Raw genomic sequence first — 1,127,408 nt, 5'->3', positions numbered from 1 at the left:
ACTCACATATATATACATATATATGTGTATGTATGTACATACGTATGTATGCATTATATGCATACATACTGTAACGTAAAATCACATGCCTACATTTAAAGGATGCTCAACCCAGCTGTCATGTATTTCCCATTCTCCAAGTAATGTATAGATCTACTTTGGGCAATCAAGATTTGCTTTGCCAGAGTTAAATTGTCAGCTGCCAATCTGTAATAACATGATTACTTCTGAGATGTGTGTATTGTAGTGCATGTGTGCTGTGTGTAAATCAAACATCAGGAATGTATCAATGGTGCAAAAGCCTTGTCTGGATGGTTTTACTGAAAAGAGGAATAGGATTGGGTTTTTTTTTAATTTTCTCACTGTTACAGGGGTATAACATATATAAAAATGAACGTAGTAGGACCTGATCTCAGTAAAGTGTCTGAAACATGGACTAAAAATGTAGACAATCCCATATGTACATTTTTGTGATTTCACACAGGATTTTGTTCTATATATACTGGTTTGAAAAGTAGCTTCAAGTCTTGGTTTGTTTTTTGCTGAACTCATTAGAAAGATAGGTAGTAAGCTCAGTGAAAACCGTGGAAAGCCTAAAATGTATCTCTGAAGGAAAGGAGGGAAGGAGGAAGAAAGTCAAAAGTGAGAGAAGTCCATGGTTACTACAAACAATAGTGTAATTGTCACTGTTTCTGACAGTCATCATCTAGATGGGACTGATGGTTTCCATTACACTCATACATCTCTGTATGTTTTAAACACGTGCATATATGTATGTATATATCTGTATGTATATAACTGTATATATATATGCATATATAGGACTTATTTTAAATGCATTTCAGGAGTGGAGCAAAGGGCTGGAGCTTTCTTATTGTCTGTCTCTGAATTGACTGTACATGCATTTGCTTGCAAAACCAAAGGCGAACACAGAGGGGAGTGGAAGGCAACCATGGAATTAATCTTGTGGATTAATTAAGTTTAATCAGCAATCATTATTAATGTATCTGCATTCTGCCAGTAGTACAAAACACAGATGGTTTAGCTTTGAAAGAGGGATTCATTTTCTGCTACATCTCTCTTTACCACCACTTTTACCCATTGTGAACTTTTTCAGAGAAGTCTCCTCCTGGGATACCAGCAAAGGGCATAGAGCAGAAATAAGAAGAAGCAGGCTGTAGAGAAGAAAAGAAGTGAAGGCAGGATCACAAGCAGATGTTTCTTTATTTCAAATTATGCAGAAGCCAGTGCAATCTGAGGCAAGGCAAGGGGAAGCACAAAGGACCTGCATGTTTGCCAGGCTCATGGAGGGGCAGTGTCACAGGGAGCCCACAGGGACACAGGTGGGCCCTGGGGTGGGTGAAGAAAATCGGGTCTGTTGTAGTGATAACTTAATGCCTCAGGCAGCTCTGGTCTCAGTCTTCTCTCTTCTGCATGAGCAGATAATTCACAGGCTATTTCAAGTACTTTGAGGAGCTCTCCCTTGCCTTCCATCAGTCAGTTTGCAAGTTTGCGTATGTATTTTGTGGCAGAATCAAGTCTTGAGAATATCACAATTTATTTGTTCTGTTTTAACAGTGCCAGAACAGGTACAAGAGTAGTTACAAACTCAGCTAATAAATGTTTCTGTGCAGGTCCATTACAACTTAGAAAAAAAATCTGTCCAGCAAATTTGGTTGTGAGAATTTTGTTACAAATATGACATACTCTTCAAAATTGCTTAATGCTATATAGAACAGCAGTTACTAAAGTTACCTTTTTTACTCCAAATTCAGAACACATTTCTCTAGTGACTACCTTAAAATGTCTTCGATTAACATAATGAAGCATTTCTCTTGATGCTTCTTTATACCACTCTAACAGTAAGACTGAAATTCCTTTATAAGATGATTTACCTGTTTGCAGCCCTTTTTGTATGGCAAATCGAAGAAAAGGATCCCAAATTTCAAGTATGTGTATACCAAAACTTAATGTCTACCTATTATTTGTGTAGATTTATCGGGAGAAAAATGGAGTCATATTGAACTCTAGAAGTGCTCAGTTTTAATTGCAGGGGATTCATGTTTTTCTTGATTTCCCACCACAAGAACACACACATACTGTTTGAAATATTTTATAAATTCACTTACAGTATATCAAAAGTATATATCTAGCCAACCCATAGAAATATAGAATAAGTGATAAATACTATTGTTCGTAGTGCTGCTTAATAAAGAGGTTTGTCATGTTTATAAATAGTTCTTCACAATTGTGTGTTACATCTTGAAAATGTTGTTTTCTTCTCTAATAAGCTAATTGCTCCTTGGGATTTTTGAATTACTTCTCAGGCAAGATAACTAAATGGAGGTCACCAGTGAAAATGACACTAATTATTATCTGCAGGGCCTTTAATCTTTAAAGCACTATTCTTATATCACTACAATGTCATGACCTTTCCAATCAGTAATGATTATGATCACATTTTAAAGCTGTGGAAATGAAAGAAAAAAGGTTAAGTAACTTGTGAGAGACCACAAAGGTAGAAATATCCAGTTTAGAAATAAAAGTGAATTCTTGGCTTTTTAAAACTTCTAATTCTCTGCCATAGAAGATCTTCATTGTCATTGATAGGCAATAACATCTACTGAGATTTTCAATTATTGCCAAACAAATTTTTGTTACTATTAGTACAGGATTTGAGCAAATAGTGTTGTGGTTTACTTGGAAAATGAAAATTCATTTTCAAACACTATTTATTTATGGAACTGTGCTGTGGTAACTGCAATTAGATTTTATTTAATTTTCTGTAACTTGGGCTTGGCCACATAGGTATAGTACCTCTTTTGCCCTTCTTTGAGTGAGTGTACAACAACACATAATGATCACATGCCACAGGCTGGATTTTTGTGATTGTTTTTGCTGACACAGTCACTTACACTCAAAATTTCAAATTCTTGATATTGGACTTCACATATTCAAGTTGTCCATGGACTTTTAAGGACAAAATAGCATGAATTTTAGTAAATAATTTAATAATTCACAATATTAGTTCTTCATTTTAGTTTTTTTGGCTTTCAGTAGTCCACGGTAAAAGCTGAAACTTTTCAAATAAGTGTCTAAAACTAAAATCCATCACATCTTCTTTCTATAATAACTGGATATGTTTGTTGATTTTTTTAGTGACAAACTTTTCAAATGAGACATGTTTTTTAATGATTGATTAACCTGGGACCTGTAACAAAAGGTTATTTTAAAGCATATTTAAAGCATATATTTAAAGCATTTATTGCATCTACTACTTCTAGCATTGCTCTCCAGTAATTCAACCATATTATGCTAAATTACCTTTGGCATTGAGGAAGCAGATTTACAGTGTTCATTATACTACCACAAAGAATTCATTTTGCTGTATCTCTCTTGCCTGCTCTTTTTATAAAGAATTAATTCTAAGATTCATATTTCCTTCTAATGGAAGTTGCTAGAAAAGAAACATGGTATTAGAAGGCACCTCAGTTGAGAAAACCTGTTTCTGAAAGCAAAGTACAGTTTTTGATTGGCTTGTGAATAAACAGCATGAATGAATTGATTCTGCAAGTTGTCAGACACTTAGCTCTAACTAAAGTCAGGAAAAATTGAGGCATTTCAGCAAAGAAGGTGCTCAACTGATAGCAAGACTGGGGCTCTTGGCATTGAGAGGTCCCACGTGAGCTCTGTTGAGCAGAAGGCAGATGTTGCTCTCCTAAATGCTTTGACTTCATGCTCCATGTTGTTATTTCAGCCCAGTTTCACAGGGGTCAGTTTATTGTCCTGTTGCACCTTGGGCACCAGTGCTGTTTCAGTACCTGTGCCAGGTTATGGTGCTGAGGTGGAGCAGCTGCCAGAGCTGCCCATGAAGATGAACTTTGTTACATGATTTTCTTTGTTCAGTTTCACCATGGCAGCTTGTGTAGGGGTGTGTTTCCCTTTGGGACAGTTTGCAGGGTTTCTGATGTAACAACTTCTACCCAAAGAGGATGCAAAGCTGCTCCTGTGTGCTAGCCTCTTGGCCTCCCTCTACCAGGCTGTATGAGCTTCTCTAAGATTGCAGCAGTCCCATAAACTGGTCAGGCAGCATAGCTAGAGATGTGCAGCTGATAGCTCCTTTCCCTGTTGACTTTTTGACCCCTCTGAAGCTGTGTTTCAAACGTCATTTGAAAGATGTTCAGGTTCCCCCAATCCTCCTCCTCCCTCCTGACTCTGCATTGATTGTGCTGTTTCCAGAAGAGCTAAGGTCCCGCCTGAAAGGTCATTCCTATTTTCAGTCATTGTCTTTTGGACATCCCAGGAACATAGCTCATAAGATCAAACTGAAACACAATTTTTTTTTTTTTTGGTCCAATTCATTATGTCTAAGGATGTGTGAAATAGAACCCTGAGACAGAGCAGCTTGCTTTTCCCTGGCCAATAAAATAGTAGTGTATTTACACCTACCAGCCAGTCCCAGCACCTTCTGCCTCCACTCTAGAAACTAAATCCTATCTCTGACATCCATTAGGAACAGTGTGCTGGAGGCCCCGTCCTCGTCTTTACTCTTTAAGTTTCATGCTTCGTAAATGACAATCACTGCTTGATGCAAACATTGCACTCTATGCCACTCAGGGATGTTTCATTACTGAAAATAACTATAAATATAACAGTGATAATACGAAAGAGAATGTTAGAGGATTTGAAGGGCATGGGTTGAGCTGCCCAAGTGAACGTGACCCAGACAAGGCTTTCAAGCCAATGATTAGAAATAACATTGGTATAAACTGAATTCACTGTCAGCATTTCCTCAGCTTGATCTGTCAGACTTTGCCTGTTGTTTCACAGTCAGCAGAGTCCTACTGACCCATCGGCTCATGAAGTTAAGGTCCTTTTGGGAACAAAGTGTAAGCAAGCTTTGTATGAATTACTGAATTTAGACAACTGACAAAGTTGCAAAGTACTTAGTTTATGTACCATTAACGTGAGCTCATATTCAGACTTGCTGCAGGTGTGTAAGAGGAAAGGTTAAGACATGGAATAAGTATGTCAGCAATGATAAGAGCGCTGAGCTAGGACATGGAGAAGTGACTGTGAAGAACAAGTAGACATGAGCAAGTGGCTAACAGCTACCATTTTCTCTCAGGGATGCACAAAATCATAGCTAGCCCATGACTCTGTAGCAATACTTCTCCATGGTATGATTAGTTCCTTTCTCATATCAAGAAAACATTACCCCATTTTATACTATGCTAGTGAAAAGTACTCCCACCTCCTAGAGTTTTGAAATGTGCTTATCCCTAGCTTTACACCACAGGTTTTCTGTCACTACAAGAACACACACAGAAAGATAAATTACAATGGATTACATTGCCAGTCATTAAGTTAATTCCATGTCTTCAACCAAGAGGTTTTCCTCAGCTCTGAATATGATCATTGCTCCCATTATCACAGTGAGTATGCGTGGCTTTTGACTCCTTCCATCCTTTGAACCCCGTCCACCTTGAAGGCTGATGGACACTTCAGGAGTTAAGAGGCCAGCATCCCTATGCATCAGGATCTTCACCATCATATTCTTTGCCAAGCATCCCATTGCAATTTTTATTTTAATCCTTCATGTTGCTAGAAGCCATGTCCAAGTGACTGAAGTTCTTGTTAGCATGATAGCTTCCCATTAAAAGGCTCAGTCTTTTGGTCAGAGGACCTGGCCTCTCTTTCCTTTTCCTTTCACTCCTAGCTCCTAGTGAACGAGGCTTGGAGTAGTAAATGACTCATCTTCATTCTTTCTCAAAGTTGATCAGTACTTGCAACCTGCAAGGGAAGCTCCACCCAGGTGGCAGAAAGGAAGCTCCTTCCTCCTTTCCCTTCATGCTCTCACTTAGCTGTGCTGTCCCTGCATGAATCATGTTGTCCCTGCATATGTTGTCCCTGCACATGTTGTCCCTGCATGACTGTGTGACAATGAGCCCAGCACCCCAGTAAGTTATCATCCCAGAAGCTGTTTGCAGCTCTAAAAGCCACTTGTGTATGTAGTTTGCAGACAAGAGCCATTGTGAAAAGAGTCCTAAAACTTCCACAGTGGTAGCTCACAGATCAGTAACTCTCCTAAAAAGGCAGGCTGAACATCCTCTGGGAAAGGAGAAGTATTTCCTGGATGTTACTGCAGGCAGCGAGGATAATACTGCTCACAATGAGTTGAGTAACATAATGTACTACATTTGCATAATTTCATCATCCTCACAGTTCAAGCACAGCACATAGGGAAAGTGAAAGAAAACAGCGTTGGCTATAGCAGCAATAAGTAAATTGTAATTGTTTCTTTGTAACTGTACTTGCAGAAATTGTTTGCTTTGCACGTGGTCTTCTGTACAATAACATAAAGAAAAAATTCAACTAATGTAGATATCATGGTGATTTTGCATATTTTTTTGATTTGTTGGATATAGCTGCTAATTTATGAATGAAAATACTGCTGTTGAGAAATTTTTTCCTGCTTCAAGAAAATGCTGAGGTCCTTGTTTATGACTGTACATGGACGGCAGTAAAGTATGTTCAATATAAGACTGTCTGGAGAGAATTTTAAACAATTATTCCTAGTTTTCAATATAGGAACACATTTGCCCCTTATTTGGGCAACAGGAATGGAACTGCATTGAAACACTAGGAGGAGTAGATGGTTAACCACCAAGAACAGGAAAGAACAGGAAAGAATAGGCTTTACCTTGACAACTGTTTTGGATAAAACCAGCTTATTTGAAGGAAAAGAAAAAAAAAAGCACTTATACTTGTCTTGATTAGACACGCAGCTTAATTAAGTCAAAGTAACTACATTAGGCTGTTGACTTTGGGGATTCAGATTCAGATGCACTACATTTGTGGTTTTTTTAATGTGTCACTTCAATGTCAGAATCAGGCAAAAAAGTTGTTTTGTTGTTAGTACAAAAAGCTAATAATCATTTAACCCTACGGAGTGTGGACCACACATTCTCGTGCAGTATATGGGGATTTATTCATGCACTTATTTTTTAAAAAGCCACTGAGTAGCATAGCCTGTGAACTAGGCATGATAGTCTTTGCCTCTTGTGTGACTGCCATGTGACCTCTAGTACACTTTTGGAAGCGGCTCTGTGATTGTACTTGTGGCAACAAATAAAGCACAACTGAACTCTAAGCTGTTATCAACACTCAGCTAAATTGAATACATTGAGTATTTTGAGATTTATGCTAATTGCTATAATTCCCATGTCAAATTAATGACTTCAGTTGTAATGAATGGACAATATAAAGAACATAGGAATCATAACAGCAACAAAATCCCTTATTTTACAGCTGCACTCTCTGCCTCATTTGATTAACACTAAAGAAGTTACTTAAAAACTAAACAAACAAAACAAGAAGAAAGAAACCTGAGTATGTATTGTAGAAATGTAGAAGACAAATAAATATTTTTTCATATGTAATTACTTTTAATATATGCTTGTGGAAGGTCCAATACTATGTATGCTGTCTCTGTAATTTTTGCTGTAAATAACTCGGGACAGTGAATACACTGATTTTTTCTATGTCTCTGTTTAAACATAAGACTTTGTAATGTTGGATTTTTTTTAAAGAGGAAAAACATCAAAGAGCAAATTATGTACTTGCTTCCTGTAAGTGTAATGTACTCTTCAGTTTTTATGGAAACTGATTGTAATAGATAAAGCCTTTTGACCAGCCGTTGATATTTAGTGTATGCTTCTGTTCCTAATTTGGAAACAAGTGTGGGATTGTCAGAGAAACGTGATCCCAGGAAGTCTGTACAGTGAGTACTATAATAATTCCTGCAGACTGCATTTGACTGATTTGAAGAAAACCTGCTCAAGCAAATAATGCTTCCTTATAGCATATGGCTTTTATGAATCCTTCTGACATTACTTATATTAATAGAAACATTTCTCTCTTTCCAATGAGCAAAATATTTTTGTATGCCTTTAATTTCTTATTCAGATTTGAGGTCAGGTCACTCATTAGCTGTAATCTGAAGCCATAACTGATCTTCACCAAATGCACATTTTAAAGATCATAATGGAAAAAAGAAACTATGTCCAGTTTATCAACAGCTGTAATGTAATACAGGCAGGAGCATAAATAATTAGCAAAGTACTTAGATGCTGTTTTGGCATCCAAATGTGACTTTAATGGCTAGTATTTTGTGATTACCAATTTATAAAAAAAAATAAAAACATAATTAAGATAGATATTTAGATTTAAATGAAGCTTTCTAATATTTTTGGAATATCCCTGAAAATGCTTTTAGGATTATGAGAAGAAATGATTTTTCATATACTTCCCACTTTCAAATATCTAATGTTTTTATCCTATTTCCGGTTCATTTTGTTAAAATGAAATGAGATGTTAAGGATCCAAGCCCCGAGCTATTTGGTGCTTGGCTGTAGTTATATTGTTGTAAATCAATTTAATTTTAATTTTAGGGGTGTGTTGTTTTTTATTTGGTAAGCATGTTTACCACTGTTGGTAACACACAAGAGTTGCATTGCCTGTCAAGAAGTATTATAATAAACAATCGAATAAAATAATAAGTAACACTCAAAATTAATCACTCTCAAAAGACAAATAAAAGTTCCTTTCTAAAATCAAATGCCTCATAGAGTCAACAGTGATTTCTTTTTATTTTTTAATAAGCTTAATTGTGTAATAACTGTCATGTATCTTAACTGGCTTGTAGATGCAAAAAGCAGAACTGCAAATGAATCATGATGTACTGAGTAAAAATCTGGCTCCATTGAAACCAGCAGCAAACACTTCACTGGTTTCAACAGTGCCAGGAGTTCATCCAGCATTTTTACATCTGCAATTCTCTTCTGATCTTTCTCCCTTGTTTAATATAATTGACCTAATTTATGTGTATGTGAGTGAAAAGACAGCCTGATTAATTTAGAAAGTGACCATTGAGGGTTTTTTTATCATGAATCTGTAGGACCAGCATCCATGTCAAATGAAAAGGTTCTATATTACTTTAGAATGTAATAGATCTTTGTCTTATTTTATGACCTGTAAATTATTAGTTAAACACTGTTAGCATTTCATAATAATGCACACATGATTTTTGAATGTTTTCTGTAAATGACAATCAGTGTTGATGAAGTTCCTTTCTTTAATGCAAAATTAAAAAAAGAAAGAAAGAAAATAAATTCTGTTGTGGGTTTTGGTTTGGGCTTTTTTTTTTCCTGTCCCTTTAAATTACCTATATCTATCAGGAAAAGGTACAGTGTGTGCATTTTCAAAAGAGAAAATAACCCTTAGCATCATGTGTCCATACCCACAGCAGGGGAGTTTTAACGAGACCAACTTCAAGATCTCCTTCCAGCCATAACCATTCTAAGGTTCTATGATCAGGTGCCTGTACTTTCAGGGGTTTTCCTCACCAATGGAATTAGGTATATGGCATGTTGAGACATCAACTGATGGTAAAGGGGCTTTGTTTTGCCTTTTAAGTTACAGCTGTGACTTTTGAATATGGAAATTGCTGTACTTACTAATTTATTTCTCTGTTTATTTGGGGGAAAGCTTCTGCCAGTAGAAAAGCAAAACAACATAGAAACAATTGTGTGACAGCAAAGTGCGCAGTAGTGTAATAGAAGGTTACTTTATTTAAAAGAAGAATATTTAAAATGGTCAATATGTCAAGTATTTTTTTAAGTCTGTGTATGTCTAGCTGACAAGGCTGTAAGCAGTACCTTTTAATGATACTAACTTTAAATTTTTAGTAAATTAATATCAGAAGTAAATTTAAAAACAATAATATCAAAAGACCTCATTTTGCAAACTGTTAGGCACATGTTTATTAGTGAGTACACTAATACTCAGCAGGCTTAATGCAGTGTTTACACTTAAGGCCAGTTATGTTTAATTTTTTTTTACATCTGTGGGAAAGTGACTGAGACTATAAAGAAAACACTACAGAAATTACAGGGGAAAATATGCTTGCTGCTCCTGAGTGGAAGGCAGTCAGCATACCCGACCTCCCAGACACAGCACAATCTATGGGGTCTAAATGCAGGGTGGAGACACCATGGTCAGGCTCTGTCAAAACTCATGAGAAGAGAGAACTCAGTGTCCTCTCCAGCCGAAAACCCTCCCAGCAGCTTAAAACCAGGAGAGAGAAAGGGAGATGTCCTGCTCTGGAGTCAGCAGCTGTGGGGAAGGTCACTGGCACAGGTCCCCATCCCCAGCTCGTCTCAGGTGCTGCCCTGAGATATCTGCCCTAGGGCACAGCCACCCCTCGCTGAGTAAGGGGTTGGGCAGCCAGCACTGGGTACAGATGTGGAGATGCAGGAGGGGAGTGACCCCTAAAATCCACCTCTGACCCCCTGAAGTGCCCAGTGAAGTGTCCCCACAGCAGGATGCTGGCAGACTGGTCAGGGCTGAGGCTTTCCTGGGGCATTGACAGGTGACCACATGCTGCGGGTTTGAGCAAATCTCCCTTTACACGTGACAGCACCACAATACCGGTAAGTGAATTTGGGTCATGAGAGGCACAAGTGCAGCTTAGTTTTATTTGATTTTCAAGTCCCAGATATTTAAGGCTCATTTTAAGGTTTCACATCAATTTGGAAAAATTTCAGACAAGTGTAATGGGGAATTCATATATAAACATTTATATTTCAGATATGATGAAGCTGAAGAGTTTACTAGCCATATGAAATAAATGGAGTGCTGCATTTACACACATTATTTTAGACACAGTTATATAAAAGTCTTACAGGGCATAACTTACTACACTATTGTGCTGGTTAAATGTCATTTCATATTTCAGTATGTGCAGGCCCACAACAGATCTCCTCCTACAAGAATGAACTATTTTATATATTTTTCACATTGCAGGTTCTTGAAGGTAGATGGATGAATATAGGCTTTCTAGAAACACAATGCATTACACAAAATAAAATTTAGTAATTATAGTTGCCAGTCCCAGAAAAATTAAATACTTCCAATTATTTCATACTTCAATTAGTTACAAACCCATGCAAATGCAGCCTCCTGGATCGTGATGTATCATAGATGCATTCAACCATAACTTACAGGCACTTCAGACAACATCTTTGTAACAGAAACTGTCTCATGGAGTGTGATCAACATCCTAAAAACAGTCCAGTATTTGTATTCAGTTAATCAAAATCTAGCTAAACAATTTTTCTGCCTCTCTTCCTTCTTACTCCTTTATTGTCAATCTCACTTCCCATCCTCATATACCCAGTACATCTTGAAAAAGTTCTTTGCCTTGCAGATTGCTTTGGGAGGACAAACTCTGACTTGTTCTGGTGCAGATGTAGCTGTAATGTTGGTGTTAAAGGTCATGCTTCCATTTCTGAAAAATGTCTGTTTACCTTCCTATGCCTGCAGGAGTTTAATTGTGGTTTTAACGGTCTGCATATAGGGGAGAAGTGAAATTTATAGGAAACATAAGAGTTTCAGTTAACCCCAATGAAAGGACTGATCCCAGAAGGTTTCTACTCCAATTACAGTGGGCAGTCTAATAAAAATATTACCTCCCCCAACAGATGTGCATTAAAAGTATGCTATAATCTTGGCAAGTCCTTCACCTGCACATTCTGCCTGTAAGGGCTGAATTCATTTGGCCAGAGAGGTGCACTGGTCCTGTTTGCATTGTTCTTGGATGCCTCACATGACATTTTCCTGCTGCTCCTCATGGCTTTCTGCAGTACATTGACATTTGTAATAACCTATGGCAACTCCAGTGTAGCTGTGTGCTGGTGTTCAGATGTCCAAGAAGATTTTGGTGCACAACATCCATATTTAATATGAATGCCTGGAATTTTGGGTGTATGAAAGTAAACAGACTGAACACTATCAGTGATTTAGAAATAATTGCTGTGATTTGCCTTCAAAAATCCTCACAACAATAACTGCATTACTTAAGAGCTTAAGAGAGCACTTCCATGATCAGCAGATTCAGCTCAGTCCTAATAAAGTGTCATGTAATGTGTTTGCAGTTCCACTAATTAATCAGTAGCAGATTTGAGCAAATGCTGAATTAATCTGGAGTTTCCTCAGACTAATAAAAGAAGCCTTATCAGAGGGCTTTGAAAATTGCATCCGCCATCCTGGTGGGGTTTTTTTGTATTTTGGCATTCAAAAATGCATCCAGTTATAAAGACAGCATCACTAAAATTGCAGTTGTAGTTGATCAGCTTTGTGTGGTTCCTCTGGAAAACTCAGTGATTGAGACAAGATTTGGTATATCCTTTGCTGCTTTGTGACAGCACGTCACACATGTAAATCTATAAAGTTTTAGCAAATACATGCTTGGTATTCCTCTACCAATAAAAATCTACTGTTGGCTTAGAAGTTAGGTCAGTCATTTATACTAGGCTTGTAATTTCCACCCCCCTCCCAATTTTTCTTGCAGCAATGCATTCAGGAGCATTACATCAAATGGAATGACATCCTAGAAGGTCAGTGGTACTAGCTTGTGTGTGCTTTTTAAACTCATGCCATATAGAAAGAAATCACTACATCCTCTGTGAAAACAAAGATGTGTGCTTAAGTAACTATCTGAGTGTAGCTACCCATGCACCTTCATCTTCAAGTACAGAACATTTTAGCAGCCAAACATTGTGCAGAAAAATACTGCCTTAAAGAATTTATATTTTATGTCCAAAAACTAAATCAAAATACCTTTCTATAGATAATTGAGAGGCCTACCAGGAAATGACAGCACCACCAAGTTTACACACTGTATTTTAGGGATGCTGACTCTGATCATGGATTACTCATTTCTAGGCAAACAGATAATTTGACACCTGTATATATACATATTTAGCTATTTCTTGTCAACTTTGTAGAATAAACCCTGATTTCATTTTTATTTCAAAATTTTCAGATGTTATCACATAAACACCTATTGTCTTGGCAATTATCTCCTCATTCTCTTGCTTCCATCTGGATTATTAATGAAATCCACTCTTCTCTCTGAGAACAGCGATTGTTCCAGGGTCTCAGAGTGACTTGTTCTGTGCAGGTTAGTCAGAACTGTAACAACCTTTACATTATTAAGGGAAAATTCAGCAGTCCTGTGATTTCACTGAAACAATATGCTGAGATGCTGTGGCTGTTCACAAATCAGGATTTAAATTCCTCACTCCTAACCTTCAATGCTGCATGCTAAAGGATATCCAGCTGTTCTAAAACATTCACCTTCTCCAAATGCTAGCAAAGCAGAGGTATCATGCCTTTTGCACACTAGTGAACTGAATCAATAGATTTAAAAATCTTTGTCTGAAATAGGTTATCTAAATTTGTTAATTTTCTTTTGATTTGACAACATTCAGTGAGAATAAATAGAAATGGAAATGCAATAGAAATGTGCTTTGCACTTTTAGAGGTGTTGAACCTTAAGACCCCTAAGCAAGACATTATCCACCAAAAATCTCCTGAGAGCATTTGTGACCGAAGCTAATAAAAGTGTAAACAGTCAAAAGATTAAAAATTGCCATTAGTGTTGAATCTTGTAATCAAAATTCTGCAGCCACAGTTTTTCCTATGAGCAATAGAGCCTTGGAAAGTAAAGGAAAATTATATCAATATGATGCATGATTTCATTAGATTTAAAAGAAAACAGTATATCTCTTTTATGGAAGGAACCAGCACACATCACAGAAGACAAATAAAAGAATTTCTGTTCAAATTTCTTCAGTCATTTGATGACTGTATACAACTCATTATTTACCAGTGTGAACGAAAATGTGCCCTTCAAGTGCCTGCTCCAAAGCACAGACAGTATGTCTGATTCTGTTTTCAATTTACATATGGTTGAACCACTTGAACTAATGACTAGTCTCTGTTAGCTGAGCTTGAGGAATTAAAAACTTTTTCCAGTATATTTTAAGGCTTTTTTCCAAGAGATTCTGTTTCCAGTACTGTGTTGAACAGGGATCTCTGAGCTGCTATTCCTTTCAATATGGAGCAGCATTGCAACACAGAAGGCTGCTGACACATTACTCTCAACTCATAGTAAAAATGTGTATTTCATCCTGTGTCCAGCCAAGCAGTGGAGGTAGGAGTGGTTCACACTGAACAGATCCATTCTACTCCATGACAAATTGTGGTTTTCCAGTATTTACGCATAGCCTGAAGATATCCATCCCTGCTAATGAGCCATAATTGACTCAACTTTGCTGAGACAAGAGGCAGTTGTAACATCTTTGAAGATGTCATAAACCATCTCCAAAGGTTCCTGAAGTGTCCCATGATCCAAAGCATTAACATCATCTAGTGTAAAACTCCCTGCTCCACAGGAGGTACCTGGACTTTTTCACCTGACTGTGAATAAATATAAACCTGGTGGACTCTGTGTTTCTTGGACTTCCCCCAGCCCAGATTGATCGGGACTGACACCACCAGGATCCACATAGTGATGACTTACTCGGTCACTCTGCTCCTCTCCCCCTGCCCTCTCTTTTTCTTTTTAAGTCTCCCTCTCTTACCTCACATTTATTGCTAAATATAAATAATTTATTGCTAAATCATAAATCACTTCAGCATGTGGTCTCATTTGCACTTTTACTCAAGCAGAGACATCTCTCTAATAATTTTAATACCTGGATGTTTCGCAGGCTGACCAATAAAACAAAGCCCTCATCATCTCTCACGCTGGGATTTTCTAGGAAATATCAGAGGTTTTAGGTTGCACTGTGTCAAGAGGGGCCCCTCCCAGGGTGTATAATGTCCTTGCAGATGCCCCAGTGAGCCAATGAGCAGGAGTACTGCTGAAAAGCAGACCATAATAACTGGCTCCTGGGGGTCCAAGCAATGGCCACTTCAGACCACAACATCTGTGGAGGAAGTTGATGCCTCTGTTAAGAGCCTTCAATCTGAGAATGGCCAAGTCATAGTAAAGACTCTCAAACTGCTATTCTGCTTCGTGTTCATCGCATTTCCTAGATTCTTTCCAAGTCAGAGTCAGAAGCAGGTAGCATGAGAGGGCACTGGAAAAACATCTAGGAAATAAGGAAGGCAACACAGTATCTGGGAAGCTGAGGACTCCAATTTGTCCTCCCAGTTGTGGTACGGACAATTTCACTGACCAACTCTTAATTTCTTTGCCTTTCACTGCTAGGAAAAGAAAACTGTCCTCCCACTGCACCTTCATTAGAGGGGAACAATTGCCCCCCAAATTTAATGCAGTCTATATTCAAGTCTACCTGGAGAAAGAAGAGAGTAGAGCCTTCAGGCTGATGTTATTGGCGGAGAGAGAGTGTGAAATCCCAGCCTTTTTTAGGCACAAGTTTACAATTAATAAAGAAATAAATATCTCTGGAGGACTACCACCTTCAAAAGCCTTGCAAGAAAATAGGTTGCATTCATAGTGGTATTAATCATGCTCAATCTATTTCCCCTCTCACTGGAAATCAGTTCAGTTTTCAGCTAACAAGAATGGGTGCCCTACTTCAGCAGACAAACCCAGGTAGGAGAGGCACTTAGCGTGGCATTATCATCATTACATCCCAAGGTTAAAAGCAATGAAACTCCAGGAGCAGCAAAGTCAAATCAGTTCAATTGTATGACTGTTCATACTCATGAAGTGGTGAGGCTGGCAGGGGATCCAGCATAAAACTTAGGACTTTCCAAAGGAGCTCCTTTAAGGTAATTCATTGCCCTCTACAGTAGCTTAAATCAGAAGGACTAGAATGGTCACAGTAAATGTGGCTCCTGACATTTCTAAAGAGCAATATTAGTGATAGCCAGCTGCTAGGCCAGATGTCAAAGATGCATTAAGAGCACTTGATTTTAATCTAACTCATTCCCAAGAAACAGAATGGATTTGGCTTTGAGCAATGCGATAAAAGATAGATTGTGATTAATGAAGCAGCACAACTTAACCACATAAGTTGACTCCCACTTCCTTCTCTCCAGTATTTTCACTGTCCAAAAGCAATTCTTTTGCTTACCAGCCTTACAAGGGACATGTAAATTGTTAATTATCAATCTGTGAGCCATTAATGAAGTTCCTTTTGCTTTCTCAGCTTGAAAACCAAGGGGGAAGGATAATAGGTTTGGTAAACAGGGCTGTTCAGATAATGGAGAAATTCAAGGAAAAGCTATCATAGAGTCAGCATGGAAGCTCAGTGCCATAATACTTTTACTAACCTGACTTCAACGTGTAGGTGGAGACTGGAATTCAGGACTGAGACAAACAAAAAAGAGATGGGATTTTTCATGGGATGTTCCAATTCAGCATGGTCTAGAACAGCAAGAGATGGAAGTATATCTTCCCTTTTGCCTAATCATTTGAACAGAGGGCACAGTGCTGGAAATAACTAGTTAGTGTTTGCCTTTTAGGATTTCACACTAGGTAATGAAGTGGAGCACATGGAACTGCAAATTCAAGACAGAAAAATAAATAGAATCCAGTATCTAATAAATGGTGCATCTTTAAAACAAGAAGCCATCATCTAGAGTTTTTTCCTCATTACATGGATTCAAAGAGCATCATGCATAGGAGCCATTTTTTCATAAGCTTGAGCTCGAAAAATTGAAGAGACTAACAATATTTAGAACATGCAATTCCATAAGCCATTTTGCAATCTGTAGGGAAGTCCTGATCTTCCAAGGAGGTGGAAGGGGTGTAATAATTCCAAACATCAAGAATTACTGAGAGGCAGTTGCTATGCTGTGACAGTCAGAGGCCCTGGAGGCTACTACCAAAATCAAGAAGGCTGTCAAATTCTCAGTTCTTCTGGGACCTCAGGCTGGATTCAAACTGCAGGAATGTCCTCACAGGGCATCTAAACTTCCCTTAACTATTGTGTCTGAATCCTCAGCTTCAGACATGCTCTAGTAACAGATGTAGTCCTGAAAAAAGAAAAGAAAATTGACTTTTCACACATACCAGCTGCTCTTTAAAGGGGATTTATTTTGTGTATTATACATCACACTTCAGAGCTCACTAGCCAAGCAATAAACTTCAGCTGCTCCAAAAAAATCACACGTCTCTAGCCCTATTTGAAGGCTGTTGCAGTAATCTTAATGAAAATATAAATACTTGATTCCCTAAGCCATTACAGAAATTTTGTCACTACCTCATAAGACTTACTAGAGTAAGTCTTATGAGGTAGTGACAAAATTTCTGTAATGGCTTAGGGAATCAAGGCCTTGTATGAAACAGCAGACTTACAGGATAAGAGGGGTTTGGATTCAGGTGGAGTTAGCTGTGCTTCCTGATATTGCAGGGTTGGAAAGAAAAGACCTTCACCTTGCCCCTCCCCACCTCCTCACACACTCCATTTTCTTAATATATCCTTTTTTTTTCTTTTATGCAATTGGAAAGTAAACATTTAAACTTCTATAAGGGATTTTGGGGTTCTCCTGGTTTTGAGTCTTGGGTACAGGTGGTATTGTGGGGGGGTTTGTTTGGTTTTTCTTTTTTTTTATTAACATATAGCCTTGTTAAAAGTAGCTGATTTTACAATATCTTAAGTGGAAAGCTGGCACCAGCTCAGTCTATCATTTCTTTTTCTTCTTCATGGACCTGCAGGATGCAATTGGATGGTCCTTCTGCAGCCTTGATCTACATTTTCTGAGGAGAAGAGAGTCAGGAGAGTCTATGTAAATTCATATTTCCCTTTCCACAGTTTCTCTTTACACAAGCCCTTGGGCCACCGACTTTCTTGCTCTGCATGGAAAGGTAGGTGGATTAATCTATGAAGAATGGCTTTGTGCTCAAATGTAGCAGAACAGAGGTGCCAAATTTGCAGTTGATATTCTAATTTCCAAATCTAATCTAACAGGCATATGAGTGTACAAAAACAATTGTGACAGGATTTTTTTCTGTTTTTTTGTTTCTTTCTTCTTTTCTTTTTGCTATGCCATTGCGTCTGCTTATTCATAAGAAAATAAAAAAGAATCTAAATTCATGTTATTGGTGTAACTGATTGTGTAAATAGTGCTGGGTGGATGTGGTGACAAGAAGCTATAGGATATGAGATTTGCAAAAAAAAAGTAACCCAGTTTTCTCATAGTTCATGTCCAGCCTCACATATTTGGAAACCAAGTGCAACCACTGCGCAAGCTATGTGCTGATCCTGAAAAAAACAGTACAAAAAGGCTTAGCACTCAATAGAAATCAAATGAAGAGGTTAAGCTTTGCCAGATCCTAGTAATATCAATATCAGTATAACTTTCTGATTGCAAATGTGGTTTTTTACCCTCTCTATTATTTCAATATAGAGGTGACTGCTTAGCTTGTCTAGCTTTCCAGAACAGAGATACCAGCAGAAGACAATCTAATCACTTTGTCCTACCATAAATGTCTGAGTATAGCAGTTGCCTCCCTCAGCATTGAAATGCAACCTGTGATGAAGAGCACATCAGATTTTTAGTATTTTTCAGCAGTAAACAGAGGCACTATTCATTATTCCTGGTTTACATGCAGAAAGAGCTCAGTTTGATCCTTAAGTCTTATTTACAACAATTTTGGAGTAGGAAAGAAAAAAGAAAGAAAAGAATGAGATGTGAGAAACAAGCATGTGGGAGGTTCATGAAATTATTGAAGTATGTTTATTATTTATTTATTTAAACTGTTTATTATTTATTTATTTAAACACTGCTGGGATGTTTGTTTAGTTAATTAAAGCAGGTTCCCTGGAGAGTGACAGCTACCCTCATGCTCTGGAAGGGACTTTGTGTGCTGCTCCTTTAAGATTTAAGGGGTCTGTAGTGATTTAAAACCCATCTGGAAGATTAAACCCCACTGAAGCTGTTCCCTTTCCCCTTTCCCTTCTCACAAAGGAGGAGGACTACGAGAGATTATATATTGGAACAACAATTTACTGAAAATCACAATACCCACAGGAGCACTGATAGCTAAAAGATAGATAAAAGAACCCAACAACAATTTACAAAAGAGAGAGGTGTTTTAGCCTCAAAAGCATGTTCACCACCAAACTTTGCCCTCCATCTCCCCATTAAAAAAAAAAAAAAAACCAAAAAAAACCCAAACCAAAACAGCAACAAAAAACCCCTCCAAATCAACAAATAACTAGGACAAAACTATCCGCTTGGGAGCTTAGATTATCCATGCCATGCTGCCCACTGTTTCCTCCAGCCCACTGTTCTCAGCTGTGTTCAGCAGTGTCCACTCAGCTGCTTCTGCTCCAGCTGGGCTTTTGGGCTCCTCTGTAGCTCTCCTGGTGTGGTGGCTCTGCCCCAGATCTCCAAGCAGGTCTCTGCAGTTTGGAGCAGCAGTGCCTGGGGCTCTCCAGGCTGGCACAGGACACAGCCACTGCTGCTCTCCTGGGGCAGCAGGGCTCTCTCCTGGTGCCAGCAGCCCTGTGGCTGTGATCCTGCTCCCACACGCTCCAGAGTCAGCCAGGAAAAATAGCAAACATTCAGTTTCTGGCCCCATCTTTTTCTTGCCAAAATCACAACCCCAGCAATGATGTGGGTGGTATTGAACAGACAGTGCTAGAAGATTCTGCCCCTTTTTTCTGTAGCCAGGATAGGGTTTGACAAAAAGAAGGTCACGTAAGCAGACCTACCAGGGGTAAGGGTTCTGTTTGAGATACACCATTCCATAAAGGACAGAGAGAATGTTTGGTGTTTGCCAAAGTAAAGCATTCATTCTTGTGTTGTTTAGCATCTTGGTGACACTTGGAACATTGAATAGACGTACTTTCTTTTCTGTAGGAGATGATTCTCTGTTTTATGGGAAATGAGCATGAGATCCAAGTAACTCCTTGGGGTCAGTAGAGGTTAAATGAGAATCAATTAGCTGGTCTATGATCACTTCTCAGAACGGTCATTTGAGATCTGCTTGTGAGCTAAATAACTTCTGTCGGGTCACCTGAGGTGAACCTGAGGGGTCAGTTAACCTGTCATATAGGGCTTATCTGGCACCATCATGAGGCCCAGGTATATGCAAGGTCTGTTTGAGGTTAGCTAGGCTTTTGTTTGGAGCCTAGGATCATCTGAGGCCAACCTGACAAACAGAGATCTTGACAGAATTGACATACCTCTGACTTTCACAGAGGTCCTTTAAAATCACCACTCTTCTCCTTTGGAGGCAGGGCAAATATTTAAAGTCTGTTTGGTATCCAATTAAGCAATTAGGATTCATTTGAGGTGACCAGAGGGCCTGTTAGGGTTCATGTGAGGTCAGTGCAGCCTTTGCTCAGCACCCAGTCATTCAGGTAAACCTCAGATCCAATTAACTCTTTGGTTTGTCATTTGACATCAACCTGCCCCTCACTTGGTGCCAGTAGGTCAGTCACAGTCCTTGACTCCTGTCTGAGGTCATCTGAGTTCAACTGAAGATGCAACTCGTACTGCAGGGTCATCTAAAGTCAACTCTCACAGTCATGGCACAGTTCAATTCAAGAAAACATGAGTTTAAGTCACTTATGGGAGTCACTGTAAGATCCAATTGGCTTCATTTTTGAGCCCCAAGGCTGAAATGTTGACCTCATCTGAGGTCAAGATACTAGCAAATTAGATAAAAGAGGTCACCTTGGGACTATATGATAGCTGGTGATCTGCTTGGGGCCATCTAAAGTCAATGCCTGGGGTCAGCTTTACACTCAGTAAATTTCCTGGGATCACACTGGTCCTTGTTTTCATTCAACAAGTTGTTTGGAGTCCTATTCAGAACAAATTAACCTGCAGATGTGTCATGTGATATCAACCTTAATTCCAATTAGCTACACCAAGTAATTATTGAGGGTGAGCCTGGGCTCCTTTAATGCATAGAGGCCACCTGAAGTCAATCCAGATCACATTTCCTTATGGTTGCTCGAGGCCAGCCTCATATCCATTTATTAGGACAGGAGGAATACGTGGCCATTCCTAGCTGACCACCCTGCACCTCCTTTGCTCTCCTTAGCAGTTGCTGACCTGTTTCCTGCTCAGACGTTTTCAGAGGGCACATTAACACTTCAAATGTCATAGTAGGGGTCATCTGAGGAGAAGCAGCTCTTTCTTCATCATCAGGTGAGACACCTGCTGAAACCAGGCCATCCTGACTACACTGTGCAAATGTGTTTTAGTTCATATTGCTGCCTCATGCTGCAGACCACAGAAACAAGATGACATTGTCAGTATCTCTGTGGGACAAGACTTCAGTCAGGAAAAACAGCAGGAGAAGCAGCTCAGAAGTCAGACTGCTGTCTGTGCCTCAGCTTCCCCTCCTCTTCCTCTTCTCTCCTCCTCCCTTCTGCCACCCTTACATAGGTTGGGATACCTGCAAAGTGCCAAACCTAAATCATATTCTTTTCAGTGGCAACCTGAGAAATGAAAGGTTTTAGCCATTTACCTAAATCTTTGACACAAAGATCACAGCCAGACTTCCTTTAGGCAACAAAGTTACTCCTTTCCTGCAGAACTTTTCCCTGATTTTTCTTCTTGAACCTTAAGCACATTATCACGACTGAATATTAACATCTAAATGGGGTACCTGGGGTATTTTAAAGCACTGGTTTGTTTTCTGTTCTGCAAACAGAACCAATGCTGTGGAGCAAATGGGCAGAGGACTGTAACTGTTAACACACTCTTCAGTGTCAAACAAGAAAATAGTTTTTGCCTAGTTTTAGTTTGAAATTTTTTTCCAGAAGCAATTACCATGAATTGGGAGATCAAACTGTTTTCCAGGATAAGTCAAGATATGATGAAGACAGTGAAGAAAAGCATAACAGATCTTGCAAATGATCTAGCAATAAGGGAAGCACTGACGACTCTGGTGTGGCCACAGTTGATGAGAAGGCCCAGGCCAATCCAGACTGGTTTTTCTTTATCTCTGGGAAGAATTTTTCAGCAAAAAGTAACTGACAACAGCATCCTAAGAACAGAAAACAGATATAAAATGTAGCAGATTTGATAATTGATTGCTATTCATTTATGTCAGCTCCTTGTTTATACTTGTGGCTATACAGGCTTTTCACATCAGAGAACTAAAATTACAGTAAAAAATAAGACTGTGATATTAAAGCAGTGACATCTATATTTCTAAAACCTGCAAGACTGATTCGATTTACCAAGTTTCCTAAGAGTTGAGCACACATCTCAACTAACACAAAATAAATCCAGACTTTACTGAACAACTAATAAGTAAATTAAAATATCTACTTGCTTCTTCTGTAAATTAAATTTTGGCTTATGAGACAGGTGTAGAAGTATTCTTGCTGTATTGACTACAAGAATAGAAACTAATACTACTGCAGAACTAAAACAAAAGACGTGCTGGAAACCATGTGATAAATATAGAATAGATGTTTATTACTTTGAGATTAAAGATAAAAATAACTGCATTATTCTCTGTATGTTATTTTCCCCTGTTTCCCTTAGTGCTCAGAAATGCTATTTCATTTTACACCTATCAAGAACAGAAACATTATGAAAGTGTTCTTTTATTCTTTAGAAATAATAGGAAATAGACCGACAAAACTACAACAAATACAAGTCCATTTCTCGAAAATACATGTGTAATATCCCTTTTGAATTTTATTGCATTAACAATAATTTAATAACCCCAAATACACCACAACAATGAATAAAAGCAAAAAAACCCAAAACTTCCTGAGTATGAGGTTTTCAATTTCTGAATATTTTTCACATGTTCAAGCTACATCTCCAACGTAGCAGATGCCAAAACAACATTTTGCTGTGGATAATCCCAAGTGAATTCCTAAGTAAGCTTCTTTTAAGCTCATATTAAAAAGTGAGCTTATAAATACTCTGGTGGATTTTTTGTTTTGTTTTGTTCTTTCAAAACTTTACTGCCTGACTTATTTGAACAAAGTAAACAGGGCTTTTTCTTCCTGAACCCACCAGAATTATAAAAGAAATCCCTGTATGTGCTTTTCAGCATAAACAAATATTGACACTAATAATCAGAAACTCCTGTGGTTTGGTTTGACACACGTGATTTCCTCTTCTACTCTAGTTGTTAAGCAGTTGGAGAAAGAACCTGACTTTCACATCTTTCATTTCACATGAACCCAAATTTTACTGTGAGTGGGCCTTTCTGCTGTCACCTTAAAAGGCTGTTGGGGTTTTTTTTTCATGTTTTCAGTAGGCATGTGTTTCAATCTAAAGTCAGCATTTAGAAATCAAAAGACAATTTAAAGAATGTACAGAACTTGTAGTAAGAACGTTCTCAAATTTTTTTTTTAATTATGTTCAAGATAATTTATTACTGAACTATAAAAGGGAGGGGAGGAAGGTCTTCAATCATATACTTAAATTTAAAGTTTAGTGAAATGTGAATCAGCACTCCCAAAAAATGTAAAAAGAAAGGTGAGGCATCATTCATCAGCCAGCAGATTTACTGGACTTCTTGAATTTAGTGTCTCCACATTTGGAAAAATTAGTGCAAGGATAAAAATATACAGTGGAACAATTTGAAATGCCTCTTTTTCTTGTTTCATCCACTTAACATTTCATGCTGAACAAAATTGAATAGCTACAAAATTAAATAAACTACATTTTAACACAGATTAGTATCTTGCAAGGATCCCCATTTCATACTGTAGTGTAGTATTTACCTTGACAGATACTGACAAGAAGGAATAAGATTAATCTGCACTGAGCTAGCTCTACAGCATAAAAATTCTCACAAATGTTGCTATGAATGCAGGAGCCACCCACTCTTGCAGGCAATAGGAGCATTGCCAAGAAAAGGTCATCTGATTTGTGCATACCTTCAAAACTTGTAAGAAATGAGAAGTGCTCAGGCCCAGCCTGGCCTAGAGTTTTTTGGGGTTTTTTTTGTGCATAATATATATATGTGTTCTAAATTTATGGCAACATTTCAGGAAAACAACACTATTAGGGCAGGAGTTACATTGTCTTTGACTTTAAAGACCTATCCATGAGTCATTTAACTTAACTGAATTCAAAGGCAGACAAATAGTTAGAGATTCTTGAGAGAAAGATCTTTCTTTAAAGAAAGATCTTTAAGATATTTCTTTCTTTAAAATGTATATGTATTCATATAAGCAGATATCTCCCTAAAGTCAGATTTTAAACTGATACCCACAGGAAGCAGAATTACTACCTTAAGGGATATGGACCAAAATTCACCCTCAGTTTGCAGAGATGCAATCAAAGTACCTCTTTCACAGACAAGCTAAGTTTTCTGATATATTGGCTTGCTTCCAAAAAGAAGAGCCAAAAGAAACTATATATTTTGCGAAATGAGAAGTATAATCTGATAGGGAAAAATATGGGAGCGTTCTATCAAATTATGTTAAAAAGAAAAAACAGTAGGAACCTCTTCTAAATGCTCTCAGAAACTGAAAGCATCTGAGCCAAACATTGTGTAGATGATTACTCCAATGACTGTTTACAATGCTGATCACTTCAACATCAATATAATAATCAATATAAAAACTGGGGACACGTAACTTCCAAATCCTATGTATATGTGGACACTTACTAAATATACCAAACAAATCACAGATCACAATAAAAAGCCCCTTTACAGCTTAAAATTTACTGTGAGCTGCATTGGAAATATGATTTCTTTTTTTTTAAATTCAAATATAAAGTTTTGTAATGACTAACATTTGAACATTAGTTTTTTTTTAATCAACACCAAAGTAAAAAGTTGCTTTTAATGGTTTAACCTGTATTAGAACACCAGTTTTGTTAGAAATACTTCTGCCGAAAACTTCTTTTCAGTCTTTATTCTAAAAAAATCATATTGCACAGATTGATTTTTCTGTTTTCTGATCTTCAGCTGTTATCAGAGGACATCAACAGAAACAAATGTGGATGCTGCCTAATATAATTGCACCACTGTTAGACAACAGTCCTACATTCTGCCTGACATTAACAACAAGTTAAATACCAAATGGAACATACTATTCTTTGTGACTTCTAAAATCTTTCTTCCAATTGCAACTTTAAAACATTCAGAAGCTAAAATATTGTTAAGACAGGCAAGTCCTAAAAGTCAGATTATATTCAAAATGTTTGTATTAAATCCGCAGAATATTCAACTTGAGAGAGTATATTCAACTTGATGAGAAAAATTGATGGTTGTGGGTCCAATAATCTGCTGCTTTATTGTGCAACTTTTTCTTAGTATGTGAAAATATTTGAAGAAAAGCTTCCTACAAAATTTTTCAGTCTGTCGTGACTACTGTTTAAACCAAAACTTTATTCTTGGCTTATTTATTCTTGGTTTATCTCTGCATCAAAATCAATAATAAAGAGAAAGTAGTATTTCTGCAATTTCCTGAAGAGCCTTTTACACTCAAGAAAAGTGAGCATGGGGCTGAGTGTGCTCTGACTGAAAATGAATTATTTGCACGCGTACACATTCATTTATTTAGTAAGGAGCAGAAAGAGAAACAAAATTACTACCACTTGGAAATAAATTTGTCACAATCATCTTCCTAAGAAAATATAACTTGGAACCATGACCCACATCATCAAAAATGGCACTGATGAGAGAGTTCATCCAGGTAAGGGGTGACCTGCTCCTGGGGATTTGTTAATCTCTACAAGAAAGGCCAGCACAAGAGAATGCAAGGGGAGTAAATAAAGCTGATTCTTTTCATTCCTTGTCTGTAGGGTCTAGCTAGGGCAGACAGATGCTGCACTCAGTCACCTGTATTTTGTTATTTTGGACAAAACCTTGGCAGTGATAAAGAACAGGTTTTGAAGGATGCAAACACATGAGCTCTCTGCTTCACAGCTGTGTATCACACTCAGAAGGCTTATCTGCATCATCAGCTTCTTCAGTGCTTGCTTCCACTTCTATTCCAAAGGCTGGACCAGCAGTTTCCCGTGTGTAGTCACTTCTTCTCAAATCTATGGCAGGAAAACAAATTCAATAATGCAGCCAAGTGAATGTTTGAAAAGCACAAACATCTCAAGCAGTGTTCAACCCAATAACTCATGGCAGTTTATTTGATGTTTCCAGGAGGAAGAAAATCTGGAGCAAGGCAAATAAGAAGCAGGGAGTTGAGAGCCCTGGGGAACTCAGTGGTGTGAGCCCATATGAATGAACCTTCCCTGATTGTATTCATTCAGCTGATTTTCCCCTCTATTATCTCCAGCTGCCACAGACAAAAATAATCAAACCAATAACACTGCAGTTTCTGTTTCAGAATAAAATAGCAATTATTACTTCATGTAGGCCATGAAGGGAAGGAGCTTCCTCTACAGAAAAAAAAATATCAGTGGCTGAAAGTCATACAGAAAGCAATCTATTTTGGCTTTCAGTCTTTAAAACGTGCCACACATCACACAGAAGCACATTCTACCAAATGTAATGTGAACAACAGGCAATCCAACCAAGCCTAAGTAGGGGCTGCAGCAGAGCCAGAAAACCTCCAGGTTTTCCCCAGCTGATGCATTTTCATGCAAATTTTCTATTGTTACTCTTTCTTACTGTAAAAATTATTGCAGATAGTAGCTGTAGTGATGATCCTGGAAAAATGGGCTCCCATTTAGCAAAGAAAGGGAAAAAATTCAATGGGAAGAAGCTTTCATGCTGAATGCCAACATCAGGTTGATGAGCTCCCACTCTTACATGGATGTTAGGCAAAAGAGCAGTATTCTAATATCTGCCCTTGCACAGGAAGACTATGCCTACCTGAGTCTTTCAGCTCAATAGAATTTCAGTTCTTGTCTTTATAGCACATTGAGACCTTTACTTCTTTGCACTTGTAAAGTTATACATAAATTAAAAATTAATCTTTACTTTGCATACCGGGAAGTTTCAGCTTTCTGCAGCAAGAATTACAACGATGCTTTGCAATGAAGTTTCTTATTGCATCTTCTCCTAGGTTTGCTGGTCCAAATACCATTTTTCCAGACCTAAAAGAAATATTCTTAAAAAATCAGTGAATCTAAAATGAAGCAATTAAAGGGGAGGGAGATGATAACATTTTTAATTTTTTTAATCAGTTAGCCCTTTTTATCAAGACAATCAAAGGTTAATACATATTAAAATTTTCTTAGATATGAGACAAGAAAACTGTCAGTTCCAGTAAAATATTAGCCTACATATATCCCACACTACTTTTTTTTTTCTCTAAAGGCAGACACGACAGACCCATCAGTCCCTACTAAGAGGCTGAAAGGAAATCTGGGCACAGTGACATTTTGATGACATTTGCCATAGTATGATTCTGCTGCAGCCACAACTTTTTCCCAAGCAAGTAGTCTGGTTTCAGTTTTGATGCAGGGTATGTGAGAATAAAACAGAGCTAACAAGGACTTTTTTTCTCTTCAATTAAAACCAGAAATGCAAAGTCTAGCAGAACCCTAGCCACAAAAACCTGCAGCATAGAAAAATGAAAAAAAAAAATATTAAAACCTCAAAACCCACAGTATGCAGCTGACAAGCAAGGTTTTAAAATTTATAGTCTTCATCCTGTGCTCATCTCCATGTGTCAGTTCTCTGACCAATTAATCAATGCTACTAGGGGATCCATTTGTGGAATTATATTGCATATTCTGAAAGAAACTGCCACAATTACAAACAGAAACCACCTCTATCCACACACATATTGGAAGTACCCCACAGTTACCACAGATTCTTAAGGTAGTCTGAAAGCTGCACTGTATTTTAGTTTAACTGCACCTTTACTCTCAAGAATTTGACAGTCTAGACACTATGGAGCACAGCACACAAGAAACACTTCCAAAGAAACTTTACAAATACTAGTATTTTATTTTAATGGTATGCAGAGTGGAAACAGCACATTTCCAAATCTGAAATCAATTACAGCTCTGAGAAGCTATAGAAAAAATACTTTATCAAATCTATCTGTAATTCACAGTAACAAAACTATATTCTCTCTAAGGAAAACAGTGTTCAAATATGAAACTTCTCCTTTTCACACAAGACAACAGCAATGATTAACCGAAACTACTATACAAAATTTAGTATCTTTCTGTTTTCTTGCAGACCCTAGAGAATATGTGTCTCCTGGATCCTGTGAAGCATTCATCTAATCATCTTATAATGCAAATTAATACATCAAACAAGGGAAGAAGTGAATTATCAATCAAGGGCCATACTTAAATAACTTTAAATAACATGATGCAGTATATCCATTTCTATGCTTTTCTGGAATCTGATGAAATGCTATAGAAATAGAGTGTGCCTAAGTATTTGCTTGAGCAGTTACAGGAAATTAGGAAGACTTTGCTAATTTCAAGGCCACACAACCACTCTGATACCTCCTCTAATCTAACCATTACTCCAAGCAAGGTGAAGCAAGTAAGACAGAATATCTTCTCACACTGTTTTGAGATAAAAAGGTATACTCTCTGTAATACACATCAAGTAACCTTTCCTGTCTACTCATTATAGACAATGCTTCATGAGGAATACTGCATTTAAATTTGGAAAATTATTTCAAGGAATCTGGGGATAAATGGGAAATGATCATCAGCCTAGAAACCATAACATGTAAAGATTAGGGAGTGGTTTAACATGAAAAAAAAAAGATTGAAGGAGAAGACTGTTGATTTTTTTTCTCTGAGTTGTCAGTAGGTAGCATGAGAAAGAAACATTTAAATTAAAAAAAAAAGAAAAAAAACCTAAACAAAACCAAACAAACAAAAACAGGAAAAATCTTTCAGGCAGTGATAATATCAAACAATTGGAAACAAATGCTCTGTGAATGTATCAGCTCTTTTCAGTCTGAAAATCAGAAGACTTTTCTTCATCTCTGAATGTCATATAATATCCCTGAAAACTCTACCCTCATTAACTTTGTTTTGGCCTTGCAAACTAGCACATGTTACAAAAAGTACCCAAAGTATTGCTTTTGAGGCAATTCTTCCCAACATTTGGGTAGGGCAGAAGTCTACAAGGACTGTGTTAAACCCTGCTGTTGTGCCTCAATTATTTCTGTTTTAAAGGAAATCTTCTTGTGAATCTCATATCTGTACCACTTTATCACTTCATACATTCTATGAAGTTCCTGTGGCCAGATCTTACACTGATTTGCACCATCTCAGGTTCTGTCTGAGCTGTCACAACATTAGGCATACTTTCCAAACAGATCTATTATATTTGTCTTGACCTGGATATAAAACCAAGACATAAAGCTATCTTTATGGACTACCACAGACCTGGAGGTCACACTTTGCCATTGCAAAGACCTTTCCAAAACACAATATGGGATGCATGAAATAAAAGACTTACATGACACATGACAGGAAAATGACATGAGCCAATAAATTGATGGAGTTAAAAGAGCAAAACATAAATAATTTAACTATAAGTAAAGCTAAAATTTCAATCAGCCCCATAAGTCAGGAGTCATCTATTTTATCCTAGGTTTTCAAGAGAACATGAACGCAAAGTATCTTTTGAGGCAGGTTTTGATCTTATCTAAGTATCTTACTTACAAAAGAAAACTTAAAATACATCTTGCCTCTGTCAGAAATGTTTCTCCTATGAGCAAATGAAGGTGAGAGCAAAGACAGTGCTTTTACAGTGTAATTCTTACTACTCTTTTAGAAAGCATTTCTTAGAATTGGGTATCTACTTACAGAAAACACCACAGTTTCACTGCCTTATTCCTATATAGCCCTAAATCAAACAATATAGTTTCACTAGTTGCTGTTCTGAAAATTTCCCTGAATACAAGAAAATCAAGCTGGGTTTGATGAATTAATCAACACTTGCTCTCTTACTAGGACTAACTATTTTGCAGATGATAAACAATAAAAAGTCCTAAAAATAAGATTGGTAAACAAAATTATTTAATAGCAAAAACAATAGAGAAGAACACTAATAAAAATAAACTTCACGGTAATTAATGTAGGTAAATATTATCCTTATGTTAAAGAGGATAAACTGACTTATCTTGTGAACTACTTTGGTCAGTGCCCCTCTGCTGTTTACAGCAATAACTATTACTGTTTATGTGACCACTGACATTAAAAATCTACTTGAACAGTAGCAAATCAGAATTTCATACATCTGTACCTTAAAAGTATTTGCTAAATTCTTGAGAACAACTACATGATTGACCTCTCTGCATCTCTAACTTGAGCTATCTATGTGCTTCTGTCATGAACATATGGTCTACTTAGGGCAAAGACTTTGTCACTGAGAAGCACTCAGCATATCTTTGCTCTCATATATTTGTTGTTTTCAATATAAATTTTATATGTACAATACACCAACAGTCATAATTAAACATTAAGACAGTCGTTTATTAATTATCTTTTTGAAATACTGATTATGGTCCCGGAACTAAGAACTTGCTTACAAAATCAACTTGGATTTCCAAGTTGTAGGCAAGTAATCTGACATTTCTACAGTTAGTTGCCCTTTATATTAAATTAGACTATTTACATTTGCATCTCCCTACCTTCCTACCTTCCAAACATGAGACTTCCCTTCAATCAAACGGCACAAGCTGAGCAAGGGTCAGTCAAGATGAGCACCAGAAAGGGGAGGGGCAGGGATGTCAGGGCAGATCTGGAGAGGGGTGGGGTTTAGGAAGTGTAGGAGAGCTGTAAGAGAGCAGCTATCAACAGCCCTGCTTCTGCTCTTACTGCAGGAAATAGCACTGAAGAGCAAGGTCACAGCATGGGAGAACAGCCATGGCTCTGATTCTGAAATTTGATTCACAAAGGCAGACTGCTGTTTCTGTGTGTCTAGTCTATCCAGTTTTTTTAAGTTCCCACTCATGATTTACCATCTTCATATCACATTTCTGAAATCATGCTACATGCTTAAGTGCAGAACTAAAACCTATTGGAGAGGGGCATGGGGCCCTCTCTTCATCCTCTTAAGCCATTGTGGCCCCATATACTCCTAGAAAAAACTCAGGGGAAACTGGACTGCCATATTCATATCCTTTGTACAGCTCTGTGAAGAGATTGCTCCCAGCACAGCAGCGCAGACCCTCCCACCTTTCATACACCTTTTAGCCCACAGTGAGAGCTGGGACACTCAGAGTCCTTCAAAGCATGGGAGAAGACCCAGTCTCTCTATTGGCATCATACTATCATTTAACTCAAACACCATGTGAAAAAAGAAATTAAAGCCTCCCCCACAAAATATAGAAAACCATCCTAAATATGCAGACTGCTGGCTGAATGTCTGAAATGAATGACAATTTCAACAGAAAGAAACCTACTTTTTATCTTCAGGTTTAATCACAGATGGATCTGTAAGGTTTTCCCCAACACCTACAACAAATAAACATTTTGTGTGTTACAAAGGAAGGTAGTCATGATTTCATAATCTGGCACTTAACAAAAGATGTAATTAACCATTTAATTGATATATCATAAAGTGTCATAGTTAAAGTGGCCATGAGCTAGAATGAAAATGCTATGAGTATAAATATTTGTAAAGTACTGGCAATACAGTTACAGTTCTTCAGCTCCTTTGAGGTTAATTTATTTGTAGATGGAAAGTGTATGAAAATACAATATATTGAAGCTCAACTAACTAAAATGTGACCAACCAAAACATTGTTATTTTACCTGGAGTAAAGGTACTAATCAGATACAGATCTTACCAATATCAATAGAGCTACTTTCAGACACACATTCTCTTCAAGGTAACAAACACAAGAAGTCACAACTTCATGATGTGCAAATATTTGCATCTGTTATCCCTTTCTCCATTTGGGTGGCGAAGGAAGCATATTAAAGAAATAATTACATTTTGACACCTATGTTGCAGTTTTCACCAAACTGATTAAAGTATACTACCTTTAGAAAATAATCTTTTCTTGAATCTGAAAAAATTGCTGTGCTTTTACAATAATGAAAAATATATGGTCATATGACCATGTGATATGTAATTTTTTTTTTTTATTTCAACATGGTAACTTTAAGTTTTGCAACACAAATAAAGATTCTGGAGACAGGATAATGCTGCTGAAATACCCCCAGACTGCAATATAGGCCATTTCAGTTGATGTAAATTAGGCAAAATGTGTATGTACATATATGTGTATGTGGAGATGGCCATGGTATTAAATAGTAAATTGTTATCTAGATCCATCCTAGTAGAACTCCAAGGAGAGCAGCCCTTGCACTTTTCCTGAGTTTCAGATTTAGAGAATTAAACATGAGGCAAAAACTAGAGCTGATCTCTGTTTAAGATGAAAACTGAGATTTACATAGATGTTTATATTCTCCATTTTTGAGCCAACACAGTTGCTCTGGAGTTTTGAGAGTTATGTAATAAGCCTGAGCAAATTTCATTCAAATTCTCATAGGCTATAGCAGAGACACATTTATTCTTTCTGTATAATTTTTTTTTTATATGCAGCTAAAGCAAATCAAGGCAAGGATGGAATTATAAGCTTATTTTGCATAATAAGTACGTCTTTTTTGTAACTTACAGCTTCTGGATGCCGTAAAATATAAATATGTTAAGTCTCTGGCTACCCATAGACTTTTCCCTTGACAGAAATGAAAAGTGATAGTGTTTATACTGTTTTATGGGTGATGTTCATCTGAACATTGTCAACTGTTTTATCTCCTCAAAATATGCCATCTTCCCACGTACATATGTACAGTAAAATGATCACATGCTCTTTGAAGGAGTCACTAGACATTGTGAATAGCATTCAGGTTTACAGCTTATTTAAACTGCATATGGATCTATTAATATGAACAATAAAAAATGCAGAAAGTTCACACATTTTTGACAGATTTACATACATATTGTGTGTGTATGTACCCAAGTACATTTGAATCTCTGTATTGTTTATACATTTATGAAAATATTTATTTATGAAAAATACAACTACCTTAACTGCGGAGTGCCTTTTTTGGAGCTGGATGAAATGTTCCTGCAGTTTATCTAACTGCTCTTTTGGTCTTTCAGCCTGGAGGCATTTGAAGCAGTATTATTTTCCCATTACACCTACATTAACCTAGACTGTTTCTGTGGATTTTCATTTATTGGCATCACACAACAGATATCCAGAGGTTTTTTGAGCTTTGCATTTTCTCATCTAAGTGAGAATTTGGCCCTCAGTACTAAAGTCTCTTTTGAGATTATTACTTTTCATCTGGTTTCAAATAGCAGTCCTATGCTAGCAGTCACCTTGCATATCCAGGACCAGGAGCTCCCCACGGGTGTAGACGTAGGTCCAGTGAGAGAAGGCCAGCATTAGCTCTTCCAGCAGGCTGATGGGAGTAATCTCATCTCCATTGTTGTTGTTGTATTTCCGAAATTCACCAGTCATGTACTTCTCGATGGTCAACCACTGCTTTGCTGAATGGCAGTAAATGAGGAAAACTTCCAGGAACCTGTAAATATAAATATTGTCTGTCAGCAGCTGGCAAGGTAACAGTCAGCAGCCATCAAGATGCAGAGCAAACATACCAAAAAGGAGGACATGTCTTCTTTGACTGGAGCATTTTCAACAACAGTAGGTAGGTACAAACAATAGAGAGAACAAAGGCTTTTTTGGTCTGACAACCCTCTAAAAAAAAGCACCTTATCAGAAAGTATAGTTTATGGACAAACAACATAATCTGATTTACCCTAGTGCACTGTAAATGAGCCACATCAAATTATTTTAGTTAATTATGTAAAAGGCAGTTCTTGCTTAAGTCTATGGAACAGAATGTTTATTTTTCCACCACATGTAACTATGAAAACAAACTTCAAAGCTGCCTACCTTTCCTCTTAAAAGTTCATTACCTATCCTTAGACATTATCATTGGTACTGCATTATCATTCCAACCTACAATGGAAAAGGATGCTGAAAAGAGAAACTTTAGGGACTTTCACCTAGTACCTAAAGACTTTGAATTTACCTTGGAGTATAGGGAATAGTATGAGGCTTCACTTGGTTGAAGGTATAGATTAACTTCTGGGCAACCCTTTGCTGTTGAATCTCCTGAAAAAAAAAGATAATATTATAAACATTTCATGACACCTTTCTTCGTTTTCATGAAGAAAAGTGTCATTAATTTTTCAAAAAAATGAACAATCACACACACACACATACCCTGATTATCTATTTTTTACAAATGGGAGATACAACTTCCTCAAAACCTTTTTTCTTTCCAAAAGATAACATCAAAACACATGTCAACCTTGTTGAAGACATTAACAAGTCTAATATCAGGCTAGGCCTGATGTGTTGTTCCTTCAGGTCTGAACTCACCCTCAGACAGAGATGTAATACTGTGCCATGGTGAAAGATCTTTTGCCAAGCTTGAACCACCTCTGGCAGGAAAGACTTCACAATAAAAACCTGTCCCAGCTTTAATACATCACTCTCAGACCAAGTACAAATGACCTTCATGGCCCTCCGCAGACCCCCATCCATCTCCTCCCGTGACAGGACTTGGATCATTGCAGTTGTGCCACACTGGGACCAGGAAGACATGCTTTTATCAAGATTCATAGGTGAACTCTCTTCTAGCTGATAAACTGTCACTTCCTCTCCAGCTTAAATAAAAAGAAGTTTTGTTAGCAAAAGTCACTGGCAGAAACAGGAGAGAACAGCACTTTCATTTGGTGTCTTTAAATAACATACCTATTTACACACCTTTCTAAGCCACACTTCTTTAAAAAGAGAACTTTTTATCATAACTGTTCATCTGTCTGAAAACTTCCCCAGCCTAAACATACACTATTTATTCTTCTACACATTCATTCTTCTACTATGATAATAGGTGGTCCAAGCATCTTGTCTTAAGCCTCTAAACAATGATAAATTCAAGACCTCCTGGATTCTTCCACACAAACATGGCTCACTGATACTCTAGTCCATAGCAGTCATTTAAAAGAACATATTTTTAAAGGGTCACCATTTTTATCTCCAGTGTGCAGACTCTAAATATCTCATGTGTAATTCCCTCTCTTTATGCACTTATATGGAAGGAGAATTTTTAGTAAGACTTTTAAGTTAATCTGTGGAACACTCCCTGAATTTTTCTTTTAACTCTGTGTTTCACAAAGTAAACCCCAAAAAGCAACAAACACCAAAACAAACTTGCAGGAGCAGAACATCTGAATTCAAATCTTAGTCTAAAAACAGTTTAAATAATAGTTTAAAATAAATCTAGGGGGAAAATCATAACAACAAGGCAAACAGTTTGTAATAGTTATTGAATATTAAAGGGATTTAATTTTGTAGTTGATGCAATATGGGATGTAGTTGAGAGTGCCACCTTTTGCTGCAGAGAGCTGAGTTTGTTTCAAAAATTGTGACTTGGCCATGATGTGATGAGCCAGGGAAATTAAATTGAAAAAGACATTTCCAGAAGAACGAGCTAAAGCTTGTTCAGGAAGCTCATTCAGAAATTATCAGGAAGCTTACAGTTTTGGTATTTTAAACTAATATTTTGATTTTTTTTCTAGAAATTCCAATGTTATATGAAATGATGAAATGTTTGAGGTGTTCTGCTCCTGCTCGTAACACTTTTTCTGCAGCAGAACCTAGTGACTTTTAACTCAGTTGCACTCTCTTTCCCCCGGAGAGTTGTAGTGGCATTCCTCTTGCAGCAGAATCAACAATACTTTTGTGTTGCCATTTGTAAACTAACAGCAAAGTAGACTGATTTTTTTAAAATCTGGCTTTCCTTCCTACAACTCACATAATTTGTAACATTAATTAATAAGAAATAGGTTTTCACTGGGAAGTGTGATGAGGTAACTAAATTGCCAAAATAGCAAAGACCATAAGCAATTACAAGTTGAATTCAGACTTGTAGATTTCTTCCCCACTTTTGAGCTTGCCTTTCACCAATTAGCACAAATGCAGATGCTGCTGAATCCAGTAATTTAGGCACATTTTAATCTAAAATAAAGCAACTGGAAAAGTCAGTACCTTACATAAAAGACAGACACTTGAATAAAGATAGTATAACTAGACACTTTTTTTTAATCTTACATTAAGTCTTTATTTTATTATCTTTTGACAGTTTAATACCTAGAAAGCTCTTCTGGGAGCTTCAACGATTAGAATTCTCAATATCGCCATGGCTATATTAATTATCTACAGCAATCAGGTCCCAAGAAATCCTATGATGCTGCAAGTATCAGCAATTAGTTGCTGTGAGACAAAGTATTCTGCCTATTGAGAAGGCAGCATCTAGATATCAAGAGTCTAGAGGCAGACCTTCTGCTATTGTAAGCCAATACTGCACACTATTTTCAGAACTCTTCCCAAAAATTTATGGATTATGCTCTACCATTCTTCAGTTACAGCAAAGATTTTTGTCCTTGACATTAAAGACACTAAAAGTTTTCTGTGCCAGATAAAAGGATAATGCTCTTAAATCAGTACTGGTTTTCTTCTTGATGGCATATCCTATACATAGATTTACATATGCATCTGTGTTTGTGTCAGTGTGTGTGAGAGAGAAACAGAAAGAATGAAGTTATCACGGTTAAGGGGAAGCTTCTGGCTGTCTTCAGGTATCCTAAGGATGGATACATAGAAGATGGAGTTAGACTCATCTCTGAGGTTGACAGCAGTCACGTGAATACTAACAGATACAAGATACAGCAAGGGAAACCCCAACAAATACAGACAGAAACCCTGGATTCATGATTAGGTCAATCAAACAATGGAAGAGGTTGGCCAATGAAAATGAGGAGTCTCCATTTATAGACAAAATCAAAATGCAATTCACAAGTGCCTCAGCAATCTGATCTCAATTGACCATGGAAGGACTTGGAAAAGTTGACCACCAAAAGTCCCTAACTACAGCACAACTACCATTCTATCTTGTTTTGTCTTTTTCAGAAAAGAAGAACTGTTGAAATAAATCCAAGACAATTTCTCAAACACCGTTTTTAAAAGATAATGCACCAACTATTTATAAAGCAAACATAAGCTAGAAGTTGGTACTCACCAAAGAGCTGGACTGGTGTAAATGGTATGGTCTGAGCAAGTCTCATTAAGTTGTTTCTTTCAACAGCTGCAAAGAACAAAGATTTCACTGCTAGATTGAATAAACAAGCTGGCTAAGTTTCAAAAATGCTTGGCTGCACTTTACTGTAGTGTGCAAAGCCAAGGAGGAGGCAGCAGTGTGACACTGTGTCACATCTGATCACCATTTGCTTTACCCAGACAGCAGCTCACCTTTGCACACTGTTGTATTTCAGGAATGATATTCCCCAATTTGGTGTTCCCACTGAAACATGTCAAACCATGCACCGTTCTCTCACTCTTCCTCCTCCCCCTCACCTTGCCTCTGCTGGGGCTGCAGAGGAGAACGGAAGGCACAAAGGCTAAAGATCATGGGTTGAGATAAGAACAGTTTGCTGGAAACAGCAGCGAGATAAGGCAATGAACAGCAGCAACAAACTGATGACAAGAGGCACAAAAAATTAACAATTCACATGGAAAACCCCTGACAAGACAGCACTACCTTGAACCAGAAGGGACCCCTGCTCCCCAGAAGAGATTCCCTTCCCCCCAAGCCTTGGCAATGACCTGACATAGTAGAGAACAACCTCTGGGCCTAGCCAGGCCCCTGGCTGGCTTCTGCAAGTAATTAGCCCTGTCCTAGTCAGAAGCAGGAGAGAAAGATACCAGAAATTCAGCTGGCATTAAAGCTTTGCATCTGGAATCATAACCCAGATTCCAAATTCAGTCATTACTCTCACACAGGCTTCAACAGGCTTCAGTCTCTTCTACACGATTAACGTCAGTGTAATTTATAGTGACAGCTGACAGTCCAGGTCTCCTTTAGACATTTCAGAAGTTAATATACCCTAGGAAATGGAGATAAATTCTTCACTTTTCCTCTTTTAAGAAACCAAACATCCTTCAACAACCCGGATGCAACTGCCTCAGGCCTCAGCTGTACTACTTGTCCATTTAGGGGCAGGTTAGGTGTAAACATCTGCAAGACCCTGGAGATGTGCATTCTAAAAGAGAGAGTTTTCAGTGGTGATGAGTGCTAACTAACTGGTGACAAAGACACAGATTTTTAAAACCAACCAACTAACAAACCAACCAAAACCAAACCCCAAAACAACTGGAAGGAAATGCAAGAGGTGAGCTGCTTTAGTAAGATATTTCTTGATACCCAGAAGCCATGAAATTAGGTCTGCACTCCATTTTTTCAACCCAAGCAAATTAGGTTTGTTTTATTCAATGCTCTGCCAAAGCAAACTGGAGAAGGAAGTCTCCTACACTCTTGGGGAAGAAATAATGAAACTATTTTAGTCAGTGGAGAATTAAACAGTTGCGGCAGACTGGCACTGTAGAAAAGACTTCAGTTCTATTCTCCCATGCATGATGATGGTTAGCTAAAAGTCAGAAAGTACTCAGGTTTACCAAATTTTGTCAAGATAATTCAACACAGATTAGTTTTTCTGTATCACCTACACCTTTTCCCTAGCTGAGGCAAATAGTAGGATTCCACAGAACTCCAGTCACTTGCCAAAAAGAAGTCAGATACACCCTTCTTCTGTACCATGTCCTTCATGACCAAGTCACACACCTTCCAACTATATACATAGATAGAGATGTATGTGTACATAAGCACTGGTATGTCCATAATGAATGGCCAGGATATCTCTTGAGTTCTTTGAGTCCATGGCTGTGGATTCTGTCTGTCCTAGATGTCTTCCAGGGCAGGAGGGCTGGTGTGCTGTCAGGTGGTTTCAAGCTGCATCACGAGCTCATGACCAGTGTATCTGGAGCAGTCCATACTCACTGTCCATGGTAGTTATGGCACACAGTGCCAGTGTCATTCAGCAACCAAAAATACACACACAGTTTGACATTACAGACTGTTCTCACTCAAAAATCAAATCCCCTTCAGGTACACATCCTGTTCCCCATGCATCTACATTTCTCCAAAAGAGCAATCAGGTCATTGAACAAAAACATTCCCATGGGTGGGTTTGACTTTGCTTGAGACAGGCTAATGCAAACTGACTTCCAAAATATATTCTTTATATGCATCACAGGGTCTTTATCCCCTTCTACAGTACATGAAGCTTTTGGTTGAGCTCGATTAGTGGAGCCTCTAGTGTTAACTAACCAGGTGGTTTTTGCTAAATCTAGATACCAATATTTGAAAGTCCCACCAATGTGGTTTGTAGCAATCCATTTTATTGTTCAACATTCCTAGAGGCTGGTGCATGACAGAGAACAAGATACCCATTTTGATACTGTACTCTCTGACCCAGAGTTCTATGAAGCTGTTTTTGAAATGGGCCCTATTGTCTGACTGACCTATTGATGGGGTGCCAAGACAGTGTTCTGGGCAGTGGGGTGAGGCACAGGGTGCATCTCTGCCATCCAGTGTTTTTCTCATTGTATCTACATAGAGCTTGCCTTGGCACATGTGCAATACAATGCCGGGCCTCTCCATATTTATATTTTAACCATCATCCCCCCATACCACAGAGGCTTTATCCCCTTTTCATTTCAGCACATTTCACGTTATCAATAATGTCCATGGTTAATAGTGTCCATGGTTAATCCACCCCTCACTCACGAGCCCATCTGTATTGCTGCATCTCTTCCCTGACGACTTGGGGTGTCATGGGCCCAATGAGCCAGAAATAATCACCCTTATGATGCCAGCCCAGGTCCACCCAAGACACTTTATTCTTGGCAGCTGTGGTAGTTTGACAGGAAATGTGTTTTTTGGGATGCTATGGTTGGGCCAATGGATGTTCAGATTTTATATTGGCATCTAACATGGCCATTAGGACATGGATCTGCCTCTGAGAACACGGGGTTAAAAGCAGAGCTCTCCCTTGGGAGGCTCTCTTGGGTTCTGGTAAGGAAAGAGTTTGGGTCTCTCCCCCGTCCAGCTGCTGCTGCTGGGCGGGGCAGGGGAGCCATGTGGCTGGGTGAGGTAGGCCGGGGCCTGGACCGAGAGGGGAGGTGAAGAGGATCCCAGGATGGAAGGGTGGGAGAAGCACCAGGAGGCATCGGGCAGCTCCCCTAAGAGAGAGAGAGGGTACAGCCTGTGCCTGGAACTGTGCTACCTTGAAACTTGATAACATGTGCCGGCAGCACGGCTGAGAAGGAGAAGAGGAGTGGGGAGGAGGATGCAGCGAGAAGGTGTCCGGCCGCTGTGGAAGTTCCTGAGAAGGCAGAGTCCGAGTTTTTAACCCTTTTTTTGGACAATGAAAACTTTGCAGAACATTAACCTTTCCTAGAAGAGAGATAGAGATGAAATGGAAGAAGGAAATGTGCAAGTGCGAGAGAGGTCTGGGCGAGTGAGAAATAGTGGAAGAATAGAGAAGAATCCTAGTGGGAAGAGATGATGGAGTGGCTTTTGCTGGACTCTTTTTGTACAGCCATGGACAGAACTGTGTTCCTTGTGATACAGAGACTGCATCTAGGGGGAGGCAATGCCTCAGAACCAGGAGAGTTCAGTGTGGGTACCCCTCGGCCCCAGGTGGTGAAAAAATATGGGGGGGACAGGTGTCTCAAAGGTGAGACTGTGCTCTTTTTGGAACGGGACAGAGCATCCTTAAAAAGACAACCCTAGAAGCAGCTCTGGTCCATGTTCAGTGGTGAGAGCACTGGACATGAGAGGAAGAGGTCACGATGGCAGATGTACTCCGGGAAGTGCCACGAGTGACACAGAAACACACGAGGCTTCAACTGTGTTTCCAGGGGAAGCCCATGGTACAAGAAGGACTCTTCTTCTCTTGATGAACTGAGGATTGATTGTCTGAAGGGTGGAGCTGGACCAAGAGTTGGTGATTTGGGGAATAGATGTATTGTATTGGAAATTTGGTGAGGGGAGGAGGAAATGTATTTGTAAGGTTTTCATTTTTCCAGTGTGTGTTCCTTTTTATATATAGTCGTAGTGTAGTTAATAAAGTTTTGTTTTCTTTATTTCTAAGTGGAAGCCTGCTTTGCTTATTCCTGGTCACATCTCACAGCAGAAACCAGGGAGAGGGTATCCTCATGGGGGCACTGGCATTGTGCCAGTGTCAAACCATGACAGCAGCCCAATCCACCTGTCCATTGTTTTGATGTTCTTCAGCAGCCCAGCCCTTGGGGGTGTGTGCATCTACATGATGTGCTTTTACAGCATCTTCTCTGATAAGCACCAGTGTTTTTCCAGAGATCAGCAGCCCACATGGGTTTACCTCTGCACTACCTATTTATCTTTTTCCATTGGTCCAGCCACCCCTGCAGGGCATTTACTGCCATCCACAAGTCAGTGCAGAGGTGCAGCACTGGCCATTTCTCTCATTCAGCAATATCTAAAGCCAGCTCGATGGCTTTCAGCTCTGTCACCTGACTTGATGCACCTTGTCCCCCCATAGCTTCAGTGACTCACCGTGTAGGACTTCATACAGCAGCTTTCTGGTTTTGATGGGAGCACCCTCCAATAGAGCAGGGAACATCAGTGAAGAGACCATATAACTTCATTTTCTGGTAACTGGTTAAATGCTGGGACATCCTCAGCACAAGTCACCTTTCCCTCCCCTGCTTCCAAAGATATTCCAAAATTTTCATCTTTGAGCCAATTTGTGATGACTTCCAAGATTCCTGGGTGCTTGGGATTTCCTGTTGAAGCTTGTTGTGTGATCTGAGTGATGCACTTATTCCATGTGTCATCAGTGCCATGATCCGTGGCGGGACTTTCCTCTCTGAACATCCAGCCCAGCACTGGCAGTCAGGGTGCCAGGAGGAGCTGTGCTTTGGTGCCAAACACTTCTGAAGAAGCTCAAACATCTTCATGAGCTGCCAGGGTCTTTTTCAGTTGGAGTGTGGTGGGCTATGAGTCCTTTGTATTCTTGACTCCAGAACCACAAGGATCATTCTCAAGCCTCCATGGGTGCATTTTGTCAGAGACTCCAGGAAGGACCATTCTCCTCATCTGCAGTGTAGAGCAGTTTTCACATCTTGTCCAGTCCTAACTGGCCCAAGGGCTACTGCTACAAATTAATCTCCTGTTTAATTTGTTTAAGAGCTTGTTGTTGTTCAGGATCCCATTTGAAATCATTCTTCTTCTGAGTCACAAGATAGAGAGAACTCACAATCTGACTCTAATATGGACTATGCATTTGCCAAAAATTCACAGTATGTAGGACAGTCTGTGTGTCCTTGCTGCTGCTTGGTGGGGACATAGCTGCTATTTAGCTGACTATGTCCATTGGAATCTGACAATGTCCATCCTGCCATTTTACTTCTGAAAACTGAATTTCCAGCACAAACCTTACTTTGACTTATGGCACGACTGGCCTTCAGGATGATTTGAATTATCTTCTCCCCATTCTCAAAAGCTTCCTCTGCTGTGTTGTCTCACAAGTTGATCTCATTAATGTATTGCAAATGTTCTGGAGCCTCTCCCTTTTCAGAGCAGTCTAGATCAGTCCAACACAAATACTGTGGCTGTATTTCCACCTCTTGGGCAGCTGGTTCCAGGTGTACTGGACATCCCTCCAAGTGAAAGCAAACTGTGGACTGCCCTTTACTGCTAAAGGAATAGAGAAAAACACATTTGCAATATTGATGGTGACACCACTTTGCTGTCCTGGACTCCAGCTCATACTGAAGTTCCAGCACGTCTGGCACAGCAGTGCACAGTGGTGGTGTGACTTCCTTCAGGCCGTGGTAGTCCACTGTCAGTCTCCATTCCCACTGGACTTACATACTGGCCAATTAGGGTCATAAAAGAGTGAGCAAGTCTTGCTGGCCACTCCCTGACTCTGCAGCTCAAGAATCACCTCATGGATGGGGTCATGGAGTCCTGGTTGGTGTGATATTGCTGATACTGCACTTTTGTGGCAGCCATCAGTACCTGTTCTTCTTCAATCCTCAGCCACCTCACAGCAGAGGGGTCCTCTGAGAGACTAGGCAAGAGGTTCAGTCGCCCAACTTCCTCTGTCTCTACGGCTGTCCCAAAAGCCTAATTTTAGGGTCATTGAAATACCCTCTCCTGAGGCAATCTGTGCCCAGGATGCACAGGGCCTCTGGGCCAGTCACAGTGGGGCGTGTTTGCCATTTGTTCCCAGCCAGAGTCACTTCAGCTTCCAGTACAGTCATGTGTTGGGATCCCCCCGTCACCCCAGAAATAGAGATGGATTTTGCCCCTCAATATCTTGATGGCATCAAGGTACATTGTACTCTGGGGTCAAGTAAAGCCCAATACTCTTGTGAGTCTGATGAGCCAAGGCCATGACATCCACAGAGTCCAATAGATCTGATTGTCCCTTTCCCCTGGACGAGGAAGGACCTGGCTGAATGAAAGACCCCTCTAACTCTGGTCAAAGAACGGTTCACTTCTTGTAAATACAAGCTGAAAGTCCCTTCAAGAGGACTGAAAGTAACACCAGCCCTCCTATTCTGTCTGAGGACATTCTGGAAACTAGAGTGACATTTGGTGGTTGTTCTTCCTTTCAACTCACATACTTCAGCTGCTAGGGCAGAGGTGGGTTTTCCATCTCACTTCTTCATGCCCTCTCCATGGTCACACACAGAAAAAACCCAGGTTGCCTCATGGTGTGTACCCTCTCTTGAATATGGGGGTACTTGCTCCCAATAGCAGAGACTCTGGTCCATACTGGTAAGGCATGGTGAATTTCCTCTTCATCTTGCTTGATGGACTACTAGGCAAATTCACAGATGACAAAAAATGGAAGGAGATGTTGACTCCCTCAGTGGCAGGGAGGTCCTCCAGAGAGACCTTTCCACAGCCAAGGTGCAGGCCAGTAGGGCAGAAAAAAAAGATGATCTTCATATTGCCAGAGCTAAGTAGTCACCATTCCCTCACACTTGACAGAAGTTGCCACTGAGAGTTTCTGCTCTATCCTCAATCCCTTTGTCAATGCCCATATCCTGGGACAGGGATCCCAGCTGATTGGTTGCATTACCATAGAGTTTCGTATCATGGGCTGTGATACACCAACACCAGAGCCACCAGGTCAGCAGGGACTCTCCTGATTGGTGGCTGAAAAATTTTCATACCTTGTAGCTAGGGGATGATTTTCTCCATTTCTTCTTCCCATTCTGAGGGCCCTGCTTCCTCTTCAGTATGCAAACTTGTCTGGGCTTGAATTTCTTCTTTTGTATAGGAACAACTGGTACCATCATGGGTTGTTCCTGGGGTTCAGCTGAAGTTTGAGTGGCCACAGTGCCTGTTGTTCTGCTTTCCTCTTCTTCCCCCTGAGGGTGCAGTCTAGTGTTGAGAGCAGTGTCGGATAAAGAGTAAACAGGGCCCTGGACATTGCAGAACTCTGTGTTTCTCTGTAACTGCCACAGCATTTTTCTTTCAAATATTCTGCCACTTTAACAGGGTCCTGTAGTTGTTCAGGGGTGAACTTCCAAGCCATTGGAGCAGAATAATCCTTCAAAAGCTGGCCCATTTTCTCCCACATCACAGACCAATCATGACTATCCACCCTCAGGGTAGATCTCTGAAAAGCCCTCTTAAGAATCCCTTCTTCTAATCAGGGTGTAAGACTGCACTGAAGAGACGTGGCAGACTTAGCAACGAAAGCATGATTTCCGTAATATCCAAAGGGAATTTTAAATCCTCCAAAGCTGTTGTAACTGGTCTCAAGAAGGAAAAAGGAGTGAAAAGCTGGGGAAAATAATCCCTGTTCTGCTCACAGACTGGGTACAATTATTACAGAAACACAGTATCATACAATATGCAGAGGGACCCATTAGGAAGCAGACCCATTAGGATCATCAAGTCCAAATTCTGGCCCTGTGCCTGAGAGCCACACTGTGTGCCTCCAAGTTCTTTGTGAGCTCTGTCAGGCTTGGTGCTATGACTGCTTCCATGAGGAGCCTGTTCCAGTGCCCAAACACTCCCCAGGTGAAAAACCTTTTCCTGATATCTAGCTCAAACCTGACTAATTAACCTCTGACTCAGTTTCATGCCAGTTCATTGAGTCCTGCCACTGGTCACAAGAGTGAAGAGATCAGTACCTGCCCTTCTGCTTCCCTCCATGAGGATGGTGAAGACAGCAGTGAAGTCAACCTTCAGTCTCCTCTTCTCCAGGCTGAACAGACAGCTGCTGACCTCAGCAGCTCCTGACAAGGCTTCTGCTCCAGGCCTCATGGCCCTCTTCTGGATGCTCTGTAACAGCTTAATGTCTGTTTCATGTTGTGGTGCCCAAACTGCACACAGAACTCAAGGTGAGACCTCACACCACTGCACAGCAGAGCAGGACAATCATGTCCCTTGACCAGCTGGAAATGCTGTGCCTGCTACAGGCCAGGACATGGTTAATGGTTTCCTAAAGGCAGTGCCTGAGGTAAGGATAGAAGACCAACACTGAATATACATCACAAATGACCCTCACTGCTCTTGAAGCTATCATTTCGTAAGCTGATATCACACAGTTCAGCAACAAAGCAATCCTGATCCCTCTCCCTGCTCTGAAAAGGTGTGGGAATCCACAAAATTAGAGGGAAAATTAGAGGGTTTTGGGGAAAGCTGCAAAAGGCAGGCCTCAGATACAGCAGGACTATGAGTAGAGCTAAAGCAACAGCCATGAGTTAGGTCAGAAAAATTATTTAAACTGTAGAAAAAGCAATGGCAAATAGAACAATGGCCTGTGTATTAATGCTTGTCTGAATAGCTCTCTAAGCTGCAGAAAGTTTATCTAGCAAGATATTAGGAAGGTTAAAGCTTAATAATGGAGCTCTGTGCATTGCGTTTTAAGCCTTACAAGCAGGTATTGTATTTGAAATAAACAAGCATTGTTTTAACCAAAGGTACGTGTGTTTATGGTGATTGAACTACTGTCAATATGCTTTTGCTTTGTGTGATTGGTCAAGAAGCTTATAAAGTAAGTTGTAACATTAAGTTTTTTGGCCTGCTGCCTGGATTGTGAGCTGCTGGCATCTTCCCGTTGTCATAATAATGTAATGAGACTGATGCTAAAAAATAAACAGCTCGAGGCGCTTTCCACAGCAGCCCCATCTTGTTCATGTCTGTAAATAACCACCCTTGCCAGCGTCAAAAAGGAGCACCTCAATGGGCACATAGTGCCTACACTGAAACATACAGGGTTAGGTGACATACCTAATACAACAAGTACTTGTTTACCACCCACTCTTACCAGATCTGTGGTTATCTCAGCTCCTCATGTTTCACGTGAAACACCAAATAAGGTTTTTGTGGTTTAGGAATGGTGCTCCCCACATCACTGTTCCCACTGAAACATTCCAGACCAAACACTGCTTGCTCATTTCCCTCCCTCTCCTCCCAGCTATGGAATGGAGAGGATTGGAGACACAACAGTTAAAAACCATGGGTTTATATAAGGTCAATTTACTGGAACTGACAAATGGAAACAGCAATGAAATAGGAAAGTGAAAGTAACAGCAGCAGAATTTATAACAGAGGGTACAAGAGAGGCAAACAATTCACACACGAATACTCACTATAGAGAAACCAACAAACAAGTGAACCTCCACTACCCCAACATGAAGGGACTCCATTCTCCATCACCAGAAAATTATGTGAATTGGTACTGAATAACTGTCAGGACCTAGCCATGACCCCATCTGGCCGGATACCGACCCATCGTATCTCACCCTGTTCATAAATTCCCTCCTTCCAAAGAAGCAGGCTCTCTGGGAAAGCCCCTTGCAACCTGCCTAGAAGGACTTCTGCTATCTTCTCATCCTCCTCCTTTCACAAAGGGCTGCTTCTGCATCCTGCTCCTGCCAACTCCAGTACAGCAACACACACTCACACTGTGCTGATGAGATGTCTTGACTCCAGCTGCCTTCATTGTCTGCCTGGTCAGGGTTAGAAGCACCTGAAGATTTAGCAAGGTGTGACAGGAAAATCCAGACTTCCCCTGCACAGAGTACTGTTTCTTCATTCAGGCTTCTTGCCAAAATAACATCAGTAACATTGTTATATCTCCCTAACTTGCAGCATATTTCTCAGGCAAACACCTTCAAAACTTCAGAGAGCCAACCAAATACTTATGGATTTGTCTTTACCATGACTGAGTTATCAGGAAGGGGGAGGGAGATTTAAAACAAGGCACTCCTAGAAGTAGGAAGCAACCTGGATGCCACTGTTCTGACTGTCAATGGATGAAGGCAAAAGCATCGTCCAAAGCAGAGAGTGAACCAAAGCAGAGAGTTAACCACAGTAGAGCTGTGTTTCTTTGCAGAGGAACAAAAAAGCCATGGTAACAAACTCTGGAGATTATGGAACTTAGGGAGTTTGTCAGCAGCTATCCTTCTTTTAAGATTACCTCTTTAAGCAAGATGTAATTGGAGATTATTGAGTCCAGAAGGGCAGAGCAAAGGGCACCCATGACACATCCACCCTATGAACTGGGGTCCCCATTTGAGAAGATCTGCACTTCATACTCCAGTTTAAGGTTGTTTACACATACCAAATTCAACAGGAGTTGGTTACTATGTCTGAACAGTGTTGGAGCATGCACTGAAAAACAAGATCTTCCTTTGGTGCTGCACTAAGAGCACACTGATCATGAAATCCATGCATAGCAGGAAGAAGGATGTGAACAGAGGAGCTGCTAAAATCCATACCATCTGTCAGACCCTGCCAGTAGTCTCTCTGGAACTTTGAGAAGCCATGTGACATGGACATGCAGCAGCTGCCAAACTTGGGACAAAGATCTAGTTCTTTTGGTTATAATCCTGCAGAGAGGCAGGATTATATTTGCTTTCTCAAATTGATAGCAAGAATAACACAAAAGCAGTAAATGGTACAGAATTCTATTGCAGGATTTTTGGGCCTAGTTGGCTAAATTCTGTCCTAATTTTCCTGCAGAAAGAAAACATACACTGAAAACCTCTGAAGACATTTGTCAGCTCAAAAGGGAAACCACTTCCATCTGCGCTAAAAAATCCAACATCAATTCAAATAGCCCGCCTGACAAACAACAAATCAATACCTGCAACAATGCCACCATGCCAGAGAAACTATGTCTCTACTGTTGATTGCAAGCCAGGAGGTGTTATTCCCAGTGAAAACTCTCTAGATTTTGGACCTAAGAAGGCTGCTAGCCGTTTTGGTTTATTCCAGCCCTGCCTGTCCCGGAGGCCAAGTCCTGTGGGCAATGGTGACATCTACTGGCAATTTCTGCTCTCTTCTCCTCCTGAAAAAACTGACATCTAGGCCTTGTGGGAAAATCCGTGCAGACTCAGCCTGGGAAAAGGCAGGACTACAGGAAATTAACATTCAAAGGATTTATTCCCTGCCAGATTTTCGGGAGTTCATAAATATACAAACACAGATTAGGTAGTACAGGACCAATTAACTGAAGAAAAGAACTCCAGAAAGTACCAAGGAGGGTTTGGGAGGTGTGAGGAGACTGACAGCTATAAACAAACTAGTAGTGCCTCTTCAGCCTGCTCAGGAAGCTGACTTGTATTCATGATTTCCACTAATATCTTGAAAGTGATTATCTACATTCTGCTCTGGATTTGCCATAAATACCCAGAATGAAGCAATTATCAACAGAAAAAAAAAATCAAAAATCCTTTCATTGGGGTGTTAGACATGAATTAAGACAGAACCTTCTTAGCAGTGGGCAATTGTGCAAGTCCTCAAAATGAAGATCACAGTGGATGACAACGGGACAACTAATGTTTGTTTTAATTTCTTAAATTCCTCAGCTGTCATTCTTGTGTCTCCTGCTTACCTGAGTAGTGAAGATGCAAATCTTGAGATGTTTTCAAGCAGGAGAAGATATCTGAAATAATGTTTAAAAGATTGTTATATTAATTATTATAGCAGACACAAATGCAGTATTTTAAAATTCCTTCCATCCCAGAGTTTGTCACAAAACAGATTAATCAGAATTGCTGACTCAGCATTCTAAAGAGGAGAATGACTTATGGGATTTAACTACTTTATCATGTACTGTATACTGCCAAATTTCAGTTGTCAGTGTAATGTAGGCAGACGACTTATTTGTTCAAGGAAATTGTGCGGAAAATCATATATTAACCTAAAGGACATGTTAAGCCAGCTAGACCCCATGGATATCAAAAGCATTTTACTATCCACTGTGCTTCATGGCCTCCCAAAGACATGTTTTCCAACTCCATCCTCCATTAAGTATTCCATTAACTGTACTATTGCACCAAAACTATAATAATACTTTCCCATTAACCCACAGCATCCAAAGTGCTGTTAAAATATAAGCAGACAAACATTTTTGGTGGTTACATATGCTCAGACAGATCAATTTTGGTCCAAAAATGTTTGCTTTATAAAAAAGCCTTTTTAATACAACTAAGAAAAAGGAACACATTTTCATTAATTAGATGAAATAATTTTGTTGTCCTGGAAAACCATAATTCAAAATGCCAGATTTTAGTATCTATATATACTGTACTACTATTAATTTTCAAAAACTTACATAATCAAAACAATGTTCACCAAAATTTTTTGAACTTTACACTTTTCTTCTTGGTGTATTCCATTTGCTTTTAGCCCCTTATCTAGTGAAATTGATCTTACATGAAAACATCTATGGATACTGGGGGAAGGGTCAGCATTTTTCACTCCTCTTAGTGATTCAAAGTCCCTTGTGATTTTTTTCTTGCTGGACCCATCTACTTTTGCAGCATTTTGCGTGTTGCATAAAAAACAAAACATGAAAAGGGGCCTTTTGAGAATAGGAAAACTGGATTTTAATCAAAAGAATGGTGTGCTCTAGAGAGCAGCCTTACAACTCAGTTTGCTTGCAGCAGAATGCTTCAGCACTGCAGTGTTCTGGGCACAGATGGACCCACAAAGAGCATCACTTGCAGTGGAGATAAGACTAGGAGCAATTGATTCCTGCACCACAGCTAATCTCAAAAACAGATAGGTGCCAGCTGCTCAGCCTCTTACAGCTAAGTGTCATGCCAGGAAAACTGAGAGATGAACAAAAACACAACAAATACCACACTAGCACTCTGCTTTTGAGGAGCAAACTGATTCCTCACTAAAACCTTGAATTTCTTCATTGGGCATTTCATAATAAATTCAGTCCTTCACAGATTTCACAATTCCAGGTAGACAACCCAACTAGAAGTATTACAAATAATTGCAATTTGAAAAATCAAGCATACATTAAAAATCTTATAACTTCAGACATACACCCTGGTTTAACCCAGGAGATCACTTGGACTGTTAAGGATCAAAGCAGCAGCATCTTAAAGAGTTTCTTCCTGCTGAAAGGACAACATTACTGGTCAGACTAGAGTGAAAATAAATCTTTTTCTTTTAACATTATGCAGTTGTTATGAGAAGAACATGTTTCTCATAAAAAATCATTCACTTTAAAGTAAAAAATTAACACAGGAAACAATATCTGTGCTATAATCTTCAACTACAGTAAATTAACTTCTTTTTGGATTTTGTGCTTCAGAATTGTCTTCATGAGAATTGCAGATGGGAATTAAAATGAATGACAACCAATAAAAAACTTACTGTCAGTTTCCTCTGGAGATCTCAATCTGTTTAAAAGCAAATATTTGATATTTTAATCCAGCATTTATTTCTGTCATTAAGCAAAAACTAGTATACATGGATCATATGTGACTCAGCAATCTTAAGGCAAAATAACCCTCAGTGAATTTTGTTCAACAAAGCCATGAGCAAATAATCTTCAGGCATTGAAGAACTGACAAATTTCTCTACGTGTTTCTTTCTCTGCTTTATGTTGAACTGCTCTTGAGTCTGCACTGTTATTCATATCTTTTACACTGCAATAGCAGTATCAGTTACAGAGTTTTCAATCACACACACAACTGCTCGTTTTTAGTCAATGCTGAGATGCATTAACAGTTACTTTTGTCATTACCATTCCTCGTACAAGAACATACTTTTAAAATTTATAAGAATTGGTGATTCTTTGGATTAACAAGTCTGATTGCAAAAGCACTGCTACATTAAAGCAGTCTTTGTTAAGAGCACAGAAGATGTGATTCACCTCATAGACCAGAGATATCCCACTGAAGACAACAGACTAAGCAACAGATTCAGGCCACTCAACAGCCCCTACATCCTGCTGGTAAGTGTGCAGTTTGTCTACTCTCTATAAATGGTGGGGTGTAAAAAAAGAAAAAAGAAAAAACACCCTAAAAACCCCAAACCCACAACAGCAGCAGAACACCCAACCCCGCTCCTCTGGCCCAAACACACACAGAGTATGCATAAAACTCCCAGTAACTCTTCTCCCCATGGTGAGATGTGACAGCTTTTTAGTATCTTCTACTAATTACCTGCTCAGTGCTGAAAAGAAAAAAAAAAAAAACAAAAAACAAAACAAAACAAAAAAAAAAAAAAACCAAAAACAAAACAGAAGTCTAGAAGAAACTGATGAAAATAGGAAGGAAAAGGAGCATAAAGATAGCTCTGCATGTAGCAAAAATCCTACTAATATTATGATAATGATTAATCAATCTGGGAAAAAAATCAAAAGCATCACAAGAAATGGAAACCACTTGTGAAACCAGTATACTTTTAATAAATATAATCAAAGCTTTATAACTTCTGAAAATGCATGAAGAAAACTGAGCTAAATATTTAGTAAATGTACAAAAGAGATGAATCAGTCAATGAGACAAGTTTTCAGGAGATGCTAGCATTGCAATTATTAAAAAATAAAACATGCAATTGCACAGCAAAAGAAAATACAGTTTTTCATGCTAACTAGATTGGAAAAAGGGCTAATTAAAGATGCTATGGCCATAGAACCATGGAATCACCAGAGAATCATAGAATCATTAAGGCTGGAAAATACTTTGTAAATCATCAGGTCCAGCTGTCATCTTAGTGACAGAATTAGAAAATTCAATTATTGTTAGAATTAGAAAGGGTCTATTCCACCTAAAATCATACACTTTTTTAAATGGATCTCTTTGATCTCCATTAGTAAGATTTCCTTTAAATAAACTTAAATATACTGAATGGCCTTAACTCTCCATGTCTCAGGAATTTGTCATCCTGAGTATATTGCGGAACTGAAATGGAAACCTGCAGACACTACAGACATCTCTTTCTGAAAACCTGTGGTGAATCTTAACATACTAATGATACATACGAGGAGTTCCTGTTCAGATTACTTTTCTTGATATTTCCAGATACGCTATTACTGAAATCCTAAAAAAAGAAAGACAATTTTACCAGTAAAATGTGGACATCTTTATCATATTCACATCGCACAGCTCAAGAAGGTACAATGCTGAGAAAGTTGTTGATATGATTTTTGTTAACATGAATAATGACCCTGACAGCAGGTGTATCATAGCACTGCCATACCTACACTAAAATGGAAATAACTTGCTCACATTGCCATTTTCCATGTTGTCTCCAGAAATTTTAATTAAATACTCAGGTCACCACCTATATCTCCATACACTCACAAAGCTGGTTAAAGGTCTTCTAATAGGCACAGTATTAGAGAACTTTCTTTATGTTGGAAAATTCCAGTGTAGGCATAACCTTTACTGTTGTTGAAAATAAGCCCTGGAACAGAAGAACGTAACACACTGAGCAGCTTTCCAGGGATATTTAGATCACATATTTTCAAGGTCTTATATTTAAAGAAATGCTCAAATAATCTTTTAAACTTCAAGCCATATTAGGAAAAAATGGGCCAGCCAGGTCCTCCTAATATGGTAGTAAGAAATGGAATTTTTCTTCTCAATAGTATTCACACCAATTTCAATCCTCAAAACACACACACACACAAAATTTTAAGGACAGCTAAGTTTAAAGATGAATCAAGTAAAATTCAACTTTTAATTTAAACTGAAACTTGCATAAACTTTAATTTTTTTTAAATTTCTCTCATATTTTGAACAGGTACCTTGCTTTGAAGACGAGAAAGTCTTTACCAAAAGCTTCCTACACACCCCTTCCTTTGCTCTCTGCTTCCTATCAAGTGGGATTTCTGAATCCCTGGTATGCCATGAGTGAGAAGCTTCACTTTCAGAAAGATACATATCTTTAAAATACATTATTCTCCAAGTGGAACAGTTGGATACAGAAACTTTGTTACATCTCAGTGTAAATATAAGCTTTCATAGTCCAGACAGAGGCACAACAATTCAGTGGATACTGGAGGCTGTACCTCGGAAGAATAAAGAGTATGATGTTTCAGAAACAACTGTTTTCAACATAACTCCAATACTGCTATTAATCAGCAGAATGGGTTCTTTTACAATTTAAAAAATATCACACTTGTGTCTTATCCAAATATATCTTAATATGAGCTATGAAACACCAGATTACTTGGTTACCTCACAGAGTTTTCCTGACTTTATTTTGCCTGGCTGCTCCTGTGATTCACAATTAAAAGATGTATTGATTTTGAGTCCAAGTTTCAGTTTTACAGAATACAAAATCAGCAAATTCATTTCTATTTCTCTCTCTCGTCACTTTTTCATACAAAACCCCAACATTTTTTTAAATTAAAACATTAAAGCTCTCATCCAAGGTATATGGGATTCAAGTTCCTCAACACTCAGAACAGCGTAACTGAAATTACCTGTTTCATTTTTATTCCTAAAAAAAAAGAAAATGACAACATTTTCAGTGAAAAATAAGCTAGTCTTTGAAAGAACTCCATTTTAATAACCAAAAGTCCTATAAGTGAAATCAACAAGGAAGGGTGCTTTGGTGCTCTTGAAAAGAAAGAGGAAAGGATTCGCTCACACGCTCACATTTCCTTTTCTTAATTTATTCTTTGGTAATTTCCTTTCATTCCTCTGAGATATTCCTATAAAATTTAATGAATGGTACATTTTCTTTGATTAGCTATTCCATTTCTTCTATTAGCTACATAATTTTAAAACAGGTAGTGGTTTCCACAACCCAGATTCCTGTTCAAGCCTTCAGGAAATATAAATTGGTCTAGCTCCATCAAATTCAAGGAGCCTATATTAGTTTCACACAGGAAGAGAAACTTTAGATTACAGAGCTGCAGATTAATTCTGGTAAATAATAAAATACAATTTTTATAAGACAATGGTTAAAAAAATCCATGCTTTGCAATTATTATCAATATTTATCCACCCTTTTGTAAGAAACGACTGTGTGGAAAAGTGAGTGCTATGTAGTTAACTCTCCATAATTTTCTTCAAATCCATTCTGCCCATCAACTAGTTCAAGACCAAGTTGTGTGCTCACTCATTGCCTGATGAAACATCAACATGTGTTATTTGTGACTAAGCTCATATTCAGAACCACTGGAAGATTCAATAATTTAATGTTGTATTTCAATAATCTTAGGAGAGTATTAGTAGAGCAGCTGTTAAATTATTCATTTACTTCCACATGTACACTGTTCCAGAAGAAAACAAAGATTCTCATCTCTCAAAAAGGCATGTCATGACAAAGAAACTCTATTGGCAAATCCAGGCATGACTGTAGAGCTACTGTGGGCTCATCCCAGCAAAAATTATGGACTATGATGTGTAATCCTAGGTCTTACCTCTCGAGAATGCCTCAGGTAATCACAGAATGGTATGGTATGCCTACCAAAGTCTGGATTTTTAATTTTCTGGTGTTTGTAATGGAGACGTTCCAAACCTAGTCAAAAGAGAAGCTGTCAGCTATTTCGAGAGGGTAAATGAACAATTTTATTGCTATAAACTAAGTAGCTACACAGTGTTATAAAATAAACACCTATACAACATATTGTCCCAGTAAATGTGTAATGGGTTAAAAAAACAGTGATAGAATTTCATAGGGCTAAACATACTATTTCCACTTTTTTCAGCAGACTTTGGAGTACAGACCTCCTCTGAGGGCTGAATGCTGAGTGGTAGTGAGCTACAGCTCTGTCTAGTACTTCTCCAAGCAGCTCACAGGATGAAACCAGTGAGCCACATCATAGCAAAGCTGAAAGATGAGATGAATGATGCATAGAATTTCTGAGAATGAAAGAGATGGATTACTAAATGAAGGGTCAGAATGTCATTCCTTTTCACTCCAAAAGAGACAATACAAAATTAATTTCTTCCCTTTGGAGGATATGTTTCTGAGCAATGAGAAATGAATAATGCAGGCAGAGGATCTGCCAGCAAATACAGTATCACGGCACTGCCTGTGAGGGTAAATGTCCTGAAAAATAATGAGTTTATTTTTTTGCAATTAGCCCGGATGCCACTTTGGAAGATGTTACTTTAGAAGACACTTCAGGAGAGAAGACAAAGACATCATTCTTCCTACTCATTCCTAAGGATTAGCACTCAGCTATCTCCCATGGAAGACAGGCAGTGGTCCCAAAAAGATTCACCTGATCTTCCATCCATCCTATGACTCTTTTGCCTCTTCAATGTTGCATAAATTATCAAGACAAATTAAGTCTAATTCCATAAAAATTATGCCATAAGGTGAAAATGGTGGATGACACTTGGATTTTCTGAATTACATTTACTGCTTCTTTTTGAAAGCTGTTCTGAAATTCACTTTGTGTAACATGTAACATACTTAGCTGACTGAAATTAGACACGGTGAGCCAATTCTTGCTGTGTTTCTCCTGCTCATCCCAGATATTGATTTCTGCAGGCTCTGAGTTCACTTGAGTGTTCTGGGGACAATCATCCACTCTAATCACCTGCCAAGACACAGACAAAACAATACAGAATTTACAGGATGACTAGTATCTCTACAGTTCCTCTGACAGCATTATGATGTGGCCTTTCAGAGCACCTCTGAAATGCCAGTGAATGAATGAATGTACTCCCAACTGAGAAACAGATTTTCTCAGTTTTGTTACAAAGTGCAGAAGACATGTTGCTCTTGTCTAGCAAGTACTGTGGTCTCAGACTCTCTAAAGGTGTTTGAACCTTGAGACCTAATACCTTGAGAGATACTAGATTTCAAAGTTCAAGTCTTTGCTGACATGTGTATCTTATGTAAATAAACTAGCCTTCAGTATTCATCTCATTGAACAGTGATAATTCTTTCCAGATAATGAAGATCCTAGAAATTTCTTTATAGGCTCTAGAAATAGATTTTTATTTATGAACACACAGACTCAGTTGCAAAAGTTGCCCCACACCTATACACAATCAATATACTTTCTGCAATGTGCTAAATGTTTGATGGATTCAGAGAAAAGTCTATGGGACTCTTGCAGGCAGGAGAAAATGTTATGAGGCCTATCTTGCCTGAGTACAGTTGTGACCCCCCTGGATATGGTCACTGCTTCAGTCTAGTCTAGATCACATGAAGCCTCCACAAGTTCTCCTGAAAGCTGAAATGCAACGACTGATTTACACTTGAGAATCACCACAAAATCAGTATCAGCATGATATAACAAAGTCCCTGGATGGCAGCAATTCAAAACAGAAATCCCACACATCCAAAAAAAATAAAATTGAACCAAAACTAGATACACACAGAAGATGCTGCAGTTTGTGTGCAGCATTTTAAATGTTTGCATTTTCAATTAAATGACACTGCAGAACTGCTCTTAAGGAATGAAAAAGACAATTTTGAGATATATAATTCTCTTGCATCTGCCCATACCGGCACCTGAAGAGGTTTTTGATTCCTCTTTCCTCTCCCAGACTTTCTGTCTCTGTTTTGCTGTTTTGCTTTTGTTGCCTCATTGTGGTGTAGCTCACAGGATCCTAAAGATTCTGCAGGAAAGAGTCAAAAAACATCTTTGAGCTATAGAATTTCTGTTTACTAAGGGAAAATCTGATAGGACTGACAACTGGCAGATGTCTAAAGCAACCTGAGAAAGAGTTGTGATAACCAAACTCAGTACTCAAGCAGTTCCATGCAAAGATGTGCACCATCACAAGATATAAAACAACTAATGTCATCCATCATGTCTACTCTTCATAATTAAAACTTGAATCTGATGTATTTTAACACTTGGTAAGCAAACCTGGTGGGGGACAGAGAGGTATTTAGACTGACTACAGAAAAGTATGCCTTTTCATTCTCCATGCACCCATCTCTGATACTGCTAATATATCTCTACAGGATCATGAAATGTATTTTGATTCCTGCAACTCTGTCTTTGCATCCCCAGGGCAAGAGACTTCCCCAGAGTGAGCACAGTCCTTCTGCCACCTGGCTGTGTAGCCACAGACATGGAAATTCCATGAGATGGGGCAGATCAGGGTGGCTGGCACACAGGTGTGTTGCAGCTTGGATACCAGGCACACTTTGCATATTCCCAACACCCAGACCCACACAAGCAAAGTGAAAGGGTAACTCTGGACTCTCAGCTCCCATCCTCCACTGCATCTAATACCTTCTGGGTGCAAATCAAACATTTTTGTGATGTCTTGGACTCTCCAGTAGAAGATACTGTACACATTTAATGTTTTGTAATTACCTCCTATGGCCTTGCAGACTTTTCCTGATCTCTCTTTCTTAGGGAACGGTAAGCTGCTGCTTCTGCAGAAACTCCAGTCCCTCCAGACAGGGCTGATCCAGAAGGAGATGCTTCTCTTCAGCCTGTTCTGAGAGATGCTGCTGCTGGGACATGACTTGACAGAGTTGTAGGAGAAGGACTTCGAATGACTTAACTGGACATGCCTGGTGGGATTGTTCTGGCAATTGTTATCCCTGTCATAGGAGGAATGGAGGCACAGGACTTTCTTCTTTGAATCTGAGATGAAAACTCCTTTTTCATCACCTTCAGAGAATCCCCAGTTCACATAACCACCTTCAGTTTCTTCCCTGTCATCACAGGGGGATGCTACACTTTCTTCAATATCCAGTGGTAGCTGGAGATCAAGAGGATGATCAGCTTCTGCAGCATCAATCTTTTCTGATGGCAAATGAGTAACAAAGTCTCTCTGGCTCCATTGGCAACCTTCTGTCTCTTTGCCAAGGAAGCTGATACCCGGCAAGTTTTGAGGAACCACAATGCCACTTTGCAGGTCATCTCTGAATGCTTCAGCCTTGTACTTGGCAGCAGTGTTCAAAAAGGACAAATTTAAGGTGACATCCTCAGGAAAAGACCCTCCCTGATGGTCAGGGGGCACCAGCAAAAACTGCCCATACCTAGGAGTCGACTTAGTCTCAGAGGATACTCCTGAAGTGAGTGCATCTGTTTCTATTTCTACCTTCTGAGAGCTGTCTTCTACCACCTTGTTACCCTCAGACTTCAAGAGTTTGCACTCTGATGGAGACTGAGTCCTTACCAAGCTCCGTAAGAGGGAGGGTGGCATGCTGTAATAGTGGTATTTCTTGTCACACAAGCCCTCCAGACTGCTCAAGGTCTTGGAATATAATGCATTGCTCCAGCTATGGGGCAGCTTCCTACAGGTTTGATGTTTTGTGTCAGCCAGTAAGGCTTCTTCCACCTTCAAGGTGTCTACAGCAGAAAGCACTTTCAGAATGTCCACCGTCAGGGCAGACAGGTCTTGCAAATGTCCTAGCTGGCTGTCCAGGGAGAGTAAAGACTCCTTGATATAAAATACCTTCTCATGCACTTCTTTAAGTTGTTGAAACATCTCTTCCACTCTAGGTAGAAAAAGAAAACATAACTAAAATACAAAAACATAGATCTTTACATCTGTTGGAGAGATAATGAGAGAAACCATTAATAAATTTCAAAAATTCAGCATTTCAAATGGGCGTTTTTTTAAATTGTGACTTTCATTGCCGTTAATACCTGTATTTGACAAAACCCAGCCAAACTGCCAGTGGGTTTCTTAAGGAAACAGACATTTTGCTCAAGGAATATATATTTTAAAATTGCTTACCTAGTAATACCCATTCATTGCCATAGAACTACTAAAACATTGATGGCAGGTTACATTGGGTATATGCATATGAATACATACATATACGCAAATGAAGTATACTTATGTCAGCTGGACATCCTGATTTTACATTTCTTGTGCAAGCATGAGAAGGATAAGACTCACACAAACTCTTCAATTTAATCTTGCATTGTTCAAATATTAGAGACTGCTGAGAAACAGGTCTTCCCAAGAACATATTTGGCCTACAGAAGCAGATTCTATGCATCTTATGGCATTGGCTATCTTTAGGTAAAATTGAACTGCCCAAAAAACCAAAGACTTATTTATTATCCTCAAATACCCAGTGAAAAGTGCAGGAACTTCTTGGCCTGGAATTAAATCATTTAACCAAATCAGTATCTTCATATTTCCTGAAGATATTCTCTGTTACTTTATCACTAAGATAATGGTAAGTTATCTGCAGGCAATATGCAGTAGTAATTTCTTTCCTTCGTCACAGAGTAACTAAAATATGTAGTATTAAGGCATTACCATATCAAATAAAGGACCAGTGTTCCGGAACATTTTATTCATCTAAATTAATGTATTGCATTAATGTCATGCAATGCTGTGAAGAGTGTTTCCTTCCCAGATATATATTTATCCAATAAATGAGACCTTCTTGAAGTAATCAATTCTGCACTTTCTGAACAAAACTACTTATTTAATTTCTTTTAGAGAGGATGTTTCTTGGCTTCTGTGTTGAAGAAGCCAAGAAAGTTATTTGTGTTCAACTTCTGTGTTGAAGAAGCCAAGAAAATTATTTTGCAGAAAATAATGTTATGTTTTCTCTGGCAAAACAAATTTGTTAGATGAAATTACTGTGGGCATTCAGTGAGACTTTTTATAGTGTTCATTTTTTTTAACTGTTCCCATTAAACTTAATGGTAGATTTACCAATGATTTCAATAAAAAGCTTAATTAGGCCAATACTGACTGTTTTGAAACCCATTTGGTAGTTGTGTATTGACATTGTGTAAACCAAGACACTATATTGCAAATAATGCTACAATGGTTTGTTTGCAGGCTGTTTCTGTAAACAGCAATTATACCCAATCACAAGCAATACTCTCGGTGTCTGTACACTACTAACCTTTTAAATAAAATTACATATTGTATGCTGTTCTCTGGCTTGCTTTTGTAGTGCTACCTGATCTGCACAAGTGAAACCAAGCAGCACCTCTCTGTACCCCTTTAACCATGGGCACACTGCGCAGGTCTGGGGATGCAATTCTGTCAGCAAGGCTGCCCAGACAGATCTGACATACACCTCAAAGAGATGCAGATACAGAAACAGACACAGATCCATCAAATTAACAAGGCCTATGCATGTTTAGAGTGGCCATAACCAGCTTCAAAAGCATGAACTTATCAAAGTCTTTTTATATGACAAATTTATACAAAGAACATAAATATGTATAAAAACACACCTTTCTGTGGTCAAACGGATCCTTTCACTGCCACTGGAACTCAGGTTTTCATTCTTTTCAAGAAAATATTCTTCTACACACTGTTCCTCAAAGTCATGGAGTTTCTTTAACTCCTCATCACTGAGGTAGAGCTCTGAATAAAGGAGGTAGGAATCAGTATGAAGCATGTTAATAATTGCAATCACTTATAAGTATGCATGAGGAAAAAAAAATTTAAAAATCCCATCGAAAAACTTGGTTACACTCCCTCCTTTGACAAGAATGAATCAGGACTAAGTGCATGAATTTGGGCTTCGGTATAAAGACTCAAATACATGAAAATGTGTGATTTTGTCTTTCCTTACATAGGGAACAAAACCACACAGACAAAAATTCCAGTACACTCCTCTTTAAAGCTTCAAAAATACATATCTGAATGGCTGCTCACAAAGATTAATTTTCTCACAAATTTTTTCCTGTACTTTGTTATACATGTGTCATTCACAAGACTTAGATATGAACATGCAAACCTTACAAAACTTTCACTCCATTTTGGCCCAGGCATTCATTTAGTGCTAGTCACCTACAACAATTACAGTCCATTCAGGTGCTCAAAGCTGCAAAGCTTTTTTTTTTTTCACGCGATTAGTTAATACGCTCATATCTATAAAACATTCAGATATCCTTGATAAAAGTTCATATGTACAAAACATTAAGACCTTCCACCCCAAGATTATTGGGGGGAAAAAAGCATTCAGAAGTTTAAAAATCCATAACTTGGGCTGCTCACGGTGCTATTCTTCTAGCACACCAAGACTTCTGAGAGAGCAACTCCATTACAAGGCAGTACAAAGAAATGCATATGGTGGAAAGCTGCTTCTCTGGCTCAAACTCCACATTTTCCGAGCTCCTCTTTTCTGTCCTTTTTTATGTACCAAAGTCCTCACTGTACTTGCTAGAGAGGTGCCTGTTACAAGCAACAAGGCAGAGTTTGCTACAAGGATGTAGTACTCAGCTGCAACACACAGCTCAGCAGTGAAGACCCCCCTCACTCCAAATGAGACTTCATCACCTTCCAGACACTTTTTTCCCCTATTTGACCCGTGTTTTTTCCTCCAAAATCTTACTCTGTGTCTTGGTATTGATTTTCCACCGGGTGGCCCTGGGTACTCATTGTGAAAACCAGTTAATTATAACAACACCAAAACTAAAGTAAGAGAAAGCTATCAAGCAAAAGTGTATAGAAAAAGGTGCCCAGAGGTGGCTAAACAGAAAAAAAATTCTCCTTCTGAGGGAAAGGTAAAGAAAGTATGAGCTCTCTTCTGTGCAAGGATTTTCAGATGTGCTAAGCAGTTTTCCTTCAGCTCCTTACAGGACACCCTCTATGCTATGCCACTGACTTATGCTGTGCTTGCACATAAAACAAGCAATGGCACTTCCAAGCCAGGCTAGTGTATACCATCATGATGGGGGAGCTGAACCAGGAAGCAGCAGTACAGTAGTTCAGCAGTGCCATGGTTTGACGCTGGCGCAATGCCAGTGCCCCCATGAAAATACATGCTCCCTGGTGTCTGCTGTGAGATGTGACTAGGAATAGAGCAATGCAGGCTCTAACTTAGGAATAAAGAAGAAAAAGCTTTATTAACTTACAACTATATATAAAGAGAAACCCACACAGAACTTGGAATGAAAACCTTCTAAAAAACATTCCTCTTCCCCCCACTAAATTTCCAACACATCCACCTTTCAGATCACCAACTCTCAGTCTATCACTACTCTTTACATAATCAATTCTCAGTTTATCAAGGAGAGAGGAGTCTTTCTTGTACTATAGGCTTCCCCTGGAAATACAGTTGAGACCTCTTATGTTTCCGTGTCACTCCTGGCCACTGCCCAGAGAACATTTGCCATCGTGACCTCTTCCTTCCATGCCCAGTGCTCTCACCACTGCACATGGACCAGAGCTGCTTCTAGGGTTCTCTTTTTAAGGATGCTTTGCCCAGTTCCAAAAAAAAGCACAGTCTCTCATTTTCGGGACACCTGTCCCCCCCAAATTTCACCCCCTGGGGTTGAGGGGCCTCTAGAACAGAGATCTTCTTCTTCCCTGAAGACGGAGGGCACCACCACCACCTCCTCACCCATCATCTCTGTTCACACAGTCCTTCACACAACATCACTGCAGTCTCTTGGCTCTGAGCCATTGCCTCCCCCTGGATGCAGTCTCTGTGTCACAGGAAAAATGGTTCTGTCCATGGCTAGACAAGAAAAGTCCAGGCAAAGGCCACTCCATCACCTCCTCCCACCCAAGATTCTTCTCCACTTCTCTCGTGGCCCATTTCCTCTTATCTCATCTCTATCTCTCTTCTCATTCAACTCCAGGAGGATTAGCATTTGTAAGGTTTCTATCATCCAAGAAAAGAGTTAAAGTCTCAGGCTCTGCCTGTCCAGAACTCCCACACTGCCCTGCCGGGCACCTCCTCGCTGCACCCCCCCTTCTCCCTCTCAGTGCTCCTTCACCCTTCCATCCTGCAGGGGCCTTTACCGCCCCTCTCTGTCCAAGGCCAGGCCTATCTCACCTGGCCACATGGCTTCCCCTGCCCCACCCAGCCCACAGCCGGGCAGGGGAGCTCTGAACCCTTCACTGTCTGGAGCCAAGAGAGCTTCCCCCTAGTCAGAGGTGTACCCATGTCCTCAGTGGCCACACCAGGTGCCAATATTCAAATCTGAGCACCTATTGGGTTGAACACAGCATCTCAAAAAACTCACTTCCTTTTCAAACCAGGACAAGCATTGATTAGGTAAGCCTATTTTGAGCTCTATAACCACCTGTGAGCATGCCAGGTATCTTCAGGGATTCATGTTCAGAAGAGAAAATTCTAAGTGAGGCATAGCCCACACAGGATCTGCCTACCTCTATTATAAGGCATCCAGGGTTTACAATACATCAAAAAGGATGAGACTGTACAATACTAGATACCAATGCTTCCCAATTTTTTTTAGATGTAGTTACAGTCACCTTTTCCCCTGCCTCACACCCACCACCAATCCCCACTACTTTCCATCCCATTATCTTGAGGTCCTTTTCCCACAATAGCCCAGGCTACTCCTGGCAGAGCTGATGAAAGTGGGACAGGGAACTGGACTAAGGAGGCATTAGGAAAGATCTGGCATGAAGAAAAGTGGCTTTACCACCCTTCTCTGGGTGATAAAAGTGAAGGCTGGGAAAAGTGAAGAAGGTAAGGTGCAGTCATAATCCAGTGCACAAAGGGACAAAAGCAGCAAGGAGGTAGGAAGCCTCTCTGCATCTGAAATCACTGGATCTCCTCTACCCTTGGGCTCTGCCGCTACTTTCCCCAGGTAGTGATAAAGGAATTATTTGTCTTCTCATGACAAACATAGAATTTATACCTTTGGCACTGCTTAATTTCTTTGAAAATAAGATATTATTTAGTTCCTACACAGTAAGTTGTTGTCCCTTTATTTCACCTCAGAGTTGTGAGGTATCTTGACTGATGCACAGTATGCAGCACAGCAACAGCCAAAAGCAAAGCATTACCCCCTTTCTTTTTTTTTTTTGGAGCTCAACTCCACAGTGATGGGACTGATGATGAACTATTTTTGGTTCCCAGCTTACTTAGTCCAACATCTCCTTCCTCTTGGTCTGACTCATTTGGGGGCTGGTGGTGGAAGATGCACTTTACCAGAAGCCCAATGTGACTGAGGAGGATGAAGGGTGGAGGCAGCCACGGCTTCTCACGGTAGGTCATGATGTAGCGGTAACGGTTGTATTTCCAGAGCTTGTTCGAGATGGATTTCAAGTCAAAATAAACATTACTGAGGAGAGAGCCACAGAGGAGAGGAGAAGGAGGGTAAATATTCCCAATATAGCACAAGACACTTGTCTACAGAGCTAATCTAACACTGGTCTCATTCCTTCAGAGGTAAATCAGCTTAGCAAGTCATGTGCCTGCAGCTAGTGCACTTAGAATGAGATCTTCAAAGCTGCCCAACAGATTTGGAGATCCAACTCCCATTCACATTAATGGGAGCTGGGCAAAAGATGCTACTGACATGGCTTTGAAATCCCAGTCATACTATTTAAATTTTAATATATACCCTAACTACAGAATTCAACATTGTTTGCCTCTTTGGACTGGATTAAAAGTAGGTGTCAGGCTAATGGAAGACTGTGACAAAATAGTTTGCAGCTACATGAGCCATTCTTCTGCAGAATACTCATTGGAGCTGCAGAAGTAATAAACGTGACTGCACTGAATAATTTTCTGTATCTACTATGATAGACTCAAGCACAGGAAAGAATTGTTGTGGTTTCTAGCATTCCATTTCTAGTAATTTCAGATTCACTGTCATTCTACACAGCCAGCATATAATCACAAAAACATCAACTTTCCTTCTGAGAGCATAATTAAATGTGTTTCTCATACCCACCCATTTCTGGTCCCACTTCTGGAACAATCAAATCACGACACAGAAGATTTACAATATCATCATTACTAAAGGTTCAGTTCCAGAAATAATTCAGATAACAATTTCACACATGTAAAATAATACATAATGTGTAAGATAATAGCTTGATTCCTTGACACAATTTCAGGAAAGGGATTTCTTATTGGAAATGGAAATTGAATGAGTTTTGATAGTCCAGGGGTTTTTGCATGTGAATGAGTTCTTTTATTAATTTGAATTTTTTTAAACTGCAGCTGACTTTTTCTTCCCCAGAATTGCTAGAGCTATAAGAAAAAATAAAAAACTCCTTGGGTTAGGCTGCTCTTTACTAATATTTTACAGAACGTACTCCACTTCAAGGGGCTCCTGTTAAAACATAAAGGGTTTAGAATTACTATAAAGACACTGGTAAAGTACTATGAATTTCTATAGAATTACTATAAAACCCCTTTGTACTGTGGCAGCACACATTAAAAGGCAAATTGCTGGAAACACTACTGTTAGATTTCAGTCTAGAATATATGGGATTGCTTAAAGTAAGTAAGAATTTTCAAATTATTTCCTAAAGGAAAAGCATACTCCTCCTTTATCCTCTTCACTTGAACACCTTCCACTTATCTGCCAGTTTGGCCTGCCCTGTGATGAATGTTATATAGGCTTTTAGCACAACAAACACAACTTTTAGGAAGGGAAAACTACTTAAGAGATGAATTAATGCTGTTTTTTTTGCCAACTGCAATTGTCCACTCTCACAGAGTCACATTCTTTTTAAGTGGCAAAAGAGTTTAGCTGTCTTCTCACTATACCTTTCCTTGCACCATCTGGCTACCACCATTCTTTCCTTCATTTGACTTACCCCCATGGCTGATGGGGTACAACACCACCATCAACGTGCCCTTGCTGAGGCATTTTTGGTGAAAACCTTTCCACAAGTGCAGGCACAACACACCTTAGTTGCTTTTGCAGCAATATACCAAGGTACCTACTTAAAGAATGCAATGAGCAAGTTGACCATGATGATGTACTGCACAAAGAGGTAGACAGCTTGCAGAAAGGGTGTGAGAAAGGAGCCAGGAGGACAGTCTTCGTTGGCTTCACAAACTGGAAATGAAAGACATACAGAATGGGTAGCACAGGAACCACAGCAGAGCACAGCAATGGCCTGTGCTTCTCATTTGTCTCAGCAAGAAACAGAATAGTCCTCACTAATTTCACAAAGATTTCACATCACTAAATTTCCAACTTAAAGATCAACATCTACTGAAAGGAGAACTGAGACCCCTTTGTGCTACTACCACCTTAGTTACCACTGTTCAGAAGGTGCAGGCACCACTTCATACAAATCAGTTATTATTCCAGTCATTCCACTTTTTGTTAAGGGGGAATACGCAGCTGAAATGTATTTGGGGGATGGCTTTTACCCAAGTAAGCTGAAATCCAAATCTTTGATCCTTAAGACAGGAGCGCCTCAGACGTAAAGCAACAAATAGTGAAAATTAGGGGATCCTTCCTGATGTTTTTAAATCGTAAAAATAAATACTTCCCAACCTTTTTAATTTCTAATCAAATTTAACTCTTTGAAACATACTTATAAAGAAGCAGCCCGAAATTCGGGATATATTCTGCAGGATAAAGAGTCACTAGAGAAATCATAGCTTTATTTGGGAAGTGTCAAATTTCTAAAGGTTTAGAATTATTAAGTGATTAATGGATTAAACTGGGAACTTAACAATGTGCTTTCATTAAAAGAATTTTGATTTATATAACCAAAATACATGTGATAGTTTCAGCAGTAATAATGGAGGCAACATGGTCGATTATTTTAATGAATTGGGTCTATGCTGAACTATGTACCTTAAATATATATTTCTCTTTGGATTACTTCTTTTCTATTTTAGGGACTGTTTTACTTATACCTTCAGTCAGTAGCATGAGAGTGCCTTACATCAGTAATGCTTAAATATCTCTGGGGTGCCTGATTCCTCTGTCTTACTGAAACAAGGCAAAAGCCATAATCAAGGTACACAATTTTTCCTATTTACATTGATCGGTTCTAGTTCTCCTATGTGCACATGGTTTATCTGTTTAAGAATAGTGCCAGGCAGCTTATTTCTCCCTTTCTTTTCCTCCTTTATTCTTTCTTCCTTAAAGGCAGCTTTTCTCTTTTCTCCAAGAGATCAGCAGCTTTGGATTCACTTAACTAGAAATTTATTTCACTGGCAGATCCCCTGACCAGGAAGTATCTTAGTATTAGTTCCCATGTACTATGCCCTGATATTTGCAGTATATTTAATTTGAAGCACTAAATTTGAAGGTTTTAAAGTTTAATCCTCTTTATTTTTCACAAAGAAGCTCGTATTTTCAACTTCATTCATGCAGTATTACCCATTATGTACATACATATATTGAAATCAGAACTGTTTAAGGAAGAACAGACTCAGTAGGTAGTCAAAACTCAGAAGACCACAGAAGACATGCTTCTCCACATACTAAATTTAAGCTGTGAGCTATAGTATCAAAATTACTTACCATCTATTTCTCCAGCATAGACCTCACCAAACATCATCCAGTAGGGCTGAAATACAATATCGCGTGCCAGTGTCCAAGAAGGAGGCTCCTCTGGTGAAAGAATTGCCTTTCGTGATACCCCAAAACTCAGCAGGACTATGGCCATCATGATCACAATATAGAACATGTTTCCTGTCTGGAAGACATGTTTGTGTAAAAGAATTAGTTGTGTTAATTATATATAAAGAAGACATTCATTTTAGGGAAGAGTATCAATCCCTGTTTTTTCAAATCAGAATATAAAACCACGGGTAATAATCTAATATGCTGGAGGAAATAAAAATATTTTGTTTCTATGACCTAGACTACATGAGCATTTTATAGATGTTAAAATCATCTTAGACCAAAAAAGCCCTACTTGCCTCAGTTGTCCCTCTTATATCTTAAGCAAGATCTAAAAAATGCAGAGATCTTACAATGGTGATTTTGCTCAGTGGTGCTTCTTTCAAACTGAGAGGAAGGAACAGCAGTGAAAATTATTTTGCCTCCTAAACAATCACCATGAAAGACAAAATATAAAAGTATTAAGAAGAGAGGTCTCAGTAAAGGAGGCAAATTACAGTAGGAATCTTCACATGTCCCCCAGGACTAGACAGTTGTTCAACAACAGTTCTTACAGCAAAAGAGAAACAAGATTAACTTGGATTTCACAGAAACTGTGACAAGGATAAACAAGGATGCAGTTATTTGAATCAACAAGTAAAACAATAATGATACTGTTTCCAAGAGCTGGGGGAATAACCTGTCACAGTGAGCTCATATCCAAGAAGCAGTGACTTTTCTTTCTCCTGTTACCAAGCTAGATTGGCAAACTAACTCAAACACAACCCTTCTCTAAGGAATTAAGTAAAAATGGCTTTTGTGAATAAATCCATATAATTAATAAATTAAAGAAAAGTGCAATCTGATTTTGGTCAACCCACAAACAAAAAAATCATGGTATTTTCAAGTAAAACATTCACTGTGAGCCTTTAGACCACTTCTTTTCTGTTACTTCTGAGCTTTACATATTCCTGAAGGTAGATGCCTTAGCTACAGAAATACTGATCCAAAGCACAGTACTTACCATTTTCCCAATCATTGTCAGGTATGGGCCAGCATGCTGATTCACAGCAAAAAGATCAAGGAGCCGAGTGTACCAAAATATGATATCCAAGCAGTAAAGCAGCCTCCCTGCAGTTTGAACAGGGGGGTTGGACCACCGCAAACCAAAACCAATCATAAACAGGATGATAGCTACAGAATCAGTAAAATTCCAATATTCATAAATCCACACCTTCACCTTTTGACAGAATTTTCCAGGTTCTGAGATAAATACCTAGGTAGAATTGGGAGAAAAAAGCCATTAAAATCACATATACATTATTTAACCTTTTCTGCATTATTCTGCATTATTTCTGCATTAGTCTGCATTATTTCATGATATTTGAGAATGTATCATTTCCCCTCCCCTTTTTTTTTTTTTGTTTTGGACCCATTTACTGCATATTGCCATTCATCATCAATTGAGGTTTTTGCTTAATCTACCATGTCATGTTGCTCAAGTGTGCCACATCAAATGGGATAGCTCTTCCTGAAAAAGAAATGGATCCTGAACCTGAATCTATTCACTAAAGGGCACATAGCTCAGCAGAAAAGAGCAGCCAGTAAAGAATTGTTATGCACACATATTATTAGAAATTAACAAGCATTTTCTAGAGGGATGGTCACGACCTGCAATGGCCTTTTCATTAACCCCTAAGTCATGGAAAGTGCTGGCCTAACCTTGCCACTGGGAAAATAACTAATGTCCTTTATTTCAGACCAAAAATATAATGAAAGATCCTTGTATTCTGCCAAGGACAGGTTAAAAAAAGAAGTGCTGGCAACAAGCAAGGTAAAGAATGAAATGTTCACTCCTTGAACTGTAAGGTGCCCCAAAGGGATTTTAAGCTTCACTGAGCAAGCATGTGAAGTGGAATCCTAGGGAGGAGGCAAATAAAATGTTTGCACATTGCCACAAGTGAGGCCAATTATGCAGTGCTATGTGAGATTACACTGATAAGTACCAAGCAAAGGAGAGATTTTGAAACATTATGCCCTGATCCTGCAAGAATTTATGCAGATGACCACATAAATGTAGACAAGTGATCTAGACTAAATCACATGAGTAACTAGTTGCAGGGCCTAAGGCTTCAGCAATTATTTGATACAATCTAGAGCAACAGAGGTTTGCAGCTATATATAACAAGGCCCTCAGCAGCTAAGCAGCTGCCCAACTAAAACAGTGTCCTACAGACAGTGTCCCTTTTCCAACAGACCAGAACTAGAACATGGATAAAGAAAATCAAGTAAAGACATCAATTTCAAAGTGTCCAACCAATGATACCAGAAAGAAGAGCTGTTCTTTCTGCTGTCCCAGCATCAAGATGGTGCAAGAGCACAACAGTGATTTTAAAAGTATTTTTACTGTCCCTTGGAATCCTTCACCTCTCTCATACTGATTTCACAGCCTTCTGAGTGATCTCTATTTGCAGTGTCCTTTGCTCAGAACTGTGGTTGGCTTTTTGTGGCTAGCTTTATTCCTCTGAAAGCACAGCATTTCAAAAGTCATACAAAAGACTATTCACATTACTGTTTGCTGATTTGTTATGTGCTGATTCTGCAGTGAAAGCATGTCAGAGCAGATCCAATAATTGAGGAAATACATTGCTGCATTTGTCCCTAGACTCAGGTTTGGAGCTCAGGTTGCATTCAGAAGCTTGGGTCTAATCAACTGCAAATAATTGCAATAATTTTGATTGGAGTATCTTTTTTTTGTGTGTGTGTGTTCAATAAATCCAGCATTAAAAGTTGATTGTAGTTTTTTCCAAGTGCATTTGTGGAAGGCTGACTAGACTTGAGGAAGAACCATAGATTATTCTATGTAAAACATCTATTAATTCATAACAAGTTCTCACTCAGATTAAATATCTAAAGACAAATTTTATTACTAGAAGTCTAGTAATAAAAGAAGTCTAGTAATTTTTACGAGAAGTCTAGTAATAAAAGAAGTCTACTAGGTCAGCTCAAGAAAATTAAGGACCAGGTGCCTACATCAAGGTTCTAAATCTCAATTCAGCAGTCACCTACACATTACCAACCAGCTCTACACAGAAAGGTAGAGAATCAAGGCCAAAATTTGAGATGCATTTTGACAGCCTAAGAACTGGTCTTCAAATAAAAGAATTCCAATAAATGAATTCTCTGTATAATTCTCCATAAAACAAAGCAGGATTTAGCATTCTTCAAAGAGGTCTTCCTTGGTTATAAGAAAAATGAGAATGCAAATGGAAAAACTTACCTCCCTGATTTTTTCAATAGCAGTAGTGAAAATATAAATGATAACAAGCCACTCTTGCACACTTGGTCTTGGTTCCATCTTCACCAATACAGTGTAAGTAAAGAGCATGAGGAATGCCAAGTACGACATCTGCAAAACACATGGTGTATAATCCATACACACAAAAACCTCAAGCAAATTTCTGCAAATAAAACAGCTGGTTGGCTTCACTATAGGTACTCAAACTACTGGGACACTGCCACACATTTTTGAGCCCAGAATCTTTATTCCAGTTCTTAAAAATTTTGTTTTGTTTTGCTTTGCTTTGTTTTATGGGAATGTCCCTAAACATCATTAGAAATTGGTACTTTAATGCTGAAAAAACAGGTAGGAGCAGAAGGTAAACAACTGCAGCATATGCTCATCCCCATAAAAGAGACAGATTTTTTTATCTTGGATGTTGGACTAGATGGTCTCCAGAGGTCCCTTCCAACAATAACTATTCTGTGATTTTATTCTGTGATCTGCACACCATTCTTTGAATGCAAGGGCAGTCTTATGCCTTTATCCTAGCCTTCCCTAGGGATGAGCAACAATTCTCAAAGTTAAATAGGTTACTGCTGGTTAATCTGTACCTTCCAAAACACAGGAACGATATTAGGTGGAAAATACATGATCACAGCCTGATCTTAAACATCTTGAGCTCTACTGACACAGGGTTACTAAAACTGATTTAATAAATTTACATTTCCTATAGCAAATGATCCCCTATAGATAAATATTTGCTTTTCCAGAGACAATTCTTAAAGAAAGGAACATGAATATCAGTGAAGTATTGAAGGTACAGAAGGTCACCTTCAAATCTATGTCAGCCTTTGCAACTGACCACTGTAAAAGGCTGTGCTTGAGTTTTTCTTTAGTTCCTTATGATTGTTTTCCTGGGTTTTTGGGTTTGGTTTGTTTTGGTTTTTTTTAGTTCAGTTGCATGATTTTAGCAGACAATCTTTACACTTAACTGTCAGAGAAACATTCAAATGGCTTCCCATTTACACCCACCACTAAGTGACTGCAAATCCATGCTAGAAAATGTAAAAGCAGGATTAAGTGGCATTTGAAGGACCAAAGGAGGGGTTTATCACTCCAAGTTCTAGAATGATGACTAACCGTGTGAAACCAGAACTTGACAATTGGTGCATTGTAGAACTCATAGATTTTTCTAGTTCCAGTCAGGTTTCCTTGTCCACCATCTCCTTGGCTTTCATCAGACTTCTGAACAGCCTTTTCTACATCATAACCCCTCTTCAAAAGAAAACAGCATTTTTTAAGTAAAAAACAATGGTCTATAATTGCAAAGGTAGTGTTGGTTCAGAGGGAAGACAGACACAAATGTCTAAACTTAGTTCTGAATACACCAACCATTACTGTAGCTTGGTTTTTTCTGGTTACAAATATCTCATTTGCAATAATCAACATGCACTCTGTGAAAGATGCCATATATGGCACAGCTACACTGTCTGTATATTTTGTATAGTATTTTGTGTAAGAGTATTTAAGTAAAATCCGTAGCCTGATCAGTATTTTGTATAAGAGTATTTAAGGAAAATCAGTAGCCTGATCAGTATTTTGTATAAGAGTATTTAAGGAAAATCAGTAGCAGTCTCTTCTGCTAGAGACTGATAGATAATTAAGCAGAATGTGTGTGAGCACTTTTCCTAGCTGCCTCAGGTAGGACTGCTCCCTTCCTGCACTAGCAATACATGTGAGGTTGGAAAGGACTTTCTCATTATGGCCAGCACAGAAGTGACATCCAGGACAGATGAAGTAACTTGTACCGCATTCACTTAAGTCCATATCCAAACTAGGGACCTCATCCATACTTCTGGAGAGAACTGGCCTCCAGCCATTTCATTCCACCTGATGAGCATCTTCTCACTCCTGAGAACTGCACTGTGGTATACAGACAGACTCTGGCACACAAATGACTGATGCTCACAGACTAACCAAAGTATCTTTAGAGCTGACTGGGCTCTGTTCCCCGTGATACCATAACTGGTGGAAGTCTTGGGACTGAGGCACATGAGACATTTCTGCCTTGCTTTTAAACTCCAGCATCAGGATGGTGGGAGGCAGGAGAATACTCATAATGACCTAAAAGAGAGACACAAGATTAATTAAGCAGTGATAGCATAAACCTTAGGCCACAGTCAGCTATGCCTGGTGCCAGCACAAACCCATTGCAATTCCACTGGCTGCAGAAGGAGTCACTGGTGCTGGGAATCTGTATCACAGAGTCTGACAGCCTCTGAAGATTTGTGCTGCTCTTGCCTGATTTCTGGCTTTGAAGAGTGTCATTGTATCTGGGATGCTTTCAATACAGCTCCCTGTGTCTGGAAAGCATCCTTCCCACCAGCAGCTCTGCCAAGGAATAGGCAATGTGGGGAACCAAGAGCAGGTGAGAAAGGACTGAATAGTGCTCAGAGAATGGGAAAAGCAACAAAAAATCCTTCATCCTAATGTGATCCCACACATGCTTTTGCAAAGAAATAAAACAGAAGCAAGTACTGTTTTCCCTCCCTCCCTCGCTTTTTTTCCCCAGATGTTCACATTCCAACATATGCTTAAGCAGAGCTGTCTGAAACTGCATTAGCCGTGTCCATAACCAAAAAAAACCCATATATTAGGCATCTAAATAGCACCTAAATAGTCAGAAAAAAACAGAGCAATGCTACCTTAAACCAGGAGTTCTTCCGCATCTTCAGGCGTCCCATCCACATGTCGGTCAGCAGCATCTGCGTGCACGTGTGGGACACAAAAGGCCGCAGCCCCACGGACACAGCCAGCTTCAAGCACGTGGAGTTGCTCCAGTTTTTCAGTTCATAGGTCAGCAACTTCATGGCCATCTGCTCATTTTGTTTGAATGCTTTGTCCAGCACATCTAAGGCAAGCTGCCCGAATTCTCTAAAGCAGAAAGGAATTAACAGTCAATATAACAGGGTTCAGTCCAAACTCAGAATTACTGCTGAAAAGAGGTTGCTGTGAATACTCTGGTAATTCAAGTTCAGCTATCAATCTCAGTAAGCATGCCTTCTCCCATTTTTCTCATTGCTTTCTCAATATACCTAGTGAAAAACAATTCGGGATGTAAAACCTAACTGTTTAGTCCTAATCACAATGTTTAGGGCCATCCTGTTTTGTCATTTTTCATTTGCTTTGTTCTTAATCTCACTCAGTGATCAAAATGGACCCTACAAAGTTCTCTGTATTTGCTTCAACCAACAGATTCACCACCACTGTGGGCAAACATTGCAGCCAGTTGCAAAAGTCTCTTCTTTTTGGACTGACTTTAAAACACTTCTGCAGAGAAGACTCTTAATGGAAGGCTCATATCCTTCTTCAAATTAAGATTTGGAGCTGCATACAAAAGAACAAAGTATGTTTTATTGCACCTTAAGTTTTATTGAATCTTAAGCATGAAATCTACAAAGCAGAAAATACATTTCTAACCAGAAAAACTATCAGAAAACACTAAATGGAAATTACAAACTCAAAGAAAATTTTTGTTCCACTTCCCTTTTAATTCAACCAGGTATCTCACTTTCCACTTAGTCTTACACAGAGCAGGATTTAAGCACTGATTTTGGTTTGCTCATTACTACTTGCTATAAATTTGAACAGTGCAGACCTATGTGCCATATGGCTTTTTAACAAATTGAACTGGAAGAAAAGCTGCAAAGGAAATTTCAGCCTTTCACCTGACCATTTAGCAGATAATGAACTATACATTACTCACCTATATTTTCAAATATGCATTCAGGTAATATGCAAATAGTTTTCCTTTAACTCTCAACATTACACACCTGTACATAGATCCATTATATAGCATCAATAGTGAGTATCTGAAAGTATTTTTTTATATTCCATAATCCATGGCATCACTAACTTTAGTAACTCTTAGTGGATTAGGGCAGTCTCTAACAATTCTCAGCACCAGAGAACTTAAACTGAAATGAAGGGAGAACTCATACTTTGAATACTTCTTGAGTTCTTCTGAAGTGTCATCCACCATGTTGCTCTGTTTAGCTTCACGTGCCATTGCTCTGTAGAGTTTACAAGCAACAACAGCTTTGACCATGGCTTCCTCTCCATGCTGCCAGAAGAACATAGCCATCTTCTGTCTTTTCATTAATACTGCCCAAACCAGGAGATCATTATACGGGTAGATGAAGCCAGTTGACTCACAGTTCTCCGTGTAGTTTACATCCTCTTTTGATTTCTTCTTATACTTTGGGAAAGGGCTGGATCTTTCCTATAAATTTGTAAAAAAACAAAAGAAGGAAAAAAAAACACAAAGAAAATCCCAGTGAATAGTTGAGGTTCAGATTCATGAAAATAAAACTGCACGCAAATCTGAATTGCAAGTAGAAAATTATTTGATAGCTATATAAATTTAAGTCATAAACCACAGCTAGGACTATGTTCAGATTACCAATGCTAAAAAGCTGGTAATATTAATGAAGGAAAAATACACCTTGCTCTGCATCCATGCCTTTCATAACTTCCCTTTCCATAGTGTTGGGCACCCTCCAAACACCATGATTCCCCATGGAATCCCCTTTTACTCTCTTTTATATATGTGTCATGATAGAAGAAAAAGTACACAGTAGACTGAATTATACACTTTAGATCCTTAAAGATTATTTCCTCTGTCCCACTTGCTATACTTTCACATCTGGGTATTTCTCGGTGAATGGTACAGGAAAAAGAGTCTTACTGATGTAAGTGAGGAAGTCTCAGTGCTGTCATGGGTTCTTTTTGGCTCTGACTAATTCCAGCACAGCCATTTAAATCCATTTCACTTTAATGTTTTGTCAGATAGATAGATAGATAGATAGATAGACAGATAGATATTAAAGCTAATATTAAAGCAAATCTTTGCTCTTCTATCATTCTTTCTCTGAATGTTCTTCTTCTTCTTAACAGTCTTACTTAAGCACTTCAATAAGCCAATCATGAGAAAGCATTAGGAAAGTCAGAAAACTCCTATGTTTATTCCAAATTCAGAAGAGTTTTCACACATGCTTGATACTCAGATATTTGGTGATACTACACGTCAGTGAATTAAAGCCCTTAGCAACTAAAGGATGGAAGTTAAAAATTATCACAGAGTCTGAGCTTGGTTTTACCAATAAAATGGCATGATTTGTACTTTGTGAGCAGTGAGCAGTAAAGCATTGTTTCCACTGCAATTTAAGTAGAATTATAAAAACTAAGAGCCTGACCAGCATGTCTAAAATTTGTCAATAAAATTACTAACAGCCTGATATGTCCTAAGCAAAGTCTGGATAGAATAAGCAATTATATTACCTTGTATTTGTAAGGCTGTGCAGTCCTGAAGAACTGAGAATGCAAAGTACTTTCAGTGGATCCCATTCCACTATCCATCTGATTACTCTGATGAAAGGCATGAGACAGGCTTTGAGGCAAGCTGGAGACCGCTCTCTAGATCCAAAAGCAAACCATAAAACATAAGAAGAGAAATACAAATTAGAAATAAAGTCTTCTGGTATTTGCAGAAAACTACATGCACATAAAATAGTGCATGTAGAAATTGATTTTATTCAAAAACCAGTGAGTCAAAAATCACCATAACTACCACTGAAACTTATACCATCAAGGAAAAAAAATATCCTGTTTCACATCTCAGTTAACAAATAAATATTTTTCTGAGTCTCTGAATTCAAAATTGTTATTTTCCACTCATAGCATCCATGAATTGCAACAAGCAGGGTTTCAACAGATGGAATTGCCCAGTCTGGATGCTCTTCTGAGTGCCAACCTTTATAAAATGTGCCATAAGCTGTTTGAAAGACAGAACTCTCTGAACTTTTTGCTGATAATTTCCTTTGAAGGATAGCACATCCAGCATCTCTGTAAATTTTGTTCAGTGTTGACTAAGAGGGAAGGATGTTAACAGCTGAAACACTAATGCTCTTCCCAACAACTCCTAATTATATGATTATATAGTTTCACCTATCACCATTAAGGTCATATTTCATTAGGAAAGAGCAAAAAGTGTTAGAACTTCTCACATATTTTTAAAGCATTGTGCTAAAAACTAATGACACACAGAAAGCTCTGTCTCTCTGTTTCTAGTCACTCCAAGTTACAGGTTCCATTACTTTTTCTCATTTTCCCTGATAATTATGAGGCTTTTCTCTTAGTCATGGAAACATTTCATGGGGATGGGAGGGTTTTTTTTGTTTATTTTTTAACATATGGAAGTACTTAAATGTCCAGTTTTACTCCAAAAACTGCAGGTCACTTTTATGCAGTAAATCTATACCTTCTGCAATGTTGGGAATGACTTTCAACTAATTTATTGAGAAGTTTAGCTGTTTTTAACCTATTGGTTTTGGGAAATCAACTGGGAGAATGCTGGCATGCCCTAAGTCTACTTCAAGACATGTGGAATTTAGTATTTCCGTGAGGCGGTTCAAGCTGCAAGAAGCAAATATGTAACTGTTTCAAAAAAGAGAAAATGGTGGTTGGGACAGTCTTGTCATACCTTATTGATAGACAAAATACAACCCAGATACTGGACACAAAGGTAAATTTACTGAACTAATAAATAATTTAACAACCAACAATACTCTTGGGGATATCTCTCCTTTATTTGCAACCTCTCTACAGTTCTCAAACAGACAAGCATGGCACACATTTACATGATACTCCTCAGACAAACCAGGATGACAATATGAGCTATTTTCAGGTGTCACATTTTGGCTTTTCTTGGTAACCAGTGTTTTGGAAGAAGCTACCTTGTGTTTTCTGTAGAGATCATTGTAGAGAATTCGGAAATGCTTCCTTGTATAGCTGCTCTGATAAGCTTCACCAAGAAGGTATTCTATCACCAGTCCAATGTCAATCAGTGATATCTTGTAATCCAAAGAAAGGTTATTCTGAAACACCAAATATCACAAACATTTCATGATGCTGTTATATGCAACATTCAACCATGTTATAGCCCTCCTATTGTAAAATCTGGAAAAATGTGTCAAGAAAGTGTACACATTCATTACGCATATGGAACTCTTCTAGAAAAGAGGGGGAAATGTGATTCCTGCAGTTCACTGTACCCACATTGCATATTTTGCAATGTTCACAAGATCAGCTGCATCCAACAGTAAGGGTAACAGTTCTTCTGGACAAGGACCAACAGCAGAGGTACAGATAAAAACCTTCTCACAAGAGAAAATTAGCATGGTACAATCAAGCACTTTGATTAACTAAAATTGAAGAAGTAGCTGAAGCATGTATTTAAGCTGAAGCAGAGTAATAATTCCTAGAGACTGGAAATATCCTGTTGAGGCTCAAGACTGTCTTGACAGCTAGGACAACAGCAGTACATGCACTAGCTCTACCTTCTGACTATCTCACCTCTTCTGCTTAAAGCACCAGTGCCCATCTAACCTCCACTGTCTTTCAAAGACCCAAGGCTTATGACAAATTCTCTGAAGAATAAATTCTCTTCCATGCAGATTTTAAAACTTATTGGTAAAACCTCAACTGCAACTCTTTGAAGTAAGTGAAAAATGAGCCTGTATATAAATGGGATCAGAGATGTTATGTATTTCTGGCAGTGTAAGCCTTTCAGACTGTGAAAAGTCTTTTTCTTCATTGGACTGAGGGTGTTTTTTCAATATACTTCAGCAGCAAACCTCAGTACAGTCAGCTAAGACCACTCAGTCCCAGGTCACTGAGAGTTAGGCAAGTATTTTTGAATGCCTAAGCTTGTAGATACTTCTCTGTGCACTAATCCCCACTTTTTACATCATCAGAGCAGACTGCATGTATCTTCATTCAATTGCAGCAGCATCAAAGCTGTTCACAGTAACAGAAAATATTCTAAAATCCAGGGTCACATCACTCTGTTGACTGACCCAACTACCGTGTCACCAGGTTTAATCAGACTGCAACTGCACAACCCCTTCACAGAACACTTATGTGAACTTACAGAAGCTCAGGTAAATAAGGCTTTTCAGCATTTAGACCTGTTTGCAGATCCCAAACTTAGCTTACACAAAGGCAGAGAACGTATTGAAATTGTGCAGACATTAATTTTTTACATTAATTCCATTACTGTATGTCAGGTGCCAAAAGCTTCTCTTTAGATCACACACTGGGTTTTCCCAAAGTGTCCTGAGATATATAAAGACAAATATATATATATATATATATATATGTATATATATGGATTTTAGTGAAGTGATCATATCAATCACTTCAGTGAAGAAGAGAATTTTCTCAGCCTGGAGAAGCTCAATGTTTTTTTCAAGATTTAGACCTTTCAACATATAGATTCCAGATTTATAACATATAATAGATCTTGAATATGTCCATCAGTATGAAAAAACACAGAAAACAGTTTGTTTGGGAGACCAGGATACCCTACATCTATCTAAAGAATCATTAATGGGATTGACATGAAAGTCATCCACAGTAGCAAAACAATACCACAAATCCAACAGAACTCTGCAAATAGTCAGACTTGCCATTTCATTTTATCTTAGCAATCACACCCTGGAAAGAATTAGCCAATTAGTCTAGATTTGGATCTAGAAATGCCCTGTGTTGAAGTGTGCATGCATAAAGAACAGCTCATCCCTTTCTGGCTAAGCAGTGCTGTGAGGAACAGCAGATAACAGAATTGTGAAATAAGTTAATGATGTATCTAAATAACAAGGCTGCTACTAAATCATTAATGGAACCAGTGCTCCATGCAGTAGTCATCCACTCCCACCTTCTGTTCTCCTAGGCCACATACAAATATTATCTCTTGTCATAATATCCTTTCTGCTGTCTTTTCTCTTGTCACAATATCTTATCTACTGCTCTAACAAGGAAAGACCTTAACTTTGGGGAAAAAACATTAAACCTTAAAGCAAGGAGCATAACCACTGCACTAATTCACTAAGTCTTTTGTACCATCACTTCAAAATGTCAATTTAGTAATGTGAGAAAGAGAGTCTGATCTGGATGAACTACTGGGCTTTGAAATTAAGGTACAGGACCCTTGGGAGCCTCAGCAGCAGTATATTGGTTAATTGCTTAGCGGGTCAGTGGAATTAAGATGAAACCATTTAGCACTGCAGTAATGAAGCTGTCACTTCTATTACCAAAATTCCCCTGTATTATCTAATAGCAGCTTGCCAGTGGACACTGAAGTATTAATCTAGCATTTTTGTCCTCAGCTTTTCCTATGTCTATTACCTGTTTCACATCTCGAACTAGATGGTGTAAAAGCAGATTTGATGGTCCTTGTTTCTGTGGTGTGAATAGAAAAGACAGTAAACAAACACATCACTCTACACTAGAAAATCAATACATATAATATACATAAGAAATATAACATAACATAATGTAGCATAACATAACATAATTAATATAGCAGCTTAAAAAAATCTACAAAATAAACTACTGTGATTCAAACGCTCCCCACTCTACCTACAAATCTTCAAAAAAACTTCAACACTAATCAGCAACATCTCCACTATCTTAAATCTTGACTTATTCTAGAAAGAAACTGATATAGCTTTGGTCTAAACAACAAATCATTTTCAGCAAGGTGAGCATGTATTACATATCAGATTAAAATCTGAACATATTTCTTATCATCTTCCAATGACTACCCAAGCTAGTGACAGTCAAAAATAACAACCTGGTACACCATTCCCAAACCCCCACATTACAATCACAAGTAACCAAACCCATAAATTTTCCTTTTTGTTTTTTTTTCAAAAAGCCTTCATAAAAACATGGCCTAATCATCACACCCATTAAGCAAAACAGCATTGTTTCCAGGCTTTAATATCTAAAGTGGTACACTGGGATTTCAAATACTCACTGTATTGTAGAGTTCTTCCAAACGAGATATGGTAAGAAACCGGTGCATGTTCACTCCGTGTTCTATTAACAGTTTAACAAAATCTACACGATCCATGACTAAAGCATCCAGCATTGCCTGTTCCAAGGCACCAACCTCCAAATGGACAGAGTTGAAGGAAAATATCAGAAAACTACTTTTGTAAATAAATAAAACATTCCTAGAGCTAGTAATCTCTCCACCCAGTGACTTGTCTCTATGTATATTTAAAGTGCAAGTACAAAAGAAAAAAATGCTGGAGGAAACATCTGTGTAAAAAGCCAATAGAGGGGAAGGAAAACAGTTTCCATAAACCAAACATCTCTAGAGACTTCTACAAATGTAACTTCACGACTAGACTCTGATAATACATTCCCTACTCTATAATTCAGTTCAGAAGATAAAGTATGATAATGCAGGGCACGGGAGAAGCCTTTTTTTTTTTTTTTTTTTTTTGACACATGACAAAAGCTGTTTCTAAGTGCCATACAAAAGTCTCTACAGAACTGCAATTTCTTTAAAGCAATTTTTTTTTTCAAGTATGAGAGAGAATGTGTGTTAGAATAAACTCCCTCAGAGGAAACATGAAGCAGAGATCTACCTATAAGCAGTGTCCAAATGGTGGAAGTACTCTACTCATGGCATTTGAACAGAGCTCAGCAGGGCTTATACATGCAAAGTGGCAAAGGAGTTAGACATATGAGGTTCATATTAATCCACATAAAGTTTTTCTACAGAACACATATGCCCAGGAAATGCCATGGGATGAGCAGAATGAGGAGGCTGGAGCACTAACAGGGCAGGTGTTAGCACTAACTTGAAAATTGTACATTCCATGTCTATATTGAGGTTTAACAGACATAATTTTAAAAGATGATTAATAAATGTTACACAATTCTTGCACATAAAAAGACAACTTTTCCACTGATCCTGAATTATTGGGGTTTTTTCCCAGAAATATCTGAGAATGACTGGACATTCTTGCATTAAATTTCTTCTAACAGTCCTTGAGCTGGCAGTGTGTCTGAAGAGCCCCTTGAATACTATTAGAATGGTATTCTTTGGTATTTGAGGTAGAGTTGACATTTAAACAGAAACACAGCCACACCTGGTTATAACCTTTACCTTCTAAACTCCTTTCTAAAAAGAAAGGACACGTGCATAATTGTGCATGTTTCCAACACTTAAGTGAACAGAAATATTATAGGAGTCCACAGACAATCACCTAAAAACTGTCCCTAAATATGTAACTCAAAATTTGAACACACAAGTGCAATAACTCAGCAGAAACTGGAGAACCCTGACAATTGCAGGTCTAGCAGTACCTGACAGTCAGAGGGTTGCTTCACTTTAGTTAAGAAAGCAACTAAGTTAAAGGCAAGCTTTAAAGCAGTCCTTGTATGCTTTCTTTCTTTTTTTTTTTTTTCTGTTCAGTGCAGGAACACTGGGGTTTTTTCCCTGCCTAAAAAGAAAAGCATTCACGTATATATGTCATCCCAATTTTTGCCTGGAGAAGCAGTAAGAGATGTGAGGTTTGTTTATTATGAGATCTTTAAATCTTATGTGAATGGGAGAACACAATTATTATTTGACAATGGCTTTTCATTCAAAATGGTGCTGAACATTGTACTGAAATAGATATGAACAGATACATTGGCTTTTTGCAAACATATCAGAAGCAGAGGAGTGGGAGTAGGGGGACTGCCAGTGGACCTGTAAGGACAGAGGATGACCAGGTATAAAAGAAACACTTAAGGCTATTGTAGACACAGCAAACTAATTTGTTGTCCTACTGCTTACCAAACAGGCTGGGAAAGTCACCTATCAAAGTTGTTCTTTATGGCAGAAAAATCTGAGGAACTGTGTCAAACTGAAGTATCAGTAGAAAAGATTATAGAAACCATCCATGAAGTGGTAGTGGCAAAGTGTCAGGACCCTGTGGTATTCACCTAAGAGTTTCCAGAGAACTGAAGTACAGCTGAAATCAGCCCCTTTGACATCAGAAACATAGACAGTAGATATGAAATATGCAAATTGTTAAAAAACCGAGTTGTCAAAGTATGGCATATCAATAGAGTTAGGACTTTGTAAGGGCAAATATAACAGAAGTACAATAATAACAACATGAAAAAACACAGCAGAATAAGTGGAAGCAAGGTAGTTACTTTGTAGAGAGAAATCAGAATTTTGGCAGTGACAGGCAGAAGAAAGTTCTAGTGGATGTATCTTCTGCAATCATTAATATAAACCAGATATAAGTTAGAAAATTTTAAAAAGGCATACAGCCTATTAGGATTTATCCTTTAGTTAATATAGAACAATATGTAAAATAATATTTTTCCCTTAATATCTAAATGAGAGTATTGAGTGCTGATCTACCTATCCCAAAAGATGACTTTTACACCTGAATATTCAAGTACACAGAAGACCAGGAAATATTGTTAAAAATATGGAAAAACCAAACTGATATTCACCTTGGAAAAGCCAAGAGTAAAGAGGCTGAACTGCTCAATCAGTCCCTAAACCCTTCTGTGTTGAAGAGGTGGGGATCAGAAAAATTTTATTATTTCCCCCACACACAGAATCACAGATTAACTTAGTTGGGAAAAGATCTTTAGATCATCAAGTCAATCAGCAAAGCTAACACTGACAAATCCACCACTAAACCCTATCCCTAAGTGTCACATCTATGTCTTTTAGGTAGTTCGATGTTTGATTACTCAACACATCCCTGAGGAGCCTGTTCCAACAGTTGATAACACTTCTCATTAATAAATTTTTTTCCAATATCCTGTCTTTAATTCATGGATCTTCAATTGTAGACATCCCAGACATAGTCCTCCATATATTCAGCCTTATGCACCACAAAAAAATATGGTCTGGTGACCATAATCAGGTCTCTTGTTGTGGCAAACAACCAGCTATGGCCACTCAAATATATACAACTGCCCATTTTTCAAAATTTACAATTTAAAGAAGAAAACATACTGGGGACTGAAAAAAATCAACCTTGTAATTCTTGGCAGGGAATGAAAGAGTACTTCTGGGAAGTACTTCTTGGATCATTTTCTTTCTTGAGGAAAATATTAATTCATATAACAAATGGGAAAAATGTGTTGAGGCACAAAGAGTTTTATATTTGTCATCTATAAAAATCTTCTTATGTACAAAAAAAACTCATTTATGGAGGGTTATATTTAAGTACATATGAAAATTTGAAAACCATAATTTAAATTTAATTAATTAATTAATTAATTAAATTGCTATTGTATGTTCTTTCACACACATGCAAGTCTAAATCCTGGCTTGCCTTCTGCAAGGACCTAAAAATGCACTTAGTTGTGCCAAAACACTGTCCTGATAAGATAAGCCACCACAACAGAACCTGAGATAAGCATAGATGGCACAGCAGGAAAGAGTTAATTTCAGGCCTAAGGGAGGTAAAGGTTTGGTTAGCATCTGGACAAAAATTCCCACTGTGGCAAACAGCGAGAAAGGAAGCAAGTGCTTATCCACATGCCAACTCAAGTTATGGGAATGGGATTTCCCATATGGGATCAGCACATCTTGTGAGTATCTGGTACTTAGACTGTGTAAAAGTGGTACCTCCAGAAGGACAGCTCAGGCACCTCACCTCTGAAGACCAGGGTGAAGAATAACCAACAGGACACTGCAGGAATCCCTGTGGTGGTATCTTTTCTTTAACCTCTCTCTCTCACTCTCTTTCTCTGTCCCCTTCTCATACCTCACATTCACTGTTAAAAAATCTCTACTATTGAGCATGGTCTCTTCTACACCTTAAATTGAGTAGAGACATCTCTTATAATTGGATCATAACTCTCTCATTGCAACGATTCTTAAGAAACTATATCTAAAATAATGACATGACTTTTTTTTTACCTGGTGATTTACTCTGGGATTTCTGTATTTCTGTCTAGAGGTAGGAAAACAGATGCAATACCCCTTTTGGGGTTTATATCTTTGGAGAAAAGAGTATTCTAAGCTACAATGAAATATCCCTAAGCACCACTTATTGCCAACACAGGCTTGAAAAATACATACCCAGAATGAAACGGAAACTACTTGGAAAAGCTCACAGCAAAACCAACCTTAGGATATCATCTCTTCTCTGAAAAAACAAATGCGATCTGACTCACTGCATAGTTGAATACCTCACTGTTTTAAGGGTAATGCTCCTCCAATGTTGAAGCAGACTACACAAGACTGAGTCCAGTCTTCAAACTATTAATTAAAGCTTGACAAATGCAAATCATTAAAAATTAGTCACCAAAAAAAAAGTGTAAAGACATGGTGAGAAAGAGGAGGTAATAGTACCTTCCAATGTTGTCCATAAACAAGTATGTGTTTCTTGGCAATATCTAGCTGGTTCCAGGCCAATGCCAAATCTAGCTGATCTGAAGCAGATATATTCGTACCTAGGAGGCAGCAAGGATTTATCAGTTTCCACATATTTATGTTACTCCCTTACTTTGTAAAGATAAGTCAATGAGACTGCATGCCGGATAAAAACAGGTCGTATTTTTCAATACCTTTCAAGAGTGCTGTCAGAATTGCCAAATCAATGTCCTGCTCATCTTCTGACTCGGCATCAAATATGGTTATCTGTTAGAATTGCAGAAGTACACTGTTTGAGGTGAGGCAGAGAAGTCTGTAGTTATTTCTCCTTTGTATGGGCTGTGGTAGATTAAATCATACACATTTCAACACAAACAATGGCAAGGGTCCAGACACAATTTTCCTTTGCTTCAGACAGAAAGGGCACCATTTTGGTTTTTAATGCAATGGCACCCCAGGAAAATTGGAATAAACCTACTGCAAGAGTCTACATGAGTTTGTTTCCTTTTGATTAACCTCTAAACCTGAGAAATGTACAAATGCAACACTGCTGATATTCACCCAGTTCTCAACTAGAAAACAGACACTCAAATAAAGTAATACAAAAAATACTAAAAATGTACTGGGTAGTATCCATTTTAGTGATTATTAGTCCAATTATCATTATTTGTTTAAATACTGGGAACTCCATCATATTTGAAATGTTGTGACAGAGGCAAAGTAACTGGAAAAGGGGAAACAAAACTACTGTTTTTTAAAAGGCTAAAAAGAAAGACCTAGGGAACTACAGGCCAATCAGATTCAGCACAAGCATGGAGCAGATGCTCCTGGAAACTATGCTGTCACATAGAAAATAAGATGGTGACTGGTGGCAGCCAATATGGTTTACTCAAGTGCATGGCCAGCAGCTGGAGGGAGGGAGGGGATTTCCAGTTACTAGCAGTGTTTCAGAGATAAGTTCTAGCACAATTCTCTAGTGAGAAGGAGAATGGAAGGAAACCTTTCTAAATCATAAATAAGACTCTAATGGAGAAGAAAAATTTAGGAATTACTTGATCTTTCTTGGGAAAACAAAGATATTTGGTCTTTTATTAAAATCAGAAAGGCTCTCATTTTATTAACGATGTTTGAAACTGAAACTTGGTAAATTAACTAAACAAGCTCTATAGAGCTATTCAATATAGAAATTGGCACAGACACAACTGTGTTATCTTTATCTTAGATATAGCACCTGTGCCCATGCCAGCCCACCAGAGAAAGAGCAAAAAGGGTAACAGGAAATGAAGACCTCCTAAACTCAGCACATGAACCCTACTCACAGACTCTTTGTGTTTCATGCATTCCATCAAAACATGAAATAGACGACTGGACTGCTTCTGTTCCAACCTAAATATGTTCTGAATCATCATTAAGATCTCCTCTTTCACCTGAGGGCACAGATCCCTGGAAAACAGACATATAATCAATGACAATTCTATTTTAGATATTTCTTACCCACCCAAATGGCTCATCAGAAAAGCTGAAATTAGGAGAAATTTCTTTTTCTTCTACTTCCCTGTTGACTTAATCTGTCATTCAACACAAAGAAAAGTTATCCCATAATATAAATTATTAATCACATACACATTTGTTCTGACATACATATTTACTATTGAAAATACAACACATTAGTAAATTAACAATTTTCAAAGGATTTTCTGTGAACACAGAGCTAAAAATTACTGAAAGTGATTTTTCTTTCTTTCAATAAAGAAAGAAAAATAGACATAAAATGAAATTCCTTACCATTTGCTCATTAGACTTCATATCTCTCCCATTTTTCCTCATTTTTGTCTTTCTGTTAGCCTTTCCATTCATATTTTCCTTTTTTTTTTAACGGAAGGATTTTTTTTAAAATGTCATAAATACAGGGGAAAAAGCAAGTGAAGAAAAAAGTTCTCAAACACACTAGGGGTAAATACCACATATCCAAAAGTATATTCATGAAAGACAATAAGTAAACAATTAGGATATGAAGTTTATTAAATAGTTCATTTTCTTAAATGGGAGTGAACACAGTGACCTCTTTAAAATTCAATTTTTATTTAGAAAGCTATTTGACTTTGAAAAACTTTTACATATAATATTAAATTGCTATGCAAACATATATTTTTATGTCCAGTTTGGATGCAGAATTTTCACCAGGGCAGGTTCAATAGAGTCTGCAGCTGAGACTGGACTGGTGGTGACATAGGCACCTCGACAAGGGTGACAAATCTGGGCTAACACTGAGAACCCAAAACCAAAGATGAAGAAACCTAGTCTTCCTTCTACTCCAGTCTGAGGCTTCTACAGCAGTGAACCCTAGCTCTAGTCTCAAAAGTTTTGTACAATCCAAATCCAAGCCTACAGACAGAATATTGATAGCTAGAGACATGGCTGAGCTGAAACAATAGCAAATACTCTGGGGGTAGTCCATTAGTGTGTCTCAGCAAAGGTGAGAAATTTCACAACTCAGAGTAGCTACATGCAGTTTTCTCTCTTCAAAAAAACCATAGTAAATTTGGCAGAATAATTATCTCAGCACTAGTTTGAAGCAGGGAAGAAAGAAACTCCATTCTCTTACCACAGAAGTTAAAGCTGGCAAAAGACCAGAGGGGCATCATTACCAGAAGCATTAGAAATGATCCCAGTAGTTTGAGACAGGGGTTTGCAGGTGCCTGCCAGCATGGCAGACCAGGGAGGAGGAGCATTGTGCCACTACTCACCCCGTGTCACCCGTGTGCTTGTGGGCAAAGGCCAGGATATCTGCAGCTCTGCCAGTGCCCTCGTAGACCACCACTGGCACAGCTGGGCTGGCCCTCACGTACTCCCACACCATCAGGATCACACTGGGGCCTCCTTCCAGCACCAGCCCGACCATGGGAACACCTTGGCCCATTCCTGTTTCAAAACACACCTAACCAGTTACAAACAAATCTCAGTCACACACACAAAAGTCAAAACATTGGGGAAAAAATACTTATACATGGTTCAACATGGAGAGGAAATAATTCCTTCACCATCTGTCATTTCACTTACATCTTTTAAGACTTTCAGAAAACTTCTTCAACTCGATCAAAAAAGATCATGAAAAACTACTGAAAAAACTGAAACCATCAGGAAGAAAGAACATCCTTCTAAATACCCCTCTTCCCTTTATAATAGTTGTCACATGCAAGGGCATTTGAAACATGTTCAACAGCCACGTATTTACCTACAGACATAGAAAAGTAATCAGGTATTTCTTCAGAGACTCTTCCCAGAGTTACATCAGCAGGGCAGGTTTTTTAAAAAAAACAGAAAAGAATTTCAAGTACAATGCAATAGAAATGAAAGTGAAAGCCTGACTTGCAAAAGCTCATACTAAGAAAATAAAAGAGTCCAAGTAAAAAGCTCTATACATGAACATGTTAAAAATTGGGTTGGTTGGTTTCTAAGTTTGTCAATGCTATTATGTGAGCAGATAAAGGAAGCAACATCAACATCATAATACTAATGCCTTTTTAACATACCTCAAGATTTGAATGACTAGGTAAGAGTGAACTTCCACAAATAATTTGTACAATAAGTGCATAAAAGGAAATAATTGTCTATGTAATAAATATTTATTTAATTATTTCTTTACTGTAATTTATTTACTTATAAATAAACAGTGGAAGCAATGCAATCTGTCAAACACTGGCTAAAGGTTTTGCTTCTGCAACCACTCTTCATTGCTGTACTTGAGGAGGTCATAGACTTGCAGTAGAGAGGAGTGATGAGGGCAAAAGTAGTTAACATGGTAAAAAGGATTTGAATTCCACTGAATGTAACAATCTTTCCATCTCACAAAATGCTGGGGAAGTATCTAGTGGTGAAATAGGGACCACATAAAACTGTGAGCAAATGCTCAATATTTTCTAAATAATCTGAGTCATTTAGATGTCTCTACAACTGAGAAACACCCATTTGTAAGTTCATCCATATGCATAATGCTTTATAAAAATGCTGTCCTTTCATTTTCCTGAGTTTTAGAGTTCAAAACACATACAATTAATGACATTTGACCTCAGTGAAAGCTATGGCAAATCAAGATGTACAATACATAGCATGAAAGGTAAAGTACCTCCCCATCTTTTAGGGTAGGTTTTTCTGTCATAAAGTGATATGCCACAGCACTACTCACTTGTGTGTATTTTTTGAAGTGACATGTACTTCTCCAAATTCCTCCTGAGCATCATTTCATTCCCATACTTGCCTACTGTCCCATCATCTGCCATTAGAAAATGAGAATGCATGCTGTTGAGCGTACTCAGCTTGCTGAGTGGGTTACCAAGAGTCTGGTACAGGCAAACTACCTGAGAAAACCAAAATAAAAATGTCCTCAAAGAAAGCAACAAAATAGCACAATTTATGTTTCCTCACTTGTATGTATTTCTTCATCACAGTGTGGCTGTTCAGAAATCTCCATCATGATTTTAGAGCTACTCAAACATTTGATTCTTAACAGCAACAAATCCGTAATTAATACCCCAGAAAACACTTCTGATTGGGTTTACAACCATTAGAGTCACTGCCTGGCATTCTTTGCAACAGCTGGAACACCATGGCATAGTTTCCCTGGGTTGTATTCCCATTAATAATATGTGAGCTAACATTTATCAGGAATGATTTCACCTTACTATTTAAGTTCTTTTAGACACTTGAGTAGATTATGCCCTCACATAAAGTCATAGTTTGTGAATATAAAATAGACTGTGAATAAAATAATACACCTATTAATAGCTTATTTGTATACATTGCTAACCTGAATGTTCATTCTGAATCTTAATATAGAAAAACAATTTACAACTACAAGAGAGTTGCCTACATAATTACAAAATTTTAAAAAGGAATGGCAATTTCCTGTAAGAAGTATTTTAAAGATATTCATTTATACATAAAATGCAAAATGGAGTGCCTCAACATGCCATGCAAAATTCTGTTGCTGAGTAAAATCTATCATAGTGAAAAAAAGATCAAACTAGTGAAGTTAATCTAGAAGAAAATCAGGTATGCAAGAAAGCTCTAACATCCCATTAACATGAAGGCTTTTGTTATTAAAATGCATCCAACTCACATCTTTTCCAATGAGATCCCTCTGATTCTCAATGATACCCCATGGAGGAATCCCAATAGCACAGATCTTTCTCAGGTGTGGTGAGGCACGGCCTTTGAGTGCATCCCCCACGTGCCTGGACGCTCCTAAACAGATAATCAAATGATAACTTTTTTCCATATTCAGAGATCTGTTACAGGACACCAAGAAAGTTTTCATATCACATAATTTGTACTGTAGTTGTGTTTCAACCAAAACCAAAATGTTGTACCCAACTTGTGTATTTGAGGTACACTTCACAGCTCTGGTGTAATGTTCCACTGCTTCAAATTCAGCACATATTTCTAATTAATAATACTCTTACATGTTGCTAATGGTGCTTTTCACATCCATAAAACTTCATTAGTTACATAAATGCCCAGGACAGTTCTCCTGTAAGATCACCAGATTGAATAACAGCTAAAGAAGTAAAACTTTCAGTTCCACTGTTTACTGACCCCTCTGAGTTTTTGAGAGTAGTCCAAAGAGATTTTCAGCTACTAATAGGCTAATTATTGGATTATCCTGATTCAAAACTTTATCAATTATAAAACACAAGTTAAATTGAGCTTTGAAAATTGTTTCAAAAATACTAATCATAGTCCACAAAACCCAAATATTTTAAAGAAGCAGATAAATTTACTGCAAATAAGTTCTGGCTATATGCAGTGTTTCTTAATACATGCAGAATACTGTGCTCTAATTAAAATATGCAGAATGTGTGTCAACAGCAAACTAACATGATCCCACTCTTTGAATTATGCACTGCTCTTTATATAAAAACGGCTTCATTTTGTATTAACATATCACCAATTTTCAGATAATTTCACTCTATTTTGACCCTACATGTTATTATGCAGGGAAAAAACACCAAAAGGAAAAGTGAAACAAAGAAAAATAATTACACTACCGCTGTTGACGCCTTCTGTAATTATCCATGCTCCTGTAGACTCAGCTGCTTTCACCAGCCCTTTGCTGAAAACCTGCTTGACCTTTGAGGGAAGCTTGAAATTTTGAATGCCTCCATGAACAGAGATCACTAACTTTGGCAATTCCATCTGCCATTCTTTAACCATCAGGTGCAACAGCTGATCCAAATTGCTGTCATAAGAAAGTCTAATATACTGAAAAGGAAAATAATGGGTAAAATAAACATCTTTTAAATTCTTCAGGAGAAGAAACTACAACACATTACAAAGTTCTAAGGATTAATGTCCTGTAGATTTGTGAAGGATTAGAGCTGTCATACTACCCTAACACAATAGCACCAAAATGCATGTGAGCAATACAGACAATGTATCCCTAACCTAAGTTAACCTAAGTTAATGTATCCCTATCCCTAAGTGAAGTTCAACATAAAAATATACACACATTTTAAACCGGTTTCCTTTTAGATTCCCCTGCCCTCTTTAAGGCAATCAATCTGATATGCACCCAATCAAATTTTTGCCTTTGTTTTCTTTTCTTTTCTTATGCTGAAATTGCAAAAACAAGTCAGACATATAAACACAGCAACTATTACCTTGGCATGGTACGTGCGGTCTCCATCTTGAAAATTGATTGTACCAAAAGCGTCTGTTGGACTCATCTTTGTGTGTTTTTGCACAGACCATTCTCTACCATCGCTCTGTGAGCCAGCCTGATAAACAGGCCAGCTGCATTCTGTTCCTGGGTGCTCTCCAATCAGCCGTCCACAGCAGCACCTCACATTAAAAGTACAGAAATTATTTTAAATCAGACTCACTTGCATACAGCTTTAGGATTTACATGTGAATGGCCCAAATAACTTCCTGCAAAGAAAAATACTGCAGTTGTCTCACATGGAATGCAGTAAAAATTAGCTGTGTTGAAAAAAATTGCAACAATAGCAAAGTGACATTGAATTATATCCTAAATATGTTTAGTTGGGTATAGAATTTGTTCTCTATCTGAGGAACACTAATAACAGTTGGGGGGATTAAACTGAACAGTCTTCAATAGTCCCTTCCAATCCAAACCATGCTGTGATTCTGTGTGGTTCTGTAACTGTTTGAGAGTCCCATACAGAAATTCTGACCTGAGCAATGCAGGTTCTGACCTGTTCCAGTTCAGAGAAATGTTGTAGGACACTGAGGTTTGCTATGAGTATTACCACTGGTTATTCTAAGTACTAAAGGAAGATCTAGGAGTTATCCTCAACAATCAGGAGGAGAATTTCAGGGTGACCTTTATGTTAACTCTTGGAAACCAGCAGAGTGCATATACGAAATACATGGATTGAAGTGCAGTATTGAGGGAGATTGTCATGGTCTGGGTATGGTAATCCTCACTTTAATGCTCCCACTGAGACTCTCCAAACCACACACTGCTCACTCACTCACCCCTTTCCCTTCCCTTCTCCATGCAGTGCACTGGAGAGAAGAACTGGAGATACATAAGGTAAAGATTGCAGAATGGGATAAGAACAATTTACTGGAAACATCAACAAGACAAGATCAAACAGTAACAGCAACAATACTAATAATAAACAGCACAAGAAATGAATATTTCACAGAAACCCCTCAACAATAGACAACACCTAACCTCTACCTCTGTCACTCTATGCCAGCCCATACCTTTCAGCACATGGTATGACTCTTGGGAATAGCCTTATCAGGGCTCAATGCTCACTGTGGACTCAGCATATTCTGTGGTACTCCTTGGAAGAGAGAGAATCCCTCACTCCCAGCAGTGATATAAGGTGATGGAGAATAACCCCTAAATCCCAGCCATGCCCCCCTTGGCTCCTGCAGAAAATAACACTGTTCTGGCAGGAATGGGGACATTTTTCACCCCTTATTCTATACCATCTATGTCATGACCAAATCATATGCCTTAAAATTACATACATACATACATACATACGTACGTACTTACATACATATATACATATACATACTTACATACATATACACACACATGTACATGTGTATCTATACATACAAATACATATAAACATATAGGCACACAAGCTTAAGTATCATTTAGGTATCATAGTCAATGGCAATCCCTCCAAGATATCTGTAGAGTTCTTTGAGTCCATGGCTGTGGATTCTGTCTGTCCTAGATGCCTTCCAGGGCAGGAGGGCTGGTGTGCTGTCAGGTGGTTTCAAGCTGCATCACGAGCTCATGACCAGTGTATCTGGAGCAGTCCATAATCACTGTCCATGGTAGTTATGGCACACAGTGCCAGTGTCATTCAGCAACGAAAAATAAACACACATTTTGACATTACAGACTGTTCTCACTCAAAAATCAAATCCCCTTCAGGTACACATCCTGTTTCACAGTCCCTCTGCATTATCCACCAAGCATACCCAGGTCATTGAACAAAACATTCCCATGGGTGGGTTTGCCTTTGCTTGAGACAGGCTAATGCAAACTGACTTCCCAAACATATTCTTCATATGCACCGTGGAGACCTTATCCTTTTCTCCCCTTCTACAGTATGTGAACATTTTGATTGGGCAAGGCAAGTTCAGTTGGCAGAGTCTCTGGTATTAGCCAGCCAGATGGCTTTCCTAAATGCAGATCCCAATGTTTGAAGGTCCTACGACCCATTGCTTGCAATGAGGTTTTAACGGTCCATTGTATCATTCAACTTTCCCAGACGCTGGTGCATGACAGGGAATTTGATACCCCCTCAATACCATGATCTATGGATCAGGGATCTATGGAATCAATCTGCCAGGCCCCTCCATATTTATATTTTACCCATCATCCCCCATACCACAGAGGCTTTATCCACTTGGCCTGCTTGATCACAGTGCATGTTTCACAGTTATGGATCACTTGGGAAATAGTGCCATCATTAAATCCACCCCTCATTCACAAGCCCATCTGCATTGCTGCATCTCTTCCCTGATGACCTGGGGTGTCATGGACCCAATGAGCCAGAAATAATCCACACTTATGCTGCCAGTCCAGGTCCACCCAAGACACTTTAATCTTGGCAGCCCAACCCACTTGTTCATTGTTGTGATGTTCCTCAGCAGCCCAGCCCTTGAGGGCGTGTGCATCTACACGATGTGCTTTTACAGCAGCTTCTCTGCATAGGGACTGGTGTCTTTCCAGAGCTCAGCAGCCCACATGGGTTTACCTCTGCACTGCCTATTTATTTTTCCACTGCTCAAGCCACACCTACAGAGCATTTGCTACCATTCATGGGTCAATATAGGGGTAGAGCACTGGCCATTTCTCTCATTTAGCAATATCTAAAGCCAGCAGGATGGCTTTCAGCTCTGCAACCTGACTTGATCCATCTTGTCCCTCAATAGCTTCTGCAACTTGCCACATAGGACTCTAGTACAGCAGCTTCCCATTTTTGATGTGTCCCTCCAATACAGCAGGAAGCATCAGTGAAGACAGTGTATCACTTTTCATTTTCTGGTAGCTGACTATATGGTGGGACCTCCTCAGGATGTGTCACCTCCTCTTTGCCCTCTTCTGAGAAAAATCCGAAATTTTTGTCTTTGGGCCAGTTCCTGATTCCTGGGTAAGTGGAGTTTCCTGTTCAAGCTCGCTGTGTCATCAGCACACTGCACTTACTCTGTAAAGCATCAGTCCCATGATGTGTGGCAGGGAATTTCCCTTTGAACATCCTGCCCAGCACTGGCAGTCAGGGTGCCAGGAGGAGCTGTGCTTTGTGTCCATCACTTTGGAAGTAGCTCAAACCCCTTCATAAACTGCCAGGGTCTCTTTCAGTTGAAGTGTAGCAGACCTCAGATCCTTTGTATCCCTGTCCTGCTTGTGTCCGGGACAGGGTTAATTCCTTGCAGCAGCTGCAATGGGGCATGGCTAGGGCCCAGATGTTACTCTTTAGCACCTCACATCTTTGCTGGAGACAGAGTTGAGCCTGTTTCTGTCTCTTGTGGGGAGAAGGGATCACTTCCAGTTGAATATGCATAGTGGAGGGAGCTGGTTTCAAGCCAGAGACAGGTTCAGGTGGTGCCAGTCCCAAGAGGGACAGAGCAGTGAGGCTGGTCTTGCTGGGGTCACAAGCTCTGCAGTGAGCATTTTTGCATGATCACTCCTCTTTTTTTTTGTATGCTTTTTAAATTAACATTGTTGCTGTTACTGTTTGCTTTTTTCTTATCAAATTACTGTTTCCAGTAAATTGTTCTTATCTCAAACCATGTTCTTTTGCCTTTTGTGTCTCCAGTTCTCAGCTTCACCCCACTGCAGTGGAAAGGGGGAGGGGAAGGTGGAGTGGGAGAGAGAGGCATATGGTTTTGGAAAATCTCAGTGGGGGCACTGAACTGGGGAGTACCATTCCGCAACCAAGAACATCCCTGACTCCAGAACCCAAGGAGTTCCTTGAGCCTCTCCAGATACATTTTTCCAGAGGCTCCAGAAAGGACCATTCTCCCCACCTGCAATGTAGAGCACATTTTTCCCGTCTTGTCCTGTCGTGACAGTGCAAGAACTGTTGCACAATCAGCCTCCAGTTTGATTTGTTCAAAAGCTTGTTGTTCAGGACCCCACTTAAAATCATTCTTCTTTCAGGTCACTTGATCGAGAGGACTTTCAATCTGACTGTAATCCTAAACACATATCTTTCAAAAACCCACAACACCTGAGGAAAGCCTGTGCTTCTTTCTTGCTGGTTGGCTGGGATCACAGGTATTAATGTGTTGACCACATCCATTGGAATTTGATGACATCCTGTCATTTTACTCCTAAATTGAATTTTATTCCTAACTGAATTTCCTGGGCAGCTAGTTGACCTTACTTTGGTTTATGGCAAAAGAAGTCTTTAGGAGAATTTTCCATCCCACTTCCACACATCGTCTCCATGGTCATGCAACAAAAATCACAGGTTTGCTCATCATCAGTACCCTCTCTCTTGAAGTGGTCCACTTGCTCCCAATAGCAGAAACACAAGTCCATACTGGTGGGGAATGGGACATTTCCTCTCTACCTTACTTGAGCCTTTTGAATCTGTCTGCAGTCTTGGCCAGTCTTTCCACAGCCAAGGTGCAAGTCGGTCGGGAAACAAAAAAAGTCATCTTCATCTTGCTGGAATCCTGTAGTTACCTGAAGCACTGTTTGTTCTCCTCCTGTCACAGACGTGGATGCCAGTGAGTTGGTGTACGATGATCATGTGCTCTGTACAAACTTCTGCCACGTGGATTGCGCACTCTGGACCTCATCCAGATCTACAGGGGACTGCACCTTATTTGAATCCCTAGAGACTACCTCCAGAACACTCATTCTCCCAGATACTGGATAGCTTTGTCCATGGTGCCCCACCTGCCTGGGTGCACTACTAAATCATCCCTGAGAGAGAACCTTTCTCTCACGCTTGACAGGAGTCACCTCCAAAGGCTGAGAGCTTCTGTCCTCTTCCCAATGCCCTTGTCAGTGCCAGATCCTGGGACAGGGATCCCAGCTCCTCAGCCTCATTACCATCAAGTTTCATATCATGGGCCACAACACCTGAGCATCAGAGCAGCCAGGTCACCTGACTGGCAGCTGAAATCTTTTCACATATCTCACAGCTCACCCAGGGATAGGGATCAGGGGATCTGGCTCTCCCTCTTCCTCCTGTCATGAAGGCCCTACTTCCTCTTCAACTAAGTGAACTGATTTGGTCTTGGATTTTTTCATTTTCATTCTTCACAGGAGCAACCACTACTGGCACTGGCTGTTCCTCTGGTTCAGGTGCAGTTGAGTGGCCACAGTGCTTCTTGCTTTGCTTTCCTTGTCCTCCTCCGGAGAGCACATTCTAGTATTGAGCAGTGTTCAATAAAAAGCAGTCAGAGCCCAGCATGTTGCATAACTTTGCACCTCTCTGGAACTGGCACAGCATTTTTCCATTATATATTTTATCATTTCAACAGGGTCCTGTAGTGGATTAGGGGTGAACTTCCAATTCACTGGAGAAGTCTTCCAAATACTGGCCCATGTCCTTCTACATTGAATGCCACTCATGATTGTCCATCCTTGGGGCAGAACTCTGAACAACCCTCCCAGAAATCTCTTTCTTGTCTCTAACCATGGTGTGGACCATGTTGGGGAACCTAGCAGGCTTAGCAACAAGAACATGGTTTCCTCAACATCCAAAAAAAAAAAAAAATTCTCCAAAGCTGTCATAACAGGCCTGAAGGAGGAAAAGGGGATGAAAAGCTGGAGAAAATCACCCTCCGCTGTTTTCCCCATGGATTTTATACAATTATTAATGGACTCCCAAAGGTAGCACCCAAGATCAGGTTAGGAGAGCAATACTGAACACACATCACAAATGACCTTCACGGCCCTTGATGCTATGATGCCATAAGTGATATCACACAGCAGAGCAACAAAGCAATCTTGATTCTACACCCTGCTTAGGGAAAGATCATTGGAAGGAGTTCATGTGGCAACATATACAGCATTGGGTACCACAGCCACATGAACAGACCTACTAATGTTGTGGCCCATGGCTCCATGCCTACTGTGAAGTACTGAGATCAAACTTGTTTCCAAGTGGCTCTGTTATCTCAGCTCTTCTGCACATTAGGTGCCAAATAAGACTCCCATGTTTTAGGAATGGTATTCCATGGTTTAGGAAGACATTGAGACACTTGAATGCATCCAGAGGATGGCAACAAGGCTCGTAAGGGGTTTGCAACACAAGCCCCATGAGGAATAACTGAGGGAGCTGGGGGTGTTTAGCCTGGAGAAAAGGAGACACAGAGGTGACCTTATCACTCTCTGCACCTTCCTGAAAGGTGGCTGCAGTCAGGTGGGGGTCAGTCTCTTTCTCCAGGCAGGAACTGATAAACAAGAGGACACAGTCTTAAGCTGCATCAAGGGAAGTTTAAGTTGGATATTAGGACAAAAAGTGTTTTACTGATAAAGTGATAAAGTACTGGGATCATCTGCATGGGGAGGTGGTGGAGTCACCATCCCTGGATGTGGCAGTTGATGCTATGGTTTTGTTAAGGTGGTATTAGCGCATGGGTTGGACTCAATGATCTTAAAGGTCTCTTCCAACCTAGTGATTCTGTAATTCCCCAATCTGGTGTTCCCACTGAAACATGTCAAACCATGCACCGTTCTCTCACTCTTCCTCCTCCCCCTCACCTTGCCTCTGCTGGGGCTGCAGAGGAGAACGGAAGGCACAAAGGCTAAAGATCATGGGTTGAGATAAGAACAGTTTGCTGGAAACAGCAGCGAGATAAGGCAATGAACAGCAGCAACAAACTGATGACAAGAGGCACAAAAAATTAACAATTCACATGGAAAACCCCTGACAAGACAGCACTACCTTGAACCAGAAGGGACCCCTGCTCCCCAGAAGAGATTCCCTTCCCCCCAAGCCTTGGCAATGACCTGACATAGTAGAGAACAACCTCTGGGCCTAGCCAGGCCCCTGGCTGGCTTCTGCAAGTAATTAGCCCTGTCCTAGTCAGAAGCAGGAGAGAAAGATACCAGAAATTCAGCTGGCATTAAAGCTTTGCATCTGGAATCATAACCCAGATTCCAAATTCAGTCATTACTCTCACACAGGCTTCAACAGGCTTCAGTCTCTTCTACACGATTAACGTCAGTGTAATTTATAGTGACAGCTGACAGTCCAGGTCTCCTTTAGACATTTCAGAAGTTAATATACCCTAGGAAATGGAGATAAATTCTTCACTTTTCCTCTTTTAAGAAACCAAACATCCTTCAACAACCCGGATGCAACTGCCTCAGGCCTCAGCTGTACTACTTGTCCATTTAGGGGCAGGTTAGGTGTAAACATCTGCAAGACCCTGGAGATGTGCATTCTAAAAGAGAGAGTTTTCAGTGGTGATGAGTGCGAAATAACTGGTGACAAAGACACAGATTTTTAAAACCAACCAACTAACAAACCAACCAAAACCAAACCCCAAAACAACTGGAAGGAAATGCAAGAGGTGAGCTGCTTTAGTAAGATATTTCTTGATACCCAGAAGCCATGAAATTAGGTCTTTCACTCCCCTTTTTCGACCCAGGCAAATTAGGTTTGTTTTATTCAATGCTCTGCCAAAGCAAACTGGAGAAGGAAGTTTCCTACACTCTGGGACACAGGGCTCAAGCTGTAGTGGCACTAGCAGGCTGACATGATGCTTAACACAGGAGCACTTGTTTCACACACATGTCAGGCTGCACCCCAGGGTGATGAGGGAGGTGGCTGATGCCCTTGTACTGCCAGATTCCAAGGCTGTGAAGATCAGGGTGTCCTCAATAACTGGAGAAAGGCAAATGTCATGCATGCCTTCAAAAACAGGCAAAAGCCACCCTGTGGAACTGCAGGCCAGCCTCTGGCTGTAAGTCTGAAGTAAAATCAAGGAGTGAGGCCTCCTGGAGCCCACATCTGGCCACATGAAGGAGGAGACAGTGACAGGAAGTAGTAAACAAGGATTAACAGAGGGTCAGTCATGCCTCACCCACCTCACTGCTTTCTGCAACATAATTGTGGGGATAAGAGGACAAGCAGTCTGCTCCGTGCTTGTCACCGAGCCCCTGCCAGCTTGGTACCTCCAGCTTCAGTCCACAACACAGGAGAGACACCAGCAAACTGGAGAGGCTTCAGGGGCAGAGTGACCATGCTGGGCACAGATGGTGGGGCTGGAGCCCTTGATCTCTGAGAAGAGGGGATGATTCTGCTGGGATGACACATGGCTTCAGAGGCTCCAACAACACACCCAGCACTGATGGGACAGGATGCAGAAAGATGTTGATAGGCTCTTCAGTGAGGCATAGCAGAAGGGTGAGAGGCAGCAGCACAGCTGAAACATGGAGTCTGAGGCTGGAAACAAGAAGCAGCCTTTCTTCCAGGAGGACAACCCAGCAGTGGAGTCAGGACCTGGGAAAGGTGAGTCATCTCCATCCTTGGGGGGTTTCACAAACTGAGTGAAGCATCCTCATCTGACCCCCCTGGCAGAGCATACTGGAGACCATCTCCCTGACACTCTGAGTTACTCTGATCCTATGGATATGTGGAAAGCATCTTTGCAATGACTTTGCTCTTTTTGCCTCAAAAGCTCACCAAGCTACCAGAGAAGGTGGGGACATCATCAGTAACACTAAAGCAGACTACTAGAAAAGTCACCCTTTGAGCAACAGTGGAAAACCCCAAGGGTTGGCACTGAAGTCAAAGTAACTGCAGGAGTGAGAGTGCAATACCCAGGAGTGAGAGAGGCAGCAATTTAGAAGCTGTGTCTAAAACTTATGCCTTAAAGGTGAGATATATAGACAAGATGCAAGAACATGTCAGATGTATAAGGATGCAGGAAATTGACACCTCACTTCTGAATACTCATATAGAGAGTATTCTCATATATGAATACTCATATAGAGAGTCCATTCTAACTGCTGTCTGGGATGTTTTTGTAAGTACTGCACAGAAGAGTAAATAGAGACCAATTTCAGCTCACCAGGGGAGCATGGACAAAGATGCTGGTAAGCAAATTTGATTAGCAACTTCTAAATGGAGTAATTCTACTTAGAATTAAAAAATTCGTTGCATAACACATTCACAAACTGTTTCCATTCACAAACAGCTTGCAAACCTTGCAAGTTCTCTACAAAAGAAATCATTAGAAAATTTTATTTGCCTACAATATTAGGTCAAATTATTGTAGGCATCAAGTATATCCACATGATTTTATGACTGTTGTGGAAAACTACAGAACCCAGGAGGCCCAAAACCTGTTTCATTGCTGATCTAATAAATACAATATAACCAGTCATAACAATTATATGGAAATTATTTCTCCTTGTTAGAAATAGAAAAATTCTCCTAGAACAAAGCTCTCTGTACACTTTCAGATACTCAAGAAGACAAGAACTGTTAATATTTGGGAAATGTACTTGCTAGATAAGGGCTGACTGAAATGTACATTAGACACCCACACACATTCTGCAAACATAGACCAACAAACTGGATTTATATTGAACTAAACAGCATGATAATGCTCAGCAAAAACTGAAAGAAACAACTACAAGAGAAAAGACACACAAAGACACAGGATGTCTTGACAGAGAAAGGTAAAAGAAAAAACCAAATCCATCCAATGGAGTGCACATTTTCTGTTCCTCTTCCTCCCTCTCCAAGTGCTGTATTCACATTTATGCAGCTAAACTATGTTTGACTAGGAGGCTGATTTAGTGAAAGCTCATCTTTTGGTTTTCCACTTCTGTAGGTTAATTTTTGTCCTACTGATCTTCCCAGACTGACTAACCACATGGTCTGAGGGGGGAGAGGGGGAGAACAACAGAACTGCTGTAGTCTTGATTGAGATGAAATTAAACAACTGTATTTTGAAGGACAATATAACTTTGGTTGCAATTCACAGCTGAGTATCTGCAGGTTAGCAGGAAACATTAAAACACCCCCTACATTTCTTCTCTCAGAAAGACCCACAAAAATCTTTGAATATCTATTCTTCTGCTCTAAAGCAAGATATACATGAGACCATTCTCTTAGAAGGAGCTCACACTTTCTGAACAGAAACACAAATCACTTGCCTTACAATGCCAGCACCACTCTGCATATCAGCCCTTTACAGTGATCTAATTTCAGGAGTAATTTATTTACTCTTTGTAAAACATGACTCTTGTAAATCTCAGAAGCAAAATGAAATGTGAAGCATAATGAAAAGGCAGATAATCATGTTAACACAGATTGTTGGACTACTTGACACCAGCTTGCTAGTCACCAGTTGTTGCCTCAGCTATCAGATGCCTTTAACACAAAACAAATGAAAGTTGAACTTTTTGTTCCAATAACTCATAATGTATTATCATAAATACACAGTACCAAAATGTGTTTGGTAATACGATTTGAATGACAAATATTGGATTGAAAACAACTATTTAATACAGGTCACAAGATACAATTTCCCTGAAAATAACACAATTTAAAAGCACCAAAGTAATGAATTTTTTGTTGTTTGCCTTCCCAAAAGCAGAGACTCAATCCTCACTGCAGAGAAGATGAAAAATTTTCAAAAATCCTATTATTGGGATATTTCTTTTACCCTTTTTCTTCTCCCTTAATTTTCTTTATTCTTTCCATAATTCTCACTGTCCTCCATTGCTATAGACTCACTCTCCTTCATATAATCTGGGATATAGCTGGAATTGACTCTCATTTAAAGACACATTTCTGCCTTCCATTCCTCAGGAGGACATTAAAATAAAATCATGCACGCAAGGTATTTGGGTAGAATTTTCTATTGCAAATAAATCCAAGGTTATCATACCATTTATTCTACTTATATTTATGCCAAGCATTCTCCAGCACATCCCTAGAAATGCTGCTCCGACCATAAAACAAGAAGAGTATTTCTCTTGTAATTGCTTCCTTGACTAAGATTGCCTATTACTAGGTCACTATAAAAATAGTACATATATATTTATGCACTCTTACCTGATTAAATTCTGGCACACCTGGCATCCTGTAGGACATCTGTGATGAAAAGTAGATGATTAATATATGCTAGTGTAGAATAAGACAACTTTAACATTATTCTTAGTATATCAATTCAACAGTGAAAGAATTCTCATCAACAACAAAACAGGCTGTCATCTCCACCACTAACCCCTGGAAAATGCAGTGGATAACTTCAGTGATTTGTTTGGCATTTCACAACTCAGACTGTATGTCAGATCTTCATTTCATAGATGAGTTATCTATCTACATCTGCTACACTGTCCATGTGTTCAAAACCAAATGATCAAAATTACAAGTTTACATTCTCAGAGCATGATCTCCAATTTATCTAGGCCACACCATCCACCTGATGGAATGCCAAGTTATGTTTGCTTCCTAAAGCATAGGTTGAGGATTTGATCTCTTCCTTACTCTTTTCATACTCTACACCAGTATGACCAGAAATGTCTGTATCAGAAATCTGTGATCAGCAGCAGTAATTATTTTAAGGAAGGGGAAAAATGGTGCAGCAGTAACTCCATGTAATTCAGTCTCTTAATCGGATACTGTACTTGTTTTTATTACCACACCAACAGCAACAAATCTAAGAAGCACAGTAAGGTTAATTGCTACCAATTTCTAATTCAAATAAACAGTTTCATATAAGACAGACTGGGGATGGGATCCATGAAAACCCACAGACCAGCAATCATTGGCTGAGACACTAAAAAACACTGTCCAAACCAAACACAATGCCCATAAAAATATTCTGATTCTTTTTAAATGTAACAGAAAAAAAAGAGAATTTGCTTGCTTTACCTGTGTGGTTCTTTTGAGCTGGGAATAATGTGGGAACATTCTCTTTTACTGAAGACCTCTTCGATCCAAGATTTGGGGGGCTAAAAAGACATTTCAAATATAAATGCATTCCTGAACTTGGGAACATGATGTCAAAAATTGCACTGTAATGACAATATGTCTGTATATAGATAACTCAGAGCTATTCCCATCATGTTCTGTGTAAGACCACATGCTGAAGCTACGGCTCTGAACAGTCCTAGCCCTTCAACTCCAAGCTTTACAGAATTCCCCAAGAAGATCAATATTTAAATTTATTACCACCATGAGAATTATTCAGATGTTCTGTCAAACATATGTACAATAGAGAAAGTGGCAAGGATTAATCAAAATTGCTTTAAGTATTGCATTCTTCTGCCAGCAGACTAGCAAACTGCAATCTTACTAAAGCTGTGTCAAAAAAGGCAAGATTTTCATTCTACCTGAAGGAGATGGTTGAGTCCTTCTTTTATTATTCTTCACAGAATAATAGGTCTAGAGTGAAATGCAAAAGCAGGGACCCAGCACTCAGGGTGGATGACTGTGAAAGCCACTCAGGTGGGCTTTCTCCCCTGCCTCCTGGAGAGCTGTGTCAGTGATGCCTGTTACAGCTCAGCAAACTGAACAGCCACTATAGCACACAGATTCTTCAAAGAATCTCCCTGTAAATTTTTGAACCTTTCTTTTCAGGTTTATCAGGATCAAATTCCTTGAAAGGAGCAGTAACTGCTGGATGCTGAACTTCAAAATATCTGGGACTTAATTAAGTAATTATTCTTAATTTTTATAGGTAAAATCTTCACATAGTATGTACAATTTACAGCAGAACCTGAACATTAATTTCTTAATCTAAGGCTTTACTTAGGCTTTTCAACTGATTATATCATTAGGAAAAGGGGTTTGAAACTTCATGCTTTTTTACAATCATCCACAACTTCAAGCCTGGGCAAATAAAAATGGAAAGAGGAGACTTCTGAACTGCAGACTTTTCTAGTCTAGCTCTTGATTCCTAGTTTTGTAAAAGACTTCTGTAGCATGTACAGAAGTCCTAGAACTTGATTCCTAGTTTTGTATAAGACGTCTGTAGCATCTCCTTTCACAAAACTCTGAATAATATTCCAAAATGTCATAATTTAATTAAATTTCAACAGCAAATGAAAATATTCCCTGTCACTACAATATACAATGAGGTACATATATCTCAGTCATCATTGACACTTATCCTTTTCACCATCAAATCCTAGAGGAGACAAAAATACAACTACACACTCCTTCTGACTGGCAAATTTCTGCTCTGATATACCAAAGACCTGAAGCCAATTCTATTGTAGCTTTCCTCCTACTTTTTCCTCTAAGGAAGTCCTGAGACCTGTGTTTGGGACTTTTGGCTTCTCTTTTCTCACCAGTCTGAGGATTAAGCTTGCTGCTTATAATTCCCTGCCACAGAAGAGGCTTTGGAGATTTCTAGACTGATTTAGTCAATGGAGTGGCGAGAGTTTGGCTCTGAAATTTAAGGCACATGAGTAGTTTTTAGAAAATTGCTTTTAATCACTTTTCCAATATCTTTAATGTCTGAGATCCTTGCATAATATGGTATTAAAGGGACATTGTCAGGTCAAAATGTTCAAAAATTAAGGTTTCCAGAAGTAAAGAAAGAGATCAGAATGTAATATATAAGGAAACATTTGCACCACCCATTTCTTTAAAATTCTTTCTGTTGAGCAGTGAGAGCAGACAAAACCTAAAAACCCAGCCTAGCACAGAGGTCCTTCAAAAGGCAGGGGTGCTATCAGCAAGGAGAGTGACTGTGCCACCATCCCACTGGGGTGTCTGGGCAGGTGCACAGATCTTGGCTCACCAGCCTCCAGGGAAGGGCAACGCAGCCCTGTGATGCCCTGCTGTGCTGCTCCCCTCACTGATTTCACCACCACCCATCCAGCAAAAACACATGAAGGCTTCCATTTTTGCTTCTGCTTTCTTCTGCCTCAGGCCACACACCCCTCCACCACCATCCTTGCAAAGGCCTGCTGAAGCCAAAGCCTGTAGATGCACTGTGACAAATAAACACTGCCAAGAAGGGGGTTAATGTATGCTCTCCCTGCTCCGAAATTGGCTTTACTAAACCAAGAGCAGCAGAAAACATTCGGCTCCTTCAAGCCCAGACAATAAACACTCTTCAGTGGTCAAGTACCAAACTCAGGAAAACTAGGTTACACTGTCAATATGAAAAGCAATCTTTTAGTTTCCTTAGCTGTACATATGCCTGCCTTAGGGTGAAAGGCAGAGATACACATATTTTCTAATGAAACGCCAGGCTGCTCTGGACATTGTTCAATTCCCTGCAAAAGAAAATTAGAAGGCACACATCTCTGTGCAGAATAATGTCATCCATTATTGAAACACAATCAATTTTTGGACAAAACAGCCGCAATTGCTTTTAATGACACATTGTAGCTCCAGACAGGTGCAGATAATTAGAAATCACACAATGACTAGCCAGTTTATATAACAGGTTAGTTCATTTAGGCAAAGTACAGTTGTGCTGGAAACTAGGCAGAACAATCAAGTTGTAAGTAGCTTACTGAAACTAATTTGTACTGATAACAGAGAAACACAGTGCCTTAGCCAAAACAGTACTTCAAGAGCTGAAAAGTTCTGTCAAGCACCATACGTCAGCTCTTCATACACTCTCTGTTTAGTGAAACCAGTACACAATGTCACTTCCAAAGAGCTGGGGTTTTCTAAAAGATCTTAACTACTAGTGCCAGTATTTCTATTTCTGCATTGTTGAACAGATTTTTCAAAATATTAGCAAAAAAAAAAATATTTTCAAAAATTGCATCATATACAACTTTTATACAGTCTTTTCTTGCCCTCAAAATTAGATGAAAGCAAACACTCTTTAAAAAAGCAACAGATGATCGTGGGGCTAATAGAATTGCCTCAGTACTCCAGCATACCTGCAAAGACCCTTGCTAATAATTAGAAATAATAATATAATAATCAGAAATACCTGAAAGATCCAAACTGACTTTTAGTGCCTGTGAAGGAGGGAGGTACTATTTTCAGGTGTCTGTGAGAAGTCAGCAAGGTGCAATCTGTGACAAACCTTTATTCAAATACATCAGAGGAGGGAAAGAACTTCCCCTAATTACAGGTGGTGCAAGAATCCACTGCAAGCAGAGTGTCCTAAAATACCTTAAACCCTTTGCAAATTAACTTCACATGTAGCAAGTCACTTGCAGTAACATTAGATACCTGAAATGCAGCCAGAGTTCCTGTAAGCTAGTACTCAAGACTATTTCACAAGAGCTTGGGGCTTAAGCACACTGGTATATATTGAACCCTTCTTTACCCCTGAAAACTCTGCATGGCTTCATTACCAACTGGTTAAATTACTGCCAGAATTAAAGAGATTTCCCACTTAAGAGGCTGTCTCACACAAGCTTTTCAGAGCAGGAATTTTGTGGTTCAGCACACACTCCATGCATGCTTATGGTATGAAGCAATGTAACAATTGATTGCTAAACAAAGAGCACCACTCTGGATCCACATAGGGTAGAAAAATATTGCAAAACTCCAGGGTCACATGCAGTAAAATATGAACTCATGAGAGGTTTTTCATGGCCTCTCAGGTCTTCTAGACTTTCCTCGTGTTCAGGCTACCCTGTCACAGGACAACCACCTCACTCTGTAACACAGACAGGCTATGGTTCCTCTGATCTCCATCACTACAACACAGTGGTGCATCTAATTGGCAGTTTTTGCTTTTACAGTCTTTCTTACCTACTTCTTTGCCCCAGTGTTCAAGATTCTGCATATCTGTAGAAATACACAACTATAAGCAATAGAATTCATCAGAAAATTTTCATCACAAAAATTCACTAAGATTTGAAAGACATTGTGCAAATAATTTCATTTGAATGCTTCTACTGTTCACCTGTCCACCATGGCCAATCATAAAACAGCTATCAGCTAATCTCAAACCTTTGCAGGCAGACTGCAGATTCAGTAGCACTGAGAAACTTTTATATTTTCCCCTTTTAAAGATAGTATGTAATTTCAGGTCCCAGCAGAATTTCTGTGATTTTTTCCTCATAACCAATTCAAACTCATCCACTGGAAACATCCTCCTAGGTATTCACAAATACAGTACAAATACTAAGAGAAGTCACCTGTTCTTGCAGGATAAATGCAGACCCAAGTCACAGAAGGATAACGGAACTTCTTATAACTCATCAGCCATTCTGAAGAGAGATTTTAGGTTTTTTTTGTCATCAAAACAAAAGTAGTGTGCTAGCTTTTCAAAAATACACTAATTCAATCTTCACAGAGTGCTGTAGCACTTTCTTTCACAGTTAATCAACTGTACTTAAAAGCTAAGTAGGTATGCTTAAGTGATTTTCTGGATTAGGGTCTTGCATCAAAGGCTCATAAAACTGTTTCCACTATTTTGAACCCAAGCTTAGCCAAAAAAACAAAAACCCTTCGACTTTATTGGGCTTTCCAATGTGGTGCTTCTGATCCAGAGTAGACCACACAACACAACAAATACCAACACAAATACCAAATGACAACAAAATGTAGGAAATACTAAAACTAAAACCCTCGCTGTGAAAAAAGCTTATCTTGACTCCTGGGACACAGGGAACAAAGAACTGATTGAAATCTTATCTCAGTCTGGAATATTAGACCTTCAATTAGTTTATTACTTTCTACTATTTAGGTTTATTAACTGATCAAGGCTTAAGTAAGCCTTTCTGCTATCCCTTAACATGCAATGTCTTAGAAAAACACATCAAGGAGCACTGCTCCAAGAGCACACCCAGCTCAGAATGCAGGTGCTGGTGGAGAAGCTCCTGTCTTGCAGAGGGAGGGGCTGGGCAGATCTGACCCTCTGCACAGCCCATGGCACTGGGCTAGGTGGGAAAGGACGCACAAAACCTCACCTCGACACTGCTGCCAACATCCCAGGATTTTGCAAAAGAAGTAAACACAAGAAATCTCAAACCACAGTTTATATTCTTCAGCTTTATCCTTGAAACAGGTCTCAAAAACATTGCTAGAAATCTTGTACTGGCAGGAGATATCTGCGAATTGCTTAAAAACAGGTTTCCCCAGCTGTAAATGCAAAAAGTCTCTGTGACATGACATGCAATTCAGTGAAAGCAGGTCACTCCAAAACCCACTGTTCTAGAAGCATGGTGATTGCTGACCGTTTGGATCTGACTGCTTCATAACTGTGGCCCATACACATAATAAAAAACCTGCCTATGGCAGCCACCTCGCTAAAAGCTGATATTTGGTTTATTTTGGCACTATGTACAATATAATACTGTATATCATCTCTTATAAAACCAGTTCAATGGGCAGCATAAAATATTAATTATTGAACAAGTAAGTCATACGTAAATATACAGAAATACATATTCTAAATATTTTTATTGACAAAAACAGTCCAAATTGCAGAATAAGTTATAGGAGATGCCTAAAACTTGCAGCAAATAGAAGCAGACACCAGTAATAGAGGAAGAAATGGCAAATTGATCCAAACTATATTTGAAAATTATTATATATCTTTAAAAATAACCATGCCTTATTTTACTGTGTCTCTTTTGGAGATAAAATTGTCACCATTTTTTAATGGACAGTCCTACCAATCTTACCAACAATATTTGGGAAGTCAGTCCCAAAGAAAGTCAGGCATTTGGTGGTTTTTTAGTAATTAATACAATATAATCAGAAAATTATAAATATTCAAAGCAAGTTACATATCCCAAATTAAGTGATCTTATTGTAAGTCCTTTTAAAGTGAAAATCCAAGAAGCCATAAGAAAATGATGTTTCAAATGTATTATTCAGAGGGTCAATACAATGCTTCAAGTCTCATTCAGATTTCCACTTTGAAAGCCAGTCACAGAAAGGCAATTCTTGTTACTTGTTAAGCACTTGATCTTATCTTAAGAGCTAATCAATTTGTTCTTTTTAAAATTTGGTCTCACCTACCTAGCACTGGGCAATCACAGAGGTCAGCTACTCATTGCTGTGACAAATGTGTTCCTTCATCAAAGGATTCAAAATCACAGAGAACAAAGATCTACCTAGTTTAAACCAGGAGGAGGAAGAGAAAAAAAAATATCTGATAGTAAACATCAGAGCTTTCTTTTGCCTGTTTTAAGTTTTCCCAACAAAGGGTTTAATGTTGACTACAGAGGTGACTCTCTAAAGGTCAGATATATCTGTAGTATCCGATGTGAAAAGCAAATGCAGGTTGCAAAATTCAGCTGGAGGAAGCATGAAGAGCCCCAGGAAGTCACACATTATTAACAACCTGCTCTAGAAGAAGGTGGCAGGTAGGTAAGAACTAGCTGATCTTCAGGGTCACTGCCAACCCAAATTATTCTGTGCTTTTATGATTCCACGATGCGAGCAATCCACACAGCTCACCTCTGGAGCCATATGACTGTTCACTGTCATTTCTATCAGAATTCTTGGTTTTGCTCCATTGCTTGTCTCACATAGTAACAAAATTTTCTTGGGCTTGACAGCTGCATACAGCGGCCCTTGCACACACTACAAGACAGGTCACAGAACTGAAATTGCATTTTCCAGAGAAAGAGGAAACACATCTTGGGCACTTTCTAAAGAGGCTGAAGGTATGGTCAGCCCCACTTCTGCATTTCTTACCTGGACATGTTTTATCTCTCTCCTCAGTTCTGCCCTCCACACCACCTTCCAAAAAAAAAAAGTTTTCCTTTTCCACATCAGCTCACTGTTAATAATAAATTGTTTTTAATGACAGATAAGTCACATCATCAATCCATCGAACATTGCAGACCAACAAACTAGCTGGAGGAAGAGTCACCCATGGCCTGAGAGCAGCCTCAGGGGACTGCAGGGCCCCTTTGTGCCCCTTTGCCCCAGAGACCACCTGGACACCCCCCTAAGCTTTCCACCAGGTCCTTCTGCACCTTCAGCCTCATGTCCGAGACATATTCCACCTCACCAGGTTTATCCCCTTGTTTATTCACTGGGGGTTGCAACAGTGGCCAAAGTGACTCCCAAAGGCTGAGGTTTCCCCAGGGCCAGGCAGAAAGGAGCAGCTGTGATTGCAGTTTAAACCAGGCTGCACAGAACGACTTGGCAGCCATCAGCACTGGCCTCCTGGCACAAAGCTGGGCTGTGCTCCAGGCTCCCAGCAGGCGTGCTATGTTCCAAGGCATACTCTCCTGTCTGCTCCACCATGATGGCAACTCCTCTCCCTTAAACGGCGGCTCCAAATGCCACCTAGCCTTCTGGCAGCACTCTCTGCTCACCAGGATGCCTGCATGTGTGTTGGGATGGTCTCAGGAGCTGTGGTGGCACATCTGATGAAAGAAGGGGCAGAGTAGGGACAAGGAGGGAGCTGTAAGGAGAATGGACAGGACGAGCTCACTGTGAGGGCTGAGGTTGCACAACACTGCCACACAGCCTTTCTGAAACACTGGCTGACCATCAGGCAGAGAGATGGACGTATTTCATAAGCACTTGGGATGTACTAGTAGAAGTTCTGCTATGCCTGTTTGGGTGTTAAATTGAAAGCCAGTCAATACAAGGTAATCAAATGCACTGGTTTATAGAATTGATAGGACTAGGACTGATCAAACCTGGGATCATCTCACCCTGGCCAGGCTGGTAAAAAATTTATTTCCACAGCCTGAACTTGACAATGCAGCCTAAAGCAGCAGTAGAGCCAGAACAGGCTGCCAACCCTTCAGAGATACAACCAAGTCCCCGTCACCCATGTGCAATCTCTAGCACTAGGAGCACTAGGAGCTCACTAGGAAAAGTCTCACTAATGTTTCCATAGTGGAAACACTAATTTTCTTACATCACAGGGCTGACACCAAAGTGCACCCACGGTGCTTACCAAGTTCCAGACAACTATACCTGAAACCATTGAAGGCTGGCAGGCATGCATCTGCCCCAACACCGTTCCTCTGCAGATATTTCCATTACTGATAACACAGAATGACTTCCACTCTCATCTGTAAGACTTAATAATTACAGAAAACCAGAAGCAACAAATTTATTAGCAACAAAAAAAAACTTGTGATTTGGAAACTGAGATGACAATATGTCACATCACCAATGAGTTTTAAAAACCCCTTTCACTGACTAGCATTTATCAAAGTACATCATGACAGCACCTGGCTTCTGTCCTGGTAAAAAGAACACCAAGAAAGTTCAGAAACTGTTTTTAGATGCCTCATTCTGTTCCTATATGATGGACAGAGAGTACTGCACAACTTAGAACAGGATGTAACAGCAACTGAACTATGACAGAGATGCAAAGGAATGGCAATCCTACAGAAAGGATGAAGACAAGTGCTTGAATGCTCCCTGCCTTCTTTGAAACTTAAACAGCTATGGCCCCTGACCAGGGTCTCTAGTCTTTCAGCTGGAAGGTGAAAGTATGACCACCTCAAAAACTGAGGGAAAGTGTTAGAGAGGAGAACGTAAAGCAAAAGAACTGGTAATTCAAGTCACACAGAGTCAATCACGAGATTTTACCTAGAATGTATGTTACATGGCAATAAGTTTATATATTACAAGAATTAAGGAAGGTTCACACAGCATTTGATAGAGCCTGTCTGAAAGGAACACAGAGGGAAGACCAAAACTTGCAAAACTGTGACCACCTCAGGTTGCTCTAAATCATTCGAGGAGTCTCAAATTCTTTGCTGCAATACTCAAAAACTTGGATTACCCTGTTTGAACCTAATACTTCCATGGAGAGCACAGAAAAACCTATAGATCAGCCTGCTGGAGGACACACATTCAGGGATCCACCTTTTCACTTAATATAGTGCTACTAAGGAAAAAATAAGATAATCTGAACCACAAAAAGGAGGGATGAAGGGGCTATTTATGTAGGAAAATAGGTATGAAGAGTAATGCAATCGTTCACATAGATTTTTCCTCCTGGAATAGTTTCATTTAGCTTCCACAGACCAGATTACAGCCACACTGTCAGACATTGTAGATGGGATACAGCAGTCTAGCATGGTCTGTGCATTCCTATTTGTGACAGCAATCACGTTCATCCTAGTGCTGACAGCACCACAAAGGGACTGACCTTCCCCTCACACTGCTGCAGCTTTCCCATGACATGCTGTCCTGTACTGCAATCCCACTTTAAAGACAGCACAATTCTGGCTTCATGGCCATTAAAACCTGTTTTCTATTATCCAGGGCAACTCCCAATGTGGTTATGCAGAGGCAAACAAGAAGTCCTGGGGAGAATGAAGGAGTGACACTCCACTGTTTCCAGGCTCATGAGGTTCTCCACAAAGCCAATCAACATGTACACAAGGTTTCGCTGGCCCCAGAGGGATCTCTGCTCTTAGGCGCCAACATCAATTTTGAAAACTGAAATGGAGGCAGGTAAATCATTTACCCACAGCCCAGACTGGAGTATTGTCTCTACTGCATAATCATATGTATGCCTGAACAGACATGTTTATTGAAACTATATTTTCCTTTATGAGCAGTAGACATTTCAAACTCACCTACTTTCTGCTCTTTTCAACCTACTACATGGCATTTTGCCTTTCCCTAGGGGGGCACAAAGGGGTAGAAGGGGAGAGCAGTAGCAAGTAACAATTATCTGCTGCCTGTTCCTGTAACAGAAAAAACAAAAAAAAAAGTCACAGTGAAGCTCAAAGAGAAATGTCTTTTACTGGTATAGTTCTGGATGATTGTAATGTTTTCTCCCTGATTCTGGTTACTACTAGAAACAACCTACTTCAATACATTCACTACTAGATGATCCCTGCACCCTGACTGCGTCTGCCTGCTCTCTATGAAGAGAGCTGCGGCTACACCCTGACCTTGTAACAGTCATGAAATCTACATTTTTTCCTTATCAAGCCACAAAACAATTAAGGAAACTGGTTCAAACACAAGAACCTATTTGTTGCTTAATGTGGTTTTAATACTACTATATAAGCCTGATACTATTTTAAATAAGGTTGTTATGGTATAAGATAAACTTACCAAAAACCTGTAAATTGATTTCACAACTTTAAAGCATGCTTCAGAGAGAAAGAAAAGAAAACTGTGATGATATTTCCTTAAACTCATTTTAGGCTCAAATCAGGATCCACTGATTCTTTTAAGTAACACTGCAATTGCCCTGGCAGGTCCAAAAGACATGAAATCTCTAAAAATTGGCTACTGCAGTGTTTTGGTAGCAGAATTTTGTGGTTTAACTTCAGGTGTTCACAACTCAAAACACTAGCTCATATTTTTCCTTAGTTTACAAGCAGATATTGTGTGTTTTGAAAAGGGTGTTCATAAAGAGATATAAAGAATATTCCACTGTATACACATTCCTTTTAACAGCAAGCATATCTGAAAAAGATTCAGAAGGTACTTTGCTACAGCAATGTTGCTACAGCATGATCTGTGTGAAATATCACCCAAGTTCGTAATGTTATGTATAGTAGCAGACCTCTCTTTTTAAATCCCAAACATCTGAATCACAAACCTTCCATCTTTAAATTTAAAGAAAAAACAAACAGAAAAAAAAACCCTCCAAAACCGCAAACAAACGAAAACATTCAGTCAGCATCATAGTAGAAAGAAGTGACAATTTACTAAAACTGGAGGCACTTTTCCGACATGTTGCACCTAATCTCGTGGCTATTTGGAATAGCACTACGGCAAAACTGCCTACCCCTAGCGTGGGCAGTTTTTTTTTTTTTTTTTTTTTTACTAAAGCCTTTCACGGCCACTAGAATACAAGCAGATCTATGTGTTTGTATGAAACCACTCAAGTCTGCAGAAATACCCGGAGCTAAACAGCACCGGCCCCAGAACACCAAATCCCTGGTAAAACAGGCCCCAGAAGCCGGGGGTTTCTCTTTGCCATCAGCTAACGCTGACCTGCTCCCCCCAAGCCGCCTGCACTTTCAGACGGAGCCTGGTGCCAATTGCGGATTGGCTCGGACGCCCCTCAGGGCGCGGCGAGCGCTCCGGCCGAGCCGGCCGAGGCCGGGCAGGATCGCTCACAGCCTCCGCTGCCCGGAGGGACACGGCGGGACAGGAGGGACAGGAGGGACACGGCACCGCCCGTGCTGGGGGACAGCAGGGTCCCCGCCGGCCGTGCCGCCCTCACCTGCGGGTCGGCGCGCTCGCGGTGCGGGGGCTGCCAGCCGCGTCCCCAGCAGCGCCACACGGAGCCCGGCGGCGACAGCAGCAGCTCCCGCCACGCCGCCATGGCCCGGGCCGCGATCCTTGTCCCGCGGCGGCAGCACGGGGCGGGCGGGGCGCCGTCCTTTACTCCGGCTTCTGGGCGAGCCGGGTGCTATCTGTCCCCAGTGCTGGCAGGCAACATCTGTCCCCAGTGCTGGCAGGTGCTATCTGCCCCCAGTGCTGGCAGGCAACATCTGTCCCCAGTGCTGGCAGGGGCTATCTGCCCCCAGTGCTGGCAGGTGCTATGTGCCCCCAGTGCTGGCAGGCAACATCTGTCCCCAATCCTGGCAGGCACTATCTGCCCCCAGTGCTGGCAGGTGCCATCTGCCCCCAGTGCTAGCAGGTGCTATCTGCACCCAGTGCTGGCAGGCTCTATCTGCCCCCAATCCTGGCAGGCGCTATCTGCCCCCAGTGCTGGCAGGCACTATCTGCCCCCAATCCTGGCAGGCTCTATCTGCCCCCAGTGCTAGCAGGTGCTATCTGCCCCCAATCCTGGCAGGTGCCATCTGCCCCCAGTGCTGGCAGGTGCCATCTGCCCCCAATCCTGGCAGGTGCCATCTGCCCCCAGTGCTAGCAGGTGCTATCTGCCCCCAATCCTGGCAGGCTCTATCTGCCCCCAGTGCTGGCAGGCACTATCTGCCCCCAGTGCTGGCAGGTGCACGCTGCCACCATGGCCACGCTTTCCTGTGCAGGGTGGGCGAACACCCGCTCCGGGAGCCGTGACGGCCGGGCCGAGCAGATCGCCGCCCACATGCCTCCCCTCTCTGGCCCAGCTGCGCTCTTCTTCCACCCTACCAAATTCTTTCTCAAATTGAGACTGGATCACAGGCACCCCGAGCCCAGCATATGCTTTTTACTCTGGTTTCCCTCCATCACAGCCCCTCTCCTAATGCCTCAGTCATTTTTCAAGGGGCTGTAAAAGTAAATTCATGGTATAAGTTATGATGAAAGTAACAAGAAAGTCCAAGAGGAAAGTAGCAATTTGCTTGAATTATGAAATATGAAGACTTGAATCACAGGTAATCAAGACATTATTGAAGGCAATAAGGTAAAAAAAGAACAGTAGCAGTACTACAGCTCATGACAGTGAACACAACCAATGAATAAGAAAATAGTCTGTGACCAGTGTATTAATTAAAATCTTCATAAAGTGATGAAATTTGGATAAAATTTTGAACACTTATGTTCTTGATCTTCCTAGTCATCTTCACATACTTTCTGTATCAGTTTTTCCACACTGACAAAACTTAAAGGAACTTCAACAGCCCGTCAGCAGTTACCACTTTCCCCTACAGGACTGGAGCCCTTGAATGTCCCAAGGACCACAGCCATCAAACCAAACAAAGTTCCTACAATAATTATACTTGGTTGTACCTAGTGTAAACTAATAAAACAGGCATACAGCGTTCTTCTTTTTCCTGAGTTACTTTCCAGTCTTTGTTTTCTTCAACTTGTTTCTCAACAAGGTTTGTTTCTCAAACCTTACTTTTCAGTCAATCTCCATTTCCTCTTATCTCAAACTTACCCTCTTCCTATAATAAACCCCAGGCTCCATTTCTTTCATATCTCAGCTCTGCTCTCTCATCTGCTTCTTGACTGCTGTTTCTTTTATTTTGTTGGTTTCTGGCCACTGCATTGACTGTGAGCTCAAATGTCCATCCAATTCTGGATGTTACCTGTATTTCCTATCCACTTGTACTTTCTAGATCTTTCTTCCATTTTCTGTCTCAATTTCTAATTTTCCTGCTCAGCCAATTCTTATCTATCTCTGTTGTGCTCATGTGTCCCTCCTCCTCCCTACAGGAGAGGCTTGCCTTCAGACCATCTTGTTCCATTGCAGGAGCCTGTGCAGAGCCTCTGTGAGCACCAGGGAGAAGATAGCTCGTACACACAGTCTGAGCAGCACCCCAAAAACCAGAGTCTGCTTGGTCCTTGGGCATGCCTCAGGACCTCTGGAAATACTGGCTGTCAAACTTGGAAGTGGTTTCATATGAACTATTATTTCAAAGACAGAGAGGATAATAAAACTGTTTCCAGCCCCTGCCAAACATGGTTTTCTTCTTCTTGTATTTCTTCTATTTTGTCTTTAGACTTTTATATTGCATTTCCCACATGGTAGACCTTAAGGAAGTATTACAGCTTCTAATAACAGGATGGACTTCTAGAAATTTTAGCAGGTGTTGAACATCGTGTTAGTTCTTCACCTAGCTACATCTTTTTTTTAAGGCATTACATTACTGTCAATTAAATTTGCTCAATCAAGTCATCCTGAGTCAGCATAAAAGCTTTTGGCTCAATTTGCTAGTATCATCAATGAAATGAAGAAAATAAATCTTATAATAGGATGTATCAGTAACTGTTGCTGTGCCCATTCTTCATATGAATCTGAACTCCATAAGGAACTTGCAACGCAATTATCCCAGCACATGCAGGTGCATTGGACTTACTGTGTCACAGCTACATCTACACATTCCACTGAGTGCAAGCATTTTCTTAATTCCAAGTTTCTGCCATTTTTTTCTAAGTTGTGAAGAGTCTTTCAGTCATAAGAAATTCTCAGTCTTCCCTGAAATCAGGTCTTGCCATTTCTTACCTAGTACAAAGACCTAAAAATCTGCAAAAAGCTATATGAGCCAATTTATGCTGCAAATTCCCACACCCAATTCCTCAGAACTTCACTGATATGAAAATACATGTGGTATGTTTTATAACAGCCACTTTAGTAGTTCGAAGTCCACATCACTCTCATGTACTCTCCTATTTTCTCTAGAAACCAGAACTGCTGAGATGTTTCCTCCTTATCAATCTTACTTCTACAGACTTACCTTAAGACCAGTGCTATCTTGCTTGTCCATCTTTTAAGCTTCTTTTTTGTTAGTCCTTTATTTCCAGTGTCTAAGCTGTCACCTCAACAGCAGTGCAGACAGCTCAGTTCTTGACACTCATTAGGAACAGTGCATCACATCTCTTGCTTTTCATGTCCTAAGTAAGTTAAATGTATACTTGTCAAAGTATGACTGCATTAATTCATTAATCACCTTGCATAGTTTACAAAGTCCAAGTGTACCAAAAAGCAATCTCAAAGGAGGATAATATGCTTAATACAAATGCTTACCACAGAGGAATGGGTTTGTTTCTGTTGTTTCCATGGGTGGCCTGCAAAGGCATAAACATCCAGATACCCACTCTGTTCTCTAAGACCTGTTATATCATACCTCATATCCAGTAAAGTACACTGAAATGTTTTTGGTGTTTTTTCCATCCATCACGTTTAATCAAGCAGAATCTACTAGATCATACAGAGTTCAGAATGAAAAAGCTCAAACTAATTTATATGTCATGCACTAATCTGTTTTAGAGGGAACTCCCAGTTTCATTGTTTCATCGTGTCCAAGCACACTGAAGATACCAAGTTTCATAAGACTGCATACACACCTTTACCTTTGCCTTAGTGCCCTAGCAGACCTTCAAGAACTGATGATGCAGCAAAGAGAGGAGCGAGGAAAAGAAGTGGTAGACTGTTTCTAGATTTCTCCCCATTTATATCATCATCAGCAAATCAACCTGCCTTCAGGCTTATCTTTATCCAACAAAACTAAAGTAGTGTAATGTAAGTCAATCCAAGACCAAAGGCTGGCAGCAGATATATTGAACACACTCATCAGATGATGATTTGTTTCAGCCTCTGCTTTAGCATGCTGTGGAAAGGCATTGTGGCAGAATGTTGTTCATTATAGCACAAAATACAAGTATTTTTTTACTATGCAGATTCTGAACTACAACAGAACAGAATTTTCTGCTTTGGTCTCTGCCTTCAACATACAGTGTATGAAGGCAACCTCCTGGGAGCAAACTTAAGTCATGCTTTATTGCTTATTTCACAGTATGCATATATGCAATGATTGTTCCAGGTCTGATCATAGCAAATCTCTCCTGCTGCCCAATGCACACCGATATTAGAAACTGATCTGCCAGCAAAGGAGAATATTACTTCCCTCATCACGAATAGAATTTTTTTATTATTAAAAGATGATAGAACCCAGACAGGCATATAAATGTCATAATTTACTTGTTCAGATGATAAATGTGCTTCAACAGGAGACAAGAAAGAAGAGAATTTTGAATATTGAATTACACACAGATAGGATTTTTTTTTTTAGGCATGTCACCCATGCAACAAGTAGTTACTGATATCTGAGGATGGCTCAAAATCCCTGAACATAGTTCTGAAATTGTATTAATGAAGAATTATTTGAAGTAAATTGGAAAGTCTGCAGAACTTATTCTGTGAGAAAAATTGTTTTTATAACTTTAGAATTGCCAGGAACGTGGTGGGGTAAGTTTTGTCAACATGATGGTCACAATCACAAAAAAAAAATCATCATTGTCCTGGAATGCATTCTGAAATACTCTAGGTATAGAGTAAATGTGAGAAATAAGAAAATGTGATAGAATATTTTAATCCTGTTACAATCACAAATAGTTTCTGTGCTTGCAGTGATGGTCCCATGGATACCAGTATACTGCTTCCCACAGCAGGACATCACAGTCCAGAATGGAGAAACAGTATTTCACATGGTGTCTCTAGTCTCTGTTACTAAATCTTACTTAACAGAAAATTAGTAGGAAAATTAGTGGAGGCATTTTAAGAGGACTTGGTGTAGAAGTGTGTTTGGCACATTTAAGGCGTAGTAACCTCCACCTCATGTGGATAATGCTTTACAGTTATAGAGAAGCACAATGTACTTTCACAGGACAACAATTATAGATCCACAGAATCATTTAGATTAGAAAAGACCTCTAAGATAAACCAACCATTAACCTAGCACTGCAAAGTCCACCACTAAACAATAACACTAAGTGCCACATCTACACATCTTTTAAAAACCTCCAGGGATGGTGACTCTATCACTTCTCTGAGCAGCCTGTCCTATTACCTGGCAGCCCTTCCAGGGAAGAAGGTTACCCTAATATACAATCTAAGCCTCCCTGGCACAACTTGAGGCTTCATCTTGTCTTCTCTTGTTACTTGGGACAGAACCCCAACATCTGCCTCACTACAATCTCCTTTTAGGTAGTGAAGACAAACACACGGAAGATCCAGGATAAAAGGACAACATTGTGGTCTTTACCTCAACATTCAATGACTCATCAGATAGTATGTGTAGCTAAACAGTATCACCTTTAAAAATTTCCAAATTTCTGGGGAACCTTTATTGACCAATAACACAATTCTTACTTCTAAGAATAAGTAGTCTTGAAGGTTTTGTAAAATACTCCTCAGGGAATATTGCCTCTCTTCTGTAGCTCCCTCATTCCTGGTATCTCTCAGAGTGGTCAGCAGATTTTTCAAAAGTACTTTCAGAGTACTCCTAGAAGGTAAGATTACTGTCTGACTTAGCTTCCTGGACTGTGTCAAATGACAGGTATATGGATTCTTCAATGACATTTCTTCCAGACATTACCCCAGAGCTCTCAAAACCTCATTTTAAAACAATTTTCAAAATCTGTATTTTCCTTTCCCACCAGTTTTTTCACAGCACAAGCTGGGGTTGGTAGTGTGCAGATACTCTTCAACATCTTATTGGTGACACAGATACTGGGAGCAAGAGCACCCCAGCATGTTTGCCAGTGACACCAAGATGGAGTTGTGCAGTCAAACACTGGAGGGAAGGGATGCCATCCAGAGGGACCTTGACAGGCTTGAGATGTGAGCCAATGCAAACCTCATAAAGTTCAACAAACCTAAGTGCAAGGTCCTACACCTGGCTCAGGGCAATCCCAGACACACCCACAGGTTGGGCAGAGATGTAATTGAGAGCAGCCCTGTGGGCAAAGATTTGGGGGTGATAGTTATGAAAAAACTCAGCATGGGCCAGCAGTGTGCCTTTGCAGCCCAGAAAGCCAAATGCATTCCAGGCTACATCCAAAGGAGTGTGGCCAGCAGATTAAAGGAGGTGATTCTGCCCCTCTGCTCCGCTCTTGTGTGACACACCTGGAGTCACCCACCCTGTGTACAGTTTTGGTGTCCCCAGCATAAGAAGGACATGGAACTGTTGGAGCAAGTCCAGAGGAGGGCCATGAGGTTGGTGAGAGGACTGGAACATGTCCACTACAAAGACAGGCTGAGAAAGTTGGGACTGTGCAGCCTGGAGAGGAGACCTCATAGTAACCTTCCAGTATCTGAAAGGGACCTGCAGGAAAGCTGGAGATGTCCCAGCCCTGGCAGTGTTCTAGGCCAGGTTGGACAAGGCCTTAAGCAACCTGGTCTAGTGGGAGGTGTCCCTTTCCATGACAGCAGGGATTGGAACTAGATTTTAAATCCCTTCAAAATTATTTTAAGGCCCTTCCAAACCCTTAACATTCTATGTTTTTATGGTATTTTCTCACAGGGACTATACAGAAGTTAGAATTGGGAAAACAGAGGCATTCATATCAAAGATGTGTCAAAGCAAATGCTTTGAGCTTTAGAGGAGACAAACAAAAATCTTTGAGCTTAAGACTGAAAAAAGAGCCCTATCCACGTGACTGATCTCTTTAATTTGAACTAACTGAAAATTATTTACCTAAAAATCAACTATTCACAAAAAAAAACCCAAGTAAAAAGTTACCTACAAATTGAATGCCTGAAAATCAAGGGTTAAACAGTGATGAATGTACATGAAGCAGCACGCTTCACTAAGGAAGAAGGAAGTCTGTCCTTTAGTGACAGACTAAAATAGCGAAAACCTGAATTTACTAGGGTATCTGTGAAGTACACTGAGCACACCCATTCTCAGAGTGGAACACAGGACTTAAAGCAATGCCAGATTATACAGTGCAAGAAGGTGGGCAGTTTCATGGTGAATAATACTGTCTATTGTCTGTGCCAGCCTTCCAAGGGCTGAAGGCACATCCCTATTCATGTGACATGTGCATTTAATAACTGCTGGCTGCTCTGCAGACAAGGGACAAACACTTGACTGTTGGCTTTCACAGGCTACCCTAGCAGCTCTGGGGTCTGGGCAAGGGCTCCCCATCACGTACTGCCTGATGGCCAAGCCATGGCAGAAAAGGCAGGGAACCATTTGGATTCACCTGCACGTGCCTGCAGGCGTGGTTTTGAGTACCCTGTGTTGAAAGCAGCAGGCAGTTATCAGCAGATGCTGTTGTCAGCTAGGCAGAGCACTGTTATGACAACTATTCTTTAAATAGTGTTTTGAGTAGCTATCCCATACTAAATAATAGAAATATACCATAATATGAACAGTCAAACTCATTAACTCGGCTGTTTATTGCTGCTGCTCTAATTTCACCTTTAGGTACCCAGATTTCTAAAAGGAAAGCAAAGTAAATTTAAGCTTACTTCTATTCAAGAAATTAAGTTTACTCCTTCCTTTCAGCAATCACCCATTTCTAAAACAATATTCTTCTCTTATAACCCAGTGTCTTGGTTCTTACATAAATTTTATACCAATCTGTTTGCTAATTGCTATAGTGTGTTTTTAAATTGTAGGGTTTTTTATCACAGGAATTAGCATAGGTGATATTTTAGGTTGTATTCTCTTAAATTCCTTCCTCATATGAAAACATCTTAATTTTCTTTATTAAAAGAAAAATACATCGTATTTTTCTTTTCTGAGGAAAAACTAACTAGCCTAGGAGACAGAATGAGTTTAGTTCCATCCTTGTGAAAATCACATCAAATTAGTGTGACTGATTTTAATTTTCATACAGTATTGCACAATCTTGCTTCAGAATTATTTTTATGAGTTAAACTTCTACAATGAAAAGCTGTCTTTGGTGTCTCTGTATTTCGACATTACACATTTAGAAATACAGAAGTTTGTCTGAAGTAGATTTTCCTCTTTTCAATCACAGGTTTCTCCAACTTCATAAAGGTAAAAGAAGAAAAACTATTATAGCATTCACAGATGTAACTTTTTGTGATTATTTGATTTTTTTAAAAAATTGTGGTTTCCAACTGATGATCATGAAACCAAAGGATTTTGGTAGCTTACTTTATGCCAAAGCAGTTTTTACATAATAATTATGTGATCAGAAACAAAATAAGGTGGTGGTTTTTGTTTTTTGGTGTTTTTTTTTTTTTAATTCCAGGAATTAAAAGAAACTGAAAGCAATTTCCATACTCTACAAGTAGAAGCATCAAAAGAAAATATCCAGCATGCAGCATCAGGCTTCAGAGAGAGGTATTTAACACTTTGAGTAGATCCAATAAAATTTATTATTGTGTTTCAATTTAGGTAGAAGTGCATCTGTGTACTACTCAAATGAAGGATACAAAATTCACCTGTGGAAGAGAACAATGAATGGCTCATTTCATAGCTCTGCATGAAAGCCTTTTCTCTAGCTTAAACTTCATTGAAGATAGTACAGTGCTCTTTTTGTTTCATTTTCTCAACCTCATACTTGGTAAATCACTTAATTAATCATACTCAATTAATCCAAATATGAACTGCAAGCATTCACATAAAGAAAGTGGAAAAAAAATTGAATGCTTAGCTAGTCCATATCCCTTCTTTCAAAAGTTCATTATTGTAAAATAAGACAAAAAAAAAGCAAGAAAACAATCATCCACCATAATATTTTTTTTAAAAAAGTAAACACAGAAACAAAAATTTAGCTTGCCTCCATCCTGCTTTCACATTTTTTCCCCTGGGAATGGTAACATTTCACTAATAAAAAAACTACTTCTTCCTTCAGTAGGGGAAAAAGTTATTATCTGTATGGTTTTAAGAGAAGAAAGAACAGTATTTTCTAAGTCCTTAGAAGTGACTAAGTCATGAATACAAGAATACTTCACCAAGAACATTAAAAACATAAACTACTACTGACTACAACTACTACTTTCAAATACAACACTAATTAAAATATACTGTTAAAATATACTTTACATCACCATCAAATTCTCTAATACAAAAAGCATGAAGTAGGAATTTTATTCAGGAAATAGGAAAATAAGTATCTTCCTTCTCTTAATTTTCTTCATACCTCGCAAATAATTACCTATATACAAATATTTAAATACTTCTTTGTGAGTTAGTTTCTTTTGAATTAGCACTTACCTTTCTCTTCCTCATATTAGACACTTCAAGTAGCCTTCAGACACCAGCTGAGGTTTTCATCCAACACAAAATCTGATAAAGCTTGTTCCCCAGTTCTAACTAAAGGAAACAGTGATACAAAGCAGTGACAACAAAATCCCATGTATTAAACTGATAATTGGGTTTGGTTGGCTGCTTTTTGGTTTTGGGGGGATGAAATTTGAAGAGAATTAAGAGATGAATCAAAACTCCTTGACACAATGTTTTTACTCTAGTTATGCTGAAAACCTTGTGTCACATTATGATCAGGGACTTGTGAGTTGATCTGCCCTTATTTATCAAGTAAGGACATGATTAGCATTCATGATGTCACAGCTTGAATTTTCAGTAGCAGTCTGGAATAAAAGCATGCCCAAAACATTTTCCAGATTCATGGTAACTTGCTGTGAATGTGTATTGCCACCTAGAGTGTCAAAGTTATAACTGTAGGCATGGAAGTAATTAAGCCAGCCCAGGCATATTAGTTATTATGAAATGCTCCTTTGAGCACAAGTTTTGCTGCAGAAACAGTGAGTCTGTGCAGTCTAACTCCTCTTCCCACAGTCAAGGTCAGAGGCTTTCACAAAAGAATACATTAATTTCCCCAAATGAATCTGCTCTGGTTAAAACATGCTGGCAGATGCTGGACACTAATTATCTTTAATTTCATATGGTAACATATACGTTTGCACACTTTTCATCTTCTTTATGAAGTATCCTATATATTTTCCAAGTTCCTATATACAAGCATGCTTTTTTAACATCCACTAAATTCCTGGCCAACAGGAAAAAATCAACCAGCAATTGTCAAAACAGTGAAAAACCTATTACTGTATCAACTATTTAGTTGATACTATATTCAAATTACTGTAATGTTGCTGTGCTGAAATGGAGCTAATGCTGAAAATATTGTCATTGATCTGCTGGCCAACTCACAAGCTGAGTTACTTCATGATCCACCTTCCATCCCCCATTTTTTCCCTTTCCTTCTACCACAGTCTACTTACCCAACACACGTTCACTTATGCAGCCTGTTTTTCTCCGTAGTTCTTCACTTTCCTGATCCGGACTGAGCTTTAATCTCTTCCCAGAGACTTATCTATCTTAGGAACCATAAACATAATCCATCTCTTCAATAAACACAAATCAAACAATGTAAATCAGGCCTTTAGTTTAGAATAACGCAAAAGACTTATTAAACGTTGGTCATGCTACTTTGCTGTTTAAATCTGCTTTGAAACATATTTAACATCTGACTTGCTATTATTCCTGTACCCTTACTGTGCAACTTGCTGATACTGCACCTGATCAACCTGAGTGGTGTCTAGTTGTTACCCCTTACAAGTACTTAAGCTTGTGACACTGGTCTTTCCTTTTAGAGAGAAATATTATAAAGAATACAAACTCCTAGTTAACTATAGAAAATATAATTTTTTTTTCATTCTGAAATTCAAAACTATATCAAATTTAAACTGTCAGTCAGTATGCAGCTACTGGATTGTCGCAATGTGTGATGGCATTTCTTTATCGTAAAAGAACATTTTCTTTTCACTGGATGTTAATGTATATGCAAATTAAAACTGACATTTACATATAGTTTATAGGCAGCTTTTGAATGAAAGGTGTCTAGAAAAATGGAGTCAGAAGTCAAGACCAGCAATTTGGCAGTTCAGTGTCACATGGCAGCTGGAGACACCAGACACTGAGAAATGCAATTTCTTATACCTTTTGTCCCCTTTAGTGCAAAATTTATGTGATCTGTGATCACCCCCCCATTACTGCTCCAGCCTTTTGCATAACCCAGACTCTCAAGAGTAATTTCAAAGAGTTTTCCAAGGCTTTTAAATTTACCTCTATTTGCAAAGAGATGAATGGAAAAAATTAATCAGCTCGGGAAACACTCTAAAAGTAACCATAACATTCCAGCCTGTAACAGAGTCTACAACTGGAAAAACTATGAGGAAAGTGCTTGCCTACAGCACAATTGCAAATGAAGTAAAACATATGGCTTACAGCACACTGCAAGCTTAATTTGTTGCAAAGGACTTATTTATCTGGTTATGGGATAGATCAAACATGTATTTGAAAGACCATAATAAAACATCTTCTGTTCCATGAAAGGAGTGGAATGACTGATTTTAATAAAATCCAGGCTACTGCTAGAATGTACCTACCATGAATGAAGCACCAAGCAGATTTTAAATGACCAGTGGGTTGCAAAGATACTAGCTAATAATGCAAAATACTGGATCCTGAGAACAGTGGATGCTCTGAAATATTATAAAACTCACAAATACAGGAAAGCATGTATATGGCGTCAAAAACCCCTAATCATATAACCAACTCAAACACCTCAACAAATTAATAGATCTATTTTTTCACTAATTTATTTTGGTTATAGTAAACATGAAATAGCAGTTTTATAGCCTTCTTGCAGAAAAAAGTCTGTTTTTTAAAAAAATTTCAAAGTACCTCCTAAAACAAGTTGTTGTATTTGAACTTAAACAAAATGTTAAAACTGAGAAAAATACATATTGTCCAAATATGTATCCAGCTAATCTGACAGAAGGTAGAAGGATATCCAAAGAGGCACCATGAACTGCTTAAGTCCCTAAGCCACCTCCTTTCTCCTGAAGGTTTGAGATCTTAACAAGCTAAATGAATAAGCAACAAATACAGATATCCTATGCAGCACAAATTGCAGACAAAGTTTCCAAGTGTTTACCAAGGAAGCTGACAAGCTCACTATTTTAAGCAAAAAGACCTAGTAAAACAAAGATACAGAAGCAGCAATCTTATGAAATAAAGTCAAGAACTTCACATAGTAATAGTGACAAAATTTTCACATACACATAGGCAAAACTTTATTGTCCTTTAACAAACACATTATTAGAAAAAAATAAAATTCAAAAGTTGCCTTTTTCCATAGTGATTACAGAAAAAATACATTTTCTATCCTTAAAGACAAATCATATTCCAAAATGTAAGTCTTCCCATACAACTTCAGTCTATTATTAAAGATGTCTTTCTAATTGTACTTCAATATGTAAATAAATTGCAAATCACAAACATCAAGTTCATATTACACAGCAAAAAAACACTATTTGAATGAACTTCTGCAAAAACTTTCTGCAAAATTCACAGTCTCTGCAAAACCACACCTCCTTCAGTATAGTTTGAAAAAGCGTGTGTGGTCATTTTATATTGCACTAACTTTTCTTGACACATCTGCCCAAACCTGTCATTCAGATGCTATCAACTGGTTCAGAGCAACATCACGAAGACTAAGAACAGCAGTAACTTTAGAATGAACCAAAAACATAAAAAAATGGGTGCCCACTGCTGTCCATAATGCAAAAAAGAGAAGGTGAAAAAACTTTTTCACAATGAGAATGTGAAACTTTTCAGAACAGCAGCAGCTTTCAGCAGAAAGTAGCCCCTTTTCCTTCCCCTTCTCTGCCACACTTGGTTTTTGGTTTGCATAGAAAAGGGAATGTTTTGTCCAATTTTGATGGACTCTTATTTTTTGGTTTAGCTATTATACAGAAAAAAAAAAAAAAGAACACATTAGAAATCACAAAAGTTTGTGTGCTTTATGATAAAGTCACATGTTAAATACTCCACTTTCAGGTACCACACGTTTTTTTGTTCAGGACAGACAAAATAATTCTGCATTTCCTTTCAACATGTAACATATCCCCATTTCTTTTAATTGCATCCCAAAGTTCTAATTTTCTATATTCTTCTTTTAGTCTGCCTCCATGTCTTCAAGTATTCCAGTTAGACACTGTTGGCTCCTCCTTACTGCACACCTTCAGATAGGTTCCTCCTAAGTACCCAATATTGTTTATCCCATCCACTAAGGCAACTCAGATTTGCTTTTAAAGACTGCCACAACAGTTTCTCCAAGACCGCATAAGCATGCTTATATTCATCCAAGGAACAAAACCCCAACCTCAGTGGAAACAAGTTCCCTGGGAACAGATGCACAGCTATGAAACAACTGATCAGGTTTCCATTTCAGTCTCTGCAGTATCAGTCCTTGCAGCAGTTTTAGCACCCGATGGAGTCTCTTCATCTAGGTTCTGAATATCAGACAAATCAATAGCAGGCAGTGGTGCTCTCCAGTACAGGAATGAGTTATATTGACAGAATTCCTCTTCTTGCTTTGAAAAGAGACAAATAAACAAAAAGTTAACAAAACATTAATGTCTATACCAGCAGCAGAAAATAATAAAAAGAAACTTTTTATATGAGAAACTGAAACTAGGAAGAGTTACTCAGCTATTATGTATTAACAACTACTTTATGATTCTCAACTAAATCATGATTTACTTCTGCCTTTTCTAATATTTTTGCCAAGAATTATGTAACAGCTTCCATATTTGATACATTTCTTCTGCTTACGACTTTTGCACAGAAAAAAAAGGTGTAAAACTTGTGCAATTACTGGACTTTGCATACAAAAATGGCTCACTGCTTTTTCTTCTTGTAATAGTATTCAATTTTCATGCACTTTTAGAAACTGGTATTCAAACGAATGTATTTAGCTACTTAACAGCAACTCAGAGGGATGATACATGCAGGATAAAGAAAGCATTTTAAACATTCTATTTCCTCTTTTCTGTATCCAAATTTTGTATTCAAGAGAGGAAAGCTTAAGAATCACAGAATATTATGAGCTGGAAGGGACCCTTAAGGATCAGCAAGTGCAGCTCTTAAATGAATACCTCATATGGGGAGCAAACCCACAACCTTGGCATTATGAACACAATGTTCCAACCTATCTAACTAGATAATATCTCAAAAAACCTTGGAGAAACAAACATATTCTCATCTACTAATTTAATACGGCATCACAATTTTAATTGTTTTTTAAATGTCTATGAGAAAGTGCACTGCCTGTTTATAAACATGTCACAGTTATCAACAATGGCTAAGCTGTACATGTTCTTATGGACATGATACATCTAGGCAGAGGAATGAATTAAGCCATTCCTTAGGTCATGAGCATGTATTTTCTTCTGGTATATAAAAACAGTGTATGCTGACACAAATATAAAAAAATGCATTTTCATATTATATTGTGTTTGCATTTTTTCTAACATACAATTAGAATTTATTAATATTTTACTTTACTGTCTCAGCTCTATTACTGTCTCAGTAATAGAAACTGAACAGAAGTATTTTTAACAAATAAACTGGTGTAATTGTTTTGGTATTCCTGAGATACCAAAGTGCAGCCTGTGGGGGGTCAAAGCACGACTGCAATCCACACTGTGACTAAGCCAACTTCAGTGGGCCTCTACAGTATGGCTCTTGAAAATATTAATTACTTGTCTGTTGGTTTTGCAACAGAATTTAAAAAAAACAGTAGTGAGTATCATCCCTACACCTTCTCAAATACTGAAAAATTACGCTTTCCCCACTCTTCCCAGAAGAGAGAAGTACATAAAATCACCATACTTCTCATTTAGAGAATACATTTTTCTATTTGTTACCACACAGACCTCTCCTGAACTACAATCTGTTGTACCAAGCAACATCTTCCTGCTACAAAGCCCCTGCATGATTTAAAACCTGTAATAATTAAGAGAGGATGAAAGGTGCAGACATTTCATAGCAGTAAGATGGCTCCTTGCCTACAGAGTACTACTAATGTGAATTTCCTCATTGGGAAAGTCTGTCTTCAGAAAACATTAAAGAACAAAAGTTCCCATTAATTGAGACCAAAACCAATTAAATGACACGGTGACACAGGAACAAAAGGACTGATTATACTGAAACTGGAAGAAAGCCAAACTAAAAGTAGTTGCCCATTCTTGTAAACTGGAAGTTTTGTACTGCACAGCATTAACAACAATTGACAAGTGTGGAAAGGATGACTTTCCAATCTGTACTGCAGCACAGGCAGTATCACTCACACAGAACTGTGCGGGGCCGGTGGCTAACAAATTATTTTAAAAAATCTCAGGCGGTGCAGTTTCAGAAACTGTCAACTAATTTTACAAATTCTCCCCTGCATTATTTGAATTCCCCTGACATTTTATTAATTTATTTTTTTTAACTGAGAGCTAAGTACTTAAAATCAGAACCCTGATGCTTTGTATGCATAAAGTGAATGACAGCACCCTCGTTTCAAAATTATTACAGTCTAAGAGCTCATAAACACATACTCAATTTTGGACTAAGACTACATGCATAATTACTCTCAAAAGCTTTCATGTTTACAGATCAGCAACATTGCAGTGTGAAAATGAAAAATAAAAGTACAAAAGACAGGCACAAATGCTAAACATTCATACCTAGAAGGTAAAATAAAACACCAAATATTCACCTTCAACTAAGTAAGTTTCCACATAGATTTTGAGTAGAAGTTCTATCAAGGCGGCAACAACATAGGCAAGCTCAGAGATACAAAAGCCCAGTTTCTATAGACTAAGTTGCATAATATTTAAGGAGTTAGTTTTCCAACTCTAGTTGCAAAAGTGTACTTTGAATTAAAATAATCCTTCTTCTCTGGCCAACTGCAATATGATGCTTTAAACTTTCACAAAAATACTGTGAAATTAACAGTATTCCTGATCATACTTATTAATGTAATGAAATACACAAGCCATAAACACCAAAGAATAACACCAACCTAGACACTATATTTTCAGAAAGGTTTAAGAATCATCATCAGAAATAGCATTATAAAGTATTTAAAATATACAGGTAGGACACACAAAAACCAGAAAAAAATAGCTCTAGCCTGAAGTCGTAATCAAGCTTTATTTTAAAACTAAGACATTTTTTACACAATACTGTGCTGACGAGAAACAACCTGTTAAAAATACACACCTAGGAAAATATTTTACATAGAGAACTAATCTTTACTGTGTGGAAATCCAAGGGGCTTGTGGCCTTCTGATCACTGCTAAAGCTTACAAAATTATGCCAAGCAGCACCAAGAGCAAGTATACCTGTGATGGGAGTCAGACTGTTCTGCAGAGGTTTGTTCAGTTTGTTTAATTACTACATTCGTGAATATATGTGTTCCGTCTTCAAAACTAAAAGAAATGCTTGTGTTTAAAATGGCTGTATAATACTCATATGACACAGAATTCTTTCTGAATTTCTTCCTGCCTTAATTTTACCATCATCAATAAAACCCACTAACAAATCAATCAACCAAGAAAACACAAAAAGGCAGAGCATGAAAAATAAAAGCTACTGTTTTCTTTACAGATCGTATGTGGGTATTATGCTCTGAGAGGCCTCAAATTATCGAAATTAGAGTCTACAACTGCCAATCAAAGCCCATCTAACCTGATCAGACTTTCTGCCACTTATATCACTGAGTCTAACAGTTTTGGTCTTTCAAGATCCAGGTGAGAGAAAAAGTTAGTTTAATATGTACCAAACTTCTATGTTTGAAATGTGTGAAATCTGATCACAATCTGCTTTGGTTGTGCGGAGTTTTTGGGGTTTTTTTAATTACAATTGTCTTCGTATGTACGAAATTTTGTTTTCTGAACTACAGAAAACAAACTACAGATTGCTTTTTACTACTGTGTAAAAAGGAATCAAGGCCAGGAAGAAAAACGTATATTATTCAAAGTTAATCAGAAAAGTCGTTTCAATATACTCTAATCATTACGACACTGATGCCCTCCCTCAGACCACCGCCTCCGCTAAATGTTTTGGTTAAAAGACAGCTCTGGCATTGCTATTAAATGTCAAAACAAGAAGTTAAGGAAGCTGACGCCGTAGTGAGCCTCACCCTCACCCAACAGAGGCGACACCACAATAATCTCTGCAAGCTTCCACCGCACTGCTTGACGGGGATAAAGCTGAGCATAACCTCAGGTGAGGTGAACAGGCTGTTTTATGGCACGGAGCGGGGAGGGAATCGGCAATGCTGGATGATACTTCTCTTGCCTCGAGGAAGACAAAAGTAAAAGGAGCTTTAAGATGCCCGCGACCAGGAGGGGCAGATGAGCCGGGGCGGCACTGAGCGTTCCCGGCGAAAGCCCGCCAGCACCCCCGGCGGACACCCGCGTCCTGCAGACACGCTTCAGCCGCTACCGGCACCGCCCCCCGCTTCCCTCCCCGCCGACCGAGCGACGCGGGCCCGTCCCGCACAGCTACCTCGGCGGCGGTGGCGGCCCGCTCCTTGCCCCGGCCGCCCGCGCGTCCCTCCGCCGCCGGCGCGTCCTGGGGCGCCACAGGCCCGCCGCGCCGCCGCCGCCCGCCGCCCGCGTCCCCCGGCTGCGCACGGGGGGCGCCGGGCCCGAGCCGCTTTCCCGGCGGCGCCTCCGCTTCCTCCAGCGGGCGCTTGAGCGCGGCCGGGCCGGCGCCGCCGGGCTCTGCCTGGGGCCGCCGCTCGCCCGCGCGGGGCAGCGCCGGCTCGCGCAGCAGCCGCTTGACGGGCACGTGGCACATCAGCGGCTCCGCGCGCCGCTTGGCCATGAGAGGCCGCGCGCCAGCGGCTCGGCGGGGCTCCTGTGCCTCGCCCGCGCATGCGCGCCACGCTCGGCGCCGCCGCGAGGGGCGGAGCTGCCCGCCGCACGGCCTGACGGGAGGAGCGGGCGGGAAGCGCCCTCAGAGCCAAACCCTCACCCCTCCGGGAAGGGAGGAGCGGGCAGCGCCCCGGGAGCGCCCGCACAGCCGAACCCCCACCCCGCCGGGAAGGGAGGAGCGGGCAGCGCCCCGGGAGCGCCCGCACAGCCGAACCCCCACCCCGCCGGGAAGGGAGCAGCAGAGAGCGCCCTCACGCGGCAGTGAAGGACGGAACCAAACACGCGAGACATCAAGCCTTACAGCAATCTTTAATATCCAAAAAACCCAGTCCATTACACACACTTTAAACAATGAGAAGTGCACACAGAGACATGAAACTTCCCATTCTTACCAACTTTGCAACAATTTTAGAATATAACACATTAAAAAAAATACAAGACGTTTTACATTTATCAAACTCCATATAGAGAAGTTTTACACTGAAGATTATAAAGCATTTTTACACTTGTTACCATGTATAGTTAAATAGTGACTTAAAATAAAGTCTTAGCTGACGAACACCTTGAGCATTTCCCCCTCCATATAAAACTAAATAAAACAATGATCAAATTCTATAATACGCAATTATTCCTGTGCATTACAGTACAAGTGGCGAATTCTAAGAACTCTTAAATGGGACTGAAGACAAACAGCTTATTCACAAGATTATTTTGCTTCCAACTCTTAATGTGACTGTTGCAATTTAAAAGCAGAATGCTCTTGAAAAATCCCCTGCATTTTCTAGATCAGAAATAAAAGCATATCACTGTATTATACCATATGCAAAAATATTTTCGGAGAACATACAAAAATGGCACCTGTGACATGGAGTGGTATGGAAAAAAACCACCAGAACACAGGATATTAACACTCAACCATAAATTAAGAGTTCCACTGCTTTTTTTTGAAAAACAGAACAGCACATTTCAAGTTACAGAGTCTATGGGGCAAAAACTGGGTATTATTACAGATAGGTATGCTACTCAGCATCAGCTTAACTGACATTCAGCTAACCTCTGTCTTATTTCAAGTAAATTACTAATCATATTCTACCTAAGAGAAGAAAGCATAATGAAAGCAAAGAATCACAAATTTTCTCAAAAATTAAATGGTACAATGTGGAAATTAAAGCATATGGTTTTTTACTTTTAGCCACACAAGGACTTTTATTTTTTAACTATTTGTTGAACAGCAGTGTTTAAACACATCTCCCTTGCAACAGAGTAGAACTTCGACAGTTCATGCACTTTTAAAAATAAGAGAGTTCAAAGAAGAGTAGCTTAAGCCAAACTTAAAAGCTTCTGTAGAGCAGAAGCCTCAGAAGCCTCTGTTCTCAATCAGGATTCTGAGCAGAAAGGAGCATAATACTGAAACATACACAAGCATGCACTCTCCTATGCAGCGTTGAAAATATTTTTTAAAAAAAGGTTTGTTTTCCCTCCTTGCAGATTTTCAATTTAGGAGTAAAGGCACAAATTTCTGGCCTTGATTAGAAAAATTGAAAAGCCAGTAACAGATCTATTAAAGAGATATGATTAGGACATCACCATGAAAGACAGGACAAAAAATAATCAGAAACAAACAACATACTGACCAGTGTCCTTCTAGCCAAAGAAGAAAAAAAAAATTCAGCCCTCATCATAATGGTTTTATATTTTAAACGTATTTTTGAAAATGCATCCAAATGGCACTTAAGGTAATCAATATATTACGCAAACAGAATGCCTAACATGACACCTCATCTCAGACTAGTGTCTGCTAATTAGGGTTTTTCTCATTTCTTACATAACTTCAAAGTGACATGAGATTGTATGTGACATGACAGCCTCTTGTATCATGACTTGTAGATTAAATATTCACCTAAGCCACATCTGTTAGGGAAAAAAAAACACATTAGTAGGAGGAACCAAGAAGTCACAAGGGTAAAGTGAAGTTACAAAGAAATTGTCTACCATTTGGCCTGCCATATCCTGGCTCAGGTGTAAGCAATTATGTTATAGCACATATTTACATGTAACTTCACTGCTCCGACAGGTATTTTTTATGTTGTACTACCTACATGTGGCATGGATAACTCAGCTATGTTTATCAACATTAAAAGTTCCATCTTAAATAGTAGAAGATGACTCAAAAATCAGTGTTATTTCAAGAAGGAAAGCATCTAACACATTTCAGTTCCAACATTAAGATCAATCAAGACCAGTGTTTTCCTGAACTGAGGTTAACATACTGCTTCTCTGATGGTCTGCTTTTTCTTCACTCAGTATTCTGCTTTCACGTAGCATTTCTAATTTCCTATCAGTTCTGGTTTTTGATTAAACCTTTAACAGTGGTACAGCCAAAGATCAGAAGTTGTAGAATATCCTCCTTTACTTCAGTTGCACAGGAAATGCTCTAACAGTTCTGATGACTAATTTATTTGTTCAATAATAATTTTACCACTTCCGAACCATTTCAGACTTCATAATTTAAGTATACATTTACAAACACTTCTCTAAAAGTGATACAGCTAGTACAGTAAGCACCTCCATGCATTCCTAATATCATCAAGTAGGAAAAAAAAGCACTATAAATCTATGAAAAATGAGGCAGCATTTGCAGAGAATTATCCTAGTTATGGCAAACATTAAATTTTTTTCTCAAGAAAACACTTTTGCTTTTTTATTTAATGCATTCCAAAGCACAAAGACAGTGCATGTGAACATTTAATCTTTCACAAGTGTATTATGAATATCCATGGCGCAGTAAATGTCTGAATAGCAATAGAGATATTAAGAAAATAGACACTATCTATATCCTCTTAGGAACAAGAAGGCACCACTGATTTGAGGTTGTGTCCATACATCACCAGACGATTTTATTCTCATTTCTAGCTTTCAAACCAACATTATTTTCTCATTAACCTATTCAAACCACTACTATTCTGGTTTTCTCACCACAAACAACACACATTCATAGTAGTATTTCATCATGGAGAGTTCATTCACAGTGTAAGTTGACAGTACAGATTCTTTCTCCACCTGAAAAGAAAGCGGCAGTTTTCAAGACAGCAGCAGTTTTCAAGACAGCTTCTGCACAGGAACTATACAAGAAAATGCTATATTGTTATTTGATTATGAGGTTTATCTATGCACTTCTTATAAAATGAGAAAAGCAGGTAATTTGTGAGATACATAATACTCCTAGAAGTCATTAATATATGCCATTATATTGAATGAAATTCATGGTGGTTTAATCAAAGCAGTTTGTCTGATTCATAACAATACTGGTTACTGCAAACTACACTATCTTCTTACCTCTATATGGAATCCATATTGCAGGATAACATTTTTTATATCCTCGTAGCTTAATTCTATGGAAAGTTCATTTCCCAAGTTCTCAAAATGGTAAAGGAGAGGACCTGAAGTACAAAGATACAACAGAAATGGCTACCAAAAAGACAAAATATGTGTTAGAAGTCAAAAGTACACACTGATAGTGCAACAAACACTTATATCAGATTCATATACTCAAAAATATGGAAGGTTCCCGGCCCAGGAAGGGTTGGAACTAGATCATATTTAAGATCCCCTCCAAGCCAAACCATTCTATCATTCTATAAATACTGATAAAAGAACATATTGCTGTTACTTGAATATGATTCTTATAATGAATACTAATTACTTTAGCTCTAATTCAACAATTTGCTACATTTCCTAACAGATTTGGTTTTCTGTATCTTAAAATTTCTTCAGTCAAGCATCACTGCTGTCTCCATAGCTGAGAATATTTAAGTCTGCCTAGAAGCTCTGCTAGCACTCTGACTGGCTGGGACTGAGAGAGCAACCAATTGACCAATTTTTACTGTGCATAATGTTTAATGCCTGTGTCTTGTCAAACATTCCTTCACCATGGAAGACTCCAATCACATCGCATTCCCAAAACTTCTGCTTCAAGGCAGAGTACCAATTAGACATTGGAAAAAAACCCAGAAAAGCAAGGTTGTATTTTAAAGTTAAATTTTCTTAGAAAAATAGCAAAGATCACCACAGAATAAGACATTTGTCAAAAAACAAACACTTGATGACTGAATGTAAAACATGCCACTGGCAAGATTTATTTGCCTATTTAAAAATCACAGCGTTGACTTGATTGTAACTAGCAAACATCAGACTTGTGTATTTTGATAACTTCTGAGATCATTTCCAAGCCCTGTATTTTTCTAGCTATACAGTTTGCTGCATAGACACAATTATTTGCACACACTTCTCAAGTATACGATCAAAAATAAGTCAAAAAGAGCAGCTGGTCACACTTGCCTACATTTATCCATATTCCTCCAGGCTTTAGTATTTTCCATATAGTATCAATATAATCAATAACATTATGTGCTGTATCTATGAAAAAGCAAGTTGCTACGCAGTCCCACGTATCTGCACAAAAAGAGCAAAGTATACAGAGATAAGTTTCAATGCTTTTAATCCTGTAAAAGTTCATCATTTAACCCTGGTATTTGTTGATACCCTCAGAATCACTATCAACTAAAACCAGCTGAAGGATCTTGATTTTGTATGCAAGTTAATAAGTATTTTGGTTTACATTAAAAACTGTTAACTTTGGGTTTATTTGGCCTGTATTCATATGTGTATATGTACACATACACAGACTACAATATTACATATACTTACTACTCATTCACTTAATGAAACTGTTCATACATTATATATATATTGTATTCTGTAAAATTATACACAAATGAAGCCCCAAGTATGCTATTGCTCACCTGTCCTATAAATTTAATTATGACAACTGTTAAAAATACAACTGCAAAAATCCCTAATCATTTCAGGCCTCCCTAGTTAGTATCTAGAACAATACAAGTCTGCAATAAAGTGTACTTTCAGAAGTTACTTAGCTTTAAAACATTTTACTCAGTATTTGAACATCTCCCCAGCTGTTTTTAACTAGTCAATTCAACAGGCAGGATTTCTGAAGTCTACCTTTTAAAGCATGAGTCTCCTGTTTTTCTTTGAACAGGTATTCTTGAAATAGCAAAAGTTTTAATTTCTGTGAATAAAAAGTATTAGAAGCCTTAATTTATGCCAGTCTTTGATGCTCTACTGTTAAACACAGAATCTTCAGAAAATTAAGCAGCTGTGGGGAAGGTTCCTGCAAGATCTGTTAGACAAGGATGTGTCCACATTTGCTATAACTAGGAATGAGAGCTGATTTGGAGTAAGAAATAGACCTATTGATACAGCTGGAGAAATATTCTGAGTATGAGAATCTTGCTACAGCTAGTTCTTTATACTTAATATTGGTAGATACATTTTGATTCTCTTCATAATCTGTCCCAAATACTCTGGAAGTCTGTACAGTTACATGGATAGCCTAGAAGTTTGTATTTACTCACTGCACTCAGAATAAATTTCCTGAAAATCCCCTGCTGTCATAGAGAAGTTTGAACCAGAAGGAAGACTGTGAGGATCAACATCTGGGAAATAAATTGGTCGTATCTGATCAGCAGATCTTCTGTTATTGCTAAATTGATGAATCCAGGGATAAAGCTTACATGAATTAATTTGAGAGCATCTGCAAAATATGAAAACCAGCAAAATTTGTTTCAACTAATTGTTTATCTAGAATCTAGAAATATAAGAGTCAAAGTTCTTGTAAAAGCTCCATATTTGCCAGAAAATTTAATCTAGTTCACAACACTTTAGACGCCCATGAAAATGAAGTGATAAAAAAAACTAATTTTAATCCGACAAAATCACTACTACAAAGGAATTGCCTTTTCAGGTTTTAGAAATTTCTTTTATGACTTCTTGTCATTTTCTCCAACTTATTTCTCTGCTGAGAACAAAACACATATGCTTATTTTGTAAGATTAATGAAGTTTGCAATTTGCTATATTCTGTAAAGCTGAGACTTTCTGGATCATCTCTCTTCCTATTAAAAAAAAGAAAAAAAAAAACAACCAAAAAACCAAAACCAGCAAACAAACAAACAAAAAGTAAAAATAGTTCCATTATTTTTTTTGGAAATGTTTATCATCATTCTGGACTTTTCTGAACCATAATTATAGGAAGTTTTGAAGCACTGCTAAACAAAAGCATTTTTCAGATGCTGACTGAAAAGATGTTTTAAGAATTAAAAATATAAATAAGCAGCATTTTGCATTAGCACAATAATGGTCATTTTTAGTTTGTTGTCATTTTAAGTTTGTAACACCCGGATCTTTGCAATCATGCTAACTAAAGATGTCTTTGTAAAACAGAGTTTCTGGATTGACATGACTAACGATTCATATTTTAAAAAGTTATAAAACACAGCATTTAAGTTTAACAAGAAGCTTTTCCCACCATCCTGTAAATTAGTTTGTAACTAATTGTAACTAGAAAATGAAAAAAAATCCATTTTCTTTCAAGGACAACAGAGGACATATCTGTCTCACAAAATACATATAATCAAGCATTTCATAAACTGCAAGCAATGTACTGGGTTATAGAAAGTGCACTCTTTTGGCTGCTGATTAGAATATATTTGTGATAAAGTGTTTGAAAAAGTATTTTTTACCTTCTCCATTTCATATCTCTGTTTCATTTTATCAGTTAAAAAACTAAAACTTGAGCAGCAGTATATAGTGTTCATCAACTTTCTTCATGTATAAATAAATACCAGACATATGTAATTGGTTAAAAAAAGCAAACCCAAAATGAAACAACAAAAAAGCCCCCTAACCACTACAATAGCAACTAAAAGAAAATATTAGAAAGGAGTTTATTGTTCACAGAGACTTTGAAACGGTTCCAATTTAATAGAAAATAGCAATCTCTTTCATATACAAGTTTGAAAACTTCCATTTCCAGTTTCAACAATTTTTACTTCAAAACCAAGTATTCCAGTCCTTGGCAACTCCATTCTTACAACAAAAGATGTGTAATACACATTCGATTATAAGCAACATATTTAAGTTTGATACACTTCATTATTTTCCATAGAGGTGGGGTATTCACTGTTCAACATTCAGTTTAAAAGACAGTTTTTTGAAAAAATGGGTAGGTCAAATCTCACTACTCACCACTGGTATACACATAAAAATGTAACTTAACTGTTTTCATCCTAAAGCATTAATGGACAAGCAACAAACACAACTAGCAGTCTCCTCCAAGTGTCAAGATTTATCCAAAATTATATTCTTTCCATAAAGTAAAGAAGAAAAACACACCATGTAAGAACCTTAGGCACACAAGGGAAAGCAAGATGTCCCATACAATGACTGAAGCAGCCTTGGAACCACTGCAGGTTAGTCTAGGGTCACTTTATTCTCAAATTAGAGTTTCCTCAACAGAATAACAAACTCTAAATAATTTCAGATATTTACAGTGACCACAGTTACACTGTGACACACACTCTGCATACCATACCCTGCAGCTTTATCCACTGTAACAAAAGTTCACTATTTCAGAGATATGAAAGGTTTTTTCAAAATGTGTAAAAATCAGCAAATATCACTTTGCACCCAGAAGCATTAAGCCAATGTACCACATCTAGGAGCCCACTGTAGCAATGCTTGACATTCAAAACAGTACTTTGTCTTTCTAAATATAAAGCACTGTCAGAGAAAGAAGGTAAAGCTGTAAAACTGTAAGCACAGATGAACAAAATCCTCATGCTTTATAAACGAAAAATAAGTATAAATTAAATCCAGACTACAGTTAAAAACTCACTGGCAAATTCTTTTTTTTTCTGACCACTCTTCTTTAGGTATTATCTTCAGCTTATATGAATCACTGCTGTTTCTTTCAGAATAGCAAATGTGCATTTCAGAAGGCTAACTGTGAACAACTACTTCAGACTAAATTGAAAGAATCTTCAAGTCCCTAAAACCTTTATAACAGAAGGTTACATCAAGCCCACAATTACATCTGGCAGAAAGGGATGCTTGGACTTCAACTAAATTGACTGCTACTCAGTCATGCTAGCAGTATTCTCTTCCATGATAACAATATAACTGATAAGATAAAGACTACAGCAGTTGCACAACACTCAATTTTCCTGTCCAAAATCTCATATTGTTAGCAAGTTTAATGCATATACACCTCTTTGCTAAATATCCTGCATAAACAGTACATTCCTACATAGGAAACACTATATGAGCATTAGATGCTAAAATTACTACTGTTAGTGAAGCATGATTCTTTAGGATAATTTCACATATAGGCAAAGACTCTTTATTCAAGGAAGCATGTCATCAGAGGGTAGGCGTGAAGTCAACTAACCTCTGCTACTGCTGACCAGTGCTCCAAAAGATGGGAAATTAAAGCTTTTATGCTGCTTTGAAATTTCAAAGCATGAGAGGAATAACAGTTTTCTTTTAGTAGCTAAAAGGCATCAGTCACATCAATTGTAATATACAATTACACCACCAAATGAGTCACTTGAGAATAATGCAAGAAAAAAAGAACAAATGAACCTCCAGTAAACATCTATTATCATCACACAAAGCACTACTGCTATACTGCAGATACTCAGCAGACACCAAGCAGTGTTTTCCCCTTGTTCTTGAATAGTAAGCTGTGTGAGATGCAAGAGCATCATAGTGCACCATGGATAATCAGTCTATAAAACAGTCTCCAAAACAATGGTAATATGGTAAAAATATGGTAATACAGAAAAAAAAGCCAATAGTTTAGGTATTTTCAGCAAAGGTGTATAATTTCAGACTCATGAATGAAGTGTCAAATTCTGCCTTTGTGAACTTGGACTAACTGCCCCCCTCCCCCCCCCTCTGCAAAACACCCTCCAGACCTCTTTCAATACTTGCCCACCTGTAGCTTTCCCACTCTATTTCTTAAGAGAACAGTTGCATATGCTAACTTTTTTTCTTCCCTAACGAAGTCATTTAGAAAACAGTAACTCCAATGCAAGGGGCAGAATACCAAATACAGAAATGTCATTTTAAGTAAAACCTGTAACAAGAAATTTACTACATTTAAATTTATTATCTGAGCATAACTGTGGAACTATTAACTCTTAACGTCTTGCTCAGCATGCTTCAATTATTCTTTTTCTTGTCAAAACAGTGCCTAAAATTTTAGTACGGAAGGTGATGCTTTTTTTTTTAAACAGGTATCACCACCACTGCATAACACCACCACTACATAACATGGACGTATTTACTAGCCCATATTCAGTAATAGTAAGATAGGTGTCCATTTCACAGAAACAGATGTGAAATAAATCATAAAACCTAATCAAAATTTTGCAGAAAATCTGTTGTACAATTTAGATTTTAAATCTCACAACTTGAAAGCTATGCTTCCTGTAATGTTAATGACTCAGATACAATACTTCCTTCCCCATTTATCCCTAAGACTTTTTTCCTTAAAGCATTCTAAAAATTGAGTATGTGTGCCTTGTAGTACAACTTGTAAATCTATTATTTTGAGACATATATATTCAGATTTCTCTCATTTATAATTTTGCCTCTCTAGGTTTTATTCAGCAAGTAAAACATAAGCTATATACCTGTTGAGTACAAAGTTAGAAGAAAAGAGCATAAAGAGGCTCCATTCATTTCCTTGGCAAGCATAACCGAGCATAGCTATTTCCCACGCCAATCTACCTAGCCCAGCACCAGGTACCAGGATATTAACTTTGGAGAAATCCCTGCAACAGAACAAAAATAATAGTTAAGTCTTTATCTGATACCCTTTAACACAACTTAAAGGTCCAGCCAAACATTTTCCCCACCATATACTTAGATAATGTATTTTGCTTCCTGTATGACTCACTTTTAAATGAAACTGAGCCTGCTCTGATCAGATTGGTTAATTGTACAGTCAAAATAATTTACAGAAATTACTCAAAAGAACATATACAACCCTCATTCAGAATAGACCATAAATGCTATACACAATTTGTTTTCCTTAAAAGTTCTACAGTTACCCAGTCAAAAATTTCTCAAGTGAACTGAAGAATATCATCATATAGCACAATGTATTTTTCTTTAAGCCCCACTGATAATCAGAAAGCATTCTAGACATATTTTTGTTACCTTGTAATAAAAAAAAAAACAACAAAATCCCAAGTATTTTGACATAAGAAATAAAAACATAAAATCTGATGAACAATTCAGAATGTAAAAACCTTAAAGTAGTGACTGTTCCAGCAATGGTGAGTTCTTCATATGCTGCTCACTGGTTTCCCCAAAGTACTGTAAGTGACATATTTCTTAAATCAAAGTACATTGCAGCTCTCTAACCATTTACCCATAACTAGGCATCAAGTTGAAGACAACCAGAAAACATCCAGCAGTGTTTTCATTAAAATACTTAAAATCTCTCCTAAGTGGAGCAACTAACAAACAGAACTAAGAATCTCAAAAAGGAGTTGCTTCTCTTGGAGGCAGAGAAGGAAATACATACATATTCTGTCACACCTCCACCACAAGGCAATCAAACCTTCACTCGTAAAACAGAAACCACTCGCACGCAAAACTGAAGATACTTAATCTCAAAGGAAATAGTTTTTCAGTCTCCAGTCATAAACACGACTCCAAGAGTTCACGATTTCATGCACTGAGGTATGAATATTCATAAACCTTCTGACACTGTTTTGCATATAACCTCCAGAGACAAAAAATAACACCTACCAATGTATAAGCAAGTACATGAAGGAGGCCAGAACCAGCAGTTCCAAAGGATAAAAGGCACCAAAGCCTTTGACTTAAAAATTCAGAATGCCAAGAAGGGTTCAAAAGAGCAAGGGTGCCACACAAGCATGAAGATGATTAAAGGAGTTACATAAATCCTAAAAGCTGTGCATTTCTGAACACTATTACCCAAAACCAGAAGTATTATTCTTTTCTAAAGGCCACACAATCTAACAAGACAGTTTTAACAGTGCCTTCTGAGTTTTGATTTCATCATCTAATTAGTGAAGTCTCTGAAATGGAAAATCATCCCATTCATTTCCATTCCATTATACATCCAGGCTCTTTTTCTGACTTATCAAGAAGCTGGAAATCAAGACTTTGTTATTACTTAAGAGCACTCCTGAGAGGCAAGGGTTCTCATTACCTCTCTTCTACAGGGCAAACCAGAAGCTAGCACAAAGTCCTACTGAAAAAAAATATACTTCAGGAGAAAACTACATGCTCAATATGAAATTTTTGAAAATAGGAAGAGGGAAGGAAAAAGATGAAGAAGGAAGGAAGAAGGAAAAAGAAAATGTGCGTTCTGGTAGAAGCCAAAAAAGCATCTATCTTACAGCTTTTCTTATTCGTAATGGTACATCATTATTCCAAACGGATTTTCTAACCTAATCTATTTCTCCATTTCCTTACAATTTCACTTTATTTATGAAATACTTAGACTAGCTCTACACAGATTTTAGCAACCCCATGTGGACACTTCTGTGATAAATGGGATGATAAGCCATAAACTACTTTCAAGATTACAAAACATTGATTAGAAGTCTTTTCTTAAAGCAACAATTTTCAACTTAATACTTCCCTAAAAAATGCTTCAAAAATACACAGATAAAGAAATAAAATTTCAATATTCACATTTTGAAATCTGCACCTTTATGCACTCTGAAACAAGAAAAAATCTCTATCAGTCAAGTGAGTTGATTTTAAATTGCCCGTAGTTGTCTTTATCTTTTCATTCGCAATATAAAGTTTTTGTACTTTTAAACAGATGTTCCAAATTCTCTCTTAGAAAATAGTTTTCTATTCTCTTTTTCTAGTGTAGACTTAACTGCACTTTCATATGCACCTTTATTAAGGGATTAAACTCTGGAAATTTGTTAGCAATATCATTTCTATCAGTTACTGGAGAATGCTCCTGCCACCAACTTAATTTCAGCAACAGAGCACATCTAATAATAAAAGACAATATAAGTAAATCTCAGTCCACTAACATTGACACTTTCCGAAAGCATACTTCTGAATTTAGAGACTGAGAAATTATGTATGTGGCAAACTTACTGTTGATAGTGTCCCCTTATTAGAAAAAAATTGTCTAACACTTTTTTCAAGACTTGAACTGTTTGTGACAAACTGTTAATGAATAACACATTTAATTTTGAGCCCTTATAATAGCTAAAAATCTTTAACTGCACAGAAACTGCTTTTTAATAGCTATAGTCCTTTAAGAGGCTAGAAAAGAGGCTTTTGTCTAGTTGTTACGTGATTACAGCAGTTACAAATTTAACTAAAAAAACCCCAACAACTGTGGTAACATAATAACCCAAAGTGATCCATAAGCAAAACTACCCTCCAACCAGCCAGCAAGGACAGGATTTCCATGCCACACATCTAGCAGTGCTTAGGAACATAAATGAGCATACTACAAGTACGCACTGAATACCTGTGGGCCAACAGGGAAGGAGCATCAGCCTATTAATCTGACAGGTGTGGGGAAAGGTGCTGGCCAGGCAGCAGAGAGGGCTGCACAATACTATGCAGCTCAACTACTGAAACTGCAGAAGCCTCTTTAAAAAAATAATGGAGAAATATCAGAAACAAATCTTTCATGTCCTTTTCACACTGCATGTTTCAGTGTGATATATTTTCAGCTTTTAGAAGACTATTGATATTAATTAAGATTTTAACTTTTTTAAAGGTGCTCTTTTTAAAAGGGGGAAATTAAACATTATAAAAATGGAGGCTTATTTAATGTCTATTGTGTTGTAAAAAAAAAAAGTAATGGTGCTGAAGGGGTAAACGTGCTCAGCAAAAAAAAAAGTGTCTGAACAAACACAATCCTCATTTCCATAAACTAAAAAGAGCAGTTCAATTTATCAAATGAAGTAATAAATACATATCTCACACTGAGATGGGCTTCTGATCAGTAGAAATACCAGCATAGGAACATACTGTGGGGCTCCTTTCCTAGTGTTTATGAGGTCCATAAATTTAAATAAACAGATCCAATTCTCAGTATTCCATATTTTGTTATTTTACTTCAACCATATTGTCGGTGGTTTTGTTTTTAAAGACAAGTGCTAAACACCACAATCATTTGAAGAGTAATTCTCTGAACTTGGCAGCTGAGTTTTATATACTTTCATTTAAAGACCTGCAAAGCACCGAGTGATGCAGTAACACTGACAATCTATTTGCTCTTAAATCCAATGTATAAAGCAAAGTTTAGGCTAAGTACAAGGACCTGCAAGGACAAATGTATTTCATATAAAGTCAAATAAAATTCAAATAAAGCAGAAATTTCAACACCACTATAAATGTTACTGAGCACACTCGAGAAGTATAGTCAAGCTCAGGCTCAGGACTAATAAGTTGTTTTTCAAAGTAAAAACTAAGCTCTGACAATTTTTTTTTTGGGCTGCTCTGTCAGCATCTTGGAAAATACATTTGATAGCTGGACAGCATGACACAGATGAATTTTAAGTTATAGTTCATTCTAGAGGTCTAGTTTATGAGAAAACTGGAAAAAATACCTAAGTACTTTGGTTTTGGCCATGGAATGATAATTAGCAAAAAAGTTAATTATTTCATAGATTTCTTTTGGACAAGAAGCTGATGATCTTTACATTGTTTCACCTAAGCAGGAAGAGCAACACCAGAAGTGAAAGAAACCAAGATGATAAAAAAAAAAAGGGAAACAAAAAAAATTTACGAGTATGCTTATTTAGATTTTCAACTTAATACTTCCCTAAAAATGCTTCAAAAATACACAGATAAAGAAATAAAAATGTATCTATGTTTTACTATTTTCTCCTAAAGCAAGTACGTTCATTCTAATCCAAGAAACTTAAATAGTACAGAGCTCCTGCGAGCTGAAACATATATTCCAACATGAAGAATGCAAGAAATCTATCAGCTGTTCAGGAAGACCTGATCTCATGGGATATACTTAAAACTGCTTTGTTGACTCTGCTTACAGATTCTGTGTTAAGGTGCTAAGCAGAAAGAGGCAGGAACAGCTTTTGCCATTTAATTTACCTTTAGATGACAGCCTAATCAGAAGACTAGACTGAAACACATGATAACACATGATAAGTAGCACCTACTAAATAACTATCCTGCTTTACAGCTGCTTTCAACCATTGCTTGCACTACTTCTACCTCCCAAAGAGCAAGCATATACAACACTTCCCTGCTTTTCCTGCTATTTACACACCAACTGAACCCATACACATCAACTTTGCAAACTGCAAAGCTATAAGGTGTGCAAGCACGGAGTGAAACATTCAGTAGTTTCAAAAATTTAAACTCCATTTTCACATTATTCCAATGCATGGAATTAATAACATCAACAAATTACGTTAACTAGAAACTGAATGTACCATTCCATTGAGTATTACAAATTTGATGAGAACTGCAATTCCTTTTATAAAGTAAAAAGTGACCAGCACTGACAGTTTAAAATTATTTATCATTTTCAACACCAAGTACATTTATAAAAAAGTTTTTTTCTCACCAGTACAGTTTTTCTCTTGCACTTTCATTTCATTCTTTCAGGAGACTTTAGTGCTCTGTGCTACAATAGGAAACTCTAAAGCAATACAAAGCTGCATTCTGAGGTTCATTTACAGGCTGCTTTCTTTCACACATTAGAGTCTATGGTCAGTCCTCTCCCACTATACACAACAGACAGAGTAACTCACTGTGGTCAGTTCAGGCCCCATCAATCTCTTCAAAATTAAAAAACCTGTCTACTCCTAGATCACTGAATCACAGACTAGAAAAGCTCTAGCTCTAGCCGAGCTAGAAAAGATCTGTCAGGGTAAGAGAGTCAAGCTCCTGGCCCTATGCAGGACACTCCAAGAATCATACCATGTGCCTAAAAATATTGTCCAAACACTTCCAGAACTCAGACAGGATTGGTGCTGTGACCATCTCCCTGAAGAGCCTGTTCCAGTGATCAACCACCCTCTGGGTGAAGAATTTTTTCCTGATATTTAACCTAAACCTGCCCTGACTCAGCTGCATGCCATTCCCTCAGGTGCTGTCACTGGAGAGTGAAGAGTTTGTATAAAATTTGTATAAAAAACCAGACTTACCACCTAGCTACCCTGCCAGGGAAGTTATTTCTTGCACAAGGATGAAATGGAACTGCCAGTTAAGCTTGATAGTATATGACTCTGCTTGTTACCTCAAAAAGGAAAGTGCACCTAACCAGGAGAGCCTTCCGTCACCAGGAAAAATGAGTGAGCTAACATAGTAGCTAACAATATGTGAACTGAGAAAGGGTTTTACCAAAGTGCTACAACCGCTCCACAATGATAACTTAAGTAACACACATTTTAGAAATTAAAAAATGCTGTTTGACAAACTCAAACTTGTAGTAGAGATCTTTGATCTGTACAGTGATGTACTGAGATTTCAGCAGAGACAAAATAAAACTCAAATGGTACTTCAGAGCTACCACAATAGGGAGCAACGCTCTGCCACATTAGTTTTGTCCAACAACCACGAGAATTCCCTGTAAAGAAGCACAAAGCTGTCAACTTCAGATTCACCCCATCTGTTACCACATGTTGCTTCCTAATATCAGTGAAGGTTTTGAAATAGAATTCATTGATGACAAACGTAAAAGTCAAGATTTTCCAGCCTCAGTCTCCTAAGAAATCTCTTAAGATTTGACAAAAGCTACCTCTGCCACAACCAAAATACATTAACAGCTAGCAGACAAGAGAAAAAGTTGCATTGCTAATTTGGAGATTAGAATGACCTCTTGGAAAAATAACCATGAGTTTTCCTACAGATCTACACGTCAGAAGTATACCTGCAGTATTTAATTCATTTTTTTATCTTATGTAAGGCACCATTAGCACTAGAAAAATTGCAGAATATTCACTTGCAGATGAAACATTCTAAAAGGTGTATGTATCTTTAGGTAAATCAGTTCAAGGCAAAATAGAAACCATCTACATTCCATGTTCTCCCACCACAAACTGTCTTTACCAATGAAACTAAACGATGGCTAGTGGAAGAGACTTTTTTAGATTCACACAAGAGCATTATTAATAATTGCTGAGAGAGAAAAAACACAATAATGACCTGTTATATCAAACTTCCGTAGTGGCCTGTTACACTTATGAATAAAAATTCTCAAATTTTCCCACTGTAAAAGACTACTAAGTTTAAACTAAAATGCACTTTAAGATGACTGGGTTGATAAATGGACAGAACCAACAAACATGGAATTCTTACAGCACTATAACCTTTTGAGGCTTTACTAGTATGCTTCCACTTAAATGACCTAAAACTCCTGCATCAATCACTATTTTGGCACTGTTAACAAGCCAATACTTACAAAATTACCCTCACATGTGCAACTAAGCTTTCAGAATTGTCTTAGAACAGCTGTCTGAAACTAAGGTTAGAATTTACTCTTTTCAGAGTAAATTATTGCAATTAAGTGCAACTGCACTAGAGGTTAAGTCTTCCTCCCTCTTTCCACAATGAAGAGCAGAAGTCTTACTTCCTGCTGTCAGAGTCCTTCCTTGCATTTGCAGCGGACACACTCTGAGAATCTGCTAACCTGCAAACCTTCCCTCATTAAGCACAACTGAGCTAACCTACTGAAGTCTCTTACTTGAAAGATTTACATATATTGTCACACCCAGCTGCAGAACAACAACAAAAAATTATTACTGGTTTACCTGGTATTACTTTGTGAAGTTTATGATTATACTCTTTTCCAACATCTTGTATTAGAAATAAAAAACTTTCTTGATTGAAAAATAAAGAAAGTTCATTTTTGAGTTCATAAAAAATTCTCTACTTTTGAAACAGCTTTTCATTACTCCATAAACTGTTTTAGATTTGTGCAACAGTGTAAGTCCACATAAATATAAGCTTTAAGACACTATTACCATCTTTCTTTTGGAAAGTTCTTTATAATTTCACTAATAATTGGCTGGTAGCAAGAATCCCGCTCCGACTTTCCCTCTTCACTCCAGTCTCTCACAAATTGCTTCAATGTGGACTTTAATTTATCCATGTCAAATGTTGAAGCTGGTGTAATCTTCCCACTTCCCTGAATAAAGTAGAGAGAAAAAAAAAGTTAGTGGAAAATATACCAAATATCTTGAGTCTTGCAGGGGGGAAAGCAAATTATGAAGAAGGCCATGCTGCAAGAACTGCTCTAAGTATCAGCTGACAAAGCACTTCCCTGTCACTCCTGAGACCTGGGCTTAAATCCACCTTAATATCTGGCCTCTCTTTGGCATTCAAAAGTCCAGTTTCCATACCAAACAATACACAGCAAAGTACAATTGGTAGTCCCTATTCAGGAAAGGATCAGGGCTTAGCTAGTGCAGAGGCTGAACTGCATACCCTGAAAAAAGGATTTAGATACTGTAAGGCAAAACTGAGAAGCTTACGTTAGAGCTGCCCATTACTGTATCTTGCCTGTATCAAAGGAGGACTTCAGTTTCCATCTCTGTCAGTCCCTTAAGTCTTGGGGTAATTTTTTTTTTGATAGAAAGTAGGTGAAGTAGTAAAAAAGTGTATACAAATAACAACATTAAAATACTTACAATCTAGAATTGCAACCAATTTATAATGATGTATTATCTGAAGATATAAGACATATAAGAAGCTATATGAAGACAGACAATATTACTTATATTCTATATCTTTAACAGAAAAAATAACTTTAAAATGTAACCAGGGTAAAGCTAGAACTCTGGAGTAAAAACAATGATTTGCCAGATTCACAGTTTTCATAAGTGTAACTAACAGAACTAACAACAAACAGCTTCATTAAGCATCAGCTCTGCAAAATGTGAAAGACAAAGAGTGAGAAAAGTGTGAGCAAACAAGAATCAATAAAAAAGGAAGGCAAAAGAAATTTGTAGGTCTGAGGTATTAGTAACAATTGTAGAAAATCCCAAAGCATATAAGCAATCCCAAAGCAACTAATTTTGGAGCAAGAAAAAAGTCCATTTTAACATACATCTTCTCCATATTCCTTATTTTCAAACATATGAACACAGTCATTCACAATGGTTTGTAGTATTTCTTGATTATGATCAATGCACTTCCGGATCTTGTCAAGGTGAGGGAGAAATTGAGGAAGAAGACTCTGTTGGTTAGCTGGGAGAGACTTAAACTGCCTCTCTGTTCTGTTCACTCGTTCATGCATATTCGTTCTAAAAAGCAAAAGTTTTAAATATTTAGAAACAATATACAGACACATAAACAGTTCACTCTAAACTACTCCAATTACAATTCTTTTTTTTATACACAGAAAGTGAAAGTTTTCTAGAATTTTTTATTGTTTTTAGCTCTAGTTCTACCTTACCACTCTATTTAACACATTCCAGTTTCAGAGGACTATCCTCTCCTCCTTACTCTTTCATCCTCAGCCACTCATTTCCAGAACAGGTGATCACCTTAACACATGGATCTATAAAATTTAACAACCAACCATCTTCCAAGTGTGTTTCACAAATCCAATTTAAATTGAATGAATTTGAATGCAGTGGTAAGCTTCGGTTACAGAAATAACAAGATGTGGAGTGAGAACTGGGATCCTCAAAATCCATTGCTTCCAGAACTGTGAAAGTCTCAGCTGGACGATACCAGAGTTCTGGCAGCCACACTAAGATACTAAGCTACCTTCTTTTAACAGCATATTCCTCCTAAGTACTGTGAACATGATCATGTGACTGATGCAAGCTAAAAATAATTTTCCACTTCCCCAGGATAAAAGTTTGATAAAAATGGTGACTTTTCTGAGATTCTGCTAGATTTGATTTCTGTCTAAACTGACAGAAGTATAGTAGCAAAGCACAGTCAGGGCAACTCTAGAGAGATAATTCAATAAGAGATACTGACCCTTTTGACCACCAAGTGATTTTAGCCGGTCAAGTCATACTGAAGTTTCCTAAATCTTGTGTCAGCATACAGCAGCACAAAGCTGAAAAACCTAGCCATTATGAGAGACAGCTGCAATTGCTGGTGTTTTAGTTACAACCTCATTGTGGAAATTTGACCAGATAATATCTCATTCATGTGTTACTGAGAAGGGCTTGTTCAGTGCAATAGCTACACTGGTTTAAAATTACATTCAAGGACCAGAAACAGAAAAAAAAAAAAAAAGAGAGAAAAAATAAACTGATTCTCTACAAAAAGCACATCAGCTTAGCTCAAAAACATCTTATTCTCCACCCTTTTATGCTAAATTACAACCATCTAGCAGAACAAGTAAGTGAAATCACAAAAACTACAAACAAGGAAGTTATCTCATTTTATGTCTAGAAGACAAGAACAAGATCTGGGTTCATCTGAAAGTGTGTTACTGTCTTATTCAAACAGATGTTTCCAAGTTAACTGGAAATATCTGTATGAGGAAAGAAAAAAGCCATTTATTAAGTACCAAGATATGCCATTTCACCTAAATTTAGAATTATTTCTTTCAGACAGAGATTATTTCATTGAAACTCTATACTGGAAATCTGAATCACATCTTTTTTTTATGTTTTTACTGAAACTAGCATTCAAAAGCAACCCAATGCCACAGCTCAGCAGAAGGCTGAGAAGGATATTCCCAGCTTCTAAGGCCTGAGGGCGCAATTATACCACTAATATAAATAAATTATAGGTCGGAATTGCATTAGTAGCAATCGGTATTAGATACCTTTAACTAACTAGGTCTTCAATATGCCCAAACTGAATTAGAGAATTCACTTTGGAAGAGACATCAAAGCGTCACTCAGACTAACCTCCTGCTCAAACACTCGTCCTGAAAGACAATGAAACTTACATGGACAAACCTCAAACAGAAGAAATTATGTAAGTATCACCCACTCCTACCAAGAATCTCACTACCACGTACATATTATGCCTGTGCTACACTGCCAAAAGAGGGTCCAGCACATCGCAATGAGCCGCATGATGCGGCTTCCTTAGCTGAAGTACAAACCTGCTTCCTAAACCTAGAAACGGGAAACGGTTTACCAAACACTCTTCCTGGCTGGACTTTTCCAGCCAGGCTCCACTACTTTGCAAGGCGAATAACTTGCTTCCTTGTCTACTAAAGTGGATTCAGTTTTAAAACTAGGTGTCCCCACCACCGCTGGCTCATTTCTGTGGAGCCAGCAAATTCTGACTCAACAGATGTTATTAATAAACGACATCCATAATCCCTAACAATAGGTCTTATCTCTTCTGCAATGTAAAATGTCTTTCAAGAAGTCCCACCCATAATCGAAACACCATTCTGCGCTTCTTTGCCAGCAGGAAATAATATTGTTTTCTAGGCTGTTTTCTAGGCTGTACAGCGTCTCAGAGCATTTTATCTCCTAAGAGAGCTCAAGACACTCTTCTCAGTGTGTCTTTTATGTCTTCAGCTTTCTTTTACGCTTTCTAACTGACAGGTATCAAGGCCACTGTGCGCGTATCTTGAAAGGAAGCGGGGCAGAAGCTCTTTGCCGACGCGGGCCCGGCAGAGCGCAGCGCACGGAGCGCAGCTCGGCAGCCGGCCGCACCAGGAGCGCCGCGCTCCGGGGGCAGCTGCGAGCCCTGCGGCGGCCGCCCGGCGAGCGGAGGGACCCGGCAGGGCCCCACGCCCAGAGGGCAGGCCTCAATTACCCGTAATAGCGGAAAGCGTTGATGATCCTCCTAAAATGTTCCCGCTCCAGACGTTCCTCCTCCTCCACCACCCTGGCCGATGCCGTCGGCGGCGCCCTCGGCTCTAGAGGCGGCCGCCTCCGCCGCTCGTCGCTCAGCGGTGCCGCCCGCTCCGCCTCGGCCTCCGCGCCCATGCCGCTCGCGCTCTCTCCCGACCACGGCAGCTGCTCCCGCTCCTCCTCGCGGCCTCGCCGGAGTCCCCTGCGCATCACCTTGGCGGGCGGCTCCCTCTCGCCCTGGGGACGCGGCCTTGGCAGCAGCGCTTTCCGGGACACGGCGCACGTGGCCGACATCCCCCGCGCCTCCTGCGCCCGCGGGCACGCCCGGCGCGCACGCGCACCGCCACCCTTCCGGCCCCGCGCAAGAGGGTATCGCGAGAGGGGGGAGCGGCCGGGGCGGGCATGCGCATCCAGCAGTCGGGGCTCCCGCGCCCGTGTCACGGAGGTCGGGAGCCGCTGCTAGGCAGGGCGTCCCCTGGCATCACAGGGGACGCTGTCTGTGGCGCGGTGCCCGGCCCCGCTGTGGGAAGCGGCACGGCGGGTTCGGCCGCGGGCGGCAGTGGCGCTGAGATACGTCGGGCGTACCGGGAGGATGCACAGCTCTTCGGGGCTACCCGGGCACAGAAGTACCGGCTCAGCACTCAAACGCCGCCCCTCCGCCCGGTTGCCGCTCCAGGCTGGGGTCAGGTGTACATCGGGCCCTGCTGGCAGCAGCGGGGCAGCGAGCTCACCGTGCTGACAAGAGGCACTACTTCCCACTCTGCACCAGGCTGAAGATGGATGATGTTTCCTGGGAAGATGAGCAAGGACCAGCTGTGGGGAGGGAAAAGCAAAGTATCTAACCATGCATGAGTCACTAAATACTAGGTTTCCCCACACAACAGACTTTGGCCTGGATGATGGGCACATCCTCCTCCACCTGACAAAACTTGTTTGACCAGGTGCAGACACCATGTCATGCAGCAAGTCACACCATACACCTTTGCACCGTGCTTTGAGACGAGGTGGCTGATACAAGACTGCCTCATTTGTAGGGACCCATCCCCTCAGTCTTAAAGCCTAAAGAGCACTACCATACCTTCTCTCTGTCTAAAGATGGGGCAGTCATTTAATAATCCAAGTAAAGCAGCAGGAATAGGAAAGGGTTTTGGCACACTAACTTTCTCTCTGTGGAAGCAGCAGCATCAGCTTCCTAAAATAAATACTTTCACTTTACTCTCACATTGCTCCTGCTCTCTTGATAAAACAGTAACTGACCAGGCAGTGAATGGACACTGGACACTGTGTTCAGTTGCAATGCCAGAAAGAAACCAAAGACATACCCAGCTTGATGGACAGAAGAGTCATTGTTCCCAAGTGGGTATGTAAATTAGGAAACACCTTGTGTGTGACAAAACCAACAGCTGAACAGTTTTGACGTGTGTGTAATAATGGAGTGAGGAATCGGATGAGGATTGAAGCGGCTAGTTTGCCTCCTAGCTTGTTTGGGATGGATCAGAGGATGGCATAGGCAAGTAGAAAGTATCATTTGGGTTTGATGTGGGGAGGAGTAACTAGAGGGTTGGCTGGTGTAAAGTTTTCTGGGTCTCCTAGGAGGCTGGGGGAGAATAGGGACAGGGAGACAAGTAGGGAAAGTATTAGTGCAAATCCTAGATTATCTTTTATAGTATAGTATGGATGGAAGGGGATTTTGTCGCAGTCTGAGGGGATGCCTAGCGAGTTGTTTGATCCTGTTTTGTGGAGGAAGGTGAGGTGGACGAGTGTGAGGCCTATGATGACAAAGGGGAAGAGGAAGTGAAGGGCAAAGAATCGAGTCAGTGTGGGGTTATCAACAGAGAATCTACCTCAGGCTCATTTGACTAATGTTTGTCCAATGTAGGGGATGCATAGTCCAAAACAGAAATTCAGCTTTTAGACTTTCAAGGTTAGAGTAGGAATCATAAGCTCTGAGAGGTAAAAAGTCTGTTCCTACATCAGTGTTAATGACTCATCATATTCTGTTATTTTAACATCAGAAAATCACCTTCTAAATATCAAACTAATAATATACTTGTATTTCTGTCCTTATATAAAATCAATTAGCCTTTTATTGAACACCACTATCTCTATCGCTCCACATTTCTGAATACATGCCAGACACTGAGCAAAAACTTTCTCTCACTTGTGACAGCCTGAACTTGGGGCCAGCAGATGATACCACTTCCAGAAAGTTATCTATTCTTCAATAAAGGGCCACAGGCTTCTGTCATGCAGCTCTCCCCAACCACTTCACTGCTACCACAGCCCTGACAATGCAAAAGCATTCACCAAGAGCAAACTTGAATTTTTTTTTTTTTTCTGTCAAGGGCTGTACCACCTTCAAACCAAAAGCATTCTGCCAACATGCCAGGTAAGCTTTTACAATAGCACCTGAAATACTTTATCTACCAAACTAACTCTGAAGAGTTCATTATCTTTTGTGGATGAGTTGCTGCAGCAAGTGGCAACAGCACACAATTTAGGCACACCAGGTGAGCCCAGTCAGTTTCTACATCCACGCTATAGCACTGCTTGCTTCTTTTACTACTTCTTATGGGTGAAATGTCAATGAATTTTCTGTATCTCCTTTGAACTTGCTGGTATTGTCTACCACCACTACATTACATCTCAGAAGGTCAGTGTCTGCAGCATAAAGTATCATCTCTACCTGTGTGAAATATTACCTTAATATAAATTGGTCAATCTGTTTCAAATGAGTATTTGTAAAATTTGGTGAATACTAGCTCTGCATCCACTTGACTCACAGCTTTCAAGATGTTGTAAGCCATGGTCCATTTTCCCCTTGGTCTTCTCCACAGTGAGTGGTCCCACAATTTTCAGTCTCTCCTTGCAAAGCAGCTTCTCCATTCCCTTGAAATTTAGCTGCCCTTCTTTTAAGTCCACTATGGACTCCCTCCAAATGTAGAAACCAAAACTGCCCATCTCTGAAAACATGGGTCCACTGGTCTTATACAGGAGCCAAGCAAGACCACCTGCTTTGTTTGCAAAAATAAAAAAAAGTTAAAACACCCAATTTTATACAGCTCCAAACTGTGGCATGATTATAGAAGAACTGTGAAAGATCTGTGCCCTGAGCTCTTATTACAAGTTGCTGAAATACAAGTTCAGTAACATGTATATTCCAATAATGATTTACAGCACAAATGCATAGATCTGTATTGGAGTTCATCTATCATTTTTCCCTATAGGAGGATCTGACAAAACTGAGCTTCTTTCCTTAGCACTAATGTTGGGAATAAAGTCAGGTGATACCATTGCTCATTCCATTCCCTCTTCTGAATCACCAGGCAGAGCAGTTGGAAGTGGAAGACTGTCCCTGTGTGAGGGACCCCATTCTCGAGCAGCGGAAGTCTGTGAAGAGAAAGGAGCAGCACAATCCCCATCCACTTGTGCTGCTGGGAGACAGGAGGTAGAGGATTTCTGCAGGAAGTCAAGCCCAGGAAGAAGGGAGAAGTGGGGGGAAAGTGTTTTATGATTTGTTCTTAATTCTCATTATTTCTGATTTTATTGGCAGTAAATTCAAATAATTTCCCAAAACCACGTCTGTTTTGACTGCATGAGAGTAACTGGTGAGTGATCTTCCTGTCTTATCTTGATGCAAGATAAGCCAAGATGCAAATCCATTTCATTTTTTCCCCTCTCCTGTTGAGGAGGGGCAAATAATAGAGCAATTTTGGTGGCTAGCCAAGGTCAGCCCACCACAACCACTCCATGCATTAGCTAATCTCTTGCAATTGTACCCTTTCCAAAGGGAAATAAAAACAAAAATACAGTTTAAAGTCAGACAGTCCATCACAGCATATGAGCAAATGCAAGATGAAGAACTTATAGTGCAAAATAATAATAAAAAATTATATTTGGAAGCACTTTGTTTTAAACACAGCTAAACACAGCTGTAATCTGATAACATCTTTTTCTTTTACATAGATTTAGGACTTTTACTATAAAGTACTACATTTCAATCACTGACCAGTTCAGCTGTCACATATCAAGTAATAAAATCCATCCTTTCGTTTCCATGTCTGTAGTTTTATTTTTATTCTGGCTCATAAAAATGTAACCAATTGTCTAGAAAACATAAGAGTTAAGACATTACTTATTCAGCCACAAACTATGATCCAGTTTCCTAGTTTGCGTAAATATATATATACACAAATTCTATAACAAAGCTTTCACATTTGTCTGGCATTCTTGCTTTCTGAACATTCCATTCACAACATTTCAGTTTCATTTCACTTTCAATGTGAGTTACAAATATTAATAACAATTATTTCTTCCTTCTTTCTCCCTGAAGCATGGATTTATTACTTAGTTGTCTGTGCCATCCTAGTCAATCTCTGCACAATATATGTACTATATCTTGTTAATGATGCATCTCCATTCTCTACATCTTATTTTCCCACCTTTTTCCAACAATCTGAATCCTCTTCAGGTTTGTTTTCATTTTTCTTAACATCTATTCCCAACTGCCCTAAAGAATACACAACACAAAAATTACAGTGCAAACACCAGAGAGGTATTTAGCAAGTCTAAATAATCTTAGCTGTGAAGTATTCAGTTACTGAATAAGCAGCATAACAACTTACATAAACTTACATATCTTACACAGCTAGTTTCTCTGAGCATGTTTATCAGTGATAATAAGCTCCTAAGAATATTAGAGGCAATCACTGTCATTCCTATATGATAATTTCAAATTGCAATCAAATAATTCATGTTCAGATATGCTTACTAATCCAACAGAAGTGCATCTTTATGGTTTAGTTCTATGCACAAAATCTTCATGTTTTAAAACATACACATTGAATCAGATTTAAAGCTCAGCCAAAGCAGGATTGATTAAAGGAAATTTCAGGAACACAGTGTTCATACTCCTAAATGGAGTCTCTGTCTCCATACCCGAGAGAGAGTTAATAATTACGTACAAAATCTCTTGTGTTACATGAAGCAGCATTATGGCCATATACACAGCATTTGCTCAGTTGGTTGGCTTGCCATGTATGACAGTCTTGGTGTTTTCAACTCGTATCAAATGGAATCCAGGCTTTCTACATTGTCATGATGTGACCTGCTGATCTAAAATAAATACAAAGTACATATCTAATCTGCAGTGTTTGCAAACAACAGCACTGTATATTATTGATAATATAATTCCATTAACACATTTGTTTTCATTCATATTTTATCCCATATTCCTTCTCTTCCATGTTTTTTATTTTATAATTAATTCAACAATGATCTTAGACCATCCCATTTCAAGGAACTCACAGTTTTAACTGAAATTGACTCAGAGTAATAAGTAAATGTGGTATTGTAGCACATAAAGAGAGATATATATCTCTATAATTCTTGTAGTACTTTCAAATAAAAATAAAAAAAAGTATTAGCTTTTTGTTAAATGGAACAGGATACATAGATTCAATTTCCAGTAGCATTACTTACTTTCTTCCCTCAGCTTGTTTAATTCCTGTATTATATCACTATACACATAGGATAAAAGCTCCTCTTGGGATTTTGTTCCATCCAAATAATCTGAGGAAGAAAAAAGAAGTGTTCATGTGTTCTATGCCAGCTATCTGTAATGGAAATTGGCAAAGTTTTCAGTATTCCTATAGATGACATCAGAAGAGAAGAAAAAAAAATCAAGAACTGGACCTCCCATTTTCCTCTTCCCCAAACTTGTTTTACACGTAAAAAACCCCAACATAATGGAAAATAATTCTAGTTAATAATTCATTTACAATTTTTTGTGGTACAAAAGTCTCCATAAGCATAATGGTAGTTATGTGAGGACAGTGGAGCAATGGAATAATTTGCGAAAAAGATCTCTGTGCAGTAGATAATTTCAGGTTCCTCAGCTTCAGCCTTTGAGCAAGTTCCGGAAGAGCACTGCAGTTCTTATTCTTACTGCACAGCAAGAAGCAGTGTGCTAATGATGCAGAGGCCACCCAACTTCCCTCCCCTTCCCTCTGGTCCCACTCCAGAAGCAGCTAGTCCAAGAGCTGTGTAAGTGTGAACATTACACAAACTTGTGGCACTGCCCCAACAGCTGGCCCAGCTTTGGCACTTCTCATGCAAAACTGTTGACTGTAGTGTGGACAGTCAGCACCTAGAAAGTTAGAAGACTTCACCAGGATTTCAGTTTTGTTCTGAAGAACTCTGCCAGTGCATCAGCTATCATCTCAGAAGCTTCCTATTTAGACATAAGTGTGTTATCTTGACAAGTTATCTTATTAAGTAGACTTAATTAGGGATCAGAACATTTCCATTGTTTAACTTCCTAATTTTCATTATTAAATACAAAAACAAAATCCCTATAGGCTTGAAATATAAACTATCAGAAACATCAAAACCTACTAAATGCCACAAAAACACTTGAAGAAAATTTTGTCCCATTTAAAAAAAATCCCACAATTCAACAAAAACTGCACAAGTGCCATACTTAAGCATTTTGTAAGTTTAAAATTAAGGATACCATACCAACTTGCATACTTGCATTCTCTTCCAATTCATTTTTATATTTCAAATACATAGGCCACACGTGTCCATCGAAGTACCCTGGTGTATCTGCTGGCTGGTAGACTCTGGTGCTACACAAAAATACATATGCGTTCCCATATAAGTTTTAAATTTTCCCCTAGTGTCAGCTGGTTAAATAACAGCTTTCATGCAAAATAAAAAAGAAAGGCTGGCTGTATTTCTGTTGGAGCCAAGGAGGCTCCTTTGTTTTAATTCAGTCTGTGACATGAACTTCTGCTGTCTTTTGCTATCTTACCCATTTCTGCCAATCAAACCACATTTAAAATAAGATAAAAGATAAGGTAAAAGTTTGGTGGTTTTAATTTTGTCAAAGGTATTGCAGGTAAATTAAACTGTATGGACACTACTACCAAAATAAGCTACTTTTTGTCTATTTACTGGGTATATAGATTTCTCAAGCTTTAAATGACTAGTTGTTTAGTCTAGACTCTTCCATTCTGCACACTAATGTCTTAGGTGAGTCTAGTGAGAAACCAAGACAGCGGTATCACCCACAGCCAGTTGAATAGAAGATTTCTTCACTCAGCCAGCAGATTCTGACTTTGTGCAAATATATTATTCCAAGCATACAGTATTGCTCCAAATTGAGAGGCAAGTCAGACACTGGCTCAATAATCTAGTTTAGATCCACATTAAAATTAATGGAAAGTCTAAACAAAACTGTACACCTAACCCACACATGAACATCTTTACTCTAAGAATAATCATCAATTAACTGTATTTAACCAAGAATAAGAGTGCTTAGTATTTGTTTTAACCATTTTTCATTTTAAACATAATTTTACTCAAGTATGCAATCAGGAATTAAATCATTTATCAGGACAATAAATTCTCTTTTTAGTGTTTGTAAAACACTTAATACTTTAATAACCATGTGCTCTAAAATGAAAACCAGACCAAACAAACCTCAAACTAACAAAAAGAGGACAGATGTTCTTAATAGCTTACATTTTGCAAGCACTGAAGAAAAGCTAGCATAAAAGGACCACTTCAGTTCAGGGGGTGCGGTGACTCTTTTTAAACAAGAAGTCAATAATCTTACCTCCTTCTCCTTTTGCACTCTTCATAAGGCAGGGTCAAAAAATATCTTCTATTCCATAGTTCATTAAGGGGCCTAAGATAATATCATATTTAGTTCCCTCTTCAATTTTAGGGTAGCTTTTTATTTACCAGGTTACATATTACTGCTTACTCATAATTGTAAAGGAGAAAGCCTTCAACAATCAAAATATAAACATTTTTCAGATTGTCACATGTACTCTCTGGCTCTTCTGTCACAACACCTGAGCTTGCTGGGCTTTTCATCCAATTGCGAATACTTGTCACCATTTCATCCATATAGAGAGCATCAAGTACTAGATGAAAACAAAGTTAAACATCCCTTAAAAACAAAGAATAAAAAAATAAAAAGAACCCTAAAGTATCCCTTCATTAATCAGTAAGAATCAAATAATTTACATACAAATTTAAACAAAGGGGAACAGGATTACCCCAAAGATTATATCCATAGTTCTGTGTTTGCTATTGATGATTTACTGAAACCAAAGCTTGCACCAGGATTGGGTATTTCTATTGGGTGTAGTCTCTCTGGACTTCATGGCATCTACTATTGTCTGAACGGAATTCACAGCTTTTCACTTCACAGAAACTTCAGGGACTGCTCTCCACTTACACAAAACTTATAAAAATTTACTAATCCTGAGACCTCCACCATTTTGTCAGTTGTCAGAGGGGGGAGTAGACACTCAGCATTTTTTGCTTTACGTTTTTATAAGGTTTATCAGGTGGGCATAGAGAGAGTTAAAGGACCATGGTGTACAATGCACAATGTAATATCTTTTTTTTCTGTAGACACACAAGAATATATTGAGGAAGTATTGAAAGATAGAAATAAGGTAGCTTTTGGATACCATAACAGTAAACACATTTTTAAAGAGCTTTTAAGAGCAGCATTAAACCTGGATATTTGAATAAGAATGTCCATTTTATCTCTCCAGTTTCACATTCCATTTACATGAAGTCTAGAAGTTAAGCCAAGGATTGCATAGCTGGTAATGACCAGTCTTCAGGTACAACTGAAGGGTCTGACCAATTGTGATCACAAAATGTATTGCTGAGAAAAAGTATCAACAGAGATTAGCTATTAACCAAGCAATTGTTTACAAGTAGATATGACCTGACACAAAACACTGCCCTAAAGTGGATCTGGATCTAGATGTCTCTAAGAATAAATTGAGCCAGCACTAATCATGAACTTAAAAATATACGTTCTTTATGTGAGATCTCACATCAAATAAAGGTGTCAGGATAAACCCAAGTTTTGACTGACTTGGAAAACCCAATATGATATCCCATGAGCTCACCAGCAAAAGCAGAAAAAGAAGGGCCATTACCAAGTGATGAGATTAAACTTATGCCAGTACTGCAAGCCAAGATTTCCAACTGAACAGTACCATTTGCTACTAAACCAGACACAAGTGAAGAAAGAGAGGAAAAGATTCAAAAGAGAAAAGGAAAGACCAAGCCCTAGCTTGAGCTATTTACTTGTTAAGCAAGTTTCCTTAGATATCTCAGTGAGCTGAAGATGATTAAGAGAAGGATTGCTCAGAAATAACCACTTGTTTACTGCGTTGCTTAGAAGGGAGGAGAGTGAGGGGATGGGATAGAAGAAGTGTTGAAGCTCAGCACAACGATTTCAGTACAATGTTCAAAAGCAGTGCATCAGAGTTACTGACCATCATATAGCTTAAATCCACGTTCATCTGTTTCTACTTCACACTCTGGCTGAAGGAGGAAAAAAATTTAATTTTTTCAAAGTTGCTTTTGTGACCATGCTGAGAGATACATACTCTGTTTATAACCGTAAGGGTTTATACACTTTTGTATCCAATTAGTTAAATTTATCTTCAACATTAAACTGATATAAACAACTGTTAAAATACACTACAAAAACTTTATTTAATTTAGACCAACAAACACTCCAAATCATATGACTTAAATTCATTAGAGCTATACTTTAGAAAAGTGTGTGTCAAAACACTAGTTGTTTTTCTGTTTTGACTTGGAAGACAAAGAACCACTTATTGTTGTATGTGTGTAGGCTTGAGATAGTATGATTAAACTCATTAGCAAAAGGATCTTGAAAAATTCATCCATGCCTTATTTTAAAAGAATGGCAAAAAAGACAGGAAATTTCTATTGGCTGAGTATATTCAGTAGTTTGGCCACTTAAATTTCAGTTACCCCAGTGCTCTTTTTATGATTCTTATTAAATTAACATTACTTTAAGCAGCACCAATTTTAAAAGTGGACCAATAGGAGAACTGAAAAAATAATTGAAACCTACTCAAGCCTCCTTTTATCTATCAGGTTTTTCCAATAAAACTGTTACCTTAAAGAAGTCATCTTGAGAGATTATATCACAGTTGGGAAGCATATTCTTAAGTTTTTCGGCTAGCGTTGTTTTCCCTCCATTTGTTACACTGTTAAAAAACATTGCAAAAAGTTCGCCAAGGCAAAAAGTAATCTTTTAAACATATGTACAAGCTCACACATAGATATCTATATAGTTATATGCAAATAAAGAATACAACTGCCCCCAAATTTTAGTCACGTTAAATACTCTCTACCTCTAGAAATTTTCTGGTATGTTCCATCAGTTTTCAATAATTGGTACAGTAAATCAAGCTGTGCCAAGAAAGATGCTACAGATATCTGCACCTAAGGTCTCCAACTGACACAGAACAATTTCTTAAGAGTTACATGCTATAAAACTCTACAATTATATGTTGCATTTGTAATCCAGTTTAAAAAAATGTATTCAGAAATAGAAATTATATCACATCATTCTGAGAAGACTAGTCTTAAGCTGTAGAGGAAATTTAATTTTGTATAACTTACCCCCCAAGGCCAATAACCAATACTTTCATAGTTTGTTTTCTCCTCAGTTCTTCCTTTTTACTGTCAAAAACAACAGCCAGTGAAAAATCTTAATTCAGGAACAAGAAGGCAACTATGGTATTAAGAAATATCAATCATGCAGTTAATTTATTTTCTTTCTCTTGTCCATCATTTTTCTTTTTGCAAAGGTACAGTCAGAATCTCAGCTGCTTGTTCTAATGCTAACCAAAAACTTGCAGTATATATGCCCCATCTTAAATTCCAATGTACTTTATTTTTGACAGTATTTTAATAGTTTGAAAGGAACTCTGGGAGAATCAATTCTAACAATGTTGGTATCATACAAGATCCTAAAGAAAAGCACAATCACTAGCTCAAGCATTAACAATATAAAAAAGACTAGGTAAACAGAAGCTGTGGTGGCAAAACAAACAAAATCATTAAGAAAGAAACAAGTGGCATGCTGAGGAGAAAGGTGTTTTAAAGTTTCATGAAGACTTGTAACAAAGAGTATGTTCAAAAACTCTTTTATGAACCTGGTCTCAACAATGTAATATTCACTGTGTGATTCACCACTTCCTTTCTGAGGGTATTAACAGCACAGACCACACAAATCCTCCTCCTCTGCCCCACCACAGATTAATCTGGAAGCATTAAAACTACTGCAAGGGCAGTTTAAGCCATCCTAGCTGACTTAGCCTAGGTAGCACTTGATTTTCCCCTGAAAAGATCGAAGAGTAAACTCTAAAGGTTAATTTGTCCACCATATCCCTGCTGCTTCCACCATATCCCACCAACTCTGAGGCTCTGACTGCCTGAACACCTTCACTATAGTTAGAGCTGCCAGGAGACACAACTACTGCCTTGCCCCAGCTCTTTCCCCTGAACTTTCTTCTCGAATGGGTGTTTGCAGAGTACATAGTGAACTATCCTGGAAAAATACTGCAGCTGAAAAACAGTTCTGCAAAAGACAGGGGAAACAATGTTTGTCTTCAGTTTAACACATCAATTTATAACTATTTGCCCCTTTTTTTACCTGCTCTATCCTCCTAGGTCACGCTTAGGAAGGTAAGATCTATGACACCTAAGACCTCAAAGGACTTAGCAGGTAAAATCCTCCCTATGTCCAACAAACAAGTATCTGTACTGTATTAGGAAAAAGACTGTTACAGGGGATCAATATGAAAACAAAACTGTATTGTTTCTGTGAAAATAAGCTTTAGACACATGTGGAGCCTGAAATAATATAATCCTCTTGCATTTGGTGCAACGACTGGAAGTTCCACTGTTTCACATGTCTGTGATATGATCTTCGCGTGCTTTTTAATGAATGGTTACATTAAAAAAATAACCAACATAAGACATATTGACTAGTCCAAGCCATCATCTGTATGACAGTCATTGCTTTGCAATGGTGCTGCTTATCTACAGTAGTTGGCATTTGTGACTTTTTTAAGTTAGTACACATTGGTTTTCTAGGAATATTAAAATTTTCAAATTCAGTGATGCATTGAATGCTCATAGTACTGGCTAACAACGCAAAGAGGGAAGCGAAATAATTTTTTCTTAAGTGATGATACCCAGGCTACTTTAAAAATAAGATTTAAAAGCTCTAAATCTCTAAAAGTTATCAGTAAGGTTTGTGTTGCAGAAGATTACCCTTTGTTCCACAAAGGGTGTTACGCAACAAACCGGACAAACACGTTCACCTTTGGACTTTATGTCATTGTGTACATGCAAATTAATCCCAGTCTGCGGCAAAAAATACCATCATACAAAAACACACCAACTCTTCTGCCGTCCTGAGTAGTGTGTGAAAAAAACTTCAAAAGCAAATTTGTCACAAATGCTGCAACGCAGAAATCCTACGCTACTCTAACTTGGGTCAATTTGTCTCTTTAAACAGAGCACAAACGCCATGGCATCGCTGCAGTCATCCCATTTTTTAGGGCATACCGCGGCAATGCTCCCACGCACGGAGCTACCCCAGGGCGCACCGGACCCGCACCGGGAACGTCTCTCACAGCTGCGGGCCCACACCGCGGGGCTGGCGGAGATTCTCGGCCGCGCCTCCACCAGTTGCAGTTCCAACACCTCAGCGCCTCCGGAGTTCGCACTTCACTTCAACCACGCAGCGAGGGTTTCAAGAGGACATCCTTCCGCCAGCAGGGCTCCGCGCAGGCGGAGCGCCCGCCTCCTGTCACGGAGCTGTGTGGGGCGCGCCCGCCTCCCAGCCGGGGCGGTCCGGCGCCCAAATCGCCCCAGCCGGCTCTCGGGGAGCAGCCCCCTTGCAGCTGCCAGGACCGCCCGGCCCCCGCAGCACCGCCCGGGCGGCCCCTCCGGCCTGGGCGGCTCCTCCGGCCGGGGCCGAGCGCGGGGAGGGAAGCGGCGGGGCCTGGTCCGCGGCGCGCGCGCTGATTGGCCCGTGCCGCCCGGGGCCGGCGGGGGCGGGAGGGGTCGGCCGGGACACGCCCTTCGTCCCGGCTCCTGCCGCTGCCGCGCTGCGCCCGGGGACTGCCGGGCTTCGCACCGCCGCCTCGGTGGGGGGTCCGCGCCGCGGGATCGATCGCCGCGGGCAGCCGATCGCTGTCGCGCCGCTCCCCCGTCCGTGCTTAGGCCAGCCATGTCCAAGCCGCCACCTAAACCGGCCAAGCCAGGTGAGGGAAGGTCAGAGTGGCCTGGCCCGTCCTCGCCGTGCGGGGCGCGACGCAGCCCGCTACTGCCGACACGTGAATGGCTTGAGTTTCGGGTCTGCGCTCTCGAACAGCCCGGGCGAGGGTGGGAGCGGGCACGGCCGTCCTTCCGTTCCGGACCGCACCCTGCCGCCATGAAGGCCGGCACCGCACGCCTGCTGTCGGCGGGGCGGGCTGCCCCTCCCGCGGCTGGAAAGCAGTGGGGGCTGCCCTCGGCACCGGGTCTGGGCCCGACCCCGCGCCCACTTTAGCTCGGGAGAAGGCTGGGGTATGCCCCCAGTTCGGAGCTATCGCCCAGGGACAGGCTCCCCCGTCACGGGCTGGCAGAGCCCTCCTGCCCCGGCCTTGCTCGTCTGCAGCGCGGAGCCGCGGTGGCCGGCGGTGGCACTTGGCGCCGTGGCCCGTCCGGTGGCTATCCGGGAGCTGCTTGCGTAGCCTGAAATGCACAGGAAGCCTTTTACCCTTTTAACAAAGCGCTGAAGTGCTCCGAGGTTGTCTCGTGATTGCTCGGATGGGCAATATACTAACGCATAAAATCAGTTTTATAGTGTAGTCGCATGCAACATTCTTCATCTTTAAAGTTGGAATCCACTGTTTTCCTTGTAGGACTCCTAATAGCCAAACTCTAAATGCGCTCTTGGAAATTCAGGTGTCAACATGCACATCACCCTTTCTAGTGCGTTTAGTCCTCAATGTGTAAGGTGTTGCACCTGTGTTTTTTTCAGAAAAAAATTACTGCAAAGCCAATTTTCTAAAAATATTAATAGTAACCATAGCTTCTTCTAAAAATAAATTGAAAAGCCATTGGAAGTTGCACAGTTTTAAGTCTTAGAATAGAAGTGGCATTTTTCAAGTAAATATACATTCTTCTGTGACAAATTTAACAATTAGCTTTAGGGTTTTGGGTTTTTTTAAGTAAGGAATTGATCTGGAAAATTTAGTGGCTATTTATCATGGTTTTGTATCATCTGTCACTGTAAAAGCTTAAATTCTTATTTAGAAGTTAAAAATCCACTGTGATATCTCCCAAACCAGGACTATCTGATCCCTAAGTACATCCAAACTTCAATTTTTTTTGCACTTGGAATACTGTTTGAAATGCCAATGTAAAAAAATGCTTAGCCTAATTGAGTATTTTAACTAGGCAGCTTATAAAACAGATTTTTAATTTGAAGTCACATAAGTGCAGACCATTTAAACCATCAGTCTCATCCTGCCTGCAGAAGCAAAATCTGCTAAAGCTCTCTGGCTGTAATTTCATCCTCAGAAGAATTTCCTCTCCCTGTAGTTTGCTAAGCTTCTTTGAAAACAGCTTCCTTGAAATGAAAAAGACAGTAATAAAAGCATTGCTGTTGTGGACCCTTACCAAAAACAATCAGTACTGAGGAAATAGGCAGGCTTCTGAAAGAATGTGGTGTTTCACAGCTGAATATGTGTGAAAAATGGGATTTTCTGATGAAGTTGCTAACTCAGTTTTCTGTTTTTCAAGAAGATGAGTCAAATTTAACATAAGATTCTTAAGAGTTAGAGGCTGTAGCTCTGACTAACTAACAGGAGCTCTCAGACTGACTCAGACGTGTTTTGTCCAAAGCTAGGTTTCTCTCCCTAGTTTGGTGGGGTGCAGTTTGATCTGATAAAATGTGGACTGTCATCAAAAGGACAAGTTCCCTACCCCCACCATCCCTTTCTGTTCCATTTAGTTACGTGACAAGCTGATGGTGCTCTCAACTTTTTTATGTCCAGTTATTTGTATGTCTGTGTAAGGTTATTTTTATGTCTGATGAACTTGCTGAGCTGGTTTACCAGCATGAGTGCTTGACACAGCAAAAGGAAATTCATAGGAGAAGGAAGAATGTAAGTAAGAAAGTAAGATTGTATTGCTAGTGACTTTCAGAGCTGATTAAGGGTAATAAGATTCATTTTTCCAAATCCCTGACTTTTGAGGAGAGAAAATTTTGTGGCGTCTGTTGTGTCAGATTTTTTCAAAGTAATTTTTCTGAAAGGGACTGCCTTCTTGCATACTTAAATATCTCTGTAGTTGCATGTTTGACTTCTGTATGTTAATACAGAATACAGATAATACACCTTTGATACTGTAATTGAATTTCTTGGGGTTATAGATAGATGTTATTTAAAGACATAAATATAGGAACTTCATGTGGTCATATAGTTTCTACAGCAGTGGAAGGCTGTCTCTTTCGGTGGCATTTTGACTGCATTTACTCGAGTGTTTTGGTGCCTTTGGCCAAGCTGTGTTGATTTTTCTTCACTGGTTATTAGGTATCAAGTCTGTAAGCTCTGTCAGGAAACAGCAAGCCTGCTTGCATTGCTTATGAATTATGAAAGTGCAGGACAGACAGGAGAGAAAACCAGACATTGGTTGCTGTCATCCATTCCTCTGTGTTTGGGAGATAAGAAGTGAAGATTGGACAGAGAAGAAGGGAAATATTTTGGTGGTGGGGAAGTGAAAATATATCGTGAAATAAATTTCCTTTTTAAAACACTAAGTCTTCACTGCTCAACTCAAGGATTTTGGACCTGAGTTTAGTGCTTTAAAAATGTGGGGAAAAGAGGTGATATGAAGGGGGAAAACCAACTAGCTGTGACGCTGTCATTTTCTTCAGTACATGAGAGCATTTTTTCTGACAGATTGCTTTTCTGTAAATCCTGTTGTGTGCACAGCACTTAAGATTTCAGTTACAGAGATGGTTTTGACATCAACATATGTTAGACAATTGTGTTTCTGAACACTTGAGCTAGTCTTTTGGGTCTGTAGTCAGCCCTTGGGTAAGGGGACAAGATTGTTTATAGAGACTCTAAATGTCTTTTAGCTTATAGTGTTTTCAGACCTTTGTTTTAAGAAATGTTTTACTTTTCCTGTGTAACTCTGTATTGTTACTGTTTTGTAGCTGTAGCTTTTGTTTAGACTCACTATCAAAAATAAAACGGAATGGAGTGGATGTTGAAAATAGCAGAAACATACTTTTTTTCTGTCAGCATTATGCAAGAGTAGAGTTTCCCCTCCATCTTTTAAGAAATCTGTTGATGTCTCAAACTACATTATTCTTTGCAGAGTTCATATCATGTTGGATATTAATCCTGTTTACAAACAGGATTGTTAAGTCCTTTGGATTTGACAAGCTTTAAGGGCTTCTGCTTAGTTGTCTGTTACTTAAGCAGTGTTTTCTTGAAGAGTGCTAACTGTCATGATGTCTTTTTGATTAGAGCCTTATATAGTGTGCAGCAAAAGCTTTTGGGGAGATAAAAGGGGTGATATTTTTTAAAAGTCTTACTTTCATTTTCACGGTAAGGTTTGTTGATCCTGGTCTAGAGTTGAGACAACATTTATATTCTATAGAGAAGGACCAGCGTTTGTGCCAAGGAAATTAGAGTTTTCAATTACTCCAGTTGGGAGGGAGGCAGGAGGAAACATAAGGATTTAACATAAAGGGTTGCTACCTCAATGCAGTTTTGTTGACTTTTCTCCTGCTAGTTGCTGTCAGAGTTAAAAGTAGGATTCTTGACATAGATACTTAGTTTGAGTCATAGACAAGTTCCCCTCAGTTCTAAGGTGAAGTAGGAGCTGTGACAGCATTCACAGGAGCATTCACAGGAACAGAACACTTGCATTGAGTCACATGCCTAAGGCCTTGGCAGTTGGCTTAAATTAGATGTAAGTGATGGTGGTTTGGGTTTCTTCTGTACTCAAAGAAAGGTTTCTGTTAGCTAGGAAGATGTGAGCATGTGGATGTGGGGAGTTATACTTCAGTCATCAGGTCTGAAGGGAGAAAAACATCAGAGAAACAATTAAACAGTTCCCAGTCTGCTTTCAATATGAATTATAAACTTTCATTTCAGACCTGAAACCCTCTTATTACTGCAGGTTGCTGGGACCTCCAGCAAGCTTCCTGCAAGTGAAGGCACGCTAGTATTAATAAAAATGCAATTGATGAAAAACAGAGGATTTCAGATCAGGCTATGACAGTGAGACTGTGTTCTCTTATATTTTCTGTGAGAATATTTTTACTTCTGATTTTCTCTAACAAAACGGCATTTGTTCCTTCCATTCCAGATACTGATTAGTGCAGTCCATGATTGTTCCTGGATACCTCAGTTTGTCATCTAGGCTGGCACCAGTCTATCCTTTGCAGTTTTTTAGTATGCCCTTCTACCCCTCCCCCAACATGTATTCTCTGTGTTCACTTCCCCTTTCTGGTAAGCGTTACTCAGAAGTTGAAGATTGTTCTCTAAACACTGGGGGCTCCACCTTTTTCTGTCTCCGTTGTGGCAATCCCTAAATGCTCTGTTGAACTCTGCTGTGTCGAACTCTGCTGTGTCGGTGAGCAAAATGCCAAAGTACAAATGGCACCCCTGTAAAAAGTGTTTCCAATACTTCTGTACCTGTTTGGAGACCTGTGTGCAAAGCACCTTGTTTTCCAGTTCCGAATGCTTACAGGCTCAGGGCAGAGTCTAGAAAGCTTCCCGAGGAAAAGGACCTGAGGGTGTTGGTCAACAGCTGGCTGAGTATGAGCCATCCCAGGTAGCCAAGAAGGCCACTGGCATCCTGGCCTGCATAAAAAGTGGTGTGGGCAGCAGACAGTACCTGTCCCCCTGTATTGGGTGGTGAGGCTGCACCTAAAGTCTTGGGTCCATTTCTGGGCCCCTCACTACCAAAAAGACATTGAGGTGGTGGAGAGACTCCAGAGAAGGGCAGTGGAGCTGATGGAGGGTCTGGAGAGTAGGTGGTATGAACTGAGGGAGCTGGTGGTGTTTATCCTGGAGGAAAGGAGTCTCGGGAGACCTTGTTGCTTTCTATGTCTGTCTGAAGAGAGATTGTACAAAGGTGTGTGCTTTTCTCTTGTCCCAAGTGACAAGATGAGAGAAAATGGCCTCAAGTTGTGCCATGCAAGTTTAGGTTCAACATTAAGGAAAATTTCGTCACTGAAATTGTTTGTCAGGTATTGGAACAGGCTTTGTATATTTTCACCTTTTGGGACATTTGCTACAGGTAGGAGTTCAGGTTAGTTGTTTTCAATCAAGTTGGTGCTTGAGTAACTGATTGTGAACTGTTACTGTCTAGCTTTCTGGCAGCAAGGTGAAAGGTGGCTGATGAGAGCCTAGGATTAGCTTGAACCATTTAGGAGGTTGACAGACTTGTGGTTTTTTTAACTAACTGTAGATTACCATAGTCAATTCTGATTTTCTACAGCACAGAAATTGTCCCTCCATGTACTGACAATGCTTTGTGACACTCAGTGAGTCAGTTCATCTTGAGTTAGTTATTACGATTTTTATGGTAGTCTTGAGCTACTCAGTCTTAATAAAGCTAATGAAAAGATGCTGCATCGGGATCAATATCTAAATAGTAGCTCCTTATTTGAGTCAGTGAGATTTGATTATGGCAGCCTACAGCAGATGCTAACAAAAGACTCCTATCAGTCCAGTGGGGCCAAACCTTGGTAGTTCCTGTAAACATTGATTTACCACCATCATTATTTTGTTTAAAATATGCGTGTTTTGAACCAAGGACTGTGTTGGGGTGGTTTTATGTTTGAGGATGTGATGTTGACAGCTAATGAAATTTCATTTTCTCCCCTTTGGTGCGGAAATTTCAGCCTAACACAGTAATGCCATGCAGGTATAGGTCAGGTTTTGTTTTTTTTTCTTTTCTAGCTTTTCATTAGGTGAGTTGAAAGCAAATAAGAGAGTGGAAAATGTTTTGGTGGTAGAGGGGATTTTAATGCTAATGCGTGTGGTGGTTTAGAGAAGCTAGAGTAAAAGAACGGAAAGGAAGTGGGGAAAAAAGTCACTGTGAGAGAAACAGTAACTCTTTGTTGCTGTGCTCCTTACTTAGCACTTCTTTGGAAGCAGTCTTCTGTTAATGATGCTGCAATTGATTAAAAATAGACCTCGGAGTTGTAAAAGAAAACAAAAATCTTTCAGTCTTTTTAGAAAATGGTGTTTTGGTTTTGTGAGGTCTTTTTATTACTTAGCATTATGAAGCAGTGCTGTTATCTCTCTTCAGTACCTATCAGAAGCTGCGTTTTTAAGCTGTTGTTACTGTTTAGTTTCTCTGTTTCATTGCTTTTATGTGCTAAGCAGGGAAAGGATCCTGTTAGAATTATGAGTTGCATGTTTCACTTCCTCAGAAAGGCTGGAGAAGTTTATAGGTAAGTTATTCAAAATAAATTAAAAGGTGTGGGGTCGGCCCAACCTGACATTAGCTTTATGTTGCTAGCTACAGTGAGTGGAGGTTTGTACGCTAAGAGTATTTGTATCTATTCAGTATGGATAATAAGTTACGCTTTTTGCTTGTCAAGTAGTTGTTTTGCAGATGTTTAATGCAAATTCCATAAGAAGGGAGAAGACAGTCTTATGACTAAAGTTTGGGGTTTGTGAGACTGAAATATTACTGGTCTGTCTCAAATTTGCAAAAGCAGGGTGTGCTTTGCTGATGATGTGGAAGATCAGGTGGAAAAAGTGTGAGCTCCAGAGGATGACCACAACAAATCAGCCCGTGTTTATCAAGAAACTGGGGTTTGAGCCAGATAAGGGAAGAGGCCTATAAGTGTTTTATCATGTCTTCCCTTACTCATCTAGCTCAGGTGTGAAAACTCCCTTCTGTGGGGAAGGTGTCAGACATTCACACTAAGGCTGAAGGTATTCATCCCTGATGGTGGGGTATAACCAGCTCAACTACACTGACTTGAAAGGCAGCTGTCATATCTTAGAAGGTGCCATAAACCATCCAGGCCCCAGACCAATTTCTGAGGCCTCCCACCAGAGAGAACTGCGGATGATCCACAGTGTTATATCAGAGAGTGTTAATTTCTGCTCCCCCCTTGGAGATACCTGGTCATTCCCACCTGAACCTGAGCATATGATAAGACATTTAACTTTGTGCTTCATGGGATTTTCCCTATGGATCAAGGTTGTGGCTGTCACTTTGATGTGGACATCAAAATTGTTAGTCTTGTCCCTGGGTCCATGGGTAGTGATTTCTTTCTGTTATTTTATCCTTTCTTTCTGTATTTCTTCTTTTAACTTCTTCTGGAAATATATTGTAAACCAGATGAAAAAATTCCAGTCAAGGCCTTAGTAAATGACCTGTATCTGGTTAAGTTAAAGCTGGCTAAGTTAAAGTTTCTGAAGTGCCTTAGTTTGTGTGGATTTTGCTTTAAAATTTGCCAAGTATCTAATTCTACCTCAATGTTCTGAAAATTTGTATGTAAAGATTTGTTATTGAAGATTTTTGTTCTTTCTCCTGTACACTGTTCTAAATGACTCAAACAACCTTCCTCTAAACCCACTGAGCAGACCAGGGCATAACAGGACTGAAAAGAAGACCCCTTTGAATCTGTCCCTGTGCTTAGAAAAAGATTTGTTGTGGGACATATCACTGCCCCGTGCTTCCATGTGCTTTGTTTTTAAAAGGGAAACTCCTCTCATTAATCATGCTGAGAATAAAGTAATTAATGTGTGCCTTGTGCCTTGAAATTTTTAAAAAGTACATGTGCTCTGTGTTATAGTTACTTTGTCCTTTAAAAGTATGTGGTGGGGATGTGCAGTCAGTCAACTTTGATAAGTTCAAATCAGTGCTAATTACTGGTTCACTGTCCTATGGGAATGTTGAAACATGGTTTGTTCTAGAGAGATGGTAGTAAGTGGAAACAGAGGAAGACCTCAGGCGCTTTCTAACTTTTTGTGTCCTCCAAAGCAAAAATTACTGCCAATGCAAGCTCTGTCTGCATGCCTAGAGATAGGTATTGTTAAATAAAAGTACTCCCAGTGATTAGGCACCCATGTGCCTAATAAAATACAATTTCTCTTGTTTGCAGAACTAGGATTCAAATCTGATGTGCCCTTTGCATGCTAACATTTTGTTATTTTAATCCTCTAGACTGTAAGTTGCATTAGCATTTGGTAACAAAAAAATCAAAATTTACAAATGCTGAAGTCCCCTTGTTCTAAGCTCTTAAATAAAGCAAAGTGAACAGGCTAAATATCTTTTTATCAATAAATTTTTAAAAGATCAATGCCAGTTATGAGTAGTGTTTAACTTCAGTATAAAGTACTGTGAAATTAATATTAACGAGACCTGTAGTTCTATAGATGCAGATCTGTACTTCATATTTCATCACAGAAGAGTATTTTAGCATGTGTTGGTCTGTCTATGACACTGCAGTTGGACATTTGAGGAAGTAACTCCCTGTTTCAGGTTTATAGAATTTAAGAAAACCCCACAAACAAATGAAAAATGAATTGCCTTTTGTTTACACAATATGTTAGCCATACTGTAATCAGCATCAGTGTTTCCTGTTTTCTTTGCCTCCACAGGTGTGATAGCTTTAGAAAATCTGTTGGCACATATGCAGTATGTTAGTATAAAAGACACATGAAACACACAAATGCACGTTTCTCCTTTTCCCTGTCTTCTGCCATCTTCTCATTTCCCCTTTTAATATTTCTTACTCTTCCCTTTTGTTGTCCATTTCCTCCTCTTACATTATACACTGAAGATCAGTGCATGATGTTTGCAGTCTCCATAGTTGTTAGTGTGCAGTTCTGTCTTTTGTTTTTGTGTCTTCTGTGTGAGAAAGCCAAGGAGGAGGGTCAGTACTCCTGTCTTCCATCATGTTGTGTCATTTCTTGTGTTTTCTTTTTTTCTTTTTTGTTTGGGTTTTTTTGTTTTTTTGGTTTTTTGTCATTGTTGCTTAGCTTCTCCACAGCTGCAGTTCATGCTTCATGCTAAAGCTCTTTGGTCCAGGATGCATTACTGTGTGCCGTCCTTGTTCATCATCTCTGTATAGGTAGTAAACATCACTCAGGTTTCATTCTTCTTAGCAGTTGCCACAGTTGGAAGTATTTTGTTTCTGGGACAAAGGTTTGAGAAGTGTTGGACCTTTTATGTCTAGGAAATGGCTGCTATGTGAAAGAGACAACCAACCATTAAAGCCAAACTGAATTCCTGTTATTAAAAATTAGGAACTGGGAGGAACAATTACATATTGGGAAAAGAAATATGTACAGTGTTTACACATATTCATCTTATTTTTGTAGTTTTACATACACTTAGTCACAAAAAAGCCTGAGAATAGAGAACGACAGAAATGTCTTGCTTAGTTGTTATGCCTTGGCAAGCGTACCTTGGTATTACTGTTGCTAGGGAATATCCAGAGGCATTTGAAAATATAGTTTAAGAACCACCCCAAGGGATGCTGCAAAATTGCAGTTGGGTACCATCCTACTTTCTCAAGGTGGTTAGCATATTCACCTCCAGAATCTCATTAAAGCCCTTAAGTTAACATTCTAAAATGATTGCTTTTGTGGGTAGGATTATAGATACTAAAGGGATAATAAAGACATAGAAAAAAAAAAAAGACAAAATTCTAGAGATGATGGTTCTTAATTAGAAATGTAAAGGCTTATTCTTGAGACCTATTCTGTATTTACTTGCTTATCTCCATTTAATAAACAACATGAAACATTGCATGTGTACACTTTATTTTACTCTATGGCCTTTGGTAGTAAGTTCATCAGTTTCCCTGAGTAGACAAAATAGTCTGGACCTAATGTGACCTAAGTAACACATTCTCCTGATGGATCAAACTCTGCAATTTTATATAAGTTAATATATATAAACACATATAGTGTAAGAACCTGTGTGTAACCTACACTTGCAAGATCATTTTATTAGAACATTAAAAGTAAATAAAGGTACATACTTAAGACTTCAGATACCTAAAAGTAAACAATAAAGAGCAGTCTGCCTAATATATTCCTCTAGTAAGTCCAATGGACTCCAGCAGCTCAACTAATTAAATTATGTAACATACATGTTTCTTCTATATTTGTACTTTCTGTTCATGCTCTTGAAAAGTACCTCTTGAATTTTTAAAAAAGTTTGTAGGCAACCTTCTTTTGCAGTTAATGCAATTTAATTTGAAGCTCTCTGCATTCAGGTTATTTTTTCTTGGCTTGAATGCTGGTGTCAGTCCCTTCGAAAGTGCCCTATTAAAGCATCTGCTAGCCACTTACTGGAATTGCAAACTCTATGCCTTATGTTAAGCATCTAAATAGAACAGGACATCAGTTGTACATTAAATAGGACTTTGTGACCATTTGTCATTTTTCTTTATCAGTTCTGTGTTACTGCATTATTTTCCTAATAATAACTGCAAGTAAGTGTAAGAACATGTTGGTGTCATTGATCATTGGTTTGTTTCTTTCTTCTTTCCTTAATTCTTTGTCATTTGACAGATTTGATGTTAGTAATAAAAGTACATACAGCATGTATGAGTGTGTGAGTGTGTATATGAGTGAAATTACTCTTTTCCTCAGAAATCGATGACAACACTTCTATTACCCAGTGAGCTATCAAGACCATATTAAGTGTGCAGAAGAGGCTACTTAGATGTAACTGATCAGGTGGCCAGTTTCCTTCATAACCCATGTTGCTGGGTTTTTTAACTGAGGTTGCTGAGTCTCTTCATCGTGATTTTCTTTGATAGCACAAATTCATTCAGCAACCGGTGTTAAGCTTAAAGGAATGCATTTGGATTTAAGGGCTGCATTTAAAGGCATGGTACTGGTGCTGACTTTTTAATTGGGTTGTTTTGTTTTGGTTTTTTTAGGGCAGGTTAAAGTATTCAGGGCCCTGTATACATTTGAGCCCAGAACGGTAAGTACATCTTTACTTCAGCAGTTTGAGAATCTTGCTTTTAACCTTGTCCATAATATTTCTTCAATTCTGCTATTATTGACATATTAGACTTACTGTACTGAAACATTAATAAACTGTTGATGGATAGTCATTCTCAATGTGAATAAAACTGTCTGATTAATCATAAGTCTCTTTTAAGAACACCTCTGTTTAAAAGCAGCATGCTTTCTTCTGTAGTATCAGTTACCTACAAGCAAGGATCAGAAATCTTGAATAATTTTTTTCTTCCAAAGACAGCAATGATAGTTGAGACCTAAGAGATCTGGAGAACTGGGACCAACCAAAAAGAGTTCCCAAATGAAGTTGACAAACCTAAGAGATATTTCACTGCTTCCTATGCACAGTGCTTTGTTGGAAAGCTGTATTGTTAGGAAAAGTGAGTGATCCAGAAAGTTAGCTGTAAGCAAGTCAAACTATGGACTGTCAGGCTGTTGTCTTGGTGATAGAGAATTTGAGTTATCATTTTTTGAATGAATAGGTGAATGTATTCTGACTTATCCTGGCATTTGTTTTTCCTACATACACACTTTCAGATATATTTCTTTCCTTTTTTTTTTTTTTTAAAGCCAGATGAACTGTACTTTGAAGAAGGAGATATCATTTACATCTCAGACATGGTGAGTCTAAGACATCCTACACAGACTGAATATTTCTGAGACGGAATATATCCCATCTAAAATATTTTCCCTTTTCTCTGCAGAGTGATACAAATTGGTGGAAAGGAACTTGTAAAGGGAGAACTGGACTAATTCCAAGCAACTATGGTAAAGTCTAGAATATTTTTATTTGGTAAGATCATTCACAATTAAAGAAAATCACTAAATAAAAAGACATCATCTCAAAAATGGACCACAGTATTGTTACCTAACAGTACTCCACCATGTATTTGAGAATACATCCATCTGCAGTAACAGTTACCAGTGGTAACCACTGTAGGTACCACTACATCAGCAGTGCACAAGCTGTCTTGTGTTTTTATAACCTAGGGACAGCTTGAGTTTGCTGAGTGTTCATGATTCTGGTTATGCTCTTAAGAGATACTGAGATACTCTCAGTTTTGAGGGGAAGAACACTTGGATCTAAAGGATGGAGTTTTGCTTGCCTTTTGTTGTTTTTTTAGTGAATATATTCTGCCACAGAAAACATTGGTTTCTTGGGGTTTGCACCACGTTAAATATCCCGTATGTGTTTGGACTGAATAGAAACAGCTTTTTCAGATTCAACGAAAATCACTTTTAAAAGCCATCAGTACAGACAACACAACACAATTCCTCCAAGTCCTGCTAGGAATTGTAGACAGAGTAGCAGTGTCTCATGACAGATTGCATCACAGCTGCCAATATGACTTAGGTTGATTCATGTTGTCCCTTCTTCAGTAGGAGACATTATGGTAGCAATGCTCTGTTTCCCTGCCCTGTAGTTAGTAGAAATATATTAATAGAAATCTGTGGTGTAGTCATTGAGGCTACATGAATTTTCACTTTAGTTTGTGACTTCCAAACTGACTCTACTCTTGCTGTCTGCCAGAGATCAGAGATCATGCACTGTTAATATGCAAGAAGACTAATTTATACATGCTGCATATCTACATTCAAATTTCTTTTGAATATTGAAGTGAATATTTAAAATAAACCCAACAATCTCTTGATTCATGTTCCCATTGAGATTATTTGTAAAGCTTCAATTGTAGACCAGGGTTGGGGTAGTGTCTCTGTCCGCATGTTTGCAAAAATTCCATATATAAGCAGAACAGAAGCTTCTGCAGACCTTAAGAACAAAGAGTACTAGGAACACGTCTTCTTACACCACTTGTGCAATATGATGCTGTTTGAAGTTTTCACAAGGTTTTCTCTGAATTAGTTTCCCATACACTGGAAATTAAAGTGCATCTCACTAGTCTGTCACTCACAAATCTCTTTTCATTTTAGAATCAAGTATGCTTTGTTTCCACACAGGTTTCAAGTACATGTTTCAGAAGTAGTTAGAATTTACTCTTTTCATTTCAGTGGCAGAGCAAGCAGAGTCTATTGATAATCCACTGCATGAAGCTGCCAAACGAGGTATGTTTGGTGTTTTAGTTGTGTGATGCCAAAGAATGATTTGCTTGTTTTCTACTGTAATAATAATAATAGTAATAGTAATAATAATATATTTAGAATTAAGATCTTCTACTTGTTTTGGTTGTTTGGTTTCTTGATCAAGTTATCTGGTAAGTTTTACAGCTTTGAAAAGTTGAGATACTGCCTGGTGGAATTGCCACTCTGTCTATACACAGAGGAATAGTGGTACCATCCATTGAACTACATAGGGGTATAAAGGTCTTCTGCGAATGGAAGAAAAGATACTTGGTATTGGTTAGTATGACTTTGTCATGATTTGCTATGACTAGGTATAAGTGGTTGTTCAGTGAATTAAAAATTGCTGCTAATTGCTTCCTCTCTTCATAAGTTCATGGGAAGACTGACACCATTTAGAAAGTACTATTTACCTGTAATGGTTCTTTTAACTTTCCAAAGAAAAACCAATAATCAAAACTGATTTTGTCTTTCAGGCAACCTGAGCTGGTTGAGAGAGTGTTTGGATAATCGAGTCGGTGTCAATGGGTTAGACAAAGCTGGAAACACAGCTCTGTATTGGGCATGCCATGGAGGCCATAAAGGTATAAGAGTGTTAATTTGAAATTATTGTTGTCTGGTTTTCTTCTTAGGCTTCTTAGGCTGATTGATAAAATTGCAGTGCTAAATAATAAAGCCAGGGTTTTTCCAATGTAATTCTATTTATTTCTTTAATAAAAATCAGTCTAGGAGGTAGGTTCAGCTCCATCAAGTGCTGTGTGTTTTGTTGTTGCTGTTGAAGCAGGCATGCTCATTAGTGTAACTTAGAGGAAGAGTGGAAGGAGGACAGATCAAAAAGAAATGCAGTATTATTTAGGGTATTTCATGCAGAAGCTTTTTTTGTGACTAATTGTTGTTTGCCCAATGCAGTCTGATTTACAGATTTTCATTAGCTGATTTGATTGGTCTTTCGTTGAATCTTAACTACAATGAATGCAAAAATAGCATAATTCCTTTCCACTAAATTCTTCTCTTGCCATCTCTCCCTGCAGATGTAGTAGATGTCCTGCTTGCCCAGGCAAATCTAGAGTTAAACCAACAGGTAGGTTGAACCCATAGACCCTTAGCGTAGAGGTGTGATGTTACTCACCCTTGGTAGAAGCTGAGAGGGTTTTTGCTGCATTTTAATCCTGTTGCTTTTCCCTCTAACTCCACAGAACAAATTGGGAGACACAGCTTTGCATGCTGCTGCATGGAAAGGTTATGCAGATATTGTAGAGATGCTGCTGGAAAAGGGTAAAGATCTTCACCAAGGTTTCGACAATCTGTGTAGAGACTAGATTCCTGAATGTTGTTTAATTTGTATTTCTTAAGTATTTCTGTATAACCCAGCTACAGTCTTTAGCCAGCTCACCTGCCTGACTTGCAGGAAAAGTCTTGCAGAAAATTCTGGCAGCTATTTTGAAGGTAGACATCTCACCTCAAGATAATTTCATCCTGTGTTACAGACAAAATTAGGCACTTTAACCCCAGAACAGCAATGACGTCTGCTTGTTAAAAACAAAGAGCAGCCAGCAAGTTTCCTAAACAACTGTAGCTTATGCAAGAGCATCCATAGCTTTTGGTCTGCTTCAGAGCAGTCAGTAGCTCAGATTCCCTTGTCTATTACTGTTCTACCCACATTAGTGAAAGTCACATCATAATGGCATTGGTTGAGAAATAGCTGGGATTGTGATTTCTGATTAAACTTTTCTTCGTGAAGGGGCAAGAACAGATCTGAAAAACAACGAGAAGAAACTGGCTTTAGATATGGCAACAAATGCAGCTTGTGCTTCCTTGCTTAAGAAGAAACAGAGTGCAGGTATTTCTGATTTTGTTTTTCTGATAATTACTTTTGGATAAAGAATACTTTAGTGAAATACCAATATACTGATAGCCATAAAAACCATTTGGGAGGTACATGGGCTAAGACTTGTGTCTGGAAGGGCTTGCTTGAGAGAGTTAGTTTAGAGCTATGGTGGGAAGATTGTTTATCATATGCCATGCTGCTGACTCCACACAAAATGGCATCTTGTGTCACCAAGACGTAGAAGAGTTCAGAGGGTGTGAAAATACTAAGGGAAGAGATGAAAATAGAAGACTGGCCCTTCAGACAAAATTAAAGCAAGGATAGAAACTATTTTAAAAGTAGCATACCAAAAGGGACAGGGTACAAGAATAAAACAATGTCCTTTCTCCATATGCTTGTCTGTTCTTCCAAACTTAAGCCAAACAAGCACCAACATATGATCCTCCTTTTCTTACTGCTAATTTTTTTTTACTTTCTTTTTTCTATGTGTCTCTGAGTGACTGTCTAACCAAGAAATAAAGAATGCTTTCAGGTGTTAATTAAAATAGTCTCACTGCCTCCCACTTGTCTTCATCTCTCCTAATAGCATAGTGTTATAGTAGAGGAAATGTATTTCAATATCTGTATAGAGGCTTTGCCTCAGACGTCTTAGTTGTCTTTGATAGGCTGCAGCTGCGATGTCTTTAATTAGGCTGCAGCTGTAACTAATGAAGATGACTGGGATAAAAGGGGGTGGGTTAGCCAATCAGGGAGAGCCTTGGAGGAGCCCTGAACTGAGAGAGAACAGCGTGCAGAAGAAGGAGTCTGTGCTGAGAAAATCTGCAGCCATGAAAACACACCAAGGAGGTATAGACTTTACAAATCTGATACAACAACAATATGAGACTCTAGAAATAATAGAACAACAACATAGTGTCCCTGTCCAAAAGAGTTAAAGAGGCTATTTTAAAAAGTTAAAGACTGAATTGTTCAGTATTCTGTAAGTACTATTGCCTGTAGTTTTCAGGAGGCTGAAGTAAGGGTGGAAACTCTAAGTGGAATAAGAAATTACTTGAAAACACAGGCAGGGTTACAGTCGGGTTTGGTGGGATATGCAGTACAGCAGTTGCATCCTCACAGGACTAGTGAGATCAGTGGGAATGCTAACCTGTAGGGGCCTGGAGGTTATGGTAATTAAATGGAGGAATAGCTGACTGCAACTTGAGAAGGCCAGGAAGAGCAATTGCAGCAAAAATATGGTTCTGCTCTTTAGCAGAGGTAAAATCAGGATTTCCCAGAACCATGGCAAATTTTTTCTCCCAGTCTTGGTTCTTAAGAAGGGAGTATTAAAAAAGGGCAGTATGTATATATAATATATATCATTATATATATATTATATAGTATTTTCCTAAAGTTACTTGATCCCTATTAGAAGAACTTCATTCATCTTTGGTTGTTGATTGTAGGCACCTGGCACCGGTATTTTCTCTCTTCTGATGTCCCAATAATTATACTAATGTTTTATTTCCTGATGCTAAGTAACTAATCTACATAACTAATCTACTTCTTCACTCCCTTTAAATTAATTTTGTTTCAATGACTAACTGATTTTTTGTCCTTGGTCACCTTGTCTCTGTCTTAGTCATCAGTCTCTGGTAATTTCACTCCCTGTCTTTTTTCACTTGCCTTAATATAACAGCTGATGTTCTCAGTCTAACTGCAGTTTCAGTATTAGCATCTTTGTTCATTTTTCTGTCTTAACTTGGGCTTTTATAATACTCTGACACCACCAATCTGTATACTTTCCTCACATTTTGTATTTTCTTGATTATTTTCACTAATTTAATTTTTCTGTCTTTTGATTCTGCATTTAAATATTTCCAGTGTCTGGATGTGAAATATTGTTCTTTTTCAGAGATTCAATTCTATAACAGCAGTCATCTCTCCCTTGTTCCTGTTTACATATGGCTTCTATCATAGTTCATCTATAAAACTGTTTTATTGGAGGAAGCTTACTTTGTCGCCAATGTTCAGATTTATGCTTTATTGTACATACAGATATTCAAATGTCAATTGCTGAAGTACATTCTACAAAATTAAAATTATTAAAATCATGTCATAGAAATATAAAAAGGTTGTGTTAATTGTGCCGCTAAACAGGGAAGCAGAAGAAATGTAATTTGTACTTGCTTGAAATATGGCCCCTTGAGCACAAGGCTCTGCAATTTCTTTTCTTCCTGTTCTCCATTTGCTGCTTCTCCTCCTAAAAATGATAACATTTTTTTCACTTAGATTTCTTTTCCCAAAACGGTTGAGCAGGTTAATTTTAAACTTACTCATTTTTCTTGTTCCAGAAATGTAGGATAACATGGTTATCGCTTCTGTGAATTATGTCAGTCTTGTTGCCTCTGTGCCTGGTATTTTCAGTACTCTTTTTAATTTTGTTTCTTTCCAGGTACAGTCAGAACATTGAGTAATGCAGAGGAATACCTTGATGATGAAGACTCTGATTAGCTTTTTGATTCCATATCGAAAACTATAACTTGCATTGTCTATGTCATTTTCAAAACATATCTTTACAACTGTAAAAATATCTCACTTAGAGTATCGCAATATAGCATTTTAATGAGAGGGTGAAATCATGCTTGCAAAGGAATAATCTTCATGTAGCCAGATAATGTCACATTTTAAGTTGGAGTTCCTTTTGGGAATTATCATAGAGAAAGTGTGGCACACCTTTAGCACTGAATATGGCAGAGGACCATCTTCTAAACTCAGAGGTTTCGTCTCAGGCCGTCCCAGCAAGTGCCTTGTATCTCTGGAATACTGAAAGGTCCATGTGGGACAGGAGGACGCCACTGCTAACATTTCCCCAAATCCCTCTGGGTATATGTTCCTTCATGCAGCTAATACCGACAGTCAGTACTGGCTGGCAGACATAAAGGGAGATGCTACCATAGAGCGGGGAAATTGTTTGCCCGCATGAGAGACAGCATTGCAAGGTTTGATTTTTAATTTTGGTAAAATTTTTTCCCTTCCTTCCTCCATCCCTCTTAAGTGAGATGCAAAATGACCTGAGACAATCTGCCTCAGGAGTGCTTTGTCTTCTCTATTGCTGTGGGCCCAGTCCCTGAAATGTAACACAGGTGAAAGACTTGCTTAAGTCAGGTTTGCTTTGGAAATTCACTTGGACTTTGTGGCTTGATTATTTTGCTTTTTGAACTGTTATTATGCTGAAACCATTTGTAGTGAAAGGAACACAGAATATTTTTCTATTTATCCTGCCTAAATTTTTTTAATACAGATCTTTGCTTTTTTTTTTTTGCAAGTGCTCTTATGTCTTGTCCTAAATTACCTCAAAGTTTAAGTGTGTTTGAAGTAATGAGGGAAGATGTGCATCAAATATACCACAGGTATCTTTAGAAGAGACACCTGAAGCTGAATAAACATTTTTAAAATGTATTGCTGCTTCCTGTGGATTAAAGAAAAATGGAAAATAAATTCAGCTACTTTGAAGATTCCCTGCAGAGTTAAAAAATAACTTCCTTCAGATTGCTCAAGTAGCTGTAGCCGAATATTGCACATTACCGAGAGATACTTTCTTATTGTCATGGTAAGTAAATGTTACAAGTATTTGAGATACAATCTCATTTTCAAATTTTTATTGCTAACTTCTCTAATAGAGTCTTCTGACAAATTCATTCTGACACAGCAGTGTGTGATACTAAAACAAAACCAAAAAATGGAGAAAAATAGGGACAAAAAAAAAGCTCTTGTGAAAGACTGGGGATAAATAAAAAGCTCTTGTGGAAGCCTGGGGATAAATGAAAATCACACTAAGTATTTAAAATATTTTAAAAAGTCTAGAGCACTCCTAATTTCCGATTTTTAAAAATACATTGAGCCAGATTTTTATTTTTATCATCCTGCAAAGAACTAGATGCCAGTAAAGCTTGTTAAGCTCTTATCAAAGAAGGCAGTGTTTGATTGACCAGAAGTGTTTAAGATGGGTCATTGCACAAGCAGTCATCTGCAGATGTAATTCTAGACTATTTAAATGTTAAAACCATAGAACACATGTTTTAGCCCTATGCAATACTGTGGTTAAATGAACAGTGAGGTTTTATTTTGTGTGAACTTGAAGATCCTAGAGGGAAAGAAATAAAAACCAAAGCCACCAATTTTTTCTCTCTAGCTTTCATTAGAACGGTTGTTGAACATAACTCATTATATTTAAGACTGTTCTGCTTTTCATTTAATCAGCCAGCTCTTTTACTAGCTCAGCCTTTTATCATAGTTAAACCGCATGTTATGCTGCATACTGTTGATTAAAATTACGCAATTTCAAAATGCAAGCTTTAAAGTCCTGTAATGAGAGGCAAGAAGGTTCAGGTATCTGTTGCATGAGTCTTTTTCCTGCAAAAACAAAAAGCTCATAAACTTAAAAGTTTTCAGTGTCACAGGACATGGAGGGAATGGCTCAAGTCACTGTTTTTTCTGTGGAGCTTTGGAGGCAGAGTCTGTATTCATAAATAACTCTTAATGTAATGTCTTCTGCTGCCATGGGTTCAGCAGCCTAAAAGGAAGAGGTTAGGTTCATGTCTGTGCAATTAACAGCTGCCAGAAGACCCTGTGTTCTGCAGACAAATCTAAGTGCTGCATAGGAGTTGTGACAGAAGCACAAGTTGAGCCCAAGGATTGCATCCAAAGTCTTGCTGGACTGTCCTGAAGGAAGCACATTTACATCACAGGCACGCAGGGAGTGCTGTCGTTTGTTTACAGGACAAAAATTACTGCTTTTTGTTTTTTCCCACAACTTTGTTTTTCTTTATGAAACTGTCTATTCATCTTGTGAAATACAAATCACTGTGAAAGCTTTCAGGCAATAAATTACTTTTTGTCTAACTCCAGGAGTAAAGTTTTGATTTAAAAAAAAACCAAACACAACAGAATCATTTTTTTAAAAAATCAAAAAACCCCAAAACAAATGTCACACTAAATGTTTCAACCAAGTGGCCCATTTTCTAACAAAGTCTCCAGCTTTGAACACTGACTTCTTATTTCTGAAGACACTAATGTGTTTCTTGTGTTTGATTTTATATCAAGGACCAAAGATTGCTGAAAGTAAGTTAGCCAGACCTTGTGGTCATTTTATTTACATGCTACAAAGTCAGATGTTTGCGCAAGCAGCACACATCAAAATCAAAAATTTGTTTGCAGCCATTGCCACCTTCTAAGGAAACTGTTGAAACACCACAGAACAGAGTAAAAAATAATGGGCCATCAGTCATCTGCTTCACGAGACAGATAAAAGCTGAAGTTACTAGAAGTGTTTCAGGACAATATTAGTTAACTGTATGTACTTTGATCTTGTCAGGAGACAAAAACAAGCAGAAATTTAAAAAAAAAAAAACAAAACAAATGTCTTTACAGCTCGATGAAATTACAGCTGGAGTAAGCTGATACATCTTACTGGTTATGCAAACCTACTTGCTCTCCCTACTTTTCTTCAATGTTTGTACCACTAATTTAAATTTAAGACTTTCCAAAGGCGGGCACATTCAGGTGTGTAACAATCAGAAAAAGAGGGGATTTAGGAACATCGTAAGGAAAGTTTGCAAGCTCATGGTATCTTATAACTGAACATTGAAGGATTATTCTGTCTTTCATGCTTCTGGTTGAATTAATGTGTGTGCCTTTCTATTGAAAATCAGCTGTGCTCCCATTAGAAATTTTGTACTGCTAGGGAATAGAAATTTCTGGATTGATTTGACGCTTTTTGAAAAGAAATTAGTAAATTTTCTGTTGGCATCAGAGGAGTCAGATGCTTGATCCCTGTTTTATGGAAGGAAAAAATGGGACATTTCTTGCATTGTCTTTAGTATAGTTACTGGATTCTTGATAATTTTCAAGTTAGTATACTGTTTTTATAAGACAAAGCCCATCTTACTGAATTCCACTCTTAGACATCCCATCACCTGAAATGTAATTTGCCTAAAACAGAACAAGCAGAAATGGTTTTGAAGAACTTGGAACAGAAATCTTCATAAGAAATTAATTTGATACAAAATCAAGATCCTAATTTGCTAAATAAAAATGTAAGAGCTGGCTTGGTTTTGGTTGGTTGGGCTTTTTTTGAAGCTACACATTAAACCAACAGAGGCTAAAAATAAGACAATACTACAAAAGGAATTCAGAAAAAAGTGATTTTACATCACTAGTTCTGGAACAGAATGTGGACTGGTGGTAGTGTCTGCCTGTGGCAGAAAAAAACACCAAGGGCCCATTTACCTGATGCCTGCTGTTTCCCAGCTGAAAGTTGATGCTGAAGATGATGTGTCCCACCTGCAGCCTTTTCTAGAAAGCCACATCATTATTTAATCCTCCTGCCAAGGTTAGTGGTCCTCCTTTGAGCTCTGTAGAGCAGTCCATAGAACACCAGAGGATTCTCCTGGAAGACTTTTCTCAGTGACATTGTGACATTGCTAACCTGTGAGCAATGACGCTGGGAAAAGTAGTGTGGTACAGCTAATGTTCACCCTCACAGTTACAAAAACAGGGTTGTGAGCAACTCCTGAAATCAGAGGCTGAAGGAATCTCTTGCAGAGATAATGGTAATTTAGATGGAATTTTTTAAATAAATGTGCAGCAGCACAGAACTTGGCAGGGTGCCAGCACTCAGCTGTTACGTCTGTCAAGTTTATGCAGCCAGGAAAGGGTCTCTAACTTGCATTGTTCCCTTGTGAGTTGCTCCTTTCCCTGAAATTCTGAAGCATGCATTAGAGTAAATGTTTGTTCTATTCTTTCTCTCTTTATCCAGAGATGGACTTCTAACTTAAGGAAATTCATTGAGATTTAATATAAAACAGGTATGGTATGAAGACTCAAAGTGCCACAGAAAAATAGAACATTTGCAAGTTTGATACGGTCATATTTCTGATTTGAAATCTCAAGCAAGTCTCAGGAATCCAGTGAAGATACATGGGCAATGGAGGACCTCTACTCCATTAAGCTCAGCACATATCTGTATTAGTTTTCTTGATAGAAATAGAGTATATTTTTGCTCACAGCTTTACTGCAGTCACACTGCAAATTAACTTTATGTCTACAGGGACATAGTGAAATTAATGACCATCTTTAGTCTGTCTTGACCATCTTCAGACATGCTCAACATAAAATTAGAATCAAATGCTCACAATTTATATTTAATTTTAATGTGTCCTTCCTGTTCAGCAGACAAGCACAAGTAGTTTCATAGTGTTAGTAAATTACTCAGACTTCCTTAATTGAAAGTTCTATATTTTTCGTATAATTTCCCTTTTCTGGTAAAAAATGGTACATTTCATATAATCTGAAATTCATTAAAAACTAGTTTATATTCTTCTCAATCATTTTTTCACTTCTTTTTTATGCTTTTCCTGAAGACTTCTGTTTAAGCCATTTTGCTAGAAAATTCCAGCTACATAACTATGAGTTTGAAATGGAAGAAGAATGAAGAAATAAAAATTATGTCTGGCCTACATGTGCTTACAATGAAAGCAAGAGCAATAAAGCTTTTGTTGACCAGAACATTTGTGTTAGAGGTAGATTTAGTAGTGGCCATTAAAATTAAGAGAAACTTAGATTGATTAGAGCCTGAGCTAGCAATTACTTTAGCTTTAACAACTCCCATCTAATCAGAAAATGTCATTTCAGTTACAATTCTGTGAGTTCTTTTCTAAAACATAGTTTCCACATGGAGTTTCAACAGTGGAGAGTCATGGCGTAACACAATGATTACATAGTCCTCTCTAGTCAGCCAAGAAGAATTCAAAAGTTCAAATCACTTCAGAGGCTTAACCACAGCAAATATTTTCTCATCTGTCGGACAATGTCAGAAGAAGAGTTTTCATAGGCTTCTTCTAACTAGCGCTGAAAGTGTTTGAATTCCAGTAGGTGTGACAAGACCATTCAAAGTAAATGAGTTTGAAATGAAAAGCCATTATTGCAGAGGAGAAAATAGGTTGAAAGGGTCTGGTGGTGCTCATAGTTAATTAGGAGTCACTTCCATTCAGTTTTAACTGAAGCCAGCCTACACCAGACACAGCTTCAGCAGTTTTCTAACCACTTAAAGATTCTAGTTTTATTAATGCTGTTTTAGGGAAACTCCAGTTTAGTTGTATGTTTCCATTTTATGGACTGTTAGCTGCTAATTATGTGAGCTCTGGCTTTGCACTTTTCCCTGTTACATCAGTTGCTGCACCTACAAGCTATTACTATTTCCATTTCAGTCTAGTACTCAGAAAATTTAAATGAAATTTAATATTCTTGTGCTAGGCTTAGCTTTCCATTTGTTCAAACTGGATGGCTGTCTGAAGTGCACTGTAGCCATATCCTTACTGCATTTTAAAAGTATCTTGAAATTTTTAAAAAGGGGAAAAAAATAATTGTGGTGGTTTCACAGGAAATATGTTTTCTGGGATGCTGTGGTCAGGCCAATAGGTGTTCAGATTTTAATATTGGCACCTGCTGTGGCCATTGGGACATTGGATCTGCCTCTGAGAACACGGGGTTAAAGCAGGGCTGTCCCCGGGGAGGCTCTCTTGGGGAAACAGCTCAGGCCTCTGCCGTGCCCAGCTGCTGCGGCTGGGCGGGGCAGGGGAAGCCATGCGGCGGGGTGAGGTAGGCCGGGGCCCTGAGGATGGAAGGGTGGAGGAGCACCAAGAGACATCGGGCAGGCACCCTCCCAGGAGAGAGAGAGAGAGCCGGTGCCTGTGCCTGTGCCACCTTGAAATTTGATAGCAGCCGGCTGAGAAGAAGAAGCTAGGGGAGGGTGCAGCGAGAAGGTGGCCAGCAGGGCAGCGTGGGAGTTCTGGACAGGCAGAGACTGAGATTTTTAACCCTTTTCTTGGATAATGGAAACCTTACAAATGCTGATCCTCCTGGAGCTGAATGAGAAGAGAGATAGAGATGAGATAAGAGGAAATGGGCCACGAGAGAAGAATCTTAGGTGGGAGGAGGTGATGGACTTTGCTAATGAGCTAAATGGTTTTCTATTTGGGTTTAAAGAGCAAAGGTGATTTTTTAGCTTTCCATATCAAGTCTGCAGGCCTCACCACATTCTCTCTCAATTCTGTTTTGTGTGTTGACCAGCCCCTGGTCACTGTGCTGTACAAACAAACTCACTGTCTGTGCGCGGTGTCTACAGACAGGCTTTGCAAAGTGCAGCTGCAGTCAAGAACCAAAGCTAAAGAGCAGTGTCCAGTCTCTCGATTTCTGGTTAGGGGTGACATAACCTTCTTAATGTAGAAATAATTACATACTAGACAGCAAAGCCTGATTTGTAGAGCAATGTCCTGATTGGTTCTCCTAATAGAAATACGTGTATTATTTTCCCATATTGAGCAGTTTTAATAAACACTTAAGTTTACCTGAATGTTTCTCCTGTGATTGCAGTGGAAATTGTTAATTTTGATTGAAAAAAAAAGATCCAGGCACTTTGCAAAAATCTGTTAAACAATCCTTCAGTAGTTTACTTTCATTTCTCTAAATAAATATGTCTTTGCCTACTTGACTGGTATTGTCATGATCTAAACTTGCAGTAAATGCAGAGCAGGATGTGAAACTAAGTGTAACCAATAACTACATTTCCAGACTTGGAGCAGAAGTCCAGACATGATCTGAAGTCAGTCATATTGTTTCTACTGCTCTTACAAAACAGCTTTTTTCACATAAATTATAAAATGCTACATTTAATTACCTTTCTGTTTAGCCTAGCGAATGAAGAAAGAAATAGAAAAGAGAGGTAAGAGCCATGCCTTGCTTAGGTTTGTGGTTAATCAATTTCCTGCTCCCCAATGCTTCAAGATGCTCTCTCCTTTGAACAAGATAAAAACTTTTTTTCTACTAATTTGATTTCCAAGCTCTCTACCAATTACTTAAGAAGATGACTTGGTTCCCAACTTTAAAGGCAGAAATAGGCATTATTTGTAGGCAAGACAAATCACTACATTCTCAATATTTATTGACATCTTAATATTATTGACATATGTAAGCGTTTGATACAGTCTTTATGCAGCAGACACTTAACTGTATTGAGTTCTGCACTAGAGCAGGTGATTCTAGTGGGACAAAGGAGGCTTTGGCTGGTTTTTGTCAAGCATCAAAAATCTGATAAAGTTTGACATGATATTCTGCTCACCCACCGTCTGGACCATGAGCATACACATCCCCTTCTCATGATGTAATGTGCACAGCTTCACCACATGTCTAGAAAAAACATTCTTTTCTGCTGCACTTTTCTTAAGCACGTCTTAATATTTGTGTTCTCATCCAGAGGCCTTTTGAGAAAGACACAGTAGACCATGGCCAGTATGGATGGTGTCACCTAAGGAATCATGTGAAGGTGTTAGAGTAAGCACAGCTCAAGATGCTGGAGAACCAAGACAGCTGCTCAAGGAAAATTTATAATATGAATATTATAATTAATTGATTTCAGAAGCCATGTTGAAGTATTTTCCAATTACTTAATGTGAAAGTCTATAAACATTCTTAATGATGAGTATTTAAAGTTTGAACATAAGCCTGACCACTAGAAAATTCCAGGGAGATAGAAGTAAATTAGTGTGTCAATACAAAGGAAGCAAAAGCAGCACATCTGCAGTAGGGCTGCAGAAATTTGATACAATGGAATTTTCCAGTAAGGGCCTGGATGACTCATTAAATTGATAGTGCTATTTGTGAAGAGGACCCATTTTCAGATCCAGCATATCTATTTTCATACTATATACAACTTAATGTTGCATGATATTCAACTATAATTACGGTGTAAGGTATGTCTTGCATCTCAGAGAAAGGTCTATTTTGGCAAACCTTTTAAATCCTAATAACTGCATAAAAACAGCTTTATTGGAATTTACAATCACTAGTGACCAGATCAGAGACTGTAATAGCAAACTTGTGAAATAGTAAATGATGATGCCATTTCTTATTAATGAAGATTATTAATTAGGAAAGGAAGTGTATTTTAGAAAGCAGGGTGCAAAGTTAAGGACCTAGGAAGGAGAAGCAAAGAGAACACCATAAGAGAACAGCAAATGGTGATTTTGCTCAGGCTCCCATATATCAATTTCATCCTCTGTTCTTTTCCCAGTTCTTTCCAGTCCTTGCTGTGTTTGAAGGATAAGTCAAACATCCTGTGTCTTTCAGCACACAGCAACTGAGGGTGATAAATTTGTTGTGGATTTGGGGGTTTTGTGGTTTTTTGGTGTGGGGATGTGCAAGTGAGGATGAGATATTATTCTGTTTTCACTAAATTATTGATTTGTAGCAGAAAAAAATATCAGTATGTAATATCAATGCAAAGCCAGCACTATGAGCTCACTTTATAGTCTTTCTCCACAAATGCTAGAGAACCTATTGCAATCCAAGCAATCAGATTTTGTGACAGTATTTGGCTGATATGCTGCAAAAGAATTCAGAAGTAAAATGAGAAAAAGGTCTGATTTAAAAAAGCACAAAAATACCCCAAAACTTTCTGATTCCCTTTTACTGGTATTGAAGTCTGCAAGACTGTCATACTTCGTACATGACCATAGTCACATTTTAGTAATTACGTTCTTACATGGGACTGTATTTTACCAGTTCAATGAAACATTTTCATACTAATATAAATTGTGTCAAAGCCGCTGTTTCTAGCGTGATTTTACAGCGGGGTGGCATTTTTCTATGATTGTGTATTACTGCTCTTGCAGGTCCATTTTTCTGCTAATTTTTAACTGGTGTGGTTTTGCCCTCTTATACACTCTGATCCATATTTCCACTGCAGCGATTTTTTTTAAGCTGAAGCCAGTTTTTAGCTGAAGCTAAGAACATTCTTTAATAAATAAAAGTCTATTTAAGCTGTAGGATTCTCTTTGTCTTTTTTATTTTTTCTTGATCACATCCTTTCCCTGTAAAAGATTGAAAGCTTCTACATTCATGAAAAAATTCAGATCAGCTTCCATTCCATCTGTAGATATCCCTGGGTCACCATCCTTAAGCCAGCTAGCTCACACCTGGAGGTTAGTAGCTGGGGTTGGTTTTTATGTCTCACCATATAGAAACTTCTAAATGACTCAATAAACTTTCTGTAAACCTCTAGCGGAATACCTTCATGCAAGCTTGCTGCCTGTTTTTTATGTGAGCAGCAGATCACTGAAACCAATAGATTTGAGAGCAGATGCCTCCAACAGCTCTTTTTTGAAACCCAGCAATACAAAGTGTTATTTTGTACCATTTAATATGTTTGCAACACACATCCTTGGGCCTGTAGACAGCATACTCTGGAATCACCTACTTTTTCTAGAATCCTGGACCAAATCTCCCTGTTCCATTTTGGGATGACACCTACAGCAGCAACACAGAACACTAAAGAATATTTATTATATGGCTCTGTATCCACTATCAACTTTCCAGTATCAACTTTGTTTTTATCTGCTGCTCTACTTTGGGTTCAACTGTTCTGCTAAGCAGTATCAGTAACACGACAGGTGACATCAGTCATTCCTGACTTAGCTTCCAGTCTTTTCCTTTAACAGAACTTTTAACAACTTTACGTGAAAGATCTTTTTCCATTTGTCTGAGAGGTCAGTGTCATCACTCACTGATCAGACTTGCCTGCCAATATAAATGTCATTTACCATTTTGTAAAAGATGACAGAAACCACATGAATTCACCCAATGCGTTGCTAGGCTCATTTGTCCTCTGAATCACCTAGTTTACCTCACATCTAGATTATCTGTAGTGAGGTGAGGTAGGAAATATCTGCACATTTTCCTGTCCTCTTATCCATGATATTGGAAGAATCTAAAGTTTGGTCCTCTTGGGTTTTCTCAGCGATCTGGTGGAAGGCAGGGAGGCTGGAACCATGGCAGGGAGGTTGGAACCACATTATCATTCAGGTCCCTTCCTAACCAAACTGTCCTGTGTTCCTCCTGGGGTTAAAATTCCCAAGGGAGTTTTCACCCTTGCTGCTAGGAGACCTTTGGCCACCAGATGACTTTCCTATTCTAAGATGACTGGTGTATATAACAGTGAGATGAAGTCCTTGGAAAACAAAATAGTTTAATTTCAAAATTTGGCCTGGACCATTGAAAGTCCTTTCCCACTCCTGCCTCACAATTCTTCCTGCTTCCTAGTTCTCCCTCCTATTTCTGCTCCAGCCCCTGGAAAGAAAATACTGGAGATCCATGGAGAAGCTGTTTATTCTCTGATTTGGGACACTCTCTTGCCTTAATATACAGAGAGTGATAAGGTCCCCCCTGAGTCTCCTTTTCTCCAGGCTGAACACCCCCAGCTCTCTCAGTCACTCCTCATAGGGTTTGTGTTCCAGGCCCCTCACCAGCCTCATTTCCCTCCTCTGGACGCGCTCAAGCATCTCAACGTCCTTCCCAAACTGAGGGACCCAGAACTGGACACAGCACTCAAGGTGTGGCCTCACCAGTGCTGAGTACAGGGGAAGAATGACCTCCCTGCTCCTGCTGGCCACACTATTCCTGATACTAGCCAGGATGCCATTGGCCTTCTTGGCCACCTGGGCACGCTGCTGGCTCATGTTCAGCCGACTGTCAACCAGCACGCCCAGGTCCCTTGCTGCCTGGCCTCTGTCCAGACACACTGTCTCCAGACTGTAGCATTGCAGGGGTTTGTTGTGGCAAATAAATCTGTTTAATATAAAGTCCTCTCACTGAGGATGTATCAGATATTAAACTGATAAGAATCTCAATTATCTACAGCTTTCATAATAATTTCAAAGCATGAAAGTTTTTTCTGCTTTGAAAAAACACTTAGAATGGTGTCAGTGGAATTATGTGAAAAGGGGCTAGTGCAGCAGCAAAAGAGCTCCAGGCAGAGTATAATGTATTCAAACATATCTACAGATAAATTGAGACATGCTTCAGATGCTACATAACAGCACAACAGTTTATAATGTATTGACTTTATCTCACAGTTCACACTTGCTTTTTTAGATTTTGCCAGACTTATTTGCAAAGAAAAGTTAAAAATATTCTAAGGATTACACAGTCAAGTCATAACCAAGTTTGGGTGACAAACAGCACCTACATCTCTGCATTGTGAAAGGAATTTGTTCTAATGGATTCCTTAAAGATTACTTGGTGCTTTTAAGCAGGGGGATTTCCTTCTGGCTTTTACAATGAAAAAATCAGGCAGCTGGGAAATCTCTCTGCTGCTTTCTTTTCCCAGTTTTTCAATGGAGATAACAGTAGGTACCTGAAACTCTCCCCTAACAACAAATTTCTGATAACTAGTGGGCAGGAGCATCAGAAAGAGGGAGGACTAGAAATTAGTTAGTATAAAATGTCAAATATTCAAACAGTGCATTTTTAATTTTAAAAAATGATGTAATGAAATTGTTGTAGGACAAGGAGGGAAGGAGAGGATAATGCACAGGTAATGACTATAGAGATCAGCTTGTAGTGAAATATACTCAGATAAAGCTCCTCTAAAAATCAGAACAATCTCAGGCACATGAAGGAAGCAAAGACTGTTTAAGGGAGCCTTCCAGACTGCTTCTATTTCATTCAACACATACTCTGTTTTTCCTTCTAAGCCTGAATTTCTACTGCCCTTCACCATGAAATCTGTTATTGTCTTTTTTCTGTAATTATTATCTTCTGCACTAACTGATGAGACTATAAAAGCCACTTGCAATGCTTAATCTTTCCTTGCTTTCTTCTTCATATTCCTTGTGAGATTCCATATATGACAGAGACTGCCTTGTATTCTGAAGCTCAGCCTCAGCACAATCAGTATGTGCAGGTCTCCATGCTCTATTCATGTCTCGTTTACAGGAGGGAAATATGATTTCCTCTTCTACAGTGACATAAGAATGATGTAATAGTTTCCACACACTTTATCTTCAAACTGTGGTTATTTTTCAGGTTTTTTGAAACACAGAACAGTCTCCTAACATAAGGCTTGTGAAGCATTTGCACACTTCAGCATTTGCAAATTTTTCGTACCCCGTCTGCTATCAACTTTCAATCTTCCAACCATGTTCAGGTTTTAGAAGATTCAGTGGCACTCTGCTGTATCTATTCAAAGTAGCCACCTTGTGCTTTCCTGCGCTTTTCCTTTTAAATCTCTTTCCAAAGCAGTTTCAAGAAATGTGATCTAAAGGATCACAATATAGACCTTTGGGAATAGTCTCTTTGGGAAGCTCTTCATGACAAGTTCCCAAAGAATCTCTTCAAGGAACATACAGCAAACTCAGTAACAACTGTTGCCATGATGAAACCTGGGGCAACTCCCTGAAAGGTGGCTGTAGTCAGGTAGGAGTTGCTCTCTTCTCCTAGGAAACAACTGACAGAATGAGAGGACACGGTTTTGAGCTGCAACAAGGGAAGTTTAGGTTGGATGTTAGAAAAAAATCACTCTTCACTGAAAGAGTGATTGCACGCTGGAATCATCTGCCCAGGGATGTGGTGGAGTCACCGTCCCTGGACGTGTTCAAAGAACACTGGACGTGGCGCTTAGTGCCATGGTTTAGTTGATGAGGACGTGTTAGGTCACAGGGGGGACTAGATGACCTCAAAAGGTCGTTTTCAACCTAGTTCATTCTGTGATTTAGCCAACTTCTCTTACAAAGGACAGCTCTCGTTCTTGAGTCTGGTAACATGGTTGTTCTCAATAGAACACAAAAGCATGCCCTGGGTAAAAACCTAAATAAAGCTCAAGATAAGAGAAAAGCTGCTTAGGTTGAAGGCAGTGTCTGAATGTAACAAGGGGACCAAGAGGAACTGAAAGGAGAAATCTGGAAAAATTAAGAACTAGTTAAGAAAATTAACACTTTTGATAAAGTGTTTTAATTCCCTTCTCAGCACACATTAGGGAGCCAAATGTACTCTTCTTGCATTAGGGCATGTGATGACACCAGCAGGGCTTGATCTTGTGAATTGTATCACTATCAAAATTTCTATTTCTAGGAAAATATTAATTTAAGATTCTTAAAACAATAATCTTCAAGGAAAGGAATTAGCAGTTCTTTCTTATGGGAAAAAAATGGGAAAGTGGAATAAAAAGTTTTTATCAGGAGAAACACTGACTATCCTTAAATCTTTCCTAAAAAATCCTTTAGGCAATCTTAATCTTTACAGATAAAAAAGAAAAGGGAAAAGAATCCGCTTTCAGAATAACACATTTATAAAAGCAGATAAGAAGAACATACATGATTTTCTGCATAATACTAAAACAGCTGTGATTACATTTATGGTAACTGATAAGGTTCTTGCCTGAAAAGGTAAGAGGTCAGCAGTTTAAAGGCTACAGTGGAACTTATTTCCCCATAAAACCAAACCAAAGCAACAAAAAACCCCAAGGACAGGATTTCAAGGTATATCCCGGCTTGTTGTCCTCTACAGTTCCCAGGACACGTGTTTCTTTGTGTTTAATTCTTTGTTAAATCATTATGCCGTACCTTGTATTTTTTTCCTTTTTTTTTCCCCTAGCTCTCTTTATTTCTTTCATCTTACAACACACTTCTTTGAAAGAGTTAAGTTTACAGATGGAAGATAATGGTCAATGAAGAATTGCAGCTAAAAACATAGAAAACTTTATTACATTGCCAGCTATCTGGATTTTGATGCAAGTTCTGTGATATTTGCCACTCTTCCTTTCAAGCCTGGGCTGATGGAAGTTAAAATCTTTTATAAGAACTTCAGTGCACTTTTTATTAAAAGTTCAGACATTTCTAGCCCTCATAACTAAAAACAAAACAAAACAAAATAAATACCAAGAAACAAGCAAACAAACAAAAGCCAACGACAAAAAAAACCACACAAACCTCAAAAGAACAAAAGAATTAAAGGCTAAAAAGAAATTAAAAAATACACTATTTTCCTGCCAGATATTTTTTTAAACAGGAGAAAAATGCTTTTCCAAAGCATTTATATAATTCACAAAATGTTGACAAAAAAAATTAAAGAAATCCTTCAAACAACTGCTGTTATCCTCATATTGCCACTGAATAGAAGAATACATTGTTTGAAATGTTTTCTGTTTCGTAAACAAATTATGACTAAGCCCATTAAGATAAAAATTAAGACATGCTTCCTAGTTGTGTAGCTTCAAGGCTTACACAGAACAATTCCTATTTCCCATGGCAAAATGTAATCTCCAAGCAGAGGCCTTTGGTTTCCACTTGATCACCTAGCTCCCACAGGGAAATCTCAGTGCTTAGGCTCCTGCCCTTACTCACAGAATGGTGCTGGTATTTCTCTATCACTAAAACACAAGTCTGAGTTGAGCATTAGCCCTGTATTCTACACAAACAAAGCACTTTTAAAGGCTGTAGTTTTGTATTTATAAAACCTCACATAGTTTTGCCCTGGATATACTGACTGCCATGCCAATGTTTTGGATTCGAGTCTTGCAGTAGTTTCACTGGCATCATAACTCAGACCTAAGTACCAGATGCTTTTGTCATATTATGCATATGTGAATTACAACTTCCACCTCTCTAATAGCCACTGCAATACAACATATATCAGTGTGTATTTCTGCCTGTGGAGAAGACATATTGATGATGAAATAACCCAAGACAGCATATGTAGGACAGGAAAGGACTAACTTTGCCCTTACCTTCCCCTCAGGTGTTTAGGATGAGTGTAGCTTGATGTGGGCTCATAGTAAATCAGACTCTAAGAGGCTGTCAGGCCATCAACTTTGCCAGTGGCCCACTCCTTGTCCATCTAATCACAGAGGATGAGTTAACTGCCAGAATATTCTCTACATTCTTATATCTGCTTGTGTTGTTTACATCGTTGTCCTTCCAAAATGAGTTATGTCTCTAAACTAACCACAATATTTTAAGGGAATTTGACTGCACGTAGCAGTAGAAGATGTGACAGGCAAACTGACTCTTGCTATTTACTTGTACATCAGAAGGTATCTGCATCATCACTGTTTTCAGAAGGAGCATATATACATGTATCCACATAAGCTGTCACCTGTTAGTGCACAGTTCATATACAAGAACAAATCCAGATTGTCGATGATCTCCATGATAAGAAAGTTAGACTTTCTATTTCTAATCTTGTTAATGTTTATTGAAAGACACTGCATATCTGTCTCAGTCTGCAGCAACTAATCTCACCTCTGTCAAATGTTGCTATTTTTACATTTTGCTTAGTGTGAGAAACATGTCTCACTATTTAAAATTTTTATAAAAGTTTATTAAGGGATAAAACAGATAAAATCCAGCATTGGGGTGCTTGGCTATTTGCCAAAAGCACACTGTTACCTTAAACCTTTTTCTCTATATACTGTTACATTACAGGGGATATATGCATATTCATGAGAGTTTATACATATCCAAACATTCCTTTGAGTTTAGATGTTCTTTTGCTTAGTTTTAACCTTTGACTTGCCTTCATGCCATCTTCGAGAGTAAACCAACATATTTTATTTCTTCTTGTGGTTCCATCCTGTTGTATTTTCACTCCCTGATAAGGAGGGTCAATAAATTCTTCTTTTCTCCAGTGCTGTGGTTTCCGTTTCCTTTATCTTGTCTTTCAGATAAGATAGCCCCCGAATGTGAGAAATCACCTAAATATTTTACACCATTTTCTGAGTTAGTGACATGAAAAAGCATTTCAACATTCCAGTGTCTATTATGCTATGGTCTAAGATAGCATATATTACATTTTTATTTATAAAAGCTATGTGGTGTATGCATAAACTGACAGATTATACTATATCAGAAGCAGTAATTACAAATTGTACTGTATTAGGATTTGTGTGATAAATAATTACTTATAAAAAAGTAATTTTTTATAAGTAATTATTTACTTTAAAAGTAAAGTTAATACATAAATGCAAAAGCCAATAACTATATTTGCATTTATAACACTCAGCATTTAGAATCTGCCTACTTCTGTGATCTCATTTTCTTTTCAGGTAATTTTGATATTCTTGCAGAATATGGAGCGAAGAGATGATTTCTTTCTGAAAGGCTTCCTTAATGGCAGAAGATGCTGATTTCTAAATCCCAGGCCTACAACCTCCCTAGGATGGCACTTCACTACATCCGAGAAGGCTGCAGTCAGTATCAAACTTGATCCTTGTGTGCAAGATTCAGTTTGCAGAGCAGCTCACGAAGAGCCATTAATTGGTTTCCAGGCGTTCTTGTAGAGCATTCACAGAGCAGTCTGAGGTAAGTAGGCCTGGAAGTCCCCAGGATAATTACTTGGCTGACATTTGTGTCACAGCAGTGCTGAAGGGGCTCAGAAGGGTCAGAAAGAATGAGACACGAACAAATCTCATGTGTTACCCCTTAAATACTGGCATGGCTTTTACTACATCTTTCATGTTTCCAATACTGCCTCTGCCAAAGCTCTTACTAAATATCACACCTCTTTATCAGCTGTTTTTTACCAAAATGCAAACTGAACATGCTCTAGATTTGGGCAGAGACTTGTATTTCTTGCAGAATATCTGTGGCACATCACTTAAAAGGGTGATTGGAGTTTTACATTGTGTTGTACCTTCATATTCAATACCTTCATATTCAAGAGTTTTTTTGAATCTTTGTTCCCTACCTATCATATACAACTAGGAAAAGGGAATAAAAGAACTTGGAGTTCTTCAAGCATATGAGCTTCCGCAATGACCTGCTTACTTTTAGGGACGTTTTCCCACTGGGGACTTGAAAGTTCAACTATCTGCATAAAATCAGAGCAATAAAATATGTACACACACACACACAGACACACATATTTATCAATGAGAGATTATCTCCAGGAGGATCTCTTCAAAGTGAGAAGAGATTCTTACTTAAAATTCTTTTAAGTAACTTTAGTCATGGGTTTGCTCACCTCTGCCCAGGGGGAGGGGAATTGAAGTTTTTCTTCAAAATAATCTGTCCACTGAGAGTTAGATATTTGCTGGGTGAAACATGATGGTCTTCAATGAACAAAAGGAAGATTCCTAGACTCTGAGAGTTTAACGTGTGTAGGTTGAGACTAACCAGAAGAGACAGAGGAGATAAAGGGATTAACAAACATTACCCCACCCTCCATCCCCCCCCTGCCGTGCAGTTGGAGACACCTGGTCTGGGAAAAGATTGATAAGAGAACCAAAGAATGAGGACCAAATTAGCATCGAGAGTGGAAGGACCAAAAAACAATAGTAGAGTGAATGCTAAGAATTGTGTAATGTAGAATCAATAAACAAGAATTTCTTTGGGGTTTTTGTATCTAAATATGTGAAAATTCTGGTAACTAACCATGTGTGATGGAATGATTTCTACGGCACATCCTGGCATGTGGGGATTTAATGATTTCCATTGTATATCCTGGCCAGAATAAAGCAATTCCTGATTATCTAAACCTTATAAGATGTTGTTGGAGAGTTTCTTTTATTCCTGCAGTTTCACTGACAAATCAATGCTGCTGTAATTCTACCAGTATGTTTTTTTCCTAGGCTGACAAACTCTAGTAATACAATAATCCATTATTTACAACAAGTCTTCATTAAAAACTGTTGGCTTTTCATGCAATTGCACACTGTGGATGACAGAATAGCCAGAGAACTTCTATTAATAAGTACTAAAATCTATGTTCCCTTTCTTACAGTTGCATGCCTTCCAGAAGTTATACAGTTTTCTATCAGTAGATGGCCGTGTCGTTTTACAGCTATTATTCCATTCTGGTTCTTTAGATTAAATGCTAAAAAGACAAAATATTATAGCTGGCCCAATGAGATCTCTTTATTGAATTGTTATAGGTAAAGGAGTTCTACCTCTGCAGGGCAAAAAAAAGCTCTGCACAAAAAAAGGAGCTTTCCAAAGCTCTTGCAGATGTACCTCATATCAAAACCAGTGAGAAAAGTTAAAAAACTCTCCGTGCAAACAGTTCATACTTCTCCAACTGCAGGCACTTTCATTTGGTTAAGATTGTCATGCTGTCTGAAGTCTAAATCAAGGGATTAAACTAAAAATGGAAGGATTAACCCATTAATCATAGTCTTTCTATCATAAGGCCTTCCTTCTTTTAAAGATTAGTCAGGTTAAGTTTTTCTGTGTGCCTTCAATAAATGTTAAATATGAATCTGTAACCATTTCTTAAGGATAAGGTTATAGCTAAATGCTCATTTAAAAAATCCTGGTCAGGCATTAGTACAAGAGGACCACTAACTACTTTCAGATTCTTGAGGTTTATTAGAAATGCATCTAAAAACAAAGAAAAAACAATTATCTTTAGCATTTATATTGCTCTGAATTGTGCTGGCAAAAAGACAAAAAGCTATTCCTCAGACAAGTAAAACATCTGGTTGGTAATACAAGTCAGCCACAATAAAGAGAGCTCTGATCTGAGGCCTTTGGTTCCTGCTGGCAACAGATTTTATCCCAGGTCCAGAAAACCTCCTTAGGACAACAGCAAATCTCAAAAACCTTTTAATTAACATGTGTGTATATATTGACTTGCTTAAAAAAATATTTTGTTAAAAGTTCCTGCTTAGCGTCATGACCCGTTGGTAAGTGGTGGGATGTTTGCTGTAAATTCTTGTCAGGCTGAACAAAAACATCAGACACGTGTCAGAGAACTCTTGTGCTTTTATTGTAGCTGTAACTCTGGCAGCCAGCTTACTCTTTAGACCAAAAGGTGTGGGCTAACAAGCCCTGAAATTCTTAGAATGCATTTTCTCAGAAGAAGTGGCTAGCAAGCCCTTAGTTTCATACAGTTTGCTTCAATCAGTTCTCAGCTCCCACAACAAACTTCTCAAAGGTGCTGGCTACCAAGCCACAACTTGCAACCAAAGGTGTTGGCTCAGGAGCCACAATACAGTTCTTCTTAAAGGTGCTGGTTAACAAGCCACAATACACTTCCACAAGCTCCCACTCTCACAGCAAACTTCGGTACCAAGGATGGGGAAAAATATGACAGCCATGCTTTTCCCAGACAAAGCAAGGAAGGATAGGAATAAAGGTGAGAAAGAAAAACAAAGAATGACTCCACAGCTACCACATTGGTTGTGCCTTGTGGATGAACCAGAGCCGGGGTAGACAATACAAGTGAAAGAGAGGAAAAAGAGAGCAAGGGGTCCTGATCCACTTAATTTTATATCTGACCTGGTGCATGCCCCTCATGCAAACTAGACTTTTTCTGCTGTTTTGTTTATGCCTGCACAGACAGCCCCTTCAGCCCCCCCTCGGGGAGTGAGTCAAGAAAGAGGATTAAGCACAAGTGTTCAGGTGGAGCAGGAAGTTGGCTCTGAACAAGTGCTGCCCCACCCCTGCAGGATTGTGGCCTCAAATCACATCTTTCCTGTTGTAACAGACAGAATCTTTGAGACAAAACATGCTTATGCCTGAACCTCCACAGTTAGTTCTACACTTACATCCCATCACCACTTGTTCATAATAGGTAAGCATCCCAAATTGTGTCCAAGAACACATATTTCTGGATAACAGAAATAAGGTCTCAATTTAGAATAATGTTATCTAACTACAACATAACATTACGTATTTTTTATACAAGATAAACACAGGAATGTTATTCTACAGTAAGCAGAGAAACATATTAAGAGATTAGTTTCTCTAAAAGAAGGAAAGATTGACAGCAGCACTTAGTGCCATGGTGTAGTTTACATGGTGGTGTTAGGTCATAGGTTGAATTCAATGATCTCAGAGGTCTTTTCCAAATTAATTGATTCTGTGATTCTGTGATCCTCCATTGTTGCAACAGCTCCACATCCTGGCTGTGCTGGGGGGACCCTAGAGCTGGATGCAGCTCTCCAGGTGGGGATTCACCTCAGCAGAGTAGAGGGGCAGAATCACCTCCCTCACCTGCTGGCCACAGTGCTCTTGGTGCAGACACAATTGTATTTCTGGGCTGGAAGAACCAGCCAGCTTTTGTCCAGCATCCCATCCACCAGCAACCCCAAGTCCTTCTTGGCATGACTGGTCTCAATCTGTTCATCCCCCAGCTTGTATTGATACCAAATACCCTGGGGTGATTCTTCCCTCTACCTTCAATGGAGCCATGTAAACTGCATCAACCAGGGTGCACTGCACGGTTTGTTTATGGGCTGACGTCCTCAGAATGTGTGGAAATCACATCCTTGCACATGGATCTGCCTTCCTGTTAACATGTCTGGGCTTCCACCTGCCAAATGGTGACAGCTAAACACTCACAACAGATGTTTTTTAAGAACACAAAAACAAATAAAGGAGCATCCTGGTTTCAGCCCAGGATAGAGTTAATTTCTTCTCAGTAGCTAGTACAGCACTGTGTTTTGGGTTCAGAATGGGAATAATATTGATACCATAGTGATGTTTTGAGGGTTGCTAAATTGTGTTTATCTATATAGGATTGGGGGTTTTTTAATAGAGGTTATTTTGCATCTCATACTGTGCCAGTGGGCAGGTAAACAAAAATAAAATGGCAAAGCAGTGTAGGTAGGACAGGTGATCAATCTGACCAAAGGGATATTCCACACCATAGACTGTCATGCCCAGTATATAAATTGGGGGATTTAGTTGGAAACAGGCCTGATCTGGGTTTGTGAACAGGGTCTGGCATCAATCAAAGAGTTATGAGCAACTGTTTTGTGCTTCACTTCGTTGCTTATTTCTTTCCCTTTTAATTATTGTTGTTATTTTCTCTTATTAAAATGTTTTACTTTGTTTTCAAGCATTAAACTTATGTCAACCTACAAATTTTTACTTGTGGGTGTCCTCCCCACTCACAGAGGTTGGGAGTGTGAAAGGACTGAATGAGTGGCTGCATGGTGCTCAGTTGCCAGTTCAGCTTAAACAACAAGGACATAACTCCCTTAGTAGATTTTTCTAAGATTTGCTGAATTACTACAAATAGACACTAACAGATGTAATTTCTATTTACAGACCTCTTTGGCAAACAAACCCTATTTTCTACTCAGCTGTGACAGCTCCCTTCTTTCCCTGTAGGTTTTAAGGAACTCCAGCCAACCAGAGATCCCATTTTGCATTGACCATTTCACCCCTTACAGTATTTGCTGGAAATGACCTCAAAGTTCCTTTGTAGGTGGAGGATGGGGGGAAGTGCCAGTCCAAATTTCATTGAATAGAAGATAGTGTCATACATTAAAAGATCCTTTACAGACAAATCTTAACACTTGTGATTGACACCAAGATCCTATTCAAGCAGGTATTAGCACAAAGACAAATGAGTCACACAAAGCACTGTACATGAGCATCTTCAAATGCTGAGCAAAAGTAGGATGCCCTGCTCTGAAATAATCCCAATTTTTTTATAAAATATAATTTTTTAGAAATCCAAGTCCCTCATTTATCCTTTTTACAGCCACTTGCTGTCTGCATAGCATCACATCAGATGCAAGAAGGAAATGGAGTGCCATACCCACTGTGCAACAACCATTTTTTCCGAGAAAAACTTCTGCAACATATTGGTCCTCTTTGGATTCACTATTGTCATAAATTAAGTTCCTGCCTGCTAGATTTGCATGTGAGGTTGATTACTTACAGGATGTTAGGCAAAATTATGTTTGCTCTTCCCCTTTAAAATCTCCTCATGCTATCTTTCTATGGGAAATGTCACATCTATTAGTAGTGGCAGGTGAAGCAAATTGCTGTTGTTTAGGTAGCAACACCAAGGCCTTTTGTCACTCCCATCCCACAAGTGCCTGACTGAGCATGGTCTGCTTCATGCAGTTGTGGCCCACAGAGGAGGAGCAGCACTAGAGGAAACCCTACAAGACACTGCACTGCCCTGAAGTCGTTTGTTAGCGGTCCTCTGATGAGTGCTTAAAGGTAGGTTAGCTTTCCTTCCTTCCTCAGTGTCCTAAATTGGTATATTTTGTCAAGAAGCAAAAATGCCGTGTTCTGATGTAATGTTTTATTTCCACTCTGCCAATGAGTTGAGTATGGTTAAGTCTGAAAGATTCAGAAGCCACTTGGACTTGAAACCTGGCATTTAACTTCTGAGACAAGCATAATTTTACCCGTTTGTTATTGTTCTTGCTGGGTACCCATGAGCTGCCATGCAGCCTCACCTGTGGAAGGGGCAGCCCACAAACTCCAGAAGCAGTTCTGCTTACACAAGCAACAAGTTCTCTCAGCATCCCAGGGTCAGGGTTTGAATTGCAAGTCTGTAACTGAAGCTCTTGATGTTTCCTCTGAGGAGCTGTTGTCAGAGGTGATTTGAAAGATGCTATTTAATCTGGAGTTTGAGCTCCCAAAGAAAGCACATGCAGGCCATTCTTAAGACAGATGGAGAAGCTCTCACACTTCATGCCCACAAGAGGAGAAATGTGGTTAGGGTCTATACTGTACACGCAAACCACTTAATCTCAATAAACACAGTTTCTTACATGACCAGGAAATTAGCAGAACAATTACTGAGGAATAACTTGGTCTCTCTCCTTTCTGAAGAGAACACACAAACTTTAATTACTAAGCTATTTCTTCTGTCTCAGTGTTCCTTGAAAAAAAAAAAGGAAAAGGAAAAAAAGAATAAAAAAACAAACACCAAAAAACCCTACATACCCTCCCAAAAAACCAACCCTGCCCCCAAACCCTTAACAAACAAACAAAAAAAAACACCCAGAAAAACTTATTTCCTACAAGGAAAGACAGTCAGTAGATGGAACTTCCATACATCCTATCTCTCTTCTGCTGACACAGGAAAGAAAAAGGGACCTGTAATCTGTCCCTAAAATGAAAAGTTAGTGGAGATGACCTGATATGTGGCATTCACATTCTCTGAAAAAATTCCTTTGCCCAGGATTTTTCTCCTGGGAAGCTGAGAAGCTTCAGAGAAAAGGAAAACAATTTTTATCTCATTTTCTTCTCCTCTGTTTTGCTCATGTGGAATGAGTTTGGAGATTGTTTACCCGCAGGTGATTGTCTCATTGGACTCTGGTATGAGTTGTTTTGACTCATTGGCCAATTACGGCCAAGCTGTGTCGGGACTCTGGAAAGAGTCACGAGTTTGCTTTATTATCTTTTTAGCATACTGTAAGTATCCTATCTGTATTTTTTAGTATAGTACAGTATTCTTTAGCATAATAATATAGTATTATGAAGTAATAAATTAGCCTTCTGAGAACATGGAGTCAGGTTCATCATTCCTTCGTCAGGGCATTCCCTGCAAATACAATACTGACACAATTTTTTTTCACAAAAGAAAATGTGAAACAATGAAGAAACTCTTTATCTGGAGGGCCAAAAAGGATTTTAAACCCAAGGAAGAAAGAGAAGAAAGGTGCAACATACATCAAAAGACAAATCCTACCTTAGGACACAATATTATATTGCAGCTGAAAGTTTAGGAAGGGTATATGTCCTGTGGAGAATTTTATTAAAAATTAATGTGAGATTTATCATGCACATTTATATTTCAACTTATGCTTGTAAAGTTAGTACTGGAAAAATTAACTTAGAATCATCAATCTTGCTAAAAGTCCATATGAAAATAGAAGTCACTAAAGGACAATTTACAGATCAAGAAAAGGTATATTGTCATTTTGGATGGGTTATCATTTCACTGAAAAAATAAAATTATTTGTAAATACAGTCTCAGTAGCCTATGTATAGCAACTCTGCTATTGGCAAGGCATCCAAAATGAATGCTCTAGTTTCAGCCCAGATCCTGTTATTCAAAACTATCTTAAGTCGTTGCCAAGTGTGTAGGGAATGAGTTTTCTCTCTCCCTTTCAAGGAGAAGGGCATACTTTCTGGTGGAGCAGGCGAGGCAGAGGGAGCAGTGAGGGAGCTTGTCCCCTGCTGGAGGGAGCAGTCTGGCTGATGTGGCTGCTGTCAATGCCTGCAGTGGAGCTCTGCACTCTCTCTTTTTCTCGGGACTCTCGCTGGTCAGAGTGACCTCAAGAAATGTTAGATGTCTTTATACTAAAAACTACAAAGTAATTTTAAACATACAATGTTTACAATTACTTTCCATTACCTATCACCTATGTTAGACAGTGAGCTTCTACTCTAATCCAATCTGTAAGTGCCAACATCACAGCAGAAGATGGAGGCCAAGAAGAAGAAGGAGAAAGGCTGGACACGCCCAGATCCCTCCATCTTGCCCCCTGAGCCCCCATTCTAAAAACGCCAAAAGTTACTTTTTCACCTCATGATAAATTCACTATCATTCTACTTAAACTGTCATGGCTTGCAGATCTTCATCTAAGGTAACTTGCTCCACAGGTCATAATCAAAACCACAGGCATCTTGGGCTCTGTGCCAGGGTCTCTGAGACCCCTGGCAGGGGTCTTGGCTGCTCAGGACAACCAGAGGGATGTTCTGGGTCCTGACAGGTCACAAGAGGGGGACGTTTATGTGTCAGCTGCGGACAATCCTTTTTCCAATGCCTGTATTTATTACAGCATGCACATTTGATTTATACCAAGTCTCCTGGGGAAATTTGAGGTAGGTTGCCAATGTCCTCATCTCCTTCCTTTCCCCAGGGGCACCATTCCTTCCAAAATTCCTTCCATAACTACAACTACTTTTTGTTCTGTTATTTCTCACTCTTTTTCTCTATTCTGAGAACCTGCAAGCAACATCTAACAGCTTCCTTAAATCACACCTCTACTGTTCCCAAGCCTTCTGCAGTTTCCTTCTAGTATCATCTGAGGATTGCCCCACATACTCTAATTGAGGTGGTGGCTAATTAAGTTTTTCCCTCCTCTTCTTCAGGATTCATATTAGTACATTTTCAAGCCATTTATTTCAGAGGTCTTAAAAATCTGGTAGTTGATTCCTTGCAATCCTGCTAAATTTCAAATGATTTAGACATATTGATAGCCTTTGGCATGGCATGTCTAATTCCATCCATCCATTGTTGATATCTATTTCACTTCTGTCTAAATATGGGCACATTAGGGTCCCACTCAGGATCTGCAGTGAAAAAATTAATGTGCATTGTACCCAGCAAGTTACCCGATATAATTTGCTCTTCCACAAACCTCCTACAGCTTTTAACAACCATCTCTCTCTCGTGTACCATCTAACAACATTTCTACCATTCCTAAATCCTTCCAGTCAGAATCCTGAATTTTAATCATAACTTCAAAAGCTTTTGCCATTTTGTCTGGGTTAGCTCAGTAGGTGCCAGCCATTGCCTCAATTATTGAGGTCTGTTATTGCAAATGTCACTTTTATTGTGATTGAACTGTCTGTACCTACTGCCTGATGGAGGCAGATACTATCACACCTCTGTATTTAGTTCTAGTCCTCCCAGTCCAGTCCTGGACTAAAGCCCTCTGCTCCTTGATACATCCTTGCCATCACTAGCTTCTCCTCTGCTCCACAAGAAAAGCCTCCCCAAGCACTGGGAAAAAAAATTACAATCTGAGTGATTGTGGTCTTGAATTGTGGACTCTGTATGCATTTACAGATGAACAGTATGAAGAGAGAAAAAAAAATTACCTATTAATAATTTCTTTACTGTAGAAAGGAAAGAGAAAATATTTTTATTTTCATTAAAATTCAGCAGGCACCAAAGTTCAAAAATAGAGCATGTTTCTTCAATACTGGAGGTGAAGAGAAATTGATTATTTAGAATATTGCTGCAGGAAGCAAGAAGCCGGGCTAGGGATTTTCCTAACATGTAGAAACACACCTGAAGACAGCTAACAGGACTGTTATAAGATCATTTTGAAACACGATCACCATGAGCAAGACAGAAACATTTAAACACTCTGTCACTGCAAAGGGGACATTTTCATGGGTCTGCAGCAATGTAAGCTTCTTTTCTCTTTAACTGATGGGACTTTTGTCTTCATCTGTACTTTGAAAATTGTTGTTGTTGTATGAATTAATTGGCAAATGCCTGGGGGAAAAAGGAATCTTTGGAACAGAAAGACCAAGTCATCGTGGAGCACTCAAAACTCAAAAATCTCAACAATCTAAATTTTTCACGTTATGTTCCCATGATTGTAAATGGAAAAAAGTATTATGCAAGCTTTGTCATTATGGTACTTATTAAATATCTAAAGACTGAATTAAGTAAAAGATGAGTACCTACATTTATCTGCATTTGCCATCTGAACACTTTTACCTGACAGGCCATTTTCTTCAATTATACCACATGAAGATCTGGATATTATATCTATAGTGCTTATATGCAAATATTTATTCTTTTATGACTACCTCATGCTAAATCTGTGTTATGGGGAGGTTTTCCCACCAGTACTAACCTGAGGACCTAGAGCATGCTTTAGTAGTGAAAGCAACACTGAAATAGAGTAGGTTTTTAAAGAAACACAGAATAAATCCATAGAAGTCAATATTTAATTCCATACTTCTAGCAGAGCAAACCAAAGCAGGTTTACTCCAGAGCCTAACTCCACTTTTTCTTTTAACAGTGGGGTTATATCCACAAGGATCTGATGCAGGTCTGATCTGATGGTTATATCCACAAGGATCTGATGAGAAGAGGATCAAGACACTCAAAACAACAGACCACACAATGCATAAATACATCATTGCAGACATTTTAGATCAATGAAAGTACTTATTGGATAGTTTGGACATAAAGACAGACGTTATTCCTAGCTAATAACTTCTTCTTTCCTCAGACTTGAGCGCTTTTTGTTGCTGTCCATGAGCTTTGATTCTAATTTAACCTTCAGGCCAGCACTTCATCTTAGTTTATCAGAGACATCAGTTTTCATAAATGCATTTTGTGAAGAAGCTGTTTCTTCCTGCAAAGTCAGGGTTTTCCAGGCTGTATCTCCCCAACAGTATTGAATATTTTCCCCTTACTAGCAGATAAGAAAAATTAGTATTTTTTTCCTCCTAGAGATCTCATTTACAGATAAGGTACTTTTGATTAGAACAAAAGACAGAACTGCACAGATATACGTACAGATAATTAAAAATGAAGTGTTTTCCTTTCCTCTTTAATGCACAGAATATTCAGTTTAAACTTATACCTCCTTGTTTATTTTCTCCACAATGTGGTGTGGCATACCCACAGGCTTCACTACCATGAACATTTAATGTAAGAAATTTTAAGTGCACTTTCTGTGCACCTCCTTATCCTCATGTTCCCTTTAAAATTCACTGAAATAGGACATATTTCTTGGACATAGCAAACAGTTCTCCCTGCAAAGGAAAGTTATTGCTTTGTTTTAAACATAATTTCTGGTATTAAAATCTTTATCTTTCTTTAACTGAGGGACAGAGTGTTATTTTCTGTGCAAATGTGTTTGTTTGCATCAATAAATCAGGACTGACTTTGAGTTCACCACATATTTTACCCCTCAATGGAGATCTATGAAGGGATATTCATAATACCTGTGGACATCTTGCATTACACCAGTGGGATTTTTCATCATCAGTAGATGAATACCAAAAACATGGACGGAATAAAACACGGCAGATTTATGTGAAAGACAGATTTAACCTGACTTACTTAGCAGTATATTATTTACTATATCCATCCTCAATCTTCCCCTTGGGTATGTGGAATGGAATTATTTCCTGTAAAATTAAAGGAAGGAAAAAGGAGGAAACAAAAAAAAGGAAGAAAAAGGAGGTTACAAAATAAAATGATGAAGAGCAGGAGGAGAGAGAACACTCTTCCTTCTGTCAGTTTGATAAAAAGGAGATTTTTTTTCCCCTCACCAAAATCAGAGGGGATTGTGAAGAATTGGTAGAGATAACATCTGGCTAGAAAATCAGAGGAGAACAAAGGAGGAAAAAAGGTACAACCAATAGTTTAAATGATCTGCCATTTATTTTAAAATATTAGACTTTTGCATTTAGGCACAAAACATTTGAAATTTGGGTCCCCCCCCAAATAATTATTAGGGCACAATTTTAGGAGTGGCAGCCCTAACAATGAATGGGATTATACGTCTCAGAGTCTTCTCAGAGTCCAGACCAGAGATCAACATGCATACCCAAGTGAGAAAAATAGTCTCTTGTAAGATCCACTCCTGGTCTGTGATAGAGGGGAAATGCCTGTGCCCTCCCAGGCTACTTCTTCCCTGTCAGTCTTCAAGTACCTGACATTTTACTTCCAGAACTGGAGGAATACATGGAACGTGGTTTCCAGACCCACTTTTTTCCTGAATGACAGGTACTGCATATACAGCACTACACACTGCTGTCATTACTGTGTTGTATGACACTCTTGTTCCTGGATACCTTTTCTCTAACTTATATAATCTACTTTTCCCTTTGTCAGCCGTTGAAGTGCTGCAGGATTTATTGCAGAGATGACTTTTAGAAAGTTAACCACCTGAAATGATGTTTAGCCTGATTCATCTTAATTTAAGCTGATAGAAAAATCCTGCCAGCCGTCAGTCATTTTTTCAACAGCTGAAACACCCAATTATTGTGACTAGGTTTAGTATGTTTTCTTGACCTAGACAAGGATAAAAGACTCTCCTATATTAGGTTTCTCACAGTATCATTTATCAACCAGAAAGATGGAAATTAATTGAAGTAAGAAAGAACTCAATGGGATATTTCATTTTCTCAATAAGGAAGATTACATTACTGGTCCTTCGTTTATTTTGAAAAGAATCATCTGGAGTTCAGTTATAACTATCCAAATATGTTTTAAAATAGAAGTTATCTGATATTAATAGAATCATGAGAGGCTAAATGAATAAACCCAACCCTTTAAACCCTTAGTTCAAAATTGGAGAGAAACACTGTGGAGATACAAGCCCAATTCAAAGACATTTCCCAGACTGAGAAGGAGTATGAAATTACAGCCACTCTTAGGAGTGCAGAGTCACCATTAGTATTGGATTAAGATAAAAACCAACCCCAAGGTGCAGTGAGACAACGTAGCAGTCCAAATGTGCATTTTTCCAAGTAATATTATGAAGGCCTCACACTTGTTCAGTGTTTAACAGATAACAGGTTTGGGCAGAGGTTTTCTGGGTTTTCTTTGCCTTTTCTTGCTTAGTTATTTCTTTTGGAAAAAATCTCCCCTGCAGACACATTTAGAAGGCAACATAACTCTCAAAATCACCTTACTTCCTTGCCCTCAGAGAAAGTAGTCACCAAGTGAGCCCTGCTAGATCCATCTCTTGGGAATCAGGGTCTGATCTCTGTGGCATTGGGAGGAGAGCAAAGTCTCTGCCTGATATTCTTAGGGAGCACACATGATCTTAGTTTGACCTAATGTATTACTATGAATCACTGACTGCCAGGCACAGGCAAGGAGCCAAAAATCTCGTGAGACACTAGTAAGATGCAAAGAGTGAAAAAAGGCAATAGTATTTTGTTCTCTCGCTGCAAACCATAAAACTTTCAAGTATAACACACTTGAAGAAGCATAGACACATTTTTTTTTATATTATACAGTATATAAAATCCTGGAAATAAGGCAATCTTGTATTTTATTAAATATACTGTTTTTCTGTATATTATCACCTGTATATTATTTGGCTAAACTGGCTCTTCTGAGCTACATTTAGCCAATTTTCTCACTGCTTACTGGTGCTTCATTCCCAGCACTTCCATTATATTTTTCAATAAAACTTTTGTCATGATAACAAACTTCATCTTTTCCTTTTGTTTAAGAAAAACAGTCCCCTAAGGAGCAGACTGAAGAGTATGAAGCTTTGACCAGTTAATAAAAAAGCCTTCTGGAAAATATGTTCCAAAAACAGTTTCAACTAATGTCAAAGGAATTAAAGATAGAATCCTTCATTCACAAACTTCTGCTTTGGTGATGCAGGAGAAATTCTGAACATCTGTAGATCCAGGAAAATTTGCTTTACACAGGATGATCTCTAAACTTACTAATACAGTGTTTCTCTATTTTTTATGGAAAAATAAAGAAAAATCAAAATATTCATAAGTGATACAGACCAGAGCAATTGAAGACATAGTATGTGTGCAATATGGATATGTTTACCACAGACCTTAAAATTGCAGAACATGGTGCCTCCTCTGGTGTCTAAAAATATACCCAAAAGGGAATGAAAGGTCTTTCAGTTCCAGCAGGGAAAAAAAACTGAAATAAATCCTTAGATTAGAAGAATCAAGAAGAAGGAATGTATAGCAAACACCACAGAAACATTTCCATTTACTTTTTCACTCCTTCTTCCAGGCCATTTCTTTTGCCTCTGGTTCAACCCATAGGATGTTCTTGTTCTGTTTGAAACTGGAGAGTCACCAGTGTCCCAGTCCATGCTCAGTAGGTCCTGAACAAAGCCATTCTTGGGCAAAGCTCAGCTAAGCCCTTTTGTCCTGCATTAGTTTGCTACTGAACTTCCTATTGCAAACAGACAAGCATTTGTACTCTGAGGCTCATGTCTGCAGTGCTGCTCCTGAGCTCACATTGTGAATTCAGGACCTCTGTGAAAAGCTTTCTCAAAATAAACAAATAAAGAAGAGGTTCCCTTCTGGACATGTTAGGTGATTTTCTGTTTGAACACAGGAACTACTACACTGTAGCCAAGAAAAGGCCCACTTTGGGAAGTGGGGGTGAGGGGAAGGAATAAAAGAGAGAAATCAGTAAAATGGAATTCAGAATTCTGTGTAGATTAATGTTGTATGAAAACTTGTTTTAGGATAGTCTCAATGTATACTAAGCAAATAGTAGTCACAGAAAAAAAAATTCTGAAATATAGTCCGCCATGTTGCAAGTCAAACCTGATTTTACTGGCATATGTCTCCAAGTCTGAGGTTATCATTTAAATTACAGGTGGTATGGGTGGACTGTTCAGCCTTTAACTAGTGAAGTGATTGTAAATGCTATTCTAACATACATTGGTACTGATGCTAATTAAGTAATTGCAGAGATTTTCTTCAAGTTTATGGAGTATAATCAGTTCTCTTGTGCTCAATAAATGCCATAGCTAAAATGTGTGTTATTAATTTCACACTACAGCAGGAAATGGTGATTGTTGCCAAACATAATCATAATTCACGGCCAATTTTGATTATTACAGTCAGGTTCAGTGCACAGAGAAATTATTTAGTCCATAATAGCTTTAAGAAGTCATAACCAGGCATTTTAAAGTTATGGCTTTTCCACCTCAACTATGTATTTCATCTTCTAGACCTGCAAGAGATCCAGAGGTAACACTGGATAACTTAAACCTGCTACTCCAAAAACAACTGAATGTCACTTGATTTTCTTGCATTTGTCAGGTATAGGAAATCACATTAAGGTACATTGGAGCTGTTAACAGACACAGGGGAAGTTCCCATTCGTGGCAGAGGCTCGCACTGAGTCAGTGTTGTCTGGATTTTCCCACAGCAGAACACTTCTAATGAAGAAGTGGACTGGTACTCTCCTCTCTTTCTCTGCTCATTGCTGATGCCAGGCAGACAGTCCTCATGGCAGGACTTAATGCTGAGGCTATAATGGCCATTGTAAACAGCCTAGTAGATGTTTTTCATTTTTAGAATGAATATATGTAGGCATTCAAATTAACTTCAGGAATCCTATTAAAAATGCCCACAGTCCACTGTCTCTACATGAAGTAACTTTCTTTGATTTAGAATGAACTCAGAACTGCAAGTCATGGATGTTGTCTTGGTCAGTAATATAAACAGCTTCACTTATTAACAGTTTTTTGTCATTATAACCACCCTAGGTGCTAAATAATTTAGTCCCAGGTCAAATCCTGTCTTCTGCAACACTATATATATACCTATATATATATATATATAGGTATATATATCTTACTGCAGATGCTCACTCCAGACCAAACAGACCTCTTGCTTAAGCACTTTCATATTCTTTTGCAATCATCTGTTCTTCCTTATGAAGACCCACAGGTGGGATTTTCATGTCTTGAACCCACAAGAGCTCACTGACCATCACCTTTTCATCCACTTTACAGAAAACTAACCTATCACAATATTTTTTCCAAATGTTTGACTTTAAAAGAAAGCAAAAAACCCCAAAAGCACTCATGTTTGGTATGTAAATAGTAGATAAGTTTTATTTATTATAGTTTCCATGTATTAGCAAGACAAACATGTTGATATTAAACTTTGGAAACCCTATCAAGATCTTTGTCAAGAAAAGAGGTAGAGGTTTCAGAACAGAAGTACTGGTTCTAGTGAGCTAATGACCAGGGAGGATAGCTGTGTGTCCACATAAATGCATGACATTAATCCAGACTCAGTCCCTGAACCACTGGAGTAGCCAGCAGCTGGGGCTTGCAGTATGTTCTAGACAGCCAGACTCTTTGTTCCTCTGTGCATAATCACAGCTATTTCACAGGCCTGCAGCAGTTCATCACACAGTTTTAATTCAGGTTGTCAACACTTACACTGCTCAAGTTTGTAAAATATATTGGTTTTTCCCCAGTATAACTCTAACCACACAACAGGGGTTTCTACTCCCTCTGGGTGTTCCCAAGTAAAATCAGCCCATGGCAGGGCTCCTCTCAGGTGATGGACAGCAGTGATCCAGGAATAGCAAAACTTTATGGCACAATTCCCTGTCACATGGAGAAATTTCCTTCCCTCACACAGAATTAACCAATATATTTAACAAAACATAGATACACATGGAAGATAAACTATACTTCAATACGTGGGTGTGCAAAAAGTCATAATTCACAACAATAATAGAAGACTGAAATACTTTTGCAATAAAATTTTATTGCTTCTAATGGCAGTGGTGATTTTCCAAAATTTTTCAGAAGTATCTTAGCATTACTGAGAACAAATTTTAATTTAGAAGGCGCAGTAGAATACAGCTTCCTAAAGATACTTGTTAGTTCAATGTATAGATACTTTTTTAGGAGAGAAACAATTGAAAGACACTGAGTAAATTTAGTGTGATGTTCTCTCCTGTGTAGTCTTTACAGGAATAAAGGCAGCAGTCCTGCTGAGGGGCTTGTCTAACGAAGTCATCCTTTGGCTTTCTTTTTGGTTTTGCCCTTTTAAACCTTGAGTTTGCATATCAATTAATTATTCTACATAAGTGGAAACAGCTCCCTCAAGCACCATCTGGGAGACCTCTGAGTTTTGCTTTCAGTAGAAGCCTGCCCCAAAAGCTACTGAATGGTAGGAAAAGGTTTCTCCATACTGTTCAGAAAGATTGTACTTGAAGTGGTTGAAGCTTGATGAAAGCCACAAGAAAGACTTATTTTAAGTAAAGGAAGTAAGAAGGAAATGTTGAAAATATCATGGAGCAAAGTTACTAGTTAAAGAACAACAGGACTTTTTCTGAAAGAAGCTGTCAGGGCTTGGTTTGGTTGTTCAGGTTTTTTCATAATTAGTTTTAAATTTATTTGAATCTGCTGATGTAAATGGAATAACAGCAAAAGATTTTTCTAGAAAGCCTTACAAAGTGAATTGACCTTGTTCACTTATAGTCTGTGTGGCATCAAATCCAATAATTACATGTACTGTGATGGAAGTTGCACATATGGTATGTGCAGATTAAACCACTTTACCACTTACTTTTTTAACAGGAATGAACTAAGTATGCAAAACAAGAAATTCACTGTATGGGAAGAGTGGTTGCAGCTAAAAAATAGTCATGAAAACCTTGTAAAATAATGCTGTCCACAGAAATAGAAACTGCTCTTAATTTTTTTAAGTTTTGCATGCAAAAGACATTTATGCTGGAACAATGATGAATTTTTCTGAACAGAGAGACACCAAGTATTTTGTGCTCTATCATGTTTTACTAGATTTAGGCAGTTTTTGTCTTCTTTTTGAATTGGACCAGGTGAATTTATTTGAATTGCTTCTTCCCATACTAGCCAAAACATGAGTGTCTGATGTCTTCTGAAAGCAGAAGCGTGCTGCTTAGGGAAATATAAGTAAAATTATGAATGAGAAACATTGTAGTAGCACTCAGGAGAAGATACTGGAAGTGGACGAAAATCCTGACAATAGCCATTCCCCTGACAAGACCCTGCTAGTGCAAGAAAAGCAGACAAAGCAAGGGCTAATACTTCATGTTTCACTATCATGACTTCTTTCACTAAAGACAACTCCCATTTCTCAAGTGTTGAGTAAGGCCACGTTACTGCCAGTAAATCAGTGATCTTCTCAGAGAAGGGAGAGCGGCTGCACTGGGGAACTGCAGGAGGAGGTCAGTGCTGAAGACTTTACAGATCAAGTTTCAGCAAAAAAACCACACGTGCTCTGGAGAATCAGAACCTGGAATTGCAAGATATCTTGCCTGGAGCTGTTATTAATCAGATCCCATGCATTAGCCATTGTGGCCTTGTTTTGAAGAGAAAGAAATCCCTTGGTGGGAAAGGAAGTGAGGGTCAATAATAAAATCTACCTCTAAACATCAGCTTTGCAACAGGGTTTTTGCTTTTATATAGTTTATACAGGCAAATTACTTGACAAACATCTTTCACAGCAGAAGAGCAGCCTTAGTTTGCTATTTTTGAGCCACTTATTCATCAAAATAGCTTTATCAAAATTACAATTTCCATTCTTCTGTGAACAAATGAAAAAAATCTGGTATCTGAAGATAGCAGACTAATTCATTTTTGCAGCTGGCAGCACTGACTTGGGGAGAAGTTATGCATTATGTTTTTTTTAGAGCAGACTTTTAATTTTCTCCACTAGAAATAATGAAATATTAAATATTGTATTAAAAAAATTAGTGTTTTGAAGGGAAGAGAAAGAGGATCATACAATCTGACTCAAGACCATCACAGAGAATTCTTCTGGTGCTCTGGAGAGGCCCAAGAGAGTGAGGGTAGGGCATATCCACAGACTAGCCCTCCTAATCTGACCCAGCACTAAAGAAATCAGTGTTTCCAGGGAAATAGCTTCTATGCCGTAAGAGCAGTGTATGTAACAAACTCCAGCGCAGCAGTTCCTGTCTGATTAGCGTGTTCCACGTGCACCACAGCCATTCCCTCAGCCCGACTACACATTCAGAGCAGGTGCACCTCGTATTTATTTCCCCAGAAATCAGCAGTGCCCAGTTTCAGCTGGCTTTGCTTGCTGTAGTGTAAAAGTCCTGCCTTGACCTGGGGGTTCCTGCTGGCTTGCCTCTGCTTGGCACAGCTTTGCTTTCTACAGACATGACAGGAGTTTTCCAACAAGATTAAGTTCTTAACAAGGCTTCCTTTTTTTTTTTTTTTTTTTCATTTTGATATTAAGGCTTAAATTTGACTCTTGAAATCAGAGAATTGTAATAGTCATGGATCAGAGAAATACTAAAAAGGAAGTTACAGTTGTTTGAACAACTAATACATTTATCCATTTTATTACCTCCAAGTGTACTCACACAGTACCTTCATCAATACGTCAGACACAGAAACTACAATTTTCTCTTCCTCTCCCAGCAAGTCAGGGTAACAAAAATACTTTGTTCAAATTCAATATAAAGAAAAGGCAAACTAAAAAAACCCCAGTGAAAGGTCTTACTCCTTATCAGCAAGGAACAAAGGCTTGATTCTATAAACTAGCTTCAGGCTTTTTCTTACCTGAGGTACAGGAAACAAAATTTAAGATCCAGTTAAACACTTTGAATACCTTAACTGCAAACTATTGACTAATTTGAAAAAGACCAGGAGTCATTCCCAGATGTCTGTTTAAACGGACCAACGTCTTATCCCTGCAATTCTTCTGGATAGCACATGGTGCTATAGAGACAGACATGAGGAGATAGTGGGATTGCAGGTGCTGCTACATCCCCTCCCAGGTGCAGGAGTGAAGGCAGGGCCCCATCTGTGCCACAGCTGCTTGTGCAGCTCAGTCCTTCAGGCTCCATCACATTGGCTGCACAGGGCACTTGGACAATGCCAATCTGGATAAAAGTTTACCCCTCTCAGATTTACTCCTCTCACAACACCCATAGTGGAAAGATGAGACTGCAACCTAAGGATATTAATAGGAAAAAAAAATCTACACACATGGAGCTGGTTTAAGTTGATAAACAGCTGTACTGCTGTTTGTAAGTACAATCAGAGGCAGAGAGGAAAGATTTGATTTATTAAAGCCTGGAAAATAGTGAGATGTTTTTCTGCTGCAAAAATGTAAATGTATGAAAGCATTGAGGCAACAGAAATTGCCTGAGCTTTGAAAGAATCATTAGAAAACTGTGGGGCATCTTGCTAACAGAATTTTTCCCACTCCTTTCCCATTGCAATATTATCTCTACTTCTAGAGATTTGTGATCTCTCTTTAGGGTCCACTGTAAGTGGCATTCAATGCCTACAGCCTATAAATAAAATCTATACATTAAGGCAAATTTCAAGGTTTGTTGCTAAATAAATGCTTTTCACATGTCCACACTTGGCTTCACAAAAACAAGTTTTTCAAGGTTTGAAACAAGTGCATTGTGATATGCCTGTTAAATAATTGATTACAAAATGTTCGTTTGGTATTAAAAAATTATCCAGTTTTTCATATAAATTATCATTTATAGTTCTTATTCAACTGGATGAGCAGACCTTATCCAGATGATAACTATATTTTCACAAACTTAAGGAGCATTTTGAGTTGGAAGGGACCCACAAGGATCATCGAATCCAACTCTTAAGTGAATAGCCCATACGGAGATTGATCTCAGAACCTTGATTTTATTAACACCATGCTCTAGCCAACTGAGCTCATCTCAGGGAGCAGATCTGAGCCAAAATCTTATTTATTATTATTGATGGACTAGCAACTGAATGATCAATTTGTTGGATTTTAAGTTTTTCCAAGAGCACTTTGGCTACTAAAATATTAATTGCCTGGGTGTCTGCAGAAAACTATTTTTATTTGAGGTTGTATCCTATATACTCTTAAAGACAGAAAAAATGCCTTGACTTTTTGTTTTTCAATTGGTTGCAGAGAACATGTTTATGTGACGAGCTGAAATCATATCCCAATGAGACTCCTTGCCTTCCCAAGCTCTTGGAAGAATGAGATTATAGCTACTGCACTGGGTCTGATGAGGACACTCAGCCAGACAAGTAAAAGGTGATGGCAGCCCCAGTACAGAGCTGTTTAGAGCATGGTCTAACATTAGTGGAACAAGATCCACTAAATGAAAACTCTAAAGGAGGACACAGACCAGTGGGACATCATCCTCCCCTGATAACTCAGGCCTGCAATCCTGAGGAGAACTGCTCTTTCCCTCAGGGTTTCAATGACTGAGCAAATTCTTCCTTTTACCTATAATAGAAATATAATTCTAAAACTAAATACCATTAACAACAAAATCATACCTTCAAAGAAAAAAAATTATCTACTTATCTAACCGATCTATTTCCCTCCATTGGTAATAATGTAATTGTCCTAAATAATTTTTAATTAATTGTCTAAATTCATTGTAAGCAGTGCCCACTTTTAGGCAGTACTAGTTAAATTTTTTCAGAGGCTCCTATTGTCACTTATGATATAAAATCACCAAAACTGTAAGTTTGCTAAAACTAACCCTGGTGAGCTTCAATAAACAGAGCCAAAGGGAGTTGAAGATTGAACATCTGGGACCTAAAATTTATGGCCCTTCAAGGATGTTGGAGTAACCAGAAGTTACAGAGGAGATTAAGGCCTGTAAAGCTAGAGACTACCTGTCTGACAAAAAGATGATAAAAAGACTAAAGAGTATGGACCAAATTAGCATGAAGAGTGAGAAACCAACAACAAATAGAGGATAGAATACTAATTAATGAAAATAATTATGCAAATTAGAACTAGTAAGCATAAATGTCTTCGTTTTTTAAAAATGTATAAATAAGTGAAAAGGTTTTGTACTGGCATCTGTGTGGAGGCCAGAACTTTGTCAGCCACACAAAACTCTTCACCAAGAATAAAGTAATGCCTTACTCCCTAACAGTAACAAAGCAGTGCTAGAGAGTGTTCTTTATCCTGATGATTATGGAGGATTTTGATGACACCCCTGCCTGGAATGAAGTAGAATTTCTTATAATTCTGTAGGAGAAACCCTAATACTCTTGTGACCATAGAGATTCACAAATAAACAACTATATATGTGGTAATTTTTGAAAGCCCATCCCATCTGTTAATTCGTCTCATTTACACATAAGGGATGAACAGCAATCAGGAAGCTGATTCCCTATCCCTGTTCTTCATGAAAGGACAGAGCAGATAAGGATAAGATGCCCACATGCAGCAGTAGCCTTCCATTTGGCCTTCTCAAGAGTCCCTTTGGGTCTGCATGCCAAGCAGCTGCATTAAAGGTCAATAGGGATCAATGTGGCACTGAGTCACCACCATGAGAAGTCTATTAAGCAAAATTCATAAATGGGCTGGAGGATTTATTCCTAACTATCTTTAAATTCTGGTACTTTTTTCCAAATACTTAAGCAAAAGGAGCACTTCCAAACAAATGCTGGATGTATGTGATTTCACATTTGCTTTTTTATATTTTTTTCCTCCTGTGAAGGAAGTTGGAATTCCAGCCAAGGGGCAGATGTGAAGCTGAGCCCTGTATTTCAAGATACCTGTGTGCAGACAGTCTTTGTAGAGTGGAGAGATGTAGAGTCAAAAGAAATGGCAAACAATGGAACTAGATGAACTTTCATGTCCCTTCCAACCAAGACCATTGTATGATTCTACATTAATCAACTTCTTCATCAAATAATAGTGCTTTATGAGAGCAACTGAAGAAACAGAGATTACTTTTCAAATTGTGAAAAAACTTAATCTTACCTGGAACTGGTCAGATCTGTCCTGCTACAGACACAGTCCTCAGAACTAGTGTCTGGCTGCCAACTGGATGTGTTCACCACCACACTCTGGGCCCAGCCACGCAGAGAGTTCTTAACCCTGTAAGGTGTGCACTTGCCCCAGCTACAGGCTGCCAGCTTCTGCAGGAGAATGCTGGAGGAGACAATACCAAAGGCCCTGCTGAAGTCCAGGTAGACACATCCTCAAGTTCCCCCAAGGTGACCAGGAAGGTCAAGAGGAGGTTAGGTTGGTCAGGCAGGTCAGGCTGCCCTTCCCAAACCCCTGCTGGCTGTGCCTGGTGCTCCGATTGCTCTGTGTGTGCAGTGTGATTGCACTCAAGAGGATCTGCTCCATTATCTTGCTGGGCACCGAGGCCAGGCAAAGGCAGAGTGATAAACTCCCCCTTGTCCAGAGCGCATTCGTAAGTAGAGCTGTGTATGTCTCACAACTGAGAGTATCAAATTAAAATTGTTAAAACTTTCATTATTATGCATTGAGATGCACATCACAGGTTTCTGATGATTCAGTTTATTAAGAAGTTTTGTTTCCTCTCATGATAAAAGCCCTCAGCTTGCCACCTTGAGTGTCAGACTCAGAAGTACCTGCCAGTTTTCACTGTGACAAAACCTACAAAAACACCCCTGACCCACAGATTTCCCCTCCAAGTGAGGTGGAGGGAAGAAGTTTTGGTATGTTGTGACCTCTGCACAAGTAATCTAAATGCAATTTTCCTTTTCTCCTGGCAATGCAAACAAACTGCTTTCATCTCAGTCAGGTCTCCTTTGTTTTCTTCTTTTCCCCAATTGCAAGATAGTCAAAGGTAATGTGAACAATTGTCATCAGCTGGTAAAGGCTAGGCTGGTTTAGCTAGAAGTTGGGTTACTGAAATATTTTGATTGAATAGGATTTATATAAAAATTTTGAAGCAGACAGAATTAGTATGATGGATTCAAAGTAGGATAGCCAAATTTTTTTGCTATCTCATCCTGACATAATGTGGCAATGAAAAGCATTGAGTCAACATGCATCATTTTTAGTGTCAAGTATTGCAGCAAAAAGAACACTGTCTTTCAGTAACAAGGGTTTCTTCAAATCCTCCTCACTAGGCATTACCAGGACCCAGAAAACTATTCACAAAAAAAGGTGTCCAGTGAATTTAACTTTTTTTCTGGCCTGCTTTCAACAAAGATATTTGTTGAATATCTTTCAAATCTCTATTCAATATTTGTTATTTACTGCAGCCAGCCTGGCAAAGGCAATCTAATATCTCCCATGTAACTCAGCTGGTCAGAAGACCACAACCCTTTGCTGGCCCTTCCCCAAAGTGCTTAACCTCCAAATATCAGCTGCTGTTCTGCGTTAACAAGGAAAGCAAGAGTACATCAGAGATTGACACTTCTCACATGCAAAGTCAGAGTATATGACAAAGTTCTTTTCACTGCAGAAATTAATGATCCTGCTTATTAAAGGGAGGGGTTTATAACAGTTAATTGCTATTGGTTTTACTGTGTAAGATGTGTTTTAAGCACAGAAAAGAAAACAGGTCCTTGGAGGCTTTCATCTCAGCAGAACAACTTCCTTCTCCTTCCAATCACAAAAATAAATCTATTTTCTTGACACCTCATCTGTAAACAGAGGATGCAATTGTTGAGGCCTCCTTTTGAGGTGCCACATGACCCATACACACCTGCATCCTGATCTGATTACTGAAGTTCTTAGAAATGCCTCTGCCCAAATAAAGGTGCAAATGAGCCCATATGCCAGTGACAATAGTATGGGTTTTATTTGATAGTAAATATGGGGCAGAGAGAGAGAGAAAGAAAAAAGAAATAGAAATAGGTGGGGGGACAAAAAGGGGATGTCAGAGGCAGAATAAGGAAAATATCACCACTGGGTGGATGCCAACAGTGTTCCATTGATCCTGTCCTTGGTGGTGAAGGTTCCTCCTGAAAAGCACAGGATTGGATGGTAATGTACTGTATGCTCTGGCCAGGTAGGAAAATCCAGGCACCTCCTTGCAGGGTGGGGGGAGTTTGCCATTGTCTCTTACAACAGTCTCCACATTTGTTGCATCACATGCAGTCCTATGGTGCAAGGCCTCAGGAATGACTCTGGGGGGGCACTTCAGGGGACCTTTGATGGATTAAGGCATCCCCTCAGCTGCTCCTCACATCAATGTCCCATAGATGTGGCATTCCCAGGGTTGGGGTTTCCATAGCCAGTTTGTGTAAGGGAGGATGGGTCCATTGCCCCGAGCAGAAGTTACAACATACCAAAACTTCTTCCCTCCCCCTCACTTGGAGGGGAAATCTGTGGAAACCTGCTCCCAGAAAATGGGTCTAGGGGCTACAGCCTTTCCCACCCCACAGCAAGCCAGAGGTGATTCTTGGCAGGGCTGCTGGGTTTGGCTCACATTCTTCTCTTTGTTTACTTGTTTGTTTCTGGTGATTGAACAATGGGTTTTCCCTTTATCTCATCTCAGCAGTTTGACTTTCAGTCCTAAGTCCCAGTCAGGTATCTTCTGGGAGGCTTCTTTGGTTGTAGCTTCTTTATACAGTTTTTGTTAAAATGAGCAAAACCTTTTATCAGTGTTTGAGGCAGAACTGTTTTGGTCTCTGACAACTTGTAGTGAAGAAAATTTGTTCAATTGTTGAGTACTAGAGTATTTCCAAAAGCCACACAACTTGCCAAAAGATTTCCTTTATTTCTTAAGGCTTGGGATAAGGCCCCTCAAGAGAAGGGGCAGAACTTTTTTCTTTTTTTTAGTACATTCAACACTCAATCTTTGCAAACAAGGAGGGCAAACCATTGAGTATAAGATCACCTATGCACAAATAAAGAAATAAACTTTTTTGATCAATGGAAAAGTAATGTTGTTTCAGTCTGTACAGGTGAGGGTTCACACAGGTTTTTCCTTGATATTACATGGCACGAAATGGATTAGATGTCTAAGGTTATTGCCTTTATGATAATAACAACCTAAAACCCTGGACACTCACACACATCACAGCTTGAAAAAATTATGACTGGGTACATGCTCAAAGGTGACAATGACAAAAAGGTACCCTGCTGAACTCTTCACTGGAAACTGTGGGCCTAGAATAGAGAATAAAAACAACACTAACTTCCAAATAATTCCCATCTCCATAGCTACAGCCAGCTCCCCTGTCCTTTGCTTAAAGGATCTATGACACAATTCAGAGAAACAAAAGGTTCCAGAAACATTTGTTGTGAACAAATAATTCACATTTTTCTTTTGTTTATCTCTTATGGCACTGTGTGCACTAGAATTGTGTTAGGCAAGAAATACAGCAAATGTGTTGGCCTGCAATTCAAAATGTCGGGGTCATGTTCCATCCCTTTGAAGCCAGTCAGGTAAGCTAAAACCTCTGGGAGAGTTACTGCTATAAAAGCCAACAGAAGATTCCTCATTTATTTAAATTAATTGTTTTACTCTTCATAGTTCAGTAGGATCCTCATTAACATAATTGTTGGCAACTGAATAGCAGGAGTAAAATAATTAATTAATATAGCTATTTAACATGTTCAGCTTTTTGCCCTGACACCGAGGGTCCAATTCTGCTCTCAGGCTCTCTGGGAAAATCCCATGGACTTTGGTAGGATTCTATTGACTTTATATTCTTGTTAATAATAAAAATGTTTATTTTGCAGTTGGCTCACCTGAAGTATTTACTTATTTTTCTGATGATTTTCTGGCCATTTTGTGCAACTTACTTAGTTAAGCTTGCTAGAAACACTTAGTGAGATTCATCTGAATTTATATAAGTATCATGCTTACAGAGTATCCATGTAATAATTACTTCTTTTTAGGTCATTTATGTGAGCAATCCTAGTAAAATAAATTCATCCCCTGCTAGTCAATGCATCTGCCTCCATTCTGACTAGGTTCTTTACATTCTTTGGTTTTCTAAAAAGAGATTGAGTTTTACTACACACTGAGATGAAGAAGCTCCTCCTACACACCCTGCAGTGCACAAAGGAAACAGGTGCTATTCATGTAAAGTTAGCAAAGCCTGTCCCCCAAGCCTTACAATTGAGCTCTCTCTCCCTGGTGTTCTTTGCATCTGTTCCACACTGCCTTTTTTTTTTTTTTCACCCTGAAAAAAAGAAAATCTTCTGTCTCTCCTTACTTGCCCTAGGAAGAAACATTTTCACAAGGCTATCCATCCAAAGGGAAAGTTGAGTGATAGCTGTGTGTTAGGCAGCTTCATGGACTCCAGCCTTCCCCCTCTGACAGGAACAGTGTGTTTTAGTGCAGGGAAGACAGCTGTGGCTCCTGGTCCATACCATTAATTTCCTAATGGTTTGTGTAGCTGGCTTGGAAAGTCTGGTGCTACGTTTGTGTTAATGTGTGTGCACAAGTGAGCACGCAGCCATGAGGAAGAAATGGATCCTTCATGCTGGAATATCATTCCACATTCCCTAAAATCACTGCAGTGGCTATCAAGGAGATACATCAAATATCAGGGTTTGCCTAATAATAAAAAATAAAAGAGTTTATTGTATTGTGGGGAGGTAGAAAAAAAATGTTTTGCCCCAAGGGTAAAGAAATTTCAACATCCCTGAAGGGTAAGGTTAGTTCAGTGCTGAAGAGGTTGTTAGAGAGAATATAATTAGTGAATGTCTTAACATAGTAAAAAGGTTAAATCTTCATTACATTTAGAAATCAGTTTTGCTTCACATTTAAAATCTAGGCCATGATCTAAGGCAAATCTAAGCTCTCAATAGCTCAGTAGGAATAATGAATCCAAGGAAACCCTCTCCACACATCTACTGCAAAGCTTGTTCTTCTTTGTATACACTGATTGTAACTGTATCTTTTCTGACAACTAAGAGGGACAAAACCTGATCCACATCTCTGGTGTCATCTACCTAACTCTCATATTTCATTAGCATTCAGGAATGATTAGCAAGTTAATTGTGTTTGGAAATCCCCTTATACAGAAAAGTGTTCTGGAGTTTATCTCTCAAATCAATCCCTTTGTATGCACATGAGAGAGGCAATAATCTTTGGAAATGGCCAAGAATTTGAATTGCTTGTATCTATGATGTTCTTAGCTTCTGGTGTAAGACTTGAAAATAATCCAATTACATTTCTTCAGGGAACAGCATGGCATTATTTGGCTTCCTGTGTGTGTCTCTGTGTGTGTACTCTCTAGAAAGCCAAAGCAAACACTTCAAAGGAACAGAAGACAGTGTAAAGCAAAGAAGCATATTTCTTGTCAGAAGTATACAGATGAGGCACATTAAAATAAAATAATATTTATTGTAGCCTGACCCCTTGCAAAAACAAAGGTTCCATCATTGCTGCTTGATGGTGAACACCTTGTTTTCTGCAAAACACCTTGTTTTCTGCAAAACACCTTGTTTTCTGCCCATCGTGTTGAAGGACTGCTGGTCAAGGTGAGAAAGGTGAAATATCTGTTTTGAGTTATTATCCACTGCCTTTCACTAACAAAAGTAAGTTTGTTTCCACAGGGCAGTCATTATTAATCTTTTAATCCTTTCAAAGATCCATGCAAATTTGCTTTACATATTGTTCACAGGAACTTCAGTCTCAAAATAATTCACAAATATGAAAGAAAGAAGTAAAAAAGAAAGGAAGAAGAATCACATCAATTTCCTTTCAAACATTTGTCAACATCCTTGCCCTGCAAACTTTCTCAATACATTTTCTTTTCCTCAAAAAGACATCATAAAACAAGACATAGATGAAGCAGGATTATCTCTAGTGTCAGAGAGATCTTGTTTTTTAGCTTATGATCAAATCTGTGCATAGAAATAGCAAAGGGGGAAAAATTACTAATAAAGACCCACCTCCCCACCCCAGTATTTTGTCCAAGCAGTAGCAGATATCACATGCACAAAAGAACTTTTTCCTTTTAGGTGTTATCTATATACTTTCAGTTGATTATAGATGTGATCACTCAGTTGTAACAACACACTCCTAATTACACTGACAAAGCACAGAACATTTTAATGGATAGAAACAGTCATGGTAGAGTTCATCTTGTCCCACTGGGGGAAAAGGAAGCAGGGTCAGGCTCTTTTCTAAGATTACTAATATGACTAGGAGGGGAGAGATTATTTCCTAAAAAGACACTTGTCAGGCACATCCTCAGAGGCTTCACACCACTCCTTTGAAAGCAATGGTTAGTGAGACCGTCACAGATCAGGCAGAGGCCATCTGGTTAGTCAACACCTGAGGCTGGCCAGTTGAGCTGGCCCTGCCCAGCCAAAACTCCACACATGGCAGGAGGGGAGGTGCTCCGGTGGTCACTGCTGGTCACTGGTGCCATCTGTCCCATAACTTGGGGCAATATCTGTTTGACTGGAGACAGGCATATGTGCAGTTGCTTCCTTTCACACAGTTTGCCACAGTGGGAATTTTTTGTCTGGATGCACTAACCAGGATGTGGGAACCAGATCTCCCCTCTGCCAGCCCTGGAACTAGTGCCATCCTGAAACAAATTACTCCCTTCTGTGTTTATCTCAATTTCCCACTGTGGCAGCTTATTTTACAGCAAGTTCCTACTGGGGTCTTGACAGTGTTTGAGACAAGCAATTGTGTGCTTTACAAGTGGTTGCACTTCAGGCTAAGAGGTTTACTTGTTCATAAGCACTTAATCTGCTGTAAAAAAGCCATTTCTGATGTGGAAGGTGTGTTTGGTATATTCTTTTGTGTCCTTATACTTCTTTTGCCTTTGTCTCCTGACCAAATCTTAAGCATCTTTAGAATTAAGTGTCTAGATTTTCTTTTTGATAGCACCAGTGTAACACAGAGAAACTGTGTTTCCCCTGGAGCCTTACCACTAGCAGTGCCATCATCCCCACCTTCTGACCCTGGCCCTTGCACTATGAGGAGCTTCCTGTGACAAAAGCTTCCTGTCAGGAAACATTTCATACAATGGACCTCCATTTGTCTACGGGGCATGGCACCAGGAAAAATATAAACCAGGAAAATATTCCTAGTGAGAAACACAGAACTCTTCTAAGTTTCACCTGAACTGAAATTCTGCTACTACCCAAAAGGGGATGGATGGATGGATGGATGGATGGATAGATAGATAGATAGATAGATAGATAGATAGATAGATAGATAGATAGATAGACAGACAAACCCTGCACTATTCCTTAAACTTTGCATCTGCAATCTTCACTAGCACACCAGAAAGTAAACCAGAAGACATAGCTCACATATTTCTCACAAGACGCAGCTCTTTTATTTTCATTTAGTATTTCCTACAAATTTAGTGATCGAAGAATACAGTCATGTAGAGAAGACAAGAAATGTGAAAGATATTAAAATTTCATGAGAGAAAGAGCAAAAATGCCTTCAAAAGTATGTGAAAGGAAACAAAGAAAACAGTTTATGATGGTACAAATGATTATAAACTGGTCTTGAAATTCCAAGATGTTAACAAAGTCTGTGATTAGACATTATGTGTTGATCATGATGCCCCATGCCTTGAAAAAAGTCCTCATATCAAGACTGCTCAGAGCAAGGCCTGAAGCAAATTAACTTCCATGTCAAAAGCAGTTCTCCTATCTAGACTCACTTGTATTAAATAAAGAATACAAAGTGCACTGCCCAGAAAACCCAAGGCAGAAGTTCCTAAAACTGCAATACTGGTGTTACATTTGCTATGGCACCCAAGCTCAATAATGACAACACTAAGAAGCATGCAGGGAGAGAAATAGTCTCATCCGTCAGGAAAAAGCTATCATACTTCAATACTTTTCAGAAACTAGTTCTATAAGATAAAAGTTCTTTCACAAGTGGCATTACTGACTCACACTAACTCCTTGTAATGAGTGTTGGATATTGCAGGTGGAGACTGTGATCAGCTAGGCCTGAATTTTTATTGGTTTTAAGTTGGACACTGGCAACTGATCTAGATGTTGTAAAACTATTTTGGTAGTTTGCATACACACACAAAACTGTCACAAGAAAATGTGTTGTAAGGGAGAGACATCAGAGCTTCCATTACCAATTTCTTCCCTTTAAAAGTATTGATAAACAGATTGGACAGAAACAAAACAAACAAACAAACAAAAACAACAAAAAAAACCCCCAACCAAACAAAAGCAAAAAACCACTACCAACAACAACAACAAAAAATCCCAAACCAACCAACCAACCAACCAACCAACCAACCAACCAACCAACCCAACCAACCAACCAACCAAAGCAACCAACCAACCAAAAAAAAACCAACCAAAAAAACCCCAACCAAACAACCCAAACCAGAAAAACCAGTGCAGGTTGTAACATACTGTCAGGTTAGCACTGACTTTTACAACTGTAGTGCACACTGCTTTCTGGACTTCAGGTTTTATAATCACTTTCATCATCAATGGCATTCAAAATTACAGGAATCATGATTCCCTTGTTCCTTTTCCTCTTTTTGTTAAATAATTTATATGGGCTTGACAAGGCTGGTGGTGAAGCTTATTAAAATGTAATAACAGCTCACTATTATTAAAAAAATCCAATTTAGCACAGGTCTGATGCCTTGTCTCTTACAGCAGCAATTAGAAGAGTAAAAGACAGCACCAATGTAATTTACCCCTGGTTATTGTGTTAGCCTCTTATTTCCAGTTGTGGGAACAGATGTGAAGTGAATTGCCTTTTCTGCAAGCCCCTGAAGATCTGCCTCCCGAAGAACCCATCCATTTTCTTCTGGAATAAAGGTGAATTTCTTGTGCTTGTATTAGCCTTGAGCAGCAGCTCCGATCTTCCATGCAATGCATTGAAATGGAGATGCCAATTTAATTTGATTGCTACTCTGCTGGAAGAGTTCTACCTGCTTTCCTCACATCACTTAATAGCCTGCAGAGCATCCATGTGTCAGTGTAAGTAATCCAAACTTGGGTCTAGACAGTAACATATTTGAGGTGTCCAGAATACTGCCATTTTTCATGTTTTTTATACCAATGAAAAAAATCCACTACCCTGTTCTTAGAAATCTTACATCTTGATACTTTCTAAGCCAGCAAAAAAGAAGATCTGGTATTGAGCTACCTCTGCTGGAAGGGCACTCTGTTTTGTCCAGGTCACAAGGGTAAAGACTTTTTCTTGCTGCATAGTAGTCAAAGCATAACAATTGAATAACCTTGATTTCAGTCCACCATGGATAGGCTTTGATTGAAGCAGTAAAGAGAAACAAGTTATCTTTGGGTGGTGTCTTTAAATTAATTTCTTATCTTTCCGCATCCCCTTGATAAAACCACTTCATCTCTCTGTGCCTCAGTTTCCGCTCTATAAAAGAATGAATGCCTGTTAGTCTTTACTGTCTCAAACTGAAATTATACCTCAACAATGTTACTAATAAATAATAAAGGAAATTATTGCTGAATTAGACCTAATCTTTCAGTTGTTTGTTTGGTTTTTTTTTTTGTGTGTGTGTGTGTGTGTATGTATTGTTTTGTTTGGATTTAGCTTTTTTTAAGTACTCACACCTTCAAAAGTCATTTGAAGAAGAAGGAGTTTGAAACTATCAAAACAGGTTTTGAGGTGAATACAGACAAGCTCACCCCAAGCTCATTCACCCTGTGTAACTTTCGTCAGCCTATGTGTTAAATGGACAAGGCACAGCCCTTACTCAGACATTTGCTTAGCCTATTGCGGATGCTTGTTGATCAAATAACACCCCTATTTCTCTAATCAAGACACCTGAAAGCTACCAGCATGAAATCAGGCTGCATGAATTGCTTTACAAAACAAAACAGTTCAAAGCAGCCTAAAGCCTCAAAAGACACCCCCAGAGCCTCAGCCCACGGCACCTGCCCTGCCCCAGCCAGTGTTGCAAGGTTGCCACAGCCCTGTGCAATCGAAGTTTCCTTTCAGCAGAAAGGAAGTCACTAACTGCAGTAGAGATGGAGTCTGAAAAATTAGTGGCTCTGTCAAACCAACATTTAAGGAGTAGATCAGCATCTCTTCTGCAGCTGGCACTTCCAGGCGTTACTGAGCATCCACTCTAAGTGGAGAACATATGCTGACAAAGCGGTAGAAATTCAGGGCTGGCTGACAGTTCTGAATAGAAGAGATAGTTTCTTACTGAGAAAGACTACATATAATGTTCTCACAAAGACATAAACTTGAATGGTTTCTGTTAACCTTATCATGATTTTTAAAATTCACTTCTCACATCACTTCCTGGTTTTTTCCACACAGATATTTATGTTACTGCTGTTTACTCCCGGAGCTTATACCTCATCTTACAAAGGTGCCACAAATCATACCACAAACAATGCTGCAAATAAATATTTCCATTTTCAGTAACTGGGTGTCATCAGTGAATAGGTGGGAATTTTATTTCTTCCCAAAACTTCTATCAAAGCCCTCACAACCCCAAGAAATGAAACATTTAAAAGGTGTTAAAAGAATCCACGCATCACAGAACAGCAAAATTCTAGAATCTTACTGGGCAATCAACTTCAGATGGCTTTTATCTGTGACTTCAGAAAATACGAAGAATTTAATCTCTAGGCATTCACTTAACTACTGATCACACCTTTGAAACCTCTGGAGTTAAGGGGATATTTACGGTAGGAAGACAGACAAGGTGAGCCACACAACTATTTTCTGTGATCCCAACCCCCCAAATAACTTAAATAATTTCCTTAATCTGTCATTGTTGAACAAAATTGCTTTTACTTGGGGCTGATTTACTATGACCACAGAGTGATGATCTAAAACTAGTTTGTGAAATGACTTTCACTCCAATGCAAGTACATTCTCCAGGAAAAATGCATGTTCCCATTAAATACTATATTCCAGAAGAAGAAACAAACATCCTCAGCAAATGATACCTTTTGCATCACAGTAACTCAGTTCAGCTGTCTCAGTGCTCTAACTCCAAATGCTGCATTACAATAATCTAATGTATGAGTGGAGGTTTGGATGGGCAGTTTATAACAGAGACAAAGAAGATGTATGGATCTTATAGAGGATATTCTATATTGATATATATTAGTATATATATATTATACTATATATTGATATATATAAGATATATGGATCTTATAGAGGAATATTCCTATGCATTCAGGTATTACCAGGAAAAAGGGGAAGGGAAAGGAGGGGAAAGGAAGGGAAAGGAAGGGAGGGAGGGGGAAGTGGCGGAAGGAAGTGGCGGAAGGAAGTGGCGGAAGGAAGTGGCGGAAGTGGCGGAAGTGGTGGAAGTGGCGGAAGGAAGGAAGGAAGGGAGGGAGGGAGGGAGGGAGAGAGAGAGAGAGAAAGAAAGAAAAAGAAAGAAAGAAAGAAAGAAAGAAAGAAAGAAAGAAAGAAAGAAAGAAAGAAAGAAAGAAAGAAAGAAAGAAAGAAAGAAAGAAAGAAAGAAAGAAAGAAAGAAAGAAAGAAAGAAAGAAAGAAAGAAAGAAAGAAAGAAAGAAAGAAAGAAAGAAAGAAAGAAAGAAAGAAATATTCTTTCAACCGTGCACTTTACAAGTTTAACTGCAAATGAACACTAGAGGGAGGCAATATTTAAACCAGATCCTAGTCCCAGAGCTGAGTGGGCCATAGGGGAAAGGAGAAGCACCAGTTCTTCCTTTCACTAGTCTCAGTGAACAAACGGTGCAATTTATGCCTGTTATTCTGTCTGATGTACAGCCTCCAAGCTGTAGACACAGTTATACAGACGTTGTCCGAGTCCACTTATCCCTGAGTTACACATCCTTGCTAAACTGTAGGTTTTGTAAGGCTGTTTAAAAAGAAATCCAGCCACAACTCTTTTTTATTCCCATAATTTATCATTTTTGGGCTTTAAAAAAGGCTTAATATTGTAATTAAAATGTGTTTCAGACAAGAAAGTTAGTTTTCCTTAGTTGAACTCCACTGTAAATTTGTTTTCTTTATACTCAGGGGCATTCTTCAACATAAATGAGTTTTGACATAATCTCAAATAGTAATCAAATTATACATACAAAATCTTTTAGATAGTGAGCATAATTCACATTTCTCTTTCCAAACAATATTTTCTTAAAGTACTTGTGCAATTCATGGAGCAGAAATGCACAGGATTTTTGCTGGTCCAATCTAGTCCAGGTGCCAAATTTTCATTGACATGAAAGGGATTTAGATGTCTAACTAGTTTGATAGACTTTGTTCTTCTTCCTTTAAAAACCATTTACATGAGATCAAACTATTTTTGCTGCCCACCCATTGGTACAACCTTCTGCAGACTCATTGAAAAATCCTGACATCTGAAATATTATACACAGGGGGAGTATAATATAGGATGATTACAAATACACTGAAAGTTTGGGTTTGGGAAACACTCCTGACCACAGTACATTTGTCAGTCTGTGTCTCTTAGAGCTTCAGTTCCTTCTGTTCTGTGTCATGTAAGCACTCCCAAGAGCTCAGTCTGGGACTGATGGTATATGAGGCATGGAACTTGTCTGAGATTTATCAGCAAAATGACACACATAGATAACACAAGTGCCTGCCTGCTTTTTCACACCTACTCCAGTAAGTACTATTAGTCTTTAGCTTTAAAGAGCAATTCAGCAAAAACATATAAAAAAATCAAGGGAGATTGCAAAATATCATGGTTCTGGCCCAGATCAGCGGGAAAGGGCATGGGCAAGGCATTCTGTTATTTGATACCACCTTATGTCACAGCCAGGGGCAGGGAAAAGGGATTGTCTCTCAGTTCTAAGAAGGGCATTCCTTTCCGGGTGGGAAAAATGTGGCTGTGGTCAGGTCAGGCCGGGCCCTGCAATAAGCACTCTTGCATGCGCATTATTCTCTCTTTTTGTATGCTTTTGTTATTAATATTGTTGCTGTTAGTGTTTGTTTTCTTGTCTCAACCCACGATCTTAGTCTTGTGGGCTCCTAATTCTTCTCTCCAGCCTCTTCTCTCCAGGGCAGGGAGAGCAAGCAAGTTTAGTTTGGAAAATCTCAATGGGAGAAGTAAATCAGGGAGTACCATTCCCAAATCACAACACAAAGGCAAGAAATTAAGATCATAAGATAGATGAGGGAAAGAATTTACACTGAATAAAGCAGAAGTCTTAGGCTGACATTCTGAAAAGACTTCCCAAGAAATTATTTAGTGCTGAGGATAATGCTGCCACTGAATATTGAAGATCTTTGCTCACAGATGTGATGAAAGACTGGCATCAATCAAAGTTAACTGCAGCATCTCTGATCATGATTTGTACCCTGGAGGACAGCCAACTTGTGCCTCAGGTGTACCAAATTATGAGGCCATCAAGGACTGTGATAATGACTGATTGACACAATTGTGCCAATGTTTGCTTATGAAGGCATCTTTGGTTTGGTCTCCCACCTATTTTTTCTTTCCTTTCTAAATACAGTCTGTCCTTTTAATTCTTAATTGGAGCTTAACAAATATGCATACCTCATCAAATTTCAAAAGCCAAATCTTATCACTGAGGCTAATACTGATGGCATTCCCTTTTTCTCTGAGCTCTCTTATCAGGACCCTTTATTCCCTTATAATAGCCCCATACCTCCTTTGGAGAGGTTAAGGAGCCACAGTAACTTAGCATTCTTCTTTAAAATGGAATAACCCTGTATTCAGCTGATGTGGAGCGAGAGGGAAATCCCATTCCCTGAGCATTACCACGTTTACAGTTGATTTCAGTTGTTGTAACACTAAGGTAAAATATATAAAAAATGCCCAAACAGCAAAATTTCATAAACTGCACATAATAATGCCCACAAAGTACTCACAGTATTTATTGCATCTTATTAGCTTGCTCTCATATCCCTAGTTCATGCCAAAGGTTAATGAAAATCCCTAGCATTGGAGAGGATTTGTAGCCCAATGATGAAGAAGGGAAGACTGTAAGAATTGCTGTAAAACGTAAGCTTCATTAAGCTTTGGACACAGGATATGAAGAGGTCCCCAGTGCATGCACCTCACTCGCAGTCTCATCCTGCAGCAAGACCTCTCCTGCTGGGACACTACACAGCAGCCAAGTAAAGATTCCTGGAAGATAAAAAGTAAGGAATTCAGTTTCTTCTTCTGTACTGGACAAGACAATGGCAATATAAGACTTGCAGTTCACTGTCTTCTCTTCAATAAAGTAGCATGCTAATATCACATAAATGTCACCCTAGTGGTTGAGTTCTCAAGTTGTTCTCTAACTGGATCCCATAAGAGAAAACCCCCACATTTCTTCACCCCTAGGATGCTTCTCACCTTTCAAACACCTGCTATAAACAGTGGAATCAACACAACTTTGAAAAAGTCCCAGGGGTCTTTTGTCATAGGAGGTTTTAGGGGTCACTATCAGCTTCTCTGTTATAATTGCACACCTGTTAAACCAGTTAGAGAAGAAACTGTTACTGTTATCCCAGGAATTTACATTATTTGACTCTCATTAACACAAAGGGTACAATAAATACCTCTGAAAAGATTCTTGCAAGGCATTTGGTAACTTGGAATTACTATCTCTAACTGCTTTGCATTTTGCTTGCCTTCTCTGTTAGACTGCGACATAACTTTACATGTGTAGGCTTATGCCTTCACTTTTTTTACTTCAGTGGCAGGGGGTGAGTTGGTAAGCAACTGCATAATATGGCACTAAATGTGTTTTTGGTATGGCACCACAGTATCAAGGGGTTGATTAGGAGGTATCTTTTGTCTTTTGCTTCAAGTTCAGACCACCTGCTTTAAAAATCTCATTTTTTGTCTTGACTGTTTTTATGTCTTCAATTTGTTCTTAGGTGTGATGGTGACTTTTACACTTGGGTAAGTGACAGAGACTTGCTTTTCCTTCAAACAGATGCAGGAGCAATATATTCCCCCATGATGACTAATACAGTCTAGCCCTGAACAGAGGAATTCAGCATGTGCAGAGAGAGGTGCTTGTAGGCTCTCCACCTCGGTAAGTAATTCTACAATACTTCAGAGGGTTGAAGTATTAATAGAATAAATTGATAGAATACTTGACTGAAGACAAACCCAGGAGAACCAGAGGAGGACCTAGGTGAGACATGGATCTGCTCCTCAAGAATGCAGAGCTATTAAATAAAGTGTGCAAGTGGTAAGGTGGAACCTATGAGTAGTTTGTTTAACCAGTGACAAACTGCTTCTCTAAGCTTATGGATCAGCATTCCCTAGTACAGCTGCCTTCTGCAGCTTAGATGGAACAGACTGTCATGAGTGTGCAACTGCACCTGAATGAGCTGACTTCTCAAATAAAATCAGTATCATTCACAATGCCCACAGTTACAGATCCCAGTCTTATTGTGATACAAGCTGAAGAAGCATATAGTTGAAGAGACTAGAAGTTACACTAGAATCCTTAACTCACTGAACTGTTTCTCGTCATTTCTTTCTTCCACACTATTGCCTACACCTTGCTGTGCTTCAATGGCACTTTTCTGGTTCCACAAGTTGATTTACAAGTGTTGCAGAACACCTCTTCATTATAAAACTTACAAATGGAACAGAGAATAAAAAGCTGAGGAGCATTTCACAAAAAAAATGCTGATATGAGATGTGGGGACATAACTGCACAATGGGTGGAGACAGGTGAAACTCAAAGACTGAATCCAATCTCAATTTAAATAGATGCAAAGATATTGGAAATATGCCACAACCCAGAGGTCTTTGACTCTTCCTTTTCTTTTAAGTGAATGTTTAACTCCAATTACACTGGTAACTATATAAAATCTGCTTGAAATGACATGGCACCATTTTGTTTCAGTGAAACAAATTATAACAAAGAAATGGTTATCACTTGGAATAAATGAGTTTTTCAGCTCTGAAAAGGGGGTGGTAAAAAACCACAAAACCAAACAACAAATAAGCTATTGGGACAGTCTGGATAGGATAAAAACACATAAAGTAGATAGAACCACTTGATAAATGGGGATGCAAATTAAAAACATAAATGGTCTGTCTATAAAAACCAGTTTCAGTGTTAAGAAAAAGGTATCCTTTTTCCTTCTACAGATATACACTGGGAAACAAAATAGAAGACACCAGGAGCAACAGAAGTTTGAAAAATTCCTAGAATAAAAGGCATGCTTTGCTTTGCTTTGCTTTGCTTTGCTTTGCTTTGCTTTGCTTTGCTTTGCTTTGCTTTGCTTTGCTGAAAAAGATACAGTTGGTTCATTCTGACCTGTGCTTAAAGAATGATTCATAGACATGGATTAATTGAGGAATGAATGGATAAGCAGGTACCTCCTACCTTGCCCATTTCTGCTTTTTTTGCTGGCTGTTCCTTCTGGGGGTAAACATGGAAGGCTTCTTCAGATATGAGAAAGCAGGAACCAGACAATCCATATGGGTCTTTGAAGTGCAATGGAAGTAAATGTCAATTTCTTTTTTTTTTTTTTTTCCAGAAGCATGGTGTTTTCTAGAAAGCACGACAGAAAAATCTAAGGCAAAAGATACTGTAGCAGCTCATGGCCTAGGCAGCACTCAGGAGCAATGTATGAGGAAAACTATACCATGTGGTAGCCTGAACAGCTTAGTTAAAGGCTCAGTCAGAATTATCAGCTTATATCTTGTTTAATATAATTTTTACAGATGAAAGCACCATGGAACAAAATAACTGTGGATTGCATTAAAAGGAGCTACAAACAAAGAAAAAGGGAGGAAAAAGGAGTGACGGAAGAGAAGAACAGGAAAACTCAAAGGACATAGAGAAATCTGAGGAATTGCAAAAGAAGAGTTTGTGAAAAATAGTGAAAGACTGAAAGAAATGTGTAGGATCCAGTAAACATAGAAGAAAAAGTGTACATGACTAACCAAAACTGCTGCCTGATGGCATTGGCATCTCCTTCAACCTCCCAAAGGCTTAGCTTGAGGTGGTCCTGCATGCTCACCTTCCCTGTTGCCCTCTGAGCCAAGGGGAACTGTCATGCCCCATCTCATGTTCCAGCCAGCAGTGGGCTCTCACAGATTCTCTATTTCTGTATAATCTAGAAGATTATAAAACCTGAATTTAGGTTATGAGCCACCTAAGTGGATACAAATAGTTCTTTTCTTGGTTTTCTGCATACAGTTTGTGCTGTAGTTTATAACTGTGCATCACTACACTTTACTCTGCGTCAAAGTGCTATTATCTATGCTGAAGTAGTGTAGAATGGCACCATGTCCATGCTGCTACTTTTGCTGGATCAAACTGCTTCATCCGCTCTTTTCATTGAGGATGATGCCCTAAGTTTTAGCTTTCATACTTTCCAGATTCTGTACTGCATTAGTATATAACTCTGAACTTCATATAGAGTGTTAGCAATTTCTTCTCACAGTTTAGTCAGACAAAAGAATCCTTTTCCAGCCTGAGAACCAAGGACACCATTACAGCTTCAGGCCCAAAAACTATAAACAACAGCAAACTAAGGAAAGCAATCTGGGAGGATGGGACTTCATAACCTGAAGCTGTAATTGGACACTTAACCCCAATATGTAAATGCACCAAAACTCATAAAAGTGCAAAAACTTGTGACTCACTGTCCATCTTGGTCAGAGCCATGGCCAGAATCTTGTACTGCCCAAGGTGTATCCTTTGAAGGGCTTTTTTAATAAATACCTGCTTTATTCCTTTAACACTGTATAGCCTCTGTTCTAGGTAGCCTCTCTAGGCACCAAGGACTAATTTTAAATATAAATTTACTTTCAGTTCTTATATTGGGCTATAGAGGGTAGTTCCTACCCTCTATCAATCCACTGTTCCTTTTGTCCTCAAAACAGCTATTGGGCAGAAGACAGACCAGGAATAGCTAAAATACTATGAACATACTCACTGCCTGAGGACATTAATTTGGATCTCTATCCTTTTTAAAGTTAGTAATTCCCTTGAAACATTCAGCAGCACCACTGTCTTTGAAGAGCACTGGCCAATGCATGAAATTTTTTTTCCAGGGGATGCATACCATAGCACAGGTATTATTTTGTTAGAGAATCACATTAAAAATCCTTATTAAGTTGCTTCCCCTGACTGTAACAGTGTTGTTGAATGTATGAAACAAGATAATGGACTGATACAAAATACTCCAAAACCAGTGCCATAACGATTGTTTCTGACTGTAATGATAGAGTTTTCCTTCATCCATGCATGAGATCTGCACTCTGTTTTGTTTACATCCATGTTGTTTAATTCCTAACACTACTGGCTCACAGGTGGCCCCAAGATAAAGGACAAAGAACAGATTTCTAACACTGCAAAGGAACATTTGTATCCAAATTTCTGGGCCAGCTCTTTATACAGAGGGAAATTGGAGGAATTTGCATTTCCCTACCTCTAGAACATTTAAGTAACGATACTTTTATGTAACTCAAGTCCACGTCTGCATCTGCCATCCAACACAGGCAGTAAACTGTCCCCATGCAGTACACCTATACCATCAAAAGATCCATTCTGGGTAGGAATCATATCACATACATACTTTTTCTTTCAGTTAAAAAATGGCATTTTCCTGTGATTGGAAAGTTTTATTTTGGAGGAAAATGATTACAGTTCTCAGCTTTTATTGCTACAAGCAGAAGAGAAAAGCAAGATATGGACAGAGTTATATGTTAGAACAATACATTGGGACAGAAAAGTCAAACAGGGAGATGGAATTGCTTCTTGCCTTCTGTTTCATAACTAGGCTGCCATATTAAATATCTTTGTGGAATAAACAAGACAAAATAACCTCTTCCTATTGTACACTCTATTCAAACCAGATAAGATAAAGAAGAGAGAATGAGAGGATTTTGCCAACACTTTCATCAGGGAAGCAGCCATTCCACTATAACTTCACCAGAGACATTATGGTTGTGAGTTTACACTGCAGTGGGTTTATACAGTTATATTAATCAACATGATTAGAAATGTGTTCCAACTACAGTTTTAACCCAGAACGATATAAATGCAAAGTATTTTTATTATCCTTCCATCTGGTAGTCTTCAAGTGCTTTGCAGATGTTAGGAAGCCAAGCCCCATAATTCATGATGACATAATGTTTCAGAAAATCAAAGCAAGTTGCAATCCATGCTGCTTTTCTGGGTCAGATACTTGTTCAGGAGTTCACTGCATCACCAGGGCAGTTTAGTGAAATACACAGACCAGGAGTGAGAGAGGTTCTTCAAGAGGAAATGAGCCTTTTCTCTTCATCAAAAAATATCCAACCTCTCTTAGAAATTATTTATATTGTCCTCAAATCTACACTACCCAAGCAACAGAGAGTGAAGGATAGATAAGTCTCACTTTTCCAAGTTCAAACAGTGCTTTTCAAAGAGGGAAATAGAGGTAGAAATGTTTAGCAACTAGAATAATATAAAAACCAAAGAAATACTGCTGCTTTTAGAGGTACAAAACGAGATCTCCTCTTGCTTTTGGCACTGGGATTTAATGTTTTCCTTTACTCAGATTTTTGATATGTTCTGTTCAGTTCTGATGCCTGAGGAATGTTCACAATTCCTAGATTGTACTTAAAAAGAATCTGACCCACTGATTCTTTAGGAAAACAAGATAATTTACTTGCCCATACAAACCACATATATAGCAAGGCTCTGTTAGTGATCCTGTGTACAACTGGTTTGTAAACAGAAAAAAGTAGTTAGAAATTCTCCCCACTTTTAAAACAAGAACATTGCAACAAAAAGGGCTTCTCTTACCCCAGGAGATACAAACTCAGATGAGGTAAGGACACAGTAAAAAGCAGACAGATTCTATCATATGAATGCTGCAAATTAGTCATTAGAAGATTCTCATGATCCCTCTTGACTTCCCTTTCAATTGCTACTAAGATAAAATGCCATTCTTGGAAGAGTGAAGCTTGATAAAGATGTGGATCAGTTGCAGCTGGATTTTAAACTCTTAGAAAGGTAAAGGATGTAACTACATCCTTTACCCAAGCCTGCTCAGTGATCTTTTAAAGAGGAATTTAGATCTAGATTTAGATTTAGATTTACTTTGGTGATGCACAGGGGAAACAGCAAATTTTGCAGGAGGGTGAATAAGAAATTTTTACTTGCAAACTTTAGAACATTAAGGTAGAAAAAGATACTTGGCAAATTTAAAACACCAAAGTAAGGCTCTTCACAAAGCTGTGACTTCACAAACATTAATTAATCCATCCAACTTTAAGTTACCCACATTTTGAGAAGAGGAAGTTAGAGGAAGAAAGAGAAAGAAGAGATAATAATATATGTATAGCCATCAGTTTAGATCCAGAGTAGTCTCAGCTGCCTGTAAACCCAAGGCAGTGGGGCACATCAGTGTTACAACTGTGCCACTGCTTTTATTCTGCTCTGGTCTCCAGGGCCCTCTTCCAGGCACCTGCCTGTGCTTTACTGTTCCCCAGGGGCCTGTGAGGTCCTGTTTCTCCACACAAACCACAGGACCTGTTTTTTTACTCCACAAACCTGTGGCTACCAACCCTCCTGCTTACCATTAAACAATGTGACAAGATCTATAGACAAACCAACCCTCTTTTAAACTTACTTTCAAACAGACCAAATGCAACAACCACTTCACAACTTTGGCACAAATAGTTCTTCTAAAAATGCAATTTGAAATTTAAAACAAAAAAGCTCAGATGGTAGTTTATAAATATTTTCAGATCTATTTCTGCTCATAAACCTGGAAAAATGGAATTAAAGACATATCTTCGAAAGCATGTGCATGTATTTGCACACAACATTCAAAATGTTTGTATTCCTGCATTTGGATAAAATGTGTTACCACATCAAAAGCAAAAGAGCAAATTGAGGTTCGCCTTTGCAAGTCTCAAGAATCTGATCCTTCTGGATAGTATTCCCATGTATTCTTTGATATAAGTGAAAAGGCCAGGATACACAGCTAATGATCTCTGTATTCAATGTTTCTAGAGGAATTCTAAAGAGGCACGGAAGTAGAAGCTTACTACAAAAGAAAACAGCAAGCAGTTAACAACTGAAAGAAGAGAAAAAGAGATATGGAGTAGTCACTTATGCTCTGGCCTTGATACAGCCGCACTAGTACTCTCAAATTCTCTTCTTCAGGAGGATTCACATTCTCACTTTCAAAAATGAGCTGCTAGGTTCACTTACTGTTGATTCATTTATGTTCAACACTTAGTACATGTCTTTCTTCTAATTTTCCATTATTTATATATCTTTATTTCTATGTAGCCTTTTTTCCTAAATAATCCATCTCTCACTATAATATCCATCAAAATTCTTAGGATGATTTGCACTGTGACCTTTACCACCTCAGTGAATGCTTTCTTGTGCCAGAAACCTGCATTCCTTTCTCACTATACAAATTCCACTGCCTGAGCAAGGCTTGTTCACAGTAAGTTCAAATCACAGGACTGAATCCTGCAAACCCTTCACATGCATACTCATTCATAGGTCTCCCTTATATGTAAGGTTTAGACAATCAGGTTTCCAGTTTACATGCAATGCTTTTCCATTGGAAGCATTTGGATTTCCATTTCTATCCTGGCTTTGCCTCACTGACATTCCCAATTCCATTTCTTTGTATGCAAAAGACAAATTTATGTGCTTTTTTCACAATGAAAAGGTATCATATGCGTCAGTGTTAGACACATATGTATTCTGACTTCCCTGGGTAGAAATGTCATTAATATTTTTATTTGCATGAATCTAGGGCATAACTCAAGTTATGCTACCAGGGTATCATTCTTAAATTATATTTTCTTTCTGCAGCTACTATGGGAGAAAGTTTGAATCAGTGTTATCCACCTAAATAACAAGCGGAATTTAAATGCTCATTTCCACAGAAAAGGAACATCTGCAAGAACAAACATCTGCAAGAGCAACATCTGCAAGAGCGTATTTTGAAATAGGGGCAGAATTTTGTGTTTACAACAGAAGGACATTTTACATATGCAATGCACTATAGTAAAATCAAGGGAAAAATACTGATTATCAATGGACAGTCTCAGCTGCAAGATAACTGTTAATTAAAATAAAATAAAGGCATGATAGTGAGAGCTCTATAAGCAGTAGAAGTTAAAAAATACAAAGAAGAAGAAATAAAAGTGAGGTTATTTTCAGGATGAAGAAATTACTATAAAAAATGAAATCCAGAGAACAAGGAGGAATACATGTAAAAGAAAGAACTTAGAAGGAATGCTTTAAGGTGAGAGGAAGGACAAAGGCAAAATAAGAAAAAGAGAGGAGACTGCCAGGTCGAGCAAAGGGAAAGGTCCTTGAGTGAAAGCAATGACTTTTTTTCCGTCCTTTAAAAAGCCTGACAATTTCTTCGGCAGAAAATGCTTGGCAGAGGAGATAGAAATAGAGCAGGATGTTTTAGAGGAAATTCAGAAATAGCAAAGAATTGAAGGGACAAAGGTCATGCTAGTTTAAGAAAAAAGAAAAGTCTCAGAATATTCTGTGTTGGAAGGGACCCACAAGGATAATTTGGTCCAATTCTTAAGTGAACAGCCCATATGGGAATTGAACACACAAACTTGATGTAAAATAAAGATATTGGTCAAGGGACAGAGAAATGGATTTAAAAAACTGAAAATGTTCTTGTGGAATTGGAAACTGCATTATGTTTACATTGTCTTTCTTCAGCAAGGCATAGTAACATTAAAGTAGGTTGAAATCAAAGAAAAAAGGAATGCTAAAATTATGCAAAGAATGGTCTCTTTTAAAAGAATCCCAAGGAAACAAAAGGCAAGAGGAACAATGAAGGAGAGATGATCAGGCAGGAGTGCCAACAAAATAGATGTAGAATAGATAAGAGGGTCAGAAGAAAGTAATTTAATGAAAAATTGCGGTATGAAGAAATCAAAATGGCTGGCTTAGAGTGTGGATCTGTCCAGGCAATGAGACCAAGAGACTGCAAGGGAGGGTAGGTGGGATACTATGGAGTGACATAGTATCATGAACCTTCACTGTGGAAGCCACTGTTCCTTCAGCATGACTAGAGTGCTGAGGAGAGAGGGAGAGCCAGGATTACAGAAGGAATAGGAAGGAGAATCAAAAGAACGGCAGATGAGCACAACAGAGGCAGATGAGCACAGAGGAATGAAGAATTTAAATACAACAGATCCTGTCTGCATTGATATATCATGATATATCATAAGCAACTTGCAGTAGTTGAAACATTGTGAAATGTTTCAAAAAAGGAAGATGAAAAATTCCTAAAACATTTAAAAAATCTTCTGGTAATCAAAGTCTGTCTTGACTATAAACTGAGTTCACACTTCAGGCTTTGAGTGAAAACCCAAAGTTATCCGAAATAAGGTTTTGTTGGTGGTTTAAAATATTTACGGACTAAATGAAGAAGCTGTCTAAAAAATAGTGTACACACCTATATACATTGTAAGGATAATGTGGTCTCTTTGAGATGCTACCACAGGGATGATGTGAAAACATCTGATGAAACCTGTAGGGTTCTCAAGCACATCTTAAAAGGGAATTGCATGGTACCTAAAAGTGCAAGAGATTTGACACGACACACAACATCTTAGTGCAGAAGAAATTATGAATGTTCATTTTAATGACAGATAATTGAAATCTACTATTCAGCTTTATAAGACAGAATAATAAGTTATCACAGAGGCATTAAATCTCATTCTTTTTGTGGCTCAGAAAGGAACCAGCACACAGTCAGTACACAACCTTTTCATTAAGCAGAGAATTCTTGGGGTGTTTTAGGAATTCAGCAGTGGCTTGTCACATGATCTGCATAAAGTGATATAGTAAGTGTTCTGTGAAAGGCACTGTTTCTTCTCTCTTTTATTCTGTGGCAGAAATAAAGGACACAAGCAGCAATCTGATGCTCTGTCACAGGCAGCCTGTGGTAAGCCTTTTTGTATCACAACTCCAGTACCACATGTCTTCCATCTGCACTGAGATACATCCAAAGACATGGTTATTCCTGCATGAAGGGTCTGCATTTACTAACCATTAGCTGCTTGTTCCTTTCAAAATCCCTGAAAGAAGATGAGAATGAAAACTGCCTGGTTCTTGAGCATTGTTGTTTTTCAGTGTTTATCAATACAGTAAGTATTGATAGCCTTTTCTTTTCCTCTAGGAAACCATTTCAGTTTGTAACTGTAGCATGATTTTGCTGGACAGTCCCCCACTGTAAGAAACTAGTAAAATCAGTGGAAGGCTCTGACATAATCTTGACTCACTCTACTTAGGCTTGATGCTGCAAATTAGCTTGCAAACTCCAGGGAGGCCCTCCAATCCATGATAGAGGCTTACTCCCCACTATTGACCTCAATCCTCATTCTACAAAAGACTGCTGACTAATTAGTGATTGGGCATGAACATCAAATAGCCCATTGTTTTTGGTGTTAATTTATAAACAATAGCTATTAAAGAGAAACGCAAACTCAGTTTCTGAGAGACTTTTGGATTGATATCAAAATTGGCCAGACAGAAAGTTTCTAACACTTCTGAGTATTAGAAAGAAAGCATACTTTATTGCAACACACTGGTGTCTGAGAGGATCCTTCCTCTAGTCAAGTGCCCCAGGCATCGGGTAAGCAGATCTTTTATCATAAGCAGTGATTATATACTCATCAGCTATCCCTGGTTACCTGATGTACCTGTATTACTGTATTTTACGTGGTTGTACTTATCAGAAGTCCTTATGGGGTTCTTTGGCGTCTGTCTTTAACATAACATGTTCCTCAACCCCTGCTTGTGAGTAAGTACAAAATCATTGTTTTCCAAAACTTCTGCTTTGTCAGTTTTGCAGAGCTGAGCCGGCATCCTGCTTATGTTTGTGTGAATTTGCACAACTCCAGTTTGCCTAAGTTACATCCTTTATCCATTTCTCCAAGACTGTGCTGTTCTGTTTGACTGTCCTCATAAGGGTAAAATGCTTTCTGTTCCACTGTTATTATCAAGTCTCCCTTTTCTTGAGACCATGTTCCTTATGGGAGCTATTAATATCTGTATTTCATTTTTAAGCATAAGGCACTACAACAGCTATAACAATGAATAATGATGCAAGATAAAACATAAGCAATTATTAATGGAGATTATTATAAACAAATGTTTTAACCAAGCTCAGCTGGGTAACCATGAAATAAGTTGAGCTGCCTTCCTGAGCTGCCTTCCTGAGCTGCCTTCAAGAGCTCACACAGTGGCTTTACTTGCAACCCATAACTGCTGATCCACAGGTGACACCATCAGACCATCCCAAGAAATGCACACAACTCTTTTACCATTTGTGGCTCTGGAAGCTGGCCAATTGCTTCTTTTGTTCCTGTCCCAGCCTCCTTTGTTCTTGGAAGATTTTGATTCCCAAGTAGATTAATGTGGTCTGGACTATTTGTGCTTTGTCTTTGAATACTCTGGATCCACTTAGTCACAGAAAATTCAACAATGCCACACTCTGATCCCAACACTGCTGTTTAGTTTCAGTGGCTATCAGAATGTCATCTACATACTGTAACAAAACTCCAGGAGGGTTCTGATTTTTCCATTCCTCCAGTTCTTTTGCTAAGTGATTTCCAAACATAGTGGGGCTATTTTTAAATACCACTCCTGTGGTAGTACTGTCCAAGTTGGATCCTTCTCCCTGTGTTTGAATTTTCCCATTCAAAAGCAAAAAGCTCTTGACTTTCAGTATTCAAAGGGACACAAAAGAAGGCTTATTTCAAATCTAATGCTGTAAACTATTTTTATTTTTCACTCAAGCTTGTTAGCAAGGTATAAGGACTTGGGTGTATATCTTCTACTAGGTATAAGGACTGACAGGTGTATATCTTCTACTATCTGATTTACAGCCCTAGCATCCTGTACCTGGTAATCCTCTCTGTTTGCCTTCTTAACTGGAAAATAGGGGTATTAATTTTGAATTCACAGTTCTTCAATAGGCCATATTTTACAAATTTTTCCACAAGAGAAAATAACCCCTTATGACTTTCTATTTTCAAAGGAGATTGCTTTTGCCTTACCAGTCCTGCTCCAAGTTTTAACTTCATTCTTCCAGGCTCTGCTCTTCTGGATTGCCCAGTCACCTCTCCAGCCCAGACTATGGGAATCACTGCATCCTCAAGTGATACTGGCAGACAGATCACATCCAATTTCAGAGACTAGTACAAAAATAGAAGCTTCCACATAATGAGGTTGAGAAATAATAACCTGTATTTTGCCATTTAAAAATTTGATTTCAGCATTAAGTTTTTCCAATAAATCTCTCCCAGAGAGATGCTTTGGTGAATTGAGTAGATAAAAGGGTGAGTTTTTCTTCCTAATTCAAAATCAATGGGCTTGAAAAACAGCTGAGATTTGCAATTCCCTTTTGCACCAATGATTGTTATAGAATCATTATTCAACTTTCCCTTTATTGTATTGAGCACAGAGTAACTAGCTCCTGTATCCACTAAAAATTCTACTTCCTCATTTACCTCCTCATTTCCCAGCTTAGCTGTAAGCTGAGGTTCTGCTAGGGAAGAATCCTCTGGTCTCCCACAGTCATCATGGGTGATGACCATGAGAGGGAGGCTTTTATGTTCCAACTGTGGACAATCCTTTTTCCAATGCCCATCTTTATTACAGTATGCACATTTGATCAATACCTAGTCTCCCAAGGGGAAGATTCAAGGTGCCCCCTTCCTTTCCCCAGGGGCACCATTCCTTTGGAAATCCTTCTCAGGATTGCAACCTTCTGAGGATTTTTGCAACCTTCTGAGGATTTTTGGAGGGTTTTTTGAGTATTAGAAGGTGATGCCAGCCACTGACTTCCAATCATAAAAGTCTGCTATTGAAAATGAAACTTTTAGCATCTACCATCCAACAGAGTCAGCTACTGTCATATCTCTGAGTTTAGCTCTAGTTCTCCCTGCAAAAAGACTAAAAACCTCTGCTCTTGGATACATTCTCCCTATCTCCTCTATCTTCTCATCTATATGTGTTAAATCTGCCTCTTTGTGCACCAGCTCCCTTGTGATATCAGTCTTGGTAGCCTGGTTATTTGTTCTCCTCTCTAAGCTGTAATTAGGACTGACCATAAGATCTAAATCATCCTCCTTACTGGGGAGATGTTTACAACAAATTTGTTATATGCTGCACATAGAACAACAACATTTTAACCATTTTCCTTGACTCTCCCTTTCAAGACCCAGCACAAAAGAGTCTGAGGGAGTTGAATTCAAGCCACAATTTTTCTGCCATTCCATCTGATTCCACAAAGTGAAGAATATATCAGCATCCATAACCTCATCCCATTTCTGTTCCCATCTTAAAAACAATATTAACTATAACAATGTTCAAGATTCCATTTTGTGGCCACTTTTTTCCCAGAGCATAGTTTGCACAATGGCCACCATTGATTACAATACTAAACTGAATTCTCCCTGGTAGACATTTCCCCAGGGGACCGACATTTCTCTCACCAATGTCAAAAATGCAATCGAGCATGTCAGAATGCCCCCTTTAAGTTGTCCACTACCCACTTTCGAATAGTAGACCCATAATGTTACAGTTCAGGAACAAATACAAATACAAAACAATTATCAGTTGAAAAAAAAACAAGTCAGATACCAAATTTCAGAATACCAAATAACCCCCACACTGGGGGGATAACCCCTACTATGTGCTGGAAGACCGACACATCTTATATGGGCAGGATTCCCAAAAGAATGCCTTATTATTGAATGGGATCTTACCCATGTCCCAGACTGATCGGAGGTTCTTCTCCTGGTGCCAGCATGAAGATTCAGAGACCCCTTGGATCCACAGAAGATCAGGGGAAGTGTCTCATCTGAAGTCACCAAAAAATACCAAAGTCAGCTAGTCTCTCATTTTTTTTAACGAAAAATGAAGGCTGAAAAATTAAATCCATCTGGCAATCTTGAGACTTATACAGAGTTTCTAGAAAATTAGAGAATGAAGAACAAAATCCAAGAACTTACCCTATTTCTTAAACACTCAATATTTAAAAAACATGATTTAGGAATAGACACAGAGGGGCCATATAGAGTCAAAAAATCTTACTAAAGACACCACTGGTCTGCTGTTTCTCTTACAAGATCTGAGGCAGATATTTTGAATGACCAAATGTATCAGTAATCAGTACCCCAATAAAACCCCAAGAAGTGGGAGCATCCAGAGGACAGCATAGGTATAGTACAAACAGCAGCAGCCCTAAGTGACAATGAAACCTGTAAGCATGCTGATGGGGAAAGGGTTGGTGTCACATAGCCCTCTTCTCTCTTCCAGTTGTGTACAGTTGGTGCACTAGCAACAACTCTGCCACATTTCTGACCCTCTAGGAGCTACATTAGCTCACCAAGCCACATCTCAGTTATTTGTTCTCTAGATCTCCCAATTCCCAGGAACAAGAGAACAAAAGATCTGTCACATCAAATTGGACAAAAGGTTTTTCCAGCATATCCATTCTGTCTTCACAGATGGTCATACATGAGTGCCTAGGGAGAAAATACCTGAAATTCAGATAAAGAGTGGCATTCAGACCACAGATTTATTTTAAGAAAGGTGACATCATTTATCCTCCATTATTTCAGCTAAGCCAATGGATTTGCGTTTAATTCTCCCATTTCTCCTCCCCCCAGAAATAAACTTTCCTATTACACAAAATGAAAAAAGTCTCCCAATATTATAGTACATTTAAGTGTGCCAGTTTAAAAGTAAACCAGCAGGAGAAATGAACCCCACACAAACACCTTCAGAGAGATTTCAGGTTGGAGTTACAATTTAATAGAAAGGTTACAATAAATGCAATGATACAGAAAAACTGGCTTAAACACACCAAGTCAGAGTACAACCTGGCACCCTGTTAGCAGTCAACCACCTGCTTAAGCAGTTGTTGAAGTGAAGGTTGCAGGCTTGTTGAAAGTGGTGATTCTGTGGAAAGCCTGGTCCTCCTGTGGAAGTTCGGGTCTTCCTTTGGGTCCACGGAGTGGTGGTGGTGTCCCAAACCCCCAAACCTCAAGAGTATATGCAGTAGAGCTCAGGTGGTACCTCCCCAGGATGAGGGAGTTCACAGTGGAGTGATGTGGTCCTAGGAGTTGTGGGGTATTTTTGGAGTGTCTGATGATCGTTTCAGCAGCCTATTCTGCTGGTGTCTACTCTGTTCATTATGGCCCATTAGCAGAGGTGAGCCCCTCAGGATGGCTGCTGCTGCTGCTTTCCATATGGGAGCTATCATGGGAGGAGTCACAGTGAAGACTCTTCCTCCTCACAGGGTTTGCCTCTTCTCATCTAACATCCAGCTTGTAGCCTGAGGGATCGGGTGTGCACCGGGCAGCTGCTGTGAATGACCCATCGTTAACAGTGCATTGGAAATTATGTAGATCAGAGTAGAATACACAGTCTGGTTACACCCATATTGGCACCCTTTTTCCTGTAACCACTACAGGAGGTCATCCATAGATATTCAGGACCACTGAAAAATCTGTGGAGCAATCAGCAAGATTGCAGATGTGCAGCATCGTGCTTTTCAAAGAAAACAAAAGGAAACAGTAAACAGAACTGGCCTGCCAAACAAAGCTGTGGACCAAGTAGCTATGCGTGTTCTGTATCACCAGAGCTGCTTATCACTGTCATCACTACAAAGCCAGCTCCAGACAACAAGAGCATGCTGAAAAAACAGAAGTTCTTGCAGAAAATTCAGCCTACATAGTAAAGATTAGAGCTCAGGCAGTTTAGGAAATGTTCCTGAGTTTTCTATAGTGTCTTGGATCAGAGCTTGGTCTTATCTTGATAAAATAACCTACTTACTCTTTGTCCCCACCCAGTGCTTCCTGCCTTCTCTTACCACTACAAGTTCTCTAGGAAAATGTGGGTGACATTTGTAGCAATCATTCAAGGGCTTAAGGTTCTTGCAAAAGATCTGGTTTTATTTCTATTTGGTTTTAATTAGCTGTGCACAACAACAAAGAGAACTTTACAGCCCCCAGTCCATAACCTCTGTCTGGCAACTTCAGCCTTTAATAGTACAGTCCACACTGCCACAGCATTCTCTCAAAGCTAAGAAAGTAACATTTTAAAATATACACAATAAAAAATTGACTTACATCAGCCTCATTAGCAGAGAAACTCCTCTCTCTGTAACAGTTGCATGTTGTGGTCAGTCATGTTTACAGTATGGTACACAGCACCATCTGTGAACTAGCTTATCTGAGAACATATCTGTGACAAACCAAGACCATTTTAAGATGAGCATGTTAATTACTAGTGACTGAAAAGTGTCAACCAACTCAGAGTTTATTTTCCTCTTGTCATGGTTTAGGAACGGTACACCCAAGTTAGTACTCCAAATAAAACCATCCTGCTGCTCACTCTCCTCTCTTTTCCCCCTCCCCACTGCGGGTGGCTGGAGAGAAGAATTGGACATACAAAAGTTAAAGATCATGGTTGAGATAGGAACTATTTACTGGAAACGACAACAAAACAAACTAACAGCAACAATACCAAGAAAGAAAGTGTACAAAAGAGAGATGTGATTTTTGATTCACATGCAAAAAAACCAAACTCACCACTGAGCCCGCAACAACAAACAATGCCCGACAGTTCTCCCTTCTGCCCTGCCACTCTGTTTTCTAGAGGGGACAGAAAACGCTTCTCTCAGAAGTGAGAGTCCCCTTCCCTCTGCTCCTCACAGTGGTATGAGGTAATACAGAATAACCTCCATGTCCTAGCCACATTCCTCAGCAATGCTCCTCCTCTGACTACTGAACCAGAATGCCTTTGTCTCTGTATCTAGATAAAATAGGTGCTTTAACTAGTTAAACCACACAGCTAAGTTACACAGTTTATTTCAGAATAAGTCAATCATAATGCACCAAAAATGGGTCCTGACAACACAAGCTCTTGTGTGGCCCTGCAGTGAAATGGATTGGGAAACCCATCCAAGATTAAATTAACTCAGCAAAGTAAAAGAGAGAAAGAGAAAAAGAAAGTACAGCTTTAACACCTTTAGGAAGAGCAAGAGAAAAACCAAGGAAGAAAGCACAGGCTGGTTTGGGGTGTTTTTGCAAGACTGTCAGTCCATGCTGGCTTACTCTATTTCTGAAATCTTGGAATTGAGATATGAAATGTGACATGTTTCATGTAATACTAAATCCACTTTAACTATGGGATGCCCCCAAGTAGGGCAGCACTATACTGTTTACTTACATTTCTCCCTTTTCTTTTGCTGGATCTTGCTGATGTATGGCTATAACATACAGCATCTTTAGGAAGGCCAAAGCCTACCTGGAGTTGAGTCTGGCAAAGGACAAGAAGGGCTTCTAGAAGTGTATTAGCAGCAAAAGGAAAATGTAGGGCCACTGATAAATCAGATGGGCATCCTGGTAACAGAAAACACAGAGAAGACAAAATTATGAGGGGTTTTCTTTGCCCCAGTCTTTACTGCTGAGGATAGTTCTCAAGAGTCCTAGACTTTGGATGTAAGAGAAGAAGGCTGCAGAAAGGAAGACTTCCCCTTGGTCAGCTTAGAGACTGGCTACACAGATTAAACATAGTAAATCCACAGGCCCTGTTGGGATGCACCAATGGGTGCTGAGTAAGCTGGAAGTTGATGTTGGTCTGCCACTCTCAATTGTCTTTGAAAAAGAATGTGAGAGGTGCCTGACAATTGTAGGAAGGACAAGGTTACCTCCATCTTCAAAAAAGGCAATAAGGAGAACCTGGGAAACTACTGGCCAGTCAGCTTCATATCCGTCTCTGGTGATGGAACAGGGAATACTGGGACTCCTCAAGATATAGAAGAAAAGAGGGTCAAAGAGGGGAAATCATGCTTAACAAATATGATAGTCTTCTATGATAGCATGGCAGGATGGGTTGACAAGGGGAGAGCAGTGGATGTTGGCTACCTTGACTTCAGCAAGGATTTTGGCACTGAATCCCATAACATTCTTGTAGATAAGCTTAGGAATTGTGGGCTGGATGAATGGACAGTGAGGTGGATCAAGAGCTGTCTGAATGGCAGAGCTCAGAGGATCATGATCAGCAAAGTGGAATCCAGTGTGAGGCCTGTAGTCAGTGATGTTCTCCAGGGATCAATACCAGGTCCAGTCTTGCTCATCTTGTTTTCCTGGATGAAGGGATCAAATGCACCCTCAGCAAGTTTACTGTTGACACAAAACTCTGGGGAGTGGCTGGTGCACTTGAAAGCTGTGATGACATTCAGCAGGACAGGCTGGAGGAATGGGCAGACAGAAACCTAATGAGGGTTAACAAACCTAATGAGGTTCATGCACATGCAGGATCCTACACCTGGGGAGGAAGAGCCCCAAGCACCATTGCAGGTCTTATCTACTAGAAGGACCAGGGAGTCTCTGTGGATAACAAGTTGATATAAGCAGGTAGAGTGCCCTTATGGCCAGAAGAGCAAACCTTGTCTTGGGACGCATCAGAAGAATGTGACCAGCAGGTCAAGTGACGTGATCCTCCCCCTCTACTCGGCTCCAGGTGAGGAATATTGTGTCCAGCTCTGGCCTCTCAGTACAGGAAAGAAAAGGAGCTAATGGAGATGGTCCAGTGGAGGCCACAAAGATAATGAGGGGTATGATTATCTCTCTTATGAGGAGAGACTGTGGGAGCTGGCCCTCCTTAGTCTTGAGAAAATGAATAGGGGAATCTCATAAACAGATACGAGTATCTCATAGGCTGGCGCCGAAAGGATGATGCCAGACTCTTTTCAGTGATGCCCAGTGACGGGACAAGGAGTAACACCCATAAACTAAAATAAAAGAATTTCCATCTCAATATGAGGAAGAAGGTCTTTACATTGAAGGTGGCAGAGCACCAGAACAGACTGCCCAGGGAGGTTGTGGAGTCTGCTTCTCAGGACCTGTGTCTGTCCCACATAGACACATTCCTGTGTGCTTTAGATGACCCTGCCCTGGCAGGGGAGCTGGACTCGATGATCTCCTAAGACCCCCTTTCAACCCTAACAATCCTGTAACACCGTGATTTGTCTGACAAGCTTCAGGGAAAACTTTTGCCACAAGTACACCGACTGTCAGCTTTAGGACAGCCTGCCCTGCTTCTCCAGAAAAGGTTCACTTCTGGTTAAATAACTAAAAAACAAAAGCACAATTACAATTCTGGTGGTTTTTTGTTATCTGGAGTATAACTAACAGTATAACATGCTGAAAGCATGTCCATTTATTAATTTTATCAATTGAGCTTAAAAACCTACCCTTACATTGACTTCAGCTTCCTGAAATATATTTAGGAACCTCAGAGTTTCCCTAAAATGCTAGCAATACTTCTGAGAGCATGTATGTGGTTGAGCAGAGCATTGGGGATTTTAGCATGTGAAATATATTGCCTGTCTGGGCAAACTCTCAAATATGGTGTGTCTCCTCTTCCAAAAGGGAAGAAGGAGGGCCCCACCTTCCTAGTGGTAATGTATTACATTCTATTTCCTACATATTTATTTCTTGGTAAATTAAATCTATACACAAGGGAAGGACATCCACTTTTTCCCCCACATGTCCTCTTAGCCTTCTGATTCCTCAGCCATGCTTTCATGAAAATGGATGGATTAGGGCACATATGCTGGATCCAAAATATTGTGGATGCAAAAGAAAAAATGGTTTGGCTAGTTCAGAGTCACTCTGTGGATCCAAATTTGTTCAAAACAAAAGTATTTAAAGGATAACATTGTTCTGGCAGATTTTCTGGCAGATCACATATCACCTGTCCTCCTGCAGTGACCATGAAGCCAGAATAAATACTGTAGTGTGTATTCTAGCTGATTTGACAGAAATGCAGTCATACACTCAGGCCTGGGCCAGTCAAGATCTGTACTAGGAGGTGATCTAGTTGTGTACAGCTCTGGTATTCCTGAACCAGAGCAAATAAAACTAACTAAATCCTCATTTAATCCTCCACCTAAAGCGTCAGGGGATTCTTAGGAGTACGAATCACACAACAAGGCTCATTTTGTCTTTTTTCAGTTATGGGCAGTGTTTTGTATGAGGTCCTCAAATCTGTCTTCAGTTTTTCTGGGGTCTTCTAGTGACAAGCTCCAGGGTTCAGCATAGAGTACCACAGCAAATTCCTGCCTATCCAAACATTTTATTTCCCTGTGCCTCCAGTGAGGAGAAGCTTAGCAGAGGAAACCTACAGTTTAATTGTTTGCTTTCAGAGGTTTGGCTTCTCTTCAGTGTAAACAAAACACTTTTTAGGTCATTTGTTGCCAGAAACAATGTCCAAAGTAATTTAATAGATATCCTAATCACCGTGAAATTAATAGCCCAATAATTTCCCATATTGCTTAGCAGTCCCAGAGAAAATGCCCTAAATTAATGGTTCTGTTGCTATTCTCAGTGTCTGGTATGCTCCATATGCATACACTTAAGCACTAAAGAAAATGCTTGCTAAGTCCCAGCTCACACAGCCCATGCTGCTCTGCTGGGCTCTAAATCTGCACTACACGCAATCCCGTGTGTTTCTTTACATTTCTTTTTGTATAACAGTTTTCATTTTCTCCACTTTACTGGAATACTGACTACCAACCACAAATTTTCAGCAGGGTATGGGGAAATATCTTTAGTGATTTTCAGGTATTTCCTCTGTCTTCTCTGGAGTACCCAGCATTCTGGAATATTTGAAATTTGGCCTCCTCAGGGGACTCAGAATCTAAAATTTCTAAATCAATTTGAGTCTGCCTCACAAGAAGAAATTGTGAAATTTCCTGGTTTTTTTACTTCCTTTCTGAATGCTCTACACTATCCATATATTTTTTTCAAATTCTACTGGGGTATATAATTTTTCAGCTAGAATTAATATTCTCAATATTCAATTCTGCCCTAATTCTAATTCAGAATTACTACACTTATCCATTCCTGAAGATAATGGGAACTTTTGTCTTCTTTGCTGCTTCCTTTATTTTCAATCTAAAGAAAATTGTATCTTCTTTGGTTATCCCCTTTGTTCACAGAATAATTAAGGTCTGAACACTTTCTAAAGTTTGTTCCCTCCACTCAGTTGTTTTCCCAGATTTGTTTTCTTTGTGGTACATCCAGGTCTCAGTTTTCCCCAGAGACAGCAGTTTTTGCATAACATCTGTTTTATTTGGTGCTCAGATTCAACTTAAAGTTCCAAGTGAAGACGGAGGAACACTCGATCAGAAGGGGCCAGACAGGCAGCCACACTGAGCAAAACAAAGGATAATAAACGTCATCAGCAGAAACAGAAAGGTAAAATAGAATGAAGCTTTATTCTGGCTCAGCCTCTCAAGCCTGCAATTTATGGAGGCTGCAAGGCACAAAATAACTGCAACCTCATTCCTGAAGCTGGTCTCTCTGCCTGTCTTCCGCAACTGCTCATTTATCCAGGAAAACTGAGGAAGGATGTCATAAGTAAAGCCAACACCAGTATAAAGCTCTCATTTTCACAGGTCAGGCTACCATAAGGGTGCATGTTAGTACAACAGGGGGGAAGGAAGGTTAATATCACACACTATAAAATATTAACTGAGGGAAACAATACCTTATAATAGCTAGTGTATTCTACATTCAGTCTGATTGTAACCTGACTCTACATCAGTATTCACTACCAAAGGCGACCCTGTTCCATAACTCTGATATCCATGATCACTTGATCATGAAAAAAAAAAGATATTCTTTTCAAAGTACACTGTTTCTGTGTAAAGGGACTAGACAGGCACCAATATGTACCCTATAGGCTAATAGGGAGCAGGGGCTAAAGGATGTAAAAAGGGATGTGATGACAGGCATGGAACAAGACAAATTCAGTTGACATTTTGAACATGATTGCATTTTGATGTATAGTCAGGAAGACTGGATGGGAAATGCCAGGCTTAGTATAGGCTTTCTTTCTTTTTCTTATTAATTAATTCACACTAATTCCCATCTCCTGACAGTTGGGATATTTCCCCACAGCAGTCTCTTTAGCTTTCTATTATAGAAAGCCCAAGGAAGTACAAAAATGCACAAAATAAAGAGATGAAAAATAGTTAGTTGAAAGTTTTCAATCTTTTAAAGAGGGGGCACCCGCTGCATCTTGGGTATCACTTTATTTTAGCATGCCTTCTTTTATTTTACCCATCTTCAATATAAGAGATGGTCCTAAAACATTAATCTCAAATGTAAATCTTAAATTTCCTAAATTTTGGGGTGTCTGAATCTAAGGATTTGATTCAGACTGGATATAAATATCCTCTGGTATGAATCTTTTATGTTGGAGTATGAGGTGCCTGGAACTAAGCTTAGAGGCATCTCAGTCCAATGTACACACACAGAATGAGAAGAAGACTCTAGAATTTTAGAAGGAACCCAAATACCATTTAAAAACCACTTTGAATAATGCAACAGTGTGCTGGGTCTGTCTGGGATGGAGTTAAATTTCTTCACAGCAGTCAGCATGCTTTCTGTGACCAAAACACTGCTGTCGACTCACCCATAATTTAGCTACTACAGAGCAGCGCTTGCACAGCATCGAGGATTTCTCTGTTTCTCACTCTGCCTGCTATGGGCAGGGGCCAGGGATTGGCAAGAGGCTGTGAGGGCACACAGCTGGGGCAGCTGACCCAAACAGACCAAAGGGATCTCCATGCCATCTAACATCATAGTTATCAGCAAAGACTTGGGGATGAGTCTTTAAAGTACTCATTACTCAGAGATTGGCTGGGCATCAGCCTGGTTTTGGGATGTGGTGAGCCACAGCCTTTTAATCACATAGGTTTTCCTTTTTTTTGTCCCTACTTCCCCCCACCACTCCCGCGCTCCCCCCTTTATTTATTAAACTGTCTTTATGTTGATCTATGAGGTTTTTCTCACATTTGCTTTTCCAATCCACTCCCCCCTTCTGATGAAGGGGGAGTGAATGAGCAGCTGGTGGGTGCTTAATTGCTAATCAGGGTCAACCAACCACAAAGATTAAAGCATCTAATTTTTCAAAGGGAAGAAAAGAAAATGGAATTATTTCTGTGCTATATTTACCAAACAGAAGTAGAAATGAAAGATTAAAAAAATTACTCATTTTTCAAGCCAGAGTATCTTCAGGGACCATACTCCATGGCTGCATAGGTGATAAACATTTCTCTCAGGTGCCTTTTCTTTATTACTAGTTTATTACTATATCTTTATTACACTATATTTGGATAACCCTATTAGGTTTTCTCTCTGTAAAGATGGGCTTCCTCAATACAAACAGAAGTTTTATCACTGTTCATGTCTCAAGAAGAGATTTTGAAAGAGGCTTATAAATCTTTTGCTCCTCTACACCAAATGCATTCTCCAGACACTTAAGTTTTGTAACACAAAATTAGACAGGTAATTGTGTTTTATTATCTCAATTTAAAGAAATCGGGAAAAAAACATGGAGCTTCCTATGCAAGTAAACACTAGAGTCAGGGCTGGCTATCTTTCCTTTCTCTAAACCCTGTCTCCAGGGTTTGGAGATTAATCCTGTGGATGACAATCTTGCTTCTGACAATAGCCAAGATAGGTTTCATTCTCTGTTACTTTGGGATTTCTGAGATAGGGGAACTTTTGGAGTAGTCTGTTTGATAGATATTTTGCATCTACAACATTTTCTACAATTATGTTAAAAATCCCTTCTGATCACCACCTCTTCCTTGCATGACTGTATACCAATTTGTGTAACTCAGAAAGGACAGAGAGGTGAATAGTTTAATTTTGTTTATTTATTCCTGCCAATTTAACCCTTTCTTCAATAATTAAACAATGGGACTGTTTACCCTCTCTCTTAATTAGTCACTGGCTCTTTAGACCCAATGGTAATGATCATAAGAGTTTCTTTATGTCTTTCATGTTATAGTAAAGGACTCAGAGATATTTTTTTCTCCTAAGTCGTTTTTGAATTTGACATCAGGACTATTCATTGCAGAACTAGCTGCAATTAAAGCAATTATGCAGATCACATGTCTTTCCAGTTTAATAGCTGGCTTTTGTTTTGCTTCCTTTTTTCCTCTCTCTTTTTTTTTTTCCTCCTCTTACTGCAGCTTCTCTAAACCTAGAGGAGGATAAGGAAAGACAGACAGACACTGAAGTGGACCACCTACTGACTAGGTCCCACCATGGAACTGGATAATTTGTTAAATACCTTTGTGCTGGAGGAAATTCCTACGGGGTGCTTTGCATCTCAGCTTGCCAAAGGTCATCATCACAACACCACCCCATGCTCTCTTTCTGCTTCCCAGGCAGGAAGGGGATGGCACACTCTGCAAACACTGATAAATGTCTGCTCTCTGCAAAACGACTTGCAGTGGATAACTAAACCAAACCACGAACCAGATGGGAAAAAACACACACAAAAAAAGCAAATATAAAGCAGTCTGCCTTGTAAAAGCTATAGAAGGAAAAGATCTTAATCTCAGGTATCTGTTTATCTAGGCCCTGCCTCACAAAGAAAAAACCCAGATCACTAATTAAGCCATGCAGCACAACATAAGCTTACAGAGCACCTGTCACAAGTGTATCCAGAGGCACACTAGATACCTCTATGCATGTGAGATCCTGATCTTCAAAGAGCAGTGTAAACAAATTTTAAAAAACTGCAATCCTGCATGGCAAAGTCACAAGCACAATTCTGCTCCTGTATCTCCAAAAAAACCCCAAAACCAAAAAATCCAAACCAAACCAAAACCATAAAAAAACCTTACAAGCCTGGGTGTTGTCCTCAAATACTTAATTAAGAAGAAAATTAAGAGACCGTAACATTACTTATTTCCCATTTTTTCAGAATTGCCTTAAGAAAAGATCTCATACTGCCTGTGAGGCAAGCACTAGCATAATGTCCAGGCTTCAAAATTATAGATAACTTTGCAAACAAGTAAGTAACTCTGACACATTTTCTAGCCACATTAAAAAAATGGAGTCAGAAAATTGACCACACTTAAAAAGATCATGCTGTAAAATGACAAATAATTGTTGGCATATCAATTGCATTTTATAATTGCATCCAAACTTTCAAATACACCTAAACATAAATCTGATGGCACATATATTTTACAATCCATTTGAACCACTTGGCTGCATGGCAGAGCTCAATTAGCAACAAACATTATGCATCAGTAGCAAAACAGTTTAGACAACAATTCCATATAATAAGAGCAGAACTTTGAAAAATTTGCCTTTTACATTTGTGTATTTTTTTCTGTAGACATCAGGTGAAGGTATTTATGAGATTAAACAGGATTGGTTCTATTATTTGTTAGTTCTTGAGGTGCAAAAATATACCTAACATGGGTGTGCATGTTATGCAGCGTTTTATCTCCTCTGTCCTGCTGCCTAAATAGCTTATACACAGGGGATACAACCACATCCAAAGTGAAATGAATATTATATATATGAAGTTCTAACAATGAGCTGCTGCACTCATATTTCTCAGAACCTCCAGCACAGTCAGCCCTTTTGTATTGTCTTGCTGGAAGAAACAGATTCAAGAAGGTTCAAATTTCACTACTCAATCTCCTGCTGAGAATGTAGTAAGAAATACATAATATTGACAGTTTTACATCTTAACAACTTGAGAACCTGCAGCTGTCTTTTGAGAGAATTTGGAACTAGTATAAGATAATGCCAGAGAAAAAAATTAAGGAGGTTTTCAGTAAAATCATTGGAGTATAAAGGTGAGCAGTAAACCTCCTCTGTATGTCTCCATATCTTCCTATTTTGTAAGCTATGCAGAACAACTGCATGAATAGGACTGAATTTACTGACAAATACATTACACACACACACACACACACACACACACACACACACACACACACACACATGCATAGGCTTTCTTAACTTGGCCTGCATTTGTATATGGCACTGATTTTAATGGCCTTTAATATAATTACTCTCACTAATGTCAAATGGCTTTTAGTCAGATCTCTGATCAAACAGTTTGACACTAATGAGACTCATTACATTAAGGACTTCCTAAAAGTTTGAGTTAAAATCTTAAGGTTTTTATTTTTTTTTTATTGATCAAATGATCAATAGTAAAATCCCATGTGAAATACATAGAATAATGATACTGCCTCTAGTTAGATTTCAAATAATTTAAGCATTTTTGCTACTTTGGCAGCCAATGAAGGACATCAGTTTACCATAAACATTTTAAAAGGGCAGGGTAAGCTTTTGACTTGTCATGTCTAAAGCACAAGATGCTCTTCATCTATTTGTACCTTCTATTTATTCAGGCAAACAAAATTAATAATTACGTGGAGCTTCCAGTGTTACAACAAACAAGAAGGTCTGCAGCATAAGGAAAATTTTAGTTATGTTTGCAATACAGAGTTTCACATAGGCAAGTATGATGGGCATGAGAGGTGGCTCGCAGGTTACAAGATAACCTCAAGTCACCCCTTGTTATTTCCACGGTCTCCTAATGCACACCGGAGGAAAAGGACAAGGAGAAATGCAATAGCACACATCAAATATGTCTTAGATTTAGCTGCATTGTTGCACTGAGATACTATATACTGCACTTAGTTTAGACCCAACATAGTAACCTCTTTCTGTAAGTCACCATTTCCTGGTTGCTCCAGGGCCAGGATAGCAGCCTAGTTTTCCTAAAAATGAGTTCATGGTAAAGCCAGAATTCTTCTCAGATAATGTCAGTTTTTCACAGAACATCCAGACCTGTTTCTGAATATAATTGTTTTCTGATTTTGTCTGAGTTTGTTTTATGTACTTTTACAGGTCATTTTCCAACATATTATGCAACTTGTTATCTCCAAAAACCCCAAAAAGCAAAAAACTTATTTGAACATCTGGAGATTAAAATCTGAATTAACAGTTGCATTTTCATCATGTTTAGAGTCTGTCGGCCTCTGAGTTTCACTTTCTTTCCTTTCCAAGAATAAATCTGGTAATCTCTTCTGAGTTTTATTAGGTCACTCATGAATGGATTTCATTAACTAAGAACAAGTTTCCTTGAGACATTTAGTTGCTACAGCTGGTATCCATGTGTTAACTTCTCATCTCCACAGTATCTCCATATGACATTAAGAGATGAAAAGCTTGCCGGTTCTGTTATATTGTTTCCTCTGTTTATGTTTTCTGTTATGTCCTCACCTGTGGTATTCCTGATGCTAAACAAAGCATGTTCTGTTGGAGAAGGAATTATTGTTTCCCTAATGCTTACAGCAGTATTCAAGCATCACTTCCTGTACTTGAGGCAACAGTAAAAATATTATTCAGAAATGCTTGCACCACCTTTGTCATCTTGAGACCATCTTGCAGCAGTGTTAACAAAACGTGTCTGTGCATCTAAAGACTCTGAATCAGGAATTAATACATTTGGACCTACTCCAGAGACAGCCAGCATTGTAGTTATGACCTGAATCAGTGACCTCCTGCAGGTGTGCTGGGAACACATCATCCTGAATCAGTGACCCAGATACTCCTCACTATTATATTCATGGAAAGGTGGATTATTTTTTTCTGATGACAACAGAGAATGATATACAGCTGTGGTGTTGATCAGAAAACTGTCCAGAATTGGAGTTGACCAAGCAACTCAGATCATAAAATTGACTAAGTGAGCACATGACACAGTCCATTGGCTGTTGCTATATTCCTCTGCCACAGTGCAAGTAACAAGACTGGATTCCTTCTATTTTTTACTAAATATCTACCAGAAATTTTAATTTCTTATTCATTATTTTAGTGCTATATACTTTTTTGATTTGGTTTACTTCACAGATGGATGAATAGATAGATAAAATAGAAAGTGGCACAGGGTATAATAAAATCTGTATGTGCACAAAATCTAAATGGCACAGGGTGTAACAAAATCTATCTGTGCTGGCAAGTCCTAACTGTTGCTATAAATCAGAGTGTATTCCCTCTCTCTCTGATGGTTAGAAGGCTCAGTCTTTATCTTTCAAGGGGAGCTAGCACAGATTTTAAGGTGTTGTCTCTCAGAGTGACATAGACTGTGTACAAGGCACATTCCCAGAAAACAAACTGATGATTAAAGAGCTCATTTCCTAGGTATAGCTTCAAAATTAGCTCTTAAATGTCACTTTCATAGTGTGTGTATCTGTGAGCATGACTTGGTTACATCCAGGAAGCGCTCATGAAAGGCTAAGGGAACTTAATGAACTGGTATTTTGGCAGTGGTGATGAACTATATGCTATACATACACTTCTTACATAGTGAATATTTAAGCTGAGAGCTGCAACTCCAGAAGAGACAAAAATCCATTCACTTTCTAACAGGAAAACATCACATTCAGGGTGGCTCTCCAGAGATGCTCTTTTCTTTTAATGAAGATTTTTGCAGTGTCTTTTGGGACTGCTAATGATCAAAACTATGCATTCTGTACGCTAAACAGGTCTCTGCCGTATTTGTTTCATGGAATAATCTGCATTTTGCAGCATAAAGAAAAACAATGTAGATGCAAAGGGTCACAAAAGCATCAGACTTTTAACAAGTATATTGGCAAATGTTCTCATTTGCACTGTTTGCTTTTGAATTGCTCAGTTGCTGAATCAAAATTTAAAAACACGAATATGTGGCTCTGAATTATCCAACTGAGGAATCAACTCAGAAGAGACACAGAAGAGACAAAGAAGAACTAAGGATGATGCAGAAGGGAAGAAAGAGTGAAGTGTTTATGTGTGCAGAAGAACTTGATGTAATTTAGAACCAGAGTTTTATATTTCTTCCAGAATGTGTGAAAATTTTCTGGGAGCAATCTAATCTCCTCATGAACTGTGCCAGTTTAATTTCCTAAGAGCAGAGAAAAACAGCAAAAACTGTCTTTTCCATCACTCACAATAAAATCCAAACCAAAAAGACTTTATTTTAAAAAAAACAGTTACATAGAAAATGTACTTTATTGTGAATATCACATCATTTGCAAATGTCTGAGCATTTAACAGCAAGAAAATTAAAACACAAAGAGATTGTAAATAATATATTAGCCTCATAGTAAAGCTGCACAGTATTCTTATCAGTTATCAAAAAAATATCCATTTCAGTCTTAAGTTTGACCAGGGGCTAAACTTCTCTAGCTTTTTTTTTCTAATTACTTTTAAAAAATTAATTCCTTACCTTTTCTCTCTCCTGTGCTCTTCTTTCTTACTCTTCTAATATAACACAATGTAACAGAATCAAAAGACCATCTAAAAATTATCTGTAGATAAGAAACTAAGAATTTACCTAAACCTAAGATGATCTAGGCAAATCTATATAGCTTTGTGGCTATAGACTTCACTTGCAAGTTACCATCATTCTCCATCCACTACATTTCACACAATGAATGCACAGGTGAGCAGAACTGGACACAAAAGAGGCTTATGTACAATATAGGATTACCAGAACTTTCTGGGAGAAATGAATTGTCTGAATTAATGAGCAGCAAAACACATCCAAATCCTTCTTCTCCGTCACCAGTTACTTCCTCCAGTGCTGGTTTACACAAACAAATCACTGTGCTGAAGACTCACCAGTGTTGCAACTTCTGGTCCAGAGTTACCATTAACCATTAGGGTTGGACTCTGAACTTTGAACATGGACTACCACATATGGAGCACTAGGTTGCTCTCTGTCAGGTAGATTATGATACCTTAGTAAGCATTTCTCAGCAATACTATATTACTTGCCATCTTGATCAATACTATCCATAAAACTTTCAGCTACAATGGCTCTTGTTTTTCATGGTAAACAGAGGTAAGCACAGAGAATAATGTTGTGTGAGTAGCATCTACAGAATAGAAGTCTTGGGGGACAATGAAGGGGAAAAATGATGAGCTGGACAAAAAGAAAAGAGAAAAATCTTCCCAGCAGCAGAAAGACAAGCAGAGAAGGAAAGGCAAATTAATTGCAGTTATGTGGGGAAAAAAAGAAAATTGAAGAATAGGGTATCAGTACACGAAGAAGAAAATTTGGAAAAGGAAAGCTCTGTCATCAATATATTACTCTGTCCTTTGCATTAAGTCAAAGGACATAGAGAGGCCTTGACAGAAACTGTCAGTACACCTCTGTCTTTAGCAGGCAGAGTGAGGCATCTGCAGAGATGTGCATTTCCTCTATTAATTTTAACAAAAGCACCAGAATTGTAAATTCCTTAGTAAATTGACATAGTAAAATGAGTTTCTGAGGTATGCAATCAGCACCACCCCATTGGAAACAAACACCTGTCACTCACAGTATCAGTCTTTGTAGCTGGGCCATTCTTTCTGGTGTCTGTTTCTGCTCTCCATTTCCATTCAGACTTAAAATCTGACAGGATGTATCAAACACAACTAAATATTTTCCCATTTCTGTTTAAAACTAATGAAAATTAAAGAGAACTTCCATTTTTGCAGTCTTGGCATTGGTTTAATTACTGCCACAACAGGGTAGAGCACACAGAGGTTTCCCTACTCTTCTGATTGGTAAACTCTTTAAATTCTTCACTATTCAGGAGCAAGTAAGTTGTTGAATGGTATCTTATGAGAAAAGACTATGCCACAGGTCTTGCCTTGACCTCCCTGAAGAGATTTTGACTGAATTATAACTGAATTATTATTCAATCACCTAGAAACAGAGGCTGTATGTCTTAATGTACCCTTTCCCAACTTGCTCCTTGCCTGGGACACAGAGAATAAAAAACCTGCCATACTTCCTAAATGATAGGCTGATGTTCTTCCAGCCTCCTTTCCCATTAACAAACTCACCACTTCCAGGTCACATCTTCTGTTAAGACACTGGTTGTAGTAAACAAGCTCTTTTTGAATTCAAGGATCAACAATTTACACTGAGCAAGTTTCATGTGAAGAAATGCAGGCATATAATCCAAAGGAGTTATACTGGGTGGACTGGAGAGTCCCAAGTTAAAAGGGATGCTCTTAAACTATTACTTCTACACATTTTTCTGTGGAAAAGGTCCTCAGGTTTTCTTACAGATTAAAGACATGACCTCTGCTTCCTCTCACAGAAGAGGATAAAGAAGACTAAATATAATCCCACTATCATCATGAAGTTAGTTACTTCATGAACATATCATGACAATAGGAGCTTCATGGAGCACCTGAACAGAGATAAGGGAACAAGGACTCAGAAGATAATTGCATGTCTAAAGAAGCAGAATACTAGCTATACTAGTGAAGGGTCTATAGTAGTCTCTGAGAAGGATTGGGGCACAACTGGAACCAGCCCAACCAGAGCTCATGAAATGAGAGCAGGCCATGACAGAACATGTGAGATGAATTTTTTTTCCTTCAGGTAAGGACATTTAGCTACTATTCTTTATGTTTTTGAAATTGGGTTGGATTCTCACTTGCCACTGGTCACCCTTTTTAGCAAGAATATTATCTCAGCTGTATGCTACCAACAACATATTGGTATAAGAAAAGAACAATAGTATTTGATGGCTTCTATGATACTATGACAGGAAAGGAATATCCTACAGATACTTGCAGTACAGCTGAGTCAGAATAGGGTAGCTACAACAATTCTGACTCAGGGGACAATTTAGGAACAAGTTAGCCGGAATGTTAACTCCAGTGAACTTGGGTGAACAAAAGCCTCATCTTCCACATGAATCAATTCATTCAGATAAGTAATTTCAGAAAAAAACCAAAAATCCCCAAAACTTCCCAACATCATATCAAAGAGACCTGTGGTATTTTCCATAGCTAAAATTCATAGCTAAACACTGAAAATGTCATTTTTATACTTACTTTTTTCCACATATTTGAGATTCTATGATTGAAACTTTACAAGCCAATGAGAAGTTGGAGGGGGAAAATGTGCAATTCTTCTGAAAAGAACTCAGGGTACACTGTTACAGGATGCTGTGTCAGGGACTGAAGACAGCTGAAAGAGATTCCTGCTTCCACTATCGTTTTCTCTCTATGCCTTTGCCATTCATTCTAGCTATGCACTTTGTGTTACCAGTAAAGTTAGTATGGCTATTGGCACTGTCAACTAGATCTCTGAAATAGAAATTTTAAAATAAAAAAGATAACGATATAAAATGATATAAATAATAAAAAAGAGAAAATAAATATATAGGAAAAATAATAATGACAGTTTAGATTAAAGCCCAAAGAGATGCATTTGCACAAATGAGAAAATGGCAAATAAGTATGCTGGCACAGGCAGCAGTACAAGTCTCTTCAGAGGGTGTAACTAACACTAGCATTGTTTCAAATTATGCCTGCCAGTATGGCTATAACTATAATGAGGGGAGAGACATTCTTTCAAAAAATTACAATAAACACAATCAAAGATGTAAAGGTAAGAGTGACATTCTGTTCACAGGGTGAAAAATAGGCAGTGCAGCCTTATTAATAAAATTAAAAGGAAACCCACATAGTACCTGAATAAGGCAGTATCAGTCCAATTATCAGTGACTAGGAAAAGCTCACACACACACCTATTCCCAGATCCTGACATAAATGCTTTACTACCAACAGACAAGAAATAAAAGATCATTCCCTTTGATTCCTTACATGAATCACTGAGCTCAGGGAAAAATTGAGGCTTGGCCTGGAGCACACCCTGACAGAGGCCAAATACCCATTCCAACTTCCTTCTGTTCATTGCTTTGTGCCGCCCTAGCTTCTTTACGCCAGTTGAGTACTTTTACCTGTCCTGTCTCTTATCTCCTCTACATTCAGGACAAAAGGCTTTCCTCCTCGGCATTTCCAGAAAGTTCATTAAAGTCTGCTGTCAACTATCATGTTCACTCCCATAGTGACTAACAAGAAGTGGGAAGAGAAATAAGAGGTCATGCTTTGCTGTGGACTGCACACAGGGTCAGGTATACAGACCCTATAGTCTACGCACTGGGAACAGTGAGAGGTATCTCAGTGAGGGGGGTGAGCAACCTCAACTAATTGGCTGCTGAATGTAAAAAAAGTGTCTAATGTACAGGTGAAAACTCACTCAAAATTTGGACCTACAAAGGTGGCTTTTCATGAGAACAGTGAAGTACTCAAAATACATACCCTGCTTCAAAGGATAAAGAGACAGGTATTTGTGAGGAAAAAACCTAATAATATACTTGATTATATGTAAAACCAGAACTTTATTAAAAACTAAATAAAAAACCCCAAAACTTAGTTCTATTCAAAAGCATTTGATGTTAATACATAAAATCAGAGGCAAGCCTGAAGCATGGAAAACTGGAGATCAAAGAACTGTGTACCAGCGAATTGGACTGTACGGTGGCTGGTGTCAAGTGACCTAGCTGTACTGTTTATAAAAACCAGTAAAAACAGTTTATGCTTGAAACTAAGGAAATCTGAATTCTCCTTTGGATTCCAAAACTATCCATCTTTCTAAGGCAACCTTTAAACATCTCCTTGACACAACCTCCACTCCTTGGAAGTTTCCTTTCTTTCATCTACTATGGTCCACACTCTTCCTCTCAAAGGCTGATGAACATATATTCCTAGTTTATTCTTAAAATAGTCTGTGTTCTGTAATGTTTTCAGGGGCCAGCACATCTGCTTGCAGGACTTCTTCCTGGAAGACACTGAGCTGCCACTTTCCTTAAATTTATATATTCTATGTGGTTTCCTCCTTAATTATGACTCTGGGGTGCCTAACACATCTCTGGAGCACTGATCTGTGAAACATACAGGAGTGCTAGAAAGCTGACATGAAGCACAGCACAGTAAAAAGGCTGCCAGAGCTGGTGAGCCAGAGGGATTTTCAGGCTGAGAAAGAACTAGAAAGGAAAGAATAATTGCAGGACTAGGTAGGCAAAACAGCAAAACAAGAGGCAATTAGAGCACATAGGAGAGAAACAAGAACAGCCACTGAGGTCAGATTCTGGATCACTATTGTTTGGGATTAACAATAAAGGAGGGATTCACAGATTAGTATTAATAAGTAAAGGACGAGAGAGACCTGTGGAAATTTGCATTTTGAGCAGTCAAACAGATACTGACTTTTGTCATAGAAAAGAGGAAAGAAAGGGGTGGAGGGGTGTATGTGTCTCTTAACAAGAGGCACCAGTGTGAAATAGTGATGAAGTGAAGCAAATTAGTGCCCTTGCCAAGAAAAGATAAAAACTTTTCCTGTGGTGTACAGACAGACAAGCTATCAGGTCTCCCACAGAGTTCAAAAGCAAGCACAGCTACCAGCTACATACAGTCCATATCCAGCAGGTATACTGAATAAAACTCCCACACTGCTGCCAGTCCCCTCAGCCTCTCCAATCCCCTGCTATACTTACTGCCTGGCTCTGTCAGAAAGGAACAGAATATGGCATAGCAGGAGTTCTCACCTCTTTTTTTCTTTCTTTTTTTTTTTTTTTAGGGGGTGTAAGGAGTGAAGTCTCTAGGGATTTTGCTATAATTAGAATTCAGCAAAACTTTGCAGTCTGGAGTTCATATTGAAACATATTCAAATGTTTCACAACACAACCAATGTCCAAATGTTCTCACACTAGCTATAATTGCCATCTAACACAGTGGCCTCAGCAAAGAGGACTATAATCACAGAAAAAAATGCCACTGGGGACTATACCCCTCCTCCTCCAGAGGCTATTTTGATGTACAGTAACGTTTCCACAACATTTTTGTTATGCTGTGCAATAATATGCAGCTTTATGAAAAGATACTTGGGGACAACGATGTATTTATCAAATCAACTGATTCCTAGTGGCTTTGGTGCCTGTGTATAAAACACCATCAAGTGAGACAAGTTGGAGCGTAACTTGTCAGTACAGCTTTTTCTTTGGAGCGTACACCTTTTGTCCATAGCAAAAGCAGTAGTAAAATTATCTGAGAAAAGACCATAAATTAAATTTTTAATTTACCATCTTCAGAAAAATAAACTGGGGTTGCATAATGTTCAGGTTTTGTGACGCATTGATTGCTATTTACTTCTATAGGGTGGATATTGATGATTAAGCATCATTTAAGCCCTCCAGATATAGGATAAGAGCTGACTTGTGTAATTATCATTGAACCAATGAATAAGGAGGGCTAATTGCTGCAGGATATTTAATGTCATATTCAAGGAATGTGTCTTTATGAATATTAGCAACAAGGTGTGACTCCTGGTCCTAACAGCTACAATTCATACAAGGGCCTGCTGACTCCAATGAGAGTGTTGACTGCAGTTTCAATAGAAGAGCAATTTACTCAACAGTAAGCCACCATCTGTGAAATCCTAGGGAAGGCAAGCCATGAGGTCTTAAAAGTACAAAGAAAACTTAACAGTACATTGGAATATACTGAGAAAATGATCACGCAAACAACAACAAAAAAAACCCAAACAACTAACAGAGAAAAAGCAATCTCTGGCAAATAAGTTCTTAGAAACATCAAACAAACAGGGAAGAAAAGAATGCATTTTCCTCCTTTCTACTCTTTTCAAAAGATGTGGGAAGATATTAATCACCAGTATAATACCCATGTGTAAGGGTAATTAATTTAAAATTAATGAACCTAAAGCAGAGAATCACCTGAATTAGAAAACATAGCTTTCTGTGTTTTACTACTTCTACTTTTCAAGAGAATCAACTGCTCCACGTTTTGGTGGAGGAAAAATGGAACTCCGTGTTATTCTATGACCTTCTGTACAGTATGTAATTTCTCATACTTCAGCAAAAAAGAGAGTGACAGCTGCCTGACTGACAAAGTCACTCACCTTTGCTGACACCTTTTTCTCAGAGAAAGTCACAAATTTACGTTAGTGTATTGCAATGGTACTTCTCATGTCCAAATTCCTTCAAAACTTGCAACAGATCCTCACAGTAGGTCCATCGGACCAGTTATTTTAACATTCAAGCAAAACTAAGTAGGTGTACAGGTAGTCCGAAGTTATTATGGTGGCTCAAATGCATAGAATGCATTAAACAACAAGCCTGGGCTGGAGTGGACATGAGTTTTCTCCCACTCCACCCAAGCACCAACTTGAGACAGCTGCTGATGACCAGCAGCATCTTTTCTAGGCCCAGAGGTGCTCTGCTTATGGAAGCAGGTAGGAGATCTGGGCCAATGCTGCACAGGAACATGGATGAGGGAGCAGTGGGAGCTTTATCTTCTCTGACTGGGTCTGCAACACCAATCCTCTGCCAAAGCAGCAGCCACCCAGTTTCCTTTTTTGAAGGTGGCGACCACGGACTGACGGGTTGCATTAAAGGACGATGTATGTGAAGCGCAGCCAGCAAACGGGCATACAGTGGCTGCCGGAGAGGCAGCTGTGGGGCTGTTCCTGTCCTGCCTGGTAGCCGAGCAGTTTCTCCTGGGACGGCAGGCCAGGACAGACCCGGTCTACCCTCACAGTGAGGGAGCGAGTAGAGCCCCGAACAGCTGGGGCTCTCCCCTGGCCCCTCCTCGCCCGGGGCGCCCCCCGGGCGCAGGGCCAGGAGGCCGCCGCCGGTGCCGAACACGAGGCCTTGCCGCAGGCCTCGCACCTCGCCGCTCCTGCTGCAGCCCCGCCGGCGGGGCGGCGGCCTCCGGGCCCGGCGGGGGGACAGAGACAGCGCTCGGGGGCGGCAGCTGACGAGACCAGCAGTAGCCCGGGGCCCAGGAGCGCGGAGAGCAAGGCAACCCGGCGCCGACTCGGCTGCCATTTCCCCTGGCCTTCGGCGCTGCGGGAGCGAGGGCGGGGAGAGGAGGCGGAGGAGAAGGAGGAGGGAGGGGAGAGGGAGGTGGCCGAGTCGGAGTGCACTGAGGCTCCGAGCTGCCAACACTCACACATCGCCTGCCGCCGCAGCCGCGCTGCTCCCGGATTCCGGAGAGAGGGAGCGAGTAGAGGCGAAGAAAAGCCAGACGCGGGAGAGGAGGCAGAAGACCGCTGGCAGGGGGAAGGAAGTCAGAGAGGAGGGAAACGTAGAGAGAGGGATAAGGACCCCTCCTCCCCGCGGAGAGACGACTTCCCATGTAGCTAGGGATAGAGGGGGAAGCTGGCGCTCAGGAACAGTGAGAGAAGCTCTCACAAGCAAGTTACTTAATCCCGGCAGAGCGGCGGGAAGAGGGCACAGCAGCAATCACTGATCAGAACCACTATTCCCAGCCCCTCATCATTTAACCCCCGTGTGGTTCAATGCACTACTCCAAGCTCTTCCTAGTTTCTTCCTCGGGCTAACTTCGGAGGACGTACCGCCGGAGCGGCCCGGAGGGGAGGACAAGGGCCTCGGAAGAAGGAAGGAGAAGTTTTGTGGGGGTTGCGTGCAGAGGAGAAGATGGGCTGGAAGCGCCGCTGTTGCTGGGGAGGCGGAGGCGGCGGGGACCTTCTCTGCCGGCTCACCCTGGTGCTGGGGTTCCTGCTGCCCGCCTGCAGGACGCGCCTCTACACCAACCACTGGGCTGTGCGGATAACCGGGGGGCTCCCGGAGGCCAACAGGATAGCGAGCAAATACGGATACGTCAATATAGGACAGGTAACGCTAGTCACAACTACTTCCTAGCGGGCACCGCCGCTGCGGCCGACCTGCGCCGCCGGGGCAGGGACAACGACGAGGGCAAGGGACGGGCGGCCCCGCGGCCGCTGCCCGAGCGCGGCCCCGCCGCAGGCCCCGCCGCCGCCGCGGGGCGGTCAGCGGAGCCGCCCCGGCTTCCCGTCGCGGGCCCCGGGAGGTGATGCGCGGGGACAGGTATGCCGGAGAGCTTGGGGTCGTGGCCGTCCCCTTCGAAGCCAGGTGTGAAACGGGGCGCGGGCCAGGGAGCCGCCCGCAGGGCGGGAGGGGGAGGGCATCGCCGGGGGGCGTCCCGCCGCGGCTCTGCGCGCCGCCTCGCTGCGGCTGAACTTTGCGCTTCGCGGCGGACAGCCTCCGGTGTTCCCTTTCCGAGTTGAAAAGTGCTGGTACAGGACGAGCTCGTCCTGCTGCGAGCGCCGGTCTCGCCGGCAGCCAGGACGTGGCAGCCGCGGCCGCCGGCTGGGCGCGGAGGGCGTCCCGACCCCCGCGCTGGCGGGGCGTGCGGAAGGAGGCGGTGGCAGGGTGTCCCGGAGCGGCTGCCAGGCGGGCGGCTGCCCGCGGCGTTTCGTGGGGAAGGAGAGCTCACTGGTGGCGCCGAGGCCACACCTGGGCTTGGCTCGGTCCAGATATCACCACGTCAGAAAATTCTTGGATACAATCAGGTTCAGAAACTGCAAGTTAGCAAACACCTGGTTCTTACTGGATCCCATCACACTGAAAAATGCCCCTCTTCTACAATTAGGCACAGTTATCTTTGAGATGTCCTAACATCACTGCTTCTTAAGGAGTTTATACTCAGCGTTCTAGGCTTTCCTCGTAGTTATTCTCAAAACCCAAGTTGCATATGTCGGGTTTACAAGGCGAGTGCCTACAAAATAAACAGTCCTGTTGCATGCTTGGGTGCAAACATCCAAGTACATTCTTTGTAGACAGTAGTTTATTCTACATGAATTGAAAGGTTAGAAATGAACATTTACAGGTACAGAAGGCTTCATTTTGTACATGAGATTTACAAAAACGCAGCTGTGTTTACACTCCAGGCGTTTCATATCAACCAAATCAAAGTAAGACCTGATTATTATTGTGTTTTAAAAAGGGTTCCCACTTACTACATCATTGAATCAAAAGTTTAAAGTACATCTCAATGTTCCCACTCATTGCAAGCCTGAATAAGACAGCTGTGTGGTCAATTAAGATAAATAATTTACATGAGAAAAGCTGGAAAATGTCACTGGGGTAGCACAAAACATGATGTGTAAGGATGCAGTTGCTTAGAAAAACTGAGTATCAACTTCTCTCGTGGAGCACTTAAGCAGGCAGGCAGTACTACTTCCAGCTGGAGGCACTAAAATCTGGGAGGAAGATTGCATGTCAAAATTGAAGTACTACTTTGGAACTAAAGTTTAGGAATCAAAACTTTTTGCATCAGTTTTCTTTTTAATCTAACACGTTTTATGCTCAAGATTCCTATCTGGGCTCTTATAGTGCCAAAATTAGCAACAGCTAATTAGTGTCAGCTGCAGGATGCGCCTTTCCCCATTTTTTCTTTTGTCAGGCTGGCTGGTCAGCTCAGTGCCTGCCTTTTTGTACTTTGCATATGTAAGCCCCATCTTGAATTAAGGAAAGAATGTAGTAAGCCTCTGTTGTTTCTTATGTGTCAGTAAGTATCTATATACAGAAAGTATCTATATACAGATATGAAATATACAACTATGGATAATATAGATTAGATATACAGATGAGAATGAGAGAAAATAGAAACTATAAGTTATTGAAAGCTGGAGAATATTTTATTAGGTATACGGATGAAAAAAGATTAGACTGTTGTCTAGGTAAAGACGGGTAAATGGAGTAAGGTATTAACTTTTGGAGAATGAGAATCAGGAACAGTTTGGACAGAAGAGGTGGACTTGCCCATAGTGAGCTTTTTTCATAGATTTGGAAAAGCAGGAAAATATTTCATACAACACAGGAAGTGCAAAAGAAGATAAGAACGGGGCATAATCTTCTGGTTATTACTGAGTGACAATTGCAATAGCAATTAAAAAAATTATTTTGTGTGAGATGTTGAAAGATATTTTCTTAGGTGAATATGCTCTGAAAACAAGAGACACCACTAAGCAGAATTTTCTCATAGAGTTACACAATAGGCATAATGTTTTGGTTGCATTAAATTTATGAGCTCATCTTTAAAAAGAAAGCGCAAAAAGCTAAATGAAAATTCCACTGCAGCTGGTCCAAAGGACCAACTTACAAATTATCCAGAAAAATAACCTATTTAAAATATTCAAGATAAGAAGTAGTGAAACTGTACAAAAATGAAAGTTGCAAACCAGGAGCGTTCTGACAACAGCAAATTGCATTATTAGAGCTGCAGGAAACAGGGGGAAAGAGGGGTTCCAGGGGGCCTGTTTCCACTGACTATTCTGTTAATTTTGTGTTTGTGGAAAAATGGCATTGAAAGGTGCATAAAGTTGATCAGTGGAGACAAGATGGTAGACCCAGGAAGGCTCTGAATTGTAAATACTGGCTAACATCCCTTCTCCCAGATTTTGTTATTTAGTGCATTCCTGGTGACGGGAGGAATTTAACTTACTGTTTTTTGATGCTGGTGTGATTTGGAGAATATCCAGTTGAGTCTTGAAATACCTCTTCAGTAATTTTCATTGCCATAGCAAACCTGCAATGGCTTGCTAAATGACTGGACAAGTCAATCAGAAATAGATGGCAGAAGGGGCTGTTAAAAGAGGCCTTGAGATGATGTGCTGGTGAGCAATTGAGAACTCTTTCTCTCACAGTTTCTGGTAAACTTTTGTTGCTCTCAGACTTCTGTAGTCTTCGTGTCTTACTATAAAAACTCAAAGCTTTAGCTTCTCTATTCATTGAATAGAGGAATTTTCCATTAATTTTTAGGGAACACAGCACAACAGAGAAAGACTCCTCTTTAACTCTATGTTTTTCCAGGCTACATGTTCTGTTTCCTGTTTCCTACAAATTGCTCTGACATACTTCTTGTTTATCTTGTATTTCCTGTATTATCAATGAGAGATATGTCTTCTGTGTTTTACTGGACTTTAAAATTATACAAACATGTAATATCAGGACTTAAATGCATACAGTTGACTTCTTTCCCCCTTTTCCAATGTAGGTTTTTCTGACTTACCCTTGAAGTGCAATTAGTAGTTTCTCTAGCATGAAGAAGTGTTGCATAGTTCTTTTTGCACAGGTCTTCTAAGTCCAGTGGTCTGGACTTGTGAGCCCTCTGGGGCTGTGATAAGATAGACTAACATAAAGCAGCCAGGGAGTTGTTCTAAGTTCCACGCTGGATGGAGCAATTTGGGCTATAGTGCATCCCCAGCACCTCTTTGCTGGCTTGTTTTCTATTTTGCAGTAGCTACACAAAGCAGACCTTACCTTGGGGCAAAGTATCTGTCACTGACATTCAGGAACATTTCTTTCATTGTTGGCAGCTGTCAAGGGTTAAACATACTGTCTGTGTAGCATTTTGTACAGTTGGTTTAAATATTGTGGCTATTTGCTGTCATCAGGTGCCAGGAGTTTCTTGTTCAGGCAGTGGATTTTCCGTTAAGGTTGAGGAGCACAGGAAAGAGAAACAGTTGGTACCCCAAAGGTGATGGAAGAATGGAAGAGATAAAGATATCTGTGGTTGCAACAAGGGAGAGAAATGCTGCAATAGTAAACTTCAGATCCTGTTCTTCCTTTCTTCTTTCTTAATTCTAGGTATGAGCTGAGGATGGGTGAGTACTTTCCCACATCACATCTTTTTTCTCTTGATGGTATTCGTCCAGGAATTTTACCTTTTTGATCTCTTCCAGAATTGAGTAGCCTATTCCCTGCTCTATGCAAGTGACTGTCCACCCGATCCCTATAATTTTCTTCATACAAGGAATAGACACTATTAGCCAAAAGGCACGTAAGTGTACTCAGCTTGAGCTGTGTCTCAGGAATCACAGTAAGATAAATAGATCTGGCTTTCTAAATAATGTAAATGCTGATATCACTTGCTGGTAAGTGTTTTGTGGTGGGTTTGTTTGTCTGTTTGTTATAACTGGGAGTATTGTTTGAAGCCAGCAGATCACACAAAAGTTTATTAAATAATATTTCAAACCTGTTCATTTCAAACCTGACATTCTTTTGGGTGTCACAGAGAAGATGTTGTGTAACATGGTCAATTGATAGAAAGAATGGGAGGAATGGCTGTTTTTCATTTTCCAAATCTACTCCTGATGGAAGGCAGAAGTAAATTTTGCAAACTAAGTAGTTCAAATTGCAAGACAAGGAAGCAGTTAAGGAAAAAAGGAACTTAATTTGAGATAAAAAGCCTAAACTAAGGTGGTTGTCTTCAGCAAAGGAAGGAGTTTGCTACCAAAAGTCTCCACCACTTTACAAGGATGACTCAAAAAAGCAAGATGATAGGCCTTTGTGTAAAATTCAAGTATCTCATAATATAGATAGATAATAGAAGAATCATACCTCTTAAGAGCCTGTATGCTCACAGTATTGCAACAGAGTATGCCTTACTAAAATTTAATAAGTTTAATGAAGTCCTGAGTACTAAGGATACAAGTATCAGGACAATGGTATTAAAAGAATTGAAGCTAGGTGTACTCTAAGTTATATGCATATGCAGATATTTTTACATATCTGCATCTACAGATATGTAAAAATATACCAAGGAAAACAGAATTTTCTCTTATACATAGGAGGAAAAAAGTGCATTAAGGGGTAGTACAGAATAATCACCGGGAGATAACTATTTGGAAAATGTAAGTTTGGAAAAAATTTTTTTGCAAATGCTCATAATGCCACAGAACCAGTACACCTGAACACATTGTAGTCTACAAAGGGTATACCATGGCTATTTCTTCATATTTAGTGGTAGTTTTCTCATTTCTGCAGTTAAAAATGGGAGGGAGGAGGGAGAGAGACCAGCTCGTAGTTCTAGTAAATGTGAGCTTTTCATTAGGAGGTGGGTGAAGAAAAGGAATGCTTTCTGATCATGCATGCAATCTAGTAGCATTTGTGTGTTGTTATAAAATGAGGGAAGATGATAATCTTGTGTAACAGTATAGTGGTCAAACTACAAATTATGCGATGATTTTTTTTTATTTAAAGCCCTTAGGCAAGCACAAACTAAATTATATTTTTAATAATAACAAGTAGTTGCAAGCCAATTTACAAATGACAATGTTTGTGCAAACTTTCTCAATCAAAGTGCAGGAGTGGACCAGACTTAAATGAGTTAAATGGAAGAACTGGAAGAAATCTGTAAAATGTATTGATGTAAATCCATGGTTCATGATACCTCTGGTATGACAGCAGTCATGTCTGGTATGACAACCTCTGACTGACAATGGCTAAAGCTGTAGAAGTGAAGGGCGAGAGGGAAATCACTGTAGATCGGTTTGTCTACTGTAGTGCCTTTAAGGAAAACCAGCTATGCCCACATGTTTCCTGGCAGATATGTAACCTGTTTTTGAAGGTCTTCAGTAAGGAAGTTCCACAGTATCAATGAAGCTAGTGGTTTTAGTGGTCTCTTATACTCTTTGCCCTGGTGAAGTCAAAACTGTATTAGTCTTTCTGGAATGCAAAGCTGGTGTTTCTTGTTTCTCTATGAATGTAAAGAGTAGCAACATCAGAAAAGTTGTAGCATTTCCCTCTTCCAGACTTTTATGTTTTCCATCCAAGTTCAGTCCTTTCCTTTGTTTTATGTCAGTGAGGCCTTTCACTGACCAGTCATGCTGTTTGACTCTAGTCTTTCTAAGATGATCCTCATATTGAGCGAGGAGCTGCCAGAGCATTACAGCTGAGTACAGCATAAGGATTCCTTCAGCTGTCCTCAGGAAAGCACTCCTATTTATGTAACCCATTATGGCATTTGTCTATCCTGTAGCCATATGACATTCTTGACAGAGTTCAGCCTGTGATCTGCTATGGTTCACAGGTTGATTCTGCCAAAGTGCTAGCCCATTGTTCTCCAATCTGAATTTATTCAGTAGGTTGCTATTTATTAGGTGTAGTACTTTGCTTATGCCTTTGCTAAATGTTGTACTGCATTTCCAGACGATGTGTTACGGTTTGTTTTGAATTCTGTTCCTGCCCCTCAACATACTAGCATATAATCTCTGAGTCTTTATGTATCTTAGTAGGTGTCTTTTCTGTGCTAGTATTCAGGTCACTAGTTGAAATATTGACTAAAACAATTTCAAGAGGAATTCTAGCTGGTAATTGTTTGCTGCCCTGCTGTAATAAATAGATAAGTCTTATGAAGTTTTGACCTACTGTTCCATAGTTTAATTCTGTGCCCTACTTCACGAATTTGGTACTATTACTCAAGTAGTACTTGAAGATAGATATAGTTTTTATTTTGCGAAGTATCTACTCAAAATAAACATAAATAATATAATAAATATAAAAATCTGAAGAATATTGGATTGGACAGAATCATGAGTGATATGTACCTTAAGGTGTTCATAAGTAGATTTTTAACGCCAGTTGTAAAAGTGATTTCTTTTTCCCCCAACTTACAGACTAAATTTAGTCACAGCCAGTGTTATATATCTGCTCTTGTGCTTCATCTGTCTCTGTGACATTTTCAGGGTCAGCCTTTATTTTGCTTCTGTAGCTTCTGGTTTCCTATTAGGAGAGAGAAGATAGACCTCCCACTCCTACAGTCATCATAGTTGCTGTGATTTGATTGATATGTGTTTGCCTTGACCAGAAATTATGTCTTGCTTGTATACAACCACCCCACTCCTTTGTACTCTTTTGCCATAAATAATGCTTATTGTCAGGTAAGACATTTCCAGTGTCCTATTTTCTTGTTTTACAGCTATGTTCTGTGGTCTGTGATTGACCAGTATACCTTTTTCTTCTCCTCCAAATAATCAATTGGGAAATCAGCAAGTGGGGAAATACATGTCAACCATATCATGTGGTACTCTTTGTCACCTGCCAAACACAGGAAAAGATACGATCAAACAGAGTCCCGCTTGCCAATGATACATACCTTAAGACAGTAAGTGTTTATTTGGCAACATACTGGGCTCAATTTGATTGATATTTCCAGAATGAAAAACTGTTTGGAATGAAATATTGGCAAGTCCAGCAGAGTATGAGAACTACAGAATGAAGTCCTGCCAGAACAGCTTGTTGTGGACATTCCTGTGTATTACAAGATGTTGCACAATGGAGGTGAGATTATAAAAAGCATGGTAATCAGGCAAGAGGAAATATACAGTTCTAAACAAATAAAGAAAGAAAAAAATGTATGCACAGACTTCCAAAGAGAAGAAACCTGATCCCAAGGGGGATGGCATGCTTTTTAATAAGGGATAGCCATCAGGCCCATCTTTGCTCCAGTTACTTTTTTTTTTCCTTTTTGTTTTTTTTTTCTTTTTAGGATGTTTCTGTGCCAGCAGGGAACAGGCATCACTTAGGTTTGTGTTCTGGGGTCAGATTGGAGTTAAGAGATGCTGCAAGTCACAGCTAAAATGTGTGCTATATATTTTATTCAAACTAGAACAAAACCAATAGGTTTTGTGTAAGAGTGCTTAGAAGGCAGTGTAGTGTTACAGAATAGTGCTGCGTCTCTGAAAGTCAATTAGAATTAGTTAACTAGTTGTCCTTTTAGAAATATATAGTTTAATCAGTGGTAGCATGTAGTGATACTGAAATCAGCTTGAAAATAAACTTTCTAATACAATTTGAAGTGTTAGAATGCAGGCATTCTTTATTACAGTGCTGGACACCTTCAGAGGATTTTTCCTCCATTTCAGTGTGTGTTGTGAAACTTGACAACAAGGTCTTTATTCCATCATGATCATACATATTCATTAGAATGTACTTCCTAGCTAATACATATGCTTTGCTTCTCCTAGAACCAATTTACAGGCCTCCACCCCTTACTAGAAGTTGTTTGATGGTCCTCGAGTGTTAAATAAAAGGGTCTCTGGTGGTTGTATTCACTGAGTGCCCCCAATATTGTAAACCTTGCCTGGAACTTCTCTGAGGGCATGTGCAGTTGGTTCTTGTAACTTTGCCACAAATCCTAGTAGGTTCCTTATTATCTTTTTATCCACTGGTTCAAGCTATGTTTAGCATCCTGTATGCCTACTTTTACATTCTTTTATCTAATTTGCTAGTTAGTCTTTAAGCTATATTTTGCAATTTCAAGGGAACTGAATTTCCATTCTCTGTGTTGTCTGTCAGTAGTTTCCCCTCTGGACAAACCCAGAGAATATTCCCTTTTCTTTTAAGGAGCCTTTCTTTGTGGAACAAACACATGTCTTAAAAACAGACAGGAAAGAAAATGCATGCTGTGTTGCACCGTTAAAGTATGACATCTAGGGCATAGAGAAGTAGATCCTATAACATTTTGTTCACCTGAGCACCCTTATTGAAATAGCCGTAAAAGGATGGAAGGCTGATAGAAGATCTGTCTAGATGCCACTACCATAGGCATGGGCAGCGGTTTTATGTTACTGTCCTGTTCAAAGAAGAACAAAACAAGCATCCAGTGCTTCTCCCTAACACTGCCTTCAGCTGTTTTCAGATAAGGAGTCTGCCTGAACTGGATGTTGTTTCTGCATGCTTGGAAATCTGCAATGTTTGCTGTGTCCAGATTCTTGTTCAGTCTTTGAAATGAAATGAAACCTCTAGCATCCGCAATATTCTGTGGCAAGGATTTTCAAAGTTTGCTACTCTTGTAACAAACTCTTTGCTAACACTACTCTTTTGCTTGTTACTTACTAGCTTTGTTAGATGGCTACTGATAGAGGTGGTGAAAGATGATTTTTGTCCACTCTTACACCATACTTGGTTTTTTAGACTTTGAATATTTTCCTCTAAATTATGTTGTATCTAGGCTGAAAGGTCTTAGTTTACTTTTTGTTATTCGTCATAAAACTTCTGGTTTACCAAATTTTTGTCCTTTCTTCTTTTCCTACTTGGAAACTTTTTCAGATCTCCCTCTGAACAGAGGGAACTAGAGCTACATAGTATTTAGTGTGAGAAAACCTTGCATTATTGTCATAATGCCATGTACTCTGCTTTATCCTTCATATATGATAACTAATGTCTAGTATGTAATTTACTGTGGGGACTTCTACTGAGCTGAGTTCCTGTGGATTAGTCTGCCATAACCTTGAGATTGTCACTCTTTAATAGTACAGTACTGGGCAGCTCTGAACAGTTCTTTTTAGTGTGACATTCGTTTTGTACATAAGTTAATCTACTTTTGTCTGTACCGGATTTCATTTGATATTGTTGTCACTCAGTTTTGCAGGGTCTCTCTGGAGTTCATGCACAGTCAGCTGTTGCAGTTTTTACATCTGACATGGCTGATTTCTACACCTCATTGCTCACTCTTTTTTCCCATGCATATTTTTTGTAATGAAACAGTGTAGCTTCCAGAAGAGATTCTGCAATTGAACACAACAGAACTCCATCTGGAACCTCCACTCATTGCAAGAAGCTAATTGCTATTTAATAAAAAATTAACTAATTTCTCCTAAGCTTTGCTTTCAGGTTTTTTTTTTTTTTGTTCTTTTGATTGCTTACTTCTGCGAAGACCTTTTGCAATGGGTTCTTAAATTCTTAAAACCTGTGGACAAAAGACATTGTCAAAGACTTTTGGAAGTTCAACTAGAGTGTATCTATTCACCCATCTCTATCTATATGTTTGGCCTCTTTTAATAACAGCAATAATTTGTAGGGCACAATTTTCTTCTGTTTAACTATTTCCAAAGCAGTGACTTTCTACCCAAGTGTCCCTTAATTATCTTATTTCTTAGTTTCTATTCATTTTTCTAGTAGCGACTTGTAGCCTCATCTCACATCTCCTTTTAAAAGTTGACATCACATTTGTTACGCAGCTGTTCTGAAAAGTGAAAACTGTTAAAATGAGATTTTCAATAACTTTAATTTACTGAGTGTTTTTATTCAGTTATTCCACCCATAATCTTTCAACGTTGTGAACTGCAGAATGTCAACTATTGTATCTTGAGTAACTGAGCTGAGCTGAACAGAGGCAAACAAATCAATCAAACAGTAAAGTTTGAAAAAAATTGGATGCTTTTGTGGATATGCTATGCTCCAATGATCCAAGCATAAATTAGCAGCTTTAAGCTGGGGAAGTGCCCCTACCCCTCTTGGAAATTAGTAGACCCCTTCCCTGCAGGATTGGGCTGCAGCATAAGCTGTTTTTTCATGAGCAACTAAGCCTCATCTTGCACAACTGGCAGTTTTACCAATGGGGTGTAGAGTGAAACTAATGCAGATACATACAGAGTAGATGTATGTAAAAGCAGATTAACTTCTTTTGTTTTTAAAGTATTATACTCCATGAAGTATTCATGAAGTAGCAGTTTAATAAAGACTCAGTAGTCTCTTAGTAAGAACATTGAAAATGTTTTTGCATGTACCCAAGTTAAATCAGTAAGGTTGACAGACTAGATGTATTCTGTCACCACCACACAACATGAGCTCCAGCCCTAGCTAGAATGGCAGTATTAATTGTGATATTCTGTACAGTTTTCTTCCTTGCTCCTTTGTAAACAAAATAATTTGCTTTCCATGAATTGAAAGCACAATATCAATAGGATTTTAGCCATACCTAATTGAAATAAAAGTTAACCCCTGGAGGATACATGTATGACAATATCTGGAATTGCTTTGACACTTCTGACATGTGCCCATCACCACATCCTGTCATTACTCCTTTCTGCCTGTCTGATCAGGCTGAATGTTTTCTTCAGCTTGGAGTAGTTTAGATTTCCATTGCCAGTGAACAACACACCCCTACCCACAGTCAGTTTTAGATCAGTGCAAATCATAAAACCATCTTCTCGAATTAACAGAGTTGCAGAGCTTTGTTTTCTACTAGAGTTAACTATTCTCTGACCCAAAAGGGCCCTGGACTCTGTTGGCATCAATAAATGGTTCTACCATTGCAACAGACTGCTCTTTTGGAAGTTTTCTTGTATATAACTGCCATTCCAATTGTGTGAAATTTGAGCAATTTCCATTTCTTGCATGGAAAATAGAAATATTAATCTGACAAACATTACTGCACAGTGAGCAGTTCTAGTGGTGATTGAAATTTGTGTAGTTATGCTGATGTTTCTTGTCTTGTAGGACTCGGACACAACGTTTCAAAATAGAAATGAAAATCCATTTATAAAGAAAAATATATCATTTTATCCAATGCATTGTTGTCATTTTAGCTATCTTTTTCCTATTTCAGTAGTTTGGTATCAATATCAATGTATTAAATAAATGTAGAGTAGAAACTTTTATCCTTTCTCCAAGAAAAAACACTTTCAGGCATTCTCTCAACCCTGAGGTTGTAAGATTCAGCTTTCCAAATGAGAAGATCACCAAGGAATGTACTTAATATGTGTGAAATAGATAGGATCTGAGAGCTGTAACTTTTTTATCATTATTTTTAGTAAATTTAGATGTTTTGTAATGAATCGAGTATCAGATCTCTTTGGCTTGTCTCTGTAGTGTGAAGTAATTTGGAAGCTTAAGTTAGTTCTTAGCTTAATGAGATTAACTACACTCAATCAAAAATATGGGCCTTGCTGGGGTCTAGGTTAAAAAAGGTTTAAGTGTAGTTACCATTAAATACAATAAAAGATTCCAGTGAATCCAGTGAAAGCTTAATTGAATCTTCTAGCATTTTTAAAAATGGTACAGCAGGAGAGCCATGTATATCTGAATTAATATCATTTTTTGTATCACTTTTTTTGTCTGTTTATTTTATTATTGTGATTGCAAATAGCAACTTTACATGGAATATTGCAAGTCTGTGCTAGACATATGCTATGCTAGAATAGAGTTTCTCGGTATTCTGTAATACTTCTCAAATCCTTACTAAATGTTACTTATGATTATGTAGCTGTTTTATTTCGTACTATATTTGAATGCTACATGGCACAAATTTTTTGGTCTCATTTACTCACTTGCTTTTTGTTTTGGTGTATCTTTAGATGCTGTCAAAGAGAATTTTTTGTTTGCTTACTATTAAACTGTTACATGAACAGGTGTTCTTCTAGTTGTCTTATCAAAGTCAATGGGCTTACATGCAGAGACATAAATAAAGAATACTGACAAACCTAACTTTTACACAAAAAAAAAGTGTAAACTTTTTAAAGTATAAGCAATAATCAAGTAAAATAGGTGAATATGTCAGTAACCTGGCGTTCTGGACCAGTTGCATTCTTCTCTGTATTTGGTTAAACATGTTGTACAGAGTGGAAGATACCAGATTTTGCTGGAGTACAAAGCTGAGGAAGTGTGATCTAGGTTAACTGTATAAGAGAGTTGGATTTACTGCCTACACACCCCACATAGATGAACTTAACTCAGTCTTAGATATTCCCATGAGTCACTTCTTTATAACTCTTTGGTAAATTATATCGGTAATAGAAGAGGAAATTGCTTAAATCAAGTCTCATGAGAAAATCAGTTCAATGAAAACATTGTACTTCCTATGACCAGTAAGAGCTGAATTCAGGTTTGTAAGACAAAGTACAGCATGAAAAGGTTTATTGCTGGCAATATAAATGTTTGCTGTAAACAGTATGACTAGTGTAAGTCACCACATTAGTCATTTTGAATGGTATAAATTCCCTTGCTATTAATGTGCTTAGGAGTTTTATATTGATTTTTAAATAACTGGATGCAGATATAACAGTATTTCTACTGTTGTAGAAGAACTGCCTGGTTCTTAAATCTTTTACTCATGCAAGTAACTCCATTAGGTTAGACTGCTCTTGATTTCTACCTTTGAAATTCATTAGTTTCAACAGTTATTTTTGACTTGCAGTTTTGTAAGTGAGAAGGTACTTGATCCCATGGGACTGAGTAGATGTTTACAAGTTTCAGGACAGGGATGATGCCTATGAAATATTTCAGAATCAAGATTTAAAAGGAAATGAATATGCACATTGTTTGTTGTGACAATTTTCTTGCAGTAGTTAAAAAAATAAAACCTGTTAACTAACCCTTATGCTGTTCTCATGAATGAAGTAGCCTGGTCAGAACTTTGTCAAGCCTCATTCTTATGCTTTATTATAATTACATGTATGACAGCAGAGGTGAAGAAACAAACACATAGCTAGTAATGTATGGTATACGGCAGTTCTATTTGTTACTCCAACAAACATTCATGTCACTGCATGAGTATGCATCCTCATTTTACATTTGTTTTGTGATGCAATATAAAATAGGATTGGAAGTCAATAAAATAGAGGCAAAGCTCACTTCAGTTAATGCAGTATATAATTTAGACATTTTAAATTACAGATTATTGAGTTAGGAAAGGGAAAAAAAAGATTTCAGAAGGCAGTGGCAGTTTAGTTGACTCCTCAAAATTAAAGGTTAAAGGTATTTGTTTCCTTTTTGATGGCTTCATCAAAATGATGACTGAGGTACTGAAACAAACATGACCATATTGCCTAACAGCTTCTTTGCAGATAAAAAATATGTTAATATGTTTGTTATGTCTTGAACTTTCAAATGCATGATGATTGCATTGAAGTTGCTTTAAATACTGCAGAGGTTACTTTTGTTTGTTCAGCATAATAAAAATAAGGTTTGTTTCACTCCTTTTTACTTGTAGAAACAAGGTGGTGACTCACTGGGGTTCACAAAAAGGGTCATAAACTACCAGTTTATATTACATTGGTTTTTGTGTTGAAAAGAAATTATAGAAAAGATGAATGAGAATGAAGGAAATAATTTATTTCTTTTGAGCATTTTAATGAAAAATGTTATGTTGTCTGGAACTGCAAGCCCATGGTCACAGGTTTGCTGTGTAACATTGCATTACTGTATTTGACTGGGATGAGAGCTTCCCAGTTCCTGCAGTGCTCATGAGGCAAAGCTCACAGTTGCAGTTATTAATGCCTGTAATTACTGTACTTGACTTTTAACATTTCACATGACAAATGTGGAAATGGCTTTCTTCACCATCTCCCCCCAGATGTTTTAGGCTCATATATCTGTTGGAGTCTACAATTCATAAAAACCCCTCTACCACTGTCTGTCCAATAATAAAGGACCTGTGTTCATTAATTTTTAGCTATTTTTTGAACATCATTCTAATAGTCACAACCTGTTTATCAGTCCTAGAGAAGGGGTGGCTGAAACCCTTACCAACCTTCAAAGAAATTTTACAAGTACTGTAGGGACATTTTTTTCAGTCTAATGCTTGAACAATCAACACAGTGCCCAATATATCTTCAGCTTCTCTCTTTTTATTCATTCTTAACATCTCTGAGGGCATATCTGTATGCCCTCATCTATAGGGAAGTGTTCAAAGGGTACCAACACACAGCACAGCTCAGATATTGTCCTCCCATAAAGACTGATGCATGTTTTTCTCAGAGCTGAAGCTACAACAGAGAAAGGTAGGGGTCAAGCTCAAGCTCTACTTGTGTCATAACTTTTGCAAAGAATATGTATTTACTGAGGGCTCCTGTTACCTGCAGCATGGAAGGCTTTGCTGCTCATCCACGTAGGACTCAAACATCATTTTCACAGTGTCTTTATTCAGGCAGCTTTTCTTTGGCTTTATTTACCTGATGGGTGTCTTTGGGATTTCTCTTTTTGTGATTTGGCTTCAATTTTGCTTTTTTACCTGCACTTTTAGAAGTAGCACCATTTTAATTAAATGTGATCAAAGCATTAATTTATTTTAAAAAAATCAGTTAACCTCTCCCACTTTTCAGAACTCAGTAAGGCAGAGTTCATAATTTCAATAACAACAGGATTTACACAAACATAATCTAAAAAAAGTTGCTACAGTCCTGTTTGGAAGGATTCTTCCTCCTGCAATTAATAAATTTTAGTGTGATCTAGCATGTATTAGAATTAAGGCTATGATACAGTTTGAATTTATTCTTTCTAATACCTAAATTAATCTTACCTGCTGATTTGTACTAAAACTTGTTTGTGTTAGAAACTTTCTGGGTTTTTTAAATTATATAAAACACTTTATATTGCTATTTGGTTGTTAGGTTTTTTTCTCTTTATTTTTCCAAGTAATTCCAAGTGCTAAATAAAGTTACCAAGAGAGCACTAAAGTACTGTAATTTCAAAAAGCAGAGTTTCATTTGACAATATTTGTTTTAAAATACAACTGTACAAAGTAACCTTTATTCAGAAAGTGTGATGTAGGAAGCTTTTTCCAATTCACCTCAACTTTTAAAAGTTATGGATCAGTTAGGAGTCTCAAAAGAAACATAATTCAGTTTATGATGCTAAATCTATTTTATAATACATTTTTTGTACAGCAATTCTCTATATGGAAAAATAGAACTTTGATTTTTAAAAATAGTTTAGAATAAATCTATCTAGGAATTTAGAATTCCACATTTAAATGTAGCTTTTAGTTTAAATTAAATTATATTTTAGAATTGAGACTATAAATGTGCTTAAGTTATATTCTGTAATGCAGTAGAAAACCTGGAAAAGTAAAATGATGAGAAAAACTATTTTTATAGAGGTAATCCCAAATCAAATAGATCAACTATCTTGGTTTGAGACAATGGGCACTCTAAAATGAGTAACATACCCCTTGATTCCAACCAATCCCTTTCCACCAGTAAGGAACAAGATATGAGTTGATAGAAGTGAAAAAATGCCCCAAACCTGTTTAGTAACAGAATGCCAACAGGCAAGGGAAAAAAAAGTAAGTAACTTTTTGACAGCAAACTGATAAATCTCACAACCCCCAGTGAACAAAGAGAGGTCCCAGTGCTGGAAATGCCCTTTCACAAGATGTATCCAGCTGGAGATGGCCACGTCTTGGCTGGAGGGCAAGGTGAAGGTGATGTCACACCTCCATAGGCGTGCTCCAGACAACCACATCTTTCCCTCTGGAGCAGGAAGCCAATGACTTGAGCTGGCTTGACCAGCAGACACCTGTGGGACTTGACCAAAGGCAGCTCAAAGCCACCAAATGCAGCCTCTCCAAGATGTGCAAACCCCCCCCAAAATTAAAAGAGAATCCAAAAAAGGAAGACAAAACCTTTGCCTGAGCAAAGACCAAACAGCCCACAAAGCATATACCATGCGGCAAAGAACCGGAAATTGCCCCTGAGAGAGGATTTAAAAAATGCCCATGACAGCGTTTCCAGGCACACACACAGCATACCTGCCTTGTGGAGTCTTACAGTAACAATTTTTGGGCATAACTGTTATGTTACTACAGTTACAATACCATAACTGTAAAAAATCCTAACTTTGATACTGAATTAGAATGATATCAAAAATTATAACCTACCTCAGAATATCGATGTGTTTTATCCTACTAACAAATATGAAAATTAAAAGGCTGGAGTTTATTTTTCAATTGAAAGAATTAATGTGTTACTTTATTCTTAAAATACAGCAACATGTAAGCAACAGCAGTGACAATATCTTGAAGAACATAAGGCTGAGCTACTTTATTTTAATGGCTGCTACTAATTTTCGGCATTAGCTATTTGAAAAGCCAAACTAGTTCCAGGCAAGTGCCCAGACAACATTTCTCCATTCAATTAACTGAAACATAAATGAAAAATACAAAATAAGGCTAAAATGGTGTATTTTAATTCAGTAAGGTGATGTGCTTTCCTCTCCATTTGAACTTGAATGAAACCAACTCATTCATTTGAATGAGAAGAAATGCCAGTAGTTAAATGGTAAAGTGTTGTGTTCCCACCAGGTTGAAGAGAGGCAGTGTGATTTACTTCTGTGGTATTGTGATGTTTCTGCTGAAATAGCCATGTGGGTTTTTTTTAACTTCACTCTTTTACAGTTTTCTTTATTTTTCATACGCAGGTGGTTCAAAAGGGAATCTTAATTTTTCCATTTGAACTGTCCTGTCCTCCAGACTGAAGATTCAATAAACTGGGCTAGAAGTCCTGCTTAGAGTATAGCCTTTTTTCCATCTAAGAGACTCAAAAAATTATTCAGGAAGAAGGGGTGTATGTAAGACCAAGCCCGACTTGTTCAGAGTTTCACTATTTAGGAGCAGCAACACTTTGCAGACATCATGTCCATTTAAAACAAACCTGAAGAAAAGGGAATATGGGAGAAGCAGATATGAACCTTGAGAGCAAGGTTTCTGCCTCTATCATACAGAGATATCTCCACAATATGGGCAGTTGAATTTCTGTTAGATAACCAATAAAAAAACCTTTAAATTTCATATTATGTTTGGGAGAGACAGAGCCCTCATCTCAGTCTGCAGCTCAGATTTCTGAGCAGCTCTGCTGCTGTTCTTATGGTGATCGGTCTTCCAGCCTCAGTGTGCTGGAGATCTGTCGGGGCTGACCCAACAGTGGGGTTTTGGAGAAAACAGCTGGAGACTGAGAAAGTGTGGTCACTACTGTAGTATCTTACAGTGAAAAAACCCTATCCTAGTCCCCCCAAAACCTCCACTACACTGTTCTATTTCTTGCAATATAAGTTGAGTTTAGGTTACAGGTCTGGAATGAACATGACCTTACCAGGTATGGGTGCTTTAATTTGGGTGGGTCAGTGAACAGCTAGCAGCTTCTGCAGAGCTTTTTTGCCTCTAAATGCTGAACCAGAATACTGGTTTTAAGATGCTTAAGACTTGCTTGTCTGGAGTGATTCAAGAAGGAAAGGGAGTGGCAGTTTTCTGCAGTATCATTGAACACCTTTACATGATAATGACAACGAGCCAACAGGGGTCAAAATTAAGGGCTATGAACTCTCCTTGTGAGATTTCAGATTTACATTTGAAGTGCATTTTTTGCCTAGTCTTGTTAGACCTCATAAGATCCCTATGGGCTCACTTTTCAAGCTTGTCTTGGTCCCTCTTAATGGTAGCACATTTGTCTGCTGTGTCAGCTGCACCACTCAGCTTGGTGTCTTCCAGGCCATTCTGTCATCTGTTATTCTTTGTGTGCTGGTTTTACCAACAGGGAACTAAACTCCAAATATGCCACTTGCGCCCACCCCTTCTGGTAATGGAGGGACAATAAGGAGAGATTATGTGATGAAAATAACAATTTACTAAAATCACAATAACCACAGCAGTATCAATAGTAAAAACTATTCAAAAAGAAGGGGGATTACCCACAAAAGAACATTCACCACCAGGAACAAAGAAAAACACTTCTCAAAGATACCACTAGGTGTGATCTCCAAACAAAGGCAATATGGTGAGGAGAGCTTCCACAGCATAGTGTTCTCTCCCACCCTTCCACCCAGCCCAAAAAGAGTGAAAAGCAGGGACAAAACAAAACCTGGAAGCTAGTTCATCTGGAAAAGGAATTGTGCAGCTGCTGGCTAAGCTCAGTCCTCTGCACTTGCTTGAACTGCCACCTCCAACTCTGCTGCCTGGAGCTGTCCACCTCAACGCTGCAACTCCCATAGTAGAGCTACAGAGGAAAAATGGGAGGAGGGAAGAAAACAGGTGGGCAGCAGAAGAGACCAAGTCCACCATGGATTAAGAGCATAGTCCACTCTGCTTTTGTGACCAAGGCAAGAGTGGTAAATTCCCAGTTTCTGGCCCTGGCTTTTTCCTGCCAAAGCTCTGCCCCCCAAGCATGATGTGGGTGGTATCAAATAAACAATGCTAAAAACTCCACCCCCTTTTCTCTTTAACTGGGACACTATGAAAATGTTTTAAATGTTATCACATTATACAGAGTACACCAGAAATTATATTTTGGAGACAAATGAAAATGCTTCAATCAAAAAAAAGTGTAAAAGTATGAAATAGAGTTGAAATGATTTTGTTAAAATGAAATAAGGGTAAACTTCATAAAATTTCTTCATCTCTCTGTTTTTGATATTTTCTTCTGCCAAGGACTTAAAAACTTTGGAAATTTTTTGCAGTTCTATAAAATGGGAAGTGTCATACCTTCATCTCCCTGTGAAATATGATCCTGTGCCTATTTATAATGATTTATATTCTCTGCACAGGGGTAGCTGATGTGTGCTTCTTTGGCTCTTTTAGTATCTTACTGAGTTCAGAATTATATCTGTACCTGATCTGTCTTCCTTTCCAAATCCATTTAGGAGCAAATTCATTAAAGTCCAGGAGAAACAGGGAATCTGACAATATGTCATCCAGTTCACTAAATCAGTAGCATTTTGTTTACTACTCAGCCCTCTGGGAGAAGAGCACTTTGCACCTAGATGTTTAGAAGATTTGCCTCTTAAAAAAAAAAAATTGTTTACTGGGTAAGAAGCATCTCTTAGGTTTTTGCCCAGTAGCTGGAATGACTTCCCTACTCTTGTTCAGCTACATAGAAGTTTCAGTCAGTTTAGTTTCAGAGCTTAGTCAGATAGATCAGTTTGGTGGCCATATAATATGAATAAACATAGTATAGTATGTTTAGTTGTCCTATAAACATAGTACAACTAAAGTGTACGTATAGGTCTGTTGAAAATGTTTATCTACAAAGACTACTTCTACAGATATTAGGACTTCTTTACACCCACTGTCCATTCTTTTTCCTTTGGCCAGGCAATATTTCCCTATTTATTTTTTAAAGAAATCATGCCTCTGTGTAAAAAAAAGGAGAGTATTAGGATTTCTCAAGGATATATCAGTGAAACTGCCAGCAGTCTGTAGCAGTAGTAAAGTAGTTAGCTCTGATGTTTCTGTGTTCAGACTGCTTTTCTCTGAGAATGCCTCTAGGACCTGGGAGTTAAAAGTATAAAAAACAATTTAACAAGAACATACACAGTGAGAAGTTTTATTGTGCTGTAATTACATGGTTTAATTCTTCTTCCTAGTGGTCCAAGGAATTGGAAGGTCTAAGTAAATTCCCATTAAGGTAAGAGAAGGCAAAAATGCTTTTAGTAATGCTGGTTTTACTTTGCTGTGAAAGGCACTGGCACTTAGTGATTATGAATTTAATTACACTTAAAAGATTTGGGTTTGTTTTAATTCCTTGTAAATTGTGAACTAAAGCTGTAGATCTCACAATTTTAAATGATCACTATTATTATCAGAAAACCAATGGTGTTTGGAAGACATTGCATTGCAATTATCATACATAATTCCAAGGCCTTAATTCTCTCTTCTCAGCCCAAGTTCTCAGAGGGAGTAGATCTGAACAAGGATTACAAAGCCTCATGCTGTCCCCCTTGGGATGGAAGCATGCAGATGCCTGCAGTATGTTCCATGAATGGCTAGTTCTGCTAAACTGTAGAACCTCCAGGAGTACAGTTAAATAAATTTAGGTAATCTCCTAAATTTACTGGTTTGGATGCCCTCAGAGTGGTGAGCTAGAGTTAATTTTCAGTAAGTAATTAATAAATAAACACCTTAAACTAGTGCAAGACAAAACACTGAGGGCTGGATGATATTGAGACCTTGTAGCAGAAAACAGGATGGATGCTTATTTTTGTTGTAATATGGCCTTTCTGTTTAAACAGTTCTGTGAAGTTGTAAAATCCAGTTGCCTGTCTGAGCTGAGTCTGTTCAGTAACGTGTGCCTTCGTAGACACACAGACAAAGTAGTGGGTTTCTAATGCACTCTGAAGGCAGCAAGGTCTAGAAAAGTTCAGTTACCTTTATACGTTACTGGTGGGGTGAGTATGCACTTTACAGGTCTCTGAAGACTTACAAAGCAAGACTAGCATCACTTCAATCTTAGCTAGCACTAGCACTTCAATCTTATTTGAGACTAATGATAAGTCCAGGAAACATCCAGAAAGTAACTGATTACATCCCTCTGTCTCAGGGAAGCATGCCATCACTTGCACTTGCACTAAGCTTGGCACCAAATTTCAGTGATTGTTATAAATAATAGAGATGTAGAAAGAGTGCAACAGTACCATGATGCTACTGGACTGTGCTACAGGCTTTTAAAATCAGAATAAACTTTAGTTGCTGCAGTCTAAAGTAATGGAGTAGAACAGAGTAGAACAGAGTAGAACAGACTAGAATAGACTAGAATAGACTAGAATAGAATAGAATAGAATAGAATAGAATAGAATAGAATAGAATAGAATAGAATAGAATAGAATAGAATAGAATAGAATAGAATAGAATTGGAAGGGATCTACAGTGCTCATCTAGTTGACAAATTCAGGGCTGACCAACAGTTCCAGCACATTATTAAGGGCATTGTCCAAATGCCTCATAAATACTGAGAGGCTTGGGGCATTCACAGCCTCCCCAAAAAGCCTGTTTGACTATCCTCTTGGTAAAGAAAGTTCAGTGTGAACCTCCTTTGATGCCATTCTGAACCATTCTGACACATCCCTGAATCCTAGTGGGAAGAGATCAACAGCTTCATCTCCTTGTCCCCTCCTCAGGAAGCCGTAGAGAGCAATGAGGTTACACCTATTCTCCAAGTCAAAGTGCTCAGCCCCACTTCACAAGCTATGCCTTCCATGCTATTCGCCAGCTTTGTTGGCCTCCTCTGGATGCATTCAAGGACTTTTACATCCTTCTTAAATTGTGGGGTCCAGACCTGCAGTGAGTACTCTAAATGAGGCTTACCAAAGCTGAGTATGATGAGATAACCACCTCCTTTCTCTGGCTGGTTATGCAGTATTTGAGGTACTCCAGGATGCAGTTTGGCCTCATGGTTGCCCACATACATGGCTGACTCACACTTAGCTTCATGTCAGCTGGCACCCACAGGTTGCTGTCTGCAGGGCTGTGCTCCGGCCACTTCACTTCCATTTTACGCTTGTCCTGGTTACTTAATCCCCAGTGCAGAATCCAGCATTTTAGCTTTAAATTTCATCCCATTAATCATAGCTCTGATCTATCCAGATGCATCTGCCAGGCCTTTAGTCTCTCAAGAGGATCAACAGCAGCTCCCAGTTTGGTATCATCAGCAAACATGCTAATGGAGCATTTAAATCCTATATCCAGATTGTTGTTAAATATATTGAACAGAGCTGGTCCTAGGACTAGGAATAGGAATAGGACTGTTGACTGGCCACCAGCCAGATGTAACCCAGTTCGCTACAACTGAGCTCACTTGTGTTGTGGAGGTGTGCCAGTTCAGCTGGAATTGCCTTTCAGAGAGAAGGCAGCATGAAAATTACTCTACTACTGATATACTCATTAGTCTTAGACAAACCTATTCCTATTTAATTTATGATAAACTAAATTGTTTTAACGGAATGTTTTGGTATTTTTGTTACACTAGACATAAGTTACTCTTCCAAAATAAAGATATTGATGGACTACCTACACAGACCAGTGTTGATATCCTAGATCCAGTTTTCCCTGTTAAGTGAATTAATTTAAATTTTTTGCTTTTTTCTATCAATATCAGTCTTTTATTTGTAGTCTACTTTCAAATTTTCCCAAGACTTTTGTTTTCTAATGTTCTAAATATTCTTGGAATTTGTGAGTGACTTACTTCCAGTTCTCTTCAAGTCTTTAGTGCTGAGCTCTCAAGTTTCCTGTGTGTGTATTCTTATAGATGCAAATTAAGAAATCTGAGGGGTTTTTTAAGGTGAAAGTTTTCAAGTGTTGCTCCATCCTCTTTGGTGATATCATTTAGCTCTATTTGGAAAGCCAAGCCTGTTTCATGAGGTCACTTTGAGTTTTAACTTGAAATGAGAAAAAACTTTTTTTGCTCATCATTGAGGAACTTGAAACTAAATTATGAAGTATCTTACAAGATTTGCAGTGTGCTAGTAGGTAAAATTCCAAATGAGCCGGAGGGGCATTCTCCCAAAGACGAGGAGACTGTATATTTGTAGGTGAGTGAAACTGAAGTTTCAAGTTAAAAATGAAAAATGAAAGCAGACATATTGATGACTCTGGAAAAGAAGATTTATTTTTCAAATTGTGAAGGCCATGTCACTTCACCATTTATATTTCTATTGTGTACTGAAGGAATGAGCAAGAAGCATTTTTATGGCACCATTTGAAATTTGCATATTATCCTATGAAGTTACCATTTCCATCTTTCTTTCTTGTACTTTTTGCTCTCATTTGATAGAACATGGAAACTATTCCTGTTGTATAGTCCAATGCTGTGAATGTCTTTTTTATAGTTTAATTATATAAGTAACCAAGTCTAGTGTGTTTTACAGTACATTTCCTTAAGCAAACTAAATGAAAAAAAAAAATTAATGATTTTTATACTTGCTGTTTTAGGACAAGTTTGGATATAGATTGATATAGAATTACCTGAAGTACTGCATATAAATTAAACATTAAAAAGGTAGATATAGCCAGACTAAGCAGCTCAGTTATAATCTTTGGTTATGCAGTTACTGCCTCAAGGATACTTCATCTACTTCATATCATATGTCCTTCTTTTGAAAGATGATCAGTGGGTTCAAGTAACATTTCAGCTCAGAGGAAATTGCATAATTTATAGACTTTCCAAAATGAAAAACAGGAAACCAGTTTCATTAAATTAAGTCTTCCACTCCTTTTTTTTTCTTTTGTGCTCTTACAGATTGGAACATTGAAGGACTACTACCACTTCTACCATAGTAAAACAATTAAAAGGTCAGTTCTCTCAAGTAGAGGTACCCACAGCTTCATTTCAATGGAACCAAAGGTAAGAAAATCCATGCATGTGTCTGAGGAAAAAGCCTTTGCATTTTTTATATGAAATATTATACCAGAGGACATTCACCTGAATGGCATATAGCATTACAAGAATTACCCTATCTGTTTTCTAAGGTTCTACTTCTCATTAAAACAAAGTGAAGAAGATACCATGCTATTAAGTATATGCTATTCTTGGAACAGAAAGTGCACGATTGTTCCTAGATGAATACTTGAATTTTGATAATGCACTAATTACTGTGCTTCTCTGTAAAAGCACACACGTAAGATCTGTGTCTTCAGATTTCTTCTGTGAAGCAACCAGCTTTAAAAATAAAAATGGGCAATGTGGGATGGTACACTGTTCAGAGGAAAGTTTCTCTTGCTTTTTTTCTTGTCTTCTTCTGGACTTGGTCTACAACGGATTAAAAATAGTACTCTTTTCAGTGGTCCTTTTGGTAGTTTAACTGATCATAATTTTAAGATCTGCATGAAAAATGGTGCCATTTTTTTTGGCATACACTATAATAGGTAGCTGTCAACACAATTTAATTACTGGTTTATAGTTAAATAGAATATCTTCATGTATCCTACCCACAACACATTTTTGTTTGAATTCTTTAATTTCAGTGATTAGTAGCTTATTCACGGACTGCAGAATTGTATTGCCTCTGGTTTTCTTTTAGAAAAAAAGTTTGGTGAGGATCCCATTAGCTTTTTTATGCTGTTCCTGCAATGAAGTCTTGCCAACAAGCCCCCAGGCCCCTGGTGTGGTAATAACAGAGTCAAGCTTTTTTAAATTATTGTATGATGAATGTTCTCTGTGAAGGGTTTGTCAGGTTTTACTCAGCAAATCATTTATGAGAAGTAAAAGTTACTGGTGAAAGAGTTTGAGCACTGTACAAATTGAGCATCATAGAGGAATACTTCTGCCATCTGGAAAACTGTGTTTAGGTCTGAAGTTCCTCTTGAGGATGGGACAATACTAGGAATGTACACAAAAAACCTGTGCTCAATCCTCTGTTGATAGGCCTGAACTGCTTAACCCTTTGAGAGCACCAGCAGCTCTGCTGAGCAGTGTATACTGAGGGTTAGTATAAAAGTGGCCAGGACCCAAATCTCCGTTCCCATGAGTACTGAGACCCACCACTCAAACAGCAAGCATGTAGAATAGGTAAAAATGCGAAAGGAAGGGTAGGTGTTCACATCTGCATCAGTCCATGCTCTTTCCATATGCACAAAGGTGGAGCAATTAACACACCAATGCAGAAGTTTGCATGCATGTACCACCATAAACTGTGATGTTACATCCAGCTTCCAGATACCCCATCCGCACCTCTGGCAGGCAGTCCAGAATACTTTGGCTAGAATACTGAGAGACTCTGAGGCAGAACACAGCAGAAAATCAAAATGATCATTTATTTATTATGCTGTTTAGGTCTTGTCTCCAATCTGTGCTGCTTTTGGTATAGACTTTCTAAATTTCGGAACCATTACGTATCACTTCAATATTGAGAAGTTCTAGTGAGGGTTGTACAAGGTACCCAACCCTGTTTATGATTCTGTACCCAAAGAGAAGCTGATGTTCTAATACCTAGATCTGGCAAGAAGTGTTTGTATGATTCACTTCGTGACTGCTTCACTGAACCTAGGTTTGGGAACTCTTATGTGGCTGCAGACAGGTCAGTAAATGGACATGTATTTGTAGCATAAAGACAACTTTGTCCTCAGTGTGTATAACATTTAATGATTATTAAAGCAGACTGGCAAGTTAATTATTCTATATAAGCTAGTTCTTTTAAAACAAAAGGTTTAATATTGTGTATAAGGCACATTGCATTGCTGTGAGAATTTGCAAGTACTGCACACTACTGTATTTATGAGTGTAATGGTATCTAATGCCAATATTTGCTGCAGATTAGTCAGCATGGGTATTTGGGAACAAAGAAACACTGAGGTTGATTTACTTTCCAAATAATTTAATGGTAGTTAACTTAATGCTGAAAAAGCTCTCCCTTTTACATGCACGTGGAATTAGCCTGTTCTGTGTTGCTTCAAACATGGATCACTAATTTATTCCTTTACAAAATTTTTAAGGATGGAATTCTGATTGAGTTGCTATTTGTTATGTAAATAGCCTCCATATAATGGAAAAAATGATGAATTTTGGTATTTCTGAATTATTTTAATGGATAGTGTTTGATTTCATTGTGTGAATGCACAATGAAAGATGTAGAACTAATAGAAAATCTTGTAATTGTGGATTTAAATTAATGAATTGTTTTGAAAATATTTTGTTTTATTTTCTTCTTCTGGAAAAGCCTCTTGACACTGTTATAAACAATATGAATAGATGCAACAGGGAACATAATAACTGGGTGTGGCACTTAGTGCTGTGGCCTAGTTGACAAGATGGGGGTTGATCAAAGGTTGGACTTGATGATCTTTGAGGTATTTATCAGCCTTTTGTGATTCTGTGATAAACTGAAGACATGTGGGTTGCACATTTTTACACTTTCCCCAGCGTTAGCCTGTATTAACCTCATATCATCTGTATTTAGATGAAAAGGTAAAGGATATACAGTATAACACAGTTTTGTCAATTGTCATCCACATATTTACCTAGCAGTGCTACATGTTGTCATTTAGCAAAGAAAAAGATTAAACAGTTTTAGGAAAAGATGCATGAGAAAGGCTGTAATTTCCTTAACATAGATTGTAATGGAGAAAATTTGAAACATAGCTTTATTCGCATTATCTTTCTCAGCCAGTGAATAGTTATGTGGTATTTTGCATGTCCTAATGGGAAAACACAGAAGTGGAAGAAGTCTGTGGATTTAAAGGAGAGACCAAAGCCAACTGAATGAAATCTATTAACAGAGGTTTCTGGTCTCTCCAGCCAATCTGCTGTTTGTGGTTGGCCTTTGGCAAGGGTCAATGAGAGCACCACACCATGAATCAAAAGCTTTTTTTTAGCTTCAGAGTTTGCTCTGCAAAGTTATTTTGGTGATCCCACTATGCATGAAACAATAGGAGTAGGAGCAAAAACTAAGTGGGAAGATGTACAGAATGAGTCCATGTTGAAAGGTATCAGGAAGCTCTAATTAGCTATTAAATAGTTGAGTGTATTGATGGTAGACAATCTGCTGAAACCAGACTATTACAGCATTTCTAGGGCTGAGAAGAAAGAGCTGAGGCATGCCTCTGGGTTTGCTGCAGTAGTGAAATCAAGAATCACAAAGTGGGAAACATTTAAAGTGAAGATTGAAACTGCAGTCTGAAGGCCAGACTTTTCATCAATAAAAACAATAAGGGAAACCAGGTGGAGCTTTTCTATTAGTAAAGAGATTGCAACTCCAATGAAATGTAAGAGTTGAAGTGTCTATGCATGACAATGGTACATGCAAATTAAATGGACAGCACAACTGAAATTTTTATTTTATTTATCTTTTTATTTTAAACTGTTACATAAAATAAAGAATTTTTAGTGAAGAACCGTGATAATCAAATTTGTGATTCATATGGTAAAAAAATCCCACAAAATAGGTGGCATAAATAATCCTAGAAGATGACTGTTCTTAAGGTAATAGAGGGCAGATAAAAGATTGATAATATACTCAAATAGATGTACTAAAGTTTGTTCTGTTTTTCTCATGAGGTTCCCAGAGTCTCCCATCACAACAGAGATCTGAAAAAGACATCTGGCCCACAGTAATGCTAAAAACCATGCAATGAATAATTTGTTTTCCTGTTAAGTGTGACATCAGCCAACTTTGGAGCATAGTGCATCTTTATCAATCTCTACTAAGATGGCATCTCATATTTTTCTAATTTTAATGAATTTTGGGTAGGTTTATTTGTGGTTTGAATCCTGTTTGATGGGTCATAAAAACATAAAGACTACATAAGATAGGACCAGAAAGATTTACAGTCTTATTGAAATAAGAAATAAAGCTACCTTTTCATAAGGAAGATACTCTGCTTGAGCACAATTTTGCAGTAGTGTCATGCCTTTGTCATCTGTATGCCAGGATCAGAATAGCTGGGAAAACATTACTCCCAGACACTTATATTTTATGCAGCCTGATCTAACCCTACACAGAGTGTAGGAGTATGATGGAGCAGAAAGCCTTATCTTTGCCAAATCAAGATAAACAGAACTCATGGTACCAGCATGTAAAATGCTGGCAAGCATCATTTCTTTGAAGACACAAATGATATAGGCTGTTTTCAGAGGATAGGAAAGTAATGCCATAAGCCTGTCCTTATTACTGGTAGAGCAGTTGTGTTCATGAGAGCACAAAGGGAAGCAGAGCTGTAGTAGCCATGAGTAACCTGGGGCTTTTAAAGCTATCACCATGGACTTAAAGCTTAGAGAAATTAGATGAGAATGTTATTATGGGTAAGGTGGTAGTTAGTTGTTAAACCTTAGTGAACAAAAAGATTTTGTTAGACATACAGGATAACACAACAGTTAAACAGTGGGACTAGGTAAGTTACTGATGTCTGCATGGTTAACCATAAAATGTACAAACACACAGGGACCAAGAATCAGTAAGATGTTACTTGGTTGCAAAATAATAGGAACCATCATGCTCTTTTCATGTTCAGAGTTTGACTGGAAGTTTAAGTAAGTTCTTAAATAATCCAATATTTACCACTGTGGTCCCTGTAATTAATTACCTGAAAAAGCTTGTACATGAGCAATCCTTACATCTTTAACTTAGTAAAAATCAAGAATAGGTTTGGCTGTTTTCAAAGAGCCTTTTATGGGGTGAGTTAAAGCATGAACTGAATCACAATGAATCAGAGGAAATAGTAATATCTCTCGATGTCACCTGCTTCTGGAGTATTAATTAGTTTCATGTAAACATGAGCAAATAGTCCTACAACTAGGATTTTTTTTCGGGGCTTTTTGAAATATGAAGTTGCTGTTCACTGATAAGAATTCTAGTAGATCCTGCTAGTTATTCTAACTGTTCATTGTGCTGTAAATTTTGTATTATTTGGTTGTTCGTTTTTTTAATGGTAATTGAAACCTGTACTTATAGAGGTGAAAGTCATGTTAGTTTTAGTTTAAACTATATTCATCCCTGGGAAATAAGTGTTGCTTCAGCAGGAATCAAGAATATGTTTTGCATGCTGAGGCTGCATCACACTTGTTTTTATTCATCACTCAGTAATGACTATTCAGCAGTTCAGAATGTACCTAGATCTAGAATAAAGATGGAGATAAATCCCAGTGAGTATAGCAATAAAGTAGCTGCATTTTGTAGCAGGTTTTTCCCTTATCACAGAATTCTATAATGGTTTGAGTTGGAAGACACTTTTTGGAAGTCATCTAGTCCAACCTGCCTGCAGTGAGCAGGGACATCTTAAACTAGATCAGGTTGCTCAGAGCTCTGTTTGTCCTCGAATGTTTCAAGGGATGGTGCATCTGCCTATCCTCTCTAGACAACTTGTTCCAGGGTTTCACCACTCTCATTGTAAACAATTTCTTCCTTATTTCTAATCTGAATCAACCCTCTTTCTGTTTAAAACCATTTCTCCTTATCCTGTAGCAACAAGACCTCCAAAAAAATTTGTCCCCATCTTATTTGTCCCCTACACATACTGAAAAGCCTCAATAAGGTCTCCCTGGAGCCTTCTTTTCCTGAGGATATACAGCCTCACCTCTCTGAGCCTTTCCAAACAGAAGAGGTACCTCAGCTCACAAACCATTTTGCAGCCCTTCTCTGGGCTCACTCCCAGCAAGTCTTCCTGTACTGAGGACCCCAGAGTTGAATGCAGCACTCCAGGTGGGTTCTGAAGAAACACAATATGTTCAGTGCCTCACCCTTTTTATCAAGCAACATCACAGAAACCTGGTGCTGGACCAGAGTGTTGTTTCTTTCTCAAAAAGAACCCTGGTAAAAATCCTGACCCTTCTCCTTGCCATCCTGACTTTTATCGGGTTCCTTCCTCATCTCTTTACCATCTTAAGAAAATAATTATATGAAAATAGTTAAAGAATGGAATCCTGCAAAATAATGTTTTCGCTTTTTCCGGTGGGTGGGAGAGGAGGATTTATTTCCTCATTTGCTGCATTAATTAGGAAGTCAGCCAGTTATAACCCCTCAACTAATCTGCAATTCTTTTCCAGAAGTTAACAATGAGATTTTCATTGCCAAGGAGTTTTGTAAAATGACATGACAAGTGAAAAAATGGAATCTAATCTAATACTTCTTTTTAATGTACTTGAAATTAGATATTTTGGGGGATCCAAGCTCCTTTGAGACAGATGCCAACAACTGATGAAATCATGATGAAATCATGTGAAATCATGAGGAAAGGGAAATCTAAGCGTAGGTAACTGAATACAGTAATATATTTCAATAAAAACTTCCATATTCCCCAACAGTGAATATTTTCCTTTTCTAAAACTATTACACTGAATTCTTGCTGGCCATTTTGGTGCTTCTAGTAGAAAACATTAAAAGGTAATTCCACTAGGAAGCTTCAATGACTGTTTTTTTTTTCTTTAAGTACAAACAGCAAATCAGCTATTAATTAGACATTAAAAAACCTTTTGTTCTTCAGAGATAAACCTGTCTCACTAGTGCTACAATTAACTTCATTAAATGTTTCTACCTATTGTAAATAAAGAGAAATAACTATTATGTGACAAAATTTGTTGGCTGAAGAACAGATACTTCCTCTCATAGAAGCAATGGATTTGGCCAGTAGAATAAAATGGGAAAGCCCTTTATATTCATGTGATATTGGCTTTTCATTTTTAGATTACAGTCACCCAAGGTTCATCCTTACCCTGGTTTTGTGTTCTCCGCTGTTCCCTGTGCAGAAAACACCAAATTTTAGGTTGCTCTTCTTCCTAATGTTGGACCAGCTGTCCAACAGTGTTGGACAGCTGTCAGTAATCCCATTCCACTGCTCAGCAGTCTTTAGGCATTGTGGTAGAGCTGCTATTAAGGTCTCTGGCCTTCATGGTCAATCAGAAAGATTTTGGGTGACTCTAAAGTGGCAGGCAAGGACTCAGCAATCTCTTCACAGAAGTAACTAAAACTTTCTGGACCAGGAATAGTGGAAATGATACAGATTTCATTTGTCTCTGATATATTTGGAGCCTTCTGGTTTTAGAGAGGCAAAAGCAATCGTGCCCACATATATGCAATGACCTGGGCCTTTGCAAGGGACTCATGCTATTAAGAGAAGAAAAAATATATAAATAGTCTATTCTAAATTTTGCAGACCAACATATGTCTTGAGCATGATAAGTCTCGACGATTTAAAAACATTGGCTGAATTGTAGCTGGATTTTAGCTTAGAACTGTTCAAACCATGGGGGATTTTTCATTTGAGCAATCATGTTCCTTGCCTTCTCTGCACTTGGTGAATTTGGGGCTTGTGGCGATAGAACTCCTTGGCTTTTTTTTTTTGTAGAGTGTATTCTGCTTTTAAAATTATTTCCTACAAACATTTTGAGCAGAGGTTAGGATCAGTGACATTATTTCCAACTATAGCCTAGATCTTGTTACAGAAACTTGTTTAGGAACCTTAAAAATAAATAGAAATATTCTTTAGGAATAACTGGGGGGAAAACTCCCTTCAGGGCATGCTTTAGCTGTGTAGGGAACAAATACTTCTGAAAGTTGGTGAAATGCAATGCTACATTCACATAGTAAGATGAAGATTCTAAATGTAACCTACCTCTTGAATTTGGGGGCAAAGTGGGGAAAAATGTCTTTCACTTTTCCCTTCACTGTCACTGTGTTTCCCTTCACTGTCACTAGAGGAACCTCAACAAAAACATATTTACGTATCTTAGGAACTAAATGTAGGGTTCATACATGATAATAGTTACAATTTTCTTGTGCAGACTGCTGGAGCTGTAGTGCTAATCCCAGCAATAAATAAATTCAGAAAAACATCTTACTAGACCTAACTGCATTTAGCATTTGATATCTTATTTTACAAAATTAAAGTACTTAAGATACAGATAATTAGTTATCAATACTTCTTTTGGTTCCTTCCATCCTTATATTTTATAAGTGTTAAAACGGTCCAGGATATCGTAAGTGCACAGTTGACTTTACATCAGTAGAATAACAAAAACAAGGAGGAAAAAAAACTTTGTCCATCCATTGCTTCATCAGAGGACATGTTAGCATCATGGAATTAAAGTTTGGAGAAGTTATTTGAGCAGCATACACATCAGTATGGTGCAGCACACTGTGAGAGTTAGCAGCTGATTTGAGCAGGGACTAGTAGAGGTTGCAGCTGCTTTTGCTGAGAGTGCAAAAGGTATGTGCAGCATGCAGAATAGCTAACTTAATTAGACGTCTTTGAGTTGTTACAATTGGGTGACTTGGTTTGGTTGGAAGGGACCTTAAAAGTCACCTCACTCCAGCTCCAGTTTAGATGCTTTTCTATCCATTCTGGGATAAGATTTTCTCTGCACTACTCGTGTCAGAATGCTTTCTTGCTTAATGGCACATCTGTCTGGTTTGTTCTCCTGTGCAAGCTGGGAACTCTCATCCTCACTCAAAGTGAGACCACTAATGGAGGGACCTACAGTGCATGTGAAGGCAGATCACAGACGTGTGCAATGTTACTTTATAAGTGCAAATGCCATTTGAAAACAAACTCATGCACAAGAAACACAAGGAAAATCCATTTGCAACCTAAAAAGGAAAAGGGTGTTACATTCCTCACACAATTCAGGAAGCACTAAAGGATTTTGCTCAGCCTTAATGATGGCAAAAGCACTTTAGGTAAATATATGTGTGGGAAATTGAAAGCCTTAAGAAGACAATTTCATCATAGCAGTTACAAACATGTAAAAGCAGAAAGTTGTAAAGAAAAGATATTTGCAATCCTCAGTCCTTAGATGCTAGTAGATGCTAATACTTGAGTTTCTTTACAGTTCCAGTAATGCAGTACTTGCTCCTATGTTTTTTAGCAGCAAAGTGCATTTATAGGTGAAAAATGATAGGACAACTAAATGTTTTTAAAAAAACCAAGGGGAGTTAGTCCTCTAATTTTTAATCTGTGTTCCAAGAGCTTGATAGTGAAGACAGCAGCTCTGACAGCTGCAGTGGTCTTGTGTTTCACGAAGTGTGCTTAAGCTGTTGTTAAAGTCAGTTTCCATTGAGAGTGTTAAGAAAGACAGCAAATTGGTGGTTTGGCTACTCGACTGTAAAATTGCTGGGTGTCAGAAAGTGTCAGAAGAGGAGGAACTGAAGAGATCCTGGTTTTGAACTGTGGAAAGATGCAGCATTCTGGAAGCAGCTGATCCTGTGAGGCCAAATGCCAAAATATCAGCAGGGAGAGAGGGAGAAACTGAAAGAAAACACATTTTGGAAAGGCACATCTCAGAACTGACTGTATAGAAATATAAAAAAACAGCTTCTACACACCATTTCCTGAGGAGATCCAGGTTCCTCTGATGTTGATAATACAGGCTATATTGCAGGACATTCATTAAAAAATGAATTAAAGGTTTTTTTCTCTCTCTCTTGCACTTGGAAAACATTCTGGCAGCAATGTGTACTTCTGACATAATGGATCAAGATTTTTATGCATCTATCTTTCTGCTTCTGATAGGCAAGACCATCATGTTTAATTCCAGTGGTTGTTATCTCACCCAGCTATTCTAAATGGTGGACAGCAAGAAATCATGAGACACATAGATAATTTGTCATATCTGCGATTATTGACAGGTTATTGACAGATTATTGAAGGCAGGAAAAGGGAGCTGGAAAAACATCCTCCCCAAAACAAAGCAAAAGCATCTTCCCACTACCCAATTTTTTGTAATCCTTTCTTTTAGGATTATTTTGAAAAGCCAATGTCACTGAAAAGCCACTCATCATCCTTGGCTGATCTGCTTTACTCTTAACAGATCCTCACCAGTTTTAATGGTTCAGAGGCGGTGCCAGGCAGCTGTGTCCAGTTCACAGCTGTGCTGCTTGAATGTGTGCAGCCTTCATCAGACAACTTTGCTCCTTCCTGCTTCTGACTCAAAACACAGACAAGGCTGGATGTTATAATAAAAGTTTAATAAAAATTTATGCAAGTGGCAAATGCACACCAAGTGCTTCGTAATTTATTCTGTGGAATTGTATTTCTCTTGGTGTCACACAGAACATTGTATGAATCCAAGCAATTCCAAATCCATGTAATCCACTTAAAGCAGTCGTATCCATTGGTGTGTTGACTATCACTTATGTAACCTGTTTTTAACCTACATTATTGTTTGACCTTTTTTTCCCCTTAAAAAAAAAAATTTATTTAGAGAGAGAGTAAATGCTGGCACTCTCATTAGTACTGAAGTTATATATAAATATCTATAAAGCCAGAATAGTGGTTTAACTTTACTTTTGTAAATGATGCAGATTAAAAATTTATTTTTAAGTAGCTGTACTAAATTGAGACTCAATTCGCTGTTTCATCTGTAGCTGTTATAACAACTTTGTGTTTATATGTACATATATGCGCGCGCACGTGCACACACACACACACACACACTTTGTATTTATATATATACTTTGTGTTTTTTATGTAACAACTTTGTATAATGAAACCAGAATTTCTGGATTCCAAAGTTTTTTTGACTTCCAGGCTGTTCCTAAAAACTAGTTCTCAAGAATGCAAATGTCAATAGACTCATAATCTGTGAGATCAAAAGGAAATATTTTGATCATCCAGTCAAACCTTTTTTATTAGATGTCATATGACATCCGAATTGATTTCTATTTGATGCAGAGTGTAGGTTTTAGAAGTTTTTTCAATTTTAATTAAAAATCTGCCAGCAATACAAAGTATCCAGTAGTTTTAAAAATGTTCTGGTTTTGCTTTATGGCCAGTTATTTAACTTCTTCTTTCAGACAGTTCACATTCCTGTAACTATTTGTGAGTTTGAAGAATAATATTGTACAGCAGTTTGGTGACCTGCATATTGTTTGGACACTGTGACCTCAAAAACTTCCCTCTCCTCAGCTAAGCCATCTGAATACCACTTTCTTGTGGTCTCTTTTTGTCTTCATCATATTTGGGCTTCTTTCCTGGGTCCTTGCTATACTGACACACTTTCCTTGCCTTATATCAAGGAAACCAGCAGAGTTTTGCAGCCCTGCTCAGTGCAGATGTTTCGTAAACTTGTCAATTTATGAGCCCAATTACACTTTGAAGAGGTAGTCTGAAGAAGGTATTTTGATAAGAGTTGATGTTGTGGGAGTCTGAGATATCATCTCTTTCAACTTTCACACTGTTCTGGCAAATAGTGGAAAGGCAGTCAAGTGATTTTTAAGCTGTTGTCTGATGCTAATATATGTTTATGAACTAAAGTCCAACAGGTAAAGGAACTGAATGAATGATTAGAAATAAAATAGTACTAGTAATAGGAAGATTTATGAAAACCATTGCAGTTTTTGCAGCTTCTGAAATGTCTTCCCTCATGAAAGCAGACATCTTCTGCAGCACATCTGAGATTCTATCAAACAAAACTTAAGTTTGTATATTTCAGAAGATACATGTTTGTACATTTGAAGTTTATCTTTGTTAGAAAAAAGTTGTTTTATTAGTATAGAGGGTATTCCTATATTGTAATCATATGAAAAAAATCACATTTATATTAGACCATTAAAGTCCTTTTATCCTAATGAAAGACAGTGTAGAAATAGCCATAGAGATTGCTATCAAATTAAGTAAACATAGGTGAAAGAAATTTTGTGAAGACTGTAGACACCACATTGCAACCCTGGAAGTTATGTGACTGGAGACCAAAAAGATGTAGCAAATGCAATTTATCCCATAAATCATAGCTATGGATATAACAATCTTTATTTTCTTTTTCTCAATTTATAATGTGACCAGTGTTGTGAATTGGGAGTGACTGTTTGTGGACACACTTCAATTGCCAGAATGTGCACAGCAACCGTCCTAAAGCTACAACAGTGATATTACCCCTGGTTCATCTGGAGCTTTAAAATAAATGAAAGTAATCAGCCAGTTTGTGAATCAAGCATTACTCCAGCCTTTCTATTATCTGATATGCAGAAATTGAGAGATATGGCCTCATTGGAGACTGGCCGCATGTGTCTCTCACAGGTAGTTTTTGGCAGTTAATTTTGAATGGTGGTGTTCATTTTGATAATGATGTTTAAGAGGGGTAGTAATCAATCTTTTAATATCAGTGAAGTTCACTGACAACTGTAGGACTGAGTTTCAGGGCAGAAAAAGGCAGCTTGTTCCAAAGGTAACTGCTAACAATTCTCCTCCATTGACCTGAACTGGTAGATCAGAGACAGAGTGGCCATGAAACAGTGGTGTTCCCCAATGTTCAGTGTTGGGATTAGCCCTGTTTAGTATCTTCCTCGACAACCTGAGTGAAGGGATCAAGTACACCTTCAGCAAGTTCACAGATGACACCAAGCTGGATAGAAGTGTTGATCTGCTGGAGGGTAGGAGGGTTCTGCAGAGGGATCTGGTCAGCTGAATCAATAGGTTGAGGCCAATTGTATGAGATTCAATATGGTGAAGTTCTGGGTCCAGCCCTTGGGTCACAATAATCCAATGCAGCACTACAGGCTGGGGGAAGCGTGGTTGGAAAGCTGCCTGGTGGGAAGGGATCGGGGGTTGCTGTTTGACAGTGGCTGAACATTAGTCAGCAGTGTGTCCTTGCTGGCCAGGGCCAGTGGCATCCTTGGTTTATATCAAGAACAGTGTGGCTAGCAAGACCAGGGAAGTAATTGGTGAGCCCATACCCAAATCTTGTGTTCAGTTCTGGGTCCTTCACTTTTGTAGAGACACTGAAGTGCTGGAGCAAGTCCCAAGATGGACAGTTAAGCTGGTGAAAGCTCTAGAGAATAGGCCGTATGAGGAGCAGCTGAGGGAGCTGGGGTTGTTAAGCTGGCAGAAAAACAGACTAAAGATCTTCCTGTTCTGTATAACTACATGAAAGGAAGCTGTAGGAAACTGAGGGTTGGGCTTTTCCCCCAGGTAACAAATAACAAGATGAGAGGAGATGGTCTCAAGTTGTGCCAAGGGAGGTTTAGATTACATATTTTAAAAAAAGAAAATATGGAAAGGTTTGTAAAGCATTGGAGCAGACAGCCCAGGAAGGTGGAGTCACCATCCCTGGATACACCATATCCCAGAGTCATAAGCCTTCTGGATATGACACTGAAGGACATGATTTAATGTTGAACGCAGTGATAGTGGTAGATGGTTGGACTTGATTATTTCAAGAATCTCTTCCAACATTATGATTCTATGATTCTAAATAAGAGCAGTAATCAAGTTGTACTACAAAGGCATCTGAAATGCCAAGGAACTAGGGAAATGGGGTGCTGTAAAATATGCCACTGGTACTTAAGTGTAAAATGCAATAAAACGCTAAAACTGAAGCTTAGTGTAAGCACTTTGGTTGAATTCTGAATTTTAAATACTACTTCTAAGTATATGCTATAAACAGGGTCAGCTTGGAAGAAAATACTTCATCCTTTTCCTATGATTTAGGATAGAAAATAGCAAGACAGGCATGATCAAATAAACCCAAATGGGATCAAGTTTTTCTGTGGTTTAAAGTACTCTGATCAGAAAACGGCTTAATTTGATATTTAGTGTGTGTTCTGTGACTGAATTTTTCCATGTCAGACTTAAGTGACAAAACAACATTAAGCGAAAGTGCTGGAAATAGGTTGAGTTATTTGTTAAACTTCCTTACATTCTTAAATAAAGGTGTATTTACTTTGTTAAGTCCAGTATACCACTGATGGATATTACATATCACTTCATTATAGAATACTTTTACTGTCTTGCTAATTCTCAGTGGATTTTCTAAATGACAGTTGAAACCATGGGAAACTCTTGACTGAATCAACACTTTTGGAATTACACTGCTATTTTTGACATTTGAATTTAACCCTGTGGTAGAGATTTGTCTTCCTAAGATGTCACAAAATGAGTTAAGGCCACCCTTAGGTTGCCTTAGTAGGCACATGCAGATGTCTGAAGGATTTAAATGATTTATGACATGAGTTGAAGGACTAACCTAAGAAAAGAAAAATATCACATCAGAAATTTCAAGAGTTTTTTTTAATATATAGAATAATTGCTACAGTAATAGAGACATGAAATCCAAGATATTTCAGCTGTCTAGGATGCCAGATGTTAGATTCCAAAGCTAAGGAAGTTTAGAGAACTCAAAGTTGTATCCTCTAGTGGGCACTGGATCGGCCTTTTCGTTTATTAAGAACATGAAGTTTTAGGGAGTTGTGACACAAAAGTTTACTTTCAGAGTGATACTAATACTAATCCTCCCACTGTATTGAAATGGTGAAAAGATGATTACATTATCCCATGACTAGGTATTTCTAGATACTAACATTGTATTCAGTGGTGTAAGCAGAGCTTTAGGTACTGTACCAAACAGACCTATCAATTAGAGGTCTCTTAAAATTGTGTTCAAAATCATGAGTGTGTAGGTCTTGAGTTGTTCAGAGGTGAAGTGTATGACCTAGGGTTAAAAAATATAAACTACCTTGTATAAATATAGAAGCTGCTTTTAAGCTCATGCTCTAAAGACTTTTCCTCACTATTCCAAGGCTGAGTTATTTTAGAAACAGAATCAGAGCATCCAAGCTGGTTAGGCCACTTCAGATCTGAGGAAGGGAAAAATCCCCAACTGTTTTGATGCTTGTTCTTTGCTTATGACATCTGGGGCTGGTGCTGCTGGAAGCCACTGTCCAGGAGCCCAGACTCCCTGAAATTTGTCCTCAGCTCTCCCACAAGATTGCTGTTTGATTTCAATCCTGTAATTTTGAGCTCCTTTATGGTCAGCTGTGGTACAATACACTAGAAGGGTGGAGGCTGGGCAGTGGCTGTAGCCATGTTCATCATCAATTACTACAACTGTGTCTGCAAGTAGAAAACCTGTCAAGACTTCCCCAAGGAGAGGAAACGTGAGTCCTTTTGCCTCAGATTTTTCCCTGGTTTTTCAGTCGTACAGAGATCCTGGCCAGCAGCAGATACGCTGAGCTTCTCCAGAGTTTCAGTGTGATGCTTTTGTCTTTCCCAGCAGCTCTGGCTGCTATTAAATTACCTCGGTACAAAGCCTGTCTTCCTTCATCACTAGCCAGGTTGTTCCCTTTTTTCTTCACAATTTATTCCTCTACAGTCTTACTCATAAAGGAAGAAGACTTTTTTCCACATAGTTTTAGGCTGATATGTATGGATTTAAGGACACTTCAGTCCCATTAAAATCCATAGCTGTGGATTCTTTTACCTCATGGATGTGGAACTATGGCTATACTGCTGCAATTGATCACAAATACATAGCAAAGCAGATACAAACCAGATAGAAAGTCATACCAGGACTGACTGGCTTTTCTGTGGCTGTGAGGTGGAAAAATGCGCATTGAATTTCAGCTTTGGTCCATGGGAGACACTGCAGTAGCTTGGCCTGCTGTTGTGCCAGATGTGTTTCTTTGGAGTTGTGGCAATTTCAAGGATTATCTGCTGTCTTTTCTTCTCTGCTTTTTTTGGTTTCTGCTCAGCCTCAAACATCTGTTTCTAGTTTTATCTTGTTTTTTTTTTAGAATCTGTAACATAATTTTGACAACTGCTTTGATTGTGGATTGTCATTGACCATTGCTGAAGAAACACTTTTTTTATCAGCAAGAATGCATCATATAGCACTGCTGGAGTCAATAACTTTTTATCTAACTTATCTAACTTAGACCCCTACATTTGTGAAATGGTATCTGCAGTAATTTTCCATGGTCTTGACATATGTCAACATCTACTTTACCAATTATCTTAATCTATTTTTATGGTGAAAAGGGGCTGTTGCTATTGTGAGTCAAAGAATAACAGGTTAAGAAGATAGCTGGGGTTTTAATTTTTGTGATCAAAAAATGACACAAAATTCTTTTTAGGATGAGAAGTCAAATTTTTGAGGGTCTCACTTTTTGACTGAACATAGTTAGCAAGGAGTGCATCTTTCCTGCACTCCTGAGTAATGGCTTGCATCTCTTGTTCACTAACTAAGGTGTGGCCCTTGGATATTAGTATGTCATCCTCACTTTACCCTAAATCATTGACCTTTTGTTTTCATTACAAGGTGAAATGCAAAAACAGAATGTTGTCAAATGATACACTTAAGTAGAGCTGGTAGCACAGAAAACTTAATGACAGGACAACTAAGATGCTTATTTGTTTTGTTAGAAACATAGAATCATAGAATCATTTGGGTTGGAAAGGATGTAAAAGATCATCTAGTTCATGATCTAGTTGATGATCTTCCTGCCATAGGCAGGAACACATTCCACTTGACCAGGCTGCTCAGAGTCCAATCCAACGAGTCCAATCCAACATGGCTTTGAACACTTCCATGGATGGGGGCATCCACAGCTTCTCTGGGCAACCTGTTCAGTGCCTTACCACCCTCTGAGTAAAGAACATTCACCTTACCTAATATCCCATCTAAAGCTACTCTCTTTCTGTTTAAACCATTACTCCACATCCCATCACTAGACTGACTCCCTGATTATGAGACCTTCCTATCCTTCCCATAGGTCCCCCTCAAGAGCAGGAAGGTTGTCATAAGATCTCCCCAAACCTTTTCTAGGCTAAACAATCCCAGCTGTCTCAGCTCTTCCTCATAGCAGAGGTTTTCCAGCCATCTGACCATCTTCGTGGCCTTCCTCTTATGCTGGGGACCCCAGAGGTGGATGCAGCACTCCAGAGGGTAAAGTAGAGAAGTACCTTCTGATATAGCCCAGCATACAGTTGGTTTTTTGAGATGGGAGTATGAGTTGCTGGCTCAGCTCCAGTTTTTCATCCACCCATATGCAAAGCTGCTCTCAATCCACTCATTTAACCTGTATTGAGGTTTAGGATTACCCTGACCCAGGTGCAGGACCTCACACTTGTTCTTGCTCACCTCACAAGTCTGCCAGTGTCCCTCTGGATGGCATCCTGCTAAGACTGTAACTATTGGAGCAATTTTTTTCCTATGGCTTATTCTGGGACAGAATAGCTCAGTCTCATATTTTGTCTCAGAGTGTGCTATCCTCAATTCTGTCCTTTTGTAGCAGGGTCTTTCAGAACTCACATGTAGGAGTGTTGAGGCAAGTAAAGAGTGCAGTGTAGCAGATGCAGCATGAGACCGTCTAACTGGGAGGGGGGGTGCTTGCCCAGAGCAGTCTGTCTGCAGAAAAACTCCGAGTGACAGTGCTGCATTGCTCTTCAGTGCCTGTTCTCCATGGGATGAGGTAGCCCCTCTTGGTCTGTTTACTGGGCATTACCTTCCATGTGCTCTGTGTGGGTGTTCTCTCTCTTTTTCTCTTTAATCTGTAGTGTTCCTGTGGCACCTCCTCCCTTGTTATCTGAGGAGGAATTTGCAGTTTCTTCTTACAGGTGTAGGACAGATGGAGGTGAAGGAGGCAGTAAAAGGGTTACAGTTACAGTTTCAATTAGGAGTGGCGCCTGAAGGATCTCTTTTTCACAGACTCTAGATCCACACCTTCACATTGAATTTTGTCATAAAAGTCACAGATTCTGGTATGAAATTTGTAACTTAATTCAGAATTAGAAAACTTTTTCGCCCCAAGCATGTTTTTCTTCAAAATGGGAAGGAGTACATCTTCAGCTTGCCCGTAACTTCTGCTGTATAGTAGTGCCGTTTTCACATATTAGAGTTGATACATTTTTAATAATTCTGAAATGTTTATATAAGCAGACCCTGTCATAGTATGTTTGAAAAAATTATCTTTCCCAACCAACTTTATATGTTAAAAATCATGCTGCTTTGATAAATTGATGGGTTTTTTCCCCCACCATGTAAGGTTTTTTTCATTTATCATATTTTATTTTCACATTTAGAGCTCTAGGTGATAAGGTCTTACTGCAGCATACCTACATGGGGCTTTTTTTCCCCAAGAATTCTACTGAATCAATGAGGCTAAAAATGGTAGAAAGTAGTTTTGATTCATTTCATTAAGAGATAACATTTCATTTCAAATGAATGCCACTTAAAGAGAAAAAGAGTGCTTGAATTAGCTCAGACAGTTTTATTGCCATAGCAGTATTCCATGCAGGTCTGTGAAATAGAACTGGATCATGCACAAAACAATACTGTGAGTCCCGAATTGAGGAGACTGAAAAGGGTGATTTTTAAAAATAGTTTGGTCTCCAGTCTGGCTTGGCTTTGATTTCTAGACACTTAGAAAATGGAACTTTTGAGGCTGAGGTCAATGGGAAAATGTCTTTTGTTACCTCTCAGTAAGTGTGACTTTATGGAAATGTTAAAATGAACTTCATTGTTTGCATAGACTCACCTTTTGGCAAGAAATGAGAATCTGTATAATTAATTACTCCAGAAATATTATTTTTATATAAATGAGCTCCTTTCATACAGGATCAAACAAATCCAAAATATACCAGGCATTCTACAGTAATTTGTGGATGAATACCCATAAAATACTCAAAGGTAATATGTGTTACAATATTAATATAACTTCTGAGTCTTGACCTTGTTTTCATTAATATAACCAAGTGATTGTACAATGTAGAGTAAACTATTCCATTTAAGTGGCAGTGATATTTTCTGTAAACAAAATTGTATGCATTGACTTGTCAGATGAGTATGTTGTCTTCCAGTGATGTTTAAATTAAGTTCTAAAAGGTTGTATCAATATAACCTGAGAATAAAAACAATTCATCAGCAGATCTCAACATAAGGGATTTGCTAAACACCTTCCAGGCAGAGCTATAATTAGGACTGTGATCAGGCATGTGGGATGTTTCAGGTTACACTGTCTAACATCCTGCACTGTCTCCCTCATAGCAGTGCATGGTCACTGACTGAGAGTGGTCAGTTTGACTTGCCCCTTTCACTGATGTGGTTACCTGTACTATACAAAATGAGTCCTAATGATTTACACTAGGTTTGTCTAGTTTGAAGAAAAGGAGACTGAGAAGCAACCTCATTGTCCTGTACAGCTTCCCGAGGAGGGGACGGAGAGAGGGAGATGCAGCTCTCTTCTTCCTGGTGTCCAGTGATGGGGGATGTGAGAGTAGTTCAGGGGAAGTTCACACTGGACTTCAGGAAGCATTTTTTACCAAGATTGATCAAAGAGATCAGTCTTCCTAGAGATGTGCTTGATGCCCCAGGCCTGTCAGTGTTTAGGACACATTTGGACAATACTGTGCTTTAACTTCTGTTCGTCCCTGAATTGATCAGGCAGTTGGACTAGATGATCATTGTACCTCCATTACAGCTGAAATATTCTGTAGTCTATTCCATCTAGACACTTGCCTTCCATCATTAAAGAGCTACCTGCACTATCTTCCCATATGCTTCCTTAGGCGAATGTCTCATTTGCCCATATCTTTATTTGTATGAAATTAAACAGCTATTTTACTTAGAGCAATTCTATGCATACATAAAATTACCATTAAGTCTTGTGGGAAGACAAGTTATGTTTCTTTTACTGGGTTTGAGTCTGATCATACAAGCTGCACAGCCCTTCTGCAAAATTACTGTTTCATATGTTTCCCCTAATTTTGCTGGGAGCTGAGGAAACAGGAACTGAGGGCAACATCCAGCATGTAACAGGGGCATGCCCTGCAAGAGAGAGTCTTTTGTTAAAAGCTGGTAGATAAGATATAAAAAAATGTTTACCTATATTTCACTAAAATATAACCACCTACTATATTGCAGGCTTGCAGATTAACTCAGTTGATAAAAAATCTTGTACAAACACATGCATATATGTATACTTAATATTCTTTATGTGTCAAATGATGTATATTCCAGTTTATATAGGTGTATATATAAACTGGAAGTATGCAGTGCTGCAATGTTTATGATTGCTTGGACTAAATAACTGATACTATTCTCCATAATATTGTCTGAAATAAATGGAGAAAAGAAATTATTTGGGCTTTTTTTTTGAGGCAGCAATGTATGCATATGTATACATACACCAGTCTCCACCAGTACTATGCTGCCTTTATATTTAAATCTTTTTATTGATCAGCAGATATTTGTCACTGAATAGGCAGTAATCAATGGAGACAACATGTCGCAGTGAATGAGTAGAGAGGTTGGCTAAGAGTTTGTCTAGTCAGGAAAACTCCTTTCATTTTATCCATGTAGGAATGGCATTAGGTTGCTGAGGTCTTGTGTGTTGTGCAGGCTTCAGGAATATGTTTACTTCTTTGGCTCCATTAAAAAGTAAGGGTGTTTTCCCAAAACTTCTCACAGTCGCTCATTGTAGTTCCTATAGAAGCCTTGACACATGGGAGTCCCTAATGCCAAATTAGATGTCCTGGGTCTCTGATTTATGGCTCCTCTAGGCAATAGTAGTGTTGGTGAGTTCTTTCATTAAGGTTCATGCATCTAAGCTAAAGGCAGCAGTGGCAGAAGGTTTAATCCCCTTCAGCTGAGTCTGTCTCATTGGTTTGTCTTTGTGGACACTTCTGCAGCACTATCAGATCCTTAGATTCTGTTGGTGGTAGGTTAAATTCCTCCCTGCAGACTCAAGATAGAAGTTACCAAGTGTGGTGTGATGTGCTCTGTGTGGTTTTGGCCTGTAAAATGTTGAAATTTGTTGACTTACAACTTTCTCAGCATGGTTAACATACTCATGTGGTTAATCCCTTCAGCAAAGGATGAATCAAGATAACATTAAATATTCTTGCAGTGTAGAAGCTTTAGACCTCAGTCAGCTGAACGTGTTTCTAGCACTGAGACCCAAATCTCATAATGAGACTTGGAAAGTGGATCTGTATAATCTCTGAAAGGAATGGTTGCTTTTTCAGACCTGTTGAACCTTTTTTTTAATGACAGCTAAATAGTAGTAATAGAAGGAGTGAATCCCATTGTCTATGGCAGTCCAGGCAGGTGGGGATGCCAGTCTCTGTTTTTTTATGTGTTGGGAGGCATGGGCTACCTGAAAAAAGAGAAGTTTTTAAGATCAGCAAGCTGCTGTTGTGAGGGTCTGGAAAAGAAAGCATATATTAGCAGCAAAGGTCAGGAGAACAGGGTTCATTATTCAGTTAAAAATCAGTCTTTTTCATGGAGGAGAGAGCTAGTTAGAGAGTCTTGTTGATCCCAGCTTAAAGCAGCCATTAGACTTAGTGCTTACAAAAGTCTATTGATTTGACTTTCTTTGGGCTTTGCCAGACATGTTTTGTGTACCCTACAGGCCTCCAGTCTTTGTTACATCAAACAGCCTGAGACCAATTAGCTGTCACCTCTTGCATAGGACACCTGGATTCAGTCAGATCTGAAGGGAGCAGTTAGCTCTTGTCATGTCGTGGGGGATTTCAAGTGGTACCGGAGGAGGGGACAATAAGCAAGAGAGAAACACTGTCAAATTTCTCCATTCTCATAGAAGCAGAAAGCGACTAATGATTGTTCTGAGAAGATTTAACAGGGGAATGAGTTTCAGTGTCAGTTCTACCTGACAGTCTGTGTTCTTAGACTGCATAATTTAGCCTCTAGAAGAATACTTCTGATCCTGAAGTTTATTCTTGGGAAGGAGAAAATTTCATTTCTTCTTTATGAAGAAAACCATGAAAACCATCCAGTCTCTATAAGGACTGCTGTAAGAATCCTCTCTGGACAAATTCAGACATGTCTTTCTCCATTTTTTTTCTGACCAAGAAGTAGAGGCCAGAATGCTATGGTATGTCTACCTAAGGATTTGAAATTCGTAGTAGGGAGATTAGCCTGCTAAAGGAAAATATTAATACTGTCTCTGACCAGTGACAAACAAACATGTGAGCTGAAAGTAACTTCTTTGATATATTTGTATGTTTGTGTTCATATGCAGATATTCAAACATCACAAATAAAAGGTGCAAAGTTGGCTGCTAGGAGAAGACGACTGTCTTGCTTGGAGAGATGTGAATTAATTTTTGTAGCTATATCCCTTGAAACAATTCAGCATAAATATATAAGCTGCTAGATGTGTGTGAATATACCATGGGCTTTTTCAGTGGTTAGTTCATATTATTTACATTTATTGAAACTAGCTCCCTTTTAGAATAGCTAATACAGAAATAGCTGCAGAGTCCCCTCTGATCTAAGGTTGATGTCACTTGTGATGTTGCCTTCCTTTGGATGTGTCATGAATCTTTGAAGAGGTGTCAGACACACAAAAATAACTTGTGGATTTTTAACCCTTAAATTTCTTTTCCTGTTTCAAGCTCATTTTTGTGTTTGTTTTAATTAGAGCTGTTGCTCAGTATCCAGTATCCTATTTCTCACAGGGGAGTGCTTAGTGTAAAATAAAATTCCAGAGTGCTTCTCTGACACAATCTCAATACTTTACTTAAAATGAAGTTTAATTCTGGGTTTTTTTTTTCTCTCTGAATGGTGAAAATGATTTAGATATTGGTCTAAAAGCAAAACTTTTGAATATATTTTTTAATGTTTTTGTTTTCTGGAAGAGAAAGATAGAAATAAAAACAAACTCACTCTTTTAGAAATGCACTTAATTCCTCATTGTAATATGCTGTTAGATTTTGTGGAGGAGTTTTTAAAAATTCAAGAGAAGAGTCAATCTGGCAAAGAAAAATTGGAAAAATAATAGTATTTAAAAGGTAATACCCAATGAAGTCCTTCTAGCAGGGTATTTAAGCAATTGTTTGGGTATATTTGTAACGCTTGCTAAATTGAATGTATTCCTTAGTGAACAGTATTTCAAGATGATCTGCACAATTTCTACTGCCAAAATGAACTCTTTAATATGAAATATGCCTTGGAGTGTGGCAATGAGAACAATCCCAAGTTTTTGCACATTTCTTGATAATCTCCACAGAACTGTAACATTCTCTGTATGTTTTCCTGGTTGGCAGGTGGAATGGATACAACAGCAGGTGGTTAAAAGAAGGATAAAGAGGGATTATAAACCTGGTGGTACCCAATCCACTTATTTCAATGATCCCAAGTGGCCAAGCATGTGGTACATGGTAAGTACATGTAGGGTCATTGACTCTGTTTTATGCTAATGTTTAGTTGTCTGGTTTGATATTATGAAAAGGGGAGGAAGAGTATGTTCAGAAAAAGCAGATTTGGAGATTATTATGTAGCTAATAAAAGTCTATTAACTCCTTAGAAGTATTAAAAAGAATTTGTGGTGAGCCATGCAGTAGGAAGCATTTACTGATGCATTTATTCATTAATTATTCCTATGGAAAGTTATCTTACTTACTTGAGGATAAATAAGCAATGAGAATGGAAGGAACTTAGCCACAACATGTGAGAACCCACATGTATTTAATACATAATTCACTGTCCCAAACATAAATGTATTTTGCCCTGAAACAGAAGAAGAAATCCACCAGCACTGACCATTCATTTCCTGTATGACAGAAGTTGTGTTTTTCAAAAAAAAAGGTCTTTTTTTGTCCTAATAAAATCACAGTTAAATCCTGGAGAGAAACTTTGTACTTACGATGTTTTAAAAAACATCCTCATTTTTGCCAGGTGAAAACCTTAGGATTACAGAATGGTTTGGGATAAAAGAGACTTTTAAAGGCCTTCTAGAGGAAACCCACCTTTCAATGAGCAGGAGCATCTTAAACTAGATCAAGTTGCTCAGAGCCACATTTGACCTGATTTTGAATGTTTCCAGTGATAGGGCACCTACTGGATCTCTGGGTAACCCAGTTCAGCATTTTACAACTCTTCTTGTAAACAATTTCTTCCTTATATCTAACCTGAATCCACCCTCTTTTGGTTTAAAGCCATTGCCCCTTGTCCTATAGCAACAGGTGCTGCTAAAAAGTTTGTCCTCATTTTTCTTAATGACCCCCCTACAAATATTGAAAGGCTGCAGTAAGGTCTCCCTGGAACCTTCTCCAGGAAAAACAACCTTAATTCTCTCAGTCTTTCTTCATAGGACAGGTGCTCTGATAATAGATAATTACAGCAGTTGCCTCTAATTTTATCAGGAAGATAGTAGTCCCTATTTAGAAAATAGTTGCGTTGTCTAGCCACACTACCTCACAGCTGTGCCAGAATTGCCAGTGTAACACTGAACAGACTTTAGAGCATCAAATGGACTTCACTGTTTTTTTTTTTTTTGTACAACTTTCATAATTCCTCATTTGTGTCCCAGTGGAAAAAAAATCCTCACTTTCAAACCCTCTGGGAAGAGACCATTCCTGACTGTTTGCATTTACATCCACTGATAACTCCGTGTATTTGCAACAGCATTAGTGATCGTGGTTTGATGACATTTTGTTGGAAGAGATGAGTAAAGTATTATTGAACATGCTATTTCATCAGGGTGAATAGCTAAAAATATGTGAGTGGATTGACTTTAGGACTGACTTGAGACATAAAAGATATCCTCATATAACTGTGTTTATGATTGTTACCATAGCTGATTTTGTTAATCTTTCTTAGCTTTATAAGATGAAAGGGAAAATTGAGTTCAAGGTTGGTTAATGGTTTCAGTCTTTGCTATGCTGGAAGGGGATTTTAGGTTACTGGCTGCAGATATGTTGTTGAGAAAGTAGTAAGAGTAACAAGAAATTACTCTTGAGTAATTTCTTGAGAAAGTAATAAGTAAATTATCATATAGAGGGTTGTATTTTGATTAATAAGTAACTTTGTTGTGGGCTAAGACTGATACCTTTGCCCATTGAACTGGCACAATTTCTAACAAGGCCATAAGTGCAGTTCAGATTTGTTGACAGAAGTTCTGTTATTCAAAGACTTTGTCAAGGCATACCTGATTAATGTTTTTCCTTTCCAAGGTTTTTCTTCACAAGTACCACTTCTTGTAATTTTCATTTTCTAGGCCAGAAATAATAAATTTATTTATTTTTGTGTGATATCCATGGCAAGAAGTTACAAGAGAGAATCAGGCATTCTTTCTCTTTTGAGCCATCACAGCACTTAAGAGAAAGAAAAGGTTATTTTCTTCTGACTTCCCTCCCTGAAAGCAAGGAAAGTTGGACAAAACCCAACTATCTTTAGCATAACTTCAGAATCTTCAGGCATCTGTGCTTAAGAGTAAAATAGAATATTTTTATAGACTAATTAGCATATGAAACTTTACCAATCCAACTGTTACTCAAAGTGCCCTATAGAATCAGGTCCAGTTTGCTCAGAATGAACTGATATCAAAGGGAATAAAAAAATCCCTAGTTAACATCCTTTTCAAAATTTTTGCCATTCCCAGAGCTCAGCTACCTTTGTACCATCATGTTAAATCTAATAAATTTCTTCTCTTCCACTGGTGTTGACAAAATAACCTTTTAGCCAATAACTGGATAAACTATATACAGTCAGTTTGGTGATTTTGGCTTAAAGAGGTTGGAGTCAGTTGTTCTGTATTTTTTTTACCTTGGAGCTAACAATAAATAGAATGACTGAGGTGACTTTGTGCATAATCAATTTCACTGTACCTGCCAGTTTTTTAAATGAATTTCTTTATCTAATCTGCATAGGAAACTATAGAAAGTAAATATATTAATATATATTTTAAAAAGAGAGGAAGTAAATATATTTAAGAAATAGAAATACATGCAAAATTGTGGTTAGTATAACTAACTTTGGTAGACTTCAGTCAGAGTACTGTTGTTGACCATTTCTTTTTGTTCCTGACTTCAAGAACAGCTTCATAGTGGTAGGCTGAAACTGGAATCACACAGGCGTAGAGGCACAGATTTCTACAGTTGTAATTTACTTCTGCTGTGATGATGGTCTCCACTGGATGGGTTTTTTATGTTTTTTAAAAATAAGAAAAACATTTTGGTTAAGCATAATGAAAATGCTAATTTGTTTTTTAAACTTCTGAAAACATACTCTAATAGAAGTTGGTAAACCTAAGAAAACATACAGTGCCTGGCTGTGCTGTTTCTCCAACAAGTTATGAGACCTAGTTCTGTGGGGTTTTCACAGAACTGGAGTGAAAGGACAAGCAGATCAACAAGTGTGATGTGTTTTAGGGTGTTCAGGGTGGAAGAGGATTATAGCAGCAAGGCACAGTAAAACCATGTGACTGAGCCATAGTGGAAATGAACATTTACCAGTTACTTGGTGAATAAATAATAAAGTAATTTATTGAAGCAAACAGCTATTGTTGCACAATTACAGAAGTAGAGTGATATACACTCTACATCTATAATTGTGCAACAATAGGGTTTTTAGAAAGCTGTTGAAGGTAAAAGATTTGCTGAGAAGCCTCATCAGTCAGTATTTATTGGTCATCAATCATCACATTTATTGGTATATTTGCACTGTAAGTTTTCTGATGTAAACAGGTGAAATGTAATTTATACCGATATTGAGAGCAAGCCACACAAGCTGGTGTGTACTGAATTACTTGCATGTAGGGCTTGCTGCCTTGAGCTCTAATACTGAAAACAAAACCTAGGGAAAATTGCTTACTTTTCACTTTCAGTGGGGATTGTGAAGCATACATTGCTTTGAGCTTCAATGAAGTGTCTGGTGAAGCCAGTTACCTCATTTCTTCAGAAAATTCCTCTAGTATACTACATAGTGCTCTCCAGTTATACTTGTGAGTTCCCAGGTGAGCTGTTCATTCACAGGGAGGGACAGACCCTTCTGCTCTGACACACTATAGTTTACTCTGGATGGCAGCCAGAACAGGACTAATAAACCTTTATCGGTAGTGAGTAATGTGAGTTTCCGAAGGTCCTGTAGCCATGAAATAAGGTGGAGGTGACGAGTTAGACAGGTGAGTTGCCTCCCTTATGCCACTCATGAGATCTGTAGGAGGTTGGCTTACCTTGTGCCTCTCCTCCCAACTCAAGCAAATGGCAGAGCAGAGAAAAAGATTTACTTCCCTGGCCTTGCCATTAATGAGGACACCTATGGTGGATGGGACTGTGAAAGGAGAGAGAGGGACAAAGGAAGGAGTGACAGAAGCCTGACAAGATGGACTGGAAAGAAGCGAAGGGAGAAGGAGAGGTCACAGTAGATCTGAGTGCTGGCCCAGGTACAGGGAGGCAAAACTCAAGGAAGAATTTCCTTGAGTTTTCCTTGAATTTTACCTGCCATATGCTAACACCACAGCAAATGAATACATGTCACTCTCCTTTATGACCTCCTAAAAGTTTATTTGAGAACTAAGGAAAAACCTCACTCTTTTTATTGCCCTCCCAAGAACTGTTCTCTCCTTTCATCTGTGCAGTGGAAGCCAAATATTTTTTCTTTCCAAGTTGGCATGGCATGCTTGAAAGTGTTTTGCATATTTTGTAACTTGGTTTGGTTGTTGCATGCACTTTCATATTTTTGGGTTTTATTGCATGAGAAGATCAAGCTTTTGGTGTTCTGTAAATTCAGAAGATGATCTGTGACTTAACTTCAGCAGAAGTGCTGCTCGAAAGAACCCTCTGTCTGCCACACATTACTTTGCAAATCTGCCTGTGGAAACACATATTTTGTTGTTCTGTGTGGACAAGGCAGAACAATAGCATGAAGTCAAGTAATTCACAATTTGACCTAAATTAATTTCCTTTTCGAAACACTTTAGGTAATCAAAAAAGCCTGTAGAAGTGGATTTATCCATGCCTGCTGAAAAGAGATTATTAATGCAGATAGTTTAGCAAGGATAGCAAATAGTTTGAAGGCAGAACAGACTAGATAGGCTTCTTGGTTTGTTCCTTTGGGATATTCAGTTCTCCTAGATAAGCACACCTGGAAATGCCCAGAAAACACAAAATGGAAGCCAGCACCTTCTGGGGGTTGTGCCAGCATTTTTGCTGAAGCAAGAAGAAGCAATACCAAAATTCTTTCCATGCTTGCTTTGGGGTAGCATTTCCTGTGTGTCAAAGATTTGGTAATAAATCATATAGCAAAAGCACACATTCTTCTGCCTACTTACTACTATGATTGTATCTTCATAGGCAGAGCATCCACTCTTATCTTTATGGAATTTATTTAACATGATTTTTTTTTTATAAGCAGCAACTGAGTTACATTAAGAAACTGTAGGTACTTGTTTGTATAATGTTCTTCGTGAAATATCACTTGTGTGTAATACTGTGTTTTTCTGCACTGCCTTTTTCTGAGTAGTTTTTGCAGTTAGTAAAGAAATTATAATGTCTCAAAATCTTTGCTGAATTTCTAACAATATTTGATAAATATCTGATTTTAGCTTTTGAATGTCATACTGGGACACATTCTGCTATATTTCAGTTTTTATCTTACATTGCACTTCAGCAGGAAAACCATTGATACAAACAGACATGCGTAATTTCCTGGAAGTACATTTTTCCTCTTTACAAAGGAGAAGGAATTATTGCTTTCTAAGAACAGTTTTCAGGAGCAGCTGCTTAGTTAACTCTCTGCTTTTCAGATTTTTAATTACTTAAAAATTAAGTAATGCCAAATAGCAAAACAATTTCTTATGCCACTGAATAAACTGTGTACTGAATAGTACTGAATATTCTATTAATTTACTAAAAAAAAGGAGAGGTAATTTAATTAATAGAAAAAATACTGATTTGTTTCAAAGTTTATATATTGTTTTGGTGTTGTCCACATACTAAAATTGAAGATACTTCTGGAAAGGTGTATCTACTTAACTAATATTTTATACATTATTTCACCTAAAAAACAAGCATCACGAATTCCAAAATTACCAAAATACACAACCACAGTACAGAATTAATTCTCAGGCTTACCTGTCTTGTGGTCTGATTGATAAGAAATGAAATAGTGTGACATGGTAATTTTGCTCTTATCAGAAGCATACTCATAAACCTATGAGACTTCTAGGAATTTCTGACACAAACACTTACTATATTACTTCCCAGACAGGAGACAAAAATTAAGTATTATGCAAGTGTAAGGCAATTTCCTAACAGTTCAGTACATTGGATCAAGGAGAGTCTGGATAATGCTTTTGGTCATATGATTTAGGTACTATTGTGAGGGGCAGGAAGTTGAATTTAATAATTCTTGTGGGTTCCTTCCAACCTGAGATATTCCATGATTCTTTGAGGAGAGCTTGATCTGTGACAAAGAAGAAACTGGAGAACAGTATTTGGCTCTAGAATGTTACGTCTTGTACTGGTCGTTAAAAATCAGTATGCCCATTTTAACTGAAGACAGATTCCGTATAGACCCCATGGAATGAGGCATCTATGTTCAATTGTGTCTTCCTGTATATCACGTGAGCAAATGTTGTGACTAAAATTACCAGTTTGCAGAGCACTTTAGTTCTTGCTGAGCCTTTTTCAACATTAATTCATGCTCCTTTTTTGTCCATGTTTTAAAAAAACCCACAAAACAGATGGAAACTGCCCCCCCTCCCCCCAACAACAGAGGAAGCAAATGCACTGAGGACAGACACTCCAATAAAGTGCATTCTGCACTACTTCATTAAATGTAGGTCTCCCTTGGCATTACTTTTAGATAATTCTGACGTAGTGAAATATCTGCTGTGCATTACTTCTGCTACTCAAGCCCAGTGGATAGGATTTTCTTCCCAACCAACAAGGAGCAGATAGCAGGAGAGACTAGCAGTACACAAATTCTATCAGCACCATTTTGGAAAGCAGTCCAGCAGCTGTTTGCATATCTGCATGACTTCTAATAAGTTTTGATGAAAATTAACCTGAATAAATTAAGTAAGCATTTTGAACAGGACATTCTGACAGAGCAAGACGTCAAGTCTCCTCAAGGAGAGGCAGGTAGAGTTCTTTGAAAAATACTCCAATTCTAGTGTGTAGAGCAATATAGGCAGTATCTGTGTTTGCTCTTTTGCTGAGATTATAAATCCTGCAGAACTGGCTGTTTCAAAAGGAACTCATTTCCAGCTAACAGCAGAAAAGAATGTGGTCAGGAAGAGGAAATGTGCAGGAATGAAGAGCCTCAGATATCCCCAAGAGATTAAAGTGTGAATCGTTTAAAGTATTAATACTGCTTTTTTCTTACCCTTTCTATAGTGATAGAGTTCACCAAATCATGAGTAGCATGACATCTAAGCATCTTTCCTGTCTTCATTGATTTTTATGTGAATTTCTAACAAAAAAAAAGTCAGTTTTTTTCAGTTTTCAAAACAGTTTGAAACTATATTAAACCCATGTAGTATAAACACAGTGGCTTAATGACCAGCAGATATATGATAGACTAAATATGAAGTGTATCACAGGGTTTTCCTTTTCCTGTGTCTTTTGGACAAGGCAGTTTAGTAATAAACAGTGAACTACTGTTTGGGAGTAAAAAACTCCTGGTTTGGGTTTTATGAATACCAGCTCCTAGTCATACAATTGTATTTGGAGCCAGAAATCCCATTTAGAAAAAAAATAACATAAGTTAAGCAAAGAAAAAGCATTTCTGAAGTTACAAAAACCTCTTCCATAGCCTGGTTGAAGTTTGAATCATTTTTCTCATTATAAGTCTCCTGGTCTGGCTGAAAATAAGCTGTTGAGGAAAGTTTGTTAAATGCAAGCATTCACATGCCATGTTTGGATGAGCTTTAGATGATACCAGCTGCTGAAGCACTAAAATCCATATAACCGTTATTAACTAGGACCTCATCTACACATGAATTGAAATGCAGATTAAGAAATTAATGTAGCCTACTTAGAAAGTGTTACAGCCCTTACATCTTGGTAAGGAGTCTGCTTAGAGATAACATGATTCTGAAAAGAAAAATCCCAGTTCTTGTAGGCCACTGAATTGGTGTTGAAGAATCAAGACTCTTTTTTGATGATGAAATTTCCCAAGACAGCACACAAGCTTGAGGCTCTGTGTTCGCATCCTACCACCTACAGTATCTTTGCCCCTAGCTCCTCAATCCTGTCCCCACCCTTTGCATCATCTCTTATGAATGACAGAGAAAAAACAAAATAAGAAACAAGCAAACAAAAAAACCCCAACCAACTAAAGAAAAAACACCAAAAAAAACCTCAAAAGAAACTAAACAAGGATAGATCAAAATTTTCACTAACAACACTGAGGAGTTGGATTGGTCCAGCTTTCTTGGGGATCTTGACCCTCAGTTTAGGTAGCTATCTTGTTAGTTTTTATTTAATTATTATATCTATTTGCTACTCTTAGGTGATTGTCCTTTTTACATAATTTCCTCCTGCAATTTCCATCTGCTACCACTCCAGACTGGTGATGGCATACTATATAAGAGGATAAAAGTATTCTGAAATTGAAAGCATTATTCTACTTTGCACCTGTCCTTTAAAAATGTTTGCCCAAACACACCATAACATTGACCCATTGTCATTGATACTGACCAGTGAGAGCAAACTAAATTCTGAAAGGTTCCTGCCTTTTAAAGCCACTCATACTGGCATGAGATGTGGTGTGCTTTCACTGTCTGGCTTCTGCTGCTCCACCAGTAGTCAAAAATTGCAAGTATTGATCTCACTGTGTGAAACAGCTTTGATCTTGTTTGGGACTTCAAACACAGTGGTACCCGAAGACCACATTGTGCATTATGTAAACTATAACCACAGACACATTCTGAGACTAATTCAGCATTTATTTTTCTGAATTAATTTACATGGGTGGCCAAATGCACTTTTTAAGCTTGGTTTGTTACTATTCCAAGGCCTAGAAAATATCTTCAGTGTTTTCAATATTTGAATGATTCACACACTAGATTTGTCCCATGGTCTAATAGGAAAAATCAAACTATGCCTGAGCCATGCATCTCTTCTAATCTCCTGGTATGCAGAAGTTCTATATACATGTGTGAGCGTGAAGGGAACAGAGGTTATGACTCACGGTGCCTCCAGGCAGGCACCAAGCAGCAGAGGTCTCCTTATGCAGTCGTGTTCTGTGGGGAAGGACAGGGACAATTTACATGTCAGAAGATGTGTTTAGATTTTTAAAATAATAATAATTTAAAAATTCTAACTTATCAGTTATTCTAAGTTACTTTTCTTGTAGGCATTTGTCAGTAGGGATACTACTAGGAAATGGATTCATACTGGAAAATTCAATTAGAAGGAATGCATGCAATGACATATGAGGTGAATTTTCCCCATTTGTCCTTTTGGTGGCAAGGAGATTCTAATCACGCTGCATGCACTTGTTCATTTGATTCATGTGTTACGTTGAGAGAGACAAGAAGGAAAGTACTTATTGTGTATTGAAAAGTTCTCACTTAGAATACTAAGAATATAATACTTAGAATAATAGTATCCATGTTAAATCCTGGCATCCATAAGTCAAAGTATGAAAGCTTAAAGTGACTAAACAGGAGAAAAGTGGCTAATTAGAGGGAAAAGAACAGCTGTTTTGGCTGTTCATTAGAATAAAAAGAGATATTTAATAATAAAGTGCTGCCTGTATGTTGTATTGCACTAAATAGTTTATTTAGTTGTTTTGCGCTGGGTGATTGGAGATTTGCACTGAGTAGTTTTTATATTGCACTGAACAGTTTATGTTATATCACATGGTTTGTTTTTCCCCCCTCTTATCATGTGTTTTTTTCTCTCACCCACCCCTCTCCCCAATACCCTCTGGGGGTCTCTCCCCTGGTCTGTCCCTCCCCTCGCCCCTCCTCACTGGAATCCCATTGGCTGTGGTCCTCTTCCTCCGCCCCCCATTCCCCTGGGATAAATGTCTCCCACCATGAGGCAACACTCTGTCTTCTACCTGGGCATCACCTGAGTCTGAGGTGTCTCCTCATAAGTCAATAAACAGAGGACATTTGTCCCCATGTGGAGAACAGCACTTCTAGTCTTTTGCCTTTGCCCATGTGAGATCGTGTGGGCTGGGGTCCATAGCTAGCCAGACTAGCCGAACAGCCTGTCCAGACAGGGATTCTTACACCCATAATGATATTGTTGCTCAGAATGTGTGCAACAAAGTGTACAGGCACAGGATCAGATCCCATACACCTCGCTGGCAATAGACATCCACCTGAATGCACTGCAGATCAAGGACAGATTTAAACATATTCCTAAACTTAATGTATACTTCTAAGTTCTGTTGATTTTTCCCAGTGTCCTCCAAGCCAACATTAATTGGCTGCTAATCGGCCCAAATTTTGTATTTTAGTAAGCCTGCCATTACATTAGTTGGTTTTGTGGATTGTTGTATGTCAAATCATCCATCTCTAGAGGTACTCATGAGGATGTAACAAGACTGAAATGGTTCTTCAGCTGAATTAATAGAAAATAATACTATTTGTTATTATTTTTATTTTATCTATTTTTATTGTTGTTTTATATTTAGATTACACAACATCAAGGTTATAAAATGAAAACTTTTTCTTGTTTTTTCAAGAAATCTTTTGTCTTTGAAAACTCATATCAATAGCAAAGCAACCACACAAACCTGTATTTTTCTGTTTTAAAACAATCAATATCTATGCAGTGATGCTTATCAACTAAAACTTCTAAAATTTTGCTCCAGAGGTAATTAAGAATATTTTTTCAAAATTTTATTCAACTTCTTTTCAAAAATGTTGTCACCCGCTCTTAAGTGGAAATGTGTTGCATTAACTTTGGCATAAAATAAACACCATTGCTTTCCAACTAGTTTTCAGAAATAAGAGAGGCTGGGTGTGGGTGGGCCTCATTTCTGATTAAAATCAATTTAACAGCATAATTCTGATTGAGTTCAATAAGAACTTACATGAGCAGATTCACTAACAATGAAATTAATCATTGCAGTGCTGTAAGTCTGCTAGACGTCAATAGGAACTTTCACAAACATAGAGTCACCAACAGTGCAGTTTATTGGAGCAACAAATTATAGATTCTTTTAGATTGCTGGTGATGAATTCACTAGACTTGCAAACTGTATTTTGTACATATACTATGTATACAGTCCTATGTATAAATATTCCTGAGTATATTCCAACTCAGTTGGAGGTGCAGAACTCACCCAAAGAGGTGCTTCTGCTCTTGGGAGATGAGCAAGCCCATTTACTTATCTGCAAAGTTGATTGTATTCTCATCCTCTGCCCTACAGGATTTCAAATGCCAATTTATACTTTTGGTAATAGTGAAGGTGAGATTGTATATTTTGTAATTTACATCATAAATGGTGGTGATGGGCAGCCACTTTATATGTAAAGGAGATGTCCAGAGTAGCTCAGAGATTACAGACTATGGGTCTTGTGCAAAGGTGGAGCAGAACAGGTGATGATTTAGCATCAGTCACTCTCCCCACTGGCTGATGGCAGCATTAGGGGTCATTCTCCACCTGATAACCCAACACTCCATCAGCAGGCCATCATGACCTTAGCCACACATCTTGGGGCTCAGCTGTAGCCCTCATTCCTGCAAGATGTCAAAAGGGGAAAAAGTACAAATCAGCTTATTTGGATGTCTCATGTCAATTCTGTGCTTAGATTCCCACAGCTACTCATCTGTGAGGCCTGCTGCCTCTCCAAAGACACGATGAATGGATTCCTGCTCACTGCAGAACAGTTTGACTAGATGACCTTTAAAATCTTCTATTTTACTTTTGACATTCTTGCTTAGCATATCTGATTGAGATTTAGTCACAGTAATTAATATTTCTTTGTGTATTTAGAGTGGAATTATTCATGATATGCTTATATTTAAGCCCACACCCAACTGCATAAACTGAAGATTCCTCTCAAATTATTTGAAGGTAGTTAAATAGCAGAAAAAAGCTTAGTCCTCCCATATCATACTTCTTACTGAGGCTTCAGTGGAGTTCCTGACATTCAGCTACATTAGTCTCACAGAAATCAGCATCAGGATCTCAACTCCTTTGGTTAATTCTCCTTTGGTTTGATTAAGCCTTTTCTTGATGATTAAAAATCTTACACATCTTAGCTGCATGTTTATCTCTGTCTGTACTAACCTTGTTAGGCCATTCTTTACTAGATTAAATAAATATTCCCCCTTCAAAAATATAATTGTGTTGAGTTATTTGCATGCTGCAGTCAAGTCATGTCTTTACCCTCTCAGATAAAATAGGTTCTTTAACTTGTTAAGAATCACTGTAAGTTGTGTTTACTTATTTCAGACAAGAAGGATCAAGAAAACAAGCAACAATTCAGTGTTCATTCTCCAGTAACATACTCTGTAAAACTTCAATACTGGGCACATGCATGCATCGTTCCAAAAATAGCCTCATTGCTGTCATTAAGAAAAATGTCTTTACCCACTTTTTGCTATTCCATTGCTTTACCTATCAGAGAATAATATGTAGCTTCATAGAACATCTTTTTGAAGCTGCAGATGACTGTCTACCTTAGATTTTAAATCCTTTTAACTATTACTGGTTTTCTGAAAATTCACATTTTAAGCCTTGCACTCTAAATTCTATAGGCATAATTTTTTGCATGATTTTATATAAAACTATATTATTAACATAGTTTATAATATAGTTTTATATTATATATATAAACCTCTGCTTAAATAGGTTTAACTTCATAAGTGATCCACATCACTGTCTCTGTTGCTCTCTGTACTTTCTGCCTCACTAACTTTTCTGTCATCAGAATTGAGTGTGCTATATAAGAACACTGTTTCAACTTTCCTGAACTACAAGTAAAAAGTGGAGCCTCTTAAGATTTGAGACGTAGTAATTGCAATGTAATTGTAATGCTAAGTAATTGTAAATTGTAATTGCAATGCTAAGTAATGTTTCCTTGAACAAACTGTATGTTAAGGAGTCATCATGGATTCAAAGTACAAACTGATATTCCAAATCTTCTGCTGGCTTCCTTATGAGTGGATATGTTAAGTACTTACAGATTCATGCCATGTTTCTAGTGGACCCAAACACCTCACTACAGTTTTTAAGGGAGCAAAAACATTTTTGTAGCATGGTTGTTTTCATGGTAGAACATGGAAAAAATGTAGTTTACTTGAGGTACATTGTATTTCCCTGATAATCCCCCCTTTTACTTGGAAGAACCTTTCTAACTTTGTAACATATTTTTGCTCATTCATTTTAAAATCATCTTTGCAGTTAAACAGCAGACTCTTTGTAGGAGAAACAAAGAGGGAAAAGATGATCCATTTACAGCTCAGATTTGAAAGTAGAGTAAGGTAAAAAAGGTAACTGACAGGAATCATAAAAGATAATGATGGTAGGAGAGAAAAGGAGAATGCAGAAATTGTTATAAAAATACAGAGAATATTTAATAGCTGTTGTACAAGAAAAAGTGATGGACACAGAGAAATTGTCACCAATCATAAAATTAAATTCACACCTTTAGTTTATTTTTGATTGTATATATTTTTTCCCTCTGACAATGCTCTAATCATAGCTTTCTTTAGTTCTTTCTTTGGGTGTTTTCTCTGCAGACTTCCTGGATTTGCAAAGATACCTGCAAATTCTGAAGGTTATCATGAATGGATATCATTTCAGTGCAAAGACTGCGTATGCGTAGTATAAGCCAATAGTATTTTCCTCCATTTGTTGTTAGACAAATTACATTTGATATGCATAAAAGGTGCATACACTGAGGTTGTATATTTTCTCTGTCTAAAGGAATACATTCCTGTAATATTAGTTCAAAACTGTGTTATCTGATTAGTTCCATATATTCAATTACTTTGTTTGCAGCTGGGAGAAGTTCCTTCATAGCACTGCTGAGATCAATGGTATCTATGTGTCTTTAATGCTTAAGTTCGGATTTAGATTAGCTGCAGCTCCCCAAGACCCTTAAAGCTCAATGGACATCAGTTTGTGTCCAGTTCTCCGTAAAAATAGTGTTTTCAAATACACTGGACTTCTCCAGAACCTTTCCCAATGTTTGTATTTTCTGAGATAGCTAGAATCCTGACACTGTGCTGAGATTTCTGTAAGATTCTTTGCAATTCTGACAACATTTTTACATACCTTGTCTATTTTGCACAGTCTTTCTTGCACAGTTATGTCATAAATCTCTGGACTAACCTTGCTCAACATTGCAAAATTTGATCATCTGAGTTAAATTTCCTGAGACAATATAAAGAATAATGGTGTGATACTTCTTTATCATATGCAAACCTTTTTGGTGTTTCTGAGTTGGGTTTTTGTTGATGTTCTTGAGTAATCTTTCCTTTTACTTCCCAGGCCTCCTTTTCCTTCCCAGGCCTCCCTTCTCTGGGCTAGTTCTCTCATTTAGACCTGATGATGTCAACTGCAAATTATAACTATCCACCCTCTCTAGTGGTTTGGCCTTATCTTCCCAGGTTTCACTTATACTACACAGAGGGCCTTGCATTCATCAACCCTAGCACACTCAAATGGTGAAAAGCCTATTGATGCCTACAGAATTTACTTCCCTGTAGGCAAGCTAAATTAGCAGCCATTCATCTTAGTCTTCATCTCTACTATTAATGAATTTTCACAGCATGCATTTCCAGTGTTAGATGAAACACTTTTATAAGGCTGTCTAAGGAGGGCATGAAGTGATGTCTGCACTTGTGTCTCAAGGGAGTGTTTTCATGATCCTAAAGCTTGTCCTCTGGCAAGTTATAGTCTCCTCTGATATACCTGAACAAATAATGGACCAAGGCTACAATAACCTGACGGCTGTGGCTCTTAGAGAAAAGTATGCTAGGTATTAAATAGCAGAGATGTTTATTCCTGTACTGAATGCACTGTGAAACAGTTTCAGCCTGAGAAACACCACATGCATTCTCCATTTCTAGTAGTGGAATATGGGGTTCTCTTCATATTCTGACCTAAAAGTGCCCTGTATTTCCCACCTGCTTTTGTTCCTTCAGAAAGAATAGGACATGTATCTTTCCTTCAGCCTCCTGAACGTGTCCTGTTGTCTCACATCCCTCCCTCTCATTGTCCCTCTGTCCCTCCTTCTCCTCCCCCAGGACATCCCATTGAGACCAGATGTCAGCAGGGTATTGCCTCATGGATCAGAGGCACAATCAGACCACAACATAAAATAGAGAAAAAAGGGCTGCAGCATTACAAGAGTCCTTAAAAGTTGCATACAACTATTCAGAGTCAACATCTCTTCATCTTTTTCCTTGCAAGTCCTCTTAGTCCTACAAGTTCATAACATTCTTAACAAAAAAAGTTTCCTGGTCCATCCCATATTAGTTCCCTGTCCACCCCCAGCATCCCAAAATAGTATATTCTTCTTAAGCACCACTCTTCCTTTTTCACTGTAAAATGAAAAAAGAGGGAAAGAGAAGGAAGTGGATTTGTGTAAGCCCCAGGCTCCTCCCACTCATCAGTCAGTCTCTTGGAAAGTTAGTGCTTAATTGAAGCCGTCTGCTCAGGGCCTTCTTTCCATGCAGTTATTACAATTCTGTAACATATGTTTACTCGAGGTCTAAATAAAACCACCTTCCTCTTCCAAGCTCCTTAACAAATGGATGTAGAACTAATGGTCTTTTACTTGAAAACATCTTAAAAAGTAAATTGTGAAGTGTGTCCTTAGTAGTGTGGCAAGAATCTCTAGAAACTTACGAAAACTATTTTAAAGCAATCTTTGCCATCTCTCTAATTGTTTTCCTAGAAATAATGAAAATATCCAGTCTAGCTTGAAGAGAGATAGAGAGAGAGAGAGAGAGAGAGAGAGAGAAATTTGTTCTTACTAAAAAAATATCTTTGGACTTTCTGTAACACTGCCTTATTTTTCTTTCTTTTTTGTGATTTAGAAGGGGTCAAATCAAAAGTGAGTCAAAGGCCACGTAAAATGGAAAGCATTGTCTCTCTGAGGAGTCATTTGTCCTTCATGAATACTGAATCCCCAGGCTTGGTGGTGCACTGCTAAGGCTGTTCTTTCCACATACTCTCTCTAATTAGTAAAAGAAGTTCCATACTTTCAAGACTTTGGACAAGGAAAAATGCATTTTCATGCTAAGTAGACTATTTATATGGTATTGATGGTATCAACAGGAGCAGCAGCAGTAAGTCATTGTGCAGTGATCTTGAGAGAAGATGGCCACATACATACCTTTCAGTGCATGCTTCTTTCCTTCTGGCATTTTTTGGCAGTAACCACAGGAAATTGTTTCTTTTTTTTCTCTCTCTCTCTGCCCAAAATGTTCTGCATGCTGTTCTTATATTTCTCCCAGTGCTTCTCAGGGAGAGTCCATACACTGACACATACCTCCCAGCATATGATCTTTGACACATGAGCAGTGATACAAGGACATACAAGGTGCACCAGGTCTAATATGCTGTTTATTATCATCACTGTTGTTGTTATCATTATTATACTGTAGTGAACCTTTCAAAGTGGTTTTAAAAAGTTTTTAAAAGAAACTTTTCATATTTGTCTCTTAGTGGAGGTGGCAGTGCATGCACAATAACCACAAAGCATTTTTAGCTGCTTTTCTTTCTCAGCCTGGAAGGAATCTCTCCTGTTGCCACCACATGGGAAAGAAATGGGACTAGAGGCAGATATCCTGTTGGAGACACAGGTTATGGCTCACGTCAGAGGAGGTGATGTTAGAGGCAGTTGCAGCTGGGAGAGAAACTTTGCTGTCTGAAGTCCTAGAAGCAGGGGAGCTTCCCACCCTTAAAAAGAGTGCACTGTCATCAGCCTGTGTGAAATGGACATAAAGGGCTTCCCTAAATTAGTTCTTCTTTAAGCCAGCACACAGTTTACAGAAAAAAACCACAAATATTGATTTTAAAATTGCCAATGATGAAAAACTGATGGACTTGTCTTGAACACAAATTTAACATGTTATGAATTATTCTGTTTTGTTAAGAATAGCAGTTTGATCAGCACCAAAAAAAACCTCAAACATTTAAACATATATTTTTCATTGTGAAAACCCATATATGTAGGTTTGTAAGTTATTCTTTTCTCTCTGTAGTCATGAAATACTCTTTAAGTAAGAAGAAGTAAGAAGCCCTTTCATATTGATTTTCTGTTCTTCATTGCTTAAAGAGGCAAAACATAATGCATGTCTGTGATTGTTTTATTGGCCTCTAAGTCTATTCTTTGTTAATGAATCAGTGAAGTTTAAGAACCAAATTCATCTCTAAAGTAAATTAACTAAACCCTATGAAACTGCATAAGCAATAAATTGGAATTAAATATTTAATATCATGCAGTCTTGAAATATTTCTCTTGCTACAGGTACAGATTTTAAAAAGTAGCAATTCAGCAAAGTATGACTCCAGAAGTTGGATGATACTTCATGCAAAAGAATCTTGTATTTGAGATTAATCAGGCTCTATATTATCTGCCTGTTCCTGCTAGATCTTAAACATAAAGAGTGCAGCAACAATCAGAAATTATTTAAAGATGTAACTCAGAAGGAAATACCTTTTGTATAGAGTTATCAAGTGCTTTTTGTCATGCACTAAGTGTCAGATTATGCCTGAGAAAAATAAAGATCCGCAAGTATTCCTTCTTCTAAAACCTCTTCATTGATCATCTTTTTTTTGTGATAAAATAATTTTAAAAAGTGAGAAATACTTTTTTAAAAGAAACATTATTTTTATAGTCTGTTTAGAAAATGCAGCTTTCAAGTGCATACTCTTGGCTTTTTGTAGAAGCCAAAAAGTCATTTCAGTAGATTACATATCTTATGCCCATTTTAATAAGGACCCCAGATTTCCAACTGTCTTGATTATTACCTTGCTTTCTTCTTTGATTCCCCTTTAAAATTGGATCACCTGAAAAGCATAATAATATTTTTTTCCAGGAAAAGAGAGAATAATTGGCAAGTTTTAACTTAAAACACTGCACAAATCCATACCTCAGAAAGTTGAATGTAGCATTAGGATGTCCCCTCTATTAAAAAGCATATGACCTTTGCTGCCTGTGCATTTGCCTGGACCCAAGCTAGAAATGCCAAATGCCCCAAATTACATTCCCTGCACAGAAGAGGGAGATAGTAATTTCTTTAACTGCACAGAATGTCAGAATCAGCCCTGTGTGCTCCCTTTCTCTCTGCTTGTGTTGCTCAAGGTCAAGCCATAGGTCCTTGACTGTCCTTCGTCTAGGAGCAATCTTGTGCAGCTTCTGTCTTCTCCATGCTTGCAAGTTAGTAGCTGACAAACCCTCTGATGCAGAGAGCATGACTGTAGTATTTTTGTTTCTGCATGTGTCAAAGACCATTTCACTATGACTCTAAGGAAACCAGACTCTCTTATTGTTGCTGTTGTTGTTCTTCTCAATACCCAGAATCTATCTTTTCTAATCCCTAACTGGGATCTAGTATTTCAGAGCTTTCCCACGATCAGAAGTATAGGTACGCTAACACTAAATGAGATCTAGGGCTTGTCAAACTCACAATTGGTCACTCTGATTATCATGTTGTGTTTCTTTATATCCCCGTAGATAAGGACTGGATCTTGCCAAAGAATTCCTTGTAACTCAAAAACTGCAAGAAACCAGTGCAGTGAAGTCATGAAGACTTACAGAGGGCACAGTATGCCTTTTCTGAGGAACTGTATGTCAGAGAATTGGAAACTTCTGTTTGTACTCTAGTTTTGTAGACTAATAGGCATTGCTAAGCAATACAGAACAGAATTTTACAGTTGTAATTTGATTTTAATCTTTGTAATTCCAAAATACTTTAATCATTGATATGTTCTTGATTCTTCAGTTTAACTGTTCAGTTTTGTTCCTGATCCCTAAATGGACATACCAAGACTCCAATTGCAAAAATTAGTGCAGCAGACACATTAAGATAATGACCATAAGGTAGTTTTTACAGACATTTCGCAAAATAAGCGTGTCTTGGTTTGAAAAGACAGGTGTCTGTTAAGGAAGGCAGGAGCCTCCCCTGAAACAGAAAATGCAAACCCCCTCCTCCAAATTGTTATAATTTTGAAATTAAGGAGGCTCTCATGCAAAGGTATGGGAGCAGGAATAACTGTTCTTTATTAGGGAAGAAAAGAAAAATAAAATAAACAATGTAGCATTACTAAACAACATTGACAGAGCCAGAATACAACCTGACACCCTGTTGGTCAGGGTGTTGGTAGTAGTCCAATTAAATGGCGGCTGCAGTCCTCCTGGAGTAGCAGATCTGGTTCTGTTGAAGCAGTGATCCTGTAGAAGGGTGTAGTCTTCCTCTGAAGATCCACTGGAGAAGACAGCTGCTTCTCTGGGAATCCAATGGAAAAGGTTGACTGTGGTATTCCAGATCTCTGATTGTATCCAGGTAGGAATGCTTGGCTCCTCCCCCTGGGCAGAGTTTCTCCCAATGGGATGATGTAATTTTATCAGTCATGGAGGGACACTCAATGGCCCATGAACAGAAGATATCTCCCCTGAGGGAGAATGGCTTGTGGAAGAGAAAAAGAAAACTGCCTAATTAACAGAAGTTAACTGCCCCATCAGATAGGAATAGAACACACCCCCCCATTTCCAACCTAAGACAAAGCGTGAGAATCCATCCCCATGTCTTATACTGACTGCAACATGCAAACTTCAGAAAATCTTTTTAAAGTTATGTCTGTTTGTTAATTGTGAAAAGGCAGGCTTCCAAAATGTCTGTCCAAAGATATCAAAGATATATCTAGAACAAGATATATTTTGTGTTTTTATGCTCATAAGTATTGAATTTCAAGTATGGGAAAAGTTCAATATTTGAAATTTTTCATACAATATTCCTCCTTCTTCTATGTGTACTTCAGAGGTTTTTCCACCTTGTACATAGTTTTTATGAAATACCATCCATTGTATCATTAGCGTTTTCAAATTAAACATTCCAAAGAAAAACATCACGCTTTGAATGCCCTTTTAAATTTTTAGTAAAATCTTTAAAATCTGTGTAAAATTACTGTAAGTAATGGGGCAAGAGTTTGTTTATTCCTTTTGGTGGTATTCTCCAGGCTATGGATGAAAGCAATGCATGTTGAAGTAGTGCTGATTTCAAGAGGTAGAAAATACAGTAGAATAGTCTATTTTATACTGTTTCCTTTAAAATTCAGAAAACAACAGTTCAAAGATTGACAGATCTAGTAAAAGCTTGCAACCACTGTATTTGTACATGATCATGGCAAAAAATTGTTTTTATCCTAACAAAATTCTAATTCAAGTAAAATTTTAACAAGAAAGAATACGGAAAATAGATTGAAAGTAAACCGTAAAATTCAGTAATTGCTCATTTGATACAAAATTGAGTCACTCTGGATCATGTAACATTTATTTTCATGACAGATGTTTAATAGTTCTTTATTTGGGTAACACTGTAAATTGAAAAACTACTTCCAAATTAATTAAAACCAGTCCTCTGCTAACAACTTGACAATGTAATTTGGATTGGTGGTAGAGAAGCAGTAGGTGCTTAAAGAAAATTTAAGGAAATTTCCTTGCAGGAAGTGTTTTTTGAAGGAAAGAGGAATTTTTACCCAATCCAGCAGCTAAGCACCACACAGTTGCTTATTCACTCCCCCAACAGTGGGATCAGGGAGAGAATGAGAAGGGTAAAAGCAAGAAGATATATGCATTGAGATAAAAAGAGCTTAATAGGAAAAGCAAAAGCTGCACACAATAGCAAAACAGACGAGGGAATTCATTCACCTTTTCCCAGGTTTTCAACCATCTCCAGGAAGCAGGGCTCCATTGTGTAAAAATGACTTGGGAAGGCAAATGCCATAACTTGGAACATTTTCCCCTTCCTTCTCCCCCTCCCCAGCTCTAAGTAGTGAGCATGACATCCTATGATATGGTCAGTTGAGGTCACCTGTGTCCCAGCTGTGTCCCCTCCCACCTTCTTGTCCACCCCCAGCCTCCTCACTGAGAGAGTGATGTGAAGAGAAAAAAAGGCTTTGGCTCTGGCAACCACTTCTAAGCAATAACGAAAACATCCCTGTTTTATCCCAGCTCTGTTCATCACAAATCCTAAACAGCCCTATACTAGTCACTGTGAAGAGAATTAACTCTATCTCAGCCAAAATCAGTCCAAGGGGACAGAAAAGAGTGCAAGTGAAGCCAAGTAATAGCTGGCATATTAGATGCTGTGGTATGTGGAGTGCCGTATCTGTACCATATGCCATAAAAGATAGTACTTAAGGAGTAATTCCACTCTCAGATTCAAAGTGTTCTTGATTAAAGACCAATCAGACTGCTCCAAGAGGAAAATGCCCATTCTGATTTATCTGGAGAAATACAGACACAAATATGAGGGAAAGTCTAATTTTTGATTAAAATACAGAAATCTTGCATCAGATGTTGAATTAAACAAAACTGGTGTTTCAGTGGTAAAAGACAATAATGAAAGAGAAAAATAAGGCTAGAAACAGGGCAGAGATTAAAAAATGCATAAATAAATAATTGAATAGAAGAAAAAACAGTAGGGAGTAGAGGTGAAAAAACCCAGATGCTCTTCTAAATAGGACAAGAGAAGTTGTTTTTTTTTGTAATGATAATAACTGAACTCTTCATCTGCTTTGAATGACTCCCATTTGGATGCTTCTTTATTGCTTTTACATTTTGTATTAACATTCCTATGTTAACATACGCTGTGTGCTAAAGTTAGAAGTGGGCTCACAATTACAACTGCTTTACCCTTCCTTAATCAATTTGACCCCATGTGTCTCTTGAGAGAACCATCAGAGCACACAGTAAGGCAAGACATGTCTTTCATGGCTGTCTCCATGCATGTAGCAAAGGCCCCTTCAGTCACCATCACAAAAGAAAATATTCCAGTAAGACAAGTGAGGGCAATGGACTCGTTAAGGGAAGTACTGGTGATCTTCTGGCAGAGATCCAAAGAGCTTGCAAAGGAATGGGATTAAAATATCCATATGCTTGCTTAGCCTGTGTGGTTTGGCTGGTATGAAAGCAAAATAACAAGCTCATCCCTTAGGAAGAGACGACAAGACATTAGGCAAAGCAGTTGAGGGTCATTTGGCATTCCAGAAATGGGGATAAAGGCACAGTGTAATGGTCCAGTAAATCTGACTGGAGGCCAGAGCCAGGAATCCTGATTGGCTGTTGTAGCTCACCCTATGGCCAAAGGCTAGTGGTTCCATCTTCCTGTCTCTTTGTCTTCACATCAGAAAATGTGGGGGATGATATTAAAAACTTTGGCAGGTATTTTCTGATACTTAATTTAGTAACATTTTGAAAAAGACAGATGTACCTGGAAACATTAAATTTGTTTAACCATCTTGTTTGTACATTAGAAATCCTTGTGTGTACAACTATTACACTCAGACAGCAAGTTTACACTGTAATTAATTTCATAAAGCCAGCAGTATGAGCATTTCCAAACAATACAGAGAACAAAAGCTACACATTCCTTGGAACTGGTCCCTGAAGTCCTTTGTGTGTGGATGGATAGACAGAGAGAGACAGATATTTGTGGGCATAATGGAAAAACCCTGAGAGAGACTTTATATTATCTATAATAATATAACCTTGCTCTAGTAATAACAAATGACCATTCTTAAATCCTCTGATTTGGGTGGTAAAGTGGAGAAAAAGAAGGAGGAGGAAAAATATGATTTAATAGAATCAGTTTGCACACAGGTTTGCTAATGGAGACTGAGAAAGTTTGCTGACTGGAGAAGACTAAGTCAAAGTGGAGTACACCCCTCCAAATCTATTTACTCCTTAGAAGAAGCAGAGTGACTAAACATGAGGCTGAAGTGGGGACATGAGGTGGAGACACAGGGAATGAGGTGGCACATGCTCTACAGCCACTGATGGCTCTACAGCCATCATTTATTATGATACAAATTTCTTCTTTAATTTCTTTTTTCTTCCTCCCACCCTTTACTTTTATTCTTTCCTGTACCCCCTCTTTTTTCTGTTTTTGCCTATTGCTCTGTCTGAGCCTGGCAGAGCTGCAGGAAAGCAGTACTCATGAGAGAGGCTCATTGAACTAATTTCACAGGGGAGGGCTCTGCGTATGGATTAGAGTGGCTAATGGGGCATTATAAATACTGAGGGTCATGTCTCATAGCCATGGCGAGCCAGATTTCTTCACATGAACTGGTTGCATTTGTGTCTAGGAAGAGGCTTTTAGCTTTAATGTACGCTAAACTTTCTTCCTCCATGATACTGGCCTTGGTTGCTCTGAAAGCTGTACCCCAGGCTGCTGTCAATCAGCACTAACTACAATTCATCCAACCCCCTAAGATGCAAGTTTTTCAGGGTGGTGTTTTCATTACAGGTTCTTAACTGTGGCTCATCTCCTGCTGATACTGCACAAAACCTGCCAAAAGCCTTCTTTTGTAGATAGAAATGAATCTTGATTGGTTTCCAAACATTCTGTCAGGAAATTGTACACAGCGTATAAGCTCTAAAAAGCAAGGTGGTTCTTTTTTTCCATTAGCATTTCAGTACAGGCATTTGTCTACTTTTATCCACATATGGTTTAGTTTTTTGAAAAAAAAAATTCAAATATTTCAAATTCAGTACAGCTGAATGCCTCCTTTTGTATTGCTTAGCATGAAGAGTAATCAGAAAGAGAAATAAGTGGGACTAGCAGTTTTTGTACAATTTGCATTTTTTAAAATTGTTTTCTGTCTAAATAAAGGTGTTGATGTTGTATAGTTCCTATTCAACTCAATATGTTCATGTGCGGTTTTAAATAGCAATGTTAATGTCAGTAGGATAGTATCTCAATCCCTCACTGCTCAGTAACCTCCAATATACAACATCTTTGTCTCCTCTTCTTTCCCCAGCACTGCAGTGACAACACCCACCATTGCCAATCAGATATGAATATAGTAGGTGCTTGGAAGAGAGGTTACACTGGAAAGAATGTTGTGGTCACCATCCTGGATGACGGCATTGAAAGAAACCACCCAGACTTGATGCAGAATTATGTGAGTGTACACAGGAGCCCAGATTTCCTGCTTTGTTATTACTGAAAAATAATTTGCTGCTTCTAGAAAGATGGAGAAAAGAGGAGGGAAGGGGGAAGAATCATACAAGTGTTTCCTCAAATGTTAACACCAATGGGTGGAAGGAAAACAGGTTTTGATAATATGCATTGTTTTAGTTAAGACTGTGTTTCATCTGAATGTATTTAATATCTGGATACTTCTTGTAGCTGAGTCCTGAATTTCTGAAGAACTGGAACCAATTACTGGATATTTTTTGTCTCTTCTGCAATTTTTTTTACTTAATATCTTCACACTTTCAGAACTTAGAAATGGAATACACTGCTTTTCAGTTAACACACACAGATGAATTCCATATTTGGCCAATACATTAGTCAGTGAGAGAGAAGCTTTTCTCAAAGACAGTAATTTTACAGTAATCCTTCAATGCATTAATTTTTAAAGCTGTTTATTATACTGCTAGAAACAATATGAAAGGAAAATATATGACCTTTCATGATTCACTCAGTTAAGAACAGGTATAGAATATTCTGAAAGAATATTCTTTCTAATAACTCTCTTAACTCTACTGGGTCCCCTCACAATTTGTGATAGAGCTGCATCCATTGTTTTCTGTGTCTGTGTCTCATTTTGCCTAACAAGATTTCTGTTTGCTTGTGGTTCACCATGTTTAGATGACTGATTTAATCTGTCTTGGAAGCTGATAACATAAGGAGAATCTTCTTCACTAGTGAGTTAGCTCCTGTTGGTGTCAGAGTTTGAAGCTGTTCAGAGCATGAGGTCCACATTTTGCTGGAGTGATTTGTCCTATCTTTTGGAAGTAGGCATTAACTGTGAGGACCTTATTATTTGTCTGAAATAGAGTGTGCAAGGTGTACTTCTACACAGCGTAATAAAAGAAGCAAATATATTTGGATTGAGCTGGAGTGGTGAAGATGACCAGTGCAAGGCAAGCACATACCCTAATTCCCATTACAAATGTAGATCTTGTTAAAGAGCCCTAAACAAAGGCTTCTTGCCAGCAACTTTACTTCTTGATAGAGCATTAAGAGATTGTGACAAAAACATCTTTAACGACCCATTAAAAACCACAATGGTGTCCACAGTTTAAAGCCACTTATTTTAAATTAGCCATATCTACATATGTATCCTTCCCTATGGTACATGTGGAACTCAGCTTGGAGGATGTGAAAACAACTGGGGGGCAATTGCCTAATGTGTCAATGTATGTTTGATCCTATCCTACATGACACATCTTTCATTTTAATATCTTATATTATTTAAATAAAGCAGATAAAATTTTACCTCCTCAGTGAATGACCCAGATTGTATCAGTACTGCCCTACCACTGAATTGAAAGCAACAATTTCTATCCTTACTGCTCCTCTCTCCCTTTCCTGGTGCCAGCTTGGAATTCCCCAAATTCACAAACAATACACATTGTTTGTTTGATCATAAATATGTTCTATATCTCAGATTATAGGTGATGGGGCTGCAAATAGGAATATTTGAGGTTAATGTGTAACTGGTTTTGAAGAAACAAGAGTTTAAGAATTGCTGCTTGCCATGTCAGCACACTGCATGTCACTGCATCAATTAATGAGAGCCATACAAACCAGCAGCTGTTCATTCTATGAACTCTTTTTAGCTGTAAGACCCATGACAAATATGGAACAAAAAGACAGATATCTTGCAGATATTTGAAACAGTTGTACTCTCAAGGAAATGGGGAAGCAGTTTGTGTTGCTTTCCAAGATGTAATTTTATAACAATATTCTTAAGAAAATTATATTATTCTAATTTCTTGAAACAATGTCTGAAATTTCAGTCATAGTCATGAAGATAAATTTTTGAATCTTAAAACATTCAGCAAAATCTCAGTTTTGAGAATGAACTCTCCTAACTTCCTAAAGGTTTGTAGAAGAGAAGTAGTCTTCTCGTTAAATGAAACACCATATTCTATTTCCTCCCTAGTGCTGGACATGTACTTTTTCAGAGCATTTTTTATCCTGATGTGTTTTCCAAAATTAAAATAAAATATATAATTCCTGTATATAATGCTGTCCTAAAAGACAGTCACCATAAAACCACAGGAATATTAAGTTAGCTTATTTACTCTTTTGTAGGAACCTGCTAATGAATGTATAGGTCACAGGAGTAGATGGCTAATTAATTAGCAACTGGTTTTTTTCTTCTGTTGGATACAGGATTCGCAAGCCAGTTTTGATGTAAATGGAAATGATTTTGACCCTATGCCTCGATATGATGCCAGCAACGAGAACAAGTAAGGCACTATGACACCCTTCACATTTCCAATCTAAGCCACCAGACAGAAAGTACCAATTAGTCTATGAAACTCTACAAAACTTTATTCCTCATTAAACAGAATGATCTGCATTAAAATCTTTGTGAAATACATGTTTTTGTCTTTTTCATGCACACATATGACTCTTTGAAATCATTTGAACCTATCTGAAAACGCATAAAAATTGTTCTGAGAGTTCTGGGCGTGTGAAACGAACCATTTTCCATCCCTTTAGGAGGCAGAATGTATGGGATGACTTGCTTTTCTTAAATATAATTTCATTGAATTATTAGCCTGTTATTATGTGTTACAACTGTCCTAGTTTCTGAGTCTCTTGAACTTTGTAGAATTTTTTAATTGAAGTAGGCAAATTAGTGGAGATTGTTGGTTTTTTTCCCCCTGCAACAATGTGATGGAGATAAAGTGATGGAGATTTTTCATTTGGAGTTAGATAAAAACACAGAAGTGGGAATTCTGGCAGGTTATATCTGTGTCAGATGACTAGTTGGAGATATCTCAATGAATGACATATTTCCCCTTCAGAGTTCTGCTTTCTGATATTTCTCATTCCATCTTGCTCTTTAGATGTGCCATAGTTAAGGCTTGGAGAAAATCAGGGAGGACACTTCATCTCAGGAAGTGGGCCACCTTTCTGCTCAGTGGATATTTGAGGGCAGTTATTTGTTGGTAACATTTTATTAGCTAGGTACTTGGCAGAAAGAAACACCTTTCTGTGGAATTGCATCTTTTGAAGGAAGGAGAATACGCTTGTTGTCAATATGTTAACTATACATTTTGTTTTCTTGAGGTTTGGGTTCTTGTTTTTTTGGGTTTTTTTTTTTTAATTGTGAAAAGCATTTAATGCTTTCTGCCCACAGAAAAGAAACTACAAAGGTTGAAACCTTGTCCTTTACACAACTAAAATGCTTTGGGGGTTGTGTTGTTTCTTTCCTGCAAACAAATTTTGTCCAGAAGAATGCAGCAGGTGAAAGCTGGGAGTCAGCTACAAAACTTAACGATGATTAAACTGCAGAAACAAGTTGGAGCAACGTTGGATCACACTTAGATGGGAGAATCCTCTCCTTGTCAAAACCTTCTTCATAAAGGCAGGAAAAGCTGTTAGATCATAATAGGACAGGCTGAAGTACAGGGCCTTGTTACTTGCCCTCTACAAATACTCTTCAGCTGAGCTGCTGTGTTTGCATCACAGCACATCCCTCTCTTCTGCTGACCAGCACACACCTATACCTACACACACTTCAGGGATACATCCTGCCTCATCTGGGAGAAGATGTACCTCTTCTTGCACTTGGGGTATAACAAGGGTACACTTAGAGACTTTGAAATTTCAGTGGACTTTCAAGGACTTCTGGGTGCAGCAAGAAGCCACATACCTTTACCTGTGAAGTTGAATCTTTTTCTTTGGCTGAGAAGAACTGAAGTTACTTTCTTACAAAGCATGTCCAGAAAAGGGAGTCTGCTTTCTGTTTTATTAGTAGTTAAAGTTTTATACAGGATATAAATTTGGACTGCTTCTTTTATGTCCTAGAGCCTAGAGGGTTTTAGTTTTCATACCCTGCCTCCCTTTTAGGTACTTTCACTGCCCAGCTTCCAAGATTCTGCAGTGAAATGTGGGTGATAGGAGAGCAGAAGCTGTTCTGTACTGAGCTTTGTCAGTGTTATCAGGAGGTACAGTGTCAGTGTAGAGTCAGCTTTTGGACACCAAGGATACATGAAGCATGTTTTCAGTGCAAGATTATTTGGCAGCCTAAGCTCTTCTAAGGACTTAGAGGCTCAATGTTTCCAGTTGGCAGACGCACAAAGCGTGGTAATCAGCAGCTAACTACCTTCAGTGTTTGCTGCTCTTGCCTTTTTTCCTAGTTGTCCCTAGACTAAACAAAGAGTTAAACTACTGCATGGTTACTGAAAACCATTACTAATAGCCTGTCTATATTTTTTGTATCTAAAATACCTTCAGAAATTGGGGCAGGAATTCAGATTGTCCAGCATACATGGCCATTTGGCACTAGATACTCAAGTTGTGTCAGAAGTCAAGCTAAACACAAGCAGAGTACATTCTGAAAGCCATGCACTACAAAGAATTCATAATGTGTAGATCAGTTTCGTTGATTCCTGCTTCCTGCAGTAGCAACTGGACAAACAAAATTGCTTTATAGGGATTTGTGGTTTTCAATGAAGGTGGGATGTACAAATGCGCTGTCATTTTCATGATGATGTAGTTTATTCTGCCTCATTTTATAATCCAACTTTAAGGGATGGAATGATAAAGAGCAAAAGGAATTGCTATAAAAATAAACAGGTGTCTGGGCGGCTCTGCATGCAGCTGTGAAACATCAGAGTATTGGATCTGTGTGCTAGCTTTTCACTTTTAATTAGAGTGACGACTTTCTGTTGCTGAGACTTATTGGTGAGTGAAAAGGGGCAAGAAAAAGTTAACTGTAGATTACTTTAGTGTGAGTACCAGAGTGGCACTTTCTAAAATTACATTTTGGAAGTTCTATGTTAAATCTTCTACTAGCTAAGGAGAACAGGAGGGTAGGAAGAAACATTAGACTAGTATTTCAAGGCTTGTAGTCAAAATGGGTGGGATGATAGTTTCTTTAACTACTATGGTATGTAGGCATACTGCCAAAAGTTTCCTTTGGTTTCTACAAATTGCCAGCAAATCACAAAGCTTCTAAATGGTACAGACTTACACTAGAGTTTCCTTTTGCTCAGAGGCAGTCAGCTGTGGATGAAGTAATTTGTGCTATGCAAGGCATCTTGTTTTGGTTTACTGCTTTATTCTTTTTTCTGTTATTCCACTGCTATTTGTTATCATCTATGTTTATAAAACTAGGCATTATCAGTCTCAGGTCCATAACAGAATGCAAATGGGATCACTGAAATGGTACTGTTCTTATTGTAGAGCCTCAGGAATAAAACAGAAATGTTCATAGTATTTTTTGATTTTGATCAAACAAAAATTACTTCTTCTGTTTCATAAGAAGTTTCTTAGGGATCCTATTTCAAAGCTTAGGTTTTACTATGGTGATGGGTACTTTTATAAAACAGAGGGACTTCTAAAGAAACTCCTTTAAATAATATCAGTTGACTTTAATGCAGTTCTTATTAAACTTACATAAGAAAAAGTAAAAGTGAGCTGTTATTTCTGTTTTGGAGATACTGAGTCACACTTTGGATGCCTCTTCAACATTTTTCAATGATGCATCCCACTACATAAATAATTTATTTCAATAACCTCCTAAATTGCTTTTTAATGAGTGTAAGATTTTTGAGAGACAACAATTCTTGTCATTCAAAAGTTATTAGAAACAGAATCTCTTATGTCTAAACTTTGCAATATGGGGAACTTCACAGCATTTCTCACAAACAAAAAATTGATGAGTTGGTGAGTGTCCTGTTTGATCCAACACACTGGCATTGTTTTGCCATGGCATCCATTATGATTCATTATTACTTCCATTTGCCAGTCACATTAACATAAATGCCCAATAAGACACCAAAATCTTAATTTTCCTCACAGAGTGACAGACTGCTGGTTTATACTCTCTGCTTAGGGTGAAGGCCTGTAGTACCTCCAGAGTCATTTAATCATATTGGATACAAGATACTTGACAGGCAGATCATCTTCTGTTTCTGCCTGGATAGTCAATAGAAGAAAATTGAAAAGCTTTATTGCCTACTGTGACATTCTTCAGTGCAGATACCTGAAGTGAGCACAGCAAACACAGAGAGCCTCAAGTCTCTCACTGGTTGCTTGAAAGATCATTTCAAAAGGTTCCACAGCAGCAGCGTGACAGAAAGGAATGCTAACGACTGGGAGTATCTTTCTATGTAGTTTGAGTGCTGGTATACACCTGTTGCTATTGATTTTAAATTTGCTGTATTGTGTCCTGCAGACAAAGCAGAAGGGAAGATAAACTGTAAGGAGAAGCACTGCTGTATCTTGTGCTTTCAGTTGGAGTAAGGTATCAGCTCTTAGGTAAAGGCTTTTTTTTCAGAGGGAATCTCATTTGTGTTTGGTATTCTTCTGTACCCTGACTTTTCAACATGATGTTCTCCTGCCACTAGAGGCTGAAAACCAAAAGCATGAAGTGGTGTTGTCAACTGGCTGAGTGCAGTCTGTTTAATGCCAGAAAAGCGTCTCTGATAGCACAGAAATACTCCTTAAGGGGGAGGTAATTAGGCTAGAGAATTCACTTAATGTGTATATGTGTTTCAGATAAACAGAATTAAATGCTTACACTGAGTCTGGTATTGTTGATTCCAGTACCAATGACTAAATGTCAGGTGTCTAGTGTATCTCAGTGTCACTGCAAATTTCATGGACTTCAGTTAGGATTGTTAGGAAACTGCAGATTTTGGATTGTTTTCTCTAACTGGTGACATGTTCATTTGTGAAAACCAGAATCTGAACCAAGCAGTCAGAGGTCATTGGTATAAAAGCTGCAGTCAGTGACTGCAATCCTGATTTATTGTGTTTTGGTTGTATTCTGATTCTAAACTCATTGCTGTTATGGCCACATCTTATTGTGCTGCAATTTTAGCAGATGTTAGTAGTGAAGTTCAGTCTGTTTCAGCTTACAGATTGAGATGCCACTTTTTGCAAGGAACATTGTTAGTGATTTGTCAGCTAATCTCCAAGTTACAATCTAGTGACCTGTCATGGTTTAGAAATGGTATTCCACAGTTTACTGTTCTCAATAAATACTAAAGACCTTGTGTCGCTCCTTTCACTTCTTCCTGCTCCCTTACAGTGGGGCTGGAGAGGAGAATTGGAGACACAGGAGGTGAAGATCATTGGCTGAGATAACAACAGTTTACTGGGAACAGCAAAGATATCAGAAGGCCAATAAGAGTGTGCAAGATAGGTGAGCAATCCACGTGTGATTGCTCACTGCGGAAACCAGCACCAGACCTCGCAGTTCTGTGAACCAGCAGTCCCACAAACAGCACCTCTTTGAACAACACTCCTCTCCCCTTCATGGCTCAAGGTGGTAATGGTGGCCTCATCCCTCCTGGCTGCTGCAAAAATTAACCCTCTCCTGGCCAGAACCAAGTCATGACCCAACCAAGTGCTATGATGGTGCATGGAGAATATCTTACTGCATGACACAATAGATCTTGCCAGTAGTTGTTGCTTGCTTGCCATAGTTAAATGTTCCAGGGTAAAATTGTAAAGATAAGGAAGATAAAATTTGCAGCTGGCAGAATTGTACTGTGATGAAGTATAATAATTTTACAGGTTCATTTGGAGCAATTTTTTCTTCACTTTCTGTTTTAACTGTTACTTAGAGTCTTTGGGTGATGTTATACAACTTGCTTATCCTTCAGATTGCTATACCTCAGGGGTAATCATCATGCATGCTTCATTTCTTCTCTCTCAGGGTTGAACTGAAAACATGTGGGTAGAATCTTTAAGCAGAAAACTTTATTTTCTTGAAAGGAAATTGTTGTAAAAACATGGAGCACAAATCGTTACTATATATTGCATTTGATAATGTTTTTCTTTTAATGCAAAACAGGTGTTTAACCTATGGGACAAGATGAGGTGTGCAATAAAACAGAACAGACAAAGTAACAGTTGATGTCTTGAAGTTCTCATGCTTTGCTATTTCAGAAGAAAATGTTTGTCCATTTAAAGTTTTCTGAAAGACTTGCTGGAAGCTGAGGACAATTAGCCAGGCTAGAGGAGGGGCACTCTCTCTTAAGTCAATTCACCTACCCATGGTAGGTACCCCTCATCACTGGTGTTCATGATCAGTCCTTGATGACAGCATTTCATATTCACAAGCCACAAAAAATTCATTTGACTACAAGCCTTGGTTAAGTAGCTTTTTGACCCAGGTTCCAGCTTCAGTAGTGGAAAATCTTATCATGAAGGTTTTATCAGACTGCCAAAAATTGTCCTTTTGTTAAACTCTTCTAATCTGCTCACTATGTTATCACACTGTGTTACATAGTCCTGTCTGACAACCATAAGTAGTATAATTTATAATTTTTGAGAGCCATAGAAAGAAAATTTTTGAGTAGTCATTGAAAGTGAGAGGAGTGAAACAGATGAATAAAGAAAACACAAATTCCACTAAAATTTCAGTTGAAATATGAAAAAATAGTCTTTTTTCTATACCCTGGTATCAGTCACTGAGCAGTATTGTTTACTGCTTAACTGGTGTTTGAGGAACAGTGCTCTTCCTTTTTATGATGTATAAGACTCTCATGGTCTCAAAACATTTAATCTCAACACTTAAGGAAAGACTTCTTTCTGTTTCTAATTACTGAAGTACCAGACAATGAGCTCACAAAGAAAATTAAGTTCTGAAGCATTATGCAACTGCTTCTAGCGCTTTTATGTAAATTACTGATCACAATGAGTCAGATATTCCTTTACAATTCAAAGTCAACAATAGGAGGGATACAAACTTTTCCGAATTCTTTTCTATCAAGAGTTAGATGTGAAAGGTTTTTTTCAGATGCTCTTTTTCCCAGAGTAGTTATTTCTTTTAAGTATGTGTCTGTATTTTGAGGGGAGAATTTGCAGCTACAGTAGGCTAGTGTTGATGTGGTAAAATGACAAACCACTTTCAAGTTGCATGCATGTATATGCATACATCTGAATAGAATTTGAGAGCACAAATACATTTTTTCTGTGCTTTCCACTTTTCAGACAATATAGGTATGGGAGAAGGTTAAAGAGTGGATCCATGTTGATCCATGGTCATTGATTTTGTCAGATGATTTCACAGTTAGTCAGCACAGTCAAAGGTAGTGCAAAATGTGGTTCATTGAGATTTTTCAGCTGGCAGTAGTATAGCATTGATTACCCTTCTAATGTTTGTGGCATCAAGGCTGACCTCTAATTATAGGTTTGATAAAGCAATTCTGAATCTAGTATCAAAAGCTTTTAAATGGAAGCATTTTATAAATATATTATTAATGGTTAAACTTTGGCAAAGTTATGATAGAAATGAATGTCTTAATGGCATTACTAGGGGTTTTTTATAAGAAATTTTCAGATGCTGCTTTTCTTTACAAATTTAAATATGTGCATTTATAAGGTTATTGCTGCTGGCAGGTTTATTTTTATAGCCTTGATTTATATTTCTGTGATTCTGTAATTTTTCTTAAAGATATGGTCAGATTATTAGCTCAGACATTTTATCCAGGTCAGATTTCTCTCTTGAAGACGAATTGTCTTTTTTCCTTTTCCTGAAGGAAAATAATCAATATAGAGAAATTCAGAAATAGAAGTAAAGGAATGCATATCACAGATGTAGATTGCACTGATGAGTATAACCTGGTTTTAAAATTACTTGTACTGCTATACAGATTCAAAGCAACCATCAAATATCTGGTGTTAGAAAACTGAGGAGACTATGGCTTGCTTACTTAGCCAAAATGTGTGATGGTGAGGCTGTTGGCTAGGTTTGTCAAGGAATGGCAAAGACAGTGTAGTGAGAAGGTATATTTTACTTCTCCTCTCAGCCCAAACGTATCTCCTGCACTTCTCTTCTTAAGACTCCATGAACATCAGATGAACAGCTGCTAACCTGTTCTGCACTGAAGTGAGTGTGAGAATTAGACTTCCAATGCTGAAACCCTTTTTCCAAGTAAAAGGAAACTTTAGTCCTGCTGAATTGATTACATAAGTTTCATTAAAAAGCAATTATCAGCACAGATAAAAGTAGGACTTGCATTTATTTCAGCATTTTCCCCATTCATCTTTGAAATGCATCTTTAAGGAGAAATAGAAGGTCCGTTTAATGCAGAACAGCATCAATTGAAATTTAGGATTAAGCACAGTACATATCTTGCACAGCGCAGTTAAAATTGCACTCAGAATTTAAGATGGGTAGGAAGTATGTCTCTGAGTTGGAGTATGTTGCAGATCCAGAGGTACATAATCTTAATTTCTTTAAAATTTTTTCACAGCAGTCATCCACTATGAAAAATGGATTATGCAGACTAGAAGAAGATCCATCCATGACCTGTGTGCACATCACTGTATTGTTCCTCCTTTTTTTGTTGTGACTTTGGTGTCCTTGCATGTGTCAGTAACTTCCTTGCATGAAAGAAAATTTTTCCTAAGACGGTTCCCCTGAACTGTTCGTGGGATCACCAGAGGCTTCCAGGACTTCTTTTCCTGCCAAGGACATCTAAGCATGAAACTCCAGATTTGCATTCTTGCATTCATAAGATATTTTTCATTTCTGCTTAGGTCTGATTTCAGTAGAACTGATGAAAAATATTTTTTAAGTATTTTTTTCTGTGTCATTGGGACTTCCATTACACAGAAGTGTGGAGATTTTAAGTAAAATGAGGTTGCTCAAGCACCTGAGATACCCTAAGATGATACAGATTGGTGTCAGTGTGGATGAAAAACATGAATCAGAATATATTATCAGTGACTGATAATATACTATCATACAAATCTTGTGAAACAGACATACAGAATGGAAGATATCTAAAACAGATTGTATTAGAATGTTCATAAGATATCTAAGTACAGAATGTAACAGAGCAGGCTCATGGCCATGAATTTAAGGTGATCAGTTCTTCATAATAAAAGGATCCAGAAAGACTGGACACAGTTTAAGACGGAAATCTTAAAGACAGAGGAGCAGACCACCCTATTAGGTGAGCCATCAGGGAAGAAAATTGGTGTTACAGGGAACTTTTGCAGGAACTCAGATTAAAAATTTTGATTTTATGGCCCTTGGAAGAAGGGGCAGACAACTCAGGAAGAATATAGTGATGTTAGGTCATGAAGAATGAAAACTAGAAAGGTGCAATCTCAACTAGAGGTCAATCTAGCTGCTGCTGTAAAAGATAATAGAAAATGTTGTAATAAATACATTAACAACAGAAAGAAGGCCAAGGAAAATCTCCATTCATTATTGGACCTGGCAGGAAATATCACCAACGATGAGGAAGAGGTTGAGGTAACTTAATGCTTTCTTTGCCTCAGTCTTTAACAGTAAAGACAACCAACCCTCTAAACTGGTGGACAGGGACAAAAAGCAGAGTAGACCTACTTCAATCTGGAACAAATTCATGAGAGACTGACTGTGCCACTTGGAGACTCACAAGTCTATGGGACAGAGTGGGATTCATCCAAACATACTGAGGAAGCTGTTGAAAGAGCTCTCTAAGCTGCTCTCCATTATTTGTCATCAGTCCTGGCTTACCAGGAAAATCATAGAGTGGAAGTTGGCCACTGTGACACCCATCCCCAAGAAGGGCCGTACGGAAGTTCCGAGGAACCACAGGCCTTTCAGCCTGACCTTGGTACCCAGCACAGATCATAAACAGATCATCTTGAGTGTAATCACACAGAACATAGAGGACAACCAAAGGATCAGGCCTAGGCAGCAGAGGTTTAGGAAAGATGAGTGAGATGAGTCCTGCTTGACTAACCTGATCTCCTTTTATGACCGACTGAATTGCTGAAGGGATGATGGAAAGGCTGTGGATGTTGTCTGCCTGGACTGCAACAAAACCTTTAATACTGTCTCCCATGTTATTCTTCTGTAAAAGCTGATAGCTCACAGCTTGGGCAGGTGCCCTCTTCACTGAGTTGAAAACCTGACTGGCTGTCCAGGCCCAGAATGTGGTGGTGAATGATGCTGCATCCAGTTGACATCTAGTCACTAGTGGTGCTCTCAGGGCTCTGTGTTAGGCTCAATCCTGTTCAATATCTTCATATCATAGCCTGTTCAATATTGTATATGATGATTTGGGAGAGGTAATGGATTGTAAAGTGGTACATTTGTGGGTGGTGCCAGGTTGGGAGCATGTTCATCTGCTGAAGGGCAGGCAGGCTCTGCAGAGGATTATGGACAAGATGTATTGATAAAGTGAGGCCAGCTGTGAGGTTCAACCAGGCCAAGTGCCAAGTCCTGCCCTTCGGTGACAGCACCCCCATGCACCATCACAGGCTGGGGACAGAGTGGCTGGAAAGTGGCCCAGGCAAAAGGACTGGGGGTGCTGGTTGACAGCCAGCTAAACATGAGCCAGAGTGTGGCCAGGTGGCCAAGAAGGCCAAGGGCATCCTGGCCTGTGTCAAGAATAGTGGCCAGCAGGACCAGGGAAGTGATTGTCCTCCTGTGCTTGACCCTGGTGATGCTGCTTCTGGAGTTCTATTTCCAATCTGGGCCCCTCACATGAAGAAAGACAATGAGGTGCTGGAATGTGTCCATAAAAGGGCAGCAGAGCTGATGGGGGGGGCTAGAGGCTAAGTCCCGCGAGGAGCTGCTGAGGGTGGGGGTATTTAGCCTGGAGAAAAGGGGGCTCAGGGGAGGCCTTATTGCTCTCCACTACTGCCTGAAAGGAGGTCATAGTAAGGTGGGGGTGGGCTTCTTCTCTGAGGCAACCAGCAACAGGATGAGAGGACATAGTCCCAAACTGCACCAGGGGAACTTCATGGTGGACATCAGAAAGAATTTCTGCACTGAAGGGGTTGTTAAACTTTGGAACAGACTGCCTAGAGGGGTGGTGGAGTCAGTTTCCCCAGAGGCATTCAAGAAAAAGCTGGGCGTGGCACAGAATGCCATGATCTAGTTTACATAGTGGTGATCAGTCAAAGGTTGACTTCACTTGTCCTGAAAGTCTTTTCCAACTTAAATTGTTCTGTGATTCTGTGAAAGAACATAGACATTGGTTTACGTCATGGTTCTATGTTTTGTATTTGTGACCAGAACAGTGTTGATAATGCATATTTTAGCTACTGCTGAGCTGAGCTTGCAGAGCACTAAGGTGTTCTCAGTTAGTCACACTGCCATCTCGTTCAAGGAGCCTGATCAGGGACAAGAGGCTCAAAAGTGGCACAGCTGGGACAACAGATTCCAGCTGGTCAGAGATAACCTGTGGCATGTAATAGTGTGCTCCGAACTAAAGCTGGGGAGGTTATTGCCAAAGTGTTGATGGGAGACAGTCTGCTTGTGGGACATGCTGAGTAATTGCCTATGGCTCACTTAATTGTGTTTTACTTCTTTTCTTTGCCTTTATTTATTGAACTATTTTTATCTAAAATGATAAGTTTTTCTCTCATCTGCTCTTTCAATTCTCCCACCAATCCCAATAGGAAGGAGGAAACAAGTGACTGGGTGCGACCCAGCTGTCTGCCAGGGTCAATATCTCAGCCTTTTAAAAATGTACTAGCCCTCAGGAGTTTAGCAACTAATAGCTTTGGAAGGCTTCTTTATGGCAACAGATATCTCAAGCATTATTCCTGCAAGCGCAGTTTCAGTGTTAAGTTGACCAAGGGATCTTTGGTAGTATAAGCTACATTTTGCATATGTAGTAGACACATTCTGGTATAAGGGTCCTACAGTCCAGGGAAATATTCAAACATGGAGCTGTTGCAGAGTTGCTGATCCCACAGTTGCTGTGCTGGTCCATTTGTCTTTGTAAAGCATCATATAACTGTCAGGGCAATGGAAGTGGAAGAAAAAAAAAAAAGAAAAGTAGAAAACCAACTTTACTCCTTTGAATCCTTTGACTCATATAATTTCAGGTATTACATGTAACAGCAGCAGAGGAAATTTGTCAGAGGAAGTTGTGGTGTCTACTGATATATAAGACACTTCAAATACATAGGAAACTATCTATCTCCAAAGCAGGCCAAGGACCCTGAAACCTTAGAAATCAACTTGGCAGCTATAGGAACAAATAGATGAAAATCTTAAACCAAGTAAATCTCATCACTTCGTTTCTTCATGCTCAATTAGGTTGCAGTATCAAGTCTTCTAATTCACAAAGCAAACATCTACCATAGGCAAGAATAATGTGGAAGAAAACATTCTTGCTTCTCATTGAAATATTCCTGCCTCTCACTTGCTTAAATGTTGCTATCTAGTTTGCATAGGGTTGCTAAGAAACTGCAGTCCAAAGTTTTACTCCTGGCTTTGTTTACAGAAGTTATATGGTGATTTGCTTACAGAACAAAGAAAATTGTGTAGAACTTAAATATTTGTTCTGAAAGTTTTTATTAAGATGTGGCTATTCTAATAGAGGTGTTTCCTTTAGTCTCAGATTTGCAGTTCAAGCTTTTGGTATCTCTTCAGTAGAATGAGAATGGAAGTCTCTTCTTACATCCAAAAAGTATTACTTTTTAAATACTTTAGATATTATAGTAAAAGTGATGAAATTAATGCAAGTGCAAAATCAAATTTGTGTGGTATAGTTAATCACTTTTTCTAAAAACAGATGACAAACTGCTTCACCTGTATCCATCTCAACCAAAGCTTTCTTACTGCACAGATATCATAGTGCAGCCAGTATATATTAACCTTTTCCAAGTATAAGAGTGTTCACTGTAGGTGGTAACTTTGGAATTTTCAGTAGCAACTTTCTAACAGGCTTTATTCATTGTGTCCAAGACTTTGTTTTCTAAGGATATCTTAGGTGGACTTTCCTTGGAATAGCAAATACATGGCATAGCCAAAATAATAATTCTGTCGTGTTCCAGTTCATACTCTAAAGCTTTCAAAGACTATTGAAAATTTTAATAGATCATTGACTTTGGATAGCCATATTCAGAAACACTGATAACAGTACATTAGTGAAAGAAGATATAAACCAGAAGATTAAATTAATAGGAACCATTCATAAAGCATACTAAGAGTTTCTGATTTGTGTAAATGAACATTGGGAGTGTCAGTAACTTGGTTTGCAATCTGAGGCCTTGTTCCTGAATTAGGATTAATTTTAGACTCAAAAGACAAAACCTGAAACTATGCTCATTATCCATATTTTTTTGTGAAGAATTACTGTGAGGCATCATTTTTCAAATCTCATCCTGAATATACATATGTCAGGTATATTCATTTTTCATATTTCATTTTCATTTTTCGTATTTCATTTTTGAGATGAACAAGGGTAAATTATAGTGAAGTAAAATATTGTTAAAATAGTATAGGAAGCTGTCTGCAAAGATTTTTTCTAATTTAATACACTTACTTTTATATCTTTCTTTACTTACATGAGAGTTTTTGTCAAGTCTTTCAAAAAAACTCTTAGAGGGGCAGCCATATACCCACCTTTATGCCTTCTTCTCCCCAGAGAAGCAAGATATTTCTTTTTTGTGGAGATACTGTGGATTTCAGCCAGAGATACCTGAAGTCCTGAATGACCCAATATAGGTTACTTTACTGCTGTCATCTTCTGGCAGTATTAATATGTGAGAGAGGGCTGGTACCCCAAAGAAGGAGGAGATGTACTGGGAAAGTGGTTTATTCTGTTTGTTATTTTTAGCAGATGCCTTGGGAAGTTTCAAGGATACTTTCATTGGGCAAGAGTAGAGTGTCACCCTGCTGTTATTCAAAGTTAAGCAAGTAATGTTATTAGGATACTGTAACATCTTCAATTCTAGGATTATGTTCTAGCCACTGAGACTGTTGTAGACTCAGAGAATTAGGAACAGAGAATTTAAATTTTGTGTTGAAGCAGTAATCCCAAGTATAAGGAATTAGCTAAATTAACTATTTTTAAAAAGTACTTCCATTATTTTCCTTGTATAAAAACACATTCCTGATTTTGTCCTTTTTCCCTCATTAAGATGCATAACGTAGTTGTTCCCCATACCATTTTGCTAGCCAAGATTTGAACTTGGGCTTTTTTTTTGTCCTTTTTTTTGCATGTCATGAGCAAAGTGATAAAGCTATCTAATCTCAGAGATTAAGAATGAGAAAAGTGTTGACAGATATTCAGTTCTTACCAAGTGTTTGTGCTACAGAATCACAGGATTAACTAGGTTAAAAGACCATCAAGTCCAATCTATGATCCATCACCAACTTGTCATGGTGGCACTGACTGCCACATCCGGTCTTTTCTTAAACACCTCCAAGGGCAGTGACTCCACCACCTCCCTGGGCAGCCCATTCCAATGCCCCATCACTCATTCTGTGAAGAAATTTTTCCTAAAGTCCAGCCTAAACCCTTCCTGGTGCATCTTAAGACTGTGTCTTCTTGCTGTTGCCTGGGAGAAGAAACCAACCCGATCTGCTACATCCTCCTTTCAGGGAGTTGTAGAGAGTGATAAGGTCTCCCCTGAGCCTCCTTTTCTTCTCTATTCTTTAAGCTGTACAAAAAGTGACTGCCAGAATTGCTTGTAACATCCTTGTTCTAGGATTTTTCACCCTTTCTACAGCCTCTCAACTAACCTGGTTGAGAGGTTATAAAAAGAATTGTCATTTGGTTATAAAAAGAACTTTTTGCTTATGTGGCAGGGGAATCTTGAAGTCTAAGAAGCCTCATATGCTTCAGTTTCAAAAGGAGACAAAGTAGTGCTTTTTGTTAGGTACATCTAGGTAGTCATATACTCTTCCAAGGTAATACTAGCCTTGATGTTACTGTTGAACAGGTTTAATTCCAGAGCACAGGAGCTGATCTGTGCAAGTTTTACTTGTGATTTGCTTTAGTGACTTAAGAGCAAGAGTTGGATTGCCCACCTTGAGAAGGTTACTGTACAGTTAGTATGAAATTCAGTATGAGAAAAAAAGCTCAGCTGAAAGTTTTGCTGTCCTGGTGAATGAACTGTTGTATTTCTTCTCACCAGTGTTTTTTCCTTCCTGAAAAGTGGCTGGATAAAAATTTTGTCTTGGATTAAAGTATATTAAGACTTCAGTAATTTTTTTTTAATTTTTCATACATTAGACTCTATACTTGGCTAAATATAAATTATTTACTGATTCTGTTTGATATTTTTTATTCTACATCTTACTTCATTAGCTCCATCAGACCATCTATTCATTGTTTGTTTTGAAAATAAAGAAAAAAGTCATATTTGTTTTATATGTTCAGTTAATTTTCCCACTCACAAAAATAACACTATAAAAGGCTAATGAAAGTGTAGAGGCATATTCCTTTCCTAGGCTTGCATCAGAACTTCACACTTGTGACAAATTAACTGCTAATAGTGAACAAATGCTGAGAGAGTGGCAAGTCAGCATTGCTGCTACCCATGCTGTTAAGTTCAAAATTTGTGTGTCTGACATGTGAAGTGTTCCATGTGTTTGTTTTAATGCTCTCATCTTTGATTTTGTGAGAAATAGATGAGATATTTTCAAGTTGTTCTAAAAGCAACTTCCCATAATCATGCAAAAAGTCATTAGCCCTGGGGACATTGACTGGAGATCTTCCAGTCCTGTGCTGCAACCACATTACAACACCGTGGTGCTGAGAAACAGTATCCTGCCTGTGATGACACCCAGGTCTTTGGCATTTTTCTTGATATCTCACATTGAAGATTTGTGTAACTTGTTTTTCATATTTACTCTGTCATCTTTCTCCACTGTTAATGTCCAAATATCTCTCCTTTGGGAAGTAGTTTTATTATTGCTGTTTTTCAGCTGTAGCAGATCATGTTCTAAAGGCAAAATATTTATATTTTGCTTGCCTATGCTTTTAATGTGTGACACTTCCTTTTTATGTCCTTACTCAGATGTACCTAGAAAATAATCTCAATCTTGTGTCAATTTGGAAAGTGTTTTCCACCCTCCAGATTATTAGAGAACATTTATAGATGAACAGCTCTAAAATAATATTTTTTCAGTGCTATATTAGACATTAGTCTGGGATGCAATAAAGTGCATTTCTGATGATTGCTGTTAAAACATGTTTTTTCTCCAGCCTTTATTACATTGTAACCCTCGAGATACCACACTTCCTGTTGAGGATTATATTGCAGTTTAGGAGACAACTTTAAAAACATTTGAATGTTTAAGTGAAGAAAAGTTTTGCAAAAATAAATTCCAGCTCAGGAATTTTCCTACAAATACCAATAGATACCCAAATTTCCATTCTTTCTCTTTCGATAGGATTGAAGTTGTTATAACATTTAAAATTCCTTTATTCCTATAATTTTCAATCTCCACCAACCACATAGTTTAGTTCATGTTACAGGTTACATCCCTGGGATTCTGCTCCAATTTATAATAATGACTAAGTTGGATTTTTATTTCTTACTCCTAATGTATTGTCTTTATGCGTAGGAAGTTTCCCTCTCTGAGAAAAAGGGCATCCCAAGACGGCACATCAAAGCACATACAACTGTACTCTAGAAATGTAGAAATACCTGCAGACATCAGCTTAGTGCATATAATTTATTAATAAATCATTCCCTGCCTGGTGAAAGGTATATGGCATATGGCTAAACTGCAGCTTCCCAGACAGAGACTGCATTGCCAAGAAATCCCTCATAGGTACCAAGTTTGGGAAGATGTGATGGGAGAAAGGTCTTTCAGTAGAGAAAGAGAGCAGAACTGATGTTGCGCACATTACTTGGCCATGGGGTAACCAGCTTGTTTGATGATACAGTGGAAATGTAATCTTTTTGACAGGGTCTGTTGGATGTTGCTTCCAAAGTAGCAGGTATCCATATATTCCATCTGGAGCCAAGGAGAAATTCCAGCTATTTGTTCCATTCTTCTCCATGTGTGGCTTTTATCCCTTCACTTTCTCTACCAAAAGACATTCCTCCCATCCTTCCCAAACTTGGTACCTATGAGGGATTTTTTGGCAATGCAGTCAGTCTCTTTCTGGGAGGTTACAGTTTAGCCACATGCCTTTTACCAGGCAGGTAATGATTTATTAATGAATTATATGCACTAAGCTGATGTCTGCAGGTATTTCTACATTTCTAAAGTATAATTGCATGTGCTTTGATGTTTGAGTGATAACACCTCAAAACTTGCATGTGACACCTAACAAAACCATAATAAAAAGAAGGGATATAACGTCTTGTAAAACTTCTTAAGACAGATCTTTTCATTTAAATATTAAGACATTCTTAAAAGGCATTACTTCAAACACTACTTAAAAGGCATTACTTCAAACTAGAGCTAGAAGACTATTTGCAAATACTTTAAAATAAAGAGGGATCTTCTCAAAACTTGTTTTCCTCTGTGATTTTTGAATTATTTACTTCAGGCTTTTCAAATTAATTCTATAAATGGGTAAGACATTTATTTGCCGATTAAAGGAAACTGTTTTTTTTTTCAAATTAAGCCGAATTAGGCTTTAAAATTAGTCTTCATATGACAAATAAACTTCAAATTTAGTCTTGAAAAATTCTCTGGTCAAGTTTGGTAACCAAATACTGAATTGTGACAGATCAATAGGAAATTAGTTGTGATAATATTATTGTGAAATCTTGAGCCACCTTTAGAATTAATCAGTTTCCAAATTTTCAGTTTGATTTCATGAATAAATTGCACTTTTCTCATAGGTTATGTATATATTACTTGTCAAATAAACTGAATTATAGTCTTTGACATTTTAGCAGTTTAGCATTGATCATTTATATTGCTTATTCTTTTGTTTCATCTCTTTTTTCCTAGTCCTATTTGTTGTTCTTGCTTTACATTAATCCATTCCAAATAAGTCATCTTAGTGTCTCCCATCTAAGTGTCTTAAAAGGATAAGGGCAAAAAATTAATAATAAAGAAATAAGGAATAATTCTACGCAAACAAGCTGTACCAAAGGACAGCAGCAGTGATTCTTGTCAGTAATATGAGCATCAACTTTAATTAAAAAGCACGTGTGTTCTCCAAATGTGTGTGCAAGCAAGTCTGTCAACAACCACCAGGAGAAGAGTGTCTGTGTACAAAACTGATCTCAGCCTCCTCTGAAGTGCTTGCTCTGTAGTTTTTATTTCTCCCTTTGACTTAAACTTCTTTCTTTTTGGCTACTCGACCCTTATATTATCTTTCTGTCTATGTCCTATCAAGTTCCCAACTCTTTTGCTGTGTGGGCTGGAACTCTATATCTCCTCTTCATAACACCTCTCTGAAGTTCCCTGCCTGCTGCATCTTGCTTGTGTCACATTTCTGCAGCGGAGCTGCTTAACTGCTCAAGAATTAGGGCATGACTTATTAGTAGAAAACACCCTGTGAAATCCATGTTAAAGGCAAGACCTGCAAATCATAAGGACAGCTTTCCTACCATGGGTACAATATGGATGGCCACCGTCACCTTGTGGAGTGCATGGAGCAGGGCTAGGCAAAGCATCCCACTGTGGCTTTACACAGTGGGGAAGGTGGTGAGCAGCCACTGAGCATCTCTTGTTTTCCTTCAGCAGCTTCTTGACATTGAACACTTGCAGCTTAGCTCTGCTTCCAGGCACAGAGCATACCTCTGATGTGACGGGTACTTCTGACATTTTTACTGCTCCCAGAGAGGCAAGTAGGCTTGCAGGGTTGGCCCAAGGCAGGACCAAGATGTGCCTTAGCTTTGAGCATACCTGGCATTACAGTCTTAGCCTCACCTCTAAACAGCAGTTGGTGCAACCTCATCTTCCTCATGGCATATTGTGCGTGGTAGAGGTTGGATGAGCATACGCATACCAACAATAGGAGTGGTTGTTAGAGAATTCTGGACAAACATTTTGTTTAAATTTAAGATTTTGTTCAAAATTGAGAACAAATATCTAAGGCTCCTTACTGTTGCTGTGAATTACTTATCATTGCTGTATGTCTTTATTACAAACTGTGTTTCCAGTAGGCATGACGAGTTTAAAGTGATGGTGATAATATTAAAACATGTTCAGAGGAATATTGTAACATGGGTATAAATTACTGTGAGGGGTTAAATAGTGCAATACGTGATGGGTAGTTGTTCATTTAGCACCTGAGGATAAGCAAAATCAAAGCCTTTAATCCCAGTGGTTTGTGCTTACTTGGAAAAATGTTTGTCTGACTGCAGGCATGGAACTCGTTGTGCTGGAGAAGTGGCAGCCACGGCAAACAACTCACACTGCACAGTAGGAATCGCCTTTAATGCCAAGATTGGAGGTATGTGAAACAATCTCCCACAGAAAAAAAATGTAACCAAAGAGCCATTTGTGCTAAATAGTACATTCAGACATTTCTCAACAAGAGAAGGAGATTTGTATGAGCAAGCCTCACTGTGTTAGCTGTAAAGCTCAGTTTAGAGTGGTTGTTCAATATCAGTACTGAAGGAGTTTGTCTGTGGTGGCCCTTCTGCAGTGCTCTCTGGAACACTGCCTCCCAGTACACATCAAAAAATAGAAAGTCAAACTTTTGATGAAAACATGACCCCAGAATTAGGACACTGGGGTTTTCTCACAGATTCAGAGCTCTTAAGCCATGAACTTTGACAAACCATAAGTAAAGGTACACATCAGTTATATTGCCTTACATATTGATCCCAAATGAAACACTCTCAAAACATAATGCATTTTTTTTTTGTCTGTGGTTGGTGAGAATTTTCTTTTGATCCCTGTGGGTGATAAGATTATTGCCAGAAAATCAATGTTTGATCACATATTTTTGTTCATTCAGCCAAGAAGTTTCAAGAATTTTCTGTGAATTCTTTTTCATTGGCTGTTGAATTAATGTCTTTAGCATAGTTTTATGACAGTGATTATCAAGATGTCATCTGCATGTCTCCTGGGATGTAGCCTGCCTGTAACAGATTGTAATACTTCTAGTGAAGTTTATTCTGAACTTTTTATAAAGTTGTGGGATTGGTATATTGGCTTTCAGCTGAAAGTCTCATAGCTCAAACTCATTAATTGTTGCCTTTCGAAATAGAGCCTAAAATAGAGCCCATCTGTGAAAACAGAAACATGTTTACCTATTTGTACACCAGAGGACAGTTCAAATATATGAGCGGGCAGAATTGAGACCATCTTTCCATTATTAAAAGTACTGCATCTATTCTCTGCTGGATCAGTACAAGTTTGATCCAAATCTCATGTGAGCACAGATACATTTCAAATTACCCAAAGCACACATCATCCTCATGTCACCTTTCTGTTTTCCTGCCGGGTAAACAAAATTAGGGTAGATAATGCCAGATCCAGGATAGGGTTACAGTGATGCAGAAAAAAAAATTCCCTTGAGGTGAAGAGCCTTCCTGCATAAAACTACCCTGTCAGAGTGGTTTAGAAAATCAGAACTGCTCAAGTGAGGAAGTTTGTGACAGATGAACAGGTTGTCTCATGTGAACATGGCATTTAACTGTGAACCAGCAGTTATGATATCAGATCTGTTGAGTTGTCAAACCAAAGTCAGAAGAGAGTTGGTGTACTGATGGAAATAAGAGATGTCTTCTGGAGAAGTTTCATTTTTGAGTAGAATAGTCACACAACCTGCAACAACTTTGACATGGCTTTGAAAAATTCTCCAGAAGTAACAGTGACTTCTTCATAGTTTATTAATTATTAAGCATTAGGAGCGTGCAATAATAATAAATATCCTCCAGGCATATTAGCTGACTCACATTCTTTTCTGAATATAGTGTAAAAACTGATTCAGATGGATGCCGTATACAGGTAACAGAAACAGTAAAGACTAGATATTTGTGCCTTTTTATTATTTATTCCTAAAAGAAAGCTGGAAATTAGTAACAGTATATAAAACCTCACTTGCCACCTTTTAAAAGGATCAGCATTTGGAAATAAGACTTCGGGAAGCTCAACAAATAATCTGCAGAAAATCAGAGTTAAGAGGAAGTTCCAGGGAAGATAGGTTAAGCTTCCTCTTCCACTAAGTGAATAGGTTTGAGAGCCTTGCTGCTGCTGACCTCTACTTGGTATGCCACATTCCTTTCCTTCAGAGCAGCCATAACTACTCGTGTGAATATACTGTGGTTGTGTCAGCTCACTTGTTTCCCAGGGATTTAAAGGCCCTCTTGGGGTATTTTTGGAGAAGAAGCTAGCGTTGAGGTAAAGCAATTACATTCTTATATAGAGGAGCACCTGCTGACAATGATGTTGGATTTGCTCCACCAAGTATCTTTTACTTCAAACCAGAAAGCATTTCTGAACACATAAGGGATACTAATGTATCAAGCAGAAGGAAAAAAAATCTGTCCCATCAATATGCCATAAAATACTGGCAGTTGAACAAATCCAGTTAATGATGTTTCTGATGCTGAGTTGTTAACAAGATATCCATTAATAATGCTAATTTTCTTCTAAATGTGTTTGTACTCCTTGTCTCGTTTCCAAATATTTAAGAACATCTGATGACCAAGTTTCTAGGAAAGTCTGAGCCTTATTTTAAAATGGCGTAAGTGGAGCTGTAACTTGTAGAAAAGAAAATTTTAGTAAAATTGCAATCGGAGTCTTTAGTTTTTTTACAGGTTATGACAAGTTTCTTATAAAAAAATATACAGGTTTCTGTGTAGCAAAGCTACAGATCCCACTCACTAAAAGACAAACCAGTTCACCGAAGGGATGGATCTTCTTTTTTAGATTTAAACTCTGAAATAATCACGCAAAACAAATTACCACATACAGAGCTTTTTATAGGAAGGCTTGGCTAGTTTGCTGTTATTATTGCAAACTGATTGTGGAAGTTGTAAAACATCTGTGGGGATTTGGGTGCTTAGTTACTTGGCGGGGCTCAAGTACTGATGGGAAAACAGTTACACTGAATTATGGCACAACAGATGTATATTGTCTTCAGTTGACAAGGATTAGTTCAGCTGTTTCTTTAAGTTTAAGTCAGATGTTGAATAAAAACAAGCATTTTAAAAGAAAACTTCTTTCAGCTCAGTTTTGGATGCTTCCTATGATTCATTGAAAATTTGTTCTGAGTAAAAAGCCACTTACATTTTGCAATTACTGCAAATGTTAGAAAAAGTTTATAGGGCTCTGAAGTCTTGGAACAATCTGCAAACGCAGTCTGCTAATTGCCTTTTAGATAGCTTTTGTTGTACTATCACCACATGCCAAATGCAGTTTGGAGGATGTATGATCAGCAGACTTAACCATGGCAGACTCTGGGAGGCAGGAATAGAAAGGCAGGGAGGAAGGAAGGAGCATTATTTTCACTGCAAATATCCAGTGAGATGTCTGTTGTTCAGAGTCATCTTGCACAGAATTACAGAGTCATTTCTGTTGGATAAGACCACGGTCATCAAGTCCAAATTTGACTGATCAACACCACTTTGTAAACTAGATCACAGCACTAAGTGCCGTGTCCTGTTGTTTCTTGAACACCTCCAGGGATGGTGACTCTACCACTTCCCTGCTTTACTGCTTCAACAACCCCTTCAGTGCAGAAATTCTTTCTGATGTCCACCATGAAGTTCCCCTGGTGCAGTTTGGGACTATGTCCTCTCATCCTGTTGCTGGTTGCCTCAGAGAAGAAGCCCACCCCCACCTTACTATGACCTCCTTTCAGGCAGTAGTGGAGAGCAATAAGGCCTCCCCTGAGCCCCCTTTTCTCCAGGCTAAATACCCCCACCCTCAGCAGCTCCTCGCGGGACTTAGCCTCTAGCCCCCCCATCAGCTCTGCTGCCCTTTTATGGACACATTCCAGCACCTCATTGTCTTTCTTCATGTGAGGGGCCCAGATTGGAAATAGAACTCCAGAAGCAGCATCACCAGGGTCAAGCACAGGGGGACAATCACTTCCCTGGTCCTGCTGGCCACTATTCTTGACACAGGCCAGGATGCCCTTGGCCTTCTTGGCCACCTGGCCACACTCTGGCTCATGTTTAGCTGGCTGTCAACCAGCACCCCCAGTCCTTTTGCCTGGGCCACTTTCCAGCCACTCTGTCCCCAGCCTGTGATGGTGCATGGGGGTGCTGTCACCGAAGGGCAGGACTTGGCACTTGGCTTGGTTGAACCTCACAGCTGGTCTTGGCCAACTACTTTGCATCATGTCTGTCCATTGCTGGCTAGAGAGAACAGCACCTAAGTCCCAATCTTGTCTGTGTTGCTTTAAAAGTAGACCATTTTACCATTACAAAAAAAAAATAAAAAAATTAAAAATCATGTGATTTACTTTAGGTGCCAGTGGCAGCATTTGAGTTATTATTCTTTGGTTTAATATAATATTTAGACTGGCTAACAAAGTCATAAAGGAAAGCTTTATTTTCCTTCTTTCAAAACCAGTGTACCTTTATTGTCTTTATTCAGAATGAGAGAGTTACTTTAATATACTTTAAAGGAATTGAGCACACAACTTTCACCTGTCATTCATTTTCTGTGGTGAGAAGAAAATAAAATCCTAGAATCCCAGAGTTAGTTTAATGATTCTTTTTCATAAAGCAAAGTTCATAGTGAGATCACAGTTTGTAGAAGTTTATTATCTCACAAAACATAGGCAACTTTTGAGGGAACTGAGAAATACAATCACTTTTCAGTTTTAAGTCAAATAGAATAAGGGGAGAAAAAAGTATTAGTATTTTTTCAACAAAGCAGTCCTTATGCCTCTTGTCAGTTAAAAGTTAAAGTCTTGGTAAACACAAACTTCTTTAATCTGAGCTCATAAGCAAAATGCAGTGTGTCTGTAATTAAAAATATGTAAATTTGGCTTAAAAATAGGAGTAGCCTTTTAAATCAGAAAGAGCATCTAACTTGGAAATTGTGAGAGTGATCATCCCTCTATCATAGAATTTTATTAAATTTTTATTTAATATTGAGTGTCCCTTTGATCACATGCCTCACTAGCTGTGTGTAGATCTTTTTACTTGTTTAAGTTAAAACTGGCATTGGTAGTTTTCTCAGATTTAACCACAAAGTCTTACAGTTAGAAAAACCCCAACTTCTGTATTTTCTCAGTTTTCAGATTTTAGCATGCTATATTCAGCCTAGTTAACTTAAAACAGTGTGAAGTGTTGGCACATTGACTTGTCCACACCCACATGAATGGATTCTTTTAACATAAAAATTCCAGATTATACCTCAAAAAAGCTTCTTCTGAAGAGAAGGGTGTTCACCATATTGTAATTTCAGGTTGAACAACATTACATATTTGTTCATAACTTCTTGTAATTGCCATGCTACAGTGTGTGGTAATCATTCTGTACACAAGAGGATTCTCCCCAGTTTTTTCATTGCAGCCTCATACAATGAAGGAATGATGCCAATGTTACTTGTCTGTAGGGATCCTTTTGTTACATCTGTTAACATGATTGAAACTGTGAATGACTCAAGGAAGGTAATGCAGTTTCACTGCAGTATAAAAGTATAAAATTGTTATCTTTAAGAGACATAAAAGCATTTCAAAATGCAAGTATTTTAAAAAATTTTATTTAGCGTAAAACTTTGATGTTGAAGTTTGAAGGCTGTATAGTGGATAAATTACTTATAATTTTTAAAACTTGAAGAAGGGTGAAAATATTTGTATCTTTTTTATTTTTCCATCTAGAGACATTGGGAAAACAATGTCTCTAGATGGAAACAACCCAAACAGATTTTGTTGTTGTTGGTTTTTTCTTTAATAACAGTAGGAATTCTTGTAGTTATTCAGTTCAGTGTCATACACAACAATTTTCTCTGTGGGGGGAAAAAACAAAGAAACATTTTGGGTTTGTCTGTACAGTTAATTGTATTTTCCATTCTGAAGGTGTACGGATGCTGGATGGAGATGTGACAGATATGGTAGAAGCAAAGTCCCTAAGCCTTAATCCCCAGCACATCCACATCTACAGTGCCAGCTGGGGGCCCGATGACGACGGTAAGACAGTGGATGGACCTGCTTCTCTAGCACGTCAGGCCTTTGAGAACGGCATCAGAATGGTAGGTTGGCATCACACATGCCTGGATTTGCTTTCACGTGCACCTCTAAGGGTACCTGTGCCCACTGCATGCAAGTGCTCAGCATGGGGAAAGGCAAAGGACTTGGAAGGAAAGAAGAAAACTTCCTTTGCATAAAACTGAAAACATATTTTTCTTTTGTGGTGACCTGATGATCACTCTCATCTGAAGTATGAGCTCTGTTCATTTTCATCTGGAATGCATAATCCTTAGTGCCTTTTAAAACTGCTCTGAGGGAGTGATGTAATTAGAAATAAATTGACTGAGAAATGCTACTTTGCACATCAGTGCCAACTCATCAAATCTGAGGTGCAAAGAAATTTTAAAGCAAAACCTTTGACTATGTTTCCTTCTTTCTTCATTTCTATTTTGCTTTGTTTTGCATGATTTCTTAATGTAAGTTTGATGATTTTAATAGGGAGTTGGGGGGCAGAAAAAGGTCTATACCCATGGTTCTTTTACCATTTTGTCTGGTCTCAGAGAATTTACAGTACTGTGATGAGGGGGGCACTAATGGAACTGCAAGAATGCAGGGGATCTTGCTCCAGGAAGTTTTTTGTTTAAGCATATATATGTGTTTGTTTAAATGTCATATTTCATGTAGGGAACACAACTGTGAAAAGTTCAGCCTGAATTTCTGAATTTCTGAACCAGAAGGATTCAGCCATTTCCTCATTGAAATCTCAAGTTCTCAAATTGGGTATAAATATGTTGAATAACTTGCCAAGAGTGTAGATCTTGCCTACAAGCATTATTGTTCCACTGTTATTATTAGAATAGTAATATGAGAAGATACCTTACAGAACCCAGATGAATTTCATTTTACCAGCACATTGTTCTGTACATGAAATAAGCACCAAATAAGTTTATAGTGAAAACATAGCATTTAATTTTCTGAGGTAGGCTTTTTCTGATAACAATGCAGAAAAAGGTTGGTATATTTTTTTGAGAAATAATAGAAGTCATATTTGATACAAGTCAAATTATTATGTTTTTCAATGTAACGTTTATGTCATTTTATCAAACTTTGTTCTGCCTGAAGCTGCCCATGAGGTCTTGAATAGATCTAAATATTTCCATATATTTGGATATTTTATCTGTCTCTGACTATGAAAGCTTCATTTCTACTCAAGAAATAGAACTACTTTTAAAATCTTACATAAAAATGTACTGCTACAAAATACAAAACATTTAAAGTTAACCTCTAATTTTCATTCTTTAAAATATAATATAGACTGAAAGATTGTAAATGAATGTTTTAGGAATTACCACCTTCCCTGTTAGGCTGTTTCCAGACCAAGAATTACTTCAAGATGAACTGTTCTCTTTCTTTTTAATAAGTAATGTCTTTTTGTATTCAGTTAAAGATACTTTCTCTGTATTTCCTTATACTGTCATAAGCTGTGTCATTTTAAAAGATGAGGCAAATGGAAGAAGAAAAGATGAATTTTCTTTGACCAAATATGCCAGAAATGGGCTGATTATTCAAGGTCGTGTTTACATAGTCAGTCAAACATAGATTTCCCTAAGGAGTCATAATAATTGGCAGACAAATATTGCCAAATAATTGACAATAATAATAGGCAGACAAAAATGCTTATTGTGTTGTATACAGATCCTTACTCTCCTTTTTCAGAAATATTGAACTGAACAGCAACAGTGTAACATCTAGGATTGCATCTGTGGCATAAATTGAAGTAACATCATATCTTGGTTTTAGACAATTAAAGGTGGTGGGCACTCCAGAATCAGTTACCTTCCCTTTTAGTTTTGACACTCCCCATTCACCAATAAGGAGAGATGAATGCAAGAAGATATAAGTGAAACAATAACAGTTTAAAACAGTCATTAAAAAATGAAATAGGAACAGGCAAAAAATAACTGTGATAATCAGTAGTTATAATGTTGCAGAATATCATGGGTTCCTCATGGACTCCCCAGAAACAAAGAAGAGCAAAAACAGCAGAGAAATCTCCCCTGAGATGGCACTCTCCATGTATGACCATGTGTGGAGAGATAAGGGGAAAACGGCAAACAACTATTACCCCCAGGATGGTTCCCTCTGCAGACGGCCTGGGGTGGAGGGAGAGAAGAGAGGACAAGAACAGCACAGCAATCAAACCTGAGCAAGTAAAAATCTCCCTCTTCCCCCCAGATATCAACCAACAGGGAAAAAGAACAAAACAGAAAGAAAACCTAGAATCTCTGTGTCAACAGCTGGAACTCATGGAGGAACTTTGCCTTCTCTTTAGCAAAAATAGCGGCAGGGGCTTGGACAACTTGGATTCCATGCCCTCCTGCTTTGACCAGGCACTGCTGGCAGTCTGGGGCAACCATATGGAGTGGGGGCTGTTCTATTTTTCTTGGCTTGGTGGTGTGGCTGCCGTCTGCCTTGTGCTATCTCAGCTCACCCAGCAAGAACAAAAGAGAAAGAGCACTTTTTCCTGAATGTCCCCAACTTTCAAAAAGGACTAACAGACAGCCTGACCTCACTGTTCCTTTTCTGGCCAGCGGGTCTCAAAGAGACAGTAGCAACTTTGGGCACAGATAGATATGGAATATAATAACATTTGGGGTTACCCAGAACAGATCAGTACAGAAAAACCTGGCAAAACCTTCTTTCAGACCTACACAAAGATTGATTATTCTTAATTTATTATGCAAGTATCCACACAATTGTACATTAGAATTTTAAAATGGAACAGCAAAAGGAAATGCCAAGATTTTTTAAAAACATCTGAAAAGGAAATTATGCCTGGCTGGCTTTATTAGGAAAATCAAAGGTAGCGCTGAATAATAACTTTGATTAGAGCATAATCAAGCTCAATTATTCTTTTAAATTTATTATAATTATTGCATAAAAATGAAATGGATGCAAGAACCATCCATTGTTGAGTTTTCTGAGAGACTTGGTTCCATGAAAAAAGCACCTGATTTATCTTAAGCACATATTATTCCAATTAACAGCTTGTGCTGTTTCACAACTATTATTATTTTTAAATCTGCTGAACTAATATGGTTACACCTTTCAAATGCTGCATAAAATAATAAAGATGACTGCATAGTTTTTGTGCAGAATTACAGAGAGACAACACATATCTTGAATTGAAACAGACAAATCTGTTTAAAGAAAGGCTACTACGGAATAAATGAATTCATGAAATGAACATGTAAGTTAAATATACCTAAAAATTCTGCCCAGGATCAAGGTAATAAAAAAGGAAACCAGTTTTTAAACCTGTCACAAGTACTATGATTTTATGTCATCTTTAAGGGTATTTAATCTAATTTTATTAAATTTGCATACTTGAGTTCAAAGAGAAGCCTTGGATATTTTACTCTCAAACAATTTCTGTGCAAATAGAGAACTCCCATTATATCATGCTTTCAGTTGAGAAGGTCCTTTTCTTGAAAATAGCATAGTTGTGTGGAAAATTCTAGATGTCTGTGTTTTAAATACTAATGCATTAGAACTTGTAGACCTAATAATATCAAGAAAAAATCCATTGTAATTATGCAGAATTTGCCTGAAAAAAAGCCAAACAAATGGTGGTATATCAAAAAGTAACATATTCAAGGAAAGATTAGGTATCTAATGTCACATTTCACCCCGTACTCAAGAGCAAAGCTTAGCGTTGCATAATGCGATCGTGGCCAAATCATGTCATTAGACTCTGCTGAATCTGGGACAAAATGGAGAACACAAAAGCCTTCCTTGATTCATAAATATGAAATCTAAGTACGTTTTTGAGATGCCTGTTGGTGTCTCACAGTCAATAAGCACAATGCTATAAGCACTTGATGGAGTTGAGTTTGCTGATTCATGGCTCCGTCATGCAGTGTTCAGTCTAGTTCATTTGTATTCATACAAATAAGTCTGGTATTCTGCAATGGTGTCAACATCGTTTGGAGAGGAAAGCATTTCAGATATTCAGACTTGTTCTCTCATTGTTGTTTGGCAAAGACCAAATAATCAAGTTTCTGGGTATGTGACCACTGTTGATATTTTATGTTGAAGGATTACAAAGAGCTGGTTATCTCACTCTCCAATATCTCACCAATTGCATGTTTTATGTTGTTTCTGTAGTACACATCCTTGAAACACATAAGGAAGTGTATATAAATCAGCAACTGGTCAGGTCATCCTTAATATAACCTAGAGAGGGTGGAGAGGAAGGGAAATCTACATGGAAACTTTGGGCACAAGCACCTTCATCTTATTGCTGTGACACCACTCTGTTTAGTGAGCTGGACTCAAGCCAAAATATTTGATGGACATTAATGATCAGATGCTGGGTGGCTGAACCTCTTGTGCAAACTCAGCTTCATGCCTTCCTTCTCATCATCATTGCCCCTTCTCATCTCTCTTACTTCAACAGCTTTGGCTGCAGAGTGTTTGTTCCAAGTGCTTGCTGGGTGCAAGCACTTAAATCACTTAAAGTATCCTACCCACATGGAAGAGTGAGGGAGAAAAAGGAAGAAAAGGAGAAATCAAGAAGAAGGATTTAACAGTTATTATTATCATCATCATCATTACTGTATGTTTCTGCTCCAAAAATTGAAGAGATTGTTCATCATTTGCAAGTGTCTAGACAAAGGTTTGCTCCCAGTGTTCTACCAAAGATGTTTCTATTACATTTATTTGTCCTGTCATCATGTCTCTGCATTATTCTGAGGAGGATGCGTTGTCTATACAAAGAGGAATTATTCCCTTTTACTTTGCCAGAGAACTGCATTTCAGAAATCTAAGGCAGAAATTACAGCAGGTAGACTTCTAGTCAAATGTGTCAAAATGGCTGGGTTTTAATACATTTCAAGTGATACCCAGCAGATTTTTAAAATTATTTTTTAAACTGTGTATTGTGTTTTTTCACCTTGCACACCTGTTGTTTAAGTCTAAATAACACATATCAGTGTTTATGCATGTCTGTGATCTTATATGGATATGTTTTGCCTGAACGAGACCTCCTGCACATTTCCAATAAGTAGGCAAAAAATACTTGTTGAAATCAATCAGAGGAGCTAGTGCTGTACTTAGGGATGGTCTTAGAAGATATGACTTCCAGTATGCTGATATAATCTAGTGTTAGGTCTTGGCATTTATCTATTATATAATTTGCATATGTACTATGTATCCTGGTTGCATATATGATATAAAGTGAACATGAACATGTGATGAAAAACATGAAGCATATCTCTATATCTATATATCTATATCTTATCTAAATATAGATTAGATAGATATATAGATATAACATATGCTTCAACATACTAAGTTAAACTTTGATTGGCTCTGTACTAGAAGTGGATGTTGATTACATAATAGAACTTGAAAAGTCCCTCAATTTTTTATCATTCTATTTCTTCCTGCTGATGTCACAAGACATAGCACCATTGGCTTGATCTTCATAGTTCTAACATCTATCATCTGTACCTGCCTTTTGTCATAAGCCCAATCAGCGAAATTTCATCCAGTTGTTGCTTCTTCTGTGTCCCTGTTTTCCTGATCCATCTATTATTTTCTGGTTTCTGTAAGTCTTTTGAGAAGAGCCAGTCTTAACTGAAATCTCATGTCCATGTCTTTGCAAGGCAGTGGCAATCTTCACTATTGAAAATAATATAGCTTATTACTCATCTAAGTCTCTGACTTTCATTTCCACTGTAAACTGCCTCTTTTGCTGTATTTATGGTGCATCTTATGGTGCTAGAAAACTCAACATCTAATCATTACAAATTTTGAGCAAGGGATCTCTTGGATAAATTGAATTGGACCATAGGACATAAGAGAGGAAATGACAGCATAGGTCATCCAGTACAGCTTTCTACCACCACAGGGATTGTGCCATTTAAATACATTGAGCATTTTATGTTGAATAACAAATCCAATTCTTTTCCCCTCTGATTCTGTTGGTAGAACATTTCATGGCCAAAGTTAATTATTGGTTAGAGATTTTCTTTTAAGTTAAAATAGGGTTTCCTCATGTGCAGTTTTCTGCCCATTTTTTCCTGGATATAAATTGTGGCTCATCTTAAATAACCTCCCTCCCTCCATTTTTGTTTCTGATACATTTTTTGATTAGTCTCCTTTCCAACTTCATTTAGATATGATAGACATGCCACACTCACTGGTCACTTAAAAACTACTCTGTCCATCTCCTTGCTCAATAGAGTAGTGCTTCTCCACATCTTCCAGCCTGAATTCTTTTTTTGAATGCAGGTGATGGTGATTACTAAGAATCACTAAGGTGCTCTTTCTCTTTTAGGTCAAAATACCTAATAATTTTGTTTCCCGACCTCATCCTTGAAATACTCTACCCATAATTTCCTTGACCTCTATGTTTTTCTAGTAAAGCCTATATTATTTCCTGTACAATAATTTCCAATCCCACCTTGATGTTACAATAATGTTCATTTTCTTTTGTTTCATTACTGATTTCTTGCAGGGCTCATCACATCTTTTCAGAAGCCTCACAATCCGGTTCTAATACATTTATCTGCATAAAATAAGTTACCAGACAAAAACTTCACAGGTTTATCTGAAATTCTGAAGTGTTTGTTGCATTTTGAGCTTTTGTAAAGTAATGCAGGCATCACTTACTGACCTTTAAAATCTGTTCTGCAATCTTAGGAGTAATGTTTTGTATATTGAGTTTCTTTCTGTTAGTCAGAATTTACAAATCAGACTTCATTCTTTCTGTTTTCTGGCATTATTATTTCCAATGTGGATACCAGAATGGGGCATACAAATTTAAGCATTTTCCATGCATGCATAGTATTGCTTCTATATTCCCTGGATGGGTTCATATAGACCTTACTTACTAATTCAATGGACAGACTATTTTAGGGTAGCTCATTCCCAGCTGATTATCTTCCATAGCCCTAAGCTTCCTAAGCCACCGCTTTGCAAAATTTATTCACCTTTCTTTATTTCTAACCAATATGCCTAATTTCTAGGTCTGACTACCTTGCATTTTGCTGATGTATCTCAGATGCCTTAATGACTTTGCAGATGTGGTTTAAACTTGATATGATGTAGTTTTCTACAGATGGGGGTTGCCCGAGGTTAGGTGATAACACATTATTAAGCTAATAATAGTAATCCTTTGCTCTGCTGTTTGCACGCAGTTATCAACTTCTTGCATTCAAACAAAGTAGAATTTGGAATATTGCCTTCCAGTAAATGAAATAATATTTAGGCTCAGTGATACCTGAATGAACTTTCATACAGTAAACTTTATTTTGTTTGGGAAGTATGTGAACAAAGTGTGTAAATCAAATGTATGCAGCTAACACCAAGACAACCACAACCCACATCTGAAGTGCAGAGAATAGATTTATTCCATCGCCTCACTGGCTGCAGGATTACAAAGAAACAAAGGGATATACATACATTGCTAAGCTCATTTTAGCAGGGCCTGACCCCTGCATTACATATCAAAGAGCCTGGAGCATGCATAAGTCTTCACCAGGCTGTGTTTTACAATCTGAAAACTTCTTATCTCCCTTCCCCCCTTACAAAGAAGTCCCCAGCCTACAGGAAGAATGCTTTTAGGTCTTTAACAACATTCTATTATCTACTCTGTGAAAATTTAATTTCTTCTTCAGCAGACAGAAAACAACCCAAAGCAAACACAAATACGTGAATTGTCTCACACTGATATTTTCTAACATCTCCTAGGTACAAAGTTGGTCTCTGAGCAAAAACAATTCTGAAAAGAACTTACTTTACTCTCTCTCCTCACCAATCTCCAGTTTTCAACCATTTCTGCCCCACACAAAGCTAACCTTAAAATCTCACTCCTTTGCCTTCTGTGAAAAGATGAGCTTTTTCACAGATAATCAGCATCTAGTACAAAATTATGCAGAAAAATAATTAATGTATCAGAAATGTTCTTACATTGCATTCATTGAAATAAAAGAATCCTGAAAGATGGGAAAATTTGTAATGAGAGTTACAGGAAAATATAACCAAAATGTCCATTTTCCTTACTTTCCTTCCTTTATGTCATAAAGTGTACTGGAAATCAAAACTGTTTGGTTACCTCATCCCATCTCATACATGCATGGAAACTGTTGAAACAAGCCAGAATAGCATTGCTGGTTTTGGACTTGCCAAAATGCCTCTGGTTTTGCATGCACACCCTGAAACAGGTGATATATTGAACATTAAAAAAAACCAAAACCAAAACCCACTCCATTCTTTTTGTGGAGTAAATCTTAATTTGAAAAAACAATACCGAAAAGCAGCTTTGGCAGATTAATCTCTTTCCATACATTGAAGTATATAGATTTCAGACTATGCCTTTTTGAAACATGAATCTGGTTTCCGTGTGTGAACAAATCATATATACATTTCACTCATATATTTGAACAGTAGTTTCTATGTGTCACATGGGAAAAAAGAGATTTCTGGAATGGAAATCACTGGAATTTTGGTGTCAAAAGTTTTCTGTGCAAAGAATTTAACAGTTTAAGACACAAAACTGCAAGGGCAATGACTTTCCACACAGCCTGTATGTTGTTTCTTAAATGAACGCTGTGGGAGACAAACTGCACAAAGTTGTTCCTTAAGTCCTCAGTCTGCAAAAGTAGAAGTGAAGCAGCCATATTTTCATGTTTATCTAGAAGAGATGCTTATTTGCAGAAAATAGGAGGTTCTTTTTGTTAAATCCCAGAGTTCAATAGACATCTCTGAACCTGAAGTTTTCCACAAGGAAGAGTCTGATGTAAGTCATGAAAAACAGCTGTGTGGATCTAGTGGCCCTGGGCTCCTTTCTAGAGTGATTAATCAGATAGTAATATAAAGGCAATGCGAACTGCCTGAACCCATCCCATATAATGGGTGTTTGTGTATAACATCAGTCGCATACCCAATTCTCACACTGATAGCTTTCCTGTGTGCTGCTTGTTTATTTTGGCTTTGCATGCAGGGACAATTTCACCTCTGATTAACTAGAGACTCTTCGTACAACAGAAATTTTGGCAAAGCAAGCTCTTGTGTTATCACATTGTGTTTGCCATATACAATTTGTTTTATCCTGGTAACAATAGTAATGATACTGTAGAGAGAGAGCCTCAATCAGAACTTGCAGTCCTTGAGCAGGCTCTGTTTTGTTTAGGTAAGTGAGAAATTCATTCCAATATTCCACATGTTCATATTTCAGGTTTCAGCCAACAGTTCATTTGGTTGCACTTCAGGCACTAATTATAGCTCTGTGGGGAATATCTTGGAGCTATTTAAACTGCTTTTCTCGTGAAGAGTAAAGTAAAAAATACACCACATGAAGCCTACATATTGAATTGTTCCACTGATATGTCCTGATAATTAGTGTGTAAATACATACATGCTTGTGGTTATTCAATATTATATGCACATTAGAATGTTTTATAGCTTCAATGTTTCAAAGGTATCATATCCTAAGAGATAACAAAATAAAATTTTTTCCTCTTTTTTTAGCATGGTTAATAATTTGTCTTTTGTTTTCTTAATTAAGGAGCTACTTCAGAAGTAGTCAGTAACCTTTCTTAACAATCACTTCCCTTTCCAACAATATAAGGTAATCACTGTTTTATGTAGGTAGTCATATATTTTTGCATTGCATATATGTTATGTGTATATAGATTGCTGTGTTTCAGAAACAGGAAAGATTTTCTTTACTTCCTAGTTTTCCTAAGAGTAGGAATGTAACTTCTAATTTAAAAATACAGGTGTCTAATTTTGTTCATCCCCCCAAACATTCATCTTTATTTATGCATAACTGTTTGGCTCATTACTCATTTCCTCATAGATACTGTGGGTGCGCATTTTTAATAAATTGAGGCACAAATATTATTTTTCTGAAAGTGTGGATACCTCAACAGAATTAATGGCCTGAGAAATGTTTCCTTTTGTTTGTGAATTTTTTTTTCATATCTAAGAAGACTGTTTAAAAAAAAAATCTGTTTGGCTGTCTTCTGGTAGCAATTTAGAATTGCTGGCTTGCACTCTCAACTTACCATTATCTGTTTTTGGAGAGATGCCTACTTTAAAATTCAGTGCAGTCTACAAAAGAGTCTTTTAAGAATGTTGTGCCAGACTGTTTTTCATTCCCAGATAAGAGGTTAAATGGACTGGTAGAAACTCAGCAGGAGCTAGGGGCTGCTACTGGTCAAAAGCAAAATGCTGACAGTGAACTGCTTGGCAATGCTGTGTCTCTGCACAGGGCAGCACTGTCCAGATGCTAGAGAGTGCAGAAATCAGCAGAAACTGGAAGAAAGGGGATATATCTCACAGGTGCATTTCTCAGGATGCTGGGATCCTTGGTGCTTGGCACTACAGTGATTGTACTATGCTGCAGATAAAAGCCATGCCTGCATAGTAGGATTTTTAGGTCTTGAGAATGCTGGCCTCTGTTCTGCGCATTCAGTTACGAACATTTCCTCTTTAGGAATTAGTGTTTAAGGAAGAGGTCATACCATGGGCTACTTTTTCCAGCTTCCACTTCAGGATCAATTTCACTTTCTGGCAGTAGTTTTTTGTTCTTGGAAACATGAAGTAATTTTAGAACAGTATTGGGGAGAATAGAGGAAATTAAATGTTTAGGCTCTAGGTGTGGATAGAGTGTCCCTCCTTCACTCTCCATTTTATATTTTCATGGTTTGTTTTCTGCTCTAGTGTGCAATTTCCAGCATATTGGTGCCAAATTATCTCTCCCTGGCTGCCACCTCTGTAGCTCTTAATTACTCCAGTTCAGCTGTTCTGTCTTCTGCTTTTCCTCCTCCTTCACATTTTCTTCCTTGTTCCTTGGTAAATTTGATCATACCTATCAAGTCATAACTCACTCCACAGGCAGAGAGGGTTATTGGGGCACTTGATTCCTGGGCTGGAAATTATCAGGATTCACAGGCTGAATTATGGCAACTTGACTTGTAAAGTAGTGAATGAATGTAAAGTCTAAAATTTATAAAATAGTGTGATTAAAATTTACTCTGCTAGCTCTTACTACATCTTACTGCATCTTCATTATTTTTAAAGAGTGCTGTAAGCATCTTAAAAGTGTGTGGGACTGCTGGTTGTCTTTATTTGAGTGTGTGAAAACCTCTACCTTAAAAAGGTCCCTGCCAATGCTGCTAGTTCATTCACTCATAAAGATGTGGTGCATACACAAACACACATACTTGGAGCAGGGGATGTTTCTGTAATAGTATAAGGAAACTCTGCAGATGTCATTATGAGCATGTTCATATTGGCTCTGATTCTTGGCAGACTTAACCTGTCCATGCTGGTGAACTGGAAAAAAACAAAAAGGGGCTTTTATATCATTTACCTGCTAGCAATTTGCTGACCAAAGAAAAGGAGGCATTAGCAGAAAAAAGACAGAATGCCCCAAGTTTCTTCTTTCATGCTTTTACAAGTGCAATTTCTGCCTTCAGGCCTCTTTAAAAAAGACCTGAGTCCATTTCATTTAAGCTGTCTGTTGAGCACTCTGGCTTTGTCTAGAAAATGTACTAGAAAATTGGACTGTGGCTGGGTCCATAGCAAGTCACAGGCATCAGTGAAACAGTTTTACTTTGCATAATGAGACAGTTGATTTTTTTCTTTTAAATGATATGACATTTTATGCAATTTAAGAAAGTAGATGAGAAAAAAAAGAACTTTTCATAGTGGTCTGATTTGGTGCACTGACAAGCACAAGTGTGGAATTATGGACACCATACAGAGTTTATAGGAGGCAGTCCCTAGCTGTCGTTGTAAATGGAAGAGCAGAAACAACTTTGTATCTAGAGGGGAGGGAATGAAATTTTAAAATCATGAGACAAATATTGAGCATACTTTGCTGGATATCCATTCAACACTGGTCTACGCCTCTTCTATAGAAGAGTTACCAACTCTTAGTTTTGCTCAAGTTCTGTCCATATGATTTGTACGTGCACCTTTGCTTTTGGCTAATAAATGACACATAGCTTCTCGGCATCTTATGGCTGATACCCTTGGGCACCTGGCAGATGACAAACGATAGATTTAGATAAAAAAAAACAAGAAAAGCGACATAGTGCCTTGCATGTGTGTTTGCCCTAATTTTGTAATATAGTCCAACTATTATTTAACTGTGTTTATTTAGATGATACCAGCTGGGAATAACATTCTGTCATGGTTTGACACTGGCACAATGCCAGTGCCTCCATGAGAATACCCTCTCCCTGGTTTCTGCTGTGAGATGTGACCAGGAATAAGCAAAGCAGGCTCCCACTTAGGAAAAAAAGAATTTATTAACTAAACTACAAGGAAAAGGGAGAGAAAAAAAAAAAACACACAAGGAAAATGAAAACTTCACAAATACATCTCCTCCTCCTCCCCACTAAATTCCCAATACAATACATCCCCCAAATCATCGACTCTCAGTCTGGCACCACACTTCAGAATACTCAGTCCTCAGTTCATCAAGAGGAGAAGGAGTCCTTCTTGTGCCAATGGTGACCTCTTCCTTTCATGTCCAGTGCTCTCACCACTGAACATGGACCAGAGCTGCTTCTAGGGTTGACTTTTAAGGATGCTTCGTCCCACTCCAAAAAGGCACAGTCTCAACTTCGGGACATCTGCCCCCCCCCCCATATTTTTCACCCCCTGGGGCTGAGGGGTACCCACACCGAACCCTCTTGGTCCTGAGGCATTGCCTCCCCCTAGAATGCAGTCCCTGTATCACAAGGAAACATGGCTCTGTCCATGGCTACACACAAAGAGTCCAGCATAAGCTACTCCATCATCTCTTCCACCTGAGTTCTTCTCTATTTCTCTCATGGCCCATTTCCTCTTATCTCATCTCTATCTCTCTTCTCATTCATCTCCAGGAGGATTAGCATTTGTAAGGTTTCCATTGTCCAAGAAAAGGGTTAAAAATCTGAGGCTCTGTCTGTCCAGAACTCCCAGGGCTGCCCTGCGGGGCACCTTCTCTCACCCCCCCTTCTCCTTCTCAGCCGGCCAAGCACAGGCACAGGCTCGCTCTCTGTCTCTGCTGGAGGGGGGGTGGCTGCCCGATGCCTCTCAGTGCTCCTCCACCCTTCCATCCTGCAGGGGCCTTCCCCTCCCTTCTGTCCAGGCCCGGCCTACCTCACCCGGCCGCATGGGCAGGGCAGCTCTGAACCTTTCCCTGACCGGAACCCAAGAGAGCCTCCCAGGGGAGAGCCCTGCTTTTAACCCCGTGTTCTCAGAGGCAGATCCAATGTCCCAATGGCCACATTAGGTGCCAATATTAAAATCTGAGCATCCATTGGCCTAACCACAGCATCCCAGAAAACATATTTCCTGTCAAACCACCACACATTCACATACAGTAGAACAGCTGACACTCTTGCTCTGCTTACTTGGTGGGCATAGTTACTAACAAGTTTGTATTTTCCTAAGCATGTTTGGGACTGCTGAATTGACAAATTAATTCATTTTAGTCAAGTTCATAGAATCATAGGATTATGGAATCATCAAGGTTGGAAGAGGCCTTCAAGTCCAACTGTCCACCTACCACTACTTCTGTAGCCCCTCAACCATCTATATTACACAGCACCAGATCCAGACTTTATCTTTTAGAAACAAGATGTCTAGCATGTTTTCTGATCTGAAGGTAATGCTGTTGTTTTCTGCCAACTGCTGGGCTCATGTATAGATGCACTATTGCAATACATTAGAGGAATGGCAATTCTCACTTTGTATATAGAAAATACTCTTTTCTGTTGGTCAGTGCATCTGGTATTTACTTTTTATTGCAATAACAGAGACATTGATCCTTTACAAATTTGCAGGAGTCATTAGTTTTAAAGATATATTAGCCATAATCTGTTTACCAAAAAAAAACCTTAGCATGAAAACGTAAATCCAGGTGCAAATGGCTATTAGTTTAAGGCCTTGCCCTTACAATTAAAAATCTAAATTGATTTTTATCATGTTTAAATTATAAATACAGAATTTCTAAAATGCATTGGCATGTTTTCACCATTTTTTCAAAATTTTGGCCAAAAATAATTCAAATACCTTTTCCTGCAGCTTGTTCATTATTAGCACAGCAGCATAAGTACACATCTAATGAAATAGATTACACAGAGAATAGATTGCATGGAGAATAAACATTGTCTGTGCAAACAGACTAATAATACAGTCATACCCTGCAGTGAACAGGTTTGTATTGCATGGGACAAATCATGTTATTCTGCTGTTTGCACGCAGAACCATGTGATGGTAACAGCAGAAAAATGACAGATAGACTGCTACTAGTAGGACATTTTTCTTCATGCATCTTTTTGAGAAGTTCTTTTACAATTTTTTAAATTTTTTTCTTCTTTTATAAGTAGAAGCTATGGTTTGATTACCCTGAATTCTCATATCTTTTGTCTTGGTTGTATTGGTGGTTATACCAAATTTCCCATGGGGTTAGCCATAATATACTGCTTTCAAGACCTGTATGTGAAGAAGGAAGGTGGAAAAGGGTGCTGTAACACTTCATAAAGGTTGTCTTGAAAACAAACAAACAAAAAATAAAAACAAAAAAAACCCAAAACAATTGTAATATTTAGACAGATTGTGTCTGGTGAATGTGGATTTCATAGTACATTAAACTTGGTACCTTGAGATTTCTCTCTTTACTTGAAATGTTTCTAAATGAAAATTTGAATTTTAGAGACATAACTTCATGTAGACATTAGTCAAAAGAATTTGCTATTTAACTTACTTTGCTGGAAAGTCTTTCCAGATAGTATACTTTTATTAAACTCACAAATTATCTCCATGATAATTGAGAAGTCTCTTGGCAGTCTGTTGAAGGCCCAGGTGACTGGAAAAAGGGAAACATTGTCCTCATCCTTAAAAAGGGTAGAAACAAGACCCCTGACAACCACCAACTGGTCAGCCTCACCTCTCTGCCTGGGAAGATCATGAAACAAATTCTCTGAGATGCTCTGCTAAGACACATGGAGAGGTCAGGGACATGATTTGGGATAGCCAGCACAACCTCACCAAGGACATTGGTATTATTATCTGGTGTTATTTACTGTCTTCATTAATGACATGGATAAAGGAATCTAGTGCATTCTCAACAAATTTGCAGATGACACCAAACTGAGGGGTGCAGTTGATACTCTTGAAAGATGAAATGCCACCCAGAGTTACTTGGACAAGCTCAAGAAATGGGCCAGTGGAAGTCTTACGAGGTTTAATAGGACCAGGTACAAGGTGATGCACCTGCATCAGAGCAACCCTCAATATCCATACAAGCTGTGGGATGAACAGATCAAAAGCAGTCTTGCTAAGGACTGAAGAGGGACTTGGGGGTGCTGGTGAATGAGAGGCTAACATAAGTCAAAAATGTGTGCTTGCAACCTAGAAAACTCACCCAGTGTGATATTTTACTACTTCATCTGAGTTTTCAGCATGATTTTCTTGGTACATCTGGATAATATAGATGCAGACCAACAAACACTGTATAAAAGTTGTTTCTAAAGCTGTGCTCATACCACTCATTATCTTAATTTTTCTAATGTCTGATTCTGAAATCTGCTAAATCCTGTTCTCATTTCAAATTCTTCCCAGGGTAGTTGTTTTTTTTATTTTCTTCTTCTCATGAGATGTCTTTTCAGGGAAAAAGACCTGGCTATTAAGCAGCTGAGAAGAATTATTAATCAAATCTATTGTAATGTTTCCAAACAGGGACGAAGAGGCTTAGGTTCAGTCTTTGTTTGGGCTTCTGGAAATGGTGGAAGAAGTCGAGACCACTGCTCTTGTGATGGCTACACCAACAGCATTTACACTATCTCCATAAGCAGCACAGCTGAAAGTGGAAAAAAGCCGTGGTATCTGGAAGAATGTGCATCCACACTTGCTACAACGTACAGCAGTGGAGAATCCTATGACAGGAAAATAGTACGGGTTTTATTTGTTTTTTCATGTATATGTGTTTGTATATTTTGCATAGTGACTTTGGGGGATGGAGAGAAAGGGAAACCATTCACACAAATATATTCTCTTTATTTTAAATCTAGTTATCAATAGTTTTTACATTTTACACCCATATTAGCAGTTTACCTAGATACCTATTTTCTCAGATTTGTTTTGACACAGCACCATTCCTCTTTTACATTCAGTGACGGTCGCTTATTACTCATATTGCTTTCTATTCTGGAAATATATTGGAAGGAAAATTCAGCTCAGTGGTCATCTTTTCTGTATTGTTCCTCTTCTCATTCCTTAGCAGACAGCGTCCATTTTCCCTAATGTTCTCATCTTTGCTGGAGAATGAAAATAGTTTTAATTCAGTTGGATAATCTGTTGATATCATTAGTATTTGTACATCCTATGTGCCTTTGCAAAATGAATGCATTCCCAATACTTTCCAGTATTCAACATTCTACTCCTTTTAACCTTTTAATCCTTTATTCTCAGGTTGATGAGATTTGCTAATATTGTCCTCTTCCCTGCTTATTCATTCTAGAGCTTAACTTACAGAAATTTTTTACTTCTGGATCAGAAAATTGAAGGATTTGGAGGGTTTTTTTTTTCTTCTTTATGTTTTCTTAAGGACTCATCTAACCTTTCTTTCTGGTCCTTAGCAGATTCTTCTCTTGGTGTCAATAAAGAGTTACAAATATTTGGCTCTATGTTTTTGTTTTTTTTTTTTAATACTGTCTGCCTTGTCTTTCAGGATTCTGGGATGCTTGCCATCCCTTCTTGGAGTCTTTGTTATTTTCAGATGGTCTAATTTTTGTTTTAAACTTGTTCTGAGATCTTTCTTCATTCCAATGGTTTTTCTGTTATTTAGTTGCTGCTCTTCACTGAAGTCTTCTCTCTCTTCCTGACATGTTTCTTGTTATCCCTGATAAATAATAATAAATTTTAAAATTACTGTATCTACTAGGAGTCCTCACTTCTGTGGTTAAATTCTCTTCACTGTCCTTTAAAAGACCTTCACTAACTTCTTCATGTTTAAGTGAGACTAACAAGCTGAGCAGATGTGATTGTGGTCCTCCAGCCTGACCTCTTACTTAGCCAAGTCTGTAGGACTTCCCTGAGTCCTTTGAATCCAGCAGTTGCTGTCAAGTCAACAACAATTTTTATAAGTAAAATCAATATTGCTTTCAAAGTTTTCTGTGGCAAAAAATTAACTGAAATTTAGTGTAAAAGCTTTTAATTATTCATTGCCATTAAAAGATCTCTCTTGTTTGCTCTCTGGGCCCCTTTAGCTTTGATTTCTAAACATTTGGTGTCACAGATTTTATTGCTAATATGAAGACCACTCCAGTTGTCTGTCTTCTCTCTGCCAATGTAGCCCAGACAGTTAATCCCTTTTGATAATGGAAGGTAAGCTTCTTGTATCATTCTGTCTAAGTCATGTTTTCTTATAAACCCTTTTTCACATTATGAGCTTCTAGAATCCAAACTAGACACACCAGGCAGGCAGCAGCAGTGTTCAGTGACAAAAGCGCCAGAAAATGGGTGCCTGTGTGTGCTGGGTCAGTTTTCTTCTGTTTATATATTGACCCTGACTGAGACTTGTTAGCTTCACTGTCATGTGATGTGTCTAGCGCTGTGTGATGCCCAGCCCACTTTCAGAGCTGCTGCTTTTCTTTTCCAAAGCTGGTGGTTCAAGGAAATATGTAAATGTAGTTAGGGTCTCCTTATCCCACTGTTAACAACTGGCTGGTTTAGTACTCACCTTCAGACCAGCCCTCATCAGCACTTAGTCATTTTCCACATTTCTCCAATACTCATCTGAAGGTGCTGGTGTTTTCTTCTGTGTCTTTGGTAAAATCTTTAGGTCATACTGTGGCCAAGAACCAAATTGTTGAAGACTTGATTAGAAACAGCAATCATTTCTTCTATATGCTATCTTCTATATGCTATAAGAGTGTATATAAATTCTCTGCTTCTAATTTTTTATTCATGCTTACATTTTTGGACCATATAATTATCCCAGTTTAAATGAATGTATTATACATCATGTACATTTTAAATCTCTTAAATTTAAGAGATTTAAATACTTTAAATACTTTTTAAATTTAAATACTTTTTAAATTTAAATACTTTTTAAGAAAAAGTATGCAATATTACATGATGTGTCCTGTAAAATCCTGAGTATATTACTTTCAGCCAAATTGATGGCCAGAAAAAAATACTGCAGTACTTTGGCACATTTCTTTTCCAACATCTTATGTTATCCACCATTGAGTATACTACTAGCTAATTAATCTATTAGTAATTAGTTTAAATCCTGTATCAGCTGTTTTACACTAGATAAAAAGGTGGCAAATAGATGACATTAGTAGGACAATAGTGCTTACCCTTTTTAAAATAATGACACTATGCAGGTTTTCTGTCAGTCTTCTGGAATTTGTGCAGTGTTCAAACATATGCTAAAAAAACACAGTAGTTCCCTTTCCAGCTCAGTCCCTTTGGCACCTCTAATCTTTCTAATATTAATTTGTTATTTAAAATAGAGATAAATAGGAAGATGATTTATCATCTTTCTATGCTCTGAAAATTTAATTTAGACTTTTTTTTCCAAAAAGAAACATTCCATGAAATAGCTGTTTACTATAAACTATTATCTCTGGACAATTAAGACAGTATTGTTTTGGGGATTATTTTGCTTCTGATGTGTTTGAAAATAAAACACGTATTATTTTTTAGGGTTCACCATTTAATCTTATCTTTCCTTATTGACTCTCTGCATCTTTTATCCTCAAAAGTAATTAATTGCTGTTTCTTTATATCCTTGCTCATGTTTTTAATATCAATTTTTTTCATTTTTTTTCATTATATCAAATAATATCAAGTAAAATATCTCTGTATTTCTCAGTCCTTATTTATACTTTCCTACATTGCTAATTTAAGCTTTGTGCATTCCTTTGATTTCTTAATAGATGTCATTTTCTTGATGATTGTCATCCATTCTTTTCAATTAATGCACACTTTCTGCTTTCACAGAATTACTATTTCAGTAAGAATACATTGCTGATTTCTGACATTTCACTCTCTTACGTCTTGCACTAGGATGAAAAACACCTGGAAGTGAGGCGATCTCACCTTTGTTGTTAAAGACTTCTCATGAAACACAAGCATATAATTTTTTCGTTTACTGAAGTATAGTGCCCACCACTTCTGGAACTTTGCAGTGTGCTAATACAGGCAGGGTAATCTCTTATTATAAGATTTTTGAAAAGTATGCCTTAAAAAGGAGATGATAATTATATATATAGAATGCACACAAATTACCCCATAATTAGAAAATTAAGGAAGATAATTTACATAAACATTATTGAAAAGAATTAAAAATATTACTCTAAAAATTTTCTTAACTGGAGTCTCCCTTGGAGATCTCACATTAAATATCAGAGATAAGTAAAAATAATTTTTAATTTAATTCTATGAGTTCTATAAGCACTGTTTGTTTTTACTAGACAGATGGATTGTTTTTACTATTCAGATCAGCAATTCAGTTCCATATGCCAGTTTTAGTTTAGTCCTACTGTGTGCATCATTTTGCACAGTAAATGGCAAAAGTCTGAGTAGCCATAAGAATTAACCCAGGTCTGTTGACCATTTGTTTACCCGAATGTAATTTATCTTGACTACTCTTGTGCAAAGCAACCTTCCAGTTGCAGTTGCAAAAGTCACTGATCCCAAATGCTTAACAATCAGACTATAAAAATTCCTACCAAGATTCTTTTTCCTGCACTGTATTATCACTTGACTTTTGAAACACACAACTCTTCCATGTTTTACTAGTGGTACTTGGTATTTAAAGCCATGCAAGGCTGTGGCCTCTCCAGATACTTTCAATGATGAAGTGATACAGCATAGTGGAGATAAATAACTTCTGTTTGTGTTGTGTGTAAACCAGTTGTCCACATAAGGGATAAGTATGTGATTCTATTATGCTACAACCCAGTGAGAAATTCCATGAAATTGTGACACCAGCTTTTCAAACTGATTGTTAAGAAGTCCTTTAAGCATACACACCCTTGCATGGAGACAGGAATATTGCTATTATCTGTGTGACTCTCTTGCTTATAGTCTGTTTTAAGAGCATTCATGATTGTATCGCTATTCTTGTCTCAAATTCAGTCCTCCTAAAGTCCTATCACATATCATTTACCTGGAAAGGAAGTCTTATTTGAAATGAAAAGTGAACTCAAGACAGAACTGAATATTTCAAATACTAAGCTTTTTAAACTGCTCTTAAGTGCTAGAAGAGTCTAGAAACTATATTTTCACTGATGTACCATGTATCCTTTTCCCTACATCATATCTCACACTTTTGTTTAAACTGGTGCTCCTTTTGAGTCAGAGGTTGTCTTCATATCTTTCCACAAGAAACTGAGAGCTTGCAGCAATTTTAAGGGGAAAAATAACAATACTGGGTGAATAGAAAGATTATTATTAAATTTAAATTATCCAAATTCTATTATGCTTATAAATTTATATGCAGTTGACAAACAATGCAGGGTTGAGCTCTATGCCAAAATTTGAAGAGTAACCGTACTTGATCAGATCATAAGATGATTTTGTTTGTTGGAGTGAGACTCCTACATTCAAATACCACAGGAGTAAACCAGGAAGAAGTGACCTGGCATAGGATTTACAACCAACATCAAATGAACAAACTTTTTGTTTTTCTTTTTTTTTTTTTTCTTTTCTTTCTTTTTTTTTCTTTTTATTTTTTTTCATGTAACACAGCACAGATTTCAGTATCATGTGAGATTCTACAGTGTTGTGGTACAGAAATACTTACCCAAGACTTAGGAACAGTGGATGGGTTGTATAATGTCATGTTTCACAGGTCCTTCCTGATTTTCCTTGCAATTCTTTAGCTGAATATCTTTTTTTTTTCTTTTCCTCTCTATTTTTCTGTCCATTAAGTATATGCAGAATGTATTATAAGGTAAATGAAAAAACAGTAACCAAGTATTAGAAACTCACTTTGTAGACTAAAAATTGTTATAAAAATGATTCGATTTCAATATGGAGTAATAGAATCACAAACACTTTTATAACTACACAAAACACTTTTTTTTTCTCTTTTCATTACCATCCACTTTTTATAATTGCTTGTTAAAAATATGTAACATAATTTTAGAAGTTTTTCTAGTCTTGGAGGGATTTTCCTGTCACATACAATGACAGCTTAAAATATTTTAAGCTAACAGTTACAGGTAGACACACCTTCTTGGAAGAGTTCCTTGCTGTCAAGGAAAGTACACAAAGTGCACTTGACTTTATACTGTACTGAGTTTTATTGCAGTGATAGTTAGCCTCTTATGAACCAAGTTTCCACCCTCTGGATATATTAAAAGCATGCAAATGTTCCAAAGATGCCAATAGATGTATGCCTTTTACATAGACTCTTATGGAAAAGGACTAGAATTACTTTTAGGTGTTTTCAAATGCAGCTGCAAAGTACTGGCATAGTTACAGGCATAGGAACTCTCACAGAGACAAATGGACAGTAGGTAAAGACTATAAAATTATAGTTCTTTAGAGATGTTACCTCTCATACTCAGTGAGTACAGAAGTATTCACTAATCATATGCAGTTATTAAGGTATTTTTTCATATTATTCTCTTTGCTACTTTGAATGCCATAGGACAATGCTTAAAGACAGCTTCCCCCTGCCAGACCATGTGGCTAGGACAGGTTAAGCACCATGTAATAGAGTTATCTATATGGTTCTTATCAAACATATTGCACAAATGAATTTGCTTTGAATTTGTTTTTCAAATGGTTTCATAACACACTAAGATTTTGATATCAGAAAGTTCCTCATAGATATGATTTATAAGCCTATTAAATTATTTATCTCCTGTAAACAATGTATCTACTTCATGTTTCACCTGTTTTGTTGGTTTTTGATAAACAGTAATTCATCTGCTGATGTTCTGTCTCTTCTTGTTGATAAACTTCTACTCTCAGCAGAACTTAAAACTGAAACAAGAAAAGAAAGCCCATCCTGTCTCCTGCCAGTTCTTAAAACACAAAAGCCTGCTCTCCTTCAGAAACTCAGTCAGGTTATCAAGATATGCACCAGATAATCACAGGACACAATGTGACATCTTCTCTTCGGGGTACATACAGATGCATAGGCTGTGTAGAATGTAGAATAGATTTTTGATAAAGTCTTTTCACTTCTAGGGACACATTCACAGAAATCAATGTGTCTTGAAGAACTGTAGCAGAAGGTAAAAAATTATTCAATCACTTCAGAAAACTCATGTCATGAAATACAAAGAAATGCAGAGGCTTGAGAGAGGGTATGTGAGCTTGTTCTCTGCTAAGAGAAATCCCGTTTTTTACTTTATTCATTAATTTCCCAGTTGGTAAAACTATGAGAAGATTGATGATTCAGCCTTAATAATAACTGTACAAAATTGGCATCTCCTTCAGAAAGCAAGTTGCTTCTATGAAACTGTTACAGTGTGTCTAGATTTTTTCCTTTAATAAATGCCTGGTTTTTCTGAAAACTTTGCACCAATGCCTGTGGGAGGTATTACAGTGCATTGCAATGATTTTTATTATTTCTCTTTGCTTTTCATCAAGGTGTCTGTGGCTAATTTCATGTTGATTAAACTAGGCAAATACCAGAAACTTTATCATTGTCTTATCATTGATTCACCTTATTTAGAAGTTGTTGTAACTCTTGGCTCTAGAAATACTGCATGGACTTTTCTTGGGAAGTTGAATCAGCATTTTCGCAGATCAACAGCTGTGTTATACTCAACGAAAGATTTAAAAATTTCTCCTTCTCCCCACCCTAACAATCAGAATGACTGCTAATATACACTAATGGCAGCTTCATGGTGCTATCAAACACTACATCCTTTTATTGTGATTGATGATGTTTTTATGTTGCTCAGGAATTTGGACATCACTTTTCTTCTTGAAATTCTCTCACCTTTTGGTGATCATGTACTCTTTTTTCTTGGGGTAATTGCAACAGCTCTCTGACAGTGAATCCATAGTGCTGAAAAACACGCCTTGGATCTTGGACGTAATCTTTACCTAAACATCTTAGCTCCTGTCAAGAACTTTCCTTTGAATTAGCTCAAATGGCATTCACACATACAAAGCTTTCTCAACACATTTTCAGCTGAAGTGTCTGCTGAAAGCAAGACAAGGGTTCAAATTGCTACCATAGTATCCATTTAGAAGAAGAGGGACAATGTTGCCAATTAGAGACGTCACGGCTTGTGCTTGATATCTGTAGTGACAGGACAGTAAAATTTGTCTGGAAGGACGGTCTTCCAGAGGATGAGAAACAAGGATAGCACAATTCAGGTGAGTTTCACTGTATTGACAGAAGCTATCCCGTAGGGAAAAACTCCTGTGACAGCACTTTTTTTTCTGCCCGAACTCCTGGATGTTTTGTTGCCGTTCGTGCTCTTTGCAGTGCCACTTTTATGCAAGGCATAAAGTACCAGGATATAAAAGACATGAGCATGTATTAATCCCTTTTTCACTCTCTCTGTTTCCTGGCCTTCCTTCTGGTCCTTGCCACAGCTCTGACCAGTATTTTCCAAATGGGACATCTGCATCTTATATATCTCTGGGTGCATGTCATCATCTAGTATTCAGACTTCTTAATTCCACCTGGAAAATCCCTACTTGAATTTGCACATATAGGCAATGCAGTGTCAGGGCTGTTCCTGCTGCAGTTTCCTCTCTTTGTCACAGTTCATTGTCACAACACTTATGCAATTTCCATGCTTTTCCCAACACCAATAATTTTCATCATTTAAATGAATAGACAGTCAAGAGGTGAGAGGGCAAGAGAGATGGAAATAACATGAACATTTTATTTATGGGGTTTCAACTTCTAGCCAATGACAGATAGAAGAAATTATTTAACAAGGTGTGCACTAATGAAGAATATTATATAAAAGGGGGCAAAAAGTTCTGTTTAGACTTCATTAATCAAGAAACCCAGCCCCTGGTAAGTTTATTTGTTTAAGGATCCAACATTATAAATGCTTTCACGTGTCTTTTTCAATTTTTAGAAGCTTCCATATTGCTTCACTTGCTCCCTAATGGTTTTCAAGATCTTTTGGTGCTGTTAGCTCCTTTTCTGTTAAAAATCTTCTGTGTTAACTTGCATATGCTTGCATGTTGTGTGAATTTTCATCAGCCTTATACAAATCATGTAATATACTGAATATAGCTAACATCAAGCGTGAAACCTATCCTTCCTCCTTCCTGCACATATTTGCTTATATTCTGCTCAGATGAGATGCAGCTGGTTTTTTAGATCACATTTCATGTATCTTGAGGTTTCAAAGCTGTGCTCTGTGCTTTTTTGTGATTTTTTTTATCATCTGATCTTCTCCTTCTCCCATCTTTGTGCAAATCTGTGTTGGAAATTAAGTACAATACTGGTGAATTAGAACACAATAATTCCATGTTCTTAGATAAAATGTTATGTAAGCAACTTCTCTGCCCCTCAGAGGGGGCAGTGACTGAAATTCTCAGATTAAGTTTGGACATCACAGGTCATGCACCTTCATGGAGGTTTCCCTGCTGTACACTGCTGTCTTCAAATAATTGTTCTCCAGTCTGCATGGGTTTTGCCTGAGCTTCTGCTAGGTAGAAGTGACATCCTATCTCTGCTGCATTGCTCCTGCAAAGAACCACTTCTTCAGGAAGACAAGCACAGAGTAGAATCACTTTAGATTGACATTGCCTTGAAAGAAACAAGGTTTAGAATAAACACACTTTTGTGTGTGTTTTACATTCTTACAAAAATCATCTGTCTAAGATCATTATTGGATAGTAACATCCTAACACTCAGTAGAAGGCTGTATGTCTAGTTGGTATTGCACATTACAGTTTGTACATCCACTTAGATTACATACAAAATTACATATGTGCAGCATGTAAGTATCTATACATAAGATATAACAATTTAAAACTGAAAACATCTAATAGGCTGGTGATGACTGGGCCAAATTTGTGATCATATCAGGATTTTCCAATGAATTACTGCTTAATTTAATGTGATTTATTGCATAAGGAGTAAATGAAAGATAAAACATTTTAGCATGAGCAAAACTGAATTTTCTTGTGTCACATAATTCCACTGCGACTTCAGGCAACCTAATAAAACCCTCCATACCTCTATATAGTCTCTAAAATGTGCATAAGCAGGCTGTATATAAGATTTAGTTCTTTCCTGTTTGTAAAGCACTTTGAGATTCTTGGAGGGAAAGTCCTCTGTAAATCCATATAGAAGGACAGAATTGCAGTTGTGCAGTTTCAAACCCCTCTGCATGTTTTTCTGGTTTAAAAGTGTCTTTGTTGATCATGCCATGGAGCAATATAGAGAATACTGTCTAAATTCACAAGTGACTTCAAGTTCAGAACATCTAACATCATGGATCTTCCTTTGTTTGCAATTAAAGAAGAAAATACCCTTCACATACATGTGACTCATTCAAGTATATACACACCCAATATTTGAAACATGCTTTGATTTCTGAAGTTGTGTTCTAATTTCACACATTCAATTTCTTCCAGATTACTACAGACCTGAGGCAGCGTTGCACAGATAGCCATACTGGAACCTCAGCCTCTGCACCTATGGCTGCAGGCATCATTGCCCTGGCACTGGAAGCAAAGTAAGATCTGAGATATATTCTGAAACAGAAATTAAGCATACAGGAAGATATTTCTCGTTCATCCAGCATCTTTATGCAGACTTCACACAGTGCTTTGGAACCTTTCTTGTCACAATACACTGTGACCTCCTAAGGGGAGGAAAGATCTCCATGCTTACTCCACATGAAGGGAAGCTGACACTGCAGATACTGACAGAGTACTCAGTGTTGAAGTAACATGTAACACTGTTGGGCACAGGTGGTTTCCATTAAATTATGTATAGCATCCTCTCAATGTCTTACAGTTCACTCAGAAGGCTGCCTAGGTCTACTGTACCCTGCAGGGTACTGTAGGTCATCTCCTCCATTCACCAGGCTCTTCTTAGCAATGTCTCTTCTTGAACACTGAAAGAGGTTTGGGAGGTGTTGGGTTAACCTGAACATAAGTAAACGTAGTATGAAAAATAAAATTGCAATTTCTGCATGCTGACACAAGTCTGTTTTTTAACACAGATCAAGTTTGTCAGCTCTAAAAATCATTAATAGTGTACCTCCATAGTCCTTGTATCTTTAGCTCAAAAACTTTCCAGTCTTAAAAGCATTTTCTCAGTTGCATGATTTGGCTCTTTATGCCTAATATGTATCGACAATGTGCTTCATGGAGCAGCAGAAATGTGGGTGATCTTCAGGTAAATCTGTATGTTAGAACCTTTTGCATTACTTTGTACTCTGTTGGATAAAACCTGCCAATCTAAGATGGAATGCTTCACCCCAAATCCTACTCAATCTTTTTAAGTTCTAGGAGACTGATTCTATTAAATTCTGAAGAAAACTAGTTTCCTGTGGGGTCAGCCATTTTCTTTGAAGGAAGTAAGAAATTTGCGCACAATAGTAGATTCAAATTGTGTGTAGTTTGTAACACTAGAATTATGTTTTCATCTTTCATGTTGCTTTCTTTGAAGACAGCTTGACCCAATATTTGGCATAGAATACTTTTTGCCATTGAGTTATAAGCATAAGAGTTTGTAAATGAAGACCTGACATAATCTTAAGTAGTGCGGCACGTGTGGCATTGTAATTGTGTGTTCTTAACACAGTTATCAGAGACAAAGGTATTTAGAGAAGTTAATATAGTGTTGTTGTGGGAAGTTTTTAACTTTTAAATCTCCTCTTAACCCCAGTTTTAAAATCCTTAAGTTCATTTCAAACAATCTGCAAATGCAGATAAGACTCTGTGTACATTCCAACTTGCTGTAAGTTTTTCTCACTATTCTCGCTTAATGAACTGAAATTGGTAATTGATTAATTCTGTTTTGTTGTAGTTGAAAGATTCAGAAAAGTTATATTTTACAAGACCTGCAACAAAGCAGGTTGTGACATCTTAAGACAGACTGAGAAGCTTACCCTTTTTTCTCTATGACCTTCAGTGACTCTACCAGGGGGAAATCCATATTAGTGTATATGGACTAGCATTTTTTTCCAAAACTAATAGTAGCTATAATAGACATAAAGACAAAACTGTGGTAAAGCTTTATGTGTGGTGATGGAGACAAAATGTGCCAGTGACTAAATATCCTAGTAACTCTTTTGTATTTGTAGTACTCCATTGCATGGTACTAAAAAGGGTTTCAGAGTGAAAATGTGTTGACTTTGCCTCCTTTTAGAATCTGTTCCATTTCATTAAATGGAAGGTTCTGTTTCTAGATCTTAGCCTTTGTATTTCAGTAAATTCTAAGGAATTAGATTAATAATACCATAAATATGGGTTTTATTCATTTGAGTTTCATTCATTAACTTTTCTCTCGTATGTGTACTTAAAATCTGTCACTGCTGCTAACCACAGCCACTAAATAAAACAGAAAAAAAAAGTAGTTAAAAAGCAGAGAGAAACTAGGGAGAAAAATAGTTCTCATGCTATGGCTTCCCACATAGCATGGTTTTCTTCACCAGTTTGGAGAAATCTTTGGTGTGACATTATAGATTACGAAGAACAGCCTTTAGTATTATAGGGAGATCATATTGTGATCTATTTATTAAGTTTTAATGTCTTGGGTTGACATGTATGGAATCTGTTTAATTTATTTCATGCAGTTTCTGGATTTCTTATTTATGTGATTTGAAATTTCAGGTTGTATTTTTCACCTGTGATGCCTCTCAGTTTAGGTGACCCTAAGTAAATGTTAGGAAGTTTTGAAGCCATTGAAGTATTTTCGACAATACTTTTAAAATGTGATATAAAGGACACATGATATTGTGTCTTAGTTAACTGCCTACTGGAACTATTTTATTTCAAACAGAGTTGAAACAAATGAATTTATTTACATAAATTCTTCATTAGATTCCATATTAATACCTCTGCTAATGGCAATGTTTATGTGAGATATTTTAAAAGACAAGTTGGAAAAGTGTTGTGCAAGGTTAACTACATTCTTTGTACAGCAAGCTGCTTAAAAATTGGAGCACTTAGTCCTAAACACTTCTTGACTATGTTTGTAATAAGGTATCATTTCATTCCACTTTGTGCTGGAAAACACAGCAGTTTATACCATGGGTGGGTTTTGAGTCTGTGGAAGTCATAGAACTCGCCCAGTGGGTGAGTTCTGTTCCTGGGAGTCATCACAAGTTGAGCAGAGCACTAATATGTCCTGGGTGTAAGTTAGAACATCCAAGAGGTTGCTTCAGCTCACACACAAAGGTACGTTCAACCAAACAAAGAAAAAGCAAGACATATGTCTTGCTCACACTTTCTTTGACAAGCCCCTATGGTAGGATTGGCAAATCGCTCATGGAGGATCTGTTACCTGCCTACTGATTTGAACCCTCCACTTTGCCATTTCTTCCAACAGGGATCACTTCTGAAATCCTGGTAACAAATTGTTTCAGGATGTTGTTATGCATAATGTGATCGCATTTTTATTATTTTTATTTAGTATTTGAGTATCAAAGTGGCATGTTTTTCCTCAGGTATCAAATAATTGTAACTGAGTTTCGGACTGCTTGTTTGGAATCCCTGAGGTTGCAGTGCATGGTTGCAAATACAGAACAACTACCACACAGACATATCTTAATTTTCATGTTCTGCAGTTTTCTTATGGTATTTAGGGAGTAAATTGCTTTTCACATGTACCCAGTAGACGTTTCCTAGTACATCTAGGACCTTGATCAGATCCTGTGAATAAACGCTTGCATGTTGCACTTAATCATTACATAATGTCAAATTCTTCTAATTGTAAATGAGAAAATAAGTATAATCAATTTAGTGCACAGAGACAGCAATTTTCTTACTAAAAATAAAATATTTTCATTGCATAGTACCATCTGTTGTTGGTAGCAGAGATACCTTTCTCATTGATAAGCAGTTTGGATTTGGGATTTGAGGAAATCAGGGTCAGGAGAGACAATGGCCCTGTATTTGTTCCAGAGACCATTGTGCCATGTTCCTTTTAAGAAGCTAAATTTAAATAAAAACCCTTATGTTGCTGACAGAAGAATACATTATACATCCCCAATTGAACTGTGTGTTCCTGTCTGTAAGCCAATGCATATTTTCCAGCATGTGGTGTACAATAAACTAGTTTCATTAGTAAGAAGCAGCAACTGAAATGGAAGTATTAGTCTGCTACCTTTCTACTGTGTGGTATACTCGTATAGCCTTGGAGAGAGTCTGTTTTCCTCCATGATTCTCTTCACTTGAGTGATATGGAATCTTAGAATTATTTCATTTGGAAGGGACCTTAAGGATCATCTCATTCCAAGCCCCTGCCATCAGCAGAAACACTTTTCACTAGACCGGGTTGCTCAGAGCCCCATCCAGCCTGGCCTTGGAACAATTCCAAGGGGAGGGGCACCCTCCACTTCTCTAGGCATGCTGTGCCAGCATGCCTGCCAGCAAACATGTAATCAAAACCCACTATCTGAAAGAATGTATCTTCTCCTCAAAGGAGAGGTGCTTCAGGAGAGGTGCTTCATCCCTCTAATAATTTTCATGGCCCTCTTCTGGACTTGCTCCAAAAGATCAATATCATTCCTGCATTTGCTATTTTTGCATGAACCAAGGCTAGAACAATGTAGTGCTGGGAAGAAAAAAAGAATGTTAGTGAATTCGGATACTAGACAGAGAAGTGATAATGTACCACATTCCTCTAGAAGACAGTACCACCAAGTGTAATCACTGAGATAAAAGGAAAATGGAGTTCACATTGTAAGGGGTCAGCAGTGTCAGAGTTAGATACTTTGGATTTCTGGCAACTGAACAGATATTTGCATACTTCCCAGATTGATTGATTTTCTTACAGAAAGGAGAAAAGCAGTGCACCGTCCAGCAAGGTACAACTTTGGATACAGAGAACATATTTCTGCGTTATCAAAGTTATGAGGGCTTTGTCATAAATATAGTCAGAGGTTAAAAGTGATGAAACAGCTGAGGTAAATTGAGGAAGTGCTGTCAAGCATCCTCTATGGTTAGAATTCGAGTGCAGGAGGAGAGGTTATCATTTAAGTGTTTTAGATAGGTCTTTGCTCCATTGATTGTCTGCCTGTTATGGAAGGCAATGCTAGTGTGTGAGTTAAAAATCTCCTTCTGAATCTTTGCATTTTTTGAGTAGTTTGCTCATAATATTGAAGTATTTGAAAAACATTACCATTAATAAATGCTTACTTTAGATCTTGAGCTTTAACCACCTATGCCACTTATGGAATTTCAGTTACTATATTGACGTTGATTTGGGTGTACTTTAGCTCCTGTTCCTGTGTTCAGTTACATAAACATTTGCCAAAGAATAGCCAAAGAAACTTGCAGGCTGAAAGTTTCCATATAACTTGCATTTAAAAGGTTTTAAGAAAATTCAATTCAGACATTTCTTAAACTCAAACAAGGTTAAAAACAAGTGATGTTTGATTGTGATGATTTTTAACTTCTTCATTGAGTTTTTCTGTGTCTGTGCTTTGGAGCAACAGCTAGAAGTAAAACTAGTAGATAGCTGTTGTTCTGGTGCCAGCACAATGCCTTTAATTTGTATAAGCTTTTCAGAAATCTCAGTTGGCATTTTATCAGTTGAGACTTTTAAGCTCTATCCCCTGCAGTTTCTTGGCTCTCCAAGTGTTTTCCAGCATCAGCTTTTATAGGCTAGTCTCTCAAGTTATTCTTGAGGTGCTTCTGGCTGTTCACCTTGAGAGTAGGGATCCCAGCTGCTTTTTCCTGTCAGTTCCTTGTGGGAGTAAAAGGAGGAAGGTGGAAGAGGAGCAGTTTGACTGAATTGCAGTGTCCCTGTAGTGAGTCTTTTGAAAAATGGAAGACAGGTCAAATCAATGGCCTGTGTACAATAGCTAATACTAACCATAGCTTCCTTTATTAACCTAAGACAATGTTAGCCTTCTCCATCTTCACAGTCAAGCTGATTCTAAGGGTGGCTATTAACCTAACGTTTTGTTGCTGTTTTTTCCATGTTGTTATTAAGCAGACGGTGAGCATTGTCTTTTGGACAGTCTTATTTTATTGTTCCTTTGGAGATGACACAATAAAATATGTAATTCAGATGCCTTTCTCTCAGGGGTTTTCTCCTCCCAATTTCATCATTATCAGCTTGCATATCAGGCCATTGTTCGTTAGGTTTTTGGCACTTAAGATTTTTTATCTCTGTGTGCACTGTAGATTTGACACAGGTACACTAGAACACCATTGCTGGTGGATGTATAGCTGCCTACCCCAGTGTTCATCCAAAGGAATACATCATGCCCTATCACAGCTTGTCTGGATTTTATCCTAAAAACCAATATAAAGATAATGCAAAAGATTGATTTTTTTCCCCTTATAATTAGAGTGGTAAAACATTGAAACACATTGCCACAGAGGTGGTCCCATGCCTGGAAACATTCAAAGTGAGTTCGGACTGGGTTCTGAGCAACCTGGTCTAGTTGAACATGTCCCTGCTGATTGCTGGGTGCTTGGGCTAAATGCCTTTAAAGGTCCCTTCCAGCCCAAACCATTGTGTGATTCTGTGGCTGCAGATTCTATGGCAAAGCCTTTCAATGCTGCCTCATGAGGAGATCAGGATGCATTGCGGAAATTGTGGATATGTGGCATGAATATAAACTGAATGTTGTGAAATAGAGCTAGAACCTGATTAAAATGATGTTGTACAGGACATGTAGAAGCATTAAGGGTACAAACCCTTAATGTGCCTTACTTTTGCCATGACTTTTTTTTAATCTTTATGTCAGTAATTTTTACTAGCCCAACTGGATAAACAATTACTGTCATTCTACTCCAGAAGCCTGTGAGAAACTGCACCATAAGTAAAAGAGCTACCTATAGGCATAGTACTGTTTTTAAAAAATGCTCAGGGAGAGAAGGCATCTGTTCTCATTAAATACAACAGAATATTTAAATATGTTAAATATGTTAAGAATCTGGTTTAAGAACCAAGGTTTCCCTGGTTTTGAATGACTGCATAGTCCTGGGCAGTGTAGGCAGCCAGTTTTGGGTCTTATAAATTTCATTCTGGTCTCTTTTCAGCTGAGGGGAATTGTGTCAGTGTGTGCAATAGGGACAGATAATGATGCTCTGAGAATGCTACTTAGTGCCTGGTATTCTGTGCCACAATGCTTTTTTCCTCTTCATTGTTTAATGGCTCAGTTTATCATTCCCTCTACTACACTGCATTTTTAAAGAGAATACTATTCATCTTCTTGCAGGTAATAGAAAAGCTGAAAAATTGGATGGAGAAAGAAAAGATAGCTGAATGTTGGCACCTTTAGATCGCCTTCTAAGAAAATAAATTCTCCCTGTTGTAGATATAGAGGAAACAGGAAAACTGCAGTCCCTGAAGATTTGCCCTAGTCCTAGAAGATAAATGTGTATTAATGTCACAGTGAGGATAGAAATGGCATCTTTTTCACCTTTCAGGTGGACCAGTTATTAGGAATCCCTTAAAGGAATACTTATCTGTGTAATCAGGCCCTTGCTTTGCAACTCACCAGCCATCCAACTGTTTGGAATTCTTGAAAAATACTCATAGACTCTCAGTGAATTCCAAGACTGGGATAGTAGACAAATTAATAACAACAGAGGCACCTGGAATAGCTTCAATAGGAACTGAAAGTCTAGAGGAATTTCCAGTTTGAGCAGCAGTTAGTGAGATTTAGTAGAGATTTTCAGCAAGCCAAAAGTTTGATTTCTTCTCCTTTGCACTCATTAGGATACAGTAGTTGATGGTCATAAAAATTGCCTCTGTATGAAATGTACTCATTCATCTTCCCTTAAGTTTCATATAACAGAATATTATCATATATATTTACAGTCTGCTTATGGCAAACCTCCCAGTTGTATAAATAATATCATACAGTTTTTCTGTAAAATTGGAACATGTATTTTGAATGGAGCAAAGGAAAGTAGAGATGATAAATGAAAGTTGTTTTGCTTTGGATACTTTTTGGCTTACATGACCTTGTATCCCTACATCCTGGTAAAATATCTGATCTGTGACTTTGTTTTATCCCTATTTCATAGTCCATTTCTGACCTGGAGAGACGTACAGCACATTATTGTCAGGACTTCACGTGCAGGACATCTGAATGCTAATGACTGGAAAACCAATGCAGCTGGTTATAAGGGTGAGAGCTTTCTTTCTTCTTTGCTATCACAAGAATCTAATATTTGATAATTTTGTTTGACACTATGCTGTGCATAGTTTGGAGACCTTTCAGCCTTGATCTGAAGCGGCCTATCTTCTCTCATACAAGGAAAACCTTTTAGAATGACTAATGCACAAAACTGTTGGGTACGAAATGCATTGGCCTGATCTTCTTAGTTCCTTTCAGTTCCATACCGTATACACTGCTGCCAGAAAACTAAGCAAATTTTTGGTGTTTAATTTTTCTTTTTATATCTAGTATTCTGATAAAGTAGTATAGAGTTGAAAATGTAGCAGTTCTGGGTTCCAGCCATGTTCTCACTCAGAATTATTGTCAGTTTCAATTTAGAATTATGAAACAGTATTTTCAAATTTTATTTTTATATGATAAATCCTACATTATTTATATGTGAGAATTCTGTTGGATTTTGGATAAAATTGAATTTTGAGCTGTCATGACTATTCCTGAGACATGTAATCATTTTTCAGTGACCTGTCGGGTAGATTTCTAAAATTTTGTACTGTCTCTAAAATTTGATAAAAACCTCATCCTAAAACATTTTTTCACTTTTGTAATGCAAGCAGAAGTAAACACTTGTGCCCTTAAATAGGATATATACTTTCAGGATGGGTTAAAATGGAACGTTGAATCTGTACATTTTATTTCAGCACAGTTTCTCTTCTGATTCCCATTCATTACATCCTTTCTGCTTTCACTTTGTATTGCATCCTAAACAAAACCCTGGAATGGCTTATTTCTCGTTCTCTTTTCATAAGAATTCCACCCAGTACTGACATACCTCTTATAAGATGAGAGTAGATCTGTTTGTGCTTGGATCTCCTGAGAGAAAAATGTAATATACAAGAGTTATCAAATCTTTGCCCTGGTTTCACTTTAAAACTGAAGCCGATATTTAATCTATTTTGGATCAAGGCACTGCTACTGTAGAGCATCTTTAATATATAATTCTGACCTATGCCATTGTTGCAATGGCATAGAAACCAAACAAAAAAAAAACCCTTTTTATTTTTTGATCCAAACCAGTCTCTAACTACAGAGAATGTGTTTAGAAATAGATATTTGATCAGGCCTCCTAATCATGTGAAGGTTCTGATGTTTAAGGGCCTGGTTTTATCCCATTTACAATTGTATGCCACACAATAAACATAAATAGATACTTCCTTAATTGCAATAACATTACAGTACTTTTAATTGCAAAACATCTCCCAGGATTTAGAAGTTTTATCAGGAGATGGTGACGCTATCATCAGTTTATTGAAGCTATATGAGGGTCAAAGACTACTTTTCAAGTAACATAAAACACAGCTAATTTTTTTCATACCTTACTTCCAAAATTCTATATTTTTAATGTTTTTCCACTTGTTGCCCAAGAGAGGCAAACACCCTGTGAGTCATTTCACAGCAGCTGTCACTCATTATCAAAAGACAGGTCACACTAAGGTCACACCAGCAGCAGCACTGGCAGCAGGACTTGCACTGTTGAATCACTGTTGAACCACTGCTTGTTCTGAATCCTTGGAACCATTTTTCTATGCACTCTAATACATATATAGTAAGGAAAAGGGATGAAAAAAGGTTTTGTCTCCACTCGTGGAAAGTCACAAACATAGATAAGCTCGACTTGGTAACTTGGATTCAGGAAAAACAACTTGAACTGGCTGAACTCTGCTGTAGACTCTATGGTGAAATTGAAAAAGAGGAAGATGAGCTAAATGCTTGACCTCTGCACAGCTCAGGAATCAACCTTAACCCAAATAAAAGCATTAGTTTTAGCTAAATTATTTTGGCAACTTAGATTGAAGACATGGTTCCAATAAAAATACATCTCTTTTTAAACTCCTGTTGGTTTTGGAAGAAGGAGAAGCAAAAGATTTAGTTTAAATCACAACATCCGAACCTGAATTCAAAAGGGGATTTGCACACCACTGCTGGCAAGACTGAAAGAGTTTTTTTAATTGCACGTGGCAATATTTAGTATAATATTACACTATTATCCTTCACTATCGCCAAGAGTAACAATTAAAGTATGGTTTTTCATAGATGAACTACTCTGATCAGACTGAGTTCCTTAAGGAATTGTATCATAATCTTGTTGATAACAAGATCCATGGTTCTTCCACAGCATGTTCTTAAGAGGGGGTGAAAGTTTTTTTTTAATTATTTATCTACAGCAGACAGTCACAAGAAACAATCTACCTTTCTTCAGTGCATACTGGTGGAGAAAGAGGAAAACAAGAATAAAGAGAAAAACAGGTCTGCCACTTTAAAAATAAGAACTGAAAGGGTGGTAAACAGCAAAAACCTGAAAAAACCTTTCACTCAACAAAGGGTCAGCAAGAGCTGGTAGTTGAAAGTGGGTCAGCATGCCATTTCAGAGGGCTGTTTTGCTGGTCTGCATGGCAACCCTCTCCTTGCCATAGTCCCTGGCAGTGTTTTGCCATTGCAGAACACACAGAAAGAGCTCACAGATGTCATTACTGGTTTCAAGAGCTCCTTTTTTTACGCCTTACATTTATACAAAGAAGGATTAATTCATGAAAAACACTTAGGACAGCTAGTGATTTGCTAAAGCAGTGCTTGTTATTTGTTTAATTTTCTGGCAAGTAAACAGTGCTCATTAAATTCATGTCAATAGAATTAACTCAAGAATGAGCAAGAATTTTTTCTTGGTAGGGGTTTTTTTATTGTTTTCTTGTCAGACAGCATGCATCTTTTCTCAGGAACTTGTTATTTTGTAGTCTAAAAAGAAAGACTTGAATACTCAGGCTATTCTCTGTTTAGTCAATTGTACATATAATTTGTCAATAGAGGGATTTTTAATAATTAAAGCAGTTAATTAGCTGATTTTATGAAAAAATACATGAGAGCATCTGTTTTTGTGAAGATATCGAAACTGTTGATCTGTTTCTGCTATGGCAGATTGGATGCAAATCCTTGTTCTGTCAGCTGTTTAGTCAACAACAGAGCATGCAAGTGCATTCATAAAAAGGAAACTGCATTAATGCTGATTTGTCTCTGAGTTGAAAGAGAATGATACACTGCAGTTTTAAGAACAATGATCAAATCATATAAACAGTTCTTTGTCTGCAAGTGAAGGTCCACATACTGTGAAATTCTATCTGGAGAAATAGACCATTCATAGGGAGTACTACTGATTTGCAGAGAAATTTTTGGAGAATGTACTTCACTCTTCCTGGCTTTGAAGCACAGAAAATAACACTTCAGTATGCTGAAATAAAATTCTACTGAAAAATAAGATAAAATGAAATTAAATTCTACCCAGTTTTTTCAGTTTTGGGGCATTCCTACTCCCTAGAGGAGATACTTTTACTAGAGAAACCAAATTGCCTCAATTTCCAGGGAGTAAAAACAGAGTTATGTCACATCCCGTTAGGTTAGCTAAAGTATCTGCTGTTTCCATTGAAGAGTGACCACTGAAAAGGATTAGTCAATTAATGGTTTTGAGCCTTTTAATATAATTGCTTAATATTTCATAAAACTGGTGATTATATTAGTTGTGAGCAGAGCATGAGCAGAGCATTAATCTGGGAGTGAGAATGAGATAAGTATATATAGACTTCTATTTAGGGGACCTAGACTGGACAGATTCATCTTGTGGCAACCAGTAGGCCAGGCAGGAATTCAGAAATGAGGAAGATATCTTTACAACATGCGCATTTCCGAGAAGACAAATAAACTATTCATAAACACTGTACTGCATGTTTTCAATAACTTTAAAATGTAAATAAATTTTAAATTATATTTTTAAAACATTGTCAGAAGCTGGCATAAGACTTTTGGAAAACAGCAAGCTCATAACTCATAAATGGTTATGTCAAACAATCAAAGCTGTTCATCTATAAAAAGATTTCTACTCTTACAGATACTTCCTGGTATTTTCACATGGTACTGGCAGCCAATATCAACTCCTATCCACCCCTAATGCTCATACACACAGTGGGTGGAGCAAGTGAAACCGAAGCTTTGAGTTTAGCTATTGTAATATGCCAGCTTTCATTAATTGTCAATAAGACACCAAACACATGAAGTTGCATTGGTCTGTGTAGGAGAGAGGAATACCTGCTACCTGTGCTAGCTAGACTAGTGGATTTTTGTCCTTGAAATATTAAAGGTTGACCAGCCTGGCTGATACTCAAGAGAAGCACAAGGATGTCATGAGTTTATGCAGTGAGAAAACTGGAAGGGCCAAAGCCCAACTAGACTACAATTTGGCTCCTGCAGTAAAAGGCAATTAGAAAATGTTTCTAAAAATACATTGTATTGTACAAATACATTGTATTTCTATGAATACAATGTATAAATACATTGTTCCTACAAACAAAGGGAGAGTTAAGGGTAGTCTCCATCCTTTATTGGTTGTAAGGGGAAAGACAATAACAAAGGATGAGGAAACGAATGAAGTAGTAAATACCTTTTTACCTTTTAATACCTCTCCTATAATAAGACCCATTGTTCTCTGGGTACTCAAACTGGAAGATGGGAATGGGAAAAAGAATTAAACCCCCATAATCCAAATGGAAATGGTCAGTGACATGCCACACCACTTGGATACATACAATCATATGTGGTCAGTTCTGTATGGGATCCACACAAAGGCACTGAGGGAGCTGCTGCAAGAACTCACCACTCTCAGTCATCAACCATCCTGGTTAACCAGAGAGGTCCCAGTTGAAGGGTCTAGAAAAAGGATCTGGGCTCTACAGACCTGTCAGTCTGACCTCTGTGCCAGGGAAGGTCATGGGCCAGATTATCTCAAGTGCCATCATGTGACACGTACCGAGCAACCTTTGACACTGTTTCCCGCAGTATTCTTCTGGAGAAACTGGTTGCTCATGGTTCAGATGGATGTACAGTTCACTGGATGAAAAAATGACTGAGAGTCCAGAGAGTGGTGGGGATTGAGTTAAATTCAGCTGCAACTACTGGTATTCCCCAGGACTGAGTACTGGGGCCAGTTCTGTTTAATATCTTTATCAATAACCTGGACAAGGAAATCAAGTGCACCCTCATTCAGTTTGCAGATGGTACCAAGTTGGATGGAAATGCTGATCAGCTGGAGAGGAAGGAAGGCTCTGCAGAGGAATCTGGTCAGGCTGGATTAATGGGCCAGTTTGTGAAATGCAACAAGGTGGCATTCTGGGTTCTGCACTTGGATCACAATAACCATGTGCAGCACTTCAGGCCAGGAGAACAGTGTCTGGGAAGCTGCCTGACATAAAAGAACCTGGGGTGCTGATCAACATTAGCAGAGTTGGAACATGAACCAGTAGTTGCGCAGGTGGCCAGGAAGGCCAGTGACATCCTGGTTTGGATCAGGAATAGTGTGGCCAGCAGGACCGGAGCATTCACTATTCTCCTGTACTTGGCAGTGGTGAGGCTGCACGTCAAGTCCTGTGTTAAGCTTTGGAGCCCTCACAACAAGACATTGAGGGCAGGAGCATGTCCAGAAAAAGGCAACAGAGCTATTGAGTCTGATGAGAAGCTGTTGAGGGAGCTCTTGTTTTTTCTCACATGTAAGGAGCCAAGAACAAGAAGAATTGTGACAGGGGGGTTTAGATTGGATATTAGGGAAAATTTCTTCTATGAAAGGGTTGTCAAGCATTGGAACAGACTTCCCAGGCAAGTGGTGGAATCACCATCCCAGGAAGTGTTTAAAAGATGTATAGATCTGGCAACTGGGGACATCGTTTAGCAGTTGACTTGGCAGTGTAAGGTTAGTGGTTGGACTTGATCATAAGGATTTTTTCTAGCCCAAATGATTCTGTGATTCTAAGTAGGCTGACAGCAAACATATTCTTGAAAAAGGCAATCTAACTCTATATACCTGATTGTCCTTAACAGATTGGTGGATGTAAAGTCTGAGAGAGATATTGTCCTCACATAGGTAGGCATTAGCCTTCTGTTAGCTGAACTGATTAGATTAATCTGAACTTTTTGCATCATAGCTCCTGACTGAAAGTTGTTTGAAGTCAGGGCAGTATTTAGTTTAGCACCGGGAAAGGATAGACGTAAACAAGCTACAATTACTAGCTTGTCTAACAGTGGCTGAAAATGTCTCCCCCAGCACTGATAGAACATATATGGTTGGAAAGATCCATGTCCTCAAGAATCTCATCCACATTTAAATACCACATGAGTCACAGATCAATATCATAACCTTTTATAAGTGCTTCATACGAAATCCTTGCTGCAGCTAGAGAAAATATGTGCGGTTGGATTTGGAAATTAAGATAGCTGAGGAAAGGTGGAGTAAAAACATGTATGTTTTAGCAGCAAGTCTAAAATTACTGTCTTTTCACTGGATGGTCACTGTGATCTTTCCAGGTGATTCTTGTTTACTTATTGCATACAGTAGTTCAATTTCTGGCTATAAATAAAATTTTCTTTAACTTAGTATTAAAATTGCATTAGGATTTTTCCAGGTATGTTAAACCCAAGCAAATTGCCAGGTAACTGAGTTCTGCTAGCCTTGAGTAAGAACTGAAATACCTCTTTGGGATTTGGGGAAGGGAGCTGGAAAATATCTTGAATTATGCAGCCTAGATTGTAGTTATTAATTTTTTTTTTCTTCCTGACAAAACTGAGGTTACAGACAATGTTGTTTCCAGTTGAAAGACATATAAGGTCAGAAATTTCTCAGTATAGTTCCAGAAATGAGGATGTACAAAGTAGGAGAGGGAATCTTTCAGAGAAGCCAGGCAGGCATTATTACTTTTCCCAGCCTCAAATTCTTCATTATCAATGCTTTTCATTTACTTTTTGGATCTGCAACACTCTGTTTTCTGTTCCCTCTGAAAAGTAAGGAATGAAGCTGTAAAAATGTAAAAACAGAGTTCAAGCAGAAGCTTCAAGCCTGTGTTGGGATACATAACAGAAAATGGATGGACATCCATCATGATTTTGTCTTAAAATTGATTGCTTTCCTGGGGTCACATATTGTAAGTCAAACTTACACATGTTCTAAAATGCACATTAAATGGCTCTAAAGCAGGAGTAACAGCAGGCAAAAGGCAAAATTAGGCTTTAATGTTCTACTATAATTGCACTCAGAATTGTCACCAAAGCATGATCAGCCTAGCAGACAAAGAATTTAAATTAGTGCCTCAGCTCAACAACTGAGATAACTTCCTGTCTGTCTTAGGTATAAAGGTATACATAATTTCTCTGCAGGTCTCTAGTATTCCAAACATTGCCAAGTGGACTGACAGCTCTAACAGGATGCTCACCATGAGAGTGATAACCTTTGACATTGTTTCCTTTTAACAAGCCCAACTCAGACATTTATGAAAACCCTGTAAAGAACTGGGGCACAGGGAGGAAGTGGAGGTTTGAAAGTCTTCCCCTGTGGACTCATAACCATAAGAGTCTGCCACTTACTGTGAAATGTAAATTTCTATTTTGCAGTATTAAGAAAGAAAAACCAGGATCAATAAATTTCAAAAACTACTGATAAACTGATACAATTCTCCAAAGCAAAAAATTTTAACTGCAGACATTGAACACTGATTTTTAAAAGAATGTTGTAACTTGGAAGTTACATGACCTCTTTATGTACTAATTCTCAATGTGATATGCTTGTAAGAATGTTCTAAGCAAATATCTGTCCTGCTTGTATCCATCCATAGCAATGGTGAATATCTTTTGAGTGGGGTAGGTCTGTCTTTTTAAAAAAACAACAAACACTTGCCTTTATGAACACCAAAGCTCTTCTTCACTGCTGTTGCATTGCTATAGTGCCTTTCAGTAGTTACAAAACTGGCAGTAGTTTTATCAGAGTGTGTCCACTTTAATGGAACTAGGATTCAGGCCAGTTAGGAAACAGATCACACTATCTACAATGTAGTATTTTAATGTATCCTGTCAGGATGTAGAATTTCATGTAATAATAGGGAAAGATAAGGTTCTACATAGGACAACTCAGCTCAGTTAGATGCCTGAAGTTATTTATAACAGTATACTTTTTTCCCTCCTGAAAAATCAGCTTTTGAGGATTTGCTTTTAAGTCAGGGGATGAAGAACCTCACCCACCACTCTGACATTACTGGCCAGCTATTGCCGTAGCTGGCTTACTGTTTAACTTCCTTTTACTTCAGGTTACTGATCAGCATCCACTACATAGCTCCACAGGGATACTGTGAAGTTGGCTTAGTTAATTAATAATTTATCTAGTTATTCTATTCAGCATCATTATCATTAAACAATTTGCAATGAACTTTTTCTGTGATTTATTGCATGTTTGTATATCCTTTTTCTGATGAAATCTGAGGGAGCAGAATGCTCAGTCAGGAATTAGTGTAAATATCCTGCTGGAGTTCCAGTACTTCAGGGCACACAGAGCCTCAGTGTGGAATGGAACAAGAGGGGTGCCATGTGTCTGATAATCTGACAGGACAGAAATGCTCTCTTTGTGTCTCCTGCTAACAATCTGTCAGGATTTCCAGTTACAGTGCCTTTGACTCACCTGTCATTATCTGTTCTGAGATGAAGACTAGCACAGACACTCTCACCAAAAGATGATTTTATTGTTTGATAGAATGACATTGTATTTGTCCACCTCTGAGATATCAAGGAATCCTAAATATATCTCCTAGGGTGAATTTGCTCCTAATAGAGGAGATGGGTACATTTTTTTGCAAGGTGTTGCACAATGTAGTCACAAAATACATTTTTACTTTAAAAAAAGTTGCAAACTGCTATGTTTTCCAGTGCTAAAAATCCTCATGCTAAAAATAAAAATTTAAAAAAAAAAACAATTCTGTTTAAAAAGAATACCACTAGTTAAAAAACTATAGCTTCTATTACTGCAGATGCTCCTTAGCCAACTTTATTTCAACAAACATTTTTTTCTCCCTTCTAAACCCATATAACCTTCAGATTTATTCCATTCACATAAGCTGTCTTATTTCAAGTGAATTAATGTCTTCGGTAAAGGCTTTATGACTTACAGCCAAATGCTGCTGCAGAGAAGTCTTAGAATCCTGCTGCAGAATTTTCATAGCAATCACCAGTCAGCAGTAGTCAGGTTTTCTGTTTCCATCACAACTCTGCTGCTTCAAAGGCAGAGAAGTAAGCCAGTCTCCCTGGTCACTCTGCCAAGGTTTTCAGCAAAGCTCACTGGTGTTTTCTCTGACTCTGGGTAAGATAATGCCCATATGCAGGGCACAGTCTATGTGTGAACACCATCTGTTCTGAAGACTTCATTAACTTGGTTTACTCATTCCTAAACAAGCTTTGAGGAGTAAATCAGGAACTGTTGGCATGGCTGTGCTTGGTACTCATGGATACTCACTGCTGACCACAGACCAGGTGAATCCCAAGACTAAGGGCCTCTGCCTGGGAGCTGCTTATGCTCATGAGAGGTGGGAACTATTTGGGTGGCATGTGCTGTCACTACCAGTAGAGCCTGACTCTGGGAGCCCAAAAGGGTACTTTGCTTCTAGTGCCTTATGTCAACCAATGTCTCTTTAATAACCACTTGAGTTTCAAATTCCTGAAATAGATAAAATAAGTAAGGATGTGAAGGAAAATAGAATCTTGGATTTAATTTCTCAGTGTTTTAAGATGGTATGTTCTAAGGCTATTTTTTAATGACCAGAAAGCCTCATAGCAGTGTCAGAGTTGCACACAAGCTACTCAAAAAGGTAGACTGGTTACTGGAGGTTTAGTTTCTACTAGCTATCCTGCTAGCTTTTCTGGGCAGTCTGTATTTTATTTTATCAATTAATAGGAGCTTTTTGGCAAAAAGAAAGATGTAAAATCCAGAAGTCTCTTCTTTTTTTGTCAAATCTATTATCAGGTAAAGCCATGGTTAGTATATTACTGGAGAAATTATTTATACTAATGCAAAAATCAGAAACAGACATAGACATAACTGGAATCTCAATAAAAACACTTTTTGAAGTATTCTGTTAACACCTTTCTGACTATATTCAAAATATTCAAAGCCCTTGGGCACCTCTCCTAGGAAAAAGACAAGGAGGGATGGGGTTGTTCAGCCTGAAGAGAAGGCTCCATTGAGACCTTGTAGTGGCCTTTCAATATATAAAAGGTTTCTAGAAGAAAGATAGAAAGAAATTTTTTATGAAGGTCTTTTGTAACAAGACATGGGGTAATAGTTCTAGTTTGAACAAGGGTAGATTTAGACTGGACATAATGAAGGACATTTTTATACATGGTGCTTGGTAACAGTCAACATGGCTTTACAAGGGGGAAATCATACCTGACAAATTTGCTGACCTTCTGTGATAGGCCTACAGGATGGATGGATAGGGGCAGAGCAGAGCAACTGACATCATCTACCTGGACTGGTGCAAAGTGTTTGACATTGTACCACTGAACATCCTTGTATTCAAAGTGAAGAGACATGGATTTGATGGATAAGCCACTTGGGTGAAAAACTAGCTAAAAACGGCCACACACACAGAATTGTGTCCATTGTCCACATGGACACCAGTGACAAGCAGTGTCCCTTCACAGTCAGCACTGTGGCAGATACTGTTCAACATCTTTGTTGGTGACATGGACAGTGCAATCAAGTGCACCCTCATCATATTTGCTGACAACATGAAGCAGTGTGGTACAGTCAACACACTGGAGAGAAGGGATGCCATCCAGAGGGACCTTGAAGGGCTTGAGAGGTGGGTTTGTGTGAACCTCATGGAGTTCAACAAAGCAGAGTGCAAGGTCTTTACACCTGAATTGTGGCAATGCAAGACACCCACAGGTTGGGCAGAGAAGTGATTGAGAGCAGCCCTGTGGAGGATTTGAGAGCAACTGTTGATGAAAAACTCAACACAGGCCAGCAGTGTGGACTTGCAGCCCAGAAAGCCAATCCAATCTTTGGCTGCATTTAAAGGAGTGTGGCCAGCAGGTCGGAGGAGGTCATTCTGCCCTCTATTCTGCTCTGGTGAGATCCTGCCTGGAGTGCTGTATACAGTCCACAACATAAGAAGGACATGAAACTTGTTGGAGCAAGTCCAGAGGAGGGCTGATAAATTCATACAAGGACTGGAGCATCTTCTCTGTGAAGATAGGGTGAGAAAGTTGAGTCTGTTCAGCCTGGAGAAAGGAAGGTTGTGTAGAATCTCAGAACAACCTTGCAGCATCTGAAGGAGGCCTTCAGGGAAGCTGGAGAGGGACTCTTCATCAGGATCTGTAGTGATAGGATAAGGTATAATGGGAGAATATTGAAAGAAGGGAAATTTAGATTAGATATTAGGAAAAAATTCTTTACTGTGAGCATGGTGAGACACTGGAACAGGTTGCCCAGGGAGGCTGTGGATGCCCAGCCCTGTCAGTGTTCAAAACCAGGTTGGATAAGGCCTTGAGCAACTTGAGGGGTAAATTTCCTTGCCCATAGCAGAGGGTGTTGGGAGCAGTTGATCTTTAAGGTCCTTTCCAACCCCTTATTATTCTGTGATTCTGTGATTCTATAATTTGAATGGTGAGGCATTGTTAACAGGTTGCCCAGAGACACTGTGGGTGCCTTATCCCTGTAAATGCCTCAAGGCCAGATTGGACAGGGCTTTCAGCAGGCTGGTGTAGTGGAAGGTGTCCCTGCTCATAGTGGAGAGGTCAGACTAGATGAGCTTTAAATGTTTCTTGCAACCCAAATCATTCTGTGCTTCTATGATCCTATGCTGTAGAGGCCCTTCAGATTCTCATTGTGCATCTTTGTAGCTGCCACTTTTTAAACAAATCTATCGGGCAACTGTATGTTTTTCACAACCTTCTCTAGGGTGGTGATAGGTGTAAGAACTCAGTCTTCCCACATCCATACTGAGTCTATAAAAATGCCTGGATTTCAGGGACTCCTTTGAGGAGGAAATACTTCATTTTCTGTTTCATTTGGTTTTAGGTGCAGAAATTGAGGGATTGTTCTCTGTAAAATACAGAAATACAAATAATTTGCTTAATTTGAAAACCATGAGTAAGTTGGTTTTAAAAGCAAGAATGAAAAAGCATCTTCTTGCACACTTGTGTTACTGCTTGTAAAGCAGTTATGTGTTTATGAAATCACACTCAGTTGTCACAGGTTACTGGTGCCAAGTTGACATGAAATAGGAATACGGCTGAAACAAGATGAATTATTATTCAAGATCATTGTTGTCTTAGAGAGGACATGACAAAACAAAACCGTTTAAGCTGTGTCATCATGACATTTCTCCCCTTTTTGTCTAATTCTTGTTATGCAGTTGTTTATCCTTGTTGAAATATTTCAATATTCTAAGCAAATGACAGAAAAGCAATATGAAATTGTTGAAGCATTATAGAATTAGTTCATTCTATTTGCAATTAAAATGTCAAATGTAAAAGATTGGTGTAGATCACTTGAAAGTATTTATGGGCTGAGAGTAACTCAAGAGGCTCACATATTCTAGATCTGCTAAGCAATATTTAAGAAACCACAGTATTAATGGACATTTTAGTCTCCTATTCTGTCAATCTCATTTTGGATCAAGATCCTATTGTGGCATAAATACACAGATCATTACAGTTGACATATAAAACAGATTAATCTAGTTGAGGAAGGTGCATATTCCTCATTTGTCACACTGAAATTATTACTATTTCTCTCCTGATTTAGCATTTGGTATGTGTATACAAAATGTTTACATTTCAAATGCTGCTTTCACAGTACATAGGACATGATATATGAAATGCCAAAAATATAGTAGGGAGAAAATTTTATGCAAGCCTTTTGTCACATGAGTAAAATAGCAAGGAAGGCTTAGTGTTTAAGTTACTGATGAGACATCTTGATGACAGGCAATGAAACTGCAACCTAACGAATCAAGTTTAACTACGCTGGAAATGTTGTGTTTTTAGTGTCTGGGCCAAATTTTTCTGAAGTCTGCATGATTCTCTGTTATGATTTATGAACACCAGCTATTCATATTTCTCATAGTCAAGTCAAATGGGATATGCATCCTAACTTTAGATTTGAGGGTTGCTTTGTATGTAAATGAGAAAGTTACTGAATTTTCAACAGCAATTTCAGACAAAAACAAGGAGATTATGAAAAAGCTGGGGAAGTCTCTCCAGCAGCTCAGAAGGCCTTGTTTTCGCAGTGTACTAATGAAGGAACTGCACTAGGGGTAAATAAATGGACTTTACCCATGACAAATGTTGTTTCATCTTTAAGATGAAAACATCTTTAAGAAAGATTAAAGAGATCAGCTAAAACTTAGTATTTACTTCGTGTTGTGGGAGGGAATTTTTCTCTGAAACATGCCCTGCACCTGTTAGGCTCTGTGTGGGCCTGTGATTTTGCAAAAATAAAAATTATCAATTAGTACTGCTGCTTGACTGGAGAAAGAATTCAAGATAGCTCTACTGATGGACACCTTGGTCACACAAGGAGATCACATTTTCAACCCTTCAGCTTAATAAAAGCAACAGTCTACTCCTCAGCTACCAGCTTACATTGTATCATATTATATTCATATTATATTCATATTTCATTTGTGAAGGACAAGTACCTTTGTACAAAACAGTCCAATACCCCCTCTGACATGTGTAATGATTCCTAGCAAAAGCTGAGCCCAGTAGCAATGCACAGCAGTGATAATGCAGAGCACATAAATAGGTAGGTGCAAGGTCTGGAGGCATTTTACACTTTGCTCTCTGCAGTCATCATAACCTTTCAGGCAGTGCCTTTGATGAATCTGGGTTAACAATGTCAATTCAGAATCTTTTGTATACAAATCAGAGGCAGTTCCAGGCATTTCTTAGAAGACATTTATAATTCCATGTAGACCACCAGGCTATTGTTAACTTTTGGGACAGGCATCTTAGCATATAACTCATGGGAATACAAGGATGTACACATATGAAGAAGCACAATTTGAAGATAGCAGAGAAAAAAATCTCTTTTCTTCTCTAAGACACAACTACTTTGTTTAACTATGTGATTTTGTCCTAAATTGCTGTAATTTGGTCTTTGAAAATTATGGACCTCTGCTCGTACCTTCAGCTGCTAACCAACCCATTGGATCAAGGGCTTTGAATTGGAATTGTTTTGGACAGCCAAATGTCAGTCTACATGGGAGGATTTAAAAGTAACCCTCTCTGTCAGGAAATTTTTAGTTCAATGGGAAGGCCTTTCAAGGAAAAAAAGTATTTCTTTTTCAACTGAAAAAATCACATCAGCTGCAGAACTTATCACTACACTGCTGCTCTCATGCAAGACATTTTAAATACTGAGTCATGGACAAATACCACAACCACAAAACCTTGAGTGGTAAGTTTTTCTCCTAGATGAAAATTCCTCCTAAAGTCTGTCTTCCAAGTATTTGTTAGGGTGGGGAGGATAGAAAGTTCACTCCATAGATTTTATTGACATTTTTAATGTGCATACTAGGGAAAAATATTATACGGGTAAATAGCTTAAAAGTCACATAAGTTTCCATCTGAAGGTCACTGACTGGTGGTGGCCATGCTACATGCTTTTCTGCCCTTATTTCTTGTCAAGAAAAGGTGAGGTGCATTGAAGAATCCTTTTCAGCTGGCAGTTTTGGACAGTACTAGATATTTGGAAGATGTAATCCTTAAGCTTTGGACTGTATTTGTTTGAGAAGGCTGGGGTTTTTTTTAGATAGAGTCCTTTGAATTTTGGTTTGGCAATATAGAGATTGCTTTCACAAACCCTCTGCAACATGCATTTGGAAGGATTTATACCATGCTTTGTTGCATTGCTGGTTAAATTTGCACTTACAATTTTCTGTGGGTTTCTGTGGTAGCAAGAAAAACTGATTTACTAATATTTGCAATCTAAACTCCTCCTGTGGAAGCTTTTTTGTTTCACCTTCTGCTGTCAGAATTTTATCAAGACCACCAATTTGTCACAATGGAACATCATGGCTAGAAGCTCTTCTAATTCACCAAAACCCTTTTGCAAGTCTCTGTTTCAATTGGAATAGCAATCAAAAACACACAGCTGATTCAGTAAATGCTTTTCACCCTCATCAAGCAGACAGCTTTAGGGAGAGGGAGGATCTACCTAGTTGGTTGGCCAATGACAAGCATACCATATACAGGAAGAGAAGAGCATCCACTAGTGCTACTTACTACACTCAGGGAAGTTGAGAGGATACAGCAGTTACAAAGTGGTCTGTTCATTCTCAAATTTGTCTCAGTTAGCTGCCCTGAATACACATGCATGTGTTTGGCATTTGAGTAATAGAAGTAACCTTCCTCTCATTCATTATGCTCATATATCCCCTTGTCATACAAAAGGGCTGAGCTAAATTGAGGCACATGGACAAAGGGCAGCCCGAGGCAATTTTAGTCACTGGCATTCTGTAGTTCTCATAGTAGGTAGTGTAGGTAGTGCCTCATGCCACTTAATAAAATCAGTGGCAGATTTGTTGAACAAATTAGATATTGTCTTTATTGTTCTTGGCAATGAGATTTTGGAGCTTTGAGTGAAAGTAAGGAAGAAGAGAAAAGAAGTAACTCCTGTTAGGATGTGACATTCTGGAGTTAGTCGATGATGAAATCCAAGGGTTTATGCTATAACTGTATTCATTCTGTTTGTACCTTGCAGTGAGCCACCTTTATGGATTTGGACTAATGGATGCTGAAGCAATGGTGACAGAAGCAGAAAAGTGGACAACAGTGCCTCCACAGCATGTGTGTGTGGAGAACACAGATCGGCAAATCAAGTAATACCCGCTACCAAAACTTTTGCTGGCATAAATTTATGGAAAAAAATTGGCTATAATTTACCCCTCGCTTGCATTGTGTATATTGTATCATTTTTAAAGCCATACTAGAGAGTCTGTCACATTTACAGATGTAGTGCATGGGAAAAGGCCCTAGTTTAAAGAACATCGCAGAAGGTGAAGGTGTAAAACAGTCCAGACTGGGTAATGATGGATTTTTATGTAGATGATACATCAAAGAATATTTGGTTGAATGCATTTCAGTCACCTTTGCAAGAAGAGACAGATTTAACAGTCCAGGATGTAAAAAGCAAATATGCTTTTGAAACAGTATGATAATGTGTCTCTCCAATGGTCTTAGGAGGGTCTCTAGTTCAGAGGCCAAAACTGAACTGCTTTTCACTTGCTAAGATAGGGTCTTTGTAGAACCAGGCTTAAGAGCAAAACTCTGTTATGTGTACTCAATGGACATAGAGGCAGCATCAAGCATAAGGCAGACTTCCAAAGCACTAAGAATATTGTTTGCTAAGTATATTTGACAGGCTTGATCTGTAACTGGTATTGTCTGCAAGGATGTCATGCCAATTTAAACCAGCTGAGTCAGATGCCTTTTGGTACCGTTAACATGTAGTACTTGCTGTTACATAAGCTAGGATTAGCTATGCCAGGCATTTCCTGGGGTTTAGAAGCCAGCTGTGATCCCATGACAATCTCAGCATTTCTCAGCTGGCCACTAATCTACCACAATGCTCTGTCCCAAAGGCTTATTCCTATTTTACCTTGTGTATGTGCTTAACAGAAACCCAGGCAGTTGCCATTAGCCATTATCTGCAGTGAAATAATTACACTATAGTGGTATTTTCAGCTAGGAAGCACATGTCAAAACTAGTGATTATAGGCTACTGACTTTACAGTTATCCAACGCCATCATTCTCTTCTAAGCAAAAAAGATGGGTTTGTGTATTTTACACAAAAAGCAAGAAATGCTAATGTTGTTTGCTGTGCTTCTGTTATAGAACAATACGACCTGACAGCATTGTCCGTTCAATTTACAAAGCCACTGGCTGTTCAGATAATCCTAACCACCATGTGATCTACTTGGAGCATGTTGTTGTACGTATCACTATTACTCACCCTCGACGTGGAGACTTGGCAATTTACCTAACTTCTCCTTCTGGAACTAGGTCACAGCTCTTGGCCAACAGGTATAGTATGACAACCGAATTTCACAGTACAGTCAGCATGTAGAGCCTCCATAGACATGTCCATATCAGCAAAGAGCAGTCAAGTCATTACAGCGGGGATACTAGAAGACATAGGCTAATTACATTTTCTTGGAGAGATGGGCAGAGTGAAGTACAAATGAACTCAGAGATGAGTAGAGTACAGTCTCAGTACTCAGAAGAGTTAAAACTGTTGAACTCCAAGACAAAGATTAGTCAATTTCAATAGTTCTTGTGTGGCTCACCATTTATTAGATGGCTGGAAAATGTGAAGAAAACAGATTGAGTGTTCATAAGGAAGCTGAATCAAAGTGTTTCTACATATTGCTACTTATTTTTCGTTTTTCTCTTTTCTTACCTTTTTTTTTTAATAGCAATGAAAATCAGATAGAATAGTGTATATTTACAATATTTTTTTAAACCCCTGATGTTACCTGTTTCCAAATCCTTTTCTTCACAATAAACATACTTAATCTATGAAAGGCTCATAGTAGGACAACGCTGAAAAGTAGCACTAGCACTTGAAATTAAAGGGTTCATTTGTAAATTGCATATTAAAGCTTTTAAAAGTTAGCCATCACCTTCAAAAATTTTTGAAAGTTAGACATCAATTCAATGACGGATACTTGTTTTCAAATGTCCAGCCATTTTTACAACAGCTACTAAGAAAGATCAATCTTCTTCCTCATCCTGTCACTTCTACGTTATGTTTTTGGAGAAACTGTCATAGTGTGTCAAATTGTCTTTTGTATTCTTCTTATTGAACTCAGACAAGTATCTCTTTGTCCAATGTATCATTGAACAAATGATAAGTGGAGGGAATCATTAGCAAACTGGAAGACTTCTTGGTGATGATTCTATTTTTCTGATCTACTAGCAGAAATTTTCTTCAAAGAAAATATTGGCAGTCTTTCCCATGTAAATCTCACTAAATCCATGGTCATCCACCTCCTACCAGACATGGTTAAGCATTAGGAAACATCAGAAAACTTTTCAAATTTTACACCAGTTACAAATATGCAAATAAGTTACATTTACAGTAAGAAATGCTTGTATACTTCTCCAACTAGCTAGAAATCTTCTTCGTCATGGGACCATAGGTAATTCTTGTTCCTTGATCACTTGATGTAGATGACTGCCATTCTGCTAGACATAGAGGATGGCTCCCAAAGAAAAGTTTATGTTTACTGCAAAAAAGGCCATCTATCAAACCTGTGTTGTGAGAACTCTTCTGCCATCATGCTTAAATCTTCACAAAATTAATATCCCTAGTCCTACTCTTCAGGGCTTTTAACAGATTGAGAGTGGCCTGCTTTCCAGACTGCTTTTCATCCATGCTTCCTCAGCCAGAAAAGCTCATTATCTAGCTCTGGAGACTTGCATGTCCTCCTCTATCTCAATGATAGAAGGACTTATATTTCCTCTTTAAACCAAGAGCCTGTTTTGGAGACAGGTAGAGGTCAAATGGACTTGGTTCTGATTGAACTGTGAATACACATTTTCATTAGAGATTATGTTAAATTAAAAGAAAAGGTAAACTGAGAATATTCTTCAAGCTGTAGACACTAATTCACCAAATGGAGAGGAAGTTGTCCTGGAAGTTTGGGGTCCTCTAGAATATCTCCTGTGTTCCATTGTGAGTGCTGTCATAGGTTGCTAGTAAAGCACATAGGCACACATATCCATGTCTTCCTGCTGCACTACTGCACTGAATAAAGAATTTGTCTTCTGCTAACGAGTGTGAGACAGGTTTCTCTTATTAGTTATGAAACAGGGTTTTGTTTTTCTGTTTGAAGAAATCCTTCTTTAGTTTTCCCTTCCATTTTCATGCAGTAGTTCCTCCTCAGTTCAAAATGAAAAAACATGAAAGCCATCCAACTAGGTATCCAAACAAAACAATCTTGTGTAAACCCAGTGGTCGTAACACAGCTAACTTTTGGCTCTAGGCTCTCATGTGCTGCAGCTGACTCACAGCAAGTGGGAAATACATTCCAGGATTCACAGTTCACCTCTGGTGATGATTGGTGTGTGGGATAGGTACAAAATTTATTTCAATCAGTGTCTTTGTAACCCCTGCACCTTAAAAATAATTCTTTTCTATATGTACAGAAGAGAAAGGGTATGCAAATATATGTAATAAAATAAGAGGATGTTCAGCTCTTTCTTATATGATAATATCAGAAGACTAAACAGAAAACAAAGAAACCTGAAAGGCCTTTTCACGTTTTGTTACTTCCCAGGAAACAAATTATTCATGACAGAGCTCATAGAATCTCACCAGAAATTCCCTTCCCATGGAAACTTCAGAAATATTTGGACTTGCCATCACATTGGGCTGATGGGTTACTAAACAACTCCGGGCTTCTAATATTAGGGATAAACGTATCTTGCAAATTCTAGGTCTCAAATACCTAGAGCCTTCATGAGGCCTTTCTTAGGGTAAAGTGAGGGATATGAACACAGTGGTTTCTGAAATGGTGTTTCAAGGCTTACTTCATTTGTCCTTGCTGTAAGAAGTCATACAGCTTAGAGGTAATAATTTCTTGACACTAGGAGTATGCTGTGTGTTGCCAATGTATATGTTTTAGCATAATGTTATGAACTAAAACTTGAAATGGGATGTTATTTTCTAGTATGAAAAATTAGTTATGAGGCATTTGATTTTTAATGTATCAATAATACTGAATGTCAGTGAATAAATGCGTTCAGTTTATAGGCATGCATGCAGAGATACATTGGCAGCAAATAGTCTGGTTTTTCTGCTATAGGCAAAGGCTCCAGAGGCTGTTGTACATTGCTACTACCTGACTGAGATGTTTTTCTCAGATATACAAGACTTTTTAGTGTACATGTACTGGATTAATAGCAGCAATACCAGCTGTTTTTACTGAAACCAGGGAAGTCCCATTGCTTTACAGTTACTCATTTTGGTTTAATTTGAAGCAGTTTGCTTGGTAAAATGTTTTTAAGTGCAAAAGGTATATTTTACATGTGCACTTCTCCACCAATTCTGGAAGAAAAGTAATTGTGTGTAATTTCTGGTGCATTGACAAGTAGGTCCCTCAAGGCAATATTTGGCCTTTTTTCTGCATATTTTATCCTTAATGTTGGCACCCCTTAAAATGACTTCAGTAAGAAAACTTGTTAGTCTGAGATGATGTGGATTCCTTTGCAGGCATTTGGTGGATAACACTGTCACTGGTTTAAGCCTTATGTGCATTCTTCAAAATCTGCATTACAGGGAACATCTGCTTTGTTGTTTGGAAAGTACTAAACATGATTACATTGGATGCACTGCACCAGAGGAAAATACAGGCTGGAAGTGTATTGGCTGGTGTGAGGATGAGGCTAGAGTTAAGTCCAAAGGGGAACAGTATCCTCTTTCCAAAAACAATTGGCCAGTGGATTTGGCAGTGAGTTTCTGAGTGTTTTTTGAGACATACCAAGGTCAGTTCTAACAAACATTCACTACAGGCAGGCTATGGAGGAGAAGCTAGATACAAAGGGAGCAGGAGAAACAAACTTAGGGCCCATTTGTCTCCCACTGAAGTCATGGCTTATTTAATTCTTGCCCTTTAAATTTAAAGCAGCTGTTGCCATTAGAACTGCGTAACTGAAATATTTCAGCCACATGGTGGCAACTTTCCAGGCCACTAGCTTCATAAGCTTATATGGACCTGGTATTAATAATACTTCTCTTCAGTAACAAAAGAATGTATCTTCATGACCATCTTTTTCCTATCATGAAACCTTAGACAATCAGTAAATTTTGATAATATCCTCCTCTGCAGAACTCTTAGACCAAATCCAAGTTATTCTTATCTAATCTTACTCAATTGTTTGCTTCATAAAATGATCTGAAATAGGGGAAAATTTTCTTTATAAGTATGTATCTTTTTTCCAGCTTGCATGTTATGCTCTTATATTAAAGAAAACTAACATTTTAATCCTAATATGATGAAACATAGGGGCCAACTTCATGCTGAGTGTCACTGAAAAGGTCTCTGATGTGGTAGTAATCTAAGTCCACAATGAGCTAATAACCCTGTGCTTGTACTGTGTCTACAGGGTGAAACAGTTCTTGGAAAACCATTTCTCCCAACTCATACTTGCTATGTTTTGTTTCATTCATGTTAGCTATATATTTTTTCTTTTTCCTTTGTGGGTTTTATGAATAGATATCCCACTACCAAGCAGCTGGCTGACCAGTGGAGTTTGTGGAGCTCCTCAGCCTGACATGTTTGAAAGTAATGATGGATCATTTAATGTGGATATGTGTAGCTCCTGGGGACAAGCACTCTGCCTCTAAAGATGGTGATTGCCATACTAGCCACTATTTCAGGTTGGCAGGATTGTACACTATTGTTCATGTTACTCCAAACAACTTTATCATGATAGTTCAGAGATAGCCATTGTTTCATAAAACTAACTGTGATAACCAGGTGTAATATGGAAATGAAAAAAAAAAGTTTGTATGCAAATACTTTAAATATGTTTTCTTTAGCTCCAAATCCATACATTTTAAGTGATCTCCCACATGTAGGTAAGAAAACTTCTGAAATGCCTGAAATCTCTGACCATTTCTTTTTTCCGAATACTTCAGTGCAGATGGGCAGTAGGGTCTGACTGAAGCTTTGGTTATATCAGTTTGAGCTGTCTGCAGTTTCTCAGGGGCTACATCTCACAGGGAGCTGATGATTCAACCCTGTGGAGAAGAGCTGCTTTAAAGAGAATAGTTGACCAAAGCACTTTCAGGTGCGCAGCTTGGGAAGGCACTACATAGTCTCTTCAAACTGTAAGCGCACTTGAAGTCTGGTGGCTGTGCAGACTTCTGGGCAAGGACCACTTGCCCATGAGGCTGCCAGTTTGTATGTGCTGGAGCACATCATAACAAAGACAGCTGCTGTAGGAGAAGAAAATTCTTACCTCTTTACAGCTACTCTACTGCAGCTGCAGCCACTAGCTAGTGCAGTTTCCAGGCTCTTAATGCATTGAGTTCAGTGTACAACCATTGCTGTCAGTCAGGTGCAGCTGCACCTTCGCAGCTGAAACAAACAATCTTGATAACTGAAAAAAAAGCTCCTTTTATGTGTTTACTTCTTAGTGTTCATAATGGGTGATGCTGGTGTTGCTAAACAAATACACTACCTTCACTGCCTTTCCTCACATGAAATTAAAAATTGAAACAAATTCTTCCAAGCATTTAGGAATATAAAGATTCTTTGCTGAAAAGCTGAGACATTTGTTTGTTGGGTTTTTTAATGCTATTAGAAAGTGGCTAAGTGCTTTCCACTGGGTCTAAAGTTTGATTACAGATTAATATTTCTGCTTAAATTATGTTATTGAAGAGAAAGGTTATGCAATTTTTAGGCTGAAGTGGTGGCAGTGGAAGAGATCAAGATTCTTGAATTTGTTTTAAGAAAAATAGTCGTTTTATTCTACACTGTATAACATATATTCTTATCTAGACGTACATATGGTATGAGTATGGCATAAAACTCCTTAGAAAGAGAAGAGCAAGTTTTTTTTAAAATTTAATGCTGTTGTTCATTGTAGGCAGCAGCTTATAATTATCTAGTCAATCATGCAGTAACATCCATTCCATGTTGAGTGTTCTGTTTCTAAGAAAGGTCCCCTGAGTAATTGAGTAACAGAATTGGCATTCTGTTGTGGTTATGTTAGCAAATAAGTTTTGAAAATTCAAATGTTGTTAATCACTTTGGTCTTTAAAAGCATGTTACATTCACAAGTACAGGTATATGATCATGGTCATAAAAAACCATCAGATTATTCTAGTTATCTTGTTTAAGTATTTTAGTCTATAATAATCTGTAATAGTCAATTAGCAGTTAATCAGACCATGTACTAAATTTTATCAATCCAAGATAATCTGTGTCATAAGTGCATTTTTGATAGGAATTTTGACAAATTACAAAATTAAATTCTGGACTGACTGCATGTTCCTTAAAAGATCCTATGCATTTATTTCTGAATGAGGAATGTACCTCTGAACATTTGATCATTTCATTCATTTATTTCACTGAAAGTGAAATCCCTGCATTGTCTCATAAGTTCTTTGATTTGACAGTTTAGTGTATAAACAAAGCAAAGCAAAAGCACTTGGACAATTTTGCACGTCCAAAATACGTACACAGACTCAGAGTCAGTATGTTTCTACTTTGTTTTTTACTATTCTTTTGACCTGTCTGTAGCTTTTTGACTTATTTTTAGAATCTTTTGTGGAAACACAGTTCATACATTCAAAGATTCCATTTAGACCTTATTTTATAAAATTCAAATCTTTCTCAAAGAGGTGTTCTTTAAAAAAAACCAGTAAATTTTCTCAGAAATAATATTACCCAATTTTCCCCATTTCCATGGATGAAAGCTCACAGTTCCAGTCACAGTATATTGTTGGTAACCGTGTTTTTAAAAACAAGACACGTGGACTTTTTTTCTCTTCTACCCAAAATTACTTAAAAGAATTATTAAAATGGATATCCAACAACACTTTAAAATTTCAAAACAAGACGCACCTAGTTATCCAGAAAGTAATATGGAAAATATCAGACTAAATGCAGTAAAAATAAAGAGGAACTTGTGTTTCTAATGTATATGAACAAGACCTCAGTGAATACAAATTTGTAATTGCACAGTACTTGCATAATACTATATAATTTAGTTGCTATAATGGCAAAGAGAAATACTGGTGTCTTGTTGCATTGATAAGGTGTTTAGAAAGTAATACATAAACTATCAGAAAGCAATGGTACCTCAATTCAAATAACAGTTGGAAATAGCCTACATAACTTAAATTGAACAGCATACTTGCATGCAAATTCTGGATAATGACTGTGTAATAATTTCTACCATTTCAGTAAATGGTATGTACCATACCTTTGTGAGATTTGCTGTATTCACACAACTGATTTAACAGTGACATGAAATAGGCCCATTCTGCAGCCAAAATATGTCTACATATACACTTACAGGCACGTACACAGAAGCACAGAACTGTAGCAGAAGAAAATCTCACACAATTATCAGTGAAAATGAATCCAAATATATATTTTAATTTCGTTTTATAAGTGCTAATAAATTAGACTACTATTATAGGTATTCATTTAAAATGGGAAAAGGTAGCCCAAACTGAATGGCAAGTTGAACGTGAGCCAGCAGTGCCCTGGCAGCCAGGAGGGCCAAGCATGTCCTGGGGTGCATCAGGCCCAGCATTGCCAACCAGGCAAGGGAGGGGATTGTCCTGCTCTGCTCTGCTCTGGGGCAGCCTCACCTTGAGTGCTGGGGGCAGTTTTGGGCACCAGAATGTAAGAAGGTTTTAAAGCTGTTAGAGAGTTCCAAAGGAGGCTGAAAAAATGGTGAAGGGTCAGAAGGGAAAGCCATACATAGAGTGGCTGAGGTCACTTGACATACTCAGCCTGGAGGATACTAAGGGGGGACCTCATCACAGTCTGCATCTTCTTTCTGAGGGGAGCCAAGGGGCAGACACCAATCTCCTCTGTGGTGACCAGTGACAGGATCTGAGGGGGTGGCCTGATATTGTGTCAGGGGAGTTAGGCTGTGAAAAGATTCTTCATCCAGGGGTGGTTGTGCACTGGAGCAGGCTCTCAGAGATACGGTGTAATCCTTGGGGCTGTCCTGTGTAGCGCCAGGAGTTGGATTTTGATGATCCTTCCCAACTCAGGATACTCTATGATTCTGTGATTTTATGTTTGAAATGAGACCGTGAAAATCAGGTTTTGGATGAGCCCTATAATCCTGTAGGTCCATACAGTTTCTGTTGCAAGAAGTGTTGGACACAGTACCTGACCCCATGCCTCTGACTGACCAAAGCTTCCAGCAAGAACTATGGCATTTTATTTCTATCCAGTGTGACAGTTTTCACCAGGAATGTACCTACACAAGCATCCTGTTTTCCTGTTTGCTGAATTTCACAACCTTTTGAGAATAAAGCTTGAAACTAGCTTAGAAAAGAAAAGATTCACATGAATTAAAATATAATATTTATGTTGTCTAATGCTAGGCTTTTCTCTGTTTTATGGAAAAGCATTCTCAATCCATTGGATTTTCTGCTGTAGAGATTCTTGTCTTTTAAAAATATTTAATTGCAGCTATTAACAGTGGAGCTTTCATACACAAAGATCAAATTTAAATAGTGATAGATATTACACACACATATGTATGTATATACCTGCATATATAAATTGACATGTATACATATCTCTGTGTGTATATATACACAAAAATATCTATAAATAAAAACATATAAACACAAATATATATACACAAAAATATATATAAAAATACATATATGTGAATGTATAGTTATATATATATTTTTTAAGTTGAGCCACGTGATTTTGTTGGAGGCAACAGTCCTACTGAGAGTGCTCTTCTCATCAATAGTTTTGGGGTACCAAGCAACACACTGTGAACACTAAATAAAAGTGCAAATTTGCTTGTGTCTAATCTCCTGCCAGGAAGGGTCCTCCTTCCCTGTCTCACAGGGGATCACAATCACATTGCAGTATCTGAAATTGGTCCCCCTATACTAGAAATTATCATAATCCAGGCCTAAGATCTAATGTCTTCAGCCACAATCTAAGTAATTAAATTATGGTAATGGTATTGGTTTGATTAAACTATCAGATTCCATTAGTCTCTCAGTTTTACCCAAACTGAATTCTGTGAAGTGTTTGAAGAGGGTGATACCTTGGTTGTTTGAGGATTGAGACCAATGTCTCAGTTGCATATTACTTCTTCACAAGAAGTAATGTATTGAATCACTATTGTCTTAAACTTACTGTTTTTATTGGGTTTAAACCCCTTTTAACTATTCCAATCCAAAGCCAAAAATAAATGTTACTGAGATTTTCCAGCTTACAAGTTATTTATAATTACATCATGCTGTTAAAGCAATGGAATTCTGTATTGTATGCAGGTTTTCCAAGACCCACAAATCATATTAAAGAGCATTAGCAATTAAGGTGTTATTGCAATGAATTTGCTTGCCATTCTCTTTTTCATTATAAAAACATGATGGCATGTAAAGACTCTATTCCATCAAGGAACAAAGAACTGTTGAATGTGCTTGTAATACATTTGAGAGAACCATCATGAATAATGTTATGTGAAGGTACAGATGAACAAACTGGCTGATTAATTAAGAGTTATTATTCAAGAGTTTGCACACTTGGAGGCATAGCTCCCCAGGAAAAAAGAATGTTTGCCTTGAAATAATGTCATCATTTGTTTTAGGCTATTTGATCATTCCATGGAAGGATTCAAAAACTGGGAGTTTATGACTACTCACTGCTGGAGTGAAAAAGCAGCAGGTGATTGGATCTTGGAAATCTGTGACACTCCATCTCAGCTGAGAAATTTCAAGACTCCAGGTAGGACTCTAACATTTATGTGAGCTGTGTGAATTCTGAAAAGTGCTTGCTGTTTTCCACCTTTTATTTACAGCTGGAACATCTGTATGAACATTTTAATATGAAGCCATAGCTGGAAAGAGCATTATTCTAAATTTGTTATCAACACACTCTTCATTTTTATGTTACTGTTATTTACCTTTTAAGATACATGATCCACTTTTATTCTGAACTTATTTCTGTGGTTTTTTTAGATGATCTGTTTAAAAAAAATTTAACATGCAGATCAGTCTCACTCAATCACTGTTGATAAAATTGAATGAGAATTTTTGATTCTTTATTTCTACTCTATTTTGGCTGTGTTATGTTCCAATAGCCAGTCTCAACTTTTAAAAAAAGGTTCTTTGTCCAGCCATCAAATCTATTGTCCTATTGCCTGACTCACTAGTCTACATAACCTGAGTTTAGTTTTTTAAGATAGTAAACCAGCCATCATAAGCCAAATTTGAAAAGTTTTTACACAATATGTGGTCAATATGGTCTTCTAATGAGAACTAAGATGAAGTATGATTTTCAAAATTTCTGAGCAGAAGACATCTTCTAGACTCTGGTAACTTTTTACACCATGGCCAGTGTTATTTAAATGTTAGCTGTATAGTCATGTGGTTAACTTTAAGTGCAGCATTTTGAGAATCTTGATTATCTTCCCCTAGAGCTCTGAAAGGAAACACCAATATTGCCAGTGCTTTAAATTTCACTTTATCACCATAGCTTTCCAGCTATGGTTTGATCTTAACCAAACAATGTTAAATGCACCACTAAATGAAATGCAAGGTTTCCAGTACACTAAAAAGGAGTACTCACTAAATGTGCTTGGAAAAGCAGCCACAGAGTATAAGCAAAACTAGTCCGAGATTCAGGAGGAGGATTTGTGTTTGGGTTTTTTTTTAATTTTCAATGCTTTCGAATTTGATAGACAGGGAAGTATTAAGCAGCAAATAAGTCATTTAATTTTAATCAAATTACTGAAAAGAGACAAAAATCAAGTATTTTCAACTCCATTTTACACTTGTCATTCCTGACACATCCAGGAACATCTTTGGTGTGAAGGACAAGTTAGAGTAGCTCTTCACCTTTGTATGTACTGGAACCCATTGGTTCCTCCAATAAGGCATGAAGGACAACCACAGAGCAACACATTTCAGCAATTTCCCTCTTCCCTGACACACACCTTGCACTAAAAAAGAGGTAGCATGGAGCCATTTTGCAAACTTTTATTCTGGACAATCCTCCAGCTATATTGTACAGGCTTTTCACCACTAGGATGATCTCAAAGTGGCCTGCTACATTTCCAGCTTTACACTTCAAGGTCTGTTCCTGCACACTCCTACACCCTACAAATACATATATAGTTGTATAGGTTTATTGATTTCAATACATTATCTATTCTCTCTCAGTGCTACAGTAGCTAATCTAATGGAACTGATTTCCTTTCCTCCATCAGAACTAAAGCCTGAAGATGCAACTCTGGAAAAGGCACAGGAAGGCTAGGGGATTGGGAGAAAGTGTGTCTGTAAAACCTAGGGGTGTGGAGGAAGCTGATTTACTGAAAAAATCCTGCTGGAGAGCTTATCCTCTACTTTTTTTTAACCACAATGTGAAACACTGCTTGAGACTAGTTTGGTTTTTATGTGCATTTGGTTTTCACAAGATGCAGTGTGGTTGTGAATTTGGATCCTGGTTCATTGTATACTGTCTAGTAATGTATCCCCCATCTTTCTAGAGCAGTGGTTGCCCTCTGATGAAAGCTGTCCAGTAACTCTTCTGTTCAAAAAGATTTGGAAGTGCCTGCCATATATTAGTGGTGGATAAATTCAGCTGTTTGGGCATATCGGGATTAGTCTCTGCACTGAAGAGAACATGAAGTAAACAAAAGGTGCTTAAACGTAATTTATGCCTGGTGCCTCTCCAGTTCATGGTGCCTCTCCAGTTTATCACCATAGCCTGCAGTTTATCACACTGATATCATCATCATGCCTGTTTCTTGTTTGTGTTCTGTGCATGTGTTTGCTCAGCTCTTGAAAGGTCTTATACTTTAGAGTCACCATTTTTCTGTAGTCAAATTAAAATGACCCAATGTGTCATCATATTCCCTGCATTAGCAAGGTAATGCCATATCTATTACCTGAAAAGAAATTAAGAGTCCAGTTCATAATAGTAATGCATGTGATTTCTACATTTAATTCTGAAGAGTTTATGTTTGCTCTGAAACATTGCAATATACCCTTTCTTCTATAGATACAACATGGGACTTTTGTTACACATTCTAAATACAAGCAGGGAAAGGATTATTCTAGCCAGATTACCTGATGGAATCAGCCAAAAATGGGGAAAGAAAGATTTTGGCTTAAATGGGCATACTTTGTTTATTCATTATAAAAGTGTGTGTGTATGCATATATATAGTTATTGAAATATTTTCATTGTGCAAGTTAAACCCACCTTGAGGCAGTCCTAATTTATTTGCTGGCAAGTCACATGAATTTTTCCCCTCCTTATTTACTGACCCATTCTTAAAAGGCAACTAATCTCCTGAGAGACCCTACATTATTCCCCTTGCTGTCCTTTTGCATTATATATGCATTCAGAGTAATAACCCTTCCTGCAGTGATGTTAGTACAAGATCTTCTGTATGTGTAAAATCTGAATGCAGTGTGCTGTGCCTTAGGAGCATCTTTACCTGTGGTTATTTGTAGTAGGTTCTTGCAAATACTTTTACCAGTGTTCTGGGAGAAATAGAAAAATTTGTGGTTTTCTATTTGAGTGAGTTTTGGCTCATAATAAATGGGAATAAAAATATCTGAATAACTTAGCAAAACAAACAAATTTTTTTAATTGCATCCAATGTATTATGATTTGTACACTCTGGAAGTGGTTTAGAACACAAAAAAAGGCAGGGACTGGGTATGAAGAAGATGTTTCTTTGAAAGGGCTGTAGAGATGACTGCATAGCTGGTTGAAAATTATCTCCCTGTGTGACTTCATTTTAAGAAGAAAAGTGCCATTAAGGACATAGTTGGATCAGTCTAAGGAACATCGAGATGTAACTTGATTCCCACATGTCTTTAGAGGAAAAAAATGCATTATTTGGATATTTTTAATCCAATGGGTCTTTAGGAGTTACATGTCTGTGGGTAGGAAAAGAAATTGAAAACAAAGTATATCCAGTTTCACCACCAAGGTAATTAGCCAACAGTATAACAGCATGTGTGGTAGATTCATCAGCAGTTAATTTTTTAAATCAAGATCAAATGTCTCTTTAAAGAAAGTAATAATTCAGATGTGAAAAGTTGAAAGCTACTGTGTGACACAGCTGCCACATGATATAGTCTCTGGTTTGCAGTTTCTACTCAAAAACTGAGTATACAACAGAGAAGGTTTCATATGAAGTGTAGAATTTTTTGTCTCAAAAAGATTAAATTGGATTGGCAGGAGACATAGAGATAACAGAGATTTCCATCCTCAGCCCTAGTATATAAATAAAGCACTATTAAAAATAATTAGCTTATGATCTGTCAGGTAGTGTATTTAGTTATTGTTGCTTACTGCTAGAAGTATGCATGTACAAGCACAGAGATACTTGTCTTTGTCATGTCAGTGGAGGCTACCAGATGACACTGGGAAAAATACAGAAAATCACTTGAAAGGGTCAAATTAATTTGATTGTATTGATTGAAAAGTCCAAATGAATAATATTTCAAGTTACTGAATATCATTAAAATGAAAGAAGAGGAAGATTGCTTGAATTTAATTTTACATGAAGTATACTACATTATTTTCTTGAGAAGTGTCATACCTGGATTACATTTCTTATTAAATAATAAGTTCTCCTTGTGAAGAGTTTTAACCACAAAACATCCTCCAAAACAGGATCATTCAAATTCTCCCTGCTTCTCTGATTTCTCATTGTTCTAATGAAAATTTGACATTTACAACTAGCTCTTCCAGGACAGATTAACATGATGGGCTGATACCAAACTTTGGTTGCACCTTTTCAAGCAGGGATGTGGTTTTTATGCATCTTTTCTTTAGGCATTATTTCAGGCCTGAGTGCTTTTGCTCTTTCTCCAGATTTTTTCACCTAGTAGTACAGAGAGAAAGCTGGGGACTGAAAGTTCACCCTTTATGTTCGGATAGCATGAACTGATGACTTGATACACCTTTATATTTTTATCCTTCCCAAAAAAAACTTACCAGAAAGTCAGGTAATGCTTCAGGTGGCCCGGTGTTTTTTTCTGTCTTCATTCAAATATTACGAGGATAAAATATTAGTGATGATTGCAGACAGTGGAGTAATATATCTGCCAAATAATTGGCACAAATAAATTAGAAATTATGCTGATTTTAGGGGGACAGTGATGTTCTTCCATGGAAATTTTAAGAGAAGGTGTTTCTTGTTCATCAAATTGTGTCCTAAAAGTCAATGAAATCCCTTCCTTAAGTCAAAATTCTGAATACAGCTACTTAGCTAAAAGATCTCAAATAATAATTACTGGACAATAAATAGTGTTCTGAGGGGATAGTGAAATCCAGAGCAAAACCACCTTATGCAGTACCATATACATATTCCAAATAACTGTATGCCCAGATGTTTTGTTTATTGTTTATATTGAGTTCAGCCCATAGTGCAAACCTTTGCTAGATTTACAAGAGATTGGAGTGCAATGAAAATACAGTGTGAAGATATGAAGAAGAAAATATGCTTTCTCAGCTTATATTAAAACAACTGTTGCACTTACTTGAAAAGCAATGTCTTCCATACCTCCTCATAATAACATGCTTAAAAGTTACATACTTTTGTAAGACACAGAGAAGAGAAGTAGTTCTGAAAACAGTTTTATAATACTTAACTTCCAGGCAAATTGAAAGAGTGGTCCTTAGTACTGTATGGAACATCCATCCAGCCTTACTCACCAAGAAATGATTTTTCCAAAGTGGAAAGAGTGCGCTCCAGTCCAGTTGAAGACCCTACAGAAGATTATGCAACAGATGACTATTCAGGTGTGTATATTCATTTACTCTGTTTGTGCATTTACTGAACCCTTAATGGCTTTAAGGATGACCTGAGAATCGGCACATGTAAAATGTTCAGTGAATTGGATTCTTCACTGAAGATGAGAAGTACTTGTTTCATAATTGAAAGTTGGGCATTTGAGTTTGTATGCATAGAGTTATGTATTTTTAAGCTACTCTTAACAATCTATGAAGAATGTACTATTTTGCATATAAGGATATAAAGCTACATATATACTTATGCATATATATATGAGAAGAACATTATCTTCTACTGTGTGTTGTTTCTCACTGATCCCTACAGAAGTTTTTCAACCTTGTCATTAGACTTTAGTAGAGTTAGATTTTTAGCACTGCAAAATAAGTCAGTTTCTTACATGTAATCCAGCATTAGCAGTACCATGTGATGAATCTGAAGTATATCTCTAGCCAGCAAAAAGGAGGAGAAAGTTCAATTCAGTATTTTCTGTTATTCCATTCTCCTTTCATAGCATGTCAGTTGTGCAGTGTCTATTTTAGATGGACAGCTGCGGAACTCCATGTTTTGGTAGGTAATGAAACACTACTATCTCTACCGTAAAGGTCACTAGCTTAAAACTTCTTAAGCTTTTACATGAAACAAACTCAACACATTTCATTCAGGAGAGATCAGGGATCCTGAAAGTTGTAACTTCGCCCACAGTCATTGTTCATCTGCATAAAGGCAAGACTTGATGGTTCTCTCTTCCCATAGAAGGAAGGATCTATTTAAAAATTGTGAGAACTAAATCATAGAAAATAATAAGTTGGAACAGATCCAAAGCATTATCAAACCTAATATGAGTGCAGATGATACAAAGGACTTGGGAATCAGCAAGTACTAGCTGAGGCTTTCGTAGCATGTAGGAGCACAGACCATCAGGGCCCTGGTGTCTGTTCCATTGGCTCATGGTAGCCACTTGGACCAGCTGATACTCACTCAGGAACCAGAGTAGCCACTGATCATGATATTCATCGTTTATGTTGTCCTTCTTTTTAGAAGTTATTTTGCTAATCATTCCTAATTATGAATTATAGAGGTCTTTATACATTTCCACATGCAATGAGAATGTCATACTTGTTTGAAAAGCTTGGCTTTTTTTTCTGAGTTTTTGAAGTCAAATCATTCAGGTATTCAGGAAACCTCCTTGTCCAACCATCCAGGAGCCACTCTGGATGTCATACTCTCAACACCTGAGCTAGGACCAACGCCCCTTCACAGACATACACCCCACACTCACATAATCAAGCCAGGCTTCCTCACTAGCTCAAGCCCAGTTTTCCCATAGCAGAGTCTCAGACTTCCCAATCCTTAGAATAACTTAATCTTGGTGCAATAACTAAATAAAAAAATAACAGCTTGAGCTGAGTGCCTCTGATGAGAGACCCTGAGCAAGGGAAACCTTGGGCTTTTGTACCTTTAGAAACATGAAAGTCTCAGGGCTTTTGGCTCTTGCTGTGTCTCTACATGTCTGGTCACCTGAATGGTATGTTGTTTTTTATGCATAGGGTCTGCACAGCCCCTTGCCTGGAGCTTCTGCCTTCAATCTTGAGCTCACAGTGCAAGTAGCAAACCAAGCTACCTGTGCTAGGTGTAGTCCTCAACAGAGGGAAACAGAGTAATTGCATTCTGCAATAAAATCCTGTGTATTAAGGTGTCCCTTAAACGAGAAGTTTTAATCCCTTTGTCCCTCTGTATTCTGTTTTTATTACAGGTCCCTGCAATGCAGAATGCAGTAAAGTAGGGTGTGATGGGCCAGGACCAGATCATTGTACTGACTGTCTGCACTATTATTACAAATCTAAAAACAACACAAGGTAAGAGCAAGAGAAAAAAACTTCACTTCATTGATTTCTTATTTATATCTCTTAACTTTCTTTCCTCTTGTCTTCATTACAGTCATGGATAATTAATTTTCCCCTGATTTTGAAAAATTTTCTTTGGAGTTAAAAAAACCCCAAATCCTAGCTAATCAGTATTTAAAATACAGCTTTGGAAAACCCTTCTCTGATTATATCCCCACCTCTTTTTTTTTTCTCCCTAAGAAACTTTCTCTATATATATATGTGTTCATAGACTCTCATAGCTACTGCAGCTGATGTAGTGATTAGTTGAACAAGATAGGAAGAAATGTAGATGGTCAAAATTATAATGTAGACTGTCTGACATATGCTGGTGAGATAGCATGCGTAGGGACATAAATGCAAGAGAATCAGCTTGATGCAGTGCTTTGAAGGGTTATATCTTAGTAAGTACATGATCATTAGAAAAGGAACAATGCTGAGAAATACTTCTGCTTTGCAGTCATGGTCCAGGAATGTGGTGGCAGGCTATTTCATTAACAACTCTGCCTTCTCTTCCCTGCTGTCTGCAGGATCTGTGTTTCGACCTGCCCACCTGGTCACTACAATGCAGACAAGAAACGATGTAAAAAATGCTCACCCAATTGTGAAACCTGTGTTGGAGGCCATAGTGACCAGTGCATGACCTGTAAATCTGGCTACTACCTGAATGAAGTAACCAATAGCTGTATTACCAACTGCCCTGATGGGTTTTACCTGGACAAGAGTTAGTATTTCTTGTTGGTTTTGTATTATGGGCTACAGAATTTCATCTGGGGAGGTTGCTGGAATGCTTATGAGCAGGAAAAGTGTATGTTGATCTCTTATCCTTTTCCTTTTATTAAATTGTTGCCAAGCGTGATCAAGAATGTCCTGAATAATCTTCCTTTATTTTAAAAACCATGCTTATTGCAGGATATCTTTTCAGCTGGGGGTACCTGGGAGTAACAGTAGCAGAACCAGGGCAGTTCAAGAGCAAGTCAGCTGAAGGACAGCAAAGGTTGTCACTACTTGGGGAAGGGACAGACAGCACCCATTCTGACATGATTCCCCATTCAGCTAGATTATATAGCACCAGAAGTGAGAGCTGAGACACTGGCCAAGACCAGTGAACCAGAGCTCTGCCAAAAATAGGCTCTTCAGATGTAACATGGCTGCAAATACTGTTTCGGACAGACCTAAGCACCTCCAGAGTGATGTCACTGCCCAAGAGCAGCAAACCTCTGCCATGATAGGTACCTTCAGCTTCCTCCTGTGATTGGCAAGTAGACTGTCCGTGTTTAATTTCCAGCTTTGGCTAACAAAAATACATATATTCAAATGGACTTAAAACTGCAGTGACATCTGTTATCTTTAGACTCCCTTTAGGAGATAAATATGTTCTCAGGAGCTTTGTTCATCTAGGTACCTAACATTCTGCTTTCTCCAGCATGAAGCTGTGTGCTTTTTTTGAGAATTAGTAAAAACAGGTCCTACCTTAATTCCAGCATTTTCACTGTGTGAAACTACAGTAAAGAGAACTCCTTCCCGTACAAATTAAGATGGATAGATGAAAATTTAGGATTAAATGGGGAAATTGAGCTTTTCTTCTCAAAATGGTATGTGTCACTCACTGCATGTCAAAAGACAGCAGGGCTGAAGAGAGAGAAGGGGTTTTTTAAAGAAGGGATCTCCAGAGATAAAAAAACAGTTGTTAAATAATTTATGTATTTACTTTGTTAAGATCAGATCTGTTTGTGCTGATGTGTCTTTAGCACCAAATCAGGAAGACAGGACAGACTGCTGGCATGGAAGGTGTAAGATTGCAGGACAGTCTCCAGAACACATGGCAATTATTAGTGCATATTGCTACAATATGAGAAGGTGACTTAAGTCCATATTATAAATTGTGAATGTAAATTTTAAGTGTTTATGAAAAACTTTTAATGGCCTCAAAACATATTTTTTTCTTGGGGTGCAACTATAACTTCAGATTTATGGAAATATTGTAAATCATTTGATATTTGATGGAAAAAGCTAATGATAGGGAGAATTTTGCTGCTTCAGTCTAGCTTGATGTTGATGTCAAACTAAAAAGTAGTAAGTCATGTAATAATATATTCATACAATTTTATCAAACAAAACTGACCAAGGTTTTCTGGGTTGTTTTCTTTTTTCTCTTGTAGATAAGATTGTTTGTCGTAAATGTAGTGAAAACTGTAAGACCTGTGTTGAATTCCAAATCTGCACAGAGTGCAAACATGGCCTAAGGTAAGGAAATTATCTATGCCGCTAAACATAGTATCTGACAAGGCAGACAAGGCTGGAGATACACAATGAAGAACATCAGATAGCTATTTAACTTTGCATGGCCCTCATTTCATCTGTTCCAATGCTGTTTAGTCTGTAATAGTGATCCTGTGTGTCTCTTTGGCTGACAACAGATTTTTAGAAGGCTTTTCATATCAGGAGGCTTTTCATATCAGAAGGCTTTTCATATAGCTCTTCATAACATAAAAGCCACAGTCATGTGGAAGGCTGGCTTCTTCAATTTTTGACCTACATTATGTCAGTGAAGGATTGTTTCAGAAGTAGAGCTAATGAACTGTATTAATCTTTCTGATTTATTAATTTGGTAGTTAGAAATTATTTTCTTATCTTTATTGTATTTCTTCACATATCCAGCCATTCACTTACCTCAAGTACTGAGGCTCAATTCTATTACAGTACAGTGATCACATATTTTAAACAGCTGGTGAGATTTTTTTCCTTCAGAGGAGAACTTAATTATTCTTTAAAATTATAGATAAACATACAAAGCAGCAGTACACATTTCAAGCTTCTTTATAAAGAATGACATTCTGGTCCAAGTAGCAAAGGTCAAAAATCATATAATATTCACAGCAGACTGTATGCTGGCTTAGTGCCACAAAAATATGAAGTCAGTATTCAGTATCTGTAGGAATTCTTTTGAATACAAGTATTGTGTTAATGTTTCAACACTGAGGTTTCCTATTGCATTAAAGTGGTTTTTCATCTTTTAGTAAAAGTTTTTGTTTCTAGAACCTCAATAGCTGAATTCCTTTATTGAAATTGAATTACTAAAAAAATTTAAAACCTAACCTTCATGTTTTCTTGGGCAATTTTAGCAAATAGAGAGTCATTTTTGGCAACATTTTTAAAAAAATGTGTGTTTGTTTCAGATTAATAGCCTTTCAGGACATGTATTTCACATTCCATAGTTGTTCCATACTTTCTGCATTTTCTTGGCAGAGGTATCAATGAGCAGGGCCTTCCTTGAGTGGGTCTTGAGAGACCTGAATTCCAGATCTACTCCGTTACTGGCCCATTAAATAAACCTGGGCAAATTTTTTTCCCATCTGTAAAAACATGATAATGATATGTTTTTTGTAAAGCTCTTTGAGGTTTGTTGCTGAGGAAAGACAAGAGAAAAGCAGGGGTTATGATGAAGTTTTGTTGTATTCCTAGTTTATTTTCTAAACTGGGACTGAATACACTCTTGAAAATTGTCACTGGTGCTGAACTTACCTGGCTGTTGCTGGATCCAATCTGTAAAAACATGGTTAGCACTCAGAGTGGGAAACCCCGAAGCTGATGAACATTTTTAGAGAAAGTGTTAAATTGAATGAATCCTGAGATTCTGCAGAAGATGGTAAACATGGCAGAGACATCCTAGTTTAAAAAAATTATTTTCAAACAAACAAAAAAACTCCAAATCCCAACAAACTGCTATAGACACCATATAACATTAAAGCAATAAACAACTACTTCAAGGAATACATAAAAATGTGACTTGTTACTCATATTTTGTGCTCTCTCAAAAGCGCCTGCAAGCAGAATACCTCCATCTGTAATCTCAACAAATCTCACGAGCCACACAGCATTCAGTTAACAAGTCCCTTAGCATTTTTTTTTAATGCTGACCCTGTGCCAAATTCCTCGATAATTGCATTTTACATGCCTAAATTTTTAGTGCTGCTTGTCATTGTTTATTTTTTTCTGTCCCATATTACTTGGTAGTATTTAGAAAGTTTGTAAACAGCTTCTTTATTTCACCATGGGGAAAACTGCTTTGCATTCCCTCTTTAAGTGATTGATGTCTCTAAATTTATGAAATATGACCATTGAAGGAAGCTGATGAAGCATAATATATGGGTTGTTCTTTAATTAAAAGAGAATTACTGGCTTGTGCACAATCTTCTTGTCCTCTGTTACCATTATCTGCTCTGTCCTTTTTTGCCTTTTTATGATAGTTTGCATGGCACCAGATGTGCTATCCGCTGTGAAGAAGGAAAATACCATAATGGCAGAGAATGTGAGCCATGCCACCGTTCCTGTGCAACATGTGCAGGTACCCCACTGACATTTGTCTGCATAATTTCCATTCCTGTATGATTTTACCTCTGATTTTATTCCACTATATACCACACTTAAAGTATAGCATCATTGTTTACATGTGAATCCTTCATTCTGTTAGTAGCTTTTAATTACATTTCAAATATGGCAAACTTCTTTCAACTAGCATAGAAATCTAGGTTTTTAATTGAAAGAGTTCATAAATTCCTCTTTCTTTTTCCTTTTTTTTTTCTTTTTCTTTTTTTCTTTTTTTTATTTTTTTAATTTTAGTAGAACCTACTATGATTTCTAGTAATGCCTTCCATTTTCTTCCAGGGATGGAATAATGACTGGTAGATTTTGTGGGAGCTTTAGAACTGCAGCCATTTATTTTAGAAAAAAATACACTGAAATGATGTAATTGTTTATTTTAACAATGTACCTGCCTTCCAAACATTTCTCTTCCGACTAAGGTGCTGGAATAGATGCCTGTATAAACTGCACACAGGGTTACTTTATGGAAGATGGAAGATGTGTGCTGTCCTGTAGCAGTGGTTATTACCTTGATCACTCTGCTGAAAGTGGATACAAAAGCTGCAAAAGGTATGGTCAGTGGCTGATATATCTGATATTTGGCAGTATATTAGCTATTACTGTGTTGGAAATGACCATACTTATTAGAAGATAAAACACTGTTGACATCAAAACTTAAAAAAATACTTAATGCTAAGTAAATAAGAAAAAGATATTATTTTTGTTGTTGTTATTATTACCATTATTATTATTTTATTATTTATATTCATACAGGTCCTATAAAAGTATTTTTTCTGGTATATGTGTGTGTGACCTTCATTTTAAAGTGAGCCTTAGTGAACCTGTAAGCAGATTTGCATAGAAGCATAAGATTTACAAATCTGACAGAGGATCTGCATTTCTTAATAGCAAACAAAACCAATCAAACTACAGGTTTTTTTATTGCAAGTTAGTTCCTATTTATAAAGACCATTTCAGTTCTTCCACTGCATATTCACAAACATAGTGCTGGTGGATTCCAAACTACTGTCCAGAGTAGCTTACCTGACTCAAGTGCACAAATGGCTGAATAAATCTTGGGCAAAGTTGTGCTGTGCAAGGAAGGAACATTTTCTCTATTCCATACTTTGTTAAACAAATATCATTTGTTGCCCTTTGGAATCATTTGTTGTTGACTCAGATCTAAGCTCAGGGCAGGAAGGGAATCCCTGTGTGTTTCAGTGTGCTCTGCATAAAAAGACAATCAATATGTAATGAAAAGACAATGGAGCAAGATGGGTGGTGAAGGGACTGGGCGTCATGTCAGTCATGTCTGTCCTGTGGCTTTAGTTCATGCCTTTTACATGCACATGTTTGCACCATCAGCTTGATACTTTTGCTGATTATTTATGCATTGTTGCAACACACTAGAATAATACAGCTGCCTAGTAAAAACTCTAGAGTAGAAATTTGTTGATGGAAAGAAACAGGACTGAGTTGCAGGGGTAGTTCATTATTTATAAGCAAAATTAGTAGTAGTAATATTATAGTACCTTGTACCTCTAGAAAGAGCAAACAAGTGCTTTGCAATACAGAAGAGGTGTCCTAGGAAGCATTGTATTTGGTGAGGCCAGAAGGCCAACTCCTGCCGTTGTCTTTCAGATGCGATGCCAGCTGTTTGGATTGCAGTGGCCAAGGAGACAGAAACTGTACAAGCTGTCCAAGTGGCTATAACCTAGACACTGGTGTCTGTGTCATTGGAACAGTATGCAAGGATGGTGAGTGCAAGTCTCTGAAAAGATCTATTTTATCACTTCCAGCTTCTTTTTTTACATGTATGGAGTTGGTTTGGCCTGCTTTTCTTCTTAAGTATGGTCTACATTACTTTTTAAAATTTTCAGGTGTATGAAAAGGAGAAATTTACATTTGCATGTGTTAGCAAGATTAGTCACACCCGCTTTACCTGAATTTTCCTAAAATAATTTTTCCCTTTGCCAACAACGTACTTTGCCTTCCTTAGCATTTTTTCAAAAGCTTTTGCTTTCAACAGATTTTTATATGAGGAACCCCAGAGTAGTATTAATAGAATTACATTTATCTATCTCAGCAATTTAAACTCTGAAAATGCTGGTAAGTAAAAATGATTTAAAGCACCCGCAGGATTGCTTGACTTGTGTGAAAGGGTAGTGAGAAAAAAGGGATTCTGAAATAGGGAACATACAATTTAGGGTGGAGATTTGAACTTCCTCCAAATTCTCTGTGGCAGCCAAGATAGCCTTCTTATTGTGTATGATTGTCTTAATTATTCACTAATAATAATTCCTTTTAAATGTCACAATTACAGAAACATTTAGATAACATTGTACTTCCCTAAACATGTTACCATGTGAATTACTTGTAAATAGAGCCTAACAAGAGCAATCCAACAGGAAAATCATATCAGAACAAAGTCTGGGAAGATACCTGACATCAGATGTAGTAAAAGCTAACAGTGACTCTTGGGTCCAGCTTATTTCCACTGGATTTACTAAGAGTTAAAGAAGACTTCAAAAAGAAAAAAGAAAGAGCACAGGTGTGAGTCTTGTTCCTGTGGACCTTTGCACTTCCTGTTGGAATATAGGTTCCCAAACATTGAAAATTATCCTGTTCATTGTAAAGTTACATTGCAGATAGTGGTAAACTAGTCATGAGCCCTTTTCATGTCTGGACATTGGAAGAGTTATTGTCTTAAGCAAGTCCAGAAGAGGACAGATATACATAGACAAATTAAGAAGTGTAATAGTAATATGGTATTGCAATTGATTTCTGCAATGCAAACATTTGAGATACCAGCTTTGTCTCTGTACAGCTACATAAATCCATCTTCATTTGTACACATGCAGCCTCAATCACATCCCTGTAGTTCCCAAGGGTGAGGACACCCCATCTCAGTACTGTCACCACCATTCTTCCAGATGCAGCTCTCATGGAAGGGCAGCACATGGATGTGCAGGCCTTCAGGCACTTGCAGTGCACCATGCAGGGTCACACCACACAGCACATGTTCTCAGCAGTCATGGGCAACAAGGAAAGTCCAGGAGGGTTTGGGTTTTTTTTTTCTGTTAGTATACAAAATCAGAGATTTCAATGCCTTAAAATCAACTCGCTCTATAGGATTTGCATTTCTGTTGAGAATGTTTTACTCTTTTTCTGTGGTTTGATTGTTTTATTCTTTTAATTCATAGAGATTGAGAACAAATTCCTTTGCTGTAAACATCACTGTATTCTAATTATTCTCTTTCTAATCTTTTTTTCCTTTTCATAAATGGATACCAATCATTCCCTGTTGGACCACAATATCTCTTCCTGAAAAAAAAAATGCTGTTGACTGAAATTCCTTTTGATGGACCAAATTTCCTACTTCCTGCTCCCGAATGGTCTTTTCAACCAAATCTGCATGTCTGACCAATTAAACCTTCCTCCATTGTACACGCCGTGCTCTCCAAACCTTCAACCTCCTCTCCTTCTCTTGCTGCTACCCTCTGGAAGCCACGGAAGAGTCCTGGGCCGAGGGAGGATTCTGTATGCTGGTGAAAAAGAACAATCTCTGCCAGAGGAAAGTGCTTCAGCAATTGTGCTGCAGAACATGTAAACAAAAGGGGTGAACTGACACCTCCCAGCATCCTCCTCCTCCTCCTGTTGACTTACAGATTAATTCATATTACTGAAAAAGGAAAAAAAAAGAAATAAAAAGAAAGCAAGCCACCTTTCTCCCTCTCCCCCCTCTTTGTCTGGGGAGATGGCAAACTGTTTGTTGGAACTTAAATGGAAAAACTACAACACGCCTACCTTTCATAACTGGGTGTCTAGAGCTGAGCATCCAGGATCACAGAGTCAGTATTGTGTGACCAAAGCATTTGATGCCAAAATTAACATTTAACTCTTGATTTGATTTCCTGTCAACCTTAGGATTATTCCTGTTTTTTGAAGGTTCTTTTTCTTCCCATCTTTCCTGCTTCTTTCCACTTCAAGATGTTTAAATAGTATTTCAAGAATACAACACAAGTTTACATGGATTAAAACTAAACAATACAAAAAAAATTGCATTAGTCTTTTTTTGTGCTGTATGTATTGACAGGGGGAACTTGAGTTCCTGAGGGGATCAGAAACATCATTAGTGCAGGACCAAGTTCTGCCCCTTTTCTAACACTATTTTAAAAAATGGAAAGTGAACATTTCTGCACACATTTCTTTCTTACTTCCTCTGCTGTATGCTTTTTTTTGTATCACATGCAGTATGTATATATGTTTGCCCAAAATGTGGTTTTGGTCATATAGATTTCATTTTTAGACAGGTGGCTTATTAACAGATATGCTAGGATTTTTATTTTATTTTTTTAAATTGTCAAAGCTATTTCAAATAAACATAAGAAACCCATTGTTCCTGTAGTGGACAAATTTAGAATATACTACTTCTCTTGATTTGCATAAGTGAGAGTAATGTATATGCTCAGAAGTCAGAAAACATTGCTAACATGTAAGAAGTATTCATAAATTATTGTTGTCTTGTAATGTTCATTTAAAAAGGGGATATTATCATACAGATATGTGGAACTGTTTCATAGTGCCCATATGTAAATGCCAGTGTGACTATGTACAACAGGATGTGTTTACAGGACTGGATTTATAATTGTGCCAAATACACCTCCAGGAAAAATTGCATATAGGGCAATAAATCAGTGGTTCTCTTGGTGCCATGATAGGCCTGAATCTGCTTTTAACTGCTCACAGTAGAAATTTCAGCAGGAATAGTCCTGCTAAGGCCAATGGAGTTACCTCACTGTAAAATGGTCCTGAGTGATAGTAGAAGTGGCCCCAGCCTCACTCTTTTTCTACCCAGGCACATGGCTGCCAGTACAAATTTCTGTTTAATCTGTCTTCTTCAGCTTCACTCAGCATACTGTTCAAAAGACAGTCGTTTCACATAAAACAGCAAATTGAACTTCAAAGATACTGTTTACTGGGGATAATACTTAAAACATGCAAAGTGTCTTTCTCAGTTAGCTTTCCAGAACACACAAACAGAAAATGGATTTCAGCTGTTTAAGCATGTAAATCCTGGAAAATAAAGGGGATCAAAAATGACTGTGGATGTTTTACAAACTAATTCATACCTTTAGAGGTAATGTCCTCTTGGCAGAGAGCAGATAAACTATTTCAGTATGGTTCAGTATGAGAGAGTGCAGTCAAGCTCCTTTGGTGCCCATTACAAATTTCCTGATAAACATTCAAATTTGTGCTAGTTTAACTACTAGTCTGTTACTGCCTCATTTCTCAGTATAGCGTGTTTAAATAGAACATAATGCTTTCAAAGTTTAAGTTAATATTATATATGTTATATATAAATATATATTCACTATTGAGATTTAATTATGTAATGGATTGTAAAGAATCTGTTTGGATACTTACAAATGTCTCTAACACTATTATAGAGAAGAAATTAATAACTTTGTTTTCTTTTAAAAAAAACTGACATTGTTATAATGAAATCCATCTTTACTGAAAAAATACTGTACATGTGTAAAATGTTCAGTTGTTATTTGTAAAATAGGGTAGTTCTGTTGTAATTGATATTGGCCAAAATCAATGTTATTCCATATTTTATTTTTTCTATTAAATTAACCTAAATTCCTGTTCTTTTGGTCTGAAAAAACATGTTGCTCCATACGCTAAATATCTTTGTTGAAGGATGTAGGTAGCTCTTTCGTATAGAGCACTTAAGTATCTGGGGATTTAGTTACAGACTTCTTTTAGTTTAAGTGATGGAATTTATGATTTCAGAAATACCTGGTTTAAGTGGAAATCACTTTTTGTGTAGTAACACTAGAGCCATATCTGAACCCCAATGGGTAACAATGTTGACTTCCTCTGATCTGTAAGAGTTTGTGATGGGTCTAATCTGTTGTGTGTTCAGAATTAAAATCAGAATTTGTAACTATCTAATGGCTCAGGCAGTTGAGAACGAAGGTCTCATCTCTGCAGTCAGACAGAGAGGCCACTTGCACAGCATGGTGTCAATGTCTGTTCTCATGCTTGCCTGCAGTGCAGCTTAGATCACAGCCAGAGTGTCCCTATCCCTTCAACAGCACCTGACCACAGGGCCCCATGCAGCCTCCTGTGCCAGCCCTGCAGGGTGAGCTCCTTCACTGGCATGAGCTGCTGCTCATGTCCATTTACCACTTAGTCCCACAGCCTGAGTGCATAGCAAAAGGGCAGTTTATCCAAGGGGTCATATGTTCACATGGCATGTTAAGCACATTTGAGACATGTAAAGAATTTCCTGGAAAAAAACCCACCACTTTTTGGCCTTAGACATCTCATTGTCACTGACCTGTTTTGACCTGCTTTCAAAACAAGGAGTTAGTCATCATTCCCACAGTTTCCCTGTCAGTCCCCAGAAGCATACATATGTGGGATGGCACATTCTTAGCAATAGTTTGGTGAGACCACACCTGGAAAAAAGGTTGCCTACCTTAATAAAGTGTTGTATGAAGAACTCCTTGTTTCAGCTCCCACCTCACCTTCATCTTCCAAATGGGCAGACAAGTAAGGATAAATCTGTGGTTTAGGCTGAAAACTGGAATTTTCTGGTGTCAGCTCAGACTCTTTGGTCATCCTTCTTTGTTTTGCCTTAATAGCTGTTGTCAGAGACATGCAAAATTTGTAAACAGCCTATATCTAGTACTTGTACTAGAGGATCCCTGCAGTGACAGGATTGCAATTGAAAGAAGTTAGTTTGTTCCCAGCTGCAGAGTTTTCTTAGGTGATTGCTCCTCCTTCTCTGATTCAATGATGAGTAGTTTGGTGTGATCAGTATTTCACACTGTTGATGGCGCACAGAAAGGATAGAGACCAATTCAGAAAGATCAGAAGATATTAAGTATGAACAAAATGATAATTTTCTCTATGTCAGGAAAGACTATGTATGGCATCATTTTAAATCTGCTCATTAATTTCATTTTATTTATTTTTTATCAATTTATTTTATTTATATCACAAGTCAGAAAAAAATGACAAATTGAAGATGCCACTATAGTTAGAACATGGTATTTCCCAGTTCAGGGAAATACTAGTCTAGGAGAACCCTTGATTTAAATGCAAATTGGACACACTTCTAGACATTTTCTTCACTAAAAGTCCCAAAGTTTTTAAATAAAAACAGCTATGGTCAAAAAGCAACAAAAAAAAGTAGTTATACATGCTTAAAAAGTTTACCATGCCCCAGACCTGCAGAACATCCTGCAGAAGCCTGTTGTGTGGGAGCGTCATGTTATGTTTCCTTTTCTGCAATGGATTTCCAGCCTTACTCCCTTTTCAGCTGCAGCTCTTCACCTCAGCCACACACCAGTACTGTCGGATCAGATGCCAGAAGAGGTCAATGGCAATCTTATGCTTCTGACCAGCAGCTCCTGGGAGTTTGGCCTAGCCCCTGCCTACCCACACAAACCTGTATCCATTGGCACTCCCTGCTTCTTCCTGGGAAGGCTTTGCAAACTTCCCCTCTGTGAAGCACACTATTTTCTAGTAAAGATTTCCCTGTTAGACCTTACAGACTACCCCAGTCTCTGCTGTGATTGCAGCTTTCCAATGCCATGTCCAATTCCTTGCCACTGAACCTATTGTGTAATAGGCTGCTTCTTGTGCCACATTGTCGATCCCAAGAGGTTTGACAGAGGTGTGAGTCAACCTATGTGCAGAAGCACTAGAGATACCTACAGCAATTTCACCCCTCATTAAATGCAAGTTACAACTGTTGATGACCAAGTTAATTCTCTTCATAGCCATCTGTTACTTTTTAATGACTATATTTAATGAACTGAATGGTTGTAAGAAGGCCTTTTATAAATTCAAGATTCCTGTAAAGACATGTAAGAGATTGCTTATATGAGTCAAAGCTTTTAATGTGCAGTGCAACTTGCTGAATAATACTTGTCTATGATTCATTACCATGTCTTATATTTATATAAGATATGCCATTGTGCTGTCAATGGTACAGAATGAACCAAGAAAAGTTTTGCCATTAAATTTTTGTGCAAGATATTTTAAGCAAGCATTAAAAAAGTTTTACAGCATACAAATAAAAATCCTAGTCAAGTTTTCATCAAAAGGAAACTGATGCACAACAACTTGCATGACCTTTTCCAGAACAGGGAATTCAATAAGTGAAAAAAAAGTGTTGAAAATATATTTTTGATGAGCATTTTCTTTACTAGGGAAAAAAACATTTCTGTTTAGTGTAATTTTAATTACATGCCTTACTTAAACTAATTTGTGAGATTTCTGGGTTTTATTGAAATAGATTATTATCTTATTATTTACTACCACTTGTCATGATGATATATTGGGGCTTAAATCCTCCCCATTAGCAAGAATTAAAGAGTTGTGAGTGTAGTGTCCCTAAGAACAAACTGCAAATTGAAATTATACTGAAGAACTTCCTTTCTGGATTGAAAAGCAGTGTTTGCGCATAAGAACAGAGACAATTTTCACTTCTAGAATGGGAGTTGTAGTCAAAGGAAGACATTATTATGGGAAGGAAGCTCTGAGTATTTTTAAAAAATAATTGCAGTAAGCAACAAGTGCGGACTCTTTGTGCTGCACCAAAGGCTGGTCTTTGTTGGGTTTTGGCAGCAAATACATGAGCAGGTCCTATATTTGCTGCCAAAGATGACCAGGGAAGCTTAGAAGAATAACCCTCATACAATCATCTATTGGTTTTTCTGAGTGTTTGGGGGGTGGATTTGTTGAAGGTCCTCTGGGAAACCAGCAAAACTTTTCAAAGCAAAAAACCACTCAACCATCAGAAAATACAGTAGAGAGCAATGAGGTGATTAAGTACCCATTTTTCCAATCAATCTGGCAGTGAGAAGCCAGAACACTGACGAGCAGTGAGTACTTGTTTATCCAAGGAGAATTAATGGCTCTATCATGCAAATTCAACAGTAACACTGAGTGTTTACTGGAGCATGACTAATGTGATTTAATTATAATTCAGATAATACAGCATAACTTTGGCATTTACAATTGTCCTTGGCCTGCCCACTGCCCCTCCTCCTGATGCCTACAGATATTCTTTGAGATGTGGGTTGGAAGGAAAGTAGCTCCATCCCCATGGATCAGGTTGCTGTCAGTGGTTGTGCTTATGACTTTGCTAATGGACCATTCTGTGCAATGCCACTGGATAAAAATACAAAAATAACTCAAATATTCACTCCCAAATAAAGTAGCCCCTTTTCATACTACAAGAGCAAGGCCATATGAAAATGAAGTTGTGTAAATGTTGGTCTTGCTGTGTCTGCCTTTAGCAGAGCCTCTCTGAACACTTTCAAGGCTGAAAGGAGGATTCAAAATTAGTTCCTGCTGCTGAACAGTGCCACTAACTCTCTTTACAGGTGTATCTGAATTATAAGAGCTGTGTCATCAACATGGAATGTGTGATTGTTAAAGGGAATGTAATCTGTAATCATTAAAAAATTATCCAGAGGTGTTTATAGCAGAGACCAGGAACCAGGGAAGATTTCAAGCAGGGGAAGATCACCAGTGTAAATGTATTGAGGAGGCTGAACAACTACAGATGAGAATAAAGTTTAGACTTTTATACCCTAATTAAAAGATTTAATTTGATCTGGTCCTTACTTCCAATAACATACTTGAATCTTTATGGAAGGTTTCTTTCAGGCTTTAATATGTCATCATCTCTGCAAATTAAACAGAAATTGCATTTGATTAATAGTATGCATCTATTGTACTAGTTGTTACATCTTGGGACAATAGTTGTCCTGCTAAAATCTGCCCAATTATCAACAGATCTCTGCTCATTTCCTCTTTAAGTTTAGGATGTCCAGTAATAACAGCCTGTGCAGGAGTTTCTTAAGATGGATGACACCACTGAAATACTGCACCAAAACATCCCGCTCTTCTCACTTCAGGTTTGTGTCTATTCAAATCAGACTACAGAAATCCTGCAGTGGTCAGGGAAGACTCCCTGTACACAAAGTACATACTCCTTGCTTTATAACAGAGGAGAGAGACACACTGTTGTTACCTTGGTTGCCTCTGATGTGTGTTTTCCTCCAGCACTGAAAGATTCTATCTTTAATGTACTCCATGTGCAAATAATGTCAGCTTTACTCAAAGCATACTACATTTGGGTTTTGTATTTCACGTGCAACTACCTAGCTTTCCAAAGCAGTACGATCAGCACTGTGCAATAATTTTCAGTTAGGTTCAGGTGTTTCTGTTCCACTACCCTTTAGAAGGTTGTCAGCTACTGATTATTATGAAAAATGGGAAGATTGAAAACATAAAACAGGAAAATTTCCAGCTGTGAAGCTCAAGAAATGGACAGGCCGAGCATATTTTTTCCATTGTGAATCTAAACTTTTGAGAGTGCTGTAGTATTTCTCCCTCCTTCAACAAGTGATAAGGGTACAAACCAAAGATTTATTGATATAGATTCATTGAGATTGTTCCTTTTCCCTTCTCCATTTCTTTTGGGACTGGCTGTCAGATTTCAGGCTATAGGTGAGCAGCAGAACACATTGTCAGGCTCTGACATAGGTGTTTACACAGGCACAGGGAGAAACCATGAACCTAGCCAGCTTATGCTTCCAGGCATCCACATAATTAGAACAAATGCAGTTTTAAAGCAAATTCTTAAAATACCTAAAAATTTAGTAGAAATGGAGATTTAAAGGTTAAAGGTGATTTCTTTAAAAAAAAAAAGTCTTTCTGGGGTCTGTTTTATGCCCACTGAGTACTGCTGAGGGCTCTGGCTCTTCAGTGGGTTTCTAACAACAATTGTATTAATACTACATAGAAATGGGGGTGAGAAGTACACATTGTAAAGGGAAGGGAAAATCCCTTTGTGTTAGAAATAAATAAGGCAGCTTTGGCTAATGTGAATGGTTTTATTCTGCAGGGAATAGCATAGAGGGCTGTGTAAGACAGCAGAGTCTGATAAAGGCAATTTCTTCACTCCTGACTGTCATGATTACAGCTAACCTGAGTCTCTCTGTGTGATTTCACCTAATCCTGTAACAAGGGAGCCTTTCATCCTAAAATCATTATATCACACTCAGCACACAGCCATTCAGGGAAGAGATGTTCAATCCTTTTCAAGGTTCTGCTTTGCCCCTTGGCACAAGAGGGAGATTTAGTGACTTAGGAATCAGTATCCTATTTTCAGCCTTCTCATTTGTCACTGCCTAGAACACTTCTGAAAAGAAGACTTCCAATCCTGAATCCTTCTCATCACCTCAAATCATAATACCTAGAAGTTTTGTCCCTTCTGCACATCTGAATAGAGAGACAGAAATTTGGACATTGTGTAATTAGCAGGAAACTGAAAACTGAAGCTAGACAAATAATTGGAAACCAGATGCAAATTTTGTACAACTGCCAAATCTGAGGGCAAAGGAAATGTCTTCATTTTGAAAATGTTACATCATGGACATTATGGCAAGATTTCTTTCTGGGAGCTATAATCTCTCAAACACTGAGAGCTTGGGCTAAGCAAAGGAGTAACTTTACAAAGACTCTTTAGAGTGAATTTACATGTATTTTTATATGCAAGTTAGTTTTAGTTATCTACTTAAGCTTTATGAGTAAATGTTTCTTCAAAAAATTCAAGGAGCAAGCCAGACAAAATAAAATGTATCACAGCCAAACATGAGAAAAAGCAGAGAGGTCTGTAAGACCAACTTATTTCAGTTCTCACACCTGATGGATGAAAAGCAATTCTGAGCACTTTTTATCTGCTTTGTCAAACCTTTATAACCCATAAGATTACGTACAAAGAACCCCAGTATGAAATCTATATCCAGATTTTCATGAAAGTAAACAAGTTAAATGGAGGAAATAAGGTAATTTTTCCATTGATTTTAAGGAAAAGCCCTTGCAGCAATGCTATAGACAATAAAGAACATTTTAAAACTAGATAAAGTGATGTTTTGATCAAACAAAGTGGAGAAGTAACACATGACTTGCAGTGACTAAGTGTCACGGTGGGACTACAAGAGAAAAGGACTTACGGCAGCCAGCGCATGGAATCTCCCAGCATAAGTGACAAGGATATTCACACCCTGATCTAATTGATCTCCGGAAACACCATGTGCTGCCACAGGTGTTGGAAAGCAAGAGAGAAATAGTGACAAGCTAAAGGTACACACGATGCTGCTTATGCAAAAAAATAGAACAACTAGGCAACTATGACAAGTGTTCCAGACTGGGACTCAGGAAAGACAGGTTCTAGTTTGCTATTGCAAACTAATTTGATTATATTATTGCAACTCAGATTTCTACCTCCTTAATGGGAGGAATAGTTCTTACCTCACCTTAAAATGCATCATATGAACTGATAGGAACTGAGCATTAAGTATAGGGATTTTGTATACCATTAAAGGCACAACCTGAAACCTGATGTAGCCCAAATATGGAGCTCAACATTTCTAACTATGGACACAAAAATTATACATTAAAATCTTCCTATTATGAGGAATCAAGTCTGTTAACATATCATTATTTCTACAATATCTCAAATTCCTTTTTTTTTTTCCAAACACTGTGACAAATGTTTTTAAACAAGGTAACAAGGTAGCAGAATTAACACAATAATGAATGATAAATATGAGATGATCCAAAGTAATTGATGATCATTGCCTGATTGAAAGTTACGTGAAGACACATTGTTGAGAGTACTTATTAAGTATGTTAGACAGATACATATTTTAATACAGAAAATAATAAAAGGATTGAGGCTTTGGCAGCCTATATTTTTCTAGGTGAATTGCTCACAAGGAATTCTGGCAGATGGTTGAACTGCCCTGTGGAATAATTTAAAAGTCTTTTTTGAATTCCAGCGTTAACTCTTTGAATATCCACCAAAAACCTATTTTGTTAGTGTGTCAGATCTACAGTTCTAGATGTGATTTGCAATTCAGATGGCCAAATATGTAAGTATTTTCTGGTGCACATTCTTGTAATAATATTCATTAAAATGCTTCAGTTCAGAGCCACAGAACTGGTCTTCCTGGCACTATTCCAAGCACAGCTGAAATGTATTACACCACTTCCAATGAAAGGCATAACATAGAAAGAACTAAACCCTTTAAAAACTAAACTACTTCTGCTATATGTGAATGCATAGCTGAGGTGTATGAATTAGTAGCTTAGGTACAGTGGACAGGCACCCAGGATAAACATTCAGGTAGTGAGGGAAAATAAAGTAAAGGAGAAATAAAAAAGTTTTCTAATACATAACACAAAATATCATCACAGAAACAATAATGTAATAAAGCCTCTGACAGATTTCCCAGTGATGTAAATCCAATAGAATAAAAAAAAACTCATGCATCAAACCTGCAAAGGAAAATCTTTTCAGATACTGCATTTTTTTTCTTGGTTGTATTATTGTCCAAATATATATGTGTGTGTGTCTATAGATAGATAGATAGATAAACAGATAGATAGGAATAATATATATTATATATATATTATATATATAAAATATGTCTTAGTTTCAGGCAGGACGAAGTTAATTTTCTATACTATCTGGGAAGGAGGCATGGCCAGACCCTTATATTATTGGATACCATCTCACATCACTTTTGAGGGGCAAGCAAAGGGACTTGCTCTCGCCTTCCATAGGCAAGAGAAAGGGTGGAGGGCAAAACAGTCCAGTATTGTTTTATTTTCTATGTAATAATTTCAACCTTTTGTTATTAACATCATGGCTGTTACTGTTTTATTATCATTGCTGCTTCCAGTAAATTGTTCATATCTCAGCCTGTGATTTTCACATTTTTGTGCCTCTAATTTTCAACTCCATCCCTGGAGGGGAAAGGGGGAGGGGAAAGAGTAGGGGAAGGAAGGCAAGCAAGTGGTTTAGGTATCTGGCTTAGGTAAATCTCAGTGAGGTCAGAGAATTGGGAAGTACTATTCCTAGACCATGACAGAATTATATATTAAAACCCCATAAAACATTTGAGAATGTGGAATTCCATGTTACATCCTCTGGCTACATATCAAAAAGGCTTGAGAGGTTTACATTAACCAAATCGGTCAATGGCCTGAAGGCCACACCATTTTTTTCTAGAAGGTGAGAATTATAAACATTTGGTATTGATAGATATGCATTAATACAACAATGTTATCTGGGCAACATCTAGAAAAATTTAGAATCCTGCTGAATTATTTGTCTGACAGCTTTTCTAATGTTTTTAGTTTTATTCCACTATAAAGTAATTACTCATAAAAGATGCAGTGTTGCAGTTCAGAAATGCTGCAGCAGTTCCATGGAACTATGGGCATGCAAGGGATTACATAAATGCATGGAAATAGAAACATAGATATATAGAGATACAGAGATAGATGTATACAAATTGCTCTTTGGATAAGGAAAGCTATTAAAATGTCTGAATGTGTTTGCAAAGACTCTTGTTTCCCTGATCTCATCAAAAGACTCTTCACTTTCTCCCAGTCTGAACTTCTTCCCAGCTAGCACTAATCCCAGACCAGCCTCTGAGAAGCATTGTCTTCATGGTTTATGTGGTTCTATCACTGGCTTTTGCTTTGTCTTTTACTTTTTTCCCTCTCTTTAGAACACACAAACCATTACAAAACAATTACATCTCTGCCTATGTTTTGGGTATCCCAGGTTTCACCCAGGGCAGTCAGTTTGCCTTTATAACTTTGCTGTTCCAATCCCCTTAGGTATAAAGTACTATCCTAGCTCATATCTCATACCAGAGGTTTCAACTATTATAAATTTTTTTATTGGTGTTTAATATGTAAAAACACAACTGTTAAAAACACAACAGACAGAGAACATAATTTGCAGTATTTCAGAAAATTTTTCCTCCCTACATTGTTTTAAGTTGGTATAAGTATTTGCTTGTATGGTGCCTTTGCTCTTCAAATGTAAGGAACTGACTGCAAGTGAGAGCCAAACCCGAATCATTCCATATTTGTGTTTTGATTCCTAAAGTTCACTATATTTGCCAGATCTGGATTTTCCAGCAGCAATGCAAGTGGAAAGAGCTGCTTGATATTGAAGTATCCATAGAAACTGCAGGTTTTATGTATTATATAGGACTTTTTGTCCAGTCTCTTCCATTACTCAAGAATGAAGGAACAGCCAATTCCTTAAATATATACACTCGGCTATAATAAATTTTCCCAAAAGAAACTGACATAAAAGATCCAATGCTGAGCTTTATAAAACTGCGTGATAAATCAATTTACTGTCCCCACATGATGCTGCACAGAGATAAAGTATTCATACTTCTTACCAAATCTCTGCCCTAAGAGTTATTAGGTGTGCAGTTTACCAGTTTGCACCACTGTTTTAATCAGTAAGTAAAGAGCCAAACTTTGCACTTCAGCAGCATGGTAGTGCTCGTGTATTCATGATCTGGAAATGTTAATATCTTTATCTCAATTTTGAGGTAGAAATCCATATAATATAAAATCTTTTTCAAGTCAAAACTGTGCACTTTTGCACCAAGTTTCAATCCAGCCAAAATTAAAGCCTAGGTCCTTTACGTAGGGAGTCTACCATCAGCAGCCCAGGACTGAGACAAACTATGCTACAGCTGGAGGTTTGGGAAGCACCAACAGGTATCTGGTTGATGGAAGCTTGCTGAAGTCCATCTCCTCATGTAATATATCCACACCCATGACAGCAAACTCTTTAACCTGCAGCTTGAAAGTGAGCTCAAAAGACATTACATAATGAATACACCTCAGCAGCACTAATTTTGACGTAACTCGTGAATCTTAAGAGTCTCATTACTTCAACTGATGCAAAATAAATTACCAAAACCAACTCTTTCTCAAATTCATGTGGAAAAGAATAAACAAACAAACAAACAAACAAACAGGTGTGATTATCTTGGTTCCCCAAGGGAGCCAGTACTTATTTTCCTGATGCCACAGGGAAATGTGCTCATTTCAGTAATTTAAAATAAATCCAATTCCTCTTAATCACTATGTTTTCCAGCCTGGAAAGATTGGTTCTTTTTTCTCTTCCTTTTGTTTTTTCGTTTTTGTTTTTTTTTTTTAATTGTGAGAAGGTTGATCTGAAATAAACCATTTTTCCTACCAGGTGAATATCTTGATGATTCCCAGGAATGCCAGTTGTGTGACACATCTTGTCAGAAATGCATTGGACCTGAGTCAGACAACTGCATCAGCTGCCCACTCACAAGGTAATTGTCTCCCATCACCAGTGCAGTACAAAGATCTCACATTATCATCTGGAGAAGGGGCTGTATTCTTTTTAGCAGAGAAAAAGGAAGCAAGAAGTGTCTAGGGCAAAAAAATCCACAGGACTTGAGAAAACAATTTTTATGTAAACAAAATAGCTGGCTACACAAGCAATTAATGTTTAGCGGCATCATTCCCACAGATAAAGAAAAAATTCTTTTCTATATGTAAAATAGACTTTCTTTCATCTTCATCCTTTTTAAGTCATAATTCTTGGAATCACAACTGGCAATTTTAATGACAAAACTTAGGGCATCTGTAGCTCTACACAGCTATGAGGACTGGCTCAAGGCATGAGTAGGGATGCTGAGGCTAATTCTGGGAGAAATTCATAGCAACTAAAAATCATTCCCTAACTGAGGTGTTGTGGGTTAGGCCAATACTTCTAACCTGACATGAGGATTGCAGACAACAAGAAAGAAGCTTTTCCACAGGGCTTCACAAATCAGAGCTTTATGTTTAGGTCACATCACACCTATTCCAGAAGACCACTGGTTTTATACACGTCCTATCCATAGCTGTGTTCTCACACAAATAACTCTGGTTCTGTTGCATTGGATTGTTTTGTAGCCAGCTGATATTTCCACTGGTATGAAAACAGGATCAGATCATCTAAGGCAAGGAAAGAAAATCCCTAAGCAATTCTGCAGTTTGCCCTAAAAATTTCTATTATGTGACTATGCCAATGAAAGACAAACCAGGAGCAATGGAGTCCAAACAAATTTGTAAGTGAGAAAGCATTATCAAATTCTGTGACATCAGAAATGAGATCAGAGAAAATCTGGACAGAATTTTGGACTGTGGAGTGGATTTCTCCTATTCACAATGGCATTTAAATTAGATTGCCTGTTGCAACCTATATTGTGAGCCTCACATGCAGATATTTACAAAGCAAAGAGGTGTTTGCAGTAATGAGGTCTCAGAGACTTTTTGGAAGGATGTTGCTCTAACCACTATGATAAATTCTCTAAGGTATCTAAGGTTTCAAAAAGCTTTCTGAGACCCTTCTGTACATTATGAAAGTTGCTAGAAAAAGTCATATTAAATGGAACAGTCTATAGTGAAAGAAATAATGTTACAGAGAAACCTTGCCAGAGGCAAGAGCTCCTTATGAAAATTCAGCATAGATGTCAATTTATTTTAATAATAAAATTTCTGTCAGAATGTGTGATAAATGAAAATGCTGCTACCTGGGTTTGTTTTGTTATTTTTGTTTTTTTGAAAGAAAAAATAAGAAACTGTTGTTTTTTACGCAGACAAACTGATTATCACAAAATTCCTTGTCCATCTGTTTATAGTTTGAGCCAGGGTTAGTGACAAGATCTGACCAGGTGTTTCCTATTAGGGGCAACATAACAAAGAGGAAGAAAATGTAGTTTACCACTGTGAGAGCTGCTTCTAAGGATGGCTATCATTAGAGCTAGCACACGTAGTTGAACTAATATTTGCATGCCATATAAGCATAGTGCAGCTACCTCCAGTACCTCTGTCACGTTTCTCCTTTTCTTTCAGAATAAATCTGAAAATGATCATAGCAAATGAAATTTATGAGGATATATTGTAGATATTCTCTAATGCCATTGGTTGACTCCAAGAAAACCTGCCCTATCTTAGTATAATGGAAAGCCTTTTGTTGTCTAGGTGCAATCAAATGTACTGTACTAATGGCCTAAATGGCACTCAACTTCTCTAGAAACTAAGTCCCACATCTTCAGACAGCAAAGTGGTTATCTGTAGAGAATTACAGCAATTCCTTTCTTATTTTCTTAGGAGGGAAAACACTGTTGAAATCTAGCCAACTTGTTTTATGTTCTTTCAATAGTCTTTGAATGATGCATGAATTGATGCATTTCTATTTTCTCCCAAGCAGATTAAAACATTAGACATCAAGAAAATGTGAAAAATGGACCATAAATTTTCATCATAAAGAAGGATTCTTTAGCAAATGTTTAATTATCCAGCAAAAGGAAATCATTTAGCAACCATACTTATGGATAGATGTATGTCCTGGTTCCAGCCAGGATGGAGTTAATTTTTGCAGTAGACAGGAGGGGCATGGCTAGAGCTGGAGGTTATTCAATGCTACCTGATGTTATTTGCAGGGGAGGGAGAAGAGGTCCATTTAGAGGCCCGGAGCGTGGCATGGTCAGGTTTTGTCAGGGGTTCCACAACATAGAGGGAGTGCAGGCACATGAATTCTACTGCAGAGCACCCCACTATCCCCACAATCGATATTCTTGCTGCTAGTCTTCATTTTCATTTTTCACTGCTGTTTCCAGTAAATTGTTCTTATTTCAACCCATGTTCTTTACCTTTCATGCCTCCAGTTCTCCTCTCCATCCCACCTCGGGGGACAGGGATGGGAGAGTGAGTAAGAAGCATGTGGTTTGGAGTGTTTTGGTGGGAGCACTAAATCCCATTGCTAAATCGCATTGGGAAATCTCATTGTTAAACCACAGCAACCTTGTTTGGCATCCAGAGTGGGGCATGAAGGTTTGATATAAAAACAGACCTGAGCATTTGTCTAATTTGTGGATGTGGTACCTGACCCTGTCTGTGCCTCCATATATGCTCAAGATGCTCCTCACAATGTTCTGTTTCAGAGCAGGGAGGAGGATCAGGATTGCTCTCTTGCTGTACTGTGTGGTAGCAGCCTATGACATAATAACATCAGGGGAAGTGAGGGTTATCTGGGATGTGCATCCAAAGCTGCTCTTCTACCCTTATCCCAGGGAATCTTCTACCCTTGTCTACTTTTGGGAACACATGAATAATCATACCCAGCCTGTGGGAGAACAGGACAGGATTATTTTCCCTGTGTTTTCACTTCCCTTTTCTCCTTCAGAATTTTTTATTTCCTTTGGATGTTAAGGAATACATGTTCTTATAGCTGTGTCTGGTATGTCTCCTTGGTGTGGTCTAGACCATGTTTAGGGTCAAGAAAGCAATTTCTAGGAAGGTCATTCAAGGATTTGCCCCGAGTGTGGGTAGATTTGAGTGGCATAGAATATGGGAGAAAATGGCATTGTTTGGGGGAAATGTCCTGGTTCCAGCCAGGATAGAGTTAATTTCTGCAGTAGTCAGGAGAGGCAGGGCTAGGACTTGGAAGTTTTTCTAAACTGCTGCACTCTTAGTTCCAGTGGTGGGGGAAGGTGTCCCTTTCCAGGGGAAATTTCTTGGCACCCCCTTTCCAGGGCATGGCCAGTCAGGTGTCAGGGGTTCCCTGCAGTGTAGTTGTGAGCACTGGCATGATAATTGCTCAGCTGTTGTGAGCTTTGTAATTTGTACTTTTCCTGTTACTGTTCATTTTCTTATTTCTCTGCCGTTTCCAGTAAATTGGTCTTATCTCAGCCGGTGATCTTTACCTTTTGTCCATCCAATTCTCCTCTCCATCCCTAGCAGAGGAGGGGGAGGGGGAACAGGCAGCTGAGCATGGTTTGGAGTGTTTCAGTGGGAAAACTAAATTGCTAAATACCATTCCTAAGTCACAACAACATGTAAGTCTAAAAACACAGCTCCTGAAGGCCAATATTCAGATAGATATTTGACTTCATGTACAAGGTCGCAGTACTGAAGCCACAGTACTTTTTAAAGGCTTAAAAGTCTTAAAAGTAAAACAGATGGGTTATTCCTTCACAAAGACCAAGTATTGCTTTTCTTTTAGAAGACACATGGGACCACTGTCAGAGACTGTGACATAAGGACATCTAGGTAAAGGACCAAAAAGTGGTCTTTGAAGTCTAAGATTCATGTTTAAAACATTTTTCATATAGTAAATACTATGAATAAAATCAGGAAAACAAAGTCTTGAAGTTCAAGGATTTGTAAATAGAGTAAGAGAAGAATTTATTGAGTTTCTTTTTAGTTTCCTTTAGATTTAAAGAACAAACAGTAGCTAGATTTGTAATTATGCCTCTGTCTTCTTTAAAAGAGTCTTTGATGATGGCCACTGTGTTATGCAATGCCCCAGGGGAAAGTTTGAATTCAAACATCACTGTCACCTGTGCCATCACACCTGCCTGGATTGCACTGGAAGTGAACCTAACAAATGCACCACTTGTGGAACAGGTAAGTAAGATTTCATTTTGCCAGCTTTTCCCCTCTCTTGGCCTCTAAATTCCCTTTTCCTTCAGCACTCAAGGGCCAGTTGTTAGATCCAATAAAACGAGTAGTGCTTTTACTACCAATCTGTATCACAATCTTCTTGTGACTCGGAAGGGAATTGGAACTCAATTTTTTTTAAAGTACAAGAAAACACAACTGTGTATTGTCCTTTCAACCTAATGCATTTCCCTTGGTGTTTTTTCAATAGGAACTGTGTTAACAGAAACTGAAACAAGAAAAAAAAAAAGGAACAAAAACCTACAAAGCTTGCCTCTGGAAAAGAAAGCTTCATACATGCTTCCCCCACCCACTGCACAGGATGTGCTATACTGAAATGGAGCCAGTTTGCTCAAGCAGGCAGGGAGCCAGGCTGCTTTCCTAAGCATCTCTCTGGGAGAGGCTAAAAAATAAGTGTGGTGGGTTCCACTGGATGTTGCTGTGTCCCTAGAGCTGAACAAACAGGGTTTGCAAAGAGAAGCTTATCACCAACACACATTTTTATAGATCTTAGGTTGAGAGGAATGCTAATGTAGCTAATTTTGTGGAAATTCCAAAAAGCCACTCTTCTCCTTTTGAATTTCTGTTTTAAAAATTATTTCCTATTGTCCCTCCAATACCTGATCAGCAAAAATCTGAGGCCATTACCTCCAAGTATGTGCAACTAGTCTGAACTGTCCTTGGAAATGAGTATTTAAGATGTAATTTATAATAGAGAGTAATTTTTTCTGAGCTGTGTTCTGAGGGTTCACGATGGATTCACAACCTTTTCATTTCAGTTACTACTTCATTTCAGTCCTAATCAACAATGGCATGGACTTCATTTAGTAATAAGTATCTAAACTACAAGCAAACACTCATATGGCTGCATTAATTAGTCGTACTGATGATGAGACTGACTTTCTTACTTTGGGAAGTCTGGCTCAGTAGATGAAGTTTTCAAATGGAACTTCAGGTCCAATGTGAGACCAAGTTTGCATAATTGTTCCCCAAGTCACTCTCTTATGGAGGACTGCAAGATATATTTCTGGTTTTCTGTGAATCAAAAAATTGAGATGCTGATGAGACTCACACCCTAAGGAGGCAGGAAAATTAAAGATTTGTGCATGAAAAGAAAAATAAATAAATAAATAAATAAAATCAAACTTGTGCTATGGTGCAGCATTATTGCCTAGTATAGATGCTTTCTCTGCATTTTCAAAAATAAATTCTGGTCAGCAAATTCTTGCTCTGCAGTTAAGGCAATGAAATACACTTAGCACAGCTGTATGTGTACTTTCTAATGTGGGGTAACTGATTAGAAATCTCCCCATGCTGCAGCACATGGCACATGAAGTTATCTGTGTTTTCACGGGCTTGACTCAGCAGGATTTGGAGCAAGGGATCTCCCAGTTCTCATGCATTAGAGAATGTTTGTGCTTTAATAGCTAGTAGCTGCACATCTGGTATTTAAATTCAAATCTAGGTTATTCCACTAAACTGAGTATTACAGTTTAATCTTCTAGGGACGCAGATTGACTCTTTCCAAATGTGAAGTGGGCCATTTTGCTTTACAAAAAAATAATTGTACATTTATTGTACATTTGCAATGTACTGCAAATATTTGCTTATCCTCTGCAAGAGAATTCCATGATGGAAAAATCTTGATTTTTTTTTTTTTAATTAGATTGATTGGTGTAAAGAGTAATTGGTCTCTAGCATGATATTTTAAATGCCATAAATCCCCAGGAATGTGAAAAGTTTGAGGTCCTGAAACTTTTATACAACTCATTTGGTGTAAAACTGTAAAATCTAGCAGTCAATGTCTCTACTGCAGCACTACAACTTCATAAAGCTCCTTCTCATACCACAAATGCCCTCTGTGGCTGACAGCTTTTTCCTATTTTTTTGCCACAGACAAAAGAGGGGTGGAACGTTTTCTGTATCATGGGGAGTGCAGAGACAACTGTCCTCCAGGTCACTTCCACTTGGAGCACACCTGTGTGCCTTGCCCTGGCCACTGTGAGGTGTGCCTGAACTCCAGTCACTGCAAAAGATGTTTCAGAGGCTACTACCTTGCTCAAAATGTGTGTGAGAAGCATAGCTGTAGAGAAGGTAAGTGTCCTTCAGTAGGAGATAGCAAATACTCTATTGAAATTATTACAGAAATCTGCTTAAGCATATTAAAAAATGTTTTGAAACACACACCTGACCCTGAGGTCCTCAAGTACCAGCTCTGATCCTCTTCTAGTATCATGTTATTGTAAAGTAAGAGTGTTTTCCTCAAATTGAGTGGGTTATGCAAAAACAAATGAGAAAACAAATTTCTATGAGTCTTTCTCCTTTTCTGATTTGATCAAGTTTATTTCCAGGGACCTTGCTGAGTGCTTCCAAATGTTGCATTATCTAGAATTAAACTGATGATTTGCAAAACACAGGTGAAGTGGAAGATCCTGACTCTGAAGACTGCATACCATGTTCAGATGGATGCCACAACTGCAGACAGGGTAAATAATCCCTTCATCAACCTTATTGTTATTCTAAAGTAGTGAAAATTTAGTTCCCCTTACTCTTGTCATCAGCTTAAGTGCATGCTGCTGAGCAGCTAGTTACTGGTGCAGGTGGCTTCTCAGCAAGTAAATTATATTCCATACTATATTTATTTTTGAAATAAATTTCTAAAATTTATATTCAGCATAAAGAAGAATAATTTTCTAATAATTTAGCTATTTTCTAATAATTTAGCTATTAAAATTTGCAGAACTTCTATTTTTTCCTGTTTGAATGCCACACTCAGACTGAAAGACTTACTGACTTTCTAAAGCTATTAAACTATTATCAGACCCAGAATTTTCTATGCCTCAAAACAGATTGCCACCCTGTCCTTTTTCTTCAAGGATATAGACATAAGGACAATCTTTTAATTTCATTCAAGAGCAAGGTATTGCAATAACAATGCTGCTGCCCTAAAAATTCCTTGTATACGTTTCAAGGATGGTGCAGGCTAATTCATCCATGTGCAGCTCATTTGGTGTTCCTGTGAAACAGAAAAGAAAGGAAATACGCTGAGTTGAAAATGCAACCAGCGGAGTTAAATACAAAGAGGGGTTTGGGATTCAGATGGAATCTCAGCTTCCACAACACTAAATGCTTGCCATGTGGCTGTTGCAGCTGCCCTACAGTTTCAGGGGGTTCTCCTCCTACTCGAATATCCAGAGAAAGTGAGACTGTTTGTCAGAAGTCAGCTAGTGCAGTGGGTGCAATCATGGGTGAACACTTATAGTCCCTGGAGGTCTGTTAAAAGGGTGTGGAACTCTCCTCCAGGCAAGCACAGATTCTGCTTCGTTGTGTTTCAGAAGTGAAAACCTTAGATGTAAAAGTATGTCCTTTCCATAAAAACTGTATCCCTCACATTCAGAGCGACCATCCATACTTGGGACATTTTCTGGATTTGAGTTACCAGTTCTGAAAAACTTAGAACAGCACAGTATTGGCATGCCATTGTCTGCAACAAACTCTAAATCACAACTGTCTGTGCAGCTCTTCTTCTGGCTGCACTAACTGGCATACCTAACTTACCATAAGGATTTTCTTCACATAATTCCTTCTTTCTGCCGGTTGTCCGATCTAGTATGTGATACCATAAAACATTTCCTGTGATGCGGTGACCAGCCATTCCCTGTGAATTCAGCCAAGCCTAAGGACTTCCTCTGTGACTACAACTGCCCCTGTACAAATTGTTGAATGAAGAGATGATTTTAACATGAATGCAACTACAGTGTTCTCCTTTCGTATGGTGTGTTATCCAGATTCATGGCAGCTGCCTGCTTGGCAGAGGCGAGGAGAAGTTAAGGGAGAGTTTATGTTTCAATACCTATCTTTATTGGTGCTATCAGATGTCATTTCCCCATGCTAATATTTTCTGTGATTTTTACAGTAATTGTGACTTCAAATTACTTGTTTTTCTTCTGAAACGGTGTAGTGGCAATCAGTGTTTTGAATTGGGTAGATATTTAATATGTATGAATAGCAACTTTTTTTAAAATATAATAATTTTAAATTATTCAGAGGAAGATTTTCTTTATTATGAACTTAATAGGTGTGCATAAGGAGACTGAAAAGCTGTTCATGGTCAGCTGGCATACAGAAAAAGGGGCTGTACTCTTTTGACTTTTTCTTGGGAGGGTCACTGATCTCCTAAATATTAATCATCCATAACATTACATACTTTCAACTTCTTGCACTCAAAGTTCTGATTTAAAAGAAGGCTTTTAAGAGCTTCAGCAATCAATAGAATGGCTGCAGGAAAAACAAAGACTGAATTAATTTTCACTGCTGTGTAAAGTCAGAAGTATTAAGATGCCAGAGTTTATTTACAGGCATTCTATTAAGGAAAGCCTTTGGTGCTCATGATGCATATATTACTGAGAGTCAGAGATTGGTTTGCTGTTCTACTTGGAAAGAAGAACAGTAGTGGCCTAAAAGCACAGTCCCAAGAAGATTTTCCAAACTATAATGTGTTCTTGAAATAAAGAAGAACCTGTCAGCTTTAACTTAAAATAAGTCAGGTAGCTATGGTAGATACCTATATCTACCTACATTGTATGGCAAATATTTGCTTATTTTTTTACTCTTAACATTCAGGGAGTTTTCAGGCATATCAACAACTTCATTCATAGTTAAGTACAGTAATGACTTTCTCAAGTCTAACCAGAAAGCTGATGTATTTAGGAAGGTTCATAAAAAACATGAAAAGCAAAATTTTTCATGCCTGTCTCCTACAAGAAGTTTATTATTTAGCAAGCTCTAGAGAAATTACACTGCCATAAAAATAACTTAAAATTCTACAATTTCAAGGTGAGAAAATAAGGAATGTGCTACATTTAGTTTCATAGTTTCATAGTCTTTCTACAGACTCCATTTTAAAGTTAAGTGGATGCTGCATGGTCTTGCAGTCTCTTTGTCTTATCTTCCCTTTAACATAACTGAATAATTTATTCTAGGAACTGTAGAGAAGGTGTGGGAAAAGTTCAATGCTATGAAAATTTCAGGTAAAACTGAGTGGGGAAAAAAGGTAGTAATCATAGCAATTGGAATAAAAATTTACATAGCTCACATACTGAAAAGTAGTTGTTCATATACACAACTGAAATATATTTTGTGCATATTTATGGATCCTTAGCTGACTGAAAATCATTCTCTCATAGAAAATCATTCAGCGCCTGCTTCTTCTAAATGCTTTAAGATCCTTCAATATAAACTCTAAGAAGTAAAGATAATTAACTTCTTCAGTTTATACTGAGTACAGGGTCACCTACAGAAGCTTTATTCCATTTAAATTCTAAACATTCTAAACCAGCAAAATGCAAAGTATTCTCTTACTGTCTACAAATTACAAAGATTATTATATTTTTCTCTTTTCTTGTAGACAGAACTCTAGATTTTAGGAGGAATATATAATCATATTAAGGTAACTTAACTGCCTGTTTTCCTACTAGCTTGAAAGAGTTTTGCTCAAAAAATCATTTTCACAAGGCACAAATGATAGATCAAACCACCAGCTGCAGTCTCTGGCAATGTTGTCCTGCTTTGCGCAGACAGGAAAATTAATAAGATTTGCTTCCTTCTGGCATAATGCCATATGCCAGCAGAATAGAGCAAGTCTGTATGGGTAGTCTCTCTCTTTGATCAGTAGTGACACTACATCCAGATTAAGACAGAGGTATCATACTTTTGTAATTGTTTCATACCTTGCATCCCATATCAGGCATTTCAGAGAAGAAAGTAAAACCCATACAGTAAGTGACACTGCAGGTTATTCTTCACCAGGTGTGAGGATACTAAAGTAGATAATGTTTGTTTGTAAGACCTCCTGGAATCCTCAAGGAATGTAGTCAAATCTGTTTGGTTTCCTCCAAGTTTGGAGTGGGTTTTGTTTTAAGGCACCAGTGTGGCAATATATCTTCATTGTATCAACACTGAAAGTCTAAGAGCAGAGATAGGAACTCTGAGGGAGAGACTTAATCAATGACAGGTAAGTCTGGTAGTTAAAATACAAATTATGCCTTCTTTTAAATTCAGTTAATTATCTTCTTTCTGGTTCACTTCATTAATTCAGAGGCCACTAATATTTTAGAATGTAAAGACTCTTTAATGCTCACAGGTACCATTCTGCCTCCAGGCACTAAGTCCTGGATATGCTGATAGGAGCTTTGCCTTAGAAAGCACTAACCTCCAGAAAATATACAGTTTTGTGTACACAGTGTCCAAAAAATGGCTGTGCACATCAGGGCTCACCTCCTCTCTTTGTTCTGCCCACAGGCTCTGGGGTGCACTTGGCTCTGCTGGATGCCACAGGAGCACAATTGTCATCCTTGTGCACAACTCCCCAGTGAGACCTGAAAGGCAGACTCTAGCACAGGCACAAGCCAAGGCTTAAGGGTGACCTCAGTACCTATGTTTAAATTCTTAAGAACTTCAAATAGATCCCTATTTCAGTGCAAGCAAATATTGGACAGACCAAGTGTCTAAGAAAGTGTGCTGGATACATCACAAGTCCACACAGCCAAGATTATCTTTATGATATCTTATGTCTTTGGTACCTCAGCTCTTATAACCCAGTTTGGGACATGCTGAGTTTACTTTTCAGAGCAGCAATGAATGGCTGCTCCCTCTGATGCAGAAAGATGGGAACTGCAGCTCTTCATCACCTTTGGCCATCAGGTTTTGATTAAATTTTAATGTCTTTTTTTCTGGTGGGTGCCAGTAAACATCATGAAGTCTACAAAATTAAGTCCAGTTTCGTCAACAAAAGCAGCTTTTGAAAGACAAAATGCTGCTGCAAAAAACATTAAGGAAGAGGATGTTCTCTATGCCATTGTAGCATTTACCTTCCACCTCTCAATGTAAGTTCACTTACATATCTAGATAACTGCAGGATAGCATTCATATTTTCTCAGGACTTTTAAAACCATAATGAATTTCAGGCACTTCTTTAAAGCCAAACTTTCCTTTTTAGAAAGCCTCTGGCTGTAAGCCAACACTCAGAACAAGAGAAAAAATAAGGTTAAGCCGTAGATTCTGAGCCACTTATAGTAATTATTCAAAGAGAACTTCAGAATCAATAAAATGCAAGAACATCAAAATCTTGGCTCCTAGTTCTTATGTTTAAAATACGTGTGGACTAAAGTGTTTTCTCAAACAACTTTAGCTCTCTCTCTAATCATATAACTTACATATGCCCTTTTGCACTTACATAATGAACAGACACCAAATTTGGCTACCTTTGAAGATGATAAGTGATAAACTTCTCTGATACGCCTTATCTACTGGCTTGCATATGTACATTTCACAAGCAGAAATTGCCACACCGTGACTAATAATGCTGAGTAAATAGACACACCTAGCTCACTGAGCAGGTAAATATTTGCAGCACATGGACGTCTCACAGATAACTCATAGGAGCCAGTGAAGGAAGGTCTTCCTCTCAGAAGTGAGTCAGGCATCCTCTCAATTTGCACTGCCAATTCTTCCTGACAGCATGCTCCCAAGGAGCCACAACTTCCTGAGCCAGTTCTGAATCACTTCTGGGTTCTCTTCCACTCACCTCACCCAACCTGTGAAAGTAAAACATCTTATGTTATGAATAGTTCTTTTGGGTTCCTACAGAATATCTCATCTCCATGCAGCAAAATACAATATATACCAACTTTTGATCCATCCAAATTTCTACAGTGAGCACCATGGCATGGCTTTGCAACCTTTGCACTAGGACTGGTATCAAAGGCTAACACTGAGAGTAAAGTACTCCTCAGTTGGGTACAGAGTGAAAAGTGTTCAGCAAAGTTATAACACTTTTCTCTTTCAAAGATATCTTACAAAAGAAATTGAGGAAACCCAAGGAGCCATGTCCCTGAGAAGAAAGACCTGCCATAGAGGCATTTAGGCTCAAGTGTGGCATTTAGCCTCTTTGATCTAGCAAGGTAAATTCTGAGACACTCTCAAAGGTCTATTTGAGAACCTAACTATTTAATTTGGTTGAGGTTACAAGGTCTATGTGAAAAACATAAAGCTATAAAGGCTGAAAGTGAGAATAAATAATACACAAATGATCAACAAGATACATTATATAGAGTGGAATGGAGGAATATAGAGTTTATAAAGCTGTGGGAGTGAGAAGAAAAGTATTTGGAGAAGATTTAAGGAAGTGTGAGGCAGCTGAAAGAGCAGCACTGTCCACGGACTCAGACTTACAGATACAGATTTATCATTACATGATAAAAGAGTGAAAACTCCTCTGGTTCCCATAGCAACCTAAGAAAGAGAAAGGAAAACTTCATTTCTTCAATCCATCCCTGATGATGAATAGACTTTGGCTTTCAAGACAAAATTGTTATAAGGATCTCAGAGTAAATCTTCCACAAAAGGTTAGTCTTGCAGAAGGGGTTTAAGATTTTCAGATAGTAACACTTTTTTCTACAAGCTTCTCTGGTGATAATATGCAATCTGTGCAGAAACAAATGCCCAACAAGTTTTGGAACTGTTCTCTGGTTTTCAGTCCTGACATTTCAGGGTAAGCAGAACATTACATTGGAGCATGCTGTCTTCCCTAGAGTGTAGGTAAAAGAGAATTTCCTTCCACATCGAAGATACAAGGTGCATGTATTGAAAAAACTTTCTTTCTTTGATTTTTTTCTTTTTCTGAGAAAGGAAAAACTATTTCCTCTGTAAAATCTGGGCTTGGGAAAAATCACTGGAAAAGCTCAAGATATGAGACCGAACCTTGAGTTCTGCAAGTACAGAATATTCCAGATTTTAGTTTTAAGTTCTCCATAGAAATAAGAGCATGGAAGAAAACTACTCAGATCAGACCAGAAATTCACCTAGCTCAGAAGCCACTGACCAAACATACTTCTAAAATTACATATACAAACAAAGCATGTTGTTATAAATTATCAAATCGGCAGCCAAATTTATAAGAAAATTTAACAATGATTTATTAGATTGTTAAGAAAAATAGAATTTCGAAAAACCACCCCAGCCAAGGCAGCATCAACCCCAGGTGCTGGCGCTGGGTGAACTGAGATCTGACCGACAAAATGTCAGCATCTCCCCAGTGGTTCACCCTGACTGCTTCACGCTGCTAGCTTATATACAGTTTATTCTGCCTGAGGCAGAGATGACCAAATGTTCCCTTGTGTCTCTTCAAATGCAGAACTGGGGCCATACACGTGCAGAAATAGACAAAGGTAAATCCAGGTGTCCAGACGGATGTCTGAGCACTTCGGCAGAGCCTGCATTCGCATGTAGCAGAGTGGCGCCGGTGCTTGAGTATGGTAGATGCAATCTTCCCAGGCGAAGGTCCTCGTGAGTGGCTTAGGCATTCCAAGGAAGTCATTCAAGGAAGTCAGCACTCATGGTCCGGGAAGGTTTCATCCATACTTAACAGACTTGATAGTATCTTAACATTGTCGGGGAACTACTTGAATAAACATAAGACTCTGCTCCCAGCCAGGGTGGTCAAAGACATACTTTGGATTCTACAATATTTTATACATATATAGCATGAATTATCTCTACCATATGTATTTTTTACTCCTTCAACAATTTGCAGTTCAAAAGCTTCATGAATCAAAACAGTCAAGAAATGTTAACTGCTGAATCTTTCTGCTGGAATTACTGAAGAAAATATACATTAAAACAAATATAATCTAAACCATCTGCAGACCAGAATTTCTTTTCAGGGAGGTTTCCTGCCTCCTTGGGGCCGAAATCAGGAACCTCACCAAAAAAATGAAGGAGTTAATAGAGCCGTCAAAATACTGCTTACTATTGCTTTCACAGGAGTACCAGTGATATTTCAACAAGAAGCTCAAGATTAATGAAAAGAGATTTCAGGACACTGGAAAGATCAAGTGACAGACCCTATGCTTTGGCCACAACAACCCCATGGAGCTGAGAGAGCTGGAATTGTTTAGCCTGGAGAAAAGGATACTCAGGGGGAACTTCTGAACTCTCTACAACTGCGTGAAAGGGCATTGTAGCCAGCTGTAGGTCAGCCTCTGCTCTCAGCCAGCTAGCAACAGGATGAGAAGATGTGGCTTTTGTCTATACATGGGGAGGTTTAGACTCGATAATAGGAAGAATTTCATCACACCTAATGGACAGGGAGGAGGTAGAATCATTATCCCTAGAAGTGTTTGTGGAAAGACTGGACATGGCATCTAGTGCTGACAGGGTGCTTGGTCAAAAGTTGGACTTGCTGATCTTAGAGGTCTTTTCCAAACTAATTGATTCCATGATTCCTTGATTCAGAAGGGGAGGTGGCGCTGTATTCAATTATCCCGGAAATGAAGAGCATAGTTAATAACCTCTCATTGGCGTTATTATAAAGCAGAGCAATAGGGCTCAGGAGCTCAGTCCCTGAGTAGGGACTGGGTGCCCGAAGCTGGCTCACTCATGCCAAAGCCGTGGGGCTACCATCTAGCAAGCATGGTGATTATCAGCTCTATAGGGATTGCAAGCTCTTAGGGTTTCAGCTTTGCTTGCTAGGTAGTGGTGCCCTGGGCTTGAGGCTGCAGCAGACGGAGAGAGAGGAGAAGGAGAAGGCGCAGGCTGTTCCTCGGAGATGGCTTTATTTGGGGAGGTCCGTGAAGGGTCTCTGCTCTTCTTCTTTCTCCCCTAATGGGGTACAGTATGCTTCTTTTATAGGGTTGGAAAGGATCCAAGCTTGACCAATGGTAAGGGGTTAACATGACATTGCCTTATAGGGTTACAGAGATAGGTTAAGGGCGGAGGACAGGGAAACAGGAATTTTCTTTTGCTGTTTCAGCATTCCTGTTGTTCATATTCTCCATGGTGCTTTTCCTAAATCTATGGGGTTTACTACACATAGTCTCTAACAAAATTCTTCTGGACAAAACTTCCAGCACGCAGCTGGAGAAACACATCATGGGGTGGATGAGTAATTGGCTCATGGATCAGGCACAAAGGGTGAGACAGGTGACCTGTCACCAGTGGGGCTCCACAGGGCTCCATTCTCAACCCTGTGCTCTCCAACATTGTCATGAAGGAGCTGGATGCAGGACCAGAAGCGATCCTAAGCAAGTTTGTAGATGATACAAAACTGGGAGGAGCTGTTGAATTCATCAAAGGGAGGTCCCGCAGAGAGACCTCAATGACTGGGCAATGACCAACCATGTGAAGTTCAGCAAAGGAAAGTTCTGCATTGGTGCAGCCCCCCTTAAGGACTGTGTGCAGTTTGGGCACCACAATATTAAAAAGACATTAAGCTATTAGAGAGCATCTAAAGGAGGGCCACAAGGATGGTATAGAATCTGGAGGGGAGGCTTTATGAGGAGCAGCTGAAGTCACTTGTTTTATTCAGGCTAAAGAAGAGGAGACTGAGGGGAGACATGGCTACAGTCTACAGCTTCTTCATGAGAAGAAGAGGAGGGTCAGATATTGACCTCTTCTCTGTGGTGACCAGTAACCAGTGACAGCCCAAGATAATGGGCTGAAATTGTGTCAGGGAAGGTTTAGGTTTGATATCAGGAAAAGATTCCTCACCCAGAGGTGGTTGGGCACTGGAACAGGCTCCCCAGGGAAGAGATCAAAGCACCAAGCCTGACAGGGTTCAGGAAGTGCTTGTACAATACTCTCGGGCACATGGTGTGTGTCTTGGGGATGGTGCTTTGCAGGGCCAGTAGCTGGACTCAATTCTGGCTCCCTTTCAACTCAGAATATTCTGTGATTCTGTAATTCTCTTTATAATACAGAATACATTCACCCAGGTTGTTCCATTTCCTCCCATTCTGCTGCTTCTGGGATATTTTGTTAAAGGTGAAAGAAATAATGAGTAGAAGATAATAGAAGAAATTTTATAAAAAAATATTCCTAATTTTGGGAGTCAAATCCATAATTTTATGAGTTTTAAAATAGTGTAACACTTTCCTGTTCATTCAACACATTTTTTTAATACAAAAGTTAGTTTTCTGGTGGGAAGGTTTACCCAAAAGGTTTGCACTACCACTATCTCTTCCACCATTGCCCCCTCTCCAAATATAGAAACAGTCTTGTCTAGCTCAGGATTTTAAAATTTAAACTTATTATTATGCTTTCAGAGGTGTCAAAAGTTTTTAACTTACCTTTGCAACAAATAAAGAAAAAGGATGAAATTATTGTTTCAGATAAGTTGCGGTCTCTTTTTAACAGTTTCATTTGACCCAACCTGAGCCCCTGTGAAGGTTCTGCTTTTCAGATCATCACTTCCTAGGGACTTTGCTCCTTCCAGATACCTGGTACCTGGATTATGCTGAGGACTAAAAAGCCACAAGTTGCTATGAAAATACAGTCCAGGATCTGTGGAAGATTCCATCTCAAAATAAATGTGAACAGAGATTCAGAGACAGCGATGTTCTTTTTATGACTGTAATTATTTTAGTGTTAGAAATATTAACATAAAATTGCTGTTAACATGTTCTTTTTGGCATTCTGGTTTTTACTCTGAAAATTATTTACATAATTTTATATCTTAAATTTCAGATGATCCAAGAATCTGTATAACATGCATTCAAAACTATTACATGTAAGTATAGCTGTATATATATTGCTCTTCATGAGTACACATTTTCTGAAGCAAAAATATGCACTTTACTACATAGATCTGTGCTGTGTATGTTGTCTCACGCTTTAAATTGCTTGTGTGAGAAACAGTAAATGGGAAAAAAACTTGGGAAATGTCAGAAGACTAGCTAGTCATTCGGTATTGAGACCTGTTAAAACTTATGGACTGGTGGGACCTTCACGTATCAGAATATGGAACAAAAAGTGTCAAAAAGTTAAACAGTGCATATGGACCTGGAACAAATTTGCTTTTAGTATGTTGTGTCTAGTTCTGGTATGTGAAGTTCATAAGAATTGTAAATGTATGGAGTTTATGCAAATGAATAAAATTTGATTTAAAACTTATATGGAGAGAAAAGAACATTTCTGCTTTTCAAAGACAGTATTTATAGATCTCTGAAAAATTGGAAAAGAAAATGTTGACTATGTTGACTTTATAAAAAGGCAGTGGATTATGTTTTTACAAGCAATCAGCTCTTTAAAATCATGATATAATATTTTTTAATGAAGCATGTATTCAGGTTTCTGCCTACCTTTGAAAAATAAAATAAAATTAATCATATTTAAGAATCCTGAGATTAGGAAACACGACTTTGCTAGCTGAATAAACAACATAACCACAACTACGTTTTAAATCCTCATTATAAGAATAATTTATGTTCATTATGCTAATCATGCTTTATCTTTACCATCCCTAGAAACACACAGAAAGCAAATTCAATGACCTTCAAAAGAAACTTACTAATGTTGTTCAATTTATCTTACAGGTATAAGCAGCATTGCTATAAATACTGTCCAGAAAATACCTACAGAGATGAAAGTTGTTGGCAGTGTAGAGATTGTCCTAGCAACTGTGATAGCTGTGACAAGGATGGGTGTGACTTGTGTAAGGAAGGCTTCTATCTCTCAGGTAAGCAAAGTGCTAATAATGGCATAATACACAAGAATATTTTAGACTATTTCTTTTAAAAAATGCTCTCAGTCCAAACTCTCAAATTCATAAATCTGTTCTATGGGAGACAATGGAGGCTCTTTGCAAAAGCAGGCATTTGCCTTAATGTAAGGTGGGTATGTTACCCAGTAGCGTAATTTGGTTCAAAGGGTCTATGTACTTAAATTTCAGCTCTTTCAGGCGCATTAAAAAAAATGTATTTGTTTCAGACTTTGTGAAAGGAGGGGTTTTTAAATACAGAAAGACATTTAATGTTTCCCTACTCTTTGCAAGTCTGGTTTTACTTTGACTTTTAAACACTCTAAAAAAGCTCAGTTAAAATCATTTAATTCCACACCAGAATCACACAAGAGTAGGAATCTCCCAGCTTTTTAAAGAAGCCATAAATCAGGCAGGTCTGGTTCAGACATGGTGCCAAAAATGAATCACAGGAATTCCTGGGGTTATAGTATTTTCTTGCCCTAGCTGTTGAAAGTGCCCAGTAGTAGCACCTTGCTCTGTGGAAAATTCTGTGATCAAAACCAGGGTGAGCTGTGGGTCTATGATTTCTTTAAATTGAAATTAGACAAAACTCAAAAAGCCATAAGTGCTACAACTTCCAGAGGTTTTGATGAGGTATGCAAACCCTTAATCTGAATCAGCTTTAAACCTGAGTTTAACTTCATATTCAGTGGAAACTAGAATCCTATAAATTTGCATATATCTAAAAATCTTAGGGGCATCTAGTCTTTAATTTTTTTATTGAGACAGTGTAATTGTTAAGAGTCAACCATAAAACTTTTACCCATTAGTAATTAGTACATTATATTTGTATGTACTAATGTTTAGTACATTGATTAGAGCCGAGTTAGAGGTAAATATAAATGCAGATTGGTTTGAAGTTTGTGGAGCTTCTCATATGCAACTGAACTGAATTTAGATTTCATAGTAAAAAAAAGAGTTTGTATAGCTGCAAAAATTTTCGTATGTTCTTGCATACTGTTTTTTCTTAAACCATTTCTGCTGGAGACAGAGGGATGGACAGGGGTCATTGTGTTTCCAGGCTCTGTTTCTGTTGCAGATGGCACCTGTGTGAGTGAGTGTGGAGATGGCTTCTTTGCTGATGGCATCTCTAGAGAATGTGAGCCTTGCCACAGGAGCTGTGTAACCTGTGCTGGGCACAGTTACAAGGATTGTACTGGGTGCAAAAACAGTTTCCAACTGTCTCATGGGCAGTGCCTGAACCCAAGAAATTCTCTGCCAGGTGGGAAGCTCTGGAGGGGTAAGTTGAAACAGATCTTGTAATCTTGTCTGTTTCTCTGAAGACTACTAATTTAAAATTTAGAAAGAGTACAGCAAGAACTTGCAGATTGCTTGAAACTGGACTTTTGTCATTTTAAGAGTATACTGACCAAACCCATTGGTTCCACAAACTGAAATTCATTCTCCTGCAAATAGTAGAACATGTCCATACAATGTAGGTGTCTTATCTGAATAAATATTAAAAATATAATTAAGAAAAAAAATTAAAATATAAAAGATGTGTAAGAGATTCAGGTATTGGGAGTTAAAAAACTCTGGGTGCATTGTAGAATAGGTTTTAGCTTTGTGGCTATTTTTTCCCTCCAGAGAAGTCAATATAAGTTAGAAGAAATAGAACATAATATTGTGTGCGATTATTTGTGTGTGTAATGTGAAAAAAAAATCTATCCTCTCTCTTTTTTCCTTTCTCTGTATAGATCTGCAATGCTTTCTGAGAGACCAAATATGAGCTGTAGGGCTACATTCTGACATTCTGGTCCTACACTGGCCATTCCACAGCTTTGACAAAGTAAATACTTTTTTCTTGGTGGTCTCATCCATAGCATGAGGGAAGCAATTCTCTGTTCCAAAAAAGCTCCCAAAAATTCAAAAGGTATTTGGAACAAAAATGCCTTTATTTAGAGATGTTCAGAGGACCACTGTAATAATTTTAAAAATTATTTTCCTTCCTATCTATCTTCAAATGCAACCTAGTACTGTCACAAATTTCTTATTTAAAAAGTTTTAAATGAAGAGGGTATATTTAGACTATTTGTTATTCCCATTATGTCAATATATAAAGAAAAATTGAATCTTAATGTTACAAAATAAAACCCTGCCACTGGAAAAAAGGGGACTTTCAAATTTTATAATAGAACAGTAGAAGAATCTATTATAACGTTTAGGGATTTACAACACTAAGAGTCTTTAAGAACACATGGAATATATCTGACACGGTTGTTTGCTGAATGGAGCAAAAAACCAGATTACTAGCTGTATTCTTGACTCAAGTAAACATGTTCTTCTGGTTCCTATGTTTTCACTTGAATCAAACACATCCAAGAATGACAACCCTTAGATCAATATGATCTTGTATTAGAAACTAAAATACCATAATTAATACTTTCAGAAAAAATTTTGTCCGTTTCAATTATTTGCCTATCTGTTGGAGAAATTATGTATTATAGATTATAGGAATAACCTTTCTTCAGTTCAAAAAAATATCAGAGAGACATAAAAATAAGAATATTAATAGAAAGCTGGTCTCCTACTTGCATTTTCTTGCGTTTAATCCACAAAAGCAAGTTTGGGGGTTTTTTCAACTTAAGACTACATGTACATCAGTGCCATGAAAAACCACATCCATAGTCTGGTCTATTTATTGATTATCTCTTTCTCACACTGTTGAACATGGTGACTTCTTGTCAACTTTTTTCATTTGAGCAGACATCTGATGCAGTTCTACATAAATGAACATTCCTGTCCTGTGAAACTTCTTTCTCTCAGTCTTGCATATCATTCACCTTTCCTTCCAGTAGCAAAAATACATCTGTCTCAGGGACATTTTGGACTGAAAGATATCTCTCACTCAGAGCTGTTCTGGCTTGGATGTCAATGACTGCTCCAAAGACACAGGATTCCTGCTGCAGCTGGTGATGGGACCCCAGGGAACACGGCTGGTGGCTGTACAGCTCCTCTTGGACAGCCCTGCAAGGATTCCTTCAGTGGGGCAGCTGCTGTACCATGTAACTTCTGGGAAAGTGATGTGAAGCTGGGGATGTCCTGAGCCTTTTTCCCCAGGCTTCCACACAGAAGTAATCTTTGAGTCAAAACATAATGAAGTTGTCACTGTGTTTATTGAAGTTACATCCTTTAGTAACTACATTTATTGACATTTTCTGAAGCTTCCTATTCAGAGACTGTAGTCTCATACAGTTCACATAAAAATAATTGTCATTGTTTAAAAACAATGCAACCTGAATTGTTGATTTTTGTTTCGAATATCACTCATTCATTTCTTTTGATGATTTCATTCAAGGAGCAGATGTCAGCTGAATCCAGACTTCCAACTGTACTGTCTATACTGGAAATTCTTGTTGCATGCTAAAGGTCTTTAACAAAAAACATAGGATCCAGGAAGGCAGAGAGAAAACACGTTTAGCTCTAGCAGTGCATTACACTGCTAAGGTTGCTCCTGGCTAGAGACTGCAGTGCATTTCACACTCTGATAACATTTTAATATACATAGATCATTTTTAAAGTAAAAAAAGAAAGCAAACTAAACAATGAAACCATTCTGTATTTCACAATTTGTCACAATCCTTTTCTTTCTCATCCTTTTCTTATCTAAATCTTCCTGAAAATTGATAAAATTTAGTGAATGCAGTCACTATCATTGCCCACATATTTCTGTAGGATTAGTACAAGAATGGATAAAACCTATCTCTGCTCCTTGAAATTTATTGAGTATTCTGGCTCTCATACCTGTACAGAAAACATCCCTGGGTGAAGAACAAATGGTCCCTCTCCAGCTTATTTTAAGCACATCTGTAAGTCCTCCTTCTTTTCCATTGTGTATTTCAAAGATATACCTAATATATACAGATACATGGAGAAAATAATTTTTCTTTCATACTTGAGGGCAAAACCAAAGCATCCTTCCAAGTCTTTCACCATCTACTCCGGACAAATGTATCTGGAAATCTTTTATCCCACTTTACCTTTTTTTTTGATATGGTGGTTTTTTAGGTTTTTTACGTACTCTTTGATTTTATCCACAGTTATTTTTTCTCACCAAAATACAAGGACCTCCACCTCATCTGTTTTCAAACTCATTTTCTAAGGGTAGCTTGTCATGCAGCATGACAGGCATGATTCAAGTAGCTTGTCCAAGCTCTAGGGGTTATTAGAATAGTTTCATGATTTTCACCAGCCCTACATGAGCAAGGTTATGGCTGAGATTTGGGTTTTGACTTGCATTTTCTCTGGCTGTTCATCAATATAAGCTTCTTACAGTGCATCTTCCTCAGCATCCTCAACATATTTACCTTACTGCAGCACCATGGTAGAGCTGCCTCCGATCTTCAATGGCCTGAATTAAAGAATCTGATTTAAACATACAGGCCAGATGATTTCTAGTCCTACTAATTTGGGGAATTGAGCTGGGTCTGGGGAGGTTGGGATTAAATAAACAACCTGCCACAGGAGTGAAGGAAGGAGAGCACCACATACATCCCCAATACATGGCCTGCTCCAGGCTTGCAGGAAGACAACTCAAGACAAAACTTCCTCATCTAATAGTTTACATCAGCTTTACGATGTTACTCTTCCATTTACTCTTTTTCTTTTGAAATTTACTAATTCAGAGTTGAGATATTAGATCTTGAATTGTACTACAAACAATGAAACAATTTCTCTTTGGCCCTTCCACCCACATGAATTCAGTGGGTTCCACTGTGGGTTTAGTGAGTATGTTGACATACCATGGGAACAATGTGACTCTTGGGAAACGTTTTGCTGGTTACAAGGCTAGCATAGTTTAAAGGGCAGTACATCACAACCTTCCATGGAGAAAACAACTCAGGGTCTGACTTTCTTTGCAAATTGAGAGACTAGTCCATTTAGGTTAGAATTAAAACCATTGTGAATGTGGAATGAACTTCTATTTTCTATCATGTTCAAGGTTTCACTTCCATTTTTTTATGCAAGGATAAATTATAGACCATCCCACAAATTTTTATGAGCAAACACTTCAGCATCTAAAACACTCTATTAAAAAATCTATTTAAATTTCTATTTACTTTGCTGGTATATTCTGCTGAGCAAACTGGTATATTCTGCTGAATCCCTGAAAGGTCATATTCAGGTCTGAAATAATGCAACATTATTATATCTGTTACTCAGGCTTTTAAAAAGACAGTGCAAGCCAAGAAAAGGAGAAAGGGAAAAAACCCAACAACTGAACTCTAAGTTTCTAGCATGAAATATCTATATTTTCTCTCATGTACCAGATGATCACTTTGGAAGCCAGGAAACACACTAGTATAAACTTAATTTACCAAGGGAGTACATGGCCCCTTTTAACTGGATTAGATATTTTGCAAATTACGACAGGGTCATTGTTTTGCCATGTCACTAAAAGCCTGCACCCTTAAAAACAGTCATTCCTTGGTTTAATATGCTACATTGTAATGAAAATTAAAAATGGGAAAAAATAGGTACAGAATGAGATCAATTTCTAATGATGGAATGTGTGTTTCTTTACATGCAGATAAATAGCAGCAGCTTACTGTTATGTACCATCCCCAATAATAGGAGCAACCTCTCACAGGCACCGCTAATCAATTGTATTTTCCTTTCCTAAATAAAAAGCAAAATAAAATCAGTAAAAATGCACTGGTTGTGAGAAAACAATAATTAAGGTTATAAAAGGACCTTAATGCAGCTCTGCATATATACATATAAAGGTTTCAGAATATGGGAAGGAAAAAAAAAAAGCAATGGGCTGTGCAGAATACAGGAGAGAAATCAGAAGTAGGAGGGAATGGGTTACGGTCTTTAAAACATGAGAATGTTTTGCCATTTAAAATGCAGAATTACAACATCATGGGAAGAGGTAGAAGGCCCTTTTAATCACCATCCAAATGTGAAATTTCAAGTTGCTAGAAGCAAACAAAAAAGATCCATTATCAAATATGCTCTTATGCATGACAATTTCGTATTCTGGTTATTTGTTTGTATGTTTTATTTATACCAATAAATTCTGGTATTTATTTGTAAAATAATGTAGTTGTTACAAGACAACTAAATTGATAACTAATGGTTATTAAAAAGTGTCATTTACTTCCCAGCACTCCTATAATTTCTTTAAATTTACAGTTCATGTGAGTCTTCACAATGAGAGAAGTCGAGCATTTTATTATGTATGTTTATAATTTTCAATATATTTTACTATATTTATATAATTGCTACTACCTAATGGAGATATGTAAACTGTTTCAGTTTTTTTATTTATGGTTGTATTAGTTTTGCAAGAACAGTGCCATGCAAAGAATAAAATCTAACAAACTAAGCCACACTTCAACTGGATCACATTCAAACCATGTATTACTACACAGCATAAAAGCTAGACAGGTCACCTTCTAAAAGGGATACCATACCAGTAAGAAACAGTACTTCATTCTCTTCTGCATCCCTCACTAGAGTAATTGTACTACGGTCCAGTAACAAAATATATTGTAAATATACAAATCCTTACAGAAAATAATATCTAGGAGTTACAAATATTACAAATGTACACAGAGACCTACTGTGATAGCAACTAAAAATACAAGGTTTAAAATCCCCTCTTTACTCATAGAAAAGCAAGAATACATAAGATTTAAATAGAAGGAAATAAAACATCTTTTGCTGGTTTGAACACTTCCTGATTGCACTACCTGGCCTAATGATCCATTTTCTAAAAGAACAGGCAGAGAGAGTAAGGTGGACATCACAAAGGAAATGAGAAACTAGAAAGAATTCTTATAACACCATTGTGGTTCTGAATGAAATTAAGGAGGGATTATTCAAATGCTTTTGTATGTCAAGGCATACTTCTTTATATATGGCCATATCTCTGCTCTTATGCCTTGGCTTTATAGAGGGTTTCAGCTTTTTTTTTTTTAATAAACTTCACATTTTCCTGAAGAAGTGGTGACCATGTGAAAAGGACCATACCTGTTTTCATATGAACCCTAAAGAGGACTATACTTGTTTTCATGGTTTTCACCCTAAATATTTTTGAGGATTTATTTAATTTTTCTCTGATAGCAGATTGAAAAAAAGTGTTGAGAGTTCAAAGAAACATGACTGAAGCAAAAAAAAAAAAAAAAAAAAAGGAAATATGGGGACATTGTGTCATTGTGTTAATTTGAAATAAAATTTCACTCCTTTTTTCTGTAATTAATTTTGGGTTCACATCTTACAGTGGTGTTTCAAGAAAATCTACCATTGTCTCACTCATGATGCATGACCCCAAATGAGAAAAGAGAATAAGGAAAAAATATTTCACAGTCTTTCTGCACACTTCCAGTTTTATAATCCCTTGAATAGAATGAATGGACAAGAGCACTGTGGCAGCTTCAAAGCTGCAGTAAAATTTAGCTCAAGAAATAATGAGATTCAGTTTTTCAGATTCTATAAAAGAATAACAGAGACTTAGCTGGGCCAAAGATGTTACTCATTCTGTGAAAGACACAAGAATAAAGATGGTCTTGACTCAGATTCTGACCCAAGTTTAAATAAAGGCCTTTTGCTTTTGAAAATAAGAAAAATGGATGTTGAATTTTTTTAAAAATAATATAACTTTAAGGATAAAAACAACTCAGTAGGTCTCCAAAGATCATTCATTTTGTTGAACACTCAGGTCTTTTCTTTCCTCAGGAAAGGAAAATATAACCCAACAGCTTCAACCCAGTAATTTTCAACCTTTCCATTTGCAATCAGTCCAAAGACTGAGGAAGTACATGTTGCACAACCAGCTCTTCAGCTATATGAGGTTATTCTTTGGAAGGATCTTACATTTAAAGTGAAGGAAATTTACATTTAAGAAGTGCATATTACTCTAAATGTGTGCTTTATTTCAGGTTTTTTTGCTAAATGAAAACCAGTCAAGAAAGACTCATTTTACCTATGCAGAATTTTTTTTAAATTATTTTTACAAATTTCTTCTGTCAATATTTAAATTGGGAAATTCTAATTCTTATATTTGACTGGAAGTTAAATGTTGTTTCTGTTGTCTGCAGAAGCCTAATTGCTTGTGTACATTCCCCTCTGGTGGCAACTAGTAACTATTACAAAAAAGAGGACATAGTGCAAAAGGGAAAGAGAAATAAAAAGAAATACAAACTAGTTCACAAAAAAAAAGAAATCTTTATTTTGCATTGTAAGGCTTCAAACATTTAGAAAGAATGAGCTCCTTTAAATATTCTTCAGCAGTAGTTAACAACTTATCTGCTTAATTTCACCTGATTTTCACTCAAAAACAACAAAAGAGAGAAGCTCTGTAAAAATAAAGTTAGGATAATAGAAAACCTTATAACAGCCAACTTTTCTGGAGTATTTCTTGTATTCTTACAGTCAACATTAATGACACTTCTTAATATTTTGTTAAATTCTGATGAGTAATGAAAAACATGAAGCTAAGGAGTAGTGTCTCCAAAAAACTCTTTGACAGCGAATCTCAAAAAAGTAAGCAATTATCTATTTGAGGATTATTTCCATAAGAGAAGTAAAAATGCTTAAAAATAGATATTCAGCGCGGGAAAAAGAGCTGTAGAAATTATGTCAGCATGAGTCACTGTTACTGTGGGAAGATTTGCTGGACCCTTAGTGTTTGATTTGTCTGTCAGCATCCCAGGAAGGCGAGACCCTTGTGTACTCTGCCAGTGTCCCACTGGGGGACCTTCATTGACCAGTCCTGCTGGGTGGGAGAGTGGTTCCACTGACTCAGGGAAACCAGCAGTGTAAGGAAGACCCCTCAGCAGATCTTCCTCTTTTGGACTGTGTTACCCACTGCCAGCCACTGCTAGTGCCCATGAAGAGCACACACCAACAGTTTATGGAGTAACACTCTATTCGTGCAAAATTGTGACAGCTTAAGGTTCAAAGGCTGTTGGTGATAGTGCCTGACTGAAAAAAATGTATTCAAAGTAGTCCACAGACAAGCTGTAAATCCCCACTAAAATGTTCTGCCAGCAGAGAACAGGATTCTTGTCCAGCAGGCATCACTGTGAGGGAGAAGACAGGTTCAGCCCCTTGGCTGATCCCAGCAGTTATGATGGACTCTTCCCTACCTTTTCCCCCATTCTCAACCTATTTTTGTACTATTTCTCTGTGTTTAGGTGCAGCTCGACTCTAGTCACGCATACTTTTGTTACTGATTGGTGTAAAGATCTCTCTTTTTTTTGCTTTCAAAGATAGAGCTGTATCTGGAGAAATTTTATATTGCGCCAGTTGCAAGGAAGAGTAACAACACAACAGGCTTTCATTATCCTGTAGAAGCAGTACTCACAAGTAGTCCTGGTAAAGAGTGACTAACCATGTCCTTACTGAACGACCTACTGTTAAACATCCAGGTTGTGATTGGCTGCAATTGTTACATTAAGACTCTTTTTTTACTTTAATGAGTTTTTGAGGCTTCTCAGCTAATGGTAGTGTCAGATGTGGTTGTTACATACTGTTATAGACCAATCCCAGTCACGCTGAATGTGGACCTAACTTCTCTCATTCGTATCTTTATTATTATTCTCTCTTCTTCCCCTGTGGTATGGTACACATATACACACTTTGTATATGGGTACCATATGTACACACACTGTGGTACACTTTTCATCTGCTTAGTATAATGCCCATCATTTCTCCTTATGGGAAAGGGCTTTATTTATATATTTATTTATATTTATGGGAAAGGGCTTTATTTAAGTTTCATGCTCTCTTCCCTTGTCTTTATACTTGAAGCATTTGCTTCCATGGTTTTCATTCAAAATTTCAGTATTCTAAACAATCTTACCATAACAGGCAGAACAAAAGAATTTTGTGATATGCTGCATTTGGTTAATCATTACTGTCATCAATCAACTTACAAAAATCATACATATTTAACTGGCAGGATGAGCTGGGTATGCTAAATGAGGTGCACAGCTCAACCTGCAAGTAACTTTTGGTTTTGTCTTTATTTTCTATTTTCAGCAAAATCACGAAGCTTCTATGTGTTGTCTGTTTGTCCATAATTATTTTTTCATTAGACCTACATTTAGCCATTGTTGTAATTTGCTGGTATCAAAATACAGAGCTGTATGCTGGGTATATGGTCACATTGCACGGCAGAGTTTTTTCTGTTAGGTATGATGCTCCAATGTCCTTGTCATTTTTTAGCTGATGGTTCTGCAAAGAGTAATCAAAATTTGCTTTTCCACAGTCATAAGAACTCCACTTGACACTCATTGGGCCCCCTTTTGGAGGGAAACAGCAGGCAGAAGTAAGTTTGGGGAGAACTATTTAATAGGCATTATTCTCAAACCTTGATAAGTAAGAGAGATAGGCAATCACCAACTGTATGAATTTTAATTTGGGCAAGTGCTGGATTCAGCACCGTGGGACAGTGCAACCCCAGCTTCTTAAACAGACTACAGAACAAGAGGCTGAAGAGAAGTGCTGTGGAAAGCGACCTGGGTGCTCTGATCGATGGCAAGTTGAATGTGAGTGAACAGTGAGCCCTGGCAGCCAGGAGGGCCAAGTGTGTGCTGGGATGCTTTAAGCACAGCACTGACAACTGGTCAAAAAGGGGATTGTCCTGCTCTTCCCCACACTGATGCAGACTCAGTTTGAGGACTGTGTGCAGATTTGGGCACCACAATATGAAAAAGACAATAACTATTAGAGAACATCCAAAGGTGGGCCATGAGGATGGTGAAGGGTCTGGAAGGAAAGCTTCACAGGAAGAGACTGATTTCATCTGGGTTTGCTCGGCTTAAAGTAGAGGAGACTTCATTGTGGTTTTCATATTCTCACAAGGAAAAGTGGAGCAGCAGGTATGGAACTCTTCAGTCTTGTGACTAGTGACAGGACACAAGAAAAAGGCATGAAGCTTAGTCAGGGTGGGTTTACACTGGACACCAGGAAATGTTTTTTACCCAGAGGGCGATTGAGTACTGGAACATGCTCTCCAGGGAAATGGACACAGCACCAAGTCTGACAAAGTTCAAGAAACATTTGAAAAACACTCTCAGTGGATGGGGTGCCCTGCACAGGGCCAGGAGTTGGATATTGATGATTCTGATGGTCCCTTCCAAAGCAACATATTCTATGATTATATGACTTCTGTCTCCTTCTGACTCAGAATTTTCAGGTTACAGGGTAATGGTGGTCTACAACAATTTCGTTCAAAATGTCCAAGAAGTACATCATTAAACCAAGTCCCCAAATGTACATACTTTCTAGATCTTTCTGTTTGCAATCTATTAGTATAACATATCCATATTTGGGTTTGGAGCACTACATTGAAATTAAGATTATTGGGATAATTATTAACAACATTACTATTATTATTCTCATTTGTGATGAGCAGTCCATAGTGAACATGAGAAAAACATTCATATTTTCCTTTAATACAACCTGTAACTTATCATTTAGAAGAGAGGAGTCAATTATTAAGTTCTTCAACTTTGTGAACTCCACAAATTCACAAAGGTGCATTTTCAAAACACTTTAGGAAAAGCCATACAAAGTGTCCCTTCTAAAGGGAGGAGAAATTAAGAAAACCAGATGGTAAAAAAAAAGAACTTTTTTCCCTTTCATCCCAGATGGAAATAGAAAATTGCTGTCCTGTAACTCTTCGTGTATGACGTGTGAGAAATCTGCTGATGTGTGTACTTCATGTCCAGAAGGTAACATTTCAGCTTCCTTGGATAAGTTTGCAAGTGACTATAGTATTTCATATCCTACATGCTTCCAGAGAAAGTTTTTGTCAGTGGTCACTACAAAGTCCCTTAACAGCTTAAGAGGCAATCAGCCAATGAACAATTGAATTCAGGCAACAGGGCCTGAATTTTGACCCTTAGCAATATGGGTCAAAATATTGTTGGTATTCCTTTTCTTTCCTTTCAATTAAAATTTGTCAGCTATCATGCAGGAATTACTGAATAGGGATTTCTTCAGTGAGACATCCTAGATAATCCTGATGATTCCTTCTGTCAATGTCAGTGAGGTCTGAGCAAAATATTTTGGGAAATATCTTAAGAAAGCATGTTTTATTCATGCTTTTAAGAATCAAAGTTGAATTTTGAGAAGTTGAAAGCTTTTTTTGTAGCCATCCAAGGCAGAAATCTTTTAAATGTATGTCTAATTGATGTCTTTACCCCCCTGGGTTGCTCTTCTGCCAGGAAAATTTCTTATCCATGATACCTGTGTTTCTCTGTGCCCTCCAAAATATTTTGGCAACATTGTAAGTGGAAAGTGTGAGAAGTGCGGGCATGACTGTGAGGTGTGCTCTGACCAGTGGCACTGTCAGAAGTGTCAGGATGAACAGAACCAGCTGCTCTTCCTCCACAAAGGCAGGTGTTTACAGGAGTGCCCTGAGTAAGTAACCCCTCTTATATTATCCCTGATTTTTTCTCTGTGTTCTCTTTAAAGTTCAGATCCATTATTAAACTTTCAAGGAAGAACGTTATGTAACACATGCTATCAGAAATTAAGGTAAATGTCATTTTCAGACTGCCTGAATAAACAGTATTTTCTTTTGATTAGAGAAAAAGTAAAAAAATCAAAAGTGAAGGTAAGACATTAAATCCTATGAAAGATGGAACAGCTCTCAAGGACTTTAATAGGAACATGGTACTTCATGGCAAATGATAATAAAAGTTGTAGACATCCTCCAGTTTGTTCCTTTCTCCAAGTATTACGGAGCAGAGATATAAACTCAGACAGTGAACATATTAGAGTCCTGATATGTAAATACAGTGCTTGATGATGTGTGTTTCTCTCTTTGGCTCATATTTATTTTTATATATTTTTAATGTGTAAAATTTAAAAATATTCCCACTTGACTGCGATGGATATTAGATCAGGCACATGAGAAGTTCAGGTACTCTTTTTTCTTTTTTTTTTTTTTTTTTTAATCAGCATTCATCTTATATATATATATATATAAAACTAATGCTATGCAGAAAAAAAAGTCTTGCTTGGTTAACCCTTTTTCTTCAAAAAATTGTGAAGCTCCCACTTTTCCTGCAGTCTCTTCCACTGCCTTCCTGGTAATTCTGTTGAATAAGTCAATGAGGGCCAGTGGAACAGGTTTTCTTAATGAAAAGTCACAGTGAATGCAAGATAATTGCAATGAAGCCAACTCTAGTTCAGAAGCAATTTTTAATATTAGAAACTGAGGCATACAACCATTTTGTTGTATGTGGGGCATCAACCATTTTTGATGTGTTTTGACATCAATATGGCTCTTGTCAGTACTAGTTTCCCAGTTATCCCACCTAGAGTCAGCATAACAAAATTAAAACTTTATATACCAGTAGTCATTTCAGTTTATCCCCCCTTTTTTTCCCTAATTCAAGACTGTAAATAATAGCTTCCCAGCAACGAGCAAAATTCACAGGGTTTAAACTCCATTTTCTGACTCTGAGGTAAAGTTCTTGAGACACAAGTACTCTCCACTAGAGCAAAAAATGAGACTATTTATTAAGGGGGTTGGCTTGGGTTTGGGGACATGTTTTTAAGGGATAAAAAAGGGACAAAAAGATTTTACTTACTGCACAATTTATTTCTGACAGAGGAATTTTGAAAGACTGGGCTAACCGGGTACTCAACATTGGAACAAGAAAAGAGGACAGGACTGTGAGAGGTAGTTACAGGATCTTAAAAAAAAGTTGGAGGATAAAAAATACGGGAATAGGTGGCAGGCATGGCTCCTCCTATCTTTTCTCTAACCTTGCTTCTAATGCATCTCCCCAGACTTTCTTTGGAAAAATCATGTCAAAGAACAGAAGGAGAAGCATCCTTCTATAAAGAGTAACAAATTTGTTAATATAAAGTATATATTGTGGAAATAATTTCTGTCTCAACTTCTTTAGTTTTCATCAATGGCTCTGTGGATTAGCAACCATCTCAAAATGTCGATTTACCCATCCTTTAACCTTGCAACAATTTGATTCTGAGAGTGTAGACAGATTGAATTCAACATCTCTTCTATGCATCTTTACCTGAAGCAGGGGCACAGATTTTTTTCTGTATTTATGACTAGTACTCCCAGCAGTGGCTCTCCACATTTGCTCTCACACCACAGATACCAGCAAAATGTACTCCCGCTTTGCCATCTCTAGCCTGCTGTCACTAAGGCAAGGTGTTATGTCAATATCCTGCTTTTTTTTGTTATTTTCAATCCCTGCCCTCATTTTTCCTACCTTTCACATTTCCAGAGTTATCTCTTCTCTTTCTCCTCTCTAGAGCCACCGAGGTTACCCTTCTCTTTCTTTCCTTGATATCAGTATTGCAGGTCAGCTGCACAAGACTAGAGACTGCATGTTTTCCCAAATGTTATATATCTTTCTATCCCATGTAAGGGGGAAATAAAGACATAAATTTCAACATCACTTAGACAGCAGGTACAAGAAGAAAGGAAAGCCTTCACATAGCACTAACCATGTATATTTTCTGCTTTCAGACACAGGGGAAGTTAAGCGGAAGATGGGAAAAAAATTGTGTTAGAAACCTGTTCAATCTAGTGAAGTGTATGTGCTGTGAGAGTCTCATTTAGAGTTGTAATTCTCATAGCCTGGAGTGACCAACTGTTTGCTTTATGTTTTTTTCATTCCATAGGGGATATTTTAATGATTCTGAGACTTGCAAGGAATGCAGTGGATCCTGTAAGACATGCATGGGAAGTGCCACCCAATGCCTGTCCTGTAAAAGTCCTTTGCTTCTGGAGCACTGGGAATGTAAATCTGCTTGTTCAGAGAAGCATATTGCCTCTGAAGGAATCTGCAAACATTGCCCTGAAATGTGTCAGGAATGTATTCACAATGAAATATGCACAGGTAATAACCTCTCATTGGCGTTATTATAAAGCAGAGCAATAGGGCTCAGGAGCTCAGTCCCTGAGTAGGGACTGGGTACCCAAAGCTGGCTCACTCATGCCAAAGCCGTGGGGCTACCATCTAGCAAGCATGGTGATTATCAGCTCTATAGGGATTGCAAGCTCTTAGGGTTTCAGCTTTGCTTGCTAGGTAGTGGTGCCCTGGGCTTGAGGCTGCAGCAGACGGAGAGAGAGGAGAAGGAGAAGGCGCAGGCTGTTCCTCGGAGATGGCTTTATTTGGGGAGGTCCGTGAAGGGTCTCTGCTCTTCTTCTTTCTCAACTAATGGGGTACAGTATGCTTCTTTTATAGGGTTGGAAAGGATCCAAGCTTGACCAATGGTAAGGGGTTAACATGACATTGCCTTATAGGGTTACAGAGATAGGTTAAGGGCGGAGGACAGGGAAACAGGAATTTTCTTTTGCTGTTTCAGCATTTCTATTGTTCATATTCTCCATGGTGCTTTTCCTAAATCTATGGGGTTTACTACACACAGGTATTACAAAGAACTGCTGTTGTGTAGAATAAAATCCACCTGGATCTGTCTGAATAGAGACTGGCAGAAAACCAAATGCGAATTCAGTAATGGGCAAAAAAAAAAAAAAGTGATGTGCGTATCATTGTTAATCTCTAGAATAGATTATGATGAGACTAAATGTACAGTAATGATCTGTAAAGATTTCACATTGCTTTGCCTGGTCCTGTGGTTCTTCAGAGACTCCTGCTAGTTTGATTTTATTTTTGATCTAATGTATCCAATGTTAAAAACTTGGATATGTGCCCCAATGTGAAATACAGAATGTTTCTTTCCTAGCATAGTTGAACTTCACACCTCTTTACCATTTTTGCAAATGACCACTCCTGTTAGAGAAAGAAACCCCTGGAAAGAAAGGTATTAGAAAAGTCTTTGGTACTCAGATGAGGCTAACTGCAACCCCCCCTCCAAAATTCCCCCTCACCCCACCCCCCCCCCCAAAATATTAAGGATGGTTAATTTGAGCAAGCCATTCTAGAAACATAAACATGGATGAAATAAAAAAACAACAATCAACAAACCAAACCATAAACAAACATGTTAAACCAAATACTCACAATAAAAAAGCAACTTATTCACAGCTCTAGGCAAAGACAACCCTTTAGGTCAATACAGTCTAGGTAAACCCATATTTCAATAATAAACTAAACAAAATTTCAGATATGTACATTCGTGATTTTGCAGGAAGTTCATAATGCAGAAAAATGTCAGAAAAAGGCCATCTACATATTAGTGTGAAATGGTTTGGTTTATATCACCAAAGCTGAGCAAATGACTTTTTTCAGAGTTTCTTGCTGTAACGCAGAAGATACCATTTGAGGGTTGGGCCAATATAGGTCTTTTGGAGGAGAAAGATTTAAAAAAGGAAGTCCTACCTTCTCAAGGTGTTCTGATGACTTCTGTCATGACATACAATCCAGAATGTAATGTTTCCTAGGACCTACCTTCTCTTGCACTTAGGTCAGCATTTGCTGCCCACTTGCTTACCGATGTTCTGCTGTTCCCTGCAGAGTGTATGGACGAGTTTTTCCTGCACGACGGGAAGTGTGTACGGGAATGCCCTTCACGCTTCTACCCTGAAGACAAGCACTGCTTTCCCTGCCATGCCGACTGCAAGGACTGCAACGGGCCAGATTCTGATGACTGCACAGCATGCACTTTCAACTTATTTGTCCTCTACAATGGCATGTGTTTTAAAGAGTGCCCTGAGGGGAGTTACTATGAAGAAGCCTCCAAAGACTGCCAAGGTTGGCAACTGTTGTTTTCCCCAGAAGAGTACTGAGATACAAGTGGGTCTATTTAAGGGTCATCCCCTAAGGGCCTGCATGTGACAGCTAATGTTGTTACCAGTGTCTTGGAGTTGAAGAGGACAGCTAAGGCAGAAAAAGAATCTGGCTTACTGTAGATTAGCAAAATTTGAAGAAAGCGGAGAGGGAGGTAGTCAGGATACTTATGTTTATTATTCAAGGCAACCATTGTGGTAAAATGCTGAGAATGGCTACAGAATCGCTGAGAATTGCTGGAGACGCTATTCACTGTTGCAGTGAAAAGCAGTGTTGATGCAAAAGCAAACCTAAGGAACTCCTTGCATAAGATTGAAAATTACTTCCCACAGGCTTTCACCCTGAGATTACAGCTGTTCCTTCAAAAATTAAAGCTGTAATAACACTCTGAGACAAATTCAGAAAAGGTGAAATTCCTACTGTTTGTCCTTTTCAGCATGCAACAGGACATGCCAGACTTGTTCTTCTTCCACCACCTGCCTAACTTGCAGAAATGGGTGGATATTGAACCATGATGGGCACTGTATGTTATCTGGATACTGTCCTCCCACTGAGTACTACCTTGAGGAGACTCAGACCTGCAAATCCTGCCACAAGAAATGCTTCCACTGCTCAGGACCTACTGAACACCAGTGTCTTAGCTGTGTAAATAACCGATATCTTCTCAGTAAGTATCTCTCTACTGCCTCTAGATTTCATTCTACACAGAAAGCATGGAATAGACACGTTTTTGTCATATTTGCAAAGAATTTGGGCTGCATCAACCAATCTAAATACTGTAAGGAGGACAGGACAAGTCGTTAAATTGTGCAGAGATAATTTCTTCAGCAGGGCTATGTGGAAACTTTGTGAGGAAGGGCTTGCCGGGGCTCACAGGACTAATGCAGGATTTCTAAATAGCAACAAACACCACCACTGAACAAAACGTGGATGTTTCACTTAGTTGGTATGTACTCTTCTATTGTTTCCTACAAAGACTTTAAAAGAGAGCTATCCTTAGGTTTGTTGTTGTTGTTGCTGCTGTTAATGTATCTATAAAATGTGCACATTTTCATGTTGGCCTCTTTAATCCCTGCAGCAATCTGATGAGCAAAGGAATACTTAAACAACTTTTAAAAGGGATCATTAAGACAGCATCTAATGGGTGGCTAAGGTGCAAAATTTCTTTCCTAACTTGGGAGCAGAGAGTAGGTTTAAGACTATACAGTCTCAGAAACAAACAGGAAAAAAATTATAAAATCCCCATAATAAAACATTTCTTCTCTACATATTCTTCTAAAAGCAAACAAAAATTTTAGAAAATCATTGGGAGAAAAAAATATTAAATAATTCTTCATGCAGGAAAGAGCTAAAAACTAGTGTAAATTAAAAGTGAACCTAAGCTTTTTTAGTCTAATTCTAAAGCATTATTTTACATTCCTGTATTTCTGAGACCTTGCATCAGACTTACCTTTTTTATCAACACACTCAGCTGTTTTGCACCATTACAAATGGTAAAGTTGATGGACAAATGCAGATAAAGATATTGGAACTGAGAATAAAATGAAAAAACTCTGAACCTGAAAGTTCCTTTGCCCAATTGCAACCCAAGCAGCAAAATTATCAAGACAAATATGTAACAAGCACAAGCAGCTTGTAATCTACTACTTTATTAGGTTTATGCACTTGCAGCTAATTCCAACACTACTAACTTCTCATTCAGGATTCCTACTACGACTGAAAAAAGTGGGGCTTATCTGGCTTTGCAGCATTAAAGACATTTAATTCGATAACATAATGTAGAAGTCACAGACAAGGGTAAAGATCAGTAAACAAATATCATTAAATCTCAAATTTACCATCAGATTCATCATCTACACAGAATGAAATTAGATTGATGCTTAAAGTGAAATCTATGGAAAACAGCAATGCAGATAAAAACCTGCCTTACTACTTTTGATTATATGAAGGAAATCACATCTGCTGTTCATTATTATGCTACTTTATTTTTCACAAAGATAAAAACGTGCCTGTCTTGAAGAGCTTGCTAATATGCATAAAACACAGAAATGAGGACTAATGAATTTACAAGAATCAAAAAGTAATTACTGTTCCCCAACAGTACATTATCTATCAGCACCTCGGGCTGATAGAGTTTCCTCTAGCACAGCTGCATGAGATATTTTATAGTAGTAAATACTGAATATGATGTGCTACTTTGCATTGTTGTCTCTGCAGACAGAACCTGTGTTGAAACATGCCCAAATGGATATTACGCTGACAGCACCGAGAGGCAATGTTCTGCATGCCACAGCACCTGTGACACTTGCACTGGAAAACACAGCTCACAGTGCCTTTCCTGCAAACTGGGTTGGTACAGACAAGGAAAAGGATGTGTAACCCATTGTCCAGCAGGGTAAGGCCCAAGATCTTGCGCTAAGAGCTGCATCACAGAGAGAGCTTTGAGAAATTAGATCACTGCAGCATTCCATGTCAGTCTGAAATAGAACTGAGTTTTGTTTTCAGGAGAAAATTTCTTGTATTATCACAGTAATCTAATGGTGGAAAACCTCACTTCCCTGTAGAAAACTTAAAAAAAAAAACTTAAAAAATTGGTGCCCAGATGGGAACTGCTTAGATGTGGTGTGGACATGCTCAGAATATGCTCTTGGCTATTTCTGTACAGAACAGTGTGAACCAGAACAAGTATACTAAGTAATAGGTCAGTCAGACTGAGCACAGGCAGAAGAGCCTCCAAGTACAGGGAGAAGAGCCTCCAAGCACAACTCTGGCCTCCACTTAAGGAGGAGAAGTTTGGATAAGTTTATATTTTTTTTTTGCGTTGAGTTAATGCTTACAGCGGGTGATAACAAAAACCATTAAAACATCTTTGAACTGAGCACTCATAATTCTAGAGAGAAGCTTTATAATTAATCCATTTAAGTTCAAAATGTGAATTCAGTGTTTTGGGAAATTCAGTTTTGAGAAATTCAAATTTAGAATGTTTTAACCTATGATTTCTCTTTCAGGTCCATTTAAATTAAAACTAGAGTTCAATGGATCACACTGGCTGTCCCTCCCATTAAACTGGAAAACTCTAATGACCATATCTCAGCAAAATCACACACACCTTCCCTACTTCAATACTTTATATCTCAATTCAACTCAGATTTTAGAAATTTTTGCTGTAAAAACTATACAGAGTCGTGCTTTGTCGCTGAATTCCAATGGCCAAAGGGAATGAAATTAATTCTATTTCCACTGAGTTTACAAACACCTGTGTTCATTTTAGTATGATTTTTATACATGGATGTAATCACGATAAAAAGCTAAGGATTAAACAAATGTTGGTTTTCCTATCACAGCTGGCCTTTATGCAAAGCTACGCCTATCTGATCTATCTCAGGTATTTCGCACAAAATTCCACTGGATCATGTGAGAGATGCCACAAGAGTTGTAAGGAGTGTATGGGGCCTCGAGCCACAGACTGTCTTTCCTGTAATACGTATTTCTACCTGCTGCACTCCACGAACGAATGTGTTAGCTCTTGTCCTCAGTACTACTACGAAAACAAGGACAACAACGTCTGTGAGAGATGCCACTCTTCCTGTTTAACTTGTGACGGTAAAAGTATATGTTCTGCTTTGAGCAAAAAAAGGGGTCATCAAAAAACCTGGAATCTCAGTTCCATGATCTGGGAACACTTCACAAAGACACTAACCACATACAGTGCTACCAATCTGTCCATGACTCTGGGTGTCCATCACCCACAGTAGGTGATGTAGACCTCTCCCAGGGGCTGCTGAGCTTTTCCTGTCTCTTGGTGACTTGTTGCAGTCCTGCTCCATTGATTTATTTCTACTGCATTGATAACTGAGGTGAAACCAAGTATATGAATTCCTGACAAGATTTCTTCAGAACTGCTTCCAGCAGAGAGCACCAATAGAGAGACAGCCACTTAACAGGGAGGGCTAGGACCAAGTCACATGTTGCTAAGTCAGTGAATGGACAAAAATGGAGAACAGTAATGAATTTACCATCAGCCAGGCCTCTCATAAAAATGCTCATCATAAAAAATTGGGCTTACAGAGATGGACCCCATTTTTCACATGAAAATCAAGAATGACTGAAAAATATCTCACTCCTTGAGCTGCCCTACTGTCTGTTACTCTTTCACTCCGTGAAAGCCAAGGAACTTAATTCCAACTACACATCTTTACAGCCTACAATGGGAAGAGTAAAGACCCATAAAGCACATCTCTAGATTGAAAGGAAAACGGAAATCAAAAGCACAGTGATGTTTGATGCTTTTAATATAGTTATGTATTTCACAAGGTTAATTTTCAGAGACTGTCTATTTGGCTCTGTGAGACAGTGGTTTTAGTTTCTCAATTTTCCTAATTAAACCACTTCTGAAACAAAAAGCATTAATCCTCTTGGACCCATTTGGTGTCCTTTTTTACCTGAACAACACAAGATTATAGCTAATGGGTTCCATGCTGCAGCTTAGAAGACCATGCATTGTAACACACAAACTATTTTGGATAGTGGATATACTGGATAGTACAGATAGCTAATTGCAACAAAATTATATATGAAGCACTTAGAATGAAGCCACATTCAAGAATGTTTACAACCTAACTGTGTAACAATATTATGAAAATTAGCAGAAATATGTTTGTTTTGATTTACAACAAAAAAAGATAGACATTTTAATTTACAGACCGCCTCCTTTGTTTTTCACATTATTTGGCATAAATACTACGGGACAGAATTTTTATCATCATTAAAAAGACAGAATTATATAACACAAGCCAATCTGAAATGCATCTGCATTGCTGATATATCAGCAAAGAGCATGGTGTCTGTCAAGAGCAGTAAGGAAAATCATGCATTGCACAGTAATTTAGGAAGTTCTCTGTGTTATAGAAGGTTACTTACTTCAGCAGTTTAATGTCTGCTAATGTCAGTTCCTTGCATTTTCATTTTCTTCCTTTCAGAAAATGGGAGAAAATGTCTGTGTGCAGGGAAATGGATGGATGCATCTTGATACTTAAGACAAACCCATCCCCTCAGTGTTTCACAGAAATACTGCATGCAGCATCTGTCTTTAAAAAGAGTCTCTGACACACAAGGTGCATATGGTCCTCTGGCTGTACCTAGTGAAAAATGGTTTATTTCTTATGCAACTAAATAAGTTATTCTTCTATTCAAATATAAACATCACTTAATTCATGGTTGTCTGAAAATAGTTAACAGGGCAAGTAAGTATGGATTTTGTGAAGGACAGAATTTGGAGAAGGTTCTCCACATTTTACTTCAGTGCTGTGATCTAATTTATTTTCCTGAATATGTCAGAGGTTCTCTGTACAACTGATTGTGAAATTATCTTTTCATGATTATCAAAACACATAAGAAATAAATTTTGTTTGCACACAAAACCCCAAGACTAGGCACAAGCTTTTTCTAATACCAGCCTCTTCATGTGGAAGTCCTCACTAATGATTGTTGCCGCTGACAAACATCCTTTTGCTTCACAGCAGTGGTCAATATAATTTTTAAAGGAAGTTAGCTGACATTTCCTGTTGTAATATTGTTGTTTTGTTTGCCTGTCTAGGGAAGGGAGCATTCAGCTGCACATCTTGTGTATGGAGCTACAGTTTGTTAAATGGAATGTGCAACTCAGACTGTTTCGTAGGTGAATACAAAGTCCAGGAGACTCCAGGACAAAAGGTAGCTACTTCAAGGATTTTTGTAAAAAATACAAACAGCACAATGGCTCTTCTGTGAGTTTTTAATGGTGCCTTTCTTTAAGTATGCTTACTTTTTTCCTCTTTTAGCAGGGGAAGCCTTGTTTCTCTTTCTGGGGTTTCCTTATAGTCAACAAAGATATCAAAACCACATGAACAAATCAGTTCCATTAATGATTCAGTGTTTTTTTCTTCCAATATAACAGATTTCCTCTTGGATTTCTGATGCCTTTTCTGTAAGAAATCCTTCTGCATTTTTGATTGACAGCTTTTCTGGCAGAAAGCTCCCATAGAAGGACAGGCTGAAATTAACACAGCTGTATATTTAATTGAATAGGATAAGGTTTGGGTCTGCACCATAAGCCTGGGCATTCCACCTTCCAGATTTCCACACCAATTGCCTTCTAAAGATATTTATTCAAGAATATAGCAGCAAGGCATGCCTGGGATGCTACAAACCCTGGAGTCTCTCTCTCCTATAATATCTTCTTGACAGTCCTACTTCATAGCATTCATCTGAGAAAACAGCCTTATTTGAGGCTGGGGACCACACAGGTGTGCAGGTCTTTGCAAGAGCTTTGACTCTAAGAAATTAAGAACAGCTATGATCCTGCAATCTTGCACAGGTTCTTCCATCCAGGATAAACAGCCTTGCAATCCTAACTGCAAAGGTGGTGAAAGTTTATTGGAGTCTCCAGATGTTCACAGTGAAGATGGCCAGGAACTGTGAGCATTGCAAATACAGAAACCCCTGACTTAAGAGCATTCTGCAAGGCAGGTGTGATCACAGTGACCACTGGTAGTCTCTGTAAACAGAGGTTCCCAGAAGCCTGGACTTTAGGAAGAGTATTTGAATCTAAGCTGTTTCCATAGGAAAAAAAGAGCCACATAATCTAAGAGTAATCGGTTTTGCTAAAAAATTTCCAACCACCTTTAATCCTTACTTCTGCTTCTTCCCTGGGTAAAGAGAAAATTCATACTCTCAGCTTTTCCCCAGAATATTTCATATTGCTTCTTCCACATCACTTACTTTTCTGGCGCAAAAAGCTTAAAAGAATGAGTAAATTTTAACATCCTGCCTAGCTAGGTGAGATCTCTAAGCTTTTACAACACTTTACATCCCACAAGCAGATCACTGAGAAATCAGAAAACAGGAAATTTTGAATTTGGTATTGTATCTTCACATTGACACCCAAGGTGCCTAGAGATGACAACCATGATGGTCAATGACATTCCACATTTTACTTCAGTACAGAACTGCCAGGTCAGGTACAAATCACACAAAATTAGAGGTGCATTGCTTGTGTTCTGTGTTTGAAGGAGAGCAAACCCAAGTGTGAGAGATGTGACAGCTCATGCATTGAGTGCAAGGGACCTGGTCCTCTCAACTGCACAGTCTGTCCAGCCAGCATGCAGCTCTTCCTGGAGGAAAGCCGCTGCCTGCCCTGCTGCAGCAACACTGACCCAGGAGAAACCCCAGAGTGCTGTGACTGCAGTGAAACACAAGGTAGGACCACGCTGAAAAGCAGGAATACTGCTAAGTGTTTTATGGTTGATTATGCTGACATTATGCTGCTTGAAAACTGGACTAGAGCAAAAATGTGCTATCGATAAACAGTGTGTTCCTACTGCTTCATCAAAAATAGGGAAGGTTTTACTCAAATAACAACCATTATGTCTGGTGCTGGAGATGGCAACTTCTCACACTCTCAACTACTATGTTAAATGGCCTGGCATTTCATAAACCGACTGGTTTATGAATTAGCTTACTTCAATGAAGAGACATCTGAATCTCATTGCATTTGTGCACCTGCTAGCTTTTCATTTGTGCACCTGCTAGCTTTTCAGCTTCTTTCTCATTATTTTAAATACAATAATGAAGAACAGATATCCCAACAACCTTATCGACATACTTGCTGCATAAGAACAACAAAAATATCATTGTGATACCAGAAAAGCTAGGTGTTTTGTTGACTGCTATCACTGCAGCAGACACACTGTACTAGACTTTTAAGACACACACACACACAAATGCAAGCTCATTTCACCCTTTTTTTGTTGTTCTTTTGTTTTTATTTGCTGTTGTAGATGACTGCGTATTACAGACAACTCTACCACCTGGGCAAAAAAGTAAAACTATTTTATTTGTTATCACTTGCATTTTGCTTCTGCTTGTCATTGGAGCCATTGTATTCATCTGGAAAAAGGCACGAACCAAAACCCAGCCTGTCAATAAAGGACGATATGAGAAGCTGACAAATCACTCCAAAACCTTTCCTTCCTCTGTGAGCAACTATCACAAGAATCCCAGCTACCATGAGGATCAAGTGATTGAATATAGAGACAGAGATTATGAAGATGATGACGACGAAGATGACATTGTATACATGGGCAAGGATGGCACAATTTATCACAAATTTAAATACGGACTTTTGGACGATGATGAGGAAGATGAGCTAGAATATGATGATGAAAGTTACTCATTTAGATAACTTTTTATTAGTTTACTAACAGTAAATTAGTCCTACTCTACTGTTTTTCCTATGAAATTATAGCTATCTAGTTAATATGCTCTGTTACTTGATAGCATCCTGACCTCCAATTTTTTTGCTAATAATTATTGTGAAACAAGAATAATTTCTAGAAATATTTCTAGAAATTCCTTTTGTCTAAATAAATCTTTTCTAGGCTTTTAAGTAGCACTCCAGATATAATCTGGTTAAGAGACCAAGTTTCTATGCATTTGTGTGGAGAACAATCCTTTCCCAATATGTATTTGTGTAACTAACACAAACTTTTCTTCAGACCTTTTTGAAGAACCCTGCCAATCACTACTAGAAATGTGATAAGCAAGATGGGTGCATCTACTTGATGAATGCCACTGGGAGAGGATGCTAGTAGTTCACTAATTTGTGATTAGAGTTACTCAGCAATTCATAATAGAAGAGGCAACTTGGAGGAATTTACTTAGATTTTCTTCATAATCACCTGGCATTCCCTGAACATAATCTTCATAATCTTTACAGCATAATTTCCTGTTAATTCATGTATCTATGACATAATATTTTAAGACTTAGGATTCTAACTACTTCTCATAACTATATCTTATTCACAGTTTGTATGAAATAGAAGAAAAATATTTTATATATCAGCCTCTGATCAATCTTTACTGCTGTGTTTGTCAAAAAATCTTGCATTTTACAGATGAATTTCTTGGTTTACAACAAAGGGCAATATTGTCTATAAGCATGGCACACACACACCAATTCTGCACCATGAGCAGGTGGTGTTTATACTGTAAATGGCTCAGGATGCTCAGATAATGGCAAAGGGGATATTTTCACTTTTCTGGTAATTTTTATTATTATTATTACATAAATAAAAATTTATAATTCTGAAGAAAAGAATGTCTGTTTGTTGTGAATAAATTCTTTAGCCATCTTATATATGCTGTTCCTCACTACATTTCATTAAATCTCAGAGTTTCTCTAGGTTTCCAGTAAGGAGCTGCTCTAAAAACAATAAGGGTATTCCCTTAGATTTAGATTTAGTGTTACATAGATTTAGTGTTTACAAGGAATTGTGTAAAAATACCAGCTTTCCATGGCTCAAAGCCTCAGTGAAATTTTCAGTATTACATAAGCCTAAAGACCTAAGGATAGTTCAATCTGTAAGATTAAAGATGTTTTATGGAGAAGTTTATTGCTTCCAATTTTAATTTTAACCTTCTAATTGTTGCAGCTTCAGTACGAGAGAGGAATTAAAGGTAATGTGACTTCACAAAAGCTGAAACCATGTTTAGCAAAAGCTATGTTTATCAAAAGCTATAATACAGCATTTGACAGCAAGGTACTTCAGAAAGATACATGTTATCTTTCACTTTAAAATCTAATAAAACAGAAGAGGAAAAGAAGAGTGAAAAATCAGTTTGAAAGATGATACTGCTATCCTGGTTTTCTAAACTTGTTTAAATTAACAATATGCTTTATTCTTGTTGCTAATGGCTTATAACACAACTGTGAGGATAAGCTTTGACACACTTCCTCACATTTCAAAGGCTTATTCTTAGCTATGCCTGAGCAATCTGGAACTAGAATGATAATGTGCATTTTCTTTATGGGGGCTCACAGGTTATGAAATTATATTATTATGAAAGGGCCAGATGACCCTGGAGAGGCAAAAAATGATTGAAACCATGGTGCCATAGTCAGGAGTTAGGTTACTCAGCCCTTTTGCCATGCCCTGGTTTCCTGGGGACAATGGGGCCCATCTGACAAAGCAGAGAAAAAGAATCTTTGGTCAGAGACTTGCCAGACTCCTCAAGAGGGCTTTAACTTAGATTTGTTAGGGAAGGGTGTCTCTCCATCCCAATCCAGCCAGTCAAATATCAACACCTTTAATGGATGCCCATCATCAACATCTCCTATAGCACCAACATCTCCTATACAAGAAAATCACATTCAATATTTTTGGAATTGTTAAGTTTGAAAATAGTACTCAAGAAGACACAAATTTAGGAACCTGTATTCCTTTACAGTGTCTACAACTAGAAATCCCTGCTAAGAGTCTAAAAGAAGACCAAGAAAATAAAAGCACAAGGAAATAATTCTAGTATTGCCTCTAAAGAAACTTCATGGAAAACTGGTAGAACCACGTAAGACAGTAAAAAAATTACAGAGAACACAATAGTACACAAAGGAAATTCTGTTTTTCTGAATTATTTTATCCCTTCTATTAATCTAAGTTCCTTACACTTTTTCCTGAAATAAAGGCATCCAATTATTTTTTAATCTTTTCTAGTCCTTTTTACCTATCATCACCATTTCCCAGCTCTGACTCCCATTGTCACAAACATTCATAAAGTTCTGGTCTCCTGGAAAACACAAATCTTTCTAATTATTCCTCAAGACTAACAGATACTAAAACTTTTCTAAATACCACACTAGCAAGTGCAGCCTTCTGTTTTAATAATTTCTCTTTCATCTTTCTACTTTATGTTTTTGGAGGATACCTATTCCATATTACAATCAGACTGCAAGACATGTGACCCAGCAGAAGAATGATTTTACGTGGTCCCCTGAACAACAACAAGCACTGCTCTGTGAGCTGGCCCATTCCTGGAGTTTCCTGAATTTTCAAGAAGCCTGTCCCCATGTATTGGGCTTCTTTGGACAGTCTGTGGCACAAGATGTGGTTGCAAGATTTTTTACCTATTTGTTCCTCCATTTCAGAGAGTATCACAAATGACACTTTTGTAAACCTAACATCAGTGAGTCTTAAAAGCTCATGTTTTCAAGGAAAGCACTGTTCACAGAACTGACAAAATACAATTTTCTCTACATTTTAAACATTCATTCATTAAAAAGCACACACACAAAACACATCCAGTTCACCATAATTTTATTTTACTCCATTTTGGACAATGTACTGCATTCTCTCGAGACCTCTGTAAAGTGAGAAAATTTTGCTATTCTTTTTTCTCTTGAACAAATTTTCATATGGATATAAATACTTCCTCTAATTATGCAGCCCATTTATTTTGTTTAAGTAATTTCAACTGTACCTGAACTCATTTTAATAAGAATTATAATGGCATGTGCTACAGGGTTTCAAGATTTTTTAACTCTGTGTGGGAAGTTGCTCACAAAATGAGTGTGGAGCCATCAGAAAATATGTCTCATTTTTATGTTTATTTTTACTGGCTTACTGCTACTACTGAGCATTTAATAACAGCTTCCAGAAAACATTTTATATATGAAGGATAATGTCATTCTGAACTGGTATATAGCAGCAATGATGGTGACCAAGAATTAGCAAACCTAAGCACTGCTGCAATTACATATTCCCATAAGTGGAAGAGTTGCTACCTAAATCTTACCTTCTTCCAAAACTACTTTATTTTTATCAGGTCACTAGAAAAATGGGAAACAGTATTTTTCTGTTAACTCTTCCTGCAAGTTTCAATTGTGTCTCCACTGTGTACATTTTAGGTTTCAATTCTCCACTTGCTGATGTGCCTTAAAGCATTTACTTGCAGAATCTAACTGCATTCAAACAGTTTTTATTTTATGTTATACAAATCACACTGTCATTTTTCAGAGAACTGTTCTGTTCATAGGCTTGGCAAGAAGGGTTTTTCTTTTTAATTTATGATGATGAGCAGAGAGGAGTAAGAAATTAGCAGGCAGACCTTGAAAACGTAGGGAGTCAGTCACATATATAGTTAAGTACTTGCATGAACCACATCTATGTTCAGACCTGTACTGGTTACCAACTTTTTGATGAAAGTCTATTCAATCTAGACTTACAATACACACAGGAAATTCCACTATAACTGGCACTTTACTTCACTAAGTTTTATAATCCTTGCTTTTCCTTATAAATGGAAGTTCTTATTGAGTCTGAATGCTTAATACTCAGTACTTTTGCAATTAGCTAAATATTACCCACACACAATTAGTATTTGCACACCACCCTTTCTATATACACTTACTTACACTTACAGAATAATAACATCTAAAACTCTAGTTTTAGAGTGCTGGCTAAAGTTAGAGTGCTGGCTAGTTATATAAAGTGCTCTTGGCTGTCACAGACATGTTTTATGAAAAATCCTTTTGCCAAGATTTTTTCTCCTGAGAAGCTGAGAAGCCTCAGAGGAAAAGAAAAACAAGAATAATCTGCTGCTGTGGAATGCAACAGGTGCATCATCTTTGATTGGTCTCATGTGGCTGCTTTTAATTAATGGCCAATCACAGTCCAGATGTCTCGGACTCTCTGGTGAGTCACAAGACTTTATTATCATTCCATTCCTTTCCTTCCTTTCAAGCCTTCTGATGAAATCCTTTCTTCTATTCTTTTAGTGTAGTTTTAATATATAATTGTCTTTTTAATATAATATATATCATAAAATAATAAATCAGCCTTCTGAAACAAGGAGTCAAGATTCTCATCTCTTCCCTCATCCTGGGACCCCTGAGAACACCACCACACTTGGCATTCTGACACAAAGCAGTAACAGTTCAGTTATCTTTACTTACAATAGGTTATATAAGAAAATAATTCTATAATTTGAAATACAGCATAATATTACAAATGCATTATCTTTTTATCCTCATTCATATGAAATCCCCAGGTTGTCTGTATCTACTTACCAAGCCACTTGTCAATTGCATTCTCATACTTTTTTTGGTCCTTTAACCAGTCTTGATGCCACCTAAGGTTTGCAATAACACTTGAGTAATTTTGACCCAAACTTTGTTTCCAACTGATAAACTGTTGCTTGTTATACTCATGAACAGAAGAAGAAACCTTTGGATAGTTTACTATAGAGCGAAGTATTTTGTCCAAAGAATGTACAGTTACTGGGAATTTTATGGCAAGATTTGTAAGCTCATCTGGATCAGCAGTAAGGTCTGCAACAAACAAAAGTCAGTTAAGATTCAATTTGCATTAAAGTTAATTAACGAATCAGTCAAGATATAAAAGCAGCATACCAAAGAGTTGGGGCAGTACTGAAGAGCCATCCGAGTACGTGATGTATTTCCACTTGCCAGTTCTCAGCATATACACAGAGGAATTCACATTGCACCCATGGAACTCACTCAGCACCCATGAGGGCCGAGGTCCTCTCGGTGATGCTTCGCTCTCAGCCTTTTCACGTAGCAGCGGTATAAGAGAATATCCACTGAGGTTCTGTGGGACAGGAACTCTTGCTATATCTAAGGAAAGATACACAAAACCAAAATGTTACTGTAGTTTTCAGTTTTAAAAAACTCTAACACAATGCAACCAAGGTCTGAATGTTGATAATAAAATGTGCTCTCCTAATTATTATCCCAAAATACATAATAAAAAATACCTTAAGGAATTTCCCAAGGCAAGCTGCCCAGCATCTTGACCAAATATATCACCTATGTATAACTTAACCTTTAACAGAAGTTTGTGAAAATTATCACAATAGTCTCCTTGACAGTTGGTGCTGTTTTATTCCTTAATCACGGTTGCAAACATTTCTCTTTTGCTCTGACTATATCAGGCAGAAGAAAAAGAGTATGAAAGCATGAAAGGGCCCTAAAAGCTCCACATCCAACATGTTGTAGCTGTTTATTACTTGAACAATAATGGTGCTAAGCTCATCTGTAGAATTCTTCATTAGAGAATAATGAAATGCTTCATAAAAGGTGGCCTTTATTATCACCTGTAACTGGTGGGGACACTTGCTTCTCTGGCAGGACTGGAGATAAAGATGTTATTTGAGGTGGTATAATCATAGTGCATGCACCAAAAACTCTGGATGACTCCACAGCCTACCAGACGGCCATTAGGCGACACTGTAATATCCATAAGCTCCGCAGCATCAACTTATAACACAAGTTTCTCTAGCTCCCAAAGATCAGGTTAAAAGACTGCAAAGGTTTTTCAGAAACATTCTGAAAAACATAGCTGAGAATCCCAAGCATGTCCTAAAAACCATGTATGATAGTAATTCGAAATTCAAAACTTTCCATTTCACAGAGCACCATGGTAGTATTTAGTCTGTTCTGTGTTGAGTGGTGATACTCTGTGCATATAAACGGCTCAAAGGTGACTCTTTCCTTCATCAGCACACATATTCCATTTTGTCCTCTGCCCAGCCAGCATCTGACAAAGTACTAGGAAGACCCACAATGTGTAAACCTAGCAAGCAGCTCTTGATCATGCATGGGCAAAAAAAATTTGAACAAATACACACTACCTTCCAACAAACGAAAAAGGGATATGGGCTCTTCTGTCATCTTAAACCAGTAACGCTATTACTTGGTAATCCAGTAACTGGATTTTCTATGCGTGAAGAATGTTCCAGCCATTCAGCAGCTCCTGCTTTTCCAATAGAGAGCCAAAGGTATTTCCACACTGACCAACAATGCTAGTGCTGCCTGGAGATTATGCTACATCCTGTTACAAAAAGCAAGAGCTGTTGCAGGTCTGACTGTACATTCATATCCCACAGATTCTGCTGGAATCAAAACATTTGCACTTATTCTCAAAGCCAGTGCAGGAGGCAGTCTTGACCAAAGCATTTGGATGGCACCTTAAGAGAGATTATTTCCCTGTGACAATCCTAAGCAAAGCAATTAAATTTGTCACAAAAACAGACTTGAAATCTGTTTCCTTGCTAGTCAGCAGCAGCAAGCAAGACAGAGACCATAATACATGATAGAGATGGCTCTTTAAGTTTTCATTTTCATCATACATGCCTTTCTGACGTTCAGAGTACAGAGAAGGGGAGCTGCCAGAACAGAAGGAATGAATTATGCACACAAAGTTCTGGGGAAAAAAGCCCCAGTGAAAAACCCCCAGGAGGCAAAGACAGAAGGATATTAAACCATCTGACCAATTATGTCACTTGGGAAAAAGAAACAAAGAAATAAGAGTTTTTCAGCTCTTTACATAGGATAACATAACTTGTTTAAGATCCATATGTAGTACAGATATATATACATAAAAATTTGATGTCAAAATTTGGAAGAGAAAGCGACTCAGATTTTATATCCTATTTTTCCCTGGATAACTGGTTCAAAAGTTTTGAGAAGACATAAACAGATAAATAACTTCTGTTTACTTTTTAGAAAATCAACCTAAAACAATATAGAAGTGGATTTTTCACTGGTATTTATTGCTAGATGTATAGTTTTATTCACTCATGTTCTCCAAGTAATTGCAGTGTATATGTGGCACAAGCCTTCCAGATTGGTTTGAAAAAAATATTTCTTCTGATTGGAAGCCTAAAAGATCACAGATAAAGCCTCATAAGATAACTTTACCTGATGTTTAATTCCAATTAGAACGGTGTCTTGCATGATTTATCACAGATAACTGTTAAAAAATTCCCTCCTAAAAGTGATTTCCATCTAAGTAATTTAAGTTTAGTTCTTTTCATTTTATTCTCTCTCCAATACTGAGTATTTTCATATCTCATAAGGTAAGATTGGATATCCATTATCACATCTTTTTATATGTGTCCGGATCATTTTTACATTTCCTATACAAAGCTTTCATCACACTTCTTCCACATGACCCTTCATAAAAGACATTCCTTTGCTAAGTTAATGAACCTGTTCTCCTCCTTTCAAGTTTAATCTCATCTCTGGATGCACTTACACTATAATTTCTATAGTAAACTGTTGGGTGTGAAGGCTAGCAAGGATTATTCATATCCAAAATGGGCTTTATTCCTTTTTTTACTAACAAATAATCCTATATATAATCAATCAGTGTAATTATGTGGAAGACAGTTACAGTATTAAGGAAGACAATCAGTTTCTTTATTTTTTTCATCCATTTTTTTACTTTTTCTGTTAAGTCCATATATATGGTCCACCGATAAATTATCTCCTGTTGTGTTACTGTGTTGTGCCTCAAAGTCAAGACATCATTCTGACTATTATGATACAAATGCAGAATAGTAATGCACTAAAGTCAATTAACAAGTCAGTCCAGATATAAAAGCAGCATACCAAAGAGTTGGGGCAGTACTGAAGAGCCATCCGAGTACATGATGTATCTAATGGTAACAGGGAAAAAAAATTGTCACCTGAAATTACATAACTCACCAAGCATAGTAGGATAGATATCCACAAGAGATACTACATTTGGTATTTGCTGCTGTTCTCTAAAACCTGGTCCCATAACTAAAAGAGGAACGTGGGAACTTCCCTCATACATGCTCATTTTATAGAACTGACGGTGTTCCATAGCAAGTTCTCCATGATCTGCAGTGAATATAACAACTGTTTTTCCAAGAAGCCCAGTATCTTGCAGAGCTGAAATAATCTCCCCTGCAACATCAAAAAGATACTGAAAAGGATACATTCAAAATATTTCTTCCAAGGTCTGTACCTGCAAAGCAGCATGCAAATTTCAAGGAATCATCCTAATCCAGTGGAGGAAACCTCTTTTGTTGCACATATATTTGTGCAATGAAAACACAACATATACTCCTCTATTTTTGTACGTACATTTCTGCAACAAAGACAGGGCCAAGATCAATGAAGTTGGTAGTTAAGCAAAGCACTTAGGCATCTTAAATATTAAAACTTTAGGATGACTCATGCCTAAACATACTAGCTAAAAGATGTTATAAAATTACAACTGCAGTGCAGTTACTTTGCAATCCCGTATTTCCTAAACCTGTAAGGCTTCCATTGTTTCATTCATAAAATGAGGAGGAGCAATTCTGTGTCTTTTAATTCACTTTGCCAATCTAATATGGTGTCCTGGTTTAGGTCATATACCTAAAAGATTAGCTTATTTGATCATGAATTTCATATTAGGATGCAAACGAATTCATTCATGGTCACTTTTCAAATAAAAAAATAAAATGCTGTAAATTAAGACCAAATTGCATTGTAAATTGCAGGAAGGTCTGTAGACCTTCCTGCAAACTCTGAAGAATTCTAAATGTACAATTAATTATTTCTTCACAACTTTCAATAATTCTAAGGGACATTCCAAACGTAACTTTACTCTTCAGTCAATCTGTAACAGTTGTTATCCAGTCTACACATTTGAAATCAGCTTCTAAGGAAAACAACTTATGCCCTAAAATTTATCTTTTCATCCAGCTCAGCTTTTACAGTCTGTCCCCTTCACAAAAGTGTTTCCATTATTTCAGTTAGCACTTAATCAAAGAGATTTAGTTCCTCTTGTACATGGGTATCCTGGGTACCTAGGAAAAGAAGGGTAGAATTTCCAGCACTATTTAATATAACATACCACCTATGTCAAGGATGGGGCATGGTTTTCAGCAGGAGACGCTTAGATGTGTTGAAGTTGATTAGTCTTACCTCCGTGCTGGAAACATGTGAACTGCTCCCTTAACTGTTGCTGAAATCAAGGGAGGGTGTAACTGTTTCTGAAACTCTGACAAGCTGTAACTATTCCTGGAGCAGCAGGAAGACGCCACTGCCACCACGGCTGCTAGTGCTTCCGCCATTGCTGCCACTGTCAAGGCCAGCACTTACAGAACCCTTTATTTGGATTAATTAGCTCTCCAGGCTTTGTTTTGTCCCTGTTTTCCATTGTTTCCTCCAGGCTGGATAGAGGATAATAAATTGCAGAAACTATTTTGCCTCATTGCTTTCATTTTTCTGAGCTGCATGGTCCAGTGTGGAGGGGATGGCGATGACAGGTGCCATCTTGCCTTTGTCTGGGAAAACCACACTAGGTACTCTCTTTGGGGGGTGTTTTTGCTTTTTGTTGGTGAACACTTCCTCTGGGTGGAGCACTCTCCTTTTGTGTCGTCTTTTATCTATATTGTCTTTATTGCGAGTTTTTGGTAAAATTGTTGTTCCTACTTCTGGTCTCTCCTAGTATTTCCTGTGCTGGGAAGGGGATGGAGGAGGAGGGGCAGCTTGCATGGGGTAATTTTCCCATTTGGTTTTAAACCGAATCATTTGCAATGGGTCATGCCATATTTTGCTGCAGTCACTGGTTTTCTACAGAGCTTCTAACTGCTGGCTGTGATTACTTTTCAGAGTGCTCCCAACTCACCTAAAAGGGTATCCTCTTATTTATCATATAGACTGAATGAGCAACTTCCACAACTTACTCCCAGATGTGAATTGTGGTGTTTTGTTTTCTATTTTTTTTCCTCCAAATATCAGCCCTATCAGCACTTTCTTTAAAAAAAAACAGAACTAGAAAACCCACTGTGTATTAAGACATTACCTACCCAGCATGGCATCTGTCTCTGCACACATAGCATAATAAAATGCTCTAATATTTCTCACTTCTTCCTTTGTAAACTCTCCTGTGCAATTCTTGGTGTATGATGAGTAATAGTCTACAGGATGCATCTCTGAAAGAGAAATCCACTTGGGTATTTTAATAGCTTCATAATTTACCTAAAAAATAAAGAGGAAATTAACATTACTTTAGCAACTGAATTAAACAAGTTTTTTAACACAGATTTAATTTTAAAAAGTATAGCATAAATTCACAGTTCTCAATTTATGGCCCAGGAAACAGTAGCTGCTTACTTGTTACACCATGCAGCTACCTCCTCCATACTTCCCCACAGTTCCACAGGTAAATTGTTTTTTAAAAACCAATGAAAATCAACTAGAAACTAAGGCTAGGAGGCACAAATATGTGCTTCACCAACTGCTGTATATTTTTCAGAGAGATATCACAGAACACTCTTCTAGAGTAGGTACAGAATATTGGCAGAGTGTCTTTGTAACTGTAGAATACTTATAAACCTATGGATCTAAAAGATTGTGTGTTATGTGGGACTAGAAAACAACATGGAAAACCATGTAGTCTGGGAAAGCCTCCAGGACAGTGATGACAAGTCTTGGCATCTTAATAAAAAGAACTCACTACATTAATCCAATTTTTTAATACTTTCGACATGTTTCTACATATGTCAATCCATTTAGTTATAAAGAAATGTAACATCAGTATGAAACCAAAAAGCCAATCTATTTCTATATTCAAACTATGTGTAGTCACAGATATTGTCTGCTTCAGTACTAGCTTTAGAGTCTTGAAATTTGACATACACACTTAGCCTTGGCTGTAATACTTGTAAATATTCCCTTAAATAAAAGGGAACTTGAGGTAATTTCCTCTTGTACTTTCACTTGTTACTTGGAGGAAAAGCCAGCCAGCTAAAGAAGTTGATAAATCTGCAAGAGTTCTACTGCCCACAGAACTAAAACCTGGCTTTGTAACAGTTAAATAAACACAACAAAATATAAGTTTCCTTAGGATCTATAGAAAACACACTGCTAGAAAAAATCATTAAGATAAAATAATAATGCTTTAGTCATTTTCTTACTGCTCAAGGTCCTTGGCTACATTTTGGAGTTACATTTTGGACTTTGCAAATGGTACTTATTAGCTGCTTAAGATAAGAGAGTAAAAAGTGTCCCTTTCCATCCATGATTCTTTTCTACAGGACTTCAGTCTAGTTTTAAATATTCACAAAGACACAATCCCTTTGTCTGTCTATGGTAATGTCCTGGGTAATCCAAAATGTTACTGTATTCCATATCTATCTGTGCCATAAGATTGTTACGGTGCCTTTAAGACCTGAAGCATGGCTGGAACCAGAACTGCAGGGCAACCAGGAAATGCCAGCCCCTTTAAAAGGTCAAGAAACCCAAGGTGACTTCTTCTGCTGCTGAAGGAGGAGACTCGACTTCAGAGGGGCCTGATATGGGTGAGTTTCTGGGATTCCAATAGTAGCAACTCGGAAGAACTGCATTTAGTGAATAGAAACTGTATTCCCAGTGATCTTTGCAAACTCCATAGGCAGTGAAGCTTGATCAGGGGGTTGGGCCACCCCACATCAGTGTCCAGAGACCAGTTTGCCCTGCTCCCTTCTACAGCATACCAGCAGATCAGAAGGCACCAACACCAGTGGAATCCGGCTGGTGCAAGAGGAAGCAGCAAACAGCGGTGCTGACCCCACATGTGCCACAACTTCCCATCTGCCACTAGACCTTCGTAAGCTCCAACCTTCCCAGGAGAGTTTGCTGCCATCCACTTCCTTTGTTTCCTGGAGCGCATGGTGGCAGGTGCCACCTTGGAAAGAGCCAGACACCACTTTGCCCCCTGCAGGCAGTCAGCAGTGGGGGGCTGTCAGATTAGAAGGGGGCTGCACCCCACCAGTTTGGGATCTCTTTGTTCCTGTGGAGCTCCTGTGATTCAGCAAGTTTGTATCTAGTGATTATTCACTGCTAATTTTTGCATGTTGCTGTTTCACTTGTTAGTAAACTTATTTTTTCACTTGTATCTATTGGTATTGGTTCCTTATTGGTGGAAAGGGATTGGTTGAAACTAAGAGGAGAACTCATTTCAGAATGTCTACCTCTTTGAATTGTCTTAAACCAAGACACATAATTCACAACTAGGAAAGAAGCCACATCCCCTGAAAAATGACAACTTGTGTGCAAAACACAGGGGACCATCTGGTTGATAACACAACGTTTCACAGACATAATGTGTTGATACTCTGTTCTGTATTACAGCCCAAATAATCAGGACATTTAATTCAGTTCTTCACCTATGTGATCAAACTTCTTAATGAGATTGCCTCTGTGATTTTAAAAGACTGTTTCTTCCATGACCAAAAAAGAGCTACATTGCAGAAGAAGAACTGGCCAATGGTCAGTAAATGGTAATATGTGGCCCACACAAGGCAGTATGTATACACAGTGGTGGGAAGGAGACCAGCAAACTGTGCAGTTAAGGTACTCTGACTGGATAAAAGATGACAAAAGTTTGTAAAAGATGTTATAACTGTTTGTGACTCAAAAAAATCACCTATGCTTCCCAAGATACATCTAACCTAGCAATCAGCACCCAGCAAGTTTTCCTTAATCATTAAGCCAGATCTTGCTTTTTGCAATTGAAAGGGCTTTTTTCCCAAGTTCTTCCTCTCCCCACAAACTTCTTACCATTCCCAGAAGAAGCCACAACCCTCACTATCATGAAAAAAATTCACATCTCTCAACCTTCATTCGTAAATCCTTTTTTTCTAAGTATTTGTATTTTTGGTACATCTAGATAAAGAGATTTAGCAGTTCTGTCGTGGAAAAGGCCACAAGTTACATAAATTGCATACAGATAGACTTTTTGAAGTATAAAGTCTTATCAACCTAATTCTAATTCTGCAGCTGCAGAGAATATTAATGCCTTTCTGCAATTAAATCTATTGGAGTAAATTTCTATTTTATGGCAGTTAATGTCAACTGGAAACTATACAAGACTGAAAAAAGTATCTCTTCTTTGGAATGGAGTGCTATATCTTAGTTTTACACATACAGACACTTTCTTGTGCTTGAAAACCTACAGTAGCACAGAAGAAGTTAAGAGAAAAGGAAGACTTCTGTTGTGTCTTATGTTGCTTTATGTTCTAGGTCTATACTGCAGAAAAAGTCAATCTTTCACTGTAAAACTCAGACCAAATTATTACATATAGCATCATTTCTAACAAGCAAAATACAGAATGTTCATAACAATGAGCTTCAGACCATTACCAAAATTAATTTACAGTTAAGAAGAGCAACAATCCCATTTTTCTTAAAGCGTTTCTAGCTATTGAACTCTATACTTATCGATTCAATGACTACTGCTAACAAACCTTTTCCCACAACAGAGACAAATTTGTCACTTCTATTTTCTTAGCCTTTAATCAGAAATCTAATATCTCATTCAAGTATTTTCTTACTGTGTAGTGAAATATCAAAACTGTGTCTATCTTGAAAAACCAGGAAAAAATATTGTATTAAAATACAGTTATTAATAAATTAGTATTTAAATTTTATACTTACATACCTTTTCAAGCCAATAGGGAGATGTTAAAAATGTAGAGGATCCAAAATTTTCTCCTGCATAGGGTGATGGATATGGGTGTGGTAAATTCAGTCCCAAGTAAAGAATAAATGGTTGAGTAAAGTTAACAGCTTCTTCCTTTATCCAATTTACTGCTTTATCAGTATTCTGCCAATCTTTTTCCATTACTCTAAACTGCTTCCTATGGCCTGTAAGTTTCACCATGGGTCTTCCTTCTTGTCGGAGCAGGAAGTTAACATCCCTAGTCCAAGCTTCCACACGGTTACTGAAAATACATACACAAGTCACACACTCAACAGAAAATGTTTTCTTCACTTTTCCTCCAAGCAAAAAGCATTATGAATTCCTGAAGAACTTCCCCTATACTTTCAGTTGCAATCTATTTGCAATACCTGCAAAAAGGAGAATTGTTATTCAATTGAGCAATTATGATTGTGCATCTATTTTATAGTCAGACCTTCAGCCTTTTTATGTCTGCTTCTGAATCTTCTTTCTTATTTATTACCCATTTATGTCACAATGGCTCTTTCACATCTACAAAATAATACTTAGAAATACCATTCCATCTTGTGGACCTCTCTCCACATTTTGGCACAGATTCACACACTATTTATATGTAAACTGGGCCAGAGATTTTTATGTGAAAGAGTATAGTGGGAAATTACTTTACTGGTGAGGCTGCCTTTAGAAACAACATTATGGATGTGGCTTGTACTATTAATTAAACACACTTTAGACAAAAATCTGTAAGAATTATTTCTCTTGTACAAATCCTATCAAACAAGAATAGAAAAGAGTGTAAAGAAAGCAAGAAGGAGGGGAAAACGGCAACATTTTAATGACAAAATATTTTTGAACAGATTTTCTAATGTCATGGCAATTGTTGTCTCTCTAAAACAATTAAAAAAATCTGAGCTGAAAATGTCCTTGGTTCTTTGCTAGAGTGAATGATGGTGGACATTGGTAAGAGGCAGACTACCTAAGACCTTGACTAATCTTCACCTTGTTAATGGCAATTTCAATATAACCAAGAAATTACAAAGGAAAGTATAAAACTGCTCAAATTTGATCACATGCTTTTATCAAAACACAACATTATTACTGTTTAAAGAGCATTTAACTAGTTTTATCCCCAAAGGAATTTTACCAATGCACTGTAACTTCTAGAAAAGCTATCTGTAACAATTTTTTTATTGTTTTAATTTCTTGTTTAGGCTCACACTTTCAACCTACACAGGCTTAAATAAATTACTTAGAACAATATAGGGTATCTGGTTTACAGAGAAAGCATGTTTCATAGACATTAAAATGAAATTAAGATAAAGGAGTGTGTGGGTGTGTCTAATTGTACCTAATGTCATAATACTGATTTATACAGAAAAAAATACTATGTAGGCCATAGGCCAGTCTGATTATCCAGTCAGACTGAGATTAGGATCAAGTTTAAAGAACCAAATCCCCTCATAACGAAAAAGGAAGCATTAAATAACTCTAACCTGTTTGTCATTAAAGAAAAAGCTTCTCTTTGTTATTATTTTAACAACAGACATCATTATTAGTCAGTGAGATAGAGCATATTCATAAAAACAACACAGAATGAAGATTCCCCAGCAGCCCATGGAGGAAGGCTGTACCCCAGCAGTCCATGGAACTGATATCTACTTGCAGCCTATGATGTACCCCACACCAAAGCAAATGGATATCCAAAGAAGGCTGTGATCCTGTGGAAAGCCTGCGCTGGACTTCCAGCAGGACCTGTGGACCTGCAGGGAAAGGAATCCAGGCTGGAGCAGGTTTACTGGCAGGACATGTCACCCCCTGGGGAGACCCACACTGGAGCCGTTTGTTCCTAAAGGAGTGCATCCCATGGAAGGAACCCATGCTGGAGCACTTTGTAAAGAACATAAGCCCATGGGAAGGACTCACTTTGGAGAAATCAGTGGGGGAGGGACCCCACACCGAAGCAGAAGAAGGTAAGGAGTTCTCCCTTGACGAGGAGTGAGTGGCAGAGACAATGTGTCATGAACTGACCACAGTCCTCACTCCCAAACCCCTGTGGGTAGACATGGTAGAGAATTTGGAAGTTAACCCTGGGTAGAAGGGTGGTGGAAAAGTGTTTTAAGATTTGGGTTTACTTCTCATTGCCTTACTCTGGCTTCTAATTAGCCAGAAATAAAAGAAATTAATTTTCCTGAGTTAAGTCTGTGTTGTTGTGTACCTGAGTGATCTCTCTCAGTCCTTATCTTCACCACTGAGTCACTGCTTTTTCTCCTTCCTGCTCACTGGAGGCGGTGGAGTCACAGAACAGTTTGTTCTATCATGGTGGCCCTGGTGTGTCCATCTGGGGTCAACCCACCACAACAGCACAAGTCTTTGAACACTTATGGCCTTCAAAATACCCCTCAAAACCTCTGACATTTTGTGACAGTAGGCTTAATATTTAATTTTTATAGGTATAGGGTTTTGTTCTGCTTTTCCTACACTGTTGGTATTACCAGGAAGTCTTAAGGCAAGGCAAAAACAGTTTATGAATTTCACTTAAGGAGCAATAATACCAGCGTTAGAAAATAACCATTCATGTTGGGCAAACCAGTTTCTGTATTACCTTTCAACTACAGGTAAAAGACAAAGTACAGCTGCAAGAGATAGGCTTGCTTCTCCATGAAGATGCAGGACAGATCTCTGCTAGGCACACAACACAATTTCTTTTAAGTTAAAGCTACTATCATTTCACCTGGAGACTGAAACCACGTGACAGCACACTACATGATTTGTTCACTGCTGCCCATTTCACAGCAGAAGAATCTACCTGATTACCTTACTGAATGATGTCCAGAAGTAAAGTCCAATTTCCCAAACTTCTGCGTATGGTAGCCATGCTTCTCCATGAGATCCATCCATGTTACATAATCTGGATCTAGACCTTTGAAGTTATTCCAAGATTCTGTTATATGAGTGAAAAGACCACTCCACATAGCTGGGGGAAAAAAATGATGAGTGATTAGTACTCCCCACCTATAAGGCTGGGAAAGGATTAATCTTCTCATTATTACAGAGGTTAAAAGTCCAAACTGTGATACAATAGAACAAGGAATACAAAGTATTACTCTTCCAAATCTTATTTCGTAATCAATACAAGTATCAAAATTTTCTCTAATAATCTCCAGAATTTCAGAAGAAGGTCCTATGTTTCCAGGTGCTATGCAATCATTAAATCAAGTTCTAATTAGATCAGAAAATATTCTTCTTGATTTCTGAAAGAAAATGGCATGGTAGTACAGATCCTGATTAAACAATCCTCTATTTACATGTGTTTCAGAATGTTAGTTACCCTTATTACAGTTAAATTTAATGCGAGTTTAAAGTTAAGTATATTTGTGGAGAGAATTACAATACAGTATTCTCATAAATACAACATGCCCTCAATTTTATTCTTTTTAGGTAATCTACTTCACTACCACTTGCAAAAACAAAGTGAGAATATTAAAGAAGATACCAAGAAGAAAGGAAACCAAGGCCAGAGTTGCAAAGGAACTATGAGGGAAGATTTTAAAAGTGAATTCCTATTTCTTTGCAGCTTATAAAGAATAATTCACTCTTTCCAGTGCTAATTTAGAGTTAAAGATAGTTCCAAAACAGAACTAAGTAATTTCACAAGCAATAGAAATATCCTGTAAACAAAGTGCATCAACCCCATATGGCAATACCAGTCCTTTCCCCACCCCAAAGCCCTCTTTCCCGCTATATCTCTTCTGGTATCATCCCTGACACCTCCACAATAGATGTGGAACCCTCAGTTCCCTGCAGGTATCCAAGCTCCTGGCTATGCAAAAGATGTCCTGCTGGTTCAGAGCCCCACAAGTGATGAATTGTTTAATTCCCTATTCACTTTCTTTCTCACAGGAGTACTAATCTGCCATTTGCACAAACTTCTTAAAATTAAATAACATTAAGTATTGTTCTTAGCAATAAAGAATGGCTGAAAGACTCAAGCATCAAGAAAAGGAAAGGAAGGCTGACTGCTTGTTCATGTAACGTCACCCACTTAAAATGTGACCATGAGAAAAAGAAATGGGGACTAGGTAATCAATAAAGAGAATATTAAAAATGTAACACTATATATGACTGCCTTTGTCTGCTGCTTCTTTCAGTGTATGCTTTGAGAGGAAGGGGGACCTTTCTATAGCTAGATCAAAGAGGATTTAGATTTTATACAGATTAAGCAGGGTCTTTGCAACAATTGAAAAAGGTAGAAATGTTTTAAGATGTAATCTTTGATTAAGGAATATAGTTTCCTTCTATCTTCCTAGCAAATTCTGCAAGTGTGAAATTGAACACAGAACAAGAATTGCATTAAGTAAAGGAAAACATGGAAGTATTCAATTAAAGCTACTAAAAGATGCATCATGTATCTAGAAGACAGTGGAAACTGCTACCACTTTATTCAGCTATTATTATTTATCACTCTTTGCTGAATACAGAAAAGATATTTATTAACTTTGTACTAGGAAGAGAGAGTAGTTCTGCGTGTAGTTTCAGCACTGCAGCAGAACAAATCAATGATTTCTCTGCAAATCCTGAAGATTTTTTAAAATCTGAAGCTTCAGTGGAGTTTGTAAAAAGATTTGGGAGCTTACACTTAATTGAAAAAATGAGAAACAAAAGAATAAAGGAAGAAACATAAGAAATAGAAGAGATAAAGAAATGAAAGAGAAGAATATCATAAGAATTCAAACACAAGATAAAAAAAAAAAATCTTATTTTAAAAACATAACAAATCCCTTCCCATTAAATAATTTCAAATTTCCCATCATTACCACATATTTAAATTGACATATGCAAGCATTTATCTGGTGTTTTGCTTGGTTTTACCTGCACGGGAAGGACAACAAATTGGAGAATTGGTGTAGGCATTGAGAAAGACAGTGCCATGTCTTTTCATAAAATTTATGGAAGGTAAATCTACAGTCTGATTTCCTGGCAAAAATGTCAAGCGTCCATCCTGCAATGAGACAAAAGCAACACATAAACAGCATTAATGCAAACTATCGGCTGCATAAATTCATATATTTGTTACCGTGGACTGGTGTTGCTCAAATGCTGCCAATCCTATGCAGGTTTGGAAAATAGTGCTGAGAAGCCCTAAGCAGAACAATATAAAAAGGATCAGTTTTGAAAAAGTGCAATGGAAATAATAACTGGGCTTCTTTATAGTAAAATTAATTCCACTGCATCACTAAACAAGCTCCACTTCTTCAGGGGTGGGGTTGTACCATGACACATTCAATGGGAATAGGTGCAGTGAACAATAAAAAGGAGTAAGGCTGGATCCCAATGTAGATGTGTGCACTAGCACATACTTCTTTGAAACCATCATTGATTCCTCATCCTTTCTAAAGGTTTATCCATACCACTTCTCTGTGAACTTATTTGAAACTATGGACTAGAAAAGGGATCAGAAAGCTAAAGAAAGCCTATTCTCCCACAGAAATCCCACGCACAATGACTCCCTTTTGATACTTCCATAATGCTAATTTTGATGCTTTCATAATGCTTATTTCATTTTAATAACCTATTTGTTTAGACAGATTTTTCAATCAGTAACTTAAAAAAGATTTAACATTTTGAATAGGTAATTTTACAGTAAAAGATTATCATCACATGAAATCAGGTTTCATGCATATTTCACGTCACTGTATTTTATCTGTCACTTTTATTCCCTTCCTTAGTTGAATAAGATGTGCCAACACAGCCTCAGTCTGACTGGCTCTTCAGTGAACAGATAGGCGGCAGTGCATCTGCAGTTTTAACTGCAGAAAAATGTAATTTCCAACATTTGGTTTCTGGCAGAAATACTCTTGGATAACCCAGCATTGTAGAGAGTCACTTCATTTGGCACCAGTAGAGCTAACTGCAGCATCCCAGCCTCTGAACTCAGCTCATATCAGAACATGCTAAATGAGCAATCACCTGATCTCGTATACTACTACAAATAGCATCTTGATCAAGCACTCAGTAGGACAAACTGGAAATAAAGCTGTAATACACATTAAGAACTTGTACATAACTTCAGACTGAAAGTGCTCTTTAGAAAGTTGTCCTGGTTCCAACCAGGATAGGGTACATTTTTGCAGTAGCCAGGCGGGGACAAGGCTAAGACATGGAGGTTATTGTATACCACATGTTATTTTCCAGGAACAGGGAAAGGGGTCCTTTCCAGGTCAGAGCAGTGTGGCAGCCAACAGGTACTCTTGAGCTCTGCATAGTATAGCGGTGAGCATTCAAATGTGAATTGCTCACCTCTCTTGTACATTTTTGCTATTAACACCACGGAGCTTATGTTTGATTCTACAACAAGGTGAGTTCAGGTGAGTTAGAGAAACCAAGGCTCCCCAGAGTAAAACACACCAGAGCATTTTTAGTGTGCTGGTGGGCACAGTGAGAAAACTGTGAAGATACATGCAAAGATTAGTATTTGTGAGTGGGAAAATTTCTTTGTCTGAAGGGTAAACCAAATATAGTAATAAATCACTGTGATGAAGTTGCTACGTACCTACTGCTAGAGATACACGTCTGACAAGTTTACTGTGTTGTTATACCTTATGAGAGCCTCAATAAACCAGTATTTGGAGCTCAGTAAGTCAGCAATTTCATCTGTGATTCTAGAAATTCGCTATCCCATTTGTTGTGGAGACTTAACAGCCATAGGGCTTACAATGGGAAGGGTAACATGGTTTAGTGACCTTGCTTGCCATTAGGCTTTTCAAGCGAACTGAAGAACATTGACTGTACACACCAGCCCTGCTCCAGGGGCAGCTGCCCTGCCACAGAGTCCTGCTGGCATGCCCCCCTCCCGGGCGACAAGCTCCATGACCCCAGACCGTGGGAGCCACCTGCGCAGAGGTTTTCGGCTGCTGGGAAGCCCCTGATGCGAGCAAGGCGCACCCTTCTGGGAAGCGGCCGCGTTTGTGTCGGAATACTGGGGTGAACACTCGGGGTGCGGCTGTCTCGTCGCACGGCAGGCCTACTGGGGCTGCTGCTGCAGCCTCTGCCGCCGCTGCTTCTGCTGCTGCTGCTGCTTCTGCTGCTGCTGCTGCTGCTTCTGCTGCTGCTGCTGCTGCTTCTGCTGCTGCTGCTGCTTCTGCTGCTGCTGCTGCTACTGCAGCGCCTGCCGAGCCGCGGGCGCCCCGCGCAGTGAACTCGCGCTTGCGCATGCCCTGTCTCTGGCCTAGGTAATGCATCCATACGGCCGCGGTGTCTCATCCTCCCTAGTTCCGTCCAGGCCACCGCCGAGGATTCCCTCCTGCCTCGCCCCTACCTGTCAGGGTGTCCTTCCACACCCCGATCACTCACCAAGGAGTCGCAGGCCACCAACACCACGTTAGATCGGGGCTGGTCCCCGGGGACGGCGGGCCGCGGCCTTGCTCCCGCCCCGGCGGCCATGAGGAGCAGCGCCACGCCGGCTAGCCCCAGCGGCCCGCCGTCTCGCAGTGGCCCGCAGTCTCGCATCGCCCCGCCACCGTGGCCCCCAGCTCTCTAACCGAGGAGCAGCAGCTCCGAAAGCAGATTCCGAGGCTCTGGCCACAGCGAAAGATTTGACCCCACAGCACGCTACCCGTTCACTGCGGCCTACAAGTCCCACGGTGCCCAGTGCGGCGGCCTGCAATTCCCAGCGTGCCCCGGGAAACGAGAACTACATGTCCCACGCTGCCCCAAGAGAAAATGGCGGCTGCCGCGGCGTGTCACTGCCCCGCGTCGCAGTGCGCATGCGCCCTGGTGGCGGCTGAGGTGGCGGACGCGGCGGCGGCTGCAGGTGCGGCAGCGGCGGGCGGCGGGCGGCGGGCAGCGGGCAGCGGGCAGCGGGCAGCGGGCAGCGGGCAGCAGGCAGCAGGCAGCAGCGCGCCCTGGGGGCCGGGCTTGGTCCGCCGCGGCTTTCCCTGGGTGGAGGGCTGCAAGCGTGGATTGCCTCCCTTGGCGGTTCGCGGCCCCGGACCCCAACCGCAGGCCGGGCTGGATGGCCTCCCCGGTGCCAGGTTTGCGCCGCAGGGTGTTTTGCCTGTAGGTGACTGTGCAGCTCAGGCACGGAGGGGTGCGTTTGTGGCGGCCGAAGCACCCTCGTAGGGAGCAAATTTATCTCCAGGAGCTGCTGAGCGATTCAAGTCCGACAGATTTCTTTATAGGTTCTGAGGGAATCTTTGAAATTCGATGTCGTCCTATGTCCAACCATTCCTTTATTTTTGCTTTGCAGGTCCTAAAAAGTTTTTTTGTTCTTCAGCTGGTTGCGTTTTTCATCTTTTTGAATCCCGGCAGCAGTAGTGTTGTTTCTCAGTCTCATCCTGTCTCGGCAGCTTTGACGGTGGTGTTTCTAAAGTTCATTTTGGTGTACAACATACACCAAAACATTGCAAGATGGTGTTAAAAAGCGTGAATGTTTCTTTGCTGTGTTCTTAAATGCTTTTTTTTTGATTCATGGCAGTAGTCAGAGGGAGAATCTGCTGTAATTGTGTGTGAAGGGCGGGCCGCACCGGGGTGTGACAGCCACGGTGCTGCTGTAGAACGCTCACAGAGAAAACCATGATTCTTAGCAGCCTCTGGAACACATTTCTCGGGCCATAGGGTTCTTAAACACGGTTCACTGCTTAGTTTCTTTTTAAAGAGTATCTGCTATGTGCAGGGTGTTTTCTCCTAAGCCTAGCTACAGGCTCTCAAAACACCGCTTCCTTAAATTTGTCTTAACCTGTACAGAAAGTTTCATTCTTGGATACCTACTTTGTATCATGTAACTCTTTGGAATAATGACTGAATCCTGCATTGGAGTAAATGTGGGTTTCAACTATGCCGTCTTTTTAATCAGTTTCTGGTGCTGTATGCATTTTGGCATACTGCACTAAATTTCTCTGTTTAAAATAACCCCTGTGCAATAAAGGTATAAACATTTTGTATGTGTCAGAATATCTGTTTATACAAGAACTGATGATATGTCCTTTGTATTTAGCAGCCACGATGTCAAATAAGGAGGTGAAGGCAGCATTAAAGAGTGCTAGAGATGCAATAAGAAATAAACAGTACAAGGAGGCCTTAAAACATTGCAAGGTAATTAATTTTATACTTGGAAGGCAAGTTTGGGGCTTTTTGCACATTTTGTTCTTTTTCCCGTACCTCTACAGCTGTATAATTAAGAGTGCAGAGTGTAGAGTACTGCATTGATGTGATAGTTGAGATGGATTTTCAGAATTAACTTAATTGATTGTGTTAGTTTCCCTCATGTAAACTTTTATTCCCTTTCCTTTTGAATTTTTTACATGTGGCGATAAGAGTATTAAGTCTGGAATGATAGAGATAAAAATCCATTTCTAATCCAGACCTCCTAGGAGTGCTTTAATTGCTGAGCTGCAGCACTAGCTCAAGACATCAGGTGTGAAGCATCCTCTAGTATAAGAAACTGAAGTTACTAATCTCAGCGTCTTCCTTAAAATTACTTAACTCCTAATATTGTCATATAAAATAATTCACCTAACTGTAGTGACAAAACTCAGTACATGGATATGTAAGTTACATTTCTTTAATCAGATTATTCTTTAATCATTTCTTTAATCATTTTTTTACTTAAAATTGTGTGGTTTAGGCAGTCTTGAAGCAAGAAAAAAATAACTACAATGCTTGGGTATTCATTGGCCTGGCAGCTGCTGAGTTAGAGCAGCCTGATCAGGCCAAAGGAGCATACAAGAAGGCTATTGAACTTGAACCAAACCAGTTACTGGCATGGCAGGTATGTGAATATCCAATTTTTGTTTCCCTCAAAAGTATTACTATGGACTTAAATATAGGAATAAAGCAGAGTTAAGACTTGTATCTTGTTTTCTTGAGGCCCTTAAGTTCCAGAGAAGCTTTGGAGTAGATGGGGTTCCTGTTAGTTGTGTGTCCAATGTAAAATCATGTATTTCTTTGAATTTCTTTCTTCTTTGTATTTCTTATGTAGACTACACAGCTGTGAGACATACAAGGGAGAACACTAATTGAAACAAATACAGTAAATTTGTCCAAAAATTTCTGTGCTTGTAGCTCAATAAACACCTGACAGTTCTTCTCTTATGGATAGAAAATATTTATCTGATAATGTATTTTTCCAGCTTTCAGCATCAAGTGGATTGCTAATGAATGTTGTTGTTACTTGAAATCAAAAAGTTTACATTAAAAATAGCTGTGTGGTGTGCACATTAAAACCTATTGCAATGTAGATTTACAACCTACAATTTTGTTATGTATTAATTCATGAAACATAAGGTTTCATATTATATATCTGTTGCTGATATCAACAGTCAATGTTTTTCTAAGATAATAAAGTTCTTAGTATTTTCAGTATAAATGCTATTTGAAAGTATAACTGTTTGGGCCTGAATTCAGTGTATGTTGAAATTTCCTCACTTTTGCAATTAGGTTCTGGCTTTCTTGATAGAATACTTGGGTGTGTATATATGTTATTATATATTTTGCATATTTCATATATATATATATATATGGTCATAAGGCCTAGTGAAGTTTTATATTGTCTTTTGTGCAGACCAGATCAAGTAATAGATACAAGTTTCAAAAAATTGTTATTAGTAAAGAAAGTGAAGAAAGCTTTTAACTTAAAATAGGTAGATTGAGTGGGCTGTGCAGAACTCTGCACAGTGATTATTGCCTTAACACTTGACCCCATTGAAGGCAATGGAATATTTTTTGTGTACAGAATAGGTAGCATTCTCATAAAACATAAGCATTGTCATAAAATCTTGCTTGCTTTACTTTTTTTTGTTGGTTTTTTTCTTAAGGGATTAGCAAATTTGTATGAGAAACCCAACCAAACAGATGTCAAAGGAGACTTAGCAGATGTGTACCAAAAACTCTTGGAACTTTATGAAAGGTAAAGAATATTGAATGCTATAAATTCAGTCTTAAGATCTCTAATTCAGTGAATGCCATTGGTGGTACAGAGTTTTTTTGGGTTTTTGAAGCCTTCTCACATCAGTAGTTCAGCCCTTTTGCTAAGGTTTTCTCTGCTTAGGTACGTTTTCTTTTTTCTGTTCCTTTTGGTAGAGCAGAAACTCTCTTAGCTTACCTGTACTTGAGGCTAGTTGTTTAGGGAATTCCATGTTATCCGATTCCTGTCTAAACTTGAAGCATTTATCTCTGATAGGTGATTGCCTGCATTAATAAGAAGGCTTATTTTTCACTGCTTTAAGATCGCAGAATATGTGTCATACAATTTGTAGAGGCACAGTTCTAAACAAATCTAGCTCACCTGTCACTGTAGCTGACTGGAGTGCTTGGTTACTTTGAAAACTGATCCAAAAGTCCCTAAAAGTAATTTTTTTTTGTTCAGAGCAGCAATGAGTAAAACTTATAATAAGGGCAATTTTTAGTATATAGTCTAAATATTAGTTTGACAACTGAACTCACTGAAAATTATTTGTCAGAATTTGAAAAGCATTACACTGTTATATGAAAAACTTAGCTTGTTTTGGGGGGATTTTCTTCCTTTCTAGTGGTGACAAGCAGAAATGGTGTGATGTATGTAACAAGCTTGTGGAACTATACCATCAAGAAAAGAAATATTTAGAGGTAGGTCAAGCACTTTCTTACTTCTAACAATTGTTTTCCATTTGATCTAACTACTTTTCATCAAGGAATCCCCATTCTTATGGGCCACAGACCACTTAAGATCTCCTTGTGGATCACAACCAGGAGGAACTGATTTTAACTGTATTTTGTCTTTTCCACTGGGTGAGACTTAGATGGAGTCCATTCAACTGGCAGAACTGGCAAAGACTATTAGTATTGAGAATGAAAGGGCAGAATATCATCCTTCTGTTGTATTTCTAGAAGTCAAAAGTGGTATCAAATGCAGTATGTGTGAGTCAGTTGTCCTTTGCCTGGCTTGGCCAGTGCTGGGTGTCCGATGACCCTTTCACTGGTGGGGTGATCCCTTCCTAGGCTGTTACTGAAGCTTCATTCCAGAGGGTAAGGTGGGATATGTACACAACCTGAACTTGATTGCATATATCTTCTGTACTGCATTCCCAACACAATGATAAGGACACAAAAAACCTCTTCAGAGCAACACAAGCTTTGCAGAAATCATAGTGACTCTAGTCAGTACCACAAGGTGGAGTTGTCAACAGTAATGTTTCCTGCAATCTCTGTAATATTGTTACAGAATGTCTATTTTGGAGTATGTGCTTTGCTCTTTCAAAAGGCTGTTTTCTTACATGGTGGTGCATGATTGTATTCTATGTCATCTTCCCACCTCTCCTTCAGCAATGGAACATGGAAAATTTTACATAGCACGGAGCATGGGGCTGAAGGCTATCAATTAGCTCCAAAGCCTCATTGTATACCAGCTTCTTAAACTAAATTTAATGCTGATAGTTTAGCATATGAAGGCATACTTACTCTATATGGAACAAGAACCTGAAGTTAGGCTTCAGGGTCTTTTTTTTTTTTCCATTTCTGTTGACTTTTCCATACTGGAATTTCAGTGTGGACTGCTGCTTTTGTTCCCTTTCTGTTTGTAGTGCCCTAGATGTTTAGGTTTACTTTTACTGTTGGTTTCCTCCAGGAACCAGAGTCAGAATTCATATACTCTTGATGTTCTCTAGCTTACTTACTGTACTTTGGAAGGTAGAGAGGTTCCACACAATGCTTTGGGACTTGCTATTTATTTAATCAGAAAGCAGGTAAATCTGGGTTACTGTAAATGTTACTGTGTTGTCTACCCTAGAGTGATAGAGTTTGATACCAAAGGGGTAACCCAAGAATGAAGAGTTCTACTGTGTGCACTTTTGGCAAAGAAACAGGGTGTGCAGGATCTGCTTTCTGAGCAAGGACAAAAGGAAGATAAGGGGAGGTCATCTGGCTTAGGAGTGCAGCCGCTGCCTAAACAAGACTGTAAAAGACTGAACCAGGGGAGGGCTTTATGGTAATAAGGAATTATAATATGTATTATTGTGACTGTGTATAAGCAGCACACTTGCAGAGGATCAGAATGCACATCAGGTGGAGCAGTCCCCCGTGCATCCCTTACCCAGTAAATTAAATAATGCTGATTTTCTTAAAGCTGCATTGGTATTAAGGAGTTTATTTACCCAGTTTTCAGTGAATTTTGGTGACAAGTTGACTACTTATATTGGACTTTCAGCTCTTCAAAGAGTAATCAGCATGGGTCATTTGTTCCTGTTGACAGGTGGCTGAAACTTGGCAGAAACTAATAAGGATGAAACAGGAGGAAGGTGCAGAAAAGGCAGAGCTTCATCAGCTTTGGAAGAAGATGATCCAGTTACTGAAAGACAGTACAAGGAACCAGGATAATAAGACTGGGCAGTTGGTAATGTTTCTCACTCCTTGTTCAGCTAGGTACATATATATGTGCGGTGCACCTAGTAATTGCAGCCTGTTTGTCTGAGTTGACTGTCTCAATGTTCAGAGGTACTAAACTTCTGAGGAAAAGTTGGGCAGTTTTACCTTTTGACAGAAACAGCAACTGTGCAGCAGCCTGAGATGAGCCTTAGGTGTTATGAGTCACCTAAGTTCTTCACAAATTGTTCTAGCATGGTTTGTTCTACAGGGTGTAGTCCTTCACTAGCAGACTGCTCCAGCAGGGGTCCTTTTCCTACTCTCACATATTCTCAGTCCTCTCTCTGCCTGTAATTGCTGTTGCACTGGTTTCTTCCCCTTCTTGAATCTGTTATTCCAGTGGGACTCCCAGCATTGCTGATGCTTTTGACCTCAGCCAAGCATGTCTGTCTTGAAGCCAGCTGCATCAACTCTGTTGGACATGGGGAAGGTTTCTAGCAGCTTCTCACAGAACCCACCCCACTTAGCCTCCCTCTAGCAAAGCTTTGCCGCACATAACCAATACAGATGTTCTTCAAAACAACAAACTTCCCCCTGCTTTCATCCAAGTAGGAAGAGATGGATTTGTGAGGTTTTTTCCATTTCTTTGTACCTATTCTTTTTCCTAGATAGAAATATTTTGGTTCAAATTTTCTTTTCTCCTCTAGGTATTAAGCTTTAACTTCTTAGGAAACTGTCAAAGCTGATTGAAACCAAACAGAATGATCATGAGTCCCGTGTTCTCTGTGGGCAAAGTTAATTTTGTTTTATCTGATTTATCTGTTCTTGGAAGATGAACCTCCTTCAACATGAAAGGTGGAAATGTATCACCTCCAGTCCACTTCATAGCAGTGTTTCAGAAAGGAGAAAATACAAATTGAAGTTATTTCAGATAGCAGAAAATTGAATCTGTATCTCTACTTTTAAAAAAGCAAAGGCTTTGACTTAAAGGTGGTCTAGAAAAGAGGTGCTGCAGGCAGCACTGCTTTTTTGGAAAGGAAAAATAACTTCAAAATATTTTTAAATAGCATAAACCTCAGGAATAAGTTTCACATGCAAATCTACAGCTTACTGCAGTTTCAAGTAAAGCACTTGAATCTGGAAGGCTGTGGACCTGAAGGCAACACACTTCAGTATTTCTCTAGTGACAAGCTGTGTACAACTTTATGTTTAGCATGGTTGTGTGTAAAGCCTGCACTCTGGTGCCTGTGTTCCCCAAAGCATCAAGAAAAAAAGATTAGACTAGACTTCTAGATTTCTAGACCAGAGTGGAGACAGCTAACCTTACAAGATAGTTACCTAATTTCCTTCTTTGAATTGGGATTAGGTTTGAAGAACAATCTATGTTCTTAAAAATTTTACTTTCCTTGTACCATCTTATGTTTTGTGGCATCATATTATTGCTTCATCTTGTACTAGACAATTTAGATGCTTTAGATACTGAGTGCTGCTTCATGATAAGAAACTTGATTCATGTCTTTCTCTGTTCATAGCACTAGTGTAAACTTTTAAAGTAGGATCTAGGTAATAACATGTAACTACCCACTTTAATATGAAAGGGCTAGAAAGCATGTTATCTCCTCTAAGGAGCAGATAACTTTGGGTTTTCCTAGTTTGGAGGAGACTGAGGGGTGCCCTCTATTGTCTGCAGCTTCCTGAGCAGAGGAAGTGGAGAAGGAGGTGCTGAGCTATTCTTTCTGGCATCTAGTGATGGAACGTGTGGAATGGGTTCACAGGACTTGACATGTGGCATCATTTCTTTACCAAAAGGGTGGCCAAGCATTGAAGCAGCCTTCCTAGAAATTGAGTTCCCAAATCTATCAGCATTCAAGAGGCATTTGGTCATTGCCCTTAATAATATGTTTTAGCTTTTGGTCAGATCTGAAGTGCTGAGGCACATGGACTAGATGATTGTTGTATGTTCCTTCCAGCTGAAATATTCTATTCTGTGAAGATAACATTTCCCTAGAATATTTTTTTTGCACTCCTGATTTTTTGTTATTTCAGCTTTTGACTGCATTTGAACATGCGCTGCAGTCTGCTGACACTGTTCCTGGTGAAGACCACCAAAATCTTTACAAAGACTTCATACAGTGCTTGTCAAAAGTAAGGTTATGTTAAAGCATCTTTCTTAAGAAAATAGATCTGTTATTTCACATCTGAGAACTCACATAAATAACTGTTTACTCTTTTTTCCTTTCTAGTTTCCTCATGAAGTCGGTAGGTTGGAAAAGGCTTGTGATGATATGATGGCTTTGTATCCTACTATGACTTACCCTGTGGAAGTACTTTGCTTGCACTTTGTTCAGTCAGGTAAGTAGGATGGATTTAGGCATTTCTGGGGCTTAAATGTTTTAAATAGTTGATTTTGTGACAAACTGTTTGCAAGTTTTTACCTTTCACAAAGAGTGTACAAGTACTTTCTTTATTTCTGTGTTATGTTTCTGGAAATAGTGTTTGGTCCTATGACTTGTCATTTCCTTGCCCTGTAACTGAGTAGTGACTGTAAGTGACAAAAACCTGCTGTAAGGGAAGTCCAGCTCTTTGAAGTTTCAAAGAAAAATGCCTCACTTGAAAGCAGCCTCTCTGGATAAATGAAGATTAGCTTCTTGACCTTTTAAGAAAAAGTGAAAGAGTGTTATCTAGTGCTCTGAGGTTCATGATGAACTATGCTGAGGTTATTCTTGACACAGATTCTCTTCCATCACAAAAAAAACCACAAAAAAACCCAAAACCAACCAAACAAACAAAAAATAAACCCAACAAAAAACCCCCAGATAAACATTTGTGAAACTATGTTAGAGAGTGTGCCTTGTGAGTAGGGAATAACAGATCTCTTTAGATATGTATTCTGAGTAGAAAAGGAGACCCTTTGAGGGGAAAAAGACAAAACCTGGTGTGTTCAGAAGTGCAGGGATCTGAAACTATGCATTACTATTTTTAGCCATTTACTGAACAGCATTGCATAGTTTCTCATAATTTTCAGAGGTAATTAATAGAATTTAGCTTTTCATTTTGTTGTTTCAGGCATCAGAAATTTATTTTGTTTCTTTTTAAAGCAAGGAAACCAAGTCAGAAAAAAAACCCTCTAGAAATAACTTTCAGCTTAGGTAGAAAAAGGGGTTTTCCTGTTTTGAAGAAATGGAATATGATAGCAAAATACAGCAAGTGAGAATTTTTCACTTTGTTTTGGAAGCATGAAGACAAATGAGGCCCAGACTCTCAATTTGTAAAGTATTTGAAAATGCTTTACATTTTGGAGAAATGGGCAGAAACGAATTTTCAAAGGAAAAGGTTAGTGCAGTTCTTGTATACTAGCACTCTGGCAATATCTCATCGTCCTGCAAGCTTCTTGGAGGGGAAGGATGCTGCTTGTGTTTTAGAAAGGCTGTTTGTTTAGGTCTGAGTCGTGTGTTTTAATCCTGCACTTCTCATAGGCTTGTTAATTTAGATGCATTGTAAAGTCACCTTCAGCAAATGCAGATGAAATCAACTGTTATGCCACATAAATCAATAATTTCTTAAGGAAAATAATAGTTTGAAGGTTGTTGCAACAAGTCACAAAGCTCCTGTCAATATTGCCGAGTCTACAATCACAGCTAAATGCAGGCATCAAAAGTTAGTGGCGTCAGTTAAAATTAAGCTAAAACATTAAATTATATGGTTTCACAGCAAGGTAATTTCAACAAGTTTATCACAGCAAATTAGCAGGTACACAGTTTCTCTTCTGGAAGGAAATTATATTGATTTATTTGTGACAGATTTTGGCATGTGGACTTTCAGGTGAACTTACATGAAAAGCATATTATTATTTAACACTATTTAATATTATTATATTAATTATTTATTAATAAAGGAAGTATACCTGGAGTAATTGAGCAAAAGTGATTATTCAGGTTTCAGACTATCAGTTTATTTTGTGGTCACAGTACTGAGTATTTAGGTTACTTCTTGGGTTTTAGTTCTTTTATGGGACAAAGGATAGTAAGTGTGTAGAGCCTTTGGAAAATCACTTTGAACTCAAAAGGATAATGATCATTCACATAGATAAGGTAAGCTAAGTTTTTTTTAATCTAAAACTCTACAAAACGTGTCTTTTTCTGAAACCAGGTACTTTGTCAGAAAAGGCCCTGCACTGTTTTTCTAAACTTTTGGAGATGGATGCAAGCAGTGGTCCAGGCATCATTGGTTTTGGTGTAAAATACCTCAAAGAAAATAAATACAAGGAGGCTGTTAAGAGTCTTACTGAAGGTAAATGTGTAATATGAGATGTGAGTAGTCTGTAACCTGAACACTAGATTATGTTGAAAATTTAGGGAATCTTACACCTGCATAATAGTTTGCAAATTCTAAGACCAGCTAGATTTTAAAAGAACGCTGAACACTTTGTCTGATTGTGTTGAAATGTTTTAAATGTAGCTTTAAGTATAGCATCTCTAAAGCCTTTAATTTGTATTATAGTAAGCTCTGTAGTGTTTTAAGGTAAACCATTTTTAATCGTACTGTTTAATCCTACTGGGAAAATAACTATATGAAACACTAACTGGAGCAATAGCAGTAAATGAAGGAATGTGAAATTTATGAAGTAAAATGTAATGCAACCTCTCTAGTAGAATCACTGCATTTCTCTGCCTGAACAAAGATGACTTTTCTCTGAAATTACTTCATTTTCAGTTGGGTAAAGACTCACACTGAGTGTTTAGAGAGAAATATTTTAAGAGTTTTTTTCTTTTTTGTGGTTCTACAGTAACTATATTTGCTGAAGACTTGGCTTACTCATCTGTAAATTAACTTGCTTGTATTGAAATGGCAAAACTCTTTCTGAAATACTAATAAAGTATACTAGTGGGCAAATGAGACTGCCCACCTTCACTTTGCTGCTATGGCAGCTAACAGTGGAAACTGGGTAAATAATTGGGATGTAAGCATTCATGAGTCAGTCAGACTAAGCTGTGATGTCCTGCATCCACTCTTCTAGATTTAGAATAAGATTGTTTCTGAAATTGAATTTTGGAATATTTACAGTGAAACAACATCTTGCCTAAAATATGAAATAAAAGTTTCATGTGCCTAAGAGCACATGAAGGGGAAAAGCTATTCCTTGGAAAAAAAGTTCTTCTGGCTTAAATGGCCATTGTATGTTTTGAAAAAGATAGTATTCTATTTTAATTAATATTAAGTTGTTTTTCTCTTTTTACTTTTACACATAGACTTTGCTTACAGCAGAGAGAATGCAAAGAGAAAGCCCTTGGTATAATGCGTAAACGTAGAGAGTTTGAAAATCACGTCTCTTCCAACAAGCCATGTGTTTGTATCTTAGGTGTTGGGGCCAGGCATTGCTTAGTAGTTACACATCAGAAGACAGAAATTCAGTTTTATTAGTGAGTCTTAATTAAGGCAGATTCATCTGAAAGTTTCAGTATATGTAATGTTATATGCAAAATTAAGCCTAACTTAAATGCTTTCTGCTTTTTGCCTTGTTGCATGGAGGCTTCTGTGTCCAAAATAGTCTAAAATAAGACTCAGAAAAAATTATGGCAAGTCTTAACTATCTGACTGATAATATGTTTTTGATGGCATTATATGGAAATAATATGTATCTACTTGCTACAGTGTTTTTGCAACTCTAAGCAATTTTTTAAAAAGTGTCTTTTTTAAACTCTTACTAGGTTTGCAGAAGACTAACCAGTGTCCAGCAGCATGGTATTATCTAGCAGAGGCACAGATGAAAATCCATGAACACAGGAACGCTGTCCTGTCCTGCAATCAAGGTAACTGCCTGCTACTTTAAAGAGCAGTTCCAGTGCTGCAGTGCTTTATGTAGTCCAGCCAATGTGGCCTTGGTATGGTAGGTCTGAGTTAGCAGTAGTCACAGTCCCTTGCTTCTTGCAGTCTCAAGCTTGTGCTGTCTCTCTTGGTTTATAAGAGCTGAAAAGCACCTTATGGTGCTTAGTCTCAGGAACAGAGAAAATACTTGGCTCAGTGGATCCAGAAAGCTGTCTGATGGTTAATATTTAGAAGGTTTACATGTTCTGCTGTACTGTTTCTGCTGGTGGTTGACCAATGTTGGCAAGTGACAGATTGCCTGAAACCACAAGGTAGGTGTCACAAATATTTAGCCTGGCAGATAATAATGTTTTAACGTGAAAAACAAATTTTTAATCAAATTAAGGTAAAATGCAGAAAGGATGCATACTACAGCTGCATCTGAAGAAACTCACTGAGTGTAAAACTTCATCTGTGCTAGCTGGCAGCCAGGGCAATTATTGCCATCTAGTGATGCATATCTCAGCTGAACAGGGCCACTCTCTGGTGGTTATAAATGAAGGGGCAGCTGAAGTGGACTTCTTTTGTGGCAGGGAGAAGTACAGTGAAAAGTTTTTAAGAAAGACTGGAAGAAGTAAAAGAAGCCAAACAGACCTGGCCAAACAATCATGGGAAATTGAGCGAAAATAGTTAATGGTGAGGGGAATTCAAAAGACCCATGAACTTGGGTGGAGGAAAAATGAAAGCTGAGCAAAGTAGGTAAAAAAGAAATTTATTGGAGAAAGAATGAAAATGAGGAAATTCTTTTCCATCTGTGTTTAGTGTGGAAGATCTCGGGGTGACTTTGTACCGTGACCCTTCTTTTCAGCAGATTGATCTAACAACGTGTGTAAAACAAGACAAGGAAACATAGCATTAAGGAACTATGAGATACCAACTTAGGAATTGACTGAGATGAAGATGCTGAAGTTTTAAGGGGTTTCCATAATTGCTTGCTGAAACTGTCTTGGCACCCAAGTACTTGGAAGTAGGTGGCATGGCTCTGATTTTAAAAAGGAAAGTTCAGGGAAAACACTGACAGGTCTGGTATATTTAGTGGTTGAAATAGTGTAAACTGAAACAATAGAATTAAAGAATTTATGTAGAAAAATGTTTTGGGGTAGACAGCATGGCCTTTTGAAAGTTGCTAATTTAGAACTCCTTCAAGGAGCTTATGAGCTCATAAATAAAGGAGGTTTCCAGGTGGTAATTGGTAAGATCCCTTACTTGACTGTTAGTAACCTTGGGTTAAGAAGCAAAGCTGTAACTTTGGGTTTTTTCTTTTAAGTTAAAAGGTAGAGCACAGCATAGTAATTATGTCTATTTTCAGGCTGGAAGGAGGTATCCTTGCCATTTTCCCTGATACCTGTGCTGTTTATGAATGCTGAGCAACAGGGTTATAGTTTGCTGCTTTGTAAAGTAGACTGCAAAACTTTGAGGTGATTACCAGAGTGCATAACTGAGTGTTAAGACTATAGAATTTTATTCATTATTTTAAATGCAGAATGATAGAGTTGTGGGAAGAAGCGTTCTCAGAAAGCTACCCTACACTCTCACTGAAGTAAAGTGCAGAAGGTCCTCATTTGGTATGAAAAAATAGGACTGTTTCTTTCCCCTGGTGTGCTTTACAGGCAAGTCAAATATTAGCAATTTCAGAGAAGGAAATGGTTAGTGAAACATACCATCAACACACAGTAGCTGTAAGAACTTCAGCAGCATAATAAAATCTGCGTGTAGTTTTGGTAACTATCTACCCCATCTCAAAAAGAAAATAAGAGTAGAAGTTAATAGACTAGAAGTGAGGTTGGTCACATGAGCTAAAAAACGCAGCATATGAGAACAAGTAAATAGCCTGTCAAGTCCTTTTCTAGCCTGGAGAAGAGATAATTTTGAACTCTGTGAAGATGCAAATGATGTGGAATATAAATAAAGATTGAGTGTTTTGTTTTCGTATGTGAGGTCTGGCTAGTGCCAAATGCAACTAAAATGTCAAGCTCAGAGCAAACAAAACAAGTTTTGTTTTTCAATACAAGAAGTTAAGTTCCTTGCTAAAAGATGCTGTTGATGCAGAAATTTCTCTTGAGTCCAAAACATGTAGAAAGTCAGAGACAATTTTGGGAAAACATTGCTTTTTACTTGTCCTGTCTTAGTGTCTGTATCAAATGAGACAACAGCTCATTGTACATGAAAATAAATACAATTAATTGAGTTACACAGGAAGTTCTTGCCTTTGGAGAATGGTGATGCTCAACAAGAGACGCCTTCCATCTCTGATGTGAGATGATACTGTGTATCCAAAAAGTAATCAGAATGGTATGAAGGGTTACTTTGTAACTTTTTACAGGCATCAAGGTAAATCCCTGTTTTCGATAGTATTCTTTCATTTGAACACTGAAATGCAGAACAACTTGTCTGTTGAAAGGTCATTTTTTCTTTGGAACTCTAATGAGCAAAATTATAGCACTTAATTTTTAAAGCCAGCAGCTAGAAAGCAATCAATATACATACATCTGAGATGACCTCCTAGAATTGACTTAATTGTTAAACTTGAATGAATAGAAATTTTACGGGACAATTTCTTATTTATGGGGAAGAGCAGTCTGAATGGTGTTCTATTAGGCAGAAAAAATGTAGTTAACAAGATTTTAAAAATATTTGGAAGAATGCTGCTCTGTGTACTTCTTCTTTTCTCGTTTAACTTGATGAAAGGTTCTTCTTGTCAACAGCTCTTGAGGCTCTTGGAACTCCTGAGGGTCCTAATCTTCGGTGGAAGAACCTTGTCTTTCAGTTGAAAGCAGAGACTTTGATTAAAATAGCTGATGCTGATGCTGCAGAAAAAGCCATTAAAGCACTTGAGCAGGTATTTTTATTGACTAAAATGTTTGGGGTTTTTTTTTAATATTACAAGGTGCCCTTATCTTTCTGTACTTAAGGTAAGTATTTCTACCCTGGCCTCCTTTCAACTTTGTGGTTTAGACCTTCCTACTAGCTGTCATGTAATTCAGACATGTCTTCCATTCCTGCTTTTCCAGGCTTTGCTGCAGCTCTTTTTTATTTGCAATTCTAATTTTGGAAGCTGTCACTTTTGACTTTGTCTGGTCTTGCTCACTGTTGCTGGTTTCTTGCTAGTTCTGTGCTGTTACCCATCTTAATTTGAATTCATGTTATAATCTCCCATGTCCATCATTCACTTGTAATTAGTCATGAAGAAAAACACTTTAAGATTGAATGGTTAAGCTTTGGCAGAAGTTGCTTCCCCTTGTTTTTATCACACAGTTTCATTCTTTGTTGTTCTTCATATTTCTGCACCTTTGCCCTTACAGTCTTCTACTTGCTCTTCATCAGAATTGTTCTAAATTTTCTCAGGGGTAATAGAGAAAGCTTCTAAATGCTTTCTTGTCTTTATCTTCATGCAGTCTGTGTGCTTTTGACAACTTTGACTTCTAAATGTGGGGAGATAAATTAATTGTGTTTATTACTTGGTGTTCTAGATTGTAGATGGAAGCAGTGATCCAGTGATTTCAGCTCTCAGGGGTCAGGCTTATCTAAACAAGGGTTTAATGGATCAGGCTTCAAAGGTTAGTGCTTTTTGTCATTCCTGTGAGCTAAGTACAATTCTTGGTTTCATAGAGGAAGTAACCTAGAGAAAAATGACATTCTTCTGCAGGTTTCACAAGAGCTTCTCCTGTCCCACCCTGATCTGGCTGAGGCCCATGCTCTAGAGGGTTTCATCCATTATTCCCAAAAGAACTATGAGCAGGCAGAAAAAAGGTAGACTTTTGTTTTCTTTCCTCTAACAGGGAAGTGTTATGGGATAGTAAAATACAGTGTTCTGCAGCTTTTGGGAATTTTTCTGACCTAAACTGTTTTCATTTTATTTAGTTTTCTAAATGCTATTGAAAGAAAGGCTGGAACTGCAGAGTATCATCAGTACCTGGGGCTTACATACTGGTTCATGGGTGATGAGACAAGAAAAAACAAAGGAAAAGCACTCACTCAGTTCTTGAAGGTAAAGACTGCTTTAACTGTTGTAGAATTAGTGTTTTCTTACATCAGAAGCCAAATATGAAAAATATACTGACTGGAATGAGAAACTTGAATATTCTCCTTTGTGCAATGTATGAGCCTCCAGAGCCTGCACACTAGGTTCTGATGTGCAAAAAGGCATTGTAGGGAGCTGTGCAGTTACCTTGAATCTCTCTGCTTTTGTTTTCCTCTTTTCAACTAATTCTTTAGGCCTTTGATTTGACAAAACTTAGTGGTGATTCCCTCAACCTTCCCTCCTTCGGGAAAGTGGAGGCCTCTAGACAGGCAGCATATCTTTGAAGACCTTTTGAAAGGGGGAGGGTAGAATTCAAATTGAAAAAACATGAAGGAAAAAAAGTTGGGAAAAAAAGTTGAAAAAAAGGTGTTAGGGTTTCATTGTCTGTCCAAGGATGTAAGTTGGTAAAGCCCCATAATTTATATGCTTTTCCTGATCTTTGGGGTTTTAGTAATTGTGGCTTTTTTGCTGAACATAGATAATAACATGAATCCAAAAGGTTTAGTTTGACATCTGTATCTTTAGTTTGACATCTGTATTAGTAACTTGGAAGTATACAAAATAAAACTTTAGGCACTGTAAACTCATCATGTAACTTCATGATAGGTATCAAGAACTCAAATCATTACCTGCTGCTTGCACTTTAATAAACAGCTGAGTATAGTGGCAAATGTATTTGAATAGTTCTTTTGGTTCTAAACCATTTTATGCAATCTTTATTATTATTGACAAAGCTGTTTTCTGCTGCTTGGAGGCTGTCAGTTTCTTAACTATAAGCAAATCTGCCAAATGCATCTAAGAAGGAACTGAAACTTTAGACATGGCTGGAGTTAATTCTGGTGTTATATGGTAATTGTATGAACATAATGATTGAAACAGAGCAGAACATGAAATAAAGATTTACTTTCTTCTAGCACAACTATTTTAGTACTTTGAGTACAAAATGTTTTGTGTCATGGGATTTGTAGCAGATTTTCCAGATATTTAAAGCTCAGGTAATCTGTGCAATTTTAAAATAAAGTTTGACAGCTCAAATATATCACAGAAGAGACTTAAAAATATGATAAGCAGGGGCTGAACAAGTAACTGTCACTGAACCTGTCTATGAGTATAATCCTTTAGAATGCTGATAGTGTGTTGGTATTTCCTTATAGGCTGCAAAATTGGACAGCTACTTGGGAAGTGCCTTTTGTTATCTAGGTAACTACTACAGAGACATTGCTGGAGACAAAAGCAGAGCTCGTGGTTGCTATAAAAAGGCTTTTGAACTGGATGAGACAGATGAGGAATCTGGAACAGCAGCTGTCAATTTAAGTGTGGAACTTGGAGACATGGTATTGTATATTCAGAATGTCAGATTACTGCTGATTTGTTGTTCTTCTATTAATCCTCCTGTTTGAGGAATTACTTCAGGTTTCCTCTATATTTAGGATCAGAAAAAAAAGTTCTGTCATTGCTTAGCAGCTTTTATAGTTGGACTTGCTTCAGTTTTATCTTCCAATTCCAAATTAAATTTATCTTGGGAGAAGGGTGGGAGAAGCAAACATTACATTAGGGTCATCATGTGTGATATGGCATTTTTTTCAGTAGGGGACATAAGGAGAAAGTTGGGGGTTTTATTTAGCTTGTGTAACTTCTTTTTTCCATCCTCCACCTTGCTCCTTTAGAAAGTTATAAGAATATTTTTAAATGTTTTTTTGTTTACTAACTTGGCATTTATTGCTTTGTTAGGACACTGCTCTGTCAATCCTTAATGAGGTAACTGAAAAAGCAAGACCTGGTACAGCAAAATGGGCCTGGCTTCATCGTGGACTTTACTACTTGAGAACTGGTCAGCCGTCACAAGCAGTTGCTGAGTAAGACAACTGGTGGTTGGTTTAAGTCCTTTTCTACAAATCCCAATAAAATAGTCTTTGCTCATAGCAAGTTTTCAAAATAAGTTAGGTGATTATATCTTGTACTTAACAAAGGGAAATGGGTCTGAGAGAGTTTCTCTTCAGTTCTAGAATTCACAGAATCTAGTCTTGTTTTGTACTAACAAGCCTTGTGACAGGCACAGACAAGCTGCTATAGCACTGAACAGCCAGGGTGAGATACAATTCCTAAAATTGTGTAATGTTCTCTGAAGATGAAAAACCTACTATGCTTTGTTTAAAAGTTCTATGTAATCATGAATTTGTGTCCTGGAGAGTATATAATGCAAAATTAGTGTCCTGAGTGTATAAAATGAAAGGAAATAATTTATGTTGAATTTTATCATATTTCATTTAAATAAATGTATGTCTTGATATCTTCAGTTTGCAGGCAGCTCTCAGGGCTGATCCAAAGGATTCCAACTGCTGGGAGTCTCTAGGGGAGGCTTACTTCAACAGAGGTAGCTACTCAACAGCTCTGAAATCCTTCAGGAAAGCAAGTGAGCTGAACCCAGGGCTTGTGTACAGCATTTACAGAGCTGCAGCACTTGAGCAAATTCTAGGCAAATACGAAAATGCTATAGCTACCTATCAACAGATATTAAAGAAGACAGAAAACTATGTGCCTGCACTGAAAGGTAGTATGTCTGAATTTGAAAGTGCTCACTTTTCCTCCCTTTACACACTGTAGTGTTTCAGTCTTTTGGAAGAATTTTTGATGTATTGAGGTTTTCTTGTGGTGTGTTGAGGTTTTCTTGTATGGAAGGATAGAGCTGTATTTTGTGTATGTAGGGCAATGAGGTGCCTCGCGTGAAAGTTAAATTATGATGAATGTGAGTAATTATTTCTCTTTCAAGTAAGTGTGAAAGGTAGTTAATTCTATGTGGCTACCAGGCCAAATGAGTAGGAGAATTGAAGATACCCAGAGGAAGCCCGCTAACAGGGCTGCAGTTTTACCTAAGCAGTAAAATACTGGCTCAACAGGCAATGAAATCAGACTGCCATTTCAAAGAGGTGGGCTGATTTCCTTTTGCTCCTGACCATGCATTCCTCACTTCTTGTGTTAGTCTAGTGATTCAGACCCCTCTGAACTTTTTCAAGTGGTGAAAAATAGCAGAGAATCCCAAGAAATCTCACAAGCATTACAGGTGGCAGGGGTAAAGACCTTCAGGATATAGGTAGGAGTAGAGAGAAATGGGGCAATTGGAAGTTCTTCTTCATTATGGAACTGTGATTCTGAAGTTATATAATGCAGGGAGTGTATAAAATTTTGATATAAAATGAATAATTGCTCTGTTTGCGTTCTCCCTGCCACTTAGTTTTCAATCATTCTCACCCCATATACCAATCTGAAGCAGGTGCTGCTTGCTGCTTGATGCTAGTTTGAATTTGTAATTATTTTTTTCATTGTATGTAAGGCCTTCTGGTTTATGGATGAATCTAAACTGATTCTTGGAAGAGTTAATTCAGAAATGTTGGGTTATTATTGCAACAGTGGGTCATTAATCTGAAAAAGTTACAGTGTGGTTGACTTTTCTACCTCCTCCTCTATAACTCTACTAGTGTTTTTCAAGACTAAAGTGACATGGTAAAAGCTCCATAATGGAGTTGGAGTATATTGCATTTAGGCAGTTTTACTAGTTGTTGGGCAGGAAGGGAAGAGCTGACTGTAGCAGCAGTTTGCAAAGGTGCTGTATAGACCTATGCACATGCATATGGTTTTTTCAGTGTCTACAGTGTTACTAGTATTAAAATGCTTTGAGTACTTAAGTACATGGTATCAAGATTCCTCCCCATAGTTGCCTTCATACTGTTTTCTTATATCTCCTAAGTCTTCTTTCATAAAGGCTCACATTGTAATCTCTGGTTTGTTAGCTGTAAATCCTTTTAAGTCTCCAAACAGCCTTCACTTTCTTAGAGACTTCTTATGATGTTTGGTCCAATATTGTAAATTTTGTGGACCTTCTTAAAACTCTCTGAAGTTCTTTGACTGTCCCATCAGTGTTTATTTTCAACTGTTCTGATCCATTTGAACAGTTTCTGAGTTGAGCTGTTGGAAACATAGTCTCTGGTAGTTGAGTGAATAACTTTACTGGTGTTACTTCACTGCATCTTTTTAATGTGTTTTGATTTTGTGCTACTGAATACTTATTCTGACTCTGTTCTAGTGTGTCTTTCATGTCATTTTGGGGAATAAAATCAATTTTGTTTTTTGATCTTGACATCTGATAAGCTCATGATCTTGGGGCTTCTGGGGAGCCAAGATAAAGACTCTTGCAAAACTCTGTTTTGGTATAGGTGAAGGATTACAATAGCATGAGGGGAGGGTAGCTTCAGAACTGTCAAAATAATCTGAGAATGTACGATACTCATATCCAATGAATTACGGCTGGACAGAATCACTGCTAGTGCTATCAAATGTGTAAACCAAGCAGTTACTATTTTCAAAATGTTAGAAATTTTTACCTATGATGCAGTTCCTTTTTAATAGTGGGAACTATTTCCAGTTGTGGTGGTTTGACCTTGTCTGGGCATCAGCTGCCCACCAAGCTGCTCTGTCCCTCCCCTTCTCAGCAGGATGTGAACAACAGACAAAAAAAGATGGAAGAAATTCATGGGTCAAGATAAATGTAGTTTAATAAAGCAAATGCAAAGGCCACATGAAGAAGCAAATGAAAACAAAATTTATTCTCGACTTCCTATGAACAGGTGATGTCCAGCTATTTCTCATGAAGTAGGACTTCAGTCTGCCTAGTCATTGTTTCAGAAAACAAATGTGATAACAAGTTCCGCCCCCCCCCCAGTCTCTTCCACGTTTATCTCAGCTTTTATGGCTGAACAGATGTGATGTGGTATGGAATATCCCTGTGATCAGTTTAGGTCAGCTGTCCTGGCTGTGTCTCCTCTCAGGATTCTGACTACCCCCAGCCTAATGATGAAGGAGTGAATTTTGTAAAGACTGCCTTGATGCTGTTCCAAACACTGTTCAACAGCAGCCAAAACACTGGTTTCTTATCAGCACCTTTCCAGCTACCAGTACATAGCACAGCACTATGAGGGTTCCTACGGGACAAGTTAACTCCATCTCAGCCAGACTCAATACACCATATGAATTTAATTCTAAATAATGCTGGCTTCAGGTTTTCTTCATTGAAGACTTTCCCTTTTGCCTACCCTGACATTCTTTATTCCTTTTGTTTCTCAGGATTGATTTTTCACACATGTAAACTGCAAATTGGTGTATTTGTCAAAGGTGTAACAATGCAGATTTCTCAGGATGGATTTACTTAATATTTGAAGATAAATGCAAAGTTTAAATGCTGTTTTTTAAATAATGAATTAGGTTTATTTTAATAGCCAAATGATTCCACAGTTCACACTTCACAAGATAGATTAAGAGCAAAGTCTTTGTTGGGAGCATTGTGGGTGTTTTGATTTTGTGTATGCAGGGTATAGACTTTTGCACAAGGCAGAAATGCTGACTTGGCTTCCATGCTCCTTCCCCACTGTACTTTTAAGCATATCATAAAAGCATTTATTTTCACAGAGAATATTTTCTCTTACCTTCAGGACTTGGTGAGTGTTATCTCATGCTGGCAAGATCAGCCCTTGATAACTATTTGGATAGGAAGGCTGTGGATTACATAGAGCAGGCCCTTGCATATTTTACGAGGTTGGTACTAAATATTCACTTACTTAATTTCTGCTGGGATTGTGGGTTGACAGGCAGAAAAAGAAGAGTTAAATTTTTAAATTTATTTAAAATAAGAGTTTGAAAATTTTTCAGTTAGACTGAATCAAATGGACTAGAACTTCTAATCTAGAAGTAAGAATGTGTTTATTAAAAATGGTTTGAGTAACAGATTCTAAACATAGGCTGCTTAAATGAATGGCAATTACAGAGTTTTATGTTTTTCTTTTCAAAGATAGAGAGTCATTTGAAAATGTGTGAAATGACCCAGAGTTCTCTTGTGTAGTCCTGCTGATATATGGATCTGGGAGGAGTGTATTCCTACAAAAAATAATGGATAAGAGGAAAATAATTCCTTCCTTCTCTCAGTCTTTTTGTTTTGAATTTCATACAAGATGTGCTAAACAAAATCTTGGAATAACTGCTGTTAGAGGAGAAAGTCCATCAAGTTTCTGCAGATGAGTAATGTCTTTTAATATGACAAATGCAAGAGTGCATGTAGTCAGCTGACATGTTGGGGTGTTTTTGTTTGGTTGCTTTTTATTGTTCTTTCTTTTCAAATTTTGATCTTTTAGACTTGTAGCTTGAATAGGAAGAAACTGGATTAAATCAAACACCTTACTGATTAATTGCATTTGAGGTTGTGCTGCTCTTCAAAGTGGCACTTTTTTTCAGAAAAGGATGTTGAAGTATCTGAGTAGGTGTTACATGTGTTTTCTTTATAATTGTAGGGCAGTAAAGCACCGTCCTGATGTATCTTGCCTCTGGAAACTGTTAGGAGATACCTGTACTAGTGTACATGTTATTTCACCAGCCAAAGTGAATGTTCAAGTACTAGGATCTCTTCTGAGTAAAAATGCAACCAAACAGGTGCTGACGAAAAATGAGCTTCTCATACTGGGAGGAAGGTAATACGCTTTTATTGTTAAGAGCTTCTCTGCTGTTTAAGACTCCGTAGAGTCTCAAATATTCTAGCCTATTTAATTTGTAGAAAATGGCAGACATGCTGATCTGTTGATACCTGCATATTGGTTAAATGGATTCTCATGATTCTTCCAGATTACACTACTTATTTCAGGGTATGTTTCCTGTATTGCCACAGTACTGTCAGCACCTGCTCTTCTCCTTTCTGTCTCCAGGTGCATGCTACATTCTCCCTGCTGTTCCACAAATCACATCTGTTTAAATGCAATGGTTGTGGTATTTGCTGACTAATTCTCCCAGGACAATGGAAGTCCAAGATAATACTTTCTGACAGCTTTCTGTCTGTGCCTCTTTCTTGTAAAAAATTTCTTGTGACAAATTCGCTGTTCTGTGACTCCCTCTAAAATTTTTTCAGCTGGATCTGTGAGGCAGGAAATGCATCTGCTTGGTGAATCTCAACCATGATCTGTAAAGTGCAGTACTTCCTAGGGGAAGCCTGAGGAACTGTAAAAATTATTGATGTTTGTTTTAAGTAAAAGCATGCATAATGTAACTGACAGAGCCTTGATTTAATGCACACCTACATAACCATACCTGTGGCTTCATTAGTGGTGAGCACTACAGATTACCCTTAGACCAGATTCAGACACACGGTAAGTGTCTGAATGAAAATATATTAATTGGGTTTTTTTGCGTTAAGTTCTTGTCTGGTTTTGTTTGTATTTATGCATGTTTACTTCGTTTGGGTTTCTAAGCACTCTTTTGAAGCTTTTTCAGCTTTCTGCTCTTTGTACAGAGACTCGGAATAATGATTCCGTGATTCATGTTTCTGTAGGTGTTATGGCAGAGCTTTAAAACTGATGTCTTTGCCGAGCATATGGTGTGATCTTGGAATAAATTATTATCGCCAAGCAGAGCACCTCACAGCAGTGGGCACGGACATGAATGAGATCAGTGAACTGTTAGAGAAGTCTTTGCAGGTATTGCCTGTATTTCCTAGTACATTCTTTAAACTGCTGTTCATGCTTCTCTGCATATTCTCTCTGTACACAATAAAACCTACATCTCTGAATAAGTAAGTGCATAAAGTCATAATTTTTGCTCTCCTAATCATTATAATCCACATTTCATTTTCTTCCAGTGTCTCAAAAAAGCTGTAAGACTTGACAGCAAAAATCATCTTTTTTGGAATGCACTTGGTGTAGTTGCTTCTTGTAGTGGTAAGTCTTCAGTGACAGCCCTAGATCTCTAACATCCTAAATTAGAAGGAGGCTTGACTGATGGTGTTTTGAAATTCAGTTACATCTAGGTCTCCATTTTTTTTTCTCCCCCCAGCTATTGGGAATTATGCTCTTGCACAACATTCGTTCATCAAATCTGTTCAAGCTGAGCAAATTGTAAGTGCTGTAGGCAGCTGCCATCTGTTTCAAGTGGGCATTTAAGACATTTCCCCTGATGCACTGCTATTTCTGAGGAGTGTAATAATATATTGGTTTTAACTTTATTTGTTTTGTTTAGAATGTTGTTGCCTGGACCAACTTGGGGGTTTTGTATCTGGTAACTGGAAACATTGAGGTAATCTATTTCCCAGCCTCAAGTATAATTTTCCTTTATTTTTTTTAAGGGTGTATATATGGGAATGGGAGTGTCAGTTTCAAATGTCCCTTTGAAATTCAAAAAATATACATGCTTCAAAAGAAATTAGATTGGCACTTGAGAAATGCAGATAAATTAAAAATTTGTTCTGGGGGGGCTAAGATTAGGTTAATTGTGAACTTCTGCTGAATTGGCAAAACTGCTTTCCAACAGCTGGAATGAAAACTTAATGGAAGGACAGAGAAGTGGTTAGTCAAATCAGGGCATGCCAGGTTTGGCCAAGAACTTCTAGTTGTAGAAGTTCCCGTAGATACCTACTTTCTGCTCATCAGCAAATGTATGATTTGCTGTAACACTCTAATCTTCAGAGTTTCTCTGGAGAAAAATTTGAGTACATATTAAGTGAAGTCTGGAGCTCTCATGCAGTTAAAGTACATCCTGTCCTATTTGCTCGTTGAAATAACAGAAATTTTGTTTGATTGGAAATGTGATGGTCAGAATTATTTTTAAGAAAAATAACTTGATAGTACAGACTGCTTACTGCTAAGACTGCTAATGCTAAGACTTGGTTCCCTTTGTCCCAAATTGAGGGAGGAACTCTTAAGCATGTGTAGGCCATAGGGAAATGACTTGTGGGTGATAATCAGTTTTATACTTTTGAAAATACATTTGTATTATAAAAAAACGAATTTTCAAAACTGGATCCTCCAAGAGTCAGATTTTTAAATTGTTCCAAGGGTTCATTTAGTTTCTGAATTCTCTAGCTGGGAAGGAAGCATATTTAGAAGGGAGGGAAACTTTGATATTCTGAAGTTTTCTAGTTTTTTTTTTTGTTTGTTTTCTTTAAGACTAAACTGGTTTATTTCTCTGGGCAATGCGTTGTTCTCTGTGAAACAGAAGATGTTTTTAGTAGTGACCTAGTCCATTAAGTCTGTTCTAATACTACTGCATGTTAATACCTGTGTGTACTCAGAAGTGCTCTGTTACCATACCAGGCAGTTCAACAGCAGTGTTTTATTTGGTTCTACAGCAAGCTCATGAAGCCTTCAAGGTAGCCCAGTCTCTGGAACCTTCTTACCTCTTGTGTTGGATTGGACAGGTATGATGAAAAATCATGAAACTGCACACAAAAAACAGTTCTTGAAGAACCTTAACTTCAGCCTAGTAACTGGCACTAATTCATGCTCCTAAAAATTGTGTTTTAAGAGTGCTTCTAGTTCCTTTGTTTCCATAGTGGTAATACAATGGAAGCTACTGTGTTCATCAGACACACTCATACGATGTTTTTCTGGCTGATATTGTGAGTTCTCTAACAAGCTATTAACCAAACAATCACTCTGCTCTGAGGCTTTTTATAGACAACTATCCACAAAGCACTGTCTTTATAAGGTGATAGTTATTTCAGCTTCAGCTGTACCACTAGTTCATTAAATGGCACCACCCAGCTCTCATCTCAGTTCCCCCTTTCTAATGCCACTGTCAGAATAAGTAAGCTTCTAATGTACCTGGGACAAAGCACTTCTTATTTTCTGGGAGGTCCCTTCCTCCCCTGGCACTGATAGCTCACATGCTCTTTCAGATATCTAGGCCATCTGTGAATAGTTGAGATACTTGTGACTTTTATGATCGTTATAGGTGAATTTCATAATGCCATGCTGCTCACCTGCTAATAATATTTAGTTGAAAACTGGATTCTAGAAAAGAACTAGCACCATCACATGTTGAAATTCAGCTCTTGTCAGATGTTGTTATAAATTGTTCTAATACATGCAAGTCTTTGTTCTGAAGATAGAGTAGCAGCCAAAGAGTTTAAATTACTGATACAGTGGAGACTGCTTGTGTTTCTCCTGAGTTCATTTTGTTTTTAAAACCAATCTTGCTTGTAGGCTATGAGGAAAAAGTGTGTTCATGTTGAATGCTTAAGATATGCCTGACATAATATGAGTTAAGGTTTTTGTCAGTGTCATAATTTTTAAGTACATGACCATAGCAGCTCTTGCTTCTCTCTAGGCTCTTATTGCAGAGACTGTAGGCAGCTATGATACCATGGATCTCTTCAGGCACACAACTGAACTCAGTATGCATGTAAGTGTAACAGTTGTATTGTTCTGAAGTTTTTGTACATCCAGTCTCTCTACTTAGGAGATTATTTTTTTTAAAATAGGCATGTCTTGAGTAGTGAAACTGTTACAGTAATGTTTCAGATGAGATTGTATGGCTTCCATGTTGTTGCTGACTTATGCTGGTATTGTATAGCAGGCAGTTACTTTATAAAATTTTTTAGTCCCAAGCGTTCAAGAAATCAGCTCTTTAAGTCATGAATAAACGTTCTCCATGTTCCACAGAATTGGACATAGATCAAAGGCATAAAATATTTCAGGAAAGAGCAAGGATACTGCCAGGACCCTGTGTTCCAAAAAAAAGTAGAGGACTTACTCTTTCATAGCTTTTTTTTTTTTGGCCTATTGTGTGTACAGTAATGCAGCACATTATATGAGAATGTAAGAATTTGCTTTGCTCAGATGGCAAGTTAAAAGTATGTGTGGAGGTATTCAATTTGGTATATTCTTCTGCTTAACACTGACGCAGATTTTTAGCCAAAACTCTGTCCTAAAACAAAGAATTTGTATTATTATAATCTGCAATTATTTTGCTGTATCTTGAGCAGGTTTAATGATTCCTGTTTTGGGGGGTGTCTCTTTGTTTCTTGAGACTGAGGGAGCAAAAGGCTATGCCCACTGGGTATGTTCAACGCTGCAGGATAAAGCCAACAGAAACACTGAACTGTATCTGTACAACATTGTTCAAATGAATGCTATACCAGCAGCCCAAGTGGTCATGAGCAAATATACAGGTAGGTAATTTAAATACTTCTCTAACCTGTCACACCTAACATGCATTCAGAAGGAATAAATACACCTGCACTAGTTCTAAACAAGAGAGGTCTGGCTGAGGTGGTGAGAGGCTTTTTAGCTTAAACTAACTGAAACAGGGTAAGCAGACCACACAGCGATGAAATGGATGGGTTCTGTCTGCTTACTCCTTCTAGTTGTTTCAAATACCAACGAAGAGACCAAGGGACCAGAGCCTTGTCATGCTTCTCATAGGATGTTTGCTCTCAGACTCCCTTTGCATGTGTCTGTATGTGCAGGTGAAGATAAGTGCCAGGTCCTCGGCCTCTGTGATGTGAAGCTTGGCACAGAGGATTGTTCCTGTGTGCTGTGTAACTCAATATTCTCAAGCATATGATTTTGTTAACCTTCAGCAGGTGATGGACTCTGGTTTTGTGCATGATTCCAAACCAGCCTCCCCATTGGATATGTCTAGCCTGGAAAGCAGGTAGAAGAAATGCAGATTTTCATTAGTCTGCAAGTATTCCTGTAAAGAAATCACCTGAGTAATCTGTTGCTGACTTTGAGAGCTAGAAAATATAGCTCATAGATGTGAATGTGAAACTGTTATTTCTTTGTGCCTTGTTCTTAAGGGGACTCTGGAGAGCCTTCCTTCCTCTTCTGGGGAGAAAAGTACTAGTCTGAGATGAGTTGACAGCTGGCAAATTTGTGCCTTAGCAATTAGTTAAAAATTACTAATTGTGGAAGGGACCATAATGGTCATCTGGTCTTACTTCCCTGCTTGAGCAGGGATGTCCTACAGCACATTGTATAGAATTGTTTCAGAATGTATTAAGAATAAAACATAAGATTCTACTGGTATTTTACTAGAGTCAATGCAAGATGAATACTTTCCCATTTCATTTAAAAGAAATCTGCCTGCTGAAAAACTTAAAATATATTGAGTGCATTATGCATTAATATTACATCATAATATTTTAAACATTTTTCAGCCACCGTGATGTCATGTTTTGGGTCATCTGTCTCTTCTGTATTTGCCTGCAAGCCGGTCAAAATTATTCTCATGAGCAGCTGACAGAAGCATTTGGCAAAGTGTTCAGTGCATGTACTGTAGCGTCAATGTAGCAATGTTTTTGTAATGCTTTTTCACAGCTTACTGATCTTGTTTTCCTACATTGTCAATTCTGATTTTCTAGAAAGAAATCCAGATGATGCTTCTGCTTTCACAATGTTTGGGTTTTTGAATGAGTATCTGGATCTAAAACAGCAGGCTGCCTATGCCTATGAGAGGTAAACTGTACACCCTTGGAAAGCTTAGACAAGCTCCTTTTCCATGAACCAGCTGAAAAACCTAAGGGTTTTTCTTTTCCTTAGATAAACTTTACTTTCTCTGTTCAACAGTATATTTGAACTAAGTGTATTGTAGGGTGGGTGTGTGGATGTTCCTATACCGAATTTGGAAAGGCAGAACACAGAAAAGTAAAGATGTCCTAAGACTTGTATGTCATACCATTACATTAACTAATTCACTGTGTGTGATTTAAATGAAATTGAAGGAGAAAGCAAGCTTGGTTTTAGCTTTATTCTCTATCCCACTCTAATTAATGGAGGTGGTTGGCCTTTGGGTTTGTTTTGGGTTTTTTTTTTCCTCTCTCCTCTTTCAAAGAGAGGAAGGTGGCAAATGAAACAGTATTTGGTGACGTGTTTGTTGATGCATTAAAACAGTAAAATAGGCTCTGTTTATGTTTAATTAGCATAAAAAGCTTTTGTATAAAACAGTTGTCCATTTTGCTCTGAAAATTTCTCAAAATATGCATCTTGTAGTCACATGATAAGTAACATTCATTGTGGTTAATTTTAGGGCAGCTTCACTGCTGAAAAACTCAGAGGATACTGAGAAATACAATACAGCAATGCAAAACTATGGCAGGTCACTATGGTAAGTGTCTGTTGATTTTCTGAGCCCCTAGCTTCACCTTTGGAGGTAGTGAATAGTAGAGCAGTACAAAATATGGTGAGACTTAAGGTGAAAAATGGTTGCTAAAAATCATCTATTAAACATTATTTCTAATTGGAGACAGATTTGACTGCACTTTGTATTTGCTCCAGAAATGGGTAGTGTAATAAAAAAAAAAATCATATTGTAAGGAATTGCTGTATGTCTTCACAGGCTGTAGCATATCAGTGATTCTCTTATCCTTTGCTTGGTACTAACATGTCTTAGTGTAGTCTGTTATATTGTCTCCACAATAAGCTGTGGGGTTTTTTTCATTTTTTTTACAATCTTGAGCTGTGTAATAGGCTTTGTCTGAATAAAATTGCTGCTTCGAGGTTTATTCAAAAGCCCTTCTATCTAGCCTTTGAATTTATATTGACTTTCACAACCTGAAGCATGTGAGGTTGGGGTGTTGTGTACCTGTGTGTGGTCTTTCTGCTGATAAATCTCTATACTGTAGTCCTACTCACAATTCTAAGTTCCTTTCATGATGCCTTCTGGTTCTGAGGGAATGCAGGACTTAAATAGGTAGACTTTCAAATTTCTCTTTGATATGAGATAGCCCAAGGTCTACTAATTAAATATTTGTTAGCTCTCTGAGGAAACCTCATATGTTATTGTATGTGATACTGAAACTTGTAACCTGTGACGAAGTGATAATTCATTAACTTCAGGGAAGGTTTTAGAACCAACTCTTTCGACTCTTGAAATCTCACATCCAAGCTGTGTGTCTGTTAGTTCATGTGTGCAACTTACACAAGATCAAATCTCTAGTAGCTGATAAGTAGTTCTAATAAATACAATCCTCTATTATTCTTTTCATAGTGGTCTTAAAACAAGAATGCTGCAATCTTTCTGTGTGTGCATTTTCCCGTCTGTGTGCATGATTTGCTTTTTTCCAAAAAAATGCTTGATTTGCTTTTTGCATGTTTCTCCTTTGATGTTTTCTCCCGCTGCACTGTGATGATCATTAAGTCATTTGCCTTATATACAGCTGTCATGCAGATACAGAGGACTTCTCCCTATCAGCTCTTCTTCATGCAGCAGATAGTTGGAGAGAGTAACTGCTATACCAGGCAAAGGGTGGGGATAACTGCACATTCTTGTCCTAATATTGCTCTTTTCTAGGTGTCTGTTTAAAACTGCTATGGAATAGAGGGCACTGGTCCTCAAGGACAGTTTGTCTGAATTAAAACAGCTGTTGCTGCATCCTTCCTACCAGTGACTGGGTTTTTTTTTTTTGCAGTGCTCTTGGGCGGTGTGATGAGGCCATTGAAGTTTACACATCAATACCCCTAACAGAGTTTGATGGCATTGTGGGGCTAGCGTTAGCTTACTTCAAGAAAGGACTCTTAGAAGAAAGTATCAAAGGTAAAATTCAGAGCATTATGGAACACTTCTTTTGCGGTTAATCTTATCAAAATTTATTGTCTAACCAACCTAGCTGACATTCATTATTTTGCTCTTTTGGTTCTATTGTGTAAGTATAAATGCCACAACTATTTTAATACCTTGAGTACCATGTGCAGTTTTGGGCACCACAATAAAATAAAGACATTAGGCTGTTCAAGAGCATCCAGAGGAGGGCTATGAAGATGGTGAAGGGTCTAGAGAGCAAGTCTTATGAGGAGCAGCTGAGGTCCCTTGATTTGTTTGGCCTGGAGGAGACTGAGAGGAGACCTTGTTATGGTCTTCATCCTCATGAGGAAGTGAAAGGTCAAGTACTGATCTCTTTGCTCTCACGACCATTGACAGGACTCTAGGAAGTGGCCTGAAGCTGAGTTAGGGGAGGTTTGGGTTGAATACCAGGAAAAGATTTTTCACCCAGAGAGTGGTTAAGTACTGGAACAGGCTCCCAAGGGAAGTCATCACAGTACCAATGTTGTCTTCAGATCAAGAAGCTTTTGGACAATGGTCTAGGACACGATGTGATTCTTCCAAGTGTCCTGCACAGTTGTACTTCATGATGTTGCTGGGTCCCTTCCAATTCAGCCTATTCTATAATTCTGTGAAAATCTATTAGTCCTAGTATTGCTCAAATGTAGTAAGGAAAAAGAAAATTTCTTCAAGTGTGGGATTCTTGTCCATTAAGCTGGTTTTCTCTGAGCCTCCCTTGTTCTCAAATTAAATTGTTTTTCTGGAAGAATCAGTTGTAGTCTAGAGAAGAAAAGACAGAGGTGATGTCATCAATATAAGTGTCTCAAAAGCAGGTGTCAAGGGGCTGGTGCTAGCCACTTGGCAGTTGTGCCCATCAACAGGGCAAGGCATGATGGACATCATCTAAAATACAGATTCCACCTCAACATGAGGAAGAACTTTTTACGCTGAGGATGGCTCTGAAACAGGCTACACAGTGAGGTTGTGGAGTTTCTCCCCTCTGGAGACATTCAAAACCCACCTGCGAGGTCCTGTGTCACCTTCTGTAGGTGGCCCTACTGTGGTACAGGTGTTGATCTCTAGAGGTCCTTTCCAGCCCTAATTATTCTACGATTCTCTCAAAGGAGATTAATGTGGTGTTGAAAGCACTTTAGCTTTAGTGGTAAATATAATTATACTATCATGTTGCACACTTCTGAGATGTGGAACTTCATGAAAAGGTATATGCAACAATCAGTGTAGAAGTGTTAAGTGCTCACAAAGGAACAGTCAGCCCAGTGTTTCAAATAATTTTATTTTGTATTTGGAATGAGTGTGCCCATCTGAACTACTGTTTTGTAAATGAACTATCACAGGGTTCATTTTTACCAAGTTCTAGCAGGCGTTTTCTGAATATCCCAATGCTGCTTTTCATTTGTGTTTCTACTTGCTATGTGTTAAACAACTCCCAGGCTCTAAACAGTAAATCTGGTATTTCCAAACATAGTTACTTCCAAAGTCTTAGTCAACTTATTTTTATCTTCTGCTTATGATTTGAGTTGGGAAAATACAGTGAACCTGAACCTAAAGTAGTCTCTCTGTTGTAATATCATGCTATCCTAAAGGCTGTACAAAGGTTGTGTTTTTTCTTCTCCCTCAATTGAATTTTTACCAGCCTATGAAAAAGCCTTGTCTGTTGCTGAGTCTGAAAAAGATAAAGCACATATCCTGACTGCCTTGGCAATAATAGAATATAAACTGAACAAAGTGGATGCTGCAAAGACACTGCTGTTTAAATGGTGAGTAGAGGGAATAATCAGAATGTGATACTTTATTGTTTTTGTGGGAACTCAGGTGGATATTTTCTTTGTGTATTGCAGCATAGAAGTGGAAATGGATGCAGCGTACTTATTCATGTGATACATCTGGTTTGTTTTATGGTCTGTCTCTTCCACTTTCTTAAAGCAGTATTGAGTGGAAGGGCTGAGCAGTTTGGATGTCCAACATCCTTAAGTTTTAAAAACTTTATCTTTTAAGATAATAGTACTTTGTAGTTGTTGTAAGCACTATTTTTGCTCATTGTTTTTGCTCATTAGCTGTAAGAACTCTGAGTGACCAGTGAAAATAGTTTAAGTAGTCAAAAATCTCAGAAATTGTGTTCCCAGCAATGTAGACCAGGACAACCCTGTAGCTTTCCCATGAAAAGAAACAGATCTCTACTAGTTGTGCAATTAAGTGGTGAATGCCTGTTATTTTTCAAATCTGTGGAGGCTAAATCACCTGTGCATCATTGTTAGCCTCCTAGTAGCTAGAAATTAAGTTACCATCTCACCTCCCAGGGGCAACTCTGTCAGTAGAGAACTCTAGTAGTGGCAGTGCAGCACCCATCAGCAGATTCCTGAAGTTACTAACACAGAGAAGATCCATTACCTTTCCTAGCTGTGGTTAGTTGGCTAGGAAACTATTTCCTACATCTTATAAATCACTGCAGGCTTCTACTTTTGTCAAAAACATGAACAATGAGAGTTTTCTAATGACATCATATGTTTGTGCTTGAAAAAAAAAGGTAGTGAATGGCTTAGGAAAGCAACATCACAATGAATACGTCTAGACCTGAATTGGAAACAGTGCTACAAACAGATTTTGGTGGATTTTACTAATAGGAACAAAAATTATGCATTCTGGTGCAATAGATAGATGTTTCTCTTGACTGGAATTTGTGCTAGATGACTTGAAGTGCCCAAGTAGGACCTTGAACATGAAGCACCTTTTTTCATTTCTCCTAACCAGCTTAGCACAGAGATTCTTAACAGTGAGTATGTCTGGATAACTAGTATGATAGAATACCATTTCCTACTTGTCAAAGGGTCCTTTTGCTGGCTGTTCAAGTTCGATTAACCGCTTTTTTATTTCCTGCTAGCGACTGAAAACAAAACATAGAATCAGAAGCTTACATTCTTGTCTTTTTTTGAGGGCAAAAGTAATCATTAAGAGCTTGATTAGGTGCCTGTAACCTGGCCTTCAAGGATATAGATTTAGCCTGATCCAGGATCCCACAGAGAGTGTTAATTGTGTATACCTTTCATGATACATAGGAGCAAGAGGACTCAGAAGTAACAAGAACTGTCATGTTATCAGGAAACTTAGTTTATGCTCCAAAATGGTTGTCTCTTTCCCTCTCTTTGATTCAACAGCTCATTAAAGGAACCTAGTACGGAAAGTCTGAAGGCTTTGTGCACACTGGGATTGGTAAAGCAGGATGCAACACTTGCAACAGCAGCCCTAAAAGAATTACTGAAGCATGAAAAAGGGAATGATGGGATTTATGAGAGGTGTCTCATTGCATCTGCTGTTTATGCATTGCAAGGTAGAAATGTAGCAATCCAGAGGGAAGTCTCCAAAGCAATACACAGGTATATAGTTTGTCTTGCTTTAAATTGCCATATAAATATATTGCTTTGATTACATTGAAGAGTAAGCAAACCTGTTTCTTTGAATTCTTATTCTAAAAAAATTTTTTAATAAAAATTCATTTTCAAAGATGAAGTCCTCACGTAAGGTTGTACCTTTCACTGACAAGTTTGCTTTCTTATTTATGGAATCAGATAGCAGAAGTTTCATAGCTCATTCAGTGTTTTCTGATTTTGTTTGGGGGACTTTTTTGATAGGTAGGTTAGTTTACTCTTCTGTGAAAGCATTTTTCATCCTGTGTAGCATAACTTTCAGCCTAGAAAAGTCCCTTGGGTTTTTATTTAATATTTAGCGGCCTTTGAAGCTGTTTCTTCCATTAGCTAAGTGTCTGTGTTTAAATTTGATTTGATTAGCCTTAGCATTCTGAGCCTTTCAGGAAGGCACACATTATAGTCTCTCCAAGGGTTTTCAGAAACTATTTTCATGCAATTGTTTTTTTCCAACTACAACTAAAATTTCTTGTTCTTCATGCTATGAAGACAAGACCTGTAGGCCTAAAGTTTGTTTTCTTTCTATGAATATTTATATGCATGCTGTACATTTTATTTCTTTAGCTAGCAGTATAATTTCAATGTTGTGTTGTTTGTTTTTACCCATGTCTATCTTTTAATACATTGCATTGTATTCTTAATAGAAAAAACTGTATTTGTATTTATAGCAAGTGCCTACTGAGTCCTGGAAGACCAGGTGCATATCTAAACCAGACATTTTAATACCATTTTCTTTCCCTAGTTACCCTGATAATCCTGCCCTTTGGTCTCTTCTGTCTCGAATAGTTCCACTGTATGCATCAAAAAAGCCAAAAGTAAGTAAGTGTAATACACGTGTGCTGTTTACATTCCAAGTAGTCTGTGTTGTTTCTTAACTGAAAAAACCCCACCATTCAGTGTGTGGACTTTCCCCAGTTAATAGGAAAATGTACGGCTTACATTCAAAGCAGTGCACAGCTACATACTGAATTTATATACCATTATTTGGATCTTCCATGAGGTAACCATTCTTGATGTAAACTTAGAGGAAAGATCTGCTAGAATTATGCTAACAATAAAAGGCTATACTATGTATAATCATGTATAATTTCTTCCATTTAGTTTTATATAGGTGTATTTATGTAAATAAATATTTCTATTAAGATTTACCTATCTTTAATTTGGTTAATGTAGTTATCTTCACTTTTCACATTAGGCAGTGTTTCTTTGCCACTTTCTGCTTATTATTAGTTTTCCTTCTTACTCCTAATAAATACTCCTTGTCTTAATTTATGCTAATTATATAAACAGAAATAGCACCTGAAAAGAAACCCTTTTCAATATGGGGCTGAAATTAGAAACCAATCATATAGATAAACTCTAGTCTAGAATGTCTCTTGCTAATTTTTTCATAAAAAGATCATGCCATAAACAAGGACATTGCCTCATTGTGCAAATTTTGTACTTGTGAATAACAAAGATAAAATTATTTTGGCATTATATTTTACATAAAATTAATTAGCCATGTAATTAAATCAATTGTTTGTTTTTTTAATCTTGCAGGGAGGAGCTGTGGCAGGAAGTGTTGCACATACACTTGATGTAAACTGTGGAAAGGTTTGACTATCTTAAAATGCAGATTTTGTAATTCCATAAACAGTCCTAAAATTAATTCTGTCTGATCACTTACCTGGTTAAGTAACTCTTGTGTTCTTTTTATAGGAAGTCCTGCTGAATATTGCAGTTAATCAGTTGGTAGCAGGATGTCACATGTTAGAAGATAAGAAAAACAATCCTCTGAAAAATATTCAGAAGGCCATCCATGTCTGTCCAGGTTACTTCTGTTCTCAAACACAGTAGTGGTTGTTTGTCTTTTTATCCATCAGAAGCAAAAATTACTGGATTAAAGTAAAATCTGCTTTTGTTGGGTTGATTTGTTGTTTAGGGTTATCCATGTATCTTTTGGGGAAGTTGCTTAGAGTGGAAATTGTCACTTTTCTTCCAGATTTAGTGGAATGGGAATTAAGCCAGACAATAAGAAAAATAGTGCTGAGTTTTAAGGCTTGTTCTAAACCATGAGTAGTTTCTTAATTGCTCAACAGAAAAAGACATAAGTATTATTTAGTATACTAGACAAATTGAAAAACATATGTTCCCTCAGTATGCAGCACCAGACAGAAGAGAATTATTTATCTCCCTTGAGATTTTTTATTAGAAAAGTTCTATTAAAATGTGTGGTTTTTGAACTACAGAGAACTGTATGGCTGTATTACTAAATAGTCTTCTTCCTATAGCATATGAATTGCAAGCCTGGTGCGGTTTTCAATTGGTAATTTGTACTTGATAGTGAAATACTTAAACATTGCTTCTTCTAGAGTCATTTTTTTCTGATGCATAGGGCTGGCTTGCAAGTTCAAAATGTCAATTACTTTCCTACAGGAAATATGAGTGTATGCTGTTTAAAAGCAGTATACTTTACGTTTTACTTTGTTAGATCTTCAAGCTTTGTTTCATTTTTGCTGGCAAAATTAATTATTTTATGGATGAAAATTTAAATAAATAAAATCTTTAACTGAGCTCTGTCCAATTCAGGACAGAGATTGCTCTTACAGTAGTAGGTGTTCTTCACAGGGCTATTTAAAGGTGAAGTTGACATAGGAATTAACTGGCAGTCAAAGTAGGCACCTGTTGCTATAACTTTTATGCTGGTGGGCAGAACAGACTGAGTGTGCCACTTTGTGTTTTGTTACACTTCTTCAGTGAAAGCCAAGATTAATTGTGTAGTCAAAAATAAATTGGCAGCTTCAGGTTAGCACACTGAAGCTATCTGTGAAAAATACATTAGCTGGCTTTAGGAACGGCATCTTCCTTTTACAATCTGATGAATCTTACTAGTTAGAAGCAAGTATTTGTTATCACCTTCCTTGGTATAAACTCAATTACTTCTCTTATTTTTGGTATCTTATTTACAGTGTATGGTTCCATTGATAGGTATGCTTTTATGCTTTATCTGATAAATCCCATTCTAAGTGAACTACCAGCATATTTAGAATGGACATGAGTTCCCTTTTACCATTCTTTTCTAGATAATCCTGTTGCTTGGGCAGTGCTAATGGCAGCCTGTCATGCTGAAAACACTGTTGTCTGTCTAAACAACACTGAACCAAAACGAACAGGCCTAGAGATGACACTTGTGTCTACAGTTTCAGCCAAAAGTAAGCTATATGAGTTTCCTGTTTAAAAAGAGCAAAATAAAATTGAAATTATCTAAGCTTGCAGTGCTGTTCTGAACTTGCAAATAGGCTGAGTAGTACTCAATAGGGGTAATTACTCAATAGCTGTAATTGTATTTTACACAAAAAACCCATTAAATTCTAACATACAGATAGGTTTAGATACTTAATGGCAGCTTGCTTTCCCCTCCAAAGCTTCAAATAGTTTTGTAAAGTAGTATTTCTGAACTCTGATGCCTACACCCATGAATGTGGATGTATTACATTGCAGCAGCAGTAGTTTACAGGAAAAGGCTAAAGTAATTTTGAGTTCTTTAACTCTTCCAATAGGTGCTCATTCTTGCTCAATGCCCATAGTGTTTTAAAAACTGGAATTAAAATTCCATGTTTGATTGATCTCAAACCATTAACTCAAATGGTGTATGCTTATTTCCCCTCATGCTTTTGATTTTACCATCTTTCAGTGTTCCCACTGATGAAGGGAGCCATGTCACATTAAAACTCATAAAAACTCTCCCTTACCAGATCTAGAGCTTGTGACCATGGTATTGTACTACAGCATAAATACTAATCTGTTTAAGTGTGTTGTCTGTCTTTACAGCTGGAGAAAGTAATCTTCCACGTAATTATGTCCGTACTCTTGAAGACTGGTGTCTGTGTCAAGCTATTACCAGTCTAGGGGAGACTGGTAAACTGTCAGAAGCTGAAGCTCTTTGTAACAAGGTATGATGGGGTCACACTGGCAGATTGTAGTAGAATTGACAGAAGCCATTATTTTTGCGCATTATATAGTAAGGTAATGTTTGAATTAGCAACTGTCTGTTCCATCAGAGATACAAAATATAATAGTTCACAGAATCACTGAATATTCTGAGTTGAAAGGGACCCACAAAGATCAGACCATCAAGTCCAGCTCTGAAGTGAATGGCCTGTATGAGGATCAAACCTTCAACTCTGGCAGTATTAGCAGCATGCTCTGACCAACTGAACTGATGGTTGGCATAGCCTCCCCTCCCCAATATACTGTTTGCAACACCAGAACTGTGTTAATAGTTGAAACAAGTAGTGTATGTGTCATGATAAAGCTGAAGTCTGTTCTTCCTGCCTAGAATTAAGCGAAACATTACCAAAATTCAGGGCAAGCAGTCAGGATGGGAGACATCCATTTCTTCTGGGTTGTATTGGTACTTTGTTTCAGAGCTCCAAGTGGATGCTACATGTTTAATTATTAAAAAAGAGAGGTCATGCTGCAACACAGCTATGGAAGGGAGCTGGGCTGTTAACAGCATTCAGGAGGGTGTTCATAAGCAGAAGACTTGGCAAAAGATCAGCAAAAAAGCGCACATCCCTGATTTTCATTAAGGAAAATTACTAATTGCATGCAAATGTGATCCTTGGTTTTGGTATATTTCATTAAAGTGGATGGGAGTTAAAGAAAACCACCAACAACAAACAACAAAAAACCTAAACCACACAAGCGGATTGATTGAACAGGCTGGTTTTTAGGAGGAAGTACTTTCTTACCTCTTTGTTTGCTTGCTGAGGTGTTTTCCTTTTCTGGCCAACTTTTCTACTGACCTGCCTTATATTAACAATCATCAGAGATTTTGAGACATACAAGATCTGTCCTTCCCCCAGATTGGTAGGGGGGAAGGTTGCGGTGGATTTTGCTTGTATTATGCTGATTTTTGTCTGATTAAATAGCCTGGGGAGAGGACAGTCAGGGTCTGCAATTAGTGTAGAAAAAAGGATAGCATTCCCTAGTACCACAAACCTTCAGTGGTAGTTTTAGACCCCAGAATCCTCAGAAAGCAGTGTAACTGGGAGTGGAGAGTCAGACACTGCAGTCAATCAGTTGTGAAGGATTCACAGGCAACATACTTTGTTAAAAAATGTGTGAAAAATACAAATATTGTTTGTTAACACAAATCTGGTTTGAGTTATAATTCTTTGAATATTGAGATTTCAGCACAGAAAATAACATGCAGTGAGGTTTGCGAAAGCTTCACATGTTTCACCTGAGCAGAGTAAAGCAACAGATAGCTAGTTTTCTGTCTTTTCTTTTTTGTATTGGTTCAAAGAAATACTCTATGGATGCCTGCTGTTACTGAATAGGAAATGTTTACTAAAGTCCTTCTGTTCCAGTGAAAATAAAGTGTCTTATTTGGGAGAACTAAAATTTCTTGAAGCATAATCAAGGTCCTTTATAGCCCCAAGACAGGTTTTTGCCTATATTAATAGGACCAAAATTTTTAATAATTATCAAACCAAGTGAGCTGTCTTTCAGAAACCAGTAAGAGTAGAAAATATAAAATGTAAATGTAAAATGTAAAATTGAGCTTAGACTTCAAATGTATTTTGAGGACAGTAAAAATATTACCTGTTTTTATGGGTCAGTCCTGAAATACTCCTTTGTGCAGTGGAGGAGAAAAATGCTGTGTTTCAAGCACCCTGAGAAGGCTTTCAATGTTGTTTTCTATAAAGAGCAGAATGGAAAATCTAAGTGTCCTTGGTACTGGAGAATGATAATTCTGATTGGTTTGGTTTTAGGGTTTAAAAAGCTGCCCTGAGCACCCAGCTCTATTTTTGCTTTTGAGACAAGTTCAGTGTAAGCAGCTGTTGCAGTCTCACAAAGAACTTCCAGACAACATCCTGGAGGAACTTCGCAAGACAGTCATGTCCAGTTCATCCTCAGCTGCAGCCTGGCAAGTAAGTATCAATCTTTTCCCTGACTGGTGTGCCACTCTCACGCCTGCTGTAAGAGAGTGAGCATTCGTTTCACTGCTTGATTCTATTTATCTGCTGACAATCAGTGACAGAAAAAACAGCTTAAATTCTATTTGTTCCAAAGTTGAAATATGTTAACTTATATAAAAGTTGAAATATTAAGGACTGCTAGTAAGACCAAGCAGACATGGAGGCAGGAGAATTAAAAGTTTGAGATAAATGTCTTTAGGGATCTGTGATTTGACATGTGAGCAGAAGCCAATGAAATACTTCATAACTTCATAAAAATAAATGGAGGTAAAGGGTTTCCTGTTGTAGTAATACACAATTTCTTACTTAAGGGTATGAAAACCTGAATAAGTCTCTTTCCCCATAATGTCTTGACTTCAGGTGTCACTGTTCTTTTGAGTAATTTGACTGCAGAGAATCACTCCCAGTAACATTGTTCACTAATTCCCTTCCATGGCATGATGAGTAATCATTTTTAGATGATCAGTGAAGGGTAGAACTTAGAAGATCAGTGCAAGGCTGCTTTACAGATTATGATCTTGCTTCTTCAAAGGCTGCAGATGCTCTTCTCTACAGAAACACCAGGAGCGTTATTTCTGGGGAAAATGCTTTTTTGATGCATTTTTCTGTGATTTGTGAGACTTCATCATTCAGAATATAGAACTCATTCAGGTTGAATTTGCAAAATAGGGAACATGCAAGAAACTATTGTATCCTCTTCTTTAATAACATTTTTAATATTAAATTAGGGTTTGTGTACATTTTTTAAGCGTCCCTTGCATAGCCAAGTCAGCTTCCTTACAAGCAGGGAAAATAAGTGAAATGAGTGCATGTAACGTGGGGAGTGGAAGGGGATGATTTGTTTTAGTCTTCTTAATCCAGGCCACAGATAAGATACCTGTGAGGAAGATCTTTTTAGTCTTCAAGGAAGTATTTCTCAGGGCTTAGATGGCATTCTGAAAAACTTGGCTGCTACATTTGCTTCTAGTGGATTAATGTATGTTTTTATGTTTTCTGTCTCTGGACTTCCTGTGAGTTTGAGTTATCCATTGTGATGCCTTACAGTTTTACTACATTAGAGGGGCCATTAACTTTTCTTTCTGATTAAGTTTTTGGCTTTTGTCTAAATTGTTATGTGGGATTTAAGGGTGCTACTGAACTTCTGCTCTGATGGCTGTTCTGCTTTTTGTGCTGTGACTTGTCAGGAAAATAGAGAAAAGTAGATCTAGCAAAGCTGCCTTTGTGCCTTTGCAGGGGTTCTCTTCTTAACTTCAGGAGTGCTAGACATCTTCAGCTGCAAAGAGCTGAGGCTAAGGGAAGCTTTTTTCCCTTCACATGGATGAATGTTTTACTCTAAAAAGCAGGCCTGCAGCTTGATGTCAAGAATGCACGGTCTCACTAGTCTAGTGCTAATTAGTACTTTCCAGTGTGTTGCTCTTTGTAATTGGGAGTAACTTCTATGTACCAGAAAGCATTGATAATTTTTGCCTCCTCTAACACCCTGCAGTATTTAGCTAGGAAAAGTCTAGAGGCCTTTGCTCAAAAGCAAGGGAATTACTTTGTTTACTTGGTGATCCAGCAAAGAATATTTCTAAATATGGCTTGCACATCTGCATGCATATCATGTACATGACAAGGATTTGCAAATATGGCTGCATCTGCTTCAAAAAATGTGTGATGACTACAGAATTAAAGACAGAGAAGCTAGAATCCTTTTCCTTCTCTTCACGAGGAAATCCAGGACATCTTGTGCTGGCAGAGCAGGCAGCAGCTGAGACAAGCTATCAAAAAAAGTCTGTGAGTAGGCTAGGGAACTCTCAAAATAATTTACTGTAGTAAGGTGTACTGCCAGCTCTGCAGCAGACTAATTTTTCTGCAGGGCAATTGTTGTGTGTTGTTGGAATGAGGACTGGGTGCATAGTATTAGCACAGCTAATACTATGCTGTGATACTCTTAAAAATTGGACTAAATGGTATTACCTAATGGATGTGTGTTTTGGTGGCTCCATAACTGATTTTGTTGGATGTTTATTTTCAGTGGCTGGCGAAAATATATGAGTCTCAGAGAATGATGACTGGAGCAGAGATGTGTTACAGAAAGAGTCTGCAGTTGGCATCACAGCAGGGCAGCTGGAACGGGAAGTTATCCAGTCTGCTCAGGCTAGCTATGCTCGCACTGGAAATCTGCATGGTAGGATAACCAGCATAACATTACTGCATGATTTCACAGAAGTTGGTGGGACAGAAGGCTTCTGTAGTCATTAAATTATGCCCCTGTTATGTTTTATGAATGACAGCTAGAGAATAGAATGAGACATCAAGGGGCAGTGGAGTATTCATAGAACATGTCTCTGTAAGACAGGTTGCAATGTAATAATCACACAGAGCCACTTTGTGCCTAAGAGGCTCACTTGCTCAGTGAGGCTTGTCTATAACAGTTTTAGTTTGATCATCCAAATTGGCTACCCCTCAAATGTCTGTCTTGTTCAGACAACTGCCTCAACAGATGTTTTTTCTTCATTGGTGCCTGGAGAAGTCAGTCAGTCATGTTTCAAATATTTTTATGCTGTATGGTCATTTCCAGATATGATGCTTTGCACTGAAACCTAAGAACAATCTAAGGGAATTGTATCTTGTGGAATAAAGAAAAGTACTCTATTCCTTGCACTGGGGGGGCAAGGTAAACATATCTCAGGATCTTGGCAAGTGTTTATTATCTTCAAGCAGTGTCACTCTAGAAACTTGAAGTGCACTACCAGAATTTAAATTCTACTGTAAAATGTAGATACTGCTGTGATCTTGGCGAATGCTTTTTCACAAATTATTGAATGACCCAGTGGTAATCAAAATCAGGCAAAGCAACCCCCATATATCCTGAGATCTTGTGTAAGAAAAGACAGTCGGATTTACTGAGGATAAAGCTGCAAAACTGTTCTCCATTTTGGAGAAGAGAGTTGTCTTCCAAAGTCAGAATTTGTCGAGTGACAATATTTTTCCTGCTGTAATTCTGTCAGTTTTTACTGGTCTGCTTTCTTTTTGCTCCTAAATGCTTTCAGAGGTCTCAAGATACTGCCTAAATTGATTAATACTATTTCTTCAAGGGCTGGCCTGAATTGCCTAAGAATAAACAAGATTTTTTTAAAAGATGTGATTAGTATGAATTTGATTATCTCATCTCAACTTTTTAAGTGAGCAGAGAAGCTGTAGGTGGATATTTTTTTTGGCATTTCTGCACTGGTTTAATGAAATGTATAAAAGCCGGGTGAAAACCTTGCTTAGGTCAAAGAAAGCTCTGTATTTGAAAATTGCTTGTCTCCCAGTTATCTTCCAAGTAAAGATCTGGTCACCCTTTCAAGTACAGTAATTTGAATGCTATCCAGACACAATGGGGATAATAAGGTTTTTCTAAAGCCAGTTTTTCTTTCTTTGCTTTGTTTATATTCTTAAGTTATATGGCTTTGCTCAATAGTTGCTCTGTTAGGTGATTGCAGTCTAGGAGTTGGTTTTGACTTCTGGTAAAAAATTGTCAGTTCTGGGGATAAATTTTACATTCTTGAATAGTTTTATATGTGGTATGAAGATTTGCAAGGGTTTCTGAAGCACTAGTAAAACTTATATGAAAAAACAAAAAGACTATGTGCACAAATTAGCAGGGGGGAATACTGGCAAGGCTGATCCTAAATAAGTTAATGACTTTTCTAGGCACTTCTAACCACTGTTAGTCTGGGGGATTTTTTAAACAAGTGTCTTTCTAACGTGCCAAATACTTCTCAGAACAGCTTGAATAAAACCTGCTTTCTAGAGAGATGTAAATATACTACAATAAAGTAATTTTCCTCCTGATATTTCTTCTTTTTATTTTTTAAAATTTCTTTTTTATTATTCTCTTTCTTTATTTTTTCTCAACTTTTATAATAGGCTAATGTCTCAAATGAACACTGGCCATCCTTGGTTCAGGAGGCAACGACTGAAGCTTTGAAACTTTCTCCTTCCCCTTTGGCAGCTCTGCTTCAAGCTCTGCTACAATATAATCACAAAATGGGAGCAAGGTATGCATGATCTGTTAAGTTGTCAGTGGAATACTGTGTCTAAAAATACAAGTGGTCATTATCTGCAGATGTAGCTCAAGAACTTAAACAAACTTGAAAGTGGAAATTAATTCTTGAAATAGTGTGGCAAATAAAAGGGAGAGGGGAGAAAGAGTTAATGATGTGGGGAGCAACCAAATCTTCCATTATTTATGAAAAAAAAAGCTGATGGAGCACCACTGAATAAATATGACATCCCTACATGTAGTTGCCAGTTTTTACCAGATTTCTAATGGCACTGTGAATTTGAAAATCCCTTTGTTAGGTGTTTTTGTTGTTGTTGTTGGAAGATAGTATCAGCGAAACAGGATTTTAGACTTTGTGTCTAAAATAGACACTTTGTCTCTATTCCAATTACCTTCTCTTCTGCACTTTCACATCTTGTCTCTGTTTGCAGGAAGTGCAATAAGGGCTTTCCCGTATATTACTTCTGGCCATTGTTGCTTGCTTTGTTATGTTACATGGGGCCTGTTCAGTAGAATTTGATTTGGATTATGTTTTGATTATGTTTCCAGGGAAACTCGGCGAATGTTGGAGAGAATTGTTTACCAGCCAGCCAATCCAGAAACCATAGTGTCAGTGGCACGCTGGTACCTCCTGCAACATCTGTATGCCAAAGATGATTGTGAATTAATAGATGTAAGACAGTCCACCTTATACAGAACTTCTGTCTATTTACTTTTGATATTATACTTGCAACTGGGAAGTGGGGTAGAAGGAGGCTAGGAAGGTGTTGCTCTTGAGGTGCAAATGTACTTCAGTTTGTGAAATCAACACCAGTTTGTTTGAATGTCTTCCATTCCTCCATGCAGTAATGAAAAATAAATAGTAAATTCTCCAGTCCAAACTTGGAACAGTTTTAATGGTGATTCTTCAGTAGACATGAGGACCATTTAATTAAAATTTTAGCAATAATAATGTTAATACCCTCTAGCCTGGCTGGAACATGTCATGTCCCTGGCCCAAAAGATCTGAGCAGCAGAATCTCTGTGCTCTCTCTTAAAGGCTTGTGTGTAATGGTACATTATTTTCAGTACATAGTAGATGCTGCATTAGTTTCTGTTGACAGCACTTCACTAATGTATTTGATTAAACTCACAAATCCATGCAGCTCTTTGATGTAGTGCAAGTGGGGTGTCATTCATTTTGGCTTATAATGAGAACTACTTTTCTCCTCAAAATCTGAATATACTCTGAATGACTCAATGAAGAGTGGTGATGAAGTCTTTTGCAGATATTATCAGCTGTTCCCTGGTGAAATGCTGAATCCAATACAAAGTAGATCTGGAGGTACATATAAAAAGGTGTAGACAAAAATCCATACACAGACATGCTTAGACATAGATTAAAAAAGCTAGATTTAATGAGTTCACAAGATCCTGGTATGATCTCATTGCACTTGCTTCTGCAAAGTCCTTTATAGTCCCTGCTGATGAGATGATAATAATGGCTGGAGATTTGCTTGGTTCTGCTTAATGATTTTCCTTTTCAGTATGTATAATGTCATTGGGTTACAAGAGATGTGCCAGAAGCTTATGAACATTAGGTTATTGTGGAACCTCTTTTTAAGGTCCCTAACAGAAAAGATCCAAATATGATGTGTGGAAAATAAATCAGGGAAGTGTGAATTTAACTGGGGGAGGGAAAAGGATGTGGCAGTTTTTTTAAAGCAGCTGCAGAGAACACTTGAGTTTCGCAAATGGAGATTTATATAAAGGTAAGATTTATACAAAGCAAGGGACAAGTGTGTGTCAGCAGGAAAATAGGTCTGCTTGTTTAATTGCCAGCACGTAACTACTTGTCAAAGTAATCAGTGATGCTTTTACAGAGCATTGGAAGTGATTACAGTCGCTGTAGCGCAGAGTTTGGATCTTTTAAGCAAGTTGATGTGTAATGTTGAGTATTTCCTATTTGGGTATTATGATCTAGATAATGATCATCTAGTTAGATGATCTTTTAGCAAAACTGTCTAACAGGAATTAAAAAAGTACATTTCAGATTGCCATTAAGAAAATAACAGAAAAATCTTAAATTCTCAAGTCATTCTTTATTTTTCTCTGCAGGTGCTTATAGAAAATGCCAAAGCTAATGGAGATGTTAGAGCTCTGGAACTAAATGAGAAATTATCATCAAGTGCCTAGAATGGACTATCTCAAGCAAACACTCTTATGTTCATCCAGTTGAATTAGCTCCCAGAAGCGTAAAGAATTTGGACTGTTTTGTTTATTGTGTCTGATTTATTTTTTTCTGTTTCATCAACTGCAGCCTTGTCTTTAGTTTTGCTTTTTCTTGAACAAAAGTAGGTTATTTTCATGTTGAGTTACACACATAAAATCACATTTATTTTGAAAAGAAAATCCTGAAATTTGCTTTTGTTTGCTTCCCCCACTTAAACTTTGTTGCTATTCACAATAGAGTATTTCCCCCCTAACTTATGTAGCAAACAGAATTCCCCTTTATCTACTTATGCATCTCTGTCAGGCCTGAGGGTTCTTGGGCTCTGATACCTCCTGGAGAGCAGCTGGGGCCCCCTCCCGGGAGTGCTGGCAGGAGTGGGGGACAGGAGCTGGGTGTTCCTTTGGTCCAGGGGTCTTCCAGATGCCTTCTGTCCCATCTGGGTCACGAGAACTGATGCCTTATGAAGGCTGACCTAGAACAGAGACTAGATGGAGTTAAAGAATAAAGTAGGTATTTATTGGAAGGCCTCAGTGGATACACTTTGGGCAGTACAAGAGCCCAGCCAGGGCTACACCCCAGATGAACTCAGAATGGTCACAAAATGGATGACTGGTCACGAGGTCTCTCGCTTTTATAAGTTCTGGTCCATTCACATATTGGAGTTAATTGTCCAGTTACAGCTTTAGATTATGAAGCCACATCCTTGTTTTTCTCTCTTCAGTCCATATTTATGCTCTTGGGCCTGAGATTTGGGTGGTTGTCCTTGGTCCCAGGCTAGGAAAGGAATTGTTTTGTCTACCTACTCTGTGAGGAGTAGGTAGACAAGAGCTTACCATCCCTTAATATGAAACTCAGAACTACACACTAAAGCAGCAGAGAATCTGAAAAATATAAAAGCTAAAACTGAGGCATCATTTGGACGCACACAGAAGTACAGTTATTAACTCCACTGCCAGGTTTTCTTGGCACAGAATCTTAAGAGCTGGGTAGCAGACAGCTTCTGTCATCTCTTGGTAACTCAGCAGCTGATTGCTTAATTGGATGAACTATGATAGCCGTTTCTTCAGATATGTTGTTGTTTTACTTTTATGTACATGAAAATATAAAATAAATAAAGCAATGATTCTGACCTGTGGAAGTTACCATGAGGATGTTCACTCTATTGACAGGAGTCATGATAGTGGTCAGTTTTTTTGTTTAAATCTTCTTAAAATTTCTGTCCAGCAGAGTTTTACAATGGCTTATACAATCCCATATTATAGGCAGGAAAGGGCACTTCCAAAGTGTGCAGTGGGACAGCATTGAACATGCACTTGCTTTTGGAACCTTTTGTTCTGGGCTTACAGAAAAGAGGATGCTGAGTTGGAGTGCAAGTGACACATGCTAATCTCTGGAGAGTGTGCCACTCTCATTTTAACAGGAAAACTCAGCTCAGTGGGCTGGGGCTTCTAGTCTGTGGAGGTAAGATGAAACCTTTAAATAGCAAGAATCTCTCCTTATCTTCCACACTTTCATTCTCTCACTTTTCCTTAAAATTATTTTCTTTAAATTTAATTGATTAAACTTCACAGAGCTGCTGTCAAATAGCCTTGAACTATCAGCAGCTACAAATCTTAAATGGAAATGCTGCAAAAGCCAGACATGACTCTCAAGAGTAGCTGTAACTTTTTTTAGCTTGCTGCTATTAAAAACCTGTAGAAATTCTTGCAGCCTATGGTTTGTATCCTTGGCATATGGTCTTGGTATGTGTGCCACCCACTCTAGTGGTGGAAAAGCTGTCATCACCAGCCTCCTGGCAGCACAGTAAGCAACTGCCTGCCCCTCCTAATCCTTCTGTGCGAGCGTTAGCCTAGACTTTGCTGGTACTGAGCCCTGAATGCCTTCTAGCATCTAGGAGAGCCAACAGGTGACAACAGCCCAGAGAGATGCCAGCTGAGTAATTGTCAACTGTGAACGTTCTGTATTAGGAAAAAAATGTTGTAGTACAGTGCTTTTCTGCTCAAAATACCATGAAATTGCTTTTACTGTAAACAGTGATGAGCTCTTGAATAAGATAATAATACAGCCTGAAGTTGTATTACATGCACTGTAGGAAAAAAAAAACTCCACAAATCTCTGTGAGTTGTGAAGTACTCAGTGAAAAGTGCTCAGGGAAGATGAGTTTAAATTTAAGCTTTTGTAAAATTCAACAACATGAGGTAAAAGTCTTGCTCTCCTGATTTTTAAGCAATGTATGGCCGCTACAAAATTGCACATTGTAGCAAGTCTGCTGTAACACTGGCAAAGCTTGTAAATTCCTGCCACTTGAGACAGCCATGTATTTTATGTAATGTAGAGCACAGCAAAATACAAAGGCACATATGCATCACTGATTTGGGTAATTGAGAATTGCTTATGGATTTCACTGCCTAGGAAGTCAGTGTTCTTTGGCTGCTCTTGCTGTAAAGCGGGGAAAAAATAAACATTGCCAACTATAAGTTATTATGTTGGTTTATGCTGAAGGCAGAATGGAATGAGATCTAATGAATTGAAGGTAGATCATTTCATGGCTTCAGATACTAGAGGTTGCTTTTTTAACCCCATGCTGGTTCTCACTAGAGAGAGCACCTCTAAGACTTGACAAGGCTTGCTCTTGGTGGTCACTCTTCTGGGAGGTCACTTGGATAGTGTTTTTTTCATGCCTTTCTGATTTCTTTTTAAGTTTCGTTTTGTGTTCTGTATTTGAGCAGCTCGAGAGATTCAAGAACAGGACTTCATTTACTGAAGTCCTGTAAAAGAATAGGAACAATTCATTAAATAGTGGTTGCTTTCAATACATTAAAAGTTGATTCTTTGTCTCTGCAAAGATTTCTGACCCCTGTTTAATACAAATCACATTAAATCCAATCTATCCCATTATTTTATTGTATCTTATGAAAACACAATAGCAGCTTGGTTGCAAGCTTCTTGTTACTGGGAGCTGTCTTCCAATACATTGGACAATACCAAGCATAATTACAGCTGTGATTGACCTCAGGCATGTGACATGGCAGAAAGAAGACACTGTCTGTCTTTTAAAAACGGGGAATTGTTTGCTTTTAATGCTATTTTTTTCATTGAGCATCAGGAGTTTCTTGTTGGTTTGTTTTTTTTTTCAAGACCACAATCAAAAACTCTTGAGTTTTCCATCAGATGCTGATACTGTGTCTCTGCAGTTTGCCTACCAGATAGCAGAGTTGGTGCTGTGGATTTACCAAAGTTGTAGGAAGTGTAAATAGACTTACTCCTCATCTGAGATGGACACTGTTCTATTGTGCACTTCTAGGAGAATGGGAACTCAGCTTCCCCAGCTGTTTGTGCTAAGTGTATAAAAAGGGAGAGATAGGAGTGTGCAGACACATTTTTTTCCAAAACAGAGATACAAAGCACCTGATACATATTTTTTGCACCACTGTGCAGTCAACTACTGTCAACAAAGACTGAAGAATTGTAGAATTGTAAGCTGCTATTACCTCACTGATTGCAGTAACTTTCAAATTACAGTGCAGTAGCTCTTTGTGTTTGTACTGCATCTCACATAGGTGTTAACTACTTAGGAACTAAGAACTGAGCAGCCTTCTATTTTTTTCTTGAAGTGCTTATTGTAACATGGCTGCCAATGACATCTTTTTCTTTTTAGAACAGTTCTTTAATATGGATTCATTTTGTCACTGCTGCAGTCAAAACGAACTGCTTCATAGTGCTTGGAATTTTACAGATTCCAGACACATCTCTGATTTTCAGAATGCCAATCTGTGCTGAAGCTGCTGAGACAAGTCAAGAGGCTGCCTCTGTCCCCTTCAAGCTGCTCTGCACCTCTTCAGCAGCCTCCTTCTCCCCTGTTGCAGGGTCAGGCCTGCCAGAGGACTGTCAAGGGGAAGCAGTCCCTGGTCTTGAGTTTGAGCACAAGCATGGCCAAAGTTTGGTATGAACAGAGCTCTTCTGTCCTCATTTTCCACAGGTTTATTTTCAACTTCCTTGAAGTAAAGAACTCTCTCAGTACCAAGATCTTTTATTCTGAAATTTCTTAGCCATGACTTTCTTTGAGAGCTATCTTGTGCTCACTCAGAAGGTCTTGTAGACAGCTAAGCCTTGTCTTGTCAAGCTGCACAAAGACCTTAAATAACAGCTTAGTTTACTACAGCCCTGGGGCAGGGCTTGCTGGTGTGTTGCAGATGATGAAGGAATTGGAGAGGAAGTAAAGAGCTGGAGTACTTGATCACAAACATCCTGAAAGATGAGAAACCAGATGTTCAGGTTTCAGTTGAGAACATGTAAGATGTGAAATACTCATGCAGTGATTTTCAGATTTCTGTTCCTTTGGAGAGAGGGCTGAGTGATTTATATATATATATATATAACCTGCTACATCCACTGTGTTTCCACCATCAGCTGCAAATGTGAGAGTATTACAATGGATTAGGTTTGAGTCACACAGAACAGATTACAGTGGGTGAAATCTTCCTGGTGCAGACCAGGTACTCAGTGACTCAGGAAAAAGTCTTTGTAATTGCTGTGAACAGCCAGAATCATCTGGTGAAGCTCCTTATGCTTTGCGAGATACATCACAGTGACTGTCCCCATAAGAAGCAGCCACCATGTAACAGCAATACCATCTGACTGCTTCCCTCTTCATTTATACAATGCATGCTCTATATTGAAGAACTGCAACTCATTCAGTTGCCTCTTTTTCCAGCTACTGTTGGTGGAGAATGGGGAGTAAAGTATTGAAATAACACAAAATCATTAAATATGATCACAGCAGCAGGATCTATATGAGAGAGAATCACTGCTGCCTCCATATGAAGATTAGGGATCTTTCTAAAAAGAAATAGGTGCTCTAAAAAAGCTGGAAAACAGATTGTGACATTGCCTTTAAATGAAAGACCATTACCTTGAAACTTGTGCAAAAGTCATGCTGGCTCTTTGCAAAGACAGGTGGGCTAAACTGAAGAGACAGCTGTGTGAGAGGTTTTTGAGAGAGACAGAGTCACTTCAATCTCTTTTTGTCCTTGTTCGAAAGTGGTTTCTGCCGCAGCAGGTTACTGTAAAAATATTTTTTTTAAATAAATGGAATGAAATCCTATTCTCATATGATCTCTGTTCATTTTGCACTTCCTCAAGCTCTTTCCAGATCTGTCTTTTAAATTTGGCAGTTCTTGCATGCAGTTTTTTAAATCACTTTTCATCTGATACAACTTTTCATACTTCTGTGATTTATCAATTTTTTTCTGGTTTTAGTGATGGAAATCCCAGCTTTTCTTCTGCTCTTTTTTCTGCTCTTTCCTTTAAATACATAATACAGGTTCCTGCACACATTAACCTGTCTTCTGCTATCCACATGTTCAGTTGGTCTAGCTTTCTAATCCCATGTGGGACGGCACTCTATAAATTGCAAGGAGAGATCTGGTACCCCAGAGAAAGTGTCAATTGTCTTTTCCACAATGAACCAAGTAAACCAGGAAATTTCTTTTCCTGTCTGGGCCAGGACAAATGTGTTTTAAAATATTTATTTATTTTTATTCAATCATTTAAATCCACTGATTTAATCTCATACTGTGCAGTGTGAGACTCTGAACATAAATAATTCTTTTCAAGTTGCTTTCATGAGCCCATCTCAAGCTTTCCAACCAAAGAAGTGCAATGCAGTGGTGTAAACCCAGCCCAGCTGCTGGCACGAATAATGAGGCTGAGCCCTGAAAGAGCTGTCTGTCTGAGGGACAGTGAGCTGTGCCCTCCCACTTCTGAGCCAGTACAACTCTTGGAGGCAATTCCCCCTTGCTGGTATGCTCAAACCTGAGCTGCCCAGTTGCCCACCCCTTGGTCTTCAAGTTGCACCGCATCCTCTGGTCAACTCCAAGTCTTGTCAATATGGTCAAACTCCTCTGACCTTCTTTAGCCCTTGGAACACAAGGGAGTCCTGTGGCTCTGCCTCCGAGGGAAGGTGTTTGCCAGTCTGGCAGAATTGTTGTGTTGGAACAGGGCTCTGAGTTTACAAACGCTGCTGCGGGGCACAGGTGGCTGATGGAGTGAGTCATTTCCGTGAATAACTGAGCTGCTGCCCTGCGCTCCCAGGATGGCTCCATCACCCGCAGACAGCCTGCAAGATCCATCATCCCTTGGGATGGCATTCCCTCTCAGACTGATGTGCAAAGGAGCGTTGCTGAAGACAGCTGCCAGAGCAGAATCTGCTGAGCAGAACTGCCCTCCTGGTGCAGGCTGAAGCTCATCACCTGCATTTCTCTAGCACCCCTGCTGAGTTTTCCTTCAGCTCCCAAGGCCTGAGCTGTGCTTCCACTGAAATGACATGCAAAGGAGTACCATACACGCCTCTGTGTACACGTATGTGTACAGACAATAATGCATTCCTTATTCAACTTATTTAAGCGGGGCTTTGAAAGATTTAACTCCTGGTAATGCTGTATTTTTTTGTCACAGCAGTCTGTCTTAGGGGAGGGTAACCACATTTATTGGTGTGCTTTCTGCAAAATAATCACAAAATCTGTTAGTGGAGGAAGGAAATTCAAATGATACCTTTGAGATACCAACGGAGAAGTCAGAAACATTTTTAATATCTTCCTGGCTGCACTGAGTGTTGGTTGCCTTGAGTACAAAAGATTATCATCAGGCAGAATAAATGGAGATTAAAGTCTAGGAGCATAATAGTTCTAAGCAATTTCTAAATCTGATTTTGATCTGCAGCCTTCACCCTGATGCTAAGATACAGTGATCGTGTTCTAATTGCTTTTGAATTCTGAAGTGGAATTAATTGCACAAAGCAAAGGAAGAGAAACTTTAAAAGCTGTGAAGGAATTCATTGAAAGGCTTGTTTCTGTGCCAAGGACTAACTGCTGCTGTGGAACAGAAACGTGCCGTATTATTACTGACCACAGTAATAATATGATGAGGATTTGTTTAAGTTTAAAACCTGGAACAGACAATCTTTTCCTTTTCTAAGGAAGAAGAGATCATCATTCTATCATTCCTTGTCAATGAATGATACTAGATGGTTCTCTGTGATGGCACCAGTGCTCACCTCGGTACAGGGAAACACCATGGCTGAGTACATTGGGGTTACACAGATGTAAAGTGGTGCCATAATCCAGGATTACTTCCTTTCCCAGGATGTCCAGTGCTCTGTGTGATCTCTGTCTTTGGGAACAAAAACCCCTCAGATGAGGATCAGGCCCTGACTTTACTGTTGGCCCTGCTTGAGCAAGGGGTTCAACCTTATCTTGCAGATTTCCCTTCCAAAATTAATGTCTGTATACTCTGATTATAACTTGCCATTTTGCTGGCTGTGTCCTAAGGCACCTGGTTTTGTGTTGGATCTCAGGGTTTGTGTGCATGATTTGGTAACTCCTGGGATTTGGTACCTCCTGGGAAGGAGTGTTGCTGCTCATTCCTGTCCCTGGCATGCCTGGAGGCCACCCCAGTGTAGTGGGATGTCATCCTGGGGAGTCTTACCAGTCTCTTCTTTACCAAGCCAATGCCTGTGCTAGGCTTGGTTTTCCTGAGACCATGTCACTGGTGCTTCTGTACACATCTGGTGAAAGGGTAGCTGATCCCTGAAGTCATTTAGAATACTTGTCAACCTAAAATTATGACTATGTCTCTGTTAGACTATGGAGTAGTCTTGAGTCACTTGAGTAAATTGTTTAAATTATTCCAAATGTCCTCAATAGTTCCTAGTGACTCCTAAATTTAATTTTTTCATCGGTCCTTATCTTGAAGGTTGCACCTACATGCCAAAATACAATTTCTGCAGTGTGTCTACTTTAGGAAAATACCTGAGGGGTGAAAAGTGTGAATTTCACATTTGATTTAACTCTGTTTGAAGAAACTACACCATCCCATTTAACATCGACTGTGTTGTTGGGCATCAGTGAATGCAGTTTGAAAATTATGTTTGTAAGGACAAAAATGCTTGGAAGTAAAACAAAAAGAGAATGCAGAGTTGCCTTTGAGGCAGCAGTTGGACAGACATTTGAAAGCCCACACAAAGGCATTAAAGCAGGCAGAACCTGAAGACAGGCAAGTATCACAAAAATTTTAATGTCATTGTGTTAATTTCAAACATATGCTTGCTAGCAAGCAATAATCACTTACAATTTGTTTGGGCCTCAGTTAGGATGAAAAGCCTGCTTGCTTCCAGTGCTTCTAATATTTAATATCACTTTTCAAAAGGATGTTTGAACTGAAGTGTTTTATATAAGAGAGTAAGTAATAACAGCTCTGTATCAGTCAAGTGAAATGATAATAACTGTAGGAGTGGGAAAAAACCCTAACAATACAAAAATCTATCCAATTCATATGTTATTTCAGTTTGCTATAGGTACTATCTTTTCAAAATCATAGAATCATAGAATGGTTTGGGTTGGAAGGGGCCTTAGAGATCATCTTGTTCCAACACCTCCACTGTGTCCTGGAACACGTCCCCCAGATCAGCTTGCTCCAAGCCCTGTCCAGCCTGGTTTCAACAGCTCCAGGGAAGTGTTATCCACAGCTTCTCTAAGCAACCTCTGCTAGCACTTCACCACCCCCACAAGAAACAATTTATTCCTTATACATCATCTAAAGCTCTCTTTTACGTTCAAACAGTCCCCTTACAGAAGCAGTTGTTAAGTCAGTTTATCACTATTAGTCATTTAAGTAGTTCTAAGATTTAATTTTTCAAGAACAAAAAAATTGTTGGATTGGGTTTGTTATTTTTAGTTTAAACCAAGCACCTGTGGTCAAAAAGTTTGTTTCCTGAAGCACTAATCTTTGCTCAAAAGAAAATAAAATGGTGCTGTGATCGTGTGTTTGTGATGCAGGGGAGTTTCCCACCTCAGCAGGGGAAGGAGAGATCTACAGGGCTGTTTGTTACATGAGTAGTATCAAACAACCTCTGTGTTCCAGTCAGGCCCCTCCTGGTTACTGCAGAAATTAACCCTGTCCTGACCAGAGCCAGGACACTGGAATAAGGTGAATAAATTATGCATAAACTAGAATCAATGGCCAGTTTTTTTCAAAGGCTCAAAACCAAACCCTGGAAGCTGGCATCTGATTCTGCTTCAATTTCTCTGCAAATGGAAAAGGAGAAAGAAGATATTTATACATAAAAATTAGTTATTTGAGACTGTGTTTAGGTGACTAAGGAAAGATTTGGTAAAGTCTGCCTTGAGGAGAAAGGGAGAACTGTGGATATAATTGACTTTTTACAAAGTTACATTACAAATACTGAAAATTATTGTTATGAACCACACTAGCAGTAACCTTATGAGGTTACATGGCCTCTGTGGTTCAGATCAAATGAGCACAATGGTCCCTTTGGGATGCAGATCCTGCCAACCTCAGGCAAGATGCCGAGGAGGATGAAGGTGGCTGGGCTCAATCTTGAGGGACACACTTGCCTATGACAATAGTAGTAGTAGTAGTAGTAGTAGTAGTAGTAATAGTAGTAGTAGTAGTAGTTGTTGTTGTTATTGTTGTTGCTATCGTTATTATTATTATTATTATTATTATTATTATTATTATTATTATTATTTAATTATTTTACTTTTTAAACTTTCTCCCATTAGTATCCCTCTTCTATGAAGCTTTACTGCACTCTTTGGCCCAGCAAAGACTTGAAATATTAATGAAGAGATACTCATGGATATTTAATAAGAGCATACTCCAGTAGTACTACAGTTAATTTTCATATGTGAAAATAGATCTATCTAATATATCGATTGAAATTAGTCTAGGCAGTAGAACGCAGCTATTCTAACCTAACTGACTCCAAGAAGGAAGAGATAAGCATCCACTCTTCTGTGAAAGGTCAAATTTCTGAGCAAGGCTCAATTACCATGAAATCCTGCAATGTGTTTAAAATTCATCTGGATTTCAGTATAAATATCAGTTTGTACATTTACAGCACAACTGCAGACTGCAGTCAAAGATGACTGGGTCCCTGACAGCTGCACATTAATTGAAGAGGTAACTGGGCTTTAAAACTGATTTTGATTTGTCAAGTTATATGCAGAAGATCCAGTCTGTTCCAGAAGTTAAATTTTATTTCAGTTCTAATAAAAGAGCACATAAATCTGGTAGACTTCTAAAGCAGAAGTGTGAAAGGAGACAGATATTCCCTAAAGGACATTGAATTTATTTAAATTTTATATTAACTGGAAAAATATATTGATATTTAGTAAATAAATACCTTGTATTTTATTTTAAATCTTCAATGCCAACACATCTTAGTGTCTACAAAGCCTCTTCTCTTCAAGATTTCTATTTCTGATCACAACATTAGTAGGGTCTCATTAGCTTTTGATAATCTCAGCTTTTACTTCTATTCAGTTTCCAGTTTCTTTTCTGACATTTTTCTGGTTTTTCTTTCCTCTTAGATTGGTGACATTTCTTGTCCCTTTTGCATCATCTTGATCTCTATCATTTACTGCTCTCTGTCTCCCTGTTTCTCCTTCTCTTTCCCCATCTTTAATATGCTGACCACTTTAGCCTGTTATTGCCTCATTCACCTGTATTCATTTTCCTTTCTCTTGATGAGAATTTTCTTTTAAAGTTCTAGTCTATTTTTACTGCTGAATAGAACTTAGATTAAGTTTTACTTAAAATAAGCCTTTACTCAATTACTTACAGTTTTAAGGGGTAGAACTATTGCCTTTGAAATATTGTTAGTGAAGGATTGTTATAGTCCGATTTTAAATTTTTTGCACTAGGTCTGCTATTCAGTGCTTAGCTGTTTTTCATTGTTCTGAATATGGATGCAAGATACTTTTGTTCATTGCATCCTTTCCTGGAGCTCCCTCTTCTCTAAACCTTCACAAGAGTAACATCTCACCCCAAAAGTATTTCTGAATCTATAGAAGCAAACCTACACTAAGTAAATGATTAACAAATAAATGACAAAACTGTGGGCTCAGGAGGTTGTGCAGCCACTGTAAGGTATGCTCACCTTTCTTCATCAGCAGCATCACTGTCCCATGCAGCTGTCTGAGAAGTGAGTAGATGTGCAAATGCATAAAGATTTTTTTCTTTTGTATATTAGGCAAGTCACAAATTAACCACAATTATAAAGGTAAATAGAACCTTTTTTTTTTGTACCTTTCTTTAAAGTATGGAAAGTTAATTGGTCTCTACCTTTCTTACAGATGGCATTCAGTGCCTCACTTTGTTAATTAGCTTGTGGGACAATGCACTTTCCTTTTCATTATTTTATGAATAATGTTTTCATTATTTTATGAATAGTGTTTTCATTATTTTATGGCATAGATCTTCATTAGCTTTCTCTTAGTGTTTCAAATGGATGCTGATTAAGAGGTTTGTTCTGCTGTTTCATGGCACCCTGTTCATCACATTAAAGCAGTCAGAGTGAATTACCATAATGAAAAGCCCTCAATCACTTTGCTGACAGCCTAAATAGACCAGCTTTTTGTCATCACCTGGTGATGCATGGACACTGAGGTACACCTCTGGAGTGCATAAATCAAGCAAATACAAGTTAAATGCAGATAAGAGAGGCAAAGGCCAGAATTGCAATCAAAAGGAGGCATTGATTTGAAGAACCAGGGGACCAGGGCTCACCGCTCCCCTGGGAAACACAAGGCAAGAGCTTCAAGGCTTCACAAGCAGCACACAAATTAAGAAAGAAGAGGATTAATGGAGCAGATATTCAGTTACAAGAGAAAGAATCCTGAATATTCTATACAGGGAATTCTTACAAATAGGAGGTTTGAAGGGAGGAGAGAAGAAGGTTTCAGCATGGGGTTAATGCAACTACATCCACATTACTGTGTAGCTGGAAGGCTGAGAGCACTGCCTGAGGACCCACAGATATGAAAAGTTTTGCAAAGACCCTCAAGTGCCTTTGAAGTGTCTCAAGACTTGATGCGCCTTTGTGCCCTCTGACATCTCATTTTCCCTTCACATAACATCATTATTGTGTGCAAAGTGGTTAAATGCATTATTGCAGTTTGGCAGACTACATGAGGAAGAGAATAGGGATGCTTGGGATTTGCATAAATGTTACTCTAATTTGTTGTTTCCCAGAGGAGACATTCCACAGCTTACAGTGAGATCATGATTTTCCAGTTACAGAAAACAGAGTCTGAGGAGAATGCCAGCACCAGTGCAGATGGACTGGGAATAGTACAGAAGGTGCAAGCTTTGAATATAGATTAAAAAGTATAAGGAAATTAAAACCTCTGATGGTTATATCAAAGCATTTAATTAGAGATGAAAGTCATCTATATATTTCAAGGACCTTTATAATATCCTCTATATATTTCAAGGACCTTTATAATTGAAAGTCATGGTAGGAACAGTGTATATTAAACTCCTGTACTTCCCAAAGTATTGCATTTTATGAAGAGTTGAACAACCTCACAGGTGCACACCAGGGCTTTTGATTGCATAGTATTGTGTTGGACCTTTTCCCTGAGCAACAAAAATGTCTATGAGATAAAGTAATACACGTGTAACCATCTGTGGATTGCTTATTCATTTTTTAATTAATTTATTCTTTTCTCAGTGTGACTGAAAAAAATGAATCTGTATTTATCAGAAGAGTGGCTTTTTTTACAGTTTATTACCTAATTCTTGTTACTGTAATAGATATTCCCACACCAAAAGAAATTCTTATTAAGAGGCAGAATGCAAATTAAATATATATTTCATTCAATAGGAATGCCAGTATAGCTAAGATGTTGAAGGCCGTTTTTTAAAAGATCACTTCTACTTGACACATAAATATTTACATAGTGTAGAAATGTACTCAGAAGGCCCGAACATTAACAAAATGCACCACAGTCAGCAAGTATCCATCTATTTTTCAAGGGAAGAGACAGTAAAAGAATAGACACAATTTGAATTAAGAAAAAATCCACATTAATATTTTATATATGACAGAATATAGGAGAATATATCATCTGCTGTGAGAAAGAGCAGTTACTCCCTTTAAAGTTTATTTATCCCCAGATGGTATTGGATTAAGGTTGGGCTACAAATAAAGAGGAAAGCTGCCATCACAAGTTTCCATTTGGAAGGTTTCATCTGACTCAACAAGAGTAAATTACATAAACATGAGCATTTGTCTCCGATCACTCTGTACTGTTCTGAAAGTACATAACAATTTCAAATCCTGAAACTCGAGAACAGGAAAATGTGAAAAATTAATGATGTAGTGGCAGTCCTCTGTCAGTTCCGGCTCGCATCTCAACCACAGTGCTGGTGGCAGGAGCGCAGTTAAAGCTTGGCATTTCCCAAGGGGAACTTCAGCAGCAAAAAAAACAAGAAAGCACTGATGAATCCTGAATCTCACCAAACTACACTATGCCTTAGTTTTATGGCAATCATTCATGTAAAACTGTATTATAATGTTGCCATTGAAATGGCAGGTCTAGAAGTGCAATTCCAGTTGCTTTTAATGAAACTTTCCTTTAATGTCATTTTCCTTTAATGTCATTTTCCTTTTTCTCATCTTAAAAAAAAAGGGGGCTAAGGACTTTGTTCCTAGCATCATACAATGATTACTTTGTTGCTTTCATTGTACATTTTCTATTTTTACTTGTTCTGAGATCCCCCTTTTCAGATGTGGGAAACACTAACCAGTGCACCTAATATAGGGACAAGGAAGGAAGAGGGGGCCCCATAACATTGTTGTGGCACTTGGTGAGTGCTCAGCCTCTTGTTTCTTCTGAGTGTGGGTTGACTTTTTTCTTCTTCATGCAAGTAGAAGTGGACTGGCCTTTTTTCCCACAATGATCCTCTTGTCCTGCTTTCCCAATTTGCTCTTCTTTCCTCTGCTGCAGGCAGACACCCCAGCACAGAAGATGGGACCAAGCTCCAGTGCAGATGATGAAGGGAAGCATCACACCTAGGAAAAGTCATGGTAGGAACAGTGTATATTAGACTCCTGTATGGAGGAGAATGAGGTCATGGCTTTCCTAAAAGCATAAGCCTAGGAAGTCTGTCAACCTGAATTTAAAAACATCAGGAGACTCTTGCAGGTTCACCTATTTTGTTCTAAAGTAAATCAACCACAGAATTAAAATGCTCCCACATCTTTCTTTGCCAGTTTTGGATGTGTTGGCATCAATTTCTCATCTTGGATTCCCTGTCTCTCTCTGCAGTGGTCTGGAATCCTTTGGTACCCTATGATTTTTTCCTTGCTGTCCTGGTGATTATACACAGAAAGGAAGATATCTTTGGATGCATTCTTTTCTATAAATTGTGCATAGACACTCACACAGCAATTTTCCTTATCCCACCATTGCATTCCTGGCTCTTCTTTACACCACATAATTTTCTTAATTTCAGAAAGGGGATGCTGGGGGTGGGACATTATTCTGTGCCATACGAAGAGTGTTTTTAAGCTCCCTGTTTCTCTGTGCCTCTCTTGCCCAAGGGCATACTCCTGGCATTTCTTATGCCGCATCATTACAAAAGTTATTTAATTATTTACCTTCTGTATTCCCCAAACTTTTCAGGGGACACTCAGTCATGAAATATCTCTTGTTCGGAATCTCTTGTTCGGAAATATCTCTTGTTTCTCAGTCAGACCATATTAACAATATTACTGGTTATTCTTTATTATTGCCTCATTCTTAGCTGATCTATTTTTGTGTTATCCAAAAATGTCAACAGCAGAGTTTTGTAGGAAAAGTGTATAAGTTGCCTCCGGAGTATGTTCTCTTACATAGCACAGTTCCACTTTGTCTTTCTTTTTGAATCATAGTATTTTTGTTACAAAGTGCTCCATGAAAGTCCACATATGTTAAACACATGTTAAATACAGCCAATTACTTGTATCAATGGAAATTTATAATCTCACCAAAGGAATAACTCAAGTTTCCTCAACAAGACCTACTTTCCAAAAGAAAAAATACAGATTTTACTGAAAAAACTGCAGAGTTTTATAAGTAGGAAGAAATAACTACTTCAGATGAAATCCAGACAAGATAGAAAAGAACAAAAATCACCAAAATTTTTAGTGTGTGATGAAGAATAAGACAGGAAAGTATAGTTATTTTTTCCTGGCTTGAATTTTTTTTCTAACATGACAGAGTGAAAGCTTATATCTGGTACTAAAATGGAGATATAAAATGAGTGTGAAATACATTTATGCTACTCTGAATTGCCTCTGCACCAATGGGCTAGCAGAAATTAAAAGGAGTGTCCTAGGATAACCCAAATGCTGCTGTATTCCATATCCATCTGTGCCAAAAATTTGCTACTTTAATGTCCAGGGGTACATCTGGAAATGGAATTGCAAGGCTGGGAGGTTTGCCATGGTCCCTTTAGAAGGTCAAAGCATTAGGAAGGAAGGCAAGCTTTCTCCACTTTGTTTATTTTTAAGTATTTTTTTCTGTCTTGTACTGCCTCAAGGGAAATTCTGCAAGTGTTTGCCTGCAGCTGCAGCTCCTCTGGGCCAGGTGGCTTCACTCCATGGCTAGCCAAGGGGACCTTGTGACTGTGCTTTTCCTTGCCTTGCCCTGCCCAGCCCTGCCCTGCCCAGCCCTGCCCTGCCCAGCCCTGCCCTGTGCTGTGCTGCTGTCTCAGGCCATGGGAAGGCAAAGCCCCTGGATGAGTTCCAGATCCTGACCGAGTGCCAGCTGCTGGAGCACTGCAGGCTGTCTTTCTCAGCAGAGGTGCTGCTGCTCTGAGGGATAAGCAGTAAAGAGGGGGAGGAAGGCTGAAACCACTTCCCTTTTCCTCCCTACATGAGGTTGCCCGTGGCAGCCTTCATCTTGGGAAGGGTGGGAGTTACCCTGCCATTCTGGGTTTCTCTTTGTTCCTGAGGAGTTCATACCTAGTGATTATCCACTTTTTTTTCCTGTTGCTGCTTTGCTTGTTAGTAAACTGTTGGTTTTTTCCCTTGTTTCTGCTCTTACTAATTTTCTCCTTGTTGGTGGAAAGGGATTGGTTGAAACTAAGTGGAGGTAACTCATTTTAGAGTGTCCACCTTTTAAACTGTCTTAAACCACAACACATTGTCATCCTTCCACAGAGGTCTCCAATACTAGGTCTATTTATGGTCGGACTTCAAACTGCCAAATTAGTTTCCATAGTGGCACAATCCCATATCTTTGTTTGCATCTCAAAATGAGCATTTCAAAATACAACTCAAAGCACTATTTCTGGGAGCAGGTTACAGAATCACAGAGTCACACAATGGGTTGGAAAGGACCTTAAAGGTTGTCTTATTCCAGCTTCCCTGGGAGACATTCCATTGGACGAGGCTGCCCAAAGGCCATCCAATCTGGCTTTGAACAGATGGGGCATCTACAACTTCTCTGGACAGCCTTTTTCAGTGCCTCAGCTTGTTTTTCTTTCTTGGGGAAAGTAACTACATTTTTTTCTCAAAAATTTATAGCTGCACAAATCATACATCCGTTTTCCCTTTAGAAACACACTTTAGGTTGAGAAGTGTACAAGAAACTAGGAAATGCAAAAATTAGGAAATTAATTTTATTCTCCCCCTCAAACTCCTGCAGTACAGGGCAACCCTTAAAGAATAACACACTATTTGGCTTCCTTTTAGCAGGGAACACAGGGTGTTTTCTAGGAGGGGGTCAATGGCTAAGTGGAGAAGGCATTTGCATGAAGGGATGTCCTTATTGTGTGCAGGGCAGGGTCTGGTTCCAGTGAAAGCATAGACCTGCTGCCAAAGTGCTTTCCGGATACACCCTACCAGCCCTGAACAAGGATACAGCCCAGCAGAAATAGGTCTTTGACATCATGTCCTACCCCTGTAATTCAGTATGTGTCCTGATTTGTGATTCATTGCAGTTTTAGAGGTCTGATCTAAAGATGGAAGGAGTAGGCTCTTCTGAAGTGACTCATCCTGATGGTATCTGAATAGGTCACAAATATTAATTTAAGGAAACCCTTGTGCAGTTTCTGCGACCTTTAACAGATACAGAGAGGAGCCAGGGAAGGTTTTTAAAAATCTGATTTTATTTGTCGGGCTGAAAAGAGAGGCCTGAGGCTGATATTTCAGTGTAATTCAGCACTACACAACACTCATCCAGTCAAAGCACAGCTCTAACCCCTTTGAAAATAAATACCCTGTTCTGTAAAATACAGTTTTTTTCTTTTATTGGGTTTTTAGTTGAAATGTTCCCCACTGAGTGGATTTTATTTTTTAATAATATAGAAAAGGACAAATATGAAGGAAAATTTCAATTGTAAATGCTTAAAGTTTGCAAAAATTGTTGCTGATGGGTTTGTTGGTCCCACAGGCCATGAGCTGTGGGAGGGCACAGGGACAGTCCTGCTGGGTTGTGTCATAGTTGTGCCAGTTGCACTTTTCCAGAAAAGGGAGACAATTCAATATCCACGAAACCTGGGGCACAGGTGATGGAGAAAGCTGTAATAACTGAAATAAAATATGTTTTTAAATCTGTCATTTATGCACCTGTTCCTCGCCCCCCTTGCACACAGAGTATGGACAAAATTCTGAGCATCCTGGGCATTCCCATTTTTGTTCTGCATCAGAAAATAACATTCTTAAAAGGTGGAATGTACTGCATAACACAAGTGTATTTTTGGCAGTGTATTTAACACTGATGCAAGCCTGATACCACAAGTCCATGAAGACCGAGATACAGAATGGGACCACCAAACCCTTGCTGCAAAAGCAGGATGAGATACAGCCATTCATTAGGATGAAAAGCAGCTGCCTTTTGTTTATTGAGGGAAATCAAAAGTCTCCTTCTCCATCTTGTTCCCTGGACTCCTGCCAGCATTACTGTCCTGGAGCTCACCATCCCTGGGTAAAATGGAGCCATGCTGCTCCTGGCTGATGGGCAACCCAAGTCTGTGTGCAGAATCTCAATTGATAAACAATTATCTTATGGGTGTTGTCAGAACTGATGGTAGGCACATCTCTCCTCTACCCCAAGACTTTTAGTAGAAATTATTTTCTCTTGCAGTTTGCAATCCTGTCCTGGCCTGATGAAGGATGTCTTATCAAAGGTCTAATCTTTAAGACCCTTTCCATCAACAACCATTCCATGATTTTCCACTTGGCACTAGTTCCTTTCATGTCCCTGATCAACTGGGACATTTCTCTGCCTCTGTCTTTAGTCTCAAGAGGATTGTCTCAAGAGGAGTGTCTTTAGTCAGGCTCAGTTTCATTCTTAGTGGGAACAGCAAACCAGCATTTTCTCCAACACAGGCTTTGTTGAAGGATATTCTTCCTGCTTTGGGAAAGATTTAGAGTATGAGGGAATCAGATTTTCTTGTGGAACCTTTCTTTTTGTGTTAATGCTTGAGAAATCAACATTGATCAGCCACTCTGATTTGCTACATGCCAAAAGCAATTCTCCAAATCTCTGCTAATTCTTTAGAGGCTTTGACATGTTCTCAATTCATTGTTTTCTTTGCTGTCAGTGCTCTAGCCTTATCAAATCCTCACAACCATAATACACTAAGCAAAGAAGCACCTGGGATTAGGACCTAGAGCAGAGCAATTTACAACAACAAAGGAAAATATTACCTTTGGATGCTTACAGCATATTTAGATGCTTAGAGCATATTTCTAGCAAAGCTGTACTGCAGACACTTGATCTGCTGTACTGCAGATACTTGATCTGCAGATGGTGTTAGAGGAACTGGATAGTCTAAAATAAGGAAGTGGTTTTATAGCATTGGTTACTACCATACTATCAAAGTCTTGGAAAAAAAATCAGTATGAAATTATCATAGACCCTAATTTTAACTCAAATTAAATTCAGATGAGCCATGACTGCATAGTTCTTGAGATAAGTGTATAGAAGATCAATTATTTATTGAAGTACACAGAAAACCAATTGAATTTAGTGGCATTTGTAAGACTTTTGCGGCTTCAAAAACAACAACAAAAAAGTCTGAAATTCTATTACATCTTTGCTTGAAACAGAGGTTGGTAAATGTCACATATAAATTTGACAAATAATAGTAAATAATCAAAGGTCTTTAGGCAGAAGAAGGGAAACCCATTATGCATCTCCAGTACAAAACCATGTATCAGTTTAAATAGAAAGTGAGCCTGAACTTTCATTGCCATCTGTACTGAACTTTGTGAAGAGTTTTGATTATGAAGAATTTTGTATAGATTAGAATATTTGAGTAAGGTAAAGTAAGAAGTAAACCAAAGCTTGAGTCTTGATGTTATACTTTAGATAGAAATACACTCACTCTTTATTTCCCTTGAAAAAAATACCCTGCACTATCTGTATTTCCATTGAGCTCAGTCTCCACACCCCAACAAATATACTGAAGTCAAATAGAATCTAAGCCTTTGAACCAAAACACGACCAAGACTCATTAATCTGCTTTCTATTTCATATGACTTTTTTTCCTTTACTTTCCCTAGTCCCCTCCCCTTAGTTTTCATAAGTAACTGCAAGTGCCATTATACAAGAATAAAATCAGAATTTAACTGCAATGTGGTGGCCATGGTGAGAACTTTGCTGCCACTGGAGCCAATCTTAATGCTGGATGCACATGGGCTAGAGCTGCACTACTAGAGGAAGGGAAATGCTCTTTGCTACATGTTACCTCAATATCCTGGCTGAGCTTTTTGACAATGTTTGTGATGTGGTTCTTCAGCAGCTGGGCATCAGTCTCCTTGTGCTGAGAACCTTTGCTTCCCTCGAGGTAGGAGACATGGAAAGCCACAGTCCTCTCCTGGCTGGATAATTGCTCTTCCAGCAGGTGAGCCCTGTCTCCAAGGCAAGGAGGAGGGGAAGGGTCTATGCTATGAAAACAAAGAACCCCTGTCATGGTCAGCATGGTCTTCTGCCTGCAGTGGAGCCAGTCTCACCCTGGCTGTCAAGGCTGGCTGCTGTACTGGGGCTTTGATCCTCCCCCACACTGCTGATGCATCTCTGCAATAGCTCTAGAAACAGCAACGTGGAGGGCTAATTTGAGCATTGGTCCCCTTAATGGCCTTGGAGATGTAAGTTATATTTTGGTAGCAATTACACAAAACCCAGATAGCATCAGGATCTAGGCTAATGTTCAGAGGCAGAGGTTTTGAGGTGCTTCTGTAATGCCATTATTGAAATCCTCATTTTAAGCTCTTCCTGTGTCAATTTAAATAAAGGCAAAAATAACATGGTCAGTGACCATGTTCAAAAACACCCTAGTGGATATGGTGGTGCTTGTACAGAACATCCCCAGGTTCCTGACTGAGAGTGGGCCACAAGGGGAGCACATGCCGAAACCAGCAGCTCCTTGTGCTTGGCTTGCTTTACATGCAGCTACCCAATGTAAAGAGGTCTGAAATCCTACAAGTTTTTTTACAACTACTGCCTCCTCTGAAGCTGCTGCCTAAAACCCCTGCTGAGCCAGGGGCTCAAATATGTTTATCCTGCTGTTCTCTGGTAGGATAAACATGAAAGTGCTTCTTTATGGCAGCCCCAGCATCTCTCTTACCCTTTACAAGGGGCACTGGACAAACACAGAGGCACCTACAGGTCCCAGTGCAACTGATTGACATAGTCATATCTCTCTTTTGGAAGTCTCTTCAGGACAATCAAAACCAGGGCTTGCCACAGGCTGCTGGGGTCCCCACTATGCTTATACCAAGCAGAACCCCACTCAATACACATCTGCAGCTTTATAGCCTCTTGCCAAAATAATCCCTTTTCCTTTCCCCCTCTCCCAGGATCCTTCCCATACCTTTTGCTGGGGTGCCCTCATTTTCCCATGGTGGCCCAGAGACCTTCCCCTCCTCTTTTCCTTCTTCCCTCCTTCACTCCCAGTAATATAGCCTGCGAATCTTCTCCACCAGCACAAGGACAGAGCAGCTGGGGTAGCTTCAAGCTCTTTTTCCACTTCTATCTGGTCAGAAGACCAAATAAAATTAGGCAAAATTATATAAAATTAAATAAATTACTTCCATGGTGAAGGTCAGTAGTGACACTTCTATGCAGCCCTGGATGACTAATAATTCTCTCTAAACTTGCAGAAAATTCAAGACTTTGAAGCTTCTCAAAAAGAAACTTTCACAGCTGTTCACAGCTTTTTAACAATTTTCTAATTTCTTGGGCATGTTAAACAGATCTGACATTGCTTGATGAGCACACTTACAGCAATATAGCGATACATGCAAGGAATGTAGCTTTCACACAAGGAGAAAGCTATCCAAATTGGGCATCTAGATTTTCTCTTTTTATTATTGTTACTTCTGAGTATTTTAGGGAAAAAAAAACCAACAACTTGGAAACATTTCCTAACAGACTTTTCTGGTGTCACAGCCACATTTTCAACTTTGGGAAACCCAAGTTTAAGTCAGGAGCCCTCAAGATTAGTGACAGCATTAAATTAAGAGGAAAAACATTTATAAATTTGACATCAAGTGGAGCTGATCAATTTGTCTTTACTTAAGGTTGTTCCCTCCATTTTATGACAGGAAAGGCAATCTACTGTGGTGACACTTCAAAAGGCTGTGAGAAATGAACATGTGCCCTCAACTCAGAACAAACTTGGACAGTTCTGTCCTCACATCTCTGCTTATTCAGCAGAGAGCAGGCAGGAATATGGCTAAAGGGGAATCTGGACTATTTTCTGGTCAAGCTGCTGAGAGAAGCATAGGTGAAAATATATCCAAGACATAAATGTTGTTCCAGGACACTGCTGTCACTCCTGACACAGAGACTCTCTCACAGTATGTGCCTTCCTGAATAGCCACTTCCACCATCCCTGCATGGTGTCAATTCCAAAAATGAGTCTTGCTCACTGATCAAAGGACAGGACTGAGAAAGTAGGTATGCTTTTCAGAACTGAAGAATGGCTCCTGTACAACCTGAGTTGTTGAGTGGTTGACTGAGTTGATTGATATATTTCATAAACCACTTCTTTTTGTTCAGCTTTTGGAAATCCATACCCAAGGAAGAAATTTTATAACCAATGAAGATCAGTTCACGGTGACTTGCATACTGAAATTTTTGCCTGCAGGGAGTAGAACCGTTTGCACTGTTGATGTAGGTCACAGTGACCTTCCTGAAGTGTCTCAGTCACTCCTTCTTTCTCGTTATAACCCAGCTGCAATTTTTTCCCATGTTCTCTGAGAACCAGGGGCCACACCTGCTGTGCAGAGCTCAGTTAAAAGACACCAAAATTATTTGTCAGGACCGGAATGGTTTCACTGGGGCTATTTTAACACTGATCTTGAAAGAGCCTTCCAAACCTTGCAGGAATTTACTACATAACAACATAAATTATGTGCAGCTGCTGTTTCAATATAGTGATTGGCGTTCAGCTCCTAGACCAATTACTACAAACATTTACTGTACTTCAGCATGGGGAAATAATGCCTGTACAAAAAAATAGCTGAAAGTTGGTCCTGTAGGTGTTTTTCCCTACTCCTAGAAGTTATCTACAGTACCTTCCATGCCTGCAGAAGCTCCAGACAAAATCCAGAGACGGAGCCTAATTAGCTGTGTGACTCAACTGCTTTAAAAGAGATGACCTTGAAGAGTCATTGAAACTAATGGCTTAAAATTTGGCCAATAAAACAAAGAAATTAAGGTGTCAGCATTTTTAAGAGTTGATGTTAGTTTACTCTTCTGGCTAGTGAAATTAGCAGGTCAGATGTTTCAGATATGTCTGAGATTTTTCCTCAAGCAGCAGCCACATGATGTCAACCAAAGCATGACTTGTGAGGCAGACAAGGGGCCATGTGTCAAAAACAGTGCTCAGCATCACCACAGGGCAAGAGCTCCAGCAGCATCCACCACAGAAACCTGCTGCACCTAGGTGGGACATGATGTAGACTCATCTTTGTGTTAACTCCAGCGTGAAATAAGTGCCGTGACTGTACCTCCCTTGGTCATTTTGATGTTTGTAGCAGAAGTGCAAGGGCAGCATCTCTGCTGCAGACACATAAAGATAGACATAAGTGACCCTGAGGATGGGGAAAGGGAAAGGAATCAGTGGCCATGCAAGAGGGCTCCAGAGGATCTAAAACGATTGTGTATAGGTTTGTGCAGAGATACAAGCCCATATGGGACCTCAGCATTCCAAAAACTCTTAATATTCATTGACTGTCTATGAAACATATTTGGTCTAGTAGTAGGAGATTGTTCAGTGACATGATGAGAAGCCAGGAGCTTTGTATGTCCCTATAAACAGCACAGGAAGCCAATCCTTGCCCAGTTGTAGTGTCCTGGTTCTATCCAGGACAGGAGCAACTTCTCCATCCAGGACAGGAGAGCTAACTTTTGCAGCAGCCAGGAGTAGCACAGCCCAGACCCTGAGGTTATTTGATACCACCTCACACCATGTCCTGGGGGAATGGAGTAGGGCAGTGTTTTTCCAGTTTTCTTGGGGTGTGTGGTCAGGGTGTGAGACCAGACATTTATGTTTAAAAAGGAGACATAGGAGTCCTGTAAGACTATTAGAATAAAGGGAGAGGCCATGGGGGGTTTCCCCGGGGTCTCTACAATTTTTGGAGGACGCAGCCTCCTTTCTTTTTATCCTAATTTCCCAACCATGTATCCCTCTCTCTTTCCCCATTGACTGAGGTACTTGAGAGATACAGACTTCCCAAAATGCCTAAGACTCCCTTCTAATGTATATCCCCCAACTTTTTCTTTTGCTTGCGTCACTCAGTGGAATTCCTTATGGAATTTATTGTTCTTCCCATTGCTTCTTTCATCTCTCAGTATCAATTTTATTCATCACCTAGAGTTTGTTTGTAAAGACAAGTCTTATTCCTTTCAAGACGTTGCTAAGTTCCACATTGTGAAAAGTACATATTACATGGTTGGCTCTGCGCAGATATTAAAATGAATATTATATGTGTTATGTTAGAAAGCTATACTGTATTAATATTTTTAAGTAGTTTTAGGTTATAACATAGTGCTAAAATAGAAACTATGCAATATAAGATACTTTTTTTAACTAGCTCAAGAAAGGATGAGATAACCAAGAAATTCTTTGTACAGAGATAACAGCAACAAGACACCTAAATCTCCAAAAGAGGAATTATTGCCTCCTTCCCACCTCTGAGGAACCAAGAGGATTAAAGGGGAGAAGTTGACAATAACCAGAGAACACCCTTTGTTTGAAAAGAATTTATGCATCATGTATGGGATATATGAATATGCAACAGGCTATTGCTTTTAAGGGTTAATCCTCTGTTAGTGGGTGTGCTTTCAGGGCTTAATTGCCCTAGGAAAGCATCCAGACAAGTGTATTTCTTTGCTTTTTATTGTCCTCTATTGTCTTAACTCTGATTGTTGAAATTCTTATTACTCTAATTTTTATTACTGTTTTTATAACCATTTTATTACTATTAAACTTTTAAAATTTTAAAACAAGTGATTGACATTTTTCACACACATCATGAGCTATTTTGGGTGAAATGACTCTTACACATAAAAAAAATCCTTTATGCTGCTTACATATGCTTATCTTTCTTGGTAACAATGCCCCACAGAGTAGTGGGATGATAAAAGTGGGATAGGGAAGATCTTGAGAGCAATCATCTCTCAGGGGCAGACTAGGAGCTTCAGACAAAGTTTATTACAGAAGTCCTCCCTTTCAGTTTGGAGGGGCAGAAAGGACACCTTTGATTTCTGAACTCCTTCTCCGTGATGAGTCTAGGTGCAGCTGGATCCCACTGTTGTCCCTAAAAGCCATATTCATCACCCAGGGTGCAGTAAGCCAATCTTATACACAGAGCTGACATGTTTGTTTATCAAACAGTTGTGCAAAGAAGGTGCTGCATGGTAAATCCACAAAGCTAGCACAGCAAAACTTCTCTAAATTTTATATTTTAGATCTATTTTGGCAAACAAAGAAATTACAATTCATTAGCTACCAGTTGCCTAGTTTCCTTATTAATTAGTATCCTACCTTCTATTGCTTGAATGATTCTCTCACTTCTGATGTTAATTAGTCTGCCTGCTCAGTCTTACTCTTATTCTTGATGGGTCAGTGGGTTTCTTTAGCCAGTGGTCTGTGAGTTGGTGGTTGCAATCTCACCCCCTAGAATTACCTTCCAACCAGCTAGCTGGTGTACACGCCCCACACTGAGCTCCCTTGCTGTGGCAGGAGCCTGAAGCAAGACACTGTAAACTGGTGCCAATTCCTTGCTTTACAAAGGGCACAGGAACCTGTGGTGCCAGCCAGGTGACAACAGCCACAGCAGGGATGAACTGAATAGGAATACCCCAGATTATGTGTGAAGGGTATAAATATAAATGCTCGGGTGGTCCTTTGTTCACAGTCCATCCTTTGAAGCTTTAAGGTCTGTTCCACTGACAAAGCAAGACCTTGTTTCTCAACACCCTATTCACTCTTGGTAACTCTCTGGGCATACTGTTAACTATTTCTGACTCTTGAGATGTCACAGTCTTAGCCCCAGTCTTTGTCAACAGTTTATAATCTGAAGGATTATATATGGAAGTGAATCTTTATGCAACTTTGTCCTGTGGGATTAAGGAAGGTAAATCAGATGTATACTGAAAAAAATTTGTCACTCTAATGATTAGACAAAAATATCTTAACCAAAATAATTTCCTACATGTAATACGTGGCTACAACTACTAGGACAGTATAGTGTGCCATTTATGAAGCAATATTGAAGTCGCTATATGAAATCAAGTATATTGAGATTGCTGTTTCTCACCCATATCAACACAGCCTCAAGGAGTAATCTTGAGAGTAACCTTGAGGTCCTCTCCCAAGGGAGGAATCTCCACACACTCCAAGGAGGATTACATTAGAGGACCCTGCCATTAAAAGGTGGCACTGGGCATTCATGGTGTTCAGAGTCAGTCATGCATCCCTGCCCAGCTGACTCAGTTAGACAAGTTGTCAATAGCGTAACTTTTTAGTTCCTTTGTCAGTACTCTCTCAGATGTGCCTTGTCTTCATTTCACTATCAGGATGTTTAACTTTGGGGTTGATCCCAGCATTCTTCAACACCAAAAGCCACACGAGATCCCCTTCCTCATTTTTTCATTCACCACTGATGGCTTTGCTTATAGGATATTGTTCGAGTTGTTTTCATCCCATTCCTGGCGGAGCATCCTGCTTAAAAACAAAGAGAAAGAGCAGAAGTTTTCACATGGAATCAGACTGTCACAAGCGGTTTCTTTCTTTGCCTCTTAGATTGTTTGTGGGGTTTGTTTTGGTTTTGGTTGTTCCTGGAGTAAATGTAACCCCAAAGAACAGTATTTGATGACAAAGAGAACCCAATAAAAACTTGGAATAATGAACATGAAACCTAGCCAAAAGCTTGTATTTTTCTTTGTCAGTGCAATCCACAGAGAAAACAGAAACTGAAAACTGGTATAAAATGTAGCAATAGATATTGCACTATGAATATCAGGAATGAATTTAAGAATCACTATTAGAAAGACATTTCTTTCTGGAATATGTCCTCATCTTATTGCAATGTTAATGGATCCCACTGGTTTCAGACATCATTTACAAAAAAGCAGAGTAGAGATGATCAGGAAATCTCAACTTTTTTCAACAGTTTATAATAATAAAAACTTGAGAATAAGAGAAATAAGAATAAGAATAAGAATAAGAAAAACTTGAAGTAATATAATAATAAATTATCTCATCTACACAGCTGATCTTTCTTTCATGCCAAAAATTTCTTGAGGTAGAAATTCTTTTCCCAAACAGAAGAATTAAGAAAAAATTCATCCCACTTAGACAATAAACTGAAAAGCCTTATATTGCATTAGAAAATTCTGTATTTTCCAATATATAGAGTGTACCTCTTTTTAATTATTTCTAAGCAGTAAGTAGTAAGAATTTGAGGATATCATTCTTACCTATTACTCACTGTTGCCCCAGTGAGTGCACAAGTGATGGGCTTCTGGCACCCAGCACTACCCAACGAGCCCTCCTGCTCCATTTTCCCTGGGAGTCAGACCAAGAATGCTGCTCATAGTGTCTGTGGCAAGCTGTATTTTCAGACAGATGGGCTCCACATATCTTTTATCTTAGAAAATTATCTGGGGAGCTGTTAGAGCTGTTGGATAACCACGTGTTTCTGAAGCAAGTCCCTACATGGCAGGATCCAGCACACCGTTTGGTGTGGGGAGGAACAGATGGGCTGCTTACACGGCATGTGTGAAAATAATGCATATCTTGTCTAGACAGGGATTAAATGGAGACAGGCACAATTCTCAGGGAAGACATGCTTGAATTTCCCATGCTGTGTTTTCATGATGGTGCACTTCTAACAGGAATGTGGGCTGCTCAAAAATCAAGTTTCTTGGAAGCTTTCCATTTACTGAAACTTCTCTCAACAATATCATTGTGTTCTGTGTAGATACCTCTGTCTACTCTGGCATGTGGCATCCTATACTTGTACCTTTTTTTAATTTCTTCTAGTCATTCAGACTTACTTTGGTATTTTATTCTTCAGTAATTTTATAACAGAATCACAGAATGGGGAAAGTTGAAAGACACAACAGTGGGTCATCTGGTCCAACCTCCCTGTTCAAGCAGGGTCATGCTAGAGCACATTGCATGGAATTGCAGATGAGCCCCAGTGAGGGAGACTCCATAACCATCCTGGGCAATCTCGACCAGTGCATGGTCACCCACACACCACAGTAAAGTTCTTGCTCAGCTAATGCAGATTGGATATATTTCCATAGGCCACAAAGTCAGTAAGAACAAAAATAAAAATACATATTTTTAGTATGCTTTTCAGTAGTGACCCATATAAATTATCAGATAAATTATTCCAATATTATTTTAAGACAGCTTATAAAGTGGGAAGATTTGAAAAGGAAAATAAGCAATCCATTCATTTGTGGAAAATAAATACAAAGTTCAGAGAAGCACAAACATAAATAGAGTATGGCTTCCTCAGAGGTGGACCCCAGTTTTTTGCAAGCTGGGACAGAAACACTGTGCAAGGAAAATCCCACAAAACAAAATGAAAACACAATGAAATAATTTAATGATATTTTAATACAGCTGGGCACAGAGGAGGTAACCACAGGGAGGAGCACAGGGACAGACGAGATGCTGTTGAAAAGCAGGGGGGCCATTGGTGGGGGCAACGTGATGGCAAGGCCCATGTGTGTGGCCCCTGTGCTACTTGATCCCCAAGATTCCCAAAGTCAGCAGGAATCTACTCTTGGGGTCAGGACAGAGATTCTGGAGAAAACCTCAGTAGGAAACACCAGAGAGTGTCTCTCACATAGAATCTAAAAATTTACACACACTTATTGTGAGAAAATGTCTGGGGCCCCTGTGGACGGGTAACTAGGGATGCAATTAGAAGAAACTGAGGAGTTGTACTGGTATCTTAAAAGGGGTTATAATAGTATGGAAATTATAGGATAAATCACAGTTGCTGCTCCCTGGATGGAATGCAGTTGGTATGACTTGAAACCTATTCTTCAATGATTCCCCATTTACACATATGCTAAGGTGAAGTGAGTGCAGGGTTGAGCTGTGTGGAGTTACCATGGCCAGGATCTGCTGCGATCCTTGCAGGGAAGGGAACTGGATCATACTTTGCAGCTGATAAACTGCATAGCACCTGTCAGCCAGAGGAGAGAGGGATACATGTCCTGCCGCTGAGACAAAAACTATGGCTAAATCACTCTTCTCAGATGAACTTGGTTCATTAAAGTCTAAAAATAATCTTAATGGACACCTCTGTCCCAAAATTACTCACCTCCAAGGGGCAACCACCCCTCCTCACTGGGCACATAGTCCATATTCTTTTTGATTGTATCTTTAAAAGCAAAGTGAGAGAACCTTACTCCCATCAGTAACAAAAGTATGCATGACTAGAGTCACTTAAGCTGCACCTAAACACAGAGAAATAGTACAAAAATAGGTTGAGAATGGGGGAAAAGGTAGGGAAGAGTCCATCATAACTGCTGGGATCAGCCAAGGGGCTGAACCTGTCTTCTCCCTCACAGTGATGCCTGCTGGACAAGAATCCTGTTCTCTGCTGGCAGAACATTTTAGTGGGGATTTACAGCTTGTCTGTGGACTACTTTGAATACAATTTTTTTCAGTCAGGCACTATCACCAACAGCCTTTGAACCTTAAGGTTTCTTTACATGAATAAAGAGTGTTACTCCATAAACTGTTGGTGTGTGCTCTTCATGGGCACTAGCAGTGGCTGGCAGTGGGTAACACAGTCCAAAAGAGGAAGATCTGCTGAGGGGTCTTCCTTACACTGCTGGTTTCCCTGAGTCAGTGGAACCACTCTCCCACCCAGCAGGACTGGTTAATGAAGGTCCCCCAGTGGGACACTGGCAGAGTGCAGAAGGATCTCACCTTTCCTGGGATGCTGACAGACAAATCAAACACTAAGGGTCCAGTAAATCTTCCCATACTAAGGATCAAGAAGCTTCCCCTTTTCATATGACATTTACTTTTCTATTTTTTATCTTTTTTTTTTCCATTATCATTCTCAACTATTTTGATTGGGTTTTTTTTGGATCAGATGGATATCACCACGCTTTTATCTGTTCCACAGGAAGACAGTGTATTACACTTCTGTTGGGAGCAATCCTGCCCTATGAACTCTTATTTGGTGGTGGTTGGAGATCTTTATTTCACATTCAGCAATTAAAATTACTGCTGTATATGTTTCAGTGCAAAATCTGGCAATTCTTGGTTCTATTAGCAAGAATCACTATATAATTGAATATACTGAGCTAAAAAGGTGTATGCAGCAAGAATAGAAAAGATGAGGGTGGGTGTCAGGGGAAGCAGCGATGCTAGTGCATTTGTATATATGTGCATACACAGTCAAACAGTGTAAAACACAACATTTTGGAGCTTCAAGCTCAGAATATTTTTTGATAAAACATACAGAAAAAAGAATAGCAAGATAATATAGCTATTCCTACACATCAGGCTACTAGGTCTAGTGAGATGTGTTGGTTTACTGGGTTTTTATTTACTGAATGACTAGACAGTTATTCCAATTAGACTTTATCGCTTCCTATCTGAAGGGTATTAGCTCCACATGAGTAGGAATTGTTGCCTCAGTTATCTCAGTTGTCATATTGTCATCATATTTTTCAATGATGAGCAGAACATGTCTTGTTCAAAATAATTTGTTGTTTCAGTCAATGCTTAGAAGTGGAAAGCACTTAAAATAATGAAGCTCAATGTGGTGAGTTAAAGTCCTTTTCAAAAACACCAATTTATTTAACCCTTCCAACCCTTGCTAGTCCTCATGGCAGGCAGTTTTGGGAATGAACAGCATCACACAGACAGGTAATCATCAGCCAGTCATTCAGTGGGAAATGAATGGCTCTGCCTTCAAGGCTTCCTGGTGTTCCATGAGGACAGCTCTTCATTGAGATGCTGTCTATATGGTTCAGTTCAGCTGTTAGGCTGCTTACTGCTTACATTCCTCCTATTTCTTGCAAGAATGGTATCACAACTATTTTAGAAATTGCAGTACTTGCAGTTGAGGCAGAGCCAGTTTTAGCGTGATCTCTGTTGGTCAACACTTCACTTGCATCACACCTTTGCAAGATACTCATACTATGACTTTAAGAGCCATGTACTATGTCTTTGAGAGACCCAGTGAGTCACTCTGAGTCTCTCTCAGTCATGAAGAATTACTCTCTTGGTAGGCCATGGAGAAGAACAATTAATGTAGGTTAAAGTTTGAAATACATGCATGTAGTCATCTCCACAGAGAGAGCAGACATGGTGAACGTTCTTCTAAAATATCCTGGGACACAAAAAATGTCAACATGAGCAAGTTTATTTTCTTTAGTGGAAGAAGCAAAAGTTGACTCAGAGAAATGTTTCGTGGGATGTAATTGAAGGGAGAAATTTGGCTTGCAGTCGTTGGTAGGAATTAAATACATTTGGTTAAAATATATTTCAATCAAAAAATATAGAATATTTTGTTGCCAATATAATAAAACAAATTAGATAGAAGTAGGCACAGTGTCCAGGACGGAAAAAAGCATAAAGAAAAATAATCATAAGGGAGTCTAGCAGTACTGCCTATGAAAAATAGTGAAAGTTGCCAAAGAAAAGGGGAATCTGTCCATTGCCTTTGTGCTGGATGAATATAGAAACAAAAAGACTTTTCAAACCCCATCCCTGTTCCAGAATACTAAAATACCAGAGTTAGATTTATAAAAAATATCAGCCTTCCTCATGACTCAAAAAATGACTGTTAGGAGTCTCTTAGGAAACAACTCTGAGTATACTGATTTTGTAACATTCTTCCATTTATAGCTCTGAGAGTTTTGGCTGAACATTGTGATGCCCAATAAGAATTATGCAATTTTATTTACAGAAAAAAGCTCCTATGAAAATCATAAGAAGGTTTGTTGTACTCTTAAATACTGCTTCACAACTTCCTGTGTTTTTAATTGACTTTTGTTTAAACTGATGGAATGTGTAAATATGAATGAATACTTTTATTTAAAAAAAAAGAATGAACATGTGTATAAAATGCACAGTGTAATGAAGATAATGTTACCTCAAATGAGCTGGCATTCCTATGGCATAGAATGCTTAAGTCCCTGTCAATGACAGATCATCAGCTTGTGAAGATCAAGAAGACTATGTAGTCAATTCAGATGAATTACTAAACAAGACTCTCACCAACACTTTTCCCTAAAATCAAGGATATTTAATCTACTTAGCACATGTCAAACAACATTTCATTGTAACTATCACTCCAAAAGATGTTGATGGTTGATTCCTCTGAGCTTGTGCAGACTGCTGACATGGTGACCCTTTCATGGCTTTCCTACAGAAGGTCACACAAGGCATAAGCAAAGGCAGTGAACGGCCTCCTTCCTCTGCTGTTCAGGAAAAGGTGACATATTCCCACTCCCATATGTCAGCAGTGCTAGGACATCTGGGGTAACTAACTCTGAGTGGAAAGTACAACAGGAAGGGCCATGTTATTTTTTCCTACCCAACAGCAAATTTCTAAAGTTGTGATGGTGGAGAATATTGGTGTATTCCTTGCAGAAAATTACTCATTAACTTCTTTATTGTTTTAGCACATCTTTATCATTTGATCAAAATTCTACACAGGAAATTTGTAAAGGACTGGATATGTCATTTCTAGGGTGTATTTATGCTGTCCCAAACCACTCGATGTCACATGGTGGTTTTATCTTCCTATACATAATAAGACAGTGAGCGCTGTTGTGCATATTCACTAAGGAGAATGTGTCCTGAATTAAAATGTCATTTATCATATATTAATTTAGATGATTGCTTGAAGATGACTAAGAGGATTTCAATGACTGAAACAAGAGAGAAGGAACAGAAAGCCTGATTACAAATTCCTTAAGAATATTGCTATCTTTATTGTACCTCACCTTGACTTAACCCTAAAACGCATGTTGGCCTGAATTCAGCTAAGAGAAATTTCATTTTCACTTAGTTCAAAAGGGGATTATCCTGCTCACTGCCCACATCCACACAGGTGCACAGTCTGGAGATCTTGGTGGAGGCAGGTTATTTAGGTGTCTGCAAGGAAGCAGCACAGTAGACAATCCCCCGTAAATTCTAATTACATGAGCTACAAAGCAGTGGTAATGATGGATGTGGACAGCAGGCTTTCTCAGCATGTGACAGTCTGCTTTTATTAAATAAACGAAACCTGCAGCCTTGTCCACACATTTTATTGCTAGTCTCAGTCTAGTGCCACAGGGCTGTTTCAGGTGGTAAAAATGTGAATTTGGGGTCCTGGTGCAGAATTTCTTATGTAGAAGTGAATTTGCTAGTGTACAGAAAATCTCCTCATACAGTATCATGGCACTCACATTCTATTTCTTATAAAGTGTTGCCCTCTTCCCAGTAGGCATTGCCATTTATTTTGTACAAAAAAATTGCTGGCAGTGTTTTGTCATCACTTATTGCTTTCTACTTGTAAACAAAATACAGGCCAGCTTTCTTTGTGTTAATGAAACCAAATAAGAAAATGGATCTGTACACCAGATCATTACAGCACTGAAAACTAAAGGCAGAGAAATGTTTTTTACGGAGTCTATTCCACTCCATCATTTGTCATTGGAAATCCAGTAATAAAACACTAGAAAGTGTAAATTAGAAAGATTTACTGTAAACCTTACGCAAAAAGTGAAGGTTATGGACTTTATATCCATGTTGGCTTCTTTTTGGTAAATTAATTGGTAGGTCAGTCATTCTTGATCCAGAATCAAAAATCATGCATATCCCAGAGTGTATGAATTTTACATATTCTTAGTGTTTAGAAACACGACTGTCTCAGAAACAGGATTTGAAGGCTAGCAAGTGAGGGTTGTGACAGACTAGGTGTACTTCAGCATCCCAGCCCTCATGACCAGTGATAAAGAACATTAATTATTTCTATGGTGTTTTTTCCTATGCAGTTTTTAGGCCAATTGAACAACATGCCAAGGGACTTTTTCAGAGAGGAATGGTACTAGTCTATAGCAGCTTGCATCTAAGGTGTTCTGGGTCACTAGTATTACACCTGAGGTAGTGTTAGCACTAATCCAAAACATCAGAGATGAAAGATGCCACATTCTTAAACCCCTTAAAAGTGCAGTGTTAAAGAATAAATACATCCAACCCATACTGCAGCACAAGGAAAAAAAAGGAACAAAAAAAGGACTGCTCCTGTTACCTGTAGTTATTTTTTGTCCTACTGAAGACAATGTGACTGATCAACAGATTTTTTTTTGCCACGTGTACAAGATTTTCTTCACAAACACTGAATTCAGAAGCAGCTGCTTTTCCACAAAAATAGATAGGAGCTGTGCTGTACAGCTGTGTCTCAGAAGTATATTTAATGTGAGTCTGCACAAGACCTTTGTAATCAGGAGGAGTATGTTGGTTTGGCAAAGATGTGTAGAGATGTAGGTAAGATTCCACTGGAGTTTCCTTGGTGGCACTCCTGGGGCTGCAGATGACCCTGACTTCCCAGAGCACCTCAGCAGGAGCCTAGGGACACCAGCTCCACCCAGCCCAGCACTGTCTGTTCTGCGCCTCTGACCCAGGACCCTCACAGGTGTGCAGGGCTTCCAAGATTCTGGCAGCAGAAGCAAGGGCTTACAAACCCTGCAGCTTCTCAAAGAGCTTTGCAGCTTAGCTTCCCAGGCATTAATTAATTTTCAGGTTTTTCTAAAATTTGTCTGTATGAGTTTCCTGTATGTGCCAGTGTACCGTTAAATACCTTAAGATCAAATGATCAGGGATTCATGGCATAGCTCTGTCCACAAATAGCTAAATAGTGCACACCCGTCACCCTCCAAGAGTATACAAAAATGTGAACATTAAGATAGTTGTCACTGCTCCTCACTTGTAGCTATTTGTGGTTTTAAGTACAAATGAACACTTTTTAATTAATTTGTTTCATGGACTGTAGTCTCCATTTCTAGGATGCATAATACATCAAATGATTTCCAACAACATCCCTCATTAGTCCTTTTGATGTATTTGAAAATGTTCCCATAAATTTCATTAGAGCAAAATTGTTTTTCTTCTATGCATAATTAACTCTTTGACCAGCTGTTCTTTGAGAAAAAGATAAAAAGAGCTCCTTGTGAAAGAAAAATCATTAAACCTAGTTCCTAATTTCCTGCTAATGAATGTATTTCTCATGGATACTTTCAAGGATGGAGAAAATATCACCAGGAGAAAAAGCACATCTGTCCTAAGTAAGAAACAATAGAAGTATTTTTTGAAAAAAATCTTTAAATATTTAGGTAGCATAAGCAAGCAGGGAAATGTTCAAGTGTTGATTGAATGTATTTTAAACTTTTACTTTGTATCATAATATTCCTTAAAGTGTTCTGACACTTTGAACTTATATCTGACACTCAGAGTTGAAATGTTCTATGACAGACTGTGCAACTGATTTTGACAGAATTTCTGATTTCACTTGAAATGAAAAGGCAAAGACAACCCTGAAAAAGCAAACTAGTCAAAAGAAGAATTAAGGAGATTAAATAACACAGATAAGAATAAACAGAAAAAGGCAGAGCTGGCTAATTACACTGCTGGAAAAGATTAATGGAAGTGAAATGATGGAAAGGTCATTTGGGCAGTGAGAGCATTTGCAACGTGGTTAGGAAATATCACGAGAAGAATTTGGGTATTAGAGGATAAAAGCAGCTTGCCCAGCTTCCTTATTTTAGGATTCTGTTTGAAGTCCTATCATGCTCTAGGAGAGAGGTATAACTCAGCACAAATATGTAGACTTGAATGCCTATTATATCACACATTCTGCACACAATGACCCAAAAGAAGACAAACAAATATTCACTATGCTCTTCCATGGGGACCAGAGAAGGAACAAATCTCACTGGGGAAGTTTATCATCCTGCAGCTACTAGGTGCATAGAACAGCAAGGGCAGCAGTCTATTAATCTTGAAAGACCAAACCCTTCTGCGACCATAAGGTGTGGAAAATCTTTCAAGTAAAACAGTAATTTCTGGTTTCCTTACAAATTCCATAAAAGAGCAGGTATTAAGGAAACCTCTTGTGTGTTGCACAACCAAGTTGGGTTGCTCCTAGAATAGAAGATCCACGTTTGTTTCCTCAATGCTAGATACTTTGGCTTTTTATATAATTACAAACACCTGCCATAAAGAATCGGGATAACTAGGGTGACTCTTCGCAGGTAAAGGTGTGGGACTGATACTTTATACTCTCAGCACAGCTATCAGACAACCGTTATGCTTTTCAGTTCTCTACACAACCAGTTCTTGTCCAGCAGAAAACACAGTACAAAGTGGGGAAACACAAGTGAACCCTCTTAACCAGATTTCATCTGTATATGCATAAATATACATTCATACATAGTATAATTTCACATACTTAATGGAAAATAAAGCACCTTTATAGGTCTTTGTTTCAAAATAAACATTATTTATTATGTTTATGATTCTGTGATACTTTGATTTTTTTCATTATTATGAGATATTACTTTTTTTTCACTTGAGAATATTCCCATTAGAGATGACATCAATTAAGACCACCACACCAAGTAAATCATCTTACACATACTTTTTCTCCTTGTTTTGATATAGTCTACCGTTTTTTCAGCTATTATAAAATATTAAATATATTAAATTTTTTCTAAATTTCTGCTTTTCCAACTCAAGTTCTCTGATCATAACTTTCCAGACAAAGGGCACTTCTTAAATTATTTGATCAAAGTAAGAATGCTGCTCTGTAAAGTAACAGACAGAGATTGGTAATACTTACTTTGCTGCTGTATAACTGACAAATTTGCTTTTAATAGCTTTGCAAGTAAAATTATTTTTTTGTTCTGCAGAAAATTAGCTTACCTGAATTATGTGGCTGCTTCCAGATTAGGTCCTCTTATTGGTAGAGACTCTAGGCTGAGATAACAATTTCTCAAATGCAATACAAAAAGGAACAAGTAACACCTAGTAACAGAAGCAAAATTCATTAAAATATTAATTTTAATACAAAGATGGAAGGTGTTTTACATATAGGAGAGGTGTTCACCACCTCAGCTTGGTTTCATGTAGTTGCTGGGATAAAGACAAGATGGCAGAGGCTCCACCATGGCTTGTGTCGGTATCACCCATGGAATAAAGAGAAGATGGCAGAGGCTCTGCCATGGCTTGAGTCTGTATCACCCATGTGATAAAGACAAGATGGCAGCTGCTTCCTGCAGTTGGCTGTATCTGCCTACGACAGTGGAAAGAGCTGCAAGACAAGCCCCTGAAAGCTGGATAGTACGCATTGTGAGGCACCTGGCTTCACATGGGCACCATCCCACGTGGCTGCTTCTGGCACTGCTGCTTTTCACAGCTCTGCCCAGCTCTGCTCAGCTCCCTTCGGCTCAGCAGCTTGAGCTCGGCTCAGCTTGGCTCCTTTTGGCTCTGGTCAGGCTCAGCGGGCCTTGGGCTTGCTGCTTGGCTTCATGCGTCACTTCTCACACTGGTGCTGATTTTCAGCAGATCTTGGAGCTGGGTTGCCACTTTTTAATACCGCATCTTAGAGCCACGTCTTGAAGGGACAGGCAGAGGATGAGCAGCAGCACCAGAGGAGGGGATCTGCAACAATCTTCCTGCTGAGGAGAGTGGAACAAAATAGCTCACTTCTCCCCATGGAAGGGGGTGCTGACTTTCCTTCCCCTGGGAAAACCCCCCTAGTAATGATGAGAATGGTACAGAACAGCAACCTAGCCACACTCACACAGCACTAAGCTCCACCCTCCACAACCTGGACAAGAAAAAAATCAGATTTATTGCGGTTTTTCATTTGCAATGAGTCAGCTATGCAGATACAGAGATATAAACAGATATACAGAGATATGATGTTGGCTCCCAGGGACAACAGAAATTCTGAAATTTCTGAAGTTTTGAAGTAGAAAATAATTTTTTATTTGTGTGTTCTGTTGAAATACTTAAAATAAATCATGAAAATGTCAGAGCTATATCTATCAATTTCATCACCTTATAAAAGCATCAAATTACCTCCTGCAAAGTAACTGTGAGCTACTGCAACTGCAACATGCCCCAGTGATTGACCTACGATGCACCAACCAAGCTCCATGATGCTTCACAATTTAACAGATATGAAGGGGCCAAAAACTTTCAGCAATGCTCAAGTGCTTGTTCTTGAGGCTCAAAATTATTCCCTAGTGCATAAAATTGTTGGACCAGAAGCTAAAATGTTTTTACAGCTTCATTTTCAGAGTTTGTCTCAGATGTATTCACAGATCTAAAAATTCTGCTCTCTTCATTCCATATAAGACAATTCTAAGGTAACCACAACAATTGTTTAGACACAATTGCTTTGGTTTTGTCTTTTATTGGTGCCTTTTAGAATAAGAAAAGAAGTGAGCCCTGTGTGACAAGTCATTTCAGATCAATATAATATCAATGATAATAAAGAAGGATAAACTGTAGTTCTAGTAACACATCAAGGAAAACAGATGCTGAACATTATTAGATACCTGTTCTTCCTGATTGTGTACAACAAAGTTCTAGGTTAACACGCTGGAAGGTATTTAGGTTGCAGTTATGAAAGAAGCTCACATGAGAATGCACATACCCAGGACTCAACGTGTAAAATGAAGTGCACATTTTGCACCTTGGATTACACAGATTTCACAACTGATCTCAGTCACCTGTAGGCCACTCCCACACCACTGATCAGTTTACTGAGATTTTTGTTTGGTGGGAAAATCCCAGGTGTCATGCCTAATTGGGTAATAAGAGATTCAGATATTCAGATTACAATTTCTCAAAATGAGCAGGGGAAATAAATTTGTTTGTGGTATGAGACTGAAAGGACTAGTGTTAGCTTCATGATGCTCAAAAACATTATTTCTGTTCTGATAAGGACACTCATACTTTACAATGTATACCATGTAGATACTACATACAAAACCATTTTAACATTCAGAAATATGGAGTACTTACAAAACTTACTTTAGCTGAACTTTATGCATAATCAATCTTCAGCTAATAACCAGATAATGGAATTAATAATGGGCTACAAATTCTCCTATTTCTCATCAGAAGTCTCAAATTGTGAGATTGCAATCTCAAATTATGAGAGTGCAAAAAATTGTTAAATTGCCCAAATCATACCAGTTCTGGTGCTCAACAGAGACTTAATTTTTCAGATCTCTGAGACTTTTTTTTTTGGTGTTGAGCTCTCAGTTTGGATGTTCACACATGCAAATAAAGTGTGTGCAAACAGGAGCTAATCAACAACCAGCCTGGCACTTTTAATGCTCAAATCAAAAATATAATAATAAAATATTTTTTTGAAGTTTGCATGTGCATGCTGGTAATTTCATAACAAACTTGCTGCTTGTATCTGTCATTTAAAAATGAAATGCAAAAGAGTACTGAGAAAATATGACTTTGCACTCACAGCCCTGAAAATCTGTCTGTTGATGAACATTTAATTTGCAATCTGGCTTCTGCTCTGTAGGTGCCTTTGCAAGACCTCAAAAATCAGTTTTGTTTGGGCTTGTGCAGAATCCTGTGCACCAGATGGCTTTTTTATTGAACTTGGCTCTCAAGTCGCTGGCCACAAACTAATATGCATTTTATCGATGCTGTAAAATGTTAAGTCACTCTATCTTACCTTTGATATTTTTTACTCCTTTTTGATAATCAGAGGTTTCCTCTGTCATTCAATTTAATAAGTACATTTATGGACTTAGAAAAATTTGGCATAAGAAAATATATGGTAAAAGCAACAGAACAAATCAAATGTATAAACAAATGTATATTTGCTATCAGCTTCTTATTGAAGCTGTTAATGAGAAAAATGAAATTCTAAATTGTATTACACAATATTATGTACAAGAAAATTACCTATTATTTGTAAGTGTCTCTGGCCACTCAAAGTATACTGAAACTAAAATGAGTATTTTTAAAATACTTGGCATAAATTAGAGATAGGAAATACAGACAACACCTGAGGGAAAAATCTAGCAATGTAGTTGGAAAATAGAATTGGTCTATGATGACCATAAAGTCTTTGCTTTCCAGGAATCTAGGTAATCACTGAGAACAATTTCCGTCTTTTTGTCATCTGTTGCAATTTGTCTTTATCAGAATAGGCACCTACATTTCACATTGCCTAATTTACATTGGGTATGGATGCAGGCACTAGTAGTCACCTATTTAACTATCTATTCCCACATGTGCATTCCATCAGGATGAATTTAGCATTGTATTTTTAAGACTCTGCCCACTGCAATTACATCTAGATCAGTCTTACTTTTTACTGCTGCTCTGTTTTATGTCCACAATGAATATTGGGGATATAGCCTTGGTCCAAAAAATTAGGTTAATTTTATCAGATTAAGTGTCTATTGCTCAGGAATGGGCAAATTTGTGGAATATGGCACTAAATAGATCAGAAACATTTTTCAAAAAGATAACAGAAATCAGGTTTTTTGTATCCTTTTCCTTGTAGGAATAAGCAAGTTTTTTAAGGTAAAAAGGTTTTTTGTATCCTTTTTAAGGTTTTTTGTATCCTTTTCCTTTTGTATCCTTTCCTATAAAAAAATAACAGTTTTTTAAGGTAAATTACATAAGGCTTAAAGTGAGCTCATTGCATTTTACTGTTAATAATCACCTGTCTAGCTGTCTAGTCTGCACAGCTATGGAGCTATGGATGCAAAGTATGCGCATATATATATATATATATGTATTTCCAGTGTGTAACACAGCCTCGGTGTACAAAGTGTACTCCTGTCTTTTCTCCACCCATGCATAAGGGGGAATTTGCAGTAGGAACGTGCTCCATCCACCTCAGGTGCCCTGCTATTCCCAGACACATCCTGCCACAACAGATAAAACCAATGCCAGTGTTAGTTATCTGTGACTAAAGTTATTCTTCCCAAAGAGGCTGTAGTGTTTCAGACATATCTACACATCTTACTTTTATATTACCTTTCCTAGAAATTCAACTCACAAATATTCCACTGTCTCCTTTCTTCCCCTGTTCTTTTACACACCACAGATTCTTTTTGTTGCTTTGTGGTCTTACTGTTCTCCACTCCTTTTCACTGGATTTTGCCTCATAAGCACTGAATTTTCTAGTCCTTGTTTCATTTTGTCTTCCTCATTTGGAATCATGGAAAACAAATGACTTCTGAATTTCTGCATGTGGAATCATGGAAGATGAATAACATTTGTAACTGAGGTTTTTGAATCCCACCTGACTGAACACCAACTTTAGGCAAAATATCTTAGCTCAATTTGCCTGCATCTTGTAGAATTTATTCTGGAGATCTTTCTCTCAAAAAACCCAACCCAACTCCAAAGTTGCTGCCTTAAATGATTATTTGTCAATCCCATGATAATACAAAATGCGTTTTGCCTTTTTCTTTTTCTTTAATCTATAAAATGCTCCCAATGGAACAATATTCAAAGACACTTTTGCAGGAACAGTTGATAGGTAATTTGTGATAAAGAGTAGGCTGTCTCCAGCCTTGTTTGAACTAGTGGTAAAACAACCTTTAGATGATAATGGTTCTTTTATTATCAATTTGTGTTGGCTAACTTTGAGATGCTGAAAATCAAGAAGTTCTGTATTACACACAGAATTATCAAATAATTGAGTACATCAAGTTCTTTCCCTCAGAAACTCTAATACCATACATTAGTGGCCTGGAGTTGACTGTGTATATTGCCCTGAATGTTGTGTCCATCTTTGCAATCACTGGTAATTCCTAAATAAGGCTATATCAATTTTTTTCTAAGAAGCCTGATGTAGAAGTAGTTTATAAGTGAAATATCTGTGTTCATCTTCCATGTCAACTTAAGTAAAACTAAAGTTTTTTTCTTTTACTTTATTAAGAGCAGCAAAATGCTGCAGTGTTTCAAATAAGTAAATAAGACTCTTTTTTACTAGTGTGTTACAAAATGCATGGTTGTGGCTTATAGAAAAACACATTAAGGAGACAAGATGAAAACATTCTTAATTTCCAGCCTTAGTCATTTAATGAGCCAGTAAATGTTCTCCTTTTTCAGATTAAATGCCATCCAAAAGGAGACATAAATTATAGTGAAACTATAGAATATTAAAAAGCTGACTCAAATGCCAGAAGGCAAAGAGCAAATATTCAAAATACCAACAGGATAATCAAGGCCCACAGCAAAATAATTCTTAAAAAAATCACTTTCATAAACCCTTTAAAACAACTCAAATCATAAAGCAGTTGTGTAGCAATTCTTTCTGATGGGGGAAAAAAAATAATTCTTATAACTTAGAGTTACCAATTATGATTTCAGTCTCTGGCAATTACACTGGAACGTGCATTCATATTTAATTGCAGTTCCATTACTAAAATAAAAGCTGGCATCCTAGGGATACTTATTTATACCATTATTTCCAATTTCTCTGCTCTAAACCACAACACAAGGTGCAAGAAAGACTTCACAGTTTTGTGAATAACCACAGGATTTCCAGAAGGCAACCATGTGTGGGAGTAGGCGCAGACAACACAAGAGGTGTTGTCTTTGTGATGAGAGAGGAGGAAAAGCACGGTCTTTTCTTATCCCTACAGGCTCTTGGAGGTTTGTTCATCTGACATTTGGTGCTGTCTGAACTACTGACAAGTGGTTCTTGCTCCAGTATCATGTGTATTGTGAATGTTCTGTAGTTTTTTGAGGAAGGAGTTTAGTTGTCTCTAAATTTGTTGCAGTCTTGGCACATTCCTAGTGAAGCTGTTTAGGTATGAAGAACCCAAGGATGAGGGATAATGGCAGGAGTGGGGAGTGGACCTGCTCTGAAAATCCCCACCTCAACCTACAATACATGTTCACTGCAAAGCAGAGAGAGGTTGAGCTCTCTGTTACTAGAGTTTAGGAAGATAAGAGAGAGCCCCCCTTTCCCAGAGGTTCCAATTCCCTCATCAGTGTGGGAAGAACAAGCTGATAGATAATGTGGCTGTGGAAGACAGTCTCCTTGATGAGCAGATCACAGAGCAAAGCAGTGACTAAGAAGTCTGGGATCCATTCTGAACATTTATTAGCAGGTAGGAGGGCAAGGTGGAGCACCTTTGGATGAAAGCCTCCTTGAACCTGTGCTGTTTGTACTGCACAGTGTGCACTGCTGGCACCTGCTGGCATGGAACCTGTGCACCAGAAGCAGCACCACATAGCACTGCCCATGGACACAGGACACTGTCTTATCTGAGAGCAGTCAAAGGCATGTCTCATGTCTAAGGGCCCAGACTTGTGCCACTGCTGACACGTCCACTATGGTATTAGCAGAGCTGAGGGAGACAGCATGCATTCTTGTTACTGTTTGAGCATTAAGGGAAAGGAATAAAGTTACCATTTGCCTTCACTGGTCTCTGGGGGCAGAATATATGCTCAGAGCTATTACTCCTTTTATCATTCCAAATTCATAGGCTATGTGATAGCAGCAGGGACCATTGTGGTCAGAGTGGATCCGTGGATGTGGCGCTCATAAGGACTTCATTGGTAGGAACAGTTCTTTTATTCCTTCCTCCATTCCCAAGTGTGCTTTATGTTTGGATTAATACAGACACAAGGGAGATGGATAATGGATGCAGACCAAAGAAGGGCAGCAGATGGTCTTGTCATTTATCCAGCATGCAGGTTATCAGCAGCTCTGAAAGATGTAAAGAACGGGGAGAACAGAAAAGCAACAAGGTAAACTCAGGAAACAGCCCAAGGCTCTGTGGCTATGTGAATGGCGATACAACAGTGGCACCAGTACCTGGTGCCAAGGGCTAGTCATTGTTCTGGGAGCCAGAACAAAATAAAAGTAGACTAAAGTAAAATAAAATAAAGTACCCAATATAAATAAATAAAATACCCAAACAATACCCAAATATTTTTAAAGAAGATAAATATTTTAAAGAAGAAGCAGAAAAAAAAAAAGAAAAATAGAGAAGCTCATAGTAGTGAATAAAATAGTAATGACAGCTACAAAGATGGGTCCGATTACTGAGGAAGATTTTGGAGAGGATAGATAAAGAGAAAATGGTAGCTTTGTCATGTCAAATATCAGAATACTGGGGCTATGGTTAAAATCTTGTTACTCTAGGAATGCTACAAGGGGTTGTTGCAAAGAGAGAGAGTACTTTGGACCTGATAAGCATAAAAGATTTGATAATCAGAATGCCTTGGCAAGAACAAGCAGAGCTTTGAAGATTACAAGAGGATTGGATCGGACTGGCAACAGGGAAGAAGCTTGAATCAACTTCTGCAAGTAGAAGAGATGTTTCAAAAATGTTTAAGTTACTTAGTGTGATGATTAACTCAATCATTGCAGTAAAAAATTACTAGCTTTCCTAGAATGGTATAGAAGCATATGTAGGCCACAGAAAATTTGGATTCTGATCACCAGTCACCCGTCCCCGTCTCTCTCAATCGCCATGAGCCACTTGAAACAAAGCTTCTCAAAGCCTGAAAGGTGGTAGTCAAATAAGATTGCAGTTGAATGGATACATCAAAGCCAAAACCTTATTAGAGGATATTCAATTAGAGCACAGTTATACAGTTACAGAAATCACTTTTGATTCTTAGTGCTGCCAGAAATTTGGGGGGAAAAAAGGGAGTAAGTATGGAGACAGCCAAATTGAAAAAAAATAAGGACAGAAACAGCCAAGTGATATTTTATTTGGGTAAGATCATAGGCAGCTATAACAAGAAAGCTGAACTTGCAGATAAAATAGTTAAAATTAAGAATAAAGGTATTTTTGAATTCCATACCAGATAGCTTTCAGTATCCTCAGACAGGGAAACAGCTTAAAGAATATGACTCAGTGGAAAAAATCAACCAGCTATATACAACTAGGTTTATAGTTTGTAGAAGCCATGTCATGTAGCTGCTAAATTCATTCCTGGTTGAAGAAACTCAAAATGTTCCAATAGCAAGCAGTAGAAATGCAGACAATGGTTTTCCAAGAACAGAAGTTTTGCAAAGGAGAGGAAAAATATGTATTTAAAATAATAATGCTGTCTTAGAAAATCCTGAGTATCCATAAGGAAGCAGTAAAGGGTTTCTTAGGAAAAAGGGAGCAATTAAGTTCTTTGGGAGATGCAGAGCAGATGGGTACATAAACAAGGCAGATCCAGGCCTAGTATAATGACACATCATGGAATGTTCACATTGAAATGCAGTAAAGAGAGAAATTTGAGGTCAAACTACAGAGGAAAACTGACATAGTACTGAACTTAATAAATTAACTGAGTTTAGAATTGACACAATTGTATCTCAAGCCAGTACTCCAGAAATCTAGCAGTCAATAAATATTGCTTATTGCTTAAAATGCACTAAACTTCACTGGCCTTCTATAATGTGTAACATAAGACTGTGTGATGAACTCCAAAGACTGAAAAATGAAATATTTACATCCTGTGCCTGAAATTACTATGGTCTATGGAAGAATTTATTTAAGAAAAGACAATCTAATACATAGATATATATAATATGTTCAAAACAAGAAAGAGTCATAATGTATGTTTATATAGGTTGTTTTCTTTGCATTAATAAAGAAATAATTGCTTTGTATTCATCCTTTATTACTAATTCCTGAATAGAAAGGAACCAAAGTAGAAACTGATATGAAATTATATTAAAGGAGCTCAACAGTTTGATGAAAGAACAGAAAAGACAGTGTGATTCAGATTATATATATATATATATTTACATGCAAGCTCCAAATGATTCTCCAATCAACCTTTTCTTTTCCTGCTCCTCCTTACGCCAGTGCCAGGATGAGGAGGACATGAAGGAGATCACATGACTCTTCTACAGTCCTTCATTTCAAATGGAATTGAAATTGCTCATTGCAATGTAGTGCCACTTGTAGAATTGGGAGGCACTGTTAAATGTCAGCAATATTAATGGAAAAAAAATTATATAATGCTTATATCTCCTTGAGATATTGAGAGTATGGAATGCTGTTGGAAGGGGAAATGATTTTAAGAAGAGATAATCTGTGATTTAGTAAAAAGTTTAAGAAAGGAAAAAAAATCATTCTCTCCAAATTCATTCAGTAGCAGTTGAAAAAAAACATAGGTTAACTGTAAAGATCAGTAAATGTTCTGGGTATTGCAGTAGTTGGTGTACATATTCAGTTCCTCATACATCTTTTCAGAGTCAACAGGAGACGCTTGAAAGAAATTGCAGGAATGGAAAAACGTTCACCACTGGTGACGTTCCAACAGAGATGTGAAAGCTGTCAGGGACTACTGCCAAAAAGATTCACTCTGAAAACTTTTAAATTAATACTGCAATTTAACCCTGACATTACTGGCATTTAGTACTAATATTGATGATGAAAAACTGGGCCAGAACTCCTTTTTTAAAAAAAGAGCTGTATGTTCAGTGGTGCAATCTGAATCACAGATTCACAGAATGGTTGGGCTGGAAAGGACCTTAAGGGTGATCGTGTTCCAACTCCCTGCTATGAGCAGGGAGTTGGAACTTCCCACTAGACCAGTTTACTCAGCACTTCTCACTAGACCAGTTTACTCAGAGCCTCTTCCAGTCTGACTTGAACGTTTTCAGGGGTGTGGCATTCATAGCTTCTCTGGACAGCCTGCTCCTGTGAAGAATTTCTTACTAATACGTAATCTAAACCTACTGTCTTTCAGCTTAAAGCCATTACTCTGTCTCTGAGGGTGAAATGCCAGCTAACATCAGAAGAGTGGCAGATCTTGATGCTTAGCGGCAGCCTCCATCTTCTCAGCTGTGAGAATGTCTTGCTGGATTTCTCACCATTGTGTGTGGACTGGCATGTGGGCTGACTACATGATTTGGAGTGCTGCACATGGCTTATATAGACCAACGCTGAGCGCTGTGACTTGGCTTTTTCTTTCCTTTATTCCCAGAAGCTGCACTTGACCTTGCTGTAAATGTCATTAGAAAAACTGTGACAGGGATCAAAAACAACAGTCAAACAAACAACTAAAGAACATAAGCAGAAAGCTAGCAATATGGTTAAAATAATAGAGACAAAGATGTGTATGAAAGGAAGGGAAATCAATCTCCAGTAAATTGAATCAACTTTTCATAACAATGCAACTTATAATCTTTATGGTACTGTCCCATAAAGGTCCTCCTGCTTCACAAAAACATTTTGAAGCCTGAACTATCCTAGATTAATGGCTGAATCCATATTGCCATTGTTACAGCCCAAAAATTTTGATAGCTGGTTAAAAATACTCAAAACTACATTAAGGCATTTTGCAGAGCTAAGCTGCAATTGGCTTTGTGAGACGCGATGTTTAATCACATTAGAGGAGGCCTATGTGGCAGGAGCAAAATTATCTGTATAAAATTCAAGAAGAAATGTACTCATTATTGTGTACTTGCGGGTGAAGATAGGATTTGTAATACTGTTTATAGCTAAGTTTGCCTGAAGATCATATGACACACTTTAAAAACTTTCAAAATTTCAAAGTTCTCAGTTATTCTGGCTTCAATATTGTAATGTATTTCTTGTCTCAAGCTGAAACTCAGTTAGAAGATTTCAGGTAAAAATAACCATGGCCAAGAAGAGTTAAAAGATCTATGTTTGTCCTGATAATGTGAAACTTGCTTACAACAGGTTGGGAGAAGTCATCTGAGATACAGTTCATCATGCTAAGACCTGAATTTCATTAGTGAGATGCCAATGTTCCATTGTTATTGTGGAAAAAAAACTAATCAAAACACAACATTTGAGGCTATACTTAAAAATTGTGTTATAGATCTGAAACATAACTCAGATGAAAAAAAGGGAACACAAATCCATAATGATTCAGGCTGAAGAAGCATTGAGAATGAACAAGGCAAAATAATGTGCAAATGGAGTTAAAATGTGGTTCCAGGCTAAGAAGATCATAATCACGCTCAGTCTTTGAGCCTAAGGCCATCTTTAAACAAATATCATATCCATAAATGTCTGGTATGTATTGCAAAATATTACCATCTTTGCTGTATTCTGAATGATGGAAAAAGGAAGGGTGTTTCAAACAGAGGAGTTAACTAAAAAATGAAGTATATTTCTAAATATAGATAGATATATATAATGACCTAAATATCAGAATCAATTAAGTAACTTTGTTTTCAAGAAATAAGCAAAACCAAATCAAACATTTATTTGATCTAAAGCACTGGAGAAATTTGGGGCTTTGGGTTATAGGCTGCAAAAGTAGTAGAGAGTATTTTTAAAAAATACACAGTGCTTAGCTTTGAGTAGCACATTTGCTTTATAAGTTTAAACTACTTAGAGTAATGACACATACACACACACACACCCATATATATATATATATGAAATATAGTTCTGAGGACACTGATAATTGCCTTCCTCAGAAAATGGTCTTCCTTTTTGAGATGTATAGTTAATATGCTGGAATAAAGAAGACATTCTTGATCTCCTGGGGTTTCTGTTTGAAATAACAAATAATTCTGTTTGTTGTCACTGTTGTCCTGTTTTATTTTAGCTTTCAAAATACTGAAGCAATATAGCACAAAGAAAAATTTTCAGATATCCTTGTTTATAAGGCTAATAAATGTTTATTTATATATTTAGAAGTATTGTTCTCATCTGTACAGGTGTTAAATCCATGTTATTGTTAAGTATTGAGATTGAGTCTGTTTGAATGCAGCTTGAGGTTTTGCTGTGATCTTTCTGCCAAATTCTGTTTCAACTTTAACAAATGAATTTAGCTCAAGTAATTCAATGTGCAGAATGACTCACAGTGCTGTAAAACTGCTTATGGTGACCTGATCTGAATTAATTTTAGAATAATCCCACGCTGCCTGTTCAGCATAGCCATTTACTGTCTTGCCAGCCCAGACAGATTTTGCCCTGAGGACAATTCATGTTTCTGCAACTAAACAGGTGAAGATACTTTGACCCTTTTCTTTGTAAGCAAATCTACTTGCTGGTTGCATAAAAAGGAGGCAGGTTGGACAGATTTGGTAATGATACAATTTTAATGTAAGGAAAGTTTATGCTGGCTTTTGGGGATTAAGAATTAGGAGACCTGTCAGTATGATACTTGAAACCACTCAATGCACGGACAGTAAAAACACAGCACAAGCCACATGGAGGCTTGTGTACGCTCCTCCCAGACTACAAGCTTCCATGTACTTATGTACTTATGTACTTCGTTGCTGAAGGGAATATGTCTATATAAACAACAAATTTCTGGTCTTTTTTTCTTTTTTTTTAATAGGAAAATGTGATCACTGGTTAAAATAACTTTCATATAAAGGTATGAGAGTAGTTCAGTATATTTAGTAAAGTAAGATCTTCTGAATACACTGCTGTAGTCTTCCTGTATCTGCTGGTTTTGTGAAACATCATCACTTTAACAGAAAACTTATCTGAAAAGCAGCTTATTTTATGTTTTAAGTATAAGGTGGAAATAGAAAGAGTCAAACACAAGGCAGATAAATATATAGAAATATATTTCAGCCTTTTTCACTGTCCCCAGCATAGCTGGCGAACAAAATTATTTTTTATTCTTTTGATTCCTGTTCATTGAGTAAACTCATTATTTACAAGAAACAAATCTTTTACAGAGTTTTCATTTTAGCCAATTCCTTGTTTGATTTAAAGACGTCAACTCAGATATTTGGACACATAAACTTGCTCCAGACCTTGATCCATTTGAGCTTTGCTACCTCATGCTTTTGCTTTCAGGTAGTTAGAAGCTGATTATTTGTATTCACTGTGAAGGATCAAAGTCAGTTACTTATGTGTCATTTTCTATCTTAAAACATTTTGGTTTATTCTTTTTGCTATGACTATCCATGGCTTTTTTTCTGGTTCTAAAATGTCACATAACTGGCTGGAGGAGTCACACAGGACTCCTCAGAAATAACCACCAGTGGTTCAGAGGTTATTTTGGCTATTTTCTCAAATGTTCTAGATTGAATTCCCAAAGCCCTGATGATTTGGAAGGACCCATTTTATCTCAGTATTTTTAATTTTCCTCATATTCTGTTCAGCAAAAATTATACTGTCAAATGCCTGGTTGCAAACTTTATTAGGGAAGTTAAACATAGAGGCCAAATCCTCCATTGTGAGAAGGGTCTTTTTAAATGAAACCTGAGAGTACACTGCACAAAGGTATGGCTCACTCTACACAAAAAGATTTCTTTTGCTTGTTTGTTTCATGGAACACAAAAGATTTGTTCTGAAATCACACTGCTGGTGTGCTTTTAATTAAAAAAGAAATATCCAAAAATGCAATGATGGGGCTACTAGTACAGCATGCTATGATAAGAAAACTTTCTCTTCAATTTAAAAAAAGACGAGAACGGCAGACGAGCTGAGGGTTCGTTCCACCATACCTGGCGGGTCCTGCCGGGCCAGGCCCTGCACTCAGTACCCGCCGCTGCCCAAGGACAGAGCCAGTGACGAGGCCCGCATTTCCCGCAGCGCTTTCTGTACATGTATGAGGAAATCCCACTGAACCTTCCCTCCACAAAGTTACTGCGGGTCGGGGATGATGCCTGCTGCACAGGGAGCCGCCTCACATTCCCACCTTCACCCGAGGATCTGGGTGTTTCCCGGCCGCATGGGGAGCTCAGCAGCCGGGCGCTCACACTCCGCCACTCGCGGCCTCCCACCATCCCGAACGAGAGCCCGTCCCGGCCGCAGGAACAGGTGGGGCGGAGGGCAGGGCACACCTCGCCTGCCGAGCCCTCACCTGCATTGCCGCGCTGTCTGTGTGCGAGCCGCTGCTCCCCCTGCACCTCGCCCAGAACTTTTTTTGCCAGGCTTCGCGCCGCCCGCCGCCACCGAAGGAGCACCCAGGGTGGTTGTGGGCTTAGGATGGCAAACTTTCTGCCCAGCTGGGCCAGGGTGGCAGCTTCGCCCTCCCTTTCTCTTCAACATCACGGCTGCAGCACCATCCTCCCTCGGGCGCGCCACGCTGAGCGGGGGGCGGTGCGGCGGAGCCCTGCGCTCGTTCCGGCAGCGGGCGCCGCTCCGTTTCGGTCCGCCCCGCACCGGAGAGAGGGCGACAGGCTCCGTCGCGCTCTGCTGCTGCCGCTGCCGCTGCCGCTGCCACCACTGCCCCCATCGCAGAAGGAGAAAGATGGAGCCGGGCAAGGAGCCCCGAGTGACCACAGGGGAGAAGCCCAGCGAATCAGAGCCGGCAGTTTCCTTCCAGGCCCGGCTGTGGAAGAACCTGCAGCTGGGGGGCAAGGGCCGGAGTGGCGGCGGGCGGGCAGCAGCCGAGCGCCGCACTGCAGAGCCCCTCGCCCCGCCGCCGCCGGCCGGCAGCAAGGGGGACGTCCAGCCCGGCGGCAAGTGGAGCGGCTTCAAGCGACGGCGGCAAGTGCTAGACCGCGTCTTTTCGTCCTCCCAGCCCAACCTATGCTGCTCGGCCGCCGAGCCGCTGGAGCCGGCCGGCGAGTCCGGCTCCGCCCTGCGCCGCCTGCGGGAGCATTTGCTTTCCCAAGGCAAGGGGCCGCCGCCCGGCCGCCGCCCGGAGCCCGCCACCGGCGCTGAGGGGCCGGCGGGTGGCAGGGAGGGGCGCCGGCCCGGGGCGCACCTGTCGCACCAGAAGAGCTCCTCGCTGCCCAGTACCGCCTGCCTGGAGCAGCTGCTGCAGGGATCACCCGCCGCCGGCAGGATCCAGGACCAGCGGACGGAGGACGGCGATAGCAGCGCGGTGAGTGCCGGCCCGCGTCGCCTCTCTACGTACGGGGCCGGGTCGGCAGGTTGAGCGGGAGGGGTGGTAATCCTTGGGGAGGGGAGAGGAGGTGGGAAGGGAACTGAGGTAAGGAGAGGTGGGAGGACGGCCGCTGGGGAAAGGAGCTGAGGTGAGGCGAAGGACGGCCACGGCTGAGTCTCAGCCCTCGTCCCGCTCGCTCGCTGTTGAAGAGAGCCCTTCGGGAGCTGGCTCCGGTCCCGCTTGCATCCCGCGTCGCAGCCCTGCATTCACTCCCCCAGCACGCCGTGACAGGCGGTGTCGTGGGCCCGAGCCGGGGGAGCACCGCTGCCAGGCGTGCTCCTGCTCCGCTGCAGGAGCGACCTCCCTCAGACCTTCATTGCATAAACCATGCAGAGGAAGGGTGTCTCGGAGGCTGGAATTAGGCTTCCCCCGCTCTCACGCCTCGCAGGTCTGTGAGAGCCGCCTCTGCTGGTGTCTGCTCTTAACACATGCAGCACGGCTTTTTTGATCTCGGCTTTTTTGCTTGTTTGGTTATCCATATTTGAATTACTATGTCTTTTGATTTCTGCAAGACACACAAATGACAACCACTAGTACACATTTAATAGATTGTAGGTAATTATTTGGCTGTGTACTGTCTCATGCAGCTGTCAGTTCAGTCTAGGAGACTCGTGCTGGTTGTTGGGAGAAGGCAGTAAACAAAGCCATAACTCTTCCAACTGTCAGTTTTTAAATTGTGCGGTGAAGCTACTGTTCATAGGGACTGCTGAATCTTGGAATAAATTTACTGCAAGAAAAGTGCAAAACATATGAGTATTTTTGGATCTTGTGTAATTCTAAGCAGTCATCCACCTTTCTTAGGAATAACTGACTAATGCATATTATTATAAATTGTCTTAGGTCATAATCAGGGAGAAATGAGTAGCTGAACTAAAAGATGTGCTCTGTGTGTTGTCAAAAATAAGCTGTATAAATGCATCTGGCTGCTGCCAGAGCAGTACCTATACTAATGAAGGATGACAGTACTTCTGCAGCGATTTGCAAGTGTACCTTGAGGTCAGTGGTAATGTCCCTCTGCAGAATTCAAAGGAGTTTGTCTTCACAAATATGGGACCTAGAGGTAACTTTATGTCATGGGGTTGCTTTGGTTGTAATCACTGGCCTAACTAGAAACTACTGTGGTTATCTCTTGTATAATGCTTATAAAGGGTTTAGATCATTGCTTATTGAGATGGGATTATTGTGACAAGTGTCTCTAAAGTGGGCATGCAGTAGTTAATTCCTTCCTCCCCAAACCACTGGCTCACAAGAATGTATTGCATATTTTAAGTACTTAAGTACTATTTTTTGAGACAACAGGACATTATTCTGCTTTAAAGACTGCTGCATCTAGCGATATGAAAATGTGACTTTCTCCAGTGTTGTTCTGCTGTTGTGTTTAGTAAACAATTGTAAATGTTTGTTTACAAAACATGTCAAATGCTTTTTAGTTGTAAGGGCATTACTCTTGTTTAGAAAAAGATACAGTCATAGCATTTGGAAAGAATACTGCCAAATCAAATCAATTTAGGCTTCCTAACACTTACTTGTTTTTAATTAGCAGGATTATGACCGATTCCTCCAAGTGTTTTCTAGTATTAATTTGGGCTGTGCCTGGATACCAGACATGCTGGTTTTGATAATAAAAATGCTTGTGTGTGTGTTGATGAAGTTTGCAGAGCTGCTGATTGTGTTTGTTTCGGAGCGATGATCCGCAACAGAATAGCTTTTCTGCTATTTCATAATAACACATTCACTGCTTTTCTCAACTCTAAAGTATAATCTTACTTGGGTTATTAAATCTAGTTTAATTCACCAGGTTCAATGAGTTATTTGGGGAAGTAAGACTCCAATTATAAAGCATTGTTGTTTGTCTTCAAGTATGCCTGGTACTCTTCAGTGTTAGTTATTTGCACAGTGTTAATAGAGCAAGGACCTTCCACTGTGGGTGGCTGGAGTTTCCATTTCAGTGTACCTCAGGAGTCAATTCTTGCATGCTTACAGGCTGTACCCCAGGGCAGAAAAGTCCCTGCCTAACCTCAGTCATGGCCTATACACCCTTCTGAGGATTTGGTTTTACACATCTGGTTGCATGAGTTTGGAATAACTTGCATTTTTCAAATCCAAGTTTTACTTACACCACACGCTGATTTTAACAACTACAGGAAACCAACCTCCAAGCAAGCTATTCCCTTTCCCCCTGTGCCCTCTGACAGTGGAGGGACAGTAAGAGATTATGAGTTAAATTAACAATTTACTAAAATCACAATAACCACAGCAATATCAGTAGCGAGAAAAGTATATAAAAAGAGGGTGTCCCACCCACAAAAGGGCATTTATCATTGGGAACAAAAGAAAAAGTGCTTCCCAAAGACAGTGCCTGGTATGTACTTAGACAAAGGCAGTATGGCCATGAGAGTTCTGGTGGCTTAATGCTCTCATCCCCCAGCCCAGTCTAAGTAGGTACAAGCAAACCCCTCTGAATCTTGCGCCATGCTGCCACCTCAGACTGCTCCAACATGTTCTGCACAGCCTTCTCTGGCCCTGCCACCACTACTCAGCTCTGCTGGGGCTTGGGCTCTGAATGGCTCAGCTGAGCTTGTGCCACTTCTCTTTCTCTTTTCTAATATTCCCTGGAGCAGTTGTCTTGGACTTGGCATTGCTGTCCTTCAGTACCACATCTTAAAGCCACAGCTCAGAGGAACGGGAAAGGGACTGACAGTGAAGAGGGGCTGGGTCCACCTGGCTTACCCCCATACCTTCTCCCTGGAGAGAGCCAGGCAAGATGGTGCACTTCCCCTGCTGCTCCTTGGCTTTTCCTCCTGGGACCACAGAGATGATGTGTGTGGTATGGAGTAAACAGCATTAAAAGCTCCATTCAATTTTTTTTCTGTAACCAGGACACAACAGCACAGACTTACAGCAGTGTCTGGGTTTTCATTGTCTTTCAGTGCAGCCTTACATGCGCAAAGATTAAAAAAAATATATCAGAATCATTAAAATGAGATTAAATTACCTAATGTAAGTCAACATAAAATTGCAACTTCTTTTAAAACATATGTAAAATTTTATTGAAATAGAGAGCAAGCAGATGCTACTGCCTCACTTGGATCAAGACTGTTGAATTCTTTAGCAAATCTGCACGCGAAAAGATCTACTACATTTCTTAAGGGAGGTGGTGGAGAGAAATAAAATCCCACAATAAGTCAATTTTTTTGTGCTTCTAAGCTGAAATAAGACAGTTGTCAGTTGTCATCAGTGAGAGGGAGCATGAGTTAGTGGGTGGGAAGACTTACAATGTAAGATGTTATCATGAAATGTACATATATTTAGCATAATCAAGCAATTTGAATTTTATTTGAACTCATTAAAGTGTGATATAACACTATTGCATTGGGCATGGACAGTCTAGCAGAGACCTAGTTTTTTCAGTATTGAATAAAGCTTCTGTTGCATTGAATTGGATTAGTATCTTGGTTTGAGCAGAATGGCACAAATAGAAGTGTAGTCTTATGCAAACAATACCTATTATATTTGAGTGCTAAATACTAACATAGTTCTTCAGTGAAGACTGAATATTCTTGGAGCTGTCTGTGAATATTTTTGGAAAGGGCATTTTAAGTGTTTATTGGCAGGAAACTTAGGTTTCTTTTAAACAGTCACTGAAATGTAAATGTGTGTTTTTAGGACAAAGAAATGAACACGTGCAATTATACATAATCCTTCTTCCAGTTTCCAAAGACTGTGAGGCAGGTTTCCTTGGCCAAACTTTTCATAACTTTCTACATGGCAGCCAGCCACTGTCATGTTGCTGAGAGCCACGTGTGTGCTGCATCCTTGAAGGACTTAGATGATGGTGATGGAAGCCTCCTGGGGTGTCCCCTGGACAGGAGATGACAGCAACACTCCAGGAGCAATGCTTCACAATGCTTCCAGTGTCTGAGTGTGCTGCCATGGCCCAAGGCAGTGAGGCAAGGGTTTTTCTACTTGTCCCTTTTAATTTTCCTTTCCATGCCAGCTGGAGCATGAATTTATCTGACAGTGCCTGTGCCAGCATGGCCTTTTTCTTTAATGTGAGGCATAGCTTTGCATGAAAAGTTTTATATCACTTATATTTTATCACAGTAATTTAGTAAAAACCAGGAGGGTGAAAATATCCCTGTTTCTTAAGATTTGCAGTAATAGAGACCCTACAGGTGTTTCACTATCTTATTCAAAGAACATGGATCTGGTCATGTCATATTGAATCAAAACTGAACATGAAGAGGGCTTAGGGAGAGGGTTCTTGGTTGAAGGGATATCCAGACTGCAGTCTGACTGTCACAGTGAGAGCTCTTGCAGGCACTTCTCTCCAGTGTGTTTTTTTCAAAAATAACAATAAATCTGATAACAACAAATTTTGTAATTTCATGACTTCTTAAAATGTGTCCAGGTTGATCTATTACACCGAAAGACTGGACAGGTTCTTAACACCTTCCATCAATGTTTCCAGTTCTGTGAGTGGCTATGTGAATAACTTAGAGATGTGGAAGAACACTGAGGTTATTGCACAAAGAAGATGGGGGCTGGCTAGCTCTGCTGCTCAACCTCTAATTTCTTAGCCATAAGAAAGCAAGTTTCATTCATTTTGTGGCACATGAAGCTATTTGTTTCATTAATAAGCAGGGAAACAGTGATCTAGAATATACTATACAGACTGATGAGAGATGAGATGAAGTGAAAAACTGGAGATGCATCCAGATACAGGGTCTTTCCCATTCTTACAAATAAAGATAACTATTAGTCAATAAAGTTGATGTAAGAGGGTGAAGCATATGGCACAGGAGGAGGACCTGCAGAAAAAAGGGGAGTTTAGTGAGCTGGGTTGTATAAGGAGACATTGTACTTTCAGGGCAAAGAGTGTTGTCTCGTACTGGGATGCTGGAAAAGAGAAAGGAAATCTTAGTTAGTAGAAAGGAGTAAGTACAGGTTGAGCTGGGAAGAAGCCTGAAGAGAAGAGAGGGAAATTTGAATTTAGTGTGGAGTGGGATGCAGAGCCAATGAAGACCAGACTGGCATACCATGCATGTTTCTCTGCCTATACCAGAATGAATCTATAATTGGTTTAGAGCTGTGTGGGTCAGTGAAGTTACACAAGGGAAAAATTTAGTTTGTTTGTTCTAATTGGCGTATGTAATTGATCCAGCCAAAGAAGGAAAAAGAATGAGAAAAGACAAAAGCCTGAAATGTCAATGAAAAGCTACACAGATAATGTCACCCAAGAGGATCTTAATTGCTACTTTAATTTCACTGAGAAAGATGAAGGTGGTGAGAAAATTTGAAAACTGCTGACTGTCAAGGATTAATTACCTTTTCCTGACACAATGCTAGTACGAAACAGAGTTGGAGAGAGCCATTTTGCACAGGTATTTGGAACATGATTTGAGAGCAACATAATTCTGAAAATGGAGAGGGTAATATTTTAGAAACAGGAGAGCACTTGCTTTTAGTGATTCTGGTAAAATCTTAGTCTCTACTAAGCTTTGATGCAGAAACTTCTGAACTAGATACAGGTTGGGTTCAGACCGAGTCACCTTTTTATGATATGCTAATGCAACACGAAAGAGTTTTTTGTTTGAAAGTTTTACATAGACAAGATTAGTAAGGAAAAGCAATAAACTACAGAGAAAGTCCTGACAATAAATGAGACTAAGATTTCTGATAAGAGAAAATGCAAAGAAAGAAGAGCAGGAAAGGCAAAAGCAGTATCGATAGAAACTCGGTAATGTTGGGACAGGGGCCTATGTGTGCAGCTTCAGGAGACCTCCTGCTGGTAGTTCTGAAGGATTTGAAGGCAATAGCTAAAAAAAAGAAAAATTCCAAAAGCAAAACCAGTTGAAATAAGTTAATGACCTATACTATACTTGAGCCAGAAGCAGAAATCCACAGGATTTATTTTACCAATGAACGAGACAGCCAATCTGGCACTGCAGGATTTTTCTGCAGCGTAGGATACATATGTAAAGACAGGAGATTGACTTCCTGTCTACCACAATCTATTCAAAAGCTAGGTTCAAGAAAAAAATGAAGGATTTTATAGAAAAATGTGAGAATGCTTCCTTTTAAATGATGGGAAAAGAGAAAGAGTCTGTTTTAATAGCAAATAGTATCATTTATTTTTTAATTCTGGAATATTGATAAAATTGAAAATCAAAAATTCTGCAATACCTTTCAGTAGTGTGCATTATTAAATCCTGGAAGAAATTTCTGGAAGAAATAGAAGAAAGGAGGACTCCTGTACTTGAAAGTAAATGCCTAAAAATAAATATGTGGTATTAAAAATGAATAGATTGAAGCATATTTAGACCAAGAAATCTGATATGATAGACTCAGGAAAAAAGTATGTACCCTAAACTCAAATGAGCTGTTACAAAAAAAGTAACTTTTTCTAAAGTGTGGCTCCTCACAACTTCTATGACTAAAATCTGATATTGTCAAAACATAAAATAAGTTGGAAGAGATGATATTTTGCACATTTTTGTACAGATAAATGCAGTCAGAGGATTCCAAACATGACAATGCTTTTGTTGTTAAGAAGTTTAAAATTTTGATATGCAAATAATGTTTTCATATTAGTAACTAATTACTACTTGCCATTGACCCTTTATTGAAAGTGCAAACTTGAAACACTTTTCATGTATTTTCTTATTTTTTGTTTTTTGAGATCAACACATAGAAAAACAAAATAAGGGGAAAAATCCCCAAGCTTTAAAAAGGATGTTGTCTCAATTTTTACATTAATATTTTTAAAAGAAACCTTCAGAAGAACCAAGCAGCAAAATCAAGAATTCAAATCATCCCTTGATAGTTAGACTTTCATGAGACATTTAGGACCCTGAAGACGGGGAGATTTTTATGGGTGATATAAACAGATATTTATCATATTGGAAGTTCCTCTTACATTTTCAGACTGCTTTTAAATGCCTGAATTCCTGTTTCCATATGCTCAGATTTAGTATATTTGAAGACTGAGTTTATTTGAAGGTCTCAGCTGATGTCGAGCAGCCAGACCAAAGTAGGAAGTCAGATTGCTGCACAGAATGTGAATGGCAGAGCTTGTGCCTGCTTTGCTTTCAAGAGTTTATGCCTGCTTTGCTTTCAAATATACTCCCAGCCCTCAGACAGTGCTGGGAGTATATTTGTAAATTTCACAGGCTTAAGCTAATCTTAGGTTCTTTTGCTTACAAGAAAAGCAAAAGTATTTACCTTGGCTTTAGACCTGAATGAGAAAGGAAGTGGCGTGTGAAGAAAGAAGCTCTGTTATGAACATTTACAAATACATGTGTGCTTCCAGAAGTATTCTTGGGGCTTCAAGGAAACACAGGAAGAAAAAGACTTACAAAAAAGAGTAAGTGCTTTTAACAGGTTAATTGAAGTAATTGCATGGTCTGCTTCTGATGAGAGCCTGTGTGAACTTTTCTGTCAGAATACTCCTCGTCATCATAAGTAACTTAATAATTTAATAACTGGTTTTCTCTTTGGTGTTTAGGGTTTTATTAATTTATTTAAAAAATATTTTCTGCTGCGCTTTTCCTGTCCTGTGGTTTTCTGTCCTATTTGGTTTGTAGATTCCAGTAGCATCAAGGCTCCTCTGTTAATAGATAATAGGTTTCTGTGGGAGGGATGCTAATCCAACATGCTGGGAAATCTGCTGGGAAACTCCCTGCAATGATTTCACCAAGTCTTGTCTTTCTCTTCAGTTTCTATGGTAATACTATACTTTTCATCAGTGTCCTGGTGGTAAAGGCAATTTAATTAGTAAACATCAACTTGTCTATCTAGTATTGTAGCTTCAACAGTAAGGATTTTGGCTTGGGTTAACCAGCACTCGAACAGTTGCAAGTTCTCTTTGCAGTTTATCTGGCTGGGGCTAAATTTAGCTCCACAGTTCAGCTTGAAGTAAATCTCAGCCATCTGCAGCCACCAAGGTACATGATACCCAAAACAGAAGCTATTTTGGCCAAAATTAGGAGGCATTATTCTGCTTTTGGAAGACTGTACAGCTTATGGTTTAAATGATAATAAATGCTGAACTTTGCAGTGTTGTGTCATCCAAAATGAAGTGCAGTACAAATTTGCTTCATTAGGTGGAACAGTCTCAAAAATAACCATCTTTCCTTAAAGGAGCTAACTCTTCCATTGTAGAAGTTTTAATGTATGTCTTCGACATTAGCCTAATATTATGTACATATTTAAACAGATAGATAATTTTAATAATAATAAATAATAATTTTCCTCATGCAGTATGAGTGAGTACTCTTCTACTATTGTACGATTTATTTTGTACTATGAATGAGTATTCTTGTAATATTTGAACTTGAAAGACAGGTACCTAATTACCTATTAACTAACTAACCTAACCCAATTTGGATTTATTCCACTGAGAGATTTTTGGACCTTCCATGTGAAGATTTTTGTGCAAATAAATAAACAAGTGTGTGTGTACATTCTTATCATAGAATCATCTAGGTTGGAAAAGATCTTTGAAGTCATCAAGTCCAACCTATGACCCAACACCACCTTGTTAACTAGACCATGACTCTAAGTGCCATGTCCAGTCTGTCCTTTGATGCTGGCAAGGGTGGTTATTTACAGACATGAACGAGATGAGGCTGCTGGGAAAGTGTCTCGAGCTGTTTATTTTTTACATGATTATGACAATGGGAAGATGCTAACAGCCCACAATCTAGGCAGCAGGCTAAAATACTTAATGTTGCAATATACTTTACAAGCTTCTTGACCAATCGCACAAAACAAAAGCATATTGACAATAGTTCTATCTAATCACCATAAGCACACGTACCTTTGGTTAAAACAATGCTTGCTTATTTCAAATACAATACCTGTTTGTAAGAGACAACACACAGAGCTCCATTCTTAAGCTTTAACATTCCTAATATCTTGCTAGATCAACTTTCTGCAGCTTAGAGAACTATTTAGACAAGCATTAATACACAGGCTTATTGTTTGATTTGCTCTTGCTTTTTCTACAGTTTAAAAAATTTTTCTGCTGACCTAACTCATGACTGTTTAGCTCTACTCACAATTCTGCTGTATCTGAGACCTGCCTTTTGTAGCTTTTCCAAACCCCTCTAATTTTATAGATTCCCACATCCTTAAACACCTCCAGGGATGATGACTCCACCACCTCCCTGGGTAGCCCATTCCAATGCCCCATCACTCGTTACGTGAAGATCTTCCTAAAGACAAACCTAAACATTCCCTGGTGCAGCTAACAACTGTGTCTTCTTGCCCTAAGACTGTGTCTTCTTGTCCTATGAGACATGTTTACCTGTGGGAGTATGCATAAAATATGTGTCATTTGTGTACATCACTGCTGCAATAAAAGAAATTTGAGGTGTCACTGCACTTCAGTAACATGGCATTAGGAAGTCTGTGTCTCTTCTCAGTGGCAGTTTCATGGTTATTTTCTGTGCTGCTGTCAAACTGAATCTGAATATCTTTCATGCAGTGACAAAGGGAAATGTTTTATCACAGAACTGAGGAGTGAGAATGTATGCTTTGTGTAATGCCAGGGGACCAGTGACACATACCACCAGGTTTTTCTGTCTTATACTAAGGTGTTTGCTGATACTGATGCTGTTGTGTAATTTAGGTGTCTGTGTTTCATGCAGTACTGTACTTTCATGCATTAAGTACTGTGTTTGTCTAGCCCTGGTCCTATAAGGGGATTAGTTTTGACATTCTGGCAAATCCTTATTCTGTTTGGTCAGAAGTGTTCTATTCATCAGTAACATTTTAATGTATCTCAGATGTAGTAGAGGAGATGCAAGCAGCATATTGTCCTGAAATGTGAATTAATATATTAAGACTATACAGTTGGGTTGCATTTAGTGGTAAAATAGTGCCTCATCATGCAAATGAAGAAACTGATTAACTTGTTGTCTTTCTGCATGTGAACAAGTGACACAACTTCAAGACTGGCTAGATTCAGAGGTTGTGTGAACAGTGGCACTCGATATGCTGGGAGTCGCTGGACATGTAAGTAGAAGGTTGCTTTTTCTGTGTGTCCCTGAGCAGATAGTCCTGTGGATGAAGGCAGAGGACTCTTGTAAGAGCCTTTTTGAATTAAGCGAGGAGCATAGAGAAGAGCTTGGCTTTCTGTGTCTCAGAAACTGGATGTCATGAAAAGAAACCATGTTAAGTAGGCAGGTTTTAAACCTGGTCTTCATATATATCTAGAAAAAACAAAAAAATCTTTCAACAGTTCTAATATATTAAGGAAACTCTGAGGTAGATGCCATTTATTTTACCAGTTAGCAAGTATCTCAATTCTGTAGGCAAAATCCAGTGATTGTGGTGATGGCAAGTTTTTCAGCTGTTGCTTTGCTGTCTTGCCTTTTAGCATGTTTGAGGGAGATGGAGATCTGTTGGAGAAGTGATGTATGTGAATACACTCTTATTGTTTCAGTTGTATTTAATTGTATCATTATGCAGTTGTTCTGAAAGAAACACCAATGTGTTATGTAAATTATGCTTGTTCATACTAATTATCTCTTTCATTAAATTTACTAGAAGTCTATAAATAATTCTTTATGAGTGGTTGTAAGTAGGTCTTTTATATTGCCTGTCACATGAAATTAATATCAGTAAAATTAAGTACTAGTTACTTGCCAAAGGAGAAAAGCTAGATTTCTAGAAAATATTTCCAACATGCTTTTCATGTAACCGTACAGCAGACTATTGCCTAGTGATGGAAGAGGAACACAATACTAATAGTAGTCACTAAACCAAGCTGTTAATCCTTCCAAAGTGTATGATGCTGCCGCTGGAACTGTACTGTTTCCATCCTTTATAGCAAATGAATTATTTTATAATTTCAGTTTTGGTTTTTAAATTATTTTTATGATCATTTAAGTGGTTATTTATAAGTGAATGACAGTGCTTTTACTGGCAATGTGTACAGTTTCAGAAATGTCATCCTGTACCTTAATCAGTATCAGTAGTGAATATTGTAAATATCTGTGTCTTTCAGTGCCAACAGTGATGTTTCAGATAACTGAAGTTGTTCCCTAAGTGCCCACTAAAGTCCTATATGGCTGTGAGGCTGTGTGTGCCTTCCAGCCAGTGCCAGCTAGCCAGATGCCATACTTGGTTACTCCCATGATGAGAAGCTGTTTGATCCCCTGTGAAAATTGAAAGCAGTCATGGAGTCTCAAGGACTGCTGCTGTAATTGCTGACTTTTTCTACTGTGTTCCTTATTTATATTTAAAAATCAAAATGGCTATAACAATACCTAAAAGAGATGTAAGAATAGAATTAAAATATCTGAAATAGATAGAAACCAGCCTGCAAAGAGATTCTTGAAGTCTTAAGTCTGATTAGAGTATGAGATAAATGAATGAAATGTTCATGAAAATTAGGAAGAAGATCTCATGAGACATTCAAAAGTAACTGAAAGGAGAATATATAACTTAATCTTGAAAATTTGATTGTGGATTTTAAAATTTATTTTATGCTTATTAATATTTTTTTTTACATGGATTTAACAAAACAAGCAGATTGCATTCTTGCATTGAATATTTTGCTGGTAGGCACTATTAAGCAACTATTTGAAGCACCAGCTGGCATATTAGATTTGTAAAGATCTGTACTTCACCTTACATTTGTATAGGAAATTCATCATAACTAGAATTTTAAGATAGTGAAAGTGAGTTAGTCTAAACACTTTCTGCCTGTTTCATTGCTGCAGATTCCCTCTGAAGGTTTTGGTCAGTTTCTATAGTCTTTGCATTCTTTTCTGGGTTGGAATATATTCGGTGTTTAATTGCAATATCAGTAGTCTCATGTGAATGGTCCTGTACCTGGATACAGGTATTTTCTGAGCAAGATTTGTACTGGTAGCATCCAGTCACAGATTCATGTTACAGAAAAGGACTTACAGTTTCACAGTCTCTCTCTTTCTTTCAGGCCTGGTTATTTACTTTGGGCCACGTTGCCCAATATTCCCTAGTACCAGTTTTCCAATTTGTCATCCTCCATTTACACTGCAATAATCAGGGCTCTTATCCTTGTTTCTTGAAGATGGTACAGCTGGAGCCAAAGCAAAGTGGGGTTAATCCCAGAAAATTTTGGGGTTTGGTGACTGCGGATTTTTGCAGGATGTTCTGGAGTTGTGTGTTCATTTTGGTTTGACCTCATCTTTTCCCATGGAAGACTAATATTAGCCAGTCTTAATATAGTGTTTCTAGCTTCATTTTTTCCCCCTCCTTCTTCAGGTTATCTTTATGGGAGGAGACATTTTATTATTATTTCAATTCGAAGAATAATTTTGTTAGATTAATATAGGAAATCCAAATCTGTGCTTGTGATAATTACCCATTCTCATTTCTTACAAAGCAGACGCTACTTCCTATTTGGCCAGTTGTAGGTTACTGACCCAGTTTTGCTCACCATTTTCTCTGTAGAGGGAGATATAACGTCTTACAGTCATGGTGAGGCCTTGATAAGTCTTTCTTACAGTCACTGATGAATTACGAAAATAAGAAAAAAATGCCTGTGACAGGGAAATAGTGTGAGAAGAATTGCGATAGATTTGTCTGAATGTGCTCCACATGTTATGTTGGACTTCATAATTGGATACTGATGGCCTATAACATTTTCAGCTCTGACTGTAAGAATATATCCTCATTAGAGGACGCAACTAATATAAGGTTTATAAGATAATGTGGTTTATTCCAATGGTGTTTTTGTCTGGAGCAAGTGACTGCAGAAACAGTTAAACACATCAGTTGCTAAAGAAAAAATTATATAAGAAATAGTGCTGACAAAGGGAAAACATTGACTCACTGTTCTCTTGAGGTATATTATTCAAATAAGAATGAAAAAGAACTTTGTGGCTTCATATAATAAATATTGTATGTTTAAGTACAGCATATGGCTGCAGAACAGAAGTCCATACCTGATGCTTTTGTTGGCATACATCTGGTAATAATGTTGAAGCATATCGGAAGAGGAATTGTGAATGCTAGGCCCATCTATTGAAAATGCTGCTGAAATGTGTGCTTTTAGAATGGAAGGTGTAGACCTCTCCCTGCACAGCAAAGTGTCATACCTTGCAATGCTCTCTTGCTGTGCTCGAGTGTGCAGCTGCCCTGAGCCAGCCTGGTGAGCCTGTGTGAGCAGGAGGCCCACACAGGAGGGCCTATGTGTCAGGAGAGAGGGAGAGAGGAGGCAGGGCAGAGAAGGTGCACAGGACAGCTCTGTTGTCCTGCTCTGGATGTTAGTCAGTTTGTGTTCAGGGCACGAATGGGAGATTTAGGGCATAAACCTGGCCTCCTCCTTTTGTGCTAGTGGCAGCATTACTGGGAGCTGGTGTAATACTGTACAATTACAGCTACATTTTTTTTTGCTGCTAATTCTTATTCGAACTCATTTTAAGATAGTCATGCACAAAAATTGGTAATTTTTTAGCATCACTGAACAGAAATATTTCTACTGCAGTTTTTCAGAATGTCCCATACAATGTTTTCCAATACTTTGTGATCTAGAGATAAATAGATTTCCTGTTAATAAAATGGGCAGGTGTCATATTGCAGAAAGGCGCAGATAGCAACTTGAAAAAATTTATAAACGAAACTCATTTAAACAAAGGGCAGTTTTTAAGTACAGTCAAAATAGGTTGTATACCAAGCAATGAGAAATGCAAGTCTCATCTCAGTAAGAGTAGAATAGGATTTCAAAAGGAGAAACTATAAAAGGGATCTAGAAGTTATAATTAACAAGCAATTCTGCAAGAGAACCTAATACAACATTTTAGCAAAATCGTCTACAGTGGCCTCCAAATCTTTAAAACTTAATATTCTGACTGTGAAGAGAGCTGATTTCACCAGTGAATAAATGGCTGAGAAGGACATGAGAAAATTGCACACACTGTATGAATTTTTAGGAAGATGTTGAAAAATAAAGTTGTGGGCTTGTCATACAATTCACAGATGAAGAAAATGCTGATCAGAGAAAACCTGAGATCAGTATTCAATTTACCTAAACAATGGTAGAGGATGATTATTATCCAGGAGAATACATAGGGTCTCTCATTTGATTTATCCCTGCAGGATTGCTAGTGGTGAGAGCAGGGGGAAGTGAGATGGTATTTTGCTTGCTTCTGCAACATTATATAAATTTTAGGGACATCAATCAAGTCTTTGATTCTTGTTATGGAGAAAGGGACATCTGACTTACATTTATTAGTTTGCTTAGCTTTGAGAGCAGCTTATCCAGGTGCACAGCAGACTTGCCATTACTTTGCACCTCAAGAGGATCTGTTTTGCCCAAGCAATGTGGTGGACAGTGGGAGGTCAGTATACTTTAGTATGCTGGAGAGCAGACAATGTGTGTGATTTCTTAGTCTTGTGAAGTCTCAAGATCTGAAATTGCTGGATCAGTGGAAACTTGCACAGTTACAGTTTTACTGGGTGCTGGTGCATGACAGGGAGTATGATATACCTGCTCAATACCACTCTCTCTAGCCCAGGCGTCTATGGGGTTGTTTTTGAAATGAGTCCTTGTCCTGGGTCGGCTATATGATGTTTTTATCCCCAATTGTCTTGTTCTGTTTATGCTGAATAATAAGTTTTGCACCTTTAAGACTTCCAGAGAGCAAAGTGGGGAGAAATAAGCACACAGTTTGTTTTCAGACACTGCACTCACTCCTCCACATTCCTGCTCCTGGACTGTGTTGTCTGTGGATGAACAGACAGTGGGACAGAGCTCTCCTTTGTTTTAGTTAGTTTAGCTAGCTGAGGTAAAGAAGTTCCCTGGACTGTGGGTTTTTCTTTTTCCTTTTTTTTGGACCTGTTTAAACCTGCCCCAGACTGAACACCCAGCAGAGCACTGGCAGCTCACACCTTGTGGCCCACCAGGCCAGGCCTGGGCCGCGGTATTTCCAGCCCTGGAGGGACTGATCAGAGACTGAGTGAGCCAAGCTGCAACCTGGGGAAGGGACTTTCCTGAGTTTGTCATCTCTTTTGGAGCAGTAAGGGGTTTTATTGTTTAATATTGTTAAAGTTTTGTTGTTTAATAAACAGGTTTTTTCCACTTTTATCTAAGGAGGTATTTTCCCCGGACCGGTTGGGGGGAGGGGCCAATTGAATCTGCTTTCCTAGAGGACCCCCTCTGGGGGTTCGCTCCAAAATTTGCCCTGAACCAGGACAGTCCTGTAGTCCAAGTCAGTTCTTTCTGGGGTGCCATGTCACTACAGGACATGCTTTTCAAGGCCCAAGATGCTGTTCCAGGCAGTGGTGTGAGGCACAGGGTACATCTCCAGCCATCCAGTGGTTCTTTACATGAATATCAAGGTAGCTATTATCTTGGTGTGTTTGTGGGAGTGTGATGTAATTAATCTGTCAGGCCTGCTCATATTTATATTTTGACCATCATCCCCCATACCACAGTGCCTTTACCCATTTGGCCTGCTTGATTGCAGTGAATGTTCCACAGTAATTGGATCACCTGGGAAATAGTGTCCATGTTTAAGTCCACCCCTCAGACATGAGCCCATCTGTATGCTGCATCTCTTGCCGGATGATTGGAGGCGTCAAGGGCCCATTGAGCCAGAAATAACTCATCCTTACATTGCCAGTATGGCACTCTCACTAAAGAGAGCATGTTGCACTCTCACTAAAGAGAGCATGTTGCTTTTAGTTTTCTGTTAGCTGGTTAAGTGGTGGACAGGCCCTCCTCACCATGTGTCATCTTTTCCTTCTCCTTGTCTGGTAGTCAGATACTCTGAAATTTTCACTTTTGGGCCAGTCCATGATGAGCTCCAGGATCCTGGGCAATTGGGTTTTCCTGTTTGAGTTTGCTATCTGATCAGTGCAGTTTACTTTGCACAGCATCAGTGGCATGATGTGTGTAAGGGACTGTCCCTTTCAACATTCAGCCCAGCACTGGTACCTGGGATGCCAGCAGGAGCTGTGCTTTTGGTGCCAGACACTTCAGAGGTGGCTTGAACCCCTCTAATAAAATGCAAAGATCTCATTTTTGTTGGGACTGTAGCAGGCTTCAGATCCTTTTTGTCCATGACTCCAGATGGTAATGTACTGTCCTCTTCCCAATACCCTTATCAATGCCCACATTCCAGGACAGGAATCCCAGTTGCTTGGCTTCTTTACCATTTAGTTTCATACAGTGGGCCACGTTGTGCCAGCATTGGAGCAGCCAGGTCACCAAGGGCTCACCTGACTGCAATCCTGTGTATGTCACAGCTGTCTTGGGGCTAGGAATTAGGTGATTATCTTTGGCCCTGTCTCCTGTTGTAAGGCTTTAATTCTTCATCCCTCTCTAAGTGAACTGATTTTATCTTGGATTTCATTTTCTGTATAGAGGCAACTGCTACTGGCATGGTCATTTCTGTGGTTCAGCTGCAGTTTGAGTGGCCACAGTGCATCTTTCTCTGTTTTCCTCCTCTTCCCAGTGAGGGTGCTGTCTAGTATCAGGCCATATTCAATAAATAGTAACCAAGGTCCAGGCACATTGTAGAACTTCGCTGCTCTCTGGAACTGCCATACCATTTTTCTTTCAAATATTCTGCCACTTTAACAGGGTCCCATAGTTACTCGGATGTGAACTTCCAAACCATTGGAGAAGAATAGTGCTTTAAAATGTGGCCTCTTTTTTTCTCCCACATTGCATGCCACTCATAACTATCCACCCTTAAGTCAGATCTCTGAATATCAATCTTCCTAGAAATCTCTTTCTTTTCTCTGATGTAGACTTCTTGGTGTTGATGTTGACAGCTCTGAAGAGACCTGGTAGTCTTAGGCACAAGAACATACTTTCTTTCACATACAAAGAGATTGAGAATTCTTAAAAGCTGTGATAGCAGGCCTGAAAGAGGAAATTGGAGTGAAAGGCTGGGGAAAATAATCCTACCCTGTTTCCCCCTTACTGACGTGGTAAGATTATTAATGGACTCCCAAAGGTAGCACCTGAGGTAAGGGCAGGAGAGCAGCACTGAACACACATCCCATACGACCTTCATTGCTCTTGACGTTATCATGTCATAAACTGATATCCCGCAGTACATCAACAAAGCCATCCTGCTCTCTCTCCTATTCTGAAAAATACCAACACATGCTGCACATATGGGAGTATATACAGGTTGGTGTACCACAACCCCATGAACAGACCAAGCAATAATGTCACCAGTGGCTCCATACCTAATACAACAAATACCTAGACCAAATTAATTTCCAATCTGCTCTGGGCAGATCTGCTGTTATTGCAGCCCTTTGTGCCACACATTATGCACCACAAAAGGCTGTTGTGATTTAGGAATGGCACTCCCTGATTTAGTGTTCCCACTGAGACTCTCCAAGCTATGTTCTACTCACTCAGTCGTCCTTCCTCTACTCATATTAAGGCTACCTCAGACGGACTTTAGGAATGAATTAGAACAAGAGAAATCAATCAGCCTCTTTAGAGCAAAGCCCTGCTGCTGTGTGAGCTGCAGGATGGAAATGACTCTCCATCTGTTGTTCTTGTGCATGGAAGGCTCCAATCCCATCACTGTCCATGGCCCTGGTGCATCTCAGTCTGGCAGCAGTCACCTGTGCTGCGGAGTGGTTCTGCATGCTTTTTGAGTTACTGTGTCCTTACCTTAAAATAATCTGTATGTTTAGGCAGGGGTGATACATATGTCAGTGGAATCAGTGCTGTTTGCATCCAGGACTGGAGGCAGTTTGGGCACTGTTGTTCTCTATGCAGTGTTTCACAGTTGAAAAAGGAAACATATTAGTTTAAATACCAGTTTTAGTCCAGTCATTGTTTGATAATGAACTTTCAGAACAGCTAGTGTGTACAGTTTGTGTTTTAATCAAGATAATGTTTCTTTTAGTATAATGTGAAGCACAAGTAAGAGTTTTAAGTTTCACCTTACTGTTTTTTCCAGAATATTAGCACTAGTTTTGTTAAGAGGCTTTACTGATCCCCTATGAATTAAGACAACTTAGCGATACTCTACAAATATATCAGAAGTTTAGCTATAGTCTATAAATATATCAGAAGTTTTTATTTTCAAGCCTTGTTTTTTTCATTAAGTGTAAGCCCCATTGTTCAAAGGGAAATCAAGATGGATTGAATGTTACTGTTTCTGAATTTTTGTATATTAGCTTAGGGGAAATATTTGGAGAATATTTGAAGGTGAATTAACTGTAAGTTCTTCTGAAGGCATACAAAATCTTATCCTGTAAGGTGGCTTTAATTCTGTGTGGACTGGCATTTGGCAGCAGTACTTGAAAGAAATATTTTACTTCTACTAAATTGTGGCTAACACCATGGGTGTGGCTAACACCGAGTGGGTGTATGCAGTATAATGCATCGCTGCTATTTAGTTGTTCCCAAGCTACCAATGTCCCTGCATTCTGGCTGGCAGAAACAGCCATTGCAGGTTGTGTGCACTTAGTTGCAGATATACTGTGTAAATGAGGAGAAAACTTTTTCTGGTGGGCTGATGAGGCAATTTTGCCTGAGGCTGGCTAAAGAGCTCTTGTAAGAAAGCTAACAGGTTGTGACTGAAAATAGAGAATCACTTCCAAGGGCGAGTTCATGTTAAGGGAGGTCAAGCACTGGGTTAACAGATGAATTTTAGGTTCAGCCAAGAATCTTCTCTGTGTGTTGACAATTGCAGTACACTTTTATGCACTGCTTGGTTCTTGCAATGTAATTGGCCTGAAGACTTAATAATTACTGAATGAAAGTCTTATTCTAGGTCTAGGTTCATACTGAGAACTAATAAGGAGATGAGGTTTGCAAAGATGAGTGAAAATTTTTTCTGAATATGAAAGGGTAGCAGTCTGTGTTTCTCAAGAGGATAGGGTTTTGTTACATCTTTGGTGATTTAAAGTACCGTTTAACAAGTAATTTAACTTTGTGCTCTCTGAAATTGGATAAATTCTGTACTACCAAACTGTATTATTCATCTCACCTTCAACTGAAATTAAATTGTTATTCAAAAAGCTCAGCTAGCATAAAAAAAAGAAAGAAAGAAGGCAAGTAACCAGACTGCTAAATGAAAAAATAAAATTTATATTATTCAGCCTACTTAATACTTTTGTGGAAATACCTGTTTTTTTTTAAAATTACCAGTTACTATAGATGTTTCTAGTAGCAGTCTGTGTATGTTATCAAGAGATTGTGGAACTGAGGAATTTACTAAGCAGGAATGGGATCTACCTTAAACATAAACATATGAACAGAGGTGGAAAATACACACTTTTCTACCTAACGTGAAACTTGAGTCCAAAGTACAGAGAAGACCCTAGGGCCATTCAAAAAAGAAAATTTCACCTTGTGAAAAAGGCCTGGCAGAAGTCTATTTGCTTTGATTTTTTTTTTTTTGCTGTTAATAATTTGAAGTATTTTGGTCTGGAAGCATTGAGCATTTTTTTTCTTTTTGAATCCTTTTTCTCCAAAACAAAATTTGCTTCCACAGGGCATCAGCAGCTGCTTTGGTGCCTACAGCAGCTAAGGAAATTGGGCACTGAGTATCACATCACTGTCTCAGCAGCTTGTCTGTCCATCTCATTTGTGCTGCCTGAAAGTTGGAGCAGAGTCCTTTCTAGGCATGTTTATGTTCTACTCATTCAATTGTTTCCATGAAAAAATATATTCTACAAATAATTTTATCTTTTTCCTCAGGCTTTGGCAATCCTTGTACTGTGACCAAGAGCTACAAGAAAGTTTTAAATTTCTTTAGGCTGTTTTGTATCCATCTGCATTGTTGCTTAATTTGTCTATTCTTTGTTTTGCTGGGCTTTCAAAAAAGGTTTTAATTTTTGTTGCATAGCTGCATGATGAGTTGCCTGTCTTTTTCTAGAACCTTCTGCCAGACTTGGCTCAAGTTTGAGCGATAAATATTAAAGAAATATTATGGATTGTTTTTCACCAGGAAGATGTTAGGACAACAAAGCTTTTTAATGTTCCTATCCATTTTTGTAAGAAGCTCAGGAAGAGATAATCTTTTGAAAGTGTTCCTCTAGAAAGTAATTATAGTCCTTAGTTAATCATCATTGTTATGAAAGAAAGTAGAAGAAAAATATCAACTTTGTAGGGGAGTAGTTGGCTGGTTTTACATCATTATGTGGTAGTAGTAAATCATTACTCACCTCTGGGGAAAGGAAGGGCCATCCTAAACCTCCCTTTAAAACAAACAAAAATGTCAAGCCTCTTCTGTCCCTGTTCATATTCAAGCAAATTCTGCAACATCTATGTGGTGAGGAAAGACTGACTATAACTTCAAGAATTTTTTTTCTGCCTAGTGATACCTATTTTGTGAGTGTTAGTCTACTTGGTGAACCATTTTCCTCTTCAGCCCATACAGAGACACTAGTGTGCAGAGAAACATTCATCCCCAGAGAGACATTCACTGCCTTTTCATCCTGTTCAGCCTTTATCATATAATTAAAACTTTAACAAAAATGCTTCAAGATTCAGACCTGTTTAATCAGGAAGGAAAAGTTTGACTAACATATTAGAAAATGGGAAATGAGAACTCTATATAGCAGTAAGTGTATTGTTGAGCTACAAGTTTTGAAGGCAGTCCCACTTTATCTGTTTCCATGCTATATAACCCTCTGTTTCTTTTCTCCCTCTAGGCATGGAGTGATTATTTTAAAAGTCATTAGGCTGCTAGCATAAATACAGATTGCTTATGACAGTTTTTACATACGCTCAAAACCTCAAGATATGGAAGGTGTTCAATGTAAGCAGATTATCTGAGCACCCTGCACAGATTTTCTTCAGGAAATAGTATTGCCTGTATGTACTACTTCTTATTATCTATTTATTTATTTATTAATTACTTTCTGGAAAAGTATTCTCTTCAGACATTCATCTGTTGGTTGACAGTCACTTTTCGATCTTGTTAGCCTCTGGCAGCCTTGCTGTCAAGAAGAGAGACATGCTGATTCTTTCTGTACACATAGGTCAAATAAGCACGATTTATATCAGGAATATCCTCATTTGTACAAAGTAATAGAGCACTGTGCTTGTAAGATGACTTTTGATACCACAGGTTTTATAGCATTTTCTAAGAGCTGTCAAATGTTGCTGTTTAATAACAAGACTCTGCACTATCACTGGTGTTTTTTGTTGTTTCAGCATTGCTGTCTGAGTTGTTTTATGTGGTAATTGGAATGTAATACACTAGGCATCAAGTATTTGTAAAGATGAAAATGTTAAAAATGAAACATCTGTGGGCACATACTAGATAAAATCAATCAATTTTTATGTTCTGGCTACATTTTTCTGTGCTTCTAACAAAATCCATAAGTGTATTTATCAGAAGCATTTTGATAGTTGGTAACTGTGCATAAAGATGCCAGTATGGTAAAATACAGCATGTTCTGCAACTGCACAACTGATTTTTATAGCATTTAAAAGAATAAAGAATAGTAATAATTTCAGGCAAGCATTCAAAAATGAGTTATAGTGTCTTTAGGTACAAAGTCTTGTGTTTGTATTTTTTGATTGTGGTATCGTGCCATATTTCCTAAAGACAAAATAAGTTATTTGAAATGAGTTGTTGGTACTATGATTGACTTTTTTTATAAATCCTTTCCTTTATCTGTTTTAAAAATGGCAGTCGGGAAGCAAATGAGAAAAAGAGGTCAGGAAGAGAGTGATGGACAAGGTTAAGTAGTTAAATACTGACATGGAGATTACATTACTTTTTTACCTTGTTGTAGTGTTCCCAGAAGGTGCTGAAATTGGAGTACTTGGACTATGATTTGCTGACACAGGGTTCACTGTTCCAGAAAAATTGTATCCATAAAATATGAGTATCTTGATTCTTCCCAGGATTTCTCTTAAAATAAAATAACATGGTGAATAAAAGTTACCATTTGCATATGGAATAATACTTATCAGGAAGTAAGGCATTTTGTTTTGGCCATTCCTTGCTTTGAGAGATTTATATAACATCGAAGTCTTCATAGGGTATCTAACAATTTTGACAGGAACATCTAGCAGTATACTTTTACCTGCTTTTTTTTCTAGCTTAATATCTTCAGCTAACTATTCCTGATGGATTTTTAAAAAAAATTTAATGTTATACAATGAGTACTGTAATTTTTTTCTACTCTTCTCTATAGGAAATTATTAAGTTTTATTAGATATAGAGGTAATTTTATATTATTCTCTTAGTACACACAATGGCATGAATGAAAGTAATTCCTAGTACCAATTTAAAGGCTTATTTCTTTGAAATAGGGGACCTCGAAAATTGAGGAAAGTGTATGCATTTCAGTTGTGCTGCATTTTATCTGGTAAAGACAGTTACTAAAGAAAATGCTTTGCCCTAATAGTGCTGGAAGTACATTAAGAGGTGCAGAAAACTCCTAATGGCATCTGTAGAAATCTCTTTGGTTTAGATAATAACTTTCCAGTACCGTTATATCAATTCATGATAGTTGGCTATGGTATGATCCCAAAAGATTTTGGGCTGTGCCGTCTACTTTATTAAAAGGATGTGTATTCTCCACGGTTGGTTGGCTACTGAATGCTGTCCAGTTGAACCCTTGATTTCTGTTTTCTCTGGGAAAATATCTGAATTATTGTAACTGATGAAGTCTTTCCTGCATTAGTCTCCTGTTCTGTAGCATTAAACTTTTAGGTTCTTTAGAAAAATACATTCGGTTTTTTACAGTATTTTTGAGTTCTGCATTCCCCTGCATAATTTAGATAATGAATAATAAATTATGGTTGAAATTAATAATTTAACCATTATGTGAATTATAGGTGTTATGGTCGTAATCTCAAAGCTTGCTTCTTGTAGCATAGATAAATTTAGTGTCACACCCTTATTCTAGTCAAACCCATAGCATTTTTCACAGTGCATTATATGATATTCTTCCCTAATTAATGGGATTTTTTTTATTTTCAAAAATGTTTCAGTTGTCTCCAAAACTGCTACAAAGGTCGACTGTGCTGCTGTTTCCCAAGCTGTTTTGTTGGTTTTTTTTTTTTTCCTCATGTGTGTTAAACTTCAGTTCTGCATCTTCTAGTGCTAGAAAGAGTACTTACAGTAGGTAAAATTCATTTTTCTGGAGAGAGGTGGAGGAGTGGTAATGTCTGTAATAGAAGGGTTAGAAGGTATGAAGCTCACAGTTGGAAATGGAACAACTGAGAACTTCTGGAATCAAGGGGCAAACAAATAATGATGATGTCTCATGACAGTCTACTGTAGACCTCCTGGCCAGGATGATGATACTGAGGAATTATTCTTTGATGAACTAAGGAACACTTCCAAGTTAAGTGCCCTTGTCCTTGTGGGGGACTTTAACTTGCCAGAAATTAACTGAGAGAATCACATTAGTGGTACAACCCAGGCCAGAAGATTCCTAAAAAACTTGTAATACAACTTTGTGGAACAGATCCTTATGGAGCTGACTTGGAAAGCTGCCCTCTTTGATCTACTTCTTGACAGCAGATTGGATGTCATGAGCGAAATGGAGATTGGCAGCTGTCTTGGCCACAGGGACCACAAAATGATCAAGTTTAAAATCACTGTTGACAGAAAGAAAAGTGCCAGCAAAACTCAATTCTGGATGTGAGGAGAGCAGACTTCAGGCTGCTCAGGGAATTAGTAAGTTACCCTGGGAGAATGTTTTTGCAGGTACTGGGGTCCATCAGTGCTGGTCACTTTTTAAATACCACCTCCAAAGGGCACAGGAGCAGCAATTCCCAGATGCTGACAGTTAAGCAGGAAGGGCAGAAACCCAGCTTGGCTGAACTGGAGTCTTGTCTTGGAAATAAGACAAGAAAAGAAGGTGTATGCCCAGTGGAAGCAAGGTCAGGCAACATGGGAAGAATACAGAGATGCTGCTTGCCACTCTGGGGAGAAAATCTTTGTGGTCAAAGCTCAACTGGAACTGAAGCTGTCCAGAATTGTGAGGGACAACAAAAAGAGGTTTTCTCAAGTATATTGTCACTTAGCAGTGTACAAAATAGCATTGACCTGTTAGAGGATGAGGATGGTTCACCTCACAAACAGGGACATGAGCAAAGCAGAGTTGTTTAATACAGTCTCTGTCTCCATCACAAATGATGGAACAAGAGGGTCTCTGCTCTCACCTGAAGGATCATGTCTGTGAGCATGATCAACTCTTGGTTGGCCCTAGAAATGTGTGGGATGTGCTATTCCAGTTGTATCCCTACAAATCTATGGGGCCTGATGGGATTAATTCAAGAGTCCTTGAAGAATTAGCTGATGGCACTGTAAATCCTCTCTTGATGATTTTTGACTGGTCTTGGAAATGCGGAGAGGTCTCTGCTGACTGGAAGCTGGTGAATGTTGTCCTGGTTTCCAAGAAGGGCAAGAAGAACCCCAGAAACTACAGACCTGTTGGTCTCACTTCAGTGCCTGATAAACTTACGGAGAAGATTATTCAGGGAGGTATTGAAATACACCAGAAAGACAATGCAGTCTTTCAGTCAGAGCCAGCCCAGCTTCATGAGAGAAAAGTCCTGCTTATCAAACCTGATTTCTTTTTATGACAAAATAACTGCCCTTATGGGTTCCCTTGATCAAGGGAAGCCAGTGGATGCACTCTTTTTGGATTTCAGAAAAGCTTTCAATAGTGTCTCTCCCAGTATCCTTTTGGAGAAAATGTGCAGCACAGAGCTGGTTAAACACATCATGGCATGGGTGAGCACCTGGCTCACAGGTGAGGCACAAAGGGTGATAGTGAATGGGGTGACATCAGACTGGTGACCTGTCACCTGTGGGGTTCCACAGGGCTCCATTCTTGGCCCTGTGTTCTTCAGTGTCGACATGAACAACCTGACTGCAGGACTGGAAGGGATGCTAAGCAAGTTCACAAATTATTCATAACTGGGAGGAGCTGTTGACTCTGTCAAAGGCAGGGAGGCCCTGCAAATTAGAGGAAAGGGCAATGACCAACCATGTGAAGTCCAACAAGGGAAAGTGCTGGATTCTGTACTGGAGTGGGGCATCCAGTGGATGGACAGACAGACTGGGGAATGAGATGCTGGAAAGCAGCGTCATGGAAAGGGACCTGGGGGTCCTGGTCAGTGACAAGTTGGACATGAGCCAGCAGTGCCCTGGCAGCCAGGAGGGCCAAGCATGTCCTGGGGTACATCAGGCACAGCATTGCCAACCAGGCAAGGGAGGGGATTGTCCTGCTCTGCTCTGGGGCAGCCTCACCTCAAGTGCTGGGGGCAGTTCTGGGTGCCACAATTCAAGAAAAATACAAAGCTATTAGACAGTGTCCAAAGGAAGGCTACAAAGATGGTGAAGGGCCTTGAGGGGAAGCTGTATGAGGAGCAGCTGAGGTCACTTGGTCTGCTCAGCCTGGAGAAAAAGAGTTACAATTTCCTTCTGTGGGGAGGAGGAGGTGCAGGCACTGATCTTTTCTCTCTGGTGACCAGTGACAGGACTTGAGGGAATGGCCTGAACTTATGTTAGGGAAGGTTTAGGTTGGATATTAGAGAAAGATTCTTCACCAGAGGGTGGTTGGGCACTCGAACAGGCTCCTCAGGGAAACAGTCACAGCACCAAGCCTGACAGAATTCAGAAAGCTTTTGGACAGTGCTCTCGGGTGTATAGTGTGACTTGAGTATGGTGCTGTACAGGGCCTAGACTTGGACTCAATGATCCTTATAGGTCCCTTCCAACTCAGCTTATTCTGCAATTCTCTGATTATGTAATGTTTGCAGTATCAAACGAGAGTGTATGTCTGTCCTTTTATGTTAAACAGGAAAATTACCAAAAAATGTATAAAAAATGCATGATACAAAAAAAGAGGGGAGATTGAATCCATTGCTATTTTTCATATCTAAGATAAAGGAATATTCAAGTAAGCAAATGTGGAAAAGAAATATGGACCCTAAATTGGTCTGGTTGCTAACTGAACATATTAGACTAGGAACAGGAAAGTTATATATGACATAAACTGGTCTCATGTTTAGTGACTGATATATTCAGTGCTTAAACAGCTGCAGATGGGTTACTTATACATGGAAGTGTATGAAGTCTTTGAAACTTGAATATGAAATTAACATTTTTGAGATCTAGCATATTTTTCAAAAATTAATGAAGTAATTGAATATCAAAACCATCAACTTATCACTTAAAATTAAACTTAAAATTTCTCAACTGAGAAATTTTAAGGGGGCAAGGCAGGAGGAATAGAGATTCATTTATGTTGGTAAATACTCATCACATATGAAAACCTTAAAGTGAGATGAGAGTAAATGTTTTGGAGGGGGGTTCTGGCAGTACTAGAAATATGACCAGTCTTTTGATTGGTCCAGAGGACCACAAACTTCCCTGGTGATGTTGCTCAGCCTGTGGAGTCTGTGTTCCTTTGCCAGTAAACATTGTTGATACAACATACATCCATTGCTCTCTGCTTATTTCACTGAGTAACTTCAGAGGGTGGTTTTGAGTGCCCCTCTTCCCCAGAGGGAAGCTCAGATATCAGGTGTGTCACCTTTTGTCTCTTGAATCTGTAGAGAGATCAGGGGCACTTGTGATGTGGCTGAGGGACAGCGCTTTCAGAGGCAGCAGTCCAGTCAGATGGAGCCTTTCAAACTGCATTAATCTGAAATGCCCATATGTATTGTTATGATCCAGTTTCTCCTAATAATCATTCACATCATTGCCATCACTCACAATGAAATGATCTAGTAATTTTCAGTTATGAAATGAACATAGCAGGATAGTAGAATATTCTTAGTAGAGGAGACTAAAGTAGAAATAAGTAGAACAAGTGAGATGCATGTGTCAGATGTGCTCATTACAAAATATGAAAGTGGAGAAAGCATTGTCATGTAGGATATATTGACAGCTACTTGGCAAGTCATATGTGACATTAATCCCTTGTCTAGAATAGAACATCCATGGCATGGAAGATACTCTGCTTTTGAGAAGATTAAATGTTAAATGGTGGGAACATAGTGATTTGAGGCTGTGTCAACCCACAGTTGTCCCATGAGCTGGTCATCTCTTTTGCTAAAATACTTGGCTGCTTGAAGCTAGGGACACATCTGCTTCTTGCTAGTTGCATGTCTTCTATCATTTTCCAGATCATGCTGAGAGAGAAAAATATTCATAAACATAATGATACAAAAGCTATTTTTCTGCTATGATTATATCAGAATTAGGTATTGTATAATTTAGGGAATTTTATCTTTCTATGCCAAATTCTGGCAGAAATGGTGCAGAGCAGCACTGCAAAGCAGAAGTTCCCATATTGCTTTACGTATTTAGCTAATATGCCTATGGAGACTAGGCTCCTGTCTCACCTCTTTTATGCCTTCAAAATGCTTAAAAATATAGCACAGCTGTTTGCATGTTTTTTCCCAAGAAACTATTCTGGAGCAACTGTCTAAAACATTATATTCAAACTATTTATTAAATACTTTTCACCAAGACTGGTTTTTTAGACAATATTTTGGAATGGATTTCCTGTCAGGAAATCCTGCTGTTTAAAAATAAATCTTATTCATATTTAAATACTTCACATTCCTATTTATTGCTGTTCCAAATTTTTCTCAAATTTAATTTTACTACAGATGACTAAAAATAATCATCATAGCTTGTCCATGATTTTTTGGAAAAAGATCAGAATCCAAGTACACTCCCAAGACGGGTCATTTTTGTTACGAGGGTGGAAGGCTTGTTCTAAAGCATGTATCCTGCTGCACATATTTTGATGCTTCACCATTTCAGGTGCTGCACCACTGTGTCATTTTCCTCATTGCTGACAGTTCGGAAACAGGTAAGAGCAAATTGGATGATTGTTTTTTTACTGGAGGATATTAATGAAGTGCATGGTTGAGCTGAGGAGGAGTACATTATACTGCTCCTCATACCATCTTCCACAATAATCTAAAACAATCATTCTTTCAGAGAAGACATTTTGCTGCATCACACAGAGCATCTGGCTGATAGGTGCTTTCTGAATCAGAGTGTTACACTATTTGCTAGATCTTTTTCACCTGTTGTGAGAAATAAATGAGAAAAGTTTAGGACCCCAATATGATAAGCTGCATATGTAAAGGTGATGTAGGACCTCCCAATGTAATCTTTCTAAACAGACAGATAGTTGAACATGATGGCCCAAAAATCAGTTCCAGCCAAAATGAAATTTTTAAACATTGCTAAGAAGTGCAGCAGATGAAGCCTGTCTCCTTTGCCTCATCTCCATTGCCATCTGGGAGGTGTTGGAATTTCCTGTCTAGCTGAAGCTGCAAATTATTCTGTTTTTTGTATATATCTGGAGGTTTTATGTGAAAAAGAAGTTGAGTTCTGGGCTACCAGTTACATTTTCAAATGCATCCATCTGACTTTGCTTGTGTTGCTTCCATTTTCTGTATTCTTTGCTGTAATGAAACAACTTTGTTTTTGGCCAATTAGCAAGGTGTAATTTTTGTCCTTTGTAGTCCCTTGGTGAGTCTTCCTGAAGCAAGCATTTTTTTTCCAAGAACTTTGTGTAGGTGTGTGGAAATTTCTGTTTGATTCTAGGTATTTCAGAACTGTGACCATCACCATTTAAATGTCTCTTTAAATAGAAGATTTATAATTCTTTAGATAGAAAAAACATTTTAGTGTTTAATGCTAAAGATACCAATGTTGAAACAAAATAGATGGGTTAGTTGAGTTCTAAGCCAGATACTGAAAATTTTTGTTCTTTGTTTCTGTCCTGTCAGTATTCTTTATCCTCACTGACTTGAACTTGATTCAATTTTTATTCTAACTTGTCCTGGTTATGCTGAGTACAGACTGTGCCAAATTGTCAGTTTTATAAGTGAATCCCTAATGGATATGAAACTGTACCTACTCTGCCATGTGAACTTGATGGATTAGCAATATAATTTACAAGGTAAGCTGATTTCTGTAGAAATGATACAGGTTTCTGTATAGAATAAATGAGCTATGGGGACTTCATGTTTTCAGTACAAATGTAATTCAATTTGTGTTTGTGTAATAGTCACCAGTGAATACAAAAGATTTTTAGACAGTCTTCCTTAAATAATGCTCTCTGCCTTTTACAATGTAGTGAAATCAGATTTTTTTATAATATAAAAACCATATTTAAAAAAAATCTTTTTTTAAAAAAAAGTTCATAGCATACCATTATAAACTTTTTATGTTTAAGGGGTGATTGAAGTAGTTGTTTAAGTTGTCTGGAAGAGTATGTGCCAGGAAGTAACAGAAGAAATAAATATTAGAGAAAATTACGTATTGTCATTTTTCATTAGGACCTCAAATAAAGACTAAAATCTAATGGCCTATTTTTCCAGTTTATTTTTCAGCTACCTGTATCTTTCCAAAGCTTTTTCAAAAAGCTCTGTGTTCTGCAGTGTTCTTTTAATCAAAAGTCACAAAGACACACTAGGGTGAAACAATTAATTTAAGAACCCTGTACTTAAAAAGTTTTGTTGTTTTTTTTTTTTCCATTAAATGGAGCTGTACCCTCAGCAGTTTATTTGAGCTGCAGAGTTAGTCCATGTGAAAATGCAATAGTAACATTACATTCTAAATTTAGTGATGGTGTTATTTTAATTTCTGAATCATGACTATTCTAGTTGCTCATTCATGCTCTTGACAAATTCAGTCTCCCACAATGCTTTTCAATCTCACTGATTTAATTTATGTTAAAATAATTTATTGTGCCTAATCCAAATTTTAGGATCACTGTTACTGGTAATACCCTGATTAAATGCTGGAGAACATATGTTGCCAGTATCAACAGCAATGCATTAAGTTCAGTCATCTGATTTTTTTTTAATTGGACCTCCTTCAATACCTTGAATTGAGGGATATTGAATGTAATTCTCACATGAGGAATGTATATTTATCATGGCAGATAATTAAGTAAGACATGAAAAGCTGAGCCTTGATGCTTCAGTGATTAATTACCTCCTCTTCATACTTACATTATTTTAAATTTGGCTTGTAAAATGTGTAATTTGTGGATTTAAACAGAAGTCCAATTCAATCAGGATGAAGAGATGGATGAATTATTATATAAACAGCTGGAGGATGTTTCAAGATTGCCAGCCCTTGTTCTTGTAGGACATTTAACCTGCCAGGTATCTGCTGGGAACTCAACATAGTGGAAAAGAGGCACTCTAGAGGTTCTTGGAGTGTACAGAGGAGAGCTTCTTGTCACAGATGGTGAGTGAGCCTGCCAGGGGTGGGGCTCTGCTAGACCTGCTGTTTGCAAACAGAGAGGAGCTGGTGGGAGATGTGGGGCTCAGAGGCCATCTGGGGCACAGTGACCATGGAGTTCTTAATGTTTGGTGAAACAAAGAGTGGGCATCAACAAAACTTCCACTCTGGACTTCTGAAGTGCAGACTTCAGTCTTTTCAAAAGAATGATTCAGAGATTTCCTTGAGAAACAGCCCTTAAGAGTGAAGGGGTCCAGAAAGAACGGACATACTTCAAGAAAGAAATCTTGAAGGCACAGGAGCAGACTATCCCTATGTGCTGAAAGATGAGCTGACAGGGAAGATGATTGCCCTGATAAGCTTTTGAAAGAATTAAGGGAGAAAAGGAGGATGTATCACCTTTGGAAAGAGGGGCAGGCAACTCAGGGATTGTTTTAAGGATGTTGCTAGGTTATGTAGGAAGAAAATAAGAGACACAAAAGCCCAATTAGAATCTAATTTTGTCACTTCTGTGAAGGATAATAAAAAATGTTTTTATAAATAAATAGCAAATGGAGGGGCAAGGACAACCTCCATTCTTTATTAGGCATGCAGTGGAATATATGGACGGTGACTCTACCACTTTCCTCAGCAGCTCATACCAAGAGGTACCCCGGATTGTCAAGAGCATGGACTACTCCCTGCTCTTACTTTCTCATGTGGGTACAAATGATGCTGCAAGCCAAAAAATAAATAGGATAAAGGAAGGCTATAAAGCCCTGGTGAGGCAGGTGAAGAATATTGGTCCCAAAGTCATGTTCTCATCTGTCCTACTGGTTAGAGAAATAGGGACAGCCAGAAGCAGGTAAATAATGCAGATCATGATGTTGTTTTGTGGCTGGTGCCATCTAGGTTTTGGCTTTTATGACAGTGGGTTGTGCTTTAATGATTGTGGCCTGTTAGGGAGGTGTAGGATCCACCTGTATAAAAAGGGCCAGAGAATCTTTAGCAGCAGGTTGCCCAGTTTGGTGAGATGGGCTTTAAACTAAAGGTCTTGGGAGGTAGGATCCAAAGTGGTACTGCTCATGCCCTTGCTTCCTCCTGGGGAATAGGTCATACAAACCACTGCAGCAACAGATTAGAGACAATTCTTGACTGCCTCTCAAGATGAGGATCATAGGGCTAAACATATCAAGGATGTTTATGGTTATGGTGAATCCTCTTATATACCTTCTAAAGAATCTGGCTGCATGGTCGCCTCTCTGAAGTGCCTGTATACAAATGCACACAGCATGGGCAATAAACAAGAACTAGAAATATATGTGTGGTCAGAAGGCAGTCTCATTGCAGTTACTGGGACGTGGTTGGATAGCTCATGTGACTGAAACGTTGTCATAGACAGCCATGTACTTTTAGAAAGGACTGGTGAGACAGGTGAAACGTTGGATTTGCTTGTTAAATGACAGAGCAACTAGAATACTTTGAGCTCTACCCAGGGACAAATGAATGATCTGAGTTTATGGTAGGAATGAAAGGGCAGGCTAATATGGGTGACGCTGTTGTGGATGTTTGCTGTAGGCCACCTGATCAGGATGAGGGAGTTGATTGGCTTTCTTTGAGCAGCTGGCAATAACCTCATGGTCACAGGCCCTGTTTCTCCTGGGGAAATTTAACCACCCTGATATTTGCTGGAGGGACAACATAGCTTGGAACACACAGTCCTGGAAGTTACTGCAGTTATTGAAGTAACTTTTTGGTGCAAGTGGTGGAGGAGCCAAAGAGGAAAGGTGTGTTGCTGGACCTTGTACTAACAAACCAGGAGGAACTGGTTGATGATGTAAAGATTGGCAGCAGCCTTGTCTATAAGTGACCATGAGATGGTTGAACTTAGGATCCTGCATGGAGGAAGCAAAGCAGTACTAGACTACGGCCCTCCAGAGAGGCCAACTTTGGCTTCTTCAAAGACCTACTCAGAGAAATCCTGTGGAATAGAGCTCTTGGACAGAAGGGAGTCCAAAAGAGCTGCATGGATCAGCATGAATCAGGAAGCTCCTAGGAAGCAAATGCAAGAAAGAAATTTGTGGGATGTAGAGAAGGGAATAGACCATGTGGGAGGACTGTAGGAACATTGTCAGAATATGCAGGGATGTATGGAAGAAGGCCAAGACCCACCTGGAATTAAGTCTGCCTTGGCAGAGGGGTTGCACTACATGATCTCCAGAGGTCTCTTCCAACCCTAACAATTCTGTCATCCTGTGAAAACATCCCATAAACCACATTCACCTGGAAACTGACATTTTCACAGTATACAGATGGTGTTAAAGATCATTTGCACTCTAAACAATGATTTTGTGAATGTAGCTGTGAAAGACAGGAACTTAAACACTGCAGATGATTGTTCCAAAACACTTTAATAAAATACTCAAGTAATTTGTAATTGGAGAGTATTTCTCAGAGTTTTTGTAGGCATCTGTGGCTTACAAGAACAGTACTATTTTAGAACATTTTAAAAACAAGTTCTGCAGGTTTGGAGGCATCCTCTCTCAGCGTTATTCATGACACATCCAGTACCTGGCAGCAAATCAAAATGCTATGAAGTTCTGTTTTTCTTCCAAGACAGAAACATGGCAGGTTGAAACCAGCATGTCAGCTACTTACTGAATTACATTACTATCATTTTGTAACTTACAGCCTACTTTTTATTTAGATAGAGACCTTCAGCACCAAAGCAGTGACTGAGGTTTTTGGTCTGACAAGGGAAAATACTCTCCTTTCCTCTCTTCAGAATTGGACTGGAGATGTACAAGGAACTGGGAGGGAAATAGGTGAGGCAGCCGACCTCAGGTGACACAAAGGATATTCCAGACCATATGACTTCATGCTCAGTATATGAAGCTGGAGGAAGAAAAAGGAAGTGGAGGACATTCAGAGTGATGGTGTTTGTCTTACCAAGTCACTGTTAGGCTGATGGAGTCCTGCTTCCCTGGACATGGGGAACAACAGCCAGTCCTTGGGAAGTGGTGAATCGATTCCTTGTTTTGCTTTGCCTGTATGTTGTTACTGCTTTATCTGTTAAAAGGCAGAATTAATGTTCTTGCAGGACTTCTAGTATGGCCTCTTATTGGCATGGTTTTCCATGGGCCTTTTTGGACTTGACATGTAGTCAGTTTTCCATGAAGAAAACCTGAGTAATAGGAATTATGGGATATATTAGGTCATAGGAGTATATGCTTTGACTCTATTTCTTAAACTGGAAATATACGTAAGCTGTAAATAATATTGGAGCACTCTAGGTGTCTTGCCCAATAGCTCAAGTCCTAGCCTTTGCTGGAGCATCTCAGATCAGGACATTGACTCTGATGTTGGTCCTGAGATGAGTGGAGGAGATATGCTGTGATACAGTGAGTGGGTAAAGCAAAGCAGCAATTTTGAAATCTGGTGATCCTTCCTCATGATTTTTCATAGAGACTTTAAATAACTTCATTAAATGCAGTGTGGGTAGAAAAGGATCATAGCTGATTTAACAGTTGCCTCATGAGAAGATTTTCTCCTTTTAATAAGTTTGAAGAGTATTCTCAGCATTGGGTGCATATGAGTTAGCATTTTATATCCAGTTTGAGAAACCCACATAATTTTTTTTCTCAGAGATTCTAATTATCACATCTTATATAGGTATATAGCAAAATTATGGAGAAAAATAATGGAATTTATGGAAAACCATTGGAAACAGAGATTTTTTTTGTTTGTTTTCTGGAACATCTTTAATGTAAGATGCTGCTTGGTTATTTGCTATACTGTCTCTTCTGAAATAATGGACTGATTTAAAAACAAGTTCTGTTTAAGTTACCTTTTTTCTGTGTTTAAATGGTTTGCAGACTTTTATACAGAAGGAAAAAATATTTAAAGCAATTATTAAAATAAGTACCATTCCCTTATAATTTCTTTCTTCTTTTTATCTGCTGGTTGGGTTCAAGAATAACCTGCAAAATAATGCACTTTTTTCACTTTCATTCAATAAACTTCTCTAAAACTCAAGAAAGTGTTTCTGTCAATAGGAGCAATGAAGGAGAAGAATATGAAATAATGAAGCAGTTGCAGAAAAATGTTAAGACTGTTACTCATCTTCGATCTTAGTTGCAGCAAGAAAATTGGCTAGAAGACGTTTGGCCAAGATCTGAGATAATTAATGATTTTCTGATCTATGTACAGTGAAGATGAGAATCCAGTAGGTTCTAGAGGCTTAGGAGGTGATATTATAGAGCTGAGAGTTTACAGAAGTGAATGATTTAACATGAGCGACTACTGAATTAATATTGAGAGGGAAACAAAACAAGGCACAGAAATACAGTCTCCCCATTGTGTGGAGTTCTATAATTTGATGATAAAAATGGAACATGCTGGGGTGTAGCTTCCTGATGATTCTTCTTCTCTTAGGCAAGATGAAATGGAAGAAATTAACCAATCTAATGCAGTGATAGAGCTGTTGATTTATTGGGCACTGAGGTCAACAACTGTATGGTACTTACTTAATGAATATAGTATCAGCTAAGTATGTGTGTATGTATATATACACTGAAAAATTTCTGTGCATAAGTTAAATTTACACTTCAGTTTTTCTCAGATTTTTAAGACTACTGTAATAAATTTTTGGTGCACAGGTTTATGGTTTTATTTGCATGTTCTTGTTCTAGTAAAGTGATTTCCAGAATCTTGATGTGAGCTTACATGCTTTTGACATTCACATGTTTCATTCTTAACTTCAACTGCAGATGAAGAAAAGACCCCTGAATAGCAACTTAAAAAATTAAACAGCCATTCTACATCCTTTTTCTTTAAAAATCATTATATTTGAGTATTGTTTGACTGACAAAAAATGTGGATGATTTAAGCTACATGGAAATAGCATTTCAGTGATTCACATCACTTTTTATAGATACAATTTTAATTTAGGCATGAGATTTCTGAGGCCTATTAGAAGGCAGTCCTCCTCTGGTATATCTTATTTCTTTATTTTTCATTTCAGATGTTCATTTTTAGAGAAGTTATTCTCTATTTCCTAATACATAGAGGAAAAAAAAGGTTAGACTTTTAAAGGAGGGAATATAAATAAGCATTGAGAATGTGAAAGGTAAAAATGTTTACAGTATTTTCCAAATTCTGTAGCACATTTTGTCGTTAGTATGGAAAGTATCACAAAACTTTAGATAGATGTAATATATGGCATATTTTCTTGCCGGACATCTGAAATTCTTTTTGGTACTCTAAAATGTCATCTCAGTGATAGCTTTATGACTTTTATTTTCTAAGAGGAGGTCACTGCCATGGAATAAATTAAGATTTCACTAATGCATAATAGCAATGGAGGATGTTCACTTCTAACTGCTGAGATAACTTCTGTTTCTCAGTACTCTGCAGAATGAAATGCACTCTGCAGAATGAAACCAAGGCCATGGTCTATCATTCCATATGAGATTTAGTCAAGTAGACTAATTTTCTCCACATGTAGACTGAGGCATCTGGTTATGGAACTTTCTGCTGAGCTGGGCATTTGTTTAAAGGAGATGCAAAATATCTGCACTGGACTAAGATTCCCCAAAACCTCAATATTCTAGGAAGCCAGTTTATGTTTATTTGTATGTTAGCTGCTTTCATCCATACAAAATAAAATAGTGGACTAATTCAGTGTACTTTATTTGTCCACTGTGTGTACTTTCCATCTGTAAGTGTTATGCCTCTGTTACTGTAAATCTAAGGGACAGTGATTGTCCAAATGGACTTTTTCCCTTTCCTAGAAATGTTGGAATTTTTTAAAAATCCAAATGAAATTACTGCAGATGGGGTATTGTGACACATATTAATATCAAGGCAAAAGCTAGCATGGTTTAGAATGTACATAATAATACGAAGCAAGAAAAATATATCAGCTTTTCTGGAAATGTGTTGCACTACATGGAACTGTGTGAGTGCACATGCATTTATTTGAAATAAGAAATTTTAACAATGTGTTACAAAATGAAGGTGTCGAAATAGTAGTACTGTAGGTAATTCTTGCAAAGAATTACTCTATGCTTTTATTTTTCTCTGCATGGTACTATTTCTATATTTATATTTGAAGATGAAGTCGAAATTCAGTCCTTGGCTGATAGATCCCATAGACTCCACCCTACTTTTTTAAAGTGAGTCTTCATGTTGTGAGTTACAAGATCAAGCTAAAATGTTACCTGTTAACAGCTCCTATTGATCATTAATTGTAGTCCAAATGAAAGAATAGAAAACAAAAGCAGTTTGTTGAGTAACATTTGGGAAACCAATGGGTGTCTTGCCTGTTAGCGCTGCAATCTAAGACTCCTGTTTCTTGTAACAGTTTCCTGTGAGTTTTCTGGATTTTGGCTGTACCTTTCCTGCCATTCCTCTCCAGTACTATAAATAGCCTTAATACAGACAATTCAGATTGGTTCTGTGAGACTTGTTCTCCATTGAGAACTGAACTTGAGGTCAGGAGGTGATGCAAACCTATTTATTGGTTGACTGTCACTGGAAATAGATGCATCTCTTAAACTGTGCTTCTGAAGCATATTATATATGTAGTCTTTCTCTGCTTAGTCACTTAGGCTATAAAAGTCTTACCGCTTTAATGAAAAGTACAGAAAGTGATGAACAAATTACTGCCACGTGTATTAAAATTTTTAATGGATAGTGCAAAATTTTGATTTGCTACTATGAAAAAGCACTGATTTCTGGATGTCCAGAAAATGTTCAGAGTAAAAAAAAAAAAAAACAAACACAAACAAACCCAAAAAGTAGCACAAACTTTTGTAGAATGGTATTCCATTCTACATTTATACTGTTATTTTCTAAATTCAGTCAAGTATGCATAGGCTTTTTGCAAATACAAAAAACCATAGGAGCTTTTTTGTTAAGCTGAGTGATAATGGATGCTATAAGTTACCTTTTATTCTTCTTTAGCCCAGTTTTATGCTATAAAATGTAAGCCTCATGAGTGACAGCTTGAAAGGCTTGAGGTGGAGCAGCAATTAGTGAAAGGATGTTGAAAGCATAACAGGAGCAAATGTAGACCTATGCCAAACTGTCCACTTCATTTTACCCTAAAGAAGTCATTAAGGCTGCTTATTGTTGTTGTCATCTGTCCATCAAAACATTTTTATCTCTTTCCTTCCCATCACCACAACTTTGAAATAAACTCAGCTTTCCCATCTAAGAAAATTTCAATGTTATTTGGAATATAGATAAAATCTCTCCTCCTTCATTTTTCTTTTTAGTCTCACTAATGGCTGTATCTACATGTCTAGAATTGTGTATTCTTTGGAAAGCATTTAGACAACTGTTGCCTCTGTTTTACAAGGTGCTGCTTATATTGACTGCAAAGTGCATATATTGGTTTCGACTGCCAGGACTCTTACCGTGTGCTTTTCCTTGTGTATTTCAACAGCTATTGGTCATACTAAGACAGGTGATTTTTTTGTATGGCTGGCCAGTATATACTTTAGGTAGAACAAGAATTTAAGTTTCACTTCAACTTTTCTTGGGTTTTTTCTTCATACATTGGGAATAACTCTCCAAAGAAATTACTTTATGTGAATAGAAAGAGGAAGGGGAAAATAATTTTAATTTTTAAGTAATAAAAAAATTATAGGAAATAAAATATGCCCCTTTTATGCCTTTTGGAGTAGAGAAATGGTAGTACTGCTATGGGTTTGGTCAAATTAACATTAGTGGAGCATTAGTAACTGACTCTTACTGTGAGTTGGTATAGCTTATATGAAATATTGGTAGTTCCAGTATATGTTTCATGTAAGATTTATTTACCAAAAGAATAAACAAAATCATAACTTAAGAAGCACATTCAAATTTTTATTTATTTATTTTTAATATAAAATATGTCCACAGCATGCATTAGTGAATTTGGTTAAAGAAATCACAATTCTTTGAAGTGTTTCTGGCACCTGATGGTTTCTAGTTCTGCGTTCTTTGAGGAAAAAAACCTGCTATTCTCTCACATTTCTTAGCAGTGTCAGTTTTCATGTGGGGGCAAATGATTTCTGTGACAAAGCTAAATGCATTTAGGATGCATTTAGGATGTAACTGATTTAGTCACGTTCTTGAATTCACATTCTTGGTCCCACTGCATTATTCTATGAAGGTCTATTGCATGAAGACAGGTGCATTTACATACTGAAAAACACTGTAAGAGTGCTATTAGGAAGGGCAAGACATGATAGAACAAGGGGTAAAGTGACACATTAGAGTACATTTAGATTAGATACAAAGTAACACAAGAGTACATTTAGATTAGATACTAGGGACAAGTTCTTGACTGTGAGGGTGGTAAGGCACTGGAACTGGCTGCCCAGAGAAGCCGTGTTGCTCCATCCCTCTGAGTTACTGGGTGCAGTGAGAGTGTCTCTGTCTTTATATATAGAAGAACTATATTTATCTATTTGTCTGTCTATCTGTATCTTCCCTCTAATATCATTCTCCCTCTTAATTTCCTGTGGCAGTTTAAATCAAAACAATCTCATTTTATACGAAAGAGGCTTAAGGTTGTGGGGGAAAACAGTGCAAGCAAGAAGGCATGATGCTATTACTCAAGGACAGAGTGGTGTGCCTTTCAGAAGGTAGCCCTGACTTCCAATCTCCTCTCCCAGAAATTTAAAGTAAGCTGGAGGAGACAGCTAAAAACAGAGAGAAGGGACCAGGCCATGGCCAACTGCTTTCCCTCCCCTGCACAGCTGCTGCAGAAGGAGCTGGTGCTGGTGGTCCTCGGGGCAGGATCTGTGGAGTAGAACTGTGGGACTGGAGTCTCTTGTGCAGACACTGTGGATGAACCAAGGTGTCCCTCTTTGTTGGTGATGGTGTTATGAAAGGCAGTTCCTGTCATTGCAGCCACATGCTGCCCTTTTCAAATGATTCTGTGAAAGCCAAAGGCTCAGTGATTCTGACACTGTCAGGTGTGTTGGGTTTGTGTTGCAGAAGCAGGACACAGTCTTCAGAGCAAGTAAGAAGGTCTGTGCTTTTATCTTTACCTCAAAGAACAGCAGTAGTAGGAACTGAGAGGAGGTTCACTCCAGGGTAGATGGCAGATCTGGAGGATTTGGAGGACCCCTCATCAGGCTGCAATGCACTTTAGTGTGCAAGGTCTAAATTCACCTTAGTGCCAAAGGAAATTCCTATGTGTTGTAGGTAACCAAAGTCTTATTTTGTCCAGTAATAACTGCTAATTGTAGCAAGAATTCTGCTTGTTTTTGTGTTTGATCTATTTCTTGAGCAAAATCTTCTATTTGCAAGTGCAAATTTAAGCGTGCAGCGTGAGCACAAAACAAACTACCTGTGCTGGCCCTTTGATATATTCTATGTCTTTTTTGTGAAATTAGTTGACTAATTAGAGGATGAAGAAAGATGAAGACTAGGGAGGAAAGTTTTCTTTCTAAATAAAACCTAAGATCTCGTCAAGAAAAATGCAAATACTTGCAATTACATGTTTAAAAGACTTCTTAAAAATTATTACTAGTGCATTTAAGCAAAAAACTGTCTTCTTTATGAGTTTTGTCTTCTTTCTTTATTTGTACAAATTATGTGCCTTCATACCTAAAAGAACAAGTTGAAATGTGCTCCTGACATGTGGCACATTAAAATTACCCTTTTCCAAGGTGCTTTTGTCACCAGAGGAGATGAAGAGGATTTGCAATCTCTCTTCTCTTCCTGGAAAGTCTGTGGTGTTCCAGTGAAAGAAAGCATGCTGTGCCTTGCAATTACTGCACTTTGAAAAACACTGAAGCAACTATTTTATATAGTTGATATTTGCTGAAGTCTGCCATCAATATTTGTATTTATAAAGATGTCCTAAATCAAGCACAGATTTGTGAAGAAGCTTGGGGAAATCTTCTTCATAAATGTATTTTTCATTAATGGAAAAAGGAGCTCCTCTTCAGGTTCCCAGACTGGGAAATGGCTATAGTAGCAAATCAAAGTTTTCTTTAGTCCGTTCAGTTATTGAAACCTCTTGGGTCCAGTCTTTCTTCAGAGCTCAGAATAAATTCTGCTGTCGGACTATTTTAAAGAAACCATTATGGAAATGAATACCCTTCCACCTTCCTCCCCCCAGAAACCTCCCACACCAAAATAACGACAACAAAAACCCCTCCAAACAACAAACACACAAAACCCCCTACACCCAAACGAAAAACAAACAAATAAATGGAAAAACCACAGAGAGTCATAGAGAAATTCTTTAAAAATAAATATTATTCAAGCTACTAAAATGAGAAAATTCTCCAGGAGTAAGACTTTGTACAGAAAATAGATTTTAATGGTGAATTAGTTTTATGTTTTTGCACATACATTGTTCCCATTGTCCCTAAAACTTGAAATGTGATAGGTGAAAGATTAACAATTCTGATTCTGGTGCTTTTAAAACCAATGAAAATAGTTTTAAAACAGTTAAACAGCACACATAGATTTCAAAAATTACTTTAGCACTTAAAGACTCCTGAGAATGTTTACATCGAATTCAAGAAGTACCTGCCTGATATCATAAAAACCCATCCTTTGTGGCACATTTTTGCACTCTGTATAACACAGGTGACTGTAGCAAGACATTTAATAATTCATATTAACCTGTTTGTTAATATTAGCATGTCATTGTCAATATCTTCCTCACAAGAAACTTAACATCCTGCATCTCCACAGGCAGAAGAGCTGAATGTCAGACAGGTGTCCTGTGGAAGGGGCTAACAGCAGACCTGTTAGCTAAAGGAGCGAGAAGAAGCTGAGAAGTAAGAAGAAGCTGATAAGGAGCTCTCTCCAAGGCTGTAACCAAGGAGACCGAGGGAAGAAAGATAAAAGAACTTTGCAGCTGGACGAAGCATTTTTAGAAAGTTAGTTAAGTCACTATAACTTCTCACCAATAGTATTATGTTGATTTATTGTGGCCAATAGTAAAGATAGAAGAAGCATAAACAATTGGAAAGTGTACAAAAGTCAGCCATGTTCAATAATAAAGTGTTGCCAACTGAGACTGCTTGTGGTCTCTGCTTTATGTCGTGACCGCCTCGACAGCAACAGTGTCCTTAGAATTTACAAACCCATGCTGTGTCTGAAGTGGGCACCTCTTGCACTTCCTTCCAAAGAGATAAATTACTGCCTCCAAAGGAATAGCCCCACCTGTCTCCTTCTTACCTCTGTGCAATACAGTGCTATCTATAATGGCATTCCGTCGTCAAAATTGCACTCAAAATTACACAGAATGTTGCACTTTAATACAAAGATGAAGATCTGGTATCAGATTGATTTAGAGGAACTATCTTTATGAATTTTGTATTACTTCTAACAATTTTTTGTCCCTTTTTGTTTAGTGTCTGTGCCCCTGCTTTCATTCCTCTTTATTGTGGGTATGAAAGGTGAGTCATGAAGGTTAACTGAAATGTTTTCATGGTGGTCATGTCCTTAATGTATTGAAGAAGACAGCTTTAGAATAAGGGTCAAAGTTTAACCTTCTTTATAAAGTCAAGGGACATGAAGGTGCACCTTAGGTGAATGAGGTATTTCTGCTGTCTGAGGTGTTTGTTGAAACAGCTGTGTTTATTCTTTACCAGGAATACCATTTCCATAAACATTTCAACGGCTCTTTACTGTGTTATCTCTAGGTATTTTACTCAGCTGAGCTAAGAGATATATGTTGTAGGTGACAGGAAGAGAGACAGATTTCAAATAAAATATGTGCTTCTCATTATGGAAAGAGTAAGTACTTAATCTGAGTTTGTGTTGTTGCATGTTAGCTGTGGTTTCCACTTGTGCTACTAAAGGGCAGACTGACTTTTTCAGGTCTTCAGGGCAAAATCCTGTGACTTGTGCTGCCAGAGGAAAACCTAGGGGTCTGACTGTCAATTCCACCTAAAAAAAGTTAGCTTTTCAATTACAGGAAGAAAGCTGTAATTTCCATAGAATGGCTGAAGTAAATTTAAAGAGCTGCAGTAGCATGTCTGCCATGCTGTTATCAAAATAGACTTCTTCTGTCAAGAATTTTTATGACATGAGACATATTAGAGTAGGGAGAAGAAATACACAGAGGAGATCTGCCCAAAGGAAATGACAAGAAAAATAGTGGTTTGTAAGTATTCCAAGCCAGAGGGCAGGAACAAAAATCCCCAAGAAAATGGCATTCTGCTAGAAATGTTGCCAGATCTTTCACATTATGAGGTTGCCTTATCCCATTTGTGTAAAGATGTGAAAAGAGGTATTAACCAAGTTTGCGTGATGACTGAGAGTCCCCAGAATGTCTTCATGAGAATGTAAAAAAATGCAAGTATTGTCCTGAGTTGACTCCTCCCATTTACATGTCACTGTAGAGTTCTAGAGATCATCAAAAAATACATTTTTAGGCCTGAGGGGCTTTTGTATGTGTGTTAGCATTAGTTGTTAATCTGTGCTGAGTTCTGAACTCCTGATTTTGGAGCCAGGGTGTTCATGGCTGGCTAGGGGTTTTTGCATGGTATTGCATTGGCTGTAGGCATACTGCGCAGATTGCCTGGTTTATACAGCAGGGTAGCAGTGCAACCAAAATTACTGAAAGATCTATTTGGTTGTCTCACAGATATGAATGGAACTGATTTTGTAATGAAGCTCTAGAATGGGTTTAAATGTATGTAATCCAGGAGGGGCTGGAGGAATAATTCCAGGAGTTGAGAATAAATACTCTATCATCTTCCACTGTGCGTGAGCAATGAAACTAAATTCCTAATTGAGGGTAAGTAAATGTAATCTTAAAAAGATAAGAAATAAGTAGCACTCCATTAACTTTTATCACTGCCCTGTTTAGACTAAAGTTTTAAATGTATCAAAATGCATTTTGTACTTGCATAATTCAGCAGTACTTTAAAGGAACAGGTGCTCTTTTCATGATGAAAAAGATGCTTTCATTTTGAGTAACCTGGGACGTGGTGACTTTTTAGAGTGCATATGCTTGCAATGTGAATTTTGGTGTAAGGATACATACTTTTGAGTTTGAGCAAAAATTAATTTTGTCTTCAGGAGGAATGTGCTGTTGTGTTACCCCCTTGTCTCCTTTGTAAACTGCTTACACATTAAGTTACATGAAGCTGTGAAAAGATTATGTCTGGTGGAAACGATAGGGTCTATATTTCCATCTGAATGAAAGCAGAAATTTGCTGTGAAATGAAAGCAGAATGAAAGCAGAATAAGCTTTTCCTATAGGTTCTATTTATCTGCTTGCTTTCTGCAAGCAGCGGAGGCATACAATTGCTGTTAGCTTCACTTTCTCATAGTGCAGCAAATGTCAGATGTGATTCCAGGATGACTCTTCACAGTTTAGTACATCTATACTGGTCACAAGAAAAAACGTTTAGAATTAAAAATAGGACAGGGCAATTTCAGTTTATTATGTTTTGAAATTGTTCCTCCAGTATTGAGTTGCCATAAATGCTATTTTTGCTAGATTAAAAAACAAACAAAAAAATTACACATAAGTTGACATTTCAAGTTGACAAAAGTTACTAATTTATGAAATACTACATACCAGTTCTCCTCAAAGTTTAAAGCACTGTCTTGAAATTAATGGTGGATTCTTAAACACAATACAGTCTAAACCACATAGTAAACAGACCAGTATCAAAACCAGTCACATTTAGTGAACAACCAAGGTCAGTTTGTTGCATTAAAACTATTTATAAGAGAATTAAGTATGCTGTCATTAGGCTGAGAAGAACCAGAGGCATTGATCAAGGTATAGGGAAATTTTAGTAAGTTAACTCACCTCAATTATTTCAAAGATGTGTCATAGTTTTGGTGCCAATATTTCTGGTTAACTGTTGTCACTAATGGTTTTTCTTGCCAGTCTGTCTCTTGGCAATGAAATGAAGGAAGGAAGGAGGACTGGTCTGGTGGCATTTTCTACCTGTAGCCTGAAAAATTGCTCTGTTGCACAGAGAACAGCCCTGCTGCTGATAAATTTGCCTGTGATGAGCAGAGTAGTTCACCAGCAGTGATACTCTCTGCATTCTGTGAAATTAAAAAAAAAGATATCCCATTAAACAGAGTTCTTGAGTTAAAAGAAATACTGCACATATATTTTTAATATTTAATGTAGTATGCTTGTGTCCTTCTAATCAAACATTGTGGTGTTAAAATTGCTTTCTTTTCATCAACAAAAACTTATTTTCCCCTTATCATACCAATGCTAACAAGACTTATCTCATTAATTCCATACTATTTTATAGTGTTAAATCAGGAAGTAGCATACAAAACTCTTGTAGCTGGTATTTTTCATTTGAATGGTGCAGCAAACTCTGGGAAACTGGATGCTACTCATGAGCATAGTTTTCTGAAGAAAAATAACACCTCAGGTGTGTAAGTGGAATAACTGAAATAAATTGTTCCAGTATTTCAGGCGAACATGCAATGCTTTACTAAAATGGATAGACTGAGGTATATTTAACCACAGTTTGTTATTTCTTGGTATAAGTAATGAACTTTTTCAGGTGATTGTTTCAAAAGTGAAGTAATCTACCTGAAATGTGCACATGGATTCTGCAGAAAGGGTTTTTATTTTGTGAACTTTGGCATAAAATGCACATTTTAAGCACACTTACTCAATGTCACATGTTCATGTGCTGTTTAATTTCTCATAATGAAGTGCTGTGAGATGTGGTTTACCTTTCAAATAACTGATCCCTTATCTATAGTAGGAGGGTTTTGAAATAACCAAATTTACAAAACTTTTTTTAGTGTAACAATACATCATCATTTGTCTTTAGAAACTAAGGAGACAGGCACATTATGAAAATTAAAGAAAAGGAAATCAAAAGACTCACTGTTGTGGGCAGTGTCAACATTGTGTGTATGCTTTAGTGTGGAGTTCTTGGTATAATACATCTTTATCCAAGCATCCATCACCATCACTCTGGATGATGTTTCTCAGTCCATACTCATTTGCTTTGCCCTTTTTCTATCATGGAAGAGAAGTAATGAGTGGCTTTGGGACAGGTTCTCAGCATGAGGGCCTAGGAGAATTATGCCTGGAAGTGACTGATGTGGAGTTAAGGAGGTATCAGTCAAAAGGGAGATGTCTTTATTCTCCAAACAAACACCTTTGCTTTTTCTCTATGGAAAATAGTGAGGCTCTTTGAAAACGCTTTTAAACGAGAACAGCAATGTATGTGATACTTAAAAATGCATTAATTGTTTTCCAAAGCTGCAGTCAGGGAGATAGCAAATGTCCTAGTCCTTTTGTGAACCCCCTCACAGCAATAACTTGAGTGCTCTGCCTTTCATCTGCAAAGTAAGGGGGAATTACTATGCTGCTTTCACGGGCAAAAATGATGCCTAGAGGGATTAAATGTGATGGGTATGGGCAGTATCTGGTATATGAAGCCACAAAAGTACACAGATCCTTCCAAAACCATTATTTCTTCCTGAGGAGAGTGATTCTGATATATATTATTTTTTCTTTAGGAGTGATTTAAAAATAATTATTATTACTATCTTATTATCTTTTTTTAGCTTTGAAGTGAATGCCAGAAGGATCTTTAACTCCACCATTTTGAAATTATAAACATAGATAAAATTACAATAAAGGTGTAAGATTGACCAAGGCTAGTGTGCAGGTTTGTGTGATTTCTGAATCCATAAAGCCGAAATGACTGCAAAATATAAAGATATATAGAGATTTTAGGGAAAGACTTTTCACTTTCCATATTCAAGTTTCAAGCTAAATTGAAGCAAGATTTATGTTACTTTCATTCTGAATAGCTGCAGTTTGCAGAAGTAGTCAAATGATATTTGTGCAGAGCCATTGCTACCAGCTGGAGGTGAGCAGTAGTGCTGAGCAGTTGCCAGCTCAGAAAGCTAACAGATTTGCAGATGTCTTCGTGAGACTAGGGAAGTTCATCTTAGAAGCAGTTTAGTGTTGTTTTACTGATTGTGATACTATTGCTATATTTACTTTAAAACTAATTCAATATAATTCAAATTCTGATACAATTCCTAAAATGTAAAAGATAACTTTGTCATATAATTTAAATAAAAAAACTAATTATGGATAACCCATGTTATTTAAAATGTGTTTATATGTATTTATATAAATAATTGGGATTATTAATATGGAAAATTGAGGTAGGAATATATTAGTATTGTTTTCTGTAGTGAAAACATGGATGATTTAAGTTTAAATACAATGATTGGAGATTATTCAAGTGAATGTCATATATGGCATTTATGTTGACTTCAAGTATTTTTCTTATTTTGAAATGGAGACCGCTAATTGTTTACAGATCATCTTTGATTTGAATGTGACACCTCTCTCTGATTCTTAATTGAATTATCTTTCATCTACCATGTTTGACATCACTTGCTGTGTAATTCTGCACTCTTCAGGCAAGTGAGAGAATTTTTTTGTGTGATAGTGCAAATTTTTCTAGAGGTGACAGAAATGCTAGCTGCCAGAAATTGGAATAGTACTGCATCTGTCTGAGACCTAGTCTTTGGGAAAAATAATTAAAAGGAAATGCGGGAATGATTTTAATGCTTAGCAATTCAATAATTTTGGAAATTTAGTGTCTGATTTTGGCAGGAAAGAAATATGTAATTTTTGTATTTTCAGTTTTTTTTTATTTTAATCTCCTTAGACCCTGCTTCTATTTCCCCTTTTACTTTGTGCATGCATCATGTATTTGTGCGTGCGAGTGCATGTGTACTTGAAAAAATGTACTCAGACAAGCCATGTAAGTTCCAGTAATCTTAAAACGAAAATGGTGCAGAACTTCTCAGTCTTTCCTTGTCTTGGAAACTGAGTAATTCTGCAATAATTCTTCTGAAAGTCAGACCTAATTTGTTTCATGATGACTTAAATTTATTATGCTTTTTTTCATTTTTGAAAAAGATCATATTTGGGATTTTTGAGAGTGTGGGCAACTTGCTTTCTACAAGCACATGTAGAAAGAGGCTTCATGTTTGTTGAGTCATACACAGTATGGCTTGATGTGCCTTTGAAAGTAATGGGTTGCTTCACAGAGAAAGACTGAAATCTCCAGGGAATGGTAACAACTTTTATGAGCACTGCAGCATAAATGCAAAGCACATATATAAGCTTATTTTGAAAAATTTAATATTTATGTGCATCTTGGTGTCTTGGACATACTCTTCTCTTAAGGGTTGGAGAGGATGGTAGTTCTAAATGCCAACTGCAGCACTGCCATATGAGGGCAACTAGAAGTGGAAGGCAAAACAATGCATCGAGGAAAGGTAGCTAAGGTCAGCATATACTTTATTTACTATGACATTTCAAATCAATAAAAAAATCACAAGATGGATGAGGTTTGCAGGGACCTCTAGAGACAGATCAATCAAACCTCTTGCTCTGAGCAAGATTGCTCAGGACAATGTCAGAGCAGTTTTCAGGTGTCTTCAGAGACACTCCCTGGGCAACTTATTCCAGTTTTTGGCCTGGGTAAAGTGGCTCATTCTTGGTACCAAAATTGGCCAGATAGAAACATAAGTTCTTCTGACACAGTTTTGAGTATTAGAAATCAGGCATTCATCCTCTCAGTGACCAGCATTTTGCTGGTCACTCAGAGGATCCTTCCTGCAATCAAGTGCCTTGAATGTCAGGTAAACAGAGCTTTTAGCATAAACAATGATTACATATTCATCACATATCCCTAATTACCTAATGTATATGTATTACTGTATTTTACAAACCACACCCCTTGTTAAAGTCCTTATGTGGTCCTTCTCAGGTCTTTTTTGGTGGTCTTTAATGTCCTGTGTCCTTTTTAAGTGGCTTTTTCTCAACCCCAGCTTTTGAGTTAGCACAGTGTTGTTGGTTTGTGTAACTTCTGCTTTGTCAGCCTTGCAGAGCTGAGCTGGCATCCTGCTTACATTTTGCACAACTCCTGTTTGCCTAAGTTACATCCTTTATCTATTTCTCCAATGCTATGCTGTTCTATTTGACTGTCCTTAATGAGAGTAAAATGCTGTTCTGTTCCACTGTTCTTATCAAGTCTCCCCTTCTCTGGAGACTAAATTCCTTAAGGGAGCTGGTCTAATATCTGTATTTCATTTTATGTGTATGGCATTACAACAGCTGAATCACAATGCAAACTAAAACACACAGAGCAATTATTATGGTGACAATTACAAACATGTATTAAAGTCCAGCTGGGTAACCATGAAGAAGGTTTGATCCAGATTTCTTCAGATCCCCAGGAAGTGTCATCTTGAGCTGTGCATTGTCAAGTTTGTGTTTGTTTCCAGATTTCCTGGACATCTGTAGACACTCTACCATTTTGATCAATATATACAGGGCAACTGGTGTTAATGACAGTGCATACTTCTTGTGATGCCAAGAGAAAATCTAGTGCCATTTGTTTTTGTAAAGTGACATGTGACAATGCAGTAATGACATCTATTGTATGATTTTCTCCATATATTTCATATATTTTTTATAGTTTATAGATATATTTTTTATATAGAGAAAATTGTCTTAATCCATTATTGTCTTCTCTAATTCACTTACTCCTAGCCAGGCTAAAAACCTCCATACAAAGCTGTAAAATGTTGTCACAGCAGTAGCTTGAGTGCTCTGCTCTTTGTCGCTCAGTTACAGCATTTAAGGTGCATTTTATACACTCCAAATAGCTTCTTATCCATAGTCCTGAGGGCACCTGGTCTTTATCAATTATTGTTATGTTAGGGACTAAGGCTTTGAAAGTACAAATGCCTTTCCAACCTAGGGGCAACACTTTATGAGTTTTATTCCCACATATCCAATAACATCCTATTCCATTTGGTATTGGCCAAGGATGGGTTACTTTGGCCCATATGAAGTGTTTGAGTGCACTGTGAGTGATTTCCAACAGAAGTTCTGATTTCAGTGTCCTGTTCCTTTAGGGGGGTTACATCTTTGCACATATGTACGATCCTATGAGATGTTGGTGGGTACTTGCGCACTGACTGGTTTGTCTACTTCTTGGTAAAAGGAGTAACCATATTAATTTCTTCTGGAACTCAAATTGCTGTAAATGGTTAAATGGTTTCATTAAAAAAACTGTTACACAACCCCATAGAAACAGGTTGGGGCAATATATTCCTTGGATGAAAAGAAGTGTAAAAGTAAGAAAATTACTTCCTTCAGTCCTTGAAAAACTTAGAGTCTAAATCCCTGTACTGGCAATTCATTGTTTGTAGGTGACCCATTGTGTTTGTAAGAAACAACTGATAAACCCAGAAGGATTTGGCATGATTGCAGTAGTTGCTTTTCAGAGAAGAGAACATAAGAGAGTTTTTAATTTGTGATAAAACAAGGGAGGATAATGACATGGGAGAAAGGCGGAGAGAGCAATGTAGCAGAACTGGCAAGGAAGCTGTGGTTTCTTTCTTGAAAAATAAGTTTGTAATCTTAGTGGAGAAATGGAGAACTTGGTTTTATTTTCTTTTTTGCTGTACTTTTGCTGTACTGTCTTAGGCTCTGCAAGTGGTGCTGCAGAAGTAAAATTTTATATTAGATTTAAATCAATAAATGTCAGCAAACTCTTGCTCCAAAATCAGGATATGGAGGCAGATGGAAAGAAGAGCAACTTGTTGGAAACTCTTCTGTTTTTTTTTTCTTGGCTGCCAGACATTCTTTGTCCCTCTTCCACTGCTGTGGAACCAGTGCGCGTGCCACTGTGCATTTTAGCTAGCATTTTATGTGTGGCAGCAAAAGTTAATGTGCTAGGGCTTGGAGTTATGACTCTGAAATAGCAAGAATAAACCAGGTATTGAAATGCCTTTATTTTGTGTCTTCCTTCATGCTTTAGCTTTAGTATTACTTTAAAAAGAAGAAAGGGTTTAGTAGGAAGAAAGAGATAAAACTGGTTTCTTGTTGAAATGGTATAGCACTTGATACATGTTCTGAGATATTTCCATCATGCAATTTTTTTTTCTTGCAGAGGACCCATAATCACATAATAAAATATTAATAGCTCTACTCTTAAAAGATTTAGCTCCTAGCATGAGCATATGTAAATACAGTGTTCAAAGTGTGAAAGAGATTAAGTCCTTGTATCTACTGTGAATGTATAATTGATTTACTTTTTCCAGTCTTAAAATTAAAAGTGGTGTTCCAAGTGTGTGCTGTAATTGGATCCTACATAAAGAGATATGTTAAAAACTTTTTTGCAAATGCTTGTGTATACTAAGAAATATAATTACTCTACTTTGTATTTTGGATGGAAATGTGTTTATTGTTCGTGAACTCCAGAGGGCTGGAGAGTTTCTTGCATTCTGACTTCCTTTATTGTATTTTCTTAGGACACATTTTATACAAATAACTAATCTAAGAATATTTGCCCTGGCATACAGAACTACAGATGCATTTAATGTCTTTATGGTGATTTTCCTACCTCAGCTTCCCCCAAAACTCTGTGGAAAAAACCCACATAGCTTGCAAAGTACTGCAGTAGAGCACAAAATCTTAATTTATGTATGCTTATTCAATGCATATGTTATAACTGTTGAATCAACAGAGGATTTGAGGATACTAGTAATGACTAGTCCAAATAATACTATAAGGTCTAGCTTTGTATTTTTCTTACTTATTTTGCTTTAGTGGGCCAGGACTAGATATTAATGTAATTGCAACTGTAATTCTTATCATCAAGTAATTTGGATTGGAAGGGACCTTAAAGACTATCAATTTCCAATCCCTTTGTATCAAAGGATTATTTTTCTGCCAGTTTGTTTTTTTGGTTGTTTTGGGGGTTTTTGGTATTTTTTGTTTGTTTGTGTGTTTTGTTTTGTTATGTTTTGTTTTGTTTTGTTGTGTTTTTACAGGAATCTTGGTAATTGTCATACTGATGAAATTGTCATATTGAGCTCCTATCCAACATCAAGGGGCAGATTCCTTTTGAAATGAAACTTTTAGTAACGTTAGTTATTGCATTTTTTTTCCCTCCCCAGAGAACAAATGCATTTGGAACTAGTAATGCAGATTTCCCACCTGGGGACCCTGGAATGTACCAGTTGGATGTTACTCTAAGAAGAGGACAGAACCTAGCTGCACGGGACCGTGGAGGTAAGTGAGCTGGTGAACACTGCCTTAATAACTGGGAAGTTGCATGTTCATTGGGTAAATTTATATGTGGGTACTAAAATTAAAATGTGCTGGGGAACATAACTAGTGACTGGACAGCAGCTGGATGTGACACCATGCAGTCACATGCTCTGAGCCCAGCCATCCAGACAGTTCTTAACCTCCCAGTGAGGAGGGCATCTGCCTAAACCATGGGCTGCCAGATTCTCCTGGAGAATGCTGTGGGAGACAGTAACAAAGGCGTTGCTGAAATCCAGGTACACAACCTTTCCATCATCCACCAGGTACACATCCTTTCCATCATTCACAGCCTTTCCATCATCCACCAGGCATGTAACTTGGTCATGAAATGAGATCAGGTTGGTCAAACAGAACCTGCCTTTCTTAAACCACTGTTGTCTGGGTTTGATCCTTTGATTGCCCTGTATGTGCTGTATGATCACACTCAAGAGAATCTGCCCCATAACCTTCCAAGGTACTGAGGTCAGGCTGACAGGCCTGTAGTTCCCTGGATCCACTTTCCAGCCCTTTCTATGTATGGGCAGCATGTTGGCTAATCCCCAGTCATCTGGGACCTGATGATAAATAAATGATAGAGGGCAACTTGGTGAGCTCTTCCACCAGCTCCCTCAGTACTCCTGGGTAAATCCCATCCGGTCCCATAGACTTGTGACTGCCCAAATGGCTTCACAAATCACTAATTCCTCTTGCATTACAGGATGTTTATTCTCACCCCTGTCTACCAGCTCAAGGTCTAGTTTCCCTGAGAATAATTGGTCTAAGGGAAACTTCTTCAAGGAAGAAGTTGGACTAAGGGAAACTTCTTTCCCTTAGTCTAACAGACTAAGGGAAAGAAGGCATTAAGTACCTCAGCCTTTTTCTCATCCTTGGTAACAGTGTTTCCCCCTGCATTCAAATAAGGATGGAGGTTTGACTTGGCCCTCCTTTTGTTGTTAATATATTTATAAAAACACTTTTAATTTTCTTTCACAGCAGTGGACAGATTGAGTTTGAGCTTTTTTCTCTCTAATTTTCTCTTTACATGACCTAATGACATCCTTTTACTCTTTCTTAGTTGCCTGCCCTTTCTTACAAAGGTCATAAATCCCCCTTTTTTTCCCCTGAGTTCCAGCAAAAGTTTCCTGTTGACAAGGCTCCCCTGACAGCTCATCTCTCAGCACATAGGGACATTTAACTTCTGTATCTATAAGATTTTCTTCTTAAACTATGTCCAGCCTTCCTGGACTTCTTTATTTCCCAGCAGACTCTCTGAACCAATTCCAGAACAGGCCGAAGTCCACCCTCCAGAACTCCAAGGCAGAGTTTTGTTCCTAACTTCACCAAGATTTAAAAACCCTATCACTATGCCCAAGATGGGCATTCTGACCACCACATCTCTCACCAATCCCTTCTCTACTCACAAAGAGCAGATCTAGTGGAATCTCAGCCCTGGTAGGCTCCCTTGCCAGCTGTGACAGGGAATTCCACACACTCCAAGAATCTCCTAGACTGCCTCCTCTCTACTGTGTTTAGTTTCCAGCAGACATCCAGCCAGTTAAAATCTGCCACAAGAGCAAGAACTAGCAATTGGGAAATGTCAGCCAGCCACCTATACAATGCTTCATCCACCTCCTCATCATGGTTGAGTGGTCTGTAAGAGACTCTCACAAGGATGTCTGCCTTGTTGGCTGCCCCTGAATCTTGAGCACTCAAACTTAGCCATGACTATCCTTGAGCTGTATACACTGAAACACTCCATGATACACAGAGCCACCCTATCACCTCTTCTTCCTCGCCTGACCCTTCTGAAGAGCTTCTAAACAGCCACAGCAGCACTCCAGTCAAACAAGTCATTCTACCATGTTTCTGTAATGGTGACTTGTCTCACAGTTTTTCTACTGCAGAATAACCTCCAGTTCCTCCTGTTTGTTATCCCTACTGGGGTCATCTGCTTTAGCTATGTTATCAATTTCAACCCTGACACTGGCGTGAGCCCTGCTGGGCTCATCTTCAGTGAGCGAGGCCTTATCCCCTTCTCCCTTCAAATCTAGTTTACAGCACTCTCAATCAACCCTTCCAACTCACAAGCTAGAACCTAGAACCATTTTTCCTCTTTTAGATGTTCCAAGGCTGTCAGCAAAAGACTGATTTTTCCCTCTCTTGTCTTCCAACTCAATGCCACTCCCACCTTAACCATGCAGAAGTTCCTGGTACAGTCAAGGGATGCTTCATTGCCAAACTGTCTGCATGAAGTCAAGACCTAAGAGAATTCCTGAGGTTGTAGAGTGGTTCCAAGGAGCAGGGCAGTGGGCACACCATAACGTAGTGTCCATACACAGGATTAATTTAAATACATGATCCTTGACTTCAAAATCATCACCACTGCTTGAATACCCAAGGAACAAGTCAGTTGTGCTAGACAAAACATTTTTGTGCCACTGAAATTCTGCCCCAGGAATTACAGGTGGGAATGAATGTAACACAAGAGACCACCATTTTCCACTGTTGTAGTTTTTTGAAACAACGAGACATTAACTTCAGGTAGAGAGTGCTGACATCTTGTGGCTAGATGAAATAATGCAAAGAATGCTGCTCATAACCCTTCTAATTTATGTTTAGAAGAGCATGTAGCAGTTTTAAGAAAAGCTATTTCTTTTGGATGTATTTTCCAGTGGATATGAATGCAGAGTTCTAAAATCTGCTGGTCCCTTGAAAAGCCCTAAAAGTTAAAGGAAAAAAGGAAGCCTTGTCTTACAATTTGCTGCTGTTAATGAAGATGGAGTTGTGACTGAAGCTGGAGTTACTGTTTATTTTAAGATAATCTTCGGTCAATTAGTCTCACATGCACTCCTGGATGACTGCAAGTCTCTGTACCCACCGACCCTGAGACTCCTCCTCTCACAGGTGGTTCAGTCCTTGTGATACTTCCACATACACATCCTATGCATATGGCATTCATATGGCATATTTAACATTTTATTTTACCCATCAGGGTTGTTTTTCTGATCACAATTGTTAATCAGTTGTTTGAAGAGGCTTTGTGCAGTGCTCTCTGGTGAGTAGGTGATTGTTTCAGAAGGCATGTTGAGGGCATGGTGGACAGACTTTAATTTTCTCATTGTGAGTGCTGTAGGAAGTGAGTCTAAATGGAAAAGAAAAGCTTGGACACAATAAAGTCATTGAACACTTACACTGGTGGCGTCAGTGGAGTATGTGCCTTTTCAAAGGCACAACATAATAATTTACTGTTTTTACAGGAGAAATTTTAACTTTAATTTTAACAACTAATTTTTGTTGCATTAATATAATATACTAACCCTAGTATAGGACATAGTTCTGTTAACTAAAACAAATACTGCCAGTATTTCATTATGACTTTGAGAATGGATTGCGAACAACAGAAAGTGATGCAAGTTCACATTTTATGTTAATGAAGTCAATTAACTGAGTGTTGACATCCTGGAAAGTAATAGATTGTGGCAATAAACTATTCTTTTCATCTGCTACGGTTTTGAATTTGACTATCTATAGAAATTACATTTAGTTCTGTTTGAAGTAATTAAGCGTCCATTTCCTTTCTGTATTACAAAGACAGAATTAACAGCATATGTATATATCTTTACCAGGAACAAGTGATCCATATGTCAAGTTCAAACTTGGAGGAAAAGAAGTATTTAGAAGTAAAACAGTACACAAGAACCTCAATCCTGTCTGGGAAGAAAAGGCTTATATTCTTATAGATAACCTAAGAGAACCATTGTATATAAAGGTAAGACACCAGCTTACATATGTCTGATAAATTAGAATGGAAGAATTATTGGAAGAATTCAGCTTTGCAATTTTCTGTATACTGGAAGATTTATTGTGCAATAGTGAAGACTACAGAGTAGTTAGAGTGATAATTATTTAAGTTTTGTCTGTAGAATGAAGATGTCAACATTTTTAAAAGTGGCAAATACAGGCATTTTTGTTTACTTCAGGTCATAATTGTTTTATATTTCTTTAGTGTGATTTTAGCAGAAGAACAGAGAAAATAAACTGTATTTCATGACCCATTTCATTTATGGAAATATCACTGCATAATGATGATATAAACCATAATCTGTCCCATTAAAAGCAATTCGATGCTGAGGTCAGTTTTTGGGAATTTATTGAGATGTGTACCTGATTCTCCAAAGTTTTCTAATTTTTCTGTTTGTATGGAACACAGTGAGTTTGCTATACTTCATACCATTTTCTGCTCTTACAATTTTTACATTGTAGCTCTCCCTAGTAAATCGCAGATGAGGATGATTTTGTCATATTAGAGGCACCAATTATTCTGAAGTATCAGATTGCTTGAGTTTAGATCAAAAAGTGGCCAGCAATGTCCTGACTAATAAGCAGCAGAGCCCCTGGTATTTCTTAGATGTTGGTATTGAAATGAAAACCAGAAAAACTGTGATGATTGTTTTATGCCCACAGAAGAGAAAGGTGCTTTTCTGGCCCTGGTAGTTTATGGTGATGCAAAAGTGATTCTTAGTTGAGTAAAATGAAGTGGATAAAAATTATTTTCCCAAAAATGTATTTAGAAAATCTGTAGTCCTAGGATTCAAAATAAAACATGCATACATTGAAAATACTTTGGGAAGTATGGAAACTTGGCTTACCTATATAATTCTCTTAGTTGATCTGAAATTACATGATGTTTTAGATCAGTATCAGTCTTAATCAAAAATTCATGACAGAATTTTAAACTGAAATGCCAAATTGTAGATTTTTTTTTTGTAGAGCAATGCCACTTAAACATCTTTTAAGTATTAATCAGTATTACGTTTCATGCTGCTCACATAAAGTGCATAGTTACTAGAAAAGTTTAAAAGCTAAACAGAATCCTCAAATGGCATTTTCATGCCTTTATTATGTTCAGTGACTCATAAGGAATGAACAGGTGAAAGAGAGAAGAAGATGCAAAGACTTGCAATGTAGCCACCTGTTTTGGTTTATTTATGCCAAGTATCAGCCCTGCAGTAGGGTGTGTATTTTTTTCCCCTAGGAAAAGTGTGTCAAGTGGTATGTCTATCGTGCTTGCACTCTAAACACAGTGTGTGAAGTAATTTAGGTTTTACAGCTTATTCAGATATTTTAAGACATGATTGAATTTTACTAAGCTAAAAATACTTACTTGGTATTTTTACCATGATAATTTGTAGAGAGAGAGAGAGGGAGAAAATAATTTTGACATTGCACCATGAACTGAGATTTCATATTATGTTTTCTTTTCCCACTGGAATGACTAACAGATATAGAAAAGGCAAGGGTGAACACTCAGGTATATTGATGCATGTGAGAGACTTGTGCTCACATACTTGTATCCAACCTATTGAGTTGTGCAGCTGTGCTGTAGCCTTTGGTCCAAAGGATTTCTGTTACTACTATCTTAACCCTGTCTATATTAACTTATTTGTAGAAGATTAACTGTTTTGCGATCTGGAATAGCTTCTGTAGTACAATAGTAGAAGTACTTATATTAGACTTGAAGACCTTGAACCTAGTCCTGTCATATTCTCTATTTTCTCCTTTCTCCTTAACACATCTCACTCTTAACTTAGCTGAAGATATGCTCTCAGAAAACCTCATATTTACCCCAAAAAGTTAATTTACCTTAAAAGTTGACTTTGATAATTGATCTTTTCCCCTTTTTGGATTTTTTAAAATTTGTATTGCATCTTTTCTTTGTTGCTGTCCATCTTTTTTGGTTTTTTTTCCCTGCAATAGCTGCCTGTGGATTATTTGCTTTCCTTTCTTCAGACTTAGGAAGTTATAACCCATCTCAAGGAATACCTTCTGATGTACTGGCCAGATTCATGTCTGGATGTCAGTAAATTTATCAAGGTATTGTCTCTTTTAGGTAGCAAATTAGGAGGCAGACTTCTCCTTGTAAAATATTAATTGTCATTGTTTCCTTACACATACCCCTTCAGTTTTAATCTTAGATTATAATGTTTCTAACCCTTGAAAAGTACATAGCCTTCAAAATGGACAATTACATTATTTCAAATACTGATGCAAGTGTTATAATAAAAGTAGAAGCACTTTTCATAACCATATCCTACCCTCCTGCTTCCACTTTGCAGGATTCATAAAGGAAACAATGTATAAGAAATCAGTGATTCTGCTTAGCTTTATTAATTGTTTTGATCTTCCTTCTTTCAGTGCCTATGTTTATAAAAACATTTCTTTTGTTTTTATAAAATTGCTGTCGTTCACACGTGAACTATACACTAGTGTCTATGATTCAATCTGATTTATAAACAAGCAGTTTCAGACTTGATTTTCTGGCCAGAAAGTTTCAAGTTACTTTCAGGTAGTCCTGATTCAGCAAGTGAGAGGCATGAAGCTACAGCTCTGGAAAAAGAGTTTCAAGAATGATTCATAGTCAGAAAAGCTCTAAAGAAAGAAATATTTCAATTACTAAAAAATGGTTTTGTGCATCATAGGTATTTGATTATGACTTTGGACTTCAAGATGACTTCATTGGCTCAGCATTTTTGGATCTCACATCATTGGAATTAAACAGGTATGGCACAAACAAGCCTATGGAATAGTTATATATTTTTATCTGCTAATATCGTGTTTGTGGAGTTGTAAGTAAAACATTATGCTAGAAAATAATTACAGAAACCTACACAGCATAAAACTAACTAAAGAAAACCACTTATGTTTAAGAAATTATTGTATTATGAATGTTAATTTATTAGCTGATTATGCACATTTTTACAGTGTCTATGGAGAGGTTCGCTTTACAACCACGTTAATCTTGTTTTCTTCCTAGCTTCATTCACAGCATTAACCCCTAATGTTTGAAATTTTTTGGTGTTTTTAACCCACTGATGTTACATTTTTTATTTAATTACTTCAGTACATGTAATACAGTACTTAATGCAGAGTAAAAGTATTTAATATTTTTTATGAGCATTCAGCAGAAATAGTGCAAATTTGTGCCACTGTTTTCTACGTAGCTTCATATTAATTCAGATGCCTTCAATTCTTATGATTGAAAAATTTCATTATCTGAGAGTCTGAAATCCAAGTTAATGCATAGGTTTTGTCTCCTAGGCAAACAGATGTTACTTTGAGTCTGAAGGATCCTCATTACCCTGATCATGATCTGGGAAGTATATTCTTGTCAGTCCTGTTGGCTCCAGGAGACCAGCGAGAAGTGGTAATTTTATGTATTTTAATAAATGTCATCACTCCTGTGATTGATCTCTGGTTGGATGACATCAAGCACAAGAGTAAATATCAAATTATAAGATTAATTTGACTTTTCTAATTCTTTAGATAACACTGAGAGATGTTTCTGGTATAGTATAGCATATTTCACCTGAGTTGAATCCTCCCTTATATAGTTAATAAGAAGGGATTCAGATGGATCAGGTAAAGTCAGTTCTAGGTGAATAGTGGTGATTAATATGGAGAAACATCAGTAAAGCATTGGTTAAAGAATTTTGGACCTAGTCTGCTATTTCTAGATAAGAGTATTTGTATCCTATTCCATATGAAAAATAAAGTTGAAAAAGGTAGTGTTTCTGCTTTTTGGCAACTAATGTTAAAGGATTATTTGATGCTTTTCAATTTTTTGAATTTACCTTTCAATTACAAAATTGTATAATTTTCTAAGTTTATTGTAATTCCTTCATCTTACTTTTCTGAGCTGCATAGTTGTAAGTGAAAATAGTTTCCAGGTTTCTAGATACTCTTAGTTGTGACAAACTGTTTCTATTATATTTGCCTTGGTTTGAAAAGACAGGTGTCTGCTAAGGAAGGCAGGAGTCTCCCTTGAAATGAAAAATGCAAACCCCCTCCCTCTGAATTATTACAATTTTGAAATTAAGGGGGCTCTCAGGCAAAGATATGGGAGTAGGAATAACAGTTCTTTATTAGGAAAAAAAAAAAAAAGAAAATATAAAAAAAATGCAGGAATACAAGACAACACTGACAGAGTCAGAATACAACCTGACACCCTGTGGATCAGGGTGTTGGTAGCAGTCTGATTAAATGGTGGCTGCAGTCCTCCTGGAGTGACAGCTGTGGTTCTGTTGAAGCAGTGATCCTGTAGAAGGGTGTGCTTTTCCTCTGAAGGTCCAGTGGTGGTGTAGATGGGCCTGGTCTTCTTCTGGGAATCTAGTGGAAAAGAAAGCTGCTCCTCTGGGAATCCAGAGGGAAAAGGCTGCCTGTGGTGTTCGAAATCTCAGATTCTTTCCAGGTAGGAATTGGCTCCTCCCATCTTATTGGGAGATGCTGGGCAGAGCATCTCCCAATAAGATGATGCAATTTTATCAATCATGGAGTGACACTCAATGGCCCATGAACAGAAGATATCTCCCCTGAGGGAGGATGGGTTGGGGAAGAGATAAAGAAAACTGCCCCACTTGGTTTTAACAGGTGGCCCAATTAACAGAAGGTAACTGACCCACCTCTAACACATGGCAATAGAATTCACACCCCCAGCCACATCTTGCATTTTCCAACCTAAGACAATAATTTACTAGCATTTATGGCTTTTCATGAGCAGTAGAACTATGGCAGAAATAGAAGAGATAATTCTCACTATGAGAGGTTGTAAAATAATATGGATTCCTTTGGCCTCAGCTAGGCTGTAGGGAAGCATTTGGACCTTGCAGCTAAATTTTGCTTTAAACAAGCTGTTTTCGATTAAAGGAGAAGACTCCACTAAGCAATGGAACCTGTGAAATTGGAGCAGTGTTTTGTTGGATTTTTTATGCCAGTCTCTTTCCCACACTGTGAGCCACCACTGTGCAGCCACAAAACTCAGTTTACTCACGAACTTTGTCCAGGCACTCGAACACAGAGACACATGCACTCAACCCTCTCCTGCACCTGCAACACAGCCTAATTTTCAGAATCTTCCAGGAAGAAGACTGTTCTTCATGCTCAGAACTTATGCAGGAGGTATTGGGGCATTTACCAGAAGAGTCACGGTTATAACACCCAGTTTTTGCAGGCCTCCACCTCTGATGGACTGTACATCACAACCATGGGCCACGATCACCCACACATCACTGAAGCCATGGGTGGTGGTATCTTTCTTCTACTATTTCTTTTTCTTTCTTTTTCTCTTTTGAATTTTCCACTCTTAAGATGATAATGCACTCTAAGACACCTAGAGATGCCTTTTCCAATGTTACACTTTTTTTCCCCCTCCAGTTATGGTTTTAAAGCACTTATTCTAATAAAATTCAATGTAATTTTATTACATTGCTTATTTAACATTGTTTTGGTTTATCCACCCCTAAGGATCCATTAACAATGAACTTGTTTGCCCTGCCTCAGGAAAGGGTTGCAGCAGAGGCCAAGAAAAAGCATTACTCTGATGAAAATGTCCATGAATATGGTCAGCTGCATGGTTTTTGTAAGAACATAAATGTTTCTGTATGCTGCAGTGTGAGACATCCTGTTGCACAGGAGTACTGGCAGATTCTACTAGTGTTCTTTTTACACTTTTCTCTCAGCTAGTATGAACTAGCTTAGTAAGTCAGTTACTGGAGATAGGTGTCTGGTATGTAGTAATGCAAAGATGTAGAATTCTGGAAATTACTTTATCCTCTGTTAATTTTCCTCATGGCATTCTGTTAGCACTTAATAAAAATAATGAAATGTGGTGGTAATGGGCATCTAGCTTATATAAGGAGTGTATTTTCCTTTTTTTGTTAGCAATATGTTTGTCCATGCAGGTCAGAATTCCATCTTGCAAATTTAGACCACAAGAGTATTTTTTACTTAAATTAAGAAATTAATTTAATTTTAGATTTTTTTATTTGGGTAAGACCAGTCCGGTCTGAGTGAGGTGGTACTTGCCCTGTTTTTCCAAGTTTCTTTGACACTATCCTGCCATAATCCTGAATCATGCAACACAGAAACCCTGTATTTTTATGTGGTATAACATTATGTGGACAGCACAGGTTTCCTTTCTTCATCATACAGAGAGGGTAGCTACTGTGCTGCCTCCTGTTGTCTGCTAGTATACCAAGTGTTCCAGAAGTTTAGAGGTGAGAAAGTGAAATGAAGACACTACAGTGTAACATGTTTTTCATATGGGTGTTCATAAATTAGCAACTGAATGTTGAAAGTATTGGGAGACTGTAGTGTTTCTGGTTAGCAAATTTTTTGATATCCAACCGACCGGTTATAATAGGATGAAGAATTTGGTTTATGTTATTACACATTTCATTATTGGATTTTTTAATTTAACTCAGGTCACCAAATTTTCTTCCCATTTAAACTATTATATAGAACTTCAGTCTGAAAATGTCCAAGATTCCAATTAAGAATCAAATGCCTAATCTGAAGCTTAATATTTATTGGAAACAAGTCTTCCCAAGATATGGATCTCAGAGCAGTTCTGGTGAAGTTGCAATAAAATCAGAGAATTTTGTCACAATGCAGGGAAGATGACCTACAAAATTAATATGTAATTGCTGTATGTTTAATGTCTTAAGGGTTTAATAGTTCAAGACTCAAATAGCTTTTTTCTGTTACTACATGCGCTTAATTATTTATTAGCTTTTATTTACTGTTGAAGGAACAAGTAAAATATTACAAAATCTATCACTCCAGTTGAACTGTCATCTTTGGCTAGTTTTGAAAGGTTTTGTAATAATGATGGTATTTTTATTGAAATGAAAGGGATTGAGGTCAATATATTTTCAAATGTTATGTTAGAGGATTAAGACTAATTCTTGTCTACTCTTGAAAATGTCCAACATATAAAGCAGCACTAAAAGCAACTCCCACATTCCCAGTCTGTGTAGCATGCTGTTTGAATGATTGATGCTCCCCTTCTACTTGGATGTTTCTATACAGGTAGTAATTTGAGCATCCTTGAAATATATAAATAAAAACCTGAGCACTTTTAAGTATGCATTTATGACTGATGCATGGAAGACACAGATACACTGTCTCTTCACATCATGCGTAATGTTTTCCTGTCATTGCAAATTTCCTTAAATCCTGTTGGTTTGATATCCCTATATAGCATACATTTCAAAAATTAATTTTCTCCTGAATAGGTTTTATTTTGCTCAGGTGATAACTCTTATATTGCTTGCAATTGAGAGTTGCAAGTAATTATGTAATTAGGGTAATACTTTACCACTTTACATGACGTGTGTGTTGTCATACATAAATGGTGTTAAATTGTAAAGCTGAAGATTACAGAAATTACCTGGAAGTACTTAAATTGCAGTTATTATAGTTCCATATGTTTAAAATTAGTGTTTATTAAGACCACAAGGGAAATGCAAAAATAGAACAGCTTTAAAACAAGAAGTGTTAGATTTCCCATGCAGTCACAGAAACCTCATGGTGTTTTGATCCTGTGTTTTGGGCAGGTCTCTAGCCATATTTCAAATTGAGCTCTTTAAAACAAGACTTGCTGTTTGTGATGTGTTATTTGGTAACTTTTTGATGTGGATTATACTTTCCAAAGAGATCCTTTCACTGTCTGAACTGCAGCGAGGCTGTTTTGGAGGTCATGCACTGATGTGCAGGTAAAGGAAAAGTCTTCTGAGGATGTGTTGTTGGAGGACAGGTCTCACAAAGCATTTTATTGGTGTTTCAAAATAATGTAGCTGTATGTTACAGGAAAATGCATCCTCTCACACTGCCTAAGAAATATTGATGCTTCTGGAGGATAAGATACTCCAAGTGCAAGTTTGAAATTAAATGGGACAAATTCAGGGGCCTAGTTGTATATTGCCACCTGTCTGTGAGAGAGGTATTATTGCAAGTGATTTTAAAAATATGCAGCCAATTTGACACAGTAATAGATTGTTTTGGATGAAGACTTGAGGCTTGAAAAGAAATTATAGAGATATTTGGTCCACACAGGAGCATTTTTCCCCTTATTTTTCTGAAAAAAATTCTGATGAAATTCAGATTTTATGTGTACTGACTGATGATATGATCTTGAGAGTTACAGCTGGAAAGCCCCACTTCCTCAGATCAAAACATTATATTTTGGGATTCAGATATCAATTAAGAATATTAACTTAAGTATACAGTCATATAACTATATGTAAAACTATGTTACACTGACTAGGAAAGAGGATTATTTATTTTTGAGTCCTGATGAACTGTGAAAAGCAGTGCTTAAGTAGTTTACAATTGTGTTTTTTCAGTAGAAGATAGTGGACATAATATCAATCATAAAGAGATTCAGTAAATCATTTTAATAAATAAGGATGCATTATTTTATTTTTGTGGTACATTTTATTTGAACAAAATGCAGAAATAGCCTGCAGTTATTGAATACTATTGTAAGAGTATGGGTAGATAAACAAATCAAAATTTCTAGAAAATCTTGTCTGTATCTTTGCCATTTGCTAGCTGGTGCTTGTCCTAAAGGCATTAAAATATGAATATTTAAAGTAATAATCTTGTAATCTCTCTCCAAACTATGTACATAAATAGAAAGATAGCATATCTAAAGTTATTAGAGGTCCTGTTCTTTTGATTTTTGACATGTAAAGGCAATTGATTTGTTGTGATTTATGAAAAATCATATCATGAATCAAAATTAATTAATGAATTATTTCTATATGACTATAAAAATTAGAAATTTTTTAGTGTTCAAGGGAAGTTTAATCTATTTCAGCCTAATGCAGTAAGTTGAAGTAGCAGTAGTTCCAACAATTAATTTATGTTTGCTTTGTCCTATTTAGCACTACTTGTCCTTTACATTAATGCCTCATTTCAATTTTGCTGTTTGAGAGGACAGATAGCTTAGCTAATCAGTGCAAACTAAAAAGATGTAAAAAAAATAAATATGAGAGAAGTATGTGTATATAAAAATGTTAAAACATGTCAGCTCTAAAGATTTGTTAATTTTAACTCTATTAAAAATGATGTGATTATGATGTACTTTCTGTATTTTTCATTAATTTGTCATTTTGATGACCAGTTTAAAAGAAGTCAAAAGTAGCAATTGATTTTTTTTTCTTAGACCTACTCCAACAAAGCTTGTTTTCTTACTTTAATTCTCACAGTGTTTATTATTTCCTTTTGGATACATGTGGTGCTGTGTATGACAGTGTGCTCTTGTGATTTCATGCATGTGTACCGACTTCCTGGATATTCTGTTTGTTGTTGTGGCATGGGTGCCACAATGCATGTGAGTTTTGCTGGCTCTTTTTCCATCAGCATTCAGTACACAGATTCCACCACTGGAAAACCTGCAGTAGGCAAGTTCTGCAGAGCTGCATGTCACCCATTTCTTCACTACCTCGGCTGTTCCCTGCCTGGGTCTTAATGGGCAGTTTTCAGCTATAGGAAAGGACAAAGTTGGTAGCTTGATAAGAAGCTTTGCCTGGGGACCAGCAGTGACTGGAGACAGCTGTATATCACTGCCAGCAACCTAACAAACAAAGAAAATGGAAAAAAAGGAAACATATGAGTTCTACTTAAATATTGTTATTTATTGAGATTAAAGTTTAAGGCATTGGTTTTTTCCTAAAACAATCTATCCCAAAGATGCTTAGTTTTTTTTGCTTCATATAAAACTATTAACACTAATGTTCTGTCAGTTTGCTTGCTGTCTTAAATCATGGGTTGCATTATTTATTTGTTTATTTGCCAGAGGGATATTAACATAATAGAGAAAAACTCCAGCAATAGACTCAGGGCATGGAATATTTTCAGATTAAGAAGTTCCATGTAAATCATTCCTAGGCTATATATTTGTTTTATTGGCTTTTTTGGATGATTGTTATGGCTTCAACTTATCCTGCTTTAGCTGATAATGATGCCATTTACTCAGTAAGGGTGCTCATACCTTTCTGAACTCCTCAGAGTTAAAAGAGTCATAGGGGGTTTGGTTTGGAAGGGACCTTAAAGATCATTTAGTTCCACTCAATCTCTTCCACTAGATCAGGTTGCTCAGGGCCCCATCCAACCTGGCCTGAACACTTGCAGGAATGGGGCAGCCACAACTTCCTTTACTGACAAATATCAGTGCCTCACCACCCTCATAGTGAAGAATTTCTTCCTGGTATCTAATCTAAACCTGTATAGTTAATTCAGCTGTCAGGACTTCCTCTGTTCCTTGCTCACAGCCTGGTCTGAAGCTGAGTTTGTGCTCTAACCTATAGCTATGTAGGATTCAGAAATGACAAGGAAGGGAGGAGCAGTGCTGTGTTGAACAGGACTCAGGAACTCAGATTTTCTTCAGGGCCTGCCATGAGCCTCAAGATCTCAAATTCTTACATGCCTCTCTAGAAAAATGAGGTGAATGGCATTCTATAGCTTAATAAAACATTTAGTATATTTTCCAAAGGCACAGTGCGACAATTATTATTAACTTACTGCTCTGCGCTTAGGACTCAACTGTCCATAGCAATTAAAAAAGTTTCCTCAGTGGCTAGTTATTTTTCTTCTCACAAAAATCTATGTCTATTTAAAAAATCTCTGGGTATTTCAGAAATAAAACCCCCTACACATTTTCTATCATTTGAATTTTTTTACCAAAATATTTCCTTGCTAATTTCTTAGCAAGGAAAATATTTTAGTTTCAAAATTTATTTCCATTATCTGAAAAAGCAAGTATTTTTTAAATACTTAATAAAAAATTGTTATTATGTTTGTTTTCCATGGTGAAAGTTTCAATAGAAATTAATGGCCTTTGATTTATTCTTACTCAGTGTCAGTAAGAGGCTGCTAAACTTTATTAAGTTGTATAAACTAATTTCTTTGCATTTCCGCAGAAATGCTTTAAGCAACAGTTGTGTTTACAGATAAACCTTCCACAACCTACTTGACCAGAATATCTCTTTTATTTAATGATTAGGAATCTGTCGTATGTACTTCGGCTCCTAGAAGTGCCAAGGTTTTACAGATTGTTTGGATAATGGGACAGGAAAACTGAGATTTGGCTTTTTCAAAGAGTGAAGATATAACTATTTTTTTCTATTTCATGTATGTTATTATCAAACCAAAGAACTATTTCTACTGCTGTGAAATGAGCAAGCAGTGATAACTTTAAGGATTTTGTAATAGATTTGTGTCATCAAAAGAGCATCATGCAGGTTTTCTCTTTTGTGGCTATACCTGTGAGTAAGTTATACAGTAGTATTCAAAAAGGTTGGAGTACTTTATTATTAAGAAATAATAAATAAATATTCAATTATCAGTCAGAATTGAAATCGCTATCTATCATGGCATAATTATTTATTTTCATTTTTAAATCTAGTTCTTTCTGTCTTTTCTTTCTTATAAGTTTATGTCATGCATTGTCTCCAGAAATTAGACACCCATACCACCCAGAAAAGTATGCCTGGGTATGCACAGGGTTGCTACTTGTCTGGATTTATTTCAGTCTTGTGTGTATTTGTTGCTGGAATGTACATGTTGCTGCTTCAGTTGTAGTGGTGGTTAAATGTGAATTGCCCTGTTTGAGACTGTTGCCCTCCTTTTCTGTATTGCAGAGAAAAGGTAATAAAATGCTCTATTTTATTTTCAGACAATGCTAATGAGGAAGAGTTGGAAAAGATCAAGTAAGGTAACTTTGTAACTTTTAGCATGTGGTCTTCTAGCTGGTGATGTTGGTTTTTTGTTTTGTTTTTTAGAACAACTATGATTTCTTGCCAAGCATGCCATGTAGGACTGGAAACTTCTAGTACAGGATTTATTGCCCTTTCGAATGTGTTTAAAAGACAGCATTTTTTGTTTCATTAAATAACATCATAGTATAGTTCAGCTTTTAATATAATCATAGAACCTTTCAGCTTTGTCACAGCACTTTAACCTATCTGGAAGCCATCTAGTAACTTCTTGTAAGCAGCCAACATGTCCTGATTCCTTTTCTAAAACCTTTAATTTCTCAAGTGTAAACAATTTGCTGTATTCATGTGAACAAAGAATTTATGCCAAAGAGTATATTTTATTTTCCTGTTCTCATACTGATCCATGTTTTTGAGTGCAAAGTTTTCACAGTGAAGCTCCTTGAAGACAAATTTCCTCTAGCACTGGTTGTGCACAGGAGGCAGTCATAGCCAGGCCTTACCAGAGCATAGTGGACTCCACAGAGCTCTTTAGAGCTCTCTAAGCTTTTCCCCTCTTAGGAGTTATGGATGTGATAAAAAATGGAGCAGTGTGTGCTGTTTTCCACAAGAGAAAGACTGAGAGTTTGACTGTAGTGGAATGCGACCAATATTTACCTTTTTTCTTCTCTCTGTGTTGTTAAAGAGAGTGTATTTACTGCCTAAAGTGAGTGAATTAAAATTTTTCAGAGACTTGAGCTAGTGAAGTCGATAGAATTTACCATGTCAAGATGTTAAAATGAGAAAAAAAATAGCTATGTGGAGTGATTCACTGATTTTTTTTAATTATATACTCTTCTAGCATATTGATGCACAACTGTAAATATGAGGTAATTAATAAACAGTGTTGTATATGGTTCTCATTTGACAAATATTTGCACTTTTTAGACATATTTGTATTTTTAACCTTGAAACATAAAAGAGAACAATGTTCATAATTCTTGGGTTATGGGTGGGTTTTTCACACAGTCTGCTTCTGGGATGCAGGATAATACTTAGTCTGTTTCCTTAGTGAAATTTATGAAACTAAGGTAATGGTGAAGTGATGATATGTAGATTTTTGATTCTCATGTGGTTCATGTAACTACAAGAAATATCTAAGATGCTCAAACTGAAGAGATAAGGAGGAGCTGTGAGAATGTTGAAGGGTAGAACTGGTTTGCATCATGTAGTGTTAACTCGTGATGTGCTGACTGTTTTGGGTAGCATGTTGTCTGCATTGCAAACTGACAAAACTGTGAGCTTCAATAATTCTGAATGAACAGCATAGCGTGAGAGCTCGGAATTCTTTAAAGGTCTTCAAGTGAGTTATTTATCCCTGTTCTGTTTTGTTACATTCGTTGGATAGCATTTCATGCAGTAGCTGGCATTTTTGCAAACTGGCATATAAGAATATTTGGCAAAAAGTGAATGTATGATTTAAAAATTGCATTTTTTTTTCTATGGTTGTCTTAGCTGAAGTAATATTTTAACCTAGAGGTGTAATGCATGTACAATATCTTACATGCATTGCTGTGTTAATGATTTATATATTGAAGTATGTCATTTAAAACACGGGAGATAATTTGCCTTGTGAGTCTATTCCAGCATTCCAAATCTTTGGTTTGCTCTCAGGAAAAACAAATTAAAAGCTCTTCTGTTTACAAAGAATTCATTCAAAAGACTTGTTGTTCTCTGGGGTGCAGGGTAATCAATATTAAATAAGACTCTTACTTCATTTGCAGATTAAAATAAAAGGTGTCTCAATGTAGGTATATAACCCTGTTAAGTTATATAAGAGAAAGCATGCTTTTTGAGATTGTTCTTCTTCAAGAAGTGTTTGTCTTGTGCTTCTGAGAGCTGAGAAAAAAGCAGAATATTAGAATTTTTTTAAGATACCATTATAAAATTTCCTACATCTAATTTTGGGTCTGTCTAGACTTTATGTACACCTCTAATAAATTAATTTGTTTTTACATGTTATGGCACTGTTCTTTGATTTTAAGGTTTGTCCTTGAAGCCTACCTTTTTTTGTAACATAGGTAGCTTGAAGTTAAGGTGTAGCAATGCAGATCACTATGGTGTGGCTTGTGTTCATGAACTGCATGCCTAGCTCACTTTTTCCTATGTGACTATAACTATTTAAACAAAGCTATTTCAGTGAAGGCAATATCTTTTAGCCAAAGTATATGGAGAGAGAGCTCTGTCAGAAACATCTATTACACTGAAAATTGCTTTCTTCTGAATAAGTGTCTACTTTTTCCATTTTCACATCTGTGGGAGAATTGCTATTAAATTGAGTTTGAACGTGATCAGACTCCATGTTAAACTTCTTAGATTAATAACTCATTAAGGAAACACCAGGAAAACTTTGTAAATGCTTTAATTTGAGGACAAACTGATTAAACAAGGGGTTTACCAGTTTTAGCCAACATATTACAGGAAAAATATATGTAAGATTTATCTGCTGTGCCTTCTCAAGTAACATCATCCCAGTAAAATCTGGAGGAAAAGGTAATATGTGTTCTTCTCTTATATCCTTTCTTCTGTTTCATATCATCAATGGTAGTTTTAGAACTGAGACCACTAGAAAGTACTTAAATATAACGATATTCTAATTTATACTATTAATATGTGATGAGTTTCTATTAATACTATTAATTAATTACTAATTAATTAGTCCAATTAATTATTAATATGTTTCGGTGTGACATTGATAAATTAGAACAAAATGTCCATTCTTACCAGAAATGAAGATCAATTAGTATGTTTTGCAACACATATGAATGAAGATAAAAATACATTGTCATCCCAAAGTCATCAAACCAGTGTGGTTTGGGTTGCAAGGGACATTAAAGACCATCTAGTTCAACCCCCGTGCAGGGACACATCTCATTTGACCAGGTTGCTCAGAGCCCCATCCAATATGGCCTTGAACACTTCCAGGGATGGGGCATCCACAGCTTTTCTGCACAACCTGTTCCAGTGCCTCACCACCCCTACAGTCAAAAAATTTCATCTTAATACTCAGTCTCAAGCTATCTTCTGTCAGTTTGAAGCTATTCCTCCTTGTCCTATCACACCATCCTATTGTCTAAAGTGCCTCTTCAGCTCTTTTGTAGCCCCTTTGGTTACTGGAAAGGGCTCTAAGCTCTCTCCAGATGCTTCTCCATGATGAGCAACCTCAACTCTCATAGTCTGTCTTCTACACCCTCTGAGCATCTTTGTGGCTTCCTTTGGACCCAGTTCAATGGGTCCATGTCCTTATATTGAGAATCTCAGAGCTGAATCCAGTACTTCAGCTGGGGTCACAACAGAGGAGAATAGAGTACAGGATGAGAATCACCTCCTTTGACCTGCCGGCCGTACTTCCCTTGATGCAGCCCAGAGAGCCGTCTGTGTCCTGGGCTGCAGCAACGTATGAGAAGGTCATGTTGAGCTGCTTACCCAGAAAACCCCTCAAGACCTTCCCCTTAGGGCTGCTCTCATACCATTTTCTCCCAAGCCTGAAATTGTGCTTGCCTTAGCCCTGACCAAGGTGCAGAATGTTACACTTTGCTTTGTTGAACTCTGTGAAATTTGCATGGGCCTCAGTTACAACTGAGAAGCTACTTCTGATTAGTTGCAGCTGGGGATGAAAGAGTGTATTTACTGCCTAAAGCAAGTGAATTAAAGTATTTTTTCTTTGCATTTAGGTAACTATATTTCCTTAATTTTGCTTTAGAAGCTTTTGCACATACTTTTAAACTGAAAAATAGGATTTATGAACATTTAAACAAGAATGAATTGTTAAATGAGTGGCTTTCAGGTCTGAACTGCTGACTGTTTTTAAAATTTATTTTAGAAACTTTTCCAAAAGTATTTATGTTCCAGTTCCACAAACTAAAGTTCCAAAACCTATGATCTTAAAAACTGATGGTTTTATGCCCAACTCAAAATACTTAGTTTCTGTGGTTCCTGATTTGCATTTTCCTAATATCAAAAGAATTTTTTCTATTTTAAAATTGAAACAAAATGCTTTTCCACTGGAATGAGATGCCTCTTGAGAAGACAATAAAACTGAAAATAGCAAATCATGGTATACGTATTGCAAGGACAAACATAAGCATAGAGTTGTATGATATTTCTTAATTGGAGGAATTTACAGTTGGTTCAATCTTTCAACCAGAATCTCTGAGCCAAAATTCTAAGGAATTTCAGAATACATGGTAGAATTACTGCATTTTGAGTTCTTTGAAGAATCTTTCAAGACTGAGAAAACACTTGTGTTTTGTAAGCCATGAGGTTCTAGATATCAGTTTAGCGGCTGTAAATAGTGCTTGAAGGAAAGCTACTAAATAATGGAATCAAAAAACAGCCAGAGTAGATAGGCCTGTTTGCTAGACATCTAATTATAAAAATTATGCAAATGTTTGATGAGGCTTATATTTGCATTAATTGTGTGTGAGTGATAACAGCTGATCCAGCTAAGAACAAAAACAGCAGAGTAGCATTTTGTCATGGGGGTTTCATTCCTACATTTCCAAAAGCGTGGGAAGTTTCCATCAAGTTTTGGTTGCCACTCTTCTTGTGTATCAAGTCCATGTCAGCTTTGGGACTGTGGTGACGTTGGCTATCCCAGATAATAACAGGATCATTAGAAGACCTGTTGACTTTCATGTGTTGCAGCCACAATTTCCAAGGGGAATTACAGGGACAAAGAATGGAGGCAGTTAGGATTATGCTTGCACAGCCTCTCTGCAAAGTTCCTCTGTATACTGTTGTCCTGTATAAATGTTTTCACCCTGTTACAGAAAATCCAAGTCACATTGGGTGCCACAGCCTGCATCATACTACACCTGAGCTGCATCCGGCAAGTACACTTAAATAGAATGCCAAATTATTCAATTTAGAAAACCACAAAAATATGTGAAATGCTGCAAAAGTATGAGCTGTTATTACAAATATTGTAGTGTCACAGTAGCATTGCTGTACAGAAGCAGTATCCGGTTGTTGGTGCAAATTCCATAAACCAGACTTAACGTGGCAGTTCAAACACTCAGGGTGTAGGGCAGTGTAAATTTCTCAACTGTAGAAATTTTTATTAGCTGCAACTAGAATTAGAAGAGCCTAAAATCTAAAATTTAGTCAATAAAAAGTTAAGGAAAGCATTATTTCGTATTGCAATAGATATCAATAGCAGTCCATTTAGAAAACTTTCTTAGTTACAATGAGGAAAAAGTAAGAAGGAATTATCGTGATCTCATTGAAGGCATTTCTGTAGCTCAGTGTCTATAATGCTGATGAATTCCAACCATTTTTTCCATTTCTATTTGCCTATAGTAGAAGGAGAATGAGAAATCTCCTTGTAATGCATTGTGTTCTCTCAGAGCCTGAAGAGGCTGACTGAAGACCCAGGCTGACTCCAGCCTCCTTTCCCCTCGCCAAACACTGTTCAGGAAACACACAGCTGGACCTCAAGGTTTAAAAAGGTCTACTTCCTAACATTCTTGACTGCAGCTATTACATATAATACTAAATGTGTGATTTTATGAGTTTAGAACTCAAGTATAATCAGAAAACCATATGGATTATTTAAAAATATTACTTTCTGTACTTTGCATTGTGATAATGTAAAAATATTTCAATCCAGTTCAAACTCTGTTCTGACACACAGTGTACGAACTACATAGAGTAGACCTTTCAGCTCGTACTTTTTGTTGTTCTAATATAGGAAAAGCATTGCAAATGCATGTGACCGTCTCTTGATTTTTTCATTGTTTTGTGCATAGAGCTAGCAGTTGTATTTACTGAAATTCTCAATCTTTATTTTACATTGTTTATCCAAGCTCTGCAAGCATTCTGGAAAATGGGGGAGAGGAATTCTGTTTACATGAATTTACCGCAGTAATTTGCAACACTGACTTTGACTTTGCTGTATTTCTATATCTGCTCTGTTAAGTGGTGGAGAGAAGTATTTTTCTTTTCTATATTTTTCGCTAATTTCTTGATTGATATTTTTTTGAGCTTTGAAACCAAAGTTATTTTTTAGATTGAAGTGCCTCTGCAGGTCACATAAGTGCATTATTGATTTGCTTGTTTTAAAATTAATAACTTTGTGGTAGACTTTTCTATTTCTGTCTATTGTGTTCCAGGACTCAGAGGAGCAGTGTGTCTTACAAGTGTCTGTAATAAGGAGGAGATTTAATAAAAGCAGAGTCTATTTGCACAAGCACATGCCAGGGAGAGAGGTGGTACTTTACAGGGCATGAGGCCTGATCAATGAAGAAATGAGGTTGGGCTGGGACAGGAAAATCTATGTGGTTTCCCCCACTTGATATGGACTAAAGTTTCAGAGGACATTTAGTTACCTAAAGATAAACAAAAATACAAGGGGATTTTAAAAAATACCAACAAAGTGCATCTTTTCTTTGGACAAAAATAACAATAGCTCATTAACAATGTGGTATTGATTATCCTGGGATCAATGCCCAGATTCCGACTAAGCCTTGCTGATTTCCCATCCTTTAATGTTATCCAGGAATACCTGAATGCATGCAGAATATTACGTCATGTTTATTAGATCATCTTTCAGCTCTGGTGTTTGGCTAGCTGTATTAATCACATCTAGCAGAGGGTGCAGTTCTGTCAGAAGATTCTTTTCTCTTGATGCCCCTAGCCCACTCACTACATCACATTTACACAGAATAGGTGGAACACAAATAAAAGCTGTGTTTTTCACATAACAAAAGTGCTGAGTTTGCTTGCTGTTTTTAAGCATTAAAGCAGTGTGTGGATATGAAAATAGGTGGGCTTTTCTTTCACAGGTAGCTTTGAGCATCCTTTGGCATGAAAGACTCCACCACCCTCTTTCTTTGGGGGTTTTAGGATGTGTCAGGTGGATGTCACTGTGCCTCTATCCTGCACAAAATGTAAACAACGGCCTCTCATTAAAGATGGTTTGGACTGAGATTTTGATCTTGCTTTTTTCCAAATTGTGGCATTTTATATGAAATGTGTAACTTCCCACCTATTTATAGACAAATAAAAAGCTGTGTTTCTTCTTTTTTTTTCCTGTTTGTGGCACAAGAGGGAATCTAGTCTGCAATACTCACTACGTGCTTTCTGAGGGAAACAAGTTGCCTAAGAATAAGTCTTGAGAAAGAGTCCTTCATAGGAGAAATTGAGAAAGATACATGCTCATTTCTTTGTTTTAGTCTCACGGTTATCCTTCTGAATTTGTATCTCACTCTGGGCTGAATTTTACAGGTTTTTTAGGTACCCAGAAATGTACCTAGAAATATGCCTATTATGAAAATAAATTCATAAGGAAAGAACTTTAAAATGTGAAATCAGTCTACTTTCCCATTTTTTTCAGCTTTTTGTACCTAGAAATATGCCTATCTCACACTGTGAAAATAAATTCATAAGGAAAGAACTTTAAAATGTGAAATCAGTCCTACTTTCCCATTTTTTCAGCTTTTTGTCATATTTGAAATTTGAACATTCCTTTTCTGTTTTTCTTCCTACAAGAACCATTATATGAAAAGAGATGTTATGTCAGTAAATTATCTGTAATTTCTGAGAATAAGTGTGGTTTTGACTGGAAGAAAAGTGTGTTGGATTCCCTTCAGTCTTGCTTAGAAACAAGAAAAGTGCCAGCTGGAAGTTACTCTTGCTGGAGAAGGCCACATAGGCTATGCTTTTCATGTCCAGGAAATCTGAATAGCTTTAGCTTTGGTGAGCTATGCTCTGACTCTTTCAGCACTTCTCCCTTTTGCTGTTCCATGTATCTGTATGTTACCAGTAAAGACAGAAATGAGCAGTGCTGTGCACATTCACTATCTTGAGGAAGAAACAGCCACAACCAATCAATACCTCTTTTTAGCAGCTATCTGCTTTTCTTCCAGCATGGTGAGATATAGTCTCTGGAACTTCACTGTCAGTCAAGATGCCACTAGGGTCTGCATAAAGCTTTGATTGTCATTGAGCGCAAGGTGTGGCTCTGACCTGGGAGGGCTTCCTCCTGCAGCACATGAACACTTGTTTTCCAGCCTCCTGCCTGACTCTTGTAAACTCCTATCTGACCTGTCTGTCATTTTACACCCAGCTTTTCTTGGTCATCTAGATCTTACCTTGCTACCTTGTATGGAAATTACCCCCACTGATGAAACTCCTGAGTGGTCAGGAAAAAAAAACCAAACCTTGCTTGATGATGGGGCAGATCCCTTTGTGCAGCAAATTATTATAAGAGCTGCTGAAAATACTGAATTTAGATCAAGTACACTCTCTAAATTTTTCACTGTCTCACTGATAAAGAAGAAGAGAGCTATGCAGTGTGCTTAAGATTTACTTCAAAAAAGTTGTAAATGCAAGCTCATGATAGACTTCTGGAAATCATCACCCATTCAGCTCTTGAAACAACTCCAAGAACTGTATATTCTTTGCAGAAGTCTCAACCACTGGTTATATCCCAGTATTAAATACTTTCCTGAACAGGTCTGGTCTTCTTTCTGTGTCTCTCATCATCTTGTATTCAGGGCAGAGCCAGTTATTTATTATCCAGTCTTTGTTTTGCTCTAAGCCTTCTAAGAAACTGGAGCAATAAAAAAAATTTACCACTTCTTCACAAATCAAGTTATTGGCAGTGATGACAGTATGCCCTCAATGAGATGTACTTCTGCTGAGGAAAAGTTTATATAATGCTCCCAAGTGATAAATGAAATCTCTTCTGGCAACTGATTTTCCCAATTCTGCCCTAATTTTTGTAGAGGATCTGCTTTCTTATGTCCCACTGCTGCTTCATGTTGCAGGTTAAGTTCAAGATTATTCCACTCACAGTTCCTTGTTTGCCTTTGTAGAAACAGCAAGCTCATGAGAAGTTTCTCTGCAGTCAAATCCTTCATTTCAGGAAGAGAAAACTTTAATAGATATAGTGAAATATTTTGGGAATAACCACACTACTTGAAGGGAAACACAAATGCATGCCAAAAAATATTTGAAATACTGCAAAAAGTATGTTAATCGTATTTGCTCCAAGCCCAGTGGCCACAGTTCTCATGTCTATTCTCTCTGGAGCTTGGTTGAGTCTGATTATAATCCAGTCTAATCTCTATCATTTTCTCTGGGTAATAGAGTAAAACCCCCGTCTTGGGCACCTGCATAGCTGTAGCCACCCAGCTGAGTTTACCATCTAAAAGACTCAAAATGAAAAAACTGCACTGAAACCCTCTTACAGAGACAGTAGAGGTCTGCTAGGGATGAAGCCAGGCATGCAAGACCTGCATGTGTTTAGGTTGCTGAGCCCACAAAACCTTTGTTGCTCAAACTACATTGCATAATGAAGTTACAGCAGACTATACATGCAGACTTGCTTTTTTTGGTTCCCAGAGAAAATAATTTTCAAGTTTAAATATAGTTTAGCTATCTAGTGTTCTGACTATAGATAAGGTAACCTTTAATGAATAAAGTTTCACAATAGAAGGGAGAGCCTTTACCAACATTGCTTCTTGGATGTACTCAAGACACATTTGTCTTCCTTAGGAGTGCAAAGGGGAATCCCCCAGTTCTGGTACCTTGTACCAGAGCAAACTGGTACCATTGTAGCTCAGAGCAAGCTGGAAATTGTCTTAAGTTACTCAAGTTTATATCCTCCTGCTCTCAAGCCCCCAGTGGAGCGCATTTTTGAAAACTGTAGTTGCCTGGTTTGTGTGTGTGAATCTGATTTTGACCCCCAGAATCAGTGGCTGAGGGTTCACAACTCCACAAGTCTCTACACAATTCTGAACAGAGGTTTTGTTCTTTCCAGACTCTTGAGCTTACATGCTGGTAAGCAATTCATGTTTCTGAGAATACTCTATCATTTCAGAGGCAGAGATAGAGGAGTTTATTGAATTATTTTTCCTTGATACATAATGGTGGTTTTATATTATGTTATTCTAAGGCAAGATTATATTCTCAATGGGGCTTTATGTTTATAAACATGGAGTTTGTTCAAGTTCATTCAATCATATGCTACTAATAGAAGAGACTTTCTAATATTTGTTTTTATTCTATCAGCAGAGGAAGAAGTGAAGCAGAAAGAAGCCCCTTTCTTAAAAATGAGCATTTCCTTGGGCAGCATTTGTTCTGCTTGTTTCTGCAAAAGCAGCATATCACATTACCCGCATAATTGTCACAATTTTGTTACTCTCCAAGTAATTCTTTGCAATATAGTTTACATATGTACTGTCAAATGGCTTCAAAATTTCTTCAGTGGTTGTTTTAGATTCATAATTACATGAAATAGAACATTAAAAGCAGGGGAAATTTTTGGAATTTTGTTAACTAAATCTATTCTTTTGTTTCCATAAAGTTTCAGACCCAGAGCTTACGTCTCTCAGACCTGCACAGAAAGTCTCAGTTATGGAGAGGGATAGTTAGTGTTACCTTAATAGAAGGTCGTGAACTTAAGGCGATGGATGCAAATGGGCTCAGCGATCCTTACGTCAAGTTTCGTTTGGGGCATCAGAAGTACAAGAGCAAGGTAATTTTAGGTGAAACCAAAAATTTTTTTTAAATGCTTTGTTCCTGTTTGGTGTTTTTAGCTTGTATCACTTTCAATGGTGATGAAGATTTATTGTTGTAATAATTACCTGTCAGAGCACCTGGAGCTTTGTTTAAATATTTCTTCTTGTTTCTTTGTAAACAAAAGTAGTACTAGGTGGGAAAATATGTAGCACTGAAAAACATGGGTTTGCAGGGGGACACACCTAATGTTCCATACAGTAACTGTGTTGGCTTTTATTTACTGTTAGGGTTCATTCATGGCAGGGAGGAGATGCAGAGTGATTCTGACAAGGTCTTCCTGGCTTGATGCTGGGTGCCTCTTGGACTCTTTGCATGGTTTTAATCTCAAACCATGTCATGTTCATAAACTCACTTTCCTCTTCATGTCCTTAACAACAAGTTTCATTAATTTTTTTTTTCATGTATGAGCTTCACAGGTAGAGAGGAGACAACTATTGTGAAGACTTGCTTGGCTTTGTTGCTACTTTTTTTTCTCTTGGTCCCTGCCATTTTGAAAATTGCTGTTTAGGGAAGATGCTGGGACTGTTGATGACGCACATGACCTTCCTCTCTGCCTGGCCATGACAGTCACTGTCAGATTAAGGGTAAATTGAGGAAGAGGGCAGGAACATTTTCTTGTCATATTTGTAAACCTCTGGGCATGCATTAGGGCCTCTAAATCTGAAATTAGAAGAAATAAAATTTCATGCTTTTGTGAATTAAAAAATTTTCATAATCTTTTCTGAATTTTCTTTTTTTTCAAGCCAGTAGAACTGGTGGTTGTAGGGAGTAGTGTTTGCTAAATAGGGAAGATATTAGAGGTCTTCTGTTCTTGCTCAGGACACTGAATACTGCTTTTGCATTATGGTAGAAAATTCAGAAATTTGGACTGAAATTATTAAGAAAACTGCTTTTATCAGAGTTTCAAAGGAAAGGAAGTAAAATACAGTTTTGGAAGTGAACTAATTTTATACCACAGAAAGTAAGCCATGGTATGGTGTTTCTCCCAGTATTATTGCAGCTGGGAAAAAAGGACATGATACAATTGTTTGTTTAAGTACTTACAGTCACCATCTATGTGTCATTGCAGGTGCTTAGTTTACCTTTGGGCTCAGAAACATGATAGCTAACTGTCACTTCACAGAGGACATAATTTTTCTACAGAGAAGTGGCTCCATTCCCAGGACAAATCCTTTGAAGGTGACAAGTTGCAGGATTTTGGAGGTTGCTGCAACATCAGAGAGGCTTGAAGAATGGGCTAGTAGTTTTTCCTAATTACCATTTTTTAGTTCTCACTGCTTGAGATATTGATACTGCAGATAAAAGAAGCTTCTTGAACAGACTTTAATGATCAAATTTACTATTTAGGAAAGTGTATGCCTACGCAATGTAATACAACTTTTGTTTTATTCTCCTTTTAGATTGTTCCAAAAACTTTGAATCCTCAGTGGAGGGAGCAGTTTGATTTTCATCTCTATGAAGAACGAGGTGGAATTATTGATATTACCGTGTGGGACAAAGATGTTGGCAAAAAGGATGATTTCATTGGCAGGTTTGTGCAATTTTAGCCCTCTTGGTCCATGGGGAGGAGAGAAGTCCATGAGAGAGGATGATTAAAATGAGTCTTGCCATTGAAAATGTTTCTTATGATCATTTGTTCTTGATTTATTGTTTGGGGGTTTTTTTTTTAAGTTTGAGGACGATTTTTTGCAGTGTTACAGTACAATTTGCTGCATTGCTGTAATTCTTTACATTGGTGATGTAATATAATTTTTATTGACCGGTAGGTGGCAGCTTTTACCAATTGATAGACTGAAGTTTTCAACTATCAAAATCCCCTGTTTAGAGCAATTACCAAGGTGCAGGAGGTTCCATATAGCAACATCCAGTTTGGAGGACAGATAACTCTTGACTTGATGCATAAGACCAAGTTTATGTACCAATTTTTTTTTGGTAAATGAAAATAGAGTTGAAGGACTACACACATATTTTGAGACAAAGAATCATTCACCTAATTCATATTCAGGAAAAGTGAATCTGTCTGGGAGTTCAAGAAATAGCTTATATTTGTATGGCTATGCTCCATTTTACAGAATGTTAGCTGATAGGGGAAAAAATGTCTTGTGCTTATAGCTACTACAATGTAGGTGCTATTTAGAAAGCTCAGATATTTGTTTACTTCATATTTTCCTTGATAGCCATGCAGTCATAATAATAGTGTTAATAATTAATAATTATTAATCCTATATATTTTCATTGTTTTTAATGGCGGTGCTTTCACTACCACTTTCACATATTATGGTACGATAACTATCAATATTTTTCTGAAGTAATGTACTAATTTAGTCCTATGTCAACATGTTATATACCATGGGAAATTATTCCAGTTTTCTTTTTCATTCTAACATTCTTAGGAAAATCTGGTGAGATTCAAAGTTTTCCTGAGTGATTTTTCAGAGCATCGTCATCCAAGCACCACTTGCTGAAATCTTGCTGCTCTTGATTTTTTGACCCCTCAGTCAATGTACATATAATCCCTCTTCAGTTTGTCCTTGCAGACACTCTCTCATTTCACCTTCTGTTGGTCCTGTATCTCTCGTAATGTAACCTGCAAAAAAATTCTTCTCCAAGGAGATTTCCATGAAAAACTGTCATTTGTCAAGCTCAATCTGAATAAGAAAATAGGTCTTAATATTCCCCCTCCCTGATATTCTTTTCCAGTCACTGCAGATAAAAATCACCAACACCTGACAGCTCCACTAAATGCTGACCCCTTTTCCCCAGTTTCTCCTTCCAAGGCTGTCCCTAAAAGCTGGAAATATTTTGGTGCACACACTACAGACTTGCTCTGTGCATGTGTTATGGTAAGTGTGTATTAGTTTTCAAAAGCACAACTGAGTTGTGTGCCATGACTAAGGCTCTATGGCTTTCAAGATACACATAAGTTGAATATCTTGATTCAGGTTCCAGAAGACATGATAATGAGGCTGTAGGAGGGAAACAAAAGACTTCCTGGTAGCATTCTACTATTGCTCAAGAATGAAGGGTAATCCATTTCATCTTGCTGAGATCTTCCTGCTTGCTTGAATAACATGCAAGCAGCAGCTGTAATGTTATATAAGAATATGTCTATTAAATGCAAATGAAAACAACTCTTTCTTGAAGATGTCCTGCCTGGACAAAATATGCCTAGGGAGAAGGCACACTAAATTGAAGAACTGACCAAACTGAGAAAAAGTTTCCCAGGTGGAAGGTGGAAGGGAAAAATTCCAGGATCTTCCTGGAAAACAGCACAGAAAACCTGTGGTTTTTCTGTGCTAAGCTCCATTACATGCAAATTCTATTCCAAACCAGAATGCTGTAAAGTCTCCCAGAATAATACCATGTCTCAGCTGCACTTTTGTGAAATAAAAGTGGGAAATCAAGAACATAGGCTTCTGTGGCCCTTGTATATTATTGTCCTTGTTAGGCAGGAGCACAATAAGGGCAGGTGAAAGTTGGGAATCTGACATGGTAGCAATGATGCAAGGAGTTGGGCTTGCAATCCATTTCTGAGGGCAGAAAAATACAGGAAAGATGTCCGAGAAGGTTGAGGATATGGAAGTGAGATTCTGGTTTTGAGGTGTTGAAGATGGAAGTGGAAGGGATGGCTGATAAGATTTGCCTGTGAGAGGGAGGAAGGTGTTAAGAGGGTGAGTGACAGCATGACATCCTAGTTCAGAAAAGTGAAAGGAGACGTCTGTCACAGAAGTAGCATGCAACTCTGTCTTCGTCTTGATGCCCCGGCATGTTCAATATGGCAGTGTCGGAAATGAAATGCTGACTGGTTGATTTCCGTTCTTAACTTGGAGAATTTTGTTTATAAAATACATTTGAATTTCAATTGTGTGCATTCTCCATGAGACTTTAAAGGTTGTAGCACCTTGTGAACTTCCATCTCAGAATATTCTAAAAAGCCCCAAACCTTACAACCAATTCAGTGTTTATTTCAGTATTTCAGTATTTCAAAAGCCTGGGAAAAGACCTCATGTAGAGCTTTGAGGAAAATATATTTCCTTCCAATCATGTGCAGATTCATGTGAGAAAACACTATACTTGTCTAGAACTGAGATGCATTTTACAGGAGATAAATTCTCCCATCCTTCTGAATACAGTTTTTTAAAAAACAATCAACATTCCAGGACCAAAAAATGAGGTCTAGAAGTTCATTTTATGGAAGGCACCAGGAACTAAAGCCACATGGGCCATCTTCTTGCATTTAAAGAAAGGTATAGACTTGCATAAGTGGCATTAGTTATTGCTCCATCTGATAAGTTGAAATATGTGTGTGTATGTATTTTTCAGTGTGAATATATTTAATATTCACATTTTTGCTATGAGCAAATAATTTATGTACTATGTTGAGTCAATATGCTCCTGTGATTAAAAACGTACTGCACTAAGTTTATGTAGGTAATACTAAGATCAAAATGAAAGTGATTTTAATCATCATGTAATTATTTAACTTTCTTATCATTTATGTTTTTGAAGGCAATTCTGACTGTCACCTTTACGATAATCAGTTAATAAATCCTCATGACTGTTACACCTTTATGCATAGCACTAATCTGAACAAATGGGCTGCTGACAGGTGCAATAAATTGCCAAGAATGAGTGCTGTCAGAGAACAAGTTGTTTCTGTGAACATAGAGAATAAGTAAATCCCATGTCATGCAATTTTATTCAGGTGAAGTTATTTGCAATCCAGTGCAGCAGGATTTATAGCATTATTAATTGTTGTGAAAAATGCACATTTATCTTTAAAATGACATTGACTTTTGCATTTATTTTGTGCCAGGAAATTACTGCTGACTTCATCTATATCTATTTTCATAAGTATTTATAGATGCTATTGTCTTTTTCCCCATTTGATGCAAATTAAGAAGAGAAGACCTTGTATGTAGCAAATTCATTAAGGCTGTGTATTAATTTTATCTATAGGAAAGTGGTATTTCCCATAATCTCGCTAAATATTGACTCAAATAGATTGATTTTGTGAGCATTCATGTTATGAAATACAAAAGTTAAAATACTGAAAATTACTTATTTAAGTTTATAATACCTAATCTGCTATGCCTTGTCTGTTTACTTTTTTTTGTGGTAACACAACCATAGAGTGGTTTCCAGGTGTACATAAATACAAATGATGTGCATCTATGATTCTCTGATTAGTCTGAAAGCATGGGAATATGATATCAAATTTCTAAATTAAAGTGAGATTTTATTTTAAAAATACAAAATTATAAATTATTTATGGTTTGGGATTTTTCTTCCCTCACTGATGTTTTTGTAATTTTGCTATGGGAGGCTGAGCATTATCATAGAGAACTGAATTGTATGTGAGTACTCCAACATGCATGTAAATCTGGGTGAAGGACTCTAAATATGCTACTATAAGTGTTTCTTCCCAGATCTTTTTCTAGAGGTGTTGTGGAGGTTGTGATTTATATTGAAATATTGGCAATTTTCTGTTGCCCAGGAAGAAGATTTTCAATAGTATTTGTGAAGTCCGTGTTAATGTTAAAGTTGCAAAGTCTTGAAGTTTTCTCAATTTTTCAAAACTCTGTAAACAAGATGGCTTCCTCTGGAAATAGAAATAGTACTTTATTATGCTGGTCTTTTAAAAGTGGTTTTTGCATTGCAGTTTGAAAATTTGCTCATGTGGAACTTTGAAAAGATGTAATATAATAAAAATGTAAACATAATGGTCACTATGCTGTTGTAATTTTGACTTGAACTCTGTGCACATGTGAGTCACAGCAATTCTGTGCAAAGAGCACACAACCAGTAGTCTGTGTGTATAATTGTTTGTTGATTATACATGACGACTAAAGAAAAATTAATTACAGATGCATTTATTGATGTAAAATTAAGGTTATGTCAGAAGCATTAAAATCTAAAAATGCTACTGCCAGGTCTGCCTTTGAAAAATCCTGTGATGTGCCGAGCCATCTCCATTTCTGATTGTTGTCAAAAGGAGACAGATGTAATACTGTGTCTCAAAATTTGGCCTTTAGGTATTCCATACCTTATTTATTCCTATTTCAGCACATCTTCACTCTGTTAATGCAGAGTTAGTAGTGTTCTTTCTGTTCTGCTAGAAAGCCAAAAGAGTTTCAGTTTTTGCACACAAATCTTCAGTAACTTCTCTTACCAGATACTTTATTATTTACAACTCTTACTGACAGTTGTTATTGTCATGTTCTGACACGAAATTGACAGCATTCTCCAACGTATGCTGAGATACAGAATGCTCCATGCAATCTGGGCTGTTTATGAATCCTTCTTCTGACCCTCTGTCTTCTCACATATGGAAGTCTACTTCTTGAAGAGTGGCAAAATAAGAGGAAGGGAGAAGGAAATATGGAATGGCCAGTTTAGACATGAGGAGCATGACAGTGTGTAGAAAATGGTGAAGAGTGCAAATAGGGTTTTGTGACGATATATGAAAGGCACAGATTGCAGTTGTGTGAAAGCTCTTGCAAAATTTCTTGGCCCAACTAGTGAGGAAAGAGCTATGTAGGGAGACATAATATTTATCAAAGCAATAGACTGATTTAGCAGATGAAAGTGTTAATTTTGTTGCAGAGAAATTGCACCAGTAACAGAACTTACAGTCTGTAGTATGTGGTTGTGCCATGGGGACAATCTAGGAAATACCACATCAGAAACCAATTGTAAGTGATTTCTGCCTGTGCAATATCAAAAGTAAATCTGTAATTTTATAGTGAAGAACTATGCTTAGGAAAAAATTAATCTATCATTTCAAAATCCATCAGCAGGTTATTGTAGCATGGACTGTATTTCTTTCAGCAAGCAATAAACAGTAATTCTGTATTCAGGCATTGCTTGGTGACTGGTAAAATAGTATTTCATAGAGCTCTCATATTTCTGTTTCCATGACTGACTTACCCCAAACTGCAGGGCTTTTTCCTGCCTTCCATGTGTTGCTACATGGCAACTGACAGCACTGTTCTTCAAGTCCTGCTGAGGTCTCCTCTCCCAGCTGCCCAGGGATCCTTTCCAGCTTCCCCAGCTAAGCACCACTCTCATCCTTAGTTAATGTCCTACTTAGCTGAGATACTGTCTCCTACCCCTTTGGGAGCTTCCCTGATTTTCAATCTAACACCTCTATCAACCACTTACCACAAGCATCATGTGGAGTCCATAATTTAATTTCTTTCTCATTATCTTTACAGTTAAAAATGTCACGCTCTGATTCTTCTAAGAAATTCACATTACTGCAGTCAACACTCAGTGTTTCTGAGATGTGTCATTTTCTGCTAGTGCTTTGCAAAATTTCCCCTCTCCTTTTGTTTCTTGCTTTTACTGGAACATTTTAATCTGCTCATAAAGGGTATGGAGTCTCACAAATTGTAGCAGTTCATGCCTTGCTGCTTCTGATGTGTGTCCAGCTCAGTTCTAATTGTGGAATCACACAGTTTCCTCTCCTTGGCATCCTTTGGAGCAGCATAGACCTGGATCACAGTGGAGTTAAAAATCTGTGTTCCTGAACAAGTCATGATGGTAATTAAGTTGCCTGGTTTGTAGCCAAGTGGTGCTTTTCTGTCCCTATCACTTAGGATTGTGCCAGTTCCTCTTTTATGCTTTATTTTGTCATGTGAGAAAATGATTCCACTATCTGCTGTCTCTCACTTGCCTGGCCACCTGGCTTTTAAGAGGCCTTCTATGTCATGTCGCTACCTTTGTAATTCATTCATTAGCAAGAATATTTCACCAGGGTGCCAACACAGTCTTACATTCCAGGTTCTGTTAGAACTAAAGAGGGGAGGTGATTTTTACCTGTTAGACATGCTGATAATAAAATACTACATATAGTTCTGCCTTCCACACTTTAAAAAGGATGCAGGAGAATTTCACTGGATCAGAAAAGTTACAAAAAAGTCATTTGAGGGCTGTAGGAGATATGTTCCTAGGAAATGTATAGGGAGCTGAAGGTGCTTAGCATATCAAAAGGAAGATCAAGAAGAGATATGATTATAGTGTATGAGTTCCTTCACTAGAAGAAAACATGAAACACTAAAGGGTTTTTCAACTGGTAAGGAAAGGCATAAAAAGAACCAAAGGCCAGATATATTCAAATTAAAAATAAATCTGAAATATATTTCTAAAATTTTGTGTGATTAACACATTGAACACAGTTTCAGACAAGTGGTAGATTCCCCTTGAACCTTCAAATCTTCCTCCATGGGAGCTGTACCCTGTTTTTGAGCAATTCATCTGTGATAACTTTGGCACATGAGCTTGTTGCACTTTGTGGTTTTTCTCTCTTCTGATCTCTACAGTCCTGAAAATCCAGCTATGGTGCCTGGTAGTGTTCACATGCAGAACTGATAGGTGGGATTTATGCCCCTATACCTCTTTCCAAAATGCCATCCAGCCAGAGAAATTCTTCCAGTGCTCCTGCTCACCACTTGAAGTGCTGAAACCCATGTGCACTGAAGGGGCCATACAGCATGGAAGATACAAAAGAACTCAAACTGCACTAAAAACTACAGATACCTGCAATATGATTTATAGTCATGTTTGGAAATCTGTCTTTGAAGTTAACAGCAGATTTTTTTCAATAATTCTTTAGGCTGATCTCATTACAGGTGGAAAAAGTCTTTGCCCTTACCAGCACCATGTAAATAATAATTCCTTAAGAAACAGGATTGTACAAAGTTACTATTTTCTCATGTTTCCAGTGTGACAGCTGCTGGTCATATGCAGCTTATGGCCTTCTCAAAATGGCTGTAATTTTTCATGATCCTCAATTTGAAAATACAGGACAAAATTTCTCATTCATTCTACACCACTTTCTGGTAACGTACAATTTCACCTTCATCCTCAAAGCATCTTTGTTCTCCCTGAAGACACAGTTGTAGGAAACAAATATCTTTTTAGAGAACATCTGAACTGATTCAAAAGTCAGCATTGTTAAAGCTTTTAAGCTTGGAATACTTGAATATAATTTCAGTAAAATATAAAAGGACATTGTCAGCTTGAACTTTCCAAAGATATTTTCATTTGGAAAACATACTTTCCAAACAGATGCTTATTTTTGGAAATATTTTGTTAGCTTCAGTCCTTCTAAAAAATGTAGTACAAAAAGTAGTTTTGTAGTTATCCAGTTAGAGTCTGTCAAGATTATTCTATGATAGGGTTAGTATTTAGGTAATACCTTAAAAAAGAGACTTCCTTCACTTTTTTTACTTTTTTTGGTCCCATACAAAGATCTGATGAAGACAGAGAAGAATGAACAAAGAATTATTCCAATTTTTTTTTTCTTTTTTTAGGATAATTTGGCACTAGATCAAAGGAAATTAATTTTTTATCATTAAAAAAAAATCAGCTACCAATGGGAAAAAATTGCAATTTTTCTTACTGTGTCTGTAGATTGGAAACTCATACTATTTAAGAGAAGTGCGTATGTTGTAAATAGGCTCCCCTTGTGCTGGGTACTCCTTGAGCCTGGGCAGTTTCAAGTTAGGCCCATGTAAACTGCATCTCCTTGAAGGCCAGGGCAGAGCACCTGGCATGGCGTGAGAAATCTGCTTTCACCTGACCATGTGTGCATAAATGTGCTCTTAACCTGGACTTCTGTAAAGTGCAAAGATGACAGTCCTTAATGGAATAACCCTATATTTTTATCAAGTTTTCTGAGGCTACTTGAGAGAATAATTTTCCTTTAGAATGGTTAAGGCTTTTTACTGGAAAAAATTTTCCACATCACTTCCTACCTTTGTACGATTTTAGGAAATAATAAGCTGGTAGTGGCCTGTTCATGAAGATTTATCAAGCAGGTGATAGATACATATTTCTCAGGTAATCTGTTCTAGATGTGATAATATTAGAAATATTTCATTTCTTTAGGAAAGGTGCACAAGTAAAAGCAAATTGCCAGTCGCTTCTTTCAGCCTAAATAAAAAAACTGGACTACTCATATTGTTAAAGTGTTGTAGCTTCAAGAATTGAAGAAATTAGATCTAGTAGCCCTGATGTAGACCTTGTAATTTTACACTCTTTTTTTAATTGATGGATATATATGGGGTAGCTTTTGTTGCCTATTTTATCTTTTGTTGCCTATTTTTGAGTGAGGGGTGGATTATTTCTCCATTAGTATCATAATGACTTTCTGAGTCTTTTACGGATTTTAAGAGAGTTTAGACTGGTTCTTTAAATGTTTATTGGTTGAAGACTCAATATTGTTGCTGAATCCTATTTTTGAGGGGTATCTGTCTTGAAATAAATTATTGAGGACTATTTAACACTAGGGATATTTTAAACTGCTACAGCTTTGAATGTTTAATTACAATATTTGTTGTCTTAAGGAGGGCTTTAAATTCCTCACTGCATCCTAAATAAGAATTTGACTGTTTATGTACATGTATGAAGCTTGTTTTGACTATCAGCCTGCACTGATAGCAACAGCTTTATTTTTCCTTACTATTGCTAATTTAATTTGTCACTCCCTACTATCCAAAGAGTTCAAAAGAGAAGGAAATCATTAAGCTCAGAATGCTACATGAGTTAGAATTTTTTTTATTGTAAGATAATTGAACCTTGTTACTGTATGAGCTTTGCACTAGTTAACATGAACTGTACCACGGGTAGTAAATGTCTCTGAAAAAACAAAAGACAGTTTTCCTGTAGTAAATGTGATCTGCCTGTGATAGCACAATACTCATTTTATAAGGCTGCATTTATTCTCATAATTGGCTATTTCCTATCTTTAAATGGCCATATTTTCATGTCTGCCACCTTTTTCTTAGTTTATTGGCCCTGCAGTGACCACATTGTCTTCAAAATCACTTGACATCTTATGAAAAGATTTTGCTTGATATTTAGTTTAATGAATTAGTGGCATATAGTGCATATGCTTGTCACAGTAAATAATTGCTGTTGAAAATAGAATGTAGAGTGGCTAACCTACACATAGAATATATACATTTATTTTATTTCAGTATTATTGGTGGTTTTATTTAGAGCGAAAAGTTGGCAAAACTCATTTTGGGATGCTATAAGGATTTTGAATAGTGCTTTTTCACAGAAATTCCTGTCCAATGCAAACTGGCATTACACTTGACACAGACACTGAATTTCAATACATGCTCAGAGTTGCAATCTAGGAAAGTTGAAACTTGTACTTTGCATTGTACAAATTAAAGCATTAAAACATTTAAGCTGTGCACAGACTAATTGATGCAAAGATATTATTGTTTTATTTAAAAGGCTTTAGTCAGGTCTTAGGTAGCTGAGATCCTTTTTATACTTTTTTCCTTCCTGTACCTTAAATTTCTAAAGCTGTTGCAAAACTGTTTCTGCTGTCTGGCATGTATGGAATCGTTCTTCATTAGTTCAGTGTATGGTACAGCCAGAGTTACTCAGAAGGGGATCAAGCAGGGCAGATTTGATTCAGCCACTCTGCACACACTCTGCACAGTTTTATGTAGTCCCTGCTCATTAGAGCCTGAGACATTTTATTATATAGGGGGTTGTGGCATCAGATTTTACCATGGGTGCCAGCATGAGGATTTGACCCACACACAGCTTACTGCATGAGAGCTGAGCCTTTCAGGAGTTGCATAAGTTGAGTTTTTCTATGCTCAGTCATCTTTATGCCGTCACAATTAAATCCATGTAGAATTCTAGGTTTTAGAAAGCGGTTTTTACTATTGTTAGGTGAAAACTCTTTTCCTATTGTTAGGTGAAAGGGGTTTTTACTATTGTCAGGTGAAAACTTACGTTTTCCATGTATACGAGGTGTATTTAAAAGTAAAATTTGCATCTGAGCTGGATTTTTTAAAATTTCCTTTAACTGCATTTGAGTAAGGAATATTAGCTAAACCTTGTCTCTAATGTCTTTACATTCTTATTAATATTGATTTTTCATTTCAAAATTTTGTGTCACTCTAAAAAAAAGGAAACAAAGTGTGTGGGTTAAAGCTAAAGAGAAATTAAAAGTTTTTTTCAGAACTGGGGGAGTTTCTGCTTACTTGCATTTTTTGTCCATTTGAATGCAAGTGAGCCAATGTGCTCTTGTTTGGTGTGAGAAAAAACACATGCTGATGGAGAATGTATGTTTCTAGGTGCCAGATTGACCTGTCGACCCTGAGTAAAGAACAAACCCACAAGCTGGAGATGCCGCTAGAGGAGGGAGAGGGATACCTGGTATTGCTGGTCACTCTCACAGCCTCAGCTGCAGTCACTATCTCTGACCTCTCCATCAACTCCCTGGAGGACCAGAAGGAGCGAGAGGAGATTCTGAAGAGATATGTATGAAGTTTTCTTTCATCCTTTGTTAGCAAAATATTGGCCTGTATGAAAAAAAACTATAGTGAGGGGAAAAATCTAAATATATCTCTTCTATTTTAATCATACCTAGCCAATAACAATCATTTAAACTAGTTACTAATATGCAAATAGTAACAGGCGGAACAGGTAACATCAAGAAGGTTAAAAATGCTCTTCATACAATAATGTTATTTTTTACATAGTAGTTGAACTGTTTGATAAAGTGTCACATAATGAAGGTAATTTTACAGCCTTGCAGATGATTTTTACCAAGTACAAAGTGGCTAAGGGATCATTCAGCAACTCAACACTTTCTACTGATTATTTATGCCAAATAATTTGAGGTGCTAATGGTTTTCAGGGATTTTTTGGGATCATCTGTTAAGGGGCAAGAAAACTTATTTTTTGTCTTAATATTAGAGACTGAATCACATAAAAATCATAATTTCAAACAATGGTTCCATTTTAAAATATTCTGAAGCAGATTATTTTAATTTCCCAGCGTCCTTACATTACACAGAATCTTTGTAATTTTATCAAAGCAACAGAGAGGGGAGCTCTTACTCCAGCATTTGCTAATACCTAAATCACTAAAAGTAACTGTCTCACTGCACATGAAGAAAGAAAGAAAAAAAAATGCTATTTCCACTTGCAATTACAAAGCTTTTATTGTACAATGCTGCCAGGTGTTTAGAAGGGCTTCTCTAGACACTCAGCCATTAAACCAACCTCTGACTATCAAAGAGGCTGCTTAATTTATTTTTGAGATTTTAAAATATTCCTATTCTATGACGGACATCCTTTCAATAACTGAATTTAATAAAGATGTACCTTATCAGGCTGTGCAGATAACATGAAGTCCTAGTACTAATGCTGTACAATATTCTTCAAACAGATTAGCAGGATGTGTGCTTCAGCAAATTTATTCTGTCTATCTCCACTGAATCAGCTGTCTGCTAATGCTTGTACAACTCATACACCAATAGTGTTATTATCATAAACACAATTTAATAGAGGTGACTTAGTGAGGCTAAATATAATATTCCAAAAAGAATTGAAGGCTAAGGTATTGTCTGCCATCTCTGAAAAATAATTACAATTAAGAGAGTTACTGTACATTTTGGAATCCACCAAGACAGTCTGTGGTTGTCAAAATAGATGTCTATAAGTAGAATAATTTTTTGATGGATATGTTTTTGAGGTGCCATAGTTCCTGCTACCAACAGGAACAATAACATATTTCTGTGGCTTATTCTGTGATGATATGGCAGACAAGTGATACTGATGGTTTTGATTATTTCAGTAGCAGTACAGAAACGTGTTGTGACTGTACTGTTAATAATTTTTCCTAAATCCTCAATTTTTTGTCCCCATTGTAAAGCATAATTCTGTGGCATAAGATTGATCTGGTTTATTCCTGTTTCCTGTAAATACAAGGATATGTTTCCTTGTAAATATAAGGATACATTTACAGTGGTGTATGCATTTGAAAACGTTTAAATTTTAGAAAGATTTTCATATCACAGAGGTATGTGTTTCTCACTATGTGTTTCTGAAAATTGTGGCATTTACATACTTTTTTGATAAATTCTACTGTTTTTATTAAAAATACTAGCCGAAGAAAGAAATTACCAGGATTAACTTAAATCCAGTAGTTTATTTTCACTGATGTTAAATTTTGCTTCGGTGTTCATACCTGGACTTCAGAACTAATACAAAGACAACAAGTGTAATTAGCAAGATGTAGAGTTCCCTATTAACTGGGTGGTTTTTTTATTTATTTCCTCTTTAAAAAAAATCTAGATTCTATTTGAGAAATATATTTTGCACCCTTTCTACAGCCAAAAACAGTTAATGAGCTGACCTTGCCATCATATCAAATAGCCTTAGAAAATGACTCTATTACTGTCACTTAACCATTTGTAGCTGAACATCAGAGCCTTACAAATTAAATAGGCATTACTGTTTGAACCATTATTTTACCACAATTGTCTGAAAAGATTAATTCCTTTTGGGGTGAGGAGGGGGGCACATTAATGGGTACAGACCAAGAGAGATTGTATGACCTTTTCAGAACTGGTGTGCTGAACTCATGGTCCCCCTTGTCACAGTTTAAAAACCAGAGGAGCTAGTTTAGAGAAGTTGTTAGCATTCCATTTTTATTATGACATTTCACAGTCATCCGATTTAATGTCCCTTGACCAGATTGTCCACTGTGAGACGATGGGCTTGAAATGTTATTTAGAGCATTGATAAAAGGTGAGCAGTTCTAAGATGACAGCGAGTCATGAGGCTGGTGGTGTGACATTAATTTTCTCCATAACAGAGATGGAATAAGACGTCATGGTGACAAGCTGTCAATCAGTACTAGCCCCTCAGTGTATCTCAATGCCATGGGATGGGGTATTGCTTCTCCCATAATAGAGCTGAACTGAGATGCTCTTCCTGACAGCTGCTGCAGCCATACAGAAAATATATTATACAGCATTTCATTAAAAAAATAAAGAAGACTCATCTCCAGAGCATTTCAATCTTTTCCCATCTATTGAGGGCTGAAAAGATTCCCAGCAAATCACAGATTCCTCTGCTATGAAAATTCTAGGCTTCAGAAACTATGTGGATTTTTGATACCTTCAACAATAATCATAAATAAGAAGGCAGAATACAGTCTGCTAAATCATTACTTAAAGTTATGTATTTAAAGTAATGTGTTAAAGTAATTTGCTTCTCTGAGAGCCTCTGTTGTGGCATTGTATTCATTTTCATCAGTCTCTCCAGTCATTATGTTCAGTAAATGAATCTAAGCCAGCTACTTTCTGGAAATAAAAGTTCAAAAATTCTGTGGGATTCTAACCAAGGTGGCAAAGCTAAATACAGCACTGGCACCCTTAAGAGTGAGCTGACCAGGATGAAATTTGGGAAAAGGGGACTGTATGGCATCATAGGAAGTGGGTGCTGTTGCTTGTCTTGCTTTGTATTCGATTTTTGCTTTGTTTTGTTTCTACAGCTTGGTGTTTGTTTTAGTTGTTGGGAAACTTGGGTAGAATGTGGAAACATTTCTGTAAGTCCTGTAATTTTCATCATGCGTATTACAGCAGAATTATCTCTGTTCTGGTACTAGTTCTGATAAGAAGCTTCCAAACCCTGATCATCATTATAATAAATGAGGGATGCAAAGATGCTTTTGAATTACGCCAGTGCTATCAGTAATACCATCTCTGCTACCCCCAGCTTGTAAGCACATAAGCAAGGGATTGAGTGTGTGCTGATTAAAGTTGACCACCAGTATTTTGAAGTAATATTTACGATGATTATCTTATTAAAATTGGTAGAAATTTATTCACTGTTACCCTGTTATAACACAATGCATGTATGTAACATATGAGCTACTGCACCAAATTGGATTTTTAAGTTCAGTGTTGCAAGGTCAAATCTTCACTGTAAACAGTAAATGGTCAGCTGGGGTTTGTGAAATTAGTATCAGTGTGATTTAACTGTTAGAATTGTCTTATTAATTAGAAAGACAGGGATGCATATTGTATGTCTAATATCTTAATTGGTAGATTTTCTGTGCAAAAGCATAACTGGTTTTGCAAGCTGACATTAAGTATTTCATTTAAGCAGCATCTGTGGGTTTTTCAGTGATTAAATTTATTCTTGCTTCCCATAACAGTAAAGTTTGCTTTTGTAATAAATTAAGGAATTGTTGATTTGATGTTTTCCCTGATGCTTGCTTTTTGTAGAAATCTGGACATTTTCATAGGCAGTGGAAAAAGTTCCACCACATTAAAATTTTAGGGAGGACCGTAGGCACTAAATTCATTAGTCCGGATTTTAAAATATTTCAAAATAAAGGTATGGGCTAGCATTTATGAACAAAATTTGCATTCAATGTTTTATCATTTAAAACTCTGCAAATTTTAAATAATACTAAAAGCTAGAGTTTGAGAATCATAGCATGTCACACCTAATTAGGGCAATACTACCAGTTTGTTAGCTTTAGTTACTTGAAAAAAGAGCAGCAGTGGTACATGGTTTTTAATAAGCTTTCTAAATCTGTGTTGGATGAATAAATGCAACTCTTAGTGTAGTGAACTCTTTTTTCTTCCTCTTAATACATGTAGATTTTGAAGAAATTTATGCTAGAAAATATAATGACTTGTGTTAAGAGCTTTCTGCCATGGAATCGAAACATATTTTAATTATTTTTTTACCCTTTCTGCATGTGATTATTATGACAGTTATTAAGTAGTTGTTATTCTCTTTTGATTGCTTTTGCTGATGTTATTCACAAGCTTATTATAGGTGTATATGCAAGCTTATATGTACGTATATGCAAGCTTGCATGTAATAGTCAACTACAAAAATCTATATCATCCCTAGGTCACTGTTCAAGATAATTTTGGAGCCATCAGAGGGAAAATGTGAACATAGTTCTTGCAAAATAATTCAGGGAGAGGCGTCGTTTCTTTTTTTGTTTTAATTTCTTAATATACTGCTATAATTTCAAATTTTGAAGTACAGTTATTTCCATAGTATTTGGAGATTAATTCACTAGAATTTGTATTACATTTAATCAATTATATTCTAACTCTCCCTTTGTAATTTTCATTGATAAGTTAAAGTTGCAAAATATAAAAAGAAATGCAAACAACTGCACATTCTTCAGCAAATAATATTTAAAAGTCTGAGTATGTAGGCAGAATTACAGTAACTTACATCTGGGTGAGGGAGGAGAGTATTAATACTGCTTTTGGTTTGTCACTTTTGCAATACAGAATTATTTTTCTTTTTATTATTAGAGTCCAATGATGATGTTCCATAACATCAGCGATGTGGGATTTCTTCAGGTGAAGGTCATCAGGGCAGAAGCATTGATGGCAGCTGATGTCACAGGCAAGGATTCATTTTATTTCTGTGACACTGAATACTGTAGTAATATTTGGTGATTTTAGAACTGGGACAAAAAAATGCTAAAAACAAAAGTTCTTCTACAGGTTATGTTCCGTTTGTGCACTTCCACCTTCTGCTCATTAACGAAAAAATCTAAACACAAAAGTTTTGTAAGTAAGGCAGCAAGTCATTCTAATGCTAGCAGAGCCCTAAGTAGATTATTTCTGATAAAGGTGAAATATAAATTTTTCTCCATCAGACATCCTATAAATATTGCATAGAAGAAACATCTTTTATTTTAGTAGATGACTCCATACAAAATTATCAACATTAAATTCCAAGGTACAAGGCAAATAAAAAGTTCCAGACTTAGATACTACTTTAAAATTGTTGCCAAAAGAACCACTTGATATCTGTCAGATATTTTGCAAGGCTGCTGTCGGTTTCAGACATTTCAACTGAATGCAATTTGCTGTAGCTACTGCTTATCTTTATATGATAAGGAAATAAGATTTTTTTTCCAATTTTTCTATTTTATGTTATAAGTTGAATAATTAATTTGACATGTTGCTTTGCAAAATAAAGAAAAAGTATTTCAGCCATACTGACCATGTTTCTTCAGAAATGTCCGTCTCCTCTAGGTAATTACCTTCCCTACTGCATGAGTTGAATGGAGCAAAATGAGCTGCATCTGTGTCAGAAAATAGCTATCTCTGATTTAAAATAATAATGAAAATTTTAAAAATTGGGAAGAAAGTAAAAGGAAACCAGAATAAATGTTCTGTTAAAGGAGCAGATATAGAGCAACCTACTCAATATTTAGTAGTTTTGTGATAATTAACATGACTAGCTGTATTTCAGACAAGGTATTAGTGCAAACATTTTATCAGTGCAAACAGTTGATCATTCAGTTTATGACACGCAAAATAACAGATTCTATTTTTGGTGAGGTTGTAGAAATGCTTCTAAAGTCTGGTTTGACCTTATAATCCAATGTTTTCTGAACAGAGAGAGAGATTAAGTTACTCGGGGCAAATGGTATAATTTAGTCCCTGACCTGATTCAGTCTTCAGCTTTTCCAAATCCACATGTCATTTGTGCTGGTTGAACATAATTTTTGGAAATATATTTGATTCAATTAAAGATGTATAGAGCTACCAAAAATTTTCAGACACTGTATTTAGGATGACAGACAGGAAGATGGGGAAGGACCCTCACTATCTTCCCTTGTTAGTAAGAAAAAGCGTTGATACACCGGATGTGTTTTGTAAGATGGCTGCACATTCCAGATGTGACAGAAATCTTGTATATTCTGGACAAAAGTACTCTGGGAATTTTGAAGAGGATGAAGTGGTCTTATTATCTGCTAATGTAGTTTATTGCTATTTTTAGTAACTTGTAGTTATGTACAGGTCATTCATTTAAAATTAAACTTTGAATAGTAATCGTGAGAAATAAAGTAGGTGTTTGGTGATTGTCAATAAATCATGTTTGCAAAAATTGTGTAAAAACTTGACCCACCTTTATTCAACTAAGTAATTAGTGTGCTGTCATCGGTGGTGTTACTTATACTACTAAGGATTGCTTCTATGAGTAAAAGCTAAGGACTAGTTTGCACATCTTACTGCAAAGAGTTTTCAGAGTTAATCTTTTGCCCCTGAGTCTGAAAAGCAGCTGGAACAACTGTATAGTATCTGCGTGTTTTTGCTCTGTTTCCTGCCTGCTAAACATATCCCATTTTCACTTCCATTTGTGATAATTAACATGATTAACAATTAACAATTCACTTCCAGGAATCTTTTCATGTGAAGTAGTAAATCAAAATTTATTAATTTGAGCTGAGTAGATTTTTTAAATCCTTGATATTCCATTCTGAAACATAAGCACAGAGGGAAAAAGATTTCTGTAATCTTTTAAGTAACCATCAATCCTGCTACGATTGCAAGGATTTTTTTTCCCCTTTCAAAATGTGACATTTTTCCTTTGTCCCATGCATTGAGCAGCATTGTAATACTGTAGTAACTCTGTGTGAATAAAGAGCAGTTGAGACTCATGTTGAATGAAGGAGTAAAGAGCACAAATTACTTTTTAATGAAACCCCCAATTTTACTCCTTTCCTCAGAAAGCTCATAGCCTCCCTCAGTGGAATGCTAGTAGGTCACTTTAGCTAAGCCCTTAATAAACTGTTGATAGCCAAGGGCAGTTTTTTTCCTCTACTTTCAATAGCTTAATGTTGGACAGTGCACTTCAAATCCTTAAGGTTAGTACAGATTTTTTTTAAAAAAAGAGAGTGACTAAGGGTGATGTTCAGTTCTCAGCTTACAGCCCCACTCACATGTACATGCAGTGAATAATGTGCCAGGATGAGCTGAAATTTCAATTATGTTGTAGGCAGGGGAGCAAGTAGACCTTACCAGTTTTGAAATGCTGTGCTGCTGGAACATGCCATAAGTGGATATTAAAAATACCCCAGAAAAGTACAGTCAGAGTTCTCACTCAACCCACTTGCCAGGAGATCTATGAGAGGAAGAACCACCGAGGGGTTTAGAGACTCCCCATTGGTGCTTGAAAGCTTAACTTGGTTTTCGCAAGAGCTGAAAAACTGGGTATCTTTCAGGACCAGGGCCTTTGGGAAAATTATTTGGTCTCTGAGCCTGTTTCCCCCAGAAAAACAGTGTAGTTCCATGATAAATACACAGTTCTAGGGATTCCACCAATGCAAAATTATATTCTATTGGAAATTGTGGTCACAGCAAATACACCTTTCTGGAAATTATGTATTATTTAGTATAAATTCTTTGAAAGTGTAATCTAATGAATGGGAAGATACAGAGAATGAAGTTTAATTTTTCCTTCTCTGTCTGAGAAGAACCTTCCAATTGAGTCTTCCATTGTGTTTTAGCTATTCAGTGCATGGCTTTTTTTCTCCCTAAATCCTGAGTTAGAAAGAATTATATTCCTGTTTCCCTAAGTCTTTGCTTGCTCATGATATCTCTGGCAGACTTTCTCAAGGATTTGGCTGCTTGTAGAGCCCTGGCAGGATAGGTGCTGTGCCTACAGTGACATCCTTTGATATGAAGAGATTTTCTGATGGTTCAGTAAAACCTAAAGTATAATGGACTCATCATGACAGTTGGCTTCTGACATTATATACATGGGTTTCACCTAACCAATGTAAATTACAGGGAGTAAAGCAAAAAGCCCTTCACTGTGACATTGTTTAGGTTTAGGCAATAGTCAGATATATCTAATCCTTCTGCAGCATAGTCAGGTATAGGTGGTGGGTGGTTGTGGAAGGCTGCTGGCTTTGCAAGGCAGTGTCTGCATCTCTTTTACTGGGGCATGTACATTGCTCCTTGTGTCATGAAATAAAATTCAAAATCTCTGCCTCATCATTCATGAAAAGTAAGCAGAGTGGAAAAGGTGTGCCACAGATTTGATCGATTTCAGCAAACGTGCTGTGCTTTTAAGGAATAATATTTAGGAACTCAGATTCATTAGCAAGAGCAAAATTCAAGCTCCATAAGATGGCCTGACTAGAAAATAGCTTGTTTTGTAGACTTTGGGCTTTAATTAAGATGTGTTCAATTCTAGCCCCCTGGCTCTTTCTCCCCCTGCCCCCACCCTTCTTGCTGTGTCACAGACCAGCGATCAGACGCTTTCAGATGGTCCATCCCATGACTTTGACCTTCTGCGAGGTCTTGTGTTCCCTGGGGAACCGTTCAGCTCATGAGGTCTGATTTCACACTTCCAGGATGCCTTGGCTCTCATAACAATGACAGGGAGACAAAGCCCTTTAGAGCGGGCCGCATGGGGACTTGTTTAAATTGGAAACTAGAGAGGAGTCAAGGAACAAGGTTACAGGCTACAGAATAGTGCTTTTAATAAAGAGCTCACAGCTCTGGTTCAGCTCAAAGAGGGCTACCTCTGTACAATTAATTGAGACATTTATCTGGAGCATCTTAGGCCTCCACTTTCTCACAGAATTACGTGATAAATATCAGCTGAGAGGCAAATGAAATGTGCATGAAATGAATTTTTAACACTTTGATTACTGTGTCTTCAGTCTTCATTAGAAGTAAATTTATTTGTATTTCTGTCCTCATTATCAATCAATTGTGTTTTTTCCAAGTACTGTGATTTCAGAACCTTATATGTCTGGGAGATTTTACTAAAGAGCTCAGTGTTATTTAGGTTTGTTTTCAAAAGCTTTTCAGGCTTTTCCTCCTCTAAAGAAGAGAAACTAAGCATAGAAAATGAGTCAGATTTTTGTTTTCTTTCTTTTTTTTTCAGTTTTATGTCTGGATTCAGCCTCTCTTCTAAGAAAAGTCCATGTTAAAATTTTGTTAAATGTACATGTCTTTTCTAAAATCTGTCCTGCTAAACTGTTCTAACATCACCTGTGCAAAAATGGTCTTTGAAATGGTTCTTCAAATGCTAGGAAATGTCAGAGTGATGAACACAAACATTAAATTCACAAAGGTATGGAAGCCCATGCGTGTAAAATTGAAGGAATAAATTCAGAGGCCCTTTGGAAATACGGTTCCAAAAGTAATTTGCTCTGTCAATTAGTGCAAACAGATTTCAATATACACTTGAGCTATCTCCACAAAGTACAAAAATCTAGTAGGTGGGCAGAATTCTATGGTAGATAAAACATTTCATCAGATCCTGTCATATAGGTCACCTGAAGACTTTGGTCCAATATCATGTACAGGAAAGGTACTGGGTTTTAAGTACCAATTCTAGATAGTAATAGAAAAAATAGGATTTAAAAAGATATTTTTGAAAGATATTTTATTAAAATATAATTTTAATTAAAAATTATTTTAAAAAATATTTTTTTGTGAACCATAACATTTATAATTATACATACAATGAAAGGATGACTTGTGATTTTTTTTTTCTAAAGTAGTCTGTGGAGATGAGTTTAACTTGATTATGGCATTACACTGACTTACCTTGTAAGAGACCTCAAGCATTCATGGTATCAGTGTGTTGCAACATATTTGCATCATCACTGATAGAGTAGAATTATAATTCCCATTTTAAAGATGGAAAACTAAGAAAGGTTAACTGACTCAGCTAAGGTCAACAGAGCAAGTCCTTGTCAAAGGTGGCATTTCACTTGGGTTCTGTACTTAATCCATTAGATAAGGCAGCTTCTCATGCTATTGAGCCATTCCTCCTCCTGGCCAAAGGTCAGACTGACTGTTCTGCTGCAAGCAGCTGGCTGGCAGGGAGCTTGGAACAACATTAGTGACATTAGTGTCTGCATGAGTGGCACTGCCCCCCAGAGTCATGAACTGGCTGTCTTGTCTTCTGAAAAAATAAAGGCCTTTTTTGCTGTGGGGACTTAGATCGGTAATGGATGGGCATGGTCAGAGGTAGGAGAGAATCATAATAGCCTATGAAATATTTAAACAATATTTTGGCTTTTATAGCCATGTTAGAGTCGGTTGAACTTCATGAAGTTATGTCTTGAGAACTTTACTTTTGAATGTAGAAATGCAATTGAAATTCCTTATTATGTTTTTAAACTGTCCAAAGCATTTTTAGTTCAGTTTGATAGTGTAATGTCAATATAATATTTAGTTTAGAATAAGACTAGTGATTTGATGAAAACAGGTTCATGTACTAGGTAATGCTGAAATTGACTTTTTATCAGTTTTTGTAACTTTATGGACTGTGAAATGGCAAAATTATGAAATTATTTGTTTCCCTGGAGTTATACTGAGGCAAGGTATATTTTCCATAGCAATGGTAGGAGTATCTCTGAAGGTCTAATGCGTATCTAACCCAATGCTATCTGCTGGCCCTTGTGAGTTAATATTTCTGAAATGCAATAAGTTTTTCGGAGGACAGGTAGATCTGCCATGTGCTCTCTTGCTGGCATATACTCTGAAGAGCAGTTATAACAATGGTGATTCCTAGGAAAGGCCCATGGCAGCCTTAATTAAGAGAGTAAGAACCTTTCTATAGTGACTGATGATCTTTATGATTTTTCATTTCCATTCCTACAGGCTGGAATTTCAGTGTTTGATGACAGAGAAGCATGTTTATTGCTGTACAAAGTGTTTTCTTCCTTTCTAAACCAGAGTATCATCCTACTGTATAAAATATAGATGTTTCCATATTTCTCTTTACTAAAGTCTCCTATTTTACAATATTAAGTGGATAATGAGCAGATGATATGCAATTTTCTGGAGACAAATGCATGTATTTAATAGAGTTTTAAAATAAAAAAAAAATCACTTGAACTTGTACAAAATATGGCAAGCAAGTTGTTCAAATTTAAGATTTGACAGCTTTTTATCAAAGTCAGCTTTGTATACAAGTGGAGCTAGGAAGTGAGTGTGAAAGTGCAGTTATATTCAAATGAAGTCTCTGTTTGAAAGAACTGCTATGTTCCAAAATTAATTTTTGCTCGAAAACAGTTTGCTGAGAATTAAAAATTTATGTTGGATCATTTTCACCTTGGAGACTGTTGAAGGAAGGCCTATATAAACTGCCCAGAAATATAAGTTATATCATATTGCAGTTTGACAGTTTTAACACTCAGGTAAAGTTCATAACTAGACAAATAAAAGATCCTTGCATCTGAATTGGTCACGTGTCTTTGCCATCTCTTGTGAATTTGAGATGAAACCCAGTCGTTTGTTGTTCTAGCTGCCCCCTAGATTGGACAGTCCAGCTCGCCTCCAGCCTGGAAGATGGGCTGCAGTGCTGTGTGTGGGACCATCAGGATACAAGGGTTCACAAGTCACCTAATATGTGTGGTGCTTGCTTGTGAGTACCAGAACAAAGAGCCAGATGAAAGTCCTGTGGTGTTTGAACTGATGGAAAGGGCCTTTCTCAAACTTTTCCACTAGAAAAAACACAGGCTGTGTGGTGCTATGGCTACTTGAGAAGAAAATCCAGGAAGCTGAAATTGTGTGGAGATTGAGGCTTTGTTGTTTTGATTTTCTAAATATTTTGAGAAGCATAATTTTGAAATATTTTAAGATTGCTTCTATCAATCACTATTTTGGTCTCTTTTCCATCATGAAAAAGTGCATTTTATATTTTCTTGTTGGAGAAAAATGTCTAGGTGACCAGCCAAAACAGATAATGAATATGAGCTGCCAACTGACTTTGTTTGTGAAAGACTTCCTGGGCTTTGGGGGACTTCGAGTTTTGACAAAAACAGCAAGCAACACATCTCTATTCCTCATTGCTGCCCCTTTTGGAGAGGTGATTTCATGTTATGGTGTACAATTCATCCGGGGACATACAGAAGTTCTGAGAAATAAGGCGACAAGCAAAAGACTAATTTAAATTAATGTGTGCATAATGTGCAATGTGGGGGACAGAGTGCTAACTGAAGTAAAATCCGCTTCTTAGCTCTAAGTAAGGTAATCTGAGTTTGTGCTCTGGTCTTGCACTGTCTAAAGACATAGCATAGAACAAGCAAGGATATCTGTTGAACTAGATGCAACATGTGTCCTAAAATTCAAAAGTCTCAAAGATAAAAATAAAGATAGAATTCAAAGCTTCAAAAGATAGGTAGCTCTTTAGGATTTTTTTCACTGGTGGCATACATTATGAAATAGAACTCCTAGAGTTCATTCTCAGATAGCCAACTTCTGTACTGGGTAAAGGAAGAAAACAGGTGAGGGAGATCTGTCAAAAGAGAAGTTGCTTTTCCTTCCAATTATGAATATTATGTAAATTAGCAGTTTATTTCTAAAATTTGAGGAGCCCTTCAGACTGTACAAGTAGAGACCAAAAAGCATGAGCTGTTACAGCAAAAAAATGGATAAATGATATTTGTTTAACTTTGTATGGAGGTTTTCTGCAGGTTTGATTTCAGCAAGTTGGAAGGTGTACTTTGTTTTTTCACTACCTACTTCTACTATGAATTCCTGCAATCAGTGGTGAGGTATGATAACAGTTAGCCCCACTGTGGTCATGGGATACTCAAGATTTTCAGTGTTGGTGTTGGTGCTGCTAGGAGCATGCTTTTAATGTGTGCCTTAGGCATGTGGTGGCCATTTTATTCTTGTACAGCGCTGACCACATGCTTAGGATTGTATTGAGAAGTTTGCTGGGGATGTCTGCCTGATCAATAGCTAAATGTCTCTAAAATCACTGGACTAGGAGCTGGAGGCCTATAAAGAGCACAGAGCAGGGATTGCTAGTTGGAAGATCCTCAGTAGATACAGAGGGTTGATGCATGACAGGTTATATACAGTTGTATACTACAGTTGTGGTTTAGTTTATAGTGAAAGGAGTTATGTTCATGATAATGTAATATGAAATGATACAACTGAGCATAGGCAGCACAAGACTTAGAGTTTTTTATGTGTACTTTTAGAAGGGCTAGAGGGAGAACACACTCTTCAGACACTCTTCTGAATATGTGTGGCTCTTTTCTAAAAAATAAGGAAAACCATTTCTGTATCTCATATTTGAAATAGCTAATCACGTTAACTGACAGAAATTATCTGAGGCTGCCTTTGTTCGAGTGTGTTGTGCTCAAGGTACTGGCTTTGAATATAGTTGAATCTTCTGGGTCCTCCTAGAGACCAAGGAGGCCTTAGGTCCTCCTAGAGACCTAAGTACATTTTTTACTATTTTAGTGCTCTCTTAAGACTTTCATTGGGAATGATCCCATTATTTTGAACACTCTTGAAATGCAGCAGGTTGCCAAGGTTGTCAGTGAGAATTAAGATTGCAGTTACTCTTTCTAATAATGAAAACTTGAAAGATGACAGATAGATACGAGTTTCACCAAGTCTTCATGCATTGTTCTTTCTGTCTTTCTGGATCACATTCACTAATTTGGGTTAGTATCTTAACAATGTTTGCACATACCTTATGTTGAGCATGTTAACAATGAGTGTTGCCTTTCAGAGGCCCAGCTTGGTTATGAGTGTTTCAGCATATGTAAGAAATAGGCAATGGTGAAGGTGTATGGGGGAACTTTGTAATCAAGTAAATATGATAAAACCAACATTCTTTAGCAGAGATGTTCAAAGCTGGGAAACTTCTCTTTGTCAGCCATGGTATTTGAACCTACCCTTGAACCATGTCATGTTGCCTCTATTCAAATTTGTTCTCATAGCATTTTCAAATTATAGGAGAAAGATGTGGAGTGTTGACTTTAAGCGAGGGTTTTTTTCATTTCTGAAAACCGGTTGTTTTTGGTTTGACTGAGGAGCTCTACAATTAATGCTACATATTTTTGATTGACATTCATGTAAATCTGTAAGAAGAATCATTGAAAAAGTGCATGCCAAGAGGCACAGAAGAGAAATAAATGTAGTAAACACCCTCTCTTTGTTAATAGAAAATGGCATGTATATGCTGCAATGTAATTTACTGTGTCTGTATATGTTTAATAAGTTCAACTCACATTGTACCACCATATCCAAATATGATTGATAATGCCTTAAAAAATGAGATCTAGTAGTCCACCTGCTGTACCAGTGCTGCCTTCTTATTTTAACTGTCTTCTGTGTGTTTCTTTTTCAAATACTGTAATCTAAAGAACTCAAATAATATAAATTGTTTAGATTTCCTATCACCTTCTAGACTTGTGAAATAGAAGAACCTTGAGATGTGTGGTACATCCATTTCTGCTGACTAATGGATTGTATCATTTTTCAAGATAATGGGAAATATTCAACACTATATGATTTTCTAGAGGAGGTAAACATCAATTAACCATAATTCACAATGTGTTTAAAACAATTATTCTTAATCATTAATGTTAATAATATGCACATAATTTGCATATCAGCCCTTGGTGTAGTCAAAATCAATACTGCAGTTTGGGAGTTGTGGTCCCTGGACAGCTTTGTCTAAGTGTTGATTTCATTGTCATTTGTATAAGGTATGAAACAAATTATATGCTTTCCCTAATATCATTAATGTAGCCTCACTAATGTAGCTACTGCAGCTTCTCAGTTTATGGTTTCTAATAATGCATGAAAAAATAATACAGAATTAATGAAGTCATTGAGAAACACAATTGCCTAGTATGCTAGATTTAATTAGGGAGGGCCAATGCCAACATTCAATATATTTTGAACAGTTTACTGCCCAAAGAAAGTCTGAAGAGAAGAGCAAGTCATGCGGTACTATGCAACTCAAGTGTTCCTTTACATTAGACAAAGTTCCCCTGGGTCCAGGAAGCAGCAATTTGTTGTTCAGCTTTCTATTTATATGAAAATAATGTGTACTCTTGTACTGTGCCAAAGGCAAAGATCACTCCTTCCAGTTATTAGAGAAAATAAAAATATAAAAGCAGGATAGCATGTCTCTTTTTCAACAGATTTATAGCACTTATCATTACTGACATAATTTGAAATACGAGTTAAATAATTTAGCCCAAAATGTGATTTCTTCCCTTTATTGCCTCTTTATTGAAAGAGGTCTTCCCACCATGTCCCTTATCATTAGTGTTCTTCCCATCATAGCTGTTCCTTAGGTCTACCTCTCCCCACCTTCTTAACCTTCTAGGTAATTTCAGGATTGCCCTGAAATGCTGAAGATACCAATCCTACGTTTTGCTTTCTCCCATCCCACTTTGGACCACTCCTTTTTCAGACAGCCAAGCTGTTCTTAAGTATCAGATTCAGGTGTCTACTTTTCTTCTTGTCCTTTTGTCCTAGTTTAGGCCAAGGATGTGTGAGGGTAGAGCCTGTAGTCATGTGGGCTTGTCTAGGCTGTTACTCTATAGACTCAAATCATTGCTGGTATGTAGGAGTCAGGGAGTCTCTCTTCCAAGATGAAGAGGTCATGGCTTCTGGTGGAGGAAAATGGGCAGTGCAGAGGTTCAGCAGCCATTTTCTCCCTTTCTGGGAGAGTGTGCAGTGAATGGAGTGGTGGGTTGGTGCTGATCCCAGCTGGAGGATTTGTCTAACATTGTGGGGTTTTTTGTTGTCTTGGTCTTGAGGACAAAAAGTGCAGGTGTGAAAAGTTTGAGTGCCATTATCTTTCATTGTCTTAGGCTTGTGGGAAAAAACATGGTGTAGGGAATGGTGGGGTGGCACACCATGTGTGGAGGCGGTGTGTCAGACTCCAGGAGCATTTTGCATGTAATCACCCTCTCTTATACACTGTTACTGTTTGCTTTCTTATCTCATTGCCGTTTCCAGTAAGTTGTTACCTCAATCCATAATTTCTGCCTTTAGTTTCTCTCATATGAAAGAGGGGCTGGGGAAAAGGGGAGCAGCTTAACTTCCTGGTGAGCTTAAAATAAACCACAACGTCTTTCCAAAATAAAACCTTAATTTAGTGTCAGTTTCATGTTCTACCCCTAAACTTACATTTCTGATCATTTTTCTTGCGCTTTCCTTAGTATCTAAGCACTGCTTCCCTGCAGTCTTTTCCTGTAAGCTGCCTGTTTAATATTTAAGGACACACACACATACACACACACACATATATGCACACACTTGCTTTGCGCATTGCTTTTCTTTAAAGGAAAAAAAAATATACCTTCATATCCATTTCCATTATCATGCTTTAATTATCAACATAATGCATTTTCAAAGCAGCAACTTCATACTTTCTCTTTTGGTGGCTTTCATGCTGAGGGACCTCTTTGTAAGTATATCCAAAACTATTTTTTTGTGCTTTAGTGTATAATAAAATATCAACCATGTTTGCATTTCTGCTGAGACTACAGCCCATCATTCCAGCCCATACCATCTCATTCTTTAATTGTACTTGCCCACTTTGTCTTGTGTTAGGCTTTTATATGAGGCTGTCATCAAGATTGTTGGATTTTGGGGAGAGGATTTGTACAGTATGAAACATAATACAGCATAATAGTCTTTGGATAATTTTCATAGGTGCTGTGTTGTTACAAATAATACAGAATAACACATTTCCTTCATATCAAAATACTTTCATTATGTTATCTTTAAAGTGAATGGGTCATTGGTACCATTGAAGTAAAGTTCTCTTAGCTGTCTCACAAGGGTGCTTGGCAACTTCTAGGAACATGCTGTGTTTCATCAGAAGAGTCTGTATGGTGATTTCATTGTCTACTCCCCCTCCCCTCTTTTTTAAAGCGAAAGAATTGTTCTTTTAGCAAAGAATGTTAATAGATTATGGAGATGAGTAGTGTGTTATAAATATCCTGAATATAGTGCAGACCATTAGAGTGAAGTTCAGAAAATAAGAAACAACCCGCTAAACTTGTTTTATTTTAAGCTTGCTCATCATGTGTTTTCTTAGTTCATAAAATTAGTTCTAAATTTTCTCTTACAGGTAAAAGTGACCCATTTTGTGTAGTTGAATTGAACAATGACAGACTGCTGACACATACTGTCTACAGGAACCTCAATCCAGAATGGAACAAAATCTTCACATTGTAGGTGTTTGGATTTAGGTGGGGGGAATGGATGGACAGTGGGTAGTTTTTCGGGGTGAGGGTGTTGGAGACGGAAGGAACAAAAATACTTACTGGCAGTTCTAAAGGAGAATAGTGATGACATACTGATATTTCTTAACTAAACATTCAAATACTTTTTGAGGATTAAGAACATGAAAACAAATACAGAAGTGGTATAATTTTAAACATAAAAATGCCAGGTCTGTTTCTTGGAAGGCATGTATGAGTAATGGTATGCACACCAGACTCCTGTTAGGTTCAGCAAGAGTTTCAAGGGTCAAATCCAGTGTGATGGATTTGCCCCTGAAGTTTTGAGTGGGGAAAAAAAAGATACTGTGAATATGACCTTTATTAAAATATCGTTGTTAACTGTAAAAAAAATTAGATAGGTACATAAAGTTAGAAATTCCACAAGCATTTATATTTCTCTGAATTATGATTAAATACTTTCTTCTTGTCTCCATTTACTAACTGCCCTTCTCACAATACCTTCTAGTATCATACTAGTACAAGCCAGCTGTTGCGAAAAATGCAGTCTAAAACAATTGGTTGAGGAATGATGTGATTGGTTCTTCTGTCCTTTTGTTATTTTGAAGACAGTTAAAGGCTTTGACAAAATAGAAAAAAGGTCTTCCACAGACAAAATCCGTGTTGTTTGCTTTGCTCAATTGCCTTTTTTTTTCTCCCTTCTGTCTATCTGACTGTAATGTGACACCAATGAGTAGAGAAAACTGATCACTGCTGCTGAAATCAGTAACAATCCTCTGCAAAAGCAGTAGAAGATTTAGTTTTATGTACACTTACTTCACTTTATTTTACATTAAAATGCTATATTTTGCCCTTAATGTCAAAACTCAGTCTGATTTTAATTTTTGTTTTCCCCTCTAGATTTATCATTTATATATTTAGCATTGGTTTTGTGACCTGCAGTGAGCTCTCAGAAATTAACTCAGAGCAAAAGAAACAAATCTCACAGTAGCTGTACTTTTCAACAGCTTATTATAGTAGTTCTCATTTCTGTATCTGCAAAACCATGCTAAATTGTTCATTAATATATTTCTAATTATTTACCAATAGAGCCAATAACTAATCATCGTCTACTTCTTGACAATGTTCTGTGCACAAGGAATTGCCTAGATTTGTAGAGGACAAAAGACTAATCAGAAATCGAATAGAAAACCTCTAAAGGCTTTCAGTGCCTTTCTTCTATGTACATTTGCATTTATATTCAGATTTCTTAATTAATTTTTGGGCTAGCAATCCCTCATCTGGAGGAGTATATTTTACTGAAGTTGAACTGCTTTGCTTGAATTTGTATTTCCTGGATCAGCCATTCAATCAACTATGAGTTCTCTCAAGTAATTTTTTTATTCAAATAAGGAATATGAATTTTTCACCCAAAAGTTTACATTTAGAGTGACATATCCTGTGCATGGCAATGGAGTGTTTAATAGCTTGCAGTCTTTTTTCCTCAGTTGTACCTGAGAGATGCATTGTGCCATATTATTTGTTCTTTATTTGCTGTAATTTGTTGTGTATTTGTAATTAAATGAGAATTTCAGAAACAAAGAACCTGTTCTTAGTGCAAGGATACGCTCTTGTAGATTGTAATTATTTCCATTTACAAACCTACAGGTTTCACTGTATTTGGCAGTAAGAACTGCCACAAGGCTAGCGGTGTTTTAGAGTAGCTTTTAAAAGCTCTCTGTCCTTCTGCTGGTGGCTGTAAATCCCCCAGTGCTGCTCCTTGCAGATCATGCAGTGCAAACCCAAGCAGGAGATTTAAAGCAACATCCTTCAGAAAACTTGTGCTGGAAAAGCCTTTCAGAGAGAAGGAGTGATTAGAAAGCATTTTGATCCCTCGAAAGCATTTTGGTCATAAAAAGCCTTGCAGAGAGAGAGAGAGTAATCATTGCAGCCCTTAGAAAGCATTTTGGTTACATGCAGAGATGTCTCATTCACTTAATCTCACTTCTCCTCCATGGCTTGGAAAAATAGATGGATATCTGTGTTAGCCTTTTACAGTTTTGTCCTTGGTACTCACTGGTGTGACTTCTTTCTTCTGTGTGTACTTCTCTCTTTGTAGCAATATAAAGGACATCCACTCAGTGCTTGAAGTGACAGTTTACGATGAAGACCGCGATCGAAGTGCTGACTTTCTAGGCAAAGTTGCTATACCTTTGCTGTCTGTAAGCTTCATTCACCTGACATACTGCTCTGAATTTTTCCTGCTGAAGGAGGGAAAGAGAAAAAAAAAATAAAATTTGCAGCTCTGAGTCTGTCATTTCTAAACCAAGGTCTGTAATAAGAACACTAAAATTTTAACATACTCTATTCACGGCCATGTTGAATCCCATGATAGTTAATTTTTCCTGACAGACTCGGTCCTGGTAATGAACAGGTACTTGTCAGACTTGCCACAGTTGTTTTGGGTTCTCTGTCAGTTTCAGCAGCTGGGGGTCAGGGGTCACCGGGGGGGTGTATTCAGTGGAGACCGCAAGACAGACGGCTGTCATGTCCTTTTCCTGCAGATTCAAAATGGTGAACAGAAAGCCTACGTCTTGAAAAACAAGCAGCTGACAGGGCCAACAAAGGGGGTCATCTATCTTGAAATAGATGTGATTTTTAATGCTGTAAGTCTTAACTTTGGGTTTTTTTGTACTGCTAAAGAGTTCAGTTTCATGAAAGCTTTTGTTCCTGATTTGTAGAGAATTTCTGTCATTCCTCATTTTCTCTAAGCCTTGATGTATACTACAGAATACTCTTCTGCCACTGCTTGGAACACCCACTCTTTTTGTTGCTGCTGCTGCTGGTATTGCTGCTAATGTACAGAGCAGCAGCTCCTGTCTCTGTGTATGCTTATGTGTCCCGAGCTTGGCAGCCATGACTTTGAAACTTGGTAAATTTTGTGAATTGAAGCTGGTGTAACTAGTGAGGAGCAAGTAAACTTGAAATACTGACATGCATTTTAATGCATAGGTGAAAGCCAGCATACGAACCTTAATGCCCAAAGAACAGAAGTACATTGAAGAGGAAGACAGACTGTCTAAACAGGTAAAGAGTAAGGAAACACTAATCCCTTCTAAAATCCTTAATATCAAGTGTGCGCATTCAAATATCTGGTATCCTACTGCTGAGAGTAAGGAATAACATTTTCATTATCTGTTTACAAAAGAATATGATAGGTTGAGAAGTCAGAAATGGAATACACAGGTTTAATGTGTCTCCTCTATAAATTGCTGCCTAATTTCCATGAAATACATGAATAAGAACACAGTTGAAACCATCAGGTTTCACACATATCAGATTATTGCACAGGTGCATGTAAAATAAGTCTTGCATTAATTTTTGCTCTTAACTTCGACCCAAAAGTTCTCCATTTGTTGCAAGGTAAAGAGTCATCATTCTTTTAGCCAAATTTCAAGGAAGTTACTTGACTAAGGTTTGAATCAAAGCTGATAGCAGACTGAAATTCTTTGGAATCCCAGCAATAGGAAATGTCTTGACTCCTTTTTCCTCTGAATATTTTTGCTACACAGAGTTTTAATGCTTCGGTAAAAAATTATTTAAACACACATATTCTTCTGCACTCAAACTACTTTGGCCTCATTTTTTCTTGTTCCACAAATGTTGTATCTTAAATTGAGAGAATTTGTTGGACTATGGGAACAAGATTTTTGTTGTTTTCAGTGAAAAGTCAAAGGTCTCAGAACTGCTTTCTTTGTTTCTGAAAGCCTGCATTCTTAAGCATGGCTTAGATTATCTGCTGGATGAATTTTATATCAGTTTATGATGTAGTTCATAAAACAAAACATTTCAAGAGGTAAAATATTTCTTTATTTGCAATTTTGAGTAATGCAGTTACTAAAGCTGAATTTTGCACTACTATTCCATCAAAGAAGCAACAAAACCTTTTACTCAAGATTCATTCTTCTTATTATTTTCATTAATGAAAATGGCATTGTGACTTTTGCAGATGGCAGGAGTGACCATTTTCTATGTGTCTCAGTACACACATCATTCACTGGTTTGTCCACTTTTTGTGGTGAGGTGTGTTGCCATTTTAGAGGATATAAGTACATTTTCCTGAATCAAAACCTAGAATCGTTATGTCTTACATATATGTAATTTGAAAGTATGTAGATTACTTTGGTAAATACTTTAAACAATGCTTTCAAAATAAATCAGAGAGACAAATTTGTTGAAAATGTTAAATGGTGCAGATATCTTAATTACATTAGAGCAGTGGTGTTGCATGGTTTCAGGTTAGTGTCCTGCAGCATCTTTTTATTAAAAATGGCCAACATTTGTTAAAGGCTTAATGAAACTGAAATATAATTAATAAAATAATATGTGAAATTTTGCAAGTGGTGTTTCAATGCTGAACAATTTTTGTACCATCTAGAATTAAATTCAATAAATACCGATTGATACAATTAGCAAATTCTTGCTCTTCCAAGTCTCAGATTTTAAATTAACTTGCTCAATTTGTGAGATACAGAGCTTAATATTTTCTCAGACTTTCACCCAAATTAAGAATGACAGTATTGTTAGCGTGAGCCTCTCCTGAATCTTTTTGGTGTTTTGAAATATTTTCAATCTTTCATCTTTTTAACAGCTACTGTTAAGGAACTTCATCCGGATGAAGCATTGCATCATGGCGCTCGTTACTGCTGTCTGCTATATTAGCAGTTGTTTTGACTGGGATTCTCCTCCAAGAAGTCTAGCTGCTTTTTTGGTATGATCTTCTTTATACAATTTTTAATCATCCCAGTGTGTTTGTGCTCTAGACTGAGAGACAATACTGTGTAGATTGGTGGTTTCTTTTTAATTTATTTAGAAGTTTGCATTATGATAATATCATCAGTCACGTTTATTCCATTTTAAAAAAAAGTAATTAAGTTTAAAATGTCATGCAAACAAGATAGAGTGATTTTTAAAATTTATAATTGTATATTTATAGTAAAAATGTAATTGATTTTATAAGGTGCAAGCAGGTGATGCAAATCAAAATAGAGTCAGTGAGCTATGGATAATATATTTTAAGCTTCTCACAAATGATGTCCATTAAAATTTGTTTGGTCCCCTTGCATATTGAATAATGACTCTCAAAGTATTTTGATTACTAATTATTCAAACGTGGTGTTCCTAGAAAAAAAAGTCCACCAAAATAAAACAAACCCAACTTTAAAACCATAAATGGAAACAAATTAGTACCTTTTAGGCAGCAAGCTCTGGTCATAATTTTTAGTGAATGGTTTTAAGTGAATTTGTTTTTAGCAATTTAAACAAAATTGCTATTTCTTCAGGAATATTATCTTCATTATTATTAACCTTATTTTTCTGTTAAATTTTAAAAATTCCAAGCGCAATTGTAGATTGCATTGTGTTACCCAGATAAATACCTCTTTATTTTTAAAATCATAAGAGCTACAAACAAAACCATTCTTTTTTCATTACAGAATAGAAATGTATGCATGGACATACTTTCTGGAATTTCAAAGTTTTTTTAATTGGCTGAGAGATACTGAGGTTAGTAGCTGCTCCACTATGATTATGAACAGGGAAGGGTTTTGGTATAACTTTGAATAATTATAGACATCATCTGGTGACAGTACTTTTTACTTGGGTGCCTGAAGGTCAGGTGCCTCAAATTTGAAGAAATCAAACCAGACTTTGGTAGCTGGCTGTGCAGTAAAATGGAGTAGTTGGGTCTGTCACTAAATCATGCTGTTTTGCAGAAAGTTTCTCCTAGCAGGGCTCCATTTTTACTGTGTTGCTTGTTAAACCCTTGGTTGCCATGTTCATTGGGAGTACAGGAAATACATGTGCTATTCAAAGAAGCAGGGGGCTGTACTTTTGCCAATGTCTGTAGTGATGGCACTGTGTGAAAAGACAAAATATGCTTGCTACTGTTTGCTGTAGAGAGGTGATCTATCATTTCAGTTAACAGTAATCAACACTTCATAGGAAAATGCAGGTTTCAACATAAAACTCAAAACTCATGTTGCTATTACTGCTTCAGTTAGTAAGTATTCATCACTCTAAGTCAGATTTTAATGTGGGTATGGAACACTGTTGCCAGTGGAAGAAAGGAAAATTGAAAGAGATCCTATTCTTTGGGCAAATTGTTTTTTCCCTATGGCACACTGCTGTGGTTGTGGAAGTAGTGGTGTTGCTGTTAAAATTTAATTGTTTCTGGTCATAGAAAAAAATCAGTGTCATAAGAAGTAGTAGAAGTAGTAGTAGTATGTAAAACAGAATTTAAGTAGGGAGGCCAATAATCAGTATATGTTGTTATTATAGTTACGGTGTATTGCAGTAGAAACATTTTCCTGGTTATATTTTTATAGATATGTTAATATTTTTCATATCTGTTTATATAGGGCGACATATATATAAAAAAAACCCTGATTTTCTTGGTTTTCTTACAATATTTTTTTGCTTATGTAGGTGTTGCAGTAAATTTTTATTATTATATCAGTGCTGTGATTGTATAGATGTATTGCACTTCTGCATCCTGTGCTTTTTGACCTGATATTATCCCCTCCAAGGATCAAATCATTCCTCTGTCAGGCAGAAGAAGTCTTTGCTAGCCAAGTCAAATCTATGTGAATTTTTATCATGATTATAAGCTTTGGGTTTAGATGGTTTCTAGACTTTCATAGGCTGTTGAAATCTCGAGAGTGATTCACTTGTTTGTGTTATGATGAATTATACTTGCACTAGGGTTACATTTGCATTTAATAGTGTATAAAATTAAAGTACATATATGTTTCATTTTCTCTTCACTATTGTACAAATTATATCTCCTTGTGAAGTTGTCTTCTAGAGGCTAGAAGATCTCACATTGAAATGTCAGTTCCAGAAAGGAGATGAGAAACAGCCTGTTCTGGGGGTATTCAGCTCTTTAGCCAGAAAAAGAAACAACATAGGAGAAGTTAAGCTTTAAACTAACCACTTCTTCTATCCTATTGGATTTGAAAATATACTGTGATGGGTGCATCCTGATACAGAGTTACAGTCATTTCACCTAGGTTGCATATGTAAGGGTTGATTTTATGTATCTCGCAATGCCCCATGTTCTTGGCATTACAATCATGGATACTTTTTTACCGTGTGACTTTTTCTTTCTGATGGGGATATGGGGGACCATAGGTGAAGAAATTCTGGCAGAATAGCTCAGTTTCCAAAAATGTAATTTCTAAGATTGATTAGGAAAGGAGAACTTCTCTTGGAAACCTACAGAAAACTTTGATTAATATGTTAACTATAATAAGTTACAGTTACCTGCTTCATATGCCTTCTGCACTCTTCACTGCAGTTCTTTTTAAAGTCATTCTCCTTGGAAAGTCACGCTGTTAGTCGCCAAGGCTTGAAAGGGCTTGCTGATTATTTACATTCCTGAGCTTATCTGTCTCAAACTTTTACATTATTTGGGACATTTTAGGTACAGAAATGTTGTACTGAAGATTTAGGATGATTCTTTCCAAAATCTGTTCAAAGGCATCAGGTCAATGACCAGTGTTGCCTGTGCTGTTCATAGACATACAGAAACTCCAAGTTATGTTTTCAATGTTCTAGATTATGTATTTCCTTAACTAAACATTATTTTACCTGTTTCTGTTAAACTTCATAAACTCATTACTTTCACTGGGGATTTTTTCTGAATAACTGAGAGTTTTCACTCCATTTCTTATTTTTATGCTTTGGTAATTCACAGCAGAAAAAATATTTTATACATATATAACTGTGATGTATTAATAGCTGTTATTTTTCAGATACTTAAAGATATTAATAAATAGCTCATGAACCATAGGTTGATCTTGCTAGCATATGACTTTATCTTAAAGCAATTAGAAAATTCTATATTCCCACCTGATTTTTTGTATTTATTTCCTGTTAAATAAAGGAAGTGCATAGCAACAACATTAATTTAATATTTGAGTTCCAGAACAGCTTTATTATGTCACAAGTCTATGCTGATAAAGAATGTGCTACGTACTTATATTTATGCTTCTTAAAACCTAAATACAGTGGGAAAAAACAGAATATGTAGAAAGCATTTGCTATAAAATCACATCTTTTTCTCTGTTTAAAACAGACCTTTGCAGTATTTAGGACTTAATTTTTTTATTACTATTTGGTAATTAATATGGTACGTTTCAGGAGGAAGAACTTTAGTAAATTATGCAAAAATGGATGTTTTTTCTTCAGATTAATCCACTGTGGGCACTGAAATGTCTGCTAAGTTTGGCCTTATTTCCATCAGCTTCTTAACCAGACATTTCTGTTCTTATAGATGTCAGTGGGTGCAACATGAGGGGAAAAAGGTGTGTATTCTTTTTTTCCAATACTAGCAATTCTCTAATGATACTAGCAATTCTCTAATTCTCTAGCAATACTGTAATGAGCAGAAAAATAATTGGACAATGGGGCTATCAGTAAAAGGACACACTTCAGGTGAGTCAGTGAATTTTTTGATGGGACAAACTTTAATCTTGAAATGGGATTGTAAATAATTTGTGCTACCATCAATCCATTTGAAATTCTTTTAACCATTTCAGTCATTATACAGTAAGTACTGCTGTGTTTAACATTAACATTTGATACACATTTAATTTCTGTAGTGCTCCGTGATCCTTAGGGAGCTTTGCTCTAGTGCTACAGAAGAGAGACAAAGTATTGATCAGTTAACATTTCAGCTATGTATGTTGCAAAATTAATGAAAATGCCAGACAAAAATGTCAGAGTGCACAAAAAGTTAAAATTTAAATTTGGTAGTTTAATGAAAAGTTTAAGATGTGCATTATCAAAAATATCCCTTTGCCTTTAACGTATTTTTCATAACTGAGTAATTAAAGAGAACCATGTATTTTACTTAGAAGTACACTCAGTGTGGACTATGAGGGAATATATAATCTTCAAAGTGTTTAGTATCCCAAAATAGCTTCAGTAAGGTCCTTAATTGCCTACTTGAGCAATGAGCTCATTATTTTACTCGTGAAATAAACTTACTTTGTTTCTTACTTGGAAGCAGAGTGTCCTCACGTGATGAACATACATGTTAGCCTCAAATTAAAGCTTCTTATGAACACATTCTCCTATTTCTGTTCTTATTCCTTTCATTCATTCTATATGTGTACATGCACACACAGAGAAGATGCTTTTCTTTCTTTTTCAGCCTCTCAAATATTGATAAAATGACTCTCCCTGCATCCAAGTCATTTGTCAGGTCTAACTCACCTTCACTTTGTCTTCTAACGTTACAGAATTAATGTATGAAAATGACATAATGGCGTCCCTAGCTTTTGATTAAGTGTTAGTTCTCTTGCACATATGCTTTTTAGTTCTGGTGGTGTCACATTAATTAATTGAAAAGGAAACAGGATTTAAAAGAACTGGTTCCTAGAAGGATATGAGACAGAAAGAAATTTCATCAATTTACTGAGCTTTTCCTCAGTAAAAAGGGAAACAATCACTACTGTGTATTTTGGAAGCAATGTCACTCAAAGAAGAAAGACAAAGGTTATGTTTCCAGAGAGACTTGGTATGATACCATCAAGGGCTGGAATGCATTTGTCGTAATTATTACATACTTTCCTTATTTTTTGACACTGTAATTGTAAGAGAATGATAATTTCACACATATTAAAAAACTTGTAGATGTTCCCATCGTGGATACTCTTACTGAGGATACAACCTTCAAATAGGTTTTTTTTTGCTAAACCTGGGTGAAATGTATCATCAAATTTTCCTTGCCATCTCTTGTCTAGAATTTGAAATTTGAATAAGTGCTGGTTAGGTGGTTGGAGAAGCTTTTCTTATCTCCCCAAAAAAGCCTTTCCAAAAATTGTTGTTGCTGTCAAAACTGCCTGTTCTCAAAAGATTTGCGGAGGTAACGTGTCATGACAATGGCAAGGCCAGGAACAAGATTAATTTCTGATGCATGTTACACACATGTGTAAGAGTCTTTCAGCTTTTTGTCATTTGTATCCAACAGCTTAGAAAAATAAGTGGACCAGACTGCTGTGGGGTTTGGTGGGGTTGTTTTCCAAAGTAAAAGAGAGAAAAAGAAAAGTGGTTTAAGTTCTGTTTCCCCTCCTCCTATTTTTCTATATATCAGCAGAACTAATGTTGGACCCCTTCAAAATTACAATGGAACTTAAGCTTTTTACAACACTTAGCTATACTTTGTGCCAGGCTTTAGGAGGTGGAATAGGAAAGAAAAAAATAGCGGAAAAAACTGGTATATAGGAGCAAAGAGATCTATTAGCTATTAATATTGAAAGAACATACCAGCACCAGCTATGATTAAAAATACAGCTCTTAACTATAACAAATGAGTAATGATACTGGTGTGGAAAACCTGCTGTCATCAGTTCACATCTTTTGTTTTGCAAATTGTGTGTTTGCAAATCTGATACAAAGAAAGACTCGGGAATATTTGTAATGTAAAGCCTCTTTAAGTATTTTATTTTGTTTGTAAAAAGTCACTTTCATTTTATTTTCTTCACAGAGTGACTGCATACTTGCTGAACCAGTTTAACAGTGAGATTTATTGCCCAAGCACAGACCTGTGCCATTTTCAGTAATGTAGAGCATCCTGTGTGCTGTCCAGCTACTGTCCCAGAAGAGTATGTGTCTGTCTTAGGTTCTCTGTCATTTCTGCCATCACCATCCAGGTGACTGGGGTGCCCACCCAAGGGTGTCTAAAATGTCACTAGCTCTACCTTTAAGCACTTTAATTGCTCCCATAGGTCTTTATTTTACCTGCATATATATTTTAGTACCTAACTAGATGCTGTTCTGAATTTCTTCATAATCTTAAAAAAACACCTATGCTGTATGGGGAGTTACTTTCCTTATTTTGTGTTTTATCAAACAGGAATACACAGCAGCATAAAACATTGGTATCCCATGTCTTAGACTTTTCCTTCAATATTATACCATTTTCCTCGTATATTCTCCTTTGAAAGCTGACAGTATTCTGAAAGTATTTAATTACTAAACCTTTTTGGATGCTATTGTAACTTGATACATCAAAAAGTCTGGTGGATGAAAATGTGGTTGATGAAAAATTGTGGAAGTTGACAAAAACTATTATTCATTCTCCTGTTTTTGGGATTACCTAAAAAGTTCTAAAAGCAAGCTTAGATGTCCTGTTAGGACAGTGATGTGACTAGAAATCTGGGCAGCCAATTAGTGTGAGTTGCAGTCTTACTCTGCAGTATGTTTCTGATCCCCCACTGCCTGGTGTAACTGGGCAGAGTTGCAGAGTGGACCATTGGGCCCCCAGGGAGGGCTTGCATTGCATCACCAATTCTTACTTGTACTCTCCTCTGCAGTGCAAAAAACAGTACTGAATGAAAATATTAGCACTTGAAGGAATTCAGACATCATTAACTCTGAATTTGGATAATTATTTAGTAGCTTGGGTGTTCTAAGGTAGTTGTGTACCCTATCATCCTCAGGTTCCCTGAGATGCTATTTTACAGTTATCTCAGAAGATCTTGGCCATTTAAACTTCCATGACTTAGATACTGCACATGATTGAGTTATAAGATATTTTTTCATCATCTTTTAATGATAAGTATTATGAGAACCAACACATTATAAAGTCACATTACAGAGTGTTTTACTTCCTTTTTATTTTAGTAGGAATGGGTATTGTAAGGTTTGTTTTGAAGTGAGAGAACTGTAGGACACACTGATTTCTTTGGGCCATTCAGTAGTTAAAATAATGTAATGTCATGGTTTTGCCAAAAGTTGCTATGTAGTAACAAAAGAAGCAGATATGTTGTATTTTGGTAAGAAAAGCTCAAGTAAGGTAAATCAGACAGAGAAGCAATTTTTTCAAATCTTTTGAAAATACAGTCTACAAAAGCCTTAAAAGGACAGAAATTAAATTCAGAAATTAAAATACCAGTTTCTTCCTATTGCTACTTAAGGAATCTTCAGTGTACTTATCCCTGTAGAGTTGTTTCTTTAGTAAGTATGTAGCTGGTAGGTGATAAGTGTCTCAGTGGAAGAATTAAGGAAAAAAAACCGGTTCTTTTCAATGTGCTAGATTTTACTGGAGTGAAAACATTTGAGACCATTTTCTAACATTTCAGATATGCATTTCTATTGCCTATATTGTTTAATTCACAATTTTATAATTTCAGTTTTGGTAGCTGAATGAGAAATCCAGGCTGTTAACATAAAAAAAGCCTCAGAGCATATGTTTTGTCTACTAGTGACGCATAATGCTATATGACTAACAGTAATTGCTTTTCTTGATGATGTAAGTAAAGCCTTTAAAAAAAACAACCCTAAGTAACCATTGCAAAACTTATATGTGAAGTTTTTCTTTTCCTAAAGAGGGACGATCTGCCACACCTAGCTTTATCCTGTGTTTTTAGCAAAGGAGAGATGCTGCATGCTTACCATTCTATAAATGTATGGTTTGGACCTGGAAAGTGTTTGAAAGTGTTTGTTTCATTCTTGTAAATCCCTGGTGGGTCATGATGCTGTTTGTGGTGATGATGATACTCCACATGTGAGGGGGACTTGCAATGCAAGAAGCTTTGTTTCCAGTGGAACTCCACTGAGATACGTAGGGAAGTCCTGTGAAAGCAGTGGTCTTTTACAATTGTTTTTAGTCAGAGATAGGGAAATTTCCTTGTGACAGAGTGTGAAAAAGCCATAGCACTAGAAGTTGTCCCTTACTTGGGATAACAAGTCTGTGCATTGAGCAGATGGTTTTGATGTCAAGGGGACAAATCTCTGAAGGGCGCTGTTACAGAAAAACACGAAGTTTACAAAGGGTGGATATTTTTACTTTTCTTCTAAATTATGTATGAGTTATACAGAAGTTTATTAGCATAATTTTTATTGTATAGTTTAAGTCAAGGTTAATGAAGTTGCCACTCATGTTGTTTTCCATCCCTGAAAAATTAAGAAAACATTTTCCAAAAAAATAGTGCTTTCCTGAACTACTTTTCTATGTGCTTTTCTCCTATCCCTCCCAAGGTAGCACCTAAAGATCTTGGTGACAAGGGTGAATCATGCAGATTACTGTCCAGAAAGAATGTTTTCTTAAATTTCTCAATTAAAGGCCAAATTTGTGGTTGCAGTTTTATGAAGAAAATACTCTTGGAGCTTTAGCCACATCTCTGGTAAAGCCTGCATGTTTACAATGGCCTATCTTGCACAGTAACTTCTTGTACTGGTCACGGCAATATAAAGAGGAGCAAAAACTGCCTTAAAGATCATTTTAGTTAAGCATCAATGCAAGAAACAGTGTCATCTAGATAATTTTTAAATATGTGGAACATTTAACAGTGTGACAGAATGTTAAATTTTTACCAAGTATCATGCTTAAGTGATTTAACTACTGCAGGAAAGAAGAATTTCAGTTGACCTTGAAGTAAAAAGCCTGTAAATGTCATAACCATTTGTTTGATGAAAGCAGGATTTTTTTTTTTTTGGTTTTTTTGTTCACCTTTTTTACTCTTAGAAAGAAAAAAAAATATGTTTATACATGCAATCTGTTTAATACTTTGCAATAAACAAGATGACATAATTTAAAAAGTTCAGTGGCAGACTGTATTTATTCCAGGGTAAGTATTAACACTTACCAGTAGAAATAACTAATGTTGTGACTCCAATTGTTACTGAAGAGAAAAAAAAATTAATAGCTGTAAGCCAAATGGCTGCTGCTGATGTTGAATAGACTTACAACTGTATGGCAGATCTGTGAGTTTGTACATTTTCATTATTAACATCAATGCTATTACTGTTGCTCTGAAGTTACAAAAAACCAACTGCTTTCCAGGTGTACAAGTACTCTATGGGGAACATAGATTCTCAAAAAAAAAAAAACCAAAAAAACCATTATTTAGTCTTATTTATTTGGGACTGACCACTACTCTCACAGCTGTTATTAGCACTGCAGAGTTACCTGTTAAAAATGATATTATGTAATTGGAACTTCTGGTATTTCCTTACATTTCTCCTCAGTTCTTACATGTTTGTGTCTGTTAGGCTTTTCTTGCTCTTTTTCTTCCTGGTGCTCATTTACAAGGCAGAGAAAAAATCTCTTCCTTATCTCAGACCAGAAGGCACAGGTGCATGCATTTGAATCTTTATTTTCCAATGACAAATCCTTCATTTTCCAGGAAAAGTGTGGTTTTTAAAATTAAAACCAACCAGTTCCTTTGAAAATGGGTAATCAATACTGTAAGGGATACCAATAATGTTTATTAAAGCATGTTTTCCTTTAAAAAGAAGGACTGAGTAATTTTTGATTCATGTATAGTATTCTTGTTGCACTTTTATCTTGAAGAAAAAATGATACCCGCAGATAATGTATTCCTTTAACATGAGTTAAATTTAAAAGTAGGTTTTTTAATATTTGCCATCATATTAATTATTACTTGCTTAAAGCACTGTTAGCAGAAGGATTCTGACTTAATAAACACGTCATAGCATTAGTGTGTAAAACACAATATACTTTTCCCAAGACAATGACTACTAGCGTAAGACCACATTAACAGCACTTAATACTTGTTCCTTAAATGTGCTTGATTTTCATCTCTTGGAAATAGTATCATAATATTGCAGCAGGTAAACATGGAAATGTATGGGGGTGATTTATTTTACAGTAGAGGTAACTAACGCCTTGGTTGAGCTTTGTTTCTGTATTATATCACTCTCTTCATAGCACTGCAGCTTCACATCAGCCAGAATAGGGATTTTAATCCTGAATATTAAGCTTCTTTAAGACAACTCCAGTGAAACACATTAAAAAGAAGTTATTTCTTCATCACAGTCTATTAGCTGGAACATTTGGAAAATAACTGCAGTGTGTTGGTAGGTCTTTATATGTAGTATTTTCACATTCAAGAATCGCTTTGGCTGTGTTTTATGGAGTTTTAACATTTCTGCTTTGCTCCAGGAGTGCTTCAGATTTTTATTAGATACTTTGATTTTATCAGTATGAACAAGATACATCTCTATAAATTACTGATTCACTGGAGCATATTTCTTTGCTTCAGAGTTGAGAGCTCTGTAAGCCCCATCCAATAGATGGTGTTCCAGTCTGTAGTTACCTGCCAGAGCCTGGGCTGCCCACCCAGGTCAGGCACTCTCTGTCTCTCCACTGCAGCACCTGCACACCTGCAAACTGAGACATGCCCCATTCAGCCGAGCAAGAACAGCTCTATTGTTGCCTTTTCTGAGGGAAAATTATCCCAGCTCTACTTCTGAATTAAAAGCAAGGCTGTTATTACTCAGGGGATGTTAGGCCTCACTGCTTTTTTGAGAAAACAAATTTGTTGTAACTTTATCTGTAATTTAGTAGCACTTGGGTGCAAATAGAGGCTACATTGTATAGAATGAGAGGCAGAGAGTAAGGGTTTGTTAAAGCCATAAAATGGTTGGGTAACCATTGTATATCCAAGAGCAGCTGTATCAAAGCCATAGGTTAAGTAAAAAAAAAGAAAGGGAGAAAAAAGAAACCAAACTACACACAATAAACAACAACCAAAAAACCAAACCAAATCAAAACAAAAAAACAAACAACAGAACCCCAAACCCCACAAAACAAACAAAACACAAAAAACCCTAACAAAAAACCCCAACGACAGCAACAACCAACCAAAAAACAAAAACAAAAACAACAAAACAACCAAAAAAACAAAAAACCTGCAACCAAACCTCAAGAAATACATTCATTACAGCTTTACCATTAACCATCTATTTTGAACCTGCTTCAAACATAGTGTTAAAGTAAGATTTCTGTCTATATGGACAATATAGTAAAATTGCACATTTCCCAGAAGTTAATGTACATTTGCCTTGATCAACAGCCTACTCAGAGAACAGTCATGGTAAAGGATACTCAGCTGTTTTTCTGCAAGTTTTTGGTTTGGTTTAGTTTTGCTTTCTTACAGTAAATGTAGCGGAGCTGTGCTGTTCTCCAGTGCCATCTTCTTGAAGAATATGATGTCAAAATGCTTAAATACAGTTTCCCTTTTGTTGATTGATTCTTGAATGTCAGAATTTCATAGGAAGAAATAATTCTGCTTAAAACCTTAGTCCTGTATGCATAGCCATTGCAAATGATGCTGTTGAGGCCAATCTAAATCAGTCAAGTATTTATTCCATCAAAGTTCATTTTTACAACTGCATGCTTGTGCACTGCCTTACATCCAGATTAGGCAGCAAATGTGCTAACTCTCTCTTTTCCTCTTTTTTTTAAATATGAAAAAAACCCCTTTTGGTGTTAGGAGTTTGATCTTGCTGATTAGCAAAGTTAAAGTTAAGAACTTAATGTGCTTTCTAATCATCTGGCAGCTGTCATTAGTGAGTGACAATGCAGCTAATCCCCCCTTCCTCCCCACCCTGACACACAAGCCTGCTCCTCCATTCTCCCCAAAGCAGCGGCAGCCACCTCCAGGCACACTCTCGGCTGAAGCTGGGAGCAGGGAGTATGTATCTGACCTGGGATCTGAACCTGGGAAACTCTGGTTAGTATGCTTCATTGTCTCTGGATCGCTGCACTCACCCTTCTGCTCCTCTACTTACAATGTCTAATATGTCTGATTTGAATTAAATTATTTTAATTAAATCATTCCACTGTTTCTCACAGTGCAAGACAGTTAAGAGCTGTAACTGGTGGTTTTATGATTTAGGTGTCCCCTCTTGATTCGGCCAAAGTTAGTAAGACAAAGATTAGTGTGGATTCTGGCATAGGCAGAGCAAAAGTTGTATGTAAAAAAAGAATCAGCACTTAAACTGGAGCTGAGAGATACAGCACTTACTTTCATAAGCACCAGAAGCATTCCTGCTGGAATTTTTCTCTCAGCATTGTGCCACAAGCAATGGGTTCAGTTTGCAGGGAAGGCAAAAGGCTGAGAAGGGGGATTTTGGTTTCTGGATGAAAATAAAGTTCATCTTGGTTTATCTCTGATTTGAGCAGTCCTGTCATTTACCAGTCAGAATGTAATGAATGCTCAGCTGCATCACCAAACAGAGTTTTTCATAGATGACTCCTCAACACTGATGGCACTGCACTGTGGTACTCTGAAGCTTGTATTTATTTTATTTTCTGCAGACATTAATTCTTTCTCACACTGTTTCTATTAAAAATTGAAAAGTCTGTCTCCCTCAAGATGCAGAGAAGAAAGTAAATCCAAAACTCTGAAGAATTTCTAATGCAGGAGGAGTGTTTTAAAATAGGGGATGCCTGTGCTCTAAAATGTTGACTAATTAAATTCTGTTGCCTACCTGACAATGACAAATGCACCACTTCTCTGAGACCACTTTAAGATGTGGCTGATAGAACCAGCAACCCCAACACCTCTGAAGTACAGGACTATCTGCTTGCTCTGCGATGTATCTTATTTCTGCTGAATTTTGATTTTTAGAACTGATAGTAAACTATAAAATATATATTGGTTAAAAAATAACAGATTCTTTCTGGGTCGCTTTCAATGTTGACTTGTATGATGGACTGCATTTTTTTAAATTAATGCAGTTTAAAAATAATTTTGAGTAATCTTAAGTTTCCCAGCACAAAAGAAAGAAGTGAGATACTGGATTTGCAAACAAAAGCTTTGTTGGTTTATGACAAGTAATCCATCTTTTTGCATTACTGTGGCATTCTACCCCAGATAATTTTTCATAATTGGTAATTTGTGAGTCATATATGTTATCTATTCTTTTATGGGCCTCTAAATAGTGAATGATGTCAAAGGTCACGAAGCATTCATAAAGAAAATTATTTTATTTTACTTTTTCAGTTTTGATCAGTTTTCTGAAGAACTCTGTGAACATTTCAGGGAAAAGTTCCAAAGAAAAAAATAATAGCCCTTTTCCTGGAAGGAACTTCATGTAAATTCTGTTACAGCAATTCAAAGAAAGAATTATTTTTAGAACTACAGCAGGTATAAATGTTTAGTAAAGTCAGGTATGATTTATCTAATCATGGTTGGGTTTTAAAAGTTGGAAATGTTTGTATTGCATATACATGCAGCAAAATTAAGAATATTTGCATGTAACTGAATAATTTTGAATTTTCCCCTATCAGAAATATTTTTGCAGTAATCCACAGCCATTGTTTTCCTTTTGTCATGAAACTAGGAGTGTTTATAGACATCTGCTATCCCCACTCTTTGGAAGAATTCAATATTGGCTACGGGTTAAGAAATATAACAAGGGAGAAAAAATGTCTTTGCATTTAAAATAATAGCACCAAAATGGCATTACATTTTGATGCATTAGTTCGTCACAGGAAAGTTATTAATAGAAGGATATGGGCATATCTTTGAAAATTTAGTTACCATAATGAGAAATGTAGTAGGAACTTTTCTCTTTACTGCTATTTCTCCAGCTACCCATGAACATTACCACTAACTGCTCACAGACTTTCTGATTGAAAATTGGGAGAATACAATAATATATGAATAAATTCAACCTGAAGCAAAGGCTACTTGAACTAATTTACAGAGGCTAATTTACTAATTAAGTATTTTAAAATGAGTTAAATTTTAATTTCCCAATAAAGTTGTCATGAACATGCTGCCACTTGTGTGGTTCACTCTTCAACAGTCACTTAAATGTACTCTGAAGAGTTTAATTATAATGATATTTCTGTTAAAAATTATTCAGTATTATCTTCATAAATAAAATAGAATTGAACTTATTTAATTGTGATGTAATTATATTGTATGTAGAATAATGTATATGTGGAGTTACAGTAATGTAAACTTTTTTTTTACTCAATTTCTAAAAATATGTATAGGAATAGCTGATGAGTTTTGATCACACCATTCTTGAAATTTCATCTGAAAATCATGAATAATTGGATATTTTGCATAATAATTTGAATATAAAATCAGTAACAGTATGAATAGGATCTTGTCCTTAAGAGAAGTTTAGTAGTTTAAGAATAAAGCAAATGATATGTATTGTTGCTGAACACTCTTTTTGTCGTTCTATAGCATACATTCGTACCATTGGTTCTTCTTGAGGTTATTTTTTATATATTTTTAAGTTTATGTTGTTGTCAATGTCTTTGGAATAGTGTATTTAGACAAGCTGGAATTAGCTACTAATGTATCCTACTTACTTCAGAAAAGTGCTTTAGTCTAGTTTATCTGTTCATCTGAGACAGTAAACTAAGGCACTTTTTCAGGTCATCAGATAATTGACTCTGAATGTCACAATTATTTGATACAAATAAAAAAATTATGTGGACATTTGTTCCCTAAAACAAATTCAGAAATTGGACAAATGGACAGAAAACAAAATCTCATTTTAAAATTCATGCTTTCATAGTAAGGTGGGGATTCTAAAATTTATGTAATTGTACTTGTGAATGGGTACTGTCTTTTTGTTACTATAGATATGAAAAATACAGCCTTTAAATACAGAACTGCTGAATTATACATTTGAGAGAAAAAAATATTCTCAATTATTACTCTATTATATAATACAAAATGCATTTAATAATATTTATCTTTCTGTTTTCTATTTTTGTACTACTTTTGAAACTGTTCCCCCCTCAAAAACGGAAAAGGAAAAAGGATGCCAGAATTTTTTTGAAAGGCAGAATATATTCGTTTTCAATTGCATTGCTTGCCTTAGTCTTAGCTGAAGGTAAACGCAAGAGAACACTGCTGCTACTGCTGTTTTCATTACATGTCGGATGTATAGTGCAGTGGCATGTATAGGGTGGTGGAGATACCTTTGTTCCTAAAAGTTAACAGAGTCTTTGCTTTTACATTCATAATTGAGTTAATTCAAATCAGTAGGAATATCCCCAACCAGTAAATCTCCATATATTTATAAATATTTGCCGTATCTGATCTGGTTGGGTACAAATGTGTAAAATATGCAGAGGAAGAGAAAGCATGCTCTTAGATTAAAGCACTTTCCCAAGCATTTTTTCATGATCTCAAAAATACTGGACATGCTGCTGTTTTTAGGCAAGTGATTCTCAGTACAGTTGTGCTGTATTGAATGAAATATTGTTCATACAAGAGGTATAGGATAGATGTACATTTAATAGGATACAAATACTTCCTGTCTGGCACTTAACTGTATTTGTAAGACCAAACATTAATTTTGATCTTCAGATGTGATCTTTTGATAGTTGTGGCCAAGTTTATTAATCAATAAAAATATGCCTGAAATAAGTGTATCAGAAGACCATACAGCTTATTTAATGTTTGTTGATTAAAAAAGAAAGCATCTCTTTTTTTGTGGTATGGTAACTGATTTAAATAAAGAAACCCAGGAAAATACAGACACCATTTTAAAATTTAGAATTAAATTAGGTTAACTGAAAATCTTTGGTACTATTAATTTTTAAAACTTTGGTAAAATGTGCTCTTTAGTCTGAAATTAAAAGGTATTTAGTTTAGTGGTAATGCTAATTCTGTTATATTTCTTCATAAAATGGGATCCTTTTTCCTGAGCTTCCCTGCATGTCATTCTCTGCTCAAGCCTGTAGGTAGCACCTTTGCATCACACAAAAATCATTGCCTTTCCTGAGAGACAATTACTATTTAGGTGGGAAAGTCTTTACTTGTGCAGACCTCTAAATGTAGCTAGTACTATTTGCATAATTTCCAGACTTTGATGACAATATGTGATCTTAATACAGCAGATCACTCTCATGAGGTACCTCAGAGATACAACGTTCTCTCATAATTATTTGTTTTAATGTACTGTCCATCAGGTATTAATAAATGAGCATAATTCTGCATTTATATTTCACATTTTCTTTTTTTGTTCTGTAAATTACATTACACTAGTGGTCTCTTTTATCTGCTGAGTAAGGTAAAGTCTATGAATTTAACCAAACTCTGTTCATCCTTTGGACTTGATCCATGACTTAAAACAGTCAGCAGCTAACCTTAAAGGTGCTGCCTTGATGGCCAGGGATTCACCAAAACCACTGCAATGCAGGATCAGGCTACCCCACAAGAATACCAACTTTGCTGTCAGTGCTGGGGGGGGTGACTCATTACCAATGCTTCTATTACTTGCTTCTTCAACTTCAATATCAAAAAAAAATGTAACATAGGCATTATTTTTAAATCTGAAGCTGTTCTGCAAAAAAAAAATCTTAGGAGTTTAACATTTCTTTTTTTTTTCCCCCTCAAGTATATGCTTCATAATATCACTGCTTCCATTTCTAGAACCCACTGGTAGCATATCATCTCTTAAAATGACAGTTTGTTTTCCTTTGGAGTTGCTCTTAGGTCACATAATGCAGGATGTCTCTAGGTTTATTATTTTTCTCCTAAGAGGTCATAACAAAGAAAGTCTGGTTATCTATCACCCTTACCCATGATCACAAGTGTGCTGAATAAAACTGCTGACATTTATTTGATTCTACTAAGATTGTGTTTAATTTTAGTGAGAGTCAGTAAATAGGGTTTAAAAAGAAAAAATCATACAAAGCTCTTATTAAGTACAAGTTAATGATTTTATCTGTGTGCTGGACTGGGATATTTGAGAAGGGAACACAGAATGTCTGAGAGAGACTCCCATGAGCAAGATGATTTTTAATCATATTGTCTGAATGCTTGGTTGTGTATTAGAAGGAGCAAAGTGTGATGCAGGTGGGAGGGAACTAACCTTTGACACACTGTAGCAGCAGAAAAACATCAGGACTATCAGCATGGGAGTTTCCAGCCTTTCCCTTTCTCACTAGAATAGAAGGCATTTTTGTTGTGGATGAGAGAAGCACGGATTGAATTCCCACATGCACTGAGCCACTCTTTGTCTGGGTTGGGTTTTTGTTTTGTTTTGTAAAATGCAAACCTTTTCATCTTTCAAATTGCTACAGGAATCCAAGCAAGCATTAAAAAAAAAAAAACAAAAAACCCCAAAAAAACAGAGAGGAAAGTATATTTTATAAGTTGTTCTTCCTGAGCAAATGCTGCATGGTTAACAAGGTAAGCCAACTTGTTTCTGAAGGCCCTGATTCAATTTGTCATGTCAGTGGCCAAGTTAAAAAGGCACTTGCTGTCCATAGCAAATGCTCTTATTGTAACTCATAAGGCAAGGGAGTCATTTCCCAGCTTGGGGCACCCAAGGAAAGCAGGACCACATCATGATTATTGTCAAAACAGAGCATATACTGCATAGACAGGAGAAGGAAAAACATTAACACAAGGAAAGGAGGCAACTCCATCTAATACAAATTTGAAAAAATCTTGGTTTAGTAATAGTGTATTTTTTTACTTTGCTATTGCATCCTCACACCATTACATATTTCTACATCAGGTATTTTACATGCAGATCATATGCAGCTATATATTTGTGTAGCAAGGAAAAGTTAAAGGTGTGCACCAGCATGAATGGTAGGTTTGGGTTTTTTTCCTGTATATTACTTTCTCTTTTTCAGTTCTCACTGCGTGGAAGAATAAGGCTGCATTTATTTCCTACCTAAGCATGATAGAAAACTGTTCAGCTGTTTGTCTGGAGGATGAGCTGCAAGTTTTATTTTTTAACTTTTTCATAGTTAGATAACAATAGATAGAAATCTGTTGGGTTCTGTGATGGAAAGATTACAGAAAAATACATATATATTCCTCTACAACAGATTCCCCTAAACTTTGAAAATCTCAAGGGTATAAACAATTACCTTATGATAAACTTACACTAAAATGGCAATAGATCAATTTTGCTCTTTTCTATTCTGTCTTCCTGCTTTTTTTAGGTGAACTGATTGGCCTTTAAGAATTATTCAGAAGATAAATACTATGTAGCTGTCATTGAGCATGTGGTATGGCGGTGCAAAACTTACATTTCACAGATATCAATATCTTAGGAATAGTATCTTAAGAAAAATAGGCATTTTCGATGTTTGAAGTAATTTAAAGTTTACCTGGTAATGTATTTAAAAATTTTGTGTTCCATGATGACATTCAAACTCTTTTTTAGTAAAGGACAGACTCAGTACATGTGAATGCGTTTACCTGAAATACACCTTCTTTTGGGGAAGAATATCTTTTATTATCAGGAAAGTCCACTGAGCAAATAACATGCAATTTGTCACTGTCAAGACACAACATCAAATTTTTGAAGGAAAAAATGGGAATGCAATCATGAGCTTTCATGAGGTATCGTAGTCATAGTCCATCTTTTAATGTATTTTTCTTTTTGAGTTCTGACATGGATAAACATTATTGACATACTGTTTTAGAGGATTACTGGTACTACTTTTTTCCATGATGTGAAAAACCCTCAGCTGAATTCTGTTCTCATAAGGCTATTTTTACCTCAGGATTTGCCTGTGTTTGATTCTCCACTTGCTTACACTTTAAATCAAATTTTAGGTATTTTGTTGCTGAGGCTAGTTTGCTGGGACAGATTGACAGTTTGGGAGAAAGAATTACATGTTTCAGCAATAAGGCTTTCATTCATTTAGGTGGGTTCTAACAGGATATTGAAGTCACTGCTTTCTGGATTCCTGTCATTGGAAAGGCGTGGCTGGGTTTCCACCACCACATGCCATTCTGTCATTTATGTTTATTGTCGCCACTGAGAAAGGGGTTTCCATTTCCTGCAGTTGGGGTGCTGTTGCCTGAAGTAGAGCTGTGAGTTAAAGATTCAAGAAAAGACAATTGAAAAGGCTTACAGCCAGTTCTTTGTCACCTGAAATAGTTAATTTTGGTGTTGTGGTTTTAGAGTGGGATGTAAACACTGCTCTGGTTTTTGCTTTCTATTGTGTGTATATATATATATATATACAGAGAGAGAGAGAGAGAGAAATAGCTATTAATGTATAGATATAAATAGCTGGATCCTATCCAATTAATTTTGCATTCATAAACAAAAGGTTTCTTTAACCCATCTCTGTTGAGAAGGCTATTAACCAAGAGCCCCTACTGTAAAATATTCACCTATTTGAAAAACAGCACAGAGATGGGCTTGGAAACATCACAGATCTTACAGGTTACTACAAGTTCTTATGTGAAAGGCTTTTCTTATACCACTTTGTCTTGGTTTAAAAGACAAATGTCTCCCAAGGAAGGCAGGAGCCTTCCTGGAATGAAGACCCCCTCCTCCCAAATTACTATAACTTTGAAAATCACGGGGCTTCCAGGCAAAAATATAAGAAAAGAGTAACAGCTCGTTATTAGGGGAAAAAAAAAAAAAGAAGAGAACAAACAAGAACACAGTCACGGAGGCCTCCCACATGTTGAGTGCTGTTTTTCCATGCTGGTGCAGTTGTGACCGCGGCTGGCAGGCCGTGTTGGTGGCTCAGGCAAGGCAGAGGTGCTGCAGAGATGCTGCAGAGATGCTGCAGTGACTCACTCCTGCCCGGCACGGGCACTCCGGAGCGAGCATGGAACCTCTCGCGCAGTGTGACATAAGCAACCTGCCAGACCTCTCCATACCTACATTTATTCCACCACTCTCCTTGCCACAGAGGCTTTACCCTCTTGGCATGCTCAGTGGGGTGACGGCTCCTGGCTGTGGCTTCCCTTCTGGTTTGTGTGGAGCCAGAATGGCCGTGACAGCAGTTGCACTGCTGTGTTACCCACCTTTCCTTCTGACTGCGGGTGGTGCTCTTGGGGAGTGTCTCTTGCCTCTGCCACAGGTATCTGGGCAGCATCCCTTCCCTCTAGGGGCAGATTTTGGGGTAGCTCCCCAAGGCAACTAAATGGACCATGTTGAATAAACTTAGCGAAAACATCATCAAGAATATGGTATCTTTAGCATCTGCAAGGAATTTAAACCCTTCAAAAGCTCTTGTGGTTGGCCTGAAAGGTGGGTGAAAAATTGGGAGAAAACACCCCCCTGCGTTCCTCCCCCAAAACAGGTACCATGAGCCCCCAATGCCAGCATCTTAGTCTGTGGTAGTTAGATAGCCACATGCACACAGTCCAAAAGAGGTTTACAAGCACTGAATTACCCACCAAATGGACCCATTCTACAAACTTGTTGACAGTCACAATGACATTAGTTTTGGGGCCCGTGTTTAGATAGCGATCTGCAAATGGAAAAAAACATGAACGTGATCAACTGTCAGCTGAACTGGGGTAAGGTGGACCATGGTGATTCCTAATGAGGTTGCTGTAACCAGTACACAAATGGGTTACCCAAGAACTGTTAACCTCTTTTCATCCTTTTCTCTCAAACCACATATTAGGTGCCAATTAATTTCTTGGTTTAAAAGACAAATGTCTCCCAAGGAACCTTCCTGGAATGGAAAGAAAACCCTTCCCTCTGATTTATTGTAACTTCAGAAATTATGGAGGTTTCCAGCAAAAACGTAGAAAACAAGAGTGACAGTTCTTTACTAGACTATATATGTATGTAACAGAGCGGAATGAGCAGCAAAACAGAGCCAGGAGTTTCTAACCGGTTAACGCAGATTTCCCTGCAGCGCGTGGTGATTCCCGGGGCGATGGTGGCTCGGCCCAGTGTGGGGGGAGGAAGGAAAATGGCACCTTTTGCTCACTCACAGGCAGCATTTGACCTCAGCACCACCGCCGACAGCAGCAGCAGCTGGGGAAGGCAGGCAGATGCGATCGTAGAGCTGAGCTGCAGCGCTGCAATATCCCTGGCCAAGCACACAGCCTCTGCAGCACACCCCAGTCCCCCAGCGGAAGGGAGCAAGGCAGGACGGAAGGACAGACCCACACCTGGGGAAGTCTCGGGCAGAGCAGGTAACTTTTCAGGCAGTGTGCACATTCTCCTGAACTCTGGCGGGAAGAGGGATGCCTGCTTCCCCCACTGCCTCCACACACAAGGTGGCTCCTTGTGAGTCTTAAACATTCAGTAACAATCTTGGGGCCTGGGGGGTCTGGGATACCTTATCCTTATGAGACGTCCCCAGGACACATGTATGTTGAAGGATGCACTTTTTATTTCAGGAGCATTGTCAGTAATGAGATTTTTCTTTTCAATAGATTTAGATTTTTTTTTAGATTCTTATTCAGTAAGCAGTCTTGTTCCCCTCTGCCTTTACCAAAAATGCACAGAATATGCTCACATTTGCTGGTGTCTCAAGCCTGAAATGAGTGCCAGGCACCTTGACTATTGTTGACAAGACAGTAGGCTCAGGCTGAGTGCAATGCTGCTGAACATTGAAAGAGAGGCGCCTGCAGACTGGCTCAAACTGTGGCCATGCCTCTGTAGTCATTCTTTTTTGAAGGTGCAGAGGCCAACACCAGCTGAGCATGTTCCGAAAATGCCACAGATACTACCTCAGTTTTCTTTGGATGAGTTCTGTGACCCCTTCTCAATATTCTTGGTTTGCAGTGTGGCTAAAACCTTTTGTGGGTGTGTGAGCAATCTTCAGCTGCTTTTTGTCCAATCATATCTGTTTCATTACACTTCAGTAGTATCTGTGAGCTGTCAATGAAATAACTAAACTCATGTTAGCAGGCCAGAAATGTGTGAGATCTCTGGAGTAATTTCAATTACTATTTAAAAGTAGTACAGACTCATAAGACATGTAGCTGTGAACATCTGGAGATATTCTTTCTTGTCCTACTTTTGATATGATGAGTTAATTTCCTTGTGTTTGAGTGTCTGTGTGTGTTAAGAAAGAACAAATTATGAAATGGCATCATGCTTTCTCTTATAACAAAAAGATAGAAAAAGAGGATTAATTTTGGGGAAAAGAGAAGAAGAGGAAAGGAAAGACATGTTAGATGGTTTCAGGTCAAGTTGTTTTCACACATAGATTATATAATTTTTTTAAAATATGAATCACATGCAGTAATGCCAATCTGCTTCCTACCAGAATTTTAAATCACAATAACTTATACCTCAGCAGGCAGCTTTGTTGGCAAAGGAACCACTTTATTTACACAAGTTAACCTGTTAGGTAAAAAAAAAATCTTGATTGTAACTTGAAGCAGAGGCTATTAGTATAGACTTTGTCAAAAGCAGTTTCAAAATCAAGAAAGGAATTGTACCTTTTGATTATTTTTCATAAAGAAGCATTGACATATTTATGCTGCCTTGTTATTCACTAAGCCATCAAGTGCATCTGGGCCTGTTTATATCACAACTACTTTAATTTAATATAATTTTTTTCTTTCTTCTCAGTCTGAACATTTATAAAGCCCTTTCTTTTCCAAATCTAAGCAATGCAAGACCTAAATCAATCCTAAGTGGCTACAGTTTTTCACAGTGTGATGTATGGCTGTGTGTTAATTAGATTATTCCCTGATGCGTAGTGTTTGTGGTAACTTTCAGTGTGCATAGCTGTGTTTATTTTCACATACTGATGCAAATTCTCAGTATGTCTTCAAATTAGCTCCTTGCAGGTGTTTTTCCTGAGCTAATCTTGACAAACTCTCCCTGCCAGATATGCCCATCTTCAAGAGCAGGAGAACAGTACACATGCAGGAACCTCTCTGCTTGGGGCTGTATGCAAATTTAATGCCCAGCTCTTGTTTGTTTCTCTTACATGGATGACAGATATTTTAACAATAATTTTTGCATTTCCCCATGGAAATCCCATTGTTTTACTGTATCTGTGTGAGCACATATGTGCATTTACTCTCTATGTGTTTGAATATGATACTGCAACACCTATACTTATAAATAAATACGTATAAGTGCTTTCTGTATATTTCTGTTGTATATAGGTAAAATGAGTGAGAAATCTTGTATCAAGAGTTGTCAAATAGAAATCTTGTATCAAGAGAAATCTTGTATCAAGAGTTGTCAAATAGCTCTTTATCAGAGATGTAGCTAGATCCCAGAGAGACTTACCAGATACTAAAAACATAGAGGGTGGAAAATGTGATAAACAAGAAATTGACGCTGAAAGTAATTCTACAGCATTTGGGGTTTCATGCAAAAAGCAAGTGCATAGGAAATAAGCTTTTGGTTTCTGATGTTCAAAGCAAATACAGTCAGAGTGAATGATATTCCAGCAATTGCATATAGAACTTTCTCCAGATATGTCACAATTTTCGTGACTTACATGAATTCTCTCTGCTGCTACAAATTTTGAAAGAGCTGGGAGTGGCTGAAGATCTATTAGCTGTTTTCTGCTTTTTAAGGGCAGTAACCACAGTGTGGGTACTTGGACACCAACATCTGTATGTAAGCACTGAAATAAAAATTGCCTTGGCTGGCAAGGGCACAGCAGAGCATCACAGCACTCCCTCCCTCTTAGTCTTTGTGTGTGCAGACATGCCTCTTTCTGAAAGGAATTACCCAAGGAGGAGATTGCATCCTTGTCCCAAATGGGACATGGGAGATGTGCATTTTTCCCAGTCTGCAAAAACAGCTTTCAGTTATGCTGGTTTATATATTTAAAGTCAGGTTGTACAAAAGTCACTCTTCATAAGAACTTTGAAACAGAAATTCCAGAAATATGAATAGAGGTATTAAAGATATTTTAATACAGGGAATTCATACGGACAGCAAATACTATTTTACTGACTTGTTTTACAAGAATTGTTTTTCTTTAGATATCATGGTCTATCAGTAGGCTAAGGTTGTTTCAATAAATCTTTTTGTCTCTACTAGTGATCATTCTCAATGCATTTGGGGGGCTTAAAAAGGCATCCTTATAAGCAAACTATTTTTTACTTTAATGTACTACTAGAAAACTCATTCAGCTCCTTTTTTCTGCCTGAGATGGGAATAACAATTTCATGTCAGTGGTGTGTAGAAAAAAAACAACAGAAAACACCTGCCTACTTAAGTATTCAAAGACTGACATCACAGTTCAGTAATTCAAACAATTGTCTTTTTATTCTTAGAACCAAAATTGCTGTTTGTATAGAGAAATATAACTAAACCTATGTGTAGATGCTATATATATGTGTGTGTGTGAATGTATAGATGGTATGTATACGTACATGTAAAATATTTTTTTTTCTTTACCTTCTGACTACCTGCTCTGGAATTATATTAAAGATAATTAAAGAGAGTATCCCATAATTGAGGTATATTAAATATAAGATGTTATACCTCAGCCAGTTTAATGTTGTTTCACAAATAATGAATAATATGTAATAGTATTGAACATTATGTGATAAAGTGACAGGAATGAAAGAAGTTATATAATTATCTGGTGAGGTTTTGACACTCCCATTATTTTTTAATTTCATGCGTTAATCAGTTTTAGAACATAAGGAGTACACACAGCTTTCCAAAACATCTGTTGCTTCAGCGTATTTTTATATTTACTGGTGCTACTTCTCTTTTTTGTTTCATGAGATGCCTTCCTTTGTTTCAGATTTTATTTCTTCTCTTTCTTACTTGCAAGGGACTCATTAATGTTAGAGTGAAAATGTCTTAACATTGGATTTTATTCCGAACTGTTGTTCAAAAATCTGTTGTTTAAATGGAAAAGTACTAGAAAATGTGGACATGCCTTGACAGCGACAGCACGTGTCCATGTGCACAGCAAGCACCGTGGCTGGTGTGGCGGGAGGAGGGTGAAGAGGGGCTCTGTCTCTCAGCAGGCTACCACACCGAGGGGTGGAGAGGAGCTCTGTCTCTAGGAGCACTTCCCCAAGGAGCCTCCTGGGCTGGAGAGAGCCTTTAAAACCTTTGTCACTGGCAGGACTTGTCCAGGCCACTCTCCCTGAGGGTGGAGAGAACTCCTTCCTGCTGTTAGGGGAGCTTCTCCAGACAACCCAAGGATTTCCTTGGACAGCTGGACCATGGGAGGGGCTGTGCAGTATATAAGAAATCGTGGAGAACGTCACCCCAGCCCTGGGCCTTGCCTTCTCTCACTCACTCCTCACTGGCCGTTTTTGCCCAGCCTTTGCTGTCACAACGCTGCCCCTGCCCTTGGCCCTTGCCTCTTGCCCATGCTCGTGCACCTGTAGCCCATGTAATCATCCCTACCCGCTGCCCTGCTGTCCACTGTTTGGTGCCTCTGCCCAGTGTGCCGCCCGTGGCTGCCCTGCCGCCCTTCCTGTCCCTGTCCTGCCCAAACAGCGCATCACCCACTGAGCGTCTTGCCACTCGTGGTGTTGGTTCCTTCATTTGCTTCTGCCTTTGCTGTCTCCACTAATCAGGCCAATTTCTTTCTCCAGATCAATACACTTTTCACAGGTGTAATATTGACCTTGCTTATGTCTAATTTCACCCTAGAAATCTAAGGAATCCCCTACAGTCCTTAATCTGGAAAAGGGACATTGTCTTTTATTGTGCTCTGTGATAACTTGCTACTCTTCATACTGTAATTTGTTACCTTCCATAATCAGGGTTTCCCACATATAGATCTACACTAGACTGTACATTAGCATGTATTTAGAGGTTCGTTGATAAAGATGTGTGATAGTGTGGAAAAAAATACAATCAGATGCACTGAGGTGTAGCCATGTCTTGTGTGATTTGATGGTGAGGAGAGGCTCATGACATGCTGTGTCTCATGAAGTTTTCATACAAGTTTCCAAATTTAACCACCAGTTAGTTAACCATAGATGCAGGATGAAAACAAAACTGCCATGACTTCTTAATGTGATTTTATGCATTCCAAAATTACGAAGGAAAGAAAAGGATACCCTAAAAATGCAAAAGGAGGCCTGTCTGTAAAATGGAGAGTTGTTTTACTTTCAATCAGTAAATGTTGTATATTATTTTTACTTAGGCAAAAAAAAATGTAAAGTAGTAGATAGATTTGATACTTCGTCTCATTTCTATGAAAAGATATAAATAACCAATTGGAAGAACTGAGGAATGAAACCTCATCCAATTGCTGACTATATGTGGCCCAAAGAACCTATGTAAAGGTGTATAAATGGAATTAAAAAATACGTGGAGCAGAGATTCCTGTGCTATGTTGTCAAAGAATTGTACCTGAATGTGGATAGAAACTGTGCACATAATGTATATTTCTCTTTTTATTTGGAGCTCTTTCATTTGTCTTTCAGGTTGGTATGCATTCCTCTTGGTGCTATTACGTGTTTTTTTCAGTTATGGTGATTTCCACATCACGAGTATTTAGAAAAAAAGGAATGGTGGCCTAAGACACCAATATGTCTTTACTGGTAAAATTTCCCTAAGTGTTTTCAAAGACCCAAGAAGAAATTTCATTCTTTTAAGATGTGAAGAGAGACAAGAGAATCCTGATAGTTTTTGGCTTTTGGTTGAACCATACAGCCCTTTAATGAGGACAACAGCTTTTGTGATTTTCTCAAATCTCTATAGAGACTTTTTCCAGTAACTAAATTCCTGTTCTGGTTACATACCCAAATTCCTTTTTTTCTGCCTGATATTTATCATTGATTATTTCAGAAGTGCTGTCTGCAGTTAAGATTTGTCTATAATTTTTGTCAATTGCTTATGTCTTAGAGCTCTGAGTCATAGAATTCTGAGGTTGAAACTTCATTGAGTTGCATTCAGTGTAGTCGTGTGGTTAATTTGTTTCTAACATACAAACATAACATTATGTCCTTATCCTAAAATATTTGCAACACTGTATTCCTGTATGTTTAAATTTATTAGGACCTTCAAAAATGGTCAATCAAATGCTGGTGTTTTGCCTTTTGTTTTCTGCTTGTGCACATAAGGAAATATCTCCAGCTTGCACCAAAAGAGATTTACATTGTATATTAGAAAAATGTATTCAAAAAAAGGGTTCTCAAACACTTTAACAGGTTGCCCAGGGCAGTGATGGAAGTATTTAAAACACATGTAGATATGGCACCTCTCTAACTATGGTACATGGTTTAGTGGTGGATTTGGCTGTGCTGGGTTAAGAGTTGGACGTGATGATCTTAAAGGTGACCTAAATGGTTCAGAGACTTTATATTGGCCCAAGATGCCCACCTCAGCCTCTCCATCACTGCCCACCACAGCTGGACAGGGAAGAGGAAGTATAACAAAAGGCTCAAGGGTCAGCATCATTAAGCAATTATTGTCACAGGCAAAAGAGATTCAACTAGGGTCTAAAATTAGTTTTTATTAGAATTTATTGACAATTAAATTAGAGTAGGTTAATGAGAAGTAAAAGCATATCTTAAAACATCTTCCCTTTCCCTTCTCCATGGGCTCAACTCCACTCCCAGATTGCTCCTGCAGTGCTTCACTGGGATGGGAATAGGGACTGCAGTCATTTCATAATACGTGATTTTTGCACTCCTTCCTCCTTAGGCAGAAGATTCCTCACACTCTTTTCAATTCCTCACACTTTTGCAGCAGACAGTCCTCCACAAATTTCTCCAATGAGAATGTATTGGATATGATCAGATTTTCTTAGTGGGCAGGCTACAGTGGTGGCTTCTGTGATTAGCTGCTGGAAGCTACAGACCCATGGAGAGAGGAACTCTTGCTGGAGATGGTTTCTTGGTAGGACTTCTGACCCTGTGGAGGACCTATGTTGGAGCAGGCTGTGCCTGAAGGATTGCACCCTGTGCACCTTCACATTCCAGCAGTTTGTGAAGGTGCCTGTGGGAAGGACACACATTGGAAGAATTTGTGGAGAACTGTCTCCTGTGGGAGAGACCCCATGCTGGAGCAGGGGAAAGACTCTTCTCCTGGAGCAGTGACAGAACCTGTGATGAACTGGCTGCAATCTCCATTCCTCATCTTCCTGCGCTGCTGAAGGGGAGGAGGTGGAGCTTGGGAAGGAGGGAGGGGTGGGGAAAAGTGTGCTTAAGATTTATTCTGCTTCTCATTATCCTACCTGATTTTGTTAATAATAAATTATATTGATATCACCATGCTGAGTCTGTTTTGCCTGTGATGATATTTGGTGAGTAATCTCTCCCAGACCTTGTTTCAACCCACAAACCCTTTTGTTATATTTTCTTTTCCCTGTCCAGTTGCAGAGGGAGTGATTGAGCAGCTTCAGTGGGTGCCTGGCATCCAGCCACAGTCAACACACTACAGGGTGTTGGACTGCAGTTCTTTACAAACTGCTCCAGTGTGGCTCTCTTCCAGGAGGTACAGCCCTCCAGACACAGACTTGCTCCAGCATGAGTCCCTTCCCTGGGTATTGAAGTTCTCTGGTGTGGGGTCCTCCATGATGGATATTTGCTCCACTGTGGACTTCCATGGACTTCAAAGACAGCCTGCCTCACAGCTGGCTGCAGGGGAAGTTTTGCCCATGCATACATACATATATAACTGGAGTACCTGTTCCTCATGCTTTTTCATGTACATGGGTGTTGGTAGAGTATATTTACATATACTTACACATATACATATTCTCACTCTTCTCTCTGACTGTAGTTGTACAGTTTTCTTCTTCACATTCTTAAGTACATTATCCCAGAGATGCTGCCAGCAGCACTGATGTGCTCAGCCTTGGCCAGCGGTGAGTGCTTCCTGGAGCCAGGTGGCATTGACTTGGTTAGACAAAAGGGAAGTTCTGGCAGCATCTCACAGAAGCCACACCTGCAGTCCCCCACTACCAAAACCTCATCACATAAAAGTGTACAATGTGTCTATCGGGCTGCCATCTTCTGTAGATTTTCCCCAGCAGCCTTGATGCTCTGTGCTCAAGCATCAAGAACTGCAAATGGTCCCAGGTGGGGGAGATCCATACGCAGGAGCTGCTAACTAGAAAATCCCATGTATTTTTATTCTCCACTCCAGGCAAAGAAAAGGAATAAGGGTCCTGATTTGAAGCTAGAACCTGTTTGGTAAGCAAGAATAGTGTTGTTAAGGTTGAGTGAGAAGGCTAACAATGCAGATATCCTTGTTGGAGTCTTACAGACCAGCCAACCGGGATGAAGAGGCAGGTAAACTATTCACTAAGCAGCTGACTGGTAATTCACAATTGCCAGCCCTTTCCTTGTGGAAGACTTTAGCTTGCCAGATATTTGTTGGAAACTCAACACAGCAGAAAGAAGGCAGTCTGGGAGGTTCCTGGATTATGTGGAAGAGAACTTTCTGTCACAGCTGGTAAGGGAACCTACCAGGTGTGGTGCCTGCTAGACCTGCTGTTTATGAACTGAAAGTGGTAGTAGAATGCCCATCCTGAGCACAGCAACCATAAAATGATAGAGTTTTTGATTCTTCATGAAGTAAGGAGTGGGGTTAACCCAGCCCCTACCTGTTCAGGACACAGAGAGTTCCTTAGGAAAGAGTCCTTGATGATAAAGGGATCAGGAAAGGTAGAATCTTAAAAGCACAGGAGCATGCTCTATTGTTGAAAGACAAGCCATCAGGGAAGAAGACTGGTCTGACTTTTGCTGGAACATGGGATAAAAGAGTTTATGACCTTTGGAAGAAGGGGCAGGAAACCCAGGAAAAGTACAAGGGTATAGTTAGGATGTGTAGAGAGAAAATCAGAGGCAAAAGCTCAGCTAGAAATCAACCTGGCCACTGCTGTGAAAAATAATAAAAGTAGTTTTATAATAAATGAACAACAAAGGGAGGTCCAAAGAAAATCTTCATTCTCTATTGAACATGGAGGGGAACTTTGTCACCAGGGATGATGGAAAGACTGAGGTCCTTAATGCCTTCTTTGCATCAGTGTTTAACATAAAGATCTGTTATCCTCAGGACAACCAGTCCCCTGCACTGATATACAGGGACAGGGAGCAGAACAGACCCCCTGCAGTGCAGGAGGAAGTAGTGACGTGCTGTGATACTGAGACATTCCCAAGTCTGTGGGAATGGATGGGATTCACCAAAGGGTACTGAGATCTGATAGGAGAGCTTGCCAAGCCATTTTTCATCATTCATCGTGAGTTCTGGTTAACTGGTGAGGTCCCAGACAACTGGAGGTTGGCCAGTGTAGTGCCCACCTACAAGAAGGATTCAGGGAACTAGAGGGCTGTCAACCTGACCTTGGTGTTTGGGAGGGTTATGGAACAGATATCTTGAGTGCCTTCATGCATCACAAATAGGACAACCAGGGGATCAGGCTCGGCCAGCATGGGTTTAGGAAGGGCAGATCCGGCTTGATCAGCTGATCTCCTTCTATTATGAGGTTACCAACCTAGTGGATGATGAAAAACTGTGGATATTGTCTACCTTGGACTTCAGTCACCCCCAGCATTCTGCTGGGGAAGCTGTGTCCTGAGTGACCAAAAATGTGTATTCTGTATTTCCTCTATGTTAATCCATGTAGTCTGTTTTTACTGTCACGTTAAGATTCAGCAACCCAAGAAGCCATACTTGTGTGTTTTACACTGGGTTCACAGAAGGGGAAATGGGGGATCCCTTTAAAAACCAGAAACAAATGTGTGTGGAGCTCTTCTTCTGTTGTCTTCTGGCTATCTAGGGGTTGGCATGGGGCAGATCTCTGCACTGACACCAAGAAGCTACATTTTGCAATCCAAAACTTCTCCACAGTGAACTTTGCAACAACTTTTCATTACTGCTGCTTTGTGCTGTGCTGTTTGGCAAGGTAGTTTTCTTTTGTTCTCCTGAGGCTTTGGAACCTCACAATACCATTCTCTCCAGCTGCTGCACCAGGCCAGGGGAGATCAAACCCGCTGCATGAGTTCCAGCCACTCTCCGCAGCTGCTGTGCTGTGCTGGGAAGCTTGGCCATCTATCTCTCTGTGAGTTCCAGCCCCTGCGGGTGGTCAGCGTTGCAGCAGCTGGAAAGTTTCTTCCAGCATCCCAGCAGTGTTGATTTGTTTTGGACAAAAAATAGTATTTTGGTTGTTGCTGTTTTTCTTTTTAGTAAGCTTTTATTTTTTCACTTAGACCTTCCCACATTCATTTTTCCTTATTGATGAAAGGGGAGTGGTTAAAACTAAAGGGGAAATAATTCACTTTTGAGTCACTCTTTTGTATAACTGTATTAAACTAAGGCAAGCTGGCAGCCTGTGGCTTGGGCAAGTGCACTGAGTTAAGAACTGGCTGGAAGGCTGGGCCCAGAGCATGGGGGTGAATGGTGCTGCAGTTGGTGGTCAGTCACTACTGGGAATCCCCAAGGCTCAGTATGGGTTCCAGCCCTGCTTAATGTCTTTATTGCTGGTGTGGGTGAGGGGATTGAGTGTACCCTCAGTAAGTTGCAGACAGCACTAAGCTGGGCAGGAGTGTTGATCTGCTGGAGCATGGGCAGCCTCTGCAGAGTGATCTGGACAGGCCAGGCCAAGGGGCCGAGGCCGGCGCTGTGAGGTTCGATAAGGCCAGACCTGGCTCCTGCACTTGGATCACATCAACCCCATGCAGTGCCACAGGCTGGGGGAGGAGTGGCTGGAGAGTGGCCCAGGAGGAAAGGACCTGGAGATGCTGATTGACAGCTGGCTGAACGTGAGAGAGTGTGCCCAGGTGGCCAAGAAGGCCAATGGCATCCTGGTCTTTATCAGAAATTGTGTGGCCAGCAGGACCAGGGCACTGATTGTCCACCTGTGCAGTGGTGATTCCCCAGCTCAAGTTCAGTTCTGGGCCCTCCACTTCAAGAAGGGCATGGAGGTGTGGGAATGTGTGTCCAAGAAGGGCAACAGAGCTGGTGAAGGGTGTAGAGAGCAGGGCCATATGAGGGGCAGCTGAGGGAGCTGGGGTTGTTTAGCCTGGAGAAAAGGAGGCTCAGGGAGACCTTTTCACTCTCTACAACTGCCTGAAAGGAGGCTGTAGCGAGATGGGGTTGGTCTCTTCTTGCAGTCAGTTAGTGACAGGATGAGAGCAAATGGCCTCAAGCTATGTTAGGGAAGGTTAATTTTGGACATCAGAAAGAATTTCTTTACTGAATGGGTTAAATACTGGATGAGAGCAAATACCTTCAAGCTGTGCCAGGGGAGGTTCAGTTGGACATTAGGAAGAATTTCTTTACTGAAAGGATGGTCAGGCACTGGAACAGGCTGCCTAGTGAAGGGATAGAGTCACCATCCCTGGATGTATTCAAAACAGGCTGGACCTGACACTGCTATGGTTTAGCTGACATGGTGGCTTTGGTCAAAGGTTAGACTCTGTCATCTTTGAGGGTGTAAGGGAAGGACATCCATCAGAGCTAATCAGAGGTCTGGTGAGAGTGAGCAGAGGGGTAGAGGAGTCTATACCTGCTGGAATACACTTGCCTAGAGAACAGGTAATTGAATTCCCGAGTCTTGCAAAAAGCTTTCTTGAGCATCAGCAAAACATTTATCCCCCTCTCCAGATGCTGTTGTGAAGACATTGGCAAAGCAGTGCCATTTTGAGAGAGTTACCTCGAATGGTAGACATGAGCTGCAGCTCTGAAGAGTCCAGGTCTGCTCACAAATCATCAATCTGCTTCAGTGTGACAGGTCAGTTCCACAGGACTTTACAGATTTATTAAAAACCCAGGTCAAGTTACTCCTGCCTTCCTCTCCTTGGTGTCACCCAAAGCTCAGGTGGAAGGGAGGTATTGGGGAATTGGGGAAGGAGGAGTGACATTGAAAAGACAGTCTGCTAAAACCCCAAGTCTGCTCTATCTTTAATAAAAAATACATGGTTAGTAATTATGCTGCACATACCTCTGTGACTATGAGAATCATAAGATCAAGCCTCCATCTTGAATTTTAAATGTCATTTTTATTTGGACTTGCTAGAAACACGACAGTGAGCAGAGAAGTTTTTCACATGTGCATAATCTGTTTTAGTGATTCAGGGTTTGAGCAAGAAACTGTACTCCTTTGCCCTAAGGACAGTTTCTTGCTGCTTTTCAAAGACTTTTTATGATTAATGAATGCATTCAATCTTGTATAAAATTAAAAAAAATCTCTTTTAAGTTGTAGACAACTTAATAATGAGACTTCTCTAATAGAATAGACTATTCTCTAATAGAATATTTGGCTGTTTTGGTTTGGTTGAAAGATCTTGAGACTTGAACAGAGTGTTAAAGTACAGAAGCCATATGGGTATGATTCCAAGTCTTGGGCCCTGCTTATTTAAATTTATGAAATACCTGTTTTTAGAGTTTGGTCCTTTAAGGGAGAACTCTCTGCTTCTTGCCATATGTAGCAAGTTTAAACACACATACAAAATCTGTAGTTTTTAAACACACTGATTGTGATCTCATTACTATGGTATCTTATATAACCGCCCCCCCCAAAAAAAACAAACAAACCAAAAACCAAAAAAACCCACCAAACAAAAAACAAACAAAGTAAAAATACTCTGCATTTCCCTATTCACATTTTAAGGATGTGCATTGAAGTAAGCATCTATAAAATGTACTGCTCTTCTTCCCTGGTTAGTAAATGTTACCAATGATGGTCCTGGCTCAAAAAATGCTTTTTAGAGCTGTGAAACATTTCCATGTTCAAGTATGGCTAAACATGTTGGAGTGGCAATCATCTAAATAAATGAAATGTAATTCTGCTGAAACAAAAAACTGCTGGGGTAGATTCTATGAAACATCATATATTTGGAGTCTACAACACTACTTCCTGCAAATGTGGAGAGAGGAATACAGCTTGGGTGCTAGCATTTGCTGACTGGAAAGATAAACTATAAAAACAATATGATAGTTGTCAGGACATAGATCTCTGTGCTAAATATGATTTAATGCAGTTTGTAAAAATACAGATATAATTAAATTTATTACAGAAAAACAACTGGTGTTTTCAATAACATGAAAATATACTTCTCCCGCAGAAACATCACTCAATGAAAGCAGCAGAAGACAGTTTCTAGGATCATAAGAAAGAAAATATTTTTTTGTTGTTGAATTTATTTGTTCTGAAAAGTTACATTGCATGTTATAGATTTAAAATCTTATTTCTCAATATATCTTACAAGAGTGAACCTTAAAATCGCATTTAAAAATACAAAAAAACTGTATTGCAGGCTGTTCAATTACATGGTATAGTCTTTCTGTGTTTTGGATAGGTGATGCCCTACTTACTGCTGCCCACAGAACTTGCTGTTGCTTTTAAGTATGTGATTCAAAAATGTGAACTTCTGAATATTGTTCACCTTTACTTCTCTTTCAGCCTTAACCTCTCTTGTCTCTTTCCAGCACCTTATATGAATGGTTACTTAACTTTAACCAAAATGTAAGGGGGCTTTCTGTAGTTTTTAACACAATAATTCAGTTTTGTTTGGTAAGTCTATTTCTGATATTCCCTTTTTTTTTCTCTTCCCATGAAGCACCTCTGGTTTTTTTCCAAGATGTCAGTTTTGTGCTTGCCCTCATTAAACAGGTCACTTATGTACAGATTGAGAGAAATCTTTTAGGTGACTGAAAGTGCATCAGACATTGTAAGGTATGAAAAGTGTATTTGTTAACCAGGTATTTGACTCCATTTCTTGTACAACTCCCAGCAGTTCAGGACATTGCTCTTCCAGGAAAGTCTGTATTAGTCTGATGTGATTTCTCAAATGCACCTGAGTGGGGCTTTGCAGAACAGAGAAGTTTAGCAAGGGCATGAAGAAGTAAACTCAACCAAAGAAGACTGAGTGGTGATACACTAGTAAATATGCTAGTTATGTTATAAATTACATTTGTTTAATAATTCATAACTGATTCTACCAAATTGTGAAGTGACTGTTAGTAGATGTCCTCCCACTCCTTTGTGCTGTGTTTTACAATAAAAAGAGACAAAAATGTACAGGATGTACATATTCATGAACTGCATTCTAACTTCTACCTTCTCTTTATCTCACTGAAATATTTGGAGTTTGCACTGTTTATGCTGATAGCAGAAGTCATCGTGTTCTTTATAGTGCAATTTGTTAACTTTTACAGAAAAGTATGTGAATATACTTTAGCTTTCTTGGGACCTGCTGTAGTCTACTGTAAAAAATTGCCAGCTAAAAATGACCTTGGAGAGTTTTGTTTAGCATTTTATTTAAAGAAAGCATTGCAGAATATAATTGCACCTGTCGTACTAGAGAACAAAAAATACTTGCTTGTCTCAGTGACATCAGCCTGGGGACAGACTTAGAAGTACAGGATTTGGGTTGTTCAAACACCTGGAGCTGCTTCACTCTGTGATCTAAACTATTATTTTCTGCTAAGTTTTCATTTCTGCAATGTACAATTGTGCTCTGCACAGAAAAATTTAAAGACTTGGTAAATACTGAAGAAAAACACATAGCTTACATGCTAACATGTAGATATCTCTGGCATCAAAGTTATTTCAAACAAATCATTTAGGGTGGAAAGCTACAGGATGTTCATAGGGAAAGAGTAAAAGACTGTAAATAGACTAGAAGGAGTTGGTAACGTCAGCCCTAGATTAACATTAGAGCTGTGAATAGGAACAGGCATGCATAGCTGTAGAGGACAGAGCAGACACATACATCTGCAAACTCTGACAACTGAAGTTTTGGAGGCAAAGTCTTGAGATCAATGAAGGAGAATTTTTTTAAAGTACAATATAGACTGGGAGATCAAGTTACAATGAATGGCAAGCTAGCTGAAATTAATTACTGAAATGAATTTATTAATTAAAATTTATTTACAAATAAGTACATTAAAAGGTAGAAAAACATTTTCCTACATTGTGTGAAGAAATTGCAGGTTATGTACTTTAAAGCTGATCAGTAATAGAGGAACAAATCCTAGGCTTTTTATTTATTTGTTTTTATACAGTTATACTCAACCAATACTCCAGACATCATAAAAGAACATGATGAAGCAGGTCATAAATCATGAGTATGAAAATCAGCCTGGAGAACTCACTGAGGTTGGCTGATGGTCTTGAAAAGTTGAAATAATTTATTAATTAGACCTACTTGGACAGAGTTTCTTCAATGTAACAAGGACATTACAGTTCCAGTCTGTGAAATGAGACTTCAGCTTATGGAAGTGTCTCTCCATAGGGAAGCCAGGCATACAGGTAGTTACCAAACCAAAACACAGTATTTTTGCATTTTATCACTGGAAACCACAGCCTACTTTAACACCTTTAGCTACAAGGTTTTAGTCTTCATTCATACGGTTTAAATTTTATTGCTGTTGCTTTCACTCAGACAGTTGGTAAAGTGTCAGTTTTCCTACAACCAAAGGACTTAACTTTATCAAAGGTTGTGCTTCCTAAAATCCTTTGATCCTAACGGTCCTTTTATTTTGGTGGTGGTTATTTATGAATGAATAGTGAGGAGGGCTTATTTAGGTTTTTTGACATACCAATGAATATGGGCACAATTTAAGAATTTGTGAAGTTTATGTCATTCATATTCACAATTTTTAAAGTAAGTGACTTACTTTTCATTAAAATATGTATTTTCTATTTTGCTTTGGGAAAAGTAAGTCTGAAAGTTTTGTATTTTCCAGTATTTGGGTAATGGTGACTATTTCTACCCTATTAAACATTTTGATAGTGTTTTCTTAAAATGTTAAATTATCTTCCTTCATCTGCAATAGTGGATAGAAGATAAGTGAGGAAGCAGCTTAAGAAAAAGTTAATCTGATGCACTATGTGATGTACAGAAAACAGTATTTCTAACAACTTCCATACAGGTGTTTGGGGATTATGTATGTTGTCTGAACTCTGGTAGATGTACAGTGAAGTGTAATTAAGCTGAAGAAGGTACCAAATATTTTTTCTCTTTACCCAGTTTAATAACTTTTGATGGACAATTTAATTTTAAAATCTTCAGGCTTTTGGGAGGAGGCCCGTTCAAAGCCCATCAGCTTCTCATAAGGCAGTAAGAAAGGAAGGGGGCAATGATAACATTTTGTTCCTGGATTGTCTGAAGAAATTAAATTTTTCAAATTGAATTGCAAGATGTAGATGATAGAAAATTGATGCCCAGGTGAAGTGATAAAATGCCTACATAATGAAGGAAGATAGATGTGAATATGTAGATCCTTGCTTGCATGCGATCTTTTCAGTGCAACACTATTTAAAACTATATAGAGCTCTTAAGATCATCAGTCTATTGTGCATAAATATTTGTAGTTATCTAGCATGATCCATATTGTAATTTTACACTTCTCACAAAGTCAACACCTTAGATTTTTCTTCTGAAGTGATTCTCACTGAAGATACTCAGTATCTCAGTAGTTGCCACTGTTTCATTGTATAAAACACCATGCAGGAACCTTAAAACCTGCAGTCCTTGGTACAGTCTGTATCAAGCAGATACAGGTTTTGTCTCATTCTTTCTAGTCCTGTGAGAATACATCAAGGGACAAAGCCTCAGGTGATAAAATTGTCATTTTGAGCTTAAATGGTAAATGGAAGATCCTGTGATTGGAGTGCAGTATTTGGACCTGTAGACATTGTCTATTTGTGCCAAAATGGTTTGCAGCCAATTTTTGTGTTTCCAGGGTAATCAAGAGATTGGTTATTAATATAAGGCAAGGATATAGATAATATGTAAATAAGGCTGTAGAGATGTTCTGTGAAAATGATCAAGGAAAGCCACAATTTGAGTAGGACACTGCAGCATGAGTGTTGTGCCCTGTGTGAGACAATGGTAGTGGGGATGTCTGTGTTTTGCTTTACTCCCAACACATTACAGCTCATGGCTCTGGGTGCTACCAGTGCCAATATCTGGTCCACTGAACGCAGGCATTTCTGTGGAATTAACATTTTCTAGTTTTGTCATAAAGCTTTCAAACAGCAGTTCTTGCAGCCCTCTTTCAATATGTCCTCTGGTCTCTTCTGTACCTGAGGATGAGGTCCGTGTCCCCTGTAGGGTTGATCCTTTTTTTTCACATGCTCTTCCCTGCTAGCAGTCAAAACAGAAGCAAAAGGAAAAAAGGAGAAGAGTTGAGAAAAACCGGGGATTATTGCTGTGAAGTGGGTGCAAACAGGATTTTGTTAAAAATGAAAAGAGGTTGGGTGGAGGTAGATAAAAAGAAATCTGAAATAATTGTTCTGTAGAACATGGCCTTTCCACATAGGCAGAAATCTTTCTTTTCACTTCTGTCAGAAGATAGTCAAATAGAGAATCTTGTCTCTTAATTAGAAAAAAAAATACTCATCAAACACATCTCATCACTGGAAAGCTAATGATCCACAGCTGCTAGTCTGAAAGGGCAGGCTTTTTTTTCTCAACAGTAGGAAGTGTTAATAATTTTGGATAAGATTTCTTTTTAAAATATACTATAGTTTGCAAAAGAATAGGATATTCAATATCTTAACTTAAATTTATTTTTGAAGTGCTGTACACTAGGGATAGTGTCATGTGTCTCTCTGAATGATGATTTAATGCATGTGTCTCTCACTAAGAGTATAAACTGAAAGTGACCAGTGCATGCCTGTGACTCTGAAAACTTTGACCTCATGGGAGAGATGAAAAAAGCCCTTCCTTATATTCTTCTGTATAGGAAATGGCAGTTGTATTAAACTGTAACCTTTGAGACTCACACTCATCTCTTAAAATAGTTAGCTTGTTTCAGTGATGACCATCCTTTTTTTACACACACAAGGCCATTATTTTCCTGGAAGTTATCATGTCAGATACCGTCCACTAGATGCTTTATGGACATGGACAACTCTCAGAACTGTTCTTTTATACTTATTTGTTAGCTTTTCTGGTTTGTTTTGGGTATGGGACTTTTTGGCCCATACTTGCTTAATGGAATGTTGGTTTACTTCTCCATGTTTCATGAAGGTTTGTACATATCACTTCCTTCTTCTCTTTCACCTCTGCTATCGGGCCTTTAATCCATAAGAACTGAGTCCTGGAGATTTCTTGCTGTTCTGCACCAGATTTTGGATTTGCTTGTGTTTACTTAAAAGTTTTGTCTGATACTGGAAATCTGCTTGTTTTCTCTCATACACATTTCATGAGTGCATTTCTTGTCTGGGAAGAATAATGAGGCCATTTAGGTCAGAGGGCCATAACTGTGCTGGTCTCATGCAGCACACATATAATTTGTGTCGCAATGTTTGTGTAGTGCCTGGCTGAGACAGTTGCCTGAAAGGAGGAACTGGTTAAAATTCAGACAGACTAGATGAAAATTAAGGTGGCAGGTCAGCAAAATCATCTTCAGGAATGACAGGTGTAATATCAACATTTTGAATGGCATGTCCTTACAATTTGTAAAAAGGTAATATCTTAATATGTTTTAATGGCTGTACTGTAAGGAATTAATGCCCTTGAAGGTCATTTGGCCCTTAGAAACTTCAAGGGAGAAGTGTTTGAATTGGAATTCATCAATATTCTGGAGTACAGAGCACATGATGACCATGTTCCTCAGACTCTAGTCAGGTCCAAGTCTCCTGAGTCTGTGTGTAGATTGTTGGCTTTTTTCCTCTGGGGCCAGGGAGTGTTTAAATAGTACTTCATTTCTTAACCACTTTTTAACCAAAGTTCAGCTGGGGCCCTGATAAAGACTGTATGTGTTACCTTTTCTCAACAGGTAATCTCTAGTATTTACTTTTTTGATACTTGGTGTTTTTTGCTGGCTTCCAAAACACCCTTCAGTGTGCATTCATTGACTCGGTATTTCTGGGATTAAAGCACGCAAGGATATTTTGCTTTTCTTTTGAGACACAAAATTTGTTGCAAGTTGGTTACATCTGATTTGCCACTCTATTAGATACAGCAAGGTCACAGAGCAGTTCTTGGATGAGATGAGATGAGATATTGCTTGCTTCTATCGTGGTTTTAAGCCTAGCTGGAGATGAAACACCACGTAACCATTTGCTCAAATGTCTCCTCTCTTCCCCCACATCCTGGTGGAATGAGGAGGAGAATTGAAGTAAAGTTTCTACACTGAGATAAGAACAGTTTAATAATTGAAAGTAAAGTGAAATGCCATACTAAAGGGAAATAAAAATGGTAATAAAAAAAATACCCAAACAAAACAATGCAGTGCAGTTTCTCACCACCTAGTGACCCTTGCCAGACCCCTCTTCCTGAAACCACACCACCACCCACCCTTCTGGGTAAGTCCCCCTGGTTTATATCCTGAGCATGATGCTCTGTGGTGTGGAAATACCCTTTGGTCTGTTCCAGTTGTCTGTGCCAGCTGTGCTCCCTCCCAGTTTATTTTGAATACCTTCCACTGGCAGAGCATGAGGCAATTTGAAAAAAGGCCCTTGACTTTGGATAAACACAACTTAGCAGAAACCCCAAAACATCAGTGAGTTATCAGCACCATTCTCATTCTGAATCCGAAACAGCTGCTAGGCAGAAATTAACTCTACCTTAGCTGAAACCAACACAGCTTCTTAGGCATTACCATGTCTAACAGATTTTCTTTTAAACTAAACAACCTTAATTTTTTTTTTCTTTCAAGTGAAAAACTTCTAGAAATGCTAATATCCTTGTTTTTGTTTCACAAACAGTGCTTTTCAGTTCTTTTAGTAATTATCACGTTTGTCTTGCAGTTTCATAGGCTTGCATATACATAGTAAAGAGTGGTAGAAAGTATGGGGGTGAGGTAAGTTACCTGATGTTGAGAAAGATTACCTAAGATTTGGAACTATTTTTTTGCTTTCTATGTGGCTGCTTGTATTTGATAAGATCATTTTGTTGTAACTCCAAACAAAAATCTAGCAGAAGACTCCAAGCAAAAAATCTAGCCAAAGACTATTAAAATCTGCATTTTGTTCTTACTGATCTTTACATACATCTTGATGGCTAATTTGGGAAAATGAGCTCTGTTTTGGTTTACCTGGGTATTGGCATTGCTTTAGGTTTGCGAGTTCTGTAGCACAACACCTTCAATCCTTGTAGAAGGTATTAAAAGTAATAATATTCAAAAGCTTTACTATTTGGATGAAAAGGCTTATCAAGATTTCTGGATGTTTATCCAGCTCTAGTATGTAGTACAATTTGCTTTCACTTTTTTGTTGTTGGTAGGGAACAATGGTAGGGAACAATGTCTAGACAGGGGTGTATGGAGCTGTCAGTGGGATGGGTTTCTCTGGCGGTGAGATGACCAAGTTGATCCCACGCTGAAGACCAGCCCCAGTTATTTAGACACACATCTCTAGGAGATGTGACCCAAACAGGCTTCTGGCAGCCCCTGGTGACAGAGCACTTGAGCTGTTTTGAGCTAACACTGCAATAAATCAAAGTTTTCAAAGTGGTGGACTTAGGTGGCTTCTCAGCATTCTTTTTAAACCCATTTTGATGAATCCACGGTCAGTTCTATTTTACTATACTTTCTTTAAAATAATCATATTATTTTAGCTTTTACTGTGATTTCTTGCTAGTTTTCCACGCAAAAGACTTCTGATTGCTACTTCTTTTTGTTTGTATGGCATTAGTACAAAATGACCGTGTTCTTCTTTTCTAAATAGCAGATTAGTATTTAATCAACTTTTGTGCCACCTTTACACTGCTTGAGGGTTGTTTCAAAGCTATAACCAGATTCAATAACATATTGAGGTCTTCTTTAAATTTATCATATCCCTGCGACCTACAAGGAAAATGGAGAGGGACTTTTTATAAGGGTATGTAGTGATACAACAAGAGGTAATGGCTTTAAACTGAAAGAGGAGAGGTTTAAATTAGATATTAGGAAGAAATTCCTTATTGTTGAGGATGGTGGCACTGGAACAAGTTGCCCAGAGAAGTTGTGAATGCCCTGTCTCTGGAAGTGTTCAAGGCTAGGTTGGATGAGGCTCTGAGCAGTCTGGTCTAGTGAAAGATGTCCCTGCTGTGTTGAGGGGGGTGAATCTAGGTGGCCTTTAAGGTCCCTTCCAACCCAAGCCTTTCTATGATTCATGAAAGCAACTAACCTTTCTTAAAATGCAATCTTATTTTTATGCTCTTTTGCATTATTCACAAAGCATTATTTTATGAGAGAACAATTAATATTTCTCTTGATGACAGTACATCAACTTTTCTTTTCCAAGAATTAAGGTAGGAGGGATTGGGAAGGGTAGTAGTTGTATTGTGGAGGTAAGTGTGAGTCAGCAAAGTGGTTGAACAACACTCCACAAGGAGACGTGGATTTCTTTAGAATTGTTTCAATTTATTGGTCTTAACTCTGCACAAGAGTTCAATGCTGATTTCAATCACTTTTTTTCCTGCTCTGTCTTCTAGCTTTTTCTTTTTGTGGTCTGGAACTTTGAGCTCTACATGATACCACTGGCTTTGTTGCTGCTGCTGGCATGGAACTACTTCTTGATCGTATCAGGAAAAGATAACAGGCAACATGATACAGTAAGTCTTCTCTACTTCAAGGGCATACAAGTTTTTTTCTTTTTTTAACTAGGTAAATTTTTTAAACTGGGTTAAATATGATACCTTTTTCAAAATGTCTCCCTTCATAATGTTTGATGGACAATTTTCCCACCTGCAATTTAATTTAATTCTGGCTGTCCGATATAAGTGAGTCTGATTTTGTTGAAATGTCATTTAAAAATACAATAGAACATGCATTATCTAGAGAATCTGTTTTGTGTGGGAGCAGAGAAGCTTGTTGTTGAGGAAAAGGCAAATTCTTTGAAATGATTTTATATGGCTAAGTCCTTAAGTTGTATTTTTATTAACATGTTGAATTTAAAAATTAAAATTATTCCAGTTTGTTAACAGTTTCAGAATGTATCACATTTACTGTATTTCACAATTCATCATTAATATTCATTGAGCTTAATATTAGCCTTTTCTTATTCTCCTCTTTTAATGCCATCATTTAATTAACATGTAGTTGGGATATAATGTAGGAAACATTTACTAATAAATGGCATTTATTAACAATATTAAAATGGTTTAAATTTTCAGAAGTACATATCAAAAGTTGAAGTTGTATTCTATACTGTACAAATTTTCAAGCGTCCAAGCAGTTAAAGGATTTTGCATGCTGTACTGCTGAGCCTTATCAATTCGATATTTGTACTAGTTTTTGTATCCCAAAACCAGCATGTTGTCTACTACTTTATGATCTGAATAGATAACTGAATGGGCAGGAGAAAAATCTAAAACAGACTAGATAATTGGTCTCTAAGGACAGTGGTTAATGGAGGTCAGTAACAAGTGGACGACCACAGTACAAGGTCCTGTTTAACATCTCTTCCAGTGAAGTACAGGAGATGATAGTGCACTCCCATCAAGTTTTTGGGTTACATCAGTTGTGTGGGACCATTTGACACTCTGGATCTGCCACTCAAAGGGATCTAAGTGGGTTGATTAAATGAACTGATAGGAGCCCCATGAAATTCAGAAGGAAGAATCCTGCTTTTGGGGAGAAATAACCTATTGCGGTGATAAAGAGTGGAAATTGGTTGTCTGCAAGCAGCTGTCTGAACTGGGCCTAGGGGTTTTAGAAGGCAGCAAGGTGATCAGAAGCACGGGTCGTGGATTGAGGGAAGTGGTTATCTCCACTCTTCAGCACTTGCCAGAATGCATCTAGGATAGTGTCCAGTTTGGCGCATGCCAGTTCAAGAAAGTCATTGATGGACTTCAGCAAGTTCAGTGAAGGGCTACCAACATGATCAGGGGCTTAAGCCCTCATCAACCAGCCCTTGAAGAGAAGCTAAGGGAAGTGGACTTGAAAGATCCTGGCAAATAAAAGGCTTTTAGTGACTGGAACACCCTATAAGGAGGTTAAGAAGAAGATGGAGCTAGACTGCACAAGTGATCTGTGGTGGAAGAGGCAACAAACTTCATTTGAAACAAAAGAGGTTCAGACTACAAAACCTTTTTTGCCTTGAGAATTGTTAAGCAGTGTCGCAGACATCTTTTCATTAAAAATACTTTCTTAGGATTTTCCCTTCTGAGAAGCTGAGAGGCCTCAAAAACAAAATGTAAGCAATGGTTATCTGCTGCTGTGGAATGCAACAGGTGGATCTGTGATTGGTCTCGTGTAGATGTTTAAAATTAGTGACCAGTCACGGCAGAGCTGGCTCTCTCTCTCTGTCCGAGCCACAGACCTTTGTTTTCATTCTTTTCTATTCTATTCTTAGATTAGCTACCCTTCTGAGATGAAACTTTTCCTTCTATTCTTTTTACTATAGTTATAATGTAATATAATGTATATATTGTATAGTTATGTATATAACTATATATACATATATATACATATATGTATATAATGTATAGTTATTGTATAGTTATGTATATAACTATATATATATATACATATACTATATACATATATATGTATATAATGTATAGTTATAATGTAATATATCATAAAATAATAAATCAAGCCTTCTGAACATGGAGTCAGCATTCTCATCTCTTCCCTCATCTGAAAACCTCTGTGAACACTGTCACAAAGCAGTAGAAGAGAATGCTTAGGAAACTGCAGTTATACTATAGAAAGTTTCCAGGAACTGACTGAGTAGTTCTGAGGAACCTGATCTGACCTCATGGCTGACCCCACTTTGAGCAGGAGTTTGGAAATCCCTTCCAGCCTGAATGATCCCCTAATGTATTGCAACTGCAGTTATTAGAACCCATACAGCCCTGATCCCAACACTGTTGCTACCTGTCTACATCACTAAGACTGTTATGCTTCCAAGGATCATCTAAAAATAAGGGTGGGAATGGTAAAGGTATTCCCTAATCCCAAATGTGATTACATTTATGGAAAAAGCTTAAGATCGAGATTTAAAACATGCAATACTTAAAACACAGCCCATTGTCTCCTGATGGCTGAAACACTTAAAGCTTCTCAACCTGAAGATTTCATGAGTACCTGAAATCCCTGGTGAAAGGAGAAATTTTATTTGTGAGTATACAAATACTTTTAATTTCTCTCTGAAATACCACCTGCCTGGAAAGATTATCTGATCATGTAACTTTTCTAACAAACTAATAAAGCTAGTGATGGACTCTCAGTTAAGAATGGACTCTCCTAAAATTTTCCTCTTGCTGAGAGTGCTTCACACCAAGCTAATACAGCCTATATCAAGCAACCATGTTGATCCCAAGTATTTGGTATCTGTGCCATTAATGGCCTTGTTTTCATAATGATTTAAGTTTGGTTATCATCATGTTGAGCATCTACGTTGAGTGAAATCATTTGGAGATTTATTGTAAGCCTTTCTAATTAACTCATGAGTCTTCAGTATCATTAGAATAGGAGTAATCTAAATACCTACCTTTTCCTGTGCAGAGTGTAAATTTTATCTAAAGTAATGAAGCAATGTTTCCTAGTGGCTAGAGAATGTTTCTGTAATCACATGATCTGGCTTCTTTCTCCAAGTCATCAGACATTCCTTGTGTGTCTCTGTGAAATCATTGACTATTTATCTTAGATATATCATCTAACTTCAGAAGTTGCTTTGAAATCCTAAGGCTAATGATAAGACACAAAGATAAATGTATTTGTTACCTGATTAACATTAGACAAGCATAGTTAAAAATTGTATATGGTCTATACTTGTTTAATGTCTATGGAACATACTTAAATTTGGGACCACGCAAAGCAGCTCAGAAGAGTTGATTTCCATTGTAATATCTCTTTGAGAAATCAATTTTCAATTGTCTCGTCAATCCAGGTGCTAGGGACCACACTTCTGCTGGTCAATGATTAGTGACACTGAGTTTCTGTCTGGATATGGCAGACAGACCAGGCTTAACTTATCCATGTTTGACCATCTCTCTAGATAAGATACCATTTGCTTTTTCCTTTTGGGCATCAGATTTTTTTGGAAGTAGTTTAAAACTTATTTCCTCATGGAGAAATTCACCTGCCAAGAAAGGATCTGGGTACTTCTATTATAACATGAACCTGTGCTTCTTGTTTGAATGCAGGTACAGCTATTTTGCCATTTATTATGACTCCTAACAAGTTGTATATGTGAGTCATTTCTTGAATTCAAGGAAGCATTGGATTCCCTAACTTTTGTACATTTTGATCAAGATTAGTTGTATTTCTGAAAGATATGCTCTAATGAAATAGGAACTCTTGCATTAAACATTGGTGTAAGTGACTGTAGATAGATGTAAACTTAATGGATAATTCTGAACTGAACTAAAACAAATGAATTTCTGTCATTGAGTCATGTGGCAGGTGTAAAAATCTGCTGGTATTATGTGGGAAAAAAATAACTAAGATAGCATTCTTAAGGCCTTCTTCTGAATTTTGCAGTAACATTTTTGCCTGAAGTACATCCTGCTGTTTTCTCCAAAGATACTTACACTTCCTTATAATTGTACTCCTGAATATCTGATTTCACAAAATAATTTATTTTTAGCATAGCTGTTGTTCTATTAAACCATGATCACCTAAACACACGAGATTAGAACTGAGTGAATCTTACAAAGCTGGGATTTTTTTTCTTCTCCTGCCTTTTTTCCATCATTTTTACATTGTCTGTGGGGTAGATATCAACTGCTGTGTTTCTGTCACCACTCCCTGCTGCTCATTGTCCTCTGTGCTGGATTTGTGTGGTGGGGAGAGGTGCTGCCCCTATACATAATAGAGCATGGCATGGTGACTGACTGCAAAAGAAAGTATGGTGGGTTTAAAAGCTTGTTTTCAGTATTTTTAAGAAGTTGTTTAATACTTTGATGATTTCAAATACACCAAAAAAAGCCCCTCACCTTTGCAACCTGGAGCAAACAGCAGTGCTTCTGTCTGGTGTCTGCGATCTTCTATTTCTAAGCAAAACTCAGAGTAATTTATAACTGCATGCAGCTAGTGGGGAAAAATTTTTGTTGGTTTTGTTGGGTTTTTTTTGTTACTTGTGCATTTCTACTTCAGGCTATGTTCTGACTGCCTGCTGGAGCTGCCTAACTTAAGGAATGGTCAGATAATCTCTCAAAGTGATTTAAAATGTTCCTACTATCCAGCTGTTCTTGTCCCTTTCCCTGGGATTAAACAATGGATTATATGGTTGGAGTGTCATATAGAGATTAAACACAGTTTGCATAGCTATGAATCTTATTTTTACCCTGTGTACATATGCCTGGGTACCACAATTAGGACAAACTGTGACAGTCTCTCAGCTGTTGATCTATAATGCTTAACTGCTGTAATAGGCACAGTGGATCTCCTCTGGTGACACTGTTCTTGTCATGACCAAATAGGTTGTAGACAGGGAGCGCAGGTAATTTTCTCCTCCATCCTGCCCGTGGAGGACTGTACACATCTGGAAGGACAACAACCAGTTGCACAGCTCTTATTGACAGCAGGAACTTGGTTTTTGCAACTGGGGGATACTTTTTGAGGACTGAAGACTACTAGGAAGATATTCACTTCACCACATGGAGCAAAATCTTCTTTCCCAGAAGCTGTCCAACCTGACGAGGAAAGCATTGAACTAAAAATAAATGGGGGAGGGAGGTGATGGTGACCCATAAAAGTGATGCATCAAGTGAGGAATCACAGAATAGTTTGATTTGGAGCAACACCTTCCACCAGACCAGGTTGCTCAAAGCCCTGTCAAACCTGGCCTTGGAACTCTGCCAGGGATAGGGCACTCATAGCTTCTTTGGGCAACCTGTTCCAGTTCCTCACTATCCTCACAATGAGGAATTTCTTCCCAATATCTAATCTAAACCTGCCTTCTGTCAGTTCAAAGCTACTGCCCCTTGTCCTGTTGTGAAATTGGTTGTCTGAGTTGGCAAGAAAAGGGTGCATGGTGAATGGCCAAGGAAGCCCTCAAAACCAATCCAACAAGATGTGCCCCCCAGGCCAGGTATAGGCACACAAATAAGGAAATGGCTCTGGAAAAGTCTCTCACACCCTCTCTCAGAACCCAGCATGTCAGAGGGAAGTATATTAGTGTGCACATTAGGTACAAAAGTGTGCACAATATAGGAACCAGCAGGAGTTCAGAGGTCCGCATGCAGCCACATTCATTCACAATCACAGACACGTGGTGAAATTGCTGTCATGTCTATTACACAGTGTATGTATTCTGGCTTTTTATCAGCACAGGCTGGGAAGGTGAGGAGTGGGAGTTACTTTTCATTCCAGCAAAGGGAAGATGATGAGGGATCAAAGCATCTAGCATATAAGGAGAAGCTGAGCAAGCTGGAACTGTTCTGCATGGAGGAAGGTTCTTGATGATGTGTATAAATGGCTGAAGGGAGTGGGAGAGAGACACAGCCTCTTCTCAGTGGTGCTCCATCACTGGACAGTATCAATGCCCACAAACCAAACTACGTGAAAATTCATCTGACCACAAAAAAGCACTTTCATTGTAACTGTGGTGACAGCCAGGGCCAGATTGCCATGACAGGTTGTGAAGTGTTCATCTGTGGAGATATTCAAGACCTTTCAGGACACGGTCTTGGGCCATGTCAGAGGCCATCCTCAGAGGTGACCTTGTTTGAGTAGGGAAGTTAGGCTTGATGATGTCTGCTTGATTAGGGAGGATAGGATGGCCCTGCCAACATCTGCCACTCTGATATTCTCTCAACTGAAAGTACTAATATTTCTCTCCTTTTGGTCTATTATTTGTTAGGGATTTTTTCAAAGTAATTTAACATTTAATAGAAGAATAATGCACATTCTTGAAGGTACCTGTGAATGTCCTTCTGCCATATATATTCACATGGAAAAGTGATCACATCTTCCATTGATATTTAATACTTAGAGCCTTTAAGGAAATATTAAGTAGCCAATTTCCTCTTGAATTTATGAGATGCACATGTCATTGCATAGCAAATTATGCTAAACAGCCGGGAGTTAATGCACTATACACAATTTTTTATGAATTTGCATAGTAGAGTGTATATGCATATATATAAAAAAACTATCTTTTAAGTATTATATAAAGTGACAACAAGGCATCTTCTAATTTCATTGTAGGTTTTCTCCTCCATAGAGTTTGATGATTTATATGTATATGTTTATATTAGAAGTTAGAACTAGCCATGCTTAGGATTAAATTTTGAGAACAGAAGAAAAATAATTTTATTAAAGACAGCCTTTTATTTTAAGATTTTAAGCAGTTTTCTCTGGGTACTTTCCTGTAGTCCTCCAATATGAGGACTCAAATCTTCATGTGTGTTCTGGAAATTGCCAAGTTAGAGAAAAAAACAAAAGTGAAAATGGGAAGAATTATGCTTATGAATATATCCATCTCAGTGAATTCTTTTTCTTCACTCAAGAAAAGGTGATCAGCACAATGAGCTTGAGTAGGTCATAGAAGCCCAGCTCACTTCCCCATAGGAGATTTTTTCTGATTAGAATCCTATCACTTTGTTCTAGGAGCCAGGCAACAGTGTCTGTCAGAGCACTGTCAGGTGGATTTGTTGCTGCTTCTGTCTGGGGCTAAGAGTCCCACTTTGCAGTATGTTCAATGCATAAATTAACTCTTACAGGAAAGTGCCTGACTTTAACCAGCTGTTTTCCTACAAGTTGAAAACTGAGTTACCAGGTAAGTTAACAAAGCAGGAACTTGATTTTTTTCCTGTTTCTTCACTTTATGATGTTAAAGACTGTGACCTTACGGTCCTTACATTCAAAGACTTTCATATGCCGATGAATACAGGACAAACACCAAGTGCTTCAGATCCCTTGCCAGTGTGGTGCTTTGGGGTTTTGAGCTTCAAGTCCAGAAATTCTGTTCTGCCGGGGAATCTGCAGAGATTTCTAACTGCAGCTAAATTCTTGCTGAATTATTGGAAAATAATTCTTGTGAATTATTGGAAAAAATAAATGTCATTGCCCCAGTATTCTGGCTAGACAGTGTCTGGAGTATGTCATTTGCACAAGATACAAAAGGATGTTGTCAGGTGAGCAAGTCTTGCCTGCCTTCTGACTGTACTTTCCTGAGAAGTTTTGCCTCTGGTATGATAGCAATGGCAGCAGCCACAAACCCCCCCAGCATTAGGGCTGCTGGGAGCACACAGCCACAGAACAGTATGAGTGTGAAGCTAGCCAGATTTATGACTTTAAGGAAGAAAAGCATGATTGTTTTTATAAAATTATTTTCAATGTTATGCAGAATTGATTTTACCTTGTATTTTCTATCTCTTAACTAATCATAAACTTTGCCTTCTTTCATTATCAATAAAATAAGTTAGAAGGGCTTTTGCAGATGAGTTGTAATCTGTATGTGTGGGCAGGGTGGGTGCTGTTGAAGAACAAGGACTACTGGCAAAATGTGACTGAATATTATGTAATCCACTAAGAATTATTGTTGTCTCCACACAGATGTTTAGGTTTTTTCTATGTGATCCATACAGTCAAGAAATAAATATATAATGTAGTGCTTCACAATGGGACAGGATGGGTTTTCTTTTAATATATCAGAACAGAAACATGAAAGTGCAGCTTAATCATGCATTTAAATATTGTTGATCAAATCTAATTTTTATGACTGCACATAATCACTGAAGCTGGACAAATTTGCTCTAGATTGTGTCATAATGTTTGCTGCATTTAAGTGGAGAATTATCTTTATGAAACATCCTCTCCATAATTTGCCATTAAATGTGACTTGAACAAATCAACATAAATCTTACATAAAGGTTATTTAACTAAATGTTGGTACTATAAATATTTTGAATGCATTGGGCATCAATTCAACTCAACAGTCCCACAGTACACTATGTAAAGATCTACATTGACCAGTAGGCATTTCTCTTCTGCAGCGTAACAGAAAAATATGGTGCTCCAAGTGGCTGTCTGGGCTACAGATAAAAGAGGCTGTCCATGCTGCAGGCATAATTCCTGTGCCAGAGGTTTGCTCACAGTAGCAGAGTATGTAGTAAACTCCTTGGTAAAACTTTACATGCCTGTTCTTACCCCAGCAACAGCTGCAATACCCAAACGCACTACAGAATTGGAAAGCCTTGGCTTGTTTTGGCAATCTGAAGAGAAAGGGCCAAAACCAAAACCCTGCTCTAAATATCTCCAGCATTATTTTAAAATTGGATCTTTTTTTCCTGTCAGAAACCAGCTGGATTTTAATTTAAATTTTGCCACTTTTTATTTCCACGGTCTTTCAGTATTGCTGGCATCTAAAATAAAAATTGAAATTCTTAGCACAGAGGGAGCATTTTTTTGTATGAGACTGTTATAATGATTTTCTTTTTTTTGCATTTGCCTGAAGGTTTAAATGGCAACAAGATTCCTAGACAGATTGTAGTGGCTATTATAAATAATTGGTGCTACATAACCTAATATCAATTTAGTTTCTAGAAAAAATTCCCATAGTAATGTGAGATTTTTATTAATTTTTGTTTGACTTTCTATCACTTCAGCACATTTTCATTGAGCCAAGACTTTAGGGATTTTTGGATTTTACAGTATTTGCAGAAATATATAAATACCAGGGCAAAAAATAGCTAACTGAAATTACAATATGTGTGTTACATACATTTTCACCTAAAATATGAAATATAAATTTTTTGTACCAAAAAGTTAGTCAGCTTCAAATCTGAGTGTAATGGAGCACACCCATAAGCTTATATAACTTGGATAAATGCTATTTTATGACAGAAGGATATCTGCTTCTACTAGAATCTGGAAACAATATATTTGAAAGGAAATAATAATAACAACCTATAATGAGACATTGTGCATTGTGTTCTTTATAAGATAGTTTATCATAAGGTTTTGCCTAAGAATTCTAGTTTACAATATTTAGTGAAGGTGTTATTTTTAATAGTCCTGCATAGTAATCTTTGTTTAGCTTGGCTAATCTTTGTCTTTGCTTGGCTAATCACTGATTAGCCAAGCAAAGAATGCAGTTGTTTTTATTCTGCTGAAGTAAAAATAACTGCATTCTGAGAGATCTGACATTTCAAGTGTACAGTACATATTGAAGCCTTTAGATGGAGACATACTTCAAATAAACAGCTAATATTCAGTTCACAGTGCATTGTGAAAATACAAAAGAAAGCTAAAATAAATGAGAACCAAATATTGAAAGAAAATGAAAGAAATGTTATAGTACTTGTACCATAGTAATGTTAAAAATTACTTACTCTTAACTACATTGGCAATTGAATATTGAGGATGTATCAAGCTGGCAACAGCAAAAAGATTACACATTCTTGTATAATCAACTGTATTTATGACTGAAACATGTTCCCAAGAAATGTATTATACTGTAAATAAAAATTCTGTTGTTGACATTACAGAACTCAGTGTAATCAGCAGCATGCATCAAAAGGCCTCTGATAGCCATAGTAGTCGCATTTCCTATTAAGAATCAGACTAAATTACATTATGACCCCTTCCCAGAATAAGCTAACAAAATGCATTCTGTTAGAAGAAATAATTTGAGTGCCTATGTAAAAACTAGAAAGTAATTTAGTAGAAAAGTACTAATGATTTTGTTTTTATTCTTCTGCCTTCTGTACTGCAATATATTCAATGTTACTGAGCTTATCACACTAATTATCACATCTAGTAGTTCAGTTATTCTAAGTTCAAAACTTATAAATCTGGTTGGACACAGATACACTGCACTCCTAAATCAGAATCTGGTAATTTGATTTTTATTTTCCTTAAAATGTGGTATAAAAGTTGGACATTTTTATGAAGATTTATCTTCCGTAAAGTTTCTCCTTGACAATTCCATAAAAGAAACAGACATCATGTTGTGAAGATGAGCACATAACTGCTGCTGTAGTAATCTTGTGGACAATGGATATCTTTCCTTCAAATTAAGTACCAGGAAATTATCTGAAAAAGCTCAAGTGCTTTTATGCATCCTTCTTAATCCATACAAATTGCATAATTTTATATTACATTTACAGCTGTACACTGAGTTGCATGGTTCACAAACTTACAGTACATTTCATGTCAGGACAATATGAAATCCAAACAGTCCTGAACAGGATAATTCTGACTATTTTTATTGCACATCTAAAATGCATTTAGATGCAATTTGGAACCAAATTTCACCCTCACTTTTGATTTCTTTTATAGTTTTAATACTTACATATGAATATACAAATGTTAGCAGATATTTTGAAATCATATGTAGATATTTGGTGTTGATATGTATGTACATATGTACATATGTTGAAATCATATGTAGATATTTGGAGTTTTATTGGAAACTACCTAGCTTTGAAGGACTACATCAAGTAAGATCTAAGCAGATTTAGAGAAGTTCTAATGAGGGGCATTGAAGTATTAAGGTAACAGTCATCATGGCTTTCTGCACAGTTAGTGCCCCTTTTTTCCCTCTTTTCTTTATATTACATCTCAGTGCAGAGCAAATACCTGCTATTATTAACATGTAAAGACATCAGAGTATCTAATGTGCTGGGGGTTTTTTTGATCAGCTGAAAAACATAGAACAGAGACTATTATTGATGCTTTGCACACAATGAGAAATGATAGGCTGATGCTAAGAGAGAAGGACCTTTCATTAGAGGTGGTGTTAAGTTTCAGTGTATCACTTTACCATTGATTCTTTAGATTCAGGAGGTATTTCTAAGTCCTCTACAGCTGTAGGGCTTTGATTTAACATGCCTTTAACTAACTAGAATCTAACTCTGCTTTGCAGGTGTTGAGGTTAGAAGTCAAAGTGAATTATTTTCTCAGCAATTCTATCCTCTTTGTTAGTCAGTAGATCTTTACAATAAATGCAATTTGTATTTAATGTCAGTTTACTCAGAAGACTGCATTGTAGCCCACAGATGCTGAGGTTTTCTTTGGTGTGCAAATGTGATGGTTGTGCTTCCTTCTGGTGACCTGGTTTATGACATCTGCTGTGACAGAGCAATGGTTCTCCAATCTTATATGGATTATGAGTTGTATGGTATTTTTGGCCTGCATTTCTTGAAGATGTTGGGAATGGATCAGGAATAATGGCAGTACATAGGAATTAGATTACATGCTGCTTCTGATTTATGAGCTTTTAATAGGCATGTATTGCAGAGGAAGGGACTTACTTTCCAACATTTAAACATCATCTCCTTACCTTTGGCTGTGAAGTAGCTTACGTGTGGTATTTGAGGCCATCTATGTGTGGGGTTTTTTTTAATGTTATGTGTATTCACACTACATTCAAGGGACAGTACCAAGAAATTTCTTTCAAGACCTTCTGCCAGTATGCAGCATATAAGTCTCTGACAAGTGATGTTACAGAAGGTCATGTCACTTTTAGCTGCTTGCATTAGATCCTTGATTTCCCTAGTGCCCTTCCATTGTTTGATTATTACTACTTGATTTCAAACAAGTTATCAGAAGGCATCATTTAGAGTGAATGTTCTAAGGACAATGTAAGATTTTTGCCACAGAACTTTTATTAAAATAAATGTAACATTGCATTTTATCTTTATGTGTTTTATTGCCCACCTTCTCTCTCCTCTTCCTCCTTCTCCATCATGTCCCTTCCTCCCTTATACCTCCTCCATGAATAATGCTTGACATAAGGATCCAAATAACTACTGTATTCCTTCCAAAGAGAGTGGCATGTGCACTTTATTTGAAAAGAAACGAGGTAGAATCAAAGGATAAAAAAATCCATTGTGGGTTTTTTTCCTTACTGTATTCTTAATACAATGTTAAACTGGAACCTGTGTTCAGATCTACCGTACCTCTCTTGAACCACCTTGCTTTGTTCTGGATTAGACTTTACTTCAGTATACAGCTTTTGTAAGGCTTCAGTGTTCCAGTGATTCATATGTCATGACGAACCTGCTTTCCTTGTTTTAAGTTGTGGCCAGCATTTGTTTTGGTGCTTTAATGAATTGTCTTATCATATTCATATTGCCTTAATGGTTGTGTATGTTGGGTTTTTTTCTTTTAACCCTTTCTTTTGAATTTCAAGACAAGTGAAAGCATGGGCTGTGTTTCATATGCTTCAAAAAATTATTTATGCATCTTGGGTATTGGCACATTTTCATTGCATTTTATTTTGCGACAAATATTGAATACTGTTTTTCTTCCCAAACAATTCAGTACTCCAAATCTAAAGGTAAGTGATAGCGTGGCTAAACTAGAAATAGAGCATAGAAGGAGCAAATAGAACAAACAATGGAATGGAGGAGATGGAAGTCAGGGCTTAGTCTAATACTTCAAGTAATTTCAAAGGACTTTTTATGCCCTTTGAACAAGTTAACATCTTGCCTCTCTACAGAAGCTTGTAAAGTAGTCTGAGATCCTTAGATATGGGAAAAAACCCCCCGCACCTGAATCCAAAGTGTTATTATCTGGATAATTTAGAATTATTGTCATGAAGTTATTTCTGTGAGGTGCCCTTATTTACAACAATTTTAGAGAATTCCAGTTCAACTAATTGTCACAATGCTAATTTGAATGCTAATGTGAGATAGGCATCCTGCTATTCAACCTTCCCAAGACAATGAATTTCAGGATGTACATAACAGAAATGTTTAAGTGTCTAGGGAATGTTAATGTTGAAAAGTAAGAGACCTACTGACTTTGTGAGCTCTGGGCATTAGGCAGTGTGTGAGTCAACAGATCTGATTTATATCTAGGGCTTTAGTCAACTAATGGTATAGCTAAGTAGGTGTTTTGCATGTGTGGTTTTTTGCAGAAAAACTGATCTAAGAGAGTTTCCATCTTGCTGCAGCCCTTAACAGCTTGTTTTCCTCTTCCTTTCTCAGTTTACCATTTTCTTTGTAGAGCTGGTAAAGCTGCTCAGTAAACTGGGTCACTGGAACCAACTGCATTAAAGGTTTGAGGATGTGTGTTTTTGAAGAGCTCAGTTACTCCAGTGATGCAGTTTACAGCTCAGCTCCCCAAAGACTTTGAACAGCCCAGGGAATATAGCAATGAGCAATCAGGAGAGGAACAAGAAGATGATGCAGGTGCATGGGAAACAGAAAATGCCTTTGTTTCCAATGGTCAGTGGTCAGTGAAGACTGATCACTCAGACACCTCTAAATGGGATGTAAAAGGTATATTGAACTAAGCAGGAGCTTAGTTCAGCATCTGTTTCAGCAACATGCTCTCAACATTTCCCTGTGATCAAAACTGTCTTTGATCCCCCTTCTTTGAGAGATAAGCAGAGTTGGCCTAAAAGGCCAACAGGCTGGTGCCAGGCTGCAGTCAGGCTCCTCCTGCTAAAATTGTTATTCTGGGCATGGAAGAATTCAAGAGTAATTCCTTCATTTCTCAAGTTATGCTTCCTTCTCATGCTTTAGGACATGCTTGCTCTTTATGGTTTCTTTGCATTTCTAGTTTTATCTCATTCACACCTCCAGGACAGAGCAGCCAGTAGGGAGAACTGGAGGTTCCCCTCCAAATTACTGTTGTTACAGTGCTCTGTGACAGGGTTTAAACAAGGAGAAATAGCTGAAACTGCAAATTTTTTGAACTGTGTGGGTGACTTTCATGTATGCACAGTGCTCTACTAGATGGGCATCTTACATCAAACCATATGTTGTTTACTCATTGCATGGGCCCATGTAACATGGCTAATTGGGACCTTCTTGATGGTAGAGCTAACTTTGGGAAAGTAGAAAGATTCACATGCTTTTATTTTTCAGGTATTCTTTTACCTGAATTTAGTTCTTGGATAAAATCCCTTAAGTACTTGTACATGGATGTGGGAACACCCTTGCAGCGTTGTCTGAGGGGGTGGCTATGAAGTTTAATTTTAGTGTGTTGTCTTAAATCACAAAAATTGTTTCATATCAGTGAGTTTTACCTCCACTTTTCCTCTTTAGGCATACTTTGTAATACATAGTATAAAATACTTGCACCCATAATAGGACACTGGGCTGGTTGGATCTTTGCTGACCTTCATTATGGAGTTTCTTATATCCTAATAGGTACTTATAAATATATATACATAAAGATATAAAGAAGCAAACTATTTTCTGGTTATAAGGAGGTACAGCTTGCTTTCTGTCAACAGAGACTCCTTCTGTTAGTATCATTGATCACAGTGTTGAGAGAGAGAGATATTTAAGTCTGAATCTGCCATGGTCCATCTTTGGAAAATCATTTGATCTCTCTGTAAACTAAACTTAGTGGCTTATTTCATGCTGATGGCATGATTAATATTAATATTCGTAGAAAGAATTTAATGTATTTTTATATTTCATGGTGTTGGACTGAAAAACTATATACGGAAAAATACATAGATGCAGACATGTGGCAGGTGCAGCTTGCAATTAATGTGCATAAAGTTAGATGCACAGATTGTACAAAATTATTATTAAAGAAACAGAGGGCTAATGTTGATAGAGCATATGGTGTATATCACTGTTGAACATGATAAGGAGATAAGCTACTGTGAATTTATTTCTGGCTTTGTATTCTTCAATAATCTCTTGGATAATACTGTAAATTCTATTAAAAGTGTTGACCTTTTATGTAGGTAACCATAAATTTGAAGTGAGCCTGTGTGTGCTGCATGGGCACCAGTGAGGCTGACAAAGGATTCCTTTAGTTAGAGCTGGCATACACTGAATTTTGAACTACCTTATAAATACTGAAATTGTCAAGCAAGCGTTTGCAAAGGAAGGGTTTTCAGTATATAATTCCCCAATGTTGGTCAATTAAAGTTATAACACTTTCCTAAATTTGAATCACTAGATCAATGTTTTTTCCTAGTTGTGCATTTTCCCTCTGTGCATTTATTTCAAATGTTAATAAAGTTTTCATCTACAAAAGGCTTAGAATTGACAGAACAAAACTCTTTCTTTTTAAATGATGACAACTACTACTGTTTCTGTCTGCAGGTAGTGGAGGACATGCTAGAGGACGAGGAAGAAGAGGATGACAGAGATGACAAGGTAATTATCTTTCCTAGCACTTGGGTATCTGGGGATGGGAGAATTTAGACATGACACTGTTTTTACCGACAGTTAAAAAAAGGAATTGATGTGTTTTAGTCCAGAAAATTGGACAGAGTTGTTTATCATCCTATAATAATAGGTATAGCATGTTGAGGGAAAGGTTAGAGGACCATAAATCTGCTTTCTTTGTATTTTTCTGTTTTTCTTTTTTTCTTCTTCTTCTTCTTCTTTTTCTTCTCCTTTTTTTATCATCATCTTCTTCTTCTTCTCCTTTCTTCTTCTTTTTCCTTTCTTCTTTTTATTATTTTTGCTTTTTCTCTTCCTTTTTCTTTTTATTTTTATTTTTTTTTTCTTTTCTTGGTCCAGAGCTGGATCAAATATGTTTTTTTCTGCCAGGAACAAGAGTATCTCTGCCAGTCTTGAACTTGATAGCTCTTGTGAAGACAACAACAGGTTTTCAAGGTCAAAAATTCCTCCTGTCTTTAGTACTACAAATAGGGCTGCATTTCAGGGGGGAAATGGTGAGGAAATAGCAACTCTATGCTGGTTAAAGATGGAATATTGACATCTAAAATTTTCAAAGAATTGCTGGATAGAAGAATGTTTTGGACTTCATATGACATTTAAATAATCACAATTCTCATAGATATCCCTTTGATTTGGAGATCGTATTGTGGCCCTGCAAGCTGGGAAACCACAGCAGATCATTCATCTGTTTGAGTGGATGTGATTCAGTTTAGATGCTGCCAGCTAGGTTGAGGATTGCAACCACAGTAAATAACTCATTTCCACATATCATTGAGCCAAGCCATGGGGGTTCTTGGATTGGTTGTCCCCCAGAGAGAGGGAAAAAACAAAGAAAATAAATCTGAATGACCTTGCACCACCGAAGCAATGGCTAGCACTGGCAGGATGGCTTTCTGGTGAGATGAGGGAAGACAGCCCAATACTTGCTGGTATTTTCCTATCTGAAGGGTGATATTTGTGGAAGAAAATAAAAAGGAAGAATATACGTAGTTTTACAATAACTCTGTATTAAAATTCAGATTATTTTGACCTTCGCAGATGTTTCCCCACTTCTGTTGTAATATAGCATATTTTTTTTTCTGAGAGGAGAGAAACAGTACATCTTAATTTATGCTCTTGACCTTTTTTTTTCTGGCTGAGATGTACATTTATACACCCCTGTAAGAATTCATATGCTGGCAGCAGCATTTGAAATGTCAGAAAATTCACTGTAATTAGTTAATTCCCTCAATGATTATTTTTCTGTTAGCTAACACCTAAGATGATAAAAAAATAAGAGTATTTCCTTGTTCCATTGCCAGGTCAAACACTTTACAATTTATATGAGAAATTCTTCTATACATCACCTAAATTAGCTACATAATCTCATAACACTGTACTAACAAAATCTTCTTTCACAAAACACATATGGGATGGTTTTTGATGTTAAATGATGTGAGCATCCATTTCTAGCAATAAAATATATGATTGATTGTAAAAGTCCATCATGTAGTTATGGAGGGCTTGAATTTAATCTCAATATGCTAGCTTTGAGTCATCATTTGTTTTCTGATAGACACTGATTCACCATCCATTTGAGGCCATTTTCTCCTGTTTGTTTCTGCTTTATTATTAGATCTGGTGCAAATGTGTCATACCAGTAGTGTGTGTATTCCTGGATATTTTAACCACTGTGATTAGTTCACAAAGAATAGTACTTGACTGCTTGTAGATTAAACCAGTCTGTGTAGTTACGGCTTAGTGGGTTTAGGAAATTGCTAAACAAACTCCTTTAAAAGAGAAGATGAAGGCAGAGGTCAGCCCCTCCCTCCCCCCAATTCTCTGGTGATTCTCTGAGAAAACACCCATAATTAGAAATATCACTCTAGGTTTCAATGTTATGATCTAATATTCAGCTTTCTCAAACTGACACCAGAGTTCAAACATTTTTTTAGATCTAGTTACCAAGGTTGAATTAAAGTGAGTACTGACATTACTGTGTGCATTCAGTGAACCCTTTTATTGAATATTTAAGAGCTGTTTTTTTATACAGAAGGTGTTAAGGTTGATTTTCATAAATTCAAAGCTGTCTTCATTATTGCAAATGTTTTGAGCTCTCAAGATTAAATATGCTGTTTGAATTGGAAAATAAACCCTACACTTTTTAGAACAAGCATGTATAGACTACTCTGTTTATTCAGGATATTTGCAGTGGGCGTTATTTTGCACTAGGTTAAATTGTAAATAGTAAGCACATGGTGTTAGGATTAATTTGTTTGTTGTTAGAAGCTGTTTTTCCTGTCTGGTGCACTAGACATACTCTCAACTCCTGCTGTTCCTCTTACATCTTTTGACTAAATGGAGGTGTGCAGTTTTGTGTTTAGTTCGTGTGTGTTTTCTTAAAGCTGTACGCTAAAGGAATTTTTGTGAGAAAACAAATGCATGTTTTGTAACACCAGCTGGTAGTGGCCTTTGGCTTTTATTATTTCTCTGGGTTTTTTTCATGTGGTATAATAGAAAACTCAGGAAAATGGGTCTCCTTATGCGAAGAAAGTTACAAGATTCATAAATGTGCCAAACCCTTATTTTCATTAAAACTGAAGCATATGTTGCAAATATGTAAAATATGCCCCAGCCGTTTGACCATGGCCAGTGTCTTTGCTCCCTGATTACCACAAGGAAGCTATTAGTCCTGTAACCTTTGGACTTTATGATCAATAGGGTATTACATGGCATGGAACTGGAGCACCTGTTTTCCATTTAGTAAAGGCTCCTTGCAGGCTTTACCTAAACCTATCCATATGTTTTCACTTATCAGATTGTTGGGCGATTATGAAAAATGCCTTTCTTTAGAGCTGATTTGGGTATCAGTGACTTGCTACGTGACGACCTCAGTGTGGGCATGCCCTGATGTAGGTTATGTCATGGACAGACATGGCTCGATGTCCCCAAATTGCAGTTATAGAAATAGTAAACTGAGGATGATGAATGCCAAAATATATGAAATTAGTTAATGTAATGTATTTTATTAATAATGGTGTGTAATACTAAGAGCAGTCTGACAAGATAGATTTGCACTACCATGTCTCATTCTAATGTTCTGGATTTTAGTAACTTTTTTCACCCTCTGCTGCAGTCAAGACAGGACTGTTAATTTAAGGCCATGTGATGTGTTTTTTTAGTGGAGAATCTTAACATTCATCTTCACTTGCAATACGAATAATGAACTAAAACAGCAGGTATGCTACTTGTATTGGTTACAAAGTGGTGCTTAGCAGTGGAACACTTTTCTCTTTTTTCTTCATTGTCCTGTTAAGTATTTAGGAATTTTAAAAGATGTCATCTGTTTGGCTCAGGCACTTAATACTAGTTTTTGCAAGAAATAGCTTTGCATTCTATATGTTCTATAATGTTTGCTAAACCTATGCCAACCACAGATTTACAGTTTAATCTGATTTCTCTTTCCTTATTTTTTTCTTTTGGCTCCCTTCCAAACACTGGCTTATACAATACCTTAGCAAATATGAGTCAGTTAAATTACATGAAGTCAAGTTATCAATAAGCTATCAAAAGGATTTTTGTGCAGTTATGTTATAATAATGTAGCAGTCAATATGGATAATCTATGTATCTAGAATTTGTCTGTGTATCTGGGATTTAGTTTTTAGGAATTTTATATATGCTCTTCACATGCTTTATTCTTTTAACAAACTCCAGGTAAGATTTCAGATAATCTTGAAGATTTCTCAGGTCAGCCTTTTGCTGGAAGCCCTCAGCACACCACAGAATTAGGCCATTGAAAACTGCTGCCACTGCAGGCATAAAGAGAGGAAGATGCACATTATGGACACTTTTGTTTTACCTTCATCGTAACATTTTATTATGAAAAAATATTCAAAACATTTGCGGTTTTGGTTATTCTTTATCCTTTCATTCTTCAAAAAATTCTTTGCAGCTCTCAGTCAATGAAATTGCATTTCAAGATCACTAAAAGCTTTTGTAATGAATTATAGTTGAATCAAAATAAAATGTGTTTTAAAGCTTCTAATCATTGCTGCTGAGAGGTATCAACTTTGTTCTCAAGCCAAGACAGTATCCTGTCTCAGAAGTATGCCCTGCATTTTTACTGAGAGGAGATCGTGAGGAGGAAGAAAGATAGCTCTGATGTAACCTACATTTTTATATTCTATAAAAGAGAAGATTGTAATCTATTACAGTGGCAGTTATTTTCTATAAAATAAATAGTGGGGAAATGATATAGAGAAAGAGAGACTGGAGTTAAAATTCCAGAACAAGTAAATCTATTGGTCCACCTATAGTTTGATTCTACCATTATATTCTACATGAACATGGCATCTAAATACTAACTGTAAATAAAAAGCCAACAGCAGCTTCCAGTGAAAACTGTAGCTATGTATGAATCTGTTATCCTTTCAAAGCTTAGCTTATAAAACTGTGTCTGCTTACAAAAAAATCTCTACAACAGGGCAATTTACAGGACATGGCTGCAGAAGTCATACTTCTCAGTACAGTTTGGTTTCAGCTCAGTTTAGTTATTCATGGAGAGATGTTGATAAGAGGTGTGTAGTTTTAATAACAGTTGTACATAATGTATGGGTTGATAGTGTAGACTGCTTCTTCAGCCTGTGCTCTGGACTATCACCTGGTTTTGATCATTGGATCACCCCGAAGTCACAGCCATGAAGTTACTTTTGCTTGGATATAACTTAGATCCTGTGGAGCCTTTGCATAGAAAGTTTCACAAAAAAGCAGTTTTCATCCTGCCTTGTAGTGGGACATCATATAGTCTTCATCATTAATGTACACATCTTTGAAAACAGGTACTTGGACAGCCTTCTGAGAGGTTTCATTTTAATGAGATCAGGTTTCTTTGTCCTGGTGCAGTCTTGAAATACTATCAAAAACAGTGAAGTAAAATAAGAATTAATGAGATCAGAATCTAAGACTAATATCTGAAGTTCAGCATTTGAGGAGGGGTGTGTGTGTGTGATAGTCACAGGGGGACCATGGGTCTATGTCTTGGTTTGAGACAATTTAAAGAATACTCTGGAATGAGCTGTCTCCTTTATAGGTTTAACCAGTCCCTTTCCACCACTAAGGAATGAAGGAAAGTAGAGATAAGTGAAAAAAACAGCAGTTTACTAACAAGCGTAACAGCAACAGGCAAAAAATAACAGCAAAATTGCTATATCTCGAGAATAAAGAAAGGCCCAAAAATGTTGGGGGCATCCCTCCCCTCCAAGATGGTGCTCTGCAGTCGGGTGCGTGGTTCGAAGGACAAAGCGAAAGGTAGTGTCAGCTTTCCTCCTGCCCCCTCCCCGCTCTGCTCATCTCCCCGACAGCTGGTATTCTCTGGATCGAGGGGCCAGAACCCGGGGAGGGACTTCACCTTCCTTGCGGCAGGAGGCGCTGGACAGGCGAGGCCGAGCGCTGCTCGGGGCCGGGGCGGCCGGCGCTCGGCTGGGCTGGGCTGGGCTGGCCGCGGCCCCTGCTGCGGGGTGCGGCCTGCACGGCCCGGCCGAAACTGAAACAGCCCCTGGGAATCGCCCCAAGGCAGCCTCTACGAGACGAGAAAAAAGGGGAAAAAAACCCCAAACAACCGAAAAGAGAACCCAGAAGGGGAACCTCTGCCTGAGCAACGACAAGCAAACAGCGCACGGCAAAAGGCAGGTTTTAAGAACGCTCCCTAAACCACTCCCCACACACAAGGTCCTCGTTTGAAGGGTCTTAAGGGAACAAGCTTTGGGCACAGAGAGATGTGGAAAGTATTAACTTTATGGATTACCCCAGGATAGTCTATAAACTGTTTAATTAATTACACTTACCCTTGTACAAGGTGACCAATATAGTGTGGGTGATGTTCCTTATGAAGTAATCCAAGTATAATTCAATAAATTATTAAGTCAGATAAAGAATGTGTCTAAATTATGTTAGCTATTCAAGAATGGGACATACTTTTTCCTCTACACTTAATATTATTTCTTAATGTAACTAAGCAGATTTAAATGCTTTGAGGCCAAGCTGTTTCACCTAGGTCCTCAAAAAGTAACTTTAGGATCTAATTAAAAACATCTGTATGATCTTCTCCATGACTAGGAAGAGAAATAATAAGTGTGAAAGGAAACAACCAAAGCCCTTTACTGCTGGGTTTACTTTGAAACCTTCGTACGTGTTCAGGTTGGTTTATACCTTAGCTCCATATGATTTCAAAAGTGGTGAGAATGGACAATCACCATTCTTCATTCTCTAACAGAATTTCTTTGAAGTAGTTTCACACAGAATCATGAGATCTGAGTTCTCTTTAAGCTACTGCCATGAACCCCTTGCAACTCTAAGCAAGCCATGATTAGCCAGCCACCTGAATGTTTCTTCAGGTTTATTCATTATTCCATTTTTTTTAATCTTCCAAAGGACAGCCCCAAACACCTTTGGAGAGATGCCTTTTGAGCATTTACTACAGCAAAGTGTAGATCCCGTAATACACAACAAATCCTCTGAGTCCCACAGGAAGCAGAGATGTAAGGTCTAAGTGTGGTGGGTTGACTGTGGCTGGATGCCAGGCACCCACCAAAATGGTTCTATCACTCCCCTCTGCAGCTGGACAGGGGAAAGAAAATATAACAAAGGGTTCATGGATTAAGGGCAGGACAAGGAGAGATGACTCACCAATTACCATCACAGGAAAAAGAGACTCAATTTGGGAATATTAATGTAATTTATTACTACCAAAATCAGAGCAGAATAATGAGAAGTAGAATAAATCTTAAAACTACCTCCACTTTTCTCTCCTTCCCAAGCTCTACTTCCAATACTTCAACAGTGCAGGGAGATGGGGAATCACAGGTTGTCCTTACCACTGCTCAGGAAGAAGAGTCCTTTACCTGCTCCAGCATGGGGCCCCTCCCACAGGAGACACTCCTTGACAAATTTCTCTACCCTGAGTCCATCCCGTAGGCAGCAATTCTCCACAGACTGCTGCAATGTGGGTCACTCTTCTGCACAGTACATTCCTTTAAGCACAGGCTCCACCAGAGTGGGTCCCTTGCAGGGTTAAGAAGTCCTACTAGGAAGGCTGCTCCAGCAAGGTTTCCTCTCTTCATGGGTCTGCAGGTCCCTGCCAGAACCATGCTCCAGCATGGGTTTCCCACAGAATGACAGCCTCCCCTGAGGCATCCACCCTCTCCAGCCTGGGTCTGCTTCCCAAGCTACAGGTGTGGCATCTCCATGGGCTGCAGGGGCACAGCTGCTTCAGCATGGTCTTCATCTGGGGCTACAGAGAAATCTCAGCTCTGGCTCTTGGAGCACCTTCTCCCCCTCCTTCTTCACTGACTTTGATGTCTGCAAAGCTATTCCTCTCACATATTTTCATTTCATTTTCCCCTGGCCACAAAAACATTTGTGCATTATCTTTTTTTATTTCCTTCCTAAATACATTACCACAGAGGCATTACTGTCACTGCTGGTGGGCTCAGCCATGGCCAGTGTTGGGTTTATCCTGGCTAGTATTGGCTCTGCCAGACACAGGAGAAGCTTCCAGGAGCTTCTCATAGAAGCCAGCTTTGTAGCCCACACCTGCCAAAACCCGGCTATGCAAAGACATTACAGTAAATACAACTTTGGAAGCCTTGTAGAGAAAAGTGATGGTTAGGATTTGCTAGTGTGAGGTAAATGCTGCATGGACCCAGTTCCCAGTGGAGCAAGGTTGACACAATTTATGTGGATGAGAATGAATGAGCAGCAGAGGTGATGCTGGGGAAGAAGAGGGTGCTCAACTGCGTGCAAAATGGATGCTGCATTGTAGTCTGGGTTTTCAACTGAGATTTGATGCTGAGGCTTGCACTACAACACAGCTGAAAATCCACAGCTTAAGCTAGGTGTTTGACTTCACGAATAGGCTTCTGAGGAAAATTGCAACCTCAACTACAAAAATTTGCCAGGACAGTTGATCAGGCTTTGCTGTGCTTTATGGAGGAAAATACAGGAATATGGGAAAATAAACTGGAAGATTATGTGAACAATATGCAACATGCATTTTGTTTACAGTTTGAAATATCTGTGTGTCAGTGGAAAATTTTATATTGTTTACTTCATGTTGATGTGTGGATTAGTGATAAAGTTGCAGGACAGATCATCTAGGCAAAATATAATCCTGACAAAATGAAAGAAGCACCTGTGCCCAAAGTATTCAAGAACAAAATTCATACTAGAGCAATGTGGTATGGAATTAAAAAGTTGGTGTTGTGCAGCAGCATCTAGGACACATCAGCATGGTACAGAGTGGAGTCTGTCTCAGATGTAATCTGCTGGCAGATTAAAAGGCAAATTTAGCATAAAGGTTTTGGACAAATAGTGCATACTGCATACTGCTTTGTTCTGTTTCTGTTTTCTTCTGTGGTAGGAATTGTATGCATTTACTGATAACTACTAGGAAAGTTCCAAAAGTAAGAAGCATGTCCAGGCTGCTCCTGCCTGGACTTACGAGAGGTCAAGCACTGGGACCAATTGCCAAGGAGGGCAATGGTTTTTGTATGGATTTACTGATTTTTCTGTTGAGCTGCATGCAGGAGTACCAATGCCCACCCATGATCCCTGTTGGAGCAGCTGTGAGCTGAGGAGTCTGCAGGAACTAGAGCTGGAACTGCGAGAAGGAGTAGGAGAAATAAGATATCAAAATAAACATAGACAAGCTAGGGAGCAGGAATGACCAGTCCTTGGGCAGGCAAGGACATGATGATGCTGGGACCTGCATCAGGAGAAGGCAAGGAGGCAGGGAGAGGCCCCAAAGCCCAGGTGCAGGTGTGCTGGGGTAACAGGTGTGGATTGAGGATTCAAGTAGGAATGTGCCCTAAATCTCCCATAAATTAATTTCGGAGCAGTTGGCTTTGTCATCTCAGTAGTTCTTTGAATATAGTCTTCTGTGTACAATTTAGATAGATTTGAAAATTAGAATTTATGGCATATAGAAAAGCAATAAATGGTTGTTTTAGCACTCTGACTTGCTATTAAATGTGACTTAAGGACCAGTGAGGTATCAGTTTTATCTGCATGATCAGCAAATGCATGTTTGACTGGTTCAGGGGAAGTTGAGGTAAATGGTAGGTTAATGCACAGCTGTAGCAGTCTGATAGTGCAGTGTTTTTATTGATTGTCTCAGTAAATGCACCAGGGTATTAAGTTTGCTTGTCACAGTGCTTAGTGCCTGGGGTAGTTGAGCATGTTACTTTTCCACTGAGTTGACCCCCAAGTCCCAGAGTCTTTCAATCAAACTCTTTAGATTTCATACACTGGCAATTCCTTTCCTTTTCTAATGGGCTGTATTAAAGAAAATGTGTCACCTTTTGCACCATGTAATACTAAATCAGATCAGAATTCATGCACAATTATGTCAGTGGAAATATAATATTACAGACTTGCTTATCTCAAGATAGCATATGGAAAAATAAACTTCCACAGCTGATTTCCTTGATTCTGCAGATAAGTTATTTGTAAGTAATTGAGCTGAGAAATGTATATGGATTATTTTAATACATATAAAAATATATATAAGAAAAATTACTAATAAAGATTTAAGTATTGGGTTTTTCTTCTTTCTCATATTTCCTTTCTCTTTTCTATATTTTCTTGGCCTGCTGAAGTGCTAAGGTAACTAAGTCCAGGATGGGAAAAACAGATTTACAGAGTTATCCTAGTAAACTGTTTTTGTTCTGAAAGCTAACAGCTTTAGAAAATCAAAATGGATACCACTCCTTTACATGATGTCATAGATACTTTAATGCCAGAGTAACAGAGAGCTCTGAGAGAAAAGAATTCTATTGAAAAAGTACTGCTTTTGGTTAGTCTTTAGCAGAGTGAATAAGTCGGGACATCATTGCTAATCTGAAGCTTTCTTGCAATCAGAAATAGTAATTTAAGATCAGTTGCTCAGCAGATGTGTGTTTTAGTATTTTACACAAAAGAATGATACAATTCCTCCTACCCTCAACATAGCCAGTGCCTTGCTGTGCCTTTAATGCATGGTATTAGCTATAATTCAGAATTAACTATGGAAAAGCCATTTGTTGACCTTTACTTACTGTTTGAGTAAAAATTTAAATACCAACAGGAGAAGAAGAGTAGATGGAAATTCTTTTCCGCTGCTAATTTGTAGTTGGATTTTTTTAAATTTGTAGCAAATTTGAAATTTGTGCATATGTTCACACCAAAACATCTCCTTTTGTATTTTCTGTATTCATAGGACTACTTTCCTTCCCACTCTCAAAGAACTAATGCTAACTGAATATTTTAGATCAATACACAGCATATAGTGAAGATCAAGAAACAGTTTACTCAGCTATTTTTCTGAAGTATAATACACACCCCTGCATTTTGATAGAAGAATGGTTTGCATAGTAATAGTTGTGGTTCCTGTATAGTCTATTAAGATTAAGATTTTATAGTCTGTTCAGGGAGTGCTTGAAGCTGCATTATCAAAAATTGCATTATATAATAAGAGTCATTTTGTCACTAAATAATTGTTTCAAGCAGTACTTACATTGTGTAATCCTTTTCACTGATGTACCTCAAGATATATTGATTCAGAAGAAAATGTATTTTAACATCTTGATGTTTTTAGAAAGAAGAACTTCATGCTGAATTTTGAAGTCTTAATGCATAAATACAGAAATGTCATTCCCTGAAAGTGTTAAAGATTTTTTTCCCCCCAGTGAAATGTTGTCTGTTTATTGAACATTGGAGTTTCTCTGTTTTTGAGACTGGCTGCCTTTGAAAGGTCCCACAGCAGTTTGGTCTGTGGCCATGTTTTCTTCTGATGTCAGTTAGACTTTTTAGAACTAGCATAATGCCAAAAAGGTCCAATCAAAAACTATCAGATTGAAAAGTCGCACTTCACGCTGTTGAAACTCCCCAACATAATTTGGTGAGTATCACATCTGTTTACAAATCTTTGAATATGTATTTTTGAATGTGGTCAAAGGACAGCACAACCCCTCCTTGGGAGCCTGCTGGGAGAATAATATAGGGAAAGTTCAGCCAATTTTGCAATTCAAAATTAATGCTTTGATTAGGACCTCAGTTGTCACTGCAGATAAACACTATCTATTGAGTTTGTAAACATACCATTGGCTATTAAAAGCAGGTCAGCATTACAGTGCAAGGAAAAGTAGAACAATATACAAGGTTTGATGAAAAAATGGATTTTTTTCTGGATTACCAAATCAGAGTAGTTATAAAATATAGATAATAATTGTGTAGGGTTGGAGTAATTAATTTTTCATAATCTGAACATGAAAAACATTAAGAAAAAAATAGTATCACCTTTTAAAAAACACTAAAATAAAAGAATCTGCAGTATGTGACATATTGCAACATATTCTTATATCAATGTTCCTTAACGTTTTGAATAAGGTTATTTTAAGGATGTTGTCTATAATGGCTTCCAGGGAGTTAGAAAGGATGTATTTAATCAAGGATAAAACTTTAGTTTCAGCAGAACACTGGTTAAAATCATGCTCTTACAATATCCTGCTTTGCTTTTCCCATCAGAGGTGGAGGGGGGTTAGTCAAGGATGGGGAGCACTCCAACACTGCTATACTACTTTGACCTTCCTGAAGTGTTGTTCTTTCCCTTTAGAGATGTTGATAACACCCAGGCATTATACTTTTCTTCAGGTCTCAATATCACTGTTTGGAGTTGTATCCCAGAAAAACATCTAAGGACACAAGGCAGGAGCATAGCCAGAGCTCTGACACAAGGTTATAAAGTATTATATGCTAAACACGTTACCTGTTTTTGGGACACTGAAAAGTGTATGTGCTTAGGAAAGCTTTATTTTCTTCTATTTCTGTTCTTTTTTCCCCCAATAATTCATCCTACTCTTATGTTCTCAGAGAAAATTGAAACTCTGAATATATACACTAAAATTATCTCCATCATAAACTACATATACTTCACAGCATTTAGTTGTTTTACAGGTTGAGATGCTTATTTAAACCTCTTCAGTGGTGGCTGAGGTTTTTAAAATGTTGATTGAAAGTAGTAACTGTAAGGAAAATTGAATGTGGTGTGGATGAGATTAAAACACAGTGCTGCAAAAGACAAACCTTCTGTTTTGCTCCATAAGATTAGTCGTGGTGGGGAGGGGAAAGCTCAGTGCAACTCTGTCAGTGAAAGCAGCCAGGGAATTTATACAATATAAATGGGAAATAAAAGAGTTGGAAACACTTGGCCATGCAGAAGGGTGTAATAGGTAATAGCCTCTTGCTACTGAGCAGATCTCAACCCTTCTGATGCTGGAGTCATCTCCTCTGGAGAAGATAATTGTTTTTCTGCCCCCTGTTTCAAGGTAGACTCATCCTCTGGGGATGCTGGGACCCAGCAGGCTCTGCTCTGACAGGTGCCCCCTTCCCTTCCTAGGACAAACAAGAAAAAAAGTCTTAATGATGGTAATTATTTATTAATACTAATAATATTACATATTAATGTCAATTAATTGTCAATAGAGCTACTAATAAAGAGCTTTATCCATCTCTCTGTGGTGGGGAGCAATCTCAAAGACAGCCCTGGAAGGGTGCCCAGTCAGGTTGTGCTATCCCCAGGAGTCACAGGATTTTCCCTACATTCCCTTTGTGTTATTGTAACACAATAGAGGTGTCTTCCAGATACTGGAGGGAGATGCTTTGCATACTACATACATCTTTGCTCCTTTGGTTTTGAGTAAGGCTTGTCAGTGAACTCTCTTGGTTTCTCTCCCTTGTAGCATTATATTAATATTTCCCACCACGTTAGTATTTTCAGCTGCACAGGAATCAAAAGCATTAAAGTCAAAACAAAGGTGGTGAGATTTTGGGAGTCAAGGCAGTGCAGTAGGGTGCTCCGTGGGAGTTGTGTGCCCAGTAGTGCCAGCTTCTACAGAGCTTGGAGTCCAAGTGAAGGCTAGTATCTCAGGAGGAGGAAGAAATTACTGCACAGTACAGAGGTACTGACTTGTAGTTAGCTGATTTCTACCTAAAAAATAAGTAACTCCAAACACCCCTGCACCACCACCACCCCCGCCCTCCCCTCTTCTGTATTTTGATATGTAATCAAAGGTTCTTATGTGATTTTCAGTTTGAGATAGGGTTGAAGATATTTAGGTATTAAGATTTCTTCTCTTCCCCGAAAACACCAGAGCTCTTCTTACATATTTGGTTTGCACATACTATTATACAACTGTACAGTAAAAATGAATCTATTTCAACCTATGGATTGGCAGAGTTCACCTGAAGGAAACATAAAATAGGTCTTACAACATCAGGTGCAAGTGATTAGTGTTGCAACCATGGGCATGCCAGATGTTTTCGTAACCAGTCTCAGTTTTTGTAACCAGGAAAAAAATACACAATATAATTACACATTTATTCACCTAGGATGGGAATGGTTAGCTGAAAGTGTACTTGCAAGGCTTTTTCCTTCTAAAAGAAATCAGTGCTGTCACTGGAAAACATTTTTGTGACCCTTTTTGTTCAGAAAGTTCACAGGAAATTTATTTTTACTATAAGGTTAAGGTGTTTTCATATCTGTACAATCCTCTATAGAAAGTACACAACAGTGTACTACAGTACTTCTCAGTATTTTTGTCTAGGCTAAAATGTCAGAAGTTTAATAATCTGTCTACTGATTCCTTGTTCTACTACTACTCCTCTGAAATGTTTTAACAAATGTGCAAGTGCCTCAAATAGGAAAGGCTTCAGCTCATAGAATCATATAGAATAGTTTAGGTTAGAAGGGACCTTTAAGATCATGCATGTGTATATTGTCTATACTTAATTTTCATAGTAAGTTTTGCTCTGTATTCTGACTTAAACTTGTGTTCAAGTTCTAAAAGATATTTCTGAAGTGTCATATTTTTGTGTGAAATGATGCATAGTTGTCCTACCTAGTACCTTTCCTACTAGGAAAATGATGGCATATGTATTTAATTCTGCTGTTGGTTTTATTAAGTTCTTCATACTAATGCTGCTTTGTCAGCAAGGTCCACTGGTGAGTTTTCCATTGAATGGAAAAAAGAAATTTACTTTTATCAGCTTTAGTTCTGCCTCTCAAGTTGTTAGAACATTTCTTTCTACAGTCTTAGGAGAGTAATTAAGAGTCTCAATTTACTCTCTCTAGACCATTCATTATTTTGAGTATCTTGATTATATTCATTCATCTTCTTTGTAAATTAAAATGTCCTAGTACTTTTTATTGCTCATCATCTTAATTTTCCTCACATAATTTTCATTATTTCAAATATCATGTCTGCTTTTCTGAATTTGATTTTTTATTTTTATTTTTTTTGGATTCAGTACTTTAGCTGAAATTATTAGGCTTATACAATGGCACTCAGTAAACTACTAGTGTTAGTAATTCTGTTAACTTCACTATATTCCTCAGAAGTTTGACATCACATCTTTAAGTAATTCTGTCACCTCCAAACTGGGCATCTCAACCTTCCTTCTTTTTGATCTAGATTTATAAATATGTTAAACATCGTGTCAGTTATTTTTACAGTTAATCTTTCAGTGTATATATATATAATAATGCTTTTTACTTCTTTCTCCTTGCATAGTTATTTTGATATCCTTTTTCTTTTAGCAACAGCCTAACATTTATTTTAAGCACAATGCAAATTATCATTTGCCCTCTCATTGTTTATTTGACTGCTTTAAAATTCTGAAAAGTTTCAAGAACTTTGTAATAACTAATTTTCAAATTTCAGTGTATGGTACTAGGAACTCAAAACAACCTACCCATGGACCTTGGATTTAAGATTTAATGGTAATTTCTTGTGTGTGTATTCATTATGGAAGACCATGGTGAAGTTTCCATAGGGTTTGTCTGCTTGAAATCCAGTTTTGGTAAAAGAAGTTACAGAAAAAAATCAACAGAATTAATAATAACAAATTATCAGGACTGGATGATGTTTGCCTAAAAAACTCTGAAGGAACCTGGGGGGAGATAGTTGAAACACTAGCAGTAGTGTGGGTTCTTGAAGCTTATGTAGGTGCCACATAAGAGTGGGCAAACTCAGGGAAGGAAAAGGCATTGAGAATAACTTGGAACAAACAGCTGTGGAAACTCCTGCCCCACCATTCTCTGAAAGTCTGAGAAATACTTTGAGAAGTTGGTATAACTGTTTGACCTTAACGTGCTCATTTCTCTTGGCTGTTCTGTTTCTGCACAAGTCCACCCCGTGTTGTGCATGAGCCATCCTTCCATCTGTTTGATAGCAAAGAACTGTGCTAAAATAGAAAAGGCTATTTTTAAGTATCACACAAAGCTGCCGCTTTTCAAAAAGCTCTTTTAATCCAGTGGAGCTGCTTATTATAGCCTCTCAGATAATTGTTGTGCCACAAAGTCTAAGCACCTCAAGTGTCTGTATGTTTAATCCCAAACTGTCAGACTAGAATAGCACAGTTTTCTAGAAGAATGGCACTTGTTCTCTTCCATGTTTTCTCTGGGAAAAGCTTGAATATGGTATTACCTCCTAGCCAGTTGTTTCTGTGATAAAAATTTCACATCCCTTCTCCCTGCTTACTTAGTATTGCTGTGCCCTAGATATGACAAAGCGCAGATCCAGGAGAAATAATGAAATCTACGGAAAGCAGTCACAAAGGAGAAAAAAAGATATTTTACATTGGCAGCCTTATTCCCTGCTGTTGTTGGACTGCAACTGGGTACTCAGTTTGCAACCAAGGTTGAAAAGCCTTTCAACTTTATTTACTAGACAATAAATAATACAAAGACTACTGAAAATTGATGAAGAGAGCTGTCATTGAATTCTTTCAGTGTGGCTGGTGGTTGCTTTTCTGAGTATCGCAAAAACAAGCAATGAGCTTAAAATTTTGGAAGAAACAAGCTTTTTAAGTATGGAGGGCTAATTTGTCCTCTCTGCTGAAAAGGGCTATGTGAATAAAATAAGCTATCCTAAACAGTCTGCACCTTGTTAGGGGTGATGCACTATACAACACACACCATCAGAGCAGCAGTAGTGGAGCTGGAGAAGCAGGAGATGGCACAGTGCTTCTGCATCTGTGGACAGCTGGTGCCAGCAAACCTTTGAAGCTGATGCCTTCCTACATGGATCCCTGGCAGTTGTGAAAATGATGCAAAATGCTCAGGAATTTAGGAAGGGAGAGAGGGTCTTCAATTCTCTTTACAATTTCCTGTTTTCTCAACTGAAAATAATTCTGTGTTCAAAATCATCCCCTTTGAGCAGGGATGCATCATGGGTTGAATGCCAGCTCTTTTGCAGCTTTTCAGGCTAAGTGCTGTTGGGTGCCCCTTTTTGCTCATTCTAGAATCTGTCTCATTCATTCATTTCCTAATGTCCAATATTCACTCTGAATTGTTAAAAAGCAATGATTTGTTAGTTTGCTGTCAGCTGCAGGTTTCCCAGCCCTCCTCATCTGGCATTTGTATATTTGTTGATCTTGGTACTTTAAAGTTTTTAAATAGGCACTATGCAAGTTAGGAGATGATGGGAAAAAAAGGTAAATTGGGGAAATACATGTCACATGGTTAAAGTTCTTTGCTTATTTGTTTCTTCAGGAAAGCAGATAAATTCTGTTCGATGCTTAATTTTTATCTTCTATTTGGTACATCTCAGCAGGGTTTTTTTCTTCTTTAGCTGCAAGATTTAGTATAAATAATATCATCTGTGACCCAGTATGCTTTCTGTGTCATGAGTGCTTAGTGGCCCAGTTAGTCATTCACGAAGAATGACAACTGTTTGTATTTCCTGCCATTTGTTTTATTCAGCTGTCATTCCAACATTGCAGTAATCATATGGTTTTTTGTATTTATTTTAACAACATTTTGCTTTCTTTTTTCCTTCTACAGCAGCTCCATTCATTATTAGTTCAAGTCAGCAAATCTTATTATTCAATTATAGAAGGAAATTCACTTAAAGTCACTGAAGACAAGCTCTAGTAGCTTTTTCTACATGTTTTATTGTGAAGTAACATCTACGCAATTCACAGTCAAAGCCTTTCCCTAAGCTACAAATATTTGTTCTTCTGGGAAAAAATTAGACATTTGAGCAAATAAATGCCTTTGAGCTACTCATTTGCTTTCTGATATTGTAGTCTGCAGTACATCAGCTGAATGTGAGCACCTCTCACAGTTTTTAGTCAGAGTGTGATTTATTGTGGTCCAACATAAATATGTACCTTTTTACTTCTGAGAAATTAGCATGCTGAAGCATATTTAAAATTAATGTAGAACAGACTATTGTAGTGGGCAGATATTAAAATAACATTGTTACAAATTACCTTTTGGTTTGATTTTTGCATATTCATTGCACCATCTTCACTACATGGCTCAGATTTAGATCTTTTCTGAAATGTCAGTAATTCCTAACAAATTAAAAGGGGTGGGATTTTGTTTGTGGTTTTGGCTTTTCTTCCTTTGTATGGTTTTTTGTGTGTCTGTTGGGGATTTTTGGGGGACTTTCTTGGGTTTTCGTGGAGTTTTTTTGTTTGGTTGGGTTGGGTTTTTTTGGTCATTGTTTTGGGGTTTTTTATTTTGTTTTGCTTTGGGGGTATTTTTTCTGATTTCAGTAAAGTAAGCATAGAAAGAAAATGGGCAACGGAGTGCTTTCAGGCTGTTCTCAAGATTTTCTTAAAATACATGCTTGAATTCTTGATTCAGTCATCATTCCCTGCCCACTGTACATTCCTAGGACTATTTTCTAGATGCTGCTGTTTTCTTCCATTTTATATTGCTTAGCCTCAAATGCCAAACTATTTTTCTTCACTATGTAATTTTACAAAAGCAGAGTCTGAACATTTATCCAGGGGAATCATATAAAAAAGGTGTGGGTTTGAATGGCTTGTTTTCTTTCTTTCATCATTTTATCAGTTTAATACATTCCTTAGATAACTCTGCCTGCTGTTTGAAATGTATATTTATACATCCACTGTCTTTAGAACATCATGTAATCTTTCCTGCTCTAGACATTATAGGATTTCTTCTGAGCTAAAGTAACAGAGCCAATGATTATGATAATGTAATTTTTCTTTTTGATTTTGAATATTCATGGTTGTTTTGACCGTCCTTTTCAATCCCAAAGTGCCTTTAAGATGACTTCCTTATGCATTCAACTCATAAAAACAATGCCAGACAGATTTCACATACTACTATTTTCGTCTTCATTGCTCTATGTTCATGTTTGGAATTAAGTATTGCGGATAATCTACACTTGCTTGTTTAGCTGAGCTACAGTGTAGTATTTTTCTTTTCCAGATCATATTCCTAATGATTGATCACTTGACAACAATCAAGTGTTTAAGATTCTAGAGTTTGTTCTTCAACTGGTGTAGGCCATCTGGGCTCTGTTGACCTCAAAATGTGAAGCAATATGTAGCCACTAAGAATTTTATCTCTCTGTGCAGTTGCTCTTTACAAATAGTGTCCCCAGGAAAATGGTTTTGTTTGTTTTTTTCCCCATAGCAAATTTGCCATTGAGTTAAATCACTGAAATCTAAAACAGACATTAAAAAGTTTGGATTAGTTGTTCCAAAGGAGCACTGTTTGGGCAGCATGTACAAACAGTAAAGACATTTCTGTAGTTCTCTGCTCAGCAGTCTGCTTGACCAGGCCCAGGCAATTTCATACCATACTATGCTAGTTAGGTAAGGAAGTTTCAGGGAATGTCTTGTGATTTCTGTGAACCAAAAACATGAGCAGTCCAAGATGTGATAACATGAATTTTGAAATACAAAATTACTTTTTTCTGTGTTTGATATAAAGATGATGTCAATAGTGGGGAGTCTGAGAGAGAAACAACAGATCTGTTTGTTTAGGTGCATGGCATATTAGGAGTTCTAAGATCACAGTATCTTGTCAACACAGGATTGGAAAACTTCCAGAGACAGTCAATCTAAACCTGCAGAGTTTGATGCAGAGTGTCCTAGCCCAGTGTGGAGGTCATCTTGAATAGTCAGTCTTGTCTTTTGTGCAAAAGCACATTTAACATTGTAATATTTACAAGGAGAAAATGAAAATTGCTTTCTGCATACACTAAAATATCAAATTAACTTTTACTTCTGCTACATCCAAGAAAATGTATTTCAGAATTGTAACTGAAATTTTAGATTACTAACTCCAGCAGTACTTTTGCATATCAATTCCCTGCATATCAGTTAGTGACACGTGTGTAGGCCCTCACTGAAAGATAAATTTTCAGGCTAGTTTTAACTTTCAAACCAGAGTACTGTATTATTTTGATGATTATTTTTGATTATCTTAGAGATAATGAGTGGACAACAAAAATGTGTGTATGTGATTTAGATAAGCAATGATTATAGAATATCTCAACAATTCAGATGTTTTGCTAAGCTCAGTCTTTCAGCATTCCTTTTCTGGTTTCTTTGCCTATTTCTTTCATCCCTACCTGCATGCAGAATTTTTATGCTAGCTGGTAGGTCTTGTTTTCATTGCACCATTCTTCCAGGCTCTTGCATATCAAGGTTCTTCTTATTTAAAATAACTCTTTCCAATAAAACTAGCAGGCTCTTTCCTTACATTTTGAGGGTTATTAGACCCTTGAGATTTAACTTTTGTCTCTATCATCCCTCGTATTTGTATAACAGAACTTAAAGAGCTGCATTAATGACTACCTTATTAATTGCAGTTTTCATTCAGCATAGGGTAAACACATTAGAACCACTAGAAATTACAAATTCAACTGTAAAATCATGGCCAAAGTTTGTTCTTTAGTAGAATACCAGGACTGTATTCTGACTAAATTAACTATTGCAAACAGCTGATGCACAATATACCATGATTTCTGTGTTAGCCTCTTTTGGATTACATTGATGTGGCTGGGTACAAAAGAAGTATTAATGAGATCATTGTCAAGCTCCGGTGCTGTTCTGACTCTCATAAAATAAGATATTCTGTCTTCCCTTCTTTAAGCATAGTCAAAGGGGTGAAGAAAAAGACAACCAAAAGAAGAATTTCAGGTACTTAAAACATTGACCTAAAGCACATTCATCGAGTATATTCTAATCACCCCAGTGCTCAACCCTACAGCGCCTTAGTTTTATGAGTTTTTTTCCAAAACAAGGCCAAGAAAGGCAAAACAAAATTTGTGCCTTTTGTTGACTTTTGCTCCTGAATCTATCACCATGAACAAACAAGGTTTCACCCTTTTCAAGTAATATATTTCCTTAGAGTATATATTAAATAAATACCTCATAAAGGTTATGAGTCAGTCTCATATTAGTCAGAAAGGTATCATGAAAGGAAAATTTAAATTTTTGTTTCTCCCCACTGGACGGCCTTTTGGTGGAATTGCACGTTGCTCTATAAACTGGCTCTATTGCATCCATGTTTCTGCCTTTTATCTGGAGCGCTGTCCTTACACTATTCAAATGTGCAGTGAAGGACAGATCAGGAAGGAACATGTTTTAAAAAAAGCACTGGGAAACACTGTGTAATGTGATAGGAAGAAAGAGAAAATAAAGAGTACTAGTCAAAAATCTCAATTTAAACATAATTTACATAATTGCCATCACGGTGTTATTTCTTTACTCTGGAAAGCTTGCAATCTCTTCTTTTTCTTTAGAATTATTACTGTAGTTCTTGCCATGTTTCCCCCAATTTTATATTTATCTTCTAGCTCTGCGGTAGTCCATGAAAAAAGTCTAATTCATTACATAGGTGGTACTGCCAAAAAGTCACAGAAGGTTCAAAATTATTTTTATCCACTCTCAGTCAATTATTTTTATCAAAATTATTTTTATCGACTCTCAAACTCTCAGTAATGTTTGAGAAGAACAGACACACAAACTCACAGAATTCTTAGGGTTGGAAGGGACCTCTGGATATATCTAGTCCAACCCCACTGCTAAGAGCAGGTAATTCATGCTCACAGGTGTGTGTCTTCATAAACAGTGAGTCTGTCCCAATCTGGAAATGTGTCCTAAGCTGCAAACACAAGGAGGGGCAGGATTCCAAAATACTCCAAATGAGATTAAGACACAAAGGAGGTCAAATGTTGATAATCAAAATTATAATACACATTTACTCACTATCAAAGAAAGAGCAAGCAAGAAAACAGAAAAGTAGGAAAAAGCAAAGAACTACAGAAAGGTAGGTAATTACCACCAAGAATCTATGGCATCCTGTGAAGATCCTTCTTCCTTTGTCTCTTGGTGAGGAGGGCTCTGACAAACTTGGTGTGCACTCACTTATATAGAGGCTAAGTGGTGCTTTATGGCAGCAGCAGGGCAGCTCCACTCCAGCTTGGGACCATGGACACGGTATTCACGGGATATTCCCGTGATAGGTGATAGTTGCCTGGCCCTGCAGTTCACTTACCTTTGACAGCAGGGCCAGCAGCATTCACTGCCACTGACAAAGCTCATGGCCCCTTATCACACCAGGTCTTCAACTGCAGATCTTATCAAAGGCTGGGCAATGGTGAAAAAAGTCTATTTAACAGTTCTTTACTGAGTCTTCAGTATTTTCTTCCTCATGTTTCTATAATTTCTGTTGTTCCTATTGTCTGCTGTTTAAAATATGGACTCTTACTAGTCAATAACAGTTTATGGCTTCTATTTTTAATAATCATGACCACAAATATAATTTCTCTCTGTAAAACTCTATTCTTCATTATTATGTGGTTTTCTCCACATTTTATAATCCTCAGCCTGATTTCCAATTAGGCATGAGACTAATTTTCAGACCTCATCACCATGCACACGTAAAGACACGTGCTAGCACAAAGATTTTTAAGATGATGTATTGAGCATTTGTAGATAGCTGATAGTATCTGAAAAATGTGGCCACTTAAGGTGTGGTGCCAAGTAATATGGGTGAAGTTGAAGACCCAAGTTTAAAAACTCATTTCTGGTTATCTACATAACCCACGGATTTGATGTCTGAGGTGAAATGGTGCCAGTGCTTTAAGGAGACCTGGTCCTTTTCAGAGTGGAAGGAGTACCAAGCAGGTTTTCTATTTTGCTGATGCAGAAAAGAGAAGATATGCTGGACATGCTATCTGTCACTGTTTGAAATAGGTGAAAGTCTCAAGAGTTACAATCTGTTTTACTGAAAGGGTGGGGACTTCTGAATCATTAAGGTTCCACTGAGAAGGTTTAATATCTCCAAGAGTCTTTCCATACCTTTTCAATTCAAGAATTGGGAAGAATAATGTGGTTAAGCTGCTCTGTGAGTGATAGCCTGCAAGGGGGAAAGACAGTTAAAATAACCTGATTCTCTCAGCTCATTACAGGATGTAATGAAGAGGCCAGTCTCAAGTCACATCATGCACCTCTTCAGACCCTGTAGACCATTCAGCTTTACCTCAAGACCTGCTTCCACAGTCAGCTTTAAGATAACAATATCATCATGGTTGTCTGTCCTTCTATTTACCTGAGAATTTGATTGTAGCAATGGGGAACAAAGACATACAGACTTTCTTGCTTGCTCTGAAGAAGATTGTTTATTGCAGCAAACCAAGCCTTTCTATGCTCTAAACTTAACCAAACCCAGCGTGCATTGGCTGCCTGGCACTGCGGTGTCACTGTTCACGTGTCCCTTTACCCAAGCAGCTCTCTGCAGCTCTCTGATCTGCAGTGTCCATGCATCTCCCCAAGCAATCACTGCCCCACACACATGGCGACCACATGCCAGCCATGCAACCTGTTCCCTGGTTACAGGAATTGTTTTTTCACCTCTCCGCTAGTCGAACCTTTCCCCAGAGTGCTTTGTGTTGCTCACCAGAAGTGAACAGAATTTCTGTCTCCCACATTTGAAAAAATAAAAACTTAACTGGGTGTCCATCACCAGATCTGTGGCCTTTTGATAGAGATTCAGGAGACTTTAAGGAGATCAAAGGCTCCAGAGCTGAAACAGTGTTGGCTTACTATCTTCTTCTTTGTGGGCTTCAGAGACAGCACAGCAGTGGTTAGGTTTTGGAAGGTAATTACTGAGGTGGGGTTTTGAGCAGGGGCTACACCATAAACCTACTGGTCTGTGTCTGTATGTTTTTCTGGGCAGTACTAATGACTCCTGCCAGTACAGGACTAATGCATTAACTACCAACTACTTCTGGGTCTATTTCATCAGTCCACAAAGGAAGTCTGCCACAGTGTTAGAGCCCAGAGTCTCCTGTTGAGGGGTTATGTGGGTCCCTATTTATGGACTTTACTTTGGACACCAATTATTAGTTGAAATAATCTGAAGAGGTTTCTCACAGAAGTTTCTGTTTAAGCATTAGAGATTTTTTGGCTTGTTACTAAAAGTCAAAGATGATTAGAGGGGTTCTTCACTGATAGCAGAAGGGCTATAGTTTTGCTTTTGCAGCCACAGGTGCCAGAGCCTAGAAAGGTTGATGTTCAAGGTGTTTTTGGATGCCCATGTGTAGGGGAAGGGGTCAGGCCTTGCCTGGTGGGGCAGTGAACTGCCCCACATTCCCCACTCTTAAGAGACAGTATCCTGCCCTTCAGCATTTCCTTTTTTTCTCAAAACTCTCTTCTTATGATCTGTGCCTTTCTCTCCAAATTAGAAGTTACTAGTAGGACAGTTATCCACCATAAAATGTTCAGAGTTTTATTCTCTGTATTTAAAACTTTTTTTTCTTTTTTCTTTCCCCGTTTCTGGCTTAAACCCATTACCTTTACCAGAGTATACTTTTGAGTCTGGCTTATTTATTTCTCCCACTTTCCTGGTCATTTGAAATGTTTGGTTTTCAAATGCACTTTCACTTGGAGAGGAGAGAGGTTTAGGATTACAGGTATAATCCTTTCCTAAATCACCCTATTTTGTCATGGAGTTGGAAGAACAGTGTGTTGAATAAAAAGACTCACATAACATGGATTTTATTTAGGGATTTGTGTAAATTAGCTTGACATAGTTTAGAGCTAGTAATTTACTTTGTTTTGCTTTGGTTTCGCCAAAAGAAAAATACAGTTCTGGCTGAAAATCAGTATGTAAATGTTAAGTATTACTATTCAGCAAACAGCATATCAATCTTTATTTTACAATTTCCTGTGAAAGAGGAGTAGGACATCTTCTCAGACTTTACTTTGGGTTCATATCCTTTTTAAAATTCAGGTCATACTATCAGTATCAATTTGACTCTGCTTTCACAGTTTGTGTTCACAACCAAGCCCTAGCAAATCTCTTGCTTTTCAGATACCTTAAGCCTACTGCAAACAAATAAAACACACAAATGAAGTAGTAATAAAGCTTTGTATTAAGCTTTGTTAGCTTTGTATTATAAATTTTATCTACTATTTAAATGACAATTATACCCACAAAATTGGCAGTTGTAGTCATGCAAATGATGAAACTGATTCCAGTCAATTCCAGTCACAGCCCATATTCAAGGCCCCAGACTCTCTTGCTGAGTCCCTTAAAGAGGCTTATGGGTTGTTTTTTTCTTTTACCCAGAGTTAGATGAGAAAAGAGAAATGCCAACAAAATATTCCTTAAGAGTCAAAACAACCAAAACTTTACTGGCAACTTCAGAAAATCAGGGATCTTTGGCAAAAGTTTAAAGCAACATTGAATCAACACAAAGCATTTCACAAAGCATTAATTTAGCAAGCTCCAAGTCCATCCGACTTGACAAACTCCAACCCATTTGATTTTAAGTTACTTAGATTTCAAGAAGAAGTAATTGGATGAAAAAAAACAAAGAGAAAGACAGAAGAGATATAGAAAAGAACAAATATGACTACCACTGGTGATTCCAGTGGTCAAGTGCTTGCCTCATGCTCTAGCGTGAGTACCATATGGCTTTCCTGGGCCCTTTCCCCAGGTGGGACATCTGGTATCCACTCTGGGGCTGGGTTAGGGGGTCCAGGGGTAGGTTTGGAACATTGCATCCACTGTGCCCCCTGGAGAGTACAGGCTCTGGGGGAGGGGTGGATGGAGCAACTCACTGCCTCACCAGGGCAAGGCTTGTCTTACCCCTTATCCCATTCATGCAACTGAAGTGTTTCAAGCCACCAATCTCCTCCAGTCTCTCACACCATCTTTCTCTGGAAAGGAAATGCCAGCAGTGTTTGAAAAATTAATTATTAAGAACCTTGGTTTACTCTAGGTAGCTCATGTATTGTATTTTATAACATGGCATCTTACTGGAAGAAAATAAGTGCAGTTTTTCCCTAGTCCAGCTTATTTTTTACACAAATATTTGGAGCAGGAAATAAAAAACAATTAACAGTTGTGGGACATGTGGGAATAGTTGGAATAGTTTAAGCAAAGATGAACCATGATTCTTCTGACTGCCTCCTCTTTCCTGTGCTGTTTTGTCTAATCACGCCTCAGAGAATGTCAACAAATTTCCTTTAAGCTCAGAAGGTGCAGTGGGTTGGAAATAGTGATCCTTTCTCTGTCTCGTTCTATCTTCATGGTATTTGTGGGAAGTGATTTAAAACTGATATATTTTTGGATTGTCTGGTTCTGGCTAGGACTGGATGAATTTTTGCAGTAGCCAGGAGGGGGAGTGGCTAGAACCTAGAGGTTATTTTCTACCATCTCTGATCATTGTTAGAGGCAGGAGAAAGGGATTCTCTTCCAGGAAGAGGGGTTCCTTTAGGTTGACTAAGTGTGGCACTGGCTTCGAGCCTGGCAGTGGTGGTGTGGCTGTGGGCGGGTCAGGCTCTGTAGTGAGCATTTCACATGTAAATCACTCTCTCTCTTTTGTACAGTTTTGTTTTTGATATTGTCATTGTTGTTGTTCATTTCCTTATCTCATTGCTGTTCCCAGTAAATTATTTCTATCTCCACCACGATCTTTTGTGCCTCCAGTAGCGGGTGGGGAGGGAGAGGGAGTGAGCATGCAGCAGCAGGATTTGGAAAGTCTCAGTGGAGCACTAAATGGAGAGTGCCATTCCTAAATCATGACATGAATAAAGGTACAATGTTATTGTGTAAGACACTTAAAATTAAAACAGCCTCACGACCTTTGAATGTAACACCACTTGAGTTCTGGATATGATACAGGTTTTGTTAGAGTGACATAGTTCTTTTTTTCACACAAGTTAATTATAAACCAAACTGAATTTACATGGAGGACAGAACTTCTTAAAACTGAAGAGGCAAGAGGCAATTTTCATATTTAGAAAGCAGAAAAATACCTGTATAGCTTATTGTTCATTTCTGCTGTACAAGGGAACATTATACTTGGAAGTATGTGTTTTACATGAAGGAATAGAGCAAGTGCCTATTTCCTGATGACAAATGAAGCACACTGGATATATGATGCGCATCTTCAGAAGCTGTATATCTGAGGAGAATAATGGCGTCATTGCAAAGGCTTCAAGAATGCAGTAAAGATTAAGGAAATAACTTACATAAATGGCTTTGTGTTGCTGTGCAGCACTGGATAGAGTTGATATCACTGGTTCTGATCCATTATGGTCACTTTCAGAAAACAAAAATAATTCTTTGTGATATAATAATTATTAATCTTATGTGAAATATAAGGTCTTTCACATTGCCTAAGAAACTGGTGGTTTTGCTCTTTCTGAAGTGCTTGGTTTATAAATTGCACTGAATCACTGAAAGTAGTTTTCTCATCTCTGTCTGCTTCTCTTGTGGTTGGTTTTTAGAAAACCTGTATTCTCTAACTAAATACTTTCAAACATCTTCACAGGTAATCTTGACACCACCATTGTCAGTGAACCAGTGATGTTGAAACTATTAAATGATAAATTATGTTTTTTCCCAATCTAATTTATTAAGATAGCAAAAATGTCAACAAAATGAGTGAACAAATATTCTGTCTGATAGCTACAGCATCAGAGGAAGAATAGAAAAATTAAATGCAACATGTATTTCTTAGATGTTGAACTTTGGAGTCAATGACAAAGACCGTTGTATCATGTGGTTTGTGATTACAAAAAGTTGAACTTCGTTAATGAAATATTGTCCTCAGAGTACAAAATTTTCTTTCTTATTTTCAGAAAACAATAATCATGTTCACACTTGCTAGGGTAATACAGCAACAACCCATTGGAAATGCTGAACATAACCTTCTGTCTGTCTGTGGTCTGGAAAAAAATTAAGAGAAACTATTTTTTTTTCCATGGTGATACTTCATTTTAATCCCATTTAACACAGTATTGTTAGTGGATTTGATCCTGCCAACATGTTTAGATTTAGAGATAAATATCTGGGGGAAAAAGAACAGCTTTCTATAGGAGCTGAGTTTTTCTGGTTTCTTGCTCAATGCTTTCCACTAGAAATGTTTATTATTTTCCTCTGCTTACATCAGCTCAAGAACCAGCATTTCAATAAAACTGCCTTTATTCCACCTTATGACTCTTGTCACTTGAAAGAGCACACAACATACAAGATTGGCACCTTCAGCATGTTTAAAACCTTGAGACCTGGCTTATTCAAATATGTGTTTAGAAACTAATGCAGTGACAGACAAAATTGTGTGGAGCACAGCATATATACTAAACCATATGTGTTGCAATAAGCACTGTTTACAGGACAAGAAATTGTTGTCTTATTGCCAGGTTTTACCAATTCTTTTACATGAATCTGTAACACAGGACCTTTTGAAACTTAACTGATAGCTACACAATCCTTTTCCTACAGTCAGAAATTCTTTTACTCAACTACTCCTATTCTTTTATTTAGGACAGTGAAAAGAAAGGATTTATGAATAGACTTTATGCCATCCAGGAGGTGTGTGTCACTGTCCAGAATATCCTAGATGAAATTGCTTCCTTTGGTGAGAGGATCAAGAAGTAAGTGCTGACACAGGTGCTGGATTGCTCTCCAATACTCTTTAACATCTTTTTTCATGCAGAGATATGTTAGATTTTTACTTACTTCTTCCAGGGGAGTCCATCGTTCAAACTCAACTATATTTACTTTGCTCTATGGAGGCCCTCGCTCAGTGGAAATTCTCTTACATTAATTCTGGAGTTTAGAACTATATTAATTGGGACAAAAATCAAAAGTAAGGGTTTTAAGTAAAAGAGAAAGAGCATATTGTTATGAGGTTGTTATTTAAAAGCAATAATAAAAAATGCAATTTTGATAAAGGAAATAAGCAGAATTGAATAGGAGTTTCATATTTTAAGGATGTAAATATGTTCCCTTGCTAGAAGTTTTATTTATTGGTCAGCAAAACCTTTCCTTTAGAGTATTTGTAATTTGTAACACCTAATACATAATATATAAAAATTGCCAACAAATCTGGACATTAAAAAGAGAGGTTCTGAGATGTACTACAGGAAATGTATTGGTGTGTTTCTGGCATGGTCAATGGACAGCAGCACAAGGTTTATTACTTGAGGTCAGACAGGTTCCAGACCTTCAGCTGCAAAATATGGAAAGGATTGACTTGGTGTTCTGCATCTTGAAAGCCGAGAGCATCTTACCACTACCCAATTCACTTTTGGAAGTGAATTTTAGGAAACCTATGCCTTGGGTGGAGGTCAGTCTGCAGGAATCCTGAGGATCATCTCTAAGGCTGTCCTGTTCATTCTCGACAAAATGGGCATTGCCATTTATTTGTTTAAGAACAAAGTTCCTGATAGGAAAGCCTGGGAAAGTGTTCCCATAGGGACAATTCCAGGCAGGCTTTATTCACAGCAGGAGAGGCAGGTGCAAGCATATTGTATCACACAAGTTCTCCAGTTAGAAAAATGAACCAGTCTCTGAAAAAAGTCCTTTATCAAAAGGCTATTCGTGGAAGTTGTCTTGATGATTAAGTAGTTCTAATTGTGCATTTTGGAGGTAGGGTTTGTTCTTTTATATACCAGATGAGAGCTACAGAATTTTGTAAACTGAGTGAGACTATAAATCTTTGTAATTTGTTCCTAAAACTATAATGGGAAACCTGTACTGAATGCCGTGTTAACACAGCCCATAAGGAGCTTTGCTAAGTGAGGAGCCAGTGCTCCCACACATCATGGTGTGTCTGTGATGATTGCACAAAGCCGAGTCACAGGAACATGAGCAGACCCTCAACCTTCTGTTCATCCCAAATGCCTACAGAAAAGGGGAAAAGAGCAGGTGTCCCCTGAGGATAAAGGGAGGCATCCTACACTAAGTGATACTAACATAATGCTAGTGGAGACATGTCAAAATTGCCAAGGAAAAAAGAAGACAAATAAACAGGAAGCCAGAGCTCATAATGAAAAATATGGCTTGCAATTCAGGTAATTGCAATTATTCATCTAGAGAAGCCAAAATTATGTGATCACATTGATTGAGAATGTAGCTAGTAGGAATACTTTAAAGTGAATCATTAAACTATTTAGATTTAAAGCCACATTATCTTCTGGATAAATGTCATCCAACACTTTTGAGATGGCAGTGCTTTCACGGAACAAATACACCAAGCCAGGCTCCCCTTAACCAACGTTCCTATGGTATGTATGTATAAAATTATCATCTGGTCTTTCTCTCTTCATTGAACGCAGGAGTTGGAGACCGACAACACCCTTTCCAAGATCCATTAACTCTCCCTCACACCTCAATTTTGCAGAATGTGGCAGAGTTTTATCAGAATAGAGTCTGGGACCCTTAGTGAGGATGTTTTTATCTGTGACTTTTTTTGGAAAGGTAATATCCTGCAACTCTGATGGGATCCCAGAAATTCTCTTCCTTTATTCATAGAAAAAAAAACCTTTACTTATTTCAGGGGTTTTTAATTATATTTTTTTTAAATTTTGACATCCAGGGGGTTTTTATTTCTTCCCTCAACCACTGCTGTTGCATTATCCCTGTCTTCATGACTTTTTCTACGCCCTCTTCCCCCCCCCCCCCCCAGCCCTCTCCTTCTTATGCACATGTATGAGTCTCCACCTTTGCAATAGCCATGCACTTGCCTTTTCCTTTTCCCCCAGAACTGGAAGGCACCTGGCTGAGGAGTGTGCCTGTACCTCAGACAGAGCTGAATGTCCCTGTTCAGCCTTTAACTCCTTGTGCTATCCTTAAAGTGGAATAGGGAGGAGATAAAACAAGAAAGCCTTAGCAGTAGTTCTTACAACTATTGTATCCTACTCTACCATGGTGTTGAGAAGGGAATGGAGATTGCCTGTGCGAGTACATTTGGAGAGTAAGGATCTCTGTGGGTTTTTCCTGGGGCTGAAACTGGGGTTAGGCACTGAGATTTCCAAAAAGCAGAGCAGTGATTCACCTGGCAGATGTGCACTGCTGGGCTGGGAGAGGTGAAACTCAGCAGGCAAGTGGGCAAAGCTAGGACCTCCTTTCATTTCTACTGACACTGGATCCAAGCCCAGGCTCTCCCTGATGAATGACAAATGCATCCATGCTTTCATTAGTAGACTCAGTTTGTCCTTCCGGATGGAAACTGACACTTCTCCCACTGTCCTTTCCTCTTTTATTGGCTTTGTTGGCCTACCTCAGTTCTGACTTTTGTTAATTTTTCTTCAGTCCTGACTTTTGTGAATTTCTCTTTAGTACATTCAACTGGACTGTCCCATTCCTGAGCTGGCTGGCAATTGTTGCCCTCTCTGTGTTCACCATCATCCTGTATTTCATTCCACTGAGATACATTGTCCTTGTCTGGGGTAAGTAAAGCCCTTTTAAACTGTCTGTATTGCTTTAAAAACCTGGTTTTTAATGGATGACTTACACTGACACTACTTTTTGGTATTTATGGTCATGAAGCTACCCTATAATGGAATTAGGCATGTTAGTTAACAGCAACACTGTAACTATTTAGGCCCACCTGCAAAATGCATTTTTCTTGGCTGACATTTTAGACTTAATCATACTATAAACTTTTAGCCATGAGGATTCTTCATATATCAAAGTGTAGCTTTGTCCAGATATGACTCTGATTTATTTTCACCACTTACGCACAATCAGAGGCATTTCAATCTATATAGTGCATTTAGGACAATACTCCTTTTTTACTGCAGTACTTTATCTTGTGTAAGCGTATGCAAACATAGCAGCAAGAAACCTGTTTAAGGGGTCATCTTTAGTTAGACAGAAAGGAATACATGGTATTTGGCTGGTTGATAATGAACAGAAACTCTGGGCATGTAGGGGGATGGAATTATGATTGATCCAAGCTTTCACTAGTTGTGCTTATATCTATTTATACTGATTCTTAAAAAGCTACTGTTACCACATCTGTTGTAAATAATGCTCCAGGTTTTCATTTGTATATCTTTTCATACTTCTTACACCACCAGCTGCTATACCCAGTAACACAGACTTATGAAGAGCAGAGTGGCCAGATTTTCTTTCTTAAGAATAGCAGTCACTCTTTTGTGAAAAAGTTTTGAATTCAGGAGACAGCATAAAATCATTGAACTGACTCCAAAGAATTTTTTTTTGTTTATCAGTCAGTATTAGTAATTTTCCTAGAATGTTTTCCCAAATGATCATAGCTGAAACAATAAAGAAGATATGAACAAAAGTATTTCTACAGAATGAACAAAAGCAAGCATATGGGCTTCCTTTCTTTTCCTTCTTTGACTTTTACTTCTTCCTCCATACCATGCATCACTTAAGTGTAACCCAGACTTAGTTCGTTCCCAAAATTTCATTTCTTCTAGCATGCACACAGGAAGTTCAAAGTATTTGTCTGTCATTTTTCAGACAGGTCTGACGTCTTGCTTTTTTACATCAGATTTGATACAATAATCTGAGATTATAATACCCCTCCAAGATCCACATAACTGTAGAGCCAGAATGTTCTTTGAAAAGCTCATGACTCATACCCCTGGAAGTGTCACACTCCCACAGAAATATCTCTGTTTCAGATAAGGCAGAGTCTCAACTCCCAAGCCTCCCAAACCATGGATGGATAATGTAAGCATAAATTATTATAAATGCACCTTGCACTCTCTGCATCTCTTCTCTCCCTGCCTTCAAGTTACATAGGCTATGGAGATATAACTTCAAGCCCCTTGGTTCACTAGAGGTTTTGACTCCACATTTTTCTCCTGCATTTCAGTTCAGGTGACTTTTTACTCAGAAAGTGTATGTGGATCCCTTCTTTAGGAATCTTTTTCTCTTGCATCATGGCAGGAGACCAGACAGGTATTGCATAGGTGCAGGTCCCACAATCCAGACCTCCTCAGGGTGAAATGAATTCTCACAGAGCCCTGTTATGCTGAGAACAGCTTTGAGCATCTGTTCCTTCAAAAATTGCAGTATTCCAAACACCTACCTGTTTTCTCCATTACTGTATGTTTCTAGCCTCTCCTGTGTATATTTCTTCAACGTATTCATCCATCCTGCCTGTGGGAAGCCATTGATTTCTCTTTTTTGACTTAGTTCCATAGGAATGTTTGAGCTGGTCTGTAGCAGCATCTGTCCATTTTGTTCCTTGGAAGGCAGAGTTTTTAAATTAAAATTTCTTCATATTACATGTCATCTTTTGTATAGCTGTCTTTCTTCTGTGCATCCCTAGGGTCTGCTCCTTTCAGCCTGCCCTAGCAAGAAATTCTCCATCCTTTCCTGGCTGTGTCTCTCCCAGTGGAGACTACCGGTCCTTGAAGATGTGGTGTGTTAGGTGGGGTGGAGCAGAAACCACTTCTCCATCCTAATCCCATTTGATGAAGTGCTGAGTCCTGGTAACAGCTACAGCTGTTAATGTGGAAAAAACTGTAATTATTTTAATCTGAAAATTTTCAAACTGTTGGAAAAGACCAATCTCCTTGTTCTATTCTGCTTCTCCTGTAGTGTCTCCTCTCATTTGTGCAGCACTTTTCCTTTCTTGAGGTTTCACATGCTGACTGGTATTTTTCTTTATCAGATGTGATAAAGTGAGATCATACCACCAGAACTCACCCATGAGTTGTCCAGTGGCCATGTGCAATGAACAGTGGCGTTCAACCTTAAATTAGCAGTCACTTCCTGATGCAGAACCTCTTCTTAAACAAAGGTGTTTGAAGGTCAGATGTTCCTTCTGAACACTCACTATCAAACACCATATAAAGGGAGGGCAGCATCTCCTATCTGCACTGCAGAACTGAGGATTCAAGCAGTGGAATGCTGTGGTTGTTGTCGACACTGAATCTTGAATGCCCTATCCAAAGGCTATATGTCCTTGCTAAAGCTTTCTGAAAAGTGTGGGCACCAAAGACTTTGTGGAAGATAAACTATGTAGTCTTATATCTGATAGAGCCTGGATAAATTACATAGGAAGGCATATTTTAATCATGTCCTGGCTTTCTCCTGCTCACATGAGAGTCAGTGCAGTTTGCACTGTTCCTGTCCATGTTTTACACATGTGTTCCCAGAGCCCACAGACCAGGTTCTCAAAGTCTATGAATCTGACTCGGTATGTAATTAAGAAAATATATCTAATTTAAAAGCCTGCTTCCTGATTATTTTGTGGATGATTTTTCTTGGTGCTTCTGAATACTAATTCTCAATAGGCATTATAAGACCATGAAGTCTAAAGGAGACATATCCTCTCTCCTCTGCACTGCTATAAGCTTGTCTCTACCTGTCATTCTCACACAGAGGTTTGTGCAAACTCCTCTAAAGGTTTCATATGATGCAGACTTCATGCTTCCCATATATTTCATTGTCCTTAGCATGAAAAATACTTTCTTTGAATATTCTGAATCTTATATGAATTTTGTGTCCTCCAATTAAGCCCAATTCTGCTCATCCTCTCTGTTTCAGAAATTAAGTACTTTTTATGCCTCTGCTTTTCCCAACTTCCTCATAATAATCACAGTTTCTGTGACTTTCCAAAAAATATATATTGAAGGAATTTGAAAATGTCCCTAGAACTTTTGCATTTTGAAACAGGGAACCACAGAAGCAGAGTCCAACCTTTGGAGCCCGAGTTTACAATTCATGCATTCATTCAGTGCTACTGTCAGGATTCAGAATGGATCCTAAAATCTGTTTTAAAACTTTGACAAAAGTATGTATCTTTTGAAATCATATATCTTATGATAGTAACATTTGAACTTTCACTTTTGCAGGCATCAATAAATTTACAAAGAAGATTCGAAATCCATACGCAATTGATAACAACGAGCTACTTGACTTTCTGTCCAGAGTCCCTTCTGATGTGCAAGTGGTGTGTATAATTATTTTATTTTACAATTTTTAAAGCAATTATTTTGATTTACTATTATATTCTTTGGCAGAAAAAAATTGCAAACTCAAGCTGAGGACAGTCCATTAACCAGACAGAGGCTGCTAGATCTTTATCCAATGAGAAAAAAGTTCCAGCATTGGTTGTGCCTCTTAGGATCCTTGGAAAAAAATCAGTAGAAGGACAAGTATTTGTGAGATGGTAGCTAGAGCTTGTATTAAGCAGCATCCAGCATGATGTGAATCTGATTGGGATAAGGCACTGTACAGGAAACACTGGAGCTGTGGGTCTCAGAAGCAAGAGAAGGAACAGGAAGGTCAAATAATAGAAGAGGCAGGCAGCATTGCTCAGCACTCTGAGAACACTTTGGCCTTTCCCTTCCAAGGGGTGAAAGCTTTTGCTGTGGCCACAGTTCCACTGGGCTCATAAATTCCTTTCAAAAAAAAAAACCCAAAAAAAGCTGGTTGTGAGTTACAAGCTTTTATGATGCAGTACACAATCCCCAGAGAGCATGCAAGATTTAAGATAGCATCAAGCACATAAATCACATCCAGTGTCACAAAGATTATAGACTTCCCATACTTCTAGTTTCAGTTCAGAGCTGGTATTAGGTAGGAGATAGAGGTGAGAACACTCTCTCTGTATCTGATACCCTCTGAGGTAGGCATTTAGAAATAACCAAGCTTTTAAGAAACATTATGAAGAATGGTATCCAATATGGTCAAGATGATAATGTTTATTGTCTGCTAGAGCTCATGGAGAAAACAAAAAAAAACTAGTCTTTTCTAAGTTTACATCAGCATGCAATGCTATTTCCTGGGAGGATATTCCTAGTGTTGGTTTTCCTTCTTATTCTAGATCTGTCATTCTGGTGTTGGTGAATCACATCTGCAAATCCTGTGTTGTTTTTAGGGGAAAATCTTCTTTTTTTTAACCTTTTATCCCCTGTCAGAAAAAAAAGGGTATCTTTCTTTTTTCCTAACAAGTGCCACCTGACAACTTTCTTTCTGAACTTTGTGTTTAAACAGATGCAATACCATGAACTGAAACAAGATCCTACTCACAGCCCAAGCAAGAGAAAGAAAAACAATCTTGCCTAGCCAACTTCATGTGTTGAGGAGACCAGCATCTGCCAGGGGAAGATAAAAGAGCAAGCCTAAGAAGAGTTTCCTTTCTCTAAGATTTTTATTTATCTTGCCTTTTTATCTACTGGGGAGATTTTGTAACAGTATTCAAAGGTGGAAAATGATTGCTCGTGGAAAATCTATTTCTCATTGTTAGGACATTTGTTTCAAGTAGGGTTTTTGTCATTTTAAAGCCTTGTTAGAAATAATATAACACATTAAATGAGTCAATCTAAAATGGAGAATATATATTGCTACTTGGTGGTCAAAGATACGTGAGATAGTCAAATCATGCTAACTAAACCTACAAAACACTAAATCTGACTCAGAAATTTCTCATATTTTATTTGTGAGCCTTCATATTTTTATCCAGTTAGTCATCATTACAATTTTCTATGTTTTATATATTGCAAGAGAAATACAATGTAGTGGAGCCTACTGCACTTATGTTTTAGTAGATTTTTTTAAATTTCAGACCCCAATGTTAACTTCTGGTGCAACATTTTTCTATGTGGTAGGGCTGCTTATAAGACAGTGAGAAACACCAAGTGCAAATCTCTTTGTGGAGCTCCCAAAAGCAGTTCCTGCTGTCTTTATCATTCCATTTTAAGACCTAAAAATCTCTGTTTCAAAATACTGCCAGGTTTGTAACTGATTGCCTGTCATATTTTTCTACGTGTACCAGTAGTCTTCATTTGTACTACATAGCTTAGCTCTAATGGGTAAAACTAACTCCATACTGCTTTGGGTGTCATACTATGAACTCTTTTTTGTGCACATAACTATTTTAATATGGATATCTTGCAGAAGAGGTTTTTCATTTAAATCACAAGATCATATTAATATGCTTTATGGTATAACATTGCCTGTTACCAATGTGAAATACCGTGTAGAGGAAAAAAAATGCAATTGTGGTAAAACTGATACACCAGGGTTTTCTTCTTAGTTAATAATGTCAGTTCTTCTGATACAATCTTTCCCTACTGCATGGAAACTGCATTATCTTATAAATTACATGGAACATAGATGAGAAACATTTACATTTCAAATGTCTTAGTGGCCACTGCATAACGAGTACTTGGGGATATATTCTGGTAGCTGCATGCAGACTTCTACACTCAGCTCCCCACATAGTGAGCAGAGACTCATTCCTGAGGGACTACCTGTGCACAGCTCCTCATTATTAGTTCCCAGTGACATTAAAGGGGATTTTTTGCCCAGGGGAGAATGACAGGACTGCATCCTCAAGGGGGGCTGTGGTCCTCTCTGGATTACCTCTCACTGGTTGCAATTGCAGATAAAGTTATATTGCACTACTCTAAAAATACTTTTTGAAAAGTCTATTTAGAAATACTTTGCAAGCACATCTGAATATGTATTTGTCCAAAGAAATATGTGTTAGTTGCATTGCTTATGAAGGATCATCCTGGATTTCTTTGTTTTGCAGATAAGATGATAGCCAAGTTCTTATGTGACAGTAACTTTGATCCTTCTGTTTGTATATTTAAAAGAATGCTAATCAAATGAATGCTCTGTAGAAAGCCTTGGACTTAAACAAGCTCTTATTACATCATGACTTTGAAAGAGTTTAATTTTGCAGCTTGTGTAACCTTTTGGCTGTATCCTACCTGAAGAGCAACATACTATTGGTGAAATCAAAGGCACTGGTCACCCTATTTTGTTTTAAAAGAAACAAATTTGTGACTAAACAAGATGTGAATGTTTGTTGCCTGTTGTCAGTTTTGCACATTTCTTTAATACACTGCAAGCCTTGTACCTTAACATTGCCCACCAGCCTGCGTGTTGTCTTTTTTTTTGTACACAATTTCAAATGTCTGCTTCGGTGGTAATATCTAAGCTGGTTATGCATGTTTCCAGAATTAAACACACTTCTAAGCATCAGTCTCTTAGATATTCTTAAGCCTCTGTCTTTGAAATCCTATGTTGTCATTTTTCTATGAGCGCTGTGATGGGCAAGTGAATTTCTTTGGGCAGGCTTTCAGTATTTTAAGTTCCCTAACATGCAGGGATGGGGGCGGGGGGAGGGGAGACAACAAACATCTGTTTGTTGAAAAATGGTGAACTCCTTTTAAATGCCTCAGTCACTCAAAATTGATCTCACTGAAAATATAATAAAATATAAATAAAATATAAAACACACAGAGGCAAGGCTAAGAATGCTTATTGATTAAATACTATTCTCCTGCCACAACAAGACAATTTAAAATCACAATTAAAATAGTTTGTGAGGGAACCCATTTTCACTATTTCCAGTTTGTCTATGCTGCTTTGTGTAGGTGGCCTCTGTAAAGAGCCAATCCTGTCTTATGCCATGACTATTCCAACATATCTTCCTTTTCCAGACTGATTCTGAAGTCCATTTCTAACCTGTTGGATTTGGCAGGCTTTATTCTGAAAGCAACTTGTCTGTTCATAAACAACCAAAAAAGAATAAGGCATCTCACAATCATGAAATTGTCTCTGTTCTCAGTAAATAAAATTTAACTTCATGTGAGTTCATAGAAAATTATTAGTTAAGTTGGATGTCAGAGCACTCAGAATTCACTAAGGCTGATTAATCTGAGAGGCTGTTGTTACATTCCTGCTGATAACTCCCAGTACAGAGCTTGCTTACCCTGTTTTTACAGTGGTTCCTCTTTGTAGAAACACCTAAGTATTTTTCATAATAGCAATGACCTTTAACTAGAAGAGCTGCTGTATTATAATTTTGTATTTTAAATCTAAGTGCAATAACCCTCAAGTTTTTTTTGCTATTGCAATTAAACCAACAGTGGAATAACAAGAAAATAATTAAGCAGTCTGCATACAGTCTATCAGCTAATTTGGTCCCCTAGAGCATAGGCTTCACGAACAAGAGGAAGAGCTGCCAGCAAATGCACTGCATGATGCTAAGGTATTTAATATGAAGATAATTCAGGAGCATGAAGCAAAGGAGGTAAAGGAAAACTTATTTCTTTCATCATTGTTAGATTACACGTGTTACAAAACATAATGAAAAGCTTTGCAGCTCTCTGCTAAGCAGGCAGGGTTCCCAACCAGTGGTTTAACTGACTTGCGGTTCACACAGAGATTGAGTGCTTTGTGGCAGAAACTCTTCAGGTGACACTGACTCACTTGCATATGCACCTCAACTCCCAAAGTCTGCTCCAAGCCTCTACCACCTCCTCACTGAATGGCAACAGCAAAAGGTATTGGCTTTTTGTTGAGCTGGGTACTCAACAAAAATATCTCTTTTCCAGTGGTGTTTTTGCCACATTATAGGACTGACCTTGTTGATTTGCAGTTTGGTGCACTGACCATTTCTCTGACTTGCAAAACTTTAGGCCTCAGAAGCAGACTGCAGGGCATGTATATCCTTGAGTTACATTCATAAAAGGAGTTTTTTTGCTGCCTCTTGAAAAATATGGTAAAAAAAAGAAAAATATTTTTCTTCCCTATAGGATTTCTAGCCCTGGGACATTTAACAAGCTCAACAAGCAAATGTACTTGTATCAGGAGGAGTCTGTTGTTTACAGTCATGAGATAATGACTTGATCAAAAGAAATGAGCCTGGAGAGTAAAGCAAGACCTTTCCTATGCTGTGTTTGTATTATTCAGGCTGAGTGTTCCTGAACATATCTGTTGGGAAAAGGGAAAAAGAAATGGGGAAGGATTGCTTAAATAAAATATTTACTGAAAAATGGGGTAACTACCAAATGTATCTTAAATTCTTGCAAGTTTTTTTTTTTTTAAGGACTGGGATTTGAGTAAAAAGTCTTTCTGCACTATGTTTCTAGAAGTATCTTTCTTACTTAGAAGAAAGTTTAGTCACTGCAATTTGCTGAGGCAGAGCACAGTTTTGAGAAGACAGGGTTGGAAAAGAGTTGGGAAAGAATTATAATGGATTATAATGCTGGAAGCAGCCTGTTCCTGTTCTCTCTTCACAATGCAGATACGTACTTTCCCCTGACATGCTCATGACAGGTCAAAACCACAGTTACATTCACATAGTTCCAAGAGCCACCCCATTCCCCACCTCTTCCCAACTTCAGACACTGCTGATGGCATGCCATGGAGGTGTCCCTACACTTCTCAATGTCAAGGGTCCCTCTCTCCTTTTGTCCACTTTGGCCTCACTCCCCTCATGACCAAACTCTTCATTTCCTGATCACCTGGTCACCACTGATACTAACAATTAAACCTTAACTAGAAACTGTTTGCCATGTCATCCTTTCCTGCTTCTTCTCCCTGTTTGTTCTTTTGATAGGCTGCTTTTCCTCACCCACATTCTTTGACTAATTCACCTTCTTATAGGTACAACTCCTAGACAATAAGGTCACAAAGCTTCAGCTGCTGGTTTCGTGCCAGCACTTCAGGTTTCCCTCACATATCTCCTACCTGAAGCTCAATGTTTGGTTTCTCACTGCTGCATTAAGCAGTCATACATGTCTTTCATCAGCACTGCTTCTCTTGGACCTGTAGTGACTCCCATCTAGACCAACCTCCTCAGGCATTCAGACTTTTTTGACTCCTCACTCCCTGGTGGTGACATATTTTGAAGCTGTTCTCTATGATAGTACAGAAAAGAATAGTCGAGGAAATTTAGGTTAAAGGAAAAGAAATTTCTGGAAGTTGTATAACTGTTCCTGCAATATGCATGCATCTTGCTGTTGGTTACTGGCTTCTAAAATGTCTGAGCTTGCAGTTTTGCTCTGCTCCAGTTAAACAATTTGGACCTCTGCATGATTTGCATCCAGACACAGTAGTCATTTGATCTGGGGGAAAAACAATTCATATAAATGCATGCCAAAGCAGAAAACCTGTAGTTTATAAAGTTTGTGTCTAAAATTGGCAATTGCAGCAAGCATGGGTTGCTTGGGGTTGAAGAGGATTGTTTTTATGTATTCTCCATCACAGAAATTAGGCTTTCACTATGCAATTTACTGTTCTTTGTAAAATCCTCTGATTCATAATTAAATACAGCACTATGATTTTTGCTGTTTGGGTTCCTTCTCTACAGGGTAATGTGTAGGCTGCACTTTCAGTAGACATTTTCATAACAAAGAGTGGCATTTGAAAAGGAAATTAATTTTTTAATTAGCTGGCACTTTCCGTCACTTGTTGTCAAAGCTGTCAAGTGCCAGGAAGTTTAAAGCCAGGGTTTATGTTTACCGTTTTAAAGTTGTGATAAAGCAACGTTCTGATAAAGTGAAGGGAGAGTCAAAAGACAATCACAGGTGCACACTCCCTGTATGATGCAGGGAGTTTGCCCCTGCCCATCAGTAGCAGGAAACTGGCCTCATGTATGATTGAGGATGCAGAGCTGAACACTGAAGTGTGCTGTCCCAGAGCTGCCAACACTGGGCATGGCTGACAGTAATTGAGACCATCTTGGCTGTAACAGAGGAGGCTCGAGATGAAGTTCCTGTGAAGAGCTTTATAGAGCATCTGCCCAGCTGCCTTGTCTCAAACAAGTGTATTAGTTCATCATTTTTGTGAGTGCTAATTTAAATGATCAGTATACAACATGAAAATGCATAGTGGTGCAAGAGAAGGAGGGAGTTTCTTGGGCCTCCTCCATATCAACCTGAATGTTAAACCCTCTTTCTAGTATGAATACACAGTTGAGGATATGTGACATACATCACTGCAGCTAACTGAGAAGTCCTGTGCTTTTTAGAAACCACAGTTCCCACTCTGAAACTTCAGTTCCTTTGCACAGAGTGGGCTGACATTAGACAGTAGCCATTCCACTTACTTCACACATTCATAAAACAAGGAAAGGCCACATCTCTCAATGATAAGAAATGTGTCAACTCTGTTGTTATTTACAAATAATATGTTTTAAAACTAATTCCTTAGTCCAGAAGTTCAGTGAGTTAATGCAGCTGTCAGCTTTTCTCCTAATTTCAGCCCTATTCAGCCTGTTACCAAAGGCAGACATTTGGCCATGAAAGAATTGCAGACATATAATACGTGTAGTCTCCATATAATAGACTCTGATATTATATGAGGAAATAAATTTTCAATCTTAACTCCGAACCAGGCTTCTTAAGCCAGAGGACACAGATCAGATGGACAAGTCTTTTTCTAAGGCCTGTGACATTAAAATGGAGGAAGTTGGATGGGTGAGCTATTTGATGGTTAAGGAATTGGCTGGATGGCTGCACCCAAAATGTTGCAGCCAACAAACAGCTTGATGTCAAAATAGAGAACAGTAGTAAGTGGTGTGGATGAGGGTGGTGTCCTAGGACCAATACTATTCAGTATCATCATCAATGACATAGTGGGATTGAGCATACTCCTGACATATTTGCAGGTGACACCAAGCTGAGTGGTGCAGTTGATTTGCTGGAGGGTGGGGATGTGTATCAGGTTTTCAAAAATTGAGTGTCTTTTGACTGATGGAAGAAGGATACAGCTTTAAAAACTGGCATGGTTTATATTCAGAGTAGAACTGAAAGCATCCTACCACCCAAACCCACTGCTAAAACATGATGAGGGGTCAGGAGGATGAGCAGGTTACATCAAAGCTTCCCACTCATCAAAGGAAACAGATGGGAAAGCCACTCTTACGTTGTAGCTTGTCTAAAATGAAGACAGAGGTCACTTTCAGCAAGGCTGCTGGAGGGCAGGTACAGACAGGAAGAGCTGTGATTGTGACAGTCTCAGCTCAGATGATGTGAAGCTTCTCCTGCTGCAGCTCCTCAGTTTAAGTGTAGAGGCATGGCACTTGCCCTAGACAGGAAACTGCAGTTTTAGTTTCTGTTCAGTATGGGTGGACTCAAACCCATGATGCATATTTCCTAAGATGATGCTCTGCTACACATGAGGCTGCTGAGATGAAGGAAGAGGGATAGTGGATCTAGTCCATTAGAGTATCGATGCTCTTTGCAGCTGGAGCTCAGTGGAGAAGAAGATCCAGAACTGACTGTTCAAGAGACAGCAGAGGCAGAGAGGGGCTGCAGCCTTGAAGGCTCCCAGTGGATAACAGAAAAATTTGGAAATATAACTAGCAAAAAATTACACAATTTCCATGAAGATATTGCAGAAAAAAGAGTGTACATATGCTCTCCAGCAGGAGAGAAAAAAAAAAAGTCTTCTCCTCCTTTGAAGATACTCTGACCTATAGAGATTTCTGGGGAAGGATACACTTTTCAAAGATAAGTTCTCATTCTGCTTTGTAGGGACCTCTCTCCCCCAGTGTCTAGATAGATAGAAGCCTAGAGGGGACCTGAAAGTTTTCCTTTGGAAAAGACACTTGCTAGAAACTCATTTGATTTTTATTTACAGGCCTTTACTTCAAAATCCTGCACAAAATTTGTGCTTAAATTTATAAAGAGCAAATATTTGAAACAACAGCCTGATTGCCTCTTTGTAGTCTGTTATGCAAAGCAAGTTTTTTTGCTCTTTCCACTTGGGCATCCCAAAATGTAGCCCTCTAGCAGAAGCACAGAGTATTGTTCATTGATGGCTTGCCATCACTGTAGGCAAACAAGATAGTACAAAAGCAACCCTTCATGTCTTAAACCTGGTACTTCTGTGGTACAGCATGCACTTGAAAGGGTTTTTTTTAAAATTTGTCGAGAAAGAAAACCAAACTGAACCAAAAAAACCACTGTTTCTGGGTAGAACAGGGTTAATTTTTGCAGTAGCTGGGAGTGGGAATGGCCAGCACAGAGAGGCTGATGCCAGCAGTTTATATACAGACACAAACGGGATGGCACTTCCTGCCATTGCACCTTCTGAAAAAGGACTCTCTTCTGAGGAGAAGGGGTTTCTTTCAGTCAAGAAATTGTGGCAGAGAGAGCTGTCTGGTATTGTCTCTTGTTGGAAGGGTCTCCATTCACCCCTGAACAACTACAGGACCCTGTTAAAGTAGCAGAATATTTGAAAGAAAAATGATGTGGCAATTCCAGAGAGGAGGGAAGTTCTACAGTATGCCTGGACCCTGGCTACTCTTTATTGGACACTATGTGATACTAGACTGCACCCTCAGGGGGAAGAGGAGGAAAGCAGCAAAACAGGCAGTGGGGCCAGGCAGACTGCAGGTGAACCGTAGGAACAACCCAGTGCCAGCAGAAGTTCCCCCTCTAAAGAAGAAGAAATCCAAAGCCAAATCCGTTTCTTTAGTAAGGTATGAAGAGGAAGCAGGACCCTCACAACAGGAGGAAGAGGCAGGGCCAGAGATAATCACTGATCTGTATCCCTGGGTGAGCTGTGAGATCTGCAAAGAGATTTCACCACCAGCTGGTTCAGCCCGAGCTGATCCAATGTTACCATGACATGGCCCATGATATGAAACTAGATGGTAGTGAAGCCAAGCAACTGGAATCCCTGTCCCAGGATCTGTCATTGACAAGAGCACTGGGAAGAGGACAGAAGCTCTCAGCCTTTGGAGGTGACTCCTGTCAAGCGTGAGAGAAAGGTTCTCTCTCAGGGATGATGTAGTAGTGCACCCAGGCAGGTGGGGCACCATGGAGAAAGCTATCCAGTATCTGGGAGAATGAGTGTTCTGGAGGTAGTCTCTAGGGATTCAAATAAGGTGCAGTCCCCTGTAGATCTGGATGAGGTCCAGAGTGCGCAATCCACGTGGCAGAAGTTTGTACAGAGCACATGATCATCGTACACCAACTCGCTGGCATCCATGTCTGTGACAGGAGGAGAACAAAGTGCTTTAGGTGATTACCTAGCAACATTTTTTTTCCTGCCTACTGATGTGCACCTTGTCTGTGGAAAGACTGTCCAAGACTGAGGACAGACTCAAAAACTTCAGCAGATTAGAAAGGAAATGTCCCTTGCCCCTCCAGTGTGGACCAGAGTCTAAACTATTGGGAGCAATAGTACCCTCTGCTCAAGAGAGAGGGTACAAACCACTAGGTGACCTGTGGCTTTTGCTGTGTGACTCCAGAGAGAATGTAAGGAAATGGGATGAAAAACCCACCTCTGTGCTGGCGGCACAGGTACGTGAGTTGAGAGGAAGAATACCCACCACAGGAAATTCAAGGACAAATGCAGCTCCAGTTTCCAGTGGGCAAGTCCTCAGAAAGTGTAGAAGGTTTGATGTTTTTTCCAATCCTCTTGAAATTCTCCACTTTATATTTACAAGAAGTGAGCAACAAACACCATGACCATAATTAAAGGGGCTCTTCCTCCAGTCAGGTGCAGGAAAACGACAACAGCATTTACTGGACTGTGTGGATCCAATGGCCTGGCATGTCAGTCCCACAGGACTATCAAGATTTAATTGACACCATCATACGACATACCCTGATGCCATTAAGATATTGAGGGGCAGAATCCATCTCTGTTTCTGGGGTGACAGGAGGATCCCAATGTGACTGTCCTGGAAACTGAAGTGACTCTGGCTGGGAACAAATGGCAAACACGCCCCACTGTGACTGGCCCAGAGGCCCTGTGCATCCTGGGCACAGATTGCCTCAGGAGAGGGTATTTCAACATTCCAAAAGGGTATCGCTGGGCTTTTGGGAGAGCTGTAGAGACAGAGGAAGTCAGGCAGCTGAACACCTTGCCTGATCTCTCCCCCTCTGCTGCAGCACTGCTGAGGGCAGAACACCATCACTACCACAGCAGGGCAGCATCGATAACACCACACCAGCCAGGACTCTGTGAACCCCATCCATGAGATGATTCATGGAGAGTCAGGCAGTGGCCAGCAAGACTTGCTCACTCTTTTATGACCCTATGTGGCCAGTGTGTCAGTCAGTGGAGAATGGAGACTGACAGTGGACTACCACGGCCTGAAGGAAGTCACACCACCACCGTGCACTGCTGTGCCAGACCTGCTGGAACTTCAGTATGAGCTGGAGTCCAGGACAGCAAAATGGTGTCACCATCAATATTGCAAATGTGCTCTTCTCCATGTCTCCAGCAGCAGAGTGCAGGCCACACGGGTTTTTTTGTATTGCATCCAATACACCTGGAACCAACTGCCCAGGGGTGGAAACACATGCCCACTATTTGCCTTGGACTGATCCACACTGCTCTGGAAAAGGCTGAGGCTCCAGAACACTTGTAAGACATTGAGAATGTCATTGTGTGGGACAGCAGAGCAGAGGAAGTTTTTTAAGGAGAGAAGATAATAGAAACCCTTCTGAATAATTTTGCCATAAACCATAGCAGGGTCAAGGGATGTGTCCAGGAAATTCAGTTTGTAGGAGTAAAATGGCAAGATGGAGACATCAGATTCCAATGTGATCAATAAAGTTACAGCTGTATCCTCACCAACCACCAAATAGGAAACAGGCTTTCCTAGGTGCTGTGGGTTTCTGGAAGATGCATATTCCTGATTACAGTCAGTTTGCAAACCCTCTTTGTCATGTGACCCAGAATGATTTAAGTGACAAGCTTTTAAACAAATCAAACAGGAGACTGTTGATGCAGTAGCCCTGGGGCCAGTCAGGACAGCAAAGATGTGAAAAATGGCTCTGCACTCCAGATGGGGAGAATTGTCCTTCCTGGAGTCTCTGGAAGAATAACTGAGGAGACTAGAGGATGAGCTCTTGGATTCTGGAGTCTGGGATACAAAGGATCTGAGGCCCACACCCCAACTAAATAAAAGAGATTCTGGCAGCTTCTGAAGGGGTTCAAGCTACTTCAGAAGTGTTTGGCACCAAAGCACAGCTTCTCCTGGCACCCTGATTGCCAGTGCTGGGCTGGATGTGCAAAGGAGAAGACCCTTCCACACATCGTGGCACTGATGCCACAGAGAGTAAGGGGATTGCACCAATCATACAGTTCGGTCAAACATGAAACCACAATCAAGGATCTTCGAAGTCATTGTGAAGTGGCCTGAAGGTGAAAATTTCAGATCATCATAGGAAGAGAAGGTGACATATGCTGTGGTAGTCCCTCCATATATTCAGATACCAGGAAAAATGATACTGATGGTTCCTGCCATGTTGCAGGGCTACATGGAAAACAAAAAGCTGCTGTATGGAGTTCTACATGGCATGTCACAAATGCTATGGAGCAACAAGGTGCATCAAGTCAGGTCGCAGAGCTGAAAGCCATCCAGCTGGCTTTAGATATTGCTGAATGAGAGAAATGGCCAGTGCTGCACCTCTGCACTGACTTTTGGATGGAAGTAAATGCCCTGCAGGGGTGGCTGGACCAGGCTGCTGAATTCTGGCAAGACATCTACCCAGGTAGAGAAGCTGGCTGTAAAAGTATGTAGTGTAGATGCACCTGTACCCAGGAGTTTGGCTACTGAAGAGCATTTGAAGAATGGACAGGTGGATTGGGCTGCCAAGATTGAAGTGCCTCAGGTGGATCTGGCAGCATAAGGGTGAATTATTGCTGGTTGGTGGGCTCATGATGCCTCAGGCCAGCGGGGAAGAGATGTAACAATACAGATGGGCTTGTGGCTTAACTATGGGGTGGATTTAACGATGGACACCATTTCCCAGATGACCCATAACTGTGGAACATGCACTGTGATCAAGCAGGCCAAGCAGGCACAGCCCCTGCAGTATGGTGGATTATGGTCAAAATATAAATATGGGGATGTTTGGCAGGTTAATTACCCACCAAATTAAATAATCACACTCCCCCAAACACACCAAGGCAGGCCTGTGAGCTGGCAGTGGTGTAAAGAACCACTGGATGGCTGTTCCACTACCTGGAACATCAGCTTGGGCCTTGAAAAACACAAGAGCTAAACTCTTCTGTGTCAGTACTCTTAACAACTGGTATAGGCTGAATGTTCACTCTTTGACTGGTTTTTTTTTTCATTTCTGCTACATTCAAGATTATTGGCAAATTTCCAGCATCAGTTAGATAGTTCTTCCAAAAGACTAAATAAATTTGCGCTGAAAGAACTCCGAAACAGGATCTCAGTTTCTTAGCTGGACTTGAACTTGGGCTCTCTTCTTCCTTTTGTTCCCTTTCCAGCCAGCAGTGTATTTGAATATGAATAGAAAGTACTTCCTGATGTTGTTGAAAATCATCAAAATAGTCTAATTTCCCTTTTTAAAAAATGTATATTATCATCAGCTAGAGGGAGATAGATATAATACTTCTTAATACTTCTAATTATTTTTGGATCAATTTAATTGTGGTCTCCAAACACTGTTTCACAGATGTCTGTGTAGATATTGTTACTGGAGCTCTGCAGCTTTATTGCTTCATCTTTTCTACAGGAGTTCGGTGCCTGCTTGCTGGACAGTCTACTGAGCTCATCCATTTTTTTAAAAAAGGCATTTTTTATTTACTCAGATGCCCAAAATATGCTATTATAATAGTATTTATTGATAGCCTGACCTAAACCAGCTTCTGAGACCAATCAGAATCCTTTTTTCCTTTTTTTCCCCTTCAAGATTACAAGTTTGGTTGATAAATCAGGTGCAATTCTTTATGTGAATATGAGCACAGAGATGAATATTTTACAAAGTTATTTTTAGAGCTGTTTTCCTAAAAATGCATAATTTCATAATCCTAATAAATATTATGACAAATTTAGGAATTTCAAAGGATCTTTATATATAACAATTGGATGATTGTAATTACTTTATATGCATTTAACAGATTAAAAATTGAATTATTTGACAGATTTTAAAATTTATTCACTTGGGAAAAATAACTGATCTTGAAATGATCACAGAGGGAAGTCTGCTGTTACCTGAAAATAAGCTGGAGCTGGATCCCTTTGAATTTACTGGGTGCTCATAACATATGTTGAGGCATAAATAAAAATAAAATTGGTCCCTCTCACTGTGTCATATATTCTTTGTTTCATCCTACTGTATCACAAGATAGGAAGCACATCACGTCAAAAATTGTTTGTAAGAAGTTTTGCAGAGTGTTTCTTGATTTCACAATGGTCACTCACACTGGCAAATAAGTACTGTCAGAATATCAGTCTGGCCTCAAAAGTTTTGCTGTTGGTGTATTTTAAATGGAAGCAAAATTTAGCATAAGAAATTTGAATATTGCTGCAGCTTCAATAACCATTTAAAATTTGTTATAACAGAGAAGAGGTTCAGACCTCAGAGTCTGAGCTCCCTTTAAACAATCTAACAGTAATCCTGCAGCTCTCCCTGTACCATCTACAAGTCTGACTGCAGTTAAGTCGCTGTATTGCAGAAAGTACCAAACCGTGTTTCATCCCCATCATCAACTTTTGAATACTGTGCTCTGTTTTGGGTCCCTCATGACAAGAAAAACGTTGAAGTGTCGGAGCATGTCCAGAGAAGGGCAACGGGAAAGGTCTGGGGCCTAAGGAAAGGTCTGGGGCACAGGTCAGGTAAGGAGTGGCTGCGGGAGGTGGAGGGCTTTAGCCTGGAGAAAAGGAGGCTCGGGGTGACCTTATCACTCTCCACAGCTGCCTGACAGGAGCATGTAGCCAGGTGGGGGTCGGTCTCTTCTCCCGAGTAACAAGTACATGCTTAACAATTATCAACTATTTTACAGACGTTTCTAACCTATTTTTAACAGTCGCTGTGTTTCCTGCGCTGCCCGCAACACTGACCTGCAGCAGCACCGGCCCCCGGCCCCTGGCACCGGCCCTTGTCCTTGGCCCCCGGCCTCAGGCCCCCGGCCCCGGCCCCCGGGGCCCCGGCCGCCTCCTGACGCTGCTACCACCGCCGCCTGCTCACGGCCGCGCCCGCAGCCGCGGCGCCCCGACCTGGGAACCCGCCGGTGCTCCAGGAATGCGCTCGGACCACGAGAGCCTGTTCCCTGCCGACGGGGGGGACACGCAGCCTGCTGCTGTTCGGAAATCGCGCCCAGCCCGGCACGGGAGCTGTGCAAACGCGCCGCGGTTCGCGGCACACACGCTCCTCTGCCAAGTCGGCGCTGACAGAGCGCCGGGGCTCTTGTGGTAGCGCTGTCCCTGCCTGTGTTCGGTTTCCCTCTGTGCTCCTTTTCCTAACTCGCTTTTGTAGGAACGCTTACTCTTCTTTATCGGTAAATGGGTCTCAGATCTAATATTGTTGCATTTACGCCTTTATTCTTGTCTGAGAAATCTATCAGAAAGAATCCTCCCCCACTGCCCGTTTTCTAGTGGGACAGGACACAGTATACAACACTGGAATTAATGCTTAATGCACTTTTTGACCGACATCTTCGTGTGCAAGTAAAATTCCTGCCTCGTGTATCCCAGTGTCCTGTACCGTTTGTTTTGCTGCTGTCAAGTTTGCTGACCTCTGTTGTTCACCTGACTGGGAAGTAGCATTGCAGCATCATCATCTGGTACATATATTCTCCACCTGTATGCTGAACGTGAAAAATAATTAAAAACTTTTTAAAGGCTTAGGAAAAATAGGATTGATTGAGGGAATCATATACCTTATCATATTTGTATATTATATTCCATATCGTATATGGAAAGATATACCTTTGTGCTTCTGAAGTATGTCAGTGTGTGAAATGTGGGCATTTGGAGAAGAAGGTGATTTTGTTTGTTCTTTTAGCTAAGACAGGGTACCCTGCATATGCTGGGAGATTTTAAAAGGCAAACAATCACTCATTAATAGATATCACTTTTACAGGAAAGTTTTGCTATACTGAAAGAGAACAGGTACTCTGATGAATTGGATATAGCTTATTATGTTAAATATGACAGATATGCTTAAAACTTTTCAAAGGTATGAAGTCTACAAATTTGAGTATATGTAAAACTGAACTGCAAGAACTGGGAAATAACAGGAAAACTTTGAATGTATGATCCTTAAACTAAGAGAATATTAGAACAGAATTATGCTACCATACAAAGACTGATGATGTGCACAGACAGTGTTTTAGCTGGGGCTTCTTCTGGAACATAATTCACATATTTGCTAACTTTTGACTGTTTTGTTTTCCAATGTTACTTATGTTCATTTAGCATATGTTACCTACATTATCTTGGAAGGAGGTACTTGAAATTACTTTAAATAGTAAAGTATGACTTTTTAAATGATTAATGTGGATTTTTTTTCTTTCTAAATGATATAAATAATAACAAATAATTGCAAGCACATCTTGCCTAAATAAGCAGAATCACCATCAGGCCAAAATGAATTAGAATTCTGAATATTCTAAAGGATTTGTTTTTTAAGACCCACCAGAATTTTTTCAGGGTCCTCTGAGTCCCACTTACTTAAAATTCACAATTATGCATCAAATTATTGACTAAAAGCAAATGTTACTATTGTAAACTTAGGTTTTGCACTCCTTAGAAAGTAAACACATAACATTTCTTTTTGTCCTACAAAAGGAAATACTGAAGTTTTATTAGTCCATTTCATATATGACAGAAGTTTCTTTAATGTTTCCTACTTTAGAAAAATTAAAAGTGCACAGACAGAAACAAATCCAACATGCACTGACACTTTAGTCTATTAGAGCAGGTTGTTCTACCTGCATGTATAAAAATAATAATAATCATTAATAAGCATGGAACATTTGTAAGGAAGGTCTGGTTCCAAAGTCAGCTTGGTTTGAGCATCTTCTGTGGATTGCTGTAAGATCTCAGCTGCAGAAAGGCTAAATGGAAATTTTAATGTGCCACATGCCAGATACATGAATGGAATTTAATCCTTCTAGTCTAGCAAGATTAGTTACTTTAGCAGCTCCTTCTCCACACCCATTCTTTTTTTTTTTTTTCTTTTAAAAAAAAATATAAATGGCTATTACAGAAGAACTGGAATTTGGAATGTTGCTTATTCCTACCTAGCTTTTAAAGGCTAAGTTTCTAAGTAATCTATTACTGAATCTGTTAGAAAAAAAATAAATCACATATCCTCACTCTAAAGCAGCTCTGATTTCTCTTAGCTTGGAAGGGAAAGGAATAAACTTCTGTTTGAGTGTCTCTGTTCCAGATCCTAGTATGAAATTACTTAGATCTCTACAAAGATGCAGGGCAAGAACTGTAGTTGTTTCTGTATAAATGAGCAGTAAGGGCTTCCCAAAAGATTGACTCTTCTACAACCCCAAACCCATAAGAATAATTAGGTAATTCAGCTGCCTTGCCTTCAATACCTTTTTAAGAGCAGCATGGGAATTTCTCTTTTTCTTAATTAATTTAAAAGTCTGATAAAATATGTAGCATGCAATCCTAAACTGTTAGGTTAGGGCATTAGTTTAAAGGGTTTATCATGTATAGTTTGCATGTACTCACAGAATGGAGAATGAAAGTTTCATATTAAGTGGGGCATAATTTTTAAGGATATCCATTCTTAGTTTCAGAGTATGATGTCCAGTATATACTTAAACTCTTGTTCTATCCTTTGTAAATTCCTCTGCCAACATAACTAGATTTCTGCCACTGCTTCCACCTGCATCTTCCTTTGAAGCAGGCCCAGGAGTGATACCAGATCATTACATGCCAGAGTAACGGTTTTATCAAATCACTGCAAGCCAGTACGATTTGGAGTAGAGCCAAGGACAGCCTAAGTTTTGCTGAGGGTGAATTCAGTTCTTCAAAGCATCATTGACCTGGGAAGCAGCAAGTGGTACGCACTGGAATTTTGCAGATCACCCAAATGTCCGAGCCATTCTCCTTCACTTGGCCACTGCACAAATAAATGAGACTACAAGCAACATAGTGCTGATGAGGAACAATGTATGAGCATTCTATCAAAGACATGGGAAATGTTAAATATTCATTCTGTAAATATTTAGTGCCTTCTCTTTTGAATTTTGCAACATGCAATCAATTTACGTAATATAATTTAGTTTTTATTAAGTAAGACAAAAATGGATAGAAGGACTTTGCATTTCTGTATGTTTTTATTTAAAGACATATTTATAACATTAGCTTTATTAAGGAATAACAAAATATGTAGACACAAGCCTTTCCCAGGAAATAAAACAATCAACTGCTTGTTTTAAGTTTAGGGTCACTGCCTCTGAAAACCAAAGAGAAATATGGCACAAGGAACATAAAATTAAAATAACATTAAAAATATTTGCAAGGCAGTTTAAAAGAGTATAAATGATATAGCACATTCCTAAGATCACACACATCCAGATCTGTCAGGCAAGTAGAAGGTAGCAACACTCAAGATTCAGCCAATGTGGTTGTTTGGAATTTAACTGCTAGAAGGATTTAGGCACTGACATGCTTCTACCATAGTTTCCAGAACTGCTAATAAGGCCTTTGCCTGTTCACCAGGGAAGAATAACATGCCTTCAGATATTTCTTGAAGAAACTGTGGTAGTTTTCCGAAAGTTTCTAGCTCTTTAAAATACATATCTACCAACCAATCTCCAGAAAATGCACTTTTCATCTTAGAAGTATCACAAACCATTACTGGAAGTATATTTGAACAAGCTATTGCTCGCAGAGTTACAGTCAGGGGTGTAGACAAATTATAAAGAGAACAAAAATTAATCAGCATCTTAGTAAATGAAATCAAACACAGTTCTTTCTTCTGATCACAAAAATCTTGTTCTCTGCATTCATAGAAGTTTTCAATGCTCTCTCCTGGATAAACAAGATTCAGAAGTTCTTCCTTTGCTGTGACTGACTCAACGAAATCCAGTGGCAGTTTCTCATGGGAGTTCCTTTGCTCTAGAAGGACTGGCCCTTCAGGAAAAACACAAACATTAACAACAACAGCACATTTTGTGATGAACTGGCAGTTGAACAAGATTTTTGGGTTGCTTACTGCCAGAAGCCCGGTGTTTGTTTAAGTTCCCTTTTTGTACCAAGTTATGTTAATGTAACTGATGACTTATGCATTTGCAACACAAGATAGAACCTTTAGAGACCCTTTGTAACAATTTCTTTACAGTATTGTCTTAACTTGCATTGAGTAGGCAAAAATATAATGTTATTACTTTTGTAAAATTCTATTAAGTACTTTGTAGACTAGGTTATTTACTGACATTGACTTCAAATTAAAGGCATGTTACTATGATGGTCTTTATTTTACTTTTCTGGATGGTGTGGCCAATCTTGCCTTAATGCTGTGCAGCAAAGTAAACTATTGGGGTAGGAATCCAAGCCTTCCCCAGCAAGTGAGTTTAAAAATTTGATCTTAACAGATTTCTGAAACACAGAACATAATCACTCTAATAAATAGATTTAAAGTAAGTAAATAGGACATGTTTATTTGTTCAGAACTAGTCTGAACAAATAAATCCTTTTGGTATTTCCTGTTTATTAGTACAAGGGACCTATTAATATTTAAAGAGCTTACACATCTCTTGGGAAGTTTAATAAAGGCTGCATCAGTAAGAAAAAATGAAGGCTGTTAAGATACTACAAGTGTTTTTCAAATAGGAACACATCAGGAATCTTACATAAATTTGTATTACTATGCTAAAGTAATGATACCATATTAACATGAATGCTTCTTCAGAAATACATTTTAATGACAAAAGGTGAACTCCCACATTTCGTTTCAGTAATAGATATTTTAATTTTGCTCAGATTAAAGCTGTATTATTATTGTTGTTATTATTATTACTGATCATTAACTTCTGTGTTCTAAATTATTGAGCTAAATAAATTCACACTGAATAGTTAACATGCTTTCTACCATGGGCTTGTCAGTTACTTGACAGGCCATAACTCAGAATGTGACAAAGGCACACACAGCCTTACACTTGCCAGAAAACCTTGATGAATGCAAGTGCACGTAGAGCTCTTCCCCTACGATAACAAGATCATCCACTACCTGCTCTTCACAACAGCCTAGGAAAAATGCACATCTGTTAGTGCAGTGTGCATTTTTCTGGAAAGCTCCCCTTTTCCAGTTGGGGAGCTGGGCTTACTATAATATTGCTATTGCATCACTTCAGCTGATTGATCTGAGCCCAGGTATTGGCTTGGTGTGTTAGATGCCAAGGTGACATGGCACAGTAGAGATATAAAACACCTGGGAGCTACAGAACTGAGACTCAGTAAACAGAGACAGAACTGCAGAAGGAAAGTATTGATTATGATCTAGTGCTTGCACAACAGACACAGATACAGCCTTTAGGGGGCAGGAGAAGACTGTAAATACAGAGGGTCATATGGCAAGAATTTATTAAAATTTAGTTTCTCTACCTTAATTAATAGGCTGCCTAAATACACTCTTCTGCCTCATGACTAAGCACAGAATGATTTTTACTGAAAAAATCTGGGTTTGGCACATAAAACACAGTTTACAGTGAGACAGGAGGGCAATGGTACAAATATTTCAAACACTCATTTTAGTAAATTAATTTAAATAAGGAAGAGTTGCTATCCAAGATGATTCTTAGTGTATATTTGGGGGTTTTTTTAAACATGCTAAATTAAATACATTGGTACAGTACATACTTCAGGATACAAATCTAAACAAAAAGTATTGTTTAAAACATTGTGTGCTTGCCTAAGGGGCAAAATACTTTTTTTAGATACTAAGACATCCCTCTCACTATTATCCCTAAACAGCAGTTATCATGATTACAATCTCAATTACTTTCTTCAACTAATAGTATTCAGAGACCATCACATCAATTTTCACAAATGCTGAAAAAAATTATGTTGAAATACATGAATATAGAGAGATTTAACCAATCTGGGTTTGTGTTGTGGTAAAAATAGATCAAAACAATAGAAAATACTTAGCCATGATTGGTGACTAGGTAATCTTTATTTTCATTAGTGGAGAATATAGTTGCAATGCATATGGTGTAAAATGCAGGATAAAAACACTAACATATTAGAAAAACGTGGAAATCCTGGTTAATTTTATATTCAGCTGATCAAGGTAAGTGTGAAAATAGTATTATTTTTACTGCAAACAAACCAGCTAGGCTTAAAAGTGTTTTAAAATATTTCATAACTTTGTATTTTAGAAAACGATCAAGAAAAACACTGAGAACTTCATATGGATTCAGAACAGAGAATAATTCCCCTAAACTAGTTTAGCATAAATGCACTCACCCCCATGCTGAAGTAGCAGCTTGCCAATTTCTATATGTCCATTTGACAGTGCATCATGCAAAGGAGTCACCCCATCCACTTGACTGAGCAGGTCTACCTCTGGACAACGCTCCAGAATTTCACGGACACACACTGTGCTACCATGGTTACAGGCTTCATGCAAAGGCGTCCAGCCAGCATAATCTGAATTATAAATCAAGGGAAGTTTTAAAACAGCAGAAGTAGTACTGAAATGTTAATAATGTCATTCATTAGACAGGAAAACACTTTACTTTTTTAGTACTCATTACAGCTGGAATGGCAGCTTGTGATTTCAAAACAAGAAATTCTATTGAAAAACATCTGAAAAAAACCAGCATTTTTAAGAATCAGTAGAAAATGTGATGTTAAAATACACTTCAGTTATAAATTCATCTTACCTTAATGTTTGCTGTAATGTCCTCACTTTGTGTTACTTACAAAAGAAAGAGCTTCAGATTGTATAAATATAAACTTGTTACCAAACAGATACTAATATAGTTCTTTATGTGTCTTAATTTCTTAATTCTGTAGAGAAAATTAATAACTTACCTTTAACGTTAATGTCTATTCCTGGCAAAGAGAGAAGCTGAATCAATCTCTCCACTTTGTTATTTCTGCAAGCTTTATGCAGGGCTGTCTCTCCTACCATGAAAAATTAATAGATTACACTAGACTAGACAAGATAGCAACTAAAGAAAATAATCAAAGGGTCTGGAACTAGGAGACCTGGTTATGTACCAGAAAACTCAATAATGAGTACAATTTTCCTTTATCCTTTTTAAACATCTTAAAAGAAAAAAAACCCCACGGAGCTTCTGTTCCACCAGAGATCCAGCAATGAAATTGTACTGCAAATGGTTTAACACAGGAATTATCTCCCCTCTAGTTCAAGGTTTAAAGCTTCAATCACACTATAAAAGCACCAAGTGATCACAAAACACCAAAAAATACTGGGTTTTGAAGCCATAAAACTTTAGAGTGCAGTTGCCCTCCCTTAAATTTATTCATGAACCTACATTAAGATGTATGGTTCTTTTTACACAGCGTTTATAGCTTAATTCAAATGAATGTTTCTGGCTAAGCACAAGTGCCTCTACACAATCAAGTATAAATCAAAACTTCAAATTTTTAGCAGATAGTTTTCTGTTTCTCAATAGACTCTCTGACTTGGCTACAGTAGAGAAGGAGGGGAGAAAGAGGGAAATTAATAATAATACTAATATTAATAATAATAGAATTATTACTAGTAGTAGACCCTGGGGGAATAAGAATCCCAAACCGCAGTACCATGTACAGCTGAAATAAGTGTGAAAAATTAAACAGCAAACAACTGAGAGCTGCTGCTTATGTATGTAAAGACACTACTAGCTTCTGCGCAATAAAAACTTCAGACACATTCTTAATGCTATTTTCTTTTCAATAATTGATTAGCTTTGAAAAAGAGCCAGAGGAAAATCCTGATACCAGGTGAAAGATAATGAACCAAACATCTTAGAAATTCAAGATATCTTAGGATAGATCTCTTAGCTTTTAAAGTAAGATTTACATGGAACATTTTGTTATATTAATACCTTTACTATATAAATCTGTCAGCTCCATGCCCATTCTTTCAACAGACGACACTACTTATAATTTCAGCAGGAGAGAACAGAACAAAAAGCAGGATTGGTTTGTTTGGTTCCACTTCCCCCCCTGCCCCCCCCCCCAAGTCTTTCACCTCCCTTTTCTTTGCAGAAATCAGATGTAATAATTCACATCAATTTTACTTGCAAAAGCAATAAAAACAAAGGGAACAAATTTTAAAAATGTATGGTCTGACTCTGTTGCTGAAGTTTTTTTAAACCTTTAAAGGGGGTGAAGTCTTCTTTTGTTTGTGATATAATTCTGTTTTTAATTTTTTGAACAATTCCAGCTTGCTTTTGCCAGTTTTTTTCTCCTGGGTGTCATATTAATAGAGTTATAGGTAAATTTCTGATGATGAAGATGAAAAAGTAGTTCCAGCAAGCAATTCTGCAGTAAAGCAAGCCTCATGCAAAGTACAATTATTAAACTTGTGTAGTAAATAGGAAGTGAATTAATTACTGCAGTGTTGTTTTATTCCTTAGGTACATGAGTTCCAGTATAGTTAAAACAAAAGCCAAGTGCATTTCATAGTCTGGGCTGAATGCCTGGAAGAAAACAGTCCATATGCTTAAAACAGCTATGTAACATAGCATACTCCTCAGTCTTTGTTCACAAAATGTCTAGGACTCAGAGAGATGAAGACTGAATTATACTTGCAAATCAGAAGACGTTGATCCTATCAAGCACAGGTTGAGGTGGATTAGCAAAGTAAGGCAGGCAAGACTGGAATGAGCTCACACAAACTGTACACTGTATTTAATGTATGGAAGGGGGAGGGTAATGAAGAAAGCAACTTTATTTTACCATATATACAAATTGCTCCTTTTAAACAGACATTGCAAAAGAGAAACGTGGACCATAAGAAAATATTTCTTGGGTATTAGCCATCGTTTTAGTCCAGCATTCATCAGGACAAGTTTTTAAACATGAAACTATAAATTCTAATGACTTTAACCTTCTTAACATAAATTAGATATGTAGAATACCTTTAATATTTCTCTTGTGTACCTCTTCAGCCAAAAGAGAACTTCCTTTGGTGTGTGCAGTCTGGACTTCTGTTTTTGCTCTAAGCTTATTAAAGATTAAGTCACTGAAAAGAAACCAGAGGGGATACATTTAAAATCACTATTTCATAATTAATGTATATGTACTTAATGGCTTTAAATGTGTACATACAGGATACTTAGATTTAGCCATTTCAGCATCATATTGGAAATGTCTTAATTACATAAGTTCTGTGACATTTAATTGTAACTGTATTTAAAATAGTAATCAAATAGGATTGTCCACTTTTAAACTTTCTTTAAAGGTAATTCCATGAACAGTGAACTTCTGTATATACCCTATAAATTTAATATTAGGCAAACAAAACTACATCAGTCTGCATATACACTGAAATTGCTGATCAAAGAGAAAAGGGGAAACCCCAGCCAAAAGGTGTTATGGGCTTACAATGGAGCTTTCTGTCAGTTGAAGTAATTTGTAGACAACAAAACAGGTCACATAAAGTTCAAGAAATGTGTCAGGTCAGAAGCTGTCCCCCAAAGCAGAATAAAACTGGTGATGTTATAGGTATTACTTACGGTAGATCAGGCAGCACTTTGACTTGGTTCTGCTTATCGCCATTTAGCATCTGTAATGTCCTTTGAGACTCAGGGCATGGCTGTTGCCCTATTTTCTTTTTCTTTGCTTTGTGTACCTCTGTCTCACGCATCCCTATCTCTCGCAAAGCAGGTGAATAGGAACAGACCTGTTGCAAAAGTAACATTTTATAAATGCAGAAATTTTCTTTGGTTACTCTTGCTGCAAAGCAGTCATCTTTATCCACATGTATCCATCTATACTCTTGATGTATATATGTTTTTTAAAATCTGATCCCTGAATGACTGTACATCTAGATTGTTTCAGTTTGTCTTTTGCATTCCTTTTCAACGTTTTTGTAATTCACTCTTTACATTGGCCTCAGTGAGTGGCTTGTGTCTGAGAAAGAAAATGGGAAGTTCTAGGCCTCTCTCAGGTTTCTGGCAGCTGAGAAAATCTGGATCTCTTTAGCTGGACATAAGACTTGAGTACAGTAAATTGACTTTCATGTATTAAAACAAAGTAGTTACAGACTTCCTGCTCCCAGGGAGCAATTTGGTTAAAGACAGACTCACTCCACTCCTTCATCTCTTCTGAGATGAGGGGCTGGATTAAGTCATTGAGCATGGCAAAGGCAGTAAGCCAGTTATCCCTTAGGTGCTCTCTATTAGGACGGCCTTGGCTGTTGTAGATCTTAGCTTCTTTCCAGTAACACAGAGCTTCAAATCCACTTACACTGGTCATTTTAAAAAGTCATCCAAGTTTCTGCAGTTTGGCAAAAACATAAGAAAAAAAGGCCAGTGAGAGGGATTCATCGAACACTCAACAATTATATTTGAAGAAAGGTATTAAGGAAGGCTTTGAATATTTAGCAGTTCACTGTAGATCTTGCAAGCAATAGACAGTAGGTGAGGAACACCTTACTTGCACCTTCACTGCATATTTACCACCAGGGAGCTGTTGAACTCAGAGAAAAGCCAAGCAGATAAGATGCTGTATGAGAAGAACTGGAAAAACTGCTAATTTTTTACTGTATGGAATGAGAAAGAAGGCTTAGTCATACTAAGGAAAACAACAAAAATCATATACACTTGTTTCAAGCACTATAACAGTATTTAAGTAGTTGCAGAGAGTGATCAGTAGTCATGGTGATACTGAAAGTAGCAATTCTGCTCTGTATGTGGCAATATACATCAAATATTAGTATGCAGTTGGTTTATGATAAGAATTCTGACAGCTTTTTATTCAACCTCTGTTTAAATGTGCTGCATTAAGAAATAATGACCTCTCTTCACAATAAATTCCTGCAACATTTAGGAAAACTTATGTATGGGAAATGTACAAATGTACGTATTTGGTTTTTTGTGACTCTACCTGTAGAGTAATAGAACACAGACAAACAGCTATGGATTCCATATTCTGTTTAGTCATTAGTATTAAGATTACTGAAATGAGACTCTAAATTAGGGCATGACATTACCATGTGATTGCCCTGATTTGCCTGCATCCTGCCAGCAGTCATGAATTTCTTCTGCAGCTCTTAACATGTTTTTCCTCACCAACTATCACAAATTGTGATTTGAAGGCAGGCTAAGGTTTGTGAGTAGGAGAAAATTTCTAAGAGGAGAATTTCACGGGAATACAACTGAGAAAATCTTCAATGTAACAAATGCCTGGACCTATCTCTTCAAAAACCCTGAAGGAAAAGGTAGCTGAGAAAAATCACACTATATTTGGCATTCTCCTTAAGTACAAATGTAACACTGCAATCATTATATATCAGGGATTATTTTTAAAATCTTTCACTGTTGTTGCATTTTTTCACTTTCATGATAACTGCACGTAAACAGATACCAGGTATGACAAATTCTCTGGCAAGAAAAATCTTACGATTGTTCTGGACCCAGATCTCAGGCAAAGGGAAATTTAAATGTATGGAACACATGGAAAGACAATGCAGGCAACAAGCATGACCTTAGACCACAAGGAAAAGATATATTTCAAGAATTTTATGAATCAAATTACTTGTAAAATACTGAAGTGTGATAAATTTTTAAGGAGTTACTTACTATTTTCTGAAGAGAAAGAGGTTCTGTAGAAACAGTAATATTCCTCTGTAAACACATTTGTTTGAAAATTGCTTCTGCAACAAACAGTTGAAGCCAGTCGGATGGTATGGCACAAAGAAACATTTTTAATTGACATACAGAAAAATCTGGATGAAAGCAATTGGAGAAAAATAAGTAAACCTAAAAATGAAAATACAGAAATCTACATACCTAGTTATCTAGAAGATAGATCTTCCAAGCTTTTTGCTCCTATTGCAGATTCAGAAGCTTATTCTCCTCAAGAATTACTAAAATTCTTCACATGAAAATAGATTTTAACCATCATCTGGTAAGATGACAAGATACTGAGACAATGTTAAACGTATTTTAGAAGACAAAGCATCACATTTTGTGTGAAACTTTTAAAAATGCTCTTAACACAATGTTATAAACATTATGCCTTTATTTTGAGAATATTTTTTTTTTGTGAAGTTCTACAAGTGATCACCTTCTAAAACTTGAAGAGACACAAATTCAGGTAAGAGTTATAACACATGAACAAGAAATCTGCCAATAATGCAGGTGACCTACAAGTTCTACATTAAAAGTTACCAGAAGCAAACTGCAACCCCATTCAAATGTACCAAATAGCTTATACTGTTTAAAACAATGCCCCACAGAGTGGCAGAGAAACTTACAAATCCATACAACATATATCAGTATGTATCAGGCATATGTCTAACCTACCGCTGTTTTGGAAAAGAAGACAAAGACTGATTTTTTTCTTACAGTGGTAAGAATTTGTATTTTGATTCTAAGAAAATAATTTTGTCAAAATAACAACTGAAATGGTTGGAAAGTAAGACCTGCAGTGAGGAAGGAAATCTTCACTGTATTGGGGGAATCTTCGGTTCTGCTGAGAAGTGCTCATAAATTAGCTGATCTGTAGACTCAATCAAAACAGAAACCCAAGTCTGAGAATACAGATGTTTGCTACTGTAAGTATAACTGAATTTAGAAAAACTCGCAATAATTTTGCTTTGAGTGCTATGGATTGTACCAAGTGGCACAGGTCAAATAACCTCTATAAACAGACTGAATCCTATTCTTGTTTTCCCTTTTGTATACAGGAAATTAATAAAGTCTTACAGAAATACTTATCCAAGATTGTACTATTATATGAGGGCTACAAAATCCATTGAAGTGGTACATATTAAAAGCTCCACTAATTTAAACACCATAAAGTTTGAACTGAATTGGCCTTCTAAGAACTAAGTCAGCCTATAAAAGTTCTCATAATTTGCTTTCTGTAAAACTGGAGTGAAACAAATTGTCCAGAGATTAAAATTTTAGTGTAATTTCTTTTCATTATGGTTCTTCCCGAGTGTCCAGGTAGAAGGCAGATACAATTTAAAAGAAGCTTACATATACCTGTTACCACATAAAATGATGATTGGAAAAGGAGTCAGGGGAAGCTTTGGTGGGAATTAATTTTGAAAATTAAATTAAAATAATTCAATACTTTCTTGAGATAATTTTGTCTTGCAAGTTCCTCAATTCCTTGCGGCTAAAAGTACAGATACTTCAACTGACATTCCATGTTAAATGATAATGGTTATTTGAGTCATGATGTTTCTGCTTACCTAGTCTATTTAATGAGGAGGAACTACAGTAATTCATGAGACTCAATGGAATTTTCTCCCATTCCCTCCATTAAGTCCAAAGAATTGGAAGGAGACATTGAAAAGTTTCATTTGAAGTTGTAGGAGTCAAACAGTTCACTGTAGGTTTTAGACTTATGACTGAAGTGTCTTTAGCAAGCTATTCATTTTCTGGAGTGATATAATTTGCTGAGCTAAGATTGCTTGTCTGATTTTAAGTTTTATTATGATATGCTTAAACTTCTCCTAAACTGACAAGAGAGCTCCAAAGACTCTTTTTCTTCCTCAGACTGTGTGGTCTTGCTTTCACATCAACATTTAGACATTTATTTAGAGGGATTTTAATAAGAAAACCTGTTCTATGTGATCTTTGCTTGACGCCGACAGACAGATACAAAATAAAATGGTTTCCTGCATATGTACACACCGTATTTTGTACACACATGTTTTGCACAGCTGCAAAACAGGGTTAAAAAACAATTTGAAACTATAAACCAAGGATTTTAATTAGGACTTAGTATCTGATTAGAACAATTTTGAGAGGCCTTGCAAACACTCACCATCACATGAAATGGCAAGGTAATGCGCCAAATCAGGCACCTGATGAAACACATTTCTGTCCATAAGCAAACCCGAGATGATCCAGTAGTCCACCACAGTTCCAAGAATTGCATTTAATAGACCAGCAACTTCACTTCTGAAAGCCTAAATGGAAAAAAGTATAGGTGTATCTACTGATCTGTAATATATAAAAAATTCAGACTGATAATATATTACATAGTGGAATATTATTTCTACTATGTAGTATAATATTATTTCTACTATAGTAGATAATATTTCTACATAATAGAAATAACATAGAAAACTTCTTTAGATAAAAGCTCACTCTGCTGCCATGTCACTCCTTCATTGGCCCTTCTTCTGCTCAAAAGCTAACTATTGCAGCCAGATCACCAATTAGTGTCACTGATGCCATATCAGTTAGGATTTGGCACTGGAGAAAAACAGGTTCTATGAAATCATCTACAAGTATACGTAAAATGGTGGCAAAACTTACAATTGCAATATGATTTCTTTTTAAATTAGATTTTGTTTAACCATAAGATTGCAAGTACTGCACATATTCCACTGAACCTTGTGTTTAATTTGACAATTGCAAGGATCTTTTTCTACCTGCTCTATTAGCATTACCTTTTTCTGAAGATTTCATCATGAAATAAAGCTCTTTTTGTGACTATGTATGTCTGTGCCAAAAGGGAAAAGGATGCAAAGTGTTAGTTTCCTCCACAGAAGAAATTTTGGCAGTCACTTTGCAAAAGGAAACTTTCTTCAGCTACCAAAAAATTCAGTAAGATGAGCAGCTGCAAATTTAGGAAAAAAGCCATCCTTCTGAATATTAGCCATACAATTTTCTACCTTGAACAGGCAGACGCACACACGCACGCACAAAAAAACCCCCAAAAAAACAGAGAGGGAGAAGGAGAGAGAGAGAGAGAGAGAGAGAGAGGGAGACAGAGAGAGAGAGAGAGGGAGACAGAGACTATATCTATATATATGTATCCTTATGCGTCCCTTCCAGCTCAGCTTATTCAGTGATCCTGTGAAAATGGTCATAAACAAGTAAAGAAAGCTGAAGTGTATTTTCTTCAAGAGGCATCAAGACAATACATGGGAATTTAGCTATCCAGACACCTCACTGAGATAGATGAATGCATTTTTCACCCACATGAGAATTTAATCAATACTGGTCAGGTAAAGCAGTGTTTCTAATGCTTGAGTTAGTCTTTGCAAGGTCACATCTATCTACATACCTTTCTGAGCCATAGTAGAAATACTTTATAAAGTTACTCTGAGATAAGTTATTCCTCTGATCACATGTACCACCAGATGTTTTGAAAGCACAGCTTGGAAGAACACAGGCACCACAGTAGGAATGATATGGGCTCTACCAGAGATTTACTGTTACACTAGAGCACCAGTTGACATATGGCATCTTGTGAAAGAAAATGAGTACCTGAAACTGGACAATTCTGGGTAAGAGACAAGCCAGACTTAATGGGTACACACTACAGTCAATGATTTGTCTGATACTCCTTTGAGAACAAAGTATGTTCAAGGTTGGTTTAAAATAATTTACTAGGATTCCTTAAGAGCTGAAAAGCACCAAAACTAGTTTGAGCCTCAATATATCAAACAGACGTACATATGAACAATGGAGATGGTGACATAGATAATAATAAAAACATTATAAAGCAATTTGTTGAAAACTACACAAATACTGTCCCTACAGTTAACAGTTACTTGTCACTCAAAAGAAATGAACACAACTACAAATAAACATGGTGTGGGGTGAAAGCATAATCTCCATCACTCAGGATTTTTAAGAACTAGCCAGACAAAGTTTGTAACGAATGTCATCTCCAAGACTGCTTCCAGGCCTACTTCCTCCCACTTTCTTAAACTCTACTTGATTTGGTTTGCCCTTTCCTTTATTATGTTATAATACTTTAATATAGATGAACTGTGAAATCTCATAATGAAAAAAACCCTGAGAACACAGATATGGCATGTCAAAAACCTGAAAGTATAATTTTTAAACTAAAGTTTAAATATTTAAAAAGGTGCATTTGCACTATCTTCTGAGGATTCGGGAACAGAAGCTGAAGAATAATTTAAAATATCTGAAATGCATTTAAATTTCCCTTAAGTATGTATATCTCTTTATCACTGGACCCCAAAGCGAAATACTGGGTGAATAATATAATTCCACCAATAGTTCTTTACTGGGAATAAATTTCACAAATACAGTAAATAAGCACTATTTTAACAAAAGTTAAGTGACAGGATCAAGGACATATAGATGTAATCTGAGATAGATAGGGATGTCAAGCACAAGTATTTACATTCTCTTTATGGTTTCTAAATCACTAACTTAACTAATTCCTTTATGAAATACGTTTAAGAAAAAGGTTGGGGGTGAAAGCAGACATTGAGAGAACAGACTGAAATAATGACTGTTAATACTGCAAGTATTAATTATAGTATAATTTTTCACAGTCAGATATATAGTGAATATTAAATGCAGCTGGTACTCTAGCTGCATCTACATTTGCCCAGCCAAGTCTCTCTGCATGCTGACAAGATAAGCCAGATACTGCCAACTAGTGTAGGCTTGGTTGGCATTTTTGTAAAAGAACAGTAGGACAAACCAAGAGCTTCTCCTCAGTATTTAAAATAAATGGTTCAATGCTACAAATGAGAGAGAGGGAAATTGGTCTAATTTCCTCAAAGGACCATAAGTTCTAAAAATGTTTAAATGTTAACATGTTAGAAGTATTTTCAATTTCAACCACAAAACAATACACAGTAATGAAAACATATGCAATATTAAAAAAAAGAAAAAAAAAACAAACCCAAGCATTTCCATTAAACTTGGAATTTGCTACCATGTATGACAGTGCCAAGACCTCTTTTTCCCCACTCTACTCCTACAATAAGAAGCTGGGAGGGGCATCAGCCGAGATAGATGACTCAAAATGACCAAAGGCCTTCTTAACATTGTGCTCAGCAGTAAAAGCTGGGTTAAGGAGGAAGGGAGAATGTCTGAAGTGATGGTGTTTGCTTTGCCTAGCAAATGCCATGTCTCATGAAGCCCTGCTTTCCAGAAAGTGACTGAACATCTGCCTGCTGATGGGAAGCACTGAATGGAATCCTTATTTTGCTTTGCTGGTGGTTAAGTATTTGTTTCACTTATTAAACTGTCTTTATATAATGTCATGCATTTTTTAATTTGTCCTTCTGACTCTCTCCTTTAACCCAATGCAGGGTGGGGACTTACCTGCCAGCTGAGATTGACCCACTACACCATGTACAGCTAATTAAGTCATATGCAGTGAAACCTCTTTTCAAAATTCTCTTCCTTGTTCTTATTGTTGAAAATCAAAGCTATCTCACTAAGAAAAGCATAGAAGTGGGAAGAAGCTATTGACTGTGTTAGCATACAAAGGTCACATCACTTCAACTGATATCTGTTAGCTTAGCAAATGCAATTCCTACATTGCGGTTCCATTTAATGCTTTGTCAAGTCAAATACGGTGCTACGGTGGCAGAAGTTTCACAGTGTGTTTTTACACATAAAAGTTCTTATAGGAAAATTAATTTTAACTTTTTTACTTTGAATTACTGAGTTATTTTAGAACTCTAAAGAAGAGGGTTTTTTTCATGTGCTGTAAATGTAGTACTCCACAAATGCCTAAAACATACTTCCAAAAAAACTACTGCAAGTGACAGACCAGAAAGACATTTGGTTCTACACCACACAAATTTATACTATGCGACTAAAAACCTGAATGAATGCCTTTGTCACCTCTTTGTCAGGCTATGTAAGACAGTTTTTTTTAAAAAATCCCCACCACTATTTTCAGGGATGAAAAGCATTTCTGATACCATCTGTGACATTGTGAAAAACCATGCAATAGCTCAATGCAACTAGAAGTGTTATAAGCAATATACACATTCCTTGGTAAATTCTAAAACTGAATTAAGAAATTTGATTCAAGGAACTTTGACCAGAAGCTCCCCCATCAAACCTGTTTAAGTAATATAACAAACAATATATGTTAGTACATTTTAGAATTATATTCAAAATTGATTTGATGAGCTCAAATAATAGGAAATCTTTTAGGTTCTTTGGCAGCACCTTTTTAACTACAAGAATAGTGCATCAATATTATTCCACCATGTTGTCCAAACAGGTTAACCCAGTGATCAGTGAGGACATCCAATTTCCTGTCACTATTTTTATTTTGCTACTTCTAAAATCCAGCATATTCTATCTAACTCCAGAAAACAAATGCCCTCAACTTTATGCTTTGTTTTTCACTTTTTTTTGGACTGCTCTTTTTACATGGTATGTTTACACACATACATAGTTTTGCAGCAACTAAGCACTAGAAGAGAGGAAACATACACAAATATTTTCCCTGCACTCCAGCACTCTTTGTTGCAACCTCTTTGAATCACAAAAAGAGAGAATCAGATTCTAAAAAGCTAAGAAAATTAATAACTGCTCACTTTTACCTGTTAGAAAATATTATATTAGATATGTTCAAAGAAAGAATTTAGTTAAAATTATTCATCTGTTTCTACTTATAGATATTTTCCCTGAAGAACTGTATGGAAGTTTGGTATATCACAACATGGAAGTTTGTTTCTTCCCACAAGCTAACACACTTAGGTGCACTGAAAAATATGGTCTGTCACCCCTTTGCAATGTGCTACAAACCACATACAGAGAGTAACAATATCCAAAATAATTTCTTTCATTTAGGTTTCTGAAGGCCCTACATGCCTCTTCTCTAGGTGTTACCTCTTAAACAAACAGTTTTTAAAAAACAAAACTGGTAACAATTACTCACACCCTCAAACTGAAGACAGGAAGGACAATTTTGCACCCTGTATACTACCTCTAATGACATGGAAATACTGTGTATTTATCTATGTATCTATGAAATTGCCAAAAATGCAATGGGAAAGAAAGTGCAATAGATAAATAAATATGAGGAACAAAGCAGGTAGAAAAAACATAATACACAACTGATATTATGAGGCAACAAGCTGCTTTTTAAGGCTAGAATTCATCTGTGTAGGATAGTTTACACTACAGTGCATAAGATCAAAGTAAGAAAGCAACTGACATCCAGGATTTGTGCTGAAACAACAATTCTGATATATATGTATTTAGAACAAATAGAATCTAAACAAGAGGCAGATCTCTGTGGTTTATGTTGTGTGTGGGGATTAAGCTTATTTTTCATATATGTTGTACAGTCTGACAGAAGTGATTATTCTGCCAATGCAAAAAAAGGTTTATGAGAAAGGCATGGCTTACAGTGCTGGAACCTGTAAAAGGAAGGCATAGAAGAAAAAACTAAATGGTACCTACACTTAAACTGCAGATTCAAAACCAGGAAAAATATGAAAGCAGTGTCATTTTCCAAAGAAACAGAATGGCTACTGACACCAACTGCATGTAAGCCTGCTTGCTGCTCACTACCTTTGAAAAGATAGTTTGCTTAAATATAAATATGGGTATAGAAGCCTGATTTTGGCACTTTTTAAATATCTTGACCGAGGATAAAAAGCAGCACTGTTTCACAATGTCTTGCTTTGATAGCCCTCAAAAAAGGTAGGAGGTCTGGCTAGGTAAGATGATTGAAGCTCTCATTATGTTTAATCTTTTTGCTTTCATAGCATAATGAATAACTACTTGGTATTATATTGAAAGTGCTTTTTTCTCCCTGAAATACTTGATTTTCTATTGTTCTGTTACTGTATGGAAAAAGTGAATGGAGTACCTATTTATTCTGTGCTCTCACAATAATTTAAAAGAGAATGCAGAGACAGCAGTTAGGTTTTATTTTATGTGAGAATCTAGAAGCCAAAGATGTTTTACAAGGCCTCTTGCTTCTGAAAAGAAATAGGTGGTATAGAGGACACTTAGTATCTTTCAGGTCAACGTCCTGCTGGTCAGCAGGTCACAGAATAGCAATTAAGTTGCTTCAATTCCATTTTTATTTTAAGTCCTAGGAAATACTCCAAATGAAACTAAAAGACTTAGGAAGAGAACGAGGGCATTCTATTACAGTAAAACAATGCATACCTAGCAAACAACAACAACAAAAATGTATTCGTTTTTTTAGGTTTCTCTTTCAAATGTTTCTGAATCCTGTCACTCTAAAATAAGATAATCATTTCTTTCACTACACCATATTGTTTGAGAGAACAAGCTGGTGTCTGTAATAACTACAGTAATACCTGCTGGTAAGGGCATGTGAACATCTGAATGTAGCCAACAAGCTACTCAGGACTCGTTTCTTCTCTACATATCTATATAAGAAACTTATGGATCAATTCATTTCTTTAGTGGAGCAAAAACCAGCACGCTTCACAACAAAAGGCCGCTATAACAAGCAGCTGTTATACTTACATATAATTCCTCACAAAAGAATGAACAAAGGGACACCTTTAAAAATATATGTCAGTCTTCATTATTTCGAAGTATAAAATTCACACTCACATCATTTTTTCCACTTAATTCTCTATGGGAAAATATGACCCAATCTGCTAGAATATTTATGTGTTTGGTAAAAAGCACTGCGGTTCCACTTTCATGCAAGAATGTCTTCAGAAGAACTGTCTGTGGCAAGGCTTGTTGATGCTGTGAATTCGTTCCTTCAACCAAACTGAAAAAAAACAAAGTGAAAAAACCTAAAGCTTTATGCCACTTTGATTATTACAGTTACCAGACAGAAACCTTGTCTTCACTTAAAATACACACAAATTTGGCAATTTTTACCTATGGAAGGATCAGATAGAATTTCTGATGCAGTGTAAGTACAATGATGATGACTATTACTACTATTATTAGACCTGGGGAATTCTAATACTGTGCCACTATTTCCATAAAATAAAGGCCACCATTTCTATAGAAATGCAAAGCAAAACCTAGACTTCTTTTCTACTTCATAAACCAAAGAAAGGTAATAGTCTCCCAAAGATAATAGAGAGATAACAGTTATTGAATTTTTAAAAAAATCAAACATATACATCACTACATTCAAAATGCTGCTTGTCTACCTTAAAGAATGAATAGCAAAGTACTGCAAATCTAGAAGTACCACCTTATGAGCAAAATTAAATGTGTCCTGGAATAACAAGCTGGAAAAAGAAAGATGTCTTAAAACATGATTATGAAAAAACCTATGAATTTACAATTAAACAACCTAAGAATTGAGAAATATAAATAGAATTGCTAAACTGCTTTCTAGAACAGTATCTTATCACGGATATATACAAATCAGGATACAAGCTGCTGTAAATAAAGAAGTGCATGTATTATTTCTATAAATCCCACCTTTTTGTCAGAAACTCTACTTCGCCTTTTACTAAATCAAAGAAAAACTTCAATAATGTTTTATGAACTATCCTCAGTTCATCTTCTGTCCCTGAAACTGTGACCGTATGACAAAATGTTTCACAATAAAGACAAGACCTGAAAAATAAAAAATGAAAAATTCCATTTGTATGACAGAAATAACAGATAACCTATTGGCAAAAAAGTCAGCTTTGAATCCAGTCTGCTTTGACAAGGATATAGTTTGTCCCCAGTAACAGACAACATTTTAAAGCCTAATTTTCTAGTTTTAAAGCTTTTTTCAAAAGGAAAAAAAAAAACCAACATGTTTGTGACTGAGCTTCTGTGTTCCAGATGAAGATTTTGTATTATAGTGTAAACAAAATAATTTAATTGGATTTCATTTTTCTGTTTCTACTTGAGATATTGTACAATTACTATATTAAACATAACTTATTTAAAATTCTTTAAAATATAAGATAATTTTGGAGTATTTTGTAGACATGGTAACATCCTACAAACTTCTGTTCAGATAATAGTTCATACATACTACTTGACAGGACTACAGATTGTCAAACATGATGCAGATAATTCTGAAGTAACATGCAAACATAATTTTTGTCTAGAATTTTGAGTACTAGAACCACGTATACAACTCCTGGGTATTCCCATTCTCTAGGAAGTACTAAAAGACAAAATACTTTGTCTAAAAGACAAATTCTCTTTCATGTTCTTCAAAATATGCTTACAATCACACACATTCACACATCTGTAATCATAGTTGTATCAAAGTATTTAAATATCACTTGAAGTTTTATCACAACCACTCAAGAAGAGCTGTAGTTTCTTTTCCAAATGAAGAATTAATTTCTGTTGACGCAAATTACAAAAAATAAGTTCTCAAGATAAAGCAGAGACTAACTATCCAAATTTGTCTTTGTAGATGTAGACAAGATAAGATCAGACATCTTCAAAAAGATGGTGAAGGTTATGTTTAAAATCAAAATACAACATGAAACTTCACATTTGGTAAGATAAGCCTTGAGTTTGCTTTGTAACTGCAGATATATGTGTGTGTGTGTCTATGTTTATATGTATATACACAACAACAGCAAGAGTACACAGATTACTATACTCTGTAAAGAGCGTAAGAAATAATTTAAAAAAAACTAGTAAAGCTAAGAAAATGTACTTATTTTTCTTTCAAAAAATTTCATCTGCCTGTGATGTAATATGAAGTGAAATGACCAAATCTGTTAAAATTCTAGACTTGTTCTGTTGTAAAACAGCACTTCTTTGCAATAGAATGCTAACTCTCCTCTGCTGTCTTTGGGTTTGGAGTAACATAACTATTGCATTTGGTACCTCATTAATCTTCCTTACCTTACAAGTATCTCTATCAAGGACCATGTGCCTTTCTTACAGATAGGACACTGAAGAAGATCTAAATAATACTTCAACATCAATGGGGACTTCCAGGGAGGTTCACAATGAAGAGCAAGGTAAAAAACATGACAAAGTTTGGCAAAAAATATTGTATCCGTGTTTCCCTGTAAAAAATGAGAAAATAATATTGGCTCCAGACCAGCCAAAGATCTGTATCTATATTCACTAACAGTTAATTTATTTTCTTTAATCTTTACAATCTCAAGTGACCAAATTTAATCACTAATGTAACACGCAATTTAATGCACAACTCCAAGGAGAAAAATACATAGTTAAATTTAAAAAGACTAGGGAAGAGAAAAAGGAGAACTTGCTCTAGTGTGATATGCCAGTTGAATGCACCACTGTTTAGAGCAAACCTTGCTCTCAATCAATCTCTCTATCCGTAGCGTACCAGCATAGTGCTGTTTCTTAAAGTAACAAAAAATATTTCTGGCCAACCCTTCCACAATATTTAGAGCATTACATTCATTTGGCTTGCAAATAAATACTAATTTGAAAAAACCCTTTTTTAAATCCTTTCTTATTTTTACAAACACATTGATGAGCACAAAAAGAAGGGTGAATGGATCACTAAGAACTTCTAAATACTACGTCAGAAGCAAAGATCATAATACTTTCATTTATTTCTTTTATTTTTAATACTACTTTAGTCTTCATCTCTCACCAATAGGACATATTCCAGAAGAGGATGAAGAAGTTGCACAGGAGGTGCACTGTACATTTGGCCTGCAGCAAGTTCTGTGACTACATCATGAAGTAAGTCCTCTTCCACTAGTCCTTGAAGTATAGACCAAGTGCCCCTGGACCAGCCAGTACTTTTAACCTAGAAATGAGAGATCATTGTAAAAAAAAAAAAAAAAAAAATAAAAATCTTAAATTAAAAAAACCCTTTAACCAACCAAGTTAATTAACACAGGATATCCCTAATTAAAATGTTGGTATTATATATCCTGGTTCCTGACAGGACAGAATTTATTCTTGCAGTAGCCACAGGGGATGTGACTAAGACATGGAGGTCATTCTATACCACCTTACATCCCTGCCAGGGCAGGGGGAAAGGGACTCTTTATTTCCAAGCAGAAGGGGTCCTTCCAGTCAAGAAGATCTTAATGGCACAGGACTTCCATCTTATACTCTGCCACACATGACAGCAAAACTCTTAACAGCCTTCAGAGAACCGAGACAGATGCAATAGCTTCCATGAGATGCTGTATTTGCTCTGCAATTTCCCTGTTACTATCTGTACTTTCAGCTCTCCAAAGATCACGAATTAATGACACTAATGAGCTACTGAAGGTCGCAGGTACATTGCTATTTACATCTTTCCTCTAGTTCAGACTCAAGCCAAAGCTGATGCCCAAGCCAGTTGCAACTGTATTGCTGAGTGAAGCACAGCTTTCTTCTGCCAGGTAACTACTCTTTTGAAATACAGCTTTTTTGTCTGACCACACAGCCTGAGGCTCCGGTAAACTCAAATTTCTCCTAATTCTGAGATAAGATTCACAGCTGAGAAAAGCAGGGTCAGACTGATTGGGCTGCTGGGAATTAAAGAGTTACATAAATTTATTGTTGCTTTAATCTCTGGTAACTTGTAGATTTTATGATCTCTGCCAAAAATCCTGTCTCCTAGTGTGCATTAATAGAATAGTTCAGATAGAATTGTTATAAGAGCATTGAGTCTAACTATTAACAGCACTACCAAGCCCAGCACTAAACCATGTCCTTAAGTGCCACTTGTACTCATCTTCTAAATCCCTTCAGGGATGATGACTCCATTACTGCTCTGGGAAGCCTTTTCCAGAGCTGGACAACCCTTTGCAGGGAGAAATTTTCCTACTATCCAATCTAAATATCTTACCAATTGTTTTAATATTAGTTTATATTTCCAGTTGTGGATGTGAAGTCTAAAGAATATACTGCTATTAGATAGCTACCAAAAATGTTCCAGTAATAAGATAAAAAACACTAGGAGCTCTGTTAAAACATGAAAAAAATTCAGAAAGAAATTATAATCATGGTTAAATCACAGCTAAAATCTCAGTGAATGAATTCCACTTTAGCATTAGATATTTAGTGTCTTGCAAATGTCTCGTATCTCAGGTTCCTAATGTAAGCCATTTTTACATTAACAATAAATAAAGCTGCTCATGTAGACAATTTTCTTTTAATCAAGTCTTTGTGTATCTGGTGTTTGCAACTTACATTTATTTCAATCTTCTCATTCATATATTAACTATTAAAATCTCCGCTAAAATTTCCTTTGGAAATAAAGGTTGCATTCATACTTTTGTAATGTTAATTACATGCAAACAGCACATGTAAAGAGCAATTGTGAACTGTTTAGTGACAGTCAAAGAAGAACTTCTCTGCCACCTGGATTTAGGATGTAAGACTGTATATTGGGTGTGTACAAGCATGTTACCACTGACCTTCACCTGGTGATCACACCAGGATCCAGCTTTATATATTGTGATTGAAACTTTTATTTACTGAAAATTCTGTACTAGAAGAAACAGTAGCATTGATGCATTATTTTAAAAATACACTGAAATAAAGATGTTTTGGGAAGACTGTGGTACATTTTGCATAGCATTCAAGTCAAAGAGAAACTAGAGACTGGTTCATCACATTTCTAAGAGGTAAAGAAGGATGATACAAAACTGAGGCAATAAACTTTTGTCAGTATCAGGAGACCTATTATTGAAGAGACTTAATACTCAATAAGCTGTCCAAGCTTCACTGGCTTGCACTCTGATGAGGAATCACAGTTTCTTGTGAAGCACTGCTGGTACAATCACTAGCACTTTGAGCAGAAACAAATGAAATATGACAACTACAAAATATGAAAACTGACAAAAGAGAAATAAGTATTTTTGGGATGATGATGGAACAGAACACTTAGCTGTGCTAAGCCTTCTTAGCAGATGCAAACTGATATGACAAAATACAATAGGCAGATCTAACATCTTCATTCAGTTTGTAGGTTTGATTTTACTTCATTAGTATTATTGGATATGTTTACTGGAGCTGCTCCTAAAAGTCATAAATATACTTATGATAGAAGACACATATTATATAAAGGCTAGCAATGGATATTCCATAAAGCAATAAAAGTGACACAACAGTAAGAGAAGTATTAAGCTTAAAATTTCCAACAAAAAATAATATTATTCTTAAGAGTACAGAAAAATAAGTTCAGCTTACATGTGTTAAGAGAGGTAATTTTTTGTGCAATTAATTCAATAAACTACACACTAATATTAAACTTCAATGCAAACCTCTTGCAGAACAGAAACACACAGCACTTTACAGATCAGTGATGGTGTTGGACCATGACAAAAGTATTTTATTCCTCATGTTTTAAAAATAATTTTTTTCTCCTTCCTTCCTCATTGTCAATAGAAAGAAATCACAAAAAGACTGGATTCAAGTAACTATTTATGTAGAATGGCTCATGAAGATACCAGATCTTCAGTTACCAAGGAATACAGGAAGCTAACACATACTTTAAGTGTTTCCCTTTTTAACTTTTAAGGAACACAAGTTACCATATAAAATGCACTACTAGTAGCTCATGGCCACTGTATAAAATGCTTTTTGAGTACTAAAGAGGCAATGTTTCAACATTGTTTATAGATTTAGTCGTAGTATTATAGATAGACAAGGCAAAATTTTAAAAGTACTAATTTACTTCAGGTATTTATGATAAAGACTTAATAAAATCTATTGCTGACCTGTTTTACAGCATTTATTTGGCTTAATGGAAATAAAAAAGAGAGTACAGTACAAAAAAAGGAATTAAGTCAAAGTGACTATGAAAACAGGACTGGAAAACATAAAGCATTCTACTTGCAATCTGTGCTTCAGCTGACTCTGGAATTTCACATGAAGGAATATCAGACATGTGCTGAATGAACAAGTACTGTTTCTTTTTACAGTGAGATAACCTCTAGCTAAAATCTGTCCCTACTAGAAAAAGCAGTGCTAAAAATTGTGTACACTCTCTCTTTATTTTACTGCATAAATACAATGCTTGAGTAATATATGATGCTTTAAATCACATTAGGACATCTTTGCTTTTCGACTTCCTAACATTAATAAGTAAGGTTTTCTTAACTAGCAGGATTAAGCAGTTTCTTTGTAATAACAGAGATAGTACTAAAAGTATCACAGGGACAAACAACTTTCAAGACCAAATGATGCTCTTTAATGCAAAAATAACTTTATCAGAGTTTTGGATAGCCAAAATCTAAAAATATTTTTGATAACTAATTTTGCTTAAAGTATGTTTGCCTAACTTCATAGTAAAATTCCATATGCATAACATGCCCTATTTTTTAATAATTCTTACCTCTGGATTGCATTTGTTCAGCTGGTTTGTTTGCATAAGTCTGTGCTTAATAGTCTGTAAAACAGAATAAAGTCAAGCTGCACACTGGATAGCAGTCAACATATTCAATAAATAGTGTATGAAACTTCCCAAATGACAACTTCTGTTAAATGTAGTTCAAGCACAACCTAACATTTAGATTTGACTATTTAGATTTTCCATTTGGATGGGTAAATTATGAAATAGGGGATTAATGACTTAAAAGGAATTAAATATAGCCAAATTTTCCTTCCCATTTTCCCCTGCTATTGTCTCTTTGTTGTTATGCGATTGCTCTGTAAGGACAGTGTTCCTAGATTAGACATTAAAAAACTAAAAATTTTCAGTTTTTCTGTGGCAAAATGCCAATATGGATTCCTCTTGCATGCAAAAATATGGTCAGAGGTGCAAAAATGTATTACTATTATAGCCATATTTAGATATTGCATAGTATTAAAATGTTACTAAAACGTGTTACTAAAATATCCTTAGGAGAGACTGTCTTTGAAGGGTTAATCCAGCGGCACACTGCTATATAATAGTTTGAACCAGAGCATTTGCTGTAGGTAAAATACATGAAAATGTATTTTTAAAATGTCTGGGGGGTATAGCCTTGGAAAAAAGTCACTGATAAAAGATGTAGCATGTGATGATGACGCACAGATTTAACCAGCATGAGTCTTCTATTTGCAATCTTGTGTTTAAATATTGTGTGTACTTTTTGAGGACTTAAAATTTTTAGTTCTTCCACTACTAAACTTACAATGCTTCATGTAAACAAGCTCCTACAAATATACTTCAAAACCATCATCTGCATTCGCTGTAGCTTACAGAGATAATATATCCTAACTGAAGGTATTCAGGTGCTTTCTCTTGACTTGAAATAGAGGTATTAACTCTATTTCAAATTACTACTAATGTAGCAATTTTATCAGGATTAGATCTGTGACAACAGAAAACCAAAGGAATGCATTAGCTCCACTTTTGACTTGTAATGAAAAACATTAATGTTTTTCAACAGTCAACAAAACACTGGCTCTACAATATGTTTTGAAAAGTGTCTTAGCATAAGTTAGCTAGATAACAGGAAAATCACAGAAAGACTATAATTCAAAGATATCTTGTTGAACAGTATTTGCTACTATTTACCTCATCTATTACACCAAGGCTTTAAGTAGTACACTGTGTCTTCTACACATCCATGCCAATGAATTGCCATGACTAAGGTTTATTTTAACTACTGGTAGATGTAGTAAATATGGGATTATTAAATATTGCAGGTTAAAAAGCCTGTTAGAAGTTATGTCAAGTATCTACTTTATTAGCTCAATACTATAATGAAAGATAGAGGTTTTTAATATAGTTCATGCAATATAAAAATATAAAAATGTATATAAAATATATAATGCTATAACAAAGTATCAACTGTTACCTACCGCAGTAAAGTACATATGTTTTATAATAACATTTTTCATTTCACCAAGTTGCATTTTAGACGTGACTTGGTCTGTTTCTTGTGCAGCCAGGAAACAATTCATCTTTGTATCTTTGGGATTTTGTATTTCATTCTGCAGAGCAAAAAAATAATACTTTGTTTCAAAGCTAATGGTCAAACCAACTTTTATGTGCTAGGTCCTTCTATATATTGTACTGCAAACTGTATGTACCTTTGTATGTTTATGTCATCATATCATATGTCAAATAAAGAGCTGCTGGTTTGGAAACAAACCACTGTTGTTGTACAAGGTGAGCTTCCTCACATTTATTTTTCCTAACTGACTTCAGGTAAAGTCACAATCTCTGTGGCTGAAACAAGGACTATGTCTCCATAACAGATTCTCTCTCAGAACTTTTCAAAAGCTAAAACCAGAGCTCACACATTTTCAACTGGTTCAAAATGTAGTAAAGATTTTAGAAGGCATTTCTTCTTCAATTTGTCTTTTCATATAATAGACCACTACAATGAAATCTTTTCATTTCTTGCCTATAAACATGAAACAAATTAGTAATTTAAAATGTAATAGGTTTTACTGTCTTTTCTTTCTTTGATATTTTTGTCTGTTTGTATAGTAATTAATTCTCTTGAGTCCACCTATCATTTTCAGCCACTTCTTCAGCACAGGCAATGAAGAAGCATTTATCAAATTTCTCTCAATTGTTTACTCTCAGTAACACCACAAAATAACTTTGGCTTGAAAAAAATAACTATACAAAATATTTTGAATTTACTTAATGGGTTGAGAACATACATTTCAGTAAGAGTTTCAATGCATGCTTTTCATCAAGGATACATACACATGTTAAAAATAAAACACCATGTTTGTTTAAGGTAAATAAACAAAACCAGACTCCTCCTGCAGTGTGATGAGTTAAGAATCATGAGATAGACACAAGTGAAGTATTTCCTTGGCCATTTCTTATTGTGAGCAGGTGTGGAAGGTTTGGTGTAACATGCCTAATAATTCAAACACTTCATTTTCATGGGTGAATCGAGTCTGGGACATAACAGTAAAGAAAAAACACAGAAGTGCATGCAATGATAAGGTGCAAGAAGTTTATAATTCCATGTTTTCAAGAAAAAGTTTCAAAAGTTACATGCCTCATCCTATTTTCAGATTTTCCCTTAAATGTATTGTTCAATACAAACATATTTGGCACATACATAACATATCTCTAAACAAATATTGAGAACAAGAACTTCTTGCACATTTCAAAAGAGAATGAAGTATTTTTTGTAACTAGAATAGAGTTCCAAATAGCTTTTGATGAGCATGGAAAACTGAACTCTGATGCATTAACTAGGCTTTACTTCTTATGGCCCTTCATGCATGTTAGTTTCAATATGCTCATTAAAACACTTATATTCAAACAATTTATCGGTACAATCTTGGCAAAAAATTAGAAACTCCAGCATGCATCCAAAAAAGCTTTTAAAGTCACTGTTTATTTATGAGACTAGCTTCCTAAAAAAAAAAAAAGCGTTTTAATACCCTGAATCAATGAATTTGATGCCTTATAATATCATATAACCAATGACAATCTCACACAGTATTTTAACACTAGACTTACAAGGTTAAGATAATAAGAACAGATACTGAAATATAAACATGAAGACAAGACTTAGTTAAAAAAAAAAAATCACACCAAAAATACTCTGAACATTAGTGGAGTTTCAGTTGCCCTGAAAAGAATATAATGTTATTTTGCTAAATCCATCATCTAGACATATATATGTATGTTTAGGGGAGGAATGAGATTTATATTTGCTAGAAGTAGCAGTCAGATAGCATGACTATAAATTTATGAAGTTGGAACAATCTAATGAATAATATGCCAAGTACTTCTGGGACAAAGAGAAAAGAGCATGTCCCTAACATTCTTTGATAAAGCTTAATATATCTGGACAAGGGCTGTGATTTGATTGCCTATGTTTTATTTTTTTCCTTTTAAGAGACTAGGAGCCTTGGCAGTTTCCTGAGTTCTTCGTATTCACTTAAACAGAAAGCTAATGTTCTCTTGGTCTCTGAAGTGAGTTCCTTTAATGAAATCTAAGCAAAAAAAGATATGTGCAAGCTAATGGATTCATTAAGATGGAAAGTTGTTATCTCACTTGGGAGGAATTCAAGGTGCATAGCAACAAACACATGATTTTGATAGAGATCAATAAAAGATGACATAGCCATAAGGCTTTTACATTAATTCATCTATGAAAATGTTCATCTTAGCTGAAAGGTTTAAATGAGAGCAACTTCCCTGAAAAAGTTTCATTAAGAGAGTAAGCACTAGAGTAAGAGCCCACATTGATGTGTTTTATTCAGAATGTAAACATTAAGACCTTCCAACCTTCTCACCCTTCTGTAATACCTTTACTACAAAGAGCTAAGTGCTTTGATCAGAAGAGCCCAAAGAATTTACAAATGGCAACACACACAGTTTTAGCTCCTACTTGCTTATAAAGGTAGTAGTTTCAATTAGCAGTTGATTAAAGTCACCCCAGAGTCTGAGAACTAAATGAATATTCTGAAGCCTTCGAATAGTTACGGAGCAAAAAACTAATAATTTCTGAGCAGTGCATCTGGTAAGCAAACAAGTATGAAATATGGGGCATCTCTCTTAAGGGAAACAGTAAAACAAAATTCTGGTTCTAGTGAATTCTGCACTAGCACAGGACCATGTCCATATGGCATCTGGATACTCTAGAGCCTCTTCAGACAACCTGTTACAGCGTTCCATCAACCTCACAGCAAGAAAACCCAAGTGGTTCCTGACTTTCCATTTGTACTCAATTTCCTGTAACTGGGCACCACAGACAACCACCTACCTGTCTATTATGCATCCTCTCTTCAGGTATTTGTATATATTCATGAGCCTTTCTATCTTTTGGATACATGGTCTCTGAATCAGAAAGTTGTCTTAATTCAATCAAATCACAAAACACTCTGGCCAATTATATTCCCCTCCATTATTAACACTTCATTATTTACAGTAATCAATAATTTAGTTTACTTACTTGTAAAAGGTAATGTCCTATATATTGCAAAGGGTAGTGTTGAGCTTCAGACAGACACTTTTTATTTTGTAAAGGAGAAATTTTACCACTGATGAACACATGAGTTATATTGTGCTCTGCATTTTCAGATGAACATATGGTTGCCTTTCCAGCTTTAAGAACTCTAAATAAACATATTTAGAAAGATGTATTTAGTATGTTATATTAACACTGCCTAAAGCTACAATAACATTCACAAAATACAGGCATGCAAGTACAACTGAATAAGGCTTCTAGATATATGGCACAGCACAAACTTCATTAGAAAGATAAAAGGGCACTTAATAGTCTTTGGAAAATTAAAGAACCCACTTAACAAAATAGTCTCTTCAAAATTTAACACTAGTTATTAAAATAAATTTACACCTCCAATATGTCTGATAGGAAGTTTCACCTCTGTACCTTTCCAAGTATCAAATTCGATGATAGCAATTATAATTTATTGCATTATCTATCCCAAAATACTGATCTTTTGGTTAAGTTTTCCTATAAATAAAGCAGTTAACAAAAACTGTCAGACTCCTTTTCTGAAATGTAGTATGATATTTTTGTAACAGAAATATACATTTGCAGCATTAGTGCTATCCAGTATCATGAAAGTATCACATACAGAAAAGAGATGTGCTTGTCTTTGGGGCACCATCACGTGTAACAGTTTCCCCAGGGACAATTTCCAGACCTGTTAAGCTACAAGTGCTCCTATCTTTTAGAAAAAATGCTAGACAAAAGAAAAGGTGGAAAAATAAGATTTAAGGACATTCTGGATATAGGTTTTATTTTTCATAATCCAGATATATAAAAAGAAAAGGGTGCTAGTCTTACACACTTACCCATCCAACAGCTAGGCACTAAAGGCAGGAAGAGCATAGAAAGGGGATAAAAGGCACAGTGTTGTTAAATATTAGAAAAAACCCAGACTTTCTCCAAAGCTATAGTGTCCTTTATTACTGAAAGCAGTACCTGCTGAAGCCAAAAAATATCTACCTGTCACTGTTTTATGACTGACTAAAAATTGAGTGCATGGGAAAAAGTCTGTAAAAAAACATATTTCACAAAACTTGATCATCTGTCTTACTGATGCTGTTCCTGATAAAAGTTGTTTCTATTGCACGAAATAGAAACAGACATTGTGCAAGACATCATTTCAACAGTGTTATCACGAACATCTACATAAGCAGTTTTTATGGAAAAAGAAGCAGCATTTTCACAAGTGTAGCAGGACATAGTAAATCCTCCCACTCAGCCAAAAAACAGCATACTTAAAATATTTTCAGTCAGCAAAATCAGAAGATAACAACTTCAACTACACCTCATGTTGTCTTTATGAAGTACAGATAGACAGATAGTCTGTGATATAGCATCCAGCCCTGGACTATGATCCAACAAACTGCAATTCCCTTCTTGACTGTGCATTGGTGTCACGCTCAAACCTGAGTAGTCCTAACTAACTGGGATCTCAATAGAAAGCTGGACAGTATCTGAACGAATGGAAAGCTCTGAAACTGTCAGATGTTCCTTTTACTGTACCAGACACAAATAGGATTTAAATATGCACTGATTTAAATTCAGTTGTAGAATTTAAAGTAATGAAACCAAATGTGTAGGAAGAGTACAGAAAAACATTTGCTCTCAGCATTCTTGCACTTTGGCTTTCCTTATCTTTCTTTTTTTCTTTCTTTCTTTTTCTACTTCTCTATACTCACTTTCTAAACTATCTGTATTTATCATAAATCAGAATCATCTGTCTTAGAACAAATTACATCTTCAGAACTAGAAGAATCTATTACGTAAATGTGACACAAACACTCATCATGTCAGTAGCAGTGGTGCCCAGATCCATGAGACAGAGTCAGGTCAACTAGTCAAGTGAAATAAAGTATACAGTTCCACCTACTATTTGAAAATAACACATACACACACAAAATAAAAACTGTACATCTGTGTATCTTGCCTCATGAAGGAAGTTTTTGTTAGCAGCTTACTTGATAAAAAACCGTATGCATGTTATTTTTAACACTATACTAAAAGAAGGCAAGAAAAGCAGTGATGCTACAGATTTAAAGTCATTATAAAAGTATGGAAATACAGTAATGAAAATAATTCAGAGTTTGGATAGCTGGAGGTTGTTATGGACCAAATTAACTGGGATGGAACTCCTACCTTCTAATACATGCCATTTGTTTATCACCTCTCTTAACAAGGAGGACAACTTTCCATCTGTGGAAGGCCCCTGGAGCACTAGAGTTTGTCAGTTCTTCACGCCATCTTTTAGGTGCAGATTGCATTTGAGGTGAATAATGGGTGTCTCTTTCAATTTCATATCCCCATTCGTACGTTGTTTCATCAAGCCATCTGCCACTTTCAGCACTATTAATTATGTACTCCTTAGTTAGTACCCACTTTCCTAAAAAGAAAATGAACTGTCAACCACAAAAGATTTTTTGTGGAGACAAATGGCAATCAACTGAAGAATTAATATAAAATTAACTTAAAAATTTCTTGTGCAAATAAAAGATGAAATTATAAGTACCATTTAAAAAACTTCTTCCTATTACAAGAGTCCTCCACTTCAGACTCTAGAATCAAAAATCTCACAATGCCACTGAAAATGATCACTTTGTTTTCTTTTAATGATTAAGTGTCTTTTTATCCTTCCTAGATGAAATACTTTTCTATCTCTTCAAAAATATCAAATACATTTTCTCAGCTTCCCAGATTTTGTTCTTAGGACTTTCACAGAACCTTGGTAAGTCCTTTATTTTTAATACCATTTGATACTTCTACAAATGTACTTAATGAAGAAATATTTTACTACCTATGATTTAAAGGAACTAGACATTTAACATGTAAGCTCTTTCTCTTATATATTCTTAATATTACTTGCACTGCTAATGGTAGTGAATATCAATATTCGGGGGACACAGTTTTAGACTTTTTTCTTTCCCCTTTCTTCTTTTCACATCCTTTTCTCTCATCCCTTGGCTCCACCTCCTCCGCCTCTCCTCTTTCATCTTCCACATGTATGCTTTTGATATAGTATGTAACGATCTTCCCCTTTTCTCTGTCTCTCTCTCTTCTTACAGGTTCAGGTCAAGAGCACTGGTTAGTACCCTGCTCCTGTATTGAAACACTACCTACAGAAGACACTGTAAGAGAAATTGACTTGAATTGTGTGAACCTAATTGGTTTCACAGAACAGCAGGGTTGACTGACAAAATGTCTCAGTGCAGGAGCACAGATGGCACTTCTACAAAACCTAGTATAGGTACCAGTGGATTTATGACTGGAAAAGGTATGCTGTGCATGACCTGGATGTTAAAACCACTTTCATGCGAAGTTTCCATCCCAAAACTTCTGTCAGGTAGAAAGTACATGACAAGTGGTATCCTTGACAGTATTTCTGGTGAACTCTATGGAGTTCTAAATGTGTTTAAACATGATCTTTCTTCACTACCTGGAAAACAACACAGTAGGAGTGAATACACTGTCTCTGCCGTCACGAATAAGAGCAATGACTATGCACAATTAACACCTCTTCTGGATTAAGAAGTATTAGAGGTATTGGGAAAGATTTGCATGTATCAAAGCATGACAGAGTTTTGCATCACCATGAGGACACTACATGTACCATTTCCACCCTGTTCAAGAAAGTATCTTCAAATTTTAAACTCCAAAAAGTAAGAAAACATTAACTCAGAGGTTTAAAAGTGCTAAAATTAAGTGCTGTGCCATAAACTTAGAGGCATTTTCATATTTTTTTCCCCTCTTGGAAACTTTTGGTCTATTTAATTTTTGGTAAGATTGCAATGAGAATTTTATTTTAGTACAAAGAGAAATACACACATACATTCATATATATATATATATATATATATATATATATATATATGGAAATCAAGGAATTTACATATACCTTTAAACCCAAATATCTGTTTAGTCATTTGTCTATTATCTCTTAATTTAACATTATCCATCCTACTAACTGCTTTAACACTTTAGAGTAATATGATACAGGAAAAATAAATATCATGCTTAAAAATGGTATTGTGATATCTCATAACTACAAGATACTCAAACTGCATTACAGAATTCTGACAGGTGATCAGTCTATAAAAAATCTTAAAATACAGAGTTTTCATTCTAAAAACATTTTAGTTGCTAATGCATGGGATTTCAGCACCAGACCGTAGTTAAAGAGGAAAGACCAGTAGCTTCTGTCAGAATGGCAACAACCTGGAATTTTCTTTTGCTGCATAAACAGGAACTTACAGTGACCTTTGCCAGCGAATGTTCCATGTGAATTTATCGTCAAAAATCCAAGCTGACTACAGGTGTTCATACTCCCTCTGCCCTCTTTTAAGCATGCAAATAATTTGAGCATGACTTCATTATCTAACATATAACAAAGTGTTCTGTTTGGGAACAGATGCAGATCCAACAAAGGGAAATAGCAGGCATATCATTTAGGGAAAAAAATAAAAAAGTGGACTTCATCGTAACTTAAACATAATACTATGTTAAAAATCAAAGTTAACAGAACAACAAGAAGGAAGGTTTGTAAGACAGCTCATATACAGAATTAAAACAGGTAACTAAAACCCTTTTAAAGGTCCTTTCCAAACTTATGCTGTGATGCTATGAAATTAAACAGCAAATCGTTTACTCACCAGCAGCGCAGGCAGCTAAGACCTTTTCACTCTTGCACAGCTTTTTTGCTATAAGATGTGTACAATTTCTGTATTTCTAAGAAAACAAAACAACACACTTTGTATCACTGGAAACTTTAAAATTCTTTCTCTATTTATACATAACTAACCTATTCAACAGTCCTTTCTTCTAAGACTTGCATTTTTACTTCCAATTCTAATTCTCTTTGCTGTATTGTAATGAACAATACCTTACTCTCTACAAAAACACAGTTCAGCTTGGACAGGCATTTGAGCAGTGCCTTCTTCTCTTGTTTTTTAAATCCAGTTATTTGTATTATCCTTTTCTGGCTGCAACTTGCCATCTGTTGAAAGAATGAAAAGGAAACATTAATACACAAAATACACACCATGGGAAGTTGCTTGCAAGGCCTGACTAGTGTTTTCTACTTCTTTTCCAACAAAATAGGAAAACACACCAAAATGAATGAAGGCTGGTACCCCACATTTTAAGCTCTTACTGCCCGTCACAGCAAAGACACCTCACAGGCGATAACGGAGCAGCCTGAGAAGGAACCCCAAACTGCAGCCTGCAGTGGGCCGAGCCCGCCAGGTCTGGCATCTTGGCTCTGCACCCAAATGCCCGGAGGTTCAGGCCTTCGAACCCCTGCTCCGCTGTCGGCAGTGCGGTGCAGCCTCCCATCGCCCCACGGGGGAAGGAACCCCGCCGCCGCCGTCACAGGCACACGCCGCCGAGGAGCGGCAGGCTGGCGGCGGTCCCGCTCCGGAGGTGACGAGCGAGGGGCCCTGGCTGCGGCGGAGAGCCCTCCAGCGCTCACGTACGGAGGCCACGGGAGCGAGCGCTGTGCCGGCGCCGGGGCTGACGCTGCCTCGGTCCGGTCCGGTCCGGTTCGGTCCGGTCCGGTTCGGTCCGGTCCGTCTCGGTGCCCGCCAGGCACCGCAGCACGGCAAGCTCCCGCCTTCCCACGCCCCGCCCCCGGATGTGGCGGAGCGGCCGTTCCGGGACGTTGTTACTGACGCTCCGTGGTCGCCGGGGCCGCCGGCGCGGAGCTGCGGGGGGATCCCGGCCGGGTAAGTGGCCCCGCTGGGGCTGCCCTTCCCCTCAGCTTACCCTGCGGCCGGGCTTTGGTGCCGAGCGGGACAGGGCTGGGCTCCGCTGCGGCCGCCCGCGGAGCAGCGGCGTTCCTCGCGGCCGCCTTCTCTCCCGTGCGGCACGGCAGGGCGCTGCGCAGCCCCCGAGCTCCGCGGGGTCCGAGACGCTGGTGGGCGCTGGCACCTGCCGCGGGAAGGCGGCGCCGAAATCCGTCTGAGGCGGTCTCGGCGTCGTGGCGCTGCAGGCGTAGCTTCAGCAAGGAGCGGGAAGGGGCGGTCCTCCGTCCGACGGAGAGGAGGGGGCCCTGCCAGGCGCAGGGAGGCGGGGGCGGGCTGAGAAACGCGCTGACTTCTCCCGGAGCCTGGAAATCACCGTGGCTATGGCTCGGCGGAACTGAAATTGTGGGAGGCGGTCTGGCGGGGGGGTGTGTCGGTCTATACGCAAGCTGAAGTGTGTTGCCTTTGGAACAGGCTGGCTGTAAGAATTAGAAGAGGGACCAGAGATTTATGACCCTCAGAACCATTTTCTCAGTATCTCGGAGAAACATTTCAAAGTTTCAAAGCCACATGATTCATGGCACTCGTAGGGCAGGTAAGAAGGTAGTGCTACAGCCAGATAATCAAGGCACGTATTTTTGGGAAGGGCTTTCTGCCCTGTTCGTGAAGGGAAAGCATTCCTGGCCCCCTGATCAAATTGGTGCAACGTTTTGGTTACGAGAGTCAAGGCTTGATTTTTTTTCAGTTACAAAGCAATCAAAAGACATCAAATAATATTCATCTTGTACCTCAGGCACTCAGTGTAGAATTCAGAAATGTAGAAATGCCAAGATTTGCTGTTCATAAAACTTTTTTTCCATGTCCCACTCCTTATTTTGGTCCCTTCTGTATTTGAGAGATGACTTTTGACTATTTCTCTCTCATGCAATGAACTGAACAGATATTGCACAAGAAGTCTGTTGATGCTTCCTAGCAAATAGAGGTAGCTTTGTAGAACACTTTTGTTTTTTCTACAGTTTGAGAGTAGAATGTATGCATTCAAGAAAAAAATTTTAAAAAAATTGTTGAAACACCTCTTTAGAGAACTGAATTGTGGTCAAGTCACCCTGTACTCACTGAGGTATTTCAGATACTCTTTCATATTTAAGACCTGTAAATTGAGATGTGTACCACAAAACTCACAAGTGCTGAGTTTTTGTCACTGCAGCTTAGATCAATCAAAGCAATGCTTTGAGCTTGCCACTGCTATAAAACATAAGTATCTCTCAAAAACCAAAATCACTTAGATGCAGACATCTAAAATTTGGCAGCAGATTGGACACTTGGTTTAAATCTGAGTTTCCCAGAATATCAAAACAGAAAAACAGTGCTTCCGGGCCACAGATGACTCTTGTCTTGCTGTTTAAAAAGTATTCTAGTACCCTTAATGCTTACTGAAGCTTTTCCTATCTCTTGTTTTCTTAGCATTGCAGTTATTTTTTTGCATGAAGAAGTAACCATCAACAATCTTTGTCACTACTCTTTCTGCAAAAATGACAGTGAAAAAAAATCTTAAATATTTAGAGTTAATATTTGGACTACAGTTATTGTTTCCACTTGTCTATTGACAATGAAGATTTCTATTTTGTACCTGTTGCACCTTTATACTTTTACCATTGATTTATCAGGACTGTAAAGGACTGTCAGGATTGTATTGATTTTAATTCTTGTAAACTTTTACTTTATTTTAAACAGTTTAATTCTTACTAACTAGGACTAGCTACTATTCATTACTTGACTGATAACTAACAGCAGTTTTATGTCACAGGATTCTTAACGGGCTGGAGAAGTCTTCAGCATATGATAGTCTAAACAAACTAGTAGTGAGCAAAGCTGTGAAGCTCTGCCAGGGAAGACTTAGATTAGATTCATGTTCTTCACCCAGAGGGTGATTGTGCACTGGAACAGGCTTCCCAAGGAAGTGGTCACAGTCCCAGGCCTGCAGAATTCAACAAGTGCTTGGCAATGCTCTCAGGCAGATGGTGTGACTCTTGGGGTGTCATGTGTAGGCCCAAGAGTTTTACTTTGATGATGATTGTGGTCCCTTCCAACTCAGGATATTCTTGATTCAATCATTCATACTTATATGATGACCATTTCTTACCTTTAAGAAGTAACTTCTTTTTCTCCATGTCTCTGGCACATAAAATAGTGTGGAATCAAAATAACTGAGATCTCAAACATTTCACATCTATTTTTTCTTAAAAATTTTACCAAAAATGCAATTTGTTACCAAAATGTAGCTTTAAGGAATTAAGTTTTTAAACCATTTTTTCCGTGATGACTTCTAAGTTTGGAATTCACTTACTGCCTGATTCAATTATTTGGTTTATTAAAAGTCTAAAATATTTTCTTCCTTTCCTTCCTTGTTGTGATGTCATTATGGTAGCTAAGTGTCTCTTATGTCTCATAGGTCTCATAGGGAGTAGGCTTTTTAACTGATGTATTTTTAAGTCCCTCTAGTTTTCTTTAATGTATTTGTCAAGTATACAATTCAATTGCTCAGTATTATAAATTATGTTTTAACAACTTGTCTCTGGGTTTTAGATAGTATCTACTTTTACATATTTTGTTCTGCAGTACCTGTGACATGTTCTATAAAATTTAGGAAGCAATTTTCTGTACTACACACATGGTATTTGACTTATAAACCTTCTAATTACATTTTAAGGATGATCAAGAATGGCTGTACAGCTCTCATGTCCAGTTCATTAAGAAACCAAGATCAGAAAAATAAATATTCCTATCCTCCTATCACAGAAAGATTTTAATTACAGTGTATCAGATGTCCATCTCTTTCAGACCTCCTTTATTAATTTTATTACCTAATAATTTATTATTAGAGAGAAAAGTTTTCATTTTCATTACGCTATTCAGGCTTTCCACCTTAAACTTTTTATTTCCTTTATGTTCTATGCATATTTATGTTACCATTATGTCTTCTGCTTTGAAATTTCACTTCTTACATTTCCCAGTAATAGCTATTTTACTTCACACAGTTATCTTTCTTCAGGCCTTATTGGTGCTGCTGCTTTCTATGTTATCACTGTTGATCCTTGTCTGTAAATCTCAGTCTGTTTCTCAAAGCCTCTGCCACTTTGTCCTTTACTTTGCAAGTTAGGGTTTCTATTTTTTTTTTTGTTTGATCTTTTTTCATGTGTACTATTTGTCCCTCATAAGCTTTTTGACTTCCTGTGTGTGAATTCCTTATGTAATTACTTGCACATTTTGAGAGTGATGCAGTCCACGCAAAAGCATCTTTCCATTGTGAAGTATAATCTGATTTTTTTATTAGTGGAATATGTTTTTTAGTATGTGCTTAAAATACTTGCCATCATGCAAACAAGATTATCAGTTGACTGATTAAGGAAAATTATTCATTGGAGTTTTTTTCTTCTGTCTAAACATAATATGTGTATTTTTAAAATGAAACTCGCAATGCAATAGGCTAACATTTTGTAATCACAGCTTTCTAAAAAAAATCGTGAAACTACACTGAAAAACCAGTCATAAAATCTAAAGCAGTATGAAGTGTCTCCACACTGCCTTCATGTGGATAAAAATCTAACTTTGTGCCACTTAAAGTCCATTTTTTTCTTCAGTATGAAACACTGTCTCTGGCTTCTTGAAACTGAAGGAATTTAAATTTTCTTCTGTAGTGATAAGGGATTACAGGGATTAGAAATAATACAGTATAAATCCACAGAAGCTACGGGAGCTTCTTAGTAGTAATCACCTTTCTATAAAAATACCCGTAGTTTCTCTCATGAGCTAATGAATACAGGAAATGCAGAACAAGCATTGTGAAAGTTCCTGCTTTTCTTCAAGCTGTGCTGATTATATAAACTCTCTGTTATCATAACTTAATAGTTATTTTTAAAAGCATCTTCATGTTCTTCTCAGGACGTATCTTTTGTGTTTCTTTCATGTAGCCATTTTTTTTCCAAAGAACATTTATTTTTATGACTATTATGAGCTCTGCCCATCTTCTCATCTCCTTGCATTCATCTGCCTTTCTGCCAGCTCACTTTCTATTAATGTATGTCAGTGAATCAATGGACAAACATAGAGAGCGCAGAACAGTGTTCAACAGCTTGTTCTGTAACTCTTCTGTACGTGAGTTTATGTAGATTAGTTAAGTCAGTAATAAATTAGTGAACTGTATTTTTTTAGCGTACTTTCAGTCTCTCACTTGGAGAGACTTGGACCAAGGTTTTGGTTGTTTGTTTCTTTTAAAATATAGTTATGAAATGGATTTATTTTGCATTTAATACTTAACTTTCCTACCACATAAAGTCCAAGTTTCTTTTCATTGTGTGACATGAGTTAATCTATCACTGCTTCTTAGACCTTCTTAATGATATTATTGCTCTTCTGCCCTGTCCTAAATGTGCTATATACCTGCCTGGAATACTTAAGTGACCTAGTTTCTCTGGTGGCCTTCTAATAATATTTTTTCCTACACAGGTGATCCATTCTGATGTGATCAGCAATTTTTCATTCATCGAAATCCTTTCATCTTCTTCTTTTTCTCTTTGTTTTTTGAGAATGCCCATAAGTTGATTGACATTGTGTTTGCTGATTATTTGGGTTTTGGGCTGTAAAATGCATTTTGTTTGTCTGTTGGTATTTTGTTCTTCTCTAAGTAACTGCATTTGAAATGGTAAATATAGGTAATGCTAGAAGATATTGTAAATTTTTGCTAATAACTGAATGTTGAGTACAATCTGTATATACTGTGAGTATTCCAGAATGGTTTCTTGTCTGCAATAACACATCTCTCCCCTTAGTTTAATTTCTGGCTAGGCAACAGCCAACGGCATGTTCAGAATGCAGATAAACATGAACCCTGGGTCACAGACATTAGAAAATCAAGTTAGATGAGATATAGTCAATGGGGTAACGTGTTATTTGTACACTTTCTACCTTCTCTGGAGTTCACTGTACTTGAGATCAGTATAGAGGGAAAAGGTAGAGATGATTGTGGATGGAAGGACAAAAATACTGAAGAAAAGTTAGGAGAAAGCATGGCATTAGTTATTATAGGGTAAATAATGAAGGTGCAACAAGAGCAAGAAAGATTCAAAATACCTACCAGGATGTTACAATTCTGTTTTTTTATTAATATGTAACTGGAATATAAGATTGCAACATATGGGTATCAGACATGGATTTGCCACTTAAGGTGAGATTCAGAGAATGGGATGGATTAGAACAAACCTTAAAGGTCATCTAGTCTCAGCCCACTACAAGCTCCTTTTTAAGTATTGGAAGACTATGATAAGGTTTTTCCAGGGCATTCTGATCTCCACTCTCAACAGCCCCAACTCTCTCAGCCTGTTGTCATAGCAGAGGCACTGTGATCATCTTTGTCACCTTCCTCTGGACTTGTTCAAGCAGGTCCATGCCCTTCTAATGTCAGGACTCCCAGAGCTAGATGCAGTGCTCCAGCAAGCGTCTCACGAGGGCTGAGTAGAAGTTTGAGTGGTTAACAGAGGGTCATAGAGGTTCTTTGTAACTGTTTATTTGTCCCTTAAGGTGGAAAACCTGTTATCAGCAGATCTTGCAAATCTTGCTTGCCTATCTGCAGGTAACTCTTCCCATGTTTTGGTGGTGCAAAGGTTGTTCCATATACATGTAAAGACAGTATGGCAGGAGGGGGAACAAAATGGAAAAAGAGCAGGATGAGGATTAATGCAGAGAGCAATTAGGAAAATTTATGTGTAGCATATTGGACATACGTGTCATTAATCATCTGATGGAAATGGTAAATGCTGACTAATGTGGTAAATGTGACCTGACAAAAGATAATCATGTTTTCATGTGCAGTTCCCTTACCCCCACCTCCAACACACACACCTCCTCCCTTTTGTTTGTCTCTAATAGACAATTGGATTTGTCCTAAGATAAAAACATGTGGTGGGAATTATCCTAAGGTAAGAACACCAGGTAGGAATTGCAGGAGGAACTGTCTGGATGGTTGCGTAATTGATGTATTCCAGAGATGGGAGAGCTCTGATTATTGTGATTGACTTTGATGCACCTTGGCCAGCAAGAGGGTATAAAATGTTGCTGTAGACTGGGCAGACTGGTCTCCCGAGGTTGCAGGCAGCTTCTGTGTGAAACACCTCACTCTGCTCCCCAGCAGGGATGCCTGCAGGGTACGTCCAACCCAAAAGCAGGGAGAACTGACTTTTGGAGGTTTGAGTAAAAAAGGCAGTAACATCTAGCCACATACAGAGATAAAATCCTAAAGTAGTTCCAGAGATACTTTGTTGCTTTGTAACTGTTCATTCTGTAAGGCCAAACACTGTAAACCTGTATGTTTCTAGCCAAGCCTCTAATATTACAACTCTTCCGACCCACTTATGTTATATAGTGGATTGACAAATTTAGATACTGTATTAGCATTAATTCTAATCATAGTCATCCGCATAATCACTGTCGTATTTCTCATGCCTGACCAAGTCTTCTCTCAGCTGCACTGCTACAAGAGGCATAGTTGGCAGGATGACTTAATCAGGCATATTCAGCAGAGCATTTGCAGACCTTTAAGAGGAAATTTGTGTATTCAAGCACAGAGAACTAGAAATGGACAGTATGTTGTCTCTCAAAGAACTTTTACAGCAAATCAGTCTGGTTTAAGACATGCTTCCAGATCCTGATTTGCTGCAATTCTTGGAGGCATAAAACAATGCTGCCACAATGTTATTCTGTTGCACTAGATAACCTCTACTTCTCTTAATTTTAAAATTTTATGTTTCATAATCTGAAACTCTTATACATTGTTTCTTAATTTTATTCCTCTTTAGTTAATACAGGTGAAATAATCAGCTTACAATTTCAGTGTTAGCAAATAAGCTACTTAATTAACTTAACCAAACATGTTGACGGTATTGAACTTTAAGGCAAAAACATTCCCAGTCTGAAAAGGGAACACTGACAAAATCATTCAGAAGAAAAAAGAGGAATAATTTATGAAAGGAACTGTAGCTAATGATGCCATCCAGTTCCTTTAAAGTGCTTCTACCTCAACTTTAATGAATTAGATTTGTCAACAGCATATGTTTTATGCACTGCTTCTAATGAAGTGGCATACCAGCACTACAGTGTACTTTGAGGTTTATGCCATCAAAGCTTTTTGCTGTCATAAAGTAGACCTTTTTAAATAATAGATACTAAAAACTACATTTAAATAACATTAAGGTTGTGACACAAACACCAAATGACAAACTTCAGGCAATTCAAAGTTAGGGCTGACAACTTGTCATTACCTTGCATTGTCATTTTTCAAAAAAGAAAAAGAAGCACCCTTGCATGATTTAAAGATTGAATGTCAGAGTAACTTTACATTTCTTGGCTTTTGTGGGCTGGAGCTAGAACCTTACTGTCAGTTTCTATATGAGTTTTTTTGTTGTTTTGTTTGGCTTGTTTTGTTTTGTTTCAGTTTTTTTTTGCATATCCTCTGTTTTAGGAAAAAAATAAAAATGGTGGAAACAGTAAAGGCTTTGCTGTCTTTGTTTTTAATATAAAACACAAATGTAAGAGTATTGGTCAAAGAACGCTATCCTGTTGTCAAACTTCCATGCTGTTCTTTCAAACTTCCTTTGCTTATGTCTTTATTGATTTTTCTATGGAACTGATGAATTATGAGAACTTTAGTCCTGAAGTACTTTAGCTAAAACCCCCCAAAGTATTGATAATTCCTAATTCTTTTCCACATAAAGAACCACTTCCATTTTATTGAATACTACTGCCTAAACCAAGAGTATACAGAAAGCTTGTTAAAAGATTTTTAATTACTTAAATATGTGAAACAAAAGCAGATAAACAGGGGAGTTTCTGTTATTTTTTACATATGCTTTCCCATTTTTTTGCTGTTAAATGTAATAGAACTTTCTGTTCAGGTATTGTTTGAAATCAGAACAGTAGTCTCTAGAATATTTTAAATTCTTAAGATGCCACTTGACTGGGTACATGTAAGTTGTGTCAGGTAATGTAAATATAGGGAATTGTTGCCACATTAAATTACAAGCTGGCTTGTACTGAGCATTAATCAGTTATAAATAAGAAACCCAGCCCAGTTTCATTAACTGGTCCCTGGGCTGACTGACAGGGGCTTCAACCAATAACATCTTTCCTTAGGTGCAAGCATGTCACTGGCTCAAGGTCTAGGGGTGTAAAGTATGAACCTGTGGGCTGTTTAGACCTGGGAGTTTTGAATTTCCTATAAAAGTAAGCGCCGAACAATAAAGCTCAGTCTTCACTGATGCTCAGCAAGGGTTTGGTGGGTGTGCTGTCTCACATGCCTAACTGCCACGTGCCAGGGAATGGTGAGCAATACAACCTTCTTTGTGCTTATACTGTCATAAATTTATCCCTGGTGCGCACTGTGAGAGAGGAGAAAAATGGAAAAATCATTCTGGTCTGCCTTGATACTAAAAATCAAGTTATTTGTTAAATACCCTTGCTTGATATACATTTGCAAAGCTATTTACTTTTGTTTACCTTATTCGGAACAAACTTAAAGTTTCTGAGTAATGTTTAACTCCAAAGATTAGCATAAGTGTGTTGTGCTATCACTTATTACCAGCTTACCTAGGAAAAATGTCATTTCAATAAATGCTACCCCACTTTTCTATCTTTGAATACTTTTTTCCTTATTCAGACCATGTGCCATTAATTAGTTTTCTCATTGGATATTTTGGTTTTTCTAGTAATGTCCTTCAAACTGCTTCATGGTGGTGTACCAGTAAAGAGAGTCTTGGTTTGGGACCACTTGCTGTTGGCTGGGGCACAACAAACATAGTTTATCTACAGGTTAAAGTAATTGAATTAAATCTCTGGTTCACTATAGAACTATTATATAAAAATAGATTTGATGACAACTCATGCTTCTGAAGGATATTCTTCTAAAGTTATCACTTTATTATTATTTAGTTATTTCAGATTTAGGCAGTTAAAAAAAGATACAGAGTAAATCCTAAAACTTTGATTGTAATATAAATTTCCTCCTTGAATCTTACATGGCTTATTTTTTTTTTAAGTTGTAAAATTCTTGTAAATTTCCTTGTATTAATTCTTTGAAATTAATACAAGGAAAAAGAAATTTGCTAAAATGTTAGTGTGACCTTGGAAAAAGATTTTACACCTTTGGTTTGTGATGTCCTCCTGTCTTTCTACAAACTTGAAATGTAGTCTTCCTTCAAAAAACCAAAAATTGATTTTTAGTTTTCAGTGAAGTTTTGTTATAATGTAATAGGCAAGTAATACATATTGTTTACACTGTAGTTCCACTTCTTGTCCAGTTGCACAAGTCATTTAAGTCTTGTAATTATGTAAGAAATAATACAGTGCATTGTATTCAATTACAAGATATTTATGAACACTTGCCCTCTTAATCATGAAACCAAAGGCTAAGTGGTTTTGGCACTAAAGAATCTAAAATAAATTTTATAGTAGATTTTTTAAGATAGGGACGAAGCCCTTTCTGCATCACAAATCAGCTCATTGTCTTTCCTTCTTGCACAGTAATTTATGACCTGGTCTGGCTCCGAATAATTATTTCTTTTTCCCAATGTGAATGCATTTAGTAATTATTATTTCTCTCCCTTTTTGTGCTCTTGCCTCTATCATACCTTTAAATAATATTCTTGACACAGCATCTTCCCAGAAGAGATGGCTGAATGTATTTGAACTATCTCTGAGTGTTTTTGAACCATGTGGAATTTCCATGGCATATGTAGTAACAGTATAAAGGTAAATGAAGTTCACCATGAATACAGTATGTTTCTTTCATGAGCTGGCAGCTGTGGGACTCTTTGTTGCTCTATGATAAGGAGCTTTAGGCTGGAGCTTAAAAGTATTGTTTACAATGTCTTTGATAAGAAGGAAGTTCCTTTAACTGTAACTATTCCTTTATTTTCCTTTCATTCTTTTCAACAGGAATGGAAAAATATTGAGGATAAATATTCTTTAAAATTGCCACTTGGTTGTGTGTCCTTTTGCTTTTGTAGCAGCATAGTTGAGATGACTTGTTCTTCCTACAAAGAAATAAAGATGTAAGATCTTATAATGTTATAAAGTTATCAAGTAGCAAAACTGAATTGAAATATGGAGAGGGTGTTCTGGGAAGATAAAGGCTACCACTGAGAAACTAGATGGAAAAATTATTTATGTATGGTTTGTGAATTAGTGAGAAGGCTCTGCCTTAAGATTTTTTTTTATCTTCCCAAATAGTTACAGAACTGAAAAGCAGTTAGGCACAATGTGTAGTTTGATAATCACTAACTAGATGTGGTGTAGACCTACTTTCATATCAGTCAGTATATTTGTAGTTTAATATAGTGTTCCACAGATGTCTTTCGCATCTTCTATTCTTATTCTCTTCAGTAGTTTTTAACCCCAAATCATATATAATCTGTGGGATTTTTTAATGTACCTGGCAGCAGTCATGAGTTCTGCTGTAAATATAAACTGATAATTAACTAGAAGTTCAGTCATAGTCAGGGCTAAGCACTTCACATAAAGAGGCTTAAATCAATGTCCTTTTAATTAAAACAGACAATACCATTGGTCTGTGTTTTATAAGTTTTTTCCTCCTTTAAGTGATCTTTTGATCAGATAGTTTTTTAAGAATAAATTATACAGATCAATCTGATGCAGACCTGTAGTAGAATCAATATACTGCTGAGTATCAAGACTGTGCTTTAACTAGCTGTGCTAAAGGAAAACAGTAGGCTCTTGAAACTCTCACTCTTCTCTAGAAAGAAAAACAGAATTAGAAGGCAAGCAGGAAGATATCTGGCCATGAAGATGAGTGAGTCTTCATGAAGAGCCAGTTACCAGCCCAAGCTGTTGAAAGAGCACTATAAGGCTTCTGTATTAGTAGAAAGCATAATTCTCTTGCTGTGGAACTTTAAACACCGTCTATGCATATGTCTCTGCATTTTGTTGTGATTTTAGAGATTCATCAAAGATGGGCTTTTATTGTTTTGGTATATACAGACTAGTTGTCAAAGAATATTTTAAAATGGTTTTGATTAGGCTTAAATTAAGTTCATGCATAGGACAATCATCTGAGGTATTTGAACAAATACTTCACATGAGTCTTCTGATGGGAAGCATCTTGGTTATTATGTTTTCTTTTTTTTACATCTAGTAGCATTTTAAAACCTGATTACTGCTTTCAGCTAAAAGATTCAGATAATTAGAGACCAGTGTGTCTATGTGAAGAAAATTTTTGTATTAAAATGTATTATACTTCGATTATTCACATAAACTTATAACATAATGCTAATTATACAGTACTGTACCTCATCAGAGAAGTCAATTAGTTTTAAATTGATACAGGTGAAGCAGAGTGTTATATTCTTGAGCTTACTTTGAGGACAAGCCAACAGAGTGGAAAATGGTTGGAGATGACCTTCTTCTGTGGAATTTGTTTTCCTTGAACATATTTCCTGTTGTCAAATGGTAACCTTTTTTGTATTGTTGCTAGTGTCTTTGAATATAAATTTGTCCTCCTTGAAATTCTGATTTATATTACATTGTTAGGAACAGCCATTTGGTCAATCTTTGAAATGTAAAATGATCTTGAAACATCCTATGAGATCTACTAAATTGAAATTATTTGTATAATCTTTTTCTTAACTCAGTTAGCTGATGACATGTGATTGTCATTTCTTGAGGTTTTTTTTTCCCTCAAAACTGCTGGATTTTTTAAACACAATTACAGTTGTTGGTTTGTTAATCCTGTGAGTCAATCTGTGCTGAACAAGAAGCTTATCTGAAACCCTCGGCATCTTCAGTGAAAATTAAAAAGCATGCTTTACTACAGAGATTGTCAAGAGTGAAAATAATATTTGTCCAGTCGGACAGCTTGCTTTTGTAGTGACTAAATGAAAGTTGAGATTCTGTCTCTTCCTTGAAAGCTTCTGTGTCAAGAAGGTAATTTGGACTGTTTGTGGTTTGACAGGGATTATTAAAATCAGATGAAGTGAAGGGAAGAAAGTGTGAGAAAGCAAAATTGACAGTGACACACTATTATTTGCAGCTTGGATCATGATGACTACATTGATATGATAGATTCTAAATGTTAGTTTCACTGTGGAGATATATTAACCAGCAAATACAGTAAAATGCAGTTAAAGATTATTTTTCTGTCTTAAGATACTACCATCCAACATTTATTTTCACTGGGAAGTTTGGGAGGGGAAGTGTAGCAGAAAATGAAAGATTAGAGGGGGAAACAGAAAGTAAAAGGGAGTGATTCAGAAAGAACTTAATTTTTTCCTCTGTGATTTGATTTATCTTTTTTTTTTTTTTTTTTGAGTTTATGCAGCTTGCTGTATAACTCAGAGAGAATAAAACTGAGAATTAAGTATTGGTGGAATGGGCCATGAAATTTCTTTTTGCATTGACTTGAATTTGGTAGGAATTTTTTTGCGTTAATAGTTTTGCTTAAAGTGAGCTCAAGTCTTAGATTGCTATTTCACATCAATTTTTCATCACTTGCATCTTGTATGCTATTTTTAAATAGTGATATTTTCTGCCACTTTGAGATAAATAATTTAGAAACTTAAATTATTGCAATATTCATATAGTTGAATTTTTAATTGCTGAAGATTCATTAACTACCAACTGTATGCATCTTTTGGTGTCTAGTGGATATACGATGTATTATTTAATCTTAATCCTTTCTTAATCTCTTAGTTGTATAGGTAAACTTTCATTTTTTGAATAGACTAGTTAGTGCAAAAGTAAGACATCTGATTAGTTAAGTTTGAAGAGTGCTGTCATTTCTATTTGGTTTCCTTTTCTACTTTCTGGTATGGGAACTTTGTGAAAAATTGCATTTTGGGAGTTTTTAGTTGTAGAGTCTTAGAGTGTTATAGGAAAACAGGGAATTCAAAAGAAAATAGGTGACACATGAAAGCCTTTGCTCTTATTTAACATAGCCATACCTTCGTATCTTTCAAACAATGTCATGCAACATTTGAACAGTTAAGCCATGCTAGCATGTCATCTTCACCTATCTTACAGTAGAGAGCAGTATATTAGCATCCAGAGTGATTCATCTAGCAGAACAGAAGGGATAAGGGAGCAGAATGACTGACTGAGGGAAAAGAAGTTGCACAGAGTTGTTTGCAAACTTGCAAAATAAGGACTGTCATGAGAAGAGATGGTGAAAACACAGTTGGGACTCTGCTAAAGAAGATGCTCAGGTAACTCAGAACCTAATGTAAAAGGAAAGTTCCAGACACTGATGTGGGCCGGATGGGAAAATGTGAAACACAGATAGCCACATTAAAATTAAAAAAAATGTGTGTAAAATACAGTCTTACAGGGAAGCAAATGTCATCTATAGATTTATATTTACTCCTGTATCCATGTCATCACAGAGTAACCCATCTATATGATATAGGAAAGCCAGTTGATGTAATCTTTTTGAACTTCAGTAAGGCTTTTGATACTGCCTCTCAGAGTGTCCTTTTGGACAAAATGTTTGGCTTGTAGCTGAATAACCATATTATGCGATGGGTGAGCAATTGGCTCATGAGTCAGGCACAAAGGGTTATGGTGAATGGGGTGACATCAGGCTAGTGTTCAGTCAAAAGTGGGCTTCCATGGGGCCCCATCCTCAGTTCTCTTCAACATATTCATTAACACTTGGATGCAGAACTTGAAAGTAAGTCTAGAGATTATGCTACATTGGGAAGCACTGTTGTCTCCCTTGAGGGCAGAGAGGCCAGGCAGAGAGACCTCAACAGATTAGAGAGATGGTCAGTCACCAATTGTGTGAAGTTTAATAAGGTCAGGTGCTGGATTCTGCACCTGTGATGGGGCAACCCTGGATATGTGCATAGACTAGGGAGTGAGAGGCTGGAGAGCAGTGCTGTGGGAAGAGACTGGGGTCCTGGTTAATGGAAAGTTGAAAATGGGTCAGTAATGTGCCTTAACAGGCAGAGGGGCAAACCAGGCCCAGCATCACCAGATGGTCAAGAGAGGTGATTATCCTGCTCTGCTCTGCACTTGATTGGGCCTCACCCTGAATAATGTGTGCTCTTTTGGGCACCACAATATAGGAAAGACATTAACCTATTCAAGAGTATCCAAAGGAGGGTTATGAAGATGGTAAAGGGTTTGGAAGGAAAGTCTTATGAGGAGCAGCTGAAGTCACTTGGTTTATTCACCCTGCAGAAGAGGAGATTGAGGGGACCCCTCACTGCAATTTTAAACATGAGGAGAAGCAGAGGACCAGGTGCTGATCTCTGTGGTGACCACTGACAAGACTCAAGGAAATGAGTCTTGCATGAAGCTCAGTCAGGAAATGTTTAGTTTATGCATCAGGAAAAGGTTTTTCAGTCAAAGGATGGTTGAGCACTAGAACAGGCTGCTCAGAGAAGTGATTACTGCACCGAGTCTGTCTGAGCTCATGAAGTGTTCCAAGAGTGCTCTCAGGCACATTGTATGACTCTTGGAGTGTCTTTTTCTGAGGGCCAGGAGTTGGACTGATGAATCTGGTGGGTCTTCTGCAACTCAAGAGATTCTATAATTCAGTGGTATTCTTTAGATGCTTTGTGTACACAATTAGTTCCAAGTGCAGAAATAAAAAAAAAATCACAAATGACAGTATTCTAAAATAGAAGAACATTTAAAATTCAGTTCACACTTAAACTTAGTTAAACTTACTCTAGGTTAGTTGGGGTTGTGGGAGAGCTGTATTTCCTGAATACACAGGTTTTACCATGTATTTAGCCCAATTCCCATAATTTTGAGAATATCCCTGTTCTGTTGAAATCCATCTCTGTTTCCTTGTTGTCTAGTATTCATCAAAGGGGAGATTAATTGAATCAAACTACATTTCCTACTATTTGCCATCTGTGGAATTAATCTGAAGAGTAAGAAGAGGAAAATAATAAACTCAAAACCTAGCATTTCACTGTTTACAGTGTTTTAAGTACAAAAAGTAAGATAATTGTTTAGAGTTTCAGAATATGGCAGATCAGAGGGAATACACCTGGCAACAGTGAGTGTTGATTATCTTGTATAGTTCCAGAATTAATTTCAGATTGCTTGTTCGTGTTATCATGCAATGGTTGTAGTGAGTTTTATTCTTAATGCAAACAACAGAAATGCATTTCACAATTTAAACAGTATAGTATTTTTACTGCAGGTGTAGTGCACATGTTAACATTTTGGCATAAGTTAGTCTGTGAAGATGTAATTTAACATTTCAATTCTTAGTGAGATGTGTAATTCAACTCATATCCCTTTCCTTGTATAATTCATTTTTAGAGCAGAGCTTTCAGTCATGGCAAAGGCATGTCTTTATAATTTTTTTAAAGAAACAATGTAGCACCAGTATTTGTGATCAGCAGAAGTTTTTTTTCCATTCCCCCATCAAAGTCTAATTCATATAAATGTAAGGGAAAGGGATTGGAATCTTTCCCTAAGGACATCTCCTAAGAAATGAGAGATGCCAAAGGGTTTTGGTGGGCCTCTATGGAGGCCATGGTCACCCGAAATTAGTCCACAGGGTGATTAAACAGTTCTTGTTAATTTCTAAGGGATAATCTCCTCTTTACATTTCTGTCAATGTTTTGTGTAAGGTGATGACTTGTTTTGGTAGTATGTAATGGCTTTTGTTCCCAGAACCACTGCAGCTAGAAAGTAATGTTGAATTTTGGTAAAGTAACGCACTAACCTTCTGCCTGTTGTTGAAAGCTTGTTGGAACAGTAAAATAACGTATTAAAAAAAAAAAAAGGCAGGGGTGTTGTACTAAATAAGCATTTTCAGTAGTTTTAAAACATCTTAACAGGATGTCAAAGTGAAATAAATTTCTACATTTCAGAAGGCACATAAATGAAATTAACTTGAAATTAAATGAAAAAGTACATGAGAAGCAACAGGATTTTGTGTTTTTCTCTACTAAATGTTTTCTCTAGTAATTGTTAGTGTTCTATAATTATTTTTATACCACCGAGGATCTTTATGTTATTTTTATCTATGACTCTCTTAATCTGTCAGAAAGTTTTTGTGAAAATACTGAGTAATTTTTGAACTGAGATTTTTTTTAGATGCTGAGTAGCTCTTAAAACTAATATCCAAAGAAATCTGTTATCTGTTACTAAATTATGTTCAGCTGCAGTAGCATGAATAACATCAGATTCACTAGCTATGTCTTTTTAACAAGTTAAACAAGAAGAATTATTTTTTGACAGCTATTCTGGTGTCTGTTATAATGATGCAAGCATGAGGACTTGCATAATAAGAAAAGGAATAGCAGCCTGAAACTATGTGTGACGTGGTATTAAGAAATACTGTTACTTCAGGCAAGGGTATAAGCACATCAGTTGAGGTGAGGCGCAGCAGTTATCTCAGCAGGTTGTGTGAGCAGGGCATATGGGAGGGCACAGCCACTCCCCAGCTCCTCAGGTGAGCTCTGCTGGTGGTTTTTGCCCACCCAAGTAGAACAGGCCCAACAGTGTATATAAAAGGTTGAAAGCTGTTGCTGGAAGGAGCATGGTGGCCTCAGAAGCATACAGCTGTCCAGATCTCCATCTGCAGGGAGTGTTAAAGCCCGGCATTAGTACCAGAGGGCAGCAGGGACACAACATCTGCATGTGCTATGACCAGGTGAATGATCCTTTATTGGATAGGTAGGGGGAAGCTTTGTCACCAGGGATGATGGAAAGACTGAGGTCCTTAATGCCTTCTTTGCATCAGTGTTTAACATAAAGATCTGTTATCCTCAGGACAACCAGTCCCCTGCACTGATATACAGGGACAGGGAGCAGAACAGACCCCCTGCAGTGCAGGAGGAAGTAGTGAAGTGCTGTGATACTGAGACATTCCCAAGTCTGTGGGGATGGATGGGATTCACCAAAGGGTACTGAGATCTGATAGGAGAGCTTGCCAAGCCATTTTTCATCATTTATCGTGAGTTCTGGTTAACTGGGGAGGTCCCAGACAACTGGAGGTTGGCCAACATGACTACAGGAAGAGTTGGAAAGAGGATTCAGGGAACTACAGGCCTGTGAACCCGACCTCAATGCCAGAGAGGGTTATGGAACAGATTTTATTGTGTGCAGTCACATCCCACACACAGGACTACCAAGGGATCAGGTCCAGCCAGCATGGGTTTAGAAATGGCAAGTCCTGCTTGACCAGCTTCATCTCCTTTAATGACCAGGTGACCTGGCTAGTAGGTAAGGAAAAGGCTGTGGATACTGTGTACCTGAACTTCAGTGAAGCCTTTGATACTGTCTCCTGCAGCATTCTGTTGGAGAAGCTGGCAGCCCATGGCTTGGGCAAGTGCACACTTCACTGGGTTAAGAACTGGGAGGCTGGGCCCGGAGTGTGTATTATATTATGTTTAATTTCAAGCATTCCATGGGGTTGGTGGTTGGAGACAAGGATAACACAGACACCTCAAAAGCCCATGTGACAAACAGTGTATTTTATTGTTGAGAGCCCTCTTGGGCTCTAGGGCCTCAAGGAGATCAGGAATTCAAAACTCCTGGATCTAGATAGCTCATTGGTCTGATCCTCACACAGGCCAGCTCCTGATCAGTGAGATATCTGCAGCCCAGGATGGAATATAATTGGTGAAGCTCCCTGTCTGTCAACCCAGGGCCCAATTTATGAAACTGGGCTGGAATTCTTATTTATCAGTACAAGCCATCTTTGTACAGTAACAAGCGTGGGGGTGAATGGTGCTGCAGTTGGTGGTCAGTCACTACTGGGAATCCCCAAGGCTCAGTATGGGTTCCAGCCCTGCTTAATGTCTTTATTGCTGGTGTGGGTGAGGGGATTGAGTGTACCCTCAGTAAGTTGCAGACAGCACTAAGCTGGGCAGGAGTGTTGATCTGCTGGAGCATGGGCAGCCTCTGCAGAGTGATCTGGACAGGCCAGGCCAAGGGGCCGAGGCCGGCGCTGTGAGGTTCGATAAGGCCAGACCTGGTTCCTGCACTTGGATCACATCAACCCCATGCAGTGCCACAGGCTGGGGGAGGAGTGGCTGGAGAGTGGCCCAGGAGGAAAGGACCTGGAGATGCTGATTGACAGCTGGCTGAACGTGAGAGAGTGTGCCCAGGTGGCCAAGAAGGCCAATGGCATCCTGGTCTTTATCAGAAATTGTGTGGCCAGCAGGACCAGGGCACTGATTGTCCACCTGTGCAGTGGTGATTCCCCAGCTCAAGTTCAGTTCTGGGCCCTCCACTTCAAGAAGGGCATGGAGGTGTGGGAATGTGTGTCCAAGAAGGGCAACAGAGCTGGTGAAGGGTGTAGAGAGCAGGGCCATATGAGGGGCAGCTGAGGGAGCTGGGGTTGTTTAGCCTGGAGAAAAGGAGGCTCAGGGAGACCTTTTCACTCTCTACAACTGCCTGAAAGGAGGCTGTAGCAAGATGGGGTTGGTCTCTTCTTGCAGTCAGTTAGTGTCAGGATGAGAGCAAATGGCCTCAAGCTATGTTAGGGAAGGTTAATTTTGGACATCAGAAAGAATTTCTTTACTAAAAGGGTTTTTAAATACTGGAATGAGAGCAAATACCTTCAAGATGTGTCAGGGGAGTTTTAGTTTGGACGTCAAGGAAGTATTTTTTTTCTGAAAGGGTTGTTAAGCATTGGAACGAGCTGCTCAGGAAAGTGGTAGAGTAACCATCCCTGGAAGTGTTCAAGAAAGAACTGAATGCAGCACTTGGTGGCTTAGTTGCCATGGCAGTGTTCAGTCAAAGGTTGGACTTGCTGGTCCTGGAGCTCTTTTCCAACCTTAATGTTTTCTGATTCTATGATAAGTAAGGTATGTTTTAGTAATGTTTGTCAAGAGCTGTCTTTTCTACATCTGTGTTCTTCAGAGTATTCAGTTTTAGAATATGTCTTATTACAGTGCTTTCCAAAACTGAAATAGGCACATAGGTTGAAGAGCTATTGACTGCAAACTGCTCTGTGATCTAGGAAACAAAGATAAGTTACATATGGAATCGTGTTGTCTTCCCTTGTTGAGCAATTATTCCAGTTATGCTTGATTGAGTATAAGAGTATATGATCATCTATGAAAAATCTTGAGATAAAGTCATTCAGCAGCTATTGTAGGGTGGAAATAAAAGCTATTTGTTCTCATCATCTGTTTGAAATTATCCAACAGGAATGTGAACATCACACAGATATGTTTATAGAAGAATTTCTAAAAACTTAATCAGTGCTGCAGAAATTTATTTCTTTGTATCTTTAATTTACCTGTTTTAAGAAAGCGTAACTGTGTAAGTTTAAGAAAGTGTGTGCTTGTAAACTATTAGTAAGTTTAGTCTATGTAATCATATTTCTAAAAGCTATGTATTCATTTTTTAAAGTTGTAATTCATGTAATTAGTCTAATTTTTCTTCATTCTTACTTCTTCCCTAATAAATGCTGTACCCATATTATCCCTGAATGAATTTTTGGTATTTGGAAGTCTGGCACAGGAACATCCAGCTTAATTTCTCATGATGAGCTAGTTATAAAAATTACTGTCTCTTATACCATAGCAATCATAGTCTGGCATTAGCAATCATAGCATGACATTTTTATAGAAGTACACTGTGTCTTATGTTGAAGAAAATTCCCTTATCTGAAGAATATCTCTCAGTGCCTGACTTCTATCTTTTGTGAAAAAAGTGGAAATTGAAAAAATAGGAATATTTTAACTAATTTGATGTGCCAAGTATTAGATAAAACATTCCCAATATCATCAACACTGGATTCAATATATTTGAAGGTGACAAAGTATAGTCTTTATACTATGATTTAAATGTAGGTTTTAAAAATTTTGTTAATTAAAAGGGGGAAAAATGAAAGCAACATGAACAAATAAGAAGGATGGTTTTGACTAGGAAAAGGTTAATTTTTTGCAGTAGCTGTGAAGTAGCACAGCCAAGGGCCCAAGGTTATGGTATACCACCTCAGGTCAATGCCAGGAGTGGGGAAGCAGACTCTCTATTTTCCAGGGAAAAGGGGTTCCTTCTGGTTTGGAAAACATGGCTGAAGTTGGATTAGGCTCAGCAGTGAACATTTTGCATGTAAATCACCCTCACTTTTGTACACTTTTAAAATTTGTATTATTGCTCTTACTATTTGTTTTCTTATCTCATTGTTCTTCCCATTTAATTGTTCTCCTCTCAACTCATGATCCTTGCTTTCTATTCTTCAGTTCTCAACTCCATCACACTGCTATGGGGTGGGGGGAAGGAAAAAATGGGGGAAGAAACTGTGAGCAGTAGTGTGGTTTTGGAGAATCTCAGTGGGGGCTTTGACTTGGGGAGTATACCATTCCTAAGCCATGTCAAGCTTTCTTCCCATCTTCTTCCCTTTCTCACATTCTCCCTTTCCCATCTTGCATACTTGTTAATTACAAATATCTAAGTTAAGGAGTAAACAATGTTTTTTAGTAACAAACTCTCAAAGTAAAAGTAAAAAAATATTTTTCTGGTTTGGTAATAAAAAACTTTCTATTAATTAGTAATACTAAAAAATAGAACAAATCTAAGGATCTTTTATATTACTTTTAAGATCTTACTTGTATGCCAAGAATGAGTATATCAGTTCACAGTTTTTAGAATTGTAATATGATTATTCATTTAAACCTTGTAAAAAATTAGAAACAATCTTTGTCACAGGATGCCATTTTAATTTTTAGATGTTCTCTAACTTAGTACAGGAATTTCTATAAGAAAGAACACATAGGCCTTCACTTCTTTTTGCTTGTGTTATTTGTCATGTATCTTTCAATCTCAATGATGATTGGGCAGAAATCTTTGAGTCAACACTTCTTACCAAGCAGGCCAGGTTTGTTTTTTGGTTTTCAGCTGAAGGAGGGAGAATTCCTGTGGGTAAGACTTTTGGAGGGCAGTAATGAAAGGCAATATCACCAGCTTATGAAATGGGAGGGCATAATGGGAGTTATACCCTCCTGTTTCTCATGCTTTATCTATTAATATTTAGGCCACTGTGCAGCTGGCATTGCCTCAGTTCCTCTCAGTTATCTAAAACAATGATGCTGTTCTCAAGCCTTGAGTTTCATGTCTCTTGTGGTTTTAGCATTTTACTTACTATTTTCAAGAAGAATCCACGCATATCATCATATAATATTCATTACTTTTTTCTTCATTTAATTTTTTCTGTCTTCTTCTCCATCACGTTTCTGCATGATTTCTTGTGCTACATAAAGCAGCAATGTCCAGGTAGATGGTTTGAGAAGTTCTTCAGGAACAAAGACAGGGAAAGTGGATGTGGTTCTGAGATTCATTGGAGAAGTAACTTTCTGACTGTATATAGTGTGCCACTCACTTGGCTTCTTATTCTGAGTGAGGCTTCCAAAGTGCCTAACAAAGCCAAATCTCTGTGTTTAATAATAATCTGAGTCCTGAAATCCTTCCTGGGACTCTGCTCTTGCAGGCTTCTTGTTGTTTCTGTCAGCAGACATTCTGAGTGGGAAGCTACAGGGGGTGGCTTCTGTGAGAAGCTGCTAGAAGCTTCCTTAGTGTCTGGCAGAGCCAATCTCTGGTGGCTCTGAAGATGAATGTGCCACTGGCCAAGGCTGGGCCAATTAGATATGGTGGCAATGCCTCAGGGGTAACATACTTAAGAAGAAAAAAACCCAAGAAGTTGTTATTGCAACTAGAGTGCAGTGAGAACATGTGAGAGGAACAACTCTGTGGACACCAAGGTGAGTGGAGAAGGAGGGGGAGAAGTGCTCCAGGCATTGAAGCTGAGATTCTTCTGCAACGTGTAGTGAAGAGCATGGTAAAGCAGCTGTGCCTCTGCAGCCCATGGAAGGATGCAGAGGTCCACCTGCAGCTCATGGAGGAGCCCCATACTGGAGTGGATGGATGTCTGAGAGGAAGCTGTGACCCTGTGGGAGATACATGGAGAGAAGGCCTTGCTCCCAGGCTGGAGCAGCCTATCCTTGAAGGACTGCACCCTGTGGAAGACTGACCCGTGCTGCAGCAGTCTGGGGAGGATGGCTGGCTGTGGCATGGACTCATGTTGCAGCAGTTCACAGAGAGCTGTTGTTTATGCGACGGACTCACATCAGAGAAGTTCATGGAGAACTGTCTCCTGTGTGAGGGACCTCACTGTGCAGCAGGGGAACAACTCCTCTCCCTGAGCAGCGGAAGAAATAACGCCTAATAAACTGATCACAACCCCCACTCCGTGTCTCCTTGCACCACTGGGATAGGTAGAACTGGGAAAGAGGGAGGGATGGAGGGTTTATTTTACTTCTCATGATCCTGCTCTGATTTTGTTAATAATAAACTTAATTCTTAAGGCTCTTAATTAGAGCCTTTTTTGCCTGTGATGGTATTTGAAGAGCAATCTCTCCCAATCTTTATCCCAACCCATAAACCCTTCATTAGATTTTCTCTCTGCTGTCCAGCTGCCGAAGGGAGGGAGTGAGTGGCTTTGGCCATAGGTTGGTCGATGATTTTTAAGGTCTCTTCCAGCCTAGTCATTTTGTGAATTCTGTGGTAGGTGTGTGGCATCCAGCCATCATCAACCCATGACAAATATAAATGGTCCCAAAGTGTCCTAGAGTCTCCTTCTATTTGCCTTTTCTGATTTTGCCTATCAGAGGTATTTTTTACTTAAAAAATTTCATATGTGATTCATCTGCCAAACACTAAGCATGTTGTGTGAATTCAGATGTCCTAGGACAATCCATTTATTTCCTGCATCGGGACAATAGGGAGCCTTATGTCCTTATTTTTGATAAGATGTTTTCCAAATTGTTATGTAGATGACTGCAGACCCTAACAAGTAGGTGCCTTTACCATGAGTGACATTGTGCTCCTTTCTGACTGTTGCTTTCATCCAGTTCTCTTTTGTAAAAAATTATTTGGAGACTGGCCTTCTTTCCCTGCTTTCCAAGACCTCAAGATAGCACAAATCAGAGTATGGATTGTCTGCATAGAAGGTACTGACTGTTATCACTGAAAGCTGAAATCAAGACACAGCTGTGTGTCCTACTGTGATTTCTCCAGGAGGACTGATACTAGTCATTCATCTTCATGGACTTTGTGAACTTCATCTTGCCTCTGACATTGAAGGGTCAGTGGTGATCACTTGCCATGTTGTCCAGCATCACAGTATGATTGCATCTTTAATTAGGAATACCTAGTGTTTTAAGACTTTGTCTCTTGTATTAGATTACAAAATCTGGCTAAATTCAGCAGAGTCTGTTGCAGGGATTTTCTTTTCCATTTATGCAACTATTTTCTTGAAACCTTTAACAACTTAGTTTTGAGTTTTTTACCCCTTTGTAAAACTTGTTTGCATTGGGAAGAGGGTGTGCCTGAGGCAGTTTGGAGAAGAAATCCAGGCAATAGTAGTGTAAGCCTCATTTTCTTTGGAAAGTTGACTGAAAAGCAGGAATATAAAAGAAGTCAAGTACAAGAATGGAAGTTGAGAAGGCAATTAAATAATTAAATAGAAAGAGTTTGGTATAAAAAACAGCAGGAAACTTTTTAAATTTAACTTCATTTCACAATTTTGCTGTGAAGAAGAGGCTGTCAACACTGAGGAGAAAGGTGTTATTGTAGGTGGTATGTCACTTATGCCATGATGAAAAGCTTTGTTTCTGAAAGGAAGTGATACAGATGCCTTTAAGATTATTTAGTCAATTTTGCTATCCTCTTACAGTTTCTATGTAATCAAATATTCACAACCAAAAGACTTTGTCTTTTCTGGGCTTCATCATGAATTTGCTGGTGCACTTTGAGTGAGAGCAGTGAAGGTTTCTTATGAGTTCAGTCCTTAAGACAAGTCCGATTTGATCTGTTGCATGCTTTGAAGGTTTGGGTGAGAGGCTGACTAGGAAGCTACTCCTGGATGTGGCATAGGGGGTAAGCAAGCAAGCAAGCAATTCAAACAAGAGCTTGCCTTGCAAGCTTGAAAATACCTGACACATTTTAGGTTGTGTCTACTCCAGTGTGTATATACACCTTATGTCCTGGTTACAGACAGGACAGGGGTAATTTTTGCAGTAGCCAAGCGGTTATTCTCTACCATCTCGCATCATTGCCATGGGCAGGGAAAGGGCATCTCTTCCAGTTGAGGGTAGTGTGGAGGTGATTCATGTTTGGCAGATTGCTATGTGATGAACTTTTTTGTGTGTGAATCATTTCTTGTACACCCCGTTATTAATATTGCTGCTGTTACTGTTAGTTTCTTACTTCATTGCTGTTTCCAGTATATTGTTCTTACCTCAACCCATAATCTTCACTTTACCTCAACCCTTAATCTTTTGTGCTTCCAGTACTCCTCCCCATCTCATGGCAGGGGGAGGGGTGAGTGAGCGAATGATGCTTGGTTTGAAGTGGTTCAGTGGGAGCACTGAATTAGGAAACACCATTCGTAAACCACAACAGCCTTATTTGGTGTCCAGCACAGGGTCAAAGGGTTCAGATAACAGTACATCTGACTAGAGTGGGTTTGAAATAAATTTGGTCTAAGCATTTGTTTTTTTAGGTACAGAACCACTGCTCATGCTGTGATCTGTTCATGTGGGTATGGTACCTAACCTTGTATATCTTTCAGTGGTCACTGTGTGTCCACCACAGTGCTCTTTTTTCAGAGCAGAGAAGGAGATCAGGATGGCTTTGTTGCAGTAGTGTGTGATATCAGTTACACGGTAACATCAAGGGCAAGGAAGTAATTTGGAATGTGTGCTCAGTGTTCTGCTCCTACCCTGGCCTTGGGTGCAACCTCTGGGAATTCTTTAGTTACACCCAACCTGTGAGGGGAACAGAGAAAGATGATTTTCCCCACCTTTTTATCCCCTTTTACTCCTTCATACCTGTTACAACAGCCTTTGAGAATTTTGATTCCCTTTGGATGTTAAGGAAAGCATATTCATGCTGCTATGCCTGCCAGGTCTCTTCAGCATGGTTTTCACCATGTTTAGTCAAGAAAGAGATTTTTAAGAAGGCCATCTACACCAAGGGTGTTTAGTCATAAGTGGTATGGAATTTGGGAGAAGATGGATCAGCATTTGGAGGTCTGTTCTATTCCAATGGCTTTAAAATTCACTTCTGAACAACTGCAGGACCCTGATGAAGAAGCAGAATATTTGAAAGAAAAATGCTGTGGCAGTCCCAGAGAGGCAAGCAGTTATGCACTATGCTGGGCTTTGGCTCCTATTTATTGACTGCTGCTTGATAGTAGACACCTCAGGGGTAAGAGGAGGAAATCAGACCAACAGCCACTGTGGCCACTCAAGCTGCAGCTGAACTGCAGGAACAACCCATGCCAATAGAACAGGAGGAAGAGGCAGGTCCAGAGATAATTACTGATCTCTGTCCCTGGGTGAGCTGCAGGATGTGCAAGAAGATTTGAGCTGCCAGTCTGACTTGGCTGCTCCAATCCTGCCATATCATGGCCCATGATATGAAACTAGATGGTAATGAGGCTGAGGAGCTGGGATCCCTGTCCCAGGATCTGGCACTGACAAGGGCACTGGGAAGAGGACAGAAGCTCTCAGCCTTTGGAGGTGACTCCTGTCAAGCGTGAGAGAAAGGTTCTCTCTCAGGGATGATGTAGTAGTGCACCCAGGCAGGTGGGGCACCATGGAGAAAGCTATCCAGTATCTGGGAGAATGAGTGTTCTGGAGGTAGTCTCTAGGGATTCAAATAAGGTGCAGTCCCCTGTAGATCTGGATGAGGTCCAGAGTGCGCAATCCACGTGGCAGAAGTCTGTACAGAGCACATGATCATCGTACACCAACTCGCTGGCATCCACGTCTGTGACAGGAGGAGAACAAAGTGCTTTAGGTGATTACCTAGCAACATCTTTTTTCCTGCCTACTGACCTGCACCTTGTCTGTGGTGAGACTGTGGAAAGACTGTCCAAGACTGAGGACAGACTCAAAAACTTCAGCAGATTAGAAAGGAAATGTCCCTTGCCCCTCCAGTGTGGACCAGTCTAAACTATTGGGAGCAATAGTACCCTCTGCTCAAGAGAGAGGGTACAAACCACTAGGTGACCTGTGGCTTTTGCTGTGTGACTCCAGAGAGGATGTAAGGAAGTAGGATGGAAGCCCCACCTCTGTGCTGGCAGCACAGGTACGTGAGTTGAGAGGAAGAACAAACATCACAGGAAGCTCTTCAAGAATAAATGCACCTCCAGTTTCCAGTGGGTGAGTCCTCAGACAGAATAGAAGGGCTGATGTTACTTTCAATCCTGAAAGGATCTCCAGTTCATATTTACAAGAAATATCAATGAATACCATGACCAGAACTAGAGAGGCCCTGACTTTAGCCAGGTGGGGGAAAGGGACAATCAGATCTATTGGACTGTGTGGATCCAATGGCTTGGTACATCAGACCCACAAGAACTTAAGTCTTTAGTTGACACGGGTGTTCAGTGTACCCTAATGCCATCAAGATATATAGGGGCAGAATCTGTCTCTGTTTCTGAGGTGACAGGGAGCTGGACAGCTGACTGTACTGGAAGCTGAAGTGACTCTGACTGGGAGCAAATGGCAAATACACCCCATTGTGACTGGCCCAGAGGCCCTGTGCATCCTGGGCATAGATTACCTCAGGAAGAGAATATTTCAAGGACCCAAAAGGGCATCATTGGACTTTTGGGATAGCTGATTGTACTGGGCTTGCGTGACCTGCTTTTGGAAGCAGGGGCTCTAGGGCGTGGATTTTGTGAGAAGCTGCTGGAAGGTTCCTCAGCATCTGGCAGAGCTGATCTTTGGCAGATCCAAATATGAATGTGCTGCTGGCTAAGGCTGGGCCAGGTAGAAATGGTGGTAATGCCTCAGTGATAACATATTGAAGACAAAGAAGAAGAGGAAGAAGAAGGAAGAGGAGAAGAAGAAAAGAAAGTATTGCACAGTTTTTATTATAGCCAGAGAAGAGTGAGATGAGAATATGTGAGAGAAGCAATTCTGCAGACACCAAGATCAGTGGAGAAGGAGAGAGGAGATACTCAAGGTGCCTGAGCTGAGCAGCTTGTGTGATGGAGCCCATGGTGAACACCATGCTGAAGCAGGTGTATCCCTACAGCCCTTGGAGATCCATGGGGGTGCAGAGAACCATCTGCAGCCCATGGAGTAGACTCACACCAGAGCAGGTGGATGCCCTAAAGAGGCTGTTACCCTGGGGGAGGCCTGTGCTGGAGCAAGGTATCTGACAGGGATCTGCAGACCTGTGAGGAGACAAGCCCATGCTGGAGCAGGTTTCCTGGAAGGACTTGTGACCCCCTGAGGGACTCATTTTGGGGCAACCTGTCCTTGAAGGACTGAGCCCAGTGCAGGACTGACCCACATTGCAGCAGTCTGCCCATGGGATAGACTCACCTCTGAGAAGTTTGTGGAGAACTGTCTCCTGTGGGAGAGACTGCATGTGGAAGTAGTGGAAGGACTTCTCTCCCTGAGCAGAGGGAGAAACAATGTGCAATGAGCTGACCATAACCCCCATTCCTTGTCTCCCTGTGAGCCACTGGGGGGCACAGCTGGGATGGAGATAGGGGTGCAGGAAAGGTGTTCTTTAAGATCTTATTCTGCTTCTCAGTATCCTGCTCTGATTTTGTTAGTAATAAATTCAATTAATATCTCTAATTTGAGCCTGTTTTGCCTATGATAGTGTTTGATGAATGATCTCCCCTGGTCCTTGACTCATGAACCCTTTGTTATGTTTTCTATCTCCGTTCAGCTGCAAAAGGGAGTGATAGAGAGACTTTCCTGGGTGCCTGGCATCCAGCCAGTGTCAATCAATGAGACTGCTGTAGAGACAGAGGGCATTAAGTAACCTTGCCTGGTCTTTCAGAGGACCCTTCTGCTGTGGGACTGCTGAGGGTTGAAGAATAACAGGTAATGATCACTACCACAACAGTGCAGTGTTGGCAATATCACACCAACCAGGACTCGATGACCTCCATCCACGAGATGATTCATGGATCACAGCACCAAGGAGCAGTCAGCAAGACTCTCACCCTTTAGAGCCCTATATGGTCAGTGCATAACTCCAGTAGAGAGCAGAGACTGACAGAATTATGGTCGGAAGGAAGTCACACCACCACTGAGCGCTGCTGTGTTGTATATGCTGGAACTTCAATATGAACTGGAGTCCAAGGCAGCAAAGTGCTGCCATCATTAATACTGCTTAATGTGTTCTTCTCCATTCCTTTAGCAGCAGACTGCCTGCAACAATTTGCTTTCACCTGGAGGGTATCTGTTATGCCTACAGTCAATTGCCTCAGGGCTGGAAACTCAGCCCCACTATTTGCCTTGGACTTATCCAGACTGCAGTGGCATAGAGTGTAGATATTGCTGAATGAGAGAAATGGCCAGTGCTCTACCTCTACACTGACTTGTATAGAGGTGGAACACTGTAGATGGCAGCAAATGCCCTGTGGGGATGGCTAAACCAATGGGAAAAGACCAGTTGGCAGCACGGAAGTAAATCTGGGCTGCTGAACTGTGGCAAGATCTCACTGCCCAGGTAGGGGAGTTGGCTGTAAAAGTACATCATGTAGATGCACGTGCACCCAGGAGTTGGGCTGCTGGAAAACATCACAACAATGAACAGGTGGATTGGGCTGTCGAGATTAAAGTGTCTCAGGTGGACCTGGACTGGCAGCATAAGAGTGAATTATTTCCAGTCAATGGGCTCAGTACACCTCAGGTTATCAGGGAAGAGATGCAACATAAAGAGGGGTTCACAACTCAGTTATGCAGCTAATGATGGACATTTTTTCCATGTTATTCAGAAGTGAAATGTGCACTGCATTTAAGCAAGCAGGTAGGTAAAGTCTCTATGGTGTGGTGGACAATGGTCGAAATATAAATATGGAGTGATTTGGCAAGTTAATTACATCAGTCTCCCACAACCTGCCAAGGCAGGCCCTGATTGCTGACAGTGGTGTGAAGTGCCACTGGATGGCTGGAGATGTATCCTGTGCCTCACTCCACTGCCTGGAACACCAGCTTGGGTGTCAAAAAGCAAGTCCTGTGACCACATGGCACCCTAGAAAAAATGGAGTTGTAAAATGGGACTCATTTCAAAAATAGCCTCACAGACCTCATAGCCAGAGATCATGGTATTGAGTGGGTATCATGTTCCCTGTCATGCACTAACCTCTGGGAAAATTGAGTAGTACAACGGACTGTTAAAACCACATTGAAAGCAATGGGTGGTTGGACCTTCATACGTTGAGGTCTGCACTTAGCAAAGCTCACTTGGTTAGTTAACACTAGAGGGAGGCTCCATGAATCGACCTGGCCCTACCCAATCAAATCTCATATCAAAGAGGGGGATAAAGTTCCTGTGATTCACATTAGGAATGTGTTAGGGGAGACAGTTTGGATTAGTCCAGGTTTAAGCTAAAACAAACCCATCTGTGGGACTGTTTTTGCTCAATGACCTGGGTGTACTTGGTATCTAATGCAGTTGGATGGGGAAACATGATGTGTACTTGAAGGGAATTTGATTTTTAGGTGAGAGCAGTCTGTAATATTTTGTTGTATAATATTAGTAGCTGAATGCCATAACTAGCATGGATAGTAAGTATGGACTGCTCCAGATACACTGGTCATGAGTTTGTGCAGTTGATGCAGCTTGCAACCACCTGACAGCACACCAGCCCTCCTGTCCTGGAAGGCATCTAGGACAGAGAACCCACAGCCATGAGCTCAATGAGCTCAACAGATACCTTGGAGGAATGACTATTGATGATAGCTGTGCTTGTGTATATGTACTATATGTGTGTTGGTGGAAGGTGTAGGATTTGAGTATAAATTATATGGTGCATAATAAGGGGTGGATAATGTCCTGTTTTTTTCCAGGACAGGGTTATTTTTAGCAGTGGCCAGGATGGGTCATGGCTAGCACCTGGAGGTTATTCTCTACCATCTCACATCATCACTGCAGGTGAGGGGAGGGCATTCCTTCTGGCTGTGGGGAATGTGGCGGACATTTGCTCAGGGCAAGTTTCTGGGTAGTGGGCTTTTCCATGTATGAATCAATCTCCTTTCTTGTACAACTTTTGTGTATTTCAGGTAACATTGTTCCTGAAATACATTGTTACATTTCTGATCTTACTGCTGTTTCCAGTAAATTGTCCTTTTCTCAACCTGTAAGCTTTACCTTTTACAGTTCTCCTCTCCCTCCTGCCTCAGGAAGTGGGGGAGGAGAAAGGGGGAGTGTACGAATCAGTGCATGCTTTGGTGTGTTTTCAGTAATGATTCCTAAATCATAACAACATGGTAAAAATAGTTAGCTTGTAATTATTTTACTTATGAAGTGTCTTTTTCTTAAGGAGAGGCAAACAGATGCTTAGCAGTGCTTTTGAAGGTGAAAAACATAGCTGAGTAAGAATATGAGCCTGCATTGTGCTGTAGAATCTGAGTGGTGCATTGTACATTAGGCAGTGTCATATCAAGCTTTACAAGCTGAGTAATGGCAGCAGAAAAAAGTAATAATTTCATTTAAAAAAAGATAAAAAAAAAGAAATTTCTTGGCTAATAAAATTTTCACATGATCCTGTGTAGTACTACTACAGTAGCAGTAATAATAGTATTTGGGAAAAAATCCAAAATCCATTACATTTATACTATGAAACAAACTTTTAAGAATGTGACTATAAACTTGGGCCAATTTAAGAGGCATCTCTGTGGAAGCTTCTGTATTTCATTTTTATAAAATGGACATCTTTCATGCTCTCAGCTTTAAATTGAGTAGTAATGAAAGAAAATAGAGTGTGTGGGAATGAAGGAGCTGAAATGCAGCCTTTTAAAAGCTGTGGTCATGGACTATTTTTGTAATTCTTTTAAAACATAATAGTTTCATTGGAAGGCTATTTCCTGTTAAAATTCCAGCAACTCTGTGTCTGATCTACTGAATGACAAGACCTTGAAGGTCTTGAAATTTCTGTCTTTAAAATACCATTGTCCTTAAAGAGAATTGTGTTACAATGGAAGATTTTTCCAATAAACAAAAGGCTTTTAGAAGTAGCTAGTAGGTATTTGTAAGGTTTTTAGTTGAAAATAGTGTACTTTTGGTTCTTTACCAGTGTGCTTAAAGATAAGTTCTTTCAGAACAGTCCTTATAAATCTGTGCAGTTTTAGACACTAATGATCAGCAAGTTAGGAATGCCATAGCAGATACTTTTCAGAGCACAGTTCTGTAAGGGATTTGGGGGGGATTTTATAAAGAATTACCTCTTCTTTCTGAGTTTGTAAGTGCCACAAAATGACAGAACTCAAATATTATATGTAAATAGCAGTACTTATTGCCACAATTAGACAATTCTGCAGAGGATGCACCATTAGTCTCATATATGTCTTATGTTCTTGTTCTTCAGGAAGAAAACAATGCCGTTCAGTCTTCTGGAAAAATTATTTGTCTTAAACATTTTCTCATACCTCTATGCAAAATTTACCCAGTAATTATAACCCTCATCTGGAGCAGTACAAAATAAATTAGGTACTATAGTCTGTTTTGAAATGATTCTATTTATTTTGCAGTTTCTTGGGTAGAAGATTATAAGAAAATATGGAGTAGGTATTTCCAATTAGGCTTCTAAGAATCTCTTTTCTATGCATTGATGATTACTTTAGTGTACTGATTGATAATTATTGTTTTAATTGAAAATTATTTTTAAACATCTATCATTCATAAAGTATAATAATTTGACAATGAGATTGATGTGGTCTTAAATGGTGACATAATCTAAATCGATTTAGTCCTAAATGGTGACAGTGCCAGAGTAATTTTGTCCTGTGTTTGTAAGTGACATTGGCAGAAAAGTTGATCAGTAAATTAATTTTTGTAAGGCCTTAAGCCATATAAAAAGAAGATAACATTACACCAGATTTATCCTTTCTTAAAGAAACCCCAAACTTATGAAATAAAATAGAAGCTCAGGCAATAAAAAAAAAAAGTTGCACTTGTATATAGACACAATTCTGTGTTGTCACATTTATGGTTTTAGTAACCATATAGACTAACAAGGAGGTAGGGAAAGCCAATAGATTTAGAGGTAGGATTCTTAATGCTTGTGGGCTTCTTGTGTAAGGGTGGCTTGTTTATAAATGTTGAACCTTGGATCATACACTGCAGGATTGCAGCTGCAGGATAACCAGCTGAGAGCTGAAGATGGTACAGGACTGTTTGTCTCAAGAGCTACTCAGAAAATAGCCATTTCTTCTTTACTGAAGTTTATGAAATCACATTATCCTTTATTCCTGTCTTCTGACATAACTACTCAGGTGTTTCCTTGTAACTCCAGATGGCATGTTCCTCTTTTGAAGTCAGTGCCTTTACAATAGTGTCACACCAATAGTATTTGATTAAGTTTATGTAAGTGAGAATTCTTTCCTGTCTTTGAACATTTTTACCAGTCCCAAGTAGTAACAAATCTTAAAAAGCAGTGCTGATTCCTTTCTATTCTCAGCATTTCTCTTTCTGTGGCTTGAAGAATTGGGGAGAGACAATAGGGAGAACTCACAGATTTTAGTTACAAATTCTGGCATGTACATATGCCTAAAATGCAGGCCTAAGCTATATAGTTTGAAAAAAACCTACAGATATTAAAAGTAATAGCATATGCTATTTGTCAGAAATGTGCATTTTCACAGTCCTTTTTGACATTATGATTTAAGGGCTGATATAGCTGCTTTAGATCACAGCACTGCATTCTGATATTACAGCTTTAGGTGGAAGGTATAGCTTTCTGTTTCATCCATAGTGAGGACTGTGTTTCTTTAGTTATATTTTATTTCCATTTTATTTGGTGACTCTTATGGCAGAATTTGGAAGAAAGCTGTGTTCAAAAGGGTTACAAATGAGTATTTAATTATAGATACTTAGAATCCGCCTTCAAAAAATATAAAGGCAAATGTTTTAAGTGTGTGGTGGATAATAATTTACAAATATAAAATTAACATTGAAGTAAAAGTTTATGACAACAGCAAATGTGAAAAGTCTGCAGGGGGAACATTGCAAAATCATTTTTGTACACTTGTTTCAAAGTTATTTGTGGCATTCAAAATATTTAGTAAATAAAACCATAATGAAGACTGGTAGTTCTGTTTTGTTGAGGGGTTTTTTTTGTATGCATTAAATGTCTCTTTTTTTACTGGAACAATATGATGTTCTTTTTGTAAACGTTTTGTGAGCTTCAGCAAAGTGGGCAAAATAGGTGAAAGGCAGTTTGGAAAATTTAGATAGGGATCTTCGATACATATGAGCAGAAACAAAAATGAATCATGTTCTTTTATACAGAGAATTTTAAATTTTCCTTTTCTTTTACAAGTCTATTTTAAACAGTAAACAATTTTAAAGGATTTTTGCCACAGAAAATTGGGTAAAAAGCTTTTACCATGTCAGAGTAGAGCTCAAGAAATTGCAATTTTTAAATGGTTTCTTTTGTACACTCTATGTGGTTTTCAAAATAATTTTAAATATTCAAACTATTTAAATATACAGAACAATAGGAATTTCACATTGAATTGTAGTATCTCAGGCCACTGCCATTGCTCCTGCTGCCTGCTGTGCGATTGCAGATGACTTCTGTGCTGTAAAGCGGCTGGAAACAGTTACACAACTAAAGCTAGATAAAGGAAATCATTGTTAAGGTCTCATTGAAAGCATAAGCTGAGTGATGAAAAATCTTGTCAATTCTCTTATTCCCTTTTAGTTTTGCAAGGATGTTAGGGCAATAAAGAGATATCTCCTGTAAGATAAGAAGCAGTAACAGAAAAAAGCTTCAAAGACTTGGCTAATTCTCTATATTTCAGTGCTGCAGTTTGACATATCCCTTTTTCCAAATTATGGGTACGTTGAGATGTGCATAAGCAACAGATGTGCTCAAAAAATTCTGTTCAAGATTTAGCTAAATGCCACTTATACAAACTCTATATCTGAGAACAAAGGCTTATTATAGTAAATATAAATATTACAAATTGATCTTAGAAATTCCATGGAATTTCAGATGTATGTTTGTACTGGAAGGCTTTTACAATTATGTTTAACTTAACTGTTTAATCAGAATGAAGAAATACCCAATTGGAACTAAATATAATTTTTATAGGAGATTTCTTCCATTTAATTGACACTGAAAAAGAAAACTCACACACAAAAAGTGCTTTTCAATGGTAAACTCTATGAGTTTTAAAAGCAAGAATTATCTATGGTATTAACTTGATTGTTGCGTAGTATTTTTTTAAATAGGCCTAATGATTTTTGGTAAAAAGTTTCATCATTTACACCTGTTAGAAGTGGGAAATTATTTCATTGATGCTAAATTTCATTCATACCATGGCTTAAAATAAGACACCTGAAAAATATTTCTTTTTAAGCTAAACTGTACATTGGTTAAGTTTCTTGAGTAGCTACCAAAAACATTGACGGCTCCGTCATTTTAATGCTGATGAACAGTCCTCTAATATGTTTTGAAAAGAGCTAAGTCTTTTAAGATAGTGACTTCGAGAGTTGCACCTGAAACAGGTTCTCTAAGACCATTTGTCCTAAAACATACAATAGTTCATCATAATAGAAAATTGAAATATGATAGAATGATATTTTTATGCAGCTTAATAACAAAGCTTAAATTAATCTCCTTTACAGAAAAAAGAGGGTTATTAATGTCTAAAATACTTTGACAGAATTGAGATTTTCCAAACTGAGTTCTTCTCCCATTTTTCTTTTAAGAAAGAAACGGATTTCTTTCTTAAAAAAACAAACATTGAGGGTTTTGCCTTTAGAGGAGAGCTGTGTCACACTGGTTCTTTGAGAGCATCAACAACTGTCTGCTCTTCGGATTAACAGGAGAGGTGGGGAGAATCCCAAATGAGAGGGGATGGCCCTTGCTAGCTGACACCCATCCTGCTGCCCCCAGGGGAGACAAGGAGGGCAGGCAGCAGGCTGGTGGTGTAGTTCTGTTTAGAGGCAGATCATCAGTTAGAGTCTTGGTGCACTGAAGGCCCTGGCTCTGGTTATGCTAAATAACAATAAAATTTCTTCTCAATTGTGCTAATTTATGTCTTGATGCTCTTATTTTTTCCTTTTGAAACATTTTTGGGTTTAGATTTTCAGAAGAAGAAATTAGTATAGCCATCTAAAACAGTATTTAAAAACTGAATAATCAAATGTTGCTTTTCTTCCATAAACCAAGACTGAAAGGAATAATTGCTTTGTTTTGACAAGTGAACCAAAGAAGTATGACATAGAAGTCTTACAGGAATGCATGCATGAAAACTAGGCTGTCATGTTTACAAGGTGATTTTTTTTTTCATTTGATGAATTTTTCAAACAGTTACTAGTCTGTAAACTATACTGATATTTTTTCCCAAAGAGCATAAGCTTCTTTTGGCTGTAAAGAGTTAGGATTAAATATAAATACGTAATTTTGATTGTGCAGCTAGTTTATGAAAACTCATTCCAAAATGTTAGTATTTTTGCGATATATATATATATATATATATATATATATATATATATATATATATATATTTATAAGAGGAAAGGGTGTACGTGACAAGTCCATTGTAAAGTAGTATCATATTTGAAGAAAGGGCTGTATTTTCAGTATTCCTATAATCTCAGTTCTGTAAAGCACTGTTTAATAGATTCTATTTAACTACTACTTTTAATTAGTGTCTTTAATTGTAGTAACATCTGTTATGTTTTATATTAAAAGACTGACATTTCCTTAAGGCTTTAAGAGATTGATTTGATTTACATCCAGGCTTTTTCACCAGCAAGTGATTGAGTTTCAGCTACATCCCAAAATGCTGCAAGTGTTTGAATTGTTATTTGCAAAGGGGTATTCTGTAACTTCTGAGAATTTAAGAAAACACTTTATCCATGAAATATTTCATATTGGTGTGCTGTAAATTGAGATGTGCAAGATATTATGCTTTAGAGAACTTCCATGTTTTTTTTAAATGTTGCTTTGGAAGAGCAAAACCAGAACATGTGCATTTCTGCTACTTTTAATTCTACACCTATGACCAAAACCAAGCATCTTGACCTTGCATATTAAATATCTGATGTTCTTTTTAAACATGTGTTTTGCAGACAGTTCACTTAGAAAAATTCAATTTGTTTTTCTAGTAGTGGCTCTAGATAACAACCAATACTGTAGCTGCTTTATAAAAGAATATTGCTTGCAGGAAAAATAATGTATTTAATATATTTTGTTGCCCAAACTGTGTGCATATGAATATTATGTTTGTTTCTTATGTTGTTCCTGCAATATGGATAGTATTAAATGTGACATACAAAATAGTAGACATGAAATATACTAATTATAAAGAAGGTTCCAGTTTTTATATAATATTTTTCCTTAATTGGTAGTAAGTCATCACTGATGGTAAAATCAATGTCATTATTTCCCCACAAGATGATGCAGAAAAAAATAGAAAACAGGAAAAAAAAAAACTGCTAATGCTTTGTTTTTGATATAAAGACAAAAAAGTAGTGTATTAGTTTGAATAGGTAGATTTGGCCCGTGAGTCAAATGCGATGTGTGTCAAAATGAGTACAAAGCAAGATGAAACTTGGTTTAGTCTGGATTTTTATGTTTTTGCAATGATGTGCTGAATTTCCAGAAGACAGTCACTCCTTGGACAGAAATTATAAGTATACAGAAAATAAGTTTACCCTGTAATATGTTTGCTTTTAGTTTCCATTTATAATATAATTATAAGAGAATTTTTTTTTTCTAAGTCTTAAAAAAAAGTTACTGCTGTGATTAAGGTAGAAGAACTGATTTCTTTAAACTAAAGATACTATGAAACTTATCTCAATACTTGCGTTCCTTGTTTCCCTCTGTAGCAGTCTATGCAGAAGCATAATAATCTAATATTTTTATTATTATATAATCTAATATCTCCAAAGAACAAGATGTTGTGTACTTTGGTACTTCTAGTCTGCATCTTTCCATTATTTAACCATTTTTCTGTATTTGTTTTACAGATTCTAAAAATGGAATGGGGAGGAGAGTATTCTTTTGATTCTTCCAATTTAGACTGTTTGTTAGATGTCCTCCCTGGAGAATTGGAATTTCGACAAATCCTTAGTGATCTTGATGAAAAAATAAAGAAGAACTCTTCCAGGTAAAGAGTATTTTATTTGAATCCAAAATACTAGTGAAAGTCATTTGGGAAGAAATGTGGCTTAACTTAATTTTCTTTTCTAGTAGTAGGTTAAAATTCTGATAAATATTTCAGCAGTAATTTTATTTTAACCACTCAAGCATTTAACAGACTTTAATGCTGTATAATTATTGTGCTAGAGTCTTTCTCTCTATGGTATTTTTAACAATTGTATCATCTTAACCTTAGGTTCTGTTACAGTAGGTATGATAGTGAAGGAAGAAAATGTGAATTCCCATGACAATTGTATTTTCTATTATTATGAGATAGAATTTCCTACTAATGAGATGCGTTTTTATTGACTAAAAGAACTACAGAATTTGACAAAAGCCAAAGTTTTAACATTGTGGCTTAACTCTTTAGTACCTTTGTAATACTTTCATGAGTGAAAGATGCTCTTAAGCAAATAAAGTTTTTGTCCATTTAAAAAAATAAGTATACAGTCAGAGATATAACAAATGGTACGATTTTATATTAAATTTTGAAAATGCTCACCTTTGTGAGCATCTTCAAGTATGAACAGTGCATCTTAAAGCATGATTTCAAAGAACATCCATCATGACATCTCTTTTAAGATTGTATCATTTTAACGTAGCCCACGTTTGTCAGAGGTCTTTGCTCCCAAACAGCTTCTGAAAGGATGGAAATAAACCATTGCCATACCTCGCTGGAAACTGACTTAGATAATTTCTCAGTTATTGTAATAGTGGTTATGCTGAGCTAAGAGGTTTTTTTGGGGGGGTATTTCTATTAGTTTTACCTCCCATTTGCATTTAAAACTTAGTGTTTACTAAAGTACTTGCAATATTAATTCCATGATAGCAATGGTAGTGAAGATCTGGTAAATATGCTGTTATGGACCACTGCATAATACAATTTAATGTTAAGAGTTTTCCAGCTCTTGACATGAGCGAAATGTAGATACTTAGAGATTAGTTTATGTCATAACATAGTTAATTACACAGGTAATTAAGTTTCCTGTGTCTATGGTCTTGTATGTCTGGAAAAAACAGCATCAGCATTTTTAGCATAACTGTTGTCACCTCTTCAGCTAACAAATAAAAGTGATTTTGTTGTCCTTGTTTAGAGATATGCTGAGAATTAGGAAGATTATTCTCAAAATGAACCTTTAGAATGAATGCTTCACTACTATTTTTTGTTTTAATGTGCAAAAATGTATGCTGCTTGTTGAGAAAACATCTGACTATGGGAAAAGAAGCCAGCTGTTCCTTCTTTTAAGTGGTACTTTATAGCCACTTAGCATTTTTTTGTTACATTTTACGTTAACATCATCACAGTGGAGGTGTTTCTATGTCTTGAAGGAGGCTGATTGTCACTGTCTTACCTGTCAAGTCTTACAAATTAGAAGGAACTTTTACTGTAAATTTTGTGAGATACTAATGATATTTTATTAAAGGAGAGCTGGAATTTGGATTAGGATGTGATACACAGCAATGCAGGTCAGGAGAAATTTCTGCTGAATTGACACTTAAGCTAGCTTTAACCTTATTTTCACAAGGAAAAAGAGGAAGTAGCTCTGTAGTTACCAGGTGCTATTTTGCTCCTGTAGTATGTCAGTTTCAGAAATTGAAAGAGTTTAAAATAAGATGGACAGCAGCTGATGTGACTTTTAAATTAAAAAGAGTCCTTTTATTGCTAATATATTAGAGGTAGCATAGAATGTAACAATTTTCAAGGTACCATTGATCTTTGTAAGTGGTATGATAAGAGCAGCTCTATGTGATACAGTGATACAATTGAAATACAATCCATTTTTCATCAGATAGATTTATGCTTTTATTAGACCACAGAGAATGAACATAATAGTATACATCATATATATATTTAAAAATAAAACATTGTCTAAAAAATTATGAGGCAAGAGTGTATAAATCATTCAGCTGCTCATTTATTGCCTTCTAACTGAATAGGTTTTATAAAATTGTGTGACATGACAAATCAGATATGGTTTTTAGCTGTTGAATTACCTTCAGTAGTTTTGTGCTGTACCAATTCTATTTGGGGCTGTAACAACAGCAAAAAAGGGCCATCTGTGTGCAATTGTGTTATATGCAAATTTGAATGTAGTAAGTGGTTCATTCATTTACTGTTATGTAATGGAACTCTTATTACACTTGAATGTTAAGTTTATTTTTACAGCAGTTTATAGAAGCAGGTGAATATGAACTCTCAAAATGATCATCATTGCTGGCCAGTTTTGGCTACAGGGGTAATCTCAAGGTTATTCTCAAGTGTGAAGTTGTATTAATCAGGTTGGCCTTTTGTCTTCATTCTTTCCTTTCACAGTTACTTTGACTTTTACTGCTCATCAAAACTGAGTATTTGGATTATTTTTCCGACTTGGTGGTTTAAGAATTACTAACATTTCACTTGTTAGCAATTCACAGAACTAAACTTGCAGCTTATGTTTAATACTTCTAAGCAGGAAGTACAGTACAGCGCTTGAAACCAAGCCTATTGTTCATAACTTGAAGTGATTGCTAAGCATGAGATCCCTTCAGCAGTTGATTTTTATTTCTGTATTCAGTTTTTTCTTCAGTGAGTGCTACCTTTTAGTTGTGATAAAGCAACAAGACTTTGTGAGACTGTAGGACAGTAGGAGATATTCTATGTCTTCATCAACAGAACAATTGCTTAGAATTCAACACAATTATTTAATAATAATTGTATCTCTGCAGGTTCCAAAAAAAAGGTTGAGTCATCTGTGGACAAAAAATTTATTGAGGATCATTAAATTTGCAGGTCCATAGTATGTATATCATGTCAGTTGACATCATCTGGATTAGTGCCTCAGTATGTTCAATGAAGGAGTGAATTTGCTCTGAACTTGAAAAAAGTACATTTGCACTTAATTAAAAAATACTACTGGTAAAAAAGGAATCTAGCACTTTATATGGCTTAAAAAAATTGTACTTTTAAGAAAATTAATGAAATACATTAAGCATATTTTTCACATCAAAATTACATTTTTGTTTGCAGTTGCTGAAGCTTTAGGAAATTTCTTTTCTAAGCCAGGAAATCAAAGACTCATTCTACCTACACTGGTATGAAATTATAAAGTTTTTGACACCAGCCTAGGTGATGAGAATGATTATAATAATATTTAACAGAATAATTTTTTTAACTTAAAACGCTTGTTCTCTAAACTCAGATAATAGACTATTTTTTTAAGATAACCAAATTCCTAAGTATTTAATTAATATAATTCATGTAAAGAAGTAAGTAACTATAATTAACCATGTTCTTGTATTACTGAGTGTTGACAAAATTCTTAGCAAGATGCAGCAGTGTTTTTGAAACCCTGTGTACCTACAGTGTTCTGTATGCTGTAAATAAACAGGATGAAAATATGTTTATTCAATCAAAAACAGCTTTAGTCCCAATTAAATGTGTATTTTGGGAGGATAAAAGGATTAATTAAAATGAACATAGTTATCATGATTTATACTTGTGTGGAAGGTAAGGAGCAGGGGAATGGTACTGAAATCTATCCATTTAATCCCCTTATTAGTATTGGGACCAATTACCAAAATGTTTGGTCTTGAGAAGGCTGTAGTTTATTCAAAGCTTGTAGTTTATTAACTTGGTCACAGATTCATATGTCAAAGATAAATGTAAAACTTCACTCATAATAGTAGTAGATTGGCAGAGATTTAACACTAGTAGTGTCTTTTATAATGCACAATGCTGTAATGTATTTGGTTATGTTTGAGATACATCAGCACACCACAATAAGAGTCTTTGATAGTGTCCCAGGAGCCAAGGTGTATGAAGAAGGCATTTAGTTTCATAGTCCTGAGAAGAGGTTTCACTAACTAAAAAGATACTTGCCAATCTTTTGTCAAGTTTAGGATTGGAAGTCATGGCTGGGCTATTAAACCCAGTTTTGCCAGGATCTAAATTCTATTTTTCTAGCTGAAACTGTATGAAATATTAAGCATCACTTTTGAAAAAAAAAGTAGAAATGAAATACCAAAAAGGTGTTTTTGCAGGAAAATAAATAGAGTTATATTGTTTTGGATTTTTTTGTTTTCTTTTGTTTTCACTTAAATGTCCACACAAGTAGAAATAAAATAATTCTGTATGTTCAGTTGTTCTTGTGATCTTTGTAAATGAAATCACTGTAGGAACGTAACCAACACATCTGGTTTCATAAAAAGAGTTATGATTTTAGATGAATGTTAAGGAGTGGATCAGCTCCTTGAAAACAAAGTCTCTTTTCTTTCAAATATTCTAATGACAAAACAAGAAAGAAAAGATCTGCTTTCTCAGCACAACTGGCTCTGAAATTCTTTTCAACATTTTCTGTGATGTCAGTGGATCTTTAAGAAGTTATTAATATATCTTATGTTTTATAAAACAACTGCTGATTGCTAAAGGAGCAAAATTACACATTCACCTTTGAATGCAGTACTTGATTCAGTTTATAGTCTCTGCTTTAGCTAATTAAGCACCAAGGACCAGATATTAGGTTGGCTAATGTCTTGTTCATTAACTACTTTATTAAAATGAATAAGATTGTTTGAAGGTGAAGCCATACATACTCTGGTTGAGGATGGTACAATCTGGCCTGAAGGAAAGTTTTTTTAGCTCTAGCTCAACAGTACTTAAGTGTTAATTGTTAATTCTGCAGATTCAGGTCCTATTTTGTGAGGGTATCTTAATCTGTGAATAAGAAGGACTAGAGTTACCTTAAATTTAAGTAGTTTTTCTTTTTAAAATATGGCATGTATAAAATACTTTTGTCTCCAAATAATGTAGAAAAATCCTGTGATTTTTTTTTTTTAGCATAGAAAAGTGTCTTAAGGACCTGCAACTGGACGTAAATGAAATATGTACTGATGAAGTACTACAAAGCACAACTGACTGCATTCAGTGGCTAAATAACTGCAATTTTAGTTCTCTCAGACCTTCTTCTACAGACCATGGAGAGCTGCTGGAGTTCCTTAAGACCCTGGTAAAAATTGTTTATTAAAAACTTCATTGTTGAAAAGTTGATTGTACAATTGGCAGTGGGGAGGTGGGTGGATGAGTTCAATTCGTTTTCTCATTTCAGCCTTTACTGTTGTGAGGATAGTTCATAAATCCATGCCTGCAGCAGGGTGTTATGTTTCCTTTTGATCATGCCTTAAATAGACAAACTTGGAACAAAATCTTTTCACAGATGCTACCATATGTTCAGCACTGCTTGGATTGTTTTATAAAACACATGTTGGTAAAAAAAACATTGGAAGTTACTGTCTATACTGAGGCTGTTAGTGTTACTGCATGTTCTTCACTTTTATCAGTATGAATTTAACTCATCTAATGTATGTTATTGTTCTTTATGCATTATTTAAGCATAAACTTCCTACCTGCTGTGTGGCCAAAGAGGTAGGTGATAGATGCCCCATCCCTGTAAATGTTCAAGGCCAAGTACTACTGAGCTCTGAACAGCCTTATCTGGTTGAAGATGTCCCTGTTCATTGTAGGAGGATTGTACTAAACAAGCTTTAAAAAAGTCATTTCCAATCCAAATGATTCTGTGTTTCCCAGTGAGAAATGTGGGAGCTACATTCTTTGTTCTACCAAGTTATATGACTAGATGCAACCAGAAATCAAATTTCACTTCAATGAAATTGAAGAGTATTAGAGAGTATTTTTATCCAAAATTTTTATTGAAAGCTTGCATTTTGTTATACACATGGAAATGGAAGTCTGGAAAATTGAATTGGCAAGATAAGTAAACGTTTATCCCTCAGTAAAGGATGGTTTCAAATTTATATATAAATTATATGTGTGCATTTGATATGATACATGTATATGAAATCAAAACACATAAACAGTATCCAGTGATTATTCTTTGTCACTTCCGTGTCATGGTTGTAGACCATGAACAACTTTAGGCTAAGATTAACTGTAATGGAAGAGAGCAGGAATGTACAGAAGGGGAATTTAGAGAAGGGAAGTGTTTTCTCTGGCTAGAGCACAAGCTTGATAAAATCAATGGTTGATTAAATCAGTCATTTTTTTTAACTCATAAGACTCTTGTTGCTCTTTCACCATTGATTCCACTGGATATTGATCTGTATCAAATGAGGAAGTTACTTTTTAGAGGTGCCAAGTCTTTAATGTTCATGTGGTGAAGAGTGATTTTGTTCTTTTCTGGCAAAGTTGATCAGTATGAATGTTGCTGTTAAAAATCATCCCATACAAGGATGTCAGAGGCTGCCACATGTCATACTTGATCTAGATGAAATTGGAGAATCCCAGAAAAAGCTGACTATGAAGTTCTTGCTTTCAGGAGTCTTTTGTTATTCCTCTTAGTCCACTTAGATCCTTATTGTATTCCCTCAGAATGTGGCATGGCACTGATGACTTTCTTGGGTCCATTCCCTGCTTGCTTCCTTCTTCAAGGTCTATTCAAGCCATATGCCTGAACACCAGGTGGCGGCATTTGTTTGGAAAACACAAAAATGTCCCCATCTTACATAAGATGTGCTTTCCAGCTCTCCAGCTTCCCGGGAGCTTACTAACTGCATGACAGTCTTGCTGTGAGCTGTAGTATCCAGTTAAGCCTTGAGAATGGCTCTGTGGCAGGCTGCTAAACAGACAGCAAAGCGAGAAGCCTGGACATCTCAATTCTGCAGTTTATCATGAAAACAGTTTTGGAGCTCAGTAACTTTAACATCACTATTTCCAGGCTTATGGCTTCTTAGATAATCCAGCCTGTTGTGTAGATGGAATTACAGATGAAAAATGTATCTGTACTGTCTGTATCTGTAGTACTGACTGTACTACAGTCTGTCTGTAAGAAGCTACTTTCATTTGCAGTCAACTATTTTCAATAATATTCAGGATTAATGAGATTATTATGAACGGACCTTTCTTAAATATATATCTATCCATTTCTTTCTTAAATATATATCTATCCATTGAACTGATTAGATAATTTCTTCTTGCATGCTTTTAATTAAGTATATGTAATTCATATTCAGTAAAAGGAACCTTCTTTCTACTTCAGGACAACATCCTTATTCATTGTTATTATTTATTATGTGTATTTATTTTGTTAGGAATTTTGTGTAAAGCTGCTGGGACAATTGAAAAACAGTACAAAGTTCGTTTTGGGCTTTGCCTGGGGTGCTATATTTAGGTTTATTGTTATTATCATAAGTTTGTAAATTTTTATGAAAATACTGAGAATTTCTTCATAAAGCCTGAACATGTTAATTATGTGAAATGTTGTCATTCTGTGTACTGTCTTGTAACTCAATATTTAAAAGATGAATATATGCACTAACACATTGTCATTAAACTCTGTTCCTGATAAAATAATGGCAGATTCTTTTTTTAATCAAGTCTTCATCTTACTGTACTTGTTTATTGATATGGTAGATAGTTGTGCATATTACGCTGTAATCTGGTTGGTAAACTGCAACTGATTTTCTGCATGTTATTGTTATCACTAACTTTCTGTGCTAAAAAGGGAACTTTTTATGCTTCTCCAAAATGTTTGGATACTAATTTTGGATCTTTTTCTCTTGAATAGTGCTGGCAACATCTTTTGCAATATTTTTATGGTTAATTTTTAAATTAAAAAGCATATATCGATATAGGCAATGTGTGAAGACTCTTGATAACACTTTCTAGAGCTTCAAAGTTCACTTCAGGTACTCTTTCTGAGTATCCCTACATCTAAAATAGCATCTGCAAGCTCCTATTTTTAATGGTGTAGTTTAAATTGCAAAGGGCTTGAAACAGTCCTTGGATATATAAAAATATTTCTGCTTTGCCTTAAAAAGCAACAGTAAGGACTTGCTTGGAAAATCATTTGGATTCACCATTGAAGGCATCAGGTGCATGCACTGTTTTGATAGCTTCTTTTGCTTTGTACATTTCAGAATGTAGTATTTGAGCATGATTCATAAAACCCCCAACATTTAAAGTCCAGAAGTCTACTTGCCAAGAGACAATCTTTCAACACAGTAGTTAATAATCAGGGCCTCAGTTTACACTTTGAAACACATTTTTCTTTGGGGCCACTAAACTTTATAGAATAGTTTAGCAGATAATAAAAGACAATGGGGTCAGTATTATGCATTTTGATATATATGACTTAAGATTTGAACCAGTTGCACATATTTCTGTTACATGCACATATTTTGTAGGATGATATTCAACTGATAATTTCCTTTATTATTCTGTCTTCCACATCTTTCCTGCTTGCTAAGTATGAAGAATTAATAAGAATTATTTTGAAATAAAGATCTAAAATGGAAGAAAAATAGGTAGTCTGTTATTTTTAAGACTTTCTTTATAAGAGGCAATCATGCTCCCAGTTTGTTTTCAGAATTAGGTACTGTAGTGAAAGTGAGGGTTTTTTTCAAGAAACTCTGGTCAGAGTAGAGGGCAACAAGAAGGTTGAACCCTCTAAGGTATGTAACAGGTTTGAAACATCCAGAACAAAGAATAGGAGTTCTGAATTTAAAAATTTTTGTCACTCTAAAGCATACTTACCTATTGATAAAATCTTGCTACAGAGGAAAGATTTAGTATTTGGCATTCCAAAATGGTTATGTTTATGCAATACCACACTCAAACTTGAATAATTTACCTGCCCTTCAAAATGGGAATGGAAATAAAACTAATATTTTCTTCAAATATTTTAAGTTAAATAAATCAGCAATGCTGAAGGTGGAAGGTAGAAAAGGTTTCTTTACCAGCCTTACTTTATAGGATGGAGTATGACTTGGAAACTGTGCTGATTTCTAGTGTTTAGTACAGGGCTATGTTTTGCTTTTGTGCTGAACACACAGCACAACATAGAGGTTTTTCTATTATTGCCAAGCAGGGCTTACACAGAGCCTTTCTGCTGTTCATACTGTGACACTGGTGAGGAAGTTGGGGGTGCATGGGAGGGTGGGAGGACACACAGCCAGGACAGGTGACCCAAACTGACCAAAGAGATATTCCAGACCATGTGGCATCAGGCTCCATATATAAAGTATGGGGAAGAAAGAAAACAGGTATGTCTGAAGTGATGACCTGGTGATGAGTGATGCTGTCCTGATAATGGCTGAACACCTGCCTGCCATTGTAAGCAGTGAATTAATTCCTTGTTTTGCTTTGCTTGTTAATCTGCCTGTCTCTCAACCGATGAGTTTTGTGGCTTTTACCCTTCCAGTTCTCTCTTCAGTCCTGCTGGTACAGGAGTAAGCAAGTGGCTGCCTGGGGCTTGGTTGCTGGCTGGGGTGGAACTATAACAGATAAAGGACAGACTGGAATGAACTCCCCTGAGGTGGCTTGCCACAATGCTTTTGTCTGTTGGAGGGAATCAATGGGAGATGAAGGAGCAAGTGAGAGGGCTTCTAGATTCTCATCCACTTAAGGCTTTCTTACTGAAACTAAGAAAATCAAGAATACCACCAATTCCACTCAGTTTTCTTGTGATGGTAGTATTGAGCTGTGACAAGAGGAGCTGCTATTTGCTGCATGACCTCTTGAAGCTGAAGCAGCTCTAAGGTCAGGGATCCTTGCCCTGGACTGAGAGAGAGCTCTTCAGACTTGAATGAAGAAGGAGCAGCAGCCATGTGATTTCACTTGCTTTGTTAACTGACTGCCTTCTCCAACCCATACAGCACAGATCTACATGGAGGTCACTAATATATCAGTCTGCATCTTGGTTTGATGGGTTACGCAGCTTCTTATTCCTCTGTCCTGTGTCATCTAAGACTCTTTAATTCTTGACAAGTTTTCAATTTTACATCTTTAAGCGACTCCTGGGATGACTTTTTTATCATTAGAATGGTCTTTTTGATGATTGCCTGTTGAGCCATAGAAGGTGACCATTTTATAAATTCCTTGCTTGGTTTTATGAGAAAAACCAGTCATTATCTGTGTAAATCTTAAGTAATTTTTTCATACCGCTTTCTTTAAAAGATGCTGTGACAACAAAAATGCTGCCAAGGGTTTCCTTTGAACTGTGGTCTAGAATTGATTGAGAAAAGAGGTTGGGGATATAAGAAAGATGAGAAGATGAGTGTGAGTTATTGGCAGAGGTAGACAAGAAAATCAATTCATGTATAAATCCTGTTTTCCACAGATTTCATGATTTCTGTTGCTGACATATCTTTCTTGCTGTTAAGATAATTAGTATAGGAAACTGGTTTTAGTCTAATATGAAGCTGTTCATTTAATGAACTGTAATTAAAAAAATTTCTAAAGTACTGTCTGATTTACCTTTGTTAGCAAAGCTTGTTGAAGAATGAGAAGAATCAAGAAGAAATGGTACTTCACTTCCTTCTGGATCTGTCTAGTCAGTGTGGTGTCTCATTTCCCTGTACTGCAAGTGGGACGTCTTTTGAGTTAACATCTTCGCTTCATACAATTCAGGATGATTCAGCTGTGGATGTGAAATCTCTTTGGGACGATGTGAGATTGCATCTTCGACAATTTTTAGTAAATAGACTGCAAAGTCAAGAAGAAACAAACACTAATGCTTCTCAACAACAAATGGAGTTTAAAACTCGGTGTGTACAGCAGCTTTTGTTTCTTTATCCCAAATCAGAAGTCTTAATGAGGTATCAAAATATGCAGAACAAACTGGTTAGTGATCTTTTACAAAACTGTATTTTGTCTAGTTGTGGTGAAACAAATTTTGATAAGGTGGTTCATGGTTACCAAAGTTCCATACCCAGATTGTGCACAATGATAAAAGAGGATTTGCATATATTAAGTGGAACAATTGGTCCATCTTCATTATTAAAGTTTATTAATGAAACTTACCTGGATACCATCACTGAAGAAATGACAGTTCTTCTTGAAAGACTTTGTGAACTGCAGTTCAAAGAAAATGCTCTACACATAGTTAAAGCAAACAAGATTTCAAAGAAGCATGGAGGAAGAGTTCACGCTGTGGGTTAGTAGTCTTATTTTATGTTCTTTGTAGTTAGGTGTTATTTTAATTATGCTATTTTTTTAATATATACTTGATTATTTTCTGTGAAGAGAGAGACCTGAAATTAGTAATTACAGCTTTATGTTTAAAACACATTACCGCAGTTGAACTCTAGACTGCGTCAGAATTGTGGTGCAAAAGTAAGAGAGAGTAACTTATGTAATTAAACAAAATCCTATTATAATCCATTGGATAACACTGTCATGTCATAGTAATTTTTTTCAGCCTGTTTTATTCCAGCTACTGAAATATGCACTAGAATAAGAACTATTTAATCCAGATTTATATAAACACAAACTGTTGAGTCTTCCACTCCCACTTTTTTTTTTAATTGTCAGACATTTAAAGGAGATTATAGGAAAGACAGTACAGTAATGTGTCCATAAAACACATAGCGATTCACACATCAGAGCTGACCCAAAAGATTATTATGCAGATTCTAATTCTGAAACTAAGAAACAAACAGAAAACCCATTTACATTTTCTAGTCTTGTGAAAATACAGTAGGTTCAAGTTAATACTGCCTGGTCATTTTTTCTTGTTCCAAGAAATGTCAAGAGGAAAAAGAGTCTGTTGTTGATGTAGTGTTTTCTGTATTTTCTTCTTGCAGTTTTTAAGTCTGACATACTAATTTCCAAAGGGAAGAACCAATGCTTTGGAAAAAACATAATACAGAATCAAAACTTCCATAACATTATTGCACAATTGTGTGTAATTGCTTTTTCAGTGCAGTGTTTGGAGCACACCTCTGTGCAGGAGCTGTTTGTTTAAAGCATAGCTTTCCATGAAGTGATTTGAAGACAAAAAATATTGAAAGTTTAGAGTCATGTGAAAAATACAGAAACAGAAGGTCTTGAATTGTGCAGCATAAAGAAAGGATTAGTGAGGTGATGATTTGTCAGGTCTACACAGAAGAAAATCACATACTTCTGAGTTTTAAAGTCAGCGTATGTCTTAGTCAACTAAAAATTCCAGTGGAAGAAATGCAAAGATTATTTTCAACAGGAACTGAAATATGGAGGAATACTGGAACGTGTGAAAGACAAGGAAGAAGGCATGCAGATGAATAGAAAGGATGAGAAGTTCAGTGTTGGTGGGAAACAATGAAAAGAAGTAGTGTCAGAGTACTGTTGAGATATAGAATAACAAGAAATGTGTTTTTGAATTACATGGTGAGATGTGAGTCAGTGAAAGGATTAGCTGACAAAAAAAATTGCCTGCAGTGAACAGAAGTTTGTAACTTAATTTTTCTTTCAGTCTTAAAAAAGCTCATGAAGATGGGGAAGTTCATCTCCATTTTACATCTAAAACGTGGAGTTTAAAGTGCTCACAAACATGTCTCTCTGAAAAAATCATACTTTAACTCTGTATTATAAGATGGAAGAAAACAGTCATTCAGTCTATTAATAGAGTACTTCCTCTGCCTACATTTTTTTGGCCACAGGATATGACTTTGCATGTTTTTGTGCCAATACAGCTATCAGTACAGATTTCCAGTGCACATTTCTTTTACATGGTCAAAAACACAGAGGAAGGTGAAAACAGTAAATTTTAGGTCTTGCTTGCTTGCTTTAAAACTTTAAAACATTTTCTGCAATTAATTAAAATATAATTTCTAATTTCATAAATATTAGATCAGATTTTAATTTTTATTGAAAATTCATTAAATGTCAGATTTCAGATGCAGCAGCTGTCTCCTTAACACCCATAAAATGTGTTTAGAATTGCTGTTCATTAATATAATTTAACTCTCAAGATTACTTTCTTCACAGGGGCTGTCATAGTCATGTCTTCATGTTATTTTACTTCAAGAAATTAGTATGGGAAGTAGGTATTGATTTGCCTACTGGTTTTCTACTATTCTTACTAGTTTTCTGCAGAAAACTCCTCATACACACTTCAGCCAGGGAAGCCATAAGGCACCAGCAGTGAAATCAGAAATCAGGCTAAAACAAAATATGTGGTCAGAATTGTGAAGTTTTGAGTGTGATTTCAGTTTTTTTTTATTTTCTGGATGTGTCATAGCCTATTTGGTAGTATTCATCAATTCAAGCAAAAGGTATCCTTGTATCATAAGTAAAACAGTTATTGCTGTGTAACTTATTCATATATGAGCTTGTATGTGAAGAGTCTTTTTTGGAAAGAGATGTCTCTCCTACAAATATATGAATATACTACATTTGTACCACACGAAGTTATATAAAGGCATTTTTTTCCTTTAGAATTAAAATGTTCACAAGGCAGTTCACAGTGAAATAACTATTTGGGAAATATTTTAAGAGATTTGTAGTGGTGGACAAGTTCTTAATGTCAAGTGACTTTTCCTGCTTGGAACTCTTAAATTCTGGTACTTTGTTGCCCTCCCACAAATTAGAGTGGAAATTTATTTTTCCCAACCTAACATAGGCTAGGTTAAAAGACAGCTTTAATAGATTATCTTGAGAGTGATACCCAGTTTGCCAAGTATTAAAAGAACCTCATGCATAAATATAGAGGGAAGGACAGAAAGAGAAGGTTTTTTCTTAGCTGAGAGACAGATGTGTGTCTTATTTTTTGATGTATGTTGCTTCTGCCCTTTGGGAGCCCTCAAACCAACACATTTCAGAATATCAGAATAATTTAATCTAGGACATTCAGTTGGGACTGTTATCCCAGAGGTGATAGAAGGGTTTGTGTTTGCTTAGTCCATCCTCAGGGTAATGTGGTTTTTATTTTATATTTGTTGTGGGTTTTTTTCATAAGAACTGCTGTAATTGATCCTACTATACAGCATAGGGAAAAAAATAACAGAAAATGATAAAGCAGTGCCAAAACCTCAGAAAACTTTTTATAGACAACCTATTTCTTTTGGCAAAATAGAGGTAGTCTATAACAAGCTTTAACAGAGTTATCTTTAAAATATTCCATATATAATAATCTATTTGTGCAGTAAAGAATTAACATTTTTCTTTTCATTCTGTGCTAGAGCAATTATTTGTGAAATACTATAAAGAGTTTATTTCCATTTATCAGTACCTAGGAAGTGTGTGGCTTGACAGAGAAGCTGTCAAAATGGCATGTGAAAAGAGGCAAATTCTGGAACTTAGGATCTTGGATTGCCAGCTCTAGTGGAAGCCAGTGGTTTTATGTTACAGCTTGATCCTCTTACCTGTTACATTTGTGCCTCTTATTACCTTTATAACGGTGCAGAATTCAGCCAATAGTATTTGGGCTGTTCCTGCACAAGGTTTTTATATAACATTAATTATAATTTCTCTGTGTACTCTCAGAACATAGTGTTTCCAGCTTGCTAGAATAATGTGCAAGGAATGTTTCCCAACCCACTCCCTCAAGTTTTTTTGTTATTAATGGGATTTTGTTGTTTCAGACTTTCTATTGTATTAATCATTTGCATCCTTCTAAAGTTTATGTAATGTTGTGGTATTTAAGTGTGATTTAAATTATTATATTTTAAATCTATTATCTTTAGATGTTCATGAGTTCCTACAGAATACATTGTGTTTGTGAAACACCTAAAATGAATATGGCGTATAGCTAATCTTGAACAGAAGGACTCAGTACCATGTACAGAAGCTGCATTTGTGCAGTGGAGATGAGAACAAGAAGAGAAACAGGCTCTGGAGTAACTTGTTGAAGTGAAGACAACTTTGGAATGTTATATTAAAGTACTTGGTATGAAACACCTCTTTTAAGCTCACTTATACGTACATATTCCCAGCAATTTGCTGAAGAGCTAACTTGAGATATGAGTTTTGGGCTTTGCACATTTAACTTCAATTTGATTTCTCTACTATTTTTATGTGCATATGGTTTTATTACCCCTCGTTTAAAATTTCCTCTTTTTGAAATTAAGAGCTTTAGTTTCAGATTTGTTTTTTTCCTTCTATATTATTTGCATACACTTGGTTTGCGATCTCAATAGCCACCATTATGGCCTAAAACAAGTCTTCTATGATTTTTGTCTTTTCTCTCAAAAATATACCTCAAATAGTATTAATACTTGCCGGTTTAACAACTGCATGATTAAAAATACACCAACTGTTCACATCTAGGAATAATTTCAGCTCAATAGCTTTAATGTAATTCATCCTCCATTTACATCTGGAAATTGAAGAGTTCCAAACTTGGATTAATGCAGTTAAATATTTATATCTTTGTAACTGTTTTGGTATTTCTGTAAAGATGAGAATTTATTGCAGATAATTTACAGTATTTGTGCTGTGGTTACAGTTGGTTTTCCACCATGTTTTCTTGCCCATAGTCCACTGTCTGTTTTTTAACAAGTATGAGGGTAAAAGGGGAAAGTGTTTTAGTCACTTGACTTGCTACTGTTCAGTCCTGAAAGTCCTGTTGCATCTTTCTTAGGTGTTGAGAAGGCACATAATACAAAGTAATCCATATGGATTACAGATGATAATATCCAGTATGGCGTCCTGCTTCTGCGGATGAAATTCACTCTGTTGTCCAAATCTTTTGACTAGTACAAGCTAGCTTTCAGTTAAATGTCTAATGCATCCCTAAGGCCACATGTTTAGAATTGCAAAGTTTGCAATCTTAATTATGGAAGTTATTTGAAGTTGGCTTTTTTTTCATAAATTTTAACTTCAGGGTATTCAAAGACCCACATGACTACTCTAGTGACTTCTAGACACTATAAAGAGAAAAATAAGAGAGTTACAATAAAAACTGTAACTTCATCCTCTTTGCTTCCTTGCACGTCCCTCTTCTTGTTTTTCCTTACTTCAGGACACCTGCAACATCCTGTTCATCCTCTCCTGTGGACATGATTGTTTTGCTTCTGTTTATGCATGACCAGCAGTTTCTTTATGTGCTTCCATTGTATTGCTGCCTGCCTGGCATATCTTTTTGTCTTTTATTTCTGACCTCTCTGTCCCATTGCAGAGTGCCTGGCAACATAACTTCTGTAGGAACAGGGCTTTAAGAACCTATATAAAACAAGGCACAGAAAGAATGGTGCCTTTGTGCAAGTCACCATTGAAACTGCTGACCCCTTGAGCTGCTCTGCATGTATATTTACAGAATTGTAAGGTTGGAAGTGACCCGAATAATCATCTACTTCCAGCTCCCCTCTTGTGGGCAGGAACACCTTCCACTAGACCAGGTTGCTCAAAGTCCCATCCAACCTGACCTTGAACATTTCCAGGGATGGGGCATCCCTAGCTTCTCTGGGCAACCTGTTGCAGCACCTCATCACTCTCACAATCAAGAATTTCATCCTAATATCTAATGTAAAGCTACCCTCTTTCAATTTGAAGCTATTTCCCATTGTCCTGAAAGGCACATGGTTTCATTCTTGGTAATTTTTTTTCAAAATGTTTTCACAATTAGTGAGTACCAGCTACTTGCCTTCCTTTGTGTTTTCACAGCATAACTGCATTTTCTTCCTCAGAATGAACAGAGCATTTAACTCACAGTGCTCTGTAATAATTTCATTCTCCTCCCAAGTGTAAAAGATGAAGACTGATTTACTCTATAGTCTGATATATTGTGAATTTTCAGAAGTCAATTTGACATTTATATACTGTAGTTTTCTCTTTAGTAATAAAAAATGACAAAATCTGAGGGATAATTATGATGGAAGTCTCTCTTTTACTTCAGAATATGGGCCTGCATGAAGAAGACTTTGTAGGACTACAGCAGATTAGAGGACACTTTAAAAATGTCTTTAAAATAGGCTTCTGTACAACTGATTCAATGAAAGTTGTTGCAGGAGTCTTTTCAATATGTGCATCTACTATCATTACTCACAAGTCAATGAGATGGTCTTGACTGATTTTGCCAAGATGGAGAACCCCTTCTGTCATAAAATTGTACAGTAAAAGGTCAAAATAATTTTAGTCACAATAGTTTGTTTTGAAAAATAATATAGGTGTTTAAATTAGAGGGGAGTGTCATGCCCCCAAGATGGTTGTAACATGCCAAATTAGGATATTAATGTCCTTTTCACTGAGGCTTAGTCTTACAATTTTAAAAAACCCCTCTCTTCAATTAAGGGGCCGCTGTATCTACTGAGTTTTTGAAAAACAGAGGTTTCAGTCATTTTATAGTACTTTTTACTACATTTACTGAACAGAGCAAGGCAATGGGTTTATTCCAGTCCATCTGACCTGGAGAGAATAAGGATGGTTAAAACCCAGTCCAACTTCATAATTAGAAATCTAGCACATAGTGCCCATAAATATTGTGGACTGTCTGAAATTAGATCAGTTACTGGTCTCAGATTTTCTAGAAGAGTTTACTTTGCCTAGAGTAGATTCACACACTGATTATCCTCTGGCTAAGAGCCAGATCTTCGTCCTCTAGCACACAGGACACTGTACTGACTTTCTGTTCATGTGCTGGGAAATTCCAGCAAGTTCTGTAACACAGAAATTACGTGTTCTGTTATGCACCGTGCTATCAGCTCATGTGTAAAGAAGTGTTTTAATTGTGTAATCTCCGCTCAGTGAGTAGGAACATGTATCTGTACTGACAAATGTGATTAATCCTGCTTTTGTATATTAGTCTTTCTACAAAATACTTGTTTACAAATTAGGAATTTTGAAACATTTTTCTAGAAGTTTTTAAATGGCAGTGTCTGCCCTCTTTGCTGTCTGCCTAGACTTATTTTTAATTTTTATGTTCCTTGGAAAAATAATCATGAGAACTTTGTGGTGACTTTGCAACTAGGGTTTTGAAATACAAAGGCACAGGAAGCAAAAATAAGAATATTGGCCCCAGCCGTAATTTTTTATATTATTTGAACAAATTACAACTGGCTGTGTTATATCTTGGAGTAAGAGAAGCAGAAGTGACACAGACACTTAAATCTATTTTTAAAGGAAATACTAGTATCTAATATCATGCATATTCCTTCCTACAAAAAGGAATGATCAACACATGATAGAAATTACTGATTAGTTGAAGGTTCCTAGCAATCTAATTTGAGTAGAGTATTCCAATGTAATGAACCAATCTGTGAGAGACCTAACCTCTGTGAATGTTGAAAATTGAAATTCAGCTAGCAGAAATTTTTACATTTGCAGGCATTAAAGAAATGTAAGCCAGATTAAAATAAATATGTTGATTACTGTGTTTTCAAATACATATTAGAACTGCCTTTTATCAGCCAAGTGTTACAAAATGGTTTGCAGAGCAACACATGCAAGTCCTGTCAAAAGTTAGAATTAATGAGAAGGTTTGACAGACCTGGAAGTCCTTAATTTATCTTTCAGTAAAGACTGAGGAAGATCAACTTTTAGAGTTCTTCAAGGACTCCTGTTTCAATGTAGGTGCTGTTTTCAGTTATTTTCAGCAGGTTTTCTTAATTTTTATGCTCTCTTAAAACATTCTACTTTGGTGTTTTCTGTATGTGAGTGTGAAGACTTCAGAGAATGTGATAACTCCCTCAGCCCACAGTGTAGGCAACAGAAATCAAAAAATGCATGTGGAATCAGTTTATGTCATTGGCAAGGCCCAAATATTGTTTCAGACCTCTGAGAAATATTACTAAGAGCATAATTTTGTCATAGGATAGTTCTTGCAGTTTTTGAAAAGGACTTTTTGGTAATAGTTACTACTTCAGAAGAAATTATTAATTGTAGAATAGCACCCAAAAACCCACTCTTAACTGCTAGAAACAACTGCAACTATTGTCTGTCTACAAGTTTTAAAGTCATTTTAGCTGAAGGAATGTTTAAAAAATGTCCGCTATTTCAGTATTTTGATAATTATCAAAAAAGTTATTGGATATCACATGCTTAATTCCTTAAATGGACCAGTCAGTTAATTAGTTCTAATTCAGAAATGAAATAATTTGTTTATGTTTGAATTGTTTAAAGTGTCACTGTCTACCCAGAATTGAAGTGTATGATAGGAATGTCTTGTAATTTATTAGAGGCTATGCATGCTTTTGAGAATTAAGGAGGAGGTTGAGTCTCTGGTTTCAGAGCAAACTGAGATAGGTATCTGTGTATGAAGTAATTTTCTTCAACATGTTTACAAGGCACTTCATCCTCAGAGTGCTTCAGGAAGTCTCTGTAGTCTGTTCCTCAGGGTTGTAAAGGAGCTATATGCTGTCAAGGAGTCAGATTTGTGAGATCATTTTGTTTAAGATAACAATATAAATTTGAAGTCAGAGTGTGATTCGATGTTCTTGTTTTCCATCCTGTGTTTCCAGCACTGGCCTATTCTTTCTTTGATCAATTGGTCAGTAAACACGATTTACAATTAAAGATTTCATTTTGGCAGCCCTACCCATACAATGTTGACAAAGGACTTCAGTATTTGGTGGCAAACATCTAGCAACCTGACATGGAATCAACCTTCACTATGAGGTCAAAACTGATCTCATTTTACTGGGAAGACATTATGGAGCAGGTTTTAATAAATTTTAATCAATAAAATAAAAAAACACCTTAATTTTAATCAGTTGCATGTGTAGTGAATCTCTTTCAATACATTAGTGTAGTTTTCACTGATGTTGTTTAATAGCTGGCAGTGACATCTCTGTGACAGACACACTCAAGTAAATCTATGCAAATTTATGCATGCTTATCATGTTTATACATCAGTTGAGTTCCCTTACTTCACTGCATTTTTTTGCCACATGCACAGTATGGATATATGGTATAAGCATTTATGAAAGTCATGTGGTAATGGAGGTATCTAATAAGAAAATGTTTACCATTTTTAGATCTGTGACCTTTTATTTTTTAAAGGCACAAAAAAATGCCAATGTGCAGTTTCTTTGTGAAGGCGGCTTTACCAGTTTATCCTGGAGCTCCTGGGTCTCACTGCAGCTAACAGGGAGCTGCAAAGCAAGATAGGTGTTTAAAAACCCTTAACAGCTCAGATAACAGTTTACATCACTAATAGTTCTTTCTAGGTCTGTCAGTTTCAATCAGCAGAGAACACATCTGATCAGTATATCTGATAAACTTGTCAATGCCTTTTTAAAACAGGATTCCCCAATCTATTCTATTCAACTCTACTCTCTCCTTTCCTTTTTCACTATTTCAGGTAGAATCTTGATAAGACAGAGATACAAGCAGCTGTGTATAGCTAGCTCAGGCTACAACTAATTTGTGCAGAAAAAAATTAAATCAGGAGGTAAATTATTTCATGATTGCTCATTCCCAACAGAGTTGGGCATCATTCTGAAGAAAATATCAAATAATTGGTTTCAGACCATGTCAGACACATGCAATTCCCTTCTCTAATGGCTATGTGAGGTAGGACTAGGCCTCAGGGGTCATCAAAGAACTGAAAATAGCTTAGTGCCAGGCGCAGCAATAGAGAGAGAGAGCACATAGGAAATGAAGTGGCAATAAGTGCAATCTATAGGGGAAATGTGCTTCACTTGGAATTTAATGTATTGGCTTAGAATCTGGCAGTAAGCCATGCAACAATTGTTTACATTTCTGTCAGCATCTGCATCTGTTCTGCTTTGTAAATGGCACTTATCTTTGAGTGAGTAAATGGTGGAATCAATAACAACTGTTAAGGGATTTCCTTTTTTTTTTCATATTCCATAAAAATTCACGCTACAGACAATGTAGCCTTAGATTAATAAGAAACAGACATTAACAGGGTCAAAGGGATTTGTTTAGGAACATTTTATAGCTTCTTGGGTTTGCATTAATTGTATCCATGTGACTTGAATGTATCTTGTAACATATCCAAATTAAACTGTTTAAAAAATGCTAGCTTGCAGTAATGAAGATGATTTTTTATAATTATCGTAAGTACTGTGTATAGAAAACTACTGGCACTGTTTGTAATAATTTAGTTCCATGTAATACTGTGTATTACATCTGCTATGCAGAAATACTAAGTTGCTTTTTACAGTATAAGCAAGTTAACGATTATATCCAGCAATACCAATTATTTAAACCTAGCAGTTGCATTAAAAATTGTATACCAACACACAGTTTGAGAAAACTGTGAGCAGATGTCCATAAAAATGGAATATATCTTTACTAAATGCAAATGAAAGAATACTACAACTTATGTATAAGCTCTATTTAGGAGATAGTGTGCAGATGAACACAGTCAAAAATGCAAAGTTCTTATAATAGTTATGGCATCACTTAAAAGTTAATATCACTGAGATCTGGGGAACACATTATTGTTAATGGAATTTATGAATGTAACTCCCTGTGCATGGCTTTGAAAATTTACCTCTTGGAATGCCTCTATACACAATGACTGTCAGCAGCTAAGTTTGTTTTGCTTTATTAGGCTATTTCTTTCTGGATTTTAGCAAAATGGTAATTCCATTTATTATGTATGCAGGTTGTAGTTAGACTTTAAATTTAATATTGCACTTCTGATGTTTTTATTTTCTTCCTTATATAGCTTTATTGAATGAAATCCCTGATATTGCCTACTTGTGTCCATAGTAGAACAATATTGTGGATCTATCTTACATGAAATCAAGCCTTAGAAATGGGGGCAGATGAATGATACTTAATGTATTGTGTATTGGGAAGGCATGTTATCGTATAATTGTTTAAGAGGGTTTTAGACCCTTGGTTCCTGCTGAGAGAAATCCCTGCTGTAATCACTGAAAAAACAGTCATCAGGTTGCTTTGCAAGGATTCCACCATGAGTCTCAGAAGTAGTTTAGCCATGTGGCTCTGCAGAGTAAGTTGTAAAGGCTAATTAATCTGAGAGCAACGTTGTCATAAAGTAGTTATTCTTTACCATTTAGAACAAGCTCACTTCTGATGCAGATATTTCTGTGCCACACTTTACTGTGTCAGATACCTGGAGGAGCTGAAATGATCAGAATTTGGCACTCATTTTTTGAGATGTTGTAAATTCAAAATTCTTTAAAACATTATATGTAACATGCTCATTAAAAAAAATATGAAGAGAAAATAATAACGAAAGTTACATTTAGCTTATGGGTCTCATTCATACATGTTTTCTTAGGCCTTTTGAGATTTTTAGTGCCTCCAGGCTGTAACCAAGGGAGTTGGAACACTTTTTTTAATGGTTTCAAGAGCTACAGATTTGAGGAAAGTATCATTTTTGAAACTTGCTATAAAATCACAAGTTGGCAGATATACGCAGGTCATGTAGATCTAGCTCAGCCTTATTTCTTATGCATCTTCCTTTTCAAAGATGAGGGAAAATCTTTAAAAGTGCTACGATAAAGGCAGATACCTTGCTACTGAATTTAAGTACTTAGGAGAAGGTCAGGTACAATAATCAAGTGCCTTATAGAATGTCTTTCACTTTATGTTGCTTGAAAAATGCTTTAATTAACTTATTAGCTGTCTTAGAATTCATATGGGCACCTCTCAACTTCATCACTGGTGAAGTGAAATTCTATGATACCATCTGTCCAGCTACATCCAGCCAAATGGTCTCTGGTAAAATGGACAGCTTTATTCTTCGACAAGGGTGGCATGTCCTTCAGATCTTAGGAAAATTTCTTCAGCTTCAATTCTGCTAAAATGAAAGGCCAAACCTGAAAATAGTACCCCTAGTTTCTCTGGTGTTGTATAACTGCATCAGCTGCCTTGGCACCAGCACACAAACCTTGCAAAAACTGGTAGACACCCTTCTTTTGGGCATTCTTTTTCTATTAGAAAAATAGAAACTCCCTCTAAGTAACATTGTTTGGGTTGACAAACTTCTGGTGCCTGTTTTTGGATAGTTGGGGTAGTAAATGAGCATGCTTGAAGAAATTAAATATAGGATCCTTTGAGTCCCCTCCACCTCTATGTGGTCAGAACTCAAGAGTACAGATTATCTAAATTGCATGGAAGTTTTGAGCTTATTCTTTTGCTTCATTCCAGTTTTGTGTAAGGAACCATCAAGATTTATTTACTTGCTACAAATAAATGCAGTGCAGGTTCATGTTAATTCAAGTAATCTTTTAATCTTCTCCCTCCTATCCCCCCAGAAAGACAGTTTCCCAGTTTTTCTGAGGTCTTTGTCTGAAAATTCAAGTTCCTTAAGAGCTATGCAACAAAGCCTTGTATGCATTAGTGAGCCGGAAGACCCCGACCAGCCTTTTCAGGGACCTACACCACAGCCTGCCCAGGAGATCTATTTCACCTGCACCTGAGTCCTCAGTCCCTGCTTGAACTACATCACAGATGTCCTGGTGTTCATCTACTGTTGATTCAATTTTCCTGCCATGAGCTTGAACCTGCCTTATCACCATGGTTCCACTGAGTGGTCACTGAACTCTTCCTGACTTGTGGTTACCTTCACCAGACCAGATTCAGACTCAAAAGGGTGAATTAGCTTCCTAACTTGACCTCAGATTTGTGTCATCACCATTAACTTGGCTGATGATCTGGACTGTTGGTTGAAACCTATCATGTCAGGATCTGCCTTACTTAGGATCTGCATGACTGGGCCCTGGCTGGCAAGGAGCCTGTCCTGCTGGCCATATTATCATGCCTGACTCCCTGTTCCTCAAGTAGCAGCCAGACTTCAGTGGTCCCTGACACTGTACTTGGTTTGAATCTTTTCTGTAGTAGCTTAAGGTAGCTCATTTTCCTGACTTAGGATATTTCTGCTAGCAGATTTGGCCTCCAGAGCAGTTTAGGAATTATCAGCATAGGCACTGGTTTTGTACAGCAGTATGGGTGTGATCCTTGTTTTGCAGAGACGGAAGCCCGGGGCTATGTTCAGGAGCTCAGAACCTTTTTCTACTCCTCTGTGTTTGTTTAGTCCTGATCTCAACTTTTTTGTTGAGCAGTATTTGTAAATCAGCTCATTCGCACATTGGCCAAGGCTGTAGCATGCACTTTACCTCTCTATAGCCTCTGTTCCAGCCTTAGTGTCCCTTTTCAGAAATTCTTCTCTCTAGGTATTGCTTTAGCAGAAAGCCAACATATCCTGTTGTTAGGAGGTACTATAGAGGACCTGTTTATGTTTATCTGTGTCCAAAGATCCTGCTGCAGCTATTTCCTTGTACAGGGACTTCATGAATTAAAGTCAGGCATGCAGACAAAATCAAATTTAGAAGAATGATAGTAGTAAATTGCCGGTGGTTCAGGAAGGAAGCTGGTTTGTATCATGTAACTTTCTCCATTTCCTTTCTATCCTGCACTGTGACGGTGTGCACAAGGGTCTTAGGATGAGGGAAGAGACGAGGATCTGACTCCATGTTTCAGAAGGCTTGATTTATTATTTTATGATATATATTATATTAAAACTATACTAAAAGAATAGACGAAAGGATTTCATCAGAAGGCTAGCTAAGAATAGAATAGGAAAGAATGATAACAAAGGCTTGTGGTTCGGACTCTCTGTCTGACCCAGCTGGGCTGTGATTGGCCATTAATTAGAAACATCACATATGCACCTGTTGCATTCCACAGCAGCGGATAATCATTGTTTACATTTTGTTCCTGAGGCCTCTCAGCTTCTCAGGAGGAAAAATCCTAAGGAATGGATTTTTCATAAAAGATGGCTGTGACACTGCAGTTAGACTGGAATGCTATTGCTTACTGATTCGCGGCTGGCTGAGATCAGCTTCATGGACTTTCAGCCACACTGTGTATTGTCCTCTGTGGATTGGATAGAATGCTAACAACAATTTCAGACAGTTTTCATAATGGAGGGGTGCACAGTGTCACCTGGCTAAATGAGTTATATTAGTTTTCTGACCTAGCCCTCCAAGTCATGATCCATTTGGTAACATTTTCACAGTAAGCATACTCCACTTTGTGAATGTGGCAAATTTTCCTCCAACAGGTTGATGTCACTGAGGTTTGGTTGAACAGCCTGCATGTCTGTTTCACATCTGTCCACGTGGAGACATGTTCTCTTCATGACAATCTTCTACAGGATTTATAAACCTGTTTTAAGGTGTTCTCTGTCATTGCACGGGCTGCTTCGCTCTTGGCAAAGCACACAGTTCTTAAAGGTTTTTGTCCTGTGGTTGTCCAATCAGAACAATGTCAGAAAAGAGGTGCCTTTTCATTCTACTCTGCTAAAAAGTGGACACTGATGTGCTTGTTCAAGCAGGCTGGTCAGTGTTCTTCAAAATTGAATGCTGCTGTCAGTATTTTAAACCTAATGATCTGGATGTATAGAAGGCCTTTCAGTCAAGCTTTGGATAATCAGGTGTGTGCACACTACTTGAGCATCAAGCACTAAATAAATTAATTGTAATTTCTGAGAAACAATAAAACTGAAATATGTTCTGAATGATCATTAAAAGTAAAAGTTTTTACTTTTTCTGAGTTTGGTAATGTATTCTAAGCACAGCCTTACTGTGGTATACCTTTGTCTTCTACACCCACTCTCTTTCAATCTAATAAGGACAATATCATTTGAGGGAATCAAATAAGTGGAATGTTTCCATGTTCCTCCATAGACAGGGCAAAAATATCACAAGGTTTTGAAATTATAGGAGATGGAACTAATGTTCTGTTCATTTTTAGGATGTGTTTTGTGGTTCTTACACTGCAGACTCAGGCAGTCTTTTCATGTCAATTAAACTCAGATTGTATTCTCTACTTTTCAGGTAAGGAGTAAAATTCTGTGAATGTGATTTTTTGTAGGTTTAAGGCTTAAAATTAGAAATCCAGTGATAGATTTGCTATTTACTCATTATTCAGAGAGGAAAGACACTAACAAAGGCATTTATGCAAAACTCTTTTGACATTCTTAGAAATGCAAGGAACTAACATGAATACATCTGTTTGGAACCTTGAAGAAATTCAGATGTGGATGCAAAACCTGCAGTCCAGTCTCTAATGCTGTAAAACTAGAATAGCATATTATGGAATTAGCTCTGCTACTTAGATCTATGTCTATTTAAAAGTGATTTGTAAATACCTAAAAATTATTTAGAAACTTTGAGGGAAAAGGAAGGTACAAAATACTTAAAATTTGCAAAGGTCAGAAAGATTTGACACATAAAAGTACATTTCAATCGATTTCTTTTTGTATTCATCTTTCAGAGCTTCCCTTTCAAACTACTCTGACTTTCCCATTGACACTTTCCACATTAACTTTTCTTCTGGTGTTACATCTGCAACAGAAGTGCGTAGGACCATGGTATCAGCTCACCATAATTTGCATAGAAGTGCAAATTTGTTACACTTAAAGACATTATAAAATTATAGTACTTAAACCCATGTGGTTTGGTAATACTGAATTGGAAACGTCTCCGAATCATTTATAGCCTGACTGTGCTGAAATCAGAGTTCCCTGGGTGATGTGACATGATTATATGTTATGAGTGCATGTGTTAACCTTTCAAAATAAAATGTTCAGTTTCTTCTTTTAAATACCAAATGCTTATAGTTATAATACTTGCTGATATTTGCTCACTGACAGTCTCACTTGTTTTCAAACCCCACATATTTAAAGTTGTGGAGTGTTAGATTGATGTTTCTTTCACTCAAATGTCATATTCATCAACTGTATTGTGCTAGCAGATTGTTAAACAGACAAGGTGATTTGCAGAATGACAAGTGATGTGATGTCCCAAACCATTAAAATACAGTAATGATGTGGTTTTTTCCCTTTCGGCTTTTGCAACACAGTGGGTTTTCTGTAAAACACAGGTGAGAACATTCCTGAGTAGATCCATTTTGTGGAAAAATTCCTAGTTAATGAATAACAAAACCTGGAAGTCAATTGGAGTCTCACAGATAATTGAGAAGTTCTGAAGACTTAGGAAAAAATAATGTAACAGTATTTTATAATGAGAAAAAATACATTATGTTATAAGGAAAGTTAAATTGCTTGATGTATTACACTTTCTTACATAATCAGTTTTGCAGTATCATTTGGTTTTTTCTGCTATAATAAAAGCTATTTTATAATTTTACTTGAATAGCCTCCCAGGAATACCACAGCAAAGGACGGAACTTCTGCTTAACCTTATATCAACTCAAATGTCTTTCTCAACTTATCAAACTCTTCTTATTAATGGAGGAAAAAATTGAAGAGCTCTCTACAGAATTTCTGCTGCTGCCTTCATTTACAGAGAGGAATAAGAATGTTCAAGGTAATGAATGATTGTCCTGATTTATTGGTTTATTGTGTACAAAAGAATAATTTTATGCTATTTTCAACATTAAATACCTAATTTGCGTCATCATACTTTTCAAATAAATGTGTTTCCACATCCACTGAAAAAGCTTTTGAAATGTGCAGATTTACATTTGAGCATGATAACTTGCAGAAAAGAACTGATTGCTCTGTATAAAGATGTGATGTACTAACTGTAGATATTGATGGAGAGCCATGATGAAAAACTATCAAACACTGGAACCAGATATCTCCTACTGGATTCTCTGTAAAATCCTATGTCTCATATAGGACACAACAATACTTGGAGTCTGAATTCTTTGAAACTGACTTTTTCTGAACTTATCCTTGAAAACTGCCTTTTTCAAGAGAGAAAAGCAAATACATTAATATCAGTTTAGTTGATCTTAGTGTAAGTGAAACTAACTGCTAAAGGATATAGTCCATGTTTAATCTGTATTTCTCACACTTACTCATATTAACTATGTTTACTAGCATGCCTATCTCACTGGCTTCAATGGCTGAGTTACAGAAGGAGGTTCTACATCAGTAAAATGATCAAGCTTCAAGTTTGCATTTCCTATAGGTTCAAAGCTCACTTTTTTTTCATCTAATTGTATTTAGTAGAACCTGGTATAGTGAAAATTCAGGTATCATGAAAATCAGGAGTATTCTCACAAATGTTCTACTCTGCTGCTTCTGCCAGTGGAGACTCCAAGTCATGAGAGATAAGTGGTTTCAAGAGCTTTGATGTTACTGCAGAAAAATATCAGACCAGAAATGAGGCCAGGCTGCTCAGGGAGAGAGGATAGGTGAAATCAAATGTTCACTATCTCTATAGTCAAGCTGCAGGCTGAGAAAAAAGGTGTTTTGGGAATGATGTAGTCTCAGAATACTAAATTGACGAAAATAAAAATATTAAATAAGAAGAGTTCTAAGGCACACGGTTTGTTGTTATATTCTTCACCTGTAATATTGACACTCCAAAATAAAGAAATGCAGGTTAACCTATATATTTTTAGAATATACGTCAAAGCTCTTATAAAATATGCATTCAAATTCCATTTTTGCTGACTTCAATTACTTCAGTGACTTCAATGTATTTCTGCCTCCTTTACTCAGTTTTACTAATTCTCAAGAAATGTTACGCTATTATATATTATAATTTATGTTTTATGGACTTGATTCTACAAAGAGGTCTTAAAATAAACTTGTAGACTTTTCCTCATGTGTTGAGCAGAGTATGCACTCAGTAAGGACAATGTTAAATGTACTTTTTATTACTGTATTATGTGAGAGAATGTAAAAAAAATCAAGAAATCTAGAATGGGAAATTTATTTGATATTTATATGACTATATTCTAAGGCATGTGGTCTCCAGTCATTCAGAGGACTTAACAATTTCAAGATTAGCAAGAAACATTTTGCTTTCCTGGAAGTAAAAATTATCCTGCTTAATTAATTAATAAAATTTTTTCCAAGCTTAATTACATACAGAACTATTTCTCCAAAGAGTGTTAAGCCACTTTCTTTGAGAAGTATTCTTTTAGAGTAATCATGTCTATAGCAAGTTGATTCTTAATTGATACCTCTACTTGATCAAATCTGAATGCGAAATATTATTAGATCTTGGAGGAGGCAGTCTTGTGGGTAAAAGGTCCATTCCAGAAAAAAACATAGAATTCATTTTACCCTGAAAAACAAGTGAGGGTAAATATTTTTCAGATGCTTTTACTGAAGTCTCAAACATACTTTTGTTTTTAGAGTTGCTGCTGTGATCAGGTGATTCTATTCACAGAACTCTTCTCCATGATATGTTTACAGATAGTTTGTGGAAAGAAGACATTTCCAGAGAAATTTTTAACAAGAGGTCTGACTAGAAGAAAGGTTTATTGGTATTATTTTATTTTCATATTGTTGGAAATCTCAGTTGTAGTGAAGTGAATGATGATTTGATGTGGGAGAATGAAAACTATGTTTCCTGTAGTTTCAGGTTATTTTAAGTACCTAAAAGAATTTAAGATTTTCCCTGTTAATGTCCTATATTTGGTTGATAATTTTATTTTTTTTACTGATGATGGCCGAGTTTTTTTATAAGAAGTATTGGTTAAAATCCTTGTTTTATTTTCATCAGAATACATTGTAGCATGTGGCTAGACAATATAATGGCAAACTTCAGTACTTATTTAGAAGCCTTATTACTAGAAATCTTGTTTAATTTGGCAGAGTCGAGAGTGTAGATGGTCTGAAGCAGCTTTAAATTAACTTGTGTACAAAGGTCAGGTTTACCGTGCAGCACAGGCTGCAGAACCAGCCTAAGAAGCAGAGTGAATTAGCCCAGACTGAAGTGAGTGCTGATGGTGCTAGAAAGTTACCCATACTCTCAGTGGGTTCAGGCTAGGTTGGGTATATCCAGCCTACCCCTCAGTGTCTGCAGTGAGTGATATCTGAAGTGTCAGTGCTCTGCAGGTAGTATTGCTGGCAAACTCGGGAAAGATGGCCAATTCATAAAAGGTAGGTGAATGTCCAAGTCACCTTAAGTTTCCCTAGGCATTGCATAGACAGAAGCCTTGTACTTGTTTCCTTTATGTTTTGGTTGCTTTTAGTATTCATGGGAGACAATCTATGTAGCTCACACAGAGGTGCAACAAAAATAATGATTTTTTCATGTGCTTGTGTCAAGTAGTGTATTTATGTGTATAGCTGTTTCAATGTCAATTGATTTTTTGTTTTATATTCTGTAGTACTTCAATTCTGATATTTAGAACATGTATAAAGTTCCATCAGAAACAAAGTAGTTCTTTGGATGGTTCCTCTTTGTAAAATTTTTTTTGTCCCAAAGATGGCATCTGAGTTTTATCTAAACCAGACGGTTTCTTGGCCCTCATTTTTCCCTAAACCCAGCAATGACAAAGAGCAACGGCTGCATAAATTGGATGTAAGAAGAACACTTAGGGTTTATCACAGAAGAATCAAAGATTTCATATCTTCTGACAGATTGTTTGTACTCTTAGGGGGTCTTAAGAGGGGTCAAATGGCTTCTAAGAGTTGCTTAGCTAGATGGTTAAGGGATTGTATTAGAGAGGCGTATGTAGTTAAGGGTAAAGAGGCTCCCAGGGTTTGTAAAGCTCATTACACTAGGACTATAGCTGCTTCTTGGGCGGAGAGGTCGAAGGCTTCCACATTGGAAATTTGCAAGGTGGCCACCTGGGCTTCTCTTCATACTTTTTCATTGCATTATTGCTTGGATGTAGTCTCTTCTGCAGATTCTGCTTTTGGTAGGAGGTTGCTTGTGAACCAAAAAAAGAACAGTGAAGAAAAGAAAGACATGTAGTTCAGAGTTCTAGCTGGCAACAAGACAAGTTTCTTTGCAGCGTGCACAATGGAATCCTATGAAGACCAATTTAGGCCGTTGAAAATAGATATTACAGGGAAGTACTGCCTACCAGTGTTCTCTGATGGTAACCCCATGGCAGACAATAGCACCAAAGGAAACAGTGAACCAGAGTGAACTCTGTAGGGAGATGGATGTAGAGAGTTTTTAGGTGATACAGATAGGTCTCTGAGTTCAGTTTGAGTTCTTTATCTGGCATCTTCTGGAATATATTCAGAATCCTCATTTTCACAAATTACTTTGCATTGGAGAAAAGAATTCTCTGAATTGCATTTTCCACTCTAACTTCTTTTCACTGTTCTTTCCAATTCTTCCTGATTTTATTTTTTGACTTTACCAGCAGTAACTTAGTGTTCCTTAATATGTATACACCAAGATTTGAGCTTGATTTAAAACTGTATTTGTGTTATCTAAGCACAGGTTTTTTAAAAGATAGTGTAAATACACATTTTATCTACTGCCAATGTGTTCTTCAAGTTTTCCTTTAAATCAAAATAAGGAGAAAATCATGCAAAGTTCTTGGACAAACAAGTGATGGTATGGTTTTGTTCCACCCCTGAATAGTAGTGTGACATCTGGGCAAGACTGCTACTCTGCCTTTCAGAGAAAAGGTATCTGTATTTTTCTATAGCTTACAGGACATTAATTCACAATGATGCATAACTTCATTCCACTACAGGCATTGAATTTCATAAAATTATAGGAGTAACCATCCCCAGTTTTTTCTTGACTATTTAGCCTTTTCATGTGCAGGTATCTTGTTGTACCTACTGTGATGAGATAGTCTACTTCTCTATTTACATTCAGTTGAAATTAATGAGAAGTTCTAACATACCTAGTACTTCCAGCATCACAGCTTCTCTTTGAAGCAATCAGGAACATGATTGTCTACAATCAAGTGCTAAGCATGAGACTTGGGTTTAGAACTCTGACAAATAGCATTCTCTTTCCATCTTTAAGTTAGATTTTTCTTTCCTCTTGGGTTTTCAGGAGCCTCTTGTTAAGACTTCTAAAAAATTAAAAATATCTAATGTGCTTTCATCTGTCTCACTTTTTTGTCCCCATTTCAGTGAGAAAGATGAACTTTGGACAGATCAGATAATGAATACCAAGAAAGGCTTTCTCCAATGGAGTGCTTGTAAACACTGTGGGTGAAGTTGTCCAATCCTTAGGTTTACAAGCTCTGTTGCAGGGGACTGGGAAGATTTGCAAAGGTCTTTCCTTCACACCTTGAAGAAAAATGCTTAACTCTATATCCATTTCTGGAAAGTGTAATAAAAGGAATGTAGAATAAAATTTTTGACGTGCATCCTCCTAACAGACTTTTATTGCAAAGTTGCAGTATTGCAAAAGTTGCAATTGAAGATTTAAAAAAGTTGTGATTTTTGCTTTGGTCTCAACAGAAGATGTTCAAGTATATTCTTTTACAAATACAATGGCTTCAGTGGATCAATCCACAGTGAAGATGAATTTACACTAGGAAGACAATATGATTTCAGAGGTACATTTTCTGCATCTGGGTTAGTACAGTTTGCTCAGTACAGTACAACAAGTAAAAAGTTCATTATTGAAGATAGATAGCAGAAAGTATTTTTGACCCATAGTTAGTCAGGGAGTTTTTAATTGTTATTTATATTTCTGGAGGAATGGTTCTTTCTACTTCTACAAGATGTATTATTTCCAGCATGTTTTCAATAAGAGTTCTGACTGAGCTGGATGAATCCAATTTGTAAGCTACTTTGCTAGCACTGATACTTAGCTAATACACAGATAGTCAGTAGCTCATACAAAAGTTTTCCTTGATACTTTGCTATTCTCTGCTGCCTGCAAAACGGTGTCACAATGACTGTTCTTATAGCCCTAAATGCTATAAAAATAGGAAAGCTGTGGAATTCTATAGAAAAAAAAAAATAGAACTTCTTATAAAAAATAAAATTATCTTTAAAATGCAAGAGGTGTCACTGTCATTCTTTGGTCTTTGTAACCACCATTACAAAACCAGAAAATTACTGAATTGGAGAAAGAAATAAATAGATACAGGGGATCTAGGCAAACAATTGTTTTGAAGAGAAGAATAATCCCAGCCAAATCTTAATACACACAAGGAAATGTGGCTGAAGCGTTTTGATTTTAAGTGTAGCACTGGATATAATCTTGTTCTCATTATTTACAATCAAAGTTATTAAAGCTGCCTGGTTGGTAAACTAAAGAAAGTACAGAAATTATGAGCATTCAGTCAACACTAGATGTTTGTAGAACATCGGTTTCAAGAAAGACAAAGCAAGGATTTGTGGTTAATCCAATCTTCCCTAATAATCAAGAATGCTGAAGGTTTAGAATATGCTCTGGAAAAGAAGCAAATATGAGAAAATTACGTTTTTCTTCAGCCACCATCTTCTTTTACAACATTCACTTTTTTCAGCTCTCTTTCTGCAAATTCTTTTCTCTAAACATGTGATCCCTCTCCCATGTGAGAGGCATTTAATTTAAATTTTCTTTTAATTTAATTAAGAAATGTAAATTTAAGGTAGAAAGCATCCCTCTCCCATGGGAGAGGGATCACATGCATTTCTTTCTATCTGTGCAAAAGCAGTTTGATATGTGCTATTTAAAGAGAGGAGTCAGAGGATTCCTCTAGATAGGTATGGTTCCTCTAACCCATGCCTGTCTTTCTGTCTGCAGTGGCAAGCTAATTTGGGCTGAGTAGCAGCTGTACCTTAAATAAAGCTGTGCTTCTCTTTCCCAGGAGAGTTTGTTGATTTGGGCAAGACAGTCTGAAGACAAGTTGTAAGGCCCTAAAATCCTTACTTGATGAGACACTTAAAAGGGCTTGTGGTTTTTCATGGGTAGACACACAGACAAATACCAAAAAGATATTCTCAGGAGGTCAAAACAACTTTACTGGCAACTTCAGGATATCAAGAAACTTTGGCAAAACGTTTAGGCCAGCATTCAATCAACATAAAACACTTTTCAAAGCATTAACTTAGCTCATTTGACTTTGCAAACTCTAAGCCCGTTCAATTCTAAGTTACTCAAAAATTCCAAGAAGAGGGAATTAAAAGAATAAAGAGAGAAAGGCAGAAATTGTATAGAAAAGGACAAACATAATTACCACTCCAGGTTCCAGTGAAGTGGTATGAATCTCTTATAGAGATTCAAAGAGGAGATAGGGTCAAGACATGCTGACCTTGTGTCAGGTTAAATACCCTTTGGTTTTCCTGGGCCCTTCCCCAGGTGGGAGTTCCAGTCATCTGGCCACTCTGGGGCTGAACTGGGGCTCCAGAGGCAGAGTGTGGAGCATTGCCTGCAATGCCAGGGATTGGCGGCCACTGTGGGGCTGGGATACAGGCTCTGGGGGGTGGAGTATATGGAGCAATGTTCTGCCTCACCAGAACAAGGCCTGACCTGCCGCTTTCCCTCACACACACCCCCCCAAAACATTTTGAGCAAGCATTCCTTCCAGTCTCTCACACAAGTGAAGAATTCGCAGGACAGGAAGGGTGTAATTTGTTACCTGTGTCTGTGGAAATAGTGTTTGAGAGGAAGGTTGTAGTAGCATCTGAAGAGCGGAGGCTCTGTGGGGGGCTGTGGCTAAGCGTACGATAGTCAATGCAAAGTGGGAAGGTGACCCTTGCTAGCTGGAGGTTAAATCAAAGAAGAAGATTGCCTTAGCCAGCCATACCCAGATGAGATCTGGGGAAAGCAAAAATTTGAGAAACCAAAAGAAGTCAGTAAAATATGGGAGACTTGAACCTGGGGCTTCTTTGAGAAGACCAGTGAAATGTTTGATGTGTGTAAGCCTAGATGCACAAGCATTGATACACATGGGTATAAAACAGGAGTGTCCAGACTGTTAATTAGAAAAGGAGGTGGGATAATCTAGTAGAACACATTAATTTAATAATGAAGGAGCCTGTTAAATGACTGGTGTGGGTGTAAGCATCACTTTCCTCTTTGTCTGTGGTTCTGGAGTCAAAAATCTACCATCAGTTAGATACATATTTATCTCAGCTATGAGTTCTTAACAAGTAAGGCAGCAATTCTGTGAATACACAAGGATTTCAGCTTACATGTTTAAGGTTTTCTTTGAAGTCTTGACATAAAAAGTTATAAATATCAGATCTAAGTGGTGACAATAATACAAGAATATGAATGTGTAGAAGCTTACTTGTGGTTATAGATAGAATGTGATGTTATATCTATAAAAAAGAGAATTGAAAGGAAAGAAAGGTAAATTAAAGGTAGAAAGCACAAAATAGAAAATAGGAAAAATATCCAGTCAGTTAGACTATTAGTTGGGTTTTGAAAATTCTGGACCAATGTCTAAAGAAAACTGTTAGAAACTTTATCATAAAATACATTAAAACATGCTGGAAAAATACCAGTAAGTTTCTGGTATTGTCTATAATGATGAGTATCAGGGAGTTGGATGGCCTGGATAATATCTTTTGGTTTTATGTTCTACCATTTTATCTTTCATTTTAACCAGCTTAAATCTGTCAATGTCTTAGGAAAATGCAAACATAAATGGTATTTAGGAAAAAAACACCAAATGTTTGGGAAAAAAATCTCCAAAACAGACAAAGAAACCCCATAAAAACATCAAAGTTCTACAATGTTGTATAAGTGTATGAAAAACAGTGTTTATTTTCAGAATGCAAATCAATTAAGGGAAAGCTTAAATTTACTTTGGATAAATTAAATCCAATGCTGGAAATTTCTCAGAGAGAGAAAAGCTCTTTAAACCTTGGCCATGTACTACTGGTAACTTCAGATCACTGAAGACCTCCAAGGTTATGCCTGAAAGATAATCTTTGGCAATGCTTTCATAGCACCTGGTCATTTAAAACCTCTTTTAATTTCATATAACGTACATTACTTTTGAAATATCTGTACCAGTCTTGTTTATGCTACAAGACAGATTTTTAAAATACATATTGTTTGGTGTTATCCTTGTATCTCTTTGTTCTATTCTCTCACAGAATCACAAAATAGTTGGGGTTGCAAGGGATCTTTGGTATTCATATTGTCCAACAATCCCTGTTCAAGCAAGGCCTCTAGAGCAAATTGCCCACAGTTATGTCCAGATAGCTTTTGAGTATCTCCAAGGATGGAGATGCCATGATGTCTCTGGACAACCTTACAGTGCTTGGTCACCTTCACAGTAAAAAAAGCGTTTCCTGATGTTCAGAGGAAACCTCCTGGCTTTGTGTCTTTTTGGGCCTGTGACCACTGGCCCTGTCATTGTGGGAGACTGATTCTGACCTCTTTGAACTCTCCTTTCAGGTATTTATATACATTTGTGAAATATCCTGCCCTGCCCTTTTTCTTCTGTTGGCTAACAATCCCAGTGCTCTCAGCCTGTCTCAATTCCCTTTGTCATCTTCCGTGGCCCTTTGTTGGACACTCTCCAGTATGTTCATGTCTGTCTTGTACTGAGTAACCCAGAACTGTACACCACTCCAGGTGGGCTCATCACTGTTGAGCAGACAGGAAAAATATTTTCCTTTGACCTGCTTATAATGCTTTGCCTGATCCAGACCAGATACCATCAACCTTTTTGCTGGCTTATGTTCAACTTCATGTACTTCTGGACCCCCAGGTCCTTTTATGCAAAGGTTCGCACCAGCTGGGAGAACACCAGCATGGGTTGGATGCCGGGGTTTGTTCCTCCCCAGGTGAAGACTTTGCTTCTTGGACTTTATGAGGTTCTAATGTGCCTATTTCTCCAGCCTGTTGAGGTCCTTCTGGATTGGTACCATGGCCGTCTGCCATCCTGTTTGATGTCAGCTGCAGACTTGCTGAGGGTACACTGTACCGCATCATCCAGATCATTAATGAAGATGTTAAACAGGATTGGACCTACTATTGACTCCTGAGATAGATTGCTAATTACTGACCTCAAACTAAACTTTGTGCCACAGGTCACTGCATTTGGGGCTTGGCTATTCCACCACTTTTCAACTAACCTTTCTGACTATTTGTCCAGTCCACACATCTTGTCTGCATCTTGTCCTCTAACAAGATCTTATGGGGAGACAATGCTATGGGCTTTATTGAAGTCCGTGTAGAAAACATCCACTGCTGTCCCCTCATCCACCAGGCCAATCATTTCTTCATAGAACTTTATTATGCTTTGGCCAAGCATGACTTCCATTACTGAAGCCATGCTGAATGCTCCTGATGAATTCTTTGTAATGCACCTGGAAATGCCTCTGTTACCTTTCTTGTGGTTGAAGTGAGGTTGACAAGACTCTGATTCCCTGAGTCCTCCTCCTTGGCCTTTTTGAAAATACGAATAACATTTGCTTTATTCTAGCCTTTGGACTCTTCTCCCGTTTGTCATGATTGATCAAAAATTCTTGAGAGTGGCCTTGCAATGACATCTGCCAGCTCCCTCCACACTTAGGTGTGGGTGCATCCATCTGCCAGCTCCCTCCACACTTAGGTGTGGGTGCATCCCAAGAGGTGCATCCCAGGAGAGCCCAAGGATTTCAGTATGTTTGCTTAGTTATTCCCAGACCTGATCCTCTTCCACCTAGAGTACATCTTCCTTGCTCCAACCTTACCTCCTGGTCTCTGGTGTCTGGTGTCTGGGATTCCTGAAGGCTGGTCTTGATAGTAAATACTGAGTTGAAGACGACATTCATTATCTCAACCTTTTCCATAACTATTTTACCAGGTCCCCCATCTTGTTGAGCAATGGGCTCATGTTTTCTCTAGTCTTCCATTTATTACCTGTGTACTTAGAGAAGCCCTTCTTGTCTTTGACAACCCTGGCCAAATTAGTTGCATTTGAGCTCTAGCTTCCTTAACTTTTTCCATGCTCAGAAGTTATTTATGTGTTCCTCCCCGGTTACCCATCCTTACTTCCACATTCTGTATGCTTCATTATGTGTTTGAGTTTGGCTAGGCTCTTCTAGTTCATGCATGCAGGCTTTCTGCTGTTTTTGTTTTTTTCAGCTCTCTTGAGATTAGCAGAGGTGAAACTTGAATTTTAATAAAATTTCTTGTTCCCATTATCTAGGGTCTTGGGACTCTTCCAAGCAGATATTTCAAGAGGCAAAAGTCTGCTTCTCTGAAGCCTGGGGCTGTGATTTGCTTTTTACCCTCCTTTGTGCTCTCAGTATCTGGAACTCCACTATGTCATGGTCACTGCAGCCGAGGCTGCCTTGATTTTCAAATCCCCAACACGCACCTCCATTTGTGCTTGTATTACTTGGAAGTGGAATCATCAGTACATTTCAGGAACCCAGATTTCTTAAACCACTGAGAAAAGTAATATCAACCCCAGATACTGGTTTGTCCTTGACAAAACTGGGGCAATATCCCATTAAGTATCCCTCTAAGATTTATGAGTGAGCTTTGTACCAGCCCTTCTTAAGGAGCTTCTCTTGTTATTTATGTTTTTTATAAGCCATTATTTTGCTTATAATATCTGTACCTGTCTTTTTATTCTCATTGTATTGGTATTTCCAAATAAGTAAAGGCTGTAAAAATATATTACTATTCAATTGATATAATTCTTTGAACAAAGAGGAGAAATTAATTTCTATGCAGCTGATCTAGACTTATTTTTTCTCCTTAAGAAGAGATGACTTCACAATCAGTATAAAAATGCATTAATGACAAAAGAAACCATATTTTACACATTATATGTGCATTTGTATAAAATAAAAGTACCACCAGATGTTGATTTCATCATGTTATGTTAAAGAAACTGTATATAACTTGAATTTGACTTTATTATAACATTAGTATTCCTCTACATCTTCTTGAGGGTTTTTTTATGCTTCATATTGATACATAAGATGTTGAAGGCTGCTGACTTTTCTACAGAATTAATCTAAACTTTGATCTCTTTTGTCATACTGTGCAGGAGTTCTGAAGAGAGCTAGTGGGGAGCTTTTAATAGGAGAAACTAGAGCAAATGAAAGCAGCATGCTTCCTGAACAGTTACTTCAGGTAGAAGAGGTGAGTATGAAAAGAGTCGTACACTTTGTATGGGGTTTTCTTTTGTATCTCCAGTGTAGGCTTTCACCATATTCATTATAAACACCTATTGCTGTAGTTTCATTACTTCAGCTTCTGTGATTTCTTCTATGTGCAAAGTTTCAGTTTAGATGCAAAGTATTCAGTTTAGGAATAAAATCTTATGGCATTCAAAGAAGTGGTTAGTATTTAGTAGTTATTAACAGAAAAAAACTGTTAACAAAATGGAAAAAAAATAGTTAAATATGATAGGTTTCTTAGTATTATACATATCATCTCAAAGAACCTTAAAGAAGATTTATTAAGTTCTTAGAATTTGGTCATAATGGTTCTTCCTAGAGGGATAGATGTCATATAATGTCTAGTTTTTCTGATGCCAACAAATTACTGTGTAATAAGCACTGTGCTTTGTAGAATGTACTTGCAAGATTGTTTTTATCTGGCTCCCATTTACTACAAAACACATTTTTATTGTTGATTCTGTGGCATATAAATGCTCCAATTGTCTCATATTTTATAATAATGGAATTTAATTTCTTAATGGCTTGATTTTGATGCTGAAATTTTTTAAAAATGTTCTTTGGATTGATGTGTGAAACTAATATGTATTACAAAGAAGAATATTTTAGGTAGATTGGGATGTACTTGATCCCCATTAAAAAAATTGAGGGAGTGCAAAAGTGTGTATCCATTGGGGGTGCCCCCGTGCTTACAAGAGCTGGATGTTGCTAGTGGGAAAAGGGGAAGGAAGGAGAACACAGCTTTTAAATTGAAGTAAACTGGAAGGGCTTCAATTTGTAGCCCTTCATTCTCTTCCAATTTAGTATTATAGCTGCAGGAATAGTTAGAAATCTGTCTTTATTATTTTCCTACTGTGCCCTCATGGTGGAGGTATTTACTGAACATCATCTTATGTCATTAAAATATATCTCTTACGGTGGTGCAATTCTCAAATGGCCATTTCTGGAAAGGTTTAAGTCTGATATAAGTCATAAGAGCAATGCAAAGTCAGATAAGTCAAAAAGTAATGATGTCCTACTGTGTCTTCTTATGGCAACTCTTACACTTCAGATTACTGCAGAAGTCTCTGTTTAAAGAAGGCAAGGAACTGATGTAAACCACAGCCAAAGCCAGCCTTGTCCTAAAACTACAAATCTCTATTTAAACATTTTAATCTTTTCTAAATTCAGTTCTAGAAAAGTGAAATACAGTGTGGCTGTGTTAAAACCAGCTCCTCTTAAGGGTTTCCCATTGAGATTTATGGTTAGTAACTTCCAGTTGTTAACTTGCAGTGACAATTTTTACAGGGTATACATTGCTAGATTACTTTTTATTATTACTATTGAAAATTCCTGTGAATTCTTTCACTTTTTAAAGTAGTAATCTGTTAAAGATTACAAATTAAGTAAAGATGAAGCATGTTTTTGTAAAAGCTGTTTTGTTTAAACAGGAATTCATTTTTTCCGAAAAATTTGATGACATATTTAATGTTGCTATGCATTTTGTTGAGTGTAAATACTACTTTAGTATGATTTCAACACTAGTGGACTATATTTTAAATTATTTAAATAATTTCAAAATGTGATGGTGTCCTGTAATTTAATTATGGATGTGCATTTAATTTTCAGACTATATTAACACTCAATAATGACTTTGGAGTTATTTAATTTTAATATGTATTTCAGCCTATTTTACTGAGTTTTGGCTGGAGAAATGCATTTAAAGACCTGTCTTCTTCTGTGGCTCACTGTATAACAATAGCAATTGAGGATTTTTCATCTAAAATTCTTCAACATGAGCAGAAAGAAGAGTTTTCAGCTGCAGGCTGTGCAATGAGTCTTGTAAACAACCAGCAAATGAGGGAGTCCTGCAGAGCAGTCCAACAGGAGGAGCAACCAAAACGAATTGCTAAGGCAGGTATCAAAAGATCTGAAGTTTGAAGGGAGACAGAATGCCAAGGCTGTTTGCCATCTACACTTTGAAGTACTTACAGTACTATTAATATTCTATATCTTACATAAATGGAATTAAAAAGAAAGTGAGAGGCATTACAATGTGAAGCTGAACAGAGCTTTATACAATAGCCCATAGTTTGTACTTGAAAGCATTACCTTTTAAACTTCACTGGCATTTTTTTTCAAACAAAAAATTCTAAAGCATTCTGATTAGTATCTGCTCTGTTACCAAGTGGTTAGATGGGAAAATGTTAAAGCTTTGAAACATGGCTATAGAGGGATTTCCTGTATTCATATCATTAGACATGCCATTCAACTAATTGGCATAACCAGTAAAAAAAAAACAATTTTGAGTTGTTTGATTTGGCTGAGAGGTCATTTATTAATTAAATTCCTTTTGTAAGGAAAGGTATGTTTGAAAGACTTTTTCTAGTAAGATCTACAACTATGCTAGCAGATTTGGAATGCTGTTAATGAATGCTTGCTTGAAATAACACATGAGCATTAGGGAGATAATTTTAAGGAGATTAATGTATGACTTTATGAAGAGATGACACATTTGTTTCCAAATCCAGTGTTAAGAAATGTGTTTGTGTATTTTTCAAAATTAATTAGTTTAGAAAATTATCATTATTTACAAGGAATTAACCTTGTGCTTTGAATGAGCATTTAGTGACATCAAAACCAAAGGAATGTGTTACTAGCATAAGATGGTTTTAATTTTTCCCCTGGTATAGAATATGCAGCTTTAAAGCAGGAAGGAATGAAAGAATATTTAATTTACTTTAAAAAAATGTTATTCCTCTGTTTAAGAGATTAAAATATTTGTGAAGCTGATTCAATATATTTATGTTTCATGCCAATTTCATATTCAATCTTCTGACCCTAGTGTGTATAAATTAAGCAGTACTGTCAGAATACAAATAACTTGGTGCCACATTTATTTCTCTCAGTTTTGTTCTGACATCATGGAAGAACTCGACACATTGCTTCCATTGGCTCTGGCCTGCAGAGATGATTCTCTTCAGGAAATTAGAGCAAACTTTGTAGAGGCCTGCAGCAAAGTGGCAATAGCTGTTCTGGCAAGACTAGAGGAGAAGAGCAAAGATGTTCCCTTGAAGGCTCCCCTGCAAGACTTGTATGCTGCCCTTTCCACAGCGATATATGTCTTTCAGCATTTTACAATGTACAGCAATTTAATGAGAGAAACAAGCAAAAAGTATGTCCTTTTTACTTAAAATATTTAATTCAAATGCAAATAATATAAGAGTTCATTCCATTTTGGTGATACAGTGTGCTGGTAGTTTCCCAAATAGCATCATATTTTTTAGCACATGCAGTATGTGTACTAATTTATGGAAATACCTGAATCAACCTGATACTCCACACAGCCATTGCAAGACAAATTATTTATGTGTAGGATCTGCATTTGATTTGCAGATCGGGTTTTTTTAAATTATTAAATTTGAGAAAACAGGATTGTCCAGGGAACTGAATGTACTCTGCTGTCATATAAAGTGCTAGGGCCTTGATTTCCTTTTCTGACCTTTGCAATGCCTAATTTTCATAAGATCTGATTCAGGACATAGCAATCATTGAGGACAATATAAAAATACATTTCTGGTTTTTTTCTTAACACCATGTGTACTCAGACATGTGAAGAAATACATACAATATAATGCATACAATACATTGTAGTTTTATAATTTAGTTTATTATTACATGCAGAAAAAAATTAAAGCAGATATGAAGTAGGAGTGTAAAGTCAGAGGCAGTGTTTGACCTGGGAGGAAATACAAGTGCACTTGCTTTTAGGAGATTTTGTCTTAAGGTACTAGGAGTCTCTTGGTCCACATATTTCCAGCCATGTGTAATTTAAAAGTAGAAGCAGTGGTTTTGGGGAGGGACCCTGAAACAGCACAATTTCTAAGAAATGTATGACTTCTGAGTGGGTATATGCATTGTTGAGCTGCTTTCCCTCTGATGTTTTACTGTCTCTTGCATGAAGTGTATCACTGTGAGTGGAAAGTCTGACCTAAAATACTGCTCAATAATTCTACTCAGATGTATTATCAAAGAGTTTTAGTACATACCTACCAAAATCAATTTCTGTACTCTGTGCTTACGTGTTTTTTGTCACACTCAGTGCTGAGGTAATAATTGCTGATGCAAGAATGCTGCAATTAAAAACTCCAAAGAAGTGAATGTTGAATGTACTTGTCTCTGAAAATAGGATGAAGTAATTTATTTCTCAGTGATTGGTTAAATGACAAGTTATAGATAAGCAGACATATTTTGAGAACTTTTGAAACAAAAATTTGCAAACCTGAATGATAGTTTCAGGACCAAGAGGAAATGAATGATTGATACCTACTAATAAAAACTATTTGCAGTACTAGGGATTGTTACCTCCTAGTGCATAGCCTTTCATTCATTGTGTTTTTAATGATTCTCTCTGAACAGACCCCTGTTCCTATTGCCTATCCAAAAATGTCAGGAATTCATCAACATTCTCCAGTTTCAAGTTACGAACTACTGCATCAGAGTTTGTGCTACAAGCATTTTACAGGATGCTGAGAGCCACTGCTGGGATGACTACAAAGCTTTTTATGAGGTGTGAGGTTACAAAATGTGTTTTAGTGTTTGCCAGCTCACTGACTAATCAGAAGCATGAGATCAGCATTGTTTTTACATAAGGATTATGGAATGTACTATTTTGAAATATCTATTATTGCAGGCAGGTGTCTATTTAGAAATTATGTAGGAAAACATAGTCATTTAAAGATGAGATAGATTATTACCATGGCATGTTTGTGTCATTTACTTCATAAAATATTTATTGTGTGTCAAGGCATTTATATAGAACTCAGTAAAGAGGACACCATCACCTTAATCTCTAAGAACTTCACACTTCTTTTAGAAAGTGTGATATATGAAGATCTTTTTCTGGGAAATTTTTTATCTGATTCTTTGATTTTTATTTTCAATTATTTCCCTTTTTATTTTTTGTGAGTAAAGGGTGAAACAAAGAAATATGTTCAATATAGTTACCTAAAGCATTCAGCAATGTATTTTTGAAATAGCCAGTGCCATGTCACCTGCATCTTGAAGTAATGGGTCTGATCTATAGCTATAATCCTAATAATTCTATTAAAAAAATTAAGATAATTATTTCATTTATTGGATTCTTTTCCTTCATCCTAGTTAGATACAAACATAGGTTGACATACACTGTTTGAAATTATTTTCACTTAAGTGCAGGGTGATGTATTACATGGATTTTTAATCAATAATAACTGAAATCTACTGGAGACAAAGTCTTGTCCTTCCTTATATAATTTTCTGTGTGAGACAATTAGTGTGTTCTGTTAAGCATTTTCTAGAATTCTTACATGAGAGAAAATTCCATCTGATAGATGTAATCTACAGATAGCATACAAGAAGTTGCTCAGTCAGTGACAAAATCTGTGCTGGACAGGGCATACAAACCACAGAGTAATTTATCAAAATGTCCATCTCTCAAAGACGAGTAAATAAACATTTCAGTTTTGTTGAATGATAGATGATAAGGCAGTGGGTTTTGGCAACTGCTGAATCATGACACGATCTTCATTGTCTGTGGTGCCTATGGTGCTGTGTCCTGTTTACTGGTGATCCAGTAACTTTACTATGGAGAAACAGTTGTCTAACAAGAAAGAATATGGAGTAGCTAAACAGTTTTATCATTACTGAGCAGAACTGATGTGTGTAGGAGGAATGAGGAAAACTGGTGTCTCAGCTCTGTATGTTTACAGGATTTGAGGTAAAAAGTATATAATTTTACATCATCGCTCCTCTTTTTACTGGTCCCTGGGAGATGGCCCAAGGCTGGACTGTGATCTGCTCTGAGTTCCTTCAGGAGGCATGCTGCAGAGCAGATGTTACTTCAGTTGATCTCTTGTAGGCATCCTAAATGGAAGAGATTGGATTAAGATTTATTGCTTGTTACAGAGGCAATTCCCTGCTGAAACTTCCAGCAGTGAGAGGTGGCTTCTTCCAGCATAGGATCTCAGCGGGAAGAGTGCGCCACTGGGCCAGCTCTTCAGATTATGTTTTTGAATGAAGCTCTTAGTGTAGCAGACATCTGCTGTAGCTGTGGGAACTTACGTTTTCTAACAGGCAAAGAATAAAGAATTGCCTGTTCAGAGGTAATACTGAGTGGCTTGTGTAATAAAACAGCTGCTTGTTTCCTCATATTTAAGCTAAATAAAAGCTCCCATCTGTTTTTATTATATGAAGCCTGCAAAAATAGCAGATGTTTATTAGTGGAATTGTCCAGAAATGGCAGCAAATAGAAACACAGGTCAAAAAAGGGGAGTGAATCTTGTTTAAATCTTCAGTGATATTGTTGTTTCTGCAGTGGAGGTACAATACTAAAAAAGGGGAAAAGAGCTATTACTTAAATAAACCAAAGCATAGAAAGTGAAACAATTTGTGTTCATAATTACTGAGTTAAAAAGTAAAACTTGTCAACAAGCTTGTTTATTTTGTTCTTTGTAATAATTTTTGCCACTTTTTAATATAAAATGCACTTCAAATATTGTGTCAGAGGAAAACCAAACAGTGACAACTTCCAATAATCTGCTAATGCTCATGCTAATATATTTTTTAAAAAGCCAGATTATTTTTTATTTTATTGTTAAAGAATGCCTATCAAATTCTAAAAGCATTGTAAAAATTGGGGGGTTATTTTATATTTCTAATAATGCCAAAATATCAACAAATTCTTAAAATATTTTTCAGTTCCTTTGGGATGTGGGAACTGAAGATTGAAGTCTCTGTTCTCAAAAAAGCTTCATGATAATGCTATTTGCTGAATAGGTATTAGTTGAAATATTTAAATGGGAAATGTATTTCCTGAGTAATTTTTAGAATTATTATGGAGTAACTCCTGTGATTTTGACTCCTGCATATTTATTTCTGTGTCTTAATGGGATAGATCTGTTTAGACAATGAAATATTAATGCCAATGATGTTTCCTTGCCAGAAAATGTTTGGTTTCAATACATCCAAATTACAAGACAAAAAAATATCTTAGTAAAGCAATCTGGATATCTTATATTGTCAGTTTAATAGTTCAGTTGTTCTTACCTCTTCTCTTCTCTTCTCTTCTCTTCTCTTCTCTTCTCTTCTCTTCTCTTCTCTTCTCTTCTCTTCTCTTCTCTTCTCTTCTCTTCTCTTCTCTTCTCTCTATTATATATAACCAAGGTTATATAGTCATGGTTATGCATAGCATTTCTGCATCTGGGTAAATACACATGATTAAGTAATTTAAATAATTATTCTCTTTGCAGACAAAGAAACTGCTATGTTAAGTTTATCTGACGATTCTGTTGTGTACAGAATACTGTCTATGTTTTTAAACTAAACTTACAACACTATGGGTTTTGAGATTATAAAAGAATATAATTCAGAATATAAAAGTTCAAATGCTGTGGTTTTATTTTGTGGCAGCACTGTAATTTTGTGGCTGAAATGCAACATGTGTTTCCTTGCAAATAAAGATGTCTCACATCTTTTCAAGCACCATTTTTGGCCATCCTATTCCTGGAACTCTTTAGTTATTTCCTTTCAGATTTAATTAAATAGACCTGTAAGAGTTAAATTGACATTTTGGAAGGGGTGTTTTTTTTATGTAATGTGTGGTGGTTTTGATAGGGGGAAAGATGCTCATTCTCTGTCCAGATGTGGCATTACTTCTGCTGTGCTCTTCATCATGATCTGTGGACTATTCTACCTCCAAAGACAGCCCAGGAGATTCTTACAGATGTACTAGAGCGATCTTTGGATATTCTGTCCTCCAGATATTGTCAGGTGTGTCCCAGTTACAAAAGAACACCACAAATCAGGTAATGGTTGTATATTTAATACACCATTTTGATGGATTAAAGAAGTAAATGTTAGTCTTCTGTTATTTACTGCTTTGATTCAAATTTCAATGTTAATGAACACAGCAGAGGGGATAGACCAAATCTATGCATTTGATGTTTGTTTTAATAAAATTTATTGTGTATATTTAAGTATATTTAGTAGTTATATCATGGGCATATATTATATATGGGCAGAATTGAAGGCCTCTCAACTCTGTCAAATTGTTCCATAAACTGCTTGATTGGTTTGAAAGCCTCACAATGAAAGTTCATAGAGGATTGGTGATGCAACCAAAAATGTGGATAGAATTGACAATGTCAGGATTAGAAATCAAGCTGTTGAATTATTAAGAAAATTTAATGAGTTCCCATAGAATCTGTGGTTTTATAGGGCTTTTCAAGTGAAAGAAAACATTTGTTTTGATGTGACGTTGTAGTAGATGCCAGTGGTGTAGAAGGAGAGAGGAGAAAGAGGCTATTCCTTTTTCTGTCATTTTAAAAAATAAGAAATTGGAAGTTTTTCTTGTTGCAATTCTTACGTTTTGCCAGAGAGTACAGTCTTTTTGAGAAATACTAAAGCAGGTGTCTTCAAGTGGAAGTTAACCCTACCTTTATCCTTTCTATCCAATGTCTTGTTTTACTGAATAAATAGGTGTTCTTCTCCTAACAGAATGGGTGAGGTTGGAAGGGACAACAGTGGGTCATCTGGTCCAACCTCCCTACTCAAGGAGGGTTATCTCAGAGTACCTAGCACAAGGCCAAGTCCAGACAGTCCTCTTAGATGTCTCCAGTGAGGGACAATCCACACCCTCTCTGGGCACTCTGTTCCAGTGCTTGGTCACCCATGCAGTAAGGAAGTTCTTCCTCATATTCAGGTGGAACTTCCTGTGCACAATTTTTGGCCATTGCCTTTAGTACTGTTGCACAGCACCACCTAGAAGAGTTAAAGAGTTTGCAGTTTTAGAGGGCTAGAGACACTTACCAGGTCCATGCTCTGTGTGACTAAGAGTTATGTGCTGTCATCTCAAGTTTTATTATGAAAAGGAGTGTTATCATGAAAGCTCAAGTAACTTGCACAAGATCACATTCTTAAAATGGGTAGGAAAAAACCAAAATTTTATACTATATACCTATTTGTGTGCTCTGTTCCTCCAATAACTCACTGTAATCAGGCTGTTCTGTATCTTTTGGTACAAAGAGATTTTCTGAAAACTTGCCTGAAAATTTTTTTGGGGAAAAAGTTACCTGAAATATGAAAAATGCAATATTACCTAAGTGACATACTAGTCAATTCTATATGAATTTACTTCAAACTACTGAACAAAAAAAAACTTTTTATGTTGTCATTTTGTAGAAAAGTTGTATATTCGTTAGTGTGATTCTTGAATTTTTCACTAAGTAAATTGAGCTATTCAGTCATGAATAAATGGAAAAAAATACTCAATATATTTTTATCACAGACTCTTTACATGTTTTTTTAATATTGTTGTAGTTTGTGGGGGTATCTTTTCTCCCAGTGGTTCTTCAAATGGAAGAGAACTGATGTATGATATGGACAAATGTCTGTTTATGCGTGTTTGCCTAGATTTTTCAAAAATAACATGATCCTTAAAAATGCCATGATCACAGGTGTATCCATGGCTTTTAGGTACTTAGTAGTTTTTAAAGTCCAGTCTCATACCTCCCATATTTTTTGTGTTATTCACGTTTCCTCTGTATTGTATGTCATGGTTGTTGTGTTGTTGTAGTTTGGGTTCTTGCTGTTGTTCAGACCAATGACATGTGGCATTCTGCCAACCAGTACCAACAAGCAATAGATTACTGACTCAGAAATGTTGCACATTGTACAGTGTTGCATGGAGTTAGTTTTGCTAATTGAAGATTAAGTTACTTTGTTCCTATTTTTTGCCCCATCAGGATTTGAAAATAGTAGGTACATTTTAATGATAAGAAAACAAAATTCATATTTATTTACTTGTAGTTTAGGAAGTAAATTATTCATGCTTAGTGACATTGTCCTTTCAGGAAGGACATTTCCAAATTTTTAAGTCTTCTTTCTACTAGTTTCAGTAACAACTTCTCTGTGAAATAGTTGATTTTTACAGAGTAGTGGATGGAGACTTTCTGCATCACTGAAGAGGAAATTTAAAAAGTCCATGCTATGATTTTAGTGTTTTATCCTGTCAGAGAAAATGTCTGCTTAATTGGAATTTACCACTATAAATATGTTTTAAGTAATGTTATTCTTGGGCTTTTTTTCCTACAGAGTTGATATTGCAGCAATTTTGATGTCCACTGAAGATATGCTCTGGTCAATTTGTAGTTCTGTGCAGGAGTTTCTGAATCCACACAAAGACAGAAATCTCAAGATCTATAAAATACATAGCCACTGCAATAGTCTGATCTCTGTGCTGGCAATTTTAACTTCACCATTGAAGAATTTGTATGAGTGAGTATGAAATAAACATTTAATTTGAGATAAAGTTGGTTCTTGAGCTTACATGGGTAGATCTAGAAGGGTGAATTTTTGTGTTGAAATCAAATGTAATGCATAGTATTGGCACATTTTAATAGTCTTTGACTATGTCTCAATTTGATCCCATACTTATATGTGATCTTGCCTAAATCCCAGTTATATCTGCTGAGATTTTATTAGCTTTGGATCAAACTCTGGTGCTGTACATTTTTTTTTCTGTTAATAACATATACCATAGTGAATGTCTGGGTTTATTTCCTCTGGTTCAAAACCAGTAGAATTTAATTAATTTTTACTGCCCCAAATTTGCAATTTATTTTTCAAGTTAGGACATATTTCTTTTTAAATATGGTCTTATTGATCTGAAAACATTTACTACCATGGTACAAAATACTTTGGCAAGCAGGTTGTCAAATCCCTCATGTTGTCAATCTTCTAGAAGTATTGGAATATAAAGGTAATTTACTAAAACGATCATCTGGTTACACGACCAGTGTGCTGCAACAAATGTAGTAAAATGTAAGAATATGGAGTGCCCATATTTATAAAATCGCAGTTTTACAAGTCACAACTGTAAAAAATGGACATGTAACTTGCATTGAAATTTGGTCTGAGTTTTTTGTTGATAAAATTCATATGTAAATTTGGTGTAAGAGACAATGCAAAGTGAGATCAGAAATTTAAAAAAGAGGAACAACAAAACCCCGAACTAATGAAGCCACATCCTATTCAACTGGCTTTTAATTCATTATTCAAAATAAGAAAAATTCTAGGTGGTACTAGGGTGGAGACCTCCTGCATATAAGACTCTTTAACTAATTTTTTTTTGTCATGTGTGGGCTCATTTTAATATTTGTGGCCTCTAAAGAACATGCAAAACTGGATTGTACCTGATTGTTTGATCTTATATAACACAGGCTTATTAATAGATAGCAATTTTGAAGGTGGCTCAGAAACAGATTAAGTAGTGCTGCTATGGCAGTAGAAATGGAGGCAAGAAAGGATTACAGTGGCTGTAACTGCTTCTACTGTCAGTTTTGACATTTCATCTTTCTTTTATGAAAGGCCTTAAAATGATAGACCATAGTAAATATGCAGTACAATTTGTTCCTTTAAGCGATTCTAGTCTCCTTCACTGATCAGTGTTGTTTACATATTTATGTATACCTAGCATGACAAAAAATGTGTGCTTGCTGGAGAACTCACAGAGTTTCAGAACAAAGTGCCCATGAAAAGCTTGGTTTCTATTTTATGTAAAATGCTGCAGGTAAACATCTTGGTCATACAGCTTGCAGAGTTAGGGATGTGAATTTCATTACCTGTATTTGCTTATCTGGAGATCAAAACCTTGACATGTGCCGAATGTAGCAGCTCATTTCATTTACTACAAAGTACTGTGCAAATCACCACCAAAATACGGCAGCTCTGTTTAAAGAGAATACAAAAAATTGTCGTATTTTGTTACATAGTTACAAAAATAATACTAACACTGAAGATCATTTCCATAAAGATGATACATGTTTTATAGTAAGTAAAATTGTATTTTTTGATAAACTTCTCTTCAGACCTTGTGTTTTGACAATCTGTGAGGCCCCCATTATCGAAACAATTTTTTTATATTGTATATTTAATTGCAGCCAATATTTGTCAAGTAACCTAGCCCAGTGTCCAGAGTACAAAGAAGAAAGTGGTTTAGCCAATCAGCTTCTTAAATGACTATATTCAATTGGAAACACCTTAATATAGTGAATTTTAGGTAAAGTATCTAAGTGTAATGTTTACTGGGTTATGCATAGTTCATTACATTAAGAATCTATCAATAATAAATCCAAAAGTTACTCCTGATTTTAAAGGAATATTAATCTTTCATCAATTCTCTCTGCAATTATATTGTATAATCACAATTTGCATCTTGTCTTGGCTCTATATCTTTCACACCTTTGGTAAAGTTAACTGGAAGTGAAATCTTATCTTTTAAATCTATTATGCTCTCTTCTTGTACTGGAAGTTTTCCTTTAAGTGACTAGAAGTCAATTAATCTTTAGATTTTTCAGGAAAATTCTGTGTAATCAGAAAAATGGCAATGATGAAACATTGTTTTCCAGTAGTTGTGTAATAATATGATTGGTTCATTTCCAACTTACTAGAGAGGCTGTATTCTCTATTGCTTAAGGGAACTAAAATTATTTAAATTTCTTAATTATTTTGTGGAAATTGATCAAAACAGTAATGGTGGTGAAAATTGGTAATGTCCTTAACTTCAGATAAGGTGATTCTGTTTTCTCATTCTTAATTTTGTGATCTAGACTTTTTTTCTGTATGACAAGATTACTTAGATCTGGTCCGAAATTCATCTATGAATCTTGGGTCATCTGAGTTTAATGTTTTTTTCTCTGGTTTTTTTTCTGTGCTTCATTTTTTTCCATCCTTCTGTGGCTTTCCTGAAGTATCTTTAGCATAATGGAATTGTTGGTTGGAAAGGACTGCTGGAGGTTGTCTAATCTAGCCTCCTTCTCAAAGAGAACAATTACCAAGAGCAATCAAACATGACTGTGTGTTTGACCGACTTAACTGACACATGCCAACCTCCAGGAACTGAAGTTTTCCGACTTCTTGTGAAGCCTGCTCTGCAGCTGCAATGCCTTAGTGCAAAATATTGCCTCATATCAAGTGTGAGCCCTCAAAGCTGCTGGCTATAATTTGCTGTATCACATCAGCCCCACTGGGTAAAGTTGGTCGGTGTTGTCTTCGTAATTACTGTTTGGGTGGTTGTAGGCTGTCATTACATGAAGCGACACTTTAGCCACCTCTTCACCAAGTAAAGGAGTCTAGGGCCCTCAAACATTTTTTACATGATTCAGTTTAGTCTTCTCCAGTTTTCTCACATACTCCTTGAACTGTAGTCCCAGGGGCTGGACAAACTATTCTAGGTAAGGCTTAAACGGTTGACAAGCAGATGAAGTAAATCACTATCTTTGTTTTAGTTGCTGTGTTCTTCTATTACAGCCCAGTGTGTGGTTTGCATTTTTTCTAGTGATAATACACTGTTGCCTTGTCTTCAGTACCCTACTGCCCATAAACCCCAGGTTTGTGGCTGGGTAGGGTGGCACTTAGACAAGTCAGTTCCCAACCTAGGTTATTGTAATTCTGTAGCTGAAGTAAACAGTTGCTCTTTACCTCAGTCAATTTAGTGAATATCTGTTGGCCCAGGTGTCCATGGGTAGGCACTCAGTTTTTTGTTGTGTTAATTACTGTGTCTGCTTCTCCCAGTTTAGTGTCACCTGAATATCTGCTAAGCAACTGCTCTCTGTTGACTTTTGTCCACGTTAGTGAGGACCTGTTGAACAGTGAGTCTCTAGAATGTGCTCCTCAAATCTACTGTGTGTTGCTATTTTCTTGCTGCTTACTCAAAGCTCTGAAATATGAGGATTTTCATAATTCTGAATTTCCAATCATCATAGTCTTACTTGCTGACAGTTACTTGCTTCAGTTACTTAGTTCTTGTAGCTGGGGTTTCATGTAGAGGATCACACAGTTTCAGTGCTGCCTGTGAATACACAGGAGAGTCCAACGCCATTCTTTACTCGTAAGTTTGTAGAGGAGTAAATTACCTAGGCCTCAAAGTAGAGACTCTCTTCTGCCTCAGGTTCAGGATTGCTCAGTTTGGAGCAGATCTATTCTTGTGCCTGTTCTGATATGCTTTAGTCTTTTGTACTGAGTAGGGGATGATAGTCTGTAAAGGAAGAATATAAAGAGGAAGGTGGATGCACCTTTTTGTGATTTCTTAGTATGAATTGTTATATCTTATTTTCTCAACAAGAAATCAAGTAAATTATTTAAATGTTGAGAGAATCATATAGAGAATTTAGTGGCAAAATTGTTCTCTATTGTTGTAAATTCAATGTTATTTGCTAATAAAGACTGAGAACATTTCTCTTTAATATATGAGTTATAACTCATGAAGTTGCTTTTTAGTAATGTTTATTCGTTATATAGAGAGAAATCATACAAACTGCAAAGAAAGCATGTGTTAGGATGCACCTTGCCTGCATCTCATTTCTTCACACCTGCACTCAGGCTTACAGGGTCAATTCTCACCTTGTCCTACTCTACTGAAGAATAAAACCACTATAACTTGAAATCTTGCTTTGGTATTAAATCAGCTATCCAGTGCTTTGAGATAATAGGCAGCTGGTTTAGCATAACTTGAAGCAAAAACAAATGTCCTATTAGCTATTATTATACTTCTGTCAGAAGAGTAGTTGAGTTCAACAGTCTGGCACAGAGTTGGTTTTTTCCTGGTAAGAATTACCTAGCCAGCAGTGGACATTAAAAAATGCTGTCATGAGAATTACTGTATTATCATCAGACACTTGATTTTTAATAGTATTTGAAGCTATTCTAATATTTAAACAATCTCTAAAACCCTCAGATTATCTCTACCTCACTTTAAAAATTTCTATAGAGATTTTGGTATAAGCAAGTAAGTCAGAATCCAAAAATCTGCTCTGTGCTTCTCCTTACGATATGGCTAAGGCTCCATAGGATACAGCTAAGTCACACTTAGCAAGCTGCTTTAGTCCAGAATTCTGCCAAACAGTTCCTACACAAGCAAGAGACAAGATGTGGTCCTCTTTTTTTAAATTAGATTGCTAACCAAGATGTATTTATCACACTTTTGTGTAGGATGTTTGCTCTATACTTTGCTATATTCAGAAAAAAATATTTCAGTGGATGAGAGACAATAAGGTTTGTTTTTTACTTTCATAATATTGAAATTACTGTCCTTAAAATAATTCTTTTCAAGTTGGCATTCTTCTTTTGGCCATATTAGAATCTCAGCTTTATTTTTAATCTTCAGGTTTTCATGAATTCATAAAGAGCACAAATTGGCTGTGCTAATCCTTCTGCTCAGATTTTGCTTACTTAAGATCTGTATTAAATTATTTCTATTTTTTTATTAGTAAGAGTGGTTTCCAAATAAAACAGCCTATCTTTTGGAGAAGTTCAGAAACAGCTACCTTTCTTGTTGAAAAACTATAATTCTCTCTCTTCTTTCATTTGAGTCTAATAGACATGTAGCTATAGTTCTGAATTACTTCAGATAAAAGATAAAAAATTCACAGCCAAGTATGATGAAAAGTAAGGTGCTTGTGAAGTGATAATTGTTTATATTTAATGGAGGATACATATAACAGGCTGGAATTCCTCTCTGCTGGAATTGTAGACAATGTAAATGAGAATAAAAAGGGAAGAGGCCAAGGGGCATCCATTACTATCACACATTATTGAATCCTATTGGCTGCTAGAAAATTGTACAAATATTAATAATTTATTACTAAACAATAATTAAAAGCAAATATTAAGTTATAGAATCCTGTTCTTGCACACATCTGTAATCCTATAATATAATTAATTTATAAAATATTTCATTTTTCGTATCCATAGACTTTGCCTCTCACATAATTTAAGTAAAGTATTGCAAAAGTGACATCTAGTCACAATCTAGTTCTTCTCTAGCCCTTTATATTTGAAAACAACCAGTATTCCATTTCTCTCAAGCCAGTGAAGGTGCAAAGCTTCTGGTTCAAATTTTTGCCCAGTATGATCCAAAGTCTATATATGCTTGCATGTCAGTCAGTATCATTTCAAAAGATACTTTACATATCATTATTATAAAAGTGTTGAAAATACTATGCATTTTTGTTAGGCAGGAAGAAAAGAGCTATAGAAATGAATGACTGAAGAGAAATTTGCTTGTTGAATACATTTTCAAACATAGTTTGTAAATGTATTATATAGGAATAAAAATATGAAGAAAACTTGAATAACAGTTGTTAGATACCGAGTTTCAAAGAGTGAAAATGAATAAAAATATAGAATTTTTATAGAATTTTATTTTTTACAGTACATAGAGTTGCAATAATCTGTTTGCATACATATATTAATAGTATTTATCATAAGGTATTTTCTGTCTTCTATTCATGTAGACATACTTAGTAGTAGTCGTCTAAGGGGATTTTCAGTCTCCCTAGTAATTTGGAAGTATTTGATTTCTTTCAGGACATTTCTGGATAATTCTGATGAACATCTTCCTCAAGATTTTTCAGAAGTCTTTTATCATCCATTACACTGGTTATTTTGCATACCGTCATCCTGTTTTTTCTTTCAAAAGTGAGTATCAAAAGTTAATTGTTGTAAAAGGATCACAAACGGAGGCCATTTTCCATGGGAAAAAGAAGTCATTTCCCCAGGGTCTGGGTATCAGATTAAAGGTGGCGTTTGGGGGTCTAAGGACTTGCAGGGTCCTAGTTGCTGGCAGCTTTAGTATTGGAGAAATCCAGCAAAGTTTGCCAATTTCTGGCTTCACACCGCCCGGTCGGCCGGGGCGAGTGGCCGCAAATGGAGACCATTTTCCATGGGAAAAAGAAGTCAGTATTAGTCAAATATTGTTACATTTTGAAGAGCATATCTGAATCAATGTCTAATTAATATTCTGATTTTTAAAAGTCATAGAAGCATTTTTTAATTAATTACAGATTTCTCTAATATTTGAAAGTCTGAGGAAAAGTTGCACTGAAAGCACTGTATTTTGTTAGTCTATTAATTATGTTTGAGATTGGAATTATCTGTAGGGTTTTCTGGCTTTAATTAAAGACTATATAGTTCTTGATAATACAGAAGTTCAGCACAGTTGCTGTTTTAAAGGACTTATAATTAAAGGGGAGATAAAGAATGTATGTCTTTCTGTTTAGGATTGCTGTTTAAAAATAACAGTACATAAATAACTCATTTAACAATATGCTGCTTGATTGTAGTTGAGTTTTTTGGAGATTATTGAATGATTAGAAGCAAAAGCTTAACTTTTCTGTGTCACTGCATATAAGGACAAGTGACATAGAAGATAGATACTACCAGCTGTGCTGTTGTTTGCTTTCTAATTTTGAAACTGAAACACTCCCACACCAGTGTAGATCCTCTCCTAACCCCTTCACCTCCCTCTCCTCCTTTTCAAGGTTTTTTCCTGAGAGGATTTCACTCTCCATTTTCATGAAAAGCTGCTTTTGTGAGATGTTACTGTGTTTTCCAAGGAAGTATTTTTATCTTTTGGAGGAGTACGTTATCAAATGAGTGGTGACCTATGGATGACCCATGTGCTTTGGATTTATTACCTTTTTCCTTGTAGACACAGCATCTTTTACCTTGTATATGTAAATATCTTCCCTATAATTTTGCTCCATACTACACAAAACATGCTGATTTCTCTCCATAGGCTCCACTCCTAACTACGTGTCATCAATCCTCTTCTCTCCTTCCCTAGTGCCTCTGATATCTGCTGAACCAGAGACAATATATGTTGTGACTACATCAAAATCATGTGGTTTGTTAACTACATGCCAAACAGAGTTGAATAACTGTGAATTCAGAATATGTCCTGCTTGAAATAGTAATTTAAGTTCTTATAAAGCGTGAAAGATCATGTGTGTTTATCAAGCTTCAAGGAACTTTGTCAGTGACATTTTAAGTTATGCATGGTTGGAGAGAAAGGAGAAGGATGGATACAGTAGAGGGAATGACTGCATTAGAAAGGAATCTAGTCATCCATTTCTGGAAAATTTATGCTCCATTAGGTATTCATTGTAGAAAAGACAATATGTTTTTTGATGCCCTCATGCATGGCCAGATCTCAAAATATAAATTATACTGTGAAGTATGAGTTTTGGAAGATGATTTTGCAGCTAAGTACCCTGTACTGTGTAACAGTATGTAAAGGAAATGCTGGTACCATTTCAGTCTGACATAATTATCTTTTTTGAGGTGGAATTAAGATAGGTAAAAATAAATAGCAGAAAACTATTCAAGAGCTATGTAGTATGCACTTATTTTGTGTGGAAGAAAGGTACTAAAATACACTACTTCTCAGTCACCAAACAGGAAAATGCTAAGTACAAAAGAAAGTACATTTCCAAGAAGATCAAGTCAGTGTACCTTTGTGAGGAAAGTCCGTATATAGAGAGAGCCTTGCATACTGTCCTGGGGATAATGAGCAAACTATATTGGTAAAATACTTATTGTTCCTTTTTAACAACACACCTTTCAGCAGCTCAGGAAAAAAAAGTTAAGGACTCTGTATCTAATGAGTAATTCTGAGGTGTTCTAGTTTTTTCATTGGTTTTATACTCTATGTGAATGAAACATTTTTCCCCTTCAAATGCTGCCTTAAGAATATTATAAAGAAACATCGTACTTAAGTATTGCAGAAAATTGTATTTCAGAACATCCTAATTATTCATGGGTTGTTTTCTGATTTTACATCTTATATCTAATTAAAATATATGTTCACTGTCTGTAACAAAATTGGAAGCACAGGCCATTGTATACCTCTCGGCTGTAGCCACCTGATTTTTAACTGACAACACTAACCTGTCATACATTTAGCTATTAAGTATTTAGTCTTCCTAAGCTTGCTATTTCAGAAAAAAAGTTTTGCTAGTTCCTGAAAGTACTTTGTTTACTATGTAACCTGATTTCCTACATTATTTTTCATTGCTGCAAATGGCTACAGTCTGTTCAATTTTATCAATTTGACTCCAAAATCGGTGTCAAGGTTGTTACAATGACTTAGCATATCTACCTGCCTTACAACATCTTGAACTTAGAACATGAGATTTTCTTTCTTTCTATCTTGAATAGAAACCCAAATAATATAGTTGGTTATCAAACTAGAGTTACTGATAATTTATATTGCAGTTCTTTTAGTGATAATAATTTATTTATTTATTTATTTATTTAGATATATATTTATTTAGTTACTAATTGTGATTCCTGCAGTGCTTATTGTGATTCTTTTTTGCCTCATTTTGGGGTTTATAATCATAGCATTTGCAAATCAAAGTTGGAGTTTTTTCCTTCTACTGTACAAAACAGGACATTTATATGTGTGATATTTATATGTACTTCACCTTTTGTCACTTTTTATGAGGCTAGTCTTATTTTCACTAGTACAGAGCTCAGAGGATGAGAGAACATATGTCTCTCCATATGCACGTTACAAAACTTCTCAGTGCATTTATTGGTGCTAGCTTCATGGCTGTAGGGAATGTCTGCTATATTTTATTTTTCCTCTAAGTGAGTCACACCACTGTACATTTCAATTTGCAAGATGCTTAAAGAGCCAAGAATTGGTATATATTACAACATGATAACTTCCCATCTGGTCAATGACAGACAGGTTTTTTTTTTCAATTCAGATACTCTAAAAATATAATTTATTTCTATAGGAATTTAAAATATTATTCTTCATAAATCTAATTGACTCAAATTGTCACTTATCTTTTAGTTTGAAGGCAATGAGTGACCTTATTAGACAGGATAACATGACATTAAAAGAAGAGGAAAAAAATTAAACTGGCCTGAATATTTTAACTGGATTACTGAAGAGTTGAGTTTGCTCTCAGCCATAGCATTAATTCTAGGGTGAATATAGTAACCATTTTAATTTTAACTTTATTAATAACTACTGATTAGATTATATATGCATTAGATTATATATAGGACTAATATTGAACATACAGAAATTAGGATAGTTATTTTAAGTTATTTAAAATCCTAATATCTGAATGCAGTATGTATTTTAAATATGGAGAATTTAATTTGACTGCAAGCTCTATCAAGTTTTAAATGTATATGTGTAGGTGTTTTTGATAAATACTGCTTGAATCCAATATGTGCTAATAGTCAAATATAATTGTAGAGTCAGTGCTACGCTGTCAGCAAAATATATAAAGTACCAGATGGAAGTCACAAAAGCTGTACATAAGGTTTCCTGGCACAGACATTGTTTATGAAGTTAGAGGTATTTGCTGTAGTGTTAAAAGAGCAAAGGCTGAGGTTCCTTTACTAAAATTACTATTACAGTGGAGTTTTGTCATAACAGTGGGCTGTAAGGGCCCTGCTGGAAGATGGTGCTATGGTTGCCTTAGGTGGCTTCAAGGCTGCCCTGCAAGATATGTGGCATACTGCTTTTTCTGGTAATGGAAACATAGACATGTGAGGGACTAAAGTAGAGGAGTGTATCAGCTAACATTTTCTTTTCCAGGACTTGTAGGTTTGTATTGAGTATATTGTACAGATAGCAGCTTTGATTCAACAGTGAAATACTTGTGCAGTTATCTGGGGTTTTTTTGTGTGTGTATTCAAGCATAGCTGGGAGGTGGCACACTTGGCTAAGTCAGAGGTTGTAAAAGCATGCAACTTAATGGAGAGGTACCTCACTGGTAGAACTATCACATGAGTCCATTTTAGTTCTGTCCCAAAAGTTATGTGTAAATGGCATGTAAATTGTTTGAGCAGAGGCATATAAATACTTCTCTAGTCTGACAAGAAAATGTCAGATTGAAAACCTCCCTATGAAGAAGGTTTTAACTGATGCTGAAGGTGTTTTTTGCATACTGGCAGGTAATATTTATACCTGCCCAGTCAACGCATATGAAGTCCTTAAAATCATGCATGTAAAATTCATGTGCATAAAAGTTTATGAGGTGTATAAAGTTTCAATATTATCAACTATTGAATAGTGAAACAATTCACTATTATCAACTTGTAGCCAAAAAAGTAAACACAGCGGCTAAACATCAGTTGAAATTTCATTTTCAAAAAACCTTCAAGTTAATAAAAACATACACATTAAAGAAAAAAAATTATCCACAATCCAATTTTGAAAACTTGTTTTCAAAAATGTTTCAAGAAGAAAATACTAAATACAATAGGTGATAAACATTTGGCAGGACAGATTTGTTTGGTTTTCGTTTAACTGTAATGTGAGTTCAGTGATTGGTGTTGGGTCACTGGCTGTGTTCAGAGTAAGCCCTGGAATAGTATTTGTAAACCTCAATTTTTGCAGAACATGGAAATCACAAACAGAAAATAAACTGCCATCTTTTTAAAAGCTAATGAATTTTTACTATTGTCATGGTTTGACACTGGCACAATGCCAGTGCCCCCATGAGGGTACCCTCTCCCTGGTTTCTGCTGTGAGATGTGACCAGGAATAAGCAAAGCAGGCTTCCACTTAGAAATAAAGAAAACAAAACTTTATTAACTACACTACGACTATATATAAAAAGGAACACACACAGGAAAAATGAAAACCTTACAAATACATTTCCTCCTCCCCCTACCAAATTTCCAATACAATACATCTATTCCCCAAATCACCAACTCTTGGTCCAGCTCCACCCTTCAGACAATCAATCCTCAGTTCATCAAGAGGAGAGGAGTCCTTCTTGTACCATGGGCTTCCCCTGGAAACACAGTTGAAACCTCGTGTGTTTCCGTGTCACTCGTGGCACTGCCCGGAGTATATCTGCCATCGTGACCTCTTCCTCTCATGTCCAGTGCTCTCACCACTGAACATGGACCAGAGCTGCTTCTAGGGTTGTCTTTTTAAGGATGCTCTGTCCCGTTACAAAAAGAGCACAGTCTCACCTTTGAGACACCTGTCCCCCCCATATTTTTTCACCACCTGGGGCCGAGGGGTACCCACACTGAACTCTCCTGGTTCTGAGGCATTGCCTCCCCCTAGATGCAGTCTCTGTATCACAAGGAACATAGTTCTGTCCATGGCTGTACAAAAAGAGTCCAGCAAAAGCCACTCCATCATCTCTTCCCACTAGGATTCTTCTCTATTCTTCCACTATTTCTCACTCGCCCAGACCTCTCTCGCACTTGCCCATTTCCTTCCTCATCTTCCGCTCTATCTCTCTTCTAGGAAAGGTTAATGTTCTGTAAAGTTTTCATTGTCCAAAAAAAGGGTTAAAAACTCGGACTCTGCCTTCTCAGGAACTCCCACAGCGGCCGGACACCTTCTCGCTGCATCCTCCTCCCCACTCCTCTTCTCCTTCTCAGCCGTGCTGCCGGCACATGTTATCAAGTTTCAAGGTAGCACAGTCCCAGGCACAGGCTGTACCCTCTCTCTCTCTTAGGGGAGCTGCCCGATGCCTCCTGGTGCTTCTCCCACCCTTCCATCCTCGGATCCTCTTCACCTCCCCTCTCGGTCCAGGCCCCGGCCTACCTCACCCAGCCACATGGCTCCCCTGCCCCGCCCAGCAGCAGCAGCTGGACGGGGGAGAGACCCAAACTCTTTCCTTACCAGAACCCAAGAGAGCCTCCCAAGGGAGAGCTCTGCTTTTAACCCCGTGTTCTCAGAGGCAGATCCATGTCCTAATGGCCATGTTAGATGCCAATATAAAATCTGAACATCCATTGGCCCAACCATAGCATCCCAAAAAACACATTTCCTGTCAAACCACCACAACTATGCTTTCTCACTTCTCCCTGCTGGTGAAGCGGTAAAACAACCAGTCTAATATTTCCTGTGGATTTTTCAGGACACATAAGAATTGCTCAACCTAAAGTGGAATTTTGCAACCCCTTTGAGCATTTTCACTGCCTTTTACTTAAGAGCTTTATACACTTCATCAAGGAGAGACACTGCACATATCTTAGTCAACGATTACTGCAATAATAAACTAAAAAATTATACCCTTACATTTATTCAACTGCAGCAAAAAAACCCCTCCTTTTTGCCTAGAAGAACTAAATAAGTACTGTTCCATGAAAGAGATAAACACAGTTGCTTTGTATCAGATTTAACTGTGGCAGACTAACAAATGTCAGTTTTCTTTTAACTAGTTGAAATTAAGTGCAGTTCTTTCTCTGAGCTGCCTTAAAGTAAGGAAGCATGAAAGCATTTTCAGAGTAATCTGGGAGGAGTTGACACTTAAGGGATTTAGTGCTACATCTGCAATTCAAAAATATTAATTTCATAGATAAATTAACTTTATTATTCTTTCTGTCTTTATCTTATATTTTGAAAGGACTCCATCAGCCAGAGAAATGGCATCCCAAGGTCTGCTGAAGCTGCTCTTATCCCAGCCATACTGTAATTTGAACTTGCTTTTAGAAACATTGCTACACCATGATTGTTTCTTAGTGAAAATTTTGCTGAGAAGCTCAAGTAAGTATTGATATTGTCAATCCATATAAGATTATCAGTGAGAAACACAAATTCATTTTTAACTTAAATGCTGGAGGAAGGCTGACAGCCATTTTGAGGGTTAAGTACCCATTTACTTACCAGTAGGACACTTCTTGAATGGGTAAAAAGATAGAAAAATCATCACTTTTTGAGTGAGAATTTACATAATACACTCAACCAGTGTATTAATAATTTCAAACCAAACTTCAATTTGATAAAATAGGCTGCTATCACAAATGCAAATTAGTCAAAATTAATTTGAACTTTATGGAGCTTTGATACCGCAACTACTGCGCACAGGTTTTTAAAAGTGTGGATCAGTAGTCTAAAAGAACACTTTCAAAATTACATTTGAACAGTGGAAAGCTTCTTAGATGTTTTGTTGATATTATTATATGCTTGTTGCTGTCGGCATTCTAGAATTACATCTATATGCTTCTGCTTGTTAATTCATTAATGCTGTTTTGAAAGTAGAATAAATAAAAGAATATTTCTACAAATTTTTATTTGCATTCTGATGGTATTGGGTTTGAAGCAACAAACTTTATCACATTTTTCCATTAGTAGTTTGCAGATCAAATGATCATATTGTTGAATAGCTAATGGTATAATCACCTATTTGACTTAATTTTGCAGGAATATGAGAGTCTTGGTTTCTTTATTTTTTTGGCAAACAAATTCTTCCTATTTATCAAAAAACTATTAGCTCCACATAATATTGTATATATTTATATTTATGTTTATGTGTATTTATCTGTCTATCTATATATACCATGATTTAGTTCTGTCATTTTGAAATGGTCTAATTTGTCAGGAGTACATCTATTTCTGTCACACATCTTATTGAGAGCTGCAGTGCATACAATTGCCTACTCAAACACATGTCATCTTTTACAAAGGCTGACAAATGTTTGATCAGGGTCAGAGTCTTAACCTAGTGTTATACAGTACTGAGTTTTACTATCTGTTTAAATTATTACAGGTAATAAGTGACAGAATGTATTAGTCTATTGACTGACCAACCTCTTAAGCTTTGGAGAAATCCATGTGACTTTGAATTACAAAATGTGTTATTAACACAGGCTTTATTCATGTAACTTCAATATTGGAATGAATAAACTTCAAGTTTAGATAAAGTCAATATCTATGATGATCCATATAATCTAAATTAATTTCAATGGGGTTAATTGTCTAATGACAGAAATTATGTATTCTTTATTCCTTCTCCTATACAGCCAAGTATACCATAGTTTTTCAGCAATTTGCCCTGGTGATAACAAGACTCCCTGGTATTTATTTACATAGGAATTTTTTAAGAAGGAAAAGCCTTTTCACATATTTTACATTCAATCTTTCCTTTTCCTTTTAAAAACAGGCCAGAAGGCAAAAAATCTTAGGTATTGATGAATTTTCCTGTACTGTTTTAACACTTTGGGATGCTCAAAGTAGACATCATTCAAACACATTAATTTTCATTGTAGTCCCATTGTTCTCATGGTTGTACCACAGGGAGGTTCAGATGGAATGTATATTTCCCATCATAGCAGGGAGTACTGTTGTGAATGCCAACAGAGTATTTGTAGAGAAGCTATTTGGGCATGATTCATGTTGCTAAATATTATAAGAAGGATAACATATTTGTTGAAGCTATTAAAACTCCATGCATATAATTATATGCTATCTGGACAGGAAAATGAAAAAGTGCAATTTTGTAATTTTTTTGTGCATTATGATATGTGAAATGTACATAAAAATTAAAATATGTAAATATGATGTTATTGCATCAAAAAATACTAAAGGTAATAAGGTTACCCAGAACAGAACCTTTTATTTGTCTTCAGTGCACATAGCTACTGCATAGAGGCAATTTTGAAAAGATGGTTGAAAAATTTGATTTGCATATTTGACCTCTGAAACAAGCTGTGAGTCTAAATAACCTAGGTGTGTTAAATTACAGTCCCATATAATCTTAGAGTTTTTTTCAATAGGTCAAACATCCAGCAACTTTTTGTTCAAGACATGTTCTTGTGTGAGTAAAGGGTCTAAGGTCTCTGCTGTGGCTTTGCAGAGACCTTAGAGAAAAATAGTGACGGTAGCTGGTACCATGTTAGTTTTCTGACAAAATAAGCTACTTTGCAATTTACTTGGCAGATTTTTTTAAACCAATATTGCCTTATCATTCATGGATGTGAAATAGAAATTGATTATTTTGATAAGCAAAAAATAGAGGAAAAAAGGAAGTGGTATCTCTATAAAATAAGCAGATGAATCCAGAAGATGCTGATGTCAAAAAGTGAAGGATGTAAGTGAATTCTGAGAATTTCTGCTAGATTTGCTCTAAATACACATCATGCCAGTTGAACAGTCTGGGACTTCTTTTTTGATAATCATTATTTCTAGGAATCAGGGGTTTTTCTTTGCACAGTAAAGCAAACAGCTATAGCTTTATTGGATTGCACTGGCCCAACTCAGGATTAATATGTGTCAGAGGGGACCCCATCAGATAGTAGACCTGGCCACTTATGAATAGCAGATAAGACAGTGGTCACTAAGAAATTGTCACTGAGGAATTGTCAACAAGGTGCATTCTAGACCTTCAGTCAGGGTCTCATACATTTGTTTAGGAAGAGATAGTAAGTGTCAAGTTGATGAAGAACAACAGAAAATGCAATATATTGCTTTTTAATCTTCAAAATAATCTTATTGATTACCATAAAAACTTGAGACCGCAGTTGTTACAGAAATTTAATTTGTCTTTCTATATACAACCTTAAAGTTAATATTGGCATGTGGAGATAAACTGTAAGAAATCTGCATTCACAGCAGGACCATGCTGTTGGCAGTTTCACCTAATGTTTTTGGCTTGCACAATACCTATTTGAAAGACTACTAGAAGACAGTATTGTTTAGTCTGTACATCTCAACCTAGATGATATTCTGGGCCCCACTAAAATTTTGAATTAAGAATTGATAGTAATTTACAAATATTCTGTAATAAGTCTCAGGCTGCAAATCTGAAATTGGACCTAAATAAATGTGATTTGCTTCAAAAAGAGATCAATTACCTTGCACACATAAGAAGGCTGGGGGAGGGAAGATATCCACCAAGAAAATATAATTGTGTGGTGGACCATTATACAACTTTCTAGACACTAATAGATATTAGGAGTTTTCTAAGACTGTTATTTTATTCCCCTTTTTCTGGAAAGAGAACTTGGAAATGTATTTGTAGAACTGAAAGATTTTTTTCCCCACTCCAGTTCTTTGCCTGCTTTGAAACTGTTCTCTAACTGCCAGGAAGTATAATGTGTCATTTTAAGGTAAATTTTAAGTACTAATTAATTTTTAATAAAATTTAATAAATTACATTTTAGACGCATGAAAGTAAATAGTAAAAAGTTTTGTGGGTTACCCTAAAAGTACAGTGAAAAGTGGTAACTTCACTAGTTGAGCTCATTGACTGAACTACTAGTGGCAGTAATGAGTTATAACAGAAGAAAATGTCCATGCCTTACATGAATTACCAACTCCATCAAAACTCTGGCATTGTTGAAATCTGTAACAATTTTTATATCAAGTTCTTGAGGGTCATTCTTTCTTCTTGTACTTTCATTGTACTTTCTTGTACTTTCGTCTAATGATTCCTTGGATTTAATAATCCTGTCGTGGTCTATCACATAAGTGAAAAAACTAGCAACCGTTCTAGTTCCATGTCTCAACCACACACCATTTTGGGAAAAGTAGTCTTGCAGATTTTGGTCACAAAACTTGGATCATGATCTGTAACCTTGCCCTCAATAAGGTGAACAGAAGTAAATCTCATAGAGTAATTTATATCTTTGGTCAGAGACAGATCTCTCCTCCTGGTATTTGTGGATCATCCAATATAAGGCTCGTGGGTACCTCTTTGTGACAGCAGTCTGTATCATGGTAGCCTAATGGTTAGAAGATTACTTTAAAAGAGGCACCTCCTCAAAAGGTCTATCTGACCAGTAAGCTTATTGGATTCTGTACCTGCATAAGCAACGGAGGATGTACTGGAAGATAAGTAAAAAAGGGACCCTAATACAGATATCCTGTTCCATTTGGTGACTTTCCAGTGATAAGCTAAAGAAAACATGGAGTTTCTGAAAACCTAAATAGGATTTCCTATTTGGACTGCAGTGGACCCCTGCTGTGAATACCTTACCTTTTCTTGACAGAGTGTGAAGATAGTGTCTGATACATGTGTGATAGACTTGGTGTCTGTGATATGTGGTCATATGGTTAGCTTTTCAAAGACATAGTAATTTCTAGTAGGAACTTCTTGCTGCAGTAGAGATCTTGACTGAGTAAGTTTTAAGAAGGTAAGCTGTTTAGTATCTACCCAAATACATAGAGGAACACTAGGGAGCTAATGTGGTCATAGGACTACATTCAGTATTGCCTTATGAAATTTTGGCTGTCAGAGTGTCATACTTTCTGCATACTATCCCATAAAATTAGTACTGGAGGTATTCTGACAGTAATAGGTTTTTCTATTGGCCATATATCTATCTAAGATAGATTCTACAGGAATCACTAACTCAGAAATTCATTAATGGAAGCTTCTTCTCAGATAGCTTCTTCTCAGATAGCTTCTTTTCTCAGTTGAAAATAAATTGTTTAGGGAGAAAAAACTCTAAATGGAGTTGAGTGAAATTAAAATGCTGTGGCGTTGATGACATATAAATATATACCTACAGAAGTAGTTTGCTAATATATTAATAATCTGTGGGCAGATGATATAAGCACTTCTAAAGCTTCTTTGGCATGTTGAGCTTTATGGTTGTCATAAATTTAGGATTTATTTGATAGATAGCAACTAATACAGAGTTTATTATTATTTGGGATGTATTAAATTGAAACAGGTAGGTTTAAAATCTGAGTTTTATTCAGAATAGGAGTAATGGGATCCTGAGATTAGCTTAGTTGGTTAGGACATGGTGCTGTTAGGAACAAGGTTGTCAGTTCAATCCCCCATGTGGGCCATTTACTTAAGAGTTGGACTTGATGACCCTTGTGGGTCCCTTCCAACTCAGAGTATTCTGTGACTTTTCCATGAATCTATAATGTAAAATTTCTCCTTGGAATTGAAAACGAAAATAATACACCAACTGCCAAAATGAAGCCATGTTCAAAGTTACAACAGATTTTTGCTGTCACTGGAGAGGAGCAACTCTGAAAGAAAAGTAAAATTATCTACCAGGTCAGATACAGCAAGGAACAGAAAAAAAGTCAGTGACAGAAAGAGCACTGAGAATGTAGTGTACTGCAGACTGCCTGCTGAAGTATTTAATTCTATAAACAAATAAAGCATATCCTTTTTGCATTCTTTATATCCTGATCAGTTACTGTTGTTTAAAGAAACCTTTATAATCAATAAAGAAAGCAAAACTTTCATGCTCCTTGCAAATTAAAGACCACTATCAAAAATAATTTTTTCCATCTTTAATTCCTCTTCCTAAGTGAAACAGCATATATGAATTTGAGTTTTGACCAACTCTTTTGGTCAAAAAAGACAGCATAATTATTTGTATCTTGGCTGACGTGTATGGATTAGCTGAGGAGAGTGAGGTCTAGCATTAGTAACAGGATTTTCTGAATTGAGCAAGATTCATTTTATGGCTAGACTAGTCAGGTAAGTGCTGGATGAGTGATAATGTTGGCAAATTACTGGGTGGTATTTCTATCAGTAAGAAAGAAATGTGGATAAATTGCACTTGTAACTCTGCCTTTCTGAAGTTATGCTTTTAAAATACATGGTAGTATCCCAAGAGATTTAGTGCATTATTTTGTCATAGGAAGAATGATTCATTGCGAATGGTTAGGGCATAGCTTTTATTCAATAGATACATAATTTTCTTATAGAGATATATATTAAAAAGAATAGTATTCTAATATGTTTTTGTATATTTTGTACATATAGAACAACATGATATATGGAAATAACAGACAGCTGTTTTTTTTATTTTAGCAGGTATCTTGATAAATATATAGCCACATTTATGTATGAATGCTAAGTCTTGCTGAAATAATATGGAAGCATCTCCTTTGAGCTGCCTATGGGAGCTTTAGGTTCCCTTCACAAATTAGCTTCTGCTGTACAAATGCAGTCAGTGAAAAAAATAGAGGGAAGCATCACAGGGCAGTAAGTAAAATACTTGTCATATAAATTCCGTTCTATGTAATAATTAACAAGAAGGCTGCATTGGAGTTCAAACTGATATGAATATTTCATGTTATGACAGGTGAACTAATAAATGTAAAAGAAAAAATCTAAGGCAAGAGAAACCAATGTATCTTTCTGTAGACTCCTAATTCATAGTATTTAACTAGCTATACTGATCTGCTAGCTAAACTTTTCAAATGACATTATCCTTTAAGGTCCCTTCTAACCCAAGGGATTCTGTGATTCTATGATCCATGACCACTTATCAATCAGAAAACTGATTTTAACCTGAGCTTTCAGGTTGTTACAACAAGGACAGCATTTACTTCAGGGTAAAACAAAAAAAACCTGATGAATAATTACATGACTTGTTATATTTAGTCACAGAATGATTTAGTAGTGGATTCATGCAGATCTTTGCTTAAAAGCACAAGAGTTGCATCATACAGTCGTTATAACAAGATGTATTATAGCCCTTTCTACAAAATTCTTTTATGCTCATCTTTCTTTATCTAAATCTTTTGGCAGCACTAATTGATTTGAAAATTAGTATATTAGTAAGTTGTGACGTAAACTTTCCATTGGTCATAAACCAAATTTAGGCTTAATTTCAAGTCATGAGCACCTTTAAACAAACCAATTCCCCATCATGTACTTCAAAGGCAGTTTACATAGTACTTGAAATCTTAGCAAAACTCACCCTAGAATTTGGTTAAATTAATTTCAAAAATAAATACTTACAGTAATAGAATCAAAGTTCATTTCAGATTTTCATCTCACCATTTGAACTGCTTTTTCTGCTTTGATGGTTAGTTCTTTGTCATACATATACCTGGTTTGAGTAAATAAGTGGAATCCATTTGATTCTTCACTTAGAGGCATCTGGAATTGAAAACAATAAATGTCAGCGCACTCAGCTCATAGGAAAAAGAAAGCTGATTAAAAACCTGTCTTATTGCAGATCTGTCTGCTGCCTTGGAGAAAAAAAGCCACATATTGTTGGTTATGAAATTAGTGATCATGTTTTTCAGCTTTCTACATCCTCTGTTTCTGCTAAGGTTGCATGCTACCTAGACTGAATAATTTACAGTAATGCATGAATTAGGTTGTAGGAATTCAGAAGAGAGTAAAATGAGATTTTTTTTTAGTTCTCAAGTCATTCAAAGATGGGTTGAAAGCAATGATTTTCCATTATGGTAGATTTTGAAGACTCCCATCTTTCTCCTCCACAGGTTGCTAAAGATAAAGACAACGAAACTGGCAGAAAGCAATGACATTTTACAGTATAATTTTATCTAAATACTTTTTACAGAAACCACTGTTTTTGCAAACTAGAAATTTAAATTAAGAGTATTTAACAGGTTATGGCTCTGGTTCTCACAGTTGGAAGCATATTTCACAAACAGGTGGGAAGCTCAGGTCTTCAACATTAGCACAAATCAAAGTCATTGAATTGCATTGATTCCTGGAGTTTTGAACATATCCTTATGTTTTATATGAGGAAGATTGTGTTATAATGATTGTCAGAAGTATTTGTAAATATTTGTAAGTTTACATAGTACTTGAAATCTTAGCAAAACTCCCTGTAGAATTTGGTTAAATTAATATCGCTTTATGATATTCACTACTTGTCTTTAAAATCTGTATTTTATCAGGGCTGAGATTTTGTTTTGTGGAACTGTTTTATTCTGAATTTCATCTTACACTGAAAAACAAAGCACATTGTAGGGAATATGGAGCTGGTACTTTTCTTAGTTTTTTATATCTAAATGGGATTTTATTGTTTCATATGACTATTATATAAGGAAGAGTTAAGCAGTAATAGATTTTTGACTGTGATTCTGCAGTTTAGAATCTAATGATTAATATTCAGTAAATAATAAATTTCCAATTACAGTCAATTCCAATTTAATTATGAATTAAATAGGCATATTTCATAGTTTGAAAACATGCCTAAGTCTCTTTCTTTATTGGCTCCGCATAATTCAGGAAGACAGTCAACTGTTATTAGGCAGAGAAAGATCTGATTTTAGTATCTGTAAGTGTTATTGTTTGAAATATTATTCAGATACACTTTGCAGTTTGTTTTGAATAATACTATCAATTACTGAGACCTTAAATTACTTGGAAATTATTGGAACTATGTTTTTGTTTATTTTGAAGGTAATCAAGCATTAAATTGTGGTGAACAAAGTTCTCTCTTGGAACAGGAAAATAACAAAGAGCCTACTCTGATTGAAACAATCTTCACAGTATTGTCTTACTGCACTTTATCACCCAAATCTCTTGGCATTGCTTTTGAGTCCTACATGGAAAAAGAGTTGCTGTGGAACTGCTTATACAATATGACAGGTTTTTATTCATTTATTAATTTCTTAATAAGCCTTTCAAATCTGATGTTAAATGTTGTTCATTTTGAGACATGCAGTGAGTATTATTTTTAGCATAATCAATCAGGTGAAAGTATGTTAGCTTACTTCAAAATTATAGTATTATTTAAGGGTTTGTGCAGTCAGGCCATGGTAGGAGTGGTTAAAATTTTGAAGAATGCAGAGGTTCCAGAGCAGTGTTGTTGACCAGGAGTCTGATGACCTTAAGTGTTTGTCTTACCAGCAGACTGGCTGCAGAATATTTTTGTAGGTCTCTACCAGTAGAGGTTCTTCATCTCTATGCATTCAACAGCTCCAGACCTTTGCCACAATTTAAAAGAGAGGATGCAAGGAAGAAGAGTGGAAATAGAGAAGGAAGGACTTCTTCTCCTACTGCGGGAGAAATAATCTGATGAGCATTTAGTTTCTATTGTCAACAGGCATTCAGCCTCTTAATTTTCTGTTGAGGGGGAGAGCTGGCCTCACAATTAGACCAACTAATTCTATCCCTTGGGAAAACAGTTTTCAACCAGAAAAGAGAGGTGAGGTTTAGAAGGGTGATATTGCAAATTATGGATTAAAAGCAGGAGGGCTCAAAAGAAGAGCATGAAAATGGGAGAATGCATGAGGGGAAATAGAATTATGAGCATCACAAAATAGAAAACAATTATAAAAGTGCTCAGATACTTCTCAGAGAAAAATGGGATTGCAAAAAGTAGAAGTTTAACATGTAAGAGGAAGAAAAACAGAGAAATAGTGCTTGGAAGCTTCCAGAAAGACCATGATTAGATCAGCAAAAAGTAGAGGGAAGCAAAAGTATGAGCAAAGGATCTAAAGATCTAACATGTCAAAACATCTGTCTGAAATGCTCTGCAACACTCTATCTGACAATTGCAGCTCCATGACAATGGAGAAACTGCAGTTTCCTGTGGTATTAAGAATGTGGAGAAGATTGATACTTGATGTAGTGTCAATAACTGTATTTAGGATGGTGTGTTTTGAACATGCAGTCTGATGACATGCTGTGTTTCTATTGATAACTATTATTTGTATGTATTTTTGTTTCCAAAATACCTTTCTTTTCCTTTACTGTCTGTTGTATAGCAGTTTGGGTATCTAATAAATGAAACATCATTAATACTTTCAAGACAAGAAAGTAGAAAAAAAGGTATATCTGTTTGCCTCATTGATGCCTAACAAATACTTTAATGTTTTCCATATAAAAAGGAAGACATCAATTAGCTTAAATAGAATTTTTAAAATATATCAGTAGAGAAATGAGAATTAAGGAAATAAATGGATTTTCTTTGTCAGTACTGTATTAAGATGGTACCAAGATGCCCTATGTTTTGCATTATACTCTTTCTTAATTTGTAACAGATAAATAGGTCTAATTTATTATGACATAATGTTAATTTTTTTTCCACACGAATTCTGAAAACACTTTCTGAAACAGATTTACACTTACTGAATAGTTAATAGTTCTTCCTTCTGAAGTTTCCAGTTGTGGTGAGTCGGAGCCAGAAGTTGTCAGATGCTTGAAGTTGACTTTGATTAATTCAGTGAAGGGTATAGTGAAACAAATAATTTCTTTGATGCATTCATGGGAGGCAACAGAAAACTATGGAACATACCAGCACAAGCAAATAGTTCCTGAAGGTTTACTGAAAACTGTTCCAAAGGAATGGAATTACACTCCTCGGGAAATGAAGAGAAAAGAATCTGGCAAATGTAGGTGAAATTTATACATAATATTTGTATATGTGTACAATGCATCCTATAAGCTTCTCATAAAAACTTTTAAGTCATTTACTCCAAAATTAGGCAATTAAATTTTGTGAGTGTTATAGCTTTACAATGAATAAACTATTCCTAAACATCCTGTGGTGGTTGGGGTGTTTTCAGTACTTTCCATTAAAATTTGGTTATTCTTTCTTGAGGCTTGCAGCCATACATATACAAACAAGATTTTGAAAATAATCAGTATTGTAGTATTGGTAATAATATGCTGGAGGTGTTTCCAGCATCTGGCAGTAGTCAGATGGGATTCAAAACAAAGTGAAGAATAATGCCTATACTTTGGCCTCAATGGCTGTAAACAGCTTTCCTTTTCATTATCATCTTTTCATTTGGGACTGTCATTCACCCCAACTTTACCACACAGCAATTTATGCTTGAATAAAAGAAGCACTGAAATTTTTGTGGAATATGCTGCTACTTGGTTGTTGAAACAGTAAAGGAAGAAAGAAATCATACAGAACAGGAGGTATTTTGAAGGTGATTAGATGTAAAGCTGATTTCTGGTATGTATTTTCATAGCCCACAGTGCCTAAAGCATCTGTCACTTCAGGTCGTCATTCAGAAGGCTAACTTTTAGAAACATTTTGTGATAAATTTTTGCCACCAAAATATTACCTGATTTTTTTCAAAACTGTAGTATATTGTGGCACAGTGTTTTGAGTATGTAGATTGTGGCCAAGCCAGGGCATCAATCCATTCTTTTTTTTCATACATCTTCACTGCACTCTCATTTTAATCTAGAATTTTTGTATGGCTATTTTAGGCTAATTGCTATGTGTGAACTGATATGCAAACTGAGAGGTAACAGTCTAGGCTTCAAGACAATTTAAATTTGTATGTGTGATATCTAGAACAGATATGGTTTCTTTTTTCTTTTTTTAATAAAAGAAAAACATTTGGAATGCAGGTGCAATGACACAGGGTTTTCTTGAATTGTTGGAGATTGGTGCTTTTTTTAATCTTGACACATTTTGCTATGTTTTTCATTTTATATATGTCTTGGGTTTTGAGCAGCACAATTTCTCTGTAGTTACTTTTATAGCTACTTTTATTATCTACGGTCTTTAAAATGCAGTGCTATCTAGTGTTGATGTTTGTATGAAAGATGATGAACTGAACTTTTGTAATTTTGGATATAGAAAAGAATTTATAAAAAACTAGAGGTTATAAATGTATGTAATATTCTGATACACTTAGCACAATGCTTCAGTTGTGAAGTTGAAAAATACTATAATTTTGAAGACAACTTTTTACCATTCAGAATACCTGAGTACTGTTTTTCTTGTGAATCTGTAACAACTGTGCACAGCTGGACTAATTGTTGAGAGTCACAGTCTAAATTTTAAATTTTCTGCTTTTAATTAATGTAGTTGTTTGAGTTTTGTGGGATTTATGTGCAGATAGCATAATACAAGTGAATCTACAGTGTTGAGTACTTAAGCTTTTTACCCATTTTCAGTACAAAAGGAAGTTAGAAATTATCATACAACATTCAGAAGCAGTTAGAACTATACTGTTAATGTTAATCATATAATCTTTTCTTTCTATTTTTAAGGCTTCACAAGGCTTGCAGCTCAAGCAGTATCTATTGTAATCAGCAAGTTACCTACAGTGATTGCATGTTTGCCTCCCCCAGTTAAATACTTCTTTTTTCTGGCTGAGAGAAAAATGTCAAGAAACTTTGCTGAATTGAAGAAAGCTGGTCTGCTTGTCTGGAACTTGATTGTAATTATATGTCGGATATTTGAGGATGGAAATACTGCAGAATTTTTAACAGGTGCAACACTTGACAGATGGAGCAAAGAAAAACTCAGTTTAGTTCGTGTGTGCTTAGAAAGTATTATGGGAAAACAGAAAAGTGGTCCTAAGCAAGTGACCCAGAAGATTATACAAAGCATTGAGCAGCAAAGACCAAACTGGATTGAGAACCAGTTGCTGAAGGCAAGAAAATTGAGCATAGACTGGTAAGGACATAGTATTTTTCAAATGTTATTATTTGCTCTTTATTTTACTGGATTATTGGCATGTTTATGGCTACTGCTTAATTTTAAGGAAAAGAGATGAGCAGTGATCTTATATAAAACAGATTAGTCCTAAATATTGATATACCATGGGTTTGTAATTTAAGTTCATAGCTGAAACACTAAAATATGGTAGTTTCATCAGAATGGTGTGTTCATAGTACTACAAGATTTCATGTTATCAAAAATATGGACAAGTCCATTACCTTTCAAAATGTGAACCCGTACTAAATACATTTATAATTTAATTTTACTGTGGTGATTAAATTAAGAGGAACTGTGAGAAGTTTTCAGTGTTCATCTGTGAATAAAAAGTAAGCATACTTTATTCTAAAACATATAAAACCCTGAGGCAAATAGGATATATCATAAAAGGGCAGGAATAATATCCTGTTGTGCCTTTCTGAGAAAATACCAATTTTTCCTTCAGATTTGACATTAAGACCTTTACAGTGATTTTTCAAGGAGTTGTGTACATGTCAGTGTGTTTGTAGTCCAGTCTGTTTTAATGTTGCTTTCATGTATCATTCTGTAAAAATACCATTCATCAACTTTGCCATATTAGATTGATTGGAATAACATGACTTACTGAATTAAATTGTAACCACCGAAAGTAAGATTGCTGGTTTATTCCATGAATATTCTTGAAGGTTGCAGTTGTTGTTGTCATGTCAGGATTTGTCCCTATAAACAAAGGATACAGTGATTGTAGGCTGGAATTAGTGATACCACTGAACAGGTTTTTAAGGGACAGTGTCCTGTTTCTATGAGTAGTCAGTTAATGTGGGTAGCAGTAATAAATGTGGTAAGTAGTAATAGTGTCACACAAACACTCATTGACACTGACCTTTGTTATCTTTGCATTTCCATTTAATTCTAATTTACAAGATCTAATCCAATGATTAAAGGATTGAAGCCAGATGCCAGTGACTGATTGAGTTGTAGAATAAAAGAGCATAATGATAATTTGTAAATTGATACTTAACACAGTGGTCCATAATACAGTTTGTAATGTCACTGGGAGAATAGGTACTTCTTAAAAACAAATATAGGAAGACAATATTGTGGATAACCTCTAAAAACTAAAACTTGAGTTAATTTACACATCTTCAGAAGATGAGAATTTTAAATTAATATGCTACTGTATTTTCTTTTGTAAAATACAACAAAAATGCTGTGTTACATGTTAGGTATCAGATTGTGGAAAGTAAAACATGGGAAAATGTTTCTGCATGTCTACAGTTTGTTTACAGCAACGAGAGAACTAGGCCTGGTAATTTTAAGCTAAGAATGAAGAATACATCACCTGCTCTCCAAGTGAGCAGTTATTTGATGCAGTTATGAAGTTGACTCCCCTGACTTGAGTTGAATTTCTGCAAGAGAAATCTAATATGAATGTTGTTTTTCCACTTTTCATTCAAATATTATGAGTCAATATCTGTGGGAAAAAAAGATCCAGTTTATAAATACCTGAGATATCTAGAGATAAATGTTATTGTAAATGCAAATTACAAAACTAATATATTAGAGCTGAAATTCAAATAATCAATTAAAGTAAGTAGTGACCACATAATTACTAAACTAAAAACAGTCTTTCAAGAGGGGATTTATGATTTTCATGAATGAAATTACTATATTGTAATTATATACTATGTACTATACTTGTGCTGTGTAACCATTCAATAATCAAATTATTTTCTGATTTAGCTGGATGCATGTGCATACACACATATTTCTAAATGTTTATAGACTTCTAATAGATACATAGGAAAGAAAAAACCCAATAAATTTCAAAAATTTATTTGGGACTCATCTACACAGCCATAAAAACATTTTTGAAGTGTAGTGGGCTTTTGTAAGTAAAATTCTTGCTTGATTTCATGTTATGTTATTATTATCAGAATTGCTATTTACATAAAAAGTCTAAATAATATATATTAACTTAATTTTAAAGAATATTTCAAAAATTATAGCCCTCATTGAAAGGTTCAGAAAATGGCAAAGGTTCTTTACCTGTCTTGTGTACTGCCTGAAAGTATTACTATTCATTAAAGTAACCTTCACTTTATGGTAGCACCAGGGCTGTAAACAGTCACGTTAGATTCTAAAAAACACACATCTTGGGAAGAAAAGAAACGTCTGTCTTTGCAAAGTAATTTGTCGAATTGAAGATTATTGTTTTTCATCATGGTGACCCTGACCTTGCTGGCTGGGTGCATATACAGATTAAGATGAATGCAGTTATTCCTTGGCTGAGGTCTGCCTCTCTCAGGGCACATTCTTGCTAATGACATGATTGATAGGCAGTCCCAAATCCAGAAAGGAAGTCATTAATCATAGTGCTGCCTGAATCCAATCATCTGCTTCACCTGTGCAGTAACGGGCAGTAAAGAATACAATTTGGGTGCTGGCACTGATACATTCCTTTGTCAGAGGTCCTTAGCTTTTTCAATGTTAGTTGCTAAGAATTTTGACACGACATTCAGATTGTATCTTTATGTGGCATCAAATATCAGCCTTAAATGTGCTTTAATTTAAAGATCGATTTCTTTGAAGCTTTTCTGTAAAGTACACCATAATAATGTAGTATCACTTACTTGCATTCAGCAAAGAACAAAATTATAGTTTATATTTTGAAACTATTTGCCCTGTAGGACATTCTGAAACTGCATGTGGAAGCAATATGTATTGGCTTTAATGTCCAGCAGCTGTGCAGCATTTCAGAGAGCCTGTAGGTCAAACAGCAACTTTCAGAAGGACTGACTTTGTAACCACGGCACACTTTAAACAGTAAACTGCAACCACAGTGGTTTTGTTTTCAGATTTTTGGGATTTTTTTGATATTTTGTTTTTTGTTTTACTTCTTAACAATTACAACACTGATTTTTTTAATTGATTGATAATGCTTCCTTGGTTTATTTTAAATTATCCAACCGTGTCTGTAGAAAAGACAATATTTGTTAATCTTTTGAATTCTTGACACATACATGTTAAATACCTGTGCTGCAGCTCTAGTATTTGAGGAAAATTTCAGTACTACTTCTTTCTTAGACTTCATTAGTAGCAGTACTAAGATAGTAACTTGTGGTTGCATGCAGAGTCTGACAATGATCAGAGATTTGAATGCACATTTTTGGAGGCATTTGGAAATGTCACTTTCAGATTTTCATGGTAGAAGTTTCACACAAATACAAAAAAAGCCCCAAGGAAAGGTATAGGGCAAAAAATGCAACAAGTGGCAAATACGGACCTTTTAAATGGTTAACAACATAGCAGTGGAAAGAAAACTACTTCAATTTAAAACTTCTAACCTATACTTAAAGTAATGGCTACCTTTCTGACATGTTAATTAGGCTTTAATATATGCTGTGACAGGCAAAGAAAAATGCACAAGAGATCAAATGTAAATGCCATTTCTAGTACCAAAGATACTTCTCTAGGGGAAACGAAAATATTTGCTACTTCTTTATCCTGAAGGAGTGTTTTATCTGTTCATCTTTCCAATTAAGGTGATTAAAATTAGTATAATACTGTTATTTAACACGTATTATGTGAGAGATATATGTAGGGCAACATATGTCTAAGTACTTCCAGGTTTTTTTGAATATGTAGTTCTAGCTGAATTGATATTAATATTTTGCTCTTTATAAATTTAACTTAGGACTGTATCTTTTCTATCTTCTAGTGCCTCAGTCACAGTTGAAGGTGCAACATTAGAGGAAGGAGGTATTGCACTTGGATTGTCTGAGCGTAATATAAACATGATGGTCCTGGATATCTGCCACAAACCAGGTGGTAGTGAGTACCTGAGGCAGATTTATCACATCATCCGGCTCAATGAGGTAGGGAAACGGCCTTTCCACAGACCAATTAGGTGTGTACTGGCCTGGGGCAACATCTGCTGGCAGCTAAGGGTTAGTCAAGGAGGTGATAATAGTTCTTAAAATCAATATAGAATCCTATATTGTGTTGTAATAGAATCCATTCAGTTTAGGCTTTTGTGCATTTCTACAGAAAAGACTAGGTTGTAGGAAACACTAAAGATTTTATTTAGGTACTTAGACAGTAGTATGGCTCATAAACTTCCTTCAGTTTCATGTTGTAGATCACAGATTCATTTTAGGAGTCTGAGCACAGTTTAAAAAAAAAATTAAAAATCAACGAAGGCTGTTGAAGAATTGACTGTTACAAAGGTAAAATTACACTTGGTTAATTAACTATCTTGGTTTAAACAAACAAGCAACCCCTATGGCTATACTGAGGAAGTAAATGAAATCTTACTCAATTTAGACAATTCTGTTCAGCCAAAGTGCTTTTAAAATTACAAGATACAAATTCAGATTTATTTGCTGCATATGGAATTTTGGCAATGTAAAAGAGTAATTGCATTATTTCTAAGGCTGTTCTAAATTCCCCCAAGTTACCAAAAGCATTTTGGTTTTATTCACTGAAATAAACATAGGTTTGTTTAAATTGTATGGTTACACACCTTAATTTAGAAAGTTCTGGTTTTAGTTTTAATTACTAAATTCCTTGAATGCATAAGGAGGTGCTTAAGACCCTTGAAAGTGTACAGAAGTGTTTATAATAAAATACAAAATAATGCAAATATAGGTAGAGGCCAGCATTTTTCTTCTAAAAAACCTGGTTGCAGAAAACCCTGACTTAGAGAGCTATGTCTGTAGGGAGGCCATGGAGAGCACCTTAGTACACACACTGTGCTTCTGAAAATAGGATCCAACTGTTTGGTTCCTAAGTAGAGGCTTAAAAATAACCTTTATGAATCTGCCTTTGGAAGCATCAGAAGCAATGTAAGCATATATGCAGAGATGGCAACCTTACATTAGTACAGTATAGAATCTTTTCAAGTTTCAATTTCCTGAACAATTAACTGGTTTAGGAAGTGAAGTGAAAATTATTACTGTAATAAACAAAACTTCCTCACCTGGAGCACATTCAGGATTACTATTAGGTATAAAGAGATGTGGAAAAGACCATCGAAAATAGCATATACTCCAGAAGTTAGGACAGTTACCTAGGGGACAGCATATGCAGGCTCAAATCTTTATACTTCCTGGTTTATACAGGGAATTGAATCTGCATCTCCCACATCTGAACTAATTCCCCAAACCTCCATACCATTAGCTATCAGCATGGAACTCCTTTTTCCCTTGTTGGAGTTGTTTTGCCTTGTAGAAATAGTGGTAAAAATACAGTCTGTAACTTTTAGGGTCAAAAAATGGAATGATAGCTGAAGGAATAAAATGCACATCCTGGGTTTTGGAGACCCCGATCTAAGATCTGACTCCTGTGAGTATTCGGTTATTTATACAAAGTGGAGCAGCTCCAATAGGAAGTATGAAGCTAAGAGAATTAGGGGGAAAAGGGACTTCAGCCTGACTTTCCACATCCCAGGTGTCTCTCCTTGAATTTCTGCAGCTAGTAAGACCCTTTTTAAAAATAGAACATTTCTCAGTGGAAAAAACTGTATTGTTTTAAAAGAGAAGAAGAAGAAGAGAGATCCTGACCAGCTTGAGTTACAGAAGGCTTTACCTGTATTACTTTCAAATGCCTTTGAAACCATTACAAAACATTTTAATGCTTAGCATGGTATTATGATTATGAACTTTTCAATATTATTTTTCAAAACCTAAATTATGTTTTATGTGCCTGCCCAAGAAATAGATTTGATTGTGTATTCAAAGGTCCACTCTTTTGTTTAAGGACTCCTTGGAATGTCACAGGATTGTGTTCTTAAAATAAGTTTAGAGATCTTTATGCTACACTGCTTGGTAATCATGTGTAAAAACAAAATCATGGGACAGAAAATTGTTGTTCTTAGTAATATTCCTTAGAAAAGCAGGTGAAAAGGTATATGGGTTCTTGGAAGCTGGATTTTAAAATAGAGATATGATTTTATAAAAATTTTTAACAGTTACTGTATACTCAAAACAGTGTTCAGCCCTTCATGTGTTTGCAAAAAAAAAAAAAATTAAAATATTTTTTAGTAATGAGAACCAAAGAGATAACTCTTCTGAGCTATCAGGCTCAATAATATTCTGTATATTTGGTCTGATGCCCAGTCAGTGTACTGAGGATATAGTTCACATGTTTACAGATGTGATTTCATATTTTCACATTTTTTAAACATGACCCTTTCAGCGACTATGATATTTACTGTACTAAAGGGCATCTTAATGTAATGTATTTACCATTGTTGAATAAGTCTCTTCATCAAAAGCAAATCCACAGTATTTTATTAAAGACAGAAAAACACCTTTATTGAGGTCAGTTGCATACCACTTGAATTTTTTGAACCCTGCCAAGCAGGTGTTAGCAAAATTGGTCAAAATCTCCCTTCTAACACCACTGTAACATTAAGAAGCAGGCATTCTTTATTAAAGTGCCAGATGCCGCAGGGATATCTCCACCAGAATTGTGCATGTCAAGCACAGAAAAGCTCCTGCTTTATATACTGTATTTTACATACATATTCATTGATTTTCCCAGAACGAACCATACATATAATAATAATTTCCTGGAGACCCATAACATGCCCTCCCCACTTTGCGTGTGTGTTCGTCTGTCCCGGGGGTCCCTCTTGTGGTCTCTGGTGGTCCCAGACCCCAAAGTTACCCGTTCAGTGAACCGGTGTTGCTTTCCAAAAAGGGAGCTGAGATGGCATACCCAGGCTGGTTCATTACTTGGTTAATGTTTAACATGATCCTACAGAATACGTACAGTGCCTTTCTGTAGACTACTGGTTTTGCAAAATAAGCATTGTGTCTTCCCACCAGCTGAGCAAATAGTTCTTCATCTGGCAACACATGGATAGCTATTTCCAGTATTGGTTCTGAAAAAGCAACACAATCTGCTTCTGCTGGCTCTGTTACATCCAGAGGGCTGGGTTGCTTTAGTCTACAGATTTTGTAAAAATGTGTTCATGGAAGGCAGTACATTTATGAAAATTTGGTAGATGTACAGAAATAGCTTTTAAATAACCTCATTCACCGTGGCTCTGAAATCTTTGTTATGGCATAAAGTAGTGAATGAATAAATGAATGGGGAAATAAAAATCCAGGTATTTTTGAAAAGCTGAGTAAAAATAGCTAAAAGAGGGTATGTTTTCCCAGTTGCTCTGTGATATTGTTTTAAGCAGAAAAGAGCTCCGTTTGTTTTTCTTCTTTTGCTTGGTTGGGGATTTTTCCCATATCTAAGACAATTTTGTGATTCTCTTGGTCGGACATGACATTTGATTGCAACCAGCAGAGAGACAGTCCTTCTCCTTCTCTTGCCCTTGTGCTTCTCCACTTTTGTCCTAGTACTAGAAATCATGTGGCTTGTTTATCTGGATGAAGCCTTTTTTTTTCCTGGCTGATTTCACAACATATGCTAGTGCCAACACAAGGGAGAAACAGCTACAGTCTGTGTGGCCTGAAACTGAATTTGTGCCTTTCAGGTCAGGCCATAATTGGGTAAGTTTAAACAGATGATGAAATTCTTCTTTTAGAAACACCTACTGAGAGGCACATGATGCCTTGGCAGGTAGTTTGCCTGTTATTCCACCTCAGCATTACTGCAAATAAGAGGAGCATTTGCATCCACCCATCCTAATGACTTACCTTGAGTACTTCTCCATGTAATGGACTTCATTTTAATAACAATAAATTGTTTAATCACAGTAGTTAATCCAGCAAATGGATGTGTAAATGTTTCATTATCTAGTTCTTCATGAAATGGTTCTATTTAATCAAAACACTTTATTGGCCTGCAATGATGATTTATTCACATAGTAGTTGAAGAAGTGAAAACAGAAAAGATGGTGTCCAAAATAATAATGCATCTGTTACAGTATAGTTTCTAAAATTGCAATGCAAATTATACTGCTTCTAGTCCTTGAATGTTTAAGCAGCTAAAAATAGCTTTCAAGAGTGGGAGAATATTTATTTCCTATGTTTAAATAACATGGTTACAACATGTTAATAGAAGAATTGATTTATAGTAATTGTTGACTGTTTTCCAAAAAGTTTAATTCAAAAGGGTGCATGTTTTCTGAGGTTATTTCTTGTTCATTGTAAAATGGTGATATTGTTAAAAAGGTTTCTATTTTTTAAAAGATTTTTAATTCCCCATTGTATTAAAAGGAACTTTTATCTTCCAAACTTCTACTTGAAATGTAGGCAAATTTCACATAGAAAGCTAGGTGGCCTGTACTATTCTGTGGTTGCTTTTTCTTCCAAAAGGAATATTTGAAAGAGCAGCTGTCTTGTGAGAATTCTTCTGAAGATGGTGTTACCTCGAGTCAACATCTGCCTTTGACGCTGAAGGGCAGAGAAGAGCAGCCTGTCTTCAATCCTTTCCAGGTGTACAGACAATCTTATGCGAAAGTATTCAATCAGGTTTGTGAAAATCTGAAACCTTGGTTATAGTATATTTTTACTTGTTGGTATTATTATGATCATGATAATGATAAAGACTGAATGTATGACAATGGACTTATTTATGTGTGTTCACATTTAATGAAGCAGAAAGGTATATTATTTCTTGGGAGCGTAATGAGGGTAGCCTCTACAATATCATGATGTTCAAAAAGCCATTACTGGCCTCTTCCTTGATTGGAATTATTGCATGCAAGAGCAATTTGCATTTACTTACACTTTCTGTGTTCAATATACTGAGGGAAAGCCCGTAATAGCAATAACTTTTATTACATCTGTGCAATAGTATAGGGTTAGTCTGAATCCTTTGAAAATTCCTATCAGAACTATAAGTTCATATTTATAATCTTCCTCAAGGGGCTTTCACAGATATGTTGAACAGTCAAGTAAAGAATGCTTTAGAAATACAGAGATTTTACAGAACAGTGAGACTAAGTGAGTTAAAACACACACACACACACACAAAAGGCATAAATGTCTGGTTTTCTTTAAGTCATACTCATAATATGTAAAGGATTACAATCTTATTAGAATTTAGTTTCATTATAATGGAACAGTTAAAGAAAAGAGATCTAGTTGCCTAAATCTCTGCTGGAGCACTCCATGACCAATTAATTACACAAAATGCTAGATAGTTTCTGATACCACTTTTATACTTAAAAAATCTTATGCCATTGTTTCTCATATATTCTTAATATGTCATCAGCATTTTTGATTCCAGCATTCAATTGAAATATTTGAAAAGATGTGGTATTGCAGTGACACAAAATTCACTTTACAAACTTGTGTGGAAATGCATCCTTTTTCAGTGCAGCTCTGCTTATATACAGTGTAATCTCTCCAGTTTTGACTATTTTGGTCTATTTCATGAGTTATATTGCTGTAAAATATACTTGTTTTTCTTACTTGTTTAATGAATGCTTAATCATTGTCATGTTGCAATAAAAGTGTTAATATCCTGAAAAAGGAGACAAATACCAATTCCACAAGGCTGCTCAAGGCTCCTCATTCCAGAGAAGCATGCTTTATAGAATCTTTGAATCAATAGAATCATAGAATACCTTGAGTTGAAAGGGAGCTTCCAATCAAGAATCAGAGATCCACAGAATGGGTGAGATTGGAAGGGACCACGGTGGGTCATCTTGTCCAACCTCCCAGCTCAAGCAGGGTTATCCTAGAGCACAGGGGCAGAGAATTGTGTCCAGATGGTTCTTGAGTATCTCCAGTGAGGAAGACTCAACATTCTCTCTGGGGAGTATGTTCCAGTGCTTAGTCAGCCAGGCAGTAAAGTTCTTCCTCATATTCAGCCCAGGAAGCCAGCTGTTTGATGGGCTGCATCAAAAGGAGCATGACCAGCAGGTAAAGGGAGTTGATTCTGCTCCTCTACTCCATTCTGGTGAGAGCCCACCTGCAGTGCTGCATTCAGCTCTGGGGTCCCCAGCACAGGAAGGACATGGAGCTGCTGGAGCCAGTACAGAGGAGGAACAGCAAAATGTCACTAGGGGGATGGAGCACTTCTCCTATGAAGAATTGCAGTTGTTTGGCCTGGAAAAGAGATGGCTTCAGTGTGACCTAATTGCAGCCTTGCAGTACTTGAAGGAAGCTTACAAGAAAGATGGAGAAGAACAATGTACATGAGCATGTAAAGGGGACAAAGCGGAATGGATTCAAACAGAGAGTAGCTTTAGATTAGATATGCAAAAGAAATTATTTCCTGTGAGAGTTGTGAGGCAGTGTAACAGGTTGCCTAGAGAAGCTGTGGTTGCCCCATCTGTTTAAAACATTCCAGGCTAGGCTGGGCAGAGCTCTGAGAAATCTGCTCTACTGAAAGATGTGCCTTGCACATAGCAAGAGGTTGGAACATAGTGATCTTTCAGATCCCTTCAAACCTCAATCATTCTATAATTCTCTCCTCTGATTCTATTTCCAAGTTTAATGATATTATTAAATAGTTCAGTTCCCTTTACCATTAAATTGTACATTTATTTAGTGGTGTGGGACTGTCCATTTATAAAACAGTGATCAGTAGAGCTGAGTGTCTCGTTTCCAATGAAAATTATTTCCAGTGCCTGTAAAGATGCCAGAGCACTGACAAGGAACCTTTTCTTGTTCATTTGCTTTCTGTTTTCTCAGTATTTTGTTTTTTCTTGTTACCCTTATTTCCCCTTCGTACTCTGTGTTTCACCTTTGTTTTTCTACTTTACTTTAACATGCATGGCAAAGGTGGGGGATAGGGAGTAAATTAGGTAAGGTGAAGGAAAGTGATGAAATATAGATGGGAGGAATAGGAGGATTGCAGTGATTCTGCTCTCCCAGAGGAACCAAGTGCTGTCTGTAAGAAGAAAAAGATACACTCCAAGTTATACTTTACTATTTATTTAGGTTTATTTTCATTGTTTTGACTTGCTTAAACATTTTTTTTTTACTACTCGGTGATGTTTCAGTGTTACGGCAATAACTTTGTACTTATTTACTCCCAAGAAGATTATAGTCACTACTTGGCCATTGATGACAATGATAAGGAACATTATGCAACAGGATTTACTGTTTTTTAAAAATAAGAATGTTGTGTATGGTCTCTTGTCTGCCCACTGATGATGTAGATTGCTTTTGTTTATTAAATAAGCACTATGGAGTTATACTTGTTCCTATTTTCTAGATTTAATGCTGTTTATAATACATAATTATGATACAGGTTACTTCTTCAATTCCAGCTATGCCAAATTTTTCATGACATAACTTTTTGCTGACAGCAGAAAATACAAATTGCTGTTACATAGAAAGTTACCAACTATTTTGCTTTTTGGACAAAGAATAAAGCTCACAGACAAAGTAGTTGATCAGAATGCCATCAACAGTTGGAATAATAATGGTTAAAAAAACTGATTTGTTTTTTTATAAACTGTGGCTATGTCCCTAATTAATTAATTGCCATTTTATTGGAATAAAAACCTTCTTCTGTGGACATGATTGATAACATCTTTCTAAGTCCTCATTCTAGATGCCCCTCTTTTGTTAGTATATCATAGCTGGAGCTTTAATGTACTGATCATATTAATGCTGATGAATAACTAACTAGCTTCTTGCCATGTATCAACAGTCAGCCATTACTGAATGGAACTGGGATTGGTCAAGTTTGCTGCCAGGTCACTTGGGACTGAATCAGATGGCCTTCAAGGTGCTGCTGTCACATAGGTAACGGGATTTTGGCAAATCATCACATTTTCCTTTTGTATTTTTGACTTTGTCATAGTGAATTCACAAAGATTTTAGTGGTGAAATTTGTAAAGCAAATTCTGCATTTCTTTTAAAATACATAGTTTTAAAAAGTAGCAACATGTTTTCTGTAGTATTTGATCCATACTCAGATGTCTTTCAATTCCTGTTTTGAGGTGTATAATTTGTTCTTTGTGTCTGAGACAGAAGTATATGAATATATGTTGATATTGCACTTAAATGAGGCTTTGGAAAAAATTAGTAACTTTTGCAAACCTATACTGCTCAGGAAAATTTCAGCACAGAATTTAGGCTATGTTTACTCAAGTTGCAAAGGATCTTAAATTCAGTTGCGGGCACGACAAGTGTAGCTAGAAATAGAAAGTGTTTCCTTAATAGTTTACAATTAATAAAACTTTTACTCATATTTTATTGCTTTTTCACTTGTAAAACGTAACTGCTTAATTCAGAAACTGCAATATCTTAAATTCAGAAAAATTTAGGTGGAATTTTTTTGGGGGGTAGTGTGGTTTGTTTGTTTGTTATTTGTTTTTGTTAATATTTGTCACTTGTGAAAACTTACATGTTGCACACTGATCTAAGACATTCACTTCTTAATTCTTAATCCTCCTGATGATACCTAATAAGATCCCATCAGTCAACTTTTGAACTGACTGTTCCTCTAGCAAGAAACTAGAGTGATGATTTCAAATTGTGTGAATCTGCATGTCATAAAGGTTTTGGGGTATTTGTCTCATTTTCTCAATTTATCACTAGCAGTTAGTCTTAAACATTTAATTCTTCCTTCATTTCATATATAAAATAGTTTTAGTCTGTTTTGAGTCTTCCATCTTAATTCAGATAAGATTACTTCTTTCCCTACGGAAATTGTTCTTTCCCAAAAGTTTAATTGCACAAAAAATCATGCCAGCAAAAATTTGTTATTCCATTCTCTTCTTGATGTCCTTTGTTACCTGTTACCAGACAGAATGTGAAACTTCACAGACTTTTTGTGTTAAATGTCAGAGAAAATACAGTACTATTTTTTTTTATTTTGATGGTTCTCCTGTTGATTGCTATCTCATGTCCTTCATTGAAAATGAAGTAGATTGTCCTTCTAAAAGAGGCTCTTAGACTAAAATTGGTTCTTGAACTTCACTTCATGTTATTGTCATCAATATGAGCCAAAGGGAGTAAAGGGCTGCTGTGATTTGCACAGGAAGTATTTTGTGTGGACATTCCATATTCACTGTTCCCTTAAAACACATTTTATTTTTCTTCTGATCTCTTTATAGATATTAGAAAGAAATCATGTGTATGCCTCCTCTCTCCTTCTCTGTATTTCACATCCTTGTCATATCATCTATTTTTTAAAATTTAATTAATTTCCTAATTGTTGTAATCTTTCCTAATTTGAAAATGTCTTAATTCATTGCCCTTCTACATGGTAAGGAAATTCTCATCTAGAAGTGACATTATGCAAGTAATGAATGATTAGAGCATGGATCTATTATTTCAACCACTCTGCAATCCAGCACATCATTTAGATCCACTGTGATCATAAAAAGTAGAATAGCTGATCCAGAATCTGCCATAGCAGCTGGCATCGACAGCACACCTTTATCTGTCTTTATCTGACTTTATTTTTATCATAGCTTAAGGGGGTCTGCTCATACTTTCCAGCTGACTAGGACAATTCTAGCTGTTCTTGTGGCTACACAAACAAGCTTTGCAGGAAGACTCAAGTGAGCCCTATCTTTAGGTGATTCTTCCTGATCCTTCCTAGAACTGCATAAATCTGCATTACTTGTGCTCAAGACTTAATGTTCAAGCTGAATGAGTGTGTGATTATTTTGACCTCCCATTTATGGTGGACCTATTCTGTTTCTACTCTTTCCCTCCTGAGATGAGTTAAACAAAACCACAGGCAGTACTTGAGCTGTTTCAGAACAATCAGTTTATAAAGTGGAGCACCACAATATTTAAATTACTCCTTCCTTTGACACATGCTAAAGCTTTCCCTGAATAGTTATGTCTCTGCGGGCAAAAATATTTTCACCAGTTCACAGTGATGTTAGAATGGTATTTATTTACTTATTTTCATATTTCAAGAAAAAATACTGTCAGTTGCATATATAGTTTAAAAAGCACAGTCTTTCTTTTGAGGAAAAAAAAAAGTGAAAATGCTTAGGGGACTCATTTACAAGGGAAGTGCTCCCCTAACCTAGTTAATGACTGAGTTAGGTGAGAGGGTGTTATGAGAGCATTGTCCCAGAGCCAGCAAGTGTTGGGCAAATTAATTGGTTGGTGGTTAGGGGAAAGTAAAATACTTTTAGGACTGGTTAAAAAGGAAATGAATTGTTGTCTACTACTCATTGCTGGCTTCACACAATGATGGGAATCTAATCCATGCATTCCTGTGATCCTCAAAGTAAAAGCGTCCAGGAAATTTTTCAAATTAAAGATGTGGCAGTTGTAGGGCTCCGGAATCCTCTCACTGATTCCCTGAAAGGGGCTTACAGGGATTTACGTAAGCACCCTGAGTTAGATGCAAGGGAGGAATACAACAAGATACTCCTCAAGAGTAAAAACAGTAAAAACTTAACTGGCAAACTTGAGAAAATCAGGGAACTTTAGAAAAAGTTAAAAGCAACATTGAATCAATAAAAAGCATTTGACAAAACATCAATTTAGTGCAGTCTCGTCCGCGGCTACTGGAGCTGACGGGTGCTGGCTAGCCGCTCCCAGAGTGACCGGTGGAGACCATGAATCCCGCCACTCTCAGGTGCTCTGTGAGAACCCTGAGTAGTGGCTCCGTCTGCAGTGTGGTGACGCAGGCAAGAGCAGGACTGCGAAGCACTGAGGCGAAGGAAGGAAGGCGTGGACACACGTGCGGATGCCAAGGCGCCGCACCAACCCAGGCAGGGCCAGTGACGGTGTCAGGGAAAAAACGTCGGGGAGGCACTGATAAAGGGGAAGGGTGTGATGGGAGGAGACACGAGGGAACCAATGAACGAAGCCCAGGGGAGGAGCGAGGGACACAACTGAACCAGTAAGAATGGCCCAGGGGAGGGAAAAGGCTCAGGGGACAAATCATATCTTAAGTAAGGGATGATTGACATAGAAATTGCTCAAAATGAAAGGGGTTGGTTACAATGATGGACAGGTCACTGGTGGGAGGAACAAACCATTATGAGGGAGAACATGGGGGGAACCGAGGGTCAAACCAAATCTTAACTTATAAAAAATGACCAACTTTACAATAAAACCCGTATAAACAACACAATGCTACAATTTAGCACGCTCTAAGGCCATTGAATTTAACAAACTTCAACCTATCTGATTTTAATTTACTCAAAAATTAATAATACATAGGTGTATATATTATGTATATAGTTTGAACTGGAAGAATAAAAGTTAAAATTTATTTCTCAATTATACTTGAAACAGTATCTTTTAGCAATAAGACCATTAACATTCAACTAACCTATGAACTTGATTTATACAGGTTTAAAAAATATCCTACACACATATGCCTTTTCAAGTCTTGGACTCACTTGTCACTTGTTCATCCTTTTAGCTACTCCAATAACAAATGGGAGTTCCTTACCTCTAATACATGTATTAAAGCAAGAAGAGCAATTGTTGTTTAATTACACATATCTTGACTTATATTTAGTGTCCTGCTCATAAAGTTACAGTTGTTATTGTCTGGTCAAATCAGTGTGTTGAAAATCAGCAAGTACTTAGCAGTAGGTAAAAAGCTCATGTGTTGTCAACACTGAGGCACAATTCCAGAGCACACTACCGTGCATTATTCTTCTTGTGTATGTACTCTCCTTTATATAAAAGTTAAATTTATGACCATTAATTTTCAGAGGAATATCTTGGCAATTTGTAATGGTTAGAAGATATTATTATTTTGTAGGGCTTTGAGATGTGACTTGCTGTCTGCAGTTGTGCAGGACTTTCAGGTGCACTGAATACCCTACGATAATGTTCAGATATTCCTGTCACTATAAAGAGGAGGAAAAAAAGAGACATTTTTGTAACATGTGAAGCCATTATCCAGTATTGCAGTTATTTGCAGTTCTGAAGAGGAATGGCTGAGATTCCCTCCTCTACACTTAGGGATGTTCCACTAAGAGCTGGTGTCTGTGCAGGGACAAGTAGTGATTTAGTTGGAATGATGTAGATCCTGCTACAGGAGCATGCTGGGAGCTGTAGAAATAGATAGAGAAGAACTCATGACTGACAAAGCCAATAACAGTCAGGACCTTCAGAACAGAAAGCTTAACAACTTAATAACTAAGAGAGGAATGGGAATGTGGTACTTTTACCGTAAGTGTGTCAGGTGAGAAATAGTAACAAGTTTGAAAAACTATAGAAATTAAAATTAGTATTTGTTCAAGTGGATAAGAAATGCTATAAAAATGTCTAAACTGAAAATTAGAATTTGATTTCCAACAGACAAGCCAGTGTAGCTCAAGAAGAACTTTCCAGAAAATGTTTATACAGTGATAGGAGCTTAAATAGTTTTAAGTTGGAACAGGATAGCCAAGTATCTTGCCAACTTTTGGTCATGTGTTGATAAAGATTCTGAACTTCTGAAAGTTGAAAACATGGAGATGTTTATATATTGGCTGTCAAGAAACTGTAAAAAATTGAGTAAGTTTGTTTTTTACTAAAACTGGATAAAATCTGTCGGCTTTCTAGTAGGCTTTGTTGCTACAGCTACAAGTCAACTATTAATGATGGTTGGTGAAGAGCAAGGGTGCCGTTAATACTGCAGTAATCATCACCTGACTAGTGTTACTATAAGTGATGCCATTACAATGCATATGAGAACTTTTCATCAAAATACATATAAACTCTCAGATCCCTTGGACTACACATTTTTTCATAAGATTTTTTCATAACATGCATTCTTGTTGATGAACTACTGGACTGTTTACAGGTGGGTCTGCTTTTTGGGTAAGTTAAAAATATCATTAGCAACAGAGTATTGTCCTAGGATTGAGAAAATCTTGTATCTAGTGTCTCTTTATTAAAATCCTTTCAACTGTACTGTCTTTTGCAAATTGATTTGTTTATACAGTTGTGGCATTTTTTTCCCCATATTAAAGCTAAGGGATAAAATTACGTGTTTTGACTTTGATTAAGCTTAATAAAACTGAAGTAAGAAAACCTTGTTTAGAATTTTGAATGATCGCAGGGCAAAATTTGCATAGCTCTTGTATATTCTAGTGAATACACAGACACCATCTGTTGAGAATGATAGCCATATGGTGAACTATTTATAGAAAATGTTTATATTCATTGTGTTGTTGATTATCTAGATATCCAGAAAACGCACTTTTAAAATCTAGTTTATCAACGTGTGGAAAAATTTATTATGTAGTTTTGAAACTGAAAAGAATGCCAACAAACTGTATGTGTTTTGTTGTCTGTCAAAGATTTTTTATAAAACTTTACAAAAGTCTCTAGTCTGAGAAATGAGTGAAAAAACCTCCAGGGTATTAAAAGATGGGAAGTTCTCTAACAATTTTGTTTGTGAAAGAAACAAATGATGGAAGAGCAGTTACTGACACAATGCCAAGACAGAGAGCTTATCTGCATGGCAGAGGACAGCAGTCTTATATCTAGTATACTTCTAGGTATGTTAATCTGTCTTCTAAACTGCAGATGCTCCCAGATCCTTGGTATCCAAATTTGCTGGATATTGGAAATTCATACTGTTGCTACAGTTGCAAGTCAACTATTAATGTTGGTTGGTGAAGAGCTAGGATGCCATTAATATTGCAGTAATCATCACCTGCTTGGTGTTACTATAAATGATGCCCTTATAATGCATATGATAACAGACTTTCTAAAATGCGTAGGAGGCTATGAAAGGCAGTATCTCATTGCTCCTGTATCAAAAGAAGCAAGTGAAAGGTATTAATCCATTATTGTACATCTTTTGGTTAATCACAAAGTCAGGCTTAGACCCTGGTGCTGGATGTACCAAAAAAAAAGCCAATGGGATTTTTACGGAAAATCTCACTTTGACCTTTCTGGGTAAGCAAGGATCCTGTTCCATAAATGAGTTGGTCAATAACAAGGTATATGTCACATCTGTCATCACAAGGATTATCTTTTGTCTGCTTCTCCTCTTCTGACATAGCTAATCAAAACATACTGTGACTTTAAAAAATCTGTCAGAAGTAGGCTTAGTTCCTTGCCTGGCACTTCTGAAGCATTGGTGGCAGAACATACATCAATAAGCAAAGGAACAGTAGTACACACTGTTTGACTGCCACTCAAGCTCCTATCATGTATACAGTTACAGCGTGAATTTCACAAGTAAATGAGGACAAAGATGAGGCTCCCCTTATGCAATACACTTTTCTGATTGTTATCAGTCTCTCTCTTGTGCAGATATATTGATGAATAATATGACCAAAAAAAAACTCTCTGATGACAATCTCCAACAGAAGGTGCTAAAAACATAAGGATTGCCATATCCCATTTAACCTTACTTAATATGAGCTACTTTTTAATACTTGGGAGTCTTTTATGATGAGGCCTTTGCTACCCTTGCAATACAAAATCATGTACTTACCAGATCTCCTTTAATTAACAACTATGAAATTGCTTAAATTTTATAAAAGGTTTCCAATCCAATGCTAATTGGATGCTTTTTTTGATACTCAAACCTGCCTTCAAGAAAAAGTGAAAATAAAATGAATGCAAAAGTAGAAAGTATTGTAAGAAGAAAATATTGTAAGAAGAAAGCTGTACATCTTTTTGCATTCAAAAATGTAGTAAGCACAGCGTGTTGGCTAGGGCAGAGACCTGTGATCCAAACTTCTTTCTTCTAATAATGTCTCACACTATCTTGGTTCCCCATTTAAATTACATTCCCCATTCAAATTACATTTGTCTGCATTTTTATATCCTTTGATATGCTTTTGTCTTGGTTTAGGAATGGTATTCCACAATGCAGTGCTCCTGCTGAGACTCTCCAAACCACTGAACCACTGCTTACTCATTTCCCCCTTCCCTCCCCTCCCCCGTGGTGCTGTGGAGAGGGGAATTGGAGGCACAAAACATAAACATCATGGGTCGAAACAAGAGTAATTTACTGGAAACAATTCACTGAATGAAGAAAACAAGTAGTAACAGCAACAATACTAACAACAGAGGGTACAAGAAAGAGGCAAGCAATTCACATGGAAACCCCCTGACAAGAGATAATACCCCACTGCTCCCTCCACCCCACTGGCTCCGAAGAAAACCCTTTCCCCATACCCAGAAAACTACATGAGGTGGTATAGAGTAACCTCCAGGTCTCAGCCATGCCCCTTTGTGGCTAGTGCAAAAATTAACACTGTCTTGCCCAGAACCAGGATGGCTTTGTATACTGCTAGGTATATTCAATGTATTGTGTTAATAATACATTTGTGTATTTATTGTTAGGATTCATTGGTTCCTTTAAAGGTATGTATCTTTTCTTCATAACCAGGTACTTATATTCTATAAATCATCACTTGGAAGTGTGGCACTTCACTGTTTTATCACTGTATAATTAACCTGGTTATTGCTGTCCTGTGACTTGGGTGGCTTTTCTTAAAAACAGATATTTCCTTTCATCTGTAAATAATTTGCCCTCCTTTCAACTCTGTCTCAAATCCTGTTCTCACTAGGGATTCCTAAGTGGAGATACTCATGTTCATTTTTCTTATCTATTCTTTTCTTTTTCCTCTTTCAGACCTCTATTGATCCAAGTTTCCATTCTTAGTAGATACATAGTTATATAGCAATTGTAAGTGTAATGTAAGTGTAATGTGTAATTGCTAAATGTATAAATGTGAATTATCGGATTCAAAGTACTGACTTCCCTGATTGTACACAGCGACTTAGCTTCTTGTCTTATCTATAGACTTTCTTGCTACACCTGCAAGGGAAGAGGCTGCAGGACACAAGCTGACAAGCTAAAAGTCTGTCTTGTCCATCAAGGCATTGTTTCAACCTTTTTCTGCTTTTAGATAAGGGATGTTTCATCAAAGTTTTAGTCATGTACAGTAATTCAATTTCCATACAGGGATCTCAATTTCTTTGTAAGCTGTAATGAGCTGAGACATGCAAGTTCCCCGTAAGGTAGAGGGGGAAGTATTAGTATCAGAGTTAAACAAATGGAAAATCTGGTCATGCAAGTCACTTTTAAGCTTTCTACGCTGCAAAATTGGTCTGTAGCAAAGTAAAGAGTAGAACCTAGTTCTTTTGACTAAATTTAAGATACAAAGCTATCACATAGTAGCTGATCTGTGGTGGCTGTTGCTATCCTTAGTTCCTTTGTGGCAGCAAAGGGGAGGTGACTCAGCTTTAGTGAGGCTTTAAGGGTTATCTAATTTGAATCACCTTGCATTCATTTTAGGAAGTGGTAATCTCATTAGTTTTTCTCTGAAGAGGATGGGGAACACTGTATGCTTTGTCCTGACCTTAAAGTGTTCGCTGTTGCAACAACAAAGCACTTGCTTTGTTCTTGAAACAGTGAGTATATCAAGGTCAGGACAAAGCATACAGTGGTGGTGGCCACAGTGCAGATCCCAGACCTTTGCAGCTGTAACTGTTGTCTCTTAGAGCTATGGCTTTCCCAAAGTTATTGACTTCTCTCATGGCTTTCCTGAATGTACTTCCTCTGTCTTGCCAGGTTGGCACTGCTTAAGAAAGGATGACAAGTGTTAGAGGTCTTATTGCTTCTTCCCTAAGTTGAGTTGTTAATGTCAAACTGACCTTGGAAATTTTACAGTCATGATGCAGATACAGCAATGTTGATGAAGGAAGTAGTAAGTTTAAAATCTGCCTATATACAGTGATTTGGATGTTTTTGATGCTGATTGATGATTCGACCCAGAAAAACCTTTTGATTGGGATTTTTCTTCCCCTCTTAACTTCTTTCTAGGGTCTAACAACAAAATTTAGTCTTTGAGAAGAGTGGGAAACCATTGTGCATACTGCCTCATATACCAAAGAGGGAATTAAGAATTGTCATTCTGATAGTTGACACTGTAAAATGTCATTGAAGAAAGCTTTTTCATGTTAGTCTTTAAATTGACAGGTTATGACAAAGCTGCATTCATGTTGCTTGAATACATCTTTTGTCTAGTTTTACATGCTTTTTGACTTGTCTAGAAAATGACATATTAAGGTTCTCATTAGCCTTAACCAGGTGTGATTTTCTTTATGGAAGATACCTTGGTAGCACTACAGCTGAAGGCGAGTAAACCAATGAAGCTTAGTAATGCCACAGCCCTTCTTCAGATGGTAGCAGGGAATTGAAAGACTCATTAATCAACAGCCAAGTCACAGATGTGATGTCTTTCCTGCAACAGCCAACAGACTGTGAAAGTCACATCCAACACATAAAACTGTTAAACAAGGCACATCTACAAACATTCTTAAACTTTTGTCTTTCCATTTTACTTGAAAAACACAACTCTTTTCATATTTTCATTATTGAGTTCCTTTATTTAAAAAAAAATATTTTTTTGTTTTCCAAGCAATACTATATAGTTTAGGAAACAAAGGTAACTGACACTGTTTTCACCCTTTGTTCATATTAATACAACATATTCATTTAAACGGAAACACAGTTTTGATTGCAATGATTAATGTAAAGAGTTTTAATATTATAAATTTCCGTACACAGAAAATGTGCATGGAAGTTTTGACAGAAAAAAAATTTAATACAGGGATTTTCTGCATATAAATGACTGGCTATTTTCTTCATGACTTTCCAATACTTTCCCCTACTATAAAAATCATCTGGAACAAAGATTCAGTCATGCTGTAGTGCTGCAATGTAGACAGTCATAAAATGTTTAAAGTGAAATTACTTAGAAGATTTTATTAGTTAATCAACCTGCACTGAATTTTTCATCTGCACTGATGGGAAAAACCCACAATAAGAAGCCAAACACTGAAATCACCATACAATTTTTCAACATCATGCTTCCTAAAACTTTCTGCATCCCTGGAATGAAGGAGAGTCTAGTCAGAAGTCTTATACTTCCTCATCAATTTTTTTTCCCTCAGATTATCTTTAAATTGATATATTCCCCATGGATAAAAATTAATTTTACTCTATCAGAGTGTATGAATTTGTTAGAATTTTTGTATTTGCTAATTCCTTGGTCTCCCCAATTTTCACATTTTTTCCGAAAATAAATGTTCAGTATAATAAAAAATACTCTCTAAAATCTGAGGCAGATGAGAACAGTTTCCCACCATCATCTGGGATAAGTAATTTCTTAATAGCCATAGTCTGATCTTCTGTTTCCCTCTTTAGAACATCTGTCTTTCTTTTGGTCTTCGTATCCAGAAATAGATTTAATTTGCAATACACATTCTTCACTCACTTTTTTTTTTTTTTTATTTCCAGGATTGACAGTTGCAAAGTTATTTTGGTCTTATTGAATTTAAGCAAATTGAACTGTACATAAATATAGTGCCTGCTGAATCAGTAAACACCATAGTGCACACAAAAGATGAGGAAACAATGGTGCTGCATTTATTGCAGCAATAAGGTCTTATATTATTGGTATATCAAAAGTTATAACTGCCTTGCCTTTACAAGGTTCTGTCAGCAGATATTTGAATAAACATCTCTTTAAGTTATGTTTGTAACAGACTTTTTCTGTTTACTCAAATGTTGTCCTACTGGTTGTTATTGGAGGGCTTGTTAAGGCATATACAGCTATCATGTTGTCATTTTAGAAAGAACTGATGTTATTTAATAACAATTTTTTGCATTTTAAAGAGATTTCACTATTGGGATCAGGGACAATTTTAGTTTTGTTTCATGTTTGACCATAAATTATTGCCTAAATTTTTTATCATTAGCTTTCTGTTGTTGCTTTAACCCAGAAATTAAACATCTCTGTAAAAAGACCCACCCTCTAAAATAATACAGAAATTATCCTTTTAATTGTACTAATAAAAAGCGTGATAGCTGAATTTAAATACTACCAAACTCTTCCCACAAAAGTATTAATGTAATTATATCAGTCAATAAATATAGTCAGTAAAATAACCATCATGATTTCTCTTGGGATAATTACATGGGTAATTTAACAGTACATTGGGATAAAAACTGAGAGCATTAATATGATATATAGTTAAACCTCTGTAAATGGTATGTAGACAATAAAAGGTTTTCTTGTCTTTCAAGCAAAAAAAAAAAACCTTTAAAAATATGTCGTAGCTCTTTAACAGTAAATTTATTTTCCATTTCTGTCTTATTTTTGGCATCTCATTTATTATTGTTTCACATGGAATCACTGTTAGATCATGCAATAGAAACAGTGGGCTTTATAACCTCTAAGTGAATGCAGAGACAATTGGGTATTCTTTGCATATCTCAGTGATAGATGGTTGTTGCATAGTAAAATTTGATAGAGTGGTTTCAGAATTTTAGCATTAAAAATGAATGGTCATTGATCTCTATCTAAACTTCAGTGCCATATTGTCATAGTTCAAGGTGACCTATGGGATTCATATACTATGAAGTTATGCTCACAGATCATTCTCCAATATCATGCCCAAGCCTCAATATTTAGATATTAACTGATGTGAGTTAACCAGCTTCAGTCTATAACTTTATGAGCAAGAAAAATTCAGAGATACTTATCTGACAAAAAGTGCTGCTTTTTTCTATTACTTTTTCATCAGGAAAGGCGTGAGTCCAGAACAAGGTTTGTGTGACCAGGCTTTTATAGTGTTTTCACTATTGGTAAAAATTTTTCATAGAAAATTAACAGATTCTGAAGTCTTAAAAGACCATGCTTTAGTTCATAGCAGCTTAAAGGAATTGCTCTAATACTTCTAGAAGTATGTGTTGTCAGTTTGTTGTTTACTTATTTATCTTTATTTCAGTGTGGATTGATCTTCCTTTGGAGAAGGAAAGCTCCTCCTTATACCATGATACTTTAATTTTTTCATTAGTTTATGACATTTCCTGATTTGTTTTTTTAAATTTGCTTAGTTTTCTGATTTTAATCTAAGTTGTCACATGCTAAATTTTTGTACATGGAGTTCAATGACTACTTAATCTTTTAATTCCATACTAAAACATAATCCTGAATGTGCTCACTCACATCCTTAATGAGTTGTCTCTGTGAATTCAGTAAATAACTTCAATGCAACATGTTAGGCTAGATTGTATGCCTGCAGTTTTGTGGCATGAGAAGACTACTTAGAATTAGCAGTGTTTCTTTGGCCTGTATTTCTCACATATTTGGTTATGTGTCTGTAATCTGCAGAGAATCATGTGCTTGTGCTGCAGTGCATAGTTTTGTATCTTGTCCATATACACACACTGACAACACAGGCTACTGAAATTTTAATTAAAATTTGAATGGTGGCTTTTACAGGCACCTACTCGATATTCTAATGATGCAGAAATCTTTTGTTGTAAAATAAGGAAATAGTGAACTATACCATTAGACTGTTCACTAAATCCAGTCCACACCAAGAGCAGTTTTGAGAGATTATTTTTTTAAATTTGATTCAGTTATGATTTATTAGAAATTTTTCTTGAATGTTAGTAATACATGCTACATATCTGTTCATATGGGGACAAACAATTTACTATATTACTCATTTTGGAACAGTAGTGTGTTTAACTAAATCTTTATCATGATGCAGCAAATTAGAATTTAAAGAAGTGATGCTCTATATCTCAAGTATATACCTTTTATCTTTGGTTACTGTATCATCTCTTGGTTTGAAATAAAAATTGTTAGAACAAGTGAAGTTTTAATGCACTAGTTTCTCCTGCTGGGCTAAGAAATAGCAAAGTTATGGTTTCACAATGTTGATATCAAATACCCCTGCAGTTACTGTAATAAAGAAATTAGAATGAGGTTTTCCTACTGCAGTGAAATAGCTAAGGAAGAAGGATATAGAAGGGAAGATAATTTTTCTGTTGCTTATAATATTTTTCTCATAGTTTATTGAAATGATAAATAATAGGACTGAAACATGTAGAACAAACTTTGGCATAACTGAATTAATTTTAAAAGAGCTGAGTTCTTATAGGGAACGCTCACCCTGTGAACAGTGTTTTTTCCTTTAATAAAATTTTCTCAGCATCTGATAATGACATAAAAATAATGCTTTTAAATCTTCTGAAGCAGACTTGTCAAGTTTTTGGTGGCATCTTGTAATTGTGAAAACTAAAGGGTATGTTTTAACTCTCCTCGGTTACCCATCTACATCAGGTTCTCCTCATGCTTATTCTTCTCCATAGTTTTAAATGCGTGGGAGAATTTGATCAGTGTCCTTTTTATATTCAAAATGAGTCAGCTTCTGTCTCAAAAGTGTCTTATTGTCATAATGTCACTGCATCTCAAGATTTGTGACCTTTTGCTCCATATGGACTCATGGTAGGCCTTGTGTTTTTGCAAACTAGATTGCTTTTGTTCCCCTGCTAGGGGGTATCAAAGCCTTTTGGACTGAAGTTTTACATGCTAGTAGGTTTGCAAATAAATAAATAAATAGAGTAAAATTATTATACTAAAAGTACCCAACAGCAACTGAAAACACCCAACAAAGAAACAAACTTAAAGTTTATGTATAATAAGGACCGCCAGATGTCGCAAAGGCATCGTGGATGAAGTGGGTTTTTATCCAAAATGTGGCACTTATATGAGGAATAGTAGTATTGTGTTGGAGAGTAGAAGAGGCCATAACAGGTCAGTGAAATGCCCTTCAAACATTTGATTTTTACATTTGAGAATAGGCCAAGATGAAAAGATAACCACATATCTGACATTGACATTGCTACTATTTAGACAACCGATGCAATTGCCTTATTCAATGGGCTCAGTCAGATCTTTATTATTTTGAAACCTATATAACAGATTTAATTTTGGTGGGGTTTTTTTTCTTATAAAAAAGTAGGGCTCTGAGCAGTACCAGATCACAAACTTCTAAGTGTAAATTTATTATAATATGTATAAAGTTTCTTTTTCTCCTTGTTCTTTTAAAATGTCAAATACTATTAAAAACAGTACCAAGAATACCAGGTAGAATTGAAAGAATTTGAACTGATTTGAACAGCATGTGTAAATCAGAGTAAAACAAGTTGAACTTGGAAATAAGTATTTGATGATTGATTTTTTTTATTGAAAGAGAATGAGTATGATAGTGGATAAAGTGATTTTCCTTATTGAGAGAAAATGTAGTGGTTTTAAACATGTCTTCAGTATGAATGGAAGCCCTATCAAAAACAATGAGCAACACATAATATCTTTTAAAAGGTAAATTAACATAAGTATATCACTTAGTTTATGGGTCAAATTTTACAACTGAAAAAATGTTATGTATATTCCTAGTGTCATAAAGCTTACATTTAAAGATAATGTTATTACCTTTGTTAGGTCATGGAAAAACCTAATTTTAACTGAGTTCGTGGTAGAATTTAAAATGTATTTAGAAGAAGAAATGCCAGTGCAAAAAATTAAGTCCAAAATATGTATTCATGTACAGATCACAGTCAAATCCCTAGTAATTTTAAGTACTTTAAATACATAATTCAACAAGTAAGCTGCTGTACGCATGTGTTTAATGGGCTCTGCCTGAGTATGCAGGAGCTGCCAAGACAAAATACGGAACAAATACGGAACATGCATCATTCTAATTTAATTATGACTATTCTTAAAAAATAAAATAAATACATGTCTTTGTGGTTTTGTGTTGTATGTAGAAATCTGCAATCTTTATTGCTAAGATGGAATTTGATTTTGTTTTGTATGATTCTTGCTGATTTCTCTGTTGCTTGGGCACATGTGCATATACCACTTAAACACATGATATATACGTATAAAAATCATATTGATTCAAATCTTGAAAATTTTCAGACTGTTTATTTAATTTATACAGAGTACATATATATATATGTATATATATATACACACTTCACTTACATTTCTGCTTTTGCGTGTTATACACAAAGAAATAAATTAGTTACATACATTTGCATATATGTATTTTTATAATTATTGTTAAACCAGTAAAATGTGCCCTGGACTTCCCTCTGACTTCAAATAAAATGCTTGTTGGGGACTGATTTGTGAAAGCAACCATAATCTTTAGCTCTGATTATGGTTTTGATTAATTCTTTCTATTGTAATTTTTATCTCAGTTGAGTTTGGAACTTAAGAGGCAATTCCTAACTTAATAAACATAGTTTCTTAATATTCCATAGATAGCAAACTCTTTATCTTTAAAGTCTTTGTGGGACAATGGAGAGTTTCTAAGGCGTTGGGTTTTTAAATGTGAACAGATTTATGTATGTGTTTGTGTACTCTGCTTATCAGCTACATACATTTGGAATACTTTTGTCTTGTTTTAAGACTTTATGTATATTTAACCTTTAGTTTAACTAGCAGGTTGTAGGATTTCCATAAAAAATAGATGAGCTTTGAACATACTGAATGTTATTGGTGCAGAACAATCAATCACTTCTAAGGTTAATGAGAACACTTGCTTTATTTTTAATAAATTTTTATATTGGTAAAATTATTTAGCATAGAGAAGGATTTTGTATCCTGTTCTCTGTATTAGATCATAATTTACAGTTTTTGAATAGCAGATTATAGGCATATAATAACTTTTGTTATTGAAGTTAAAGTGAGAAAAAGACAAATAAGTATTTATATAAACTTCTTGTACTGTGAATAAGATAATTGGTGATATACTTGCTATGGCAAGTATATATCTATAGAGCTATCTCTTTATAGCTACATTGACCTGCAATGTATTACAATTTTCTTGAATGTTTTTACTTTTCTGCATCCTGTTCTGTTATCTTTCAATAAAAGGTGACTTATGTAGGTGGTACCCAAATTACATCACTCACTCTCCCAATGAAATAAAAAGTCAATACCTGAATGACAGTTTGGCATGGGGAAGGGGCAGTATGCAATTTCATATGCTGTGGTAACAAAGATGGATTCCATCCCTATATTGCATAGCTTCCTGATTGTATCTTTAAACCTGATAGCAACAAAGAGCATTTATTTGTTGCCAAGCTATTGAAGGATTTATTTCTGAACTCAAATCCCACTTATCAAGAAAATTGCATCCTCTTCGTCTCGCAGAAGGGTATACGTCATCATGGAATATTTAGTTATTTGGCACTATAATATTGTTACCTTGCTTGAAACACATGGTCCCTCTTGATATACAAGAAAAAACGGAATCCATTTCAATAAATTAATAGGTACGAGAATCCCAATCCATCGTTCTTTTCAGAGGTTCACATACATTGTAATGAAATGCATTAGGAGTTTTCTTCACTTGAAATCCAAATGAGACCCATTTTGGCTCACACCCTTGACAGTCTCTATTATAAGCACTGCTGTCTCCTGTTCATGTGTGGCCTTAGTAAAATGCTTCCTTTGTAAGATGCACGGAGACAATATAATGCCATGAAAGATGAAGGTGTCAAAACACAAAGTTAGAAGCAATCTAATCAATGCCTCCTGATTTAGCCTTTGAAGGCTCTCTTCATTAAAAGTCTTTAATTGTGAGGCTTATCTTGAGGTAGAGCTGTTACTTAATATTTTTCAGTGTCATTCTTTGGACAGTCATTTGTACCTTTTAAATGTAATTTCACTATTCATTGTTTCGTAAATTGGATGCCTTGTTAGCAATAGTGGTGGTGTGAATGACTTGCATTCAAGTGATTGAAGGTAGTAGTGTATAAATGCTTGGGTCTCTCTCCCTGAAGCATAATGTGTTTTATTTCTCAGTATGTCATTGTAAAATATATGGTTTTCATTATGAGTCTTTTTACTTCAATGTGTAGGAATGCAGGTTGGAATATTTTAAAATTATAATAGAAAGGCTTCTAGCTAAATCTTTCTGAACTTTTAAAAATTTTCAGGTCCAGTGCAAACATTATTAATCCTATCTAAGAAATGTGATCTCATAATATATTTTTCTAAATACATAGAAAATACCTTTTGAAAAGGTATGAGATTAAAAAAGGTGGTACATAGGCTTTCTTCTTCACAAATGATCATAAAATTGGTAGTGGTTGCTAGAAAACAACTTCTGGAAATCAGTTAAAAATGCAGTGGTTCTGAAAAAAGATAATTTGGAAAATGCTTTTAAAATATAAACTTTCCACCTTAAAACCATCAACTTAAAATAAATTAAAGCCTACAATACAAGTAATGTTTGGGGTTTTTTTGAGCCATATGATATATCCTTATATATATCTATGTGTATGTTGAATTGTACTTTTGTACATGTGTATAATATGTACACATATTATATATATATGTGTATATTACACATATACACAAGTACTGTGTGTATATTCATGTAACACATGTATGTTGTATATCAGCGAGTGCATTTTCATATTATACTATTTACTTTCTGTCCTATAAAAATTTTGAAAGATGTACTGGAAAATGAACGTTGGAAAATGAACGTTGCATGTTTTTATAGTCTGTCATGAAACCTTCAACTGTTAAATGCCTGGACTATCAGAAAACCTAAAAATCTCAGAATCAACAATTTAAAAAAATATACTCAAAACAAGACAAGAATATAAAAACTACACAGCTGTTTTGCAGAAATCCTTGAAAATGGAAAAAGAATTGAGGAAACTTTGACCTGATTTTTAAATGGCTAGTGTCATGAGTACAGCTGCTCTTAGTAATTATTTGTGATAGGTTGTTTTTGAATCCCATATGTATAGCAGCTCCAGGCCCAACTACATCATTTGCTGGCACACAAACAGATTCTTCCAGGTGCTGAAAATTAAATTTTAATATATTATTTAAATATTAAGAGAATTACAGTTTCAGTAATTTTACTGCTACAGCTGGAGTGCAAAGTGTGTCTGTACACAGCTTGTTGCATAGTCTGCTAGAACGAAAATTCCCATTGGCTTGAAATACTTTTGAGGAAGTAAATGTTTGATGTAAAGATAAAACCATATGTTTGCTACACAGTCTATTTTTAAAATATTGTTTGGAACTTGGCCTATTTATAGCCTAAGGTTTTAAAATGTTACATTGTAGTTTATGAGAATCCATATCATAAAATGGATGAAAGTTTAAGAAATGCTACAGAAAAACTTAATTAACCCCTGAGGGCTTGAGCAAGACAATTCCAAAAAATTGTAAAGCAGATAGTTAGCCTAAAACATGTATTTAATTATGTTGATGTATTTTCTGGATTAAAGTTCAGACATGGAACTTCAGTGTGTGTAATCAGAGGAAAAAATGTGTTTCTGAATTGAGGATCTCAACACTTTTTCCAGGTATAAGAGATATATCTAGCGCTAACTGATTGGTTTACTCCAAGTTTTTGCCCTAAGAAAATTAGAAAATTATCATAAAAAGGTAAAGTAAGTGCTAAGTAAATTGTATGAAGGTGTAATTGCACTGAACCAAAAATACCATATAATAAAATATGGTTTTAATTCCAATAATTTTTTTTTATGTCTGTCCATTCTGATTGCTCATTCCAACATACTTTTAACTATGCTTGGAATAAGCAGCAACATCCAAGTTTAAATGTTGGTCAAGCAGACTTGGAATGCACTTCTCAGGGTTTTTTTTTCTGATTGGAAAAAATACAATTGAGTGTAAATGTGTGTTGAAAAAAATCCAGTGCTATTGTACGCAGATTAGCAGTTTACAGGATCATCATCTAAGAATTATATCTCCTGTACTTCTGTGGTCTTATAATAAATATGGCAATTTAGAATCTCTTCTTTAGGAATCTCTTACAATTCTTTATAAGAATTAATTAATTGATTGATTTTCACTATGCATCATTAGAAATCAGTGGCTCATTGGAGTACCTTCAGCCTCACACAATACTCTGTTTTACCAAGTGAACGTCTGTTTTCACTTTTTATAACCTATTCATGCTTAAAAGGGCCTTAAACAGGACTGTATTGTCAGCAACCTGCATTCACTGTCATTTAATTTCTTTCCTTACTCAATAAATTGTGAAATGTTGTTTAGGTGAATTTAAGTTATGGATTTGAGTTCTTCACTGATTACTCTTCGTGAAGGGCAGTTGTTTCCATTGGTTTTCATTTTAGTACTGAATATTGATTTGGATTCATTTTAATAGTAAATGGATCTTTTTTCCATTGTAATAAGATTATGACCACAGCTCTTGTCCAAAGTTTCTCTTAGAAAATCCACTCATCTTTGATTGAGATGAATTTTCTGAAAATAGGATAGGCTGTATAGTGTTATTACAAGGTCATGTTTAAGATAAAAGTTATAGCAGTTTTAAAGGACATTCTAACCTTCACAAATCATTTTGGAAAAAAGTACATTGTGGTACTTTTATCTATGCAGTTATATTGCATAATAACCAGCTATGGTAATATCTTCTACTATTTTTAATAGTTATGGATCTTTTTCAGTCAAAAAGTTGAAGAAGGAACTGACTTAAAGCAAAACACCAGTGTAAAATTAGAGAAATTAAGCCCTGAAAAGAGAATCATCACCAAGTCTCATACTCTTTTACTATCTAAAATCTAAATTCCTCCATCTATCCAGTGACTAACACTTTTTCAAATTATCAGATCCTCTGTTGTGTACATATTGTGTTTATTTTGACTTTTACTGTGATTTAAACTGTTTTTGTATCTGCTAAATTAAACCAAATACTTTGGGTTTAGAAAAGTTTAATTAATTACACATCCACATATTTTTTGTAGGGTAGACATAGATTTCATTGGTACAGGATAAGTCTGTAATTTTCCATCCTATTTAAAATACCTTTAAAGTATAATGACTTATTGCTGCTAATGGTTAGCATAATGTACTTTTGAACATTTCTTTTGACTGCTGTAAGGTATTCCCCTACTGAGAGACTAATCTTCTGCTAAAGGAAGAGGATCTGATTCAGACTTAAAAAATACATATGCAGTCCTATATTCATTAAATATATTGCAGCTTCGTGTGCTTTTTCAGATCTGGCCTCATGTGCTAACAATGTTACTGTTGGATTTTGTACCATGACAAGATAAATCTATTGATCTATCTAAGATTGTTAAGGACTGTGATGCTATGTTGTCCTGGTTCCAGCTAGGAGAGGGTTCATTTTTGCTGTAACTGTTAATTTTTGAGGGGGCATGGCTGGGACCTGGATGTTATTCTGTACTACCTTACTTTATTGCTGGGGCAGAGGAAAGGGACTTTCTTCTGGGAAAAAGGGGTTCCTTCCAGTCAAGAAAGAATGACAGAGGGACCCATCTCGTATTGTCTATTATGAAGGAATGGTTTTTGCATGTGAACTTTTTCTTATACCTTCTGTCATTTTTGTTACTATTGCTGTTTGTTTTCTTACCTCATTGCTGTTTTCAGCAAATTTTTCTTACCTCAGCCCATGATCTTTGCCATTTGTGCCTCCAATTCTCTCCATCCTGTTGTGGTGGGGATGGGCAGGGGGAAAAGGGGGAGTGAGAGAGGGTAGTGTGGTTGGGAGAGTCTCACTGGGGGTACCATTCCTAAATGCCAAGTTAGGTTTATAATGAGACTTGGGGGAATGCAGATCCCCTTTGCTTTACGTGATGTGATGTGTGCTCCAGCCCCTTTATACACACATCTCTTCTGTCAACCTCAAGGCTGTGGCCAGCTTAGTGATACTCTGATCATCATCCAGTCATATGACTGTATCCTCCAATTTGATGAATGCTACTAGTGATAAAAAGATTTACATCATATCTTCTATTTTGTTAACTATTATTAGTGTTTATGTTGACCAAAAATTACTTTCTTACTGAATTATTTCTGATAAGGAGGTGCTTGGAAAGATCATGCATTGGAAAGCTGTGTCAGCTGTTGCCTCACAGTACATGATGTTGTACAACACATCTTTTTTCTGAGATAAAGCAACCCCTATTTTATAAAAAAATGCAGAATTTGTAGCTCAAAACTATCAACAGACTAGATATTCCTATGTATAGAAGTTTAAAAGATTAAATTCACCATGATCAGAAGTATAATGCTAGAAATTTCTAAAACAGGCACCACTTTATTAAATTGAACAAAGTGATTTATCATGTAATTTTTGTCTCTTTTTTAGGCAATAAAATAAAAAATAGCTACATTAGGAATTATGGTAAGAGCTGAAAATGCATTATCTGAAGTAAATCCAGAGCCCAGTTTTGTAATCTCTCAAGATTGGAAGACAACAAACTGGTAAAGCAGTATGCTTTCCTCCTAAATGGGCTTTGATAATGATCTCAGACTTTGTTTTCCCTTGATTTAATGAAAGATATTCCCAGACAGAAAGTGTGAGTCTAATGAAGACAATGATCCAATTTAAGTAAAGCTATGATTTCCTCTTGGGTGACTAAGTATGATTGAATTTTTTTTTCTTTTAAAATTTGAAGTATTGTAAAAAATGTCTTTGAAAATGTAGCACACATTAGAATTTACAGAATTCCTTAACTGTAAAACAAGCAGAGGACAGAAGAGTGGGGATTCAGAAAAGGGGTTTTCCTTCTTCTAATGAGCAACATCTTAAGAATGTAAATCCATACATAAGAATCTTAGAATTAATATAGTGGAGGATTTTTAGTTTTTCTTCACTACATTATGACTAGTTCTATGTGATTATGACCCTTATACTCCTTAAAACTGTTTTTCCCGTAAGACAACTGCAGATACAGTAGATTTCAAGTGAAGTACTTAAAATGTAACCTTGTTTCTCAGGGAATTGTCAAATTTTTAACATTTAACTGAATTTTCCCGAATGCTGAGATATGAATAATTGACCTCTCAAGATGGAACATGTCTAATTGGAAGCAGCAAGATGATAATATCAATGGATTTCAGTGTAGTATAATAGTTTGTTGAAGCAGAACCCTGAAACTCTATTACTGCACATTGACAGGCAGTATATTAAAAGCCAGTGTCAAGCATCTAATTTTCAGGGAAAAACTTTCAGGACAGATTAATGCAAAATATGTATTTTAATTACAAACCATCATAGTACAATAATCAACCCCCTTTTTTTCCCCTTTTTCCCCCATTTCTTTCTGTTTCTTTCCCCCCCTTTCCACCACCCCCCCAACCCTCGTATTTTTATTGTTCCCTTGTATTTCAAATGATACTTTATTAGAGAATTCTGGCATTCTCAGATTGTAAGGGTCTAAAAAACTTATTTTCAACATCTTTCCTTTTTCATGCTCAGTAATTAAAAATGGCTATGGGCATTTTTCACCCTTTGAGATTTACCAACTGCCATAGCATTTGTAGAATGATTTTTTTCACCTGCTTTTACATGGAATAACCAAATATCGAAGCAGCTTAAAGTGTTTTTTCGAACAAGAATTTACCTCTAGGCTTCTCTTCTACAGCACATAGGCATATATGTGACTATTTCACCATTCAATTAGTTTTGAAATCCTAAAACCAAAAGTAATTAACAAGTCTTTTGTCATGGATAAAAAAAAAGAAATGCCTTTCTAGTATTTGTGTGTCATCATGCCAGGCCAAGAAAATTAGCCTGATTTATTATTTAAAACATTGGTGGGATTCCTAATTGCATCCATCATTAGATATGACACATTTAGAACTAGACCCATATCCAGTGAGAATTTTCCAGTTTGAATTTTGAAATAAAAATATTTTTCAAGAGATCCCTAGCTATTGCTTGTTACTATGGAAACAGCCCTATTTGTCTGAGAGCTCTGCCTGCTTGCCAATGGGAGCGCAAGCAGCATCAACTAAACATATGAATACATCAAAGACAAATTCATATGCTCAATCTGATCAGCTCAATTAATGTAAGAACAGAAGCTGAAGGGGGTTAAAAGAGGGCATTCATTCAGGATAGATGAAGCCTCTTTTAGCAGAATATATACACCGGCCTTTTGGGGGAGGAATTTAGCACACTGTCAAAAACATTATCAGAAAGGAAAGTACTAGGCCTCCTACACCTAGCAGATATGAAGCTGTCAGACAAAGAATAGCACTATTCATTAAATGACACTTATTTTCTCCCACTTTACAAGAATACAGTGAACAAAACAAGCAGGGGAACAGCTGAGAGAGACACTTTTTTCTTCTCCTGGTGATGACAGACATTCAGCAATTATGGTGATAACTAAGGAATACTAAACAAGAAACCAGGCTCCATTCTGTTTATCACCTAAAATTTTATGTTACTAAATTTGCATGCAACTCTTGTTTTGTTTTATTATTTATGTCTAGGACAAATTAGATCCTTTTGTTTTTAACATGGTGCTTTCAGTTTGGTGAAGAGTGCTGCTAAACTATACACATTTTCCGTTCTCCTTGTTAAATGGCCATATCAAGTTGAAGTGCTTTTGAAGTGAGAGAGTTTCAAAGCACAACAAAACTGCTGTTTCCGGTGGAGTGGGAAAGAACATTAGTGTAATGGCAGGTATTGTGTACTATTTCTACCATACATCACTTAGAAGACAGTTAGGGAAAATTTCTGTTAATTCCCCCCTTGATTTGCAAAAAGTAATAGGACTTTCTTACTTATTTTTAGTGTTGCTAATGACAAATTCCTATGAAGTTTTTAGGTGTTTTGTAAGATAGTTTTTGAATAGATAGAACTGACCAGGAAGGCTCTCAAGGCTACTGGCTTTTAAGAATCTCATACATGATGATCTGATTTAAGGTCTACTATCAATAGTCTGCTACTATTATCTGCATGATCATGTCCTGATTGATACTGACTTTGTAGCCATGTATTTCGTAATATGCTGTCAGGCAATGCTGACAGCTGCAATGAAAGAACAATCAGTGTGGGGCAGCTCTAATGTAAAGGTCCAGCCAGGCTGTATGAAAACTGATAGCTGCAATATTGGCTCCTATGTTACCACACATACCAGTCCCTTTGAGATTTTGTGAGTGAATTAAAATGGTCTCCTGCTACACAGATAGAGGGTGAGGGGAGGTCCTCACTTAAAAATCCTGCAGATTGCTAAAATGTTGTGTTAAAGTCAATGGGTAGACACTAACTTAGTTCAGAAAAAAAATATTTATTTTCTGAAAGATGGACGCACAAAAATTGCTGTGGGTATTTATATACTGGTAACATAAGTACTTCATATGCCTCCAATGAAATTTTTGAGCAACCTTTTGATTTTCATTTATTTTTGCATGTGCTAAGATAATGCAGCAGGAAATCTGAAGTTCAAAGTGTAATAAATTAAAATCCCCTAATCTCAGAACTATTGCTCTAAAACAACTCAAAATTACTCGAACCAGTCCTCAGTTTTAGCTGTATTATGAATTACTTCAGCATTATTTTCTGTATTCTATATATATATAAAATAATGTTTCTATATTCTATTATTTCAGTATTATTTCAGTATTATGTGAGATACTGAATGCAGTTCCCTTCTTTCATGCTGTGAACATATGTAGGTGCATGGCATCTATCAAACTAAAAAAATTACTAAAATGAAAATAAAGCAACCAATATATAAATTCGTAGTGGATTATTATGTCTTTGGATTACAGTTTTTTTTGTAGTATTGAACACTTCAAGAGCCTGTAGGTCAAACAACATCTAGCAGGTAAAGACACTAGAAAGATGTGTTTTCTTGCATTCTCAATCCTATTAACAAATAAACAGTTCTGAGCTTTAAAACACAAAGTATAAATACAGGTACTTGCTATTTTTGGATTATTTTATTGTTCAAGACTCCATCAAGTTCAAACCCCTGTTTTGTGAAAGATGAAAATCTTTTCCTCAAATAGATGATGGTCACTGTTATAAATCGATATTATAAGAAATAGATATGAATTATGCTACTTTAATGACATTTTCAGTTACTTTAACATATTTTAGCCCTGGTTGTGCTCAGAAAAGCATTACTTTGAACTAAAATTAATATTATGGGTTCATAATTTCATTATGAAGATGCTGGTAGGTTTGTCCATCTTGGAAAGGAAGAAAATATTTGTTTGCATGCTGTTGTTTAAACCTTTCTTAACCTTGATGGAACACATGGTGTGCAGTGGCCCAGTGTGTGACTCGTTTGGTGTGTGACCCATTTGCTGTGTGACCCCTTTGCAGTGTGACCCCTTTGCAGTGTGACCCCGTTTGCTGTGTGACCCCTTTGCTGTGTGACCCCTTTGCAGTGTGACCCCTTTGCCGAGTGACCCCTTCGCTGAGTGACCCCTTTGCTGTGACCCCTTTGCAGTGTGACCCCTTTGCAGTGTGACCCCTTTGCCGAGTGACCCCTTTGCCGAGTGACCCCTTTGCTGTGTGACCCATTTGCTGTGTGACCCCTTTGCCGAGTGACCCCTTTGCCGAGTGACCCCTTCGCTGAGTGACCCCTTTGCCGAGTGACCCCTTTGCCGAGTGACCCCTTCGCTGAGTGACCCCTTTGCCGAGTGACCCCTTTGCTGTGTGACCCCTTTGCCGAGTGACCCCTTTGCCGAGTGACCCCTTTGCCGAGTGACCCCTTTGCAGTGTGACCCCTTTGCAGTGTGACCCCTTTGCCGAGTGACCCCTTTGACGAGTGACCCCTTTGCAGTGTGACCCCTTTGCTCAGTGACCCCTTTGCCGAGTGACCCCTTTGCCGAGTGACCCCTTTGCAGTGTGACCCATTTGCTGTGTGACCCCTTTGCCGAGTGACCCCTTTGCCGAGTGACCCCTTTGCAGTGTGACCCCTTTGCAGTGTGACCCCTTTGCCGAGTGACCCCTTTGCCGAGTGACCCCTTTGCAGTGTGACCCCTTTGCTCAGTGACCCCTTTGCCGAGTGACCCCTTTGCCGAGTGACCCCTTTGCCGAGTGACCCCTTCGCTGAGTGACCCCTTTGCCGAGTGACCCCTTTGCCGAGTGACCCCTTCGCTGAGTGACCCCTTTGCCGAGTGACCCCTTTGCTGTGTGACCCCTTTGCCGAGTGACCCCTTTGCCGAGTGACCCCTTTGCCGAGTGACCCCTTTGCAGTGTGACCCCTTTGCAGTGTGACCCCTTTGCCGAGTGACCCCTTTGCCGAGTGACCCCTTTGCAGTGTGACCCCTTTGCTCAGTGACCCCTTTGCCGAGTGACCCCTTTGCCGAGTGACCCCTTTGCTCAGTGACCCCTTTGCTCAGTGACCCCTTTGCTGAGTGCTGTAGCCGTGGAGCGCTCAGCTCCATGTACTTGGTGTACTCATCAGACGCTAATATGCCATGCTGGCGCGCAACCTGTGCACGAGTGCCGATGCCTGAGCTGATGGCACACCTCTTTCTACTGGAGAGAAAGTCAGTTTCTGACAACTTATGACTGTCTACTTTATAAACATTGTAAACAGTAGGATATATACTAAAAAGGATTTGCATACTTCTGCTGATGGTTAAGTTACTTTATAAAAGTGTGCAAGAAGTCCAAAGAAAGAATTAGAAAGTAGAGTATTTTGAAGGTTGTGGACAAATATGTAATCTGCTGATTGATGAAACCTCCCTCTACCCTTAATAATGAATTGCTTTGAATTATTGTTGCAATGGAGGTCTTTCTTCTACATTTTGATAATCAGTATGCAGCATTCAAGATTCTAAAGCAGTAAGATGCTTTTGTATTATTATTTAGAAAAGTGTGTTCTTCAACTAGCTCTTACCTTCTCTGTACTTAGGGGTTATAATTACTAACCTTGAAAATTTAATTAGTAAAAAGAAAGAAACCAAAAGCCAAAACACATCTAGTGTGACACCTTACATAGAATGCCAGGAGTCAGCCTTGAACCAAATTTTAAATTTCACATTATAACCTTCAGAAAGTAGTGGTGTATAAAAGGAGCACTCACAGAGCCTGAATGGCACTTGCACTGACATAGTAGCCCCATTTGGTACCCATAAATAGATCTTTTGTGTCCTTGCAGTTAGCTAAAAAAATGCTCCCTAGTTTATTAGAAAAATTACCTCAAAATTAGTAAACAAAAACTAAATTGTGTATTAAATGATGGAAATAAAAAGTTATGTAAAAATAATGTTCTTAATTTTGAATTCATAACATGACATCTGTTTTCTTTTAATTTAAAGACACCCCATTGACTAAAGGTTTCATTCATTCCATCTGACACAACTCATCAATATAATGAATTTAGCTTTTGGAACATGAGCTTAACTTTTTTCTTGAATAGGTCATATTCAATATAGGTATTTGTGGAGTATATTAGACACTGTACCTAATGATTAGCTGACCAAGAGACATGAACACATATTTTCTCTAAGTTCTTGGGATAGTTTTGACTTGTTAGAATTTCTGAATATTTTTGAATTTGCTCAGGTTTGCAATGAAGTGCATGTGAGTTGAATTGTGAGCTGAGGTATTTTGTACAGTAGTAGCAATACCTGTAATGTTCTATTATTCTTAAAATGCAAAAGCTTCTGTAATACACTAACCATAATACATTTTTAATTACTCTTATTCTAGAAGAAAAGTGTAATCTGTGATAATCTGCATTTGGACAGGAGCAACATGCAAATTTTCTAGTTTTTCTGTTTAGGCAGTTATTTTTTTTAATGTTTCCTATAATACAGAGAAGCTCAGAATGTTGTAAGAAAATCACAGTTCAAAGCAGAAGGCAATGATTTGTATTTCTGTGTTGTGCACAGGAAAGAAAGTAAATGATTGCTTTGTAGGATAACCAAAAGTAATAAATAGGCCAAGAAAATAACCAAAAGTAATAGGCCAAGAAAATATTTTGTTACATATAAGATGTAATGACATAAACTTAATTGCACACTGGAGGTCACCCTTGCTACTCCAAATTGTTTTATGATTTTCTAAAAAAATAAAGGCAAGCAGCCTTTAAAAATGCACACTGAGCTTTTTAATATACTTCTAGCAATAAGAGCACTAATCCAAGTACACGTTTGTTACTGTGTTAACCCATTAATTGTTTAAGCAGTATGCAGTATATATATATGTCTTCAGAAAGACTTTTTGGCATGTGTTTGCCTGAAGTCCCACAAGGATTCTATAGTCCGCATTGCAGACTGCCTGCTACAGGCAATTTCTTTTATCACTCTCCAGGAAAATTAGAGTTTGTTTAGAAGCTGGTTCTAGCACAGCAACCTAAACTGTCATTACTTTGTTAAATTAGGGCACATCCAAAGGCATATAGAAGTATTAAAGTACCATCAAAATAACTATTATGCCCTTACATATATGCAATTAAATGTTTTATTCAGTTGATGAGCAATATGCCAGTTTTACTGTTGATTAGCCTAAAAACAGAGCTGAAAAGTCTTGAGAAAATCTGTCCACTGAAGCCATAGAGATCTCAAAGGAGAGGTTTAAAATTAAGCCAGTGTCCTTATATTTTCAATCTTTTCCATGCCAGAAAGCCTTCTGATAGATCAGACATCCATAACCTGTTGCTGTATGCAACATGTTGTATGCAGTAGTACAGGGAAAATGTTGTGTGGGTAGGTTTTTTTGATTTTTGTTTCGGGTGGTTTTGGTCATTCTGCTAAGTCACTATAATTGAGTTAGTCTTCAGTAAAATACAAATTTTTTGTGTGAGGATAAAATTGGCCCTAATTGCTTGCTGATGTGCTGCTATAAACATGGCTGTGCTAACCAGATAAAATTTTAGTATGAATTTAGTCTGTTGGGATACAACAATAAGGTTTCAATTCTGAAATAGGCCTGCAAATGTTGTGTAACATTATCATAACCAATTAGTAAGAGTTGCCTTTCCAGTAGCTTTAACTGAACAGACAGTGAGGAGGTGGAAAATGTGAGGAGAGTTTGTTTTTGACGGAGAAACAACAACAAACTCATCCCACCAGTTCCCCAATGTTCTAGCATCATGTCAGCATGAGCAAGTCATGCCTCCTAGCTGCCCATTAAAGAAGCCCATTCCAAAAATGAAGAAGTGGCCCGGTATAGGTATGCACAATTCAAACTGTTTCTTCACAAAAATTGGGACTACTGAGAAATTTTTTTCCATGACTTAAACTGACAGACACACACACACACACAAAACCAACATAATAGAATGCTTTCTGAGGGAAAGCTTTCATAAGACCTAGGGAATTGTATGAATTTAAGTAAACCAGTAGTAAAATTTTTCATCTACAATTTCTTTTAAAGTGGATATGCATTGAGATCACTGAGTCATACCTAAAATCAAAAATTAGATCCGTGAAAAGTAGCAGTTAAATAAACTGACATTCTGTCAATCTGTATTCTTATTCAGAAGAGACAACCAATATATACAATTGATAAAAATTAGATAAATGGAAAAAGTGGTAGTGCAACTATAGTATTTGAAAATAAATTAGAGTTTAGTTGTAGATTTCTGGAAAAAAACATACAGAATCTTCATATTGTTTTACAATATGATCTCTCAGGTTAGAAAACCTTCTGAGATACTCTTAATTTCTTTGTAAATAGGAATTATTTCATCACAGGAAAAAATAATGAGAATCTCATAGTTAGATCAATATCAGTTTGGGGGATTTAGGATAGGGAAAATAAGAATTAAAGGAATGTGTTATGTGGTTTTTAATGATCTTTGTCATTTTATGATGACATATGACATCAAAAAGTCATGCATTGCATCAAATTAATTTTTACTTATTCTGAGTTCTCCCTCCATGCTAATATGAAAAATCCATGGCAGATATTTGAGCTATTTTCAGTTTTTATAAACCACAATCTAAATTAAATTTTCCTTGGCAATTGTCATAATTGGAAATAAAAATATTAGTGTGAGTAGACAATAACTCCTGCAATAGAAAGGAGAAACTTCAGTAATAACTTGCAGATGTTGAACTAAACGGAATTTTTGTTGAGTGAAAAGGCTTCTAAGGAAGAGAAAGCAGAAATGCTTAATAATGGTGGAAGTGGTTTTAGTTATTACACTGTCTGTTTTGCAACATGGTTTGCAAAAGAGTTTATCATTATGTACACATAAAAATACAAAGAAATGAAATATGAATTAAAAATTCATTGTCGTCATTCATACCAGGTAATTACATGAAATTGATAAAACATGCTGAACATGTTATACTGGTAGTTTTATTCAATATGTGAATAAATCAGTTGCATAGGTAACAGATTAACCTGGGTCTCAATTTCATACTACATGTATTGTCAGTACTTGAGGAATTTATTAATTTTTCACATTATTTTACTCCTTATTCAGAACACATGACTGCAGAACTGAAATACGTAAAGAAAAAGTTAAGCCAGTACATTTTAGGATACAAAGTTATATAGTTTATTTCTTAATAGTAATAGTTTTTTCTTTGTCTGAGTGACTCTAGTGTTAGGCAAAGCTAGTATTTCAGTATTTCTGCATTTCTGTTCCAGCTATTTCTAAATAGCTGATGGCTATCTTTGGAAACTGCCTCATTTCTGCCAAGGTATTTCAAAGTTTCAGTTGTGAAATCTTTATTCCTAATGAATGTGGGCTTTTATCTGGAAGTTAATAAAAATCAAGGTATATGATGCGCAAAAAAAAGTCTTTTAGTTTGGTTTCATTAATCTATGAAGCTATTGGATGTGCTTCTTCCCTGATTCTTTTACAAATGGAAATATGTGTTCAGTGAAATACCTAAATTAATGTTTTGGGGATTTTTTTGTTTAAAAATTTTATAAACTCTGCAAATTTATGGAGCAAGATGCATGCACCAGTAAATGTAGATACTGTTTGTTACATATAGAAGTGTATATAAGTATACATATTAACTATAACAATAGTTATAGTTAATAACTATTATCAGAGAATAGAACATATACTTGCTGGGGTGGGATTTCTGATGATATGTAGTTCCTATGGGAAGGCATTTTGCAGTCTCAGACTATGCCAAAGCAATTTTTTCCTTTTTCTTAGAGCTTCTTTAGGTCAGAAGTCTACTGTCTGGATTTAGTCAGTCTTATAGGTAAGCTGCTGACACTTTTTTAATATTTGTACAGACTTTGAACATCACAACTCTAGGGGAAGCCACTGTGGCAAGTGGAGATGTTCATATATAAGAATACACCAGCTAAAAGCCCTACTGGTAAGAATGCACATCTTGTTAAGGAAGAATGCACTATACTAGGCAGTTTTGAGAATGAAAATGTGTCCAATTATTGCATATAGTCCAGCCATGGAGTGGATGTAATAAGGCTAGGACATTCAGCCATTTTTGGATAGCCCTGGTCTGACCTCATGGCTGACCCTGCTTTAAGTAGGAGGTTTAGCTAAAGACCTCCTAATATCCCTTCCAACCTGAATTTTCTTATGATTTTATGATCATCCACCAGGATTGGAAGAAGTTTCCTAGCAACAAGAAACTGAAGGCACTGGTAATGGTTGAAACTTAGTGTCAGGGAAAAATGCCAGAATTCTAATCTACAAGTTGAATTGACCGATATTATATATGTCTTCCTTAAAGGAAGGGAAAATGTACATTAATTGTGAATCCTTTGAAATGCTTTTTCTCTGTACATCTGACATGCTCTTCATTCCCTGTCACAGATCACTCTCTCTCTCTACTTCTGATCTAATTTCATCCATTGTCTGGCTGATAGACAATATATAGATATAGCTGTATGTAGTGATGGATAGGTAGCACTGCAGCATCATCAATATACTGCTGGTCCTTCCTTCTGTGGTATTTCACCCAAATAATTCAGTGGGTGGTACATGATGAAATGAGAAGGTTCACAAAGTTCTGGAACTTAGTATATTGTCTACTGTTAGAGGAGGAACACTGAGAAATTACTTGCTCCATTTTAGTAAGTTAACTGGGAATTCATGAAGCTCTCTTAAGAAGGATAATTATTTATAGCCAATAGTTTTATGAATTATGGGAGTAGCATTAATTCTGTTGAGACATACTAAGATTAATATGAATGTTAAGTCCTCTCTACCAGTACAGAAAATTACACAGCAGAGCCACTAGCCTGTCCCATTTGCACTGAGCCTATAACATTATTCATTAGATCAATTTCTTTTGGCTTTTCAATAAACTTTTTAGGAGTTTGTTTGAAAAAGGGAAGGTTAATGGTCAGTCACAGTTAACTTGAATTACTGTATTCTCAGTGTATTTTTGCCAGATTTTCTTTCTGGCAATCCTTCATTATTGAAAAAGAAAGGAAAGGTTTTTTTTCCTGAAGCAATATGTTCATTATTTCATCCAGTACCAGTAGCTGATATTTATTACCCAGATTTAAAGCTGAAAGACATAAGGGTGACAAATAGTCGACTGAAACCTGTTCTACAATACTATGTGAAGAGCTAGTGTAAGGAACTTTGAAAATGTTAGAATATAAGAAAACAATTTTGTGAGAATACTCAATTTCCTCAGTACTCTTCTACTGTTCTACTCAGAGCAGCATGATAGTTTCACATGATGGTGGGTGTTTGGCTATGGTGTAAACTGAAACTTGTCCTGATTGATAAAAAAATATATTAATAACTTCTTGATATAGACCTTCCTAGATGCAGTGGAGGCAGATATAAAGTAATCTTGCCGTATAATGAAGTTTCATTGCAGGTTTTGAGAAAATTACTACATCCTTGCTTTGATGTTCTGCTGTTTGTGCACAAATTTGTCACAATTTTTCTTCAATATAGAATTTCAGTAAATAAAAAAAGTACTTATTAGGGTTGTTATTAGGGTTTTGGTTGAGACCAGTGTTACTTTATTCAGTAGCTTCTTGCAATGTAGTTTATGGTCTTAATGTTGTTTTAGGAAGCAAATGAATGTATTTAAATATGAGATTTCTGGTCAAGCCTGAATCACTAATCAATTTTGTCACCATGGGGAGGATACTCTTTGGCCATTATTTTAATATGAGAGAGAATAATCTCTTTAAAAGATCAAAGAACCACACAATATTGTGAGTTGAAAGAGATCCTCAGGATCGTGAAGTCCAGCCACTTAGGTGAATGGCCTGTAGAGGGATCAAGCCCACAACCCTGGCATTAATTGCACCATCGTCTGGCCAACTGAGCTAATCTGGGTGGACTGGACTGTCCTGGATCTCTGCAATCAGCAATTCATCTACATTCATCTGTCTGCTTGCTTTGAGTCAGAAGTTAGTTTATAAAGTTTTAAGATGCCAGACAAAGAAATAAGAATGCAGATGCATAAACTTCTTGAGAAGTTCTTGTTCTGTTTGTTTGCAAACCAAGACAGCTTATTAGCACTGGCATTCTGAGTGATACAGACCTCTCATGGCTGAAGGCATATTTGATTTGATAAATGATTTAATGGTAAGAATTTGCATATATAGAAGGCATACTCTCATATAAGTAATAAAGTGGGAAAGTATTTCAGCTGTATAGAGGTTTGAAATACTTTTGGGCTTTTGTTTGTCTTTTTGTTTGTTTGTTTTTCAAAATCTTCAGAGGATTAGTTTAGGTAAAAGCATCTGATGTTTCAACCTGATCTTGGTGCTGCAATTTTCCTTAGTTACCTCAGTGTGAGATCAGTTATTTCTCAAGTTTGTAAGTCTTAACCATGCAAAGGTATGCATTAAGTTATTGAATAACCAGCCTGATTTCTGTTCTTGTTTTTCCTATACAGTTGTTCTGCTCTTCATAAATATTGAAGTATCGTCATGGTTTCCAATATTTTTTCACTTAAACTGATGAAATTTTGAAAGTTTTACTAGTGAAGCAGTAAAATAGTGCATTTTTATTAGGACTGCCTAGGAAAAATTAGAGCAGTAGTATCAACTTGGAAATAATTTTATGATAGAAATTTAAAACAGGACAGATATTTTGGTTTGGATTGTGAAATGTTTAACCCTACATTTTTCATAAAATCTCAGATTATGTTTTGGAATTCAAAACATCACTGATGTAGATTTCATACTTATGCAGGTTTCTATTAAGAGTTTTGATGTTGCCTGTTCACTACAGATTCAAGTATATCAGGTCTAGAAATAATACACTTTTTCTACCCAGGGCTTTACCGATCTTATTTTAAGACTCATCCCCATCTTTGTCTCATTAGCCAGTAAAGAAATCAATAGTCTCCTAATGCCTTATGGAATATCTCTCAGATAATTTAATTGTTCTTTAAGTTTTATATTGTTAGACTACACGAATAAGTCAGAAGTGTCAGAGGAACAAGTGTCCACAAACTGTCATTTTTCACCTGCCTGCACAGTGAAGAAATGTTTCTGAATAGATGTGACTGTCCTGAATCGCAATAAAAATTTCAAACACTCTATACATAAACCAGCAGCTTTAAATAAGTGTAATTCTAGCAAGAGAAGGGAAACATGGCGGGAATCTGATATTCATAAAAACAGAGTGCTTATCTGTCTCATATAGTAAATGTGAAATGTGTATTATGCTGTGGGCAAAAGACCCATATACATGCCAGCAATTTTCGTTTGAGTGGGATAATTAGTGTCTTAAATTCTTCAACGGGCCCTCCCATAAACCCTTCTATATAGATATAGATTCATTAATTTCAAATGTTCACCAATAGTGCAAAACATTGGACGTGGTAATATCTACTTTCTTTAGAATCAAGGAGAAGTCAGAAGAAAATTTATTATGTGGACTTTCCCAGCTCCACTTTTCCTTGCAAATAGGAGTGTCCTGATCTGTGCTTTGGGAGAGACACTGATGGCATGTATTCCCTTTCATTATATATCTGGTAAACAGTTCTTTTTTATATTGTGTATTGAATAGCAGTATTAATAACAATACTAGTATATTTAATACAGTCTAGATGATTAGCATCTCAAGTGCATCATTTTATGTGAGCTCTGAAGATCTGGTGTATTTGTGTCTCAGGTGCAGATTCAATTCTAGGGCAGGTCTCATCAGAATTGTTGAGTTGTTACTGGTCTTGTTTATTCTTAGTTTGATCTTTCTTTTTTTCTTCAATGTTTCTGTAACTGTAATGGTGCTGGGTTCAGACATTTTGAAGCAATCTGAATATGTTTGCTTTTTGGCTGTCTTGATGGATGTTTACTTTTGTTTCTTACCCCAAACCAAGCCTCTGTAGAAGTGCTTGTTGAATACCATGTGCCTTTTACTTCATGAAAGATACAAAAATGTGTTACTTCTCATCAGGAAGCAATGATTATATTATCCATACAAAGATGGATATGTTGTAAATATTCATAGAAGACAGCTGCAAGCTAAAAGATGTTGCTCCCAAATCACAAGTTTCTTAATTACATCACTGTAAAGAAAAGATCAAAGATAATGTGATTTCATTTGATTACTGAGTCATCCAAATAAGCACGGAGCTCTAGTGACAGTTTTTCTGAGGTAGCAGATTGCAGTTGGTATTTAAGGAAAAGTATTTTAAAACAATGCCCATAATTACACTTAGAAGTATTAAAATAATCTCTGTAGTTTCCTGGAGTTTGATGGAGCTTAACCATTGGCATAATGATGTTTTACTGAGACTGCTCTTGAGATATTTGCAAGCACCTCACTGCAGGGTGTAGGTGTGGTGAGTCACCCATTCAGCACACAGCTCCCATTCATTCATTCCCACATTGTAGCCTCTCTGATTTTGCATAACCTATGAAGCATTTTGTTGTCAATCAACCTCCGTTTTGTACAGTATGCTCTCTGGCTTTCTTTTGACTTGAATGAATAGTGCCATTCATTCACATCATACTTTTCTGCAGATACTATTCTAAAGCAGGGATCAAGCAGTTGGCTTCTAATGTGCAAGAACTGTAAGACAAAGAATTTGTGCAAACCAAATAACTGGAGAAGAAAAAGGAAGGGACTTTTTTTTTTTTTTTTAGTAGGGATCATGCAGTGGAGAAGGCAGAGCAGGCATAATCATTCTAATCTGCCACTTGTCATGCTATGCTCCTCTAGAAGGGAAAGCTGTCTTTTTTTTTCTTGCAGATATTCCAAAATTACTAAAACATTGCCCTACACATTTACAGGCTGGGTTTTTTTGCTTTCTTCTGAAAGAGACCAAACATATGGTTTTACATCTGGTAGTTTTTTTTAGTTCTTGGATACCGTCATTCTTGCTTCAACTGTTATCACACCTATGCTATGCTCAGCATGGCTCAGGTACAGTCACTGTCTGAAAGTCATTTTGGGGAAGGTAGAATGAGCTCCTTGGTAAGAGTAGTAAGAGTGAGAGAAGACAGGGGCTTAGGAAAGGATTGCAGGAATGGAGGAACTAAATCACAGCCTGCTAGACAAGAGTAAGCATAGGATTACTCCATGCTGGTATTTGTGGCCTGAAAAGGGAAGGAGAGTCAAGTAGTAGGAAGGAAAAAAGTGTAAATAGGCTGACTACTCCATCCTGCCAAATACAGAAGAACACTGACTGTTGATCCTACATGATCCTGTGTTTGAAGGTTTAATACTGTCCATAAAACTTAGCTGATTTAAAAGCAAAAATTTCTCATCATCTCCTATGGCTGTACAAGATGTCTCCTACCTGAACCTTGTGATTTGTGAATGCCTTTCTGATGCTACCTTAATTAGCATCATCATCTAGATTATCCCTTTAGAGAAAATCATTAATTTATTGATTATTGAAACATCTGGGAAGGTATCATTCAGTGTACTTCTCTCAATGGCTATAATTTTTAATCCTTTAAAATTATTCTTTAGAACCAGCTAAAGCTAATCTCTGATTGTAATTGATGTCTTATTTTAAGACCATTTTACAGGACAGAGACTCTGAAATGAGTTACTTTCTCTTTGTTTTGAACATCTCCCCTCTTACCAATAAGGAGAGACAAATGCAAAAAGATGCAAGTGGGAAAAAAACCCCCAGTTTACTAAAAGAAAAGAGCAAAACCCAAGAAATACAAAGTCCCTGGGTCAGATGGTCCCTGAGGAAGCAGGGAGGCAAGATGGCTGCTGCCAGGGATGGCCCAGGGGACAAAGACAAGGTGGTGGAGAGGCCTGTACTCCAGGCTGTGGGGCTGAGAGAAAGAGCAAAGGATAGAACAGAGCAAACGAGCCTCCACAGTTCAAGAAAACAAACTCCCTTCCCCCAGATAAACAAAACAATAGGGAGCAGGGAAAAAACAAAACCTGGGAAGAACTATATTTGTTAAAAACAAGCCAGTGCTGCTGGGTGCTGGTACAGGCTCTGTGTCATGGCTGGGCAGGCTTTCTCTCTAAAATGTACTGGTAAGAAAAGCACTGGTGGACTGCTGGCAGCAGCTGAAACCTGCAGAATGGCTCTGATCCATGGTGGTGGGCAGATGTGGGTCCTCCTCCCTTGGCAAACAGCAGGCAGCAGCGGTGGAAGTATTGCAGAGCTCTCCATAGCCCAGAGAGAACAAAAGAGAGAGCTTCTCGTGTCCGTTCCCCATTTTAGAAGGGACCCAGCATCCTTCCCCTGCTGTAAACCAGGGTAGAACACACAAGTTCAAATTTCTGGCTGCAGGTCTTGAAGAGACAGCAAACTTTCATGGTTTGATGTGGAGAGAAACATGGAATACATGATGTTGGGTCACCTGATGTCTAAAGTCACCTAGGTCAGCTAGGACAGTTTAGTACTGTGATTAAGCAAGATTTAAAAGGTTTGGAATGTTTCAATGTGCATGCTCTATGTGGATCTACCCATACTTAATTGATACCTTTTAAAGAAAGAAGTTTCTCCCATTTCCTCAGATCTCTAATCATAGAGCATGATTTAAAAAAGTAACAGCATTATAAGGTTCTCCTCTGTTTAGAGACTCTGAGGAAAACTATAAATACAGATGTAGAAAGATCAGTAGGTAGATACAAGGTGTATGGCTGATTAAATATAACTAACAAAAATATTCATAATTCTAATTATCCTGCATACCCACATCTGGCATTAGCAGTTAAGTACACCATTCTGCATTGAGTCCTACTCTTTTAGTTTCTGTTTGTCCCAACATCATCTCCCAGCACAGCTGGATGCTAAAAAGAGGGATGAAGAATCTCTGGTACACTAAGAGAAAATTTATATACCATGAGCAACATCTGTGCAATGGCAATTACGTGGTGATGTTTCCTGGCACTTTGCTATGGTAGTGCAAATACATGAGGCAGCTAGCATGTAACATTGAGTGAGAAACATGTATTTCTGGGTGGCAATTGAAAATGATAAATTTAAAAAAAATTACATTGCTAAATATTTTAGTATTGTTATATTGCCATATGCTGGTTTACCTATCTCTGAGGATATTTACTCTTGAAAGTTCAGATCTCCTTCCAGTTTCTCTGTAAATAAGTTATGACTTACATAGTAAGGGCTAAAAGCAGAATTTTTCTAAGTAACTAAGTTACACCGACCTAGGGTTTTTTTTAATGATTTAAACTTAATTTTTTGATTGCATGAAAATAAAAAACAGCTCCCAGTATAAGAACGCATGTTCTTACTAAGTGAAAATAAAATTCTAGGATAATTTTTACCTATGTGTCATTATTAAAATTATTTTTTATAAAAGAATAATTAATCTTTTATAATTTTGTGGTTTAAAATAATATTTTATTACATAAAAATGCATTTTGTGTGTATGTTTTATATTTTCTATGGAATGACCAAAGTGTAAACTTTGATATATAAGCACTTGTCAGCAAAACAATAGATTTAATATTTTTGTTTAAAAATATTTATATCTGTGGTTGAATGAGACAGTCTATTCAATCTTATAAATATCATATTTAATAAAGAAAAATCCACTGCAAAGAGAAAAAATGTCTTCATCCATAAGCAACCAGATGAGAAATGGATTTTATTCAGTCAAATCCTTTTAGTCAATGAAACAGTACTTTCATGCCTACTGCACTCAAGTGATAATTAATATAGTCTAATTCCAGACATGATGCCTGAATTCATGTACTGTCATCAATACCCCACGTTAAAATCAAACCTTGACAGGGACTTAACACCCTGGAACAGGTCATCATATGATAATACTCTTTTTTCCTTTCAGTATTTGTCTTCAACCAAGCAAAGTATTACAAGATGAGGGGAAAAAAAGGGAAAGAATTACAAATGAAGAGTGACGCAGGCTGTGAATAGAACATATGTTAGGCTAGGCAGAGGCATCAGTGAATTATATCATTTCATGATGAAGTGGCAGTGGGGCTGAACGGACCTATTTTAAACCTTGATGTATTTTATCTCTACTGTATTTGGTCTGTCATCTTTGGAGAAAGACTTTGTGTAATTGAGAGTCAGCTCCAATTTGCATGACTTGAGCATGAAGTGTAAGCCAGATGAATGCTGTTATGGAAGAAAGGGAAGCATCTAATAGAGTAAAAATGAGAAATAACCTTTATACCTCAGACATTTAAATGTGTTTTATTACATACAGTGTTTAATGGTATTATTTTCATGGGGCTATTAATAATATAAACAAGGTTGAAAGTACTTTAAAATTTATTTAATTTTACTTCATTATTTTAATAAAACCTGCATATTTACAGTTGAGGCATCCTTTGTCACCCTGAGCATACAATATAATGGAACCAATTTGTCCTTACATAATTTTTATGAGTGTAATTTCTTTTGTTCTTGAATTCAAGTTTCATGTTCAGAGGCTAAGATTATAGTTTTATAGTTATTTATTAATTTGGAGAGGAATGTATTTTGATGAGGTCCTTACCAAGCCCCAGACAACTATATCTCTAGAAAAATCCTCAGGAAATTTGTATTTCTGTATATTTTGCTTTTAGTATGGTTAAAAAATACAAGTTTAAGACACTTTAGGTTTTCTACTTTTCATTTGTTGCCCAGCAAGAAGCTGGCATATTGATGGTGTATGATATATGTTTGACCCTCAGCAGAAAGAATTTGTGCTAATTCTAATAAGTCAGCCTTAGTAAGTCTTCCAGTAGGTTTTGCTTTCTTATGTAAAAGAGTATGTGAATACCATTTAGTGTGCCCAACACAACTCAAGGACCATAGTCCAGAGTCACTAATTTGAATTTAATTGTATCCATTGTTTTGTTTGGATCTGGTTTTGTTAGAAAGATTCTTCAGCTAAACCTCTGGAGACAGAATAATATTTTATTCTTACATCTGGGCATAAGGACAAGTGATAGCTGTAATGCAAGGTACTTATTCCATATAAAACATTTTCTTGCAAGGTCAGTGTACTTACATGGAATTGCAATGTGTGTTTTACAAAGCACTTGTGCTTCCTCTGCATAGTTAGCCAACAGTTTCAGGATTGGAATAAGTGTTATTAACAGCTACTCAGAAGAAACAGGGTAAAAAAGGTATAATAGTCAGTCTATGAATCTTAATACTGGAGTGAACTCTTGTCTGCCAGCCATATTCACACTGACCATTTCCTGCATGAAGGTCATCCTCATAGCCCAAAAAATTCCATGTGGGGAAAGGACAGGTCTGCCTGCATAGCTTTGATGGCAGACTTTGGGTCACAGAGGTTCTCGTAAGTTCTTTGCCCTCAGAACCTGTGCATAAAAAATGAATTGTTGCATGAATTCCTTTATATTGCCTTCTTCATAATGAAAACTTTGCTACAGTTGGACTGGTAGTCGTTTTGTGTCAGGTTTTTTGTATAGGTCACAGCTCTAACATGATAAGGAAATATTTAAAGTTTCTCTCTTTAGAAGTCTCTCATGACTAAAATGGTAATGTGATCATTCGTTGCTTTTGCATGTTTTTATTAGTTTCACTTCATTCTGAGCTCTGTACAACTAATTTCTCCAAGCAGTCTCTAGATACCATCCACTGATGATATTGCACCATGTTAGGTAAGAATAAGAATTTCCTGTGAATAAAATAATTATAACAGAACAACATTTAACATCTTTGCATTCAGTTATTGGAACAAACTGCATAATTTTCTGCCATGAAATTACAAATGGGTAACTTTGTTCCAGCACACATCCAGGCTATAAAATTAGGCAGATTGTTTAATGATGGGAAGCTTGTGTAAAGAATGAAGACACAGAGCGAAGTAAAAATGAAAGCTGAGAAAGTCATTGAGGCAGACAGAATTATAAATCTTTTTTTTGCATTGGTTCACTCTGCCCAGAGTTCTATGGGTGTTGCTTTTGCTGCAAACTGATGATCTTTTTGACTCTTGTAATGTGTAGCACTGTGCCTTACAGTCTCATTTGACTAGTAATTTTAGACATTATATATGACTTGAATACCTTTTAACTGACTTCAAACTGTATGTGTATGAATGCACACATAAATACACCCCTATATTTTTAAAGAGGGACAGATGTCGTAAAAGTTAACTGTATTCAAAGACCAAATGTGCAGTTTTTGAACAGCATCTTTTCACACAATTCCACTGTGAAAATTCACTAGAACCTGATTTTCTTTTTGCCAAAAAGAAAGATTAATTCTGGATGGGGAGAAAAGAGTAAAGTTATCAGATTCTGCAAGATATGGATATAATTTGCCTGTAAACAGTAATAAACTTGTTGTGTCTGCAGAGCAGAGATCCTTTCAAACTTTTCTCTTTTTTTTTTTTGCCTTTCCCTGTTGATTTCCCTTTTAGAGGTCTAACACTAATAAAACATTATCCTGAAATAAAGGGCAATGATTTGTGGAGTCAATATGAGAGTTATATATTTTTATCCTATTGTGAATAGTTTAGTTCAGTTTTCACATAGTGCATTAAAATAATTTTCCTTTTTTCTTTTCTTCACATATGTACATTTAGTGTAAAAAATTGTTTGGGAAAATGCATAATGGCAGCTACATGGTGAGTTTGAAACTGAAAATTAGGTCTTTATTTTATCTGTCTGTGCATCAGTTTGTGATATTCCTTCTGATTTTCATACTGAGAGTGGCAGAAACTTGACAGTAAGTGGTAGGCAGATTAGAAGTGCTTGGTCTGTCTGGAAATACGCACAACTTGTTGGGTTAGAACATGGCTCACAAAGTAAAATCTAAACCACTCCTTTCTCCTTTGGAGAAAAAAAAATCTAAACAACAAAAATCTGGAGTAAAATCTAATCAGACAAAAACTGACAGATTAGCGGTTATGTTCTTTAGATTACTTACATGGCTTGAGATTTATACTTGGTTATTTTACATTCTGTAAAGATTTGTATCTTTCCTACTAAATGTTAGATGCTACAGTTGTATTAATTATACTACTAATAATGCTGTAATTGGAGAAAAGGCAAATTACACGTTTTTTATGTAGTTCTTAGATTCTAGATGTGACTTCTAACCAGTTTACAAATGTTAGCATTAGTAATTAGGAAATATATTTGCTTTAATTTTGTTTTACAAATCAGTTGTTTTTACCTGAAAAAAATGAGAGAATTGTAGTCTGCAACCTTCCTTTTAATATTTACCTTCCAGCATTTTAAAATTTGATTCATGGTTCTGGAAAGATCTTTACATTTTAAGTATTAAAATTTTTAAAACTTGAATTCAATTTTATATATGTATTAAAAGTAGTCCTTCTGAAATTTTTTTAATGGGGTCAGTATTTTGGAAATCATTATAGGATTCTATTACTAAGAAGTAAAATTGTCCATCTTATCTATAAAAATAGCAATGTGGTACCTGCATGCCTAGTAGCAACTTGTAGCTCTCCCAGATATGTTTGTTACAAAGTCTGAAAATAAAATTATTGCATTCAAAATAACCTTAGAGAACTTTATTTTCTGTTGAAAAAGTAAAATCAGAATATTAGACATCATTTACCTAGGAAAAATAAGCACCCGGAGCCATGAACTCCATCATTCCTTTGTATCATTAAAAAAAGACAAGTTCACAAAAGACCAAAAATAGGAAAACATTTAATGCAAAATTTTTTAATTTTCCATATTGATTTTTTAGTTTACATGAGCTACATTGTCTACACATAACAGTTAAGAGATAAATAAAAGAAACAGTAAGCATTAGTATTTGTTCACAAGTTACATCTTCTCTAATCAGCTTTGAACTAGGAAGTAGAATTATGCTGTAAAACCAAAAATCTGTTTGGGAATTTGACCTCGATAGCACATAGAATTATTACAATGATGAATCTATGATGCTTCTTTCCAGAAGCATTTTTATTCACTTTTTTTCCCCCTGAGCAATATTATTTGTTGCAGTTATTGCAGAGGAGTATCTTGCTTTCATTCTATTTTATTTTTCCTAACCCTCCTCTTTATCTAGCACCCCATGCCCACTTTGCGCTTATGGAACATAGGAAACTGCTCTGTACTTGCAATGTTTATAATAGGATTCCCATTCCAGATTCCAAGACAGTAGAGCAGCTGGAAATGTTTAGTGGCTGTCTGTACCAATACTCCCATTTTTGTAGCATTAAAATTAATTTTCCTCATCTTGGTGTATAAAGAACCCAAGTGACCCCTTACCTCTTACCTCATGATCTGAAATTTTACAGTGACACCAACAGCAGGAGATGTGGTGGAGCAGCTTTTTGGATATCAAAAGTTGAAGACCTGGGAGTATTCACTTGAATAGATGCTGCAGTTCCTGTAGCCTTTAATAGGTTCTTCCTTTACATCTGCTGATGGCTGGAGCAATGAGGATGGATATGGTCCAGGTTTTCCTGTCACTTGGATAGCTCACGATTTTTCTGCTTAAGGAAGAGAGCAACTAGGCACACATCTGAAGATTGTACTTGGTGCGTAGTACTAATCAGCAATCTGCTGACTGTCACAGAGGAGGCTGAATAACTGAACATGTTAATTTATGTATACTGCAGGATTGTGACACAAGGTAAAATGAACGTGGTTTGTTAACTATCTTAGCTGCTGTTCCAGTAACGCTTTTATTTTGTGCATGTATTGGTACAGAGACTATGCTCCATAAAGTCAGTGGTCCTGAGCACTGTCTTTTTATACAAGCATCATGTTTAATATGGATGTGTGTGGTGGGGGAGGGGGCAATCTGGATCCCAGCTGGATATAGGTATACAGTGACACTAAGGTGCTCAAACTGGGAAATTTGGATATTCTGGGAAACAGTCACCTGATCTTCTTGGAAGGAAATGTGAAGATAGGTGTTTCTATTATATTTGTTTTCAATTGCAGTCACCAAGCTCAAAGGTGTTCCATCTGGTAATTTCATGACATCACATTCCTTTCCTTCAAAAAACCCAAATCATGTTTATTTCAATTGTGAACGTACCATTGTCTGACATTGTCAGTATGAATGAGGGGGTAGATTTTCCAATAGTAGAATTAGACTAAGACAGACTTGAAAGTTAAACTTAGAGATTCTTGGGTCAAACCTTAGTGTTTTTGACATGAATGGCTGTTTCAGCAATGATTTCAGTGGTGTTGGGGTCCATGTCTTTTGAATTCCATAGAAGATACTGTGAACTGTCAATTATGTCTCTACATAGCCTCAAGGGTAAAATCCTGATAGTTAAATACTCTGCATAGATTTATAGTTATAAGAATATATGGCTTGTATCTAAGGGTATATTAATAATTTTTTCTAAGATACATCTTTAAAGTGTTTGAAGATATTACCCTTACATATAGTCATAAAAATAAAAACTTTTGTTGCTAACAGGTACATAAAATATGGTGAAGCCATATTTTTGAAATGTTAGGCCATTCTGAATTATTCTATTAGATAGAAATCCTAAATGTGTTAAAACTAAGTTGAATTGTATCAACAGATACAACTAGCTCTAAAGCAGGCTCATATTTTAGAAGAATGCTCTCTGTAACAACAAAAGCAGCCGTTGCTAAAGCAAAAATAAAGGAAAGATAAAAGTAGGTTTAGGAACTTTAGACAGTACTTTAGTTAATTATATAATGATGATAATAAAAATTGAGTATAATCATATTAAGAGTTGTTTAGTTCCATGATTGAAACTTAAATATATCTTTTGAATGCACTTGATATAAAATAAGTTCAAAATGTATGGGCAAAAGGGCAAAAGGAATAGAAATAATTGGATTATTTGACAGGAATGTAGTCCTCAAAACTGTCTGCATCTTCTGGGATTTTTAAAAAATTTTTATTCTCATTATAGGTAAGCACTTATATTAAAGCCATATAATCTACCCACCTGAATAAAAAATAGGTGTTTGAAGAATGGAGTTCAATTTTCAGTACATAATTTTATGTATTCCTTGCTTCACTTGGTAATTTTACAGCCATCAAAAATACACAAGACCTGCACAAACCACAGTTAATAGTGCTGGAAGGACTTGTAATGATAATTTGAAAAAACATAGAATCATCTCTTTCACTTTTCACATGCTCAATGTCGTATTTATCAATAGGGGGAGGAAATAATAACAGAGATCAGTAAATTGAAAAATAAATGATAGGCTGTGTCCTGTAAACACATTATGTGACTGACTTGAGTATTTGCAGAATCAGATCTTATGATAGAGAATCCATTATCATGCAGTTCAGCATTATTTTATATTTTTTGAACAAAGACATAGTCAGTATTTGGAAAATTGAGACATCTTAGTACATTTTTATTCATAAAGTACTGTGAAATGCATACAGGCATATCCTTTCATTTTTGCTTTTTGCCTTGGTTGTGTATTTTAAATAAGGTCCATTGAATTGGGTAGTAATATTAAAAATCAGTTGTTTACCTCACAACCACTATTACAGAAACCTCTCCCTAATCTCAGAGATATACAGGCCTCATCCCTTAGCCCTACTTGGTTTTATCTGTCATTTGTCCTAAAAGTCAGTCCAAAACTATGGCTAGAATGGGCCCAATCTTTTAGAATGAAAAAAAGAAATAAAAAGAAATGAAGGACTAACACAAATATCAGTATGGCTATGTGACTCAGAAAATCTGTGAAGTTACTTTCACTGTTAGTGTCTTTTTTTTTCCCTCCCTCAAATTCCCCAACTTCTCTTCTAATCCACCTTTCATGTGGCTAGCACTGTAAGCATATTTAGATGTCAGATTACATTGAAGTACTTTATTGCTGTTAAAAATGTGCATCAGTTTCTCTGTGACAAAAATAATGTCTTCCTACAGTTCTCAAACATGAGCAGAAACTTCTGGATAATACTTCTATGCAGATACATAGCTATATTAGAAATAACATGAGTGTTTACAATATGATCTTTTAGTTACAAAGGATGCTACAAGGTAGCAGATTACTGAAAAACAACACAATTCTATTGTAAATATGTTACTACTAATGGACAGCACTGTATTTAGTTTTAGTTATGCGCTATTAGCCAGAGTTGTAAAATAAAGAAATTTTCCCAGGTTTTCTATCAAGTACCTTTCCTATGTTCTGTTGAAATTAGACTTTTGCACATTGATATATATTTATTGAGAACATTTCTTTTTTCTTTTTCTCCTGGTACTTTTCCAGAGCTGTAGCATGCAGTGAAGGTTTTACAGTCAGCATGCAGTCTAGCAGATGTCATTCCATTTGCCTAAGCCCTGCTGACATTTGGAGTTGTGGATTAATTGAGCTACAGAATGAAATTTAATTAAAATTAAATACAGATTTGGCCATTGTATCTGTTCATTTTTTGCACTCTGGTGTGTACATTTGCAGTCAACGCCATAGTCTATTTGTTTAATCAGGATGCTATGTGGGAGAAGCTGCACTTTGTTTTAAACTGGAATCATGGCAGATGCCAAGTAGAGCATAATTTGTGTAATTTCATGTGATACCTGCCATGTAGGTAATGCCATTGATATGCCTCAGAACAACCTGGAGGATGCACTCTTCTATTTGTGAAGTTATTGAAAAAGAAAAGACCATGTAAGAGGTAGTTTTATGTGTATTTTTGAAGTAAAGATATTGTTAAAGGTGTAGTTTTAAGTTAGCTTATGAAACAATATATTCAAAGGCAAAAGATTACAGAAGAGCAATTTATTACTCTCATAAAGTGCCATTGTCAGAATCTGTTTAGCCTTGAGATAGATCTGTAATGGAGATGTCAACAAAAAGCATTAAAAATGCCAATACTTCATCCTAATAATTTTTTTTTATTAATAATTGAGTAGATATAGATGTGGAAAGCAATAATATACGACAAATGCTAGGTAAAGTAGAAGTAACACTGGAGGGAGTATTTATGGATTTTTTTTTCTTTATGCATTTAATTTAGATCTGTCTGGAAACGCTTCTGCTCCTGTATGTAGGTAGCACTAATTTTAAGTATTCTGACTCAATCTAAATTAGATGACTTAAGCAGACACAGTAGATGGATGGTACTAGTAACTCTCCATTAAATTAAAATAAAAAAGACATTTGTAGATGCTATTTTTAATATTGCATAATAAACTTAAGTGATACATTACTATTGTGAAATCTGAGAACGTGGAATATCTCATTTGTAGTTTACTGAATGAACAGGGTTTTTAAAAACAGAGTCTGTTTATTCAACTTCATCTTTGATTACTACAGTGAAGAATGTTCTTGTGTAGCAAGCATTCAAAAGCCAGTTGACATATCAAAATATCCCTGGATATTCACTCAGGCACTGAGATTAGTTCAGTTGGTCAGAGCATGGTGCTAATAATGCCATGGCAGTGGGTTTAATCCCTCTACAGGCCATTCACTTAACAGTTGGATTTAATGATCTTCATGGGTCTGTTCCAATTCAGAATGTTCTCTGATTCAGTTTGCTACAAATTTTGGCTCACAGCTTCCTATAAACAGAGGAAGCATCCATATATTTACTAGTTAATTAAGGATTTCTCCTCCATGAACTTGTCCATTCTCATCTTGAGTCCACATAAACTTTTAGAATCTTCAGCAATGGATAACTTTACTGCACTTTGCATGAAGCAAGTTTTTTGGTTTTGATGTGATGCTCTTTTCTGTGCTTGAGGCCCACCAACTCATAAGTTGGAAGAGATGGTTGAAAAGTAGATTCTTTCTTTCTTATTCCACACTACTCTAGATTTTGTGGACTTCTTTTATGTCCTGCTCTGACATGTCTTTTCCAGCCTTAGCTAATCCCATCTACTTTTGTACCTAGTTTAATCCTACTATATCTTTTTTTTTCCACAGGATAGAGGGATGAAATGAGAAATGTGTTCGGTTTTCAACACATGAGCAAGCCATGAATTTATATCGATTGCTTAGTATATTACTCTTATTTTACTTCTTAATACAAATGCTTAAACCCAAGGCTATTTTTTTTTTTAATTTTATTTTGGATTTGAATTTATTTAATTTTTTCCCCCATTTTTAGTCCTCATTGAACATACATTTTCCCAGACCTATTAAAGACCTCAAGATTTCATGCATAATTGGTAACAATGTACTCGGAGCCCATCACTTCACCAGTACAGTAAGAACTGCGATTCTTGTGCATATAGAACTTCATTTCTCTTGAGTTTCACTGACCAGCCTAATGCCCAGGAGTTCAGTCATAAGGGCTTTCTTGATGTTTACAGTATCAGCTCTTGACTTTATCACTTGTTGAGTCATCAGCAAACTTTCTCATTTCAGATTTGACTCACCCTCTCCTCAGCAACCACGAATAAGTTAAACGCTTGGCTTCTTGTGGAATTTCTGTGGCATGCACCATGCAAACTGGTTACTGTCCTTCAGCCAGATTTATCTGTGTTGCGACTCCTTCTTTTCCACCATGATGGGTTTCTTTACAAGGCTTTGATGAAAGTCTATGTCAGAAACTATGTCAGAAAGACTATGTTCGAAAACTGGAATAGACTATATTGAGCAGATCTCCTTTACAAACATAATAATTTATAAATTTTTCATAAACTATTCTCATTTACCAGGGATTGGCTGACTTTTATCTGGTATAAGCAATTTATCCTTCCATACACATGTTCTGTTCTTTATTATAGTATGCACTAACTGGTCTAAAGTAGTCTTGAGACTTACCTATTTGCAGGTACTCTCTGGAATACATTTCAAAGATGAGTGGCACATTTACTGTTCTCTACTTCTTAATTAAGTAGGCTTTAAGTAGTAGGTTACACACTACAATTAGTCGTTCAGTTAATAATTTCAGCTTTGAAACAGGTATTGTTTGGTACTGGAATTTTGCTACTCATCTTTTTTTATTCCTCTATTTCTCACGTAATTTTTTTACCAACATTTATTTTGAGATAGATTTTCTACTGAGGCATTTATTAAGAAAACTGCAAGTGTAGGAACTTCCTCAAGTTTTCCACATCTTATTCAGAAACAAAAAAGTACCATCACCATGAAAAACAAAACCAGCAAAAAACCCATGACATTGGCACACTAATATTCTTCTAGCCATGTGAAGATTCAAGCAGAAAACCTCTTCCTGATACACTTGAAAACGTATTATTCTATTGTAAGCTTTTGATGATAGCGTGGGTTGTTACTCAAACTCCCTTCTGGACTGCCTCCCTGGGTTTTGTAACTAACTTACCACAGTTTAGGGTACTATTTTTAACTTACAGAATCATCCCTTCTTTCTTTTAGGAAATTCCTTTCCCCTCCTATTTAATTATTTTTAGTTCTGCTTGGTGTATCAGTTCTCTGAAATGACCATTTGCTTTCTGCCTCCCACAAGATGCCCCTTGCCTTTGCACTGCCTCTAGGGATTTAATGCTGCTTATCTCAGGTGTACAAAACTTTTTGTCCTCATGTGTAGCAGAGCTGGTGTTGCTGAAGTTGGGTGTCATTTTCTGAGTGAAGGCACGGTCATGGGGATTTGCCCAAAAAGGTTTAAATCCAGTATACTGTAGCTGCTGTTACAGACTGGGTTTTTGACATTTCAAATCAAATCTGTTGTTCTGCTCAAAACCAAAACAAAGGTGGTTTCTTCTATGAGCCACTAAACAGACTGCTCCATCAATCAATTGCGGATTTAGGTCTACAAATCCAATCATATCATCAGGTCACAAAATTATATTTCTCCAGTCCACATACAAGATAGTAAACCATGTCTCCCAATATCATAGCATCCTTGTTGTTGTCTCTCCCTTGGCATATCACAGAGCATGTCACAGTTCTGGTCAGACAGCAACATCATTCCAGTATGAAGTTATTCCCATCTTGATCATGAGCACAGCTGCATTCAAGACCAAATGTGTTTGGTCCCAGCTAAACCAAATTCTTAGCAACCCTCCAAAACTCCCTTTTTACAGTATCCATAAAAGTAGATTTATTGTGAATGTTTATACTGTATAACATTGCTTTCCTCTTCTCACTTGTAATCACCTGAAGTTTGATTTCTTTTGCTGTTCCTATTTCTATCTTACTGCTCATTTACTGAGTAACAGTTGGGAACACATTACTGATGCCATTATTATGTGCAGATGCATCTTCATAGCACATGAATTAGGATCAAAGAAAAGTAGCTGGGTGGAAGGAGACATAGGTTTTTGGACTCAAAGCTGAGAGAGAGTGGAGAAGTAGACACTTTATCCTGAAGGTTAGGAGAATCAGCAACACACTAATTTGGAGGGGGCCATTGGATTGAAAAAGATTTATCCCTGACTCCAAAAAAGTGGTCTGTGGAGCATATCGCTCCATAAGAGTCCTCTTACATTGAGTTATGTACTAAAATTTGTGCTTTGATTGTGGGCATGGAAAATAAAGATTTTTTTTGATTACATAAATTATGTGTGACATAAATTGGTTGCAGTTTTGATGAAAACCAGTGAAATAGCAAGTATCATTTAGAGGATGCTGAGCTAATAAGTGTGGGCGGTCCCTTGAAAATGAAGAGAGATTTTTTTACAGGGGATAGAAAGATTTTAACCTAAATTAGAAGGTGATGACATTCAGGATGGTGTAGTAAAATGGCAAACTGAGAGAAAACACAAAAGAAAATAGACAAGGGTTGGTGTTTTTTAGAGGCAGTGGTCAGCATTCAGTGCTGTGACTGAGAGGAATAACAGAGGAATCATACTGAAAGTAATAAAGTTCTATATTAGAGGCGCAGCTGTGAAAGAAGGAAGTGGAAAACATAAAGTGACAAGAGGTTACAGGTGCAGATATAGATACCAGAAAAGAGCATTCAGTAGTTGAAGGCAGTTATGGCAGCAGAGGTGGGAAAGATACCATAGAAGAATAAGCAGATTGCAGTACTGAAGATACGAGGAAGACAGTGGCTGGGGGTGTTGTTATGTACAAGTTATATAGTTAAGAGATGCAAGAACATGTAATGGGAATACTCTAGAAATTTTTTCAACTGTCAAAAGGATGTGGCTCCTGAACCACCATGGCAAAGAGCCTGCATTCAGCGAGAGCCACTATGATGCGGGTTTTTATGTCACTGAAGGGAAACATTAAAGGACAATTTGATTTTATGGGAAGCATCTTTCTGTGTATAGACTGGTTCATTCAAACCTATAGCACAATAGCCCTATGAAGTCTGGTTTTGGTTTTAAATTACAGCTGTTCTATTCATGTAATATCTATTGTTTTTAATTTTTACTGATATATTATTGTCAGTAATCTTAAGTTCTTCAGCTTTGTGGTAACTACTCACTAATTTTCTTTTTAATGTTTTAAACTGATTTCCAGTTGGAGTAATTGTGTACCTTTTCATCCATCTATTCAGGACAGTCAAATAATCTGCATTTACAAATATTAGTGCATCATAGGCTTGAAAATATTTGGGATTACTAATTTTGCAATATACATATTTTTTCACTGTTGAGTAAGACATTGAGTTCTCTGCTAATATTGAAAAGTAGACAGTAATTCTTCATGGACCCATTATTCAATCTTTTTTATTTAGGGGTAAAACTAATCTCTCATCTTTCTTCATTGCCTGCTTGCAAATATGAAGATTGTTGAAACAAGTTCTGGTTCATCTGAAAGTCAAACTAATTTTAGTGACTATTATTGATGCTGGCAACTTTCATGTGTATACATATACCTCTAAATCAGTATTACTCAATGTGAAAGTTTCATTGTCCTGTCTTAGACCTTGGTTCATGGTGCTTCTGGAAGTACACAGATGGACTTTCACATTAACAATTGGAAATTTTGATAATCTGAGACAAAAAATGCCTTTCTATCAGTCCCATTAGAAATTATTAATCCGCATATATTATACTCCTTTATCTAAGTTATATTGAGTCTAATAACTCTGGCATTTCCTGAAGAAATTGTTTAGTGGGATTCTCTACTTCACATAATTTAATTTTGCCCTAGATTATTTATTATGTAAAAGAAATTTGTGCTATCATTCCACCAGCATTGGAGATTTCAAGTTAAGCCAACAAATGCTAAGTTTACACAAAGTATTACATCAGATAACCTAAACTTTTTCCTTTTTCAGGTTGTGGATGGCCATGTGCCTAATTTAGAATATATAGTCAGAGCATCTGGTCCTATCTTGGAGTAGCTATTGTATAAATAGAAATAATTTTATTTGTTTGTTTTGAAAATTTTATGGGGTCAAAAGACAGAAAATTTAATTTTAGAACCATGTCCTAAAAGCATATGATTGCCCCGTTAGACTGTGTTATTCTGGATTGTGCTCTGCAGCTTTAAAAGTTGCATGCTATCAGAAATGTTTTCCTCAGTCTTGGGGACTGGTACTATGATATATTTTATTTTCTTTTTTTTCTTGTTCTTTAGCATAGCATCTTGTAATTCATAAATACTGAGAAACTGACAGGATTTTGGTTTTTTCTCTAGTATTTTAGTTTGGTGACCTCAGACCATCAGGCAGGATATTTCAGAGAAAGTAAAGAAAATCTGTGAGCAATGCCATTCTTGATGGCATTTGGAAAAGAGATGCTTCATGGAGTCCGTGTGACACACAGCATGGGTGTAATCCTTGGCTGCAGGCTGGCTTTAAAATACCATGCTCCAGCCAGGGTCAGCTCTGCATCACAAGTGCTTTGGGGCTGGACTTCTTGAAGATGTAAAGAGTATTGCAAGATGCAGGCATTCTTAAATTCTATTTAGCAGTCAAAAGGCATGGCTTTATAATAAACATACAGGCATTATAATCACCTCTGCTGACTGTGTATGGACTAGGTGAAGAAAATGAATAGGACTATAGCAGTATTCCTGCTGAAATAATTGAAAATAGAAACATGGAACTGGTTTTTTATTGACTTATACAGTACTACCAGTATTTTTGAGCAAGCTGTGTCAGATGCATAAAATCTGACTATCCTGAGGTATGTGTGTGTTTCAGTGTGTGTCATTCTGGCCATTTGTGAGGTTTTAGGAAATTTTCAGCTGTTTGGGATTTTTTTCAGGAATGCTAAGCATTGTTTATAGGAAGTATTTGTTTCCATTAAGAAAATTATCAATTGACATTGACATGCTTGCATAAAAAAGAAAAGACAATGAAGATATAACTTGGAATTTCTAACATCCTTCCAAAATGTTGGCTGAGTAATTTGTTTTAAACTAAGTTAAGCTCTGAAATATCATAAGAACAATAAAAAAAAAACATTTACTGTTTGAGTAATGAATTTATCTAAGGATACTAGGTCTAAGGTAATTTATGGGGTTCCTTTTCCTCCTTTTGCTTGTGTAATTGCTTTTAAATCCGTGGATGTGTATCACATTTTGCTGATAGTTGAATGTTTTACTTGTAAGAAGAATGAAAGTTGTTCTTCACTTTGTTAAGAATGAACTACAAAGACTTGAGAAGTAATTATGGAAGCAAGTAATGCCACCTTTTCTAGGTGTTGCATACAGATCAGGTTGTTCCCTCTGTTCCCTTTTTCCTTTATATGATGTCTTCTTCAGAAGGAAGTAGAAAAAGAGTAGGCTTGTCTGTCTTCAACTCCTCTTTCAGAAAATTGGTTTGAGTACTTGAAGTTTTTGTTTGTAATGTTATAGATGTGTTATTCTGCAGAACTAGGGTCATCTAGTGTGCAGCATCTCCAAGGAAATTATGTGAGAAGGAGGGGGTAATGCATGTTCATTCACATTAAGCCATTGACATGGAACCATTTTTAGATTTTTGTCTCAAGGAGGGACTGACTGGTTTCCTCCAGCATTGGCTATGCTACATACTGCAGGATAGGAAAAATAATACAGGGGAAATTATACATGAGGTACCTTGGGTAGCAGGAACTTACAGTCTGGACCTCCTCACAGCCTAATTTTCCTTGCTGAAGCAGAGTAAATTAGCCCACATGAGCTTATGCTGCTTAAAGTGCTTCTGGTATCCAAGTCAGCTCATCTTAAAATAGCTTTGGAAATTCTTTGCAAGCTGCAGTGTAGGTGTGCATTTATTGTCTGCTGATGGCTGGAGCATGCATGGAACTAAATTCATTAAAGATCAGAAGATCTTTAGCCTGTCAGTAATTTTAAACACAGTGTAAATGGCCAAGTGCGGGTGTTGCCCCTCTCGTTGGGCCCCAGAGGCACCCCTGATAGGGGAAAACCTCCTTTTAAAAGTGCTGTGCCAGGATTGAGAGATGCACGGGACTTTTTCCAGTCTTTAGGTTGCTGTTTATTTTATCAGAAACTTGGCATGCTGTCTGCACCAGACCTAGTGTGCAAGAAAGTACAGTACAGTTATACAAGATGTACATGATGTACAGTTTCAGGGTCTTTTAAAGCTGTTTTATCCAATTAACTCTTAAAACATACTTTATTTCTACCTTTCTACCAATAATTAATCCTTTGTCTGTCCACGTAACCTCTGCACTGCAGCTTCCTGTGATCAATTACCCTGTGCCAACAACACTGCAGAAAATGGAGTAGATGAAGAAGAAGAAGCTTGGGACAGCACCCAAAATCTTCCATCTTGCCTCCTATCTACTTCCATACTAGAATCCCAAAACTCTAAATTTCTCACCCTGTGACAAAAAACAAACTACATTATTTTCTATTATCTATTTCAGACACTTGTAGACTCTAGTCTATCCCAAAGTCTCGGAAGCAGTCTCCACAGGCAAAGGTCAAAGGCAGTAAAATGTAGGTGAATGTGAACTTAATGTTCCTCTCAAGAGATATGAATTTATTAAATATATTTTAAAATGTTTATTTACTGTTCATAAAATAAATGTCAAATTAATATTATTTAAAATAAGCATTTGCAAGGACCATTGGCTTTTATATGCTGGTGCTTTGGTAGATATCTTTATCACATTACTTTGTGCTGAAATTGGAATTTTTATTTTCATCTGAATTGTCTCCATCAGACAGCTGTTTATTGAAAGCATCAATGATAAAATCCCCCAAACCAACAAAATGTAAACAACTCTTCATCTGCCAGTCTAATATATTGATATATATTTTATATATATTTTATTTTATTAAAAATGTGATTCATTTTTAATAGAAAAGAGGTACCAAGTCTATGTGTTATTTTAATGTTAGATGTAAAATTGCAATTTAGAGTATAAAAGCTTGACATTTTCACAATAATAGAATAAGAAATGTTTCCAGTGCAGTATCACAACTTTCTAAAATCTGCATCGTATTACTTTCTGTTACTTTCTTTGAAATATCTTTCTGTAAGCATCCAGTGGTCTGTTAAACTGTGAATCAATCTGTAGATACTTAAATGAGTATACTTTGCTTTGTTAAAATAGTGACATAATTAAGCAGGAATAGTACAAGCCTCCCTCCATTTAAAGAGTAATTAGAGAAAGCAATCGTGAATATCACATTTACTTCAACTTTCTTGTTGGATGTTTTGTTTCTAGAAGTGAAATTGTTTTGGTGATGTAGGGCGTACCATCTTGAGTAACTTCTAATCTGAAAAGAAGACATAAAAAACTATTTTAGAAAGTTTTTGAACCTCTTTAACTCTCTGCAGTTATGAAGACTTGCTGTGTTTCTGAGCTATAACAATGAGATTTTTCTAAAATGCTCTTCATTGCAGAACTTGTTTTATATAAGAAATATAACTAAAAACCTAATATCTTTTCTCCTTTCTGCACTGCAATCGACGAAGTGTGATTAATAATAGATTTAAATTTGCTAAGTGCATTTACTCCTTTGTGCCATCATAAAGAGAATCTCTTACTGTAAAATTGAGGCTTAGTTCCAAATTGCACCATTATGAAGTTTTCTTCCAGCAATGTTTTGTCTCTAATATGCTTCCCTCATTGTAATTCTATTGCAAACCTGATGTCTAGCATCAAGTCTCACAATAATTATTTTAAATTGCTACTAGGAACAGTAGTCCTGGTGGGATATATTACTACCATTCTAACAAGATGAATTTCAATGCACTTGTAACCATATTATAGTGTATTATGAAAAGAAGAAAATCTTTGATTTGTAGTAGGCAAGCAGAAATAGAATACTGCAAAATTATTTTTATCAACTTCATGTTGTACTTTAGAACATGAGTAAATGAAACTAGATTTATCAAAATACATTATTAATTAATTATATATTAAAATTGATGACGAACTGTCACTAAATCATGATTTTAAGTAAAATTTAGCAATGAGATAGGTGGAGCTTTAGAAATGGAATCACTATGCGGAAATTACTACTAGACTCAAAGCCTGGAAGTCTCCCGAGCTTGTGTCTAGAAAAAATAAAAAAGAAAAAAGAAATGTGAATGAAACAACCACACTATAAGCATTCATTTCAAAAAGACAGAAGCCATCACATTCTGTGCTGTACTTCATAATGAAATCACAGAGTAACTCCCAAATTTATATCAATTAGCCAAGAAACTTTAAGGCAGATATTCACCAGCTGATGCAATGCAAATTAATTTAAACATTTTCTGTACTTTTATTATATTTTGCAGTTTTAGAATTAAGTGCTTATGCTGTAATTAAATGATATGAATAATTATTTCCACACCAAAATTCAGTATCATAGATATTGAATATAAATCTGTAATATCTAAATCTAAAATGAAACCTTACACAGCAACACTCAGACAATGGCTAAAATTTTCCAGCTTTACCAGTTTCATATTTAGAAAATTCAGAACTGAATGCACTATAAGCAACATCAAAATAACCTTCCCAGGCAAACAAGAGAATAAGACAAACTTGTATATTTATGTCTTGTGCACCACTACCTTTAGTGACTTCATCCATAGACACAGCTATAAAAATTGCACCACACTTTCTCATTTTGGGAAAAATAATGCCTGGTGGGTAGAAAAAATTATAACAAACAGAAAGTGCCTTGAGTCTAATGGATCGGTTTGTTTGATTGCTCACATCCCTCTTCCTAAACATTTAACAAAGCCTTTCTGTTTTCCATCCCATTTCTGAAATGCAATATTTTCTGTGAAGGAAACAATCTAGAGTCCAAAATGCTGAAGTTTTTTTAAGGATGTGGCATGGAAAAAATGTTACCTTCTAACTGCCAATTAATTTTCAATTTTCACTATTGATTGAAAACAGTGGTGTAAAGAACTAGAAGTAGTTTTAGGTGTTCTTTACAAGATATTTTATTATTCTTGTTTCCACTCTCAATTTACTTCCTTGAATCCTACACTTCTAAGTGTGTTTAAAGGGTGTTTAAAGTACAAGACTTCGGTTTTTTGCATTTTTTAATTTCTGTGTTTTATATATACATTTGTAATCAATATGGATGAGTGTATGCAAGTTCACAGTTACCGTGCCAGATGCCGAAGTTACTTGTAGACTTGGAAAGAGTTAAAAAATGAGATTGCAATGTAACTGTGTATCTTATCATTGTCACAAATTTTATAGGAAAAGGTTAAATATATGGAACTGCAAATTCAAAGCTATTTCTGGTCGCCAAATTTTCATATTTAGCCTTTGCTTACTGTCTCATGTGATAAGACTGTACTTGCATGGTACAGACTATAATTTGTTAAATTTGTTAAAAGAGAGTTCAGATGCTCATAGGAGATGGTTTCTCATCCAATGTGAAGTAAAGCAAAGATCTGTGCTGGATCAAGGCTAAAATACTTAGCAACTTGCAGAGCTGATGCCAGGAACTGGGAAGAGAATTGCCAGTAAAAAATTGCGCCAACATTGCTCCCACTGGTGATGCTCCATTAAAAATAAATACATAATTTCACTTTTGTGCCTTGACAGCTTGAAACACTGAATGTAATTTTATTTGTTTAGGGGAAGTAGAGAATGAATGTAAATAAGTGTCATAAGTGCAGGTGTCACACAGCCCCAGCAGTATGTCACAGTCTATTTCAAATGGACAACTTTTCACTGAAAATAGTGAAAAAAGTTCATTATTCATATTCTACCTCTTTTTATCTGCTTGAACTCTTAATAGAAGCATTAGAAATGAAAACTTATACACAATCTTTCTAGAAGTTCTTCAAAAGTGGTGACTTGGACCAACTTTGCTACAAGTCAAAGAAGCAACTAGTAAAATGCTGTAGTTCCCTCCTATTGATTCTGACAGCCATAAATCACATTAATACAGTCACCATCCATTAAATTTATCTTTCCAATTAAAAGTGCTTGTCCCAGACTGAAAAGGTCAGGGACTGGAGTAGTAGCATTATTGCCTTTGCTCAGAATGTTTCAGTCTCTTGATAGTGAAGCACTAAAAACCACAGTTTGAATTTATTTTTAGGAAACATTTTGACACCTTATTATGTTAAAATTGTACAGTGTATTTTTTCCCCTTAAATTAGTTTCAGCGTACAGAGATTATTACACAGATGTACATTATTAAAAATGGTGCAAAAGTGAAGAATATTTTCACTTTTGACTGAAATATATCATATGCCTGAGAGCTTCCTGCTAGGCGAAAGCCAAAGTAAGAATCTCAGATATTTTCTGGCAAATAGAGGGCTGCCATTAATGCTAAACAAGGTATATTCCAGAGAACTTTTCTTTATTCCGCAGAGGCTGTTGGAGAGAGATAAACAGAATTTCATCCAAGCCCCTCTGAGTGTTAATACAGTTAAATAAAAGATGCTCCTAAAAACTCTCTTAAGTGCTAAATAAAAAAAATTCTGTCAGAGTGAGACTGTGACGTCACCTCTTGGGATTGATAACATCCTTCAGCTAAAATATGAAGTGAGCCTTAATGAGAAATTGAAATCAGCTCAGAATTTTTTAGTAATTCTTGCTTCTTGGAACATAGGAAAAGAATTATTCATTCGCTGTTTCAAGAAGTAAGGCAAGAATATGTGCTGTTGAAAAATTTTAATAGTACTTAACATACCAACACTAGATGGCAAGAGACATATTCTATTTAATGTTAAGAAAGTACTATGTGAATTTACCAATATGTGTATCATCTTCAGATTTCAAGAGTGTTGAATGGATTATTATCCAGAGCTAGATAAATTTGAATTCCACAGAGTTGAAATCCTGGAAATTAGCTGCATGATGTATGAACTAAATAATAGTGTTCCTGACATAGGAAAAAGTGATGGAAATTAAACATGTAGTTATGCACACTGTGTCTGCACAATGTGCTGCATGCACTGCATGTGTTAGAATTTCTTCTCAGTTCTTTTTTTAATCTTTTATTCATACCATTGCAGGTGATGAAAAATTTATGCCTTGAGTCTGGCATTGAAATTAAATGCAAAATGAAAACAGAAGCAGTTTATACTGACAGCTTAAATGTCTTTATCTAGCATACGGTTGCACTACAAAAATCTCTGTGTGACTTTTAAAATCTCCCATGTGCAAAAATGCAAACATTGCACAATATAGGATAAAGTTAGGACTCTCTATATTACCAGAAAAGTTTTCATTCATTATTATTATTATTCCCTACTAAGTTTTCAGAATTGCTTCAGAATATCAATGTGAATACAGTTCCCCAGCTACTGATGCTGTTACATGACATAGAGAAAACAACCGGGTCTTGTATTACACTTTATGAATTTCTATACTTGCCACATTATGAATTCAAGGAAAGCAATACATCTTGTACTTGCCATTGCAGGAATAAAAGGTTAATTATTCAGGTGGATGAGTTCCTGAATTATGATGGTTTAACTGATGCTATAAGAGCAGGATTAATAAGAATCATTCATATATTTTTAAAATCACAATCCATATAACACACACTTCGAAAAATATAGTGTTTTAAAAAGCAGTTTTTGTTGTAGCAACTTTAGCAATAAATTTCTATAATTAGAATGCTATTTTGAGTCATTCAATCACTTCTTGAGGCGTATAGATTTGATATATAAGATATATATGATTTTTATATATATATAAAAGTATTTATATATATATAATATATATGTATTTGATATATATTATTCTTTTTTCTTATTGTTTCAGTTGTTTATGTAATGTCAGGACACTAAGTATAATTCTAAAATTAGAATTAATGTCAGGAAAATATTTACTGTAAACTGTTGTAAGTTGTACATTATTATGCATCATTAGATTGAATTCCTAGGAAAAAATGCTTACTTTTAAAATGTTTCAATGACTGAAATGTGTAATCTACTGTGTAATAATAGCCACATAGAGTACTAACTGTAAGCTACCTCTTATATTTTCATATGTAGATGCCTGTTCAATTTCTTGCCAGTTTTACATCAAGTTTCTTATTGGTGACTTTTTACAATGCCTTATATCAATGTTGGTGTGTGTAATTACGCAGATAATTTTATACAATATTAATTGTGCTAAGAGTGTATTGGAAGTCTTTTTAATTCAGTAATTAGTTTGCATTTTAATTATTCTAACAGCATAAAGTTACAGAGTAAAATTGAAACATCTTGTTGACCGCTACTGCAGTGCAAAAAGAGTTGAAGATCTTATTTTGTGCTATTAAATGTCATTAGCAAAATTTAAATTTAAAAACATTGGAGAACACACATTTGTGAGTTACAAAAATCAGCTGCAATATGTCTTACAGTCCATTATATAACAAAAGGAAATTTTAAATATTTTGGACTTCAATATCTGTGGCATTTAATCACTGATTTTCATATGCTCACTACAAGGATTCAGCACTTGAACAGATAATTCTGGTAGTGGTAGTGGACTGAATATATCAAATGCACTTGAGGAAAAAGGCTGAAGTACCTTTCAATGGGAGGAAGGAATGTGGCAAACTTATACTTTTGTGTTTTTTAATTAGATCTCTTAAAAACATAAAATACTGTCTAGTGGGTTTTTTACTGCAGGAGTCAGTGTCTCAGCTACAGGGAGTAAGATATTCTGTTGATCTCTATCAATAGATTTTAAACTAGCTATGCAATGTTTCTTTCATTGCCTTTATCATATACAGATTTAATATCAGCATGAATAAATCTAAATTGTTTGCTCCTTTTTTCCTAATTCTTGAAGCAATGTAAAAGTCTGAAGAGGTTTGAAGTGACAGCATTACAAGCAGTCTTTTGCATACATGGCCTTTAGGGATGAGTGGCTACCTTGCATCTAATAAATAAGAAACTGAATTCATTGAATAATGAATTAAGTGGCATAAATTGTGATAACAAGGAGCAGACATAACTTCATATGAATGGTGTTTGCTTTGTGGAGGTTTATCTGAGAGGGCTGTTGCTTCACCAAGGGATATTGAAAAAAGGCTTATTCAGAGAACATAGCCTAAAATGATCTAGCAATTTTTTCATTTGCTGAGCTTCTGTGTGAGCCTCTATCAAACCCACTCTCTCCACCAGGGGGATAACTGGGATTGTTTTAGGCCAGTGTGTTTTGTTTACAACAAAAATTCCTAGTCAGTTTTACATGGGTCACCAACAATTAAATAGAGGTGTCTAATTGGTTGACCCATATTAGGGTCAACAGCTGGTTACAGAATAATATGTTGCAGTGCCCCACTTGCACAGTCCTGAACCAAATTAAATTATTAATCTACTCTTTGCTTCAATATAGCTTCACAGGGATCACTGACCTGCCATACTGAATAAAGCAGAACTACTGCTTTACATTTTCATTATGATGGGTTATATTTTAAATTGCAAATACATTGCCATTTAGTTCACACAGAGTATCATATTTGATATCTTGAATTTCATCAGGCATTTAGTGCTTATGTTTATTTTGTTAATTCCAGTTATTAAATGAACCTGGGAACACATGTGCATACAATTAGTATAAATGAACTATTGAAACAGGCAGAATCTGAGTATTCAAAAGAACTGAAGGGAAAATGTTTGTTTTCTTCAATTGATTTTTTTTTTAATTGAGAAGGATTTTATCTATTGAAATGATCTAAAAATAATTCACAATTAACACTTATCTTTGTAGTAGCAGTAAGGAAGCTGATCTACCTTTTCTGCCATTGTATGCTAATTTCAATTTTGTGTTACCTAATTAGTCAAAGATGAGGTGCATCTTGTGTCAGAGCACACTTAAACAGATTATTGCTGTATAACAACTGTGTGTTCTCACATAACACTTGGATTTATTTTTTTTTAACAGTTAGACTTCATAATTCATATAGACCAACACCTGAGATGAATCAGAGTCTACATTATTGTTTAGTCTGTCCTGTTGAGAAAGATTATAACTTGAATTCTACTTTGTGAAATAATGTCTGGAAATATCCAGCTACATGCTTTTTCATTATTTTGAAATTAAATTTTAAAGGATGCCTAGTTCAGTACCCAGCAGATTAAATGGTCTTGGCACTAAAACCTGTTGCTTTTTAAAAATGTAGATCGATACGGATACATAGATAAATAGATAGAGTTTAAAGATTATGTCCTGCCTTTAGGAATAAAGAAGCAGATCCTGTTTTTAATTTCAGTAGAATGAAATTCCAGGCTTTTATGTCACCTTAAATAGAGCATGCTGCTTGTTGAGCAGGAGACTTGGGAAAGAGATAATTCAAAGGGATTGTTGTCTAAATTGTACCTTGAAATTTGGGCAGCTATTCTAATGATTCTTCATGGTGGCTTACATTAATGGTAGGTTCAGCTTAGTTTCAGTGATGCTAACACAAGAGCAGGATTAGTCCTGTTGTGTCTTCATGTGAGTTACATAGCCCTGAGGAGATACAGAATACCTAAACCAGATATTAATGGCTGATTCCTGTGCCATGGGTCTCCAACCGTAGAAGAACCTTTGATCACAAATTGGTTTTGCTGACACTTAAAAACAACCTTGTCATTCAGCTCTTGGATAACACATTTTAAACCTGATGCTGATGAGGTTGGCTTTGGTCTTATTTTGTTCATGAGGATATAGTCTGGGTTTGGTGGGGGCAGGGATTGAGTTAGTTAAGTCCAGAGGAGAATCATGACCAAGTTAAATGAACAGTGCCAGATGAAGTGCAAAGTAAAGGAGGAAAAGACTTTGAAGTATTTATATATTTCCTCAATTATTACTGCAGTGGCAATATTAATTTAGAGAAAGAATGGAAATTTCTGTTAAAAGTGAGGCTGCTGTCAAAAATAAATTAGGGTATGTAAAAAAAATATGCTAGAGGATAATGCAGAAATATGATACAGGAGCTCTCTGATTTTGAATGGTATTTCCCATAATGAGTCAGGCTGACGAGACCTCAGAAGGAGTCATGCAAGGTTAGAAAGTTTATATTGTACCTGAAAACCGTGAAAATATGTGTGCAGATAATGTGTAGTTTATACACAGAGTTTCTGTTTCCCTATTGGAAAACAACACAAGGGAAATAGAAAAATAGCAAATTCTTAACAGGTATAAAATATACTTTTATACAGCACAAAAGTAGCCTGAAGGTAATTTCACCTAAGGCTTTCAGTAATCAAGCTAGGTCTTGTCAATTCTTTCAGAACTGTGCATTTTAATAGTTACTGATAAGGAAGAGACACAAACTGGACAGATAAAAGGTAGCCTTGCATCATTCTCAAGTAGGTGTGATTGGGAAAAGCATTTAATGGAAAATGATGTCAACATCCTACATTTGGTTTTCTGTGCCTGCCTTCTAAATTTTTCTTCTTAAAATGTTTCTGGAAAACTTTTTGTGAAAAAGTTTCTCTTTCTGTCATCTTTTAAAGTATTTTTCTGCAGAGCAGAGCTTTGCACCATGCCTGTCTCACTTGGCTAGTTAGTCCAGTGTTCTCTTCATACCTTTTGCTATCTGTTTTTTTCTACTCTCCAAAACTGCAAAGCATTTTCTGTTTATGAAAATTATTGCATATATTAATACATGTAATTTTTAAATTTATCTTTGTACTCCCAAAGTAAAAATATTTTTGCATACCATCCATATTCTAAGCCATTTTATACTACTTTGAGTAGTCACTAATTGCACTATAGCCATAGCAACAGACTGTTGTTGTCCTTGTTGAGGTTCTCCAGTTGTGTTTTTATTTCTTGCTAGGGCCTAGAATTATATAACTGGGTTTTCTATTTCTTCTTAGGCTAGCTATTTTAAATCTAGTTCGCATGTGACTATGTAAACTATTATCTTACTTCTTGAATTCTGAATAATCCTACTCTAGTTTATTGATAAATAGGTTTTAGCTGTTGTGTGCTAGCCTTACCTTGATAAGAACAAGGTAAGAAAAAAAGCTGATCAATGCTAAGTTAATAAAGTAAATAATCAGCCATATCTCTTATAATTTAAAATTTCAAAATAGAAACAGAGATTAATGTATTACTAAATTCAATGTGAGTGCTTATTAGCCTGTGAGCTACTGAGAAAAAAATTAAGTTCACATAGGGCAAAACATTTTGAGTTTCTATATATTTAAATGCCTGCTTAGTCTTTCTGATCTCAATACTCTTTATTAAGATAATTTTTATGAACACTGAAAAATAAAACTGTTATTTTTCCAAACCAGATGATTTTGAAGCATTCCCAAACACAGTTCCGTATGGAACAATTCTGAGCTGATCTTTGCATGGCTCATGTTCCATTTTGAGTTAAATGGAAAAGTTCCTTTTGGTGCATGTTAGCTGTGTTGGATTTCAATTTCCTGCACACTAACCTAAAGATGCAGCATAAAAAATCTTCCCCATAAAAAATAATGAGAGATATGAGGCTCTCAATAAATACACAGTCTATCTAAGATCTATGAGCAGCTCAATAAACTTACATGATTGCTGAACTGACGGAAGATGAAACAGTTCAATTTAATCAAAATAATGGACAGAAATAGCATGGGTAGTTACTAGTTCTGTTCTCTGCTTTAAAGAATTCCACTGAAAAAAAAATTCCTGTGTAGGATTTAACTTTTGCTTAAACAATATTTTCTACCAATATATTTATCACTAGAAACATTGAAGTTGTGTGTCAGGTTTACTCACTAATTATGGTTAATTTTATCAATGTTTTTCATTTTGATCAATGATTTTAATTTTTAAACTGCTGTTCATTTCAATGATGTTTTTATAAGGTTTATATGACATTTAGAGAAAAAATTTGGAATGTTTCTGTGATTCTAAATGTAACTATGTTAGCAAAAATAGACAGATCTTGTATATATGGGCATACATATACAGATCTTGTATATGAATGCCCATAAGTATGTTCTGAAAGCAAGTTAGTCATAATTATGATGTTTTGTCAGACACTTCATTCTCAAACATTTGGTGCTCAATAGAAAGATTGGTATTTGTTTCCCCTCTAGGCCAATAAAACATCTCAAAATAAAACATTAAGTGAAAAGCATGAATAGGTGGAAGCAGCCCTTCCTATTGAGTTTGACAAAGATGTGGTTCCCGAGACTTGTAACTCTGACTCAATGCAACCCACACTATTAATACCAATGTGGGCTCCTGATGAAAAGAACCCAAAAGTTCCAATACCCAGCAGAATTTTTTTTCTTCTTTCTTTAAGTATTGTTATGGGTTGAAAGAGAAATTTTGCTTACCCTCATACTTTGACTTGCAATTGAAGTGCCATGATCAGTTGATCAGTTTGATTTTTCAAAAGCAATTTTCAGTTCATGTATCTCATTATTATTGCAGTTAAGAATGTCAGTTTCTTAGCCAGGGTCTTGTTTTTATCATTTATAACAGGCTGTAGGTTGGGAAGGGGTTCTTTAGACCACCCTTGGGATTCTCTTTCCATACAAGCTTTGAAGAGTGAGAGATGAGTATTTTTAGGATGGTAATTGGAATAAGCTGTGATCACAGAGGGAGTTCTGATCCTTGTCCTCTTTTTATGGATGATTCAGAATGATAATCGCCTGTCTGAAGACGGGGCAGAATTGCACAGACTACATTAGATAAAGCACTGTTCAAATGCACCAGTTCACAATAATTTATTTTCTATTTTCTTTAACTTGCTGGGGTTTTTCCCTCAGAAAATGCATAGAATTAGCTTGAAGTAACACATCAAACACTGTGAAATACTCAAAAGAAATTAGAAAATTATTGTGTCATCTGGACTTGTGTGTCCATAAATATTGTCCAATGCCAAGTAATTGATAATAACTCTGCTTGGCATGATACTTTAAACAAGACATATTCTACCATATTGAAACAAGCAGGTGAGTAACAGGGCCAGGTATGGTGGACAGCTTAATAAATCCAATGTTTTCTTAACCTAAGTTTGTAATTAAAATAATAATAATATCAAGCAATAACATAAATTCTGTGCATTCAAAATATTTCTGTTTGGGAGCTGTCAGCATTTTAGAAAATCTTTTAACATAAGCACCACTAGTTTATACATAATTAATTTAATTCTTTGGAGAAGCTACCTCTGAACTAAATGTTCAAACCATGCAAAGATAATATAATTTGACACAATTGCATTTTGCTTAGTTTTTGAAAGTGGGATAATGAAAGTTACTAAGAATTCTGAAAACATTCTTTAGCAGCATCCTAGCCTTTGTAGTTCTGTGGGTAGGTTTGGGATTACCTCCGTTTCCTGTATTGTTTTGTCTTTTAGGCTTGGAAATTTCCTCTGAAACCTCATGATAATCTGCACAAGTGCTCTTCTTTATTGTTGCATAATCTTAAACTGTCAAAATATAATTTCACAGTTTTATGTAAAAAGCTTGATTACCTCAAATGCTGCTTGATAATATGCATACCAGATTTTAGTTTTGTAGCTAGTATGAATGTGCTTTAGTGTACCTAACATTTGACAATCAAGGCAAGAAACCATCAAGTGCGATGTGCTTTATGAAATGTTAATATACCACCAACTGCTGATACTTATTTACCTCTTGCATATTTTCAGTTTTCATGATGATACTGAGATTTGGTCAGGGCTCTCCATCTGCAGTTTGGAGGCTATGTTTGCTGACTGTCTCAAATGAAACTCCAGCAGCCTTATCAACCTGAAATCCCTGCCACTGGAGGGGCCTCTCAATTCTGCATTTTCTGCTTTTTTATCAGAAAAACCATAGTGAAAGACCTACATTCAACCCTTGGTTTTGGTTAAACTATTTTTTCTGAATTGCAGAATTAAAGTTAAACAGGTTGCAGCCATTTTGCCGCTTCATATGCATACCTAGATAATGCCTCATGAGCAGCAGTTTTCATATAATTAGGTATTAGAAATAAAAATTAATCCTTTTAGTCCTCAGATATGTGCCTATCTTTGGGGGAAAACACAGTAAGATTAGAATTGAAAGATGTTTATTATAAGAAACAATCTTTGGAAGTTATACGAGCTATGTCAACTGGTGCAATTTTTGCCTTAATGTTAAATCTGGGCTGGTGTTTCAACAGATTGGTAATGTCAACATTATTCTCCTAATTGTCTCATATAAGAGACCTTTATGAAGCTTATGGGTTGATTTTTCTGGAAATCCAGTGGACATTACATGAAAAAATTAGACAGTTTTCAGGCATGCAGATAGATCTAGTAGCCATAATTAATAACTTTTTGAGTAAACAAATGAGTAAGCTGGATCTTAAAGACAAAAAACCTTATATTAAAATAAAAATTATTCTCTGACATTTGAAGTGGATAAGTGCTTCTGCTGCAATTTTCTTTTCATTGCAGTGTTTGATTTCTGTAACTAGTTTTTAAAACCTTTAACATGAAGCAACAAATTTCTTCTGTTTAAATTAGTTTTTGTCTTTTATAGTAATAGTAATGGTTGCTCTCACCAGTTGCAGGGGAAAAATGATTTCCTAATTTTCAAGAGAACAAAGCAGTTTTGTCAAGAATTAAGTCACAGGTAAGTTTATATTGCTTCCTTGTTGGAACTGGAAAGGTCTTCCTGAAAGATATCCTGAGATCTCTTTACACTGTTTCACTTAGAAGGGATCAAGAGAGTTAATCAGACCTGTACCTGACACTATTTCCAAACAAATTTACAGAGATCCCAATGAGCATATCTCCAAAAGAAGAACAAGGAATATTAGAATATGTATCTTATAAATTCTAACATTACAGTCTTAAAGTTATTAAAAGAACTGAGCAGATGCCTAGCAATGCTGAACTGTACAATCTGAATCACTTTTATAAAAGTGCAATCTTTTCTTGACTGTTAAATGTCTGCCAGTAAATCCTGATGCTTGATATCAAGTACTTAACAGAGCCAGCCATGTACTGTTCATGCTTAATAAAAATGAAAAAAAATTGGAAGATTAAAATATAACAGGTAAATGTCACTAGTTTACTGAAATAATGTGACATAATGGCTTTCACTGTATTTTTAGTGAATATTTAGAGAGACCAGCAGTGAGTCAGGCCTGTAGGGGAAATGATTGGAAAGTATCTCTGCTAATTTCCGGGAGGGGGTTGGTTAGTTTTTGTTTGTTTTTTGTCTCTTTGTTTGCATTCTATGTTTGTGTTTTTGTTTGGATTTTGTTTTTAGTTTGGGGGGGTTTGTTTTTGTTTTTGCAAATTTTTTACTCTGGTGATAATCTTGACCATATTTTGACTTTTAAGGAATTACAATAATTTATGTAGAAATATGTGGATACCAGTTTTTTGGTCTGTCAAACTGTTTAATGTGCAAGTGCAAGTTTTGTCCCAAGATTTTGTGAATAATGTTCTATACTGATATCATTTTGTACATAGTGGGAAATACTGGTAATTTTTAATATGCATTTAAAAGTCCAGAATGTCGTACTCCATGTCTATGTAAGAATTAAAATCAGGTAGCAGATAAGTTTCTAAATAATTGTAAAATATGCTAAATAGAAAAGCTTTTAGTGCAGTATACAGTAGAAAAGTTTGGCTTATATCAAGGTCTTGAAATCTTCTGCCATGATTACAAGGCTTCAGGCATAAGTAATGATGAACTAAAATAGTTTAGAATTCTGATAGTATTATTCTGGAGGGAGGAGGAGGCGGAGAAGGTAAACAAACCAGAAACCTCTGGTAGAATCCCAGACATGACTCACTAGGTGCCAAACCTTTGCTCCAGACTGGGGGCTGTGTTACTAACATTTTACTTAAAGATACAAATGAAATCACATGCACCTGCGTGCTTTTTCAAGAGTAATAAATGGACCTAAAGAGTTCACCAAGCAAGATTTCAAAGTTTAGAGCTTGGGAGGAAAATGGAAGGCTAGATTTAACAGAAGCTGAGTGTATTTCACAGGCCTCAGTTCAAAGATTTACTTGATTTCTCTTACCAATTTATGTGCACAATGGATCAAGCTAACACAAGTAATCAGAAGTTCATGTGTTTAAGTAATTCTCTTTTAATGAATAAAATAACATTTTGTGTATATTCGTATTTAAGTATCAACTTGCGCACAGAGCATTGAGCTATAAAGGCATCTGAGCAGCGTGACTGACAAAATCACTGTGACTATCACTGCTGATAATGCATTAGTAGGCAAAGTAGGTAAATTAATTTACTTAGAGTAAGCTAAGTGCATTCTTTGCTTGTAAAGGGAAATCACTTGCTCACTTAAGCCAGATATCTGACTTTTGACGGTAATTGTCACTGCCTGGATTTCCCTTTGACAGTTTGGCAACCCTGCACCTCTGTTATTGTATCCACTTCTTTGTCTTGTTTTCAGCCAGATTAATCCATTCTGTTTTGACAAGAAGACTGATGGGTAATTGATAACTGTGATAGACACAAACAGAAGAGTTGGATGCTGAATAATTCAGTACTTTTCAGTATCAATAAGAGAACAGGCTGAAGAATTTGTGTCTCTATTTACACTTAACCTAAACTAAGTCAGCCCAGACATTTATGCTGCCAGTCTATCAGAAAACCAAACAGTGTACATTCAGTTTCCACCCGACAAAATGTTTTATAAGCTTGTAACAATATGTGTGAAGCTGCCAGAATAATAAATAGGTACAGCAGCCCATGCATGCTAATGTTAAGTTGTAAGCAGTTTTGTTGACAAGTGCTAATACTTCTTTCATACTATCATCAAAAGCAGCTACTCCAACAGCCATTATTTGCTGACTTTCCAAGCAAGACATGATGGATTGTGACCTTAATATGGGTTAGCCAACTTTTGAAAGTTAAACAACTTGCAATAAATCATAGAATTATTACAATGCAATTTAATTGGTTAAGGACTGTTTATTTCCTAAACAGGGTGAAAAATTTCTGTTTCGGCACTTCTAATTTGCAAAGTGCAATTTCATGCATTCATAAATGGCAGTTTAATATTCTGCTCTTTTGTCATGCAAAGTGTGCAACACACAAGCAATCTATTAATTGGACAAAAATGCATTGCAAGCGTAAATTATCCTTCATATCTTTGCTTGTGAGCTTTTACGTCTATTAAATGCATTAAATGGAACACAGTTAAAGGTTTTACAACTTGCAGGTTAGTCAAGAAATCTAAGTCAAGATTCAATATTGTTTTTATGATCTTTATTTTTGGCAAACTGACGTAATTAAGTTGTGGTAAATATAAAGAATGTTTAAGAAATATTCTTAAGAAACAGATACATTAATTCTATTGATTAAAAAGTCATAGAAATTGGAGCAGTTGTCTATTATTACATTTCTTTTGTAAAAAGGGAGGGGATATGTCTGCCTCCTTTGTTTTCTTTGTCTAAATTAAAATGCCTCATATTGTAAAATCAATTTATACACAGTGATTTTCAGTAAGAAACAGAAAATGCAGTAGCTTTCTAAAGTTTTGCAGGATTTGGAATTGTATTTGAAACACTAACACTTTTTGGTCATAATGGTCAAAATGCATGTTGAAATAGTATACCTTTACAAACTTGAGAACCTTATTGTAATAGTGCTGAAACAGCTCGAATGGCATGGTGTTGTAAAAGTCACTCATAATACAGACTGTTAATGCTCTGATTTTGTTAAAATATAAAATGAAAATTAAAGTAGATACCACCTCAGTGATACGCATTGTTTTGAAGAGAGAAACTAAAGTTGTAAATTTACTGGCTATCCACTTTACTTGAGAATTTAAAAATGTGCCTAGATATAAATTCATAAAAATAGGCAGAATCTCTACAATTGCTTGTTTTTGAAAAAATTTATTCTGGTAAGCAATGGTTGAACATGGGTCATGACAGGAAAAAGCAATAAATTTTTGGACAGAACAGTCTACTGAACATAACCTTCTTCAATAATTCATTGCTTGCCTAAAAACAGACAGGAAAGTACATTATTTATTCCCTATTTATATGTTTTATAAAACGGTAACACCTTTTATTTGTGCAGTAACTTTCTTTTAAAAGGAGCAAACTAGAGTATCTGAGAAAACAGTCTTAACCTTTCATAAATGCTAGTGATTCCATTATCTCCAGCACCCACCACCTGGAACTGGAATCCAGAATGTGTGGGCTAATTGGCATAGAAAAAATTAAAGTACATTGTAAGTACTTGAGAATGAATGTTGCTAACATAGAAAGATGTGCCTTCTGTTTGGCACTGTACTTAACAAGGCAAGAATGAGTTAAATATAAACTTCTGGCAAGTGAAAAAATAAGTAATGTAAAAAAGCAAACTTGTTTAGTACAATCCAGCAATAATAGGTGAACCACTTGGAGTGCTCACAGACTTGTGAGATAATTCAGGTTGGAAAAAAGCTGTGGAGGTTAACATGGGGTCAGGCCAGGGCTTTATCCAGTTTGTTCTTGAAAACCCTTCTGAATGAAGACTGCAGAGCCTCTCTACTTCCAGTGAACACAGCATAGCATTAGCAGTTGCTGTGAAAACAGAGAGTATCTTGGTTTTGGCTTGGATTTATGTTTCTTCCAGACTGGTTATGTACAATCTCACCTTACTGTTTTAGAAATTGCAATGCAGTAGTACAAGGATTTCAAATATTGCTAACTGTCATGGTCCATCAATTTAGGTGCATAGACAGTGAAAATGCAGTACTCATAATTTATTGATTCCTATTCATCTTTCAAAACCAAGTAAAGTTGTAATCTCTTAGGATTACAAGTGGACAAAGTCTCAAATAGATAAGGGATCACCATTTTCCCACCCACATGGAACTGAGCTCATGTTTTCATTCATATATTGGGATTTTATTTTTTTTTTTTGGCTTTAAGTGCAGAAATTCAAAGAGAACTGTTTACATACCAGTTTATTGTACAAGCAAAACTAATAATTAAATAAGTTAATTATTGGATCTATCAGGTGAGCACTTTCATTATTAAACATTTAGTGTTGTGAGCCGATAGTTCATGCTGCAACATTCCTCAGCAGTATTGTCTGTGATTTTTCCTATGATGCAATGTAAAATACTTACCAAACCCTACAGGTGTTCTGCGAGGTGTTGCTGGTCTCACCGATGAATGCAGGCAACTGTCGTGGGTGTGTCTTAAGATGGCAGACAGGCAGATGTGTTTGGCTCCATGTTTTTCTTCACTTTTGTGGCTAAATGAGAGGGGGAAGAAATGTGGAGTAAATTTACGTGATGAGACACAGCTTCTAGATTCATTCAGCTAAGCAAGGACAAGCAATTCAGGACTTGTGGGATTACCCTTGCCTATGGAATATGAGGTAGATGAAGACCATTTTATTGAAGTGTGTGAAGGGATTTTCCAGAAGCTGTGTTGCAAAGTCATGTGGGATTTCCTTATTAATGAGCATTTCTAGTGGAAACTTATTACCCCTACTGCTAGCAGCCAATTGCTAATTGATTTGGTAGATTTAAATATGAATCTAGGGATGGTTGTTATGGTTGCTCGTAAAATTTGGACATGCCATCCAGGATTCTTGTAGCAAATACAAAGTGGTGGTCATTTCAGCAGGACTGAAATTTTATATACAGCAAAGTAATCTTAAATTCCTATGAAGGGAGGTCCTAGAAGATATTGAGTATAGTTATAAGACATATTTTGTGATATATATGCCTGTGTCATAATGCTGGGGGGAAAGGGTTAAAAGCAGAACAGTGACAAGGAGAATAGTAAATTCACTTAAGTGACCTTGCAGCTGGGAATGCTAAGAATACCAGGGGGGCAAAAGTCTGTTTATTATGCCTGATGTTGTTCATTCTCTGCCTTTTTTGAGAAGTAGAATTCCTATGTAGAGATAACACACGCTCACAGACATGCTTGAGCCTCCTCCTGGGAGGGAGAGAGAGAGAGATCAAAAGCTCAGAGATCATAAAAGCACAGCCTTGTGATAACTGCGCACGCGTGAAGCCCTTTGATTTACTGGGGCAGGCAGCAGGCCTCTCTGCTGCTCACTAGGATGAACTAAGCCTTACAGAGCCTGTGCCCTCATGTCCCTCTGCTGTCCAGTGTTGTCAGCAGGGTAATGAAATAAGCTACTCTTTGCACTTAGGCTGTGATTTGCTGGTTGCCCTGGTTGCCTGTAAGTGTCAATTCATACATGAATCTCTCCCCTGTTTTACATTTAAGCTCTTGTTAGGTCCAGTTTTAAGCTCCATCGCCCACTAAAATACTGCTCTTGTAGTCTACAGTCTCTAAACATGAAGTATGGTTTGTTATAATCTGCAAGGGACAATCTTGTGCCCATTCCCTTTCAGGTATCTGTATTTTTTCTTGGTTTGTAACCAAAATCTTTTGCCGTGATTTTCTATTTCACTGCTAAACTCCTTTACCAAACTCTCTAATATCAAATAGCAGCAAGGGAACATGCTGCCCAGGGAAATAGTGGTAATACCATCCATGAAAGTGCTCAAGAGGGTGTGTCACCTGGGGACATTGTTTAGTGGTGCTCATAGAGGACCTGGGCTTATTGTTGGACTTGATGATTTTAGAGATTTTTTCCAGCCTTACTGATTCTATGATTCAATTTCATCAGTATGCATTTCTCTTTTTTCAAATGACTAGTCTAAGCCTTAAAAAACATGGTTGGAAGATATTTTCAGGTAGCTGAAAATATAGAATTATGGTTTTTTCTGTGGATATGAAAGAGTGTGAGAAGCAGTGATTATCTGATAGCAAAAAAGGACTGGTTGAGAAATCATCTGTGTTGCCTTCCTGACCACCACTGACTACCAAACCTATAGATCAGTGCTCTTGACAATGCAGCAGAAAGCAGGACTGAAAGCACTCTTATGAGGCTTATTACTGTGGATAGTAGTGATAACATATAACAATTCATTGCAGGCTGGAATATATGATTCTATTAACATTTCTCTTAGTAAGGAGACCACCAATGGGGGATGTGTTCCTTTTCAAATCTGTGAGTCTGCTGCTGTTGTGTTGGTGCAATTCATGTCAGCACTGTCAAACTTCCTTGCAAAACAATCCTGGGTTAGTCTCCTTGCAAAAAACAAAGAGGCAAGATAACAAACACAAAACACAACCAAAAAAAAAACACCCAAAACTGAATAAGTAGAAAAATAAGGGGATTTTTCTTTATCACTGATAGACTTCATATCCTGAACAATGAGAGACATTATAATACAGCATACGCTGTTAAATAGACAGTTTCTCCATGTAAAAGATAGAAGAGTTTCTCTATAAGTTTTTCTCCCTTTGAGTCTAGATTGCTTTATTCTGGAAATTAGATGTATTGTATATGTCATTTTGGGGTTTTTTTAGTTCCTGTCAGCCTTCATCAGGATGTAGAAAGGAACAAAAACATAGATTTTTTTTTTCCTGGTTTATATTTCTTAGGGATTTTCAAGGGATTTACATCTCTTTCTGCATTGGGAGTTGAGTATGATTTTGAGAGAAACCCTTCTGATAGGGAAGAAAACTTTATCAGAGGCCAGTGTAAATTAAAAGATCCCTGGTCATATGTGCTACAGTAGGATGAGATTTTGGACTGGAGAAAGATTGGTTAGGACACAATTTTGGGGGACCAGTGGGAGTAAAGGGCAAAAGAGGCCTTGTTAAACAGAAATGCTACTTCAGACAGGTGTTATGATGCATACCAGAAAATAAACAGCTCTTGTACACCAGGGTTTTGTTAGCCCACTAGTCAAAATGATTGCTAGACTCCAGCAGTACTGAATATGGCCAGGTGCTTGGCCGCAGAGCTTAGTTTACAGACAGGATGCATAAGATCTGACAGCAGCAATTCAGGTAGTTTCAGTCTTGGTTCCCTGTCCTTGGAAATGTCTGGCATTGCCTTTTTATTTTAATTTATTAGTAACAGGTAATTTATTTCATTTTATTATCATAATATAGTAGGAGACTTAAAGATCACAATTGCCTCTAACACTGTCAAAGGCCACAGAAGGAATTTGCCATAAGAACAACTGCCACAGAGAGAGCTTGAGGTAAGCACAGAAGAGATGACTTTGGAGCAGGAAGGTGCTAATTTCAGGCCTAGCAGAGGTGAGATCTGGTATGGGCATCCCAGTTAATGCATCCTGGCAAAAATTCCTATTGTGGCAAACTGTGGGAAAGGAAGCTACTGCTTATACACATATCCCCACAAGTTCTGAGAACAGTACCTACACCCTGTAGATACCAGGAACTTGCTAAGGTGGCAGCCCCAGAAGAGCAACTCCAGGGACCCCCACCACTTAGAAGCCCAGGATGAGGAAGGACCAACGGGATGCTACTGGATCTCTGGAGTGGTGACTATCTTCTGATTGGTCGCCCTCTGTCTCTCTTCCTCCCCTTCCCCCACCCCCATTACTTTCTATCTCTCTACTTCACATTTACTGTTAAATAGAATCCATGCTATTGACTTTGGCTTTGTGGTCCTGTTTTCACCTTAATTTGGGCAGAGGCATCTCTCAATAATTGAATCATAATAAGTATGTGATTCTGATACGTATCATAGAAAATTCTAGAGGCTGGGCAAATCTAGAGTGCCTGGAAGGCTCCAGTCAGCCAGCTGGTGAGGGCTGACAGGTGTTTCTCAGACAGGCTAAATGTGAGGCATTGACATATACAGCATAGCAGTGGAAGGCTTTCAGATGCTGCATAGATAAGGAGGGGCCATGAGTAAAAGCAAACTTAAGAAAGTGATTTTTTTTCCTTGTCTCAAAGTACTTGATTTCTAGTAACAAAAAGTCAAATGGTTCTTCCATCTTTGTGGAAAAGCTGTGTTAATGGCAATCTTTCACTGGAAGAAGCCTAAGACAAGTATTTGGGGGGCTGGAGAATAACTATGATGATCTGCAACTCTCAGAAAGAGGTGGCAGATAAGTAGGAAATCCTCTTATTTGTGTACCATACAGCTACTTTACAAAGCTGCTAAAAGTGTGCTGGATTTTTCTGTGGATTTAGGGCCAGATTCAAAGGCAGGTCCATGCATCATTTGTGTGTTCATCTTTATGAAAAAATACTTCCAAGATAGGAAATGGGAGTTACAAGCCCTGTTTTTTATCTGTGTTTCATAATTTTGAGGAAAACTTTGTACTGATACTAGCATGGTAATTTTTGAAGGCAGCTTTCTTTATGTTTTGCTGTTATTATTTTTGGGTAGGTTCTGGAATGGGCCAAGAAATAACTTATTGGATCAAGAATTTTAAAAGAGGTGTGCTGGAGTGTGTTCACTTGGTGTCTCCAAATGAAATAAACTGCATTTTTGCCACAAAAGACCAAAAATTTCTGTTTGCTTCAAAAGAAAAGATACAGTAAATTCTGTTCTACAGCAGACTCTTATAGGACTTAGTAATATATTAGATGCTCGATAACTCAAGCATGTTTAAAAAAAGTACCAGTACACGTTTACTTGAATTCTGGGACAAGAGCTTATCTGTTTTGCTTGAAAGTGTGTATACTTGCCTTATCATTGCAGTTTATTGTGCAGCCATAAAAAAAGTTCCATAAAACTGTGGAACCCCACCGGTGAGAGATCACCAGTGTGATGTCACCTCATTCACCATAACCTTTTGTGCCTCACCCATGAGCCAGTTGCTCACCTATCCCATGATGTGTTTACCCAGTTGTGTGCTGCACATTTTATCCTTATGGATAAAATGTGCAGCACTATGAGAGAGAGCATTGAAAGCTTTTCTGAAATCCGAAAAGATTATGTTGACTGGCTTCCCTTGGTCAGTCCGCTGGGTTACCTTATCATGAAAAGAAATCAGGTTTCATAAGCAGGACTTTCCTCTTATGAAGCCATGCTGACCAGTGACTTGTCTTTCAGGTGTTTTTCAATACCTTCCTGAATAATCTTTTCAGTAACTTTACCAGGCACTGAAGTGAGACTGACAAGCCTGTAGTTTCCAGGGTCCTCCTTCTTGCACTTCTTGGAATCGGAACAACATTCACCAGCTTTCAGTCAGCTGGGACATCTGCCTTGGATTCCTAAGACCACCCAAAAATCATCAAAAGAGGTCTTCCAATGAAATCAGCTAGCTCTGAGGATTCTTGGATGAATCTTATCAGGTCTCATAGATTTGTAGGGATCCAGGTGGAGCAGCAGATCCCACACAATTTCAGGGTCAGCTGGGAGTGGATCATTCTCACAGTCGTGGTCCTCCAGCTCAGGGCACTGAGACCTCCTTGGTCCATCATCCATGTTGAAGACAGAGACCAAAGAATGCTTTAAACACCTCTGCCTTACCCATACCCCTGTGTGTGAAGTGACCATCCTCATCCTGTAATGGGCCTATGTTGTTTTTATATTCCCTATTGTCATTAATATATTTGAAAAAACTTTTTATTGTCCCTCACAGTTTTGGCCAGCTTCAGCTCTGTGTTTTGGCCACGTAAATGTTCTCCCTACAGTGGCAGCAGCATCTCTGTATTCCTCCTGTGTCATCTGACCTTGCTTCCACTGGTCATACAACTTCCTTCTTTTGCCTTATTTCCAAGAGAAAATTCCTGTTCAGCCAAGCCAGCCTTCTACCCCGCCTGCTTGAATTCCAGCATCTGTGAGTTGCTGCTCCTGTGCCCTTAGGAGGTGGTGTTTAAAAAATGCAATGATGGACCCCAGCAACTGCAAAAAAAATTTTCCCAGGGCATTTTACTCACTTGTATCCTGAGCAGCCTGATGTCTGCTCTCCTCATGTCCAGAGCTGAAGTTTTCCTGGCACTTTTCCTCCTCTCAACAGATTTTAAACTCAATCACCTTATGGTCACTGTGGCCAAGACAGCTGCCAATCCCCACATTGCTTATGAGATTCTCTCTTTAGATGAGCAATAGGTCAAGGAGGGCATCTTCCTGAGCCAGGTCCCTTAGGACCTATTCCATAAAGTTGTCATCCAGGTTTCTTAGGAATCTTTTGGCCTGGGTTGCACCAGCTGTGTGATGCTCCCAGTTAAATTTTGGCAGGTTGAAGTCACCTATAAGGACAAGAGCAGTTGGCTTGCAAGTGTCCCTCAATTCCTCAAAGAACAGTTTGTCAGCATTATCATCCTGCCAGGGAGGTCTGTAGTAGACTCCCATGATGACATCATCACTATTTGTTTGCCCCTTGGTTCTTACTCAGAGGCTCTCACTGGTGCCATTGCCAACTGTGAGCTCCATACATCCTAACCCTTCTATTGCATACATTGTGACTCCTTCTGCCCTACATATTCCTTCTGAAGAGCCTGGAAACATCCATCAAGGCACTGCAGTCACAAGACTCACCCCAGAACATTTCACTATTACCACTGGTGTCAAATCTCTGGTCATGCAGATTATGCTCTTTTGCAATACACAGTCCAAATGTAATTTGCAGGAATGTAGCATGCAATTGGCTTTCAAAGCAAGGTTATTAAATTGGTACCTAATTTTATCTCTTGATATAAGTGGTGAAATCCTTCTAAATTTAGAGATGACTATGCACTGGCTAACAGTAAAATTCAGCCAATCACATAATTACTGAAACCTGCAGGACAGAGCTCCTAAAATTCTCAGCTAGTTTTAATCAAATTTATCTGATGGATTTAGCCATGAAAAATTGGAGTATTCATATTGCATCATTGCATCTCAAGCGAAGAGGAAGAGCAGCACTCACCAACTGGGACAGCCAAATGAAGGAATAATTTCAGTGCAGACACCAATTCATTCTTAAACATGTTCAGAAGAGAATTCTTTTGGAGACAGTGAGTAACTATTCAGACTTTCCAGTAGCACTTCAAAATGCAAAGAATCATGGAATTGTAGAATTCCATGTTAGAAGGAACCTAAAGACGGTCTAGTTCCAACCCCCTGCCATAGGCAGCAGCACTTTGTACTCCTGCCTTGGACCAAGACCAGGTTGCTCAGAGCCTCATCCCTGAGCTTTTCCAGGGATAGAGCATACACAGCTTCTCTGGGCACCCTGTTCCTGTGTCTCACTGTCCTCCCAGTACAGAATTTCTTCCTATTATCTAATCTAAATCTATCCTCTTTCAGTTTGAAGCTATTACCCCTTGTCCTTTTACTATAGGCCTTGGTAAAAACTCTGTCATATTTATTATACCTCCACTTATGAATTTCAGGGCTTCAGTGACATCTCTCTGGAGCCTGAGTCATGTAAGGTGGCTGTATTATATGAAATAAGAGTTTACATTAACTATGAATAAGCAAAACTATAGTTGAATGAGATTTTTTTCAAATCTTGTGTTACGAAAATCTAGGTTCTTGCAGTGCTTTTGAGGTCTCAGGATATTCCTCGTTACTGTTGGAGCCATCTTATGAACAGAAAAACACTCTAGTCACTACCAGTTAAAGACACAGATCCTATGCAGGATGATGTGCGTGTAAAATGTGTACCTACATAGCAACAAATAATTTTGTCTATGATTTTGGTATTCTTGGAGTCCTTACTTCTATACAGAGATTTTAATGCTATTTTAGGAAGGCAAAATAGACACTCTCTTCTTGCAAAAATTTGCATTGAGGAGTATTTTATTTATAATATGCATTTTAAAAGTGCCATGGCAAGAAGTGGCTTTGATTTTGAAGAAGAATCGTTTTGAATAATTAACCATGAATTACTCTACTTAGAAGAAAATAATTATAGGTTGGACATAGCTGCTTCAAATGAGATACATGGAGTTAGTGACTATTGAAAAAATAAGGCCACCTGCTAGAAGCTGAAATAAATATAAAAACGAACTTTCTCTTACAGTCAGGATTTAACTGTGGTATTTTAAAATGTCTCCAATTTCAAACATGCAAATTTCTTCTAGCCAGAATTATTAGTAGAACTATAGTGTTGAATTAGAAAATCCTCAGTGTAATAATTAAAGAAGGTAGTTTTATCCTTTAAAAGAGATTTGTGATTAAGTCTTGTTTTAATATCTGAGCTTTTGCTCAGAACTACTGAGAACACTATAAATACCTTTTCAAATCATAAAAAAGATTAATCTTTTTTAAACCCAAGGTATTTTTTACAAGTAAATGTTTTATGGTGTTTTTTCAAACATATGTTTGTAGAACATGTATAGAGATGTATACATAAGCAACATGGTTGCCTTCAGTTTTGGGTGTAAGGGATTTGGCATCCATGCAGCATTAAATTTCATTATATGGAAAAGAATAATTCAACAGTTGTTTTTAAAATCATACTTAGGAAAATACTCCTGGCAGAATAGCCTAAGATTGTGTACTGTCTTTCAAGAACTCTTATTTATTTGAAAATCACCTGAATACTACAAGAATAAATCCTTGCAATGTTTTTTTTTTTTTCCATAAACATATGCTTGCATCTTTCATAACTTGAAATTTTTTACAAAAGTCTTAAATGTTACTGTGAATTGATGATTTTTGGTGCTTCTTTAAATGCCATTCTCAAGGTCATTATTGCATGCCTATATAACCTATGTTACTTCCTTTCCAATGGGTTTTGCTGACATATATTCATCATGTGATATTGCTTATGCACCCTACTACCCTGTAATGTGTTATTGAAGTCCAATTATGCGAACAAAAGTTTTCATAGATATTTATCCTTCTTATAATTGTCATGCCACTTCTACAGAACCCACCAATACTTTGTCTTGTTGTCAGAACAAAGGTTTTTTCCAATTTAATCTTGTTTTTTGTTTTTGTTTGCTAACTAGTGTGTTTTAGAAAAAGGTAGTAGTGACTGGTACCCAAAGGCAGATAGGTGAATGACACCTGTGGCATGTAGAGTCAGACACCCAGAAATAGTAGCCTTTGCTGTTGAAGAAGCTGAGATGATGGCCTTTCTCTAAATCTTAAAGCTAAAATTATTCTTTGATGGGGGTGGATAATGATTTTTCTGATAAAAATTTAAGGTATTTATCATTAACTAAAACAATTGCAAAAAGATTATCATATGTACATCTTCAATAGTGGCTATTTCATTTTTAACTTATTCTTTTGTATCACGAGTCAGAGCACTACAAAGCCAGCCAGAGGCTGTTCAAGTGTTTAAACCCTGCATATTTATGAACACAATATCTGAGCATTAGTTGTGTTAGCTCACTCCAGAGCCAGTGTGTGTTATCTTAATGTGAGAGTGCTCCCACCTTTTGTGGTTGGACTGCTGCCATGTTGGCCTATCCTTTGAAAGTGAATAATACCTTCTGTTGATTTTTTTGGTGTTACCTTCCAGACATTTCTAAAAGGCTTTACTTTGAACCTGTGAAAAAATGATGTTGAGCATCTAACTACAAAAAATAGGCCTTCTAGAACATAGTTTAGAATTTCTAAGTTCTACAGTAATTTCTGGACATATAGGGTATTGGGTTGAGTTCATATTAAATTATTTAAAATATATCTGATTCTACTGTAGCAACTTCTTACCACAAAAGTATTTAGCCCTGCTTTACTAATTCGCCCCTCCTTTGTTGTAATCAAAAACCCTTTCTTTGTAATGTGGATATTAATCTTTCTCCTGAGTGTTTTAGAACCTTCATTTTTATTTGATCTAGAAGCATATAAATTATGAACAACTTTAAGCAAGTCAAAAATACAGTGAAGGATTAAAGTAAAACTACAGATAATGTGGAAGTCATTCCCTTTATGAATAGTACAACTAGATCAGTCTGTGTAAGGTCTTCCAGCTTTCCAGATTGAATTAAGTCTTTAAGTCTGACTATTCTCATTATTTAGAAATCTTACTTTCAAAAAGGAGGAAAAGAGTTTCCTTTCAGAATTTAATTGCCAGAATGTGTTTATAAAAAAGACAATGGAAAAATGGGGCATTTAATTATGATTTTAAATTATTTAAATTCTGGTGCACCTGTTTAATCAAAAGAAAATAATGTATGCACAGCAAGATCCTTCCATTATGTTTCTGATGACAATAGCAGGTATTATGAAAGTATAACAGGAAGAGAATATTTAACATTTTCGTTCGTTGTGTCAGGAGACAGAAGAATTATTGTACTGGATAATTTTTAGAAAATTCTGTTATATGAAGCTATAAAATTCCAATTCAGGTATATCTGATTACCATATAAAGTTAAATGCTCACCCAAATATTTAATTAGGTATTTGATTTGTATGCTTGTAAGAAAAATGTATTATCCTCAGATACATACATCTGTAGAGAGTACTGCAGAGCTGATACCCTGACACATGAGCATTTTCCGCATACAGCACAGAAGAGCTGTAATTACAGGATTCACTACTTGCTTTTCATATAATTACACCTTCACTCTGTGAAAAGCGTGGCTTGTGCTGTTGCTGGACTGAGATTTAGAATGAACCGAGCTGCTGTATGAATAACCTCTGCTTCTTGGCTCCTGAGGCTGGAGTGTGTGAAGGGGCAGGCTGCTGCAGAAAGAGGTGGTATCCTAGAAATTGAATGGGGTGCTGAATTCTTCCACTCTTGCCAACTTTTGGGGCAGTTTGTGCAGTGTGCAGATCAGACTACTGGAAACAAGGATTATGATATGTTACTTGGGACAGATGTGAGCATTCATCAGTAGATTAAATCAATGTAAGATGTTCTTTCAGAAAGGAAACCATCGTGTGGTGCCAAATATTCTGCAATAATGTGTTAAAGGTGTCTCAAACTAGGAAGTCAAATTTGTTCCAGTTTGTTAGTACATCAAATAGGGTAATGTCTATTCCTCTCAAAATATGTTGGCTAAATATTTTCTAAAATGTTTAAAGTATTTTTAAAAGTTTAAAATATTGTTTTAAATATTTAAAAAATATTGGCTTGGTGTTTGTGAAGCAGCTGGGCAGTGATGCCTGCAAGAGGAAAGTATGAGAGAAAGTACATAATAATTATAATAATACAAGCTTTAAAGTATGTGGTAAGTTAGATATAAAGTCATTCATTGAATGCTTAGTAGAAAATACAATATTTAAATAAGAGATTTTTCTCTGTTCTGTGCCCAAAAAGACAAAACTAAGTAGAACTTTTTTAAAATTAATGGTTTCTGTTAGTGCCAATATTTTCAAACTTTTTTACATACCTGTTACAGATAGGTAATCTGATAATTGGCTCTTGCAATTAGGGGATAAATATTGTGTGTATGTTAAGAGAAGTTTTGTTGATGTATGGTTATGTTATTGTATTTTGTTGTTTAGATGTCCTCTGTTGTCCCCACGGCCCCCTTTCCCCACTCTGTGCTGGTGCAGCCCGGGCTGTCAGGGACAGGTCAGAGAAAGCATGTCCGTGTGCCCTTTCCATGGGGTGGGGCAGCTGGGCATGGAAAAGCTCTTTGCTAGGGTCGTGGCACGGCAGCACCTGACCTCCAGTCAAGTGACAAGAAAGCAGTCTCCAGCGATAAATGGCAAAGAAGAGCTGACAGACAGACCTTGGGAGGGGCCAGGGTTACCTGATGCCAGCCCAGGGGTAGAGAAGGTGGAGCAGCCAGTTTGTGGGTGAGCACGTGGCAGTTTAGTTCAGTGCTCCCAGGGCTGTCCTTTTTCCTTATTCAGTCCTTTGTTGTATTTGTTAAGGTTTAATAAACCTTCTAAAATTCTAAAGTGAGCAGTCATTTCTCACATACCTGACTTTAAGACTTCTAAGAAGCTTTTTCAATCTGTGCAAGAATTTTTATATGTCTGTTTATACTGTAGCATTGTCATAGCAGATGTGAGGAGAAAGCACTTGTAAATGAGTTAGTCTTTTGTAGGATGAACTTAAACCAGAACACTGAATATTTTGGACAGGCAGTTCAAAGAGCATTTGTAAAAATAAGGGAAGTATTTAGTTTCTCTTTAATATATCTTTTGTCTAGGTGTTTCTCTCTAACTGCAAACTTCAGATTACTAAAATTGTTGAGTTGATACATATTTGAAAATACCTATCTGCATAATATCTGTCTTAATCTTTAATATAATTTCTGGCTCAGTTTTTATCCCCAGTTATGCAACAGACTACGTATCTGTACAGTCTTAACAGATAAAGAAAACAATTACCTTTTGTGTTATGGTGTTATATATACTTTCTTCATTTATTTCACTTACAAACCCAACCACAGCTAATTCTAGTGAGATTTAAAGAAATTGTTTACTTTAGTTTCTTTTAGCTTGTCTTCTTATTGTTGAGTCTTTAGTCTACACGTGTTCAGCTCTTCCTGCAAACTATTAGAGTCTCTTCCCTCCAAGAAGCACAGATCCATGGGCAATTCAAATTTTGCTGTGACTGTTCTTGGATTCCAGTCAGAGCAGGGTTCTTTTTGCAGTAGTTAGAAGGGGCCAGGAGGGGCATGGCCAGGACCCTGTGATTATTCTGTTCCACCTCACATCTTGTGCAGGGGGTGGCAGGAAAGGGCCAGTCGGGTAGTACAGTGGAGCAAGTGCTGGTTTCATGTGGGGAATACTCCCGTGTTAATGGTTTGCCTGTCCTGTACACTCTGTTATTAATATTAGGGAATATCATTCCCAACCCATGACAGGTACTTAACATGGTTTACTGTGGAGGAGAGTCATGACCCTGACCTATTGTATGTTGGATGTTGAAAGGGCTGGGATCTCTTATCATAGACTGAGTGCTTTTGCTAACCTCACATCCATTCCATGCTCTGCTTCCATGCCACTTGATGTCTGATGGGTTATAGGCTGGCACCACTCTTCTAACAAAAATACTAAATATTTTGTGATTGTATCATACAGACATAACATTCACCTAATTGCTACCTTCAGAAGAAACAAAATAATCCAATATCCCAAGTAACAGTTAAGTGCATCATTTACAGAATTATTATTTCCCCCTTAACAGTTCCAAGTGCTCAGTTAGTGAAATTTGATGCCCTAATGGAGGTTTTGAATATGTGGCTTTTTCAAACTAGAGTATAGGCCATTGTTGGCAATTGCTGAAAATACTCTTATCATTTTATTTTCTGTGTCCTAAAGAAAACAAAGGGATTTTAAAAAGCTGTTTTCTTGTTACAGGGTTCATCCAAAGAGGTCAGCTATGACTTCTTAAAATTCAGAAAAATTTTAAGTAAGCAGCCATTTAAACAGCTATGCAGCTGTATTTTTTCAGACATATTTATATGTCTGAGAAAATAACTGTAAAAGCAATTTTAATTTTTTTTTTCATTTTACATGTAGTTTGTCCCTTTACCTCAAAGATTTGTGATCTTTCTGAAGTCATTCTCCTCACCCATATTATTATGCTCTGGCATATTCTTTGCACATACATGAATGCTGCAACTTTGCACTTACTAGAGGCAATAAAATGAGAGGAAAAGTGTCAGAACTGAACAGTCTTGACTGTCAAATATAAACTTCTCTAGCATTCATGGCTATTGCTCTAATCGTTGATGCCAAACATTGAAATAATTTTCTTTCCCTGAATGTTTTTACTGGCCAGGATGCATAGAGGAGTAGAGTGCTCAGTCATAATCATGCTCCAGCAAGGCTGGAAATGTTCCCTTTGAGCTGCCAATCATTAGGCCAGCCAAAGTGAAGACAAGCACATTGACAAGTGAGAATGGTAATAATTTATTTTCTACTGATGGGTGGTGACAAATCATTTTTTGAAGCTGCTATTCTGAGTCTACATGAAGAAAGACAGAGATGGCCCTAGATGAGGCTCTTCACACCTCATTTAGCCCAAATGTAGCCACTTGGGTGGTGAATCAGTTCAAAGTATCAGCCCAGGCATTTCCTCACAAAATTTGTGTGCTGTCAAAACGTGTATTGAAACAAAAGAAAGATTAAAATGCAGTCATGTGAGAAATTCAGGAATATAATTTCCATCACATAACTCCAGGTACAGAAAAGAGATTAGAAGAAGAAATAAGTAAAATATTAAGGGTGCTTTCAGTAGGGGTAGATTTTAAAGATGTTAATTAATAAAAATAGCATGAGGATTTATCAAAGCTTGGGCATGCCCCCGTCAATTTTCAGCTGACAAGTCAAATTAATTCATGTGCTTCCTACCAGTGCATAACACACTACATATCTTACTTAAATTTACTTTTGCCAAGACCCACTGATGTGCTTAGTGTCTGACACCCCATGCTATTTCAGAATCCAGGTGGATATTTTATTTTAAAGGATATAGCAAACCTGGCCCATTAATTTTATCAATTATATAATTTTTTTATTTCTGTAGGAAAAAAAATTAAAATACTGTTAAGGTCTGACTCTAAGGATGCTGTGTACATTTTAATCTGCTCATTTTTTTAGGTATGATTTTTGTTCCTGTCTGTATTTAAAGTCAAATATTCTCTTAAGCAGAGGTTCTTGAATCCTCTGAATTGAAGCTAGGCATTGCTTCAATTGTTGTGGGGGTTCACACTTTCTTTTCATATTGTCCACTACCCTGGAGGAAGCAAAAAGAGAAGAAACAAGCAGAGGGGCAAAGTTCCTTTTATCTTCAGGAAAGTTGTAAAGTAGGCATCGCTCCCGCCTGGCTTGTGCTGGAACAAAACCTCCCTATCCTTTGCCTAACCATGCAAAAAAATAATTTGTACTTAAACAAGCAAGGATTTTATATTGCAAGATACGTAAATAACAAAATTATGGTTTTCCTGTCATACTTACAAAAAATTGTTCTGCTTAGTCTACTAAGATAATATTTTATTTGCTCAGAGCAAGTCAAAGGGTCTCATGTCTTTTAGTATGGTTTAAGTAATCTCAAATAAAATGACCAAATGCATATTTGATTATGTATGTACAAATTGTATTTATTTCTCTTCTTATTTCTCTTAAAATTATAACTTACTTGAGAAAATGCAAATCAGAGAGGTAGAACTGGAACTATTATGGCTTTTAGATAGCCTTGACCTGCCTCTTTGTTGGGAGGTTTGTGTACAAAATAGCTAAGTTTGATGATGGTTTATTATCATATTGTGCAAGACAGTATATAACATTTGATGTGCCAGGGAATCGGTGGGAAGCATTAATGATGTCAGTAAATTTGATATAAATTTATATACTGAGAATACAATGGTTGAACAGTAAAAACATAACATTACCTTTCAATATACAGATATATTTTGACATAAAGTATATATAGTTTGTTTATACTAGATTATAGCTTTTGTAGGTTTCCTGGTTTTGTTTCAAATTTTTACTGCAGCTAATGCAAAAATAATATGAAAAGAGTGTACCCTGTATGGAGCTCTGTTCTTCTGGCGTATTGCACTAATATTGGAAATACAATAGTGAGTTTTTCTGAATAATTCATAATACCAGGCACTTGAATAACTGTCTTTTATTTGGTATTGTTTTGTCCACCAAAGTAACATGAAGGATAGCCTTTCTGCATAAACCCCAAGATCACTCTTTTTACCAGCTATCAACCAGTTTATAACTAACTAAGCATTTATTTATTAGTTCTTAATGGTAAGGTCCACAAGATGACTACACACGAGAGAAAAATCTGTAACACCAACTTTCTAATTAATCTTTGGGAGGATTCAAGGAGGTCTTTGTATTTCTGTAAACACTGGAATTTATGTAGGCTGATAGCTAAAATTTCAGCTGAGTTTCGTTTTTTCAGATCTGTAGCTCTTTTTGTGTTACATTCTTAGCCTTCTGTTTGTAAACATACACAAAAGAATATGTGTAGAGAGGGAGACAGGCCTAACTTTTTGCCGTTTGCCCCTTGAGCATTTGGAGAAAAGACTGAAGAGAAAGAGAGGGGAAAAGAAAAAAGAGGAATGTCAAGGGTAGCAGTTTGATGGCTGGGGCTTTGATCAACCTAGTCTTGTGGAATGTATCTCTGCCCATGATGGGAGTAGGATGAGATTATCTGTAAGATGCCTTCTGACCCAAACCATTATATGAGTTTGTGAATTTCAAACATGGATGGATTGAGGAGGAGGAAATGACAAAGTAGACATCCCATAGGAAATCAGCAATCATATAGTTGGCAGACAATGAAGAGTGAAAATCCTACAAAATAGTTCAAATAATTTACTCTGTATGCTACCCTATTTTGTCTGAAAAGACAGAATCTTCTAGCAGTGCCCGGACATGCTAGGTGGTACCTCTCTTTTTGCTCAGGCTGGACAGAGAGCCCTTGCTGCTGGAATACAGACTCTCAAGAGCCAGGAAAGATGGACAAAACTTCTGACCTCTCACAATACTGATGTACTGAGATTCCTAATAAAATATTCCTCCTTTGAAATTGAGTTCTGGAAATGAATCTCTGCCTCACCAGCTTCACCTGCTGCTGAAACACTGCCCGGTTGCAGAGGAGCTCACCTGACACGGTGACCAGGAGGAATGGGGAAGCCAGAGCAAACATCTCTTCAGTGATCCTTTTAACAACAGAGTAAAATTGCCACAAATGGTCTTTATGAAAGTAATGCCTCTTTGTTTCTAATGAAACCATTTGCAGCAAAGAGAACAAATAGAGCACAAGGAAAAAACTGAGCTGAAGGATTATTTTGTTCCTTTGCATCTTCAGTGAAAACCAGAATATAGTTTAGAAGACTGTGAACAATGGGCCACTGTAATCTTTCTGTTTCTTGTTTTTGCAGTCTGCAAATAGGGATACATTTCTCTATGTGGCTGTTTTGAGAATAAGGCATTAAAAAATCAGGTGCATGGGTTTATTGTGCTACTGGAAATCTCCATACAGAGGACCAAAAACTGCATTTCCAGTTCTCTTAAAAGGAGGCAGTTTGGGTTATTTTTGACCAGACCCTGATTTTCTGAGTTCATCAAAGACGAAAGACATATATTTCCTCTTCCCATTTTCATATATCAGTGTAGCTTTGCCCTTACCTGTGTACAAGCCTTCTTTCTTTTCCAAACTGACTGAGTTTGTCAGTCTTCTGTTAACCATCTTAGGTACATGCTTTACTTCTATACCCTTGGAGATCTATGAGTTTTGACCTCTTTTGAATAGGTTCTTTTTGTAGAAGGCTTTCCTTACCCCTCCTGCAGGTGGTGTTCCCACAGAGAGTTTTCCCTTGTTTCATCAGACCATGGGAGGGAGCCTTTGTACCCTTGCATGTCATAAAATGTCAGTAAGAGCTTCCATACTGCATTTCTGCATCCTTAAAGGAAGCTACAGATTGACTTGCTCATGTTCACTGAACATGCATGGAGGAAAATGCCAAGCTTTGCCAAGTCTCCCTTTTTTAGTCATAGAAAGCTGTAACACAGCTTCATATTTACTAGTTTGCTAGAGCTACATCTAAAATTTGAAAAAAAATTAGTAAATATAATTAGCAAATGATATACAGTTCCACAAAGGTTGAAAATAGGTAGGGATACCTACATATATTTAGGCTGAGTTTGAGGATCACACACTGGAGCAAGTGCCCAAAGATGCTGTGGAGTTTCTGTGCATAGAGGAATTCAGGATTCTCTGAACAAGGACCTGAGCAAACCAACATAGTTACAGCTGGTTTTAGTGCAGGGCTAGATGACTTCTATACATCCCTTCCAACTCTGATGGTGAATAGCACTTAATGAGTTCAGGCTCTAATGGACAATGTTTGCATACATTTTGAGCTTTAACCTATGGAACGTGGCTGAAGACTGGGCTGTAATACTTGTGAAAGTCCATTGGTCCAGTTCTCAAAATGACAATAAAGAGCTTTAGCAGACAAGTAATCTTGCATCATAGTGACATCCTTGGAGGAATAAAGGGAGCAGGGAGCAGTCATCTTAATAAGATTGAGAAAGTGCAATGCTGTTGATAAACCTGAGAAACACCAAAGCTATTTGAGATCAGAAGATAGATAGTGATTTCAAGTTCTCAAGAACTTGAAATTGTGTAGTCTGAAAGAAGGGCAGTTAGTGGGATATTCAATACAGAAATATTGAAGGTGCATCCCAGTGCACTGGACAAAGCTCCAGTATTGTAGTGCCTTGGCTGGCCAAAAGGCAGTCATGTCTGAAAGAGATTAAATAGAGTGACTAAAAACACATAAAGGTGGATGCTTGTGCTTCAGCCTGGTTTTGACTAATAGGAACACAGGTCTTGTCCCCTTCTAATAGCATCAATTAAATCAGATATAAGGAAATGCCACTTGCATCAATTGATAAATTGGAAAGTTACTATTTCAATTTTAAAAATGTACTACAATATTTGGCACATGAAATTTTATGAAGATTGACTATTTTATGCACAAGTTTGGGCTAAAGATGGATACAACACAGTAATATTCAATTTGAATTAAAAGGCAGCCACTGTGCCATCTTTAAGCTTTAATTCTTACCTGAACTTCAATTCGATTTTTCACCAGAACCTCGTTGTCTGATTTAAAGTACCATGCAGATATGTTATAGAAACTTCATTTAAATATATATTTAATTAAAAATCTTTTATGATTTTAATGAGCCTTCAAAGTCTTTTGATGAGCAGTCAGTGTAATTATGGTATTTAAAATTATTGGATAAATGCATACTTTACAATCTACCTTCCTTGCAACTATGTTTTCATGCTGGATATTTTTAACATGAAGAATTGTTTCACCTTCTGTCAGTTTATCCTCCTCTTCCTTCCACAAAAATGTTTTATCTCTGAAATAAAATTAAATCTGCATGATACTTCTTGTATTGAATAATATTGCAATAGCACAGTTAAAAATCAATCTAAGAGATGAAAATTATTTTGATTTTGCTAGAGAAGTAACAAAATTGATAATTTGTTATGCACAAGTAAATTACAGACTAGCTCTGTCCTATATGTGTTGTCTCTTTTGTGCTTGAGAAAATTACCTGCAAAATTGCTGCAGAAGATGTGTTGTGCTAGGTATTGTGCTATCAGCAATCTGCTTCACTACCACAACATAAAGAAAGAGAGAGGCTCAGCAAATTTAGAAAAATAAAGAGTCCATAGAACTAGCAGTTAAAAGGGAAAAAAATGGGCTTTTTAATACATCATGTGCTTTATCACACAACCTGCCTGAAGACCATTAACTGTCACATGCTGAGCCTTGCAATTCATTGTTCAGAAGCAGGACACATTAAGTCCTAATAAATTGTTGTTTCTTTGCTTTTTTCCTCTGGGTGTGTGTTTGTATGTGGTTTTTATTAATGAAAACTGAGCTCATAGTAAGTTGAGTCTTTAATACAGGATAGGTAAGCTAGTATAAGCATAATGAGCCCAAAGAAGGGAGCAAACAGCAATATTGTTTCTCAGGACCACAAAACAGTCAAATGTCTTTTCCTAACTGAGAGGGTAGTTCAGGTAAAAAAATACTTGACTATAGCATAAGGTGTCAACAACTCCCATGCAGTGACTTGATCTCCTTGGGCATGTAAATAGCTGGCCATGAGGTAGTCATTCCTGACAGCAACGTTTTTAGTGTCTCACCCAGGAAAGGGTGTTAGAAGGTTGCAGCTTTCACCAGCAGTCAGTACAAGCCCTGGTTTGTGTCAGCAGTGCTAGGTTCAGAAATTCTCCTCTTCCTTTTGCAGAAGAACATGAAAATTTATTCTGTTCTGTTTAATTAGTCTTGTTTCATTCACTGCCCACCTTTTAAGTGCAAGAGAAATGTCACTTGCACTCACGTTTTGCAAGGAGATACATGTGCAATAGCGTATGTGTACTGTCATCTTTGTATCTTATGTGTGTACTGTCATATGGAAAAGCTTAAGATATTTTAATTTCTGTCTGTTCAACTGGACTTTTCTTCTAGGTATTTAAACTTTTATTTTGAGCATTATTTATTACAAGTCAAATAGTCTTGTTTTCAGATTTCTACACAACTTTCCAGAAGGTGCCCATTCTGTTTTGCTATGCACTACTATGTAGTGTAGTAGTACCAAATGGAGTTCTAAATGTGTTACTAGAACTTCTGTGGTTGTTTGTTCTTTGGGTTTATATTTTTACATTGAAACATACTTAAATTTTTTAATACAGTTTTGCCATAAGCCCTTTAAATTGTTTTTTTCTTTGACTTTTGTAAAAAATTATTATGAGTTACTCATTTCCATAGTTGATATGTCTGTCTAGCAAACATAGATTTTTACAAGATTAACAGCTTTATGATCTGCAATACCATTTACAGATACTGAGACTATTAATCCAGACACAGTTTTCTTCTGGCATAAACAAACAGTCTGTGCTGATTCATATAATTTTTTTTGTTTGACCTACCTTTCTGTGCACATAGGTTTTGTTCCTTTTATCTTCATCTCTTCTTTTCTGGCGGGGGGGATTTCAGCTAGTTCCATGAAGTTGTAAAATGCTTTCAGTCTTAAAAATATTTTCATATTTGAAATAATTGTATAATTTACTTTTCCTATCTACTTATATTTCCATCCATTTAATATATTCCTCCAAGATAAATACTCTTCTCACTCTCTGTTCTAAGACTTATCTGTTTGTGATTTATATATTTATTAACCCTTTGCTTTATCTTTGGATATTATTTAATCCAAATAATCCAAGTATTATTTAATCCAGTGTTCTAGTTTTAAATTTTTTTAATTACTTACTTAGCCCAGCCATAGCCCAGTCTTGGGAGATCAGTCTGTTGAATAGATGCCTTGGTGATGCTGTATTGTGCAAGGAGTTGCACATCAATATTCACACATCTCTGCATGTGTAAATATTCCTAGTTTACAAATTTTCAAGATAGATCTGTGTGTAAATCTGGCAGCTTTGCCAAAAATAAAGGAACTGCTTAAGAGTGTCTGTTTCGATGTCTCTGCCTTTTCCATATTTTGTGCCATCAGTGATGCTGTCTCTTCTGGCTTCTCACAGCTGACAGTCAAATTCACAGAATTTACAGCAGTAGTAGCAGATGTGAGAAGGAGAGAAGGTTATTTTTGGTTGGCACAAACATGGGCAAAACTTATACAATGTATAAATGTGCATGTATATGTAAACATTTCCTCTCCTATACTTGTCTGTTTTCTGCAGCACTGCAGTTGGGTTTTAAACATCAGTATGCCCACATCGGAAAAAGAGAATAGAGATGTTAAATGTTGGTTGGGAGGGACTATTTAAGCTAGAAAATGTAGGTATGCTGTTTATTTAACCACAATTTGAATAAGTTTAGGATAGAAATGAGACAGACCTGTAACCATTTTGTGCTTGACCTGTGTGACATCTCACTCTTAGACAAAAGGGAGTACCCAAGATTTGTAGATTCTTGTGGTCAAAAGAAGTTATAAAAGTCAGAGAGTACACAAAAACTCAACAAATTTTATTATAAGTTATAAGCTTGTCATGGAGAATGGAGGGCAATCAATCAATCAATCAATCAGTTCCAGTGTCAGTCTAGCCAACAGAAAGGCCAGGGACATGTGGCATGCATCCAGGCTTGGTGGAGGTACATTCTTACAGCTTTTCCCCACCCTAAGGATAGCTGTCTCACTTCCTACGCAAATTAGTTACCACGCACAGTCCATTCTTTCAGATCTTTCTGGAAATGGGTTGGAGGGCCTTGGGAGTCTTGGGTGGCCTCATTTTCCCCCTGCAGTCTGCCCACATCTTGGCCTCATTCTTGTGGTTTTGCTGTGCTGTGTCGTACTTACCTTCAGGAACCAGAACAAGGACATGTGTCTTGGATAAGTGCTGCCCTACCTTTGCATGGCCTTCATCTGCAGCCACATCTTTTTCTTTCTCATGGTGGCTCCGTAGCCATCTGGCAATTGGTGCTGGAGCTCCTTATCTTCTGGGATTCTACAACTTGTCAAAAGTCCTTATGATCATAAGAATCTTGAATAGCTGTTACAAGCATATCATCTCTTCTTCAGAAGTAACCCGCTCACTAAGAAATGCTGTAATTAGACAAAAAGTAATACTTTTACACAGTGTCCACTTCTATTTTCATGGTTTCAGCCATATCTGTGACTGATTTACATACTTAGAAATCAGAAAATCTGCTGCTTAGGATGAAAGAGACATTCCAGGTGCCAGCTGCAGCAGACACAGTAGGTTTTATGGTCCTAAGATTTTTTGTAATTTCCAAATATGTCAAGCTCGTTAAAAATACTGAATAATTAAAACTATTCCACCTTTTCAACTGTTTAGTCTTTTAATATTTTATCCTAGAATAAAGTGCACATGATGCTCTAAAATGCTGTTTACTTTGAGCAGAAATTTAGAGAAAATTAGAATTCAAAAGAGAAACATTGCACTAACTTTGGCTTATTTATTGTAATATCCCTAATTTCTTTATTTCTTTGACTGTTCTTTATGCAGGAATTATTCTTTTTGTGAAAGCACAGAGCATTGTGCTGATTTCTGATCTTTAGAAGTACAAAGTACATTACCAGGAGTTCAAATATTTCAATGAAGTATTATGGGCTTTATCTTCTTGATATCTCAGACCTATCCTAGTCAGTGTCAATCTAATGCTGTTGCTTAGTGCCATGTTCTCCTGAAATGTGTGAGCAGCTGCAAAGAAGTTAACATTCCCGTTTAAAATGCTGAAAATGGGATTAAATAATACTTCTTTTCCAGATATTTTAGGCTCCACCTGTCTGCTTTTTTCTTTTTTTTTTTGGCCTTTTTTTTTTTTCCTTAATGTTCAAAAATGCCTGATTAGTATCTGGATTGTCAACAAAGCCTCTAACTTGGACTTCTGAAGAATGGACTTCGCACCATTCTCCATCATTTATCATCAGTCCTGGTTAACTGGGGATGTCCCAGATGACTGGAGGCTGACCAATGTGATGCCCATCCAATAAAAGGGTGAGACCTGAGGATCTACAGGCCTGTCAGCCTGACTTCAGTGTCCAGCAAGGTTATGGAGCAGATAATCTTGAATGCCATCATGCAGCACCTACAGGACAACCATGGAATCAGGTGCAGCCAGCACAGGTTTAGAAAATTCAGGTCCTACCTGACCAGCCTAATCTCCTTTTATGACCAGGTAGCCTGCTTAGTGAATGAAAAGAGGCTGTGGAAGTTGTGTACCTGGACTTCAGCAGAGTCTTTGATACTGTCTCCCACAGCATTCTCCTGGAGAATCTGGCAGCCTGTGGCTTGGGCAAGTGCACACTTCACTGGATTAAGAACTGGCTGGAAGGCTGGGCCCAGAGCATGGGGGTGAATGGTGCTGCAGTTGGTGGTCAGTCACTACTGGGAATCCCCAAGGCTCAGTATGGGTTCCAGCCCTGCTTAATGTCTTTATTGCTGGTGTGGGTGAGGGGATTGAGTGTACCCTCAGTAAGTTGCAGACAGCACTAAGCTGGGCAGGAGTGTTGATCTGCTGGAGCATGGGCAGCCTCTGCAGAGTGATCTGGACAGGCCAGGCCAAGGGGCCGAGGCCGGCGCTGTGAGGTTCGATAAGGCCAGACCTGGCTCCTGCACTTGGATCACATCAACCCCATGCAGTGCCACAGGCTGGGGGAGGAGTGGCTGGAGAGTGGCCCAGGAGGAAAGGACCTGGAGATGCTGATTGACAGCTGGCTGAACGTGAGAGAGTGTGCCCAGGTGGCCAAGAAGGCCAATGGCATCCTGGTCTTTATCAGAAATTGTGTGGCCAGCAGGACCAGGGCACTGATTGTCCACCTGTGTGTCCAAAAAGGGCAGCAGAGCTGGTGAAGGGTCTAGGAAGCAGATTATATAAGAAGGGTCACAGTTTGGATGAAAGAGCTGGGTTTGTTTAGACTGGACAAAAGGAGGCTCATGGGAAACTTTATCACTCTCTATAATAGTCTGAAAGGATGGTGTAGCAAGGTTGGTGTTAGGCTCTTCTCCCAGTCAGCTAACGACAGGACAAGAGGAAATGGCCTCAAACTGCACTGTGGTTGGTTCAGTTTGGACATCAGGAAGAATTTCTTCATTGAGGGAGTTGTTAGACATTGGAATGGACTGCCCAGGGAAGTGGTAGAGTCACCACCCCAGATGGTGTTCAAGAAAGGACTAAATGTGGCACTTAGTGCTATGGTTTAGCTCACATGGTGGTGTTCAGTCAAAGTTTACACTTGATGATCCAGAGGTCTTTTCCAACATTAATGTTTCTATGAGTCTATTATTTTGATACACTTGACAGATAAATGATATTCCTGTAATAAGAGGATTTCTGAGATTTAGAAACATGTTCCCAACCTTTTCCAAGATGAAATCCAAACCTTTTAAAATTCATCACGCAGAGAGACAAAGGCAGGAGCCTAGCAGGTGGGGACTTCACCAGTAGGTAAGAGACCCTTTCTCTGTCACTTCCATGTCAAAGAAGATATAACCATCCCACAGTCATTCTTTCTCCTGTATTAAGGAAGTAGTCAAATCCTCACTCTATCAATTTATTGCAGCATGATGGTGTCATGTACACTTTCCTTTGCTCTCCCCATATCTCTGACCAAAGCTGCAGTGGTCCTGGCTGGCAAAGGCCAAACTGTTAAACTTTCTGAAGGTACTTTCTAGATTTTTGACTATGAAATGTGTTTTCCTCTTGAAAATCATGTAAAAAAATGTTCACCAAATTGGATTTCAGTCAGTAGAAGTTGTAAACACAATTTTTTGATGAGTTTCCTGGTTGCAGATATGCCACCAGGTTTTGGTTGTCACAACCCTAACAGATTAATAAAAAATAATGTAACAGCCCAATTCATTTTGTAGTTATTAAGTAGAAGAAAATTCTTCAATCTCTGCTTTCACTAGGAAAGCAAATATTACAATTTAAATTATTCTACTCAGTTAATTTGAAAACTAGAGCCTTATGATTTTTTAAACAAGATTTTAAGTATTTTTTTCTTACTATTTTTAAAGCAAAACTGTAGTATTTAACTTTCTAAAGAATGGAGGAGTGGAAAAAATTACAGTAAATATGAGATATATTAAGATATATGAGATGTATTGTTTCATTATGTCATATTTCTGTTTAATCATTCCCATATTTAGAAACTGCTCTAAATAAAGTATCTTGAAATATAGTAAAAACTATTTACAGTTAAAAGATTTCCATGTGTATACATTTTGAGTAAATTAATCAGCATGATTTTTAAAATGTATTTAATACACAGCATTATGAAGTTAACTTTCTATAGATGCTTTCCATAAGTTCACTTTTCCATTCCAGAGCTCAGCATGCTGTTCTGGAAAGTCACCAGTCTTAACCCTCTTTGTAGTGGGTTAAAAACAAATGAAATTCACCTTTGCTTATTCATCTTTTTTCTTCCAGTTAATAACAGTTTAAGGAGTGGCTTTGGACTAAGCAGAGAAAGTAAAGGTCTTTGCCAATTCATTCGGGAGTGCTGTTTTTTCTAGTGCTCTCCCTTTACACTTGGTTGCAAGGTGTCAAGTCTGCATGATGAATTTCCAGAACTGTCAGTTATCATTTCACCTACCTTTCTCTTAGCTTTTGTAGCTTTCTCCTTTCTGGATGTAAATATTAGTTACACTGATGTAAGCAATATCATCTTTCTTGGAATGAACTGGGAAAAATTGCTAGTTTTTCAGTTCCTAACAGAAACAAACTCTTTCTGTAAAAGATGGCAGTTCAGCAGTGAAGGACCTGAATGACCAATAGTGATTCACTGTGGACAGAGAATCTGTTTGTCTATCTCCATCTCCTCTCTGGTTTTTTTTAGTATGCTAGTCTGAAATTTATTTATTGGGCTTGTAGATTTTTATCTACAGATTATTTTGCTCTTCTTTGGGATGGTATCTCTGCTTCAATCAGTTGTTGCATTTTCAGTCTGTCCCTGGGAATCTTCAGGAAGAGTGAGACAGGATGATGCAAACAGGTACCAATTTTTGAAAATTAAATAAGAAGCATCTGCTAAATTTCTGAGCTTGTTGAAATAAATATTTTTGCTCCTCAAAAAAACTGGGGTATTCGGGCTGCAGGTCCAACAGCAATGGGCATGAAAGGACAAGATTTTTTAGCTACCATCATTTGCTTAAATTTGAGTAAAACCATTTGTTACCAATACAAGTCAGCTTCCTGGTTCCCCTAAGTGTCCTTCCTTACATGGCACATTTTTTTCTGCAAGTTATGAACTGAGTGAAGTCCTTCCAAAAGGAAGAAAATGAGTATTTGTTAAAATTTCAATGTATTAAGAAGGGGATTATAATACAGCCATTATAATCTTACGTTTTTAAAATATTGATCTTTTTATGCTATTGTAGTAGCCTCTCCTTAAAAAATGGAGAAAGTTTCTTGTTGACAAAATATGAATTTTTTATACTGTTAAGCCTCAACGCTGTCAGATTATCAAATATAGTTTCTCAGCAGATATATCTTGTATTTGTATTTACAGAACATACATATGCCACAGTAACCATATTTGAAAGTTTAATCCTTTAAAATATTTACATTGGGTTTTCAACATCCATAATGGAAAGGCTTTGTAAATTGAAATAAAAAGGTGACGTATAAACAGAGGGAACAAGTAGCTTATCATGTGAAGAGCAGGGTATTTTTATTAGATGCATTTCTATCGTGTAATCATAGGCAGGTAAGTTGTATGCATTTCCCAAATGAATATATCTTTGGCACGCTAATTATAACATACTTCCTTGTTTGATATGCTTGAAAAATTAAATTAAGTCTCAAAATAATTAAATTCAATCCACAATAACCGAGTTATTTTAAATTACTGAAAAGATGTAATCCTTTGAGTACTTACCTCCAAGCACTTAGCTTAGACATAGTGTTACTGACCCCATCCTTCCATAAAATCAGCCCTCTTGAATGCCTACTTCATTGCTCTGTTACTTGCATGGGTATAGGCATGTATGTATGTATATATAGGTATAAAAAATTATGTTCTATGCATATGTATTTGAAATATATGCATTTGCACAATTAGTGCATTTGCACATTTCTTAGTTCAGAATGTCAGATAAGCAACTTCATGCATGCAGTAGATGTTACAGGCCTAGTCTAAAGAAGAAAAAAATGGGAACCTCCCAGCATGCTTTTTACTGGTACACTGAGAATTTTTCTCTGCGTCTCTGCAAACAGATTTAACTTCTTTACTTTCTACAATTCAATAAAGAGAAACAAAAGCATTACAAAAAATTGTTATGTGTAGCGATTTATATAAATGGATACATTGATGCTATTTATAAGCAAGGAGAGCACAAGAGCACAATCAATACATTGCTAAGGAAACCTGAGCTGAAATCACTTGATCTTCCTGAGTTACGGAATACTTCCTCCTTGCACTCTGTTAGCTTGTGGATGTGCAAGCCAACACTTCCTTTCTTGCTTCTTATTTATGAGGAGAAACAGAAGCTCTCCCCTCTGACCTCATGATCTAAGGTGTAAGCTGACCAGCAGAAAACCAGTGATTCCTGAATTTATCTGTGCTGATGTGTTTTGCTTTATCTATCTGAAAAATACACTACTTTTTTTCCCCCTTGATTAGCCACATGCAATACAGAAAGGAACAGTATACAGAGAAAAGTGTTTAAGTGATTTACATCATGTTCACACAGTGTGTCACCTACATTGTTTGATATTTCAGCATATTCTGAAAATATATTTATTTTTAATTATCTACATTCACAAGTTATTATTGGCTTGAAAATTTTTGGTTCTACCCTAAAGATTACAAAGGTGATGGCATTCTATTCTAAATATGTGCTTTCTTTTAAATATCAATAGTATACTAAAATTGGGCATTCTGGACACTTGAATTCACCTTTTTATGTTTAAGTGAACTCTAAGCAAAATGTAGGTGGTGGTATAATGGATTGCTGCAAATAATTCCAATATCCTTTTAAAATGCTGATTTTATTTAATATTCCTAGATATATCAGACTGAAATAAAACATATACCACCTCTTTTGGTATATGTTTTGGTATTCAAGAGGCAGAGATGACTTGGGAGTCTGACTGATTAGAAGCCGATTTATTTGGCCCAACATGGTGTTTATATAGGACCTCTTAAGACCACAATCATCCAACGACCTGTTGCCTTCTTGGGAAGGCCGCGGTGACCTGGTTTCAGAGTCCAGCACGGCAATCCCCTCCTGGGATCCTTCGGGGCCAATAACGGACGCTAACACCAATGTGGTGGATGGTTAAAGGCGTTTATTGAGGGGTCTCAAGGGTATTTATGGACTAAGGGGTTTCTCTACGTCAGAAAGGGGTTTGGCTATACTTTCTAGGGCTAGTATGGAGTGGAAAGTTACTGGCATGCATAGGACAGGGGGGCTACACGTTTGGCTACATTCCAAGGGTGATCCTTATCTATGGGGAGAGGGACAGAAGGATTCCTGTAATTTTCCGTCACAGCCCGAAATCTTCCGAACTCCTGTCCCTTTCCTATCACACGACCTTAAACATTACCTCATATGGTAATATACTGGTCTTGCTGACCAATAATATCACAGTTCACCGTATATGGATATCCCTCCTTTCCTTTACCTGAGTTACTTTTTGCTAAACTTGGCACTGGTCATGTGCTAACACTTCCTGCTCCTTTTGTCCTGTGTTTCATCTTAAATCCTGTTTCCACAACCTGTATCCACAACCTCCGAATTTGAAATTTTTTTTTCTAAGAGCTATGTTACTAATGATTTGAAACAACAGAAGTGTGCAAGTTGGTTGTTCAATTGATGAACCTTGCATTTTGACAGTAATTCCTGATGGTAATTTTATTCATATTCACATTACTTGAACTGGCTAATTAGATTTGTGTCAATTACTATTGCCAGAACAATTGTCACATAGTTTTGATATGCTAGTAAAAAGATCTATTTTTGACAAAATTTTTACTAGTAAACGTTGGCTTTTTCCACTTAAACACAAACAGCTAGTTTCTCATCCCATTTAGAAAAATAAACATGTGTTACAGCCTTCTTCCTTACAGTCCAGTAAGTCTTTTAAAAAACTGTATTATCCCAGACTTAAAGCAAAAACTGGAAAAATTTCTCAATTAATAAGGGACCAGATGCTGATCAAGCTCATTTCATAGATCTTTAATTCATGGATGCTGTTAAGTGAATACACATCATTGGATCTGCATAAATGCTTGAAAAATAGATTGCTTTTGGAAAAAATGAAAATGTATTAGGATAACCTCCTATAAGGTGAACACTAGAGAACATCCAGACTGGATGATATTGAAGATTTTTACCAATGCTAGTGTCTAAGATTAAATGAAATATGCTGAGAGGTATGAAATCACTATCTTCAAAAAGAATCTGCTGATTTATTGTTAAACTTCCATTAGCCAATAACTGGTTTGAATGCACTTCATTTAGCATTTTCGGTTATTGTCCTTGTCTTAGGCTAAGACGATTTTATGGTGCAGAGACTCTGAAATTTACCTCCCTTCTCCCTGTCTACTGATAAGGAGAGACAAATGCAAAAAAGATGTAAGTGAAAAAAATAACATTTTACTAAAAGAAAACAGCAACAACAAAGAAGACAACAAAACCCTAGATACACAGGTGCTGGTTCCTCTGAGAACAAAGAAAACAAGATGGCTGCTACCTAGGCAGCTCATGTGCCGCAGAGGACAAACACAAGATGGTAGAGAGGCTCTCCTGGCTAAACCTTCCCCTCTGGAAGAAAAAACCCCCAGGAATGCAGGGGGCTAATGGAATGATTCTGGTGGGAGATGGGATGTGCTGGTGTTGTCTGAGGCAGGTCCTGGCCTGCAGTGCCAGTTTTCACTGTTCCCTCTGTGTGATAGTGGGGTGCATCTCTGGGATGTCACTCCTACTTCCTGCCCACTGCTGGATTCCCTTACAGCTCAGCCAGACTCGGCTGGTTTCTGGGATACAAAGTAGATGGGGTTGACTGATGAAGTGATTAAAAAATGGTTTATTGCAAAATCAGTCTCATGGAAGGGCGAGATTGTAAGGTTGTTACATCCATTCATGCTATCACATCAGAAGCTGTACGTACATCAGAAGGCATTATAATTTTACATTGTTTTACATTTTACAACGTCTTTTATAAATATTTATCCAATCAGCTACTTCCACAAAGCTCGGTAGCATCTTCATAAACCAATTGTTAATTGCTGCATTTTACATGATTTGCTGCAATGCCTCTCTTTTTATCCCATCATATAACCCTACAGAAACTTATTGCTGTATCTTCTACTTTTTACTAACTCTATAACAAGTTCTATTGCTAAACTTTAAAATTTTCTACTATCTTGTTTAACATATTTATTCACTTATATGAGGCATATTTCTACTTAAAACATATTTCTATGAATATGAATTGAACTATGAATCTTTATTCTTATTTTGTGTCAGTTTCACTATTCCATTCTGAACCTTCAAACCTTCTCCAAGGTCTTAGGTCAAACACTGTATCCATGGTAGTCTTTGGTAAACACAGATCACATTGTTTGAAGGTTCCACCACCCATTGTGTTCAGCATGGTTTCTAACAATCCATTGCACTGTTTGGCTTTCCCAAGGGCTCATGGGTGATGGGGAATGTGATACAGCAATTTTATTTCAAATATTCTGCTACCTTATCAGAGTTTTATATTTGTTTAGAGGGAGACTTCCAAACTAAACTCCCTGACAAGTATGAAACAGCGCAAGCTTTCTTGCTGAGGGTAGTAGATATACCATGGAGGAGTTCCAGAAGAAGGCAAAAACCTGGTGCCTCTCTGGCATTGACCCCCTCACCACAGCAGACAAACAGCTGGACTGGAGCCTCTTGGTGTTCTTTTTTTCCCTGGCTCAGCTCCCCAAGGCTTGGGGCTGGAATGGGGCAGCCCGGCTCCAGCCATCCCACTCCTGCAGTCTTGGACCACCAGCTGTTCAGTTCACCTCAAGGCAGATGAAAGATTGCTGCTGCAGCTTCTCCAAGCCAGAGGAGGGAAAAATTTTTTTGCCTGGGCCAACAAACCCAAACTGCACAGTGCCATGGAATGCTTGGGCAGTGAGGCTTCAAAAATGCCCACCAAAAGCCCAAAGCTCCCTCCTCCCCAGTCCCACACGCTACCAATCCAAGGCTTTAAAGATACAGTAATTATTTTTGGACATAAAGCAGAGGACCATGGAAGAGGCTATCATTATAAATCAATCCAAGACACCTCCCTAGAAGTCTCCATCTGACTCCAGATCTGTTGTAGACTGTACAGAGGAGACAGAGCAAAACCAGCAAGGAGAATATGGTGTCCTGTCGTGCCTATGCACACAACCTCAGGATTAGGCCAGGTGGGAGTTGTGTGGCAGAAGAAATACAGACGAGAACAACGAGGATGTCCAAAAAATAGACAACTTTAATAACGAGCAAAAATAACAAAGGAAGCAAAAGCTGTGCACTGTATGGGATAATCCTTGAAGATAAGACAATGGGGTGAACTCAACAATATATCTGAGGGCAGAGAGCCAATCATCAGCGGGAACTAAAAACATAACCATGTATGGAAAATGTATGTAACCAATCAGAAACAAGAACTAGAAACATTGCCTAATATGGAATAGCAACATTAACATAATAACTCCCATGATTCCATGCTTCTCACCATAACCCTACTAGATGTTTCATTTCTTAATATCCCACATCCCCAAAGCCTTAAGTTGATGCCTCCATTATTGATGAAGGCTAACTTCCTATCCATCCCAACCAGTTGAACTCCTACTGTGTCCATAGCATCCAGAGGGAATTCAGCTTTCTCAAGAAGTGACGTGTTGGACCTGAAGGAGGTGAAAGGCAAAAGGAAAAATCATCTTCTCCACTTCCCCCCGTAGGCTGTGTGTGATTATTAATAAACCCCCAGGCACAGCAACCCAGATCAGGACAGGCAAACAACAATGAATACATTTACCAAATGATCTTCGTTGCCTTTGATGTTATCATTCTATAAACTGGTAACACAAACTGTATCAACTGTATCTTGGTTCCTCTCCCTGATCTGAAGAACAGCAATATCATGGGCAGATCCTTCCACATACTTGGACGCATATACAAGGTTAGGTGCCACAATGCCATGATCAGACCAAGCAGTGTGGTAACCAGGGAGTTCTGTACCCAATATAGAAATTATTTGGTCGAAGTTGTTATTTTTTCACTTCCTCTCTTGATCTCCTTTTAGCTTGGTGCCAAATATGTCTTAGTTTAAGGAAATTTTACAGGGCAGAGATTGTGCAATAACTTCCCTCCCCTTAGTCATCTACCTATACCCTCTACCAATGAGAAGAGACAAATGCAAAGAGGTATGTGAAAAAGAAAAAGCAGTTTACTAAAAGAAAACAGCAGGAAATATAGAGGCAAACACTTAAGCCCTCACCCACAAATGCAGAGGAGGTCCCTCGAATTGTTCCGGGGAACACAGACAAAATGGCATCAATTCCACTCTCTGCGCCATATGGCCAAGACTGGGCACAAAGGCAACAACACACCAAATGAGCTCCAAAACTGCCTTCTGTCCCAGGCAACAATGGAAGCGGTGAAAAATAGAACCTAGAAAACATATTTTTCTCCTAAAGGAGTCAGTGCTGTTGAAATACTGGAGGAAATTTCTCAGGAGATGTAGGGCCAACCCCCTCAGCAGCTGGAAACTTGTGGAGAGGCTCCAACTCTTGATGACAGGCAGCTGTCCTGAGCAGCAGCAGTGGAAAGTCCAGAGAAAGAAACATCTCCCCGGGCTCCAAAAGTGGTGGTTGCTATAGCAACCGTGGCAAGGGTCGCTGTCTGTCATTTTTTTTTCATTGTTTCCTGGGAAGCCACAGCTAGCAACCTGTCAGAGCGCCCCATTTTCTGACGTTCTCAAGAGTCTGGAAAGGATGAAACAGAGAGCTCCACGTGTCTTTTCCCATCACCCCTCCCTTTTCCGTAAACTGGGGTAAAACACAAAGGTTCTGCTTCTAACTTTGGGTGTTAAAGACATAGTAAACTACCTTGCACAGATTGATGTAGAGAAGATATGGAATACATGATTTTGGGTCACCCAAATATGCTACATAATGCTACACTCTACCTCCTATCTCTGTAACTATGACAGTCCTTCTAAGCAAACAGCTCCTCCAGGTAAAAACATGCAACAAATCAAATTAATTAAAATTAATTAGTTCAGCTCATGTAGTAGTGTTTCTAAATAATGCTGACGACCATAAATTCAAATTAAGGCATGTACAACTTCTTCCTAGATTTGAAGAGAAGATATACATTACCAAAAGGAAAAGGGGAAACCAGTCACCCTGTTAAACACCATTCACTGGGGAGGCTTGCAAAAGTGATTGCACTGAAGGCTCATACAGCCAGATTTTATATCATAAACCAGAGAATGAAGCAGACAGAGCAATTAATTGTACCTAATGCTAATATGCACATAAGGTTAAGTATGATAGCAGTCACATATGAGTGGAGTAATAGGAAGCTAATTATGGCAAAACCTTGACCATAGGCATTCAGTGCTTATAATTTTATTCGTAGTATGCTTTGCTTGTTCAGATACTCCTTCAGGCAGTAATTTGGGTTGTCAGATTCAGTTTTCAAGGTAAAGGTGTGAAGTATATATGCTAATTTATGTATGGTCTTTGAACATATTTTTTCCTAATTGTTTTTTAACAATGAGATTGTGCTAACAGAGCTCTTGCTCCTTCTGGTTTTAGTAAGCTTTAAAATAGATACAAAGCAAACACCATGCTCTAGTGCCAAAATTAGCTGTTCTCTTCTTCCAAATATAAGGTAATGAAATATAGTCAATCCACCATTCTGTAGTATATGTGATTTATTCACCAATCTAAACTTGTATATGGCTTCTCATTTTTGCAGTATGAATGAGGACCTAAGAAGTGTGGGGACAGGACTAAAGTATTGCTCCTGACAGTTTCCTAAAAGCAAAAGTCCTTGTTTGGCTCATTTTTTACATCTACTTTTCTGCATCATTCTATGGCTTATTTATAACCTATTAGTTTTAATACTTGATTAATATGATTTCTAGTTGTAGTATTGGTGTTTTACCTTTTGTCTTCAAGTGGTCTGAACTGGGAGCCTACACTCTATTATCTACTTAGAAGAGAATGAGATTAATATTAAAGGGATATCAAACTCTTAAAATATCCACAGAGCTTGTAAAAGAAGAGACCATTGTGTGGGCGTAATTGCAGTGATACAAAGTTTACCTGGCTACATATCAGCACTCTTACTGCTTTTTTTATCCTGATTTTCTTTAACAAAATACTGCATGACTTGTAAGGTTTTATATTTGACTACTACTACTAAAAAAATAAGCATCTTCACAGTCCTTCACTTTTACAGTTCTAGTGACATTAGCTCTTAATCCTAAACTAGAAATGAGTATTCACATGGGGAAGGAAGAATCTGATGTAATCTATTTTTGGTTAGATTGTTATACTTGATGGTTAAAGAAGCAAAAGAGTCAGTCAGTTTAGTAGTATTTTGTAAAATAGTACTGTCAATGCCAGAGAATTATAACAACTCACATTAAATATTTGGGTTGGACTTCATGTGGTCATATTTCACTGCAAACTTAGAGAGTATTGAGAGCATCTGCTTAACTTCCAAAATGTTTGTTAGCTCTTCCACTTTTTCTCTGCAAGTTTTACAAGGTTTCCACCTCTACTAATGTGTGTGTGACACATAAAATGGAAAAAAAAATGTACTGTTGCAGTAAATATAAGATTTTGTAGTAGCTTTGACAACTTGTGTCAATTGCCTCATGCCCATGCCAAGTGGGGGTTGTATTTTGCATGATTCAGTAATCTCAACTGGAGTAACCATGGCTGGGGAGGGCAATGAATTGATAAAAACAAGTTCTGTATTTTTTTACTTGTTCTAAAGACTAGTTTAAAACACATTAAGAATTGATAAAATGTTTTTTCTTTCAGGTGGGAGATGAAAGAAGATGCAGATCTTGAAGATGAGGAGAACATTATGGTGGAACACTTAAGAAATGTTTATTTGACACAAAGGACTCCTGTCTCAGAGGATAAAGAAGAACAATTACCTTGACAGGTTTTGGGTAGCACCTTTCTTCTGTATTCAACAAGATTAAGTTAATGTCATAACTCACAGCACTAGAAAGCTCAGAAATATCTATCTTGAGTAAAAAGTTTTAAATTAGAGAGTGTTCCCTTGTTATTGTCTGGTCACCCTATCCAGAAAGCAATTGTTCACATATGCATAAGGTGAGGAACAGTATAGGAAAATGTCAATGTCAAAAACAAGGAGGTTGTATCTCAGTACTGCAGAAGCCAAAACCTGAATGACAAACTAAGAATTGTTTCAAAAATACAAGATTCACTCTGAAAATAATGCAATTTTAGACACAAGCTAAGCAAATGTTTCTGGTTTCCATTCACCACTTTGGAGTTGGAGTCAGCCTACCCTCAGTTTGTGTAACTCATGGACCTTTTCCTTGCTTTGGTGCTTGTTTATTACATCACAAAATACATGAAAGGGAAAGGTATAGACTATATAGTTACAGTCCTTTTTGAGTTGCTCCAGGATGAGTATGCTTGGCCATTGTTCCAAATCAAAAATGCATCAGCATTACTGCGTTCACAAATACTTACTTAACATCCAGTGTATTTTATGGTTTAAAAAACACATAATAGAGAAATTTTATAAGTTTTGAGAAGCATCTTTTTATTTAAAATAATTATTTGCATGCAGTGCTCACAGGATTATCTTAAAAGTGAATTGAGTAAACAATAAATAATTTTTTAAAGAAATACAGTAAAATTTCATATTCAAAGTAATCCTGGTTTGATATTCAAAATTTTCTGAATATTATTTATTTTTCTGAATACTAAATATTTTTCTTACACACTGGTTAAAACTATCAACATTTTTAATACAGAAGGTCTGCTTAGTATCTCTTTAGCAGTACAGAAATAATACATAATTTTTCTGTAAGTTTCTTTCTTTAGAAGTCCAATGGAGCTACTTTTTCTACCTGATGAAGGACTCTGTCAGGATCTTGCTAAGGGCGCAATTTGAGCAGAGTTATTTGTGTTCCCAGCATATCTTCACACATATGCTATTATGGACATAACTTAGACTACTTCAGTAGGATGAAGGCATGTTTTTTTCCCCTAAAGGTTTCAGCAACATCATGGGTAACCATGTTACTAATGCTGATTTAAGGTCTTACCTGAAATGCTGTTTTTTCTCCTCTTAATTGCTCTTTTTTCTTTTCATATAAAACATCAGACCATTTATAATTAAAATGTGGACAATTGCATCTTACAAATCTTCAAAGATCCTGTTACAACACTGCAACACAAAAGGGCTGTGAGGCACTGTAGCTTAGAAAATGCTAAAAACATTATTTAAAAAATGAAGCAGACATTTTCGTCTGCTGCCAGTGTAGTAATTTCAGATCATAAAGGAAGTGATGAAATGTGAAAACCATTTATTTTTGCCTTGTATTTCACCTTTAAAGATTAGTGGTGGACGTCAGGTTTAAAACATGTCTATGGGATCTTCCATGAAAGCAGGTTTGGTATTTTGACAAATGAGGCACACACATTCCAAGCCATACAAATAATGTGTCAGTGTACATGGAAACTGGAGTTCAGAATATTCTCTGCTATTTTATCAAAATCTATTATACATAATTAACTTTTTGTATAGTCACATAAACTGCCTATGTGATGAAACTGATTGAAATACTTCTTGTGAAAATGCTCCCCTTCTGGGAAATACCTACTCTGAAGAGGATAAATTTTGCAAGTGAATAAGCTAATTGAGAATAAAACCCATCACTTACACTTAAGTGGGAATATCCATACAGTCACTTCCCTGGTCCTGTTGGTCACACAATTTCGGATAAAGGCCAAGATGCCATTGGCCTTCTCAGCTACTTGGGCAGACTCTGGTTCATATTCAGCTGGTTGTTGACTAGTAGCTTTTCTGCAGTGCCGTTTTCCAGTCACTCTGCCCCACACCTGTGGCATTGATTTGAGTTGTTGTGACCCAAGTACAAGTGTTGATCCTCATTCCACTGGCCTCAGCCCACTGATCACCACCTCAGCTTGTCCAGATCCATTGTAAAGCCTTCCAACTCTCCAACAGGTCAACATTCCTGCTCAATTTGGTGTCATCTGTAAGCTGACTGAAGATGCCCTCTAGTCCCTGGTCCAAATAAAGATAAAAACAATTTGATAAAGATATTAAGCAGTATTGTCTTCAATACTGAGCCTTGGGGAATCCCACTTCTGACTGGCCAATGACTAACATGCATAAGAACATAACAGCATAAAAGCTGAACCTTTGCACAGTATTTTATTTGTATGCTTTTCCTATCCAAACCTACATGTGCATCTTTTATGATGTCTGAGTGCAAACAAATGTGTATTTTAAATTCTACTTGACCCACAATCCTTACTGAGAAATATCAGAGCTGAGAAATATCATACTGAGAAATACCAGATTATTCCTCTTTGGTCTTGCTGGCAATGTGTCCATTCCAAATAACCTTTAGGGTATAACAGGGACAATATTGGCAATATTGGCAATATTACTTAATGCTGAATACACACTTCTACAACATTCATATTTATTCAATAAAATTACAGTAATAATAAGAATTGTACAACTTGCTAAGTAACAAGATTGCTAAGTAACATGCCATTAATTTATCAAGACTGTTTGCTTTAGATGTAAACACTTAATTGAAAATTGAAAGGACTGTTTTTCTACTATGTACATGTATTCCATAGATGCTTGTGTGTAAAATTAGGAACACTTTTGTAACTGTAAGACTGCTGCTTTCTTTGGCTTTTCTTCAGAAAACAATAGTTCTATATTCTTTAAAAAGTTCTGCTGATTCTAATATTGATTTAAGATTAAATTAATTTTTAAGAATGATGCAATGTCCTGGCTCTTTGACACTACTTATTGATCCAGGAATGTCTCACATGTATGTTTATCCTAAATAAATGAAAGCAACAGAAGTCAGATTTGTTGGCTGCAGTGTGTGCCCCAAGTTTCACGACTACTGCAATCTGATCATGTTAATTCCTCCTGTAAAGTTGATAAAAAATAAAAACTAGAGTCTGTTGTGTACAACAGACCTTTCTGAGAGGACAAGAGCTGGCCTCAGTGTCTCAACTGAATTAGCTCAAAAGGAAGTTATTGCATTTATAGAAATTAATTGGATCAGATAGCACAAACTAGGTTAACTATACATTATCATTAATGCTCACACCTAATTATTATTTAACAATTAAATACACTTAGCTCCTTTTACAAAATAGGCTTCAATGGGAGACTTCATGGCAAGGAATATCTCTAATTAGGTTTGTTTAATGTCCCCTTCAGAATGCTCCAAATCTTAACATCTTTCATCTTTTGAAAGGTAATTAATAAAATTAGAAGCAATGCAAAAATTGAAATTGCATTAATAATAATGGAACTCAAAAAGAGAGGAGAAAGATATTTTGGGAACAGCTTAACATTTAGACACAGCCTTGTTTTCTAGTTACTGCTGTCCTGACAGACTCCCATAGGACATGCTTTATTCTAGGAGAGGGAATTCGATGTGTATCTATGCTATTTGCTCAGGAAAAATGCACAATGGCAAATGGATGTTCTCACCTTTACATCATCATAGCAGTGCATGGTAGACATGAGGCTGGCTTCTTCCAATTAGCTTCTGCTGGTAGAAATACTCAATGTCCCTCTCAGCTGGAAGGTCTTCACAAAGTATTAGTGAGTCTTATGTACAGTAAAACATCAATTATAAGCTGATATAATAATATTTTATGGAGCTCCCTAAAAATACATGCAATCATTTCTAGTGACAAACACTACTCACACTCCCAAGGCAACAGTTGAAAGACAGAAGAATTAGATCCATTGCCCAATTAGACATGAAATGAGAGAATAACTTGATGGCAACAGGGAGATTTCTAAGTGACTAGATAGATCTTGAGGAGGTTCTTGTTGGAGGAAAGCCACTTTTCTGTAGCAATTTTCCATATTGTAAACAATGTTATGAAGGGAAGCAGAATCTCTAAAAGTATTCTAGGTGTAATGAGTAAAGGTGAGCTTGCTTTATCCTCTACCTTTGGACTCCAGCATTTGAAATGCAGACTAAACTAACTGACTTTGCCAGGAAGGCAGTATAAGGAAAGCATGCAAGGTCTTGCGCAGGTGGGGCTAAAGGCCTTGCAATATCCATCAGTACAATGATAGAGGAACCAGATTATTCCTCTTTGGCAGCATCATTTGAGAATAGACTGTTACTAATTATTGCAGCAAGTGAAACAATACAGTGCTGACATAAAAACACTCTAAAATCTAAGGCCTCATGCGAAGAAGTAAAAATAAATCCAAATACTTTTTTTTTCCCTGAAGAAAGTTATTCTATAACAAGTATCTCAGGAAGAACTGACAATTACCAAATTCTAATGAGTAAAGTGCTCTTTTGAATTAAGACTGTGTTTCTAAATTTAACAGACAACTATCCCTAAGCTGACAAGAAGTCACTGAAATCATTGCTGGTACAAATTTCACTACTGGATGAAAACCTTAATATCCATGACAACTTCAGCTGTTAGTAGGTTGCAAGCATCTCTTTAAAGATACAATGTAATATGTCCCACTGAAGAAAGTGTCTGCTCATTATACATTTTCTGCCTATGAGGTAAAACTGACTGAAATACCTTTTGCGAAAAAACTTCTCTTCCAGGGAACTCTTATGAAAAAGATATATTTTGCAAGTGAAACCAAATAATCCAGAATAAACCCCCTCACTTACTTTTACATATAAATGTCCATACATGGAGTTCTTCCAAATGGACTGTTGTCCTTTAAATTCACACACCTTGTAATCTTTAAACAGTCACACTGGGAAGACAAACAAACAAACCAAACAACAAAACAAAAAACCAAACAAACAAAAACAAAACCCCAAGCAGAACATAAACAAACAAACAAACAAAAAGAAAAACCTCCAAAAGGACAAACACACACAAAAAAAGGACACAACAAAACAAGACCTTTGTGTCCCATTCACTAGGTTTTCTCCTTGATGCATTAATTCAGCAGTAACCCACTGGGTAACAGTAGGACAGTTCTGTCTTTCCCTTTAGAAGCATCAAGTCTAACGATTAACCCAGCAATGCCAAGCCACATTTGCACATCTTTTCAGTCCCTCCAGGGCTGGTGCCTCCACCATGATTATAGAGTCTCTGCAGTAAATTGATCCAAGCTCTCACTGACAATAGCCTCAGTGTTTGCACTGCCCTGAGTTACATCCATACTCTATCTGGAAGTAAGGCAAAAACCCACATAATCGTGATCTTATTCAACAGGTTTGATTTTTTCCAGTTACTATGTCAAACAGAATACCATGTCTGCCATGCCAAACACAGGTTTCAAACTTCATTGATGATGGAGGTTTGCTGCAACAGCACATAAGTTCTCCCTTTTAGGGCAACCTTTTGGAAAAATAATATCTTTTCAGCTTTCCCAGTAAATACAAGCACTCAGTCATTAGAAAATACCTGATGAATGATTAGCAATGCTCCCAGGAATGTTCTTTACAATACTTGTTAATGACATGTTTATGTATACTCTGTCCCTAGATTAATTCACTAGAGAATGGAATATGATTATACAAGTAACTTTGATAAATTTGTGATTGTTCAATATCCAACAATTTAATAATTTTTCCCATAATCTGTGTTTCTGAGGTAAAAAGTCAATAACTTTTGAATATTTGGTTTCCATAAAGAAATAGGGTCACATAGTTCTTCATGGATCAGCTTGACTGCTTTTTTTTCCACCTCAATACTGCCTTACTGGCATCCTTGACAAACTTACTGGTTTATTAGTATTGGTGTAATTTACAGAGTGAGTATTGCTGCCACTCAGTTATACATGGACCAATATTTAATCTTCTTGATTATTATACAGACCTAAAGCTGTGTGGGTCCTACACATATAGTCATTTCAGGTTTAGGATTCGAACACTTCTGCTCCTAATGTTCCACATGAATCTATGGTCTTGCATTGTTCTAAGCTACCTTTGTTAATTGGGATAATGGCTGCTGTGCTGCTAGTGACTAGTGTATTTTGCTTCAGGTTTCATTTTCTTTAATTTCTCTGAACTTTAAATTCACCCTTGGAAATCCATAGCACATCTGTTTTCACAATCTGCAAATATCTAAATACTAATCAGTAAAGCCTATGCCTTCTCAAACTTGATACAGGGTCTTAGAGAATCAAGAATTCAATAAATGTAAAATTGAGACCAACCACCTGCAAGGTTATCATTCAAGAAATGTAGTAGCCATTTTCACTTGGATATTCACCTGTCTGTAAAATTCAGAAATTTTATCTTTAACGAGTTGTAACAGGACACTTCTTATATGCATAAATATATACATATTCCCTATAATTAACATGTCTTAAAGGGATTTTATTATGTAGATTAAGATTAAGCTTTTCTCTAGATAATGGGCAAACATTGGGGAAATAAGAGATTGAAATGGTAGGTGGCTTTGGGAATGAAATTCTGTTGACAGAAATCCTACCTGCAGGTATGTATTAACTTCAGGAAATTAATGGCCAAACAAGTGCTGTGAAGATTTTTTTTTTCAGAGGGAAATGGATTAGGTCTCTTCAAACAACAATAAATTTCAATTAAGTCTCCCAAATTTCACACATGCCTTTCCACTTTATGAATGAAGAAACTGAGAGAGGTTGTTGCATTAATGCAACACAAATGTGAAATGTTAGTCATCTGGCCTCCTTTAACCAGAACATGGCAGAGCTGTGCTGGGTCTGTATAATTACTGGCTGTACCACCATCAGACTTTGGTATAAGCACACAGATAACTCCACTGTAAGGTGCACCTCCATCAAAAGGTGCCCTTTAACTACATAACAGAAAAGGCACATGTATTTGCTTTTCCATTTCCTGTGTACACAAATGTTTAAATGGCAGCTGTACATTTTTTAAAGTTATATAATACCCTGAAACAATCATCTAAAGCATTTAAAATGCATAATTTATTTAAAAATCATTTGTGGAGTTGAGGGATTGGTAGTTTAGAATGGAAAAATAATAGGTATGCTGAGTACATTCTTGCAAAAATAAATCATGTAATCTTATATTGGGATCAAATATTTCAAAATTCAAAGTACAATTAAATTGTTTGCACATACAAGAGCAGTGAAATAACTTTGCAAGGTTTGCATCATAAACCCATATTTCTACAGAGTAGATAGTAGAACACAGATCATAAAGTTCTGTCATGAGTGTTGCTTTCAATTTTTGTTTCATTCCACCAAAACTTTTCATATCAGTCTGGCATTTTTTAAAAACTATATACAGGACCAAAGAATTATGAGTGGTAACTTGAAATATATATCGTATCTATTTAATCTTTACAACAAATGCAAAAACAGTAAGTGAAAAACAAAGACATAAAAGACTGTAAAAACACTTGAGAACATATAATGTAGCATAAGAGTGAATGTCACAACAGATTTATGTATGTTCAACTTTCAGCAAAAACTGCTGAAGATGAATTTAAGAATATTTATATATCATTCTTCTGGCACAATAGCAAGAACCAAAATAAGTTATCCAGGCATAGGATGTAAGAAACAGAAAGGTCTGCACAGGGGGCTGGTGAAGTCACCATCCCTGCAGTGCCATTGTCTAGTTAAATGGGTGGTGTTAGGTCACAGGCTGAACTTAGTATTTTTAAAAAGTGAGCTCAAGAACCTTACCAGGCATGCATAGAATCAGAGACTCATAAAATGGTTTGGGCTGGAAGGAACTTTAAGGATGATTTTGTTTCAGCCCTTCTGCCATTGGCAGGGAACCTTACACTAGACCAGGTTGCTCAAAGCCCTATCCAACCTGGCATTTAACAGGCATGCAGATGTTTTTGCTAGTATTAGCCTATTACTGGTATTATTGTAGCTCACAGAAGTCTGGGAAGGTATCAGAACTTCACAGTTCTACATGCAAACTGAAGATAAAAGCCCAGCTCCAGCAAAAGGCTATTAACTACACACTACCTCTGGTTCCTTTTCACTCTGATATTTGGAGTTTCAGGATCAGTCCTACGAATCTTGGAAACCTGCCCTTTCAAACTGTTACCTCATTGTAGAGCTCTGAAGTTTTGAAGAGCTTCAAATCTGTGGTCAACATCTCTTTGTGAGTCAAGCATCTCCAAACCCGTAACATCCTCTGACTTGATTCAATAAAGTTGCCCTCCTTAAATCCTTCCCTGGACCTGTAATTACAAAAGGCTGTATCAAGATCAGAGACACAGCACATTTTTAGCTGTACTTCTTAACACTAACTATCCCTGAAACTTGATCTAGACTTCTATATTCTACAGGTTTGTTTTAGTTATTGTTTGGAATGTGGGCTTTTTTTTCTGGGTACTGCAAGAGATGGAGAATGATAGTGAACCAGATTAAAACCCTGATAAATCACCTACTTTTAACGTGAGTCAGTACTAACCTAATTCACTTTGCCACTTAGCAGTACTTGCTATTCCATCTCTGCAAAGAGAGATGGAATGAACTTCAAATGGGAGGACAAGATTGCTTACATCAATAGTATCCCTAATGTCTCACCAAAAGACCTACATCTAAGTGCAACTTTTTTCTAACATGGGAAATACAGGGAAAATAGTCTCAATGAGAGGCTCAAACATAATTTCTAAAATGTAAGCAGACTAGTTCTCCAAGTGATTATATTATCTTGTACACCAAAGAAGAAAAGTATTTCACTTGCTCCTTCCTTAGGTATTGCAGAAAACACAAAAATATGTTGCTCAGGGAGGTTGTAGGTGTCCCATCCTTGGAAACATTCAAGGTTAGGCTGGACAGGGATCTGAGCAACCTCATCTCTTTGAAGATGTCCCTGCTTATTGCAGAGGGGCTTGGACTAGATGGCCTTTAAAGACTTCTTCCTACCCAAACTATTGCACTGAGAGCAAAAATACAAGGTTGCTGCTTTGGGTCATTACAGAGAGAGCAGCTGTGAGTGACTGATTAAAAATGTTTCTTCCACGTAGACCTACCTGTCCATGACTCTAGTTTGCTGAATTTTACCATCAGTCATGACTGGGATATAAGAGGGGGTGAATCATTTCAGCTGCACACGTGGCATGTGGCAGTTTTCAGACGTCCTTGGGACAGGAACACTTCACAACCATCCTGTGCAGGCAGAACCATGAGAGCATTTGCATGGTGCGGGTTGTCAGCAGTCATCTGACCAACTCCGGAGAGCTTTTCAAGGAAGGAAGACACTGTGTCCTTGAAACCACGCCCAGGTGCTTCTCACTATGTAAGTACAAAAGTCTTGGGACTGCTTGTGGTCATCAGTGTTTTACTGTAGGCCAATGCGACAAAGTCCTCATGTATTTCTAAAGAGGCCTGACACATATAACACGAAAAACTTTATCGTCTTTTCTTTTTACAAATTCCGAAGTGATCAAAATGGAAAGCTGGGAGTGGAAACACGACAATCCCAGTGAGATCTACCAGCACACGAGCAACAGCACGGTATCTAGACGCCGGTACCCGCCTGGTCCCTCTCAGCACAGCCCCCATCCCTCCCTCCGTGACTTTATCCTGACACAGCCCCTCAAGGGCCGGTTCCAGGGCAGCCCCGCCCGCCCGCTGCCCCTCGGCCGCCGCCCCTCGCGCTCCACTTCCGGGTTCCCCGCCGCGCCCCCGGGCGCTGACGTCACCGCGAGCGGACCCCGGAAGTGGAGCCAGCAGGGGGCGGGCGGAGCCGCGCGCGGCGCTAGGCCCAGAGCGGCCGCACGCTCCCCGTGACGGCGCCGCGCGCGCCCCGCTCCGCCGGCGGCAGCGCCAGGTACGTGCGGCGGCCCGGCCCGGCCCGGCCCGGCCCGGCCCGGCCCGGCCCCGCAGGGCAGCGGCGGCCGCGGGCCCTCGGGCAGCAGGGGAACGGCCGGCCCCCGCGCCGCCCGCGGCGGGCCAGTCGGGGTGGCGGCGCCCAGGAGCCTCTCCAGCCCTGCACTGGGATGAAGACCGCGGGCACGCGGGCGTCCCGTGTGCTTGGTGTCAGGTCCAGAGCGGCGGCGGGAGCGGACGGAGCGGCGCGGCTGCCTCCGAGCTGCCCGCGCTGCCCACGTGTGGGCTGCCGGAACGGGTGTAGAATTGCCTGTGTGCCCGTGTCACCGGGGCTGCGGGGCCAGGTGTCACTGCCCGGGACTGGACCCCAGGCTCTGCCGAGCGCTGCGCTGTGCCTGCTGCCGCTCCACGTTTGACAGTTATAATTTCAATTTTCTACATAAAATCGAAGGGGTTTGTTTTTCGGAATGTATCCTTACAGACATTGCTGCAGGTTTTGGTGCTGTCAGCTGCTTTTGTCAAACGAGACTTGCTAGTTTTCCCCACTGCCTAATGCAAGCTTTCTGTGTAGCCATAAATGATAAAAAGTCATTTGAGCGTGATTCTTGATTTTATGCTATAGCTGGGTTTGAATGATAGTTTTCATTCCAAGTATTGCTTTTCTCATTGGGTGGGATTGAACACTTCTTTTTAGACTTAAGTTTCTTGTAGTTGTTCTGGCAGCTTAGAAAGGTGCATGAAATACTTGCCATTTCTGACTTATCCAAATGTAGGGAAATAATTTTCCAGTTTAAATTGTTACTTTTACTTGGTTTTGGTTTGGTAGGGAGAAAACTCAAAATTTGTAATTCTAAACCAGGAGAGATTGGGCATCTATAGTCCCTTTCCAAAACCCCCTCTCTTTGCTTTTTGAGGAACTGTTGCCTTCATTTTTCTTTCAAGGATAAATATTGAAACTTTTGAGAGAGATTGAGCTGGTTTCCTTCCAGATACCTAACTTTTTATGCTGGTGTTACATAAGCCAAGCTGCTCAGAACCACATAAGCCAGCTTGTCACAAAATATGTCTTCCACTTTACAGTTCTTTTGCATGAAGTTTTTGGCTAAAGTACTAAGTTTGCATGAGCAGATAACAGACCTTCTACAGGACATACGATCATTGGCAAAAAAAGTGTTGTAAAATTAATAACAGTTACAAAGCGAACTGGATACATTTGATGTTAATGGAGCACTGATTTGGTGACACTGAAGAGTGGGGTGTTAACAATATTTGCCTTCAAAGGAGAATAAATACCCATAATACAGCAGAAATGTAGTGTCCTTGTACTAACCCTTAGTATTTTCTTGGCATCTTTAAGGAGGCAGAGGGTGAAAGAGAGTGGCGTGGTGTTCTGTTACAAACAGCAAAGCAGTCTTATGATAGCATCTTGGTTAAAGAATGCCCACAGGTTTTTAAAAAATAGGTATTTTGTAACTACACGGGAAAAAGTGAAAAAGCTCTTGTGTAGAGGAAACTAAAACTTTAACAACTGAGGATAGTGGCTTGGGGTGTGTCACAGAGTGCAGTCAATGTGAAAATGCAGAAAGAATGTCTTTATATGCTCCTTCGGGTTTAAAATTGATTAAATCTGCTGTTCTGAGTGTTTTAGATATTATTTCACTTTCTTTAAAAAGAGAAAAAAAAAAAGATTATTTGCTGACCAGAGTATTGGTCTTCACAGGGTAGCTCCAGATAGAAGCCCCGGGTGATGGCTGTTCCTGAAGTCACTGCCAGTGCTTACTGCCTGCCTGTCAGCTGGAGCTCTGATGTGCCTGCCTCCGCTGCTGTTAGTCTAGGCACTGCCCAGCCCACCTCTGTCAGAACATGGTGGGTTAAGACGGATGTAATATTTATTGTGTTTAAGCTGACCTGACTCTTTTTGTCTGCAGTAGGTTAGCAGATGTGGTTAGGCATAGGAATAAGATTAAAACTTCCAGCAGGCCAACAGTACTGAGCAGCTGGAGGCAGACAAGGGCATCATCATTTCAGATGCACAGCGCACACTCAGACTGCTCTCTTAGTGAAATACCTTTAATTATTGGAGTTTTCTCACCAGTGCCTGGATTTTGTCTGTCTTCTTGAGATTGCCTTTTCAGTGATTGTAGCCAGTTATGACTATATTTAAATCGGCAAGTTGATTTGACCATGGTCTTTACTGAATTGCCTTTTATGTACTAGTTAGCGAATGTTTGGGAGAGCTTCTCCTTATAATTACTCAGTGGGGATTTATCTTTTAGAATCTCTTCTTTTAAGTTCACAACCTTATTTTTTTTTATCTTGAAGACTCAGCACTGACTCTGGAGGTTTTGCCTATTCCAGGCTCTATAGAAAAGGTCCTGAATACAACTGTATTGCTGGTACTTTGAATCTGACCCACTGTTCCTTTGGGGAACAATGTGCTGTCGTGACTGAGGAGTTTTTTAGATTTACAATAGATTACTGGAATTCTTTGAAGTAAAGCATACATACAAAGAATGAATAGATATCTTTTAATTTTTTTTTCCACAAGCTTACTGAAACAAACAATGGACATGAAAACATCCTCTTGTGAAATTTAATACTGCTCTGTGAATTTGTTTGGTGCTTTAGAAGGACTTTTTTTCTCTTTACGGTATCATCATTGTACATATTTTTATTTAGCTTGCAGATGAGTTTCACAGATTTGTACTGAGTGGAATTCCCAGAGTACAATTTAATAGGCTTAAATTTGTTATTTTTCATGGTTATTTTCCAGCATTTTATTTGCTGTGTGGACAGAGAGCTTAATATTTAAGTACTCACAGCATTCCTTACACTGTTCTCTTAATGCGACTGAGTTTTATTGGAAAGTGAAAAGATGTGCTTTTATATCATCCTTACCTTTCTGCTTAGCTCATTATCAGTTACTTATTAGTACACTGGTTTTGGTAATGATTTTTGTTCTATGCCTGAGTGTTTCTATGAATCAGAGTGGACCAAAAGTTATTTACCTCCAGCTACAGACCCATTCTGTTAAAAAAAGTGCCCAGGGCGCAGTTTCATAGCCTGTTCACATTAGATCCCTGTTGCTGGAATGGGGAGCACTCCTCTCTGCTTCCTGCCTCATCTCTCCAAGCCAAGCAGAAGATCAGCTGGCTGCACAGTGAGCCAGGTAAAGAACCAGATACAAAAACTAGAAATAAAGAACCAGCTGATACAAAACTAGAGGTAGGAAATGCTTCTCATTGCTTTAGCTTGGTCACTGACATGAATGCCTGTACAAGTAGTTGTGATAGGACACAGGGCAGCGGCTTTAAACTGAAAGAAGGCAAGTTTAGGTTAGCTACTACGAAGAAATTTTTTACAGCAAGGATTGCTGAGACATGAGAGCAGGTTGTCCAGAGAGGCTGTGGGTGCCCCATCCTATGATGTGGAAGGCCAGACAAATGTTTTGGGAAAACTAGTCCTGTGAAAGGTGATGCTGCCCATGGCAGGTCATTGAACTAGATAAACTACAAAGTATCTCAAAACCCAGATGCTTTTATGAGTCTGTAAGAAATGATGTAGGTGTGGAGTGGAGAATCTAGAAGTAGGAGAAGGGCTGAAAGCATATCATACAGACTACAGCAGATCATGGAGCTGCATCCTGAGTCACCTTGTACTTTGACTGTGGTGAAAGCTTCTCAACCACTTTTCTGAGCAATCTTTCTAGTGAGTTAATTAGTAGTGATACTGCTGGTGGGGCTGGTTGCCTGCTCTGTGGTCTAGTCAAGTCTTCACTGCTTTTAATCCTGTTACACTCTCCTGAAGAGTATTGACTTCCATCTGCATGGAACATTTCTGGTACTGCAGTTTGTATTCTGTTGAGTGCATATCCAAAGAGGAAAGATAAACCACGTAAGACTTTATTGGGCTAATTTTAGGTGTTTCTGCTATTGTGGTTTCTGTATTCTTCCAGGTTCTGTTGGCCAGCAGAAATTCGGGAGACCAATTTGTGCAGAGCTTGCTATATAGACATTTGGCTGTTATAGGTATTGATTTTAAATACATTGGTGAAATAAGTATTGTCTTAGCAAAAGCACTGAATTTGGTATGGTGATTAATTTAAGAAACTCTTCTGTCAGCAAGCAGTTTATTCTGTGTTGTGGTTTAACCCCAGTTGACTAAGTACCATACAGCCTGTTAGTCACTCCCTTCCCTTTTCCCTCTGCCCCAGTGGAATGGGGAGTGAATTAAGAAAAAAAAGTAAAACTTGTGCATTGAGATAAAAGCAGTATAATAACTGAAAGAAAATTAAATACTACTAATGATAATAATTGTAATGAAGAGGAGAGAGAAAGGGAAAACTCAAGACTGACAAGTAATGTGCAGTACAGTTGCTTACCACCTGCGGACTAATACCTAGCCCATCCCTGATGAGCCACCATCCCCCCTTCAGGGTAGCTTTCCCAGTTTATGTACTGGACATGATGTTCTGTGGTGTGGATTGTCACTTTGGCAAGTTCATATCACCTGTCCGCGCTGTGCTGCCTCTTAGCTTTTTGTGCAGCTACTCACTAGCAGAGCATGAGATGCAGAAAACTCTGGACTTGGGGTAACAGCTGAACCGTCCACCGACATTATTCTCATCCCAAACCCAAAAGGCAGCTACACTAACCCAGCCAAAACCAGGACACTCAGGGAGGCAGATGAAAGAATTTTCTATGTTGCATGTCTAGAAAAAGAGATGATGATTCAAATAAGAATTAGCTGTACTATGTTGTCAATTGTACTGCAAATTTAGCCAGTTTCAGTGTTGAGTGGAAGTGGGTCCATACCTGAAGCACCAGTAATATTAGTGCTTATGTTTTTTGAGGCTTGTGCATTTAAAGTCAGGCCCATCACACTATATTTTCCCAGTTTCTGCTTTTTTTAGTGTTGGTAATTATCGTTGGTAGTAAGGAATTTTACTATAAATTTCAGGTCAAAGTTTAGGCTAATTTTCTTTCAAGATGGATGTGATGAAAATGTTTTGATTGTATTGAAAATATTCTTGATTACTCTTAAGTATCCCTAAGCAACTCCAAGATGAAGGTAAAAAGTATGAAATTTAATAGGAAGATAGCTTTGGAAATTGTGAACTATTTCCCAAGATAGCTAGTGTGGCTTTGTCTGAATTACAAGCTCCATAAAGTTGCCATTTTCCATTTGCGGTATATCTTTTAAGGTACTTAATTTGAATTCTCTGGACATTTCAGCAGCAATATACATATTCTGCTGACTCATAGAGCTTTCTTCACTTTATCTGGTCTATAGTGAAAGCTGCTGGTGGGACATGGCAAAAAGTGGGCTCTCTGGTTTCTTGTCATCCCTTGACTGAGGTATATTTTCTCTTAGGAATGGGCATAGTGGACCTCCTCATTGTTTTGTTTTAGGTGTATGAAGAGAGGTGGATTATTGTACTTTGGAGCTGTTTTATACTTCTGTGTTTTAGTTTTTGGAGTGATAATGGCTTGTTTGAGAATATAGACAAAGTAATTCTGATTGATCATGTTGTTAGAGTGCCAGGTACTCTCCAGCTTGTCTTCAATGCTGTGTTGAAACGTTACAAATAATGTAGTGCTTATAGTGTCTTTTGAAGTTCTGCAGGCCAGGCTATATAAAGCCTTGAAATGCGCATTTGGGTGGCTGTCATTTTTTGGCACACAATACATGCAAATCTAAGTCTCCTTGTTTAACTTAAGATGGTAAACTAGCTTCGCATCCTTCCTTCTTTTTTTATGCACAATGTATACCAAATCTTGAAAACATCTTGCTTTTTTTCCTAACAAATGGGCATTGCATTCCTCTTCAGAACGTGTGTTACAAACCCACCTCAAGGGGGAAAATGTTAAGCGGGCTAGATTTGAATAAATACAGGCACCACAGTCAAAAGGAAAACTTGAAAGTATTTCAAAGAAGAAATAGGTTTACAGGAAGCCTTGGCCGTGAAAGAGCCCTTATATAAAATCATTATTAAAACTTGGTGAAATGAGAGAAGAATGAATGTGCTCAGGCACACAGTCTGTATGTCTTGAATAATTATCATTGTACTGAAACAGTATCTCCCCACTGAAGCATACGATTCAGTCTTGTGAAATAAAATCTGAATGAAAAGAGAATTCTGTATCTGTACGTTGTTATCTCCCATGCTGCGGAGTGTGTTAACATAGCCTGTCTGCAGGGCTAAGAGGAAGATCTCAGAACAAGCATAGCCATCAAAATCAAAACTACTATAAATGCAAACTTGCTCTTGATACGTGCTAATCAGTAAGTCAAAAATTGGTGGAGGTTTCCTTGTACTTTATTTTAAATGTTTGCATTTTGGAATAGCAGAGTTTGAATTTTGGAGGCATATAAACTTCCTACCACAGTGATCACTGCTTGAGTCCTTCTTTTGCGCTCTCTGTATTTCTCTCTTGGCCATGTTGGCAAATCAGGCTAAAAAGTTTTTAGGCAGCAGCTGTATCCCAGTTCTGTCACCTCAGTGGCACTGGGTGAAAATTGATAAATTAAAAGTGTACTCTTAAAAAAAAAAAAAAAAGAGGAGGGGGAGGGAAAAGCAAGAAAGGATGGTAGTTTTAACTCAGCTCAAGCCCCTGTTTTGGTTTAACTCAGATATGATTCCCTGAACTGGTTCTCTGCACATTGCTACAAACAGTTCTGTCAGCTGAGGGGATAGCATGGGTAGGGGGTGGGACTGCTAAAGTCATTTTGCAAAGATGTGTTTGTGAATATATCTTTTGATTCTAAGACCTGGGGGCAGGAAGGGTCTTTGTTCTGTATTTGCTCTCTGTGAAACAGTGGGGTACTTGTTATCTGCCTGGATGAAGTTGAACATAGCATTCCCTTGGCTTGGATTTAACATTTCTCAGTATAAGAAATTGTCCTCAATTTTTAGAAACTTTGAGCATGTTCTGATAATAGCAGCACGAAGACTCCAGGTTATTTCACTCTGTGTTATGTCCACTGTGATAATGAAACTTTTATTTCCATCAAGAAGCAATATGTGCTTAACCACCTTGCTGTGTGAGCTTTCATATCTGTAGCAAACCCCAGCTAGTATCCTGACTTGTACTTTCTTTATTAAGACATGATTTTTTTATTGTCAGTGACTCAGAAACAGACAGTGACATTTTTGGCACACAGTACCATTTGTTCTCAGTTGTTGCTCTTTCTAAATAGGTTATATCTCTCGAATTGTAGCATTACATTTATGTGAATCATCCTATCAACTTCACTAACATCAAATAGGTTGCATGTACATTCCTGCAGGAGAGCTCTAAGTTCTTGTTCATTATCTTTCAAAATAATTCTCTTGGCAATTAAAGATTTTAAAAAATTTTTTGTCTTTCCATTCTTTGTTCTGTTAGTCCTATTATCCTTGTCTTCCTTTCTGGTGAGTATTTAAGTAGTCATAAAAATTAGGGTAACTCCCTAAGGAATAATTGTGAGAGGACTACACCAAAAAACACAGAAGCTTGAATTTTTGCCTATTTGAGGTAGTTGGTTGAAGCAGGAATGAAGGAATAGAAATATACAGAGATGGAATGTCCAAATCTGTAACTATGTCAACCCCTACCTGCATTTTCTTGAGATGAAAAATAAAACTATTACCTGGTTTATTTCAGACACTGAACTTTTCAAAGCTAGTAGTGTGTTCATTTTGAGAAGCTCTGATTTTGCCTTCCCAGTGATGTCCAGAGGCAGTCTTTTTAAGAACATTGTTTTAAAAATTCCAGAGAATCATGGTCTTTAGAGATTGCTACTAACAGAGATATAAGAAAGCTTTATTTCTGTGAGAATATTTAACTATTTAGCTATCAAAAAAGGAGCATGGTGTAGATAGCATAGTATTTTTTCTTTGGTTGGTTGTTCTAAATTGCATTTATCTTTCGCAGTATAGGACAGCAGACAAATAACTTCTAATGTTTTACTTTATGGAAAATGGTGGTAGATATACCTCCCCCCAAAAAATGTACTGTGAGGGTAGTTAAACATGGGAGTGGGCCCCAGAGAAGTTGTGGAATCACTGTTGTTGCACATCTTCAAAACTTGACAAGTGCCTATGCAGCACATTCTGGTAACACTTTTCAGTTGACCGCCAAAGGTATGTATAGATCTATGCAAGGTATACCTTACTATATACAAGGTGCTGTGTTTCGGATTAGGAAGGTAGTTGGTACATCTACTTTTGCGCCAGGTATCAACCTCAGTATTGGTGTGTAAGAATCTCCAGTGATTCTACCTGTAGAAGACATGCTGTGCTGTCCTTGTTTGGGCATGCCTGCCAGCACCACAGAACAACTGACTGTGCTTGTTCTGCCACAGGGCTGTGGTGAGCATGGGCGCTGTCAGTGGACAACAGGGAGTGTGGTCTGAGGAAAACTCTTAATTGGTGATGTAATTTCTGTACTCATTCTGTAATGGCAGGATGAATGAAACCAGGGGACTGGAGTAGTGTGGACAAAGGGAGCTTGGGAACAAGTTGAGTTGGCAGTGTCTCTGTGAAAGTTCTTGATATGAAAAGACAAATGAGAACTTGGAAAGGGAACAGAATGGTGCTAGAAGCTCTCAGGATAGAATGTGAGGCCAAGTAAGACAGTGAGCTTGTGAGAGAAGTAGGAGAGGATGATTGAAAGGCACCTAAGTGTGGAAAAGGAGGAACTGGGTCTGGGAGAAACATGAGGGTTGTACTTAAAACTCAAGAAGGTTAGACAAAATACTGAGTGGCTCCTTATTAAGTGAGTATCTTAATTCAGTGCATTGACAAAGGCAGAAGTGCAGTGGAAAAAAAACATATGAGTATGCCTTCTGTATTGGGTTTGTGCAGCAGGGTTTTAGTTGCAGTGGTCTGCAGGTGTGAGAAGGTCTTGTGAGAAGCTGCAAAAGCTTCCTACATGTCCAGCAGACCCAGTGCCAGCCAACTCCAAGATGAACCTGCTGCTGGTCAAGGCTCTACCCCTGCAAGCCATGGAGGTTCACAGAGGGGCAGGATGGTGCCCAAAGGAGCTTCCCAAGACTGTATTGGACAGAAACATAGATGACACTACCTTAGAGAAGTGGTTGAGAATAGAGATCACTTCTTTCCTCTGTGTTTCCCTGTTGTTTTTTGTATGAGACTGGACTTTTGGTGCACAAGTGCTGAACCTTTTTTGTGCAGGTGGTCCTAATTTTGGTATTCCCTGGTATAAGTAGATTAAGCATTGTTTTGGTACTGTGCATTTGGGTAAGGAAGGCACAAATTTTGGCTTTTTCATGCAGATTGACTCAGAATCAGAAAGGAATTCCTGAGAACACAAAACAGACCCCTAAGACCATGAGCTCTTAATTCTTGTTCAACCAGACACTGCTCGTAATGATTCTCATATCCCTTGTGTGGTCATTGCTGTCGTGGGAGGTAACTAACTTGTAAATGGATGTACACACACACACACAAACACACACATACACTCTATCTGTATGTTTGGTGTACACTTCTGCTTTTTCTTATCTTCACAGAATGGTAGAGTTGTTGACATTGGCAGGGACCTCTGGAAATTGTATACTCCAATCCCAGTACTCAGAGAAGCATTAGCTAGAGCAGATTACTTGTGGCAGAGTATAATAAGTTTTGAATCTCTCTAAGGACAGAGATTCTATAACCTGTTTTTATGATCCACTCTAATCACAGAGGAGCAAAGTGAGCTCTCTGTGGATTATGGATAGAATCCCAAAGGTTTGAATATTCCCCAAAACAAGATTAGAACCAAAATAGGTTAAATGTTGATAACAAAAATTGATGTTTTATTTAATAGTAAAGATGTAAAGAGAAAGAAAGAAAAAGGGGTGAGGGGTGGGAGGACAGGAAGAGTGACAGACATAGGTTATGTAGAAACATATCACCCCTCCATGGGTCTTGATGTCTCATTTATCCTCTGGTCTTCTAGGTTGTGAGGGTTCCCCTCTGACAAGGGATAGAATCCAATGGATTAATAAATATTTGGGTCAGGTGGGAGTGCCCAGGTACCTACCCTGAGGGGGCAAGTTTGACCCTGTCCCTTGCAGGACTGTGTATCAGTTGTATGATTTTGCATCACATGCAGTGCTCTGGTGCAGGGTCTGGGGAACCATTAAGGGAGCATTTAATGGACCATGACAGCCCCTGAGCAGCCCCTGACATGAATGTCCCATAGATGTGGCTTTTGTGACTTAACCAATTTGAGTAAGAAGATGGGTGTTGCCTCTGACCAGAGGTTTTTTCACCATTCACCCAAAACCTCTTCCTCCTTTCTTTGGTGGATGGGGGGTGCCTGTACAAACCTGACCTCAGTAGACAAGACAGCTGCTGGGCTTCATCCTCCTGTGGAAGTATTCTTCTCCCCCAGCCCAGACCTAAAAATAGTATCATTTTTATCTTAAATTACCTTACAGTCTAGGGCCTCAGCCTAGGGAGCCCAGACAGGATGCAGTGGTCTTTGGTGCAGCTTTGTTGGTGCAGCTTTGTTGATGCAGCTTCACTACACAGTTTTAATGGACAAAAAGCCTTCGTAAAATGTTTAAGCCATAAACTACAATATTTCAGTCTCTGACACCTGTCTGGGTGCCTGCTCCAGTGTTTGAGCCCCATTAGGTTAAGGAAGTTTTTCTTAATGTTTAAATGTCCAGTTGTATATTACCTTCTCACTGAACAACAATAGGAAGACTAGCTCAGTGGTCTTCTGTCTCCTCTGGCATTTAATAAATACTGATTATACTCCTCCTACTCCACCCTGACTTTTCTCCCTGCAGAGTAGTCCTGTTTATCTCAGCCTGTGCTCAGATACCAGATGCTCCAAGCCCTTAACCATTTTTGCTGCCCTTTGCTGGTCTCACTTCAGTATGTCTGTGTCTGTATTGCACCTGGAACATCTGAAACCATCACAGTATTCCAGATATGTTTAGAAGTGCAGAGTAGAGGAAAAAGATCATGTCCCTCCACCTACAGGCAATGCTTTTCCTAAAGCAGGATGTCATTGAAAGGATCTTCACTGCTTTGTTTCTTCAGGTCTCATTTTAAACGATTGGGAAACATTATATATAGTCTAGAAGATACTTCCTATTCTTTCTAAATTTTGGATTTTTCCCTTCCCAAGCTCTATTAGCTTGAAATAGTATTATGTTTTGTGAAGTTTCAGAGACAGTAAGAGAAAAGGTGTATTTGTTGGAGGGAAGAAATTTGCTCCAGCTGATTATTGCAAGAGTGATGAATATTTTGAAGCAGAGTAATTTTTACATATCAACATAAGTAGGTAATTGCTTTCCATTTAGTTTGTACCTTATCCTTCGGGTAATTAAACACCTGGCTAGTTAAGACATACTTTACCAGAAATATAAAATTAGTATTTCTGTGCTGTTCTGGGCTTGGTTTTAAAGCACTTGAGTCTTAAGTTCAAATAGTTACCTATTCTGCTTACATTTTGGGATTCTGTTAGTTTTGATTGTCTCTGAGGACCATGTTCTCTCTCTTCTTCCTTTCCCCATTTTTTTTAATCTTTGTCAGATTTTTTGGTCCACTTTCCAAATTTCTATGAAGTCTGCTAAACTTCATGTACATCAAGGGAGCATGTATTTTGTCTAGCATTGCTGGTCTTTTATTCACAAGATTTGGGGTTTTGTTGCTGTTTGGTGTAGGGCTTTTGTCAAATTATTTTCCATCTGTTTTCCATCTGCCTTTATACAGTAGCATTTAGGAACAAAACATGGTGAGTCTGAAAGTTTTGGTTTATCTAAGATTTTTTTTTCCTTTTTTTTCCTTCTTCTCTAGCACAAGGAATTTAGGACGGACCATTTTTGTTTCTTTGCCCTATGTCGCATTTTTAAGCTGTTGCAACTGAAATGTTTCTTCCACTTTCATTTTGAGGTAGGTTAAAAATGTAAAATATTAGAGGGTATGCTACATTATTGTGTGCATGTTTGCAGCATATTTTTGCTTGCTGTTCTGTAGCTGATATAGTACTTTCCTTTGAAGATTCATTTTGTCCTGTGCGTATACTGCTAATGTGACCGTGTAGTGCTCAGTACAGCATTAATTTAATTACAGAAAAAAAAAATCTTGTTTACACAAGGATACTTTATAGGTAGTGCTACTTTAGCACATATTTTGAAAATTGTCAGTTATTTGAGAAAATGTTTATATTGCCTATAACATGTTTTTTAGGAGCCCGTTGTGCTCAGTGGGGCTGATGCTGCTTTGTATTTTTCCCCTTCAGCACACTGTTTAATGTATCTCTCCTTTTCTTGTATTAATTTTTTCTTGGGAATCAATATGATCAGCTGCTGTAGAGACTGACGTAAAGAATTTTAACATTAGTCCTCAGTAAAAATGTGTATTGTTCATGACTTCTTAGGGTGAGACATTATCTGTCTGATCAAAAGATGACATAGAGGTAAAATAATTTCAATGCATTCTGTACTCTTTTCCTGTAGTTACAGTTTGTTTATTGATAAACACTGTTCTAGTTATTACATTTTTCAGCTACCATGCTATTCTAATTTCTAAGTTGTGTTTAACAGCAATTAATGGAGATTTTAAGAATTGAATGGAACAGAGAAACTGGAAAAAACTTACTTTGGGTTAGAATCAAAATTTCTTAGAAAGAGACTATTAAGCTTAGTTTACCCGAAGAAAGAGATAGGACTTGGCTGTGGTGTCTAATCATGTAAGTGAAACATAGAAAACTTAACATAAAAAGGTGTAGCAATAATTAGTGACTGAAGCCTGAAGCCAGAAATAAATACAAAGGACAGTGACTAGCCTTTCGGAAATCACAGCTATTGACGGACTGTTTAGCTCTTAATAACGTGAATTTTGCCATGGATGCCCTTCTGTGAGAACTGCTGTAGTTAAACCTAAATTACTGGTCTTAGAGATTGGTAGCTGAGGAAAATAGAAGGCCTCTGTTTAAGAGGATGTAGTTGATTTTGAGGGACTGTCTGGCCTAAAACTGTGAACCTTCCAAGAAAAAATGGGGAATTTATAATGATTTTTTTTTTCCAAACTAGATTGCATCTCCCCGTGTCTTTCTCCTCTTGCTTTTATCTGTACCATTGTGTTAGGCAGTACATGGGCTGATCCCTGCTCAATCACATTCTGCACTTATAAAAATTAATGACAGTTTTTCTCCTTAGTAGGGATTCCTTCAAACTGGTAGGAAATACAGTGCTTTCAACAAAATGGACAAAGAATTTTGCAATGTTGGTTTAGAATGACTCAAGTTGTTTTAGCCCATGTCTTTTAGTGGTTACTGCTAGGACAGAGTGTTTAGGCTTAAGGCTAAACCAGTCCTGTAGATGCATCTGTATAGCCTCATTGAAGTAGTTCATCAAAAAGTAGAATTTAATTTCTTCAAGGATTTTGCTTTATAGCATGGAAAGTAAAAGTATGAGTATGTATGGCAAAAGGATTGAAAATAAAAAGAGAGCACTTGGTCCACGTTTTTTCCTTCAGGCTTTCAAATCAAAGGTGCAAATGAAATGGCCAGATAATTGTCATAATTATCATCTGCATTTGTGGACATCTGTAATCCATCATGCAGGAAGACTAGGCCGGGAGGAATTGCATAAGGTTTAACAGAGTTAAGAGTGTGAAATTGTGCTGTGACAATGATAATTCCCAAACAGCAAGCAGGCTGTGGTATGACTGGCAGAGATGTTGTGTGTAAAAGAAGCTGGGGGTGCTGCTGGATGGCAAGCTGAACAATGTGCCCTTGTGTCAATGAAGTCAAATAAATTCTCTGGTATTGGTAGGAGATGTGCTAGGGTGCTGTGTCTGGTTTGTCCCCTGATTTCAAGAGAGATTTTGATGAAAAATTTGAGAAGGTCAAGCAGATAGCCACCAGGATGATTTGCATGTTAGAAGGATGATTAGCACGTTAGAGAACTCAACATTTGGAGAAAAGTTCAAGAAAATTGTTTAGGTTGGAAAAGACATCCTCAAGTCCAGCTGTTAACCCAGCTCTGTCAAGTCCCACCAGAAATGATATTCCTAAGTGCCACATCCACACATCTTGCAAATCTCTCCAGGGCTGGTGATTCTACCACTACCCCAGGCACCCTGTTCCAGTGCTTGACAGCCTTTCCAGAGAAGAATTTTTTCTAATACCTGATCTAAACCTCCCTTTGTGCATCTTGAGACAATTTTCTCTTGTTATTTGTGAGAAATGCCCAAACCCCACATTGTTGTAGAGAGC

At 37.7% G+C, this 1,127,408-nt stretch overlaps 12 protein-coding genes across 23 annotated transcripts in view; 6 read left to right on the top strand and 6 right to left on the bottom strand.

Annotated features, from left to right (window-relative positions):
• Positions 1-25,690: 25,690 nt before the first annotated feature.
• TRPM6 (transient receptor potential cation channel subfamily M member 6) lies at positions 25,691-110,276 on the bottom strand. The gene is made up of 37 exons (XM_066569794.1): positions 110,154-110,276; positions 109,479-109,604; positions 103,014-103,093; positions 102,192-102,230; positions 91,314-91,494; positions 90,702-90,915; positions 89,774-89,898; positions 88,841-89,012; positions 87,402-87,576; positions 85,974-86,097; positions 84,849-84,921; positions 84,634-84,734; positions 80,281-80,415; positions 79,647-79,700; positions 77,195-77,335; positions 75,741-75,827; positions 74,402-74,682; positions 73,106-73,334; positions 72,370-72,524; positions 71,541-71,673; positions 70,398-70,526; positions 68,142-68,393; positions 67,037-67,211; positions 65,494-65,608; positions 63,675-63,874; positions 60,062-60,194; positions 57,212-58,347; positions 56,389-56,501; positions 55,345-55,471; positions 48,554-48,604; positions 36,823-36,888; positions 34,122-34,408; positions 33,769-33,851; positions 33,050-33,255; positions 31,119-31,170; positions 26,717-26,823; positions 25,691-25,812 (listed from the first exon to the last, which is right to left on the bottom strand). The coding sequence occupies exons 1-37, from the start codon at positions 110,274-110,276 to the stop codon at positions 25,691-25,693; spliced, it is 6,102 nt and encodes a 2,033-aa protein (XP_066425891.1).
• Positions 110,277-125,713: 15,437 nt separating this feature from the next.
• Positions 125,714-131,821, bottom strand: CZH9orf40 (chromosome Z C9orf40 homolog). Its single transcript, XM_066569255.1, has 2 exons — positions 131,486-131,821; positions 125,714-127,518 (listed from the first exon to the last, which is right to left on the bottom strand). Exons 1-2 carry the CDS (start codon positions 131,804-131,806, stop codon positions 127,360-127,362), a joined length of 480 nt encoding a protein of 159 aa, XP_066425352.1. The 5' UTR covers positions 131,807-131,821; the 3' UTR covers positions 125,714-127,359.
• Positions 131,822-132,146: 325 nt separating this feature from the next.
• On the bottom strand, positions 132,147-152,785 carry CARNMT1 (carnosine N-methyltransferase 1). The gene is made up of 8 exons (XM_066568857.1): positions 152,454-152,785; positions 149,815-150,010; positions 148,730-148,893; positions 141,410-141,550; positions 137,289-137,467; positions 136,195-136,308; positions 135,193-135,296; positions 132,147-134,916 (listed from the first exon to the last, which is right to left on the bottom strand). The coding sequence occupies exons 1-8, from the start codon at positions 152,783-152,785 to the stop codon at positions 134,815-134,817; spliced, it is 1,332 nt and encodes a 443-aa protein (XP_066424954.1). The 3' UTR covers positions 132,147-134,814.
• A 3,753-nt stretch (positions 152,786-156,538) lies between these two features.
• Positions 156,539-165,307, bottom strand: NMRK1 (nicotinamide riboside kinase 1). 6 transcript variants are annotated; one of them, XR_010785274.1, is made up of 10 exons: positions 164,927-165,298; positions 162,971-163,030; positions 162,462-162,552; positions 161,806-161,854; positions 160,263-160,425; positions 160,113-160,184; positions 159,011-159,120; positions 157,973-158,062; positions 157,456-157,606; positions 156,539-157,001 (listed from the first exon to the last, which is right to left on the bottom strand). XR_010785274.1 is itself a non-coding variant. In XM_066568860.1 (9 exons), exons 2-8 carry the CDS (start codon positions 162,997-162,999, stop codon positions 158,003-158,005), a joined length of 618 nt encoding a protein of 205 aa, XP_066424957.1. In that variant the 5' UTR covers positions 163,000-163,030; positions 164,927-165,307; the 3' UTR covers positions 156,539-157,606; positions 157,973-158,002. The 6 variants fall into 6 exon arrangements, 5 of the variants coding, with proteins under 5 accessions (XP_066424957.1, XP_066424955.1, XP_066424956.1 ...); XM_066568860.1 differs by having other exon boundaries at positions 156,539-157,606; positions 157,973-158,106; positions 164,927-165,307; XM_066568858.1 differs by having other exon boundaries at positions 156,539-157,606.
• Positions 165,308-165,477: 170 nt separating this feature from the next.
• OSTF1 (osteoclast stimulating factor 1) lies at positions 165,478-185,173 on the top strand. The gene is made up of 10 exons (XM_066569357.1): positions 165,478-165,627; positions 176,298-176,344; positions 176,953-177,003; positions 177,087-177,150; positions 178,393-178,446; positions 178,938-179,045; positions 179,493-179,542; positions 179,658-179,736; positions 180,203-180,301; positions 182,724-185,173. Exons 1-10 carry the CDS (start codon positions 165,594-165,596, stop codon positions 182,780-182,782), a joined length of 645 nt encoding a protein of 214 aa, XP_066425454.1. The 5' UTR covers positions 165,478-165,593; the 3' UTR covers positions 182,783-185,173.
• Positions 185,174-272,407: 87,234 nt separating this feature from the next.
• On the top strand, positions 272,408-499,901 carry PCSK5 (proprotein convertase subtilisin/kexin type 5). 2 transcript variants are annotated; one of them, XM_066568788.1, is made up of 37 exons: positions 272,408-273,073; positions 296,548-296,652; positions 319,514-319,627; positions 343,161-343,304; positions 345,530-345,606; positions 364,355-364,443; positions 369,979-370,151; positions 385,840-386,052; positions 395,692-395,792; positions 403,279-403,382; positions 418,993-419,110; positions 420,127-420,315; positions 429,610-429,746; positions 434,642-434,785; positions 436,531-436,633; positions 437,191-437,384; positions 438,823-438,907; positions 440,911-441,008; positions 441,466-441,595; positions 442,667-442,782; positions 457,149-457,251; positions 461,241-461,377; positions 463,307-463,504; positions 463,828-463,896; positions 473,933-473,975; positions 474,781-474,923; positions 476,026-476,226; positions 486,590-486,673; positions 487,169-487,364; positions 489,609-489,826; positions 491,408-491,644; positions 492,117-492,347; positions 493,898-494,075; positions 495,066-495,283; positions 497,277-497,392; positions 498,730-498,916; positions 499,498-499,901. In XM_066568788.1, exons 1-37 carry the CDS (start codon positions 272,876-272,878, stop codon positions 499,899-499,901), a joined length of 5,595 nt encoding a protein of 1,864 aa, XP_066424885.1. In that variant the 5' UTR covers positions 272,408-272,875. The 2 variants fall into 2 exon arrangements, with proteins under 2 accessions (XP_066424885.1, XP_066424886.1); XM_066568789.1 differs by lacking the exons at positions 457,149-457,251; positions 461,241-461,377; positions 463,307-463,504; ... (12 more) ...; positions 498,730-498,916; positions 499,498-499,901 and adding an exon at positions 444,533-446,981.
• Positions 499,902-502,792: 2,891 nt separating this feature from the next.
• Positions 502,793-521,211, bottom strand: ARSK (arylsulfatase family member K). Its single transcript, XM_066568790.1, has 8 exons — positions 521,107-521,211; positions 518,626-518,755; positions 516,571-516,730; positions 513,736-514,018; positions 510,122-510,293; positions 508,002-508,226; positions 504,903-505,127; positions 502,793-504,821 (listed from the first exon to the last, which is right to left on the bottom strand). Exons 1-8 carry the CDS (start codon positions 521,194-521,196, stop codon positions 504,553-504,555), a joined length of 1,554 nt encoding a protein of 517 aa, XP_066424887.1. The 5' UTR covers positions 521,197-521,211; the 3' UTR covers positions 502,793-504,552.
• Positions 521,212-521,550: 339 nt separating this feature from the next.
• On the top strand, positions 521,551-569,822 carry SKIC3 (SKI3 subunit of superkiller complex). Of its 2 annotated transcripts, XM_066569038.1 has the most exons (41): positions 521,551-521,566; positions 522,752-522,846; positions 523,379-523,522; positions 524,568-524,659; positions 525,282-525,357; positions 526,979-527,119; positions 529,135-529,233; positions 529,332-529,440; positions 531,238-531,378; positions 532,797-532,898; positions 535,659-535,792; positions 536,424-536,510; positions 536,600-536,703; positions 536,815-536,941; positions 538,129-538,308; positions 538,706-538,830; positions 539,272-539,525; positions 542,458-542,560; positions 543,310-543,486; positions 544,338-544,482; positions 544,644-544,722; positions 544,838-544,899; positions 545,021-545,077; positions 546,129-546,197; positions 547,109-547,183; positions 547,811-547,952; positions 549,147-549,240; positions 549,812-549,889; positions 551,193-551,317; positions 552,978-553,101; positions 554,497-554,715; positions 555,506-555,578; positions 556,306-556,359; positions 556,465-556,576; positions 557,829-557,957; positions 558,577-558,698; positions 560,526-560,684; positions 562,750-562,902; positions 564,630-564,760; positions 565,315-565,438; positions 566,863-569,822. In XM_066569038.1, exons 2-41 carry the CDS (start codon positions 522,757-522,759, stop codon positions 566,938-566,940), a joined length of 4,689 nt encoding a protein of 1,562 aa, XP_066425135.1. In that variant the 5' UTR covers positions 521,551-521,566; positions 522,752-522,756; the 3' UTR covers positions 566,941-569,822. The 2 variants fall into 2 exon arrangements, with proteins under 2 accessions (XP_066425135.1, XP_066425134.1); XM_066569037.1 differs by lacking the exon at positions 521,551-521,566 and having other exon boundaries at positions 522,699-522,846.
• A 47,591-nt stretch (positions 569,823-617,413) lies between these two features.
• On the top strand, positions 617,414-824,517 carry MCTP1 (multiple C2 and transmembrane domain containing 1). Of its 3 annotated transcripts, XM_066569226.1 has the most exons (21): positions 617,414-618,070; positions 669,262-669,376; positions 673,021-673,163; positions 675,874-675,953; positions 676,493-676,598; positions 684,912-684,950; positions 695,303-695,473; positions 696,918-697,048; positions 707,628-707,814; positions 712,635-712,728; positions 724,990-725,092; positions 727,200-727,302; positions 727,645-727,746; positions 728,093-728,167; positions 729,732-729,851; positions 771,883-772,002; positions 787,366-787,419; positions 815,077-815,186; positions 817,876-817,985; positions 821,376-821,473; positions 822,520-824,517. In XM_066569226.1, exons 1-21 carry the CDS (start codon positions 617,492-617,494, stop codon positions 822,589-822,591), a joined length of 2,712 nt encoding a protein of 903 aa, XP_066425323.1. In that variant the 5' UTR covers positions 617,414-617,491; the 3' UTR covers positions 822,592-824,517. The 3 variants fall into 3 exon arrangements, with proteins under 3 accessions (XP_066425323.1, XP_066425324.1, XP_066425325.1); XM_066569227.1 differs by lacking the exon at positions 684,912-684,950; XM_066569228.1 differs by lacking the exons at positions 815,077-815,186; positions 817,876-817,985.
• Positions 824,518-839,327: 14,810 nt separating this feature from the next.
• Positions 839,328-873,584, bottom strand: SLF1 (SMC5-SMC6 complex localization factor 1). Of its 2 annotated transcripts, none has more exons than XM_066568660.1 (18): positions 873,474-873,584; positions 872,593-872,706; positions 872,363-872,438; positions 869,856-870,099; positions 867,657-867,819; positions 864,583-864,714; positions 863,129-863,182; positions 859,442-859,600; positions 858,712-858,878; positions 857,329-857,466; positions 856,492-856,657; positions 849,974-850,118; positions 847,774-847,919; positions 845,707-845,873; positions 845,110-845,213; positions 843,050-843,142; positions 842,480-842,662; positions 839,328-840,145 (listed from the first exon to the last, which is right to left on the bottom strand). In XM_066568660.1, exons 2-18 carry the CDS (start codon positions 872,704-872,706, stop codon positions 839,649-839,651), a joined length of 2,748 nt encoding a protein of 915 aa, XP_066424757.1. In that variant the 5' UTR covers positions 873,474-873,584; the 3' UTR covers positions 839,328-839,648. The 2 variants fall into 2 exon arrangements, with proteins under 2 accessions (XP_066424757.1, XP_066424756.1); XM_066568659.1 differs by lacking the exon at positions 873,474-873,584 and adding an exon at positions 873,185-873,290.
• KIAA0825 (KIAA0825 ortholog) lies at positions 873,365-1,106,288 on the top strand. Its single transcript, XM_066568658.1, has 20 exons — positions 873,365-873,433; positions 910,457-910,596; positions 915,445-915,613; positions 920,887-921,556; positions 937,419-937,589; positions 948,889-948,983; positions 950,687-950,914; positions 951,910-952,175; positions 953,420-953,570; positions 956,654-956,844; positions 959,132-959,314; positions 965,405-965,515; positions 972,220-972,359; positions 980,734-980,922; positions 982,437-982,670; positions 984,295-984,703; positions 988,446-988,602; positions 993,004-993,159; positions 996,299-996,393; positions 1,103,211-1,106,288. The coding sequence occupies exons 2-20, from the start codon at positions 910,466-910,468 to the stop codon at positions 1,103,332-1,103,334; spliced, it is 3,870 nt and encodes a 1,289-aa protein (XP_066424755.1). The 5' UTR covers positions 873,365-873,433; positions 910,457-910,465; the 3' UTR covers positions 1,103,335-1,106,288.
• A 6,802-nt stretch (positions 1,106,289-1,113,090) lies between these two features.
• Positions 1,113,091-1,127,408, top strand: part of ARB2A (ARB2 cotranscriptional regulator A) — a 263,785-nt gene continuing 249,467 nt past the window's right edge. The window contains exons 1-3 of one of the 2 annotated variants that reach the window (XM_066568883.1): positions 1,113,091-1,113,184; positions 1,114,904-1,115,049; positions 1,124,984-1,125,079. The gene's annotated coding sequence lies outside the window, so the exon portion shown is untranslated. The remainder of the gene's footprint in view (positions 1,113,185-1,114,903; positions 1,115,050-1,124,983; positions 1,125,080-1,127,408) is intronic. The other variant, XM_066568884.1, reaches the window with a different exon arrangement.

This window comes from Molothrus aeneus, chromosome Z (genome assembly GCF_037042795.1).
Source record: "Molothrus aeneus isolate 106 chromosome Z, BPBGC_Maene_1.0, whole genome shotgun sequence".
Taxonomy (NCBI): domain Eukaryota; kingdom Metazoa; phylum Chordata; class Aves; order Passeriformes; family Icteridae; genus Molothrus; species Molothrus aeneus.
This window is presented reverse-complemented; position numbering and strand designations above follow the sequence as displayed.

Bases quoted from the DNA above. Each gene is read 5' to 3' on its own strand.
- TRPM6 (XM_066569794.1), bottom strand. From the start codon at position 110,276: ATGGTGGAGCAGACAGGAGAGTATGCCTTGGAACATAGCACGCCTGCT. The intron at 103,094-109,478 runs GTGAGCTGTGTG...ATGTCTTTTTAG, and splicing joins ACAGTCATATGGCTCCAGAG to CCCCCCAAATCTTGGATCGA. The intron at 48,605-55,344 runs GTATGTTACATG...ACATTATTTCAG, and splicing joins GTCTAATTTCAGTCAGCTAA to ATATCTTCTCCTGCTTGAAA.
- CZH9orf40 (XM_066569255.1), bottom strand. From the start codon at position 131,806: ATGGCCAAGCGGCGCGCGGAGCCGCTGATGTGCCACGTGCCCGTCAAG. The intron at 127,519-131,485 runs GTAGCTGTGCGG...CTCTTTTCAAAG, and splicing joins GGGCCGCCACCGCCGCCGAG to CAAGAAGAGGAATTCTGTCA.
- CARNMT1 (XM_066568857.1), bottom strand. From the start codon at position 152,785: ATGTCGGCCACGTGCGCCGTGTCCCGGAAAGCGCTGCTGCCAAGGCCG. The intron at 141,551-148,729 runs GTAATAGTGTCT...GTTCTGTTGCAG, and splicing joins AACTTTCCAAAAGAAAGATG to GGATTTCTCCAAAGTTAATA. The intron at 137,468-141,409 runs GTATATAGCTTA...CATATTTTGCAG, and splicing joins TCTAACTTTGTACTCAACAG to ATGCTCTCAAATTAATTCAT.
- NMRK1 (XM_066568858.1), bottom strand. From the start codon at position 162,999: ATGAAAGTATTGGTTATTGGCCTTGGGGG. The intron at 162,553-162,970 runs GTAAGTTATACA...GTTTTTTAACAG, and splicing joins TTGGTTATTGGCCTTGGGGG to TGTAACAAATGGAGGGAAAA. The intron at 157,607-157,972 runs GTAAGTAATGCT...TATTTATTTTAG, and splicing joins AAACAAGCTGAGGGAAGAAA to ATCAGCAGGTCACATCATGA.
- OSTF1 (XM_066569357.1), top strand. From the start codon at position 165,594: ATGTCCAAGCCGCCACCTAAACCGGCCAAGCCAG. The intron at 165,628-176,297 runs GTGAGGGAAGGT...TGGTTTTTTTAG, and splicing joins ACCTAAACCGGCCAAGCCAG to GGCAGGTTAAAGTATTCAGG. The intron at 179,737-180,202 runs GTAAAGATCTTC...TTCTTCGTGAAG, and splicing joins AGAGATGCTGCTGGAAAAGG to GGGCAAGAACAGATCTGAAA.
- PCSK5 (XM_066568788.1), top strand. From the start codon at position 272,876: ATGGGCTGGAAGCGCCGCTGTTGCTGGGGAGGCGGAGGCGGCGGGGAC. The intron at 296,653-319,513 runs GTAAGAAAATCC...CCTGGTTGGCAG, and splicing joins TCATTTCAATGGAACCAAAG to GTGGAATGGATACAACAGCA. The intron at 441,596-442,666 runs GTATGGTCAGTG...GTTGTCTTTCAG, and splicing joins GGATACAAAAGCTGCAAAAG to ATGCGATGCCAGCTGTTTGG.
- ARSK (XM_066568790.1), bottom strand. From the start codon at position 521,196: ATGGCCGCCGGGGCGGGAGCAAGGCCGCGGCCCGCCGTCCCCGGGGAC. The intron at 514,019-516,570 runs GTAATCAGGTAG...ATGTATTTTCAG, and splicing joins TCTGGACATCATTCAGTAAG to TAACCGTGTGGAAGCTTGGA. The intron at 504,822-504,902 runs GTATGCTGCTTT...TGTTTGTTGCAG, and splicing joins AGTACTGCCCCAACTCTTTG to ACCTTACTGCTGATCCAGAT.
- SKIC3 (XM_066569037.1), top strand. From the start codon at position 522,727: ATGATATGTCCTTTGTATTTAGCAGCCACGATGTCAAATAAGGAGGTG. The intron at 529,234-529,331 runs GTAAGGTTATGT...TTTCCTTTCTAG, and splicing joins TCATACAGTGCTTGTCAAAA to TTTCCTCATGAAGTCGGTAG. The intron at 555,579-556,305 runs GTAAGTAAGTGT...TTAATCTTGCAG, and splicing joins ATGCATCAAAAAAGCCAAAA to GGAGGAGCTGTGGCAGGAAG.
- MCTP1 (XM_066569226.1), top strand. From the start codon at position 617,492: ATGGAGCCGGGCAAGGAGCCCCGAGTGACCACAGGGGAGAAGCCCAGC. The intron at 669,377-673,020 runs GTAAGTGAGCTG...TATCTTTACCAG, and splicing joins AGCTGCACGGGACCGTGGAG to GAACAAGTGATCCATATGTC. The intron at 727,747-728,092 runs GTAAGTCTTAAC...TTTAATGCATAG, and splicing joins TAGATGTGATTTTTAATGCT to GTGAAAGCCAGCATACGAAC.
- SLF1 (XM_066568660.1), bottom strand. From the start codon at position 872,706: ATGGCAAGTTGCAGCCAGAAAAGGATAATACAAATAACTGGATTTAAA. The intron at 867,820-869,855 runs GTAGGAGTTCCA...ATGTTTATTTAG, and splicing joins CAAATGGCATGTATTAGAAG to AGTTCTTAAAGCTGGAAAGG. The intron at 845,874-847,773 runs GTAAGTAACTCC...CTTTTGCAACAG, and splicing joins CTCTTTCTCTTCAGAAAATA to GTCTGTTCCTATTCACCTGC.
- KIAA0825 (XM_066568658.1), top strand. From the start codon at position 910,466: ATGGAATGGGGAGGAGAGTATTCTTTTGATTCTTCCAATTTAGACTGT. The intron at 984,704-988,445 runs GTAAGGACATAG...TCTATCTTCTAG, and splicing joins AGAAAATTGAGCATAGACTG to TGCCTCAGTCACAGTTGAAG. The intron at 996,394-1,103,210 runs GTAACGGGATTT...TTTTTCTTTCAG, and splicing joins AAGGTGCTGCTGTCACATAG to GTGGGAGATGAAAGAAGATG.